Source organism: Phyllobates terribilis, unplaced genomic scaffold (genome assembly GCF_046119375.1).
Source record: "Phyllobates terribilis strain yellow unplaced genomic scaffold, ASM4611937v1 Scaffold_2__4_contigs__length_985480577, whole genome shotgun sequence".
NCBI lineage: Eukaryota > Metazoa > Chordata > Amphibia > Anura > Dendrobatidae > Phyllobates > Phyllobates terribilis.
The window spans coordinates 581,163,666-582,317,098 of record NW_027362762.1 but is presented as its reverse complement, the minus strand read 5'-3'; the positions used below and the strand labels follow the sequence as shown (position 1 = coordinate 582,317,098).

Sequence of the window (1,153,433 nt, the reverse complement as noted above, 5' to 3'; positions counted from 1 at the left end):
ATTCTGTATGGAGCATTATATTGGGCCCATTATTCTGTATGGATCATTACATGGTGCCCATTATTCTGTATGGAGCATTATATGGGTTCCATTATTCTGTATGGAGCAATATATGAAGTCCATTATTCTGTATGGAGCATTATATTGGGCCCATTACTCTATATGGAGCATTATATATGGCCTTTAGTCTATATGGAGCATTATATGACGCCCATTATTCTGTATAGAGCATTATATGAGGTCCATTATTCTGTATGGAGCATTATATGAGTTCCAATATTCTATTTGGAGCATTATATAGGGCCCATTATTCTATATGGAGCATTATATAGGGCCCATTATTCTATATGGATCATTATATGAGGCCCATTATTCTGTTTGGAACAATATATGACATCAATCATTCTGTATAGAGCATTATATAGGGCCCATTATTCTATATGCAGCATTATATAGGACTAATTATTCTATATGGAGGATTATATGAGGCCCATTATTCTATATGGAGAATTATATAGTGCCCATTATTCTATATGGAGCATTATTTAGGGCCCATTATTCTATATGGAGCATTATATGAGGCCCATTATTCTGTATGGAGCAATATATAGGGCCCATTATTCTATATGGAGCATTATATGAGGCCCATTATTCTATATGGAACAATATATGAGGTTCAACATTCTGCATGGAACAATATATGACGTCCATCATTCTGCATGGAGCAATATATGGGGTCCATTATACTTTACGGAGCATTACATGGGGCCTATTATTCGGTATGGAGCATTATATGGGTTCCATTATTCTATATGGAGCATTATGTAGGGCCCATTAGACTATATGGATCATTATATAGGGCCCATTATTCTATATGGAGCATTATATGGGGCCCATTATTCTGTATGGTACAATATATGAGGTCCATCATTCTGTATGGAGCAATATATGAGTTCCATTATTCTGTATTGAGCATTATATACAGCTCATTATTCTATATGGAGCATTATATTGGGCCCATTATTTTATATGGAGCATTATATAGGGCCCATTATTCTGTATGGAACAATATATGAGGTCCATTTTTCTGTATGGAGCAATATATGGGGTTCATCATTCTGTATGGAGCAATATATGGGGTCCATTGTACTCTATGGGGCATTTTATAGGGCCCATTATTCTATATGGAACATTATATAAGGCCCATTATTCTATATGGAGCATTATATAGGGCCCATTATTCTATATGGAGCATTATCTAGTGTCCATTAATCTGTATGGAGCATTATATAGTGCCCATTATTCTATAATGAGCATTATATGATATATCTTATTCAGTATGGAGCAATATATGGGGTCCATTGTACTTTACTGGGCATTACATGGGCCCTAATATTCTATATGGAGCATTATATGAGGTCCTTTATTCTGTATGGAACAAAATATGACGTCCATCATTGTGTATGGAACAATATATGAGGTCCATCATTCTGTATTGAGCAATATATGTGGTCCATCATTCTGTATGGAGCAATATATGGGGTCGATTATTCTATATGGAGCATTATATAGGGTCCATTATTCTTTATGGAGCATTATATAGGGCCCAATTATTCTACATGGAGCATTATATGAGGTCCATTATTCTGAATGGAACAATATATGAGGTCCATCATTCTGTATGGAGCAATATATGGGGCCCATTATTCTATATGGAGCATTATATAGGGCCCATTATTCTATATGGAGCATTATATGAGGCCCATTAATCTGTATGGAACAATATATGGGGTCCATCATTCTGTATGGAGCAATATATGGGGTCCATCATTCTGTATGGAGCAATATATAGGGCCCATTATTCTATATGGAGCATTATAAGAGGCCCATTATTCTATATGGAGCATTATATAGAGCCCATTATTCTACATGGAGCATTATATAGGGCCCATTATTCTATATGGAGCATTATATAGGGCCCATTATTCTATATGGAGCATTATATAGGGCCCATTATTCTGTATGGAGCATTATATGAGGTCCATTATTCTGTATGGAGGATTATATGAGGCCCATTATGCTATATGGAGCATTATATGAGGCCCATTATTTTTATGGAACAATATATGAGGTACATCATTCTGTATGGAGCAATATATGGGGTCCATTGTACTTTACGAGGCATTACATGGGGGCTAATATTCTGTATGGAGCAATATATGAGGTCCATCATTCTGTATGGAGCAATATATGGGGCCCATTATGCTATATGGAGCATTATATAGGGCCCATTATTCTTTATGGAGCATTATATTGGGCCCATTATTCTATATGGAGCATTAAATAGGGGTCATTATTCTATATGGAGCATTATATTGGGCCCATTATTCTGTATGGAGCATTATATGAGGTCCATTATTCTGTATGGAGCATTATATGGGTACCATTATTCTACATGGATCATTATAGGAGTCCTATTATTCTTCATGAAGAATTATATAGGGCCCATTATTATATATGGAACAATATATGAGGTCCATCATTCTGTATGGAGCAATATATGGGGTTCTTAATTCGGTTTAGAGCAATATATGGGTTCTTTATTCTGCATGGAGCATTACATGGGTTCCATTATTCTATATGGAGCATTAAATAGGGCTCATTAATCTATATGGAGCATTATATAGGGCCCATTATTCTATATGGAGAATTATAAAGGACCCATTTTTCTATATGGAGCATTATATTCGGCCCATTATTCTGTATGGAGCATTATATGTTGTCCATTATTCTGTATGGAGCATTATATGGGGTCCATTATTCTATATGGAGCATTATATAGGGCCCATTATTCTGTATGTAGCATTATATGAGGTCCGTCATTCTGTATGAAGCAATATATGTGGTCCATTGTTCTATACGGCGCATTACCTGGAGCCTAATTTTCTGCATTGAGCATTATATGGGTTCCATTATTCTATATGGAGCATTATATGGGATCCATTATTCTATATGGAGCATTATATTGGGCCCATCATTCTATATGGAGCATTATATGAGGCCCATTATTCAGTATGGAGCATTATATGGGTTCCATTATTTTTATGGAGCATTATATTGGGCCCATTATTCTATATGGAGCATTATATGAGGCCCATTATTCTGTATGGAACAAAATATGAGGTCAATCATTCTGCATGGAGCAACATATGGGGTCCATTGTACTTTATGGGGCATTACATGGGGCCTAATATTCGGTATGGAGCATTATATGGGTTCCATTATTTTATATGGAGCATTACATGATCCTCATTATTCTGTATGGAGCATTACATGGGTTCCATTATTCTATATGGAGCATTATATTGGGCCCATTATTCTGTATGGAGCATTATATGAGGTCAATTATTCTATATGAAGCATGATATAGGTTCCATTATTCTATATGGAGCATAATATGAGGCCCATTATTCTTTATGGAGCATTATATCGTGCCCATTATTCTGTATGGAGCATTATATGGGTTCCATTATTTTTATGGAGCATTATATTGGGCCCATTATTCTATATGTAGCATTATATGAGGCCCATTATTCTGTATGGAACAATATATCAGGTCCATCATTCTGTATGGAGCAATATATGGGGTCCATTGTACTTTACGAGGCATTACATGGGGCCTAATATTCTGTATGGAGCAATATATGAGGTCCATCATTCTGTATGGAGCAATATATGGGGCCCATTATGCTATATGGAGCATTATATAGGGCCCATTATTCTATATGGAGCATTATATTGGGCCCATTATTCTATATGGAGCATTAAATAGGGGCCATTATTCTATATGGAGCATTATATTGGGCCCATTATTCTGTATGGAGCATTATATGATGTCCATTATTCTGTATGGAGCATTATATGGGTACCATTATTCTATATGGATCATTATAGGAGGCCCATTATTCTTCATGAAGAATTATATAGGGCCCATTATTATATATGGAACAATATATGAGGTCCATCATTCTGTATGGAGCAATATAATGGGTTTCTTTTTCGGTTTAGAGCAATATATGGGTTCTTTATTCTGCATGGAGCATTACATGGGTTCCATTATTCTATATGGAGCATTAAATAGGGATCATTAATCTATATGGAGCATTATATAGGGCCCATTATTCTATATGGAGAATTATAAAGGACCCATTTTTCTATATGGAGCATTATATTTGGCCCATTATTCTGTATGGAGCATTATATGTGGTCCATTATTCTGTATGGAGCAATATATGGGGTCCATTATTCTATATGGAGCATTATATAGGGCCCATTATTCTGTATGTAGCATTATATGAGGTCCATCATTCTGTATGAAGCAATATATGGGGTCCATTGTTCTTTACGGGGCATTACCTGGAGCCTAATTTTCTGCATTGAGCATTATATGGGTTCCATTATTCTATATGGAGCATTATGTGGGATCCATTATTCTATATGGAGCATTATATTGGGCCCATTATTCTATATGGAGCATTATATGAGGCCCATTATTCAGTATGGAGCATTATATGGGTTCCATTATTCTTTATGGAGCATTATATTGGGCCCATTATTCTATATGGAGCATTATATGAGGCCCATTTTTCTGTATGGAACAATATATGAGGTCAATCATTCTGCATGGAGCAACATATGGGGTCCATTGTTCTTTATGGGGCATTACATGGGGCCTAATATTCGGTATGGAGCATTACATGGGTTCCATTATTCTATATGGAGCATTATATTGGGCCCATTATTCTGTATCGAGCATTATATGAGGTCAATTATTATATATGAAGCATTATATAGGTTCCATTATTCTATATGGAGCATAATATGAGGCCCGTTATTCTTTATGGAGCATTATATCAGGCCCATTATTCTGTATGGAGCATTATATGGGTTCCATTATTTTTATGGAGCATTATATTGGGCCCATTATTCTATATGTAGCATTATATGAGGCCCATTATTCTGTATGGAACAATATATCAGGTCCATCATTCTGTATGGAGCAATATATGGGGTCCATCATTCTGTATGGAGCATTATATTGGTTCCATTATTCTCTATGGAGCATTATATTGGGCCCATATTTCTATATGGAGCATTATATGCGGCCCATTATTCTGTATGGAGCATTATGTGGGTTCCATATTGTGTATGGAGCATTATAAGCATTATATGGGGTCGATTATTCTATATGAAGCATTATTTAGGGCCCATTATTCTATATGGAGCATTATATGGGGCCAATTATTCTATATGGAGCATTATATGAGGCCCATTATTCTGTATGGAACAATATATCAAGTACATCATTCTGTATGGAGCAATATATGAGGTCCATCATTCTGTATGGAGCATTATATAGGGCCCATTATTCTATATGGAGCATTATATAGGGCTCATTATTCTATATGAAGCATTATATGAGGCCCAGTATTCTGTATGGAACAACATATGAGGTCCATCATTCTGTATAGAGAAATATATGGGGTCCATTGTACTTTATGGGGCATTATATGGGGCCTAATATTCAGTATGGAGCATTATATGGGTTCAATTATTCTATATGGAGCATTACATGATCCTCATTATTCTGTATGGAGCATTATATGGGTTCCCTTATTCTATATGGAGTATTATATACGGCCCATTATTCTGTATGGAGCATTATATAGGGCCCATTATTCTGTATGGAACAATATATGAGGTCCATTATTCTGTATGGAGCATTATATGGGTTCCATTATTCTATATGGAGCAATATATTTTGCCCATTATTCTGTATGGAGCATTATATGAGGCCAATTATTCTGTATGGAGCATTATATAGGGCCCATTATTCTATATGGAGCATTATATAGGGCCCATTATTCTATATGGAGCATTATATGGGTTCTATTATTCTATATGGAGCATTTTATAGATCACATTATTCTATGTGGAGCATTATATGAGGCCCATTATTCTGTATGGAACAATATATGAGGTCCATCATTCTGCATTGAGCAATATATAGGGTCCATTGTACTTTACTGGGCTTTACATGGGGCCTAATATTCAGTATGGAGAATTATATGGGTTCCATTATTCTATATGGAGCATTACATGATCCTCATTATTCTGTATGGAGCATTATATGGGTTCCATTATTCTATATGGAGTATTATATAGGGTCCATTATTCTGTATGGAGCATTATATAGGACCCATTATTCTGCATGGAACAATATATGAGGTACATTATTCTGTATGGAGCATTATATGGGTTAAATTATTCTATATGGAGAATTATATAGGGCCCAATATTCTATATGGAGCATTATGTGAGGTCCATTATTCTATGTGGAGCATTATATGAGGTCCATTATTCTATACGGAGTATTATATTGGGCCCATTATTCTATTTGGAGCAATATATGAGGTCCATCATTCTGTATGGAGCAATATATGGGGTTCTTTATTGTGTATAGAGCATTATATGGGTTCTTTATTCTGTATGGAGCATTATATGGGTTCCATTATTCTATATGGAGCATTATATAGGACCAGTTATTCTATATGGAGCATTATATGAGGCCCATTATTCTATATGGAGCATAATATGAGGTCCATTATTCTGTATGGAACAATATATGAGGTCCATCATTCTATATGAAGCATTATATAGGGTCCATTATTCTATATGGATCATTATTTAGGGCCCGTTATTCTTTATGTAGCATTATATGAGCCCCATTATTCTGTATGAAGCAATATATAGGGCCCATTATTCTATATGGAGCAATATATGATGCCCATTCTTCTATATGGAGCAATATATGAGGTCCATCATTCTGTATGGAGCAATATATGAGGTCCATTATACTTTACGGAGCATTACATGGGTTCCTATTATTTGGTATGGAGCATTTTATGGGTTCCATTATTCTATATGGAGCATTAAATAGGGCCCATTATTCTATATGGAGCATTATATAGGGCCCATTATTCTATATGGAGCATTATATGGGGCCCATTATTCTGTATGGTACAATATATGAGGTCCATCATTCTGTATGGAGCAATATATGCGGTCCATTATTCTGTATTGAGCATTATATACGGCTCATTATTCTATATGGAACATTATATTGGGCCCATTATTCTATATGGAGCATTACATAGGGCCCATTATTCTGTATGGAACAACATATGAGGTCCATTTTTCTGTATGGAGCAATATATGGAGTCCATCATTCTGTATGGAGCAATATATGGGGTCCATTGTACTCTATGGGGCATTACATGGGGCCCATTATTCTATATGGAGCATTATATAGGGCCCATTATTCTGTATGGAACAATATATAGGGTCCATTATTCTATATGGAGCATTATATGAGGCCCATTATACTGTATACAGCATGATATGAGGTCCATTATTCTGTATGGAGCATAATATGGGGTCCATTATTCTATATGAAGCATTATATAGCACCCATTATTCTATATGGAGCATTATATAGGGCCCATTATTCTATATTGAGCATTATATGAGGACCATTATTCTGTTTGGAGCATTATATTCATTCCATTATTCTATATGGAGCATTATATAAGGCCCATTATTCTATCTGGAGCATTATATGGGGCCCATTATTCTATATGGAGCATTATATAGGGCCCATTATTCTGTATGGAACAATATATAGGGCCCATTATTCTATATGGAGCATTATATGGGTTCCATCATTCTGTATGAAGCAATATATGAGGTCCATTTTTCTATTCAGAGCATTATATGGGTACCATTATTCTATATGGATCATTATATGAGGCACATTATTCTATATGGACCATTATATGAGGCCCATTTTTCTGTAAGGAACAATATATGCGGTCCATTATTCTGTATGGAGCAATATATGGGCTTCTCTATTCTGTATAGAGCATTATATGGGTTCTTAATTCTATATGGAGCAATATATGGGGTTCTTTATTCTGTATAGAGTATTATATGGGTTCCATTATTCTATATGGAGCATTATATTGGGCCTATTATTCTACATAGAGCGTTATATGAGGTCCATTATTCTATATGGAGCATTATATGAGGCCCATTATTCTGTATGAAACAATATATGAGGTCCATCACTTTGTATGGAGCAATAAATGGGATCCATCATTCTGTATGGAGCAATATATGGAGTCCATTGTACTTTACGAGGCATTACATGGGGCCGATTATTCTATATGGAGCATTATATAGGGCCCATTATTCTATATGGAGCATTATAAAGGGTTCATTGTTCTGTATGGAAAAATATATAGTTCCCATTATTCTATGTGGAGCATTATATGAGGCCTATTATTCTGTATGGAGCATTATATGAGGTCAATTATTCTGTATGGAGCATTATATGGGGTCCATTATTCTATATGGAGCATTACATAATGCCCATTATTCCATATGGAGCATTATATAGGGCCCATTTTTCTTTACAATGCATTATATGTGGCCCATTCTTCTGTATGGAGCATTATATGAGGTCCATTATTCTGTATGGAGCATTATATTGGGCCCATTATTTTGTATGGAGCATTATATGAGGTACATTATTCTGTATGGAGCATTATATGGGTTCCATCATTCTGTATGGAGTAATATATGAGGTTGATTATTCTGTATGGAGCATTATATTGGGACCATTATTCTATATAAAGAATTATATAGGGCCCATTATACTATATGGAGCGTTATATGAGGCACATTATTCTGTATGGAGCATTATATTGGGCCCATTATTCTGTATGGATCATTATATGATGCCCATTATTCTGTATGGAGCATTACATGGGTTCCATTATTCTGTATGGAGCAATATATGAAGTCCATTATTCTATATGGAGCATTATATATGGCCCCTATTCTATATGGAGCATTATATGAGTCCAATTATTCTGTATGGAGCATTATATGAGGTCAATTATTCTGTATGGAGCATTATATGGGTTCCATTATTCTATATGGAGCCATATATAGGGCTCATTATTCTATATGGATCATTATATGAGGCCCATTATTCTGTTTGGAACAATATATGACATCCATCATTCTGTATGGAGCATTATATAGGGCCCATTATTCTATATGCAGCATTATATAGGACCAATTATTCTATATGGAGCATTATATGAGGCCCATTATTCTATATGGAGCATAATATGAGGTCCATTATTCTGTATGGAACAATATATGAGGTCCATCATTCTATATGAAGCATTACATAGGGTCCATTATTCTATATGGATCATTATTTAGGGCCCATTATTCTTTATGGAGCATTATATGAGGCCCATTATTCTGTATGAAGCAATATATAGGGCCCATTATTCTATATGGAGCATAATATGATGACCATTATTCTATATGGAACAATATATGAGTTCCATCATTGTGTATGGAGCAATATATGAGGTCCATTATACTTTACGGAGCATTACATGGGGACTATTATTCGGTATGGAGCATTATATGGGTTCCATTATTCTATATGGAGCATTATATAGGGCCCATTATTCTATATGGAGCATTATATATGGCCCATTATTCTATATGGAGCATTATATGGGGCCCATTTTTCTGTATGGTACAATATATGAGGTCCATCATTCTGTATGGAGCAATATATGGGGTCCATTATTCTGTATTGAGCATTATATACGGCTCATTAATCTATATAGAGCAATATATTGGCCCATTATTCTATATGGAGCATTATATAGGGCCCATTATTCTGTATGGAACAACATATGAGGTCCATTTTTCTGTATGGAGCAATATATGGAGTCCATCATTCTGTATGGAGCAATATATGAGGTCCATTGTACTCTATGGGACATTACATGGGGCCCATTATTCTATATGGAGCATTATATAGGGCCCATTATTCTGTATGGAACAATATATAGGGTCCATTATTCTATATGGAGCATTATATGTGGCCCATTATACTCTATAGAGCATGATATGAGGTCCATTATTCTGTATGGAGCATAATATGGGGTCCATTATTCTATATGGAGCATTATATAGGGCCCATTATTCTATATGGAGCATTATATTGGGCCCATTATTCTATATTGAGCATTATATGAGGCCCATTATTCTGTATGGAGCATTATATTCATTCCATTATTCTATATGGAGCATTATATAGGGCCCATTATTCTGTATGGAGCAATATATAGGGCCCATTATTCTATATGGAGCATTATATAGGGCCCATTATTCTGTATGGAACAATATATAGGGCCCATTGTTCTATATGGATCATTATATGGGTTCCATCATTCTGTATTGAGCAATATATGAGGTCCATTATTCTGTTCGGAGCATTATATGGGTACCATTATTCTGTATGGAGCATTAAATAGGGCCCATTATTCTATATGGAGCATTATATAGGGACTATTATTCTATATTGAGCAACATAAGAGGCCCATTATTCTGTATGGAGCATTATATTCATTCCATTATTCTATATGGAGCATTATATACGGCCCTTTATTCTATATGTAGCATTATATGAGGCCCTTTTTTCGATATGGAGCATTATATAGTGCCCATTATTCTTTATGTAACATTATATAGGGCCCATTATTCTATATGGAGCATTATGTAGGGCCGTTTATTCTATATGGAGCAATATATGGGTTCCATTATTCTATATGGAGCAATATATGGGTTACATTATTCTATATGGAGCATTAAAAAAGTGTCCTTAATTCTATATGGAGCATTATATACGGCCCATTATTCTATATTGAGAATTATATAGGGCCCATTATTCTATATGGAGCATTATCTAGAGTCCATTTTTCTATATGGAACATTATATAGGGCCCATTATTCTATATGGAGCATTATATAGGGCCCATTATTCTATATGGAGCATTTTAAGAGACCCATTATTCTGTATGAAACAATATAGTAGGTCATTCATTCTGTATGTAGCAATATATGCGGTCCATTGTACTTTACGGGCATTATATGTGGCCTAATATTCAGTGTGGAGCGTTATATGGGTTCCATTCTTCTATATGGAGCATTATATAGGGCCCATTATTCTATATGGAGCATTATATGGGGCCCATTATTATATATGGAGCAATAAATGGGGCCCATTATTCTATATGGAGCAATATATAGGGCCTATTATACTATATGGAGCATTATATAAGACCCATTATTCTATATGGAGCATTATATGAGGTCCATTATTCTGTATGGAGCATTATGTGAGGCACATTATTCAGTATGGGGCATTATATGGGGTCCATTATTCTCTATGGAGCATTATATTGGGCCCATTATTCTGTATGAAGCATTATATGAGGTCCATTATTCTGTATGGAGCATTATATGAGGTCCATTATTCTGTATGGAGCATTATATAGCACCCATTATTCTATATGGAGCATTATATAGGGCCCATTATTCTATATGGAGCATTATATAGGGCCCATTATTCTATATGGAGCATTGTATGAAGCCCATTATTCTATATTGAGCATTATATAGGGCCCATTATTCTATATGGAGCATTATAAAGGGACCATTATTCTAAATGGAGCATTATATGGGGACCATTATTCTATATGGAGCATTACATTGGTCCCATTATTCTATATGGAGCATTATATAGGTCCCATTATTCTATTTGGAGCAATATATAGGGCCCATTATTCTGTATGGAACATTATATTGGGCCCATTATTCTATAAGGAGCATTATATGAGGCCCATTATTCTATATGGAACATTATATAGGGCCCATTATTCTATATGGAGCATTATATAGGGCCCATTATTCTGTATGGAACAATATATAGGGCCCATTGTTCTATATGGATCATTATATGGGTTCCATCATTCTGTATTGAGCAATATATGACGTCCATTATTCTGTTCGGAGCATTATATGGGTACCATTATTCTGTATGGAGCATTAAATAGGGCCCATTATTCTATATGGAGCATTATATAGGGACTATTATTCTATATTGAGCAATATAAGAGGCCCATTATTCTGTATGGAGCATTATATTCATTCCATTATTCTATATGGAGCATTATATACTGCCCTTTATTCTATATGTAGCATTATATGAGGCCCTTTTTTCGATATGGAGCATTATATAGTGCCCATTATTCTTTATGTAACATTATATAGGGCCCATTATTCTATATGGAGCATTATGTAGGGCCGTTTATTCTATATGGAGCAATATATGGGTTCCATTATTCTATATGGAGCAATATATGGGTTACATTATTCTATATGGAGCATTAAAAAAGTGCCCTTAATTCTATATGGAGCATTATATACGGCCCATTATTCTATATTGAGAATTATATAGGGCCCATTATTCTATATGGAGCATTATCTAGAGTCCATTTTTCTATATGGAACATTATATAGGGCCCATTATTCTATATGGAGCATTATATAGGGCCCATTATTCTATATGGAGCATTTTAAGAGACCCATTATTCTGTATGAAACAATATAGTAGGTCCATCATTCTGTATGTAGCAATATATGCGGTCCATTGTACTTTACGGGGCATTATATGTGGTCTAATATTCAGTGTGGAGCGTTATATGGGTTCCATTCTTCTATATGGAGCATTATATAGGGTCCATTATTCTATATGGAGCATTATATGGGGCCCATTATTATATATGGAGCAATAAATGGGGCCCATTATTCTATATGGAGCAATATATAGGGCCTATTATACTATATGGAGCATTATATAAGACCCATTATTCTATATGGAGCATTATATGAGGTCCATTATTCTGTATGGAGCATTATGTGAGGCACATTATTCAGTATGGGGCATTATATGGGGTCCATTATTCTCTATGGAGCATTATATTGGGCCCATTATTCTGTATGAAGCATTATATGAGGTCCATTATTCTGTATGGAGCATTATATGAGGTCCATTATTCTGTATGGAGCATTATATAGGACCCATTATTCTATATGGAGCATTATATAGGGCCCATTATTCTATATGGAGCATTATATATGGCCCATTATTCTATATGGAGCATTGTATGAAGCCCATTATTCTATATTGAGCATTATATAGGGCCCATTATTCTATATGGATCATTATAAAGGGACCATTATTCTAAATGGAGCATTATATGGGGACCATTATTCTGTATGGAGCATTACATTGGTCCCATTATTTTATATGGAGCATTATATAGGTCCCATTATTCTATTTGGAGCAATATATAGGGCCCATTATTCTGTATGGAGCATTATATAGGGCCCATTATTCTATAAGGAGCATTATATGAGGCCCATTATTCTATATGGAACATTATATAGGGGCCATTATTCTATATGGAGCATTATATAAAGCCCATTATTCTGTATGGGACAATATTTGAGGCCCATTATTCTGTATGGTACAATATATTAGGTCCATCATTCTGTATGGAGCAATATATGGGGTCCATCATTCTGTATGGTGCAATATATGGGGTTCATTGTACTTTACGGGGCATTACATGGGGCCAATTATTCTGTATGGAACAATATATGAGTTCTATCATTCTGTATGAAGCATTATATGGCGCCCATTATTCTATATGGAGCATTATATAGGGTCCATTATTATATATGTAACATTATATAGGGCCCATTATTCTATATGGAGCGTTATATGAGGCCGATTATTCTGTATGAAACAATATATAGGGCCAATTATTCTATATGGAGCATTATGTGGGGCACATTATTCAGTATGAAGCATTATATGGGGTCCATTATTCTCTATGGAGCATTATATTGGGCCCATTATTCTGTATGAAGCATTATATGAGGTCCATTATTCTGTATGGAGCATTATATGAGGTCCATTATTCTGTATAGAGCATTATATAGGACCCATTATTCTATATGGAGCTTTATATAGAGCCCATTATTCTATATGGAGCATTATATAGGGCCCATTATTCTATATGGAGCATTGTATGAAGCCCATTATTCTATATTGAGCATTATATAGGGCCCATTATTCTATATGGAGCATTATAAAGGGCCCATTATTCTAAATGGAACATTATATGGGGACCATTATTCTGTATGGAGCATTATATGAGGTCCATTATACTGTATGGAGCATTATATGGGTTCCATTATTCTAAATGGAACATTATATAGGGCCCATTATTCTATATGGAGCAATATATTGGGCCCATTATACTAAATGGAGCATTATATAGGGCCCATTATTTTGTATGGAACAATATATGAGGTCCATTATTCTGTATGGAGCATTATAATGGGTTCTATTATTCTATATGGAGCAATATATGGGGTCCATTGTACTTTACGAAGCATTACATGGGGCCTAATATTCTGTATGGAGCAACATATGGGGTTCATCATTCTGTATGGAGCAATATATGGGGCCCATTATTCTATATGGAGCATTAAATAGGGGCCATTATTCCATATGGAGCATTATATTGGGCCCATTATTCTATATGGAGCATTGTATGAAGCCCATTATTCTATATTGAGCATTATATAGGGCCCATTATTCTATATGGAGCATTATAAAGGGACCATTATTCTAAATGGAGCATTATATGGGGACCATTATTCTATATGGAGCATTACATTGGTCCCATTATTCTATATGGAGCATTATATAGGTCCCATTATTCTATTTGGAGCAATATATAGGGCCCATTATTCTGTATGGAGCATTATATAGGGCCCATTATTCTATAAGGAGCATTATATGAGGCCCATTATTCTATATGGAACATTATATAGGGCCCATTATTCTATATGGAGCATTATATAGGGCCCATTATTCTGTATGGAACAATATATAGGGCCCATTGTTCTATATGGATCATTATATGGGTTCCATCATTCTGTATTGAGCAATATATGAGGTCCATTATTCTGTTCGGAGCATTATATGGGTACCATTATTCTGTATGGAGCATTAAATAGGGCCCATTATTCTATATGGAGCATTATATAGGGACTATTATTCTATATTGAGCAATATAAGAGGCCCATTATTCTGTATGGAGCATTATATTCATTCCATTATTCTATATGGAGCATTATATACTGCCCTTTATTCTATATGTAGCATTATATGAGGCCCTTTTTTCAATATGGAGCATTATATAGTGCCCATTATTCTTTATGTAACATTATATAGGGGCCATTATTCTATATGGAGCATTATGTAGGGCCGTTTATTCTATATGGAGCAATATATGGGTTCCATTATTCTATATGGAGCAATATATGGGTTACATTATTCTATATGGAGCATTAAAAAAGTGCCCTTAATTCTATATGGAGCATTATATACGGCCCATTATTCTATATTGAGAATTATATAGGGCCCATTATTCTATATGGAGCATTATCTAGAGTCCATTTTTCTATATGGAACATTATATAGGGCCCATTATTCTATATGGAGCATTATATAGGGCCCATTATTCTATATGGAGCATTTTAAGAGACCCATTATTCTGTATGAAACAATATAGTAGGTCCATCATTCTGTATGTAGCAATATATGCCGTCCATTGTACTTTACGGGGCATTATATGTGGCCTAATATTCAGTGTGGAGCGTTATATGGGTTCCATTCTTCTATATGGAGCATTATATAGGGCCCATTATTCTATATGGAGCATTATATGGGGCCCATTATTATATATGGAGCAATAAATGGGGCCCATTATTCTATATGGAGCAATATATAGGGCCTATTATACTATATGGAGCATTATATAAGACCCATTATTCTATATGGAGCATTATATGAGGTCCATTATTCTGTATGGAGCATTATGTGAGGCACATTATTCAGTATGGGGCATTATATGGGGTCAATTATTCTCTATGGAGCATTGTATTGGGCCCATTATTCTGTATGAAGCATTATATGAGGTCCATTATTCTGTATGGAGCATTATATGAGGTCCATTATTCTGTATGGAGCATTATATAGGACCCATTATTCTATATGGAGCATTATATAGGGCCCATTATTCTATATGGAGCATTATTTATGGCCCATTATTCTATATGGAGCATTGTATGAAGCCCATTATTCTATATTGAGCATTATATAGGGCCCATTATTCTATATGGATCATTATAAAGGGACCATTATTCTAAATGGAGCATTATATGGGGACCATTATTCTGTATGGAGCATTACATTGGTCCCATTATTCTATATGGAGCATTATATAGGTCCCATTATTCTATTTGGAGCAATATATAGGGCCCATTATTCTGTATGGAGCATTATATAGGGCCCATTATTCTATAAGGAGCATTATATGAGGCCCATTATTCTATATGGAACATTATATAGGGGCCATTATTCTATATGGAGCATTATATAAAGCCCATTATTCTATAAGGAGCATTATATAAGGCCCATTATTCTATGTGGAACATTATATAGGGGCCATTATTCTATATGGAGCATTATATAAAGCCCATTATTCTGTATGGGACATTATTTGAGGCCCATTATTCTGTATGGTACAATATATTAGGTCCATCATTCTGTATGGAGCAATATATGGGGTCCATCATTCTGTATGGAGCAATATATGGGGTTCATTGTACTTTACGGGGCATTACATGGGGCCAATTATTCTGTATGGAACAAAATATGAGTTCTATCATTCTGTATGAAGCATTATATGGCGCCCATTATTCTATATGGAGCATTATATAGGGTCCATTATTATATATATAACATTATATAGGGCCCATTATTCTATATGGAGCGTTATATGAGGCCGATTATTCTGTATGAAACAATATATAGGGCCAATTATTCTATATGGAGCATTATGTGGGGCACATTATTCAGTATGGAGCATTATATGGGGTCCATTATTCTCTATGGAGCATTATATTGGGCCCATTATTCTGTATGAAGCATTATATGAGGTCCATTATTCTGTATGGAGCATTATATGAGGTCCATTATTCTGTATAGAGCGTTATATAGGACCCATTATTCTATATGGAGCTTTATATAGAGCCCATTATTCTATATGGAGCATTATATAGGGCCCATTATTCTATATGGAGCATTGTATGAAGCCCATTATTCTATATTGAGCATTATATAGGGCCCATTATTCTATATGGAGCATTATAAAGGGCCCATTATTCTAAATGGAACATTATATGGGGACCATTATTCTGTATGGAGCATTATATGAGGTCCATTATACTGTATGGAGCATTATATGGGTTCCATTATTCTATATGGAACATTATATAGGGCCCATTATTCTATATGGAGCAATATATTGGGCCCATTATACTAAATGGAGCATTATATAGGGCCCATTATTTTGTATGGAACAATATATGAGGTCCTTTATTCTGTATGGAGCATTATAATGGGTTCTATTATTCTATATGGAGCAATATATGGGGTCCATTGTACTTTACGAAGCATTACATGGGGCCTAATATTCTGTATGGAGCAATATATGGGGTTCATCATTCTGTATGGAGCAATATATGGGGCCCATTATTCTATATGGAGCATTAAATAGGGGCCATTATTCCATATGGAGCATTATATTGGGCCCATTATTCTATATGGAGCATTATATGAGGTCCATTATTCTGTATGGAGCATTATATGGGTACCATTATTCTATATGGATCATTATATGAGGCCCATTATTCTTCATGAAGAATTATATAGGGCCCATTATTATATATGAAACAATAAATGAGGTCCATCATTCTGTATGGAGCAATATATGGGGTTCTTTATTCGGTATAGAGCATTATATGAGTTCTTTATTCTGCATGGAGCATTACATGGGTTCCATTATTCTATATGGAGCAATATATAGGGCTCATTAATCTATATGGAGCATTATGTAGGGCCCATTATTCTATATGGAGAATTATAAAGGGCCCATTATTCTATATGGAGCATTATATTGGGCCCATTATTCTGTATGGAGCATTATATGAGGTCCATTATTCTGTATGGAGCATTATATGGAGTCCATTATTCTATATGGAGCATTATATAAGGCTCATTATTCTGTATGTAGCATTATATGAGGTCCATTCTTCTGTATGAAGCAATATATGGGGTCCATTGTTCTTTACGGGGCATTACCTGGGGCCTAATTTTCAGCATGGAGCATTATATGGGTTCCATTATTCTATATGGAGCATTATATGGGATCCATTATTCTATATGGAGCATTATATTGGGCCCATTATTCTATATGGAGCATTATATGAGGCCCATTATTCTGTATGGAGCATTATATGGGTTCCATTATTCTTTATGGAGCATAATATTGGGCCCATTATTCTATATGGAGCATTATATGAGGCCCATTATTCTGTATGGAACAATATATGAGGTCAATCATTCTGTATGGAGCAATATATGGGGTCCATTGTACTTTATGGGGCATTACATGGGGCCTAATATTCGGTATGGAGCATTATATGGGTTCCATTATTCTATATGGAGCATTACATGATCCTCATTATTCTGTATGGAGCATTATATGGGTTCCATTATTCTATATGGAGCATTATATTGGGCCCATTATTCTGTATGAAGCATTATATGAGGTCCATTATTCTATATGAAGTATTATATAGGTTCCATTATTCTATATGGAGCATAATATGAGGCCCATTATTCTATATGGAGTATTTTTTTGGCCTATTATTCTGTTTGAAGCATTATATGAGGTCCATTTCTCTGTATGGAGCATTATATGGGGTCCATTGTACTTTACGGGGCATTGCTTGGGGCCTAATATTCTGTATGGAGCATTATATGGGTTCCATTATTCTATTTGGAGCATTATATGGGGTCCATTTTTCTACATGGAGATTTATATTCGGCCCATTATTCTATATGGAGCGTTATAGTGGGCCCATTATTCTATATGGAGCATTATATGAGGCCCATTATTCTGTATAGAACAATATATCAGGTCCATCATTCTGTATGGAGCAAAATATAGGGTCCATCATTCTGTATGGAGCATTATATGGGTTCCATTTTTCTTTATGGAGCATTATATGGGGCCCATTTTTCTATATGGAGCATTATATGCGGCCCATTATTCTGTGTGGAGCATTATGTGGGTTCCATATTTTGTATGGAGCATTATATGGGGTCGATTATTCTATATGAAGCATTATTTAGGGCCCATTATTCTATATGGAGCATTATATGAGGCCCATTATTCTGTATGGAACAATATATGAGGTCCATTATTCTGTATGGAGCATTATATGGGTTCCATTATTCTATATGGAGCAATACATTGGGCCCATTATTCTGTATGGAGCATTATATGAGGCCAATTATTCTGTATGGAGCATTATATAGGGCCCATTATTCTATATGGAGCATTATATAGGGCACATTATTCTATATGGAGCATTATATGAGGCCCATTATTCTGTATGGAACAATATATGAGGTACATCATTCTGTATGGAGTAATATATAGTGTCCATTGTACTTTACGGGGCATTACATTGGGCCTAATATTCAGTATGGAGCATTATATGGGTTCCATTATTCTATATGGAGCATTACATGATCCTCATTATTCTGTATGGAGCATTATATGGGTTACGTTATTCTATATGGAGTAATATATAGGGCCCATTATTCTGTATGGAGCATTATATAGGGCCCATTATTCTGTATGGAACAATATATGAGGTACATTATTCTGTATGGAGCATTATATGGGGCCCATTATTCTATATGGAGCATTATGTGAGGTCCATTATTCTATATGGAGCATTATATGTGGTCCATTATTCTATATGGAGCATTATATTGGGCCCGTTATAATGTATGGAGCATCATAAGAGGCCCATTATTCTGTATGGAACAATATAGTAGGTCCATCATTCTGTATGGGGCAATATATGGCGTCCATTGTACTTTACGGGGCATTACATGGTGCCTAATATTCATTATGGAGCATTATATGGGTATCATTATTCTAAATGGAGCATTATATGAGGCCCATTATTCTGTATGGAGAATTATATGAGCTCCATTATTCTGTATGGAGCATTATATAGGGCCCATTATTCTATATGGAGCATTATATAGGGCCCATTATTCTGTATGTAACAATAAATGAGGTCCTTTATTCTGTATGGAGCATTATATGGGTTCCATTATTCTATGTGGAGCATTATATTGGGCCCATTATTTTGTATGTAGCATTATATGAGGTCCATTTTTCTATATGGAGCATTATATAGGGCCCATTATTCTATATGGAGCATTATATGAGGCCCATTATTCTTTATGGAGCATTATATAGGGCCCATTATTCTATATGGAGCAATATATGAGGTCGATCATTCTGTATGGAGCAATATATGTGGTTCTTTATTGTGTATAGAGCATTATATGGGTTCTTTATTCTGTATGGAGCATTATATGGGTTCCATTATTCTATATGGAGTATTATATAGGGCCCATTATTCTGTATGGAGCATTTCATAGGGCCCATTATTCTGTATGGAACAATATATGAGGTACATTATTCTGTATGGAGCATTATATGGGACCCATTATTCTATATGGAGCATTATGTGAGGTCCATTATTCTATATGGAGCATTATATGTGGTCCATTATTCTATATAGAGCATTATATTGGGCCCATTATTCTGTATGGAGCATTATGAGAGACCCATTATTCTGTATGGAACAATATAGTAGGTCCATCATTCTGTGTGGAGCAATATATGGCGTCCATTGTACTTTCGGGGCATTACATGGTGCCTAATATTCGATATGGAGCATTACATGGGTACCATTATTCTATATGGAGCATTATATGAGGCCCATTATTCTGTATGGAGCATTATATGAACTCCATTATTCTGTATGGAGCATTATATAGGGCCCATTATTCTATATGGAGCATTATACAGGGCCCATTATTCTGTATGGAACAATAAATGAGGTCCTTTGTTCTGTATGGAGCATTATATGGGTTCCATTATTCTATGTGGAGCATTATATTGGGCCCATTATTCTGTATGTAGCAGTATAGGAGGTCCATTTTTCTATATGGAGCATTATATAGGTTCTTTTTTCTGCATGGAGCATTACATGGGTTCCATTATTCTATATGGAGCATTAAATAGGGCTCATTAATCTATATGGAGCATTATATAGGGCCCATTATTCTATATGGAGAATTATAAAGGGCCCATTATTCTATATGGAGCATTATATTGGGCCCATTATTCTGTTTGGAGCATTATATGTGGTCCATTATTCTGTATGGAGCATTATATGGGGTCCATTATTCTATATGGAGCATTATATGCGGTCCATTTTTCTACATGGAGCATTATTTTCGGCCCACTATTCTATATGGAGCGTTATATTGGGCCCATTATTCTATATGGAGCATTATATGAGGCCCATTATTCTGTATGGAACAATATATCAGGTCCATCATTCTGTATTGAGCAATATATGGGGTCCATCATTCTGTATGGAGCATTGTATCGGTTCCATTATTCTTTATGGAGCATTACATTGGGCCCATTTTTCTATATGGAGCATTATATGCGGCCTATTTTTCTGTATGGAGCATTATGTGGGTTCCATATTTTGTATGGAGCATTATATGGGGTCGATTATTCTATATGAAGCATTATTTAGGGCCCATTATTCTATATGGAGCATTATATGAGGCCCATTATTCTGTATGGAACAATATATCAAGTACATCATTCTGTATGGAGCAATATATGAGGTCCATCATTCTGTATGGAGCATTATATAGGGCCCATTATTCTATATGGAGCATTATATAGGGCACATTATTCTATATGGAGCATTATATGAGGCCCATTATTCTGTATGGAACAACATATGAGGTCCATCATTCTGTATGGAACAATATATGGGGTCCATTGTACTTTACGGGGCATTATATGGGGCCTAATATTCAGTATGGAGCATTATATGGGTTCCATTATTCTATATGGAGCATTACATGATCCTGATTATTCTGTATGGAGCATTATATGGGTTCCATTATTCTGTATGGAGTGTCATGAAAACAACACCCACTCCTGGGTCAGACCTTGCAGCTCTCTGGCGCCCCCTTATCCTGCTGGTCAAACACGGTATTGACCGAGGATACGCACGGGTGCAGCTGCTCTAATTTATGTCGACTATTGCGGCACGTGATGTGACAGGACGTATATATACCACCAGTTCCTTCCAGGAACGTATATATACCTCCGACCAGCCACCCTCAAACCACAATATCACATAAATACTGGTATACTGCCACCACCAATCGCTTAACAGGTGGATCGGGTACCTGGTAGGTAACGTGAATTAGCGGGTGAGGAACGTGTTTGCTCGACATAGGACAAGAAGAACGAAACTGGTAAATAATTAATGATTTACTCCCAAAAGGGGGGCAGTGTTTACAAAATATATACAAGATATTATAAAGGAGACAATTTACAGGTATGCATAAACAGTTATTAAAATAAAAGGGATAAGTAATAGCAAAACCTGCTTCACAAGGTGATGGTCTCAGATTCTGTGGGGGGGACGGCTCCCCGGATATTGGACTTGATTCCTTCACGCAGCGTGTAGTGCATGCGTCTGCGTCCCTGGTTGGAATGGCTTGAAAAATGGCCGATCTGGTTTTTAGCAAGCAGCCAAAACTCTGGGGAACACCCCTTATTTACCTTACAAGGGGGCTCGGCTTTGCGAGCCCACCCAGCTGCAGAAGACCTAAAAAATCCTTCAGATCCCATATCTTGGTGTGGGGGGGTCCCACATCCAAGAGGGAGACATCATCTTGACCGTCACCAATATTCATGAAGATAGATATTAAATATGAAACCTCTATGACGCTCAGAAGCTCAGAATCCATTATCTCAGTTCCCGGTCATTCCTCAGTTATGCAAGTTATACTATTGTAATGGGAAAAAGGTAAGAATTCAAAAAACGTGGTTCCGAGGTTTCTGTCAGACCTGTGCGTGATTAAAATTGGCATAAAACGTTTGTACAATTAAACAATGGGATTTTTTGGAGGGATTTTCCGGTTTGTACCAGTGCTTGCCCTGGACTGAGGTTTTATGGCGGGTCATAAAGATTCCTGGTTTGGGGAAAAGCAAAAGTGAGTTCTATGTCTTCTCTTACAAACAGATAGGGGGTGGTTTTTTTTTTTCCTTTTTAAAACATCTCTCATTTTTTAAAACTCGGGCAAAAATAACTTTTGCCTGACATGGAGTATTATACAGGGCCCATTATTCTGTATGGAGCATTATATGGGTTCCATTATTCTCTATGGAGCAATATATGAGGTACATTATTCTGTATGGAGCATTATATGAGGCCAATTATTCTGTATGGAGCATTATATAGGGCCCATTATTCTATATGGAGCATTATATAGGGCCCATTATTCTATATGGAGCATTTGATGGGTTCCATTATTCTATATGGAGCATTATATAGGGCACATTATTCTATATGGAGCATTATATGAGGCCCATTATTCTGTAGGGAACAATATATGAGGTCCATCATTCTGTATGGAGCAATATATAGGGTCCATTGTACTTTACGGGGCATTACATGGGGCCTAATATTCAATATTGAGCATTATATGGGTTCCATTATTCTATATGGAGCATTACATGATCCTCATTATTCTGTATGGAGCATTATATGGGTTCCATTATTCTATATGGAGTATTATATAGGGCCCATTATTCTATATGGAGGATTATAAAGGGCCCATTATTCTAAATGGAGCATTATATTGGGACCATTATTCTGTATGGAGCATTATATGAGGTCCATTATTCTGTATGGAGCATTATATGGGTTCCATTATTCTATATGAAACATTATATAGGGCACATTATTCTATATGGAGCAATATATTGTGCCCATTATACTAAATGGAGCACTATATAGGGCCCATTATTTTGTATGGAACAATATATGAGTTCCATTATTCTGTATGGAGCATTATAATGGGTTCCATTATTCTATATGGAGCAATATATGGGGTCCATTGTACTTTACTGGGCACTACATGGGGCCTAATATTTGATAAGGAGCAATATATAGGGCCCATTATTCTAAATGGAGCATTACATTGGGCGCATTATTCTGTATGGAGCATTATATAAGGCCCATTTTTCTCGATGGAGCGTTATATAGGGCCCATTATTCTATATGGAGCATTATATAGTGCCCATTATTCTGTATGGAACAATATATGAGGTCCATTATTCTGTATTGAGCATTATACGGGTTCCATTATTCTATATGGAACATTATATAGGGCCCATTATACTATATGGAGCATTATTTTGGGCCCATTATTCTGTATGGAGCATTATATGAGGTCCATTATTCTGTATGGAGCATTATATGAGTTCCATCATTCAATATGGAGCATTAGTTTGGGTCCATTATTCTATAAGGAGCATTACATAGGGCCCATTATTCCGTATGGAACAATATATGGGGTACATTGTACTTTATGGGGCATTACATGGGGCCTAAAATTCTGTATGGAGCATTATATAGGGCCCTTTATTCTATATGGAGCATTATATTGGACCCATTATTCTGTATGGAGCATTATATGAGGCTCTTTATTCTATATGGAGCATTATGTAGGGCCCATTATTCTATATGGAGCATTATATAGGGCCCATTTTTCTATATGGAACAATATATGAGGTCCATTATTCTGTATGGAGCATTATATGGGTTCCATTATTCTGTATGGAGCATTATATAGGGCCCATTATTCTATATGGAGCATTATATAGGGCCCATTATTCTGTATAGAGAATTATATGGGTTCCATTATGCTATATGGATAATTATATAGGGCCCAATATTCTACATGGAGCATTATATAGGGGCCATTATTCAGTATGGAGCAATATATGAGGTCCATTATTCTGTATGGAGCATTATATGGGTTCCATTATTCTATATGGAGCAATATATGGGGTCCATTGTACTTCACGGGGCATTACATGGGGCCTAATAGTCGGTATGGAGCATTATATAGGGCCCATTATTCTATATGGAGCATTATATAGGGCCCATTATTCTATATGGAGCATTACATTGGGCCCATTATTCTGTATGGAGCATTATATGAGGTCCATTATTCTTTATGGAGCATTATATCGGTTCAATTATTCTATATGGAGCATTATAAAGGGCCAGTTATTCTGTATGGAGCATTATATGAGGTCCATTATTCTATATGGAGCATTACATAGGGCTCATTATTCTATATGGAGCATTAAATGAGATCCATTATTCTATATGGAGCATTATATAGGGCCCATTATTCTATATGGAGCATTATATGAGGCCCATTATTCTGTATGGAACAATATATGAGGTCCATCATTCTGTATGGAGCAATGTATGGGGCCCATTAATCTATATGGAGCATTATATAGGGCCCATTATTCTGTTTGGAGCATTATATGAGGTCCATTATTCTGTATGGAGAATTATATCGGTTCCATTATTCTATATTGAGCATTATAAAGGGCCAATTATTCTGTATGGAGCATTATATGAGGTCTATTATTCTATATGGAGCATTATATAAGGCCCATTATTCTATTTGGAGCATTAAATGAGGTTCATTTTTCTATATGGAGCATTATATAGGGCCGATTATTCTATATGGAGCATTATATGAGGTCCATTATTCTAAATGGAACAATATATGAGGTCCATCATTCTGTATTGAGCAATATATGGGGCCCATTATTCTATATGGAGCATTATATAGGGCCCATTATTCTATAAGGAGCATTATATGAGGCCCATTAATCTGTATGGAACAATATATGGGGTCCATCATTCTGTATGGAGCAATATATGGGGTCCATCATTCTGTATGGAGCAATATATAGGGCCCATTATTCTATATGGAGCATTATAAGAGGCCCATTATTCTATATGGAGCATTATATAGAGCCCATTATTCAATATGGAGCATTATATAGGGCCCATTATTCTATATGGAGCATTATATAGGGCCCATTATTCTATATGGAGCATTATATAGGGCCCATTATTCTGTATGGAGCATTATATGTGGTCCATTATTCTGTATGGAGGATTACATGAGGCCCATTATTCTATATGGAGCATTATATGAGGCCCATTATTCTTTATGGAACAATATATGAGGTACATCATTCTGTATGGAGCAATATATGGGGTCCATTGTACTTTACGAGGCATTACATGGGGCCTAATATTCTGTATGGAGCAATTTATAGGGTCCATCATTCTGTATGGATCAATATATGGGGCCCGTTATTCTATATGGAGCATTATATAGGGCACATTATTCTATATGGAGCATTATATTGGGCCCATTATTCTATATGGAGCATTAAATAGGGGCCATTATTCTATATGGAGCATTATATTGGGCCCATTATTCTGTATGGAGCATTATATGAGGTCCATTATTCTGTATGGAGCATTATATGGGTACCATTATTCTATATGGATCATTATATGAGGCCCATTATTCTTCATGAAGAATTATATAGGGCCCAATATTATATATGGAACAATATATGAGGTCCATCATTTTGTATGGAGCAATATATGGGGTTCTTTATTCGTTATAGAGCATTATATGGGTTCTTTTTCTGCATGGAGCATTACATGGGTTCCATTATTCTATATGGAGCATTATATAGGGCTCAATAATCTATATGGAGCATTATATAGGGCCCATTATTCTATATGGAGAATTATAAAGGGCCCATTATTCTATATGGAGCATTATATTGGGCCCATTATTCTGTATGGAGCATTATATATGGTCCATTATTCTGTATGGAGCATTATATTGGGTCCATTATTCTATATGGAGCATTATATAGGGCCCATTATTCTGTATGTAGCATTATATACGGTCCATCATTCTGTATGAAGCAATATATGGGGTCCATTGTTCTTTACGGGGCATTACCTGGGGCCTAATTTTCTGCATGGAGCATTATATGGGTTCCATTATTCTATATGGAGCATTATATGGGATCCATTATTCTACATGGAGCATTATATTGGGCCCATTATTTTATATGGAGCATTATATGAGGCCCATTATTCTGTATGGAGCATTATATGGGTTCCATTATTCTATATGGAGCATTATATTGGGCCCATTATTCTATATGGAGCATTATATGAGGCCCATTATTCTGTATGGAACAATATATGAGGTCAATCATTCTGTATGGAGCAATATATGGGATCCATTGTACTTTATGGGGCATTACTTGGGGCCTAATATTCGGTATGGAGCATTATATGGGTTCCATTATTCTATATGGAGCATTACATGATCCTCATTATTCTGTATGGAGCATTATATGGGTTCCATTATTCTACATGGAGCATTATATTGGGCCCATTATTCTGTATGGAGCATTATATGAGGTCCATTATTCTATATGAAGCATTATATAGGTTCCATTATTCTATATGGAGCATAATATGAGGCCCATTATTCTTTATGGAGCATTATATAGGGCCCATTATTCTATATGGAGCATTATATAGGGCCCATTATTCTATATGAAGCATTTTTTTTGCCTATTATTCTGTTTGAAGCATTATATGAGGTCCATTATTCAATATGGAGCATTATATGGGGTCCATTGTACTTTACGGGGCATTACATAGGGCCTAATATTCTGTCTGGAGCATTATATGGGTTCCATTATTCTATATGGAGCATTATATGGGGTCCATTTTTCTACATGGAGCATTATTTTCGGCCCATTATTCTATATGGAGCGTTATATTGGGCCCATTATTCTATATGGAGCATTATATGAGGCCCATTATTCTGTATGGAACAATATATCAGGTCCATCATTCTGTATGGAGCAATATATGGGGTCCATCATTCTGTATGGAGCATTATATGGGTTCCATTATTCTTTATGGAGCATTATATTGGGCACATTTTTCTATATGGAGCATTATATGCGGCCCCTTATTCTGTATGGAGCATTATGTGGTTTCCATATTCTGTATGGAGCATTATTTGGGGTCGATTATTCTATATGAAGCATTATTTAGGGCCCATTATTCTATATGGAGCATTATATGAGGCCCATTATTCTGTATGGAACAATATATCAAGTACATCATTCTGTATGGAGCAATATATGAGGTCCATCATTCTGTATGGAGCATTATATAGGGCCCATTATTCTTTATGGAGCATTATATAGGGCGCATTATTCTATGTGGAGCATTATATTGGGCCCATTATTCTGTATGTAGCAGTATAGGAGGTCCATTTTTCTATATGGAGCATTATATAGGTTCTTTTTTCTGCATGGAGCATTACATGGGTTCCATTATTCTATATGGAGCATTAAATAGGGCCCATTATTCTATATGGAGAATTATAAAGGGCCCATTATTCTATATGGAGCATTATATTGGGCCCATTATTCTGTTTGGAGCATTATATGTGGTCCATTATTCTGTATGGAGCATTATATGGGGTCCATTATTCTATATGGAGCATTATATGCGGTCCATTTTTCTACATGGAGCATTATTTTTGGCCCACTATTCTATATGGAGCGTTATATTGGGCCCATTATTCTATATGGAGCATTATATGAGGCCCATTATTCTGTATGGAACAATATATCAGGTCCATCATTCTGTATTGAGCAATATATGGGGTCCATCATTCTGTATGGAGCATTGTATCGGTTCCATTATTCTTTATGGAGCATTACATTGGGCCCATTTTTCTATATGGAGCATTATATGCGGCCTATTTTTCTGTATGGAGCATTATGTGGGTTCCATATTTTGTATGGAGCATTATATGGGGTCGATTATTCTATATGAAGCATTATTTAGGGCCCATTATTCTATATGGAGCATTATATGAGGCCCATTATTCTGTATGGAACAATATATCAAGTACATCATTCTGTATGGAGCAATATATGAGGTCCATCATTCTGTATGGAGCATTATATAGGGCCCATTATTCTATATGGAGCATTATATAGGGCACATTATTCTATATGGAGCATTATATGAGGCCCATTATTCTGTATGGAACAACATATGAGGTCCATCATTCTGTATGGAGCAATATATGGGGTCCATTGTACTTTACGGGGCATTATATGGGGCCTAATATTCAGTATGGAGCATTATATGGGTTCCATTATTCTATATGGAGCATTACATGATCCTGATTATTCTGTATGGAGCATTATATGGGTTCCATTATTCTGTATGGAGTGTCATGAAAACAACACCCACTCCTGGGTCAGACCTTGCAGCTCTCTGGCGCCCCCTTATCCTGCTGGTCAAACACGGTATTGACCGAGGATACGCACGGGTGCAGCTGCTCTAATTTATGTCGACTATTGCGGCACGTGATGTGACAGGACGTATATATACCACCAGTTCCTTCCAGGAACGTATATATACCTCCGACCAGCCACCCTCAAACCACAATATCACATAAATACTGGTATACTGCCACCACCGATCGCTTAACAGCTGGATCGGGTACCTGGTAGGTAACGTGAATTAGCGGGTGAGGAACGTGTTTGCTCGACATAGGACAAGAAGAACGAAACTGGTAAATAATTAATGATTTACTCCCAAAAGGGGGGCAGTGTTTACAAAATATATACAAGATATTATAAAGGAGACAATTTACAGGTATGCATAAACAGTTATTAAAATAAAAGGGATAAGTAATAGCAAAACCTGCTTCACAAGGTGATGGTCTCAGATTCTGTGGGGGGGACGGCTCCCCGGATATTGGACTTGATTCCTTCACGCAGCGTGTAGTGCATGCGTCTGCGTCCCTGGTTGGAATGGCTTGAAAAATGGCCGATCTGGTTTTTAGCAAGCAGCCAAAACTCTGGGGAACACCCCTTATTTACCTTACAAGGGGGCTCGGCTTTGCGAGCCCACCCAGCTGCAGAAGACCTAAAAAATCCTTCAGATCCCATATCTTGGTGTGGGGGGGTCCCACATCCAAGAGGGAGACATCATCTTGACCGTCACCAATATTCATGAAGATAGATATTAAATATGAAACCTCTATGACGCTCAGAAGCTCAGAATCCATTATCTCAGTTCCCGGTCATTCCTCAGTTATGCAAGTTATACTATTGTAATGGGAAAAAGGTAAGAATTCAAAAAACGTGGTTCCGAGGTTTCTGTCAGACCTGTGCGTGATTAAAATTGGCATAAAACGTTTGTACAATTAAACAATGGGATTTTTTGGAGGGATTTTCCGGTTTGTACCAGTGCTTGCCCTGGACTGAGGTTTTATGGCGGGTCATAAAGATTCCTGGTTTGGGGAAAAGCAAAAGTGAGTTCTATGTCTTCTCTTACAAACAGATAGGGGGTGGGTTTTTTTTTTCCTTTTTAAAACATCTCTCATTTTTTAAAACTCGGGCAAAAATAACTTTTGCCTGACATGGAGTACTATACAGGGCCCATTATTCTGTATGGAGCATTATATGGGTTCCATTATTCTCTATGGAGCAATATATGAGGTCCATTATTCTGTATGGAGCATTATATGAGGCCAATTATTCTGTATGGAGCATTATATAGGGCCCATTATTCTATATGGAGCATTATATAGGGCCCATTATTCTATATGGAGCATTTGATGGGTTCCATTATTCTATATGGAGCATTATATAGGGCACATTATTCTATATGGAGCATTATATGAGGCCCATTATTCTGTAGGGAACAATATATGAGGTCCATCATTCTGTATGGAGCAATATATAGGGTCCATTGTACTTTACGGGGCATTACATGGGGCCTAATATTCAATATTGAGCATTATATGGGTTCCATTATTCTATATGGAGCATTACATGATCCTCATTATTCTGTATGGAGCATTATATGGGTTCCATTATTCTATATGGAGTATTATATAGGGCCCATTATTCTATATGGAGGATTATAAAGGGCCCATTATTCTAAATGGAGCATTATATTGGGACCATTATTCTGTATGGAGCATTATATGAGGTCCATTATTCTGTATGGAGCATTATATGGGTTCCATTATTCTATATGAAACATTATATAGGGCACATTATTCTATATGGAGCAATATATTGTGCCCATTATACTAAATGGAGCACTATATAGGGCCCATTATTTTGTATGGAACAATATATGAGTTCCATTATTCTGTATGGAGCATTATAATGGGTTCCATTATTCTATATGGAGCGATATATGGGGTCCATTGTACTTTACGGGGCACTACATGGGGCCTAATATTTGATAAGGAGCAATATATAGGGCCCATTATTCTAAATGGAGCATTACATTGGGCGCATTATTCTGTATGGAGCATTATATAAGGCCCATTTTTCTCGATGGAGCGTTATATAGGGCCCATTATTCTATATGGAGCATTATATAGTGCCCATTATTCTGTATGGAACAATATATGAGGTCCATTATTCTGTATTGAGCATTATACGGGTTCCATTATTCTATATGGAACATTATATAGGGCCCATTATACTATATGGAGCATTATTTTGGGCCCATTATTCTGTATGGAGCATTATATGAGGTCCATTATTCTGTATGGAGCATTATATGAGTTCCATCATTCAATATGGAGCATTAGTTTGGGTCCATTATTCTATAAGGAGCATTACATAGGGCCCATTATTCCGTATGGAACAATATATGGGGTACATTGTACTTTATGGGGCATTACATGGGGCCTAAAATTCTGTATGGAGCATTATATAGGGCCCTTTATTCTATATGGAGCATTATATTGGACCCATTATTCTGTATGGAGCATTATATGAGGCTCTTTATTCTATATGGAGCATTATGTAGGGCCCATTATTCTATATGGAGCATTATATAGGGCCCATTTTTCTATATGGAAAAATATATGAGGTCCATTATTCTGTATGGAGCATTATATGGGTTCCATTATTCTGTATGGAGCATTATATAGGGCCCATTATTCTATATGGAGCATTATATAGGGCCCATTATTCTGTATAGAGAATTATATGGGTTCCATTATGCTATATGGATAATTATATAGGGCCCAATATTCTACATGGAGCATTATATAGGGGCCATTATTCAGTATGGAGCAATATATGAGGTCCATTATTCTGTACGGAGCATTATATGGGTTCCATTATTCTATATGGAGCAATATATGGGGTCCATTGTACTTCACGGGGCATTACATGGGGCCTAATAGTCGGTATGGAGCATTATATAGGGCCCATTATTCTATATGGAGCATTATATAGAGCCCATTATTCTATATGGAGCATTACATTGGGCCCATTATTCTGTATGGAGCATTATATGAGGTCCATTATTCTTTATGGAGCATTATATCGGTTCAATTATTCTATATGGAGCATTATAAAGGGCCAGTTATTCTGTATGGAGCATTATATGAGGTCCATTATTCTATATGGAGCATTACATAGGGCTCATTATTCTATATGGAGCATTAAATGAGATCCATTATTCTATATGGAGCATTATATAGGGCCAATTAATCTATATGGAGCATTATATGAGGCCCATTATTCTGTATGGATCAATATATGAGGTCCATCATTCTGTATGGAGCAATGTATGGGGCCCATTAATCTATATGGAGCATTATATAGGGCCCATTATTCTGTTTGGAGCATTATATGAGGTCCATTATTCTGTATGGAGAATTATATCGGTTAAATTATTCTATATTGAGCATTATAAAGGGCCAATTATTCTGTATGGAGCATTATATGAGGTCTATTATTCTATATGGAGCATTATATAAGGCCCATTATTCTATTTGGAGCATTAAATGAGGTTCATTTTTCTATATGGAGCATTATATAGGGCCGATTATTCTATATGGAGCATTATATGAGGTCCATTATTCTAAATGGAACAATATATGAGGTCCATCATTCTGTATTGAGCAATATATGGGGCCCATTATTCTATATGGAGCATTATATAGGGCCCATTATTCTATAAGGAGCATCATATGAGGCCCATTAATCTGTATGGAACAATATATGGGGTCCATCATTCTGTATGGAGCAATATATGGGGTCCATCATTCTGTATGGAGCAATATATAGGGCCCATTATTCTATGTGGAGCATTATAAGAGGCCCATTATTCTATATGGAGCATTATATAGAGCCCATTATTCAATATGGAGCATTATATAGGGCCCATTATTCTATATGGAGCATTATATAGGGCCCATTATTCTATATGGAGCATTATATAGGGCCCATTATTCTGTATGGAGCATTATATGTGGTCCATTATTCTGTATGGAGGATTATATGAGGCCCATTATTCTATATGGAGCATTATATGAGGCCCATTATTCTTTATGCAACAATATATGAGGTACATCATTCTGTATGGAGCAATATATGGGGTCCATTGTACTTTACGAGGCATTACATGGGGCCTAATATTCTGTATGGAGCAATTTATAGGGTCCATCATTCTGTATGGATCAATATATGGGGCCCGTTATTCTATATGGAGCATTATATAGGGCACATTATTCTATATGGAGCATTATATTGGGCCCATTATTCTATATGGAGCATTAAATAGGGGCCATTATTCTATATGGAGCATTATATTGGGCCCATTATTCTGTATGGAGCATTATATGAGGTCCATTATTCTGTATGGAGCATTATATGGGTACCATTATTCTATATGGATCATTATATGAGGCCCATTATTCTTCATGAAGAATTATATAGGGCCCATTATTATATATGGAACAATATATGAGGTCCATCATTTTGTATGGAGCAATATATGGGGTTCTTTATTCGTTATAGAGCATTATATGGGTTCTTTTTCTGCATGGAGCATTACATGGGTTCCATTATTCTATATGGAGCATTATATAGGGCTCAATAATCTATATGGAGCATTATATAGGGCCCATTATTCTATATGGAGAATTATAAAGGGCCCATTATTCTATATGGAGCATTATATTGGGCCCATTATTCTGTATGGAGCATTATATATGGTCCATTATTCTGTATGGAGCATTATATTGGGTCCATTATTCTATATGGAGCATTATATAGGGCCCATTATTCTGTATGTAGCATTATATGCGGTCCATCATTCTGTATGAAGCAATATATGGGGTCCATTGTTCTTTACGGGGCATTACCTGGGGCCTAATTTTCTGCATGGAGCATTATATGGGTTCCATTATTCTATATGGAGCATTATATGGGATCCATTATTCTACATGGAGCATTATATTGGGCCCATTATTTTATATGGAGCATTATATGAGGCCCATTATTCTGTATGGAGCATTATATGGGTTCCATTATTCTATATGGAGCATTATATTGGGCCCATTATTCTATATGGAGCATTATATGAGGCCCATTATTCTGTATGGAACAATATATGAGGTCAATCATTCTGTATGGAGCAATATATGGGATCCATTGTACTTTATGGGGCATTACTTGGGGCCTAATATTCGGTATGGAGCATTATATGGGTTCCATTATTCTATATGGAGCATTACATGATCCTCATTATTCTATATGGAGCATTATATGGGTTCCATTATTCTACATGGAGCATTATATTGGGCCCATTATTCTGTATGGAGCATTATATGAGGTCCATTATTCTATATGAAGCATTATATAGGTTCCATTATTCTATATGGAGCATAATATGAGGCCCATTATTCTTTATGGAGCATTATATAGGGCCCATTATTCTATATGGAGCATTATATAGGGCCCATTATTCTATATGAAGCATTTTTTTTGCCTATTATTCTGTTTGAAGCATTATATGAGGTCCATTAGTCAATATGGAGCATTATATGGGGTCCATTGTACTTTACGGGGCATTACATAGGGCCTAATATTCTGTCTGGAGCATTATATGGGTTCCATTATTCTATATGGAGCATTATATGGGGTCCATTTTTCTACATGGAGCATTATTTTCGGCCCATTATTCTATATGGAGCGTTATATTGGGCCCATTATTCTATATGGAGCATTATATGAGGCCCATTATTCTGTATGGAACAATATATCAGGTCCATCATTCTGTATGGAGCAATATATGGGGTCCATCATTCTGTATGGAGCATTATATGGGTTCCATTATTCTTTATGGAGCATTATATTGGGCACATTTTTCTATATGGAGCATTATATGCGGCCCCTTATTCTGTATGGAGCATTATGTGGTTTCCATATTCTGTATGGAGCAATATTTGAGGTCGATTATTCTATATGAAGCATTATTTAGGGCCCATTATTCTATATGGAGCATTATATGAGGCCCATTATTCTGTATGGAACAATATATCAAGTACATCATTCTGTATGGAGCAATATATGAGGTCCATCATTCTGTATGGAGCATTATATAGGGCCCATTATTCTTTATGGAGCATTATATAGGGCGCATTATTCTATATGGAGCATTATATGAGTCCCATTATTCTGTATGGAACAACATATGAGGTCCATCATTCTGTATGGAGCATTATATAGGGCCCATTATTCTATATGGAGCAATATATGAGGTCCATCATTCTGTATGGAGCAATATATGGGGTTCTTTATTCTGTATAGAGCATTATATGGGTTCTTTATTCTGTATGGAGCATTATATGGGTTCCATTATTCTATATGGAGCATTATATAGGGCCCATTATTCTATATTGAGCATTATATAGTGTTATGCACACGCCCGGACTGACTGGTGTGTGCGTGTGTTGTGGTTCCACTGGACCATGGACCGGAGAGTGCCTGGAGGGGCGTGACTAAGTATCTGGCCGATCCGACCAAGGTGGCACGACGGCATACGACGCCAGTGCACCAGGGAGAAATCGGGCAGAGGGACCAGGTGCTACTCCAGGTCAAACTCCGGACACGGGGGTTGACCCACACTGGGATTACTGGAACAGGCAGGTTAGGCTGGCACAGACTGGTGGATGTAAGCAAACACGGCAGGTATGCAGATGGGTAGATACAGGCGAGTATGCAGGCAGGGAGGTACTGGCCGAAAGGACGGGCTGGAGCACAGAAAGGTTAAGACCCAGTACAGACTGGGTCACAGAACCGCAGATGCGGTAGACAACCACAGCAGAGAGGGAACGCCCGAAGCGGTGGGCAAGAACAGAGCAGGACGGGGCTGCAGGAGCAGCGAGCACAAGCAGGGCAGGACAGGACTGCCGGAGCAGCGGGCAGAAGCAGGGCAGGACAGGACTGCCGGAGCAGCGGGCAGAAGCAGGGCAGGACAGGACTGCCGGAGCAGCGGGCAGAAGCAGGGCAGGACAGGACTGCCGGAGCAGCGGGCAGAAGCAGGGCAGGACAGGACTGCCGGAGCAGCGGGCAGAAGCAGGGCAGGACAGGACTGCCGGAGCAGCGGGCAGAAGCAGGGCAGGACAGGACTGCCGGAGCAGCGGGCAGAAGCAGGGCAGGACAGGACTGCCGGAGCAGTGAGCAAAAGGGTCAGAGCGGAGCAAGGCTGCCGGAGCAGTGAGCAAAAGGGTCAGAGCGGAGCAAGGCTGCGGAGCAGTGAGCAAGGAGTCAGAGCAGGCTAGAACCGCCGGAGCGGTAAGCAAAGGAGTCAGAGCAGACTAGAACCGCCGGAGCGGTGAGCAAAGGAGCCAGAGCAGGCTAGAACCGCCGGAGCGGTGAGCAAAGGAGTCAGAGCAGGCTAGAACCGCCGGAGCGGTGAGCAAAGGAGTCAGAGCAGGCTAGAACCGCCGGAGCGGTGAGCAAAGGAGTCAGAGCAGGCTAGAACCGCCAGAGCAGTGAGCAAAGGAGTCAGAGCAGGCAAGGCTGAGTAGGGGGGACAGGGCTCTGTTCACACGGAACAGACAGGAAGGGAAAGGCAGAGCCAGACACCCACAGGGTACTTGCAGAGAAGTAGCGAGTGGACCACAAACTCACAAACGGGAGTACAGAGACAACAAGCAGGAGTTAGGTATGAGTTCAGACTCTGCAGAAAAAGGAAGGGAACGGACATAGAGGCAAAACAGGTAAAGGATAGGAGAGAGTTCAGACTGGAACTGAGTGTACGGAAGAGACCGACACTGCAGCGGAATACAGGAGCGGGTCTGGGAATACGGCCCCCAGAGAGGCAGGACGAACAGGCAAGGAGCGTGTTCAGACAGGACAGACAAGATACAGGAGCGGGTCTAGGTAATCGGCCCCTAGAAGGCGGGAGGAACAGGCTAGGAGCATGTTCAGACAGGTCAGACAAGATACAGGAACGGGTCTAGGTAATCGGCCCCTAGAAGGCAGGAGGAACAGGCTAGGAGCGTGTTCAGACAGGCCTGGAAATACAGCCTCCAGGATAGGCAGACAAGAGAACACAGAACGGGACCTGGCACCTTCAGAGTGCAAGAACACACTGAATGAAACACTATGCTCAGGCAGGAATAGATGGGAGCAGCTGAGCTATATACCAGGTGACAGACAGCAATAGGCTGAGGACGCACAAGGGGTGTGACCCACAGCAGGTACAAAAAGCAGGAAGTGATCGGGCGCCGCCCTTAAGCAGCAGGCAGAAACAGACACAAACAGACAGCATGGAGGGAAGCCAGAGAGACATTCTGGACTGGAGATCAAGTGCGCGCTCTTGCACAGTGGGAGATGGACCACCATGCAAGGACGCCGCCAGGTATGTTACAGTACCCCCCCCCTTACGCCCCCTCTTCTTCAGGCCTGCCAGAATCTTCCACAGGGAATTCGAGGACCAGTCGTTCACTTCAAGGAGATCACTTCCACTGTCCACAGGAAAAACTGATCTCATCTGGTTAGCTAGGATGCTACCTCCTATCCAGCCATCCTCAGCAACAGACGAAACGGGTGGAGTACCAGGAACAGCACACAAGGAAGTCTCTCTCCACATATTTTCAGGTGGCACCCCAGAGGGTACAGGAGACAACTGGAAGTCCTTCACCGGGTTGGAGGGGGACAGAGACTTGAGGGTAATCTCTGCTTCGAGGTACATCTTGTCAAGCTCACAGGAAGAAATAGACGGGTTATCAGGTACATAATGAGAAAAAGTCACTGTCTCTTTGTTATCTGGTGGTACCCCGGAGGATTCAGGAAACAACTGGAGATCTCCCGCCGGGTCAGAAGAGTGCAGAGGCTCAGAGAAAACATCTGCTTCAGAGTACACTAGGTCGGACTCACTGGAAGAAGCAGGCGAGGTATCGGGTACCGAGTATAGGAAAGTCTCTGTCCATTCACCACCAGGTGGCACCCCGAAGGGTTCTGGAGACAACTGGAGGTCCTCCGCCTGGTTGGAGGGGTGTAGAGACTCGGGAGTAACCTCTGCTTCGGAGTACACTAGGTTGGACTCACTGGACGAAGCGAGCGAGGTATCAGGTACAGAGTATAGGAGAGTCTCTGTCCTTTCGCTACCAGGTAGCACCCCGAAGGGTTCTGGAGACAACTGGAGGTCCTCCGCCTGGTCGGAGGGGTGTAGAGACTCGGGGGTAACTACCACTTTGGGGTACCCATTGTCAGGCTCACAGGACGAAGCGGACAAAGTATCGAGTACCGAGTGTAGAGAAGTCTCTCTCCATTTGTCATCGAGTGGTATCCCGGAGGATTCAGGAGGCAACAGGGGGTCCTCCGCCAGGTAGTAGAGGTGCACAGACTCAGAGGTAACCACAGCTTTGGAGCATCCTTGGACATGCACACCGGTTAAAGTGGGTGAAGCATCTGATGCCGGGTGCAGGAAGTTCTCCTGTGTGGAGTCTGGATGGGCAGAAGTCTCTTCGGGCAGGAGAACTGGTGCACTACCCACGCACATTACCCGTTGGGGCTTCTCCAGGATACAGGGAGATGAAGCTTCAGTAGAGACTTCAAGGTTGGGGTCAGGAGGTCTCAGGGAGGACAGACCTTGGCGTGACGGCTTGCCTCTACGTCTAGCACGTCTGGACTGCCTCTTGAGGTTGGGAGAAGTATTCCGGAAAGCGTAGTCACCCTGTGAGGATTCTGGGTGGGCAGTAGTCTCATTGGGCTGGAGGACTATTGCGCTACCCACACACATTACCCATCGGGGCTGCTCCGGGATATTGGGAGGTGAAGCTTCAGCAGGAGCCTCCGGGTTAGGATCATCGAAGACCATTAGAAAGGCCACCAGGAAGGCCATTAGGTCCAGGAGGATCGGATCCTGTGTTTCATATAGGGGGTTGATCCATTCCAAGGCATCACCCGCCAGGTAAGACATAATGAATGCCACCTTAACCCGATCGGTGGGAAAACATAGAGGGTAGAACTTGAAGTGTAGCATGCATTGCTCCACAAATGCACGACTTTGTCTTGGATCCCCATAATAACGTAGCGGATCCGCAGGAACGAGAGCAGATAGATCCATCTGGACGGGTGCGTAAATCGCCTGGAACTCAGCTAAAGGGAAAAAAAAAAATTTATTTATTTATTTTAATGCATGTATTCGCTGGAAAACTTCTCAGAGAGCGAAGGCCGTGGGGCTCAACGGGAACCATGGCCTGAGCATGCTGTTATGCACACGCCCGGACTGACTGGCGTGTGCGGGTGTTGTGGTTCCACTGGACCATGGACCGGAGAGTGCCTGGAGGGGCGTGACTAAGTATCTGGCCGATCCGACCAAGGTGGCACGACGGCATACGACGCCAGTGCACCAGGGAGAAATCGGGCAGAGGGACCAGGTGCTACTCCAGGTCAAACTCCGGACACGGGGGTTGACCCACACTGGGATTACTGGAACAGGCAGGTTAGGCTGGCACAGACTGGTGGATGTAAGCAAACACGGCAGGTATGCAGATGGGTAGATACAGGCGAGTATGCAGGCAGGGAGGTACTGGCCGAAAGGACGGGCTGGAGCACAGAAAGGTTAAGACCCAGTACAGACTGGGTCACAGAACCGCAGATGCGGTAGACAACCACAGCAGAGAGGGAACGCCCGAAGCGGTGGGCAAGAACAGAGCAGGACGGGGCTGCAGGAGCAGCGAGCACAAGCAGGGCAGGACAGGACTGCCGGAGCAGCGGGCAGAAGCAGGGCAGGACAGGACTGCCGGAGCAGCGGGCAGAAGCAGGGCAGGACAGGACTGCCGGAGCAGCGGGCAGAAGCAGGGCAGGACAGGACTGCCGGAGCAGCGGGCAGAAGCAGGGCAGGACAGGACTGCCGGAGCAGCGGGCAGAAGCAGGGCAGGACAGGACTGCCGGAGCAGCGGGCAGAAGCAGGGCAGGACAGGACTGACGGAGCAGCGGGCAGAAGCAGGGCAGGACAGGACTGCCGGAGCAGCGGGCAGAAGCAGGGCAGGACAGGACTGCCGGAGCAGCGGGCAGAAGCAGGGCAGGACAGGACTGCCGGAGCAGTGAGCAAAAGGGTCAGAGCGGAGCAAGGCTGCGGAGCAGTGAGCAAGGAGTCAGAGCAGGCTAGAACCGCCGGAGCGGTAAGCAAAGGAGTCAGAGCAGACTAGAACCGCCGGAGCGGTGAGCAAAGGAGCCAGAGCAGGTTAGAACCGCCGGAGCGGTGAGCAAAGGAGTCAGAGCAGGCTAGAACCGCCGGAGCGGTGAGCAAAGGAGTCAGAGCAGGCTAGAACCGCCGGAGCGGTGAGCAAAGGAGTCAGAGCAGGCTAGAACCGCCAGAGCAGTGAGCAAAGGAGTCAGAGCAGGCAAGGCTGAGTAGGGGGGACAGGGCTCTGTTCACACGGAACAGACAGGAAGGGAAAGGCAGAGCCAGACACCCACAGGGTACTTGCAGAGAAGTAGCGAGTGGACCACAAACTCACAAACGGGAGTACAGAGACAACAAGCAGGAGTTAGGTATGAGTTCAGACTCTGCAGAAAAAGGAAGGGAACGGACATAGAGGCAAAACAGGTAAAGGATAGGAGAGAGTTAAGACTGGAACTGAGTGTACGGAAGAGACCGACACTGCAGCGGAATACAGGAGCGGGTCTGGGAATACGGCCCCCAGAGAGGCAGGACGAACAGACAAGGAGCGTGTTCAGACAGGACAGACAAGATACAGGAGCGGGTCTAGGTAATCGGCCCCTAGAAGGCGGGAGGAACAGGCTAGGAGCGTGTTCAGACAGGTCAGACAAGATACAGGAACGGGTCTAGGTAATCGGCCCCTAGAAGGCAGGAGGAACAGGCTAGGAGCGTGTTCAGACAGGCCTGGAAATACAGCCTCCAGGATAGGCAGACAAGAGAACACAGAACGGGACCTGGCACCTTCAGAGTGCAAGAACACACTGAATGAAACACTATGCTCAGGCAGGAATAGATGGGAGCAGCTGAGCTATATACCAGGTGACAGACAGCAATAGGCTGAGGACGCACAAGGGGTGTGACCCACAGCAGGTACAAAAAGCAGGAAGTGATCGGGCGCCGCCCTTAAGCAGCAGAAACAGACACAAACAGACAGCATGGAGGGAAGCCAGAGAGACATTCTGGACTGGAGATCAAGTGCGCGCTCTTGCACAGTGGGAGATGGACCACCATGCAAGGACGCCGCCAGGTATGTTACATATAGGGCCCATTATTCAATATGGAGCGTTACATAGGGCCCATTATTCTATATGGAGCATTATATTGGGCCCATTATTCTGTATGGAGCATTATATGGGGTTCATTATTCTGTATGGAGCATTATATGGGGCCCATTATTCTGCATGGAGCATTATATAAGGTCCATCATTCTGTATAGTGCAATATATGGGGTCCATTGTACTTTATGGGGCATTACATGGGGCCTAACATTCTGTATGGATCATTATATGGGTTCCATTATTCTATATGGAGCATTATACAGGGTTCATTATTCTATATGGAGCATTATATTGGGCCCATTATTCTATATGGAGCATTTTATGAAGCCCATTATTCTGTATGGAGCATTATATGGGTTCCATTATTCTTTATGGAGCATTATATTGGGCCCATTTTTCTATATGGAGCAATATATGAGGCCCATTATTCTGTATGGAGCATTATATGGGTTCCATTATTCTGTATGGAGCATTATATGGGGTCGATTATTCTTTATGGAGCATTATATAGGGCCCATTATTCTATATGGAGCATTATATTGGGCCCATTATTCTATATGGAGCATTAACACCATATTAACACCCGACACCATATTAACATTTCACTCCTAGGGGGCATTGCAATTGGGAATGGATCACTCATTCTGACACTGCTGACTTCTCCTCCAGACAGCTCAACCTGTTGTCTTTACATTGCTCTACATCTCCTTCTGCAGAACTCGCTGCTGACTGGAAATGGCAGTCTCTGCAACCTGTTGCAACAAAACAATAATTTCCCCAAGACAATTCTCTATCACATTGGTGCCTATAGTTATCATAGTATGGCTTTCTCGGCGATCAATATTAACAATAATCATCCCTTGTGATTCTACTCGGCCAACCTTTATGGTCACCTCTTTATACCCCACCTGAGGCAAGGGCTGACCATTGCTGGCATAGATGTAAACCAGAGAGACCATAGGTATTTTCAAAACCCCAAGATAACATAATTAAAACACCATATGTTGACTAAAAGAGATAAATGCATGTGAGGCATCAGGGGGTAGATAGAGACACAGCTGGTATCAAATTCACATTGGACCTATAATAGGTCACATAGTCCAACCCATACAATCCACCACGCCCCCTGAGGAAGTACGGAAACACATGTCGGGGCCTCCCCTGGCACTGCTGGTCACCTGTTTACTTTCACTAAGTATGTCTTACTTAACCCTTTCCATGTGATGCTTGTACTTTTTTTGTGTTGCTGAAAAAAACCTCTGATGTTTTTTTTATACTGTGACTTGTTATAGGTCACTTAATCTATGTTATTTAACTTTTTCTGCATTCATTGTCTGTGACTAATGGATTGTATAGGTTGGACTATGTGACCTATTATAGGTCCAATGTGAATTTGATACCAGCTGTGTCTCTATCTACCCCCTGCTGCCTCACATGCCCATGTTATGTCTTTTCACACGTTATTTATACCTATGTGTTATTTCTTAAAAAATACATAAATAAAGCATTTATCTCTTTTAGTCAACTTACATAATGTTTAGTGGTATGCCCCCTATTACTTCCAAGGTCCTATCTGTCATTGTTATTTTGTTGTACTATTGCTGGCTTACCAGCATGTTCATCTGGACTGCGGGTAATGTCTGAATCAGTCCAGTATCATTGGAAAAGGATATATGGCATCATTGTCACCTGTGAACCGGTGTCTAACAATGCGTTCATCGGGATGCCATCAAGCACGACAGGTAGGACCAGTCGTCCTCCCACGTACTTGTCTCACAAGCTTTGTGGGCCTGGTCGTCTTACTCCTGGGGGTTGGCCCTCAGCCCCAGGGGTTGCTCGTTTAAATTACAGAATCTTGCGAGGTGCCACGCCTTTTGACAGATGGGTTGTCTGTTCTGGTCATAGCGATCACTGTTTCTCCCTCTGGTCGGTGGAATCCTTCTCTGCCGTCGCCACGGGACGTCATCTGGACTGGAAGCCAGCTGGATTCTTTCCTTTGGAGACACTTGCATCGCCTGCACGGTTTTGGTTAGTGTAGCCACACTTTTGGTCAGCTCCTGGACCTGAAGGCGTAGGTCTGCAGACGGGTCATTATCTAGGGTCTGCGCGTCAGCCTCCATAGGTGCCGGGGAAAAGGACGCCACCTCCTGGTGGTATGTGATAGCTGGGCACCGGATGGGTGCAGTGCCACTTGGGGTTGGTTCTCGCAGCACCCGGATGGCTCGGTCTGTAAATTGCGCAAAGTCCAGATCAGGGTTTTGCAGAGCCATTATGCGCAGCTGTGTCCGGTGAGCGTTAGACAGGAGCCCCTCGATAAACTGCTCAGTTAACAATCTATCCTCATCTAGCACACTGTCGGGTTCTACCTGTTTAATGGCCCACAGTGCCTCCTGCAGGTTTAGAGCATAGTCCCGTACACTGTCCTGCACCCTTTGATGGCACCCATAGAATTTCATTTTAATCTCTGCTGCTGTGCGGGTGTCAAAGGTATCCTTCAACCGGGCCAGTATTTCCTTAACAGTGCTTTTGTCCCTGCCCGGCCAGAACTTCACCTCTCTCTGGGCTGCACCGATTAGCTGGCCTATAAGGATGCTGACTTTCTGCTCCTCAGACAGGGGGTACACTTGGAACAAACAGCGCAGTCTCTCCTCAAAGTTGCTCAGGGTGTGCAACTCCCCTGAGTACTGGGGCAACCACGCCGCCCCTGGTATATATGGCATTGATAACAACATTACAGTGGCGGCGGCCGTGCCCGTGGCTAAATCCTCTCCCAGGTTGGGCATCTTTCTCCCACCTAGTGAACCTCAGCCAGGTCCTGGGTTTCTGCTGACGTACCAGCATGCTGCTCTGCCGGCGAGAAGGATCGCTTACCCAGGGGTTCTGGATCGGGGCCTCATGCTTCCTCTCGGCTGATGGCAAATGATGTGATGATACAGTTCAGTAAAGTCTATGGAACACAGTACCCGGTTATACCGGGCTTTATTTATCCTGTTTGTGACACCAAGTATGACGCGCCACCTGGGCCATGGGGTACTCGGTAGACGGGCCAGTGGATGCTGGGGGATGTCACGGTGGCAGTGACCCGGTCCGTGACCTAGGGCAGTCAATTAAAGGGAAAGTAACTGGGGAATAAAGTTTTTAGAGAGAATGTTCGTGACGCCACCTGTCGTATGCGGCTATATGGGGCTGTCGCTATGGTGCAGATCCCCTGGAGCTGATGGTGACGCAGCAGAGTTGGTTCGACTCTCCACAGGCAGAGCGAAGCTCCGGGGCAGTGTAGATGATTTGAAGAGTAGACGTTGTCGGCAGGGACAGTGTCATGCAGGGCTGAGGGTGCAGGTAATGAACAGACAACACATCAATGGCGGTTTCCTCTTAGCTTTACTTGCTGTTTGGCAGAGCAGACCGGGGCACGGGGACAAGCCCGGGTCCAGGCGGCCTGGAAGCAAGTTGGGGATCCACCTCACCAGGTAAAGTTGTAGGCCTTCCCTCTGCGCTAATCTCTTTGGCCCTGCTGCTTGAAGCTATGCTGCGGCCCTCATCCCTGAGTAAAATGTCTTTTTCCTCAGCCATATGGCAGGCAACTTGGGTCTTCCTTAAGTGTCGCTCCCACGTGGCGGTGCTGGGCCCTATGGTGCTTCTGTGCCGCCGGGTGTCTGGTGGGGCCAGGAAACCTGCAGTCTCCTGCCCTCCGGATTCAGCCGGATTCAGCTGCTGGGCCTTCAGTGCCCCACAACCACGGACTCCGGTGTCCGGTTCACCTCGCTTATCTCCTCTGGGGTGAGCTTGTTCACAGCTCCCTTCCCCAGGTCCTTCCTCGCTGCTCTCCTGTCTTCAACTCCTCTCAACTCACTCTTACTAACCCCGCCTCCAGATTCCAGTGTAAAGGGGAGGGGTTCCCCTTTCTGGTCTGGAGCCAGGAAAGTGTTGTATGCTGGTAAACCTGATTAGGGGACCCCTCCTTTCTTCCAGGCATGGCATCACCCCTTGTGAGGGAGGCAATGCCACTGTGGCAACCGGACCTCTGGGGTGCCACACATGCTTTCCCGGTTTTACATCTCATTTACCAACCTCAGTAATACGTATGTCCCCTCAAGGACATGTCCGGCGGCCATCTTACCATAGTAACACAGGTAGTTGACTGAAAGTAAGTGGAGGCCTGTCAGTCTGGGAGGCCTGTGCTACAGGCAACATACATAAAGAAGACCCAACCAGTAGTCTCCCCATTTCCAAAAATTAAAGGCTGACACCACCAAAGTGGCATCAATTTCAGTAGAGTAGAACTAGTATAATGGGGACCGGCACTTGTTCCACTACAGCCAACCCAGCAGATGGAGACCCAACCAGGAGTGCTCAAATTTCCCTAAATGATTGGATGACACCACCGAAGTGGCATCAATTTCAGTAGAGTAGAACTAGTATAATGGGGACTGACACCTCTTCCACTACAGCCAACCCAGCAGATGGAGACCCAACCAGAAGTCTCACCATTTCCAAAAATTAGAGGCTGACACCACAAAAGTGGCAACAATTTCACTAGAGTAGAAATATTATAATGGTAGTCATTAGTATCCATTTCAAAACTGTGCATAAGGTTACAGAGGTCCTTAATCTATGCCTACTCCGTAAACATGATATGCCCCACATTTGTATTGTGTTGGCCCAAGCTATACGACATTACATACTGCATCAGGGGTCTTTGCTGCTGCCACAGTTGCTGCAACATGTGCAGAGTGGAATTCCACCGTGTCGGCACATCGCATATCAACCTGTTAACTGGCATGGACAAAGATCTCTTTATCGATGCAAGTCAATGACATGAGGGGTGCGAATGGCAGAAGTGAGCACACAACTTCTGTGCTTTCTGCAACAGCTCATACAGGCCAGGATAGTGGTGGAGAAAAAGCTGTACCACCAGGTTGAGGATGGTAGCCATGCAAGGCACGTGTGTGAGCTTACCTTGGCGTAGGGCTGCCACCAGGTTCGCACCCTTATAGGCACGGCCTTCCCTGGATCCAGGTTCACCGGAGACAGCTATTGCTCAAACTCGGCCTGGAGAGCTGTCCACAACTTTTCAGCTGTATGACTGTGATCTCCTATTTTCTCCTAATTTTAACAGTGCCTGATTGTGCTGGGTCCTGGCTGCGCATTACAGAGGTGGTGGGGATTCGCTCGGCACTGTTGGACTGCGTGTCTAATTAAGGCAGAGGTTTAGGCTCAGAATGAGGCCCTAGAGGAGGTGGAGGAGGCAGAAACAATGGAAGAAGTGTGAAAATAGAGGTTTGTCCTGCAAGCCTTGGGGATTCAAAAACTTGTGGAGCAGTCCATTCTTCACTTGCCCCTACAGCTACCAGAGTCACCCAGTGCCCAGTCAGCGAGATGTAAGCCCCTTGACCATGCTTACTTGTCCAGGTGTCTGTGGTGAAGTGCACCCCGACAGACACAGATTTAGTCAAGGAACAGGTGATGTTGTCTGCGACATGCTGGTGTAGTGCAGGCACAGTTTTCTTAGAGAAGTAATGGCGACTGGGCAACTGGTACTGGGGCACTGCGACGGCCATCAGATTTCAGAAACTGTATGTATCTACCAGGCAGAAAGGCAACATTTCCATGTCCAACAGATTGGAGATGGTGAAGTTCAACCTTTTTGCTTTGTCATGTGTAGGAGTAAACAATCTTTTACGGGACCACAACTGCAGTACGGTGAACCGGACAAACTGCTGGGCCATGAGTGAGGTGCAGGCGGAGATGGATTGAGAAAGATGTGGCGTGCTAGTTCTCTGAGATTGGTCAAAAACAGCATGTCCTCTTCCATTACAGCTGATGGGCTCTCACTCAGGAAGAAGCAGCAGATGCGGTTGATGGGGCGGCTGATGGTTGTTGAGGTCTGCTGGTCCGCATTTTATTGCAGTGATATTGCAAGAGCAACGCATGTTGATTGTGCATGTGAAGGTTCATGCATGTAGTAATGAAATTATTGCACTTTTTACTACTCAGTTTTTTTCTTATAGACCAACAGAGGAAATACCGAACAAAGAAGATCAAAAGTAAACAAGTTACTAAAAAAACCTTTAATGAATCATGGTTTGGCCAAATCAATGGCACTGCATACAGAGACGCTCACACCATAAATATATATATATATGTTGAAGGGAATACAATGTCCCTATATGATATGAAACATAGTATATTTCTCAATACTATAGCCACATAGTAAATACATTAAATATAATTTTAAATTGTAAGAAAGGTTATCAGTAGTGTTGAGCGATACCTTCCGATATCAGGAAATATCGTATCGGATTGGATCGGGCCGATACCCAAAAAGTATCGGATATCGCCGATTCCGATACCGGAAACCAATGCAAGTCAATGGGACACAAATATCGGAATGAAAATAAACCCTTTCTTTCCTTGTAGGTTAATTCTACATGAAGTAAAACAACTAAGAATAATGTAGAATGACATGAAAAGCCGGCAATTCATCAGCGGCATTCACCGGTACCCGACAATTTACAACAGAAAGAATAGAGCTTCACACATAGATTAGATAGATAGAACCATGTCAGTCACATATATATGAAGTACAGTGACAGTGTTGCTTACAGAACTTGTCATTTAGTGTAAAGGATTTATTTAAAAAAATATTAGTGCTTTCGTGCACCGTCTCTTTAAAAAAGCCGGCCGGCAATTCAGCAGCGGTACCCAACAATTTAGAACAGAAAGATAGAGCATCACACATAGATTAGATAGATAGAACCATGTCAGTCACATATCTATGAAGTACAGGGACAGTGTTGCTTACTGTACTTGTCATTTAGTGTAAAGGATTTATTTAAAAAAATATTAGTGTTTTCGTGCACCGTCTCTTTAAAAAAGCCGGCCGGCAATTCAGCAGCGGTACCCGACAATTTATAACAGACAGAATAGAGTTTCACACATAGATTAGATAGATAGAAACATGTCAGTCACATATCTATGAAGTACAGTGACAGTGTTGCTTACTGTACTTGTCATTTAGTGTAAAGGATTTATTTAAAAAAATATTAGTGTTTTCATGCACTGTCTCTTTAAGAAAGCCGGCCGGCAATTCAGCAGCGGTACCCGACAATTTAGAATAGAAGGAATAGAGAATCACACATAGATTAGATAGATAGAAACATGTCAGTCATATATATATGAAGTACAGTGATAGTGTTGGTTACTGTACTTGTCATTTAGTGTTAAAATAAAGGATTTATTTAAAAAAAAATTGGCGTGGGGTTCCCCTTAATTTTAGGCTCTAGCGGAGGTTAAGCAGACGGCTGGGGCAGATGTTTGAAGCCTGGGAAGGGGGTAATAGCCACGGAGCTTCCCAGGCTACTAATATCAGCCCCCAGCTGAATACATAGCCTTTACTAGCTATTAAAATGGGGGACCCCCCCCAAAAAAAATGACGTGGGGTCCCCCCTAATTTAATAGCTAGCAAAGGCTAGGCAGACAGCTGGGAGCTGATTTTAATAGCCCAGGAAGGGTGCCATGAATATTGGCCCCCTCCCAGGCTAGAAACACCAGCCGTCAGCCGCCCCAGAAATGGCGCATCCATAGGATGGTCCAATTCTGGCACTTAGCCTCGCTCTTCCCACTGCCCTGTAGCGGTGGCAGTGGGGTAATAGGGCTGGGGTTGATGTCAGCTTATAATGCCAGCTGACATCAAGCCCAGATTAGTAATGGAGAGGCGTCTATAAGACACCCCCATTACTAACCCCATAGTCAAAGTTAAAGAAAAACACAAACACCCAGAATAAAGTCCTTTAATTGAAATAAACACACAATTCTTTATTGTTCTAAATTAAACCATACTTACAGTCACGCCCATTCCAGCTGAAGCCAACGATCTCCTGCAATAAAAGAAAAATAATAAAGCAACATCATCCTTACCTTTCCATGGTTCCCACGACAGCTTCAGCTCTGCTACATCGAGATGACAGGCTGGAGCGCAGCAGAACGCTGCCATCCAGCCTGTCATCCCGCAGACACTGAGAAGCGCAGGCATGCTTGCGCTCCTCAGTGTCTGGCTGTGACGGCATAAAGATGAGCCGAGGTCATGTCCAATGAACTCAGCTCACCTCATGCACGTCACTGACAGCGTGGGAAAATTCTCCTGCACTCAGCGCTTCAGCGTGAGAATTCTCCCACGCTGTCAGTGACATACATGAGGTGAGGTCATGTCCAATGAACTCAGCTCACCTCATGCACGTCACTGACAGCGTGGGAAAATTCTCCTGCACTCAGCGCTTCAGCGTGAGAATTTTCCCACGTTGTCAGTGACGTGCATGAGGTGGGCTGAGTTCATTGGACATGACCTCGGCTCATCTTTATGCCGTCACAGCCAGACACTGAGGAGTGCAAGTATGCCTGTAAGTATGGTTTCATTTAGAACAATAAAGAATTGTGTGTTTATTTCAATTAAAGGACTTTATTCTGGGTGTTGTGTTTTTTTAAATACTTTACTAGAAATTCATGGTGGTCATGTCTAATATTGGCGTGACCCCATGAATTTCGGGCTTAGGGCCAGCTGATAATGCCAAGCTGGCCTTAACCCCTTTATTACCCAGTGAGCCACCGCACCAGGGCCCTGGATGAGTTGGGTACAGCGCCAGAAGATGGCGCTTCTATGGACGCGCCATTTTCTGGGGCGGCTGCGGACTGCAATTTGCAGCGGGGGTGGCCCAGAAAGCTTGGGTCTCCCTGCGCTGCGGATTCCAGCCCCCAGCTGCCTAGTTGTACCTGGCTGGGCACAAAAATAGGGCGAAGCCCCACGTATTTTTTTTTTAAATTATTTCATGAAATTCATGGAATAATTAAGAAAAAAAGGGCTTCCCTATATTGTTGTGTCCAACCAGGTACAAATAGGCAGCTGGTGGTTGGGGGCAGCCCGTTCCTGCCTGCTGTACCTGGCTGGACACAAATATAGTGCAAAGCCCCACGTCAATTTTTTTTTAATTCTTTCAAGAAATAATTTTTTTAAAAAAGGGCTTCCCTATATTGTTGTGTCCGGCCAGGTACAAATAGGCAGCTGGTGGTTGGGGGCAGCCCGTTCCTGCCTGCTGTACCTGGCTGGACACAAATATAGGGCGAAGCCCCACATCAATTTTTTTTAAAATAAATCCTTTATTTTAACACTAAATGACATTTGAGGAGTTAATAAAGATGCAGTCCCTAAATTATTATTTATTTTTTAATTAATTTTTCCCAAAACTTTTGACGTGGGCTTCGCCATATTTTTGTATGCCAGCCAGGTACAGCATCCAGCTTCTATGAACGCGCCATTTTCCGGGGTGGCTGCGGACTGCAATTTTCAGCGGTGGGGGGGCAGAAAGCTTGGGCCTCCCTGCGCTGCAGATTCCAGCCCCCAGCTGCCTAGTTGTACCTGGCTGGACACAAAAATAGGGAGAAGCTTCACGTATTTTTTTTTTTTAATTATTTCATGAAATTCATGAAATAATTAAGAAAAAAAGGGCTTCCCTATATTGTTGCAGGCATGCTTGCGCTCCTCAGTGTCAGGCTGTGACGGCATAAAGATGAGCCGAGGTCATGTCCAATGAACTCAGCTCACCTCATGCACGTCACTGACACGGTGGGAAAATTCTCCTGCACTCAGCGCTTCAGCGTGAGAATTCTCCCACGCTGTCAGGAATTTGCAGTCTGCAGCCGCCCCGGAAAATGGCGCGTTCATAGAAGCTGGATGCTGTACCTGGCTGGCATACAAAAATATGGCGAAGCCCACGTCAAAAGTTTTGGGAAAAATTAATTAAAAAATAAATAATAATTTAGGGACTGCATCTTTATTAACTCCTCAAATGTCATTTAGTGTTAAAATAAAGGATTTATTTAAAAAAAAAATGGCGTGGGATCCCCCATAATTTTAGTCTCTAGCGGAGGTTAAGCAGACGGCTGGGGCAGATGTTTGAAGCCTGGGAAGGGGGTAAAACCCACGGAGCTTCCCAGGCTACTAATATCAGTCCCCAGCTGAATACCTAGCCTTTACTAGCTATTAAAATGGGGGACCCCCCCCAAAAAAATGCGCCAATTCTGGCACTTAGCCTCGCTCTTCCACGCTGCCCTGGTGCGGTGGCAGGGGGTAATAGTGGTGGGGTTCATGTCAGCGCCAGCTGCCATGAAGCCCAGGTTAGTAATGATGGGCGTCTATAAGACACCCCCATTACTAACCTACAAAGTGTTAAAAAGAAAAAACACACACTACACCCAGAAAAAAATAATTTATTTGAAATAAAACACACCATTTTATTTAATTCTTAGTTTACTAAAAATAATAGTTACCTGTCCACGTTCCTGCGCTGATCTCCCATGCACAGCTGTCACATCTGGAGATGGTGACAGCTGTGCATGGCTGCTGTAAGCTCACACTGCCGGGAACACGTCCGCTCCCGGCAGCGGGAGCCACTGACTGAGGTCACCGGAGTGCATTCAGGCAGCGCAGCTCCGGAGACCTCCTTTACGGCAGTGCTGTACCGTGGGAATTTCTCACGATACAGCAGGGCCGTAAAGGAGCTGACCGGAGCAGCGCTGCCTGAACTCCGGCGAACCCGCTTATGCAATGACGGGGCTGCTTTACGGCCCCGTGATTCTAGCGGCGGCAGCGGTTCAGAGCGGTCACATTCTATGTGGCTGCTCTGAACTGGAGATCTTTGTGGGACACTCGTGGACTACTACGGAGGGGTAAGGATAAGGTTGTGGTTTATTATTTTATATTTTATTACAGGAGATCGATGGCTTCGGGGAATTAGGTGTCTAGGTGAGTATAGGTGTAGTTTTTTATTTTTTACTTTATTTTAGGTGGCGATCGGCGGGGACAGGTAATGTATGAACTAATTTATTGTAGGTAACCACTGGCCACCAATGACATGTATTTAACATTTATTGGGGACACAGTAGGGCAATTTAAATAGCAGGATCAGGCTGATGGGAACTACTGCTCCCATCGAGCTGATCCTGCTGGCACGAGTGGACGGGGGACAGACATAGGCCGATGGGAGTAGTAGTGTCACATAGGCCTATGTCTGCCTGCACGCACAGACACCGCGCACACCCGCACAAACACCGCGCACACCCGCACACACACGCAGACATCGCACAGACACCCCACACACACTCGCAGACACACGCACAGACACCCGCACACACCAATCATGACGGGTCTGGGAGGTGAGGCTGACCTGTGCGGCCGTGGGAAAGTTCATGTGAGTTCATGCAGTCAAGCATGAACTCACATGAACCCTCTGAGGGCACCGCGGCGACTTCAAATGAACAGCTGATCGGCATCACCTGATACCTCAGCTGTTCATTTGAAATAACCGGCGGGAAAGCGCAGCACAGAACGGGAAAGCCGGCAGTGAAGTCTTTTCACTGCCGGCATCCCCGCCCGGGTCCTTCGCTCCTTGGTGCTGCGCTCCCCGCCCGGTCCTAATTTACGATTGGGATTGGAGGTGGCGAGGGGAGCGGAGGATCAGGGTGGGAGGCTGCGGGGAAGCAGTATGGGGCTGTGTGATTGTTTAAAAGCCGGCGGCTTTTTACCGCCCGCCGGCTTTTAAACAATCAGGAGAATTCTCCCCCGCTGGGATGGCATTCTGATGACAGGCTGGATCGCAGCTGAGCGCTGCCATCCAACTTGTCATCCTTCAGAGACAATGCAGAGCTCAGGCATTATGGGAACTTCCGATTCCGGTATTCGATATTGTAAAAGTATCGGAATTAAGTATCGGAATTCCGATACCGCGAATATCGGCCGATACCCGATATTTCAGTATCGGAATGCTCAACACTAGTTATCAGTGAAACAACATTTATATCAAGGGATCCATATACATACATAATTACATAATGTGTCCCAACCAATATGACTGGCCTCAAATCGAAAAAGTGTCTACGTGCGTTAATTACTGCATAGATGAATAATTGTATAGATGCATAGTATAGCTAAGAATAAACCTTAATATGGATGGATATTATATCCATACATATATCACTTGCTATATACATATATCGAAGAGCAGTTATTGTGGCACATCAGTGTCCAAAAAAAAAATGTATACACTCTAGTTATTCATATAACATATATAAAGGGATACAGTTGCAATTCATGTTCCATTTGATACAGATAGTTAGGACAAAGTGCCAGATTTCCACAAACAATTCTTAAATGATTGTATTATGGGGTCTACATAACCAGTTTGTGGGTCACAGTTAAATTATCACTGGCGTGTCAGTTGGTCCCTATATAAGTGTTGAACATGCTCATATCCATATACATTACCAAACGTGTGTGGCGCCTACCCCGACGTGCATTTCGGCGTGACACCCCCTGACAAAGGTGTCACGCCGAAACAGTTATTCCGACTCACCCATCTGTGGTTCCCTGCAGTCAGTTGGGCAGTTGGGCAGTTGTGACGCGGCGAGAAGCAAGAGTAATTTGGGTGCCACTTCTGTGGACTGTACTGTGATGTTGAGGAGGACAGGCCACTTGAAGAAGCACTTGCCATCCACTGGAGCACATGCTCTTTCTGGCCCTCATCAACAAGGCGTAGGGAGTGGAGTAGCCCGCCATGTAACAGAAGTTATCAGTTGTCTTTGGGTAGGATGTGACAGTGTTGGTTCACTAGTTTTTTCACTAACATTACCACCTACCCCACGTATACCTTGAACACCAAGCCTATTCCTCCTTCCACCGGGACCTCTCTTTTTCCCACTCATGTTGCTCAGATAGTGTGGTAGGAGCACCTTATTAGCAACAAAAAAATTGATTTTTTTACTCTGCACCAGCTCTGCACATAGCTGAATTTCAGCAACACTAAATGACAAGGTGAAATATTGCTTGCTGTATCACGTTAGAAACTGAAAAAAAAATAGTTTTTTACTCTGCAACAGCTCTGTACACAGCTGAATTTCAGTGGCACTAAATGACAAGGTGAGATATTGCTTGCTGTATCACATTAGTAACAGAAGAAAGTATTCTTTTTACTGTGGCTGATGCCTGTATAACATAGAAGATATGCTCCAAGAAATTTTGAACTGACATCTAGCATGCTGTATCACATTAGTAACAGGAGAAAGTATTCTTTACTGTGGATGAGGCTTGTATAACATAGAATATATGCTCCAAACAATTTCAAACTGAGATCTCCCCTACTGTATCACGACAGTAACAGAAGAAAGTATTTTTTACTGTGGATGAGGCCTGTATAACATAGAATATATGCTCCAAACAATTTCAAACGGAGATCTCCCCTACTGTATCACGACAGTAACAGAAGAAAGTATTTTTTACTGTGGATGAGGCCTGTATAACATAGAATATATGCTCCAAACAATTTCAAACTGACATCTAGCCTGCTGTATGATGTTAGTAACAGAAGAGAGTATTTTTTTAGTGTGGATGAAGCCTGTATGCTCCAAACAATTTGAAACTGAGATCTCCCCCCATACTGTATCATGTTAGTTACAGAAGAAAGTATTTTTTTAGTGTGGATGAGGCCTGTATAACATAGAAGATATGCTCTAAACAATTTCAAACTGAGATCTCCCCTACTGTATCACGTTAGTTACAGAAGAGAGTATTTTTTTAGTGTAGATGAGGCCTGTATATATATGCTCCAGAAATTTCAAACTCAGATCTAGTATTCTGTAACACATTTGTCACAGAAAAAAATAGATTTTTTTACTCTGCATGAGCTCTGCATATAGCTGAATTTCACCGCCACAAAATTACAAGGTGAGATATGGCTGAGCAACTGAAAAAAAAATGATGTTTAAAAGTGTGCTCGTGCATAGAGTACAAAAGAAGCAGTGCACAACAGACTTCTATGAAATGTGCCCTGCTGTCTTTGTCTGGACGTCACTAATGGCACAAGAAAAAAAAATCTGCTGGAAGGTCGATTTCACAGCCACACAGGACATTAGCTATCTAAACTATCTGACTATCTGACTTAGAAGCAACCGCCTAGCTAACTAGCTAAAATCCTAATGAATCAAGGAGCACCCTCTCTGATCTCTTATAGTCACAAAATGGCAATAAAAGAACATGGCCGCTCTTTATATATAGATGGACATGTGATTTCAGCAGCCAATGGCACAAGCCATTGTGGATGCTACCTTCGCCCTGATTGTCTAGGCACAATTTGGACACAAAAAGTTAGGAAAAAAAAAAAAAAGATTACAAGCATGCCACTCCTCTGAGCTCTCTCCACCCCCTCCCCTCATCAAACACTTACCCCCTTGCTCATCCTACACCACCACTATCCTAGCCAAAGAGATAAAAATACTTTAGTAGCAACGCAATAATTTCCCTCACATTTACTGTGATTTTTGCCGATTTTAGATAAAAATAGACATGTTTCCAATCACGAATCCGAATGTGCCATATTCGTGCCGAATTTGAAATTGGCGATCGCTTTTCAAACATATTCACTCATCTCTATTAACGACCGACACATGGACAAGCTCTTGTGGCCAGGGTGTTCCACCCTGTCATGGCACATGTGCTATCAACGCCGAGGATTACTGGCCCTACTTCTTTCAGGGTTTTCTCCACTTCCTGCACCAGTTCCTGCACCCCTTCTGCTCCTCCTCATCCTCCAACTCAGATTTTGCATCTCAGAGCACATCGTCCACATCAGCCAGAAGCTGGAAGCTCTGCAGCACTGCTTCAGTGAAGTGGCAACAGCCTGTGCTGAAGCTAATTTGTCTACGAGACAAACTGCACACTGCGGCAGAGTTATTGAAAAGAATAACAGACCAGACAGATCTGTGGCTGAACCTCCAACCAGGCATGGTCTCGTGTGATAATGGCCATACCCTGGGGGTGGCTGTGAAGCTTAGCAAGCTCACACATGTACCATGCTTGGCCCACATGCTAAACTTGGTGGTTTAGAGATTTCTGAAAACCTACCCAGATTTGCCAGAGTTTCTGATCAAGGTATGCAGATGGTAGTAGTAGATGTAGTACTGGGTAGTAGATGGGTAGTGCCCATTTGCGCATGTCAGCTACAGCTGCTGCTGCTATGGCAGTGCTACAGCAGTGCATGCAAGTTCCAGCTCACCGACTGGTATGCAACGTGATCACGCTCTTGAACTCCACAATGCACATGTTGGCAAGGCTTTGTGAGCAGCAGAAGCCAGTTGTCGAATAACAACTCCAATACGCCCATCGGTATACTTAGCTGCCTCTGCACATAATAACTGAAGAATGGGTATGGAAGTCTGACATTTGTGCTGTTCTCCAAGACTTTGAGGAGTTCACAAAGATGGTGAGCGGCAACGATGCCATAATCAGCACAACGATCCCGCCTCTGTGCCTACTTAGACAGTCGCTGCACACAATTAAAGATGAAGCTTTGCATGTGTACCAGGTGGAGATTGAGGAAATTAGATGAGCTCACCATTGTGGGCATCCACCATCGCATAGCTTTCGAAGTTCCAGTAAACCCCTAGGCCTGGGAAAATGAATCCAATATACCACAAAAAAAGCTGGCATCTCGGGTAAAATCTTTGCAACTTTATTACATTTACATTAAAATCAGGTGACAAACTGAACAGTGCCTTGGTGTTGACGCATTTTTAATCGGAAAAATCGGTTGATCCTGCCAGTAGCATATGATTGTCTCAAAGATTAAGGCATGCACGTGTAAGGTAAGTACACACGAACGGTACACATGTCCCCTGAATATTGCTTCCTCATTTAAAACTATTAACACACTCCCCCCGCAGTGACATCACTAGAATTAATTAATTATATGCAAACACATGTATAGTGGAGCAACAAATTCAAATATTAAAACATACACAATACTCAAAATTTAAAACATTGTTTCACATAGCAAACATAAGAATGAAATAAAGACAAAGAGGAAAAAAAAAATCAAAACATGTTTACATTTTCTCTCTCTCTTTTCTTTCCATATAGCAATTGTTATTTTTGTAATTTTCTGTTCAACACTCTTTATAGCTTTTTTTGTTTGTTATAATCTCTTTATCTTAATCTGTCCTGAATCATATATTGTTCAGTGAAACCGCAGAGTGTGAACAGATACAGATCATTTCACCATAGAGGATAATATTTAATATGTGTCTGGGATGACAGCTATCCACTTTTAATGTTACATTACCCATACAAGGTTTTCCATAAATAGTGACATGAATTCTATATTATATAGTATCCCCAAAAAAACTCCTCTTTTATCATTTATTTGTTTCTTTTACCTTAATAAATATACATAAGATCATTCTGATAGTTAAGTCCCAAAGGTGACCTAGTATTTAATTTCATTATCCATGATGCTTCATTTTTTAACAAGATTTTTTCCAGTCGGCCCCTCGTTTGGGTTTATTAACTCTGGCATATCCAAAAAAAGTGAAAGCTTCCAAACTTCCTTTATGCAATTCAGGAAAATGTTTGGCAGCACCCGAAGTGTTAACAGTTTTTTCTTTTTAATGTCAGCAATATGTTCCGCAATCCTTGTTTTTAACTTTCTGGTGGTGCATCCTATGTACATTAAATCACACTATGTGCATACTATCGCATACACAACATGTGTGTTATCACAATTGTGGGGTTTCTACTCACTTGGGTGTGTCGGGAGGCAAACAGGAAGCGTTTTCATTTAAATGTCCATGTCGGTTTATTGCTTCATAAACCAGCCATAAGCAAAAGGAAAACAACGGGTTACTAGGTGCGCGTGTGCCCCTAGTAACCCGATGTTTATCATGGTTACCAGCCTGCTCCTGCTTCAGCAGGCTGGTAACCGGAGCAGGACATCGTGGAAAGATTCTTTCCACGATGTCGCTGCTCCCCTGATCGTTGGTGAGCCTGCCTGTTTGACAGCTCACCAGCGACCACATAGCGACGCAGCAACAATCCCTGACAGGTCGTATCGTTGTCGGGATCGTTGCAGCGTCGCTAAGTGTGACGGGGCCTTAACTTGTTACCACACCTAGAGAAGAGGTATGTGAGTAGCCAGACCCGCCCATCTCTCTGGCTACCCGTGAAAGCTGTCCCAGAGCACCAAACAATACCCCTTAATGCTTACATGCAATAGAGCAACATTCCAGGATTACATCACAGATGACAACCATCTCTGTGATACATACCTCCCATCAACTATGTGTCCGTGAGCTATCTTACATACCTCCCCCTCTACCTAAAGCCGTGGGGCTTGGCATCTTCTAATACTAGACAGGGGATTCTCGAGAGGGCATCAGCATTCCCATGTAGCTTCCCAGCTCTATGTTCCACATGGAAGCTGAAATCCTGTACGGCTAAAAACCAGCGGGTGACTCTAGCATCTGTGGCACCCCATGGGGTCTGGTTGCCACAGTAATAGAAATATTATGTCTGAGAGCAAGTGGGAGGTTTCTCTGGTCAGGAGCCCTAAGCATGCAACACGGCCCACCCAGACCTGGGAGGGGAGGAATCTGCCCTTATAAACTGGGTCTGGGGCGGGATTAGGGAGTAAAGTCCCAGACAGAGACGCAGTCTGGTCTGGAGGACAGCAGACACAGGGAAAGCAAGAACTAGGAGCTCTGTAGGAGCAGGAGCAGAAGACCAGGGGCTGGAAGCAGAGATATAGCTCGCCCTGGGAGTGCAACTTAGTAACCGGACACCGGAGTCCGAGGCTGTGGGGACTGATATACACCCAGCAGCAGAAACCAGCCGGCAGGGGATTCCAGGTCCTCTGGCCATAGAAGCCCGGAGGCTCAGTCACAAAGAAGGGACCAGCGCCGCCATCCAGGAGCGGAGGCTAACAGAAGGCCCCAAGTCACCAGCCATATGGGTGAGCACCACACGGTATACTCATTGACGTGGGCTACTTGTAACCGCTTACAGCAAGGTAGCCAGGAAGAGTGCAGATAGACGGGGAGGCCTACAACTCCGCCTGGCCAGGGGAGATCCTGCTTGCTCACAGACTGACCAGGCCCCTTATACTAGCCAGTACTCCCGGGAGGGTCTGCCTTATAACATCAGTAAAGACCCTGAACTGCAACTACACGTCTCTGTGTTTCATCGCCGCACCAGCACCATTAGTACTGGGATGCTCCCACCATCACTACCATCATTCACTCCAGCTGCCCTGAGGCAATACTTCTCCCGTGGGGAGTCATCCCATTCTTGGCTGTGCATATAACATCAGCCTCAGCGGTCTGCAGCGCAGCGGCGGTCCCCACTGACCGCAATCCACAGGTGGCGTAGTCGGACAATTACACTACCAATAGACTGCCACTGGTTTGACCACCCTGAGCCACGGACCGGGTCACCGCCACACGGAGACTACAACCCCCAGCATCCTACAACAGGCCCGGTTCCGGGTTCCCAGCACAGGCCCAGGGGGCGAGTCAACTTTGGCGTAGTCGGCAGGATTTCGTGCCCGCAACCACCGGGTACTGAGTGCCTGAAAAAGACTTTTGTAACTTACCTGTGGTGAAGTTTCCCGCCGTCCGGAGTCGTTTCCCGCCGTCCGGAGCCGATTCCCGCCATCAGACGCCATCTTGGACCGTTTTCCGCCGTCTTCTGCCGTCTTCCCGCCATCCGCAGCTGCTTCCCGCCATCGGACGCCATCTTCAGGACGCCGAGCAGGAAGAAGAGGGGCGTGGACGCCGAAAGCGCGCGAGACCCGAAGCTCCGCCCCACGCACCGACGCTGCGCAAGGTCCTGGAAGGGAGGAAGAGCGACGCTGACGTCATCGGAGCGCGACGCCAGGTCCTCGACCCCGACGATCGACTGCGTAGCCGCGGCCTACGGAAGAAAAGCATCGCAAGGTAGGCCACGGTCCACTAGGGGGGAGGAGGATGTCGGATACCGAGGAGAGGCCCACCACCACAGCCACCGCCAGCGCAACCGCTGCAGCGGTCATGCCATTTACCATGCCCTATATCCCGGGGGCAACCTGGCTACCCCAGTACTCAGGGGAGTCACATACCCTCAGTGACTTTAGGGAAAGACTGGATAGCCTCTTCCAGGTATACCCCCTCACAGAAGAGCAAAAAGTGAGCTGTTAGAACCTTGTTCTTAGGTTTTTTCTATTGCTGGTCACATGACCTTGTTGGCCTATTTAATCCTGCTCCGCCCTTCTGGCTTTGCTGGACTTCATTGTATAACTACTTTCTAGCTAGCCTGTGCTCTGTATCTAACTCTGTTAGTTTGCTTGGTCTACGGACCTCTGTGTTCTATATATTTTGTTTGTTCGTCTGTCTGCTACTATTTCTGTTAGGAGGTGTCCCTTTTTCCTCCCAGTCCTTAGTACTTGTAGGGATTCCTTCCCCACATCTATAGGTCTCCGTACAGACTAGCTTAGGACTTTAGCAGGTCTGATCGCAGGATCAGGTCCCCTGTTACATCGTAGGGATAAAGCTGAGTTCTATCGTAGGGACAGATCTCCTCTCTTTCCTTAGCTCTGGTAGCAGAACATAACAGTAAGTCCAGCCTGCAAATTTTCTAAGGAAAGATTTTTCTGTTCCATCATGGTGTCGGTTCAGGATTTGGCTCATCGCCTGCAGGGACTCTCTCTGGAGGTGACCGAGCTCCGTCAGCACGTGAGTAACTGTCCTGGAGCACATTTCTTGGAGCCTAAGGTACGTTTGCCGGATTTATTTTTTGGTGAACACCGAGAATTTTTTTCATTTAAAAATGCTTGCTTATTGTATTTTCGTTTGAGACCCAAGTCCTCTGGGGATGAATCCCAGCGCATAGGGTTCATAATGTCACTTTTGCGCAAAGAGCCTCAGGAGTGGGCCTTTTCTTTGCAACCTAGTGATACATGCTTCAGATCAGTGGATAGTTTTTTTCTGCTTTGGGGCTATTATATGATGATCCTGACCGTGTCTCATCAGCTGAGACTGAGTTAAGACGTTTGAGACAGGGATCAGGTAATGTGGAAAAATATTGTACTCATTTCCGTCGATGGTCTACTCAAATAGGGTGGAACGATTCTGCTCTGAAAAGTCTGTTTCTTGCTGGGCTCAATGAAAGGGTTAAAGACCTGCTAATTGCTTATCCTACACCTGAAGATTTGCAACAGGCTATGCAATTAGCTATACGGGTGGATAGGAGACTGCGTGCAAGGGTTAATGAGAGCAAATCCTCTGCTATGTCAGTTTCTGGTTATGAGAATGTGTGTACTAACAGTGGTGAACCGATGGAGATTGGAGCGATGGCACCTCGCTCTCAAGAAAAGGACCGCAGATTTTCTGAAGGCTTGTGTTTCTATTGCGGAAAATCTGGTCATTTGATTAAAGGCTGTGAGCTTCGTATGAAGAAAGAAAAAAAAATGGTCAGTCATGCCCGTATTGCCTGTTTAAATTCCAAGGGTGTATTTTTAGCTGCTTCCACGATTGCTCAGGAAAAATTAATGGAATTTCGGGTGTTTGTTGATTGTGGGTCTACTCTGAATGTAATTGATGGGGGATTCTTGGAAAGACTCAATTTAAAACCCGAACCTTTATCATCCCCCATTGCTGTGGTTTCTGTGGATGGCTCCCCTTTGAAGAATGTTACTCTCAAGGTCTGTGAATTTCCTCTCACTATTAATGGTGTTCACCATGAGAAATTGGATTTGGTAGTCTTGAATAACTTGCCTTCTCCGGTGGTCTTGGGATTGCCCTGGTTAAAATTGCACAATCCTGTACTGGATTGGTCTACCAATGAAATTAAATCCTGGAGCCATAAATGTTATGACAAGTGTTGTAACGGGCGTATTGCAGCTGTGGATAGGGGGGAATTGCCTGTTCCTATTCAGGATTTTTGGAGATTTTTTTCTGAGAAGGAATCGCAGGTTTTGCCTCCCCATAGAGACTATGATTGTTCTATTGAATTTGTCCCTGGAGCGACTCTTCCTAAAAGTCGTTTATTTAACCTTACTATTCCTGAGAGAAAGGCTTTGGAGGAATACATACAGACAAGTTTGGCCGCCGGTCACATAAGGCCCTCTAAGTCTCCTGTGGCGGTTGGATTTTTTTTTGTAAAAAAAAAGGACGGCGGTTTACGTCCTTGTCTGGATTTTCGTGAGATTAACAAAATTACTGTACGCAATCCTTACCCACTGCCATTGATTCCTGATCTGTTTAACCAGTTAGTGGGGGCCAAGTGGTTCTCTAAAATTGACCTTCAAGGGGCATACAATCTGTTGCGCATGAAGGAGGGTGACGAATGGAAGACTGCTTTTAACACTCCTGTGGGTCATTTTGAGAATCTGGTTATGCCTTTTGGTCTTACTAATGCTCCTGCATTTTTTCAGAATCTTATTAATGACATCCTTAGACCTTTGATCGGCAAAAATGTGGTTGTGTTTTTGGATGACATTTTGATTTATTCGCCGGATCTGGAGTCTCATTGGCGGAGCGTACGTGAGGTATTACAGTTATTAATGGACAATTCGCTTTTTGCTAAGCTGGAGAAATGTGAGTTCGCTGTACAGAGAATTAGTTTTTTGGGCTACATTATCTCCAGCGAAGGTTTTGAGATGGACCCGGTTAAAGTTCAAGCTGTGCAGGAATGGCCTAGGCCTATTGGTTTGAAATCGATACAGAGGTTTTTGGGTTTCACCAATTATTACAGAAAATTCATAAAAAATTTTTCTATTATTGTCAAACCTCTGACCGATCTCACCAGGAAAGGTGCTGATGCGGTTCAGTGGTCTTCTGAGGCCATTGAAGCTTTTGTGTATCTCAAGGAGAGGTTCACCTCTGCTCCCATCCTTATGCAGCCTGATGTGACTAAGCCGTTTTTGGTTGAGGTTGATGCTTCCTCTGTGGGGGTTGGCGCAGTATTGTCTCAGGATAACGGGGATGGAGTACATCCCTGTGCCTTTTTTTCAAAAAATTTTTCGGAGACTGAACTGAATTACGATATTGGTAATCGGGAATTATTGGCTATTAAACTCGCATTTGAACACTGGCGCCACCTATTGGAAGGTGCTGAATTTCCCGTTCAGGTTTTTACGGATCATAAAAATCTGATATATCTTGATGCTGCCAAGCGCCTGAATGCCCGTCAGGCTAGGTGGGCACTGTTTTTCTCGCGGTTTAATTTCTCCGTTACTTACATCCCAGGTACTAAGAATGTTAAGGCGGATGCCTTGTCTCGCAGTTTTTCTCCCATAGTCGGTGCTGAGAAAGAGGAGAACATTTTACAAGAAGGTGTTGTGATAGCTGCTTTGGACTCCGTTTTGGAAGATGAGATTCTTAAAGCACAGGAGAATGCCCCATCTAACACTCCCCATGGGAGGTTGTTTGTGCCTGGGACCTTTAGGAGAGATTTGTTTGTTGAGTATCACGAATCTCGGTTGGCAGGTCATCCCGGAATCTCTGAGACCAAGAGACTGGTGGGTCGCAGTTTTTGGTGGCCTGGATGGCAGAAGGAAGTCATTAAGTGGGTGCGTCAATGTACTATATGTGCTAGATCTAAGTCCTCACATACTCCTGCTGCGGGGTTACTTTGTCCTTTGGAGGTTCCCAGTGCTCCTTGGACACATTTGGCTATGGACTTTATAACTGACCTTCACCCCTCTGAAGGTTTTACTGTCATCTGGGTGGTCGTGGACTGTTTTAGCAAGATGTGTCACTTGGTTCCCTTCGTCAAACTGCCCTGCGCTAAAACTCTCGCTAAGGCCTTTGTCAAGGAAATTGTCAGACTTCATGGCGTTCCTACTGACATTGTTTCTGATAGGGGACCTCAGTTCGTGGCTTGTTTTTGGCGTGCTTTTTGTGACAGGTTGGGAGTTCATTTGTCGTTCTCATCCGGATATCATCCTTAATCTAATGGCCAGACAGAAAGGAAAAACCAGGATGTTGAGCAGTTCTTGCGTTGTTTTGTCAATCAAGAGGGGTGGTATGAGTTTCTGCCACTTGCTGAATTTGCTCTGAACAATCATACATCTTCTTCTGCTGGTTGTTCGCCTTTTTTTTGTTGTTCTGGGAGACATCCGTCGTTTGGGTCGTTCTCCAAGTTGGGATCTGCCGTGCCTGAGGAGGAGAATTTTTCCGGTGATTTGGAGAGAGTTTGGACGGATGTGCGTGGTAATCTTCAGGAGGCCAACAGAAAATCTAAAGACTACTTTGATAGGAAACGACAGGAGGTTTTGTTCGCTGTTGGTGACATGGTTTGGTTGTCCTCTAGGAATCTGCGGTTGAGGATTCCTTCTAAGAAATTGGGTCCCAAGTTTGTAGGGCCCTTTAAGGTGCTTCAGGTTGTCAACCAATCTGCTGTTAGGTTGGAGGTTCCTACCTCCTGGAGAATTAATCCGGTGTTTCATGTCTCTCTGTTGAAAAAAGCTGTTGTGTCGGATTGTGACGCCTCTGCCTCTCTTCCTCCGGTGGTGGAGGACGGGGAATATGAAATTTCTCGCATCCTTAACTCTAGACGGTATAGAGGTAGTTTGAAGTATCTCGTGGCCTGGAAAGGTTTCGGACCCGAGGATAACTCTTGGGTGAGGTCGGAGGATGTTTCCGCATCCAGACTTATCAGAGCATTTCACAGGAGATTTCCTGATAAGCCTGGTCCTAGGGGATCCGGAGGATCCTCTTAGAAGGGGGGGTACTGTTAGAACCTTGCTCTTAGGTTTTTTCTATTGCTGGTCACATGACCTTGTTGGCCTATTTAATCCTGCTCCGCCCTTCTGGCTTTGCTGGACTTCATTGTATAACTACTTTCTAGCTAGCCTGTGCTCTGTATCTAACTCTGTTAGTTTGCTTGGTCTACGGACCTCTGTGTTCTATATATTTTGTTTGTTCGTCTGTCTGCTACTATTTCTGTTAGGAGGTGTCCCTTTTTCCTCCCAGTCCTTAGTACCTGTAGGGATTCCTTCCCCACATCTATAGGTCTCCGTACAGACTAGCTTAGGACTTTAGCAGGTCTGATCGCAGGATCAGGTCCCCTGTTACATCGTAGGGATAAAGCTGAGTTCTATCGTAGGGACAGATCTCCTCTCTTTCCTTAGCTCTGGTAGCAGAACATAACATGAGCATCCTGGTGGCCCAATTTATCGGGGCAGCCTAAAGGGAGGTAAAGTCCTGGTCACCTGGGAAGAAGAGGACTGTCAGAGAAATACTAGCCCGGCTGAAAGACACATTTGATACCCGCACCTCAGCCGAAATAAAGCTCAGATTTTACGGGTGCAAACAACGGGCACATGAAAGTATAAGAGACTATGCTCTAAACCTACAAGAGGCCCTGAGAGCCATTAAGCAGGCAGACCCTGACAGCGTGGGGAATGAAGACAAGCTGTTGACCGAACAATTTATTGAGGGTCTACTGTGCAATGCCCACCGAACCCAGCTGCGGGCAATGGCCTTACAGGACCCTGACTTGGACTTTGCACAGTTCAAGGACAGAGCCATCCGGGTGCTCCGAGAACCGGCACCAGGTGGCGCTGTGACCCAAAGGCGCCCTGCTATCATTTACCACCAGGACGCGGCGCCCTTGTCTGCAGGGCCTGTGGGAGCTGATGCGCAGGCTTTGAACAATAACCCGGCTACAGACCTGCACCATCAGGTCCAAGAGCTGACTAAGAGCGTTGCCGCGCTAACCAGAACTGTGCAGTCTTTACAGGTCTCTTCTCCAGGGAAGATCCAGCTGGCATCCGGACCGGAGGACGTCCCGTGGCACCGACTGAGGAGGACCCCACCGGCCAGAGGAAGACCCAACAACAGATACAACGAGGACGGACGACCCATCTGCCGCCGCTGCAATGAACCCGGACATATGGCAAGGTACTGTCATTTAAACGGGCACAACCTGGGGTAGAGGGCCAACCCCCAGGCATAAGATCATCAGGCCCATCAAACTGGCGTGATAAATACGTAGGGGGACGTCCATTCTTGCCTGTGGTACTGGATGGCATTCCTATGAGTGCCCTACTAGACAATGGGTCACAGGTGACCACCATCCCGTACGTGCTCTTTAAGCAGTACTGGAATGACTCGGACATAACCCGCTACCCAGATGACGACCTGAGTATCAGCAATGGTCAGCCCGTGCCGCAGGTGGGATTCAAGGAGGTGACCATTAAGATCGGTAAAGTCGAACTGGCGGCACAAGGACTGATTATAGTGGACATAGACCGTCATGAGAGTCACCCTAGAATAACCTTGGGAACTAATGTGATTGAAAATTGTCTTGCAGAGGTGATTCTCATTTTACAGCAGGTTGCCAAGAACGCCAGTTCCGGCCAGCAGCGTGTGCTCCAAAAAGAGATCCGGGCACTGATGAAGCGGCAACAGGTGGAATTATCTGGTGGTGAGATAGGTAGCGTGAGAATGTGTGACCCGTTCCCTATTGCCATGCCCCCAAAAAGTGAGATGATGATTTGGTGTCGGGCAGCTATTGGTCTAAGAGGTAGAGACTACCAAGCAATGGTAGAACCCGTCTACTCAGACAGTAGGCCCACCATTTTGACAGCACGGGGGGTGGTCGATGTACACCATGGGAGGTTGCCCGTCCGCATAATCAATAACGGGGAGAGAGAAGTACACCTGCCCCGGTATGCCACGCTAGCCAAATTGTTCACCATCAACCAGAACTCTGTACAGGCCGTGGAACCCTTGCCTCCATCTCAACCAGAGGAAGGTAACGGCTCTAAGAAACCAATGGAGGACTGGTGTCAGCAACTACATTTGGATACTGACTCCACTCCCTCACACCAAAAACAGGGAGTCTATCGGGTGGTTCAAGAGTACGAGAGAGTGTTTAGTAAACACCCGCTGGACTTCGGGAGAGTAAAGGGGGTAGAACATCACATCCCCACGGGAGACCATCCTCCCATAAAGAAGAGATACCGACCCGTACCCCCGGCACACTACCAACACGCCAAGGGGATGCTTAGAGACATGAAGGAGGCTGGGGTAATCAGGGACAGCTGTAGCCTCTGGGCAGCTCCACTAGTCTTAGTGAAAAAGAAAGACAACACCATGAGAATGTGTGTAGACTACAGGAAGGTCAACCGTATCACACACAAAGATGCGTACCCGTTACCAAGGATAGAAGGGTCCTTAGCTGCATTAAAATCTGCTAACTTCTTCTCTACTTTGGATCTCACTAGCGGGTACTGGCAGGTTCCTGTAGCAGAGGCGGACCGGAAGAAGACCGCATTCACCACCCCAATGGGACTCAGCAAATTTAACTGTATGCCGTTCGGGCTCTGCAACGCACCAGGAACCTTCCAACGGTTGATGGAATGCTGTCTGGGACACCGGAACTTCGAGACGGTCCTGTTATACCTGGACGATGTCATCGTCTATTCCTAGACCTACGAGGACCACCTGAAACACCTGGCAGAAGTGTTTGAAGCTCTGGCAAACTACGGCCTAAAGGTGAAACCCTCCAAGTGTCACCTCCTGAAACCAAAGGTGCAGTACCTGGGACACGTGGTGAGTGCTGACGGAGTGGCTCCCGACCCTGATAAGATCACCGTGATTAAGGACTGGCCAAGACCCTCCAGCATAAAGGAAGTGCGGCAGTTCCTCGGGTTGGTAGGCTACTACCGAAGATTTATTCCCGGTTTCACCAAAATGGCAGCCCCTATGCAGGACCTCCTGATAGGTCAATATCGGAAAGCCAAAAACCAGAAGCCGCCCTTCAGGTGGGAAAAGCTGGAAGAGGAGTCCTTCTGCCAGCTGAAGATGGCCCTCACGGGGGATGAAATCCTGGCATATCCAGACTACAGCCAGCCCTTTATCCTCCACACGGACGCAAGCAACATCGGGCTAGGAGCCGTACTGTCCCAGATCCAGCAGGGGAAAGAACGGGTAATCGCTTACGCCAGCCGAAAGCTATGGCCCACGGAGAGTAACCCTGAGAATTATAGCTCATTCAAGCTGGAGTTCCTGGCAGTAGTGTGGGCAGTGACCGAACGTTTCAAGCATTACCTTGCCTCCTCCAAATTCACCGTGTACACGGATAACAACCCGTTGACACACCTGGACACTGCAAGGCTCGGTGCCCTGGAACAGAGATGGATGGCCCGCCTGTCCAACTTTGAATTCACCATCAAATACCGGGCGGGACGCTCAAATGCCAACGCGGATGCCCTGTCTAGAATGCCGAACTTGCCGGACGTAGGGGAAGATCCAGAAGATCTGGAAGAAGTCGAGCTCCCTGCGTTCCACCATCATGGGATTACCCTGTATTCCCACCGTGTGAAGGACAGGCGCTCCGTGACGTTCAATCCCTTGCCCCACTACAACTGGGCAGAAACGCAAGACAGTGATCCCGCAGTCCGTTCGGTGAAGGAAATGGTGACTCAGGCCGATGCCCGTCTTGACCCAGATGCTCCAGAGGAGACCAAGCAACTGTGGAAGGAGAAAAGTAAGCTGTTCCTCTACAGGGAGAAGCTGTGCCGGAGAATGGTTAACTCTCGAACACATGAGTTGACCTGGCAGGTAGTGGTCCCAAGACGAGACGCGGCTATGGTTCTGGAGGCATACCACAACGGAGCAGGGCATTTCGGATGGAAGAAGCTGGAGTTCTTGTTGCGTGAACGGTTCTACTGGGTAGGCATGAGAGGAGCCATCGAGAGGTGGTGCAGAGACTGTGGCCTGTGCCACCTGAGAAGAAAAGACCGTGCCAGCCAGAAGACTCCCCTGCAGCCCATCATCACCAGACAGCCACTGGAACTGGTAGCCCTGGACCATGTGAAACTGGCTCCAAGCAGATCTGGGTATGTCTACTCCCTCACAATCGTAGATCATTACTCCCGGTTCCTGGTGGTGGTCCCGGTCAAGGACTTAACGGCTCAAACAGCAGCTAGAGCCTTCCAGCAGCACTTCTGCCATCCACACGGGTACCCGGACCAAGTGTTGACAGACCAAGGACCAGCCTTCGAAGCGGAGGTCTTCCAGGAGTTCTGCAACCTGTATGGCTGCAAGAAGATAAGAACAACGCCCTATCACCCTCAAACCAATGGACTCTGCGAGAAGATGAACCAGGTGGTGATAGATCTGCTAAAAACATTGCTCCTGGAAGAACGCAGTCTGTGGCCTGAGAAACTGCCCGATCTGGTGGACCTGTATAACCACATCCCTGTAGGTTCCACCAACTGTACCCCGGCTTACCTAATGAGAGCAAGACCTGGTAAGCTGCCTATTGACCTGGATATGGGAGTCCTGACACCTGAGGATACCTCGCCAGAGGCAGACTGGGATACAGAACGGCAGCAGCAGTATCGGAAAGTACAGGAGAGTGTCGAGCGAAGTCTGTCTCAAGCTAGAGAAAGGCAAGAGAAGGCTTATAACCAGTATGCTCCCGCTGTTCCCCTGGTACCTGGAGAGCAGGTCTTGAAGAGGAAGAGGCGGCTCCACAAGTTGGACGACCAGTGGGAGAAGGACCCGTACACCGTACTGCCCTCAAGCCATGAGAACCCAAAAATCTGTGTAATCAGTAAGGATGGAGGAGAAACCACAGCCATTGTCTCCAGAGACCACCTGAAGAAGTGTCCCGAGCAGCTGCAAAGCCCTGAAGAAGATCAAGAAAACCCTCAACCCGCAGAGGAAAGGGAAGAAATGATTAGTACCGTACTCGGAGACTTCCCCCGGTCTTGGACACAAGTAAACGGCGCTGTCGTGGTGCCCGTCCTCACCTTTCTCCAGCCAGCCCGCAAGTGCCTACAGAGGAACCGGTAGAGCTGGAGAGCAGCCGGCCCAAGAGGCAGAAGAGTCCACACCAGCAGTCCAGGAGGATCAACCCTCTGCTAGTAGTGAGCCTGCCGTGCCCCTAGTGAGCCAAAGAGTGCGCAGACAGCTGCCCAGCCTACCTACAACCTCCCCTACACCCTGTAGTGCAGAACCAGTTAGTGAGCTCCGTAGGTCCAGCAGGGTCACTAGAGGTCAGATGCCCGCTCGCTGGAGAATATAGCTAATACACTACGAATTTATCTGTTAACTGTTTACGGTTTTTGTTCTTGCCTGTTACTAATTATGTTTCTCAGTTACCCTGCAGATTTATTTGGACTAACAGGTTATGGACGCTGGATAACCGGAACAGTTTTGTAGATAGTTGCACCTTGGTGCCTCTTGCGAAGACGGCCGCGGAAGAGAAAACCTGTCTGGCGTGGCCTCCTTGCGGCCCAAAGTAGCTAGCTCCAGCCTTGCAGCCACGCCCAAGGCCAACGCAAGGGGTTTGCTTTGGACAGGTCCCCTACTTCGTTTAAAGTTTCACCTTGGGTGACATGGACACCCCCTTGTTTCACAAACTTCACCTTGGGTGATATGGACACCCGGTTACGGACACGCCGTGACCTCTACAGACTAAAGCTTCTTGTAAATATGTTGTCTTGTTATTGTTATACCCTGCATTTATGTTTCTTTAAAATTGTGTTTAGTCCCGGAGTACTAAAGTTTACTAGTGGGGAATGTGGCACCCCAGGGGTCTGGTTGCCACAGTAATAGAAATATTATGTCTGAGAGCAAGTGGGAGGTTCCTCTGGTCAGGAGCCCTAAGCATGCAACACGGCCCACCCAGACCTGGGAGGGGAGGAATCTGCCCTTATAAACTGGGTCTGGGGCGGGATTAGGGAGTGAAGTCCCAGACAGAGACGCAGTCTGGTCTGGAGGACAGCAGACACAGGGAAAGCAAGAACTAGGAGCTCTGTAGGAGCCGGAGCAGAAGACCAGGGGCTGGAAGCAGAGATATAGCTCGCCCTGGGAGAGCAACTTAGTAACCGGACACCGGAGTCCGAGGTTGTGGGGACTGATATACACCCAGCAGCAGAAACCAGCCGGCAGGGGATTCCAGGTCCTCTGGCCATAGAAGCCCGGAGGCTCAGTCACAAAGAAGGGACCAGCGCCGCCATCCAGGAGCGGAGGCTAACAGAAGGCCCCAAGTCACCAGCCATACGGGTGAGCACCACACGGTATACTCAGGGACGTGGGCTACTTGTAACCGCTTACAGCAAGGTAGCCAGGAAGAGTGCAGATAGACGGGGAGGCCTACAACTCCGCCTGGCCAGGAGAGATCCTGCTTGCTCACAGACTGACCAGGCCCCTTATACTAGCCAGTACTCCCGGGAGGGTCTGCCTTATAACATCAGTAAAGACCCTGAACTGCAACCACAAGTCTCTGTGTTTCATCGCCGCACCAGCACCATTAGTACTGGGACGCTCCCACCATCACTTCCATCATTCACTCTAGCTGCCCTGAGGCAATACTTCTCCCGTGGGGAGTCATCCCATTCTTGGCTGCGCATATAACATCAGCCTCAGCGGTCTGCAGCGCAGCGGCGGTCCCCACTGACCGCAATCCACGGGTGGCGTAGTCGGACAATTACAATACCAATAGACTGCCACTGGTTTGACCACCCTGAGCCACGGACCGGGTCACCGCCACGCGGAGACTACAACCCCCAGCATCCTACAACAGGCCCGGTTACGGGTTCCCAGCACAGGCCCAGGGGGCGAGTCACATCTTTCTCTCTATCTCCCTCATCCACCTGAGTGGGGCATGGTCCGATACCAGTTTAGACTTTCGTCCCAACAGATAGCACCATAACTTGTCCACAGCCCACTTTATGGCCAAGCATTCCTTTTCTATGACAGAATCATTTTTCTCACATGACAATAGTTTCCTACTCAGGTACAGAACAGGATGTTCCTCCCCGTGTATCTCGTGTTAATGGACTGCTCCTAAACTGACATCTGAAGCATCAATTTGGAGTATAATTCCCCACTTGAAGTCAGGGGCAACGAGAACTGGTTGCCTACACAGAGCCACTTTCATTTCTTGAAAGGCTGTCTCCACCTCTGCAGTCCACTTGGCCATAGCTGATTTTGTCCCCTTAAGGAGGTCAGTCAGGGGTGTGACTATCATAGCGAAGTTTGGGATGAACCTCCTGTAGTACCCAATGATTCTCAGAAAGACTCTAACTTGCTTCTTCGACAGCAGTCTCAGCCAGGTTTGGATTGCTTCCACTTTACTGATTTGGGGTTTGATCTGGCCTCTACCCACTACATATCCCAGGTATTTGACTTTTTCTTTCCCCATGGCACATTTTTTTGGATTTATTGAAAACCCCGCCTTCCTTAGAGCATCAAACACTGCCTGGACCTTTTCCAGATGACTTCCCCAGTCTGGGCTGAAGATTACAATATCATCCAGGTATGCATAAGAATATTTGTTATGGGGTGTAAGGATTCGGTCCATGGCCCTCTGGAAGGTGGCCGGGGCCCCCTGCAGTCCAAATGGCATCCTGACATATTGGAAGCATCCGTCCGGTGTCGAAAACACTCAAAGCCTATCTAAGATCCCTCGAACGAAGCTAACGCGAAACGCATGTCAGGGTCACTTCCTGCGGTGCCTACTCAGGTTCTTTTGACTCTTTTTACCTATACCTTAATGTAATTGTTCTTGCATTGATTTTATTATGACATGGATGCATAATAGGCTGGTCACATTGCTGGTGGAGGGTGGATATGGATACTAATATCCTTAATAGTATCTCAGATATGCTTTGGGCCACTATATAGTTATCCACCACCACTAAGTGATGTGTGCTGCATTATGTATAAATTTTTCTTTGTAACAGTCCACTTCTCAAAAAGTAATTAGCAATTAGTGTTGAGCCACCCCCGTAGTGTTCGAGTTCGGTTCGGTTCGTCGAACACCTGTATGTTCGCCGAACTGTTCGTCGAACACCTTCGAACACCGTTAAAACCAATGGCAGCAAACAAAAACACATAGAAACACATAGAAAACAACTTCATAGGTGTCCAAAAGCTGACAAACTGCTCAGAAGACACAACTAACACATGGAAAAGTGACAAGTATATATAGTCATGCGAAAAGAAAAGAGGTGGAGGAGTAAAAGGAGGGGGAGACACAGATATAGGCATGTTATGCCGTTCTAAAACCAAAAAAGCGTGAAGCCGACACGGCCAGTCCGTTCCTGCCCGTGCGACCTCCGTGTCGCCGGGTTTGTGCCAGAGCTGCGGTGGACCCTGACGGCCAGCCCCCCTCTCCAAATACTGGTGCCTGTCCGCTCGTGGGTCGAGCGAGCCCCCCTGCGGTGGAGGCAGGTCTAAGCTTTTTAATTTAAATTGTCTCTCTAATTTGAATGAGTACACTTTAAATCCTTTTACAAGGACCTATTGGAGGGCAAGTCTGATGCCAGCAGCTGCGGGAATTCCAGCTCCAGTAGCGTCCACTAAAGCTGCTGCAGTTAAAAAGCTTTTATAAGGATCAAGCTTGGCGGTCCACCGCAAGGCATCTTACCGCCAGTCCCAGCCCCTGTGCCTTGAGGTGCCTCCCAATGCTCTTCACTGAGTGTCCCGGGGGCCCGAAGCATTTCCTTTGAAAAAATTTAGTGTCCAAACTACAGGTGGTGTAGCTTGCTTAACAGCTGGGATAATCCGCTGACTAGCAGACATGGCTACAAGGCACAAAGTATTTCCTGGGCTAGATGCAGTTAAAAATTTGTAATTAGACACTCTCCTTGGAAAGCATTCCATAGAGTCTCCTGGCACGCCATATATTATTCTCTTAAAAAGCTTGGGGTACGGGTCTAGGGGACCCTTTTATAGCCAAAATCACGGCCCTGTGTCGCAATACGTCACCTAGGCTGAAGATAAATGGAACTGTAGCACCCCGAGGGCTCGGTTGCTACAGAGGTATTGCACCTCACCCAGAGGTGTGATATCTCACTCTCAGGTAAGGATGGAGTGTGGATCAGGACCCCGACACCTGCATGCATTACACCACATTGCCGTGGGGCAGGGCGACCAATATGCCCCTGAGATGGGCACGACAGTCCCTGTCCCTGGCTGGAGTAGTGGGAGGGAACATCGAGGAACGGGAACCCTGTAGTGCAGGAGCAGGGAGGAAGCAGTTCCTGGGTGCATTGAGAAGGGAGTATAAAAGGTGGGCACCATCTTAATTCAGTACAGAGAAGTCTGAGCAGAAGTGACAGGGAGCAGGGGCTCTGCATGAGCTCTGCTCCGGAGGCGGGCCTAGTAACAGAGGCCCAGGGTTGGAAGAGGGAGAAGGAAGGAAGAGGAGCGGAGAAGGCTCCAGGAACAAGGAACGAAGGGATCCCAGGGGTGCGGACGGGCGAGTCGCCACCGCACGCCCGAATCCACCTGCGTGGAGGGGTCAGGCCAAAGGGGGAGACCGGTCCCCGAAACTAGTGGAGGCGGGAAACGACCCTCAGCTAGAAACTGGAGGCTGTGACATTTTATGTGGCGCAGCCCCTCGCTACACCCGCTAGGAAGGCACCACATAGGGTCAGGGAAACTGGCGCCAAGTTTACCAAGAGGAAGCCCGAGGCAGCCGGACAGAAGCGTTGGTAAGAAAGGCCAGACAAAGGACACACAAAGGGGGTCCTGTGAAGAGCTCCAAAGTTATCTGGGAGTTGTCTGAGCCCCTCACCTGGTGAGCAAAGTACGACGTGGGCAGCCGTTACCTGCAGAAGTGGTCTGGATAATAAGAACTGTGAGTAAAGGCCCTGGACTGCATCACTGGCTCTATGTCATTACTGCTGCTGCCCTGCACCATCACCCCCATCCTCCGAATACACTGCCCTGAGGCTATACTCCTCCCGTGGGGAGTTATACTACGCTCTGCTGCACCCATGTTAAATAATAATCGATAATCATTTTTCTTAAATCTGAGTTCTATGCCTCAGCCATCGTGTCTACTTGACATGCGCTATTTGTGTGTGTATTTTTGGTTCACTACCATATGTAGAACAGGTGTGCCATACGACTGGCTATAAAAGCACATGGTACAGAAAGGGGGGGGGCTATTTCTCTTCCCACCCCACAAGACACAAGAATCTTCATGCTGAGAAGTATCTGACATGTAGGCCTGGACACGTGCTGGATAAAGACATGATTTACCAGCCAGGACCCAAGGAAAGATGGGTGAATCTCAACCATTAAGCTAATTATGGACAAATGGACAATTACTTTATAACTAATTATTGGATGTACCTGCTGCAATTTGATTCTTTTTAATGGACAATCCAAGAATAAATCGATACATTTTTTTATAAGAATATCGTGATATTGATACTTTGAGAAGTCCTCAGTAGAAAAAATAATACAGAAAGAGTATTATTTTACAATGATGAGCCAGCCAGTCCTGTTTTTTCTTTTTTTAAATTAAGTAAGTGAATTTCTTCCGTGAACAAGGGGGGAAGTCCTGACGAGCTGAACAGCTGTTGTTCACGTGTCAGTAAATTCACTAATTTGTCGCGAGAAGCAGAAAGAATCTACAGACTGAGGACTCACAGGAAGCAGAGGTACTAACAAGGAACAGAATCAGACAAACTGAAGACAGGACGTGCTGATAAAGAGAAGCCAAGGAATCTTAAGGTAAGCAAAATATGGATATAATTTCTTCTTTTGCTAAACAAAGTAATATTAATTTCAAAGTTAATGTAGGAAATGACGTAGACGTTTTGTGGCTCAGTTTATACAAAGAATGTGAATTGCAGAATTTACAGTTAACTTCTAAATTGGTAAATGGAGAGAAACACAAATTCCGGAATATTCTACATCTTGTACAGGTATTTCATAATTTTGTACTTGAGATTTCTAAGCAGGAAAATAGTGTAGAAGTGTCAGATAGTGACAATGATTCTGACTGTAATGTGGAAATTGAGCAAGAAGTAAGACACGTGTCTGTAACTGAAGGTGACCTTGGGTCTGACCAAGAGACGGACATACAGAAACCTGACATGGGAGGAGACATGACTGACATACGAGAAACGGACATATTAGGTGATGTGGGAGGAGACGTGAGTGACGTAGGAGGAGCGGACGTACATGAGCCACTAAAAATATCAGAGAATTCAGGAATTACCCAGGCTCAACTACAAATTAAAATGAGGAAAAATTTGCTGAAATTATACAAAATCATGCCAAAATATGATGTCATAATCCATGCCTGTAGAAATTCAGAGACATTTGAGAGCTTCTCTGATAAGTTTGATTTATCCAATGAGGAGAGGAATCAATTATTTAAAATATGGATTCCTGTCACATTGTCCAGACGTTTACATTTAATGCCCTGTGAAAATGACTCTCCTAATGGATGGGAAAATGATTCGGACAGATTAAGATATTTGATTTTTTGCGTCACAAAAGATTTTCCCAACATAGAAGATCTGCAGAAACTAAGGATTGGTAGGAAGGAATGTACATATACATTCATGTCCATATTTGAACGGTTGTACAAAGCTCTCATCAAAAATGGAAAAGTACAACATATGATAACAACTTTTGTACAAAAATTCAAATTCCTAGATCCAGTATCTTGAGTTATAGCGTCACAAAAAGAATCCCTATTCAAATGTGCGCAGTTGCTGGATTCTGTTAGAAAACATGAGAATCGTGAAAAGAAAATAAATCAAGTTAAATTTATAAAACCAGGAAAGGTAAAATCTTACCAAAAGCCAATATCAAACTCTCCTAGACTGAGTCATCCCCATAGTGAACTCTATCAAATACGCAGAAGATTTCATATATGTTATAAGCCATATCAGCCAGTGCAAAGGTCCATCTCTCCACAGAAAGAGTTAATTCTCAGTCAGAACTGTGATTCTCTAAAAAGGAAAATGGCTGAAACTGATGGACAGAGTCAGGTGAGACGACCAGCTCACAGTGACGTCATGGAATGTGGACAGAAGAACAAGCAGTTCTCTGAGGTTTTGAAGGATAGAAAAATGTCTTTCCTAAATAGGGCATTCCTGGAGATATTTGAGAGAGACAGAAGATTTGGTTTAGGGAGTGGCTAAGGAAAAACTGTAATTATAATGTTGTATCAAAATGTTATACAATGTCTCAATATTTATTTATAATCTTATACAGTAAAATTGTAGTTACATAGTTTCTAATAGTTCATATATATATATATATATATATATATATATATATATATATATATATATATATATACAGTACAGGCCAAAAGTTTGGACACACCTTCTCATTTAAAGATTTTGCTGTATTTTCATGACTATGAAAATTGTACATTCACACTGAAGGCATCAAAACTATGAATTAACACATGTGGAATTATATATTTAACAAAAAAGTGTGAAACAACTGAAAATATGTCTTATATTCTAGGTTCTTCAAAGTAGCCACCTTTTGCTTTGATGACTGCTTGGCACACTCTTGGCATTCTCTTGATGAGCTTCAAGAGGTAGTCACCGGAAATGGTCTTCCAACAATTTTAAAGGAGTTCCCAGAGATGCTTAGCACTTGTTGGCCCTTTTGCCTTCACTCTGCGGTCCAGCTCACCCCAAACCATCTCGATTGGGTTCAGGTCTGGTGACTGTGGAGGCCAGGTCATCTGGCGTAGCACCCCATCACTCTCCTTCTTGGTCAAATAGCCCTTAAACAGCCTGGAGGTGTGTGTTGGGGTCATTGTCCTGGTGAAAAATAAATGATGGTCCAAGTAAACGCAAACCGGATGGAATAGCATGCCGCTGCAAGATGCTGTGGTAGCCATGCTGGTTCAGTATGCCTTCAATTTTGAATAAATCCCCAACAGAGTCACCAGCAAAGCAGCCCCACACCATCACACCTCCTCCTCCATGCTTCACGGTGGGAACCAGGCATGTAGAGTCCATCCGTTCACCTTTTCTGCGTCGCACAAAGACACGGTGGTTGGAACCAAAGATCTCAAATTTGGACTCATCAGACCAAAGCACAGATTTCCACTGGTCTAATGTCCATTCCTTGTGTTCTTTAGCCCAAACAAGTCTCTTCTGCTTGTTGCCTGTCCTTAGCAGTGGTTTCCTAGCAGCTATTTTACCATGAAGGCCTGCTGCACAAAGTCTCCTCTTAACAGTTGTTGAAGAGATGTGTCTGCTGCTAGAACTCTGTATGGCATTGACCTGGTCTCTAATCTGAGCTGCTGTTAACCTGCGATTTCTGAGGCTGATGACTCAGATAAACTTATCCTCAGAAGCAGAGGTGACTCTTGGTCTTCCTTTCCTGGGGCGGTCCTCATGTGAGCCAGTTTCTTAGTAGCAATTGATGGTTTTTGCAACTGTATTTCAAAGTTTGCCCAATTTTTCGGACTGACTGACCTTCATTTCTTAAAGTAATGATGGCCACTCGTTTTTCTTTACTTAGCTGCTTTTTTCTTGCCATAATACAAATTCTAACAGTCTATTCAGTAGGACTATCAGCTGTGTATCCACCAGACTTCTGCACAACACAACTGATGGTCCCAACCCCATTTATAAGGCAAGAAATCCCACTTATTAGACCTGACAGGGCACACCTGTGAAGTGAAAACCATTTCCGGTGACTACCTCTTGAAGCTCATCAAGAGAATGCCAAGAGTGTGCAAAGCAGTCATCAAAGCAAAAGGTGGCTACTTTGAAGAACCTAGAATATAAGACATATTTTCAGTTGTTTCACACTTTTTTGTAAAGTATATAATTCCACATGTGTTAATTCATAGTTTTGATGCCTTCAGTGTGAATGTACAATTTTCATAGTCATGAAAATATAGAAAAACTTTAATTGAGAAGATGTGTTCAAACTTTTGGTCTGTACTGTATATATATATATATATATATATATATACACTTGTCTAAGCAGAGATTGTGTATAATTGTATTTATATATATATATTTATAAAAAATATATATATATTAATTAATAAATTAGAACTTCATATATAAATTTAAGTAACAATATTTTAAATTACATTAGAACCAACCAATATATGTATAAGATATTTAAATAATTCTGTTTCTGTATGAATTTGATATTTAATTTTATTTTCTTATATTTCCTTAGAGTTTTCATTCCAAAGCAGGATTTGATCAAAGAACTCTAAAATGGATTTATTTCTTTATTCACACAGGAAGTGGAAAAATTGCAGGATTTTATGTGTATAACATTTTAAAATAATAACAATATATCTAGTTGAACTATAATATATATTTAATACTTATCAATTCTTTTGTGTTGCTAATATTTTCTGTGCATGAAGTGTTCATGCAAATTAAAGTAACTTTACAGCATGACGTGTGACAGCTGCGGCCTTTGAACTTTGAGCTAATAGTATAGATCCCATTCATTCTATTTTCAGCTGATGTAACTTAAGACCGGGCAGCCAGTGAAAAAAGAATCTAAGACAAGAGTTTTTTTTTCAAGTGTCTGAAATTTCAGCAACTTACTTTCATATTATATAATATGTACTTGGGGAATATTCAAAGAAATATTAAGATATTAAATGCGCATTAATAAATTGGGATCCAACAATTTTGGGTTAAATATATATATATCTAAAACTTCATATGTGGAATGTTTGAGTTGAACAGATCTGTGAATGTCAGAGTGAAGGTGACAGATGAGTAAATCAGCAGCTGCTAACTGTGATTGATGTGACAGAGGCCTCGTATGTTTGTATGTTTGGAAAAAAAAAATGTTTCTTTATGTGAAGGTACAAAAATATATTTAATTCTGAGAAAATTATAATACATAATTAGGTATTATCTACATATATATATATATTTCTATATTTCTTTAATAATTATTATTTCTTGATTTAACTAATAGTGGATAAGAGCAACCACACATCAAAATTGGTTTATAAAGCAAATTTACATTTAGAATAATTTTCCACATGATAATATTCTTGAATAACTATGATATTATTTTTAATGGTTACCTAAATAGGTACACACCACTCTTTAGACAAATCTATGCTACTCATCGATATGAAATTTATGCAAAATATTTCTAGAAGAATAATTATTTTAATTTGGCTCTGATATATACATAAATTTTATAAAATAATATTTTTTGGTATTAAGGGGGAAAATGTGTTTTTGATCCTGATTACATAATCACTTGTGATCAATATTTATTTTTTTACACATTTTAATAAAGGTAAAATAATAATAAGGTACAATGGTATAATTATGAAGGGTATTACATGCAAAGTTGCATAGTTTAATAATTTTTTGGTGATACAAGGTTATGACAAATATGAAATCATCCAGATAATGGAGATATAAGGGTATTTTTTATGGAGAATATAATTACTCTGCATTTGTCATTAAAATTTAAAGGCCTTATTTTTATTTTTATTCTTATTTTTCTTCTTAATTTTATTTTTCATTTTTAAAATTTTATTCTTACTTATTTTCTTATTTTTCCATTTTTTATTTTTAATTTTCAATTTTTGATTTTAATTCAGTTCAATATTTCAATTGAGAAAACACATTAATATTTAATGGGGTAATGTCAAGTACAAGAATATTGCTTCATTAAATATAATGATGATATGAATTAATATAAGAAAAATGTTTACATTTTCTGAGTAAACACAGCAATTCATTTATTCATTCATTCATTCATTTCTATATTCATATATATTTATTCATTTTAGTTCAGGAGTATACATTCTTTGGTATTATTGGTTTAGTAAAGATATAAACACTTGTTGTTTCAAAACACACTGACACCTATGGGTTGGAAAAGGTAATTACACCTATGACATAAAAATATTTTATCCCATGGAGAACTTGATTGAATTACCATCTATTATTGTTTATTATTCCAAACATAATTTATTTAATGTTTTGATAATAATTAGATGGATATTATTGATTGCTATGGTACGCTGTGATATTATAGGTTAGAAAAATTGCCAGACTTGGTAACAGATTAGGGAATGAAGACTTCAATCAAGACATTGCAATTATGAATTCTATCTTAATAAAGACTTTTCATATTTATAAATCAAAGAGACTCTCAAAAGTTACAAGAAGAAGCAACCAATATCCGGAAGTCTCAGAAGGTAACAGGTGTGAATGCTGAGTGGTAATAGACTGTGTCCATTACATACAATACAATTCACACCACTGATCACCCGGAGGACGATGATCCTATATGTACTGTGTTGTGTTCAAGTTTCATCACGTTCCAGTGGTTTCTTATCACCTGCAACGCTTCAATGAAAGCTGGTGAACAGGTAATACCTGACATATGTGTCCTGTATATAAAAGACTGAGTACTGGTTATGGTGCTATATAAAGCAGGGAAGTGTCTAGTTAACCCTTGCTTTACTGACCAAAGATGTCACATCTGTTCCAAAAGTGACACGAGACCAGTGCGGACACACGGAAGATTCCAGAACTATCCAACGTAAGTCCAGGTGACATCGCACAGATATTAAAGCTACATTTCATCCATGGACTTTGTTTTCTTATCAATTGACACACATGATCTTTCTAATAAAGAGTACAGTTTATGGACTACACAATAATGAACACAATTATGGACTGTACAATATCTACACGCTATCAATTATTTCAAAGGAGTTTTCATCTAAAGACTGTGTTATAAAAGAACCAAGAAGAACCAAGAAGAAGACGAGACGAAGACCTGATGACATCAGATGATGACGATTGCTTCAATTTAGATTTAGGGAAGTATAATTATACATATTAAATGAATATTAGTCAGGCTTACCATAACATGAATTCACATCATTATATAACAATAATCAGATATTGATACTATTATTATTATTATTATTATTATTATGGAAATTTAATAATATTGCCAAGGAAGAAGGAAAGGAAAAAATGATTGTTATCCTAATGATAAACCTGTCTTCTTTTGAGGATTTTTCAGTCCTTTTTATCCTCAAAAAGGGGGGAATGTTAAATAATAATCGATAATCATTTTTCTTAAATCTGAGTTCTATGCCTCAGCCATCGTGTCTACTTGACATGCGCTATTTGTGTGTGTATTTTTGGTTCACTACCATATGTAGAACAGGTGTGCTATACGACTGGCTATAAAAGCCCATGGTACAGAAAGGGGGGGGCTCTTTCTCTTCCCACCCCACAAGACACAAGAATCTTCATGCTGAGAAGTATCTGACATGTAGGCCTGGACACGTGCTGGATAAAGACATGATTTACCAGCCAGGATCCAAGGAAAGATGGGTGACTCTCAACCATTAAGCTAATTATGGACAAATGGACAATTACTTTATAACTAATTATTGGATGTACCTGCTGCAATTTGATTCTTTTTAATGGACAATCCAAGAATAAATCGATACATTTTTTTATAAGAATATCGTGATATTGATACTTTGAGAAGTCCTCAGTAGAAAAAATAATACAGAAAGAGTATTATTTTACAACCCACAACACCAGACTCAGCGGTCTGACTTGCAGCGGCGGCTCACTCTGACCGCAATCCACGGGTGGCGTAGTCGGACATTTAAACATCAAAACCACATAAATAGTTCCGCCACTGGTTTGACCGCCCTGAGCCACGGAACCGGGTCGCCGCCACGGAGACTACAACCACCAGCATCCACCAAAAAGGGTCCGGCTCCGGGTGTCCCAAGGCCCAGGGGGCGCGTCAGAACATTTTCATCACCTTTCATAATCACCAATGCGACAAGGCAGGGATGTCCTCTGTCCCCTCTCTTATACATCCTAGTGACGGAGCACCTGCTCTCATCAATTCGCCATAACCCCAATATTAGGTGGATTGAGGTGGGAGGCACCGAGTACCAGTGCTCTGCTTTTGTTGATGATGTCCTAGTATATATCACTCAATCACATAAATCCATCCCTGCTGTTATGGCTGAAATAGATCACTTTGTTACATGGTCAAATTTTAAAATCAATGCAGCGAAGTCTGAGGCCCTCGATGTCTCCCTCCCCAAATCCATACAGGATTCCATCCAGTCCAATTTTCCCTTTGCCTGGCCCTCACAGGGTATCAAATACTTAGGAATTCCTATTCATAGAGACCTCTCCCGTCTATGTTATCTTACTTTTGGGCCCTTTATTGAACAACTCCATACAGACCACGGTTGGCAAGTTAGATCTGTAAGATTCACTACGTGAACCACTGGTGTTTTGTGGAAAAGCACATGTACACTGTGTTCCAAATTATTATGCAAAAAGTGCTTAGCAGTGATAAGGGAAGAATTTGTTTGTTTGTCAGTTAAACTCATTGATGGTGATGTGTGTCAGGGCTCTTTATATCACTGTAAGCAATTGCAGACACCTGTGCTAATTAGTTTGGCAGGTGTGTCCAATGAAAGGCAAGACTACTTAAGAAGGCTGTCCCACATTATTAAGCAGCCTACATTTTCTGCCAAAATGGGAAAGAAAAAGGATGTGTCGGTTGCTGAGAAGCAACAAATTGTGGAGTGTTTAGGTCAAGGCATGACTACAATCAACATTGCCAAGACACTTCATCCTGATCATCGCACAATCAAGAAGTATGTAGCTGATTCACAGTACACAGGTGTGCGTGCTGATAAGGGAAAATTGAGGACTCTTTCCTACAGGTAATTACGTCAGCTTAAAAGAGCAGAGGCAAAAAAGCCTTGTCATAGCAGCAGACAAGTTATTGAAGCTGCTGGTGCCTCCAATGTCCCCCGAACAACAAGATGCAGAGTCCTTCAGAGGTTTGCAGCTATGCATAAGCCATCCTGTCGACCTCCTCTATCCACTGCACACAAGCAGAAACGGCTCCAGTGGGCCAAACAATACATGAAGACTGACTTCAAAACTGTTTTGTTCACCGATGAGTGCCGTGCAACGCTCGATGGTCCAGATGGAGGGAGTGGAGGATGGCTGGTTGATGGACACCCCACGCAAACACGGCTACAGCGCCAACAAGGAGGAGGTGGAGTAATGTTTTGGGCTGGAATCATGGGGAGAGAGATTGTCGGCCCCTTTAGGATCCCTGAAGGGGTAAAGATGAACTCCATAATGTATGTGGAGTTTCTCAAACAGCACTTCCTGCCATGGTTCAAGAAGAAGAACCGTGTATTCCGCAGCAAGATCATTTTCATGCATGATAATGCACCGTCTCATGCCGCACATAACACATCTGCATCTCTGGCTGATATGGGCATAAAAGGGGACAAACTTATGGTGTGACCCCCATGCTCCCCTGACCTCAACCCCATTCAGAACCTCTGGAGCATCATCAAAAGGAGTGTCTATGATGGCGGGAGGCAGTTCACATCTAAGCAACAGCTCTGGGAGGGTATTCTGTCCTCATGCAAAACAATTGAAGCAGAAACCATCCAAAACCTGACAAATTCAATGGACGAGACAGTTCAGAAGCTCCTTTCGAACAAGGGGTCCTATGTGCAAATGTAACATCACCTAGAATAAAGTTTTGAGTTGAAAACTGTTTGATTTCAGTTTCTAATAAACTGCTAATGCTTATAATTTCAAAAATGACCATTTTTTTCTTCTTTATTAAAATGAAAAGGTTGATCGAAGAGTGTGGGGGATCTAAGAGTGTGGCAACCCAGTAGTCAGGATTATTTCTAATTCTGACAATCTGAGGGTCATGTTGCAGGTAGTGCAGCAAGAAGGCACTCTTATGTCTTGCGCATCTAGGAGACCCAAAACCCAAAATTATTTTCCGGGCTAGATGCAGCTAAAAATTATTATTAATTTGAAAGCTGATGGAGCTTAGTATAGATGGCCTAATAGAATCAGTACTGCACACTACTACAAAGCCCAAATTATTTTCCAGCCAAGATACAGATAAACATGATTTGTAATTTTAAATCTGGCGGAGCTTAGTATAGATGGCCTAATAGAATCAGTACTGCACACTGCTACAAAGCCCAAATTATTTTCCAGCCAAGATACAGATAAACATGATTAGTAATTTTAAATCTGGTGGAGCTTAGTATAGATGGCCTAATAGAATCAGTACTGCACACTGCTACAAAGCCCCAATTATTTTCCAGCCAAGATACAGATAAACATGATTAGTAATTTTAAATCTGGTGGAGCTTAGTATAGATGGCCTAATAGAATCAGTACTGCACACTGTTACAAAGCCCAAATTATTTTCCAGCCAAGATACAAATAAACATGATTAGTAATTTTAAAGCTTAAAATGGTTGGTGAGGTGATTTTAACAAATCATCAAGCTTTTACTCTCCCCAGGATGACACAGGGGTAGAAAAGTCATTTCGGATCCATGATTTGTTCATCAATGAACATGAGTCTGTCTACATTAGCAGTGGAGAGCCGGGTGCGCTTATCTGTCAGCACACCACTAGCAGCGCTGAACACACGTTCAGACAGAACGCTGGCTGCGGGGCATGACAAGATCTCCAAGGCGTAAGTGGCGAGCTCCGGCCATTTATCCAGATTGGAAGCCCAAAAAGAGCAAGGGTCTAGTGACACAGTCATGGCTTCAATGTTTACTTGGAGATACTCCTGTACCATCGCCTCTAGGCATTGACTATGTGTCAGACTTCTTGTCTCCTGTGGCCTTGCAAAGGATGGGCTAAAAAAGTGGTGAAATGATTCCGCAAAATTGATGTTACCAGCAGATACTGTGTTTCTGTTACGGTTTGAGTGCTGAACACTCGACGGTCCCACGGTTGGCAAGTTGGAACTGTGAGATTCACTACGTGCACCACTGGTGTTTTATGGAAAAGCACATGTAAGATTCTGTAACAGTCTCTGCTGATACTCCTGCATGCATGCATTCCTTTCTATGGCAGGAATAATTTCTGCAAATTTACTTTTGTACCGGGGATCTAACAGTGTGGCAACCCAGTAGTCAGGATTATTTCTAATTCTCACAATTCGAGGGTCATGTTGCAGGTAGTGCAGCAAGAAGGCACTCATGTGTCTTGCGCATCCAGGAGCACCAAGTCCCTGTTGTGTTGGTGGCGAGGTAACAATCATGCTTCCTTCCTCTGTCCTCTCCCCCCAACCTCGCACAACAGAAATGTGATCAAGGTCTCCCTCATCTGATGAGTCTTCCATCAGTTCGTCCTCCACTTCTTCCTGGGCTCCTGCACCTTTGTCACTAGTTTGGCTGCCACCATGGGCCCTGGTAAAACCATCTCCCCTACCCTCACATGCCTGCCGCCTCGGTGCTGCCGACCGTCTGGACCTTGCAGATGTTAGCCCTTCCGCATACAACTCCTCCTCCTCTACTTCCTCCACCTCCTCTTGTGCCACCACCTGACTCCGAATTCTGTTTAACATGTGCTCCAGCATGTAAATCACCAGAATAGTCATGCTGATAATGGCATCATCAGCACTAAACATCTTTGTCGCCATTTCAAAACTGTGCAGAAGGGTGCATAGGTCCCTGATCTGAGACCACTCCTCCAGCATGATTTGCCCCACCTCTGGATCTCGTTGGCCCAGGCTATACGTCACAAAGTATTGCACCAGGGCTTGTCGGTGTTGCCACAGTCGCTGCAACATGTGCAGAGTTGAATTCCACTGGGTAGGCACATCGCATTTTAGCCGGTGAAGTGGCAGGCGCAACGACTTCTGTAGAGATGTAAGTCGCTGAGCTGCGGGATGCGAGAACACAGCGACCGTGCCCTCTGCAGAAGGCCATCTATGTTAGAACTCTCCTGTTAGGTTTTTTCTATCTTGCTGGTCACATGACCTTTTTTGCCTATTTAGTCCTGCTCCGCCCTCCTGGCCTTGCTGGACTTCATTGTAATTTCTACTCTTTAGCTAGCCTGGTACTTAGATACCTTTCTCTGTCAGCTTAGCTAGGTCTTCGGACCTTTATGTTCTATGTTGTGTGTTTGTCTTTTACTGCTACATTTTCTGCTAGGAGGTGTCCAACTTTATCCCAGTCCCTAGTTCTTGTATGGATCCCTCCCTTGCATCTATAGGTAATGTGGAAAAATATTGTTCTCACTTCCGTCGGTGGTCTGCCCAGGTGGGGTGGAACGATTCAGCTTTGAAAAGTTTGTTTCTTGCGGGGCTAGGTGAAAGGGCTAAGGATTTGCTGATTGATTATCCCACACCTGGAAACTTGCAGGAGGCAATGCAATTAGCTATACGGGTGGACAGGAGACTGCGTGCAAGGGTTAATGAGAGTAAATCCTCTGCCATGTCAGCTCCGAGTCTTGAGAGGGTCTGTACTGACATTGGAGAGCTGATGGAGATTGGGGCGATGGCACCCCGCTCTCAGGAAAAAGATCGCAGGTCTTCTGAAGGTTTGTGCTTTTATTGCGGGAAATCTGACCATTTTATTAAGAACTGTGCTTCGTATGAACAAAGAAAAAAAAAAGGTCAGTTACGCCCGTATAGCCTGTTTAGATACTAAGGGTGTATTTCTTTCTGCTACTACTGCTGCTCAGGAAGAATTAATTGAATTTCGGGTATTTGTGGATTGTGGTTCTACTCTGAATGTGATTGATGGGGGATTCTTGGAAAAACTTAAATTAAAACCCAAACCTTTGTCATCCCCTATTGCTGTGGTTTCTGTCGATGGCTCTCCCTTGAAGAGTGTTACTCACAAGGTCTGTGAATTTCCCCTCACTATTAATGGTGTTCACTAAGAGAATTTGGATTTGGTAGTATTAAATAATTTGCCTTCTCCAGTAGTTTTGGGGTTGCCCTGGTTAAAACTGCACAATCCTGTACTGGATTGGTCTACCAATGAAATTAAGTCCTGGAGCCCTAAGTGTTATGACAAGTGTTGTAACGGACGTATTGCTGCAATGGAAAAAGGGGAATTACCTGTACCTATTCAGGACTTTTGGAGAGTTTTTTCTGAAGAGGAGTCACAAATTCTGCCTCCCCATAGGGACTAGGATTGTACCATTGAATTTGTCCCTGGAGCGACTCTTCCTAAAAGTCGTTTATTTAATCTTACTATTCCTGAGAGAAAGGCTTTGGAGGAATACATACAGACAAGCTTGGCCACTGGTCACATTAGGCCTTCCAAGTCTCCTGTGACTGTTGGATTTTTTTTTGTTAAAAAAAAGGATGGCGGTTTACGTCCTTGTCTGGATTTTCGTGAGATTAATAAAATTACTGTACGCAATCCTTACCCACTGCCATTGATTCCTGATTTGTTTAACTAGTTAGTGGGGGCCAATTGGTTCTCTAAAATTGATCTCCGGGGGGCATACAATTTGTTGCGCATGAAGGAGGGTGATGAATGGAAAACTGCTTTTAACACTCCTGTGGGTCATTTTGAGAATCTGGTTATGCCTTTTGGTCTTATCAATGCTCCAGCATTTTTTCAGAATCTTATTAATGACATCCTTAGACCTTTGATCGGCAAAAATGTGGTTGTGTATTAGGATGACATTTTGATTTATTCACTGGATCTGGAGTCTCATTGGCGGAGCGTACGTGAGGTATTACAGTTATTAATTGACAATTCGCTTTTTGCTAAGCTGGAGAAATGTGAGTTCACTGTACAGAGAATTAGTTTTTTGGGCTACATTATCTCCAGCGAGGGTTTTGAGATGGACCTGGTGAAAGTTCAAGCTGTGCAGGAATGGCCTAGGCCTATTGGTTTGAAATCGATACAGAGGATTTTGGGTTTCGCCAATTATTACAGAAAATTCATTAAAAAAATTTCTATTATTGTCAAACCACTGACCGATCTCACCAGGAAAGGTGCTAATACGGTTCAGTGGACTACTGAGGCCATTGAAGCTTTTGTGTTTCTAAAGGAGAGGTTCAGCTCTGCTCCCATCCTTATGCAGCCTGATGTGACTAAGCCGTTTTTGGTTGAGGTTGATGCTTCTTCGGTAGGAGTCGGTGCGGTGTTGTCTCAGAAAAACAAGGATGGAGTACATCCCTGTGCCTTTTTTTCGAAAAAATTTTCTGAGACTGAACTTAATTACGATATTGGTAATTGGGAATTGCTGGCTATTAAACTGGCATTTGAACACTGGCGTCATCTCTTGGAAGGTGCTGAATTTCCCATTCAGGTTTTCACTGATCATAAAAATCTGATCTATCTTGATGCTGCCAAGCGCTTGAATGCCCGTCAGGCTAGGTGGGCACTTTTTTTCTCGCGGTTTAATTTTTGCGTTACTTACATCCCGGGTACCAAGAAATTTAAAGCTGATGCTTTGTCTCGCAGCTTTTCTCCCATGGTCGGTGCTGAGGAGGAGGAGAGCATTTTACAAGAAGGTGTTGTGATTGCTGCTTTGGACTCCGTTTTGGAAGATGAGATTCTTAAAGCACAGGAGAATGCCCCATCTAACACTCCCCATGGGAGGTTGTTTGTGCCTAGGACCTTTAGGAGAGATTAATTTGTCGAGTGTCATGAGTCTCGGTTGGCAGGTCATCCAGGAATTTCTGAGACAAAGAGACTTGTGGGTCGCAGTTTTTGGTGGCCTGGATGGCAGAAGGAAGTCATTAAGTGGGTGCGTCAATGTACGGTGTGTGCTAGATCTAAGTCTTCACATACTCCTGCAGCGGGGTTGATTTGCCCTCTGGAGGTTCATATTCCACCTTGGACACATCTGGCTATGGACTTTATTACTGACCTTCCCCCCTCTGAGGGTTTCACGGTCATCTGGGTGGTCGTGGACCGTTTTAGCAAGATGTGTCACTTGGTTCCTTTCATCAAACTGCCCTGCGCTAAGACACTCGCTAAGGCCTTTGTCAAGGAAATTGTCAGACTACATGGTGTTCCTACTGACATTGTTTCGGACAGGGGACCTCAGTTCGTGGCTCGTTTTTGGAGTGCTTTTTGTGACAGGTTGGGAGTTCATTTGTCGTTTTCATCCGGATATCATCCTGAGTCTAATGGCCGCATCCTAAATTCTAGACGGTATAGAGGGAGTTTACAGTATCTCGTCGCTTGGAAGGGTTTCGGATACGAGGATAACACGTGGGTGAGGGCGGATGATGTTTCTGCTTCCAGACTTATCAGAGCGTTTCACAAGAGGTTTCCTTATAAGCCTGGGCCTAGGGGATCCGGAGGATCCTCATAGAAGAGGGGGTACTGTTAGAACTCTCCTGTTAGGTTTTTTCTATCTTGCTGGTCACATGACCTTTTTTGCCTATTTAGTCCTGCTCCGCCCTCCTGGCCTTGCTTGACTTCATTGTAATTTCTACTCTTTAGCTAGCCTGGTGCTTAGTTACCTTTCTCTGTCAGTTTAGCTAGGTCTTCGGACCTTTATGTTCTATGTTGTGTGTTTGTCTTTTACTGCTACAATTTCTGCTAGGAGGTGTCCAACTTTATCCCAGTCCCTAGTTCTTGTAGGGATCCCTCCCTTGCATCTATAGGTCTTAGTACAGACTAGCTGAGGACTTTAGCGGGTCTGATCGCAGGATCAGGTTCCCCGTTACATCGTAGGGATCTAGCTTAGTTCTATTGTAGGGACAGATCTCCTTTCTTTCCTTAGTGCTTGTAGCAGATCATAACAATCTAGTGCGGGATAGTGGGCTAAAAATTGCTGGACAACCAGGTTCAACACGTGAGCCATACAAGGCACGTGTGTGACATTGCCCCGGCGAAGGGCCGCACCCAGGTTTGCAGCATTGTCGCACACGGCCTTCCGTGGTTTCAGGTCCAGTGGAGACAACCATTCATGAAACTGGTTCTCCAGAGCTGACCACAACTCCTCAGCTGTGTGACTCACTTTTCCCAGACATTTCAAAGTAAAAACCGCCTGATGACATTGAGCCCTGCTGCCAGCATAGTAAGGAGGTGTGCAGGATCCCTTCTGCGCAGTTAGAAAGCTTGTGGCATGACCAGACAGGCTTTGGGTGCAGGTGGAGGACCGAGAGGAGGTTGAGGAGGCAGAAGCAGTGGAGGAACTTTGAGATAAAGAGGATTGACGCACAACTCGTGGGGACGGCAAGACTTGGACAGCAGACCCTTGTCCTGCTGTCACCATAGTTACCCAGTGCCCAGTCAGCGACATGTAACGCCCCTGTCCATGCCTACTCATCCAAGTGCCTGTGGTGAAATGCACCCTGTCACACACAGAGTTTCTCAAAGAAGCGGTGATGTTGTGTGCGACATGCTGGTGGAGCGCAGGCACACCTTTCTTTGAGAAGTAGTGACGACTGGGCATCTGGTACTGGGGCACTGCGACGGACATAAGGTCTCGAAAATCCTCTGAGTCCACCAGGCGGAAAGGAAGCATTTCTGTAGCCAAGAGCTTGCAGATGGTGAAATTCAACCTCTTAGCTTTCTCATGGCTAGGAGGAAATGGTCTTTTACTTGTCCACATCTGAGGGACCGAGGGCTGGCTGTTGTGCTTAGACGGGGTTGAGAAGGGTGTCCCCGGCAAACTGCCGGTCTGTGAGGAAGATGCAGGCGGACATGTTAGGTTGCCTTGATCCAAAGGTGGTGCTATCGATGTCGGACAGCGCTCAACACCAGCTGGTGTTTCCACCTCCAAAGAAAATGATGACCTGCCAATCACGCTGGCTGTTGTGGGAAAAGAGGTGGCAGGTCTGCGTCCCAAAACTGGTGTGACTGCTGTCCCCTCAGTCACAGAGGATGAAGAGGCCGCAGATGCACAAGATGGGGCAGACGGTGGTTGGCGCGGCCGGCTAGGCCGCATTGTAGCACAGTGAGCTTCCCACTGCAACTTATGCTTCATGTCCATGTGCCGGTTCATGCATGAAGTACTCAAACTATGTATTTTTTGTACTCTACTTAGCTTTTGCTGACAAATGTTACAGATACCACGAGTTGGGTCATCTTTATTGATCTGAAAAAATGCCCAGGCTATGCAAGGCTTAGCACCCATGCGACCTGAAGAGCCACCAAGACTTGTGGTCAGAGGCAGAGTTGTGTTTGAGGATGCAGTCCAGTCCGTCTCTGTCCAGGAAGGCGCAACCTGACCTCATCGTCACTAGCATCCTCCTCCACCTCCTCTGCTGACCTCATCTCTTGGCTGACTGTGGGTTGACAGTAAGTGGTATCTCTAACCTCATCATCATCACCCTGTGTGTTATCACACCCGTCGTCCTCTGAGCCAACCTGTTCCTGCCCTGACAAAAAACTAAAGTTGTCTCTCCAATCAGGTATTTAAGTCTCATCATCGTCTTCCTCATTGTCTCCACCAACAGGAGTTACAGTTTGGGAACGAGGGTCTACATTATGGTCAGAACCTTCTGCGTCTGGTCCTGGATCCGACTCATAAAGATTCTGGGCATCAGTGCAGATCATTTCCTCGTCTGGATTCACAGAAGCTCTGGAGCCGACCTCTGATTCCCAGGCTATAGTATGAGTAAACAGCTCTGCAGACTCAACCATCTGTTATACCCCATACTCAGACGGGCAGCTGGAGACTTGGGAGCTGTGAGGAAGCAAGTGCGATTGGGGTGACACCTCTGAGGACTGGAGTATTTGTGATGTTGAAGTTGAGGTGGAGGAGAGCCCACTTAAAGGAGCACTTGATATTAGTTGAAGCACCTGCTGTTTTTGTGCCTCATCTGGAATTTGTAGCGATTGGCATGGCCGTAAGAAAGGAATCTTATCACATTGTCCGCTAAAAGAAGTAGACATTTTAGTCTGGCTGGAAGATGGTCTTTCTTCTGCAGATGTTACTGTTGCTTTAACACCTACCCCACGGACACAACCTTTTTTCCCCTTCCCAACACGCCTGTTCCCCTTTCCACCAGCAGCAAGCCTTTTTCCACTCATTTTAGTGGTTAACTAATTCACAACTCTGGAGTTGTTTGCACAAAAAAAGCAATGGATGGGAACCGAGCAGAGCTGAGTGGCCACACTGTGGTATTAGGCCAAAAGTATTGGCTGGGTTAGATGCAGATAAAAATTATATTGAATTTGCAACCTGATGGAGGTCAGTATAGATGGACTAATAGACCAAGTCCCACACACTGCTAGAAGCCTATATATTTTTTCAGAGCTAGATGCAGATAAAAATTATTTTTAATTTGCAACCTGGTAGAGGTTAGTATAGATGGACTAATAGACCAAGTCCCACATACTGCTAGAAGCCTAAATATTTTTTCAGAGCTAGATGCAGAAAAAAATTAGATTGAATTTGCAACCTGATGGAGGTCAGTATAGATGGACTAATAGACCAAGTCCCACACACTGCTAGAAGCCTAAATATTTTTTCAGAGCTAGATGCAGAAAAAAATTAGATTGAATTTGCAACCTGGTGGAGGTTAGTATAGATGGACTAATAGACCAAGTCCCACACACTGCTAGAAGTCTAAATATTTTTTCAGAGCTAGATGCAGATAAAAATTATTTTTAATTTGCAACCTGGTGGAGGTTAGTATAGATGGACTAATAGAACAAGTCCCACACACTGCTAGAAGCCTAAATATTTTTTCAGAGCTAGATGCAGAAAAAAATTAGATTGAATTTGCAACCTGATGGAGGTCAGTATAGATGGACTAATAGAACAAGTCCAACACACTGCTACAAGCTGAAATATTTTTTCAGAGCTAGATGCAGAAAAAAATAAGATTGAGTTTGCAACCTGATGGAGGTCAGTATAGATGGACTAATAGAACAAGTCCCACACACTGCTACACGCTGAAATATTTTTTCAGAGCTAGATGCAGAAAAAAATTAGATTGAATTTGCAACCTGATGGAGGTTAGTATAGATGGACTAATAGAACAAGTCCCACACACTGCTACAAGCTGAAATATTTTTTCAGAGCTAGATGTAGAAAAAAATTATATTGAATTTGCAACCTCATGGAGGTTAGTATAGATGGACTAATAGAACAAGTCCCACACACTGCTACAAGCCGAAATATTTTTTCAATGCTAGATGCAGAAAAAAATTATATTGAATTTGCAACCTGGTGTAGGTCAGTATAGATGGACTAATAGAACAAGTTCCACACACTGCTACAAGCTGAAATATTTTTTCAGAGCTAGTTGCAGAAAAAAATTATATTGAATTTGCAACCTGGTGGAGGTCAGTATAGATGGACTAATAGAACAAGTCCCACACACTGCTACAAGCTGAAATATTTTTTCAGAGCTAGATGCAGAAAAAAAATGGATTGAATTTGCAACCTGATGGAGGTCAGTATAGATGGACTAATAGACCAAGTCCCACACACTGCTAGAAGTCTAAATATTTTTTCAGATCTAGATGCAGATAAAAATTATTTTTAATTTGCAACCTGGTGGAGGTAAGTATAGATGGACTAATAGACCAAGTCCCACACACTGCTAGAAGCCTAAATATTTTTTCAGAGCTAGATGCAGAAAAAAATTAGATTGAATTTGCAACCTGGTGGAGGTTAGTATAGATGGACTAATAGAGCAAGTCCCACACACTGCTACAAGCTAAAATATTTTTTCACAGCTGGATGCAGAAAAAAATTATATTGAATTTGCAACCTGATGGAGGTCAGTATAGATGGACTAATAGAACAAGTCCCACACACTGCTACAAGCTGAAATATTTTTTCAGAGCTAGATGCAGAAAAAAATAAGATTGAATTTGCAACCTGATGGAGGTTAGTATAGATGGACTAATAGAACAAGTCCCACACACTGCTACAAGCCTAAATATTTTTTCAGAGCTCGATGGAGAAAAATATTATATTGAGTTTGCAACCTGGTGGAGGTTAGTATAGATGGCCTAATAGAATGATGCTATGCCCAAAAGGTTTTACTTCACTAGGTGCAGTGAAAAAATTTGTATCCTATACACATGTGCTGTAGCTTGCAACACAGATAGGCTACTCCACTGACTAACACACTCTGCAATAGACCAAAAAGGATTTGCTTTGCTAGATTTAGCCAAATGCTGTGAAAAATACTTGCACAGCACTGGTACAGACCTGCCTGGCAAAAAGTGATAGGAACTGATGTAATCTATCCCTGAAAAGGACTGCAATTACAATTAGTCTTTACTCCCACTACCTATCTATTTAAGAGCACAGACCTGCCTGATAAAAGTCGTAGGAAATGATGTAACCTAGTCCTTAAAAGGACTGCAATCACAGCTCTTCCCTACTCCCAAGCTATCTGTAGATTTGTGCGAAAATTGGCTTCAAATTAACAAAGTATAGTGCACACAGCAACAGCGGTGCCGTCTAACACGCAGCTACAGCAGTGAGAAAATGGTGGTAACAGGGAAAATGGCTGGGTCTTATAGGGCAAGGACATGTGACATACACTGCCAATGACACATGCCCTTGCTTGTGTGAAAAAAAGCAGTTCGCTCCGTGTGTGCAGTGCTGATAGGCTGACAGACTACACCTCCCCACTGTAAATCCGGGAAAGAGAAAAAAAAATGGAGATCTTCATTATTCCTGCAGAGATCCATCCCCTGCCCCTCCCCCCGCCCCGCTGTACACTCAAACTGCGTATTAACATTCATAACTCCGTGGGGAGTTATACTACGCTCTGCTGCACCCATGTTAAATAATAATCGATAATCATTTTTCTTAAATCTGAGTTCTATGCCTCAGCCATCGTGTTTACTTGACATGCGCTATTTGTGTGTGTATTTTTGGTTCACTACCATATGTAGAACAGGTGTGCCATACGACTGGCTATAAAAGCCCATGGTACAGAAAGGGGGGGGCTATTTCTCTTCCCACCCCACAAGACACAAGAATCTTCATGCTGAGAAGTATCTGACATGTAGGCCTGGACACGTGCTGGATAAAGACATGATTTACCAGCCAGGATCCAAGGAAAGATGGGTGAATCTCAACCATTAAGCTAATTATGGACAAATGGACAATTACTTTATAACTAATTATTGGATGTACCTGCTGCAATTTGATTCTTTTTAATGGACAATCCAAGAATAAATCGATACATTTTTTTATAAGAATATCGTGATATTGATACTTTGAGAAGTCCTCAGTAGAAAAAATAATACAGAAAGAGTATTATTTTACAATGATGAGCCAGCCAGTCCTGTTTTTTCTTTTTTTAAATTAAGTAAGTGAATTTCTTCCGTGAACAAGGGGGGAAGTCCTGACGAGCTGAACAGCTGTTGTTCACGTGTCAGTAAATTCACTAATTTGTCGCGAGAAGCAGAAAGAATCTACAGACTGAGGACTCACAGGAAGCAGAGGTACTAACAAGGAACAGAATCAGACGAACTGAAGACAGGACGTGCTGATAAAGAGAAGCCAAGGAATCTTAAGGTAAGCAAAATATGGATATAATTTCTTCTTTTGCTAAACAAAGTAATATTAATTTCAAAGTTAATGTAGGAAATGACGTAGATGTTTTGTGGCTCAGTTTATACAAAGAATGTGAATTGCAGAATTTACAGTTAACTTCTAAATTGGTAAATGGAGAGAAACACAAATTGCGGAATATTCTACATCTTGTACAGGTATTTCATAATTTTGTACTTGAGATTTCTAAGCAGGAAAATAGTGTAGAAGTGTCAGATAGTGACAATGATTCTGACTGTAATGTGGAAATTGAGCAAGAAGTAAGACACGTGTCTGTAACTGAAGGTGACCTTGGGTCTGACCAAGAGACGGACATACAGAAACCTGACATGGGAGGAGACATGACTGACATACGAGAAACGGACATATTAGGTGATGTGGGAGGAGACGTGAGTGACGTAGGAGGAGCGGACGTACATGAGCCACTAAAAATATCAGAGAATTCAGGAATTACCCAGGCTCAACTACAAATTAAAATGAGGAAAAATTTGCTGAAATTATACAAAATCATGCCAAAATATGATGTCATAATCCATGCCTGTAGAAATTCAGAGACATTTGAGAGCTTCTCTGATAAGTTTGATTTATCCAATGAGGAGAGGAATCAATTATTTAAAATATGGATTCCTGTCACATTGTCCAGACGTTTACATTTAATGCCCTGTGAAAATGACTCTCCTAATGGATGGGAAAATGATTCGGACAGATTAAGATATTTGATTTATTGCGTCACAAAAGATTTTCCCAACATAGAAGATCTGCAGAAACTAAGGATTGGTAGGAAGGAATGTACATATACATTCATGTCCATATTTGAACGGTTGTACAAAGCTCTCATCAAAAATGGAAAAGTACAACATATGATAACAACTTATGTACAAAAATTCAAATTCCTAGATCCAGTATCTTGAGTTATAGCGTCACAAAAAGAATCCCTATTCAAATGTGCGCAGTTGCTGGATTCTGTTAGAAAACATGAGAATCATGAAAAGAAAATAAATCAAGTTAAATTTATAAAACCAGGAAAGGTAAAATCTTACCAAAAGCCAATATCAAACTCTCCTAGACTGAGTCATCCCCATAGTGAACTCTATCAAATACGCAGAAGATTTCATATATGTTATAAGCCATATCAGCCAGTGCAAAGGTCCATCTCTCCACAGAAAGAGTTAATTCTCAGTCAGAACTGTGATTCTCTAAAAAGGAAAATGGCTGAAACTGATGGACAGAGTCAGGTGAGACGACCAGCTCACAGTGACATCATGGAATGTTGACAGAAGAACAGGCAGTTCTCTGAGGTTTTGAAGGATAGAAAAATGTCTTTCCTAAATAGGGCGTTCCTGGAGATATTTGAGAGAGACAGAAGATTTGGTTTAGGGAGTGGCTAAGGAAAAACTGTAATTATAATGTTGTATCAAAATGTTATACAATGTCTCAATATTTATTTATAATCTTATACAGTAAAATTGTAGTTACATAGTTTCTAATAGTTCATATATATATATATATATATATATATGTATATATATATATATATATATACAGTACAGGCCAAAAGTTTGGACACACCTTCTCATTTAAAGATTTTGCTGTATTTTCATGACTATGAAAATTGTACATTCACACTGAAGGCATCAAAACTATGAATTAACACATGTGGAATTATATATTTAACAAAAAAGTGTGAAACAACTGAAAATATGTCTTATATTCTAGACTCTTCAAAGTAGCCACCTTTTGCTTTGATGACTGCTTGGCACACTCTTGGCATTCTCTTGATGAGCTTCAAGAGGTAGTCACCGGAAATGGTCTTCCAACAATCTTGAAGGAGTTCCCAGAGATACTTAGCACTTGTTGGCCCTTTTGCCTTCACTCTGCGGTCCAGCTCACCCCAAACCATCTCGATTGGGTTCAGGTCTGGTGACTGTGGAGGCCAGGTCATCTGGCGTAGCACCCCATCACTCTCCTTCTTGGTCAAATAGCCCTTAAACAGCCTGGAGGCGTGTGTTGGGGTCATTGTCCTGGTGGAAAATAAATGATGGTCCAAGTAAACGCAAACCGGATGGAATAGCATGCCGCTGCAAGATGCTGTGGTAGCCATGCTGGTTCAGTATGCCTTCAATTTTGAATAAATCCCCAACAGAGTCACCAGCAAAGCAGCCCCACACCATCACACCTCCTCCTCCATGCTTCACTGTGGGAACCAGGCATGTAGAGTCCATCCGTTCACCTTTTCTGCGTTGCACAAAGACACGGTGGTTGGAACCAAAGATCTCAAATTTGGACTCATCAGACCAAAGCACAGATTTCCACTGGTCTAATGTCCATTCCTTGTGTTCTTTAGCCCAAACAAGTCTCTTCTGCTTGTTGCCTGTCCTTAGCAGTGGTTTCCTAGCAGCTATTTTACCATGAAGGCCTGCTGCACAAAGTCTCCTCTTAACAGTTGTTGAAGAGATGTGTCTGCTGCTATAACTCTGTGTGGCATTGACCTGGTCTCTAATCTGAGCTGCTGTTAACCTGCGATTTCTGAGGCTGGTGACTCAGATAAACTTATCCTCAGAAGCAGAGGTGACTCTTGGTCTTCCTTTCCTGGGGCGGTCCTCATGTGAGCCAGTTTCTTAGTAGCAATTGATGGTTTTTGCAACTGCACTTTCAAAGTTTGCCCAATTTTTCGGACTGACTGACCTTCATTTCTTAAAGTAATGATGGCCACTCGTTTTTCTTTACTTAGCTGCTTTTTTCTTGCCATAATACAAATTCTAACAGTCTATTCAGTTGGACTATCAGCTGTGTATCCACCAGACTTCTGCACAACACAACTGATGGTCCCAACCCCATTTATAAGGCAAGAAATCCCACTTATTAGACCTGACAGGGCACACCTGTGAAGTGAAAACCATTTCCGGTGACTACCTCTTGAAGCTCATCAAGAGAATGCCAATAGTGTGCAAAGCAGTCATCAAAGCAAAAGGTGGCTACTTTGAAGAACCTAGAATATAAGACATATTTTCAGTTGTTTCACACTTTTTTGTTAAGTATATAATTCCACATGTGTTAATTCATAGTTTTGATGCCTTCAGTGTGAATGTACAATTTTCATAGTCATGAAAATATAGAAAAAACTTTAATTGAGAAGGTGTGTCCAAACTTTTGGTCTGTACTGTATATATATATATATATATATATATATATATACACTTGTCTAAGCAGAGATTGTGTATAATTGTATTTATATATATATTTATAAAAAATATATATATATTAATTAATAAATTAGAACTTCATATATAAATTTAAGTAACAATATTTTAAATTACATTAGAACCAACCAATATATGTATAAGATATTTAAATAATTCTGTTTCTGTATGAATTTGATATTTAATTTTATTTTCTTATATTTCCTTAGAGTTTTCATTCCAAAGCAGGATTTGATCAAAGAACTCTAAAATGGATTTATTTCTTTATTCACACAGGAAGTGGAAAAATTGCATGATTTTATGTGTATAACATTTTAAAATAATAACAATATATCTAGTTGAACTATAATATATATTTAATACTTATTAATTCTTTTGTGTTGCTAATATTTTCTGTGCATGAAGTGTTCATGCAAATTAAAGTAGCTTTACAGCATGACGTGTGACAGCTGCGGCCTTTGAACTTTGAGCTAATAGTATAGATCCCATTCATTCTATTTTCAGCTGATGTAACTTAAGACCGGGCAGCCAGTGAAAAAAGAATCTAAGACAAGAGTTTTTTTTTCAAGTGTCTGAAATTTCAGCAACTTACTTTCATATTATATAATATGTACTTGGGGAATATTCAAAGAAATATTAAGATATTAAATGCGCATTAATAAATTGGGATCCAACAATTTTGGGTTAAATATATATATATCTAAAACTTCATATGTGGAATGTTTGAGTTGAACAGATCTGTGAATGTCAGAGTGAAGGTGACAGATGAGTAAATCAGCAGCTGCTAACTGTGATTGATGTGACAGAGGCCTCGTATGTTTGTATGTTTGGAAAAAAAGAATGTTTCTTTATGTGAAGGTACAAAAATATATTTAATTCTGAGAAAATTATAATACATAATTAGGTATTATCTACATATATATATATTTCTATATTTCTTTAATAATTATTATTTCTTGATTTAACTAATAGTGGATAAGAGCAACCACACATCAAAATTGGTTTATAAAGCAAATTTACATTTAGAATAATTTTCCACATGATAATATTCTTGAATAACTATGATATTATTTTTAATGGTTACCTAAATAGGTACACACCTCTCTTTAGACAAATCTATGCTACTCATCGATATGAAATTTATGCAAAATATTTCTAGAAGAATAATTATTTTAATTTGGTTCTGATATATACATAAATTTTATAAAATAATATTTTTTGGTATTAAGGGGGAAAATGTGTTTTTGATCCTGATTACATAATCACTTGTGATCAATACTTATTTTTTACACATTTTAAGAAAGGTAAAATAATAATAAGGTACAATGGTATAATTAAGAAGGGTATTACATGCAAAGTTGCATAGTTTAATATTTTTTTGGTGATACAAGGTTATGACAAATAAGAAATCATCCAGATAATGGAGATATAAGGGTATTTTTTTATGGAGAATATAATTACTCTGCATTTGTCATTAAAATTTAAAGGCCTTATTTTTATTTTTATTCTTATTTTTCTTCTTAATTTTATTTTTCATTTTTAAAATTTTATTCTTACTTATTTTCTTATTTTTCCATTTTTAATTTTTAATTTTCAATTTTTGATTTTAATTCAGTTCAATATTTCAATTGAGAAAACACATTAATATTTAATGGGGTAATGTCAAGTACAAGAATATTGCTTCATTAAATATAATGATGATATGAATTAATATAAGAAAAATGTTTACATTTTCTGAGTAAACACAACAATTCATTTATTCATTCATTCATTCATTTCTATATTCATATATATTTATTCATTTTAGTTCAGGAGTATACATTCTTTGGTATTATTGGTTTAATAAAGATATAAACACTTGTTGTTTCAAAACACACTGACACCTATGGGTTGGAAAAGGTAATTACACCTATGACATAAAAATATTTTATCCCATGGAGAACTTGATTGAATTACCATCTATTATTGTTTATTATTCCAAACATAATTTATTTAATGTTTTGATAATAATTAGATGGATATTATTGATTACTATGGTACGCTGTGATATTATAGGTTAGAAAAATTGCCAGACTTGGTAACAGATTAGGGAATGAAGACTTCAATCAAGACATTGCAATTATGAATTCTATCTTAATAAAGACTTTTCATATTTATAAATCAAAGAGACTCTCAAAAGTTACAAGAAGAAGCAACTGATATCCGGAAGTCTCAGAAGGTAACAGGTGTGAATGCTGAGTGGTAATAGACTGTGTCCATTACATACAATACAATTCACACCACTGATCACCCGGAGGACGATGATCCTATATGTACTGTGTTGTGTTCAAGTTTCATCACGTTCCAGTGGTTTCTTATCACCTGCAACGCTTCAATGAAAGCTGGTGAACAGGTAATACCTGACATATGTGTCCTGTATATAAAAGACTGAGTACTGGTTATGGTGCTATATAAAGCAGGGAAGTGTCTAGTTAACCCTTGCTTTACTGACCAAAGATGTCACATCTGTTCCAAAAGTGACACGAGACCAGTGCGGACACACGGAAGATTCCAGAACTATCGAATGTAAGTCCAGGTGACATCGCACAGATATTAAAGCTATATTTCATCCATGGACTTTGTTTTCTTATCAATTGACACACATGATCTTTCTAATAAAGAGTACAGTTTATGGACTACACAATAATGAACACAATTATGGACTGTACAATATCTACACGCTATCAATTATTTCAAAGGAGTTTTCATCTAAAGACTGTGTTATAAAAGAACCAAGAAGAAGACGAGACGAAGACCTGATGACATCAAATGATGACGATTGGACCCGCGATTGCTTCAATTTAGATTTAGGGAAGTATAATTATACATATTACATGAATATTAGTCACGGCTTACCATAACATGAATTCACATCATTATATAACAATAATCAGATATTGATACTATTATTATTATTATTATTATTATGGAAATTTAATGATATTGCCAAGGAAGAAGGAAAGGAAAAAATGATTGTTATCCTAATGATAAACCTGTCTTCTTTTGAGGATTTTTCAGTCCTTTTTATCCTCAAAAAGGGGGGAATGTTAAATAATAATCGATAATCATTTTTCTTAAATCTGAGTTCTATGCCTCAGCCATCGTGTCTACTTGACATGCGCTATTTGTGTGTGTATTTTTGGTTCACTACCATATGTAGAACAGGTGTGCCATATGACTGGCTATAAAAGCCCATGGTACAGAAAGGGGGGGGGGCTCTTTCTCTTCCCACCCCACAAGACACAAGAATCTTCATGCTGAGAAGTATCTGACATGTAGGCCTGGACACGTGCTGGATAAAGACATGATTTACCAGCCAGGATCCAAGGAAAGATGGGTGAATCTCAACCATTAAGCTAATTATGGACAAATGGACAATTACTTTATAACTAATTATTGGATGTACCTGCTGCAATTTGATTCTTTTTAATGGACAATCCAAGAATAAATCGATACATTTTTTTATAAGAATATCGTGATATTGATACTTAGAGAAGTCCTCAGTAGAAAAAATAATACAGAAAGAGTATTATTTTACAACCCACAACACCAGACTCAGCGGTCTGACTTGCAGCGGCGGCTCACTCTGACCGCAATCCACGGGTGGCGTAGTCGGACATTTAAACATCAAAACCACATAAATAGTTCCGCCACTGGTTTGACCGCCCTGAGCCACGGAACCGGGTCGCCGCCACAGAGACTACAACCACCAGCATCCACCAAAAAGGGTCCGGCTCCGGGTGTCCCAAGGCCCAGGGGGCGCGTCAGAACATTTTCATCACCTTTCATAATCACCAATGCGACAAGGCAGGGATGTCCTCTGTCCCCTCTCTTATACATCCTAGTGACGGAGCACCTGCTCTCATCAATTCGCCATAACCCCAATATTAGGTGGATTGAGGTGGGAGGCACCGAGTACCAGTGCTCTGCATTTGCTGATGATGTCCTAGTATATATCACTCAATCACATAAATCCATCCCTGCTGTTATGGCTGAAATAGATCACTTTGTTACATTGTCAAATTTTAAAATCAATGCAGCGAAGTCTGAGGCCCTCGATGTCTCCCTCCCCAAATCCATACAGGATTCCATCCAGTCCAACTTTCCCTTTGCCTGGCCCTCACAGGGTATCAAATACTTAGGAATTCCTATTCATAGAGACCTCTCCCGTCTATGTTATCTTACTTTTGGGCCCTTTATTGAACAACTCCATACAGACCACGGTTGGCAAGTTAGATCTGTAAGATTCACTACGTGAACCACTGGTGTTTTGTGGAAAAGCACATGTACACTGTGTTCCAAATTATTATGCAAAAAGTGCTTAGCAGTGATAAGGGAAGAATTTGTTTGTTTGTCAGTTAAACTCATTGATGGTGATGTGTGTCAGGGCTCTTTATATCACTGTAAGCAATTGCAGAGACCTGTGCTAATTAGTTTGGCAGGTGTGTCCAATGAAAGGCAAGACTACTTAAGAAGGCTGTCCCACATTATTAAGCAGCCTACATTTTCTGCCAAAATGGGAAAGAAAAAGGATGTGTCGGTTGCTGAGAAGCAACAAATTGTGGAGTGTTTAGGTCAAGGCATGACTACAATCAACATTGCCAAGACACTTCATCCTGATCATCGCACAATCAAGAAGTATGTAGCTGATTCACAGTACACAGGTGTGCGTGCTGATAAGGGAAAATTGAGGACTCTTTCCTACAGGCAATTACGTCAGGTTAAAAGAGCAGCGGCAAAAAAGCCTTGTCATAGCAGCAGACAAGTTATTGAAGCTGCTGGTGCCTCCAACGTCCCCCGAACAACAAGATGCAGAGTCCTTCAGAGGTTTGCAGCTGTGCGTAAGCCATCCTGTCGACCTCCTCTATCCACTGCACACAAGCAGAATCGGCTCCAGTGGGCCAAACAATACATGAAGACTGACTTCAAAACTGTTTTGTTCACCGATGAGTGCCGTGCAATGCTCGATGGTCCAGATGGATGGAGTGGAGGATGGCTGGTTGATGGACACCCCACGCAAACACGGCTACAGCGCCAACAAGGAGGAGGTGGAGTAATGTTTTGGGCTGGAATCATGGGGAGAGAGATTGTCGGCCCCTTTAGGATCCCTGAAGGGGTAAAGATGAACTCCATAATGTATGTGGAGTTTCTCAAACAGCACTTCCTGCCATGGTTCAAGAAGAAGAACCGTGTATTCCGCAGCAAGATCATTTTCATGCATGATAATGCACCGTCTCATGCCGCACATAACACATCTGCATCTCTGGCTGATATGGGCATAAAAGGGGACAAACTTATGGTGTGACCCCCATGCTCCCCTGACCTCAACCCCATTCAGAACCTCTGGAGCATCATCAAAAGGAGTGTCTATGATGGCGGGAGGCAGTTCACATCTAAGCAACAGCTCTGGGAGGGTATTCTGTCCTCATGCAAAACAATTGAAGCAGAAACCATCCAAAACCTGACAAATTCAATGGACGAGACAGTTCAGAAGCTCCTTTCGAACAAGGGGTCCTATGTGCAAATGTAACATCACCTAGAATAAAGTTTTGAGTTGAAAACTGTTTGATTTCAGTTTCTAATAAACTGCTAATGCTTATAATTTCAAAAATGACCATTTTTTTCTTCTTTATTAAAATGAAAAGGTTGATCGAAGAGTGTGGGGGATCTAAGAGTGTGGCAACCCAGTAGTCAGGATTATTTCTAATTCTGACAATCTGAGGGTCATGTTGCAGGTAGTGCAGCAAGAAGGCACTCTTATGTCTTGCGCATCTAGGAGACCCAAAACCCAAAATTATTTTCCGGGCTAGATGCAGCTAAAAATTATTATTAATTTGAAAGCTGATGGAGCTTAGTATAGATGGCCTAATAGAATCAGTACTGCACACTACTACAAAGCCCAAATTATTTTCCTGCCAAGATACAGATAAACATGATTTGTAATTTTAAATCTGGCGGAGCTTAGTATAGATGGCCTAATAGAATCAGTACTGTACACTGCTACAAAGCCCAAATTATTTTCCAGCCAAGATACAGATAAACATGATTAGTAATTTTAAATCTGGTGGAGCTTAGTATAGATGGACTAATAGAATCAGTACTGCACACTGCTACAAAGCCCCAATTATTTTCCAACCAAGATACAGATAAACATGATTAGTAATTTTAAATCTGGTGGAGCTTAGTATAGATGGCCTAATAGAATCAGTACTGCACACTGCTACAAAGCCCAAATTATTTTCCAGCCAAGATACAAATAAACATGATTAGTAATTTTAAAGCTTAAAATGGTTGGTGAGGTGATTTTAACAAATCATCAAGCTTTTACTCTCCCCAGGATGACACAGGGGTAGAAAAGTCATTTCGGATCCATGATTTGTTCATCAATGAACATGAGTCTGTCTACATTATCAGTGGAGAGCCGGGTGCGCTTATCTGTCAGCACACCACTAGCAGCGCTGAACACACGTTCAGACAGAACGCTGGCTGCGGGGCATGACAAGATCTCCAAGGCGTAAGTGGCGAGCTCCGGCCATTTATCCAGATTGGAAGCCCAAAAAGAGCAAGGGTCTAGTGACACAGTCATGGCTTCAATGTTTACTTGGAGATACTCCTGTACCATCGCCTCTAGGCGTTGACTATGTGTCAGACTTCTTGTCTCCTGTGGCCTTGCAAAGGATGGGCTAAAAAAGTGGTGAAATGATTCCGCAAAATTGATGTTACCAGCAGATACTGTGTTTCTGTTACGGTTTGAGTGCTGAACACTCGACGGTCCCACGGTTGGCAAGTTGGAACTGTGAGATTCACTACGTGCACCACTGGTGTTTTGTGGAAAAGCACATGTAAGATTCTGTAACAGTCTCTGCTGATACTCCTGCATGCATGTGTAGCACCCTGAGGATTCGGCTGCTACAGGGGTATTGCACCTCAACCCAGAGGTGTGATATTCCACTCCCGGGTAAGGATGGAGTGTGGATCTGAGCTCGGTAGGCTGCATGCACTACACACATCCCATTTCCGAGGAGCAGACCGACGGTACTCCCACTTAGAAATGTGCAGGTACGACCGAGTCTGTTCCTGGCTGGAGTGGGAGGGGGGTGGTACATCCCAAGTAGTGTAGGGGCAGATAGGGGGAGCAGCCTGGGTAAAGATAGGAGCTCATTGGGTGCTGGTCACCTGAGCTCACACATAGAGGGTGTATATAAGGTGGGCACCAACTAAGAACAGGGTCAGTCAGTCAGTCAGTCTTTGCAGAGAAGTAAGAAGCAGAGGAGCAGAGCAGCCCCAGAGAGAGAGAGGAGAAAGCAAGAGAGACCCAGAGGGGGAAACAGAAGAGAGGACTCTGAGACCCCAAATCCAATCCACGGGTGAAGAGTCTGCATCAGGGTACCGGAACCCAAGCTGGTGGGGGCAAAAACACACCCCAGCCAGAGACCGGAGGCCGTGGGCAGCGTCTGCCACGGCCACCCACCACATCCACCCCGAAAGCATACCACGTGGAGGGTCAGGGAACCCAAGGCCAAGGGTCTCCCAACAGAAGGCCCGAGGGAGCTGGACCTGGGTGGATCACTAGTGGGGACGGCCAGAGAAAGGACAGAAGGAGAGCTCAGGGTCACGCTCCGGACTCGCTTGGGGGTTGGCTGGATCCAGGACCTGGTGGATGCAGCACGGCTCGGGAGGTCACTTGAAGCTGGAGTGACCGGAACATCAGCAGTGAGTAAATACCCTTAACTGCATAACCCGACTCTGTCTTCCTTTAACATCTATGCTGCACCACCACAACCCCCATCCTCTGCACCTGACCCCCTGAGGCTATACCCCACCCGTTGGCGGTTATACCATCAAAAGCTGCACCTACACCATCAGCCTCAGCGGACCCTGCTGCAGCGGCGGCCATAGTGACCGCAATACAACGGGTGGCGTAGTCGACATTAAGAACTTATTAACATCTGTAGGACTGCCACATACAACTGAGTTTGACACCCTGGGCACGGACCGGGTCACAGCCACTCGGAAGACTACAACTCCCATCTGATCCGGCTCCGGATATTCCCCCTAAAGAATATGGCCCAGGGGGCGCGTCAACTTTGGCGTAGTCGGCAGGATTACGTGCCCGCAACACCTGGGTACTGCGTGCCTGAAGAAAAGTGCAAGTTTACCTCAAAAAGAAGTCTCCCGCCGGTTCCGGAGGGTCCCCGCCATCGGACTCCATCACCAGTCGATTCCCGCCGGTTGTCCGCCATTAACAGCGTTTTCCCGCCATCTGCAGAGTTTCCCGCCACTGGGAAGCGGTTCCCGCCATTTCCAAAGGTTTCCCGCCTTAGAAGAGCGGACGCCATTATGGGCGTGCCAGAGGGTGGCAAGAGGCCACCTCCCATCGTGGGCCAGGACCGAAAATGGCGCCAAAAGTGGAAACCGCCCCCACCAACAGAGACTGTGATGCTAGAGGTGTCTGTCAGCGTGAAAGAACAGCCCCTGGAGCTGACAATCACCAAGTGGCCCCGGGACCGCCCTCGAAGGGGGAGGAGACGAAAGGAGAGGAAAAAGATGGGTGCCGCCTGGAGCAGTCTAGAGCGAGCGCACCCGGAGGCAAGAAGCCTGGAGAAGAGTATCGGAGGAGCTTACCCGGAGATGGCGAGAAAGCAGAGCAGCACCGGCCCGCTGGCCAGGAGCCTGCTGGAGACGACTGTAGGAGAGCAGAGCAGCACCGACCCGTTGGTCAGGAGCCTGCTGGAAACAACGACCCCACTAGGCCTAGTGGAGGTCCTAGCACAGCTCCCCCGAGACCGGGAGTGTGCACAGACCGCTCTGGAGGGCCTCGCAAGGAGGATGGCCCGGGTGCAGCGAGAGACGTTGGTGGAGTGGAGCCGTGAGATGGCCCAGCAGACCGAGACCTGTCAGCGGAGCACGCCACCCGAGACGAGGAAACAGACCGCCTCTGAGGATAGCGCGGGAGGACTGAAGGCCGGAGACGGCGCCGAGAAGGGAGCCGAACGAGTGGAGGCAGGTAAAGGGGACGTCTATACCCCAGACCGGGAAACCGCGTACCTGCCCCAGCTCCCCGTCGCAGAGCCCGAAGTCTATCCTGCCGTGCCCGTCGCTGCAACGTCACCGCCGCAGACTAGGCCTCAAACGGGAGCCGCGACCCCTGTGACGTCACACGCCTCGACCCCGAGCGTGACCAAGCAGGAAGTACCACCAGCCTGGTCGCAAGGCCTAGTACCCCCGGGCGCCGCAATACCAACAGCGCCCCCTACCTCCGCGGAGCCCCCGGCCTGGTCGCAGGGCCAAGTAGCCCAGGGCGCCGCAGTCCTTACGGTGCCCTTTACCTTCCAGATACCCCAGGCCTGGCCGCAAGGCCCGGGCAACCCGGGCGCTAACACCACCGCGCCCATAAGACCAAGAGTGCCGCATCTGGGAGAGGACCTGTACGCCCAGCATACGTGCCCGGATGGGCAGCCATTTATATGGCCACCGGAGTTCCACCATCCCCGACTCCGGAAAGAGAGACCCCTGGATGAACCCCTGATCCCGGCTCCAAAGCCCGTAAAGAGGATCTCGCCCCCGCTAGCGGAAGCACAGTTTGAGTGGGACCCCACCGGAGAAGATCTTATGGGATTCACTCAAGAGACTCGGGCAGCTGCAGCGGAGCGTGCTGAGTGCTGCCGCCAACAGCTCGAGGACTTCGAGAGGGAGCGGAGAGAGAGGCGGGTCCGGGAACAGCAAGCTCAAGTAAAGAGCGCGGAGCAGAAGAGCCGGGCCAGGAGAGACCCCCGTGCAGCGCATAGTCCCCGCACCACCGGGACTGTGATAAAGTTTAACCTGCAGCATGGGTGGGGCTTCATCCGAGACCACCACACCCTAGGCGACGTCTTCGTAACCAGGAGAGACGTTGAGTCCCACCTACCGGAGGGACACAGAGGTCGTGACCTTTACATCGGCGACGAGGTCACCTTCACCCGGCACAAGTGTGCCAAAGGTCCCTACGCCCTCCATGTGCATCGCCTGACGGAGGAAGAGCTGCGGTGTGAGGAGGAAGAGCAAGAGGACCCGGACGGGTCTGAAGCCAAAGGTAACCATAAAGCAAGAGCAGGAGGACGCCGTCGCTAAGGACAGCGAAGCAGAAGCTGTATATAGTTGCCCGTCGGGGCACCGTAAACTGAAACCGTAAACTGAAACCGTAAACTGAAACCGTGAACTGAAACTGAAACTGAAACTGAAACTGTTGCTGTTGCTAATATAGTCCCCGTTGGGACCAGCATGTGTGAACTGTTACCCGTATTTCCCTTAATCCCACTGACCGAGGACTGAGAGCGGTCATTCCTGCCTAAATCCCACTGGCCGAGGACTGAGAGCGGCCATATCCCTGTATATAGTTGCGCGTCCTAAAGCGCCCCCTACCGGTTTTATAGGAAAACCAGTTTTCCAGAGAGACTGTCGCACTTTACCCGGTCACACGTTGCACAGTGACCGGAGGAGGAGCCAGAGGCGACGAGAATGTTTTATATTGATATATATATATATAATGTTTTATATGTTTTATATGTTTATGCAAAAATTTTGTATGTTTTGGTGTTATGTCTTACAGCCCGAGGACGTGCTGTGATTTACCAGGGGGGAATGTAGCACCCTGAGGATTCGGCTGCTACAGGGGTATTGCACCTCAACCCAGAGGTGTGATATTCCACTCCCGGGTAAGGATGGAGTGTGGATCTGAGCTCGGTAGGCTGCATGCACTACACACATCCCATTTCCGAGGAGCAGACCGACGGTACTCCCACTTAGAAATGTGCAGGTACGACCGAGTCTGTTCCTGGCTGGAGTGGGAGGGGGGTGGTACATCCCAAGTAGTGTAGGGGCAGATAGGGGGAGCAGCCTGGGTAAAGATAGGAGCTCATTGGGTGCTGGTCACCTGAGCTCACACATAGAGGGTGTATATAAGGTGGGCACCAACTAAGAACAGGGTCAGTCAGTCAGTCAGTCTTTGCAGAGAAGTAAGAAGCAGAGGAGCAGAGCAGCCCCAGAGAGAGAGAGGAGAAAGCAAGAGAGACCCAGAGGGGGAAACAGAAGAGAGGACTCTGAGACCCCAAATCCAATCCACGGGTGAAGAGTCGGCATCAGGGTACCGGAACCCAAGCTGGTGGGGGCAAAAACACACCCCAGCCAGAGACCGGAGGCCGTGGGCAGCGTCTGCCACGGCCACCCACCACATCCACCCCGAAAGCATACCACGTGGAGGGTCAGGGAACCCAAGGCCAAGGGTCTCCCAACAGAAGGCCCGAGGGAGCTGGACCTGGGTGGATCACTAGTGGGGACGGCCAGAGAAAGGACAGAAGGAGAGCTCAGGGTCACGCTCCGGACTCGCTTGGGGGTTGGCTGGATCCAGGACCTGGTGGATGCAGCACGGCTCGGGAGGTCACTTGAAGCTGGAGTGACCGGACCATCAGCAGTGAGTAAATACCCTTAACTGCATAACCCGACTCTGTCTTCCTTTAACATCTATGCTGCACCACCACAACCCCCATCCTCTGCACCTGACCCCCTGAGGCTATACCCCACCCGTTGGGGGTTATACCATCAAAAGCTGCACCTACACCATCAGCCTCAGCGGACCCTGCTGCAGCGGCGGCCATAGTGACCGCAATACAACGGGTGGCGTAGTCGACATTAAGAACTTATTAACATCTGTAGGACTGCCACATACAACTGAGTTTGACACCCTGGGCACGGACCGGGTCACAGCCACTCGGAAGACTACAACTCCCATCTGATCCGGCTCCGGATATTCCCCCTAAAGAATATGGCCCAGGGGGCGCGTCACATGCATTCCTTTCTATGGCAGGAATAATTTCTGCAAATTTACTTTTGTACCGGGGATCTAACAGTGTGGCAACCCAGTAGTCAGGATTATTTCTAATTCTCACAATTCGAGGGTCATGTTGCAGGTAGTGCAGCAAGAAGGCACTCTTGTGTCTTGCGCATCCAGGAGCACCAAGTCCCTGTTGTGTTGGTGGCGAGGTAACAATCATGCTTCCTTCCTCTGTCCTCTCCCCCCAACCTCGCACAACAGAAATGTGATCAAGGTCTCCCTCATCTGATGAGTCTTCCATCAGTTCGTCCTCCACTTCTTCCTGGGCTCCTGCACCTTTGTCACTAGTTTGGCTGCCACCATGGGCCCTGGTAAAACCATCTCCCCCACCCTAACATGCCTGCCGCCTCGGTGCTGCCGACCGTCTGGACCTTGCAGATGTTAGCCCTTCCGCATACAACTCCTCCTCCTCTACTTCCTCCACCTCCTCTTGTGCCACCACCTGACTCCGAATTCTGTTTAACATGTGCTCCAGCATGTAAATCACCGGAATAGTCATGCTGATAATGGCATCATCAGCACTAAACATCTTTGTCGCCATTTCAAAACTGTGCAGAAGGGTGCATAGGTCCCTGATCTGAGACCACTCCTCCAGCATGATTTGCCCCACCTCTGGATCTCGTTGGCCCAGGCTATACGTCACAAAGTATTGCACCAGGGTGTAACATACCTGGCGGCGTCCTTGCATGGTGGTCCATCTCCCACTGTGCAAGAGAGCGCACTTGATCTCCTGTCCAGAATGTCTCTCTGGCTTCCCTCCATGCTGTCTGTTTGTGTCTGTTTCTGCTGCTTAAGGGCGGCGCCCGATCACTTCCTGCCTTTTGTACCTGCTGTGGGTCACTCCCCTTGTGCGTCCTCAGCCTATTGCTGTCTGTCACTTGGTATATAGCTCAGCAGCTCCCTTCTATCCCTGCCTGAGCATAAGTGTTTTCCTTCAGTGTGTGCTTGCACTCTGAAGGTGCCAGGTCCCGTCTTTGTTTCCTTGTCTGCCTTTCCTGGAGGCTGTATTTCCAGGCCTGTCTGAACTTAGTCCTGTATGTCTCCTGCTTTGCGGTATTAGTTCCCGTGTCTGAACTAAGTCCTGTATGTCTCCTGCTTTTTGTATCAGTTTCCGTGTCTGAACTGAGTCCTGTATTTCTCCTGCTTTGCGGTATTAGTTCCCGTGTCTGAACTAAGTCCTGTATGTCTCCTGCTTTTTGTATCAGTTCCCGTGTCTGAACTGAGTCCTGTATGTCTCCTGCTTTTTGTATCAGTTCCCGTGTCTGAACTGAGTCCTGTATGTCTCCTGCTTTGCGGTATCAGCTCCCGTGTCTGAACTGTGTCCTGTATGTCTCCTGCTTTGCGGTATTAGTTCCCGTGTCTGAACTAAGTCCTGTATGTCTCCTGCTTTGCGGTATTAGTTCCCGTGTCTGAACTGAGTCCTTTCTGTGTATCTTGTCTGTCCTGTCTGAACACGCTCCTAGCCTGTTCCCCCCGCCTTCTAGGGGCCGATTTCCTAGACCCGCTCCTGTGTCTGGTCTGTCCTGTCTGAACACGCTCCTTGCCTGTTCGTTCCGCCTCTCTGGGGGCCGTATTCCCAGACCCGCTCCTGTATCCCTCTGCAGTGTCGGTCTTCTCCGTACACTCAGTTCCAGTCTGAACTCTCTCCTGTCCTTTACCTGTTTTGCCTCTATGTCCGTTCCCTTCCTTTTTCTGCAGAGTCTGAACTCGTACCTAACTCCTGCTTGTTGTCTCTGCAAGTACTGTGTGAGTATCTGGCTCTGTCTTTCCCTTCCTGTCTGTTCCGTGTGAACAGAGCCCTGTCCTCCCTGCTCAGCCTTGTCTGCACTCTAGCTGTGCTTGCCTGTAACCCTCTGCCTGTATTGTTCCTGAGTCCCGGTGTGTACTGGGTCCTATCCCGCCTGTGTTCCTGCCTGCTAGTGCCTCCCTGTCTGCACTCTAGCTGTGCTTGCCTTTACCCCCCTGCCTGCATACCCGCCTGCCTGCATACCCGCCTGCCTGCATACCAGTCTGTGTGCCAGCCTACCAGCCTGTTCCTGTATTCCCCTGTGTGGGTCAACAGCCGTGTCCGGGGTCTGTCCTGGAGTAGCACCTGGTCCCTCTGCTCGGTTCCTCCTTGGTGCACTGGCGTCGTATGCCGTCGTGCGACCCTGGTCGGATCGGGTGAATACTTAGTCACGCCCCTCCAGGCATTCACTCTCCGGCACGGTCCAGTGGAATCACTACCAATCACACGCACACGCCGCTTAGCCCGGGCGTGTGCATAACACAGGGCTTGTCGGTGTTGCCACAGTCGCTGCAACATGTGCAGAGTTGAATTCCACCGGGTAGGCACATCGCATTTTAGCCGGTGAAGTGGCAGGCGCAACGACTTCTGTAGAGATGTAAGTCGCTGAGCTGCGGGATGCGAGAACACAGCGACCGTGCCCTCTGCAGAAGGCCATCTATGTTAGAACTCTCCTGTTAGGTTTTTTCTATCTTGCTGGTCACATGACCTTTTTTGCCTATTTAGTCCTGCTCCGCCCTCCTGGCCTTGCTGGACTTCATTGTAATTTCTACGCTTTAGCTAGCCTGGTTCTTAGTTACCTTTCTCTGTCAGCTTAGCTAGGTCTTCGGACCTTTATGTTCTATGTTGTGTGTTTGTCTTTTACTGCTACATTTTCTGCTAGGAGGTGTCCAACTTTATCCCAGTCCCTAGTTCTTGTAGGGATCCCTCCCTTGCATCTATAGGTAATGTGGAAAAATATTGTTCTCACTTTCGTCGGTGGTCTGGTGGGGTGGAACGATTCAGCTTTGAAAAGTTTGTTTCTTGCGGGGCTAGGTGAAAGGGCTAAGGATTTGCTGATTGATTATCCCACACCTGGAAACTTGCAGGAGGCAATGCAATTAGCTATACGGGTGGACAGGAGACTGCGTGCAAGGGTTAATGAGAGTAAATCCTCTGCCATGTCAGCTCCGAGTCTTGAGAGGGTCTGTACTGACATTGGAGAGCTGATGGAGATTGGGGCGATGACACCCCGCTCTCAGGAAAAAGATCGCAGGTCTTCTGAAGGTTTGTGCTTTTATTGCGGGAAATCTGACCATTTTATTAAGAACTGTGTGCTTCGTATGAGCAAAGAAAAAAAAAGGTCAGTTACGCCCGTATAGCCTGTTTAGATACTAAGGGTGTATTTCTTTCTGCTACTACTGCTGCTCAGGAAGAATTAATTGAATTTCGGGTATTTGTGGATTGTGGTTCTACTCTGAATGTGATTGATGGGGGATTCTTGGAAAAACTTAAATTAAAACCCAAACCTTTGTCATCCCCTATTGCTGTGGTTTCTGTCGATGGCTCTCCCTTGAAGAGTGTTACTCACAAGGTCTGTGAATTTCCCCTCACTATTAATGGTGTTCACTAAGAGAATTTGGATTTGGTAGTATTAAATAATTTGCCTTCTCCAGTAGTTTTGGGGTTGCCCTGGTTAAAACTGCACAATCCTGTACTGGATTGGTCTACCAATGAAATTAAGTCCTGGAGCCCTAAGTGTTATGACAAGTGTTGTAACGGACGTATTGCTGCAATGGAAAAAGGGGAATTACCTGTACCTATTCAGGACTTTTGGAGAGTTTTTTCTGAAGAGGAGTCACAAATTCTGCCTCCCCATAGGGACTAGGATTGTACCATTGAATTTGTCCCTGGAGCGACTCTTCCTAAAAGTCGTTTATTTAATCTTACTATTCCTGAGAGAAAGGCTTTGGAGGAATACATACAGACAAGCTTGGCCACTGGTCACATTAGGCCTTCCAAGTCTCCTGTGACTGTTGGATTTTTTTTTGTTAAAAAAAAGGATGGCGGTTTACGTCCTTGTCTGGATTTTCGTGAGATTAATAAAATTACTGTACGCAATCCTTACCCACTGCCATTGATTCCTGATTTGTTTAACTAGTTAGTGGGGGCCAATTGGTTCTCTAAAATTGATCTCCGGGGGGCATACAATTTGTTGCGCATGAAGGAGGGTGATGAATGGAAAACTGCTTTTAACACTCCTGTGGGTCATTTTGAGAATCTGGTTATGCCTTTTGGTCTTATCAATGCTCCAGCATTTTTTCAGAATCTTATTAATGACATCCTTAGACCTTTGATCGGCAAAAATGTGGTTGTGTATTAGGATGACATTTTGATTTATTCACTGGATCTGGAGTCTCATTGGCGGAGCGTACGTGAGGTATTACAGTTATTAATTGACAATTCGCTTTTTGCTAAGCTGGAGAAATGTGAGTTCACTGTACAGAGAATTAGTTTTTTGGGCTACATTATCTCCAGCGAGGGTTTTGAGATGGACCTGGTGAAAGTTCAAGCTGTGCAGGAATGGCCTAGGCCTATTGGTTTGAAATCGATACAGAGGATTTTGGGTTTCGCCAATTATTACAGAAAATTCATTAAAAAAATTTCTATTATTGTCAAACCACTGACCGATCTCACCAGGAAAGGTGCTAATACGGTTCAGTGGACTACTGAGGCCATTGAAGCTTTTGTGTTTCTAAAGGAGAGGTTCAGCTCTGCTCCCATCCTTATGCAGCCTGATGTGACTAAGCCGTTTTTGGTTGAGGTTGATGCTTCTTCGGTAGGAGTCGGTGCGGTGTTGTCTCAGAAAAACAAGGATGGAGTACATCCCTGTGCCTTTTTTTCGAAAAAATTTTCTGAGACTGAACTTAATTACGATATTGGTAATTGGGAATTGCTGGCTATTAAACTGGCATTTGAACACTGGCGTCATCTCTTGGAAGGTGCTGAATTTCCCATTCAGGTTTTCACTGATCATAAAAATCTGATCTATCTTGATGCTGCCAAGCGCTTGAATGCCCGTCAGGCTAGGTGGGCACTTTTTTTCTCGCGGTTTAATTTTTGCGTTACTTACATCCCGGGTACCAAGAAATTTAAAGCTGATGCTTTGTCTCGCAGCTTTTCTCCCATGGTCGGTGCTGAGGAGGAGGAGAGCATTTTACAAGAAGGTGTTGTGATTGCTGCTTTGGACTCCGTTTTGGAAGATGAGATTCTTAAAGCACAGGAGAATGCCCCATCTAACACTCCCCATGGGAGGTTGTTTGTGCCTAGGACCTTTAGGAGAGATTAATTTGTCGAGTGTCATGAGTCTCGGTTGGCAGGTCATCCAGGAATTTCTGAGACAAAGAGACTTGTGGGTCGCAGTTTTTGGTGGCCTGGATGGCAGAAGGAAGTCATTAAGTGGGTGCGTCAATGTACGGTGTGTGCTAGATCTAAGTCTTCACATACTCCTGCAGCGGGGTTGATTTGCCCTCTGGAGGTTCATATTCCACCTTGGACACATCTGGCTATGGACTTTATTACTGACCTTCCCCCCTCTGAGGGTTTCACGGTCATCTGGGTGGTCGTGGACCGTTTTAGCAAGATGTGTCACTTGGTTCCTTTCATCAAACTGCCCTGCGCTAAGACACTCGCTAAGGCCTTTGTCAAGGAAATTGTCAGACTACATGGTGTTCCTACTGACATTGTTTCGGACAGGGGACCTCAGTTCGTGGCTCGTTTTTGGAGTGCTTTTTGTGACAGGTTGGGAGTTCATTTGTCGTTTTCATCCGGATATCATCCTGAGTCTAGACGGTATAGAGGGAGTTTACAGTATCTCGTCGCTTGGAAGGGTTTCGGACTCGAGGATAACACGTGGGTGAGGGCGGATGATGTTTCTGCTTCCAGACTTGTCAGAGCGTTTCACAAGAGGTTTCCTTATAAGCCTGGGCCTAGGGGATCCGGAGGATCCTCATAGAAGAGGGGGTACTGTTAGAACTCTCCTGTTAGGTTTTTTCTATCTTGCTGGTCACATGACCTTTTTTGCCTATTTAGTCCTGCTCCGCCCTCCTGGCCTTGCTTGACTTCATTGTAATTTCTACTCTTTAGCTAGCCTGGTGCTTAGTTACCTTTCTCTGTCAGTTTAGCTAGGTCTTCGGACCTTTATGTTCTATGTTGTGTGTTTGTCTTTTACTGCTACAATTTCTGCTAGGAGGTGTCCAACTTTATCCCAGTCCCTAGTTCTTGTAGGGATCCCTCCCTTGCATCTATAGGTCTTAGTACAGACTAGCCGAGGACTTTAGCGGGTCTGATCGCAGGATCAGGTTCCCCGTTACATCGTAGGGATCTAGCTTAGTTCTATTGTAGGGACAGATCTCCTTTCTTTCCTTAGTGCTTGTAGCAGATCATAACAATCTAGTCCGGGATAGTATAGTGTGCTAAAAATTGCTGGACAACCAGGTTCAACACGTGAGCCATACAAGGCACGTGTGTGACATTGCCCCGGCGAAGGGCCGCACCCAGGTTTGCAGCATTGTCGCACATGGCCTTCCGTGGTTTCAGGTCCAGTGGAGACAACCATTCATGAAACTGGTTCTCCAGAGCTGACCACAACTCCTCAGCTGTGTGACTCACTTTTCCCAGACATTTCAAAGTAAAAACCGCCTGATGACATTGAGCCCTGCTGCCAGCATAGTAAGGAGGTGTGCAGGAACCCTTAGAAGTTAGAAAGTTACAAGTTAGAAAGCTTGTGGCATGACCAGACAGGCTTTGGGTGCAGGTGGAGGACCGAGAGGAGGTTGAGGAGGCAGAAGCAGTGGAGGAACTTTGAGATAAAGAGGATTGACGCACAACTCGTGGGGACGGCAAGACTTGGACAGCAGACCCTTGTCCTGCTGTCACCATAGTTACCCAGTGCCCAGTCAGCGACATGTAACGCCCCTGTCCATGCCTACTCATCCAAGTGTCTGTGGTGAAATGCACCCTGTCACACACAGAGTTTCTCAAAGAAGCGGTGATGTTGTGTGCGACATGCTGGTGGAGCGCAGGCACACCTTTCTTTGAGAAGTAGTGACGACTGGGCATCTGGTACTGGGGCACTGTGACAGACATAAGGTCTCGAAAATCCTCTGAGTCCACCAGGCGGAAAGGAAGCATTTCTGTAGCCAAGAGCTTGCAGATGGTGAAATTCAACCTCTTAGCTTTCTCATGGCTAGGAGGAAATGGTCTTTTACTTGTCCACATCTGAGGGACCGAGGGCTGGCTGTTGTGCTTAGACGGGGTTGAGAAGGGTGTCCCCGGCAAACTGCCGGTCTGTGAGGAAGATGCAGGCGGACATGTTAGGTTGCCTTGATCCAAAGGTGATTCTATCGATGTCGGACAGCGCTCAACACCAGCTGGTGTTTCCACCTCCAAAGAAAATGATGACCTGCCAATCACGCTGGCTGTTGCGGGTAAAGAGGTGGCAGGTCTGCGTCCCAAAACTGGTGTGACTGCTGTCCCCCCAGTCACAGAGGATGAAGAGGCCGCAGATGCACAAGATGGGGCAGACGGTGGTTGGCGCGGCCGGCTAGGCCGCATTGTAGCACAGTGAGCTTCCCACTGCAACTTACGCTTCATGTCCATGTGCCGGTTCATGCATGAAGTACTCATACTATGTATTTTTTGTACTCTGCTTAGCTTTTGCTGACAAATGTTACAGATACCACGAGTTGGGTCATCTTTATTGATCTGAAAAAATGCCCAGGCTATGCAAGGCTTAGCACCCATGCGACCTGAAGAGCCACCAAGACTTGTGGTCAGAGGCAGAGTTGTGTTTGAGGATGCAGTTGTTGACGTGCTTCCAGTACTACGTCTCTGTCCAGGAAGGCGCAACCTGACCTCATCGTCACTAGCATCCTCCTCCACCTCCTCTGCTGACCTCATCTCTTGGCTGACTGTGGGTTGACAGTAAGTGGGATCTCCAACCTCATCATCATCACCCTGTGTGTTATCACACCCGTCGTCCTCAGAGCCCAACTGTTCCTGCCCTGACAAAAAACTAAAGTTGTCTCTCCAATCAGGTATTTAAGTCTCATCATTGTCTTCCTCATTGTCTCCACCAACAGGAGTTACAGTTTGGGAACGAGGGTCTACATTATGGTCAGAACCTTCTGCGTCTGGTCCTGGATCCGACTCATAAAGATTCTGGGCATCAGTGCAGATCATTTCCTCGTCTGGATTCACAGAAGCTCTGGAGCCGACCTCTGATTCCCAGGCTATAGTATGAGTAAACAGCTCTGCAGACTCAACCATCTGTTATACCCCATACTCAGACGGGCAGCTGGAGACTTGGGAGCTGTGAGGAAGCAAGTGCGATTGGGGTGACACCTCTGAGGACTGGAGTATTTGTGATGTTGAAGTTGAGGTGGAGGAGAGCCCACTTAAAGGAGCACTTGATATCAGTTGAAGCACCTGCTGTTTTTGTGACTCATCTGGAATTTGTAGCGATTGGCGTGGCCGTAAGAAAGGGATCTTATCACATTGTCCGCTAAAAGAAGTAGACATTTTAGTCTGGCTGGAAGATGGTCTTTCTTCTGCAGATGTTACTGTTGCTTTAACACCTACCCCACGGACACAACCTTTTTTCCCCTTCCCAACACGCCTGTTCCCCTTTCCACCAGCAGCAGGCCTTTTTCCACTCATTTTAGTGGTTAACTAATTCACAACTCTGGAGTTGTTTGCACAAAAAAAGCAATGGATGGGAACCGAGCAGAGCTGAGTGGCCAAACTGTGGTATTAGGCCAAAAGTATTGGCTGGGTTAGATGCAGATAAAAATTATATTGAATTTGCAACCTGATGGAGGTCAGTATAGATGGACTAATAGACCAAGTCCCACACACTGCTAGAAGCCTAAATATTTTTTCAGAGCTAGATGCAGATAAAAATTATTTTTAATTTGCAACCTGGTAGAGGTTTGTATAGATGGACTAATAGACCAAGTCCCACATACTGCTAGAAGCCTAAATATTTTTTCAGAGCTAGATGCAGAAAAAAATTAGATTGAATTTGCAACCTGATGGAGGTCAGTATAGATGGACTAATAGACCAAGTCCCACACACTGCTAGAAGCCTAAATATTTTTCCAGAGCTAGATGCAGAAAAAAATTATATTGAATCTGCAACCTGATGGAGGTCAGTATAGATGGACTAATAGACCAAGTCCCACACACTGCTAGAAGCCTAAATATTTTTTAAGAGCTAGATGCAGATAAAAATTATTTTTAATTTGCAACTTGGTGGAGATTAGTATAGATGGACTAATAGACCAAGTCCCACACACTGCTAGAAGCCTAAATATTTTTTCAGAGCTAGATGCAGAAAAAAATAGATTGAATTTGCAACCTGATGGAGGTCAGTATAGATGGACTGATAGACCAAGTCCCACACACTGCTAGAAGCCTAAATATTTTTTCAGAGCTAGATGCAGATAAAAATTATTTTTAATTTGCAACCTGGTGGAGGTTAGTATAGATGGACTAATAGACCAAGTCCCACACACTGCTAGAAGCCTAAATATTTTTTCAGAGCTAGATGCAGAAAAAAATTAGATTGAATTTGCAACCTGGTGGAGGTTAGTATAGATGGACTAATAGACCAAGTCCCACACACTGCTAGAAGCCTAAATATTTTTTCAGAGCTAGATGCAGATAAAAATTATTTTTAATTTGCAACCTGGTGGAGGTTAGTATAGATGGACTAATAGAACAAGTCGCACACACTGCTACACGCTGAAATATTTTTTCAGAGCTAGATGCAGAAAAAAATTAGATTGAATTTGCAACCTGATGGAGGTCAGTATAGATGGACTAATAGAACAAGTTCCACACACTGCTACAAGCTGAAATATTTTTTCAGAGCTAGTTGCAGAAAAAAATTATATTGAATTTGCAACCTGGTGGAGGTCAGTATACATGGACTAATAGAACAAGTCCCACACACTGCTACAAGCTGAAATATTTTTTCAGAGCTAGATGCAGAAAAAAAATACGATTGAATTTGCAACCTGATGGAGGTTAGTATAGATGGACTAATAGAACAAGTTCCACACACTGCTACAAGCCTAAATATTTTTTCAGAGCTCGATGCAGAAAAATATTATATTGAATTTGCAACCTGGTGGAGGTTAGTATAGATGGCCTAATAGAATGATGCTATGCCCAAAAGGTTTTACTTCACTAGGTGCAGTGAAAAAATTTGTATCCTATACACATGTGCTGTAGCTTGCAACACAGATAGGCTACTCCACTGACTAACACACTCTGCAATAGACCAAAAAGGATTTGCTTTGCTAGATTTAGCCAAATGCTGTGAAAAATAATTGCACAGCACTGGTACAGACCTGCCTGGCAAAAAGTGATAGGAACTGATGTAATCTATCCCTGAAAAGGACTGCAATTACAATTAGTCTTTACTCCCACTACCTATCTATTTAAGAGCACAGACCTGCCTGATAAAAGTCGTAGGAAATGATGTAACCTAGTCCTTAAAAGGACTACAATCACAACTCTTCCCTACTCCCAAGCTATCTGTAGATTTGTGCGAAAATTGGCTTCAAATTAACAAAGTATAGTGCACACAGCAACAGCGGTGCCGTCTAACACGCAGCTACAGCAGTGAGAAAATGGTGGTGACGGGGAAAATGGCTGGGTCTTATAGGGCAAAGACATGTGACATACACTGCCAATGACACATGCCCTTGCTTGTGTGAAAAAAAGCAGTTCGCTCCGTGTGTGCACTGCTGATAGGCTGACAGACTACACCTCCCCACTGTAAATCCGGGAAAGAGAAAAAAAAATGGAGATCTTCATTATTCCTGCAGAGATCCATCCCCTGCCCCTCCCCCCGCCCCGCTGTACACTCAAACTGCGTATTAACATTCATTTTCAGCATTACTGAGAAAAAATCCAGTTATGATTTTGGTGCACGAACAGTTATCGAACATAACCTCGAACAGCCGAATTTTTTTCAAATCGCTCGTGTTCGCCGAACGGCTCGAATACCGCCCAAAACAGCTCGAATTTGAGATTGACGAACAGTTCGAGTCGAACACCGCTCATCTCTAGAGCTGACCACAACTCCTCAGCTGTGAGACTCACATTTCCCAGACATTTCAAAGTAAAAACCGCCTGATGACTTTGAGCCCTGCTGCCAGCATAGTAAGGAGGTGTGCAGGATCCCTTCTGCACAGTTAGAAAGCTTGTGGCATGACCAGACAGGCTTTGGGTGCAGGTGGAGGACCGAGAGGAGGTTGAGGAGGCAGAAGCAGTGGAGGAACTTTGAGATAAAGAGGATTGACGCACAACTCGTGGGGACGGCAAGACTTGGACAGCAGACCCTTGTCCTGCTGTCACCATAGTTACCCAGTGCCCAGTCAGCGACATGTAACGCCCCTGTCCATGCCTACTCGTCCAAGTGTCTGTGGTGAAATGCACCCTGTCACACACAGAGTTTCTCAAAGAAGCGGTGATGTTGTGTGCGACATGCTGGTGGAGCGCAGGCACACCTTTCTTTGAGAAGTAGTGCCGACTGGCCATCTGGTACTGGGGCACTGAGACGGACATAAGGTCTCGAAAATCCTCTGTGTCCACCAGGTGGAAAGGCAGCATTTCTGTAGCCAAGAGCTTGCAGATGGTGAAATTCAACCTCTTAGCTTTCTCATGGCTAGGAGGAAATGGTCTTTTACTTGTCCACATCTGAGGAACCGAGGGCTGGCTGTTGTGCTTAGACGGGGTTGATAAGGGTGTCCCCGGCAAACTGATGGTCTGTGAGGAAGATGCAGGTGGAAAAGTTAGGTTGCCTTGATCCAAAGGTGGTGCTATCGATGTCGGACAGCGCTCAACACCAGCTGGTGTTTCCACCTCCGAAGAAAATGATGACCTGCCAATCACGCTGGCTGTTGCGGGTAAAGAGGTGGCAGGTCTGCATCCCAAAACAGGTGTGACTGCTGTCCCCCCAGTCACAGAGGATGAAGAGGCTGCGGATACACAAGATGTGGCAGACGGTGGTTGGCCCGGCCAGCTAGGCCGCATTGTAGCACAGTGAGCTTCCCACTGCAACTTATGCTTCATATCCAGGCTATGCAATGCTTAGCACCCATGCGACCTGAAGAGCCAGCACGACTTGTGGTCAGAGGCAGAGTTGTGTTTGAGGATGCAGTTGTTGACGTGCTTCCAGTACTACGTCTCTGTCCAGGAAGGCGCAGCCTGACCTCGTCGTCACTAGCATCCTCCTCCACCTCCTCTGCTAACCTCATCGACTGGCTGACTGTGGGTTGACAGTAAGTGGGATCTCCAACCTCGTCATCATCACCCTGTGTGTTATCACACCCGTCGTCCTCAGAGCCAACCTCTTCCTGCCCTGACAAAAAACAAAAGTTGTCGCTCCAATCAGGTATTTGAGTCTCATCATTGTCTTCCTCATTGTCTCCACCAACAGGAGTTACAGTTTGGGAATGAGGGTCTACATTATGGTCAGAACCTTCTGCGTCTGGTCCTGGATCCGACTCATAAAGATTCTGGGCAGCAGTGCAGATCATTTCCTCGTCTGGATTCACAGAAACTCTGGAGCCGACCTCTGATTCCCAGGCTATAGTATGAGTAAACAGCTCTGCAGACTCAACCATCTGTTCTACCCCATACTCAGACGGGCAGCTGGAGACTTGGGAGCTGTGAGGTAGCAAGTGCGATTGGGGTGACACCTCTGAGGACTGGAGTATTTGTGATGTTGAAGTTGAGGTGGAGGAGAGCCCACTTAAAGGAGCACTTGATATCCGTTGAAGCACCTGCTGTTTTTGTGCCTCATCTGGAATTTGTAGCAATTGGCGTGGCCGTAAGAAAGGGATCTTATCACATTGTCCGCTAAAAGAAGTAGACATCTTAGTTTGGCTGGAAGATGGTCTTTCTTCTGCAGATGTTACTGTTGCTTTAACACCTACCCCACGGATACAACCTTTTTTTCCCTTCCCAACATGCCTATTCCCCTTTCCACCAGCAGCAGGCCTTTTTCCACTCATTTTGGTGGTTAACTAATTCACAACTCTGGAGTTGTTTGCACAAAAACAATGGATGGGAACTGAGCAGAGCTGAGTGGCCAAACTGTGGTATTAGGCCAAAAGTATTGGCTGGGTTAGATGCAGATAAAAATTATTTTGAATTTGCAACCTGGTGGAGGTTAATATAGATGGACTAATAGAACAAGTCCCACACACTGCTACAAGCCGAAATATTTTTTCAGAGCTAGATGCAGAAAAAAATTATATTGAATTTGCAACCTGGTGGAGGTTAGTATAGATGGACTAATAGAACAAGTCCCACCCACTGCTACAAGCCGAAATATTTTTTCAGAGCTAGATGCAGAAAAAAATTATATTGAACTTGCAACCTGGTGGAGGTTGGTATAGATGGACTAATAGAACAAGTCCCACACACTGCTACAAGCCTAAATATTTTTTCAGAGCTAGATGCAGAAAAAAAATTATATTGAATTTGCAACCTGGTGGAGGTTAGTATAGATGGACTAATAGAACAAGTGCCACATACGGCTACAAGCCAAAATATTTTTTCAGAGCTAGATGCAGAAAAAAATTGTATTGAATTTGCAACCTGGTGGAGGTTAGTATAGATGGACTAATAGAACAAGTCCCACACACTGCTACAAGCCGAAATATTTTTTCAGAGCTAGATGCAGAAAAAAATTATATTGAATTTGCAACCGGGTGGAGGTTAGTATAGATGGACTAATAGAGCAAGTGCCACACACTGCTACAAGCCGAAATATTTTTTTCAGAGCTAGATGCAGATAAAAATTATATTGAATTTGCAACCTGGTGGAGGTTAGTATAGATGGACTAATAGAATGATGCTATGCCCAAAAGGTTTTACTTCACTAGGTGCAGTAAAAAAAATTGTATTCTATACACAGGTGGTGTAGCTTGCAACACAGATAGGCTTCTCCACTGACTAACACACACTGCAAGTGGACAAAAAGGATTTGCTTTGCTTGATTTAGCCAAATGCTGTTAAAAAAATTGCACAGCACTGGCACAGACCTGCCTGGCAAAAAGTGATAGGAACTGATGTAACCTAGCCCTCAAAAGGACTGCAATTACAATTAGTCTTTACTCCCAACCTATCTATTTAAGAGCACAGACCTGCCTGATAAAAGTGATAGGAACTGATGTAACCTAGCCCTGAAAAGGACTGCAATAACAATTAGTCTTTACTCCCAAGCTATCTGTTTAAGAGCACAGACCTGCCTGATAAAAGTCATAGGAAATTATGTAACCTAGTCCTTAAAAGGACTGCAATCACAACTATTCCCTACTCCCAAGCTGTCTGTAGATTTGTGCGAAAATTGGCTTCAAATTAACAAAGTATAGTGCACACAGCAACAGCGGTGCCGTCTAACACGCAGCTGCAGCAGTGAGAAAATGGTGGCGACGGGGAAAATGGCTGGGTCTTATAGGGCAAGGACATGTGACATACACTGCCAATGACACATGCCCTTGCTTGTGTGAAAAAAAGCAGTTCGCTCCGTGTGTGCACTGCTGATAGGCTGACAGATTGCACCTCTCCACTGTAAATGCGGGAAAGAAAAAAAAAAATGGAGATCTTCATTATTTCTGCAGAGATCCATCCCCTGCCCCTCCCCCCGCCCCGCTGTACATTCAAACTGCGTATTAACATTAATTTTCAGCATTACTGAGAAAAAATCCAGTTATGATTTTGGTGCATGAACAGTTATCGAACATAACCTCGAACAGCCAAATTTTTTTCAAATTGTTCGTGTTCGCCGAACGGCTCGAACACCGCCCAAAACAGCTCGAATTTGAGATTTGCGAACAGTTCGAGTCGAACACCGCTCATCTCTATTAGCAATAACCTGCTTTAACGTATGGCAGGAAACCTCAGATTATTTAATGCAACAAATATAGCCTTGAGGGTACTCTTAAAACATAACTTTTACTTCTTAGTATAAAAAAACTTAGTATTCTCAATCAAACATGAATCCGATAAGAATGCATCCCAATTTGTCTTGTTGTTACAAGACATAGATTTAACCAAATCAGGTACCTCAATATGCACCATTTGTCCTGGTTATTAGATAACATCATTATTCATAGAAAAGTGCTTAAGTGCATTATTAAAAAGAAAGACATGTGTGGATCTCACCCATTTTGCTTGTAGACACCATCAGGGGTTATTGTCCATGCCCATATATTTTTCTTCTTTGGACTAACACTAACCTGTCGTGCCCCAGGTGGTAGCTCCTGCCCTAACAAGGGCAGTACCCAAGTATATCTTATGCTTTATCCCATGTAAAACCCTCCCAACGCGTTTCTTTCTCCTTTCAGAGAAATCATCAGGGGAGTCTGTTTCGTAATTGGGAAGGCACATATACTGCAGAGAAAAATAGTAACTCAGCGCTCCTAAAGTGCAAAAAGTGCTAAAAAATGAAAAAACCTTTCCAAGAACCTCACAATGGTGAGTGTTCTTCATTAGCGGTGCTGAGTGCTGCCACCGCTCTTATCAGCAAAAAAATGTATATGGGGAGATAACCCACACATTCCGCTTTCCTTGCTTAAATAAGTTTCCTATTCCCACCATTTGCAGGCATCCTACCTCATTTCCGGGGTGGAGCCTGACAAGTTCCCGGTATTAGGTTCTCAATACCAACCTTAATATTCACTGTGTGCAGAATTATTAGGCAAATGAGTATTTTGATCACATGATACTTTTTATACATGTTGTCCTACTCCAAGCTGCATAGGCTTGAGAGCCAACTACCAATTAAGTAAATCTGGTGGTTTGCATCTCTGTAATGAGGAGGGGTGTGACATCAACACCCTATATAAGGTGTGCTTAATTATTAGGCAACTTCCTTTCCTTTGCAAAATAGGTCAGAAGAGAGATTTGACAGGCTCTGAAAAGTCCAAAATTGTGAGATGTCTTGCAGAGGGATGCAGCAGTCTTGAAATTTCCAAACTTTTGAAGCATGATCACCGAACAATCAAGCATTTCATGGCAAATAGCCAACAGGGTCGCAAGAAGCGTGTTGGCCAAAAAAGGCACAAAATAACTGCCCATGAATTGAGGAAAATCAAGCGTGAAGCTGCCAAGATGCCATTCGCCACCAGTTTTGCCATATTTCAGAGCTGCAACGTTACTGGAGTATCAAGAAGCACAAGGTGTGCGATACTCAGGAACATGGCCAAAGTAAGGAAGGCTGAAAAACGACCACCTTTGAACAAGAAACATAAGATAAAACGTCAAGAATGGGCCAAGAAATATCTTAAGACTGATTTTTCAAAGGTTTTATGGACTGATGAAATGAGAGTGACACTTGATGGGCCAGATGGATGGGCCAGAGGCTGGATCAGTAAAGGGCAGAGAGCTCCACTCCGACTCAGATGCCAGCAAGGTGGAGGTGGGGTACTGGTATGGGCTGGTATCATCAGAGATGAACTCGTGGGACCTTTTCGGGTTGAGGATGGAGTGAAGCTCAACTCCCAGACCTACTGCCAGTTTCTGGAAGACAACTTCTTCAAGCAGTGGTACAGGAAGAAGTTGGTATCGTTCAAGAAAAACATGATTTTCATGCAGAACAATGCTCCATCACATGTATCCAACTACTCCACAGCGTGGCTAGCCAGTAAAGGTCTAAAAGAAGAAAAAATAATGACATGGCCCCCTTGTTCACCTGATCTGAACCCCATAGAGAACCTGTGGTCCAACACAAAATGTGAGATCTACAGCGAGGGAAAACAGTACACCTCTCGGAACAGTGTCTGGGAGGCTGTGGTGGCTGCTGCACGCAATGTTGATGGAAAACAGATCAAGCAACTGACAGAATCTATGGATGGAAGGCTGTTGAGTGTCATCATAAAGAAAGGTGGATCACTAATTTTTAAATTTTGTGCACTGATATTGGTTTACTTGGTGAAAATAAACAAGTGAGATGGGATTATATTTGGTTTTTATTAAGTTGCCTAATAATTCTGCACAGTAATAATTACCTGCACAAACAGATATCCTCCTAAGATAGCCAAATCTAAAAAAAAAAACACTCCAACTTCCAAAAATATTAAGCTTGGATATTTATGAGTCTTTTGGGTTGATTGATCAATAATAAAAATAATCCTCTAAAATACAACTTGCACACAGTGTAGTGCTTGTTTCAGCACTAGTGTTGAGCGATACCTTCCGATATCAGGAAATATCGTATCGGATTGGATCGGGCCGATACCCAAAAAGTATCGGATATCGCCGATTCCGATACCGGAAACCAATGCAAGTCAATGGGACACAAATATCGGAATGAAAATAAACCCTTTCTTTCCTTGTAGGTTAATTCTACATGAAGTAAAACAACTAAGAATAATGTAGAATGACATGAAAAGCCGGCAATTCATCAGCGGCATTCACCGGTACCCGACAATTTACAACAGAAAGAATAGAGCTTCACACATAGATTAGATAGATAGAAACATGTCAGTCACATATATATGAAGTACAGTGACAGTGTTGCTTACTGTACTTGTCATTTAGTGTAAAGGATTTATTAAAAAAAATATTAGTGTTTTCGTGCACCGTCTCTTTAAAAAAGCCGGCCGGCAATTCAGCATCTGTACCCGACAATTTATAACAGACAGAATAGAGCTTCACACATAGATTAGATAGATAGAAACATGTCAGTCACATATATAAGAAGTACAGTGACAGTGTTGCTTACAGAACTTGTCATTTAGTGTAAAGGATTTATTTAAAAAAATAATAGTGTTTTCATGCACCGTCTCTTTAAGAAAGCCGGCCGGCAATTCAGCATCTGTACCCGACAATTTATAACAGACAGAATAGAGCTTCACACATAGATTAGATAGATAGAAACATGTCAGTCACATATATAAGAAGTACAGTGACAGTGTTGCTTACAGAACTTGTCATTTAGTGTAAAGGATTTATTTAAAAAAATAATAGTGTTTTCATGCACCGTCTCTTTAAGAAAGCCGGCCGGCAATTCAGCATCTGTACCCGACAATTTAGAATAGAAGGAATAGAGAATCACACATAGATTAGATAGATAGAAACATGTCAGTCACATATATATGAAGTACAGTGACAGTGTTGATTACTGTACTTGTCATTTAGTGTTAAAATAAAGGATTTATTTAAAAAAAAATTGGCGTGGGGTTCCCCTTAATTTTAGGCTCTAGCGGAGGTTAAGCAGACAGCTGGGGCAAATGTTTGAAGCCTGGGAAGGGGGTAATACCCACGGAGCTTCCCAGGCTACTAATATCAGCCCCCAGCTGAATACCTAGCCTTTACTAGCTATTAAAATGGGGGACCCCCCAAAAAAAATGACGTGGGGTCCCCCCTAATTTAATAGCTAGCACAGGCTAGGCAGACAGCTGGGGGCTGATATTAATAGCCCAGGAAGGGTGCCATGAATATTGGCCCCCTCCCAGGCTAGAAACACCAGCCGTCAGCCGCCCCAGAAATGGCGCATCCATAGGATGCGCCAATTCTGGCACTTAGCCTCGCTCTTCCACGCTGCCCTGGTGCGGTGGCAGGGGGTAATAGGGTTGGGGTTGATGTCAGCTTATAATGCCAGCTGACATCAAGCCCAGGTTAGTAATGGAGAGGCGTCTATAAGACACCCCCATTACTAACCCCATAGTCAAAGTTAAAAGAAAACACAAACACCCAGAGTAAAGTCCTTTAATTGAAATAAAGACACAATTCTTTATTGTTCTAAATTAAACCATACTTACCATCACGCCCATTCCAGCTGAAGCCAACGATCTCCTGCAATAAAAGAAAAATAATAAAGCAACCTCATCCTTACCTTTCCATGGTTCCCACGACAGCTTCAGCTCTGCTACATCGAGATGACAGGCTGGACCGCAGCAGAAAGCTGCCATTCAGCCTGTCATCCCGCAGACACTGAGAAGCGCAGGCATGCTTGCGCTCCTCAGTGTCTCTCTGTGACGTCATCCAGATGAGCCGAGTTCATGTCCAATGAACTCAGCTCACCTCATGCACGTCACTGACAGCGTGGGAAAATTCTCCTGCACTCAGCGCTTCAGCGTGAGAATTCTCCCACGCTGTCAGTGACATACATGAGGTGAGGTCATGTCCAATGAACTCAGCTCACCTCATGCACGTCACTGACAGCGTGGGAAAATTCTCACGCTGAAGTGCTGAGTGCAGGAGAATTTTCCCACGCTGTCAGTGACGTACATGAAGTGAGCGGAGTTCATTGGACATGACCTCGGCTCATCTGGATGCCGTCACAGCCAGACACTGAGGAGTGGAAGTATGCCTGCGCTTCTCAGTGTCTGCGGGATGACAGGATGGATGGCAGCGTTCTGCTGCGGTCCAGCCTGTCATCTCGATGTAGCAGAGCTGAAGCTGTCGTGGGAGCCATGGAAAGGTAAGGATGAGGTTGCTTTATTATTTTACTTTTATTGCAGGAGATCGTTGGCTTCAGCTGGAATGGGCGGGGTGGTAAGTATGGTTTAATTTAGAACAATAAAGAATTGTGTGTTTATTTCAATTAAAGGACTTTTTTCTTGGTGTTTGTGTTTTTTTAAATACTTTACTAGAAATTCATGGTGGTCATGTCTAATATTGGCGTGACCCCATGAATTTTGGGCTTAGGGCCAGCTGATAATGCCAAGCTGGCCTTAACCCCTTTATTACCCAGTGAGCCACCGCACCAGGGCCCTGGATGAGTTGGGTACAGCGCCAGAAGATGGCGCTTCTATGAACGCGCCATTTTCTGGGGCGGCTGCGGACTGCAATTTGCAGCGGGGGTGGCCCAGAAAGCTTGGGTCTCCCTGCGCTGCGGATTCCAGCCCCCAGCTGCCTAGTTGTATCTGGCTGGGCACAAAAATAGGGCGAAGCCCCACGCATTTTTTTTTTTAATTATTTCATGAAATTCATGGAATAATTAAGAAAAAAAGGGCTTCCCTATATTGTTGTGTCCAACCAGGTACAAATAGGCAGCTGGTGGTTGGGGGCAGCCCATTCCTGCCTGCTGTACCTGGCTGGACACAAATATAGTGCGAAGCCCCACGTCAATTTTTTTTAAATTATTTCATGAAATAATTTTTTTAAAAAAGGGCTTCCCTATATTGTTGTGTCCGGCCAGGTACAAATAGGCAGCTGGTGGTTGGGGGCAGCCTGTTCCTGCCTGCTGTACCTGGCTGGACACAAATATAGGGCGAAGCCCAACGTCAATTTTTTTTTAAATAAGTCCTTTATTTTAACACTAAATGACATTTGAGGAGTTAATAAAGATGCAGTCCCTAAATTATTATTTATTTTTTAATTAATTTTTCCCAAAACTTTTGACGTGGGCTTCGCCATATTTTTGTATGCCAGCCAGGTACAGCATCCAGCTTCTATGAACGCGCCATTTTCCGGGGTGGCTGCGGACTGCAATTTTCAGCGGGGGGAGAGAGGGGGGCAGAAAGCTTGGGCCTCCCTGCGCTGCAGATTCCAGCCCCCAGCTGCCTAGTTGTACCTGGCTGGACACAAAAATAGGGAGAAGCTTCACGTATTTTTTTTTTTTAATTATTTCATGAAATTCATGAAATAATTAAGAAAAAAAGGGCTTCCCTATATTGTTGTGTCCAACCAGGTACAAATAGGCAGCTGGTGGTTGGGGGCAGCCCGTTCCTGCCTGCTGTACCTGGCTGGACACAAATATAGTGCGAAGCCCCACGTCAATTTTTTTTAAATCATTTCAGGAAATTCATGAAATAATTTAAAAAAATTGATGTGGGGCTTCGCCCTATATTTGTGTCCAGTCAGGTACAGCAGGCAGGAACGGGCTGCCCCCAACCACCAGCTGCCTATTTGTACCTAGCCGGACACAACAATATAGGGAAGCCCTTTTTTTCTTAATTATTCCATGAATTTCATGAATTTAAAAAAAAAAAACGTGGAGCTTCGCCCTATTTTTGTGTCCAGCCAGGTACAACTAGGCAGCTGGGGGCTGGAATCTGCAGCGCAGGGAGGCCCAAGCTTTCTGGGCCCCACCCGCTGCAAATTGCAGTCCGCAGCCGCCCCGGAAAATGGCGCGTTCATAGAAGCGCCATCTTCTGGCGCTGTACCCAACTCATCCAGGGCCCTGATGCGGTGGCTCACTGGGTAATAAAGGGGTTAAGGCCAGCTTGGCATTATCAGCTGGCCCTAAGCCCGAAATTCATGGGGTCACGCCAATATTAGACATGACCACCATGAATTTCTAGTAAAGTATTTAAAAAAAACACAAACACCCTGAAAAAAGTCCTTTAATTGAAATAAACACACAATTCTTTATTGTTCTAAATTAAACCATACTTACCATCACGCCCATTCCAGCTGAAGCCAACGATCTCCTGCAATAAAAGAAAAATAATAAAGCAACCTCATCCTTACCTTTCCATGGCTCCCACGATGGCTCCAGCTCTGCTACATCGAGATAACAGGCTGGACCGCAGCAGAACGCTGCCATCCAGCCTGTCATCCCGCAGAGACTGAGAAGCGCAGGCATACTTCCACTCCTCAGTGTCTGGCTGTGACGGCATCCAGATGAGCCGACAATGAACTCGGCTCACCTCATGTACGTCACTGACAGCGTGGGAGAATTCTCCTGCACTCAGCGCTTCAGCGTGAGAATTTTCCCACGCTGTCAGTGACGTGCATGAGGTGAGGTCATGTCCAATGAACTCGGCGCACCTCATGCACGTCACTGACAGCGTGGGAGAATTCTCACGCTGAAGCGCTGAGTGCAGGAGAATTTTCCCACGCTGTCAGTGACGTGCATGAGGTGAGCTGAGTTCATTGGACATGACCTCGGCTCATCTGGATGACGTCACAGAGAGACACTGAGGAGCGCAAGCATGCCTGCGCTTCTCAGTGTCCGCGGGATGACAGGCTGGATGGCAGCGTTCTGCTGCGGTCCAGCCTGTCATCTCGATGTAGCAGAGCTGAAGCTGTCCTGGGAACCATGGAAAGGTAAGGATGAGGTTGCTTTATTATTTTACTTTTATTGCAGGAGATCGTTGGCTTCAGCTGGAATGGGCGTGGCGGTAAGTATGGTTTAATTTAGAACAATAAAGAATTGTGTCTTTATTTCAATTAAAGGACTTTTTTCTGGGTGTTTGTGTTTTTTTTAAATACTTTACTAGAAATTCATGGCGGTCATGTCTAATATTGGCGTGATCCCATGAATTTCGGGCTTAGGGCCAGCTGATAATGCCAAGCTGGCCTTAACCCCTTTATTACCCAGTGAGCCACCGCACCAGGGCCCTGGATGAGTTGGGTACAGCGCCAGAAGATGGCGCTTCTATGAACGCGCCATTTTCCGGGGCGGCTGCGGACTGCAATTTGCAGCGGGTGGGGCCCAGAAAGCTTGGGTCTCCCTGCGCTGCAGATTCCAGCCCCCAGCTGCCTAGTTGTACCTGGCTGGACACAAAAATAGGGCGAAGCGCCACACATTTTTTTTTTTTATTATTTCATGAAATTCATGGAATAATTAAGAAAAAAAGGGCTTCCCTATATTGTTGTGTCCGGCTAGGTACAAATAGGCAGCTGGTGGTTGGGGGCAGCCCGTTCCTGCCTGCTGTACCTGGCTGGACACAATTATAGGGCGAAGCCCCACATAATTTTTTTTTAATTATTTCATGAATTTCCTGAAATAATTAAAAAAAAATTGACGTGGGGCTTCACACTATATTTGTGTCCAGTCAGGTACAGCAGGCAGGAACGGGCTGCCCCCAACCACCAGCTGCCTATTTGTACCTAGCCGAACACAACAATATAGGGAAGCCCTTTTTTTCTTAATTATTCCATGAATTTCATGAAATAATTAAAAAAAAAAAACGTGGAGCTTCTCCCTATTTTTGTGTCCAGCCAGGTACAACTAGGCAGCTGGGGGATGGAATCTGCAGCGCAGGGAGGCCCAAGCTTTCTGCCCCCCCCCCCCGCTGAAAATTGCAGTCCGCGGCCGCCCCGGAAAATGGCGCGTTCATAGAAGCTGGATGCTGTACCTGGCTGGCATACAAAAATATGGCGAAGCCCACGTCAAAAGTTTTGGGAAAAATTTATTAAAAAATAAATAACAATTTAGGGACTGCATCTTTATTAAGTCCTCAAATGTCATTTAGTGTTAAAATAAAGGATTTATTTAAAAAAAAAATGGCGTGGGATCCCCCATAATTTTAGTCTCTAGCGGAGGTTAAGCAGACGGCTGGGGCAGATGTTTGAAGCCTGGGAAGTGGGTAAAACCCACGGAGCTTCCCAGGCTACTAATATCAGCCCCCAGCTGAATACCTAGCCTTTACTAGCTATTAAAATGGGGGACCCCCCCAAAAAAAATGACGTGGGGTCCCCTCTATTTTAATAGCTAGCAAAGGCTAGGCAGACAGCTGGGGGCTGATATTAATAGCTCAGGAAGGGTGCCATGAATATTGGCCCCCTCCCAGGCTAGAAACACCAGCCGTCAGCCGCCCCAGAAATGGCGCATCCATAGGATGCGCCAATTCTGGCACTTAGCCTCGCTCTTCCACGCTGCCCTGGTGCGGTGGCAGGGGGTAATAGTGGTGGGGTTCATGTCAGCGCCAGCTGCCATGAAGCCCAGGTTAGTAATGATGGCCGTCTATATGACACCCCCATTACTAACCTACAAAGTGTTAAAAAGAAAAAACACACTACACCCAGAAAAAAATAATTTATTTGAAATAAAACACCATTTTATTTAATTCTTAGTTTACTAAAAAAAAAATAGTTACCTGTCCACGTTCCTGCGCTGATCTCCCATGCACAGCTGTCACATCTGGAGATGGTGACAGCTGTGCATGGCTGCTGTAAGCTCACGCTGCCGGGAACACGTCCGCTCCCGGCAGCGGGAGCCACTGACTGAGGTCACCGGAGTGCATTCAGGCAGCGCAGCTCCGGAGACCTCCTTTACGGCAGTGCTGTACCGTGGGAATTTCTCACGATACAGCAGTGCCGTAAAGGAGCTAACCGGAGCAGCGCTGCCTGAACTCCGGTGAACCCTTACGGCCCCGTCATTCTAGCGGCGGCAGCGGTTCAGAGCGGTCACATTCTATGTGGCTGCTCTGAACTGGAGATCTTCGTGGGACACTCGTGGACTACTACAGAGGGGTAAGGATAAGGTTGTGGTTTATTATTTTATATTTTATTACAGGAGATCGATGGCTTCGGGGAATTAGGTGTCTTGGTGAGTATAGGTGTAGTTTTTTATTTTTTACTTTATTTTAGGTGGCGATCGGCGGAGACAGGTAATGTATGAACTAATTTCTTTTAGGTAACCACTGGCCACCAATGACATGTATTTAACATTTATTGGGGACACAGTAGGGCAATTTAAATAGCAGGATCAGGCTGATGGGAACTACTGCTCCCATCGAGCTGATCCTGCTGGCAGGAGTGGACGGGGGACAGACATAGGCCGATGGGAGTAGTAGTGTCACATCGGCCTATGTCTGCCCGCACACACACCCGCACACACACCCGCACACACACACCCCGCACACACACCCGCACACACACCCCGCACACACACACACCCCGCACACACTAATCATGACGGGTCCGGGAGGTGAGGCTGACCTGTGCGGCCGTGGGAAAGTTCATGTGAGTTCATGCAGTCAAGCATGAACTCACATGAACCCTCTGAGGGCACCGCGGCTACTTCAAATGAACAGCTGATCGGCATCACCTGATACCTCAGCTGTTCATTTGAAATAACCGGCGGGAAAGCGCAGCACAGAACGGGAAAGCCGGCGGTGAAGTCTTTTCACTGCCGGCTTCCCCGCCCGGGTCCTTCGCTCCTTGGTGCTGCGCTCCCCGCCCGGTCCTAACTTACGATCGGGATGGGAGGTGGCGAGGGGAGCGGAGGATCGGGGTGGGAGGCTGCGGGGAAGCAGTATGGGGCTGCGTGATTGTTTAAAAGCCGGCGGCTTTTTACCGCGCCGGCTTTTAAACAATCAGGAGAATTCTCCCACGCTGGGATGGCATTCTGATGACAAGCTGGATCGCAGCTGAGCGCTGCCATCCAGCTTGTCATCCTTCAGAGACACTGCAGAGCGCAGGCATTATGGGAACTTCCGATTCCGGTATTCGATATTATAAAAGTATCGGAATTAAGTATCGGAATTCCGATACAGTGAATATCGGCCGATACCCGATATTTCAGTATCGGAATGCTCAACACTATTCAGCACCCATCTATCTTAACCTCCTTTTTAGGAACACTGCTTGGCCATTATCATTCCTTCTCAGCGCTTTTGTCTCTGTATACACATCCCGCATTCCGCTCATGTGACACTCAGGTCACATGGTGCCGCCCCATCACGTGAATCTCCATTACACGTCACTTCCAGTCATGCGTCTCCCGCACCATGCCACTTCCTTGCTTATGTTACCTCTATCCACGTGGGGCCGCCCGATCACGTGACCACCTATCTCCAGTCACCTGGTCCATTATGTCACGCTTTACTCCCACTCAAGCTTGTCATTATAAATCGCTATTCGCCATTGTTCTGGGCCTTACTTATACTTATTCTCACTTCTGTACATGCATCAGGAAAGACATTTAGCAGGGGTGTGGGGGAGGCACCGGGGGGAATTCATATCAATGAGCCAATAGCATGTTTCTAATAAAACACATTAGATTGTTGTACCTGTGTTCAAGGGGTAACCTAAAACCTTGCACTTTTCATTTCATCAATATATCAATGCATGCTCATCAGACAAATTCCCTTCCTTTTTAGGGACAATGTAATAGTCATACATATAGCCTACCAAGACTTCAAAACTACTTTAGAAACATGATTTCTGACTGATTCAAGCAATGGGGCCACCTACATAAACATGATTAGTGAGGGAGGGAAGGGATCTTTCCTAAAGAAAGCAACTAAATTAAGTAGCCTCTTGTGGCTATTGTGTTCAAACGAAAGATCCATCTAGCCTCTTTTTGCTGCAAAATCTTGTCCATGTCCTCTCCTCTACCATTAGTCTTCATACAATCAATGCCAATGACATCACACTCAGATTTCCTCCTTGCTCAAGATTTACGTGTTTAGCAGTGGGTGTGTCTTTATTATTTGCAATATCATTTAAATGTTCACCTACTCTCCGTCTCTTTTCCCGTATGGTTTACCCTATGTATTCTTTCCCACAAATACATGTTGCCTTATAGATCATGAATTTAGTCCCGCAATTAATAACATTTTTAATCTCAAAGGTCTCACCCGTAATGTTGCTTATGAATGTCTTAGCCGTTTTAACGTTAGGACAGGCCACACATCCAATACAGTGGTAACATCCATTTGGTCTAACAGGCAGCCATGTCCTATCCTTAACTGGTTGCACAAAATGACTCTTTACCACCCTCTCTCCTATCATTTTACTTTTAGGCGATTTGTGGTCTCGTTCCCACTACATCTTTCAAATCTTCATCCATGACCAGGATACCCCAGTATTTCTCTATGATCTCTCTTGCTCGTGGGGCACAATTATCATAGGTTGTTATCAATCTAATCAGTTCTTTCCTTGTTACAGGACTCGCTTTCATTTTCGGGGTTAATAGGTTTACTCTATTTTGTTTTAAGTCAAACTGGTATGCCCTTCTCAAAACCCAATCAGGGTTTCCCCTCCTCTTGAACCTCTCTCTCATCTCTTTAGCTTGCCCCGTCTCATGCTGCACATAACACATCTGCATCTCTGGCTGCTATGGGCATAAAAGGGGACAAACTTATGGTGTGGCCCCCATGCTCCCCTGACCTCAACCCCATTGAGAACCTCTGGAGCATCATCAAAAGGAGGGTCTATGATGGCGGGAGGCAGTTCACATCTAAGCAACAGCTCTGGGAGGGTATTCTGTCCTCATGCAAAACAATTAAAGCAGAAACCATCCAAAACCTGACAAATTCAATGGACGAGAGAGTTCAGAAGCTCCTTTCGGACAAGGGGTCATATGTGCAAATGTAACATCACCTAGAATAAAGTTTTGAGTTGAAAACTGTTTGATTTCAGTTTGTAATAACCTGCTAATGCTTATAATTTCAAAAATGACCATTTTTTGTGTTCTTTATTAAAATTAAAAGGTTGAAAACTCTGCTGTGCATAATAATTTGGAACATGCATTTTGAGTGCAGTTTGAGTTTTTAATTTTTTTAAAAATATACTGTTATCATAGGCAGTTTGTACAAAAACCTTTCAATTGTACTCTAATAGTTATTTGACTGGAAAATTACAATGACTGCAATTCATATAGGTAATTTGGGAAAATCTGAGAAAATATTATTTGCATAATAATTTGGAACACAGTGTAGATTAGAACACACTCGTTTTTCTTGTTGCAAAAAAATATTTATGCCACCTTAATCTGCGAGTAAATAGATTCAGGTCTTTGATCCAATCAAACAGATTAAAATCGCTTGTTGGTACATATGATATCCCTTTGCTTAACACATTAATTTCAATAGGAGTAAGGGACCTTTTGGATAAATTTATAATTAAGGATGTGTCCTCTGTATTACTTAGGTGTTCCTGAGGGGGTAGCTTCTTTCTAAAAATCCTCCATTAGGTGAAGGCCTACCTCTGTATCTACCCCTTCCTCTACCTCTCTGTCTACCTCTAAAGGCCCACCTCACTGTCCGAGTACTCTGTTTCTGTGGATGAGAGCTTAGTTGCAATGTCCTTGCGCTCCGGTCTCTGGTCCAGGAAATGGTATACTCTATTCTCATTAAAAACTTGCGAATCCAGTTGGAATTGTTTATGTTTGCGCTCTTTCAAGTGATACTGAAACCACTCTATAGTGTTTTGCAGGGAGGTTTCTTTACTCTTAAATTCGGGTTCACTTTGAAATTGTTTTGTGAGGTCAATTTGTTCTTTTAGCTTATTTATATATATATATATATATATATATATATATATATATATATACAGTACAGACCAAAAGTTTGGACACACTTCATTTTAAGATTTTTATGTATTTTCATGACTATGAAAATTGTACATTCACACTGAAGGCATCAAAACTATGAATTAACACATGTGGAATTCTATACTTAACAAAAAAGTGTGAAACAACTGAAAATATGTCTTATATACTAGGTTCTTCAAAGTAGCCACCTTTTGCTTTGATGACTGCTTTGCACACTCTTGGCATTCTCTTGATGAGCTTCAAGAGGTAGTCACCAGAAATGGTCTTCCAACAATCTTGAAGGAGTTCCCAGAGATGCTTAGCACTTGTTGGCCCTTTTACCGTCACTCTGCGGTCCAGCTCACCCCAAACCATCTCGATTGGGTTCAGGTCTGGTGACTGTGGAGGCCCGGTCATCTGGCGTAGCACCCCATCACTCTTCTTCTTGGTCAAATAGCCCTTTAGACAGCCTGGAGGTGTGTTTGGGGTCATTGTCCTGTTGAAAAATAAATAATGGTCCAACTAAACGCAAACCGGATGGAATAGCGTGCCGCTGCAAGATGCTGTGGTAGCCATGCTGATTCAGTATGCCTTCAATTTTGAATAAATCCCCAACAGTGTCACCAGGAAAGCACCCCACACCATCACACCTCCTCCTCCATGCTTCACGGTGGGAACCAGGCATGTAGAGTCCATCCGTTCACCTTTTCTGCTTCACACAAAGACACGGTGGTTGGAACCAAAGATCTCAAATTTGGACTCATCCGACCAAAGCACAGATTTCCACTGGTCTAATGTCCATTCCTTGTGTTCTTTAGCCCAAACAAGTCTCTTCTGCTTGTTGCCTATCCTTAGCAGTGGTTTCCTAGCAGCTATTTTACCATGAAGGCCTGCTGCACAAAGTCTCCTCTTAACAGTTGTAGTAGAGATGTGTCTGCTGCTAGAACGCTGTGTAGCATTGACATGGTCTCTAATCTGAGCTGCTGTTAACCTGCGATTTCTGAGGCTGGTGACTCGTATAAACTTATCCTCAGAAGCAGAGGTGACTCTTGGTCTTCCTTTCCTGTGGCGGTCCTCATGTGAGCCAGTTTCTTTGTAGTGCTTGATGGTTTTTGCAACTGCACTTGGGGACACTTTCAAAGTTTGCCCAATTTTTTGGACTGACTGACCTTCATTTCTTAAAGTAATGATGGCCACTCGTTTTCTTTACTTAGCTGCTTTTTTCTTGCCTTAATACAAATTCTAACAGTTTATTCAGTAGGACTATCAGCTGTGTATCCACCTGACTTCTACACAACACAACTGATGGTCCCAACCCCATTTATAAGGCAAGAAATCCCACTTATTAAACCTAACAGGGCACACCTGTGAAGTGAAAACCATTTCCGGTGACTACCTCTTGAAGCTCATCAAGAGAATGCCAAGACTGTGCAAAGCAGTCATCAAAGCAAAAGGTGTCTACTTTGAAGAACCTAGAATATAAGACATATTTTCAGTTGTTTCACACTTTTTTGTTAAGTATATAATTCCACATGTGTTAATTCATAGTTTTGATGCCTTCAGTGTGAATGTATAATTTTCAAAGTCATGAAAATACAGAAAAATCCTTAAATGAGAAGGTGTGTCCAAACTTTTGGTCTGTACTGTATATATATATAAAAGAAGAAAGTAATAAGAAGAAGTGTAATTGGAAGGAAGTGTAATAAGAAGAAGTGTAATTCTTAAACCTCTAAGAACTATTCCATTTTTTATGTAATTCATGTTTCTAAAGTAGTTTTTAAGCCTTGGTAGGCTATATGTATGACTATTACATTGTCCCTAAAAGGCAAGGGCATTTGTCTGATGAACATGCATTGATATATTGATAGACTGAAAAGTGCAAGGTATTAGGTTACCCCTTGAACACAGGTACAACAATTTCATGTGTTTTATTAGAAACACACTATTGGCTCATTGATATGAATTCCCCCCGGTGCCTCTCCCCCCCGCTAAATATGATATATATTGATGTGCAGAAGTGAGAATAAGTAGAAATAAGGCCCAGAACATTGGCAAATAGTGATTTATATTGACGAACTTGAGTGGGAGTAAAGCGTGACATAATGGACCAGGTGACTGGAGATAGGCGGTCACGTAATCGGGCAGCCCCACGTGGATAAAGGTAACATAAACAAGGAAGTGGCATGGTGCGGGAGACGCATGATCGGAAGTGACGTGTAATGGAGATTTACATGATGTGGCGGTGTGGCACCCCAAGGGTCCGGTTGCCACAGTGGAATTGCCTCCCTCACAAGGGGTGATGCCATGCCTGGAAGCAAGGAGGGGTCCCCTAATCAGCAATACCAGCATATTACACTTTCCTGGCTCCAGACCAGAAAGGGGAGCTCCTCCTCTTAGCAACTGGAATCTGGAGGTGGGGTTAGTGAGAGTAAGTGACAGGACAGCGACGAGGAAGGACCTGGGGAGTGAAGCTGTAAGCCAGCTCATCCCAGAGGGAAGCGCAGAAGAACTGGACACCGGAGTCCGAGGTTGTGGGGCACTGAAGGCCCAGCAGCAGAAACCGGAGGGCAGGTGACTGCAGGTCTCCTGGCCGCATCAGACGCCCGGAGGCTCAGCAGCACCATAGGTCCCAGCACCACGGGAGTGACGTGGGAGCGACACTCCAAGAAGGCCCGAGCTGCCTGCCATACGGGTGAGGAACAGACATTTTACTCAGGGACGAGGGCCGCAGTATAGCTACAAGCAGCAGGGCCAAAGAGATTAGCGCAGAGGGAAGGCCTACAACTTTACCTGGTGAGGTGGATCCCCAACTTGCTTCCAGGCAGCCCGGACCTCTACTACCAGCTAGTACCCATGCCCCGGTCTGCTTAACAACCGCAAGTAAAGATAAGACTGGTCATTATCTGCGCCATCACCTGCATTACACCGCACCAACCACATCTACCCTATAGTATCACTACATCCTGCAGTGGAGCTAAGCTCTGCCTGTGGAGAGTTGAACCAACTCTGCTGCATCACCATCAGCTCCAGAAGATCTGCACCGCAGCGGCAGTGCCATATAGCCACATACCACAGGTGGCGTCACAAACATTATATATAAAAACTTTATTCCCCTTTTTCTTTTCCCCTTTTATTGAGTGCCCTGGGTCACGGACCGGGTCTCTGCCACCGTGACATCCCCCAGCGTCGACCGGCCCGGCTATCGAGCACCCCACGGCCCAGGGGGCGCGTCAACAGGATAAACGAAGCCCGGTATAACCAGGTACTGTGTGTCATAGACTTTACTGAACTGTATCATTACGTCATTTGCCATCAGCCGAGGGGAAGCAGGACACCCCGATCCGGAACCGCCGGGTAAGCGATCCCTCTCGCCTGCAGAGCAGCATACTGGTACGTCAGCAGAAACCCAGGACCTGGCTGAGGTTCACTAGAGGGGAGGAACATGCCCAACCTGGGAGAGGATTCAGCCGCGGGTGCGGCCACTGCCACTGTAATGCCGTTATCAATGCCATATATACCAGGGGCGGTGTGGTTGCCCCAGTACTCAGGGGAGTTGCACTCCCTGAACGACTTTGAGGAGAGACTGTGCAGTTTGTTCCAAGTGTACCCCCTGTCTGAGGAGCAGAAAGTCAGCATCCTCATAGCTGAATCGGTGCAGCCCAGAGAGAGGTGAAGTCCTGGCCGGGCAGGGACAAAAGCACTGTTAAGGAAATACTGGCCGGGTTGAAGGATACCTTTGACACCCGCACAGCAGCAGAAATTAAAATGAAGTTCTACGGGGTGCAGGACAGTGTACGGGCCATTAAACAGGTATGCGAGACGAGGACAGATTGCTAACTGAGCAATTTATTGAGGGGCTCCAAGCTAATGCTCACCAGACACAGCTGCGCATAATGGCTCTGCAAAACCCTGATCTGGACTTTGCGCAATTTAAAAACCGAGCCATCTGGGTGCTGCGAGAATCAACCCCAAGTGGCACTGCACCCCTCCGGCGCCCAGCTATCACATACCACCAGGAGGTGGCGTCCTTTTCCCAGGCACTTGTGGAGGCTGACGCACAGACCCTAGATAATGACCCGTCTGCAGACCTACGCCTTCAGGTCCAGGAGCTGACCAAAAGTGTGGCTACACTAACCACAACCGTGCAGGCCATGCAAGTGTCTCCAAAGGAAAGAATCCAGCTGGCTTCCAGTCCAGATGACATCAGAGAAGAATTCCACCGACCAGAGGGAGGAACAGCGATCGCTACGACCAGGACGGACAACCCATCTGCCGCCACTGTCAAAAGGCGGGGCACTTCGCAAGATTCTGTAATTTAAACGAGCAACTCCTGGGACAGAGGGCCAACCCCCAGGAGTAAGACGACCGGGCCCACAAAGCTGGCAAGACGACCGGTCCTACCTGTCGTGCTTTATGGCATCCCTATGAACGCATTGCTGGACACTGGTTCCCAGGTGACAACAATGCCATGTATCCTTTTCAAACGATACTGGACTGATTCAGACATTACCCGCAGTCCAGATAAACATCTTAGCATCTATGCCAGCAATGGTCAGCCCTTGCCTCAGGTGGTGTATAAAGAGGTGACCATAAAAGTTGGCCGAGTAGAATTGCCATCACAAGGAATGATTATTGTTGATATTGATCGCCGAGAAAGTCATCCTATGATAACCTTAGGCACCAATGTGATAGAAAATTGTCGGGGAGAAATTATTATTTTGTTGCAACAGGTCGCAGAGACTGACAGTTCCAGTCAGCAGCGAGTTCTGCAGAAGGAGATCAAAGCCCTGATGAAAAGACAACAGGAAGAGCTGTCTGGAGGAGAAGTTGGCAGCGTCAGAATGAGTGATCCATTCCCCATTGCAATGCCTCCTAGGAGTGAAATGCTAATATGGTGTCGGGCAGCAATAGGTCTCAGGGGTCAAGATTATCAGTCCCTGGTAGAACCCGTGTACTCTGATAGGCCCACCATCTTGACAGCTAGGAGTGTAGTCAATGTCCGCAAGGGGAGAGTACTGATATGCATCCTGAATTGTGGGGAGAAAGAAGTCCATTTACCCCGGTATGCTACCCTTGCTAAGCTGTTCACTGTCAGTAACAACGCAATAAAGGCAGTGGAACCCTTGCCTCCATCCAAACAGGCGGAGGATATTGGCTCCAAGGGGCAGATGGAGGATTGGTGTCAGAAGCTACAAGTGGGCACTGACTCCACCCCTTTGCACCAAAAGCATGGAGTATACCGGGTGGTCCAAGAAAATGAGCGAGTCTTTAGCAAACACCCACTTTGGGCAGGTAAAAGGGGTCCAACATCATATTCCCACAGGAGATCATCAATGATTAAAGAGAGGTACCGGCCTGTACCCCCAGCTCACTATCAATGTGCCAAAGAAATGTTACGGGAGATGAAGGAGGCTGGGGTGATCAGAGATAGTTGTAGCCCCTGGGCAGCTCCATTAGTTCTCGTTAGAAAGAAGGATGGCACAATGAGGATGTGTGTTAATTACAGGCAGATTAACCGCATTACGCATAAGGACGCCTACCCATTACCCAGAATTGAGGAATCATTAGCAACACTGAAATCCGCTAACTATTTCTCCACTTTGGACCTCACCATTGGGTATTGGCAGGTTCCCGTGGCAGAGGCGGACAGAGAAAAGACCGCGTTTACAACACCAATGGGCCTCTGCGAGTTCAACTGCATGCCATTCGGGCTGTGAACTTTCCAGCGGTTAATGGAGTGTTGCCTAGGAGACAAAAACTTCGAAAATGTCCTGCTGTACCTAGACAACGTAATTGTCTACTCAAAGACACATGAAGACCACCTGGAGTGTAAGGGGGAAGACCGGGGTGTAAGTACTTTCAGAGCAAGGGATCCGGAACTACTGGGGCCGTGCCTCTGGTTGCAGGGGGAAGACAGACTGGGAGCACAGGAGTCAGGTGACTGGGGAGCTGGGGGCGTGTCCAGGGTGAGAGCTGGGAGGTCAGGTGACCGAGAGACTGGTGGCGTGGGTAGAGAGAGAAAGAGACGAGGACGTTTGTGCGGGAAAGCGGAGCTGGGTCCTGCTCAGGACAGCAGTGTGAGAGGGTCCAGGCTCCTGGCTCCAGTACTGGGAGCAAGAGCCGAGTGCAGTGGACCGAAGAAGTCAAGCTGACTAGAGAAGAGACGCAGGGTCGGTGGAGCAGGGCACGTGAGGTGCCGTGTTATGGACTAGGGGCTCAGCGGGTAAAACCGGAGACCGCCCGCTGCCGCCAGAAGACCGAGCATTGTTTGGGCGGGGAAGCCTGAAGAAATCAACACCGGCCTCAGTTGGCAACTGCTTTGTGGAGGAAAAGAATCAGCTAAGTGTAAAAACTGTTGTTTACAACCGGTTCGACTCTGCTATATCTAGCTAAACTGTGAACTGTCAGTTAAAGACTTTTACTTGCTACTTCCCTTGTTTTTCCCCATATTTTCCCCTGATACTTCCTGCGTGGAGATTTACCCTGTTATTATAAACTTCCCCTGTTTATTAACCCTGTATTGGCTGCTCTGTGTTTCTGTGTCGCAGCATCTAAAGTACCCGTGTTACAGGAGCACCTGGCCGAGGTGTTCGAAGCCGTATCTGGTTATGGCCTGAAGGTAAAGCCGTCCAAGTGCCACTTGTTGAAGCCCAAGGTTCAGTATCTAGGTCATTTGGTAAGCGCCGAAGGTGTAGCACCAGACCCTGAAAAAGTCACCGTGATCAAGGACTGGCCAAGACCCTCCACTATCAAAGAAGTGCGGCAGTTCCTAGGGCTGGTAGGCTGCTACAGGAGATTCATCAAGGGTTTCACCAAGATAGCGGCACCCATGCAGGACCTCCTAGTGGGCCAGTCCAAGAAGGCCAAGAACCCGAATCCTCTGTTCAAGTAAAACAGAAGAAGAATCCTTCACTCGAGTGAAAGTGGCTCTTACTGGAGACGAAGTCCTGACCTACCCCGACTATGGCCAACCCTTTATACTCCATACGCATGCCAGCAATGTGGGATTGGGAGCGGTGCTGTCCGAGCTACAGCAAGGCAGAGAGAGAGTGATTGCCTTCGCCAGCAGGAAGCTCCGGCCCACGGAAAGGACCCCCGACAACTATAGTGTAACGGGTCCGGGTGGTGGAACCTCTGTGCCTTGGAACAAGGAGGGAGCCAGAGGGGCAGGTGCTACTCTGGGAACGACCTTGTAAAAGAGCAGGTGGCTCCCACGGGTCAGATAGCTGGGACTGACCGGTATAGCGGGTGGACACAACAGGCAGGCAGCAGTCTCTGGGTTAGCTGACGGGTGGTCACGGTTCGTGACGGAAGAAGTCTCTTGGCTAGCAGGCAGGTGGTCACAGCATGTGACGGCACAACAGGTAGAAGTCTCTTGGCTAGCAGGCAGGTGGTCACAGCATGTGACGGAAGAACAGGTAGAAGTCTCTTGACTAGCAGGCAGGTGGTCACCGCATGTGACGGCAGAACAGGTAGAAGTCTCTTGGCTAGCAGGCAGGAGGTCACAGCATGTGACGGCAGAGCCTCCAGGTAGGCCAGCAGGCGAGTAGCAGACGTGCGCTCCCAGGTGAGCGGGCTAACAGGTACGTCAGGTAGCAGGCAGGTAACAGGCAGGTGCTTCCTGGTATGCAGGTGGACTCGCCCATAGACAGACTGGCGGATGATTGGAGACAGACTGTCGGGCTGGAGAGAAGACAAGCTGGCAGAGAGGACTGGTAGTCAGGCTGGCAACGGGACCTGAGGGCTGAAGCAGAGGTGAGTATGCTTTGCAGCAGCGAGGAGGGGAGCGCAGGAGGACGCCGCGCCAGGAGCGGGAAGGTGAGAGGGACAGCATCTCTGCCTAGCAGTGGGCAGAGACGCCGATGCTACAGTACCCCCCCCCCTTTAGGCCCCCCCTTTTTTAGGCCAGAGAGAAATTTCTCAAGAAGAAGCGGGGCGTTGATGTTCTCCCTGGGTTCCCACGTTCTCTCCTCAGGACCAAACCCCTTCCAATGCACCAGAAAAAAAGTTCTCCCCCTTACCCTTTTGGTGGCCAGAATACTCTCTACCTCAAAGACGTCCTCAGCAGAAACCGGAGCAGGAGGAGTACCTGGATTGTTTGAAAAAATGTTAAGGATAACGGGTTTGAGCAGAGATACGTGGAAGGAGTTGGTAATGCGTAGGGTTGCTGGGAGTTTTAATTTGTAGGCTACTGGATTAATTTGCCTAAGGACTTCGAAAGGACCGATGAATCGAGGGCCCAACTTGTAGGAGGGTACTTTGAGCCGCACATGTTTGGAGGAGAGCCAGACCTTGTCTCCTGGACGAAATAGAGGCGGATCCAGACGTCTCTTATCAGCATATCTCTTCATCCGCTCGGAAGACAGAGGAAGAGCGGACCTAGTACTCTCCCAAATGGTAGAAAATTCGCTGACAAGAGACTCTGCAGCAGGGTTGTCCACAGAAGCGAAGACATGAACCGGAATCCGGGGATGTTGGCCACAAACTATAAAGAACGGGGACTTGGAAGAGGATTCGCTCTCATGGTTATTATAAGAGAACTCGGCCTAAGGTAGGAGGTCCACCCAATCGGAATGGTGGGCATTAACGAAGTGCCGGAGGTAGCTGGTAAGGATCTGATTGATCCGCTCCACTTGACCATTGGACTGTGGGTGGTAAGCGGAGGAGAAATCCAGGGTGATGTCTAGCAGCTTACATGTGGCTCTCCAGAAGCGTGAGGTGAACTGAACCCCTCGATTCGACACGATGTGGAGGGGTAGGCCATGGAGACGGAAAATGTGGTGGATAAAGTCCTTAGCCAGCTCAGGTGCAGATGGGAGACCAGGCAGGGGAATGAAGTGGGCCATTTTAGAAAAGCGGTCAGCGACCACCCAAATGACTGTACACCCGGCAGAAACAGGAAGATCGGTGATAAAGTCCATAGCAATGTGCTGCCATGGAGCAGCGGGTACGGGAAGGGGCAGAAGATGACCGGCTGGTAGATATCTGGGAACTTTGTTGTGGGCACAAGACGAACAGGCCGTGACGAAGTCTACAACATCCTTACACAGGGTAGGCCACCAGTAATGCCGGGTAATGAGCAGGAATGTCTTCTTTTGGCCAGCATGGCCAGCTAGTTTAGAAGAATGACCCCAGCGAAGAACCTTCTCACGATCTGGTACAGCTACAAACGTCTTACCGGGTGGAAGATGAGTCAGATCCAAGGGGGCCACATTCATCACCTTGGAGGGGTCGATGATGTGCATAGGCTCCTCCTCTTGATCGGAGGACAGGAAGGATCGGGACAAGGCATCAGCTTTGACATTCTTGTCCGCCGGGCGGAAATGTAAGATGAAGTCGAAGCGGGCAAAAAACAAAGACCACCGGGCCTGACGCGGATTAAGTCTCTGGGCATTTTGGAGATATGCCAGATTTTTGTGATCCGTGTAGATGATCACTGGGTATAGAGCCCCTTCAAGCAGGTAGCGCCACTCCTCCAGCGCCAATTTGACGGCTAGCAATTCTCGGTCTCCTATGGAGTAGTTGCGCTCAGACGAGGAGAAGATTTTGGAGAAGAAGCCGCAGGTTACCGTTCTCCCGGAAGAAGATTTTTGGGTGAGTACCGCTCCGGCTCCGGAGGAGGAGGCATCAACCTCCAGGCAGAATTGTTTATTACAGTCCGGATGGTGCAGGACTGGGGCAGAGGCGAAGGCTTTCTTTAAGGAAAGAAAAGCCTCCTCGGCTTCGGGCGACCATACCTTGGGAATAGCCCCCTTACGGGTGAGCACAGATATGGGAGTAGTCCGGGACAAGAAGTGTGGGATGAAGAGACGATAGTAATTGGCGAAGCCCAGGAATCGCTGTATCGCCTTCAACCCCTCCGGACGGGGCCACCTCAGGACAGCAGAGAGCTTCTCGGGATCCATTCGCAAGCCTGTCTGGGAGATAACATAGCCCAAGAATGGAAGGGAGGTCTGGTCGAAGAGGCACTTCTCGTACTTGGCATAGAGGTGGTTCTGCCTGAGTCTAAGCAGGACCTGACGAAAATCCCTCCGGTGTGTGGAGAGATCCGGAGAGAAGACCAAGATATCGTCCAGGTATACCACCACGCAGGAGTACAGGAGATCGCGGAAGATGTCATTGACCAGTTCTTGAAAGACGGCGGGAGCATTTCAGAGACCGAAGGGCATCACACGGTACTCAAAGTGACCGTCCTGGGTATTGAATGCTGTCTTCCACTCGTCTCCTTGCCGGATACGGACCAGGTTATATGCTCCCCGAAGATCCAGCTTGGAGAAGATCCTGGCGCCTTTGAGGCGATCAAACAACTCGGAGATGAGCGGCAGGGGGTATTTGTTTTTTACCGTGATTTGATTGAGTCCCCTATAGTCAATACAGGGACATAGCGAGCCGTCTTTCTTTTTGACAAAGAAGAATCCGGCTCCAGCCGGGGAGGTAGATTTTCGAATAAATCCCCTAGCCAGATTCTCTTCAATGTATTCAGACATGGCCCGGGTTTCGGCCGCAGACAATGGGTAGATACGCCCATGGGGCGGAGTGGCGCCAGGTACCAGGTCGATCGGGCAATCATATGGCCTATGGGGTGGCAACGTCTCTGCTTCCTTTTTACCGAAGACGTCCGCATAGGGCCAGTATGGAGCCGGGAGACCGGGTAGATTAGCTGGAGTAGGCGGAGGGCGAGCTGGGCGGACCGGAACCAGGCAGGTCTTATGGCAGTCTGGTCCCCACCGGAGTACTTCACCGGATCGCCAGTTCAATACGGGTTCATGTATCTGTAGCTAGGGTAGACCAAGCAATAGGGAGTGAGAGAGTCCGGACAGCACATGGAATGAGATTTCCTCAGAGTGCAGCATTCCCACCTGCAGGGTTATGGGTTCAGTGACGAGCAGGATGGTCACCGGGAGAAGTTTTCCATCCACGGAGGCGACTGATAATGGTTCAGCCAGGGGCTTGGTGGGAATACGGTATCTCTCTACCAAAGACTGGGAGATGAGGTTTCCAGCAGCTCCAGAGTCCAGGTGGGTGATTTCAAAGTGGCGATTCTCTCCCCAGGAGATAGAGACAGACAAGGTTAGAGATGGAGAGGGCTTACTTTTGTCTAGGACGACCTTTCCAAGTGGACCTAGACACTGGAGTTTTCCGGCTTCTCCGGGCAGGAACGGATCAGGTGCTTTTTGCTGCCACAATAGAAACAGCTCCCCTCGGCTCGGCGTGACTCTTGGTGAGATTTGACCATCTTGGTCTGGTCGATCTGCATGGGCTCGGGTGAGTGCGCCCGGGGAGTGACAGATGAAGAGACAGGTCTCTGGAAAGTAGGAGCAAGGCGGGGAAACCTCCTCTCACGGGTGGTCTCTTTGGTACGTTCCTGGAACCGGATGTCAATCCGGGTAGCTAGTGTCACCAAGTCATCCAGGGTGGTTGGAATGTCCCGACCGGAAAGTTCGTCTTTAATTCGACCGGAGAGGCCCTCCCAGAAGACAGACACCAGGGCCTCGTTATCCAAGGCAAGCTCAGAAGCGAGGGTACGGAACCGTATGGCATATTGGCCCACTGTGAGACTCCCTTGGCGGAGATGTAGCAGAGAGGAGGCTGACGAGGTCTTTCGTCCCGGTTCATTGAAGACTTTCCGGAAAGCAGTGAGGAAAGCTGACAAGTTGGATACCAGGGGATCCCCTCTCTCCCACAGGGGATTTAGCCAAGCCATTGCTTCCCCAGTGAGATGGGACATGATGAAGGCCACTTTGGCCCGGTCGGTGGAAAAGTGATGTGCCAAGAGTTCAAAGTGCAGGGTGCACTGGTTAATGAAGCCTCGAGCCAAGGCGGGGTCTCCACCAAAACAAGGCGGTCAGAGAGCCGAGGACTCGGACCGGGTACCATGGTATTGATGGGCGCTGCCGGGGAGTGAGTCGTACGACTGGAGGCAGGTCCTGGTGGAGCAGTCAGTGTGTCCAGGCGGGAGTTGACATTACGCAGGTGGTTCAGGATGGATTCCTGTTGGGATCTCTGACGGGAGACTTCGTGGAACAGGTCAGAGAGCGAGGGAGCTTGGGTGCCACCGGGTTCCATGGCCCGAGCAAACTGTAACGGGTCCGGGTGGTGGAACCTCTGTGCCTTGGAACAAGGAGGGAGCCAGAGGGGCAGGTGCTACTCTGGAGACGACCTTGTAAAAGAGCAGGTGGCTCCCATGGGTCAGATAGCTGGGACTGACCGGTATAGCGGGTGGACACAACAGGCAGGCAGCAGTATCTGGGTTAGCTGACGGGTGGTCACGGTACGTGACGGAAGAAGTCTCTTGGCTAGCAGGCAGGTGGTCACAGCATGTGACGGCACAACAGGTAGAAGTCTCTTGGCTAGCAGGCAGGTGGTCACAGCATGTGATGGCAGAACAGGTAGAAGTCTCTTGGCTAGCAGGCAGGAGGTCACGGCATGTGACGGCAGAGCCTCCAGGTAGGCCAGCAGGTGAGTAGCAGACGTGAGCTCCCAGGTGAGCGGGCTAACAGGTACGGCAGGTAGCAGGCAGGTAACTGGCAGGTGCTTCCTGGTATGCAGGTGAACTCGCCCATAGACAGACTGGCGGATGATTGGAGACAGACTGTCGGGCTGGAGAGAAGACAAGCTGGCAGACAGGACTGGTAGTCAGGCTGGCAACGGAACCTGAGGGCTGAAGCAGAGGTGAGTATGCTTTGCAACAACTTTGCTTGGGCACCTCCATTTTGGAGGAGGTGCTTTATATATGGGAGGTCCTCAAGCCATTGGCCGGGGACTCCTTAGGATGGCGCGCGCGGTCCCTTTAAGAGAGGGGGAGCGTGCGCGCACCCTAAGCACAGAGCCCGGGAAGGAGCGCGCGCCGGCAGCAGCGAGGAGGGGAGCGCAGGAGGACGCCGCGCCAGGAGTGGGAAGGTGAGAGGGACGGCGTCTCTGCCTAGCAGTGGGCAGAGACGCTGATGCTACATATAGTTCCTTCAAGTTGGAGTTTTTAGCCATAGTTTGGGCTGTAACAGAGCGCTTCAAACATTACCTCGCCTCCTCCAGATTTACAGTCTTCACGGATAACAACCCGCTGATGCACCTGGAGACTGCGTAGTTTGGTGCCCTAGAACAATGATGGATGGCTCGACTGTCTAACTACGAGTTCACCATCAGGTATCGGGCGGGGCATAAAAACACTAATGCTGATGTGCTGTCCAGGATGCCCAACTTGCCAGATGGGGGAGAAGACCCGGAAGAGCTGGAGAAGATAGAGATACCCGCATTCCATCGTCACGGGGTGATCCAGTGCTCCCACTGTGTGATTGAGAAAGAAGCGCTCCACCAACAGAGAGGCCACGTTTAACCCATTGCCCCACCATGGATGGGCAGAGACGCAGGATAGTGACCCGGCTGTCCACCTAGTCAAGGAGTTGCTGACACAAGCTGACTCGCACCCTGATCCAGATGCTCCACCGGAGACCCAACAGTTGTGGAAGGAGAAGGGCAAGCTGTTCATCTACGAGGGAAAGCTGTGTCGAAGAAGCATCAACTCCCGGACACACAAACTGGTCTGGCAGCTGGTAGTCCCAAGGCGGGATACGCCAATGGTCTTAGAAGCATTCCACACTTTGGGTGGAAAAAGTTGGAAGCCCTGCTACATGAGCGATTCTACTGGGCTGGCATGAGGAAAGCAATCGAGAGATGGTGTCTAGAATGTGGACCATGCAACCTAACCTGAGACGGAAAGACCGTGATAGCCAGAAGGCTCCCCTGCAGCCCATAATCACCAAACAACCACTTGAACTGGTAGCCTTGGACTACATGAAGCTAGCCCCAAGCCGGTCAGGCTATGTTTACGCTCTCACCATAGAAAGCCACTACTCCAGATTTCTGGTAGTAGTGTTAAGGGAGGGCAATGGCCCTTCACGGTTGACCAAGTGAGTGTCAAATTATTATGTTGATTGCGCAATCCACAGAAAACCAAACGGAGGCAATGCTCTGTATGGGAGGATTCAAAGAATCTCTGATCCAGTTTATTTTGCTTAGCATTTTATATTGTTTTGAATTTATTAATGTCCAATCATCTACTGCCATATTACAGTACTACAGGCTTGAGCCAATGTTAATGCAATTATTACGGAAACACATATATGGTCATATTATCGTTAGTTCGAAGCACGCTGGAAATTTACAAGGTCAATCCTGGCCTAGATAAGTTAGATAACAGGAGCAGAGTGTCTCACAGAATGTTCTTGTGAGAAAAGGTCAGTGTGGGAAAGTTGCATGGGAAGAGAAAGAAAGAATGTATGTTATGCAAGGAGTGATAATAACATGATTTTAAAGCAAGCAGACAAAATGGAGTTGCTCTAGCATGAGTATCAATATGTCCTTTACACTTGGATAGCATGAATATTAATATGTCCTTTACAGTAGTGCCAGTAAAAGATCAGACGGCTCAGACGGCACCAAAGCGTTTCAACAACACTTTTGTCGCCCGCACAGTTACCCTGAACGAGTGCTCACTGACCAAGGCCCAGCCTTTGAAGCAGAAGTGTTCCAAGAATTCTGTAACTTGTACGGCTGCAAGAAAATAAGGACGACTCTGTATCATCCCCAGACCAACGGGTTGTGCGAGAAGATGAACCAGGTGGTGATAGACCTGTTGAAGACGTTTCCCCTTGAAGAACGTAGCCTGTGGCCAGAGAAGTTACCAGACTTGGTGGATCCCACTAACTCCCGGTGAACTCCACTAACTGTACACCCACCTACAGGATGAGAGCAAGACCTGGCAAGTTACCCATTGACTTAGACATGGGAGTTTTAACACTGGAGACGACATCACCAGATACAGACTGGGATACGGAGCGGCAGCAACAATACCGCAAGGTGCAAGAATGTGTGGAGAGAAGTTTGTCCCAGGCGAGACAGAGGGAGGAGAAAGCTTATAACCAGCATGCACCTGCAGTTCCCTTGTCACCTGGAGAACAAGTACTCAAAAGGAAGAGACGAGTCCACAAATTAGAGGACCAGTGGGAGGTTGAGCCATACACCGTCTTACCTTCAAATTTCGATAACACCAAGGTGTGCCTCATCAGTAAAGATGGAGGGGAAACTTCAGCGGCAGTCTCAAGAGACCACTTGTAGATATGCCCTGATCAGTTGAAACACAAAGAAGAAGACCAAGACAACCCCCAGTACACAGGAAAGGTGGAAGAAACGGTCAAAAAAAACCTTGGAGAATTTCCCCGGTCTTGGACGCAGATGAACAGAACAATCGTGGTACCTGTCCTGACCTTTCTCCAAGCGGCCTCAACGGAAGCTGCAGATGCTCCAGAACAGCAGAGAGACCAGTCGGCCCCAGAAACAGATGCTTCATCAGCAGCAGATCAGGAGAATCTACCCTCTGCTAGCGGTGAATCTGTCATACCCATGGTAAGTCAAAGAATTTGCAGAAGAATTACAGTAACTACGGTTACCTCAGACTAACCGTAGAGTAGTCCACACTGAGCCCACCACACCAGCGGTAGACACTAGAGACCAGGGTAGGTCAGTGACAACAAATGTACTGTGTAGATCAACCCGCAGTAAAAACAACCACTCCCTGCCCGCTGGAGGAACTAAAGTGAAAGAGAATAAAAATGTAAAGTATATAGTTGTTAAACTTATGGACAATTGGACCACAGGACTAGGTGTGGTCAGGACAATGTTGAATATAGTTAATAATTGGCCTTGAAAATAAACCGGAGGCGTGGCTGAAAACCAGGCCCACCAACAGAGTGCCCTGAAGCCACGCCCAGAGACGATACACGAAGTGTGTTGAGGCGGTTCCCACCAACCAAACTTTAGTTATCCGGAAAAAGACAATTCCCGGATAGTGGCGTAAAGACTTAGAGCCGCAATGACTGCTTTCAATTTTTGTTGGATTTTTGTGATTTTACCTTTTTGAGACTTTGTGAATTGTTATTGTTGTTGATTGTTTAATTCAAAAAGTGTCCTCAGTCCGGGAGTACTGAATTTAACTAGGGGGGAGTGTGGCACCCCAGGGGTCCGGTTGCCACAGTGGCATTGCCTCTCTCACAAGGGGTGATGCCATGCCTGGAAGCAAGGATGGGTTCCCTAATCAGGAATACCAGCATACAACACTTTCCTGGCTCCAGACCAGAAAAGGGAGCTCCTCCCCTTAGCAACTGGAATCTGGAGGCGTGAGAGTAAGTGAGAGGAGTTGAAGACAGGACAGCGACGAGGAAGGCCTGGGGTGTGGAGATGTAAGCCAGCTCACAACAGAGGGAAGCGCAGAAGAACCGGACACCGGAGTCCGAGGTCGTGGGGCACTGAAGGTCCAGCAGCAGAAACCGGAGGGCAGGAGACTGCAGGTCTCCTGGCCCCATCAGACGCCCAGAAGCTCAGCAGCACCATAGGGCCCAGCACCGCCCGAGGGCCTGAGCCCGAGCTGGCTGCCATATGGGTGAGGAACAGACGTTTTACTCAGGGACGAGGGCCGCAGCATAGCTACAAGCAGCAGGGCCAAAGACATTAGCGCAGAGGGAAGGCCTATATTTTTACCTGGCGAGGTGGATCCCCAACTTGCTTCAGGCCACCCGGACCTCTACTACCAGCTAGTACCCGTGCCCCGGTCTGCTTAACAACCGCAAGTAAAGATAAGAGGAAACCATCATTAAGTTGTGGACTGGTCATTATCTGCGCCATCACCTGCATTACACCGCACCAACCACATCTACCCTATAGTATCACTACATCCTGCCCTGGAGCTAAGCTCTGCCTGTGGAGAGTTGAACCAACTCTGCTGCGTCATCATCAGCTCCAGAGGCTCTGCACCTCAGCGGCGGCCCGGCGGCATACCACAGGTGGCGTCATGAACATTATATATAAAAACGTTATTCCCCTTTTTCTTTTCCCCTTTTTTTGACCACCCTGGGTCACGGACCGGGTCACTGCCACTATAACATCCCCCAGCGTCGACTGGCCCAGCTACCGAGTACCCCACGGCCCAGGGGGCGTGTCAGCGGCACCATGTGACCTGAGTGTCACATGAGCGGAATGGGGGATGTGTATACAGAGACAAAAGCGCTGGGAAGGAATGCTAATGGCCAAGCAGTGTTCCTAAAAAGGAGGTTAAGATAGATGGGCGCTGAAAAAGAGCTATATTAAGGTTGGTATTGAGAACCTAATACCGGGAACTAGTTTCCACCCCGGAAATGATTTAATGAGCCATTCGCAGTTTCACTGTACCGTCTGTGTGTACTTACATGTGCATGGCTTAATCTTTGAGACAAGCATATGCTACTGGCAGGATCAACCAGGTAGCCCCACAACACGACTGGACCGCTTCGAGGTGGGAATAGGAAACTTATTTAAGCAAGGAAAGCGGAATGTGTGGGTTATCTCCCCATATACATGTTTTTGCTGATAAGAGCAATGGTACACTCTGCACAGTTAATGAAGAACTCTCACCATTGTGAGGTTCTTGGAAAGGTTTTTTTTGTTTTTTAGCACTTTTGGCACTTTAGGAGCACTGAGTTACTATTTTTCTTTGCAGTATATGTGCCTTCCCAATTACCAAATGGACTCCCCTGATGATTTCTCTGAAAAGAGAAAGAAACGCATTGGGAGGGTTTTACATGGGATAAAGCATAAGGTATACTTGGGTACTGCCCTTGTTAGGGCAGGAGCTACCACCTGGGGCACGACAGGTTAGTGTTAGTCCAAAGAAGAAAAATATATGGGCATGGACAATAACAAGCAAAATGTCTACAAGCAAAATGGGTGAGATCCACACATGTCTTTCTTTTTAATAATGCACTTAAGCACTTTTCTATTAATAATTATGTTATTTAATAACCAGGACAAAGATGCATATTGAGATACCTGATTTGGTTAAATCTATGTCTAGTTGTTAATTGGGATGCATACTTATCGGATCCATGTTTGATGGAGAATACTATCGTTTTTTATATTAAGAAGTAAAAGTTATTTTTTAAGAGTACCCTCAAGGCTATATTTGTTGCACTTCTCAAATAGTATTCATAGGTGATTTTGGTTACTGTGCATTTGCATATTATTTTGTTACGTAGCCTCTGATTAATGAATTATTATCTTCTTAGTCTTTTTTCCTGTTTATGGCTTCCTGGTCTGTACTTTGTCTTCATGTTTTTTATTTCTATTTATTGCTGTAGTTTTATTTCATTATGAATAAAGATTTGCTTTTTATCAGTACTATTTTACTCCAGTGTTTTTGATAGGTTTTAACTTACTATAGTCATTGCAAAAACTCCATTTGCCATCAGGTTTTGGAACCAGGACAATCGGGCTCGACCATCCGCTCTTGGATTCCTCAATGACCCCGAGTTTCAACATACGCTCCACTTCCTTGGAGATCAATTCTCGTCGAGCCTCAGGAATTCGATAGGGCTTCAAGTTCACCCGCACATGTGGCTCCGTCAGAATCTCGTGTTCTATGATCTTTGTGCACCCAGGCAATTCCAAGAACAGGTCTCTGTTCATCTGCAGCAATTCCCGACACTGCTGTTTTTGGGCCACTGTCAGCGTCTCAGCAATTGTGACTCCTCCAACCTCGCCCTCTGGCTTGACCAGCAAGCACAGTTTCCACAGGCTCTCTGTCTTGCCATGGCTTGATGAGATAGAGGTGGTAGATCTGTTATGGTTTCCGTATTCCTGGTTAATAAATCGTATAATTCACTTCTCCAAGTTTTTACATCACCTCATATGGCCCTTGCCACTTAGCCAAGAATTTACTTTCCATGGTAGGAATTAGCATGGGGACTCGGTCTCCAGGATTGAACTGCCTCACTCTGGCTGACCGGCTGTAAACCCTGGCCTGAGCCTTTTGTGCCTGGAGGAGATGTCCTTTTACAATGGGCATCACCTTCGCAATCCTCTCCTGCATTAGTGCGACATGCTCAATGACGCTCCTGTGGGGCGTGACTTCAGCTTTCCAAGTTTCCTTTGCTAGGAGACCCCGCAGATGTTTTCCATACAGGAGTTCAAATGTCGAAAATCCAGTAGAGGCCTGTGGAACCTCTTGGATAGAGAACAACAAATACGGCAGGAGACAGTCCCAGTCTCTACCATCCCTTTCTATGGCCTTCCTCAGCATACTCTTCAGAGTTTTATTGAACCTTTCCACGAGGCTATCTGTCTGAGAAATACTGATGTCCTCAGTTGGGAAATTTGCAGGGCCTTACATAATTCCCTCATCACCTTACTCATAAAGGGTGTTCGATGGTCGGTCAGGATCTCCCTTGGTAATCCAATGGACAGATTCACGAGTTATACTCTTTGCCGAAGAGTTTCTCAGGGGGATCGCTTCAGGATATCGTGAGGCATAGTCCAGGATGACCAAAAATATTGATGCCAATGAGCAGATTTAACCAGGGACTGACCAAGTCCATAGCAATTCTCTCAAACGGTACTTCAATGCTGGGCAATGGCACAAGGGGACTTCAAAAGTGAGAGGTGGGGGCAGTTAATTGGCTCTGGTTAGCCTGTCCTGTGGGCACATAGGCTGGATAGCATCCAGTACACTAGCTCAGTCTTGAGACAACAACACACAGGAGGCCTTTTCCCTCTATACACAGACCATATGCCAAACAACGCCTCCATTTTAACTTGTTAACCACACCCAGAGAAGAGGTATGTGGGTAGCCAGACCCACCCATCTCTCTGACTACCTGTAAAAGCTGGCCCAGAGCACCAAACAATCCTTTTAGTGCTTACATGCACTAGAGCAACATTCCAGGGTTACTTCACAGATGACATGGTTGTGATACAAACCTCCTATTAACTATGTGTCCATGAGCTATCTTACACAATAAATGATTTAATTTTGAAAGATTCTGAGTTTTAATTTTTGATAGAATTGGTTTTAATGGTATACTGACAAATTGTACATTTGTTACCCCCACCCTTGAAAATCCCATTAGTGAAAACCATGTTTTAGCAGGAGTACATTTATTTTCATAAAGACTGGGAGAAAGAAAATCTCCCAAAGACTTGCCTCATTTTGCAATAAAACTGCAGCCCTGTTCAAGAATCCTAGTCAAAATCTCATCCTGATTGAGTACTGGCAGGTATTTTTTGATGATTTGTTTAAAGCAATAATTAAATTGATTGCTGTAAGATGTAACAAAATTGTTTTTGTTTTTATTTCCATTTTTTTATTGTTATAGAATTCATCTCTATGTAAAAATTCTTCTAGGGATGGTGAAAATTTTGACCCCATTGGGGCGCCCTGAATCTGTAAAAAGTCTTTATTGTCAAACATAAAAAAAAGTTATGTTCCAGTAAATATTCAATTTACATTAGTAAAAACTGTTGAGTCTCTGGTGCATAATCACTAAAGGTTTTTAAATGGTGGTTAATAGCTTCCAATGCTAGATGGTGATGAATGCTGGAATATAAATTCACCACATCACATATAAATAGAGATGAGCGGTGTTCGAATCGAACTGTTCGCCAATCTCAAATTCGAGCTGTTTTGGGCGGTGTTCGAGCCATTCGACGAACCCGAACAATTTGAAAAAAATCCGGCTGTTCGAGGTTATGTTCGATAACTATTCGTGCACCCAAATCGTAACTGGATTTTTTCACAGTAATGCTGATAATCAATGTTAATACACAGTTTGAGTGTACAGCGGGGTGGGGGGAGGGGCATGGGATGGATCTCTGCAGGAATAATGAAGATCTCCATTTTTTTTTCTCTTTCCCGCATTTACAGTGGGGAGGTGCAGTCTGTCAGCCTATCAGCAGCGCACACACGGAGCGAAGTGCTTTTTTTCACACAAGCAAGGGCTGTGTCATTGGCTGTGTATGTCACATGTCCTTGCCCTATAAGACCCAGCCATTTTCCCCATCGCCACCATTTTCTCACTGCTGCAGCTGAGTGTTAGACGGCACTGCTGCTGCTGTTAGCACTATATTGTGTAACTGAATTGCAAGCGAATTTTCTCTTAAATAGACAGAAAGGTTTAGGGAGTAGGGACTAGTTTGTAATTGAAGCCCTTTTGACGGCTAGGTTACAGCAGTTCCTAGAACTTTTAGCAGGCAGGTCTGTGCTCTTAAATCGACAGATAGGTTGGGAGTAGTGACTAGTTGTAATTCCAGCCCTTTTGAGGGCTAGGTTACATCAGTTCCTATCACTTTTTGCCAGGCAGGTCTGTTTTAGTGCTGTGCAAGTGTTTTTCACAACATTTGGCTAAATCTAGCTAAGCAAATACTTTTGGGCCTCTTGCAGTGTGTGTTAGTCAGTGGAGTGCCTATCTGTGTTGCAAGCTACACCACCTGTGTATGTAATACAAATTTTTTACTGCACCTAGCCAAGTAAAACCTTTTGGGACTGTAGCAGTGTGTGGTACTCAATCTATTAGGCCATCTATACCAAGCTCCACCAGCTTTGAAATTAATAATAATTTTTAGCTGCATCTAGCCCGGAAAATAATTTTGGGCTTAGTAGCAGTGTGTGGTACTCATTCTATTAGGCCATCTATACTAAGCTCCACCAGCTTTCAAATTACTAAGAATTTTTAGCTGCATCTTGCCTGGAAAATAATTTTGGGCATATTAGCAATGTGTGGTACTCATTCTATTAGGCCATCTATACTAAGCTCCACTAGCTTTCAAATTACTAATAATTTTTAGCTGCATCTTGCCTGGAAAATAATTTTGGGCATAGTAGTAGTGTGTGGTACTCATTGTATTAGGCCATCTATACCAAGCTCCACCAGCTTTGAAATTAATAATAATTTTTAGCTGCATCTTGCCTGTAAAATAATTTTGGGCATATTAGCAGTGTGTGGTACTCATTCTATTAGGCCATCTATACTAAGCTCCACCAGCTTTCAAATTACTAATAAGTTTTAGCTGCATCGTGCCTGGAAAATAATTTTGGGCATAGTAGCAGTGTGTGGTACTCATTGTATTAGGCCATCTATACCAAGCTCCACCAGCTTTGAAATTAATAATAATTTTTAGCTACATCTAGCCCGGAAAATAATTTTTCTTCCCAATAGTGGTAGCAATAGAAATATGGGGCGCGCGCCTGGCTAACAAAAATATACGCTTCATAACAAAAAACACCAGCCTAGCGCACTGCATTAATAAGATGGCATCATCGTCTCTCCCAGTGCTAGGCCTACTACGCTGGCTAGCATTCCTGTGCCTAAAACACAATGTATGGGTCCGCGCTAGCCACGATGCTGAGGGGTCTAAAGCTGCTGCTATCGCTTTATCACAATTCAATTGGCAGATTTTCACAGGGCTCCTCCCCAACGCCCACCCATCGGGCAACAGTTGCCCACCCTCCCTTTGGGATCTAGTGGCGAATAGTTGATGCCATTAATCAGAGCGTCAGTTGCCCTGTCGACATGGCAAGCATACGGTAAGGCATGGGAAGAGTGGACATGACTAGTAGCAGGTAGACGGGGCATATCAGGGGCGTCAGCGCAGTGGTATCTGACCGGAGTAGCATTTCACTTCCAACTACTGAATTATGGAGATGTAACAAAGAGATTCATCATCAGACAATCCATAAAAGGGTGGAAAAGGGGTCAGCCAAGTCAGGAGTGTAGATGTCCCGTCCCGTGTCACTAAAACTGATTTCTCACATCATATCCCTAACACCATTAACATGACACTCACAATTTGAAGCAACACTACTGTCTACTGCATTTGCAATCGCCTTCTTCGGGGCGCTATGCATAAGCGAATTAGTCCCTCAATCCAAAATTACCACCAGTGGAGGCTTATTACACCAGGATGTAGTCATAGCCAATAATGCAATACGTCTACGCCAATCGAAAACGGTTCCAGCGGGCAGGGGCACTTGGGTAATTCTACAACACACAAACGGTACACTGAGTCGGGTAACAATAGTAAAAACATATATAACCATCAGATCACAAAGTAATTTCTTCCTATCACACATTGATGGAGCGCCATTATCAAGATACCAGTTCCAAGCTATATTTAATAAATGCATAACATCGGCAGGGAACCACCCCAAAGATTACGGGACACACTCATTCCGCATAGGCGCGGCCACGGAAGCAGCAAGAGCAGGACTGTCAGAAACGGAAGTTCAGAGGATAGGGAGATGGCGATCCACGTGTTTGGCGAGATACATAAGACCGGACTTGTTATCCTAACGTGGTTTGTTTCTTTTACAGGTGACACTAAGCCAACAGTGTGGGTGATAGGCCACTCGTATATATATTGGGCAGAAAAAAGGGTGAAAGTCCGCCCAGGCGGGAGGAAATTAGAGTTTCATAACACATATTTCAACTGGAGAGGTATTAGAGGCCTGCTATGGCCACAGGTACTAATGGAGGTAATCAAGGTAGGGAGAGAGGCAAGAGGTCCGGTCATCTTAGTTATACAGGCCCGGGGAAATGACCTAGGTCATCACAAGAGCGCATAACTAATAGCAATAATGAAACTAGACACTGAGCGCTTCAGAGAATTTTTCACAAAACTAACTATAGTATGGTCAGAGATTGTGCCAATAGCGGTATGGCAAGGTGCCCGAGACATCACGGCCATCGAACGGACAAGGCGGGTAATAAATATTCGGATGGCAAAATTTAGAAGAGACAGAGGCGGTGTAGTGATACAACACCGACAACTGGAAGGAGATAAAGCAGGCCTCATACGGCCCGACGGTGTTCACATAATGGATATTGGACTGGACATATTCCTGTCAGGACTCCAGGATGGAGTGGAACAAGCGTTAAGAGTGATGGATGGGGGTCAGAGTCCTGCATACGAGTACACAGGATCCTCCGTGGCCTGGAAATAGAAAGGACATGTTGGAGAGTTACACTTGTTGGCCAACTTGCCGGTGTGGAGACCCAGGGCATGCTGCAACAAGCTGAATTATTTTTTAAATAAAATGCCTTTCTAATGGAATGAGTATAAAGAGTTAATAAAGCTGTGACCGATCCTCACCCATCCAGTTGTAAGAGTTACATTATTGTATTGTCAAGGAAAGGGGGGCAGTAGGGGGGATGAGCATCTGGGTTTGGTTGGGGGTCCCCACAGTCTGCCTAGGCTAGATGCATTTAAAAATTCTTATTAGATACACAGGCGGTGCAGCTTGCTTCGCAGCTGGGCTCCTACGCCCAAAGTATTGCCTAGGCTAGATGCAGTTAAAAATTCTACGCTGACTAGCAGACACTGAAGCTTTGGAGCAGACCTCTGAGTAAACAGCTCTTCAGACTCAACCATCTGTGTTACCCCAAGCCATAGTGTATGTAGTTTCTTACAGTTAAAAGGGGGGGGTGAGCGACCCAACCCACCTGGAATTGACGATGCCAACGTCACGTAAAACACAGTGAGGGGACTCCAAAAAGAGTCTCCATTTTTTGCAAAAATTGTGGCACAGACACCATTTAAGTGGCATCAATTGCCAAGAGTTGCTTAAAATAGTTGGCGAGGTGATTTTACCAAATCCTCAAGCTTTTAGTCTCCCCAGGATGACACAGGGGTAGAAAAGTCCTTGCGGATCCATGATTTGTTCATCTTTATGAACGTGAGTCTGTCTACATTCTCAGTGGACAGCCGCGTGCGCTTATCTGTCAGCACACCACCAGCAGCGCTGAACACACGTTCAGAGAGAACGCTGGCTGCAGGGCATGACAAGATCTCCAAGGCGTGAGTGGCGAGCTCCGGACATTTTTACAGATTGGAATCCCAAAATGAGCAAGGGTCCAGTGACACAGTCATGGCTTCGATGTTCACTTGGAGATACTCCTGTACCATCCTCTGTAGGCATTGACTATATGTCAGACTTCTTGTCTCCTGTGGCCTTGCAAAGGATGGTCTAAAAAAGTGGTGAAACGATTCCACAAAATTGCTGTTACCAGCAGATACTGTGTTATTGTTACGGTTTGAGTGATGAAGACTCGACAGTCCCACGGTTGGCAAGTTAGAACTGTGAGATTCACTACGTGCACCAATGGCAGGAATTATTTCGGCAAATTTACTTTTGTACCGGGGATCTAAGAGTGTGGCAACCCAGTAGTCGGGATTACTTCGAATTCTGACAATCCGAGGATCATGTTGCAGGTAGTGCAGAAAGAAGGCACTCATGTGTCTTGCGCATCCAGGAGGACCAAGTCCTTGTTGTGTTAGTAGCGAGGTAAGAATCATGCTTCCTTCCTCTGCCCTCTCCCCCCAACCTCGCACAACAGAAATGTGGTCAAGGTCTCCCTCATCTGATGAGTCTTCCATGCCCATCGCCAGTTTGTCCTCCACTTCTCCTCGGCTCCTGCACCTTCCTCAACAGTTTGGCTGCTACCATGCGCCCTGGTTAATCCCTCTCCCCCACCCTCCCATGCCTGCCGCCTTGGTGGTGCTGACCATCTGGACCTTGGAGATGTTATCCCTTCCGCATATGACTCCTCTTCTACTTCCTCCACCTCCTCTTGTCCCACCACCTGACTCTGAATTCTGTTTAATGTGTGCTCCAGCATGTAAATCACCGGAATAGTCATGCTGATAATGGCATCGTCGTCAGCACTAAACATCTTCGTCGCCATTTCAAAACTGTGCAGAAGGGTGTGTGGCGCCCCTGAGGGTTCAGTCGCCACAGAGGTACTGCATCTCACCCAGAGGTGTGGTATCTCACCCTCAGGTAAAGAAGGAGTATGGCTCGGGACCCTAACACCTGCATCCAACACATACCCGCAGTGGGGGTAGGGCGAGATTGCTCCTAAGGGAGAGCACAGTCCCAGGTCCCTAGCTGGTGGGAGGGTCCTATGTAGTGGGTGTGGGTGGAGAAAGTAGCTTAGGGGAGCACATGACAGGGAGAATATAAATAGGAAGCCATCTTAGAAAGAGCAAGCCAGTCAGAGGAGAAGTGACAGGAGCAGAGGCTCTGCATTAGCTCTGCTCCGGAGGCGGGCCTAGCCTGGGAGGCCCAGGACTGAAGGAGAGAAGAGAGGAGTGGGAGCAGGAAGGCTCCAGGAACCGAAGGGACCCTAGGGGTCCCTGCCGTGCAGAAGGCCACCCGTACGCCCGCTGCTACCAGGAGGTAGAGGGATCAGGCCAGATAAGGGGAACCGGTCCCTCAACTAGCGGAGAAACAGCAAGGCTCAACTAGAAACCGGAGGCTGCAGCATTTCATGTACTGCAGGCCAAAGTCCACACCAGTCTCACTAAGAAGGTAGCCACATAGGACCCAGGGGACGGAACACACGTCGCCCGCCAAGGCCCGAGGATACCGGATAGAAGTGTCACTGGGTGTGAAGTGCAGGGAGAAGGCCAGAGAAAGGACACACAGAAGGGGGTCCTGCTAAGTACTCCGGAGCTATCTGGGGGTGAACTGAGCACCTCACTGAGTACGCACAGCACGACGGGGGAGATTGCTCTGGTACCTGTAATCTTGACTGCAACAACTGTGAGTAAAGATCTTGGGACTGCATCACACGGACTCTGTGTTCATTACTGACTCCCTGCACTACAACCACCATCATCCACCCACACTGCCCTGAAGCTACACTCTTCCTGTGGGGAGTAATAATACCATTGCTGCAAAACCACAAGCTTCAGAGGACTGTTCCGCAGTGGCGGCCCCTTTGGCCGCACACCACAGGTGGTGTAGTCAGACATTATAAAACCCATATACAGTGCCTACAAGTAGTATTCAACCCCCTGCAGATTTAGCTGGTTTGATAAGATGCAAATAAGTTAGAGCCTTCAAACTGCAAATGAGAGTAGGTTTTATGAACAGAAGCATAAATCTTACAAACCAAAAAGTTATGTTGCTCAGTTGAATTTTATTAAATTTTAAACATAAAAGTGTGGGTCAATTATTATTCAACCCCTATGTTTAATATTTTGTGGAATAACCCTTGTTTGCAATTACAGCTAATAATCGTCTTTTATAAGACCTGATCAGGCCGGCACAGGTCTGTGGAGTTATCTTGGCCCACTCCTCCATGCAGATCTTCTCCAAGTTATCTAGGTTCTTTGGGTGTCTCATGTGGACTTTATTCTTGAGCTCCTTCCACAAGTTTTCAATTGGGTTAAGGTCAGGAGACTGACTAGGCCACTCCAACACCTTGACTTTTTCCCTATTGAACCAGGCCTTGGTTTTCTTGGCTGTGTGCTTTGGGTCGTTGTCTTGTTGGAAGATGAAATTACGACCCATCTTAAGATCCTTGATGGAGGAGCGGAGGTTCTTGGCCAAAATCTCCAGGTAGGCTGTGCTATCCATCTTCCCATGGATGTGGACCAGATGGCCAGGCCCCTTGGCAGAGAAACAGCCCCACAGCATGATGCTGCCACCACCATGCTTGACTGTAGGGATGGTATTCTTGGGGTCGTATGCAGTGCCATCCAGTCTCCAAACGTCACGTGTGTGGTTGGCACCAAAGATCTCGATCTTGGTCTCATCAGACCATAGAACCTTGAACCAGTCTGTCTCAGAGTCCTCCAAGTGATCATGAGCAAACTGTAGACGAGCCTTGACATGACGTTTTGAAAGTAAAGGTACCTTACGGGCTCGTCTGGAACGGAGACCATTGCGGTGGAGTACGTTACTTATGGTATTGACTGAAACCAATGTCCCCACTGCCATGAGATCTTCCCGGAGCTCCTTCCTTGTTGTCCTTGGGTTAGCCCTGACTCTTCGGACAAGCCTGGCCTCGGCACGGGAGGACACTTTCAAAGGCTGTCCTGGCCGTGGAAGGCTAACAGTAGTTCCATAAGCCTTCCACTTACGAATGATGCTCCCAACAGTGGAGACAGGTAGGCCCAACTCCTTGTAAAGGGTTTTGTACCCCTTGCCAGCCTTGTGACCCTCCACGATCTTGTCTCTGATGGCCTTGGAATGCTCCTTTGTCTTTCCCATGTTGACCATGTCTGAGTGCTGTTCACAAGTTTGGGGAGGGTCTTAAATAGTCAGAAAAGGCTGGCAAAAGAGATCTTTAATCCACACATGTGAAGCTCATTATTCTTGGTGCCTGAATTACTTCTTAATACTTTAGGGGGACCAAACAGAATTCTTGTGGTTTGAGGGGTTGAATAATAAATGACACTCTGAATTAACTTTTAACGTTTTAAAAAAAAGCAAAAAAAAAAAACAAAAACAAAATTTGCATCAGTGCATTTCCCACTTCCAGGCTGATCTACAGTACAAATGTCACAATCCCAAGTTAATTCCGCATGTGTCAACCAGCTAAATCTGCAGGGGGTTGAATACTACTTGTAGGCACTGTATACAAATTACCCTTGGATTGACCGCCCTGGGTCACAGACCGGGTCACCGCCACAGTGACTACAACCCCCAGCTTCTACCGGCCCGGCTCCGGGTACCCCACGGCCCAGGGGGCGCGTCAACTGCATAGGTCCCTGATCTGAGACCACTCCTCCAGCGTGATTTGCCCCACCTCTGGATCTCGTTGGCCCAGGCTATACGTCAGAACGTATTGCACCAGGGCTTGTCGGTGCTGCCACAGTCGCTGCAACATGTGCAGAGTTGAATTCCACCGTGTCGGCACATAGCATTTCAGCCGGTGAACTGGCAGGCCCAACGACTTCTGTAGAGATGTAAGTCATTGAGCTGCGGAATGCGAATGGCGGAAGTGAGCACACAGTGACCGTGCCCTCTGCAGAAGGCCATCTAGTCCGGGATAGTGGGCTAAAAATTGCTGGACAACCAGGTTCAAGACGTGAGCCATAGAAGGCACGTGTGTGACATTGCCCCGGCGAAGGGCCACACCCAGGTTTGCAGCATTGTCGCACACGGCCTTCCCTGGTTGCAGGTCCAGTGGAGACAACCATTCATGAAACTGGGTCTCCAGAGCTGACCACAACTGTGTGACTCACATTTCCCAGACATTTCAAAGTAAACACCGCCTGATGCCATTGAGACCTGCTGCCAGTATAGTAAGGAGGTGTGCAGGATTCCTTCTGCGCAGTTAGAAAGCGGGTGGCATTACCAGACAGGCTTTGGGTGCAGGTGGAGGACGGAGAGGAGGTTGAGGAGGCAAAGCAGTGGAGAAACTTCTAGATAAAGAGGATTGAAGAACAACTCGTGGGGACGGCAAGACTTGGACCGCAGCCCCTTTCCTGCTGTCACCATAGTTACACAGTGCCCAGTCAGCGACATGTAACGCCCCTGTCCATGCCTACTCGTCCAAGTGTCTGTGGTGAAATTCACCCTGTCACACACAGAGTTTCTCAAAAAAGCGGTGATGTTGTGTGCGACATGCTGGTGTAGCGCAGGCACACCTTTCTTTGAGAAGTAGTGCCGACAGGCCATCTGGTACTGGGGCACTGCGACGGACATAAGGTCTCGAAAATCCTCTGTATCCATTGGGGGGAAAGTCAGCATTTCTGTAGCCAACAGCTTGCATATGGTGAAATTCAACCTCTTAGCTTTGTCATGGCTAGGAGGAAATGGTCTTTTACTTGTCCACATCTGAGGGACCGAGGGCTGGCTGTTGTGCTTAGACGGGGTTGAGTAGGGTGTCCCCGGCAAACTGCCGGTCTGTGAGGAAGATGCAGGTGGAAAAGTTAGGTTGCCTTGATCCAAAGGTGGTGCTCTCGATGTCGGAGAGCGCTCAACACCAGCAGGTGTTTCCACTTCCAAATGAAATGATGACCAGTCAATCACACTGGCTGTTGCGGGTAAAGAGGTGGCTGTCCCACCCAGTCACAGAGGATGAAGAGGCCGCGGATTCACAAGATGGGGCAGACGGTGGTTGGCCCGGCCCGCTAGGCCGCATTGTAGCACAGTGAGCTTCCCACTGCAACTTATGCTTCATATCCATGTGACGGTTCATGCATGAAGTACTCAAACTATGGATTTTTTGGCCTCTACTTAGCTTTTGGTGACAAATATTACAGATAACACTAGTTGGGTCATCCTTATTGATCTGAAAAAATGCCCAGGCTATGCAAGGCTTAGAGCCCATGCGACCTGAAGAGCCACCACGACTTGTGGTCAGAGGCAGAGTTGTGGTTGAGGATGCAGCTGTTGACGTGCTTCCAGTACTCCGTCTCTGTCCAGGAAGGCGCAACCTAACCTCGTCATCAATAGCATCTGTGACGCCCAGCTGTGCTTGGTATCACAGATCCTAGAAGAGTGCATTGATGGAATCCTCCACAAGAGGCCCCCATAAACATTCACACATCTCCACCTTCCACCTCAGACCAGCAGAGGGAGCCCGTTAGGGATATTAATAGGGAAGGTGGAGCTAGGCAGTTCAGTTCCTCTGAAGAGTACCTGCAGTAGAGAAGCCTAAGAGAGGTCAGTCTGCAGTGGAGCTCAGTCTAGTCTAGAGAACTCAGTTAATAGTTCAGCAGTGGAGCACGAGGCTCCTGCTAGCTAGATTCAGGGAGCCCAGTTAGAGCTTAAGGTGTGCCAGCGCCATAAGATCAGTGAAGCGCGGCAAGCTGCCGTTAGTGTGTATAGCCTAGTGAAGGCCCGAGTAGGCCGAAGGCGAGTGGAGAGTTAGTACATAGGGGGCAGAGGAGCTTAACCAGCTCACCCCGAACCATTTACCCGACACCGGATCCGAGCTTACCGGGATCTCTATGACCCAGTAAGGCATAACCGGAATCCCTGGAGAACTACAAGTCCCAGGATTGCTAAGGTGCTGATACGTAACAGAGCCAGGAGACGCTTAGGCCCCGCATACTGGGAGCGTGAACTAAAAAGACAATGCCCTACCACTAGGTCAGCCAGCGCAGGAAAGAGACAAAGTTAGGCCTAGTTCCAGGCAGGTCAGAAACTTACTACACAGAGGCAAGAAACAGGAGGCCCTACATCCGCTCATTGGGGAGGATCCTGATATGCACCCTTCACCCTACAGTGCTTCGGAATGTGCCTGAATTTCCACCAGTAAAAGGTACTGAAGTGACTACCGTGTCCGTTCCCGTTCTTGCTCTGACCCAGCTGGGTCTCGCCTGTCCTGCATTCCCTCTGCATACGATTTTCTGAGGCCTAGCGCCACCTGTGGGGAGCTATACCATCGAGCTGCCTTATCACCGGCCTCAGTGGACTGCTGCAGCTCTGGTGCTTCTCACCAGATACCACAGGTGGGGTCATGAACTCTTATAAAATTAACAATTATCCACCCTTTTAAAGAGTGACCCCAGGGTACGGGCCCGGGAGCCGACCACTGCGACATCCCAAAGGTCAGGCAAAGGCCCAGGTACCGAGTCATACCCATCCCCTGGGCTAATCACATCTTCCTCCACCTCCTCTGCTGACCTCATCGACTGGCTGACTGTGGGTTGATTGTAAGTGGGATCTCCAACCTCGTCATCATCACCCTGTGTGTTCTCAAGTCAAGTTGTCCCTCCAATCAAGCATTTGAGTCTCATCATCGTCTTCATCATTGTCTCCACCAACAGGAGTTACAGTTTGGGAACGAGGGTCTACATTATGCTCAGAACCTTTTTCATCTGGTCCTGGATCTGATTCATAAAGATTCTGGGCATCAGTGCAGATCATTTCCTCGTCTGGATTAACAGAAGCTCTGGAGCAGACCTCCGTTTCCCAGGCTATAGTATGAGTAAACAGCTGTGCAGACTCAACCATCTGTGTTACCCCATACTCAGACGAGCAGCTGGAGACTTGGGAGCTGTGAGGAAGCAAGTGCGATTGGGGTGACACCTTTGAGGACTGGAGTATTTGTGATGTTGAAGTTGAGGTGGAGGAGAGCCCACTTGAAGGAGCACTTGATATCCGTTGAAGCACCTGCTGTTTTTATGCCTCATCTGGAATTTGTAGCGATGGGCGTGTCCGTAAGAAAGGGATCGTATCACATTGTCCACGATAAGAAGTAGACATCTTAGTTTGGCTGGAAGATGGTCTTTCTTCTGCAGATGTTACTCCCCCCCCCACCGTGGGGGGTCTCGACCCACCAGCAGACAGGTACCAGTATTGGGAGAGGGGGGCTGGCCATCAGGGTCCAATGCGGCTCTGGCACAAACCCGGCGACACGGAGGTTGCACGGGCAGGAACGGACTGGCCGTGTCGGCTTCGCTCTCCAGCGTAGTCCCTCTGCCCGCTCGCGCCCGTAACCTCAATGGGATGCGCAAGCGACTTTTCTTCCCAGGGCTGTTCCCCGCCCAGCAGGAACGTGGGGGAGCCCAGGTCGGCCTTCCACTGTACTCCCTTACCTCCCTCGCCCTCTTTCCTTCTTCCGTTCTCCATCTAACCCCTGGACTCAGTGGTGTCCGCTCTCCCTCCAGCTCTTTCTTTCTCACAGGTGGACTACCGCATGTATTCACACTGTGGCAAATCTTTTGGGCCCAGGCACAAGAAGTTGTCGAGGTAATGGATAATATGTGCCCCCTTAGAAACGTCCATTACAACCCATTCGAGGAAGCAACTAAATGCCTCAATTAGTGAGCAGGATCTGGAGCACCCCATGGGCAAACAGCGATCTATATAGTATGCTCCTTCCCCGAAGCAGCCCAATAGGTGGACACTATTCGGAGGCACAGGTAGTAAGTAACCGGAACACCGCATCAATGTCTGTTTTGGCCATTAGGGTGACCCTTCCCAACTTCTTGATCCGCCTGATTGTCTTGTCAAAGGATGTACAGTATATACTACTGTACTTGGTTCCGCGTCGATGTTGTCGTTTACTGACCTGCCCCTTGGATATGAAAAATGGTGGATTAGTCCGAATGTATTGGGTTCCGTTTTCGGCACAACTCACAATGGGGATACCACTACGTCTTGTAAGGAAAGTGTTCTGAATGGAACCGCCATTCTACCTAAAGATATTTCTTTTCTTAATTTTCTTGTCATGACGTCTGGGTGTTGGTAGGCTGATTTTAGATTTTTACTCCAGCCTTTCTTGATTTTAGAAGGGCATGACATGCCTATATCTGTGTCTCCCCCTCCTTTTACTCCTCCACCTCTTTTCTTTTCGCATGACTATATGTACTTGTCACTTTTCCATGTGTTAGTTGTGTCTTCTGAGCAGTTTTTCAGCTTTTGGACACCTTTGAAGTGTTTTCTATGTGTTTTTATGTGTTTTTGTTTGCCTGCCATTGGTTTTAACAGTGTTTGAAGGTGTTCGACGAACAGTTCGACGAACATACGAGTGTTCGACGAACCGAACCGAACTCGAACACTACGGGGGTGGCTCAACACTACATATAAAAAATGACATCTCTCTATTCCATTAAAAATGTTCTAAATTCTCAATAATTTTGAATTATCCCATAAATATCCAGGAATAATGTTGAGTAATGGTCGCAAAAAAGAATCTACCCAGGCACTGAGTCTCTCAGTGAGAGATCCAATGCCTGAGATAATGGGTCTGAGTGGAGGTGGAAAAACCTTTTTGTGGATTTTGGGCAATCCGTTGATCCTCATTTTTGTGGCAAAGTAACACTCAGATGTTTTCACTGTTGCCCTCCAGTCTATTTACTCCACTCGTAGGAGGGTACATGGTCTCTGTGAAGGTCTGCTGTCCAGCTGTGTGTTATCAGTTGGCTCCTTTGGGTGGGGCTAGTCTGACAATTGAGATTTACCACCCGAGTGAAGGTTTATCCTTAATTCAGATGCATTACTCTTTTAAATTAAAATCTGAGTTTGACCTCATAGTGCATCATAGTGTCTCATGGCTTTTCATAGTGCCTTATGGCTCTTCATAGCGCTTCATGGCATTTTATAGTGCCTCATGGTGCTTCATAGCACCTCATGTCACCTCATGGCTCTTCATAGTGCCTCATGGTGCCTCATAGTACCGCATGGATCGTCATAGTGCCTCATGGCACTGCAAAGTCACTCATAGCTCTTCATAGTGCCTCATAGCACTTCATAGTGCCTCATGGTGCCTCACAGCACTTCATAGTGCCTCATGGTTCTTCATAGCGCCTAATAGCGCTTCATAGTGCCTCATATTGCCTCATGGCACTCATGGTGCTTCATAGTGCCTCATAGCGCTTCAGAGTGACTTATAGCGAATCATAGTGCCTCATAGCTCTTCATAGCGCCTCATAGTACATTCATAGCATCTCATAGAGCCTCATAGTGCCTGTTAGTACCTCATAGGGCCTCACAGTGCATTCATAGTGAGTCATAGTGATGCACCCCCTGGGCCGTGGGGTACTCGGTAGCCGGGCCGGTTGATGCTGGGGGATGTCACGGTGGCATTGACCCGGTCCGTGACCCAGGGCGGTCAATTAAAGGGCAAAATAAAAGGGGAATAAAGTTTTTATAGAGATAAGGTTCGTGACGCCACCTGTGGTATGCAGCTATAAGGGGCCTGCAGTCTTCTGCCCTCTGGATTCTGCCACTGGGCCATCAGTGCCCCACAACCTTGGACTCCAGTGTCCGGTTCTTTTGCGCTTCTCTCCTCTGGGGCAAGCTTGTGCACAGCTCTCTTCCACAGGTCCTTCCTCGTCAATGTCCTGTCTCCAACTCCTCTCAACTCTAACCCCGCCTCCAGATTCCAGTTGTCAAGGGGTGGAGCTCCCCTTTCTGGTCTGGAGCCAGGAAAGTGTTGTATGCTGGTATACCTGATTAGGGCATGGCATCACTCCTTGTGAGGGAGGCAATGCCACTATGGCAACCGGACCCCTGGGGTGCCACATTCCCCCCTAGTTAAATTCAGTACTCCTGGACTGAGGATACCTTTTTGAATTAATAATTAACAACAATAACAATTCTCATTACAAACAATTTAAAAAGTCTCGAAAAGCAAAAAAATCACAAAAACCCAACAAAAATTGGTAGCAGTCATTGGGGTGCTTAGTCTTTACACCACTATCCGGGAATTGTCTTTTTCCAGGCCCTTGAAAGTTGGTTGGTGGGAACCGCCTAAACCACTTCGTGTATCGTCCCTGGGCGTGGCTTCAGGGCACTCTACTGGTGGGCCTGGTTTTCGGCCATGCCTGCGGTTCATTTTCAAGGCAAACACTTAACTTTATTCAACATTGTCCTGACCACACCTAGTCCTGTGGTCCATTTGTCCATAAATGTAATAACTACATATATCCTTAACGGTTGCAACTATATAACATACTATTATTTTACTACACTTCAGTCCCTATAACGGACAGGGAGCTGACCTATGGTACTACGGGTTGATCTACGCAGTACATTTGGTACCAGTGACCTACCCGGGTCTCTAGTGTCTACCGCTGGTGTGGTGGGTTCAGTGTGGACTACACTACGGTTTGTCTGAAGTAACACCGGTAGGCTTGGTAGTCTTCTACGAACTCTTTGACTCACCATGGGTATGACAGATTCGCCACTAGCAAGAGGTAGATTCACTTGTTCCACTGCTGATGAAGCATCTGTTTCTGGGGCCGACTGGTCTCTCTGCTGTTCTAGAGTCTCTGTGGCTTCCGGTAAGGCTACTTGGGGAAAGGTCAGGACAGGTAACACGATTGCTTGGTTCACCTGCGTCCAAGACCGGGGAAATTCTCCAAGAATGGTTTTATCTGTCTCTTCCACCTTTTCGGTGTGCTTTGGGCTGTTTTGGTCTTCCTCCTTGTGTCTCAATTGATCAGGTCATATCTTCAGGTGGTCTCTTGAGACTGCCGCTGAAGTCTCTCCTCCATCTTTACTGATAAGACATACCTTGGTGTTGTCGAAATTTGAAGATAAGACAGTGTATGGTTCAACCTCCCACTGATCATCTAATTTGTGAACTCGTCTTTTCCTTTTGAGTACCTGTTCTCCAGGTGACTCCAGGTGAGTACCTGTTCTCCAGGTCTCCAGGTTATAAGTTTTCTCCTGCCTCAGTCTCGCCTGGGACAAACTTCTCTCCACACATTCTTGTACCTTGCGGTATTGTTGCTGCCGCTCCGTATCCCAGTCTGCATCGGGTGATTTCGTCTCAGGTGTTAAAACTCCCAAGTCTAAGTCAAAGGGTAACTTGCCAGGTCTTGCTCTAATCCGGTAGGCGGGTGTACAATTGGTGGAGTTCACTGGGATGTGATTGTATAGGTCCACCAAATCTGGTAACTTCTCTGGCCACAGGCTGCGTTCTTCAAGGGGCAACGTCTTCCACAGGTCTATTACCACCTGGTTCATCTTCTCGCACAACCCGTTGGTCTAAGGATGATACGGCATCATCCTTATTTTCTTGCAGCCATACAAGTTACAGAATTCCTGAAACACTTCTGCTTCAAAGGCTGAGCCTTGGTCGGTAAGCACTCGTTCAGGGTAACCGTGTGGGCGACAAAAGTGTTGTTGAAACGCTTTGGCTGCTGTCTTAGCCGTTTGATCCTTCACTGGCACTACTACCAGGAACCAGGAGTAGTGGTCTACTATGGTGAGAGCGTAGACATAGCCTGACCGACTTGGGGCTAGCTTCACGTGGTCCAAGGATACCAGTTCAAGTGGTTGTTTGGTGATTATGGGCTGCAGGGAAGCCCTCTGGCTATCACGTTCTTTCCGTCTCAGGTTGCATGGGCCACATTCTCGACACCATCTCTCGATTGCTTTCTTCATGCCAGCCCAGTAGAATCACTCATGTAGCAGGGCTTCCAACTTTTTCCACCCGAAGTGTCCTGCTCCATCGTGGTACGCTTCTAAGACCATTGGAGCATCCTGCCTCGGACTACCACCTGCCAGACTAGTTCGTGTGTCCAGGAGTTGATGCTTCTCCGACACAGCTTTCACTCGTAGATGAACAGCTTGCCCTTCTCCTTCCACAACTGTTGGCTCTCCGGTGGAGCATCTGGATCAGGGTGCGAGTCAGCTTGTGTCAGCAACTCCTTGACTAGGTGGACAGCCGGTCACTATCCTGCGTCTCTGCCCATCCATGGTGGGGCAATGGGTTAAACGTGGCCTCTCTGTTGGCGGAGCGCTTCTTTCTCAATCACACAGCGGGAGCACTGGATCACACCGTGACGATGGAAAGCGGGTATCTCTATCTCCCCCATCTGGCAAGTTGGGCATCCTGGACAGCGCATCAGCATTAGGGTTTTTATGCCCTGCCCGATACTTGATGTTGAACTCGTAGTTAGACAGTCGAGCCATCCATCGTGGTTCTAGGGCACCAAGCTTCGCAGTCTCCAGGTGCATCAGCGGGTTGTTATCCGTGAAGACTGTAAATCTGGAGGAGGCGAGGTAGTGTTTCAAGCGCTCTGTTACAGCCCAGACTATGGTTAAAAACTCCAACTTGAAGGAACTATAGTTGTCGGGGTTCCTTCCGTAGGACGGAGCTTCCCCCTGGCATAGGCAATCACTCTCTCTCTGCCCTGCTGTACCCGGGACAGCACCGCTCCCAATCCCACGTTGCTGTCATCCGTATAGAGTACAAAGGGTTGGCCATAGTCGGGGTAGGCCAGGACCTCATCTCCCGTAAGAGCCACTTTCAGTCGAGTGAAGGATTCTTCTTATGTTTTACTCCACTTGAACGGAGGATTCGGGTTCTTGGCCTTCTTGGACTGGCCTACTAAGAGGTCCTGCATGGGTGCCGCTATCTTGGTGAAACCCTTGATGAATCTCCTGTAGTAGCCTACCAGCCCTAGGAACTGCACTTCTTTGATAGTGGAGGGTCTTGGCCAGTCCTTGATCACGGTGACTTTTTCAGGGTCTGGTGCTACACCTTCTGTGCTTACCACATGACCTAGGTACTGAACCTTGGGCTTCAACAGGTGGCACTTGGACGGCTTTACCTTCAGGCCATAACCAGATAGGGCTTCGAACACCTCGGCCAGGTGCTCCAGGTGGTCTTCGTATGTCTTTGAGTAAACGATTACGTCGTCTAGGTACAGCAGAACTGTTTCGAAGTTTTTGTATCCTAGGCAACACTCCATTAACCGCTGGAAAGTTCCTAGGGCGTTGCACAGCCCGAATGGCATGCAGTTGAACTCGCAGAGGCCCATTGGTGTCGTAAACGCGGTTTTCTCTCTGTCCGCCTCTGCCATGGGAACCTGCCAATACCCAGTGGTGAGATCCAAAGTGGAGAAATAGTTAGCGGATCTTAGTGCAGCTAATGATTCCTCAATTATTATTCCTTATGTGTAATGCGGTTAATCTGTCTATAATCAACACACATCCTCATTGTACCATCTTTCTTTCTAACGAGGACTAATGGAGCTGCCCAGGGGCTACAACTATCTCTGATCGCCCCAGCCTCCTTCTTCTCCCGTAACATTCCTTTGGCACATTGATAGTGAGCTGGGGGTACACTCCGGTACCTCTCTTTAATAAGCGGATGACCTCCTGTGGGGATATGATGTTGGACCCCTTTTGCCTGTCCAAAGTCTAGTGGGTGTTTGCTAAAGACTCGCTCATATTCTGGGACCACCCCGTACACCCCATGCTTTTGGTGCAAAGGGGTGGAGTCAGTGCCTACTTCAGACACCAATCCTTCATCTGCCACTTGGGACCATTTTCTTCCGCCTGTTCGGACAGAGGCAAGGGTTCCACTGCCTTTATTGCGTTGTTACTGACAGTGAAAAGCTTTGCAAAATAAATGGTAAATGGACCTCTTTTTCCCTACAATTCAGGATGTGTATCGGTGCTCTCCCCTTGCGGACATCGACTACCCCACTGGCTATCAAGATGGTTGGCCTGCTATCAGAGTACACAGGTTCTACCAGGGCCTGATAATCTTGACCCATTTCACTCCTACTTGGTCATCATAGGTGATCAAATATTACTGCGGTAATAATCCTGAAATTTTTTGGAAGTTGCCAAATATTATACTTGTTATGTTCTGCTACCAAAGCTAAGGAAAGAGAGGAGATCTGTCCCTACTATAGGACTCAGCTGAATCCCTACGATGTAACAGGGAACCTGATCCTGCGATCAGACCTGCTAAAGTCCTAATCTAGTCTGTACGGAGACCTATAGATGTGGGGAGGGAATCCCTACAAGTACTAAGGACTGGGAGGAATATGGGACACCTCCTAACAGAAATAGTAGCAGACAGACGAACAAACAAAATAGATAGAACATAGAGGTCCGTAGACCAAGCAAACTAACAGAGTTAGATACAGAGCACAGGCTAGCTAGAAAGTAGATATACAATGAAGTCCAGCAAAGCCAGAAGGGCGGAGCAGGATTAAATAGGCCAACAAGGTCATGTGACCAGCAAAGGAAAAAAAAACTAACAGCAAGGTTCTAACAGTACCCCCCCTTCTAAGAGGATCCTCCGGATCCCCTAGGACCAGGCTTATCAGGAAATCTCCTGTGAAACGCTCTGATAAGTCTGGACGCGGAAACATCATCTGACCTCACCCAAGAGTTATCCTCGGGTCCGAAACCTTTCCAGGCCACAAGATACTGCAAACTACCTCTATACCGTCTAGAGTCAAGGATGCGAGAAATTTCATATTCCCCGTCCTCCACCACCGGAGGAACAGAGGCAGAGGCGTCACCATCCGACACAACAGCTTTTTTTAACAGAGAGACATGAAAGACCGGATTAATTCTCCAGGAGGTAGGAACCTCCAACCTAACAGCAGATTGGTTGACAACCTGAAGCACCTTAAAGGGCCCTACAAACTTGGGACCCAATTTCTTAGAAGGAATCTTCAACCGCAGATTCCTAGAGGACAACCAAACCATGTCACCAACAGCGAACAAAACCTCCTGTCGTTTCCTATCAAAGTAGTCTTTAGATTTTCTGTTGGCCTCCTGAAGATTACCATGCACATCCGTCCAAACTCTTTCCAAATCACCAGAAAAATTCTCCTCCTCAGGCACGGCAGATCCCAACTTGGAGAACGACCCAAACGACGGATGTCTCCCAGAACAACAAAAAAAAGGCGAACAACCAGCAGAAGAAGATGTATGATTGTTCAGAGCAAATTCGGCAAGTGGCAGAAACTCAGACCACCCCTCTTGATTGTCTGCCACAAAACAACGCAAGAACTGCTCAACATCCTGGTTTTTCCTTTCTGTCTGGCCATTAGATTCAGGATGATATCCGGACGAAAACGACAAATGAATTTCCAACCTGTCACAAAAGGCACGCCAAAAACGAGCCACGAACTGAGGACCCCTATCAGAAACAATGTCAGTAGGAACGCCATGAAGTCTGACAATTTCCTTGACAAAGGCCTTAGCGAGAGTTTTAGCGCAGGGCAGTTTGACGAAGGGAACCAAGTGACACATCTTGCTAAAACGGTCCACGACCACCCAGATGACAGTAAAACCCTCAGAGGGGGGAAGGTCAGTTATAAAGTCCATAGCCAAATGTGTCCAAGGAGCACTGGGGACCTCCAAAGGACAAAGCAACCCCGCAGCAGGAGTATGTGAGGACTTAGATCTAGCACATATAGTACATTGGCGCACCCACTTAATGACTTCCTTCTGCCATCCAGGCCACCAAAAACTGCGACCCACCAGTCTCTTGGTCTCAGAGATTCCGGGATGACCTGCCAACCGAGATTCGTGACACTCAACAAACAAATCTCTCCTAAAGGTCCCAGGCACAAACAACCTCCCATGAGGAGTGTTAGATGGGGCATTCTCCTGAGCTTTAAGAATCTCATCTTCCAAAACGGAGTCTAAAGGAGCTATCACAACACCTTCTTGTAAAATGTTTTCCTCTTTCTCAGCACCGACTATGGGAGAAAAACTGCGAGACAAGGCATCCGCCTTAACATTCTTAGTACCAGGGATGTAAGTAACGGAGAAATTAAACCGCGAGAAAAACAGTGCCCACCTAGCCTGACGGGCATTCAGGCGCTTGGCAGCATCAAGATATATCAGATTTTTATGATCCGTAAGAACCCGAACGGGAAATTCCGCACCTTCCAAGAAGTGGCGCCAGTGTTCAAATGCGAGTTTAATAGCCAATAATTCCAGATTACCAATATCGTAATTCAATTCAGTCTCCGAAAAATTTTTTGAAAAAAAGGCACAGGGATGTAATCCATCCCCGTTATCCTGAGACAATACTGCGCCAACCCCCACAGAGGAAGCATCAACCTCAACCAAAAACGGCCTAGTAACATCAGGCTGCATAAGGATGGGAGCAGAGGTGAACCTCTCCTTGAGATACACAAAAGCTTCAATGGCCTCAGAAGACCACTGAACCGCATCAGCACCTTTCCTGGTGAGATCAGTCAGAGGTTTGGCAATACTAGAAAAATTTTTTATGAATTTTCTATAGTAATTGGCGAAACCCAAAAACCTCTGTATCGATTTCAAACCAATAGGCCTAGGCCATTCCTGCACAGCCTGAACCTTAACCGGATCCATCTCAAAACCTTTGCTGGAGATAATGTAGCCCAAAAAACTAATTCTCTGTACAGCGAACTCACATTTCTCCAGCTTAGCAAAAAGCGAATTGTCCATTAATAACTGTAATACCTCACGCACGCTCCGCCAATGAGACTCCAGATCTGGCGAATAAATCAAAATGTCATCCAAATACACAACCACATTTTTACCGATCAAAGGTCTAAGGATGTCATTAATCAGATTCTGAAAAAATGCAGGAGCATTAGTAAGACCAAAAGGCATAACCAGATTCTCAAAATGACCCACAGGAGTGTTAAAAGCAGTCTTCCATTCATCACCCTCCTTCATGCGCAACAGATTGTATGCCCCCTTAAGGTCAATTTTAGAGAACCACTTGGCCCCCAATAACTGGTTAAACAGATCAGGAATCAATGGCAGTGGGTAAGGATTGCGTACCGTAATTTTGTTAATCTCACGAAAATCCAGACAAGGACGTAAACCGCCGTCCTTTTTTTTTACAAAAAAAAATCCAACCGCCACAGGAGACTTAGAGGGCCTAATGTGACCGGCGGCCAAACTTGTCTGTATGTATTCCTCCAAAGCCTTCCTCTCAGGAATAGTAAGGTTAAATAAACGACTTTTAGGAAGAGTCGCTCCAGGGACAAATTCAATAGAACAATCATAGTCTCTATGGGGAGGCAAAACCTGCGATTCTTTCTCAGAAAAAACTCTCCAAAAATCCTGAATAGGAACAGGCAATTCTCCCCTATCCAAAGCTGCAATACGCCCGTTACAACACTTGTCATAACATTTATGGCTCCAGGATTTAATTTCACTGGTAGACCAATCCAGTACAGGATTGTGAAATTTTAACCAGGGCAAACCCAATATTACTGGAGAAGGCAAGTTATTCAACACTACCAAATCCAATTTCTCATGGTGAACACCATTAATAGTGAGAGGAAATTCACTGACCTTGAGAGTAATATTCTTCAAAGGGGAGCCATCCACAGAAACCACAGCAATGGGGGATGATAAAGGTTCAGGTTTTAAATTGAGTTTTTCCACGAATCCCCCATCAATTACATTCAGTGTAGACCCGCAATCAACAAACACCCGAAATTCCATTAATTTTTCCTGAGCAATCGTGGAAGCAGCTAAAAATATACCCTTGGAATTTAAACAGGCAATACGGGCGTGACTGACCATTTTTTTTTCTTTCTTCATACGAAGCTCACAGCCTTTAATCAAATGACCAGATTTTCCGCAATAGAAACACAAGCCTTCCGAAAAACGACGGTCTTTTTCTTGAGAGCGAGGTGCCACCGATCCAATCTCCATCGGTTCACCACTGTTAGTACACACATTATCATAACCAGAAACTGACATAGCAGAGGATTTGCTCTCATTAACCCTAGCACGCAGTCTTCTATCCACCCGTATAGCTAATTGCATAGCCTGTTGCAAATCCTCAGGTGTAGGATAAGCAATTAGCAGGTCTTTAACCCTTTCACTGAGCCCAGCAAGAAATAGACTTTTCAGAGCAGAATCGTTCCACCCTGTTTGAGTGGACCAACGACGAAAATGAGTACAATATTTTTCCACATTACCTGATCCTTGTTTTAAACGTCTCAACTCAGTCTCAGCTGATGCCACACGGTCAGGATCATCATATAATAGTCCTAAAGCAGAAAAAAAACTATCCACTGATCTGAAGCATGTATCACTAGGTTGCAAAGAAAAGGCCCACTCCTGAGGCTCTTTGCGCAAAAGTGACATTATGAACCCTACGCGCTGGGATTCATCCCCAGAGGACTTGGGTCTCAAACGAAAATACAATAAGCAAGCATTTTTAAATGAAAAAAATTCTCGATGTTCACCAAAAAATAAATCCGGCAAACATACCTTAGGCTCCAAGAAATGTGCTCCAGGACAGTTACTCACGTGCTGACGGAGCTCGGCCACTTCCAGAGAGAGTCCCTGCAGGTGTTTAGCCAAATCCTGAACCGACACCATGATGGAACAAAAAAAAATCTTTCCTTAGAGAATTTGCAGGCTGGACTTACTGTTATGTTCTGCTACCAAAGCTAAGGAAAGAGAGGAGATCTGTCCCTACTATAGGACTCAGCTGAATCCCTACGATGTAACAGGGAACCTGATCCTGCGATCAGACCTGCTAAAGTCCTAATCTAGTCTGTACGGAGACCTATAGATGTGGGGAGGGAATCCCTACAAGTACTAAGGACTGGGAGGAATATGGGACACCTCCTAACAGAAATAGTAGCAGACAGACGAACAAACAAAATAGATAGAACATAGAGGTCCGTAGACCAAGCAAACTAACAGAGTTAGATACAGAGCACAGGCTAGCTAGAAAGTAGATATACAATGAAGTCCAGCAAAGCCAGAAGGGCGGAGCAGGATTAAATAGGCCAACAAGATCATGTGACCAGCAAAGGAAAAAAAACCTAACAGCAAGGTTCTAACAATACTCCATTTAAAATGGTCAAGGCTCATGGTAAGGGACAGGGAAGTGGCAGTGATGCTGATGGTGCATGCAGAGGCCGAGGCCATGGACAAGGTGAAACTGTGCCTGCTGTGGGAGCACAACAAGCACCCACATATTGTCGACCTAGCTTACTGTCCCACTTAGTAGGGGGCCGCAGAATACCACTCTTGAAGCCAGACCAGTGTGAAAATATTGTTGGTTGGATAGCAGATAATGCATCCAGGCAGTCGGCTACCACCACCGTCTTCCACATGGTCCAGTCTCAGTAGCTGTGAGTCTGGACCACATTTTCCTCACCCTGATCCTCCTTTCCCCCACCTTGCCGAGTGCCCATATACAAGTGATCCCACACTTGGACACTCTGAAGAGCTGTTCACATTTCCATTTATAGATTCTGGCCTCTTGCTCTGTGCGCTTCAAGTGGGACATGAGAAAATCGCATGTAGCGATACCCAAATATTTGAGCAGCCACGGTCACAAGAAGGTGATGGTGGGAAAGTGCAATTACTGTCACAAGAGATGGATGATGATGAGACACAATTGCCAGAGAGGCAGGATGAGGACCAGGGTGCACACGTGGAAAACCAGGTGGTGGACGATGAAGTCACTGACCCAACCTGGGAAGGTGACATGCATAGCGCGGACAGCAGCGCAGAGGGGGAGGGAGCTGTAGCACCACAACAGGCAGGAAGAAGCATTGGGGTGGCCACAGACACAAGGCAGGCAACTGTTCCCCAGAACACCAATACGAGGGAAGTTGCCAGTCCAACTGTTATGTCTTGCCGAGTCTGGCTCTTTTTTAAAGACTCTCCAGTTAACTCAAAAAGGCCATTTGCAACATCTGCCATTCCAGCATCAGCAGGGGCAGCAAAACTGCTAGCCTGACCACCACAAGCATGCTCGGTAGTGATGAGCGAGTATGTTCTGTTAACCCTTTCGGCGAGTATGCTCGGGCCGAGCATTGAGTAGTTACAGCTGCTCGGTGTTATGTTTGAATCACTCCCGTGTGCATGATTTGCAACTGTTTGACAGCTTTAGTACATGTAAGGAATGTCTATTTCTTACACATTCCTCACATGTATTAAAGTTGTCAAACAGTCGCAAATCATGCACATGGGAGTAATTCAAACATAACACCGAGCAGCTGTAACTACTCGGTGCTCGGCCCGAGCATACTCGCCGAAAGGGTTAACAGAACATACTCACTCGGGCACATGACAGCAAAGCACCTGACTAGTTAGGACGAACGCCAGCGTCCAGAAACAGTGTCTGTCTATTCTGCTGTTGTGCATGCACACCAATCCCCTGCGTCAGCACCCAGGCAAGTGTCAGGACCTTGAGCAGCTGGGGGACTCACTCCCGACTGCTCAGGGCCCTGGCAGGCACAATACTTACCTCTCCCCATTCCCCACAGCTCTGGCCTCTTCCACGTTTGCTGACTGTGACATCTCAGGTAAGGGAGCACGATGACGTCTTTCCAGCGTGCCCACTGCTTAGCAGTCACATCGCAGAGAGCGGGAAGTCGTCGACGATGCTGAGGAGTCCGGAGAGGTGAGGTGAGGTGAGTATTTGATTTTTAATTTTTTTTTATGTATGGAAGCATGGAGCAGTATATGGGGGGCCATACAGCATGTGGGGGGCCATACAGCATATGGGGGGGTCATACTGCATGGAGCATAGAGCATTATATGGGGCCCATACAACATATGGGGGGCCATACAGCATAGAGGGACCATACAGCATGGAGCAATATATGGGGGCTATACAGCCTGCATTCTTATATGGGGACCCATACAGCCATACAGCATATGGGGGGCATAAAAAATGGAGCAATATATGGGGGCCATACAGCCTGTAGCATTATATGGGGGCCATACAGAATGGAGCAATATATGGGGGCTATATAGCATGCAGCATTATATGGGGCCCAAACAGCATGCAGCATTATATGGCGGCCAGTATTCTGCATGTAGCATTATATGAGGGCCAGTATCCTGTATGGAGCATTATATGGGGGCCACTATTCTGTATAGAGCATTATATGGGGCCTGCCTGCATGGAGCATTATATGGGGTCCATTCTGTATGGAGCATTATATGAGGCCCATAATACTGTAGGGAGGACTATACTGTCTGGTCTGCACTGTGCGCTGCGAGGATTTGCCGGTTTCTGAGATGTTGTAGAATTTACAATATATATCACTCATGTAATGTAAGATGTAAATGAAATCTTTGGCCTTGTACTATATATATATTTCTCTGCCGCATCTGTGCATCATGAATCGTGGTATGTGTTAAAGGGGCCCACTGAGGCTCTTTCGCCCGGGCCCACAAAAACCTGGAGCCGGCCCTGCCCCTGTCCATGACAAAGGAGAAGATGCCGCCTACCCTGCACCTTTCGTTGCACACTTGCAACCACCATCAGCGTCGACGTCCTTGTCCCAGTGCAGCGTTCAATTGTCCCTACTCCATTTCTTGGAATGCAATTGCAAATATGCAGCCACCTACCAACAGGCCACAATACTAAACTGCCACATTTTCAGACTGCTTGCACTGTAAATGTTGCATTTTAAGCTTGTGGAGACGGAAGCTTTAAGCAACCTCATGGCGGCGGAAGTCACTCAGTACTCGGTCACTATTTCTCCAGGTGTGCCGTCCCTGTCTTACACAAGCACGTGTCCTAGAACACTACCCGTGCCCTCATCAGTTAGTGAGATGGTCCACCTAACCACGGACACGTGGACAAGTGCTTGTTGCCAGGGATGCTATAATTCACTGATGGCACTCTGGGTGAATATTGTAGAAGTTGAGACCCAGTCGGACCCTGGGACGGAACATGTGCTACTGATGCCAAGGATTGCGGGCCCTGGTTCAATCAGAGTTGCCCCCACCTTCTACAGCAGTTCATGCATCTCCTCCATCTCTGAAACGACCACATCAGTCGCAAGCTGGAAGCACTGCAGCACTGCCTCGGCCAAGCGGCAACAGTCTCTGCTGAAGCTAATCTGCTTAGGTGACAAACCGCAGATTTGTTGAGAGTTGTAACAGAGCAGGCAGATCTGTGGCTCTCACCCCTGAACCTACAACCAGGCATGGTCGTGTGTGACAATGGGTGGAACCTGGTGGTGGCTATGGCAACCTCGCACATGTGTACCATGCCTGGCCCATGTGCTCAACTTAGAGGTTCAGAGATTTCTCAAAACCTACCCTGATCTGCCTGAGCTGATTGTGAAAGTATGCCGCGTGTGTGCCCATTTCCGCAAGTCAACTACAGCTTCCGCCACCCTGGCAGTGTTTCAGCAGCATTTGCAGCTTTCAGCTCACCGACTGGTGTGTGATGTCATCACTCGTTGGAACTCAACGTTGCATATGTCGGCAAGGATTTGTGAGTAGCAGAGGGTAGTTGTTGAGTACCAACTCCAACACGCCCTTCGGTATTCCGGTCAGCATCCGCACATAAGAGCTGATGAGTGGGCTTGGATGTGTGACATATGTGCGGATCTCCAAAACTTTGTGGACTCCACCAAGATGGTGGATTAGCATCACCATCCTGCTTCACTGTCTACTGAATTTCTCTCTGCTCTCAATTAAAGAGGAGGCTTTGCAGATGGAGCACGATGAGATGGAGCAAGGTACTATACAGGGTGATGCTACACAGCCCAGCATCATCTCATCTCAATGTGGATTGGGTGATAATGAGGAGGAGGAACAGGAGCTGGTTTCCTGCCCTACAGGTGGTATTATCCACACCACATTTATCCAGTCTGTTCAGCGTGGATGGCCTGAAGAGGGGGAGGAGATGGAGGACCAGGAGGAGGATGAGTAGGAGAACATGGAGAGGTCTAATAAAATGTTGCAGTAACAGAAGGCCCTTGTTGAGGAATTATTAAAAAAATACCCATCTGACAATGCTGGCAGCAGAGGTCACAGTTCCTTGGACAACCAAGGGTTACAGACGAGGGAGACACAAACTAGATGCAGCAGAGGCAGGGGAACACTGTCAAGGGTCTGGGACAGTTTTCGCAGACCCTCCCAATGCCCAGGCCCTTTTGGAAGATGCTGTACCTTGGTGACTGTATCAGCATCCTCTGTGATTCGTCTGTGCCTTATTGTAAGGTGCCCCAGTGAGGTAGTCATGGGCAAGCTGTAGCCCATGCTCGCTCTGGCACCCTACAGACAAAGTGTATCCTACCTCTTGTGTGCTGCGGTGTATGTGGTGTTTTCTACTTACTTCTGACCAGCTGGTCTCTTCTGTCTCCAGGGATTTCTCTTCTGGAACCAGGGCAGCAATGAATTCAGTGGACACAAAGTTCATAACGATAATGGTGACTTTACTTGATAACTTGGAATATTTACAATATTTACAGGCAGGTATAAAGGATAAGGCCCAACGGGTTGTCATCTTTCCCACAGGTACTTGATACAACTTTAGCCCTGGTTCCCAATTTGGGCAAGCATCTCTGTTGCTCTGTTCTCTAGCCCTAGAAAATCTTCCTCACCAGTGACAGTTTATCCGGATCTTGGTTCTCTACATGTATTAGACTTGAGTCCTAACTTCTTCTGCAGCCTGCAGACAGAATGCGCCCCTAGGTCCCCGATGACGCTTTTGAGATTTCAAGGCCGGCTAAGGGGACTCTTGTGAAGAGATTCTTGTGTCTGATGATCCACTCTCTGGGATACTAGGCCCATGTCTACCCTTGAAGCCAGTATATGGAGTCTGTCAGTCTTCTCTCAAGTACTGTACACTACTCCGTATTCACTTCCTGTACTCAACAATAGCACTGGGTTCCCCCTCCCTCTACTGGGCTGAATCATCCCAGCTAACCCCTTAACTGGACCTAACTGCAGCCCAGAGAGATCTAACTTTTATGAACATGCTTTTAACCCCTTTTTTGTGCCAGAGGGAAGCTATTTCCTTCACCAATACTACACTACAACTATTGGGTATCCAAGCTGGATACGTGGCATGAGCTGTCTCTCTATGCCTTGGAGGTCCAAGTCTTCCTTGCCCTGCCTTTAGCATTTTGTCAGAGTTTTTAGTGCCGCTGGGGGTATTATAACTGATAGGCACATCCGCCTGTCAACTAAAAATGCTGACAGGCTGACTGTTATCAAAATGAACAAGGGTTGGATTGGCCCAGACTTTTCAACACCACCCGATGACAGCAGTAGAACATAAACTCAAATCCAGTGGGGTTTTTTTTGGTCTATTCCCATGCATCCCTTCACACCCAGACATGGGTATACGCTTATGCCAGGGGTAAATCTTTTCAGTATTACCAGTCTAGAAAACCCACTCCTTAATGTAATTTTATTTTTACTGAGACCCCCACTACGTCTCTTCATAGTTGTATTGGAGTGTGTCCTAATTTTTGGCAGCTCTTGCTATTACTGCATATGCAATAACGGTATAGGAGACCCACTCCTTAATAATGGGAAGGCCAATTCAAATCAATTCTATATTCTCCCATATTACATTTCTTATCTGCAATTTGTGTATGGGTGAGCCATCGCACTAGGGATCGCGTATTACACGCGTCCAGATAGGGATTATTGCCTTATACTCCTTGCTGCTGCAACCAAATTAAAAAATAAATATATTCTACTCCATATTGATACCGGTGTTAGCTGCATTTAGAATAGAGACAGGAGCTAGGTCGTAATATTAGCAGGAAATGAGTGTTCATTCTGGTCTCTTTCGCAGTGCATAACTTGATTGATTTTTTTCCATGCACTCATTGACTGATTCTTAATTTTTAACGGTGATGTCTGCTCACAAATTCATGAAAACAGGCAGGGCTGCTTACGTTTCTTCACAGTTTGGTGCTGCCACTCCCAAAAAAACCTCTTTGGGCCGGTTAAAATCTATTTTATATTATCCAATGTTAGGGATTATTGCCTTATACTCATTGCTGCAGCAACCAAAAAATATATATATATATTCTATCCCCTATTGATACCGCTGTTACCTGCATTTACCATAGGGACAGGTGCTAGGTGGCAACATCGGCTGGAAATAAGTGTTCATTCTGATCACATACATCTCTTTCACAGTGCATAACTTGATTGATTCCTAATTTTTAATAGTGATCTGTACTCAAACATTCATGAAAGCAGGCAGTGTTGCTTGCATTCCTTCACAGTTTGGTGCTGCCACATCTAAAAAAAAGCCCCTTCGAGGCCGGTTAACATCTATTTTATATTCTACAATATTACTTCTATTATCTGCAGGTCATGTACGGATGAGCTATAGCACTAGGTATAGTATACTACAGGCATCTAGTCAGGGATTATTTCCTTGTTCTCTGTGCTGCTGCAACAAAAAAAATCTATTCTGTTTCCTATTGATACCTTTGTTAGCTGAATTTACAATAGGGACAGGTTCTAGGTGCTATCATCTGCTGGAAATGAGTGTTCATTCTGGTTGCATACATCTCTTCCATAGTCCATAATTACATAGATTTTTTTTCCATACACTCATTGACCGATTCATAATTTTTATGGTGATCTGTACTCAGAAATTAATTAAAATTGACAGAAATTTATCATAGTTGACAGAAATTCATTGAAATTGTTTCCAACAGAAATGTTTCTAATTTGACAGAAATTAATCAAAGTTAACAAAATGTAATGATTTAATGTGTCAGTTGCAGCTTCTGTACGTAAGAGGTAGTGGTGCGAGACTTGACGCTACTGGAGCTGGAATTACCACTTCAGAATTCTCCAGTGCTTTGTTTCCATCCATTTCTGGGTACTTCTTGAAGTATGTTTGGGGGTCATTGTCCTGATGGAAGACCCATGACTTAGGATGCAAATCCAGCTTTATGACACTGGGCACTACATTGCGACCCAAAATCCTTTGGAAATCTTCACATTTCATGATGCCATGCACACAGTCAAGGCACCCAGTGCCACAGGCAGCAAAACAGCCCATAAATATCTTTGAACCTCTACCTTATTTGACTGTAAGCACTGTGTTCTTATATTTGTATGCCTCATTCCATTTACAGTAAACAGTTGAATGATGTGCTTTACCAAAAAGCTCTAACTTGGTCTCATCTGTCCCTAAGATGCCTGCTGCCCCTCTAAAAATAGTGGAGGCCATGCAAAAAATAGCCGCCTGCTGGCCCTGCAAGTTTCAAACTTTCCAGAATATATATACGAAAAAGAAAATTTGCACATCTCAGATGGATAATTGCAGTAACAATATACTGCTGGCCGCCTGATAACCTACAAATAGTGAGGGCCACCTGATGGCCCTGTAAAAATAGACTTTGTGACTTTGAGTCCCTCCTTCATAAATGAAACAGGATGTATCTGATCATGTCTCACACACCACATGGCCAGATAAGGTAATAAAATGTTAAAATTTCATTTACTGGTGAATGTATTTTTCACCATTAAAAGCAATGCAAACGTGCAAAAAAGCAGCAAAAACTATGTGAACATAGCCCAAGGTGTGGAGGAGCATTTTTTTTTCTTTTACTTATTTTGCCTTATATACAAGTCATTATCCTGGAACGAATGTTTCTTAACATTTTTTCCAGGAAAATCCATTTTACCATCGTTTTTGTATGTTTTATTGTCAGACCAGACCTCCGGGGGGGAGGGGCCGCCGGAAAAATGCTTGAGTTTCCCATTGCCTTCGTTATATTCATTACTCGGGTCGAGCACCCGAGCATTACAATTTGCTCGACCCGAGTACCAAGTACCCTAGAATTTTAGTACTCGCTCATCACAAGCCCTGACTTTTCCACACCACCAGATGACAGCAGCACATAGTGTTTTTAATCTTCAATATTTCAATAAGGTCTGCCAGTTGCCTTCAAGGGTCTATGGATGACTGGCTGACCCTCCTTTTAGATTTTTTCCTGGCTTTGCACTTTGTGCAAAGCCCTTATGAGTGTAACAGTACCACAACTTTACTTTTTTAATTTTTTTATGAGACACTCCACTTGGTGCCTTCATGGGTATATGTTTTGGAAGGCTTTACACTTAGTGTATAGCCTTTATGAGTGTAGTAGTATAATTACATGGCAATTTTAACAGAATGTGTATGAGGGTCTCCTTTATGTCTAATACAGGGTGTAGTTTTGGCAGTTGTTTCTTCCCTCATGAAGTACACTGAAATTTCCAATTTTTTAATAAAAAATTCAATTTTGGCTTACTTTAAATTATTTTTCTTTAAATCCTATTAAATTTTTGCCTTATATGCAAATCATTAAACAGGAAAGAATGCTTCTTAACATTTTTTTGATTTTGAATGTTTTATTGTCAGTCCTTAAAGTGGAGTAAACATGTGACACCATTGTTCTAAGCAGCGATCTGGGAGATGGTTCCAGGGGTCTTCCCCGTGCTGTTCTCCTTCCATTCAGCACTTTTTCCATCCATTTCAACATTTTCTCTGCTCCCCCCCAGACCTCCTTGTAGGGTCTGCTGGAAAACTGCTCAGATTTCCCATTAACGCCCATTATACTCTGCAGAGGGTTGACTCACTCAGCTGCTCTCAGAGGTAGACACAGTAAACTTGGTGGTCAAAGTCTATGGCTGGTTTATTGCTTTCAGAAACCAGAAAACAACATAAACATGGCCTTTTCGGCAAAACGGCAAAACAAAAGATAAATGATAGTACAGTCCATAGGATATGGGATTCACTCACTCAGGCTGCCATCAACTTCACTTCCTACTGAAGATTTACACAGGAGACTCCAAACAGACAGCAAATAAAAAAAACAGTGGCTGCTGAGCATTTAACCTCCCCAGTCACACCCTTGATGTGGAGATATGGTGAATGACCTCACTCCCGCTCTATTGTCATTCGCAAAACCAAGCCCTTTTAAAATGTTGGTTTATATCCCCAGCACATAACATGCTGAAGAAAAGTTCATGGTTCAATTCACTGAAGCTAACAGCTGCGGTGAAACATATCTCACCTCACATACACCACCAGTGACTCTGCCAGAACTCGTTACTTGAAATGAGCATCCATGCATTTAGCATTCGAGCATTTTAGAGCTCGTTCATTCCTAATCTTTAGCAAACTGGTTATGCGAGGAGCATACAATCTAATCCTGATACATCGAGGAAGACTGCTTTTAACATCTGGGACAGTCATTATGAATATTATGAGTGGTGATCAGCGAGCATGCTCGTCACTACTCGTTACACACCTGAGAATCACAGTGCTCGAGAGGCTCGTTACTTGGTATTTTTTGAATGTTTGGGCAGGAGCTCGAATCCCTGCCCCGCATGTTTGGCGCTTATTAGGCAGCCAATTAACATGCAGTGATTGCCTGACAGTCACTGTAATGCCATAGCCATGTTGGTTGTGGCATTATAGTGAATGGCTGGCCGCATAGCCTCATCGTGTCTATATAAGACCCGGGACCATATGCTCATCACAGTCTACCCCATCAAACAGGCAGAGTAGGGAGAGGTGCTGCTGAGCGAGGGAGAGAATTGGCGCTTATTTTAGACAGGGATTCCACATCACCATTATTTATTTCATCTACACAAGGGCTCCTTCTAAGGGCTCATTCTGATGAACATTAATACTGCTGATAGCAGTAGTTAGGCAGAGTTTGTGGAAGAGCTTCTATAGTACAGAATAGGGTTCATTGTATGTTCTTTCTGCTGCTGGAAATCCTATCAATAGCCCTAGATATCAGGGCTAATAATATTCTTTTTGCTCTTAATCCTGATAATTTTGGCAAAAAAGCAATATAATTCACCATTTATACTGGTCCATTTGCTTGTTAACAGCATAAAGCCAGATTTGGTTGATTTGAATAGCATTGTAGTACAGTGCAAGCAGAGAAACTTGTCCATCATCACAGGTGATCAAATATTACCTCGGTAATAATCCTGACTTTTTTTGGAAGCGGCCAAATATTATACTCGATTTAAAATGGGCAAGGCAAGTGGTAAGGGACGGGGAAGTGGGCGTGATGCTGATGGTGCATGCAGAGGCCGAGGAAGTGGGCAAGGTGAAACTGTGCCTGCTGCGGGAACACAAAAAACACCCACATCATGACGACCTAGCTTCCTGTCCCACTTTCTAGGGAGAGTGGAACACCATTCTTGAAGCCAGACCAGTGTGAAAAGGTTGTTGGTTGGGTAGCAGATAATGCTTCCAGTCAGTTTGCCACCACCACCCTGTCTTCCACATGGTCCAGAGCTATGGAAAAATGCAAGAGCGCAATACGGTGTTGTCCAATTAATAAATGTTACATAAGTATTAAAAACTGCTCACCTAGTAGGGTTGTGTGAGACACAACACCTATAAAGCCTGAACTCCAAATGCTGCAGCATCCTATGGATATGTCAGAGATAGATGCTGGGAAAGGAAGTTGTTTCTGCGCTCTCTGGAGTCACGACAAACCATTAGTATGGATAAAAATGTAGGTTTATTGTCTACGCATTTCAGAGTCCACAGACTCCTTCCTCAGGACTAACATACATAACTTTTTTTTTTTCTTCTTTTATTTCCAAAACCCAAATAATTAAATAAATAAAATATGTTAGTATCGATGTGACATACTACTTGGGATGCGAACTGGTAGTGAAAAGGGAAAAAAAAAGAGTGGATTGCTACCTGTAGAGCAATAGATTGGTACAATTAACAATTGAGCTAGTGGGTTCATACAGGTTCAAATGACCTGGTAACTAGAATTATATCTGTAAATAAATAGAATAATTTAAAATTATTGAATGGGTCACTCATCATGTTTTACTATATGCTTAAATGGTTTCATAAAAATATAATATTTATATCCATGTTCATTTTATTTATTTCAATTTCAATAAAATTCACTAAAAACACTTCTTTGAGTTAAAATCATAGTGAGCTCACCCTTCACTGTCTGAGAAGCAGGTACAGAAAACGGAGAATCAAGAGAATGAGCCGATCGCGGCAATAGGAGGACACTCTGAGATGGAGTTTCCTTCACTGCTAAGTTCAAAGAGTGAGGTCAAATGAGTTCAATAGTGTGGGGATCTGCCGTGTTCACACATAGCTGCCCGAACAGAAATGAAAAGGCAATAAACCAGGATCATGGACAGAATCATGAGTTCCATTTAAATAGAATGAATCATTTCTCAAGTACTGGTGTGTATTTTTTGTGACTGTTTAATGTATAAATAGTGTTAATTTTATTTATATTGTCCTTTAATTCAAAAAACACACTTGTTTGAGTGTAGGGAATTCTAGGTTCAGACTTCACTGCTTGTGGAACAGGAGGCAACGAGTCAAACAGAACGACATTGCATCAGGGCTGGGAATCCCCTCACTCTGAGCTCAGAAAGTGAGGTGAATGGAGTTCAATAGCAAGGAAGCTGAATGGACAGCAGGTTGTTTGTTATGGATAGTTGATGGTATATTATAAATCTAGATGGAAAGATATGAAAAGGGGAGGGATGGAGAGGAACTGGACATATAAAAGGGCACAAAATTAATATATTATATTATAGGTAAATATAACCCAAAATTAGGTGGATCTCTCTGGACAAATTTGAAAAGTGAACCCAAGCGTAGACAGAGGGTTCAGATAATGTACATATATATAATTAATCAGCTATACAGATTTATATAGAGATATGCTTGAAACCTGTGTAAGGGATATATAAATGGTGTCTAGTTGAATATATCTGTAACCTCATTTAATCCAAAGCAACGGGCTTCAAGGTGTTTAATCGATAAATCCAGTAGATTTCTTTCCTAATAAGTTGTTGGATACAATTTACAGTGTCACTCGGTATATGCTCAATGGGGTCTTTATTATAAGATATTGCAAAATGTCTGGATAGACCATGTTGTAGAAAACCTTTAGTAATGTTGGTCCTATGTTTGTTTAATCTGTTGTGTAGGGGCTGGATTGTTCTCCCTACATACTGTTTATCACAGGGCATTGTATTGGATAGATAAAGCTAGATTGACATGTTAAAAAGCTTTTTATCAGGAACATTTCATTAGTACTTGTGGACATGAAGGAGGAGGTTTTGTGCATAATGGACCTACAGCAGAGGCATCTAGCTGTGTTGCATTTGAAAACACCATGAAAAGGTTCCCTCAGACATAATTGTTTCCCAATGTTGCTAGATTTTGTGTGTATTCGACTAGGTGCTATAATATTCCTGATGGTCGGTGCTCTCCGGAATGTAATACCAGGATTTCTTGGCTGATATGGACCAAGAATTGGGTCCCCTAGCATTATGTGCCAGTGGTCTTTTAGGATATTGTGTATTTCATTACTTGCTGAACTAAAGTTGGTAATGAGATTAAATTCATGCTTGTTCTCAGGGAGTGCAGATGCCTTGTGCAACAAACGGTCCTGACTAATGATTTTTGTAGCATTAAATGCCTTTTTTATTAGCTTCCCTGTGTATTCTTGTTTTGCAAACCAATGTTGTAAAATATTTGCCTGGGATAGGAAATCAGAATCAGGGGTGCAGTTTTTTCTGATTCTTTTAAATTGGTTAATAGGTATATTTCTTAACCATTTCTGATCGTGACTACTTTTATAATGTATGTAGCTGTTGGAGTCTACTTTCTTAAAAAAAAGTCTTGGTGTGAATGCGCTGATCTAGGGTGTTGCAGGATGTATTAACCCAAATAAAGAACAGGTCATCGATAAAACGTTTGTAAATCACAATATTTTAGCTAAAGAATTATGATATATAAACACTTGTTAAAATAGACCCATAAAAAGATTTGCATACGTAGGCGCTATCCTCGATCCCATTGCGGTTCCCCGTTTTTGATGATAAAATTTTCCAAGAAAGCTAAAATAATTGTTCTTTAAAATAAATGCTAATCCCTGCATAATGAATTGTTTTTGGGTTGTTGGAAGTCTTGGGTCACTCCATACAATTTTTTCAAAACAAAGAAGACCAATGTCATGTTCAATGATGGAGTACAAGGCTGATATGTCCATTGTTAAAAAAACATGAGTTTTTCCATTCCAGATCATGTAGTAAGATAATTAATTCTGTAGAGTCTCTAATGTAACTATATAGATTACATACATGTGGTTTCATGATTTTGTCTATATAAGCAGACAAATTACTTGTTAAAGACCAGATGCCCGAGATGATCGGACAGCCAGGAGGATTCAGAAGATCTTTGTGAACCATAGGCAGGTGGTAGAAAAACGGGATTGTAGGAAATCTGTTGATCAGAGACTTCTTCTCTTTCTTATTTAAAATATTCATAGTAGTTGACTTTTCAACAAGAGTATTATACTGTCTGGTTATATGGGGAAAGGTTGTATGTATGGTTATCCTGAGGAAGGAGTCGGTGGACTCTGAAACGCGTAGACAATAAACCTACATTTTTATCCATACTAATGGTTTGTCGTGACTCCAGAGAGCACAAAAACAACTTCCTTTCTCAGCATCTATATCTTCCACACGGTCCAGTCTTAGTAGCCTTGAGTCTGGGCTACTTATTCCTCACCCTGATCCTCCTTCCTCCCACTATGCCGAGTGCCCGGAGACAAGTGATCCCACACTTGGACACTCCGAAGAGCTGTTCACATTTCCATTTATAGATTCTGGCCTCTCACCCTGCTTGCTTCAAGCACGACAATAGGAGATCGAATGTAGGGATGCCCAAATATTTGAGTAGCCACGCCTGATGGTGGGAAAGGGCAATTACTGTTGCATGAGGTGGATGATGATGAGACACAATTGACACAAATTCAGGAGGAGGACCAGGGTGCACATGTGGAAGCCGTGGTGGTAAACAATGAAGTCACTGACCCAACCTGGGAAGGTGACCAGCATAGCGAGGACAGCAGCGCAGAGGAGGAGGGAGCCATAGCACCACAACAGGCTTCTGTCCAGAAGCAGTGGGGTGGCCACAGACACAAGGCGGGTAACTGTTCCCCAGAACACCAACAAGAGGGAAGTTGCCAGTTTAGCTGTTAGTTCTTCCCGAGTCTGGCTCTTTTTTAAAGACTGTCCAGTTAACCCAAAAAAAGCCATTTGCAATATCTGCAATGCCAGCAAAACTACCAGCCTGACCACCACCAGCATGCTCAGTCACATGACAGCAAAACACCTGACTAGTTGGGCCGAGCACCAGTGTCTAGAAACAATGTCTTCGGGTGACAACACTGTCTGCTTCACTGTTGTACGTGCACGCCAATCCCCTGTCCATGATGCAGGTGAAGATTCCTTCCACCCTGCACCTGTTGTTGCACACTTGCAACCACCACTGTCAGCAACCAAGTCCACATCCTTGTCCCAGCACAGTGTTCAGTTGTCCCTACCCCAGTCCTTGGAACGCAAGCGCAAATATGCAGCCACCCACCTACAGGTCACAGTACTAAGCTCCTGGGACATTGCAGCAGGTACGTGTTCACACTATTAGAAGTTTGACAGCCTTTTTTCTGACCATGCGTCCCTCCCACTAATTCCTTCTATTCATTCACAGGTGGTTTTAACTAGCTCTACCAGCCCATACATTGTAGGTTTAAAGCCCAAGCAGAGACATATTGTCCATACAGGCTTATGTATAGAGTGGCATATCCAGTGGTAGCGTAGCGTAGTTACCCATCATACGAAGGTGACCTTGTCGTGGTTGATGGGCACACATAAATTGGCCAAATTATGCGCAAAAAACCTTCATTTTTCAAAGTGACATCAGTCTAGATACAATATATCTTATATATTCATGTATGGAGTGCCGAAGTTCTTTTTGCAATTCACAGTACTAAGCTGCCATATTTCCAGACTGTTTGCACTGGAAATGTTGCCTTTTAGGCTTGTGGAGACAGAAGCTTTCCGCAACCTCATGGCGGCAGTTTCCCTCAGTACTCGGTCCCCAGCCACCACTATTTCTCCTGGTGTGCCGTCCCCGCCTTACACAACCACGTGTTCCAGAACATTACCCGTGCTCTCACCAACAGTTACTGGGAAGGTTCACCTAACCACAGACACGTGGACAAGTGCTTGTGGCCACGGACGGTATATTTCACTTACGGCACACTCGGTGAATATTGTGGTTGCTGGGACCCAGTCAGACCCTTTGACGGAACACGTGATACAGATGCCGAGGATTGCGGGTCCTGGTTTAATCAGGGTTGTCCCCACCTTCCAAAGCACCTCCTCCTCCTCTTCAGCCTCCATCTCCGAAACGACCACATCTGTTGCAAGCTGGAAGCACTGCAGCACTGCTTCGACCAAGCGACAACAGGCTCTGCTGAAGCTAATCTGCTTAGGTGACAAAGGGCTCACCACTGCAGAGTTGTTTGAATGCTGTAACAGAGCAGGCAGATATGTGACTCTCACCCCTGAACCTACCACCAGGAGTGGTCGTGTGTGACAATGGCCGGAACTTGGTGGCGGCTCTGAAGCTTGGCACCCGTACCATGCCTGGCCCATATGCTCTGGATCTGCTGGAGATGCTTGTGAAAGTACCCCATGTGTGTGCCCATTTCCGCAGTGCTTCAGCAGCATTTGCAGCTTCCAGCTCACCGACTGGTGTGCGATGTCACCATGCTTTGGAACTCATCGCTGCATATGTTGGCAAGGATTTGTGAGCAGCAGAGGGCAGTTGTTGAGTACCAGCAACAGCACGCCCATCGGTATTTCGGTCAGCCTCCGCACGTAAGAGATGATGAGTGGGCATGGATGTCTGGCATCTGTGCAGTTTTCCAAAACTTTGAGGACTCCACCAAGATGGTGAGCGGTGATGATGCCATAATTAGCGTCACCATCCCGCTTCTTTGTCTACTGAAACGCTTGCTGCTCACAATCAAAGAATAGGAGAACATGGATAGTTGTCCTCTTGGTGGATACAGGGAAGTCTTGGCTGTTGGAAGTCTGACACACATGGCTGAGTTTATGTTCTGTTGTCTTTCCTGTGACCCTCATGTTGTATGCATTTTGGGCAACAGTAATTACTGGTTGGTCACACTTCTAGACCCACGCTAGAAAGAGAACTTTCAGTTTTTCCTTCCCGTGTCGGAGAGGTCTAATAAAATGTTGCAGTAACAGAAGGCCTTTGTTGAAGAATTATTAAAAAAAATTCTCACCTGACAATTCTGGCAGCAAAGGTTACAGTTCCTTGGACAACCAAGGAGTACAGGCGAGGGAGATACAAACCAGATGCAGCAGAGGCACTGGAACACTGTCAAATGTCTGCAATAGTTTTCTCAGACCCTCCCAATGCCCAGGCCCTGATGCAAGGGGTACTCTGACAGGGAGGGAAAGGTTTTGGAAGATGCTGAAGGAGTACCATGGCGACCGTACCAGCGCCCTCTGTGATTCCTCTGTGCTTTCAACTATTGGGTATCCAAGCTGAACATGTGGCATGAACTGTGTCTCTAAGCCGTGGAGGTCGTGGCCTGCCCTGCAGCTAGCATTTTGTCAGAGCGGATTTTTAGTGCAGGTATTATAACTGATAGGCTCATCAGCCTTTCAACTGAAAATGCTGACAAACTGACTCTTATCAAAATGAGGCAATAGTTATTCTTGGCAGGAAAAGACAGGGAGGAAAAAGAACAGAGAGTGCTGCCTAAGTGTAGTAATTAATTGTAACACTGTGGAAAGGTGAAGTGTATGTAATGATCTCACCTAAAGTGATTGTGCTGGACAGGCAAAACACTGGCAGAAAATTTAGATGACTGAAGTTTCTCCTCCTATATACTGCTCATCCGATGCTGTGGTAGTGTGCTTTTCCTGGCCCTGGAGCCACTCCACACGGAAGTATATAAAGAAAAAAAGGAAAACCTGGGATGGCGCTTCCATTTGAATGTGGAGATCATACCGTCCATATATCCATATTAAATGTATTGGTTTTAAAAACAGATTTTACTGTCAAACCACATTTACCACATTTGTTTTTTTGGGGGTCTATTTCCGATGCACCCCTTCACAGTTAGACATGGGTATACACTTCAGGATGTTGTCTATTTTATGTCATCCTCCTCCTTCTCCTTATCCTCCACCACCATATCAACAAGGTGACCATCATGCAACACCCACATTATTTTAAGGGTGCTTATGATGCACGTAGGAACTATTTTTAGTGGCCTACCTCTAACATTCTATAAAATATATCTGTATACACCCAGGGGTAAATGTTTTTTTAAGCCCAGTGCATGGGCATTACCAGTCAGGAGACCCACTCCTTAATAATGGGTAAATTTTTTCTTACTGAGGCCCTCTCTCTTCAAAGTGGTATTGGAGTGAGTCCTAATTTTTTACAGACCTTGAACTTACTGCATACGCAGTAACAGCCTAGGAGACCCACCCCTTAATAATTTTTAATACAATTCTTCTGAGGCCCTTCACTACGTCTCTTCAAAGTGGTATTAGAGTGCGTTCTAATTTTTGGCAGCCCGTGCACTTACTGCATATGCAATAACAGTATAGGAGACCCAACTGAAAATATGTCTGATATTCTATGTTCTTCAAAGTAGCCACCTTTTGCTTTGATGACTGCTTTGCACACTCTTAGCATTCTCTTGATGAGCTTCAAGAGGTAGTCACCGGAAATGGTTTTCATTTCCCAGGTGTGCCCGGTCCGATTTAATAAGTGGGATTTCTTGCCTTATAAATGGGGTTGGGACCATCAGTTGTGTTGTGCAGAAGTCTGGTGGATACACAGCTGATAGTCCTACTGAATAGACTGTTAGAATTTGTATTATGGCAAGAAAAAAGCAGCTAAGTAAAGAAAAACGAGTGGCCATCGTTACTTTAAGAAATGAAGGTCAGTCAGTCCGACAAATTGGGAAAACTTTGAATGTGTCCCCAAGTGTAGTTGCAAAAACATCAAGTGCTACACAGAAACTGGCTCACATGAGGACCGCCCCAGGAAAGGAAGACCAAGAGTCACCTCTGCTTCTGAGGATAAGTTTATCCGAGTCACCAGCCTCAGAAATTGCAGGTTAACAGCAGCTCAGATTAGAGACCAGGTCAATGCCACACAGAGTTCTAGCAGCAGACACATCTCTTCAACAACTGTTAAGAGGAGACTTTGTGCAGCAGGCCTTCATGGTAAAATAGCTGCTAGGAAACCACTAAGGACAGGCAACAAGCAGAAGAGACTTGTTTGGGCTAAAGAACACAAGGAATAGACATTAGACCAGTGGAAATCTGTGCTTTGGTCTGATGAGTCCAAATTTGAGATCTTTGGTTCCAACCACCGTGTCTTTGTGCGACGCAGAAAAGGTGAACAGATGGACTCTACATGCCTGGTTCCCACAGTGAAGCATGGAGGAGGAGGTGTGATGGTGTGGGGGTGCTTTGCTGGTGACACTGTTGGGGATTTATTAAAAATTGAAGGCATACTGAACCAGTATGGCTACCACAGCATCTTGCAGTGGCATGCTATTTCATCCGGTTTGCGTTTAGTTGGACCATCATTTATTTTTTCAACAGAACAATGACCCCAAACACACCTCCAGGCTGTGTAAGGGCTATTTGACCAAGAAGGAGAGTGATGGGGTGCTACGCCAGATGACCTGGCCTCCACAGTCACCAGACCTGAACCCAATCGAGATGGTTTGGGGTGAGGTGGACCGCAGAGTGAAGGCAAATGGGCCAACAAGTGCTAAGCATCTCTGGGAACTCCTTCAAGATTGTTTGAAGACCATTTCCGGTGACTACCTCTTGAAGCTCATCAAAAGAATGCCAAGAGTGTGGAAAGCAGTCATCAAAGCAAAAGGTGGCTACTTTGAAGTACTTAGAATATAAGACATATTTTCAGTGGTTTCACACTTTTTTGTTAAGTATATAATTCTGCATGTGTTAATTCATAGTTTTGATGCCTTCAGTGTGAATGTACAATTTTCATAGTCAAGAAAATACAGAAAAATCTTTAAATGAGAAGTTGTGTCCAAACTTTTGGTCTGTATTGTATATCTATGTATACACATACATATATGATAAAGTGCATGGAGCCACTGAATTAAAAATTGGGTAAGGGTAAATAAATCCCAAAAATATGAAAAAGTGAAAATGAATAAATATACAAGTAAAAAAGGGTAATAAAGTGACAGTGCAACACAGCAACATATGTTATTGAGACCAAACATATATGCTTTAATAACAAAAAGTTCACATTTGTAGTACGTTGTGCATATTCGTAATTCACTCCACGAACCCTGAATAATTAACAAGCTGAAATACAAAAGGAGAGTAAGGCTGAGTTCACACGATGCGTTTTTAATGCGTTTCCGCGGCGTTTTTGCAGTTGCGTAAACGCCGCGGAAACGCATGAAAAACGCATGGTAGAAGGGCAGCAATGTTCCCCAATTGAAATCCGCATGTGCTGTGCCCATGAAGCGGATTTTTCCACAGCGTAAATGCTGCGCTTAAAAATCCGCAGCATGTCAATTAATTTTGCGGAAACGCAGCTTTTTTGGCGCCATTGACTTGCATTAGACCGCATGGAATCCGCATCACTGTATATGTTGATGCACTTTTCATGCGGTCTAATGTGCGGATGGTACCCGGGTGTGGATGAGAGGACTCTCATCCAGACCCAGGTACCATTAAAAAAAAAAAAGAATAAAATAAAAAATATATATATATATACTCACCTTCCGACGACCCGCGCAGAGCTCCTGCTTGGTTCCCTGCACTTCGCGGTTGAATGAAGAAGGACCTTCGCTGACGTCAGAGTCATGTGACGGGTCACGTGACGCTGACGTAGGCAGGTCCTTCAGTCTTCACTGCCGGCAGCCGGGACCGAGCGAAGCAGGACACCGGGGGCCATCAGAGGGTAAAGTATATATTTATTTTTTATTTTTTGACATTCACACACTATATAAATCCATGCCGGTTGCATGGATTTATATAGTGTGAAGTTGTCAAGCACTTTCCAAATAATGCTAAAATTGCTTGGGAAGCGCTTGATAACCCGCATGCGGAAATGAAAGTGAAGACCGCTTCACATCCGCATGCCCCTGGCAGGAAAACGCATGTACAATCCGCATGTACAATCCACATGTACAATCCACATGCGTTTTTTTTCCTGCCAGGGAGATGCAGAAATGCTCAGGAAAAAATCCTGAGCATTTCTGCATCGTGTGCACATACCCTAAGTAAAACACATAAAGACAAAAACAATGACCAAGAGAAGACATAATCAGTAAATAACAGCATCCATATAAATATATAAATACATAAACAAAAATGTGCCCTTAACCCCTTAAGGACCGAGCCACTTTGTAGGTTAATGACCAGGCCTCATTTTTTAAATCTGACCACTGTCACTTTATGAGGTAATAACTCTGGAACGCTTCAACGGATCCCACTGATTCTGAGACTGTTTTTTTGTGACATATTGTACTTCATGATAGTGGTAACATTTATTCAATAAGACTTGCGTTTATTTGTGAAAAAAATGGAAATTTGGTGAAAATTTTGAAAGTTTTCAAACTTAGAATTATTATGCCCTTAAATCAGAGAGATATATCACACAAAATAGTTAATAAATAATATTTCCCACATGTCTAATTTACATCAGCACAACTTTGGGAACAATTTTTTTTGTAAGGAAGTTATAAGGGTTAAAAGTTGACCAGCGATTTCTCATTTTTTCAACAAAATTTACAAAACCATTTTTTTTAGGGACCACATCACATTTAAAGAGACTTTGAGGGGCCTTTATGACAGAAAATACCCAAAAGTGACACCATTCTAAAAACTGCACCCCTCAAGCTCAAAACCACATTCAAGAAGTTTATTAACCCTTCAGGTGCTTCACAGGAACTGAAGCAATAAGGAAGAAAAACATTCACATTTTACTTTTTTTAATAAAAATTTAATTTGGACCCAATTTTTTTTTTCACAAGGGCAAGAGATAAAAATGTATTGCGCAATTTCTTCTGAGCATGCCGATACCCAATATATGGCGTAAAACCACTGTTTGGCACATGGCCGGGCTCGGAAGGGACGGAGCTCCATTTGACTTTTTGAATTCAAAATTTGCTGGAATAATTAGAAGATGCCATGTCACATTTGGAGAGCCCCTGATGTGCCTAAACAAGTGTCCCCATTTTGGAAACTAGACCCCTCAATAAACTTATCTATATGTGTTGAGTACTTTGAACCCCCAGATGCTTCACAAAAGTTTATAACGTAGAGCCGTGAAAACAAAAAAAAAAATTTAATTTTTTCCACAAAAATGAACTTTTACCCCCATTTTTTTTAATTTTCACAAGGGTAACAGGAGAAAATGGACCCCAAAAGTTGTTGTGCAATTTCTCCTGAGTTCATTGATACCCAATTTGTGGGTGAAAACCACTGTTTGAGCGCACAGCAGGGTTCGGAAGGGAAGGAGTACCATTTGACTTTCTGAACGCAAAATTGGCTGGAATTGAGAGCAGACGCCATGTCGCATTTAGAGAGCCTCTGATGTGCCTAAACAGCGGAAACCCCCCACAAGTGACCCCATTTTGGAGATTAGACCCCTAAAGGAAGGATTTAGATGTGTAGGGAGCACTTTGAACCCCCAAGTGCTTCACAGAAGTTTATAACGTAGAGCCATGAAAGTAAAAAAATCTATTTTTTTTCCACAAAAATTTTCTTTTGGCCCACAATTTTTTTTTTCACAAGGGTAAAGGCCCCGTCACACTAAGCGATGCAGCAGCGATCCCGACAATGATACGACCTGTCAGGGATCGTTGCTGCATCGCTAATACATCGCTGGTGAGCTGTCAAACAGGCAGGCTCACCAGCGATCAGGGGAGCAGCGACATCGTGGAAAGAATCTTTCCACGATGTCCTGCTCCCGGTTACCAGCCTGCTGCTGAAGCAGGAGCAGGCTCGTAACCATGATAAACATCGGGTTACTAAGTGCACGTGTGCCCCTAGTAACCCGGTGTTTACCATGGATACCACTCTGCTACGGTGCACGGGAGGTTACCGTTCACCTTAGCAGAGCCGTATCCATGATAAACATCGGGTTACTAGGGGCATACGCGCACTTAGTAACCCGATGTTTATCATGGATACGACTCTGCTACCGTGAGCGGTAACCTCCCGCGCACCGTAGCAGAGTGGTATCCATGGTAAACAGCGGGTTACTAAGTGCGCGCGTGCCCCTAGTAACCCGATGTTTACCATGGATACCTGCCTGATCGTTGGTCCCGCTGGTCACACACAGCGATGTGTGCTGGCCAGCGGGAGGCCAACGACCAAAAAATGGTCCAGGACACTTTGCAGCGATCAGCGATCTCACAGCAGGGGCCTGATCGCTGCAAAGTGTCACACATAGCGACATCGCTGGTGAGGTCGCTGTTGCGTCACCAAAACCGTGACACAGCAGCGATCTCGCTAGCGATATCGCTATGTGAGACGGGGCCTTTACAGGAGAAAGTTGACCTCTCATTTTGTTGTGCAATTTCTCCTGAGTATGCCAGTACCTACATGTAATTGGGAACTACTTTTGAGTCATAGTGCAAAGGTCAGAAGGGAAGGAGGACTATATTATAGTGCAGATTGTACTTTTATGGTTTGAGGGTACTATAACCCACTAGGAGATCCCCTGAGGTGCCATAACAGCAGAATTCCCCATAAGTGACCCTATTTTACAAACTATACCTCTCAATGAACTCATCTATGGGTGCAGTGATCATATTGACACCACAGGTGTGTCACAGAATTTTATACCATTGGGCAGTGAAGAAAAAATAATTACAGTTTTACCCAAAAATTTTGTTTTAGCTCCAGCTTTTACATTTTCAAATGGGGATAATGGATAAAACTGGCACCAAAATGTGTCCCACAATTTCTGCTGAATGTGGCAATTCCCCATATGTATGGCTGTACAGTACTGCTTAGCCACACAGCGAGACTCGGGAGGGACGGAGCGCTATCTGCCTCCTGGAGTGCAGATTTTCCTAGAATACTTTGCAGACTCCATATACAGAGACCCTAAATCCCCCCTCAAGTGACCCCATTTTGGAAATTATACCCCTGCCAAAGATGTGGATGCTAAATGTGGTTTAGGCACACACTGAAGCTCAGAAGGGTGTGTGGGTGTGGGTGTGTGTGTGTGTGTGTGTGTGTGTGTGGGGGGGGGCATTAGAATTTCGGAGCACAAAATTTACTGAATTTCTTTTGGGGGCGAGGAGCCATTTCACTTTTCCAGAGCCTTTGTGCTACCAGTAACGTGGAAGCTCCCTATATTTACATTGACAGATGATGGACCTGAGTGGTTTTTTTTGTGGATGGAGTTGAAGCTTTTATTGGGAGCATTTTACATAACATTTGGGATCACATTTATCTGGCACTCTACACTGAGCAATTGCTTTGGGGTTTCCATCTAAATCGCTTAGTGATGTGTCTCAGGTGACACCCCCCAGGGGATCCATTCACTATAATGAAGCAGCAGAGTTACTCTGGAATCTGTCTGTCTTCTGTTCAGCGGTGTCCTTTTCAGAGGTGCCCAAAACTGCGGCTGATCGCACTTTTATACACGCATAAAAAGACGGACATCACCGAATCAGAGGTCAGATGGTGTCCACAGTGCCTCCATCTGCCTTATTATAGGCAATCTTCCTCCAGGACAGTCACGTAACGACTTGTTTTTATTTGTACCATTTTCAGGCACATGACATTTTTTGATCACTATCTGTTCTAATTTTTGGGCAGGGAGAATGATCAAAATCTGGCAATAAAGGAATTGTTTTTTTTGTTTTTGATAAGGCAGCTTTATTCTTCAGGTCGGTGTGCTTATAGCGATACTACATTTATAGCGATTTTTTATGTTTTGGTGCTTTTACACAACAAAAACTTTTATAGAAAAAAATATTTTTTTGCATCGCTGTATTCTGAAAGCTATAACTTTTTTATTTTTCTGCTGATGGCGGCTTGCTTTTTGCGGGACAAGAGGACGTTTTCAGCGGTACCAATTTTATTTATATTCATTTTTTTATCGCGTTTTATTCCACTTTTTTCCAGTGGTATGATGACAAAGCATTGATTGCCTCGTTTTTTTTTTACGGCGTTCACTGAAGGGGTTAACTAGTGTGACACTTTAAGGCTATGTGCGCATGATCAGGATTTGAAGCAAAAATTTCCTGTGTGTTTCCGCATCTCCTGCGCGGTTTTGACGCGTTTTTGACACATTTTTTACACTTTTTTGTACATCAATGAATGCTTTTTGGAGCTAAATAAAGTTATTTGGTGGGACATTGCTTAAACCATTGGATTACCTTCAGAACTGGGGTGAGAATATTGGTTAATTTAAATGATTAAAGAATGTGTCTGTTGTATTTCAAATAAAGTGTTTACTGTGTGTTTATTTAACGCTTTACTTTAATTAGGTTTGGTCATGAAAAGGTCTAATTGACACATTGTCATAACCAAAGAAAAGAACTTGGTGTCAGCTAGTCCCATTCACCCAATCTTCATTAGCATTTCTATTCACAGAATTTATGCGGCTGCTGTGAGCTGCTATTTATAGCCTGGGAAGGTGCCATTAGCAAACATGGTGCCTAGCTATAATTAACAGCTCACAGCTGTTTGGTTAGCCAGTCTGTCCCCCCGATCAGTACTCAGCAGCGCTTTGGATGTAGCTTATTTTTGTTGCATCCAAAATGCAGTGTTCTAATACTGCACTTTTGATGTCGGTACATGTGAATCCACCACATATAATGACACTTCAATCGGTCAAAATATGTAGTGGAGACTGGCATGTCCACTACAGAAATTGACAGGCTGTGGGTGAGTTTGGCTACGTGGCAATGATCAGGAGCCACTGCGGGTTTGAAGCTGCGTGTTTATACAGCATCAAACCAGCAGCGTCCAAATGTTACAGCATAGTTAATGGTATCTTTAGAAATCCCATGTCCGCTATGCGTGCATCAGAGGCAGCAAATCACCTGTGGACACTGACATGCGGTGGGTCTTTCAGGACTGCAGCATGTCAAATTCTCTTGCAGAGTCGCTAGTCTCCACAACAGAAATTTGACCACTAGAATGTATAGAATGCAGTAAATCCGCATGGTTCAGTGAACAAATGCGGATTTACCGGCATTCAATAGAATGCAACATTTTGGATGCAGCAAAAATATGAGTCCAAAGCGCTGCTACGTCCGGATTGTGGGCAAAGAGCCAACAATTTAAAAAAAAAAAAAAAATGAAGTGGGCTCCTGCGTCATTTTTATAATCAGCAGAGGGAAAGCCGACTGCTAGGGGCTGATATTAGTAGCTGGGAAAGGGCCATTAGCCAACAATGTTCCCTGATAATATCAGCCCACAGCTGTTTGTTTTATCTTTACTGGCTAGATTACAGGGAGATCCCCCAAAAAATTGATGTTGGGTCCCCCTATAAAATCTAACCAGCAAAGGCTAAACAGACAGCTGCGGGCTGATATTAATAGCCAGGGTAGGGGCCATGAATATCACCCCTCAGCAGTCCCAGAAATGGCGCATCTGTAAGATGCGCCAAATCTGGCGCTTAGCCTCTGCTCTTCCCACAACCCAGCAGTGGTGGCGAGTGGGGTAATGGGGGTGGGGTTCACGTCAGCCTTGTATTGGTGGCGGACGTGAAGCCCAGGTTAGTAATGGAGGGCGTCTATAAGACGCCCCCATTACTAACTGCGTAGTAAAATGGTTGCCACTTTTTCAATAAAAGACACGGCCTGAATAAAGTATTTTAATGAAATTAAAAACCACACGGTTCTACAATTTTTTTCATTACCCTCTGTCCGCGAAGCCATCGATCTTCTGAAAAAAAAACGTAAAATAACAATCATATCCCTCACCTGTCTGCCATCAACGATGCAGTCCACGTACTGCCAACGATTATCCCACGCGATCTAGGTCACTTCTACAGCAGTGTATACTGACGGGAGTGTAAAATCACTCCTATCAGTAGACATTGATGTGCAGGAGGTCACTGGGGTTGATCAGCTGATCAGCCCCGGTGAACTTATCACCATGGGAGCATTCTTGAGAATGTTCCCACGGGGAGGTCACGTGAGCATCAGCTGATCTGCTTCTGAGGATAAGTTTATACGAGTCACCAGCTTCAGAAATCGCAGGTTAACAGCAGCTCAGATTAGAGACCAGGTCAATGCCACACAGAGTTCTAGCAGCAGACACATCTCTTCAACAACTGTTAAGAGGAGACTTTGTGCAGCAGGCCTTCATGGTAAAATAGCTGCTAGGAAACCACTGCTAAGGACAGGCAACAAGCAGAAGAGACTTGTTTGGACTAAAGAACACAAGGAATGGACATTAGACCAGTGGAAATCTGTGCTTTGGTCTGATGAGTCCAAATTTGAGATCTTTGGTTCCAACCACCGTGTCTTTGTGTGACGCAGAAAAGGTGAACAGATGGACTCTACATGCATGGTTCCCACCATGAAGCATGGAGGAGGAGGTGCGAAGGTGTGGGGGTGCTTTGCTGGTGACACTGTTGTGGATTTATTAAAAATTGAAGGCATACTGAACCAGCATGGCTACCACAGCATCTTGCAGGGGCATGTGATTCCATCCGGTTTGAGTTTAGTTGGACCATCGTTTATTTTTCAACAGGACAATGACCCCAAACACACCTCCAGGCTGTGTAAGGGCTATTTGACCAAGAAGGAGAGTGATGGGGTGCTACGCCAGATGACCTGGCCTCCACAGTCACCAGACCTGAACCCAATCGAGATGGTTTAGGGTGAGCTGGACCGCAGAGTGAAGGCAAAAGGGCCAACAAGTGCTAAGTATCTCTGGGAACTCCTTCAAGATTGTTGGAAGACCATTTCCGGTGACTACCTCTTGAAGCTCATCAACAGAATGCCAAGAGTGTGCAAAGCAGTCATCAAAGCAAAAGGTGGCTATTTTGAAGAACCTAGAATATAAGACATATTTTCAGTTGTTTCACACTTTTTTGTTAAGTATATTATTCCACATGTGTTCATTCATAGTTTTGATGCCTTCAGTGTGAATGTACAATTTTCATGGTCATGAAAATACAGAAAAATCTTTAAATGAGAAGGTGTGTCCAAACTTTTGGTCTGTACTGTAGATAAAATCAATAATTGTATTAATCACATATAAATGCATAAAAATACAATATATAAATGACAGACATGTGTAAGGGGACAGGGATGAACAGTCACATAGTAGCAGCCAGGACATCAGGCAGATGTAATTTTTTTGTGAGATTTTTCTGCTCTATACTCTTGTCATCTAACTTCATAACCCTTTAATGGGTGTTATAGGCTCCCAGGTTTACTGATGTCATGGCTGCTATGTGACTATTCATTCCTGTCCCCTTACACAAGTCTGTCATTTATACACTGCTCAAAAAAATAAAGGGAACACTTAAACAACACAATGTAACTCCAAGTCAATAACACTTCTGTGAAATCTACCTGTCCAGTTATGAAGCAACACTGATTGTGAATCAATTTCTCCTGCTGTTGTGCAAATGGAACAGACAACTCGTAGAAATGATAGGCAATTAGCAAGATACCCCCTATAAAGGAGTGGTTCTGCAGGAGGTGACCACAGACCATTTCTCTGTTCTCATCCTTTTTGGCTGTTGTTTTGGTTACTTTTTCATTTTGCCATTGCCCTCACCCCTAGAGGTACAGTAGCATGAGGCGGTGTCTACAATACAACCCACAGAAGTTGCTCAGGTAGTGCAGTTCATCCAGAATGGCACATTAGTGAAAGCTGTGGCAAGAAGGGTAGCTGTGTCTGTCAGCACAATGTCCAGAGCATGGAGCAGATATCAGGAGATGTGGAGGGAGCCATAAGAGGGCAACATCCCAGCAGCAGGACCGTTACCTCCTCCTTTGTGCAAGGAGGAACAGGAGGAGCACTGCCAGAGCCCTGCAAAATGACCTCCAGCAGGCCACAAATGTGCATGTGTCTGCACAAATGGTTAGAAATCGACTCCATGAGGGTGGTATGAGGGCCTGACGTCCACAGATGCGGGTTGTGCTCACAGCCGAACACCGTGCAGGATGCTTTGCATTTGCCACAGAACACCAGGATTGGCAAAGTCGCGACTGGCACCCTGTGCTCTTCACAGATGAAAGCAGATTCACACTGAGCACATGTGACAGACGTGACAGAGTCTGGAGACACCATGGAGAGCGATCTGCTGCCTGCAACATCCTTCAGCATGACCGGTTTGGCAGTGGGTCAGTAATGATGTGGGGTGGCATTTCTTTGGAGGGCCGCACAGCCCTCCATGTGCTCGCCAGAGGTAGCCTGACTGCCATTAGGTACTGAGATGAGATCCTCAGACCCCTTGTGAGACCATATGCTGGTGCGGTTGGCCCTGGGCTCCTCCTAATGCAAGACAATGCCAGACCTCATGTGGCTGGAGTGTGTCAGCAGTTCATGCAAGATGAAGGCATTGAAGCTATGGACTGGCCCGCCCGTTCCCCAGACCTGAATCCGATTGAGCACATCTGGGACATCATGTCTCGCTCCATCCACCAACATCACGTTACAGCACAGACTGTCCAGGAGTTGGTGGATGCTTTAGTCCAGGTCTGGGAGGAGATCCTCCAGGAGACCATCCACAACCTCATCAGGAGCATGACCAGGCATTGTAGGGAGGTCACACAGGCACGTGGAGGCCACACACAATACTGAGCCTCATTTTGACTTGTTTTAAGGACATTACATCAAAGTTGGATCAGCCTGTAGTGTGTTTTTCCACTTTAATTTTGAGGGCGACTCCAAATCCAGGCCTCCATTGGTTAATTAATTTGATTGCCATTGATGATTTTTGTGTGATTTTGTTGTCAGCTCATTCAACTTTGTACAGAACAAAGTATTCAATGAGAATATTTCATTCATTCAGATCTAGGGTGTGTTATTTGAGTGTTCCTTTTATTTTTTTGAGCAGTGTATATTGTATTTTTATGCATTTATATGTGATTAACCGGTTCAGGACCGCCCACTGTACATAAACGTCGGCGCTGCCCGGGCTCTGTGCAGTGCCGACGTTTAAAAACGGTGGGTGGTCCCGCAGCGCTCAGGACCCCCAGGGTCCTGCTAGCGCTGCGGTACCGGTTCAGAGCGATAGCTCTGACATGTGGCATCATGGGGACCTGAATGGATCAGGTCCCCATGATGTTAAACTGTTCTTATCTTCTAGATGCCACGATCCATAGCGATCGCGGCATTTAAAAGATAGTAACAGATGGTGGTCGGCGATCGGGACCCCCCACATACCTCAGGAGCGGCGGGGATCCCGGTGCTGTGACCTCTGACATCATCGAGACCTGATTGGCTCAGGTCTCGATGATGTCAGCGTCACACCAGCCAATCAGAGAGATCACCAGGGCAGTTTGTTTTAGCAACAAACTTTCCCGGGTGATCTGCCTGATAAATACACTGTTTCTCCTCCGATCTCAGTGAGAGAGCAGAGGAGAAACAGTGTGACAAGAGCTGTGTCAGCCTTGCCACTGTGAAAGTAAAAAAAAAAAAATAAAAAAGAAAGTAAGAGTTAGGGTCGGTCAGTCCCGTCCGGTCAGTCCCGTCCGGTCAGTCCCGTCCGGTCAGTCCCGTCCGGTCAGTCCCGTCCAAAAATCTAAAAATAAAATGGCCCGTCAGACTTATACTGCAGAAGAGATGTATGCCCTGCTGTGTTCTGACACTGATGACAGCGCAATCTCAGATGGAGATGTGGATTTTGAGGGCTTTAGTAGCGGCGACACTGAGAGCTCAGAAATGAGCAGTGATTCTGTTCCATCCTCAAGCCCAAGGACCAGTACAGCAATAGGTGCAAATAGCGCTACTGGAGAAACGTCTCCAAATCAGGGAACACTGCCCAGTACAAGTGCTGTCCCTGCTACTAGTGAATTGGCGCACGCCAGTGTACAAGGGGCTTTGCCACATGATCTAGCATTTCCCAGATGGGAGGCTTCGGATTCGGCTGCTCCATTCAGCCCTGATTTCAACGCCACTCCTGGTATAAATGTGGAGGTGGAAGATTTTGGACCAATTCATTTTTTTAATTTGTTTTTTACAGACAGCTTGCTAGAGCATATTGTCGTGCAAACAAATTTATATGCATCCCAATTCATAAGCCAGAATCCCCGATCTTACTATGCTAGGGCAAATTTATGGACACCAACTAATGTCCCGGAAATAAAAAAATTTTTAGGACTTACATTTGCCATGGGGCTTGTTAAAAAACCGAGCATTCGATCCTACTGGTCCAACCACCCTGTTCAAGCCACCCCTATGTTTTCAGTCATTCTTCTTAGGACCCGTTATGAAATGTTCATGCGGTTTTGGCATTTTAACGACAATAGTCAATGCCTGCCCAGAAATGCCCCAGAACATGACAGGTTATATAAAATTAGACCCATCATTGAAAATTTGTCAGAAAAATTCTTAAGCCTCTACACCCCAACACAAAATATTTCTATAGATGAGTCCCTTGTAAAATTCAAAGGAAGACTGCACCTCAAGCAATTTATCCCATCTAAAAGGGCAAGGTTTGGAATAAAGATCTATAAAATGTGCGAAAGTTCAACCGGATACACATCCGCTTTCCGCATATATGAGGGGAAAGATAGCCAGCTAAACCCACCAGGATGCCCTACTTATCTGGGGACATCTGCAAAAATTGTTTGGGAGCTGATAAGTCCATTTTTTCAAAAAGGCTACAATCTATATGTGGACAATTATTACACTAGCATACCCCTATTTAAAAGTCTGGTTGAACACAACATCGGGGCTTGTGGGACCATCCGTAAAAACCGTCAGGGGTTTCCACAACCATTGGTCAACCAAAAGTTCCAAAAGGGGCAGTCAGGGGCTGTACGCAACGGAGAGCTGCTTGCCCTGAAATATAGGGATAAGAGGGATATTTTTGTCCTCAGCTCGATCCACACAGATGCCACAAGGGCCACTGTAGAACTAGGATCCACCACTCCGAAGCAAAAACCTGTGTCAGTCATTGACTACAACAAACACATGGGGGGTGTGGACCTTGCAGACCAGGTTCTACAGCCATACCAGGTATCAAGAAAGTCCTATACCTGGTATAAAAAGTTGGTTATTTATTTGTTTCAGGTGGCCACATACAATTCTTTTGTGTTGTACAAAAAAGCAGGAAATTCAGATCCTTTTCTTGATTATCAAGAAAAGGTAATTGAAAATCTTGTCTTTCAAAGTGTTAGCCCCGCTCATCCATTAGAATCTGAGGATGTGAAAAGACTCACTGAGCGACATTTTATTGCACTTATTCCAGCAACGGAAACAAGAAGGAACCCCCAGAAAAGATGTCGTGTATGTACTAAGAGAGGAATGAGGCGTGATACCCGCTACTATTGCCCACAATGCCCATCATTGCCAGCCTTATGCGTCACTGACTGCTTTAAAATCTACCACACAGAACCACGTTTTTAAACTGTAAAAATGTATCCCAATTTGTCATTCAAACATTTGGTTCATTTAGTGAATGACATATTCGAGTAGAGCTCACTTAATTTCCAGGGGGGGTTCTCCAGAATCTAAACCTTCCATTGCGTGCTTGTTTCTGGAAATCATCCATCGAGTTAAAATGGTCACTAAACCCATAGATGAATTCCCAGAGGGGTGTCATTTCCAAAATGGGGTCACTTCAGGGGGGATTCTTTAGCTCTGGTACTCTGAAAAGTGCCAGAACAGCATAATCCCCCCTGAAGTGACCCCATTATGGAAATGACACCTCTGTGGGAATTCATCTATGGGTTTAGTGACCATTTACCTATCTACTTATTTTCCCACCACTAGATTAATTTATACAGAGGAGTAGATTGTAAAATTCGGTCACTTGTTGTGGGTTTCCTCTGTTTAGGCACCTCAGGGGCTCTCCAAATGCAACATAGCGTCCGCTATCCATTCCAGTCAAATTTCCATTCCAAAAGTCAAATGGCGCTCCTTACCTTCCGAGCCATGCCGTGCGCCCAAACAGTGGCTTTGCACCACATATGGGGTATCAGCGTGCTCAAGAGAAATTGCACAACACATTTTGGGGTCCATTTTTTCTGGCTGCCCTTGTAAAAATTAAAAATTTGAGGCTAAAGTAGCAGTTTTGTGTTAAAAATGTGTTTTTTTTATTTTCACCCTTCAACATTATAAAATTGTGTGAAGCCCCTGGGGGTTCAAGGTGCTCACCACACATCTAGATAAGTTCCTTGAGGGGTCTAGTTTCCAAAATGGGGTGACTTGTTGGGGGTTTCCTCTGTTTAGGCACCTCAGGGGCTCTTCAAATGCAACATGGCGTCCGCTATCGATTCCAGTCAAATTTCCATTCCAAAAGTCAAATGGCGCTCCTTACCTTCCGAGCCATGCCGTGCACCCAAACAGTGGCTTTGCACCACATATGGGGTATCAGCGTGCTCAGGAGAAATTGCACAACACATTTTGGGGTCCATTTTTTCTGGCTGCCCTTGTGAAAATTAAAAATTTGAGGCTAAAGTAGCAGTTTTGTGAAAAAAAGTTAAATGTTCATTGTTTTCTTCCACATTCCAAAAATTCCTGTGAAGCACCTGAAGGGTTAATAAACTTCTTGAATGTGGTTTTGAGCACCTTGAGGGGTGCAGTTTTTAGAATGGTATCACTTTTGGGTATTTTCTGTCATAAAGGCTCCTCAAAGTCACTTCAAATAAGATGTGGTCCCTAAAAAAATGTTTTTGTAAATTTTGTTGTAAAAATGAGAAATCGCTGGTCAACTTTTAACCCTTATAGCTTCCTCACAGAAAAAAAATTTGGTTCCAAAATTGTGCTGATGTGAAGTAGACATGTGGGAAATGTTATTCATTAACTATTTTGTGTGACATATCTCTCTGATTAAAGGGCATGAAAATTCAAAGTGTGAAAATTGCAAAATTTTCAAAATTTTCGCCAAATTTCCGATTTTTTCACAAATAAACGCAAGTGATATCGAAGAAATTTTACCACTATCATGAAGTACAATATGTCACAAAAAAACAATCTCAGAATCAGGGGGATCCGTTGAAGCGTTCCAGAGTAATTACCTCATAAAGTGACAGTGGTCAGAATTGAAAAAATTGGCCTGGTCACGAAGGCAAAAACAGGCTCTGGCGCGAAGTGGTTAATAAAATTATTGATTTTATCTACCTTTCCACAAAAAACTCCAATTTCTCTTGATTCGTCTCATTCTCCACCAATTATAGGGGTTTTACTCACTCAGCTGCGGTTGGGGTAGGCACAGGAAATGCTTTCATTAAAATGTCCAGGCTGGTTTATTGTAACTTTATAAACCGCTCAGCATAAGGAAACAAAAAGACAGCCTTTTTCGGCACAGAGTGAAAAAATAGAAAACAAATAGTCCTTCTAGTAGTGCGGGTTCAACCGGTCAGGTCAGTGTCCTTTAGCAAATACAATGGAGGTCTCCACACCTCCAGTTACAGATACTGGATGAGACATGTGGCCTCCATTTAATCTGCCATTCCATGCACCGAAGCTACAAACCTCGATGATACATATTGTCCGGCCATCTTACAATGGGAAAAATCTTCAAGATAGCATTTCAAAATGAAAAGAATAGAAACCTCCTGGTCAGGGAAACGTATACTCCTTGTTCTGCTCTCTATAGAGGATAAGTGGTTGTGTTACATGACACCTGCAGTTGTCTGGTCTTATATCCGGTACTTTCACTGCTTTTTCACAGTGTATGGTGAGTTCAGGATGTGGGGGGAAGGGAAGAAGTGTCTGATATGTGAGGAAGGAAGCCTATTTCTCTGATAATTATAAGAAACAGTGTAGTATATGTCGTCTGTAGTACATATGCAAAATTTCTAAAAATACAATCCCGTTTTAGCTACGTTCAGAGTTATAACCCAAAGTCTCTGTGTTCCCCAATGACAGACTAGAAAAAAAACAAAAAACAAAACAAACAGTATCCTGGATACACGCAAGCCTCACATCTAGAAGAGAAAATTCTGAAACTTGGATCATGCTGAAAATTGCGTATCAAGGAATCTGAAAAAGCGTGAAGATAGCAGCAACTTTCCATCTGCAATTATATGAACTAAAGTTAACATATGTAAAATTATTTTTTCCATGTCAAAAGGTATCCATAGCCTTTACTTTCTTCAACAGTCTAGCTGAAAACGTTTGCTCACAATTATTTTTTTCTTCAAATTATTTTTTATTTAAAGTAAAGTGAGTGAAACAAAAAAAATTAAAAAAACAAAATGCACTAGTCATAGGTTGCAGGTCATCTTAAAGGGGTATTCCCATCTCCAAGATCCTATCCCAATATGTAGTAGGTGTAATAATAATAATAATAATAATAATAAATAATAATAATATTAGAAAATACCTACAATTAGAAATGTAGTATAGTTTTTTTGATTCGTTATGTCTCTTTCCTCATGTGCAGGCATTGCAGGACCTTAGGTGTCCATGGTTACATCCACTGATAAAGTGACTGTTAGCTAGTTGCTAGTGATCATAACCGTGGTTACCCAAGGTCCTGTATTGCCTGCACATGAGGAAGTGGCACAGTGAATCAAAAATACTATACTACATTTCTAATTGGAGGTATTTTCTAATATTATTATTACACCTACTACACATTGGGATAGGATCTTGGAGATGGGAATACCACTTTAATGTTAAAAACATTCCACAATACTTGACTCTTCGCAGTTTGATCTAATCAGTGGAATACCAGCATTTGTGGGTTGTTTTTATGCAACTGCTAGGTAAACCTTTGCTTAGGTTTATCTTTGCATAACACCTTCAAGGGGGTCCTCAGAGAATATGATAAAAATGGTCAAGGGCACACATTTTAGGATGGGTTACAGCCTGAAGAGCCACTGCTCTAGACAAATGTCTCTACTGTTAAAGGAGCAGCATTGTCAGCATGCATGATCAGCTCACTAAACCATAAGGGTGCTTTCACATTGCATTTGTGGGTCCAGATGGGGCACACATACAAACACCCCCTCCCAGTCCCGAAAAACGGGGTTCAGACGTATGCGCAGATGGGACCATAGACTATAATGGTGCCAGCAGAGCGAACATGCGCTCTGACATGCATCATTTTCGGGAGTGTACGCCTACAGGAGCCGGACACTAAGACATAGTAGACACTTTCATATCAAAGTTGTTGGTAAGTATTTTGCATCAGCAGTTGCCAAAAGTAGGAGTAGGTGCAGAAAAAGACAGATGAGGTGCACATCTGTGTATTACACAGGACTGACCGGCTGTACAATACGTTTAAATATGTTCTTTAAATGCTTGTTTACACAAGCAGACCAAAGTAAACCATGTATACTGAGGGAATTACACTAAATAGCTCAATTCAAAAAGCCGGTCATAGTTCGCAGCAGTGAGAGTCCCGTTTACAAAGCACAGTGCAGAACTGAGAACAATGATCTTTTGTGATTTGTCTTGCCTTGTAAACAGGTTGCCATTGTAAAACAAGCATTTAACAATGCTCATTCACAATCATTTTGCAGGGTAAATGCCACTTTACAAATACTTAGAATAAATAATGGGAAAAAAAGATAATTCCATTCACCAAGACATAGAACAGTCACAAGATTACATCCAGGTTTGCACCATTTCAAAGACCTCCTTTCAGTCTTTATTAATTGGAATGTCCACAGATTCCTGATGAAAAATGGCTTACAATACTAGTTGAACAAGATCTTCTTGTATTTAGAATCTGGGATCTGCCCCTTGGTCTTCAGTCGCCTAAGAGCTTCCCTCATGTGCCGAGGTTGCAGTGGAGGGCTTTCCCCCCACTTTTCACATACATCCAAAGCTAAAAAGAGCAAAAATAAATAAAAATGAAGTAGTTGTTACTATGGGTTATGCAACTGCAAACAACCTAAAAGTCAAAGTAGCATTACAATATTTAAAGGGGTTGTCCAGGCACAGCACAAAAGTTTGCAGTCATGCTACTGTGAGGATTCTTCGGCCCTGGCAGCGAGACTGAGCAGTCATGTGACTGCATGTTTGCGATATGCATACTTCCAGGAATGGAATATGCCACATCAGACTTGAAATGGCCTCGCTCATACCAGTGAGTTGAGCGAGGCCACGGACGTCTAGTTGAAGTGTGGCAGGAAGTAAGCATAATGCATCCTTGCGGTCACATGACCACTAGGTCTCATCACTGGCACCAGATAATATTCACAGTGCACGCTGTGATGTGAGTCACAGAGTGACCTCCCTTTAAAAGGTTTATCAAGGACTGGGAATTTTTGGCTATGGGGCTAAAAAAAAAAAAAAAAAATCACCAGCACATAGGGGCTGCCCTTCCCGTTTCTTTTTTTCTTATTCATCAAACATGTACATTCTGATGCAGATATATAAAAACTTCCTTCCCCTCTTTTCTCTGCAAGCATAATGGTGATCATGATTATTAATTAGGATACACCATTTATCTGCCAATAACAACCCATGTAAAAATTGAGTTATAACACCGAGTTTGCCATTGGTGTTCTGTCTCCGTTACTTAATCTACATGAGAACATGATGGGCGATGGTGTATTCATGACAGCCGTGTTGAACCCCAGATGACTAGGTCTGTAGAAACACAGCATTTGTGCTTCACCCTGATTATTATGTGGCTGCGTCCACAATAACAGAGTCACAGAAGTGACAGAGCATGCGGTTCAGCACAACAGAAGTGATGCGCTGTGGTTGGATTGTTTAGCCTCCACATTTCTTGTGCATTTTAAGATCCCTCTTCGTGACAATGTATTATGGCATTCATTTTATTAGAAAATTTAGTAAAAGCTATGTCTTAATATACCTCTCACTTTTTGCAGTTATCTTTTGAATTGCAGTAATATATCTGAGATATCAACCTTTCTAGTTTTTACTTATTAGACAATTTTTTTAACCGGAATAAATGGAGGAAATCATATTAAGTTATTTTTTGATGATACACTTGGTTCACAAGTCAATGAATTTCTCAGAGTGTGTTTACTCACAAACACATGTAATCAAGCCAATTTACATATATGCAGGGGTTTATGTATTTTCATGTTTGTGTACAGAGTGCCATAGAGATAAGTGAATCCTCCATTTTTCACAGTATTAACAATTTTTTCATGAAATAAACCCTTAGTACACAAGAAAGACAAATAATACGATCTTACCTTCTTCTACAACCTCTCCCACAAAAACTTTGGCAATACCAGACATGGCAATGACAACATTCTGGGAGACAGAGCAGCCAGTAATGGACTGAATAAGCTGTATAAAGAAAAATAATCATAAAAATAGTGAGAAAAACTAATCTGCCCAAAAAAATAAAAAAAATAAAAAGATTATGGGTATATAATAAAACATTAGGCAGGCTATGAAGAAAACATATCAGCAGCCATTAACCCATTTACAACCAGAGGTGTCTGTGTGGCTGAGACAAAATTTTGCAATGAAAGAACCCTAGAATTTGTATTTGGCTTTTTGTAATATATTTTGGCCAAAAAAAAAGGAGTTTTAAATACGAACTTGGAATAAGAAAGTTTCCAATGAAAGACCTAATTTACGTATTAGGGATGTTCTAATGTCCACAACCAAGAATGTATAATCTTGGCATGACAAAGGTAGTAAATACCCAAAACATGCTAAATATATTTAATGTTTATGTTACTGAATTCATGCCCCAATGCACATCCAGATATTCAGCATTGGAACTTCAAAACGATATGTGCTTTAACGGTCATAAAGAGAATTATGGTCTTATCTTTTCAACTTCGTTCCCATGATGAGTATTTGGTGTTGCAGATAGTCTGCATCACTTAGATCAATTAGATTACTTTCAATTTGAATATGCAATTTTATTGCATGCCATTCACTTTGTTAAAATATAATAGGCTTTGTTTTCTGTGCAGCAAAAATATGTACCAAATACTCATTGTGGGAACTTAGTCTTAGAGGGGTACTCCGGAGAGATAAGAAATGTTTGTACTCTTCCTGCCCTCATACACTATAAAGATCAGATGGTCAGTGTGCTTTTATTATTTTTATAACCCTTGCAATGCCATGTGACAGAATCTGCTCCTGACCCCTCCAGTCGGTGTCATTACATCACACACAAGTGTTGATCCCCCTCTTGTAAGGAACAACCAGCCTGATAATAGCAGGGGCGTAGCTGCTCCAGGCTGTTCAGAGCTCCAGCCCCAGGATATCTGTCTGTATTTAGTCCAAGAACAGGGGACGTGCTCCATTCTAGTAGTAGTCATGTCAACAAGAAGATGCAAATACATGCTGCAATCCTTTGCTGTACGACCATGACTGTCCATAATGTATCCTGCCATACAGGGAGCAGAGGCAGTTGGTTTATTATTCAGTACTGCCATGGCCAACGCCCCCTCCCCCATATCAACTTGGTAGTGTCCTGACCCCTGTAACTTTATAACTCTGGATTACAGGGTGTCTCCTCTGCCTGAGGACAGCAGGGTCTAGAGGCTCTTTACATGGGGGTGATGAACACTTGAGTATAATGTAATGACACAGAAAGGAGGGGTGAGGGGTCAGGAGCAGAATCTGTCACATGGAATTGCAGGGGTTATAAAAATAATAGAAGTGCCCTGACCATCTCATCTTTATAGTGTATGATGGCAGGAAGAGTACAACATTTTTTTTATCTCCCGAAGTACCCCTTTGAAAGGTCTAAATAGTCATAAATGGTTGGGGGTGGCTGAGCATAAAAGTTTGACAGGTTCCTTTTAACCCCATTCATAAAGGAGGCTACTTTCAGGTTTTCTAGTTTTAATTTTTCCTCCCCTTATTCCAAGAGCCATAAGTTTTTAATTTTTCCATCCACCTAGTCGTATGAGAGCTTTTTTATGCAGGAGAACATGTACTTTTGAATGACACCATTTCAAAAATCCATGTGTTTTGAAATTGCAACTCTACAATTGTTTTGAGGAATTTTTTTTTTTAATTTACCATGCTCACTATATGGTAAAACTGACCTGGAAATATGATTCTCTAGGTCAGTACAATTACAGATACCCAACATTTTTTTTTTAATGAAATAAAAAAAAAATCGTTCATTTGTAAAATAAAATATTTAGCTTTTGTCGCCATTTTCCGAGACGCATAACGTTTTAAGTTTTCAGAATAGTGTACTGTGTGAGGGTTTATTTTCTACACCCTGTGTTGATGTTTTTATTGATACAATTTTGGTCACCTGTTATTCCATTTTATTGCAATATTGCAAAGGTCAAAAAAACGTAATTGTGGTGTTTTGATTTTTTTTCTTGTTAGGCCGTTTACCAATCAGATTAATTTATTTTATATTTTGAACAATGAGACTTTTACGAATGCAGCAATACCAAATATGTGTTTTAACCGATTTATCTTCAATGGGACAAATGGGGGGTGATTTGAGCTTTTGTTTTATTTCATATTTTCCAAAAGAGAAAAAAAAAATTCTCACTTTTTACTCCATTTGTTAGTCTCCTTAGGGGGACTCGAAGCTGCTATCGTCTGATTGCTTGTACTATACATAGCAGTGCTGGTGCACCTGCACTGCTAGGTATAGTGAAAATCACAATCTCCTCCTATGAACGCTAGCTTTCACAAGAGTATCATAATGACCGGCATGGGGGTCTTCAGCAGTCCCCCAGCTGTCATAGCAACCCATTGGCTGCTCTAGGATCACATCTCGGGGGCGTCGATGGGTGCGTGAAATGATGCAACCTCCTGCCTGCACATGTTAAATTTTGCTGTCAGAGCTTGAAGAGTCCTGTTAGAGGCAGATGATGGCTGAATGATTTACCCATCATCTGCTGGGAAATATGTGGGTTTTGCTTGCAAGCCCGCATATGAGGTACCAGAAAGTCATGTAGGTAAGGGGTTAAAGAATATAGGATGTGAAAGAACGTTCATGTATCATGTACACATGTCCAGTAGTCAGAGTTCTATTTTACCCTTTTTATGGCAGCTTTAGGGAATGCAGATCGTCGGTACATCTCATAGCGATTTAGCTGTTCTTCCGAGAAAGAGGACACCAAAATTCTTAATAAGGGAAAAGTGAATGAAAGTAAGTAAAAGTGCAACAGATCTAAGTATCACTGCACTGTGCGAAGTCTGAAGACTTAATTCAGCATCACAAGACCACTTACTGCATTTTCTGAATTTCATCCTCATCCACTTTCTGTTTCTTTTCTCTTCTCTCCTTTAGTTCCAACTTTACTTTCTTAGCGTTAGGATCTGACGCTTCTCCTGTAAGCAGTGCAGCAGGACTTTCCACTATTTTTATCTACCAAAATTTGATAGAACACAAGGGAAAAGAAAAGATAAAAAAGATGATACAGATTAATTTAAATGAAAAAAACGGCCTTTATAAAACACCGTATACCATCCACTACATACTAAACTGCCTTCCTTACTGCAATTAATTACTCTCATCCACGTACTAGAGGGTTCAAAGTTATATTATGGGAACAGCCTTGCATGCATGTGCTGCCTATACCATGAAAATAAAAAGACTGTCAGACAAACTTCTGTACATAAAATACATGCAGACATGTACTTCTACAGTATCCATAGACGTCTACTGTACACACATCAAAAGAGTCGTCTTGGTATGTTCACATCTGCACATTTTTTAAACAGAAAGGGAACGTAAAGTAAATATTATTCCCCTTTAACTAGGTTTGGACTGCCATAGACTTTAATCATCCTGGCAGTCCATATTTTACACTGCACGTCTCAATGCAAAGTAAGCATCTTGCAGGAGATAGACAGCCAGCTTCCCACCCCTGCAGCTGCAAAGATACAACTAAGCTCCCCAAAGAGCCACTAATGTGGCTTAGTTCCAAGTTTACCTTATTTTATACACAATTCTGGGCCAGCCCTTATGTTTACAGATTAGGAAGCACTGACCGGGCTTCCTCCTCCAGCAGTCTCTTGATTGCAGAGTCTTATGAAACCTAGTCCATATGGATCAGCGGACTCGTGGAAGTTCAAGTTCTGGTACACGACCCAAACTTTATTCCAAAGTTCGGTTCGGGTACCAGAACTGTACCCGAACTTGAACCACATTGAAAACAATGAGGACCCGAACTTTTGAGCTGGAATATCCCCCCTCCCCATCCTCCCTCTAACAGAATTCCCCTAGAACTCCAAACACTGCAAAGGACTTCCAGGAGAAGTCAGTGTTTGGTGTTTAGCACCAGACACTAACTATTCAGTACCATACCTCCCAACTTTTGAAGAAGAGAAAGAGGGACAGATCATGCGGCGAGCGTAGCGCGGCAAATTTTGGCCACATGCCAATCCACGCCCATTTACAATTTCTTTCTCCCCTGGCAGGAGGAGTTGTCAGAGGGGTGCTGGTAATGAGTGGAATTCAGCTGACGGCCCTCATCCCCAATCCTGGTATGCATGGGCCCCTCATCCCCAATCCTGGAATGCAAGGGCCCCCCCATTACTGCACACATGAAAAAAAATAAACACTTCTAATCACAATCCTTCCCTTGGCTCCAGCGCTGCGTCCTGTCTGTCAGTAGCTGATCTCAGCATCTGAGCAACGCATGACTCACTTCCACGTGCCTTCAGACGCTGATGTGAGCTGCGGGGATATTCACTCCTCTCCACGCCGGGACTATGGGCGTGGAGAGGAGTGAATAGTCATTCTCCTTAATAGCGCGCACTGTCAGAATGGCTGCAGCTCCTTTGCTGCTCCGTGATCCTGTGTGTCCACTACTAAAGAGAATGAATATTCACTCTTATCCATGCCCATGGAAAAGAGCAAATATTTATTCTCTATAATAGCGGGCACACAGGATTGCGTAGCCGCAGCATGAAGCTGGCGGCTGCGATTGACAGTGTGCGCTATTAAGGAGAATGAATATTCACTCCTCTCCACTCCCATGGGCGTGGGGAGGAGTGAATATTCATTTTCTTTAACAGCGGGCACACGTGGCAGCTGCAGCTGCCGGCTAATACCTGTGCTCCACCACCCTCCACAGCGGGGAGAAGAGCTGAGCCGTGACAGGATGCGGGACTGAGCCCTCAAAGAGGGACAGTCCCGCCGAAAATGGGATGGTTGGGAGCTATGCAGTACGAACCCTGAACTTTTAAACTTCAGGTTTGCTGATCTCTACTAATTAGTCAGCTCTGCTACACAACCAGGAAACTGAATTTCTATAAGTGTGAAGTCTGACGGCGGTATAAATCTGACAGGTCAGAACGTAGTTCATGTACTGGCCGGCGGTACTCCCAACTAGAGATGAGCGGTGTTCGACTAGAACTGTTCGCCAATCTCAAATTCGAGCTGTTTTGGGCGGTGTTCGAGTTGTTCGACGAACCCGAACGATTTGCAAAAAATTCGGCTGTTCGAGGTTATGTTCGATAACTGTTCGTGCACCAAAAGCGTGTCCTGCATGTCTGGCGCTATTTAGAGCACCAATCATGCAGGGATTGTCTGCCACTCACTGTAATGCCACAGCCATGGTGGTTGTGGCATTACAGTGATTGCCCAAATCGATGGGAACAGTGCCAACAGTGAAACATGAAAAGCCGGCAATTCAGCAGCGGCATACACCTGTACCCGACAATTTAGAACCGAAAGAATAGAGCTTCACACATAGATTAGATAGATATAAACATGTCAGCCACATATATATGAAGTACAGTGAAAGTGCTGCTTACTGTACTTGTCATTTAGCGTAAAGGATTTATCAAAAAAAATAATAGTGTTTTCATGCACCGTCTCTTTAAAAAAGCCGGCCGGCAATTCAGCAGCGGTACCCGACAATTTATAACAGAAAGAATAGAGCTTCACACATAGATTAGATAGATAGAAACATGTCAGTCACATATATATGAAGTACAGTGATAGTGTTGGTTACTGTACTTGTCATTTAGTATTAAAATAAAGGATTTATTATTAAAAAAATTGGCGTGGGGTTCCCCTTAATTTTAGGCTCTAGCGGAGGTTAAGCAGACGGCTGGGGCAGATGTTTGAAGCCTGGGAAGGGGGTAATACCCACGGAGCTTCCCAGGCTACTAATATCAGCCCCCAGCTGAATACATAGCCTTTACTAGCTATTAAAATGGGGGACCCCCCAAAAAAAATGACGTGGGGTCCCCCCTAATTTAATAGCTAGCAAAGGCTAGGCAGACAGCTGGGGGCTGATATTAATAGCCCAGGAAGGGAGCCATGAATATTGGCCCCCTCCCAGGCTAGAAACACCAGCCGTCAGCCGCCCCAGAAATGGCGCATTCATAGGATGCGCCAATTCTGGCACTTAGCCTCGCTCTTCCACGCTGCCCTGGTGCGGTGGCAGGGGGTAATAGGGTTGGGGTTGATGTCAGCTTATAATGCCAGCTGACATCAAGCCCAGGTTAGTAATGGAGAGGCGTCTATAAGACACCCCCATTACTAACCCCATAGTCAAAGTTAAAAAAAACACAACACCCAGAATAAAGTCCTTTAATTGAAATAAAGACACATTCCTTTATTGTTCTAAATTAAACCATACTTACCGTCACGCCCATTCCAGCTGAAGCCAACGATCTCCTGCAATAAAAGAAAAATAATAAAGCAACCTCATCCTTACCTTTCCATGGTTCCCAGGACAGCTTCAGCTCTGCTACATCGAGATGACTGGCTGGACCGCAGCAGAACGCTGCCATCCAGTCTGTCATCCCGCAGACACTGAGAAGCGCAGGCATGCTTGCGCTCCTCACTGTCTCGCTGTGACGGCATCCAGATGAGCCGAGGTCATGTCCAATGAACTCGGCTCACCTCATGCACGTCACTGACAGCGTGGGAAAATTCTCACGCTGAAGCGGTGAGTGCAGGAGAATTCTCCCACGCTGTCAGTGACGTGCATAAGGTGAGCTCATGTCCAATGAACTCAGCTCACCTCCTGCACGTCACTGACAGCGTGGGAGAATTCTCCTGCACTCAGCGCTTCAGTGTGAGAATTCTCCCACGCTGAAGCGCTGAGTGCAGGAGAATTTTCCCACGCTGTCAGTGACGTGCATGAGGTGAGCCGAGTTCATTGGACATTAACTCGGCTCATCTGGATGCCCTCACAGAGAGACACTGTGGAGCGCAAGCAAGCCTGCGCTTCTCAGTGTCTGCGGGATGACAGGCTGGATGGCAGCGTTCTGCTGCGGTCCAGCCTGTCATCTCGATGTAGCAGAGCTGAAGCTGTCATGGGAACCATGGAAAGGTAAGGATGATGTTGCTTTATTATTTTTCTTTTATTTCAGGAGATCGTTGGCTTCAGCTGGAATGGGCGTGATGGTAAGTATGGTTTAATTTACAACAATAAAGAATTGTGTGTTTATTTCAATTAAAGGACTTTTTTCTGGGTGTTGTGTTTTTTTTAAATACTTTACTAGAAATTCATGGTGGTCATGTCTAATATTGGCGTGACCCCATGAATTTCGGGCTTAGGGCCAGCTGATAATGCCAAGCTGGCCCTAACCCCTTTATTACCCAGTGAGCCACCGCATCAGGGCCCTGGATGAGTTGGGTACAGCGCCAGAAGATGGCGCTTCTATGAACGCGCCATTTTCCGGGGTGGCTGCGGACTGCAATTTGCAGCGGGGGTGGCCCAGAAAGCTTGGGCCTCCCTGCGCTGCGGATTCCAGCCCCCAGCTGCCTGCTGTACCTGGCTGGACACAAATATAGTGCGAAGCCCCACGTCAATTTTTTTTAAATTATTTCATGAATTTCCTGAAATAATTTAAAAAAATTGAAGTGGGGCTTCGCACTATATTTGTGTCCAGCCAGGTACAGCAGGCAGGAACGGGCTGCCCCCATCCACCAGCTGCCTATTTGTACCTGGCCGGACACAACAATATAGGGAAGCCCTTTTTTTCTTAATTATTTCATGAATTTCATGAAATAATTAAAAAAAATTGAAGTGGGGCTTCGCACTATATTTGTGTCCAGCCAGGTACAGCAGGCAGGAACGGGCTGCCCCCATCCACCAGCTGCCTATTTGTACCTGGCCGGACACAACAATATAGGGAAGCCCTTTTTTTCTTAATTATTTCATGAATTTCATGAAATAATTAAAAAAAAAGTACGTGGGGCTTCGCCCTATTTTTGTGTCCAGCCAGGTACAACTAGGCAGCTGGGGGCTGGAATCTGCAGCGCAGGGAGACCCAAGCTTTCTGGGCCCCCCCCCCCCGCTACAAATTGCAGTCCGCAGCCACCCCAGAAAATGGCGCGTTCATAGAAGCGCCATCTTCTGGCGCTGTACCCAACTCATCCAGGGCCCTGGTGCGGTGGCTCACTGGGTAATAAAGGGGTTAGGGCCAGCTTGGTATTATCAGCTGGCCCCAAGCCCAAAATTCATGGGGTCACGCCAGTATTAGACATGACCGCCATGAATTTCTAGTAAAGTATTTAAAAAAAACACAACACCCAGAATAAAGTCCTTTAATTGAAATAGAGACACAATTCTTTATTGTTCTAAATTAAACCATACTTACCATCACACCCATTCCAGCTGAAGCCAACGATCTCCTGCAATAAAAGAAAAATAAACCAACCTCATCCTTACCTTTCCATGGTTCCCACGACAGCTTCAGCTCTGCTACATCGAGATGACTGGCTGGACCGCAGCAGAACGCTGCCATCCAGTCTGTCATCCCGCAGACACTGAGAAGCGCAGGCATGCTTGCGCTCCTCACTGTCTCGCTGTGACGGCATCCAGATGAGCCGAGGTCATGTCCAATGAACTCGGCTCACCTCATGCACGTCACTGACAGCGTGGGAAAATTCTCACGCTGAAGTGCTGAGTGCAGGAGAATTCTCCCACGCTGTCAGTGATGTGCATGAGGTGAGCTCATGTCCAATGAACTCAGCTCACCTCCTGCACGTCACTGACAGCGTGGGAAAATTCTCCTGCAATCAGCGCTTCAGCGTGAGAATTTTCCCACGCTGTCAGTGACGTGCATGAGGTGAGCCGAGTTCATTGGACATGAACTCTGCTCATCTGGATGTCGTCACAGAGAGACGCTGAGCAGCGCAAGCAAGCCTGCGCTTCTCAGTGTCTGCGGGATGACAGGCTGGATGGCAGCGTTCTGCTGCGGTCCAGCCTGTCATCTCGATGTAGCAGAGCTGAAGCTGTCGTGGGAACCATGGAAAGGTAAGGATGAGGTTGCTTTATTATTTTTCTTTTATTGCAGGAGATCGTTGGCTTCAGCTGGAATGGGCGTGATGGTAAGTATGGTTTAATTTAGAACAATAAAGGATTGTGTCTTTATTTCAATTAAAGGACTTTATTCTGGGTGTTTGTGTTTTTTTTAACTTTGACTATGGGGTTAGTAATGGGGGTGTCTTATAGATGCCTCTCCATTACTAACCTGGGCTTGATGTCAGCTGGCATTATAAGCTGACATCAACCCCAACCCTATTACCCCCTGCCACCGCACCAGGGCAGCGTGGAAGAGCGAGGCTAAGTGCCAGAATTGGCGCATCCTATGAATGCGCCATTTCTGGGGCGGCTGACGGCTGGTGTTTCTAGCCTGGGAGGGGGCCAATATTCATGGCTCCCTTCCTGGGCTATTAATATCAGCCCCCAGCTGTCTGCCTAGCCTTTGCTAGCTATTAAATTAGGGGGGACCCCACGTCATTTTTTTTGGGGGGTCCCCCATTTTAATAGCTAGTAAAGGCTATGTATTCAGCTGGGGGCTGATATTAGTAGCCTGGGAAGCTCCGTGGGTATTACCCCCTTCCCAGGCTTCAAACATCTGCCCCAGCCGTCTGCTTAACCTCCGCTAGAGCCTAAAAGTAAGGGGAACCCCACGCCAATTTTTTTAATAATAAATCCTTTATTTTAATACTAAATGACAAGTACAGTAACCAACACTATCACTGTACTTCATATATATGTGACTGACATGTTTCTATCTATCTAATCTATGTGTGAAGCTCTATTCTTTCTGTTCTAAATTGTCGGGTACAGATGCTGAATTGCCGGCCGGCTTTTTTAAAGAGACGGTGCATGAAAACACTAATATTTTTTTTAATAAATCCTTTACACTAAATGACAAGTACAGTAATCAACACTGTCACTGTGCTTCTTATATGTGTGACTGACATGTTTCTATCTATCTAATCTGTGTGTGATGCTCTATTCCTTCTTGTCTAAATTGTCGGGTACCGGTGTATGCCGCTGCTGAATTTGCCGGCCGGCTTTTTTAAAGAGAGTGTCTTCTGAGCAGTTTGTCAGCTTTTGGACACCTTTGCAGGTGTTTTCTATGTGTTTCTATGTGTTTTTGTTTGCCTGCCATTGGTTTTAACGGTGTTCGACGGTGTTCTAAGGTGTTCGACGAACAGTTCGACGAACAGTTCGACGAACAGTTCCTCGAACATCCCGGTGTTCGACGAACCGAACCCGAACACTACGGGGGTGGCTCAACACTACTCCCAACCAGAGCATGACCGCTTCATGTACTTCTACGGCACGGTCACGCTTGAGTCGAGAGAGCCGCCAGCCAGTCCGTGCACTGCATTCTGATCTTGATCAAAATTTATACGGCTGTCTGACTGCGCCCTAACATAGGCTAATATACACAATATCAGAGAAAAAGTACTTTGAAGATCTCAAAACTGAAATTATGGCCTGTGCCCATAAGACAGACGGGATACAGGATGTCATGTTTCCCAGGATCGACATGGCTGCTCTCAGGGTAGGCGACTGTTGTTCCCGAAATGATGATATTTTCTTCATAAGGTTTTTCTGATTATCTTCTCGTAGAAAGGACATCTGTTTCACCGAATCTAGAGTGACACCCAGAAACTGTCGACTTGTTGATGGAATCAGCTCAGATTTTTTTAAATTCGGGATCCAACCTAGACTCCGAAGGTTTCGAACGGTCTCGGAGATATGATCTCTGAGAACCGAGGTAGTCGGTGCAATTAGAAAGAGATCGTCTAGATAGGGGACGATACATATCCCTTGTTGACAAATATAGGTCGCTACTTCAACCATGAGTTTGGAGAAAACTCGAGGGGCCGACGAGATGCCAAAGGGAAGTACATTGAATTGGTACCGTTGAACTTCATGATTCTGAAAAACTGTGAACCTCAGGAACGGTCTGTGGGCCTGGTGGATTGGGACATGAAAGTATGCATCCTGTAAATCTATTGTGGCCATAACATATCCCTGACCAACTAAGGGTATTGCCGACTTTACAGATTCCATCTTGAATCTTCTGTATACTACATGTTGATTCAATTCTTTCACATTTATAATTATCCGGGAGGCCCCAGATGGTTTCAGCACAATGAAGAGGCGAGAATAATGTCTTCCTGATTGTTCCACCAGAACGGGAGATATTTCACCACCTTCAGGAGATTTTGCATTTCTGTAACGAGAAGGCCCTGGGCCCCCTGGAGGGAAGGGCGGTGACCTTTATTCCCTGAGGGGGGCGGGATTTGAACTCTATAAGTAGGCCCTCCAAGAGGATATTGAGGACCCACTGGCAGCGGGATATTGTCTGCCACTGGCGATAAAAGTTTGAAAGAGGATTGTTTGAAAGAGTGATTGTTGGGGAACCAAGATGTTCCTGGATTTTCCCCCTTTTTGGAAACTCCAACGCCCTGACTTCCCTTTTAATGGGTAGATTGTGACTGGGAGGGGCGAAAAAACAACAACGCTTCCTAGGATGTTTCTTCTCCGGGAGTGATTTCTTTTTGTCAGAGGCTTTATTTAAGATGTAGTCTAGGGAAGCCCGAAGACATATTCACCATGGAAGGGGGATGGCGCAAAGCTTGGATTTTGACGTTGCGTCCCGGCTCCAGAGTTTGAGCCAAAGAGCTCTCCTTGCGGAGTTAGATAAAACGGCTGATCTAGCAGCGATACGAACTACTTCAGGGAAGGAGTCAGCCAGGAACCCAGTGGCTTTTTGGGAGTAGGGGCAAGGAGTCTAGGAGTTGTTCCCTGGAGGTACCCTGAGCTAAGTGGTCATTAGGTCATTAAAATGAGTCAGCCACTTGAATAGGGATCTGGCCACACAGGTGGAGGTGATATTGGAGCGTAAAGAGGCAGAGGAAGACTCCCAGGGCTTTTTAAGGAGGCTTTCAAGACAATGACCCCAGACACACCTCCAGGCTGTGTAAGGGCTATTTGACCAAGAAGAAGAGTGATGGGGTGCTACGCCAGATGACCTGGCCTCCACAGTCACCAGACCTGAACCCAATCGAGATGGTTTGGGGTGAGCTGGACCGCAGAGTGAAGGCAAAAGGGCCAACAAGTGCTAAGCATCTCTGGGAACTCCTTCAAGATTGTTGGAAGACCATTTCCGGTGACTACCTCTTGAAGCTCATCAAGAGAATGCCAAGAGTGTGCAAAGCAGTCATCAAAGCAAAAAGGTGGCTACTTTGAAGAACCTAGAATATAAGACATATTTTCAGTGGTTTCACACTTTTTTGTTAAGTATATAATTCCACATGTGTTAATTCATAGTTTTGATGCCTTCAGTGTGAATGTAGTCATGAAAATACAGAAAAATCTTTAAATGAGAAGGTGTGTCCAAACTTTTGGTCTGTACTCCATCTACATACAAAGAAACAAATTCTGGCTCTTACAGACCTGTTAGTTATTCTTTAAGGTGCACCTGTCAGCAGGATTGTGCTCAGTAATCTACATATACTGATATACTGTCATGTGGGCGACATTATACTAATTAATATGACTGACTATCTGGTGCGCCGCTTACATATTCATCTGTATGATCTTATGGCAGGTCATTGATCGTTCACTGACCTGCCTCCTATTTTACCTAGCCCAGCACTACTAGTGCATTACGTAAAATAGGGACAGTGAAGGCACAGTGAGCTGTCATGAGAGCATACCGATGAATATGTAAGCAGAGCACCAGATAGAGATGCTCGTGCTTCAGGGCCTGTGGGGTGGGCTCCATCTCCAAACTGAAAGTTAAGATTACACAAGAACCACAGGACGGATTTCATCAACCCAGGTATCATTTTAATCACTGTAATGTCACCCACCTGACAGTGTATGTAGTTTACTGAGCCCAATCCTGCTGAAAGGTGCGCTTTAAAAGGAGACCTTCTACTCTGCACTCATTACCAGTATTAATTGCATCTGTTTGAACTCATAACTTGTATAAAGACACCCATCCACACACTCTAACCTCTCCACCATGGCTAAGACCAAAAAGCTGTCTAAAGGACACCAGCGACAAAATTGTAGAACTGCACCAGGGTGAGATGGGCTATAAGACAATAGGCAAGCAGCTTGGTGAGAAGGTGGTAACTGTTTGCGCAATTAGAAAAAAGAAATATAAGATGACTGTCAATCTTCCATGGCCATGGTTTTCATTTAGGCTGTGTGCACACGTTGCAGATTTGTTACATTTTTGGTATGCTGATTTACTAGCAAAACCTGAAGCTATCCTGATGCCGGCAAAGTGAATGAAAAACCTGAAGTGTCATGAACACGTTGCTTATTTTTGTATTGCAGATTTGGTGTAGAAAATATGCAGCATGTTATTTCGCTGTGTGTTTTTGCCACCGTTTTCCATCATTGATTTCACTCAAAAACGCACGTTTTTTTTGCAGCAGTGTTTTTCCTACCAAGAAATGCAGAAATTTTACTTAACATGTGCACATACCCTTAAACCTGTAGTTAAGGTTTGGGTGTATCAGTTGTGTTTGGGATTTCACACATAGCAGAGCAGAAAGTGCTGTGGACTTATGCCTGGCTGTGTGAAGCTAACAGATCAGAGCCAGCAACGTGGGCACTATGACAGCAACCAAGAACCCTACGGAGGTGCAAGTGCTAGCTGCACTGGACTTTATTTCCGTATTCCCAGCCGCAATCCGGAGGGGAGGAATTTCCTGTGTGCAGTATTTGGACAATAAAAAGTTTTATTTAACTTGCCTGGGTCACTGTCTCACCAAATTCAGTGGCAGAAACGCTGCTGCCTTACAATATAAATATAGCAATATTAGAAATTTGAATTTTTATATCCCATAAACAGTCATACTGCACTAAATAGTTATTAAGTAACATTTAAAATCACATGTACTTTACATCAGTTTTTAAAATGCCTTTTTTTTTGGTTAGGATCTTTTATTTATCAAAATATTGTTCTGACATATACACCTCAGTCACTTTAAAAATGGGGGAAAAAAAAAAAAAAGTGTTGAAAATTCTGTTGAAAAACTAAAATTGCAGCCAAATGTAACTCTTTGAAGATCATAACCCACCCCCCCCCCAAAAAAAACAAAAACAAAACACATTTTAAAAACAATGCTGACTAAGAGTAGAAGTATTAAATGTTGACTTTTTGGGGACATAAAAGTTCAAAAGCTGAAAAGAAATGCACATTTTTTTTACATTTTTTTGGCAAATTTCATTTTCATAAATAAATGAGAATCATATGGCCCTAAATTTACCACCAACAAAGTACAATGTGCCTAGAGAAAAAACAACCTCAGAATCACTGAGATATGTGGAAGTACTCTGGAGGTATTACCATTTAAATGCACACGTCGTATTATAAAAATTTGGCCGGCTCAGGAAGGTAAACAAAGGCTTTGGTGGGAAGGGGTTAAAGGCTTTGTGCCCCTGCACATTCAACTTTGATGTGATCATAAATCAGATGAGAGTAAAGGCCCCGTCACACTAAGCGACGCTACAGCGATCCCGACAACGATACGACCTGTCAGGGATCGTTGCTGCGTCGCTATGTGGTCGCTGGTGAGATGTCAAACAGTCAGATCTTCCCAACGACGCAGCAACGATGCGGCGACCCGTAACGATCTGTACAACGATGCACGCCTATGTGTTTCTGTGTCTGGGTCGTTAACAAGGTCGTTGGTAAGATGCATGCTACCCAGCGGGGCTTCAACGATCAGAGAAATGTCCAGACCATTCTGACACAACCAGCGATCTCACAGCAGGGGCCTGGTCGCTGCTACGTGTCAAACGTAGCGAGATCGCTACTGAGGTCGCTGTTGCGTCACAAAACTTGTGACTCAGCAGCGATCTCGCTAGCGATCTCGCTTAGTGTGACGGGGACTTAACTCAGAAAAAGACAGATAAGAGTTACAAAATCCTGTCAAACTGTTATTGGGGCTGAGTGACAAATTCTGTTAACAGATTCTGCGGCCAGCACTAAACTAAACCCAGTTGCAAGAATTATTACTATTGTTAAAGTGCCATTTATTCCATGGCGCTTTACATGTGAAAAGGGGTATACATAATAAAAACAAGTACAATAATCTTAAACAATAGAAGTTACCGACTGGTACAGGAGGAGAGAGGACCCTGCCCGCGAGGGCTCAGAGTCTACAAGGGATGGGTGAGGATAGGGTAGAGCTGGCCGTGCAGCGGTATGGCGGAACAATGGTTACTGTAGGTTGTAGGCTAGTTGAACAGGTAGGTCTTCAGGTTCCTTTGAAGGTTTCCACGGTAGACGATGAGAGTCTGTTGGAGTAAAGTGTTACAGAGTGGGGGGGGGGGGATGCGTGGGAGAAATCATGTATGTGATTGTGGGAAGAGGAGATGAGAAAGATCTTGTGAGGATCGCAGGTCGCAGGCAAGTAAAGTGAGACTAGGGCACAGATTTATGGCGGAGACAGGTTGTGGATGGCTTTGCATGCCATGGTAAGGGTTTTGAACTGGAGACTGGGTAATAGGGAGCCAGTGAAGGAATTGACACAGGGGAGAGGTCAGGGAATAGCATGGGGATTAGTCAGGCAGCAGAGTTCAGGATAGATTGGAGGGGTGCGAGAGGGTAGAGCAGGAGGTTGCAGTAATGGAGGCGGAGATGATGAGTGCAGGAGAGGGGAGGGGGAGAAGAGTGGGGTGGTTGAGTGAGATGGGCGAAATATTATGAATTCTGTTTTGTCCATGTTAAGTATTAAAAATCTAGCAGAGTGGAAGGATGAAATAACAGACATTGTGGGATTCTGGTTAGTAAGGGGGTGATATCAGGTCCAGAGAGGTAGATCTGTGTCATCAGCATAGAGGTGATACTGAAAACCGTGGGACTATGAGCTGTCCCAGGCCAAAAGGTGTAGATTGAGAAGAGAAGAGCAGGGGTCCTAGAATTGAACCTTGATGGACACACCGACAGATAGGGGGCGAGGTGAGGAGGTTGTGTGTGAGTGGGAGACGCTGAATGTCTGGTCTGTTGGGTATGATGAGATCCAAGATAGAGCCAAGAGATGAGAGAATCTGTAGTAATAGGGGATGGTCCACTGTGTCAAAAGCAGAGAACATGTGGAGGTGGAAGAGGAAGTGAAGGGGGACAGTAGTGTCGCTCGGCTTTGGCAGTTAGTAGGTCACTGGTGACTTTAGTCAGGGCAGTTTCAGTGGAGTGATGCGGTCGGAAGCCAGATTGTAAGCAGTCGAAGAGGGAGCAGGAGGAGAGGTGGGAGACCGAGTCAAGATCGAAGTGTTGTTCCACTAGTTTTTGAGGCATAGGTGAGAATTGATATGGGGCGACACAGGAGGAGTCAAGGGAAGGCTTTTTGAGGATGGGTGTGATTGAGACATGTTTGAAGCATTAGGGGAAACACAAGTTGTTAGTGATAGGTTGGATAGTTAGGGGTTAGGGTGAAGACTGTGGTGAGGTTTGGGATGAGGTGGGATGGGATCAGGTCGAGTGCACAGGTGGTGAGATGTGATCTTGAGAGTAGAGCGGAAAGATGATCTTCTGTAATGGTGGAGAAGCTAGTTTTGGAGGAGGAGGGCTGAGTAGTTATGAGGAGGGGCTGTGGGGGTTGTAGGCCAAACCTTTTACTGATGTTATCAGTCTTCTCCTTGAAGAATGAGGCAAAGTCTTCAGCTGAGATGAATGGAGAGTGAGGAGAGAATTGAAAGTGTTGAATAGCTGTTTAGCATTGTGAGACAGGGAGGATATGAGAGAAGTAGGTTTGTTTTGCTGCAGAGTGTGTGGACTTGCAAGTAGTGAAGGACTGTTTGAATGTGATGAAGTGCTCGTTGGAGTGGGATTTTTTTCCATAGCCACTCAGCAACCCTGGAAGCCCGCCTCAGTTCTTTAGTCTGGCTGGTGTGCCAGGGTTACCTGTTGATTTTGCAAACATTGGTATTTGTAAGAGGGGCAACCAATTTGAGAGCTGCAGCTTACTGTGGTGTAACATAAAGCGGCAGCAGCATCTGCATCATGTAGGGAACTAACGAGGGACATTCATTAAAGATTTCCCCTGACCCATTTCTATCTATCACAGGATGCTGAAACTTCACATGTGTAAGGATATAAGTCTCTTTAGGTTACGTGCCAATTTGCAACTCAGAACTGATAATGGTCTTGATTTTACAGGTGCTGAAGTGGTGTTTGATAATGGACCCAGTGGAATACAGAGCAGTCATCAAGTTCCTTTACTTGAAAGGCCGCACACCAAAGGAGACATTAAATGAGATGAAAGAGGTAAATGGTGATTCTCTATCATATGATGTAGTCAAGAACTGGCATCATCAATTGAAATGTGGTCGGACTTCGGTGCAAACAGCTCTAATTCCAGGGCGACCCCCACTCTGCTATTGATGAACACACCATCCAGCAAGTGGAGGTCGCCATTTTGGAAAATCACCACCTAGCCCAAAATGTCAAGATTAGTGTGGGGTCCGTGGAAAAAGTCATCCCAGACCATCTTCACATGTATAAAAGTATCCGCTCGCTGGGTGCTCACATCTTTCCAAAAGCAGGAACAAATCGAATGCTCTCAGGCTCTATTGACCATGTGCCATGGAAACCAGGAGGACTCTTTCAACAGACTGATCACACAGGATGAAAGCTGGGTCCATCACTATGATCACTCGCCCCAGCAGCAAGCATGGCAGAGGAGTTAGTTTTCTCCTGTCAGATAACTGCTCATTTATCCCAATTCCACTGCCACTCTCCCTTTTTTTGAGGAGCACTCTGTCCGCATCTACTCCCCCCTCCAACCATCTGTCATATACCGCCCCCCGAGGGCCAGCCACCACCTTCTTCAACCACTTCACCACCTAGCTACTTTAATTCCTCTCCGCTGACATCCCCACTATCATCATGGGCAACTTCAACATCCCCATTGATCTCTCTCTCAAGTCCACAGTCCCTACTCCACAAACTTGCACACCCTCGCAGAAATCTCAAACACCTTGACCTACACTCACTCTCTGAATCCCTTCTCCCTCTTACAGACATGCGAGGGGTGTTCATTAAAGATTTCCCCTGACCCACTTCCTGTGGACTGAGCGCACTGAAACATACTTCTCTCATCTCTTTAAGAAACTGTAAACACCTCGCTTGTAGAAGTCGACAGGTTGCTCTAAAAGCCACATTGTGACTTTGGAAATCAGAGTCTCATCATCAGGAAAATGCTTGCCCTTCAAAAATAACTTAGTTTTTGGAAAGAGATGCAAGTCCGATGGTGTAAGGTCGGTTGAATAAGGGGGATGCGGTAGAATTTCAAAGCCATGGGAGCATGCTTCCATTTGAGCAGCATGTGAGTTGTGAACTGGTGCATTGTCTTTCAGAAGGCAGACAACTTTTGTGAGCATGGTCTCTTGGTTTTGAAGGTCTCCCGCAATTTCCGCAGCAGTGAAGCATAGTATGCTCCAGTGATCATGGTACCCTTTGCTAGGAAATCCATCAATAATACTCCGTCCTGGTCCCAAAATACTGTGGGCATGACCTTGCTTTCCGAAGGTTGGGCACGTGCTTTCTTTAGAGGCGGTGAGTCATGATACTTCCATTGCATCGAATGGACTTTAGTCTCAGGATCTTACGCTCTAGGCCAGATCAGCAAGATAACACCTGCCCACCCTGAAGCACAAGTATGTTCCTCATAACAGAAACAGCCAGAAAGAGAGAGACAGGTCTTTTCTTGCTGATCTGGCCTAGAGCATAAGAAAAGACCTTGCCTACAGTCCCGCACCAGAGCACGGGCATATCAGTAACTGCAAACTGCTGACTGGTTTGCTTTAATTGTGGATTGGGCACACTCAGCGGGGGTTCAGTACAGGGGTCCATTTGGCTTCCCAAGAATGGATTTTATTGGATTGGTTTCTTGGGAGCCTAATCACTTTACCAGCACCTTTCAACTACTAGAACTATAGACAAACTATTTTTCCGCTGATAGACGACAAATCTGAGTAGGGGCTTGTTTTCTGCGGGATGAGATGAAGTTTTTATTGGTGCCATTTGGAGCTACATATCCATTTGCTTTTTATTCCACTGTAAAAAAGAGAATGAACAAAGAGCGTATTTTTTTTACGCTGTTCACTGTGCGATAAGCGTGATTTTATTCTTTAGGTCAGTGCAATTATAGCGACGCCAGGGTTATAAAGTCTTTGTATACCTCATCTGCAATATACCAGAAATTTCCCAAAAGTGATCAGAAGTAAAGAGCTAAAAATGATTACTTACCGCTTTATCTTTCCATACTTACTCTCTCACCATGCTTACCTATACCTCTATACTGTCAGGCAAAATGTATTTTTGTCCTAGTTTTAAAAATGAGAGATGGCTTAAGTCTCCACCCCCTGCTCATTTGGAAGGGACATGCACAGAACTCTCCTCTAGCTCTCCCCAAACCTCAGGAATTTTTATACCCGCCATAAAAAAATCTCAGCCCAAGAGAACAAGCATTCTGGCGTAAACTGGAAATTCCCTCCAAGATTCCATTGTTTAACTGCACAAACTTTATGTCAATTTTAATAATGCACATGACTGTCACAAACACAGGGACCACATTTTTGAGATGTTTACCTTTTTCCAATTGTGATTGTGTGGTTTTCGTGGCTGGGAGACCACCAGGAGCCTGGGAAATAGATTCTGAGCGTCATAGAGATATCATATTTGATATCCATCTTCATGAATATTGGTGACGGCAAACATGATGTCTCCATCTTGGATGTGGGACCCCCCACACCAAGATATGAAATCTGAAGGATTTCTAGGTCTTATGCAGCTGGGTGGGATCACAAAACCGAGCCCCCGTGTGAGGTAAATAACAGGGGTGTCTCCCAATGTTTTGGCCCCTTACTAAAAACCAGAGCGGTCATTTTAAGTCTTTCTTGCCAGGGACGTCAGACGCATGCACACCTCGCTGCGTGGAAGAATCACATCTAATTTCCGGGGAGCCGTCCCCCCCACAGAATCTGAGACCATCACCTTGTGGCGCAGGTTTTGCTATTATTTACCCCTTTTATTTTAATAACCGTTTTATGCATATATGTAAATTGTCTCTTTTATATCTTGTATATCTTTTGTAAACACTGCCCACTTTCGGGAGTAAATCATTATTATTTACCAGCTTCGTTCTTCTTGTCCTATGTCGAGCAAACACGTTCCTCACCCGCTAATTCACGTTACCCAACGGGTACCCGATCCACCTGTTAAGAGATCGGTGGTAGCAGTATACCAGTATTTATGTGATATTGTGGTTTGAGGGTGGCTGGGCGGAGGTATATATATATATATACGTTCCTGGAAGGAACTGGTGGTATATATACGTCCTGTCGCATCACGTGCCACAATAGTCGACATAAATTAGAGCAGCTGCGCCTGTGCTTATCCTCAGTCAATACCGTGTTTGACCAGCAGGATAAGGGGGCGCCAAAGGGCTGCAAGGTCTGACAAAGTGGTGGTTTTCCTGACAATTGGTGGCAAGCGGTGGGATCATAGGACATTAGTGATCTGGTTTGAGCAATCATTCCTCTCACTAAAAACTTGAACAGTTCTTACCTGGACCCTGCACAAAAGTTTTGAATATCGAACTCAGTGTTTATTAGATCTGAGACAATACTGTATGTGTAGCAGTTACCCCTACCCAGCTTTGTTTTTTCTTTTCTATCTTTATTTTGGTGATCATGGTCATCGTTGGGGAGCACTGGTACAGCCAGCAGAAAAAGGACACTCTTATTGGAATATGTATAACCATAGGCATTGACCCCCTCGGCAAAAACAAAGAACAAATGGCTGTTGCACTGGCGCAGCTGGAGACCGAGCAAGTCCTTCTCCAGACCTCAGCAGGGCCAGGGGTCAGCCGAGATATGGACAATACTGCTGCAAGGGTCCCACCTGTAGATGCACGCCGCGTCAGCGACCAGGGCAGCGTGGACCCCTATCTGCAGATGGCTCTACAGCAACTTCCTGCAGAGGATCATGAAGGACGGCTGAAAGTAATTCAGCAGCACCAGGAGGCTGCCAAGCGGCGAGCGGAGGCCGAGAGGGCCGAGGCAGAGAGAGCCCAGCGAAAGGCCGAGAGAGCAGAGAGAGTCGAATGAGCCGAGCGAGAGGCCCAAGCCCAGAGGGCCCATGAACTGCAGCTGGCCCAACTCGGGATCCCAGCATCCACCTCCGGGAACGGTGAGACCAACAATGCGACCCTGTTTAAGCCCCGTCCAGAGCATTTTCCTGTGATGGAAAAGGACGGCGACCTCGACACCTTTCTGAGGGGTTTTGAAAAGACTTGCAGACAGTACCAGCTGCCTGAGGGCCAGTGGGCCCGATACTTAATTGCAGGGCTGCGAGGCAAAGCTCTGGGTGTGTTTGTGGCTCTTCCTCCAAGCCTCGATGGGAACTATGATGCCATTAAGCAGGCCCTAATCCAGAGGTTCCAACTGACTCCTGAGGTGTACCGTAAAAAGTTCCGGAACCTCCAACGCGGACCGCACGACAGTTACAGCGATGTGGTGCATGGGCTCAAAACCAACTTTGAGCAGTGGATCCAAGGACTGTCAGCAACCACCTCTGAGCAGCTAAAGGCCATGATGGTGATAGACCAGTTCCTGCATCTGTGTCCGACCGAGGTACGGCAGTTCGTGATGGATCGGGAGCCACCAGATGCCAATAAAGCAGCGCAGATCGCAGACATCTACGAGGCCAACCGGAGGTGTGGAAGCCGGTCGTCGCCCGCTGGAAAGGAGGTAAGCCATCAACCATCCCTGCCCCTGCCAGCCGACCTTCCGGAGGCCTTTTTCCCATTACCAATGCCCGGCCTGCATCTGATGCCCGCAGGTGTTATTTCTGCAACCAGACTGGTCATCTCAGCGCCACTTGCCCAGAGAAGCAGAGGAAGAACCCCTCATCCAAGGCCCCAGGGCCTAATGCATCAGTTCTTTTGGTGGGTGGGCCGGTTGGGAGGGCCTGTGAAAACTTGCAGTCTGTCAGGGTGGGGGGGGGGGGGACATTGTCACTGTAGGCCTCAAGGATATTGGGGCCGAACAAACCCTCATCCGACCCGAACTGGTGTCCGCTGAAATGCTTATTCCGGGAAAGACCCTGACTGTCACCGGGATTCGGGGCGTCCGATGCCCCTTGCACATGGCCCGGGTTTTTATTGATTGGGGTGCGGGGTGAAGGAAGTGGGAGTATCTGAAAATCTACCTGCAAATGTTTTGTTGGGGACTGATTTGGGGAGGATGTTTGCATGATGGGATGATTTGGAAGGTACAGGAGAACTCAGCCATGTCATGCTGCGGGGTGATATTGCTGAGGATCCCCTAGCAGGAACAAGTGTCAGTGCTAAGGGTAATGGGGAGAGGCACAGTGACCATGAAGCAGGTGGTGGTGTGCCAGCGACCAGTGTCACAACAGATGGTGACCTGGCTGATTGTGGCTGCCCCATAAGTAGCACTGTGCCTGAGGTAATGGGGGAGGATGGGGAAGTAGTACTCATAGCCGCACAGGCTGATGGGACGGTGTTATTCCCCAGGGAGACGGCCTATATAGCCGCTGTTACCCGCAGTCAGAGTGCCCAGAACGCAAGTAACGCCCTGCCTTCTGGACCCTCCTCGGACAGAGGAATAACAGAATCAGGTATGGACCCAGAGCCGGTGCCAGTGAGGACGTGGCCTTAACCTCACTTCTGGTTTCCTCCAGCCAGGAGTTTCAGGCAGCTCTGCACCCAGATGCTAGCCTGGAGACGTTAAGGAGCCTCGCTGAGAAGCCTACCTCCGAGTCTGATAAGGAGAGGGTATTCTGGGACCAAGGAAGGTTGTACTGGGAGACAGTTCCCTGTACACCCCAACAGGAGTGGCTGAGGGAAAGACAGCTGGTCGTCCCCTACCAATTCAGGGATGAGTTGTTGCGGATCACCCATGAAATTCCACTCGCTGGACACTTGGGGGTCAGCAAAACCAAGGCCCAAAATGAGGACGGATGTGGTGAACTACTGTCGCTCCTGTACCACATGTCAAAGAGTGGGAAAGTCAGGGCCGGCTCCCAAAGCCCCCCAGATCTCTTTGCCAGTGATAGAGGAGCCTTTCCAGAGGATTGCTGTGGACATTATGGGACCACTGGCCATACCCAGCAGCTCTGGAAAACGTTTCATCCTTAACGTGGTAGACTATGCTACCCGGTATCCGGAGGCAGTAGCCCGGTCCTCAATAAAGGCGGATAAGGTGGTGGACGCCCTCTTGGCCATCTTTTCGCGAGTAGGCTTTCCCAGGGAGATGCTTACCGACCAGGGGACTCCGTTCATGTCACGCTTAATGGAGGCCCTATGTAAGAAAATGCAGGTGCAGCATCTGGTATCGAGTGTGTATCATCCCCAAACCAATGGTTTGTGTGAGCGATTCAACGGTACCCTCAAACAGATGTTAAAAATGCTGGTTGAGACCCAGGGACGCGACTGGGAGCGTTACCTCCCACACCTGCTATTTGCTTACAGAGAGGTTCCACAGGCCTCGACGGGGTTCTCCCCCTTTGAGCTCCTGTATGGCAGGCGTGTCCGAGGACCCCCATGGGTTGATAAGGGAATTCTGGGAAGAAGAGCAGAGCTCCCCAGGAGTGTCCATCGTGGAGTATGTCATGCGCTTCCGTGACAAGATGCAGACCTTGACGCAGTTGGTGCATGACAACATGGCGCAAGCCCAGGCTGACCAGAAGCATTGGTAAGACCAGAACGCCCGAGAGCGGACCTACCAGGTGGGTCAGAAGGTGTGGACGCTGGTCCCCGTACCAAAGGACAAGCTTCAGGCGGCCTGGGAAGGCCCGTACGTCATTCACCAACAGCTCAACCCGGTCACCTACGTGATCACTCTTGACCACGCGCGGGGTAGGCGGAAGGTTTTTCACGTTAATATGATGAAGGCTCATCAAGAACGTGGAGCCTGCGTCCTACCGGTCTGCAGCCTGCCCGAGGATGGGGAGGACGACCCCCTCTCCCCCTCTTGGACATGCTGGCCCAAGTGAAGGCCAGCGGGTCCCTAGAGGATGTAGAGATAAGCGCCTTGCTATCCGCAGACCAGAGGTCTCAGCTGCGAGCAGTGCTGAAACCCTTCCAAGCAGTGTTCACCAACATGCCTGGCAGGACTAAGGTGGCGGTCCATGAAGTGGACACCGGGAATCATGCCCCACTCCGGCGGACAGCCTATCGAATCTCCGACGAGGTGCAGCACGTCATGCGCCAGGAGGTCGAGGAGATGCTGAAGTTGGGGGTGATTAAACGGTCCAAAAGCGCGTGGGCCTCACCTGTAGTCCTGGTGAAAAAGAAGGACCGGACCACCCGGTTCTGTGTGGACTACAGGGGGCTCAACGCTATCACAGCCTCTGACGCACAACCAATGCCACGCATTGAGGAGCTGCTGGAGCGGTTAGCCAGCGCGAGCTATCTCTCCATTATGGATCTGAGTCGGGGATATTGGCAGATTCCCTTGAGCCCCGAGGCCCAGGAGAAGTCCGCCTTTATCACCCCCTTCGGATTGTATGAATCCACGGTCATGCCTTTCGGCATGAAAAATGCCCCTGCCACGTTCCAGCGAATGGTCAACCACCTGCTCCAGGGACTGGAGAGGTACGCAGTGGCGTACCTCGATGATATTGCCGTCTTCAGTCCCACCTGGGAGGATCACCTCGAGCATCTGCAGCAGGTGCTCGGGCGCATTCACCAGGCGGGCTTGACCATTAAGCCAGGAAAGTGCCAGATGGGCATGAACGAGGTCCACTACCTGGGGCACCGGGTAGGTGGAGGTACTCTAAAGCCAGAGCCTGGGAAGGTGGACGCTATTGTGTCCTGGCCCACCCCCAGGACCAAGAAGCAGGTGCAGTCCTTCTTGGGCACCGCAGGGTACTATAGACGCTTTGTACAAGACTATAGTAGCCTTGCGAAGCCCTTGACAGACTTCACCAGGAGGAGCCTACCCCATTCAGTCAAATGGACAGATGAATGCGAGGTGGCCTTTCGGGCTTTGAAGACTGCCCTGAGCAGATCTCCTGTGCTAAAGGCGGTCGATGGCACACGGCCACTCTTCGTACAGACCGACGCCAGTGAGTTTGGCCTCGGTGCTGTACTCAACCAGGTCGACTCGGGGAACCAAGAACACCCCGTGTTGTAATTAAGTCGGAAACTGCTGCCGAGGGAAGTGGCCTATTCCACCATAGGGAAGGAGTGCCTGGCCATTGTATGGGCCCTCAACCGTTTACAGCCTTACTTGTACGGGCGCCCCTACACTGTCGTGACTGACCACAACCCCCTGAGTTGGCTGCACACCATGTCCGGTGCCAACGGAAGGTTGTTACGCTGGAGCCTCACCCTCCAGCAGTACGACTTTACCGTTCAACACCGCAAAGGCAGCGAGCATGGCAATGCCGATGGGTTGTCCCGGCGAGGGGAGCCTCCAGAGATATGCCTGGAGGAGTACCAGAAGGTCCTACCTCCATAGCGCAGTCTAAAAAGGGGGAGGTGTCAGGCAAAATGTATTTTTGTCCTAGCTTTAAAAATGAGAGATGGCTTAAATCTCCACCCCCTGCTCATTTGGAAGGGACATCCATAGAACTGTCCTCTAGCTCTCCCCAAACCTCAGGAATTTTTATACCCGCCATAAAAAAAATCTCAGCCCAAGAGAACAAACATTCTGGCGTAAACTGGAAATTCCCTCTAAGATTCCATTGTTTAACTGCACAAACTTTTAATGTCAATTTTAATAATGCACATGACTGTCACAAACACAGGGACCACATTTTTGAGATGTTCACCTTTTTCTAATTGTGATGGTGTGGTTTTCGTGGCTGGGAGACCACCAGGAGCCTGGGAAATATCTCTATGACGCTCAGAATCTATCATATTTGATATCCATCTTCATGAATATTGGTGACGGCAAACATGATGTCTCCATCTTGGATGTGGGACCACCCCCACACCAAGATATGAAATCTGAAGGATTTCTAGGTCTTATGCAGCTGGGTGGGTTCACAAAACCGAGCCCCCGTGTGAGGTAAATAACAGGGGTGTCTCCCAATGTTTTGGCCCCTTACTAAAAACCAGAGCGGCCATTTTAAGTCATTCTTGCCAGGGACGTCAGACGCATGCACACCTCGCTGCGTGGAAGAATCACATCTAATTTCCGGGGAGCCGTCCCCCCCACAGAGTCTGAGACCATCACCTCGTGGTGCAGGTTTTGCCATTATTTACCCCTTTTATTTTAATAACCGTTTTATGCATATATGTAAATTGTCTCTTTTATATCTTGTATATCTTTTGTAAACACTGCCCACTTTCGGGAGTAAATCATTATTATTTACCAGCTTCGTTCTTCTTGTCCTATGTCGAGCAAACACGTTCCTCACCTGCTAATTCACGTTACCCAACGGGTACCCGATCCACCTGTTAAGCGATCGGTGGTAGCAGTATACCAGTATTTATGTGATATTGTGGTTTGAGGGTGGGAGAACGGAGGTATATATATATACGTTCCTGGAAGGAACTGGTGGTATATATACGTCCTGTCACATCACGTGCTACAATAGTCGACATAAATTAGAGCAGCTGCGCCTGTGCTTATCCTCAGTCAATACCGTGTTTGACCAGCAGGATAAGGGGGCGCCAGAGGGCTGCAAGGTCTGACAAAGTGGTGGTTTTCCTGACATATACCTTTACAGTTTTTGCTCCACTAATCCTTAGCCATCCCCAATCCCCTAAATTCTCCAAACAAATAATTATCTCACCTTCCTTCTTATCCTCCCACATTACCTCATCTGCAGACCTGCTCCTCAACCCCACATCCCTCCTACTAAAACACAAAGCAAGCCGGCCACTCTTCTTCTGCTCACTGCTGGTGACATATCTCCCAAACCTGGTCCTTCACAGTTGATGATAACTCCACTAAATCTCCCTCCTATAAAACTCACCAACTACTAGAAAATACCACAATCCCTACAACATGAAACCAATTTCTTTGACCCCCACTCTGCCACACCCTTTCTCTGGAGTGCTTTGAAATGCCCATTCCATCCGCAATAATCTCCACGTCTTCCACCTCTCGCAATTCATCCTTCCTGAGCATCACTGAAACATGGCAGACACCCACCGATACGACCTCCCTTGCTGCGCTGCGTAACGGTACAGTGGACATCACTTAACTCACACTCCTCGTCTTGGCAATAGACAAGATTGAGGAGTGGGTTTTCTCCTAACAACTGCACCTTCAACCCAATCCCACTTCTACCCTACCTTCTTTTGAAGTGTGTTCTGTCCATATCTACTCTTCCTCCAACCTCCAAGTGGCCATTATATACTGACCCCGGGGCCCGGCCACTGGCTTTATTGACCACTTTTCTATCTAGCTACTACACTTCCTCTCTGCTGACATTCCCACCATCATGGATGACTTCAACATCTCTACTGACACCTGCCAGTCTGCAGCCTCCAAACTCCTCTCACTCGTTTCATCCTTTGGATGGCTGAGGAGGACCACTGTGTAAGACCAGACAGCTGGACATACACTAGACCTTATCTTCGCCCACGTCTGCTCTCTATCTAACCTCCTCTCCCCCTATCTGACCACCATCTACTCATTTTCACATCCCTGTCCTCCCTACCTGCCCCCCCAATGTCCAGCAACTAGTGCAACCCTGTGGAAACATTGCACACCTAGACTTCCACACGCTCTCTGACTCTATTCTACCACTATACTCCATATCCTCAATCCATGACAGAGACAGTGCCACCGTTTTCTACAATGACACACTCCCATCAGCTATTGACTTGGTCACCCCTCATGCATGGCAGGGCGTGACAAATCAATACAACTCTGGCACAACAACCTCACAAAAAAAGCTTTAGCAAGCTTCCAGGGTTGCGGAGTGGCGCTGGAAGAAAACGCACTCAAAAGGAAAACTTCACCGCATTCAAACAAGCAACTTTCACATTCAAGCAGGGTTGTGGAGTTGGAGTCTATGTCCCTTTTGGTGGAGCCGGAATCGGTATAAAATGGACCGACTCCAACTCCTAAAATATATAATAAATTGGGTACAGTAGTTCAATGCAGTTTGTGGGGAATATTTTTTTTTCAATTTGGGAAAGTTATGAAATATCCTATAAACATCTGTCCTATTCCTGATATAAGGGTCCAGACTTTTAGCTGAGATGAATCTGTGCTACAGTAAATTTATCACTTAAACATGAGCCATGTATGAGGGAGTCGGTGTCATGGAAATTGAGGAGTCGGAGTCTTGGCTTAGACTCCACAGCCCTGCATTCAAGTCGACCCTCACCGCTGCTAAACAAGACTACTTCACCACCCTTGTATCGTCTTTATCCCACAACCCGACAGCTATTAAATACTTTTAACCCCTTTATGACCTTGGACGTACGAGTACGTCCAAGGTCATATCCTTGCACTCCATGTGGGCTCCAGCGCTGAGCCCGCATGTTTTCCGGGCACATGACAGCTGATCTGATGTTAACATGTTAAATGCGCTGTCAATCTCTGACAGCAGCATTTAACATCGCTGCGCCGGAAATGCATTACTAGTCCCGCCCATGTTACATGACTGCGGGTCGTGGATGGGTTGGCATGACAAACCGGGGTCTGCAGGAGACCCCTGTGGTGGTCATTGCCGGGATGCTATGAGCGCTGCCCAGCGGTCGGCATTCATACAAAGTAAGCATTTTTCCTACACACAGCAAGGCTAAAAGCGTGCTGTGCGTAACACAGGTCATCAGACGATCACAGCTTCTAGTCATCCAAGGAGACTACTGAAGCAGGTAAAATTTAAAAAAAAAAAAAAATTATATATATATATATATTTTATGTCAGCTCGGCGCGCAAAAAATAAGCCCTCACCCAGCCCCAGATCACGGAAAATGTCACTTTTTTTAATTTAGATTTTTATTCACCACTTAAATAAAAAAAGAAGCTATACATGTTGGGTATCTACAAACTCGTAATGACCTGGAGACTTATAATGGCAGGTCAGTTTTAGAGTTTTAGCATTTAGTGAACATGGTAAAAAAAAGAAAAAGAAAAAATAAATAAAAAAAATATATATATATTATATACAGTACAGACCAAAAGTTTGGACACACCTTGTCATTTAAAGATTTTTCTGTATTTTCATGACTATGAAAATTGTACATTCACACTGAAGGCATCAAAACTATGAATTAACACATGTGGAATTATTTAGTTAACAAAAAAGTGTGAAACAACTGAAAATATGTCTTATATTCTAGGTTCTTCAAAGTAGCCACCTTTTGCTTTGATGACTGCTCTGCACACTCTTGGCATTCTCTTGATGAGCTTCAAGAGGTAGTCACCGGAAATGGTTTTCACTTCCCAGGTGTGCCCTGTCCGGTTTAATAAGTGGGATTTCTTGCCTTATAAATGGGGTTGGGACCATCAGTTGTGGTGTGCATAAGTCTGGTGGATACACAGCTGATAGTCCTACTGAATAGACTATTAGAATTTGTATTACGGCGAGAAAAAAAGCAGCTAAGTAAAGAAAAACGAGTGGCCATCATTACTTTAAGAAATGAAGGTCAGTCTGAAAAATTGGGAAAACTTTGAAAGTGTCCCAAGTGCAGTTGCAAAAACCATCAAGCGCTACAAAGAAACTGGCTCACATGAGGACCGCCCCAGGAAAGGAAGACCAAGAGTCACCTCTGCTTCTGAGGATAAGTTTATCAGAGTCACCAGCTTCAGAAATCGCAGGTTAACAGCAGCTCAGATTAGAGACCAGGTCAATGCCACACAGAGTTCTAGCAGCAGACACATCTCTTCAACAACTGTTAAGAGGAGACTTTGTGCAGCAGGCCTTCATGGTAAAATAGCTGCTAGGAAACCACTGCTAAGGACAGGCAACAAGCAGAAGAGACTTGTTTGGACTAAAGAACACAAGGAATGGACATTAGACCAGTGGAAATCTGTGCTTTGGTCTGATGAGTCCAAATTTGAGATCTTTGGTTCCAACCACCGTCTTTGTGCGACGCAGAAAAGGTGAACAGATGGACTCTACATGCCTGGTTCCCACCGTGAAGCATGGAGGAGGAGGTGTGATGGTGTGGGGGTGCTTTGCTAGTGACACTGCTGGGGATTTATTCAAAATTGAAGGCATACTGAACCAGCTTCGCTACCACAGCATCTTGCAGCAGCATGCTATTCCATCCGGTTTGCGTGTAGTTGGACCATCATTTATTTTTCAACAGGACAATGACACCAAACACACCTCCAGGCTGTGTAAGGGCTATTTGACCACGAAGGAGAGTGATGGGGTGCTACGCCAGATGACCTGGCCTCCACAGTCACCAGACCTGAACCCAATCGAGATGGTTTGGGGTAAGCTGGACCGCAGAGTGAAGGCAAAAGGGCCAACAAGTGCTTAGCATCTCTGGGAACTCCTTCAAGATTGTTGGAAGACCATTTCCAGTGACTACCTTTTGAAGCTCATCAAGAGAATGCCAAGAGTGTGCAAAGCAGTCATAAAAGCAAAAGGTGGCTACTTTGAAGAACCTAGAATATAAGACATATTTTCAGAGGTTTCACACATTTTTGTTAAGTATATAATTCCACATGTGTTAATTCATAGTTTTGATGCCTTCAGTGTGAATGTACAATTTTCATAGTCATGAAAATACAGAAAAATCTTTAAATGAGAAGGTGCGTCCAAACTTTTAGTCTGTACTGATATCTATCTATCATTGGAATTGCACTTTTTTTGCAAGATCACCACACTTGGAATTTTTTATCCGATTTTCCAGTACACGATATGGTAAAACCATTGGTGTCGTTCAAAAGTACGACTTGTCCCACAAAAAAAAAAAAACAAGCCCTCAAATGGCCATATTGACAAATAAAAAAAAAAAAAAAGTTATGGCTTTGGGAAGACAGGGAGCAAATAACGAAAACGTAAAAACCCAAGGTCGCAAAGGGGTTAAAGATGTTGTCCATTACCTTGTCATTGATGACATATCTTTGGAGAGGTTATTAATCAGCTGTCACCAGTGTCCCTGTGATGTGCAGGAGAGAGGGGATGTACATGAGGGAAGTGGCATAGTGAATAAAAAATACTATACTACATTTCTAATTGGAGGTGTTTGCCAATATTATTAATACTACACCTACTACATATTGGGATAGGATCTTGGAGATGGGAATACCCCTTTAAGCCTTTCCTAGTAACTATAACAAGGAGAAAGCCCCATAAACAAGGTGAACACTCACCACCAGCTGTCCCAGATTCGGAGGCTGGACCAAATCACAAGACTATTCCTCTCTGGAAGCTTATGTGACTGCCGGCTGCTGTTCCTCCCTCATACACGGGAAGGAGACCAGAAGCAAAAGAGCTCTTACTGCGGTCAGATCACATTTAAAATGGGGGACCAGCTAGAGCTCAGGGACACATCCTCCGGCAAGCTAGTCATCAGGGCACACCAGTTTCAGAGCCCCCTGCATATGCAGAGACTGGTACAAGATGATAGCTGGGAACATGCTGGAAGACATGGGTCTCCACTACTACATCATCTTCCTTTTTTCACCGGCGTGCATCTTAGGGCACGATTTCCTGGATAACGTCCTGCACAACCGGGATGTGCGGCCGCCAGAAGGCAATGGTGCCAACACACGGGCGAGAGCAGCAGCTGAACGGGCCCCCTTGGACCCACGGCGGCGCTTCCAGGTCCCTGACGCCGGCCGCAGCAGAGACTGTGCCCTGTTGGAAACTGACAGGCCAGGGTCTGGGAATAATCTTCTCTTCTTTCTTCTGCTGTAGTTTTAAACAAGGTTCCCCCTCAAGGACAGGAAACCAACTGAGGTGGTGGAGAGGCGCCGCCATTTTATTCTTTAAGTTTCCTGTCCTTGAAGGGCGGATCCCCTCTCTCGTTGTGGTGCTGTCATTGGGGATAGGAAAATTTTAATATTTAACGCCTTAATGACCAGGCCATTTTCCGTTTTCTGTTCCACTTCTTCCCAGACCCGTAACTTTTCTTATTTTTCGGTCAATATGGCAATGTGAAGACTTATTTTTTTGCGGGACAAGTTGTGCGTTTGAATGACATCACTGGTTTTACCATATAGTGTACTGGAAAATGGGAAAAAATTCCAAGTGCGGTGAAATTGCAAAAAAAAAATAAATAAAAATGCAATTCAACACGTTTTTTTTTTACCACATTCACTGAATGCTAAAACTGACCTGTGATTATCCAGGTCATTACGAGTTCGTAGACACCAAGCAAGTATAGACTCTAGAGGCGCCATTTTCCGAGGCCTGTAGCGTCTCCATTTTTCGGGATCTGGGACCGGATGAGGGCTAAATTTTTTTTTTTTTAATGCGCAGAGCAGATGTTTTTATTTATACAATTTTTTGGGTAGATTTAATGTTTTGTTCGCACGTTATTGCATTGTTGCGTCGACCAAAAAAAAAGTAATTCTGACTTTTTGAATTTTTTTCTTGTTACGCCGTTTACCGATCGGATTAATTATTTTTTATATTGATAGCCAGAATTGCCCGATCTATGTGCACGCAAAGCATTTTTGATGCGTTTTCGCGGCGGCTTTCCCACCGCGGAAACGCTTGTTAATAGGTCTGCCATGCATAGCAAAGCTAATACAGATGTTTATCTGGAAATTTCAGCTCCGGATTCCCATTGCGATAAAAAAAACGCAGCATGACCATTTTGCGGGCGTTTCTGCTGTGAATTAGCGCCCATTGACTAGCATTGAAAAGCAGCACACCCGCAGGTATATGTGGATTTGCTGCGTTTCAATTTAAATCAATGGCCGCGAATTTGCGGCAGAAACGCGGTGCGGGTGGTACCTGGGTTGGAGAGGAGGACTACAACTCCTCTCATCTGACCGCCACTACCGCTGATAATAGCGAGAGCGGCGTGGCTGGGAGGAGCTGTGGTCTTCTCAGCCAATCCAGCTACCATGTGGTGTAAAAAAAAAAAAAAACACACACTTATACTCACCTGTCCGGCGGCCCCTGGTGTCCTCCTAGTCCCCGACGGCGTGCCTCTTCCCCCTTCGGTATACTGCGGGGAGAGGGCTCGTTCCCCGTAGTGTACTGAGCTGCCAGGACCTGCAGTGATGTCAGCGATCAGCCGATTCCCAAGGTGAGGTCACGTGAGCAACCTTCAGAAGAAAGTTTCCAAGGTGGTGGCTGTGAGCTCACCAGGGCTTATCAGCTGATCTTCAGATGATGAACCTCAGTGACCTCTTGAAGCAGCATGTATACTGACAGGGGCGATTTGCTGATGTCACTGCTGTAGAAGTGACAGGGATCGTCGTGGGACACTCGTTGGCCGTGATCGTGGACTATGTTGTTGATGGCGGACACGTGAGGAATATGGTTGCTGCTTTTCTTTTCTCTTCGTTTTTTTTCAGGAGATCGAGGGATTCGGGGACTGAGAGGGTAATAAAAATGGTAGAACCGTGTGTTTATTTCATTAAAATACTTTATTTTGGCCGTGTTTTTATTCAAAAGACGGCAATTACTTTACTACGCAGTTAGTAATGGGGGTGTCTTATAGCCTTGTATTGGCGGCTGACGTGATCCCCCAACCCCATTGCTACAGGGCAGTGGGAAGAGCGGAGGCTAAGAGCCAGATTTGGCGCATCTTACGGATGCACCATTTCTGGGACTGCTGAGGGGTGATATTAATAACCGCGGAGGGGGCTAGTATCCGTGGCCCCTTTCCTGGCTATAATATCAGCCCGCAGGTGTCTAGTTTAGCCTTTTCTCGTTCGATTTTATAGGGGAACCCCACGTTAATTTTTTTCTAGGGTCCCCCTGTAATCTAGCCAGTAAAGGCTAAACAAACAGCTGTGGGCTGATATTAATAGCCAGGGAACATTGTTGGCTAATGGCCCCTTCCCCAGCTACTAATATCAGCCCCCAGCGGTTGGCTTTCCCACTGCTGGTTATAAAAATGACGTTGGAGCTCAGCCATTTTAGACTGTGTGCCCATGATCCAGATGTAGCAGCCCTTTGGACGCATATTTTTTGCTGCGTCCAAAACGTTGCATTCTATTGAACGCAGGTAAATCCACGTGTTCACTAAACCATGAGGATTTAGTCAATACTTTCTAGTGGTCAAATTTTTGTTGCAGACACTAGCGACTCCACAAGAGAATTTGACATGCTGCGGTCCTGAAAGACTTATCTGCAGTATGTCAATTTCTGTAGCGTACACGCTAGTTTCCGCTGCAGATTTTGACCGACTGAAGGGTCATTATATGTGGTGGATTCACATGTACCGACAACAAAAGTGCGACATTAGAGCACGGCGTTTTGGACGCAACAAAAATACGCTGCGCCCAAATCGCTGCTAAGTGCTGATCGGGGGGGTGACATAGTGGCTAACGAACCAGCTGTGAGACGTTAATTATGGTCAGGAATCATGTTTGCAAATGACACCTTCCCAGGCTAAAAATACCAGCTCACAGCAGCCGCATAAATTACATGAATAGAAATGCTAATGAAGATTGAGTGAATGGGACTAGCTGACACATAGCTCTTTTGTTTGGTTATGACAAGGTGTCAATCAGATTTTTTCATAACCAAACCTAAATAAAGTAAAGAGTTAAATACACAGACAGTAAACACTTTATTTGAAATACAACAGACATTCTTTAATCAAATTAACCAATCTACTCACCCCAGTTCTGACGGTAATCCTAGGTCACCAAATACTTTTTGGAGCTAAATAAAGTTATTCATTGATGTACAAAAACGCTTAAAAAAAAAAACCCAGCATTTTTCCTGCCAAGGAGATGCAGAAACGCACAGGAAATTTCCGCTTCAAATGAGTACTGTGCGCACATAGCCTCTGAACGCAGCGATACCAAATGTATGTATGTGTGGTTTTTTTTAATTTTATTTAGAATGGGACTGGTACTGGATCTAAATGAGCAGCTGGCAACCCTGAGATTGATAGACAATATGGAAAGGAGCCTGCTGCGCACTGAGCAGCTGCTCACTGGGGTAGATGTGGGGGAGAGCGGTAGTATGGAGCTGCAGGTGTAGCAGCTAGCTGGGTGACAGTTACAAGGGTGGGGGGGGGGGTAGAGGGAACAGTGCCAGGGAAGCTAGTCCTGATCTGGCACACCCCAATAAGTTTGCAACGTTGGCAGATGAGGGGGGTGCCAATGCAGGGGTAGCACTGCAGCAGCAAGGAATGTCTTCTGAAAGCCGGAGGAGTGTCAGCTCCAGTAAAGAGGGAAATAAGAGAGCAGGGCAGGCCAGGCAGGTGCTGGTAGTGGGGGAACTCAATTATTAGGGGAACAGATAGGGCAATCTGTCACAAAGACAGGGATCGTCAAACAGTGGAGTACCACAGGGGTCAGTATTGGGCCCACTTCTTTTTAACATATTTATTAATGACCTTGTAGGGGGCATAAAGAGTAGTATTTCAGTATTTGCAGATGACACTAAACTCTGCACGGTAATTAATACAGAGGAGGACAATTTTATATTACAGGAGGCTTTATGTAAACTAGAAGCTTGGGCTGATAAATGGCAAATGAGCTTTAATGGGGATAAATGTAAGGTAATGCACTTGGGCAGAGGAAATAAAATGTATAATTATATGCTTAATTGTAAAACACTGGGCAAAACAGTAACTGAAAAAGACCTGGGTGTATTGGTGGACAACAAGCTCATGTTTAGTGGCCAGTGTCAGGCAGCTGCTACAAAGGCAAATAAAATAATGGGATGCATTAAAAGAGGCATAAATGCTTATGAGGAGAACATAATTTTACCTCTATACAAGTCACTAGGGTGACCACACTTAGAATACTGTGTACAGTTCTGGTCTCCGGTGTATAAGAAAGACATAGCTGAACTAGAGTGGGTGCAGAGAAGAACGACCAAGGTTATTAGAGGACTGGGGGGGGGTCTGCAATACCAAGACAGCTTATTACACTTGGGGTTATTTAGTTTGGAAAAACGAAGGCTTAGGGGTGATCTTATTACTATGTACAAGTATATGAGGGGACAGCACAAAGACCTTTCTACTGATCTTTTTACTCGGAGGCCTGAGACGGGGGACAAGGGGGCATCTTCTACGTCTGGAGGAAAGAAGGTTTAATCATAATCACAGACGGAGCAGTAAGAGCAGTGAGACTATGGAACTCTCTGCCGCAGGATGTTGTAATGAGTGATTCTCTATTAAAATTTAAGAAGGGCCTGGATGCCTTTCTTGAAAAGTATATTACAGGTTATATATACTAGATTCCTTGATAGGGCGTTGATCCAGGGAACTAGTCTGATTGTTGTATGGAGTCAGGAAGGAATTTTTTTCCCCAATGTGGAGCTTAGTGTTTGCCACATGTTTTTTTTGCCTTCCTCTGGATCAACATGTCAGGTTATGGGTTGAACTTGATGGACTACAGGCTGATCCAACTTTGATGTAATGTCCTTAAAACAAGTCAAAATGAGGCTCAGTATTGTGTGTAGCCTCCACGTGCCTGTATGACCTCCCTACAACGCCTGGGCATGCTCCTGATGAGGTTGCGGATGGTCTCCTGTGGGATCTCCTCCCAGACCTGGACTAAATCATCCGCCAACTCCTGGACAGTCTGTGGTGCAACGTGACGTTGGTGGAAAGAGCGAGACATGATGTCCCAGATGTGCTCAATCGGATTCAGGTCTGGGGAACGGGCGGGCCAGTCCATAGCTTCCATGCCTTCATCTTGCAGGAACTGCTGACACACTCCAGCCACATGAGGTCTGGCATTGTCCTGCATTAGGAGGAACCCAGGGCCAACCGCACCAGCATATGGTCTCACAAGGGGTCTGAGGATCTTTTCTCGGTACCTAATGGCAGTCAGGCTACCTCTGGCGAGCACATGGAGGGCTGTGCGGCCCTCCAAAGAAATGCCACCCCACAACATTACTGAGCCACTGCCAAACCGGTCATGCTGAAGGATGTTGCAGGCAGCAGATCGCTCTCCATGGCGTCTCCAGACTCTGTCACGTCTGTCACATGTGCTCAGTGTGAACCTGCTTTCATCTGTGAAGAGCACAGGGCGCCAGTGGCGACTTTGCCAATCCTGGTTTTCTGTGGGAAAATGCCAAGCGTCCTGCACGGTGTTGGGCTGTGAGCACAACCCCCATCTGTGGACGTCGGGCCCTCATACCACCCTCATGGAGTCGGTTTCTAATCGTTTGTGCAGACACATGCACATTTGTGGCCAACTGGAGGTCATTTTGCAGTGCTCCTCCTATTCCTCCTTGCACAAAGAAGGCGGTAACAGTCCTGCTGCTGGGTTGTTGCCCTCCTATGGCTCCCTCCACATCTCCTGGTATCTGCTCCATGCTCTGGACACTGTGCTGACAGACACAGCTACCCTTCTTGCCACAGCTCACACTGATGTGCCATCCTGGATGAACTGCACTACCTGAGCAACTTCTGTGAGTTGTACTGTAGACACCGCCTCATGCTACTGTACCTTTAGGGGTGAGAGCAATGGCAAAATGAAAAAGTGACCAAAACAACAGCCTAAAAGGATGAAAACAGAGAAATGGTCTGTGGTCACCTCCTGCAGAACCACTACTTTATAGGGGGTGTCTTGCTAATGGCCTATCGTTTCTACCAGTTGTCTGTTCCATTTGCACAACAGCAGGAGAAATTGATTCACAATCAGTGTTGCTTCATAACTGGACAGGTAGATTTCACAGAAGTGTTATTGACTTGGAGTTACTTTGCGTTGTTTAAGTGTTCCCTTTATTTTTTTGAGCAGTGTGTATATAATTTTTTTTTTTTTTAATTATTAAATAATGATTTTGCATTGCAGGGTATTGGGTCTGTCAATCAGACACAGGCAAGAAGTGTGTCAGGCCACCATACCTGGGTGACCCCTCAGGCATTTTTCAGCATGGTATCACCATGGAGACTATCAACATGACCCAATTGAGTTGTGCCCATGGGAGCAGAGAGGGAGCCACCTCACTCTGTAAACAGATCGATGCCGCTGTCCCTATTAACAGCGACATCAGAGGGGTTAAACACCCATGATCGGCGCTAGCACCAATTGTGGGCGTTACTGCAGGGTGTCAGCTATGATGTATAGCTGACACGTTTGCCAACTCTGCATGTGAGCCGGGATGATCGTTGTGCTGTATATGCACAGTGGTTCACGGAACGCACTTCCTTCTGAGCTGTACATATCGTAAAGAGGGTTAAGTTAGAAAAAAAATAAAAAAATTGTCCCCAGAAGGTGGACAACCCATTCAACTACTTCTTGACTGCCCATAGATGATAAATGTCCAGGTGGTTGTGTTCCAATCTACAGTGATGTTCTATAACGTTACTGCATAGTAGAGCAGCTCCCTGCGAAGGCATTCCGGAGCGCGCGTCGGGGCGGACAAGCAGGTCTTATTGAGCATCCACACACGGTAATGCATTGTTTAGATTGACGAGGTATAATTCTACTCTCTGACACCACTATCATTATGCATGGTTTACCATTGTTACTGACCAAGTGGTCTTATGATATCTATTGTCATGTGTGGTAGTTGAAATATGTTATGGCTTATTACTGTCATGTATTAGGTTAAATACTGAGTCTGGCTAGCCATCGTTATAATTTTGCTCCTGACCTGTGCGTCTCATGCACATGTATTACATCCCCCAGTATGCTGTGACTATTTTCAATAATAAATTTGATACTTTTTTCACTTAAAAACTGGACTTTATGGATCATTTTTTTCTCCCTTCCTTTCCCATAGTAGAGCAGCTGTAAGACACATCCAGACTGCATATAGAGAAAGCAGAGATTTATTACAGTCTCTGCCTTCCTGAACAATCTATGCACAGCGCTGAACCAGTGCGGTGTATGCAGCAATATGAAGCATTGTTCTCCGGACACAGCAGCAATGTGAACTCTGGCTCTACTGACTGAGCAGAAGCTGCTGGGTCCTAGAACACTCCACTCTGCTATATAGCCAGGAGGCTACAGTTCTTTAAAGGGGTTGTCCACTACTTATTATCCCCTCCTCAATGGATTCCCCTGGGGCCCATAAGTGTCTTTGTAATTACCTTTTGTTGCAGGTTCTGCCTGTGAGCGGCGCTATCACTGGCCGCTCACAGGCATCACGTGATCCCCGGCTCCGGCCAGCTCTGACATCCGCTGACGTCACAACAAGTCCATGCTGCAGCCGAGGGTCCCTATTCTGCGTTCCTCGGTGAGTGATTGGCTGTGGACGGGGGTACCCCACGCGTAACACCCGTCATCCACCCCGCGCTCTCCCTCTCCTCGTTCATCAGGAAAGAGAGAGGTGCATGCTGGGGGTGACATGTGGGGTAACCATGCCCACAGCCCATCAGCCACCGCATCACTGATGTCACGCCTCACTTGACGTGACATCAGTGGCAGGTCACGTGATGCCTTGCGAGCGGCCAGCTGTAGCGCCACTCACAGGCAGAACCTACAACAGAAGGTAATTACAACGACACTTATGGGCCCCGTGGAGATACATTGCGGGCATAATAAAAAGTTGTGGCCAACTTCTTTAACTTACAATACTTGCTTATACAGACTTCATTGTATCCACTGGGGCTCACAATCTGAATGCAAAATTAGAATGTCATGTTTAGAGACAATGCCTGTAACTGGGGATTATATCAGCCCCATTATAGGGAAAATAACAAAAAAAGGGATTTAAATATTGAAATGCCCTTTAAGAAGGTCTTATGGGGGACATAATGTGAACTAAATGAAAAATAACTAAAAAGCAGTTGGGAGAAAAAAAAAAAAAAAGGGAGCGCCAGTCCAGATCACTGATACTAGCCCCCTCCCCCCAAAAAAGCCAGTTTGTTACATAACAATAATTACAAAAATTGGAACAAGTTTTCAAGAGTATTTTAGTGGTGCTTTGTGATCCACAAAATAGATGAAGAGTAAAATATGAAAAAAAACACATTTCCTTTATTCTCACACTGATATCTCCGATATCTGTAAAAAAAAGGGATCTTAAATTATAAAAGTTAGGCTCCATGTGTCACAAAAAAGGAAAAATTATTTGAATATCCAAACAAGATTTTTTTTTTGCTGCATGTAAGAAACAAAACCCTGAAAATGTGCAGGTAAACGCCATTTTGCTGTCTGTCCATACACCCCAGTAGGGGCACACGGATGGATGGACTGATAAGGCTTACTGCACACACACATGGCTGCTGCAGAGGCTCCGCCCACAGGTGCCAGCTCCCCGCTCACCTCCTGCTCCTCCTGCTCCTCTAGTTTAATGCGCTGCTGCTGCTGCTGCTGCTGCTGCTCCCCAACATCTTCGGATAACCCTTTCTCTTCCTGGAATGATGTTACAGAGTCTGCGTCCTCCATGTTTGTTTCCACACCCACGTCCGGTATTAAACAGGCGCGCTGACTGATTGGTCGCCTGGATCTGACGTCACCTACCGTTGACCAAATGAAGCGGCAGGTGGGAGGGGCAGAGTCTCTGCCGCTGCCTGAGCCTTTGTGCTGTGACGTCATGGCGCCTCACGTATTGATGGAAGATGTGCGGCAATAACCCACGGCATTACGTCATGGAGCTTCTTTATACAGTCTGTGGCTTATGGAGCCCTGAATGTTCCTTCATGTGACATCTGCAATGCAAATAAATCAGGAGTAGCGACTAATACGCAGACAGCTGATTACTGAGGGAATGCTTCAGGGGAAACTGGAGTTTATTACAGCACCAGCCAAGCATAGGAGACCATGCAATCACCACATTACATCCGATCGCTGAGTAGAAAAGCATTGCACAAACTGCACTGTGGGATCTGACTCTTTGGAGCGTGTAGCCTGAAATCCACATTTAACCACTTAAGGACTGAGCCACTTTGTAGGTTAATGACCAGGCTAATTCTTAGGCTATGTGCCCACGTTGCATTTATGAAGCAGAAAATTTCTGCTTCATTTCTGCAAGTCCTTTCCCGGAAAAACGCATGTGGAATTCCGCACGCGTTTATCGCGCATTTTTCGCGCGTTTATCACGCGTTTTCCACATGCGGAATTGCCTTGCGTTTTTTATGCATTGGACAAAGGCAATTCTGCTTGCGGAAACGCAAAATTAAATGACATGCTGCGGATTTTTGAACGCAGCATAAACGCTGCGGAAAAATCCGCAGCATGTGCATAGAACTTGCGGAATCCCATTGGGGACCATGGGGTGCGGATTACCTAGCGTTTTACAAGCGTTTCCGCTGCGGAAATTCCGCATAAAAAACGCTTGAAAAACGCTACGTGGGCACACAGCCTTACAATTCTGACCAGTGTCACTTTATGAGGTTATACCCCTGGAACGCTTCAACGGATCCCCCTGATTCTGAGAGTGTTTTTTCATGACATATTGTACCTAATGATAGTAGTAAAATGTCTTTGATATCACTTTTGTTTATTTGTGAAAAAAACAAATTTGGCAAAAATGTGGAAAATTTCACAATTTTCAAACTTTGAATTGTTATGCCCTGAAGTCAGAGAGATATGTCACACTTCTCTAGATGTGTGGTGAGCACTTCACCCCCAGGTGCTTCACAGAAGTTTATAACGTAGAGCCGTGAAAATAAAAAAAAATCACAAAAATTTTCTTTTAGCCCTAATTTTTTTATTTTCACAAGGGTAACAGGAGAAAATGGACATCTCATGGTGGCGTGGCCTGCTGCTGAGGGAGAGAGTCACACTTCATAGAAGCTCCCTGAACTAGACTGAATTTAGCCCATTTAAAGGCTTTTTTCTTCCCCATCTCAACTGTCCAGGGTCATAGTAGAGGTCCCTGGACCCCTCGGTTGCAGACCGGTGCATAGGGAAGGCCGCCTCACTACCCGGTGAACCCGGGCCTACCTGGAGGCCTGAAGCCGCGGCCTCTGCTCCCTGTGAGATCCGCGGCGTGCCCTGCTGTGAGGACGGAGGAGCGCTTGTGGCGAACTGCGGGGGTCCCGGCCTGCTGCTGCTGCGGACTAAGACGGAGGCGTAGAGGCACAAGGTGTGTGTCACCGCCACCCCCGTGCCGTGGAGACCGGCAACTACGGAGATCCAGGTACTGGTGCGGCAGAGTGAAGGGCCAGTCGCGGCCACACACATTCACAAAGAACTTACCGGCCTGGACTGTGTGCTCACCGCCTGTTGCGCTGCTGCTGGCGTGACCGCAGTCCTCTCTGGTGGGTGCCGCGTGGTCCTGAGGGGCACTGGGCCCGTGGCATGGGGAGTCCTGCTGGAGCCGCCTCAGCCGCCCTGTCCCAGCCACCAGTGGTTTTCCCGCCACGGGAACAGCCGCCATCTTGCTGAACCTGCGCTTCTCATGTGGAGACACTGAAGCAGGAGCTTCAAACTGACTACATCTCTACTAAATCTATTCAAAATAAGATAAACACTTCTCCCTTCCTCAGCATTTTTATCTAACACCTACTGAGAGCCACAGATCTCTAACCCCGTAGAAAATCACTTGTTTTTCCACTGATTCACAGTAAAGGCCAAAATTCTCTTTTGACATATAAAATCCCCAAGTTGAACTTTTTGTCCTTATTAACAAGGAATAAGAGGAGCAACTTATAAGAAAAAGGAAAACAAAGGGATTCATCTTTATTTGAAAAGAAATTCCTAATTTTACATTTAAACTCACTCCATCCAGTTGACATTTGTAATATAACAGCTACACTATTCACTTCAAGCGCCATCTTGGGGACCACAAGGACATTACAGTCTATTACAATTACTGTTCACTCACTACTCTTGTGATATCACCCAACTCTCCATGGCAATTTAATAACCAACCTTGGCCCCACATATTCAGTCTATCACTGGTCAATAGATAATCTGCTCTGGTGATTTCTCCATTACTTATGATGTAGTAGCTACAGTCTACGAACTATGAATCTGTGAGTCTTCCGCTTCAGGCGCCGACCATGTGAGCTCTGCTTAACCGTTCATGTTCACCCCCCCTGTACATCTACTCCGGGCTCCTGTTTCTTGATTCCTGCAGCTCAGCGATTCTTTGAAACTTTCATACAGCTGAAGGCCTTCTTCAAAAAATATCATTGGCCTATATGGACCGCTACCTTCTCCGTAGCGGGCAAAAACAATCTACCTTTTCCAACCACTCTGACTTCTCCAATCTTCATAATATGGCTCTTACTTTTGACCAAGAGGAACATCCCGCCCAATCTGAGGGTGGAGAGGATTTGTGTCAACACCCCCAAAATGCCCCGCAATTCTATTTCAAGGAAAGGGGAGACACAAATGGACCCTTCAGAACTAGCGGCTGAGGTCACTGCTAGGCTATTACCTGAAATCAAAACCATAATACAATCCACCCTAAATACTGCCTTGCTTGATCTACAAACCAGACATGATGAACAAGCCGAACAGCTTACCGAATTAGAATCACGAATATCGAACATCGAGGATGATTCAAAAGAAGACCATTCCAAAATATCTGCTATAGTTCGTGAAAACATAATTTTGAGAGACCGTATAGATAACCTTGAGAATCGCTTTCGTAGAAGCAATCTGCGTTTAGTGGGTCTACCTGAATCGTATCTTCAAAGCACCTTAAAATCCCTATGCAAAAATGAAGTCCCAAAAGCCCTAAAACGACCTGAAGGTAAAAAGGTGGAAGGAGTTCACAGAATTGGTTCTCCACCTGCTATCTCTGGTGCCCAGAGTACAATCAGGCCAATACAGGTCATTATGAAATTTCTGGACTTCAATGACAAAGCGGACATTATTCGAGCATACAAACAACTAAACCACTCATTGATCATTCAAGGCCATAAAATCTTGCTGTTCGAAGACTACTTCATCGAAGTAACCAGGAAAAGGAAGTCCTTCAGCTCTATATGCACCAGATTGCACAAAGAAAAAATTTGCTTTCAACTCCGCTACCCGGCTACTCTACGCTTGAAGGACACAGATGGCTCTTTCCGGAATTTATTTCACCTGTTAAAGCAGATACTTTTGTCAGCAGTCTCCTGTGCCCAAGAGCCAGCGCTGAACAGATCCACCATGAGGATACTCCTTCTTGCTCAAGGTCCCCTAAAGGATCTACGAGGTGAGGAGACAAAGGAGGCCAGAGCTATAACAACCATTGATTCAGTGAGTTTCTCCTTTCATACACCTGGAGACTCGGGAGTAAAGGTATTATGGAGGCAATTGCTTCCGACCGTCTCCCCTCTCAGACTTTTAAATCTTTGACTAAAGTTATTATTTTCCATAAATGTGGTGGGAGGGGAAAATGGAATCAATAAGGGATCAAAATGGAAGAAAAATGTTGATGAAAAACAACTTAGTAAAAGGGGGTAAATAGTAATTTGTAATGTTACACACATGGTCGAGCAGAAGTGAAGCCCAGGGAAAGTTTTTTCCTAGCGAGCAGATACAAAATGTCTACGGTCAGTGTTCTAAAATTTTGGTTTATTGTTACTTAAATTTGTTACACATGTTTGAGCATTGTTCCTTATTGTACAATCCAGTTACATGTCATCATTGTCTTGTATGTATTTCACCAGTCATGCTTAAAGGTTTGAGGTCTCCTGAAAAACGAATGAAAGTCCTGAGACATTCAAAACGTTGAAAGGCCAACATAGCCCTCCTACAGGAAACACATTTACTGGAGGTAGATTTCCCTCGGATGAAAAAATTATGGGTCGGTGGTGTCTATGGCTCATCATGGATAGAAAGGCTGGGGTCTTAATCCTTATCAATAAACAATTTATACACCAGATCATAAGCCAACAACAGGATGGAGAGGGAAGATTGGTACAATTAACATTAACCACATCTTGTGGAACCTTCTCTGTATATAATGTATATGCCCCTAATATAGGAAACAAATCCTTTTTCAAACAATTGGAGACTAGACTTTTGCTCGACTCCAATCCCAACAAAATAGTAGGTGGAGATTTTAATTCGGTGGTTTCAGTACTCGAGGATAGGAAAAACACTGCTGGTACTCCGCAATCAATAACCTCGCATGACAAAGCGCTAACACTTCTTATGTCTACCTGCCAATTAATCGACTCGTGGAGGTTCCTGAACCCTAGCAATAGAGAATTCGCGCATTTCTCACATGCCAATGACTCTTGGTCTCGAATCGATTATATTCTTGTCTCTCCTTCTCTGTTAGCTAAATTGATACCAATTCATACCTGTACACATTGATAATATTGTTATTTCAACCATGCTCCAGTTAATTTGGAACTATCGAAGAAATTCCCTCGGGGCTCTGATTTCTTATGGAGATTTCCAGATTATTTTTGTAAAGACAATTCATTTATTTCCTCTCTCAAATTATGGTGGCAGGAATTCTTGTTGGACAACTCGGCACACCAAAACGATCCCACATTACTATGGGAATCAGCCAAGGCGGTACTTAGAGGGAAAATTTTGGCGTATATGTATTCTCACAAAAAAAAAGATATGAGAAGATATAGTGAACTATCCTCTGAACTGAAACAAGTCTACACTACATTTCTTCTTGACCCTTCCCCTTTAAATAAAACACTTTGGTCCCAAAAAGAGTCTGAATTCAAACAATATGCAGATATGAGAGAAAAGTTCCAGTTATCCCAAACAGAAGCATATTTTTATAGGTTTGGCAACAAATCGGAGGATGATGGACAATTTAGCAAGAGTACTGAAAAAGCCTCAGGGAATTTTCCAACTAAGAAATACCAATGGGGTAATTCACACGAATCCTAAATCAATTAATGAGATGCTAGGCTCATTTTATAAGGACTTATATAAAAATCCAAAACAAGCCTTACCCCTCTCCGATACACTCTTAGATAAGGTCAAATTACCTTTATTTTCAGAAGAACACAAATCGATATTAAATAAACCTATCTCTTTGGAAGAGATTACTAAGACAATTAGAAATTTGAAACCAAACAAAGCCACTGGACCTGATGGATACACTTCTGATTTCTTTAAATCCTTAAGGGAAGAGGTGTCCCCGTTATTAGTTTCGATCTTTAATAAAATAACTAATGGCGATCACATTTTCCCTTCCGCAAATATGGCTTACGTCAAATTATTACTAAAAGCAGACAAAGACCCATTATCCCCCAATTCATACAGACCAATTTCCCTCATAAATATCGACATTAAGCTGTTGTCTAAAATAATGGCCGACAGACTGGCCTCTATTTTACCTCACCTCATATCTCCTGTACATGCAGATTTTCTCTAAGGTCGCTCAGCCATGCTAAATATTAGGAAAGTACTGTTGGCGCTAGATAAAATCCACTCTACACCTAATTTAAAAGGTTCCCCGGCGATTGTCTCCCTAGACGCCGAAAAGGCCTTTGATAACATTAGTTGGGATTGGTTGTATAAGGTCTTAACTAAGATGTCGTTGACAGACCCCTTCTTTAATTATATACACAATTTATATATGTCTCCAAAAGCTCAGGTGTATACCCCGGGCTTTCTATCCACTCCCTTCCCTCTTGAGAAGGGAATGAGACAAGGGTGCTGTTTGTCCCCCCTACTTTGTAACCTAGCACTAGAACCATTAGATCGTATTCTTTCGGACCCTAAAACTTTCTCAGGCATCCAATTTAATAAGAAATCAATTCAGGCGGCATTTTTTGCAGACAATATCATTCTGTTTATGTCTGATCTCATCCTGCATTTACTTCTAGTATTGGATTTACTTAAAAACTTTGGGACTTACACTGGGTTTAAAATAAATGGTAAAAAATGTGAATTATTACCATTAACTGAAAAAGGAGTAAAACTTTACCCAAAAGGTTATTTTAATGATATTACTATAGCTCCCTCTCATATCACCCATTTGGGCATCAAAATAGGTCGCTTGCCATCCTCTTTGTACAAGTTAAATTATCCCCCCCTCATCAAAAAAATCACTAATCAATTGAAGTCATGGCAGGATTTGCCCTTGTCTTTTTAGGCAGGGCACATTTGGTCAAGATGATCAGTACTTCTTAAATTATGTATCAACTTCAAACTCTACCATTGCTACTGAAACACTGACGTAACTACACTCAATAGGGCCTTCAGTCATTTTATCTGGAGGAAAAAACATCCTAGGATTAATCTAGACAAACTTACGTCATCCAAAGATGATGGTGGCATCAATTTTCCATGCATCAGGAACTATAACCTTGCCTGCCTCTCTCGCTACATAATAGACTGGCTCCACAAAAGACATACATACTCTGATTACTTTGGAATCAGACTATGCATACCCCTTCAATTTAACTGCACTTCTACACACTCGATATACTTCCCTACCCCTAGAAATCAAAAAATCATTAACTTTTAAAGACACCATTTCCGCTTGGAAAGTGGTTAGGAAGAAATATGGCCTTTCAGAATTTCTAAGCACCTGCCACTTTGGCAGAATCCAGAATTTCCTCAGGGCATTGAAAACAAATTATTTTTCAAATGGCAGCAAGCGGGTATAGATAACATATCTCATCTCCTCCATCCAACCGATCAGAGATGGTTGAAATACCCAGAGTGTATGGATAAGTATGGTCTACCTCTCCAACATGGCTTTCAATATGAACATATCAGACTTTCCGTTAAGGGATGTTACTTTCGAGACCTCCCAAAATGAATTTGACGTCATTCTACTATCCCCAACGGGCACCCCCTCAATATCTAGTCTTTATTCGGTTATGAAATCTATTTTGTTAAAGATACACCCTGACATTTTCTTTAAATATTGGAAGCAACAATTGGAAGACGTTGAAATTCCCACTAAGATCAGATTAGGTTGGAAGGTATTTAGAAAATACATTATAAATGAAACATGGAGAGAAACTCAATATAAAATAATACATGGGGCCATATACGCCTTTAATATACTGAAAAAAGATCCATTATCAAATAGACTAATTGCATGCCCTAAATGTCATCATCCATACCCTGACCTTATGCACGGCCTATGGTCCTGCACCGATTCAACAGTATATTGGGATCAGGTTTCAGATTTGATGAATCCAGAGTACACCCTCTCTCCATACTTAGCCCTACTACATTATTGGAGTAACCCAGAGAACCCCTACAAAATAACAAAAAAAAAAAAAAACTGCTCCATACTATACTCTTCCTGGCAAAAAAACAGATACTCAAACATTGGCTAGACCCCAACATTCCCCCCTTAGCAGAGCTGATGATTCAATTGAAACACTTTATGGGAGTAGAACAACTAGATACCCTCAGTAACAAGGAACAACAGGCTGGCAAATTTTTGTCAAAATGGAGACAGTTTATTATAAAATGTTGCTCTCTGACTGAAAAAAAACAAAATTGTCCAACCATTTACTTCTACAGAATGGTATATTCTAGAGGATCTAAATAACAACTTAGGACTATTACGCATAAACTAAAACGTGGGAGATAATCAGTACATCAGTACGAATTATTTATATTTACAGTACAGACCAAAAGTTTGGACACACCTTCTCATTTAAAGATTTTTCTGTATTTTCATGACTATGAAAATTGTACATTCACACTGAAGGCATCAAAACTATGAATTAACACATGTGGAATTATATACTTAACAAAAAAGTGTGAAACAACTGAAAATATGTCTTATATTCTAGGTTCTTCAAAGTAGCCACCTTTTGCTTTGATGACTGCTTTGCACACTCTTGGCATTCTCTTTATGAGCTTCAAGAGGTAGTCTCAGAAGGGAGGAGGGGTATTTGGGAGCGCAGAATTTGCTGAATTTCTTTTGGGGGACGAGGAGCCATTTCGCTTTTCCAGAACCTTTGTACTACCAGTAACTTGGAAGCCCCCTATACTTCCATTAACACATGACAGACCTGAGTGGGGGCTTTTTATGTGAAGCTTTTATTGGGAACATTTTGCGTAACATTTTAGATCACATTTATCCGGTGTTCTACACTGAGCACTTACTTTGGGGTTTCCATCTAAATCTCCGAATGACGTAATTCAGATGAAGCCCCTGAGGGATCCGTTCACTATAATGAGATGAGGCAGCAGAATTACTCTGGACTCCATCTGGCCTCTATTCAGTGTTGTCCTTCTTTTCAGAGGTGTACAAAACTGTGTCTGACTGCGCATTTATGTACACATAAAAAAGATCTAGAAGTATGCATGCGGATGTTATGCGATTCAATGCGCGGATGGTACCCAGGTCTGGAAAAGAGGAGACTCTCCTCCAGACCCAGGTACCATAGTACCTGTAGTTAAAAAATAATTAAAATAAAAAAAAAACATATACTTACCTTCTGATGGCCCCCTGTATGCTCCCGGCGGCGCTGCTGGCTCTTCGGCTGCGCGTGGTGGTGTAAAAGGACCTTCCATGACATAATTTAGTCATGTGACAGGTCACGCGACCGCTGACGTCGGCGGTCACGTGACCTGTCACATGACTAAATGATGTCATGGAAGATCCTTTTACATCACTGAGAGCAGCCGAAGACACCGGACGCACCGGAGAAGGAGACCGGGGGCCATCGGAAGGTGAGTATAATGTTTTTGTTTATTTTTCAACATTTTTATTCTTTTTTGTTACTATTGATGCTCCATTTGCCGCATCGTAACTTGGTCACACAACATAAATCCATGCCGGTTGCATGGATTTATATAGTGTGACCAAGTTGTCAAGCACTTTCCAAGTGATGCTAAAATCGCTTGACAACCAGCATGCGAAATCACATGTTCAAAACGCTTCACAAACAATTCTACCTGGCAGAAAAAACGCATGTAAAATCCGCATGCATTTTTTCTGCCAGGAAGGGTGCAGAAACGCTCCGCAGCGTTTCTACTACATCGTGGGCACTTAGCCATACTGCGATCTTTGGGAGGCAGAATGAGCAAAACAATAGCAAGTGAAGAATTGGTTTTATTTATTTTTTACGCCGTTCTTCGTGCAGTATAAAAGTGTTTGGACAACTTTATTCTTCGGGTCTTTGCGATTACAGCGATACCAGATTTATATCAGGTTTTTATGCTTGACAGCTGTCACACACTAAAAGACACTTTTTTTTGCGAAAACTAATGTTTGCATCGCCATATTTTGAGAGCTATAATTTTTCCATATTTCTGCTGACAGAGTCATGTAAGTGCTTGTTTTTTGCGGAACGAGTTGACGTTTTTATTTGTACCATTTTCATGCAAATTACATTTTCTGATCGCTTTATATTCTGATTTTTGGGAGGCAGAATGAACAAAAACCAACAATTCAGGATTTTTTTTTTGTCATTACTTGTGTGGTAAAATTGATAAGCCAGCTTTATTCTTCGGGTCAGTACAGTTATAGCGATACCTCACTTATGTAATTTTCTTTTATGTTTTTGTGCTTTTACATAATAAAAACTTTTATATAAAAAATAATTATCTTTGCATCTCTTTATTCTGAACACTGTAACTTTTTAATTTTTCGGCTGATAGAGCTGTATGGCGGCTTTATTTTTGCGGGACAAGATTATGTTTTCAGCGGTACCATTTTTATTTACATCCATCTTTTTGATCGCGTTTTATTCCACTTTTTTCCAGTGGTATGATGAAAAGGCATAGTTTCCCATGTGTTTTTTTTTTCACGCTGTTCACTGAAGGGGTTAACTAGTGTGACACGTTTATAGATCGGGTCGTTCCGGACGCGGCGATAGCAAATATGTGTACTTTTTTTGTTTATTTTAATTTTTTTGCATAAAAATGTGTATTTATTAGTGTAATATATTTTATTATTTTTTAACATTTTTTTTTACATTTTTTTAATTTTTTTTTTTCCTTTTTTTAAACTTTTTTACTTAGTCCCTCTATAGGACTTTCACTTTTTTCACAGGTATAATGTATTACAATGCACTAGCATTGCAGTACACTATACCTGTGTAGAATACTTCTGAGACCATGCTGTGAGCTTTCTGTAGCTTGGTGACCCGGGTGTTGTCATGACAACCCCGAGTCACCATGGCAACGGTCGGGCCCCCGTGATAATGTCAGGGGCGCCGATCTGAAGGCAGAGGGAGCTCCCAGTCCTCTGCCTGCCTCCTGAATGCTGTGATCGCGCTTGATTGCAGCATTCAGGGGGTTAACAGCCAGAGTGCAGGAGCTCAGCCACTGGCAGCGCTGAGCTCCTGCTGTGATCGGGCAAGAGACGCTGATATTTCAGCTTCTCCTGCACGATCGTGCTGTGATCGGTCAGTCAGACTGACTGACTGATCACAGCGATCTGGGTGCGGGACCGCCGGCATGGGTCCCTGCACCTCTTCACCAGCCACTCAGCTGTCTGTGACAGCTGACAGCAATGACTTTTCATTGCGTGTTTACACGCAGTGACAGTTCAAAGTCATGACGGGGATAACCCGTTATGGTGCGCAAACTGACATCCTGCCATGACGGGTTATTCCCGTCATTGGACGTTAAGGGGTTAATTCAGATTTGTTGCACTCATAGTACATGAAGTGTAGATGCACCCTGAGGATGCAGACTAGTTTGGGCCCTAGAAGGGTTATTTTAGCTGGTATGTCATCATTTTTAGATCCATAAGGATGTGAACTCAGCGACTCCCTAGGATTGAGTAAAAGAAGGGGCTGCAGCACTAGCAGACACCAGGCGGTTCCTGAAGCCGCCACCAACTACATTAACGTGATCCTGATAGCCAGTACATGCTGCTCAATCCACGGGCAGCAAACATCAGGCACTGTACAGTATCAGCTCAGCCAGGTATGTGTGACGCTGAAACACTGTGGCATTTCAGAGAAAAATACACAGGCCTCCTTCACACATCCATAGAAACCAATACTGGAGAAAACAGTACCGGTGTCATCAGTGTACTGGATCAGTGTGCCATCTATTTGCCATCAGTGTGTCATCCGTTTGCCATCAGGGTTTTGGATCAGTGTGCCATCCATTTGCCATCAGTGTTCTGGATCAGTGTGCCATCAGTGTTTTGGATCAGTGTGCCATCAGTGTATTGGATCAGGGTGCCATCAGTGTATTGGATCAGTGTGCCATCAGTGTTTTTGATCAGGGTGCCATCAGTGTTTTGGATCAGTGTGCCGTCAGTGTTTTGGATCAGTGTGCCATCAGTGTATTGGATCAGGGTGCCATCAGTGTACTGGATCAGTGTGCCATCAGTGTATTGGATCAGTGTGCCATCAGTGTTTTGGATCAGGGTGCCATCATTGTATTGTATCAGGGTTCCGTCAGTGTATTGGGTCAGGGTTCCATCAGTGTATTGGGTCAGGGTGCCATCAATGTTTTGGATCAGTGTGCCATCAGTGTTTTGGATCAGGGTGCCATTAATGCATTGTATCAGTGTGCCATCAGTGTATTGGGTCAGGGTGCCATCAGTGTATTGGGTCAGGGTGCCATCAGTGTTTTGGATCAGTGTGCCATCAGTGTTTTGGATCAGGGTGCCATTAATGCATTGTATCAGTGTGCCATCAGTGTTTTCGAATAGGTGTGCGATCAGTGTTTCGGAATAGGTGTGCCATCACTGTATTGAATCAGTGTGCCATCAGTGTGTAATCCAGTTGCCATCAGTGTTTTGGATCAGTGTGCCATCAAGAAGGTAGACTCTTTTGTCTGGGCCCTACTCTAATCTAACCTATTAAACATTTTGGGAATCACATACATTTTTCAAATGACCATTAATATCACATACAAGGGACAAATACTGGACCAAATATTACCACCATATACTGACTAAATAATACCACATACAAGGGACAAATACTGTAACACCGTGACCAGACCACATATTACCACCACATAGAGACCGAATAATACCACATACAAGGAAAATCGCCACACCATAACCAGACCACCTATTACCACCACATAGTGAGAATAATACCACTTACAAGGAACAAAAACCACCACACCATGACCAGACCACATATTACCACCACATAGTGACTGAATAATGTCACATGCAAGGAACAAATACCGCCACACCATGACCAGACCACATATTACCATCACATAATGATCAAATAATACCACATACAAGGAACAAATGCCGTCACACCATGGCCGGACCACATATTACCATGACATAGTAACTGACTACAGCAATACTGATCATTAATAAAAAAAAAACACAATACTAATATTACCATAAGTGCCATTATACACAGGAGCTCTGCACATAATATACAGTGTATAGTGTAAGTGTACAGGTAATACAGGAATCACCAGTGACATGATACACAGGAGCTCTGTGTATAATGTCAGTGTACAGGTAATATTGTGATCACCACAATACTAATATTACCATAAGTGCCATTATACACAGGAGCTCTGCACATAATATACAGTGTATAGTGTAAGTGTACAGGTAATACAGGGATCACCAGTGACATTATACACATGACCTCTGTATATAGTGTCAGTGTACAGGTAATACAGTGATCACCAGTGACATTATGCACAGGAGCTCTGTATATAGTGTCAGTGTACAAGTAATACAGTGATCACCAGTGACATTATACACAGGAGCCCTGTATATAGTGTTAGTGTACAGGTAATACAGTGATCACCAGTGACATTATACACAGGAGCTCTGTGTATAGTGTCAGTGTAGAGGTAATACAATGATCACCAGTGACATTATGCACAGGAGCTCTGTATATAGTGTCAGTGTACAAGTAATACAGTGATCACCAGTGACATTATACACAGGAGCTCTGTATATAGTGTCAGTGTACAAGTAATACAGTGATCACCAGTGACATTATACACAGGAGCCCTGTATATAGTGTTAGTGTACAGGTAATACAGTGATCACCTGTGACATTATACACAGGAGATCTGTATATAGTGTCAGTGTACAGGTAATACAGGGATCATCGGTGACATTAAACACAGGATCTCTGTATATAGTGTACAGGTAATACAGTGATCATCAGTGATCTGTATATAGTGTCAGTTTACACCTGTACACCGGGATACAGTGATCACCAGTGACATTAAACACAGGAGCCCTGCATATAGTAAGTAGTGGGCAGCACAGTAACTCAGTGGTTAGCACTGCAGCTTTGCAGCACTGGGGTTCTGGGTTCAAATCCCACCAAAGACAACACCTGTATGTTCTCCTCATGTTTGCGTGGGTTTCCTCTGGTTCTCTCCCACACACCAAAAGACATACTGATAGGGAATCTAGATTGTTATCCCCAATGGGGACAGGGATGATAATATATGTAAAGCGCTGTGGAATATGTTAGCGCTATATACAAATAAAATATTATTATTAGTGTCAGTGTACAGGTAACACACTGACTCACCGGTGACGTCTCTAGTAGTGTTGAGCCACCCCCGTAGTGTTCGAGTTCGGTTCGGTTCGTCGAACACCTGTGTGTTCGCCGAACTGTTCGTCGAACACCTTCGAACACCGTTAAAACCAATGGCAGGCAAACAAAAACACATAGAAACACATAGAAAACACCTTCAAAGGTGTCCAAAAGCTGACAAACTGCTCAGAAGACACAACTAACACATGGAAAAGTGACAAGTACATATAGTCATGAGAAAAGAAAAGAGGTGGAGGAGTAAAAGGAGGGGGAGACACAGATATAGGCATGTCATGCCCTTCTAAAATCCAAAAAGTGAGAAGCCGACACGTTCAGTCCGCTCCTGCCCGTGCCACCTCCGTGTCGCCGGGTTTGTGCCAGAGCCGCGGTGAACCCTGACGGCCAGCCCCCCTCTCACAATACTGGGGCCTGTCCGTTGGTGGGTCGAGCGAGCCCCCCTGTGGTGGAGGCAGCTCTAAGCTTTTTAATTTAAATTGTCTCTCTAATTTGAATGAATACACTTTAAATCCATTTACAAGGATCTATTGGAGGGCAAGTCTCATGCCAGCAGCCGCGTAATTCCAGCTCCAGTAGCGTCCACTAAAGCTGCTGCAGTTAAAAAGCTTTTATAAGGATCGAGGTCGGCTGTCCACCGCAAGGCATCCTACTGCCAGTCCCAGCCCCTATGCCTTGGGGTGCCTCCTGATGCTCTTCACTGAGTATCCCGTGGTCCCGAAGCATTTCCTTTGAAAAAAGTAAGTGTCCAAACTACAGGTGGTGTAGCTTGCTTAACAGCCGGGATAATCCGCTGACTAGCAGACACTGCTACTAGGCACAAAGTATTTCCTGGGCTAGATGCAGTTAAAAATTTGTAATTAGATACTCTCGTTGGATGCTGAGAAAGCATTCCATAGAGTCTCCTGGCACGCCATATATGATTCTCTTAAAAAGCTTGGGGTAGGGGTCTAGGGGACCCTTTTATAGCCAAAATCACGGCCCTGTATCGCAATACATCACCTAGGCTGAAGATAAATGGAACTGTAGCACCCTGAGGGCTCGGTTGCTACAGAGGTATTGCACCTCACCCAGAGGTGTGATATCTCACTCTCAGGTAAGGATGGAGTGTGGATCAGGACCCGACACCTGCATGCATTACACCACATTGCCGTGGGGCAGGGCAACCAATATGCCCCTGAGATGGGCACGACAGTCCCTGTCCCTGGCTGGAGTGGGGGGAGGGAACACTGAGGAAGGGGAACCCTGTAGTGCAGGAGCAGGGAGGAAGCAGTTCCTGGGTGCATTGAGAAGGGAGTATAAAAGGTGGGCACCATCTTAGTTCAGTGCAGAGAAGTCTGAGCAGAAGTGGCAGGGAGCAGGGGCTCTGCATGAGCTCTGCTCCGGAGGCGGGCCTAGTAACAGAGGCCCAGGCCTGGAAGAGGGAGAAGGAAGGAAGAGGAGCGGAGAAGGCTCCAGGAACGAGGAACGAAGGGATCCCAGGGGTACGGACGGGCGAGTCGCCACCGCACGCCCGAATCCACCTGCATGGAGGGGTCAGGCCAAAGGGGGAGACCGGTCCCCGAAACTAGTGGAGGCAGGAAACGACCCTCAGCTAGAAACCGGAGGCTGTGACATTTTATGTGGCGCAGCCCCTCGCTACACCCGCTAGGAGGGCAGCACATAGGGTCAGGGAAACTGGCGCCAAGTTTACCAAGAGGAGGCCCGAGGCAGCCGGACAGAAGGGTTGGTAAGAAAGGCCAGACAAAGGACACACAAAGGGGGTCCTGTGAAGCGCTCCAAAGTTATCTGGGAGTTGTCTAAGCCCCTCACTTGGTGAGCACAGTACGACGTGGGCAGCCGTTACCTGCAGACGTGGTCTGGATAATAAGAACTGTGAGTAAAGGCCCTGGACTGCATCACTGACTCCGTGTCGTTACTGCTGCTGCCCTGCACCATCACCCCCATCCTCCGCATACACTGCCCTGAGGCTATACTCCTCCCGTGGGGAGTTATGCTACGCTCTGCTGCACCCACAACACCAGCCTCAGCGGTCTGCCCTGCAGCGGCGGTTCACTCTGACCGCAATCCACGGGTGGCGTAGTCGGACATTTAAACATCAAAACCACATAAATAGTTCCGCCACTGGTTTGACCACCCTGAGCCACGGAACCGGGTCGCCGCCACGAAGACTACAACCACCAGCATCCACCAAAAAGGGTCTGGCTCCGGGTGTCCCAAGGCCCAGGGGGTGCATCAGAACATTTTCATCACCTTTCACAATCACCAATGGGACAAGGCAGGGATGTCCTCTGTCCCCTCTCTTATACATCCTAGTGACGGAGCACCTGCTCTCATCAATTCGCCATAACCCCAATATTAGGTGGATTGAGGTGGGAGGCACCGAGTACAAGTGCTCTCTATTTGCTGATGATGTACTAGTATATATCACTCAATCACATATATCCATCCATGCTGTTATGGCTGAAATAGATCACTTTGTTACATTGTCAAATTTTAAAATCAATGCAGCGAAGTCTGAGGCCCTCGATGTCTCCCTCCCCAAATCCATATAGGATTCCATCCAGCCAACTTTCCCTTTGCCTGGCCCTCACAGGGTATCAAATACTTAGGAATTCCTATTCATAGAGACCTCTCCCATCTATGTTATCTTAATTTTGGGCCCTTTATTGAACAACTCCATACAGACCACGGTTGGCAAGTTAGAACTGTAAGATTCACTACGTGAACCACTGGTGTTTTGTGGAAAAGGACATGTACACTGTGTTCCAAATTATTATGCAAAAAGTGTTTAGGAGTGATAAGGGAAGAATTTGTTTGTTTGTCAGTTAAACTCATTGATGGTGATGTGTGTCAGGGCTCTTTATATCACTGTAAGCAATTGCAGACACCTGTGCTAATTAGTTTGGCAGGTGTGTCCAATGAAAGGCAAGACTACTTAAGAAGGCTGTCTCACATTATTAAGCAGCCTACATTTTCTGCCAAAATGGGAAAGAAAAAGGATGTGTCGGCTGCTGAGAAGCAACAAATTGTGGAGTGTTTAGGTCAAGGCATGACTACAATCAACATTGTGCGATGATCAGGATGAAGTGTCTTGGCAATCAAGAAGTATGTAGCTGATTCATAGTACACATGTGTGCGTGCTGATAAGGGCAAATTGAGGACTCTTTCCTACAGGCAATTACGTCAGGTTAAAAGAGCAGCAGCAAAAAAGCCTTGTCATAGCAGCAGACAAGTTTTTGAAGCTGCTGGTGCCTCCAACGTCCCCCGAACAACAAGATGCAGGGTCCTTCAGAGGTTTGCAGCTGTGCATACGCCATCCTGTCGACCTCCTCTATCCACTTCACACAAGCAGAAACGGCTCCAGTGGGCCAAACATTACATGAAGACTGATTTCAAAACTGTTTTGTTCACGGATGAGTGCCGTGCAGCGCTCGATGGTCCAGATGGATGGAGTGGAGGATGGCTGGTTGATGGACACCCCACGCAAACACGGCTACAGGACCAACAAGGAGGAGGTGGAGTAATGTTTTGGGCTGGAATCATGGGGAGAGAGATTGTCGGCCCCTTTAGGATCCCTGAAGGCGCTAAAGATGAACTTCATAATGTATGTGGATTTTCTCAAACAGCACTTCCTGCCATGGTTCAAGAAGAAGAACCATGTATTTCACAGCAAGATCATTTTTTTGCATGATAATGCACCATCTCATGCTGCACATAAAACATCTGCATTTCTGGCTGATATGGGCATAAAAGGGGACAAACTTATGGTGTGACCCCCATGCTCCCCTGACCTCTACCCCATTCAGAACCTCTGGAGCATCATCAAAAGGAGTGTCTATGATGGCGGGAGGCAGTTCACATCTAAGCAACAGCTCTGGGAGGGTATTCTGTCCTCATGCAAAACAATTGAAGCAGAAACCATCCAATACCTGACAAATTCAATAGACGAGAGAGTTCAGAAGCTCCTTTCGAACAAGGGGTCCTATGTGAAAATGTAACATCACCTAGAATAAAGTTTTGAGTTGAAAACTGTTTGATTTCAGTTTCTAATAACCTGCTAATGCTTATAATTTCAAAAATGACCATTTTTTTGGTCTTTATTAAAATGAAAAGGTTGATCGAAAAGTTTGGGGGATCTAAGAGTGTGGCAACCCAGTAGTCATGATTACTTCGAATTCTGACAATATGAGGGTCATGTTGCAGGTAGTGCAGCAAGAAGGCACTTATGTGTCTTGTGCATCTCGGAGCCCCAAAATTATTTTCCGGGCTAGATGCAGCTAAAAATTATTTTTAATTTTAAATCTGGTGGAGCTTAGTATAGATGGGCTAATAGGATCAGTGCTGCACACTGCTACAAAGCCCAAATTATTTTCCAGTCAAGATACAGATAAACATGATTAGTAATTTGAAATCTTAAAACGGTTGGTAGGGTGATTTTAACCAATCATCAAGCTTTTACTCTCCCCAGGATGACACAGGGGTAGAAAAGTCGTTTCGGATCCATGATTTGTTCATCTTTATGAACGTGAGTCTGTCTACATTATCAGTGGAGAGCCGCGTGCACTTATCTGTCAGCACACCACCAGCAGCGCTGAACACACGTTCAGACAGAACGCTGGCTGCGGGGCATGACAAGATCTCCAAGGCGTAAGTGGCTAGCTCCGGCCATTTATCCACATTGGAAGCCCAAAAAGAGCAAGGGTCCAGTGACACAGTCATGGCTTCAATGTTTACTTGGAGATACTCCTGTACCATCGTCTCTAGGCGTTGACTATGTGTCAGACTTCTTGTCTCCTGTGGCCTTGCAAAGGATGGGCTAAAAAAGTGGTGAAATGATTCCGCAAAATTGATGTTACCAGCAGATACTGTGGTTCTGTTACGGTTTGAGTGCTGAACACTTGACGGTCCCACGGTTGGCAAGTTGGAACTGTGAGATTCACTACGTGCACCACTGGTGTTTTGTGGAAAAGCACATGTAAGATTCTGCAACAGTCTCTGCTGATACTCCTGCATGTGTGCATCCCTTTCTATGGCAGGAATAATTTCTGCAAATTTACTTTTGTACCGGGGATCTAACAGTGTGGCAACCCAGTAGTCAGGATTATTTCTAATTCTCACAATTCGAGGGTCATGTTGCAGTAGTGCAGCAAGAAGGCACTCATGTGTGTTGCGCATCCAGGAGCACCAAGTCCCTGTTGTGTTGGTGGCGAGGTAACAATCATGCTTCCTTCCTCTGTCCTCTCCCCCCAACCTCGCACAACAGAAATGTGATCAAGGTCTTCCTCATCTGATGAGTCTTCCATCAGTTCGTCCTCCACTTCTTCCTGGGCTCCTGCACCTTCCTCACTAGTTTGGCTGCTACCATGCGCCCTGGTAAAACCATCTCCCCCACCCTCACATGCCTGCCGCCTTGGTGCTGCCGACCGTCTGGACCTTGCAGATGTTAGCCCTTCCGCATACAACTCCTCCTCCTCTACTTCCTCCACCTCCTCTTGTGCCACCACCTGACTCCGAATTCTGTTTAACATGTGCTCCAGCATGTAAATCACCGGAATAGTCATGCTGATAATGGCATCGTCAGCACTAAACATCTTCGTCGCCATTTCAAAACTGTGCAGAAGGGTGCATAGGTCCCTGATCTGAGACCACTCCTCCAGCGTGATTTGCCCCACCTCCGGATCTCGTTGGTCCAGGCTATACGTCAGAACGTATTGCACCAGGGCTCGTCGGTGCTGCCACAGTCGCTGCAACATGTGCAGAGTTGAATTCCACCGGGTAGGCACATCGCATTTTAGCCGGTGAAGTGGCAGGCCCAACGACTTCTGTAGAGATGTAAGTCGCTGAGCTGCGGGATGCGAATGGCGGAAGTGAACACACAGCGACCGTGCCCTCTGCAGAAGGCCATCTAGTCTGGGATAGTGGCCTAAAAATTGCTGGACAACCAGGTTCAACACGTGAGCCATACAAGGCACGTGTGTGACATTGCCCCGGCGAAGGGCCGCACCCAGGTTTGCAGCATTGTTGCACACGGCCTTCCCTGGTTTCAGGTCCAGTGGAGACAACCATTCATGAAATTGGTTCTCCTTAGCTGACCACAACTCCTCAGCTGTGTGACTCACATTTCCCAGACATTTCAAAGTAAAAACCGCCTGATGACGTTGAGCCCTACTGCCAGCATAGTAAGGAGGTGTGCAGGATCCCTTCTGCGCAGTTAGAAAGCTTGTGGCATGACCAGACAGGCTTTGGGTGCAGGTGGAAGACCGAGAGGAGGTTGAGGAGGCAGAAGCAGTGGAGGAACTTTGACATAAAGAGGATTGACGCACAACTCGTGGGGACGGCAAGACTTGGACAGCAGCCCCTTGTCCTGATGTCACCATAGTTACCCAGTGCCCAGTCAGCGACATGTAACGCCCCTGTCCATGCCTACTCGTCCAAGTGTCTGTGGTGAAATGCACCCTGTCACACACAGAGTTTCTCAAAGAAGCGGTGATGTTGTGTGCGACATGCTGGTGGAGCGCAGGCAGACCTTTCTTTGAGAAGTAGTGCCGACTGGGCATCTGGTACTGGGGCACTGCGACGGACATAAGGTCTCGAAAATCCTCTGTGTCCACCAGGCGGAAAGGCAGCATTTCTGTAGCCAAGAGCTTGCAGATGGTGAAATTCAACCTCTTAGCTTTCTCATGGCTAGGAGGAAATGGTCTTTTACTTGTCCACATCTGAGGGACCGCGGGCTGGCTATTGTGCTTAGACGGGGTTGATAAGGGTGTCCCCGGCAAACTGCCGGTCTGTGAGGAAGATGCAGGCGGACATGTTAGGTTGCCTTGATCCAAAGGTGGTGCTATCGATGTCGGACAGCGCTCAACACCAGCTGGTGTTACCACCTCCAAAGAAAATGATGACCTGCCAATCACGCTGGCTGTTGCGGGTAAAGAGGTGGCAGGTCTGCGCCCCAAAACAGGTGTGACTGCTGTCCCCCCAGTCACAGAGGATGAAGAGGCCGCGGATGCACAAGATATGGCAGACGGTGGTTGGCCCGGCCGGCTAGGCCGCATTGTAGCACACTGAGCTTCCCACTGCAACTTATGCTTCATGTCCATGTGCCGGTTCATGCATGAAGTACTCAAACTATGTATTTTTTGGCCTCTACTTAGCTTTTGCTGACAAATGTTACAGATAACACGAGTTGGGTCATCTTTATCGATCTGAAAAAATGCCCAGGCTATGCAAGGCTTAGCACCCATGCGACCTGAAGAGCCACCACGACTTGTGGTGAGAGGCAGAGTTGTGTTTGAGGATGCAGTTGTTGACGTGCTTCCAGTACTACGTCTCTGTCCAGGAAGGCGCAACCTGACCTCGTCGTCACTAGCATCTTCCTCCACCTCCTCTGCTGACCTCATCTCTTGGCTGACTGTGGGTTGACAGTAAGTGGGATCTCCAACCTCATCATCATCACCCTGTGCGTTATCACACCCGTCGTCCTCAGAGCCAACCTGTTCCTGCCCTGACAAAAAACTAAAGTTGTCGCTCCAATCAGGTATTTGAGTCTCATCATCGTCTTCCTCATTGTCTCCACCAACAGGAGTTACAGTTTGGGAATGAGGTTCTAAGTTATGGTCAGAACCTTCTGCGTCTGGTCCTGGATCCGATTCATAAAGATTCTGGGCATCAGTGCAGATCATTTCCTCGTCTGGATTCACAGAAGCGCTGGAGTCGACCTCTGATTCCCAGGCTATAGTATGAGTAAACAGCTCTGCAGACTCAACCATCTGTTCTACCTCATACTCAGACGGGCAGCTGGAGATTTGGGAGCTGTGAGGAAGCAAGTGCGATTGGGGTGACACCTTTGAGGACTGGAGTATTTGTGATGTTGAAGTTGATGTGGAGGAGAGCCCACTTAAAGGAGCACTTGATATCCGTTGAAGCACCTGCTGTTTTTGTGCCTCATCTGGAATTTGTAGCGATTGGCGTGGCCGTAAGAAAGGGATCTTATCACATTGTCTGCTAAAAGAAGTAGACATTTTAGTTTGGCTGGAAGATGGTCTTTCTTCTGCAGATGTTACTGTTGCTTTAACACCTACCCCACGGACACAACCTTTTTTCCCCTTCCCAACACGCCTATTCCCCTTTCCACCAGCAGCAGGCCTTTTTCCACTCATTTTGGTGGTTAACTAATTCACAACTCTGTAGTTGTTTGCACAAAAAAACTATGGATGGGAACCGAGCAGAGCTGAGTGGCCAAACTGTGGTATTAGGCCAAAACTATTGACTGGGTTAGATGCAGAAAAAAATTATATTCAATTTGCAACCTGATGGAGGTCAGTATAGATGGACTAATAGAGAAAGTCCCACACACAGCTAGAAGCCCAAATATTTTTTCAGAGGTAGATGCAGAAAAAATATATATTCAGTTTGCAACCTGATGGAGGTCAGTATAGATGGACTAATAGAGAAATTCCCACAAACTGCTAGAAGGCCAAATATTTTTTCAGAGCTAGATGCAGACAAAAAATTATTTTTAATTTGCAACCTGATGGAGATCAGTATAGATGGACTAATAGAGAAAGTCCCACACACTGCTAGAAGGCCAAATATTTTTTCTGAGCTGGATGCAGATAAAAATTATTTTTAATTTGCAACCTGATGGAGGTCATTATAGATGGACTAATAGAGAAAGTCCCACACACTGCTAGAAGGCCAAATATTTTTTCAGAGCTAGATGCAGAAAAAAATTATATTCAGTTTGCAACCTGATGGAGGTCAGTATAGATGGACTAATAGAACAAGTCCCACACACAGCTAGAAGCCCAAATATTTTTTCAGAGGTAGATGCAGATAAAAATTATTTTTAATTTGCAACCTGATGGAGGTCAGTATAGATGGACTAATAGAGAAAGTCCCACACACTGCTAGAAGGCCAAATATTTTTTCAGAGCTGGATGCAGATAAAAATTATTTTTAATTTGCAACCTGATGGAGGTCAGTATATATGGACTAATAGAGAAAGTCCCACACACTGCTAGAAGGCCAAATATTTTTTCAGAGATGGATGCAGATAAAAATTATTTTTAATTTGCAACCTGATGGAGGTCAGTATAGATGGACTAATAGAGAAAGTCCCACACACTGCTAGAAGGCCAAATATTTTTTCAGAGCTAGATGCAGACAAAAAATTATTTTCAGTTTGCAACCTGATGGAGGTCAGTATAGATGGACTAATAGAACAAGTTCCACACACAGCTAGAAGCCCAAATATTTTTTCAGAGGTAGATGCAGAAAAAAATTATATTCAGTTTGCAACCTGATGGAGGTCTGTATAGATGGATTAATAGAACAAGTCCCACACACAGCTAGAAGCCCAATATTTTTTCAGAGGTAGATGCAGAAAAAAAATATATTCAGTTTGCAACCTGATGGAGGTCAGTATAGATGGACTAATAGAGAAAGTCCCACACACTGCTAGAAGGCCAAATATTTTTTCAGAGCTGGATGCAGATAAAAATTATTTTTAATTTGCAACCTGATGGAGGTCAGTATAGATGGACTAATAGAGAAAGTCCCACACACTGCTAGAAGGCCAAATATTTTTTCAGAGCTGGATGCAGATAAAAATTATTTTTAATTTGCAACCTGATGGAGGTCAGTATAGATGGACTAATAGAGAAAGTCCCACACACTGCTAGAAGGCCAAATATTTTTTCAGAGCTAGATGCAGAAAAAAATTATATTCAGTTTGCAACCTGATGGAGGTCATTATAGATGGACTAATAGAACAAGTCCCACACACAGCTAGAAGCCCAAATATTTTTTCAGAGGTAGATGCAGAAAAAAATTATTTTCAGTTTGCAACCTGATGGAGGTCTGTATAGATGGATTAATAGAACAGGTCCCACACACAGCTAGAAGCCCAATATTTTTTCAGAGGTAGATGCAGAAAAAAAATATATTCAGTTTGCAACTTGATGGAGGTCAGTATAGATGGACTAATAGAGAAAGTCCCACACACTGCTAGAAGGCCAAATATTTTTTCAGAGCTAGATGCAGACAAAAAAATATTTTTAATTTGCAACCTGATGGAGGTCAGTATAGATGGACTAATAGAGAAAGTCCCACACACTGCTAGAAGGCCAAATATTTTTTCAGAGCTGGATGCAGATAAAAATTATTTTTAATTTGCAACCTTATGGAGGTCAGTATAGATGGACTACTAGAGAAAGTCCCACACACTGCTAGAAGGCCAAATATTTTTTCAGAGCTGGATGCAGATAAAAATTATTTTTAATTTGCAACCTGATGGAGGTCAGTATAGATGGACTAATAGAGAAAGTCCCACACACTGCTAGAAGGCAAATATTTTTTCAGAGCTAGATGCAGACAAAAAATTATTTTCAGTTTGCAACCTGATGGAGGTCAGTATAGATGGACTAATAGAACAAGTCCCACACACAGCTAGAAGCCCAAATATTTTTTCAGAGGTAGATGCAGAAAAAAATTATATTCAGTTTGCAACCTGATGGAGGTCTGTATAGATGGATTAATAGAACAAGTCCCACACACATCTAGAAGCCCAATATTTTTTCAGAGGTAGATGCAGAAAAAAAATATATTCAGTTTGCAACCTGATGGAGGTCAGTATAGATGGACTAATAGAACAAGTCCCACACACTGCTAGAAGCCCAAATATTTTTTCAGAGGTAGATTCAGAAAAAAATTATATTCAGTTTGCAACCTGATGGAGGTCTGTATAGATGGATTAATAGAACAAGTCCCACACACAGCTAGAAGCCCAATATTTTTTCAGAGGTAGATGCAGAAAAAAAATATATTCAGTTTGCAACCTGATGGAGGTCAGTATAGATGGACTAATAGAGAAAGACCCACACACTGCTAGAAGGCCAAATATTTTTTCAGAGCTAGATGCAGAAAAAAATTATATTCAGTTTGCAACCTGATGGAGGTCAGTATAGATGGACTAATAGAACAAGTCCCACACACTGCTAGAAGCCCAAATATTTTTTCAGAGCTAGATGCAGAAAAAAATTATATTCAATTTGCAACCTGATGGAGGTCAGTATAGATGGACTAATAGAATGATGCTATGCCCAAAAGATTTTACTTCACTAGGTGCAGTAAAAAAATTGGTATTCTATACACAGGTGGTATATCTTGCAACACAGATAGGCTACTCCACTGACTAACACACTCTGCAATAGGCCAAAAAGGATTAGCTTTGCTAGGTTCAGCCAAATGCTGTGAAAAAAAACTTGCACATTACTGGCACAGACCTGCCTGGCAAAAACTGACAGGAACTGATGTAACCTAGTCCTGAAAGGGACTGCAATTACAATTAGTCTTTACTCCCACAATCTATCTATTTAAGAGCACAGACCTGCTTGATAAAAGTTGTAGGAAATGCTGTAACCTAGTCCTTAAAAGGACTGCAATCACAACTATTCCCTACTCCCAAGCTATCTGTAGATTTGTGCGAAAATTGGCTTGAAATTAACAAGGTATAGCGCACACAGCAACAGCGGTGCCGTCTAACACGCAGCTGCAGCAGTGAGAAAATGGTGGCGACGGGGAAAATGGCTTGGTCTTATAGGGCAAGGACATGTGACATACACTGCCAATGACACATGCCCTTGCTTGTGTGAAAAAAGCACTTCGCTCCGTGTGTGCGCTGCTGATAGGCTGACAGATTGCACCTCCCCACTGTAAATGCGGGAAAGAGAAAAAAAAATGGAGATCTTCATTATTCCTGCAGAGATCCATCCCCTGCCCCTCCCCCCACCCCGCTGTACACTCAAACTGCGTATTAACATTAATTTTCATCATTACTGAGAAAAAATCCAGTTATGATTTTGGTGCACGAACAGTTATCGAACATAACCTCGAACAGCCGAATTTTTCTCAAATCGTTCGTGTTCGCTGAACGGCTCGAACACTGCCCAAAACAGCTCGAATTTGAGATTGGCGAACAGTTCGAGTAGAACAACGCTCATCTCTAGTCTCTAGTTGAAGTCCTTCATCTTAGCTTTTCTTGTTCATCCAACACAGACCGCCATCACTTCTTCCAGCCAGGACTCGTCTCTGCAGAAAATAACACATAGTTATCTAGAGCAGTTTCCAGAGCACATTCCCTACTTTTTCCCCACTACACCAGATGAAAAAAAACAACAACATAGTATCGCCCTGCACAGTAACACGACCCCTCCCCACTGAAAACAGTATCCTCAAAAATAAAATACATCATAGCAGTAATAATATCCTTTAATTAGCCCCTACATTAATAGTGTCCCACATCCTGCTCCTTTATGTACTCCATTCTGGACCCCATATGTCTTCATCCTGCCCTGATATGTTCTCCCATCCTGGCCCCATGTGACTTCATTCTGCCCCATGTCTCATCTCTCATTCTGCCCCATGTCTCCATTCTGCCCCCATGGGATGGAAGATACAACACTTCCCACACTATCAACTGCTGCTGGGCACACAGCACGAGATCTGCACCTGGATCTTCTTCCACCACTTACAAGTCTCCTGCAGGTACAGACACTCTGGGGCAAGCAATACGGACCATCTCAGCTAATGCTACTGAAGGATGCATGCTGCTACCCACAGCCTGTGACAGGGATACAGCCATATGTGAGCGGTGGAGGTCACTGTATACGATTTGCCATGGAGAGGACTGGTGTGACGGGTGGGAATAATGACGGGATGGTGGACCCTAGGTCTGTTGCTAAACGAGCAGTGTATTCTAGGGATCGTCTTCTGGAACTGCGCAGGATAAAGTCTTCTCCAGCAGTGGCAATACTGAATGTTCCACGGGAAATAAGGAGACCTTTCAGAGGCTGCAGAGCAGGCAAGAAGATCAAGTCCTGGAGGAGAAGGTTTAAACCAGTGGTCCCATCCATTATCATGGGTAACGTACGATCGCTGGGAAATAAGTCGGATGAACTGCTGGCTCTGAGTAAGACCCAGAAGGAGTTTAGGGAATGCAGTCTCATGTGCTTTACAGAAACCTGGCTGCATGAGGAGGTCCCAGATTCATGTGTCTCGGTACCAGGGTTTCAAATGGTTCGGGCTGATAGAGAGAGAGTTAGATGCGGCAAGAAAAAAGGTGGAGGAGTGATACTCTACATTAACAACAGATGGTGCAATCAGGGGCATGTAACTGTTAAGGAGAAACATTGCTGTCCAAATATTGAACTGTTAGCAGTGGGCCTCAGGCCTTACTATCTGCCTAGAGAATTCACTCTTGTTATTGTAGTTGTGATGTATATACCACCATCTGCGAACCCAGAGGCTGCTGGGGATGTGTTGTCAGGGGTGATGGCCCGGCTTCAGACTAAACACCCAAACTCTCTAACTGTAATTTCTGGGGATTTCAATCGAGTAAAGATCTCATCTGCAATACCAAAGTTTTATCAATATGTCAAATGTCCTACACGGGACAACAACACACTGGATCTCCTCTTTGCTAATGTTAAGAATGCTTATTCATCGGCTGCATTACCCCCCCTGGGGAAATCTGACCACAACCTCATACTATTGTCTCCTGCTTACCAACCAGACGTCCGCAAACAACCAGTGACAATTAAAAAGATAAGGAAGTGGTGTCCAGCAGCAGAGGAGGCGTTACAAGACTGCTTTGACTGTACAGACTGGGAGGTGTTGTGTACCATGAAAGAGAAATGTAATGTTAATGAGATTACTGGCAGAGTTACTGATTACATCAACTTCTGTATGGACATTGTAGTACCTGTTCAAGAGATTCGGTGTTATGCAAACAATAAGCCATGGATTACAAAAGAGTTGAAACATTTACTAAACATGAAAAAACTGGCTTTTAAAAGGAAGGACAAGGAGGCATTGAAAATTATACAGCGAGACCTAAAGGGGAAAATTAAGATTGCCCGTGAGGCATTCAGAGTTAAATTAGAAAATCAATTTGCACAAAAAAGCTCCAGAGAGGTGTGGGCTGGAATGAAGCTAGTGACTGGGTTTAAGGCAAGGTCGGAGCAGGGGGGTGGTGGACTTACAATGGCTAATGAAATGAATCAGTTCTTCAATAGATTCAGCAATAAAGGTGCGGTAGCAGCAGGGAAGGGGGAGGAGGCCGGGGAACAACTAGCTAAATTAACAGGGGGTGAAATAGATCATTTCTCGGTCTCCAAAAATGACGTGAGGGACCAGTTTAGTAAGCTGGCCATTGGCAAAGCAGCAGGGCCTGACGGTCTCAGTCCACGTGTCCTCAGAGTGTGTGCAAATGAGTTATGTACTGTCTTCCAGCATCTCTTTAACCAGAGCTTACAATCAAAGAGAGTACCAGTGCTATGGAAGACCTCCTGCCTGGTGCCGATTCCCAAGACTACCTTCCCGGCTTCCCCGGGGGACTATAGACCGGTGGCCTTAACATCGCATGCGATGAAGTCCTTGGAGAGAATAGTACTTGCTCACTTGTGTCCGAGGGTGATGGCGCATACTGATGCTCTTCAGTTTGCGTACCGGCAGGGACTGGGTGTGGACGATGCTGTAGCGTCTCTGCTACAAACAGTACATTCCTTTTTGGACAATGATGGAACCACAGTGCGTGCTTTGTTCTTTGATTTCTCTAGTGCGTTCAACACATTACAGCCACTCTTACTGCGAGGAAAGTTGATTAAAATGGCGGTGGATGAGGGACTTGTGAATTGGATAATTGACTACCTGTCGGATAGGCCACAGTTTGTTAGGTGGGGGACGGCTACATCAGATAGTGTACTGAGCAGTGTCGGAGCCCCGCAGGGAACAGTGCTGTCGCCATTCCTCTTTACATTGTACACAGCTGACTTTCAGTATAAATCAGACCGTTGTCACCTCCAGAAGTACTCGGATGACTCTGTGATAGTTGGCAGTATTGGGAAGGACCAGGACGAAGAGGAATATAGAAGGGTGGTTGCGGACTTTGTAGTATGGTGCCAGGCTAACCATCTAGAACTAAATGTTAAGAAAACCAGGGAGTTGGTGATGAGCTATGGAAGGTGCAAGAAGGTATGCCTACCTGTTACCATTGACGGTCAGGATGTGGAGATGGTGGACAGTTTCAAATATTTGGGGGTTTACCTGGATAGCAAGCTAGACTGGAAGTGCCACATGGAGAAGGTCTACAAGAAGGGGATGAGTAGATTGTACTTCCTAAGGAAGTTAAGGTCTTTTAATGTGTGTGGCAAAATGCTTGAGGTGTTCTACCAATCCATTGTGGCTAGTGCCACCTTTGCGGCAATAATTTGCTGGGGTAACAGTGTGCGTGTTGCTGACGCCAACAAGCTCAACAAACTTATAAAGAAGGCTAGCGCGACGGTGGGCCTACAGCTTGGGACTTTTGAAGAGGTGGTAGAGGATAGGATTAAGAAGAAGTGCAGAGCTATAATGGGCAACAACACACACCCGCTTTATGAACTGTTTGCGAAACAGAAGAGCACATTCAGCAATCGCCTAATACAACTAAGGTGTAAAAAGGAAAAATACAGGAGATCGTTTGTTCCAACAGCTATGGGGGTGTTTAACAAATGTCTGAAAAGCAATGTCTAAAGCATTCCAAATGTTTTGTTATTATATGTGTCATGTTCGAGATCTGTGTTCTGCTGCTGTGATACCGCAATTTCCTCCGGGATAAATAAAGTATATCTTATCTTATCTTATGTGTCAACTCCCATTCTGCCCCCATGTGTCATCTCTCATTCTGCCCCCATGTCTCATCTCTCATTCTGCCCCATGTCTCCATTCTGCCCCCATGTGTCATCTCCCATTCTGCCCCCATGTCTCTCCATTCTGGACCCCATATGTCCTCATCCTGCCCTCATATGTTCTCCCATCCTGGCTCCATGTGACTTCATCCTGCCCGCATGCTTCATCTCCCATTCTGCCCCCATGTCTGATCTCCCATTCTGCCCCCATGTCTCATCTCCCATTCTGCCCCCGTGTCTCATCTCCCATTCTGCCCCCATGTCTCATCTTCCATTCTGCCCCCATGTCTCATCTCCCACTCTGCTCACCGAACCCCATACACACTTTTGTATTGCTTTCAACCGTTAAAAATACATTTCCCAGTAAATGTCATTTTAACATTTTACTACCTTATCTTCCCATGTGGTGTGCAAGACATTATCAGACACATCCATACAGTGCTGAAAAGACATGGGAACAGAATGGGGAAGACCCCTGGAAGCATCTCTGACTTCCAGGTCACTATATTACTGCTGTAATAATACAGACATTTTTGTCAATGTGACAAATATTAAACTCCATTTAAAATGAGCAAGGTGTGTGGCAAGGGATGGAGAAGTGGACGTTATGGTGATGGTGATAGTGCACGCAGCGGCCGTTGGCAAGATGAAACTGTGCCTGCTGAGGGAGCACAACAAACACCCACATCACGTTGAACTACCTTCCTTTCCCAATTTGTAGCGGGCCGCAGAACACCACTATTGAAGCTAGTGCAGTGTGAAAAGGTTGTTGGTTGGATAGCAGATAATGTTTCCAGTCAGTTTGCCACCACCACTACCCTGTCTTCCACATGATCCAGCCTCAGTAGCCGTGAGTCTGGACCACATTATTATTATTACTTTATCGCCATTTATTTCATGGCGCTTTACATGTGAAAAAGGGGTATACATTGCAAAAACAATTACAATAATCTCGATCAAAAATGTGACAGCGACTGGTACAGAAGAGGAGAGTACCCTGCCCGCGAGGGCTTATAGTTGATGGGATGGGTGAGGATACAGTAGGTGAGGATAGAGCTGGTCGTGCAGCTGTATGGTGGAGTGAGGGTTACTGCAGTTGTACGCTTGTCAGAAGAGGTGGGTCTTCAGGTGCCTTTTGAAGGTTTCAACAGTAGGTGAGAGTTAGAACTGTTGGGGTAGAGAGTTCCAGAGAAGGGGGGATGCACGGGAGAAATCTTGTATGCGATTGTGTGAAGAGGAGATAAGAGGGGGAGTAGAGAAGGAGATCTTGTGAGGATCCAAGGTTGCGTGCAGGTATGTACCGGGACACTAAGTCACAGCTATATGGAGGAGACAGGTTGTGGATGGCTTTGCATGTCATGGTTAGGGTTTTGAACTGGAGTCTCTGGGCAATGGGTAGCCAGTGAAGGGATCTTATAGATTGCAATCTTACAGATTGCTGGAGCCAGTCCACAGTAAAAAAGCAGCCAGAATGTCCTGGAACCTTCCCACCGACTTTTATTAGCCAGGGCTGCTTCTCGGCAGGGTTGGACGGGCCCACCAGAAAACCAGAGACTCCTCCGGTGGGCCCTGGCTTCTCCTTCAGGAGAGTTCATAGTGCAAATCTTGCAGGTTGATGATAGAGGCCACCATCTCCTTCGCTTGCTGCTGTTACTTTTCTGTGGGAAACTGCTTGGCTCCTACCAGACTGGAATATTTCCAGTGAACTATGGCACGACGGCTTGGTATTAGCAGTGCCCACGATGCGTATTTCATGCGTATTTGGTGCTGAAATTTCCACAGCGTAAACGCATAATATACGCATGTTAAGCCTTCTGCCATGGTCCCCTATGGCATTCCGCAATTGTAATGCCCATGCTGCAGAATTTTCCGCAGCGTTTTTGATGTGCGGAAAATTCTGCAGCATGTCAATTATTTGTGCGTTTACGCATGCGGAATTGCCATCTACAATGCAGTAGAAAACGCAAGGCAATTCCGCATGTGCAAAACGCGCGAATTACGCGCGAAAAACGCATGTCAAATTCCACATGCGTTTTTCCGGGAAAAGAACATGCGCAAATTTCCGCTTCATTTCCGCATCGTGGGCACATACCCTTATACTCTGACAACATTGTTCACAGATATGCTATTTGTCAGCAACAACTGTGAATAGGTTTGAACTGCAATACTTTAAATGGAGTGTAATATTTGACACAGTCACAAAAATTGCTGGATTATTAGGGCAGTCATATGGGATAACATCTGATGACCACGGTTTCAGGCAGTCTCCTAATAGTATGGTATTTGTCAGCGACCAAGTATCAATTGGTTCAACAAAACACAGCTGACTGACTTTAAAATGGAGTGGAATATTTGGCACGCTTCACAAAATTTCTGTATTATTACGGCAGTCATATGGATCACGTCTGATTGGAAAAAGTTTCTCTGCTTCCGCAATACAGTAATGTGCATCAAATGTAAAAAATTTGGCTGTATTCTGAGAACAAGCAAATGAAGCAGTAAAATCGTGTACACTGACACACTGCTACAAACTGTAAATGGAGGACAATATTTTCCACATTCACTACAAATGGCTGGATTTGTACCTCAGTTATATGTGATACATCTGACGGACACCCACCGTTTTAAATAGTGGCCCTGTAGTTTCCTATTTGTCACAGCGACCACATGTGAATAGCTTCACTGACACACTACTACAAACTCTAAATGGAGGACAATATTTTCCACGTTCACTACAAATTTGTGGATTATTACCTCTGTAATATGGGATCACGTCTGATGACAGAAAATATCTGGCTATATTCTGCAGTGCTAACAAGCAAATGGAGCAGTAAAATGGTGCACTCTGGATTGCTTTTTAAGCAAATAATCAGGATTAAGATAAAAAAAATATTGCCCTGGCCCCTGATATCAGGGGCTATGTCTACAGATATCTGTAACAGCAGGACCAGACAGAACGTGCTATGGACCCTCTTGTGCTGTATACAATGCCACAAACCCTGCCTGCCAAACTCCTGCTATCATCACTGAATATATGCAGCTGGATTAGTTCTTAGAAGGACTGTTAGTTCAGATGACTATATATCTGTAGCGCCGGCGTCTCTGCCTCCTGCCGGGCAGAGACGCCGTTCCCCTCACCGCCACGGTCCTGGTCCGGCGTCCTACAGCTCCCCCGCTGCTGTTGCGCGCACCGCGCGCAGCTTTCCGGGCACTGTGCTTAGGGCGAGCGCGCTCCCTCCCTCTTAAAGGGGCCGCGCGCGCCGTCCTATAGAGTCTTCGGCCAATGGCCGGAGGACCACTCCTATTTAAAGCACCTCCTCCAAAATGGAGGTGCCTGTGCAAGGTTGTTGTTTGTGTGCTAACACTCTCCTCAGCCCTCAGGTTCCAGTGCCCGCCTGCCTGTCTGTCAGCTGTGCCCGCCTGCCTGTCTATCAGCCGTGCCCGCCAGCCTGTATATCAGCCGTGCCCGCCAGCCTGTCTATCAGCCGTGACCGCCAGCCTGTCTGCCTGCTGTGCCCGCCAGCTTATGTACCCGGATCACCCGTCAAGCTACCTGCCGTACTCTTCCGCTGTACTTGTCAGCCTCAGCTACCTGACCCGTGGGAGTCGCCTGCTCTCACACAAGGTCAGTCCCAGAGTGGCACCTGGTTCCCCTGCCCCGTCCCTCCTTGGTTTACAGAGTTGACTAAGCCGCCGTGTGGCCAGGGTTGGTTCGAGTAGGCTCTTAGTTACACCCCTCTGGTCCCTCCTTGCATCCCAGCTCAGAGGTTCCACCACCCGGATTCGTAACAATATCCTGCTGTAGAATACCTATATTTAAGTATTACACCGCCAATTCTGTCCCTGGCGCAGCAGCATCTCTCCTGCCTGTTTCCGGGTTAGACTGTGACGAGCATAGGGGCAACAGGTCTTATATAGACCCGATGACACTATGTGGCCAGCCAATCACTGTAATGCCACAACCAACATGGCTACGGCATTACAGTGCGTGGCAAGCAATCCATGCATTTTCATTGGCTCTCTAAAGAGCGCCAAACATGCAGGGCGGGGACCCGAGCTCCCTCCTGAGCAACCCGGAAATACTCGCCGAGCATGTCGAGCACAGTGATGCTCGGGCGAGTACCAAGCAGTGGCGAGCAGGCTCGCTCATCACTAATCCAGAGCATGCATGAGGCATCTTATCCTCAAGGCCATTGCTCCCTGTATTCAGAAACTGCACAGGGCACTTTAATAGGATAGTTCCCTATTAAACTAAAGCAGGAAATACACTTGAGCTCTTTCCATTCTTTTCCTTACCTTCCCTCCCTATCCAGTTCGTATTTCTTAAAATTTGAAAAAAGGAATGCCATTGTCATCTTCACAACTTACATGGTATGTGCTTCTGATGAACTTATTCAAAGGAGTCATGTGTCGAGCTTTACATACCATTGTACACTTTTTTGTGAGTTTAGCATTAATTATATTTTATGTAGGCCTATTGAACATTATATATCCGTGTACACTCTATTTTTGAGCATAGCATCTATTATATTCCTTGTGGGCCTATTATACCATGTAGCTTTGCAATGCGCTATTGAGTTTTACACATTCTTGTACACTTTTTTGTGAGCTAAGCATCATTTGTATTTTATGTGGTCCTATTGAACATTATATTCTTGTGTACACTCTAGTTTTGAGCTTAGCATTTATTGTATGTCATATAGGCCTGTCATACCATATAGCCAGGGCCGGCGTCAGCACCCGGCGCACCCGGGCAAATGCCGGGGCCCTGAGCAGGCAGAGGGGCCCACTGGCGGTCGCGCACCCCGCTGGGCTGTGGGCAGAGGAGAGCGGTGTCAGCGCCCGCCCTTCTCCGCCGCTTGCTCAGGGCCCCGGCAGCTGGATACTTACCTCTCCCCATGCCTCCCCAGATCAGCTGTCTTCCTGCTCTGCGCTCCCTGTGACGTCTCAGGTCAGAGGGCGCGGTGACGCCTTTACACCGCGCCCTCCCCTGAGCCATCACAGGGAGCGCTGAGTGGGAAGACTCCGACAACGCTGGAGTCCGGACCCGGGAAGCGAGCAGCGGGCAGCAGGTGAGGAGAAGGGAGGTGAGTATTTGATTTTTTTTTTTTAATGTATGGAGGCATGGGACAGTATAAAGAGAAGGGGGGGACATCCTGCATGGGGTATTATAAAGAGGGGGGGGTGACATCCTGCATGGGGCATTATAAGGTGGGGAACAGCCTGCATGGGGCATTATAAAGGGGGGGGGCAGCCTGCATAGTGCATTATGTGGGGGAGAACAGCCTGCATGGAGCATTATAAGGGGGGGGGCAGCCTGTATGGGGCATTATGTGGGGGGTAACAGCCTGCATGGAGCATTATAAGGGGGGGACAGCCTGTATGGGGCATTATGTGGGGGGTAACAGCCTGCATGCAGCATTATATGGGGGCCAGTATCCTGTATGGAGCGTTATAAGGGGACCGGTATCCTGTATGGAGCGTTATAAGGGACCGGTATCCTGTATGGAGCGTTATATGGGGGCCGGTATCCTGTATGGAGTTTTATAAGGGGACCTGTATCCTGTATCGAGCGTTATATGGGGGCCAGTATCCTGTATGGAGCTTTATAAGGGGACCAGTATCCTGTATGGAGCGTTATATGGGGGCCAGTATTCTGTATGGAGCCTTATATGGGGGCCATTATTCCGTATGGAGCCTTATATGGAGGCCAGTATTCCGTATGGAGCCTTATATGGGGGCCAGTATTCCGTATGGGGCCTTATATGGGGGCCAGTATTCCGTATGGAGCCTTATATGGGGGCCAGTATTCCGTATGGAGCCTTATATGGGGGCCAGTATTCCGTATGGAGCCTTATATGGGGGCCAGTATTCTGTGTGGAGCTATTCACCGGTTTCTGAGTTATTGTGGAATTTACAATAGATATCACTCATGTAATGTAAGAAGTGAAATCTTTGCATTGTACTATATATATGTATATTTCTCCGCCCTATCTCTGCGTGGTATGTGTTAAAGGGGCCCACTGAGACTCTTTCGCCCGGGGCCCAGAAAAACCTGGAGTCGGCCCTGCATATAGCTTTGAAATCTGTTATTTAATCAGCACTTTATTTTGCTTAACACTAAGAACATGTACCCTTGAGGATAATCATTTCTCCTCTTTTCTCATATATGTTATCATTTCTGGAAAGGATCTTGCCACTGGCTACTTCACTTGAGTTTATATTGCTAATTTAGTACAATCTGTCAAATTAAGAGTATTGAATATATTTCTGAATTAGAATACATCATTGAGATATACAATTCATGCCTTCTGACTACTCAGTTTATTTTGAAGGTATTATTGAACTAAACACTAGGTGATATACAGTTGAAACCAGAAGTTTACATACAGTACAGACCAAAAGTTTGGACACACCTTCTCATTTAAAGATTTTTCTGTATTTTCATGATTATGAAAACTGTACATTCACACTGAAGGCATCAAAACTATGAATTAACACATGTGGAAGTATATACTTAATAAAAAGGGTGAAACAGCTGAAAATATGTCTTATATTCTAGGTTCTTCAAAGTAGCCACCTTTTGCTTTGATGACTGCTTTGCACACTCTTGGCATTCTCTTGATGAGCTTCAAGAAGTTGTCACCGGAAATGTTTTTCACTTCACAGGTGTGCCCTGTCAGGTTTAATAAGTGGGATTTCTTGCCTTTTAAATGGGGTTGGGACCATCAGTTGTGTTGTGCAGAAGTCTGGTGGATACACAGCTGATAGTCCTACTGAATAGGCTGTTAGAATTTGTATTATGGCAAGAAAAAATCAGCTAAGTAAACAAAAACGAGTGGCCATCGTTACTTTAAGAAATAAAGATCAGTCAGTCCGAAAAATTGAAAAATTGGGAAAACTTTGAAAGTGTCCCCAAGTGCAGTTGCAAAAACCATCAAGCTCTACAAAGAAACTAGCACACATGAGGACCGCCCCAGCAAAGGAAGACCAAGAGTCACCTCTGCTTCTGAGGATAAGTTTATCCGAGTCACCAGCCTCAGAAATTGCAGGTTAACAGCAGCTCAGATTAGAGACCAGGTCAATTCCACACAGAGTTCTTGCAGCAGACACATCTCTTCAATAACTGTTAAGAGGAGACTTTGTGCAGCAGGCCTTCATGGTAAAATAGCTGCTAGGAAACCACTGCTAAGTACAGGCAACAAGCAGAAGAGACTTGTTTGGGCTAAAGAACACAAGGAATGGACATTAGACCAGTGGAAATCTGTGCTTTGGTCTGATGAGTCCAAATTTGAGATCTTTGGTTCCAACCACCGTGTCTTTGTGCGACGCAGAAAAGGTGAACGGATGGACTCTACATGCCTGGTTCCCATCGTGAAGCATGGAGGAGGAGGTGTGATGGTGTGGGGGTGCTTTGCTGGTGACACTGTTGGGGATTTATTCAAAATTGAAGGCATATTGAACCAGCATGGCTACCACAGCATCTTGCAGCGGCATGCATTTCCATCCGGTTTGCGTTTAGTTGGACCATCATTTATTTTTCAACAGGACAATGACCCCAAACACACCTCCAGGCTGTGTAAGGGCTATTTGACCAAGAAGGAGAATGATGGGGCGCTACGCCAGATGACCTGGCCTCCACAGTCACCAGACCTGAACCCAATCGAGATGGTTTGGGGTGAGCTGGACCGCAGAGTGAAGGCAAAAGGGCCAACAAGTGTTAAGCATCTCTGGGAACGCCTTCAAGAATGTTGGAAGACCATTTCCAGTGCCTAAATCTTGAAGCTCATCAAGAGAATGCCAAGAGTGTGAAAAGCAGTCATCAAAGCAAAAGGTGGCTACTTTGAAGAACCTAGAATATAAGACATATTTTCAGTTGTTTCACACTTTTTTGTTAAGTATATAATTCCACATGTGTTAATTCATAGTTTTGATGCCTTCAGTGTGAATGTACAATCTTCATAGTCATGAAAATTCTGAAAAATCTTTAAATGAGGTGTGTCCAAACTTTTGATCTGTACTGTACACTATATAAAAAGACACATATGCATGTTTTTTTCGATATCTGACATGGCATCAGAATAAACCTTCCCGTTTTAGGTCAATTAGGATTAAAGAAAAAGGAAATATGGTGACCTGGCACCAGCCATACTGCAATAAGTGGATGCACAACAAATTTAATAAATTGTATAATACAAAAAGAGGTCTTTTTTCAAAAACAAATAGACGTACAATTAAAAACCATTAAAAACATGACATACATAAGACAGTAATTTATCCCCTACATGAAGAATAATAAGAACATTACGTGGTTTCAATACAAATATCCTTTCAGAAGATACATTTCAAGTTGTAAATGGCACACATAAATTATAAATATGTTATATAGACCATAATAGATCCCATTAAATATCTGGATATCCCCAATGAAAAAGGCATATATATCGATTCAAGAGTCAAATATAAAGTCACTGGGGAATGCTAGGAGCAAAATTACACAAGGTGTAAAAAATGTTTTTATATACAGAATACAATCTTAATACTTTAAGCATATACACATCTCCAGAAGTGCTTCTAATAGAAGGGACACCGTACCCTACGCGTTACGCCACCATTGTGGCTTCCTCAGGGGTAATGTGGTAAAACCACAAAAGGGAATGCTATAAATACGCAAGAGACAGGTGTGTTCAATGCATTTAAGATGACTTAACCCTGTAAGCCCTATCCACTCTCATATGTTATAGCCAGGAGGCGCTAGGGAATCGACCACAGGTATCTTTAAGTAACTCTGCGATAGCTCAGCTGTGTGCTGAGTCCAGGACATAGGAACGTGCTCATTTCAGCATGTGGTCCAGCCTGGAACACAGAGCCGGAAATGACGTTCGCTGAATGTGACGTTTCACCGGAAGTGACACTTACAGGTGCAGGTGACAGACCAGCATGCGTCTCACAGTGGAGCGCACAGCCGGAGATAGAAGTCTGGCCTTTTTGTGGTCCAGCCTGGAACGCAAGATCAAGAAAAAAGGTGTCCGCTGGTACATCACATGACCGGACATGAGGTAATAGGCCGGAAACAGTGTGTGTCTCATAATGAAGCGTAGAAACGTAGAAAGAGCTAAAAAACGCCCTATAACTGATCAGGAAATATACAGTACAGACCAAAAGTTTGGACACACCTTCTTATTTAAAGATTTTTCTGTATTTTCATGACTATGAAAATAGTACATTCACACTGAAGGCATCAAAACTATGAATTAACACATGTGGAATTATATACTTAACAAAAAAGTGTGAAGCAACTGAAAATATGTCTTATATTCTAGGTTCTTCAAAGTAGCCACCTTTTCCTTTGATGACTGCTTCGCACACTCTTGGCATTCTCTTGACCAAACTTTTGGTCTGTACTGTATATACCCGGTGCATGTAGTGGATTAGCCCTATAGATTTTATATTAATATAGATAAGTCAACAGTGGGCCTCTCAGGGGACAATCATACGAGATCCTCACAAAATCAATACCAGGATTGTAAAAAATAAGTATTAGTAACTCTGAAAATTATCTAATAGGTCACAATAGGTAAATATTGTGAAGATATTGTTAAATTGGCCCCTGAGTTGATAAAGGGAATAAACAAAAAATACATAAATCCAAAGCAGCATTTTCTTGAGATCATACCAATATAGGGACATAGCAGGTCAGCTTATACATACATCGTGCATACAAATTTGTCATGCATAAGGAATAGATTTTTATATGTACAGAGAGCAAAAGGCAATGAAAGGCAATGAGAATCTACTAATATACATGAACAGTTATACATAATAGAAATTACAATAAACATCCAAGAATTTATAATTGGATAAAAGGCACTCTCGCCAATATCAATCAGGACTGATTTTATGTCGGGCAATTATATATAGACTTGCAACATCCAGCAAATTATTCTGGTTAATACCTAATGGAGATACACAGTTTAAATTATAAATCCAGCGGGATTTAGATCTGAGTAGGGCCAGAGTAATGTCACCTCCACGAATGTTGGAGGAGACAAGCTCCAGGCCCACCATGGTCGTACCCCCTGACTTACAACGATGATACTGCTTGTAATGAAGGGCAACTGTCGATAAGGTCTTGCCCATTTCAGAGTGGGCTTCGGCTAAAGCAATATTAGAAAAATGTTGCTGAATTATTTTGCGCATCTCTTGCTATGTCTGTCCCACATAAACTAATGGACATGAACCACATCTTTCGAACGGCAATTAATATATTGCTTTAATGCAAACTCTCTGTTGTCCTCTCGGTTAGTAAACGTGTAAGTAGAAGGCATTTATGAACAAATGGAGCAGTTCCCACAAGGATGCTAGCCTTTCAGCGTAACTGCTCATGTCAACTTAATCATTGGACAGACAAATGGCTCCGCATGAAATTGTCCCGTAGATTCCTCGCTCTTTTTGCCACCAAAGATGGTACTTTTGGAACAATGTGTTTCAATCTGGGTTCAGACGTACGGATAGACCATTTCTTTCTTAGAATATTGTGAATATCACCCCACTGGTTGTTGTAACTTGTAATCACTCGAATGGCTGAATCCTTAACTTTCTGTTTTGTTCGCAACAAATCCCCTCGATCTAGGTGTATAATACGATCACGGGCATGTCCAAGTAACCTCTTCGGGTATCCCCTGACTTTAACCGTGATGTCATATCACTAATCTGTAGGGAAAAATCATGGTCGTTGTTACAATGTTACACGTAGAGTTACGCTCAAAGGCTCGCATCCTTGTGGGAACTGCTGCGTTTGTTCATCAATGCCTTCTACTTAGACGTTTCCTAACCCAGAGGACAACAGAGAGTTTGCATTAAAGCAATATATTAACTGCCGTTCGAAAAATGTGGTGTACGCATTGGTCTGCCCATGTCCATTAGTTTATGTGGGACAGATATCGCAAGAGATCCGCAAAAGAATTCAGCAATATTTTTCTAATATAGTAAGTAATAAAAATGCCTTAAAACATTCTCTCTGTCGTATTATTCTGGCATTTAGCAAATATTAAAAATGATGGTAACCCTAATTGACCTAAAACGGGAAAGGTTTATTCTGATTTTATGTCAGATATTGAGAAAAACATGTATATGTGTCTTTTTATATAGTGTATATAAACTTCTGGTTTCAACTGTATAGTGATGTGATCCTATGTGCTGGTTTCTAGTCTGCTGTTGACCAATGTCCAGAATAAGAGGTTGGCTACTACTTATCTCCGTTTTTAAGAGTTCCCACTTTCCATGATTTCTCATTGGACTAGGGTCTTATAGGGACTATTAGGGAGAGTCTCTGTGGAACAGGGGTGCCATTTGCGTCCAATAGGGTGCCAACCTCCGCTGTCAGGTAGGGAGAGGTCAGTGGTCATTTTAGGGTGACTGGCCCCTGCTCTCATACTGCCAGATTTTTATTTTCATCTTTATATTGGATATGGTCAGATTTTTTGAGGGAATTGTGTTTTGTTTGTTTCTTGCAATTTTTTAATGGATACTAATAAACAGTGATTTTATATGTATGATCTGTGAGTATATATGTATCTGAACAAGTACAATTAACCTGCAACCTTTGTCTGAGCTCCCTCTGTCTGATCCTGAACCTTTCCCTGTTCCTGTCTAGTCTGATCTTGGACCTGATTCTATTCCTATCCACACCTGCGGTTCAATTCCTGTCCTCACCTGTGGTTCTGTGCTTGTCCGCATTTGCGGTTCCTGTTTGCACCTGTGGTTCCATTCCTGTTCGCACCTGCGGTTTCATTCCTGTCCGTTCCCGTGGTTCAGTGCTTGTCTGCACTTTTGGTTCCTGTCCGCATCTGCGGTTCCGTGCTTGTTTGCACTTGCAGTTCCTGTCCGCACCTGCGGTTCCCAGTCTGTTCGCACCTGCGGTTCCCAGTCTTTCCACACCTGCTTTTCCATTCCTGTCCACACCTGCGGTTCCCAGTCTGTTCGCACCTGCGGTTCCCAGTCTTTCCGCACCTGCTTTTCCATTCCTGTCCACACCTGCGGTTCCCAGTCTTTCCGCAATTGCTTTTCCATTCCTGTCCACACCTGCGGTTCCCAGTCTGTCCGCACCTGCAGTTCCCAGTTTGTCCGCACTTTTGGTTCCTAGTCTTTCCGCACCTGCAATTCCTAGTCTGTTCACACCTGTGGTCCTCTACCTCTCCTGCCAGTGACCTAGTTTTTTCTGAATATTTTCCTGTCCCTCCTGTATGAACTTGGTACTATCCATTCTGCTGTACTTGTTCCTGAACGCGTCATGCCTATACCTGGTCCTGATCCTGATCCTGATCTGCCCAGTTCACTCCTGTACTGCTACCCTCACCTTTCCAGTCTGAACCAGCATCTGTGATCCTGCATCCAAGTCTGGCTTGTGCTTCTAAATCTGTTCCAGGATCCATTCTGTTTACCAGACGAACACCATCCATTCCTCCTGTTAACCAGTTCCTGTCCGACTGATTACTTCGGCTCCGGTCCTGCTTCCCTGCCCCTCTGGGGTCAACTGCTGCAGCTCTGGGGTCTCGACAGAAGTAGCACTTGGCATCCACCTGGGTTCAAGTCTAACCACATCATCAGGGGCTCTAGTGAAGAACCAGGTGGTCGACGATCCACACCTGAGCATAACACTACAAAAGCTGAGAGAGGATGAGTGGGGATAAGCAGGGCCGGCATTAGGGGAGGGGCAGGCAAACAAGGCAAATGTCTAGGGTCCCCATCCACAAAGCTTCTGCATCCCCTTTATGAAGTACACAGAGGGTGTATAGCATTACTTATAATCAATAATGTTGTATATCCTCTGTAGTCCGTGCGCGTGCCTCTCTCTCTCCCCCAGCAATATCAGGTCGGAAGTTGAGAGTGAAGGGGAGGGGCCGTCTCACAGCACCGCAACGTTCAGACGCTGGGGATAGGAAGAAGCCTGCAGCCCTGTCTGTGTCCCCTCTTCCTCATCGTGGCTTCCCCTACTGATCTGGGATCTGCACAAGTGAAGCAGCAGGACCTGGTAAGGTAAGCATACATACGAGGGTCAGTCAATAAGTAATGCCTCCTATTTTTTTTCTCCTTTTAATTGGCAAGAAATTCAAATGCAATTACATAGGTTGAAAACCACAACATTAACAAATAATTTCTCACTTTTCAATATAATCTCCATCCATCTCCACAGTCTTGGTCCACCGTTTAACAAGGGCATGTATTCCAGCATGGTAAACAGCATTCTTGGGACCCACCATGCACAAACTTTTCTGTATCCCAGTTGTCCAATAATTTTCATCATACTGCCTTTACAGAGGCAGATAATGCCACACAATTCATCTGCAGTCACCCGGCAGTCACCACGAATGATGTCATCGACTCGCTGAATGTTGCTTGGAGTGACTGCAGTTACTGGCCTGCCACTCCACATTTTGTTAGCCAATGATGATGGCCCTTCAGCTGTGTTACAGCGACGAACCCATCGTCTAACAGTACTGACATCCACTGTTGCATCACCGTACACATTTTTCAGTCTCTCATGAATTCGAATGGGCGTTTCACCTTCTGTATGCAAGAATTCAATCACAGAACGTTGTCTAATATGAACATCGATGTCAGCCATTTTGCAAACGGATACAGTTTCGCCACCTGTTGATGCAGGAACTTGCAATTGCTGTGGATTGGAGAAGAAGGTTTGAGGAATTGTGCCAAATTCGGATATGTAACATAACTACTAGTGTTGAGCGAACATGCTCGACACTGCTCGGTACTCGCCCGAGCATCACGCTACTCGGGATGTTCGGCGAGCACCGAGCATTTCTGGGTTACTCGGGCGGGAGCTCGGGTCTCCGCCCTGCATGTTTGGCGCTCTTTACAGAGCCAATGAACATGCAGGGATTGCCAGCCAGTCACTGTAATGCTGCAGCCATGTTGTTTGTGGGCATTACAGTGATTGGCTGGCCGCACAGCGCCACCTCGAGTATTTAAAACCGGGCGCCGCCATGTTGGACACAATCGCTCCGGATCAGACAGTGTAGGGACAGTGCTGCTGATTTAGGGAGAGATATATCCTGCAAAATAGTTAGTGTAGGGTCTGTAAAGGCTGCCAGATCAAACAAACAGTCCTTCTCAGGACTAATATCCATCCCAGGTATATCAGGCAGGCAGGCTGTATAGGAGACGCAGTGGTTATACCAGCAAACGCTGCATTACAGTCCTGTGTGCTGCTCCTGTTGCTGAAATTGCTGGACTTAGCTCCAGGTCCCGGGGGCCAGGAAAAATCCTTTTTTTTTATCTAAATCCTCTTTTTTTTTCCTCCTTCACAATGTACAAATACCCATCTTATTAACCTTTTGGTGCCCCCCCCCCCCAAAAAAAAAAAGTGTGCCTCTGATTTTTCAGACACAAATATATCTGTTGAAAATAGTCTGGTGTAGGCCAGAGAAATATAAGTGTGGTTTTGCAGTTCTATGGGCCATTTGTATCTAAAAAAAACAGTTTGAGTGTGTCGCTCACTGTTCAGCCGCAAATATATATATATTTTAAAAAGCCTGGTATACACCAGTAAATTATTACTGTGGTTTTGATGTTCCACGGTAAAACATCTCTATTATCCTGTTTTTGGCATTTTTTGCTGTATAAAAATAATAAGTGTCTCCCTGATTTTTCAGACACAAATATATCTGTTGAAAATAGTCTGGTGTAGGCCCGAGAAATACAAGTGTGATTTTGCAGTTCCACGGTACAAACCTCTGTATTATCCACTTTTGGGCCACACACTGCTAGAAGCCCAAATATTTTTTCAGAGCTAAATGAAGAAAAAAATTATTTTTAATTTGCAACCTGATGGAGGTCAGTATAGATGGACTAATAGACCAAGTCCCACACACTGCTAGAAGCCCAAATATTTTTTCAGAGCTAGATGCAGAAATTTTTTTTATTCAATTTGCAACCTGATGGAGGTCAGTATAGATGGACTAATAGACCAAGTCCCACACACTGCTAGAAGCCCAAATATTTTTTCAGAGCTAGATGCAGAAAAAAAGTATTTTTAATTTGCAACCTGATGGAGGTCAGTATAGATGGACTAATAGACCAAGTCCCACACACCGCTAGAAGCCCAAATATTTTTTCAGAGCTAGATGCAGAAAAAAATTATATTCAATTTGCAACCTGATGGAGATCAGTATAGAAGGACTAATAGAACAAGTCCCACACACTGCTAGAAGCCCAAATATTTTTTCAGAGCTAAATGAAGAAAAAAATTATTTTTAATTTGCAACCTGATGGAGGTCAGTATAGATGGACTAATAGACCAAGTCCCACACACTGCTAGAAGCCCAAATATTTTTTCAGAGCTAGATGCAGAAAAAAATTATTTTTAATTTGCAACCTGATGGAGGTCAGTATAGATGGACTAATAGACCAAGTCCCACACACCGCTAGAAGCCCAAATATTTTTTCAGAGCTAGATGCAGAAAAAAATTATATTCAGTTTGCAACCTGATGGAGGTCAGTATAGATGGATTAATAGAACAAGACCCACACACAGCTAGAAGCCCAATATTTTTTCAGAGGTAGATGCAGAAAAAAATATATTCAGTTTGCAACCTGATGGAGGTCAGTATAGATGGACTAATACAACAAGTCCCACACACAGCTAGAAGCCGAATATTTTTTCAGAAGTAGATGCAGAAAAAAATATATTCAGTTTGCAACCTGATGGAGGTCAGTATAGATGGACTAATAGACCAAGTCCCACACACTGCTAGAAGCCCAAATATTTTTTCAGAGCTAGATGCAGAAAAAAATTATTTTTAATTTGCAACCTGATGGAGGTTAGTATAGATGGACTAATAGACCAAGTCCCACACACCGCTAGAAGCCCAAATATTTTTTCAGAGCTAGATGCAGAAAAAAATTATATTCAATTTGCAACCTGCTGGAGGTCAGTATAGAAGAACTAATAGAACAAGTCCCACACACTGCTAGAAGCCCAAATATTTTTTCAGAGCTAAATGAAGAAAAAAATTATTTTTAATTTGCAACCTGATGGAGGTCAGTATAGATGGACTAATAGACCAAGTCCCACACACTGCTAGAAGCCCAAATATTTTTTCAGAGCTAGATGCAGAAAAAAATTATTTTTAATTTGCAACCTGATGGAGGTCAGTATAGATGGACTAATAGACCAAGTCCCACACACCGCTAGAAGCCCAAATATTTTTTCAGAGCTAGATGCAGAAAAAAATTATATTCAATTTGCAACCTGCTGGAGGTCAGTATAGAAGGACTAATAGAACAAGTCCCACACACTGCTAGAAGCCCAAATATTTTTTCAGAGCTAAATGAAGAAAAAAATTACTTTTAATTTGCAACCTGATGGAGGTCAGTATAGATGGACTAATAGACCAAGTCCCACACACCGCTAGAAGCCCAAATATTTTTTCAGAGCTAGATGCAGAAAAAAATTATATTCAATTTGCAACCTGCTGGAGGTCAGTATAGAAGGACTAATAGAACAAGTCCCACACACTGCTAGAAGCCCAAATATTTTTTCAGAGCTAAATGAAGAAAAAAATTATTTTTAATTTGCAACCTGATGGAGGTCAGTATAGATGGACTAATAGACCAAGTCCCACACACTGCTAGAAGCCCAAATATTTTTTCAGAGCTAGATGCAGAAATTTTTTTTATTCAATTTGCAACCTGATGGAGGTCAGTATAGATGGACTAATAGACCAAGTCCCACACACCGCTAGAAGCCCAAATATTTTTTCAGAGCTAGATGCAGAAAAAAATTATATTCAATTTGCAACCTGCTGGAGGTCAGTATAGAAGGACTAATAGAACAAGTCCCACACACTGCTAGAAGCCCAAATATTTTTTCAGAGCTAGATGCAGAAAAAAATTATTTTTAATTTGCAACCTGATGGAGGTCAGTATAGATGGACTAATAGACCAAGTCCCACACACCGCTAGAAGCCCAAATATTTTTTCAGAGCTAGATGCAGAAAAAAATTATATTCAATTTGCAACCTGCTGGAGGTCAGTATAGAAGGACTAATAGAACAAGTCCCACACACTGCTAGAAGCCCAAATATTTTTTCAGAGCTAAATGAAGAAAAAAATTATTTTTAATTTGCAACCTGATGGAGGTCAGTATAGATGGACTAATAGACCAAGTCCCACACACTGCTAGAAGCCCAAATATTTTTTCAGAGCTAGATGCAGAAAAAAATTATATTCAGTTTGCAACCTGATGGAGGTCAGTATAGATGGACTAATAGAATGATGCTATGCCCAAAAGATTTTACTTCACTAGGTGCAGTAAAAAAATTGGTATTCTATACACAGGTGGTATATCTTGCAACACAGATAGGCTACTCCACTGACTAACACACTCTGCAATAGGCCAAAAAGGATTAGCTTTGCTAGATTCAGCCAAATGCTGTGAAAAAAAACTTGCACAGCACTGGCACAGACCTGCCTGGCAAAAACTGATAGGAACTCATGTAACCTAGTCCTGAAAAGGACTCCAATTACAATTAGTCTTTACTCCCACAACCTATCTATTTAAGAGCACAGACCTCCCTGATAAAAGTCGTAGGAAATGCTGTAACCTAGTCCTTAAAAGGACTGCAATCACAACTATTCCCTACTCCCAAGCTATCTGTATATTTGTGCGAAAATTGGCTTGAAATTAACAAGGTATAGCGCACACAGCAACAGCGGTGCCGTCTAACACGCAGCTGCAGCAGTGAGAAAATGGTGGCGACGGGGAAAATGGCTTGGTCTTATAGGGCAAGGACATGTGACATACACTGCCAATGACACATGCCCTTGCTTGTGTGAAAAAAAGCACTTCGCTCCGTGTGTGCGCTGCTGATAGGCTGACAGATTGCACCTCCCCACTGCAAATGCGGGAAAGAGAAAAAAAAATGGAGATCTTCATTGTTCCTGCAGAGATCCATCCCCTGCCCCTCCCCCCACCCCGCTGTACACTCAAACTGCGTATTAACATTAATTTTCATCATTACTGAGAAAAAATCAAGTTATGATTTTGGTGCACGAACAGTTATCGAACATAACCTCGAACAGCCGAATTTTTCTCAAATTGTTCGTGTTCGCCGACCGGCTCGAACACCACCCAAAACAGCTCGAATTTGAGATTGGCGAACAGTAGAACAACGCTCATCTCTATTTGTAATATGCTGTACTGCATGGCTCTTGTAAGGGGCATTGCAAGTTGCTACGTCCTAATTTTTGGCAGCTTTTGCTTGCAAGGCATAAGCAAATACTATGGGACACCCACTCCCCAATAATGGGACTTATGTTTGTAATATGCTGTACTGCATGTGACGCGCCCCCTGGGCCATGTGTACACGTGTGTGGGATACCCGGTGCCGGGTCTCTGGGGTCTGTAGTCTCCGTGGCGGTGACCCGGTCCCGTGGCTCAGGCTGATCAAACCAGTGGCAATCTTTCTTAGGTTTTGAGGTTAATTGTCCGACTGCGCCACCTGTGGATTGCGGTCAGGGAGTACCACCGCTGCAAGGCAGACCGCTGAGGCTGGTGTTGTGTGCGCAGCATAAAATGGGATAACTCCCCTCGGGTGGAGTATAGCCTCAGGGCAGTGAGTGTGGATGATGGGGGTGATGGTGCACGAACGCAGCAGGAATGACTCAGAGTCTTTGCAGTGCAGTTCAGGGTCTTTACTGATGATTATAAGGTAGACCCTCCCGGGAGTACTGGCTAGCATAAGAGGCCTGGTCAGTCTGTGAGCAAGCAGGAGTTCCCCTGGCCAGGTGGAGTTGTAGGCCTCCCCGTCTGTCTGCACTCTTCCTGGCTACCTTGCTGTAAGCTGGTAAAAGTAGCCCACGTCCCTGAGTGTACCGTGTAGTGCTCACCCGTATGGCTGGTGACTTGGGGCCTTCTGTTAGCCTCCACTCCACGACGGCGGTGCTGGTCCCTTGCTTGTGACTGAGCCTCCGGGCTTCTATGGCCAGAGGACCTGAAATCCCCTGCCGGCTGGTTTCTGCTGCTGGATATATAAGTCCTCACAGCTTCGGACTCCTGTGTCCGGTTCCTATTGTCTTCTGCCAGGGCGAGCTCTGCTCAGCTTCTAGCCCCTCGTCTTTAGCTCCTAGCTCCTACAGAGCTCCTTGCTGTTACTTTCCCTTGCTCTCACTCTGACTCTGACTGTTCTCTGTTCTCTGACTCACTCAACCCCACCCCAGATCCAGTTTATAAGGGCAGAATTCTCCCCTCCCAGGACTGGGGCAGGAGGATGTTGCATGTTTAAGGGATCCTGACCAGGAAACCTCCCACTTGCTCTCCGACGTAAGCTCTATTACTGTGGTGACCAGACCCCTGGGGTGCTACACATGGCTCTTGTAAGGGGCATTGCAGTACCTCATAATTTTTGGAAAGCATTCCATTCACTGCTTAGGCCAACAGTGCACAGGAGACCCAGTTGTTTTAAATGGAAAAAAAGGTTTAGTTAACGCCCTCTGACCTCCATGTCATTTCCAAGGGGCATTGGAGTGCCTCGAAATTTTTGGTAGGCATTGCACTCACTGTATGCCCTATAACTGTGTAGCCGAACCGCTCCTTTTGTTACAGAAACATATCCTACAAGACATATCTGGTTGACTGGCCTGATATTGATGTGAATGGTCCCTGTTCCTCCTGCTCTTTCTCCTTTGCCACTACCTCATCCATCATTTATCACCTGAAGCTTTGTTTTAACGGGAGTCATAGAACTTGGATAGTAGCAGGAAAACATCCAGCAATCCTCGGAGGAGGTAGGATATGCGCCAAAACGCTGACCTCCACAGGCCTAGCCGCTACTACATACATGCGCTTGCATTACAACAAAACAAAGCAGATGCTAACTTCTATCATCCTCATCATGCTCCTCACCTTGGCACTCTCAACTCCCCTGATGGAGAAGCCAGGGCCCACCGGAGGAGTCTGATAGTCCGGTGGGCTCGGCCAATGCTGCCCTAAAGCAGGCCAGGCTAAGAAAAGTGTGGGAAAGGTTACCGGTACAAATAGGGGTGGCTGGGGACCGAGTATGGACACCCGGCCACCCCCTGTAGGCTGGGGAGCAAGCGGGGACACCCGGCCACCAGGCGGCTGGGGACTGAGTATGGATACCAGGCCGCCGACACAGCCATGGCGTGGTGGCCAGATTCCGCCTCCACATGCCTAAAAGGCCCAATTTAAAGTGCAAGCAAGCAAGCAGTATGGTATTGCAGCCTGGGGGTGGGTGGGTGGCAGGCTGCATACTTGCGCTTGCATTGCAAGGAATGGGAGAGGTACAATTGAACACTGCCCTGGGACAAGGACTTGAATGGGGATAGTTGCAAGTCTGCAACGACAGGTGCAAGGTGGGAGGCATCTTCGCATGTACCATGAACAGGGGTTTGGCATGCACACACTACAGCGGAATAGGCTCTCCTTCCCACTAAATGCACTGGGGAGGGCACAGGTAAAGTTTTGGTATACGCGCTTAATCTTATGTATAAGGCACACCAGGACAAATAGGGGCGGCTGGGGACTGAGTATTGATACCTCGCTGCCGAAGCAGCCATGAGGTAGTGGCCAGCTTCGGTCTCCTTTAAACTAAAAGGCCCCATTTCAAGTGCAAGCTAGCAGTATGAATTGCAGTCTGGGGGTGGGTGGGTGGCAGGCTGCACACTTACACTTGCATTAAAAGAAAACATACCAGATGCTAACTTCTGTCATCATCATCATGCTCCTCACCTTGGCACTCTCAACTCCACCGATGGAGAAGTCAGGGCCCACCGGAGGAGTCTGGTTCTCTGGTGGGCTCGTCCAATGCTGCCTAAAGCAGGCCGGGCAAAGAAAAGTGTGTGGGGGGATGTTCCAAGGAGAAATGGGGGCGGCTGGGGACCATTTATGGACACCCGACTGCCCCCAGGCGGCTGGGGACCGTGTGGACACTCGGCCGCGGGGCGGCTGGGGATTGAGTATGGACACCCGGCCGCCGGGTGGCTGGGGACTGAGTATGGATTTCAGGCCGCCAACACAGCCATGACGTGGTGGTCAGATTCCGCCTCCACATGCCTAAAAGGCCCAATTTCAAGTTCGAGCAAGCAAGCAGTATGGTATTGCAGCCTGGGGGTGGGTGGGTGGCAGGCTGCATACTTGCGCTTGTATTGCAAGGAATGGGGGAGGTACAATTGAACACTGCCCTTGGACTTGAACTTGCATGGGGATAGTTGCAAGTCTGCATCTTCTGATGCGGCAAGGATCACTTATAATGGGCACACTTTTAGACAGTGACCTGGGAGTCAGAGATGCTTCCAGGGGTCTTCCCCATGCTGTTCCCATGTCTTTTCAGCACTTTATGCATGTGTCACACAGCACATGGCCAGATAAGGTTGTAAAATGTTAAAATGACATTTCCCGGTGAATGCATTTGTCATAGTTGAAAGCAATACAAAAGTGCAAAAACGCATAAAAAATGCTACTTGTGAACATAGCCGAAGGTGTGGAGGAGTATTTTTGTTTTTGGTCATTTATTTTAACTTATACACAAGTCTTTTCCCTGGAAAGGATGTTCCTTAACATATTTCACAGGAAAAAAGTTTCACTTTCGTTTTATTGTGAGCCTGTAAAAGTGGCTTAATACCTCTGACCACGTTGTTGACAGCAGTGACCTGGGGGTCAGAAATGCTTCCTGGGGTGATCCCCATGCTGTCCCCATGTCATTTGAGCACTGTCACTATCGTTTTGGGCACTTGTTAGGCTTTTAAAAGACTGCCGGGGGTGCCACCGCAAAAATGCTCGAGTCTCCCATAGACTAACATTGGGCTCGTTGCTCGGGTCGAGCACCCGAGTATCACGGCGAGCTCGGCCCCAGCTTCGAGCACCCGAGCATTTTAGTGCTCGCTCAACACTAATAACTACCTTATTTAAGGAGAAAAAAATTAGGAGGCATTACTTATTGACTGACCCTCGTATATATTGTGGTATCGGCGTCCCTGCCCCCTGACAGGCAGAGACGCCGTCCCACTTAACGCCGCGCTGCCTGCCCGGTGTCCTCCAGCGCTCCTGCCTCTGTGGCTGCCGGCAGCTTCCCGGGCACTGTGCTTAGGGCGCACGCTCCCTCCCTCTTAAAGGGGCCGCGCACGCCATCCTAAGGAGTCCCTGGCCAATGGCCGCTGGACCTCCCATATAAAAGGCACCTCCTACAAAATGGAGGTGCCCGTGCAAGGTTGTAGCTTTGTGTGTTATACTCGGCTTCAGCCCTCAGGTCCCGTTGCTAGCCTGACTACAAGTCCAGCCCTCCAGCCTGACTACAAGTTCAGCCCGCCAGCCTGACTACTAGTCCAGTCCGCCAGCCTGACTTACTAGTCCAGTCCGCCAGCTTGTCTACTCTCCAGCCCAACAGTCTGTCTACAGTCCAGTCCGCCAAATTCTAACAGTCTATTCAGTAGGACTATCAGCTGTGTATCCACCAGACTTCTGCACAACACAACTGATGGTCCCAACCCCATTTATAAGGCAAGAAATCCCACTTATTAAACCTGACAGGGCACACCTGTGAAGTGAAAACCATTTCCGGTGACTACCTCTTGAAGCTCATCAAGAGAATGCCAAGAGCGTGCAAAGCAGTCATCAAAGCAAAAGGTGGCTACTTTGAAGAACCTAGAATATAAGACACATTTTCAGTTGTTTCACGCTTTTTTGTTAAGTATATAATTCCATATGTGTTAATTCATAGTTTTGATGCCTTCAGCGTGAATGTACAATTTTCATAGTCGTGAAAATACAGAAAAATCTTTAAATGAGAAGGTGTGTCCAAACTTTTGGTCTGTACTGTATATTATTATTATTATTTTTATTAAGTGCAGGAATCAGGTAACCCAAACTTTATACTCTCTTTTAACTATGTGCTTAATTTCAAATTCCATCTTCCTTTGTGCTTTTGCCCTTCACATTTACCGCCCCATCCCCCTTCCATCACCACTCATCTACATCAGCCCCTCTCCTCTTCCCTCTCCCATGTAAAGCTCCCATGCTCTTTTCATCTTCCTGAATAATCTCAGTCCATCTTGTCCCAAGATATTGCACTATAAACCTTATCACAAATCCAAAAACTATTTGCTCTTTCTATTTTTACTGCTTCTACTTATTTCAGGGGTTATCTCTCCTAACCTCTGTCCACCCTCCACCAACTTCAACTCCTCCCCCACCTCATATCAAAACCCTGTTAACCGTATTAACATCAGTTGTACTTCTTCTTCTCCCTCTTCTAATTATGCACTGTGGAATAGACAGTCTGTATGCAACTAGTTTCCTTACCTGTACAATTACTCTCTCACTAACTCTCTTAATCTGCTGGCCCTCACTGAAACCTGGATTCAGGACTCTGACACTGTCTCACCTGCTGCTATTTCTCATGGCTTCTTACATTTTTCCCATTCACCGAGACCTGCAAACAGACATGGTGGTAGAGTTGGCTTACTCCTGTCCCCACAATGCACTTTACAGGTCATCCCATCAGACCCATCACTCTCATTCCCTTCTTTTGAGGTCCACACCATCAGGCTCTTCCATCCTTTCTCCCTCAGAGTAGCGGTCGTATAACGTCCCCCAGGTTCACCCACGCAGTTTCTTGACCATTTTTCTGCCTGGCTGCCGCACTTCATGTCTTCAGAATTGCCAAACCTTACCCTGGTAGATTTCAACATCCCCATAAACAGCCCTACCTCCCCATCTGCATCCCAGCTTCTATCTCTAACCACTTCTCTTGACCTCTCACAGCTTTCAACATCTGAGACACACAAAGACAGGAACACCCTTGATCTGCTATTTGTCCGGCTCTGTTCAATCTTCTACCTAGATAACTCCCCTCTTCCTCTCTTACCATAACATTCTTTCTTTCACGCTCACAAATCCTCGCCCTCCCTAGCATACTCCTACCTATCACACAGTCAGAAATCTGCAAGCAATTAACTCTCATATACTTACAGACTCCCTTCACTCATCACTGTCCCCAATCTCTTCTTTTTCCTGTCCTGATCTAGCTGTAAATCACTGCAATGACACTCTCAGAAGCACTCTGGACCAAGTAGCGCCCCTCACCCTCAGTACCTCCAAACACGGAGTAAAACAGCCTTGGCTTGAATCGCAAACCCGATTTCTCCAGCGATACTCTAGGAGTGCCAAACACATATGGAGGAAAACTCACACACCAGAAAATTTTATCCACTATAAATTTATGATAAGAACCTATAACTGCCCTTAACCTCGCCAAACAGAACTATTTCACCACACTGATCTCCTCACTAACCAACAATAAAAAAAAACTCTTTGATACCTTTCACTCCCTCCTCAGTCCTAAAGCGCAGGCCCCTACCACAGACATTTGTGCTGAGGATCTGGCCTCCTACTTCACAGAGAAAATAGAGATTATCAGGAAATCAGCTCCCAGCCACCAAGTTCCTTGACTCCCATCCCTCTCCACCGCTCCTCTACTTCACTCTCCACATTTGACTCAGTCACAGAAGAAGAAGTCTCCAGGCTCCTCTCTTCTGCGCGTCCTACTACATGCACTACTGAGCCCATTCAATCACACCTACTCCAGTCTCTGTCTCCAGTCGTCACTACTCACCTAACTAAAATCTTCAATCTCTCCCTCTCCTTCGGTATCTTCCCCTCCTACCTCAAACACTCTATCATTACTCAATTATTAAAAAAAAACCCGCTTGACCCATCCTGCACAAACAATTACAGACTAGTCTCCAATCTCCCCTTTGTCTCTAAACTCTTGGAGTGCCTGGTCTACTCCCGCCTTACCCGTGACCTCTCCACTCAATCTCTTCTAGATTCATCACAGTCTGACTTACGCCTCCCACATTCTATAGAAACTGCACTCATTAAAGTGACCAATGACCTTCTGACAGCAAAACGTAATTGTGACGATTCTCTGCTCATTCTTCTTGACCTATCTGCAGGTTTCGACACTGTTGACCACCATCTCCTACTGTTATGTTCTGCAACTAAGAACTAAGGAATAGGAGGGAAAAGCTGTCCCTGCACTGAGACTCTGCTTAAACCCTATGCTGGGGTGGGTGCCGTATTCCTTGTGAATAGCCCCACCGATGATCCTGCACTGAACTGAAGCGAAGAAGGTAGGGGAAAGGGTGTCCCTAAAAGATCTACGGACTTGAAGCAAAAACAGGTTACCTCCTAACAGAAAAGTTAGTTGCAGAAATGAAGATTAAAGGAAACAAAACTGGTGGAACAAGAAGTCCCAGGATAACAATTGTACTAAGCACAAAGAACTAAGAAGGCAACTTAGCCAGAGCACAAGCATAACAACACTGATGTCCAGCGTGGAAAGGGAGACAGGTGCTGAGTAATAAGGAGTGAGGAGATCACGTGACCAAGACACCCAGCACTAGAGGAAAAGACTAGAAGCCAGCAAACCACAAAAAGATGACCAAAATGTAAAACAACATAGATTCTAACACCTACTCTCTATGCTCCACTCAATAGGCATAAAGGGCACTGCTCCCTCCTGGTTCTCCTTCTATCTTTCTGACTGCTCCTTCAGTGTATTGTTCGCTGGCTTCACTTCTCCTCTTCCTCTCGCTATTGGGGTCCCTCAGGGTTCAGTCCTTGGCCCTCTTACACGGCCCTAATCGGACAGACCATCAGCAAATTTGGCTTTCAATACCATCTTTATGCTGATGACACAACTTTACACTTCATCCCCTGACCTTACCCCCACTGTACTACAAAACACCAGTGACTGTCTTTCTGCAGTTTCCAACATCATGTTTGCTCTTTATCTGAAACTCAACCTTTCCAAAACTGAACTTCTTCTGCTCCCACCATCTACTTACCTCCCTAAATCTGACATCTCCCTCTCTGTGTGTGGCACCACAATAACATCTAGCCAGGAGGCTGACTGTCTGGGCGTTATGTTTGACACCAATCTCTCCTTCACCTCCCATATACAATCTCTTGCCTGCTCTTGTCACTTGCACCTGAAGAATATATCTAAAATCTGCCACTTTCTCACCATGGAAACAACAAAAACCCTCACTGTCACCCCTCATCCACTCCCGCCTGGACTACTGTAACTCTCTATTAATTGGCCTCCCCCTCACTCGACTTACCCCTTTCCAGTCCATCCTTAATGCAACAGCCAGGGTCATCTAGCTGGCTAATTGTTACTCAGACACTTACGCTCTGTGCCAATCAGTTTCCAGGCTGCCCATACATTGTAGGATCCAATTTAAACTGCTTGTTCTCATCCACAATGCTCTTTACAGGGCAGCATTCCCCTACATCTCTTCACTCATTTCTGTTTATCGGCCTACCCATTCTCTACGCTCCTCAAGTGATTTTCGACTAACATCCGCACTAACCCATACCTCCCACTCCTAGCTCCAAGACTTCTCCCGAGCTGCACCTATTCTTTGGAATGCACTTCCCCAAGAATTTAGGACTAATCACAACTTACACAGTTTTAGGCGCTCTCTAAAAACATTTGTTAAGGGCGGCCTATCACGTTCCCTAATCGAAGTCTTTTTATATATAGCCCTTTTACTATTTTTCCAAACATACTTCTCCACCAAATTCCACCACACCCAAAAGCAATACAAATACTGGCTGGTCACTAGCTTGAGTAGCCTTTATCTATCCCTCATTCACTTAAGATGGCTGGACCATCATTGTAAATAAGCACCTGTACTTTGTGTCACCCCCACCTCATTGTAGATTGTAAGCTGTTACGAGCAGGTTCGTCATTATTTTTGCTTTAACTTATTGTATTATCTCTAATTGTTACTTATGACTGTTGTATATGAACCTTTGAATTGTAAAGCGCTGCAGAATATGTGAGCGCTATATAAATAAAGATTATTATTATATATAATATGTATACTGTATGTGTGCATGTATGCAGTATATTATGTAAATATATGTATAAACTATATACAGCGGTGGCCAAAAGTATTGGCATCTCTGCAATTCTGTCAGATAATACTCAGTTTCTTCCTGAAAATGATTGCAATCACAAATTCTTTGGTATTATTATCTTCATTTAATTTGTCTTCAATGAAAAAACACAAAAAGAATTGTCCTAAAGCCAAATTGGATACAATTCCACACCAAACCTAAAAAAGGGGGTGGACAAAAGTATTGGCACTGTTTGAAAAATCATGTGATGCTTCTCTAATTCGTGTAATTAACAGCACCTGTAACTTACCTGTGGCACCTAACAGATGTTGGCAATAACTAAATCACACTTGCAGCCAGTTAACATGGATTAAAGTTGACTCAACCTCTGTCCTGTGTCCTTGTGTGTACCACATTGAGCATGGAGAAAATAAAGAAGACCAAAGAACTGTCTGAGGACTTGAGAAACCAAATTGTGAGGAAGCATGAGCAATCTCAAGGCTACAAGTCCATCTCTAAAGACCTGAATGTTCCTGTGTCTTCCGTGCGTAGTGTCATCAAGAAGTTTAAAGCCCATGGCACTGTGGCTAACCTCCCTAGATGTGGACGGAAAAGAAAAATTGACGAGAGATTTCAATGCAAGATTGTACGGATGATGGATAAAGAACTTCAACTAACATCCAGACAAGTTCAAGCTGCCCTGCAGTCCGAGGGTACAACAGTGTCAACCCGTACTATCCGTCGGCGTCTGAATGAAAAGGGACTGTATGGTAGGATACCCAGGAAGACCCCACTTCTTACCCTGAGACATAAAAAAGCCAGGCTGAAATTTACCTGAGAAAGCCTAAAACGTTTTGGAAGAATGTTCTCTGGTCAGATGAGACAAAATTAGAGCTTTTTGGCAAAAAGCATCAACATAGAGTGTACAGGAAAAAAAAAGAGGCATTCAAAGAAAAGAACACCGTCCCTACAGTCAAACATGGCGGAGGTTCCCTGATGTTTTGGGGTTGCTTTGCTGCCTCTGGCACTGGACTGCTTGACCGTGTGCATGGCATTATGAAGTCTGAAGACTACCAACAAATTTTGCAGCATAATGTAGGGCCCAGTGTGAGAAAGCTGGGACTCCCTCAGAGGTCATAGGTCTTGCAGCAGGACAATGACCCAAAACACACTTCCAAAAGCACTATAAAATGGTTTGAGAGAAAGCACTGGAGACTTCTAAGGTGGCCAGCAATGAGTCCAGACCTGAATCCCATAGAACACCTGTGGAGAGATCTCAAAATGGCAGTTTGGAGAAGGCACCCTTCAAATATCAGGGACCTGGAGCAGTTTGCCAAAGAAGAATGGTCTACAATTCCAGCAGAGCATTGTAAGAAACTCATTGATGGTTACCGGAAGCGGTTGTTCGCAGTTATTTTGGCTAAAGGTTGTGCAACCAAGTATTAGGCTGAGGGTGCCAATACTTTTGTCTGGCCCATTTTTGGAGTTTTGTGTGAAATGATCAATGATTTGATTTTTGCTTCATTCTCTTTTGTGTTTTTTCCTTGCAAGCAAATTAAATGAAGATAATAATACCAAAGAATTTGTGATTGCAATCATTTTCAGGAAGAAACTGAGTATTATCTGACAGAATTGCAGGGGTGCCAATACTTTTGGCCACCACTGTATGTATGTAAGGATACTGTATATAAAATGAATCTATGTGTTTTCATGTGTATATACAGTGGGGGTAATAACTATTTGATCCCTTGCTGTTTTTGTAAGTTTGCCCACTGACAAAGACATGAACAGGGTAAGGGTAGGTTAATTTTAACACTGAGAGATAGAATATCCAAAAAGAAATCAAGTAAATCACATTGTATAAATTAGATTAATGTTTTTGCATTTTGCAGTGAGATATAAGTATTTGATCCCTCTGGCAAACAACACTTAATACTTTGTGGCAAAACCCTTGCTGGCAAGCACAGCAGTCAGAAGTCTTTTGTAGTTGATGATGAAGTTTGCGGACATGTCAGGAGGAATTTTGGTCCACTCCTCTTTGCAAATCATCACTAAATCATTAAGATTTTGAGGCTGTCACTTGACAACTCAGAGCTTCAACTCCCTCCATAAGTTTTCTATGGGATTAAGGTCTGGAGAGTGGCTAGGCCACTTCATGACCCTGCTGTTCTTCTTTTTGAGCCACTCCTTTGTTGCCTTGGCTGTATGTTTTGAGTCATTGTCTTGCTGGAAGACCCAGCCACGACTCATCTTCAATTCTCTTTCTGAGGGAAGGAGGTTGTTGGCCAAAATCTCGCGATACATGACCCCTTCCATCTTACGTTCAGTACGGTGCAGTCGTCATGTCCCCTTTGCAGAAAAACACCCCCAAAGTATGATGTTTCCCCCACCATGCTCACGGTTGGGACGATGTTCTTAGGGTTGTACTCATCCTTCTTCTTCCTCCAAAAACGGCGAGTTGAGTTAATGCCAAAGAGCTCAATTTTTGTCTCATCTGACCACAGCACCTTCTCCCAATAACTCACAGAATCATCCATGTGTTCACTGGCAAACTTTAGACGGGCCTTCTTGAGCAGGGGAACCTTGCGGGCACTGCAGGATTTTAAACCTCCAAGGTGTAATGTATTACCAATGTTTTTCTTGGTTACTGTGGTCCCAGCTGCCTTGAAATCATTAACAATTACCCGGCGTGTAGTTTTAGGTTAATCTCTCACCTTCCTCATGATCAAGGATACCCCACGAGGTGATATTTTGCATGGTGCCCCAGATCAATGTCGATCGATAGTCATTTTGTATTTCTTCCATTTTCTTACTATTGCACCAACAGTTGTCTCCTTCTCACCTAGCATCTTACTTATGGTTTTGTAGCCCATTCCAGCTTTGTTCAGGTCTATGATCTTGTCCCTGACATCCTTAGAAAGCTCTTTGGTCTTCCCATGTTGTAGAGGTTAGAGTCTGACTGTTTAATTGAGTCTGTGGACAGGAGTCTTTTATACAGGTGACTATGTAAGACAGCTGTCTTTAATGCAGGTAATGATTTGATTAGGAGCATCTAACTGGTCTGTAGGAGCCAGAACTCATAATGGTTTGTAGGGGATCAAATACTTATTTCTCACTGCAAAACGCAAATAAATGTACCTAATTTATACAATGTGATTTTCTTGATTTTTTTTTTGATATTTTATCTCTCAACTTTAAATTTAACCTACCCTTAAAATTATAGACTGTTCATGTCTTTGTCAGTGGACAAACTTACAAAAACAGCAAGGGATCAAATGCTTATTTCCCCACTGTACTTTATATATGTGTTTGTACATACTGTATGTGTCTGTATATATATATCTATATAGATATATTTAGATATATATCCAGTACAGAGCAAAAGGTAGTCAGCCTTATAAATGGGGTTGGGACCATCAGTTGTGTTGTGCAGAAGTCAGGTGGATACACATCTGATAGAATTTGTATTATGGCAAGAAAAAAGCAGCTAAGTAAGGAAAAATGAGTGGCCATCATTACTTTAAGAAATGAAGGTCAGTCAGTGCGAAAAATTGGGCAAACTTTGAAAGTGTCTCCAAGTGCAGTTGCAAAAACCCTCAAGCGCCACAAAGAAACTGGCTCACATGAGGACCGCCCCAGGAAAGGAAGACCAAGAGTCACCTCTGCTTCTGAGGATAAGTTTATCTGAGTCACCAGCCTCAGAAATCGCAGGTTAACAGCAGCTGAGATTAGAGACCAGGTCAACGCCACACAGAGTTCTTGTTATGATAGGCTACAAGCACTAAGGAAAGACAGGAGATCTGTCCCTACAATAGAGCTAAGCTAGATCCCTACGATGTAACGGGGAACCTGATCCTGTGATCAGACCCGCTAAAGTCCTCAGCTAGTCTGAACGAAGACCTATAGATGTGAGGGAGGGATCCCTACAAGAACTAGGGACTGGGAGAAAGATGGACACCTCCTAGCAGAAGTTGTAGCAGTAAAAAGACAAACACACAACATAGAACATAAAGGTCAAAAGACCTAGCTAAACTGACTGAGAAAGGTTACAAAGCACCTGGCTAGCTTAAGAGTAGAAATTACAATGAAGTCCAGCATGGCCAGAAGGGCGTAGCAGGATTAAATAGGCAAAAAGGTCATGTGACCAGCAGAATAGAAAAAACCTAACAGGAGAGTTCTAACAGTTCTAGCAGCAGACACATCTCTACAACAACTGTTAAGAGGAGACTTTGTGCAGCAGGCCTTCATGATAAAATAGCTGCTAGGAAACCACTGCTAAGGACAGGCAACAAGCAGAAGAGAGGCAAAAATGTCATGTGACCAGCAGAATAGAAAAAAACTAACAGGAGAGTTCTAACAGTACTCCCTCTTTTAAGAGGATCCTCCGGATCCCCTAGGCCCAGGCTTATCAGGAAACCTCTTGTGAAACGCTCTGACAAGTCTGGAAGCAGAAACATCAGCTTTTTTAATAGAGAAACATGAAACACCGGATTAATCTTCCAGGAGGTAGGAGCCTCCAATCTAAAAGCAGATTGGTTAACTACCTGAAGCACCTTAAAGGGCCCTACAAACTTGGGACCCAATTTTTTAGAAGGAATCCTCAACCGCAGATTCTTAGAGGACAACCAAACCATGTCACCAACCATAAACAAAACCTCTTGACGTTTCCTGTCAAAGTACCTCTTAGATTTTTTGTTAGCCTCCTGAAGATTACCACGCACATCCGTCCAAACTCTCTCCAAATCACCGGAAAAACTCTCCTCCTCAGGCACAGCCGATACCAATTTGGAGAATGACCCAAAAGACGGATGTCTCCCAGAACAACAAAAAAAAGGCGAACACCCAGCAGAAGAGGATGTATGGTTGTTAAGAGCAAATTCAGCAAGCGGCAGAAACTCAGACCACCGACGGAAGTGAGTACAATAATTTTCCACATTACCTGATCCCTGTCTCAAAAGTCTCAATTCCGTCTCAGCTGATGGGACACGATCAGGATCATCATACAACAACCCCAAAGCAGAAAAAAAACTATCCACTGATCTAAAGCACGGATCACTATGTTGGAGAGAAAAGGCCCATCCCTGAGGTTCTTTGCTCAAAAGTGACATTATGAACCCTATGCTCTGTGATTCATCTGGGTTTCAAACGAAAATACAATAAACAAGCATTTTTAAAGGAAAAAAAATCTTGTTGTTCACCAAAAAATAAATCAGGCAATCGTACCTTTGGCTCCACAAAATGCGCTCCAGAACAGCTACTCACGTGCTGTTGGAGCTCGGCCACCTCCAGAGAGAGTCCCTGCAGGCGTTGAGCCAAATCCTGAACCGACACCATGATGGAAACTGGAGGTCTTTCCTTAGAGATTTTTTTGGGCTGGACTTACTGTTATGTTAGGCTACAAGCACTAAGGAAAGACAGGAGATCTGTCCCTACAATAGAACTAAGCTAGATCCCTACGATGTAACGGGGAACCTGATCCTGCGATCAGACCCGCTAAAGTCCTCAGCTAGTCTGAACGAAGACCTATAGATGTGAGGGAGGGATCCCTACAAAAACTAGGGACTGGGAGAAAGATGGACACCTCCTAGCAGAAGTTGTAGCAGTAAAAAGACAAACACACAACATAGAACATAAAGGTCAAAAGACCTAGCTAAACTGACTGAGAAAGGTTACAAAGCACCTGGCTAGCTTAAGAGTAGAAATTACAATGAAGTCCAGCATGGCCAGAAGGGCGTAGCAGGATTAAATAGGCAAAAAGGTCATGTGACCAGCAGAATAGAAAAAACCTAACAGGAGAGTTCTAACAGTTCTAGCAGCAGACACATCTCTACAACAACTGTTAAGAGGAGACTTTGTGCAGCAGGCCTTCATGGTAAAATAGCTGCTAGGAAACCACTGCTAAGGACAGGCAACAAGCAGAAGAGACTTATTTGGGCTAAAGAACACAAGGAATGGACATTAGACCAGTGGAAATCTGTGCTTTGGTCTGATGAAGCCAAATTTGAGATCTTTGGTTCCAACCACCATGTCTTTGTGCGACACAGAAAAGGTGAACGGATGGACTCTACATGCCTGGTTCCCACCGTGAAGCATGGAGGAGGAGGTGTGATGGTGTGGGGGTGCTTTGCTGGTGACACTGTTGGGGATTTATTCAAAGTTGAAGGCATACTGAACCAGCATGGCTGCCACAGCATCTTGCAGGGGCATGCTATTCCTTCCGGTTTGCGTTTAGTTGGACCATCATTTATTTTTCAACAGGACAATGACCCCAAACACACCTCCAGGCTGTGTAAGGGCTATTTGACCAAGAGGGAGAGTGATGGGGTGCTACGCCAGATGACCTGGCCTTCACAGTCTCCAGACCTGAACCCAATCGAGATGGTTTGGGGTGAGCTGGACCGCAGAGTGAAGGCAAAAGGGCCAACAAGTGCTAAGCATCTCTGGGAACTCCTTCAAGATTGTTGGAAGACCATTTCCGTGACTACCTCTTGAAGCTCATCAAGAGAATGCTAAGAGTGTGCAAAGCAGTCATCAAAGCAAAAGGTGGCTACTTTGAAGAACCTAGAATATAAGACATATTTTCAGTTGTTTCACACTTTTTTGTTGAGTATATAATTCTACATGTGTTAATTCATAGTTTTGATGCCTTCAGTGTGAATGTACAATTTTCATAGTTATGAAAATACAGAAAAATCTTTAAATGAAAAGGTGTGTCCAAACTTTTGGTCTGTACTGTATATATATATAAACACACACCAATCTATTTACACCATGCTTTATCCTATGTATTTATGCATGAATGTAAATTCTAATATGTATACAGATGCAGGGGTGCTGCCGGCGACGTATACGCCGAAAAACACGCTGGCTTCTAATCCATCTAAAAAGTTGGGAACACCACACCACTTAATGAATAGGAAAAGAAAAGGTCACGTCTCTTTGAAAAACAATTGTCGTTCATATGTATTTACGCATGAAACTAAACACAAATTTTTATACAGGCAGCAAATTGCTTCATGCGGGGTATGTGGCTGGAACCAACCGCGATTCTAAAGCAGCTAAAAGACCGGAAAAATCACTACGCATGCTGGGCATAAATAGTAAAGGTAAGACTAAGGCTGAGTTCACACGATGCGTATTTAATGCGTTTCCGCGGCGTTTTTGCAGTTGCGTAAACGCCGCGGAAACGCATTAAAAATGCATGGTAGAAGGGCAGCAATGTTCCCCAATTGAAATCCGCATGTGCTGTGCCCATGATGCGGATTGTCAATTAATTTTGCGTAAACACGGCGTTTTCGCCGCCATTGACTTGCATTAGAACGTGCCAATTCCGCAAGACTGCATCTGTGCTTGCGTAATTGGTGCGTTCTAATGTGCGGATGGTACCCGGGTGTGGAGGAGAGGAGAGTCTCCTCCACACCCAGGTACCATTAAAAAAGCTGTAAAACAAGAATAAAATAAAAAATATATATATATACTTACCATCTGTCGGCCCGCGCAGCGCTCCTGCTTGGTTCCCGGCACTTGCAGTGAGTTGAAGGACCTGTGCTGACGTCAGAGTCATGTGACGGGTCACGTGACGCTAACGTCGGCAGGTCTTTCAATTCAAAGTTGCCGGCAGCCGGGAGAACGGATTGAGCAGGACAGCGCGGGCCATCAGAAGGTAAAGTACATGTATTTTTTATTTTTACCATTCTCTCGGGTCACACTATATAAATCCATGCCGGTTGCATGGATTTATATAGTGTGATCTAGTTGTCAAGCACTTTCCAGGTGATGCTAAAATCGCCTGGAAAGCGCTTGTCAATCCACATGCGGAAACGCATGTGGAAAGGCATGTGAATCCGCATGTGTTCCGCAGGAAAAACGCATGCACAATCTGCATGCGTTTTTTCTGCCAGGGAGATGCAGAAATGATGCAGAAATTTTCTGCTTCATTTCTGCATCGTGTGCACATACCCTAATATGAAAAAACACGTGGAGCACATGTTCCAAAAGAAAAGCATTTCTTCAACAGGCTAATGGTTATATTTCATTCACAGGCCATAGATTGAAGCCCAGGAAAATCAGCTTTTCAAAAGAGAATAGACCTATACCACCAAGTGCAGACCAGAAGGGCTCTAGCAGTATCAACACGACAACCTGTGAAACGCCAGCTAATATAGAGCGAGCTGCCACCAAAATGACCTTTCATGGTTGTAAGTAGCTACCTAGATATTTCTGTTCAATATTTATTCATACATGTTACACAGATTTCCCATGTAACTGACACATGTATAACACTTTTCTTTTAGCTGCACAATGTGACCAAAATAAAGCATCTACATTTGCTCTACAACCATCATTGATGCCTCAGACAGCGCAGATCCCGATACCACCAGCTAATGGGGCTGTGAGTAGACTACCTCTATCTCCAGTCTGTGTGATTCAACAGGGAGGAAGCGCTGTGACAGCAAAACAAACTGGAAAGACCTGTCCGCAACCACCACCCCAAAAATATAAGAAGCGTACAACTGAGAACACTACAGCACCTTTATCAACCACAACACCCCAGATCACTTCCATGAATGTCTCGACACAACAGAGTCGTGAAGCTCTCGACAGAGAAATTGATCAGCTCGCTGATGGTATGCATCCTATCACAAATCCGAATATACGGGTGTGTCATACTGTGGAGAGCACAAATACAGCTCTCACTCACACATCTAACGATTTTACTGTTGTAAAAGCTCCAAAGAGACTAGCACGTTCAGCTCCTACTACAAGTAAAAGGCAGAAAACACATGACACTGCACCATACCCTACCCATATTGGGTGAGTTGGACCTGAATTAAAAGTGTTTCATGAGTTGGGTTGGCGCTACATAGAGTACAGAAACTTGCGCAACTAGATACATTTTTTCTGTGATTCTTGTGAAAGATTATTTTCAGCACTTCCAAGACGTAAAAATATTGTTGACCTATATGTATTCAGAAGCTTGTATACAGATACAGCATCAACATCTGTGGCTTCAAATAACTTGTGACTGAAATAGATTGGATGTGGCCTTCAGAAAATGGCTAAGACCCCAATACATCTTTATAACAGACTTAGAGTCATAAAACGAGTTCTAAAACTGTTGTTAAGCGCTAAGCGGTCACTAGCTGGAAGGCGGCAAGAGGCCTCTCGTGTCGCAATAACTCATCAGGAGCCACAGATGCTGATACAACAACCCTACCAACATTTACACAGTCAAGATGGCCTCGGCAAATGTTAGCAGCAGTGTGTTTCAAAACTCACAAAACAACTCTCCCAATGAACCCCATGCTGAAAATGTAGTGGATTATGTTGCTGGTGATGTTGTTGCAGGTATTGATGATAATGTACAGGGGACAGATCATTCAGTATTTTTACAGCATTTTCACATCAAAGACACCACCGCAATTTCAAAGCACACATATATACCGATCATTTCAGATTTGAAAATTTAGACCAAATACATTCATTTGTAGATGCCATGAATGCTGTGCATGCCGCCATCCAGTCATTACTGGACAGAATCATCCAAGACATCAATCCTGGTGATTTTGTACAGTTAAGACTCGAAGGGGGTGATACCTGAGATCCCATTTTTGCTGCAAAACAAAGTAGGGAGGATTTTAGTTTGGAATTAGTGATAGACGAGCACTAAAATGTTCGGGTGCTCGATGCTCGGGTCGAGCAAATTGGAATGCTCGGGTGCTCGACCCGAGCAACGAGCCCAATGTAAGTCTATGGGAAACTCGAGCATTTCTCAGGCGGCTCCCCCTGGCGGTCTGCAGAGGGACTAAAAATTGCCTAAATCGATGGGAACAGTGATTAAATGACATGGGAACAGCATGGGGAAGACCCCTGGAAGCATTTCTGACTCCCAGGTCACTGCTGTCAACAACGTTGTCTGAGGTATTACGCCACTTTTACGGACTCACAATAAAACATACAAAGCCGAAACCAAAATGGATTTTCCTGGGAAATATGTTAAGGAACATCCTTTCCAGGGTAATGACTTGTATATAAGGCAAAATAAATAACCAAAACCAAAAATACTCCTCCACACCTTGGGCTATGTACAGTGTTTTTGATGCATTTTTGCACTTTTGCATAGCTTTCAACGTGACAAATGCATTCACTGGGAAATGTCATTTTAACATTTTACAACTTTATCTGCCCATGTGGTGTGTCAGACATGATCAGACACATCCTGTTTCATTTATGAAGGAGGGACTCTGAAAGTCACAAAGCCTATTTTTACAGGGCCATCAGGCGGCCTTTACTATTCTTAAAGGACCATCAGTCGGCCCTCACTATTGTTAGAGAGCCATCAGCTGGCTATGGTTTGTTGTTCCCATTACTAAAGAGTGGGTCTCCTATACTGTTATTGCGTATGCAGTGAGTGGCTGGGCTGGCCAAATTTTGGACGCACCCCGATACCCCTTTGAAGAGACTTAGAGGAGGGCCTCCTGAAAACAATGTTCCCATAATTAGGAAGTGGGTCTCCCATACTGTTTGCGTATGCAGTGAATGCAAGGGCTGCCAAAAATTTGGACCTACTCCAATGCCTCTTGGAAGAGACGTAGAGGAGAACCTCCTGAAAAAAAATGTTCCCATTATTAGGAAGTGAGTCTCCCATTGTGTTTGACTATGCAGTGAATGCAAGGATTGCCAAAAATTTGGAGGCACTCCAATGCTCCTTGGAAGAGACGTGGAGGTCAGAGGGCCTCCTGAAAACAATGTTCTCTTTATTAGGAAGTGGGTCTCCCTTTGCATTTGCCTATGCAGTGTATGCTAGGGCTGCCAAAAATTGGGAGGCACTCCAATGCCACTTGGAAAAGACGTAGAGGGCCTCATGAAAATTTTTTCCCATTATTAGGAAGTGGGTCTCTCAGAGTGTTGGCCTATGCAGTGAATGCAAGGGCTGCCAAAAATTGGGAAGCACTCCAATGCACATTGGAAAAGACGTGGATGGCCTCATAAAAAAAATGTTCCCATTAGAAAGAAGCGGGTCTCCTATACTTGTAATGCCCATGCACAAATATTTATCCCTGGGGGGTATACATGAACATACTGTACAAAAATTTTTTTTTACGGCATCATAAACACCCTTTAAAAAAATTATGTGGGTGTTTTATCACGGACCATGGTCACTCTGGTGATATGGTGGTGGAGGATAAGGAGAAGGAGGAGGACAAGAGCAAATAGCCAAAATCAGGATGCGTATACCCATGTGTCGGTTTAAAAAAAGTGCATGGGAATACACCTCCCAAAAAAAGACACTGGATTTGAGTTTAGGTTACGCTGATTTCATTCGGTGGTGTTGAGAAGTCTGGCCCAATTCAGCCCTTGTTCATTTTTATAAGAGCCAGCCTGTCAGCATTTTCAGTTGACAGGTGGATGCACTTAACAGTTATAATTCCATCAACAGCACTAAAAACCCGCTCTGATAAAACGCTAGCGGCAAAGAAGGCCAGGACCTCCTCATCCTCCTCCCTGTCCTCAGGCCATCCACGCTGAACAGACAGTATGACAGTTGTGAAGGTATTACAATCTATAGTGCATAAAACTAGCTCCTGTTCTTCCTCCTCCTCTTCCTCATTGTCACCCAATCCACGTTGGGATGAGATGAGGCTGGGCTGTGTGTAATCACCCTGCATGGTTCCTTGCTCCATCTCATTGTGCTTCGCCTGTAATGCATCCTCTTTGATTGTGAGCAGAGAGCGTTTCAGAAGACAGAGAAGCGGGATGGTGACGTTAATTATGGCGTCATCGCCGCTCACCATCTTGGTGGAGTCCTCAAAGTTTTGGAGGATGGTACAGATGTCTGACATCCATGTCCACTACTGAGGTCATATGTGTGGAGTCTGAACTGAATACCGACGGCCTTGTTGATGCTGGTAGTCAAAAACTGCCCTCCTCTGGTCACAAATCCTTCCCAACATCTGCAGTGTAGAATTCCAACGCGTGGGGACATCACACCAGTCGGTGAGCCAGAAGCTGCAAACGCTGCTGAAGCACAGCAATGGCGGCGGAAGCTGTAGCTGACTTTTTAAAATGGGCACACAGGCAGCATACTTTGACAAGCAGATCCCGCAGCTCTGGGTAGCTTTTGAGAAACCGCTGAACCACGAGGTTAAGCACATGGGCCAGGCATGGTACATGTGTGAGCTCGCCTCTCCTCAGAGCCGCTACCAGGTTCCGGCCATTGTCACACACGACCATGCCTGGCTATAGGTTCAGCAATGTCAGCCACAGATCTGCCTGCTCTTTCAGAGCTGTCCACAACTCTTCAGCATTGTGCGTTTTTTCACCTAAGCATATTAGCTTCAGCACAGCCTGTTGCCGCTTGGCCGAGGCAGTGCTGCAGTGCTTCCAGCTTGTGACTGATGTGGTCATTTTGGATATGGAGGCTGAAGAGGAGGAGGAAGCTGAGGAGAATGAGGTGCAGAAGCTGTAGAATGTGGGGGCAAGCCTGATTGACCTAGGGCCCGCAATCCTCGACGGGAGGATGTGTTACGTCCCAAGGTCCGACTGGGTCCCAGCATCCACTATGTTAACCCAGTGTGCCATCAGCGAGATATACCGTCCTTGCCCACAAGCAATTGTCCACGTGTTCGTGGTTAGGTGGACTTTCCGTGTAACTGCATTGTTGAGGGCACGGCTAATGTTGTGGGACACGTGCTTGTGTAATTCGGGGACGGCACACCGTGAGAAATAGTGGCGGCTGGGGACCGAGTACCAAGGGATGTCCGCCGCCATTAGGTTGCGGAAAGTTTCCATCTCCACCAGCCTGAAAGGCAACATTTTGAGCACAAGCTGTTGCGAAATGTGGGAATTAAGTTGTGTGGCCTGTAGGACGTTGGCTGCGTATTTGCGCTTGCGTTCTTAGGACTGGGGTATGGACAACTGAACGCTGAGCTGGGACAAGGACTTGCTTGCTGATGGGTCTAGTTGAGAGGGTGCAATGACAGGTGCAGGGCTTCGCATGCACTATGGACAGGGGATGGGCTTGCACACACAACAGCGGAAGAAGCAGTGGTGTCACCCACAGACACTGTACCTGGACCCTGGGGTTCGGCCAACAAAGTTGGGTGCTTTGTTGCCATGTGCCTGATCATGCTGGTGGTGGTCAGGCTGGTAGTTTTGCTACCCCTGCTGATGCTGGCCTGGCAGGTGGTGCAAGTGACCTTTTGGGGTTATCGGCAGAGTCTTTAAAAAACAACTAGTCTCGGGAAGACCTAACAATTGTACTGGAAACTTCCTTCATGTTGGTGTTACGGGGAACGGTTGCCTGCCTTCTGTCTGCGGCCACCCCACTGCTTCTTCCTGCCTGTTGGGGTGCTCTGCCTCCCTCCCCCTGTGTGCTGCTGTCCTCGCTCTGCATATCCTCCTGCCAGGTTGGGTCAGTTACTATATCATCCACCACCTCTTCTTCCACTTCTGCACTCTGGTCCTCCTCCTGACTTTCTGGCAATTGTGCCTCATCATCGTCCACCTCTTGTGACACTTTCCCACCGTCGCCTTTGTATGACCGTGGCTACTCAAATATTTGGGTATCGCGATCTCCTCTTGCCCCGCTTCAAGTGGACCAGACAAGAGGCCAGAATCTATAAATGGAAAAGTGAACAGCTCTTCAGAGTGTCCAAGTATGGGATCAATTGTCTCTGGGCACTCGGCATTGTGGGAGGAAGGAGGATCAGGGTGAAGAATATATAGTCCAAACTCACGGCTACTGAGACTTGACCATGTGGAAGACAGGGTGGTGGTTGTGGCTAAGTGACTGGAAGCATTATCTGCTATCCAACCAATATCCTTTTCACACTGCTCTGTGTTCAATAGTGGTGTTCTGGGGTCCCCTATTAATTGGGACAGGAAGGTCGAGCGAGAAGATGCGGGCGTTTGTTGTGCCACAATTTCAGCTTGCCCACGGCCTCGGCCTCTGCATGCACCATCACGTCCAGTTCCCCGTCCCTTGCCACGTGCCTTGCCCATTTTAAAAGGAGGACAATATCTTCCACGCTCACTACAAATGGCTGAATTTTGAGCAAATTTATATGTGATCTGTGTGACGGACAAACCACAGTTTTAAATAACTGGACTGTAGGTAGCTATTTTTAGCAGCAAACTGGTGTCAATAGCTTCACTGACATAGTGAAACAAAATTTTAATGGAGGCCAGAAATGGCAGAATTTTCAGCGCAATTATATGTGATCCGTGTGATGGAAAAAACACAGTTTTAAATAGCTGGCTTGTAGGTAACTATTTTTAACAGCGCCGACCTCGTGTCAATAAGTTCACTGACACACTGCAACAAAATTTCAATGGCGGCCAGAAATGGCAATATTTTCATTGCAATTATATGTGATCCATGTGACAGACAAACCACAGTTTTACATAACTGGCCTGTAGGTAACTAGTTTTAACAGCGCCTACCTCATGTCAATAAGTTCACTGACACACTGCGACAATATTTCAATGGAGACCAGAAATGGCAATATTTCCAGCACAATTATATGTGATCCGTGTGTGACGGACAAACCACAGTTTTAAATAGCTGGATTTTTATGGATTTTTAGCTCTGTAATATGGAAAGGACCTGGCTGTATTCTGCAGTGCCTACAAGCAAATGGTGCAGATCAGATTGTTCTCTGGATTGCTTTTTAAGTAAATAATCAGGATTAAGATAAAAAAAAAATATTTCTGGCCCCTGATACCTGGGCCTATTTCTACAAATATCTGTAAGGCTGTGTGCCCACGATGCATTTTTAATGCGTTTCCGCAGCATTTTTGCAGCTGCGGAAATGCATTAAAAGCTCATGGTAGAAGGGCAGCAATGTTCCTCAATGATAATCCGCATGTGCTGTGCACATGCTGCGGAAATTTCCGCTGCAGATTATCATTACGGAAAAAAACGCAGCACTACCAATTATTTTGCGGAAGTGCTGCGTCTTCGCCGCCATTGACTTGCATTAGACCGCATGGATTACGCATCACTGTATATGTAGATGCGTAATCCAAGCGTTCTAATGTGCGGATGGTACCCGGGTGTAGATGAGAGGAGAGTCTCCTCCACACCCAGGTACCATTAAAAAATCTGTAAAAAAAGAATAAAATAAAAAATAAATGTATATTTACCTTCTGTCGGCCCGCACTGCGCTCCTACTTGCTTCCCGGCACTTTGCAGTGAATTGAAGGACCTGCGCTGACGTCAGAGTCATGTGACGGGTCACGCGACGCTGACGTCGGCAGGTCTTTCAATTCACTGTTGCCGGCAAGGGAGAACGGAGTGAGCGGGACATCGGGGGCCATCGGAGGGTAAGTATATATTTATTTTTTTATTTTTACCACTCTCTCGGGTCACACTATGTAAATCCACGCTGTTTGCATGGATTTATATAGTGTGACCTAGTTGTCACAAGCACTTTCCAAGTGATGCTAATCGCTTGGAAAGCGCTTGTCAATCCGCATGCGGAAATGTCAGTGAATAACGCTCCATTTCCGCATGTCCCTGGCAGGAAAACGCATGTACAATCCGCATGCGTTTTTTTTCTGCCAGGGAGATGCAGAAACGCTCTGGAAAAAATCCTGAGCATTTCTGCATCGTGGGCACATAGCCTAAAAGCACCGGCAGACAGAACTGGAATGGACCCTCTTGCTCTTTGCACTGCAGTCTGCTATATACCCTGCTTGCCTGCCTAGCACTGATATCTCTGCAGCTGGATTAGTCCTCAGAAGGACTGTTAGTTGAGATGGATATGTGTCTCTAATATAGTCTGGTATACCTACACTAACTAGAAACAAGAAAATCTTTCCCTAGCTCAGCAGCAGCTCTCCCTACACTGTCAGATTCTGGAGTGCCTGTGACAAGCATGGCGGCGCCAGATTTGATATAGACCTGATGACGCTGTGCGGCCAGCCAATCACCGTAATGCCACAACCAACATGGCTGCGGCATTACAGTGTGTACAGACAAGCCCTGCATGTTGATTGGCTCTCTAAAGAGCGCCAAACATGCAGGGAGGGGACCCGAACTCCCACCGAGCAACCCTGGAAATACTCGGTGAGCGCCGAGTATCTCGATCCATGAGATGCTTGGGTGAGCACCGAGCAGTAGTAAGCATGCTCGGTCATCATTATTTGGAATCATTTTTAATTGCTGTGACTCGCACACAGCAGAGTAATGCTGAATGTTTAGCATCCAATTCCCTGAAATTAGTCGTTACAGTCATTGAAAACCGGCGAGGTGGTGTAAAAAGATGACCTAAATCAATAGCGAGCAGTCAAATTATCAAATAAAAGAGACAGTGGCTTTACGACTTTAACAATTACTGCACAAATCTGTGTTTTGCTGCTAGTGTGTGTGCCTTGTTGGCAGACACTGATGTTGATGATGCAGTTTTACTGAGCCGCGCTAACAGCCTACACACAGACTTGTGCATACCTGATAGCCAGCTAGTAAGCTTCAGTGATATTGCAGCTTTTGAGAAGCATCTGGACGTCAACGTTAAAGTGCTGTACTACAGTCAGGGTGATTGGCGTTACTTTCAAACAACCAACACAGCTAGTGGCAAAACCATTTTCCTATTGCATCATGATGACCACTACTATGGCATCAAAAATATGAAGGGTTTTATCGGTGAGTTTCGCATTTGTGAGCGCTGCAATTCAGTGTTTCATCACAAGTACAACCATTCTTGCCAGTATTTTTGTAGAGTTTGTCAAAGAGAGAGTTGTGTGGAAAGCACTGGCACGCAACAACCCCGATGTCCTACAGTGGGGAAAAAAAGTATTTAGTCAGCCACCAATTGTGCAAGTTCTCCCACTTAAAAAGATGAGAGAGGCCTGTAATTGACATCATAGGTAGACCTCAACTATGAGAGACAAAATGAGAAAACAAATCCTGAAAATCACATTGTCTGATTTGGAAAGAAATTTTTTTCAAACTTTGGTGGAAAATAAGTATTTGGTCAATTACAAACAAGCAAGATTTCTGGCTCTCACAGACCTGTAACTTCTTCTTTAAGAGGCTCCTCTGTCCTCCACTCATTACCTGTAGTACTGGCACCTGTTGAACTTGTTCTCAGTATAAAAGACACCTGTCCGCAATCTCAAACAGTCACACTCCAAACTCCACTATGGTGAAGACCAGAGAGCTGTCGAAGGACACCAGAAACAAAACTGTAGCCCTGTACCAGACTGGGAAGACTGAATCTGCAATAGGCAAGCTGCTTGGTGGGAAGAAATCAACTGTGGGAGCAATAATTAGAAAATGGAAGACATACAAGACCACTGATAATCTCCCTTGATCTGGGGCTCCACATAAGATCTCACCCCGTGGGGTCAAAATGATCTCCAGAACGGTGAGCAAAAATCCCAGAACCACTCGGGGGGTCCTAGTGAATGACTTGCAGAGAGCTGGGACCAACGTTACACAGGCTACCATCAGTAACACACTACGCCGCCAGGGACTCAGATCCTGCAGTGCCAGACGTGTTCCCCTGCTTAAGCCATTACATGTCCAGGCCCATCTGAAGTTTTCTAGAGAACATTTGGATGATCCAGAAGAGTATTGGGAGAATGTCATATGGTCAGATGAAACCAAAGTAGAACTGTTTGGTAGAAACTCAACTCGGCGTGTTTGGAGGTGAAAGAATGCTGAGTTGCATCCAAAGAACACCCTACCTACTGTGAAGCATAAGGGTGGCAACATCATGCTTTGGGGCTGTTTCTCTGCCAAGGGACCAGGATGACTTATCCGTGTACATGAAAGAATGAATGGGGCCATGTATCGTGAGATTTTGAGTGCAAACCTTCCATCAGCAAGGGCATTGAAGATGAAACGTGGCTGTGTCTTTCAGCTTGACAATGATCCCAAGCACACCACCAGGGCAATGAAGGAGTGGCTTCGTAAGAATCATTTCAAGGTCCTGGAGTGGCCTAGCCAGTCTCCAGATCTAAACCCTATAGAAAACCTTTGGAGGGAGTTGAAAGTCTGTGTTGCCCAATGACAGCCCCAAAACATCACTGCTCTAGAGGAGATCTGCATGGAGGAATGGGCCAACATACCAGCAACAGTGTGTGCCAACCTTGTGAAGACTTACAGAAAACGTTTGACCTCTGTCGTTGCCAACAAAGGATATATAACAAAGTATTGAGATTTTTGTAATTGACCAAATACTTATTTTCCACCAAAATTTGAAAAAAACTTCTTGCAAAATCAGACAATGTGATTTTCCAGGGTGTAGATACCTCGCTACCTTCACTGATGGAGATTTTTAATCCATCTAAAAGCTGTCTAGTAGCGGGATTGCCCACAACTGTAGATGGAATATTTAGCTTGGCCATTGCCTGCATAAATGAATCCCAACCCCGAGGCAAATTCCTGCTGGTCAGGGCATGACTCTGTGTTGTACTACGTACCAAATCCAGCCGGTTAGATCCTGGTATTACAGTTCCTTTGAAAATAAATTAGCTTTTATCATTCCAGAATGTAACATTTTTTATTCTGCAGTAGCCTGTTTAGTAAAAATTCAGCATTCTTTTTATATCGTTGGTTTACATGGCTTACAATTTCAGTGACCTCTTGATTTTTATCAGGGCCTGAATTTGGCAATTGTTGCTGATCAGATTCAGGAATGCTAACGAGATTTAAAGTTGTTACTTCTTTTGAACTGTGCCTTGCATGTACTAAGTATCGTAGCAGCACGGAACTATACATTTTAATTTTCAAATCATCGGGTATGTCACGACGGTGTAAAACTGCGCTAATTTCATCATCAAGGCGACAAATAACACTCTGTTGTATGTTATCTGTATTAGGGGGTCTTAGTTTGACTAGATCCTGTTTGGGGACTAGATACATTTTCTCTGCATGGTCCATTATTTGCCTGTGAGCAGACTTGTTATTATCTGTTTTGCAAAACCTAAAATAGGCCCTATAAACCCGCCGGTCTGCTTTAGTAGGCGTTTCTTTTTCTTTATGGAATGTGATTTATCACCGAGGGTTCTTATATCTTTACGCCACTTCTTTAGTATTTTTTTTTTACGCTTTTTCAGGGGTATTCAGCCTTTTAAGATGTTTAAGGCAATTTCACCTATGGCTGTAATTAAATCTCTGCTTGCATTGCGCAAAATAGATTTACTGACAGTAGGTGTTGCTTTCACCAGCGTTTTTAAGAGAGCCCAGTTACAACAGAGTCTCTCAGACATCTTTACAACACTTGCGTACACAGCGTATAATGCCTGACTCCATGTAAAATTCACTTTTTAGAACTATTTTTCTTTTGAACATAGACAGCAGGCATTGCTGGTGGAATCATCCCCGTCCTTAAGTGAAGATCCTCAGGGGTATTAGCTCTCAAGTCTAACAGCAAATACCCATAAGGTTCCCTCGTGGCATCCTCAAAAGCTTCTAAGAAAAAACGTGTTTTTCCGGGGTACATCTGGCGGGCTAGAGTGAAAATTTGTAATTATCGCGTGGATTATTAAAAAGTACCTTGTACTTTGTGTTTAAATTTATCATCCTGCTTTTCTTACCCTGGCGAAATATGTTTTGTACCAGATAGAAAATGCTGAGATTTCTGTGGTGAATTATTTTCCACCAAAATTTGAAAAAAAATTCTTGCAAAATCAGACAATGTGATTTTCAGGATTTGTTTTTTTATTTTGTATCTCATAGTTGAGGTCTACCTATGATGTCAATTACAGACCTGTCTCATCTTTTTAAGTGGGAGAACTTGCACAATTGGTGGCTGACTAAATACTTTTTTTTCCACAAATGAAACCAAAATCGAACTTTTTGGCCACAATGCAAAACTATATGTTTGGCGTAAAAGCAACACAGCTCATCACCCTGAAAACACCATCGCCACTGTCAAACATGGTGGTGGCAGCATCATGGTTTGGGCCTGATTTTCTTCAGCAGGGACAGGGAAGATGGTTAAAATTGATGGGAAGATGGACGGAGCCAAATACAGGACCATTCTGGAAGAAAACCTGTTGTAGTCTGCAAAAGACCTGAGACTGGGACGGAGATTTATCTTCCAACAAGACAATGATCTCAAACATAAAGCAAAATCTACAATGGAATGGTTCAAAAATAAACGTATCCAGGTGTTAGAATGGCCAAGTCAAAGTCCAGACCTGAATCCAATCGAGAATCTGTGGAAAGAGCTGAAAATTGCTGTTCACAAACGCCCTCTATCCAACCTCAATGAGCTCGACCTGTTTTGCAAGGAAGAAAGGTCAAGAATTTAAGCCTCTCGATGTGCAAAACTGATAGAGACATACCCCAAGCGACTTGCAGCTGTAATCGAAGCAAAAGGTGGTGCTACAAAGTATTAACTCAAGGGAGCCGAATAATATTGCATGCCCCACTTTTCAGTTTTGAATTTGTTAAAAAAGTTTAAAATATCCAATAAATTTCGTTTCACTTCACGATTATGTTCCACTTGTTGTTTATTCTTCCCCAAAAAATTTGAATTTTATATCTTTATGTTTGAATCCAGAAATGTGGCAAAAGGTAGAAAAGTTCAAGGGGGCCAAATACTTTCACAATGCACTGTATATTGTTATTACCATGGCTGTCCTGTATGTTACAATGAAAATTATACAAATAAGGTCACAAATACATCCTACGGTCAGTTATATTATGCCTTTTTAGCTAAAAAGCGTTACTTGCAGTGCTGTGGTTACAGCGTAAGAGTGGTGTGGGAGCATGACTGGAGTGAAATGGTTGAAAAAGATTCTAACCTTCAAACATTTCTTCTCTAAATGGAATTCCCAACACCTTTAGACCCACGAGATGCTCTTTATGGCGGGCGAACTAGCGCCATTAAACTCTTATCACAGTCTGAGAGATGGGAAGACTTTACATTATTATGATTTCACCAGTCTGTATCTGTTTGTAAACAAAACTAAAACATACCCTGTAGGCTACCCAGACATCATCTATGATGATTTTGGTTTAATTAAAAAATACTTTGGCATTGCTAGAGTCAAAGTCTACCCTCCAAGAGATTTATTCTTTCTAGTTCTCCCTGTAAAACTCATCAAACATGCTACATATGCGCTGTAAATTCACAGACGGATGTTTGTGCGCATAATGATGAACAGCGTTCCCTCACATGGTGCACTATAGAGCTTGAGCTGGCTATAGAAAAAGGGTATAGGATCGCGCACATCTACGAAATATGGCATTTTCCTAACACCACTAATGATCTATTTGCCCCTTACATTAAATTACATCTTCGGGATAAGCAGGAGGCTTCGGGTTATCCTAGTTGGTGCACTGACTAAGTCAAGGAAAAACAGTACATTGACTCCTTTCTTGAAAAAGAAGGTGTACAATTACGGCCTGAAAATATAGGTGTGAATCCAGCTAAGAGACAGATCTCTAAACTTTTCTTAAATTCTTTATGGGGAAAGTTTGCACCGAGATCTAATTTGCCATGTACCAGCATTGTTAGCAACCCCGATTGATTTTTGATGATTTTTCAACACTTGTTTCTACCTTACTATGACATTTCAATGTTACATTTCATTGATCATGAAACTGCGACCATTAACTGGAAATATGCAAAAGTACACCACACTGTCAACAAAAACACAAACATTTTTCTTGCGTGTTTTACAACCGTGTATGCCCGGCTAGAGCTCTAGTCTCTGCTTGACCGGCTGCAGGAGAGGTGTCTTTATCACGACACAGATTCAGTTATTTTTGTGCAGAGGGAAGGTGAGTGGCAGCCGACTTTAGGTGATTACCTGGGGGAATGGACCAGTGAGATACCCGATGACACTCACATCACAGAATTTGTATCTGCGGGTCCCAAAACTTACGGATACAAACTCAACACCGGTAAAATTGTCTTAAAAGTTAAGGGCATAACACTAAATGTCAGTAACACTCAATCTATTCATTTTGGCAGTCTGAAAGATTTAGTTCTGGACTACCCGCGTAACTCTGACACAGAAACACAGAAGCGTATTGTCGTACAACAGCCCGGCATTGTGAGAAATAAAAAGTACTGTGACACTGAAACAAGACCAATGCGCAAAACACAAAAGTGCATTTACACAACGCGTCGCCTATTAGATGATTTCACCACCCTGCCATTTGGCTTCTAGTTGGGGATTGTGATGGATCCGCGGCTACAACACCCATTCTCATGCATTCTAGCCGGCCTGTCTAATTCTGGAAAGAGCTATTTTGTAAAACAGCTGTTACATAATATTGACACACATTTTTCTCACAAGCCCTATAATATTGTTTGGTTTTATTCATGCTGGAAAAAACTATATGATGAAATCTCTCTCTCTTTCCCAAACATCAGATTTGTGGAGGGTGTGCCGCATACATTCGTAGATGATGGTTTTTCCCGCCTGACAAGGTAAATTTGACTATTGTTGATGATCTGATGGAGACTGCTATTGATAACTGCGAGATTGAAAAAGCATTTACCAAGTTCATTCACTACAGAAATCTCAGCATTTTCTATGTTGTACAAACCATATTTTGTCAGGGTAAGAAAAGCAGGATAATAAATTTAAACACAAAGTACAAGGTACTTTTTAATAATCCACAAGTTAATTACAAATTTTCACTCTAGCCCGTCAGATGTACCCCGGAAAAACACGTTTTTTCTTAGAAGCTTTTGAGGATGCCACGAGGGAACCTTATGGGCATTTGCTGTTAGACTTGAGAGCTAATACCCCTGAGGATCTGCGCTTAAGGACGGGGATGTTTCCACCAGCAATGCCTGCTGTCTATGTTCAAAAGAAAAATAGTTCTAAAAAGTGAATTTTACATGGAGTCAGGCATTCTACGCTGTGTACGCAAGTGTTGTAAAGATGTCTGAGAGACTCTGTTTTAATTGGTTTCTCTTAAAAACGCTGGTGAAAGCAACTCCTGCTGTCAGAAAATTTATTTTGCGCAATGCAAGCAGAGATTTAATTACAGCCATAGGCGAAATTGCCTTAAACATCTTAAAAGGCCGAATACCCCTGAAAGAGCGTCAAAAAAATATACTAAAGAAGTGGCGTAAAGATATAAGATCCCTCGGTGATAAATCACATTCCATAAAGAAAAAGAAACGCCTACTAAAGCAGACCGGCGGGTTTATAGGGCCTCTTTTAGGTTTTGCAATACCGATAATAACAAGTCTGCTCACAGGCAAATAATGGATCATGCAGAGAAAGTGTATCTAGTCCCCAAACAAGATCTAGTCAAACTAAGACCCCCTAATACAGATAACATACGACAGAGTGTTATTTGTCGCCTTGATGATGAAATTAGCGCAGTTTTACAACGTCGTGACATACCCGATGATTTGAAAATTAAAATGTATAGTTCCGTGCTACTACGATACTTGGTACATGCGAGGCACAGCTCAAAAGAAGTAACAACTTTAAATCCCGTTAGCATTCCTGAATCTGATCAGCAACAATTGCCAAATTCAGGCCCTGATAAAAATCAAGAGGTCACTGAAATTGTAAGCAGAGTCATGCCCTGACCAGCAGGAATTTGCCTCGGGGTTGGGATTCATTTATGCAGGCAATGGCCAAGCTAAATATTCCATCTACAGTTGTGGGCAATCCCGCTACTAGACAGCTTTTAGATGGATTAAAAATCTCCATCAGTGAAGGTAGCGATGTATCTACACCCCGGATGCTATCCACACATACCCGCGCAATTCAATCTTTACACTCTCCATCATTAGCCATCACACAAGGAACTATACTACCTAAGAAAAGGTCTCTACCAATAGTACAATCCATATGGCTCACGATGTACGAGTGATATATTGGATAAATGATCTGACTGAATTGTAACACTCTATATTAATCTGCAAGAAATGTAATGATGTATATTATTATTATTACATGCAATTTGGTACATGTGAATGTAATACTTTTTATATTATTTTGTAAGAACTGTAATGATGTATATTAATTGTACTTGTGATACTTTTTATATTATTCTGTAAGAATTTTTAAATTATTGAAATGTCTTTGAGATGTATTTATTTTTAGAACAATAAAATCTTTTAAAACTTTTACAATACTGTGTCTTTGCTTTTTTACAAACGTATAAAACACACACTTTATACTTGGGGTAGTTGTAATTTGGCCATATAGATAATATGTCCAACCAATAAGAATCAACCTATCAAATAACATCAAACTCATATATAAAACTCATATAAAATGAGAATTACTCTATCAAATAAGAGTAAATAATCTGATAGCAACATCAAAATTCCAGCTCTGAATCATCAGTGCTTGGTGATTAGCAGTGCTGTTTTTTACAAACTCATAAAACACACACTTTATACTTGGGCTAGTTGTAACTTGGCCATATAGATAATATGCCCAAGCAATAAGAATCAGCCTATCAAATAAGAACAAAATCTTGGGGCTATAAAACTCATATAAAATGAGAATAAAATGTTGAGGCTATAAAACTCATGTAAAATGAGAATTACACTATCAAATAAGAGTAAGTAATCTGATAGCAGCATCAAACTCATATAAAATTCATATAAAATGCTGAACAAGATACAACAGTTGGCCTGATAGGGGAGGGGGAGGAGGGGTGCGGCTACACACTTTGATACACTTTGATAGGGGCGTGGCACCTGTCAAATTGAGTTTGACATTACATAGGTCTGCTACACTACTGGGGTATATTGATAATGTATTTACAAAATGGGGAAAACCCCAAAAGAGACCCCTCTCTAACAAGCCATAAAACTTAGCTTTTATTTCATATTTGATTAAAAACGCCTAGGGGTATATAAAACTTTGTCCCTAATCTGCGTTTAGTATTTTATAGTGGTATTCGTATTTCTACTCACACTTAGCGGCACCCGGGTGCCTTCATTCAAACGGCAGAATAGAACAAACTGTACTCATAGCACAAGTCCCCCCAACATGTTTCACTGCATGTGCGGCTTCATCTGGGGATGGGACACTGGCAAAGATGGCTGCCAGTACTAAATGCCTCATATACATGTGCATCTCACTAAATTAGAATATCATCAAAAAGTTAATTTATTTCAGTTCTTCAATACAAAAAGTGAAACTCATATATTATATAAAGTCATTACAAACAGAGTGATCTATTTCAAGTGTTTATTTCTGCCAATGCAGAATACAGCCAATGAAAACACAAAAGTTATTAACTCAGTAAATTAGAATAATTAACAAAAAACACCTGCAAAGGCTTCCTATGCATTTAAAGAGAGCCCTTCTTTTGTTAGGAAGTTATAAGGGCTAAAATTTGACCAACGATTTCTCAATAATTAGAATCTCATCATAAAGTTAATTTATTTCAGTTGTTCAATCCAAAAAGTGAAACTCATATATTATATAGAGTCATTACAAACAGAGTGATCCATTTCAAGTGTTTATTTCTGCTAATGTTGATGGTTATGGCTTACAGCCAATTAAAACACGAAAGTCATTATCTCAGTAAATTAGAAGAATTAACAAAAACACCTGCAAAGGCTTCCCAAGCGTTTAAAAAAGTCCCTTAGTCTGTTTCAGTAGGCTCCACAATCATGGGGAAGACTGCTGACTTGACAGATGTCCAGAAGGCAGTCATTAACACTAAGTAAATGCAAAGTAAATTTTGCATTTCATTTGTAAATCAAGGTCCCAGAGTCTGGAGGAAGAGTGGAGAGGCAGACAATCCAAGCTGCTTGAGGTCTAGTGTGACGTTTACACAATCAGTGATGGTTTGGGGAGCCGTGTCATCTGCTGGTGTACATCCACTGTGTTTTATCAAGAGCAAAGTCAGCGCAGCTGTCTACCAGGAAATTTTAGAGCACTTCATGCTTCCATCTGCCGACAAGCTTTTTGGATATGGAAATTTGATTCTCCAGCAGGACTTGGCACCTGTCCACACTGCCAAAAGTACCAATACCTGGTTTAAAAGCAACAGTATCACTGTGCTTGATTGGCCAGCAAACTCGCCTGACCTTAACCCCATAGAGAATCTGTGGGGTATTGTCAAGAGGAAGATGAGAGACACCCGACCCAACAATGCAGACGAGCTGAAGGCTGCTATCAAAGCAACCTGGGCTTCTATAATACCTCAGCAGTGCCACAGGTTGATCGCCTCCATGCCACGCCGCACTGATGCAGTAATTGATGCAAAAGGAACTCTGACCAAGTATTGAGCGCATTTACTGAAAATACATTTCAGTAGGCCAACAATTTGGATTTTAAAAACATTTTTTTTGTTGAAAGTATTCTAATTTACTGATGTAATGACTTTTGTGTTTTCATTGGCTTTAAGACATAATCATCAACATTAACAGAAATAAACACTTAAAATAGATCACTCTGTTTGTAATAACTCTATATAATATCAGTTTCACTTTTTATAATGAAGAACTGAAATAAATTTACTTTTGATGATATTCTAATCTAGTGAGATGCACCTGTATATAGCCTTTGTATGTAATGCTCAACCAATGTGAGCAATCGAAGCAAATATAGGGAGTAACCCAGATGTATGTTTCACCAATCAATTGCATCAAAGCAATGAGCCAATCACCTCATTTCATAACTGGATAAAAGATGTATCCTGATACGTCAATAATAAGAAGCATCTTGCTTAATTGTTGCCATGGAGACATCCAACCAATAGGAGAACCCAATCATTCTGGGGTCCAATCATCGGGGAGTTTGCATTGGTGATGTCATAATGACATGGCGTTTGCTGACTGACCACATTTCGGTCATCTGACCACAATGGAAAAACCCATTCATTCTGGGCTCCAATCACCATAGAGTTTCCCATTGGTGATGTTATAATGACATGGCGTTTGCTGAGTGGCCACATTACGGTCATCTGATCACAATGGGAAAACCCCTTTATTCTGGGCTCCAATCATCCAATGTGAGGAATGCTTAAGAAACAAGCATTCCTAACATGTATTAAAGCTGTCAAACAGTCTCAAATCATGCACATGGGAGTGATTCAAATATATCACCGAGCACGCTGAAGATACTCAGTACTCACCCGAGCATACTCGCCAAAAGGGTTAACCGAACATACTCGCTCATCACTACCTATAAGGTAAGGCACGTTTTTTTTCTCTCTACCCTATTTTACACTGCTAAAATTTGTAAAGTGCTGCGGAATATGTTGGCGCTATAAAAATAAAAATTATTATTATTATTATTATTATTACTGCTGGGCTCTAGTGCGCAGGCACCAGAGAGTCACTGTGACTTCTGCTCCAGTTGCCTCCAGCGTGCGCAACAATAAGGTTTGGTCCCCACTTTCTCCCTGATAGTTAGGAACTATAGTATATATATGTAAACACATGTGTGTGTATGTATATATATATATACATATATATATACATATATATACAGTACAGACCAAAAGTTTGGACACACCTTCTCATTTAAAGATTTTTCTGTATTTTCATGACTTTGAAAATTGTACATTCACACTGAAGGCATCAAAACTATGAATTAACACATGTGGAATTATATACTTAACAAAAAAGTGTGAAACAGTTGAAAATATGTCTTATATTCTAGGTTCTTCAAAGTAGCCACCTTTTGCTTTTATGACTGCTTTGCACACTCTTGGCATTCTCTTGATGAGCTTCAAGAGATAGTCACCGGAAATGGTCTTCCAACAATCTTGTAGAAGTTCCCAGAGATGCTTAGCACTTGTTGGCTCTTTTGCCTTCACTCTGCGGTCCAGCTCAGCCCAAACCATCTCGATTGGTTTAAGGTATGGTGACTGTGGAGGCCAGGTCAACTGGCGTAGCACCCCATCACTCTCCTTCTTGGTCAAATAGCCCTTACACAGCCTGGAGGTGTGTTTGGGGTCATTGTCCTGTTGAAAAATAAATGATGGTCCAACTAAACGCAAACCGGATGGAATAGCATGCCGCTGCAAGATGCTGTGGTAGCCATGCTGGTTCAGTATGCCTTCAATTTTGAATAAATCCCCAACAGTGTCACCAGCAAAGCACCCCCACACCATCACACCTCCTCCATGCTTCATGGTGGGAAACAGGCATGTAGAGTCCATCCGTTCAACTTTTCTGCATCGCACAAAGACACGGTGGTTGGAACCAAAGATCTCAAATTTGGACTCATCAGACTAAAGCACCGATTTCCACTGGTCTAATGTCAATTCCTTGTGTTCTTTAGCCCAAACAAGTCTCTTCTGCTTGTTACCTGTCCTTAGCAGTGGTTTCCTAGCAGCTATTGTAACATGAAGGCCTGCTACACAAAGTCTCCTCTTAACAGTTGTTGAAGAGATGTGTCTGCTGCTAGAACTCTGTGTGGCATTGACCTGGTCTCTAATCTGAGCTGCTGTTAACCTGCGATTTATGAGGCTGGTGACTCAGAAAAACTTATCCTCAGAAGCAGAGGTGACTCTTGGTCTTCCTTTCCTGGGGCGGTCCTCATGTGAGCCAGTTTCTTTGTAGCGCTTGATGGTTTTTGCAACTGCACTTGGGGACACTTTCAAAGTTTGCCCAATTTTTCAGACTGACTGACATTCATTTCTTAAAGTAATGATGGCCACTCGTTTTTCTTTACTTAGCTGCTTTTTTCTTGCCATAATACAAATTCTAACAGTCTATTCAGTAGGACTATCAGCTGTGTACCCACCTGACTTTGGCACAACACAACTGATGGTCCCAAACCCATTTATAAGACAAGAAATCCCACTTACCTGTGAAGTGAAAACCATTTCCAGTGACTACCACTTGAAGCTCATCAAGAGAATGCCAAGAGTGTGCAAAGCAGTCATAAAAGCAAAAGGTGGCTACTTTGAAGAACCTAGAATATAAGACATATTTTCAGTTGTTTCACAGTTTTTTTTTAAGTATATAATTCCACATGTGTTAATTCATAGTTTTGATGCCTTCAGTGTGAATGTACAATTTTCATAGTCATGAAAATACAGAAAAATCTCTAAATGAGAAGGTGCGTCCAAACTTTTGGTTTGTACTATATACTACCGTTCCAAAGTTTGGGGTCATTTAGAAATGTCATTATTTTTGAAAGAAAAGCACCTTTTTTTTTCCAATGAAGCTAACATTAAATTAATCAGAAATATACTCTATACATTGTTAATGTGGTAAATGACTATTCTAGCTGCAAACGTCTTGTTTTTATTGCAATATCTACATAGGTGTATAGAGGCCCATTTCCAAAAACCACCACTCCAGTGTTTTAATGGTACATTGTGTTTGCTGTGTAAGAAGCCTAATGGATGTTTGAGAAAACCCTTGTACAAGTATGTTAGCCCAGCTGAAAATGGTTTGGCTGATTTGAGAAGCTATAAAATTGACCTTCCTTTGAACTAGCTGAGAATCCGGAGCATTACATTTGTTTGTTCTATGAAACTCTCAAAATGACCAGAAAAAGAGAACTTTCATGTGAAACTCGACAGTCTATTCTTGTTCTTAGAAATGAAGGCTATTCCATGCGAGAAGGTGCCAAGACACTGAAGATTTCCTACAACGGTGTGTACTACTCCCTTCAGAGGAGAGCACAAACAGGCTCTAACCAGAGTAGAAAAAGAAGTGGGCGGCCCTGCTGCACAACTGAGCAACAAGACAAGTACATTAGAGTCTCTAGTTTGAGAAATCGACGCCTCACAGCTCCTCAACTGGCAGCTTCATTACATAGTGCATGCAAAATGCCAGTGTCAACGTCTACAGTGAAGAGGCGACTTCAGGATGCTGGCCTTCAGGGCAAAGTGTCAAAGAAAAAGCCATATCTGAGACTGGCTAATAAATTGAAAAGATTAATATGGGCAAAAGAACACAGACATTGGACAGAGGAAGATTGGAAAAAAGTTTTATGGACAGACGACTCAAAGTTTGAGGTGTTTGGATCACATAGAAGAACATTTGTGAGACACAGAACAACTGAAAAGATGCTGGAAGAGTGCCTGATGCCATCTGTCAAGCATGGTGGAGGTAACGTGATGGTCTGGGGTTGCTTTGGTGCTGGTAAAGTGGGAGATTTGTACAAGGTAAATGGGATTTTGAATAAGGAAGGCTATCACTCCATTTTTCAACGCTGTGCCATACCTTGTGGACAGCGCTTGATTGGAGCCAATTTCATACAACAGGACAATGACCTAAAGCACACCTCCAAATTATGCATGAACTATTTAGGGAAGAAGCAGGCAGCTGGTATTCTATCTGTAATGGAGTGGCCAGCGCAGTCACCAGATCTTAACCCCATTGAGCTGTTGTGGGAGCAGCTTGACCGCATGGTACGCAAAAAGTGCCCATCAACCCAATCCAACTTGTGGGAGGGCCTTCAGGAAGCATGGGGCGAAATTTCTCAAGATTACCTCAGCAAATTAACAGCTAGAATGCCAAAGGTCTGCAATGCTGTAATTGCTGCAAAGGGAGCATTCTTTGACGAAAGCAAAGTTTGAAGGAGAAAATTATTCTTTCAAATAAAAATCATTATTTCTAACCTTGTCGATGTCTGGACTATATTTTCTAATCATTTTGCAACTCATTTGATAAATAAAAGTATGAGTTTTCATGGAAAACACAAAATTGTCTGGGTGACCCCAATCTTTTGAATGGTAGTGTATATATACAGTATATATATATATTTATTCCCACGTGTATATATATATATGTGTATATTTGTATACACCTGTGTGTGTGTATATATATATATGTATATATATATATATATATATATATATATATGTACACAACACACACATGTGTAAGCATATATACAATATAGTTCCTAACTATTACACACGTGTATGCATATATACAATATAGTTCCTAGCTATCAGGATGCCAGGAGCAAGTGGGGATCAAACCTTATTGTTGCGCATGCCGGAGGTCACTGGAGCAGAAATCACAGTGACTCCCCGGCGCCTGCGCACTAGAGCCCAGCAGTATAAGATAGGATCGACAGAAAAAAAAACGTGCCTTTCGTTTATAGGTGCATTGTACATGCGCGGGATATGCAGACCTTTATTGACGTGCAGGGGAGGGGGGAATATTTAAATTAAGTAGGTAGGCGGGGATTTCTTGGTGTCCCCCGGACGCCACGTATAGGAATACGGATTTTATAAAACGATATTTGAAAGCAAGCAAACCTCTAATACGATCAAGAAACACTTTTGGTCGGGTGACACTTCTTCAGATCCTGTTTGTCCAAATAAACAAAAAATGTATTTAAAGGTTGAACATTTTCTGAACAAGTTGGTTTACTTTGTCTCACAGATCTGAATTGTGATGAAACACCTTCTCGGGATTTACAATCTATACCTTTTACCACTAGAAACCCGCATCTCTACCCTGTACAAACTCGGACAGATGCCATGGACAGGTACCAGGATAACATGGAACGCGATTTAAAAACATTACAACATAGATCTTCTGTTGTCTACAAAAAATCAAACCTATCTCGGGAAGAACACTTGGCATTTGATAACATTATATCTAGATCTGATATATCCATAAAGATGTCTGATAAGGACGGCTCGGTGGTGATCCTAAACAATAATGATTACCTACCTGAAATTAATAACATGCTATAGGATACTAACATTTACATCCCACTTAAAAATTATAAGACTTCCCTTTTCTTACAAAAACAGAAAGAGATAGTATATGAGGGAGTATCTTTGGGAATTTTTACCAAAAATAAATCTGAATTTCTAATAGTAGATCATCCTGTAATACCTATTCTACTCGCTCTACCAAAAACTAGTGATCAGCGAGCACTAAATTGCTCGGGTCGAGCAAATTGGAATACTCGGGTGCTCGACCCGAGCAATGAGCCGAATTTAGGTCTATGAGAAACTCGTGAATTTTTCAGGCGGCTCCCCCGGGCAGTCTGCAGAGGGCCTAAAAATTGCCCAAATCGATGGGAACAGTGCTCAAATGACATGGGAACAGCATGGGAAAGACCCCTGGAAACATTTCTGACTCCCAGGTCACTGCTATCAACAACGTTGTCAGAGTATTACGCCACTTTTACGGACTCACACTAAAACATACAAAAACAAAACCAAAATGGATTTTCCTGGGAAATATATTAAGGACCATCCTTTCCACGGTAATGACTTGTATATAAGGCAAAATAAATAACCAAAACCAAAAATACTCCTCCACACCTTGGGCTATGTTCACGCGTAGCATTTTTTATGCGTTTTTACACTTTTGCATTGCTTTCAACAAGGACAAATGCATTCACTGGGAAATGTCATTTTACAACCTTATCTGACCATGTGGTGTGTGATACATCATCAGACACATGCATACAGTGCTGAAAAGACATGGGAACAGCATGGGGAAGACCTCTGGAAGCATTTCTGACTCCCAGGTCACTGCCTAAAAATGTGTCTATCATAAGTGATCCTTGGCTCATGCGAAGATGTCTCCCGCCATGCACCTGTCATTGCAGACCGTCCACATCCTTGTCCCAGTGCAGCGTTCAGTTGTCCCTACCCCATTCCTTGGAATGCAAGAACAAGTATGCAGTCAGCCACCCACCCACAGGCTGCAATACTATACTGCCAATTTTTTTTACAGCTGCTTGCACTTGAAATGTGGCCTTTCAGGCTTGTGGAGGCGGAAGCTTTTCAGAACCTCATGCTGGTGTCCATACTTGGTCCCGAGCCACCACTGTTTCTCCCGGTGTCGTCTCTGCCTTCCACAAGCACGGGTTCCACAACATTACCCGTGCCCTCCCCAGTGCACTTACTGGGAAGGACCGCCTAACCACAAACACGTGGACAGGTGAATGTGTCCAGGGACGGTATGGAGCCAGTCCACAGCTTTTTTTACTGAGTTGTATTTCACCACAGCCATATTCTTTAGCTTGGTGAAAGGACTTGGGAAGCCATATCTACCCAGATGTAATTTCTCTCAGGAAGTCCTCTAAAGCTGCTTTCACTTGAAATGTGGCCTTTTAGGCTCGTGGAGGCGGAAGCTTTTCATAACCTCATGCCGGCGGCGGCTGAATGTCCATACTCGGCCCCCAGCCGCCACTGTTTCTCCCGGTGTCGTCTCCACCTTCCAAAAGCACGGGTCCCACAACATTACCCATGCCCTCCCTAGTGCACTTGCTGGGAAGGACTCCCTAACCACAAACATGTGGACAGGTGAATGTGGCCAGGGACGGTACGGAGCCAGTCCACAGCTTTTTTTAATGAGCGTTGTATTTAGCTCGGTGAAAGGACTGGCATAGAGGGAAACCATATCTACTCTGGTTGTCATTTTTCCGTCACCAGGTTCTGCCCATTGTCACACACGACCATGCCTGGCTGTATGTTCAGCAGTGAGAGCCACAGATCAGGCTGCTGTGTTACAGCTTTCAACAACTCTGCAGCGCTGGGCTGTTTGTCAATTAAGCATTAAGCATGTTATCTTCAGCACAGCCTGTTGCCGCTTGGCCAAGGCAGTGCTGCAGTGCTGTCAGCTTGTGACTGATGTGGTCATTTCGGAGATGGAGGAGGAGGTGCAGGAGCTGAACAATGTGATTACATTGAGGTTAAATTGGTGACTGTTTTTTATACTAAAGAAAGATCCTATTGTTTTGTTTTTTTTACGTTATTTTTTAAGACAAATGCATTCACCGGGAAATTTCATTTTAACAATTTACAACCTTATCTGGCAATGTGGTGTGTGACACATCATCAGACACATCCTGTTTTATTTATGATGGAGGGACGCTGAAAGTCATAAAGCCTATTTTTATAGGGCCATCAGACGGACCTTACTATTCTTAAAAGGCCAGCAGTCGGCCCTCACTATTGTTAGAGAACCATCAGCCGGCTATGCTTTGTTGTTCCCATTATTAACAAGTGGGTCTCCTATACTGTTATTGCATATCCAGTGACTGCAAGGGCTGCCAAAAATTTGGATGCAACTCAATACCCCTTTGAAGAGACATAGAGGAGGGTCTCAGTAAAAAAAATGTTCCTATTATGAAGGAGCGGGTCTCCTATAGTGGTAATGCCCATGCTGTGTCTGCAAGAGCTGCCAAAATTTGGGAAAAACCCCACTAAGAATTTAAAGACACATAGAGCAGGGCGACAGTAATGACAAATTCCCATTAGAAAGGAGAGAGTCTGCTATACAGTTATAGGGTATGCAGCGAGTCCAATGGCTGACCAATTTTAGGAAAAACCCCACCAAGAATTTAAAGACACATAGAGCAGGGCCACAGTAACGACAAATTCCCATTAAAAAGGAGAGAGTCTGCTATACAGTTATAGGGTATGCAGTGAGTCCAAAGGCTGACCAAATTTAGGAAAAACCCCACTAAGAAATTAAAGACACATAGAGCAGGGCCACAGTAACAAGTACGACATGTTCCCATTAGAAAGGAGAGGGTCTGCTATACAGTTATAGGGTATGCAGTGAGTCCAACGACTGACCAAATTTAGGAAAAACCCAACTAAGAATTTAAAGACACATAGAGCAGGGCCACAGCAACGACAAATTCCCATTAGAAAGGAGAGAGTCTGCTATACAGTTATAGGGTATGCAGGGAGTCCAACGGCTGACCAAATTTAGGAAAAACCCCACTAAGAATTTAAAGACACATAGAGCAGGGCCACAGTAACAAGTACAACATGTTCCCAATAGAAAGGAGAGGGTCTGCTATAAAGTTATAGGGTATGCAGTGAGTCCAATGGCTGACCAAATTTAGGAAAAACCCAACTAAGAAATTAAAGACACATAGAGCAGGGCCACAGTAACGACAAATTCCCATTATAAAGGAGAGTCTGCTATACAGTTATAGGGTATGCAGTGAGTCCAACGGCTGACCAAATTTAGGAAAACCCTCACTAAGAAATTAAAGACACATAGAGCAGGGCCACAGTAACAAGTACGACATGTTCCCATTAGAAAGGAGAGGGTCTGCTATACAGTTATAGGGTATGCAGTGAGTCCAACGGCTGACCAAATTTAGGAAAAACCCAACTAAGAAATTAAAGACACATAGAGCAGGGCCATAGTAACGACAAATTCCCATTAGAAAGGAAAGAGTCTCCCATAGTGTTGGCCTATGCAGTTAATGCAAGAGCTGCAAAAATTTGGAGGCACTTCAATGCCCCTTGGAAGAGACAAGGAGGTCAGAGGGCCTCCTCAAAACAATGTTCCCATTATTAGGAAGTGGGTCTCCCATAGTGTTGGCCTATGCAGTGAATGCAAGGGTTGTCAAAAATTTGGAGGCACTCCAATGCCCCTTGGAATAGGCGTGGAAGAGGGCCTCATAAAAAATGTTCCCATTAGAAAGGAGCGGGCCTCCTATTCTTGTAATTCCCATGCACTAAGTGTATGGGCTGACAAACATTTACCCCTGGGGGATATACATGAACATACTGTATATTTTATTTTTTTACAGGCATCATAAACACCCTTTAAAAAAATTATGTGGGTATTGCATCACGGACCATGGTCACCCTGGTGATATGGTGGTGGAGGATGAGGAGAAGGAGGAGGACAAGAGCAAATAGCCAAAATCAGGAAGTGTATACCCATGTGTGGGTGTGAAAAGGTGCATGGGAATACACCTCCCAAGAAAAGACACTGTATTTGAGTTTATGTTACGCTGCTATCATTCGGTGGTGTTGAGAAGTCTGGCCCAATCCAGCCCTTGTTCATTTTTATAAGAGTCAGCCTGTCAGCATTTTCAGTTGACAGGCGGATGCACTTATCAGTTATAATTCCACCAGCGGCACTAAAAACCCGCTCTGATAAGACGCTGGCGGCAGGGTAGGCCAGGACCTCCAAAGCGTAGAGAGCCAGTTCATTCCATGTATCCAGCTTGGCTACCCAATAATTATAAGGCACAGAGGAATCACGGAGGATGTTGGTACGGTCGGCAAGGTACTCCCTCAGCATCTTCTCAAACTTTGCACTTCTTGTGAGTAGAGATGAGCGTTGTTCTACTCGAACTGTTCGCCAATCTCAAATTCGAGCTGTTTTGGGCGGTGTTCGAGCCGTTCGGCGAACACGAACAATTTGAGAAAAATTCGGCTGTTCGAGGTTATGTTCAATAACTGTTCGTGCACCAAAATCATAACTGGATTTTTTCTCAGTAATGATGAAAATTAATGTTAATACGCAGTTTGAGTGTACAGCGGGGTGGGGGGAGGGGAAGGGGATGGATCTCTGCAGGAACAATGAAGATCTCCATTTTTTTTTCTCTTTCCCGCATTTACAGTGGGGAGGTGCAATCTGTCAGCCTATCAGCAGCGCACACACGGAGCGAAGTGCTTTTTTTCACACAAGCAAGGGCATGTGTCATTGGCAGTGTATGTCACATGTCCTTGCCCTATAAGACCAAGCCATTTTCCCCGTCGCCACCATTTTCTCACTGCTGCAGCTGCGTGTTAGACGGCACCGCTGTTGCTGTGTGCGCTATACCTTGTTAATTTCAAGCCAATTTTCGCACAAATCTACAGATAGCTTGGGAGTAGGGAATAGTTGTGATTGCAGTCCTTTTAAGGACTAGGTTACAGCATTTCCTACGACTTTTATCAGGCAGGTCTGTGCTCGTAAATAGATAGATTGTGGGAGTAAAGACTAATTGTAATTGGAGTCCTTTTCAGGACTAGGTTACATCAGTTCCTATCAGTTTTTGCCAGGCAGGTCTGTGCCAGTGCTGTGCAAGTTTTTTTCACAGCATTTGGCTGAATCTAGCAAAGCTAATCCTTTTTATCCTATTGCAGAGTGTGTTAGTCAGTGGAGTAGCCTATCTGTGTTGCAAGATATACCACCTGTGTATAGAATACCAATTTTTTTACTGCACCTAGTGAAGTAAAATCTTTTGGGCATAGCATCATTCTATTAGTCCATCTATACTGACCTCCATCAGGTTGCAAATTGAATATAATTTTTTTCTGCATCTAGCTCTGAAAAAATATTGGGCTTCTAGCTGTGTGTGGGACTTGTTCTATTAATCCATCTATACAGACCTCCATCAGGTTGCAAACGGAATATATTTTTTTCTGCATCTACCTCTGAAAAAATATTGGGCTTCTAGCTGTGTGTGGGACTTGTTGTATTAGTCCATCTATACAGACCTCCATCAGGTTGCAAACTGAATATATTTTTTTCTGCATCTACCTCTGAAAAAATATTGGGCTTCTAGCTGTGTGTGGGGCTTGTTGTATTAGTCCATCTATACTGACCTCCATCAGGTTGCAAACTGAATATATTTTTTTCTGCATCTACCTCTGAAAAAATATTGGGCTTCTAGCTGTGTGTGGGACTTGTTCTATTAATCCATCTATACAGACCTCCATCAGGTTGCAAACTGAATATATTTTTTTCTGCATCTACCTCTGAAAAAATATTGGGCTTCTAGCTGTGTGTGGGACTTGTTGTATTAGTCCATCTATACTGACCTCCATCAGGTTGCAAACTGAATATATTTTTTTCTGCATCTACCTCTGAAAAAATATTGGGCTTCTAGCTGTGTGTGGGACTTGTTCTATTAATCCATCTATACAGACCTCCATCAGGTTGCAAACTGAATATATTTTTTTCTGCATCTACCTCTGAAAAAATATTTGGCCTTCTAGCAGTGTGTGGGACTTTCTCTATTAGTCCATCTATACTGACCTCCATCAGGTTGCAAATTAAAAATAATTTTTATCTACATCTAGCTCTGAAAAAATATTTGGCCTTCTAGCAGTGTGTGGGACTTTCTCTATTAGTCCATCTATACTGACCTCCATCAGGTTGCAAATTAAAAATAATTTTTATCTGCATCTAGCTCTGAAAAAATATTTGGCCTTCTAGCAGTGTGTGGGACTTTCTCTATTAGTCCATCTATACTGACCTCCATCAGGTTGCAAATTGAATATAATTTTTTTCTGCATCTAACCCAGCCAATAGTTTTGGCCTAATACCACAGTTTGGCCACTCAGCTCTGCTCGGTTCCCATCCATTGTTTTTTTGTGCAAACAACTCCAGAGTTGTTAATTAGTTAACCACCAAAATGAGTGGAAAAAGGCCTGCTGCTGGTGGAAAGGGGAATAGGCGTGTTGGGAAGGGGAAAAAAGGTTGTGTCCGTGGGGTAGGTGTTAAAGCAACACTAACATCTGCAGAAGAAAGACCATCTTCCAGCCAAACTAAAATGTCTACTTCTTTTAGCAGACAATGTGATAAGATCCCTTTGTTACGGCCACGTCAATCTCTACAAATTCCAGATGAGGCACAAAAACAGCAGGTGCTTCAATGGATATCAAGTGCTCCTTTAAGTGGGCTCTCCTCCACATCAACTTCAACATCACAAATACTCCAGTCCTCAAAGGTGTCACCCCAATCGCATTTGCTTCCTCACAGCTCCCAAATCTCCAGCTGCCCGTCTGAGTATGAGGTAGAACAGATGGTTGAGTCTGCAGAGCTGTTTACTCATACTATAGCCTGGGAATCAGAGGTCGACGCCAGCGCTTCTGTGAATCCAGACGAGGAAATGATCTGCACTGATGCCCAGAATCTTTATGAGTCGGATCCAGGACCAGACGCAGAAGGTTCTGACCATAATGTAGACCCTCATTCCCAAACTGTAACTCCTGTTGGTGGAGACAATGAGGAAGACGATGATAAGACTCAAATACCTGATTGGAGCGACAACTTTAGTTTTTTGTCAGGGCAGGAACAGGTTGGCTCTGAGGACGACGGGTGTGATAACGCACAGGGTGATGATGATGAGGTTGGAGATCCCACTTACTGTCAACCCACAGTCAGCCAAGAGATGAGGTCAGCAGAGGAGGTGGAGGAAGATGCTAGTGACGACGAGGTCAGGTTGCGCCTTCCTGGACAGAGACGTAGTACTGGAAGCACGTCAACAACTGCATCCTCAAACACAACTCTGCCTCTCACCACAAGTCGTGGTGGCTCTTCAGGTCGCATGGGTGCTAAGCCTTGCATAGCCTGGGCATTTTTTCAGATCGATAAAGATGACCCAACTCGTGTTATCTGTAACATTTGTCAGCAAAAGCTAAGTAGAGGCCAAAAAATACATAGTTTGAGTACTTCATGCATGAACCGGCACATGGACATGAAGCATAAGTTGCAGTGGGAAGCTCAGTGTGCTACAATGCGGCCTAGCCGGCCGGGCCAACCACCGTCTGCCATATCTTGTGCATCCGCGGCCTCTTCATCCTCTGTGACTGGGGGGACAGCAGTCACACCTGTTTTGGGGCGCAGACCTGCCACCTCTTTACCCGCAACAGCCAGCGTGATTGGCAGGTCATCATTTTCTTTGGAGGTGGTAACACCATCTGGTGTTGAGCGCTGTCCGACATCGATAGCACCACCTTTGGATCAAGGCAACCTAACATGTCCGCCTGCATCTTCCTCACAGACCGGCAGTTTGCCGGGGACACCCTTATCAACCCCGTCTAAGCACAATAATAGCCAGGCCTCGGTCCCTCAGATGTGGACAAGTAAAAGACCATTTCCTCCTAGCCATGAGAAAGCTAAGAGGTTGAATTTCACCATCTGCAAGTTCTTGGCTACAGAAATGCTGCCTTTCCACCTGGTGGACACAGAGGATTTTCGAGACCTTATGTCCGTCGCAGTGCCCCAGTACCAGATGCCCAGTCGGCACTACTTCTCAAAGAAAGGTGTGCCTGCGCTCCACCAGCATGTCGCACACAACATCACCGCTTCTTTGAGAAACTCTGTGTGTGACAGGGTGCATTTCACCACAGACACTTGGACGAGTAGGCATGGACAGGGGCGTTACATGTCGCTGACTGGGCACTGGGTAACTATGGTGACAGCAGGACAAGGGGCTGCTGTCCAAGTCTTGCCGTCCCCACGAGTTGTGCGTCAATCCTCTTTATGTCAAAGTTCCTCCAATGCTTCTGCCTCCTCAACCTCCTCTCGGTCTTCCACCTGCACCCAAAGCCTGTCTGGTCATGCCACAAGCTTTCTAACTGCGCAGAAGGGATCCTGCACACCTCCTTACTATGCTGGCAGTAGGGCTCAACGTCATCAGGCGGTTTTTACATTGAAATGTCTGGGAAATGTGAGTCACACAGCTGAGGAGTTGTGGTCAGCTCTGGAGAACCAATTTCATGAATGGTTGTCTCCACTGGACCTGAAACCAGGGAAGGCCGTGTGCGACAATGCTGCAAACCTGGGTGCGGCCCTTCGCCGGAACAATGTCACACACGTGCCTTGTATGGCTCACGTGTTGAACCTGGTTGTCCAGCAATTTTTAGCCCACTATCCCAGACTAGATGGCCTTCTGCACAGGGCACGGTCGCTGTGTGCTCACTTTCGCCGTTCGCATCCCGCAGCTCAGCGACTTACATCTCTACAGAAGTCGTTGGGCCTGCCACTTCACCGGCTAAAATGCGATGTGCCTACCCGGTGGAATTCAACTCTGCACATGTTGCAGCGACTGTGGCAGCACCGACAAGCCCTGGTGCAATACGTTCTGACGTATAGCCTGGGCCAACGAGATCCAGAGGTGGGGCAAATCACGCTGGAGGAGTGGTCTCAGATCAGGGACCTATGCACCCTTCTGCACAGTTTTGAAATGGCGACGAAGATGTTTAGTGCTGACGATGCCATTATCAGCATGACTATTCCGGTGATTTACATGCTGGAGCACATGTTAAACAGAATTCGGAGTCAGGTGGTGGCACAAGAGGAGGTGGAGGAAGTAGAGGAGGAGGAGTTGTATGCGGAAGGGCTAACATCTGCAAGGTCCAGACGGTCGGCAGCACCAAGGCGGCAGGCATGTGAGGGTGGGGGAGATGGTTTTACCAGGGCGCATGGTAGCAGCCAAACTAGTGAGGAAGGTGCAGGAGCCCAGGAAGAAGTGGAGGACGAACTGATGGAAGACTCATCAGATGAGGGAGACCTTGATCACATTTCTGTTGTGCGAGGTTGGGGGGAGAGGACAGAGGAAGGAAGTATGATTGTTACCTCGCCACCAACACAACAGGGACTTGGTGCTCCTGGATGCGCAACACACATGAGTGCCTTCTTGCTGTTATGTTCTGCTACCAGAGCTAAGGAAAGAGAGGAGATCTGTCCCTACGATAGAACTCAGCTTTATCCCTACGATGTAACAGAGGACCTGATCCTGCTATCAGACCTGCTAAAGTCCTAAGCTAGTCTGTACGGAGACCTATAGATGTGGGGAAGGAATCCCTACAAGTACTAAGGACTGGGAGGAAAATGGGACACCTCCTAACAGAAATAGTAGCAGACAGACAAACAAACAAAATATATAGAACACTGAGGTCCGTAGACCAAGCAAACTAACAGAGTTAGATACAGAGCACAGGCTAGCTAGAAAGTAGTTATACAATGAAGTCCAGCAAAGCCAGAAGGGCGGAGCAGGATTAAATAGGCCAACAAGGTCATGTGACCAGCAAAGGAAAAACCCTAAGAGCAAGGTTCTAACAGTACCCCCCTTTCTAAGAGGATCCTCCGGATCCCCTAGGACCAGGCTTATCAGGAAATCTCCTGTGAAACGCTCTGATAAGTCTGGACGCGGAAACATCATCTGACCTCACCCAAGAGTTATCCTCGGGTCCGAAAACTTTCCAGGCCACAAGATACTGCAAACTACCTCTATACCGTCTAGAGTTAAGGATGCGAGAAATTTCATATTCCCCGTCCTCCACCACCGGAGGAACAGAGGCAGAGGCGTCACCATCCGACACAACAGCTTTTTTTAACAGAGAGACGTGAAATACCGGATTAATTCTCCAGGAGGTAGGAATCTCCAACCTAACAGCAGATTGGTTGACAACCTGAAGCACCTTAAAGGGCCCTACAAACTTGGGACCCAATTTCTTAGAAGGAATCCTCAACCGCAGATTCCTAGAGGACAACCAAACCATGTCACCAACAGCGAACAAAACCTCCTGTCGTTTCCTATCAAAGTAGTCTTTAGATTTTCTGTTGGCCTCCTGAAGATTACCACGCACATCCGTCCAAACTCTCTCCAAATCACCGGAAAAATTCTCCTCCTCAGGCACGGCAGATCCCAACTTGGAGAACGACCCAAACGACGGATGTCTCCCAGAACAACAAAAAAAAGGCGAACAACCAGCAGAAGAAGATGTATGATTGTTCAGAGCAAATTCAGCAAGTGGCAGAAACTCAGACCACCCCTCTTGATTGTCTGCCACAAAACAACGCAAGAACTGCTCAACATCCTGGTTTTTCCTTTCTGTCTGGCCATTAGATTCAGGATGATATCCGGACGAGAACGACAAATGAACTCCCAACCTGTCACAAAAGGCACGCCAAAAACGAGCCACGAACTGAGGACCCCTATCAGAAACAATGTCAGTAGGAACGCCATGAAGTCTGACAATTTCCTTGACAAAGGCCTTAGCGAGAGTTTTAGCGCAAGGCAGTTTGACGAAGGGAACCAAGTGACACATCTTGCTAAAACGGTCCACAACCACCCAGATGACAGTAAAACCCTCAGAGGGGGGAAGGTCAGTTATAAAGTCCATAGCCAAATGTGTCCAAGGAGCACTGGGAACCTCCAAAGGACAAAGCAACCCCGCAGCAGGAGTATGTGTGGACTTAGATCTAGCACATATAGTACATTGACTCACCCACTTAATGACTTCCTTCTGCCATCCAGGCCACCAAAAACTGCGACCCACCAGTCTCTTGGTCTCAGAGATTCCGGGATGACCTGCCAACCGAGATTCGTGACACTCAACAAACAAATCTCTCCTAAAGGTCCCAGGCACAAACAACCTCCCATGAGGAGTGTTAGATGGGGCATTCTCCTGTGCTTTAAGAATCTCATCTTCCAAAACGGAGTCCAAAGCAGCTATCACAACACCTTCTTGTAAAATGTTCTCCTCTTTCTCAGCACCGACTATGGGAGAAAAACTGCGAGACAAGGCATCCGCCTTAACATTCTTAGTACCAGGGATTTAAGTAACGGAGAAATTAAACCGCGAGAAAAACAGTGCCCACCTAGCCTGACGGGCATTCAGGCGCTTGGCAGCATCAAGATATATCAGATTTTTATGATCCGTAAGAACCTGAACGGGAAATTCCGCACCTTCCAAGAAGTGGCGCCAGTGTTCAAATGCGAGTTTAATAGCCAATAATTCCCGATTACCAATATCGTAAATCAGTTCAGTCTCCGAAAATTTTTTTGAAAAAAAGGCACAGGGATGTAATCCATCCCCGTTATCCTGAGACAATACTGCGCCAACCCCCACAGAGGAAGCATCAACCTCAACCAAAAACGGCTTAGTCACATCAGGCTGCATAAGGATGGGAGCAGAGGTGAACCTCTCCTTGAGATACACAAAAGCTTCAATGGCCTCAGAAGACCACTGAACCGCATCAGCACCTTTCCTGGTGAGATCGGTCAGAGGTTTGACAATACTAGAAAAATTTTTTGTGAATTTTCTGTAATAATTGGCGAAACCTAAAAACCTCTGTATCGATTTCAAACCAATAGGCCTAGGCCATTCCTGTACAGCTTGAACTTTAACCAGGTCCATCTCAAAACCTTCGCTGGAGATAATGTAACCCAAAAAACTAATTCTCTGTACAGCGAACTCACATTTCTCCAGCTTAGCAAAAAGCGAATTGTCCATTAACAACTGTAATACCTCACGTACGCTCCGCCAATGAGACTCCAGATCCGGCGAATAAATCAAAATGTCATCCAAATACACAACCACATTTTTGCCGATCAAAGGTCTAAGGATGTCATTAATAAGATTCTGAAAAAATGCAGGAGCATTAGTAAGACCAAAAGGCATAACCAGATTCTCAAAATGACCCACAGGAGTGTTAAAAGCAGTCTTCCATTCGTCACCCTCCTTCATGCGCAACAGATTGTATGCCCCCTTAAGGTCAATTTTAGAGAACCACTTGGCCCCCATTAACTGGTTAAACAGATCAGGAATCAATGGCAGTGGGTAAGGATTGCGTACAGTAATTTTATTAATCTCACGAAAATCCAGACAAGGACGTAAACCGCCGTCCTTTTTTTTTACAAAAAAAAATCCAACCGCCACAGGAGACTTAGAGGGCCTAATGTGACCGGCGGCCAAACTTGTCTGTATGTATTCCTCCAAAGCCTTCCTCTCAGGAATAGTAAGGTTAAATAAACGACTTTTAGGAAGAGTCGCTCTAGGGACAAATTCAATAGAACAATCATAGTCTCTATGGGGAGGCAAAACCTGCGATTCCTTCTCAGAAAAAACTCTCCAAAAATCCTGAATAGGAACAGGCAATTCTCCCCTATCCAAAGCTGCAATACGCCCGTTACAACACTTGTCATAACATTTATGGCTCCAGGATTTAATTTCACTGGTAGACCAATCCAGTACAGGATTGTGAAATTTTAACCAGGGCAATCCCAATATTACTGGAGAAGGCAAGTTATTCAAAACTACCAAATCCAATTTCTCATGGTGAACACCATTAATAGTGAGAGGAAATTCACAGACCTTGAGAGTAATATTCTTCAAAGGGGAACCATCCACAGAAACCACAGCAATGGGGGATGATAAAGGTTCGGGTTTTAAATTGAGTCTTTCCAAGAATCCCCCATCAATTACATTCAGGGTAGACCCACAATCAACGAACACCCGAAATTCCATTAATTTTTCCTGAGCAATCGTGGAAGCAGCTAAAAATACACCCTTGGAATTTAAACAGGCAATACGGGCATGACTGACCATTTTTTTTTCTTTCTTCATACGAAGCTCACAGCCTTTAATCAAATGACCAGATTTTCCGCAATAGAAACACAAGCCTTCAGAAAATCTACGGTCTTTTTCTTGAGAGCGAGGTGCCACCGATCCAATCTCCATCGGTTCACCACTGTTAGTACACACATTCTCATAACCAGAAACTGACATAGCAGAGGATTTGCTCTCATTAACCCTTGCACGCAGTCTCCTATCCACCCGTATAGCTAATTGCATAGCCTGTTGCAAATCTTCAGGTGTAGGATAAGCAATTAGCAGGTCTTTAACCCTTTCATTGAGCCCAGCAAGAAATAGACTTTTCAGAGCAGAATCGTTCCACCCTGTTTGAGTAGACCAACGACGGAAATGAGTACAATATTTTTCCACATTACCTGATCCCTGTTTCAAACGTCTCAACTCAGTCTCAGCTGATGCGACACGGTCAGGATCATCATATAATAGTCCCAAAGCAGAAAAAAAACTATCCACTGATCTGAAGCATGTATCACTAGGTTGCAAAGAAAAGGCCCACTCCTGAGGCTCTTTGCGCAAAAGTGACATTATGAACCCTATGCGCTGGGATTCATCCCCAGAGGACTTGGGTCTCAAACGAAAATACAATAAGCAAGCATTTTTAAATGAAAAAAATTCTCGGTGTTCACCAAGAAATAAATCCGGCAAACATACCTTAGGCTCCAAGAAATGTGCTCCAGGACAGTTACTCACATGCTGACGGAGCTCGGCCACCTCCAGAGAGAGTCCCTGCAGGCGTTTAGCCAAATCCAGAACCGACACCATGATGGAACAGAAAAATCTTTTCTTAGAGAATTTGCAGGCTGGACTTACTGTTATGTTCTGCTACCAGAGCTAAGGAAAGAGAGGAGATCTGTCCCTACGATAGAACTCAGCTTTATCCCTACGATGTAACAGGGGACCTGATCCTGCGATCAGACCTGCTAAAGTCCTAAGCTAGTCTGTACGGAGACCTATAGATGTGGGGAAGAAATCCCTACAAGTACTAAGGACTGGGAGGAAAATGGGACACCTCCTAACAGAAATAGTAGCAGACAGACAAACAAACAAAATATATAGAACACTGAGGTCCGTAGACCAAGCAAACTAACAGAGTTAGATACAGAGCACAGGCTAGCTAGAAAGTAGTTATACAATGAAGTCCAGCAAAGCCAGAAGGGCGGAGCAGGATTAAATAGGCCAACAAGGTCATGTGACCAGCAAAGGAAAAAACCTAAGAGCAAGGTTCTAACACTTGCTGCACTACCTGCAACATGACCCTCGAATTGTGAGAATTAGAAATAATCCTGACTACTGGGTTGCCACACTGTTAGATCCCCGGTACAAAAGTAAATTTGCAGAAATTATTCCTGCCATAGAAAGGGATGCACGCATGCAGGAGTATCAGCAGAGACTGTTGCAGAATCTTACATGTGCTTTTCCACAAAATACCAGTGGTGCACGTAGTGAATCTCACAGTTCCAACTTGCCAACCGTGGGACCGTCAAGTGTTCAGCACTCAAACCGTAACAGAACCACAGTATCTGCTGGTAACATCAATTTTGCGGAATCATTTCACCACTTTTTTAGCCCATCCTTTGCAAGGCCACAGGAGACAAGAAGTCTGACACATAATCAACGCCTAGAGACGATGGTACAGGAGTATCTCCAAGTAAACATTGAAGCCACGACTGTGTCACTGGACCCTTGCTCTTTTTGGGCTTCCAATCTGGATAAATGGCCGGAGCTAGCCACTTACGCCTTGGAGATCTTGTCATGCCCCGCAGCCAGCGTTCTGTCTGAACGTGTGTTCAGCGCTGCTGGTGGTGTGCTGACAGATAAGCGCACACGGCTCTCCACTGATAATGTAGACAGACTCACGCTCATAAAGATGAACAAATCATGGATCCGAAACGACTTTTCTACCCCTGTGTCATCCTGGGGAGAGTAAAAGCTTGATGATTGGTTAAAATCACCCTACCAACCGTTTTAAGCTTTCAAATTACTAATCATGTTTATCTGTATCTTGGCTGGAAAATAATTTGGGTTTTGTAGCAGTGTGCAGCACTGATTCTATTAGGCCATCTATAATAAGCTCCACCAGATTTAAAATTACTAATCATGTTTATCTGTATCTTGACTGGAAAATAATTTGGGCTTTGTAGCAGTGTGCAGCACTGATCCTATTAGGCCATCTATACTAAAGCTTCACCAGATTTAAAATTAATAATAATTTTTAGCTGCATCTAGCCCGGAAAATAATTTTGGGGCTCCGAGATGCGCAAGACACATAAGTGCCTTCTTGCTGCACTACCTGCAGCATGACCCTCATATTGTCAGAATTCGAAGTAATCATGACTACTGGGTTGCCACACTCTTAGATCCCCCAAACTTTTCGATCAACCTTTTCATTTTAATAAAGACCAAAAAAATGGTCATTTTTGAAATTATAAAATAGAAAAACTACCGCACTCCTGGAGTAGTGAGGTGCTCAGGTAGGGTTGCAAGCCCGACGTAATATTAAACCAGAAACCTGGCACTCAAATAGACTTGAAGATTTCTTAGAGGATTTTTTGAAAAAATAATATTTAATGATAATGAAGTACAATAAGCAGACGTTTCGGTCCCACGGACCTTCATCGGTGTACAGAAGAAATCAAGAGGAGAAAAGCTGTGAGGTATGGTAATAAAGAGTGGCTGTAACAAGGAAGAACGCGGTGTCCACCTTTAGGATCCCTGAAGGCGCTAAAGATGAACTCCATAATGTATGTGGATTTTCTCAAACAGCACTTCCTGCCATGGTTCAAGAAGAAGAACCGTGTATTTCACAGCAAGATCATTTTTCTGCATGATAATGCACCATCTCATGCTGCACATAAAACATCCGCATCTCTGGCTGATATGGGCATAAAAGGGGACAAACTTATGGTGTGACCCCCATGCTCCCCTGACCTCTACCCCATTCAGAACCTTTGGAGCATAATTAAAAGGAGTGTCTATGATGGCGGGAGGCAGTTCACATCTAAGCAACAGCTCTGGGAGGGTATTCTGTCCTCATGCAAAACAATTGAAGCAGAAACCATCCAAAACCTGACAAATTCAATGGACGAGAGAGTTCAGAAGCTCCTTTCGAACAAGGGGTCCTATGTGAAAATGTAACATCACCTAGAATAAAGTTTTGAGTTGAAAACTGTTTGATTTCAGTTTCTAACAACCTGCTAATGCTTATAATTTCAAAAATTAAACCAAAAACCTGGCACTCAAATAGACTTGAAGATTTCTTAGAGGATTTTTGAAAAATAATATTTAATGATAATGAAGTACAATAAGCAGACGTTTCGGTCCCACGGACCTTCATCGGTGTACAGAAGAAATCAAGAGGAGAAAAGCTGTGAGGTATGGTAATAAAGAGTGGCTGTAACAAGGAAGAACGCGGTGTCCACCGCTTGTTCTAGGCAGAGCTGTTGCTTAGATGTGAACTGCCTCCCGCCATCATAGACACTCCTTTTAATGATGCTCCAAAGGTTCTGAATGGGGTAGAGGTCAGGGGAGCATGGGGGTCACACCATAAGTTTGTCCCCTTTTATGCCCATATCAGCCAGAGATGCAGATGTTTTATGTGCAGCATGAGATGGTGCATTATCATGCAGAAAAATGATCTTGCTGTGAAATACACGGTTCTTCTTCTTGAACCATGGCAGGAAGTGCTGTTTGAGAAAATCCACATACATTATGGAGTTCATCTTTAGCGCCTTCAGGGATCCTAAAGGGGCCGACAATCTCTCTCCCCATGATTCCAGCCCAAAACATTACTCCACCTCCTCCTTGTTGGCGCTGTAGCCGTGTTTGCGTGGGGTGTCCATCAACCAGCCATCCTCCACTCCATCCATCTGGACCATCGAGCGCTGCACGGCACTCATCCGTGAACAAAACAGTTTTGAAATCAGTCTTCATGTAATGTTTGGCCCACTGGAGCCGTTTCTGCTTGTGTGAAGTGGATAGAGGAGGTCGACAGGATGGCGTATGCACAGCTGCAAACCTCTGAAGGACCCTGCATCTTGTTGTTCGGGGGACGTTGGAGGCACCAGCAGCTTCAAAAACTTGTCTGCTGCTATGACAAGGCTTTTTTGCTGCTGCTCTTTCAACCTGACGTAATTGCCTGTAGGAAAGAGTCCTCAATTTGCCCTTATCAGCACGCACACATGTGTACTGTGAATCAGCTACATACTTCTTGATTGCCAAGACACTTCATCCTGATCATCGCACAATGTTGATTGTAGTCATGCCTTGACCTAAACACTCCACAATTTGTTGCTTCTCAGCAGCCGACACATCCTTTTTCTTTCCCATTTTGGCAGAAAATGTAGGCTGCTTAATAATGTGAGACAGCCTTCTTAAGTAGTCTTGCTTTTCATTGGACACACCTGCCAAACTAATTAGCACAGGTGTCTGCAATTGCTTACAGTGATATAAAGAGCCCTGACACACATCACCATCAATGAGTTTAACTGACAAACAAACAAATTCTTCCCTTATCACTCCTAAACACTTTTTGCATAATAATTTGGAACACAGTGTACATGTGCTTTTCCACAAAACACCAGTGGTTCACGTAGTGAATCTTACAGTTCTAACTTGCCAACCGTGGTCTGTATGGAGTTGTTCAATAAAGGGCCCAAAATTAAGATAACATAGATGGGAGAGGTCTCTATGAATAGGAATTCCTAAGTATTTGATACCCTGTGAGGGCCAGGCAAAGGGAAAGTTGGACTGGATGGAATCCTATATGGATTTGGGGAGGGAGACATCGAGGGCCTCAGACTTCGCTGCATTGATTTTAAAATTTGACCATGTAACAAAGTGATCTATTTCAGCCATAACAGCATGGATGGATATATGTGATTGAGTGATATATACTAGGACATCATCAGCAAATAGAGAGCACTTGTACTCGGTGCCTCCCACCTCAATCCACCTAATATTGGGGTTATGGCGAATTGATGAGAGCAGGTGCTCCGTCACTAGGATGTATAAGAGAGGGAACAGAGAACATCCCTGCCTTGTCCCATTGGTGATTGTGAAAGGTGATGAAAATGTTTTGACGCGCCCCCTGGGCCTTGGGACACCCGGAGCCGGACCCTTTTTGGTGGATGCTGGTGGTTGTAGTCTCCGTGGCGGCAACCCGGTTCCGTGGCTCAGGGCGGTCAAACCAGTGGCGGAACTATTTATGTGGTTTTGATGTTTAAATGTCCGACTACGCCACCCGTGGATTGCGGTCAGAGTGAACCGCCGCTCCACGGCAGACCGCTGAGGCTGGTGTTGTGGGTGCAGCAGAGCGTAGCATAACTCCCCACGGGAGGAGTATAGCCTCAGGGCAGTGTATGCGGAGGATGGGGGTGATGGTGCAGGGCAGCAGCAGTAATGACACGGAGTCAGTGATGCAGTCCAGGGCCTTTACTCACAGTTCTTATTATCCAGACCACGTCTGCAGGTAACGGCTGCCCACGTCGTACTGTGCTCACCAGGTGAGGGGCTCAGACAACTCCCAGATAACTTTGGAGTGCTTCACAGGACCCCCTTTGTGTGTCCTTTGTCTGGCCTTTCTTACCAACCCTTCTGTCCGGCCTCCTCGGGCCTCCTCTTGGTAAACTTGGCGCCAGTTTCCCTGACCCTATGTGGTGCCTTCCTAGCGGGTGTAGCGAGGGGCTGCACCACATAAAATGTCACAGCCTCCTGTTTCTAGCTGAGGGTCGTTTCCTGCCTCCACTAGTTTCGGGGACCGGTCTCCCCCTTTGGCCTGACCCCTCCACGCAGGTGGATTCGGGCGTGCGGTGGCGACTCGCCCGTCCGCACCCCTGAGATCCCTTCGTTCCTCGTTCCTGGAGCCTTCTCCGCTCCTCTTCCTTCCTTCTCCCTCTTCCAGGCCTGGGCCTCTGTTACTAGGCCCGCCTCCGGAGCAGAGCTCATGCAGAGCCCCTGCTCCTTGCCACTTCTGCTCAGACTTCTCTGCACTGAACTAAGATGGTGCCCACCTTTTATACTCCCTTCTCAATGCACCCAGGAACTGCTTCCTCCCTGCTCCTGCACTACAGGGTTCCCCTTCCTCAGTGTTCCCTCCCCCCACTCCAGCCAGGGACAGGGACTGTCGTGCCCATCTCAGGGGCATATTGGTCGCCCTGCCCCACGGCAATGTGGTGTAATGCATGCAGGTGTCGGGTCCTGATCCACACTACATCCTTACCTGAGAGTGAGATATCACACCTCTGGGTGAGGTGCAATACCTCTGTAGCAACCGAGCCCTCAGGGTGCTACAGTTCCATTTATCTTCAGCCTAGGTGACGTATTGCGATACAGGGCCGTGATTTTGGCTATAAAAGGGTCCCCTAGACCCCTACCCCAAGCTTTTTAAGAGAATCATATATGGCGTGCCAGGAGACTCTATGGAATGCTTTCTCAGCATCCAACGAGAGTATCTAATTACAAATTTTTAACTGCATCTAGCCCAGGAAATACTTTGTGCCTAGTAGCAGGGTCTGCTAGTCAGCGGATTATCCCGGCTGTTAAGCAAGCTACACCACCTGTAGTTTGGACACTTCATTTTTTCAAAGGAAATGCTTCGGGACCACGGGATACTCAGTGAAGAGCATCAGGAGGCACCCCAAGGCATAGGGGCTCGGACTGGCAGTAGGATGCCTTGCGGTGGACAGCCGAGCTCGATCCTTATAAAAGCTTTTTAACTGCAGCAGCTTTAGTGGACGCTACTGGAGCTGGAATTACGCGGCTGCTGGCATGAGACTTGCCCTCCAATAGATCCTTGTAAATGGATTTAAAGTGTATTTATTCAAATTAGAGAGACAATTTAAATTAAAAAGCTTAGAGCTGCCTCCACCACAGGGGGGCTCGCTCGACCCACCAGCGGACAGGCACCAGTATTGGGAGAGGGGGGCTGGCCGTCAGGGTTCACCGCAGCTCTGGCACAAACCCGGCGACACGGAGGTGGCACGGGCAGGAGCGGACTGAACGTGTCGGCTTCTCACTTTTTGGATTTTAGAAGGGCATGACATGCCTATATCTGTGTCTCCCCCTCCTTTTACTCCTCCACCTCTTTTCTTTTCGCATGACTATATGTACTTGTCACTTTTCCATGTGTTAGTTGTGTCTTCTGAGCAGTTTGTCAGCTTTGGGACACCTTTGAAGGTGTTTTCTATGTGTTTCTATGTGTTTTTGTTTGCCTGCCATTGGTTTTAACGGTGTTCGAAGGTGTTCGACGAACAGTTCGACGAACAGTTCGGCGAACACACGGGTGTTCGACGAACCGAACCGAACTCGAACACTACGGGGGGTGGCTCAACACTACTTGTGAGATTACCCCGTGCCTCAGGGCCTGTGCGATGGGAGGGTCTGAGAAAACTCTCCCAGAACTGTGACAGTGTTCCCCTGCTTCTGCTAGATTGAAGTTGTGTCTCTCTCGCCTGTACTCCTTGGTTGTCCAACGAAGTATGCCCTCTGCCGCCAGCGTTTTCAGATGGGAATTTTTTTAATAGTTCCGCAAAAAGGGCCTTCTGTTACAGCCCAATTTTTGTAGACCTGTCCGCCTCAGGAATAAGAGATATAAAGTTCTCCTTGTAGCGTGGGTCTAGAAGTGTCACCAACCAGTAATGACTGTCACCCAAAATTTTGAGAAATTGAGGGTCATGGGAAAGGCCGCGTAACATAAACTCAGCCATGCGTGCCAGACTACTAACAGGTAAGACTTCCCTCAAATGAAAGCTGAAAGTCTGAACTTCAACTGCATCTGAATTGTTTTGTTTAAAATTCATTGTGGTAATGTCTTGAACCAAAATAAGAAAAATGTTGTCTCTGTCCAAATATATATTGACCTAACTGTATATGTGATCCGTTTGACGGAGAAAACACAGGTTTTAAATAGCTGGATTTCTAGCGCTGTAATATGGAAAGGACCTGACTGTATTCTGCGGTGCCAACAAGCAAATGGCGCAGAAAAACTGCTTTCTCTGGATTGCTTTTTAAGCAAATAATGAGGATTAAGATCCAAAGAAAAGTATTTCTGGCCCCGGAGACCTGGGCCTTTGTATAGAAATATCTAACAGCAGCAGAAGGCAGCATTGGAATGGAGCCTCTTGTGCTATATGCATTGCAGTCTGCTATATACCCTGCCTGCCTGCCTATATACACTGCCTGCCTGATATCTCTGCAGATGGATTAGTTAGTCCTCAAAAGAACTGTTTGTTAAGATGGATATGTGTAATGTACGGTTTTTCTCCCTACACTACCTAATACACAAGCAAATCTCTCCCTGACGCAGCAGCACCTCTCCCTACACTGTCTGACTGTGACGAGCATGGCAGCTCGGGATGTTCCGTGGATTAACTAATCACCTTTAATATAGGGGGGACATATATGAAAAGACCCCGGGTGAGATGTTTCCATTTTCTATGAGGGTATAATGCCTGGATGGTAATAGAAGGCTCCTCATAGATTTGTTTATATACACATACCTACCATTTGATAATGGCTTGTTATGTTTATGGTATATGCATATATAGGTACGATCACGGAGTTTATTGCTATACGTTTTTATTGGTGATGTGTACTCTAGTCCATTATTGCTTCTATGTAAGGTTCTCTCTGGACTTCACAGTTTAGTACCTTTTTGATCCTTACCTATGCTTGACCTGACAGGGCTTTAAATTTTGTTTAGCCCTCATTATAGATATTTATTTTCTGACATTTTTTCAGGTTTTTGGTTGTAGCACCTTTCTATTCACGGTGTGTTTATACACCATATGGGCATCTAGCAACATACAGTTTTTATATATTATTAATAAAAGTTATATTTTATATACACTTGTTTGCTACATCAACTTGAGATTTTCATAACAAGTCTCTGGCCTTTGCTAGTTTGTATTTATGTCACAGCGCCAGGTCTGATATAGACCCGATGAAGCTATGTGGCCAGCCAATCACTATAATGCCACAACCAACATGGCTACGGCATTACAGTGAGAGGCAGGCAATGCCTGCATGTTCATTGGCTCTGTAAAGAGCGCCAAACATGCAGGGAGGAGACCCGAGCTCCCGCCGAGCAACCCTGGAATTACTCGGCGAGCGCCGAGCATCTCGAGCAGTGAGATGCTCGTGCGAGTACCGAGCAGTGGCGAGCACGCTCACTCATTACTACCAAAAACCCATAAAGAGGGAAAACCACCACCGATGCGCCCTATTTTTTTGGGTTTTGGCTCTTTGGGTGAACGAATGGGTCAATGGCTTGATTCATCTCTCCAGCCACTTGTCCTTTGAATCTCTGGCTATCGCCAGGACTCTTGCGATGTATTGAATATGTTTAAAGACTTGAAATGGTCAGACACTTGGTCCTGGCTCACCTGTGATGTAGTTGCATTGTATTCAAGCATCTCACACCATGTAGCAATTTCTGCAATCGACCACCATCTATCAAAATTTAGTTCATACTCACAAGACTTATAATTATTTATGAAATCAGTTTCAGATTTTTTGTTAACCCATAACTATTTCATGTTTAATAAAACATTTTTTTTACAAAACAATGGAGTTTCCATGAGAGCCAAGTTTTTCCTTTCAGTTGCTAATCTGGTAATGGAATGGTGGGAGGAATGCTTTATATATAATGTACTGTAATGCAGCTTCTTTATGCATTGCTAAAATGTCCAGGGGGTGTGTTCTGGCTGACCATTTACCTCCCCCTCAGATGACTGATCACATGACTGTGACATCATCACAGGTCCTGTGTGCACAGAAGGATATATAAATCCTGGTGGTTTGAAACAGACAGAGAGAGAGTGGCCTGGTGAGGCCTGGAGTGGCCTGGTAAGGCAAGAGGCCTGGTCCCTGTGTGGGACTCCACTAGCCTGGAAGACAGAGGCTGGATCCTTGTGATTGAGATACGAGTAGCCTTGGAAGGCACGTGGCTTGGAGACTATGTCTGGGAAGCCTTAAAGCCATGGCTGTGGCAGAACCGAGCTGACAAAAGCAGCTGAGACCCGGCAAAGGTAAATCGGCGCTATAAGTGAATATTGTTGCTGTACCTTGCTGAAGTCTGTATTTGAAGCCAAGCGGGCATAGCTGCCACTGAAAAGGCTCTAGGATACATGTGTAACATTCCTGCGAGCCACTGAGATGGACTATGTTATGTGCAGTTTATAATGTGTAATAAACTGCTGGACTACATATTACCGGAAAACGTTGCATGTGTGCTTTAATTGACCCGGTGAAGCGAGTACCCCAGCGTGATGAATAGCGCTACCTTACAGTACATAATCCATTTTGTGCTTCTATCATCACCTCTGATATATCTATTGATGATATACTAATAGTCTGGAGTGGTGAAACAACTGACATATCCCTGCTTTTATCTTATCATAATGATAATCAGTTCAATCTATGATTTACCAATTCAGTATATAAACATAGGATCACATTTTTAGATCAGGAGCTAATAAGAAATCATGATTCACTTATGTGTACCAAAACTTTAAAAAAACTGACATCTGGAAGTACTGTCTTACATTTGGGTAGTTTTCATCCCCCTACACATTAAAAGCCATACCTGTAGGAGAACTAATTACGGCTAAAAGAAATTGTAGTGACCATGTTTCTTTTCAGAAAGAATCACAAATCATAAATCCCAGGTTAAAATCTATAAACTATCCAAACTGGACTCTTAACCATGCCCAAAAAAATAGCGGACACAAAAACTAGGAATGACTTGATAGCTAGAGATGAGCATTGTTCGACTAGAACTGTTCGCTAATCTCAAATTCGAGCTGTTTTGGGCGGTGTTCGAGCCGTTCGGCGAACACGAACGATTTGAAAAAAATTCGGCTGTTCGAGGTTATATTCGAAAACTGTTCGTGCACCAAAATCATAACTGGATTTTTTCTCAGTAATGATGAAAATTAATGTTAATACGCAGTTTGAGTGTACAGCGGGGCGGGGGGAGGGGCAGGGGATGGATCTCTGCAGGAATAATGAAGATCTCCATTTTTTTTTTCTCTTTCCCGCATTTACAGTGGGGAGGTGCAATCTGTCAGCCTATCAGCAGCGCACACACGGAGCAAAGTGCTTTTTTTCACACAAGCAAGGGCATGTGTCATTGGCAGTGTATGTCACATGTCCTTGCCCTATAAGGCCCAGCCAATTTCCCCGTCGCCACCATTTTCTCACTGCTGCAGCTGCGTGTTAGATGGCACCGCTGTTGCTATGTGCGCTATACCTTGTTAATTTCAAGCCAATTTTCGCATAAATCTACAGATAGCTTGGGAGTAGGGAATAGTTGTGATTGCAGTCCTTTTAAGGACTAGGTTACAGCATTTCCTACGACTTTTATCAGGCAGGTCTGTGCTCTTAAATAGATAGGTTGTGGGAGTAAAGACTAATTGTAATTGCAGTCCTTTTCAGGACTAAGTTACATCAGTTCCTATCAGTTTTTGCCAGGCAGGTCTGTGCCAGTGCTGTGCAAGTTTTTTTCACAGCATTTTGCTAAATCTAGCAAAGCTAATCCTTTTTGGCCTATTGCAGAGTGTGTTAGTCAGTGGAGTAGCCTATCTGTGTTGCAAGATATACCACCTGTGTATAGAATACCAATTTTTTTACTGCACCTAGTGAAGTAAAACCTTTTGGGTATAGCATCATTCTAGTAGTCCATCTATACTGACCTCCATCAGGTTGCAAATTGAATATAATTTTTTTCTGCATCTACCTCTGAAAAAATATTTGGCTTTCTAGCAGTGTGTGGGACTTGTTCTATTAGTCCATCTATACTGACCTCCATCAGGTTGCAAATTGAATATAATTTTTTTCTGCATCTAGCTCTGAAAAAATATTTGGGCTTCTAGCAGTGTGTGGGACTTGTTCTATTAGTCCATCTATACTGACCTCCATCACGTTGCAAATTGAATATAATTTTTTTCTGCATCTAGCTCTGAAAAAATATTTGGGCTTCTAGCAGTGTGTGGGACTTGTTCTATTAGTCCATCTATACTGACCTCCATCAGGTTTCAAATTGAATATCATTTTTTTCTGCATCTAGCTCTGAAAAAATATTTGGGCTTCTAGCAGTGTGTGGGACTTGTTCTATTAGTCCATCTATACTGACCTCCATCAGGTTGCAAACTGAATATAATTTTTTTCTGCATCTACCTCTGAAAAAATATTTGGGCTTCTAGCTGTGTGTGGGACTTGTTCTATTAGTCCATCTATACTGACCTCCATCAGGTTGCAAATTGAATATAATATTTTTCTGCATCTAGCTCTGAAAAAATATTTGGGCTTCTAGCTGTGTGTGGAACTTGTTCTATTAGTCCATCTATACTGACCGCCATCAGGTTGCAAACTGAATATAATTTTTTTCTGCATCTACCTCTGAAAAAATATTTGAGCTTCTAGCAGTGTGTGGGACTTGTTCTATTAGTCCATCTATACTGACCTCCATCAGGTTGCAAACTGAATATAATTTTTTTCTGCATCTACCTCTGAAAAAATATTTGGGCTTCTAGCTGTGTGTGGGACTTGTTCTATTAGTCCATCTATACAGACCTCCATCACGTTGCAAATTCAAAATAATTTTTATCTGCATCTAGCTCTGAAAAAATATTTGGACTTCTAGCATTGTGTGGGACTTGTTCTATTAGTCCATCTATACTGACCTCCATCAGGTTGCAAATTGAATATAATTTTTTTCTGCTTCTAGCTCTGAAAAAATATTTGGCCTTCTAGCAGTGTGTGGGACTTGTTCTATCAGTCCATCTATACTGACCTCCATCACGTTGCAAATTGAATATAATTTTTTTCTGCATCTAGCTCTGAAAAAATATTTGGGCTTCTAGCAGTGTGTGGGACTTGTTCTATTAGTCCATCTATACTGACCTCCATCAGGTTGCAAACTGAATATAATTTTTTTCTGCATCTACCTCTGAAAAAATATTTGGGCTTCTAGCAGTGTGTGGGACTTGTTCTATTAGTCCATCTATACTGACCTCCATCAGGTTGCAAACTGAATATAATTTTTTTCTGCATCTACCTCTGAAAAAATATTTGGGCTTCTAGCTGTGTGTGGGACTTGTTCTATTAGTCCATCTATACTGACCTCCATCAGGTTGCAAACTGAATATAATTTTTTTCTGCATCTACCTCTGAAAAAATATTTGGTCTTCTAGCTGTGTGTGGGACTTGTTCTATTAGTCCATCTATACTGACCTCCATCAGGATGCAAGCTGAATATAATTTTTTTCTGCATCTACCTCTGAAAAAATATTTGGCCTTCTAGCAGTGTGTGGGACTTGTTCTATTAGTCCATCTATACTGACCTCCATCAGGTTGCAAATTGAATATAATATTTTTTCTGCATCTGGCTCTGAAAAAATATTTGGCCTTCTAGCAGTGTGTGGGACTTGTTCTATTAGTCCATCTATACTGACCTCCATCAGGTTGCAAACTGAATATAATTTTTTTCTGCATCTACCTCTGAAAAAATATTTGGCCTTCTAGCAGTGTGTGGGACTTGTTCTATTAGTCCATCTATACTGACCTCCATCAGGTTGCAAACTGAATATAATTTTTTTCTGCATCTAGCTCTGAAAAAATATTTGGCCTTCTAGCAGTGTGTGGGACTTGTTCTATTAGTCCATCTATACTGACCTCCATCAGGTTGCAAATTGAATATAATTTTTTTCTGCATCTAGCTCTGAAAAAATATTTGGCCTTCTAGCAGTGTGTGGGACTTGTTCTATTAGTCCATCTATACTGACCTCCATCAGGATGCAAGCTGAATATAATTTTTTTCTGCATCTACCTCTGAAAAAATATTTGGCCTTCTAGCAGTGTGTGGGACTTGTTCTATTAGTCCATCTATACTGACCTCCATCAGGTTGCAAATTGAATATAATTTATTTCTGCATCTAGCTCTGAAAAAATATTTGGCCTTCTAGCTGTGTGTGGGACTTGTTCTATTAGTCCATCTATACTGACCTCCATCAGGTTGCAAACTGAATATAATTTTTCTCTGCATCTAACCCAGACAATAGTTTTGGCCTAATACCACAGTTTGGCCACTCAGCTCTGCTCGGTTTCCCATCCATTGTTTTTTTGTGCAAACAACTACAGAGTTGTGAATTAGTTAACCACCAAAATGAGTGGAAAAAGGCCTGCTGCTGGTGGAAAGGGGAATAGGCGTGTTGGGAAGGGGAAGAAAGGTTGTGTCCGTGGAGTAGGTGTTAAAGCAACAGTAACATCTGCAGAAGAAAGACCATCTTCCAGCAAAACTAAAATGTCTACTTCTTTTAGCGGACAATGTGATAAGATCCCTTTCTTACGGCCACGCCAATCGCTACAAATTCCAGATGAGGCACAAAAACAGCAGGTGCTTCAACGGATATCAAGTGCTCCTTTAAGTGGGCTCTCCTCCACATCAACTTCAACATCACAAATACTCCAGTCCTCAGAGGTGTCACCCCAATCACACTTGCTTCCTCACAGCTCCCAAATCTCCAGCTGCCCGTCTGAGTATGAGGTAGAACAGATGGTTGAGTCTGCAGAGCTGTTTACTCATACTATAGCCTGGGAATCAGAGTTCGGCTCCAGCGCTTCTGTGAATCCAGACGAGGAAATGATCTGCACTGATGCCCAGAATCTTTATGAGTCGGATCCAGGACCAGACGCAGAAGGTTCTGACCATAATGTAGACCCTCATTCCCAAACTGTAACTCCTGTTGGTGGAGTCCATGAGGAAGACGATGATGAGACTCAAATACCTGATTGGAGCGACAACTTTTGTTTTTTGTCAGGGCAGGAACAGGTTGGCTCTGAGGACGACGGGTGTGATAACACACAGGGTGATGATGATGAGGTTGGAGATCCCACTTACTGTCAACCCACAGTCAGCCAAGAGATGAGGTCAGCAGAGGAGGTGGAGGAGGATGCTAGTGACGACGAGGTCAGGTTGCGCCTTCCTGGACAGAGACGTAGTACTGGAAGCACTTCAACAACTGAATCCTCAAACACAACTCTGCCTCTGACCACAAGTCGTGGTGGCTCTTCAGGTCGCATGGGTGCTAAGCCTTGCATAGCCTGGGCATTTTTTCAGATCGATAAAGATGACCCAACTCGTGTTATCTGTAACATTTGTCAACAAAAGCTAAGTAGAGGCCAAAAAATACATAGTTTGAGTACTTCATGCATGAACCGGCACATGGACATGAAGCATAAGTTGCAATGGGAAGCTCACTGTGCTACAAAGCGGCCTAGCCGGCCGGGCCAACCACCGTCTGCCCCATCTTGTGCATCTGCGGCCTTTTCATCCTCTGTGACTGGGGGGACAGCAGTCACACCTGTCATCATTTTCTTTGGAGGTGGTAACACCAGCTGGTGTTGAGCGCTGTCCGACATCGATAGCACCACCTTTGGATCAAGGCAACCTAACATGTCCGCCTGCATCTTCCTCACAGACGGGCATTTTGCCGGGGACACCCTTATCAACCCCGTCTAAGCACAACAGCCAGCCCTCAGTCCCTCAGATGTGGACAAGTAAAAGACCATTTCCTCATAGCCATGAGAAAGCTAAGAGGTTGAATTTCACCATCTGCAAGCTCTTGGCTACAGAAATGCTGCCTTTCCGCCGGGTGGACACAGAGGATTTTCGAGACCTTATGTCCGTCGCAGTGCCCCAGTACCAGATGCCCAGTCGGCACTACTTCTCAAAGAAAGGTGTGCCTGCGCTCCACCAGCATGTCGCACACAACATCACCGCTTTTTTGAGAAACTCTGTGTGTGACAGGGTGCATTTCACCACAGACACTTGGACGAGTAGGCATGGACAGGGGCGTTACATGTCGCTGACTGGGCACTGGGTAACTATGGTGACAACAGGACAAGGGGCTGCTGTCCAAGTCTTGCCGTCCCCACGAGTTGTGCGTCAATCCTCTTTATGTCAAAGTTCCTCCACTGCTTCTGCCTCCTCAACCTCCTCTCGGTCCTCCACCTGTACCCAAAGCCTGTCTGGTCATGCCACAAGCTTTCTAACTGCGCAGAAGGGATCCTGCACACCTCCTTACTATGCTGGCAGTAGGGCTCAACGTCATCAGGCGGTTTTTACTTTGAAATGTCTGGGAAATGTGAGTCACACAGCTGAAGACTTGTGGTCAGCTCTGGAGAACCAATTTCATGAATGGTTGTCTCCACTGGACCTGAAACCAGGGAAGGCCGTGTGCGACAATGCTGCAAACCTGGGTGCGGCCCTTCACCGGGGCAATGTTACACACGTGCCTTGTATGGCTCACTTGTTGAACCTGGTTGTCCAGCAATTTTTAGCCCACTATCCCGGACTAGATGGCCTTCTGCAGGGGGCACGGTCGCTGTGTGCTCACTTCTGCCGTTTGCATCCCGCAGCTCAGTACATCTCTACAGAAGTCGTTGGGCCTGCCACTTCACCGGCTAAAATGCGATGTGCCTACCCGGTGGAATTCAACTCTGCACATGTTGCAGCGACTGTGGCAGCACCGACAAGCCCTGGTGCAATACGTTCTGACGTATAGCCTGGGCCAACATGATCCAGAGGTGGGGCAAATCACGCTGGAGGAGTGGTCTCAGATCAGAGACCTATGCACCCTTCTGCACAGTTTTGAAATGGCGACAAAGATGTTTAGTGCTGACGATGCCATTATCAGCATGACTATTCCGGTGATTTACATGCTGGAGCACATGTTAAACAGAATTCGGAGTCAGGTGGTGGCACAAGAGGAGGTAGAGGAGGAGGAGTTGTATGCGGAAGGGCTAATATCTGCAAGGTCCAGAAGGTCGGCAGCACCAAGGCGGCAGGCAAGTTAGGGTGGCGGAGATGGTTTTACCAGGGCGCATGGTAGCAAACAAACTAGTGAGGAAGGTGCAGGAGCCCAGGAAGAAGTGGAGGACTAACTGATGGAAGACTCATCAGATGAGGGAGACCTTGATCACATTTCTGTTGTGCGAGGTTGGGGGGAGAGGACAGAGGAAGGAAGCATGATTGTTACCTCGCCACCAACACAACAGGGACTTGGTGCTCCTGGATGCGCAAGACACATGAGTGCCTTCTTGCTGCACTACCTGCAACATGACCCTCGAATTGGGAGAATTAGAAATAATCTTGACTACTGGGTTGCCACACTGTTAGATCCCCGGTACAAAAGTAAATTTGCAGAAATTATTCCTGCCATAGAAAGGGATGCATGCATGCAGGAGTATCAGCAGAGACTGTTGCAGAATCTTACATGTGCTTTTCCACAAAACACCAGTGGTGCACGTAGTGAATCTCACAGTTCCAACTTGCCAACCGTGGGACCGTCGAGTGTTCAGCACTCAAACCGTAACAGAAACACAGTATCTGCTGGTAACATCAATTTTGCGGAATCATTTCACCACTTTTTTAGCTCATCTTTTGCAAGGCCACAGGAGACAAGAAGTCTGACACATAGTCAACGCCTAGAGACGATGGTACAGGAGTATCTCCAAGTAAACATTGAAGCCATGACTGTGTCACTGGACCCTTGGTCTTTTTGGGCTTCCAATCTGGATAAATGGCCGGAGCTCGTCACTTACACCTTGGAGATCTTGTCATGCCCAGCAGCCAGCGTTCTGTCTGAACGTGTGTTCAGCGCTGCTGGTGGTGTGCTGACAGATAAGCGCACGCGGCTCTCCACTGATAATGTAGACAGACTCATGTTCATAAAGATGAACAAATCATGGATCCGAAACTACTTTTCTACCCCTGTGTCATCCTGGGGAGAGTAAAAGCTTGATGATTGGTTAAAATCACCTCACCAACCTTTTTAAGCTTTCAAATTACTAATCATGTTTATCTGTATCTTGGCTGGAAAATAATTTGGGCTTTGTAGCAGTGTGCAGTACTGATTCTATTAGGCCATCTATACTAAGCTCCACCAGATTTAAAATGACTAATCATGTTTATCTGTATCTTGGCTGGAAAATAATTTTGGCTTTGTAGCAGTGTGAAGTACTGATTCTATTAGGCCATCTATACTAAGCTCCACCAGATTTAAAATTAATAATAATTTTTAGCTGCATCTAGCCCAGAAAATATTTTTGGGGCCCCGAGATGCGCAAGACACATAAGTGCCTTCTTGCTGCACTACCTGCAACATGACCCTCATATTGTCAGAATTCGAAGTAATCCTGACTACTGGGTTGCCACACTCTTAGATCCCCCACACTCTTCGATCAACCTTTTCATTTTAATAAAGACCAAAAAAATGGTCATTTTTGAAATTATAAGCATTAGCAGGTTATTAGAAACTGAAATCAAACAGTTTTCAACTCAAAACTTTATTCTAGGTGATGTTACATTTGCACATAGGACCCCTTGTTCGAAAGGAGCTTCTGAACTCTCTCGTCCATTGAATTTGTCAGGTTTTGGATGGTTTCTGCTTCAATTGTTTTGCATGAGGACAGAATACCCTCCCAGAGCTTTTGCTTAGATGTGAACTGCCTCCCGCCATCATAGACACTCCTTTTGATGATGCTCCAGAGGTTCTGAATGGGGTAGAGGTCAGGGGAGCATGGGGGTCACACCATAAGTTTGTCCCCTTTTATGCCCATATCAGCCAGAGATGCAGATGTGTTATGTGCAGCATGAGATGGTGCATTATCATGCATGAAAATGATCTTGCTGTGGAATTCACGGTTCTTCTTCTTGAACCATGGTAGGAAGTGCTGTTTGAGAAAATCCACATACATTATGGAGTTCATCTTTACCCCTTCAGGGATCCTAATGGGGCTGACAATCTCTCTCCCCATGATTCCAGCCCAAAACATTACTCCACCTCCTCCTTGTTGGCGCTGTAGCCGTGTTTGCGTAGGGTGTCCATCAACCAGCCATCCTCCACTCCATGCATCTGGACCATCGAGCGTTGCATGGCACTCATCCATGAACAAAACAGTTTTGAAATCAGTCTTCATGTAATGTTTGGCCCACTGGAGCCGTTTCTGCTTGTGTGCAGTGGATAGAGGAGGTCGACAGGATGGCGTACGCACAGCTGCAAACCTCTGAAGGACCCTGCATCTTGTTGTTCGGGGGACGTTTGAGGCTCCAGCAGCTTCAAAAACTTGTCTGCTGCTATGACAAGGCTTTTATGCCGCTGTTCTTTTAACCTGACGTAATTGACTGTAGGAAAGAGTCCTCAATTTGCCCTTATCAGCACGCACACATGTGTACTGTGAATCAGCTACATACTTCTTGATTGCCAAGACACTTCATCCTGATCATCGCACAATGTTGATTGTAGTCATGCCTTGACCTAAACACTCCACAATTTGTTGCTTCTCAGCAGCTGACACATCCTTTTTCTTTCCCATTTTGGCAGAAAATGTAGGCTGCTTAATAATGTGGGACAGCCTTCTTAAGTAGTCTTGCCTTTCATTGGACACACCTGCCAAACTAATTAGCACAGGTGTCTGCAATTGCTTACAGTGATATAAAGAGCCCTGACACACATCACCATCAATGAGTTTAACTGACGAACAAACAAATTCTTCCCTTATCACTCCTAAACACTTTTTGCATAATAATTTGGAACACAATGTACATGTGCTTTTCCACAAAACACCAGTGGTTCACATAGTGAATCTTACAGTTCTAACTTGCCAACCGTGGTCTGTATGGAGTTGTTCAATAAAGGGCCCAAAATTAAGATAACATAGACGGGAGAGGTCTCTATGAATAGGAATTCCTAAGAATTTGATACCCTGTGAGGGCCAGGCAAAGGGAAAGTTGGACTGGATGGAATCCTGTATGGATTTGGGGAGGGAGACATCGAGGGGCTCAGACTTATCTGTATTGATTTTAAAATTTGACCATGTAACAAAGTAATCTATTTCAGCCATGACAGCAGGGATGGATATATGTGATTGAGTGATATATACTAGGACATCATCAGCAAATAGAGAGCACTTGTACTCGGTGCCTCCCACCTCAATCCACCTAATATTGGGGTTATGGCGAATTGATGAGAGCAGGTGCTCCGTCACTAGGATGTATAAGAGAGGGGACAGAGGACATCCCTGCCTTGTCCCATTGGTGATTATGAAAGGTGATGAAAATGTTCTGACTCGCCCCCTGGGCCTTGGGACATCCGGAGCCGGACCCTTTTTGGTGGATGCTGGTGGTTGTAGTCTCCGTGGCGGCGACCCGGTTCCGTGGCTCAGGGCGGTCAAACCAGTGGCAGAACTATTTATGTGGTTTTGATGTTTAAATGTCTGACTACGCCACCCGTGGATTGCGGTCAGAGTGAACCGCCGCTGCAGGGCAGACCGCTGAGGCTGGTGTTGTGAGTGCAGCAGAGCGTAGCATAACTCCCCACGGGAGGAGTATAGCCTCAGGGCAGTGTATGCGGAGGATGGGGGTGATGGTTCAGGGCAGCAGCAGTAACGACACGGAGTCAGTGATGCAGTCCAGGGCCTTTACTCACAGTTCTTATTATCCAGACCACTTCTGCAGGTAACGGCTGCCCACGTCGTACTATGCTCACCAGGTGAGGGGCTCAGACAACTCCCAGATAACTTTGGAGCGCTTCACAGGACCCCCTTTGTGTGTCCTTTGTCTGGCCTTTCTTACCAACCCTTCTGTCCGGCTGCCTCGGGCCTCCTCTTGGTAAACTTGGCGCCAGTTTCCCTGACCCTATGTGCTGCCCTTCTAGCAGGTGTAGCGAGGGGCTGCGCCACATAAAATGTCACAGCCTCCGGTTTCTAGCTGAGGGTCGTTTCCCGCCTCCACTAGTTTCGGGGACCGATCTCCCCCTTTGGCCTGACCCCTCCATGCAGGTGGATTCGGGCGTGCGGTGGCGACTCGCCCGTCCACACCCCTGGGATCCCTTCGTTCCTCATTCCTGGAGCCTTCTCCACTCCTCTTCCTTCCTTCTCCCTCTTCCAGGCCTGGGCCTCTGTTACTAGGCCCGCCTCTGGAGCAGAGCTCATGCAGAGCCCCTGCTCCCTGTCACTTCTGCTCATACTTCTCTGCACTGAACTAAGATGGTGCCCACCTTTTATACTCCCTTCTCAATGCACCCAGGAACTGCTTCCTCCCTGCTCCTGCACTACAGGGTTCCCCTTCCTCAGTGTTCCCTCCCCCCACTCCAGCCAGGGACAGGGACTGTCGTGCCCATCTCAGGGGCATATTAGTCGCCCTGCCCCACGGCAATGTGGTGTAATGCATGCAGGTGTCGGGGTCCTGATCCACACTCCATCCTTACCTGAGAGTGAGATATCATACCTCTGGGTGAGGTGCAATACCTCTGCAGCAACCGAGCCCTCGGGGTGCTACAGTTCCATTTATCTTCAGCCTAGGTGACGTATTGCGATACAGGGCCATGATTTTGGCTATAAAAGGGTCCCCTAGACCCCTACCCCAAGCTTTTTAAGAGAATAATATATGGCGTGCCAGGAGACTCTATGGAATGCTTTCTCAGCATCCAACGAGAGTATCTAATTACAAAGTTTTAACTGCATCTAGCCCAGGAAATACTTTTTGCCTAGTAGCAGTGTCTGCTAGTCAGCGGATTATCCTTGCTGTTAAGCAAGCTACACTACCTGTAGTTTGGACACTTAATTTTTTCAAAGGAAATGCTTTGGGACCACAGGATACTCAGTGAAGAGCATCAGGAGGCACCCCAAGGCATAGGGGCTGGGACTGGCGGTAGGACGCCTTGCGGTGGACAGCCGAGCTCGATCCTTATAAAAGCTTTTTAACTGCAGCAGCTTTAATGGACGCTACTGCAGCTGGAATTACGCGGCTGCTGGAATGAGACTTGCCCTTCAATAGATCCTTGTAAAAGGATTTAAAGTGTATTCATTTAAATTAGAGAGACAATTTAAATTAAAAAGCTTAGAGCTGCCTCCACCACAGGGGGGCTCGCTCGACCCACCAGCAGATAGGCACCAGTATTGGGAGAGGGGGGCTGGCTGTCAGGGTCCATCTGGCACAAACGGAGGTGGCACGGGCAGGAACGGACTGGCCGTGTCGGCTTCTCACTTTTTGGATTTTAGAAGGGCATGACATGCCTATATCTGTGTCTCCCCCTCCTTTTACTCCTCCACCTCTTTTCTTTTCGCATGACTATATGTACTTGTCACTTTTCCATGTGTTAGTTATGTCTTCTGAGCAGTTTGTCAGCTTTTGGACACCTTTGAAGGTGTTTTCTATGTGTTTCTATGTGTTTTTGTTTGCCTGCCATTGGTTTTAACGGTGTTCGATGGTGTTCGACGAACAGTTCGGCGAACACAAGGGTGTTCGACGAACCGAACCGAACTCGAACACTACGGGGGTGGCTCAACACTATTGATAACCTCTAAAAGAAATAAATTTAAATCCAACATCAATATTCCATCATTGGTTCCAAATGTGAATATCCTGAGAGAAGATAGCATTATGGACTCAATTCTGGAACATGGGATTAGAATAGTGTCTCGACGAGCCCCCAGAATAGGTAATAAATTGTCACCCATCCTTTTTAACCCTGCTCTAGTCCAATAACGGATACATGGTTATCTGTTAGTAGGTTCCACAAATGCGGCTTTGCTACTTGTAAAACTTGCGTTTTTATCACCAAAAAAATATCTTTTCTAACAATGATAATTCTAAAACATTTACCATTAATGATTTTTTGAACTGTAATTCAGACCATGTGGTCTATATTATTGAATCCACTGCGTGCAATCTATAATACATTGGTTTTACTACTAGAAAATTTAAAATAAGATTGAGAGAGCATTTATATGACATAGTTCATCCATCAAATCGCAGCATTTCCAATGCTTCCAGACATTTTATCAATTGTCATAACAGAAAAATGGATAGCCTATCCACATATGCCGTAGTACACATACCACACATATTCGGAGCGGTAATAGATTAAAAACCATCCGTAACAGGGAGGCATATTGGATTTTTGTTTTGGACAATAGAATCCCCTTGGGTTTGAACTTTAGAAGAGAATTTATGCTACATTACTACCGTAATTTGGTATTGTTTATTTCGCTTTTTTAATTTTCTTTTCTGTTTTTATTTTTCTTTACATTTCTCCTATTACTATGGAATAGTGCACTGAAAATGGCATGTAACACCTGGAGCACCTCTTACCAATTAACGTTAAACATTTAAGGTTTCCTCCCTCTTGGTTGAACATATCCATACCAAGTCTAAGAACATATCTGATGTTCGAAACGCGTCTGGTTATTATCCATATTCCCGAGCTCTTCCCGTTTTTTCCTGCAACATGGACTATAGTCCTTTGTCTTTGTAATCATGTCCAGAGTTTCTGGCTTTTTATCATGGATTTAAAATAAAGAAACAAACTCTTATCATTATGTCGTGTCACAGGAGCTGGATCATTTCCTCTTCTCCCAGTCATCACTTGTCTACTCAACCATCCTCTGCTGGCATCATAATCACATAGTCTAATTTAAGATAACCTTCTCTTGATCCTAAATAGATAATCTAATAGTAATTTCCTAATTAAACTGGATTTCATTATTATGGAGACCCCATTATAGGAATTCCTCTCCCCATGCTTTTACTAGTCAGGGTTTTTAATCCAATTTTAGTAAAAACAGCAATATTAATTTCTATAATAAAAATTATATTTTAATAATTCTTGCACATTCACATCCTCTCCCATTTTACCCATTTCCCATTTATTACAGATATAATCAGTGGTGTATACTAACGTGAAGATTTATTGTGGAAGTTTAGTAATACTAACAATAGACTTTCTGTGTGTAATGTTTGTGTGCAAGCTAGAAGACTACATATACATATATATTGAAGGTGTAAATATACAGTGGTGTGAAAAAGTATTTGCCCCCGTCCTGATTTCTTATTCTTTTGCATGTTTGGCATTTGTAAATGTTTCAGATCACAAAACAAATGTAAATATAAGACAAAGATAACACAAGTAAACACAAATTGCAGTTTTGAAATGAAGGTCTTTATTATTAAGGGAAAAAGAAATCCAAACCTTCAGGGCCCTGTGTGAAAAAGTAATTGCCCCCTAAACTAATAACTTAGCAGCAACAACTGCAATCAAATGTTTGCAATAACTGGCAATGAGTCTTTTAAAACGCTCTTGATGAATTTTTTTTTCAATAAATTTTTATTTATTTTTCCAAGAAAATAAAAGACACATTTTTTTTAACAACAATAAGAAACTATGCATGTGGCTTATCACTTCTATCTTTTAAGTGTATCTTCTCTTATTATTTTACTATACTTAAAACATATTATTTATTGTAATGGGAAAGATAGGCAGGGGAAGGAAAAGAAGGACAACAGCAATTTTTTTTAAGGAGGGGGGATTAGAAGGGTAAATGGGTATATCCAATCTAGAATAAAAACAGGAGTTAATGCTGTATAGTTCATTTTTTTTTTTTAAAAAGAGCTGTATTTAAACAGGTAAAAACATTCTATTAACTATTATTAACTAAATAAAGTACATTTATATCAACTTTATAGCCACCAATAATACACATAACACGATATATTAACTTCTAATTACACTGATCAACACAAAAAAATCATCAGCAAAGTCATACTTTATTGTAAATTTTCTTACAGGGACAACATCAGTAAAGTTTTTAATGAGTTTTATGGGAAGGAGTATTGACAGTGAAGTCAGGCAAAGACTGCTTCTCAAAGTCACATGTTATGGGGAGGAGCTAACTGTTATGAGGTGGTAAGATTTGAGTCAGTCAGAAAAAGATGGTGATGGCAGCAAGGACTGGTATGTGAGACTGTGACAGGAGACCGGCCTCTACAGGCCTCTCACACTGAGGTGTAACTGAGTGAGGGTCTCCACAGAGAGAGAACCTGAAAGCAGCAAATATCACACTGAGAAACTGCCTGTCTGCAAGTGTTCATCCGTAAGGAATAGGCTGACTCGTTTACCTCACACCTGTATATACAGTCATGGCCAAAAGTTTTGAGAATGACACCAAAATTATATTTTCACATGATCTGCTGGCCTCTGGTTTTTATTAGTGTTTGTCTGATGTTTATATCACATACAGAAATATAATTGCAATCATATTATGAGTACCAATAGGTTATATTGACAGTTAGAATGAGTTAATGCAGCAAGTCAATATTTGCAGTGTTGCCCCTTCTTCTTCAAGACCTCTGTAATTCTCCCTGGTATGCTCTCAATCAACTTTTGGACCAAATCCTGACAGATAGCAGTCCATTCTTGCATAATCAATGCTTGCATTTTGCCAGAATTTGTTGGTTTTTGTTTGTCCACCCGTCTCTTGATGATTGACCACAAGTTCTCAATGGGATTAAGATCTGGGGAGTTTCCAGGCCATGGACCCAAAATCTCTATGTTTTGTTCCATGAGCCATTTAGTTATCACCTTTGCTTTATGGCAAGGTGCTCCATCATGCTGGAAAAGGCATTGTTGGGCGCCAAACTGCTCTTGGATGGTTGGGAGAAGTTGCTCTTGGAGGACATTCTGGTACCATTCTTTATTCATGGCTGTGTTTTTAGGCAAGACTGTGAGTGAACCGATTCCCTTGGCTGAGAAGCAACCCCACACATGAATGGTTTCAGGATGCTTTACAGTTGGCATGAGGCAAGACTGGTGGTAGCGCTCACCTCTTCTTCTCCGAATAAGCTGTTTTCCAGATGTCCCAAGCAATCGAAAAGGGGATTTATCCGAGAAAATGACTTTGCCGCAGTCCTCAGCAGTCCACTCCCTGTACCTTTTGCAGAATATCAGTCGGTCCCTGATGTTTTTTCTGGAGAGAAGTGGCTTCTTTGCTGCCCTCCTTGAAACCAGCCCTTGCTCAAAGAGTCTCCGCCTCACAGTGCGTGCAGAAGCACTCACACTTGCCTGCTGCCATTCCTGAGCAAGCTCGGCACTGCTGGTAGTCCGATCCCGCAGCTGAAACAGTTTTAAGATACTGTCCTGGTGCTTGCTGGTCTTTCTTGGGCGCCCTGGAGCCTTTTTGACAACAATGGAAGCTCTCTCCTTGAAGTTCTTGATGATGCGATAGATTGTCGACTGAGGTGCAATCTTTGTAGCTGCGATACTCTTCCCTGTTAGGCCATTTTTGTGCAGTGCAATGATGGATGCACGTGTTTCTTTAGAGATAACCATGGTTAACTGAAGAGAAACAATGATACCAAGAACCAGCCTCCTTTTAAAGTGTCCAGTGATGTCATTCTTACTTAATCATGACTGATTGATCGCCAGCCCTGTCCTCATCAACACCCACACCTGTGTTAATGGATCAATCACTAAAACGATGTTAGCTGCTCCTTTTAAGGCAGGACAGCAATGATGTTGAAATGTGTTTTGGGGGTTAAAGTTCATTTTCTGGGCAAATATTGACTTTGCAAGTACAGTAATTGCTGTTAAGCTGATCACTCTTTGACATTCAGGAGTATATGCAAATTGCCATTACAAAAAATGAAGCAGTAAACTTTGGAAAAATTACTATTTGTCTCATTCTCAATACTTTTGGCCATGACTGTAGTTATCTACCAGGTTACCTCCTGTAAAATCAGTTCTAAATACAAGCTGCCTCTGTCATCTCTAGGGAAATATCTACATACCGGCTCATCACATTTTTTTTTTGGAGTTTGTCACCACCATTGAACTGAACTTACTCTACTGTTTGATCTGATTTAAAGGAGAAATTGCCCCGACAGTGTATCAATCATCCGGACCGATTCTGCTATGTGTGTGGTTCTTTTACACCAAAAGGCCAAGTACGTTCAATCACTCATGATTAGTGTTGAGCGATACCTTCCGATATCGGGAAATATCGGATCGGATTGGATCGGACCGATACCGAAAAAGTATCGGATATCGCCGATTCCGATACCGGAAACCAATGCAAGTCAATGGGACATAAATATCGGAATTAAAATAAACCCTTTCTTTCCTTGTAGGTTATTTCTACATGAAGGAAAACAACTAAGAATAATGTAGAATGTATTGGGGGAGGTGGGGGAGACAATAAAGGCATAGAGGTTTAGCCCAGTCAAATGGAATAGCAGGAATTAATATTTTTTTATTATGTTCTGAGTTACGGAAATATTAACTATGTTAAGTATTTTTATATTTTGTCAGATATTTATGTTTCACTACTTCCATGCTCTTCACCTTCTTTTTTACTTCTCCCACACTTTCTCCTTCATCATCCTCAGCATCTTTTTCATCCACTTCTTCTTCACCTTCTTCTTCTTCACCTTCTTCGTATTATTCTTTTTTTTACATTCTTCATATTCTACTTCTTCATCTTCTTCATATTCTTCTTCTTCATCATATTCTTATTTGTGACAGGCATTCCTGTAGTTGTTATCTATAAAAGGTTGGACATTACACCTTTCGTTCTGCCCGTCACAAAAGATTTACAACAGGATTTGTCCGCGTTCAGTTTGGCCTGCAGCAGCAGGTCTTTTCCAGGGGCACCACGAGGAGGAACGGACTCACCCCCATACACTGCTTAGTCATCTTCTGCTTATAATTTAGATATTATCTTTTGCTCTGATTTTTAGTCTTATGCTTAATGTTCTTCCGCTTTTTGTTCTGCAGCTTCTTGTATTTCTGCTTCTTGGTTTTCTGTCTCTTGTTTTTCTGTATCTTGGTGCTTGTCTTCTCTTCTTTGTCTTCTTGGTCAACTTCTTCAGGGTCATCTTCTTGGTCTTCTTCGGGGTGGTCTTCAGGGTCGTCGTCTTCGGGGGTCCTCGTCTTCGGGGTCCTCGTCTTCTTCGGGTTGGTCTTCTGGGTCCTCGTCTTCGGGGTCCTCGTCTTCTTCGGGGTGGTCTTCAGGGTCCTCGTCTTCTTCGGGGTGGTCTTCAGGGTCCTCGTCTTCTTCGGGGTGGTCTTCAGGGTCCTCGTCTTCAGGGTCATTGTCTTCGGGGTCCTCGTCTTCTTAGGGTTGGTCTTCAGGGTCCTCGTCTTCAGGGTCCTCGTCAGGGAGATCCAGAGTGATTACCAAGAACCATTTCAAAAAGCTTGAACTTGGAAATGTAGCAGAAGGTACAAGAAAGCTGAGGAACTACCGAGGACCAGCTGACGGTACTGGAACCCGGATGGATAGCAGAAGGTACAAGAGCCAATGGAACTACCGAGGACCAGCTGATGTTACTGGAACTCGGTTACTAAGCAGGAGGTACCTGTGCCAGAAAGCACTACCAAGGACCAGCAGACGTTGGTGGAACTTGGATACCTAGAAGGAGGCACCTAATCCAAAGGCACTGCCGAGAACCAGCTGACGGTACTGGAACCCGGATGGGTAGCAGAAGGTACAAGAGCCAATGGAACTACAGAGGACCAGCTGATGTTACTGGAACCCGGATGGGTAGCAGAAGGTACAAGAGCCAATGGAACTACCGAGGACCAGCTGATGTTACTGGAACTCGGTTACTAAGCAGGAGGTACCTGTGCCAGAAAGCACTACCAAGGACCAGCAGACGTTGGTGGAACTTGGATACCGAGAAGGAGGCACCTAATCCAAAGGCACTGCCGAGAACCAGCTGACGGTACTGGAACCCGGATGGGTAGCAGAAGGTACCCATGTAAAAAAAAAGTTCAAGGCCGCGAGCCGGCCGCAGTTACCAAAACCCACAGTCCTACAGAGGGTGCTTGTCCTATTGGCACTATGGAACCAGCCTTCATTGCCAGATCCCGCAGCCCACATAGGAGTCACCTAAACTGCAGGCACCATAGAGTCGGCTAACCCGACCGCAACACGACAGGACAACGCATTGGAGGCAAAGTGACGTTGACACTACCCGGAAACAGCTGGCGTGCTGGAACCAGGCTGGGCAGGAGGGAGTACCCGTGCCAAAGACACTGCCGAGAACCAGCTGACGGTACTGGAACCCGGATGGGTAGCAGAAGATACAAGAGCAAATGGAACTACCGAGGACCAGCTGACGGTACTGGAACCCGGATGGGTAGCAGAAGGTACAAGAGCCAATGGAACTACCGAGGACCAGCTGATGTTACTGGAACTCGGTTACTAAGCAGGAGGTACCTGTGCCAGAAAGCACTACCAAGGACCAGCAGACGTTGGTGGAACTTGGATACCGAGAAGGAGGCACCTAATCCAAAGGCACTGCCGAGAACCAGCTGACGGTACTGGAACCCGGATGGGTAGCAGAAGATACAAGAGCAAATGGAACTACCGAGGACCAGCTGACGGTACTGGAACCCGGATGGGTAGCAGAAGGTACAAGAGCCAATGGAACTACCGAGGACCAGCTGATGTTACTGGAACTCGGTTACTAAGCAGGAGGTACCTGTGCCAGAAAGCACTACCAAGGACCAGCAGACGTTGGTGGAACTTGGATACCGAGAAGGAGGCACCTAATCCAAAGGCACTGCCGAGAACCAGCTGACGGTACTGGAACCCGGATGGGTAGCAGAAGATACAAGAGCAAATGGAACTACCGAGGACCAGCTGACGGTACTGGAACCCGGATGGGTAGCAGAAGATACAAGAGCAAATGGAACTACCGAGGACCAGCTGACGGTACTGGAACCCGGATGGGTAGCAGAAGGTACAAGAGCCAATGGAACTACCGAGGACCAGCTGATGTTACTGGAACTCGGTTACTAAGCAGGAGGTACCTGTGCCAGAAAGCACTACCAAGGACCAGCAGACGTTGGTGGAACTTGGATACCGAGAAGGAGGCACCTAATCCAAAGGCACTGCCGAGAACCAGCTGACGGTACTGGAACCCGGATGGGTAGCAGAAGATACAAGAGCAAATGGAACTACCGAGGACCAGCTGACGGTACTGGAACCCGGATGGGTAGCAGAAGATACAAGAGCAAATGGAACTACCGAGGACCAGCTGACGGTACTGGAACCCGGATGGGTAGCAGAAGGTACAAGAGCCAATGGAACTACCGAGGACCAGCTGATGTTACTGGAACTCGGTTACTAAGCAGGAGGTACCTGTGCCAGAAAGCACTACCAAGGACCAGCAGACGTTGGTGGAACTTGGATACCGAGAAGGAGGCACCTAATCCAAAGGCACTGCCGAGAACCAGCTGACGGTACTGGAACCCGGATGGGTAGCAGAAGGTACCCATGTAAAAAAAAAGTTCAAGACCGCGAGCCGGCCGCAGTTACCAAAACCCACAGTCCTACAGAGGGTGCTTGTCCTATTGGCACTATGGAACCAGCCTTCATTGCCAGATCCCGCAGCCCACATAGGAGTCACCTAAACTGCAGGCACCATAGAGTCGGCTAACCCGACCGCAACACGACAGGACAACGCATTGGAGGCAAAGTGACGTTGACACTACCCGGAAACAGCTGGCGTGCTGGAACCAGGCTGGGCAGGAGGGAGTACCCGTGCCAAAGACACTGCCGAGAACCAGCTGACGGTACTGGAACCCGGATGGGTAGCAGAAGATACAAGAGCAAATGGAACTACCGAGGACCAGCTGACGGTACTGGAACCCGGATGGGTAGCAGAAGGTACAAGAGCCAATGGAACTGCCGAGAACCAGCTGGCGGTGCTGGAGCCCAGGGTAAATACTAAAAACAGAAGAGCCAGAGGTGTATTTGGAGGAGGTTTTAAATCCGTACTACAGTGGATGTGGACAAAGCAGGAGAATTTGCCGGACACACAGCTGGGGATCAGCTGACGTTACTGAATCCCAATAACACTGGAGCAAGCGTTGACTGTGCAGACGGCACTTCTGAGCAGCAACTAGCGGTATTGGAGCCCAGGGTAAATACTAAAAACGGAGGAGCCAGAGGTGTAATTGGAGCAAGTTTTAAATAAGTAGCACAGTGAATATGGACAGAGCAGGAGAAATTGCCGTGAACACAGCAGGGGAACAGCTGACGTTACCGAACCCCAATAACACCGCAGCAAGTGTTGACTGTGCAGACGGCACTTCCGAGCGCCAACTGGTGGTGCTGGAGCCCAGGGATAAGAATGAAAACAGAGGAGCCAGAGGTGTAATTCGAGCAACTTTAAAATGTGTAGTACAGTGGATGTGGACAAAGCAGGAGAAATTGCCGTCCGCACAGCAGGAGAACAGCTGACGTTACTGAACCCCAATAACACGGCAGCAAGTGTTGACTGTGCAGACAGCACTTCCGAGCGCCAACTGGCGGTGTTGGAGCCCAGGGTAAATACTAAAAACGGAGGAGCCAGAGGTGTAATTGGAGCAAGTTTTAAATAAGTAGCACAGTGAATATGGACAGAGCAGGAGAAATTGCCGTGAACACAGCAGGGGAACAGCTGACGTTACCGAACCCCAATAACACCGCAGCAAGTGTTGACTGTGCAGACGGCACTTCCGAGCGCCAACTGGCGGTGCTGGAGCCCAGGGATAAGAATGAAAACAGAGGAGCCAGAGGTGTAATTGGAGCAACTTTAAAATCTGTAGTAGTGAGAATGTGGACAGAGCAGGAGAAATTGCCGTCCGCACAGCAGGGGAACAGCTGACGTTACTGAACCCCAATAACATGGTAGCAAGTGTTGACTGTGCAGACAGCACTTCCGAGCGCCAACTGGCGGTGCTGGAGCCCAGGGATAAGAATGAAAACAGAGGAGCCAGAGGTGTAATTGGAGCAACTTTAAAATCTGTAGTAGTGAGAATGTGGACAGAGCAGGAGAAATTGCCGTCCGCACAGCAGGGGAACAGCTGACGTTACTGAACCCCAATAACACGGCAGCAAGTGTTGACTGTGCAGACAGCACTTCCGAGCGCCAACTGGCGGTGTTGGAGCCCAGGGTATATACTAAAAACGGAGGAGCCAGAGGTGTAATTGGAGCAAGTTTTAAATAAGTAGCACAGTGAATATGGACAGAGCAGGAGAAATTGCCGTGAACACAGCAGGGGAACAGCTGACGTTACTGAACCCCAATAACATGGTAGCAAGTGTTGACTGTGCAGACGGCACTTCCGAGCGCCAACTGGCGGTGCTGGAGCCCAGGGATAAGAATGAAAACAGAGGAGCCAGAGGTGTAATTCGAGCAACTTTAAAATGTGTAGTACAGTGGATGTGGACAAAGCAGGAGAAATTGCCGTCCGCACAGCAGGAGAACAGCTGACGTTACTGAACCCCAATAACACGGCAGCAAGTGTTGACTGTGCAGACGGCACTTCCGAGCGCCAACTGGCGGTGCTGGAGCCCAGGGATAAGAATGAAAACAGAGGAGCCAGAGGTGTAATTGGAGCAACTTTAAAATCTGTAGTAGTGAGAATGTGGACAGAGCAGGAGAAATTGCCGTCCGCACAGCAGGGGAACAGCTGACGTTACTGAACCCCAATAACATGGTAGCAAGTGTTGACTGTGCAGACAGCACTTCCGAGCGCCAACTGGCGGTGCTGGAGCCCAGGGATAAGAATGAAAACAGAGGAGCCAGAGGTGTAATTGGAGCAACTTTAAAATCTGTAGTAGTGAGAATGTGGACAGAGCAGGAGAAATTGCCGTCCGCACAGCAGGGGAACAGCTGACGTTACTGAACCCCAATAACACGGCAGCAAGTGTTGACTGTGCAGACAGCACTTCCGAGCGCCAACTGGCGGTGTTGGAGCCCAGGGTAAATACTAAAAACGGAGGAGCCAGAGGTGTAATTGGAGCAAGTTTTAAATAAGTAGCACAGTGAATATGGACAGAGCAGGAGAAATTGCCGTGAACACAGCAGGGGAACAGCTGACGTTACTGAACCCCAATAACATGGTAGCAAGTGTTGACTGTGCAGACGGCACTTCCGAGCGCCAACTGGCGGTGCTGGAGCCCAGGGATAAGAATGAAAACAGAGGAGCCAGAGGTGTAATTCGAGCAACTTTAAAATGTGTAGTACAGTGGATGTGGACAAAGCAGGAGAAATTGCCGTCCGCACAGCAGGAGAACAGCTGACGTTACTGAACCCCAATAACACGGCAGCAAGTGTTGACTGTGCAGACGGCACTTCCGAGCGCCAACTGGCGGTGCTGGAGCCCAGGGATAAGAATGAAAACAGAGGAGCCAGAGGTGTAATTCGAGCAACTTTAAAATGTGTAGTACAGTGGATTTGGACAAAGCAGGAGAAATTGCCGTCCGCACAGCAGGAGAACAGCTGACGTTACTGAACCCCAATAACACGGCAGCAAGTGTTGACTGTGCAGACGGCACTTCCGTGCGCCAACTGGCGGTGTTGGAGCTCAGGGATAATACTGAAAACAGAGGAGCCAGAGGTGTAATTGGAGCAACTTTAAAATCTGTAGTAGTGAGAATGTGGACAGAGCAGGAGAAATTGCCGTCCGCACAGCAGGGGAACAGCTGACGTTACTGAACCCCAATAACATGGTAGCAAGTGTTGACTGTGCAGACAGCACTTCCGAGCGCCAACTGGCGGTGCTGGAGCCCAGGGATAAGAATGAAAACAGAGGAGCCAGAGGAGTAATTGGAGCAACTTTAAAATGTGTAGTACAGTGGATGTGGACAAATCAGGAGAAATTGCCGTCCGCACAGCAGGAGAACAGCTGACGTTACTGAACCCCAATAACACGGCAGCAAGTGTTGACTGTGCAGACGGCACTTCCGAGCGCCAACTGGCGGTGTTGGAGCTCAGGGATTACAGTTCAGGTGGTAGAAACATGAACAGAACAGGAGACCTGGATACTGTTGCCAACCAATTATTTATTCTGGAAGAGGACTGGCAAATTCATGAGAGATCCAGGCCTTGTTCATTTTGAGAAAAGTAAGCCGGTCAACGTTATCGGAGGATAGTCGCATGCGACGGTCTGTTAGTACACCACCTGCGGCACTAAAGACGCGTTCCGATAATACACTAGCAGCAGGGCAAGCTAGCACCTCCAGTGCATACTGACTAAGCTCTGGCCATGTATCCAGCTTACAGACCCAAAACTTGAAGGGAGAAGAGCCGTCTGGGAGTACACTAAGAGGGCAAGACATGTAGTCTGTCACCATCTGACGGAAACGTTGCCTCCTGCTGACTGGAGCTGTCTGTGATGGTGTAGACATTTGTGGCGGCGGGGACACAAAACTTTGCCACATTTCGGCCATACTGGTCTTGCCTTGTGCTGAGGCGCTGCTTCTGCTCCCTCTTTGTGCAGAGCTTCCTCCACTGCCTCGACGCACTGAGCTGCTTTGTAAAGCACTAGCAGCACTGCTCTCGGTTGGAATGGAGAACATGATGGAATGCACCAGTGCGTCTTGGTACTCCCGCATTTTACGCTCCCGGTTCAATGGTGTTATGAGGCTTTGTAAGTTGTCCCGGTAGCGAGGATCTAGGAGGGTGGACACCCAATAATCAGCCGTGTTGAGAATGTGGGCGATGCGGCGGTCGTTTCTGAGGCACTGCAGCATGAAATCAACCATGTGCTGCAGACTGCCAACTGGCCAAGAAACGCTGTCCCCTGCTTGAGGCGTGATCTCTGCCTGCTCTGCATCACCCCACCCTCGCTCTAGATACTGACTACTAGAGCATTGTGTACCTCCCTCCTCTGGACAGATGTCTTCCTCATCCATTGACTCCTCCTCATCCTCCTCACAAAGTGTCCCCTGCCTAGGCCTTTGTGAGGAACCACGTTGCGCAGACTGTAGAGAAGCAGATGGCATTTGTGACTCCTCATCCTCCACCTCTTCCAAAACCTCGTCCCTTAGTGCTTGCAGTGTTTTTTCAAGCAGGCAGATAAGGGGGATAGTCATGCTGACTAGTGCATCATCTGCACTCGCCATCCGCGTGGAATAATCGAAGGCACGCAAAACGTGGCAAATGTCCTTCATAGAGGCCCACTCAGTGGTGGTGAAGTGTGAACGGCGCGCACTGCGACTTGTTTGCGCCTGCTGCAGCTGGTACTCCATTACTGCTGCCTGCTGCTCACACAACCTCTCCAACATATGTAACGTTGAATTCCACCTGGTGGGTAGGTCACATATGATGCGATGTTCCGGAAGACATAATCGGCGCTGCAGAGCTGCAATGCGTGATCTTGCATTGCTGGAACGCCGCAAGTGAGCGCACTCTATGCGGACCTTGTGAAGCAGTGCATCAAGATCCGGATAGTCCCTCAAAAAACTCTGCACGACCAAGTTGAGCACATGTGCCAGACATGGGATGTGAGTGAGGTTGCCTAGGCCCAGAGCTGCCACCAGATTTCGGCCATTGTCACACACTACCATGCCTGGCTGGAGATTCGCTGGCACAAACCACACGTCACTCTGCTGCTTGATGGCATTCCAGAGCTCCTGCGCTGTGTGGCTTCGATTCCCCAAAGAAATTAATTTTAATACGGCCTGTTGACGTTTGGCCACGGCTGTGCTCATATCGGTCATCATAACAGGTAACCGTTCACGGGTCGATGTGGAGGTAGACCGTGACGGCTCCTGCAGCGCTGATTCAGAGGAACTGGAGTATGAGGAGGAGTCAATGTGTACAGACTGGATTCCTGCAATCCTTGGAGTTGGCAGAACACGTACAGCGCCACTCTCAAGATCTGTACCCGGCTCCACAACATTTACCCAATGGGCAGTGAGGGAAAGGTATCGTCCCTGTCCATGCTTACTGGTCCACGCATCAGTGGTCAGGTGGACCTTGCTACTGACGGCGTTTTGTAGCGCATGTTTAATTTTTCCCTCCACATGATGTTGCAGGGCATGGACGGCTTGCCTGCTGAAATAAAAGCGGCTGGGCACGTTGTATTGTGGGACTGCCAATGCCATAAAGTTACGGAATGTGTCAGTCTCCACCAGCCTGAATGATAGCATTTCAAGGGCCAGTAGTTTAGCAATGCCAGCATTCAGAGCCTGTGCTCGGGGGTGGTTTGCCGAGTATGGGCGCCTTTTCTCCCATGCCTGTGCTAACGATGGCTGTAGACTGGCCTGGGAGTGTGAGGATGACTGGGAAAGTGGTGCTGTGGGTGGAATTACACTGTGTCTCTGTACAACAGTGCCAGAGATTCTTCCATGGCGATCCTGTGAGGAAGCCGAACCAGCTGTGTGTGAGCTGGAGGAAGAGGCTACAACACGAGCTGAAGAGGTGGTAGGTGGCGCTGTAGGTTGGCCTAGGTCTTCAGTGTGTTTGTGTAACTCCACCACGTGCTTGGTCCGCACATGTTTCCACATATTTGTGGTATTGAGGTTGCTGACACTTTTCCCTCTTTTCACCTTCTGATTACACAGCTTGCATTTGACAAAGCAAATGTCATCTGCAACTGTGTCAAAAAAGGACCAGGCACTGCAAGTCTTGGGAGCGCCCGCTTTGGATTTTGGAAGAGCCATGCTCCTAATGGGTGCCGAAGTGGAGGCTACAGGCAACCAAGTCTGCCCCCTCCCTCTCCCTCCTTTTTGGGCCGTTCGGGGAATCTCTTCCTCAGAGCTGCTCCCACCACCTTCCTGTCCCTCACGCCATGATGGGTCAAGGACCTCATCATCTACACCACCCTCTTCAAACAACTGCTTCTCCTGGGTAGTCTCGACAGCACAGTACGCACCAGAAAGTGGCACCTGAGTCTCATCATCAGATGCGTACTGAGGTGTGCTGCTGACCATAGGCACTGGCCCACCCGCCTCTTCAGATTCAGAGAGACAAAACGGTTGCGCATCACTGCATACTACCTCTTCTTCAAATTCTCGAATTCTGCTTGGCTGGCCCCCTCTTTCCAAGCCAAGAGATTCAGAGAACAGAAGTAGAGATGGCTCCTGTCCAGGGCTCTCTGACTGCCTGGGCAATTTGGCAGGTGGTGAAGAGACAGATGGGTGCTCTTCAGTGCTCAGGACCTGAGAGGATCTGGAACTAATTGAAGTCGATGCGTTAGCTGCCATCCATCCGACAACGGCTTCAATTTGGTCCTCGCGCAGCAGTGGGGTACGGCTAGCTCCTACAAAGCTGCGCATAAAGGACTGTTCCCTGGTAAAACTGGGGGATGCTGAGTCACTGGTGCCCGCAGCAGGCACAGAATCCCCACGTCCTCTCCCTGCAGGCACAGAATCCTCACGTCCTCTCCCTGCAGAAACTCCACGCCCACGCCCACGACCACGACCACATGCCTTACTCCCTGCCTTCTTCATCTTGGTAGACTGATAAAGATAGGCAGAAAAGTACTAAGGGCTTAGTGTGCTTATTCCTGAACAGCTGCTAACAGGTATAAGAAACACTAATTTTATAAAGTGTGGACTAGACTTTAATATGAGCTAATGTGGCCTACACAACTGTAAAGTGGAGTGTTTGGTGAACTTTATTTAGGTTTTTTTTGTCACAAAAAGACACTGGATGTGCCTAAAGATGTAATAACGATAGTATCACAAACTTTTTGTAGCTATTACAATGTAGGAAGGTAACCTACAATGCAATAGATGAGGCTGCAAAAAATAGGCTAATACTAATCTGGCTGGGGCTGCAGGGCCCAATGCTGCAGAAAGGCTCCTCTATCTACTCCTATATAGTGTGTTTGGAATCAATTTAGCTGAATATGGATGGAACCACCACACTAATAGGAGATATCAGGAAAAATTATGAATTGGCAATAAAGGACAATGTATGAGGCAGTGACACACACTGAGTGCACTACAACCAGACGGGGTTGAAGCACACACTACAGGGTGAGCTGCACTCACACACCAGACCTTGCAGACAGCGGTGAACAGTACAGATGCAGAGCACTGTGCACTAGTGCTGCAAGACGGAAAAAAAATTCTCTATCTACTCCTATATAGTGTGTTTGGAACCAATTTAGCTGAATACAGATGGAACCACCACACTAATAGGAGATATCAGGAAAAATTATGAATTGGCAATAAAGGACAATGTATGAGGCAGTGACACACACTGAGTGCACTACAACCAGACGGGGTTGAAGCACACACTACAGGGTGAGCTGCACTCACACACCAGACCTTGCAGACAGCGGTGAACAGTACAGATGCAGAGCACTGTGCACTAGTGCTGCAAGACGGAAAAAAATTTCTCTATCTACTCCTATATAGTGTGTTTGGAACCAATTTAGCTGAATACAGATGGAACCACCACACTAATAGGAGATATCAGGAAAAATTATGAATTGGCAATAAAGGACAATGTATGAGGCAGTGACACACACTGAGTGCACTACAACCAGACGGGGTTGAAGCACACACTACAGGGTGAGCTGCACTCACACACCAGACCTTGCAGACAGCGGTGAACAGTACAGATGCAGAGCACTGTGCACTAGTGCTGCAAGACGGAAAAAAATTTCTCTATCTACTCCTATATAGTGTGTTTGGAACCAATTTAGCTGAATACAGATGGAACCACCACACTAATAGGAGATATCAGGAAAAATTATGAATTGGCAAAAAAGGACAATGTATGAGGCAGTGACACACACTGAGTGCACTACAACCAGACTTGGCTGAAGCACACACTACAGGGTGAGCTGCACTCACACACACAGACCTTGCAGATAGCGGTGAACAGCACAGGGAACTGTGCACTAGCACTGCAAGGCACAGTGATTTAGAAAGTAGCTTGGGTAAAGCAGTATAGAGCAAATAGGTAGCTAAAACTGTCCCTCAGAACAACAGCGTCCTATCCCTAACTGAATTCACAGCAGAGTGAGCTCAAAATGGCGGCGGTGGCTTTTATAGTGCATCATGACATCATTTCAGCAGCCAATCACAGCCATGCCATTAGTTAAGATGCCTACATGCCTAACAGGATGTGCCCACACTTCTTAGGATCCTCATTGGCTGAATAAAATGAAAATGTCTCATTGCATTATGGGAACTTCCGATTCCGGTATACGATATTGCAATAGTATCGGAATTAAGTATCGGAATTCCGATACCGCGAATATCGGCCGATACCCGATATTTCAGTATCGGAATGCTCAACACTACTCATGATATTAAAATGATGTACCAGATGTACTTTAACTGTCCACTTGGTGATCAATACAAAAGCTGGGCCCCTAATGTGATATGCTCAAGTTGTTCAAATGGTCTTCGTGGCTGGTTGAATATGAGGAAATCGGCTATGCCATTTGCTGTTCCCATGATTTGGAGAGAACCCAAAAATCATAGTGATGACTGCTACTTTTGTTTTGTCAAACTGAAGGGCTTTTCTACAAAGAACAAACATAAGATTAATTACCCTGAACTTGAATCTGCTATTAGGCCAGTTCCACATGATGATACCTTGCCAGTTCCTGTACCACCATTGTCTGGATTGGATGAAATTGAAGTAAAATATGGAGCTGAAGCTACTAGCGAAGGCATGGAGACCTCAAGTCAAGATGAGTATGTACCTGATGGAGCAGCTCAGCAGCCAGAACACTTTACTCAACATGAATTAAATGATCTCATCAGAGACCTGTCATTGTCAAAAGATAAAGCCGAACTTCTTATATCTAGGTTGAAACAGAAGAATCTTCTTCATGATGATATCAAAGTGTGTTATTACCGAAAGAGAAATAACAATGTAACACAATTTTTCAGTTGATGGACCAATGGTGTATCGTCGGAACTGAGCGACATAGACGCCGCAGCCGGAGGGGCAAACGAAAATCTACCAAATCTAAGGAAAAGAAACAGACGTTACAGGGAGTGGTCCCCGACTTACAAGAGGAACACAAAGTCCAACAGGAACAAGAGGAGATAGCTCACAAGGAGTATGTAGGTAATCTACGTATTATTAACTTGTCACAATACGCCCTTACATGCGATTAAGAAGCCCTACTCGCTAAGGGCCTATCATTTTCACCAATGAACACCTTTGACACATTTATACTTACAAAGGATTTATATTTATTTTGTAGGCAACTTACTTTTAAACTTCTTTATCATCAGCCCTCAATAATTGACACCCTGCCAGATGATGAGAGAGGAGTCTTTCGTGACCTGGTCGACCTTATGGTTGAAAATGAGCAACCCCCTGGTAAGAGATCTCCTTTTCCTGGCAGATTACCGTCACATGCTACTCCCTCCTTTTCCATTTTTCCTGCAGTCCAGATCTTTTTTGATATGGTCTGCAGGGATATACAAAAACTTAAAATTGATACTTGCAACAGGGCAATTTATCATTGCAGGAGGAAAAGGCACTCACTAAATTAAAAAACAACGATGCCTTTGTGATCAAAGAGGCAGATAAGGGGGGAAATGTAGTGTTGTGGCCTACGAATCTCTATTTAAAAGAGGCCAGCAGGCAACTGACCAACACAACTTACTATCAACGTCTCCCCTCAGATCCCACCTCCGTTTTTAAATACAAGTTGGATGGACTCTTGGCCACGTCATTACAGTAAGGGATTGCCATTACAGCAAGGGATTGTCAGTAAAAAGGAATTCGACTTTCTAGCTAATTATCATCCTACTACACCAACTTTCTATATGCTCCCAAAAGGTGCATAAGTCCTTGTTGGAACCCCCAGGTAGGCCCATCATATCAAGGATAGGAGACCTTTTTGAACGCCCATGTGTCTATTTACATCATTTTCTGCAACCTTTAGCCTCATTCTTGCCATCTTTTGTTAGAGACTCCACATGCCTTCTACAACAACTGGATGGCTTGAATCTACCAGAGAATACATTGCTGGTCACTATGGATGTGGAGTCTTTGTATTCGAATATCGGACACAATTTGGGCATAAATGCTGTCTCCCACTTTTTGGATGTACACACCACAGGTACGAGATCACATGATTCCTTTCTCCTGGATCTGTTGCAGATGGTATTACAAAATAATTATTTTGTGTTTGACCATGTATTCTACCGACAAGTGTCTGGAACCGCGATGGAGGCAAGATGTGCCCCTGCTTACGCAAACCTCTTTTTGGGGTGGTGGGTGGAGACAAAAGTACGAAGGATGGACCACTTTCAACAGCATGTTATAGGATGGTATCGTTATATTGACGATATCCTCATGCTGTGGTCTGGTCCTTTGGAGGAATGTTTGTTTTTTCTTGATATACTTAATGACAACCCTTGGAATATCACTTTAACATCGAATCACTCATATTCCTCTGTAGAAGTTTTGGACCTTAACATCATTCTGACCGGATCAACCCGCACCATGACTCTCTTTCGAAAACCTACGGCAACAAATAGTGTACTGCATTTCTCCAGCTTCCATCCTGACCATATCAAAAAAGGTATAACTAAAGGACAGTTTTTGAGGCTCAAGAGGAATTGTAGTTCACCACAAGATTTCGAATTACAGGCTAGGGACCTAACACAAAGGTTCCTTGCCAGAGGCTATTCCCGTAAGGTTATGTCTGGGGCATACCAATTTTCCAGGGATATAGACAGGAAGGATACTTTTATACCAAAATGTTGAAGAAATTGGGGGACCGTCAATTATATAACCACATACCACAACCAGTGGCAGGATGTCTACCATATTCTTACTAAGAATTGGGGGATACTATCAGGGGAACCTAAGCTCTGTAAAATAATTTCCACCAAACCAAGGGTTATCGCTAGGAGGGCTTTTAACCTAAAGGATTGCCTATTAACTAGCCACTTTAGACGCCCCACTCGTTCTTTTAATAGGGGCTTCAAATTGCAGGACACCTATCCTTGTGGTGAATGTACCGTATGCCCATTTATGTTGGCTGCTGATAACATTTCTCTCTCTATTCTCCCTGAACAGTTACATCTACGGGAATACTGTAATTGCAAAACACACAATCTTGTTTATGCAATCATTTGTGGTTGCCCTAAAATCTATATGGGGCAGAGCACACAGGAATTGAGACGCCGGTTTCAGCAACATCTATCCACCATCAATACGGCTGAGAAGGACCTGGAGAAGGGCAAGACACTTACCTCAATTGCCGCACACTTTCTGGACTTTCATAAGGGCAGACCAAAGAATATTCGACTTGTGGGTTTGGAAACGGTCAGCAAGAATATCCGAAATATAGACATTATACCAGAACTTTTACGACAAGAGTCCAAATGGATTTTCAGGTTGAATAGTCTAGCTCCAAATGGCATTAATGAAGAACTTCTCTTTACGGGGTTCTAAAGATTAAGATAATTTCCATGCCTCTAAATTCTTGAGGGCACTATTATACCTCTTACTGTATCTTGCGTGTTACGCTCGCGCCCAGACTGACTGGCGTGAGCGTGATTAGTGATCCCACTGTACCATGAACTGAGGAGTGCCTGGAGGGGCGTAACTAAGTATCAACCCGGTCTGACCAAGGTCGCACGGCGGCTCAGTCGACTCCGTGAACCAGGGAGGAACCGAGCAGAGGGACCAGGTGCTACTCCAGGTCAGACCCCGGTCACAGCTGTTGACCCACACCGGAGAATTCAGGAACAGGCTGGTTAGCTGGTATGCAGACAGGTGGGTACTGGCAGGCACGGCTGGTATGTAGGCAGGTGGGTACTGGCAGGCGCGGCTGGTATGCAGACAGGCGGGTGCTGACAGGCACGGCTGGAATGTAGACAGGCAGATACTGGCAGGTATGAACGCAGGCTGGATAGGGACCAATACAGACTGGGATACGGGAACAGAGCCGCAGGTGTGGTGGACTAGTAGAGCAAAACCGCAGGAGTGGTGAACAAGCAGAGCGGAGTAAAACCGCAGGTGTGGTGAGCAAGCAGAGTGGAGTAAAACCGCAGGTGCGGTGAGCAAGCAGAGCGGAGCAAAACCGCATGTGCGGTGAGCAAGCAGAGCGGAGCAAAACCGCATGTGCGGTGAGCAAGCAGAGCGGAGCAAAACCGCAGGTGCGGTGAACAAGCAGAGCGGAGCAAAACCACAGGTGCGGTAAACAAGCAGAGCAGAGCGGAACCGCCAGAGCGGTGAACAAGCAGAGCAGAACAGAACCGCAGTTGCGGTAAACAAGCGGAGCAGAGCGGAACCGCCAGAGCGGTGAACAAGCAGAGCAGAACAGAACCGCAGTTGCGGTAAACAAGCGGAGCAGAGCGGAACCGCCAGAGCGGTGAACAAGCAGAGCAGAACAGAACCGCAGGTGCGGTAAACAAGCGGAACAGAGCGGAACCGCCGGAACGGTGAACAAGCAGAGCAGAACAGAACCGCGGGTGCGGTAAACAAGCGGAGCAGAACAGAACCGCCGGAGCGGTGAACAAGCAGAGCAGAACAGAACCGCAGGTGCGGTAAACAAGCAGAGCAGAGCGGAACCGCCGGAGAACAAGCAGAGCAGAACAGAACCACAGGTACTGTAAACAAGCAGAGCAGAACCGCCGGAGCAGTGAACAAGCAGAGCAGAACAGAACCGCAGGTGCGGTAAACAAGCGGAACAGAGCGGAACCGCCGGAGCGGTGAACAAGCAGAACAGAGCAGAAGGTAAAGGCAGACAGGACAGGGCTCTGTTCACATGGCACAGACTGGAAAATACAGGAAGATGGTTAGAACACAGGAGGTAGATACGGAGGCAGGGAAAGGGGACAAGCAGAACCAGATACACACAAGCTACTTACAATGAAGTAGCGAGTGGACACAAAACTCACAAACAGAAGTACAGAGACAACGAGTTGGAGTTAGGTGCAGGTTCAGACACTGCAGGCAAAGGGAAGGTACGGACATAGAGAGAAACAAGTAACGGGCTAGGACACTGTTCAGACAGGAACTGAACCGGGAACAAGATACAGGAACGAGCCTGGGAACTCAGCCCCCAGGGTGGCGGAAACAAACTAGAAGTCAGAGATACAAGTAGCGGCCCTGGGGACTCGGCCCCCAGGGTGGCGCAAACAGACTAGAAGTCACAGGTACAGGAAAAGTCCCTGGGTACTCAGCCCCCAGGCTAGCAGACAGACTAGAGTCAGGACAGGACCTGACACCTCAGTTGAAAAAGACAAACTGAGTGAAAGTGTTGCTCAGGCACCTCCTACTGGGTGGAGGTGGTTTAAGTATCCAATGACTCACAGCAATAGGCTGGGAACGCATTAGGACTGTGCACACAGTAGCTATAAGAAACAAACAGAAAGCCGTGCCGACACCCTAAGCGATCAGACAAGAGACATGGACACAGCAGGTAATGGAGCAAAGAGTGCAGCATGGACTGACAGGTAAGATTGCGGTCTTGCATGGTGGGAGGTGGTGCACCATTCAAGCACGCCGCCAGGGATGTTACATTGCGCAAATTTACCCAATAAGGCATGCCCCCTCCTTGTGGACCCTCTTTGGCACAAATGGACATTCTCTCATTTATACACTTTGGGTATAAATGATCCTGTATTTTTGAATCTGTATACTTGCCATTTTGTTTAGTGGTACGGCATACTTTTCTCTGTTATATGCTGTGGGCACAACTATGCAGTAACCTATGTAACCTTCTTTTGAAGGCTTTTTTGTCCAGTTCACACATATATGCCATTTTTTTCTCTCTCTCTATGTGGAGCACGCTATTCACGCCTGGATGGGGCATGCGTTGTGTGTCCCGCATGAATGCATGCCCATCTTGGTGATGTGGTAGTCATCTCCCATCCCCTTGATGGTGCGAGCTATTTTTATCAACATATATACAAAAAAGTACAATAACCATAATAAAAACTTTTGCAATATCATGAGGTTATACGACTTTTTGACACTTTAGTCTTATTTTATGCATGGTTGAATGGATGGTATGGCCATACATATGTGTGTGTTATTTTTGAATAATTCTACCCTGTATTTAACTTCAGGTCCTGTAGAGAGGGCCCACTATTCTACTTATGATTGGCATCTGAACTATTCAACAAATAATATTGGTTTGTTATTTATTTCATATATTTATTATTATTTTCTGATATTGATTGATTTATCACATATTTATATATATATACTAGATGGTGGCCCGATTCTAACGCATCGGGTATTCTAGAATATGTATGTAGTTTATTCTGTCATCCTCATTGGCGTATTTTTGCTTACGACCCATTGGAAGACAGGAAGTGTAAATCGTGATAGCGTACAGTAAAGAAGTATCTGTTCAGCGCACTGTGACTGACAGAACGTGTTCAGTAAATGTGAGTTTAACTACGTGGCACTGTGACTGACAAAACTTGTTCAGTAAATGTGAGTTTAACTACGTGGCACTGTGACTGACAGAACGTGTCCAGTAAACGTGACTGAACTACGTGGCCCTGTGACTGACAGAACTTGTCCAGTAAACGTGACTGAACTACATCACACTGTGACTGACAGAACTTGTCCAGTAAACGTGACTGAACTACATCACACTGTGACTGACAGAACTTGTCCAGTAAACATGACTGAACTACATCACACTGTGACTGACAGAACTTGTCCAGTAAACGTGACTGAACTACATCACGCTGTGACTGACAGAACTTGTTCAGTAAACGTGACTGAACTACGTGGCCCTGTGACTGACAGAACTTGTTCAGTAAATGTGACTGAACTATGTGGCACTGTGACTGACAGAACTTGTTCAGTAAACGTGACTGAACGACATCACGCTGTGACTGACAGAACTTGTTCAGTAAACGTGACTGAACTACGTGGCACTGTAACTGACAGAACTTGTTCAGTAAATGTGACTGAACTATGTGGCACTGTGACTGACAGAACTTGTTCAGTAAACGTGACTGAACTACGTCACATTGTGACTGACAGAACTTGTCCAGTAAACGTGAGTGAACTACATCACGCTGTGACTGGGGGTTAAATTCCGCGCCAATATCGCTGATTGGTCGCGCCCGGCCGGCCGTGTCCAATCAGCGAAGCGGGGTCTAAAGGGGTTGTCCACTACTTTAAATTAACCCCCCAATGTATCCCCCCGGGGCCTCTAATGAATTTCGTAAATACCTCATGTTACCAATACTGCCTGTGCGGTGCACTATCGCTGACCGCGCACAGGCAGCACGTGACCCCCGGCTGCAGCCGGCTCTTGCTTCCACTTACGTCACGACTATTTGCGGCTGCAGCCAGGGGTCTCCTGTTCCGCGTTCCATGGTGAGTGATAGGTTGTGGGCGGGGTTATCCTCCATGGCGTCACACCCGGCATCCACCGCACGCCCATTCATTGAGAGAGCGTGCGGTGGGTGCCGGGTGTGATGCGATGGAGGATAACCCCGCCCACAACCCATCACTCACCATGGAACGCGGAACAGGAGACCCCTGGCTGCAGCCGCAAATAGTCGTGACGTAAGCAGAAGCAAGAGCCGGCTGCAGCCGGGGGTCACGTGCTACCTGTGCATGGTCAGTGATAGCGCACCACACAGGCAGTATTGGCAACATGAGGTATTTACGAAATTCATTAGAGGCCCCGGGGGGATACATTGGGCGATTAATTTAAAGTAGTCGCGCCAATATCACTGATTGGTTGCGCCTGCCTGGGCACGACCAATCAGCGAAGCATGGTTCAAATCCCGCGCCAATTTGCGGCCGGACTGCGCCTGTCGCTGATTGGTCACGGGCGGCTGGTGCAACCAATCAGCGACACTGGATTTCCGTTACAGACAAGCAGACAGAATTAGACGATTATTTACTGTATATAGATAAATATATATATTTTTTTTGTATTAGCAGCCAATGTCATTAGAATCTGTTTTGAAAGACACCAACTCTGGATGACTATGTGCATGTTTCACTAACAATATAGGGTCCTGTAGGGATTTGTACTCATTGAGCCACGTTTGAGGTAGGTACGAGTTCACACAGTGATGCAGTCCACGGGTTCAAACAAACTGGTGGTTTATTTAGTGTCCATACACCAGTTAAGAAGCAAAAGTAACAGCCTTTTCCTGGAACAAAAAGGAATAACAGAACAAAGCTCAAAATAACAAGTTCATGCAGCACGGCTTCAGCCGTTTAAACAAGGTGCTTTTCTCTGCATCCTGCAGAGTCTAAGAAGCACCTGGAAGGTCTGCTCACCTTGCCCAACAAAACACAGACAGACAGAGACAGGTGCAGCTGTCTTAAATTAGCCTTCCAAGACCTGGACTGGAGGTAAGTGAGCAGCTGTCCCCCCCCAGCTCTTTCAGCTGCTCGTAAAACCCAGCCCTGTAATCCAGGCCCATTAAATTCCTCTCAGCGCTATGTGTGCTGGAGCTTCTTCTCCGGGTACTACATCACCAAAGCTTGGCACTTCGGGGATATACCTCCCGTCCACGACCTGTCCGGCAGCCACCTTACATATCCCCCCCTCTGCCCAAAGCCGGGGGGCTTGGCAACTTCTGTCACCATACAATAAACCCTTGACAAGGCATCAGCATTCCCATGTTGTTTCCCAGGCCTATGCTCTACCCGGAAACTAAAATCTTGTAGAGCCAGGAACTACCTAGTCACTCTAGCATTGTTCCCCTTCTTTTCTCGCATCCACCTCAGTGGGGCATGGTCTGACACTAACCTGAACCTTCTACCTAACAGGTAATATCTCAGAGTGTCTAACGCCCATTTAATGGCCAAACATTCTTTTTCTACAATGGAGTTGTTCTTCTCACAAGTGGAGAGCTTCCGACTGAGGTATATTACAGGGTGTTCTTCTCCATTAATCTCCTGGGACAAGACTGCTCCCAGCCCGACATCCAATGCATCCGTTCTGGACCACAAACTCCTTGGAGAAGTTGGGCGCCACCAAGACTGGTTGTTTACAGAGGACCAGTTTCAATTCCTGGAAGGCCGCTTCTGCTTCCGGGGACGACTTGGCCATAGCTGACTTCGTCCCTTTCAGAAGATCCGTCAGCGGGGCTGCTATTAGGGCAAAGTTAGGGACAATCTTTGATAGTAGCCCACAATGCCTAGAAACGCCCTGACATGCTTCTTCGAGAGGGGCTGTGGCCAGTTCAAGACTGCCTCAACCTTATTTATTTGTGGTTTTATTTCCCCTCTACCAACCACGTACCCTAGGTACTTGACTTCCTCCATCCCCATGGCACATTTCTTCGGGTTGATAGTAAAGCCCGCCTTCCTTAGGTCATCAAGTATGACTTGAACTTTGTCCAGATGACTTTCCCAGTCCTGCCTAAATATGACGATTTTATCTAAGTAGGCTGCTGCATACTTTTTGTGGGGTGCTAAGATCCAGTCCATGGCTCTCTGGAAGGTGGCCGGAGCTCCCTGCATCCCAAATGGCATCCTGATGTATTGATAACATCTGTCTGGTGTCGAGATGCCTGTCTTCTCTTTGGCCTCTTTGGACAGGGGAATTTGCCAATATCCTTTGGTGAGGTCCAGAGTGGTGATGTACCGAGCGTGTCCTAGCCTTTCGATAAGCTCATCTACCCTAGGCATTGGGTAGGCGTCGAACTTTGAGACCTCGTTCAGCTTCCTATAGTCATTGCAAAACCGCCATTCCCCATCTGGTTTTGGCACTAAGACTATAGGACTGGACCATCCACTTTTGGACTCTTCAATGACTCCCAGGTTAAGCATCCGCCTTACTTCTTTTGAGATCACCTCTCTGCGGGCTTTGGGGATCCGGTATGGTTTTAGATTGACGCGAACATGAGGCTCTGTGAGAACCTCATGCTGTATGACCTGAGTGAGTCCTGGCAACTCCGAAAACAGGTCTTTGTTTCGCTGAAACAACTCTTTACACTGTTGCTTTTGGGCACGTGACAGTGACTCTGCCACCTTGACCTCTTTCACATCGGCCTCAGCCACTAAACAGGGAGCTTCCGCGGGCTCTCTATCTTGCCATGGCTTAATCAAGTTAACATGGTAAATTTGGTAGGGCTTCCTCTTCCCTGGTTGGTGGATTTTATAGTTGACTTCCCCCACTTTCTCTACCACCTCATAGGGGCCCTGCCACTTGGCCATGAACTTGCTCTCCACTGTGAGCACTAACACAAGCACTCGATCTCCTGGTTTGAACGATCTCACCCTGGCCGACCTATTATACACCCTGGACTGTGCCTCTTGTGCCTTGAGGAGGTGCTCCCTCACAATGGGCATCACGTGGGAAATCCTCTCTTGCATCTGGGCAACATGCTCCACCACGCTCCTATAGGGAGTGGTCTCAGCTTCCCAGGACTCTTTCGCCACATCCAGGAGTCCTCGAGGGTGTCGTCCATAGAGTGGTTCAAACGGGGAGAAACATGTGGAAGCTTGGGGAACTTTCCTGATGGTGAACAACAGATAGGGAAGCAGACAGTCCCAGTCTCGGCCATCCTTTTTCACTACTTTCCTCAATATTGCTTTCAAGGTTTTGTTAAACCTCTCCACCAGTCTGTCTGTCTGGGTATGGTACACGGAGGTTCTCAGTTGTGCAATCTGCAGTGTCTTGCACAATTCCCTCATGACCTTTGACATATATGGAGTTCCTTGGTCTGTTAGGATCTCCTTAGGCAACCCTGTTCTTAAAAACATGTGGACTAACTCCCGGGCTATACACTGGCGGAGGAGTTTCGTAGTGGTACGGCCTCTGGATACCGTGTAGCATAATCTAATACCACCAGGATATACTGATGCCCTCAGGCAGACTTGACCAGAGGCCCCACTAGATCCATTGCTATGCGTTCGAATGGAACTTCGATGACTGGTAGGGGCACTAGGGGACTGGGCAAGTGGGCCACTGGGGAGGTTATCTGGCATGTGGGGCAGGAACGACAATAACTCTTTATTTCTCTATAGCAACCTGGCCAGTAGAATCTTTGGAGGATCCGTTCTTGAGTCTTGTTTGCACCCAGGTGACCACCCAACACATGAGAATGAGCCATGTCTAACACCCTGCGTCTATAGGGCCCTGGCACCAGCAACAGTTCCATTACCTCACCCCTTGGCTTGGTTACTCTGTACAGCAAATCCCCATTCACAGCAAAATGAGGGAACCGAGTGTCAGCCCCTGGTTCCTGAGGCACCCCATTTAACACAGTAACATTTTCAAAGGCCCCTTTCAGAGTTAAATCCCTGAGTTGGGCAGTTCCAAAGTTTCCCTTGGACACCTCCAGCTCAGGTATATTGGCCTCAGGGGATGCTACTTCATCCTCATCGCCCACCAGCACACACATGGGAAACTCATCTACTATGTTCTGCAGATAAGTTTCCTTAGGGGCGATCTGGCTGTTGTCCGAGCAACCAGGTGTCCCTCGCTTTCCTCCACATTTCCCAGAATAATGCAAAGTCACGTCCAATTATTATGGGATGCAATAGGTCCTTAACCACCGCCACTTCATGAGATGTGGTGCCACAGTCCATGTTTACATCCACCTGGGCCACAGGATAGTTGTTAGTGTCCCCATGGATAAACCGGACACCCACAACCTTCCCAGGAACCAGCCGTGAGGGAGTGTGGCCTTTATCAGGGTCATCAAATTTCCTGAGTCCAATAGTCCAGAGACTTGTGCCCCGTTTGCTGACACTGAGCATGCCTGAGGGCCCTCGCCATGTTGACGAACTGCGCAGCAGGCAGGGTAGGCAAAATAAGAGCAACGCTGGCCCATGTTGCAGTCCATTGGCTCAGAGTTTATGGGACACCGGGCGGCAATATAGCCAAGGGTATGACATCTCCAACACACTATATTATGGGGTGTGACCTTGGGCAACAACTCAGACCCCTCCCGAACTCTAGGACGCACCCCAGGTGTTGCGCTATCTCCCTTCTTTTGGGTGTCCACCGCCTTTTGGGAACCCCAGTATTGAGAGGTAACGACCCCTTGTTTTCCCAATGGACTCTCAACCGCCTGGTATCTTTCCACCAACCCCACCAAGTCATCGCCATTATGGGGATCTCCCTGGGCAACCCAGGATTTCACCGACTTTGGGAGAGAGTGTATAAACCTGTCTATAACGACTAGAGATGAGCGTTGTTCGACTCGAACTGTTCGCCAATCTCAAATTCGAGCTGTTTTGAGCGGTGTTCGAGCCATTCGGCGAACACGAACGATTTGAAAAAAATCCGGCTGTTCAAGGTTATGTTTGATAACTGTTCGTGCACCAAAATCATAACTGGATTTTTTCACAGTAATGCTGATAATCAATGATAATACGCAGTTTGAGTGTACAGCGGGGGCGGGGGGACGGGCAGGGGATGGATCTCTGCAGAAATAATGAAGATCTCCATTTTTTTTTCTCTTTCCCGCATTTACAGTAGGGAGGTGCAATCTGTCAGCCTATCAGCAGAGCACACACAGAGCGAACTGCTTTTTTTCACACAAGCAAGGGCATGTGTCATTGGCTGTGTATGTCACATGTCCTTGCCCTATAAGACCCAGCCATTTTCCCCATCGCCACCATTTCTCACTGTTGCAGCTGCGTGTTAGACGGCACCGCTGTTGCTGTGTGCGCTATACTTTCAAGCCAATTTTCTCTGAAATATACAGATAGCTTGGGAGTAGGGAATAGTTGTGATTGCAGTCCTTTTGAGGACTAGGTTACAGCATTTCCTATGACATTTAGCAGTTAGGTCTGTGCTCTTAAATAGATAGGTTGGGAGTAGGGACTAATTGTAATTGCAGTCCTTTTGAGGACTATTTTACAGCATTTCCTAGGACTTTTTGCCAGGCAGGTCTGTGCCAGTGCTGTGCAAGTGTTTTTCACAGCATTTGGCTAAATCTAGCGAAGCAAATCCTTTTTGGCCTCTTGCAGTGTGTGTTAGTCAGTGGAGTAGAGTATCTGTGTTGCAAGCTACACCACCTGTGTATAAAATACAATTTTTTTTACTGCACCTAGTGAAGTAAAACCTTTTGGGCATAGCATCATTCTATTAGGCCATCTATACTAAGCTCCACCAGCTTGCAAATTAGTAATAATTTTTATCTGCATCTAGCTCGGAAAATAATTTTGGGCTTGTAGCAGTGTGTGGGACTTATTCTTAGTCCATCTATACCAGGGGTCTCAAACTCGGCTGGGTATATGGGCCGCACATGGAAAAAATTTGAATTTGGGGGGGCCGCATTCTTTGTTCAATGTGACATTTTTAGTGATACCATTTTTTTTTGTATACACCTTTTGAACATTTTTTCCGTGTTTATTTTTTTATGGCTTGGGTCGTTATGGATGTGGCGATAATAAACGTGCACTTTTTTGTGTTTACTTTAGTTTACATATAAAACAGCATTTTTAGTGCCCAATATTTTTTCATGCTTTATTTTTATTTTTTTGATTTTTACAATTTTGTTTCCCCCAATTGGCCACATTCAGTAATATTGTCTTACAATTAGCATCATATAGTAATAATGGCAAACATCTTGTAGTAATGTTCCCCATCCAAGTCCCCATCTTGTACTAATGTGCCCCATCCAGGTCCCCATCCTGTGGCTGTGTGCCTCATCCAGGTCCCCATCTTGTGGCTATGTGCCCCATCCAGGTTCCCATCTTGTGGCTATGTGCCCCATCCAGGTCCCCATCTTGTGGCTATGTGCCCCATCCAGATCCCCATCTTGTGGCTATGTGCCCCATCCAGATCCCTATCTTGTGGCTATGTGCCCCATCCAGGTCCCCATCTTGTGGCTATGTGCCCCATCCAGGTCCCCATCTTGTGGCTATGTGCCCCATCCAGGACCGCATCCTGTGGCTATGTTCCTCATCCAGGTCCCCATCTTGTGGCTATATGCCCCATCCAGGTCCCCATCTTGTGGCTATGTGCCCCATCCAGGTCCCCATCTTGTGGCTATGTGACCCATCCAGGTCCCCATCCTGTGGCTATGTGCCCCATCCAGGTCCCCTCTTGTGGCTATGTGCCCCCTGTGCTGTTCTTCACACACATAAAAAAAAAAAAAAGATGATTCTCACCTGTCCTCCGTTCCCTCGGCGGCCTTCCTGCAGATGTGGCCCGCAGGCACCACAGAGTCCGACCCCTTGACGATCCCGACCTGGTCCAGGAGGAGCCGCCGACAGCAGCGCTGCATTGCCGCACAGAGACAGTCTCCCAGCACAACATTTCCAATGCCAGCCGCCGGCCAATCAGAGGCCAGCAGCTGACATCTGCATATGGCAATGACGTCATACTCGCTGCACCGACACGCAGATATCAGCTGCTGGCCTCTGATTGGCCGGCGGCTGGCATTGGAAATGCAGTGCTGGAAACAGTCTCTGTGCGGCAATGCAGCGCTGCTGTCTCCGGCTCCTCTTGGACCAGGTCGGGATCATCAAGGGGTCTGTGCCTGCGGGTCGCATAAAGCAGCCTCAGGGGCCGCATGCGGCCCGCGGGCCGCGTGTTTGAGACCCCTGATCTATACTAAGCTCCTCCAGCTTGCAAATTACAAATAATTTTTATCTGCATCTAGCTCGGAAAATAATTTTGGGCATAGTAGTAGTGTGTGGTACTCATTGTATTAGGCCATCTATGCAAAGCTCCACCAGCTTTGAAATTAATAATAATTTTTAGCTGCATCTTGCCTGTAAAATAATTTTGGGCATATTAGCAGTGTGTGGTACTCATTCTATTAGGCCATCTATAGTAAGCTCCACCAGCTTTCAAATTAATAATATTTTTTAGCTGCATCTTGCCTGGAAAATAATTTTGGGCATAGTAGCAGTGTGTGGTACTCATTGTATTAGGCCATCTCTACCAAGCTCCACGAGTTTTGAAATTAATAATAATTTTTAGCTGCATCATGCCTGGAAAATAATTTTGGGCATAGTAGTAGTGTGTGGTACTCATTGTATTAGGCCATCTATACCAAGCTCCACCAGCTTTGAAATTAATAATAAGTTTTAGCTGCATCTTGCCTGGAAAATAATTTTTGGCATATTAGCAGTGTGTGGTACTCATTGTATTTGGCCATCTATACTAAGCTCCACCAGCTTTGAAATTAATAATAATTTTTAGCTGCATCTTGCCTGTAAAATAATTTTGGGCATATTAGCAGTGTGTGGTACTCATTCTATTAGGCCATCTATACTAAGCTCCACCAGCTTTCAAATTACTAATAATTTTTAGCTGCATCTTGCCTGGAAAATAATTTTGGGCATAGTAGCAGTGTGTGTTACTCATTGTATTAGGCCATCTATGCCAAGCTCCACCAGTTTTGAAATTAATAACAATTTTTATCTGCATCTTGCCTGGAAAATAATTTTGGGCATAGTAGCAGTGTGTGGTACTCATTGTATTAGGCCATCTCTACCAAGCTCCACCAGCTTTGAAATTAATAATAATTTTTAGCTGCCTCTTGCCTGTAAATTAATTTTCGGCATATTAGCAGTGTGTGATACTCATTCTATTAGGCCATCTATACTAAGCTCCACCAGCTTGCAAATTACAAATAATTTATTTTATCTGCATCTAGCTCGGAAAATAATTTTGGGCTTGTAGCAGTGTGTAAGACTTATTCTTAGTCCATCTATACTAAGCTCCTCCAGCTTGCAAATTACAAATTATTTTTATCTGCATCTAGCTCGGAAAATAATTTTGGGCTTGTAGCAGTGTGTGGGACTTATTCTTAGTCCATCTATACTAAGCTCCTCCAGCTTGCAAATTACAAATAATTTTTATCTGCATCTAGCTCGGAAAATAATTTTGGGCTTGAAGCAGTGTGTGGGACTTATTCTTAGTCCATCTATACTAAGCTCCTCCAGCTTGCAAATTACAAATAATTTTTATCTGCATCTAGCTCGGAAAATAATTTTGGGCTTGTAGCAGTGTGTGGGACTTATTCCTAGTCCATCTATACTAAACTCCTCCAGCTTGCAAATTACAAATAATTTTTATCTGCATCTAGCTCGGAAAATAATTTTGGGCTTGTAGCAGTGTGTGGGACTTATTCTTAGTCCATCTATACTAAGCTCCTCCAGCTTGCAAGTTACAAATAATTTTTATCTGCATCTAGCTTGGAAAATAATTTTGGGCTTGTAGCAGCGTGTGGGACTTATTCTTAGTCCATCTATACTAAGCTCCTCCAGCTTGCAAATTGCAAATAATATTTATCTGCATCTAGCTCGGAAAATAATTTTGGGCTTGTAGCAGTGTGTGGGACTTATTCTTAGTCCATCTATACTAAGCTCCTCCTGCTTGCAAATTACAAATAATTTTTATCTGCGTCTAGCTCGGAAAATAATTTTGGGCTTGTAGCAGTGTGTGGGACTTATTCTTAGTCCATCTATACTAAGCTCCTCCAGCTTGCAAATTACAAATAATTTTTATCTGCATCTAGCTCGGAAAATAATTTTGGGCTTGTAGCAGTGTGTGGGACTTATTCTTAGTCCATGTATACTAAGCTCCTCCAGCTTGCAAATTACAAATAATTTTTATCTGCATCTAGCTCGGAAAATAATTTTGGGCTTGTAGCAGTGTGTGGGACTTATTCTTAGTCCATCTATACTAAGCTCCTCCAGCTTGCAAATTACAAATAATTTTTATCAGCATCTAGCTCGGAAAATAATTTTGGGCTTGTAGCAGTGTGTGGGACTTATTCTTAGTCCATCTATACTAAGCTCCTCCAGCTTGCAAATTACAAATAACTTTTATCTGCATCTAGCTCGGAAAATAATTTTGGGCTTGTAGCAGTGTGTGGGACTTATTCTTAGTCCATCTATACTAAGCTCCTCCAGCTTGCAAATTACAAATAATTTTTATCTGCATCTAGCTTGGAAAATAATTTTGGGCTTGTAGCAGTGTGTGTGACTTATTCTTAGTCCATCTATACTACGCTCCACCAGCTTGCAAATTACAAATAATTTTTATCTGCATCTAGCTCGGAAAATAATTTTGGGTTTGTAGCAGTGTGTGGGACTTATTCTTAGTCCATCTATACTAAGCTCCTCCAGCTTGCAAATTACTAATAATTTTTATCTGCATCTAGCTTGGAAAATAATTTTGGGCTTGTAGCAGTGTGTAGGACTTATTCTTAGTCCATCTATAGTAGGCTCCACCAGCTTGCAAATTACAAATAATTTTTATCTGCATCTAGCTCGGAAAATAATTTTGGGCTTGTAGCAGTGTGTGGGACTTATTCTTAGTCCATCTATACTAAGCTCCTCCAGCTTGCAAATTACTAATAATTTTTATCTGCATCTAGCTCGGAAAATAATTTTGGGCTTGTAGCAGTGTGTGGGACTTATTCTTAGTCCATCTATACTAAGCTCCTCCAGCTTGCAAATTACTAATAATTTTTATCTGCATCTAGCTTGGAAAATAATTTTGGGCTTGTAGCAGTGTGTGGGACTTATTCTTAGTCCATCTATACTAAGCTCCTCCAGTTTGCAAATTACAAATATTTTTTATCTGCATCTAGCTCGGAAAATAACTTTGAGCTTGTAGCAGTGTGTGGGACTCATTCTATTGGTCCATCTATACTAAGCTCCGCCACCTGTGTATGTAATAAAATTGTTTTAATGCATCTAACCCAGACAATCATTTTGGGCTAATACCACAGTTTGGCCACTCAGCTCTGCTCGGTTCCCATCCATCGTTTTTTGTGCAAACAACTACAGAGTTGTCAATTAGTTAACCACCAAAATGAGTGGAAAAAGGCCTGCTGCTGGTGGAAAGGGGAATAGGCATGTTGGGAAGGGAAAAAAAGGTTGTGTCCGTGGGGTAGGTGTTAAAGCAACAGTAACATCTGCAGAAGAAAGACCATCTTCCAGTCAAACTAAGATGTCTACTTCTTTTAGCGAACAGTGTGATACGATCCCTTTCTTACGGCCTCGCCAATCGCTACAAATTCCAGATGAGGCACAAAAACAGCAGGTGCTTCAACGGATATCAAGTGCTCCTTTAAGTGGGCTCTCCTCCACCTCAACTTCAACATCACAAATACTCCAGTCCTCAGAGGTGTCACCCCAATCGCACTTGCTTCCTCACAGCTCCAAAGTCTCCAGCTGCCCGTCTGAGTATGGGGTAGAACAGATGGTTGAGTCTGCAGAGCTGTTTACTCATACTATAGCCTGGGAATCAGAGGTCGGCTCCAGAGCTTCTGTGAATCCAGACGAGGAAATGATCTGCACTGATGCCCAGAATCTTTATGAGTCGGATCCAGAAACAGATGCAGAAGGTTCTGACCATAATGTAGACCCTCATTCCCAAACTGTGACTCCTGTTGGTGGAGACAATGAGGAAGACGATGATGAGACTCAAATACCTGATTGGAGCGACAACTTGAGTTTTTGTCAGGGCAGGAAGAGGTTGGCTCTGAGGACGACGGGTGTGAGAACACACAGGGTGATGATGACGAGGTTTCAGATCCCACTTACTGTCAACCCACAGTCAGCCAGTTGATGAGGTCAGCAGAGGAGGTGGAGGAGGATGCTAGTGACGACGAGATCAGGTTGCGCCTTCCTGGACAGAGACGTAGTACTGGAAGCACGTCAACAACTGCATCCTCAAACACAAATCTGCCTCTGACCACAAGTTGTGGTGGCTCTTCAGGTCGCATGGGTGCTAAGCCTTGCATAGCCTGGGCATTTTTTCAGATCGATAAGGATGACCCAACTCGTGTTATCTGTAACATTTGTCACTAAAAGCTAAGTAGAGGCCAAAAATCCATAGTTTGAGTACTTCATGCATGAACCGTCACATGGATATGAAGCATAAGTTGCAGTGGGAAGCTCACTGTGTTACAATGCGGCCTAGCAGTCTGGACCAACCACTGTCTGCCCCATCTTGTGCATCCGCGGCCTCTTCATCCTCAGTGTCTGGGAGGACAGCAGTCACACCTGTTTTGGAACACAGACCTGCCATCTCTTTACCCGCAACAGCCAGCATGATTGGCAGGTAATCATTTTCTTTGGAGGTGGAAACACCAGCTGGTGTTGAGCGCTCTCCGACATCGAGAGCACCACCTTTGGATCAAGGCAACCTAACATGTCCGCCTGCATCTTCCTTACAGACAGGCAGTTTGCCGGGGACACCCTTATCAACCCCGTCTAAGCACAACAGCCAGCCCTCAGTCCCTCAGATGTGGACAAGTAAAAGACCATTTCCTCCTAGCCATGAGAAAGCTAAAAGGTTGAATTTCACCATCTGCAAGCTCTTGGCTACAGAAATGCTGCCTTTCCACCAGGTGGACACAGAGGATTTTCGAGACCTTATGTCCGTCGCAGTGCCCCAGTACCAGATGCCCAGTCGGCACTACTTCTCAAAGAAAGGTGTGCCTGCTCTCCACCAGCATGTCGCACACAACATCACCGCTTCTTTGAGAAACTCTGAGTGTGACAGGGTGCATTTCACCACAGACACTTGGATGAGTAGGCATGGACAGGGGCGTTACATGTCGCTGACTGGGCACTGGGTAACTATGGTGACAGCAGGACAAGGGGCTGCTGTCCAAGTCTTGCCGTCCCCACGAGTTGTGCGTCAATCCTCTTTATCTCGAAGTTTCTCCACTGCTTCTGCCTCCTCAACATCCTCTCGGTCCTCCACTTGCACCCAAAGCCTGTCTGGTCATGCCACACGCTTTTTAACTGCGCAGAAGGGATCCTGCACACCTCCTTACTATGCTGGCAGCAGGGCTCAATGTCATCAGGTGGTTTTTACTTTGAAATGTCTGGGAAATGTGAGTCACACAGCTGAGGAGTTGTGGTCAGCTCTGGAGAACCAGTTTCATGAATGGTTGTCTCCACTGGACCTGAAACCAGGGAAGGCCGTGTGTGACAATGCTGCAAACCTGGGTGCGGCCCTTCGCCGGGGCAATGTCACACACGTGCCTTGTATGGCTCATGTGTTGAACCTGGTTGTCCAGCAATTTTTAGCCCACTATCCCGGACTAGATGGCCTTCTGCAGGGGCACGGTCACTGTGTGCTCACTTCCGCCGTTCGAATCCCGCAGCTCAGCGACTTACATCTCTACAGAATTCATTGAGCCTGCCACTTCACCGGCTAAAATGCGATGTGCCTACCCAGTGGAATTCAACTCTGCACATGTTGCAGCGACTGTGGCAGCACCGACAAGCCCTGGTGCAATACGTTCTGACCTATAGCCTGGGCCAACGGGATCCAGAGGTGGGGCAAATCACGCTGGAGGAGTGGTCTCAGATCAGGGACCTATGCACCCTTCTGCACAGTTTTGAAATGGCGACGAAGATGTTTAGTGCTGACGATGCCGTTATCAGCATGACTATTCCGGTGATTTACATGCTGGAGCACATGTTAAACAGAATTCGGAGTCAGGTGGTGCGACAAGAGGAGGTGGAGGAAGTAGAGGAGGAGTAGTTGTATGCGGAAGGGCTAACATCTGCAAGGTCCAGACAGTCGGCAGCACCAAAGCGGCAGGCATGTGAGGGTGGGGGAGATGGATTTACCAGGGCGCATGGTAGCAGCCAAACTAGTGAGGAAGGTGCAGGAGCCCAGGAAGAAGTGGAGGACGAACTGATGGAAGACTCATCAGATGAGGGAGACCTTAATCACATTTCTGTTGTGCGAGGTTGGGGGGAGAGGGCAGAGCAAGGAAGCATGATTGTTACCTCGCCACCAACACTACAGGGACTTGGTGCTCCTGGATGCGCAAGACACATGAGTGCCTTCTTGCTGCACTACCTGCAACATGACCCTCGAATTGTCAGAATTCGAAATAATCCTGACTACTGGGTTGCCACACTCTTAGATCCCCGGTACAAAAGTAAATTTGCCGAAATAATTCCTGCCATAGAAAGGGATTCATGCATGCAGGAGTATCAGCAGAGACTGTTTCAAAATCTTACATGTGCTTTTCCACAAAACACCAGTGGTGCATGTAGTGAATCTCACAGTTCTAACTTGCCAACCGTGGGACTGTCGAGTGTTCAGCACTCAAACCGTAACAGAAACACAGTATCTGCTGGTAACAGCAATTTTGCGGAATCATTTCACAGCTTTTTTAGCCCATCCTTTGCAAGGCCACAGGAGACAAGAAGTCTGACACATAGTCAACGCCTAGAGACGATGGTACAGGAGTATCTCCAAGTAAACATCGAAGCCATGACTGTGTCACTGGACTCTTGCTCTTTTTGGGCTTCCAATCTGAATAAATGGCGGAGCTCGCCACTTACGCCTTGGAGATCTTGTCATGCCCTCAGCCAGCGTTCTCTCTGAACGTGTGTTCAGCGCTGCTGGTGGTGTGCTGACAGATAAGCGCATGCGGCTGTCCACTGATAATGTAGACAGACTCACGTTCATAAAGATGAACAAATCATGGATCCGCAAGGACTTTTCTACCCCTGTGTCATCCTGGGGAGAGTAAAAGCTTGAGGATTTCATAAAATCACCTCACCAACCGTTTTAAGCTTTCAAATTACTAATAATTTTTAGCTGTATCTTGTCTGGAAAATAATTTTGGGCATAGTAGCAGTGTGTGGTACTCATTCTAACCAACCGTTTTAAGCAACTCTGGGGCAATTGATGCCACTTAAGTGGTGTCTGTGCCACAAATTTTTGGAAAAAATGGAGACTTTTTTTGGAGTCCCCTTGCTTTGTTTTACGTGACTTTGCCATCGTCAATTAGAGGTGGGTTGGGTCTCCCCCCCCCCCCTTTTAACCATAAGAAAATACATACACTATGGCTTGGGGTAACACAGATGGTTGAGTCTGAAGAGCTGTTTACTCAGAGGTCTGCTCCAAAGCTTCAGTGTCTGCTAGTCAGCATAGTAACCCAGCTGCGAAGCAAGCTGCACCGCCTGTGTATCTAATAATGATTTTTAAATGCATCTAGCCTAGGCAGACTGTGGGGACCCCTAACCAAACCCAGATGCTCAGCCCCCTAACGCCCCCATATCATTGACAATACAATCATGTAACTCTTACCACTTGATGGGTGAGGATCGGTCACAGCTTTATTAACTGTTTATACTCATTCCATTAGAAATGCATTTTATTTTTAAAATAATTCAGCTTGTTGCAGCATGCCCTGTGTCTCCAGTCTCCACAACGGCAAGTTGGCCAACAAGTGTAACTCTCCTACATGTCCTTTCTATTTCCAGTCCATGGAGGATCCTGCTTACTCGTATGCAGGACTCCGACCCCCATTCATCACTCTTATCGCTTGTTCCACTCCGTCCTGGAGTCCTGACAGGAATATGTCCAGTCCAATATCCATTAAGTGAACACCGTCGGGCCGTATGAGGCCTGCTTTATCTCCTTCCAGTTGTCGGTGTCGTATCACTACACAACCTCTGTCTCTTATAAATTTTGCCATCCGAATATTTATTACCTGCCTTGTCCATTCGATGGCCGTGATGTCTCACGCACCTTGCCATACCGTTCTCGGCACAATCTCTGACCATACTATAGTTTGTTTTGTGAAAAATTCTCTGAAGCGCTCAGTGTCTAGTTTCATTATTGCCATTAGTTATGCGCTCTTGTGATAAGCTATGTCGTTTCCCCCGGGCCTGTATAACTAAGATGACCGGACCTCTTGCCTCTCTCCCTACCTTGATTACCTCCATTAGTACCTGTGGCCATTGCAGGCCTCTAATACCTCTCCAGTTCAAATATGTGTTATGAAACTCCAATTTCCTCCCGCTTGGGCGGACTTTCACCCTTCTTTCTGCACAATATATATACGAGTTCTTAATCATTGCATAGCAAAAAAACAGCAAGAAAGTGGTATTTATATGTCATGTCCTGCTATGCACCTGTTCAAGGCTGAGTTAATCAGAAATTTAAACACACATACCATGTTAAAATCGTATAGCATAGAAACAATGCATATAAATGTAAATAATCAAAAAGAAAATGAAAAGAAGAAAAAAGGAACATATATAATAATAATCTATAAATGATCACTCATAATGATACATAAAATCATGTCTGATGTTTAAACCCGCTGGTACACGTGTATTTAAAGTATAAATCCACCAACTTTCTCTATTAAGGAGCTTTCTTCTATAATCATCCACCAAATTTCCACCAATCGCCACGGCCCACGGAGGGGCCACCACAGTCAGTGAATCCTTCCTTATTTAGTATAGAGTCTACCAATACTTTGGGCGTATTAGCCCAGCTGCGAAGCAAGCTGCACCGCCTGTGTATCTAATGAGAATTTTTAACTGCATCTAGCCTAGGCAGACTGTGGGGACCCCCAACCAAACCCAGACGCTCTGCATCTAACCCAGCCAATCATTTGATAGTATTGCTAGTAGCAGAGTCGCATGGGCTCTAAACCTTGCATAGCCTGTGCATTTTTTCAGATCACTAAGGATGACCCAACTCATGTTATCTGTAACATTTGTCACCAAAAGCTAAGTAGAGGCCAAAAAATCCATAGTTTGAGCACTTCATGCATGAACCGTCACATGGATATGAAGCATAAGTTGCAGTGCAAAGCTCACTGTGCTACAATGCGGCCTAGCGGGCCGGGACAACCACCATCTGCCCCACCTGTGTCATCCTGAGGAGGCTTAAAGCTACTGCGTAGTCTTTTCCAAAAATTTGAGGGAATTACCACGGGAATGGTTTGGAAGAGGTATAAGAGTTTAGGTAGGACGTTCATTTTTAGTATACTTATTCTGCCGAGCCAGGAAAAATCCTTCACCGTCCAAGAAGTAAGATCTTTATGGAGTTGTTCAATAAAGGGCCCAAAATTAAGATAAAATAGATGGGAGAGGTCTCTATGAATACGAATTCCTAAGTATTTGATACCCTGTGAGGGCCAGGCAAAGGGAAAGTTGGACTGGATGGAATCCTGTATGGAGTTGGGGAGGGAGACATCGAGGGCCTCAGACTTCGCTGCATTGATTTTAAAATTTGACCATGTAACAAAGTGATCTATTTCAGCCATAACAGCAGGGATGGATATATGTGATTGAGTGATATATACTAGGACATCATCAGCAAATGCAGAGCACTTGTACTCGGTGCCTCCCACCTCAATCCACCTAATATTGGGGTTATGGCGAATTGATGAGAGCAGGTGCTCCATCACTAGGATGTATAAGAGAGGGGACAGAGGACATCCCTGCCTTGTCCCATTGGTGATTATGAAAGGTGATGAAAATGTTCCATTTATCTTCAGCCTAGCTAACGGATTGCGATACAGGGCCATGATTTTGGCTATAAAAGGGTCCCCTAGACCCCTACCCCAAGCTTTTTAAGAGAATAATATATGGCATGCCAGGAGACTCTATGGAATGCTTTCTCAGCATCCAACGAGAGTATCTAATTACAAATTTTTAACTGCATCTAGCCCAGGCAATTCTTTGGACCTAGTAGCAGTGTCTGCTAGTCAGCGGAGTAGCCACCGCCTGTAGATCTAATTACAAATTTTTAACTGCATCTAGCCCAGGAAATTCTTTGGACCTAGTAGCAGTGTCTGCTAGTCAGCGGATTATCCCACCTGTTAAGCAAGCTACACCACCTGTAGTTTGGACACTTAATTTTTTCAAAGGAAATGCTTCGGGCCCCCAGGACACTCAGTGAAGAGCATCGGGGAGGCACCCCAAGGCACACGGGCTGGGACTGGCGGTAGGACGCCTTGGGGTGGACCACCAAGCTCGATCCTTATAAAAGCTTTTTAACTGCAGCAGCTTTAGTGGACGCTACTGGCTGGAATTCCCGCGGCTGCTGGCATCAGACTTGCCCTCCAATAGATCCTTGTAAAAGGATTTAAAGTGTGCTCATTCAAATTACAGAGACAATTTAAATTAAAAAGCTTAGACCTGCCTCCACCGCAGGGGGCCTTGCTCGACCCACCAGCGGACAGGCACCAGTATTGGGAGAGGAGGGCTGGCCGTCAGGGTCCACCGCCGCTCTGGCACAAACCCAGCGACACGGAGGTCGCACGGGCAGGAACGGACTGGCCGTGTCAGCTTCGCACTTTTTTGGTTTTAGAAGGGCATGACATGCCTATATCTGTGTCTCCCCCTCCTTTTACTCCTCCACCTCTTTTCTTTTCGCATGACTATATGTACTTGTCACTTTTCCATGTGTTAGTTGTGTCTTCTGTGCAGTTTGTCAGCTTTTGGACACCTTTGAAGGTGTTTTCTATGTGTTTCTATGTGTTTTTGTTTGCCTGCCATTGGTTTTAACGGTGTTCGACGAACAGTTCAACAAACAATCGACGAACATACGGGTGTTCGACGAACCGAATCGAACTCGAACACTACGGGGGTGGCTCAACTCTAATAACGACCTTGTCCACCATCTGTGCTGCGGAGGAAGATTCAGGTTGCAACCACTTTTGGACCAGGTGTAGGAGGTCGAACATCTGGGACCTGGGAGGTTTGTCACTGCAATAGGCCCAGTGGTGCACCCGTTGCGCCCTGACAGTCAGAGTCACTCCCAAGCGTGCCAAAATCTCAGTTTTCAACTTAGAGTACTCTTTCGCGTCCTGTAAGGCCAAGTCATAATAGGCCTTCTGAGGCTTGCCTGTCAAATATGGAGCCAGTACCTCCGCCCACTGCTCTGAAGGCAATTTTTCCCGCTCTGCCTCCCTCTCAAAGACTGTCAGAAACGCCTCTACGTCATCACCCGGGATCATCTTTTGTAATGCTCTTCTTACCGTCTCCCTGACGTGTGAGTCATCACCTGGATCTGAGGATGTGGCGGTCGTCCTGCCACCGATCTGCTCTGCCAAGGTTTCCATTTGTCTTTGCTGCTGTAGGATCTGCTGCATGCTTTGCCGGCTCTGCATGTACTGTTGCTGGAACTGCGCCTGCTGAGCCTGCTGTTGCTGAAGTTGCTGCTGGTGCTGCGCTTGTTGCGCCTGCTGTGCCTGCAACCTATGTTTAAGCAGGTCCTCCATCTTGTCCGGCAACACTTGCTGGCTTATGGCCGACTTCATCCAGGACATCTGTGCCCGTGCTTCTAGCAGCAATTGTAGGGATTTGTACTCACTGAGCCGCGTTAGAGGTAGGTATGGGTTCACACAGTGATGCAGTCCACGGGTTCAAACAAACTGGTGGTTTCTTTAGTGTCCATACACCAGTTAAGAAACAAAAGTAACAGCCTTTTCCTGGCACAAAAATGAATAACAGAACAAAGCTCAAAATAACAAGTCCATGCAGCACGGCCTCAGCCATTTAAACAAGGTGCTTTTCTCTGCCTCCTGCAGAGTCTAAGAAGCACCTGCAAGTTCTGCTCACCTTGCCCAACAAAACACAGACAGACAGAGACAGGCGCAGCTGTCTTAAATTAGCCTTCCAAGACCTGAACTGGAGGTAAGTGAGCAGCTGTTCCCCCCAAGCTCTTTCAGCTGCTCGTAAAACCCGGCCCTGTAATCCGGGCCCATTAAATTCCTCTCAGCGCTATGTGTGCTGGAGCCTGCTTCTCCTGGTACTACATCACCGAAGCTTGGCACTTCGGGGACACATACCTCCCGTCCACCACTTGTCCAGCAGCCACCTTACAGTCCGTTTATTAGGACTTTCCGTATAATGTTTACAATGTTTTAATCATTGATATGTGTTCTGAATTATGGACATGTACACATATAGGACCCGGATCTTTTGGAATGTTATCTATGTATACATATCTGGACGCTTTCCGTGGCAGCCTATCAGATATCAGATCTCTGTTCATCTCCATTGATACGTCCTGAATGGGGCGCGCATACACTGAAACCTGAATGCGCGCTGTGCCTGTCTGGCAGCCTGGGCGTGGGTATCTAGGGAGATGACTGGTGCGCTTCAGAGGGAGTGCATGTACACTCTCCTAAGCATCGCGCACGCGTGTAATGCGCCCTATACTTCATGTTTGACCCGAAACTGTTGATACTTCACTTCCCGGTCATTACCCTGTATTCCTCTGCTCTGATCCGCTGCTCATGCGCATGGGCACCATGGCGGCCGGTCTGACGGCGGCTCTCCACAGCTGATTACTGTTTAATGTAATTATTTAATGATATATAAACTACTTGACTGGGCGAACATCACCATCACTATTTCCTCCCCTGATGAAGCCACCCCGGTACGCGTGGGGTTGGGGGTTTCCCTTTTTACCTCTTTGTGTATCTTTATATACACCACATGCATGGCATTTTGGGCATTTCTCCCAGGTATTTTTTTTTAAATATGGTTGTGCCTACAGCATAATACAATGTACTAATGTGAGTATTACTTTACATGTCCTTTGCCTTACCTTGTATTTCAAGCGGGTATAAGGCATATTGTTATAACTTTTTGGAATGTGCCAGCTTATATATACCATGACCCTATGCTTGAGGTTTAGTCCACACAATATTGCGGTGGGGCTTGCTGTTACATTTAAGCCTTGTGCTTTTTAAATGTTTTTAATCTTTGGTATGTTTGTCTAGTTGTTTGTTCAATAAAAGTATATGATTAAATATTGGTGATCCCTGTCCATACGTACTTTTTTCTTGCATACGATTTAAGGACCAATGGTGTACTGTAACAATGTGAATGGCCTCTTTGAAGAACTGAATCAAGAGTATTTTGTTGCAGATTGGCGATCATTTATTGACTCATCCCAGAGAAGTTTGAAAGCAGTGTTGCTTCACAATGGAAAAATGAAACCATCACTCCCTATTGCTCACTCATGTCATCTAAAGAAAAGTTATGAAAATCTGTCAGTTGTTTTGGAAGCTAAACAATATAAGTATCATCAATGGAATATCAGTGGAGATTTGAAAGTGATTGGTTGGCTAATGGGAATGCAAGGAGGTTTCACAAAATATTGTTGCTTCTTGTGTTTATGGGACAGTAGAAATACAGTAGAGCATTATATTCGATGTTGTTATGCTCACGCCTGGACTGACTGGCACGAGCGTGGTTAGTGGTCCCACTGGGTCACAAACCGAGGAGTTCCTGGAGGGGCGTGACTAGGGGCCTCGCCAGATCCGATAACGAACACACGGCGGCTTAATCGACCCCATGGTCCATGGAGGGATGTGGGAGGTGGCCCAGGTGCTACTCCAGGTCAGACCCTGGTCACAGCTGTTGACCCACACTGCGGAATGCAGGAACGGGCAGGCACGGCTGGTATGTAGACAGGTGGGTACAGGCAGGCACGGCTGGTATGCAGACAGGTGGGTACAGGGAGGCACGGCTGGTATGCAGACAGGTGGATACTGGCTGGCATGGCTGGTATGCAGACAGGTGTGTACAGGCCGGCACGGCTGTGTGCAGACAGGTGGATACTGGCTGGCATGGCTGGTATGCAGACAGGCATGTACTGGCTGGCACGGCTGGTATGCAGACAGGCAGGTACTGGCAGGTACGGCCGGTATGCAGACAGGCAGATACTGGCAGGTAGGAACGCAGGCTGGATAGGGACCAGTACAGACTGGGATACAGGAACAGAGCCGCAGGTGCGGTGGACAAGCAGAGCGGAACCGCCAGCGCAGAGGACAAGTGGAGCAGAGCGAAACCGCAGGTGCGGAGGACAAGCAGAGCAGAGCGAAACCGCAGGTGCAGAGGACAAGCAGAGCAGAGCGAAACCGCAGGTGCAGAGGACAAGCAGAGCAGAGCGAAACCGCAGGTGAAGAGGACCAGCAGAGCAGAGCGAAACCGCAGGTGCAGAGGACAAGCAGAGCAGAGCGAAACCGCAGGTGCAGAAGACAAGCAGAGCAGAGCGAAACCGCAGGTGCAGAGGACAAGCAGAGCAGAGCGAAACCGCAGGTGCAGAGGACAAGCAGAGCAGAGCGAAACCGCAGGTGTGGTGGACAAGCAGAGCAAAACCTCAGGTGCGGAGGGCAAGCAGAGCAGAGCAAAACCGCAGGTGCGGAGGGCAAGCAGAGCAGAGCATAACTGCATATGCGGAGGACAAGTGAGGCAGGACAGAGCAGAGCATAACCACAGGTGCGGAGGACAAGTGAGGCAGAACAGAGCAGAGCATAACCGCAGGTCCGGGGGACAAGCAGAGCAGAGCGAAACCGCAGTTGCGGAGGACAAGCAGAGCAGAGCGAAACAGCAGGTGCGGAGGACAAGCAGAGCAGAGCGAAACAGCAGGTGCAGAGGACAAGCAGAGCAGAGCGAAACCGCAGGTGCAGAGGTCAAGCAGAGCAGAGCGAAACTGCAGGTGCAGAGGACAAGCAGAGCAGAGCGAAACCGCAGGTGCAGAGGACAATCAGGGCAGAGCGAAACCGCAAATGCGGAGGGCAAGCAGAGCAGAGCAAAACCGCAGGTGCAGAGAACAAGCAGAGCAGAGCGAAACCGCAGGTGCGGAGGGCAAGCAGAGCAGAGTGAAACCGCAGGTGCGGAGAGCAATTAGAGCAGAGCAAACCTGCAGGTGCAGAGGACAGGCAGAGCAGAGCGAAACCACAGGTACAGAGGACAAGCAGAGCAGAGCGAAACCGCAGGTGCAGAGGACAAGCAGAGCAGAGCAAAACCGCAGGTGCAGAGGGCAAGCAGAGCAGAGCAAAACTGCAGGTGCGGAGGGCAAGCAGAGCAGAACAAAACCACAGGTGCGGAGGGCAAGCAGAGCAGAGCGAAACCGCAGGTGCAGAGGACAAGCGAGGCAGAACAGGGCAGAGCGTAACCGAAGGTGCGGAGGACAAGCGAGGCAGAACAGAGCACAGCATAACCGCAGAGCAGAAGGTGCAGGCAGACAGGACAGGGCTCTGTTCACTTGGAACAGACTGGGAAACACAGAAAGATAGCTAGAACACAGGAGGTAGAAACGGAGGCAGGGAAACGGGACAAGCAGAACCAAATACACACAAGGTACTTGCAATGAAGTAGCGAGTGGACACAAAACTCACAAACAGAAGTACAGAGACAACGATTTGGAGTTAGCTGCAGGTTCAGACACTGCTGGAAAAGGAAAGGATAGGACATAGAGACAAACAGGTAATGGGCTAGGACACAGTTCAGACAGGAACTGACTCTGGAACAAGATACAGGAACGAGCCTGAGTACTCAGCCCCCAGGGTGGCGGAAACAGACTAGAAGTCACAGATACCGGTAACGGGCCTGGGTACTCAGCCCCCAGGGTGGTGGAAACAGACTAGAAGTCACAGATACAGGTAACTGGCCTGGGTACTCAGCCCCCAGGGTGGCGGAAACAGGCAAGATACAGGACAGGACCTGGCAACTCAGTTGCAGGGAACACACTGAAAGAAAGTGTTGCTCAGGCCCTTCCTACTGGGTGGAGGGGGTTTAAGTATCCAGTGACTCACAGCAATAGGCTGGGAACACATTAGGACTGTGCACACTGTAACTTTAAGAATCAGGAAGTAACAGGGCCGCCGCCCTAAGCAATCAGACAAGAGACAAGCACACAGCAAGTAATGGAGAAAAGTGTGCAGCCTGGACTGATAGGTAAGTTGGCGGTCTTGCATGGTGGGAGATGGTAAGCGATGCCAGCACGCCGCCACGGATGTTACAAATGTGATTGGGGACAGAGAAACATCTATGCTCCAGGTAGACCCAATGTACAGCATAATCCTTTAGTTGCTCCAACAAAAATCTTTCTTCCTCCACTACATATAAACTTGGGATTGATTAAAAACTTTGTGGAAGACATGGCAAAGACAAATTCACAAGGCTTCAAGTACATTTCACATAAATTCTCCAGCATTTCACCAGCAAAACTGAAGGACAGGGTATTTGTTGGTCCTCACATCAGAGAGCTTATGAGAGATGATGTGTTTGAAGGAACTCTAAATGATAAGGAATTGAGAGCTTGGAAAAGCTTCAAGTGGATCTATGAAAACTTCTTTGGAAAAAATAAATCTCCAGAATATGTTGAAGGTGTTGAGGAACTGCTAAATGCATACTAGTGTCTTGGATGTCGCATGTCTCTGAAAATGCACTTTTTGCATTCACATTTAGATTTCTTCCCTCCAAATCTTGGGGATGTAAGCTATGAACAAGGCAAGCAGCTTCACCGGGACATTAAAGTAATGGAACACCCCTACCAGGGTTTTTTGAATGACTCAATGATGGCAGATTACTGTTGGATGTTATATAGGGACAACCCTGAAAAATGGTATCAACGCCAGTCTAATGTCAAGCACTTTTAATTTTTGCTCATATTTTGCTTTCTATTTTGCATGTGAAATTATTTTGGTTCAATAAAAACTGTTTTGTAAGGTCAAGCATTTTTTTCTGATATGTAGATTACAGTTTTCTTAATGTCGCCAGTATATTTCCTATACCTTATAATAATGATGCTGCTCCGTCGAAACCATACCTGCTACAGAAAAACTATATACATTTTTGAAATCAGAACAAAAAAATTATTCAGAAAAGTACATGGTCAACTGCGATGATTACAAAAAATATTTTTTTGTAGACCTGTGTTATGTTTCTAAAAATTCTACATTTAATAAAACAAACCCTTGCATTCCAAGCCTATATTTATTTTGCAATTGTTAAATATCCTATTGCAAAGGAGGGATCCTTGTCAGCCACCCAAGGATTTCTCATACTGATTTTTTTTTCCTCTTTTCTTTTTGTGATTAGAGGGGACTAGATGAATAGTGTTGTGAATTCTTTATTCCAGGGGGTGTGAATTCTTTATTCCAGGGGGCCCAATGTCCTCTATTTTTGGAGGATCTTTCCTTTTCCAATGGGATGCAATTAAATGATTTGTTACCATTATTATATGTGAGGCTATATAGATATTTTCTTTTGGTATATCATTTATCCCTATTGCTTGAATTGTTAATTGTGGAGAGAGTCTTATATTCTTGTGTGTAATCTGTTGTATCAGTTGTTCCACTTTTTTCCATGTTCCTTTAATGGAGGTACATTCCCAAAAGATATGCTTGATCTTTCCTTTTTTCCCGCATTCCCTCAAGCACAAGGGTGACTGTGCTGGAAAGATTTTATGTAGTCTAACTGGGGTAAAATACCATCTTGTGATCAGTGTATAGTAAGTTTCATGCAACGTAGCGCATGTATTGGATTAATATACTGTTTTAATACATTTTTCCCAAAGTTCAAAATCTTTCTCCCAGTTTGTCTTGTTAGTTGTCTTTTTAAGATCACTGTCATTATTAAAAAGTTTATATATACTACATGTTTTCCATTTTATTTCATTCTTGGGTTCCTCGATCATAGTGATTACTGGTTTAGGTATTTGTAATTGTTGGTTCTGTTTTTTCTTTTTTTGTTTTGTTTATGTATCTTTTAATGTTCAAGTATTTTACAAACTTTATATCATCTAATATATATTTTTCTTGTAGTATATAGAAAGGTAATAGTTCTTTAGTTCCTTCTTGATATAGGTCATCTAAGTGATTGACACCTTTTTTTCCCATTCCTCTGTTACATATGGTAATGCTGATTCCAGAATCCTTATTGGAATATTTTTTATTTTATCCTGGATGGGATAGTCTGTTAGTTTTTTGTTTAGTAGTTTCCATGATCTAATTGAAGCTTGTAGGGTTGGAAATGGTGGCAATTGAGCAGATGAATCTAAGATATGGGCTAAAATTAGAGATTTTAATGATTTGTTATTGTTTAATGTTTGTTATAGTAATACCCATCCTGTGTTATCATTACTGTTGATCCATTTTTGACTTTGCTTGATTAAGTAGGTTAGATAGTAGTTCATGATACTTGGTACACTTAACCTCCATTTTTTTCTGTTTTTGCAGTGTGGCGTTAGCAACTCTTGGTCTTTTACTGCTCCACATAAACCCCTAAACTTAGGTTTGTAATTTTAGTAGCCAGTTTTGAGAAACTTCAAGGGGGATTGTTCTAAATACATACAATATTCTAGGGAGACAAAACATCTTATATGTCAATATTTTTCCCAAAAAAAGATATGTCTTGTTTGGAAAGCATTGTGATATCAATCTTTATGTTGTTCTGAATTAAGGCCAGATTTGTATCTATTAAGACTTTTGTTTTCCTAGTTATTTGAATTCCCAAATATGGTATAGTGTCTTTTTTCCCATACATACTTGAATTCTTTCTTAATACTCTCCTTTTATTCCTCATCCAACATAAATCCAAAATTAGTGATTTGTTCTGGTTGATTTTATAAAACGAGACCTTGGAAAATTCATATATTGTTTTGGTTATCTCTCTAAGTGATTCTAGAGGATTAGTTATGGTGAGAGTTACATCATCTGTGAATAGACTTATTTTATAGTTTCTGACTTTTGTTGGAATACCTTTAATTAGTAGATTTGTTCTATTTTTTTCTGCAAATGGTTCCATTACTATTGCAAATAATATGGGGGAGAAAGGGCAACCTTGTCTTGTTCCATTGGTGATGTTAAAGATTTCTGAAGTATAGTTATTTGCTATTATTTTAGCTAAGGGATTTTTATACAGTGTCATTATTTCATTCATGATGGAACCAGTAAAGTCAAATTTTTCAAGGGTGGAATTGAGAAATCCCCAATGAATCCTATCAAATGCCTTCTCAGCATCCAGGGTAAGGAGCAGAGAAGGCATTTGTTCAACTAGGCTAATGAGGTTGATAAGCCTTCTGATAGCAGCAGAGGCCTGTCAACCATATAAAAAGCCTACTTGGTCCTGGTGTATAATTTTAGGTAATATTTTTTTTAGTCTATTGGCAATAACTTTTGAATATATTTTGAATGAATTTAGTAGTGATATGGGCCGGTAATTTTTTACTAATGTTTGGTCATCTTTGTTTTTTAGTATGACTATTATACTTGCTTCTACCATTTCTTTTGGAATTTTCCCTTCAATTAACAATTTGTTGAATACTCTAGTTATATGGGGGGTTAATTTGTTTGTGTATGCCATATAATATTCTACTGCTTTTAAGTGTACTTATAGTTTCTTCTATTTCAGGTTCTGTAAATGGTTTCTTTAGACTTTCTAGTTGTTCACAATCTAATTTTGGTAACTGTAGATTCTTAAAAAAAAGTTGTTTATGCTTTTTTCTGTTGATTGAGTTGTTTGTTTGTCATTTTTAGATCATATAATGCCTCATATTATTCTGCAAATGGTTTTGATATATCTTTTGGGTGTTCATGTCTTTCTCCTTTCTGATTTTTGATTAGTGCAATTTTTGATTTGACTTTTTGCTCTTTGATCCTCCTTGTCATGAGTTTTGTTGGTTTATTATTAGAAAAATAGTAATTAATTTTCATATTCCTGATGTATTTATCGTATTCATCTGATAAACAGGCTTTAAGTTCTATTCTTAACCCTATTTTTTTTTATGATGGTGTGGTGAGGGTGTAGTAGATTCTTGCTGGGCTTTTAATGCGTTTTTTATTTGTTTTGTAATTTTCACCATTTGTTCCCTTTTGTTCCTCTGATATCTCGATGAGATCCGAATTAATATCCCTCTCATAAGGGTCTTCTGGAGTCAATAGAGATAGTGTTAACAGATTCCTTTTCCATTGGAACTCTGCGCATTCTGATTGGAACTGACGATTGTGATGCATAAGGATATGCACAGTGTTGCATTTCCGGACGCCGGTTTTCGGCAATGTATATGTAAAAGGCACATGTTTTATATAAAAATATATCGGTGAGTCAATCTTTCGCATTATTATGCACAAGTGCGCTGATTACCTTAATTAATGCACAATGTAATACAATACAGTACAAATAGGCTTTATTGGCTGGACTAAAATACAATTAGTGTTGCCAAGGCAAGAAAAAATAAGTGTGACAGGGGAGGGTGCTTGTGGTGATGGGATGTTAGGGGGCACAATTTGGGCAGTAATAGTCCATTCGGGAGTCTTACATTCCTCTCAGCTTATGTCATGTGGTGACATATTGGGTGGCGATCTCCACCGTTGATTCTTCTTCCCCCAGTAGGATGCAGAGTTTCCTTTCCTCGTCCATGGATGGGAAGTCCAGGATGTGAGTGGTGTACTTTTTACACTACCAATGTAATTGTGATGAACTGGATATAATTCAATTACTCATTATGCACTTAGCACTTTACATGTTTGATGATTAATATTGTGAAGGCTAGGTTCAGATAGGATGAGACGGGTTTCATGAATTCTTTGGAATTCTGGGGGAACCGTTACTCAGGGCGACCATAGGCTGCAGCTTCTCTCAGGCACACGATAGATTCAATTGCTGACCAGACACATCTAACAAGAGTCTTTTTGAACAGTTTAACAGTGGAATTTAATCTGAAGCACAGCCAGTGCAATTCAGGGATATTACAGCAACAATATTCATTACAGTACAGTCTGAATTTCTTGAGCAACCAGCTCCAGTAACAATATAGTAGTTTCTTCACAAGGCACAGTATTACAGTCTCTTCAGTAGCATAATTCAGCATCGATGTCTTAGCAGCACACTTCTATGCATACACAACCACAGGATTTTCCATCACAAGGACACAATAGTACACAGCATTCTTTATCCTGCATGGAGAGGGGGAGGGTGGGATGAGGGAGATGATCCCTGAGACACAATTACTTCCAGTCTTTATCTTCCTGCCTGATAATACTCTGTACTGTTAGTTCAGGGAGTTTTTATGGCCTGTGTTTAGTTTCCCTCCTGATCTGAATCCTGTTCAGTTGCCTTCTGTCAGATCCAGATAACACACCACCTTTCTCTTCGGCTTCAGCCAGACTACAATAACAAGTTCCCCACAATCCCACTGGGGCTATGCTAAAACACTCCTTGTCTCATGCGACTGTGTTAACCCTTCTAGTTGTTGGATGCTTCTGAAGCACAACACTTCCTGTGTCCTGTGCTTGTGTTATTTGTAACAGGTGCTGGATGGTTTTGAAGCAACAGCACTACTTCAGCATGTCACAATATGATATACTGTGATGAGATTTATTGTTTGTATTGAATCTGTATTAATTGAATTGTAATTGAAATGTGTAATGACACTGCTATATATACACTCTTCACTTACATTTTGCACATTGCTTGAAAAAGGTTGTTCTCAGCTGAAATGTTGCCACACCAGTTGGACTAATAAAGCACTTTTTTCATAAATTTTTAGAGTGCTGTCTGCTTTTCTTCAAGACTATATGTTTGATAAATGGAGGGTTATCTGGGATGCCTTGCACCCACTGACTTATTTTTGGAACTGTTCAAATTTTTTTGAATATATATCTCTTTTAAAGGAAATTTGCACAATTTTTTTTCTGTTTTTCAAGGACCATGAATCAAGAACACATGGAACCTGTTGTGTTTACCTACACTATGGAGGATGAGGAACGAATCCTAAAGGGCATAGAAGGTGATGCGAATTTTTTGAGTATACCATCTATCCTGGATTTAAAATGCAAGTATCAAAATGACATGAAACGTGTAACTACCTTACAACTACATCTGACTGCATTAGTAGAATACTGTAAGGTGAAAAAGATACCCTGTGGCTTTATATCTAACATACGGCCTAATTTATTCTTGGGGGATACTTCATTTTGTGCGAGATTCTGCATGATATCAAATAAATATGCTATGGACACTATTTTATTAATATCAAATTTTTACAAAAGGAAATTAGAAAGAAAATTAGCAAGTTGGTATACCTGATATAGAGGCTAAAATTCAGACTCAAAGTGGCCAGTTTTTCATGAAACTATTGTAAAAAGAATTGATAAACTTTGTTTAAATTTGGAGGACACCAAACGCCGAAAGTGGAATAAAGATACAGAGGACTATCAGATGGGTTATATTTACAATTGGCAAAAGGAAGGCATTACTAATACTTGGAAGAAAAGAGGTTATAACATTAAAAGAAGAAAGCAACATATATGTAATAACAATTTGTCCACAATTACTGTTGATTACATTTTTCACAGAAATGGACAAACAAACACAGGACCTCGACAACTGAAAAGGAGAAGAGGCAAGCACCACTATCGACAACAAAGGAGAGAAACATGGGAGAAGCAGACAACAATTACAAAGACCTATGACCACGAGAAGGAGAGAACAACGTTAGTGGTAAATATTTAAAAAAATAGTTTAACGGACTCACAAATGTCAGTTCTAAATAAAGGTCTATCTTTTGGACCACAGTCACACATAAATTGGTCCCAGATGGAAATCGATATGCAAAATTTTTATAGGTCTATCAAATTGAAAGAATGGTTCCATAACAAAACGTATCGAAATTTGGAGAAATAGAGTAATTTTTCTCCACCAACACGTTCGGTGGTCATAGACAGCTTTATTTCAACTGTGAAAAAAGACCTGGAAAAACTGAAAGAATTGTCAGGTAAAGATTTTAGACACCCCAATCTCACAACACATGAGTTTCAAGCTTTGAAGGAGCTTGCCCATGACGACGACCTTGTTGTTAAACTCGCTGATAAGAGGGGTGCAGTTGTCATCATGGACAAGGAAGCATATATTTTTGAAAATAAAAGACAATTAAATGATACTGAAGTACACGAGAAATTGAACAGTGATCCGAAATGTAATATTCAGAGAGACATTAGAAGTATCTTGGATAGAGCAATGGATAATGAGATAATTGATCAGGATCTATATGATTTCTTATATATGGAGCACCCAACCACATATATCCTTGGTGAACCCGGCGGGACATCCAATCGTAGCAGGCGTCAATTCAGTATTTAATAAGATCAGTATTTTTTTGGATATGATCATTAATCCGTTAACCAAACATTCAGAATCTTTTATTCAGGATACTACCGATTTTTTACAAAGATTAAATGGTATTACATTAACGGAGGATGTCATTATTGCATCCTTCCATGTCACATCTTGGTATACATCAATAGACCATCAACGGGGCATCACAGTGGTAAAACATAAAATGGCACTTCTATACTTATCTGATGAGGGTGAATAATTTATGATTTCCCTATTAGACTTAGTAATAAAGAAAAATTATCTTTTATTTGGCGATGATTTCTTTCTGCAGAAGCATGGGGTCGACATGGGCGCCAACATGATACCAGCCTACGCAAATATTGTCATGACTACCTTGGAGGAAGATCTCATCCCTGTGTCCCTGTGGTTCTAAAGTGGTGGCGATACATAGATGACATCTTCCTCCTATGGAAAGTCACACTTTCTGAATTGCGTGATTTCCATTTATTTTTGAACCAGATAGATCCAACCATCAAATTTACGTTGCTATATACAAAGAATGACATCCAATTTTGGATGTCTTAATGACACAAACTAATAATAAATTAAATACATCTCTCTATGTGAAACCAACAGACAAGAATGATTTGCTGCCATTTCATAGTCATCATCCTAGGAGGACAATTAAGTCTATACCTTTTAATCAGTTTTTGAGGGCTAAAAGAATTGTAAGCGACAAGACTTAGTCTGATGTAATGTCACGGATGTATCAAGTGTGACAGACAGTCATTCTGGATCCAGCTGTAGAAGGTCACTGCACTTGGCTTTGCAGATGACTTCTTGATCCTTTTATCTCTGTAGTGTAGTGATACACTTCTCCTCTAGGACCCAGCAGTGACCTCCACCTTCTGCTGCTAATTTACACACTCTTGCTTGATAGTTAAAAACTCTCAGTGTCTCCAGAGAGTCGCCGGTGATACTTCTATTTTCCTCTGTCCAGGCATGGAGTACTTGTAGTCGGCTAGTTTCTTCTTGGAGTTCCTTGGAGGATAGTTGTCGTGATCTCTCTGGTGTCTTCTCAAGCTAAGTGTATCCCCTTTGTCTGTTTATGTTGTTGTATTTAGTTGCAGTGGGGGCTTACTAATGCTCACCTCATCCCCTCCCTATCTAGGGCCTAGATCTAGGGACATTCAGAGATTAGGTTAACTGTTCGGCGATAGGTGCAGAACCTATTTAGGGACGATAGGGCAGTCAGGGTGATATTAGATCTGCTTAGGGGTCTCCACTCCCCCTTTACCTAGTTGTTGGGCTCCCTGCCCCCACTGCCCATCATTGCACGCTTGTTCATTCCCTTACCCAGCGTGACATGAAACCGTTAATATTTTGGCAGCTAAATTTAGGATGACGGGATACTCTAAAAGTCATCTTAATATGAAAAAAGATGACGTGTCAAAGTTTGATAGGTCTGTTTTATTCAATACAGAACGTCGTAGAAGAGAGAGATGAACAGGATCCCTTTAGTCTCCACATTTTGTGAAGAGAGTGATCAAGTCACCAGGATTATCAGGAAACATTGGGGGATGTTAACCAAGTGTTTACCAAATATTGATTAGTTTAAAAACCCTCCTTTGTTCTCCTATAGGAGAAGCAAAAATGTGGGGGATAAACTCATACACTCTGACATTGGGTCCCTGAAACAATCTAGACAAATGTACCTTACTGGACACAAAGAGATGGTTGCTACCTGTGTCTCTCCTGAATTGGTCCCTGATGATGAAAATGGTCTGTGTTTATTCATCTCTAGCGATGAGCGAGCACTAAAATGCTCGGGTGCTCGAAGGTCGGGTCGAGCACATTGGAATACTCGGGTGCTCGACCCGAGCAACGAGCCAAATGTAAGTCTATGGGAAACGCGAGCATTTTTCTGGTGGTACCCCCGGCGGTCTGCAGAAGGTCAAAAATTGCCCAAATTGATGGGAACGGTGCTCAATTAAATGTGAGGCAGGCAGAATATATAGGCAGAGAGGCAGGCAGGGTATATACTAGGGTGCATGAAAAACATAGCAGGGCACTTGGAACACACTAGTGCCATCCGATTTTCATGCACCCGTCTCTTTAAAAAAGCCGGCCGGCAATTCATCAGCGGCATACACCTGTACCTGACAATTTAGAACAGAAAGAATAGAGCATCATACATAGATTAGATAGATAGAAACATGTCAGTCACATATATAATAAGTGCAGTGACAGTGTTGGCTACTCTACTTGTCATTTAGTATTAAAATAAAGGATTTATTGAAAAAAAAAAATTGGCGTGGAGTTCCCCGTAATTTTAGTCTCTAGCGGAGGTTAAGCAGACGGCTGGGGCAGATGTTTGAAGCCTGGGAATGGGGCTATCCAGCTGGTCATGTGAATGTAGCAGAGCTGAAGCCGTCCTGGGAACCATGAAAAGGTAAGGATGAGGTTGCTTTATTATTTTACTTTTATTGCAGAAGACGTTGGCTTCAGCTGGAATGGGCGTGATGGCAAGTATGGTTTAATTTAGAACATTAAAGAATTGTGTGTTTATTTCAATTAAAGGACTTTATTCTGGGTGTTGTGTTTTTTTTAAATACTTTACTAGAAATTCATGGCGGTCATGTCTAATATTGGCATGACCCCATGAATTTCGGGCTTAGGGCCAGCTGATAATACCAAGCTGGCCCTAACCCCTTTATTACCCAGTGAGCCACCGCACCAGGGCCCTGGATGAGTTGGGTACAGCTCCAGAAGATGGCGCTTCTATGAACGCGCCATTTTCTGGGGTGGCTGCGGACTGCAATTTGTAGCAGGGGGGGCCCAGAAAGCTTGGGACTCCCTGCGCTGCGGATTCCAGCCCCCAGCTGCCTGGTTGTACCTGGCTGAACACAAAAATAGGGCGAAGCCCCACATATTTTTTTTTTTTAATTATTTCATGAAATTCATAAAATAATTATAAAAAAAGGGCTTCCTTATATTGTTGTGTCCGGCCAGGTACAAATAGGCAGCTGTTGGTTGGGGGCAGCCCATTCCTGCCTGCTGTACCTGGCTGGACGCAAAAATAGGGCGAAGCCCCACGTCAATTTTTTTTAATTATTTCATGAAATTCATGAAATAATTAAAAAAAAATTGATGTGGGGCCTTCGCCCTATTTTTGTGTCCAGCCAGGTACAGCATCCAGGAACGGGCTGCCCCCAACCACCAGCTGCCTATTTGTACCTGGCCCGACACAACAATATAGGGAAGCCCTTTTTTTTCCTATGGATGCGCCATTTCTGGTGCGGCTGACGGCTGGTGTTTCTAGCCTGGGAGGGGGCCAATCAGGGGTGGATTAAGAGTAGCAAGGGCCCCGGCAGTTTAGAAGGCGCAGCCCCCCCCCCCCCCCACACACACACACCTGATGTATCACATGTCACATGATCCCCTGTGATAGATCATGTGATAGTTCACGTGAAATTAATTTGGCACAATATTAATTATAATAATTTTTTTTAGGCTGTGTGCCCACTATGCGTTTTTTAAGCAATTCCGCTGCAGAAACGCTTAAAAAACGCTTGGTAGAAGGTCTGCCATGTTCCCCAATGATAATCCGCATGTGCTGTGCACATGCTGCGGAAATTTCCGCTGCGGATTATCATTGTGGAAAAATCCACAGCACTACCAATTATTTTGCGGAAACTTCGCCGCCATTGACTTGCACTGGAATGCATGTAATCCGCATCACTGCATCTGTACATGCGGATTCCATGTGTTTCAATGTGCGGATGGTACCCGGGTCTGGAGAAGAGGAGACTCTCCTCCAGACCCAGGTACCATAGTACCTGTAAAAAAAAAGAATAAAATAAAAAATAAATATCATACTTACCTTCTGATGGCCCCCGGTGTCTTTATCAGATGCGTCCTGGCTTGCCGGCAGCTCACGATGGTCTGAAAAGGACCTGCCGTGACGTCATTTAGTCATGTGAAAGGTCACGTGACCGCTGACATTGGCAGGCCATCAGAAGGTAATTATATATTTATTTTTTATTTTTTACCATTCTTTTACGGTCACACTATATAAATCCATGCCGGTTGCATGGATTTATATAGTGTGACCAAGTTGTCAAGCACTTTCCAAGTGATGCTAAAATCACTTGGAAAGCGCTTGTCAACCTGCATGCGGAATTGCAAATGAAGAACGCTTCACATCCGCATGTCCCTGGCAGGAAAAACGCATGTAAAATCCGCATGCATTTTTTTCTGCCAGGCAGATGCAGAAACACAAAAAAAAAATCCGGAGCATTTCTGCATCATGGGCACATAGGCTTACATTAATTGTATGACTCAATATTGAGCACACGTAGCCATCTATACACAGCGGGAGACCACACGGCGCCATCTATACACAGCGGGAGGCTGCACGGCGCCATCTATACACACCAGGAGGCCGCACGGCACCATCTACACACAGCAGGAGGCCACATGTAGACTTCTATACACAGCGGGAGGCCACACGGCACCATTCATACACAGCGGGAGGCCGCACGGCGCCATCTATACACAGCGGGAGGCCGCACGGTGCCATCTATACCCAGCGGGAGGCCACACGGCACCATCTATACACAGCGGGAGGCTGCACGTAGCCATCTATAAACAGCAGGAGGCCGCACAGCGCAATCTATACACAGCGGGAGGCCGCACGGCGCCAACTATACACAGCGGGAGGCCCCACGGCGCCATCTCTACACAGCGGGAGGCCGCATGTAGCCATCTATACACAGCAGGAGGCCGCACGTAGCCATCTATGCACAGCAGGAGGCCGCACAGCGCCATCTATACACAGCAGGAGGCCGCACAGCGCCATCTATACACAGCAGGAGGCCGCACGGCGCCATCTATACACAGCAGGAGGCCGCACGGCGCCATCTATACACAGCAGGAGGCCGCACAGCGCCATCTATGCACATAATGAGGCCGCACAGCACCATCTATACACAGCAGGAGGCCGCACAGTGCCATCTATACACAGCGGGAGGCCGCACGTAGCCATGTATACACAGCGGGAGGCCGCACGTAGCCATCTATACACAGCGGGAGGCCGCACGTAGCCATCTATACAAAGCGGGAGGCCACACAGCGCCAACTATACACAGCAGGAGGCCGTACAGCCCCATTTATACACAGCAGGACGCCGCACAGCGCCATCTATACACAGCAGGAGGCCGCACAGCGCCATCTATACACAGCAGGAGGCCGCACGGCGCCCCCCCAGAGACAGCGGGAGGCCGCACACAGTCACGCACACACAAACATATACAGACATATACATACACGCATAAACACATTTGAAACACAAAAATACATATAAACAGACATCACACAATGATATATGCCTGCACACACACACTCACTCAATCACACATACACACACTCACTCTCACACATATACACTCTCTCACACACATACTCTCTCATACACACACTCTCTGATACACACACACACTCTCACACACACAGACACACACAGAGTCACCATCCCTCGGCTTGGCTCCAGTCCTCTCCGGTGCAGCACTGCAGGCCGGGCGCGCATTGCATGACGTCACAGCTAGGAGACACAGCCGCGCACAGGGCCGTGTCTCCTAGCAGTGATGCGGCCGGGCCAGCATGCAGGGAAGTTAACTGCTGCAGTGCTCGCCCGACCGAAGAAGAAGCAGCATCCGTGCGCCGCTGCTGGGGGAGTGGTCCGGGGGTCCCCCCGCCACTGTCTGCCAGTATGTGCCGCAGCGCCGCACATATAATAATGGCAATCTGGCCATAGACACCCCGGAGCCCCGGGCCCCCTGGAGGGCCGAGGCCCCCGGGCGGTAGCCCGGATTGCCCTCATTATAATCCGCCTATGGGACCAATATTCATGGCACCCATCCTGGGCTATTAATATCAGCCCCCAGCTGTCTGCCTAGCCTTTGCTAGCTATTAAAATAGGGAGGACCCCACGTCATTTTTTTTGGGGGGGTCCCCCATTTTAATAGCTGGTAAAGGCTAGGTATTCAGCTGGGGCTGATATTAGTAGCCTGGGAAGCTCTGTGGGTATTACCCCCTTCCCAGGCCTCAAACATCTGCCCCACCCGTCTGCTTAACCTCCGCTAGAGACTAAAATTAAAAAATAAAACCCTACGCCATTTTTTTTTTAATAAATCCTTTATTTTTACACTAAATGACAAGTACAGTAACCAACACTGTCACTCTACTTATTATATATGTGACTGACATCTTTCTATCTATCTAATCTATGTGTGATGATATATTCTTTCTGTTCTAAATTGTCGGGTGCCGATGTATGCCGCTGATGAATTGACAGCCGGCTTTTTTAAAGAGACGGGTGCATGAAAACACTATTATTTTTTTTTTAATAAATCCTTTATTTTTACACTAAATGACAAGTACAGTAACCAACACTGTCACTGTACTTATTATATATGTGACTGACATGTTTCTATCTATCTAATCTATGTGTGATGCTCTATTCTTTCTGTTCTAAATTGTCAGGTACCGGTGTATGCTGCTGATGAATTGCCGGCTTTTCATGTTTCACTGTGAGCACTGTTCCCATCGATTTGGGCAATCAATGTAATGCCACAACCACCATGGCTGTGACATTACAGTGAGTAGCAGACAATCCCTGCATGATTGGTGCTCTAAATAGTGCCAAACATGCAGGACGGGGACCCGAGCACTGAAGGCATCAAAACTATGAATTAACACATATGGAATTATATACTTAACAAAAAAGTGTGAAACAACGGAAAATATGTCTTATATTCTAGGTTCTTCAAAGTAGCCACCTTTTGCTTTGATGACTGCTTTGCACACTTTTGGCATTCTCTTGATGAGCTTCAAGGGGTAGTCACCGGAAATGGTTTTCACTTCACAGGTGTGCCCTGTCAGGTTTAATAAGTGGGATGTCTTGCCTTATAAATGGAGTTGGGACCATCAGTTGTGTTATGCAGAAGTCTGGTGGAAAAATCTTTAAATGAGAAGGTGTGTCCAAAGTCTGGTGGATACACAGCTGATAGTCCTACTGAATGGACTGTTAGAATTTGTATTATGGGAAGAAAAAAGCTGCTAAGTAAAGAAAAACGAGTGGCCATTATTACTTTAAGAAATGAAGGTCAGTCAGTACAAAAAATTGGGAAAACTTTGAAAGTGTCCCCAAGTGCAGTTGCAAAAACCATCAAGCGCTACAAAGAAACTGGCTCACATGAGGACCGCCCCAGGAAAGGAAGACCAAGAGTCACCTCTGCTTCTGAGGATAAGTTTATCCGAATCACCAGCCTCATAAATCGCAGGTTAACAGCAGCTCAGATTAGAGACCAGGTCAATGCCACACAGAGTTCTAGCAGCAGACACATCTCTTCAACAACTGTTACGAGGAGACTTTGTGCAGCAGGCCTTGATAGTAAAATAGCTGCTAGGAAACCACTGCTAAGGACAGGCAACAAGCTGAAGAGACTTGTTTGGGCTAAAGAACACAAGGAATGGACATTAGACCAGTGGAAATCTGTGCTTTGGTCTGAGAAGTCCAAATTTGAGATCTTTGGTTCCAACCACCATGTCTTTCTGCGATGCAGAAAAGGTGAACGGATGGACTCTACATGCCTGGTTCCCACCGTGAAGTAAGGAGGAGGAGGTGTGATGGTGTGGGGGTGCTTCGCTGGTGACACTGTTGGGGATTTATTCAAAATTGAAGGCATACTGAACCAGCATGGCTACCACAGCATCTTGAAGCGGAATGCTATTCCATCCGGTTTGCGTTTAGTTGGTCCATCATTTATTTTTCAACAGGACAATGACACAAAACACACCTCCGGGCTGTGTAAGGGCTATTTGACCAAGAGGGAGAGTGATGGGGTGCTATGCCCGATGACCTGGCCTCCACAGTCACCAGACCTGAACCCAATCGAGATGGTTTGGGGTGAGCTGGACCGCAGAGTGAAGGCAAAACGGCCAACAAGTGCTAAGCATCTCTGTGAACTCCTTCAAGATTGTTGGAATACCATTTCCGGTGACTACCTCTTGAAGCTCATCAAGAGAATGCCAAGAGTGTGCAAAGCTGTCATCAAAGCAAAAGGTGGCTACTTTGAAGAACCTAGAATATAAGACATATTTTCAGTTGTTTCACACTTTTTTGTTAAGTATATAATTCCACATGTGTTAATTCATAGTTTTGATGCCTTCAGTGTGAATGTACAATTTTCATAGACATGAAAATACAGAAAAATCTTTATATGAGAAGGTGTGCACTCCAGCAAAATAAATGCAGCCTTACTTGGCTTAAACAACTAAACAAAAGATAAACTATAGCACAGTCCATATATGTGTGTGTGTGTGCGGGTCGCACACACAAGTTATGTCCAGCCTTCAGCTCCCTCCTGAGCTATGGCTGTCCAGTCTGGAGACCTTGCCTCTCCAAACACAGCTCAAAGAAAAAAAAACAGGACTGAACATTTAAACAATGCTCAGCCACACCCTTTAAGTGAGTTAACCCACCAGCATATAACATGCTGGCAGAAAGTGCACTGGTTTCAGTTCACACAGGTAGCAACCTGTGCAACACATATCTCCCCTTATATACCATACCAGTAACTCTGTCACATATTCCCCTCCTCTGCCCAAAGCTGGGCACCTTCCGATATGGGATGTTCTTCTCCATTTATCTCTTGAGAGAGTACGGCTCCTAGACCAACCTCTGAAGCGTCTGTCTGGACCACAAACTCTTTCTTGAAGTCTGGTGCGACAAGGAATCGCTGTTTACACAGTGCTGACTTCAAGGGTTGAAACGCAGTCTCGGTTTCCTCCGTCCACTTCACCATGGTTGATCTGGTGCCTTTTAGGAGATTCGTCAGTGGCACGGCCATCATGGCAAAATTTGGGATAAACCGCCGGTAATATCTCACCATTCCCCAGAATGCGCTCACTTGTTTCTTGGAGAGCGGTTTCGGCCAGGTCTGGATTGCCTCCACTTTATTAACTTGTGGCTTTATTTTGCCTCTCCCGACGACAAAGCCCAAGTACTTGGCCTCCTCTTTTCCAATGGCGCATTTTTTGGGATTTATTGTAAATCCCGCCTTCCTTCGAGCATCCAGAACCGCCTGTAGTTTAGGTAGATGACTTTCCCAGTCTGGGCTAAAGACTACAATGTCATCAAGGTAGGCTGCGGCATACTTCTTATGTGGGGCTAGAATCCGATCCATAGCCCTCTGGAAGGTGTCTGGGGCCCCCTGTAGTCCGAATGGCATCCGAGTGTATTGGAAGCACCCATCAGGTGTTGAGAAAGCCTTGGTCGTCGGGGACACGGGGATCTGCCAGTAGCCCTTCATCAGGTCCGGAGTGGTGATGTACCTCGCCGGTACAAGCCTCTTGATGAGTTGAGTTAATTGACGCGGGGCATCGGGTACGCGTCACACTTGTACACCTCATTCAGCCAGCGGTAATCATTGCAAAACCTCCACTCTCCGTTGGGTTTTGGCACGAGGACGATGGTGCTCGACCATCCACTCTTTGACTCCTCTATCACACCAAGGTCTAACATCCTCTTCAAGTCAGCCGAGATCACCTCCCAGCGTTCTTCAGGAATCCTGTATGGCTTCAGGTTCACCATTATATGCGGCTCTGTTAGCACATCATGTTCTACCACCTGGGTATGCCCCAGCAACTCTGAGAACAGGTCCCGATTCTGCTGGAGCAGTTCTCGACACTGTTGCTTCTGGGCTGGCGAAAGGGTCTCCGCTATTGTGACATCTTCCACCTGGCTTTCGGGAGTGGCTCCCAGGCAAGGAGTGCCCATGGGTTCCCGATCTCGCCACGGCTTAAGCAGGTTTACATGGTGCATCTGGTATAGCTTTCTTTGGCCAGGCTGGTGGACTCTGTAGTTCACTTCACCGAGCTTCACCACCACCTCATATGGGCCTTGCCACTTGGCCAGAAACTTACTTGGAATAAGAACCAGGACGTGATCCCCGGGTTGGAACTGCCTCAGCCTTGCCAACCGGTTATACACCCTCGCCTGGGCTTCCTGCGCCTGGAGAAGATGTTCCTTCACAATGGACATCACCTTCGCCATTTTCTCCTGTAACTGGGTGACATGTTCGATGATGCTCCGGTGGAGTATGACCTTGGCCTCCTAGGTTTCTAAGGCGATGTCTAGGAGACCTCTTGGATGCCGTCCATACAGGAGCTCAAATGGAGAGAAGCCAGTGGAGGCTTGAGGAACTTCTCTGACAGAGAAAAGCAGAAATGGGAGCTGGTAGTCCCAGTCTCACCCATCCTTTTCAACGACCTTCCTGAGCATCGCCTTTAAGGTCTTACTGAAGCGTTCCACTAAGCCATCCGTCTGCAGATGATAAACTGAAGTCCTAATCTGGGCAATCTGAAGGACTCTGCATAGCTCCTTCATCACCTTGCTCATGAAGGGGGTTCCTTGATCCGTCAAAATCTCTTTTGCAGACCTGTCCGAGCAAAAATATGAACTAGCTCTCGGGCTATACTTTTACTGGACGAGTTCCTTAGGGGTACCGCTTCGGGGTACCGGATCGCATAGTCCATGACCACTAGGATGTATTGGTGGCCCCGGGCCGATTTAACTAAGGGACCCACAAGGTCCATGGCAATTCTCTCAAAGGGAACCTCTATAATAGGTAGTGGAACTAAGGGACTACGGAAGTGGGAGGTGGGCGCGGTTTTCTGGCAGGTGGGGCAGGACCTAAAATAGTTTAAGATTTCCCGATAGCATCCTGGCCAATAAAACCTCCTTATTATTCTCTCCTGGGTTTCTCAACCCCTAGGTGTCCCACCAGAATATGTGAGAGTGTGCCATGTTTAATATCCTCTGACGGTATGAACCTGGAACTAACAGCTGTTCCACTACCTCTTCACTTTTTAGTTTGGTCACCCGGTATAATAGCTCCCCATGAACTGCAAAGTGTGGGTACCTGGTGTCCGCCCCCGGCTCTTGAGCAACACCATTTCAAACAGTAACATTATCCCACGCCCCTTTCAAGGTCAAGTTCCAAACCTGAGCTGACCCAAAGTTCTCTCCAAGCACCTCTAATTCAGGAACGTCGACCACCTCAGACACAGTCTCAACCTCGTCGCCGACAAGGACACATAGTGGGAACTCATCCACTTCTGATGTCGACCGGGGTATTTCTCTAGGGTCCTGGCTTTTTTTCTAAGGAACTCGGTCTGGATCCCTACCTCCACAAGTCCCAGAACAAGGGAAAATCGCGCCCCAAAATGACAGGATGTATCAGGTCCCTGACCACCCCGACCTCGTGGGGTTGGGCGCCACAATCTGTTCTGACTGTCACTCTGGCCACCGGGTAGTTCTTGGCGTCCCCATGTATGCAGCGGATGCCCACAGATTTGGTAGGGATCAGCTGGTGGGGAAGGGTGGCACTGATTAAGGTTACCAGACTCCCAGAGTCCAACAGCCCCAGGACCTTCACTCCGTTAATGGATACGGCACATGCTTGCGGGCCCTCGCTGGGTTGACAGTCCACACTGCAGGCCGGGTAAGCATAATATGAACATTGTCTGCCTAGGCTGCAGTCCATTGGCTCAGCAGACGTATGACACTGGGCAGCTACGTGTCCCAGATTGTGACAGCGCCAACAGATCACATCCTTAACAACAGTCCTTGCGGCACCTTGATTGGAAGTGGGACGCCCCCCAGTTGTGGCTCTGAACCCCTTCAGTGGTGAACCCACCCCCTTGAGGGCACTCCAGTAGGGGGGGGTGATTATGTTGGGTTTCCCTAGGGATATTTTTGACCACTTGGTACCTCTCTACCAGGGCAACAAGGTCGTTCGCATTCCGAGGGTCGCCCTGGATGAATCTGTCCATCACCACGCGCTCAAACATCTGGGCAGGAGTGGAAGACTCTGGCTGCAGCTACTTTTGGACTAGATGTAACAAGTCGAACATCTGTGAGTGTGGAGACTTGTCGCCAGCATACGCCAAGTGGTGGACCCTTTGCGCTCTGATATTGTCACTCCTGAGCGTGCCAATATCTCGGTTTTTAATTTTGCGTACTCCTTTGCGTCTTGTAAAGTCAGATCGTAATTGGCCTTCTGCGGCTCCCCGGTCAAATATGGCGCCAGAACCTCCGCTCAGAGCTCCTGAGGTAATATCTCCCGTTCCGCCACCCTTTCAAAAACAGTCAGGAAAGCCTCAACGTCAACCCCCGGGGTCATCTTCTGTAAGGTTCTCCTTACCGTTTTTCTGACGTGTGCATCCTCACCTGGATGCGGGGGTGGAGCTGATGTCCTGCCACAGATCTCCTCTGCTAGGAGCTCTATCTGTCGTTGCTGCTGCTGGATTTACTGTATCAAGAGTTTATTTTTCTCCTGCTGCTGCTCCCGTTGCTGCTGAAGCAGCTCTCCGTGCTGCTGCTGCTCTCTGTGCTGCTGCTGCATGCTCTGCTGGGTCTGCAAGTGCAGTTGCTGCATACTTTGCTGCCTTTGGACCCGGTGCTTAATGAGCTCCTCCATGCTGCCGGACTTCTCTGGCTGGCTGCCGGACTTCTCTGGCTGGCTGGCAGCCTTTACCCAGGATATCCACTGGTCTTTGTGGCAGGTACATGTGTTCCTGGAATCTTGCATGCACTCTTGCACATTGCTTGAAAAAGGCTGTTCTCAGCCGAAATGTTGCCACCAGTTGGGCTAATAAAGCTCTTGTTTACATCAATTTTTGGAGTGCTGCCTGCTTTTTTTCAAGACTATATGTTTGATAACTGGAGGGTTATCTAGAAAGCCTTGCAGCCACTGACTTTTATTTTTGGAACTGTTCCATTTTTTTTAATATATATCTCTTTCCAAGGAAATTTGCACAAATATTTTTTCTTTACATATATATATGTGTATATATACACTGTGTGCAGAATTATTAGGCAAGTTGTATTTTAGAGGATTATTTTTATTATTGTTCAACAACTATGTTCTCAATCAACCCAAAAGACTCATAAATATCCAAGCTTAATATTTTTGGAAGTTGGAGTGTTTTTTTTTTTAGATTTGGCTATTTTAGGAGAATATCTGTTTGTGCAGGTAACTATTACTGTGCAGAATTATTAGGCAACTTAATAAAAAACAAATATAATCCCATCTCACTTGATTATTTTCACCAGGTAAACCAATGTCAGTGCACAAAATTTAGAAATAAACATTTCTGACATGCAAAAACAAAAAACAAAAAAATTAGTGATCAGTATAGCCACTTTTCTTTATGATGACACTCAACAGCCTTCCATCCATAGATTCTGTCAGTTGTTTGATCTGTTTTAGATCAACATTGCATGCAGCAGCCACTACAGCCTCCCAGATGCTGTTCCGAGAGGTGTACTGTTTTCCCTCCCTGTAGATCTCACATTTTATGATGGACCACAGGTTCTCTATGGGGTTCAGATCAGGTGAACAAGGAGGCTATGTCATTATTTTTTCTTCTTTTAGACCTTTACTGGCCAGCCACACTGTGGAGTAGTTGGATGCATATGATGGAGCATTGTCCTGAATGAAAATCATGTTTTTCTTGAACAATACCGACTTCTTCTTGTACCACTGCTTGAAGAAGTTGTCTTCCAGAAACTGGCAGTAGGTCTGGGAGTTGAGCTTCATTCCATCCTCAACCCGAAAAGGTCCCACAAGTTCATCTTTGATGATATCAGCCCATACCAGTACCCCACCTCCACCTTGCTGGCATCTGAGTCGGAGTGGAGCTCTCTGCCCTTTACTGATCCAGCCTCTGGCCCATCCATCTGGCCAATCAAGAGTCACCCTCATTTCATCAGTCCATAAAACCTTTGAAAAATCAGTCTTAAGATATTTCTTGGCCCATTCTTGATGTTTTATCTTATGTTTCTTGTTCAAAGGTGGTCGTTTTTCAGCCTTCCTTACCTTGGCCATGTTCCTGAGTATCGCACACCTTGTGCTTTTTGATACTCCAGTAACGTTGCAGCTCTGATATATGGCAAAACTGGTGGCGAATGGCATCTTGGCAGCTTCACGCTTGATTTTCCTCAATTCATGGGCAGTTATTTTGCTCCTTTTTTGGCCAACACGCTTCTTGCGACCCTGTTGGCTATTTGCCATGAAACACTTGATTGTTCGGTGATCACACTTCAAAAACTTGGAAATTTAAAGACTTCTGCATCCCTCTGCAAGACATCACACAATTTTGGACTTTTCAGAGCCCGTCAAATCTCTCTTCTGACCCATTTTGCAAAGGAAAGGAAGTTGCCTAATAATTAAGCACACCTTATATAGGGTGTTGATGTCATTAGACAACACCCCTCCTCATTACAGAGATGCACATTACCAGATTTACTTAATTGGTAGTTGGCTCTCAAGCCTATGCAGCTTGGAGTAGGACAACGTGTATAAAAAGTATCGAAGTGATCAAAATACGCATTTGCCTAATAATTCTGCACGCGGTGTATACATATTGTGGTACGACGACTCGCTCGGCCACTTTCGGAAGTAGACTCAGGAACCCGGGTTTTCTTTGCAGGCTTTATTAACAGCATAAAGCTCTGCACTCCAGCAAAATAAAATACAGCCTTACTTGGCAAAACTACAAAACAAAAGACAAAATATAGCACAGTCCATATATGTGTGTGTGTGTGCGGGTCGCACACACAAGTTATGACCAGCCTTCAGCTCCCTCCTGAGCTATGGCTGTCCAGTCTGGAGACCTTGCCTCTCCAAACACAACTCAAAGAAAAAAAAAACAGGACTGAACATTTGATGCTCAGCCACACCCTTTAAGTGAGTTAACCCACCAGCATATAACATGCTGGCAGAAAGTCCACAGGTTTCAGTTCACACAGGCTAGCAACCTGTGCGACACATACCTCCCCTCATATACCATACCAGTGACTCTGTCACAATATATACAGTACAGACCAAAAGTTTGGACACACCTTCTCATTTAAAGATTTTTCCACCAGACTTCTGCATAACACAACTGATGGTCCCAACCTCATTTATAAGGCAAGAAATCCCACTTACTAAACCTGACAGGGCACACCTGTGAAGTGAAAACCATTTCCGGTGACTACCTCTTGAAGCTCATCAAGAGAATGCCAAGAGTGTGCAAAGCAGTCATCAAAGCAAAAGGTGGCTACTTTGAAGAACCTAGATTATAAGACATAATTTCAGTTGTTTCACACTTTTTTGTTAAGTATAGAATTCCACATGTGTTAATTCATAGTTTTGATGCCTTCAGTGTGAATGTACAATTTTCATAGTCATGAAAATACAGAAAAATCTTTAAATGAGAAGGTGTGTCCAAACTTTTGGTCTGTACTGTATATATATGAATATTTACAAGATGTTTCTCCAGCTACTCCTCCAACAATGGTGATAAGAAACAACTTTTATTCAAATTCCATTAAAACATATCCATAGTCCACAGAACAATATAGATGCAGAGACCCCCCTGGCCTTTTCCCCCTCCTCCACCAAAGTTGAGGTTACCCCTACTGCCAGTACCTCTTCCTCGGGGCCACCAGGTTCATACCCCACTTCTGGAGGATGTAACCTGGCTACCACCAGTGTTGGCGGTTGTTCACTGGGTGGGACAACTGTTGGCCAAAGTACAGAAAATAAAGGAAAGTCTCTGCCAAGTATCAGTAATCATAATGTAAATTAATCACAACCCCCACCTCGTGGCATCGCCTCCCTGCTGGTGTGTTTATCACCACTAGTGCAGTAGGATAGTCCCAATGTATGCACAACACCACAATTTTCTGACCAGTGTACTCGCTGGTTTGTACTAGGTTGGCTCGTACCAGAGTAACGAGACTACCTGAGTCCAGTAGGGCCATAGCCAGGGTGCCCTCCACATCAACCTTACATAAATGTCCATTACTGGGACCCGCCGGGGTGCCAGTTGTGCAAATCCGTTCGGCATAATGGGATTGGCGGTACCCAAAGTTTGTGTCCATAGACTCAGCCAAGTGGGGGGCAGTCGGCTCTCATATGGCCTGGCTCCAGCAGACTATGGGGCCCCTTTCTCCCCCAGAAAAGTCTTGAGCGGCCCTCCAGGGCTACGCTCGCCAGGTCAGGGGTGGGGACTTAGGGGTCCTTCCTGTCACCTTCTGGGAGTCCCTCCCTGGAGATCTTTGGTAGCCTCATATCGTTCTATAAGATCCATCATCTGGAGCGCATCAGTAGGGGACGCCTGGCCCACCCAGGATTGGAGGGAGTGGGGCAAAGCCCTCCAAAATGTATCAGTCACTATGCGGACCAGCATGACCTTGGGAGACAGTACCTCGGGCTGCAACCACTTTTGTATTAAATGCAACAAGTCATAATATTGGGACCGAGCCGGCTTGGAGGGGTTAAACTCCCACTGGTGCACCCGCTGGGCCTGGACTAACATATTTACCCCAAGACGTGCCAGTATCTCACCCTTCACGATCGTGTAGTCCGCCATTTGCTCAGGGGGTAGGTCCTGATAGGCTTTTATAGGTCCTGGGGCCAGAAACGAAGCAATGACTTCTGCCCACTGGTCCCGTGGTAGACTCTCGAACATCTGCAGATACGTCTCGACATCATCAGATTTATCCATTTTAGGGATCACTGAACGAACCACTTTCCGGACATCATGGATTCCCCGTGGAGTTCCTGTTGTCTGCGATGTTGTGATGTGCTGTATCAACAGCTGGTTGGTTTCCTGCTGCTGTTGATTAAATATCAGCTGCGGTTGGTGGCTTCCTGCTGCTGCTGTCTAGCCCGCTGCTGCTTTTGCATGGCCTCCATAAGCACTTTTACTGTGGCCTCCATTTCTGCAGATTTCCACAACTGGATCTGCGCCACTCCTTTCACCCAGGACATAAAACTGCATTGCCGCATTCTCCACCAATTGTAGGGATTTGCTCTGGTAGGCAGCAGCAGGCACGCAATAATGAGGCAACACACAAGCTTAAAGTCCAAACTTCAGTGTTTTATTAAGACTTTAAAGAGCAGGTGGCAGAAATGGAAAAAAAACAACGTAAATATACTCCAACTTGGAGAACCACCGGTCCTCAGACTCACCGTTGCATGGTACGGGCTTAACTAAGCAGCTGCCTGTTCACCACTAGTGATGTGGTTAGTTGCTGGCCACAGGCGACCATCAGGTGCCATTCCCAGGGTTGCTTGAATCTTTGTCACAGACCTTTCCAGCATGTATCCAAACAGCAACACAAATTCAGGCTCACTCCAGCCTAGCTCCACACACCCTGAGATTTCCCCCCTAACTGGCTTATGCAGGCTTGATTGCTGCAGCTGTGTATGTCAGGTGTTGGACTGAAAACCTGGAAAGTTAGGGAAAATCCAGGCCACATTTTACCTTGCTGGGAGAAATATGCCTTCCATCCAGTACTACACCTTTCACTGCATCACGCTTTATAAAATATAATCAATACCCTAATACATGGGCAAATGTAAAAATTTAATTAAAAGCAAAATTGAAAAGGCACATTTTGTTTGACCTAAATACTGAAATTCAAACTCCTGACAGTGAGGTCTGATAAAAATATGCAGAAATATGTGTATCTAAAAAGGTGCAGCCTCAGTTGGTGTTTGGTGATTCACTGATCTACTGAATTTTCAAAATGGTCTTCAATGCTTTGGTCAAAATCTTTCCCTTCTGATGTCTGCAGCCTGTTAAGAGATGAATCACGTTGCGAGAGAACACCTCCCCATAATCCCTGAAAACCACGAGCAGTGGCTACACGCTTCTCTAAAAGAGAGAGAAAAAGACTGTAAGAATTCAAAATAAAGAACAGGCATTTCTAGATAAAACATCAGGAGTTGTAACTTTTATCAATCCTGAATTACTTTTTTTGTACTAAGAACACTTCTCACATGCCTGGGCTTTCTTCTGATGCATTTTCATATGTTGCTAAAGTTTTTTTCCAATATAAGTACCATTTTATACTGTATATACACGAGATTCAAAAATTACTGTTCAAAAGTAAAGGTCTCGAGTTAATGTAGCATTAATGATAAATGGTCAGTGACTAAAAATAAAAGCAATGCTGGCTTAGTTGTCCATAGCAACTAATCACAGCATATCTTTAATTTTTCAGAAGACAAGAGTAAAATGTGCTCATATAGTGTGAAATAAGATGGGCGATCAAGAAAGTGCTTGAATGACCTAAGACAACCCATAACTGAAACAGTGGAGTCCGTATCCGAGTATGTGCTGCTATATGTCTAGACTGAACAGGACTACCACCTAGACGTGCTGAGTCACCAATAGAAATCACTTTGAACATTTGTAGTGTATAGATATGTCTTTAAAAATGTAAAGTATGTCTTTTCATGTTAATAAAGTTGTGTTATGTTCTCTCAGTTATGAATACAGAGGCTATGATTTTTCCCCATCCTTTCTGAATCACCCTGTATAATTGTAATTTTTTTTTACTACTTTTTCCTATATTGAGAACTTTATGGTGCACTTTTATGTGCAGCTGACCTACAATACAGCAGCTTTACCTCTGGCTTGAGGGAATGGGTCAGAAACTGGTGGCAGAGTAGTATTTACACAAATCTGTTAGGAGATATCACCTACAACATTAATGCCTTAAGGACCGACTGTTAGAACTCTCCTGTTAGGTTTTTTCTATCTTGCTGGTCACATGACCTTGTTTGCCTACTTAATCCTGCTCCACCCTCCTGGCCTTGCTGGACTTCATTGTAATTTCTACTCTTTAGCTAGCCTGATGCTTAGTTACCTTTCTCAGTCAGTTTAGCTTGGTCTTCGGACCTTTATGTTCTATGTTGTGTGTTTGTCTTTTACTGCTACAATTTCTGCTAGGAGGTGCCCAACTTTATCCCAGTCCCTAGTTCTTGTAGGGATCCCTCCCTTGCATCTATAGGTCTTCGTACAGACTAGCCGAGGACTTTAACGGGTCTGATTGCAGGATCAGGTTCCCCGTTACATCGTAGGGATCTAGCTTAGTTCTATTGTAGGGACAGATCTCCTTTCTTTCCTTAGTGCTTGCAGCAGATCACAACAGTAAGTCCAGCTCAAAAAATATCTCTAAGGAAAGACTTCCAGTTTCCATCATGGTGTCGGTTCAGGATTTGGCTCAAAGCTTGCAGGGACTCTCTCTGGAGGTGGCCGAGCTCCAACAACATGTGAGTAGCTGTTCTGGAGCACATTTTGTGGAGCCAAAGGTACGTTTACCTGATTTATTCTTTGGTGATCAACAGGAATTTTTTTTCTTTAAAAATGCTTGTTTATTGTATTTTCGTTTGAGACTCAGATCCTCTGGTGATGAATCACAGCGCATAGGGTTCATAATGTCACTTTTGCGCAAAGAACCTCAGGGATGTGCCTTTTCTCTCCAACCTAGTGATCCATGCTTTAGATCAGTGGATAGTTTTTTTTCTGCTTTGGGTTTGTTGTATGATGATCCTGATCGTGTCTCATCAGCTGAGACTGAATTAAGACATTTGAGGCAGGGATCAGGTAATGTGGAAAAATATTGTTCTCACTTCCGTCGGTGGTCTGCCCAGGTGGGGTGGAACGATTCAGCTTTGAAAAGTTTGTTTCTTGCGGGGCTAGGTGAAAGGGTTAAGGATTTGCTGATTGCTTATCCCACACCTGGAAACTTGCAGGAGGCAATGCAATTAGTTATACGGGTGGACAGGAGACTGCCTGCAAAGGTTAATGAAAGTAAATCCTCTGCCATGTCAGCTCCGAGTCTTGAGAGGGTCTGTACTGACATTGGAGAGCCGATGGAGATTGGGGCGATGGCACCCCGCTCTCAGGAAAAAGACCGCAGATCTTCTGAAGGTTTGTGCTTTTATTGCGGGAAATCTGACCATTTTATTAAGAACTGTGTGCTTCGTATGAACAAAGAAAAAAAAAAGGTCAGTTACGCCCGTATTGCCTGTTTAAATTCTAAGGGGGTATTTCTTTCTGCTACTACTGCTGCTCAGGAAGAATTAATTGAATTTCGGATATTTGTGGATTGTGGTTCTACTCTGAATGTGATTGATGGGGGATTCTTGGAAAAACTTAAATTAAAACCCAAACTTTTGTCATCCCCTATTGCTGTGGTTTCTGTCGATGGCTCCCCCTTGAAGAGTGTTACTCACAAGGTCTGTGAATTTCCCCTCACTATTAATGGTATTCACCAAGAAAATTTAGATTTGGTGGTATTAAATAATTTGCCTTCTCCAGTAATTTTGGGGTTACCCTGGTTAAAATTGCACAATCCTGTATTGGATTGGTCTACCAATGAAATTAAGTCCTGGAGTCCTAAGTGTTATGACAAGTGTTGTAACGGACTTATTGCTGCGGTGGAAAAAGGGGAATTACCTGTACCTATTCAGGATTTTTGGAGAGTTTTTTCTGAGGAGGAGTCACAAATATTGCCTCCCCATAGAGACTATGATTGTACCATTGAATTTGTCCCTGGAGCGACTCTTCCTAAAAGTCGTTTATTTAATCTTACTATTCCTGAGAGAAAGGCTTTGGAGGAATACATACAGACAAGCTTGCCCGCCGGTCACATTAGGCCTTCCAAGTCTCCTGTGGCTGTTGGATTTTTTTTTGTTGAAAAAAAGGACGGCGGTTTACGTCCTTGTCTGGATTTTCGTGAGATTAATAAAATTACTGTACGCAATCCCTACCCACTGCCATTGATTCCTGATTTGTTCAACTAGTTAGTGGGGGCCAAGTGGTTCTCTAAAATTGATCTCCGGTTGGTATACAATTTGTTGCGCATGAAGGAGGGTGATGAATGGAAGACTGCTTTTAACACTCCTGTGGGTCATTCTGAGAACCTGGTTATGCCTTTTGGTCTTACCAATGCTCCAGCATTTTTTCAGAATCTTATTAATGACATCCTTAGACCTTTGATCAGCAAAAATGTGGTTGTGTATTTGGATGAAATTTTGATTTATTCGCCTGATCTGGAGTCTCATTGGTGGAGCGTACGTGAGATATTACAGTTATTAATTGACAATTCGCTTTTTGCTAAGCTGGAGAAATGTGAGTTTGCTGTACAGAGAATTAGTTTTTTGGGCTACATTATCTCCAGCGAGGGCTTTGAGATGGACCCTGTGAAGGTTCAGGCGGTTCAGGAATGGCCTAGGCCTATTGGTTTGAAATCGATACAGAGGTTTTTGGGTTTCGCCAATTATTACAGAAAATTCATAAAAAATTTTTCTATTATTGTCAAACCACTGACCGACCTCACCAGGACAGGTGCTAATGCGGTTTAGTGGACTACTGAGGCCATTGAAGCTTTTGTGTTTCTAAAGGAGAGGTTCAGCTCTGCTCCCATCCTTATGCAGCCTGATGTGTCTAAGCCGTTTTTGGTTGAGGTTGATGCTTCTTCGGTGGGGGTCGGTGCGGTGTTGTCTCAGAAAAACAAGGATGGAGTACATCCCTGTGCTTTTTTTTCAAAAATTTTTTCTGAGACTGAACTTACGATATTGGTAATCGGGAATTGCTGGCTATTAAACTCGCATTTGAACACTGGCGTCATTTCTTGGAAGGTGCTGAATTTCCCATTCAGGTTTTCACTGATCATAAAAATCTGATCTATCTTGATGCTGCCATGCGCTTGAATGCCCATCAGGCTAGGTGGGCACTTTTTTTTCTCGCGGTTTAATTTTTCCATTACTTACATCCCGGGTACCAAGAATGTTAAAGTTGATGCTTTGTCTCGCAGCTTTTCTCCCATGGTCGGTGCTGAGGAGGAGGGGAGCATTTTACAAGAAGGTGTTGTGATTGCTGCATTGGACTCCGTTTTGGAAGATGAGATTCTTAAAGCACAGGAGAATGCCCCATCTAACACTCCCCATGGGAGGTTGTTTGTGCCTAGGACCTTTAGGAGAGATTTGTTTGTTGAGTGTCATGAGTCTCAGTTGGCAGGTCATCCAGGAATTTCTTTGCTTTGCCCTCTGGAGGTTCCTAGTGCACCTTGGACACATCTGGCTATGGACTTTATTACTGACCTTCCCCCCTCTGAGGGTTTCACAGTCATCTGGGTGGTCGTGGACCGTTTTAACAAGATGTGTCACTTGGTTCCTTTCATCAAACTGCCCTGCGCTAAGACACTCGCTAAGGCCTTTGTCAAGGAAATTGTCAGACTACATGGCGTTCCTACTGACATTGTTTCGGATAGGAGACCTCAGTTCGTGGCTCGTTTTTGGCGTGCTTTTTGTGACAGGTTGGGAGTTCATTTGTCGTTTTCATCCGGATATCATCCTGAGTCTAATGGCCAGACAGAAAGGAAGAATCAGGATGTTGAGCAGTTCTTGTGTTGTTTTGTGGCAGACAATCAGGAGGGGTGGTCTGAGTTTCTGCCACTTGCTGAGTTTGCTCTTAACAACCATACATCCTCTTCTGCTGGTTGTTCGCCTTTTTTTTGTTGTTCTGGGAGACATCCGTCTTTTGGGTCATTCTCCAAATTGGTATCGGCTGTGCCTGAGGAGGAGAGTTTTTCCGGTGATTTGGAGAGAGTTTGGACGGATGTGCGTGGTAATCTTCAGTAGGCTAACAAAAAATCTAACAGGTACTTTGATAGGAAACGGCAAGAGGTTTTGTTTGCTATTGGTGACATGGATTGGTTGTCCTCTAAGAATCTGCGGTTGAGGATTCCTTCTAAAAAATTGGGTCCCAAGTTTGTAGGGCCCTTTAAGGTGCTTCAGGTAGTTAACCAATCTGCTGTTAGGTTGGAGGTTCCTACCTCCTGGAAGATTAATCCGGTGTTTCATGTTTCTCTGTTGAAAAGAGCTTATGTGTCGGATGGAGACGTCTCTGCCACTGTTCCTCCGGTGGTGGAGGACAGGGAATACGAAATTTCCCGCATCCTAAATTCTAGACGGTATAGAGGGAGTTTGCAGTATCTCATCGCTTGGAAAGGTTTCGGACCCGAGGATAACTCATGGGTGAGGGCGGATGATGTTTCTGCTTCCAGACTTGTCAGAGCGTTTCACAAGAGGTTTCCTGATAAGCCTGGGCCTAGGGGATCCGGAGGATCCTCATAGAAGAGGGGGTACTGTTAGAACTCTCCTGTTAGGTTTTTTCTATCTTGCTGGTCACATGACCTTGTTTGCCTATTTAATCCTGCTCCGCCCTCCTGGCCTTGCTGGACTTCATTGTAATTTCTACTCTTAAGTTAGCCTGGTGCTTAGTTACCTTTCTCAGTCAGTTTAGCTTGGTCTTCGGACCTTTATGTTCTATGTTGTGTGTTTGTCTTTTACTGCTACAATTTCTGCTAGGAGGTGCCCAACTTTATCCCAGTCCCTAGTTCTTGTAGGGATCACTCCCTTGCATCTACAGGTCTTCGTACAGACTAGCCGAGGACTTTAGCAGGTCTGATCGCAGGATCAGGTTCCCCGTTACATCGTAGGGATCTAGCTTAGTTCTATTGCAGGGACAGATCTCCTTTCTTTCCTTAGTGCTTGTAGCAGATCACAACACCGACTCACTTTGTATGTTAAGGACCGAGCCTCATTTTTCAAATCTGACATGCGTCACTTTATTTAGTAATAACTCTGCAATGCTTCAATATATCCCGGTGATTTTCAGATTTTTTTCGTGACGCATTGTACTTCATGATATTAGTAAATTGATGTTGATATGATTCACATTTATTTATGGATATCTCTAAAATTTGCCAAAGATGTTGAAATTTTCAAACTTTCAATTTTTGTACTCTTAAATCAGTTAGTCATACCACACAAAATAGTTTATAAATAACATTTAAACACATGTCTACTTTACATCAGCATCATTCTTGATTATTTTTTTTTTGTTACTGTTGGATGGGTTAAAAGTTTATCAGTAATTTTTCACTTTTTCAATGGAATTTATAAAACCTATATTTTTATGGACCACTTCACTTTTGACATGACTTTGAGGGGCCTAGATGTAAGAAAACTGGCAAACAAGACCCAATTTTAAAATCTGCACCTCTCAAAGTATTCAAAACCACACTCAGAAAGTTTTTTAACCCTTTAGGTGCTTCACAGGATTAATTCAATCTGGAAAAAAGAAATGAAAAATTACATTTTTTTTACTAAAATGTCGCTTTAGCCCCACATTTTTTATTTTTACAAAGGAAAAAGGTGAAATGGACACCTCAGTTTGTTGTGCAACTTCTCATGAGTACACAGATACCCTATGTGTGGTCAAAAACTACTGTTAGGGTACATGTTAGTGTTTGGAAGGGAAGTAGCGCTGTATGATTTTTGCAGCATAAATTTGTCAGGAATAGATCGTGGATTACATGTTGCATTTGCAGAGTCCCAAGGTGCCAAAACAGCCTAAATCCCTCACGTACAACTCCAATTTAGAAACTACACCCTCAAGGAATTCATAGACACATGTGATGTGTGATAACCATTTTGAACCTACTGGTGCTTCATAAAATTTTATAATATTGGGTTGTGAACATTTTTTTTTTAAAAAAATGTTGCTTTAGCCCCACAATTCCCATTTTCACAAGAGGGATTGCACAATAGATTGTCTGGTCCATTTTCTCCAGACTACAATGACACCTTACTTGTGGTTGAAAACTACTATTTGGGCACACGACAGGGTCCGGAAGACAAAGAGCACCATTTGACTTCTGGAGTGCAATTGTTGCTGGAGCAGATTGTTGATGCTATGTTGAATTTAGATTTCAAAACATCAGAAAATTCCACAAGTGACAACATTTTGGAAACTGAACACCTCGAGGAACTTATTTAGGTGTGTAATGAGCAACAGATAATTTGCGGAATTTTAGAACATGGAGCCACCAAAATGAAACATAGTTTTTTTCCATGATAATGTTAATTTAGCCCCAAATTTCTCATCTTGATAAGGGTAGCATGAAAAAATTTACCCCACAATCTGTTGTGCAATTTCTCCTGAGTACGCTGATACCCCATATGTGGGGGGAAAACTAAGGTTTGGGTACACAACAAGACTTAAGGGAAGAATTGCCCTTTGACTTTTGGAGTGTAAAATTGGCTTTGCGACATCACAGACAACATGTCGCATTTGGAGAGCCGCAGAGGTGCCAAAACAGCCGACCCCCCCCCCAAAAGTCATCCAATTTTGTAATCTGATTGGGGAGCCACAGAGGTGCCAAAACAGCAGACCCCCCCCCCCCAAAAGTCACCCAATTTTGGAATCTGAACCCCTTAAGGAATTTATTTAGGGGTGTGGTGAGCATATTGAACCACCCTTGATGCTTCACAGAATTTTTTAATATTGAGCCATTGTTACACGCATGCCGCTAGGTTCAGATAGGGGCGAGACATGTTACATGAATTCTTTAGAATCCTAGGGGAACTGTTACTCAGTGTGACCATAGACCATGTGCTGTAGCTTCTCTCAGGCACACAGGGGTATTGACCCTCAGGCACAGACACATAGGCTGTTTCACTTGCTGATCAGACACACTTGACAAGAGTCCTCATAAACAGTAGAACAGTAGCATTTAATAAGAAGCCAAACAGCCAGTGCAAGTTAAGTCTTATGAGCAACAGGCTCCAGTGACAAACAGTACAGTTTCCTTAGCAGCACAGCAGTTCACAGTATTCCCAGTAGTACAGGACAGCACAGTTCTAATGCAAAGGCACATTAATGAGCACAGCATTCTTTACAGCACAGTGAGATGGAGAAAGGGGGGGATTTTCTGAGGGAGATGATCCCTGTGACACCATTTCTTCCAGTCCTTATCTTTTTGCCTGACAATATTCTGCACAGCTAGTTCGGGAACTCTACCTAACCTGTGCTTAGCTTCACTTCTGACTTGACTACTTTTCACTTGCAGGGGCACTTCTATGAGATACAGAACACACACACCACCTTTCTCTTCGGCTCCAGCCAGACAGTAAACAACTTCCCCACAATCCCCCTGGGGCTTTGCTAAAACACTCCCCTTCTCCTGTGACTGTTAACTCCTCTAGTTGCTGGATGCTTCTGGAGCACAACACTTCCTGTCTCATGTGCTTGTGTTACTTCTAAAGTTGCTGAACAGCACTACTTCTGCCTAGCACACTCTTCCCTCCTTTTTGAATGCCATTCTCAACATTTGTCTTAATTGGTCAATCTGACCAATTCTGAGACAGTGGTGAAAGTTGGATAACTTTATATACAAATTGGCATTATGAAATTGGTATAACGTTCATAAACATTGATAACAACCTAATCTTGCGACCTTTTTCTATTAGGATGCCTGTAAGAAATCAACAATTAACACAATTAGGACAATCAAAATCTCTTCAGCTGGAACTTTTCGCATATCTTCAACCAGTTCTCTCTGTCTATTCTTTAACAGTTCTTTGTTTCTACAAAATCTTTTAAGGGAAATCAGAGCATGAAAACAAGTCTTTCCACCTGGCAACATCTTCCATACTGCCTCTCGGTGGTGAATACCACTCAAGTGGGCTTACCTGGTCCACAGGCAGAGATACCTGTTTCCAGTCGACAGTCCATGGCACTTGACTCAGTTCACCAAGTCAGCATCACAGGCCTCCTCACTTCTCGAGTCAACAACATCCTCCTGGTGGGTTGTTCTTCAGATCCCACGGGTTCTTCAGTCACAGGAGTTTCTTCCGCCGCACTCATTTCCTGTGCTTTCTCAGATGCTCTTGGAGCTTCCTCTGTAAGTTCTTCTCCTGAGTCACATGTTTCCGCACGGTCTTGTAATTCCACTCCTCCTGAGTGTTGATCAGTTCCTTCAGGGACCGGTGTTCGATCATCAGATCTGAATTGGACTTCATCTATACTCCTTGGTACAAACTCTGGAGCCTCAGGACTTAGTTCACTCTCCTGAGGATGGTACATCCCTCTCCTTGCCAGTCCGAGAAATACAACGGTGTGTTCTTCTCTATCGGAACTTTCAAGGTCACTATCAACCTCCGAAGCTTCAGTCTGTGGTGGTCCCTTAGTCAATCTCGAACTATGTCGGTCTACTTCTGGGAAGTCTTGTTGTGGTGGGAGATAATGACAGGGTAGTAGTAAATTCTGATGAACTATTCTGGTTTTCTTGTCTCCCGTATCCAATCGGATTTCATACACTGGGCTGTAATCCCTTTCCGCCTTACGACCACATACACCTTGTCTTCCCAGTATGAACGAAGTTTTCCTGGACCGCCTTTCTCACATACGTTCTTGACTAGCACCCGGCTTCCCGGTGCCAATTCTGCTCCATAACATTTTCGAACATAGTATTCCTTACTTTTGCTCTGTCCTTGCGTAACCACTTTGGACGCTATGTTGTATGCCTCTGCCATCCGTTCCTTCCATTTCCGAATGTACTCCAGATAAGTTCTGTAAGTCTCTGACACCGGAGTATCAAACATGATGTCGATTGGCAGTCTTGGCGTTCATCCATACAATAGGAAAAAGGGTGAGTAACTCGTTGCATCACTCTTTGTACAGTTATAGGCATGTACCACTTTTGACAGAGAACTCTTCCAGTCTTTCTTCTCATTAGCTGTTAAAGTGCGCAAAATCGACAATAATGTCCGGTTAAAACGTTCCACTTGTCCATTTCCTTCTGGGTGATAGGGCGTTGTGTGGGATCTCTGAATTCTACAGTACTTTCCTAGTTTGGCAAAGAGATTGGTTTCAAATTCTCTTCCTTGGTCGAGGTGTAACCTCGTAGAGAACGAAAACCTGAAAGCAAAATCATTGAAGATCTTCTCTGCTGCTGTTCGATCCAATGTATTGGTGGTGGCATATGCTTGAGCAAATCGAGTGACATGGTCCATCACCACCAAGATGCATTTGTAACCACCCTTACACGTCTCGAGATGTAGAAAGTCTATTGAGACCATCTCAAATGGATACGTAGTTTGGATGTTGCCCATAGGTGCCCGGTTTGATGTGTTGGGACGTTTATCTTTCAGACACCCACACTCCCTGATCACATACCTCTCAATATCTCTCTGGATGTACGGCCAGAAGAAAAGTTCACGGATCAAATTTGCTGTCCTTTCCACTCCCAGGTGTCCCATGTTTTTATGGAGTTCTTGAAAGACCAACCTACAGAATATTCTGGGTACTACCAACTGCCGGTTTTGTCCTCCCTTACGATACAAGATACCGTCTTCACTGAGGTAAAGCTTCGTCCATTCCTTAATTAAAACAGATACTGCTGGTGACTCATTGTCTTTCTCCCGTCTACTTGGAAACAGATTTTGGTCCACATAAAGTAGTATTCTACCAATTATCTGATCTTCCCGTTGTGCTCTATGGATTTTCCCTTTTGGTAGTTGTTGAATAGACCGGGAGTGATCTTGTTCTCTTGCTTTTATGGTGGTTTATGGTGGTTTCCATCGCCAACGGACACCACAATGGTGTGTCTTCCTCCTGATAAGCTTGTACTGCTTGGGTAGTGCTCTCAATTGCTTCCAGACTGACTTCCTCAGAGCATTCTTGCATGAACTCCTCAGGCTCTAGCGGCATTCTTGACAATCCATCAGCATAAGCATTGCATTTTCCTGGCCTGTACTTGATGCTGAAATTGAAGTCAGCTAGTTCAGCGACCCATCTCTGACCTGTTGCTGTCAGTTTGGCTGTAGTAAGGACATAGGTCAAAGGGTTGCTGTCAGTGTATTGTTAGAACTCTTCGGTTTTTTCTAGCTTACTGGTCACATGACCATTTTTGCCTATTTAATCCGGCTCCGCCCTCCTGGCCTTGCTGGACTTCATTGTATTTTCTACTCTTGAGCTAGCTTGGTACTCTGTTACCTTTCTCTGTTAGTTTTGCTTGGTCTTCTGACCTCTATGTTCTAAACTGTGTGTTTGTCTTTTACTGCTACAATTTCTGCTAGGAGGTGTCCAACTTTATCCCAGTCCCCAGTTCTTGTAGGGATCCCTCCCTTGCATCTATAGGTCTTCGTACAGACTAGCCGAGGACGTTAGCGGGTCTGATCGCAGGATCAGGTTCCCCGTTACATCGTAGGGATCCAGTTTAGTTCTATTGTAGGGACAGATCTCCTGTCTTTCCTTAGTGCTTGTAGCAGATCATAACAGTATGTCCAGCCCCAAAAAAATTTTCTCTAAGGAAAGACCTCCAGTTTGCATCATGGTCTTGGTTCAAGATTTGGCTCAACGCTTGCAGGGACTCTCTCTGGAGGTGGCCGAGCTCCAACAACACGTGAGTAGCTGTTCTGGAGCACATTTTGTAGAGCCAAAGGTACGTCTGCCTGATCTATTTTTTGGTGAGCAACAAGATTTTTTTTCTTTTAAAAATGCTTGTTTATTGTATTTTCGTTTAAGACCCGGATCCTCTGGTGATGAATCACAGCACATAGGGTTCATAATGTCACTTTTGCGCAAGGATCCTCAGGGATGGGCTTTTTCTCTCCAACCTAGTGATCCGTGCTTTAGATCAGTGGATAGTTTTTTTTCTGCTTTGGGTTTGTTGTACGATGATCCTGATCGTGTCTCATCTGCTGAGTCTGAATTGAGACGTTTGAGGCAGGGATCAGGTAATGTGGAAAAATATTGTTCTCACTTCCGTCGGTGGTCTGCCCAGGTGGGGTGGAACGATTCAGCTTTGAAAAGTTTGTTTCTTGCGGGGCTAGGTGAAAGGGTTAAAGATTTGCTGATTGCTTATCCCACACCTGGAAACTTGCAGGAAGCTATGCAATTAGCTATACGGGTGGACAGGAGACTGCGTGCAAGGGTTAATGAGAGCAAATCCTCTGCTATGTCAGCTCCGAGTCTTGAGAGGGTCTGTGCTGACAAAGGAGAGCCGATGGAGATTGGGGCGATGGCACCCCGCTCTCAGGAAAAAGACCACAGGCTTTCTGAAGGTTTGTGCTTCTATTGCGGAAATTCTGGTCATTTTATTAAGAACTGTGTGCTTCGTATGAACAAAGAAAAAAAAATGGTCAGTTATGCACGTATAGCCTGTTTAAATACTAAGGGAGTATTCCTATCTGCTACTACCGCTACTCAGGAAGAATTAATTGAATTTCGGGTATTTGTGGATTGTGGTTCTACTCTGAATGTAATTGATGGGGGATTCTTGGAAAAACTTACATTAAAACCTAAACCTTTGTCATCCCCTATTGCTGTGGTTTCTGTTCATGGCTCTCCCTTGAACAGTGTTACTCACAAGGTCTGTGAGTTTCCCCTCACTATTAATGGTGTTCATCAAGAGAATTTGGATTTGGTAGTATTGAATAATTTGCCTTCTCCAGTAATATTGGGGTTGCCCTGGTTAAAATTGCATAATCCTGTACTGGATTGGTCTACCAATGAAATTAAGTCCTGGAGCCCTAAATGTTATGACAAGTGTTGTAACGGACTTATTGCTGCGGTGGAAAAAGGGGAATTACCTGTACCTATTCAGGATTTTTGGAGATTTTTTTCTGAGGTGGAGTCACAAAATTTGCCTCCCCATAGAGACTATGATTGTACCATTGAATTTGTCCCTGGAGCGACTCTTCCTAAAAGTCGTTTATTTAATCTTACTATTCCTTACCCACTGCCATTGATTCCTGATTTGTTTAACCAGTTAGTGGGGGCCAAGTGGTTCTATAAAATTGATCTCCGGGGGCCATAGAATTTGTTGCGCATGAAGGAGGGTGATGAATGGAAGACTGCTTTTAACACTCCTGTGGGTCATTTTGAGAATCTGGTTATGCCTTTTGGTCTTACCAATGCTCCAGCATTTTTTCAGAATCTTATTAATGACATCCTTAGACCTTTGATCGGCAAAAATGTGGTTGTGTATTTGGATGACATTCTGATTTATTCGCCTGATCTGCAGTCTCATTGGCGGAGCGTACTTGAGGTTTTACAGTTATTAATGGACAATTCGCTTTTTGCTAAGCTAGAGAAATGTGAGTTCGCTGTACAGAGAATTAGTTTCTTGGGTTACATTATCTCCAGTGAAGGTTTTGAGATGGACCCGGTTAAAGTTCAAGCTGTGCAGGAATGGCCTCGGCCTATTGGTTTGAAATCGATACAGAGGTTTTTGGGTTTCGCCAATTATTACAGAAAATTCATAAAAAAAATTTCTATTATTGTCAAACCGCTGACCGATCTCACTAGGAAAGGTGCTAATGCGGTTCAGTGGACTTCTGAGGCCATTGAAGCTTTTGTGTTTCTAAAGGAGAGGTTCACCTCTGCTCCCATCCTTATGCAGCCTGATGGGACTAAGCCGTTTTTGGTTGAGGTTGATGCTTCTTCTGTGGGGGTTGGTGCGGTGTTGTCTCAGGAAAGCAAGGATGGAGTACATCCCTGTGCTTTTTTTTTTTAATTTTTTTCTGAGACTGAACTTAATTACGATATTGGTAATCAGGAATTGTTGGCTATTAAACTCGCATTTGAACACTGGCGTCATCTCTTGGAAGGTGCTGAATTTCCCATTCAGGTTTTCACTGATCATAAAAATCTGATCTATCTTGATGCTGCCAAGCGCTTGAATGCCCGTCAGGCTAGGTGGGCACTTTTTTTCTCGCGGTTTAATTTTTCCGTTACTTACAACCCGGGTACCAAGAATGTTAAAGCGGATGCTTTGTCTCGCAGCTTTTCTCCCATGATCAGTGCTGAGGAGGAGGAGAGCATTTTACAAGAAGGTGTTGTGATTGCTGCTTTGGACTCCGTTTTGGAGGTTGAGATTCTTAAAGCTCAGGAGAATGCCCCATCTAACACTCCCCATGGGAGGTTGTTTGTGCCTAGGACCTTTAGGAGAGATTTGTTTGTTGAGTGTCATGAGTCTCGGTTGGCAGGTCATCCAGGAATTTCTGAGACCAAGAGACTTGTAGGTCGCAGTTTTTGGTGGCCTGGATGGCAGAAGGAAGTCATTAAGTGGGTGCGTCAATGTACTGTGTGTGCTAGATCTAAGTCTTCGCATGCTCCTGCTGCAGGGTTGCTTTACCCTCTGGAGGTTCCTTGTGCACCTTTTCACACATCTGGCTATGGACTTTATTACTGACCTTCCCCCCTCTGAAGGTTTCACGGTCATCTGGGTGGTCGTGGACCGTTTTAGCAAGATGTGTCACTTGGTTCCCTTCATCAAACTGCCTTGCGCTAAGACACTCGCTAAGGCCATTGTCAAGGAAATTGTCAGACTACATGGCGTTCCTACTGACATTGTTTCTGATAGGGGACCTCAGTTCGTGGCTCGTTTTTGGCTTGCCTTTTGTGACAGGTTGGGAGTTCATTTGTCGTTTTCATCCGGATATCATCCTGAGTCTAATGGCCAGACAGAAAGAAAGAACCAGGATGTTGAGCAGTTCTTGCGTTGCTTTGTGGCAGACAATCAAGAGGGGTGGTCTGAGTTTCTGCCACTTGCTGAATTTGCTCTTAACAACCATACATCCTCTTCTGCTGGGTGTTCGCCTTTTTTTTGTTGTTCTGGGAGACATCCGTCTTTTGGGTCATTCTCCAAATTGGTATCGGCTGTGCCTGAGGAGGAGAGGTTTTCCGGTGATTTGGAGAGAGTTTGGACGGATGTGCGTGATAATCTTCAGGAGGCTAACAAAAAATCTAAGAGGTACTTTGATAGGAAACGGCAAGAGGTTTCGTTTGCTATTGGTGACATGGTTTGGTTGTCCTCTAAGAATCTGCGATTGAGGAATCCTTCGAAAAAATTGGGTCCCAAGTTTGTAGGGCCCTTTAAGGTGCTTCAGATAGTTAACCAATCTGCTGTTAGGTTGGAGGTTCCTACCTCCTGGAAGATTAATCCGGTGTTTCATGTTTCTCTGTTGAAAAAAGCTGATGTGTCGGTTGGTGACGCCTCTGCCACTGTTCCTCCGGTGGTGGAGGACGGGGAATATGAAATTTCCCGCATCCTAAATTCTAGACGGTATAGAGGGAGTTTGCAGTATCTCGTCACTTGGAAGGGTTTCGGACCCGAGTATAACTCATGGGTGAGGGCGGATGATGTTTCTGCTTCCAGACTTGTCAGAGCGTTTCACAGGATGTTTCCTGATAAGCCCGGTCCTAGGGGATCCGGAGGATCCTCTTAGAAGAGGGGGTACTGTTAGAACTCTCCTGTTAGGTTTTTTCTAGTTTACTGGTCACATGACCATTTTTGCCTATTTAATCCGGCTAAGCCCTCCTGGCCTTGCTGGACTTCATTGTATTTTCTACTCTTGAGCTAGCTTGGTACTCTGTTACCTTTCTCTGTTAGTTTTGCTAGGTCTTCTGACCTCTATGTTCTATGTTGTGTGTTTGTCTTTTACTGCTACAATTTCTGCTAGGAGGTGTCCAACTTTATCCCAGTCCCTAGTTCTTGTAGGGATCCCTCCCTTGCATCTATAGGTCTTCGTACAGACTAGCCGAGGACTTTAGTGGGTCTGATCGCAGGATCAGGTTCCCCGTTACATCGTAGGGATCCAGTTTAGTTCTATTGTAGGGACAGATCTCCTGTCTTTCCTTAGTGCTTGTAGCAGATCATAACATGTATACCTCAAACTCTTTGCTGTAATAGAGATAATCTCTAAATCGTTCACAGATAGCCCATTTCAATGCCAGGAACTCCAATTTTCTGAAATGTAGATGGTATTTCTTCTCGGCGTCTGTCAATGTTCTAGAACCGTAACCGATGACTCTCATTTTTCCATCTTGATGCTGATACAGGGCAGCTCCCATTCCAACTTGAGAAGCATCAGAATGAAGAACCAATGGTAAGGTGAAATCAGGATATCCCAAGATTGGTGGTTTTACCAGGTAGTCTACTAGTTCTTCCAATACCTCCTGGTGGTCTGCAGAATGGGCTATTGGGACGAAACGGCGTTGTTTCTTTTAAGCCCAGTCCTACCCGCATTCTTCTTTTTCTACGTGGGTGTTGTTGTCTCTGTCACCCCCCCCAAAAGGAGGTATATTTGGGCGGCAATCCTGGAGAAGTTCCGAACGCAAGTACGATAGTAGGAGTGGGATCCTAATATCTGCCTCAATTCACCGACGGTAGAGGGCCGCTTGTCTTTTAAGTCCAGTACCGGAGCGATTTCTGCTGGGTCCATGGTATATCCTTCTCCGGACACAATTTTCCCTAGAAATTGGTCTTTTGAACAGTTCACACTTCTTTGGGGTCAACTTTTGATGATACCTTTGTAATACGATCCTCACGTGTTCAACATGCTCCTGAAAGGTTTTGCTGTGTACCACATTGTCATCCAAGTACTATATTCCTCTGGAATTCTGCTGGAGCTGAACTGAGCCCAAATGGTATGCAGATCTACTCATATAATCCCCATGGTGTGATGAATGCTGTCAAGGGTCTACTGGACTCTTCGACAAACCCTTGGTGGTATGCCTTACCCTGATCGAGGACAGAGAACCAGCATATCTTGGATCTTTGGTATCAGGTGTCGATCAGGTACTGACTTTCGGTTTAATTCCCGGTAATCACAACAGAGTCTCCAAGTAGCGTCCTTCTTCCTAACACAGACAATAGGAGAGGAATAAGACGACTGACTTTTGGACCCAACCTCTGTTGATGAGATCTTGTAAATATTTTTTCTCTTCACGATGTAATGGTTTTGGCACAGACATGTAACTTCTGGTTACTGGGGTCTTGTCTTTCAAATTGATTTTCAAATGCAATGACGGGATACAGCCTATATCAGAGTCATCTTTGGAGAACACATGACACTCTTCTCTCAGCATCTGTTTTGCTATTGCTAGATCTTCAGCACACAAGTGTTCCAGGGGTACTGGGGGATCCCAGGACCCCGAGGTGGGTTGCGCAATTTCCTCCCCTGGGCAACTCCTGTTTCTTGGTGGGGAGACTGAATTTTCTGTAGACCCCTGAACCTGTCTCATACTGGCTGGATATACCAATTTAACGGTTTCAATGTGACCTAACACAGTCTTTGGATCCAGTCTGATTTCGTGTTTCGTAGTATTCGTCACCGGTACTGTCACTCGAGCAAACCCACCAGGAGGACTGTCCTTTGTGCCGTTCTACACATACAAGAGAAAAAAAAAAGATTCTTCTCACCTGTCCTCCGTTCCCTCAGAGTCCTTTCTGCACCTGTGGCCCACAGGCACCATAGACCCCGATCGCGGCCCGGTCCAGGAGCTGCCTGCAGCTGAGCTTCAGTTCAGTGTATTGCTGTGCAGAAATCGGCTCTCTGCACAGCAATACCAGTGGCAACCGCCGGTCTATCAGAGGCCAGCAGCTGACATCTGCGCATGGCAATGATGTCATACACTGCTGCGCTGGGACGCAGATGTCAGCTGCTGGCCTCTGATAGGCCGGCGGCTGGCACTGGTATTGCTGTGAAGAGAGCGGGTCTCTGCGCGGCAATACACTGAACTGAAGCGCAGCTGCCGGCAGCTCCTGGACCGGGCCGCGATCGGGGTCTATGGTGCCTGCGGGCTGCATGAAGCAGGCTGAAGGGCCACTTGCGGCCCACGGGTCGCGTGTTTAGGACCCCTGCTCTACATGCTAATTCCCGCTCAGGATTCCCTGTACGGGTCATCAATGTTACACGCACACTGCTAGGTTCAGATAGGGGTGAGACAGGTTACATGAATTCTTTGGAATTCTGGGGGAACCATTACTCAGGGCGACCATAGACCATGTGCTGCAGCTTCTCTCAGGCACACAGGGGTATTGACCCTCAGGCACAGACTTGTAGGTAGAGATGAGCGTTGTTCTACTCGAACTGTTCGCCAATCTCAAATTCGAGCTGTTTTGGGCGGTGTTCGAGCCGTTCGGCGAACACGAACAATTTGAGAAAAATTCGGCTGTTCGAGGTTATGTTCGATAACTGTTCGTGCACCAAAATCATAACTGGATTTTTTCTCAGTAATGATGAAAATTAATGTTAATACGCAGTTTGAGTGTACAGCGGGGTGGGGGGAGGGGCAGGGGATGGATCTCTGCAGGAACAATGAAGATCTCCATTTTTTTTTTCTCTTTCCCGCATTTACAGTGGGGAGGTGCAATCTGTCAGCCTATCAGCAGCGCACACACGGAGCGAAGTGCTTTTTTTCACACAAGCAAGGGCATGTGTCATTCGCAGTGTATGTCACATGTCCTTGCCCTATAAGACCAAGCCATTTTCCCCGTCGCCACCATTTTCTCACTGCTGCAGCTGCGTGTTAGACGGCACCGCTGTTGCTGTGTGCGCTATACCTTGTTAATTTCAAGCCAATTTTCGCACAAATCTACAGATAGCTTGAGAGTAGGGAATAGTTATGATTGCAGTCCTTTTAAGGACTAGGTTACAGCATTTCCTATGACTTTTATCAGGCAGGTCTGTGCTCTTAAATAGATAGATTGTGGGAGTAAAGACTAATTGTAATTGGAGTTCTTTTCAGGACTAGGTTACATCAGTTCCTATCAGTTTTTGCCAGGCAGGTCTGTGCCAGTGCTGTGCAAGTTTTTTTCACAGCATTTGGCTGAATCTAGCAAAGCTAATCCTTTTTGGCCTATTGCAGAGTGTGTTAGTCAGTGGAGTAGCCTATCTGTGTTGCAAGATATACCACCTGTGTATAGAATACCAATTTTTTTACTGCACCTAGTGAAGTAAAATCTTTTGGGCATAGCATCATTCTATTAGTCCATCTATACTGACCTCCATCAGGTTGCAAATTGAATATAATTTTTTTCTGCATCTAGCTCTGAAAAAATATTGGGCTTCTAGCTGTGTGTGGGACTTGTTGTATTAGTCCATCTATACTGACCTCCATCAGGTTGCAAACTGAATATATTTTTTTCTGCATCTACCTCTGAAAAAATATTGGGCTTCTAGCTGTGTGTGGGACTTGTTCTATTAATCCATCTATACAGACCTCCATCAGGTTGATTAATCCATCTATACAGACCTCCATCAGGTTGCAAACTGAATATATTTTTTTCTGCATCTACCTCTGAAAAAATATTGGGCTTCTAGCTGTGTGTGGGACTTGTTGTATTAGTCCATCTATACTGACCTCCATCAGGTTGCAAACTGAATATATTTTTTTCTGCATCTACCTCTGAAAAAATATTGGGCTTCTAGCTGTGTGTGGGACTTGTTCTATTAATCCATCTATACAGACATCCATCAGGTTGCAAACTGAATATATTTTTTTCTGCATCTAGCTCTGAAAAAATATTTGGCCTTCTAGCAGTGTGTGGGACTTTCTCTATTAGTCCATCTATACTGACCTCCATCAGGTTGCAAATTAAAAATAATTTTTATCTGCATCTACAGTACCTCTGAAAAAATATTTGGGCTTCTAGCTGTGTGTGGGACTTGTTCTATTAGTCCATCTATACTGACCTCCATCAGGTTGCAAATTGAATATAATTTTTATCTGCATCTAGCTCTGAAAAAATATTTGGCCTTCTAGCAGTGTGTGGGACTTTCTCTATTAGTCCATCTATACTGACCTCCATCAGGTTGCAAATTGAATATAATTTTTATCTGCATCTAGCTCTGAAAAAATATTTGGCCTTCTAGCAGTGTGTGGGACTTTCTCTATTAGTCCATCTATACTGACCTCCATCAGGTTGCAAATTAAAAATAATTTTTATCTGCATCTACCTCTGAAAAAATATTTGGGCTTCTAGCTGTGTGTGGGACTTGTTCTATTAGTCCATCTATACTGACCTCCATCAGGTTGCAAATTGAATATAATTTTTATCTGCATCTAGCTCTGAAAAAATATTTGGCCTTCTAGCAGTGTGTGGGACTTTCTCTATTAGTCCATCTATACTGACCTCCATCAGGTTGCAAATTAAAAATAATTTTTATCTGCATCTAGCTCTGAAAAAATATTTGGCCTTCTAGCAGTGTGTGGGACTTTCTCTATTAGTCCATCTATACTGACCTCCATCAGGTTGCAAATTAAAAATAATTTTTATCTGCATCTACCTCTGAAAAAATATTTGGGCTTCTAGCTGTGTGTGGGACTTGTTCTATTAATCCATCTATACAGACCTCCATCAGGTTGCAAACTGAATAAAAAATGTTTCTGCATCTACCTCTGAAAAAATATTTGGGCTTCTAGCTGTGTGTGGGACTTGTTCTATTAGTCCATCTATACTGACCTCCATCAGGTTGCAAATTGAATATAATTTTTTTCTGCATCTAACCCAGCGAATAGTTTTGGCCTAATACCACAGTTTGGCCACTCAGCTCTGCTCGGTTCCCATTCATTGTTTTTTTGTGCAAACAACTCCAGAGTTGTGAATTAGTTAACCACCAAAATGAGTGGAAAAAGGCCTGCTGCTGGTGGAAAGGGGAATAGGCGTGTTGGGAAGGGGAAAAAAGGTTGTGTCCGTGGGGTAGGTGTTAAAGCAACAGTAACATCTGCAGAAGAAAGACCATCTTCCAGCCAAACTAAAATGTCTACTTCTTTTAGCAGACAATGTGATAAGATCCCTTTCTTACGGCCACGCCAATCGCTACAAATTCCAGATGAGGCACAAAAACAGCAGGTGCTTCAACGGATATCAAGTGCTCCATTAAGTGGGCTCTCCTCCACATCAACTTCAACATCACAAATACTCCAGTCCTCAAAGGTGTCACCCCAATCGCACTTGCTTCCTCACAGCTCCCAAATCTCCAGCTGCCCGTCTGAGTATGAGGTAGAACAGATGGTTGAGTCTGCAGAGCTGTTTACTCATACTATAGCCTGGGAATCAGAGGTCGACTCCAGCGCTTCTGTGAATCCAGACGAGGAAATGATCTGCACTGATGCCCAGAATCTTTGAGTCGGATCCAGGACCAGACGCAGAAGGTTCTGACCATAATGTAGACCCTCATTCCCAAACTGTAACTCCTGTTGGTGGAGACAATGAGGAAGACGATGATAAGACTCAAATACCTGATTGGAGCGACAACTTTAGTTTTTTGTCAGGGCAGGAACAGGTTGGCTCTGAGGACGACGGGTGTGATAACGCACAGGGTGATGATGATGAGGTTGGAGATCCCACTTACTGTCAACCCACAGTCAGCCAAGAGATGAGGTCAGCAGAGGAGGTGGAGGAAGATGCTAGTGACGACGAGGTCAGGTTGCGCCTTCCTGGACAGAGACGTAGTACTGGAAGCACGTCAACAACTGCATCCTCAAACACAACTCTGCCTCTCACCACAAGTCGTGGTGGCTCTTCAAGTCGCATGGGTGCTAAGCCTTGCATAGCCTGGGCATTTTTTCAGATTGATAAAGATGACCCAACTCGTGTTATCTGTAACATTTGTCAGCAAAAGCTAAGTAGAGGCCAAAAAATACATAGTTTGAGTACTTCATGCATGAACCGGCACATGGACATGAAGCATAAGTTGCAGTGGGAAGCTCAGTGTGCTACAATGCGGCCTAGCCGGCCGGGCCAACCACCGTCTGCCATATCTTGTGCATCCGCGGCCTCTTTATCCTCTGTGACTGGGGGGACAGCAGTCACACCTGTTTTGGGGCGCAGACCTGCCACCTCTTTACCCGCAACAGCCAGCGTGATTGGCAGGTCATCATTTTCTTTGGAGGTGGTAACACCAGCTGGTGTTGAGCGCTGTCCGACATCGATAGCACCACCTTTGGATCAAGGCAACCTAACATGTCCGCCTGCATCTTCCTCACAGACCGGCAGTTTGCCGGGGACACCCTTATCAACCCCGTCTAAGCACAATAGCCAGCCCTCGGTCCCTCAGATGTGGACAAGTAAAAGACCATTTCCTCCTAGCCATGAGAAAGCTAAGAGGTTGAATTTCACCATCTGCAAGCTCTTGGCTACAGAAATGCTGCCTTTCCGCCTGGTGGACACAGAGGATTTTCGAGACCTTATGTCCGTCGCAGTGCCCCAGTACCAGATGCCCAGTCGGCACTACTTCTCAAAGAAAGGTGTGCCTGCGCTCCACCAGCATGTCGCACACAACATCACCGCTTCTTTGAGAAACTCTGTGTGTGACAGGGTGCATTTCACCACAGACACTTGGACGAGTAGGCATGGACAGGGGCGTTACATGTCGCTGACTGGGCACTGGGTAACTATGATGACAGCAGGACAAGGGGCTGCTGTCCAAGTCTTGCCGTCCCCACGAGTTGTGCGTCAATCCTCTTTATGTCAAAGTTCCTCCACTGCTTCTGCCTCCTCAACCTCCTCTCGGTCTTCCACCTGCACCCAAAGCCTGTCTGGTCATGCCACAAGCTTTCTAACTGCGCAGAAGGGATCCTGCACACCTCCTTACTATGCTGGCAGTAGGGCTCAACGTCATCAGGCGGTTTTTACATTGAAATGTCTGGGAAATGTGAGTCACACAGCTGAGGAGTTGTGGTCAGCTCTGGAGAACCAATTTCATGAATGGTTGTCTCCACTGGACCTGAAACCAGGGAAGGCCGTGTGCGACAATGCTGCAAACCTGGGTGCGGCCCTTCGCCGGGGCAATGTCACACACGTGCCTTGTATGGCTCACGTGTTGAACCTGGTTGTCCAGCAATTTTTAGCCCACTATCCCAGACTAGATGGCCTTCTGCAGAGGGCACGGTCGCTGTGTGCTCACTTCCGCCGTTCGCATCCCGCAGCTCAGCGACTTACATCTCTACAGAAGTCGTTGGGCCTGCCACTTCACCGGCTAAAATGCGATGTGCCTACCCGGTGGAATTCAACTCTGCACATGTTGCAGCGACTGTGGCAGCACCGACAAGCCCTGGTGCAATACGTTCTGACGTATAGCCTGGGCCAACGAGATTCAGAGGTGGGGCAAATCACGCTGGAGGAGTGGTCTCAGATCAGGGACCTATGCACCCTTCTGCACAGTTTTGAAATGGCGACGAAGATGTTTAGTGCTGACGATGCCATTATCAGCATGACTATTCCGGTGATTTACATACTGGAGCACATGTTAAACAGAATTCGGAGTCAGGTGGTGGCACAAGAGGAGGTGGAGGAAGTAGAGGAGGAGGAGTTGTATGTGACGCGCCCCCTGGGACATATTCCTTTTTGAGGGGAATACCCGGCACCGGATCAGATGGGGGGGGGTTTGTAGTCTCCGAGCGGCTGTGACCCGGCCCGTGCCCAGGGCGTCAAGCTCAGTGTTATGTGGCAGTCCTACAGATGTTATTAAGAGTTCTTTTGTGTCGACTACGCCACCCGTTGTGATGCGGTCACTGGGGCCGCCGCTGCAGCAGGTTCCGCTGAGGCTGATGGTGGATGCGCAGCTTGGTGGGATAACCCCCAACGGGAGGGGTATAGCCTCAGAGGGGACAGGCGCAGAGGATGGGGGTTGTGGTGGTGTAGTGCAGACGGCAGTGAAGACAGAGTCGGGTTGTGCAGTTAAGGGTGTTTACTTACTGCAGATGTTGTACTGGTCACTCCAGCTGCTAGTGACCACCCGAGCCGTGCTGCGTCCACCAGGTCCTGGATCCAGCCAACCCCCAAACAAGTCCGGAGCGTGGCCCTGAGCTCTCTTTCTGTCCCGTTCTCTGGCCGTCCCCACCAGTAATCCACCTAGGTCCAGCTCCCTCGGGCCTTCTGTTGGGACACCCTTGGCCCTGGGTTCCCTGACCCTTCATGTGGTGTGCCTTCGGGGTGGATGTGATGGGTGACCGTGGCAGACGCTGCCCACGGTCTCCGGTCTCTGGCTGGGGAATGTTTTTACCCCCACCAGCTTGGGTTCCGGTACCCTGATGCCGACTCTTCACCCGGTGCTTTTAGTTGGGATCTCAGAGTCCTTCTCTTCTGTGCTCTGGGTCTCTCTCTTTTCTCCTCTCTCACTCTGGGTCTTTGTCTTTCTTCTCTCCTCTGCTCCTGACTTGTTCTCTGCAGCTGACTGACTCTCTGCATCTGATCCTCTGCATCTGACCCTGATCTTAGTTGGTGCCCACCTTATATACACCCTCTATGTGTGAGCTCAGGTGACCAGCACCCAATGAGCTCCTAACTTTACCCAGGCTGCTCCCCCTATCTGCCCCTACACTACTTGGGATGTACCACCCCCCTCCCACTCCAGCCAGGAACAGACTCGGTCGTACCTGCACATTTCTAAGTGGGAGTACCGTCGGTCTGCTCCTCGGAAATGGGATGTGTGTAGTGCATGCAGCCTACCGAGCTCAGTTCCACACTCCATCCTTGCCCGGGAGTGGAATATCACACCTCTGGGTTGAGGTGCAATACTCCTGTAGCAGCCGAATCCTCAGGGTGCTACATTCCCCCCTGGTAAATCACAGCACGTCCTCGGGCTGTAAGACAAAACACCAAAACATACAAAATTTTTTCATATAAACATAATAAAACATATAAAACATTATATATATAAAACTTTTCATATAAACATTCTCGTCGTCTCTTGTTTCAGGTTCCTCCTCCGGACACTGTGCAACGTGTGTCCGGGAAAAGTGCGACAGTCTCTTAGAAAAACTGGTTTTCCTATAAAACCGGTAGGGGGCGCTTTAGGACGCGCAACTATATACAGGGGAAGTTGGCCGCTCTCAGTCCTCGGCCAGGTAGAGGGAAGGGAATGGCTGCTCACAGTCCTCAGCCTGTGGGATTAAGGGGTTAACGGGTAAACAGTTCACTCAGCTGGTCCCAACGGGGACTATATATAAGTATCAACAGTTTCTTTGGTACCCGGTCGGGTAACTATTTACATCACTTCTCTGCCGCACTCAACGGCGTCTTCCTCCTGCTCTTTCTTTGTGGACAGTTTCAGTTTCAGACCCGTTCGGGCACGTATGCTGGGCAAATAGATTTTCTCCCAGATGCGGCACTCTTGGTTTTATGGGCGCGGTGGTGGCGGCGCCCGGGTTGCCCAGGCCTTGCGGCCAGGCCTGGGGCACCTGGAAGGTGAAGGGCACCGTCAGGACGGCGGCGCCCTGGGCTACCTGGCCCTGCGACCAGGCCGGGGGCTCCGCGGAGGTAGGGGGCGCTGTTGGTATAGCGGCGCCCGGGAGTACTAGGCCTTGCGACCAGGCTGGTGGTACTTCCTGCTTGGTCACGCTCGGGGTCGAGGCGTGTGACGTCACAGGGGTCGCGGCGGCGGCTTCCGGTTGGGGCCTAGTCTGCGTCGGTGACATGGCGTTTTCGGGCACAGCAGGGGGACTTTCGGGCTCTGCGACGGGGAGCTGGGGCAGGTAAGCGGTGTCACGGCTTGGGGTATAGGCGTCCCCTTTACCTGCCTCCATGCGTTCGGCTCCCTCCTCGGCGCCGTCTCCGGCCTTGGGTCCTCCCGCGCCATCCTCAGAGGCGGTCTCCTTCCTCATCTCGGCTGGCGTGCTCCGGGTCTTGGTTTCAGCTTGCGTCTTGGTTTCAGCTTGCTGGGCCATCTCCCGGCTCCATTCCGCCAATATCTCGCGCTGTACCCGGGCCATTCTCCGTGCGAGGCCCTCCAGGGCAGTCTGCGCACACTCCCGGTCTCGGGGGAGCTGTGCAAGGACCTCCACTAGGCCTAGTGGGGTCGTGGTGTCCAGCAGGCTCCTGACCAACGGGTCGGTGCTGCTCTGCTCTTCTTCCAGCAGGCTCCTGGCCAGCGGGCCGGTGCTGCTCTGCTCTCTGGACATCTCCGGGTGAGCTCCTCCGATATTCTTCTCCAGGCTACTTGCCTCCGGGTGCACTCGCTCCAGACTGCTCCAGGCGGCACCCATCTTTGTTCTTTTCTTTCGTCTCCTCCCACTTCGAGGGCGGTCCCGGGGCAACTCGGTGACTGTCAGCTCCAGGGGTAGTTCTTTCACGCTGACAGACACCTCCAGCATCACAGTCTCTATTGGTGGGGGCGGTTTCCACTTTTGGCGCCATTTTCTGTCCCGGCCCACGATGGGAGGTGGCCTCTCGCCCTCCTTTGGCACGCCCATAATGGCGTCCGCTGCTCTTCCAAGGCGGGAAATCTGCGGTTTTGGCGGGAAGCGTCGCCCAGTGGCGGGAAACTCTGCAGATGGCGGGAACAAGTTGGAAATGGCGGACAATCGGCGGGAAACGACTGGTGATGGAGTCCGATGGCGTGGACCCTCCGGAACCGGCGGGAGACTTCTTTCTGAGGTAAACTTGCACCTTTCTTCAGGCACGCAGTACCCGGGTGTTGCGGGCACGTAATCCTGCCGACTACGCCAAAGTTGACGCGCCCCCTGGGACATATTCCTTTTTGCGGGGAATACCCGGCACCGGATCAGATGGGGGGGGGTTTGTAGTCTCCGAGCGGCTGTGACCCGGCCCGTGCCCAGGGCGTCAAGCTCAGTGTTATGTGGCAGTCCTACAGATGTTATTAAGAGTTCTTTTGTGTCGACTACGCCACCCGTTGTGATGCGGTCACTGGGGCCGCCGCTGCAGCAGGTTCCGCTGAGGCTGATGGTGGATGCGCAGCTTGGTGGGATAACCCCCAACGGGAGGGGTATAGCCTCAGAGGGGACAGGCGCAGAGGATGGGGGTTGTGGTGGTGTAGTGCAGACGGCAGTGAAGACAGAGTCGGGTTGTGCAGTTAAGGGTGTTTACTTACTGCAGATGTTGTACTGGTCACTCCAGCTGCTAGTGACCACCCGAGCCGTGCTGCGTCCACCAGGTCCTGGATCCAGCCAACCCCCAAACAAGTCCGGAGCGTGGCCCTGAGCTCTCTTTCTGTCCCGTTCTCTGGCCGTCCCCACCAGTAATCCACCTAGGTCCAGCTCCCTCGGGCCTTCTGTTGGGACACCCTTGGCCCTGGGTTCCCTGACCCTTCATGTGGTGTGCCTTCGGGGTGGATGTGATGGGTGACCGTGGCAGACGCTGCCCACGGTCTCCGGTCTCTGGCTGGGGAATGTTTTTACCCCCACCAGCTTGGGTTCCGGTACCCTGATGCCGACTCTTCACCCGGTGCTTTTAGTTGGGATCTCAGAGTCCTTCTCTTCTGTGCTCTGGGTCTCTCTCTTTTCTCCTCTCTCACTCTGGGTCTTTGTCTTTCTTCTCTCCTCTGCTCCTGACTTGTTCTCTGCAGCTGACTGACTCTCTGCATCTGATCCTCTGCATCTGACCCTGATCTTAGTTGGTGCCCACCTTATATACACCCTCTATGTGTGAGCTCAGGTGACCAGCACCCAATGAGCTCCTAACTTTACCCAGGCTGCTCCCCCTATCTGCCCCTACACTACTTGGGATGTACCACCCCCCTCCCACTCCAGCCAGGAACAGACTCGGTCGTACCTGCACATTTCTAAGTGGGAGTACCGTCGGTCTGCTCCTCGGAAATGGGATGTGTGTAGTGCATGCAGCCTACCGAGCTCAGTTCCACACTCCATCCTTGCCCGGGAGTGGAATATCACACCTCTGGGTTGAGGTGCAATACTCCTGTAGCAGCCGAATCCTCAGGGTGCTACATATGCGGAAGGGCTAACATCTGCAAGGTCCAGACGGTCGGCAGCACCAAGGCGGCAGGCATGTGAGGGTGGGGGAGATGGTTCTACCAGGGCGCATGGTAGCAGCCAAACTAGTGAGGAAGGTGCAGGAGCCCAGGAAGAAGTGGAGGACGAACTGATGGAAGACTCATCAGATGAGGGAGACCTTGATCACATTTCTGTTGTGCGAGGTTGGGGGGAGAGGACAGAGGAAGGAAGCATGATTGTTACCTCGCCACCAACACAACAGGGACTTGGTGCTCCTGGATGCGCAACACACATGAGTGCCTTCTTGCTGCACTACCTGCAACATGACCCTCGAATTGTGAGAATTAGAAATAATCCTGACTACTCGGTTGCCACACTGTTAGATCCCCGGTACAAAAGTAAATTTGCAGAAATTATTCCTGCCATAGAAAGGGATGCACGCATGCAGGAGTATCAGCAGAGACTGTTGCAGAATCTTACATGTGCTTTCCACAAAATACCAGTGGTGCACGTAGTGAATCTCACAGTTCCAACTTGCCAACCGTGGGACCGTCAAGTGTTCAGCACTCAAACCGTAACAGAACCACAGTATCTGCTGGTAACATCAATTTTGCGGAATCATTTCACCACTTTTTTAGCCCATCCTTTGCAAGGCCACAGGAGACAAGAAGTCTGACACATAGTCAACGCCTAGAGACGATGGTACAGGAGTATCTCCAAGTAAACATTGAAGCCATGACTGTGTCACTGGACCCTTGCTCTTATTGGGCTTCCAATCTGGATAAATGGCCGGAGCTAGCCACTTACGCCTTGGAGATCTTGTCATGCCCCGCAGCCAGCGTTCTGTCTGAACGTGTGTTCAGCGCTGCTGGTGGTGTGCTGACAGATAAGCGCACGCGGCTCTCCACTGATAATGTAGACAGACTCACGTTCATAAAGATGAACAAATCATGGATCCGAAACGACTTTTCTACCCCTGTGTCATCCTGGGGAGAGTAAAAGCTTGATGATTGGTTAAAATCACCCTACCAACCGTTTTAAGCTTTCAAATTACTAATCATGTTTATCTGTATCTTGGCTGGAAAATAATTTGGGCTTTGTAACAGTGTGCAGCACTGATTCTATTAGGCCATCTATAATAAGCTCCACCAGATTTAAAATTACTAATCATGTTTATCTGTATCTTGACTGGAAAATAATTTGGGCTTTGTAGCAGTGTGCAGCACTGATCCTATTAGGCCATCTATACTAAAGCTTCACCAGATTTAAAATTAATAATAATTTTTAGCTGCATCTAGCCCGGAAAATAATTTTGGGGCTCCGAGATGCGCAAGACACATAAGTGCCTTCTTGCTGCACTACCTGCAGCATGACCCTCATATTGTCAGAATTCGAAGTAATCATGACTACTGGGTTGCCACACTCTTAGATCCCCCAAACTTTTCGATCAACCTTTTCATTTTAATAAAGACCAAAAAAATGGTCATTTTTGAAATTATAAGCATTAGCAGGTTGTTAGAAACTGAAATCAAACAGTTTTCAACTCAAAACTTTATTCTAGGTGATGTTACATTTTCACATAGGACCCCTTGTTCGAAAGGAGCTTCTGAACTCTCTCGTCCATTGAATTTGTCAGGTTTTGGATGGTTTCTGCTTCAATTGTTTTGCATGAGGACAGAGTACCCTCCCAGAGCTGTTGCTTAGATGTGAACTGCCTCCCGCCATCATAGACACTCCTTTTAATGATGCTCCAAAGGTTCTGAATGGGGTAGAGGTCAGGGGAGCATGGGGGTCACACCATAAGTTTGTCCCCTTTTATGCCCATATCAGCCAGAGATGCAGATGTTTTATGTGCAGCATGAGATGGTGCATTATCATGCAAAAAAATGATCTTGCTGTGAAATACACGGTTCTTCTTCTTGAACCATGGCAGGAAGTGCTGTTTGAGAAAATCCACATACATTATGGAGTTCATCTTTAGCGCCTTCAGGGATCCTAAAGGGGCCGACAATCTCTCTCCCCAAGATTCCAGCTCAAAACATTACTCCACCTCCTCCTTGTTGGCGCTGTAGCCGTGTTTGCGTGGGGTGTCCATCAACCAGCCATCCTCCACTCCATCCATCTGGACCATCGAGCCCTGCACGGCACTCATCCGTGAACAAAAGAGTTTTGAAATCAGTCTTCATGTAATGTTTGGCCCACTGGAGCCGTTTCTGCTTGTGTGAAGTGGATAGAGGAGGTCGACAGGATGGCGTATGCACAGCTGCAAACCTCTGAAGGACCCTGCATCTTGTTGTTCGGGGGACGTTGGAGGCACCAGTAGCTTCAAAAACTTGTCTGCTGCTATGACAAGGCTTTTTTGCCGCTGCTCTTTCAACCTGACGTAATTGCCTGTAGGAAAGAGTCCTCAATTTGCCCTTATCAGCACGCACACGTGTGTACTGTGAATCAGCTACATACTTCTTGATTGCCAAGACACTTCATCCTGATCATCGCACAATGTTGATTGTAGTCATGCCTTGACCTAAACACTCCACAATTTGTTGCTTCTCAGCAGCCGACACATCCTTTTTCTTTCCCATTTTGGCAGAAAATGTAGGCTGCTTAGTAATGTGAGACAGCCTTCTTAAGTAGTCTTGCCTTTCATTGGACACACCTGCCAAACTAATTAGCACAGGCGTCTGCAATTGCTTACAGTGATATAAAGAGCCCTGACACACATCACCATCAATGAGTTTAACTGACAAACAAACAAATTCTTCCCTTATCACTCCTAAACACTTTTTGCATAATAATTTGGAACACAGTGTACATGTGCTTTTCCACAAAACACCAGTGGTTCACGTAGTGAATCTTACAGTTCTAACTTGCCAACCGTGGTCTGTATGGAGTTGTTCAATAAAGGGCCCAAAATTAAGATAACATAGATGGGAGAGGTCTCTATGAATAGGAATTCCTAAGTATTTGATACCCTGTGAGGGCCAGGCAAAGGGAAAGTTGGACTGGATGGAATCCTATATGGATTTGGGGAGGGAGACATCGAGGGCCTCAGACTTCGCTGCATTGATTTTAAAATTTGACCATGTAACAAAGTGATCTATTTCAGCCATAACAGCATGGATGGATATATGTGATTGAGTGATATATACTAGGACATCATCAGCAAATAGAGAGCACTTGTACTCGGTGCCTCCCACCTCAATCCACCTAATATTGGGGTTATGGCGAATTGATGAGAGCAGGTGCTCCGTCACTAGGATGTATAAGAGAGGGGACAGAGAACATCCCTGCCTTGTCCCATTGGTGATTGTGAAAGGTGATGAAAATGTTCTGATGCGCCCCCTGGGCCTTGGGACACCCGGAGCCGGACCCTTTTTGGTGGATGCTGGTGGTTGTAGTCTCCGTGGCGGCGACCCGGTTCCGTGGCTCAGGGCGGTCAAACCAGTGGCGGAACTATTTATGTGGTTTTGATGTTTAAATGTCCGACTACGCCACCCGTGGATTGCTGTCAGAGTGAACCGCCGCTCCAGGGCAGACCGCTGAGGCTGGTGTTGTGGGTGCAGCAGAGCGTAGCATAACTCCCCACGGGAGGAGTATAGCCTCAGGGCAGTGTATGCGGAGGATGGGGGTGATGGTGCAGGGCAGCAGCAGTAACGACACGGAGTCAGTGATGCAGTCCTGGGCCTTTACTCACAGTTCTTATTATCCAGACCACGTCTGCAGGTAACGGCTGCCCACGTCGTACTGTGCTCACCAGGTGAGGGGCTCAGACAACTCCCAGATAACTTTGGAGCGCTTCACAGGACCCCCTTTGTGTGTCCTTTGTCTGGCCTTTCTTACCAACCCTTCTGTCCGGCTGCCTCGGGCCTCCTCTTGGTAAACTTGGCGCCAGTTTCCCTGACCCTATGTGGTGCCTTCCTAGCAGGTGTAGCGAAGGGCTGCGCCACATAAAATGTCACAGCCTCCTGTTTCTAGCTGAGGGTCGTTTCCTGCCTCCACTAGTTTCGGGGACCGGTCTCCCCCTTTGGCCTGACCCCTCCACGCAGGTGGATTCGGGCGTGCGGTGGCGACTCGCCCGTCCGCACCCCTGGGATCCCTTCGTTCCTCGTTCCTGGAGCCTTCTCCGCTCCTCTTCCTTCCTTCTCCCTCTTCCAGGCCTGGGCCTCTGTTACTAGGCCCGCCTCCGGAGCAGAGCTCATGCAGAGCCCCTGCTCCCTGCCACTTCTGCTCAGACTTCTCTGCACTGAACTAAGATGGTGCCCACCTTTTATACTCCCTTCTCAATGCACCCAGGAACTGCTTCCTCCCTGCTCCTGCACTACAGGGTTCCCCTTCCTCAGTGTTCCCTCCCCCCACTCCAGCCAGGGACAGGGACTGTCGTGCCCATCTCAGGGGCATATTGGTCGCTCTGCCCCACGGCAATGTGGTGTAATGCATGCAGGTGTCGGGTCCTGGACCACACTACATCCTTACCTGAGAGTGAGATATCACACCTCTGGGTGAGGTGCAATACCTCTGTAGCAACCGAGCCCTCAGGGTGCTACAGTTCCATTTATCTTCAGCCTAGGTGACGTATTGCGATACAGGGCCGTGATTTTGGCTATAAAAGGGTCCCTTAGACCCCTACCCCAAGCTTTTTAAGAGAATCATATATGGCGTGCCAGGAGACTCTATGGAATGCTTTCTCAGCATCCAACGAGAGTATCTAATTACAAATTTTTAACTGCATCTAGCCCAGGAAATACTTTGTGCCTAGTAGCAGTGTCTGCTAGTCAGCGGATTATCCCGGCTGTTAAGCAAGCTACACCACCTGTAGTTTGGACACTTAATTTTTTCAAAGGAAATGCTTCGGGACTACGGGATACTCAGTGAAGAGCATCAGGAGGCACCCCAAGGCATAGGGGCTGGGACTGGCAGTAGGATGCCTTGCGGTGGACAGCCTAGCTCGATCCTTATAAAAGCTTTTTAACTGCAGCAGCTTTAGTGGACGCTACTGGAGCTGGAATTACGCGGCTGCTGGCATGAGACTTGCCCTCCAATAGATCCTTGTAAATGGATTTAAAGTGTATTCATTCAAATTAGAGAGGCAATTTAAATTAAAAAGCTTAGAGCTGCCTCCACCACAGGGGGGCTCGCTCGACCCACCAGCGGACAGGCACCAGTATTGGGAGAGGGGGGCCGGCCGTCAGGGTTCACCGCGGCTCTGGCACAAACCCGGCGACGCGGAGGTGGTACGGGCAGGAGCGGACTGAACGTGTCGGCTTCTCACTTTTTGGATTTTAGAAGGGCATGACATGCCTATATCTGTGTCTCCCCCTCCTTTTACTCCTCCACCTCTTTTCTTTTCGCATGACTATATGTACTTGTCACTTTTCCATGTGTTAGTTGTGTCTTCTGAGCAGTTTGTCAGCTTTTGGACACCTTTGAAGGTGTTTTCTATGTGTTTCTATGTGTTTTTGTTTGCCTGCCATTGGTTTTAACGGTGTTCGAAGGTGTTCGACGAACAGTTAGACGAACAGTTCGGCAAACACACGGGTGTTCGACGAACCGAACCGAACTCGAACACTACGGGGGTGGCTCAACACTACTTGTAGGTTGTTTCACTTGCTGATCAAACACACTTGACAAGAGTCCTCATAAACGGTAGAACAGTAGCATTAATAAGAACACACAGTCAGTGCAATTTAAGTCTTATGAGCAACAGGCTCCAGTGACAAACTGTACAGTTTCCTTAGCAGCACAGCAGTTCACAGTCTTCCCAGTAGTACAGGACAGCACAGTTCTAATGCAAATGCACATTAATGAACACAGCATTCTTTACAGCACAGTGAGAGGGAGCAGGGGGGAGGGTTTGCTGAAGGAGATGATCCCTGTGACACCATTTCTTCCAGTCCTTATCTTTCTGCCTCACAATTCTCTGCACTGCTAGTTCAGGAACTCTACCTGACCTGTGCTTAGCTTCACTCCTGACTTGAATCCTTTTCACTTGCAGAGGCGCTTCTGTGATAAACAGAACACACACACCACCTTTCTGTTCGGTTCCAACCAGACAGTAAACAACTTCCCCACAATTTCCCTGGGGCTCTGCTAAAACACTCCCCTTCTCCTGTGACTGTGTTAACTCCTCTAGTTGCTGGATGTTTCTGGAGCACAACACTTCCTGTCTCATGTGCTTGTGTTACTTCTAATAGTTGCTGAATGCTTTTAAAGCAACAGCACTACTTCTGCATGTCACACCATGAAAATTAAATATTACATTTTTTCAACGAATATGTTGGTGAAAGCCCAAATTTTTTATTTTTACGAGGGTTAGGCTGTGTTCACACGATGCGTATTTCATGCGTTTCCGCGGCGTTTTTGCAGTTGCGTAAACGCCGCGGAAACGCATGAAAAACGCATGGTAGAAGGGCAGCAATGTTCCCCAATGGAAATCCGCATGTGCTGTGCCCATGATGCGGATTTTTCCGCAGCGTTAACGCTGCGGTCAAAAATCCGCAGCATGTCAATTAATTTTGCGGAAACGCGGCGATTTCGCCGCCATTGACTTGCATTAGAACGCGCCAATTCCGCAAGACTGCATCTGTACTTGCGTAATTGGTGCGTTCTAATGTGCGGATGGTACCCGGGTGTGGAGGAGAGGAGAGTCTCATCCACACCCAGGTACCATTAAAAAAGCTGTAAAAAGAAGAATAAAATAAAAAATAAATGTATTCTTACCTTCTGTCGGCCCGCACAGCGCTCCCGCTTGGTTCCCGGCACTTGCAGTGAGTTGTAGGACCTGCGGTGACGTCAGAGTCATGTGACGGGTCACGTGACGCTGACGTCGGCAGGTCTTTCAATTCAAAGTTGCCGGCAGCCGGGAGAACGGAGTGAGCAGGACAGCGCGGGCCATCGGAGGTAAGTATATACACTCTCTCGGTTCACACTGTATAAATCCATGCTGTTTGCATGGATTTATATAGTGTGACCTAGTTATCAAGCACTTTCCAGGTGATGCTAACATCGCCTGGAAAGCGCTTGTCAATCTGCATGCGGAAACGCATGTGAATCTGCATGTGGATCCGCATGTATTCTGCAGGAAAAACGCATGCACAATCTGCATGCGTTTTTTCTGCCAGGGAGATGCAGAAATGATGCAGAAATTTTCTGCTTCATTTCTGCATCGTGTGCACATACCCTAACAGGAGAAAATGGACCACATAATTTTTATACAATCTCTATGTACAGGGATACCCCATATGCAGTTAGAAACTCTTGTTTGGGCGTGGCATGGCGATATAGTGGAGCTGAGAGGACGCGTCTAGGCAGAGCCCCCATAATCCTGACCTAAAACCGGCATCTACACTACCCAAAAGGGACTCATCCTGGTGATATTGTGGATCCCTGAGCTCCGGAGGACTTCCAGCTCCTAAGGAGGTGCGGTGTGCGACTCCGGTCGGATCAGATTCAGGAGAACCCAGGCGGGAGACAGATTCCGCAGAGGACGGCGGCCATTTTCTGCTGCGTGCTTCGGCGGTTGGCAGTACAGCACAGAGGAATTCACCTCAGGAGTGGCTGGCTGAACGGCGCACCGGATTCATGGAGGTACACAGGGAGGGAGACGTGGTGTGAGCTCTGAAAAATGAGCCCCACATTCCTCCATTAGCTGCATAGATTGCGTCCTGGCACCCGCCACTGTACTTGTGCCTTCATTATCACCTCCATTGCTCCGAACTGTGGCCGCAGTTGACACAGCAGTATACCGACAGCGCAGCATACCAAACCGCATGCTGAAGTCTGCCACAGGACTTTTATATTTACATTCACCACTCAGAAGCTGGGGTCATAGGAGGCTTAACAGTCTGCTGACAGTGCAGCATACCAGACCGTTTGCTGGCGCCATAGACGACGCAGCATGCCAGTTTTTTTCATGTTGTTCTATTATTCTGCTTAAGACTGTCTGCACTGCCTCACATTATTAGTAAACCAGGAAAATGATACTTATATCTCACAAAGTACTACTTCATTGGGAAGCAAGGGAAGAAGAGAACATCCCTAACCATCTTGCTTTATCTCATTAACATTAACTATTAGCCGCTCAAAGAGTTCGAGGGTGGTTGAAAAATTAAAAGAGTTTGCAAGAACTGATCCCCCAGACAACTCAGGGTCTCTTAGAAATAACCCATTAAATGTTAAAGTTACAGACCAACGGAGGGGTCGCACATCTGATAGCAAAGAGGGTGGAGATCAAGAAGATTTAACCCTCCTAAGAAAAGCATCTGAACAATTAATGCAAGCCATATCTCTAACCAGGACCTCCCTGACTGGGAAAATAGAGGAGGCACATTCTGAAGTGGGACTTCTCCAACAGGATATGCAAGCCATGAGGGGGCGCATCACGAAAGTCAAGTCAAGAGTGTCGCACCTGGAAGATAATCTTTCATCTATGGCAACTAAACTGACAAAAGTAGCTGGATCCATGAATGCCTGGAAAAAGAAGGCAGGTGACTTAGAGAATAGAATGTGCCGGAATAATATCCGAATCATTGGATTACCAGAACACTCGGAAGGTCAGCGACCAGGGCAATTCTTGGAAACCTGGCTCAAAGAGATTTTAGGGGATGAGTTCTCTCCAACATTTGCTGTCGAAAGGACTCATAGGGTCCCCACAAGACCTCTTCCTCAGGGCGCTCCATCGCAACCTTTTCTGGCGCGCCTCCTAAATTGCAGAGACAGGGACACTGTTCTTCGCATGGCTAGGCAAAAAAGTCCCATTAAATTTAACAATGCCACAATATCAATATTTCTCTATGGATCTCCAAAAACAACGGGTTCAGTTCATGGAGGTCAAGAAAAAACTCAAGAGAAAGGAATATTCTGTATTCAATGATCTACCCAGTTCAACTCCGAATTGTTTATGAGGGATCCTCAATATTTTTTACAACCCTCACAGAGGCCATGGAGTGGCTGAGTTCTCACACAGGAGTAAATGGAAAGAAACCCTGATCTATCTGCTGTCGTCTTTATATATATATATATATATATATATATATATATATATATATGTGTATGTGTATGTGTAAATGTGTGTATATATATATATATATACACATGCGGATACATGTTTACTTTGTTCTTCACTTTCCCTTTTTGGAAAGACATAGGAAATGGAACTCTTTCCGGTACTTGTAACGATAGGAGCTCTTTCCGCCAGCGTCCAATATAACAACAATACCGGACACTGTGTTCAGTGAAGGTACCCTCTTTTTGGAATACGGAATACAGAAGGAGCATGACATTGTGCTTCTTTTTGAACTTTATCTTGTTCTTGTTTTGATAGTTGATGTGTAAATATAGGCCCAGCATCAGCACCCGGGCAAGTGCCAGGGCTCTGAGCAGGCTAGGGGGCCTACTCGCCGTCGGGCACCCCGGCGCGCTATGGGACTCGTGAGCGGAGGAGAGCGGTGCCAGCGCCCGCCCTCCCCCCCGCTTGCTCAGGGCCCCGGCATAATACATACCTCTCCCCGTGCCTCCGCAGCAGGTCCTGTATCTTCCACGGCTGCTACACTGTGATGTCTCAGGTTAGAGGGCGCGATGACGTCTTTCCACCGCGCCCCCTACTGAGCAGTCACAGCGCAGAGTGGGAAGATGGTGACGCGGCTGAGGAGTCTTGAGCAGCGGCAACGATGACAGCAGTGGCAACAGGTGAGGTGAGTATTTGATTCCTTTATTTTTTTTATGTATGGAGGCTTGGGGCATTATATGGGGCACTTGCATGGGGCATTATATGGGGCACATGCATGGGGCATTAGGTGGGGCACCTGCATGGGGCATTAGGTGTGGCACCTGCATGGGGGTGCATTACCAGGAGGCATGGGGCATTATATGAGGGTCCAAGAGGCATGGGGCATTATATGGGCGGCCAGGAGGCATGGGGCATTATATGGGCGGCCAGGAGGCATGGGGCATTATACGGGGGGCCAGGAGGAATGGGGCATTATACGGGGGGCCAGGAGGCATGGGGCATTATATGGGGGCCCAGGAGGCATGGGCATTATCTGGGGGCCCAGCCTGCATGGGGCATTATATGGGAGCCCAGCCTACATGGGGCATTATATGGGGGCACAGCCTGCATGGAGCATTATATGGGGGCAGAGCCTGCATGGAGCATTATATGGGGGCACAGCTTGCATGGAGCATTATATGGGGGCACAGCCTGCATGGGGAATTATATGGGGGCACAGCCTGCATGAGGCATTATATGGGGGCACAGCCTGCATGGGGCATTATATGGGGGCGCAGCCTGCATGAAGCATTATATGGGGGCACAGCCTGCATGGGGCATTATATGGGGGCACAGCTTGCATGGGGCATTATATGGGGGCACAGCCTGCATGAAGCATTATATGGGGGCACAGCCTGCATGGGGAATTATATGGGGGCACAGCCTTCATGGGGCATTATATGGGGGCACAGCCTGCATGGGGCATTATATGGGGGCCAGAATTCTGTATGGAGCATTGTATAGGGGTCAGTATTCTGTATGGAGCATTATATGGGGGCCAGTATTCTGTATGGAGCATTATATGGGGTCCATTATTCTGTATGGAGCATTACATGGGGTCCATTATTTTGTATGGAGCAATATATGGGCCCATAATACTGTATGGAGGACTTTGTGGTGCCCATAATACTGTATGGAGGACTATACTGTCTGGTCTGCACTGTGCGCTGCGAGGATTCACTGGGTTTCTGAGCTATTGTAGAATTTACAATAGATATTACTCAAGTAATGTAAGAAGTAAGTCAAATCTTTGGCACTGTACTATATCTATACTTCTCTGCGGTATCTGTGCAACATGAATCGTATATGTGTTAAAGGGGCCCACTGAGACTCTTTCGTACAGAGCCCACAAAAACCTGGAGCCGACTTTGTTCATATAGATTCTGCTGCCAAGACACCAATTAAGTTGCTTGTGAAATTTAACTTGTGTGACAATGTACATCATATCTTGGTAGGGGAACATGGGATATGAAATTATATGCATGACCTGGAATGTGAGTGGTCTCAGATCTCCTCAAAAGGTTAATTAATTAAGGTTTCTCTCAGATTAAACGTCATCATCCTCACATTGTAGCTTTGGTTGAGACACACCTGACCAGAGATTCGGCTCGCTGTGTGCAGAAACCATGGGTGCAATGGTCCATACATGCATTCCACACCAGTTACTCTAGAGGGGTGTCCTTGTTAATACACAAAGATGTTAGATGAGAGGTCAAAGAAGCTCGGAGAAACCCTGAGAAACGCTTTGTTTTGTACATGCATCAGTAAATTTGAAGGATTATGTGTCTATAACCCGCCACCATCTAATATGACAGTTCTTAAAAAGGCGGTAAGCTTCGCCCTAAATTATCCGGATGCACATGTTATGTGTATAGGAGATTTCAACCTAGTTATGGATAACTGTCTTGATAGACTCAGAATAGATGATGGAGTCTCCGGAGTGACCTTCTCTTCCTCCCAATTATCAATGTTCATGGAAGGCAATGGCTGGTTGGATCTTTGGAGGGTATGTCATCCAGATGTGAGAGAATATACCTGCCACTCATCCACTAGATGCACTTTATCCCGTATAGACTATATATTTGGATCCAGTAACCTGGCAATGTGGGTGGGGGATGTGGAACATGGGAACAGGAGTATTTCAGACCACAGTCCGATATTACTTAAACTTAAATTTGGCTAAACAAATCACAACTTATTTTGGAAACTAAACCCATTTTGGCTGAAACTGATAGACCCCAACAATAGAACACTAGACCAATTAGATTGCTTCATTTCATCTCATCCTGAACCCCGAAATATCAACTTGTTTTGGGACACCCTTAGGCTGTGTGCCCACGTAGCGTTTTTCAAGCGTATATGCTGCGGAATTTCCGCAGCGTAAACGCTTGAAAAACGCATGTAGATCCGCACCCCATGGTCCCCAATGGCATTACGCAATGTCAATGCCCATGCTGCGGATTTTTCCGCAGTGAATATGCTGCGGTCAAAAATCCGCAGCATGTTCATTAATTTTGCGGAAGCGCTGCGGAATCAATGTGCGGATGGTACCCAAGTCTGGATGAGAGGAGACTCTCATCCAGACCTGGGTACCAAAGAACCTGTAAAAAAAAGAATAAAATAAAGTTTATACTTATCTTCTGATGTTTTCCCTCCGTCGCGCTGTTGTCTGAAGGACCTGACACGTCATTGAGTCATGTGACCCATCACATGACTCAATGACGTCACCGCAGGTCCTGCACACAACAGCGTGAGCCGCTCAAGACTCCGGACGGGGCAGAGAATGCATCAAAAGGTGAGTATAAACTTTATTTTTTTATTTTTTACCATTCTGAACAAGATGTCAAGCACTTTTCCAAGTGATGCTTGGAGAAGTGCTTGATAACCCGCATGCGGAAATACATGCAAAGACGCCTCACAAACGCTTCTACCTGGCGGGAAAACCGCATGTAATATCCGCATGCGATTTTTCCGCCAGGGAGAAGCATAAAAAATATGCTTCAGGTCCGCAACGTGGGCACATAGCCTTTAATCATATTTAAGAGGATGTTTATCTTCCACAATATCATATATTAAACGGGTGACATCAAAGGAAGATGATGAAATGGAAAAACGACTGAGGGAATCGGAAACAACCTATATACTGTAACTAATTAAACAAATGAAAATAGAATTGAATGGTTGAGCTCCCACAGATTATATACCCAATATATGGGCACCAAATCTAAGCATAAACTATTATTTACCCGCCAGTCATATTTTGAATTAGGGAACCAGTCCAGTAAACTACTTTATAGTACGCCAGCATAACACATCTAACACTATACTTCAAATTCAAAAACCGGATAACTCGATAGTAACCTCAAGAGATGACATACTCCAATGTTTTCACGATTACTATTAAACACTATATAGCTCCAAAGGTGAATTTAGCACCTTAGAGTGGCTTGAATATCTATCAGACAAAGTTTCCCACATTAAGCCCCACTCAACAAGCATTTTTGGATGCTGAATTTACTATAGAGGAGTTAAACAGAGCCATTGTGGATAAGCCCTCAGGGAAGGCACCTGGGCCAGATGGCTTTCCCATAGAAATGTATAGAAAATATCAAGATACTTTGGCACCACTCCTTCTAAAGGTGTTTCAAAAGACATGGGAGGAAGATTCTTTACCGGACTCCTTTTATGAAGCAAATATAATTATATATGAGAAAGAAGAAAGAAAGATCCTCTCGAATGTGGGTCATACCGCCCCATATCGTTGGTAAATGTGGTTATAAAATTTTTGCTAAGATCCTGGCTACTAGACTAAACTCAGTGATATTGGAAATAATACATCCAGACCAGACCGGTTTTATGCCCGGGAAAAGTACATCTATTAACATCAGGAGAGTTCAATCAGTAGTTCAGTATAGCACTTTGGTGCCAGATAATAAATGGGCCCTGGCCTCGCTGGACGCGGCTAAGGCCTTCTATTCCTTTGAGTGGTCCTTTTTATCTGTATGTCAACAAAAATATGAATTTGGTCCTAAATTTCGGAAGTGGATTTGCGCAATATGTATGAATCCAAAAGCCTGAATAATTATAAGCAATTCTATATCAGGGTCGTTCTCTTTGGCAAGAGGAACATGCCAGGGATGTCCCCTTTCCCCAGCCCTTTTCGCTTTTGCTATCGAAGCATTAGCGATACGCATAAAATCCACTCCAACCATTAAGGGTATCAATATAGCACACCGTTTAGATACTATTGGCTTGTACGCTGACGATATGGTGGTATTTATGGATAAAGCAGAAGAAACATTACCACATGTGATTATCACTAAAGACAAATTTAGTAAGTATTCGGGATTATACATAAATTGGGATAAGTCTGTCTTAATACCTCTTTCTCATGATCCAATGGATCACCTTGAAACACTATCCCCACTGCCTATTGTATCTAATTTTAAATATCTAGGAATAAATATACCAAAGCACAGCAGACATGATCTACAATTAAATATTCTCCCACTGTTAGAACTTGCCAAGCTTAAATTTGCCATCTGGAGTAAATTACCCCTATCTGTCTCTGGGCGTACAAACCTGATTAAAATTATTCTACTTCCAAAGCTCAGTTATTCCCTCCAGCATAGTGCAGTATTGATTCCTAAATCTTTCTTCTCAAATCTTAATTCATTAATCTCGTCCTTCATATGGGGGAAGACTAGACCCAAGCTCAAATTGTCCACCTTACATAGGTCTAAACAAATGGGAGGAGTGGCATTTCTTTTTGTATTATTTGGCTGGGCAGCTCAAAGCTTTGACTAAGTGGATGCCCAATAATTACCTAACTAATTCGGAGAGCCATTTGGCCCATGCTGCAAAGGTCGATTGCCTGCTGGGTTTCCTAGAAGCAGATAAACCCAATACCCCTAGATACTCTGATTGGCACGACCAGTCTGGAGACAGATTAAGAAAGTGATTAGCTTTGTTGGCATCATAGCTGAAATGCCATTATGGAATAATACTTACTTCCCAGTGCTACTAAACCACCCGTCCACTCAATTCTGAATATCACATAATGTTTCCTTGGTTAAAGATTTATATGATCACGGTTTCCTAATGTCCTTTGAACAAATACAAATTAAATACGGAATTCGCAGGCCTCCCTATCTACAGCTCAGATCAGCAAGTCAATCACATTTACGTAACATAAATACAACTCAACCAATATCATGTTTCCCTTTAATAGGGATCATCAAATCACAGGGCCCTCAAGGCCTTATCGCCACCTTATATACATATATGTTTTCCTTGTTTATTGAATCTACTCTATTGACAGTAAGAGAGAAATAGAAACTCCTCATTCCTAATATCCAAGATGAAGATTGGGAGGAGATTCTTGAATCTCCAACCAAGGTGTCCCCATTGGCTAATAACAAAATTACCCAATTATATATATAGTACACCAATCATACCTGACTCCATTACGGTTGTTCAGAATGGGACGGTCTCAAACTTCAGAATGCTTAAGGTGTCATGCAATCGATGCGGATTTCATACATATGGTGTTGGGATGCCCAGCTATCCTATCCTTTTGGAAGCAGGTAAACTCGTTGTTAACCTAACCTCCCTTATATCTATTCCTGTTCCTCTTAGTCCATTAGTATGGTTATTTGGTGTGCTGGAAGAGGAGATATGGGGACACCATGTTAAAATTTTCCTATGGGAGACTTTTCTTAGCTAGGAAAATACTGGCTTTGCGCTGGATGGGCAATCTACATCCATCTCTTAGAGCTTGGATGAAGCTGGTAAATTCAATTACACCTTACAAGCGAACAATGTACCAGAATAGAGGCTTCTTGGGGAAATTCAATAAAATTTGGGATGTGTGGAACTTGTCTCATCTTACTATATCGACACATAGATAATGTTCTGGTACCATTATAATAGCTGTAGTAAAGGATACATTGACCCACACTTGATAGTATCACAATTTCATTAACAATAACGCAATCTTAATAGGTTCTTTTTGAAGAATATGTATAAATCGTTCTTGGCAGCATGGTAGTCTTAGTTAGTTTTTTCTTTCTTTAAGAATATAACAGATATGTTAGATGTATTACATCATTCTGAGTTATGCATAAACAAACATATATAAACTAGCTATTGAACCCGTTCTACGCACGGGTGGCAAGTATTTTTATTGCTATATGGTCTTCCATCCTGTTATGTGCTGCCCCCATCCTGTTATTTGCTACCCTCATCCTGTTATGTGCTACCCTCATCCTGTTATGTGCTACCCCCATCCTGTTATGTGCTGCCCCATCCTGTTATGTGCTGTCCCCATCCTGTTATGTCTAGTCCCCATCCTGTGCCCCCACATCCTGTTATGTGCTGCCCCCATTCTGGTATTTGTGCTGCCCCCATCCTGGTATTTGTGCTACCCAATCCTGTTACCCCATCTTGTTATGTGCTGCCCCCATCCTATCCTGGTATGCATGATACCCCTCATCCCTATCCTGGTATGTATGGCACCCTCATCCCTATCCTAGTATGTATGGCATCCCTCATCCCCAATTCTGGTATGCATAGCACCCCTCATCCCCAATCTTGGTATGCATGGCACTCCTCATCCCCAGTCCTGGTATGCATGGCACCCCTTATCCCCAATCCTGGTATGCATGGCACCCCTCATCCCTATCCAGGTATGCATAGCACCCCTCATCCCTATCCTGATATGTATGGCACCCCTCATCCCCAATCATGGTATGCATGGCACCCCTCATCCCCAATCTTGGTATACATGGCACCCCTTATCCCAATCCTTGTATGCATGGCATCCCATCCCTCATCCTGGTATGCATGCCCCTCTCATCCCCAATCCTGGTATGCATGGCACCCCTCATCCCAATTATGGCATGCATGGCACCCCATCCCTCATCCTGGTATGCATGGCACTCCTCATCCACCAATCCTGGTATGTTTGGCCCCCTCAGCCATATCCTGGTATGCATGGCACCCATCCCTCATTCTGGTATGCATGGCACTCCTCATCCACCAATCCTGGTATGCATGGCACCCCATCCCTCATTCTGGTATGCATGGCTCCCTCATCCCCCATCCTGGTATGCATGGTGCCCCATCCCTATCTTGGTATGCATGGTACCCCCTCATTCCTATACTGGTATGCATGGTACCCCCTCATCCCTATCCTGGTAGGCATAGTACCCCCTCATCCCTATCCTGGTATGCATGGCCCCTCATCCCTATCATGGTATGCATGGTACCCCTTCATCCCTATCCTGGTATGTGCAATTGTGAGGAAGGGTGTAACCTTCCCCTAGCACTGAAGTAGTTAAAATAACATGTTTTCATAGTTGATCTCTCTGAACTGCTGTTAGGTCAAGTTAAGGGGTTAGCTTCAGTTGTACAGTCAGTAGAGTAGAGGGGGGAACACAGTGTCTTGGTCAGGCGTGGAGTATATCTGGGGTTCAGTTTGACATATTTCCTTGTGAGGCTGTAGCACTTTTAATCGGCCACAAGATGCCACTGTCGGGCGCAGCTGTTAGTGAGAGTTGGCTACAAGAATGACAGTGAGGAATTAACTGCTGCAGGGGATGGGGTATCCTAGGTAACGTTTGGAGAACTTTCCAGAAAGTGTCAGTTGGTGTCCTGTCAGAGTTGTGACAGGAAGCCTTATGGGCGGACACCCAGGGAAATTGGCTGCTAGGTTAGACGGGGGGATCCCTACCCTCAGACAGTGGATAAGCAGTATAAATATCTCTTCACGCAGGAGTCCCATTAGCCGGCCGGAGAAACTCAACAGAGGTATTGAGGACCCTAGGGCACTTCTAGTCTGCAAATAGCAGAGGAAGATAGGACTCTAGGCTAAGCAGTGAGGGAGATATAGGATTCGGATACACTGTCACTGGTGAGGAAACTTCTCTTCAGCTTGAGAATAGAGTTAGAGAGATGCTTCACCTAAAGAGGGCACCAGGGCTGAACATGTTTCTAGCACCTGTATGGGAGATGAAAACCAGTTTGGCCTTATCCAATGTACCTGACTGTAAATACTGTATATACTCCTTTTCCCCAAGTAAAATCCCAGTTATGGTTAAGAACTTCGTGTCCTCTGAATTTATTGCTGCCCTGGTTACAGAATAGAAATGCCTGTTGGCAGCTGCGATTGGATGGTCTGAAGTAAGTGAACAATGTCACATACCCAGCCACACATTAGAGGGAGGACACAAATTGTCTGTAGGGTGTCAAAGAGAGCAGAGGATACAACTCGCCCATGACTACCTCACTGGGGCACCTTACATATGCATGGTACCCCCTTATTCCAATCCTGGTATACATGGTACCCCCTCATCCCTATCCTGGTATGCATGGTACCCCCTCATCCCCAATCCTGGTATGTATGGCACCCCTCATCCCCAATCCTGGTATGTATGGCACTCCTCATCCCCAATCCTGGTATGTATAGCGCCCCTCATCCTGGTATGTATGGTACCCCTCATCCCAAATCCTGGTATGCATGGCACCCCTCATCCCCAATCCTGGTATGCATGGTACCCCACATCCCTATTCTGGTATGTATGGTACCCCTCATCCTGGTATGCATGGCACCCCTCATCCCCAATCCTGGTATGTATGGTACCCCGCATCCCTATTCTGGTATGTATGGTATCCCTCATCCTGGTATACATGGCACCCCTCATCCCAATTCTGGTATGTATGGCCTCCTCATCCCCCAATCCTGGTATGCATGGCACCCCATCCCTCATTCTGGTATGTATGGCACCCCTCATCCCCAATCCTAGTATGCATGGCGCCCCTCATCCCCTATCCTGGTATGCATGGCACCCCTCATCCCCAATCCTGATATGCATGGCACCCCTCATCCCCAATCCTGGCATGTATGGCACCCCTCATCCCCAATCCTGGTATGTATGGCACTCCTCATCCCCAATCCTGGTATGTATAGCGCCCCTCATCCCCCAATCCTGGTATGCATGGCACCCCATCCCTCATCCTGGTATGTATGGTACCCCTCATCCCAAATCCTGGTATGCATGGCACCCCTCATCCCCAATCCTGGTATGCATGGTACCCCACATCCCTATTCTGATATGTATGGTACCCCTCATCCTGGTATGCATGGCACCCCTCATCCCCAATCCTGGTATGTATGGTACCCCGCATCCCTATTCTGGTATGTATGGTATCCCTCATCCTGGTATACATGGCACCCCTCATCCCAATTCTGGTATGTATGGCCTCCTCATCCCCCAATCCTGGTATGTAGGGCCCCCTCATCCCTATCCTCGTATGCATGGCACTCCTCATCCCCCAATCCTGGTATGCATGGCACCCCATCCCTCATTCTGGTATGTATGGCACCCCTCATCCCCAATCCTAGTATGCATGGCACCCCTCATCCCCTATCCTGGTATGCATGGCACCCCTCATCCCCAATCCTGATATGCATGGCACCCCTCATCCCCAATCCTGGCATGTATGGCACCCCTCATCCCCAATCCTGGTATGCATGGTACCCCATCCCTCATCCTGGTATGCATGGTACCACCTTATCCCTATCCTGGTATGCATGGTACCCCCTCATCCCTATCCTGGTATGCATGGTACCCCCTCATCCCCAAACCTGGTATGCATGGCACCCCTCATCCCCAATCATGGTATGTATGGTACCCCTCACCCCTATCCTGGTATGTATGGTACCCCTCATCCCCAATCCTGGTATGTATGGTACACCTCATCCCACTCCTGGTATGTATGGTACCCCTTATCCCCAATCATGGTATGCATGGTACCCATCATCCCTATCCGGGTATGTATGGTACCCCTCATCCCCAATTCTGGTATGTATGGTACTCCTCATCCCTATCCTGGTATGCATGGCACCCCTCATCCCCAAATCCTGGTATGTATGGTACCCCTCATCCCTACCCTCATCCCTATCCTGGTATGCATAGCACCCCATCCCTCATCCTGGTATGTATGGTACCCCTCATCCCTATCCTGGTATGCATGGCACCCCTCATCCCTATCCTGGTATGCATGGCACCCCTCATCCCACAATCTTGGTATGCATGGCACCCCATCCCTCATCCTGGTTTGTATGGCACCCCTCATCCCCAATCCTGTTATGTATGGTACCCCTCATCCCTATCCTGGTATGTATGGTACCCCTCATCCCTATCCTGGCATGCATGGCACCCCTCATCTCCAATCCTGCTATGCATGGCTCTCCTCATCCCCTATCCTGGTATGTATGGTACCCCTCATCCCCATCCTGGTATGCATGGTACCCCTCATACCTATCCTGGTATGCATGGTGTATCCTTATCCCTATCCTGGTATGCATGGTACCCCCTCATCCCTATCCTGGTATGCATGGTACCCCCTCATCCCCAATCCTGGTATGTATGGCACCCCTAATCCCCATTCCTAGTATGCATGGTACCCCTCATCTCCAATCCTGGTATGTATGGCACCCCTCATCCCCAATCCTGGTATGTATGACACCCCTCATATCAATCCTTGTATGCATGGTAACCCATTACTCATCTGGCTATGCATGGTCTTCCTCATCCCTATACTGATATGCATGGTACCCCATCCCTTATCCTGGTATATATGGTACCCCCTCATCCCTATCCTGGTATGTATAGTACCCCTCATCCCTATCCGGGTATGCATGGTACCCCCTCCTTTATCCTGTTATGCATGGTACCCCCTCATCCCTTTCCTGGTATGTATGGTACCCCTCATCCCTATCTTGGTATGCATGGTACCCCATCCCTCATCCTGGTATGCATGGTACCCCCTAATCCGTGTCCTGGTATGCATGGTACCCCTCATCCCTATCCTGGTATGCATGGTACCCCATCCCTCATCCCTATCACGCTGCAAATACAAAAAAAATAAACACTTATACTCACCTTTCTTCCCTGTGCTCAAGCGCTGTGTCCCATTCTGCCAGAGGCCTGGGGAGGAGTGTGATTCTGGAGTAAGCGCGTGCCCATACCACGTTGTCCGGCGCCATTTTGCTGAAAACACACTGCAAATGTGTCTTCAGTAAAATAGCCCTGGATAGCGCTATGTGCATGTGCCGTTTCCAACGCCGCACTCCTCCCCCAGCCTCCTGACCGAACAGAGGCCCCGCGGCAACGCTCCTCCCGTTCAGATAAGTATGTAAGTATGGCACTGGAGATTGCGGTATGCATTCAGTGCCTACACATACCGCGATCTCTGGCGCCATACACTCCTCTTACCTGTAACGGTTCGATGCGTTCTTCTGGCTGGAGTCAGACTGGTCAGGCATGTCACGCTTGCGCAGTCTATGAAGGTTTCAGACAGAGGGACGGTTATATTATAGATTTGAATAATAATTCTTCTAATTATTCCTCTATTGTCCCATAAGCCTCACAAAAAATATGGACTTGTGGAATTGAAGTTTATGCAAATGTGATGAATGTGTCTATGTCATATATAGGATATAAATTGTGTAATTTTTTGCTTAATAAACAAATTTAAAAAGAAAAAAAAGGAACTCTTGTTTGGGCACACAGCAGTGCTCGGCATGGAAGGAGCACCATTTGACTTTTGGAGCACAATTTTTGCTAGAATAGATCGCGGATGCCATGTCACATGGCAGAGCCCCTGATATGTCAAAGAAGTTGAAAACTACAACACTTGAAGAATTCCTCTAGGGTTGTAGTGAGCATTTTAAATCCACATATACGAGGGTCAGTCAATAAGTAATGCCTCCTATTTTTTTCTCTTTAAATAAGGTAGTTATGTTAAATACTAGATGGTGGCCCGATTCTAACGCATTGGGTATTCTAGAATATGTATGCGGCCGACCGGGCGTGACTAATCAGCGAAGCAGTGTTTAAATGGGTTGTGCACTACTTTAAATTAACCCCCCAATTTATCCCCCTGGGGCCCCTAATGAATTTTGGAGGACCGGGGAGCGAGGCCGCCGGTCGGGGCACTTCTGCTGCGAGCAGCCGGGAGATGACCGGCTAGCACAGGGTGAGCGTGTGAGGGAGATGACCGGCTAGCACAAGGTGAGCGTGTGAGGGTGAGCGTGGGAGCGTGTGCGGCTGAGCGTAGGAGCGGGTGAGCGTGTTAGGGTGAGAATGTGAGGGTGTGAGGGTGAGCGTGGGAGCGGGTGAGCATGGGAACGGGTGAGCGTGTGAGGGTGAGAGTGTGAGCGTGTGAGGGTGAGCGTGGGAGCGTTTGAGGGTGAACGTGGGAGCGTGTGGGGGTGAGCGTGGGAGCGAGTGAGGGTGATTAGCATGGAAGCGTGTGAGGGTGAGCGTGGGAGCATGAGAATGTGAGCGTCTGAGGGTGAGCGTCCGAGGGTGAGCGTCAAAGCGTGAGCGTCCGAGGGTGAGCGTCAAAGCGTGAGCGTCCGAGGGTGAGCGTCAAAGCGTGAGCGTCTGAGGGTGAGCATCAAAGCGTGAGCGTCCGAGCGTGAGCGTGAGCGTCCGAGCCTGAGCATCAGAGCGTGAGCGTCTGAGGGTGAGCATCAAAGCGTGAGCGTCCGAGCGTGAGCGTCAGAGCCTGAGTGTGAGCGTCAGAGCGTGAGCGTCTGAGCGTGAGCATCTGAGCGTGAGTGTCAGAGCCTGAGCGTGAGCGTCAGAGCGTGAGCGTCAGAGCGTGAGCGTCTGATCGTGAGCGTCTGATCGTGAGCGTCAGAGCGTAAGCTTGAGCATCAGAGCGTGAGCGTCTGAGCGTGAGCGTCAGAGCGTGAGCGTGAGGGTCAAAGCGTGAGCATCTGAGCCTGAGCGTGAGCGTCAGAGCCTGAGCGTGAGCGTCAGAGCGTGAGCGTCAGCGTGAGCGTGAGAGCGTGAGCGTCAGCGTGAGAGCGTGAGCGTCAGAGCGTGAGCGTGAGAGCGTGAGCATGAGAGCGTGAGCGTCAGAGCCTGAGCGTCAGAGCGTGAGCGTCAGAGCCTGAGCGTGAGCGTCAGAGCGTGAGCGTGAGCATCCAAGCGTGAGCGTGAGCGTCACAGCGTGAGCGTCAGAGCCTGAGCGTCAGAGCATGAGCGTCAGAGCGTGAGCATCAGAGCGTGAGCGTCAGAGCGTGAGCGTTAGCGTCAGAGCCAGAGCCTGAGCGTCAGAGCGTGAGCGTCAGAGCGTGAGCGTCAGAGCCTGAGCGTCAGAGCGTGAGCATCAGAGCCTGAGCGTCAGAGCGTGAGCATCAGAGCGTGAGCGTCAGAGCGTGAGCATCAGAGCGTGAGCGTCAGAGCCTGAGCGTCAGAGCGTGAGCATCAGAGCGTGAGCGTCAGAGCCTGAGCGTGAGCATCAGAGCGTGAGCGTCTGAGCGTGAGCGTCTGAGCGTGAGCATGTGAGCGTCAGAGCGTGAGCGTGAGGGTCAGAGCGTGAGCGTCTGAGCGTGAGCATCTGAGCCTGAGCGTGAGCGTCAGAGCCTGAGCGTGAGCGTCAGAGTGTGAGCATGAGCGTCAGAGCGTGAGCGTCAGAGCGTGAGCGTCAGAACGTGAGCGTCAGCGTGAGCGTGAGAGCGTGAGCGTCAGAGCGTGAGCGTGAGAGCGTAAGCGTGAGAGCGTGAGCGTCAGAGCCTGAACGTCAGAGCGTGAGCGTCAGAGCGTGAGCGTTAGCGTCAGAGCCAGAGCGTGAGCGTCAGAGCGTGAGCGTTAGCGTCAGAGCCAGAGCGTGAGCGTCAGAGCCTGAGCGTCCGAGTGTGAGCGTCAGAGCGTGAGCGTGAGCGTCAGAGCCTGAGCGTGAGCGTGAGCATCCAAGCGTGAGCGTCACAGCGTGAGCGTCAGAGCCTGAGCGTCAGAGCATGAGCGTCAGAGCGTGAGCGTCAGAGCGTGAGCGTTAGCGTCAGAGCCAGAGCCTGAGCGTCAGAGCGTGAGCATCAGAGCCTGAGCATCAGAGCCTGAGCATCAGAGCGTGAGCGTCAGAGCGTGAGCATCAGAGCGTGAGCGTCAGAGCGTGAGCATCAGAGCGTGAGCGTGAGCATCAGAGCCTGAGCGTCAGAGCGTGAGCATCAGAGCGTGAGCGTCAGAGCCTGAGCGTGAGCATCTGAGCGTGAGCGTCAGAGCGTGAGCGTGAGGGTCAGAGCGTGAGCGTCTGAGCGTGAGCATCTGAGCCTGAGCGTGAGCGTCAGAGCCTGAGCGTGAGCGTCAGAGCGTGAGCGTGAGCGTCAGAGCGTGAGCGTCAGAACGTGAGCGTCAGAACGTGAGCGTGAGAGCGTGAGCGTCAGAGCGTGAGCGTCAGAGCGTGAGCGTGAGAGCGTGAGCATGAGAGCGTGAGCGTCAGAGCCTGAGCGTCAGAGCATGAGCGTTAGCGTCAGAGCGTGAGCGTCAGAGCCTGAGCGTCAGAGCGTGAGCGTCAGAGCCTGAGCGTCAGAGCCTGAGCGTCAGAGCCTGAGCGTCAGAGCGTGAGCGTCAGAGCGTGAGCATGAGAGCGTGAGCATGAGCGTCAGAGCGTGAGCATCAGAGCGTGAGCGTGAGCATCAGAGCCTGAGCGTCAGAGCCTGAGCGTCAGAGCATGAGCGTCAGAGCGTGAGCGTCAGAGCGTGAGCGTCAGAGCCAGAGCGTGAACGTCAGAGCCTGAGCGTCAGAGCATGAGCGTCAGAGCATGAGCGTCAGAGCGTGAGCGTCAGAGCCAGAGCATGAACGTCAGAGCCTGAGCGTCCGAGCGTGAGCGTCAGAGCGTGAGCGTCCGAGCGTGAGCGTCAGAGCGTGAGCGTCAGAGCATGAGCGTCAGAGCATGAGCGTCTGAGCGTGAGCATCTGAGCGTGAGCGTCAGAGCCTGAGCGTGAGCATCAGAGCCTGAGCTTGAGCGTCAGAGCGTGAGCGTGAACGTCAGAGCGTTAGCATCAGAGCATGAGCGGCAGAGCCTGAGTGTCAGAGCATGAGCATCAGAGCGTGAGCGTCAGAGCGTGAGCGTGAGAGCGTGAGCGTCAGAGCGTGAGCATGAGAGCGTGAGCGTCAGAGCGTGAGCATCAGAGCCTGAGCATCAGAGCGTGAGCGTGAGTGTCAGAACCTGAGCGTGAGCATCAGAGCGTGAGCGTGAGCATCAGAGCGTGAGCGTGAGTGTCCGAGCGTGAGCGTCCGAGCGTGAGCGTCAGAGCCTGAGTGTGAGCGTCAGAGCGTGAGCGTGAGCTTCAGAGCGTGAGCGTCTGAGCGTGAGCATCTGAGCGTGAGTGTCAGAGCCTGAGCGTGAGCGTCAGAGCGTGAGCGTTAGAGCGTGAGCGTCTGATCGTGAGCGTCTGATCGTGAGCGTCAGAGCGTAAGCTTGAGCATCAGAGCGTGAGCGTCTGAGCGTGAGCATCTGAGCGTGAGCATCTGAGCGTGAGCATGAGCGTCAGAGCCTGAGCGTGAGCGTCAGAGTGTGAGCGTCAGAGCATGAGCGTGAGCGTCAGAGCGTTAGTGTCAGAGCGTGAGCGTGAGAGCGTGAGCGTGAGAGCGTGAGCGTCAGAGCCTGAGCGTCAGAGCCTGAGCGTCAGAGCCTGAGCGTGAGCGTCAGAGCCTGAGCGTGAGCGTCAGAGCGTGAGCGTGAGCATCCAAGCGTGAGCGTGAGCGTCACAGCGTGAGCGTGAGCGTCAGAGCCTGAGCGTCAGAGCATGAGCGTCAGAGCGTGAGTGTCAGAGCGTGAGCGTTAGCGTCAGAGCCAGAGCGTGAGCGTCAGAGCCTAAGCGTCAGAGCCTGAGCGTCAGAGCCTGAGCGTCAGAGCGTGAGCATCAGAGCCTGAGCATCAGAGCGTGAGCGTCAGAGCGTGAGCATCAGAGCGTGAGCATCAGAGCGTGAGCGTGAACATCAGAGCCTGAGCGTCAGAGCGTGAGCATCAGAGCGTGAGCGTCAGAGCCTGAGCGTGAGCATCAGAGCGTGAGCGTGAGCATCAGAGCGTGAGAGTGAGTGTCCGAGCGTGAGCGTCAGAGCCTGAGCGTCAGAGCATGAGCGTCAGAGCGTGAGCGTGAGCGTCAGAGCCAGAGCGTGAACGTCAGAGCCTGAGCGTCCGAGCGTGAGCGTCCAAGCGTGAGCGTCAGAGCATGAGCGTCAGAGCATGAGCGTCTGAGCGTGAGCATCTGAGCGTGAGCGTCAGAGCCTGAGCGTGAGCATCAGAGCCTGAGCTTGAGCGTCAGAGCGTGAGCGTGAACGTCAGAGCGTTAGCATCAGAGCGTGAACGTCAGAGCGTTAGCATCAGAGCATGAGCATCAGAGCGTGAGCGTCAGAGCATGAGCATGAGAGCGTGAGCGTCAGAGCGTGAGCATGAGAGCGTGAGCGTCAGAGCGTGAGCATGAGAGCGTGAGCGTCAGAGCGTGAGCGTGAGCATCAGAGCCTGAGCATCAGAGCGTGAGCGTGAGTGTCAGAACCTGAGCGTGAGCATCAGAGCGTGAGCGTGAGCATCAGAGCGTGAGCGTGAGTGTCCAAGCGTGAGCGTCCGAGCGTGAGCGTCAGAGCCTGAGTGTGAGCGTCAGAGCGTGAGCGTGAGCTTCAGAGCGTGAGCGTCTGAGCGTGAGCATCTGAGCGTGAGTGTCAGAGCCTGAGCGTGAGCGTCAGAGCGTGAGCGTCAGAGCGTGAGCGTCTGATCGTGAGCGTCTGAATGTGAGCGTCAGAGCGTAAGCTTGAGCATCAGAGCGTGAGCGTCAGAGCGTGAGCATCTGAGCGTGAGCTTCAGAGCGTGAGCGTGAGGGTCAGAGCGTGAGCGTCTGAGCGTGAGCATCTGAGCCTAAGCATGAGCGTCAGAGCCTGAGCGTGAGCGTCAGAGCGTGAGAGTGAGCGTCAGAGCGTTAGCGTCAGAGCGTGAGCGTCAGCGTGAGAGCGTGAGCGTCAGAGCCTGAGCGTCAGAGCGTGAGCGTGAGCGTCAGAGCCTGAGCGTGAGCGTCAGAGCGTGAGCGGGAGCATCCAAGCGTGAGCGTGAGCGTCAGAGCCTGAGCGTCAGAGCATGAGTGTCAGAGCGTGAGCGTCAGACCCTGAGCGTCAGAGCGTGAGCATCAGAGCCTGAGCATCAGAGCGTGAGCGTCAGAGCGTGAGCATGAGAGCGTGAGCGTCAGAGCGTGAGCATGAGCGTCAGAGCGTGAGCATCAGAGCGTGAGAGTGAGCATCAGAGCGTGAGCGTGAGCATCAGAGCCTGAGCATCAGAGCGTGAGCATCAGAGCGTGAGTGTCAGAGCCTGAGCGTGAGCATCAGAGCGTGAGCGTGAGCATCAGAGCGTGAGCGTGAGCATCAGAGCGTGAGCGTGAGTGTCCGAGCGTGAGCGTCAGAGCCTGAGCGTCAGAGCATGAGCGTCAGAGCCTGAGCGTCAGAGCCTGAGCGTGAGCGTCAGAGCCAGAGCGTGAACGACAGAGCCAGAGCGTCTGAGCGTGAGCATCAGAGCGTGAGCGTCAGAGCCTGAGCGTCAGAGCATGAGCATCAGAGCATGAGCGTCTGAGGGTGAGCATCTGAGCGTGAGCGTCAGAGCCTGAGCGTGAGCATCAGAGCCTGAGCTTGAGTGTCAGAGCGTGAGCGTGAACGTCAGAGCGTTAGCATCAGAGCATGAGCGGCAGAGCCTGAGTGTCAGAGCATGAGCATCAGAGCGTGAGCGTCAGAGCGTGAGCGTCAGAGCGTGAGCATCAGAGCGTGAGCATGAGCGTCAGAGCCTGAGCGTGAGCATCAGAGCGTGAGCGTGAGCATCAGAGCGTGAGTGTCCGAGCGTGAGCGTCAGAGCCTGAGCATCAGAGCCTGAGCGTCAGAGCCTGAGCGTGAGCGTCAGAGCGTGAGCGTCTGAGAGTGAGCGTCCGAGCGTGAGCGTCCGAGCGCGAGCATCAGAGCGTGAGCGTCAGAGCGTGAGCGCCAGAGCCTGAGCGTCAGAGCGTGTGAGCGTCAGAGCGTGAGCGTCTGAGCGTGAGCGTCAGAGCATCAGAGCTTGAGCGTGAGCATCAGAGCGTGAGCGTCAGAGCGTGAGTGTGAGCGTCAGAGCGTGAGCGTCAGAGCCTGAGCTTGAGCGTCAGAGTGTGAGCGTGAGCGTCTGAGCGTGAGCGTCCGACCCAGAGCGCGAGCGTCAGAGCCTGAGCGTCAGATCGTGAGCATCAGAGCGTGAGCGCCAGAGCGTGAGCGTCAGAGCCAGAGCGTGAGCGTCAGAGCCTGAGCGTCCGAGCGTGAGTGTCAGAGCGTGAGCATCAGAGCGTGAGCGCCAGAGCATGAGCGCCAGAGCGTGAGCGTGAGAGCGTCCGAGCGTGAGAGCGAGAGCGTCCGAGCATGAGAGCGTGAGCGTCCGAGCGTGAGAGCGTGAGCGTCTGAGCGTGAGCGTCAGAACGTCAGAGCCTGAGCGTGAGCATCAGAGCGTGAGCGTCAGAGCGTGAGTGTGAGCGTCAGAATGTGAGCGTCAGAGCCTGAGCGTCAGAGCCTGAGCTTGAGCGTCAGAGTGTGAGCGTGAGCGTCCGAGCGTGAGTGTCAGAGCCTGAGCGTGAGCGTCAGAGCGTGAGCGTGAGCATCTGATCGTGAGCGTCTGAGCGTGAGCGTCTGAGCGTGAGCATCTGAGCCTGAGCGTGAGCGTCAGAGCCTGAGCGTGAGCGTCAGAGCGTGAGCGTGAGCGTCAGAGCGTGAGCGTGAGCGTCAGAGCGTTAGCGTCAGAGCGTGAGTGTCAGCGTGAGCGTGACAACATGAGCGTCAGAGCGTGAGCTTGAGAGCGTGAGCGTCAGAGCGTCAGAGCATGAGCGTCAGAGCGTGAGCGTCAGAGCGTGAGCATCAGAGCGTGAGCGTGAGCGTCAGAGCCTGAGCGTGAGCATCAGAGCGTGAGCGTGAGCATCAGAGCGTGAGCGTGAGCATCAGAGCGTGAGCGTGAGTGTCCGAGCGTGACTGTCCGAGCATGAGCGTCAGAGCGTGAGCGTCAGAGCCTGAGCGTGAGCGTCAGAGCGTGAGCGTGAGCATCCAAGCGTGAGCGTCCGAGCGTGAGCGTCAGAGCGTGAGCGTCTGAGCGTGAGCGTCCGAGCGTGAGCGTCAGAACGTCAGAGCCTGAGTGTAAGCATCAGAGCGTGAGCATCAGAGCGTGAGTGTGAGTATCAGAGCGTGAGCGTCAGAGCCTGAGCGTCAGAGCCTGAGCTTGAGCGTCAGAGTGTGAGCGTGAGCGTCCGAGCATGAGCGTCAGAGCCAGAGCCTGAGCGTCAGAGCCTGAGCATCAGAGCGTGAGCGTCAGAGCGTGAGCGCCAGAGCGTGAGCGTCAGAGCCTGAGTGTGAGCATGTGAGCGTCCGAGCGTGAGCGTCTGAGCATGAGCGTCAGAGCGTCAGAGCCTGAGCGTGAGCATCAAAGCGTGAGCGTCAGAGCGTGAGCGTCAGAGCCTGAGCCTGAGCGTCAGAGCCTGAGCATCAGAGCCTGAGTGTCAGAGCCTGAGCGTGAGCGTCGGAGAGTGAGAGTCTGAGCTTGAGCATCAGAGCGTGAGCGTGAGCATCAGAGCGTGAGCGTCCGAGTGTGAGCATCAGAGCGTGAGCGCCAGAGCGTGAGCGCCAGAGCGTGAGCGTGAGAGCGTCCGAGCGTGAGAGCGAGAGCGTCCGAGCATGAGAGCGTGAGCGTCCGAGCGTGAGAGCGTGAGCTTCTGAGCGTGAGCGTCAGAACGTCAGAGCCTGAGCGTGAGCATCAGAGCGTGAGCGTCAGAGCGTGAGTGTGAGCGTCAGAATGTGAGCGTCAGAGCCTGAGCGTCAGAGCCTGAGCTTGAGCGTCAGAGTGTGAGCGTGAGCGTCCGAGCGTGAGTGTCAGAGCCTGAGCGTGAGCGTCAGAGCGTGAGCGTGAGCATCTGATCGTGAGCGTCTGAGCGTGAGCGTCTGAGCGTGAGCATCTGAGCCTGAGCGTGAGCGTCAGAGCCTGAGCGTGAGCGTCAGAGCGTGAGCGTGAGCGTCAGAGCGTGAGCGTGAGCGTCAGAGCGTTAGCGTCAGAGCGTGAGTGTCAGCGTGAGCGTGACAACATGAGCGTCAGAGCGTGAGCTTGAGAGCGTGAGCGTCAGAGCGTCAGAGCATGAGCGTCAGAGCGTGAGCGTCAGAGCGTGAGCATCAGAGCGTGAGCGTGAGCGTCAGAGCCTGAGCGTGAGCATCAGAGCGTGAGCGTGAGCATCAGAGCGTGAGCGTGAGCATCAGAGCGTGAGCGTGAGTGTCCGAGCGTGACTGTCCGAGCATGAGCGTCAGAGCGTGAGCGTCAGAGCCTGAGCGTGAGCGTCAGAGCGTGAGCGTGAGCATCCAAGCGTGAGCGTCCGAGCGTGAGCGTCAGAGCGTGAGCGTCTGAGCGTGAGCGTCCGAGCGTGAGCGTCAGAACGTCAGAGCCTGAGTGTAAGCATCAGAGCGTGAGCATCAGAGCGTGAGTGTGAGTATCAGAGCGTGAGCGTCAGAGCCTGAGCGTCAGAGCCTGAGCTTGAGCGTCAGAGTGTGAGCGTGAGCGTCCGAGCATGAGCGTCAGAGCCAGAGCCTGAGCGTCAGAGCCTGAGCATCAGAGCGTGAGCGTCAGAGCGTGAGCGCCAGAGCGTGAGCGTCAGAGCCTGAGTGTGAGCATGTGAGCGTCCGAGCGTGAGCGTCTGAGCATGAGCGTCAGAGCGTCAGAGCCTGAGCGTGAGCATCAAAGCGTGAGCGTCAGAGCGTGAGCGTCAGAGCCTGAGCCTGAGCGTCAGAGCCTGAGCATCAGAGCCTGAGTGTCAGAGCCTGAGCGTGAGCGTCGGAGAGTGAGAGTCTGAGCTTGAGCATCAGAGCGTGAGCGTGAGCATCAGAGCGTGAGCGTCCGAGTGTGAGCGTCAGAGCGTGAGCGCCAGAGCGTCAGAGCCTGAGCTTGACCGTCAGAGCGTGAGCGTCAGAGCATGAGCGTCAGAGCCTGAGCGTGAGCGTCCGAGCATGAGCGTCCGAGCGTGAGCGTCAGAGCCTGAGCCTGAGCATCAGAGCATGAGCGTCAGAGCCTGAGCGTCTGAGCATGAGCGTCCGAGCGTGAGCATCAGAGCGTGAGCGTCCGAGCGTGAGCATCAGAGCGTGAGCGTCCGAGCGTGAGCGTCAGAGCGTGAGCGCCAGAGCGTCAGAACCTGAGCTTGAGCGTCAGAGCGTGAGCGTCAGAGCATGAGCGTCAGAGACTGAGCGTGAGCATCAGAGCGTGAGCATCCGAGCGTGAGCGTCAGAGCCTGAGCGTCAGAGCCTGAGTGTGAGCGTCAGAGCCTGAGCGTCAGAGCGTGAGGGTCAGAGCCTGAGCGTGTGAGCGTCCGAGCGTAAGCGTCCGAGCGTGAGCGTCAGATCGTGTGCATCAGCGTGAGCGTCAGAGCGTGAGCGTCTGAGTGTGAGCGTCAGAGCCTGAGCGTCAGAGCCTGAGCGTGAGCGTCAGATCGTGAGCGTCAGAGCGTGAGTGTGAGCGTCTGGGCGTGAGCGTGAGTGTCCGAGCGTGAGCGTCAGAGCGTGAGCGTCCGAGCGTGAGCGTGAGCGTCAGAGTGTGAGGGTAAGCGTGTGAGGGTGAGCCGCTAACGGCCTCCATCTTGTTCTGAAATCCCGCGTCGCTGATTGGTCAGGCCGCGGCCGATCAGCGACGTGGGATTTCCTGGACAGACAGACAGACAGACAGATGGGATAAGACAATTATATATATTAGATTCGAATTTGGCACAATTCCTCAAACCTTCTTCTCCAATCCACAGCAATTGCAACTTCCTGCACCAACAGGTGGCAGGACTGTATCCGTTTGCAAAATGGCTGACATCGATGTTCGTATTAGACAACGTTCTGTGATTGAATTCTTGCATGCAGAAGGTGAAACGCCCATTCGAATTCATGAGAGACTGAAAAATGTGTCCGGTGATGCAACAGTGGATGTCAGTACTGTTAGACTATGGGCTCGTCGCTGTAACACAGCTGAAGGGCCATCACCATTGGCTGACAAAATGCGGAGTGGCAGGCCAGTAACCGCAGTGACTCCAAGTAACATTCAGCGAGTCGATGACATCATTCGTGGTGACTGCAGATGAATTGTGTGGCATTATCTGCCTCAGTAAAGGCAGTGTGATGAAAATTATTGGACAACTGGGATACAGAAAAGTTTGTGCACGGTGGGTCCCAAGAATGCTGTTTACCATGCTGGAATACATGCCCTTGTTAAACGGTGGACCAAGACTGTGGGAATGGATGAAGATTATATTGAAAAGTGACAAATTAATTGTTAATGTTGTGGTTTTCAACCTATGTAATTGCATTTGAATTTCTTGCCAATTAAAAGGAGAAAAAAAATAGGAGGCATTACTTATTGACTGACCCTCGTACTTCTCAGAATTGTATAACATTGGGCGGTGAAAATAAAAAATTACATTTTATCCACTAAAATGTTTTTAATTTTCAGAAGGCTAATATGAGAAAATGGACCACAAAATTAGTTACGCAGTTTCTACTCAGTATGCCAATACTCCATATGTAGTTAGAAACTGCTTTTCAAGCACAGTGCAAAGTTCAGAAGGGAAGGAGCACCATATCGGAGTACAGATTTGGCTGGGATGATTTGTGGGAGCCATGTCACATTGGCAGAGCGTTGGAGGTGTCAGGACAGCAGGAACTCCCATAAGTGAACCTATTTTACAAACTACACCTCTTAATGAAATCATCAAGCTGGGTAGTGAGCATGTTGACACCATATGTGTTTCACAAAATGTTATACCATTGGGGGGTGAAGAAAAAGTAATTACATTTTTACCACTAATGTTGTTTTAGCCCTAGATTTTACATTTTGACAAGGGAAAATGGGTAGAAATGACACATAATTTGTTACATCTTGGTTTCCATTTGAATCTACAAAATATGTGATTCAGATGAAACCCCTGATTGATTCATTCACTAATGAGGCAGCAGAGTCACTCTGGACTCTGTGCGGCCTCTGTGTTCAGCTGCACACAAAACTGTGGCCGAGTGGCTGACCAGGCTTTAGTGTATGCCTAAATAGATGGACACCACTGAGTCATTGGCCAAAGTGACGCTATCTGCGTTGTTAGCCTACGGCCCTACTATCAGTATCTGGTCAGAATTTTTTCTCAGCAGTGGGAGCCAAAACCAGGTGAGGAACAATCAGAGAAAAGGTATAATAGAAACAAGTCACCACTTCTGCATTTTTTACGCATTTCAGGTTTTGGCTCCCACTCCTGAGAAAAAATACTGACTGAATACTGATAGTGGGCCCGTGGCCTTAGAATGAATCTTCCGTTCGGGGTTTTGCCAGAATCACGTTTTTTTCTAGATTCGTATGGAAAACCCAGTGAAATCGCTTAGCGTAGAGCACAAGATAAATGAGAGCAGAGCCTTATTGTAATCTTTAGGAGGCAGAACGAAAAAATCAACAGCAGCTCAAGAATTGGCTTTATTTATTTTTTTTACTCCATGCACCATGTGGTAAAATTGATAAGATGGCTTTATTATTAGGGACAGTATGATCACAGTGATACCAGACTTATATAATTTTTTTGTTTTGCTACTGTCTCATGCTAAAAAACTGTTTGTTTTTTTTTAAAAAAAAAAGAAAGTTTTTTTTTTATCATCATATTTTGAAAACTATAAGTTTTTCTTTTTTCCTGCCGACAGTCATGGGAAGGCTTGTTTTTTGTGGAATGCACAACATTTTTTGATCGCTTTCAATTCTGATTTTGGAAAGCAGAATCAACAAAAAAGAGCAATTAAGAGGTTTTTTTTTTGCTTTTTTCTTATTCTCACCAAGTGGTAAAAGTGATAAGACTGTTTTATTCTTCAGATTAGTTAGATAACAGTGATACCATTTTTATGTAAGTTTTTTAGGTTTTGCTGCTTTTACACAATAAAAACTTTATAGAAAAAGAAATAGAGCTACGGTATTTCTTTTTTTATTTGACATCCGAGTGCAGTCTGATGTTTTACACGCACCCATAGGCTTGGATGGGAGCACGTGATCCGAAATCTGAATCAGCATGAGAAAAAAAATCATACACTTGCACTGCCCCATAGAATAAGATTAATCCGAGTGCTATTCGCTAAAACATCGTATAGCATTTAGGCGTGTGAGTGAACCCTAAGGCTGGATCTCATCCTTAGGCCCTAAGGCCTCTGTCACCCCACTGGCACCCCCGCAACATATTCACAAGGACCTGATGGTAGTCATGGCAACCAGAGGTCAACTAGTGGGTGGCCTGCAAGACCCAGCCAGAAGCAGGGCCTAACAGATATTCTGCCAGTGTAAAGCGGACAGCTCTAATGCATTTCAATGCATTAGACAAGTGAACAGAGAAATAATAGTTGAAGTAAAAAAATGTAAAAAAAAATAATATAAACACAAAATAAAGAATGGAAAAAAATCCCCCAAACATATGACAATGATAAATATACATTTTTTATGTAAAAACAAAAATAAACAAAAAAAAAAGGGTATACATATTTGGTAACACCACATTTGGAACAAGCAGATACATAAAACTGTGGGGAAAAAAAGAGGAATAAAACATGTTCGAAAAGTTGTATGTGAATAGAAATGGTATACCTGAAATTGTTATCTTGTCCTGCAAAAGTCAAGCCCTCCCACTCAGCTTCCTCAGTGGAAAAATAAAAAAGCTCTAGCTCTCAGACCTTACTGTTTTTAGTGTGTAAAAGCAGCAAGAATTACTAAAACAATATAAATGTGGTATCTCTGTAATTGTACTTACCCAATGAATAAAGCTGCCTTATCAGTTATACCACACAGCAAACAGTGTAAAAAACAAACAAATAAAAAAAACAATTCCTGAATTGCTGCTTTTTGATTGTTCCGCCTCTCAAAAATCATAAAAGAAAGCGACCAAAAATGTTACGTAACCTAAAATAGTGCCAATAAAAACATCAACTTATCCCGCAAAAAACAATCCGTCACGTCTCACATGAATAATAGAAAAATTGTAGCTGTCAAAATATGGAAATGTAAAAATATATTTTGTTTGTAAAAAAGTGTTTAGTGTGTAAAGGTAGCAAAACCCCCAAAACCTGATATAAATCTGGTCTTGTAGTAATTGCACTGATCCAAAGAATAAAGCTATCTTATATATACCACACAATAAATGGGGTAAAAGAATAAAATAAAAGCAATTCTTCAACTGCTGTTGATTTGTTCGTTCTGCCTCCTTGAGATCATAGTAAGACATTTCACATTTATCTTGTGCTCTACGCTGAACACATATCAGGATTTCTGTCTAAATCTAAAAAAATGTGATTCTGACAAAACCCCTGACGGAAGATTCATTATAATGAGGCAGATGGAGTCACTTTGGAGTCTCTCTGGCCTATGATCTGGTGATGTTCATCTATTTAAACATGCACAAAAGCACAGTTGACCACAGTTTTGTGCACCACTGAAAAGACACCATTGAGCAGGGACCAGATAGAGTACAGAGCAAATCCATCTGCCTCATTATGGTGAATGGCTCCATTGCAGGTGCTGTCTGAATCATGTATTTTGGAGATTTAGATAGCAACTATGATGTAATTGCTAGCGTAGAGCACAGGATAAATGTGAACCATACCTTAAAAGTAATCCATGCGTTACATACCCCAAAGTTCTACCAATAAAAACTTCAACTAAACCTGCAAAAAACAAACCCCCACTCAGGTCCGTTATCTGTTAATGGAAATATAGGAGGATTCCACATTGATGGCAGTCAAGGTCTCTAGAAAAGCAACCTGGCCCCCCCCCCCAAAGAAATCCAGCTAAATCTGTACCCTCAAATCCAAATGCCCATCTCCTTCTGAGCCCGTCAGTGTGCCTAAACCGCTGTTCACGTCCACATGTTTGTCATTATTGTAGCGAAAAGAGCCCACTTAATTTATGGGTTGCATGTCTCCAGAAGTACAAGTTGGGCACAGTGTATCGGGTAATACTACATTGATATATTTTCAGTTTGCTCTCTGCAATATCCACTGAGTGCTTGTTTCTGGAAATCATCCATGGAGTTAAAATCATCACTACACCTATCTAGGAATTCAGATTAAAAAATATTTACAAAATTGGGGTCACTTGAGTGTGTTTCTGCTTTTCTGGCACCTAAGTGCTCTGCATATTAAGACTGTTCTAAAAAAAAAAAATCTACACTCCAAAAGTCAAATGGCATTCCTTCTCTCAAAAGCGCTGACTTCTGGCCAAACAGTGGCCAAACTGTACAGTCACAAATAAGGTATTGTCACGATCAGGAGAAATTGTTTAACAAATTTTGGTGCGATTTTTACCTATTTTCCCTTGTGAAAATGTAAAATCTGGTGCTAAAACAACATTTTAGTGGTAAAAATGAAATGATTTTTTCTTCACCACTCAACATTATAAAATTCTGGGAAAAACCGGTGGTGTCAATATGATCACTGCACCCCTAGATAAATTAATTGAGGGGTGTAGTTTGTAAAATGGGGTCACTTATTGGGGGGGGGGGGGAGTTTCTGCTGTTCTGGCACCTTAGAAGCTCTGCCAGTTTGACATGGCACCCGCAACTGATTCCAGCAAAGTCTGTATTCCAATATGACGCTCCTTCCTTTCTGAGCTTTGCACTCTAGAGGAAAAGTAATTTCTGACCACATATGGTGGATTGGAGAACTAAGGAGAAATTGTGTAATAAATTATGTGGTTCCTTTTCTCCTATTAGCCCTTCTAAATATTAAAAGCCTGGGGCTAAAACAACATTTCAGTGAAAAAAATAAAATTATGTTCCATATACACAGCCCAATGCCATCAAATTCTGTGAATCACCTGTGGGTTTAAAAAGATTACTACCCCCTACATGAATTTGTCAGGGGATATAGTTTCCAAAAAGGGGTCACTTGTGAGAGTTTCTGCTATTTTGGCAATTTGGGGGCTCTCCAAATGTGACATTGCATCTGCAGTCAATTAAACCAAAAATTGTGCTCCAAAAGTCAAATGGTGCGCCTTCACTTCCGAGTCCTGCTGTGTGCCCAAACAGTAGTTTCTGACCACATTATGGGTCATCCGCGTACTAAGGGGAAATTGCACAACAAATTCTGGGATCCATTTTCTTCTTTTACTTTGATTAAAATGAGAAATTTGGGGCTAAATGAACATTTTCGTGGAAAAAACGTGACATTTCATTTTTAAGTTCAATATTAGGCTATGTGCGCACGATGCAGATTTGAAGCAGAAATTTCCTGAGCATTTTTGCCTCTCTCTGGCAGAAAAACATGCATTTTTTGAAGAGTTTTTGTACATCAATGAATGCTTTTTGGAGCTAATTAAAGTTATTTGGTGGGACATTGCTTACACCCTTGGATTACCATAAGAACTGGGCTGAGTATATTGGTTAATTTAAATGATTAAAGAATGTGTATGTTGTATTTCAAATAAAGTATTTACACTGTGTCTTTGTGTTTATTTAACTCTTTACTTTAATTAAGTTTGGTCATGAAAAGGTCTGATTGGCACCTTGTCATAACCAAACAAAAGAGCTAGATGTCAGCTAGTCCCATTTGCCCAATCTTCATTAGCATTTCTATTCATGTAAATTATGCGGCTGCTGTGAGCTGCTAATTGTAGCCTAGGAAGGTGCAATTAAGCAAACATGGTCCCTGGCCATAATTAACATCTCACAGCTGGTTTGTTAACCATTAAGTCCCCTCAATCAGCACTCAGCAGCCCTTTTGACACAATGTATTTTTGTTGCGTCCAAAATGCGGTGTTCTTATGCGACACTTTTGTTGTCGGTACATATGAATCCACTGCATATAATGACACTTCAATCGGTCAAAATCTGCAGCGGAGACTGGCATGTCCGCTACAGAAATTGACATGCTGCGGGTGAGTTTGGGTACGTTGCCATGATCAGGAGCCGCTGCAGGTTTGACGCTGAGTGTTTATACAGCGTCAAACCTGCAGCATCCAGATGTTACAGCATAGTGGATGGGATCTCTAGAAATCCCATGTCCACTATGTGTGCATCAGAGGCTGCGAATCACCCGTGTACACTGACATGCGTTGCGTCTTTCAGGACCGCAGCATGTCAAATTCTCTTGCGGAGTTGCTAGTCTCCGCAACAGAAATTTGACCACTAGAAAGTATTGAATGTGGTAAATCCGCATAGTTCAGTGAACACATGTGGATTTACCTGCGTTCAATGGAATGCAAAGTTTCGGACGCAGAAAGAAATTACGTCCAAAGCGCTGCTACGTTTGAATTATGGGCACAGAGCCTAAAATAAAAAAAAAATGGAGTGGACTCCCGCGTCATTTTTAGAACCAGCAGATGGAAAGTTGACCACTGGGGGTTGATATTAGTAGCCAGGGAAGGGGCCATTAGGCAACAATGTTCCCTGGTTATTAATATCAGCCCACAGCTGTTTGTTTAGCCTTTACTGGCTAGATTACAGGGGGACCCCAGGAAAAAATTGAGGTAGGGTCCCCCTATAAAATCTAACCAGAAGAGGCTAAACAGACAGCTGCGGGCTAATATTGACAGCCATGGAAGGGGCCATGGATACTAGCCTCCTCCGTGGCTATTAATATCATCCCTCAGCAGTCTCAAATATGACTCATCCATAAGATGCGCCAAATCTGGTGCTTAGCCTCTGCTCTTCTCACTGCCCTGTAGCGGTGGCGAGTGGGGTAATGGGGTTGGGGTTCACATCAGCCCTGTATTGGAGGCTGACGTGAAGCCCAGGTTAGTAGTGGAGGGCATCTATAAGAAGCTCCCATTACTAACCACGTGGTAAAATAGTCGCCGCCTTTTCAATAAAAACACGGCCAGAATAAAGTATTTTAATGAAATAAAAAACAAACTTTTTTAAAAAAAAATTTATTGTACGCCTTCGCAAAACTCTATCTCCTGAAAAACATGTAAAATAACAAACAATCATATTCCTCACCTGTCCGTCGTCAACGATGCCGTCCACGTACTGCCAATGAGTGTCCCTCGTCGATCTGGGTCACTTCTACAGCAGTGACATCAGCAATCACTGATGTCACAGCTGTAGAATACAGCACTGTATACTGACAGGGGTATAAAATCACCCCCTGTCAGTATAAAAGCTGCAGGAGGTCACTGGGGTTGATCAGCTGAAGATTAATCAGCCTCGGTGAAATTACCACCCTGGGAACATTCACAAGAGGTGAGCATCAGCAGCTGATCGCGGACGTCATGAGACCATCAGCTGATTGCTGACGTCACCGATTAGCTGATGGTCTCGTGACCATCAGCTAATCGCTGATGTCAGGGCAGGTCCCGGAAGCACAGTATGCCCGCAGTGTACCGCTGGCCGCCGGGCTGAAGACATCGCCACCGGGGACCAGGAAGTAGGTGAGTATAGAAGTTTATTTTTTTCTTTTTACCTTTTTTTTCTTTTTTTTTGCCGCAGGCACATGGGCTGGGAAGAGCAGACTGCTACTCCACCCATCCACGCCGCTCTCACTGTTATCAGCCAAAGCAGCGGTTTGATGAGAGGAGTAATAGCCTCCTCTCCCGATCTGGGTACCACCCGCAGTGCGTTTATGGCACGAATTCGCGCCCATTGACTTTCATTGAAACGCAGCAAATCCGCAGGTATAGATATTATACTTGCAGGTTTGCTGCGATTCAATGCAAGTCAATGGGCGCGAATTTGCGGCGGAAACCCCCAAACAGTGGTAATGCTGCGTTTTTTGCCGCAATGGTAATCCGGAGTGGAAATTCCTGCATCATATACACATCCGGATTACCATTGCTATATATGGCAGACCCATTAACAAGCGGTTTTAATGCGTTTCCGCGGCGGAAAAACAGCTGCGGAAATGCATTAAAACTGTATAATTTGCACATAGTCTTATTAAGTTTTGTGACACGTGTGTCTAAGATTCTCATCCCACGCCTAGATAAATTTCTCAAGCGGTGTAACTGTAGCATCGGCGTCTCTGCCTCCTGCCGTTCCCCTCACCGCCGCGGTCCCGGTCTGGCGTCTTCCTGTTCCCCTGCTGCTAAAGCGCGCACTGCATGCAACTTCCCGGGCACTGTGCTTAGGCCGCACGCACGCTCCCTCCCTCTTAAAGGGTCCGTGCGCGCCATCCTAAAGAGTCCCTGGCCAATGGCTGGAGGACTTCCCCTATATTAAGCACCTCCCCCAAAATGGAGGTGCCTGTGCAAGGTTGTTGTTTGCGTGCTAACACTCTCCTCAGCCCTCAGGTTCCTGCCTGCCAGTCTGTCTATCTGCCGTGCCCACCAGCCTGCCTACCCGGAGCACCTGCCAGTGCTCGCCAGCCTGCCAACCCGGTGCACCTGTCAGATTACCTGCCGTGCCAGCCTGCCTGCCTACCCGGAGCACCTGCCAGTGCTCGCCAGCCTGCCTACCCGGAGCACCTGCCAGTGCTCGCCAGCCTGCCAACCCAGTGCACGTGCCAGTTTCCTGCCATACCTGCTTGCTCGTTTACCCAGAGTACCTGTCTGGCTATCCGCCGTACCCGCCTGCTTGTCTACCCGGATCACCCGCCAGCCTACCAGCAGTGCTCATCAGCTCCTGTCATCTGACCCCCGGGAGTCACCTGCTCTCACACAAGGTCGGTCCCAGATTGGCACCTGGTTCACCTGCTTGGTCCCTCCTTGGTTCACGGAGTCGACTAAGCCGCTATGTGACCTGGGTTGGTCCGAGTAGGCACTTAGTTACGCCCCACTGGTCCCTCCTTGCATCAAAGCACAGAGGTTCCACCACCCAGACCCATAACAGTTTGCACAGGCCATGGAATCCGGTGGCTCCCAGGCTCCGTCGCTCTCTGACTTGTACCAGGAGATCTCTCATCAGAGATCCCAACAGGAGACTATCCTGACCTATCTGTGGACAGTCAACTCCCGCCTGGACACGCTGTCTACTCCAACGGTCTCCGTCTCTAATCAAGCGGCACCCACTCCGGCGGTACCCACTCTGGTGGCACCTCAACCCTGTGGTGCTGTGGCACCCGACTTTGGATCCCGACTTTCTGCACCTCCACACTTCGATGGTGACCCTGTCCTATGTCGGGGCTTCATAAATCAGTGCACGCTGCACTTTGAACTTCTGGCACACCAGTTCATCTCCAACCGGGCCAAGGTGGCATTCATCATGTCTCACCTCACCGGAGAGGTGTTGGCATGGCTCAACCCTCTCTCCAGGCCTTCCTCACGACTTTCCGGAAGGTGTTCGATGAACCTGGACAAAGATCTTCTACTGCCTCCTCACTTCTCCGACTCCGTCAAGGGAGTCTTTCTGTGGGACGGTATGCCGTGCGTTTCCGCACCCTCGCATCTGAACTGGCCTGGAATAATGAGACACTGGTGTCCACCATTTGGGAAGGCCTTTCTGGACGGATCAAGGATGAGCTAGCCAGCCGAGACATACCTCCCACTTTGGATGACCTGGTGTCTTTAGCTACCCGGATCGACATCCGCCTTCTGGAACGTGCCAAGGAGACGACCCGGGGGGGTGGGGGGGGGGGGGACCTGCGCGTCTCGCTCCAACCTTCCAAATGCCTGTCTCACAACCAGCAATCCCCCAGGTGTCTTCTCCAGAGCCAATGCAAATTGATCAAGCCAAGATGGTCAAGTCTCGCCAGGAGACACGCCGCGCCGAGGGGAGTTGCTTCTACTATGACAGTATAGAGCATCTGATCCATTCCTGCCCGAAGAGACCGGGAAACTCCAGTGTCTAGGACCGCTCGGAGAGGTCATCCTAGGCAAGAGTTCTTCCTCTCCGTCCTTGACTCTGTCCGTTTCTGTCACCAGTGGTGAGACCCTCTTCTTTGAGACTGCCTTTCTGGATTCCGGAGCCGCAGGGAATCTCATTGAACAGGCCGTTGTGGAGCGTTATCAGATTTCTACCATACGTCTGGCTGAACCTTTGGCAATTTTACTCAGTGGATGGGAAGCTTCTTCCCGAAATCATTTTGTTGGTCACTGAGCCTGTAACTCTTCAGGTGGTAATGCTGCACTCGGAGAAGATCTCCTTTCATGTGCTGTCCGGTTTCTCTCATCCCCTCTTGCTTGGTGTGCCCTGGTTACAGAGACATGAGCCCGTCCTGAATTGGAGATCTGGTGAAGTGCTCCGTTGGGGTCAGGAGTGCCATGAATCCGGTCTGGTTCCGGTTAGTCCTGCTCGACCCCTGTCTACGCCGGCTAACCTACCTGGCCTGCTGGCATCCTGCTGGCCCTATGTGGACGTTTTAAACAAAAAGGAGGCTGAGACACTACCACCTCATAGGCCGTATGATTTCCCCATCGACCTAATACCTGGTGCCTCACCTCCTCGTGGCCGAATCTATCCCTTGTCATTGGCCGAGATCCGCGCTATGTTGGAGTACATTGAGGATAATCTTGCTAGAGGATTTATGCCTCTCATCTCGGAGCTGTTTGACCGCCTAAAGGGTGCGAAGATCTTCACCAAGCTCGATCTTCGGGGGGCGTACAATCTGGTCCGTATTTGCCAGGGAGATGAGTGGAAGACGGCATTCAACACCCGGGATGGTCTCTATGAATCTATGGTCACTTCGGTCTCTGCAATGCTCCAGCCATCTTCCAGGAGCTAGTTAACAACATCTTCCGAGATCTCCGGTATTCCTGCGTGGTGGTGTACCTGGACGACATCTTGGTGTTCTCCCAGGATCTGCCTTCACACCGGAGGGATGCTTGTCAGGTTCTGCTGAGGTTCCGGAAGAATCGCCTGTATGCTAAATATGAGAAATGCCTCTTCGAGAAGACCTCCTTGCCGTTTCTTGGTTACATAATTTCTGAGACCGGTCTGCGCATGGATCCCGAGAAGGTGTCAGCCGTCTTAAAGCGGCCCCGACCGGAGGGATTGAAGGCGATTCACGGTTTCTGGGCTTCGCGAACTATTACCTCCTCTTCATTCCTCATTTTTCCTCCCGTACTGCTCCCATCTCTGCTCTCACCCGTAAAGGAGCAAATCCCAGGGAGTGGTCTTCCGAGGCGGAGAAAGCCTTTGTCTCCCTAAAACAAGTCTTCTCCTCTTCTCCAGTGCTACACCGCCCGGAATGCAACAAGCTGTTCTTCCTGGAGGTTGATGCCTCCTCCTCCGGAGCCAGAGCAGTGCTCACCCACATATCCTCGTCCGGGAGAATGGTAACCTGTGGCTTCTTCTCCAAGCTGTTCTCCTCTTCCAAGCGCAACTACTCCATAGGAGATCGGGAGCTGCTGGCCATCAAATTAGCGCTGGAGGAGTGGCGCTACCTGCTGGAGGGGCTCTGCACACGGTGGTCATCTAAACTGACCATAAAAACCTTGCTTATTTGCAGAATGCCCAAAGACTAAACCCGCGTCAGGCCAGATTGTCACTATTCTTCGCTCAATTCTGCTTTTCTCTTCACTACCCAGTTCATTTTTGTCTACCGACCAGGAGGAGGAGCCTTTGCATATCATTGATCCCTCCAAAATAATGACTGTTGCTCCGCTTGACCTGTCTCATCTATCTCCCGGTAAGACCTTTGTAGCAGTTCAGGATCGGAAGAAGGTTTTACTGTGGGGTCATTCGTCCAAACTTGCTGGTCACGCCGGCCAGAGGAAGACATTTCTGCTCATTGCCCAACATTACTGGTGGCCAACCCTGCGCAAGGATGTTGCAGAATTTGTCACGGCTTGTTCCTCTTGTGCCCGTAACAAGATACCTAGGCACCTTCCAGCCGGTCGTCTTCTTCCTCTTCCCGTGCCTTCCGCTCCGTGGCAACATATTGCTATGGACTTCATCACGGATCTCCCTGTTTCTGCCGGTTGAACTGTCATTTGAGTGGTCGCTAACCGCTTTTCTAAGATGGCCCACTTCATTCCCCTGCCTGGTCTTCCGTCTGCATCGGTGCTGGCTAAGGACTTCATCCATCACATCTTCCGTCTTCCCGGCTTACCCCTCTACATTGTCTCGATCACAGAGTTCAATTCACTTCTCGCTTCTGGAGAGCCACGTGCAAGCTGCTGGATGTCTCCTTGGATTTTTCTTCGGCCTATCATCCTCAGTCCAATGGCCAAGTGGAACGCATCAATCAAATCCTCACCATTTTTCTTCGACACTTTGTCAACGCTCACCATAGTGACTGGCTTGAGCTCCTGCCCTGGGCCGAGATTTCCTATAACAACCATGAGATCGAGTCTTCTGCTAAAACTCAGTTTTTTGTGGTCTACGGTCAATACCCCCAGATTCCGCTTCCCGTCTCCTCTTCAGTGGACAATCCTGCCATGGAGTCTCTCATCTGCAAATTTTCTGAAATTTGGGAAGACACTAGATCTGCGCTTCTTCAGTCCTCAGAGCGGATGAAGAAGCATGCTGATAAGAGACGTCCGGATCCGCCTCAATTCCATCCGGGAGACAAGGTCTGACTTTCTTCCAAATATGTTCATCTTAAGATACCATCTTACAAGTTGGGTCTGCAGTTCATCGGCCCTTTCGAGTTTCTGAACCAAATTAATCCGGTGGCTTACAAACTGAAACTCCTGGCCTCCTTACGGATTCCCAACTCCTTTCACGTGTCTCTCCTCAAACCGGTTGTCCATAATTCTTTCTCTGACGATCCAGGTACCACCCCAGCTCCAGTCTCCGCTGAGGATGTCTTTGAGGTAGAAAACATTTTGGCCACCAAGAGGGTAAGAGGAAAGACTTTCTTTCTTGTGGATTGGAAGGGGCTTGGCCCTAAGCAAAGGTCTTGGGAGCCCAGGGAGAACATTCATGTCCCTCATCTTCTAGAAAAATTTCTCGTGGGCTTAAAGAAGAGGGGGTGTAAAGGGGGAGTAATGTAGCAGGAGGCAGAGACGCCCTTCCCCTTACTGCCGCGGTCACGGTCCGGCGTCTTCCTGCTCCCCTGCTGCTATGGCGCGCACTGCCGGGCATTGGGCTTAGGGCGTGGCCATGCTCCCTCCCTCTTAAAGGGGCTGTGCACGCCGTCCTAAAGAGTCCCCGGCCAATGGCCGGAGGACTGCCCCTATATTAAGCACCTCCCCCAAAATGGAGGTGCCTGTGCAAGGTTGCTGTTTGAGTACCAACACTCTCCTCAGCCCTCAAGTTCCTGCCCGCCAGTCTGTCTATCTGCTCTGCCGTGCCCACCAGCCTGCCTACCTGGAGCACCTGCTGGTTACAAGCTGTGCCCACCTGCCTGCCTACCCGGAGCACCTGCCAGATTACCTGCCGTGCCAGCCTGCCTGCCTACCTGGAGCACCTGCCAGTGCTTGCCAGCCTGCCAACCCAGAGCACCTGCCAGTGCTCGCCAGCCTGCCAACCCAGTGCACCTGCCAGTTTCCTGCCGTACCCACCTGCTCGTTTACCCGGAGTACCTGTATGGCTATCCGCTGTACCCACCTGCTTGTCTACCCGGATCACCCGCCAGCCTACCAGCCGTGCTCATCCGCTGTACTGGTCATCTCCTGTCATCTGACCCGTGGGAGTCACCTGTTCTCACACAAGATCGGTCACAGAGTGGCACCTGGTTCACCTGCCCAGTCCCTCCTTGGTTCACGGAGTCGACTAAACCGCCGTGTGACCTGGGTCGGTCCGAGTAGGCACTTAGCTACGCCCCTCTGGTCCCTCCTTGCATCAAAGCACAGAGGTTCCACCACCCAAACCCATAACAGTAACTTCCATAATGGAGTCACTTGTGGGGGATTTCTGCTGTTTTAGCACCTTGGGTGCTCTGCAAATGCAAAATTGCGTCCAAAATCTTTTCCAGCAAAAATAGCACTGTAATAGTCGAGTGCTACTCCTTCCCTTCCTAGTCCTGCCATGCTTCCAAACCGTAGTTTCCAGCCATATATGAGTATTGGTGTTCTCAGGATAAAATGGATTCACCAATCAATTGTGCAATTACTCAGAAAATTAGAAATTTGGGGCCAAATCAACATTTTTGTGGAAAAACATGTAATATTTCATTTTCACGCTTCAATATTATAAAATAGTGTGAAGCACCAATGAGTTTAAGTTACTCACTCTACCCCTATATAAATTCCTTCCCTATCAGTATGTCTTTAGAGTGTGGGAGAAAACCGGAGAATCTGGAGGAAACCCACGCAATCACGGGGAGAACATGCAAACTCATAGCAGATGTTGTCCTTGATGGGATTTGAACCCAGGACCCCAGCACTGCAAGGCTGCAGTGCTAACCACTGACATGGCGACTGTAATAAGTTACAGTTAAATATGAGCTGCAAAAATCAAATAGCACGCCTTCTCTTCTGAGCCCTGCCAAGTTCCCAAACAGTAGTTTCTGACCACATTAGTTTTCCACTACATATAGGGTATAAGTAAACTCAGGAGAAATTGCACAAAAATTCAGGGGTCAATTTTCTTCTTTTAACCTTGTGAAAATTAAAAATTTGAGGCTAAAGAAGCATTTTACAAAAAAAAAATGCAAATTGTCTTATTTTCTTCTAGTTTGCATTACATCTTGTGAAGCACTAGATGGGTTAAAAAACTTTCTGTTAGTATATAAGCCCTTGACAGCCACTTTAAAAGTGAAGTGGTTCCTAAAAGTATAGGTTTTGTAAAATTATTGAAAAAATTAGAATTTGCTGCTAAACTTTTTAAGCCTTTTAACAATCCAACAAAAAAGAGTATTTTATAAAATTATGCTGATGTAAAGTAAAGTAGACCTGTGGTAAATGTTATTTATTAACTAGTTTTTTGTGGTATGGTTATCTGTTTTAAAAGCATAAAAATTCAAAGTTCGCAAACTGCATATTTTTCTAAATTTTTGACAAATTTTCGATAATTTCATTTCATATCTAAGTGCAAATCATATTGACCACTAACAAAGTACAATATGTCACAAAAACATTCTTAGAATCACTGAGTTATGTGGAAGCATTTCAGAGATATTACCCCATAAAGTGACATGTCAGATTTGAAAAATTTGGCCTTGTCAGGAAGATGGAAGCTGGCTAAGGTGTGAAGGAGTTAAAGATACCGTTCAAAGGGTTGTATAGTAAACTGATGTGAAGTTCCAGTCATCAAACAGTACTAAAATGCAAGAATAGTGATATACTGTATTTTAGACAGTTAACATTGACTTACGGTATGTTTGCTCTGTAGCAGTGTAAGGAGATGGACATACTGCCCATGTTCTCCCTTGAAGAACAATTACATTATTATGTCGTGTACAGTCATGGCCAAAAGTATTGAGAATGAGACAAATAGTAATTTTTCCAAAGTTTACTGCTTCATTTTTTGTAATGGAAATTTGCATATACTCCTGAATGTCAAAGAGTGGTCAGCTTAACAGCAATTACTGTACTTGCAAAGTCAATATTTGTCCAGAAAATGAACTTTAACCCCCAAAACACATTTCAACATCATTGCTGTCCTGCCTTAAAAGTAGCAGCTAACATCGTTTTAGTGATTGATCCATTAACACAGGTGTGGGTGTTGATGAGGACAGGGCTGGCGATCAATCAGTCATGATTAAGTAAGAATGACATCACTGGACACTTTAAAAGGAGGCTGGTTCTTGGTATCATTGTTTCTCTTCAGTTAACCATGGTTATCTCTAAAGAAACACGTGCAGCCATCATTGCACTGCACAAAAATGGCCTAACAGGGAAGAGTATCTCAGCTACAAAGATTGCACCTCAGTCAACAATCTATCGCATCATCAAGAACTTCAAGGAGAGAGCTTCCATTGTTGTCAAAAAGGCTCCAGGGCGCCCAAGAAAGACCAGCAAGCGCCAGGACCATATCTTAAAACTGTTTCAGCTGCGGGATCGGACTACCAGCAGTGTCGAGCTTGCTCAGGAATGGCAGCAGGCTGGTGTGAGTGCTTCTGCACGCACTGTGAGGCGGAGACTCTTTGAGCAAGGGCTGGTTTCAAGGAGGGCAGCAAAGAAGCCACTTCTCTCCAGAATAAACATCAGGGACCGACTGATATTCTGCAAAAGGTACAGGGAGTGGACTGCTGAGGACTGGGTCAAAGTCATTTTCTCTGATGAATCCCCTTTTCGATTGTTTGGGACATCTGGAAAACAGCTTATTCGGAGAAGAAGAGGTGAGCGCTACCACAAGTCTTGTCTCATGCCAACTGTAAAGCATCCTGAAACCATTCATGTGTGGGGTTGCTTCTCAGCCAAGGGAATAGGCTCACTCACAGTCTTGCCTAAAAACACAGCCATGAATAAAGAATGGTACCAGAATGTCCTCCAAGAGCAACTTCTCCCAACCGTCCAAGAGCAGTTTGGCGCCCAAAAATGCCTTCTCCAGCATGATGGAGCACCTTGCCATAAAGCAAAGGTGATAACAAAATGGCTCATGGAACAAAACAGAGATTTTGGGTCCATGGCCTGGAAACTCCCCAGATCTTAATCCCATTGAGAACTTGTGGTCAATCATCAAGAGACGGGTGGACAAACAAAAACCAACAAATTCTGGCAAAATACAAGCATTGATTATGCAAGAATGGACTGCTATCAGTCAGGATTTGGTCCAAAAGTTGATTGAGAGCATGCCAGGGAGAATTACAGAGGTCTTGAAGAAGAAGGGGCAACACTGCAAATGTTGACTTGCTGCATTAACTCATTCTAACTGTCAATACAACCTATTGGTACTCATAATATGATTGCAATTATATTTCTGTATGTGATATAAACATCAGACAAACACTAATAAAAACCAGAGACCAGCAGATCATGTGAAAATATAATTTTGGTGTCATTCTCAAAACTTTTGGCCACGACTGTAATGTGAATTGTATGATGCGTTAATGGTGTTACTGATGTGAGTAGTTTGACAGCAGGGAGAGCAAGTGTTAATGCTTTGGACTTGCTCAGAGTGGGAGGGGGAAGGCTGAAGGAACAAGAGACAGTTTCTGTTAGAATGCCAGAAAGGGCCCAGCGTGCATAGAGAAAAAAAAAGGTCTAATGTGAGCAGTGCCGCATGTCATGGGTGCCGCTAATGAGAGAGAAGACAGAGGATAGAGAGATCATAAACAGAGAAGCGGAAGACAAGTGGTTGAAAGAACAGAGTGAGCGATCGGAGATGGGTCCTGGGTAAGGATTCCTACCAGTACAGCCTAGAGTTTATAACTCACAGATGTAACGGGCCTAGATGGAACATAGTACTTAGAATGGAGAGAGTGCCCCAGGTGGGAGTTCCAGAGTGACAGAAGCAGAAGAGATAAGTAATGGCCATAGTGGCAAAGTAGCTCCCTAAGGAAAAAAGGATGCGGAACTGAGAGTTGAGGACTCTTATAAACTGAACTGTAGTACTGGACTGGGCTATGATGAAGAAAACAGTTAAGGTGAAAATAGAAGACAAGCGAGAAAAAAGGAAGGAATGTATATGTTCCATATTGTAAAAGAAACATTTATCAAGCTATATGCCCGCTATCTCCTGTATATAATGGCTTCCCAGTTATCATTCTGCAAAAAGTTTATTTTTGACTCGTGGTCTCCCTCACTGAACTGTCCAGCATCTGATCCTGGCAAACCAATGTCACAATTCCACCCACCCACCCAGGGTGCAATGTGCCGAGGCGCAAGAGAAGAGTACCTCGCCCATGGCTATTACCTCTTGCCACGTAACAGTGGTACAGGAATATGCTGCCTATTTTATTTTCTAAGGACCATTGTACACATTAAAAATCTATCATAAATTTGAAATTAAGCAGCATCCCCTAAATTGCGGGTGGTTCCTTTACATTGTGCTATATATGTGTGAGCTCATCTGTATATATTTTTCTCTAATGGAAATTTATGTAATATATTTCAGTTTCAGAAGATAAAAATTATAACCTTAAAGGGGTTGTTCCACCACAAAAAATACATTTAACCAAGCAGAAAAAGTGGAGATATATGGTTTTATAATTTACAATTATTAAAAATTATGCTCCATTAAAAAAAAACAAGTTTTTATCTTCTGAAGTATGCTCCCTGATGCCCCCTGGCGTTATTCCATTCCGTTCTCCCAGTGGAGGATCAGCTGGCCGAGTTTGCGCAGTTCCTCTTATCATAAGAGGTCCGACTTCCCCGAACTCCCCACCTCCAGTGTGCACAACGTACTGTCCTAATACAAGTCAGACAGTGCAGGGAGCATATTACTGAGGAAGAATGGAAGAGAGTCAGTGAGTCTTCCTCCTTCCCCCTCTGGGTGAGATCATCTGCTCCACAGACCTGTGAGCCCAGCGATTGCAGAGACGCTTCCTGCACTGACACACACAGCTCTGTGAAGCAGAATGATCTCACCCAGAGGTCAGGGGAGTTGGGAAGAATCACTGACTCACTTCTGTGCTTTCAGGAATCTGCTTCCTACGCTGTCAAAGCTGTCAGGAGAATACGTTGTGCACACTAAGGCAGCGTGCCCACAAAGCATTTTCCAAGCGTTTATGCTGCGGAATTTACACAGCGTAAACCCTTGGGAAATGCTTGTTAATCCACCCCCCATGATCCCCAATGACAAGCCGCAATGTCAATGCCCATGCTGCGGATATTTCCGCAGCATTTATGCTGCGCTCAAAAATCCGCAGCATGTCCATTAAATTTGCGGACACGCAGCGTAATCGCTGCCATTGACTTACATTGGACAGCGTGACATCCGCATCACTACATGTGCACAAGCGGATATCACATGGTTCAATGTGCAGATGGTACCCAGGTCTGGAGGAGAGGAGACTCTCATCCAGACTCCGGTACCATAGAAACTGTAAAAAAAAGAATTTAAAATAAAAAATAAAGATTATACTCACCTTCCGATGTCCTCCCGGTGTTTTCTCTGCTCCGTCTGGTCTGCTGTATGGGTCGCGGTGTTGTGAAGGACCTGCCATGATGTCATTGAGTCATGTGACCTGTCACATGACTGAATGACGTTACCGCAGGTCCTTCACACCACCACGAACCGCCCAATACACTGGACGCGGCAGAGAACACACCGGGAGGACATCGGAAGGTGAGTATAATTTTTATTTTTTACCATTCTTATTCTTTTTTTAACTAACTTGGTCACACTATATAAATCCGGTTGCATGGATTTATATAGTGTGAACAAGTTGTCAAGTACTTTTCCAAGTGATGCTAAAATCGCTAGGAAAAGCGCTTGATAACCCGCATGCAGAAATGCATGCAAAAACGCTTGACAAATGCTTCTACCTGGCGGGAGAAACGCATGTAAAATCTGCATGCGTTTTTCCTGCCAGGGAGAAGCGGAAAAATATTCAGCATTTCTGCATCGTGGGCACATAGTCTAAGGGTGGGGAGTCGGGGGGGACCTCTTATGATGACAGGAACTGCGCAACTCAACCAGCTGATCGGCCACTGGGAAGATGGGATGGAATAACGCCAAGGGGCGCCAGGGAACATATTTCAGAAGATAAAAGCTTGGTATTTTTTGAATGGACAATAATTTTTAATAACTGTAAATTACAAAACCATTTATTCCCCCTTTTTTGCTTGGTTAATGTATTCTTTATGGTGGCAAAAGCCCTTTAAGTACAACATTAAGAATCTTGATATATAGTTAACTAACCTCCTGGGGATATAGGATGCATTAATCTGTTCATCTGAACATTCCAGTGTCGGACATTTGTACTTGCTTGATGAAGTTTCCTCTGAGCCACCTAAGTTAAATTAAAAATAAACATAATTTTTCCAAAAATTCAGGAAAAGAAGTCTAATATTCAAAGATCATATTGTTCAACACAATTATTTGACAAAATTAGATGCACTAAACAAACTTTCTAATGGGTAATATGTTTTAAAATGTTTACTTTACAAGCTACGGGAGCTACGACAATGTAGAGTCAGTGTGGGTAAATGTACATCGGGATGGCAATAATGGAAAGCTTCTAATTGGAGTTTGTTACAAGCCTCCTAATATAGCTGATCTGGGAGAGGACGAAATGCTGGAACAAATTAAAAATGCAGCAATTAGAAATAGGGTCCTTATTATGAGGGATTTTAGCTATTCAGACATTCAATGGGACATAGAATCTTCCAGTCCTGCTAAAAGCTGCAAGTTCTTATCCACAGTTCAGGACAATTACCTCTCTCAGCTGGTAGATGAACCAACCAGGGGAGATAATCTGCTGGATCTGGTGCTGTCAAATAGACCAGATACAATTTACAATTTCAGATATACAGGTCCAGGTGCATTTGGGAAACAGTGACCATATTATGGTAAGTTTCAGGCTATGTGCTCACGATGCAGAAATGAAGCAGAAAATTTATGCAGCATTTCTGCATCTCCCTGGCAGAAAAAACGCATGCAGATTTTGCATGCGTTTTTCCTGCAGAATACATGCGGATCCACATGCGGATTCACATGCGTTTCCGCATGCAGATTGACAAGCGCTTTCCAGGCGATAGCATCACTTGGAAAGTGCTAGACAACTTGGTCACACTGTATAAATCCATGCAAACAGCATGGATTTATATAGTGTGAACCGTAAAAATGAAAACAAATAAAGCTATACTCACCCCCGAGGCCCCGGCGTGTGCTGCAGCGCTCGTTCCTGTCTGGTTCCCGGCTGCCGGCATATCGCGAGACAGAGCGGTGAAGGGCCTGCGGTCACATGACTGTGACGTCACCGCAGGTCCTCAAGCGATGCCGGCATTCAGAGAGAAGCCGCCAGACAGGTGAATATAAACTTTATTTGTTATTTTATTCTTTTTTTACAGGTAGAATGGTACCCAGGTCTGGATGAGAGTCTCCTCTCCTCCAGAACTGGGTACCATCCGCACATAGAGACGCATAGAAGCCGCTTGTAAAAATGTACATTCGCGGTTTCTATGCGTCTCAATGCAAGTCAATGGCGGGAGTTCCGCTGCGCTTCCGCAAAATTAAATGACATGCTGCGGATTTTTGTACGCAGCATAAACGCTGCGGAAAAATCCGCAGCATGTGCATAGAACATGCGGAATCCCCTTGGGGACCATGGGGTGCGGATTATCTAGCGTTTCACAAGCGTTTAATATAGATGCATTTTACAGTTATTATAAAGGAGTTGTCCAGTGACATCATATTAGAACTAATCCAAAGAGATAAGTCATCAATATCAGATCAGTGGGTGTCCAACACCCCCACGATAAGCTGTTACTTGCACTTGTGGTCACCGGATGTAAACAGTTTGAAAGGAGCAGCAAAGCGCAACTACATTAAAATTTGTAATGACCAAAAAACAGCGATTTTGTATTTTTATTTTCATGTTGGCACTCACTGTGTGGAATAAATATGATATTTTATTTGTTTGGACAGTTGTAATTTTTTTTTTCAGAATTTTTAGATTTTATTTATCATCCAGGAAAAGGCGGTGATTTAAACTTTTACATTTTATTTAACTTATTTTCCATTTTTTATTAGTTTCCCTAGGATACTTGAACTTTAAATCTATACTACACTGAAATTTAATAATATTGCAATATACTGTAAAATCATCAATTTCCAATGAGCCCATAGGTTAGGCATCATAGGTATACAAACCTGGCAGGCATTGAGATCTAAAGGGACACCCTCCATTCAATTCCAACCTCTTAAAGGCAACTGTCACAATTGACAGTGGCATCAAAGAGGTTAAACTGCTCTGTATAATACAGCCTATGCTTGCATAGTATGGTTATGAGCCCTCTCCATACATATAGTGCACACATCTTTAGAAATTCAGTGAATTATTTTGCCAATGGATATCTAGGCAGAGTAGGCATTTGGCCTGGGTTCACCAGTTGTTGATGCCTACCCTTGTCTCCGAGGATGCCTTGTTTCTTGTAATGTGTATTCTGGTGATTTCAGTATGGTGTATAGGTGTTTCTGATAGTGTAAATGTAAATCTGGATATAGTACAGACAGTAACTCAATAACATCTACAAAAATCGGGGTCCTATAAGCCAAAGGGTGAAAAAATATGTGTACTGGGTAGTGTTGAGCATTCCGATACTGAAATATCGGGTATCGGCCGATATTCGCGGTATCGGAATTCCGATACTTAATTCCGATACTTTTGCAATATCGTATACCGGAATCGGAAGTTCCCATAATGCAATGAGCCATTTTCATTTTATTCAGCCAATGAGGATCCTAAGAAGTGTGGGCACATCCTGTTAGGCATGTAGGCATCTTAACTAATGGCATGGCTGTGATTGGCTGCTGAAATGATGTCATGATGCACTATAAAAGCCGCCGCCGCCATTTTGAGCTCACTCTGCTGTGAATTCAGTTAGGGATAGGATGCTGTTGTTCTGAGGGACAGTTTTAGCTACCTATTTGGTCTATTCTGCTTTACCCAAGCTACTTTATAAATCGCTGTGCCTTGCAGTGCTAGTGCACAGTTCTCTGTGCTGTTCACCGCTGTCTGCAAGGTCTCTGTGTGTGAGTGCAGCTCACCCTGTAGTGTGTGCTTCAGCCACATCTGGTTATAGTGCACTCAGTGTGTGTCACTGCCTCATACATTGTCCTTTTTTGCCAATTCATAATTTTTCCTGATATCTCCTATTAGTGTGGTGGTTCCATCCGTATTCAGCTAAATTTGTTCCAAACACACTATATAGGAGTAGATAGAGACATTTTTTTGGTCTTGCAGGGCTAGTGCACAGTGCTCTGCATCTGTACTGTTCACCGCTGTCTGCAAGGTCTGGTGTGTGAGTGCAGCTCACCCTGTAGTGTGTGCTTCAACCACGTCTGGTTGTAGTGCACTCAGTGTGTGTCACTGCCTCATACATTGTCCTTTTTTGCCAATTCATAATTTTTCCTGATATCTCCTATTAGTGTGGTGGTTCCATCTGTATTCAGCTAAATTGGTTCCAAACACACTATATAGGAGTAGATAGAGAAATTTTTTTGGTCTTGCAGGGCTAGTGCACAGTGCTCTCCATCTGTACTGTTCACCGCTGTCTGCAAGGTCTGGTGTGTGAGTGCAGCTCACCCTGTAGTGTGTGCTTCAACCACGTCTGGTTGTAGTGCACTCAGTGTGTGTCACTGCCTCATACATCGTCCTTTTTTGCCAATTCATAATTTTTCCTGATTTCTGCTATTAGTGTGGTGGTTCCATCCGTATTCAGCTAAATTGGTTCCAAACACACTATATAGGAGTAGTTAGAGGAGCCTTTCTGCAGCATTGGGCCCTGCAGCCCCAGCCAGATTAGTATTAGCCTATTTTTTGCAGCCTCATCTATTGCATTGTAGGTTACCTTCCTACATTGTAATAGCTACAAAAAGTTTGTGATACTATCGTTATTACATCTTTAGGCACATCCAGTGTCTTTTTGTGACAAAAAAAAACCTAAATAAAGTTCACCAAACACCCCACTTTACAGTTGTGTAGGCCACATTAGCTCATATTAAAGTCTAGTCCACACTTTATAAAATTAGTGTTTCTTATACCTGTTAGCAGCTGTTCAGGAATAAGCACACTAAGCCCTTAGTACTTTTCTGCCTATCTATAAGGCATGTGGTCGTGGGCGTGGAGTTTCTGCAGAGAGAGGACGTGAGGATTCTGTGCCTGCAGGGAGAGGACGTGGGGATTCTGTGCCTGCTGCGGGCACCAGTGACACAGCATCCCCCAGTTTTACCAGGGAACAGTCCTTTATGCGCAGCTTTGTAGGAGCTAGCCGTACCCCGCTGCTGCGGGAGGACCAAATTGAAGCCGTTGTCGGATGGATGGCAGCTAACGCATCGACTTCAATTAGTTCCAGATCCTCTCAGGTCCTGAGCACTGAAGAGCACCCATCTGTCTCTTCACCACCTGCCAAATTGCCCAGGCAGTCAGAGAGCCCTGGACAGGAGCCATCTCTACTTCTGTTCTCTGAATCTCTTGGCTTGGAAAGAGGGGGCCAGCCAAGCAGAATTCGAGAATTTGAAGAAGAGGTAGTATGCAGTGATGCGCAACCGTTTTGTCTCTCTGAATCTGAAGAGGTGGGTGGGCCAGTGCCTATGGTCAGCAGCACACCTCAGTACGCATCTGATGATGAGACTCAGGTGCCACTTTCTGGTGCGTACTGTGCTGTCGAGACTACCCAGGAGAAGCAGTTGTTTGAAGAGGGTGGTGTAGATGATGAGGTCCTTGACCCATCATGACGTGAGGGACAGGAAGGTGGTGGGAGCAGCTCTGAGGAAGAGATTCCCCGAACAGCCCAAAAAGGATGGAGAGGGAGGGGGCAGACTTGGTTGCCTGTAGCCTCCACTTCGGCACTCATTAGGAGCATGGCTCTTCCAAAATCCAAAGCGGGAGCTCCCAAGACTTGCAGTGCCTGGTCCTTTTTTGACACAGTTGCAGATGACATTTGCTTTGTCAAATGCAAGCTGTGTAATCAGAAGGTAAAAAGAGGGAAAAGTGTCAGCAACCTCAATACCACAAATATGTGGAAACATGTGCGGACCAAGCACGTGGTGGAGTTACAAAAACACACTGAAGACCTAGGCCAACCTACAGCGCCACCTACCACCTCTTCAGCTCGTGTTGTAGCCTCTTCCTCCAGCTCACACACAGCTGGTTCGGCTTCCTCACAGGATCGCCATGGAAGAATCTCTGGCACTGTTGTACAGAGACACAGTGTAATTCCACCCACAGCACCACTTTCCCAGTCATCCTCACACTCCCAGGCCAGTCTACAGCCATCGTTAGCACAGGCATGGGAGAAAAGGCGCCCATACTCGGCAAACCACCCCCGAGCACAGGCTCTGAATGCTGGCATTGCTAAACTACTGGCCCTTGAAATGCTATCATTCAGGCTGGTGGAGACTGACACATTCCGTAACTTTATGGCATTGGCAGTCACACAATACAACGTGCCCAGCCGATTTTATTTCAGCAGGCAAGCCGTCCCTGCCCTGCAACATCATGTGGAGGGAAAAATTAAACATGCGCTACAAAACGCCGTCAGTAGCAAGGTCCACCTGACCACCGATGCGTGGACCAGTAAGCATGGACAGGGACGATACCTTTCCCTCACTGCCCATTGGGTAAATGTTGTGGAGCCGGGTACAGATCTTGAGAGTGGCGCTGTACGTGTTCTGCCAACTCCAAGGATTGCAGGAATCCAGTCTGTACACATTGACTCCTCCTCATACTCCAGTTCCTCTGAATCAGCGCTGCAGGAGCCGTCACGGTCTACCTCCACATCGACCCGTGAACGGTTACCTGTTATGGTGACCAATATGAGCACAGCCGTGGCCAAACGTCAACAGGCCGTATTAAAATTAATTTCTTTGGGGAATCGAAGCCACACAGCGCAGGAGCTCTGGAATGCCGTCAAGCAGCAGAGCGACGTGTGGTTTGTGCCAGCGAATCTCCAGCCAGGCATGGTAGTGTGTGACAATGGCCGAAATCTGGTGGCAGCTCTGGGCCTAGGCAACCTCACTCACATCCCATGTCTGGCACATGTGCTCAACTTGGTCATGCAGAGTTTTTTGAGGGACTATCCGGATCTTGATGCACTGCTTCACAAGGTCCGCATAGAGTGCGCTCACTTGCGGCGTTCCAGCAATGCAAGATCACGCATTGCAGCTCTGCAGCGCCGATTACGTCTTCCGGAACATCGCATCATATGTGACCTACCCACCAGGTGGAATTCAACGTTACATATGTTGGAGAGGTTGTGTGAGCAGCAGGCAGCAGTAATGGAGTACCAGCTGCAGCAGGCGCAAAGAAGTCGCAGTGCGCGCCGTTCACACTTCACCACCACTGAGTGGGCCTCTATGAAGGACATTTGCCACGTTTTGCGTGCCTTCGATTATTCCATGCGGATAGCGAGTGCAGATGATGCACTAGTCAGCATGACTATCCCCCTTATCTGTCTGCTTGAAAAAACACTGCAAGCACTAAGGGACGAGGTTTTGGAAGAGGTGGAGGATGAGGAGTCACAAATGCCATCTGCTTCTCTACAGTCTGCGCAACGTGGTTCCTCACAAAGGCCTAGGCAGGGGACACTTTGTGAGGAGGATGAGGAGGAGTCAATGGATGAGGAAGACATCTGTCCAGAGGAGGGAGGTACACAATGCTCTAGTAGTCAGTATCTAGAGCGAGGGTGGGGTGATGCAGAGCAGGCAGAGATCACGCCTCAAGCAGGGGACAGCGTTTCTTGGCCAGTTGGCAGTCTGCAGCACATGGTTGATTTCATGCTGCAGTGCCTGAGGAACGACCGCCGCATCGCCCACATTCTCAACACGGCTGATTATTGGGTGTCCACCCTCCTAGATCCTCGCTACCGGGACAACTTACAAAGCCTCATAACACCGTTGAACCGGGAGCGTAAAATGCGGGAGTACCAAGACGCACTGGTGCATTCCATCATGTTCTCCATTCCAACCGAGAGCAGTGCTGCTAGTGCTTTACAAAGCAGCTCAGTGCGTCGAGGCAGTGGAGGAAGCTCTGCACAAAGAGGGAGCAGAAGCAGCGCCTCAGCACAAGGCAAGACCAGTATGGCCGAAATGTGGCAAAGTTTTGTGTCCCCGCCGCCACAAATGTCTACACCATCACAGACGGCTCCAGTCAGCAGGAGGCAACGTTTCCGTCAGATGGTGACAGACTACATGTCTTGCCCTCTTAGTGTACTCCCAGACGGCTCTTCTCCCTTCAAGTTTTGGGTCTGTAAGCTAGATACATGGCCAGAGCTAAGTCAGTATGCATTGGAGGTGCTAGCTTGCCCTGCTGCTAGTGTATTATCGGAACGCGTCTTTAGTGCCGCAGGTGGTGTACTAACAGACCGTCGCATGCGACTATCCTCCGATAACGTTGACCGGCTTACTTTTCTCAAAATGAACAAGGCCTGGATCTCTCATGAATTTGCCAGTCCTCTTTCAGAATAAATAATTGTTGGCAAAAGTATCCAGGTCTCCTGTTCTGTACATGTTTCTACCACCTGAACTGTAATCCCTGAGCTCCAACACCGCCAGTTGGCGCTCGGAAGTGCCGTCTGCACAGTCAACACTTGCTGCCGTGTCATTGGGGTTCAGTAACGTCAGCTGTTCCCCGCCTGTGCGGACGGCAATTTCTCCTGCTCTGTCCACATTCTCACTACTACAGATTTTAAAGTTGCTCCAATTACACCTCTGGCTCCTCTGTTTTCAGTATTATCCCTGAGCTCCAACACCGCCAGTTGGCGCTCGGAAGTACCATCTGCACAGTCAACACTTGCTGCCATGTCATTGGGGTTCAGTAATGTCAGCTGTTCCCCTGCTGTGCAGACGGCAATTTCTCCTGCTCTGTCCACATTCTCACTACTACTGATTTTAAAGTTGCTCCAATTACACCTCTGGCTCCTCTGCTTTCAGTATTATCCCTGAGCTCCAACACCGCCAGTTGGCGCTCGGAAGTGCCGTCTGCACAGTCAACACTTGCTGCCGTGTTATTGGGGTTCAGTAACGTCAGCTGTTCCCCTGCTGTGCGGACGGCACTTTCTCCTGCTCTGTCCACATCCACTGTACTACTGATTTAAAACCTCCTCCAAATACACCTCTGGCTCCTCTGTTTTCAGTATTATCCCTGAGCTCCAACACCGCCAGTTGGCACTCGGAAGTGCCGTCTGCACAGTCAACACTTGCTGCCATGTTATTGGGGTTCAGTAACGTCAGCTGTTCCCCTGCTGTGCGGACGGCAATTTCTCCTGCTCTGTCCACATTCTCACTACTACAGATTTTAAAGTTGCTCCAATTACACCTCTGGCTCCTCTGTTGTCAGTATTATCCCTGAGCTCCAACACCGCCAGTTGGCGCTCAGAAGTGCCGTCTGCACAGTCAACACTTGCTGCCGTGTCATTGGGGTTCAGTAACGTCAGCTGTTCCCCTGCCTGTGCGGACGGCAATTTCTCCTGCTCTGTCCACATTCTCACTACTACAGATTTTAAAGTTGCTACAATTACACCTCTGGCTCCTCTGTTTTCAGTATTATCCCTGAGCTCCAACACCGCCAGTTGGCGCTCGGAAGTGCCGTCTGCACAGTCAACACTTGCTGCCGTGTTATTGGGGTTCAGTAACATCAGCTGTTCCCCTGCTGTGCGGACGGCAATTTCTCCTGCTCTGTCCACATCCACTGTACTACTGATTTAAAACCTCCTCCAAATACACTTCTGGCTCCTCTGTTTTCAGTATTATCCCTGAGCTCCAACACCGCCAGTTGGCGCTCGGAAGTGCCGTCTGCACAGTTAACACTTGCTGCCATGTCATTGGGGTTCAGTAACGTCAGCTGTTCCCCTGCTGTGCGGACGGCAATTTCTCCTGCTCTGTCCACATTCTCACTACGACAGATTTTAAAGTTGCTCCAATTACACCTCTGGCTCCTCTGTTTTCAGTATTATCCCTGAGCTCCAACACCGCCAGTTGGCGCTCGGAAGTGCCGTCTGCACAGTCAACACTTGCTGCCGTGTCATTGGGGTTCAGTAACGTCAGCTGTTCCCCTGCTGTGCGGACGGCAATTTCTCCTGCTCTGTCCACATTCTCACTACTACAGATTTTAAAGTTGCTCCAATTACACCTCTGGCTCCTCTGTTTTCAGTATTATCCCTGAGCTCCAACACCGCCAGTTGGCGCTCGGAAGTGCCGTCTGCACAGTCAACACTTGCTGCCGTGTTATTGGGGTTCAGTAACATCAGCTGTTCCCATGCTGTGCGGACGGCAATTTCTCCTGCTCTGTCCACATCCACTGTACTACTGATTTAAAACCTCCTCCAAATACACTTCTGGCTCCTCTGTTTTCAGTATTATCCCTGAGCTCCAACATCGCCAGTTGGCGCTCGGAAGTGCCGTCTGCACAGTCAACACTTGCTGCCATGTTATTGGGGTTCAGTAACGTCAGCTGTTCCCCTGCTGTGCGGACGGCAATTTCTCCTGCTCTGTCCACATTCTCACTACTACAGATTTTAAAGTTGCTCCAATTACACCTCTGGCTCCTCTGTTTTCAGTATTATCCCTGAGCTCCAACACCACTAGTTGGCGCTCGGAAGTGCCGTCTGCACAGTCAACACTTGCTGCCGTGTTATTGGGGTTCAGTAACGTCAGCTGTTCCCCTGCTGTGCGGACGGCAATTTCTCCTGCTCTGTCCACATCCACTGTACTACTGATTTAAAACCTCCTCCAAATACACCTCTGGCTCCTCTGTTTTCAGTATTATCCCTGAGCTCCAACACCGCCAGTTGGCGCTCGGAAGTGCCGTCTGCACAGTCAACACTTGCTGCCGTGTTATTGGGGTTCAGTAACGTCAGCTGTTCCCCTGCTGTGCGGACGGCAATTTCTCCTGCTCTGTCCACATCCACTGTACTACTGATTTAAAACCTCCTCCAAATACACCTCTGGCTCCTCTGTTTTCAGTATTATCCCTGAGCTCCAATATCGCCAGTTGGCGCTCGGAAGTGCCGTCTGCACAGTCAACACTTGCTGCCGTGTTATTGGGGTTCAGTAACGTCAGCTGTTCCCCTGCTGTGCGGACGGCAATTTCTCCTGCTCTGTCCACATCCACTGTACTACTGATTTAAAACCTCCTCCAAATACACCTCTGGCTCCTCTGTTTTCAGTATTATCCCTGAGCTCCAACATCGCCAGTTGGCGCTCGGAAGTGCCGTCTGCACAGTCAACACTTGCTGCCATGTTATTGGGGTTCAGTAACGTCAGCTGTTCCCCTGCTGTGCGGACGGCAATTTCTCCTGCTCTGTCCACATTCTCACTACTACAGATTTTAAAGTTGCTCCAATTACACCTCTGGCTCCTCTGTTTTCAGTATTATCCCTGAGCTCCAACACCACTAGTTGGCGCTCGGAAGTGCCGTCTGCACAGTCAACACTTGCTGCCGTGTTATTGGGGTTCAGTAACGTCAGCTGTTCCCCTGCTGTGCGGACGGCAATTTCTCCTGCTCTGTCCACATCCACTGTACTACTGATTTAAAACCTCCTCCAAATACACCTCTGGCTCCTCTGTTTTCAGTATTATCCCTGAGCTCCAACACCGCCAGTTGGCGCTCGGAAGTGCCGTCTGCACAGTCAACACTTGCTGCCGTGTTATTGGGGTTCGGTAACGTCAGCTGTTCCCCTGCTGTGCGGACGGCAATTTCTCCTGCTTTGTCCACATCCACTGTACTACTGATTTAAAACCTCCTCCAAATACACCTCTGGCTCCTCTGTTTTTAGTATTTACCCTGGGCTCCAATACCGCTAGTTGCTGCTCAGAAGTTCCGTCTGCACAGTCAACGCTTGCTCCAGTGTTATTGGGGTTCAGTAACGTCAGCTGTTCCCCTGCTGTGTGTCCGGCAAATTCTCCTGCTTTGTCCACATCCACTGTACTACTGATTTAAAACTTGCTCCAATTACACCTCTGGCTCCACTCTGTTTTTAGTATGTACCCTGGGTTCCAGCACCGCCAGCTGGTTCTCGGTAGTTCCATTTGCTCTTGTACCTTCTACTACCCATCCGGGTTCCAGTACCGTCAGCTGGTTCTCGGCAGTGCCTTTGGATTAGGTGCCTCCTTCTCGGTATCCAAGGTCCACCAACGTCTGCTGGTTCTTGGTAGTGCTTTCTGGCACAGGTACCTCCTGCTTAGTAACCGAGTTCCAGTACCGTCAGCTGGTCTTCGGCAGTTCCATTGGCTCTTGTAACTTCTGCTACCCATCCGGATTCCAGTACCATCAGCTGGTCCTCGGTAATTCAATTTGCTCTTGTACCTTCTACTACCCATCCGGGTTCCAGTACCGTCAGCTGGTTCTCGGCAGTGACTTTGGCACGGGTACTCCCTCCTGCCCAGCCTGGTTCCAGCACGCCAGCTGTTTCTGGGTAGTGTCAACGTCACTTTGCCTCCAATGCGTTGTCCTGTCGTGTTGCGGTCGGGTTAGCCGACTCTATGGTGCCTGCAGTTTAGGTGACTCCTATGTGGGCTGCGGGATCTGTGGCAATGAAGGCTGGTTCCATAGTGCCAATAGGACAAGCACCCCCTGTAGGACTGTGGGTTTTGGTAACTGCGGCCGGCTCGCGGCCTTTAACTTTTTTTTACATGTGTACCTTCTGCTACCCATCCGGGTTCCAGTACCGTCAGCTGGTTCTCGGCAGTGCCTTTGGATTAGGTGCCTCCTTCTCGGTATCCAAGTTCCACCAACGTCTGCTGGTCCTTGGTAGTGCTTTCTGGCACAGGTACCTCCTGCTTAGTAACCGAGTTCCAGTACCGTCAGCTGGTCTTCGGCAGTTCCATTGGCTCTTGTACCTTCTACTACCCATCCGGGTTCCAGTACCGTCAGCTGGTTCTCGGCAGTGTCTTTGGCACGGGTACTCCCTCCTGCCCAGCCTGGTTCCAGCACCGCCAGCTGTTTCCGGGTAGTGTCAACGTCACTTTGCCTCCAATGCGTTGTCCTGTCGTGTTGCGGTCGGGTTAGCCGAATCTATGGTGCCTGCAGTTTAGGTGACTCCTATGTGGGCTGCGGGATCAGGCAATGAAGGCTGGTTCCATAGTGCCAATAGGACAAGCACCCCCTGTAGGACTGTGGGTTTTGGTAACTGCGGCCGGCTCGCGGCCTTTAACTTTTTTTTACATGGGTACCTTCTGCTACCCATCCGGGTTCCAGTACCGTCAGCTGGTTCTCGGCAGTGCCTTTGGATTAGGTGCCTCCTTCTCGGTATCCAAGTTCCACCAATGTCTGCTGGTCCTTGGTAGTGCTTTCTGGCACAGGTACCTCCTGCTTAGTAACCGAGTTCCAGTACCGTCAGCTGGTCTTCGGCAGTTCCATTGGCTCTTGTACCTTCTGCTACCCATCCGGGTTCCAGTACCGTCAGCTGGTCCTCGGTAGTTCCATTTGCTAATGTACCTTCTACTACCCATCCGGGTTCCAGTACCGTCAGCTGGTTCTCAGCAGTGCCTTTGGATTAGGTGCCTCCTTCTCGGTATCCAAGTTCCACCAACGTCTGCTGGTCCTTGGTAGTGCTTTCTGGCACAGGTACCTCCTGCTTAGTAACCGAGTTCCAGTACCGTCAGCTGGTCTTCGGCAGTTCCATTGGCTCTTGTACCTTCTGCTACCCATCCGGGTTTCAGTACCGTCAGCTGGTCCTCAGTAGTTCCATTTGCTCTTGTACCTTCTACTACCCATCCGGGTTCCAGTACAGTCAGCTGGTTCTCGGCAGTGACTTTGGCACGGGTACTCCCTCCTGCCCAGCCTGGTTCCAGCACGCCAGCTGTTTCCGGGTAGTGTCAACGTCACTTTGCCTCCAATGAGTTGTCCTGTCGTGTTGCGGTCGGGTTAGCCGACTCTATGGTGCCTGCAGTTTAGGTGACTCCTATGTGGGCTGCGGGATCAGGCAATGAAGGCTGGTTCCATAGTGCCAATAGGACAAGCACCCCCTGTAGGACTGTGGGTTTTGGTAACTGCGGCCGGCTCGCAGCCTTGAACTTTTTTTACATGGGTACCTTCTGCTACCCATCCGGGTTCCAGTACCGTCAGCTGGTTCTCGGCAGTGCCTTTGGATTAGGTGCCTCCTTCTCGGTATCCAAGTTCCACCAACGTCTGCTGGTCCTTGGTAGTGCTTTCTGGCACAGGTACCTCCTGCTTAGTAACCGAGTTCCAGTACCGTCAGCTGGTTCTCGGTAGTTCCTCAGCTTTCTTGTACCTTCTGCTACATTTCCAAGTTCAAGCTTTTTGAAATGGTTCTTGGTAATCACTCTGGATCTCCCTGACGAGGACCCTGAAGACGAGGACCCTGAAGACCAACCCTAAGAAGACGAGGACCCTGAAGACAACGACCCTGAAGACGAGGACCCTGAAGACCTCTGAAAAGAAGACGAGGACCCTGAAGACCACCCCGAAGAAGACGAGGACCCCGAAGATGAGGACCCAGAAGACCAACCCGAAGAAGACGAGGACCCCGAAGATGAGGACCCCCGAAGACGACGACCCTGAAGACCACCCCGAAGAAGACCAAGAAGATGACCCTGAAGAAGTTGACCAAGAGGACAAAGAAGAGAAGACAAGCACCAAGATACAGAAGAACAAGAGACAGAAAACCAAGAAGCAGAAATACAAGAAGCTGCAGAACAAAAAGCGGAAGAACATTAAGCATAAGACTAAAAATCAGAGCAAAAGATAATATCTAAATTATAAGCAGAAGATGACTAAGCAGTATATGGGGGTGAGTCCGTTCCTCCTCGTGGTGCCCCTGGAAAAGACCTGCTGCTGCAGGCCAAACTGAACGCGGACAAATCCTGTTGTAAATCTTTTGTGACGGGCAGAACGAAAGGTGTAATGTCCAACCTTTTATAGATAACAACTACAGGAATGCCTGTCACAAATAAGAATATGATGAAGAAGAAGAATATGAAGAAGATGAAGAAGTAGAATATGAAGAATGTAAAAAAAAAGAATAATACGAAGAAGGTGAAGAAGAAGAAGAAGATGAAGAAGGTGAAGAAGAAGAGGATGAAAAAGATGATGAGGATGATGAAGGAGAAAGTGTGGGAGAAGTAAAAAAGAAGGTGAAGAGCATGGAAGTAGTGAAACATAAATATCTGACAAAATATAAAAATACTTAACATAGTCAATATTTCCGTAACTCAGAACGTCTTAAAAAAAATATTAATTCCTGCTATTCCATTTGATTGAGCTAAACCTCTATGCCTTTATTGTCTCCCCCACCTCCCCCAATACATTCTACATTATTCTTAGTTGTTTTCCTTCATGTAGAATTAACCTACAAGGAAAGAAAGGGTTTATTTTCAGTCCGATATTTCTGTCCCATTGACTTGCATTGGTTTCCGGTATCGGAATCGGCGATATCCGATACTTTTTCGGTATCGGTCCGATCCAATCCGATCCGATATTTCCCGATATCGGAAGGTATCGCTCAACACTAGTACTGGGTGAAATAAGTATTGAACACGTCACCAATTTCCTAAGTAAATATATTTCTAAAGATGCTATTGACATGGTTTCATGATGTTGGATCTACATTGCAAGGTCCTGAACCAACTGGGTCACATTCTGCATTTGATGAACCATAGCGGGAATTCGATCCATTGTTTAAGCCAGTAATACTGTTGTGAAAACTGTGCTCAAGGTAGCCAGGTGGATCTCAATAGCGCCCCAACGGACTGGCTTATGGCCAGAGCAGTCTTGAAAGGATGGTTGGGAGGTTGCATCAATAAAGGGATATCAAGATAGAGTAGAATTGTAATGCAAAATAAAACTCAATATACGGGCCAAAGTCAAGGAACATGTAGTGACAGCGGCAGCGTCCCTGCATGAACCTCCTTCCTCCTCTTGGCAGGGACGCCGATATGCTCACCGCCACGGCTGCTCTGTTCTGGTCCTTTTCCTTCCTGCACATGGCGCACAGGTATCCCGGGAGTGTGCTTAGGACTCCCTGCTTCTTAAAGGGGCAGCATGTGACGCGCCCCTGGGCCTGTGTCGCGCTGCGTTGCGCACGCGGGAGCTTACCCGGAGCCGGATCTGTTGAGGGTTGTAGTCTCGTGGCGGTGACCCGGTCCGTGCCAAGGGAGTCAGACTAAGTGGCGCTGATTTAGCGGTGATGTTGATGACTACGCCACCCGTTGAATGCAGCTTTAGAGCTGCTGCTGCAGGGCAGACCGCTGAGGCCGGTGGTAGGATTGTGCAGCGTGGTAGTATAACCCCCAACGGGAGGGGTATGGCCTCAGGGCAGCCGACGTGGATGATGAGGGTAACAGGAACCACTCGGAGACGGTACGGTGTAGTTCAGGGTCTTTACTGGTAACAAAGATAGACCCTCCCGGAGTACTGGCTAGCGATTGGGGCCTGGTCAGTCCTTGAGCAGATGGGATCTCCCCTGGCCAGGCGGAGTTGTAGGCCTCCCAAACTAACGATACTCTTCTGGCTACCTTGCTAGAGGCGGGTATAAGTAGCCCACGTCCCTGAGTGTACCGTGTGGTGCTCACCCATATGGCCGGTGACTCGGGGCCTTCTAGTAGCTTTCGCTCCACGTCGGCGGTGCTGGTCCCACGCGTGTGACCGTGCCTCCGGGTTTCTGGGCCAGAGGACCTGCAATCCCCTGCCGGTCGGTTTCTGCTGCTGGGTAGAGATTAGTCCCCACAGCCTCGGACTCCGGGTCCGGTGATAACTCCTCAGTCAGGGCGAGCTCTGCAGCTGCCAGCCCCTGACTCCTTGTAGTACTGCTTCACAGAGCTCCTGATGTGCTTTTCCTATAGCTGCTTCTCTGTCTCTACTTCTTCTCAACTCACTAAACCTGCCTCAGCCCCAGGTTTATATAGGGGAAGTTCTTCCCCTCCCAGGACTGGGCAGGAGGTGTGGCATGCATAGGATCCCTGACCAAGAGACCTCCCACCTGCTCTCAGACATAACATTGCTGTTACTGTGGAAACCAGACCCCTGGGGTGCCACACATGCACACTTCAGAAAATGTCCCCAACTAACAGCTGGGTGACATCAAGTACTTAAGACACCCCCTGTGTAGGGAGGTGCCTGAGCAACGTTAGTGTTCAATGTCTATACTTTCTACTTAGTTGTAAGGTTCCTGTATCCGTCATATCTTATCCTGATCAGTCTTGTTCCTATCTGTACCTCATTTTTTTCCTGTCCAGTCTGAAATAGTGCCTCAGATCCTATACCCGAGTCCGTCCTGTGAACCAGCCATTTCGCATTTGTCTGACTCTCAGAGTTCATCTCTGTTTCCCTGCCCTTTTGGAGTCAGCTCCTATGGCTCTGGGGTCTGTCCTGGATTGGTACCTGGAGTCCACCTGTGGCTCAAGTCTATCCACACCATTAGGTACTCTAGCAAAGAACCAGGTTGTTGCTTAGTTATTCCCCTCCAGACACTTCCCGGTCTGTAGCACAGTGGTTCCACAACTATCAGCATTACAGAACAGGTATTACACTACAAAAACGGGAGCTAATTTCAACAGTATGAGCCAGGTCTTGATGAATTTATCACTCACAACTAGTGGTGGAGAGTCAGGAGACTGAATAGAGTGAGCCCTGCTCAAAGCTCACAGAAGAAAGCTAGTTAGACAACAAGTTATGAGTTGGCACCACTACATCCAGCACGACCACCAAACTGCTGCACTGTCATAGAGCTGAGCCCACAACACAGGAGCTGCGCTGTCCAGTGACAGAGGGAATGAATTTAGAATTTCATGCAAAAGCAATCTGTTGTTTTCTGAAAAATTGCAAATTAGTCTTTAGTGGTGTGGCACTTTGCAAACCTCTACCTTCCTAGCTCTATTCACCACCCAGCTTCACCTTCCTCTGCTTGACTGACAGTTATCAGTCAAACAGAAGAAGGTAGGGATGAGCTGGTAATAGAGCCAGAGAAGAAAAGGCTATGGAAGTGTTCTGTACATCAAGAGCACTTAAAAGGGGTTTAATTGCTTTGAAAAAACCCAGCCCCATCACTGCAGTTTGTTTTAAGAAAAACTGCTGTTATTAGCTCACGTTGACAGCACTGCATAGCTAGTAGAGACGTAACCCAAAAGACTTGCAGTAGGAATTGCAGACTTGCAGTAGGAAAAGGTGGTTCTACAAAGTATTGACTCAGGGGGGCTGAATAAAAATGCACCTCACAATATTCAGATTTATATTTTTAAAATAACTAGAAAACCATGCATCTATCTATCTATACAAACTCGCTCTTCCCCCTCTGTCTGTATATACAATATATATACATATACAGCATATTGTAATCTTTTTTAATTCATTCACATGAATTCCATATGAAAAGAGGAAGAGAGGAAAACAGCCTGGAATATGGGCAGCGGCGTGAAGGACCAGTCAGTGAATATGTTTTTTTTTTTATTTCAATACCACCATGGGCCCATTGGGAAAATAAAACATTGCAGTGCATTTATTTGAATATTACTTGTATGACAGGCGACCTATATGTGGTTTAATACAATTTAGACTTGGTATTTTACTGGCAGCTAGTTAGATACAATAATACATTTTTTATTACTGTAACGTGTTCCCCATTTTGTGTTACACTATGCACTTTAATACTGTTTGTTATACCAATATATATTTTTCCATTATTTATTTAATGCTTTAGTTCAGGGGTCTCAAACTTGGCTGGGTATATGGGCCGCACATGGAAAAAATTAGAATTTGGGAGGCCGCATTCTTTGCAGGTCAAAGTGACATTTTTAGTGATACCATTTTTTTTGTATACACCGTCTGAACATTTTTGCTGTGTTTATTTTAGCTTTTTATAGCTTGGGTTGTTACGGATGTGGCGAAAATAAATGTACACTTTTTGTGTTTACTTTAGTTTATATAAAAAACAGCAATTTTAGTGCCAAAATATTTTTTCATGCTTTATTTTTCATTTTTATTTTTACAATTTTGTTTCCTCCAATTGGCCACATACAGTAATACTGTTTTACAATTAGCACCATATAGTAATTCTGGCAAACATCTTGTAATGTGTCCCATCCTGGTCCTCATCCTGTAGTAATGTGCCCCATCCTGGTCCTCATCTTGTAGTAATGTGCCCCATCCTGGTCCTCATCTTGTAGTAATGTGCCCCATCCTGGTCCTCATCTTGTAGTAATGTGCCCCACCCTGCTCCTCATCTTGTAGTAATGTGCCCCATCCTGGTGATTCCCATCTTGTAGTAATGTGCCCCATCCTGGAGGTCCTCATCTTGTAGTAATGTGCCCCATCCTGGTGGTCCCCATCTTGTAGTGATGTGCCCCATCCTGGTGGTACTCATCTTGCAGTAATGTGCCCCATCCTGGTCGTCCTCATCTTGTAGCAATGTGCCCCATCCTGGTGGTCCCCATCTTGTAGTAATGTGTCCCATCCAGGTGTTCCCCATCTTGCAGTAATGTGCCACATCCTGGTGTTCCCCATCTTGCAGTAACAGTAATGTGCACTATCCTGGTGGTCCCCATCTTATAGTAATGTGCCCCATCCTGGTGGTCCCTATCTTGCAGTAATGTGCCCAATCTTGGTGGTCCCCATCTTGTAGTCATGTGCCCCATCCTGGTGGCCCCCATCTTGTAGTAATGTGCCCCATCCTGGTCCTCATCTTGTAGTAATGTGCCCCATCCTGGTCCTCATCTTGTAGTAATGTGCCCCATCCTGGTCCTCATCTTGTAGCAATGTGCCCCATTCTGGTGGTCCCCATCTTGTAGTAATGTGCCCCATCCTGGTGGTTCCCATCCTGCAGTAATGTGCCCCATCCTGGTGGTCCTCATCTTGTAGCAATGTGCCCCATCCTGGTGGTGCCCATCTTGTAGTCATGTGCCCCATCTTGGTGGTCCCCATCTTGCAGTAATCTGCCCCATCCTGCAGTAATGTGCCCCATCCTTGTGGTTCCCATCTTGCAGTAATGTGCCCCATCCTGGTGGTCCTCATCTTGTAGCAATGTGCCCCATCCTGGTGGTGCCCATCTTGTAGTAATGTGCCCCATCCTGGTGGATCCCATCTTGTAGTAATGTGCCCCATCCTGGTCCCCATCTTGTAGCAATGTGCCCCATCCTAGTGGTCCCTACACTGTTGTAATGTGCCCCATCCTGGTGGTCCCCATCTTGTAGTAATGTGCCCCATCCTGGTCCTCATCTTGTATTAATGTGCCCCATCCTGGTTGTTCCCATCTTTTAGTCACATGCCCCATCCTGGTGGTCCCCATCTTGTAGTCATGTGCCCCATCCTGGTTGTTCCCATCTTTTAGTCACATGCCCCATCCTGGTGGTCCCCATCTTGTAGTCATGTGCCCCATCCTGGTGGTCCCCATATTGTAGTAATATGTCCCATCCTGGTGGTTCCCATTTTGAAGTAATGTGCCGCATCCTGGTGGCTCCCATCTTTTAGTAATGTGCCCCATCCTGGCAGTCCCCATCTTGTTCTAATGTGCCCCATCCTGGTGGTCCCCATCTTGTAGTAATGTGCCCCATCCTGGTGGTCCCCATCTTGCAGTAATGTGCCCATCCTGGTGTTCCCCATCTTGCAGTAACAGTAATGTACCCTATCCTGGTGGTCCCCATATTGTAGTAATGTGCCCCATCCTGGTGGTCCCTATCTTGCAGTAATGTGCCCCATCCTGGTGGTCCCCATCTTGTAGCAATGTGCCCCATCCTGGTGGTTCCCATCTTGCAGTAATGTGCCCCATCCTGGTGGTCCTCATCTTGTAGCAATGTGCTCCATCCTGGTGGTGCCCATCTTGTAGTCATGTGCCCCATCTTGGTGGTCCCCATCTTGCAGTAATCTGCCCCATCCTGCAGTAATGTGCCCCATCCTTGTGGTTCCCATCTTGCAGTAATGTGCCCCATCCTGGTGGTCCTCATCTTGTAGCAATGTGCCCCATCCTGGTGGTGCCCATCTTGTAGTAATGTGCCCCATCCTGGTGGATCCCATCTTGTAGTAATGTGCCCCATCCTGGTCCCCATCTTGTAGCAATGTGCCCCATCCTAGTGGTCCCTACATTGTAGTAATGTGCCCCATCCTGGTGGTCCCCATCTTGTAGTAATGTGCCCCATCCTGGTCCTCATCTTGTATTAATGTGCCCCATCCTGGTTGTTCCCATCTTTTAGTCACATGCCCCATCCTGGTGGTCCCCATCTTGTAGTCATGTGCCCCATCCTGGTGGTCCCCATATTGTAGTAATGTGTCCCATCCTGGTGGTTCCCATTTTGAAGTAATGTACCCCATCCAGGTGGCTCCCATCTTTTAGTAATGTGCCCCATCCTGGCAGTCCCCATCTTGTACTAATGTGCCCCATCCTGGTGGTCCCCATCTTGAAGTAATGTGCCCCATCCTGGTGGTTTCCATCTTGCAGTAATGTGCCCTTCCTGGTGTTCCCCATATTGCAGTAACAGTAATGTACCCTATCCTGGTGGTCCCCATATTGTAGTAATGTGCCCCATCCTGGTGGTCCCTATCTTGCAGTAATGTGCCCCATCCTGGTGGTCCCCATCTTGAAGTCATGTGCCCCATACTGGTGGTCCCCATCTTGTAGTAATGTGCCCCATCCTGGTCCTCATCTTGTAGTAATGTGCCCCATCCTGGTCCTCATCTTGTAGTAATGTGTCCCAACCTGGTGGTCTTCATCTTGTAGTAATGTGCCCCATCCTGGTGGTCCCCATCTTGCAGTAATGTGCCACATCCAGGTGTTCACCATCTTGCAGTAATGTGCCCCATCCTGGTGTTCCTCATCTTGCAGTAACAGTAATGTGCCCTATCCTGGTGGTCCCCATCTTGTAGTAATGTGCCCCATCCTGGTGGTCCCTATCTTGCAGTAATGTGCTCGATCCTGGTGGTCCCCATCTTGTAGTCATGTGCCCCATCCTGGTGGTCCCCATCTTGTAGTAATGTGCCCTATCCTGGTCCTCATCTTGTAGTAATGTGCCCCATCCTGGTCCTCATCTTGCAGTAATGTGCCCCATCGTGGTCCTCATCTTGTAGTAATGTGCCCCATCCTGGTGGTCCCCATGTTGTAGTAATGTGCCCCATCCTGGTGGTCCCCATCTTGCAGTAATGTGCCCCATCCAGGTGGTCCTCATATTGTAGCAATGTGCCCCATCCTGGTGGTTCCCATCTTGTAGTCATGTGCCCCATGTTGGTGGTCCCCATCTTGCAGTAATGTGCCCCATCCTGCAGTAATGTGCCCCATCCTTGTCCTCATCTTGTGGTAATGTGCCCCATTCTGGTGGTTTCCATCTTGCAGTAATGTGTCCCATCCTGGGGTTCCCCATCTTGCAGTAATGTTCCCTATCCTGGTGGTCCCCATCTTGTAGTAATATGCACCATCCTGGTGGTCCCCATCTTGTAGTAATGTGCCCCATACTTGTGGTCTCCATCTTGTAGTAATGTGCCCCATCCTGGTTCTCTTCTTGTAGTAATGTGCCCCATCCTGGTGGTTCCCATGTTGTAGTAATGTGCCCCATCCTCGTCCCCATCTTGTAGCAATGTGCCCCATCCTAGTGGTCCCTACATTGTAGTAATGTGCCCCATCCTGGTGGTCCCCATCTTGTAGTAATGTGCCCCATCCTGGGGGTCCCCATCTTGCAGTAATGTGCCCCATCCTGGAGTTCCCCATCTTGCAGTAATGTTCCCTATCCTGGTGGTCCCCATCTTGTAGTAATGTGCCCCATCCTGGTTGTCCCCATCTTGTAGTCTTGTGCCCCATACTGGTGGTCCCCATCTTGTAGTAATGTGCCCCATCCTGGTTTTTATCTTGTAGTAATGTGCCCTATCCTGGTGATTCCGATCTTGTAGTAATGTGCCCCATCCTGGTGCTCCTCATCATGCAGTAATGTGCCTCATCCTGGTGGTCCACATCTTGTAGTAATGTGCTCCATCCCGGTGATCTTCATTTTGTAGTAATGTGTCCCATCCTGGTGGTTCCCATCTTGTAGTCATGTGCCCCATCCTGGTGGTTCCCATCTTGTAGTAATGTGCCCCATCCTGGTGGTCCCCATCTTGTAGTAATGTGCCCCATCCTGGTGGTCCCCATCTTGTAGTAATGTGCCCCATCCTGGTGGTCCCCATCTTGCAGTAATGTGCCCCATCTTGTAATAATGTGCCCCATTCTGGTCCCCATCTTGTAGCATTGTGTCCCATCCTAGTGGTCCCTACATTGTAGTAATGTGCCCCATCCTGGTGGTTCCGATCTTGTAGTAATGAGCCCAATCCTGGTCCTCATCTTGTATTAAAGTGCCCCATCCTGGTGGTTCCCATCTTTTAGTCACATGCCCCATCCTGGTTGTCCCCATCTTGTAGTCATGTGCCCCATCCTAGTGGTCCCCATATTGTAGTAATGTGCCCCATCCTGGTGGTCTTCATCTTGTAGTAATGTGTCCCATCCTGGTGGTCTTCATCTTGTAGTAATGTGTCCCATCCTGGTGGTTCCCATCTTGTAGTAATGTGCCCCATCCTGGTGGTTCCCATCTTGTAGTAATGTGCCCCACCCTGGTGGTCCCCATCTTGTAGCAATATGAACCATCCTGGTGGTCCCCATCTTGTAATAATGTGCCCCATCCTGGTGGTCCCCATCTTACAGTAATGTGCCCCATCCTGGTGTTCCCCATCTTGGAGTAACAGTAATGTACCCTATCCTGGTGGTCCCCATATTGTAGTAATGTGCCCCATCCTGGTGGTCCCAATCTTGCAGTAATGTGCCCCATCCTGGTGGTCCCCATCTTGTAGTCATGTGCCCCATACTGGTGGTCCCCATCTTGTAGTAATGTGCCCCATCCTGGTCCTCAGCTTGTAGTAATGTGCCCCATCCTGGTCCTCATCTTGTAGGAATGTATACCATCCTGGTGGTCTTCATCTTGAAGTAATGTGCCCCATCTTGGTGGTTCCCATCTTGTAGTAATGTGCCCCATCCTGGTGGTCCCTATCTTGCAGTAATGTGCCCCTTCCTGGTTGTCCCCATCTTGTAGTCATGTGCCCCATACTGGTGATCCCCATCTTGTAGTAATGTGCCCCATCCTGGTGGTCCCCATCTTGCAGTAATGTGCCCCATCCTGGTGGTTCCTTTCTTGTAGTCATGTGCCCCATCCTGGTGGTCCCAATCTTGCAGTAATGTGCCCCATCCTGTAGAAATGTGCCCCATCCTTGTCCTCATCTTGTAGTAATGTGCCCCATCCTGGTGGTTCCCATCTTGTAGTAATGTGACCCATCCTGGTCCTCATCTTGTAGTAATGTGCCCCATCCTGGTCCTCATCTTGTAGTAATGTGCCCCATCCTTGTGGTCCCCATCTTGTAGTAATGTGCCCCATCCTGGTCCTCATCTTGCAGTAATGTGCCCCATCCTGGTCCTCATCTTTTAGTAATGTTCCCCATCCTGGTGGTCTTCATCTTGTAGTAATGTGCCCCATCCTGGTGGTTCCCATCTTGTAGTAATGTGCCCCATCCTGGTGGTTCCCATCTTGTAGTAATGTGCCCCATCCTGGTGGTCCCCATCTTGCAGTAAACTGCCCCATCCTGGTGTTCGCCATCTTGCAGTAATGTGCCCCATCCTGGTGGTCCCCATCTTGTAGTCATGTACCTCATCCTGGTGGTCCCCATCTTGTATTAATGTGCCCCATTCTGGTCCTCATCTTGTAGTAATGAGCCCCATCCTGGTCCTCATCTTGTAGTAATGTGCCCCATCCTGTTCCTCATCTTGTAGTAATGTGCCCCATCCTGGTGGTCCCCATCTTGCAGTAATGTGCCCCATCTTGGTGGTCCTCATCTTGTAGCAATGTGCCCCATCCTGGTGGTTCCCATCTTGTAGTCATGTGCCCCATCTTAGTGGTCCCCATCTTGCAGTAATGTGCCCCATTCTGCAGTAATGTGCCCCATCCTTGTCCTCATCTTGTAGTAATGTGCCCCATCCTGGTGGTCCCCATCTTGTAGTAATGTGCCCCATCCTGGTGATCCCCATCTTGCAGTAATGTGCCCCATCCTGGTGTTCCCCATCTTGCAGTTATGTTCATTATCCTGGTGGTCCCCATCTTGTAGCAATGTGCCCGATCCTGGTAGTCCCTATCTTGCAATAATGTGCCCCATCCTGGTTGCCCCACCTTATAGTCATGTGCCCCATACAGGTGGTCCTCATCTTGTAGTAATGTGCCCCATCCTGGTTCTCATCTTCTAGTAATGTGCCCCATCCTGGTCCCTATCTTGTAGTAATGTGACACATCCGGGTGGTCCTCATCTTGCAGTAATGTGCCCCATTCTGGTGGTCCTCATTTTGCAGCAATGTGCCCCACCCTGGTGGTCCCCATCTTGCAGTAATGTGCCCCATCCTGGTGGTTCCCATATTGTAGTCATGTGCACCATCCTGGAGGTCCCAATATTGCAGTAATGAGCCCCATCCTGTAGTAATGTGCCCCATCTTTGTCCTCATCTTGTAGTAATGTGCCCCATCCTGGTGGTTCCCATCTTTTAGTAATGTGCCCCATCATGGTCCCTATCTTGTAGCAATGTGCCCCATCCTAGTGGTCCCCATCTTGTAGTAATGTGCCCCATCCTGATGGTCCCCATCTTGTAGTAATGTGCCCCTTCCTGGTGGTCCCCATCTGGCAGTAATGTGCCCCATCCTGGTGTTCTCAATCTTGCAGCAATGTTCCCTATGCTGGTGGTCACCATCTTGTGGTAATGTACTCCATCCTGGTGGTCCCTATCCTGCAGTAATGTGCCTCATCCTGGTTGTCCCCATCTTGTAGTCATGTGCCCCATACTGGTGGTCCCCATCTTGTAGTAATGTGCCCCATCCTGGTTCTCATCTTGTAGTAATGTGACCCATCCTGGCCCTCATCTTGTAGTAATGTGCACCATCCTGGTGGTCCTCATCTTGTAGCAATATGCCCCATCCTGGTGGTCCCCATCTTGCAGTAATGTGCCCCATCCTGGTCCTCATCTTGTAGTAATGTATGTGCCCCATCATTGTGGTCCCCATCTTGTAGTAATGTGCCCCATCCTCGTCCTCATCTTGCAGTAATGTGCCCCATCCTGGTCCTCATCTTGTAGTAATGTTCCCCATCCTGGTGGTCTTCATCTTGTAGTAATGTTCCCCATCCTGGTGGTTCCCATCTTGTAGTAATGTGCCCCATCCTGGTGGTTCCCATCTTGTAGTAATGTGCCCCATCCTGGTGGTCCCCATCTTGCAGTAAACTGCCCCATCCTGGTGTTCCCCATCTTGCAGTAATGTGCCCCATCCTGGTGTTCCCCATCTTGCAGTAACAGTAATGTGCCCTATCCTTGTGGTCCCCATCTTCTAGTAATGTGCCCCATCCTGGTGGTCCCTATCTTGCAATAATGTGCCCCATCCTGGTGGTCCCCATCTTGTAGTCATGTACCTCATCCTGGTGGTCCCCATCTTGTATTAATGTGCCACATTCTGGTCCTCATCTTGTAGTAATGAGCCCCATCCTGGTCCTCATCTTGTAGTAATGTGCCCCATCCTGTTCCTCATCTTGTAGTAATGTGCCTCATCCTGGTGGTCCTCATCTTGCAGTAATGTGCCCCATCTTGGTGGTCCTCATCTTGTAGCAATGTGCTCCATCCTGGTGGTTCCCATCTTGTAGTCATGTGCCCCATCTTAGTGGTCCCCATCTTGCAGTAATGTGCCCCATTCTGCAGTAATGTGCCCCATCCTTGTCCTCATCTTGTAGTAATGTGCCCCATCCTGGTGGTCCCCATCTTGTAGTAATGTGCCCCATCCTGGTGATCCCCATCTTGCAGTAATGTGCCCCATCCTGGTGTTCCCCATCTTGCAGTAATGTTCCCTATCCTGGTGGTCCCCATCTTGTAGCAATGTGCCCCATCCTGGTAGTCCCTATCTTGCAGTAATGTGCCCCATCCTGGTTGCCCCACCTTATAGTCATGTGCCCCATACAGGTGGTCCTCATCTTGTAGTAATGTGCCCCATCCTGGTTCTCATCTTCTAGTAATGTGCCCCATCCTGGTCCCTATCTTGTAGTAATGTGACACATCCGGGTGGTCCTCATCTTGCAGTAATGTGCGCCATTCTGGTGGTCCTCATTTTGCAGCAATGTGCCCCACCCTGGTGGTCCCCATCTTGCAGTAATGTGCCCCATCCTGGTGGTTCCCATATTGTAGTCATGTGCACCATCCTGGAGGTCCCAATATTGCAGTAATGAGCCCCATCCTGTAGTAATGTGCCCCATCTTTGTCCTCATCTTGTAGTAATGTGCCCTATCCTGGTGGTTCCCATCTTTTAGTAATGTGCCCCATCATGGTCCCTATCTTGTAGCAATGTGCCCCATCCTAGTGGTCCCCATCTTGTAGTAATGTGCCCCATCCTGATGGTCCCCATCTTGTAGTAATGTGCCCCTTCCTGGTGGTCCCCATCTGGCAGTAATGTGCCCCATCCTGGTGTTCTCTCTTGCAGCAATGTTCCCTATGCTGGTGGTCACCATCTTGTAGTAATGTACTCTATCCTGGTGGTCCCTATCCTGCAGTAATGTGCCTCATCCTGGTTGTCCCCATCTTGTAGTCATGTGCCCCATACTGGTGGTCCCCATCTTGTAGTAATGTGCCCCATCCTGGTTCTCATATTGTAGTAATGTGACCCATCCTGGCCCTCATCTTGTAGTAATGTGCACCATCCTGGTGGTCCTCATCTTGTAGCAATGTGCCCCATGCTTGTCCTCATCTTGTAGTCATGTGCCCCATCTTGGTGGTCCCCATCTTGTAGTAATGTGCCCCATCCTGGTGGTCCCCATCTTGCAGTAATGTGCCCCATCCTGGTGTTCCTCATCTTGCAGTAATGTTCCCTATACTGGTGGTCCCCATCTTGAAGTAATTTGCCCCATCCTGGTGGTCCATATCTTGCAGTAATGTGCCCCATCCTGGTGGTCCCCATCTTGCAGTAATGTGCCCCATCCTGGTGGTCCCCATCTTGCAGTAATGTGCCCCATCCTGGTCCTCATCTTGTAGTAATGTGCCCCATCCTGGTGGTCCCCATCTTGTAGTAATGTTCCCCATCCTGGCCCACATCTTGTAGTAATGTGCCCCATCCTGGCCCTCATCTTGTAGTAATGTTCCCCATCCTGGTTGTCCCCATCTTGCAGTGATGTGCCCCATCCTGGTGGTCACCATCTTGCAATAATGTGCCCCATCCTGGTGTTCCCCACCTTGCAGTAATGATCCTTATCCTGGTAGTCCTCATCTTGTAGTAATGTGCCCCATCCTGGTGGTCCCTATCTTGCATTAATGTGCCCCATCCTTGTCCTCATCTTTGAGTACTGTGACCAATACTTGTCCTCATCTTGTAGTAATGTGCTCCATCCTGGTGGTTCCCATTTTGTATTAATGTGCCCCATCCTGGTCCTCTTCTTGTAGTAATGTGCCCCATCCTAGTCCCCATCTTGTAGTACTGTGCCCCATCCTGGTGATTCCCATCTTGTAGTAATATGCCCCATCCTGGCCTTCATCTTGTAGTAATGTGCCCCATCCTGGTGGTCCCCATCTTGTAGTAATGTGCCCCATACTGGTGGTCCTCATCTTGCAGTAATGTGCCCCATCCTGGTGGTCCTCATCTTGTAGCAATGTGCCTCATCCTGGTGGTTCCCATCTTGTAGTAATGTGCCCCATACTGGTGGTCCCCATCTTGCAGTAATGTGCCCCATCCTTGTCCTCATCTTGTAGTAATGTGCCCCATCCTGGTGTTTCCCATCTTGTAGTAATGTGCCCAATCCTGGTCCCCATCTTGTAGCAATGTGCCCCATCCTTGTGGTCCCCATTTTGTAGTATTTGCCCCATCCTAGTGGTCCCCATCTTGAAGTAATGTGCCCCATCCTGGTGGTCCCCATCTTGCAGTAATGTTCCCTATCCTGGTGGTCCCCATCATGCAGTAATGTGCCCCATCCTGGTGGTCCCTATCTTGCAGTAATGTACCTCATCCTGGTGGTCCCCATCTTGTAGTCATGTGCCCCATCCTGGTGGTCCCCATCTTATAGTAATGTGCTTCATCCTGGTCCTCATCTTGTAGTAATGTGCACCATCTTGGTCCCCATCTTGTAGTAATGTGCCTCATAATGTTGATTCCCATCTTGTAGTTTTGTGCCCCATTCTGGCCCTCATCTTGTAGTAATGTGCCCCATCCTGGTGGTCCCCATCTTGTAGTAATGTGCCCCATCCTGGTGGTCCTCATGTTGTATCCTCATCTTATAGTAATGTGCCCCATCCTGGTCCTCATCTTGTAGTAATGTGCCCCATCCTGGTTTTCCACATCTTGTAGTAATGTGCCCCATCTTGGTGATTCCCATCTTTTAGTAATGTGCCCCATCCTGGCCCTCATCTTGTCGTACTGTGCCCCATCCTGGTGGTCTTCATCTTGTAGTAATGTGCCCCATCCTGGTGGTCCTCATTTTGCAGTAATGTGCCCCATCCTGGTGGTCCTCATCTTGTAGCAATGTGCCCCATCCTGGTGGTTCCCATCTTGTAGTCATGTGCCCCATCCAACTGGTCCCAATCTTGCAGTAACAGTAATGTGCCCTATCCTGGTGATCCCCATCTTGTAGTCATGTGCCCCATCCTGGTGGTCCCCATCTTGTAGTAATGTGCCCCATCCTGGTCCTCATCTTGTAGTAATGTGCCCCATCCTGGTCCTCATCTTGTAGTAATGTGCCCCATACTGGTCCTCATCTTGTAGTAATGTGCCCTATCCTGGTTTTCCACATCTTGTAGTAATGTGCCCCATTCTGGTCCTCATCTTGTAGTATTGTGCCCCATCCTTGTCCTCATCTTGTCGTACTCTGCCCCATCCTGGTGGTCTTCATCTTGTAGTAATGTGCCCTATCCTGCTGGTTCCCATCTTGTAGTAATGTGCCCCATCCTGGTGGTTCCCATCTTGTAGTAATGTGCCCCATCCTGGTGGTCCCCATCTTGCAGTAATCTGCCCCATCTTGGTGTTCCCCAACTTGCAGTAATGTGCTCCATCATGGTGTTCCCCATCTTGCCGTAACAGTAATGTGCCCCATCCTGGTGGTCTCCATCTTGTAGTAATGTGCCCCATCCTGGGGGTCCCTATCTTGCAAGAATGTGCCCCATCCTGGTGGTCCCCATCTTGTAGTCATGTGCCCCATCCTGGTGGTCCCCATCTTATAGTAATTTTCACCATCCTGGTCCTCATTTTGTAGTAATGTGCCCCATCCTGGTCCTCATCTTGTAGTAATGTGCCCCATCCTGGTCCTCATCTTGTAGTAATGCGCCCCTTCCTGGTGGTCCCCATCTTGCATTAATGTGCCCCATCCTGGTGGTACTCATCTTGTAGCAATGTGCCCCATCCTGGTGGAGCCCATCTTGTACTCATGTGCCACATCTTAGTGGTCCCCATCTTGCATTAATGTGCCCCATCCTGCAGTAATGTGCCCCATCCTTGTCCTCATCTTGTAGTAATGTGCCCCATCCTGGTGGTCCCCATCTTGCAGTAATGTGCCCCATCCTGGTGGTCCCCATCTTGCAGTAATGTGCCCCATCCTGGTGTTCCCCATCTTGCAGTAATGTTCCCTATCCTGGTTGTCCCCATATTGCAGTAACAGTAATATGCCCTATCCTGGTGGTCCCCATCTTGTAGTCATGTGGCCCATCCTGGTGGTCCCCATCTTGTAGTAATGTTCCCCATCATGGTCCTCATCTTGTAGTAATGTGCACCATCCTGGTCCTCATCTTGTAGTAATGTGCCCCATCCTGGACCTCATCTTGTTGTAATGTGCCCCATCCTGGTGTTCCCCATCTTGCAATAATGTGCCCCATCCTGGTGGTACTCATCTTGTAGCAATGTGCCCCATCCTGGTGGTTCCCATCTTGTAGTCATGTGCCCCATCTTAGTGGTCCCCATCTTGCAGTAATGTGCCCCATCCTGCAGTAATGTGCCCCTTTCTTGTCCTCATCTTGTAGTAATGTGCCCCATCCTGGTCGTCCCCATCTTGTAGTAATGTGCCCCATCCTGGTGGTCCCCATCTTGCAGTAATGTGCCCCATCCTGGTGTTCCCCATCTTGCAGTAATGTTCCCTATCCTGCTGGTCCCCATCTTGTAGTAATGTGCCCCATCCTGGTTGTCCCCATCTTGTAGTCATGTGCCCCATACTGGTGGTCCCCATCTTGTAGTAATGTGCCCCATCCTGGTGGTCCCCATCTTGCGGTAAGCTGCCCCATCCTGGTGGTTCTCTTCTTGTAGTCATGTGCCCAATCCCGGTGGTCCCCATCTTGCAGTAATGTGCCCCATCCTGTAGTAATGTGCCCCATCCTTGTCCTCATCCTGTAGTTATGTGCCCCATCCTGGTGGTTCCCATCTTGTAGTAATGTGCTCCATGCTGGTCCTCATCTTGTAGTAATGTGCCCCATCCTGGTCCTCATCTTGTAGTAATGTGCCCCATCCTGGTGGTCCCCATCTTGCAGTAATGTGCCCCATCCTGGTCCTTATCTTGCAGTAATGTTCCCCATCCTGGTCCATATCTTGTAGTTATGTGCCCCATCCTGGTGGTCTTCATCTTGTAGTAATGTGCCCCATCCTGGTGGTTCCCATCTTGTAGTAATGTGCACCATCCTGATGGTTTCCATCTTGTAGTAATGTGCCCCATCCTGGTGGTCCCTATTTTGCAAAAATGTGCCCCATCCTGCTGGTCCCCATCTTGTAGTCATGTGCCCCAACCTGGTGGTCCCCATCTTGTAGTAATGGGCCCTATCCTGGTACTCATCTTGTAGTAATGTGCCCCATCCTGGTCCTCATCTTGTAGTAATGTGCCCCATCCTGGTGGTCCCCATCTTGTAGTAATGTGCCCTATCCTGTTGGTCCCCATTTTGCAGCAATGTGCCCCATCCTGGTGTTCCCCATCTTGCAGTAATGTTCCCTATCCTGGTGGTCCCCATCTTGTAGTAATGTGCCCCATCTTGGTAGTCCCTATCTTGCAGTAATGTGCCCCATCCTGGTTGTCCCCAACTTTTAGTCATGTGCCCCATACAGGTGGTCCCTATCTTGTAGTAATGTGCCCCACCCTGGTTCACATCTTCTAGTAATGTGCCCCATCCTGGTCCCTATCTTGTAGTAATGTGCCCCATCCTGGTGATTCTCATCTTGTAGTAATGTGCCCCATCCTGGCCCCCATCTTGTAGTAATGTGCCCCATCCTGGTGGTCCTCATTTTGTAGCAATGTGACCCACCCTGGTGGTCCCCATCTTGCAGTAATGTGCCCCATCCTGGTGGTTCCCATCTTGTAGTCATGTGCCCCATCCTGGTAGTCCCCATCTTGCAGTAATGAGCCCCATCCTGTAGTAATGTGCCCCATCCTTGTCCTCATCTTGTAGTAATGTGCCCCATCCTGGTGGTTCCCATCTTGTAGTAATGTGCCCCATCATGGTCCCTATCTTGTAGCAATGTGTCCCATCCTAGTGGTCCCCATTTTGTAGTAATGTGCCCCATCCTGATTGTCCCCATCTTGTAGTAATGTGCACCATCCTGGTCCTCATCTTGTAGTAATGTGCCCCATCCTTGTCCTCATCTTGTAGTAATGTGCCCCATCCTGGTGGTCTTCATCTTGTAGTAATGAGTCCCATCCTGGTGGTTCTCATCTTGTAGTAATGTGCCCCATCCTGGTGGTTCCCATCTTGTAGTAATGTGCCCCATCCTGGTGGTCCCCATCTTACAGTAATCTGCCCCATCCTGGTGTTCCCCAACTTGCAGTAATGTGCCCCATCATGGTGTTCCCCATCTTGCAGTAACAGTAATGTGCCCTATCCTGGTGGTCTCCATCTTGTATTAATGTGCCCCATCCTGGTGGTCCATATCTTGCAATAATGTGCCCCATCCTGGTGGTCCCCATCTTGTAGTAATGTACCCCATCATGGTGGTTCCCATCTTGTAGTCATGGGCCCATCCTGGTGGTCCCCATCTTGTAGTAATGTTCCCCATCCTGGTCCTCATCTTGTAGTAATGTGCCCCATCCTGGTCCTCATCTTGTAGTAATGTGCCGCATCCTGGTGGTCCCCATCTTGTAGTAATGTGCCCCATCCTGGTCCTTATCTTGTAGTAATGTGCCCCATCCTGATCCTCATCTTGAAGTAATGTGCCCCATCCTGGTGGTCTTCATCTTGTAGTAATGTGCCCCATCCTGGTGGTTCCCATCTTGTAGTAATGTGCACCATCCTGGTGGTTCCCATCTTGTAGTAATGTACCCCATCCTGGTGGTCCCTATCTTGCAATAATGTGCCCCATCCTGGTGGTTCCCATCTTGTAGCAACGTGCCCCATCCTGGTGGTTTCTATCTTGTAGTCATGTGCCCCATCTTAGTGGTCCCCATCTTGCAGTAATGTGCCCCATCCTGCAGTAATGTGCATTATCCTTGTCCTCATCTTGTAGTAATGTGCCCCATCCTGGTGGTCTCCATCTTGTAGTAATGTACCCCATCCTGGTGGTCCCCATTTTGCAGTAATGTGCCCCATCCTGGTGTACCCCATCTTGCAGTAATGTTCCCTATCCTGGTGGTCCCCATATTGTAGTAATGTGCCCCATCCTGGTAGTCCCTATCTTGCAGTAATGTGCCCCATCCTGGTTGTCCCCATCTTGTAGTCATGTGCCCATACTGGTGGTCCCCATCTTGTAGTAATGTGCCCAATCCTGGTAGTCCCCATCTTGCAGTAATGTGCCCCATCCTGGTGGTTCTCTTATTGTAGTCATGTGCCCCATTCCGGTGGTCCCCATCTTGCAGTAATGTGCCCCATCCTGTAGTAATGTGCCCCATCCTTGTCCTCATCCTGTAGTAATGTTTCCCATCCTGGTGGTCTTCATCTTGTAGTAATGTGCCCCATCCTGGTGGTTCCCAACTTGTAGTAATGTACACCATCCTGGTGGTTCCCATCTTGTAGTAATGTGCCCCATCCTGGTGGTCTCTATCTTGCAATAATGTGCCCCATCCTGGTGGTCCCCATCTTGTAGTCATGTGCCCCATCCTGGTGGTTCCCATCTTGTAGTAATGTGCCCCATCCTTCAGTAATGTGCCCCATCCTGGTGTTCCCCATCTTGCAGTAATGTTCCCTATCCTGGTGGTCCCCATCTTGTAGTAATGTGCCCCATCCTGGTCCTCATCTTGTAGTAATGGGCCCCATCCAGGTCCTCATCTTGTAGTAATGTGCCCCATCCTGGTGGTCCTCATCTTGTTGTAATGTACCCCATCCTGGTAGTCCCTATCTTGCAGTAATGTGCCCCATCCTGGTTGTCCCCACTTTGTAGTCATGTGCCCCATACAGGTGGTCCACATGTTGTAGTAATGTGCCCCATACAAGTGGTCCTCATCTTCTAGTAATGTGCCCCATCCTGTTCCCTATCTTGTTGTAATGTGCCCCATCCTGGTGATTTTCTTCTTGTAGTAATGTTCCCCATCCTGGCCCTCATCTTTTAGTAATGTGCCCCATCCTGGTGGTCCCCATCTTGTAGTAATGTGCCCCATCCTGGTGGTCCTCATCTTGCAGTAATGTGCCCCATTATGGTGGTCTTCATTTTGTAGCAATGTGCCCCAAACTTTTGGTCCCCATCTTGCAGTAATGTGCCCCATTCTGGTGGTTCCCATCTTGTTGTCATGTGCCCCAATCTGGTGGTCCCCATCTTGCAGTAATGAGCCCGATCCTGTAGTAATGTGTCCCATCCTTGTCCTCATCTTGTAGTAATGTGCCCTATCATGGTCCCTATCTTGTAGTAATGTGCCCCATCCTGATGGTCCCCATCTTGTAGTAATGTGCCCCTTCCTGGTGGTCCCCATCTTGCAGTAATGTGCCCCATCCTGGTGTTCTCAATCTTGCAGCAATGCTCCCTATCCTGGTGGTCACCATCTTGTAGTAATGTGCCCCATCCTTGTGGTCCCTATCTTACAGTAATATGCCTCATCCTGGTTGTCCCCATCTTGTAGTCATGTGCCCCATCCTGGTGGTCCCCATCTTGTAGTAATGTGCCCCATCCTGGTTCTCATCTTGTAGTAATGTGCCCCTTCCTTGTCCCCATCTTGTAGTAATGTGCCCCATCCTGGTGATTCCTATCGTGTAGTATTGTGCCCCATCGTGGCGCTCATCTTGTAGTAATGTGCCCCATCCTGGTGGTCCTCATCTTGTAGCAATATGCCCCTTCCTGGTGGTCCCCATCTTGCAATAATGTGCCCCATCCTGGCCCTCATCTTGTAGTAATGTGCCCCATCCTGGTGGTCCCCATCTTGTAGTAATGTGCCCCATCCTGGTGGTCCCCATCTTGTAGTAATGTGCCCCATCCTGGTGGTCCTCATCTTGCAGTAATGTGCCCCATCGTGGTGGTCCTCATCTTGTAGCAATGTGCCTCATCCTTGTGGTTCCTATCTTGTAGTCATGTGCCCCATCCTGGTGGTCCCAATCTTCCAGTAATGTGCCCCATCCTTGTCCTCATCTTGTCGTAATGTGCCGAATCCTGGTGGTTCCCATCTTGTAGTAATGTGCCCAGTCCTTGTCCCCATTTGGTAGCAATGTGCCCCATCTTTGTGCTCCCCATCTTGTAGTAATGTGCCCCATCCTGGTGGTCCCCATCTTGTAGTAATGTGCCCCATCCTGGTGGTCCCCATCTTGGAGTAATGTGCCCCATCCTGGTGGTCCCCATCTTGTAGTAATGTGCCCCATCCTGGTGGTCCCCATCTTGTAGTAATGTGCCCCATCCTGGTTCTCATCTTGTAGTAATGTGCCCCATCCTGGTCCCCATCTTGTTGTAATGTGCCCCATCCTGCTGATTCCTATCTTGTAGTATTGTGCCCCATCGTGGCCCTCATCTTGTAGTAATGTGCCCCTTCCTGGTGGTCCTCATCTTGTAGCAATATGCCCCTTCCTGGTGGTCCCCATCTTGCAATAATGTGCCCCATCCTTGTCCTCATCTTGTAGTAATGTGCCGCATCTTGGTGGTCCCCATCTTGTAGTAATGTGCCCCATCCTGGTGGTCCCCATCTTGCAGTAATGTGCCCCATCCTGGTGTTTCCCATCTTGCAGTAATGTTCCCTATCCTGGTGGTCCCCATCTTGTAGTAATGTGCCCCATCCTGGTGGTCCATATATTGAAGTAATGTGCCCCATCCTGGTGGTCCCTATCTTGCAGTAATGTGCCCCATCCTGGTGGTCCCCATCTTGTAGTAATGTACCCCATCCTTGTCCTTATCTTGTAGTAATGTGCCCCATCCTGGTGGTACCCATCTTGTAGTACTGTGCCCCATCCTGGTCCTCATCTTGTAGTAATGTGCCCCATCCTAGTGGTCCCCATCTTGCAGTGATGTGCCCCATCCTGGTGGTCACCATCTTGCAGTAATGTGCCCCATCCTGGTGGTCCCTATCTTGCAGTAATGTGTCTCATCCTGGTGGTCCCCAACTTGTAGTCAGGTGCCCCATCCTGGTGGTCCCCATCTTATAGTAATGTGCTCCATCCTGGTCCTCATCTTGTAGTAATGTGCCCTTCTTGGTCCCCATCTTGTAGTAATGTGCCTCATACTGGTGATTCCCATCTTGTAGTAATGTGCCCCATTCTGGCCCTCATCTTGTAGTAATGTGCCCCATCCTGGTGGTCCCCATCTTGTACTAATGTGCCCCATCCTGGTGGTCCTCATTTTGCAGTAATGTGCCCCATCCTGGTTGTCCCCACCTGATAGTCATGTGCCCCATACAGGTGGTCCACATCTTATAGTAATGTGCCCCATACAGGTGGTCCACATCTTGTAGTAATGTGCCCCATCCTGGTTCTCATCTTCTAGTAATGTGCCCCATCCTGTTCCCTATCTTGTAGTAATGTGCCCCATCCTGGTGATTCCCATCTTGTAGTAATGTTTCCCATCCTGGCCCTCATCTTTTAGTAATGTGCCCCATCCTGGTGGTCCTCAACTTGCAGTAATGTGCCCCATTATGGTGGTCCTCATTTTGTAGCAATGTGCCCCAACCTTTTGGTCCCCATCTTGCAGTAATGTGCCCCATTCTGGTGGTTCCCATCTTGTAGTCATGTGCCCCATTCTGTTGGTCCCCATCTTGCAGTAATGAGCCCCATCCTGTAGTAATGTGCCCCATCATGGTCCCTATCTTGTAGTAATGTACCCCATCCTGATGGTCCCCATCTTGTAGCAATGTGCCCCTTCCTGGTGGTCCCCATCTTGCAGTAATGTGCCCCATCCTGGTGTTCTCAGTCTTGCAGCAATGCTCCCTATCCTGGTGGTCACCATCTTGTAGTAATGTGCCCCATCCTTGTGGTCCCTATCTTGCAGTAATGTTCCTCATCCTGGTTGTCCCCATCTTGTAGTCATGTGCCCCATACTGGTGGTCCCCATCTTGTAGTAATGTGCCCCATCCTGGTTCTCATCTTGTAGTAAAGTGCCCCATCCTGGTCCCCATCTTGCAGTAAGGTGCCCCATCCTGGTGATTCCTATCTTGTAGTATTGTGCCCCATCGTGGCCCTCATCTTGTAGTAATGTGCCCCATCCTGGTGGTCCTCATCTTGTAGCAATATGCCCCATCCTGGTGGTCCCCATCTTGCAATAATGTGCCCCATCCTTGTCCTCATCTTGTAGTAATGTGCCACATCTTGGTGGTCCCCATCTTGTAGTAATGTGCCCCATCCTGGTGGTCCCCATTTTGCAGTAATGTGCCCAATCCTGGTGTTCCCCATCTTGCAGTAATGTTCACTATCCTGGTGCTCCCCATCTTGTAGTAATGTGCACCATACTGGTGGTCCATATCTTGAAGTAATGTGCCCCATCCTGGTGGTCCCCATCTTGCAGTAATGTGCCCCATCCTGGTGGTCCCCATCTTGTAATAATGTGCCCCATCCTGGTCCTCATCTTGTAGTAATGTGCCCCATCCTGGTGGTACCCATCTTGTAGTACTGTGCCCCATCCTGGTCCTCATCTTGTAGTAATGTGCCCCATCCTGGCCATCATCTTGTAGTAATGTTCGCCATCCTGGTGGTCCCCATCTTGCAGTGATATGCCCCATCCTGGTGGTCACCATCTTGCAGTAATGTGCCCCATCCTGGTGTTCCCCATCTTGCAGCAATGTTCCCTATCCTGGTAGTCCCCATCTTTTAGTAATGTGCCCCATCCTGGTGGTCCCTATCTTGCAGTAATGTGCTCAATCCTTGTACCCATCTTGTAGTAATGTTCCCCATCCTTGTCCTCATCTTGTAGTAATGTGCCCCATCCTGGTGGTTCCCATTTTGAATTAATGAGCCCCATCCTGGTCCTCATCTTGTAGTAATGTGCCCCAATCTAGTCCCCATCTTGTAGTAATGTGCCCCATCCTGGTGATTCCCATCTTGTAGTAATGTGCCCCATCGTGGCCCTCATCTTGTAGTAATGTGCCCCATCCTGGTGGTCCCCATCTTGTAGTAATGTGCCCCATCCTGGTGGTCCCCATCTTGTAGTAATGTGCCCCAACCTGGTGGTCCTCATCTTGCAGTAATGTGCCCCATCCTGGTGGTCCTCATCTTGTAGCAATGTGCCTCATCCTTGTGGTTCCTATCTTGTAGTCATGTGCCCCATCCTGGTGGTCCCAATTTTCCAGTAATGTGCCCCATCCTTGTCCTCATCTTGTCGTAATGTGCCGCAACCTGGTGGTTCCCATCTTGTATTAATGTGCCCAGTCCTTGTCCCCATCTGGTAGCAATGTGCCCCATCCTTGTGGTCCCCATCTTGTAGTAATGTGCCCCATCCTGGTGGTCCCCATCCTGTAGTAATGTGCCCCATCCTGGTGGTCCCCATCTTGCAGTAATGTTCCCTATCCTGGTGGTCCCCATCTTGCAGTAATGTGCCCCATTCTGGTGGTCCCTATCTTGCAGTAATGTGTCTCATCCTGGTGGTCCCCAACTTGTAGTCATGTGCCCCATCCTGGTGGTTCCCATCTTATAGTAATGTGCTCCATCCTGGTCCTCATCTTGTAGTAATGTGCCCTTCTTGGTCCCCATCTTGTAGTAATGTGCCTCAAACTGGTGATTCCCATCTTGTAGTAATGTGCCCCATTCTGGCACTCATCTTGTAGTAATGTGCCCCATCCTGGTGGTCCCCATCTTGTAGTAATGTGCCCCATCCTGGTGGTCCTCATTTTGCAGTAATGTGCCCCATCCTGGTGGTCCTCATCTTGTAGCAATGTGCCCCATCTTGATGGTTCCCATCTTGTAGTTATGTGCCCCATCCTGTTGGTTCCCATCTTGCAGTAATGTGCCCCATCCTTGTCCTCATCTTGTAATAATGTGCCCCATCCTGGTGGTTCCCATTTTGTAGTAATGAGCCCTATCCTGGTCCTCATCTTGCAGTAATGTGCCCCATCCTGGTCCCAAACTTTTAGTAATGTGCCCCATCCTGGTGATTCCCATCTTGTAGTAATGTGCCCCATCCTGGCCCTCATCTTGTAGTAATGTGCCCCATCCTGGTGGTCCCCATCTTGTAGTAATGTTCCCCTTCCTGGTGGTCCTTATCTTGCAGTAATGTGCCCCATCCTGGTGGTCCTCATCTTGTAGCAATGTGCCCCATCCTGGTGATTCCCATCTTGTAGTCATGTGCCCCATCCTGCTGGTCCCAATCTTGCAGTAACAGTAATGTGCCCTATCCTGGTGATCCCCATCTTGTAGTCATGTGTCCCATCCTGGTCCTCATCTTGTAGTAATGTGCCCCATCCTGGTCCTCATATTGTAGTAATGTGACCCATCCTGGTCCTCATCTTGTAGTAATGTGCCCCATCCTTGTCCTCATCTTGTAGTAATGTGCCCCATCCTGGTGGTCCCTATCTTGCAATAATGTGCCCCATCCTGGTGGTCCCCATCTTGCAGTAACAGTAATGTGCCCTATCCTGGTGGTCCCCATCTTGTAGTTCTGTGCCCCATTCTGGTGGTCCTCATCTTGCAGTAATGTGCCCCATCCTGGTGGTCCTCATCTTGTAGCAATGTTCCCCATCCTGGTGGTCCCTATCTTGCAATAATGTGCCCCATCCTGGTGTTCCCCATCTTGCAGTAACAGTAATGTGCCCTATCCTGGTGGTCCCCATCTTGTAGTAATGTGCCCCATCCTGGTGGTCCATATCTTGCAATAATGTGCCCCATCCTGGTAGTCCCCATCTTGAAGTCATGTAGTCCTGGTGGTCCCCATCCTGTAGTAATGTGTCCCATCCTGGTCCTCATCTTGTAGTAATGTGCCCCATCCTGGTCCTCATCTTGTAGTAATGTGCCCCATCCTGGTCCTCATCTTGTAGTAATGTGCCCCATCCTTGTCCTCATCTTGTAGTAATGTGCCCCATCCTGGTGGTCCCCATCTTGTAGTAATGTGCCCCATCCTGGTTCTCATCTTGTAGTAATGTGCCCCATCCTGGTCCCCGTCTTGTAGTAATGTGCCCCATCCTGGTGATTCCTATCTTGTAGTGTTGTGCCCCATCGTGGCCCTCATCTTGTAGTAATGTGCCCCATCCTGGTGGTCCTCATCTTGTAGCAATATGCCCCTTCCTGGTGGTCCCCATCTTGCAATAATGTGCCCCATCCTTGTCCTCATCTTGTAGTAATGTGCCGCATCTTGGTGGTCCCCATCTTGTAGTAATGTGCCCCATCCTGGTGGTCCCCATCTTGCAGTAATGTGCCCCATCCTGGTGTTTCCCATCTTGCAGTAATGTTCCCTATCCTGGTGGTCCCCATCTTGTAGTAATGTGCCCCATCCTGGTGGTCCATATATTGAAGTAATGTGCCCCATCCTGGTGGTCCCTATCTTGCAGTAATGTGCCCCATCCTGGTGGTCCCCATCTTGTAGTAATGTACCCCATCCTTGTCCTTATCTTGTAGTAATGTGCCCCATCCTGGTGGTACCCATCTTGTAGTACTGTGCCCCATCCTGGTCCTCATCTTGTAGTAATGTGCCCCATCCTAGTGGTCCCCATCTTGCAGTGATGTGCCCCATCCTGGTGGTCACCATCTTGCAGTAATGTGCCCCATCCTGGTGGTCCCTATCTTGCAGTAATGTGTCTCATCCTGGTGGTCCCCAACTTGTAGTCAGGTGCCCCATCCTGGTGGTCCCCATCTTATAGTAATGTGCTCCATCCTGTTCCTCATCTTGTAGTAATGTGCCCTTCTTGGTCCCCATCTTGTAGTAATGTGCCTCATACTGGTGATTCCCATCTTGTAGTAATGTGCCCCATTCTGGCCCTCATCTTGTAGTAATGTGCCCCATCCTGGTGGTCCCCATCTTGTAGTAATGTGCCCCATCCTGGTGGTCCTCATTTTGCAGTAATGTGCCCCATCCTGGTTGTCCCCACCTGATAGTCATGTGCCCCATACAGGTGGTCCACATCTTATAGTAATGTGCCCCATACAGGTGGTCCACATCTTGTAGTAATGTGCCCCATCCTGGTTCTCATCTTCTAGTAATGTGCCCCATCCTGTTCCCTATCTTGTAGTAATGTGCCCCATCCAGGTGATTCCCATCTTGTAGTAATGTTTCCCATCCTGGCCCTCATCTTTTAGTAATGTGCCCCATCCTGGTGGTCCCCATCTTGTAGTAATTTGCCCCATCCTGGTGGTCCTCAACTTGCAGTAATGTGCCCCATTATGGTGGTCCTCATTTTGTAGCAATGTGCCCCAACCTTTTGGTCCCCATCTTGCAGTAATGTGCCCCATTCTGGTGGTTCCCATCTTGTAGTCATGTGCCCCATTCTGTTGGTCCCCATCTTGCAGTAATGAGCCCCATCCTGTAGTAATGTGCCCCATCATGGTCCCTATCTTGTAGTAATGTACCCCATCCTGATGGTCCCCATCTTGTAGCAATGTGCCCCTTCCTGGTGGTCCCCATCTTGCAGTAATGTGCCCCATCCTGGTGTTCTCAGTCTTGCAGCAATGCTCCCTATCCTGGTGGTCACCATCTTGTAGTAATGTGCCCCATCCTTGTGGTCCCTATCTTGCAGTAATGTTCCTCATCCTGGTTGTCCCCATCTTGTAGTCATGTGCCCCATACTGGTGGTCCCCATCTTGTAGTAATGTGCCCCATCCTGGTTCTCATCTTGTAGTAAAGTGCCCCATCCTGGTCCCCATCTTGCAGTAAGGTGCCCGATCCTGGTGATTCCTATCTTGTAGTATTGTGCCCCATCGTGGCCCTCATCTTGTAGTAATGTGCCCCATCCTGGTGGTCCTCATCTTGTAGCAATATGCCCCATCCTGGTGGTCCCCATCTTGCAATAATGTGCCCCATCCTTGTCCTCATCTTGTAGTAATGTGCCACATCTTGGTGGTCCCCATCTTGTAGTAATGTGCCCCATCCTGGTGGTCCCCATTTTGCAGTAATGTGCCCAATCCTGGTGTTCCCCATCTTGCAGTAATGTTCACTATCCTGGTGCTCCCCATCTTGTAGTAATGTGCACCATACTGGTGGTCCATATCTTGAAGTAATGTGCCCCATCCTGGTGGTCCCCATCTTGCAGTAATGTGCCCCATCCTGGTGGTCCCCATCTTGTAATAATGTGCCCCATCCTGGTCCTCATCTTGTAGTAATGTGCCCCATCCTGGTGGTACCCATCTTGTAGTACTGTGCCCCATCCTGGTCCTCATCTTGTAGTAATGTGCCCCATCCTGGCCATCATCTTGTAGTAATGTTCGCCATCCTGGTGGTCCCCATCTTGCAGTGATGTGCCCCATCCTGGTGGTCACCATCTTGCAGTAATGTGCCCCATCCTGGTGTTCCCCATCTTGCAGCAATGTTCCCTATCCTGGTAGTCCCCATCTTTTAGTAATGTGCCCCATCCTGGTGGTCCCTATCTTGCAGTAATGTGCTCAATCCTTGTACCCATCTTGTAGTAATGTTCCCCATCCTTGTCCTCATCTTGTAGTAATGTGCCCCATCCTGGTGGTTCCCATTTTGTATTAATGAGCCCCATCCTGGTCCTCATCTTGTAGTAATGTGCCCCAATCTAGTCCCCATCTTGTAGTAATGTGCCCCATCCTGGTGATTCCCATCTTGTAGTAATGTGCCCCATCGTGGCCCTCATCTTGTAGTAATGTGCCCCATCCTGGTGGTCCCCATCTTGTAGTAATGTGCCCCATCCTGGTGGTCCCCATCTTGTAATAATGTGCCCCAACCTGGTGGTCCTCATCTTGCAGTAATGTGCCCCATCCTGGTGGTCCTCATCTTGTAGCAATGTGCCTCATCCTTGTGGTTCCTATCTTGTAGTCATGTGCCCCATCCTGGTGGTCCCAATTTTCCAGTAATGTGCCCCATCCTTGTCCTCATCTTGTCGTAATGTGCCGCAACCTGGTGGTTCCCATCTTGTATTAATGTGCCCAGTCCTTGTCCCCATCTGGTAGCAATGTGCCCCATCCTTGTGGTCCCCATCTTGTAGTAATGTGCCCCATCCTGGTGGTCCCCATCCTGTAGTAATGTGCCCCATCCTGGTGGTCCCCATCTTGCAGTAATGTTCCCTATCCTGGTGGTCCCCATCTTGCAGTAATGTGCCCCATTCTGGTGGTCCCTATCTTGCAGTAATGTGTCTCATCCTGGTGGTCCCCAACTTGTAGTCATGTGCCCCATCCTGGTGGTTCCCATCTTATAGTAATGTGCTCCATCCTGGTCCTCATCTTGTAGTTATGTGCCCTTCTTGGTCCCCATCTTGTAGTAATGTGCCTCAAACTGGTGATTCCCATCTTGTAGTAATGTGCCCCATTCTGGCACTCATCTTGTAGTAATGTGCCCCATCCTGGTGGTCCCCATCTTGTAGTAATGTGCCCCATCCTGGTGGTCCTCATTTTGCAGTAATGTGCCCCATCCTGGTGGTCCTCATCTTGTAGCAATGTGCCCCATCTTGATGGTTCCCATCTTGTAGTTATGTGCCCCATCCTGTTGGTTCCCATCTTGCAGTAATGTGCCCCATCCTTGTCCTCATCTTGTAATAATGTGCCCCATCCTGGTGGTTCCCATTTTGTAGTAATGAGCCCTATCCTGGTCCTCATCTTGCAGTAATGTGCCCCATCCTGGTCCCAAACTTTTAGTAATGTGCCCCATCCTGGTGATTCCCATCTTGTAGTAATGTGCCCCATCCTGGCCCTCATCTTGTAGTAATGTGCCCCATCCTGGTGGTCCCCATCTTGTAGTAATGTTCCCCTTCCTGGTGGTCCTCATCTTGCAGTAATGTGCCCCATCCTGGTGGTCCTCATCTTGTAGCAATGTGCCCCATCCTGGTGGTTCCCATCTTGTAGTCATGTGCCCCATCCTGCTGGTCCCAATCTTGCAGTAACAGTAATGTGCCGTATCCTGGTGATCCCCATCTTGTAGTCATGTGCCCCATCCTGGTGGTCCCCATCCTGTAGTAATGTGTCCCATCCTGGTCCTCATCTTGTAGTAATGTGCCCCATCCTGGTCCTCATCTTGTAGTAATGTGCCCCATCCTGGTCCTCATCTTGTAGTAATGTGCCCCATCCTTGTCCTCATCTTGTAGTAATGTGCCCCATCCTGGTGGTCCCTATCTTGCAATAATGTGCCCCATCCTGGTGGTCCCCATCTTGCAGTAACAGTAATGTGCCCTATCCTGGTGGTCCCCATCTTGTAGTTCTGTGCCCCATTCTGGTGGTCCTCATCTTGCAGTAATGTGCCCCATCCTGGTGGTCCTCATCTTGTAGCAATGTTCCCCATCCTGGTGGTCCCTATCTTGCAATAATGTGCCCCATCCTGGTGTTCCCCATCTTGCAGTAACAGTAATGTGCCCTATCCTGGTGGTCCCCATCTTGTAGTAATGTGCCCCATCCTGGTGGTCCATATCTTGCAATAATGTGCCCCATCCTGGTAGTCCCCATCTTGAAGTCATGTGCCCCATCATGGTCGTCCCCATCTTGTAGTAATGTGACCCATCCTGGTCCTCATCTTGTATTAATGTGCCCCATCCTGGTCCTCATCTTGTAGTAATGTGCCCCATCCTGGTGGACCCATCTTGAAGTCATGTGCCCCATCCTGGTGGTCCTCATCTTGTAGTAATGTGCCCCGTGCTGGTCCTCATCATGTAGTAATGTGCCCCATCCTGGTGGACCCATCTTGCATTAATGTGCCCCATCCTGGTGGAACTGATCTTGTAGCAATGTGCCCCATCCTGGTGGTTCCCATCTTGTACTCATGTGCCCCATCTTAGTGGTTCCCATCTTGTAGTAATGTGCCCCATCCTGCACTAATGTGCCCCATCCTTGTCCTCATCTTGTAGTAATGTGCCCCATCCTGGTGGTCCCCATCTTGTAGTAATGTGCCCCATCCTGGTGGTCCCCATCTTGCAGTAATGTGCCCCATCCTGGTGTTCCCCATCTTGCAGTAATGTTCCCTATCCTCGTGGTCCCCATATTGCAGTAACAGTAATGTGCCCTATCCTGGTGGTCCCCATCTTGTAGTAATGTGCCCCATCCTGGTGGTCCCCATCTTGCAATAATGTGCCCCATCCTGGTGGTCCCCATCTTGTACTCATGTGCCCCATCCTGGTGGTCCCTATCATGTAGTAATGTTCCCCATCCTGGTCCTCATCTTGTAGTAATGTGCCCCATCCTGGTCCTCATCTTGTAGTAATGTGCCCCATCCTGGTCCTCATCTTGTAGTAATGTGCCCCATCCTGGTGGTCCTCATCTTGCATTAATGTGCCCCATCCTGGTGGTACTCATCTTGTAGCAATGTGCCCCATCCTGGTGTTTCCCATCTTGTAGTCATGTGCCCCATCTTAGTGGTCCCCATCTTGCAGTAATGTGCCCCATCATGCAGTAATGTGCCCCATCCTTGTCCTCATCTTGTAGTAATGTGCCTCATCCTTGTGGTCCCCATCTTGTATTAATGTGCCCCATCCTGGTGGTCCCCATCTTGCAATAATGTGCCCCATCCTGGTGGTACTCATCTTGTAGCAATGTGCCCCATCCTGGTGGTACCCATCTTGTACTCATGTGCCGCATCTTAGTGGTTCCCATCTTGCAGTAATGTGCCCCATCCTGCAGTAATGTGCCCCATCCTGGTGTTCCCCATCTTGCAGTAATATTCCCTATCCTGGTGGTCCCCATATTGCAGTAACAGTAATGTGCCCTATCCTGGTGGTCCCCATCTTATAGTAATGTGCCCCATCCTGGTGGTCCCTATCTTGCAATAATGTGCCCCATCCTGGTGGTCCCCATCTTGTAGTCATGTGCCCCATCCTGGTGGTCCCCATCTTGTAGTAATGTTCCCCATCCTGGTCCTCATCTTGTAGTAATGTGCCCCATCCTGGTCCTCATCTTGTAGTAATGTGCCCCATCCTGGTGGTCCCCATCTTGCATTAATGTGCCCCATCCTGGTGGTACTCATCTTGTAGCAATGTGCCCCATCCTGGTTGTCCCCATCTTGTAGTAATGTGCCACATTCTGGTGGTCCCCATCTTGCAGTAATGTGCCCCATCCTGGTGGTTCTCTTCTTGTAGTCATGTGCCCCATCTCTGAGGTCCCCATATTGCAGTAATGTGCCCCATTCTGTAGTAATGTGCCCTCATTCTTGTCCTCATCTTGAAGTAATGTGCCCCATCCTGGTGGTTCCCATCTTGTAGTAATGTGCCCCATCCTGGTCCTCATCTTGTAGTAATGTGCCCCATCCTGGTCCTCATCTTGTAGTAATGTGCCCAATCCTGGTGTTCCCCATCGTGTAGTAATGTGCCCCATCATGGTCCTTATCTTGTAGTAATGTGCCCCATCCTGGTGGTCCCCATCTTGTAGTCATACGCCCCATCCTGGTGGTCCCCATCTTGTAGTCATACGCCCCATCCTGGTGGTCCCCATCTTGTAGTAATGTGCCCCATCCTGGTCCTCATCTTGTAGTAATGTGCCCCATCCTGGTCCTCATCTTGTAGTAATGTGCCCCATCCTGGTCTTCATCTTGTAGTAATGTGCCCCATCCTGGTCCTCATCTTGTGGTAATGTGCCCCATCCTGGTGGTCCCCATCTTGCAGTAATATGCCCCATCCTGGTGGGCCTCATCTTGTAGCAATGTGCCCCATCCTGGTGGTTCCCATCTTGTAGTCATGTGCCCCATCTTAGTGGTCCCCATCTTGCAGTAATGTGTGCCATCCTGCAGTAATGTGCCCCATCCTTGTCCTCATCTTGTAGTAATGTGCCCCATCCTGGTGGTCCCCATCTTGTAGTAATGTGCCCCATCCTTGTGGTTCCCATCTTGTAGCAATGTGCCCCATCCTGGTGTTCCCCCATCTTGCAGTAATATTCCCTATCCTGGTTGTCCCCACTTTGTAGTCATGTGCCCCATACAGGTGGTCCCCATCTTGTAGTAATGTGCCCCATCCTGGTTCTCATCTTGTAGTAATGTGCCCCATCCTGGTACCTATCTTGTAGTAATGTGCCCCATCCTGGTGGTCCCCATCTTGTAGTAATGTGCCCCATCCTGGTGGTCCTCATCTTGCAGTAATGTACCCCATTCTGGTGGTCCTCATTTTATAGCAATGTGCCCCACCTTGGTGTTCCCCATCTTGCAGTAATGTGCCCCATCTTGGTGGTTCCCATCTTGTAGTCATGTACCCCATCCTGGTGGGCCCCATCTTGCAGTAATGTGCCCCATCCTGTAGTAATGTGCCCCATCCTTGTCCTCATCTTGTAGTAATGTGCCCCATCCTGGTGGTTCCCATCTTGTAGTAATGTGCCCCATCATGGTCCCTATCTTGTAGCAATGTGCCCCATCCTAGTGGTCCCCATCTTGTAGTAATGTGCCCATCCTGATCGTCCCCATCTTGTAGTAATGTGCCCCTTCCTGGTGGTCCCCATCTTGCAGTAATGTGCCCCATCCTAGTGTTCCCAATCTTGCAGCAATGTTCCCTATCCTGGTGGTCACATCTTGTAGTAATGTGCCCCATCCTTGTGGTCCCTATCTTGCAGTAATGTGCCTCATCCTGGTGGGCCCCATCTTGTAGTAATGTGCCCCATCCTGGTTCTCATCTTGTAGTAATGTGCCCCATCCTGGTCCCCATCTTGTAGTAATGTGCCGCATCCTGGTGATTCCTATCTTGTAGTAATGTGCCCCATCCTGGCCCTCATCTTGTAGTAATGTGCCCCATCCTGGTGGTCCTCATCTTGTAGCAATGTGCCCCATCCTGTTGGTCCCCATCTTGCAGTAATGTGCCCCATCCTTGTGCTCATCTTGTAGTAATGTGCCCCTTCTTGGTGGTCCCCATCTTGTAGTAAAATGCCCCATCCTGGTGTTCCCCATCTTGCAGTAATGTTCTCTATCCTGGTGGTCCCCATCTTGTAGTAATGTGCCCCATCTTGGTGGTCCCCATCTTGCAGTAATGTGCATCATCCTGCTGGTGGCCATCTTGTAGTAATGTGCCCCATCCTGGTCCTCATCTTGTGGTAATGTGCCCCATCCTGGTTGTCCCCACCGTGTAGTAATGTGCCCCATCCTGCTCCTCATCTTGTAGTAATGTGCCCCATCCTGGCCCTCATCTTGTAGTAATGTTCCCCATCCTGGTGGTCCCCATCTTGCAGTGATGTGCCCCATCCTGGTGGTCACCATCTTGCAGTAATGTGCCCCATCCTGGTGTTCCCCATCTTGCAGTAATGTTCTCTATCCTGGTTGTCCCCATCTTGTAGTAATGTGCCCCATCCTGGAGGTCCCTATCTTGCAGTAATGTGCCCCATCCTTGTCCTCATCTTCTAGTAATGTTCCCCATCCTTGTCCTCATCTTCTAGTAATGTGCCCCATCCTGGTTGTTCCCATTTTGTATTAATGTGCACCATCCTGGTCCTCATCTTGTAGTAATGTACCCCATCCTAGTCCCCATCTTGTAGTAATATGCCCCATCCTGGTGATTCCCATCTTGTAGTAATGTACCCCATCCTGGCCCTCATCTTGTAGTATTGTGCCCCATCCTGGTGGTCCCCATCTTGTAGTAATGTGCCACATCCTGGTGGTCCTCATCTTGTAGCAATGTGCCCCATCCTGGTGGTTCCCATCTTGTAGTAATGTGCCCCATCCTGGTGGTCCCAATCATCCAGTATTGTGCCCCATCCTTGTCCTCATCTTGTAGTATTGTGCCCCATCCTTGTCCTCATCTTGTAGTAATGTGCCCCATCCTGGTGTTTCCCATCTTTTAGTAATGTGCCCCATCCTGGTTGTCCCCATCTTTTAGTAATGTGCCCCATCCTGGTGGTCCCAATCTTCCAGTATTGTGCCCCATCCTTGTCCTCATCTTGTAGTAATGTGCCCCATCCTGGTGTTTCCCATCTTGTAGTAATGTGCCCCATCCTGGTGTTCCCCATCTTGCAGTTATGTTCTCTATCCTGGTGGTCCCCATCTTGTAGTAATGTGTCCCATCCTGGTGGTCCATATCTTGCAGTAATGTGCCCCATCCTGGTGGTCCCCATCTTGCAGTAATGTGCATCATCCTGGTGGTGCCCATCTTGTAGTAATGTGCCCCATCCTGGTCCTCATCTTGTGGTAATGTGCTCCATCCTGGTTGTCCCCATCTTGTAGTAATGTGCCCCATCCTGGTCCTCCTCTTGTAGTAATGTGCCCCATCCTGGCCCTCATCTTGTAGTAATGTTCCCCATCCTGGTGGTCCCCATCTTGCAGTGATGTGCCCCATCCTGGTGGTCACCATCTTGCAGTAATGTGCCCCATCCTGGTGGTCACCATCTTGCAGTAATGTGCCCCATCCTGGTGTTCCCCATCTTGCAGTTATGTTCCCTATCCTGGTTGTCCCCATCTTGTAGTTATGTGCCCCATCCTGGAGGTCCCTATCTTGCAGTAATGTGCCCCATCCTTGTCCTCATCTTGTAGTAATGTGCCCCATCCTTGTCCTCATCTTGTAGTAATGTGCCCCATCCTGGTGATTCCCATTTTGTATTAATGTGCCCCATCCTTGTCCTCATCTTGTAGTAATGTGCCCCATCCTGGTGGTTCCCATTTTGTATTAATGTGCCCCATCCTGGTCCTCATCTTGTAGTAATGTACCCCATCCTAGTCCCCATTTGTAGTAATGTGCCCCATCCTGGTGATTCCCATCTTGTAGTAATGTGCCCCATCCTGGCCCTCATCTTGTAGTAATGTACCCCATCCTAGTGGTTCCCATCTTGTAGTAATGTGCCCCATCCTGGTGGTCCTCATCTTGCAGTAATGTGCCACATCCTGGTGGTCCTCATCTTGTAGCAATGTGCCCCATCCTGGTGGTTCCCATCTTGTAGTCATGTGCAGCATCCTGGTGGTCCCAATCTTCCAGTAATGTGCCCCATCCTTGTCCTCATCTTGTAGTAATGTGCCCCATCCTGGTGTTTCCCATCTTGTAGTAATGTGCCCAATCCTGGTCCCCATCTTGTAGCAATGTGCCCCATCCTAGTGGTCCCCATCTTGTAGTAATGTGCCCCATCCTGGTGGTCCCCATCTTGTAGTAATGTGCTCCATCCTGGTGGTCCCTATCTTGCAGTAATGTGCCCCATCCTGGTGGTCCCTATCTTGCAATAATGTGCCTCATCCTGGTGGTCCCCATCTTGTAGTAATGTGCGTCATCCTGGTGATTCCCATCTTGTAGTAATATGCCCCATTCTGGCCCTCATCTTGTAGTAATGTACCCCATCCTGGTGGTCCCCATCTTGTAGTAATGTGCTCCATCCTGGTGGTCCTCATTTTGCAGTAATGTGCCTCATCCTGGTGGTCCCCATCTTGTAGTCATGTGTCCCATCCTGGTGGTCACCATCTTATAGTAATGTGCTCCATCCTGGCCCTCATCTTGTAGTAATGTGCCCCATCTTGGTCCCCATCTTGTAGTAATGTGCCTCATCCTGGTGATTCCCATCTTGTAGTAATATGCCCCATTCTGGCCCTCATCTTGTAGTAATGTACCCCATCCTGGTGGTCCCCATCTTGTAGTAATGTGCTCCATCCTGGTGGTCCTCATTTTGCAGTAATGTGCCCCATCCTGGTGGTCCTCATCTTGTAGCAATGTGCCCCATCCTGGTGGTTCCCATCTTGTAGTCATGTGCCCCATCCTGGTGGTTCCCATCTTGCCCTAATGTGCCCCATCCTTGTCTTCATCTTGTAGTAATGTGCCCCATCCTGGTGGTTCCCATCTTGTAGTAATGTGCCCCATCCTGGTCCCCATCTTGTAGCAATGTGCCCCATCCTGATGGTCCCCATATTGTAGTAATGTGCCCCATCCTGGTGGTCCCCATCTTGTAGTAATGTGCCCCATACTGGTGGTCCCCATCTTGCAGTAATGTGCCCCATCCTGGTGGTTCCCATCTTGCAGTAATGTGCCCCATCCTGGTGGTCCCCATCTTGCAATCATGTGCCCCATACTGGACTGGTGGTCCCCATTTTGCAGTAATGTGCCCCTTCCCGGTGGTCCCCATCTTGGAGTAATGTGCCCCATCCTGGTGGTCCCCATTTTGCAGTAATGTGCCCCATCCTGGTGGTACCCATCTTGCAGTAATGTGCCCCACCCTGGTCCTCATTTTGGAGTAATGTCCCCCATCTGGTAGTAATGCCCCATCCAGGTCCCCCTATTGTAGATATGCCCCCATCCAGATATTGTAGAATTGCCCCTGCGCTGTTCTTCACACACACATAAAATAGAAAAAAAAAAAGATTCTTCTCACCTGTCCTCCTTTCCCTCGGCATCCATTGTGAGCATGCTGCCCTCAGGCACAGAACCCTTGATGATCCCGGCCTGGTCCAGGAGGAGCCACTGACAGCAGAGCATCATTGCCGCTCAGAGACCGTCTTCCAGCAGCCAGCCAATCAGAGGCCAGGAGCTGATATCTGCGCATGGCAGTGACGTCATACTCGCTTCGCCGGCTTGCAAATGTCAGCTGCTAGCCTCTGATTGGCCGGCGGCTGGCATTGGAAATGCAGTGCTGGGAGACTGTCTCTGAGCGGGAATGCAGCGCTGCTGTCTGTGCCTGTGGGCCGCATAAAGCAGCCTCAGGGGCCGCATGCGGCCCGCCGCATGCGGGCTTGAGACCTCTGCTATAGTTTATGTCACCTTTCTCCATTGTGTGAATAATTTTTATTCCCGTATTGTGGAATTCAATAAAGATTGATATAATTTTTTTACTCTTTATTTTGTATGGATAATATATTTTATATGAGTATATACTGTATTTATTTTTGATCTCTGACATTTCTGTGATACATGCTATACTCACTTGTAAACCTAAATTTTGATTATATATTTGTTTATAACATGTGATGGGTGTACATTTTTTGCTCAATTTGCAATAAGCCACTCAATAATGTTAACTTAGGCAGTCCATAAGAATTGCTGTGTTTGTTAAAGGGGCTGTTTTACCTTGGACAAAGTCTACTTTCACCATGCACCTTACATGTTCCAGAGAAGACATAGTTTGACAAATCGGCAATGGACTATAGAGAGAGGCATTACTAGTTCAATACAATCCCCGGTCGACTTCTCCCTGCCCTACTCCAATTGATTGAAAGGTCTCACCCATTTGAGTACATAGAGAGAGACCTGTCAATTTACTGAAGGCGGGCAGGAAGAAGCTGGCTCGGGAGGGCATCAGACTGGTTAGGTCTTTCCCTATACTACACAATTGACATTTCAAACTAAATTTCTTTGAAAGGCTGCAGCGTTTCAGAGTAAAACATGCCTGACTGCAATCACTCAGCGAGGCTCTGACTCATGCTGCCTGTAGTATAGGTAGCATGAATATAATGACAGGTTCCCTTTAACATAGTTTTATTAGGCCAGGTGCCCTGATCTTTTGGCAGTCGATGCATCCAAATAATATGATATATTAAGTATATCTGTATCAAGTGCCAACATACAGCGCAGCACTTTACATTTCAGATGGTATATTTACAACCAATATCAGAACGACGTTTACAGAACGACACATAATTCCAGAATTTAACAAGAGTAGTGAGGGCTCTGCTTGCAAACTTAAAGTCAATAAGAGGGGTTGCACAAAAGCATACATTTCAAACTCTGGCACGCAGGGTCGTTTTATTTGGCCCGTGAAGCCAGATCCACCACCCCTATTATTCTGTATGGAGGACTATGTGGGGCCCATTATTCTGTATGGAGGACTATGTGGGGCCCATTATTCTGTATGGAGGACTATGTGGAGCCATTATTCTGTATAGAGGACTACGTAGGACCCATTATTTTGTATGGAGGACTATGTGAGGCCCATTATTCTGTATGGAGGACTATGTGGGGCCCATTATTCTGTATGAAAGATTATGTGGGGCCCATTAATCTGTATGGAGGACTATGTGGGCCCATTATTCTGTATGGAGGACTATGTGGGGCCCATTATTCTGTATGGAGGACTATGTGGGCCCATTATTCTGTATGGAGGACTATGTGGGGGGCATTATTCTGTATAGAGGACTACGTGGGGACCATTATTCTTTATGGAGGACTAAGTGGGGTTCCTTATTTTCTATAGAGGACTATGGGGGGCCCATTATTCTGTAAGAAGGACTATGTGGGGTCTATTATTCTGTCTGGAGAACTATGTGGGGCCCATTATTCTGTATAGAGGACTATGTGGGGCCAATTCTGTATGGAGGATTAATTAGTGTCTATAATACTGTATGGAGGACTATGTGGGGGCCATTATTCTGTATGGAGGACGATGTGGGGCCATTATTCTATATGGAGAACTATGTGGTGCCCATAATACTGTATAGAAGACTATGTGGGGCCCATTTTTCTATATGGAGAACTATGTAGGGCCCATAATACTGTGTGGAGGACTATGTAGGGCCCATAATACTGTGTGGAAGACTATGTGGGGCCCATTATTCTGTATAGAGGACTATGTGGGGACCATTATTCTGTATGGTGGACTATGTAAGGCCCATAATACTGTATGGAGGACTATGTGGGGCCATTATTCTGTATGGAGGACTATTTAGGGCCCATAATACTGTATGGAGGACTACGTGGGGCCCATTATTCTGTATGGAAGACTTTGTGGGGCTCATTATTCAGTATACTGGTTGGCCCACAACTTTGTCCAAGTTTTTCATTTTGGCCCCCTGTGTGTTTGCGTTCGACATTCCTGCACTAAAAGTAAAAAGTGCTTGTCGTGTATGGTTCAGCCACCTTTATAATAAATAAGGGTATTCTAGTTGAGGTGCATGAACTGGTCACAAACCAGTATCTGTATATGCCCTGATATAAAGTGTTATTCAGTGCATAAAGGATATGAAAATAAATGATAGAAAGGATCGGATTCTAAGGGAAATGATGGAAGAGACCACATGGAACAGTTTGATAAATGAGGTGAGGTGATAGGCCTGTCAAATGAGATGTGTATTTTAGGACATGCTTAAAACTGTGGATACTGGGAATTAATCTAATTGTCTATAGTGTTCCCGTGTGATGGCTGCCGGGAGCTCGGCTTTCTTGATATGGTGGCCTGTTTAGACTGTGCCAGGAGAATAATTTAAGAGGTTTCTGTCAGTCCAGCACTAACAGGTATAAGTGTAAAGAAAACAGAAAAGTGTAAAATTGGTGGCTAAAACAATTTTTTTCTAGTAAAAATGTAATTATTTTTCAGCGCTGCCCAAAGGTATAAAATTCTGTGACACTCCCGTTTTATCAATATGATCACTGCACCCCTAGATGAATTCATTCAGTGGTGTAGTTTGTAATATGTGGTCTCTTATGTGGGGGTTCTGCTCTTCTGGCATCTTATGGGCTCTTCCAGTGGGTCATGGCACCCACAAACCATAAAAACAAAATCTTCACTATACTATGGCGCTCCTTTGCTTCCAAACTTTCAACTGTGCCTGAAAAGAATTTTCCTACTACATGTAGGGTATTGGCGCACTCAGGAGAAATTGCACAACAAACTGTGAAGTCCATTTTTTCCTATTAGCCCTTATAAAAATTAAAAACTTGGGGCTAAAACAATTTATTGATAAAAATGTAAACATTCTTTCTTCACCGCCCAATGGTGTAAAATTCTGTGAGGCACATGTGGTGTCAATATGCCCACTGCACCCATAGATGAATTCCTTGGGGGGTGTAGTTTGTAAAATGGGATAATTTATGGAGGGTTTCTGTTCTGGCACCTCATGGGCTTTGCCAACGTGACATTGCACTCACAAACCATTCCAGCAAAACCTGAACTCCAATATAATGCTCCTTCCCATCTCAACTATACACTGTACTTCAGAGGTAGTTTTCGACCACATATAGGGTATTGGCGTACTCAGAAGAAATTGCGTAACAATTTGTACCATTCATTTTCTATTATCAATTTTTAAAATTAAAAACTTGGGGCCAAAGCAACATTTTAGTGGAAACAATGATAATTTTCCATTTACTCAGCCCAATGTTATACAATTCTGTGAATCACTTGAAGGGCAAAAACTGCTCACTACACCCCTAGATGAATTCCTCGAGAGGTGTAGTTTCCAAAATGGGGTCACTTGTGGTGGTTTCTGCAGTCTTGGCATGTCAGTGCTATTCAAATGGGACAAGGCATCGGCAATCTACTCGAGCTAAAACTGAACTGCATTAAGCAACTTGCACTCCTTCCCTTGCGAGCCTTGCAGTGTGCACACATACTAGTTTTCTACCACATATGGGGTATCGATGTACTGAGCTGAAATTGCACATCATATTGTATGGTCCATTTTCTCCTGTTACCCTTAGTTAGGGGACACAACCTCGCTGCCTCTAATTGTAAGGACAACTACACAATTGATTGACGAGTGATGGACGATGCCTTGGCTGTTTTCCCTACTAGGCCAGTTATTGGGGAACTCACAGTGACCGTATGCAGTGCCGGCTCCAGGCGAAAGGGTCTCAGTCGGCCCCTTTAACACATACCACGATTCATGATGCACAGATACGGCAGAGAAATATAGGTGACGCGCCCCCTGGGCCATGTGCAAGGGATACCCGGAGCCGGATCTCGATGGGGGTAGTAGTCCTTGTGGCGGTGACCCGGTCCGTGCCCAGGGTGTCAAACTAAGTGGCAGTCTATGGCAGTAGATGTTAATTTGATCGACTACGCCACCCGTTGAGTGCGGCTTTGAAGCCGCCGCTGCAGAGCAGTCCGCTGAGGCCGGTGGTATATGTGCAGCAGTGATGGTATAACCCCCAACGGGAGGGGTATGGCCTCAGGGCAGCAGGTGTAGATGATGGGTGTAGTTATGTTGTAGAAAGGAGAGTCAGAGACTTGAGGTGCAGTTTCAGGGTTTTTACTCACAGGTGTTCTCTCAGTCACTCTGGCCTTGAGTGACCACCCGAGCCGTGCTGCGTCCACCAGGTCCTGGACTCGGCTAACCCCCAGGCAGTCCGGAGCGTGGTCCTGAGCTTCCCTGTCTCTCTCTCTTCCTCCTGGCCGTTCCCACCAGGGATCCACCTTTGGCCGGCTCCCTCGGGTCTCTTGGTGGTCAAACCTCCTCTGGGTTCCCTGACCCTATGCTTGGTGTGCCTTTCTGGTGGATTTGGTGAGGGTCGTGGCAAATCTTGACCACGACCTCCGGTTTCTGGCTGAGGATTAGTGGCCTCCACCAGTTCGGGTTCCGGTACCCGTGTCCGCCAACCCTTCACCCCTTTTTGGTCTGATTCTGGGTTCTTAGGGTTCCCTCTAGTCTTCCACTCTGGGCCTTTCTTTCTCCTCTCTCCTCTGCAGACTTGGCTCTGGAGCTGGGCCCAGCCGGAGCCACAGCTCCCTGTCAGCCCTCCTGACTGAGCTCCTCTGCTCTGCTTCTCCTCAGACTGACTGACTCTGTTCCTAGATGGTGCCCACCTTATATACTCCCTCTATGTGTGAGCCCAGGTGACCAGCACCCAATGAGCTCCTAGCTTTACCCAGAGTACTCCCCCTATCTGCCCCTACACTACTGGGATGTTCCACCCCCCTCCCACTCCAGCCAGGGACAGACACTGTCGTACCTGCACATTTACTTGGTGGGAGTACCGTAGTTTTGTCCCCCGGAAATGGGATTTATGTAGTGCATGCAGCCTACTGAGCTCAGTTCCACACTCCATCCTTACCCGGGAGTGGAATACCACACCTCTGGGTCGAGGTGCAATACCCCTGTAGCAGCCGAGTCCTCAGGGTGCTACATAGGTATAGTACAATGCTAAAGATTTCACTTACTTCTTACATTACATGAGTGATGTACACAGTATGTCAGAAATATGGGGGGTACATTTAACCTTCAAGTCAAATATATCACAACAGAAATCTGAGATATGTATACTCAGATTAAGAAGGAACTCATGCAATCTTTATCTTTAAAATATTTATTTTTATTGTAGAGAAATACAAAATCCATTAAAAAAGTAAACAAGAGATTTCCAAAGTGTAGCCCACTGATCATGCTAGATGCTTCCTGTTTACTTTTTTTCATGGATTTTAAATTTCTGGGGCCCAAATAGTCCTCCATACAGTATAATAGACCCCATATACTGCTCCATGCAGTAGAGTGAGCCCCATATATTGCTCCATACAGAATAATGAGCACTAGATAATGCTGCATACACAATAATGGGCGCCTTATATACTGTAGCTCCATACAGAAAAACTGGCCCCATATAATGCGCCATACAGAGTAATGGGCGCCATACAGAGTAATGGGCCCTATATAATGCTTCATACAGAACAATGGGTCCCATATAATACTCCATACAGAACAATGGACTCCATATAATGCTCAATACAGAATAATGGACCCCATATAATGCTCCATACAGAATAATGTACCCCATATGTTGCTCCATAAAGACTAATGGACCCCATATATTGCTACATACAGAATGGACCCCTTATAATGCTCCATGCAAAATAATGAGCCCCATAAAATTTCAGAGATCAGGGCTTTGTGATGGTCACGCCAAAACATTGACTTTGTTATCCTTAAGCCACTTTGTTAACATTTTGCTTTTACCTCCTGGCTGATGTCTTGAGGTGTTGCTTCAGTATTGCCACATAATCTTCTTTTCTCATGATGACATCTATTTTGTGAAGTGCACCAGTCCCTCTTACAGCAAAACAACCCTACTACATGATGCTGCCAACCCCCTGATTCACAGTTGGGATGGTGTTCTTAGGCTTCCAAGCTTTTCCCTTTTTCCTCCAAACGCAACGATGGTCATTTGGAGTAATGGCTTCTTACTGGCAGAGTGGCCTTTCAGCCCATGTTGATACAGTACTCGTTTCACTGTGGATATTGACACAATCTTACCAGCTCCCACCATCATCTTCACAAGGTCTTTTGCTTTTGTCCTTGGGTTGATATGCACATATCGGATTAAAGCACGATCATCTCTGGGACACAGAACCCGTCTACTTCCTGAGCGGTATGATGGCTGGACATTCCCATCTCGTTTGTACTTGCATGAAATTGTTTGTATAGATCAATGAGGCACCTTCAAGTATCTTGAAATTGTACCCAAGGATGAGCGAGACTTGTGCAAGTCCACAATTCTCTTCCTGACATCTTACATAGTAACATAGTAACATAGTTTTTAAGATTGAAGGAAGACTAAGTCCATCTTGTTCAACCCATAGCCTAACATGTTGATCCAGAGGAAGGCAAAAAAAAACCATGTGGCAAACACTAAGCTCCACATTGGGGAAAAAAATTCCTTCCCGACTCCATACAACAATCAGACTAGTTCCCTGGATCAACGCCCTATCAAGGAATCTAGTATATATAACCTGTAATATTATACTTTTCAAGAAAGGCATCCATGCCCTTCTTAAATTTTAATAGTGAATCACTCATTAAAACATCATGCGGCAGAGAGTTCCATAGTCTCACTGTTCTTACAGTAAAGAATCCTCGTCTGTGATTATGATTAAACCTTCTTTCTTCCAGATGTAGACGATGCCCCCTTGTCCCCGTCTCTTGCCTCAGAGTAAAAAGATCAGTAGACAGGTCTTTGTACTGTCCCCTGATATACTTGTGCATAGTAATAAGATCACCCCTAAGCCTTCTTTTTTCCACAGTAAATAACCCCAAGTGTAATAACCTGTCTTGGTATTGCAGACCCCCCAGTCCTCTAATAACCTTGGTCGCTCTTCTCTGCACCCTCTTTAGTTCAGCTATGTCTTTCTTATACACCGGAGACCAGAACTGTACACAGTATTCGAAGTGTGGTCGCACTAATGACTTGTATAGAGATAAAATTATGTTCTCCTCATGAGCATCTATGCCTCTTTTAATGCATCCCATTATTTTATTTGCCTTTGCAGCAGCTGCCTGACACTGGCCACTAAACGTGAGCTTGTCGTCCACCAATACACCCAGGTCTTTTTCAGTGTTTTACAATTAAGCATATAATTATACATTTTATTTCCTCTTAGTGCATTACCTTACATTTATCCCCATTAAAGCTCATTTGCCATTTATCAGCCCAAGCTTCTAGTTTATATAGATCCTCCTGTAATATAAAATTGTCCTCCTCTGTATTGATTACCCTGCAGAGTTTAGTGTCATCTGCAAATATTGAAATATTACTCTGTATGCCCACTACAAGATCATTAATAAATATGTTAAAAAGAAGGGGGCCCAATACTGTCCCCTGTGGTACCCCACTGTTAACTGAGACCCAGTCTGAGTGTTTTCCATTAATAACCAACCTTTGTTTCCTATCACTGAGCCAATTCTTAACCCACATACATATATTTTCCCCTATCTCCATTGTTCTTATTTTATATATCAACCTTTTGTGTGGAACCATATCAAAAGCTTTTGAAAAGTCCATATACACAACATCCACTGCACTTCCTTGGTCCAGTCCGGAACTTGCCTCCTCATAAAAGCTAATCATATTAGTTTGACAGGAACGGTCCCTCGTAAACCCATGTTGATATTGGGTCATGAGGTTATATTCTTCAGATACTCTAGTATAGCATCTCTTAGGAAACCCTCCAGGATTTTACCCACAGTAGAGGTTAAGCTTACTGGCCTATAATTTCCAAGTTCAGCTTTTGTCCCCTTTTTGAATATTGGCCCCACATTTGCTATACACCAGTCGTGTGGTACAGACCCTGTTATTATGGAATCTTTAAAGATTAAAAATAATGGTCTATCTATGACGTTACTTAATTCCTGCAGTACTCGCGGGTGTATCCCATCCGGGCCCGGGGATTTGTCAACTTTAGTGATTTTTAGACGCCGCCGTACTTCCTGCTGGGTTAAGCAAGTGACATTTAATGGAGAATTTTTGTTATCACTAATCATGTTTTCTGTCATGCGATTTTCTTGTGTAAATACGGTTGAAAAAAAAACATTTAGCATATTGGCTTTTTCCTCATCCTCATCCACCGTTTCACCCAGACTATTTTTAAGGGGGCCAACACTATCATGTTTTAGTTTTTTACTCTTTATGTAGTTAAAGAATATTTTGGGGCTATTTTTACTTTCTCTGGCAATGATTCTCTCTGCCTCAATCTTTGCTGCCTTGATTTGGTTTTTACAGAATTTATTTATTTTTCTATATTTATTTAATGCCTCATCACTACCTACTTGCTTTAGTTCTCTAAATGCTTTCTTTTTGTCACTTATTGCGCCCCTTACAGCTCTATTTATCTATTTGAGCTTGGCTTATTTCTTTAGACTTTCCCATGATTCTACACAAAGAAGCAGTGTGTTTCACGTGTGCATTAAAATACACCCACAGGTGTGTCTCTAATTAACTCAGATGTAGCCAAAAAAACCTGAAGCTTCCAAACACATGATATCATCATATGGGCAGTCCAGAATTGTTTAAAGGCATAGTAATCTTAGTGTATGCAAACATTTGACTTTGCAGTAAGTAATAAAAATGCTTTAAAACATTCTCTCTCTCTCATTATTCTGGCATTTGGCAAATATTAAAAATTATGATAATCCTAATTGACCTAAAATGGGAAAGGTTTATTTTGATTTCATGTCAGATATTGAGAAAAAAATGCACGTGTCTTTTTATATAGTGTATGTAAACTTCTGGTTTCAACTATATATATATATAGTACAGACCAAAAGTTTGGACACACCTTCTCATTTAAAGATTTCTCTGTATTTTCTTGACTATGAAAATTGTACATTCACACTGAAGGCATCAAAACTATGAATTAACACATGTGGAATTATAAACTTAACAAAAAAGTGTGAAACGACTGCTTTGCACACTCTTGGCATTCTCTTGATGAGCTTCAAGAGATAGTCACCGGAAATGGTTTTCACTTCACAGGTGTGCCCTGTCAGGTTTGATAAGTGGGATTTCTTGCCTTATAAATGGGGTTGGGACCATCAGTTGTGTTGTGCAGAAGTCTGGTGGATACACAGCTGATAGTCCTACTGAATAGACTGTTAGAATTTGTATTATGGCAAGAAAAAGCAGCAAAGTATAGAAAAACGAGTGGCAATCATTACTTTAAGAAATGAAGGTCAGTCAGTTCGAAAAATTGGGAAAACTTTGAAAGTGTCCCCAAGTGCAGTTGCAAAAACCATCAAGCGCTACAAAGAAACTGGCTCACATGAGGACCGCCCCAGGAAAGGAAGACCAAGAGTCACCTCTGCTTCTGAGGATAAGTTTATCTGAGTCACCAGCCTCAGAAATCGCAAGTTAACAGCACCTCAGATTAGAGACCAGGTCAATGCCACACAGAGTTCTAGCAGCAGACACATCTCTTCATAGAATCATAGAATGGTAGAGTTGGAGGGGACCTCCTGGGTCATCTGGTCTAACCCCCTGCTCAAAGCAGGATTCACTAAATCATCTCAGACATATGTCTGTCCAGCCTCTGTTTGAAGACGTCCATTGAAGGGGAACTCACCACCTCTCGTGGCAGCCTGTTCCACTCATTGATCACCCTAACTGTCAAATAGTTTTTTCTAATATCTAATCTTTGTCTCCTCCCATTCAGTTTCATCCCATTGCTTCTAGTCTTTCCTTGTGCAAATGAGAATAAAGATGATCCTTCTTCAATGTGACAGCCCTTGAGATATTTGTAGACAGCTATTAAGTCTCCTTAACAACTGTTAAGAGGAGACTTTGTGCAGCAGGCCTTCATGGTAATATAGCTGCTAGGAAACCACTGCAAAGGACAGGTAACAAGCAGAAGAGACTTGTTTGGGCTAAAGAACACAAGGAATGGACATTAGACCAGTGGAAATCTGTGCTTTGGACTGATGAGTCCCAATTTGAGATCTTTGGTTCCAACCACCGTGTCTTTGTGCGACGCAGAAAAGGTGAACGGATGGACTCTACGTGCCTGATTCCCACCGTGAAGCATGGAGGAGGAGGTGTGATGGTGTGGGGGTGCTTTGCTGGTGACACAGTTGGGAATTTATTCCAAATTGAAGGCATACTGAACCAGCATGGCTACCACAGCATCTTTCAGCGGCATGCTATTCCATCCGGTTTGCATTTAGTTGGACCATCATTTATTTTTCAACAGGACAATGACCCCAAACACACCTCCAGGCTGTGTAAGGGCTATTTGACCAAGAAGGAGAGTGATGGGGTGCTACGCCAGATGACCTGGCCTCCACAGTCACCAGACCTGAACCCAATCGAGATGGTTTGGGGTGAGCTGGACCGCAGAGTGAAGGCAAAAGGGCCAACAAGTGCTAAGCATCTCTGGGAACTCCTTCAAGATTGTTGGAAGACCATTTCCGGTGACTACCTCTTGAAGCTCATTAAGAGAATGCCAAGAGTGTGCAAAGTAGTCATCAAAGCAAAAGGTGGCTACTTTGAAGAACCTAGAATATAAGACACATTTTCAGTTGTTTCACACTTTTTTGTTAACTATGTAATTCCACATGTGTTAATTCATAGTTTTGATGCCTTCAGTGTGAATGTACAATTTTTATAGTCAAGAAAATACAGAAAAATCTTTAAATGAGAAGGTGTTCCAAATGTTTGGTCTGTACTGTATATTAATTAATAAATTAGAACCTTCTCATTTAAAGATTTTTCTATATTTTCATGACTATGAAAATTGTACATTCACACTGAAGGCATCAAAACTATGAATTAACAGTACACATGTGGAATTATATACTTAACAAAAAAGTGTGAAACAACTGAAAATATGTCTTATATTCTAGGTTCTTCAAAGTAGCCACCTTTTGCTTTGATGACTGCTCTGCACACTCTTGGCATTCTCTTGATGAGCTTCAAGAGGTAGTCACCAGAAATGGTCTTCCAACAATCTTGAAGTAGTTCCCAGAGATGCTTAGCACTTGTTGGCCCTTTTGCCTTCACTCTGCAGTCCAGCTCACCCCAAACCATCTCGATTGGGTTCAGGTCTGGTGACTGTGGAGGCCAGGTCATCTGGAGTAGCACCCCATCACTCTCCTCCTTGGTCAAATAGCCCTTACACAGCCTGGAGGTGTGTTTGGGGTCATTGTCCGGTTGAAAAATAAATGATGGTCCAACTAAATGCAAACCGGATGGAATAGCATGCCGCTGCAAGATGCTGTGGTAGCCATGCTGGTTCAGCATGCCTTCAATTTTTAATAAATCCCCAACAGTGTCACCAGCAAAGCACCCCCACACCATCACACCTCCTCCTTCATGCTTCACGGTGGGAACCAGGCATGTAGAGTCCATCCGTTCACCTTTTCTGCGTCGCACAAAGACACGGTGGTTGGAACCAAAGATCTCAAATTTGGACTCATCAGACCAAAGCACAGATTTCCACTGGTCTAATGTCCATTCCTTGTGTTCTTTAGCCCAAACAAGTCTCTTCTGCTTGTTGCCTGTCCTTAGCACTGGTTTCCTAGCAGCTATTTTACCATGAAGGCCTGCTGCACAAAGTCTCCTCTTAACAGTTGTTGAAGAGATGTGTCTGCTGCTAGAACTCTGTGTGGCATTGACCTCGTCTCTAATCTGACCTGCTGTTAACCTGCGATTTCTGAGGCTGGTGACTCAGATAAACGTATCCTCAGAAGCAGAGGTGACTCTTGGTCTTCCTTTCCTGGAGCGGTCCTCATGTTAGCCAGTTTCTTTGTAGCGCTTGATGGTTTTTGCAACTGCACATGGGGACACATTCAAAGTTTGCCCAATTTTTCAGACTAACTGGCTTCATTTCTTAAAGTAATGATGGCCACTCGTTTTTCTTTACTTAGCTGCTTTTTTCTTGCCATAATACAAATTCTAACAGTCTATTCAGTAGGACTATCAGCTGTGCAGCCACCTGACTACTGCACAACACAGCTGATGGTCCCAAACCCATTTATAAGGCAAGAAATCCCACTTATTAAACCTGACAGGGCATACCTGTGAAGTGAAAACCATTTCCGGTAACTACCTCTTGAAGCTCATCAAGAGAATGCCAAGAATGTGCAAAGCAGTCATCAAAGCAAAAGGTGGCTACTTTGAAGAACCTAGAATATAAGACATATTTTCAGTTGTTTCACACTTTTTTGTTAAGTATATAATTCCACATGTGTTAATTCATAGTTTTGATGCCTTCAGTGTGAATGGTGAATGTACAATTTTCAAAATCATGAAAATACAGAAAAATCTTTAAATGAGAAGGTGTGTCCAAACTTTTGGTCTGTACTGTATATATATATATATATATATATATATATATATACACACATATACAGGTGCTTCTCACAAAATTAGAATCATCAAAAATTCTGGATTACAGCCAATGAAAACACAAAAGTCATTATCTCAGTAAATTAGAATAATTAAGATAAACATCTGCAAAGGCTTCCTAAGCATTTAAAAAGGTCTCTTAGTCAGTTTCAGTATGCTCCACAATCATGGGGAAGACTTCTGACTTGACAGATGTCCAGAAGGCAGTCATTGACACACTCCACACGGAGGGAAAGCCCCAAAAGGTCATTGCTAAAGAAGCTGACTGTTCAGAGTGCTGTATCCAAGCATATTAATGAAAAGCTTAGTGGAAGGAAAAAGTGTGGTAGAAAAAGGTGCACAAGCAACCGGGATAACCGCAAGCTTGAAACGATTGTTAAGAAAAGGCCATTCAAAAATTTGGGGGAGATTCACAATGAGTGGACTGCAGCTGGGGTCATTGCTTCAAGAGCCACCACACACAGCTGTATCCAGGACATGGGCTACAAGTGTCACAGTTGTGCAGGTAGTACCATCTATAGCGCAGGAAACTACACTGTGTTCCAAATTATTATGCAAATAATATTTTCTCAGATTTTCCCAAATTACCTATATGAATTGCAGTCATTGTAATTTTCCAGTCAAATAACTATTAGAGTACAATTGAAAGGTTTTTGTACAAACTGCCTATGATAACAGTATATTTTTAGAAAAATAAAAAACTCAAACTTCACTCAAAATGCATGTTCCAAATTATTATGCACAGCAGAGTTTTCAACCTTTTCATTTTAATAAAGAACAAAAAAATGGTCATTTTTGAAATTCTAAGCATTAGCAGGTTATTACAAACTGAAATCAAACAGTTTTCAACTCAAAACTTTATTCTAGGTGATGTTACATTTGCACATAGGACCCCTTGTTCGAAAGGAGTTTCTGAACTCTCTCGTCCATTGAATTTGTCAGGTTTTGGATGGTTTCTGCTTCAATTGTTTTGCATGAGGACAGAATACCCTCCCAGAGCTGTTGCTTAGATGTGAACTGCCTCCCGCCAACATAGACACTCCTTTTGATGATGCTCCAGAGGTTCTCAATGGGGTTGAGGTCAGGGGAGCATGGGTGCCACACCATAAGTTTGTCCCCTTTTATGCCCATAGCAGCCAGAGATGCAGATGTGTTATGTTCAGCATGAGACGGGGCATTATCATGCATGAAATGATCTCGATGGTCCAGATGGATGGAGTGGAGGATGGCTGGTTGATGGACACCCCATGCAAACACGGCTACGGTGCTAACAAGGAGGAGGTGGAGTAATGTTTTGGGCTGGAATCATGGGGAGAGAGATTGTCGGCCCTTTTAGGATCCATGAAGGGGTAAAGATGAACTCCATAATGTATGTTGAGTTTCTCAAACAGCACTTCCTTCCATGGTTCAAGAAGAAGAACCGTGCATTCCGCAACAAGATCATTTTCATGCATGATAATGCCCCGTCTCATGCTGCACATAACACATCTGCATCTCTGGCTGCTATGGGCATAAAAGGGGACAAACTTATGGTGTGGCACCCATGCTCCCCTGACCTCAACCCCATTGAGAACCTCTGGAGCATCATCAAAAGGAGTGTCTATGATGGCGGGAGGCAGTTCACATCTAAGCAACAGCTCTGGGAGGGTATTCTGTCCTCATGTAAAACAATTGAAGCAGAAACCATCCAAAACCTGACAAATTCAATGGACGAGAGAGTTCAGAAACTCCTTTCGAACAAGGGGTCCTATGTGCAAATGTAACATCACCTAGAATAAAGTTTTGAGTTGAAAACTGTTTGATTTCAGTTTGTAATAACCTGCTAATGCTTAGAATTTCAAAAATGACCATTTTTTTGTTCTTTATTAAAATGAAAAGGTTGAAAACTCTGCTGTGCATAATAATTTGGAACATGCATTTTGAGTGAAGTTTGAGTTTTTTATTTTTTTAAAAATATACTGTTATCATAGGCAGTTTGTACAAAAACCTTTCAATTGTACTCTAATAGTTATTTGACTGGAAAATTACAATGACTGCAATTCATATAGGTAATTTGGGAAAATCTGAGAAAATATTATTTGCATAATAATTTGGAACACAGTGTATACAGTATAAGTCCCACATAGCTCCCTAGACACAGAATAAGCCCCACATAGCTCCTTAGACACAGTATAAGCTCCATATAGCTGCCTAGACACAGTATAAGCCCCACATAGCTCCCTAGATACCGTATATGCCCCACATAGCTCCCTAGATACAGTATAAGCCCCACATAGCTCCATAGATACAGTACGAGTTCCCACATATCCATTTATGTGCAGTACAGGGCCACATGTGTCTCCCTGGGTGCAGTACGGGGCTGCACGTAGCTCCCTGGGTGCAGTACGGGGCCGCACGTAGCTCCCTGGTGCAGTACGGGGCTGCATGTAGCTCCCTGGGTGCAGTACGGGGCCACACGTAGCTCCCTGGGTGCAGTACGGGGCCACATGTAGCTCCATGGGTGCAGTACGGGGCCGCACGTAGCTCCCTAGTTGCAGTACAGGCTGCACGTAGCTCCCTGGGTGCTGTACGGGGCTGCACGTTGCTCCCTGGGTGCAGTACGGGGCCGCACATAGCACCCTGGGTGCAGTACGGGGCCGTAGGTAGCTCCCTGGGTGCAGTATGGGGCCGCACGTAGCTCCCTGGGTGCAGTACGGGCCAAACGCAACATGGTGTCCCTTAACAATTTGAGTCGATTTTCCATTCAATTTGTTAGCGGACACCATGTTACATTTGGAGAGCCCCTGTGTGCCTAAACATTAGAGCTCCCCCACAAGTGACCCCATTTTGGAAACTAGGTCCCCCAGGGAACTTATCTAGATGGGTGGTGAGCATTTTGAACCCCAGGTGATTCACAAATTAATCCGTAAAAATAAAAAAAGAAAATTTTTCTGGAAATTTTTTTTTTCATTTTTCCGAATCAATTTGTGAAGCACCTGGGGGTTCACAATGCTCACCACCCATCTAGATAAGTTCCCTGGGGGGTCTAGTTTCCAAAATGGGGTCACTTGTGAGGGAGCTCCAATGTTTAGGCACACAGGGGCTCTCCAAACGCGACATGGTGTCCGCTAACAAATTGAATGGAAAATTCGACTCAAATTGTTAGCGGACGCCATGTTGCATTTGGAGAGCCCCTGTGTGCCTAAACATTGGCGCTCCCCCACAAGTGACCCCATTTTGGAAACTATACCCCCCAGGGAACTTATCTAGATGCATAGTCAGCACTTTAAACCACAAGTGCTTCACAAATTGATCTGTGAAAACGAAAAAGTACTTTTTTTTTCACAAAAATTTTCTTTTAGCCAAATTTTTTTAATTTTCACATGGGTAACAGGGTAAAATGCATCCTAACATTTGTTGGGAAATTTCTCCTGAGTACACCGATACCTCAAATGTGGTCATAAACCACTGTTTGGGTGCACGGCAGGACTCAGAAGGGAAGGAGTGCCATTTCACTTTTTGAATGGAAAATTAGCTCCAAAAGTCAAATTGCGCTCCTTCCCTTCTGAGCCCTGCCATGCGCCCAAACAGTGGTTTATGACCACATATTAGGTATCGGTGTACTCAGGAGAAATTGCCCAACAAATTTTAGGATGCATTTTATCCTGTTACCCATGTGAAAATTAAAAAATTTAGGCTAAAAGAAAATTTTTGTTAGAAAAATTAAAATGTTAATTTTTTTCTTCCATGTTGCTTTAGTTCCTGTGATGCACCTGAAGGGTTAATAATCTTCTTGAATGTAGTTTTGAGTAGCTTGAGGGGTGTAGTTTTTGGAATGGTGTCACTTTTGGGTGTTTTCTGTCATGTACACCCCACAAAGGGACTTCAAATGTGATGGGGTAACTAAAAAAAATGGTTTTGTAAATTTTGCTGGAAAAAGATAAATTGCTGATGAACTTTGAACCCTTCAAACTTCCTACCAAAAATTTTTTTTTTTTCAAAAATTGTGCTGATGTAAAGTAGACATGTGGGAAATGTTATTTATTAACTATTTTTTGTCACATCACTCTCTGGTTTAGCAGAATAAAAATTCAAAATTTGAAAATTGCTAAATTTTCAAAATTTTTGCCAAATTTTGGATTTTTTCACAAATAAACGCAAATATTATCGACCTAAATTTAATACTAACATGAAGCCCAATATGTCACGAAAAAACAATCTCAGAATCGCTAGGATCCGTTGAAGTGTTACAGAGTTTTCACTTCGTAAAGGTCAGAATTGACAAAAATGCCAAGGTCTTTAGGGTCAAAATAGGCTGGGTCCTGAAGGGGTTAAAGAATTGCTTTAGATTGTCAGATAGTGAGATGATAATGGTGGTCAAGTTGGTAGTTTGGCAAGATAAAGGGCAGAGTTATAGGATTTGCGCATAAACTTATAGTGGATGAAGTCTTCTACCAAATGTGATTTTCTCTGCATACCTAGAACAACACTGTAGAAAACATGTTTGCAGCATGTGTCAGGGTATCCATTATCTTTGCCAGCTTGTTTTGGATTTAGGTTGTGTAGCTTTATCAAGGGCAGTGTTTTTATAATGCATCAAAGGTCTGTTGGGACATCCAAAAATTCATCAATAGTTGCTGGGTATTGATGGCATGTAGATTTTTGTATGTTAAGTATGTAGGGTTGTCCTAAGCACGGCATGAAAGGAAGGAAGGTTGTGGTAGTTTTATTGCTTGGTGAGAGTGACTCTTGATTGACCACATAGATGGGGCCCTGGCTGGATCAGGAATGAGTACAGACCTGCTCTTCTACTAAGATGCTATTTAAAAATGAGCTTTTCGGGTTGAAGATGGATGTAGAATCAACTTACAAATCTACTGCCAATGTTTCAGTTTTTAGATGACACTGTCTTCAAGCACTGCTACAGGAAAAAAGTCTGCATCTTTCAAGAAAAGACAGTAGTTGGTGCTGCCCAAAAAGATTATCGTCAACAGATTAAGAAATTGACAGACTGCATGGATGGAAGGCTTATGACTGATATTGAAAAGAAGGGTGGCTATATTGAGCAATGATTTTTATTTTAAATGTCAGAAATATACTTTCGTACATTTTGAGTTGTCTGATTATTATTCTCACTTTAACAGATGAAGATAAACAATTGAGATGGAAAAATTAACGTGTTTCATTTACAAGCGGTCTCTGGTTTATGAACTAGATAAATTCTATAGCTTTGTTCAAAATCCGGCTATGTATGTAAGTCAGAATAGGGGAGGGAAAAATGAACTTATACTCATCTCACCACTGATGCCCACCATCTGGTTCTCTTTTTTACATTGTCAGATACACCTCATCTCCGACCTTTTCAATTTAAGCCAAGACTTACAACCACGTCCAGGCCTCGACAGTTACTGCGCATTGTAAAGTTGCGACATCAGTGTCACTACCTTATAACGCATAGTGACCTCCGGAGATTAAAACCTGCTGGAAGTCTTAGAGATACAGCACAGTGGAGAGAAGAAGAGGTCCAGATCGCGAGTAGCAAAGTGGCTGGAGAGGTGAGTATTAGTTTTTTTTACTCAACTCGCTATCCAGTAATCTTCTTTTCGTCATCAGGTGCACCTCATCTTTGACCTCTTCACTATAGGCATAGACTTCCAGCCGCATGCAGGTGGAGCTTACTGCAAATGAAAAGGATGTGACGACGACGCATTTTTATGACACGCAGTGAATTCCAGCCTGGATGCGCCACAATTCCTAATCTATATTGAAAAGGCCAGAGATGTGGCGCATAATACTGGAAAGAAGAGGAACAGTCGGTGGCTGGAGAAGTCAGTGGTGAGTATATTAGGTTTTTTTTGAACATCCAAAATTCGTAACTAGAGGTTGTACTTAAGTTGGATGTTTGCAAGTTGGAAACTCTGTAGTAGCAAAATAATTCTGCACACTAATATATAATTACCCAATAATTATGCATACATAGTAAGAAAAACAAAACCTCACTTTTTTACTTTCTGAATGTGTGAAAGGGCAGTACATTTTAAAGAAAACAGCAGCTAAGACATACATGAAGCAAGTATACACGCAAAACAAAACATTTTGAAAATAAAGTGAACTGGAAACAAGTTTGTTTGCATATCTTGCATGGCATACCTGCCCTAACTGCCATATTAAATGGCAAGGCACTTTGAAAACCATGGCACCTAAACAAATTCTACACTCGTGAACACTTGCTCAAGTGCCTTTATCTTGACCAGATCTAAATTTATAAAGAAGTATTTGCTTAAATCTGGTACTCATTTAAATTGTTAAACAATTAATCAACTAACTTGAGACTAGAGAAAGCAATAGTATGCAAAGATAACCAAGACAAATTACAGGCCACGATGGACCATAAAACTCATGAGGTGAGTAACTGGCAGTCTACAGTGGCCAACACAGTAAAAAGTTTTCTGTGTTGGCCACATGACCTATGCAGTTTGTGAAGGTGCTTTGTCTATATATCACATGTGACAGAGGAAGTGTCTGTCTTAGTTGACCACCCAGTTTACTGCTTTAGCTATGGAGGTTTGGGTCACCTGGCCTCTTAGAACTATATTAGTAGAATAATCACACACCTGTACGTCTCTGTCAGCCTTTTCTCTGTTTTCCCTTACATCTTCAAGCTGCTTCTGTGCTTCCTGTAGTTCTTTGTTCTTTATCTCCATCTCCTGTTGGAGTTCTTGTTTCTCCCTCTGTGCTCTTTCAACAAAATGTGTCTGCTCTTCCCGCATCTTAAGCAGAACTCGCAGTTTGTCCTCTTCCTGATTCAGCAGCCTGTGGAGGAACAAAAATAAAGACTGAATATTATTATTGTGTATTCTGATTTTGTATGGCAATATCTAAACAATATCTAAAAAAACTGAAGAAAATTATTAACATCTTCTGCCGCTGTTACTGGGCAGAAAGCAAGCCTTACCACCTATTACGTGAAAAGAATTTTCCCTACTGCTTATTGCATTTTCACTTTTCATATTACAATGCGTGATATCTGGGAAAAATGCTAAATAAATTTGTGTCTAATTCTGCAGTGTGTGAACGGAGTGTGTACAGTATACTTTATCCCTATTGCAGATTGTGGACACAAAAATCCCACGAATAATCAAAACCAAATGAAAAGAAAAGAAACAATGAAAAACTGAGGAAAACAAATATTGTGTTTGTCACTATATGTAACTTATTTGCCTGTAAGATGAACTCTTCTAGAGCCTCCTACACATCTACATAGCATATATGTGTGGTATTGAGCCGTAGCACAGTACTCAGTCACAACCCATTGCCCGGTAAAGTCCATAGTGCATCTCTTTTCTTCATCATTTATACTCTGAAGTTAATTTCTCATTTATTGGAACTCTATGTGCCGCCGAACAACGTCCAACCATGCATCTTTAACATGTACATGAAATACAATACGAAATACAACTCACAAGTCTCACATATTTGTATAGGCAGTAACTTATGGTTATAAAACAGACAAATATAAATGTTTTAAAAATCTGATTTTTCTATAAACTTTTGATAATTCATATCAGTCAAATTAAAATAATGGCTAAAAGTAATTTTACTATTTGTAATGAAAAAGTAATCGTAAACTCTAAGCAGCAAAAATACATACTTGGCCTGGGCATGTCTGTAGGCCTGTTCATCTTGACGTGCTTTGATTTCTTGTGCTAGAGCTTCCTGCAGAAGCTCCTGCAACTGCTCGAGTTCTTGAATCCTCTGCTTCTGATGCACAGCTTCTCGCTCTTTCTGTTGCATTTCAGCCTGCATGGAAGCACGAGCCTAAGAAAAATGTTGAGCGGCATTATTAATATTTTGTAGAAGAGTATGATCATCGAGAAATGACCAATGACCAATAAAATGAAACAAGCTAAAATGACAAATCATAACAGATAATTATAGCACTTCAAATCTAAAAAACAATCAGTTATCAGTCTAAGACCTGTTATTATTTATAGCTTCTCAAATTATATTCACGCATTAGAAATCAAACATTTTATTATTATTATTCTATGGAGGCACAAGGGCACATTATTATTCAGAAAAATAGGCAAAGGAGTACATTATTATTATTCTAAGGGGTAACAGAAGACATTAAAGGGAACCTGTCTCCCCCCTGGGCGATATCAGACCTCTACTATGGACATACAGGGTATAGAAAAGTAAATCTATACATACCTGTATGGCCCATAGCAGATGTCTGATTGCGGAGAAAAGCACTTTAATCAATTCTTTTTTTCCACACCAAGCAATCCCCGCCTATCTGCTTATTATTCCCCTAAATCCCCGTCTCTATGCTTAATTATCATATCCCCCCTCCCCTGCAAGTCACAGGCCCTGTGACGTGCACTGTGCTCCCTGACTTCCGGGTATGCGCAAAGCGCCGCTTTGCTTCATCCCGACCCCGTCTGCCTGTTAACTGTGGTGCAGGGTTCTATTGCGCAGGCGCCAGGGGGGGTCACTGTCACTTTCCGGCATCTGCACAATAGAAACCTGAGGCGCACAGCATAGGTAGTTGAAGCAAAGCGCGCTCTATATGAGCGCGCTTGCCACTTGACGTCATTGCATACGCGCCGACACCAGCGCTTCACAGGAGAGGCGGAGGGAAGCCCTTGGAGCTACACGGCTCCAAAGCAGAAGCTCCCTGCGCTGAGATATACGGCGGTGGCACAACAGCACGTGACAACCCCGGGCAAGGTGAGGAAGAACAAGAGGGGGGCTCCTGACCGGGCCCGGGCCCCTGCTCTTTACTACTGTTCACCGGGCCCCATACAGCAGTAAGGGCAGTCATGCCCTGTCAGGAGTACCGGTAGCATTATTATAAGGAAGCACAGACAGAAAATATTATTGTAATGAGGTACAGAGGACATTTTTTATTATAATGAACCTTTTTTATTTTATATAGGCACAAGTGGCATTTTTGGTATTATTATAAGGAAACACAGGTGGGACATTATTCTAAGGAGACATAAGGAGTATTATTATTCTAAGCAGGAACAGGGGAGACATTATTATTATTATTATTTGGGCGCAGTCAGACTGCCTTATGACACGGACTGGCCAGTGGCTCTCCTGACCCAAGCATGACAGCTGCATAGAAATACATGCTAACAAAAAAAAGATAAAAGCACATACAATGACAATAGGCACACTTACATAAATATAATAATTTTTTTTAAATACAATGATGCCATATATTAAAAACAATTAAAACCAAGATGTCCATAACACTGACATACTATGATAAGGCATACAAAATTCCACTTTTCGATATGTCAATATGCCAGAAAGATATCAATCTGGGATACTTAGGATAAATAAATTAGCATGTGAAATTTATAATGCCCCTTGCAAAGATATGACTCAAGTAGTGCATAAATAAAGCACAATTGCATATAGAATAAATAAATGAAAAACCTGTATACGAATGCTATATGGGGGCACCAAGACTGTTATCTAAAGTAACTAATAAATACCAGCATGTATGCAACAATAAAAAATATGTCAAATCCTAGACTACTCAAAGATTTGAGTGGATGGAGACCCCACGCGTACCGCTGCTGTGAAGCAGCTTCCTCAGGGAACCCTTATATTACTTTGGCTGTGCATCTTTATTCTCATTGTTTAGAAATATGCTGTCTCGCTTGGGTCAGGAGAGCAGCCGGCCAGTCCGAGCATTGCAATGCAATCATCGACCGTGTTATATGGCCGTCTGACTGCACTAATAAAGGAGGCTGTCACACAAGGTGAGGGAAGGAATAAGTGTATGACGACAGGAAGAGTAGGAAGGGAGCCGAACAACTAGGGAAAGGGGGAGTGGAGATCCCAAGGCAGATCTAATATCACCCTGCCTACCCTACTGTCTTCATATAGGTTCTGCACCTATCGCCAAGCAGGAACCTAAACCCTGAATGTCCCTAGAGCTAGACCCTAGCTAAGGATGGGACAGGGTGAGCACTAGTCAGGCCCCACTATAGCTAAAGACAACAAGGTAAACAAACAAAGAGGATACACTTAGCTTGAGCAGACACCACAGAGATAACGCCAACTGTTCTCCAAGTGCACCAAAGACGAGACTGGCCAACTGCTAATGCTCCAAGCCTGCACAGAGGTACACAGAACTATCACTGACTCCCTGAAGCAAACTGAGTGTTTTTAAGTACAAAGTATGGGTGTGTCAATCAGCAGCAGAAGGTAGAGGTCACCCGTGGCTGTATCCCCACTTCTACGCGTGGCCTCTGGACACTCAGGACCAAGTTTCTCAGGATAAGAGGTATGGAATGAACAAACCAGCCTGGGGCATTCACCTCTGATTCTGAAATCAACATCCTTTCCTCTGGACCATAACCCTTTCAGTGCACCAAGTATTGTAGGGAACGAAGCTTGAGGCGAGAATCTACAATCCTCAAAATCTGAAACACCTAATTACCATCAACCATGATTGAGGGTGGTAGCAGGGGAGAGGACTCAAGAGGTTCTACATATTTCTTGAAATGTGTGAAACACATTTTGGATCTTAACCCTCAACTGGTGAGGTGGGGTTTTTGTCACGCAACTGGTGATGTGGGGTTTCCTATACCCCAGTGTTTAGAAATCTCATTTTTACAGAAAAGATCATGTTTGTTTTAATCATTTTCTTATTGGCGATTGATTACACATGAGTATAACAAATTTCTGACACCCACAAGTATCGGAAAATGTAATACTTTGATGATTCAATCCGAGGGCATTATGAAACATGACTTTTAGGATAATGTAAATAAAAATCACAAAATTTTTTCAAAAACAAGGGAATACAAGTATTAGAACAAACAGAAACTCAGTTATAAATTTGTGCAAAAATAAAGAAGTTTTCAAAATTTAAAAATGTGTAAAAAAGAATTACATGAGTTGTGATGTGGGGTTCAGCAAGGCCAAGACAGCACTTAGCGACAGCTAGCTCTGTTATGCGTGGCCAGAAGAGAGAGGCCTTGACGACATCCTGTTGACAAGGAAATGGATGGAAGCTAGTGAGACATGTATCCTCTCATACCAGCATTTTTCAATGAATGGCAGCTGAACAAAAATTCCCTGGGGTGTGGCAAACCCCACCTCACCAGTTGAGGGTTAAGGGCCTGAGGTAGCTCCAGGCGAAACACTGCTGAATTAATGACGACGGTTATTTTATACGGACCAATAAATCTAGGTCTCAGCTTCCAGAAAGGAACTTTCAACTTAATATTCCTGGTAGACAACCACAGAAAGTCATTCACACTTAGGTCTGGACCTTGCGAGCGTTTCCTGACAGCCATATGTTTGTACCAGTCTCCCATGATCTTCAGATTACTCAGAACCCCGCGCCACACAGAGGAGAGGGACAGAGCAAAATGTTCCTCCTCAAGAATTCCCAAAGCCCCTCCCCGACTAAAAGTACCAAACTGTGGATGGAAACCGTATGCACCAAAGAACGTTGACCTGCCGGTAGATTCCTTGCGATGATTAATAATAGCAATGCCCAATCCTCCTGGTTTTCGGTGACAAAACACTGGAGGTAAGTCTCTAAATTCTGATTAATGCACTCGGTCTGAGGATGGAAGGTAGATGAAAAGGACAGCTGCACCCCCAGTCGAGTACAGAAAGCTTTCCAGAACTTAGAAACAAACTGGGTCTCCCGATCTGACACCACATCGGAGAGAATCCCGTGAAGCTTCACAATCTCATTTATAAATACCTGAGCAAGAGTCTTGGCATTCGGGAGTTCCAGTAATGCGAAAAAGTGAACCATTTTACTGAACCTATCTACAACCATCAAAACCACAGTCTTGCCTGCAAATACCGGTAGGTCAGTAATAAAGTCCATGGACAAGTGTGTCCATGGTCTGTTTAGAATAAGTAGTGGAATAGGTAGTGGAAGAAGTATACCAGACGCACAGGTATGCGATACTTTAGAACACGCGCAAATACTCCAAGCAAACACATGTTCAACCACATCCAGATGCAATACTGGCCACCAAAAATGATGAGAAAGGAGGTCCGCAGTTGCCTTACCAACTGGATGACCAGCAAGCACAGAGTTGTCACGCCAGGTGTGGGAAAGACTTAGTGCAACACAGAGGGAAGAAGGAAATGGAGCCCAGACACTAGGGAAGGGGGGGGGGGAGTGGAGACCTCCTAGTCTGGTCTAGTGTTACCCTGTCTTAACTACCATCCCTATATTGGCTCTTCACCAATCGCTGCACGCAAGCCTCGCCCTGACTTTCCCTGGCGTATGGCTATGGCTAGGGAAGGAAGGAGATGAGCACTAGTCGATCTGCACTAAACTCTATAGATAACAAGGGTTGACCAACAGGGGGGAATTGCTTAGCTTTAGATGACTCCAGACAAATGCGCACAGGCCTCAAGCTCCAGAGAAGACAAAGTACTGCTCTTGCTAAAACCTCACAAGTAGTAATGAATATAGCTGGCACCTCCCTCTCAGACACAACAGGTATTTATACACCCAGGCAAGGGAGCTAATTAGCCAGTGGGAGGTAGCCGCTGGGTCCTAAAGACAGTCAGCCTCTAAGAAGATGTCTGTAATGCCAAAGGTAGAGATCTCCTACAACCAACTGCAGGGTGACTATCTGTCACCTCTGACACACCTGTGACAGTTGTGATGTTCCATAATCACTTTGCAGCGCAGATTAGATGGCACAAATAATTTTCCTAAAGAGCAGGAGGCAGGGGTGTTCCCCTGAGCCTCCAACACCTCGCCCTCCAGTTCAGGGTACAAAGCCAAAATGACTACCCTCTTCTGCATAATCGGGGCAGGGTTCTCATGGTCACCAACACCAGGGAAGGTCTGGGAGAAGCATCAGCCTTGATGTTTTTGACCCCTGGACGGAAAGGGTCAACAAAATTGAACCTAGTAAAAAACAGGCATCAACTAGCTTGCTAGGGTTGAGACGTTTAGCTGATTGTAGATATGACAGTGTTTTATGGTCCGTAATAACCTTAATAGGATGGACAGCCCCCTCCAACCAATGTTGCCATTCTTTGAATGTCACTTTAATCGCCATAAGCTCCCTATTACCCACGTCATAATTTCTTTCAGCCAAAGATAATTTCTTGGAAAAGAAAGCACATAGTCGTCATTTACCCAGGGACAGTCCCTGAGACAACACAGCCTCAACCCCAACCTCCGATGCATCAACTTCAACGATAAAAGATTGGGAAACATCGGGTTGACTGAGTATAGGTGCAGTGGAAAAACAACTCTTTAGGGAGAAAAAAGCCTGCAGGGCGGCATCCAACCATTTAGAAAAATCAGACCCCTTCCTTGTCATGTCAGTGAGGGGTTTCACAACTACCGAATAATTTTGGATAAATTTCCGGTAAAAATTAGTAAAGCCCAGAAAATGCTGTAAAGCCTTCAGTTTCTCGGAACGGTTCCAATCAAGGATGGCATGGATCTTCTCTGGATCTATCCGAAAACCAGAAGATGACAACAAGTACCCCAAAAAACTGCACCTTATGGATGGCAAAAACACATTTTTCTAGTTTGGCATATAGTTTGTTATCCATTAATATCTGAAGCACCTGTTTAACATACCCCTGATGTGTCGCAGTCTCAAAATCAGGTGAGTAAACCAAAATATCATCCAGATAGACCACCACAAACCTGCTCACCAAATGATGGAAAATATGATTTATGAAATGCTGGAACACCACGGGTGCATTGGTCAGAGCGAAAGGCATAACCAGACTCTCGAAATGCCCCTCAGGGGTATTGAATGCTGTTTTCCATTCATCCCCTTCTCTGATTCTAACCAGGTTGTAGGCCCCCCCCACTTTAAATCGAACTTGGAGAACACCTTAGCTCCCACAACCTGGCTGAACAAATCTGGAATTAGAAGAAGAGGGTATGGATCTTGGATGGTAATTTGATTAAATTCCAGGAAATCTAAACAGGGACGGAGACCGCAATCTTTCTTCTTCATGAAGAAGAACCCTGCTGCTACAGACGAAGATGAGAATCTGATATGTCCCTTCTCCAGACTTTCCGCAATGAAATTCTTCATGGCTTGTCTCTCAGGGCCATAAAGATTATACAGTCTGGACTTTGATAGTTTAGCTCTGGGGGTCAAGTTAATAGGACAGTTACAGTACAGACCAAAAGTTTGGACACACCTTCTCATTTAAAGATTTTTCTGTATTTTCATGACTATGAAAATTGTACATTCACACTGAAGGCACCAAAACTATGAATTATATACTTAACGAAAAAGTGTGACACAACTGAAAATATGTCATATATTCTAGGTTCTTCAAAGTAGCCACCTTTTGCTTTGATGACTGCTTTGCATACTCTTGGCATTCTCTTGATGAGCTTCAAGAGGTAGTCACCGGAAATGGTTTTCACTTCACAGGTGTGCCCTGTCAGGTTTAATAAGTGGGATTTCTTGCCTTATAAATGGGGTTGGGACCATCAGTTGTGTTGTGCAGAAGTCTGGTGGATACACAGCTGATAGTCCTACTGAATAGACTGTTAGAATTTGTATTATGGCAAGAAAAAGCAGCAGAGTATAGAAAAACGAGTGGCAATCATTACTTTAAGAAATGAAGGTCAGTCAGTCCGAAAAATTGGGAAAACTTTGAAAGTGTCCCCAAGTGCAGTTGCAAAAACCATCAAGCGCTACAAAGAAACTGGCTCACATGAGGACCGCCCCAGGAAAGGAAGACCAAGAGTCACCTCTGCTTCTGAGGATAAGTTTATCTGAGTAACCAGCCTCAGAAATCGCAAGTTAACAGCACCTCAGATTAGAGACCAGGTCAATGCCACACAGAGTTCTAGCAGCAGACACATCTCTTCATAGAATCATAGAATGGTAGAGTTGGAGGGGACCTCCTGGGTCATCTGGTCTAACCCCCTGCTCAAAGCAGGATTCACTAAATCATCTCAGACATATGTCTGTCCAGCCTCTATTTGAAGACGTCCATTGAAGGGGAACTCACCACCTCTCGTGGCAGTTGCAAAAACCATCAAGCGCTACAAAGAAACTGGCTCACATGAGGACAGCTCCAGGAAAGGAAGACCAAGAGTCACCTTTGCTTCTGAGGATAAGTTTATCCGAGTCACCAGCCTCAGAAATTGCAGGTTAACAGCAGCTCAGATTAGAGACCAGGTTAATGCCACACAGAGTTCTAGCAGCAGACACATCTCTTCAACAACTGTTAAGAGGAGACTTTGTGCAGCAGGCCTTCATGGTAAAATAGCTGCTAGGAAACCACTGCTAAGGACAGGCAACAAGCAGAAGAGACTTTAAATGAGAAGGTGTGTCCAAACTTTTGGTCTGTACTGTATATGCACGATGAGGAGGCAAATCCTGACACCCCTTCTCAGAAAAAACGTTCTCAAAACCAAACAAAAATGCAGATAAGGTCTCTGTAGAGACTGCAAAAAGGGAAATGTTTAAACAGTTCTCATGGCAGTAATCTCCCCATTCAATAATCTCTCTGGATCTCCAATCCAATATCGGATTATGTTTCACCAACCAGGGCAGACCCAGTACAATTGGAGTGGGAAGGCCATCCAGGACATAACAAGTAATTATCTCACAATGAACAGACCCCACCCTCAGTCTCACCCTCACTGAGCCGTGGGCAAAAATAGGATTGGGGTTAGCTAAAGTACAGCAAGCAAGCCCATGAGTTCTCACAAACTCAGCATTAACCATGCTGACTCCAGCTCCAACACTGTCAACAAACACAGAAATTTTCTCCGTCTTGCTCTCTAGCACCATCTCTGCTGTCAGGACAAACCGAGAACTGCAGGTTGACAACAAACACACTCCTTGATTATCCAACTTTAGACTACCAAGGATTAATCAAGTTTTATTTTGCTTAGGTATCGAAGGACAGGCCCCTGTAAAATATTGCTTTTTCCACAAAAAAACACACGCCCTTTCATTTGCGGATCTCAGGGGAAACGTGCGATGTAGAGGCACCCCCTAATTGCATGGGTACTTCCACTTCCACCAGTACTGGTTTACCCCCAGACAGCTCTCCCGGCAAAGGGGTATTACCCCGACAAGAGGGCTCCAGAGAAGGTGGTCTCACCCACCTATCCCGAAGGCCTCTATCAACACATATAGCCAATGACATGGCAGCCTCAAAGGACTCTGGGGTTTCATACACTGCCAACCGATCTTTCAACCTTTCAGTAAGGCCCTGACAAAATTGGCTTCTAAGAGCTCGAACATTCCATTTGGTATCAGTAGCCCTTCTGCGGAATTAGCAGCTATACGTCTCCACTGACTGATTTCCCTGCTGAAGGTGACGCAGCCTGGACTCAGTCAAGGAAACTTGGTCAGGATCATCATAGATCAGGGCTAGAGTCCCGAAAAACCCTTCTACTGACTGGAGACCAGCAGAATCCTGTGGCAAAGAGAAAGCCCAGGATTGAGAATCTCCTTGCAAAAGCGAGATCACAATCCCCACTCGCTGCACCTCATCTCCAGAGGTGAAAGGTCGAAGTTTAAAATATAACTTGCAAGCTTCTTTGAACACAAAAAACTTGTCCCTACCGCCTGAAAACTTGTCCAGGAGGGCAATTTTAGGTTCAAGCTAGACCGGCCTATTTGCTGAGACCCCAACATAAGGAGTCAGCTGCTGTTGCTGCTGAACCTCAGAGCGAAGGTCAGTCACCTCCAGAGACAGCTTGTGCAGCTGCTCTGTGAGCGTTTCAATGGCATTGATGAACCAAGGAAGAAGGTAAAAAAAAAAAAAAAAAAAACACAAAAAAAAAAAGTGTCAGTTTTTTTTTTCTTTCTTATGCACGGCCTGTGATAATCTCACGCAAGGTGAGGGAAGGAATAAGTGTACAATGATGGAAAAAGGGGGAAGGGATGCCCAACAACTAGGGGAAGGGGGAGTGGAGACCCTCAGGCAGATCTAATATCACCCTGCCTACCATACAGTCCCTATATAGGTTCTGCACCTATCGCCAAGCAGGAACCTAAGCCCTGAATGTCCCTAGAGCTAGGCCCTAACTATGGAGGGGACAGGGTGAGCACTAGTCAGGCCCCACTATAACTAAAGACAACACGGTAAGCAAACAAGGGGGATACACTTAACTTGAGCAGACCCCATAGAGATAACGCCATCTGTCCTCCAAGTGCTTCAAAGATGAGACTAGCCGACTGCAAATGCTCCAAGCCTGCACAGCGGTACATAGAACTATCACCGGCGACTCCCTGGAGCAAACTGAGTGTTTTTAACTACCAAGCCAGGGTGTGTCAATTAGCAGCAGGAGGTGGAGGTTGCCGCTGGGTCCTAAAGAAAGAAGGATAAAACTATACCACAAAGATGAGAGGATCAAGAAGGCGTCTGCAATGTCAAGCACAGTGACCTTCTACACCCAGATCCAGAGCGACTGTCTGCCACACGTGACACACCAGTGACAGAGGCACGGCTGAACTTCATTAGTATGAGGAAGCACAGAAGGACATTATTATTAAATGAACTGAGAAGGGCATCATTATAAGGGGGCTGAGGGGGATATTATTATTATAAGGAGGTAGAGGGGAACATTATAATAAAAAGGCACATGGGAACATTATTATAATAAGGATGCATGCTGGTCTTTATTATTATAATGATTTAGTATGTGCAATAAACATGCAATGCACCATTTTTAATCATTTTTAGTTTTTAAAAGCAGGATTTGTAAAATGATTGACATTTCTTAACGTCCTACACAATTTTTGACACAAAGCTTTGTTGTAGAAGCATGCCCGTCATCAGATGGTGAAAGGAAGAGAAAAGACTCCAATATGTGGTGAGTTGCACAACATGTATCCTTCTGCATGTGTCATTCTGAGAAGTTTAGCACAGTAAAGAGTTTAAGTTGAATGAAACTTAGTGGGCCCTTGGTAGTGTGAGAAGTAAAAAATAATATTTACTCAACTGGTGCACTGAGTATAATGTCCCTCGCTGGTCTCTTGACATCAATATCCAACAAAATGCGTTACATAACTGTTGCAGCCAATTATTGTCCGCTTAGTGGCTACAGCTTTTGCATTTTGACTTAATAGGAAGAGATGTTCGTTCCTGTGCAGATGAAATGTGAAGGCTGTTGCTAACTAGCCGCTTATTGGCTGCAGCGGCAGGAGACACGGTGCTGAGTAGTGAGGAGCGAGCATGCTCGCCGCTGCTCGGTGCTCGACCGAGCATCACGATGCTCGACAAGCTCGGCGCTCGCCGAGTATTTCCGGGTTGCTAGGACGGGAACTCAGGTCCCCTCCCTGCATGTTTGGTGCTCTTTAGAGGGCCAATGAACATGCAGGGATTGCCTGCCATGCACTGTAATGCCGTAGCCATGTTGGTTGTGGGCATTACAGTGATTGGCTGGCCGCACAGCGTCATCAGGTCTATATCAGACCTGGCACCGCCATGATCGTCACAGTCACTCCGGATCAGACAGTGTAGGGAGAGCAGCTGCTGTGTCAGGGAGAGATTTGATCGTGTATTAGGTAGTGTAGGGATAAAAATCGTACATTACACATATCCATATTAACAAAAAGTTCTTCTGAGAACTAATCCATCCGCAGAGATATCAGGCAGGCAGGGTGTATAGGCAGGGAGTGTATATATCAGACTGTATTGCATATAGCACGAGAGGCTCCATTCCAGTTTTGCCTTCTGCTGCTGTTAGATATTTCTAGAAATAGGCCCAGGTCTCAGGGTCCAGGAATACTTTTCTTTGGATCTTAATCCTCATTATTTGCTTAAAAAGCAATCCAGAAAACACCGTTTTTCTGCGCCATTTGCTTGTGTTGGGAGAGGTGCTGCGGTGTCAGGGACAGATTTGCTTGTGTATTAGGTAGTGTAGGGAGAAAAACCGTACATTACACATATCCATCTTAACAAACAGTCCTTCTGAGGACTAATCCATCTGCAGAGATATCAGGCAGGCAGGGTGTATAGGCAGGCAGAGTATATAGCAGACTGCAGTTCATATAGCACAAGAGGCTCCATTCCAATTCTGCCTTCTGCTGCTGTTAGATAATTCTAGAAATAGTCCCAGGTCTCAGGGGCCAAGAATACTTTTCTTTGGATCTTAATCCTCATTATTTGCTTAAAAAGCAATCCAGAGAACACCGTTTTTCTGCGCCATTTGCTTGTGTTGGGAGAGGTGCTGCTGTGTCAGGGACAGATTTGCTTGTGTATTAGGTAGTGTAGGGAGAAAAACCGTACATTACACATATCCATCTTAACAAACAGTCCTTCTGAGGACTAATCCATCTGCAGAGATATCAGGCAGGCAGGGTGTATAGACAGGCAGGGTATATAGCAGACTGCAGTTCATATAGCACAAGAGGCTCCATTCCAATTCTGCCTTCTGCTGCTGTTAGATAATTCTAGAAATAGTCCCAGGTCTCAGGGGCCAGGAATACTTTTCTTTGGATCTTAATCCTCATTATTTGCTTAAAAAGCAATCAAGAGAACACCATTTTTCTGCGCCATTTGCTTGTTGGCACTGCAGAATACAGCCTGGTCCTTTCCATATTACAGCGCTAGAAATCCAGCTATTTAAAACTGTGTTTTCTCCGTTAAACGGATCACATATACGTTGTCAGAAAATACTGCGATTTCTGGCCTCCGCTAAAAATTTCCTTTATTGTGTCATTGAAGCAATTCACCGCAGTTTGCTGTTCAAACTACTTACCTACAGGCCAGGTATTTAAAGCTCTGTTTTCTCTATCACACACACGGATCACATATAAATTCGCTCAAAACTCAGTCATTTGTAGTGAGCGTGGAAGATACTGTCCTCCATTTAAAATGGGCAAGGCACGTGGCGAGGGACGGGGAACTGGACGTGATGGTAATGGTGCATGCAGAGGCCGAGGACAAGGCCGTGGGCAAGCCGAAATTGTGCCACAACAAACACCCGCATCTTCTCATCTGACCTTCCTGTCCCAATTTCTAGGGGACCTATGCACACCACTATTGAACCCAGAGCAGTGTCAAAAGGTTGTTGGTTGGATAGCGGATAATGCTTCCAGTCACTTAGCCACCACCACCACCCTGTCTTCCACACGGTCCAGTCTCAGTAGCCATGAGTCTGGACCGCATATTCCTCACCCTGATCCTCCTTTCTGCTACCATGCCGAGTACCCAGAAAAACTGATCCCACACTTGGACACTCTGAAGAGCTGTTCACTTTTCCATTTATAGATTCGGACATCTCGCCCCAGTCCACTTGAAGCGGGGCAAGAGGAGATTGCGTGTAGCGATGCCCAAATATTTGAGCAGCCACGGTCACACGAAGGCGATGGTGGGAAAGTGTCACAAAAGGTGGATGATGATGAGACACAATTGCCAGAAAGTCAGGAGGAGGACCAGAGTGCGGAAGTGGAAGACGAGGTGGTGGATGATATAGTAACTGACCCAACCTGGCAGGAAGACATGCAGAGCGAGGACAGCAGCACACAGGGGGAGGGAGGCAGAGCACCCCAACAGGCAGGAAGAAGCAGTGTGGTGGCCGCAGACAGAAGGCAGGCAACCGTTCCCCCTAACAGCAACACGAAGGAAGTTGCCAGTACAACTGTTAGGTCTTCCCGAGTCTGGTTGTTTTTTAAAGACTCTGCCGAAACCCCAAAAAGGCCATTTGCATCACCTGCCAGGACAGCATCAGCAGGGGTGGCAAAACGACCAGCCTGACTACCACCAGCATGATCAGGCACCTGTCAGCATGTCTAATGGGAACATGTCATACTTGTTACTGTGGCTCTGCTCTGTTTGCACCGCATGCGCAGGAGAATTCTCTCACGCTGTCAGTGACGTGCATGAGGTGAGCCGAGTTCATCTGGATGCCGTCACAGCCAGACACTGAGGAGCGCAAGCATGCCTGCGCTCCTCAGTGTCTCTGCGGCATGGCAAACTGGATGGCAGCGTTCTGCTGCGGTCCAGCCTGCCATCTCGATGTAGCAGAGCTGAAGCTGTCCTGGGAACCATGGAAAGGTAAGGATGAGGTGGGTTCATTATTTTACTTTTATTGCAGGAGATCATTGGCTTCAGCTGGAATGGGCTTGACGGTAAGTAGAGTTTAATTTAGAATATTAAAGATTGTCTGTTTATTTCAATTAAAAGATTTTATTCTGGGTGTTGGTGTTTTTATTTTACATTTGCCTTACACTATGGGGTTAGTAATGGGGGCGTCTTATAAACGCCTCCCCATTACTAACCTGGGCTTGATGTCAGCTGCCATTATAAGCTGGCATCAACCCCAGCCCTATTACCCCACTGCCACCGCTACAGGGCAGTGGGAAGAGCGAGGCTAAGTGCCAGAATTGGCACATCCTATGGATGCGCCATTTCTGGGGCGGCTGAGGGCTGGTGTTTCTAGCCTAGGAGGGGGCCAATATTCATGGCACCCTTCCTGGGCTATCAATATCAGCCCCCAGCTGTCTGCCTAGCCTTTGCTAGCTATTAAAATAGGGGGACCCCACGTCATTTTTTTTGGGTCCCCCATTTTAATAGCTAGTAAAGGCTAGGTATTCAGCTGGAGGTTGATATTAGTAGCCTGGGAAGCTCCATGGGTATTACCCCCTTCCCAGGCTTCAAACATCTGCCCCAGCCGTCTGCTTAACCTCCGCTAGAGACTAAAATTACGGGGAACGCCACGCCAATTTTTTTTTAATAAATTCTTTATTTTAACACTAAATGACAAGTACAGTAACCAACACTATCACGGTACTTCTTATATATGTGACTGACATGTTTCTATCTATCTAATCTATGTGTGATGCTCTATTCTTTCTGTTCTAAATTGTCAGGCACCGGTGTTATAACTGTGTGCGGCTACTGAATTGCTGGCTTTTTTAAAGAGACGGGTGCATGAAAATCAGAGGGCACTAGTGTTTTCCCAGTGCCCTGTTATATTTTTCATGCACCCTCCTATATACCCTGCCTGCCTGTCTGCCTATATATTGAGCCTGCCATGCTTCATTGAGCACTATTTGCATCGATTTGGGCAATTTTTGACCTTCTGCAGACCGCCAGGGGGGACCGCTATAAAAATGCTCGAGTTTCCCATAAACTTACATTGGGCTCGTTGCTCGGGTCGAGCACCCGAGTATTCCAATGTGCTCGGCCCGAGCTTCAAGCACCCAAGCATTTTAGTGCTTGCTCATCACTAGTGCTGAGTGCTCATTGGATTTAACTTTTAGGTAGGACAAAACTCCTTTAATGTTTTGTCATATATATGCTAGTATTTTACATCTTGGTGTTTGCCCAAGAGGAACTTAAAGAGGACCTGTTATCAGGATTTGGACTTTTAACTAAAGATATGGCTGTAAAGGCACGTAGAAGGTGATTAAAATTATACCTTTTCTGAACATAACTGTTTTGACGCAATCTGCAGCGGAAATTTTATGCTAATGAGGTATTCAGCGGGGCAGGACGTTGCTCTTGTTTTTCTCATTCTTGTCTGAGTATTATCCGCAACCCTGATTGCCTTAATTTTATCACTGAGAGGTCACTGTTTTTTTAGTGACCTGCCTCCCCTGGTCAAAATGTCACACATACACTCATTGCCAGGGGCTGCACATGTTCAGTAACTCCAAATTTCATTATTGAGCTGAGAAATCAATGCTGACACCTGTGGAAAGTTTAGGCCAGAGGAAGCAGGTCACTGAAAAGTTAGTGACCAGTCAGTTAGGCAGGGCATGGATAATACTAAGACTGGAGAAGACCAAGAGCAACATCCATCCCACTGCACTTGTGCCTCATTAGCATAACAATTCCACTGCTGATTACAGAAGGACAAAACGTATTTTTACAAAAAAGGTATTATTTTAATCAGCTTCAAAGCACCATTACAACCATGGGCCCAATACATCAAGACCGACATTGTTCACCCCGGTCTTGATGAGGAGATGGGCTAGAGTCAAACGCTCCTGATTCTTTTAGAGGCGTATGTCTCTTCATGTATCAAGAGTGCCGGCTGAATGGCGTACACCTCTGTGTACGCCTCACCACAAGTTGTACTCCAGTCCCTGGGTTAGTAAGATTTGTGGTGTGGCGAAAGCCCCCTGTTTCAGCTAAAATGGTCTGAGAATGCTAAAAGTTAAAGTTAAAACCTACTGAAACAGACTAAGGGACCTTTTTAAACGCTTAGGAAGCCTTTGCAGGTGTTTATTGTTAATTATTCAAATTTACTGAGATAATGACTTTTGTGTTTTCATTGGCTGTAAGCCATAATCATCAACATTAACAGAAATAAACACTTGAAATAGATCACTCTGTTTGTAATGACTATATAATGAGTTTCACTTTTTGTATTGAAGAACTGAAATTACTTAACTTTTTGATAATATTCTAATTTTGTGAGATGCAGCTGTACATAATTTTAGTTTAGCCGCCATTTGTGGCAAAATTATATACGTTTTCAAAGCTTTTTAAAATCAGAATACTGGCATAAAAGCTTTGATGAACCAGGCGTCATGTCTTTAGTTAAGAGTCCAAAGTTCTGCCAACATATCCTCTGTAAAGAAACCTGGCACTAAATTCATGCTGCATGAACCACGAGCAGCATGAATCACACACTGCCTGCATTAGTGCAGCCATATATGTTTTATTCTAAAATGTTGCAATGTTTAAGAGAAATCATACCTTTAAAAGCCATCTAGGGGCTATATGTGTTTCAGATCACTCACCTAGACTGACAAGTCTCTCTCTATGTGTGTGCATAAGGAGATACCTGTTAGAGTAGTGGGGAAAAGCCAATCATCCAATACAGTCCCTGCCCTGCTTTTCAAAGTGTTGTCTCTGAAATGCTGCAGTATTTAAGAGTAAAACAGATTGATTATTATTTTGTTTTTCCCACTGAGAACAATCTGTCTTGCAGCTATGATACCTTTTAATGGCTAACAAAAATAAAATAAGTGATGTTACAAAACAAACTTTCGAGACTACTTAGGATTCTTCATCAGGTATGGCATAACAAACTTCAACTGAAAGCAGGATTGTATTCAAGCTTCAATGAAGTCCCCCCAATCAAAATGCATGTAGCAAAACTGCCAATAGGATGCAGGTACAGTCAGCTGTTATTAATTTGTTATTATTATTTATTAATATAGAGCCATTCATTCCATGGCGCTTTACATATGAAAAAGGGGGTATACATAGCAATTACACTTACAATAATGTTGAACAAAACGAGTCACTGACTGGTACAGGAGGAGAGAAGACCCTGCCCGTGAGGGCTCACGATCTACAATGGATAGGTGAGGATACAGTAGGTGAGGGTAGAGCTGGTCGTGCAGTGGTATGGTGGAGCGGTGGTTACTGCAGTTTGTATTCTTGTCGGAAAAGGTGGGTCTTATGGTAGGCGAGAGTCTAATATGTTGGGGTAGAGAGTTCAAGAGTAGGGGGGATGCACGGGAGAGATCTTGTATGCGATTGTGGGAAGAGGAGATAAGAGGGGAGTAGAGAAGGAGATCTTGTGAGGATCGGAGGTTGCGTGTAGGTAAGTACCGGGAGACTAGGTCACAAATGTATGGCGGAGACAGGTTGTGGATGGCTTTATATGCTATGGTTAGGGTTTTGAACTTGAGTCTCTGGGCAATGGGGAGCCAGTGAAGGGATTGACAGAGGGGAGATGCTGGGGAATAGCGGGGGGACAGGTGGATTAGTCGGGCAGCAGAGTTTAGCATAGATTGGAGGGGTGCGAGAGTGTTCGAAAGGAGGCCAGTAGGTTGCAGTAGTCGAGGCGGGAGATGCAGTAGTGGAGGCGGGAGATGATGAGGGCATGCACTAGTGTTTTTGAAGAGTCTTTGCTGAGTAATGTGCAGATCCAGGAGATATTTTTGAGTTGGAGTCGGCAGGAAGTGGAGAGGGCTTGGATATGTGGTTGGAAGGAGAGATCAGAGTCTAGGTTTACACCGAGGCAGTGAGCTTGTGTTACTAAGATGATGAATTCAGTTTTATCCATGTTAAGTTTTAGAAATCTAGCAGAGTAGGATGAGATAACAGTGTAAGGAGTTGATATCGGGTCCAGAGAGATAGGTCTGCGTGTCATCAGCGTAGAGGTGAAACTGAAAACCGTGAGACTCTATGAGCTGTCCCAGGCCAACGGTGTAGATGGAGAAGAGCAGGGGCCCTAGAACTGAACCTTGGGGGACACCGACAGATAGGGGGTGAGATGAGGAGGTGGTGTGTGAGTGGTCGACGCTAAATGTCCAGTCTGTTAGGTAGGAAGAGATCCAAGATAGGGCCAAGTCTGTAATGCCAAGAGAAGAGAGAGTCTTTAGTAAGAGGGAATGGTCCACTTTGTCGAAGGCAGATGACAGATCCAGGAGGAGGAGGACAGAGTAGTGTCGCTTGGATTTGGCAGTTAGTAGGTCGTTGGTGAATTTAGTCGGGGCAGTTTCAGTGGAGTGATGCAGTCGGAAGCCAGTTTGGAAGCGGTCAAAGAGGGAGCAGGAGGAGTGGTGGGAGGACAGTTCAAGGTGGACATGTTGTTCCCATAGTTTTGAGGCATAGGGGAGAAGCGATATGGGGCGATAGATAGACAGAGAGGATGGGTCAAGGGAGGGCTTTTTGAGGATGGGAGTGATTGAGGCATGTTTGAAACATGAGGGGAAAATGCCAGTTGTTAGTGACAGGTTGAAGAGGTGGGTTAGGGTTGGGATGAAGACTGTGGTAAGGTTAGGGATGAGGTGGGACAGGATTGGGTCAAGTTCACAGGTGGTAAGGTGTGATTTGGAGAGTAAAGAGGAAACTTGATCTTCTGTGATGGTGGAGAAGTTGGTTTTGGAGGAGTAAGGTTGAGTAGATATGAGGAGGGGCTGTGGGTACTTAAGGCAAATGCTTTGTCTGATGTCAATCTTCTGCTTGAAGAATGAGTCAAAGTCTTCAGCTGAGATGAGAGGAGAGGGTGGAGGCGCTGGGGGACGGAGGAGAGAATTGAAAGTATTGAATAGCTGTTTAGGGTTGTGAGACAGGGAGGATATGAGAGATAAGAAGTAGGTTTGTTTTGCTGCGGTGAGTGTGGACTTCAAAATAGTGAGGGATTGTTTGAATGCGATGAAGTGCTCATTGGAGTGGGACCTTTTCTATCTCCGCTCAACAACCCTGGAGGCCCGTCGCAGTTCTTTAGTCAGGTTGGTGTGCCAGGGTTGCCTATTGATTGTGCGAGCTTTGGTATGTGTGAGTGGGGCAACCTAATTGAGAGCTGTATTTGTTGTGGTGTTATATAAAGCAACAGCAACGTCTGTATCGTGTAAAGCATTTATGTCTGTAAGAGGAAGGAGGAATTCAGAAAGTAAGTGTAGATCAAGGTGTTTTATATTTCTGCGAGGGTGTGCAAGTTTGTGAGGTGGGGATTGGGGACCTGGAGAGGAAAGGGCAGAGAATGTAAGTAGGTTGTGGTCAGAAAGAGGTAGAGGTGAGTTGGAGAGGTAAGATAGGGAACAGAGGCGGGTGAAGATGAGGTCCAGTGTGTGGCCATCTTTGTGAGTGGCTGCGGAAGACCACTGAGCAAGGCCGAAGGAGAAAGTGAGGGATAGAAGCTTAGAGACAGATGAGTGGGAAGTGTCAATGGCCAAGATGATAGTGGGGATGTCAGTGGAAAGGAAGTGAAGTAGCCAGGTGGTGAAGTGGTCGAAGAAAGTGGTGGCTGGCCCTGGGGGACAGTAAATGACAGCCAGTTGGAGGTTGAAGTAGATGCGCACCAAGTGCACTTCAAAAGAGGGGAGAGTAATGGAGGGTGTCAGTGGGTTTTGGGTGGAGGCACAGATATCTGACAGGAGAAAACCTACTCCTCCTCCATTTTTGTTGCTGGGGCGGGTGGTGTGGGAAAGGTGGAATCCGCCTCACGAAAGTGCAGCTGGAGAAGCTGTGTCAGAGTGGTGAGCCAGGTTTCGGTGATGGCGAGGAAGGAAAATTTGTTAGTAAGGAAAAGATCATGAATGTAGGAAAGTTTGTTGCAGACGGAGCGAGCATTCCCTAGAGCTCCTCTTAGTGTGACTGGTGAGGCGGGTACTGGGTGAAAGGGTAGGAGGTTAGAAAGGTTGTGAGAGTTTGTGGTAGATCGTGGGTAGGAGGTAGAAGTGACTGTGGGGATGTGGTGAGGAGGACCAGGGTTTGGTGGGGTCAGCAGCAGAGAGGAGGAGCAGGAGAGAGCATGAAGTGGCTGTCTGTGTTTGGAGACACAGGAGTGAATATTGAGAAATAGTTCTGAGGAGGAGGTGAGATGGATGAGGAGGATGGAGGGGGAGATGAAGGGTTCCTTACTAGGTGTAGGGATTAGGGGGGTGAGTAGAAAGTGGAGGACTGTAGGGGAGAGAGTGAAAACTAACAAAAACATAGTTAAAAGAGAGTAAGCAGTCAAAGTGTGAGTTACCTGACTCCTGCCCTGACTAACTGCCTCTGAGGTAACTACACACCCCACATGCGTGTGTGTCACCCTGGCCTGGATGCCACAAATATAATAAAGCTGTGTCTGAGAGCAGGGGGGAGGTTCTCTGGTCAGGGGAACATTAGCATGCAATACCTCCTGTCTCAGGCCAGTAGGGGGAGCAGGCTGCCCCTATAAAAGCTGGAACTGGGGGCAGGGTTAGGGAGAACTGGACGACCTGTCTCAGGATTGAGAGTTGTCCCAGAGCAGTGAGGGACAGTTGTATTGCACCCTAAGAGGAAGTGTGGCAGTAGAAGAGCCACAAGCCAGAGACAAGAGGCGAAGTGAGCCTGTCTTGGCAGACAAAGAACTCCATTTTACCAGACTTTGGTGTCTGAGGCTGTGAGGATTCCTCGTCCTGCAGCAGATAACCAGTCCGCAGGGGACTGTATGTTCCTTGGCCTAAGAAACCCGGAGGCTCTGCCACAACAGAAGGGACCAGCAAAGCCGTACCAGGCCGGGAGTAGAAAGGGACCCACGTTGCAGGCCATACAGGCGAGAATACACGATGAGCTCGGACCGTGGGCTGTTACCCTATCAGGAGGAGATAGCCAGAAGGAGCGCAGAGAGCACGGTAGGCCTACACCCTCACCCTGACCAGGGCCAATTTCCCAATTGCTCTCAGACATCCAGGTCCCCTCCTAGCTGGGACAGTTTGTGGGTCAGTTCACCTGTTCTAGTAAAGACCCTGGACTGCAACCTGTTGTCTGCGTGCTCCTTGCTCCTCCAGCACTAACGGTACTGGGACGCCCTACACCATCACCCCCATCTTCCATTATACTGCCCTGGGGCCGCACTCTTCCCGTGGGGAGTCACACTATCCCAGCTGCATACATCATCAGCCCCAGCGGTCTGCCTTGCAGCGGTGGTTCCTAATAACCGCAATCCATGGGTGGCGTAGTCGGACATCACTTAAAACTTATAAAGGGACTATCACTGGTCTGGCCACCCTGAGCCACGGACCGGGTCGCCACTACTACCCCCATCGTTCCCCTATTGCCCGGATCCGAGTGCCCCACAGCCCAGGGGGCGAGTCACGTGCACCCCTTATGCATCTTCTAAATTTATGGGGCAGACTAAACCATCAGGTGAGGGGCATTGTGAGAGCTGCTAGTGGACAAATTAGCAGCTTGTCAGCTCACCAGGAGATTTCTGGGTGATCAAAGACAGAACTAAAGGCCCCGTCACACATAACGAGATCGCTAGCGAGATCGTTGATACGTCGCGGTTTTTATGACGCAATAGCGATCTTGCTAGTGATCTCGTTATGTCTGACAGGTAGCAACGATCAGGCCCCTGCTGTGAGATCACTGATCGCTACAAAGCTTCCAGGACCATTTCTGGGTCGTTGCGCTCCCGCTGGGCAGTGTGCATCGCTGTATTTGACACCTTATCAACGACCTCGTTAGCGATTCAGAACTGAGACACGTAGGCGTGCATAAATTGGACATTTCCGCGCCCCTTATCCCCGATTGGTGGTCGCTACAGCGTTCTCATTTTCCGCCGTGCATAAAAAAGGCAACAGAATTGCAATTCCATCCTTTGTTTCTGACCTCGTGCTGGATTGCAGATCGTAGCAGAATTCTCCGGGCTGTTGATATCCGTTTATTCGACTGAGTCCCGATTTTGCGTAATTTTATGCATGCCTTTGTGACACAGTACAGTCCCTATCAAGGTGTGGATCGTTAAAATAGCTGCTGTGTGAAAGCATCCCAACGACTGCCGAGATCGTTAGTTAGATCGCTGGGGAGGCCGAAATCGTTGGGAAGTTCTGCATGTTTGACAGCTCCCCAGAGATCACAAAATGACTCTCCAGCGATCCCAAAACCGTGACGTAATAAAGATTTCGATAGCAATCTCGTTATGTGTGACGGGGCCTTAAGACTGTGGGCTATGCAGTTTAACACCTTTAAACATCAGATAAACTCTATAGTGGGGAAAGGACAGACATATCAGTGAGTATTGAATGGAATGTAACAGATAACAAAGCAGAAATATCAAGCAGAGATATTGCACCATTAGATTGTTCCAAGGGGGGAGTAGCAGCAGATGACAGACAGCAAGCAGAGATATTGTACCATTAGATTGTTATCTCACAAACCCACTAATCTAAAACTTTGTGTGCTTTCCAGAGGTCCTACAAAACCTCTAGACAAAACAGAACTATGTAGTGACATAGAACAATATTTCAGGAGACTGAGACTGAAGGAGTTCTTCTTTGATGGTAAAGATAACTTGAGGCTTCTAAGCAGCCAAATACAAGTCAAACTAGAGGATAACAAAAAAATCTGACTGGACACCTCTTCCTGACTGCAACACCACTTTGGACCAGTACATTGACTCATTTAGACATTCGGTGCAGACCACAATATTGGATAAACAGAGAAAGGAAAATTCTAATATCAGTACGCAGGAGAGAAGGGCAATTCATAGCCTGAAAAATAACAAGAATATCACTATTAAGCCTGCGGATAAAAGTGGCACCATAGTCCTCCTTCAATACAACAGACTACATTAAGGAAGAACACAGGCAACTGACAGACAGAAAGTACTACACCAAACTGGATGATGACCCAACTCCAAAATATATGAGAGAGTAGAAAAGCATCATCAGAAGCCTGTGTAGAGATTCCACAATCCTTTTGGACTTTATAACTGAGAATCCTAGGATAGGAACCCTGGCATCCTAGGATAGGAAGCCATGCAACCCAAGAAAGCCAATCATCTCAGGGGTAGGAACACTCACTGAACTCACACACAAACAGCCAGGACCTTCTGAAAAAGCAATTTACAATAGGTTCCCTCCCCAAGTGTGCTATCTAAGCCACCATGGATGTGGAATCCCTGTATTCTAACATCCCACATGAAGATGGACTAACCGCCTGCCATATGTTTCTGGAAGCTAATGGTATCCCTTCTGAGTCTGTATTAAAACTCACCAGATTTATCGTCACTCGTAACTTTTTTTGTTTCGGCGAGGAGTTATACTTACAAAGCATCGGAACTGCTATGGGCGGCAAAATGGCACCCCAGTATGCCAACCTTTTCATTGCTAAACTGAAGAATGACTTTTTATCCTCCTGCTCCATCAAACCCTTGACTTATTTCTGTTGCATCGATGACATCTTAATAAATTGGACTGAGTTTGAACAAGAACTTATAAAATTCCATGAAAGATTCAATCCTTTCATCTCAACATAAACTTGACATTGGACCACTGAAATACAGAAATCAACTTTCTGGATACCACCATAAAAATTCAAAATGGCTCAATTCAGACATCCTTGTATATGAAGCCAATTGACCAGCCCACATACCTCAGATGGGAAAAGTTCCACAAAAAAATACATTAAAAAGTCAATTTTTTACAGCCAGGCCCTCAGATATAATTGTATCTGCTCCAGCCTAACAGACAGATATGAACACTTAACTCATCTTAAAAAGACATTGTGAAGAAACAGCCACAGGGAAACCCCACAGAACCTTGCTGTTGCCGCCTCAGCCCGCCTCCCCCCGCCTCCCTCCTGATGTCACAGTTACATTAGACAGAGCAAGTGGTATGGACCTGCCCTCTGCACCTACGTGATGTTCCGCACCCCCATGAGGGACACGTAAGGTCAGGTTGGTACGTTATACACAGACACCCCCTGTCCACACAAGACAGGAAGGCACCAGGGAGGGGGTAAAGGTGGCCCATTCAGTCAGTGACGTGGCACCACACTCGCCCACAACTCTGATAGGCTGAGAGGCTCCGCTCACTAGCTCCAGTGAAGCAGAGCCTAGTCGGCCTGGGAGAGCTGCCACCAGTTTCTATTTGATATAACGGACTATATCGGGCTAGAAATCAGCCTGTTAGCGCGTTCGTTTGACCGAACAACAGGCGTAAGGTTCGTGGATCGAGATTAAAGAACAGCCCAAGATTAAATTATATATTTAATCACCATATGGGCACACTAAACAATACGCTATATACATAAGGTTTATACATATAGAGTGATCAGAGTTACAAGCACAAAAGCATGGATTCAAAAGGTATAAAGCATTACAGGTCAGTTGCAGGTTTAGATGGATGACCTGGCTTTCGGGGGAAGGGCTGCCACAGGGGAGGTTTGTGGGCCTTCACTTGGTTGATGGACTTGTCCCACACGTCTTGATGGCACAATCTCCCGAGGAACAAAGACTCTGGGCTCAGGGCTGCTGAAACTGATAAACTCTCTGGGTCACTCCCCCTACTGCCCCCTGCTCAAGCCCAAGTTTCCACCCCGGTTCCCTCCCAGCTACAGATTCCCAAAAACTAAGATGGGCTATACCTCCTTACTGGGCTATCCTAGGAAGCTGGTTCTGGTGTCATCGGACCCAGCAGGGCCCCTGCTATGCTTGGAGACCAAACACATTGGCCCTAGGGTCTTCCGAAAGGCTGTGCTGCATATCTCCCTATCCTTGCCAGCTGGGCGGTGGAGAAAGATCTGTTGAGATTCTTTCTTCCTTCCAGTTTCCAACAATCTGGTTTATTTATCACTGGGACATATTGTTTTCCCATAACTCGACATTAAATTATAGTATCTTACACAAAGAGCCTGCCTCATGGTGTCAATTGGCAGACATTCCTTCTCCATCGTGGAATAGGCCACCTCCCTCGGCAGGAGCTTCCAGCTCAGGTACAAAACGGGGTGTTCATGGCCCATAGTGTCGACCTGGCTGAGCATCACACCGAGGCCAAAGTCACGGCGTTGATCTATTCTACAAACGGCCGCGTGAAGTTGGCTGCCTCTAGTACCAGGGAGCAAGAAAGGGCGGTCTTCAGTGCCAGGAAGGCTGTCTCACAGTCATTTGTCCAATCAACTGCGGAGGGCAGCTTCTTCTTGGTGAGGTCTGTGAGGGGCTTTGCCAGGCTACTATAGTGAGGGACGAACCCCCTATAGTACCCGGCGGTGCCCAGGAAGGACATCATCTGTTTCTTAGGCCTGGGGGTGGGCCAGGATGTGATGGCATCCACCTTCCCGGGCTCTGGCTTCAGAGCTTCCCCACCTACCCGGTGTCCCAGGTAGTGGACCTCACTCATACCCAGCTGCCACTTTTCCGGCTTAATGGTCAAGCTTGCCCGTCGTGTCTGACTGAGCACCTGCGCCAGATGCTCTAGGTGCTCCTCCCAGGTGAGACTGAAGATGGCAAGGTCATTGAGGTACGCGGCCGCGTACCCTTCGAGTCCCTTAAGCAGCGTGTTGACAATCTGCTGAAAAGTGGCAGGGGCATTCTTCATGCTGAATGGCATCACCGTGGACTCATACAGTCTGAATGGGGTGATAAAGGCAGAGCATTCCTGTGCCTCGGGGGTCAGGGGAATCTGCCAATATCCCTGGTTCAGATCCATGATGGTCAGGTACTTGGCCCCGGCCAACTGATCCAGCAGGTCATCGATGCGCAGCATTGGGTACGCATCGGTGACCGTGACAGCGTTGAGCCCCCTGTAGTCCACGCAGAACCGGTTGTCCGGTCCTTATTTGGGATGAGGACCACAGGCAAAAGCCAAGCGCTGCTGGATGGTTGAATGACCCCCAGCTTCAGCATCTCGTCAATCTCCTGGCGCATGTGCTGCTGCACTTCCAGGGAGACCCGATATGCTGCACGCCGGATTGGGGGGTGATCCCCAGTGTCCACGTGATGGACGACAGACTGTCCTTCCGGGCTAGTTGCTGAACAAATCCCGGAAGGGGTGCAGAGTTGCCCACAGCTGGGACTATTGGTCCGACAACAGCTGGTGGCAAATCTCCACGTCCTCGATGGTCCCACCCGCCCTAGCCTGGGAGAGCATGTCCGGGGGGTCTCCGCCTCTCCCTCCTCTGGCACACGGGAAGTGCACAGGCCTCCTGCTCATGATGTGCCTTCATCATGTTCACGTGGAAGGCATTCCACCTCCCCGGGCGTGGTCCAAGGTGACCAGGTACATCACGGCATTGAGCAGCTGGTGCACGAGGTACAGGCCTTCCCAGGCCGCCTGAAGCTTATCCTGAGGTATGGGGACCAATACCCACACCTTTTGACCCACCTGGTAGGTTTTCTCACAAGCATTCTGGTCGTACCATTGCTTCTGGTCGGCCTGGACTCACGTCATAATGTCATGCACCAGCTGCGCCAAGGTCTGCATTTTGTCACGGAAGCGCATGACATACTCGATGAACGACATTCCAGGGGTGGCTAAGTCCCCTTCGCAGACCTACTTCACCAGAGCCAGAGGGCCCCGCTCACGCCGGCCATACAGGAGCTCAAAGGGGGAGAACCCCGTTGAGACCTGTGGAACCTCCCGGTAGGCAAATAGCAGGTGTGGGAGGTACCGCTCTCAGTTTCGCCCGTGGAAGTTGACCAACAAATTAAGCATCTGCTTCAGGGTGCCTTGAACCGTTCGCACAGGCCGTTGGTCTGTGGGTGGTACGAGCTGGTCACCAGATGTTGCACCTGTATTTGCTTACGGAGGGACTCCATCAGCTGTGACATGAACTGGGTCCCCTGGTCAGTGAGCATTTCTTGGGGAAAACCCACTCGGGAGAAAATCTCCAGTAAGGCGGTGGCCACCTTGTCAGCCTGAATGGACAAAATGGCTACCGCTTCGAGGTACTGGGTGGCATAGTCTACTACCGTCAGTTTGAAGCGTTTCCTGGAGCTGCTGGGAGTGGCCATTGGGCCAATCAAATCCACAGCCACCCTCCTGAAAGGCTCTTCAATGATGGGCAGCGTTACCAGTGGGGCTTTGGGGCGCCACTCCGCCTTCCCCAACTTCTGACAGGTGTCACATGACCGTCAGTAGGCAGTCACTTCGGCCCCGATCCTTGGCTAGTAGAAATGCTGGGCTAACCTGGCCTTGGTCTTAATGATCTCTAAATGTCCGGCCATCGGAATCTCGTGTGCCATCCGCAACAACTCCGCCCTGATTAAATTTGCTGATGACACAAAGCTAGGAGGGATAGCTAACAATAGAGAAGAGAGAGAGAGGGTTCAAAAAGACCTAAATAAACTGAAGCAGATGGGCAGCAACTAACAGAATGTTTTTTAACAGGGAAAAATGAAAAGTACTACATCTGGGCAATAAAAATGAAAAAAGCATATACAAAATGGGAGGAATAGAGTAGTGTTGAGCCACCCCCGTAGTGTTCGAGTTCGGTTCGGTTCGTCGAACACCCGTGTGTTCGCCGAACTGTTCATCGAACTGTTCGCCGAACACCGTTAAAACCAATGGCAGGCAAACAAAAACACATAGAAACACATAGAAAACATCTTCAAAGGTGTCCAAAAGCTGACAAACTGCTCAAAAGACATAACTAACACATGGAAAAGTGACAAGTACATATAGTCATGCGAAAAGAAAAGAGGTGGAGGAGTAAAAGGAGGGGGAGACACAGATATAGGCATGTCATGCCCTTCTAAAATCCAAAAAGTGAGAAGCCGACACGGCCAGTTCGTTCCTGCCCGTGCCACCTCCGTGTCGCCAGGTTTGTGCCAGAGCTGCGGTGGACCCTGACGGCCAGCCCCCTCTCCCAATACTGGTGCCTGTCCGCTGGTGGGTCGAGCCCCCCCGCGGTGGGGGGGGGGGTAACATCTGCAGAAGAAAGACCATCTTCCAGCCAAACTAAGATGACGACTTCTTTTCGTGGACAATGTGATACGATCCCTTTCTTACGGACACGCCCATCGCTACAAATTCCAGATGAGGCCCAAAAACAGCAGGTGCTTCAGCGGATATCAAGTGCTCCTTCAAGTGGGCTCTCCTCCACCTCAATTTCAACATCACAAATACTCCAGTCCTCAGAGGTGTCACCCCAATCGCACTTGCTTCCTCACAGCTCCCAAGTCTCCAGCTGCCCGTCTGAGTATGGGGTAACACAGATGGTTGAGTCTGCAGAGCTGTTTACTCATACTATAGCCTGGGAAATGGAGGTCTGCTCCAGAGCTTCTGTTAATCCAGACGAGGAAATGATCTGCACTGATGCCCAGATTCTTTATAAGTCGGATCCAGGACCAGATGAAGAAGGTTCTGAGCATAATGTAGACCCTCGTTCCCAAACTGTCACTCCTGTTGGTGGAGACAATGATGAAGACGATGATGAGACTCAAATACCTGATTGGAGCGACAACTTGACTTTTCGGTCAGGGCAGGAAGAGGTTGGCTTTGAGGACGACGGGTGTGATAACACACAGGGTGATGATGACGAGGTTGGAGATCCCAATTACTGTCAACCCACAGTCAGCCAGTCGATGAGGTCAACGGAGGAGGTGGAGGAGGATGTGACTAGCCTAGGGGATGGGGATGACTCGGTACCCGGGCCTTTGCCTGGCCTTGGGGATGTTGCGGTGGTCGGCTCCCTGGCCCGTACCCTGGGGTCACTCTTTAAAAGAGTGGATAATTGTTAATTTTATAAGAGTTCGTGATGCCACCTGTGGTATCTGGTGAGAAGCACCAGCGCTGCAGCAGTCCACTGAGACCCGTGATAAGGCAGCTCGATGGTATAGCTCCCCACAGGTGGAGCTAGGTCTCAGGGCAGCGTATGCAGGGGGAATGCAGGACAGGCGAGACCCAGCTGGGTCAGAGCAAGAACGGGAACGGACACGGTAGTCACTTCAGTACCTTTTACTGGAGGAAATTCAGGCACATCCCGGAGCACTGTAGGGTGAAGGGTGAATTTCAGGATCCTCCCCAATGAGCGGGTGTAGGGCCTCCTGTTTCTTGCCTCTGCGTAGTAAGTTTCTGACCTGCCTGGAGCTAGGCCTAACTTTGTCTCTGTCCTGCGCTGGCTGACCTTGTGGTAGGGCCTTCTCTTGGAGTTCACGCTCCCACTATGCGGGGCCTAAGCGTCTCCTGGCTCTGTTAAGTATCAGCACCTTAGCGATCCTGGGACTTGTAGTTCTCCAGGGATTCCGGTTATGCCTTACTGAATCTAGCTAGCAGGAGCCTCGTGCTCCACTGCTGAACTATTAACTGAGTTCTCTAGACTAGACTGAGCTCCACTGCAGACTGACCTCTCTTAGGCTTCTCTACTGCAGGAACTCTTCAGAGGAACTGAACTGCCTAGCTCCACCTTCCCTATTTATATCCCTAACGGGCTCCCTCTGCTGGTCTGAGGTGGAAGGTGGAGATGTGTGAATGTTTATGGGGGCCTCTTGTGGAGGATTCCATCAATACACTCTTCTAGGATCTGTGATACCAAGCACAGCGGGGCGTCACAGATGCTATTGACGACGATGTTAGGTTGCGCCTTCCTGGACAGAGACGGAGTACTGGAAGCACGTCAACAACTGCATCCTCAACCACAACTCTGCCTCTGACCACAAGTCGTAGTGGCTCTTCAGGTCGCATGGGCTCTAAGCCTTGCATAGCCTGGGCATTTATTCAGAATGATAAGGATGACCCAACTTGTGTTATCTGTAATATTTGTCACCAAAAGCTAAGTAGAGGCAAAAAAATCCATAGTTTGAGTACTTCATGCATGTACCGTCACATGGATATGAAGCATAAGTTGCAGTGGGAAGCTCACTGTGCTACAATGCGGCCTAGCAGGCGGGACCAACCACCGTCTGCCCCATCTTGTGCATCCGCGGCCTCTTCATCCTCTGTGACTGGGGGGACAGCAGTCACACATGTTTTTGGACGCAGACCTGCCACCTCTTTACCTGCAACAGCCAGTGTGATTGGCAGGTCGTCAGTTCATTGGGAAGTGGAAACACCTGCTGGTGTTGAGCGCTCTCTGACATCGAGAGCACCACCTTTGGATCAAGGCAACCTAACATATCCGCCTGCATCTTCCTCACAGACCGGCAGTTTGCCGGGGACACCCTACTCAACCCCGTCTAAGCACAACAGCCAGCCCTCGGTCCCTCAGATGTGGAAAAGTAAAAGATAGCTTTCTCATGGCTAGGAGGAAATTAAGAGGTTGAATTTCACCATCTGCAAGCTCTTGGCTACAGAAATGCTGCCTTTCCGCCTGGAGGACACAGTGGATTTTCGAGACCTTATGTCCGTCGCAGTGCCCCAGTACCAGATGCCCAGTCGGCACTACTTCTCAAAGAAAGGTGTGCCTGCGCTCCACCAGCATGTCGCACACAACATCACCGCTTCTTTGAGAAACTCTGTGTGTGACAGGGTGCATTTCACCACAGACACTTGGACGAGTAGGCATGTACAGGGGCGTTACATGTCGCTGACTGGGCACTGGGTAACTATGGTGACAGCAGGACAAGGGGCTGCTGTCCAAGTCTTACCGTCCCCACGAGTTGTGCGTCAATCCTCTTTATCTCGAAGTTCCTCCACTGCTTCTGCCTCCTCAACCTCCTCTCGGTCCTCCACCTGCACCCAAAGCCTGTCTGGTAATGCCACCTGCTTTCTAACTGCGCAGAAGGAATCCTGCACACCTCCTTACTATGCTGGCCGCAGGGCTCAAGGCATCAGTGTTTACTTTGAAATGTCTGGGAAATGTGAGTCACACAGCTGAGGAGTTGTGGTCAGCTCTGGAGACCCAGTTTCATGAATGGTTGTCTCCACTGGACCTGCAACCAGGGAAGGCCATGTGCGACAATGCTGCAAACCTGGGTGCGGCCCTTCGCCGGGGCAATGTCACACACGTGCCTTGTATGGCTCACGTGTTGAACCTGGTTGTCCATAAATTGTTAGCCCACTATCCCGGACTAGATGGCCTTCTGCAGAGGGCACGGTCGCTGTGTGCTCACTTCCGCCGTTCGCATCCCGCAGCTCAATGACTTACATCTCTACAGAAGTCGTTGGGCCTGCCAGTTCACTGGCTGAAATGCGATGTGCCGACACGGTGGAATTCAAATCTGACCATGTTGCAGCGACTGTGGCAGCACCGACAAGCCCTGGTGCAATACGTTCTGACGTATAGCCTGGGCCAACGAGATCCAGAGGTAGGGCAAATCACGCTGCAGGAGTGGTCTCAGATCATGGACCTATGAAGTTGACGCGCCCCCTGGGCCGTGGGGTACCCTGAGCCGGGCCGGTAGACGCTGGGGGTTGTAGTCACTGTGGCGGTGACCCAGTCCGTGATCCAGGGCGGTCAATCTAAGGGTAATTTGTATATATGGGTTTTATAATGTCCGACTACGCCACCTCTGGAGTGGGGCAAAAGGGGCCGCCGCTGCGGAACAGTCCTCTGAAGCTGGTGGTTTTGCAGCAATGGCATTATTACTCACTACAGGAAGAGTGTAGCTTCAGGGCAGTGTGGGTGGATGATGGTGGTTGTAGTGCAGGGAGTCAGTAATGAACACAGAGTCCGTGTGATGCAGTCCCAAGCTCTTTACTCACAGTTGTTGCAGTCCAGATTACAGGTACCAGAGCAATCTCACCCGTCGTGCTGTGCGTACTCAGTGAGGGGCTCAGTCCACCCTCAGATAGCTCCGGAGTGCTTAGCAGGACCCCCTTCTGTGTGTCCTTTCTCTGGCCTTCTCCCTGCACCTCACACCCAGTGACACTTCTATCCGGTATCCTCGGGCCTTGGCGGGCGACTTGTGTTCCGTCCCCTGGGTCCTATGTGGCTACCTTCTTATTGAGACTGGTGTGGACTTTTACCTGCAGTACATGAAATGCTGCAGCCTCCGGTTTCTAGTTGAGCCTTGCTGTTTCTCCGCTAGTTGAGGGACCGGTTCCCCTTATCTGGCCTGACCCCTCTACCTCCTGATAGCAGCAGGAGTGCGGGTGACCTTCTGCACGGCCCGTAGCCCTAGGGTCCCTTCGGTTCCTGGAGCCTTCCTGCTCCCACTCCTCTCTTCTCTCCTTCAGTCCTGGGCCTCCCAGGCTAGGCCCGCCTCTGGAGCAGAGCTCATGCCGAGCCTCTGCTCCTGTCACTTTTCCTCCTCTGACTGGCTTGCTCTTTCTAAGATGGCTTCCTATTTATACTCTCCCTGTCATGTGCTCCGCTAAGCTGCTCCCCTAAGCACCCACTACATAGGACCCTCCCACCAGCTAGGGACCTGGGACTGTGCTCTCCCTTAGGAGCAATCTCGCCCTACCCCCACTGCGGGTATGTGTTGGATGCAGGTGTTAGGGTCCCGAGCCATATGCCTTCCTTACCTGAGGGTGAGATACCACACCTCTGGGTGAGATGCAGTAACTCTGTGGCGACTGAAACCTCAGGGGCGCCACACACCCTTCTGCACAGTTTTGAAATGGCGACGAAGATGTTTAGTGCTGACGACGATGCCATTATCAGCATGACTATTCCGGTGATTTACATGCTGGAGCACACATTAAACAGAATTCAGAGTCAGGTGGTGGGACAAGAGGAGGTGGAGGAAGTAGAGGAGGAGTCGTATGCGGAAGGGATAACATCTCCAAGGTCCAGACGGTTGGCAGCACCAAGTCAGGAGGCATGGGAGGGTGGGGGAGAGGGATTAACCAGGGCGCATGGTAGCAGCCAAACTGTTGAGGAAGGTGCAGGAGCCGAGGAAGAAGTGGAGGACTAACTGGCGATGGGCATGGAAGACTCATCAGATGAGGGAGACCTTGATCACATTTCTGTTGTGCGAGGTTGGGGGGAGAGGGCAGAGGAAGGAAGCATGATTCTTACCTCGCTACCAACACAACAAGGACTTGGTCCTCCTGGATGCGCAAGACACATGAGTGCCTTCTTGCTGCACTACCTGCAACATGACCCTCAGATTGTCAGAATTCGAAGTAATCCCGACTACTGGGTTGCCACACTCTTAGATCCCCGGTACAAAATTAAATTTGCCGAAATATTTCCTGCCATAAAAAGGGATTGACGCATGCAGGAGTATCTGCAGACGCTGTTGCAGAATCTTACATGTGCTTTTCCACAAAACACCAGTGGTGCACGTAGTGAATCTCACAATTCTAACTTGCCAACCGTGGGACTGTCGAGTCTTCATCACTCAAACCGTAACAGTAACACAGTATCTGCTGGTAACAGCAATTTTGTGGAATCGTTTCACCACTTTTTTAGACCATCCTTTGCAAGGCCACAGGAGACAAGAAGTCTGACACATAGTCAATGCCTAGAGAGGATGGTGCAGGAGTATCTCCAAGTGAACATCGAAGCCATGACTGTGTCACTGGACCCTAGCTCATTTTGGTATTCCAATCTGGAAAAATGGCCAGAGCTCGCCACTCACGCCTTGGAGATCTTGTCATGCCCTGCAGCCAGTGTTCTCTCTGAACGTGTGTTCAGCGCTGCTGGTGGTGTGCTGACAGATAAGCGCACGCGTCTGTCCACTGAGAATGTAGACAGACTCACGTTCATAAAGATGAACAAATCATGGATTCGCAAGGACTTTTCTACCCCTGTGTTATCCTTGGGAGACTAAAACCTTGAGGATTTGGTAAAATCACCTCACCAACCGTTTTAAGCAACTGTGGGGCAATTCATGGCACTTAACCCTAGAACGCATGACCATAAAAATCTACACTTTCATATACCTGGGGCCTTTTAGGCCCGTGTGCAAATAACATGGAATAACTCAAACTCAAATGACAAACAACTATATACATGAAGAATACCTAGAGTTTCAAAATTCTAACTAAAGTAATCTTGCAGAAAATAGAAAACAATTAACAGGGCGGGCCTGCGAGCCCCGAGGTATGCGTTCTAGGGTTAAGTGGTGTCTGTGCCACAATTTTGGGAAAAAATGGAGACTCTTTTTGGAGTCCCCTTGCTGTGTCTTACGTGACGTTGGCATCGTCAATTCCAGGTGGGTTGGGTCGCTCCCCCCCCCCTTTTAACTGTAAGAAACTACATACACTATGGCTTGGGGTAACACAGATGGTTAAGTCTGAAGAGCTCTTTACTCAGAGGTCTGCTCCAAATCTTCAGTGTCTGCTAGTCAGCGTAGAATTTTTAACTGCATCTAGCCTAGGCAATACTTTGGGCGTAGTAGCCCAGCTGCGAAGCAAGCTGCACCGCCTGTGTATCTAATAAGAATTTTTAAATGCATCTAGCCTAGGCAGACTGTGGGGACCCCCCAACCAAACCCAGACACTCAGCCCCCCTACCGCCCCCCTTTCCTTGACAATACAATAATGTAACTCTTACAACTGGATGGGTGAGGATCGGTCACAGCTTTATTAACTCTTTATACTCATTCCATTAGAAAGGCATTTTATTTCTAAAATAATTCAGCTTGTTGCAGCATGCCCTGGGTCTCCACTCCGGCAAGTTGGCCAACAAGTGTAACTCTCCAACATGTCCTTTCTATTTCCAGGCCACGGAGGATCCTGCGTAGTCGTATGCAGGACTCTGACCCCCACCCATCACTCTTAACGCTTGTTCCACTCCGTCCTGGAGTCCTGACAGGAATATGTCCAGTACAATATCCATTAAGTGAACAACGTCGGGCCGTATGAGGCCTGCTTTATCTCCTTCCAGTTGTCGGTGAAGTACCACTACACCGCCTCTGTCTCTTCTAAATTTTGCCATCCGAATATTTATTACCCGCCTTGTCCGTTCGATGGCTGTGATGTCTCGCGCACCTTGCCATACCGCAATCGGCACAATCTCTGACCATACTATAGCTAGTTTTGTGAAAAATTCTCTGAAGCGCTCAGTGTCTAGTTTCATTATTGCCATTAGTTATGCGCTGTTGTGATGACCTAGGTTGTTTCCCCCGGCCTGTATAACTAAGATGACCGGACATCTTGCCTCTCCCTACCTTGATTACCTCCATTAGTACCTGTGGCCATAGCAGGCCTCTAATACCTCTCTAGTTGAAATATGTTTTTTGAAACTCTAATTTCCTCCCGCCTGGGCAGACTTCCGCCCTTTTTTCTGCCCAATACATATACGAGTGGCCTATCACCCACACTGTTGGCTTAGCGTCACCTGTAAAAGAAACAAACCACGTTAGGATAACAAGTCCGGTCTTATGTATCTTGACAAACACGTGGATTGCCATCTCGCTATCCTCTGAACTTCCGTTTCTGACAGTCCTGCTCTTGCTGCTTCCATGGCCGCGCCTATGCGGAATGAGTGTGTCCCGTAATCTTTGGGTTGGTTCCCTGCCGATGTTATGCATTTATTAAATATAGCTTGGAACTGGTATCAATGTGTGATAGGAAGAAATTACTTTGTGATCTGATGGTTAGATATGTTTTTATTATTGTTACCCGACTCAGTGTACCGTTTGTGGGTTGTAGAAGTACCCAAGTGCCCCTGCCCGCTGGAACCGTTTTTGATTTGTGTATGCGTAGACGTATTGCATTATTGGCTATGACTACGTTCTGGTGTAATAAGCCTCCACTGGTGGTAATTTTGGATTGAGGGACTAATTCGCTTATGCATAGCGCCCCGAAGAAGGCGATCACAAATGCAGTAGACAGTAGTGTTGCTTCAAATTGTGAGTGTCATGTTAATGGTGTTAGGGATATGATGTGAGAAATCAGTTTTAGTGACACGGGATGGGACGTCTACACTCCTGACTTGGCTGACCCCTTTTCCACCCTTTTATGGATTGTCTGATGATGAACCTTTGTCACATCTCCCCAATTCAGTAGTTGGAAGTGAAATGCTACTCCGGTCAGACACCGCTGCGCTGACGCCCCTGATATGCCCCTCATAATTAGCTGGTGGAGAAATTCTATGGTGACTTGTGATCTGGCTTGTTCACATTGATCAACCCGTCTGCCTGCTACTAGTCGTGTCCACTCTTCCCATGCCTTACCGTATGCTTGCCACGTCGACGGGGCAACTGACGCTCTGATTAATGGCATCAACTATTCACCACTAGATCCCATAGGGAAGGTGGGCAACTGTTGCCCGATGGGTGGGCGTTGTGGAAGAGCTCTGTGAAAATCTGCCAATTGAATTGTTATAAAGCGTTAGCAGCAGCTTTAGACCCCTCAGCATAGTGGCTAGCACGGACCCATACATTGTGTTTTAGGCACAGGAATCCTAGCCTGGGTAGTAGGCCTAGCACTGGGAGAGACGATGATGCCATCTTATTAATGCAGTGCGCTAGGCTGGTGTTTTTGTTATGAAGCGTATATTTTTGTAAGCCAGGCGCACGCCCCATATTTCTATTGCTACCACTATTGGGAAGAAAAATTATTTTCAGGGCTAGATGCAGCTAAAAATTATTATTAATTTAAAAGCTGGTGGAGCTTGGTATAGATGGCCTAATACAATGAGTCCCACACACTGCTAGAAGGCCAAATATTTTTTCAGAGCTAGATGCAAATAAAAATTATTTTTAATTTGCAACCTGATGGAGGTCAGTATAGATGGACTAATAGAGAAAGTCCCACACACTGCTAGAAGGCCAAATATTTTTTCAGAGCTAGATGCAGACAAAAAATTATTTTTAATTTGCAACCTGATGGAGGTCAGTATAGATGGACTAATAGAACAAGTCCCACACACTGCTAGAAGGCCAAATATTTTTTCAGAGCTAGATGCAGATAAAAATTATAATTCAATTGCAACCTGATGGAGGTCAGTATAGATGGACTAAAAGAGAAAGTCCCACACACTGCTAGAAGGCCAAATATTTTTTCAGAGCTAGATGCAGATAAAAATTATTTTTCACTTGCAACCTGATGGAGGTCAGTATAGATGGACTAATAGAGAAAGTCCCACACACTGCTAGAAGGCCAAATATTTTTTCAGAGCTAGATGCAGACAAAAAATTATTTTGAATTTGCAACCTGATGGAGGTCAGTATAGATGGACTAATAGAGAAAGTCCCACACACTGCTAGAAGGCCAAATATTTTTTCAGAGCTAGATGCAGACAAAAAAATATTGTGAATTTGCAACCTGATGGAGGTCAGTATAGATGGACTAATAGAGAAAGTCCCACACACTGCTAGAAGGCCAAATATTTTTTCAGAGCTAGATGCAGACAAAAAATTATTTTGAATTTGCAACCTGATGGAGGTCAGTATAGATGGACTAATAGAGAAAGTCCCACACACTGCTAGAAGGCCAAATATTTTTTCAGAGCTAGATGCAGACAAAAAATTATTTTGAATTTGCAACCTGATGGAGGTCAGTATAGATGGACTAATAGAGAAAGTCCCACACACAGCTAGAAGGCCAAATATTTTTTCAGAGCTAGATGCAGACAAAAAAATATTGTGAATTTGCAACCTGATGGAGGTCAGTATAGATGGACTAATAGAGAAAGTCCCACACACTGCTAGAAGGCCAAATATTTTTTCAGAGCTAGATGCAGATAAAAATTATTTTTAATTTGCAACCTGATGGATGTCAGTATAGATGGACTAATAGAGAAAGTCACACACACTGCTAGAAGGCCAAATATTTTTTCAGAGCTAGATGCAGAAAAAAATTATATTCAATTTGCAACCTGATGGAGGTCAGTATAGATGGACTAATAGAACAAGTCCCACACACTGCTAGAAGGCCAAATATTTTTTCAGAGCTAGATGCAGATAAAAATTATTTTTAATTTGCAACCTGATGGAGGTCAGTATAGATGGACTAATAGAGAAAGTCCCACACACTGCTAGAAGGCCAAATATTTTTTCAGAGCTAGATGCAGAAAAAAATTATATTCAATTTGCAACCTTATGGAGGTCAGTATAGATGGACTAATAGAATGATGCTATGCCCAAAAGGTTTTACTTCACTAGGTGCAGTAAAAAATTGGTATTCTATACACAGGTGGTGTATCTTGCAACACAGATAGGCTACTCCACTGACTAACACACTCTGCAATAGGCCAAAAAGGATTAGCTTTGCTAGATTCAGCCAAATGCTGTGAAAAAAACTTGCACAGCACTGGCACAGACCTGCCTGGCAAAAAGTGATAGGAACTGATGTAACCTAGCCCTGAAAAGGACTGCAATTACAATTAGTCTTTACTAGAGATGAGCGGTGTTCGACTAGAACTGTTCGCCAATCTCAAATTCGAGCTGTTTTGGGCGGTGTTCGAGTTGTTCGACGAACCCGAACGATTTGCAAAAAATTCGGCTGTTCGAGGTTATGTTCGATAACTGTTCGTGCACCAAAAGCGTGTCCTGCATGTCTGGCGCTATTTAGAGCACCAATCATGCAGGGATTGTCTGCCACTCACTGTAATGCCACAGCCATGGTGGTTGTGGCATTACAGTGATTGCCCAAATCGATGGGAACAGTGCCAACAGTGAAACATGAAAAGCCGGCAATTCAGCAGCGGCATACACCTGTACCCGACAATTTAGAACCGAAAGAATAGAGCTTCACACATAGATTAGATAGATATAAACATGTCAGCCACATAAATACGAAGTACAGTGACAGTGCTGCTTACTGTACTTGTCATTTAGCGTAAAGGATTTATCAAAAAAAATAATAGTGTTTTCATGCACAGTCTCTTTAAAAAAGCCGGCCGGCAATTCAGCAGCGGTACCCGACAATTTAGAATAGAAAGAATAGAGAATCACACATAGATTAGATAGATAGAAACATGTCAGTCACATATATATGAAGTACAGTGACAGTGCTGCTTACTGTACTTGTCATTTAGCATAAAGGATTTATCAAAAAAAATAATAGTGTTTTCATGCACCGTCTCTTTAAAAAAGCCGGCCGGCAATTCAGCAGCGGTACCCGACAATTTATAACAGACACAATAGAGCTTCACACATAGATTAGATAGATAGAAACATGTCAGTCACATATATATGAAGTACAGTGATAGTGTTGGTTACTGTACTTGTCATTTAGTATTAAAATAAAGGATTTATTATTAAAAAAATTGGCGTGGGGTTCCCCTTAATTTTAGGCTCTAGCGGAGGTTAAGCAGACGGCTGGGGCAGATGTTTGAAGCCTGGGAAGGGGGTAATACCCACGGAGCTTCCCAGGCTACTAATATCAGCCCCCAGCTGAATACATAGCCTTTACTAGCTATTAAAATGGGGGACCCCCCCAAAAAAATGACGTGGGGTCCCCCGTAATTTAATAGCTAGCAAAGGCTAGGCAGACAGCTGGGGGCTGATATTAATAGCCCAGGAAGGGAGCCATGAATATTGGCCCCCTCCCAGGCTAGAAACACCAGCCGTCAGCCGCCCCAGAAATGGCGCATTCATAGGATGCGCCAATTCTGGCACTTAGCCTCGCTCTTCCACGCTGCCCTGGTGCGGTGGCAGGGGGTAATAGGGTTGGGGTTGATGTCAGCTTATAATGCCAGCTGACATCAAGCCCAGGTTAGTAATGGAGAGGCGTCTATAAGACACCCCCATTACTAACCCCATAGTCAAAGTTAAAAAAAACACAAACACCCAGAATAAAGTCCTTTAATTGAAATAAAGACACAATCCTTTATTGTTCTAAATTAAACCATACTTACCGTCACGCCCATTCCAGCTGAAGCCAACGATCTCCTGCAATAAAAGAAAAATAATAAAGCAACCTCATCCTTACCTTTCCATGGTTCCCACGACAGCTTCAGCTCTGCTACATCGAGATGACAGGCTGGACCGCAGCAGAACGCTGCCATCCAGCCTCTCATCCCGCAGACACTGAGAAGCGCAGGCTTGCTTGCGCTGCTCAGCGTCTCTCTGTGACGACATCCAGATGAGCCGAGTTCATGTCCAATGAACTCGGCTCACCTCATGCACGTCACTGACAGCGTGGGAAAATTCTCACGGTGAAGCGGTGAGTGCAGGAGAATTCTCCCACGCTGTCAGTGACGTGCATAAGGTGAGCTCATGTCCAATGAACTCAGCTCACCTCCTGCACGTCACTGACAGCGTGGGAGAATTCTCCTGCACTCAGCGCTTCAGCGTGAGAATTCTCCCACGCTGAAGCGCTGAGTGCAGGAGAATTTTCCCACGCTGTCAGTGACGTGCATAAGGTGAGATCATGTCCAATGAACTCAGCTCACCTCCTGCACGTCACTGACAGCGTGGGAGAATTCTCCTGCACTCAGCGCTTCAGTGTGAGAATTCTCCCACGCTGAAGCGCTGAGTGCAGGAGAATTTTCCCACGCTGTCAGTGACGTGCATGAGGTGAGCCGAGTTCATTGGACATTAACTCGGCTCCTCTGGATGCCCTCACAGAGAGACACTGTGGAGCGCAAGCAAGCCTGCGCTTCTCAGTGTCTGCGGGATGACAGGCTGGATGGCAGCGTTCTGCTGCGGTCCAGCCTGTCATCTCGATGTAGCAGAGCTGAAGCTGTCATGGGAACCATGGAAAGGTAAGGATGATGTTGCTTTATTATTTTTCTTTTATTTCAGGAGATCGTTGGCTTCAGCTGGAATGGGCGTGATGGTAAGTATGGTTTAATTTAGAACAATAAAGAATTGTGTGTTTATTTCAATTAAAGGACTTTTTTCTGGGTGTTGTGTTTTTTTTAAATACTTTACTAGAAATTCATGGTGGTCATGTCTAATATTGGCGTGACCCCATGAATTTCGGGCTTAGGGCCAGCTGATAATGCCAAGCTGGCCCTAACCCCTTTATTACCCAGTGAGCCACCGCATCAGGGCCCTGGATGAGTTGGGTACAGCGCCAGAAGATGGCGCTTCTATGAACGCGCCATTTTCCGGGGTGGCTGCGGACTGCAATTTGCAGCGGGGGTGGCCCAGAAAGCTTGGGCCTCCCTGCGCTGCGGATTCCAGCCCCCAGCTGCCTAGTTGTACCTGGCTGGACACAAAAACAGGGCGAAGCCCCACGTCAATTTTCTTTAAATTATTTCATGAAATAATTAAGAAAAAAAGGGCTTCCCTATATTGTTGTGTCCGGCCAGGTACAAATAGGCAGCTGGTGGTTGGGGGCAGCCCGTTCCTGCCTGCTGTACCTGGCTGGACACAAATATAGTGCGAAGCCCCACGTCAATTTTTTTTAAATTATTTCATGAATTTCCTGAAATAATTTAAAAAAATTGAAGTGGGGCTTCGCACTATATTTGTGTCCAGCCAGGTACAGCAGGCAGGAACGGGCTGCCCCCATCCACCAGCTGCCTATTTGTACCTGGCCGGACACAACAATATAGGGAAGCCCTTTTTTTCTTAATTATTTCATGAATTTCATGAAATAATTAAAAAAAATTGAAGTGGGGCTTCGCACTATATTTGTGTCCAGCCAGGTACAGCAGGCAGGAACGGGCTGCCCCCAACCACCAGCTGCCTATTTGTACCTGGCCGGACACAACAATATAGGGAAGCCCTTTTTTTCTTAATTATTTCATGAATTTCATGAAATAATTAAAAAAAAAGTACGTGGGGCTTCGCCCTATTTTTGTGTCCAGCCAGGTACAACTAGGCAGCTGGGGGCTGGAATCTGCAGCGCAGGGAGGCCCAAGCTTTCTGGGCCCCCCCCGCTACAAATTGCAGTCCGCAGCCACCCCGGAAAATGGCGCGTTCATAGAAGCGCCATCTTCTGGCGCTGTACCCAACTCATCCAGGGCCCTGGTGCGGTGGCTCACTGGGTAATAAAGGGGTTAGGGCCAGCTTGGTATTATCAGCTGGCCCCAAGCCCAAAATTCATGGGGTCACGCCAGTATTAGACATGACCGCCATGAATTTCTAGTAAAGTATTTAAAAAAAAACACAACACCCAGAATAAAGTCCTTTAATTGAAATAAAGACACAATTCTTTATTGTTCTAAATTAAACCATACTTACCATCACACCCATTCCAGCTGAAGCCAACGATCTCCTGCAATAAAAGAAAAATAATAAACCAACCTCATCCTTACCTTTCCATGGTTCCCACGACAGCTTCAGCTCTGCTACATCGAGATGACTGGCTGGACCGCAGCAGAACGCTGCCATCCAGTCTGTCATCCCGCAGACACTGAGAAGCGCAGGCATGCTTGCGCTCCTCACTGTCTCGCTGTGACGGCATCCAGATGAGCCGAGGTCATGTCCAATGAACTCGGCTCACCTCATGCACGTCACTGACAGCGTGGGAAAATTCTCACGCTGAAGTGCTGAGTGCAGGAGAATTCTCCCACGCTGTCAGTGATGTGCATGAGGTGAGCTCATGTCCAATGAACTCAGCTCACCTCCTGCACGTCACTGACAGCGTGGGAAAATTCTCCTGCAATCAGCGCTTCAGCGTGAGAATTTTCCCACGCTGTCAGTGACGTGCATGAGGTGAGCCGAGTTCATTGGACATGAACTCGGCTCATCTGGATGTCGTCACAGAGAGACGCTGAGCAGCGCAAGCAAGCCTGCGCTTCTCAGTGTCTGCGGGATGACAGGCTGGATGGCAGCGTTCTGCTGCGGTCCAGCCTGTCATCTCGATGTAGCAGAGCTGAAGCTGTCGTGGGAACCATGGAAAGGTAAGGATGAGGTTGCTTTATTATTTTTCTTTTATTGCAGGAGATCGTTGGCTTCAGCTGGAATGGGCGTGATGGTAAGTATGGTTTAATTTAGAACAATAAAGGATTGTGTCTTTATTTCAATTAAAGGACTTTATTCTGGGTGTTTGTGTTTTTTTTAACTTTGACTATGGGGTTAGTAATGGGGGTGTCTTATAGACGCCTCTCCATTACTAACCTGGGCTTGATGTCAGCTGGCATTATAAGCTGACATCAACCCCAACCCTATTACCCCCTGCCACCGCACCAGGGCAGCGTGGAAGAGCGAGGCTAAGTGCCAGAATTGGCGCATCCTATGAATGCGCCATTTCTGGGGCGGCTGACGGCTGGTGTTTCTAGCCTGGGAGGGGGCCAATATTCATGGCTCCCTTCCTGGGCTATTAATATCAGCCCCCAGCTGTCTGCCTAGCCTTTGCTAGCTATTAAATTAGGGGGGACCCCACGTCATTTTTTTTGGGGGGTCCCCCATTTTAATAGCTAGTAAAGGCTATGTATTCAGCTGGGGGCTGATATTAGTAGCCTGGGAAGCTCCGTGGGTATTACCCCCTTCCCAGGCTTCAAACATCTGCCCCAGCCGTCTGCTTAACCTCCGCTAGAGCCTAAAATTAAGGGGAACCCCATGCCAATTTTTTTAATAATAAATTCTTTATTTTAATACTAAATGACAAGTACAGTAACCAACACTATCACTGTACTTCATATATATGTGACTGACATGTTTCTATCTATCTAATCTATGTGTGATGCTCTATCTTTCTGTTCTAAATTGTCGGGTACCGCTGCTGAATTGCCGGCCGGCTTTTTTAAAGAGACAGTGCATGAAAACACTAATATTTTTTTAAATAAATCCTTTACACTAAATGACAAGTACAGTAAGCAACACTATCACTGTACTTATTATATATGTGACTGACATGTTTCTATCTATCTAATCTATGTGTGAAGCTCTATTCTTTCTGTTCTAAATTGTCGGGTACAGATGCTGAATTGCCGGCCGGCTTTTTTAAAGAGACGGTGCATGAAAACACTAATATTTTTTTTAATAAATCCTTTACACTAAATGACAAGTGCAGTAACCAACACTGTCACTGTGCTTCTTATATGTGTGACTGACATGTTTCTATCTATCTAATCTATGTGTGATGCTCTATTCCTTCTTGTCTAAATTGTCGGGTACCGGTGTATGCCGCTGCTGAATTTGCCGGCCGGCTTTTTTAAAGAGAGTGTCTTCTGAGCAGTTTGTCAGCTTTTGGACACCTTTGCAGGTGTTTTCTATGTGTTTCTATGTGTTTTTGTTTGCCTGCCATTGGTTTTAACGGTGTTCGACGGTGTTCGACGAACAGTTCGACGAACAGTTCCTCGAACATCCCGGTGTTCGACGAACCGAACCGAACCCGAACACTACGGGGTGGCTCAACACTAGTCTTTACTCCCAACCTATCTCTTTAAGAGCACAGACCTGCCTGATAAAAGTCGTATGAAATGCTGTAACCTAGTCCTTAAAAGGACTGCAATCACAACTATTCCCTACTCCCAAGCTATCTGTAGATTTGTGCGAAAATTGGCTTGAAATTAACAAGGTATAGCGCACACAGCAACAACGGTGCCGTCTAACACGCAGCTGCACCAGTGAGAAAATGGTAGCGACGGGGAAAATGGCTGGGTCTTACAGGGCAAGGACATGTGACATACACTGCCAATGACACATGCCCTTGCTTGTGTGAAAAAAAGCATTTCGCTCCGTTTGTGCGCTGCTGATAGGCTGACAGATTGCACCTCCCCACTGTAAATGCGGGAAAGAGAAAAAAAAATGGAGATCTTCATTATTCCTGCAGAGATCCATCCCCTGCCCCTCCCCCCGTCCCGCTGTACACTCAAACTGCGTATTAACATTAATTTTCATCATTACTGAGAAAAAATCCAGTTATGATTTTGGTGCATGAACAGTTATCGAACATAACCTCGAACAGCCGAATTTTTCTCAAATCGTTCGTGTTCGCCGAACGGCTCGAGCACCGCCCAAAACAGCTCGAATTTGAGATTGGCGAACAGTTCGAGTCGAACAACGCTCATCTCTAGAATAGAGCTAAGCAACAGTACATGTGAAAAAGACTTGGGTATACTAATAGATCATAGACTGAACATGAGTCAACAGTGTGATGCAGCAGCAAAAAAGACAAATACAATTCTGGGATGTTTTAACAGAAGCATACAGTCTAGATCACGTGAAGTCATTATCGGACTTTACTCCTCTTTGGTCAGACCTCATTTGGAATACTGTGTCCAGTTTTGGGCACCACATTTTAAAAAAGACATCGACAAACTGGATCAAGTTCAGAGAAGAGCGACCAGAATGGTCTGCAAACCATGTCCTATGAGAAACGGTTGCAGGATTTGGGAATGTTTAGCTTGCAAAAAAGAAGACTGAGAGGAGACTTAATAGCTGTCTACAAATATGTCAAGGGCTGTCACATAGTAGAAGGATCATCTTTATTCTCATTTGCACAAGGAAAGACTAGAAGCAATGGGATGAAACTGAATGGGAGGAGACACAGATTAGATATTAGAAAAAATTTTTTGACAGTTAGGGTGATCAATGAGTGGAACAGGCTGCCACGAGAGGTGGTGAATTCTCCTTCAATGGACGTCTTCAACAGAGGCTGGACAGACATCTGTCTGAGATGATTTAGTGAATCCTGCTTTGAGCAGGGGGTTGGACCAGATGACCCAGGAGGTCCCTTCCAACTCTACCATTCTATGATTCTATGAACGGATAGGGTACCACTGTCAGTCCCTGGGCCACTCCTCCGGTGAACCTCGCTGGACCGTTTCCCGGTACAGCTGTCCTTGCTCCCAGACCACCCGCTTGAGGTCTGAGTCCGAGGGAGGCTGTGCCGCCTGCTCCTTAAGAGATTTCAGGCTGTCATCAGTCTCTAACTCCGTCTGAAACCCCTGAATGGACGTGGCCAGAATAGACAAAACTGCCATGTCTTCTGTCAGTTCCTTGGGACCTGTCTCCTGGCCTCCAGCTGACCCGGCAGCCACTTGGTCGGAAGGGGAGAAACTGTCGGACTCCCGAGGGGCCCCTGAGCTATCCTCCCACTTCTCCTCCTGCTCCCTCTTTGACTGCCTCCAATCTGGCTTCCGACCTCACCATTCTACTGAAACTGTACTGACTAAAGTCACCAATGACCTGCTGACCGCCCAATCCAAGCGACACTACTCTGCCCTTCTCCTTCTGCACCTGTCACCTGTCTTTGACACAGTAGACCATTCGCTCTTACTACAGACTCTCTCATGTCTCGGCATCACCGACATGGCCCTATCTTGGATCTCCTCATACCTAACAGACCGGACATTCAGTGTCTCCCACTCACACACCACCTCCTCATCTCGCCCCCTATCAGTTGGTGTCCCCCAAGGCTCAGCTCTAGGACCCCTACTCTTATCCTTCTATACTTTCGACCTGGAACAGCTCATAGAGTCTTATGGCTTCCAGTATCACCTCTATACTGACGACACACAGATCTACCTCTCTGGACCTGATATCGCCTCCTTACTAACCAGAATCCCACACTGCCTGTCCGTTATTTCATCTTTCTTCTCTGCTAGATTCCTAAAACTTAATATGGATAAAACTTAATTCATCATCTTTCCACCATCTCGCTCACCCCCCCCCATCTGACCTATCCATCGAAATCAATGGCTGTCCACTCTCCCCAGTCCTGCAAGCTTGCTGCCTCGGGGTAACCCTTGACTCTGATCTCTCCTTCAAACCTCATATCCAAACCCTTTCAACTTCCTGCCAACTCCAGCTAAAAAATATTTCCCAAATCCGCACATTCCTCCACCATGAATCTGCTAAAATCCTAGTGCACGCCCTTATCTCTCGCCTCGACTACTGCAACCTTCTGCTCTGTGGTCTCCCTGCTAACACTCTCACACCTCTCCAATCTATCCTAATGTGGCGCCCTGCTGCGCATTGGTGCCACAGATCCCAGAGGGGTGCATGGACGGATTCCTCCACAAGAGGCCCTCATAGCATTCACACACCTCCACCTTCCACCTTCCAACTCAGACCACCAGAGGGAGCCCGTTAGGGATATAAATAGGGAAGGTGGAGCTAGGCAGTTCAGTCTGGAATCTACAGTCAGTCTGCTGCAGCCAGAGAGGTTGTCAGTCCAGCCCAGACTCAGTGAGTTCAGGTTAGTGAGCCTAAGGCGTGCCAACGCCGGAAGAGCGGTGAAGAGTAGCGAGGCCTCTGTCCTGCATCCCTTTTCCTACGCTGCCCTGAGGCCCTGCTCCACCTGTGGGGAGCCGCACCAACTAAGCTTCACTGATAATAACCCCTTGACTCATCTGGAAACAGCCAAGCTAGGAGCCATGGAACAACGATGGATGGCTCGGCTGTCAAACTACCAATTCACTATTAAGTACCGGGCGGGCCGCAAGAACGCCAACGCCGATGCCCTGTCCAGGATGCCTCACCAGTCGGACACTGAAGAAGAAGTGGATGACCTGGAGGCGATTGAACTACCTGCCTTTCATCGGAATGGAATGGTCCACGAGCAACGAGCCTCCAGGAGGCATCGCGGTAAGACGTTAAACCCCTGCCTCACCACAGCTGGAAGAAGACCCAGGACAGCGACCCGGTTGTCAGCCATATCAAAGAGCTAATAACCCAAGAAGGTTCCTCCCTGGAGAAGGACGTGTCTCTACAAGCCAAGCAGCTGTGGAATGAGAAGAGCCGGCTGTTCATCTATAGAGAGAAGCTGTGCCGGAGGTACGTCAACCCCAAAACCCATGAGATGGTATGGTAGATAGTGGTGCCCAAGACAGACATCCAGATGGTGTTGGAAGCCTACCACGATCAGGTGGGGCACTTTGGCTGGAAGAAGCTAGAAACCCTGCTGAAGTGTCGGTTTTATTGGATAGGAATGCGCAGTTCCATTGAGAGGTGGTGCTGGAATTGTGGAACCTGTAGCCTCAGAAGAAAAGACTACAGCAGCCAGAAGGCACTCCTGCAACCCATCAAGATGGCTCATCCCTTGGAGATCGTGGCCCTGGATCATGTCAAGCTGTCACCCAGCAGGTCAGGCTATTCCTATGCCCTGACCATGGTGGATCACTACTCCCGATTTCTGGTGGTCGCTCCCGTCAAGGATCTGACGGCAGAGACAGCAGCGAGGACGTTTCAGGCATTCTTCTGCAGGCCTCATGGATACTCGGAGCAGGTGCTGACGGATCAAGGCCCAGCCTTTGAAGCCGAACTGTTCAAGGAGTTCTGCCATCTGTACGGTGTAAAAAGATCCGGACTACACCGTACCACCCCCAAACCAACGGTCTCTGTGAAAAGATGAATAACATCATCATCGACCTGCTGAAGAACTTACAATTAGAGGAGAGAAATCAGTGGCCAGACCTACTACCTGACCTGGTAGATCTGTACAACCACATACCTGTGAGTTCCACCAATTGTACTCCAGCATATCTCATGCGAGCCAGACCCGGGAAGTTGCCCATGGACCTGGAGCTTGGTGTTGTAGAACCAGAAGCAGATATGTCCACTGAGGACTGGGACACGACCAGACAGGAGCAGTACAGAAGAGTACAGGCCTGTATCGAAGACAGTCTCACTCGGGTAAGGGACAAGCAGGAAGCCCACTACAATAAGAGTGCGCCCGCAGAACTCTTCACACCAGGAGAAGTGGTGTTAAAGAGGAAAAGGAGAAACCACAAACTTGATAACCAGTGGGAGAGAGAACTCTACACTGTGTTAAATTCAAGATTCGATAATAGGAAGACCTGCCTAATTAGTAGAGACGGAGGAAGAACGACTGCAACGGTATCTAGAGACCATCTGAAGTTGTGTCCAGACCTGCTAAAGCCCCAAGAAGAAGTGCCTCTCACCGTACCGGAGGAGCCTAAAGAAGCAGTACTCCATACTGACTTAGGAGATTTCCCGAAAGATTGGCCTCAACTAGGAGGAGCAGTAATAATACCTGTGATCCACTTCTTTCAACAGCCAGAAGACCCTCCACAGCAAGTGCTTCAAAAGAGCCTGCTCAAGAAGAATCCCCAGAAGAAGGATCCCCGGTTGGAGCAGAGCAAGAAGGCCCAGCCAATGGTATACTTGCCAGTCCCGTAGAGAGGTTAAGGCAACCCTGCAGTCCCCCAACACTTAGAACTGACAGAATGGGAGGTAGTGCGAATACTAGTGCCTCACGCATCACAGTACCACATATGTCGACACATAGCACATGAGGTCAGACCCCTGTCAGATACAGAGAATAGAGAAGGAAACTCTGACAGTGTAGAAAGTTGCCCTTGGGGTATTATATTGTGTATTTTCATGTATGAATTCCTTAACTTGTGTTTTGCCTTATAATGGACAATCTAAGTGAAATGGACACTTTTCTGGTTATCCCTAGTTACCCGTAAGGGTACATAAAGAACTTTGTGGCTGAGGACTGTGTGCAGACCAAACATTGTTTGCTGTAAATAATTGCACTCCCTGGAGTGCCCCTTTAGGTGACCTCAGAACAAAAACCTGTCTGGTGTGGCACAATCGGAGGTCCAACTCAGGATCGCCATGCCCTCCAGCCATCCCAGGGCCTACGTGGAGGGTTTGCTTTGGACAGGTCCCTCAAGTTACCAAGTACTGTAACCTGTGAGATGGACACCCTGTTAGGTGACCTGACCGGAAGAGACTTGAATTCTGAGGTTTCTTATTGTATTGTACATATCTATTTATTATTTAAAATGTTTTATATGCAACGTTCAAGCAAAGTGCCTCCCATAAAGGGAAGAGTTATTGTTATTGTTGTTATAAAAATTACTTCAGTCCGGGAGTACTGAGCTTTGCTAGGGGGGAATGTGGCGCCCTGCTGCGCATTGGTGCCACAGATCCCAGAGGGGTGCATGGACGGATTCCTCCACAAGAGGCCCTCATAGCATTCACACACCTCCACCTTCCACCTCAGACCACCAGAGGGAGCCCGTTAGGGATATAAATAGGGAAGGTGGAGCTAGGCAGTTCAGTCTGGAATCTACAGTCAGTCTGCTGCAGCCAGAGAGGTTGTCAGTCCAGCCCAGACTCAGTGAGCTCAGGTTAGTGAGCCTAAGGCGTGCCGACGCCGGAAGAGCGGTGAAGAGCAGCGAGGCCTACTACCAGTGTGAAGCCTAGCGAGGGCCCCGACTGTGGCCGAAGGCAAGTGGAGTAAGCGAGCTACATAGGGGGCAGAGGAGCTTAACCAGCTCACCCCACAACCATTTACCGGACACCGGGTCCGCGTCTGCAGGGATTCCTACATCCAGCAGAAACAACCGGAACCCCTGGTGAACTATATGTCCCAGGAACACCAAAAGCTGACTGTTATACCAGGGTCAGGAGTCACAGGGGCCCAAGAGACCAGGGAGTGTGATCTCCAACAGAAGGCCCTACCACCAGGTCAGCAGGTGCAAGACAGAGACCAAGTTAGGCCGAGCTCCAGGCAGGTCAGAAACTTATCAAGGAAAGGCAAGGAACAGGAGGCCCCACTCCCACTCACTGGGGAGAGTCCTGATATGCACCCTTCACCCTGAAGTACCCTGGACCATGCCAGAAACACCACCAGTAAAGGTACTGAAGTGAACTCCGGTGTGCGTGCCTATTCTTCTATCCTTTCTCCGACCTGGCTGGGGTCCCCTCTGTCCTGCATCCCTTTTCCTACACTGCCCTGAGGCCCCGCTCCACCTGTGGGGAGCCGCACCAACTAAGCTGCCTGAACACCGGCCTCAGAGGACTGTCGCAGCGCTGGTGATCCTCACCAGACACCACAGGTGGCGTCACGAACATTCCCCTATCCCATAAAACTTCCCCCCTTTTTCCCCTTCTTTTTAAGAGTGACCCCAGGGTACGGGCCTGGGAGTCAACCACCGCAACATCCCCCAAGGTCAGGCCACAGCAAGGCCCGGGCGCCGAGTCGTCCCCATCCCCTGGGCGCGTCACTAAACTCTGCTGTCCGACTAATCAACCTGTCCCCCTGCTATTCCCCAGCATCTCCCCTCTGTCAATCCCTTCACTCGCTCCCCATTGCCCAGAGACTTAAGTTCAAAACCCTAACCATGGCATATAAAGCTATCCACAACCTGTCTCCTCCATACATCTGTGACCTAGTCTCCCAATACTTACCTGTACGCAACCACTGATCCTCACATCCCCCCTACTCTGGAACTCTCTACCCCAACATATCAGACTCTCGCCTACCGTGGAAACCTTTAAAAGGAACCTGAAGACCCACCTCTTCCGACAAACCTACAACCTGCAGTAACACTCGCTCCACCATGCCGCTGCACGACCAGCTCAGTGCCCTCTGATACACCAAGAGGAACCCATCCTTGAAATGTGAAGAGTTGCAAAACCTGCACTGATTTTATGCCAACAGACTAGATACAGATCCGCAATGCAAAGCAAGACTAAGATTCCAGGGACATTCATATTGTAACATACCTGGCGGCGTCCTTGCATAGTGGCCCATCTCCCACTGTGCAAGAGAGCGCACTTGATTTCCAGTCCAGACTGCCACTCTGGCTTCTTTCCATACTGTCTGCTTTGCTCTGCTCTGGCTGCTTAGGGCGACGCCCGCTGAACTTCCTGTTTCTTGTAGCTGCCGCAGACACACCCCTGATGCGTCCTCAGCCTATTGCTGTCTGTCACCTGGTATTTAAACCAGCTCCTCCTAGGAATTCAGGCCTGAGCATCTTGTTCTGTCAGTTGGCTTCTAGTCACTGATGTGCCAGGTCCTGTCTATGTTTCCTGCCTTGCGGTATCAGTTCCCATGTCTGAACTGTGTCCTGTCTGTACACTCTAGCCTGCTGTCTTTCTGCCTTTCCTGGAGGCTGTAATTCCAGGCCCATGTGAACACGCTCTTAGCCTGTTCCTTCTGCCCTCTAGGGGCCGCATACCTAGATCTGTTGTTTGTGTCTTTTCCCAGTGTCTGCTCCTGCCCTAACTATCTTCCAGCCTGTTTCCTGTCTCTCTCTACGCCCATATCTTCCCTTTTTCTGCAGAGTCTGAACTCGTACCTAACTCCTGCTCGTTGTCACTGTACTTCCGTTTGTGAGTTTGTGGTCCACTCGATACTTCACTGCAAGTACCCTGTGGGTATCTGGTTCTGCCTTTCCCTTCCTGTCTGTTCCGTGTGAACAGAGCCCTGTCCCCTCTGCCCTGCCTTGCTCACCGCTCCGGCGGTTTCTGCCTGCTCTGCCTTGCTCACCGCTCCGGCGGTTCTTGCCTGCTCTGCCTTGCTCACCGCTCCGGTGGTTCTTGCTGCTCTGCCTTGCTCACTGCTCCGGCAGTCTCGCTCTGCTCTGACCCTTTGCGCACTGCTCCGGCAGTCTCGCTCTGCTCTGACCCTTTGCTCACTGCTCCGGCAGTCTTGCTCTGCTCTGACCCTTTGCTCACTGCTCCGGCAGTCTCGCTCTGCTCTGACCCTTTGCTCACTGCTCCGGCAGTCTCGCTCTGCTCTGACCCTTTGCTCACTGTTCCGGCAATCTCGTTCTGCTCTGACCCTTTGCTCAGTGCTCCGGCAGTCTCGCTCTGCTCTGACCCTTTGCTCAGTGCTCCGGCAGTCTCGCTCTGCTCTGACCCTTTGCTCACTGCTCCGGCAGTCTCGCTCTGCTCTGACCCTTTGCTCACTGCTCCAGCAGTCTTGCTCTGCTCTGACTCTTGCTCACTGCTCCGACAGTCTCGTCCTGCTCCACTCTTGCTCACCGCTCCAGGCGGCCTCGCCCTGCTCTACTCTCGCTCACCGCTCCAGGCGGTCTCATCTTGCTCTGCTCTTGCTCGCCACTCCGGGCGGCCTCACCCTGCTGTGTTTGTCCACCGCATCTGCGGTTCTGTTTCTGAGTCCCAGTCTGTACTGGGACCTATCCACTCTGTGCTCCAACCTGTCGTACCTGCCAGTACCTCCCTGCCTGCATACCAGTCATGCTTACCAGCATCCACCTGCCTGCATACCGGCCGTACCTGTCAGTACCTCCCTGTTTGCATACCAGTCGTGCTTGCCAGCAGCCACCGGTCTGTGTGCCAGCCTAACCTGCCTGTTCCTGTATTCCCCGGTGTGGGTCAACAGCCATGTCCGGGGTCTGACCTGGAGTAGCCCCTGATCCCTCTGCTCGGTTCCTCCTTGGTGCACTGGCGTCGTATGCCGTCGTGCGACCTTGGTCGGATCGGGTGCATACTTAGTTACGCCCATCCAGGCATTCACTCTCCGGTACGGTCCAGTGGAATCACTACATATACACGCACACGCCAGTCAGTCCGGGCATGTGCATTACAGCATGCTCAGGCCATGGTTCCCGTTGAGCCCCACGGCCTTCGCTCTCTGAGACGTTTTCCAGCGAATACGTGCATCTAGAAGAAATGTATTTTTTTTTGCTACAAGCTGAGTTCCAGGCGAATTACGCACCCGTCCAGATGGAGATTTCTGCACCTGTTCCTGCGCATCCGCCACGGTACTATGGGGATCCAAGACAGAGTCGTGCATTTGTGGAGCAATGCATGCTACACTTCAAGTTCTACCCTCCGTATTTTCCCACCGATCGGGTTAAGGTGGGATTCATGATGTCTTACCTAGCGGGTCATGCCTTGAAATGGATCACCCCCATAGGGGAAGCACAGGATCCTATCGTCCTGGACCAGCAGGCCTTCCTGGTGGCCTTTCTAATGGTCTTCGATGACCCTAACTCGGAAGCCCCTGCTGAAGCTTCACTTCCCAATGTCCCGGAGCAGCCCCGATGGGTAATGTGTGTGGGTAGCGCACTAGTCCTCCTGCCCGAAGAGACTACTGCCCACCCAGAATCCACACAGGATGACTACGCTCTCCGGAATACTTCTCCCAACCTCAAGAGGCAGTCCAGACGTGCTAGGCGTAGAGGCAAGCCGTCACGCCAGGGTCTGTCCTCCCAAAGACCTCCTGACCCCCAACCTTGAAGTCCCTGCTGAAGCTTCACTTCCCAGTATCCCGGAGCAGCCCCGATGGGTAATGTGCGTGGGTAGCCCACCAGTTCTCCTGTCCGAAGAGACTGCTGCCCACCCAGAATCCACACAGGAGGACTTCCTGCACCCGGTATCTGATACTTCGCCCACTTTAACCGATGAGCCTGTCCAAGGGTACTCTGAAGCAGTGATTACCTCCGAGTCTGTGCACCTCTACAACCTGGTGGAGGACCCCCTGTTGCCTCCTGAATCCTCCGGGATACCACTTGATGACAAATGGAGAGAGACTTCCCTACACCCGGTACCCGATACTTCTTCCGCTCCGCCCTGTGAGCTTGACAAAGGGTACCTCAAAGCAGTAGTTACCCCCGAGTCTATACACCCCTCCGACCAGGCGGAGGACCACCAGTTGTCTCCTGAACCCTTCGGGGTGCTACCTGGTAGCGAATGGACAGAGACTTTCCTAAACTCAGTACCTGATACCTCGCCCGCTTCGTCCAGTGAGTCCGACCTAGTGTACTCTGAAGCAGAGGTTACCCCTGAGTCTCTGCACTCTTCCGACCCGGCGGAGGACCTCCAGGTGTCTCCTGAACCCTTCGGGGTGCTACCTGACAGCGAATGGACAGAGCTCTTCCTATACCCGGTACCGGATACCGCGCCTGCTTCATCCAGGGAGTCTGAACAAGTGTACTCCGAAGCGGAGGTTACCCCTGAGTCTCGGCACCCCTCCAACCCGGCGGAGGACCCCCAGTTGTTTCCTGAATCCTCCGGGGTACCACCAGATAACAAAGAGACAGTGACTTTTCTACACCTTGTACCTGATACCTCGCCCATTTCATCCTGTGAGCTTGACAAGATGTACCCAGAAGCAGAGGTTACCCCCGAGTCTCTGCACCCCTCCAACCCGGCGGAGGACTTCCAGTTGTCTCCTGAACCCTCTGGGGTGCTACCTGATAATAAGTGGAGAGAGACTTCCTTGTGTGCTGTTCCTGGTACTCCACCCATCTCATCTGTTGCGGAGGATGGCTGAATAGGAGGTAGCATCCTAGCTACCCGGATGAGACCAGTTTTGTCTCTTCCTGTGGACAGTAGAAGTAATCTCCTTGAAGAGAAGGATTGGCCCTCAAATTCCCTGCGGAAGATTCTAGCAGGCCTGAAGAAGAGGGGGTGTAAGGGGGGGGGGTACTGTAACATACCTGGTGGCATCCTTGCATAGTGGTCCATCTCCCACTGTGCAAGAGAGCGCACTTGATTTCCAGTCCAGACTGCCACTCTGGCTTCTTTCCATACTGTCTGCTTTGCTCTGCTCTGGCTGCTCAGGGCGACGCCCGCTGAACTTCCTGTTTCTTGTAGCTGCTGCAGACACATCCCTGATGCGTCCTCAGCCTATTGCTGTCTGTCACCTGGTATTTAAACCAGCTCCTCCTTGGAATCCAGGCCTGAGCATCTTGTTCTGTCAGTTGGCTTCTAGTCACTGATGTGCCAGGTCCTGTCTATGTTTCCTGCCTTGCGGTATCAGTTCCCGTGTCTGAACTGTGTCCTGTCTGTGCACTCTAGCAAACTGTCTTTCTGCCTTTCCTGGAGGCTGTAATTCCAGGCCCGTGTGAACATGCTCTTAGCCTGTTCCTTCTGCCCTCTAGGGGCCGCATACCTAGATCTGTTGTCTGTGTCTTTTCCCAGTGTCTGTTCCTGCCCTAACTATCTTCCAGCCTGTTTCTCGTCTCTCTCTACTCCCATATCTTCCCTTTTTCTGCAGAGTCTGAACTCGTACCTAACTCCTGCTCGTTGTCACTGTACTTACGTTTGTGAGTTTGTGGTCCGCTCGCTACTTCACTGCAAGTACCCTGTGGGTATCTGGTTCTGTCTTTCCCTTCCTGTCTGTTCCGTGTGAACAGAGCCCTGTCCCCTCTGCCCTGCCTTGCTCGCCGCTCCGGCGGTTTCTGCCTGCTCTGCCTTGTTCACCGCTCCGGCAGTTCTAGCCTGCTCTGCCTTGCTCACTGCTCCGGCAGTCTCGCTCTGCTCTGACCCTTTGCTCACTGCTCCGGCAGTCTCGCTCTGCTCTGACCCTTTGCTCACTGCTCCGGCAGTCTCGCTCTGCTCTGACCCTTTGCTCACTGCTCCGGCAGTCTCGCTCTGCTCTGACCCTTTGCTCACTGCTCCAGCAGTCTCGCTCTGCTCTGACCCCTTGCTCACTGCTCTAGCAGTCTCGCTCTGCTCTGACCCTTTGCTCACTGCTCCGGCAGTCTCGCTCTGCTCTGACCCTTTGCTCACTGCTCCGGCAGTCTCGCTCTGCTCTGACCCTTTGCTCACTGCTCCGGCAGTCTCGCTCTGCTCTGACCCTTTGCTCACTGCTCCGGCAGTCTCGCTCTGCTCTGACCCTTTGCTCACTGCTCCGGCAGTCTCGCTCTGCTCTGACCCTTTGCTCAGTGCTCCGGCAGTCTCGCTCTGCTCTGACCCTTTGCTCACTGCTCCGGCAGTTTGCCCTGCTCCACTCTTGCTCACCGCTCCAGGCGGCCTCGTCCTGCTCTACTCTTGCTCGCCGCTCCGGGCGGCCTCACTCTGCTGTGTTCGACCACCGCATCTGCGGTTCTGTTCCTGAGTCCCAGTCTGTACTGGGACCTAGCCACTCTGTGCTCCAACCTGTCGTACCTGCCAGTACCTCCCTGCCTGCATACCAGTCGTGCTTACCAGCATCCACCTGCCTGCATACTGGCCGTACCTGTCAGTACCTCCCTGTTTGCATACCAGTCGTGCTTGCCAGCAGCCACCCGTCTGTGTGCCAGCCTAACCTGCCTGTTCCTGTATTCCCCAGTGTGGGTCAACAGCCGTGTCCGGGGTCTGACCTGGAGTAGCCCCTGGTCCCTCTGCTCGGTTCCTCCTTGGTGCACTGGCGTCGTATGCCGTCGTGCGACCTTGGTCGGATCGGGTGAATACTTAGTTACGCCCCTCCAGGCATTAACTCTCCGGCACGGTCCAGTGGAATCACTACATATACACGCACACGCCAGTCAGTCCGGGCGTGAGCATTACACATATATTCCTCTTCCAATGTGGTGTACTTAATTTTTGCACTATTTGTCCAAGTGAAGATCTCTGTGTTGTAGAAATAAGACAAAAACTGAGAGCAAGGATGAGATCTCATCACCACATGATTACAGACAAAAAAAAAGAACCCACCTCCTGTGGCCAAACATTTCTGTGGTCCAGAACACAACATAAACCATATGAAAGTTGTCATATTAAAAGGCAACTTCAAATTACAGAAACACCAATGGATATGTGAGAAAAATGTATGGCAGTCTTTGATACCCTTCACACAGGAATGAATTTGTCACAAGGATTTATGACTTACTACAAAATCTGAGGAATCTTCTCCAGAAACAGTGAGGATATCAGGTCTCTGATCTTCCTTGGATATTGGGACAATAAAACTTTCACACCATTTATCTAAGTATGTAATTATTCTCCATGTGGTATGCGCTCCCGGAAAACAGTAGGTAGGATGCGGTAATATATTAAATAACCAAATTTTATTAACATAGCATACAACGCTTTTCAGCTCTTATGAGCCTTCTTCAGGTATTACATATAGGCTACTACTGCTTTGTGCATTTTATATATAAAGAAAGTCAGTGCATATCATTTTTGGGCGTGTGTTTTACCAAGGTTTTAACTCTTTCACTCCCATTTTATCAAGAGCTTTACAAGCATAGAAGTATAAACATTAAAAACTAATCTGAATGAATCCAATAAAAAAAATAAAAACATTTCCAATGTCATGTATAAAATTCATATGTCCGTAAAAAACTTTTGTTCTTTTCCTTTTTTTTTTCCTTCCTTTCTACTCAATAGTTACTGCTTATATATAATAAAATCTATAATATAACCGGGGATGTGTGTCTCTGTCTGAAGCCTTTATACACTGCGCATGCACGAAGCGCAGTCTGGCTCCAGACAGAAGACCGCATCCAGCCGTTACAGGTAAGAGGAGTGTATGGCGCCGGAGATCACGGTATGCGTAGACACTGAATGCATACCGCGATCTCCTGCACCATACTTACATACTTACCTGACCGGGAGGAGCCTTGCCGCGGCACCTCTCTTTGCCGGAGACCGGGGCAGGAGTGAGGCATCGGATCGGCGCATGCGCATAGCGCTATCCGGCGCCGCACTCCTCCCCCGGCCTCCGGCAGAACAGGACGCAGCAACGCTGGAGCACAGAGAAGAAAGGGGAGTATTACTGTTTATTTTTTTGTATGTGTGTACAGCGTGAAAGGGATCAGGGGCCACATGAGGGGTCTACACATACCAGGATTGGGGGGTGAGGGGACCACACATACCAGGATTGTGGGGTGATGAGGGGTACCACACATACCAGGATTGTGGGGTGTGGGGACCAGGTATACCAGGATTGGGGGGTGAGGGGACCATGCATACAAGGATTGTGGGGTGAGGGGACCATACATACCAGGATTGGGGGGTGAGGAGGGACCATGCACACCAGGATTGTGGGTTGAGGGGATCATGCATACCAGGATGAGGGGTACAACATATACCAGGATTGCGGGGTGAGGGGACCATGCATACCAGGATTGGGGGGTGAGGGGTACAACACATACCATTATTGGGGGGTGAGGGGACCACGCATACCAGGATTGGGGGGAGAGGGGACCATGCATACCAGGATTGGGGGGGTGAGGGGACCATGCATACCAAGATTGGGGGTTGAGGGGACCATGCATACCAGGATTGGGGGGTGAGGGGACCATGCATACCAGAATAGGGATGAGGGGTACCATACATACCAGGATAGGAATGCGGGGTGCCATGCATACCAGGATGAGGGGTACCATGCATACCAGACTAGGGATGAGGGGTACCATGCATACTAGGATAAGGATGAGGGGTGCCATGCATACTAGGATGAGGGATTGAGAGCCACGCATACCAGGTTTCTGGGATGAGGAGGCCATACATACCAGAATTGGGATGAGGGGTGCCATACATACCAGGATGAGGGGTACCATACATACCAGAACAGGGATGAGGGGTACCATATATACCAGGAGTGGGGATGAGGGGCCCATGCATACCAGGATTGGGGGTGAGGGGTGCTATACATACCAGGATTGGGGGTGAGGGGTGCCATGCATACCAGGATTGGGGGTGAGGGGTGCCATGCATATCAGGATTGGGGGTGAGGGGTGCCATGCATACCAGGATTGGGGGTGAGCGGTGCCAGGCATATCAGGATTGGGGATGAGGGAGCCATGCATACCAGGATTGGGGATGAGGGGTATCATGTATACCAGGATTGGGGATGACGGGTGCCATGCATACCAGGATTGGGGATGAGGGGTGACATGCATAACCAGGATTGGGGATGAGGGGTGCCATGCATACTCGGATTGGGGATGAGGGGTGCCATGCATACCAGGATTGGGGATGAGGGGTGCCAGGCAAACCAGCATTGGGGATGAGGGGTGCCAGGCAAACCAGGATTAGGGATGAGGGTGCCATGCATACCAGGATTGGGGATGAGGGGTGCCATGCATACCAGGCTTGGGGATGAGGGGTGCCATGCATCCCAGGATTGGGGATGAGGGAGCCATGGATAACCAGGATTGGGGATGAGGGTTGCCATGCATACCAGGATTGGGGATGAGGGAGCCATGCATACCAGGATTGGGGATGAGGGGTGCCATGCATACCGGGATTGGGAATGAGGGAGCAATGCATATCGGGATTGGGGGTGAGGGGTGCCATGCATACCGGGATTGGGGGTGAGGGGTGCCATGCATACCAGGATTGGAGGTGAGGGGTGCCATGCATACCGGGATTGGGGGTGAGGGGTGTCATGCATACCAGGATAAGGATGAGGGATGGGGTACCATGCATACCAGGATAGGGGTGAGGAGTACCACACATACCAGGATTGGGGGTGAGGAATGCCATGCGTACCAGGATTGGGGGTGAGGGGTGCCATGCATACCAGGATTGGGGATGAGGGGTGCCATGCATACCAGGCTTGGGGATGAGGGGTGCCATGCATCCCAGGATTGGGGATGAGGGAGCCATGGATAACCAGAATTGGGGATGAGGGTTTCCATGCATACCAGGATTGGGGATGAGGGAGCCATGCATACCAGGATTTGGGATGAGGGGTGCCATGCATACCGGGATTGGGAATGAGGGAGCAATGCATATCGGGATTGGGGGTGAGGGGTGCCATGCATACCGAGATTGGGGGTGGGGGGTGCCATGCATACCGGGATTGGGGGTGAGAGGTGCCATGCATACCAGGACTGGAGGTGAGGGGTGCCATGCATACCGGGATTGGGGGTGAGGGGTGCTATGCATACCAGGATAAGGATAAGAGATGGGGTACCATGCATACCAGGATAGGGGTGAGGAGTACCACACATACCAGGATTGGGGGTGAGGGATGCCATGCGTACCAGGATTGGGGGTGAGGGGTGCCATGCATACCAGGACTGGGGGTGAGGGGTGCCATGCATACCGGGATTGGGGGTGAGGGGTGCCATGCATACCGGGATTGGGGGTGAGGGGTGCCATGCATAACGGGACTGGGGATGAGGGGTGCTATGCATACCAGGATAAGGATGAGGGATGGGGTACCATGCATAGCAGGATAGGGGTGAGGAGTACTACACATACCAGGATTGGGGGTGAGGGGTGCCATGCATACCAGGATTGGGGATGAGGGGTGCCATGCATACCAGGATTGGGAATGAGGGAGCAATGCATATCGGGATTGGGGTTGAGGGGTGCCATGCATACCGAGATTGGGGGTGAGGGGTGCCATGCATACCGGGATTGGGGGTGAGGGGTGCCATGCATAACAGGATTGGAGGTGAGGGGTGCCATGCATACCGGGATTGGGGGTGAGGGGTGCCATGCATACCGGGATTGGGGGTGAGGGGTGCTATGCATACCAGGATAAGGATGAGGGATGGGGTACCATGCATACCAGGATAGGGGTGAGGAGTACCACAAAAACCAGGATTGGGGGTGAGTGGTGCCATGAATACCAGGATTGGGGGTGAGGGGTGCCATGCATACCAGGACTGGGGGTGAGGGGTGCCATGCATACCGGGATTGGGGGTGAGGGGTGCCATGCATACCGGGATTTGGGGTGAGGGGTGCTATGCATACCAGGATAAGGATGAGGGATGGGGTACCATGCATACCAGGATAAGGGTGGGGAGTACCACACATACCAGGATTGGGGGTGAGGGGTGCCATGCATACCAGGATTGGGGGTGAGGGGTGCCATGCATATCAGGATTGGGGGTGAGGGGTGCCATGCATACCAGGATTGGGGGTGAGGGGTGCCAGGCATATCAGGATTGGGGATGAGGGAGCCATGCATACCAGGATTGGGGATGAGGGGTACAATGTATACCAGGATTGGGGATGAGGGGTACCATGTATACCAGGATTGGGGAAGAGGGGTACCATGTATACCAGGATTGGGGAAGAGGGGTGCCATGCATACCAGGATTGGGGATGAAGGGTGCCATGCATAACAGGATTGGGGATGAGGGGTGCCATGCATAACCAGGATTGGGGATGAGGGAGCCATGCATAACCAGGATTGGGGATGAGGGGTGACATGTATACCAGGATTGGGGATGAGGGAGCCATGCATACCAGGATTGGGGATGAGGGGTGCCATGCATACCGGGATTGGGAATGAGGGAGCAATGCATATCGGGATTGGGGGTGAGGGGTGGCATGCATACCGGGATTGGGGGTGAGGGGTGCCATGAATACCAGTATTGGGGGTGAGGGGTGCCATGCATACCAGGACTGGGGGTGAGGGGTGCCATGCAAATCAGGATTGGGGATGACGGAGCCATGCATACCAGGATTGGGGGTGAGGGGTGCCATGCATATCAGGATTGGGGAGGAGGGAGCCATGCATACCAGGATTGGGGATGAGGGGTACCATGTATACCAGGATTGGGGATGAGGGGTACCATGTATACCAGGATTGGGGATGAGGGGTGCCATGCATACCAGGATTGGGGATGAAGGGTGCCATGCATACCAGGATTGGGGATGAGGGGTGCCATGCATAACTAGGATTGGGGATGATGGGTGCCATGCAAACCCGGATTGGGGATGAGGGGTGCCATGCATACCAGGATTGGGGATGAGGGGTGCCATGCATACCAGCATTGGGGATGAGGGGTGCCATGCATACCAGGATTGGGGATGAGGGGGCCATGCATACCAGGATTGGGGATGAGGGGGCCATGCATACCAGGATTGGGGATGAGGGGTGCCATGCATACCGGGATTGGGAATGAGGGAGCAATGCATATCGGGATTGGGGGTGAGGGGTGCCATGCATACCGAGATTGGGGGTGAGGGGTGCCATGCATACCGGGATTGGGGGTGAGGGGTGCCATGCATACCAGGATTGGAGGTGAGGGGTGCCATGCATACTGGGATTGGGGGTGAGGGGTGCCATGCATACCGGGATTGGGGTTGAGGGGTGCTATGCATACCAGGATAAGGATGAGGGATGGGGTACCATGCATACCAGGATAGGGGTGAGGAGTACCACACATACCAGGATTGGGGGTGAGGGGTGCCATGCATACCAGGATTGGGGGTGAGGGGTGCCATGCATACCAGGACTGGGGGTGAGGGGTGCCATGCATACCGGGATTGGGGGTGAGGGGTGCCATGCATACCGGGATTGGGGATGATGGGTGCTATGCATACCAGGATAAGGATGAGGGATGGGGTACCATGCATACCAGGATAGGGGTGAGTAGTACCACACATACCAGGATTGGGGCTGAGTGGTGCCATGCACACCAGAATAGGGGGTGAGGGGTGCCATGCATACCAGGATAGGGGGTGAAGGGTGCCATGCATACCAGGATTGGGGGTGAGGGGTGCCATGCATACCAGGATTGGGGATGAGGGAGCCATGCATACCAGGATTGGGGATGAGGGGTGCCATGCATACCGGGATTGGGAATGAGGGAGCAATGCATATCGGGATTGGGGGTGAGGGGTGCCATGCATACCGAGATTGGGGGTGAGGGGTGCCATGCATACCGGGATTGGGGGTGAGGGGTGCCATGCATACCAGGATTGGAGGTGAGGGGTGCCATGCATACCGGGATTGGGGGTGAGGGATGCCATGCATACCGGGATTGGGGGTGAGGGGTGCTATGCATACCAGGGTAAGGATGAGGGATGGGGTACCATACATACCAGGATAGGGGTGAGGAGTACCACACATACCAGGATTGGGGGTGAGGGGTGCCATGAATACCAGGATTGGTGGTGACGGGTGCCATGCATACCAGGACTGGGGGTGAGGGGTGCCATGCAAATCAGGATTGGGGATGACGGAGCCATGCATACCAGGATTGGGGGTGAGGGGTGCCATGCATATCAGGATTGGGGAGGAGGGAGCCATGCATACCAGGATTGGGGATGAGGGGTACCATGTATACCTGGATTGGGGATGAGGGGTACCATGTATATCAGGATTGGGGATGAGGGGTACCATGCATACCAGGATTGGGGATGAAGGGTGCCATGCATACCAGGATTGGGGATGAGGGGTGTCATGCATAACTAGGATTGGGGATGATGGGTGCCATGCAAACCCGGATTGGGGATGAGGGGTGCCATGCATACCAGGATTGGGGATGAGAGGTGCCATGCATACCAGCATTGGGGATGAGGGGTGCCATGCATACCAGGATTGGGGATGAGGGGGCCATGCATACCAGGATTGGGGATGAGGGGTGCCATGCATACCGGGATTGGGGGTGAGGGGTGCCATGCATACCGGGATTGGGTCTGAGGGGTGCCATGCATACCGGGATTGGGGATGAGGGATGCTATGCATACCAGGATAAGGATGAGGGATGGGGTACCATGCATACCAGGATAGGGGTGAGGAGTACCACACATACCAGGATTGGGGGTGAGGGGCGCCATGCATACCAGGATTGGGGGTGAGGGGTGCCATGCATACCAGGATTGGGGGTGAGGGGTGCCATGCATACCAGGATTGCGGGTGAGGGGTGCCATGCATACCAGGATTGGGGATGAGGGAGCCATGCATACCAGGATTGGGGATGAGGGGTGCCATGCATACCGGGATTGGGAATGAGGGAGCAATGCTTATCGGGATTGGGGGTGAGGTGTGCCATGCATACCGAGATTGGGGGTGAGGGGTGCCATGCATACCGGGATTGGGGGTGAGGGGTGCCATGCATACCAGGATTGGAGGTGAGGGGTGCCATGCATACCGGGATTGGGGGTGAGGGGTGCTATGCATACCAGGATAAGGATGAGGGATGGGGTACCATGCATACCAGGATTGGGGTGAGGAGTACCACACATACCAGGATTGGGGGTGAGGGGTGCCACGCATACCAGGATTGGGGGTGAGGGGTGCCATGCATACCAGGACTGGGGGTGAGGGGTGCCATGCATACCGGGATTGGGGGTGAGGGGTGCCATGCATACCAGGATTGGGGATGAGGGAGCCATGCATACCGGGATTGGGGCTGAGGGGTGCCATGCATACCGGGATTGGGAATGAGGGAGCAATGCATATCGGGATTGGGGGTGAGGGGTGCCATTAATACCGAGATTGAGGGTGAGGGGTGCCATGCATACCGGGTTTGGGGTTGAGGGGTGCCATGCATACCAGGATTGGAGGTGAGGGGTGCCATGCATACCGGGATTGGGGGTGAGGGGTGCCATGCATACCAGGATAAGGATGAGGGATGGGGTACCATGCATACCAGGAAAGGGGTGAGGAGTACCACACATACCAGGATTGGGGGTGAGGGGTGCTATGAAAACCCGGATTGGGGGTGAGGGGTGCCATGCATACCAGGACTGGGGGTGAGGGATGCCATGCATACCGGGATTGGGGGTGAGGGGTGCCATGCATACCGGGATTGGGGGTGAGGGGTGCCATGCATACCGGGATTGGGGGTGAGGGGTGCCATGCATACCAGGATTGGAGGTGAGGGGTGCCATGCATACCGGGATTGGGGGTGAGGGATGCCATGCATACCGGGATTGGGGGTGAGGGGTGCTATGCATACCAGGGTAAGGATGAGGGATGGGGTACCATACATACCAGGATAGGGGTGAGGAGTACCACACATACCAGGATTGGGGGTGAGGGGTGCCATGAATACCAGGATTGGTGGTGACGGGTGCCATGCATACCAGGACTGGGGGTGAGGGGTGCCATGCAAATCAGGATTGGGGATGACGGAGCCATGCATACCAGGATTGGGGGTGAGGGGTGCCATGCATATCAGGATTGGGGAGGAGGGAGCCATGCATACCAGGATTGGGGATGAGGGGTACCATGTATACCTGGATTGGGGATGAGGGGTACCATGTATATCAGGATTGGGGATGAGGGGTACCATGCATACCAGGATTGGGGATGAAGGGTGCCATGCATACCAGGATTGGGGATGAGGGGTGTCATGCATAACTAGGATTGGGGATGATGGGTGCCATGCAAACCCGGATTGGGGATGAGGGGTGCCATGCATACCAGGATTGGGGATGAGAGGTGCCATGCATACCAGCATTGGGGATGAGGGGTGCCATGCATACCAGGATTGGGGATGAGGGGGCCATGCATACCAGGATTGGGGATGAGGGGTGCCATGCATACCGGGATTGGGGGTGAGGGGTGCCATGCATACCGGGATTGGGTCTGAGGGGTGCCATGCATACCGGGATTGGGGATGAGGGATGCTATGCATACCAGGATAAGGATGAGGGATGGGGTACCATGCATACCAGGATAGGGGTGAGGAGTACCACACATACCAGGATTGGGGGTGAGGGGCGCCATGCATACCAGGATTGGGGGTGAGGGGTGCCATGCATACCAGGATTGGGGGTGAGGGGTGCCATGCATACCAGGATTGCGGGTGAGGGGTGCCATGCATACCAGGATTGGGGATGAGGGAGCCATGCATACCAGGATTGGGGATGAGGGGTGCCATGCATACCGGGATTGGGAATGAGGGAGCAATGCTTATCGGGATTGGGGGTGAGGTGTGCCATGCATACCGAGATTGGGGGTGAGGGGTGCCATGCATACCGGGATTGGGGGTGAGGGGTGCCATGCATACCAGGATTGGAGGTGAGGGGTGCCATGCATACCGGGATTGGGGGTGAGGGGTGCTATGCATACCAGGATAAGGATGAGGGATGGGGTACCATGCATACCAGGATTGGGGTGAGGAGTACCACACATACCAGGATTGGGGTTGAGGGGTGCCACGCATACCAGGATTGGGGGTGAGGGGTGCCATGCATACCAGGACTGGGGGTGAGGGGTGCCATGCATACCGGGATTGGGGGTGAGGGGTGCCATGCATACCAGGATTGGGGATGAGGGAGCCATGCATACCGGGATTGGGGCTGAGGGGTGCCATGCATACCGGGATTGGGAATGAGGGAGCAATGCATATCGGGATTGGGGGTGAGGGGTGCCATTAATACCGAGATTGAGGGTGAGGGGTGCCATGCATACCGGGTTTGGGGTTGAGGGGTGCCATGCATACCAGGATTGGAGGTGAGGGGTGCCATGCATACCGGGATTGGGGGTGAGGGGTGCCATGCATACCAGGATAAGGATGAGGGATGGGGTACCATGCATACCAGGAAAGGGGTGAGGAGTACCACACATACCAGGATTGGGGGTGAGGGGTGCTATGAAAACCCGGATTGGGGGTGAGGGGTGCCATGCATACCAGGACTGGGGGTGAGGGATGCCATGCATACCGGGATTGGGGGTGAGGGGTGCCATGCATACCGGGATTGGGGGTGAGGGGTGCCATGCATACCGGGATTGGGGGTGAGGGGTGCCATGCATACCAGGATTGGAGGTGAGGGGTGCCATGCATACCGGGATTGGGGGTGAGGGATGCCATGCATACCGGGATTGGGGGTGAGGGGTGCTATGCATACCAGGGTAAGGATGAGGGATGGGGTACCATACATACCAGGATAGGGGTGAGGAGTACCACACATACCAGGATTGGGGGTGAGGGGTGCCATGAATACCAGGATTGGTGGTGACGGGTGCCATGCATACCAGGACTGGGGGTGAGGGGTGCCATGCAAATCAGGATTGGGGATGACGGAGCCATGCATACCAGGATTGGGGGTGAGGGGTGCCATGCATATCAAGATTGGGGAGGAGGGAGCCATGCATACCAGGATTGGGGATGAGGGGTACCATGTATACCTGGATTGGGGATGAGGGGTACCATGTATACCAGGATTGGGGATGAGGGGTACCATGCATACCAGGATTGGGGATGAAGGGTGCCATGCATACCAGGATTGGGGATGAGGGGTGTCATGCATAACTAGGATTGGGGATGATGGGTGCCATGCAAACCCGGATTGGGGATGAGGGGTGCCATGCATACCAGGATTGGGGATGAGAGGTGCCATGCATACCAGCATTGGGGATGAGGGGTGCCATGCATACCAGGATTGGGGATGAGGGGGCCATGCATACCAGGATTGGGGAGGAGGGGTGCCATGCATACCGGGATTGGGGGTGAGGGGTGCCATGCATACCGGGATTGGGTCTGAGGGGTGCCATGCATACCGGGATTGGGGATGAGGGATGCTATGCATACCAGGATAAGGATGAGGGATGGGGTACCATGCATACCAGGATAGGGGTGAGGAGTACCACACATACCAGGATTGGGGGTGAGGGGTGCCATGCATACCAGGATTGGGGGTGAGGGGTGCCATGCATACCAGGATTGGGGGTGAGGGGTGCCATGCATACCAGGATTGCGGGTGAGGGGTGCCATGCATACCAGGATTGGGGATGAGGGAGCCATGCATACCAGGATTGGGGATGAGGGGTGCCATGCATACCGGGATTGGGAATGAGGGAGCAATGCTTATCGGGATTGGGGGTGAGGTGTGCCATGCATACCGAGATTGGGGGTGAGGGGTGCCATGCATACCGGGATTGGGGGTGAGGGGTGCCATGCATACCAGGATTGGAGGTGAGGGGTGCCATGCATACCGGGATTGGGGGTGAGGGGTGCTATGCATACCAGGATAAGGATGAGGGATGGGGTACCATGCATACCAGGATAGGGGTGAGGAGTACCACACATACCAGGATTGGGGGTGAGGGGTGCCACGCATACCAGGATTGGGCGTGAGGGGTGCCATGCATACCAGGACTGGGGGTGAGGGGTGCCATGCATACCGGGATTGGGGGTGAGGGGTGCCATGCATATCAGGATTGGGGATGAGGGAGCCATGCATACCGGGATTGGGGCTGAGGGGTGCCATGCATACCGGGATTGGGAATGAGGGAGCAATGCATATCGGGATTGGGGGTGAGGGGTGCCATTAATACCGAGATTGAGGGTGAGGGGTGCCATGCATACCGGGTTTGGGGTTGAGGGGTGCCATGCATACCAGGATTGGAGGTGAGGGGTGCCATGCATACCGGGATTGGGGGTGAGGGGTGCCATGCATACCAGGATAAGGATGAGGGATGGGGTACCATGCATACCAGGAAAGGGGTGAGGAGTACCACACATACCAGGATTGGGGGTGAGGGGTGCTATGAAAACCCGGATTGGGGGTGAGGGGTGCCATGCATACCAGGACTGGGGGTGAGGGATGCCATGCATACCGGGATTGGGGGTGAGGGGTGCCATGCATACCGGGATTGGGGGTGAGGGGTGCTATGCATACCAGCATAAGGATGAGGGATGGGATACCATGCATACCAGGATAGCGGTGAGGAGTACCACACATACCAGGATTGGGGGTGAGGGGAGCCATGCATACCAGGATTGGGGATGAGGGGTGCCATGCATACCAGCAGTGGGGATGAGGGGTGCCATGCATACCAGGATTGGGGATGAGGGGTGCCATGCATACCAGGATTGGGGATGAGGGGTGCCATGCATACCAGGATTGGGGATGAGGGGAGCCATGCATACCAGGATTGGGGATGAGGGAGCCATGCATACCAGGATTGGGGATGAGGGAGCCATGCATACCAGGATTGGGGATGAGGGAGCCATGCATACCAGGATTGGGGATGAGGGGTGCCATGCATACCGGGATTGGGAATGAGGGAGCAATGCATAACCAGGATTGGGGATGAGGGGTGCCATGCATACCAGGATTGGGGATGAGGGGTGCCATGCATACCAGGATTGGGGATGAGGGGAGCCATGCATACCAGGATTGGGGATGAGGGAGCCATGCATACCAGGATTGGGGATGAGGGAGCCATGCATACCAGGATTGGGGATGAGGGAGCCATGCATACCAGGATTGGGGATGAGGGGTGCCATGCATACCGGGATTGGGAATGAGGGAGCAATGCATAACCAGGATTGGGGATGAGGGGTGCCATGCATACCAGGATTGGGGGTGAGGGGTGCCATGCATAACGGGATTGGGGGTGAGGGGTGCCATGCATACCAGGATTGGAGGTGAGGGGTGCCATGCATACCGGGATGGGGGTGAGGGGTGCCATGCATACCGGGATTGGGGATGAGGGGTGCTATGCATACCAGGATAAGGATGAGGGATGGGGTACCATGCATACCAGGATAGAGGTGAGGAGTACCACACATACCGGGATTGGGGGTGAGGGGTGCCATGCATACCAGGATTGGGGGTGAGGGGTGCCATGCATACCAGGATTGGGGGTGAGGGGTGCCATGCATACCAGGATTGGGGGTGAGGGGTGCCATGCATACCAGGATTGGGGATGAGGGAGCCATGCATACCAGGATTGGGGGTGAGGGGTGCCATGCATACCGGGATTGGGGGTGAGGGGTGCCATGCATACCGAGATTGGGGGTGAGCGGTGCCATGCATACCAGGATTGGAGGTGAGGGGTGCCATGCATACCGGGATTGGGGGTGAGGGGTGCCATGCATACCGGGATTGGGGGTGAGGGGTGCTATGCATAGCAGGATAAGGATGAGGGATGGGGTACCATGCATACCAGGATAGGGGTGAGGAGTACCACACATACCATGATTGGGGGTGAGGGGTGCCACGCATACCAGGATTGGGCGTGAGGGGTGCCATGCATACCAGGACTGGGGGTGAGGGGTGCCATGCATACTGGGATTGGGGGTGAGGGGTGCCATGCATACCGGGATTGGGGGTGAGGGGTGCCATGCATTCCGGGATTGGGGGTGAGGGGTGCCATGCATTCCGGGATTGAGGATGAGGGGTGCTATGCATACCAGGATAAGGATGAGGGATGGGGTACCATGCATACCAGGATAAGGGTGAGGAGTACCACACATACCAGGATTGGGGGTGAGGGGTGCCATGCAAACCAGGATTGGGGGTTAGGGGTGCCATGCATACCAGGATTGGGGGTGAGGGGTGCCATGCATACCAGGATTGGGGATGACGGAGACATGCATACCAGGATTGGGGGTGAGGGGTGCCATGCATATCAGGATTGGGGATGAGGGAGCCATGCATACCAGGATTGGGGATGAGGGGTACCATGTATACCAGGATTGGGATGAGGGGTACCATGTATACCAGGATTGGGGATGAGGGGTGCCATGCATAACCGGGATTGTGGATGAGGGGTGCCATGCATACCCGGATTGGGGATGAGGGGTGCCATGCATACCAGGATTGGGGATGAGGGGTGCCATGCATACCAGCATTGGGGATGAGGGGTGCCATGCATACCAGGATTGGGGATGAGGGGTGCCATGCATACCAGTATTGGGGATGAGGGAGCCATGCATCCCAGGATGGGGGATGAGGGAGCCATGCATACCAGGATGGGGGATGAGGGAGCCATGCATACCAGGATGGGGGATGAGGGAGCCATGCATACCAGGATGGGGGATGAGGGAGCCATGCATACCAGGATTGGGGATGAGGGGTGCAATGCATACCGGGATTGGGAATGAGGGAGCAATGCATATCGGGATTGGGGGTGAGGGGTGCCATGCATACCGAGATTGAGGGTGAGGGGTGCCATGCATATCAGGATTGGAGGTGAGGGGTGCCATGCATATCGGGATTGGGGATGAGGGGTACCATGTATACCAGGATTGGGGATGAGGGGTGCCATGCATACCAGGATTGGGGATGAGGGTTGCCATGCATAACCGGGATTGGGGATGAGGGGTGCCATGCATACCCGGATTGGGGATGAGGGGTGCCATGCATACCAGGATTGGGGATGAGGGGTGCCATGCATCCCAGGATTGGGGATGAGGGAGCCATGCATACCAGGATTGGGGATGAGGGGTGCCATGCATACCAGGATGGGGGGTGAGGGAGCCATGCATACCAGGATTGGGGATGAGGGGTGCAATGCATACCGGGATTGGGAATGAGGGAGCAATGCATATCGGGATTGGGGGTGAGGGGTGCCATGCATACCGAGATTGGGGGTGAGGGGTGCCATGCATACCAGGATTGGGGGTGAGGGGTGCCATGCATACCAGGATTGGGGGTGAGGGGTGCCATGCATACTGGGATTGGGGGTGAGGTGTGCCATGCATACCGGGATTGGGGGTGAGGGGTGCTATGCATAGCAGGATAAGCATGAGGGATGGGGTACCATGCATACCAGGATAGGGGTGAGGAGTACCACACATACCAGGATTGGGGGTGAGGGGTGCCATGCATACCAGGATTGGGGGTGAGGGGTGCCATGCATACCAGGACTGGGAGTGAGGGGTGCCATGCATACCGGGATTGGGGGTGAGGGGTGCCATGCATACCGGGATTGGGGGTGAGGGGTGCCATGCATACCGGGATTGGGGGTGAGGGGTGCCATGCATACCGGGATTGGGGATGAGGGGTGCTATGCATACCAAGATAAGGATGAGGGATGGGGTACCATGCATACCAGGATAGGGGTGAGGAGTACCACACATACCAGGATTGGGGGTGAGGGGTGCCATGCATACCAGGATTGGGGGTGAGGGGTGCCATGCATACCAGGATTGGGGGTGAGGGGTGCCATGCATACCAGGATAGGATGGTGGGGACAGGATGGGGGCAGCACAAATACCGGGAGGGGGGCAGCACATACCAGCATGGGAGACTAATAAAAATGCTCGCCACCCGGGCGTAGAACGGGTTCAATAGCTAGTAAATATATAAGCATCCTACCTACTGTGTTCCGGGAGCACATACCACCTGGAGAATAATTACATATGTGAGTTCCTATTGAAACACCTCGAGTGCTTTCACAAGTGCCCAGGATTGTGCTGCAAACCGTGAACAAGAGGAACCTACAACTAACCCACCCAGTGGAATTATTGACAAGTTTATTAGGACATCAAAAAGGTGAGTGCAACCAGCACTTATTTAATATATATTTGAATCTTGATACTGTACTTAGATTCTGCGCTCTCTCCCCTTTCTGCACTTTTCTTATTTTATATTTTACCATTTATCTAAGCTAATGAAGGATTTATTCTCTGAGCTCAGTTTTTTTGTTTGTTTTTTTTTTAAAGTCCATTTATTGTCATGTCTCTTTTCTATATATATTTATATATTTGTGTTTCTTCAGATACTTTGTTATACCATGCCTAATGAAGAGACCCAACTAGTCTCAAAAGATTGCTTTGTAACATCACTTATTTTATTTTTGTCAGCCATTAGAAGGTATCATAACTACAAGATTATTATTTTGTATCTCCCACTGAGAACAATCAATCTTTTTTTCAACTGGCTAAAACGGTACAAAAATCTTTCTTTTCTTTTAGGCTATGTGCCCACGATGCAGAAATGGTCCGGATTTTTCCTGAGCGTTTCTGCATCTCCCTGGCAGAAAAAAAAGCATGCGGATTGTTCATGCGGATTGTACATGTGTTTTCCTGCCAGGGACATGCGGAAGTGAAGCGTTCTTCACTTGCATTTCCGCATGCGGGTTGTCAAGCGCTTTCCAAGCGATTTTAGCATCACTTGGAAAGTGCTTGTCAACTTGGTCACACTATATAAATCCATGCAACCAGCATGGATTTATATAGTGTGACCGAGAGAATGTCAAAAAATAAAAAAATAAATGTATACTTACCCTCCGATGGCCCGCGCTGTCTTGCTTCACCGTCCTGGCAGCCGGCACCGGTAGAGTGAAGGACCTGCCGACGTCAGCATCGCGTGATCCGTCACATGACTATGACGTCAGCGCAGGTCCTTCATTCCATCGCGAAGTGCCGGGAAGCAAGGAGGAGCGCACCGCGGGCCGCCGGAAGGTAAGTATATATTTAATTTTTATTTTATTCTTTTTTTACAGCTTTTTTAATGGTACCTGGGTGTGGAGGAGAGTCTCCTCTCCTCTACACCTGGGTACCATCTGCACATTAGAACGCGCCAATTACGCAAGTACAGATGCAGTCTTGCGGAATTGGCACGTTCTAATGCAAGTCAATGGCGGCGAAAACGCAGCACTTCCGCAAAATAATTGGTAGTGCTGCATTTTTTTCTGCAATGATAATCCGCAGCGGAAATTTCCGCAGCATGTGCACAGCACATGTGGATTATCATTGGGGAACATGGCAGGCCTTCTACCATGCGTCTTTTAAGCATTTCTGCAGCGTTTTTGGCGCTGCAGAAATGCTTAAAAAACGCATCGTGGGCACACAGCCTTAGAGTAAAACAAACATGTCTGTAATAATTCGGCCTAACTCGGAATCTACTCTCAGGTTTCTTTTAGTTTTTGGGTGTGTGCCCACGATCAGGAAATATCAGCTTTATGGAAGCGGCGTATATTCACATGACATGCTGCGGCCTATAAACCCGCGCCACAGATGAGTTTACGCGCATCAAATAGAAGCACAGTGGACATTGAAATTCTAGAAATCTCATCCACTGTGCTTCTAATGTAGAACACAGCGTTTTGGACGCAGTGCAGGTGAGCTGCGTCCAATTCGCTACTATTCCTGATTGTGGGCACGTACCCTAACAGCTTCTTAGTTCCCTTACTTGCCTCTTCTGCTTCTCGCAGCTGTCCTGACAGCAACCTTTGCATCTCCTTCTGCTGCTCTTGATGCTTGAGTTGCTCCTGCATCATAGCCTCTTCAGCTTTCTTTTGGGCCTCTCTCAGGTGCTCAAGTTCTTTTTGCTGTTTCTCTTTTTCACTCTGAAGTTCAACTAATCTCTGAAGCTCTTGTTCTCTTGCCAAACGACGCAGTTCACGTTGTTCGCGCTGCTCCCGGCGCTTATTCTGGAGTTCACGATGTAAAGAGACAGAGCCAGACTGTTGCAGACGGATAGCTGTCTGAATAGCTGAAATTAAATAGAATTTGTATTATTATACCTGATGATGTGAAAATGTTCCAGTTTCCACAGTATGAATGTCAACAGTGCAATATGTCAACTTTAAAAGTGTAATAAATGAAATCCAAGTAAATAGAAGTAAAGAAGAAATTTGATTCATGAATTGTTTCTTACAGTAATTAAAGTGAATGGTGATTTATGCTGCCCAAATCGTGGGCAGCATGAATCTCAGCCAAGCTGTAGGATTGCAGCCAGGTATAATATTTTCTGAAATGACCTGGTGTTTCAGACAAAATATTTTTTTTTTAAATATAAAATAGTGGTGCGTCTTATAGTCTGATTTTACGGTAGCTTACCGGGAGGAGGTGGGGTGGCTGCGGTGGAGTCAGAGGAAACAGAGTCGCTGCTGTAGGAGGCTGGCGACAGGAGTGGGGCAATGCAGCGTTCCTCGAGCTGGGAGGAGGGGATATCCCGGCGCTGCGAGGCCGCAGGCCCTGGGCTGTCGGAAAATGTTGGCATTGAGTGGATTCCCCACACTTTCCCATTGATTTCCCTGTGGTGGGCCCTGGTAAAATGGCCGTCTCCGGCGGCACATGCCCAGATTGAGATCTCATTTCTCAAGATCTCTGGAGCCCAAATCTCAATCTTCACATGTTTCGCCTCTGGCAGCCATTTTCCTAAAACATGTTCCCTAAGTCCACTGCAGTGAAAACGATGGGAAATGAAGGGACTCTGCTGACATTTTCTGACTGCCCAGGGCCCATCACAGCTTCGCACTGCTGAACACCTCCTCCTCCCAGCTCGGAGCCCGCAGCATTGCCCCAGTCCTGCCGCCGCCAGCTTCCTGCAGCAGCGACCCTACCTCCTGGGACCCCGCTCCATCGCAGCCGCTTCCCCGGTAAGCTACATTCGGATTATAAAACACACACCCATTTTCCCCCAAATTAGGGGGAAAAAAGTGCATCTTATACAGTAATATTGAGCAGAATTAAGTATGCTGACTAGCTGTTACTGCTAATACATGTTACAATAGTACTTATAGTATCATGTAATCCTACCTGTAACAGTTGATAAAAAACATATAATATACTGCTTTTTATAAAAAGCAGTAATTTATACTGCTCCTGTTTTGAAAAATAACCTTGAGTTTATGTCATAAGTATAGATGCGCCTTTATCAACAGCTCCCCCCACATACAGTATGATGACTTCAGAGCACCCCCACACAACATGATGCCTCCAAATACAATATAATGCCCCCCTCACAGTATGATATCCTGACAGTTACGAACACACAGTAGGATGTCCTCAGACACAAAATCATGACCCTGCAGCCAGGGGCGTATATAAAAATCATGGGGCCCCATAGCAAAAGTCCAAATTGGCCCCCCTCCCCTCCCCATAAAAAAAATGAAAAAAAATTCTGCAGGATATGCAACTTTTGAAGACAGGGAAATGGACATGTTTTGTGGCATGTACATAGTGAATGTGCCCATACCGAAGCCATTTAGTGTTCTCACCCCTTTTTATAGCCCTTTAGATTTAAATACCCCCAAAGATGCATCCAACACACTGTATTATACCCCCCTACAGTAAATTCCCCTAATGTAGCCCCTACACGCACAGTATGATGACCCCATAGTCCCCCAAGCAAAGTATGATGCCCTCACAAACACCCACACAGTATGATGGCCACCCAGCAAACCCCTCCCTCACACAGTATTATAGTTCCCAAAAGTATGATGATCCCCACATACTCACATGGTATGATGGCCCTTACAGCCGCCCACACAGTATGATGGCCCCACAGGTCCTCCACTGTATCATGGTCTCCACAGGACCTCCATACAATATGACAAAGTACCCACAGTATAATGGCCTGCACAGGTCCCCCACACACAGTAATGTTGGCCCCCACAGTAGTCCTAACCACAATATGATAATCCCCACAAGCCCCCCACACAGTATGATGACCCCACAGTAGTCCCCTCAACAGTATAAGGCCCCACAGCCCCCCTACAAGTCCTGACTGATGAAAAAAATATATAAAAATTAATCACCTAGCCCTGATTCCCCAATGAGCTGCTCTATGCACCATGTGAACGGAGGCTATGCACAGAAGACGTGATATAGTGACATCATGCTTGGTGCGCTGAGACACAGACTCATGGCTGAATGGTACAGCAGGGAGACTTTAAGGATCTGGTCTCCTAAAGAGCTCAAAAGTGGCCACATGATCTGCCGCTATTAGTGGTATGCCACTGGCACTATAGTAAGAGCTATTTTACACAATGACATTTTTATGTACATACATACAAGTGCTTCTCACAAAATTAGAATATCATCAAAAAGTTAATTTATTTCATTTCTTCAATACAAAAAGTGAAACTCATATATTATATAGAGTCATTACGAACAGAGTGATCTATTTCAAGTGTTTATTTCTGTTAATGTTGATGATTATGGCTTACAGCCAATGAAAGCACAAAAGTCATTATCTCAGTAAATTAGAATTATTAAAAAAACACCTGCAAAGGCTTCCTAAGCATTTAAAAATGTCCCTTAGTCTGTTTCAGTAGGCTCCACAATCATGGGGAGGACTGCTGACTTGACAGATGTCCAGAAGGCAGTCATTGACACACTCTACAAGGAGGATAAGCCACAAAAGGTCATTGCTAAACAAGCTGGCTGTTCAGAGTGCTGTATCCAACATATTAATGGAAAGTTGAGTGGAAGGAAAAAGTGTGGTAGAAAAAGGTGTACAAGCAACTGGGATAACCACAGCCTTGAAAGGATTGTTAAGAAAGGGCCATTCAAAAATTTGGGGGAGATTCACAAGGAGTGGACTGCTTCAAGAGCCACCACACACAGACACATCCAGGATATGGGCTACAAGTGTCGCATTCCTTGTGTCAAGCCACTCATGACCAACAGACAATTCCAGAAGCGTCTTACCTGGTCCAAGGAGAAAAAGACCTGGACTGTTGCTTATCGGTCCAAGGTGTTGTTTTCAGATGAAAGTAAATTTTGCATTTCATTTGAAAATTAAGGTCCCAGAGTCTGGAGGAAGAGTGGAGAGGCACACAATCCAAGCTGCTTGAGGTCTAGTGTGAAGTTTCTACAATCAGTGATGGTTTGGGGAGCCATGTCATCTGCTGGTGTAGGTCCACTGTGTTCTATCAAGACCAAAGTCAGCGCAGCCATCTACCAGGAAATTTTAGAGCACTTTCATGCTTCGCTCAGACGACAAGCTTTTTGGAGATGGAAATTTCATTCTCCAGCAGGACTTGGCACCTGTCCACACTGCCAAAAGTACCAATACCTGGTTTAAAAACAACAGTATTACTGTGATTGATTGGCCAGCAAACTCGTCTGACCTTAACCCCATAGAGAATCTATGGGTTATTGTCAAGAGGAAGATGAGAGACACCAGACCCAACAATGCAGATGAGCTGAAGGCTGCTATCAAAGCAACCTGGTCTTCCATAACACCTCAACAGTGCCACAGGCTGATCGCCTCCCTGCCACACCGCATTGATGCAGTAATTGATGCAAAAGGAGCCCCGACCAAGTATTGAATGCATTTACTGAATATACATTTCAGTAGGCCAACATTTCAGATTTTAAATTCATTTTTCAAGCTGTTATAAAGTATTCTAATTTACTGAGATAATGACTTTTGTGTTTTCATTAGCTGTAAGCCATGATCATCAACAAGGCTGTGTGCCCACTATGCGCTTTTTAAGCGTTTCCGCAGTGGCAATTCCGCTGCAGAAACTCTTAAAAAACGCTTGGTAGAAGGTCTGCTATGTTCTCCAATTATAATCCGCATGGGCTGTGCACATGCTGCGAAAATTATCATTGCGGAAAAATCCGCAGCACTACGAATTATTTTGCGTAATCGCGGCATTTTCACCGCCATTGACTCGCATAATATCTGCATGACTACATGTGCACATGCGGATATTAAGCGATTCAATGTGCAGATGGTACCCGGGTCTGGAGAAGAGGAGACTCTCCTCCAGACCTGGGTACCATAGTACCTGTATAAAAAAAGAATTAATATAAAAAATATACATTATACTCACCTTCTCATGGGCTCCGGTCTCCATAGCGATCCGTCCTGGCTCCCCGGCGGCTCGCGATGGTCTAAAGGGACCTGTCATGACGTCATTTTGTCATGTGATGGGTCATGCGACCGCTGACGTCGGCAGTCGCGTGACCCTTCACATAACTAAATGACGTAATGGCAGGTCCTTTTACACAACCACGAGACACCGGGAAGACTGGACGCACCGGAGAAGGAGACCTGGGGCCATCAGAAGGTAAGTATAGATTTATTTTTTAGCATTCTTTAAGGTCACAGTATATAAATCCATGCCGGTTGCATGGATTTATATAGTGTGACCATGTTGACAAGCACTTTCCAAGTGATGCTAAAATCGCTTGGAAAGCGTTTGACAACCCGCATGCGGAAATGCAAGTGAAGAACGCTTCACATCCGCATGTCCCTGGTAGGAAAACGCATGTACAATCCGCATGTACAATCCGCATGTACAATCCGCATGAACAATCCGCATGAACAATCCGCATGTACAATCCGCATGTACAATCCGCATGCGTTTTTTTCTGCAAGGGAGATGCAGAAACGCTCAGGAAAAATCCGGAGCATTTCTGCATCGTGGGCACATAGCCTAACAGAAATAAACACTTGAAATAGATCACTCTGTTTATAATGACTCGATATAATATGAGTTTCACTTTTTGTATTGAAGAACTGAAATTAACTTTTTGATGATATTCTAATTTTGTGAGAAGCACCTGTTTATAGTGAAGTCCATATTACATATAGAGCTTCACTCATAAAGACAACCTTTGTCTATTTGCCCAAATATAAATATCGTGGATGAAATCCTCTGATCAGAAACTAGGCTGACTTTAGGCTTTGTTCACACGTTGCATTTTTGCAGCGTTTTTTATGCAAATTTTCTGCTGCGTTTTACAGTACCAGCAAAGCCTATGAGAATACAGAACTCTCATGCACACACATTGACAAAACAGTCAGGAAAAAAAACAAAGTGCTGCGTTTTTGCAAACTGCAGCATGGCACTCCTTTCAGCGAATGGGTAGTGCAAAATTGTAGCAAAAAACGCAGGTATCAGGTTTTGCTGCGTTTTTGGTGCAAAAACCTGAGGAAGTTGAATCAAGTTATTTTTATGTACTAAAAACTTTATCAGCATGCACAAAAGACAAATGTACCCCGACAAAAACGCAGAAAAAAAACTCGGAAAACCTGCTTTTTTGAAGCTGCTTCTTCACTGCCAAGAGAACAGGTTTTGCTTGCGGAAAAAATGCAGCAAAAATGCAATGTGTGAACATAGACTTACGTGTTTGTAACCTGTGAAGATTGTGCAAAGAGCAACTCTCTCCCACTCCACTGTGTTGGCACTCAGCACATCAGCTGGCTGTGATGAACAGACTAGCCTGACAGGAATTTATGGTTTATATATGCTATATATGTAAGCGCTGAGATATGCAAACATTGAATATATAACATTTCAACATCATTACTACTATATACAATATACTTATAAAATGAAGGTACTTAGGCTCTCATGAATTAGCCAATTCATGCACTAACAGCCATGACAATCCTTAATAGAAATACTGATCAAAAGTAGTGATGTGTGAATGAAGCCTAAGGCTGATGGGAGGGGATTAGTCAGATATGGAGATAGTCACCACCTCCAATAATATATGATCTCCTCCAATCAGCCTAAGGCCTCAATCACACGTGCAATATTCGCATACGAATGCTATCAATGGTCTTCAAGGATAGCACTTGTACCTGTGATAGTCTATGGGGCCGTTCACATGTCCGTGATTTTAGAGACATGTTCGATTTTGATTCAAGGGTCAGATCACACATGGGCTTGCAAGTCAATGGAGTTGTGAAAAAAAACGGACTGCACTCTGATGACAACTCAGTGCAGTCGATTTTCACGGTTTGTAAGAATGGAGAAGGTGGAGAATTTTTTCATTTCTACAGATACGAGAAAAACGGATGACATTCAGGCCGCACTCTGATTAACCCCTTTACCCACAAGGGTGGTTTGCACGTTAATGACCAGGCCAATTTTTACAATTCTGACCACTGTCACTTTATGAAGTAATAACTCAAAAGCTAGACTGTTTTTTCGTGACATATTGTACTTTATGATGGCGGTAACATTTTTGCGATATGACTGCAGTTTATTTGTGAAAAAAATCGGAAATTTGGCGAATATTTAGAAAATTTTGCCATTTTCAAAATTTGAATTTTCATGCCCTTAAATCAGAGAGATATGTCACACAAAATAGTTAATAAATAACATTTCCCACATGTCTACTTTACATCAGCACAATTTTGGATCCAAAATTTTTTTTTGTTAGGAAGTTATAAGGGTTAAAAGTTGACCAGCAATTTCTCATTTTTTCCAACAAAATTTACAAAAAACATTTTTTTAGGTACCACATCACATTTGAAGTGACTTTGAGGGACCTTTATGACAGAAAATACCAAAAAGTGACACCATTATAAAAACTGCACCCCTCAAGGTGCTCAAAACCACATTCAATAAGTTTATTAACCCTTCACGTGCTTCACAGGAATCTTTGGAATGTGGAAGAAAAAAATGAACATTTAACTATTTTCACAAAAATGTTAATTTAGACCCCAATTTTTTTTTATTTTCGCAAAGGGTATCAGGAAAAAATGGACCCCAAAATTTGTTGTGCATTTCCTCCTGAGCATGTGAGTACCCCATATGTGGGGGAAAAAACACTGTTGGGCGCACAGCAGTCCTCGGAAGGGAAGGAGCGCCATTTGACTTTTTGAATGTAAAATTTGGTTAAATAATTAGTGGATGCCATGTTGCGTTTGGGGAGCCCCTGATGTGCCTAAATAGTGGAAACCCCCCACATGTGACCTCATTTTGGAAACTAAACCCCTCAGGGAACTTATCTAGATGTGTAGTGAGCACCTTTGAACCCTCAGGTGCTTCGCAGAAGTTTATAACATTGAGCCGTAAAAATAAAATTTTCCCATTTTCCAACAAAAATGTTTTTCGGCCTCTAACTTTGCATTTTCATAAGGGTAACTGGAGAAATTTCACCATGCAATTTATTGTGCAATTTCTTCTGATTAAGCCAATACGCCATATGTGGGGGAAAACCACTGTTTGGGCGCACGGCAGGGTTCAGAAGGGAAGGAGCGCCATTTGACTTTTTGAATGTAAAATTTGGTTAAATAATTAGCGGGCGCCATCTTGCATTTGGAGAGACCCTGATGTGCCTAAACAGTGGAAACCCCCCACAAGTGACACCATTTTGGAAACTACACCCCTCAAGGATTTTATCAAGGGGTATAGTGAACATTTTGAACCCAGAGGTACGACACAGAATTTGATAACATTAGGTCATTATGTTGAATAAGTTGTCATTAGTCTTGAGCACAAGTGCTCGCTACTTGAGTTTGCATCGGGTACTCGGGTATGCACCAAGTATCGCGGGTGCTCAAGTGACATGATCGAGTCTCCGCCCGCATGTTTCTTGGTTGTTAGACACCCCAAAAAAACATACGGGGATCATTCGTGCATGGCAGGCAATCCCCGCGAGGTTTTTTGGCTGTATAACAGCTGCAAAACATATGGAGCGGAGACTCGAACATATCACTCCAGCACCTGTGATACTCGGTGCATACCTGAGCACTCGATGCAAACTCAAGTAACGAGCACTTGCGCTCAACATTAGTCGCCATATTGTCGTCATTTTTTTTCAGAACTCTTGAAAAAATCCCAACCCTAACTTCAACCCTAACCCTAGCACAACCCTAACCCTAGCTCAATCCTAACCCTAGCACAACCCTAACCCTATGTCATACGCTGTCTAGAGCTAAGTATCTGCGGTCTATTCTAGATGCCGCTGTAACTTTAACTGTGTTATTTCCCCTAGTACTGCATGAGTTAATGCCAGTTCTACTGCCGTGTCCTGGTGGATGTGAGTTAATGTGTGAGTCTCCTCCCCCTAGCCTTTAAGTAGCCTCTCCTTCCACCAGGTGGTGCTGCTGATAGAGTTTCACTCTATACCTGGAAGCCGTGCTGTGCGGACCTGTTTCATTTATGCCGCTGAAGTCCTTTCCTTTGAAGTTGCTGTACCTTTTTCAGTGGAGGGAGGTGAGGGGGTTTAGCTCAGGTCTTATGGAGGAGTTAGGGCTTAGGGTGGAGACCCGAACCTTCACACCATCAGAGATACCTTCAGGGTCAGGGCTATTCAGGGTTCCCAGTCTAGGGACAGACTAGTTTTCCCTGCTCACCCTGCCCATATCTGCCATTTCCTCACCAGCATTCCCCCTATACCGTGAAACCCTAACCCTAGCCCAACCCTAACCCTAGCACAACCCAAACACTAACCCTAGAGTTTCTTTTTTACGCCGTTCCTCATGCGGTGATTAGGCAACTTTATTCTTTGGGTCGGTGTGATTACAGCGATACCAGATTGATATTGGGTTTTTATGATTGACAGCTGTCACACACTAAAAAAAAACATTTTTTTTGCAAAGACTAGTTTTTGCATTGCCATATTTTGAGTCATAATTTTTCCATATTTTGGCCAACAGAGTCATGTGATGGCTTGTTTTTTGCGGGACAAGTTGACGTTTTCATTGGTACCATTTTCGGGCACGTGACATTTTTTGATCACTTTCTATTCCGATTTTTGGGAGGCAGAATAAACAAAAACCAACAATTCAGGAATTGATTTTTTGGGTTTTTTATTATGCTGTAAAATTGATAAGGCAGCGTTATTCTTCGAGTCAGTACGTTTACAGCGATACCACATTTATATTTTATGTTTTGGCACTTTTACACAATAAAAAATATTTTATAGAAAAAATTTTTTTTTTTGTATCGCTTTATTCTGTGAGCTATAACTTTTTTATTTTTCGGCCGATGGAGCTGTATGGCGGCTTGTTTTTTGCGGGACAAGATGTCGTTTTCAGTGGTACCATTTTTATTCACATTCGTCTTTTTGATCGTGTTTTATTCCATTTTTTATTTGGCAGTATGATGATAAAGCATTTTTTTTTTTGCTTCCTTTTTTTTTTTTTAACTGTGTTCACTAAAGGGGTTAACTAGTGGGACAGTTTTATAGGTCAGGTCGTTACGGAAGTGGCGATACCACATGTGTACTTTTGTTGTTTTTTTTGTTTTTTTCAGAATGTTTTTTCATGGGTACAATATATTTTTATTTTTTGAGGATTTTTTTCTTCTTTTTTTATACTTTTTCTATTTTTTTTTTTTCACTTTCTGGCATTTTTGGATTTTTACACATTGTCCCACTACGGGACTTTCACTTTTTGCATTCTGATATAGCTGTATAGCATAGGGATGCAGTAGCATCCCTGTGCTACACAGCCTGTCAGCAATGCACAGGGAGAAGTTACTTTGATTGCGCACTGCGCATGATCAAAGTAACTTCTCGCAGTCTAGTGACCCGGATGTTGTCATGACGACATTCGGGTCACCATGACAACCACCGGGACCCGGCTCAGACACCACGGGATGCCGGAGAGGAGGTAAGTATCAGCGCTTACCTCCCCTTGCCACCGGAATGCTGCCATCAACTTCGATTGCAGCATTTCAGGTGTTAATGTGCAGGGAGCAGTGCGGGACTGCTCCTGGCACATAGTACCAGGTGTCAGCTGTGACAATCAGCTGACAGCCGGCGGCGATCGTCCCGCACCGCTTGTGTGCGGGCGCGATCCCATTATGAAGTAATAGTACGTCCATGGCCAAATAGGTCCAGGGCACAAAGACCTACTATTACCACATATGTCAGAAAGGGGTTAAAGTCTGATCAGAATAATCGGTCCATTTTTCTTGTATGTGGAAAAATCAGAAGTGTGAAAGAGGCCCAAGGCTGTTTTTAATTAGTAGTGGATCCTACCTGCCCTTTAAATTTGGTTAGGTCCCATGAAAGAATGATTCATCTTGTCGTTGTTGATGGGCTCCCATGAATTGACCAATTTATGCACCAAGTACCTTCATTTTGCATATCTCTGCGCTTACAGAGGCGACTGTATTCTTCTGTTTGTTTATTATGCAGGAACAGCAAGCAGCCCCTGTTCACACTTATTTTATTCTGTCTGGAGGTGATATACAGTACATACATACACACACCCAGAGGGGTTGCCCAAGTTTGGGATGAAAGTCTGCAATCACGCTATATGACTGCGGTCATCTGAATCCTCACATCATACACTGTCAAGATTCTCCGATGCCAGTGGCAAGAACAGCTGGTCATGTGGCTACAGGTATGTGTTTTGTATATGTGGTCACATGCCGATTAGACGTGCTTGGCCTCACTCAGTTCCCTTGTATTGATCAAGGATGAGCGCGTCTAGTCAGAATGTGACTGGAAGCATGCAATCACATACTTGTGGTCGCATGACCGCCTGCTCTCACTTCTGGCATCGGAGAATCCTCACAGAGTGCGATGCGTGTGCTGTGAGGATTCAGAAGTCTGCAGACTTTCATCTCAGGCCTGGACAACCCTTTAAAAGTACGTTCCCACTTTCAGGATTTGCTGCGGTTTTGATGCTGCAGAATTTTTGCATTTATTTTGTAAATTAGTAGAAATACATTTTAAGTTTTTTACACATGCGGATTTTCCTCATCTAAGAAAGTCTATGAGGAAAGTCCACGTGCGGACCCGCAAGAGAAATTGACATGCTGTGCGTCTTTACAGATCGCAGCATGTCAATTTCCCTTGCGGGTCTGCATGCGGGCTTTCCCCATAGACCTAACCTCATAGGTCTATGGGGAAAGCCCGCATGCGGACCCGCAAGGGAAAGTTCGCAGGTGAAAAAAAAAAATATGGTGCCGCTCATTTGCAAATTGAGCGGAAATCACCAGAGGCTATACCTCAGCGTCTGGGCCGCAAGCTGGTAAGCATTGTGGCACATACACTGTAGCTAGCTGCAGCAAATATACTAGTGATTATTGATGGTCTGGGGTCAGATGTACTCTCTGACAGCTGTCTTTTGCTCTGCTGTGCACTCTTCAGCCTGTCCAATTCACCTTCAGTTAATCCTTCACTAGATGTGCATGATCTGCAGTGCAGAAAAATGTGTGTAAAGAAGTAATTTAAACAATTTATTAATATGATTCCATTGTCACAGGTGTCCTAATGTTCAGCTCAACCTTCTGGTCCCAGGGTCAGGATCTCTACATCAGGCCCTGTGGTGACTGACAAAGAGACAAGACTATTGCAACTCTACTAATCGGTCTACCTCTTACTAAACTCTCCCCTCTCCAATCCGTCCTTAACGCAGCAGCCAGGATCATATTCCTCGCCAACCGCTACACCGATGCCTCTTCCCTGTGCCAGTCATTGCATTGTTTGCCCATCCAATATAGAGTTCAATTTAAACTTATCACTAGTGTTGAGCGAGCATGCTCAACACTGCTCAGTACTCGCCCGAGCATCACACTACTTGGGATGTTCGGCGAGCACGAAGCATTTCCGGGTTACTCGGGCGGGAGCTCGGGTCTCCGCCATGCATGTTTGGCGCTCTTTACAGAGCCAATGAACATGCAGGGATTGCGAGCCAGTCACTGTAATGCCGCAGCCATGTTGTTTGTGGGCATTACAGTGATTGGCTGGCCGCACAGCATCACCTCGAGTATTTAAAACCGGGCGCCGCCATCTTGGACACAGTCGCTCCGGATCAGACAGTGTTGGGACAGCGCTGCTGATTTAGGGAGAGATATATCCTGCGAAATAGTTAGTGTAGGGTCTGTAAAGGCTGCCAGATCAAACAAACAGTCCTTCTCAGGACAATATCCATCCCAGATATCAGGCAGGCAGGCTGTATAGGAGACGCAGTGGTTATACCAGCAAACGCTGCATTACAGTCCTGTGTGCTCCTGTTGCTGAAATTGCTGGACTTAGCTCCAGGTCTCGGGGGCCAGGAAAAATCCTTTTTTTTCATCTAAATCCTCTTTTTTTTCTCCTCCTTCACATTGTACAAATACCCGCCTTATTAACCTTTTGGTGTCGCCCCCCCCCCCCCCCCCCAAAAAAAAAAAAAAAGTGTGTCTCTGATTTTTCAGACACAAATACATCTGTTGAAAATAGTGTGGTGTAGGTCAGAGAAATAGAAGTGTGGTTTTGCAGTTCCATGTATCAAAAAAAACAGTTTGAGTGTGTCAGCCGCAAATATATATATTTAAAAAAGTCTGGAATACACCAGTAAATTATAACTGTGGTTTTGCTGTTCCACGGTAAAAAGTCTCTATTATCCTGTTTTTGGCATCTTTTGCCGTTAAAAAAAATAAATAATATAGTGTCTCCCTGATTTTTCAGACGCAAATATATCTGTTGAAAATAGTCTGGTGTAGGCCAGAGAGACAGAAGTGTGCTTTTGCTGTTCCACGGTTCAAACCTCTGTATTATCCACTTTTGGGCCATTTGTATCTAAAAAAAAAAACAGTTTGAGTGTGTCGCTCACTGTTCAGCCGCAAATATATATATTTAAAAAAGTCTGGTATACATACACTAGTAAATTATAACTATGATTTTGCTGTTCCATGGTAAGAAATCTCTATTATTCAGCTTTTGGTATTTTTTCCGTAAAGAAAAACAGTAATATTTTCTCCCTGATTGTTCAGATTGTTTAAAAGAGTCGGGTGTAGGTCAGAGAAATAGAACTGTGGTTTTCCTCTTCCACGGTTCTAATCTACTTTTTATTACCCTTTTTCCATTGATAGTGCAAGAGTAAGCTATTTTACTTACTTTACAATGGGCAAGGTGCGTGGCAAGGGACGTGGAAGTGGACGTTCTGGTGATGGTGCGTGCAGAGGACGGGGCCGTGGCCAAGGTGAAAATGTACCACAACAAACAGCCACATCTCGCTCCCACTTCTTGACCGAATTACTAGGGAAGCACAGAACAACACCAGTATTGCGAACTGATCAGTGTGAACAGGTTATTAATTGGATAGCAGATAATACTTCCAGTTACCTGGGCACCACCACCTCCGGCCTGTCTTCCACACGGTCGACTCTTAGTAGCCGTGAGTCTCGACCGCAAACTCCTCCTCACCCTGATGCTCCTTCCTCCCACCATGCCGAGTGTCTTCAGACAGCAACTGATCCCACACTTGGACACTCTGAAGAGCTGTTCACTGGTCCATTTCCAGATTTGTGTCCCTCGCCTGCTCCGCTTGAAGTGGTGGAAGAGGAGATCCCATGTAGCGATGCCCAAATATTTGAACAGCCACGGCCACAGGAAGTCGACGCTGGCAATTTGTCACAAGAGGTGGACGATGACGAGACACAATTGCCAGGAAGTGAGGAGGAGGATCGTGGTGCGCAAGTGGAAGAGGAGGAGGTGGTGGATGATCTAGTAACTGACCCAACATGGCAGGAGAACATGCAGAGTGAGGCCAGCAGCACACAGGGGGAGGGAGGCAGAGTACCCCAACAGGCAGGAAGAAGCAGTGTGGTGGCGCAGACAGAAGGCGGGCAACCGTTCCCCGTAAAACCAACACGAGGGACATTGCCAGTACTACCTGTAGGTCTTCCAGAGTCTGGAATTTTTTAAAGACTCTGCTGATAACCCCAAAAAGGCCATTTGTACCACCTGCCATGCCAGCATCAGCAGGGGTGACAAAACTACCAGCCTGATCACCACCAGCATGATCAGGCACATGGCAGCAAAGCACCCGACTTTGTGGGGTGAAACCCAGGGTCCACGACCAATGTCAGCGGGTGTCACCACTGCTTCTTCCACTGTTGTGCGTGCAAGGCAATCACCTGTCCATACTGCATGCAAAGATGCCCCCTCCTCTCAGTCTTCACTTGTTATTGCAGTTTCTTAAGAAACAGCATCAATGTTCACGTCCACGTCCCACAGCAGCGTTCAATTGTCCATATCCAAGACCTTTGAACGAAAGCGGAAATTCGCAGCTAACGCCCCACAGGCCACAGTCCTAAATTCGCACATTTCACGACTGTTTGCGTTGGAAATGCTGCTTTTTAATCTGGTGGAGATGGAATCCTTCCGCAACCTTATGGTGGTGGCCGTCCCTCGGTACTCGGTCCCCAGCTGACACTATTTTGCCCGGTGTGCTATCCCCGCACTACACAAGCACGTGTCCCAAAACATCTGCCGTGCCCTCAACAACGCAGTTACTGGGAGAGTCCACCTGACAACGGACACGTGGACAAGTGCTTGTGGCCAGGGACCCAGTCGGACCTTGGGACGGAACACATCCTCCATACACCGAGGATTGCGGGCCCTATGTCAGTCAGAGTTGCCCCCACAGTGTACTACTCCTGCGCATCCTCCTCCTCATGTTCAGCCTCCATCGCAGATATCACCACATCAGTTACAAGCTGGAAGCACTGCAGTACTGCCTCCGCCAAGCGGCAACAGGCTGTGCTGAAACTCCTAAGCTTAGGTGAGAAACCTCACACTGCTTGTGAGTTGTGGACAGCTGTGAAAGAGCAGGCAGATATGTGGCTGAGACCGCTGAACCTACATCCAGGCACGGTCGTGTGTGACAATGGCCGTAACCTGGTTGCGGCTCTATGGCGAGGCGAGATCACACACGTACCATCCCTGGCTCATGTGCTTAACCTCGTGGTTCAGTGGTTTCTTAAATCATACCCCGAGTTGCCAGATCTGCTCGTCAAGTACGCCGCCTGTCAGCTCATTTTTGCAAATCGGCTACAGCTTCCGCCGCTCTTACAGTGTTGCAGCAGCGTTTGCAGCTTCCATCACACAGACTGGTGTGTGATGTCCCCACACATTGGAACTCTACCGTCCACATGTTGCAAAGGATTTGTGTGCAGAAGAGAGCAGTTGTGGAGTACCAGCTGCAACAAGGCCGTCGATATTCAGGTCAGACTCCACACATAAGACCTCAGGAGTGGACCTGGATGTCTGACATATGTACCATCTTGACAAACTTTGAGGAGTCCATCCAGATGGTGAGTGGCGATGACGCCATCATTAGAGTCAGAATTCCACTTGTCTGTCTTTTGCAATGCTCTCTGCAGAGAATTAAAGAGGAGGCATTGCAGCCAGAGTATGATGAGATGGATCAAGAAGCCGTAGCGGTCGATTACACACAGCCCAGCCTCATCTCATCCCAACGTGCATTGGGGGACAATGAGGGAGAGGAGGAAGAACAGGAGCTTGTATCATGTGCTGTAGACGGTAGTACCTGTACAACTGTCATACCATCGGTTCAGCGTGGGTGGCCTGAGGACAGGGGGGGGGGGGAGGAGGAGGAGGAGGAGGAGAGCATGGTCAGTCGTCATCTTGGTGAGGACACGGAGGTCTTGCCTGTTACCAGTCTGGCACGCATGGGCTGACTTTATGTTACGCTGCCTTAACCGTGACCCTCGCGTTGTCAAAATGTTGGGTGACAGTCATTACTGGTTGGTGACACTTTTAGACCCCCGCTACAAGGAGAACTTTCACTCTCTCTTATTCCTGAGGTGGAGAGGTCTACAAAAATGGGGCAGTACCAGAAAGCCCTTGCTGCAGAACTGTTAAAAAAGTTCCCATCTGAACACGCTAGCGGCAGAGGTCACAGTTCGTTGACCAACCAAGGCGTACAAGTGAGAGAGAGGCAACTCCAATCCAGCAGAGGCAGGGGAACACTGTCAACGTTCTGGTACAGTTTTCTGAGACCCGCCCAGCTTACAGGCCCTGAGGCGTGGGGTACTCTCACAAGGAGTGGAACGTTTCAAAAGATGGTGAGGGAGTACCTTGCCGACCGTGCCAGCGTCCTCCGTGATTCCTCTGTGCCTTTTAATTATTGGGTATCCAAGCTGGACACTTGGAATGAACTCACTCTGTATGCCTTGGAGGTCCTGGCCTGCCCTGCCGCTAGCGTGTTATCGGAGCGTGTTTTTAGTGCCCCTGGGGGAATTATAACTGATAAGCGCACTCGCCTGTCAACTGACAATGCTGACAAGCTGACCCTTATCAAAATGAAAAAGGGTTGGATTGGGCCAGAATTCTCATCACCACCAAATGACAGCAGAGTAACAAAGTCAAATCCACTGTGTTTTTTCGGGAGGTGTATTCACATGCACCGCTTCACACCCACACATGGGTATACGCTTCCTCATTTCGGCTGTTTTATGTTCTTCTCCTTATCCTCAGCCTCCACCACCACTATACCACCAGGGTGACCGTGGTCCGTGTTGCCATTATTGAAAGTTCCTCCGTCCTTATTTTTGTCAGCTTTTGCTTGGAAGGCATAAGCAAAGACTGTGGGAGACCCACTCCCCAATAATGCGAATAATGTTTGTAATATGCTGTACTGTATGGCTCTTGTAAGGGGCATTGCAAGTTCCTCCGTCCTAATTTTTGGCAGCTTTTGCTTGGAAGGCATAAGCAAATACTATGGGAGACCCACTCCCCAATCATGGGAATAATGTTTGTAATATGCTGTACTGCATGGCTCTTGTAAGGGGCATTGCAAGTTCTGCCGTCCTAATTTTTGGCAGCTTTTGCTTGGAAGGCATAAGCAAAGACTATGGGAGACCCAATCCCCAATAATGGGAATAATGTTTGTAATATGCCGTACTGCATGGCTCTTGTAAGGGTCATTGCAAGTTCCTCCATCCTAATTTTTGGCAGCTTTTGCTTGGAAGGCATAAGCAAATACTATGGGAGACCCACTCCCCAATCATGGGAATAATGTTTTTAAGATGCTGTACTATATGGCTCTTGCAAGGGGCATTAAAAACGTCTTGTTAAGCTACTGGGACCTCCACGTCTCTTTTGAGGGGCATTAAAAGCGTCTTGTTAAGCTACTGTGACCTCCACCACTTTCCCGAGGGGCATTAAAAGCGTCTTGTTAAGCTACTGGGACCTCCACGTCTCTTCTGAGGGGCATTAAAATCGTCTTGTTAAGCTACTGGGACCTCCACTACTTTTCCGAGGGGCATTAAAAGCGTCTTGTTAAGCTACTGGGACCTCCACGTCTTTTCCGGGGGGCATTAAAACCGTCTTGTTAAGCTTACTGTGACCTCCACGTCTCTACAAAGGGGCATTAAAAGCGTCTTCTTAAGCCACTCTAACCTCCACGACTCTTCCAACGGGCATTGCATTTCCTCCTAATTTTAGTCAGCTTTTGCTTTTCAATGAAAAGGCGAAAACTAAGGGAGACCCACTCTCCAATAATGGGTAGAAGGTTTTCACTATGCTGTAATCCACATCTGTTTCAAGGGGCATTGCAGTTCCTCATAATTTTTGGAAAGCCTTCCATTCACTGCTTAGGCCAACAGTGTACAGGAGACCCAGTTGCTATAAATGGAAAAAACGGTTTAGTTAAGGCCCTCTGACCTCCATGTCATTTCCAAGGGGCATTGGAGTGCCTCAAAATTTTTGGTAGGCATTGCACTCACTGTATGCCCTATAACTGTGTAGCCGAACTGCTCCTTTTGTTACAGAAACATATCCTACAAGACATATGTGGTTGACTGGCCTGATATTGATGTGAATGGTCCCTGTTCCTCCTGCTCTTTTTCCTTTGCCACTACCTCATCCATCATTTATCACCTGAAGCTTTGTTTTAACGGGAGTCATAGAACTGGGATAGTAGCAGGAAAACATCCAGCAATCCTCGAAGGAGGTAGGATATGCGCCAACACGCTGACAACCTCAGGCCTAGCCGCTACTACATACATGCGCTTGCATTCCAAGAAAACAAAGCAGATGCTAACTTGAATCATCATCATCATCATGGTCCTCACCTTGGCACTCTCAACTCCCCTGATGGAGAAGCCAGGGCCCACTGGAGGAGTCTGGTTCTCTGGTGGGCTCGTCCAATGCTGCCCTAAAGCAGGCCGGGCTAAGAAAAGTGTGTGGGGGGATGTTCCAAGGAGAAATAGGGGCGGCTGGGGACTGAGTATGGATTCCAGGCCGCTAACGCAGCCATGACGTGGTGGCCAGATTCCGCCTCCACATGCCTAAAAGGCCCAATTTCAAGTGCAAGCAAGCCAGCAGTATGGTATTGCAGCCTGGGGTTGGGTGGGTGGCAAGCTGCACACTTACGCTTGCATTCCAAGAAAACAAAGCAGATGCTAACTTGTATCATCATCATCATGCTCCTCACCTTGGCACTCTCAACTCCCCTGATGGAGAAGCCAGGGCCCAAAAGAGGAGTCTGATTCTCTGGTGGGCTCGTCCAATGCTGCCATAAAGCAGGCCGGGCTAAGAAAAGTGTGTGGGGGGATGTTCCAAGGAGAAATAGGGGTGGCTTGGGACCGTTTATGGACACCCGGCCGCCCCTTGGTGGCTGGGGACCGAGTGTGGACACCCGGCCGCCGGGCGGCTGGGGACTGAGTATGGATTCCAGGCCGCCAATGCAACCATGATTTGGTGGCCAGATTCCGCCTCCACATGCCTAAAAGGCCCAATTTCAAGTGCAAGAAGCAGTATGGTATTGCAGCCTGGGTATGGGTGGGTGGTTGGCTGCATATTTGCGCTTGCATTGCAAGGAATGGGGGAGGTACAATTGAACAGTGTCCTGGGACAAGAACTTGCACGGGGATAGTTGCAAGTCTGCATCTTCTGATGTGGCAAGGATGGGCACACTTTTAGGCAGTGACCTGGGTGTCAGAGATGCTTCCAGGGGTCTTCCCCATGCTGTTCCCATGTCCCATCCCAAAAGTGCAAAAACGCATAAAAAATGCTACTTGTGAACATAGCCCAAGGTGTGGAGGAGTATTTTTTTTTTGGTTATTTATTTTACCTTATACACAAGTCTTTACCCTGGAAAAGAACTTCCTTAACATATTTCACAGGAAAGCAGTTTCAGTGTCATTTTTGAACGTTTTATTGTGAGCCCTTAAAAGTGGCTTAATACCTCTGACGACGTTGTTGACAGCAGTGACCTGGGGGTCAGAAATGCTTCCTGGGGCGATCCCCATGCTGTCCCCATGTCATTTGAGCACTGTCACTATCGTTTTGGGCACTTGTTAGGCTTTTAAAAGACTGCCGGGGGTGCCGCCGCAAAAATGCTCGGGTCTACCAAAGACTAACATTGGGCTCGTTGCTCGGGTCGAGCACCTGAGTATCACGGCGAGCTCAGCTCGAGCTTCGAGCACCCGAGCATTTTAGTGCTCGCTCAACACTACTTATCACGCTTACCCACAAAGCGCTCCATGGTTCAGCACCGCCATACATCTCCTCTCTTGTCTCAGTCTACCACCCTACACGTGCCCTTCGTTCTGCCAATGACTTAAAACTAAAATCCTCTATAATCCGAACTTCCCACTCCCGTCTCCAAGATTTCTCGCGTGCTGCACCAATTCTTTGGAATGCACTACCCAGGACAGTTCGATTAATTCTCAATACCCACAGTTTCAAGCGAACCCTAAAAACCCATTTCTTTAGACTGGCGTATCGCCTCCACACACTATCTGTCCGTCCCAGGTTTCCCCCATATTAAAATCTTCTTCAATTTCAGGTTCATACCAACCATGCACTTAATAGCCTCGGTCAGGACTGTACACATACTGGCAGGTGACCAGCCCATGTATTATTTATCCTATTTAGTATATCAAGGCTGCATTATATAATTTATGTACATTTTACCTTTTGTGTCTCCCCCATTTCCTCATAGACTGTAAGATTGCGAGCAGGGCCCTCACTCCTTTTGGTATGATATACTTATTCTTTATTAATTGTATAAGTCCCCCCTAAAATTGTAAAGTGCTGCGGAATATGTTGGCGCTATAAAAATAAAAATTATTAATTATTATTATTAAGACAGTGGCTCAGTGTGAGGGGCTTCCTGACTCTTTATTTGTTCACACTCACAGCCCTCCTCCTTAATTACCCTAGATAGTTGCACAATTCCAAACACGACCCCTCCCCCTGCTTTAGCACCCGGCTGCACATCCAACAGGACACAAGGTAGAAAAAAACTTGTTTACATTTCACACTCAAAGTTCACAGTGCAGCAGTGAGTCAATCAACTGAGACAACTGCAGCCAGGCCGACTCCCTCTGTCTCCATAGTGCTTTCCACTAGGCAGGCTCTAATGATGATCATGCTCAGGCTGCTAAGCTCTTCTCTGGTGTGCATACAGAGTAGTGATCTAGAGGGCATGTCTATAGACAGCGCAGCTGACACCGGGCCCCCTGAACCCTCGGGCCCCATACCAGTCACGTGGTCTGCCTCTATGGGCGACATGCCATTGCCTGCAGTACCACACACACATAGCATGATGTCCCCGAAGCACCCCACACCATATGGTACCACGACCGCTCACCACGCACAGTATGATGCTCCAACAGTTACCCACACAGTATGATGGACCCTACAGCCCCTACACACAGTATAATGCCCTTAAAGCACTGCACACAGTATTATGGACTAACAGCCCCCACACATGTGTGAATGGACTGTGAGAACATCATACAATATGATTTGCCTGCAGTTTTCCCCAAGTAATGACTGATAATTAGTGTTGAGCATTCAGATACCGCGAATATCGGTTGATACCCGATATTTCAGTATCGGAGTTCCAATACGGAGTTCCGATACTTTTAGAATATCGAATACCGGAATCGGTGTTTTCATGCACCGTCTCTTTAAAAAAGCCGGCCGGCAATTCAACATCGGTACCCGACAATTTAGAATAGAAAGAATAGAGCATCACACATATATTAGATAGATAGAAACATGTCAGTCACATATATAAGAAGTACAGTGATAGTGTTGATTACTGTACTTGTCATTTAGTGTTAAAATAAAGGATTTATTAAAAAAATAATTGGCGTGGGGTTCCCCGTAATTTTAGTCTCTAGCGGAGGTTAAGCAGACGGCTGGGGCAGATGTTTGATGCCTGGGAAGGGGGTAATACCCACGGAGCTTCCCAGGCTACTAATATCAGCCCCCAGCTGAATACCTAGCCTTTACTAGCTATTAAAATGGGGGACCCCCAAAAAAATGATGTGGGGTCCCCCCTATTTTAATAGCTAGCAAAGGCTAGGCAGCCAGCTGGGGGCTGATATTAATAGCGCAGGAAAGGTGCCATGAATATTGGCCCCCTCCCAGGCTAGAAACACCAGCCGACAGCCGCCCCAGAAATGGCGCATCCATAGGATGCGCCAATTCAGGCACTTAGCCTCGCTCTTCCCTCTGCCCTGTAGCGGTGGCAGTGGGGTAATAGGGCGGGGGTTGATGTCAGCTTAATGCCAGCTGACATCAAGCCCAGGTTAGTAATGGAGAGGCATCTATAAGACGCCCCCATTACTAACCCCATAGTGAAAGTAAAAAAAACCACAAACTCCCAGAATAAAGTCCTTTAATTGAAATAAAGACACAATTCTTTAATGTTCTAAATTAAACTCTACTTACCGTCACGCCCATTCCAGCTGAAACCAACAATCTCCTGCAATAAAAGTAAAATAATAACCAACCTCATCCTTACCTTTTCATGGTTCCCAGGACGGCTTCAGCTCTGCTACACTGACATGACAGGCTGGACAGCAGCAGAACGCTGCCATCCAGCTTGCCATGCTGCAGACACTGAGAAGCTCCTCAGTGTCTGGCTGTGACGGCATCCAGATGAGCCGAGTTCATGTCCAATGAACTCAGCTCACCTCATGCACGTCACTGACAGCGTGGGAGAATTCTCCTGCTCATGCGGTGTCGGCAAATGACGTCACCGCTTGAGCAGGAGAATTTTCCCACGCTGGGATGGCATTGAGATGGCAGGCTGGATGGTAGCAGAACGCTGCCATCCAGCATGCCATCCTTCAGAGACACTGCGGAGTGCAGGCAATGTCTGCACTTAGAAGAAACTTCCCATTATCTGCAGCAGATGGGTGTTGTAGTCCCAGCTTCCCTCCTGCCCTGATTGCTGCTGCAGCTGCAGAAGTTTGGGGTGGAGAGCAGCTCTGCAAACAAGTGCTGAGCAGCGGCGGCGGGGCTGCAAGAGAAATCACAATCATAGCTTAGTCTTTCTCTGGCCCTCTGGCTGAGAGTGTCTGTGGGCCCGACAGGTACAGTCAGAGGGCCGGATGTGGTCCGCGGGCCGCAGTTTACCGAGGCCTGATCTAGACTGATCTAGCCTCTCTCAAAGAGCTGAAACTAGTTGGCATATTACCACAAGTTTGCCAATTGCATACATGCACTGAGAATACACTGTTCTACAGCCAAATTGATTCAGAAACAAAAACAGTTGAACCCAACTAATTTTGTGGTGCTGAAAATGAATACGATGCTTAAATTTGCTTATTGGCTCTAATTTTAAAGATCCACCGGAGGTTGTAATTATTTATTACACCTTTCATGCAGGCTTATAGAAAAATTCCATCTTTATTATTTTATCATCTCCATTGCATTGTTAGTAGCTAATCTATTATGTCGTTTATTTAGTCTATTGAGTCTTCAATATTCTATCATCTTAGGGTGACCAATCAAAAACTGCAAACTCCGCTCCAATGACATAATCCTAATTACAGTTGCATCACCTACTTTTATATATGCTCGCTGTGTAAGGTATACAGTTTTAGGATTTCTTAGCTTAATTTCTCAGCATATTGACATGTTTCTATATGTTTTTCAGATACGCCAGATATGCATTAACAAAGCAGTTTTTACTACATATGTGGAAAAGTCACTTTTGTGTCACAAAGGCGAAACTTGACTACCATGATAAGGAAAGCCTACAACCTGTATTTTGGCTGCAAAATAGGAGATTAGGATAAGAGTTGGGCTCCGACATATGCTGCAATAGATGTGGATCACATGTTACCCAGTGGTTGCATGGGAAGAGGCAATCTATGCCTTTTGAAGTCCCAATGATCTGGAGAGAGCCAACAGATCACACTGCCAACTGCTATTTCTGCATGGTGGCCCCCATTAGGAAAGGAGTTTCAAGGAATAAGTGAGACTTTACAGTATCCAAACAATCCATCTGTGATACGCCTAGTACCACATATAGAAGAACAGCTGGTTCTAAAAGCACCAGAAATATTTTCAGTCGAGTCAAGTTAGGAAGAAGAGGGCGCATGGTATCATGAAGCATCTTCCTCTCATGATCCAAACTTTGTCAGCAACCTCAATTGAAGCACACCTTCTAACAAAGTATGATCTTTTTAGCAATTTGGATCTGCCCAAGAGTAAGGCTAAGCTCTTTTGTTCCAGGCTAAAGCAGTGGAAGCGGGCAATGTTCGGACTTCTTTGTTCCGCAACCGTGATAAATATCTTGACCAATACTTCTTCATGGAGGGCTATCTTGTGGCATGCAACAACATCAACAGTTTAATGGAAGCTCTGAAGATAAGTCATAATACAGGGGAATGGAGGCTCTTCATCAATTCGTCCAAAATAAGCCTAAAAGCAGCTTTAGTGCATAATGGCAATGCACTACCTTCAATTTCAGTTGCAGTTGGCTATACAGTCCACATAAAAGAAACACATGACAACATGAAACAGCTGTTGAGGTGCATGAACTATGACCAACATTTGTGGCCCCTCTGTGGTGACTTAAAGGTGGTTTCCCTCTTCTTTGGTCTCCAGGGTGGACACACAAAGTACTTCTGCTTTCCGTGTAAGTGTGATAGTCGTGCAAGATAATATCACTACAATAAAAGAGACTGGTCTCTCTGACATTCACTTCAGGCAGAGAGTAAAAATGTCCTGCATCCAGAACTTGTTGACCCACATAAGATTTTGTTACCACCATTGCATATCAAGTTGGGCCTAATGAAGAATTTTGTAAAGGCAATGGATAAAGATACGAAAGCATTCAAATTTCTCATTCATAAATTTCCAAGGTTCAGTGAAGCAAAGAAAGGAAAGAGTCTTTATTGGACCTCAGATTCATAAGTTTCTTCAAGATGAGGAGTTTATCTGTTTCTTGTAAGGCAAGGAAAAGGCTGCATGGGTAGCATTTGCATTAGTGGTAGTAAATTTTTTGGGAAACTCAAGAGCTGATAACTATGAAGATTTGGTGGAAAATCTCCTCAAAACATATAAGGATCTTGGCTGTAACAGTTCTTTAAAGATTTACTTCTTACATTCGCATCTAGAATTTTTTCCACCAAACTGCAGAGCAGTGTGTGAGTGTGAACTGTGATACCAGCAGGAGAGCATTAGGACCTCCAATGTTTGGGCACACAGGGACTCTCCAAATGCAACATGGTGTCCGCTAACAAATTGAATGGAAAATCGGCTCAAATTGTTAGCGGACACCATGTTGCGTTTGGAGAGCCCCTGTGTGCCCAAACATTGGAGCTTCCCCAAAAGTGACCCCATTTTGGAAACTAGACCCCCCAAGGTACCTATCTAGATGCATAGTGAGCACTTGGAACCCCCAGGTGCTTCACAAATTGATTCGTAAAAATGAAAAAGTGAAAAAAAAAAAACACTTTTTCATTTTTATGAATCAATTTGTGAAGCACCTGGGGGTTCCAAGTGCTCACTATGCATCTAGATAGGTGCCTTGGGGGGGTCTAGTTTCAAAAATGGGGTCACTTGTGGGGGAGCTCCAATGTTTGGGCACACAGGAGCTCTCCAAACGCGACATGGTGTCCGCTAACAAATTGGAACCGTGTCGCGTTTGGAGAGGCCCTGTGTGACTAAACATTGGATTTCCCCCACAAGTGACCCTATTTTGGAAACTAGACCACCCAAGGCACCTATCTAGATGCATAATGAGCACTTGGAGCCCCCAGGTGCTTCACAAATTGATTCGTAAAAATGAAAAAGTGAAAAAAAAACACTTTCATTTTTACGAATCAATTTGTGAAGCACCTGGGGGTTCCAAGTGCTCACTATGCATCTAGATAGGTGCCTTGGGGGGTCTAGCTTCCAAAATGGGGTCACTTGTGGTGGAGCTCCAATGTTTGGGCACACAGGGGCTCTCCAAACGCAACATGGTGTCCGCTAACAATTTGAGCCGATTTTCCATTCAATTTGTTAGCGGACACCATGTTGCATTTGGAGAGTCCCTGTGTGCCCAAACATTGGAGCTCCCCCACAAGTGACCCCATTTTGGAAACTATACCCCTCAAGGATTTTATTAAGGGGTATAGTGAACATTTTGAACCCAGAGGTACGACACAGAATTTGATAACATTAGGTCATCATATTGAATAAGTTGTCATTAGTCTTGAGCGCAAGTGCTCGCTACTTGAGTTTGCATCGGGTACTCAGGTATGCACCTTGTACTGCATGTGCTCGAGTCCCCGCCCGGATGTTTCACGGTTATTAGACACCCAAAAAAAACCATGCGGGGATCGCTCATGCATGTCAAGCATTCCCTGCAAATTTTTTTGGGCCGTGAAGCATATGGGGCAGAGACTCGAGCATGTCACTCAAATACCCACGATACTCAATGCATACCAGAACACCCGATGCAAACTCAAGTAGCGAGCACTTGCGCTCAACACTAGTCACCATACCGTCATCTTTTTTTCTTACTTTTGAAAAAAATCCCAACCCCATCACAACCCTAACCCAAACCCCAGCCCTAACCCTAACACAACCCTAACCGTAGCACAACCCTAACCTGAGAGTTTATTTTTTACGCCGTTCCTCATGCGGTATAAGTGATTAGACGACCTTATTCTTCGGGTCGGTGAGACTACAGCGATATCAGAATCATATGGGGTTTTTATGACTGACAGCTGTCACACACTAAAAGATGCATTTTTTGTCAAATCTAGTTTTTGCATCGCCATATTTTGAGAGATATAATTTTTCCAGATTTTGGCAGACAGTCATTTGACGGCTTGTTTTTTGCGGGATGAGTTGACGTTGTTATTGGTGCCATTTTCAGGCACGTGACATTTTTTGATCGCTTTCTATTCTGATTTTTGGGAGGCAGAATAAACAAAAACCAACAATTCAGGAATACATTTTTTTTTTTTATTCTGTTACATGTGTGGTAAAATTGATAAGGCAGCTTTATTCTTCGGGTCAGTACGTTTACAGCGGCACCACATTTAGATCGTATTTCTATGTTTTGCACTTTTACATAATAAAAGCAATTTTAATGAAAAAATTATTTTTTAGAATAGCTTTATTCTGAGAGCTATAACTTTTTTATTTTTCGGCTGATGGATCTGTATGGCGGCTTGTTTTTTGCGGGACGAGATGATGTTTCCAGGGGTACCATTTTTATTTATATTTGTCTTTTTGATCGCGTGTTATTCCATTTTTTGTTTGGCAGTATGGTGATAAAGCATTGTTTTTTGCTTCGTTGTTTTTTTTTTTTTTTTTTTTACCGTGTTCACTGAAGGGGTTAACTAGTGGGACAGTTTTATAGGTCAGGTTGTTCCGGACGCGGCGATACCAAATATGTGTACTTTTATTGTTTTTTTTTTTTTTTTTTAGAATAATATTTATTGATGGGTACATTCTATTTTTATTTTTGGTGGATTCTTTTTTTTATTTTTTTTATTATTTTTGCAAATTTTTATTTTTTTTGTTTTTCTCTTTCTGACAGTTTTTATACTTTATTACTTTGTCCCACTATGGGACTTTCACTTTTTTTTTTTCTCTGATCGCCTGCATGGCACAGGAATGCAGCACCATCCCTGCTATGCAGGCTGTCAGCGCTGGACAGGGAGAAGATTGTTTGGAGATGCACTGCGCATGACCAAAAAATCTTCCTGCTGTCTGGTGACCCGGATGTTGTCATGACGACATCGGGTCGTCATGGCAACATCCTGGAAGCCACGGCAGACAACGCTGGAGTCCGGAAGAGGAGGTGAGTATCTGCGATCACCTCCCCTTGCCTCCGCAATGCTGCGATAGACTCCGATCGCAGCTTCGCGGGGGTTAATGTGCTGGGAGTGGTGCAGGACCGCTCCCTGCACATTGTCACAGCTGACACCCGGCGGCGATCGCTCCCGCACAGCCTGTGTGCGCGCGCGATCGCCAAGACGTACTAATACGGGTCTGGTTCTTAAGTCCCAGGGCACAGACGCGTATTAGTACGTCTAATGTTGTTAAGGGGTTAAGGTACTGCAAAGAGGGAACCTGGCAAAGTATTTGTTACCACTTGTTCAAATATTGTAGGATGTGAATTCTACAGTAAATCAAAGAGTAGAAGGGCACCACTTCCTAAAAGTTGTCAAACCAGAGCCTCACGGCGGTTTAACCTAACACACAGGGACATGTGTGGTCCAAAGAAACTGACAGAGGGCAATTACTGTTCAGTTGGGGTAGATAATGTAGATTGTGATCTGGGCCAAAGTAACAAAAGTGTAGGTGGCATAGGGGAATGGGTTAGAACAGTTAACATAGGTAGGTTAAGAAAAATACATGAAGTGTATATATATATTAATGCCAGAAGCCTCACCAACAAGATGTAAGAATTATGTTTAATAATATTGGAACAAAAATATGACATGGCTGGATGAGAGCTGTGACTGGGCTGTTAATTTACAGGGCTATAGTCTGTTCAGGAATGACCGTACAAATAAGCAAGGGGGAGAGGTTTGTTTGTATGCAAAGTCTTTTCTAAAATCCACCCTGTGTGAAAATATATGTGAGGCAAATGAAAATGTAGAGTCCCTGTGGGTGGAGGTAAAGGAAGGGAGAATGAATAATAAAATATTGATAAGGGTTTGTTATAAGTCTCCAAGTATAATGAAAGCAGCAGAAAATGTTGTCATAAAGTAAACAGATGAGGTAGTGGATCAGGGAAAAGTCATTATTATGGGGGACTTCAACTATCCTGATATAAATTTGGAAGTGGAAACTTGCAGGTCAGCAAAAAAAGAGTTTTTTACCAATAATGAAAGACTATTACCTTTCACAATTGGTGCATGACCCACCGAGAGTGGTGGGGTACCCTTCTAAAATTAATGATAACCAATAGACAAGACAGAATATCAAATGTTCGAGTTGGGGGTCACAAGGGCAATAGATAATCATTAGTGATGAGCGAGTGTGCTCGCCACTGTTCGGTAGTCGCACGAGTATCTCACTGCTCGAGATGCTCAGCGCTTGGCGAGTACTTCGGGATGCTCAGACGAGATCTCGGGACCCCAACCCGCATGTTTGGCGCTCTTTGCTCTTTAGACAGCCAATTAACATGCAGGGATTGCCTGCCACTCACTGTATTGCCGTAGCCTTGTTGGTTGTGGCATTAAAGTGATTAGCTGGCCGCATAGCCTGGTGACCCTATGCTCATCACAGTCTACCCCAGAAACAGGCAGAGTAGGAAGAGGTGCTGCTGAATGAGGGACAGAATTGGTGATTTATTAGTTAGGTATATTAGCAAGATATATACTGTATCCATCTGAACTAACAGTCCTTATAAGGACTAATCCAGCTGCATATATTATTGGTGAGAGGAGGATTTAGGTCCATAACACGTTCTGTCTGCTGCTGCTTTTACAAATATCCATAGCCCTAGATATCAGGGCTAATTTTATTTTTTGCTCTTAATCCTGATTATTTGCTTAAAAAGCAATATGATAATACACCATTTTACTGCTCCATTTCCTTGTTAGCAGAATACAGCTAGATTTTATTCGCATCGCTGTATTGTGGAAACAGAGAAACTTTTCCATCATCAGACGTGATCCCATATTACTGCAACAATAATCGTGACATTTTTTGGAGCAGGCCAAATATTACACTCCATTTAAAGTCTGCCACTTGGGTGTTGTTCATCCTATTCACACTTGGTCACTGTCCAATACCACATCTATAAGGCCACTTCCCATGACCCTCGCGTTGTACACATTTCGGCCAACAGTAATTACTGATTGGTCACACTTCTAGACCCACACTACAAGGAGAACTTTCTATCTCTCCCTTCCGCGGCGGAGAGGTCTAGTAAAATGTTGCAGTACCAGAAGGACCTTGTTGAGGAATTATTTAAAAAATTCCCATCTGAAAACACTGGCGACAGAGATCACAGTTCCTTGGACAACCAAGGAGCACAAATATGATGCAGCTGAGGCAGGGGAACATGGTCAAAGGTGTGGGACAGTTTTCTCAGACCCTTCCAGTCCCCATGTCCTGATGCACGGGGTACTCTGACAAGGAGGGAAACGTTTTGGAAGATGCTGAAGGAGTACCTTGCCGACCGTACCAATGTCCTCCGTGATTCCTCTGTGCCTTATAACTATTGGGTATCCAAGCTGGACATGAGGCATGAACTGGCTCTCTACGCCTTGGAGGTTCTGGCCTGCCGCTAGCGTTTTGTCAGAGCGGGTTTTTAGTGCTACCCGGGACATTATAACTGATAGGCGCATTCGTCTGTCAACTGAAGATGCTGACTCTTATCAAAATGAACAAGGGCTGGATTGGGCCAGACTTTTCAACACCACCGGATGATAGCAGTGGAACATAAAGTCAAGTGGCTTTTTGGGGGGGTCTATTCCCATTCACACCCAGACATGGATATTGTCACGGGTGTGTCAGAGGTGACAGACAGTCGCCCTGCAATTGGCTGCAGGAGATCTCTACATTTGGCATTACAGATATCTTCTTAGAGGATGGCTGTCTATAGGACCCAGCGGCTACCTCTCTCTGGCCTGAGTGTATAAATACCAGGTGTGTCTGAGAGGGAGGTGCCGGCAATATTCATTACTACTTGTGAGGCTTTAGCAAGAGCAGTACTTCGTCCTCTCTGGATCTTGAGGCCATGTGCGCATTTGTCTGGAGTCGTATAAGGGTAAGCAATCCCCCCTGTTTGTCTACCCTTGTTGTCTATAGAGCCTAGTGGAGATCGACTAGTGCTCATCTCCTTCCTTCCCTAGCCTTAGCCATATGCCAGGGAAAGTCAGGGCGAGGCACATGGGCGGCGATTGGTGAAGAGCCAATATAGGGACGGTAGTTGAGACAGGGTGACACTAACCCAGACTAGGAGGTCTCCACTTCTCCCTTTCCCTAGTGTCTGGGCTCCCTTTCCCTCTTCCTCTTTGTTGCACTAAGTCTTTCCTACACCCTGCGTGACAGCTTTATGCTTCCTGATTTTGTCTACTTTCTATTGTCTTCCTCCTTCTCCACATCCTCCACCACCATATCAGCAGGGTGACCATAATGCAACACCCCCATAATTATTTTTAAGGGTGTTTATGATGCCTGTACGAAATTTTTTTAGAGGCCTACCTCTACATTCTGTATGTTATACAGTATGTTCATGTATAACCCCCAGGGGTAAATGTTTTTCAGCCCTTGCAGTCACTGCATATGCAATAACAGTATGGGAGACCCACTCCTTAATAATGGGAACAACAAAGCATAGCCGGCTGATGCCCTTCCAACAATAGTCAGGGTCGACTGCTGGCCCTGTAACAATAGGATTTGTGACTTAGAGTCACTCCTTCATAAATGAAACAGGATGTGTCTGAAGATTTCTCACACACCACATGGGTAGATAAGGTAGTAAAATGTTAAAATGACATTTTCTGGTGAATGTATTTTTCATCGTTGAAAGCAATGCATTTTCCAGAAAAATCCATTTTGGCTTTGTTTTTGTATGTTTTATTGTGAGTCTGTAAAAGTGGTGTAATACTCTGACAACATTGTTCACAGCAGTAACCTGGGATTCAGAGATGCTTCCAGGGGTCTTCCCCATGCTGTTCCCATGTCATTTTAGCACTGTTCCCATCGATTTGGACAATTTTTAGGCCCCCTACAGATCTCCAGGGGGCTGCCAGAAAAATGCTCGAGATTCCCATTGACTTACATTGGGCTCGTTGCATGGGTAGAGCATCCGAGCATTACGATTTGCTCGTCCCGAACACGCAAGCATTTTAGTGCTCGCTCATCACTAGTAATCATAATATATTAAGTTTTTGCATATCATTAAAAAAAGTACAGTCAGTAGTGTTAAAATGGGGGGGGGCAGAGGCAGCAGTTGCGTCGTTCCGTGCGCTCAGAGAGTTCCACTCGAAGTTACCGTTACTCTTAACTATATTGGCGACTACCGCTACCCTTAACTATATCGATATAATCTCCCTGCACTATCGCGCTCCGTTCTATAGACTGCACATCGCTTTATGCCTGTGGTCTACAGAATGGCAATGTGATGCACTGGGAAAAGCACTGGTGCAAGCAGAGTACTGGCGCAGTGACGTTATTGCGCCATGCCAGGAATTTGATGGCCTCTGCATGAGTCGGCGCTATGATATCCGCACATTTGTCCACAAGGCCCTTGTCACGATTGCGGATTAGGTGAGTATATGATGTTTATTATTTTAAATAAAACTTGTGGTGTGATTGTGGGGGCATCATAAATAGTGTTGAGCCACCCCCATAGTGTTCGGGTTCGGTTCAGTTCGTCGAACACCGGCATGGTCGCCGAACGGTTTGTCGAACACCGTTAAAACCAATGGCAGGCAAACAAAAACACATAGAAACACATTGAAGACACCTTCAAAGGTGTCCAAAAGCTGACAAACTGCTTAGAAGACACAACTAACACATGGAAAAGTGACAAGTACATATAGTCATGCGAAAAGAAAAGAGATGGAGGAGTAAAAGGAGGCTGAGACAGATATAGGCATATCATGCCCTTCTACAATCAAGAAAGGCTGGAGTAAAAATCTAAAATCAGCCTACCAACACCCAGACGTCGTGACAAGAAAATTAAAAAAATAAATATCTTTAGGTAGAATGGCGGTTCCATTCAGAACACTTTCCTTACAAGACGTAGTAGTATTCCTGTTGGGAGTCGTGCCAAAAATGGAACCCAATACATTCGGACTAATCCACCATTTGTCATATCCAAGGGGCAGGTCAGTAAACGACAACATTGACGCGGAACCAAGTACTGTAGTATATACTGTACCTCCTTTGACAAGGCTATCAGGCGGGTTAAGAAGTTGGGAAGGTGCACCCCAATGGCCAAAACAGACATTGAGGGGGCGTTCCGGTTAATTACTACCTGTGCCTCTGAATAGTGTCCGCCTATTGGGCTGCTTCTGGGAAGGAGCATACTATATAGAACGCTGTTAGCCCATGGGGTGCTCCATATCCTGCTCACTATTTGAGGCGTTTTGTTGCTTCCTCGAATGGGTCGTCATGGACGTTTCTAAGGGGGCACATATTATCCATTACCTCGATGACTTCTTATGCCTGGGCCCAAAAGATTTGCCACAGTGTGAATACACGCGGTAGTCCACCTGTGAGAAGGAGAGAGCTGGAGGGAGAGCGGACACCACAGAGCCGAGGGGTTAGATGGAGAACGGAAGAAGGAAAGAGGGTGAGGGAGGTAAGGTAGTACGGTGGAAGGCCGACCTGAACTCCCCCACATTCCTGCTGGGCAGGGAACAGCCTTGGAAAGAAAAGCCACTTGCGCATCCCTTTGAGGTTAGGGGCGCGAGCGGGCAGAGGGACTACGCTGGAGTGCGAAGCCAACATGGCCAGGCCGTTCCTGCCTGTGCGACCTCCGTGTCACCGGGTTTGTGCCAGAGCCGCAGTGGACCCTGACGGCCAGCCCCCCTCTCCCAATACTGGTGCCTGTCCGCTGGTGGGTCGAGACCCCCCGCGGTGGAGGCAAGTCTAAGCTCTGTAATTTAAATTGGCTCTGTAATTTGAATGAGCACACTTTAAATCCTTTTGCAAGGAGCTATTGGAGGGCAAGTCTGCTGCCAGCAGCCGCGGTAGCAGGAAGAGGAAGAGGTGGAGCCTGCCGTGTGCTGCTGTGTTTGAGGTGTGGAGAGAGCTCCTGGGAAGGGAGGTTTTGTTTTTCCATCAGGGACTTTTGTCTGCCCCCTTCCCAGGAAAGCAGGCTTGCGTGGGGACTGGACTCCGGGGCTGGGCCCCCGGCTCCCACCTACCGGTCCATGCCGGCGGGGGGTGGGAGGAACACCACTTCGGCTAGGACAGCAAGATTTGACCAAGCACCTGGTGAGGGGTCCAGCATGAGGACCTGGCTGAGGAGGAACCCTGAGGCCATGACCGCAGTGGCTTCTTCCACCAAGGTGGCAAAGGAGGCTACCATCAGCTATATTAACCGTGTCCACGAGCACCTCTGTGAGTATGAGGAAGCCTCCAAAAAGCTAAGATCCCTCTGGGGGGAGTTGAGAGCAGCTCAGGGGAGGTCCGAGAGGGCCTCCAGCAGCAAGAAACCTGAGCTGTCCGCCGCGGTCCGGAAAATCAAGCGGGCCATCCATGAGTTGGAGGATCGGAGATGTACCATCTTGGCAGGCAGCGGACCCTTTAAGGAGAATCTCAAGAATGAGGACTGGTTCAGAGCCATGACCGGTGGGGCTCTGGAGGGGTCTCAGAGCCTCAGCCAGGCGGTGGAGGACATGGAGGAAGAGGAGGCATGCGCTGAGGAGGTCGAGCCATACCCGCTGTCTGGTGGCCTGGTAAGTGATCTCCATGCGTCGCATAGCGGGATTTCCCCCCAGCAGATGGCTCTCCCATCTGATTCCTGCCCTTCAAAGGGCAGCGGGAACGAGGGGGAGGATGAGGAGGAGGGGAATAGTAGTAAGGGGGGCTGCCTCATCATGAAGCAGATCCAGCAGGTCAAGTCCCCGTTTTGTTTTGGTCAGCTAACATTCGGGGATGAGATCTGCGAGGATGAGGCACCCGGGAGGGGGAAGAAGAGGAAGGCGAATAAAAGGCGGAAGAAAACTCCGGTCGCACATAAGTTTGTGTAGGTCCCCCTCCCTGGGGCCCCCCTGTCCCGTTGTGTGGCACCCGCTACCCACCCCGGCACGGGCCCTGTTGTGGGTCCGCAGCAAGGGAGCGGGGAGAATATAGGCCATGGCACGCAGAGCGCTGCCTCTGTTGGTAATAATGGAAGCAGTAGGGCGGATGTGTCTTACATGGAGCATGGTGCGGAGGGCGGCCCGTCGGTGGTTAACATCAGTGGTGGTGCTCAGGCTGGACCCCCTGTGAAAAGGGGGTCTGGTCTGGCACCCGGTGCGCCTGCCGGTGTGCGGGGGGTGGCGGGTACATCTGCCGCTGCCACTAGCACTGCTGGTGGCGCACCGACAGCTGGGGCCGCATCTTCAGCGGCGCGTGCTGGGGTGTCTGAGTCCCTCACATACGGATCCGCTAAAACTGGATCGCTTTTGGGGTCCCAGGTACCTGCTAAGCTCAAGGGCGCGGGGCCTGCGGCTCCGGCAGAGCTGGCTCATAAAAAGGTGGAGTCTGCTCCCCTGGCGGGGTCTGCAGCAAGGTCGGGCCCCCTGCGCAGGGGCCCAGTAATGGGTCTGCGCAGGGGGCTCCACCGCTAGTGGATGCCGAGAGGGAGTCGTTTAACCTGGGGCGGGCCGCCGGAGCCAGGCTTTTTGCAGTCAAAGGTGTGACGCTGGGGGGTGCTGAGCCCCTGAGAGCTGGTACCGCGAGTCCAGGGGCCCCGTGGTTCCGGGTCGGCTTCAAGGGCTCCGGCGCGGCCGGCTTCAGGGGGCGTGGCCTCCCTGGTGTCTGCTGTACCAGTGGGCGTGGCCTCATAAGACCTCTCTGTACCTTCGGATGTGGGGGCGTGGCCTCGTGGGCAAGCCCCTCCCGAAAAGGGGCGGAGCTTAGCGCCAACTGCGCGGCCAGCTGGAATCAGTGGTGCCACAGCCGCAGCAGAAAGCAGCAAAGAAGGTGCCTGTCGGTCCCCTGCGTCAGGGGGCTTATCTGGGGCAGGGGCTCTGGCTGTGCTGGTGTCAGGAGAAGCAGGGCTGGTCGGAGTTACTCCTGGTTCACTTCCGGTCTCACTTCCTGTGGGTGGAACAGGAGGCTCTGCCAGTGATGCAGGAACTGTGCTGCTAAAACCTTGTAGCGTCGTGCTTAAAGGGCCAGTAGCACCTGGCAAGCAGAACCCCCCGGCAGGGAAGGTGCCTCAAATTGGAGGTAAAGCCTCACGAAAACAAAAACATTGTGACCCCAGTGTGCATGGGAGTGGGGTGAGTGGGGTGAATGTTGACGTGGATGTAGATGGTGTGGGGATGGATGTGTCTGCGGCTGGGGATACGGGTGTTGGTATGTCTGTGGCAGGGGGAGAGAGTGGAGTGGATGGTGGTAGTGGGGGGCTTGGGGAGGGAGCTGGTCCATCTGCCCCCTGGCTGCGAGCCCCCGGTCTTTTGCGGGGGTGGTAGCCGGGGCCTCGGGGGTTTCTCGGGGGGCTTCCTCACCTCTGGACCTCGGGGATGGTGACTTGCGACTCCGTTTCTTGGAGGCCCTCAAAAAGGGAGAGCGGACGATCGAGGTAGAGGGAAGAGAGGCGGACCTGGCCTTTTGGCTGGATAGACATGGCCTGGCTGCCTTCCCAGATAAAAGGGAGGGGAAGAAGGTATGGTCCCTCCCGACAGCCGGGCAGGGGGTGGCCAGGAGGAATGTGGAGGGGCAGTGAAGCGTGCCCGCCGAGAGCAAGGGTCGCGGACTTCAGGGCGACCAACATCTTTGCCCTAATCCATCCTTTTGGTACCTCCATCTTCGACATCAGTTTTGTTCGGCCAGAGGGCCTAGAGCTTTTCTGGTCGAATTTTGAACTGGTGAAGGGGGAGCCCGGTTGGTGAGACTTTGCCATACAGGCGGTGTCTCTCCAAAATGGTGTTAAGAGAGTGACCGTTCTGACCAACAACGAGTCACTCTCTGGAGTGGATATAATGACGTGGCTGTCCTGTTATGGGGAGGTCACGGACGTCCCAAAAAAGAACAGGGACGAGTTTGGCATTTGGTCAGGGGGCTGGACCTTCATGGTGAAGTTTAGGTCTCAGGCGGTACTGTCACCCACATCCCCTCCTCAGCATTCCTGGGAAGGGACAGGATCCTGGTCTTCTACCAGGGGCAACCGAAGGTCTGCCACAGGTCCGGTGATCCCCGCCACTTAAGCGCCGGCTTCAAGGTGCAGAAATGTGCCTTGTGTGGCGGGGTAGGTCATCTTGCCGCGGCCTGTGGTGACATTAGGTGTCACCTGTGTGTTGATCTAGGTCACCAGTATAGCCGCTGCCCCCGCTCCTTTTCTAATACCATCTCTGGTCAGGCAGGGGAGAGCTGTGGGGTGGTCCCTGGCGGTGCATCCTCTGCTTGAGCCATGGGGGGGGGCAGGAGAGGAGCTGAGGGGCCAGTGAGGGATGGCAAGGCCGGTACATCCACCCACCAATGGCAGCAGGTGAGGCGCCGTGGGGGTAGGGGGCAGGATAAGCCTCAGGCAACTGGTGTTATGACTGTCCCCTCCCCAGAAGTGGCAGCGGAGCTCCTGAGGCCCTGGGGGAGGAGGCGGTGAGCGAGGAGATCAGGAGGATGGAGAGGGAGGAGGTGGCTGCTCCCGGGGACTCCTCCCAGTATGAAAGTGTGGACGAGGAGGTGGTGGAGCAGCCTAAAAAATCAGGTGACAGTAAGACTGGTAAGAGTCGGAGGAGGAGGAGCAGAAAAGGGGCAAAAACATCTAAGGCCCCCCCCCCTGGCCGCTAAGGTGCCGACGGAAGGGCTCACAGGCTCCCCTCTGATCCCCCTCTCCAACCGGTTCCAAGCCTTTGACGACTCTGCTGGGTCGGAGGTTGAGGGTGAGGGACCGGCAGTAACATCTGGGGTGCCTTCATGGAATGGTGGGGTCCGTCCTCTGGGGGACTCAGTTTCCTCTGGGGGGGGGACTGCCCCAGGGTCCGGAGGTGAGGAACCCGTTACGGGGAAGGAGGTGTCCGGAGAGATGGATACCTCGGTATCACTTAAGAGGAGGGGAAACTCTAGCTCCTCCTCGGATGGTGAAGGGAAGAAATCTGGGGGTACGGTAAAGAAGAAGGCCATCTAACTCAATCACCCATGATGGCGGAACCTACCCCGTTGATTAATCTTGCCAGTATTAAGTCAGATGCTGCTAGATTCAGGGCCTTTGATTTTTTCACCCGAGTTGAGGCTGATATCTTATTTTTGCAGGAGACCAGACTAACGGACATGGGGACCATTTACAAGGCACGGAGGGAGTGGAGGTGCGGGCCCTCATGCTGGTCTCTTGCGGCCGAGCCATATAGCGGTCCTTTTTAAGGCCGCTTCAGTGGAATGCAGACGGGTGATTGAGGTAGAAATGAGGAGGTGCTTGGTCCTTGACGTCTTCATGAGGGGACAAGAGCTCCGGCTCATTAATATCTATGGCCCACAGTCTAAGTGGGACCGTAAGTGTCTCTTCCTGAAGATCAAGCCCTATCTTTTTACGAACCGGCAGGTGGTCTTCGGTGGGGACTTTAACACTGTAACTAGGTCCCGTGATAGGGGAGGCCCCGGAGACCGGCTGGCTTATGATAGTATAGCGCTGAATAGTATAATGAGTGAAGCTCGCCTGGTGGATGTCCACATCCGGCACACCCCAGGTCACGGGGGATTCACCTTTTATAGGGGTAGTAGTAGGTCCAGGATAGATAGTTTTTTTTTTTTAAAGGAGGAGGCCGTCTCTACTGCAGTGTCCGCTGTTGAGGTGGAATTCTCCGACCACTGTTTAATTTTCTTTTCCTTGAATGTTACAGAGACCCCCCGGATGGGAAGAGGCCTATGGAAGCTGAATTCATCCCTGCTGGAAGAAGCGGAGGTGAGACAATCCTTTGAGGAGTTTCTTCAAAACCAGGTACCTCTCTTGGGTCTCTGTAGTCTGAGTGGTGGGAGATCTTCAAAAGAAGGGTCGCAAAGTTCTTCCGTCAGCTCTCGAGCCTCAGAGGCCTGAACAGGTACCGCCTGTATCGGGATCTGGGGAGGAAACTCGAGCAGCTCGTCTCAACTGGAGGGGACTGTGAGGAAATCTCCAGGGTGAAGGCCTTGCTCAAGAGGTGTCAGTATGATAGGCACACGTCCTTGGTTTTTGAGAGGGATTTCGGCAAGTACCGCTCACCCGACCCCTACAGGAACTGCAGGATGTCAGTGAATTGCAAAGTGGTAACAGGACTGATCGACAGTACGGGATCCCTAAACAGATCCAAATCAGGGATCCTGGAGGTGGTCAGATCCTACTCACACCTCTTGGGGAGGAGGGATCCTGATCGGAATGAGATGTCGGCTTTCCTGGCTGAAGCCATCCCTGAGCCAGGGGATGACCTCTCTCTTCTTGTTTTGACAGAGGTGATCAGGGAAGAGGAAGTGAGACGGGCCATTGATGGGCTCCGGCCCAAGAAATCGCCTGGTCCGGATGGCTTAACATCCGAGTTTTTCAGGACTTTTAGGGACTCTTTGGTGCCCCTCATGACTGAGGTCTTTAATGAATGTCTCTCCTCAGACATTCTGCCTGGTTCAATGAGGAAGTATGCCCTGATTATTCTGTCAAAGGGTAAAGACTCATCCCGTATTGAGAATTGGCGTCCCATAGGGCTTCTCAATACTGACTGAAAGGTTCTAGCAAAGGTGCTTTTTAATCGGTTTGTGAAGTTTGCGCCTCGGCTCCTTTCGGGGGCCCAGCACTGCTCTGTTCGAGGCATCAGTACTTTTAGTGCTGTGCTTGGTGTTCGAGAGGCAGTGGAGCAGAGTAGGGCAGGTCACTGGAAGGGGTACTTGCAGTCTTTAGACCAGGCGAAGGCCTTTGACCGGGTCAACCATGAGTACCTCTGGTCTGTCCTTCTGATGTACGGTCTACCCGGGCGGTTTGTTGATTGGTTAAGAGTGTTATACAATGGGGCAGAGACTTTTCCGCTTGTGAACGGTTGGGTTGGACACCCTTTTGAGGTGAAGTCTTGTGTCCGCCAGGGCTGTCCTCTGAGCCCACTGTTATACGTGTTCGGGATCGACCACCTTCTAAGGAGGGTGGAGCGCGGACCGTTGTTGGGAGTCGGGATGGACCGGGTGGAGTCAGAGGCCACCTTGAGGGTAGTGGCGTACACAGACGATGTTTCCCTTTTTGTATCCTCAAGAGAGGAAGTGGATTGGGTCATGTCTGAGGTTGAGCGCTACTCGGTGGCATCTGGGTCCATGATCAACCGGGATAAGTGTGAGAGTCTCTGGCTGGGAGGGGGAGATCCAAGTTTTGATCTCCCGGACACCCTTCCAGGGCCTCAGGCCACAGCAAAAATTCTAGGCATCAGTTTCGGCCCGGGGGATTATCCCCAGCAAAATTGGGAGGGCAGACTGAAGATTGCCGCCCAGAAGGTGGATCAGTGGAAGGGTTGGTCCTTGACCCTGAGGGAAAGGGTTAGCCTGGCCAAGGGGTATTTGCTCCCTTTACTAATTTACCTGGGCAGCATTTGCATCTTGCCAGAGCCTCTTTGGACACGGGTCTACAGCCTGTTCTTCCTGCTATTGTGGGGGAATAGGCTGAACCTAATCAAGAGGGAGGTCACGTACCGCACGAGGAGACTAGGAGGGTTGGGTATGGTCAACCCAGTGGTGTTTTTAGTAAACACCTTTCTTAAGGCTAACATCGCCAACCTCTGGTTAGGGAGGGCTCCTCCGTGGGGATTCTCCTGTAGGGAGTGGTTTAGGCCTTTCTTCCAGGAATGGGAGACGGGAGGGCTGGTGAAGGACCCACAAACGCCTCATGGGCATCTTCCGGCTTACGCTACCCCGGTTCTGAAGGTGATCCGCCGGTGGGGTCTGGGAGTGTGGGAGATCAGGACCTTGTCAAGAAAACTACTTGACAATAGGGTTCTGTTGACCCACTTCCAGAAGCCCCTGGCACTCAAGGATTGCCCAAGCTGGGATCTGGAGGTGGGGCTTGGGCTTTTGAACTCAAAACGGATCCCCGTGAAGTTTTGGGACTTGGCTTGGCACTGCTTTCATGGGAGACTGTATGTGAGGGACAACCTGAAGTACAGGAACTCTGATGACCGGGATTGTCCCCGCGAGGAGTGTGGCGGCATGCTTGAAAGCATAGAGCACTTCCTGCTTCGGTGTCCCTTTAATACAGAGGTCTACAGCAGGGTGGGTGCTTTCATTGGCTGGCCTCGGCTGGCAAGTCTTTCCTATGCGGAGTGGGCCTATGGGGCATTCAGGTCCCTCAGTGGCCGGGATCGGGGCACGGTTTTCTTAGTTAGCTTAGTGACTAGGTTTTACACGTGGAACGCACGATGTTTAGTGTCCACCCAGCAGAAAGCCCTCCCCAGGGAGGAGGTGATTAGGAATAGTGTTGAGCCACCCCCGTAGTGTTCGAGTTCGGTTCGGTTCGTCGAACACCCGTGTGTTCGCCGAACTGTTCGTCGAACTGTTCGTCGAACACCTTCGAACACCGTTAAAACCAATGGCAGGCAAACAAAAACACATAGAAACACATAGAAAACACCTTCAAAGGTGTCCAAAAGCTGACAAACTGCTCAGAAGACATAACTAACACATGGAAAAGTGACAAGTACATATAGTCATGCGAAAAGAAAAGAGGTGGAGGAGTAAAAGGAGGGGGAGACACAGATATAGGCATGTCATGCCCTTCTAAAATCCAAAAAGTGAGAAGCCGACACGGCCAGTCCGCTCCTGCCCGTGCCACCTCCGTGTCGCCGGGTTTGTGCCAGAGCCGCGGTGAACCCTGACGGCCAGCCCCCCTCTCCCAATACTGGTGCCTGTCCGCTGGTGGGTCGAGCGAGCCCCCCTGTGGTGGAGGCAGCTCTAAGCTTTTTAATTTAAATTGTCTCTCTAATTTGAATGAATACACTTTAAATCCATTTACAAGGATCTATTGGAGGGCAAGTCTCATGCCAGCAGCCGCGGTAATTCCAGCTCCAGTAGCGTCCACTAAAGCTGCTGCAGTTAAAAAGCTTTTATAAGGATCGAGCTCGGCTGTCCACCGCAAGGCATCCTACTGCCAGTCCCAGCCCCTATGCCTTGGGGTGCCTCCTGATGCTCTTCACTAAGTATCCCATGGTCCCGAAGCATTTCCTTTGAAAAAATTAAGTGTCTAAACTACAGGTGGTGCAGCTTGCTTAACAGCCGGGATAATCCGCTTACTAGCAGACACTGCTACTAGGCACAAAGTATTTCCTGGGCTAGATGCAGTTAAAAATTTGTAATTAGATACTCTCGTTGGATGCTGAGAAAGCATTCCATAGAGTCTCCTGGCACGCCATATATGATTCTCTTAAAAAGCTTGGGGTAGGGGTCTAGGGGACCCTTTTATAGCCAAAATCACGGCCCTGTATCGCAATACGTCACCTAGGCTGAAGATAAATGGAACTGTAGCACCCTGAGGGCTCGGTTGCTAAAGACGTATTGCACCTCACCCAGAGGTGTGATATCTCACTCTCAGGTAAGGATGGAGTGTGGATCAGGACCCGACACCTGCATGCATTACACCACATTGCCGTGGGGCAGGGCGACCAATATGCCCCTGAGATGGGCACGACAGTCCCTGTCCCTGGCTGGAGTGGGGGGAGGGAACACTGAGGAAGGGGCACCCTGTAGTGCAGGAGCAGGGAGGAAGCAGTTCCTGGGTGCATTGAGAAGGGAGTATAAAAGGTGGGCACCATCTTAGTTCAGTGCAGAGAAGTCTGAGCAGAAGTGGCAGGGAGCAGGGGCTCTGCATGAGCTCTGCTCCGGAGGCGGGCCTAGTAACAGAGGCCCAGGCCTGGAAGAGGGAGAAGGAAGGAAGAGGAGCGGAGAAGGCTCCAGGAACGAGGAATGAAGGGATCCCAGGGGTGCGGACGGGCGAGTCGCCACCGCACGCCCGAATCCACCTGCGTGGAGGGGTCAGGCCAAAGGGGGAGACCGGTCCCCGAACTAGTGGAGGCAGGAAACGACCCTCAGCTAGAAACCGGAGGCTCTGACATTTTATGTGGCGCAGCCCCTCGCTACACCCGCTAGGAAGGCATCACATAGGGTCAGGGAAACTGGCGCCAAGTTTACCAAGAGGAGGCCCGAGGCAGCCGGACAGAAGTGTTGGTAAGAAAGGCCAGACAAAGGACACACAAAGGGGGTCCTGTGAAGTGCTCCAAAGTTATCTGGGAGTTGTCTGAGTCCCTCACCTGGTGAGCACAGTACGACGTGGGCAGCCGTTACCTGCAGACGTGGTCTGGATAATAAGAACTGTGAGTAAAGGCCCTGAACTGCATCACTGAATCCGTGTCGTTACTGCTGCTGCCCTGCACCATCACCCCCATCCTCCGCATACACTGCCCTGAGGCTATACTCCTCCCGTGGGGAGTTATGCTACGCTCTGCTGCACCCACAACACCAGCCTCAGTGGTCTGCCCTGTAGCGGCGGTTCACTCTGACCGCAATCCACGGGTGGCGTAGTCGGACATTTAAACATGAAAACCACATAAATAGTTCCGCCACTGGTTTGACCGCCCTGAGCCACGGAACTGGGTCGCCGCCACGAAGACTACAACCACCAGCATCCACCAAAAAGGGTCCGGCTCCGGGTGTCCCAAGGCCCAGGGGGTGCGTCAGAACATTTTCATCACCTTTCACAATCACCAATGGGACAAGGCAGTGATGTCCTCTGTCCCCTCTCTTATACATCCTAGTGACGGAGCACCTGCTCTCATCAATTCGCCATAACCCCAATATTAGGTGGATTGAGGTGGGAGGCACCGAGTACAAGTGCTCTCTATTTGCTGATGATGTCCTAGTATATATCACTCAATCACATATATCCATCCATGCTGTTATGGCTGAAATAGATCACTTTGTTACATGGTAAAATTTTAAAATCAATGCAGCGAAGTCTGAGGCCCTCGATGTCTCCCTCCCCAAATCCATATAGGATTCCATCCAGTCCAACTTTCCCTTTGCCTGGCCCTCACAGGGTATCAAATACTTAGGAATTCCTATTCATAGAGACCTCTCCCATCTATGTTATCTTAATTTTGGGCCCTTTATTGAACAACTCCATACAGACCACGGTTGGCAAGTTAGAACTGTAAGATTCACTACGTGAACCACTGGTGTTTTGTGGAAAAGCACATGTACACTGCGTTCCAAATTATTATACAAAAAGTGTTTAGGAGTGATAAGGGAAGAATTTGTTTGTTTGTCAGTTAAACTCATTGATGGTGATGTGTGTCAGGGCTCTTTATATCACTGTAAGCAATTGCAGACACCTGTGCTAATTAGTTTGGCAGGTGTGTCCAATGAAAGGCAAGACTACTTAAGAAGGCTCTCTCACATTATTAAGCAGCCTACATTTTCTGCCAAAATGGGAAAGAAAAAGGATGTGTCGGCTGCTGAGAAGCAACAAATTGTGGAGTGTTTAGGTCAAGGCATGACTACAATCAACATTGTGCGATGATCAGGATGAAGTGTCCTGGCAATCAAGAAGTATGTAGCTGATTCACAGTACACACGTGTGCGTGCTGATAAGGGCAAATTGAGGACTCTTTCCTACAGGCAATTACGTCAGGTTGAAAGAGCAGCGGCAAAAAAGCCTTGTCATAGCAGCAGACAAGTTTTTGAAGCTGCTTGTGCCTCCAACGTCCCCCGAACAACAAGATGCAGGGTCCTTCAGAGGTTTGCAGCTGTGCATGCGCCATCCTGTCGACCTCCTCTATCCACTTCACACAAGCAGAAACGGCTCCAGTGGGCCAAACATTACATGAAGACTGATTTCAAAACTGTTTTGTTCACGGATGAGTGCCGTGCAGCGCTCGATGGTCCAGATGGATGGCGTGGAGGATGGCTGGCTGATGGACACCCCACGCAAACACGGCTACAGCGCCAACAAGGAGGAGGTGGAGTAATGTTTTGGGCTGGAATCATGGGGAGAGAGATTGTCGGCCCCTTTAGGATCCCTGAAGGCGCTAAAGATGAACTCCATAATGTATGTGGATTTTCTCAAACAGCACTTCCTGCCATGGTTCAAGAAGAAGAACCGTGTATTTCACAGCAAGATCATTTTTCTGCATGATAATGCACCATCTCATGCTGCACATAAAACATCTGCATCTCTGGCTGATATGGGCATAAAAGGGGACAAACTTATGGTGTGACCCCCATGCTCCCCTGACCTCTACCCCATTCAGAACCTTTGGAGCATCATTAAAAGGAGTGTCTATGATGGCGGGAGGCAGTTCACATCTAAGCAACAGCTCTGGGAGGGTATTCTGTCCTCATGCAAAACAATTGAAGCAGAAACCATCCAAAACCTGACAAATTCAATGGACGAGAGAGTTCAGAAGCTCCTTTCGAACAAGGGGTCCTATGTGAAAATGTAACATCACCTAGAATAAAGTTTTGAGTTGAAAACTGTTTGATTTCAGTTTCTAACAACCTGCTAATGCTTATAATTTCAAAAATGACCATTTTTTTGGTCTTTATTAAAATGAAAAGGTTGATCGAAAAGTTTGGGGGATCTAAGAGTGTGGCAACCCAGTAGTCATGATTACTTCGAATTCTGACAATATGAGGGTCATGCTGCAGGTAGTGCAGCAAGAAGGCACTTATGTGCCTTGCGCATCTCGGAGCCCCAAAATTATTTTCCGGGCTAGATGCAGCTAAAAATTATTTTTAATTTTAAATCTGGTGAAGCTTTAGTATAGATGGCCTAATAGGATCAGTGCTGCACACTGCTACAAAGCCCAAATTATTTTCCAGTCAAGATACAGATAAACATGATTAGTAATTTGAAAGCTTAAAACGGTTGGTAGGGTGATTTTAACCAATCATCAAGCTTTTACTCTCCCCAGGATGACACAGGGGTAGAAAAGTCGTTTCGGATCCATGATTTGTTCATCTTTATGAACGTGAGTCTGTCTACATTATCAGTGGAGAGCCGCGTGCGCTTATCTGTCAGCACACCACCAGCAGCGCTGAACACACGTTCAGACAGAACGCTGGCTGCGGGGCATGACAAGATCTCCAAGGCGTAAGTGGCTAGCTCCGGCCATTTATCCAGATTGGAAGCCCAAAAAGAGCAAGGGTCCAGTGACACAGTCGTGGCTTCAATGTTTACTTGGAGATACTCCTGTACCATCGTCTCTAGGCGTTGACTATGTGTCAGACTTCTTGTCTCCTGTGGCCTTGCAAAGGATGGGCTAAAAAAGTGGTGAAATGATTCCGCAAAATTGATGTTACCAGCAGATACTGTGGTTCTGTCACGGTTTGAGTGCTGAACACTTGACGGTCCCACGGTTGGCAAGTTGGAACTGTGAGATTCACTACGTGCACCACTGGTATTTTGTGGAAAAGCACATGTAAGATTCTGCAACAGTCTCTGCTGATACTCCTGCATGCGTGCATCCCTTTCTATGGCAGGAATAATTTCTGCAAATTTACTTTTGTACCGGGGATCTAACAGTGTGGCAACCCAGTAGTCAGGATTATTTCTAATTCTCACAATTCGAGGGTCATGTTGCAGGTAGTGCAGCAAGAAGGCACTCATGTGTGTTGCGCATCCAGGAGCACCAAGTCCCTGTTGTGTTGGTGGCGAGGTAACAATCATGCTTCCTTCCTCTGTCCTCTCCCCCCAACCTCGCACAACAGAAATGTGATCAAGGTCTCCCTCATCTGATGAGTCTTCCATCAGTTCGTCCTCCACTTCTTCCTGGGCTCCTGCACCTTCCTCACTAGTTTGGCTGCTACCATGCGCCCTGGTAAAACCATCTCCCCCACCCTCACATGCCTGCCGCCTTGGTGCTGCCGACCGTCTGGACCTTGCAGATGTTAGCCCTTCCGCATACAACTCCTCCTCCTCTACTTCCTCCACCTCCTCTTGTGCCACCACCTGACTCCGAATTCTGTTTAACATGTGCTCCAGCATGTAAATCACCGGAATAGTCATGCTGATAATGGCATCGTCAGCACTAAACATCTTCGTCGCCATTTCAAAACTGTGCAGAAGGGTGCATAGGTCCCTGATCTGAGACCACTCCTCCAGCGTGATTTGCCCCACCTCTGAATCTCGTTGGCCCAGGCTATACGTCAGAACGTATTGCACCAGGGCTTGTCGGTGCTGCCACAGTCGCTGCAACATGTGCAGAGTTGAATTCCACCGGGTAGGCACATCGCATTTTAGCCGGTGAAGTGGCAGGCCCAACGACTTCTGTAGAGATGTAAGTCGCTGAGCTGCGGGATGCGAACGGCGGAAGTGAGCACACAGCGACCGTGCCCTCTGCAGAAGGCCATCTAGTCTGGGATAGTGGGCTAAAAATTGCTGGACAACCAGGTTCAACACGTGAGCCATACAAGGCACGTGTGTGACATTGCCCCGGCGAAGGGCCGCACCCAGGTTTGCAGCATTGTCGCACACGGCCTTCCCTGGTTTCAGGTCCAGTGGAGACAACCATTCATGAAATTGGTTCTCCAGAGCTGACCACAACTCCTCAGCTGTGTGACTCACATTTCCCAGACATTTCAATGTAAAAACCGCCTGATGACGTTGAGCCCTACTGCCAGCATAGTAAGGAGGTGTGCAGGATCCCTTCTGCGCAGTTAGAAAGCTTGTGGCATGACCAGACAGGCTTTGGGTGCAGGTGGAAGACCAAGAGGAGGTTGAGGAGGCAGAAGCAGTGGAGGAACTTTGACATAAAGAGGATTGACGCACAACTCGTGGGGACGGCAAGACTTGGACAGCAGCCCCTTGTCCTGCTGTCACCATAGTTACCCAGTGCCCAGTCAGCGACATGTAACGCCCCTGTCCATGCCTACTCGTCCAAGTGTCTGTGGTGAAATGCACCCTGTCACACACAGAGTTTCTCAAAGAAGCGGTGATGTTGTGTGCGACATGCTGGTGGAGCGCAGGCACACCTTTCTTTGAGAAGTAGCGCCGACTGGGCATCTGGTACTGGGGCACTGCGACGGACATAAGGTCTCGAAAATCCTCTGTGTCCACCAGGCGGAAAGGCAGCATTTCTGTAGCCAAGAGCTTGCAGATGGTGAAATTCAACCTCTTAGCTTTCTCATGGCTAGGAGGAAATGGTCTTTTACTTGTCCACATCTGAGGGACCGAGGGCTGGCTATTGTGCTTAGACGGGGTTGATAAGGGTGTCCCCGGCAAACTGCCGGTCTGTGAGGAAGATGCAGGCGGACATGTTAGGTTGCCTTGATCCAAAGGTGGTGCTATCGATGTCGGACAGCGCTCAAGACCAGCTGGTGTTACCACCTCCAAAGAAAATGATGACCTGCCAATCACGCTGGCTGTTGCGGGTAAAGAGGTGGCAGGTCTGCGCCCCAAAACAGGTGTGACTGCTGTCCCCCCAGTCACAGAGGATGAAGAGGCCGCGGATGCACAAGATATGGCAGACGGTGGTTGGCCCGGCCGGCTAGACCGCATTGTAGCACACTGAGCTTCCCACTGCAACTTATGCTTCATGTCCATGTGCCGGTTCATGCATGAAGTACTCAAACTATGTATTTTTTGGCCTCTACTTAGCTTTTGCTGACAAATGTTACAGATAACACGAGTTGGGTCATCTTTATCGATCTGAAAAAATGCCCAGGCTATGCAAGGCTTAGCACCCATGCGACCTGAAGAGCCACCACGACTTGTGGTGAGAGGCAGAGTTGTGTTTGAGGATGCAGTTGTTGACGTGCTTCCAGTACTACGTCTCTGTCCAGGAAGGCGCAACCTGACCTCGTCGTCACTAGCATCTTCCTCCACCTCCTCTGCTGACCTCATCTCTTGGCTGACTGTGGGTTGACAGTAAGTGGGATCTCCGACCTCATCATCATCACCCTGTGCGTTATCACACCCGTCGTCCTCAGAGCCAACCTGTTCCTGCCCTGACAAAAAACTAAAGTTGTCGCTCCAATCAGGTATTTGAGTCTTATCATCGTCTTCCTCATTGTCTCCACCAACAGGAGTTACAGTTTGGGAATGAGGGTCTACATTATGGTCAGAACCTTCTGCGTCTGGTCCTGGATCCGACTCATAAAGATTCTGGGCATCAGTGCAGATCATTTCCTCGTCTGGATTCACAGAAGCGCTGGAGTCGACCTCTGATTCCCAGGCTATAGTATGAGTAAACAGCTCTGCAGACTCAACCATCTGTTCTACCTCATACTCAGACGGGTAGCTGGAGATTTGGGAGCTGTGAGGAAGCAAGTGCGATTTGGGTGACACCTTTGAGGACTGGAGTATTTGTGATGTTGAAGTTGATGTGGAGGAGAGCCCACTTAAAGGAGCACTTGATATCCGTTGAAGCACCTGCTGTTTTTGTGCCTCATCTGGAATTTGTAGCGATTGGCGTGGCCGTAAGAAAGGGATCTTATCACATTGTCCGCTAAAAGAAGTAGACATTTTAGTTTGGCTGGAAGATGGTCTTTCTTCTGCACCTACCCCACGGACACAACCTTTTTTCCCCTTCCCAACACGCCTATTCCCCTTTCCACCAGCAGCAGGCCTTTTTCCACTCATTTTGGTGGTTAACTAATTCACAACTCTGGAGTTGTTTGCACAAAAAAACAATGGATGGTAACCGAGCAGAGCTGAGTGGCCAAACTGTGGTATTAGGCCAAAACTATTGGCTGGGTTAGATGCAGAAAAAAATTATTTTTAATTTGCAACCTGATGGAGGTCAGTATAGATGGACTAATAGACCAAGTCCCACACACCGCTAGAAGCCCAAATATTTTTTCAGCTAGATGCAGAAAAAAATTATATTCAATTTGCAACCTGCTGGAGGTCAGTATAGAAGGACTAATAGAACAAGTCCCACACACCGCTAGAAGCCCAAATATTTTTTCAGAGCTAGATGCAGAAAAAAATTATATTCAATTTGCAACCTGCTGGAGGTCAGTATAGAAGGACTAATAGAACAAGTCCCACACACTGCTAGAAGCCCAAATATTTTTTCAGAGCTAAATGAAGAAAAAAATTATTTTTAATTTGCAACCTGATGGAGGTCAGTATAGATGGACTAATAGACCAAGTCCCACACACCGCTAGAAGCCCAAATATTTTTTCAGAGCTAGATGCAGAAAAAAATTATTTTTAATTTGCAACCTGATGGAGGTCAGTATAGATGGACTAATAGAACAAGTCCCACACGCTGCTAGAAGCCCAAATATTTTTTCAGAGATAAATGAAGAAAAAAATTATTTTTAATTTGCAACCTGATGGAAGTCAGTATAGATGGACTAATAGACCAAGTCCCACACACCGCTAGAAGCCCAAATATTTTTTCAGAGCTAGATGCAGAAAAAAATTATTTTTAATTTGCAACCTGATGGAGGTCAGTATAGATGGACTAATAGACCAAGTCCCACACACTGCTAGAAGCCCAAATATTTTTTCAGAGCTAGATGCAGAAAAAAATTATTTTTAATTTGCAACCTGATGGAGGTCAGTATAGATGGACTAATAGACCAAGTCCCACACACCGCTAGAAGCCCAAATATTTTTTCAGAGCTAGATGCAGAAAAAAATTATTTTTAATTTGCAACCTGATGTAGGTCAGTATAGATGGACTAATAGACCAAGTCCCACACACTGCTAGAAGCCCAAATATTTTTTCAGAGCTAGATGCAGAAAAAAATTATATTCAGTTTGCAACCTGATGGAGGTCAGTATAGATGGACTAATAGAATGATGCTATGCCCAAAAGATTTTACTTCACTAGGTGCAGTAAAAAAATTGGTATTCTATACACAGGTGTTATATCTTGCAACACAGATAGGCTACTCCACTGACTAACACACTCTGCAATAGGCCAAAAAGGATTAGCTTTGCTAGATTCAGCCAAATGCTGTGAAAAAAACTTGCACAGCACTGGCACAGACCTGCCTGGCAAAAACTGATAGGAACTCATGTAACCTAGTCCTGAAAAGGACTCCAATTACAATTAGTCTTTACTCCCACAACCTATCTATTTAAGAGCACAGACCTGCCTGATAAAAGTCGTAGGAAATGCTGTAACCTAGTCCTTAAAAGGACTGCAATCACAACTATTCCCTACTCCCAAGCTATCTGTAGATTTCAGAGAAAATTGGCTTGAAATTAACAAGGTATAGCACACACAGCAACAGCGGTGCCGTCTAACACGCAGCTGCAGCAGTGAGAAAATGGTGGCGACGGGGAAAATGGCTTGGTCTTATAGGGCAAGGACATGTGACATACACTGCCAATGACACATGCCCTTGCTTGTGTGAAAAAAAGCACTTCGCTCCGTGTGTGCGCTGCTGATAGGCTGACAGATTGCACCTCCCCACTGCAAATGCGGGAAAGAGAAAAAAAAATGGAGATCTTCATTGTTCCTGCAGAGATCCATCCCCTGCCCCTCCCCCCGCCCCGCTGTACACTCAAACTGCGTATTAACATTAATTTTCATCATTACTGAGAAAAAATCCAGTTATGATTTTGGTGCACGAACAGTTATCGAACATAACCTCGAACAGCCGAATTTTTCTCAAATTGTTCGTGTTCGCCGACCGGCTCGAACACCGCCCAAAACAGCTCGAATTTGAGATTGGTGAACAGTTCGAGTAGAACAACGCTCATCTCTAATTAGGAACATCCTGGTGACCTGGCAAAGGTGCGCTCGCTGGAGTACGAGAGTCTGGTTGCAGGGAGGGCCTCCCTTCTATGGAGGGGGTTCTCATTTAATGTGCCCTAGGGATAGTTAGGGTCCTGTGTGCTTGTTTATAGGGTGAGTTTAGTCCTATTTATTTGTAGGGACAGATAGATGTGTAGGGACAGGGAGGGACAGATAGGGATAGTCTTTAGGGTCAGGCAGTTAGTATTAGGTTGGTAGTGAGAGCCAATGAGGGACAGGTAGGGATGGGTAGGGAAAGATTGGTAGGGTGCAGGGACAGATTTTTCTTTTCTTTATTAGAGCGAGTCAGGGTGTTGTGAAGTAGGTCAGGGTGAGGGCCTCCGCAGTTTCCAGTTTTCCGGTGGTGGGCTGTTACCCTCACTTTGTAGCTTTTTGTTTTTGGTATTTGAACCTGTATATAGGGCTTGCAGGCACCAAACTTGGGTCTGATTCTGGTTCATGATAATGTAATAGGTGTTGCTATAAGATGCTGTTGTGTATATTATTTTGTATGTTTATGGTTATCATGTATATTATTCTTGTATGTATGTGTATTATGAAGTGTGTAGGGGGTTTAGTTTAGGTTGGGTGGGGGGTTTCGGGGGGGAGGGTGGGGGGGTTTGGGGTTCGGTGGAGGGGGGGGTGGTATCATGGACGTCCTGAAGTGGATGAAAAGGCAAAAGGACCTGTTTTTTTCGGGCCACAAACTTTAGTGGGACCCTTGTGTGATGTGATAAGGCCACAAACTCTTGTGGGACCTTGAGTGTCGGGTGTGGGTATTTAGCTCAGGTTTTGCTATATTATTATTAAAAAAAAAATAAATAAATAAAAAATTTGTGTGCAGTGTTGTGCCGGCCAAAAGGCATACTTTTCTCTTTTTTGGCAGTGGGCCAGGTTTTTAGTTCTCTTTTTTGGGGTTTGGCATGAGTGCATAAGAGTGAATGTGTGTATGTTAGGAAGGGGTAAAGGAAAAAAAGGGTAAAGAGGAGGGTCAAGGCCTTCCCTTGCTGAGGGGGGGTTTGAGCAAGAGGTATTGCTCTAGTGGATATTTTCTTGCTAAAGATTGCTGGACTTTGTGTTTTGGGCTTTTTTGGGGTTTCCTTGGGGATTTGTTTACTGGGGCTTATATTTGTATGTTGTTGTTTTTGTTGTGTTTTGTACTTTTATATAAAATAAAAAAAGAGGTCCAGCTCCAGTAGCGTCCACAAAAGCTGCTGCAGTTAAAAAGCTTTTATAAGGATCGAGCTTGGCGGTCCACCGCAAGGCATGCTACCGCCAGTCCCAGCCCCTTTGCCTTGGGGCGCCTCCCTGATGCTCTTGACTGAAAGTCCCGGGGGCCCGAAGCGTTTCCTTTGAAAAAGTTAAGTGTCCAAAGCACAGGTGGTGTAGCTTGCTTAACAGCTGGGCTACTCCACTGACTAGCAGACACTGCTACTAGGTCCAAAGTATTGCCTGGGCTAGATGCAGTTAAAAATTGTTATTAGATACACAGGTGGTGTAGCTTGCTTCAGATGGGCTACTCCGCTGACTACGAGACACTGCTACTAGCCCAAAATGACTGGCTGGGTTAGATGCAGTAAAAAATTATTACATATACAGGCGGTGTAGCTTGCTACACAGCTAGGCTACTCGGCTGACTAGCAGACACTGAAGCTCTGGAGCAGACCTCTGATTTCCAGGCTATAGTATGAGTAAACAGCTCTGCAGACTCAACCATCTGTGTTACCCCAAGCCATAGTGTATGTAGTTTCTTAAGGTTAAAAGGGGTGGGGGAGCCACCCGACCCACCTGAAATTGACGATGCAATGTCATGTAAAACACAGAAAAGGAACTCCAAAAAGAGTCTCCATTTTTTCCAAAAATTGTGGAACAGACACCACTTTAGTGGTATCAATTGCCCCAGAGTTGCTTAAAATGGTTGGTGAGGTGATTTTCCAAAATCCTCAAGCTTTTAGTCTCCCCAGGATGACACAGGGGTAGAAAAGTCCTTGCGGATCCATGATTTGTTCATCTTTATGAAAGTGAGTCTGTCTACATTCTCAGTGGACAGCCGCATGCGCTTATCTGTCAGCACTAGTGTTGAGCGATACCTTCCGATATCAGGAAATATCGTATCGGATTGGATCGGACCGATACCCAAAAAGTATCGGATATCGCCGATTCCGATACCGGAAACCAATGCAAGTCAATGGGACACAAATATCGGAATGAAAATAAACCCTTTCTTTCCTTGTAGGTTAATTCTACATGAAGTAAAACAACTAAGAATAATGTAGAATGTATTACGCGAAAAGCCGGCAATTCATCAGCGGCATACACCGGTACCCGACAATTTACAACAGAAAGAATAGAGCTTCACACATAGATTAGATAGATAGAAACATGTCAGTCACATATATATGAAGTACAGTGACAGTGTTGCTTACTGTACTTGTCATTTAGTGTAAAGGATTTATTTAAAAATATAATAGTGTTTTCATGCACTGTCTCTTTAAAAAAGCCGGCCGGCAATTCAGCATCGGTACCAGACAATTTAGAATAGAAGGAATAGAGAATCATACATAGATTAGATAGATAGAAACATGTCAGTCACATATATATGAAGTACAGTGACAGTGTTGATTACTGTACTTGTCATTTAGTGTTAAAATAAAGGATTTATTTAAAAAAAAATTGGCGTGGGGTTCCCCTTAATTTTAGTCTCTAGCGGAGGTTAAGCAGACGGCTGGGGCAGATGTTTGAAGCCTGGGAATGGGGTAATACCCACGGAGCTTCCCAGGCTACTAATATCAGCCCCCAGCTGAATACCTAGCCTTTACTAGCTATTAAAATGGGGGACCCCCTCAAAAAAAATGACGTGGGGTCCCCCCTAATTTAATAGCTAGCAAAGGCTAGGCAGACAGCTGTGGGCTGATATTAATAGCCCAGAAAGGGTGCCATGAATATTGGCCCCCTCCCAGGCTAGAAACACCTGCCGTCAGCCGCCCCAGAAATGGCGCATCCATAGGATGCGCCAATTCTGGCACTTAGCCTCGCTCTTCCCACTGCCCTGTAGTGGTGGCAGTGGGGTAATAGGGTTGGGGTTGATGTCAGCTTATAATGCCAGCTGACATCAAGCCCAGGTTAGTAATGGAGAGGCGTCTAAAAGACACCCCCATTACTAACCCCATAGTCAAAGTTAAAAAAAAAAACACAAACACCCAGAATAAAGTCCTTTAATTGAAATAAACACACAATTCTTTATTGTTCTAAATTAAACTCTACTTACCATCACGCCCATTCCAGCTGAAGCCAACGATCACCTGCAATAAAAGAAAAATAATAAAGCAACCTCATCCTTACCTTTCCATGGTTCCCAGGACAGCTTCAGCTCTGCTACATCGAGATGACAGGCTGGACCGCAGCAGAACGCTGCCATCCAGCCTGTCATCCCGCAGACACTGAGAAGCGCAGGCATGCTTGCGCTCCTCAGTGTCTCTCTGTGACGGCATCCAGATGAGCCGAGTTCATGTCCAATGAACTCAGCTCACCTCATGCACGTCACTGACAGCGTGGGAGAATTCTCCTGCACTCAGCGCTTCAGCGTGAGAATTTTCCCACGCTGTCAGTGACGTGCATGAGGTGAGCCGAGTTCATTGGACATGACCTCGGCTCATCTTTATGCCGTCACAGAGAGACACTGAGGAGCGCAAGCAAGCCTGCGCTTCTCAGTGTCTGCGGGATGACAGGCTGGATGGCAGCGTTCTGCTGCGGTCCAGCCTGTCATCTCGATATAGCAGAGCTGAAGCTGTCGTGGGAACCATGGAAAGGTAAGGATGAGGTTGCTTTATTATTTTTCTTTTATTGCAGGAGATCGTTGGCTTCAGCTGGAATGGGCGTGATGGTAAGTATAGTTTAATTTAGAACAATAAAGAATTGTGTGTTTATTTCAATTAAAGGACTTTTTTCTGGGTGTTGTGTTTTTTTTAAATACTTTACTAGAAATTCATGGTGGTCATGTCTAATATTGGCGTGACCCCATGAATTTCGGGCTTAGGGCCAGCTGATAATGCCAAGCTGGCCCTAACCCCTTTATTACCCAGTGAGCCACCGCACCAGGGCCCTGGATGAGTTGGGTACAGCGCCAGAAGAAGGCGCTTCTATGAACGCGCCATTTTCCGGGGTGGCTGCGGACTGCAATTTGCAGCGGGTGGGGCCCAGAAAGCTTGGGCCTCCCTGCGCTGCGGATTCCAGCCCCCAGCTGCCTAGTTGTACCTGGCTGGACACAAAAATAGGGCGAAGCCCCACGTATTTTTTTTTTTAAAATTATTTTATGAAATAATTTTTTAAAAAAAGGGCTTCCCTATATTGTTGTGTCCAACCAGGTACAAATAGGCAGCTGGTGGTTGGGGGCAGCCCGTTCCTGCTTGCTGTACCTGGCTGGACAGAACAATTTCCTGAAATAATTTAAAAAAAAATTGACGTGGGGCTTCGCACTATATTTGTGTCCAGCCAGGTACAGCAGGCAGGAATGGGCTGCGCCCAACCACCAGCTGCCTATTTGTACCTGGCCGGACACAACAATATAGGGAAGCCCTTTTTTTCTTTATTATTTCATGAATTTCATGAAATAATTAAAAAAAAAAATACGTGGGGTTTCTGCCTATTTGTGTGTCCAGCCAGGTACAATTAGGCAGCTGGGGGATGGAATCTGCAGCACAGGGAGGCCCAAGCTTTCTGCCCCCCCCGGTGCAAATTGCAGTCCGCAGCCACCCCGGAAAATGGCGCGTTCATAGAAGCTGGATGCTGTACCTGGCTGGCATACAAAAATATGGCAAAGCCCACGTCAAAATTTTTGGGAAAAATTAATTAAAAAATAAATAATAATTTAGGGACTGCATCTTTATTAACTCCTCAAATGTCATTTAGTGTTAAAATAAAGTATTTATTTAAAAAAAAAATTGGCGTGGGATCCCCCATAATTTTAGGCTCTAGCGGAGGTTAAGCAGACGGCTGGGGCAGATGTTTGAAGCCTGGGAAGTGGGTAATACCCACGGAGCTTCCCAGACTACTAATATCAGCCCCCTGCTGAATACCTAGCCTTTACAAGCTATTAAAATGGGGGACCCCCCCAAAAAAATGACGTGGGGTACCCCCTATTTAATAGCTAGCAAAGGCTAGGCAGACAGCTGGGGGCTGATATTAATAGCCCAGGAAGGGTGCCATGAATATTGGCCCCCTCCCAGGCTAGAAACACCAGCCGTCAGCCGCCACAGAAATGGCGCATCCTAACTCTGGCACTTAGCCTCGCTCTTCCACGCTGCCCTGGTGCGGTGGCAGGGGGTAATAGGGTTGGGGTTCATGTCAGCGCCAGCTGCCATGAAGCCCAGGTTAGTAATGATGGGCGTCTATAAGACACCCCCATTACTAACCTACAAAGTGTTAAAAAGAAAAAACACACTACACCCAGAAAAAAATAATTTATTTGAAATAAAACACACAATTTTATTTAATTCTTAGTGTACTAAAAAAAAATAGTTACCTGTCCACGTTCCTGCGCTGATCTCCCATACACAGCTGTCACATCTGGAGATGGTGACAGCTGTGCATGGCTGCTGTAAGCTCACGCTGCCGGGAACACGTCCGCTCCCGGCAGCGGGAGCCCCTGACTGAGGTCACCGGAGTGCATTCAGGCAGCGCAGCTCTGGAGACCTCCTTTACGGCATTGCTGTACCGTGGGAATTTCTCACGATACAGCAGGGCCGTAAAGGAGCTAACCGGAGCAGCGCTGTCTGAACTCCGGCGAACCCGCTTATGCAATGAAGGGGCTGCTTTACGGCCCCGTCATTCTAGCGGCGGCAGCGGTTCAGAGAGGTCACATTCTATGTGGCTGCTCTAAACTGGAGAACATCGTGGGACACTCGTGGACTACTACGGAGGGGTAAGGATAAGGTTGTGGTTTATTATTTTATATTTTATTACAGGAGATCGATGGCTTCGGGGAATTAGGTGTCTAGGTGAGTATAGGTGTAGTTTTTTATTTTTTACTTTATTTTAGGTGGCGATCGGCGGGGACAAGTAATGTATGAACTAATTTATTGTAGGCAACCACTGGCCACCAATGACATGTATTTAACATTTATTGGGGACACAGTAGGGCAATTTAAATAGCAGGATCAGGCTGATGGGAACTACTGCTCCCATCGAGCTGATCCTGCTGGCACGAGTGGACGGGGGACAGACATAGGCCGATGGGAGTAGTAGTGTCACATCGGCCTATGTCTGCCTGCACGCACACACCCACAAACACCGCAGACATCGCACAGACACCGCAGACACCCGCACACACTAATCATGACGGGCTGATCGTCTGGGAGGTGAGGCTGACCTGTGCGGCCGTGGGAAAGTTCATGTGAGTTCATGCAATGCAGTCAAGCATGAACTCACGTGAACCCTCTGAGGGCACCGCGGCTACTTCAAATGAACAGCTGATCAGCATCAGCTGATACCGCAGCTGTTCATTTGAAATAACCGGCGGGAAAGCGCAGCACAGAACGGGAAAGCCGGCGGTGAAGTCTTTTCACTGCCGGCTTCCCCGCCCTGGTCCTTCGCTCCCCGCTCCTTGGTGCTGCGCTCCCCGCCCGGTCCTAACTTACGATCGGGATGGGAGGTGGCGAGGGGAGCGGAGGATCGGGGTCAGAGGCTGCGGGGAAGCAGTATGGGGCTGTGTGATTGTTTAAAAGCCGGCGGCTTTTTACCGCCCGCCGGCTTTTAAACGATCAGGAGAATTCTCCCACGCTGGGATGGCATTCTGATGACAGGCTGGATCTCAGCTGAGCGCTGCCATCCAGCTTGTCATACTTCAGATATACTGCAGAGCGCAGGCATTATGGGAACTTCTGATTTCGGTATTCGATATTGTAAAAGTATCGGAATTAAGTATCGGAATTCCGATACCTCGAATATCGGCCGATACCCGATATTTCAGTATCGGAATGCTCAACACTAGTCAGCACACCACCAGCAGCGCTGAACACACGTTCAGAGAGAGCACTGGCTGCGGGGCACAACAAGATCTCCAAGGCGTAAGTGGCTAGCTCCGGCCATTTATCCAGATTGGAAGCCCAAAAAGAGCAAGGGTCCAGTGACACAGTCATGGCTTCGATGTTCACTTGGAGATACTCCTGTACCATCCTCTCTAGGCGTTGCCTATGTGTCAGACTTCTTGTCTCCTGTGGCCTTGCAAATGATGGTCTAAAAAAGTGGTGAAACAATTCCACAAAATTGCTGTTACCAGCAGATACGGTGTTACTGTTAAGGTTTGAGTGATGAAGACTCAACAGTCCCACGGTTGCCAAGTTAGAACTGTGAGATTCACTACGTGCACCACTGGTGTTTTGTGGAAAAGCAGATGTAAGATTTTGTAACAGCCTCTGCTGATTCTCCTGCATGCGTGAATCCCTTTCTATGGCATGACTTATTTGGGCAAATTTACTTTTGTACCGGGGATCTAAAGTGTGGCAACCCAGTAGTCAGGATTACTTTGAATTCTGACAATCTGAGGGTCATGTTGCAGGTAGTGCAGCAAGAAGGCACTCATGTGTCTTGCGCATCCAGGAGGACAAAGTCCTTGTTGTGTTGGTGGCGAGGTAAGAATCATGCTTCCTTCCTCTGCCCTCTGATGAGTCTTCCATGCCCATCGAAAGTTCGTCCTCCACTTCTTCCTTGGCTCCTGCACCTTCCTCAACAGTTTAGCTGCTACCATGCGCCCTGGTTAATCCCTCTCCCCCACCCTCCCATGCCTGGCGCCATGGTGCTGCCGACCATCTGGACCTTGGAGATGTTATCCCTTCCGCATACGACTCCTCCTGTACTTCCTCCCCTCCTCTTGTCCCACCACCTGACTCCAAATACTGTTTAAAGTGTGCTCCAGCATGTAAATGACCGGAATAGTCATGCTGATAATGGCATCGTCAGCACTAAACATCTTCGTCGCCATTTCAAAACTGAGCAGAAGGTTGCATAGGTCCCTGATCTGAGACCACTCCTGCAGCGTGATTTGCCCCATCTCTGGATCTCGTTGGCCCAGGCTATACGTCAGAACGTATTGCACCAGGGCTCGTCGGTGCTGCCACAGTCGCTGCAACATGTGCAGAGTTGAATTCCATAGTGTTGGCACATCGCATTTCAGCCGGTGAACTGGCAGGCCCAACGACTTCTGTAGAGATGTAAGTCGTTGAGCTGCGGGATGCGAACGGAGGAAATGAGCACACAGCAACCGTGCCCTCTGCAGAAGGCCATCTAGCCCGGGATAGTGGGCTAAAAATTGCTGGACAACCAGGTTCAACACGCAAGCCATACAAGGCACGTGTGTGACATTGCCCCGGAGAAGGGCCACACCCAGGTTTGCAGCATTGTCGCACACGGCCTTCCCTGGCTGCAGGTTCAGTGGAGACAACCTGTAACATACCTGGCGGCGTCCTTGCATAGTGGTCCATCTCCCACTGTGCAAGAGCGCGCACTTGATCTCCAGTCCAGAATGTCTCTCTGGCTTCCCTCCATGCTGTCTGTTTGCCTTTGTGTCTGCTGCTTAAGGGCGGCGCCCGATCACTTCCTGCTTTTTGTACCTGCTGCAGGCACACCCCTTGTGCGTCCTCAGCCTATTGCTGTCTGTCACCTGGTATTTAAAACAGCTGTTCCAATTAACCCATGCCTGAGCATCTTGCTCTGTCAGTTGGCTTTTGTCTCTGACATGCCAGGTCCTGTCTATGTTACCTGTCTTGCAGTATCTGTTCCCATGTCTGTACTGTGTCCTATCTGTGTACCTTAACCTGCAGTCTGTACTCGTTCCTTGCCTGTTCGTTCCGCCTTCCTGGAGGCTGTATTTCCAAGCCAGTCTGAACACGCTCCTTGCCTGTTCGTCCCGCCTCTCTGGGGGCCGTATTCCCAGACCCGCTCCTGTATCCCGCTGCAGTGTCTGTCTCCTCCGTACACTCAGTTCCAGTCTGAACTCTCTCCTATCTTTTACCTGTTTTTTCTCTATGTCCGTTCCTTTCCTTTTTCTGCAGAGTCTGAACTCATACCTACTCCTGCTCGTTGTCACTGTACTTCCGTTTGTGAGTTTGTGGTCCACTCGCTACTTCTCTGCAAGTACCCTGTGGGTATCTGGTTCTGCCTTTCCCTTCTAGTCTGTTCCGTGTGAACAGAGCCCTGTTCCCTCCGCGTCTGCGGTTTTCGCTTTGCTCAGCTCTGTCCGCCGCGTCTGCGGTTTTCGCTTTGCTCAGCTCTGTCCGCCGCGTCTGCGGTTTTCGCTTTGCTCAGCTCTGTCCGCCGCGTCTGCGGTTTTCGCTTTGCTCAGCTCTGTCCGCCGCGTCTGCGGTTTTCGCTTTGCTCAGCTCTGTCCGCCGCGTCTGCGGTTTTCGCTTTGCTCAGCTCTGTCCGCTGCGTCTGCGGTTTTCGCTTTGCTCAGCTCTGTCCGCCGCGTCTGCGGTTTTCGCTTTGCTCAGCTCTGTCCGCCGCGTCTGCGGTTTTCGCTTTGCTCAGCTCTGTCCGCCGCGTCTGCGGTTTTCGCTTTGCTCAGCTCTGTCCGCCGCGTCTGCGGTTTTCGCTTTGTTCAGCTCTGTCCGCCGCGTCTGCGGTTTTCGCTTTGCTCAGCTCTGTCCGCCGCGTCTGCGGTTTTCGCTTTGCTCAGCTCTGTCCACCGCGTCTGCGGTTTTCGCTTTGCTCAGCTCTGTCCACTGCGTCTGCGGTTTTCGCTTTGCTCAGCTCTGTCTACCGCGTCTGCGGTTTCAAATTTGTCTCCCAGTCTGTACTGGACCCTACCCAGCCTGCGCTCTAGTCTGCCTGTTCCTGTATTCCCCGGTGTGGGTCAACAGCCGTGTCCGGAGTCTGACCTGGAGTAGACCCTGGTTCCTCTGCTCGGTTCCTCCCTGGTGCACTGGCGTCGTATGCCGTCGTGCGACCTTGGTCGGATCGGGCAGATACTTAGTTACGCCCCTCCAGGCACTCTCCGGTTCATGGCACAGTGGAATCACTACAAACAGTCAGTCCGGGCGTGTGCATTACAGCATGCTCAGGCCATGGTTCCCGTTGAGCCCCACGGCCTTCGCTCTCTGAGAAGTTTTCCAGCGAATACATGCATTAAAATAAATAAATATATATTTTTTTTTTCTCTAGCTGAGTTCCAGGCGAATTACGCACCCGTCCAGATGGATCTATCTGCTCTCGTTCCTCCCGATCCACTACGTTACTATGGGGATCTAAGACAAAGTCCATGCAATGCTCTGCAGCCTATCAATTTCTGGTATATATTTTTCACTGCTTGTGTGATCTGTCCTGAAAACTGCATTATATCTCCATGCAATGCTCTGCAGCCTATCAATTTCTGGTATATATTTTTCACTGCTTGTGTGATCTGTCCTGAAAACTGCATTATATCTCCATGCAATGCTCTGCAGCCTATCAATTTCTGGTATATATTTTTCACTGCTTGTGTGATCTGTCCTGAAAACTGCATTATATCTCCATGCAATGCTCTGCAGCCTATCAATTTCTGGTATATATTTTTCACTGCTTGTGTGATCTGTCCTGAAAACTGCATTATATCTCCATGCAATGCTCTGCAGCCTATCAATTTCTGGTATATATTTTTCACTGCTTGTGTGATCTGTCCTGAAAACTGCATTATATCTCCATGCAATGCTCTGCAGCCTATCAATTTCTGGTATATATTTTTCACTGCTTGTGTGATCTGTCCTGAAAACTGCATTATATCTCCATGCAATGCTTTGCAGCCTATCAATTTCTGGTATATATTTTTCACTGCTTGTGTGATCTGTCCTGAAAACTGCATTATATCTCCATGCAATGCTTTGCAGCCTATCAATTTCTGGTATATATTTTTTCACTCCTCTAGCTTTTTTATTCCATGATACTTAAAGGTCATCACACTTACTTTAAGAGTTTATGATCCATGCCGAGTTTACTAGTCTGTTTTTTTTTTGTTTGTTTTTTTTCCCTGCACTTTATGGTCTCCTGTTGTCTTTTAAGCTAGTGATTGATTGTTAATGAGTTAAATCTGTGCAGATCTAAGCAGATACGTCCCTATATATTGAGACTTAGTTAAGGGGAGGCATTTATGCGGGGGCATTTATGCATATAGCATTTATGCATACTTTATCGAAGTGCCATAATTTAGCAAAGTGCCCTGGCAGTTAGAAAATGGCAGTTGGACAGGGCAGGAGACAGGTAAGACATGCAAGACAATTAAACAAACTTGCTTCCAGGTCATCTTTTTGGCAAACAGTATTCACCATTTGTATCTGTGCCATTTATACTCTGCTTGCTACAATCATCCACATTCACCGTTCACCCACAAATGCGGCACACTTCATCCATATTAATCCCTCACTCCTCTCTTCTCCTATGTACAGTTGTCATGCTCTCTTCACAATGTTATACCACGCAGATCCATTCATTCCCACCATACAACGCAGGAAACGCTCTCACAAATCACTCAATCATCTGCTAACTCTCTGTATCTTCCTTCTATTAGTCGCAGGTGATATTTCTCCCAACCCAGGACCCTCCAGTAATAATAACACTAACTCTTTCCCTGTTACATTCAGAAACCCTGCTAATCTCATTAATATTCCCTGCATATCTTCTGTCTCATTCAACTGTGCCCTTTGGAATGCACGCTCAGCTTGTAATAAACTCTCTTACATCCATGACTTTTTCCTCTCTAATTCCCTCAACCTTCTGGCTCTCACTGAAACCTGGATCCAGCAGTCGGACACCACCGCCGCTGCAGCTCTCTCCTATGGTGGCCTACATTTCTCTCATACCCCGCGACCTGACAACAGATCAGGTGGAGGTGTTGGTCTGCTTCTTTCAACAAAATGTACTTTTCAGGTTATCCCCCCTGTACCCTCCCTTATCTTCCCGTCCTTTGAGGCCCACACAGTCAGACTCTACCGGCCCTTCTCCCTGCGAGTGGCGGTTGTCTATCGCCCCCCAGGTCCCCCCCGTCAATTCCTGGATCACTTTGCTGCCTGGCTTACAAATTTTCTATCCTGCGACATCCCCACGATAATCATGGGAGACTTTAACATCCCAATTGGCGATCCTCTTTCCCCATCTGCCACGCATCTTTTATCATTAACCTCCTCCTTCGGCCTTTCACAGCTTGCTAATTCTCCTACACATGAGGACGGGAACACATTGGACCTGATCTTCTCCCGGCTTTGCTCAGTACATGACTTTACTAACTCTCCCCTTCCACTCTCTGACCATAATCTTCTTTCATTCTCTGTCAAGAACTGTGACTCTACTCAAGACACTCCCACCGTCCACACTTATAGAAATTTACGTGCCATTAACACCCAGAAATTTATAAAAAGGTTGCAATCATCATTGGCCCCAATCTCCTCCCTCTCATGTCCCGAATCTGCATTGAAGCATTATAACAAAATAATGCTATGCGCCCTGGATGAAGCCGCACCTCCTACACAAAGAACAATTCGGCATAGACGGCGACAACCCTGGCACACGCCTCAAACACGTCTTCTCCAGAGGTACTCCAGGTGCGCTGAACGGCTGTGGAGAAAATCAAATCTGCCCGAAGATTTCCTCCACTATAAATTTATGCTGAAAACATATAACTCTGCCCTTCACCTCTCCAAACAAACCTACTTTAACAACCTCATCATCTCACTTTCCAATAATCCTAAACGACTCTTTGACACGTTTCATTCTCTCCTCAATCAAACAGCACAGGCCCCGACCACCGACCTCAGCGCTGACGATCTGGCTAACTATTTCAAAGAAAAAATTGACCATATCCGACAGGAAATTTTCTCCCAATCCCCAAATGTTATGCATGCTCCCCCCCGCCACATTGTATCTTGCTCATTTTCTGACTTCGAACCAGTCACGGAAGATGAAGTGATCAGGCTCCTTGCATCTTCTCGCCCTACCACCTGCACCAGCGACCCTATTCCCTCACATCTCCTTCAGTCCCTTGCTCCAGCTGTCACCTCTCACCTAACTAAAATTTTCAACCTTTCCCTCTCATCTGGTATCTTTCCCTCTTCTTTTAAACACGCCAGCATACAACCATTACTTAAAAAACCATCCCTCGACCAGAACTGCACGGCCAACTACAGACCTGTTTCCAATCTTCCCTTTATCTCTAAACTCCTGGAACGCCTGGTCCACTCCCGTCTAATCCGCTATCTCTCAGACAACTCTCTTCTTGACCCTTTACAATCTGGTTTCCGCTCTTTACATTCTACTGAAACTGCCCTCACTAAAGTCTCTAATGATCTACTAACAGCTAAATCTAATGGTCACTACTCCCTGCTGATTCTCCTGGATCTCTCTGCAGCATTTGACACTGTGGATCACCAGCTCCTCCTCACTATGCTCCGCACTATTGGCCTCAAGGACACGGTTCTCTCCTGGTTCTCCTCTTATCTCTCTGACCGCTCCTTCTCTGTGTCTTTTGCCGGCTCCTCCTCCTCCCTACTTCCTCTTACTGTCGGGGTTCCTCAAGGATCAGTCCTAGGCCCCCTTCTTTTCTCCTTATACACCGCTCCTATTGGACAAACAATCAGTAGATTCGGTTTTCAGTACCATCTCTATGCTGATGACACCCAATTATACACCTCTGCTCCGGACATCACCCCTGCATTACTACAAAAGACCAGTGATTGTCTTTCTGCTGTGTCTAACATTATGTCCTCCCTCTACCTAAAACTGAATCTGTCAAAAACTGAACTACTCGTCTTTCCTCCCTCCATTAATCTACCTGTGCCCGATATCGCCATCTCAGTTTGTGGCTCAACCATTACTCCCCAGCTACAAGCCCGCTGTCTTGGGGTCATTTTTGATTCAGATCTTTCTTTCACTCCTCACATCAAATCACTCGCTCGTTCATGTCATTTACACCTCAAAAACATCTCAAGAATCAGGACTTTTCTCACCTTTGACTCGGCAAAAACTCTTACTGTCGCTCTTATTCATTCTCGTCTTGACTATTGCAACGCTCTACTAATCGGTCTCCCTCTTACTAAACTCTCCCCTCTCCAATCCGTCCTGAACGCAGCAGCCAGGATCATATTCCTCGCCAACCGCTACTCAGATGCCTCTTCCCTGTGCCGGTCATTGCATTGGTTGCCCATCCAATATAGAGTTCGTTTTAAACTTATCACGCTTACCCACAAAGCGCTCCATGCTTCAGTACCCCCCTACATCTCCTCCCTTGTCTCAGTCTACCACCCTACACGTGCCCTCCGTTCTGCAAATGACTTGAAACTAAAATCCTCCATAATCCGAACTTCCCACTCCCGTCTCCAAGATTTCTCGCGTGCTGCGCCAATTCTCTGGAATGCACTACCCAGGACAGTTCGATTAATCCCCAATACCCACAGTTTCAAGCGAACCCTAAAAACACATTTCTTTAGACTGGCGTATCACCTAAACACACTCTGTCCATCCCAGCTTTCCCCCATATTAAAATCTTCTTCAACTTCGGGTTCAAACCAACCATGCACATAAAAGCCTCTGTCAGGACTGCACACATACTGGCTGGCGACCAGTCCATGTATTATTATTTATCCTATTCAGTATATCAAGGCTGCATTATACAATATATGTACTTTTTACCTTTTGTGTCTCCCCCACTTCCTCATAGACTGTAAGCTCGCGAGCAGGGCCCTCACTCCGTTCGATATGAGATATGCTTATTCTGTATTGTCTGTATAAGTCCCCCCTAAAATTTGTAAAGTGCTGCGGAATATGTTGGCGCTATAAAAATAAACTATTATTATTATTATTATTATTAAGTCGTGCATTTGTGGAGCAATGCATGCTACACTTCAAGTTCTACCCTCTATGTTTTCCCACCGATCGGGTTAAGGTGGCATTCATTATGTCTTACCTAGCGGGTGATGCCTTGGAATGGATCAACCCCCTATTTGAAACACAGGATCCGATCCTCCTGGACCTAATGGCCTTCCTGGTGGCCTTTCTAATGGTCTTCGATGATCCTAACCCGGAGGCTCCTGCTGAAGCTTCACTTCCCAGTATCCCGGAGCAGCCCCGATGGGTAATGTGTGTGGGTAGCGCAATAGTCCTCCAGCCCAATGAGACTACTGCCCACCCAGAATCCTCACAGGGTGACTACACTCTCCGGAATACTTCTCCCAACCTCAAGAGGCAGTCCAGACGTGCTAGACGTAGAGGCAAGCCGTCACACCAGGGTCTGTCCTCCCTGAGACCTCCTGACCCCAACTTTGAAGTCCCTACTGAAGCTTCATCTCCCTGTATCCCGGAGAAGCCCCAACGGGTAATGTGCGTGGGTAGTGCACCAGTTCTCCTGCACGAAGAGACTGCTGCCCACCCAGAATTCACACCGGAGGACCCCCTGTTGCCTCCTGAATCTCCCGGGATACCACTTGAGGACAATTGGAGAGAGACTTCCCTATACCCTGCACCTGATACCTCGCCCGCTTCGTCCAGTGAGTCCGACCTAGTGTTCTCCGAAGCAGAGGTTACCCCTGAGTCTCTACACCCCTCCGATCAGGCGGAGGATCTCCAGTTGTCTCCTGAACCCTTCGGGGTGCTACCTGGTAGCGAATGGACAGAGACTTTCCTATACTCGGTACCTGATACCTCGGCTGCTTCATCCAGTGAGTCCGACCTAGTGTACTCCGAAGCAGAGGTTACCCCCGAGTCTCTACACCTCTCCGACCAGGCGGAGGACCTCCAGTTGTCTCCTGAACCCTTTGGGGTGCTACCTGATGGCGAATGGACAGAGACTCTCCTATACTCGGTACCTGATACCTCGGCCGCTTCTTCCAGTGAGTTCGACCTAGTGTACTCCAAAGTAGAGGTTATCCCCGAGTCTCTACACCCCTCCGACCAGGCGGAGGACCTCCAGTTGTTTCCTGAACCCTTCGGGGTGCTACCTGATAGCGAATGGACTGAGACTTTCCTATACTCGGTACCGGTTACCTCGGCCGCTTCTTCCAGTGAGTCCGACCTAGTGTACTCCGAAGCAGAGGTTATCCCCGAGTATCTACACCCCTCCGACCAGGCGGAGGACCTCCAGTTGTCTCCTGAACCCTTCGGAGTGCTACCTGATAGTGAATGGACTGAGACTCTCCTATACTCGGTACCTGTTACCTCGGCCGCTTCTTCCAGTGAGTCCGACTTAGTGTACTCCGAAGCAGAGGTTACCCCCGAGTCTCTGCACTATTCCGACCCGGCGGAGGATCCCCAGTTGTTTCCTGAATCCTCCTGGGTACCACCAGATAACAAGGTAACAGGGACTTTTCTACACCTTGTACCTGATACCTCGCTCATTTCATCCTGTGAGCTTGACAAGATGTACCCCGAAGCAGAGGTTACCCCCGAGTCTCTGCACCCCTCCAACCTGGCGGAGGACTTCCAGTTGTCTCCTGAACCCTCTGGGGTGCTACCTGATAATAAGTGGAGAGAGACTTCCCTGTGTGCTGTTCCTGGTATTCCACCCTTTTTGTCTGTTGCTGAGGATGGCTGGATAGGAGGTAGCATCCTAGCTAACCAGATGAGACCAGTTTCTCCAGTGGACAGTGGAAGTGATCTCCTTTAAGTGAAGGATTGGCCCTCGAATTCCCTGCGGAACATTCTGGCAGGCCTGAAGAAGAGGGGGCGTAAAGGGGGGGGTACTGTAACATACCTGGCGGCGTCCTTGCATAGTGGTCCATCTCCCACTGTGCAAGAGCGCGCACTTGATCTCCAGTCCAGAATGTCTCTCTGGCTTCCCTCCATGCTGTCTGTTTGCCTTTGTGTCTGCTGCTTAAGGGCGGCGCCCGATCACTTCCTGCTTTTTGTACCTGCTGCAGGCACACCCCTTGTGCGTCCTCAGCCTATTGCTGTCTGTCACCTGGTATTTAAAACAGCTGTTCCAATTAACCCATGCCTGAGCATCTTGCTCTGTCAGTTGGCTTTTGTCTCTGACATGCCAGGTCCTGTCTATGTTACCTGTCTTGCAGTATCTGTTCCCATGTCTGTACTGTGTCCTATCTGTGTACCTTAACCTGCAGTCTGTACTCGTTCCTTGCCTGTTCGTTCCGCCTTCCTGGAGGCTGTATTTCCAAGCCAGTCTGAACACGCTCCTTGCCTGTTCGTCCCGCCTCTCTGGGGGCCGTATTCCCAGACCCGCTCCTGTATCCCGCTGCAGTGTCTGTCTCCTCCGTACACTCAGTTCCAGTCTGAACTCTCTCCTATCTTTTACCTGTTTTTTCTCTATGTCCGTTCCTTTCCTTTTTCTGCAGAGTCTGAACTCGTACCTACTCCTGCTCGTTGTCACTGTACTTCTGTTTGTGAGTTTGTGGTCCACTCGCTACTTCTCTGCAAGTACCCTGTGAGTATCTGGTTCTGCCTTTCCCTTCTAGTCTGTTCCGTGTGAACAGAGCCCTGTTCCCTCCGCGTCTGCGGTTTTCGCTTTGCTCAGCTCTGTCCGCCGCGTCTGCGGTTTTCACTTTGCTCAGCTCTATCCACCGCGTCTGCGGTTTTCGCTTTGCTCAGCTCTGTCCACCGCGTCTGCGGTTTTCGCTTTGCTCAGCTCTGTCCACCGCGTCTGCGGTTTTCGCTTTGCTCAGCTCTGTCCTCCGCGTCTGCGGTTTTCGCTTTGCTCAGCTCTGTCTACCGCGTCTGCGGTTTCGAATTTGTCTCCCAGTCTGTACTGGACCCTACCCAGCCTGTGCTCTAGTCTGCCTGTTCCTGTATTCCCCGGTGTGGGTCAACAGCCGTGTCCGGAGTCTGACCTGGAGTAGACCCTGGTTCCTCTGCTCGGTTCCTCCCTGGTGCACTGGCGTCGTATGCCGTCGTGCGACCTTGGTCGGATCGGGCAGATACTTAGTTACGTCCCTCCAGGCACTCTCCGGTTCATGGCACAGTGGAATCACTACATAAACACGCACACGCCAGTCAGTCCGGGCGTGTGCATTACACAACCATTCATGAAACTCGGTCTCCAGAGCTGACCACAACTCCTCAGTTGTGTGACTCACATTTCCCAGACATTTCAAAGTAAACACAGCTTGATGCCGTTGCCAGCAAAGTAAGGAGGTGTGCAGGATTCCTTCTGCGCAGTTAGAACGTGGGTGGCATTACCAGACAGGCTTTGGGTGCAGGTGGAGGACCGAGAGAAGGTTGAGGAGGCTGAAGCAGTGGAGGAACTTCTAGATAAAGAGGATTGACGCAAAACTCGTGGGGACGGAAACACTTGGACAGCAGCCCCTTGTCCTGCTATCACCATAGTTACCCAGTGCCCAGTCAGCGACATGTAACGCCCCTGTCCATGCCTACTCGTCCAAGTGTCTGTGGTGAAATGCACCCTGTCACACACACAGTTTCTCAAGGAAGCAGTGATGTTGTGTGTGACATGCTGGTGTAGCGCAGGCACAGCTTTCTTTGAGAAGTAGTGGCGACTGGGCATCTGGTACTGGGGCACTGCGACGGACATAAGGTCTTGAAAATCCTCTGTGTCCACCAGGCAGAAAGGCAGCATTTCTGTAGCCAACAGCTTGCAGATGGTGAAATTCAACCTCTTAGCTTTGTCATGGCTAGGAGGAAATGGTCTTTTACTTGTCCACATCTGAGGGACCGAGGGCTGGCTGTTGTGCTTAGACGGGGTTGAGTAGGGTGTCCCCGGAAAACTGCCGGTCTGTGAGGAAGATGCAGGGGGACATGTTATGTTGCCTTGATCCAAAGGTGGTGATCTCGATGTCGGAGAGCGCGCAACACCAGCAGGTGTTTCCACTTCCAAATGAACTGACGACCTGCCAATCACACTGGCAGTTGCGGGTAAAGAGGTGGCAGGTCCGCGTCCAAAAACATGTGTGACTGCTGTCCCCCCAGTCACAGAGGATGAAGAGGCACAAGATGGGGCAGACGGTGGTTGGCCCGGCCCGCTAGGCCGCATTGTAGCACAGTGAGCTTCCCACTGCAACTTATGCTTCATATCCATGTGACGGTTCATGCATGAAGTACGCAAACTATGGATTTTTTGGCCTCTACTTAGCTTTTGGTGACAAATGTTACAGATAACATGAGTTGGGTCATCCTTTGCCATCTCAAAAAATGCCCAGGCTATGCAAGGCTTAGAGCCCATTCGACCTGAAGAGCCACCACGACTTGTGGTCAGAGGCAGAGTTGTGGTTGAGGATGCATTTGTTGACGTGCTTCCAGTACTCCGTCTCTGTCCAGGAATGCGCAACCTAACCTCGTCGTCACTAGCATCCTCCTCCACCTCCTCTGCTGACCTCATTGACTGGCTGACTGTGGGTTGACAGTAAGTGGGATCTCCAACCTCATCATCATCACCCTGTGTGTTCTCACACCCGTCGTCCTCAGAGCCAACCTTTTCCTGCCCTGACCGAAAAGTCAAGTTGTCGCTCCAATCAGGTATTTGAGTCTCATCATCGTCTTCCTCATTGTCTCCAACAACAGGAGTTACAGTTTGAGAACGAGGGTCTACATTATGCTCAGAACCTTCTTCATCTGGGCCTGGATCCGACTCATAAAGATTCTGGGCATCAGTGCAGATCATTTCCTCGTCTGGATTCACAGAAGCTCTGGAGCAGACCTCTGATTCCCAGGCTATAGTATGAGTAAACAGCTCTGCAGACTCAACCATCTGTATTACCCCATACTCAGACGGGCAGCTGGAGACTTGGGAGCTGTGAGGAAGCAAGTGCGATTGGGGTGACATCTCTAAAGACTGGAGTATTTGTGATGTTGAAGTTGAGGTGGAGGAGAGCCCACTTGAAGGAGCACTTGATATCTGTTGAAGCACCTGCTGTTTTTGTGCCTCATCTGGAATTTGTAGCGATGGGCGTGTCCATAAGAAAGGGATCATATCACATTGTCCACGAAAAGAAGTAGACATCTTAGTTTGGCTGGAAGATGGCCTTTCTTCTGCAGATGTTACTGTTGCTTTACCACCTACCCCACGGACACAACCTTTTTTTCTCTTTCCAACACGCCTATTCCCCTTTCCACCAGCAGCAGGTCTTTTGCCACTCATTTTGGTGGTTAACTAATTGGCAACTCTGTAGTTGTTTGCACAAAAAATGATGGATGGAAACCGAGCAGGGCTGAGTGGTCAAACTGTGGCACTAGCCCAAAAGAATTGGCTGGGTTAGATGCAGTAAAACAATTTTATTAGATACACAGACGGTGTAGCTTGCTTCACAGCTGGGCTACTCCAATGACTACGAGACACTGCTACTAGGCCCAAAAGGATTTCTTGGGTTAGATGCCGTAAAAAATTAGAATTAGATACACAGGCGGTGTAGCTTCCTTCACAGGTGGGCTACTCCGCTGACTACGAGACACTGCTACTATGCCCAAAAGGATTTACTGGGTTAGATGCAGTAAAAAATTGTTATTAGATACACAGGTGGTGTAGCTTCCTTCACAGGTGGGTTACTCCGTTGACTACCATACACTGCTACTAGACCCAAAAAGATTCCTGGGTTAGATGCAGTAAAAAATTGTTATTAGATACACAGGTGGTGTAGCTTGCTTCAGATGGGCTACTCCACTGACTACCAGACACTGCTACTAGGCCCAAAAAGATTTCCTGGGTTAGATGCAGTAAAAAATTGTTCTTAAATACACAGGCGGTGTAGCTTCCTTCACAGGTGGGCTACTCCGCTGACTACGAGAGACACTGCTACTATGCCCAAAAGGATTTACTGGGTTAGATGCAGTAAAAAATTGTTATTAGATACACAGGTGGTGTAGCTTACTTCAGATGAGCTACTCCACTGACTACCAGACACTGCTACAGGCCCAAAAGGATTGGCTGAGCTACATTTCGCCAAATGCTGTGAAAAACACTTGCACAGCACTGGCAAAGACCTGCCTGGCAAAAAGTGCTATGAACTGCTGTAACCTAGCCCTCAAAAGGGCTGCAATTAGAACTAGTCCCTACTCCCTAAACCTATCTCTCTATGTAACTGGAAATTCGCTCGCAATTCACACAGATATACTGTATAGCGCCCACAGCAGCAGCGGTGCCGTCTAGCACTCAGCTGCAGCAGTGAGAAAATGGTGGCGACGGGGAAAATGGCTGGGTCTTATAGGGCAAGGACATGTGACATACACAGCCAATGACACATGCCCTTGCTTGTGTGAAAAAAAAGCACTTCGCTGCGTGTGTGCGCTGCTGATAGGCTGACAGACTGCACCTCCCCACTGTAAATGCGGGAAAGAAAAAAAAAAAATGGAGATAGGCATTATTTCTGCAGAGATCCATCCCCTGCCCCTCCCCCCGCCCACTGTACACTGAAACTGTCTATTAACATTGATTAACAGTATTACTGTGAAAAAATCCAGTTACGCTTTTGGTGCACGAACAGTTATCGAACATAACCTCGAACAGCCAAATTTTTTGCAAATCGTTCGAGTTCGTCGAACGACTCGAACACCGCCCAAAACAGCTCGAATTTGAGATTGGCGAACAGTTCGAGTCGAACACCGCTCATCTCTAATCATAAATAATAGGAAACCTCGTACAGTTTGGGAGTTACTGTGGTAGACCCTGAAACAGTGTGTGGGGGCCCTCATACATTGTAGGGTCTACCCTGGAGGCCATTATACAGTGTGGGGGCCATTATACAGTGTGGGTTCTACTGTGGGGTCCATTATGCAGTGTGAGGGCTACTGTGGGGGTCATTATATTATGTTTTGGGGAACAGTGGGGACATCATACTATGTATTGGGGAGTTTTGGGGACATCAAACTGTGAAGAGTGGAGCTGTGGCCCATTATAATGTGCATAGGGGAGCTGTTGGTCCTCCATACTGTGTATAGAGGAGCTGTGGGGGTATAATACTGTGTATAGCAAAGATGTGGGTGCATTATGTGTATAGGGGAGTTGTGGGCCCACCATACTGTGTATAGGAGAACTGTGGGGGCATTATACAGTGTATAAGGGAGCTGTGGGCCATCATTCTGTGTATAGAGGAGCTATACTTTGGGAATTCAGCTATGGAGGGAGTTTGTTCACTTTGTGTGTACCAGATATAACATTGTGTTATCTGTATTTGAATCCTATATAATTTACACTTGTTTTATGTAGCGTCGGCGTCCCTGCCTCCTGCTAGGCAGGGACGCTGTTCCCCTCACCTCTCCGCTCCGTGCCCGGCGTCTTCCTCCCGCTCTGCTGGCAGCGCGCGCTGCTTCCCGGCCACTGTGCTTAGGGCGCGCGCGCGCTCCCCCTCTCTTAAAGGGGCCGTGCGCGCCGTCCTAAGGAGTTCCCGGCCAATGGCCGGAGGACCTCACCATATATAAGGCACCTCCTTCAAAATGGAGGTGCCCGAGCAATGTTGCTGCATAGCCTATCACTCTGCTTTAGCCCTCAGGTCCCGTTACCAGATACCTGCCAGTTACCTGCCAGAATCCTGCTTGATACCTGCCTGTTACTTGTCTATCTACTTGAATTCCTGCGGTCCGACAGTCTGCCTACCAGCCCTGCCAGTCTGTCTATGGATCTGATTGCCCGCTCACCTGGGAGGGCTCATCTGCTACCTGCCTGCTAGCCTACCTGGAGGCTCTGCCGTCACGTGCTGTGACCACCTACCTGTCCAGAGACTCTTACCCGCTCACCTGGGAGCGTCCGCCTGCTACCCGCCTGCTAGCCTATCTGGAGGCTTAGCCGTCACTTGTCGTGACCACCCGCCTGTCAAGAGACTGTTCCAGTCACTGGCCGTGACCTCCTGCCCTTCTACCCAGAGACTGTCCCCATCACTGGCCGTGACCTCCTGCCCTTCTACCCAGAGACTGTCCCCGTCACTTGCCGTGACCTCCTGCCCTTCTACCCAGAGACTGTCCCTGTCACTTGCCGTGACCTCCTGCCCTTCTACCCAGAGACTGTCCCCGTCACTTGCCGTGACCTCCTGCCCTTCTACCCAGAGACTGTCCCTGTCACTTGCCGTGACCTCCTGCCCTTCTACCCAGAGACTGTTCCCGTCACTTGCCGTGACTACCTGCCCGCCTACCCTGGGAGCCACCAGCTTCCTTACAAAGACTGCCCCTTTGTATCGTTGCTCAGAGGTTCCACCTCCCAGACCCGTTACAGTTTGCTCGGGCCATGGAACCCGGTGGCACCCAAGCTCCCTCGCTCTCGGACTTGTGCCATGAACTTTCCCATCAGAGGTCCCAACAGGAGTCCATCCTGAGTCATCTGCGTAGTGTTAACTCCCGTCTGGACACATTGTCTACCTCTTCGGGAGCTGCCTCCACACGCACACTTACTACCCCGGCACCGCCGCAGCCCATCAACACCATGGCATCTCTTCCCGGTCCCCGCCTCTCCGCTCCTCCTCGTTTTGGCGGAGATCCCAGCCAGGCACGGGGCTTCATTAACCTGTGCACTCTGCACTTCGAACTGTTGGCACACCAGTTTTCCACCGACCGAGCCAAAGTAGCCTTCATCATGTCCCATCTCACGGGAGAGGCACTGGCTTGGCTAAATCCTCTATGGGAGAGAGGAGACCCCCTGGTGTCCAACCTGCCAGCCTTTCTCACGGCTTTCCGGAAAGTCTTTGACGAACCAGGACGGAGGACCTCATCCGCATCATCTTTGCTACGCCTCCGTCAAGGAAATCTCACCATGGGCCAACATGCCATACGGTTCCGTACCCTTGCTTCGGAGCTGGCCTGGGATAACGATGCCCTGGTGTCTGTCTTTTGGGAGGGTCTGTCCGGCCGTATTAAAGATGAACTCACCGGTCGGGACATTCCTACCACTCTCTACGACTTAATAACTCTTGCCACCCGGATAGACATCCGGTTCCAGGAGCGCGCCAAAGAGGTCACCCGTGAGAGGAGGTTTCCACGTCTAGCCCCTACCTTCCAGAAACCCGTCACTTCTCCCATTACTCACCAGGCGCACTCACCCGAGCCTATGCAGGTCGACCAGACCAAGATGGTCAAAACCCATCAAGAGTTACGCCGAGCCGAGGGGAGCTGCTTCTACTGTGGCAGTAAGGAGCATCGGATCCGTTCCTGCCCGGAGAGGTCGGGAAACGCCTTTGTCTAGGATCGCTCAGAGAGGTCGTCCTAGAAAAGAGTAAACCCTCTCCATCTCAGTTGCTGTCGGTCTCTATCATCTGTGGGAAGAACCTTTATTTTGAACTAGACCAACTTGACTCTGGAGCAGCCGGAAATCTCATTTCTCAGTCCCTGGTAGAGAAATACCGCATTCCCACCAAACCTCTAGCTGTACCCTTGTCTGTCGCTGCCGTAGATGGGGGCCTCTTACCACATCCCATTCAACTCCTCACCGAATCCATAACCCTGCAGGTGGGAATGCTGCACTCAGAGAGCATCTTCTTTCATGTTCTGCCTGGACTCTCTCACGCCCTCTTGCTAGGCCTACCTTGGCTTCAGAAACATGCACCCGTGCTTGATTGGCAGACCGGAGAAGTCCTTCGCTGGGGACAGGACTGCCATAAGACTTGTTTAGTTCCCGTCCATCCTGTCCATCCTTCTCCTACCCCAGCCAATCTACCTGGTCTTCCGGTTCCCTATTGGTCTTATGCGGACGTCTTTAATAAAAAGGAGGCAGAGACATTACCCCCTCATAGACCATACGACTGCCCAATCGACCTTATGCCCGGCGCTACTCCTCCCCGTGGGCGTATTTAACCTTTGTCCGCTGCTGAGACCCGGTCCATGTCTGAATATATTGAGGAGAATCTGGCCCGGGGATTTATCCGGAAATCGACCTCCCCGGCGGGAGCAAGCTTCTTCTTCGTCAAAAAGAAGGACGGCTCACTCCGTCCCTGTATAGACTATAGAGGCCTTAACCAGATCACGGTGAAGAATAAATACCCCCTTCCGCTCATTCCGGAATTATTTGACCGTCTGAGGGGGGCTAGAATCTTCACCAAGCTGGACCTCCGTGGGGCGTATAACCTGGTCCGTATCCGTCAGGGGGATGAATGGAAGACGGCATTCAACACCCGGGACGGCCACTATGAATACCTGGTAATGCCCTTCGGTCTCTGTAACGCTCCCGCCGTCTTTCAAGAGTTGGTCAATGACATCTTCTGTGACCTTCTCTACTCCTGCTTGGTGGTGTACCTGGACGACATCTTGGTCTTCTCTCCGGATCTTCTCACTCACCGGAGGGACGTTCGTCAGGTCCTGCTCAGGCTCAGGCAGAACCACCTCTACGCTAAATATGAGAAGTGCCTCTTTGAGCAGACCACGCTTCCGTTTCTGGGCTACATAATCTCTCAGACCGGCCTACGAATGGATCCTGAGAAACTGGTCTGCCATCCAGAAGTGGCCCCGACCAGAGGGGTTGAAGGCTATTCAGCGGTTCCTGGGCTTCGCCAACTACTACCGCCGCTTCATACCGCACTTCTCTTCCTGGACTGCCCCAATCTCTGCGCTCACCCGTAAGGGCACTAATCAAAGACAATGGCCGCCCGAAGCAGAGGAAGCCTTTCTTTCCTTAAAACAGGCTTTCTCTTCCGCCCCGGTGCTGCATCGTCCGGACGGCAACAAACAATTCTTCCTGGGAAGTGGACGCCTCCTCCTCTGGAACCAGAGCGGTACTTACCCAAAAGTCTTCTTCCGGAAGAATGGTAACTTGCGGCTTCTTCTCCAAACTCTTCTCCCCTTCTGAGCGCAATTATTTTATAGGAGACAGAGAGTTATTGGCCATTAAGCTGGCACTGGAGGAGTGGCGTTACCTGCTCGAGGGGGCTCTTCACCCGGTAATTATTTACATGGACCACAAGAACTTGGCTTACCTCCAGAGCGCCCAGAGACTTATCCCTCGCCAAGCCCGGTGGTCAGACAAAAACATCGAAGCTGACACCTTGTCCCGATCCTTCCTGGTGTCTGATCTAGAGGAGGAGCCTAAGCACATCATTGATCCCGCCAGAGTAATGCAGGTGGCCCCCGTGAATCTAAATCGTCTCCCTCCCGGTAAGACGTTCGTAACAGTACCTGATCGGAAGAAGATCCTACACTGGGGTCACTCGTCTAAGCTAGCTGGCCACGCCGGTCAGAAAAAGACCCTCCAGCTTATTACCCGGCATTACTGGTGGCCTACCCTGCACAAGGACGTAATAGACTTTGTTTCAGCCTGTTTGTCCTGCGCCCGCAAAAAGGTTCCGAGACATCTGCCAGCCGGTCGCCTCCTTCCTCTTCCAGTACCTGTTGCACCGTGGCAGCATATAGCTATGGACTTTATAACGGATCTCCCTGTCTCTGCCGGTTGTACGGTTATTTGGGTGGTCGCTGACCGCTTTTCCAAGATGGCTCACTTCATTCCCCTGCCGGGCCTCCCGTCTGCACCCGAGCTGGCTAAAGACTTTATCCGCCACATCTTCCGTCTCCATGGCCTGCCCCTCCACATAGTGTCAGATCGTGGGGTTCAGTTCACCTCACGCTTCTGGAGAGCCACATGTAAGCTGCTGGACGTCACCCTGGACTTCTCCTCCGCCTACCACCCACAGTCCAATGGTCAAGTGGAGCGGATCAATCCGATCCTGACCAGTTACCTCTGGCACTTCGTTAATGCCCACCATTCGGACTGGGTGGATCTCCTACCATGGGCAGAGTTCTCTTACAATAATCAAGAGAGCGAATCTTCCTCCAAATCCCCGTTTTTTGTAGTCTTCGGTCAGCACCCTCGGATCCCATTTCCCGTCTCCACCTCGGTGGACAATCCGGCTGCGGAATCTCTCGTTAGCGAATTCTCCTCCATTTGGGAGAGTACCCGATCCGCACTCCTTCAGTCGTCCGAGTGGATGAAAAGACACGCTGACAAAAAACGCCTGGATCCTCCACAATTCCGTCCTGGCGATAAAGTCTGGCTCTCGTCCAAGTATGTCCGGCTCAAGATTCCTTCCTACAAGTTAGGGCCTCGATTCATCGGCCCACTGGAAGTTATCAAACAAATCAACCCAGTGGCCTATAAATTGAAACTCCCGGCCAAACTTGCGGATCCCTAACTCCTTCCATGTATCTCTCCTCAAACCCGTGGTACTTAACTCTTTTTCCAAGTCTACAGGTACGCCTCCTGCTCCGGTTTCCGCTGAAAACGAGTTTGAGGTAGAGAACATTCTGGCCACCAAAAGGGTAAGAGGAAAGACCTTTTTTCTAGTGGATTGGAAGGGGTTTGGTCCTGAGGAGAGAACGTGGGAGCCCCGGGAGAACATCCATGCCCCTCTCATCCTTGATAAATTTCTGTCTGGCCTAAAAAAAGGGGGGGCCTAAAGGCGGGGGGTACTGTAGCGTCGGCAGGGACGCTGTTCCCCTCACCTCTCCGCTCCGTGCCCGGCGTCTTCCTCCCGCTCTGCTGGCAGCGCGCGCTGCCTCCCGGCCACCGTGCTTAGGGCGCGCGCGCTCCCCTTCTCTTGAAGGGGCAGCGCGCCGTCCTAAGGAGTCCCCGGCCAATGGCCGGAGGACCTCACCATATATAAGGCACCTCCTCCAAAATGTAGGTGCCCGAGCAATGTAGTTGCATAGCCTATCACTCTGCTTCAGCCCTCAGGTCCCGTTACCAGATACCTGCCAGTTACCTGCCAGAATCCTGCTTGATACCTGCCTGTTACTTGTCTATCTATCTGCATTCCTGCCGTCCGACAGTCTGCCTACCAGCCCTGCCAGTCTGTCTATGGATCTGATTGCCCGCTCACCTGGGAGCACTCATCTGCTACCTGCCTGCTAGCCTACCTGGAGGCTCTGCCGTCACGTGCTGTGACCACCTGCCTGTCCAGAGACTCTTACCCGCTCATCTGCTACCTGCCTGCTAGCCTACCTGGAGGCTCTGCCGTCACGTGCTGTGACCACCTGCCTGTCCAGAGACTCTTACCCGCTCACCTGGGAGCGCTCATCTGCTACCTGCCTGCTAGCCTATCTGGAGGCTTAGCCGTCACTTGCCGTGACCACCCGCCTGTCAAGAGACTGTTCCCGTCACTTGCCGTGACCTCCTGCCCTTCTACCCAGAGACTGTCCCCGTCACTTGCCGTGACCTCCTGCCCTTCTACCCAGAGACTGTCTCTGTCACTTGCCGTGTCTACCTGCCTGCCTACCCTGGGAGCCACCCGCTTCCTTACAAGGACTGCCCCTTTGTATCGTTGCTCAGAGGTTTCAGCTCCCAGACCCGTTACATTTTATACCTTGTGCTCTTTAAAAACAACCTGTTCCAAGCATAGTCTATAAGAGCACTATGTGTTACAATGCTGTTTCGTAGTATGTTTGCTGTATTAGATAGATAATCATCAATTTGCATTATTACCTCATATTATATTGTGTTTTGCAGACTATCTGTATTGTAATGCAGCAGCTTGCTGCATTGCTAAAATGTCTAGGGGGTGTGTTCTGGCTGACCATTTACCTCCCCCTCAGGTGACTGATCACATGACTGTGACATCATCACAGGTCCTGTGTGCACAGAAGGATATATAAATCCTGGTGGTTTTGAAACAGAGTCAGAGAGAGAGAGAGAGGCCTGGTGAGGCCTAGTTCCTGTTAGCCTGGAAGGCAGAGGCTGGATCCCTGTGTTTGAGATACCAGTAGCCTTGGAAGGTACGTGGCCCAGAGGCCACATCTGGGAAGCCTTAAAGCCACAGCTGTGGCAGAACCGAGCTGACAGAAGCAGCTGAGACCCGGCAAAAGTAAATCGGCGCTATAAGTGAATATTGTTGCTGTACCTTCCTGAAGTCTATATTTGAAGCCAAGCGGGCATAGCTGCCACTGAAAAGGCTCTAGGATACATGTGTAACATTCCTGCGAGCCACTGAGATGGACTATGTTATGTGCGGTTTATGATGTGTAATAAACTGCTGAACTACATATTACCAGAAAACGTTGCATGTGTGCTTTAATTGACCCGGTGAAGCGAGTACCCCAGCGTGATGAATAGCGCTACCTTACAGTATCTAGGCTTCTAAAATACTGCTGTTATTAAATCTTATACTTTCACCTTTCCTGTCACAATCTACTATCAATAATGAGAAAGTTACAACTTCACAGCCTTTTTCTTGAGAATACAGGGGGTTTAACTACATGTCTCACTACATACCATGTTAATGTGTGTGAGGACAGTATAGGCAAAATGTGGACACAGTATTCTAGGGCACTTGCATAGGGCTTTAATATTTTCTAGGGGGAAATTTTACCATCAAGAGAGCACAAAAGAGGCATTATTGCAATGTAAGTGGACTAGTGGTGAGCATTTTTATGTGGGGCACTAAAAGGAGCGCTGTTTTTGTGCAACACTACAGGTCCAGTAATAGAGACACATACAGCAGCAGCGGCACAGTATTCAGGTGACAATAGATGGAGACAGTGCAGGAAATGTGTCTTTGTTGTAATTTCTGCAGGTGAGTCATGGATGGAAGAAGTTGTTATGTCAGTCTGGGGGCAGATGGTAAAGATGAGAAAAGTGAGCGGTTCCATCAAAATCGTCAATTTGCATTATTACTAGTGATGAGCGAGCATTCTTGTCGCTACTCGTTACTTGCCCGAGCATCACAGTGCTCGAGGTGCTCGAGATGCTCGTTACTCAGAGAATTTTTTAAATGTTCGGGTGGGAGCTCAAGTCCCTGCCCCGCATGTTTGGCACATATTAGGCAGCCAATTAACAAGCAAGGATTGCCTGACCATCATTGTAATGCCGTATCCATGTTGGTTGTGGCATATCAGTGATTGGCTGGCCGCATAGCCTCATCAGGTCTGTATAAGACCCGGGACCCTATGCTCATCACAGTCTACCGGTAGAACTGGCAGAATAGTGAGAGCTGAAGCTGAGCGAGGCAGAGAATTGGCGCTTATTTTAAACAGGGATTCCACACTACTATTATTAATCAACTCTAACAGTCCTTGTAAGGGCCCATTCTGATGAATATTAATCCTGCTGATAGCACTAGTTAGGCAGAGTTTGTGGAGAGCTAGTATAGTACAGAATAGGGTCCATTGCATGTTCTTTCTGCTGCTGGATCTCCTATCAATAGCCCTACATATCAGGGCTAATAATGTTCTTTTTATTCTTAATCCTGATAATTTTGGTGAAAAGCAATAAAATACACAATTTTTACTGCTCCATTTCCTTGTTAGCAGCATACAGCCAGATTTGGTTGCTTTGAATAGCATTGTTGTGTAGTGCAAGCAGAGAAAATTGTCTATCATTTCAGGTGGTCAAATATTACTTCTGTAATAATCTTGAAGTTTTTTGGAAGCTGACAAATATTATACTCCATTTAACGCAGTTGTGCACTGAAAACAAAATATTCCATTTACAGTCAGCCAGGTGTGTGTTGAAAACATATCCACACTTGGTCGTTGCCCACTAACATCGCTATACCAGCATTACATAAAAAAATTGGTCATCAGACGTGATCAAATATTACTGCAGTGATAATCCTGACATTTTTTGCAAGCTGTCAAATATTATACTCCATTTAAAGTCTGCCAGTTGTGCATTGAAAATGTATCCACACTTGGTCGCTGACCAATAGCATTGCTATACTGCCACAGCAATAAAAATTATTCATCAGACGTTATCAAATATTACTGAGTTAAAAATAATTCTGACATTTTTTGCAAGCTGCAAAATATTAAACTCCATTTAAAATGGGCAAGGCATGTGGTCAGGGATGGGGAAGTGGACGTAATGCTGATAGTGTGCGCAGAGGCCGAGGCCATGGTCAAGATAAAGCTATGCCTGCTAAGGGAGCACAACAAGCACCCAAATCATATAAACATAGCTTCCATTTCCATTTCCTAGGGGGCGACGGAACACCACTCATGAAGCCAGACCAGTATGAAAAGGTTGTTGTTTGGATAGCAGATAATGCTTCCAGTCAGTTTGCCACCACCACCATCCTGTCTTCCACATGGTCCAGTCTCAGAAGCTGTGAGTCTGGACCACATATTCCTCACCCTGATACTCCTTCTTCCCACCATGCCGAGTGCCCAGAGACAAGTGATCCCACACTTGGACACTCCAAAGAGCTGTTCATATTTCCATTTATCGATTTTGGCCTCTCACTCTGTCTGCTTCAAATGGGGCACGAGGAGATCGCATGTAGCGATGCCCAAATATTTGAGCAGCCATGGTCACATGAAGGCGACGGTGGGAAACTGCAATTACTGTCACAAGTGGTGGATGATGATGAGATACAATTGCAAGAAAGTCAGGAGGAGGACCAGGGTGCTGAAGTGGAAGAAGTGGTGGTGGATGATATAGTAACTGACCCAACCTGGCTGGAGGACATGCAGAGCGGGGACAGCAGCACACAGGGGGCGGGAGGCAGAACACCCCAACAGGCAGGAAGAATCAGTGTGGTGGCCGCAGAAAGAAGGCAGGTAATTGTTCCCCGTAACACCAACACAAAGGAAGTTACCAGTACAACTGTTAAGTCTTCCCAAGTCAGGTTGTTTTTTAAAGACTCTGCCGATAACCCCCAAAAGGCCATTTGCACCAACTGCCAGGCCAGCATCAGCAGGGGTGGCAAAACGACCAGCCTGACCACCACCAGCATGACCAGGCACATGGCAGAAAAGCACTCGACTTTGTGGGCTGAACCCCAGGGTCCAGGAACAGCGTCTGCGGGTGACACCACTGCTTCTTCCCGCTGTTGTGCATGCAAGCCAATCCCCTGTCCATGGTGCATGCGAAGATGCCTCCTGCCTTGCACCTGTTATTGCACAAGCGGCAACAGGCGGTGCTGAAGCTAATATGCTTAGGTGACAAACCACTCAACGCTGAAGAGTTGTGGACAGCTCTGAAAGAGCAGGCAGATCTGTGGCTCACACCGCTGAACCTACAGTCAGGCATGGTCATGTGTAATAATGGCCGGAAACTGGTGGCGGCTCTGAGACGAGGCAAGCTCACACACGTACCATGCCTGGCCCATGTGCTTAACCTCTTGGTTCAGCGGTTTCTCAAATCCTACCCGGAGCTGCTGGGTCTGCTTGTTACAGTACGCCGCCTGTATGCCCATTTTAGAAAGTCACCTATAGCTCCTACCGCCCTTGCCGTGTTTCAGCAGCGTTTGCAGCTTCCGGCTCACAGACTGGTGTGTGATGTCCCCACCCGTTGGAACTCTACACTGCAGATGTTGGGAAGGATTTGTGATTAGAAGAGGGCAGTTTTTGAGTACCAGCATCAACAAGGCCGTCGGTATTCAGTTCAGACTCCACACATAAGACCTCAGGAGTGGATATGGATGTCCGACATCTGTACCATGCTCCAAAACTTTGAGGACTCCACCAAGATGGTGAGCGGCAATGACGCCATAATTAGCATCACCATCCCGCTTCTCTGTTTTCTGCAATGCTCTCTGCTCACAAACAAAGAGGATGCATTGCAGGCGGAGCACGATGAGATGGAGCAAGGAACCATACACGGTGATTACACACAGCCCAACCTCATCTCATCCCAACATGGATAGGGTGACAATGAGGAAGAGGAGGAGGAGGAGGAAGAACAGGAGCTAGTTTCATGCGCTATAGACGGTACTACCTGCACAACTGTCATACCGTCTGTTCAGCCTGGATGGCCAGAGGACAAAGAGGAGAAGGAGGAAGAGAGCATGGTCAGTCATCCTCTTGGTAAGGACCCTGAAGTCTCGCCTGTTAGCAGTATGGCACACATGCATGAGCTTATGTTACGCTGCCTACCATAGGCGGATAATAATGAGGGCAATCTGGGCTACTGCCCAGGGCCCTGGGACTCTGGGGGGCTCATGGCCAGATTTCCCTCCTTATAATATGTGCAGCGCCGCGGCACATACCGGCAGTCAGAGGCGGGGGGCCCTCGGACAGCTCCCTCAGCAGGGCCGCTGCTTCTTCTTCGGCTGGGCCAGCACTGCACCTGTTAACTTCCCTGTGTGCTGGCCCAGCCGCATCACAGCTAGGAGACACGGCACTGTGCACGGCCGTGTCTGCTAGTGTGATGTCATGCAGTGCGCGCCCTGCACTGCTACTTACCACCGGAGAGGAGCTCTACGACTGGAGCCGAGCGGGTAGATGGTGAGTGAGTGTGTGAGTCAGTGTGTGAGTGTGTGTGTGTGCAGGCAGAGATCATTGTGTGATGTATGTTTATATGTATTTTTGTGTTTCAAATGCGTGTATGTATATGTCTGTATATGTTTGTGTGTGTGTGTGACTGCCTGCGGCCTCCCGCTGTCTCTGGAGGGAGGTGCCGTGCAGCCTCCCACTGTCTCTGGGGGGGCACCGTGCGGCCTCCCACTGTCTCTGGTGGGGCACCGCGCAGCCTCCCGCTGACTCTGGGGGGGTGCCGTTCGGCCTCCCGCTGTCTCTGGGGGGGGCGCCTTTCGGCCTCCCGGTGTGTATAGATGGCTATGTGTGGCCTCCTGCTGTATATATGAGGATTGTGGCAGCTCATATTGTGTGTAGGGTCTCATACTGTATATAGGGGATGTCAGCACATTTAATTGTGCTCAATATTAAGTCTACTCTTAATCCACCCCTGCCCATGACCCTCGCGTTCTCAAAATTTTGGGTGACAGTCATTACTGGTTGGTGACACTTCTAAACCCACGCTACAAGGAGAACTTTATATCTCTTATGCCTGAGGCGGACAGGTCTACAAAAATGGGGCAGTACCAGAAGGCCCTTGTTGCGGAACTATTAAAAAAATTCCCATATGAAAATGCTGGCGGCAGAGGTCACAGTTCGCTGGACAACCAAGGAGTACAGGCGAGAGAAACACAACTTCAATCCAAAAGGGGAACACTGTGAAAATTCTGGAAGAATTTTCTCAGCCCCTCCCATCGCACAGGCCCCGAGGTGCAGGGTACTCTCACAAGGAGTGCGAAGTTTGGGAAGATGCTGAGAGAGTACCTTGCCGACCGTACCAACGTCCTTCGTGATTCCTCTGTGCCTTATAATTATTGGGTATCCAAGCTGGATAAGTGGAATGAACTGGCTTTCTATGCCTTGGAGGTCCTGGCCTGCCCTGCCGCTAGCGTTTTATTAGAGCGGGTTTTTAGTGCCACTGGTGGAATTATAACTGATAAGAGCATCCGCCTGTCAACTGAAAATGCTGACAGGCTGACTCTTATAAAAATGATCAAGGGCTGGATTGGGCCAGACTTCTCAACACCACTGAATGATAGCAGCATAACATAAACTCAAATCGAGTGTCTTTTTTTGGGAGGTGTATTCCCATGCACCTTTTCACACGCACACATGGGTATACGCTTCCTGATTTTGGCTATTTGCTCATCCTCCTCCTTCTCCTCATCCTCATCCTCCACCACCATATTACTAGGGTGACCGTGGTCCGTGATGCAACACCCCCATAATTTTTTTAAAGGGTGTTTATGATGCCCGTAAAAAAAAAATGTATACAGTATGTTCATGTATACCCCCCAGGGGTAAATGATTGCCAGCCCTTACACTTAATGCATGGGCATTACAAGTATAGGTGACCCGCTCCTTTCTAATGGGAACATTTTTTTATGAGGCCCTCTAAGTCTCTTCCAAGGGACATTGGAGTGCCTCCCAATTTTTGGCAGCCCTTGCATTCACTGCATAGGCCAACACTATGGGAGACCCTCTCCTTTCTAATGGGAATTTGTCGTTAATGTTGCCCTGCTCTATGTGTCTTTAAATTGTTAGTTGGGTTTTTTCCTAAATTTGGTCGGCCGTTGGACTCACTGCATACCCTATAACTGTATAGCAGACTCTCTCCTTTCTAATGGGAATTTGTCGTTACTGTGGCCCTGCTCTACAGTATGTGTCTTTAAATTCTTAGCGGGGTTTTTCCCAAATTTTGGCAGCCCTTGCAGTCACAGCATGGGCATTACCACTATAGGAGACCCGCTCCTTTATAATGGGAACATTTTTTTACTGAGACCCTCCTCTATGTCTCTTCAAAGGGGTATTGGGTTGCGTCCGAATTTTTGGCAGCCCTTGCAGTCACTGCATACGCAATAACAGTATAGGAGACCCACTCATTAATAATGGGAACAACAAAGCATAGCCGGTTGATGGCTCTCTAACAATAGCGAGGGCCGACTGCTGGCCTTTTAGGAATAGTAAGGGCCGCCTGATGGCCCTATAAAAATAGGCTTTGTGACTTTCAGAGTCCCTCCATCATAAATTAAACAGGATGTGTCTGATGATGTGTCACACACCACATTGCCAGATAAGGTTGTAAAATGTTAAAATGACATTTCCCGGTGAATGCATTGGTCTTGCTTGAAAACAATGCAAAAGTGCAAAAACGCATCAAAAACTCTACATGTGAACATAGCCCAAGGTGTGGAGGAGTATTTTTGTTTTTGGTTACTTATTTTGCATTATATACAAGTCATTACCCTGGAAAGGATGTTCTTAACATATTTCCCAGGAAAATCCATTTTGGTTTTGTTTTTGTATGTTTTATTGTATGTTTTATTTATGTTTATTGTATGTTTTATTAGATTAGATATTAGAAAAAACTTTTTGACAGTTAGGGTGATTAATGAGTGGAACAGGCTGCCACGAGAGGTGGTGAGTTCCCCTTCAATGGACGTCTTCAAACAGAGGCTGGACAGACATCTGTCTGAGATGATCTAGTGAATCCTGCTTTGAGCAGGGGGTTGGACCAGATGACCCAGGAGGTCCCTTCCAACTCTACCATTCTATGATTCTATGATTCTAATGTGAGTCCTTAAAAGTGGCATAATACTCTGACAACGTTGTTGAAAGCAGTGACCTGGGAGTCAGAAATGCTTCCAGGGGTCTTCCCCATGCTGTTCCAATATCAATTGAGCACTGTTTCCATCGATTTGGCCAATTTTTAGGCCCTCTGCAGACCGCCAGGGGGAGCCGCATGAAAAATGGTCAAGTTTCCTATAGACTTACATTGGTCTCATTGCTCGGGTCGAGCACCCAAATATTCCAATTTGCTCAACCCGAGCATCGAGCACCCGAGCATTTTAGTGCTCGCTCATCACTAGTGGCGACAACACCGTGGGAAATAGTGGCGGTTGGGGACCGAGTACCAAGGGCTAGCCACCACCATGAGGTTGCAGAAAGCTTCCGCCTCCACGAGCCTAAAAGGCAAAATTTCTAGTGCAAGCAGTCGAGAAATGTGGCAGTTTAGTATTATGGCCTGTGGGTGGTTGGCTGCTTATTTGCACTTGTGTTTAAAGAACTGGGGTAGGGACAACTGAACCCTGCGCTGGGACAAGGACGTGGACATGGTTGCTGATGGTGATGGTTGCAAGTGTGCAACGACAGGTGCAGAGTGGGAGGCATTTTCGTCTGCATCATGGATGGAGGCCTGGCGTGCATGTACAACAGGGGAAGAGGCAGTGGTGTCACCTGCAGACACTGTTTCTGGACCCTGGCGTTCGGCCCATTGACTTCATTGTCCACCACCTCGTCTTCCACTTCCGCACCCTGATCCTCCTCCTGACTTTCTGTCCATTGTGTCTCATCATCATCCACCTTTTGCGACAGTAATTGCACTTTCCCACCGTCACCTTCGGGTGACCATGGCTGCTCAAATATTTGGGCATCGCTACATTCGATCTTCTGTTGCCCTGCTTGAAGCAGGCTGGGCGAGAGGCCCAAATATATAAATGGAAAAGTGAACAGCTGTTGGGGTAACCCTGGACTCTAATCTCTCCTTTAAACCACATATCTAAGCTCTTTCCATTTCTGAGCGGACCAAGCGGGAGGCCAAAATCTATAAATGGAAAGATGAACAAAACAGCTCTTCTGAGTGTCCAAGTGTGGGATCAGTTGTCTCAGGGCACTCGGAATGGTGGGAGGAAGGAGCATCAGGGTGAAGAATATGCCGACTCCAAGGAAAAAAAATCTCCCAGATCCGCACATTCCTCAAACAAGAATCTGCAAAAACACTAGTGCATGCCCTCATCATCTCCCACCTCAACTACTGCAACCTCCTGCCCTGTTGCCTCCCTTCCAACACTCTTGCACCCCTCCAATCTATCCTAAACTCTGCTGCCTGACTAATCCACCTGTCCCTCCGCTATTCCTCAGCCTCTCCTCTCTGTCAATTCCTTCACTGGCTCCACGTTGCTCAGAGACAACAGTTCAAAACCCTAACCATGGCATACAAAGCCATCCACAACCTATCTCCTCCATATATCTGTGACCTAGTCTCTCGGTACATACCTGCACGCAATCTCCGATCCTCACAAGATCTCCTTCTCTACTACCCTCTTATCTCCTCTTCCCACAATCGCATACAAGATTTCTTCTGTGCATCCCCCCTACTCTGGAACTCTGTACCCCAATATATCAGACTCTCACCTACTGTTGAAACCTTCAAAAGGAAGCTGAAGACCCACCTTTTCCAACAAGCATACAACCTGGAGTAACCCTCGCTCCACCATACCACTGCAGAACCAGCTCTACCCTCACCTACTGTATCCTCACCCATCCCTTGTAGACTGTGAACCCTCGCGGGCAGGGTCCTCTCCTCTCCTGTACCAGTTGCTGTCACATTTTTGTTCAAGATTATTGTAATTGTTTTAACGATGTATACCCCTTTTTCACATGTAAAGCGCCATGGAATAAATGGCGCTAAAGTAATAATAATAATGTGGTCCAGACTCACGACTACTGAGACTGGACCATGAGGAAGACAGGGTGGTGGCAAACTGACTGGAAGCATTATCTGCTATCCAACCCCGGGGCGGACATAACGCCGGTGTAGACGGTGCAACTGCACTGGGACCCGCAGGGTCATGGGGGCCCTTGCTGGGCAGCTAATGTTTAGGGCAATCTGGCCTGCTTCTCGGAGCCCGAAGCTCCGGGGGGGCCATGGCCAGATTGCCCTCTCAAGTGCAGCGGCTAGGGAGCGATCCCTCCTGCTCCGCTGCTGACAGGAGAAAATGGCAGCGGAGCTGAGGGATCCGTCCTCTGCTTCCAGCCTGGCACTTCCTCCCTGACACATGCACGCGCGGCTTGATTACGTCATCATGCAGCACACGCCTGTGTGTCAGAGAGAAAGTTACTGGCGACAATGATGCTGTGGGGGAACAAGAAGAAAGGTAAGTATGTTTTTTTTTTAACCAATACTCGGGGGAGAGCAATGATGGGGGTGCTGGGAGAGAGCAATGATGGGGGGTGCTGGGAGAAAGCAATGATGGAGGTGCTGGGACAGAGCAATGATGGAGGTGCTGGGACAGAGCAATGATGGGGTGCTGGGAGAGAGCAGTGATGGGGGTGCTGGGAGCTAGCAATGATGAGGGTTTCACTTTGCTTGTACTGTAAAGCCTTGTATATTTTCCGTGTGCACATAACCTTACAGTTAATTGGGGAGAGTCAGAGACTGAATAATTTATATTATTGGCCAGTGGAGATTATAGTTAATGAGGGGCACAGTGCTGCTTATCACTTTATATTTTGATTACTAAGTGGCTAATAGTATGTTAATGGGGGGGTACATACAGTACAGACCAAAAGTTTGGACACACCTTCTCATTTAAAGATTTTTCTGTATTTTCATGACTTTGAAAATTGTACATTCACACTGAAGGCATCAAAACTATGAATTAACACATGTGGAATTATTTAGTTAACAAAAAAGTGTGAAACAACTGAAAATATGTCTTATATTCTAGGTTCTTCAAAGTAGCCACCTTTTGCTTTGCTGACTGCTTTTCAGACTCTTGGCATTCTCTTGATGAGCTTCAAGAGGTAGTCACCGGAAATGGTCTTCCAACAATCTTGAAGGAGTTCCCAGAGATGCTTAGCACTTGCTGGCCCTTTTGTCTTCACACTGCGGTCCAGCTCACCCCAAACCATCTCGATTGGGTTCAGGTCTGGTGACTGTGGAGGCCAGGTCATCTGGAGTAGCACCCCATCACTCTCCTTCTTGGTCAAATAGCCCTTGCACAGCCTGGAGGTGTGTTTGGGGTCATTGTCCTGTTGAAAAATAAATGATGGTCCAACTAAACGCAAACTGGATGGAATAGCATGCCGCTGCAACATGCTGTGGTAGCCATACTGGTTCAGTATGCCTTCAATTTTGAATAACTCCGCAGCAGTGTCACCAGGAAAGCACCCCCACACCATCACACCTCCTCCTCCATGCTTCACGGTGGGAACCAGGCATGTAGAGTCCATCCGTTCACCTTTTCTGCGTCGCACAAAGACACAGTGGTTGGTACCAAAGATCTCAAATTTGGACTCATCAGACCAAAGCACAGATTTCCACTGGTTTAATGTCCATTCCTTGTGTTCTTTAGCCCAAACAAGTCTCTTCTGCTTGTTGCCTGTCCTTAGCAGTGGTTTCCTAGCAGCTATTTTACCATGAAGGCCTGCTGCTCAAAGTCTCCTCTTAACAGTTGTTGAAGAGATGTGTCTGCTGCTAGAACTCTGTGTGGCATTGACCTGGTCTCTAATCTGAGCTGCTGTTAACCTGCGATTTCTGAGGCTGGTGACTCGGATAAACTTATCCTCAGAAGCAGAGGTGACTCTTGGTCTTCCTTTCCTGGTGCGGTCCTCATGAGAGCCAGTTTCTTTGTAGCGCCTGATGTTTTTGCAACTGCACTTGGGGACACTTTCAAAGTTTTCCCAATTTTTCAGACTGACTGACCTTCATTTATTAAAGTAATGATGGCCACTCCTTTTTCTTTAGTTAGAATTTGTATTATGGCAAGAAAAAAAGCAGCTAACAGTCTATTCAGTAGGACTATCAGCTGTGTATCCACCAGACTTCTGCACAACACAACTGATGGTCCCAAAACCATTTATAAGGCAAGAAATCCCACTTATTAAACCTGACAGAGCACACCTGTGAAGTGAAAACCATTTCCGGTGACTACCTCTTCAAGCTCATCAAGAGAATGCCAAGAGTGTGCAAAGCAGTCATCAAAGCAAAAGGTGGCTACGTTGAAGAGCCTAGAATATAAGACATATTTTCAGTTGTTTCACACTTTTTTGTTAAGTATATAATTCCACATGTGGTAATTCATAGTTTTGATGCCTTGAATGTACAATTTTCAAAGTCATGAGAATACAGAAAAATCTTTAAATGAGAAGGTGTGTCCAAACTTTTGGTCTGTACTGTATCTGTAGTCAGGAGCGCAGTGTGGGGGAGACACATGTATATATACAATATATATGACTTTGTTATTTTTAGGGCTGTACTGATCATTGTGACAAGACGAGACGTGGCTGGGAGATGTCGACATGAAGGTCTGACCAGATAGAGAAGAAACAGCAGAAACCGACTGATCAGATGAGACGTCAGCCTTGACGTAAGTGCCTTGATGTAAATATTATTCTGTATCAGCACTGTGTGACTTGGAGTGATAATGTAATCACTACAATCCCTTAGGCTGCATTCTCACATTTGTGTGAAATGTCTGTGTGCTGCCAGATTTTTTTTATCGGATGGTCCACAGACTCAAAGAGTTTTATAGATCCAATCACACATCCATGAAAAGCACGGATCTGAGAATGAGATCTGTGAGGGTCAGAGAATGTCCTATTCTGATCCGGATTTTGAGGAATGAACATGACATGCTCAATGCGTCTGTAAAAGCAGGCAGCACACCGACACTGCACACATATGCAGGAATGTAGCCTTATTATGTACTAGCTATTGAACCCGTTCTACGCCTGGGTGGCGAGCATTTTTATTGGTATATGGTCTCCCATGCTGGTATGTGCTGCCCCCCTCCTGGTATTTGTGCTGCCCCCATCCTGTCCCCACCATCCTATCCTGGTATGCATGGCACCTCTCATCCCCATCCTAGTATGCATGGTCCCCCTCACTCCCAATTCTTGTATGCATGGCCCCCCTCACCCCCAATCCTGGTATACATGGCACCGCTCACCCCCAATTCTGGTATGCATGGCACCCCTCACCCCTAATCCTGGTATGCATGGCACCCCTCATCCCTATCCTGGTATGCGTGGCACCCCTCATCCCCCCAATCGCGGTATGCATGGCACCCCTCATCCCCCGAAATCGCGGTATGCGTGGCACCCCTCATCCCCCCAATCGCGGTATGCGTGGTACCCCCCATCCCCCCAATCCCGGTATGCGTGGTACCCCCCATCCCCCCAATCCCGGTATGCGTGGTACCCCTCATCCCCCCAATTCTGGTATGTGTGGTACCCCTCACCCCCCAATCCTGGTATGTGTAGCCCCCGCATCCCTTTCCCGCTGTACACACATCCAAAAAAAATAAACACTTATACTCACCTTTCTTCTCTGTGCTCCAGCGCTGCTGTGTCCTGTTCTGCCGGAGGCCGGGGGAGGATGTCCGGCGCCATTTTGCTGAAGACACTGCAAATGTGTCTTCAGTAAAATGGCGCCAGATAGTGCTATGCGCATGCACCGATCCGATGCCTCACTCCTGCCCCGGTCTCCGGCGAAGAGAGGCGCCGCGGCAACGCTCCTCCCGGTCAGGTAAGTATGTAAGAATGGCGCCGTAGATCGCGGTATACGTTCAGTGTCTTCGCTTACCGCGATCGCCTGCACCATACACTCCTCTTACCTGTAATGGCTCCATGCGTTCTTCTGTCTGGAGCCAGACTGCGCGTCGCACTTGCCCAGTCTATCGAGGCTTCAGACAAAGGGACGCATCCCCGGTTATATTATAGATAGCACAGTCCCTTAGTATATAGTGTACTCACTTATTATGTATAGCGCCATCCTTAGTTATATAGTTTCATCTTTTATTATGTATAACACCCTCCTTTATTACGTACCATCCTTTATATATGATGCCGTCTCTTATTATATAGCTTCCTCTGCTGTTCTGCACAGTGCTGTCCCTTACATAATGTATTCTTGTTATTTTTGTCTGTCCCAGTGCCCTCTTTTATTACATAGTCGTTTCTTGTTAGATATAAAATGACTGCTGATGGAGCAGGGGGTGACCAGAAGACCAGTCCATCAGCTCCTCCTTAAGAAAAGAAGCTTTCCCATGCGCCATCAGCCTTTATTGCATTATATGTCTAACAAGAGAAGACAGGGGGCTATAAATAATCCAATATGTAAGGGACGGTGCTGTACATAACAAGAGAGGTCACAGTGTAATAAGGGACGACAATATACATAATAAAGGAGGCTATGTAAGAGGTATATATGTGTGTGGGGCTATATATACACATCTGTATCTTTGTCGCCACAAAAAGGTGGGGTGCTTAGACACATTTTTTGCACAGGGGCCCCAAGCAGTCAGTGTCCGCCCCTGATCCAGCCAACAACCTTTTCACACTGCTCTTGCTTTAATAGTAGTGTTCCGCAACCCCCTAGAAATTGGGACAGGAAGGTAGTTGGACATGATGTGGGTGTTTGTTGTGCTCCCTCAGCAGGCACAGTTTCATCTGGCCCATGGCCTCGGCCTCTGCGTGCACTATCACCATCACCATAACGTCCACTTCCCCGTCCCTTGCCACACACCTTGCCCATTTTAAATGGAGTTTAATATTTGTCACATTGCCAACAATGTCTGTATTATTACCGCAGTAATATAAGATCATGTCTTATGACCACAGTTTTAGGCAGTGACCTGGGAGTCAGAGATGCTTCCAGGGGTCTTCCCCATGTTGTTCTCATGTCTTTTCAGCACTGTATGCATGAGTCTGATGATGTCTCACACACCACATGGCCAGATAAGGTAGTAAAATGTTAAAATGACATTTACCGGTGAAAGTATTTTTCACCGTTGAAAGCAATGCAAAAGTGCAAAAACGCATCAAAAATGCTACGTGCAAATGTGGCACCCCAGGGGTCTGGTTTCCACAGTAACAGCAATGTTATGTCTGAGAGCAGGTGGGAGGTCTCTTGGTCAGGAATCCTATGCATGCCACACCTCCTGCCCAGTCCTGGGAGGGGAAGAACTTCCCCTATATAAACTTAGGGCTGAGGCAGGGTTAGTGAGTAGAGAAGAAGTAGAGACAGAGAAAAGAAGCAAATATAGGAACAGAACATCAGGAGCTCTGTGGGAGCAGTGTTACAAGGAGTCAGGGGCTGGCAGCTGCAGAGCTCGCCCTGACTGAGAAGATTTCTTACCGGACCCGGAGTCCGAGGCTGTGGGGACTAACTCCTACCCAGCAGCAGAAACCGACCGGCAGGGGATTCCAGGTCCCCTGGCCCAGAAACCCGAAGGCACGGTCACACGCGTGGGACCAGCACCGCCGTCGTGGAGCGGAAGCTACTAGAAGGCCCCGAGTCACCGGCCATACGGGTGAGCACCACACGGCACACTCAGGGACGTGGGCTACTTTTACCCGCCTCTAGCAAGGTAGCCAGAAGAGTACAGTTAGTTTGGGAGGCCTACAACTCCGCCTGGCCAGGGGAGATCCCATCTGCTCAAGGACTGACCAGGCCCCAATCGCTAGCCAGTACTCCGGGAGGGTCTATCTTTGTGACCAGTAAAGACCCTGAACTACACCGTACCGTCTCCGAGTGGTTTCTGCTACCCCCATCATCCACGTCGGCTGCCCTGAGGCCATACCCCTCCCGTTGGGGGTTATACTACCACGCTGCACAATCCTACCACCGGCCTCAGCGGTCTGTCCTGCAGCAGCAGCCCTAAAGCTGCATTCAACGGGTGGCGTAGTCATCTAACATCACTGCTATTGCAGCGCCACTTAGTCTGACTCCCTGGGCACGGACCGGGTCACCGCCACGAGACTACAACCCTCAACAGATCCGGCTCCGGGTAAGCTCCCGCGTGCGCAACGCAGCGCGATACAGGCCCAGGGGCGCGTCACAAACATAGCTCAAGGTGTGGATGATCATTTTTGTTTTGGGTTATTTATTTTGCCTTATATACAAGTCATTACCCTGGAAAGGATGTTCTTAACATTTTCCCCAGGAAATCCATTTTGAATTCGTTTTTGTATGTTTTATTGGAGACCGTAAAAGTGGCGTAATACTCTGACAACATTGTTCACAGCAGTGACCTAGGAGTCAGAGATGCTTCCAGAGGTCTTTCCCATGCTGTTCCCATGTAATTTGAGTACTGTTCCCATCAATTTGGGCAATTTTTAGGCCACCTGCAGACCGCCGGGGGAAGCTGCCTGAAAAATGCTCAAGTTTCCCATAGACCTACATTGGGCTCGTTGCTCGGGTTGAGCACTCAAGTATTCCAATTTGCTCGACCTGAGCAATGAGCACCCAAGCATTTTAGTGCTCGCTCATTACTAGTCCTGTGCATATGTCGTCCCTGGGATGTATATCTACATCCTGATGCAGGAACAAATTTACTCTCCATCAGGCCATGTATACTGTACATATATATATATACATGTTGTATGGGTTTGGTACTCACTCAGCTGCTTTTGAGGTAGGCACAGGAGTTGGTTCCTTTAAAATGGCCAAGGCAAGTTTATTCACGCTTCAAAAAACGCACTTTCAAAGTAAACAAAACACAGCCTTGTCCGGCAGAAAGTAGCCAAAACAGAAAAATAAACAGTCCATAAAGTGCTGTGGGTTCGCCCGCTCACAGTCAGTGTCCTTTAGCACAGATACATTGGAGGTCTCCACACCTCCAGCCACAGACACTCGGTCTCCATTTTATTTACAAACGACACGCCCTGGGGTGGGGATATGTGAGCAGCCATTCCTTCCCATCTATTATGATTGCTTGTAAAAACCGGCCCTGATACGCCCTATTAACCCTCTCCGCATTATGTGTGATGGAGCATGCTTTTCCCGGGTTTACATCACTGAAGCTACCAACCTCGGTGATACATATCTCCCCTCAAGGGACTTGTCCGGCGGCCATCTTACAATGTATATACATTTACCTGTATATATGTACTGCACATACATGTATACACACATATTATTTATTTTAACATTGTTATAAATTCACATATAGTAAAAGGAAAGCCAGCTCACCCAGTACTTATAATCCAGCTTGCACGGAACCAGGTGGATCCACACCAGAATATGCTCAAAAAAAAAGGAATAGTTGTTCCAGCGTCTGGTAAAATAATTCTTTCTTTATTTTTCGTCCACTCAAGTGAGCGTTCGAAACGCGTCTTGCTCCCCTACCCTGTCTATGCAACCTTTGTAATTTTTTGCAAGTTTTTAATGGACGAAAAATAAATTAAGAATTATTTTACCAGACGCTGGAACAACTGTTCCTTTTTTTTGATTGTTATAAATTAACAAGATGCAAATTGAACGAACAAAACAAACATCTAAATCAAATTAATATTTGATATGTACACCCTTAGCCTTCAAAACAAATAATTCTCCTAGGTAAACTTGCACACAAGTTTTTAATGGAACCTGTCAAGGAGGTTTTTCCAAACATCTTGGAGAACTAACCACAGATCTTCTTCGTATGTATGATTGCACAAATCCTTCTATCCCTTCTTGTAATCCCATATACACTTGATGATGTTGAGAGCAGGACTTTAAAGAGGTTGTCCACTACAACACATAAAGCCCCTATAGATTTAAATGGTGTAAAGAAGTGTTTTTGTAATTACTTTGAATTTCATTGTTGCTTGTGAACGGCGCTATCACTGACCTCTCACTAGGCATCATGTGACCCGCCTGCTGCCGGCTCTGACATCCGCTGTTGTCACATCAAGTTCTGGATGCAGCCAGGCATGACCTAGTGACGCGCACCCTCCTGATTGATGGGCTGTGGGTGGGGTTACCCCGCACATCACATTTCAGCATCCACCTCGTGCTTTCCCTCTCTGCATTCATTGGAAAAGCGGGCAGTGGATGCTGGGCTGTGCGGGGGGGGGGGGGTGCGCATCACTAGGTCTCGTCTGGCTACAGTCGGAAATTGACGTGACATCAGCAGATGTCAGAGTAGGCAGCAGCCGGGTCACGTGTTGCCTGTGAGCGGTCAGCAATAGCACCTCTCACAAGCAACAATGACAATTCAAGGAAATTACAAAAACACTTCTTTACACCGTTTAAATTGATGGGGGCATTATGTGTTATAGTGGGCAATCTCATGAAAAGACGGAGCACAGCAACAAAACACAAGGAAGTTATGTTGCATCAGCAAGGTCTCTTGCAGGCAAAGATTTCAAAACAAATTGGGGTTTCAAGATGTGTTGTTCATACTCTTTTGAAGAAACGCCAAGGAATGGGCCATTAAGGACCATTGATGCAGTGGTCTTACAAGGAAACTGCAGCAGATGAAAAACATCTGGATGCATACTCCATAAGTCCAGTGTATTTATGAGGAAAAAGCTCTCCCACCGCTGTTTGCAGTGATTTACAGGTCAATGTTTTTGCAGGTTAAATTTTTAATCACTACCCTGAAACACGGGGAGAGATGAGGGTAGCCCGCTGCTCATATACAGTATGCCCCAAGCTTTGTGTTCTGTGAATTCTTTTAGTACTGTGAGTCGCCAAATGGCTCACTCTCATTATTTTTGTGCTGTTATGTACCTGTAGCTGTTGCATGCTAGGTTTACAACATTATAATATCTATAAGGTGCATAGTGACAGTAAGGTCTTTAAACACATTATACTGTGTTTATAGAGTCTTATTGTCACTATTAACCTGATAACAGTTCTAATATGTATATAATTCATACATTTATTACTACTCAACTAACTTACAAAGCTGTCATCATAATAGATCTATTATATCTGTTATTTTCTGTGCTTTTTTAAAAAAAAATATGCATAACTGCACCTGTTACCCATTCTTGTCTGTGCTTGGTATCAGACGCACTCATTTCATAGGTTTTTGTGGCCGTTTTGACACAAAACATACAACGGCGACCATCCTTATCTGGGAGAACCTATGAAAAAAAGATTAAAAAGTCTCAAAAGACATAAGATACTGAAAGAGAAGTTTCTGAGAGCTGACATTCTCTTGCATCATCAATAAGTGTGTGTACATGATGCAGCTATCAACAGGAAAGTTTTTAATGATAAAAATTCAATAGCTACAACATAAAAATACACATCTTATTTCTTTGCAAAGTGTTTTTCTCACAATGCACTTAAAGACTTATAGACTTACATGAAATGATTGAAATAAAAGTGAAAGATGATCTGTCACAAGATTTTATAATACACAATGCATACATTTTAGAGGACGGGGACTTATTTGGGACATTTCTTTTACTTAAATTCATGTATTTTAGCTAAAAGGTGATTGACAATAAGATTTTCTCTTTTTTAAATGTTGCTTCTTTTTTCTTCTACAATCTCTGTGTATCACAAAATAGTTGGCTGTAGAATCATAGTGAATTTGTCAAAGACCTTGTTCTGTCAGCAGGATATGTATCCCCTTATCCTTCTTCTCCTGAACTTTTCTTAGCCGATTTATGATGTCATTAATGTTCAACTTTGAGAGGCTATAGAAGCCATCTGAAGCGACGTGTTTTAACCAATAATACATTTAGGCAAAATGTGTCTGAATACTTAAACTTAATGAGGTTGCTATCATTTCCTTTAAATTTCATGTCAGAATGACTGTATCATCTTTCTTGAAAGTTCCTGCCTAATACTTAAATGAGCTTTCAAAAAAGAGTGCTTGCAAGTCTAGTATTTTCCATTATATAAAGCTCAGAACATGTACCAGTTTCTAAAGAGACTAATCTGTCTATGTCTGTATTTGTAAAGGGTGGTACATATACTAAGCTTTGTGAAAATTTTCAGATGAAGGAGGAACTAAACTCACATTTGAGCTGTGTCATACTAAGAGGAGAACTGTTCTATATTATTATTTTGTCACTGTATTGGATATATTACAACATTAGTATATATGGACCAACAAATAGCAGTTAATGCTTTTAGAAAAAGTAGCAAATAGTGATTCCATTGCAATATGGGCATTTGATTCATTGATCCCTTTTCATGATATATGCAAAACATTAGTAATGCACCTAGCTCTTTTTATTTAAATGACATGTATTAGAGTTGTTCAGATGTTAAATACTGGGTAATCTATTGCGTACACTGCATGGTTTTATTATTCTCTGGCTATTCTCACTCTTTTATGTGTTCACCAATCTATGGACAAATGTACCTAAAAATTGTGGAACAATTTTCAAAACATATTCGTCAATGTAAAATTTCAAAGACTTTGAATATCCCACCATTTACAGTATATAATATTATCACAAGATACAGAGATTCTGAGGGAATCCATGTGCATAAAAGAAAAGGCAGACAGTCAATATTGTATGTTTGTGATCTACACACTCTCAGGCGGCACTGCATTAAAAAGAGACGCAAATCGGCCTTGCAACTCACTTCTACTCTGGGCCAAAACTCAATGGTCTGAGATCAAATGGAAAACTATTTTGTGAACAGATGTATCAAAAAATTAATTTCTTTATGGAAACCATGAACGCATGACTCAAGAAGAGAGGGACCATTTAGCTTTTTATCAGCACACCATTCAAAAGCCTTCATCTCTGAGGGTATGGGGTTTCATGAACAAATTTGTGCCTATGACATGGGCAGCTAACACATCTGGAAAAGCACTATCAATGCTGAGCATTATATAGAGGTTTTAGAACAACATATGCTCCCATCCGGGCAATGTCTATTTCAGGGAAGACCTTACATATTTCAGAAATACAATGCTAAACCACATACTGCATCCATCACAACAGCATGCATTCATAGAAGAAGAGATCGGTTGATGACCTGGTCACCTGCAGTCCAAGACCTTTCACCAATAAAAAAACATTTGGTGCATTATGAGATGAAACATATGGCAAAGATGACCCAGGATCGTTTAGCAGCTAGTGTCCTACAAACAATGGGACAACAGTCCTCTCCCAAAACTCCAGCAATTGGTCTCCTCATATCACAGACATTTACAGACTGATGCTACACAAAAGTAAACATGGCCCTGTCCCAAATTTTTGAGATGTGCTGCGACTATCAACTTCTAAGTAGAGATGAGTGAACATGTTCAGAAAACTTTTGTTTTTTTTCAAATTCGGCACGAACATTACAGATTCGGATTCGTGATCGGACCGTTGAGCGTTTTTACTCAAAATCAGCAAAATTCAGCCAAAGTGCGGTAAATGATCGCGTTTCCACTGGTCTATTTTTTAGGACTTTGGCTAGGATAGTGGTGCCTATGATGAGCGAGGACGTGTTTGATGAGGGGAGGGGTTGGGGAGAAGTCAGAGGAGCAGCGGACTGTTATTCTTAAATTATTTGTTTTTTTCTTAACTTAATGTGTGGAGTTTCCTGCAAGCCAATCAGGGCGCAGGAAGCATCCACAACGTCCAGATACAAGGGCTCGTATCCTTGGCTGCCGAAGTCACATGTCCCTCTCCGTATAAAGAACGGACAAGTTGTTTTGGCTCCATTTTTCAGTGGAACAGTGCAGAGAAGCTACCCCTGCTGCCGCTACTGGATAGTGAGAGAGTGAGATAGTTAGCTAGGCGGTTGCTTGTAAGTCAGATCATTTAGATACATAGAATACTGTATGGCTGTGAAATCAACCTTCCAGTAGATCAATTGTTTTTGCTATTAGCTTGGTCCAGACAGAGACACGAGGCCACATTTCAACATAGAACTCTGTTGTGCTGATATTGTGCTCCATACAGGAATACATCTTTGAAACTCTAATTTTTTTCTGTTACTACCGTGATACATAAAGCAAGCCACATCTGAGCCTGCTTTATGTAGTATGATACTAACTATGTAATAAATATTGATTGGTAATTTAATGACAGGTGACTGACAGGTCCGGGCATAGGTTTGTTAAGCAGCTGGTTAAAAGGGTACATCCAACATGAGTACGAAAAAGGTTGTGGTGGAAGGGGGAATAGGCTTGGTGTTCAAGGTCTACGTGGGGTAGGTGGTAATGTTAGTGAAATCTCTACTGAACCAAAACCATCATGTTCTATCCAAAGTCAACTGACAACTTCTGTTACTGGACAGGCTACTCCACTCCCTTTCTTTGGCGGCCGCAAAGCAGTACACCTTGTGCATCAGGACCAGAAGGGGCATGTGCTCCAGTGGATGGCAAGCACTGCATCAAGTGGCCTCTCCTCCTCTTCCTCCACCTCAACATCAAACACAGTACAGTCCTCAGAGGTGGCACCACAATTACCCTTGTCCCCCCCCCATGTCACAATTCTCCAACTGCCCAACTGACTGTGGGGAACCACAAATGGGCGAGTCTGCAGAGCTGTTCACACATTCGATGCCATGGGCATCAGAGGTCTGCTCTAAAGATTCATAGACTTAAAAGGAGGAAAGCATCTGCACCGATGCTCAAAATTTTTTTCTGTTGGAGATGGGGCAGGACGAAGTAGAGTCTGAGCAAAATCCTGACCCTCAGCCACAGATGTTAACCCCCAGGGGGGGTGATCTTGATGAGACTCAGATACCTGAGGTGCACGCAGACTGTACTGTGCTTTCAGGGCAGGAAGAGCAGGAGGGTGACTTTCAGGGCGAGGAGTGAGAGAACAGAGCATGATGATGAGGTTGTAAATCCCACTTCGTGTGAACCAGAGGCATGCAACTGAGTAGCTCAGCAGACAAGATGGAGGAGGAAGAAGACGAGGAGGTTATGTTGCAGCCTCCCTCACAGACACAGAGTGATGCAACCACAATGAGCACTGCATCCTCAGCCACAAATGTTACCAGCAGCGGTCGGGGGTCTGCAGCTCACAGGGGCGGCAAGGGTTGCCTAGCCTGGGCCTTTTTTGAGACAACAAAGGATGACCTAACTCACGTTATCTGCCAATTTTGCAAAAAATGACTCAGTAGAGACAAAAATTACAATAATTTGACTACTCCATGCGTGAACCGTCACATGCGCGATCAACATGCGTTAGTCTGGCAATCTCACTGCAATAAAATGTGGACAAGCGGGCGTCACCAACCATCATCCACCCCATCAACCACATCTGCTGCTTCTTCCTCCTCAGTAAATGTGCCAAGTGTTCTCACACAGGTCTCCGGCCGCAGAACCTCCACTTGTTGCGGTCCTGCAGTTGTGGTCATGTAAAAGATAGCTTTGTCATGTGTAGGATGAAACAAAGAGGTTGAACTCCACTATCTTCAATCTGTTGACCACGGTAATGTGGCCTTACCGCCTGTTAGATACCGACGGTTTCCAAAAGCTGATGTCCGTCGAAGACCCTCCGTATCAGTTGCCCAGTCAACATTACTTCTCTAAGATAACTGTTCCAGCGCTACACCAGCATGTCGCAGACAACATTATCCATTCCTTGACTAAATCTATGTCTGCCAGGGTGCATTTCACCACAGACACATGGATGAATAAGCATGGCCAGGGGGGTTACATCTTGCTGACTGGGCACTAGTTGACTCTGGTGGCTGTGGGGGCAGGCAGTTAAAAAGCTGCTCAACAAGTCACGGAATCCTCAAGACTTGCGGGAAAAACCTCTGTATGTAATACTTCCTCCACTGCTTCTGCCTCATCCCCCTTCTCTAAGGACTCCACCTGCACCCTCAACCTTTGACTTAATGAGACAAGCGTTCCAATGGTACAGAGAGAATCCCCCCAGCTCGGTACTGCGCAGCTAGGGCTCACCGCAGTCAGGCAGTGTTAAAATTAATATGTCTTGGAGATCACAGTCATGCAACTCAAGAGTTGTGGATAGCTATCCAGGCATAGTTTGAGCAATGGCTGCCTCGACTGAACCTGGGTCCAGGGAAGGCCATTTGCGATAATGGTGCGAACCTGGTGGCGGCCCTACGCTGGGGCAATCTTACACATGTGCCTTGCATGGCTCACATCCTCAACCTGGTGGTACAGCAATTTCTCCGCCACTACCTCGGTCTGGATGCGCTGCTGCAGAAAGCACGGTCACTGTGTGCTCACTTCTAACATTCGCACTCCATCGGTCATTGACTTGCATCGATACAGAGGTCATTGGCCATACCTTTTAACCGGTTGATGTGCGATGTGCCGACACGGTGGAATTCTCCTCTGCACATGTTGCAGTGACAGTGGCAGCAGTGATAAGCCCTGACGCAGTATCTCATGTTGTATAGCCTGGGCCAATGCAGTATTGACGTGGTGCAAATCACTTTTGCGGAGTGGGCACAGATTAAAGACCTCTACACCTTTCTGCACAGTTTAGAAATGGCTACTAAGATGGTTAGCGCTGACGATGCCGCCATAAGCATCACTATTCCGGTCATCTACATGCTGGAGGACACTTTGAATAGTCTGCAGGAGGAGGTGGTGGTCCCAGAGGAAGAGGAGGAAGCAGAGGAGGATGCGGAAGGAATAACAATGTCTCTAAGTTCCCGACTGTCGTCACCCAGGCGGGTGCCCAGGGAGGGTAGATTACAGCAATTGAGGGTGGCTGGTGGTACCAGACAAACTGTTAGTGAAGGTGCAAGAGCCGAGGAATAAATGGAGGAGGACGAGGAGGAAGAGGTGATGGGCGAGCAACAGTCAGGAAATGAAGATAATAATGATCCTCTCTCTGTTGTCCGTGGTTGGCAGGAGGGGACAGAAGAAGCAAGAATGAGTGTTACCCAGCCACCAACAAACTATGTGCTTGGACCTCATGGAAGAGCCCGACACATGAGCGCCTTCTTGCTGCACTATCTGCAGCATGATCCCTGTATTGTCAGGATTCAAAATAATGCTGACTATTGGGTTGCCAGTTTATTAGATCCATGGTAAAAGAGTAAATTTAGCCAGATGCTTCCAGCCCTGGAAAGGGACCCGCGCATGCTGGAGTATCGAAACACGCTTTTAGACAACCTAAAGAGTGGTTTTCCCCAAGACAGCAGTGAGGCACAGTGTGCATCACAGTTCTAGACTTCCAACCCCAGGAACATCAATTCGTCAACACAAAACCATTAGCAGCAGCAGTGTACGTGGCAGAAGTAATTTCTGTGAGTCGTTTCAGACATTTTTTAGCCCAGCTCGTGCACAAGCACAACTGAGAACAAGTCTGACACATAGTGAAAGACTGGAGAGGATGGTGCAGGAGTATCTCGAGCTCAATATCAATACCTTCACGGAGGGTTTGGACCCTTTCACAATCAGAGAAACTTGGAGCCAGATTGATGAAGAGCACTGTTTGTCACTCATTAAGTCCATGCCTCAGAGACTGCAAGCTGTTATTAAAGCCAGAGGTGGTTCAACAAAATACTAGTGATGTATTGGAGTGTTCTTTTTTGTGTTTGTTTTTCATGATTCCATAATTTTTTCCTCAGAATTGAGTGATTCCATAATTTTTTCCCTCTGCTTGGTCTGAAAAAAATTACCTTTACTGGGTACCACATTTTTAATCTTGATTTCTTTTAGTGTTTCTTAAAGCCCTAAAGTTTCCATTTGAAATGACTTTAGTTTTGTGCCATGTCTGTGATCTGCTTTTTTCAACAACATTAAACAACTGAATGAGCATCCTCCGAGCCCGGTGATTCCATAATTTTTGCCAGGGGTTGTATAATCATTATTAAGCTACATGAACTTGTTCAGTATTTGGTGACTTTTTAACCTTAGTGTACGTGCAGGGGACTATAAATTGGAACAATAGAATGAATGTGCTTTTGAAATTCCCAGCAAGTCATTATTTATGCTGACTCTACACAGAAATGGCATTGATTAGTACCCATTAGACAATATTGCTAATTGATATTTTCATCCACTGGCACTTTTATGGCAGAAATCTGAATTTTAGCCTCGCATTTCTTGTGTACATTTTCTTAAAAATGCTTTTTAAACATACTTACTGGCTAATCAGATATAAGAGAACAAAACCCCAAAGTGCCTTGTTACTTTTAAATAATTAATATTTTTTTTTATTTTGTGCTAGACTAGATGAATCCAATGAATGTGGAAATGCTATAGGCTTTTCTCAAACAACCATCATGGGCCATGGCTCAAACTTTTAATGCAGCTATGAGCAAAATGTTTGTAAATTGGATACATCAGATTTTACTTTTTTAATGGATAAAAATAGGGTTGCTATTTTTTTCTGCATCATATTGGAACCACATCTGGACTGAATACATAATCAAAAACAAGAATAGTTAATTAAATACAAACTATGGAACACATACTAGACAGATATAGAGGAAATGACATAAAAGTCAATATAATTGCCTATCTTACTGGACAGACATAACTATTCCTATATACAATGCACATACAAACCTCAACCCCACAATCCTTGTCTATGGCAATGCTCCCCTTCATGTCTTTACAGTCTTCAATCACATAGTAGCTCAGAATTCTAGGTTTTAGAACAAACCAACGCTCTGTCCATGTTCGTCTCAGATTGGCCTTTTTTAGGAGATAACCCTGTCAAAGAAAATTAGATCAAGATCAGGATTTGTGACCTTTTCTCAAAGAGCTGGACTTTTGAAAATGTTTCACTGTATAAACACAGATGTGTATAATGGGAAATAAAGAATATGTAAGCCGCTGATCCAGGCTTGACCTGAACATGTTGATATTTTTAGGGAGAATTTAGATGTGGTGGATATGCTGCAAAATGAAATCTGCAGCAAGTTACATTACAAAACATTTGAATATGGTCCGCATGTAAGTGCATAATGTCAGTGTGGAAAAATCTGCAGCAACATCTTTTGTGGAAATGCGGAGAAAAAAATCCTCCATACTTATACTTAACCTGAAGTTCTATAGATTTATCAAGCAGAATGGTGTTTTTCAGGCTGTATTGCAACTTAGTGGAAAAAATTAAGAGACTTTAAGGAGTTCTCCTGGAATATGGTAAAATGGTCCTGTCATGTAATTCAAAAGGCAGCCTGTGCTAGTCATGTATCTGGAGAGATTTCAGAAGTATGAAGAATCACAGCGGATTTCAAAAAACAGAAGAGCTGTATCAAAATACACGCCATGGAGAAGGGCTGTGAAATGATAAGAAATAAATCTCCTCGGCTAAAAATTTATTTCTTCTCATGTCACAGCCCTTTAACTCTGCTTACGGAGGTACTTTAGTTTATGATTCTGCTCAGTTGAGACATCGGTCACCAGCAAAGTTTCTTCAGACTGCAACCTGTCATGACAAGTGACTTAGATGGGCTTTTGTCGTGGCTCAGTCTGGAAATTTGATCTGGTGACCTCTTGCTTTGTGGTAGGTTTTTCCTGTCTGCTGAGTTATTGCCCTTTTCTTCCCTGCCCTTATGCTGATGTTTCCTATTGCTTTTATTTTTCCTTTCTGGGTTTGCTCCTCTTCAGGCGTTTCCCATTGTCCCGTTTTGGTTGCCCTATTACATTCTGGGTTGGGCTATATATATTCTCTCTTCACTACACTTCTTTGCTGGCTACACTTCTAAGTGGATTAGTGTTTAGGAGTTCCAGCTCTTCAGAGAAGGGATTTTCCCTTCTAGGCAAACACCGTTTTGTATTTCTGCTGAGTGATTGTTTGCCTGCTTTCGCAGCACCTTTCTTTTCCCCTCAGTTAGGTTGGTGGGTAATGTTGAGCGAGTATGTTCTATTAACCCTTTCGGCGAGTATGCTCGGGCCGAGCTCCGAGTATTTACTGCTGCTCGGTGATGCGTTTGAATCACTCCCGTGTGCATGATTTGCAACTGTTTGACAGTTTTATTACATGTGAGGAATGTCTATTTCTTATACAATCCTCCCATGTAATAAAGCTGCCAAACATTTGCAAATCATGCACACGGGAGCGATTCAACCATATCACCGAGCAGCTGTAAATACTCGGAGCTCGGCCTGAGCATACTCGGACAGAAAATACTCGCTCAACCCTATTGGTGGGAAATTATTCTTGTTTCATTTATTATCCTCCTTATTTCCCCTTCACACACATACTTTAAGTTTCGTCACCCTGGGTCCTCGTATCTCTCTGCACACCTCTCCTGTTTAGCTGGGTATAGTGGCATCTTTGGTTCCGTTCCTCAGGAGGTACTAGGAAACCCCTCAATGACCTTGTCAGATCCGAGGTGGTGTTTTTAGTTGCACGGCTAAGGACTGTCTAGTCAGTACAGGGAGCAGTAGAGTGTGGGGGTGGCTATGGATATGGTGGTACCAAATTTATGCCACTATAGCTTGATTACTTTGTACAATAAATATACAGTGGCATGAAAAAAGGTTGGCCACCCCTGGTCAAAATTACTGTTATTGTGAATAGTGATGAGCAAATGTGTTTGAAAAAACGATCGCAAGTTTCAAATTCGGCACGAAAATGGCACATTCGTATTCGTGATCGTAAACCCGAGCATTTTTTCTTAAAATCTGAAAAATTCGGTAAAAAGTGCGGGAAATTATTGTGTTGCACCTAAAGTATTTTTATCACATTGGCTAGGGTAGTGGTGATGTATGATGAGCATGAGGACATGTTTGATGAGGGGAGGGGCTTGGGAGAGCTCAGTGAAGCGGCGCACTTGTAATCTTTTTTTTTCCCCCTAACTTTATGTATGCAAATCGAGGCTGGTCAATCAGGGCACAGGAGGAATCCGCACTGCACAGACACAAGAGCTTGTGCCATTGCCTGCTTAAATCACATGTCCCACTATATATAAACAGTAGACATGTTGTGTTAGAACCTTTTTGTGATTATAACAGGTCACAGAGGCTGCTGTTGACAGTGCTTCTTCATACTGAGCTAGTTAGATAGGCGGTTGCTTCTAAGTCAGATAGTTTAGGTAGCTAGTGTCCTGTGTGGCTGTGAAATCGACCTTTCAACAGATTTTTCTTTCTTGTGCCAATACTGAGGTCCACACAAAGACACCAGGGCACATGTCATATAAGTCTGTTGTGCACTGCTTCTATTGTGCTCCATGACGTGTACACCTTTAAAAATCTATTTCTTTCAGTTGCTAATGTGATACAGCAAGTCATAGTAGCCCACCTTGTCATTTTGTGAGGGTGAAATTCATAGTGACGCTGAAAATCAGCAGTGTGCAGAGCAGAGTAAAAAAAATATTTTTTTCAGTTGCTAACGTGATACAGCCATATCTTACCTTGTAATTTTGCGGCGGTGAAATTCAGCTGTATGCACTGCTCATGCAGAGTAAAAAAATTGATTTTTTTCTATGAAAAAAACATAATACAGCAAGCTAGATCTGACTTTGAAATTGTTTGGAGCATATCTTGTATGTTATGCAGGCCTCATCCAGACTAAAAAAATACTTTTTTCTCTTTAGTAACGTGATAGGGTAGGGGACATCTCAGGGTGCCAAGAGAGGGTGGATTACTGTGATGGGGAGGAGGGGTTGGTGATACCAGACAAACTGTTAATGAAGGTGCAAGAGCCGAGAAACAAATGGAGGAGGAAGAGGTGGTGGGCGAGCAATTGTCAGGAGATGAAGAGGATAATCATTCCCTCTCTGTTGTTCGTAGTTGGCGGGAGGGGACAGAGGAAACACTCATCAGAGTTATCCAGCCACCAACACAGCATGGGCTTGGACATCATGGAAGAGCCCGAGTGCCTTCTTGCTGCACTATCTGCAACATGATCCCCTTATAGTTATAATTCAAAATAGTGCTAACTACTGGGTTGCCACTCTGTTAGAACCACGTTATTAGAGTAAATTTTGCCAGATGCTTCCCACCCTGAAAAAGGACCCGCAAATGTTGGAGTATCGAAACACGTTTTCCCCAAGACAGCAGTGAGGCACACAGTGTGCATTGCAGCTCTACACTTCCAACCTCCGGCATGTCAATTCATCACGCCAAAACATTAGCAGCAGCAGCAGTATAAGTGGCAGAAGCAATTTCTGTGATTCCTTTCACACATTTTTTAGACCAGCTCGTGCACCAGTACAACAGAGTACAAGTCTGACACGTGGTGAAAGACTGGAGAGGATGGTTGTGAAGACATGGGGTCTTTAGTGTAACGCTACTCAGACAACACAGGGTGCAGATAAGGCAGCATGGCAATACTTTATTGAACCACAAAGCAGACAATAAACACATAGAACAGTCTCAGCATATACTCGAGGTGGTACAACATTACACAATCTCACCTTTCCTTCTCTGCCCGCCTGGGATAGAACAGCTGCGACTTTGGAGACTTTCAGGGACAACTACCTCAACCAGTGGCTTCCCGCTTCTTGCAGGCCCCATAGAGAGAAGGTAGCAGCAAGCTTAGGGAGCTAGCAGTCCATCGAGGTACAAGGTCAGGAGACCAGAGAGTCCCACCCTGACCTCTCTGAGAGTGTCCATGGGACCAGATGACCGGCAGGTTCCAATGTGGCTTCTCCGAATGTCTCCATGAGTTCCAGGCAACTGGTGGGTCCCTCCTGGCAACATCAAACAACATATCCATGGGGCCAGGTGACTTCCTCGTCCCACCCTGGTCTCCCCAAAATGTATCCATAGCTCTCTGATGGTCAATGAAGCAGATCCAAATCTTTCCAGTCAGGGCCGATACCCTTAGGCTAGAATCATGTAAAATCCAAATCTGTGTCTCTTTGGATGGCATGCTATCCATCTATTTTCCTGAAAGATGTCTCTCATTTTCCTTGTAAAGTCTTTCTTGATGCTCCTTGATTCTCCTTGCAGCACTACAGACATCCCTGTTTATATTTACATCTGTGTAACGTCATCAGTCACAGGTTGGGGGAGACACAAAACAATAGTGTATTTCTCTTGACTTAACAAATCTAATCTTCTGGCTAATTAAGATTTTAAGCTGTATCATCACAATGGTGCAGGAGTATCTAGAACTCAATATCAATACCATCATGGAGGGTTTGGACCCTTTGACATTTTGGTCTTCAAAAATGGATGAGTGGCCTGAGCTCGCCTGTTAGGATTTGGAGGTCATCATGCTCGGTAGACAGCGTTCTCTTTTAGAGCATGTCTTCAGCGCTGCTGGTGGTGTCCTGATGAATAAGCGCAGCCGGCTGTCCCCTGAAAATGTAGATCGCCTAATTTTCATCAAGATGAAAAAGTCATGGATCTCCAAGGACTTTTGCACCCCAATCGCAGACAGTATAGACTAGGCGATGCTGCAGTTTTTAGTGTACTGCACTGATCTTGCGTAATTGCAGTCTATGATATGTTTAGTGTGGCTTCTGTGCCTGCTGTTGCAGACGTTAACACTAATTTTTAGAAATGTGAACACTCCTTGCTGGGTCTTCATCTGCTGGGTTGGCTGTAGTGGAATCCACACTAAAAAAATTCTTTCTTCTGTTACTAATGCCATACAGTAGGGGACAAGTCAGTTTGAAATTGTTCGTAGCATATCTCCTATGTTATACACGCCTCATCCACACTAAAAAAATTCTTTCCTCTGTTACTAATGTCAGACAGCAGGCCAGATGTCAGTTTCAAATTTTTGGGTGCTGATATTGTTCTCCACACAGGGGTACATATGATTTAATCAAAATTGGTTTTCTTACTACCGTGGTATATAAAGCAGACTATATTTCATCTTTAAATTCTTTGGTGCAAATATTGTTCTCCATACAGGGGGAAAGAAATACTAAGTAGGGTCCAAGCAGCTTCCTGACCCTTGTCACCAGACATTAACCCCCAGGGGGAGGTGATCCTGATGAGACTCAGATACCTGGGGGTCAAGAGGACTGTACTGTGCTGTCAGTGCAAGAAGAGGAGGAGGGTGACTCTCAGGGCAGGGCGTGGGATTACACATTGGATGATGATGGGGTTGTAGATCCCACTTGGTATGAACCCAGAGGCATGCAGCTGAGTAGCTCTTCTGAGGAAGACGAGAAGGTTACGTTACGTCTTACGGTGCAGACACGGAATGATGCAACCGCGACGAGCACTGCATCCTTAGTCACAACTGTGGCAGTGACCAGCAGCATTCTAAGGTCTGCAGCTTGCAGGGGTGGCAAGGGTTGCCTAGCCTGGTCCTTTTTTGACACTGCAAAGGATGAACCAAATTATATTATCTGACAAACTTTCAAGAAAAAAACTCAGTAGAGGGAAAAAGTGCAATAATTTGACTATTACCTGCATGAACCTTGACATTCGCAATCAACATGCGTTACTCTGGCAATATCACTGCGATAAAATGCGGACCAGCGGAATTCAACAACCATCCGCCGCCCCATTAATCGCATCTACTGCTTCCTCCTCATCCTCTGTTACTGTGCCAAGTATTGTCACGCAGGTCTTCAACCACAGAACCTCCGGTTCTTTACCCGCTCCAGTCAGGCTGAGTGAGAGCCTATCAGCTGTAACAGAAGCGGACATGCCTGCGGTATTTCACCGATCTCAGAGAATGAACACACCACAACTTTATCAATCCATCGTAACCTGACTCACGTTCCAGCAGTTTGTCCTGTTCACCATAATCCGCCCTCTCTCATCACTGCAGACAGCCCTCGATCCCGCAGTTGTGGTCACTTAAAAGATTGTTTCCTTCTACACATGACAAAGCTAAGAGCTTGAACTCCATCTCCATTCTGTTGGCCACGGAAATGGTGGTGTCAGGCCCTAATTTTTTTTAGATTTAAAGACTCCTGATTGGGTCTCCATCTGCTAGGTTGGTTGTAGTGTAAGAGTTGTCGGTCCCCATTATACTAGTTCTACTCTAGTGAAATTGATGCCACTTTGGTGGTGTCAGGCCCTAATTAAGGGAAATGTGAACACCCCTGGTTGGGTGGTCTCCATCTGGTTGGTTGGCTGTAGTGGAAGAGATGTCAGTCCTCGTTATAATAGTTATACTCTAGTGAAATTAATTATTTGGTGCAGATATTGTTCTTACAGGGGTACACATGATAAAATCAAAATTGGTTTTCTTACTACTGTGTTATAGAAAGCATGATACATTTCATCTTTTAATTCTTTGGTGTTGATACATACAGAGGTACACATTAGTGATGAACAAGCACTAAATTTGCTCAACTTAGTGGTTCAGTGGTTTCTCAAAACCTACCCAGATCTGCCAGAGCTGCTTGGAAAAGTATTCCGCGTATGTGCCCATTTCAGAAAGTCAGCTACAGCTTCTGCCACCCTGGCAGTGCTTCAGCAGCGTTTGCAGCTTCCAGCTCACCGACTGGTGTGCGATGTTACCATGCATTAGAACTCAATGTTGCAGATGTTGGGAAGGATTTGTGACCAGCAAAGGGCAGTTGTTGAGTACCAGCTTCAACACACCCGTTGGAATTCAGGTCAGCCTCCACACATAAGAGTTCATGAGTGGCCATGGATGTCTGACATCTGTGCCATCCTCCAAAGTTTTGAGGACTCTACCAAGATGGTGAGCAGCGATGATGCCATAATTAGCGTCACCATCCCGCTTCTCTGTTAATTTAAATTGCAGCATAACCAGAGCTGCCACAAATCTCCAAATTATTAATGCCAACCAGCCAAGCTAAGGAGATGGTGGCCTCTATCATCATGAAGGAGTTAGCTCGTTGTCTAGGAAACCAACCACCGCTGCTGTCTATCTTGTGAACATTGTGTTGAAGCTTGCAAGGATTAAGAGGTTACATTAGAGAGTCTGGTTTTTATACTAAAGATCCTGCTGTTTTTATACACTGCTCAAAAAAATAAAGGGAACACTCAAATAACACATCCTAGATCTGAATGAATGAAATATTCTCATTGAATACTTTGTTCTGTACAAAGTTGAATGTGCTGACAACAAAATAACACAAAAATCATCAATGGAAATCAAATTTATTAACCAATGGAGGCCTGGATTTGGAGTCACCCCCAAAATTAAAGTGGAAAAACACACTACAGGCTGATCCAACTTTGATGTAATGTCCATAAAACAAGTCAAAATGAGGCTCAGTATTGTGTGTGGCCTCCACATGCCTGTATGACCTCCCTACAATGCCTGGGCATGCTCCTGATGAGGTTACGGATGGTCTCCTGTGGGATCTCCTCCCAGACCTGGACTAAAGCATCCGCCAACTCCTGGACAGTCTGTGGTGCAACGTGACGTTGGTGGATGGAGCGAGACATGATGTCCCAGATGTGATCAGTCAGATTCAGGTCTGGGGAAAGGGAGGACCAGTCCATAGCTTCAATGCCTTCATCTTGCAGGAACTGCTGACACACTCCAGCCACATGAGGTCTGGCATTGTCCTGCATTAGGAGGAATCCAGGGCCAACCGCACCAGCATATGGTCTCACAAGGGGTCTGAGGTTCTCATCTCGGTACCTAATGGCAGTCAGGCTACCTCTGGCGAGCACATGGAGGGCTATGCAGCCCTCCAAAGAAATGCCACCGCACACCATTACTGACCCACTGCCAAACCGGTCATGCTGAAGGATTTTGCAGGCAGCAGATCGCTCTCAACGGCATCTCCAGACTCTGTCACGTCTGTCACATGTGCTCAGTGTGAACCTGCTTTCATCTGTGAAGAGCACAGCGCGCCAGTAGTGACTTTGGCAATCCTGGTGTTCTGTGGCAAATGCCAAGCGTCCTGCATGGTGTTGGGCTGTGAGCACAACCCCCATCTGTGAACGTTGGGCCCTCATACCACCCTCATGGAGTCAGTTTCTAACCGTTTGTGCAGAAACATGCACATTTGTGGCCGGCTGGAGGTCATTTTGCAGGGCTCTGGCAGTGCTCCTCCTGTTCCTGCTTGCACAAAGGCGAAGGTAGCAGTCCTGCTGCTGGGATGTTGCCCTCCTACGGCCCCCTCCACGTCTCCTGGTGTACTGGCCTGTCTCCTGGTAGTGCCTCCAGCCTCTGGACACTACGCTGACAGACACAGCAAACCTTCTTGCCACAGCTCGCATTGATGTGCCATCCTGGATGAGCTGCACTACCTGAGCAACTTCTGTGGGTTGTAGAGTCCATCTCATGCTGCCACGAGTGTGAAAACACAACCAACATTCAAAAGTGACCAAAACATCAGCCAGAAAGCATTGGTACTGAGATGTTGTCTGTGGTCCCCACCTGCAGAACCACTTCTTTATTGAGTTTGTCTTGATAATTGCCAATAATTTCCATCTATTGTCTATTCCATTTGCACAACAGCATGTGAAATTGATTGTCAATCAGTGTTGCTTGCCAAGTGGACCGTTTGATTTCACAGAAGTTTGATTTACTTGGAGTTATATTCTGTTTAAGTGTCCCCTTTATTTTTTTGAGCAGTGCAGTTTTAAGTGAGCACACAGTGACTGTGGTTTCTGCAGCAGCGCATCCAAGCCGGGATAGTGGTAGGGAAATTGCTGTACCATCAGGTTGAGGATGATGCGAGCCATGCCATTGTTATCGCACACGCCCTTCCCTTGCTCCAGGTTCAGTGGAGATAGCCATTGCTCAAACTAGGCATGGATAGCTGTTGTGAGGCAGTGAGGGGGATCATATGCAAGGGATGGTATGCGCATAAAGGCATATTGAACCCGCTGAAGTGCATTGCAATCACAAAAACAGCTGTGCTTGCAGTGAAAAATAAAAGTAAAAGTTTGGACTTGGTCAAGCTATTTGACCAAGTCGGATTTAAGAAAACCTGACCTGGGTTTTTATTTTTTGAGTGATCTACATAATGGTAGTGGGGCGGGTCACTCCCTCCAGCCCGGATATTACAACTGGCTCAAGTCCGGGATTCACATTTATACCTCAGCAAAGGTTTGGGTGTGTCAGTGGTTTGTTTGCTAGCTGCAGAGCAGGAGGTTCTGTGCACCGCAAGCCTGGGTGAAGGCATAATACAGGCCTGTAAAGGCAACATAACGGATGCACCGCTGAGCAAAACGGCGCTGCCGTCGCCCACGGCCACCAGTTTACACTGACTGTTTGGACTACCCGGCTGTGATCCGGAGGACATTATTTTCATTTAAGTTGTGAGTTTTTGAAAATAAAGACATTTAAGTTAAACTTTCCTTGGGTCACTACCTCATAACCGCACAGTGTGAACACCACTGCACTACACTGTCCACAACTCTTGATCAGTTTGACTGCGATATCCAAGGCATGTTAATTGAAACAATGCCTGATTGCAGTGAGCCCTGGCTGTGCAGTACGGAGGTGGGGGGGGTTCTATCTGCACTGTTGGAACGTGTGTCTCATTAAGGCAGATGTTGAGGGTGCAGGTGGTGGAGGCCCAAGAGGAGGTGGAGGAGGCAGAAGCACTGGAGGAAGTATTAGATACAGGTTTGTCCCACAAGCCTTGGGGATTCCAAGGCTTGCTGTCTAGTGACACCTTGGTGTCTAGTGCTTTAGTTCTACATACCCTGGTGTGTAGTAGTTTAGTTCTCCAACCCTAGCTATTTAGTAGTTTAGTTTTCCAACCCCTTTTGTCTATTAGTTTGGTTCTCCATCTTCTGGTGTGTATTTGTTTCCTTCTCCAACCCTAGGTGTGTAGTAGTTTAGTTCTCCAACCCCTGTTGTCTAGTAGTTTAGTTCTCCACCCCCTTATATGTAGCACAGTTTAGTTCTCCAACCCTAGCTGTTTATTAGTTTAGTTTTCCAACCCCTGTTGTCTATTAGTTTAGTTGTCCATGTTCTTGTGCATATTTTATTTGTTCTCCAGCCCATCCATGCCCACCCCCAGGGATTAACGTCTGGTGACGAGGGTTTGGATTCTGCTCAGACCCTACTTCATCTGGCCCTGGATCAACTGAAAAAAAAATTGGCCATCGCTACACATGCTTTCCCCCTCTTGAGTCTGTGAAGCTTTGGATCAGACCTCTAATGCCCTGAAATACAATGTGTGAACAGCTCTGCAGACTCGCCCATCTGTGGTTGGAGAGTTGTGACACGGGGGAAAACAAGAGTACGCCCCCCAAAAAAGCTGGGCGAAATGTGCGCATTGGGGCTGGAGGCAGGAGCTCCCTAACTTGTCTCTTATTGAGTCTTCATAATAAGGTAAAACAATGGTTAGGTACTGGCTATTCTAATGCACCTCTTATAGGAACACTAATAGTATGTCATGGCTAGTTGGTGACATTCACCGGTATAGTGATATTTGGTTAGGTGTTACACAGTCATGATAATTGATATTCCCTTTGAGGGCAATACTCAAATCAAGTCAGCAAGCTATTGAGGTTTGTGATGGGATATAGAGATTGATAGTTTAACACTAAAATTAGTTTGGCTTTCATTATTTCAAACGCTCAGGCTAGAGGGCAGCTTGCAATCAAGTAAGATTTGGGAATTGTGCAATATTTGTGCTTATTGAATTTAGCCTGTAACCATAACAAACAGCTGTATTTAATAAGACTATATTCAAATTGTATGGTGTGGCTCCTGCACTTCCATTTTGTTCTTGCACCTGTTCTTGTTTTTTAATTTGTATTTAATAAAAGTTGTTTTTATATCTAATTTAAATGTGTCACTTCTAGTTGTCACCAGGGAGAACACAATACCTGGTGAGGTTTAAGAGTTAATTCAAAAGGAAAGATGTGCCAATCCGGTGATACAGGTATTTGGTAAAACATTAGGACATTTAAGATTAAATGACCCTCATCTACAAAGCGTATCGCTGTCTCGGTATCACAGACTTGGCCCTACCTTGGATCTCTTCATACCTAACCGACCGGACATTCAGTGTCTCCCACTCACTCACCACCTCCTCATCTCGCCCCCTATGTGTCGGTGTCCCTCAAGGTTCAGTTCTTGGACACTTGCTCTTTTCCATCTATATTTTCTAGATTTATAAAACTTAACATGGATAAAACCGAATTCATCATTTTTCCATCATCTCATTCACTCCCCCAACTGACCTATCCATCAAAGTCAATGGCTGCCCACTCTCCCCAGTCCTGCAAGCTTGACTCTGATCTGTCCTTCAAATGTCAGATCCAAGCCCTTTCCACTTGCTGCCGACTCCAACTCCAAAATATCTTCGGTATCTGCACATTCCTCAACCATGAATCTAGAAAAACACCAGTGCACGCCCTCATCATCTCCCACCTCGACTACTGCAAGATTCTTCTCTGTTGCCTCCCTTCTACCACTATCGCACCCCTCCAATCTATCTTAAAATGCTGGCCAACTAATCCACCTGTCACTCTGCTATTCCCCAGCTTCTCCCCTCTGTCAATCCCTGCGCTGGCTCTCCGTTGCCCAAAGACTCCAGTTCAAAAGCTAAACTTTGGCATACCAAGCCATCGAAAACCTGTCTCCTCCATACATCTGTGACCCAGTCTCCCTGTACTTACCTGCGTGCAACCTCCCATCCTTATTAGATCTCCTTCTCTGCTTCTCTCTTATCTCTTCTTTCCACAATTGCATACAAGATTTGTCCCGTGCATCTCCCCTACTGTGGAACTCTGTACCCCAACACATCAGATTCTCGCCTACCATGGAAGCCTTCAAAAGGAAGCTGAAGACCCACTTCTTCTGAAAAGCGTACAATCTGCAGTAAACTTCGCTCCACCATACTGCTGCATGACCAGCTGTACCCTCACCTACTATATCCTCACCCATCACTCGTAGATTGTTTATGCACCCTTGTGGGCAGAGTCCTCTCTCTTCTTGTACCAGTCGGTGACCCCTTTTCACATGCTAGGTGGGTCTAGAGTCAGTCTGCACAAGCTTTTATGTTGCAACATAAACATCTACCTATATATACAACGTATATAAACATATTAATGGTATTTTATATTTGTTTGCTTTTTCCCCTCAACTTCTCATGAGTGACGGACTATTATGGTATGACACCCCAATTACTGGAATACCTGTGTCCATCAGTAAATATAGTATTTTTATTTGGGAAGGATTTAATTATCTGATGATACAATATGTATATACATACATTTGGTATTCATCAGGAATTTCTAAGTTATTTAGATATGCTATTGTGGATATGTGTTTGGGGGATGGCCTTCACTGAGGTGACTTTGATATCTGTGCTTTGCCTCTTCTTCTGGGCATAGATGTATTGTTGCCACATGTCCTAATTGCTATAAAATGTATTCTTAATTGTTGATATCAATATATGCCCTGGTCCACATTAAGATGCTAAGTGCTAAGTGTGTCCTCCTTATTGCTAGTCGCTCTGCATTAAGACCGACATTTATACTGTATGTTCCTCCACATTTGTGATATGTTCCCAATATCACAGTATGCTCCCATATCTGCTGGTATACCGCTTGCCAGATAGAACGTACTCCTGGCGCGGGACCCTCTGCTATGGACAGGCGTCCATGGCTACAAGCCCCGCGCCATCGCCTGACATCACTTCCCGGTCATACTACGCATGCGCTAGCGTCTATGGTTACGAGACCTGTGCTGCTGCTGACATTACTTCCCGGTCATATCACGCATGTGCCGGCCTCCAGCTTAGTGGTGTAGATTGCATGTGTGCAAGGATTTCTGGTCACAGCTTCTCCCTCCCAGAAATCAGCTGGAGCCACCGGCAATCAATTTTCTTATTAGATGGACCTATCTATTTCATGGCTCTCTTTAGTTTTATACTTACCTTCCCTGATGAAGCTGTGATGCACAGCGATACGCTTGGGTCCCTGTACTGATTCCCACATCTTTTCTCATGGGTGATATGACTGGGTATTTCTTGTAATTCATGGTCAGCGCTTTATATACTGCCTTATGAAAATCTTTTGTGGTCTGTATTATATAGGCGGTCATTTTACTTACCAAACCAGTTGATTATATTTGTTGACATAAGTCTTATAAGACTGGGTTTACAGCAACATGATTGGACATCTTGCTTTATATTCTATATTTTTGTTTATATTTATGTAAATCCTGTTTGATATTCATATAAACTTACTGGTAAGAGCAATTGTATGTATATTACCCCCTTTATCTATGCCTTTGGTAATATTTTGTAGTATGCCGACTATTAGTATTTGTGCCGTATTTATGAATTTTTTCACTCGTGTTGTTTTTGGGTGTTGGTATTAAATTTGTTTGTTTTTAATGAGGTCCAATAATAAATTTTGTATATTTTATTAGAATTGATATTTTGAAAGAGTACGTATCTTTATATGTACCGTCTCTTTTTCTCTTCTCATGAACTTTTTCACATGTAAAGCGCCATGGAATAAATGGCGCTATAATAATAAATAATAATAATTATAGTACTTGTTCTCTGGGTCAATTGATGGCACTTTCCTTGTGTCTGCCCCTAATTTGAGGTGTTTTGGCAGCTTTTGGACCCGTTTGAAGGTGTTGTGTATGCGTTTGGTTTTGCCCCTCATCGAAACCAATGGCGTTTGGATATGTTCGGAGAATATTCAACGAATAAATCGATGAATATTGCAAAATCGGCGATAGTAATCCGAACCGAATATTGAAATATTCGCTCATCTCTAATTGTGCACAGTCAAGCAACTTGAAGATGAAATAATCTCTAAAAGGCCTAAAGTTAAAGATGACACTGTTCCTTTTTATCTGAGTTTAACAATAAAATGTAAAAAATGACAATTTATTTTAAAAGTACAAAAAGGAAAATGGGTCTATGCAAAAGTTTTGGTACCCTTGTTTGATTTGTGTGCTCAGATAACTTTGACCAAGGTTTCAGACATCTATTAGTATGTTAGGGTTATGGCTTGTTCACTATCGTCGTTATCATCGTTCAGAAAGGCCAGGTGATGCAAATTTCCCAACTTTGGAAAAACCCAGCCTCCTCTAACCTTGTGCCAAAAAAGCAGCCATGGGTTCTTCTAAGCAGCTGCCTAGCACTCTGAAAATGAAAATGGTGGAGGCCCACAAAGCAGAAGTCTATAAGAAAATAGCAAAGCATTTTCAAGTTGCCCTTTCCTCAGTTAAAAATGTAATTAAGACATGGCAGTAAACAGGTAAAGTGGAGGTCAAAATAAGGTCTGGAAGACAAAGCAAAATTTTAGTGACAGCTGCTCATAGAATAGCAAGAGAGGTAAATCAGAACCCCCACTTGACTGAAGGACATCTAAACAAGCCTAATTTTGGAAACAATTCCTTTAATAGAACTCTTTGGACATGATAATCAAAAGTATGTGTGGAGTAAAAAGGGCACAAAATTTCAGGAAAATAAAATCCGAGCATTAAGCATGGGAATGGATCAATCATGCTTTGGGGTTGTGTTGCAGTCAATGGCATGGGGAACATTTCACGTGAATGGATTCACTTAAATTTCAACAGATTATTGATGCAAACATAACACCATCTGTAAAAAAGTTGAAGTTGAAAAGAGGATGGCTTCTACAAATGGATAATGATCCTAAACACACGATACAATCCACAATAGTCTACCTCAAAAGGAGCAAGCTGAAGGTTTTACAATGGCCCTCACAGGCTCCTGATCTGAACATCATTGAAAATCTGTGACTAGACCTCAAAATAGCAATGCATTCAAGACAATCCAGGAATCTCACAAAACTGAATGAATTTTCCAAGTAAAAATGGATGAAAATCCCTCAAACAAGAATTGAAAGATGCTTATCTGGTTACAAAAAACATTTACAAGCTGTGATACTTTCAAAAGGGGGTGTTATTAGGTACTAACCATGCAGGGTGCACAAACTTTTGCATTGGCCTATTTTCCTTTTTGTAATTTTTAAAATAAAATGAAATGTGTCATTTTTAACTTTAACTTGAGGCCATTTAAAGATCATTTAATCTTCAACTTGTTCAACTATTCACAATAACAATAATTTTGACCAGGGGTGCCTAAACTTTTACATGCCACTGTATTCTTGTAAAAAAATTACTTGTTTTTGGAGCACCATATTTTGAGAGACATACGTTTTGCAATTTTAGGTAAGCAGAGCTATAAGAGAGCTTACTTTTTGTGTGACAAACTGTTTTTTTTGGTACCATTTTTTGGTCTATGTAACTTTTTGATCACTTTATTTTTCACTTTTATTTCACTTTTGATCACTTTTTATTTGATCACTTTTATTTACCTTATTTTTTGGATTATAAGACGCACTTTTTTCCCCCCAAATCTGGGAGGAAAAAGGGGGTGCGTTTTATAATCTGAAGGTCTGTTACCTGGGGGCTGTGGTGTTGGCCAGGGTCCCTGATTCAGGAGGTCGTCGGAGGTGGTGGCAGGAGGAGTGGAGCAATGCTGCCGTCGCCACCACAGACCTCCAACAGCGACCCTTTTGAGAGGATGGGTCCCGCAACATCGCCCCTCTCCTGCTACTGTGACCCCACTCCACCATCGCCGATCTCCAGGCAAACTACAGTTAAAACAGATTATAGGGCGCACCACCATTTTATTTAAAAATGTTCTTTTCTTATTTTCCACCCCAAAATTTGCAGTGTGTTTTATAATCCGGTGCATCTTATAATCCACAAAATACAGTAATTTATTTTATTTTTTATATTTATTTTATTTTTTGGGAAGCAAAATGAACAAAAAATAATAATAATAATAATTTTTATTTACATAGCGCCAACATATTCCTCAGCACTTTACAATTAAGCGGGAACATGTACAGACAATAAATTCAATACAAGCTAAGACAGTTTAAACAGTTACATTAGGAGTGAGGTCCCTGCTCGCAAGTTTACAATCTACAAGGACATGGGGGGACACAATAGGTGAAAGGTGCTTGTTATTTCAGGTCTGGCAATTATAATAAATAGAGATTTTCTTATAAAGATGCATACTCCGGTCATCAGCCCGCATGTTTAAGTGAAATAATCAAGTATCAAGTGCAGTTATCGTGTGCATGGAGAGTGTGGAGACAGATGAATAGTAGGGAGCAGATTCTGAATAATATTTAGAAGGAGGGAACAGGGGAAAGTTAGTTTATTGAGTAGTTGAGGTGTTAGGCTTGTTTAAAGAGATGGGTTTTTAAAGCGCGCTTCAAGACGTGGGGGCTAGGGATCAGTCGGATCATCTGGTGTAGTGCATTCCAGAGAACTGGTGCAGCACGCGAGAAGTCTTGGAGACGGAGGTGCGAGGTTCGGATTATGGGGGATATTAGTCTTAGGTAATTTGTAGAACAGAGGGCACGTGTAGGGCGATAGACAGAGATGAGAGAGGAGATATAAGGTGGTGCAGAACTGTGGAGAGCTTTGTGTGTGAGAGCGATGAGTTTGTATTGGACCCTGTAGCGAATGGGTAACCAGTGTAATGACTGGCACAAGATAGAGGCATCAGTTAAGTGGCTGGACAGAAATACAACCCTGGCTGCCGCATTCAGAACAGATTGGAGAAGAGAAAGTTTGGTAAGAGGGAGACCAATCAGGAGATGAAGAGGATAATGATCCCCTCTCTGTTGTTCGTGGTTGGCGGGAGGGGACAGAGGAAGCAAGCTTGAGTGTTACCTCGCCACCAACACAATATGGACTTGGACCTCATTGTAGCCCCCCCTGGAAAGGGACGCGCTCATCCTGGAGTATCGAAACACGCTTGTAGACAATCCTAACAATGGTTTTCCCCAAGACAGCAGTGAAGAATATAGTGTGCATCGCAGTTCTATACTTCCAACCCGGGATAGTCAAAACATCAACGTAAAAACATTAGCAGCAGCAACAGTGTGTCAGAAGCAATTTCTTTGAATCGTTTCACACATTTTTTAGACCATCCCATGAACCAGCAGAACAAAGTCTGAAACATAGTGAACAACTGGAGAGGATGGTAGATCTCTAACTCAACATTAATGCCATCCGGGTTAGGTGTGTGTGTGGGGGGCAGGATTTGGACTCTTTTGCATTTTGGTCTTCAAAAATGGAACAGTGGCCGAAGCTCACCTGTCATGCCTTGGAGGTTTTATCATGCCCGGCAGCCAGAATTCTCTCAGAAAGTGTCTTCAAACCTTCTGGTGGTGTCCTGACAGACAGATTAGCACATCCAGCTGTCGCCTGAAAGTGTAGACCACCTAACTTTCATCAAGATGAACAAGTCATGGTGTCTGCTCCTAATTTTTGGAAATGATTGGACTCCAAGTTGGGTCTTCCTCGTGTGTGTTGCCTGTAGCAGTGTGGCTCCCAGACTGGCAGGCCTGCACTTACTTTCAATCAATCACTGTTACTATCATTACATTTTTCTAACAATAGTAGTCTACGAAGCTGATATTTGTGCCAGCACAGCAGCCTACACCGGTCTCTCACCCATCTCTTAAAAATGCTGACCCAGACCCTGTCTCATGTATGGCATTTAATTGTCCTCAGAATTAATAAAATCCCTTCTGAAAACTAGCAAAATACCAACAATGAGAACAGCAGAGTGTGTGGGACAAAAAAAATATATTTATTATTCTCTAAATAAAGATCATGTAACACAATACAGATATCATAATTTCAAAAATATTGTTACATGATACAAATAACAGAAAGCTCATGGCCGAACACTAACCTCCACCCGGTATCATATAAAGCTTATAGTGTTATGAAATACAATAATAAAAGGTATGTAGCCCCCCCCAGGGCCAGCCACCACCTTCTTAGACCACTTCACCACCTGGCTACTTCACTTCCTTTCCGCTGACATCCCCACTATCATCATGGGCGATTTAAACATCCCCATTGACACTTCTCACTCATCTGTCTCTAAGTTTCTGTCACTCACTTCCTCCTTTGGCGTTGCTCAATGGTCTTCAGCCCCCACTCACAAAGATGGCCACACACTGGACCTCATCTTCACCAGCCTTTGTTCCCTATCCAACCTCTCTAATTCTCCTCCCCCTCTTTCTGACCACAACTTACTCGCATTCTCTCCCCTCTCCTCTCCAGGTCCACAATCCCCCATCCAGAAACTTGCACACCCTCCTCCAAAATCAGCTTCTCCACCATCACAGAAGATTAAATATCCTCTTTACTCGTCAAGTCACATCTCACCACATGTGAACTTGACCCAATCTTGTCCCAAACATTACCGCAGTCTTCATCCCAACCCTAACCCACCACTTCAACCTGTCACTAACAACTGGTGTCTTCCCCTCATGCTTCAAACATGCCTCGATCACACCCATCCTCAAAAAGCCATACCTTGACCCATCCTCTCTGTCTAGCTATCGCGCCATATCACTTCTCCCCTATGCCTCAAAACTACTGGAACAACACCTCCATCTTGAGCTGTCCTCCCACCTCTCCTCTTGCTCCCTCTTTGACCGCCTCCAATCTGGCTTCTGACAGCACCATTCTACTGAAACTGCCCTGACTAACGTCACGAATGAGCTACTGACCGACAAATCCAAGAGACACTACTCTGTCCTTCTCCTTCTGGACCTGTCATCTACCTTTGACACAGAAGACCATTCCCTCTTACTACAGACTCTCTCATCACATCACAGACTTGGCCCTATCTTGGATCTCCTCATATCTAACAGACCGGACATACAGTGTCTCTCATTCACACCACCTCCTCATCTCGTCCTCTATCTGTCGGTGTTCCCCAAGGCTCAGTTCCAGGACCCCTACTCTTCTCCATCTACACCTTTGGCCTGGGACAGCTCATAGAGTCTCACGGCTTACTGTATCACCTCTATGCTGATGACACACAGATCTACCTCTCTGAACCTGATATTACCTCCTTACTAACCAGAATCCCACACTGCCTGTCCGCTATTTCATCTTTCTTCTCTGCTAGATTCCTAAAACTTAATATAGATAAAACTGAATTCATCATCTTTCCACCATCTCGCTCAACCCCCCCGCCTTTGACCTATCTATCAAAGTCAATGGTTGTACACTCTCCCCAGTCCCGCAAGCTCACTGCCTCGGGGTAACCCTTGCCTCTGATCTCTCCATCAAACCTCATATACAAGCTCTTTCCACTTCCTGCCAACTCCAGCTCAAAAATATTTCCTGGATCCGCACATTCCTCAACTATGAATCTGCAAAAACCCTAGTGCACTCCCTCATCATCTCTCGCCACGACTACTACAGCTTCCTGCTCTGTGGCCTCGCTTCTAACACTCTCGCACGCCTCAATCTATCCTAAACTCTGCTGCCCGACTAATCCACCTGTTCCCCTGATATTCCCCGGCCTCTCTGTCAATCCCTTCACTGACTCTCCATTGCCCAGAGACTCCAGTTCAAAACCCTAACCATGGCATGTAAAGCCATCCACAACCTGTCTACTCCATACATCTGTGACGTAGTCTCCCGGTACTTACCTGCACGCAACCTCCGATCCTCACAAGATCTCCTTCTCTACTCTCCTCTTATCTCCTCTTCCAACAATCGCATACAAGATTTCTCCCGTGCATCCCGCTTACTCTGGAACTCTCTACCCCAACATATCAGACTCTCGCCTACCGTGGAAACCTTCAAAAGGAACCTGAAGACCCACCTCTTTCGACAAGCCTACAACCTGCAGTAACCCTCGCTCCACCATACCACTGCATGACCAGCTCTACTCTCACCTACTGTATCCTCACCCATCCCTTGTAGATTGTGAGCCCTCGCGGGCAGGGTCCTCTCTCCTCCTGTACCAGTCACTGACTCGTTTTTGTTCAAATTATTGTACTTGTTGTTTGCTATATATACCCCTTTTAAACATTTAAAGCACCATGGAATTAATGGTGCTATAATAGTAATAGATAATGTACACTATTAATTAATGTCATAACTATATCAGAGAACGCAAGCCTATATGCTCACAGAGTAGTATAATTCAACGCTGTGTCTGACATATTGTCTCAAGCATACCTGTACTCATCATAGCTCAATACACAGCCAGAATACCAAGGTGGGGGAGGGGAACGCCAACAGACACGCCTCGACGTGCGTTTCACCGCCTCATCATGCGGCTTTGTCATGAGGTGTCTCATGTATGGCCCATGCCTGACTGCTGCTGTGCCATTATAAAATTCCTACTATGGGTCAATTGATACCACTTTTCCTGTTGTCTGCCCCTAATTTTTGGAAATGTTTGGAGTCTAAGTTGGGTCTCCATCATGTGTGTTGCCTGAATATTGCAGGGTTCTCAGACCAGCAGGCCTACACCTGTCACTCATCCACCTGTTACTGATCAATGTTTAAGCTAGAAATGCTGGTCCAATCCCTGTCACAGGCCCTGTCCCATGCATCCATGCTGCGCAATTATACTATTTGTACTCTGGGTAAATTGATGGCACTTTTCCTGGTGTCTGCCCCTAATTTGAGCTATTTTGGCAGCTTTTTGGCACCCCTGAAGGTGGTGTTTATGCGTTTGGTTTTGCCTCACATTGAATTCAGTGGGGTTGGGATATGTTTGACTCACGGTTTGACAAATTGGCGAACTTCGGGAAGTTCGTAGATCCGAACAGAGCCGAACCTTGAAAAGTTCGCTCATCTCTAATCTTGAATCCAAGATCTTATTCAAGAAGCTACTTTGGAAACATCATACGAAGAGAGCAATTACTGGAGAAGGACATCAGTGTCAGAAGACTTTGAAGGAATAAGGTGAAGACCAGCAACGCGATGGCTTGATACTATCAAAATAAGATGACCTATTTAGGCTTGCACAAGATCGATCTTTCTACAGAACCTTCACCTATCAAGTCACCATGGCTCAAAAATTAACCGAAGGCCATTAAATAAATAATTCATTGTCAATAAAAAATTGCAAAAGTAGAAGCAAAGAAGAAATAAATACAAAGGCCCAAATGCTAGTCAATATAGTTATGCAGCAATTAAGCAGAATTTAAAATATAACTTTTACTAAATTCATTAAAAAGTACGAGAGATAGTATAAAAGGCACACACAAAAAAACACATAATGCAAAAAAGCAAAAAAAAACCTTATTCCTGTATAGGAAAGACAGCGACAATGGTCAACTAGTTTCAACAGGACAAAATCTATTCATCATCTACAGTACACCATACTGCCACCATAGGGCTAACATTTGGCATTTATTGGCCACCACAACAATATAGTGTAATAGTAGAATGAAAAAATTGAACAATTTCACAGGTCCTGTAGTATGGGTCAACCTATCCGTGGCTCCTCAAGTCACTCGGGATAGTACTCATTTTCTGACCTTATCAGACCCTATCGCATTGGTTGACTCTAGGACCCCAGGAGTTTTGCCCTTACAAGGGCAGTCCACAGCTGACCTTTAGTTGCTAGTCAACCCTGGATAAACCCTAGAAAGTGCCTCCCAAGGCATTTCCTCATCATTGGGTTATTCACTGAAAATTCACAAGTACAGGGTTTAACACCCTTCCATCAGGATACAGAGAAAGGCAGCAGTATCTCTCAAATGGGTCAATCTATTTAAGCATATTCACCTGGAGCCAACCCTCCAGGATTGGTCATATATATGTCATGTGTGTGAATACGTACCCCATAACAGCCGGAGCGCACGCTCACAGTGAACCTGAGCCAATGAGAGCATATGGTGACGCCCCCCAACCTCATCATCCCCTTATTTTGAAAATAAATAAGAAGCCTTACCCAATAGTACATGTGAGCATCTTGTATACCCTGGAACGCAGACTTGCACTCCAGTAATCCTTCCGGTAACCTCACATCCGAAAGGTGCCCAGCCCTAGACGTCACTTCTGGAAGTGAAACATAGGTATGCGCGGGACATCACTTCCAGAACTGTGGAGCGCAAGAATGCGCTCAACACACATCACATTCAGCAGACATCCGGTGCGATACACCCCCAGTCACATGGACGTGCCGAACATCACTTCCGGAACTGTGGAACGCAAGGATGCGCTCCACACATATCACATCCGGCAGACGTCCAGTGCAATGCATCCCCAGTCTCATATTCTGCGTTCCACGCACACTGATGTCCCCTGTTGACTTCATACACGGCAATCTCATAGCACAGAGCATCAAATCCAATGGGATATCATGCATACTCTGGCGATTCACGTTAAGTACAGAAGCCTTCACAACCATTAGTACAATCCAGATGCCCAAATTAAGCTGTACTTCCATTTGTAACATCACAGCTTAGACCTTCCACACACCACATCCTATTACTAGTGCTGGTATTGATTTTTAGGCTACCAGGTATTGTATATATCATTATTATGGTCGTGAAGAACATAAAAAAGTGAAGAAAGAGGGGAAAGGGAAAAAGGGCAGGAACAACTATCCCAAAACATTAGCCATGCCCTCAACAACACAGTTACCGGGAAAGTCCACCTAACCACAGACACGTGGACAAGTGTTCGTGGGCAGGGATGGTACATCTCGATGATGGCACACTGGGTTAACATAGTGGAAGCCGAGACCCAGTCGGACCTTGGGATGGAACACGTCCTCCCGACGCCAAGGATTGCAGGCCCTAGGTCAATCATCCTCCTCAGCCTCCTCCTCCTCCTCTTCAGCCTCCATCTCCGAAATGACTACATCAGTCACAAGCTGAAAGCACTGCAGCACTGCCTCGGCCAAGCGGCAACAGGCTGTGCTGAAGCTAATATGCTTAGGTGACAAACCGCACAATGCTGAAGAGTTGTGGACAGCTCTGAAAGAGCAGGCAGATCTGTGGATCACACCGCTGAACCTACAGCCAGGCATGTTCATGTGTGACAATGGCCGGAACCTGGTGGCGGCTCTGAGGTGAGGCGACCTCACACACATACCATGCCTGGCCCATGTGCTTAACTTTGTGGTTTAACGGTTTCTCAAATCCTACCCGAAGCAGCTGGATCTGCTATTTAAAGTAAGCCGCCTGTGTGCCCATTTATGGCAATGTTCCCATTATAATGGAGCGGGTCTCCTATAGTGGTCATTGTGGTCACTGAGACTGCCAAAAATTGGGAGGCACTCCAATGCCCCTTGGAAGAGACTTAGACGGCCTCATAAAAAAATGTTCCCATTAGAAAGGAGCGGGTCTCCTATACTTGTAATGCCCATGCAATAAGTATATGGGCTGACAAACATTTACCCCTGGGGGGTATACATGAACATACTGTATACATTTTTTTTTTACAGGCATCATAAACACCCTTTAAAAAAATTATGTGGGAGTTGCATCACGGACCACGGTCACCCTGGTGATATGGTGGTTGAGGATGAGGAAAAGGAGGAGGACAGGAGCAAATAGTCAAAATCAGGAAGCGTATACCCATGTGTGGGTGTGAAGAGGTGCATGGGAATACACATCCAAAATAAGACACTGGATTTTAGTTTATGTTATGCAAAATTCAGTGGTGCTGAGAAGTCTGGCCCAATCCAGCCCTTGTTCATTTTTATAAGAGTCAGCCTGTCAGCATTTTCAGTTGCCAAGCGGATGCGCTTATCAGCTATAATTCCACCAGCAGCACTAAAAACCCACTCTGATAAAACGCTAGTGGCAGGGCTGCCCAGGACCTTCAAGGCATAGAGAGCCAGTTCATTCCATGTATCTAGCTTGGATACCCAATAATTATAAGGCACAGAGGTATCACGGAGGACGTTGGTACGGTCGGCAAGGTACTCTCTCAGCATCTTCCCAAACTTTGCACTCCTTGTTAGAGTACCCCGCACCTTAGGGCCTGTGCGATGGGAGGGGCTGAGAGAACTCTCCCAGAACTTTGACAGTGTTCCCCTGCTGGATTGAATTTGTGTCTCTCTTGCCTGCACTCTTTGGTTGTCCAACGAACTGTGACCTCTGCCGCCAGCGTTTACAGATGATAATTTTTTCAATAGTTCCGCAACAGGGGCCTTCTGGTACTGCCCCATTGTTGTAGACCTGTCCACCTCAGGAATAAGAGATATAAAGTTCTCCTTGTAGCGTGGGTCTAGAAGTGTCACCAACCAGTAATGACTGTCACCCAAAATTTTGAGAACACGAGGGTCATGGGAAAGGCAGTGTAACATAAACTCAACCATGCGAGCCAGACTGCTAACAGGCAAGACATTTGTGTCCTCACCAAGAGGATGACTGACCATGCTCTCCTCCTCCTCCATCTGTCCTCTGGCCATCCACGCTGAACAGACGGTATGACAGTTGTGCAGGTAGTACCGTCTATAGCGCATGAAACTAACTCCTGTTCCTCCTCCTCCTCTTCCTCATTGTCAACCAATCCATGTTGGGATGAGATGAGGCTGGGCTGTGTGTAATCACCCTATATGGTTCCTTGCTCCATCTCATCGAGCTCCGCCTGCAATGCATCCTCTTTGATTGTGAGCAGAGTGTTTCAGAAGACAGAGAAGCGGGATGGTGATGCTAATTATGCGGTCATCGCCGCTCACCATCTTGGTGGAGTCCTCAAAGTTTTGGATGGTACATATGTCTGACATCCATGTCCACTCCTGAGGTCTTATGTGTGGAGTCTGAACTGAATACCAATGGCCTTGTTGATGCTGGTACTCAACAACTGCCCTCTTCTGCTCACAAATCCTTCCCAACATCTGCAGTGTAGAGTTCCAACGCGTGGGGACATCACACACCAGTCTGTGGGCAGGAAGCTGCAAACTCTACTGAAATATGGCAAGGGAGGCGGAAGCTGTAGGTGACTTTCTAAAATGGGCACACAGGCGGCGTACTTTAACAAGTAGATCCGGCAGCTCCGGGTAGGATTTGAGAAACCGCTGAACCACGAGGTTAAGCACATGGGCCAGGCATGGTACGTGTGTGAGCTCACCTCGCCTCAGAGCCGCCACCAGGTTCCGGCCATTGTCACACATGACCATGCCTGGCTGCATGTTCAGCGGTGTGAGCCACAGATCTGCCTGCTCTTTCAGAACTGTCCACAACTCTTCAGCATTGTGTGGTTTGTCACCTAAGCATATTAGCTTCAGCACAGCCTGTTGCCGCTTGGCCGAGGCAGTGCTGCAGTGCTTCCAGCTTGTGACTGATGTGGTCATTTCGGAGATGTAGGCTGAAGAGGAGGAGGAGGCTGAGGAGGATGAGGTGCAGGATCTGTAGACTGTGGGGGAAACCCTGATTGACCTAGGGCCCGCAATATTTGGCATCGGGAGGATGTGTTCCGTCCCAAGGTCCGACTGGGTCCCAGCTTCCACTATGTTAACCCAGTGTGCCGTCAGCGAGATGTACCATCCCTGCCCACAAGCACTTGTCCACATGTCCGTGGTTAGGTGGACTTTCCCGGTAACTGCGTTGTTGAGGGCATGGCTAATGTTTTGGGACACGTGCTTGTATAATGCGGGGATGGCACACCGGGAGAAATAGTGGCGGCTGGGGACCGAGTACCGAGGGATGATCGCCGCCATCAGGTTGCAGAATGCTTACATCTCCATGAGTTTAAAAGGCAACATTTCGAGCGCAAGCAATCGTGAAATGTGTAAAATTTGGTAGTGTGGCCTGTGGGGCGTTGGCTGCATATTTGCGCTTGCATTCCAAGGACTGGGGTATGGACAAACTGAGCGCTGCGCTGGGACAAGGACATGGACGTGCTTGCTGATGTTGCTAGTTGAGAGTGTGCAACGATAGGGGCAAGGCATCTTCGCATGCACCATGGACAAGGGATTGGCTTGCATGCACAACAGCGGAAGAAGCAATGGTGCCACCCACAGACACTGTTCCTGGACCCTGGGGTTCGGCCCACAATGTCGGGTGCTTTGCTGCCGTGTGCCTGATCATTCTGGTGGTGGTCAGGCTGGTCGTTTTGCCACCCCTGCTGATTCTGGCCTATAAGGTGGTGCAAATGGCCTTTTTGGGGTTATCAGCAGCGTCTTTAAAAAACAACCAGACTCCGGAAGACCTAATAGTTGTACTGGCAATTTCCTTCGTGTTTGTGTTACAGCGAACGGTTGCCTGCCTTCTGTTTGCGGCCACCACACTGCTTCTTTATGCCTGTTGGGATGCTCTGCCTCCCTCCCCCTGTGTGCTGCTGTTCTCGCTCTGCATGTCCTCCTGCCAGCTTGGATCAGTTACTATATCATCCACCACCTCGTCTTCCACTTCCGCACCCTGGTCCTCCTCCTGACTTTCTGGCAATTGTGTCTCATTATCGTCCACCTCTTGTGACACTTTCCCACCATCGCCTTCGTGTGACCGTGGCTGCTCAAATATTTGGCCATTGCTACATGCGATCTCCTCTTGCCTCGCTTCAAGTGGACCGGGTGAGAGGCCCGAATCTTTAAATGGAAAAGTGAACAGCTCTCCAGAGTGTCCAAGTGTGGGATAAGTTGTCTCCGGGCACTCGGCATGCAGGGAGGAAGGAGGATCAGGGTGAGGAATATGCGGTCCAGACTTACGGCTACTGAGACTTGACCATGTGAATGACAGGTTGGTGGTGGTGGCTAAGTGACTGGAAGCATTATCTGCTATCCAACCAACAACCTTTTTACACTGCTCTGGGTTCAATAGTGGTGTGCTGCGGTCCCCTACGAATTGGGACAGGAAGGTTGGGCGAGAAGACGTGGGTGTTCATTGTGGCACAATTTCAGATTGCCCACGGCCTTGTCCTCGACCTCTGCATGCACCATCACCATCACGTCCAGTTCCCTGACCCTTGCCCCGTGCCTTGCCCATTCTAAATGGAGGACAGTATCTTCCACGCTCACTACAAATGACTGAGTTTGGAGCGAACTTATATGTGATCCGTGTGACGGAGAAAACAGTGTTTTAAAATACCTGGCCTGTATGTAACTAGTTTGAATAGCAAACTGGTGTCAAAAAGTTTGCTGACACAGTGAAAAAAATTTGGAATGGAGGCCAAAAATGGCAGTGATCCATGTGATGGAGATAATACGGTTTTAAATAGCTGGAATTCTAGCGCCGTAATATGGAAAGGACCTGGCTGTATTCTGCAGTGCCAACAAGCAAATGGCGCAGAAAAACGGTGTTCTCTGGATTGCTTTTTAAGCAAATAAGGAGGATTAAGATCCAAAAAAAAGTATTCCTGGCCCCTGAGACCTGGACCTTTGTGTAGAAATATCTAACAGCAGCAGAAGGCAGAATTGGAATGGAGCCTCTTGTGCTATATGCACTGCAGTCTGCTATATACACTGCCTGCCTATACACCCTGCCTGCCTGATATCTCTGCAGATGGATTACTCCTCAGAAAGACTGTTTGTTAAGATGGATATGTGTAATGTACGGTTTTTCTCCCTACACTACCTAATACACAATCAAATCTCTCCCTAACGCAGCAGCAGCTCTCCCTACATTGTCTGATCCGGAGTGACTGACGAGCATGGCGGCGCCGGGTCTGATATAGACCTGATGACACTGTGTGGCCAGCCAATCACTGTAATGCCACAACCAACATGGCTGCGGCATTACAATGAGTGGCAGGCAATCCCTGCATGTTGATTGTCGCTCTAAAGAGCGCCAAACATGCAGGGAGGGGACCCGAGCATCCGCCCGAGCATCTTGCAAGTACTCGGCGAGCTCCGAGCAACTCGAGTACTGAGATGCTCGGGCGAGTACCGACAATAACAGCAATTTTGACCAGGGGTGTCCAAAGTTTTGCATGCCACTGTATAAGATTTTGCAATAGCTGAGTAAGGTGTATATGAGGTTTTCAAGCTGAGTTGTCCATTATGAGGTACTGCAGCATCTGAAGTGTCTGATATAAGGTTCTGCAACAGCTGAGGGAGGTGTGTATTACGAGGTCCTACGGCAGGTGAAGTGTCCATTATTAGGGTTTTCAGTAGCTGAGGGAGGTGTGTACCATGAGTTCTGTTGCATCTGAGGGAGGTGTGTATCATGAGGTGCCAAAGGAGGTGTGTATCATGATGTTCAGCAGCAGCGGTGGTGTCCATTATAAGGTTCTGCAGCAACTGAGGTGTTCGTAATGAGGTTCTGCAGCAGCTGAGGTGTGTCTTATGAGGTTTTGCCGAAGCTAAAGTGTCCTTTATGGGGTTCTGCAGCAGCTGAGGTATCCATTATGAGATTGTGCAGCATCTGAAGGAGGTGTATATTATAAGGTTTTGCAGGAGCTGAGGTATCCATTACGATGTTATGGAGTAGCTCAGGTGTCTGTTTTGAGGTTCTACAGCAGCTGATGGAGGTATGTGTATAATAAGGTTCTGCAGCAGCTCAGGTGTTCATTATGAGTTTCTGCAGCAGCTGAAGTATCTGTAATGAGGTTCTGCAGCAGCTGAGGTGTACATAATCTTCTTTTCATAACACACACAAAAAAGTTGATGAATTGGGGCCTATGTGTGAAGAAAGCTTAAATTAATATAAATTAATATAGAGTAAAATATAAATGAGAAGGGTGCACCAAAACAACAATTTTGCACAGGGCACCATTCAGCCTATGGGTACATTCCCACGATGAGGAACCACTGCAGTCCCGACACTGCAGAACAGCCGCACTACTTCCGCCCTTACTATGCAAATGAGCAGCCGCAAATGTTAGGTTTTTTTTTGCACACACGGACTTTCTTCACTGATGCAAGTTTATGGGGAAAATCCAACTGCATAACCGCAAGAGAAATTGACATGCTGCGGATCTGAAAGACAAGCTGTGTGTCAATTTCTGAAGGTGATCCGCTGGTGCACAGAGACGCACAGTGGACATGGGATTTCTTGAAATCCAATCCACTATGCTGTAACATCTGGCTTTGATGCTACATAAATATGGCGCGCACTGTCAGCAGGGCCACGGCTCCGTTATCCTCTGTGCCGGCTACTAAAGAGAATGAATATTTGCTCCTCTCCACGCACATGGTCCCGGCGTGGAGAGGAGTGAATATCCCCACAGCTCACCTTGGCATCTGAGGGCGCATGGCAGTGATGTTATGGGATGCTCAGATGCTGAGATCAGCTGCTAGCAGAACAGGACGCAGCGCTGGAGCAGAGGGGAGAAAGGAAGGCGAGTATAAGTGTTTATTTTTTCATGTGTGCAATGAAGGGGGGCCATGTATAGCAGCACACAGAGTGACTACAGACTTGTCATTTTAGACAAATCCTTTAACTGTGAAAGATTTAAGAAAAATCAATTGTGAGTCGACCAGGAACCCACTATCCTCCAATGCTGTCATATTCTAGAACTGCAACCTCTCTGGAATGCCTGGAAGTATAAGGTGTTCAGTGCTCAGATTCATGGCCAAGGTAAGAAAGGCTGAAACCCGACCACTCCTGAATAAGACACACAAACTGAGACATCAAGACTGAGCCAAGAAATATCTGAAGACAGATTTTTCAAAGATTTTTTTGACTGATTAGATGAGCGTGACTGTTGATGAACCAGATGGATGGGCCCATGGTTGATCAATAAGGGGCACAGACCTCCACTTCGACTCAGATGCCAGGAAGTGGAGGTGAGTTACTGCTGTAGGCTGGTATTGTTAAAGATAAGCTAGTTGGAGCTTTTTGGGTTGAAGATGGACTCAAAATTAACTCCCAAATCTACATCCAGTTTATATTGGATACTTTCTTCAAGCAGTGGTACAGGGAAACATCTGCATTAGTGATCAGTGAGCACTAAAATGCTTGGGTGCACGCTACTCGAGTTGAGCTATCGTAATGCTCGGGTGCTTGACCCGAGAAACAAGTATAATGGAAGTCAATGGGAGCATTTTTCCGGTGGCCCCTCCCCTGAAGGTCTGAAGGGGTCTAAAAATTGCTCAAATCAATGGAAACAGCGCTGACATGGCATGGGAATTAACATGGGCCAGACCCCTGGAGTCATTTCTGATTCCCAGGTTGTCAGAGTATTACGCCACTTTTATGGACTGACAATAAAACATACAAAACCGAAAATAAAATGGATTTTACTGGAAAAAAATGTTAAGAAACATTCTTTCCAGGATAAGGATTGTATACAAGGAAAAATGAATAAGAGAAAAAAAAATGTTCCTCCACACCTTAGGCTATATTCACATGTAGTGGTTTTACTGCATTTTTGCACATTCGCATTGCTTTCAATGGTGAAAAAAACATTCACCAAGAAATGTAATTTTAACATTTTACAACCTTATCTGGCCATGTGGTGTGTGAGACATGATCAGATACATCCGGTTTACTTTATGAAGAAGGGACTCTGAAAGTCACAAAGTTTTTTTTTCAAGGTCATCAGGCTGCCCTCACTATTTGTAGAGGGCCATCAGGCGGCCCTCACTCAAATTGTAAAGGGCCAGCAGCCAGTCCTCACTAAGCATTTGGCTTAGCATAGTCCTCACAGCTTGGCATAGCTGTATATTGCTACTGCAATATAATGTATCCATTTGAGGTGGTCAAATTTTCTTTTTCTTATTAATACGGTAAAGTTTGAAACTTGGAAGGCCAGTAGGCGGCCCTGTTAATTTATGAAGGGCCAGCAGGCGTCTTGTGGACAGATGAGACAAAGATAGAGCTTTTTGGTAAAGACCCTCATTCTACTGTTACTGTAAATGGAATAAGGCCTACAAATAAAAGAACACAGTACTTACAGTCAAATATGGTGGAGATTTAATGATATTTTTGGGTTGTTTTACTTTCTCTGGCACTGAGTGCCTTGACTGTGTGCAAGACATTATGAAATGTGAAGATTAATAAAGTATTTTGAGTGGCAATGTAGTGCCCAGTGTCAGAAAGCTGGATTTGCATCTTAGGTCATAGGTCTCCAGCAGGACAATGATCCCAAATGTACTTAAAGAAGCAAACAGAAATGGATGAAAACAAAGCACTGGGGAGTTCTGAAGTGGTAATTCAGAATGCTACAGAGAAACTGTGAATGGACACATTAAAACAGTTAATTTTGCCTGCTTTGATACATTTCTGAGTAAAGATCACCATAAAAAACATGAATCTGTTAATGTATGTATGGAAAAAAAAAAATCAAGTTATGGACTGTGGATGTATGTGACCAGAATGAACACTCATTTCCAGCAGATGATACCTAGCATCTATCCCTATACTAAAAGCAGCTAATAGGGGTATTAATAGAAAATAGAATAGAAGTTATCTTGATATTTTTTTGTTAGATTGCAGCAGCAAGGATGACAAGGCAATAATCCCTGACTAGATGCCGGTAACACGCTATCCCTACTGCGACAGCTCACTCTACACGAATTGCAGACACTAAGTGCAATGGATGCCAAAAATTAGAAGGCGGCACTCCAATACCCCTTTGAGAAGACGTAGTGGAGAGCTTTAGAAAACATATTTTTCCCAGTATTAAGGAGTGGGTTTCCTAGACTGGTAATACACATGCACTAAGTGCATTAGCTGAAAAACATTTAGTCCTGGGGCGTACACATAATATATCAAAGAATGTTAGAGGTAGGCCTCTCAAATTTCTTAATATGTTCATCATAAACACACTTAAAAAAATTATAGCAAGGGTAGCTTGATGGAGGAGGTGCAGGAACTGCTATAGAAGGTGGGGAAAACCTTGATTGAACCAGGCCCCTCAATCCTTGGTGTCAGTAGCACGTGTTCTGTCCCAGGGTCTGACTGGGTCCTGGCTTCTACAATGTTCACTCAGTGTGCCATCAGTAGTGTCCCTGGCCACAAGCACTTGCCCACGTGTCCGTAGTTAAGAGGACCTTCCCAGTAACAGCGTTGGTCAGGGCATAGCTGATATTATGGGACATGTGATTGTGTAAGGCGGGGATGACATACCAGGGGAAATAATGGCGGCTGGAGACCAAGTACCGAGGGACGGCATGTTATCTTCCCAGGTTGGGTCAGTGACTTCATCGTCCACCACCTCGTCTTCCACTTCTGCACCCTGGTCCTCCTCCTGACTTGCTGACTTAACATCACTTATTGGCAATTGTGTCTCATCATTATCCACCTCTTGCAACAGTAATTACACTTTCCCACTGTCGCCTTCTTGTGACCGTGGCTGCTCAGATATTTGGGCATCGCTACCTGCGATCTCCTCATGTCCCGCTTGAAACAGGAAGTGTGAAAGGCCAGAATCTATAAATGGAAATGTGAACAGCTCTTCAGAGTGTCCAAATGTGGGATCACTCGTCTCCAGGCTCTCGACATGGTGGAAGGAAGGAGGTGCCTGCAAACTGACTGGAAGCATTATCTGCTATCCATCTAACAACCTTTTCACACTGGTCTGGCTTCAAGAGTGGTGTTCCGCGCCCCCCTTCAAAGTGGGACAGGAAGCTAGGTCGACATGATGTGTGTGTTTGTTGTGTTCTTGCAGCAGGTACAGTTTCACCTTGCCCACAGCCTCGGCCTCTGCGCTCACCATCAGCATCACATCCACTTCCCCATGCCTTACCACGCGCCTTGCCCATTTTAAATTACGTATGATAAATCCATGTTGAGAAAACTTTGTAGGATTAGTATCGCAGGAAAATTTTCCCACCTCAGATGGACTTGTTACACTGCAGTAGCAATATAGCGATGCTATTGCAACCAATCAAGTCTGGCTGTATGCTTTTGATGCACAACTAGCACAGTACAAATAGCATATTATATTTCCCTGCTGAGAAAACTTTGTAGGATTACGAGTGCAAGAAATTTTGCCCACCTCAGATAGACTAGTTTCACTGCTTGCGCCATATAGTGATGCTATTACCACCAACCAAGTCTGGCTGTATGCTTTTGACGTCATTTATACTGCGCCAGTTGTTGCATATAATATTACCCTGCTGAGAAACCTTTGCAGGATTAGTATCACAGGAAATTTTGCCCAACTCAGATGGACTTGTTTCACTGCTTGCGCCATTTATTTATGCTATTGCAACCATCTAAATCTGGCTGTATGTTTTTGACGCACAACTAATGCAGTATAAATGGTGTATAATATTTCCCTCTTCAGAACAATTTGGAGGATTAACAGCAAAAAGATTATTATTATCCCTGAGAATGGCTTTTGGTATGATTTGCAGCAGAAAGGACAAGCAATTAACCATATCCTGTCCTACACTATCCCTTCGGCACAATCTCTTCCTAAGTGTTGCTAACAGCAGTATTAATATTGATTATAATTAGCCCCAATAAGGGCTGTTGCAGGTTGAAAGAAATATAAATTGTGTCTAATCCCTGCCTATATGCAGCTAAAACTATGTCCCTAGTTCAGCAGCACTTCTCCCTGCACTGCCTGTTTCCGTTGATACATTGTGGTAAGCACAGTCCTGGGTCTTATATAGACCCGATGATGCTATGCGGCCAGCCAATCACAGTAATGCCACTACCAACATGGCTACGGCATTACAGTGACTGGCAGGCAATCCCCGCATGTTTGTTGGCTGTTGCTTTCGCTCAAGCATTCAAAAATATTCACCAAGTAATGAGCATCTCGAGCACCCTGAAGCACGCTCGCTCATCCCTAGTGTGCATCTTTCAAGAAAACCATGATTTTAATGCAGAACAATTCTCCATTACATGCATTGAAGTACTCCACTGCTTGACTAGCCAGTAAAAGCCTTAAAGATGAATGGCCCCCTTCCTCACCTGACCTAAACTCTATAGAAAGCTTTTGAGTCTCTTAAATTAGAGATTTATGGTGAATGAAAAAGTATACCTCTCTGAACATTGGTCTGGGAGACTGTTTTTGGTGCTGCCCAAAAAGATGATCGTCAACAGATTAAGAAACTGACAGACTCCATGGATGAAAGGCTTATGACTGTTAGTGAAAAGAAGGGTGGCTATATTTGTTACTAATATTTTTTTTAAATGTCAGAAATATATTTTTGTACATCTTGCATTGTTTAGTTGTTATTTTCACTTAAACAGCATCCACATATAAACACACATACATCATACACATATAAACACACACGCATCAGACACCCATATGCACATACACACACACACAAATACAGGAGCGGACATTTCATTGGTGCAGGGGCCCAAGAGATAAGAGGGCCCATTTTGACCTCCAAAGCTGGTGGAATTGTGCATTATGATGGACTTCAAGATGCCCATATATTGTCCTAGCAGAGGGGCCCTTTTCTGCCTATGTCTGGCAGTGTATATACATATATATGAATGGAGCATACACAATATATGTACAACAAAAATTATGGAATCACTGGGCTCGGAGGATGTTCATTCAGTTGTTTAATGTTGTTGAAAAAAAGCAGATCACAGACATGGCACAAAACTAAAGTCATTTCAAATGGCAACTTTAGGGCTTTAAGAAATACTAAAAGAAATCAAGATAAAAAATGTGGTACTCAGTAAGGGTAATTTTTTTCAGACCAAGCAGAGGGAAAAAATTATGGCATCACTCAATTCTGGGGAAAAAAATATGGAATCACCCTGTAAATTTTCATTTCCAAAACTAACACCTGAATCAAATTAGATCTGCTCATTAGTCTGCATATTAAAAGGAGTGATCACACCTTGGAGAGCTGTTGCACCAAGTGGACTGACATGAATCATGGCTCCAACACCAGAGATGGCAATTGAAACAAAGGAGAGGATTATCAAACTCTTAAAAGAAGGTAAATCATCACGCAATATTGCAAAAGATGTTGATTGTTCACAGTCAGCTGTATCTAAAATCTGGACCAAATAAAAACATGGGAAGGTTGTTGAAGGCAAACATACTGGTAGACCAAGGAAGACATCAAAGCATCAAGACCGGAAACTTAAAGCAATATGTCTCCAAAACAGGAAATGCACAACAAAACAAATGAGGAACGAATGGGAGGAAACTGGAGTCAATGTCTGTGACCGAACTGTAACAAACCGCCTAAAGGAAATGGGATTTACATACAGAAAAGCTAAACATAAGCCATCATTAACACCTAAACAGAAAAAAACAAGGTTACAATGGGCTAAGGAAAAGCAATCGTGGACTGTGGATGAAAGTCATATTCAGTGATGAATCGCGAATCGACACTAGGCAAGGTGATGATGCTGGAACTTTTGTTTGGTGCCGTTCCAATGAGATTTATGAAGATGACTGCATGAAGACAACATGCAAATTTCCACAGTCATTGATGATATGGGGCTGCATGTCAGGTAAAGGCACTGGGGAGATGGCTGTCATTACATCTTCAATAAATGCCAAGTTTACATTGATATTTTGGACAGTTTTCTTATCCCATCAATTGAAAGGATGTTTGGGGTTGATGACATAATTTTTCAAGATAATAATGCATCCTGCCATAGAGCAAAAACTGTGAAAACATTCCTTGAAAGAAGACACATAAGGTCAATGTCATGGGCTGCAAATAGTCCGGATCTCAATCCAATTGAAAATCTTTGGTGGACGTTGAAGAAAATGGTCCATGACAAGGCTCCAACCTGCAAAGCTGATCTGGCAACAGCAATCAGAGAAACTTGGAGCCAGATTGATGAAGTGTACTGTTTGTCACTCATTAAGTCCTTGCCTCAGAGACTGCAAGCTGTTATTAAAGCTAGAGGTGGTGCAACAAAATACTAGTGATGTATTGGAGTGTTCTTTTGTGTGTTTGTTTTTCATGATTCCATAATTTTTTCCTCAGAATTGAGTGATTCCATACTTTTTTCCCTCTGCTTCGTCTGAAAAAAATTACCCTTACTGAGTACCACATTTTTTATCTTGATTTATTTTAGCGTTTCTTAAAGCTATAAAGTTGCCATTTGAAATGACTTTAGTTTTGTGCCATGTCTGTGATCTGCTTTTTTTCAACACTATTAAACAACTGAATGAACATCCTCTGAACCCGATGATATAGAGATATATATATATATATATATATATATATACACACACATATATATACATATACATATATATATATATATATATATATATATATATACACACACACACAGTGCCTACAAGTAGTATTCAACCCCCTGCAGATTCAGCTGGTTTGATAAGATGCAAATAAGTTAGAGCCTTCAAACTGCAAACGAGAGTAGGTTTTATGAACATAAGCATAAATCTTACAAACCAAAAAGTTATGTTGCTCAGTTGAATTTTATTAAATTTTAAACATAAAAGTGTGGGTCAATTATTATACAACCCCTATGTTTAATATTTTGTGGAATAACCCTTGTTTGCAATTACAGCTAATAATCGTCTTTTATAAGACCTCATCAGGCCGGCACAGGTCTGTGGAGTTATCTTGGCCCACTCCTCCATGCAGATCTTCTCCAAGTTATCTAGGATCTTTGGGTGTCTCATGTGGACTTTATTCTTGAGCTCCTTCCACAAGTTTTCAATTGGGTTAAGGTCAGGAGACTGACTAGGCCACTCCAACACCTTGACTTTTTCCCTCTTGAACCAGGCCTTGGTTTTCTTGGCTGTGTGCTTTGGGTCGTTGTCTTGTTGGAAGATGAAATAATGACCCATCTTAAGATCCTTGATGGAGGAGCGGAGGTTCTTGGCCAAAATCTCCAGGTAGGCCGTGCTATCCATCTTCCCATGGATGCGGACCAGATGGCCAGGCCCCTTGGCGAGAAACAGCCCCACAGCATGATGCTGCCACCACCATGCTTGACTGTAGGGATGGTATTCTTGGAGTCGTATGCAGTGCCATCCAGTCTCCAAACGTCACGTGTGTGGTTGGCACCAAAGATCTCGATCTTGGTCTCATCAGACCATAGAACCTTGAACCAGTCTGTCTCAGAGTCCTCCAAGTGATCATGAGCAAACTGTAGACGAGCCTTGACATGACGCTTTGAAAGTAAAGGTACAATACAGGCTCGTCTGGAACGGAGACCATTGCGGTGGAGTACGTTACTTATGGTATTGACTGAAATCAATGTCCCCACTGCCATGAGATCTTCCCGGAGCTCCTTCCTTGTTGTCCTTGGGTTAGCCTTGACTCTTCGGACAAGCCTGGCCTCGGCACGGGAGGACACTTTCAAAGGCTGTCCAGGCCGTGGAAGGCTAACAGTAGTTCCATAAGCCTTCCACTTACAGATGATGCTCCCAACAGTGGAGACAGGTAGGCCCAACTCCTTGGAAAGGGTTTTGTACCCCTTGCCAGCCTTGCGACCCTCCACGATCTTGTCTCTGATGGCCTTGGAATGCTCCTTTGTCTTTCCCATGTTGACCATGTCTGAGTGCTGGTCACAAGTTTGGGAAGGGTCTTAAATAGTCAGAAAAGGCTGGCAAAAGAGATCTTTAATCCACACATGTGAAGCTCATTATTCTTGGTGCCTGAACTACTTCTTAATACTTTAGGGGGACCAAACAGAATTCTTGTGGTTTGAGGGGTTGAATAATAAATGACACTCTGAATTAACGTTTTAAAAAAAAAACAAAAAACAATATTTGCTGCAGTGCATTTCCCACTTGCAGGCTGATCTACAGTACAAATGTCACAATGCCAAGTTAATTCCGCATGTGTCAACCAGCTAAATCTGCAGGGGGTTGAATACTACTTGTAGGCACTGTATATACACACACATCTCGCTAAATTAGAATATCATCAAAAAGTTAATTTATTTCAGTTCTTCAATACAAAAAGTGAAACTCATTATATAGTCATTACAAACAGAGTGATCTATTTCAAGTGTTTATTTCTGTTAATATGGATGATTATGGCTTACAGCCAATGAAAACACAAAAGTCATTATCTCAGTAAACTAGAATAATTAACAAAAAACACCTGCAAAGGCTTCCTAAGCGTTTAAAAGGACCCTTAGTCTGTTTCAGTAGGCTCCACAATCATGAGGAAGACTGCTGACTTGACAGATATTCAGAAGGCAGTCATTGACACACTCCACAAGGTCCCAGAGTTCCAATTTTCATTTGGAAATCAAGGCCCCACAGTCTGGAGAAAGAATGGAGAGGCACACAATCCAAGCTGCTTGAGGTCTAGTGTGAAGTTTCCACAATAAGTGATGGTTTGGGGAGCCATGTCATCTGCTGGTGTAGGTCCACTGTGTTTTATCAAGACCAAACTCAGCGCAGCCATCTACCAGGAAATTTTAGAGCACTTTCATGCTTCGCTCTGCCGACAAGCTTTTTGGAGATGGAAATTTCATTCTCCAGCAGGACTTGGCACGTGTCCACACTGCCAAAAGTACCAATACCTGGTTTAAAAACAACAGTATCACTGTGCTTGATTGGACAGCAAACTCACCTGACCTTAACCCCATAGAGAATCTATGGGGTATTGTCAAGAGGAAGATGAGACACCAGACCCAACAATGCAGACGAGTTGAAGGCTGCTATCAAAGCAACCTGGGCTTCCATAACACCTCAGCAGTGCCATAGGCTGATCGCCTCCATGCCACACCGCATTGATGCAGCAAATGATGCAAAAGGAGCCCCGACCAAGTATTGAGTGCATTTACTTAACATACATTTCAGTGGGCCAACATTTCGGATTTTAAAATCATTTTTCAAGATGGTGTTATAACAGCAGGCGCCAGATGATGGGGGTAGTAGTCCTGTCACCCGCGGTAAGCTTTTTGCCGCGGGTGATTGTCATAGATGCAGGGATCATGCTGACATCTGACAGCATGATCCCGCTGTAATGACCGGAGGTCCGAGAGAGATCCAGTGAGTCACAAACTGAGACAGAGACAGAAATAAACAACACTTTCTTTACTAAAACAGGGATTAGACTAAAATTCAGTATTGCATTAATCAGTCTCAGGTTCTGCCTGGGACACTGTCTCTACTAAATACACACAATCAGCAAAAGATGAAATCAATGTGCCAATCTCAAGGTTTCCAGCTTATGTGAATTATTCTAGTGATCTGGAACAATTTTACCTAAACACACTGTCAGACTAGTGAGGGTAGTATATGGGGACCCCCTGAGATGGCACACTAAATACAAACCTACCACTATGAACAATAATAATGCATGAAACTATCAATTACTCTTATACCCTTATTATCAGAATACCCGGGTATCTTAAAGTTATGGTAACGTTAACCTCAGATGCAGTCTATCACAGGCCTGTGAATCGCGGTGGCTGCAGTTAGTCCCGGAAAACTTTGGCGCCAAAACAAAAACAAAGTTCACAAAAACAGTAAAAATTCCTTGTCTTGTCGGCCGATGCCGAGCCCACACGCCGGGGACTTTAGTCCTGCAGTCTCAGATTAAGGTCTGGGAAGATCTCTTCACAAAGTTTTGTCAATATCATCTCAGTGGAAAAGGCACCAGAAACCTTCTTTCCTCCCGAAGTATCTCCCTCTTATCCAGTATACCATCCACGTGCTCCGTCACAGAAATGGATTCCTGAGTCCCTTCGTTTATCACTCGACACGTGACTCCTTCAGCACAAAGTCTCTAATCCACTTATCATGGACTTCCACAAAACTCCACAGAGCCACACAGCTTCCCCAGCTCAGCACTTGTTCTCAAACAGAGAAAGGGGTAAACAAAACTCCACAGGGAAGAATGTAAAGACAGAGTCTTGTTACCACTCCTTCTCAGACTTCCTGTCTAGACTCACACATCAGACACTCTTAGAACACACACAGTTTCTTGCACTGCCCCCCTTCTGAGCTCAGCCAGGCAAAAGTCAACGGGTCCTAGTGCTCTCCTGCTGTTATCACATTTCACACTTTCACACGCAGCGCTGTGACCGGCGGTAGCGATCTTACCGCCGGTTACAGCCCCTGATGTTTGGGGCCCTTTTCGGGTTCGGGTTCGTGATTAGATGTCCGAACACAAACTTTTTTTGATGTTCGGGTTTATTCGCCAAACCAGAACATCAAAAGATTCACTCATCTCTCTTTGTGTCGTGTAAAATGAATGATACATGGTTTTCTAATTATTTTTAAAACATATATCTGAAAATTGAGACGTACATTTGTATTCAGCCCCCCCCTTAGTCAATACTTTGTAGGACCACCTTTTGTTGCAATTACTGCTGCAAGTCTTTTGGGGTATGTCTCTACTAGCTTTGCAGTCAACGTGAAGTCAGCCCTGCAGACAATAACAGACACCAGGACCAGTTGCAGAGATACAGTGGCATGTAAAAGTTTGGGCATCCATGGTCAAAATGACCGTTATTGTGAACAGTTAAGCAAGCTGAAGATGAAATGATCTCTAAAAAGGCCTAAAGTTAAAGATGACACATTTCCTTTGTATTTTAGGCTCTATCTTCTAGCATAACAATGAACCGAAACACAAAGCCAGGGCAACTAAGGAGTGGCTCCATAGAAAAATTTCAAGGTCCTGGAGTGGCCTAGCCAGTCTCCAGACCTGAATCCAATAGAAAATCTTTGGAGGGAGCTGAAACTGAATATTGCCCAGCGACAGCCTCGAAACCTGAAAAATCTGGAGAAGATCTGTATGGAGGAGTGGGCCAAAATCCCTGCTGCAGTGTGTGCAAACTTGGTCAAGAACTACAGGAAGCATTTGAACTCTGTAATTGCAAATAAAGGTTTCAATACCAAATATTAAGTTCTGTTTTTCTATTGTATCAAATACTTATTTCATACAATAAAATGCAAATTAATTATGTAAAAATCATACAATGCGATTTTCTGTTTTAATTTTTAGATTCTGTCTCTCACAGTTGAAGTGTACCTATGATAAAAATTACAGACCTCTGCATTCTTTGTAGTTGGTAAAACTTGTAAAACTGGCAGTGTATCAAATACTTATTCTCCCCACTGGATATACAGCGGTTGAAATAAGCATTGAAAACGTCACCACTTTTCTAAGTAAATGTATTTCTAAAGGTGCTTTTGAAATGAAATTGTCACCAGAAGTTGGTAATATCATATAAACACTTCTCAGCACATGATGTGGGGTGTGCCTGCAAGGGTTAATTTATCTCCTCTCACTGAATCCAGCACTTAACCTCTGTTTTAGGTTATTTTAGAATATGCCAATCAGCAGATCTTGGATTTGTCTGCTGTCTCTCATCCTCTCTGCTCACAGAGGTTAATTAGAGCCTCCTTACACTGCTTCTTGCATACAGCTGCCATACTGGTAAACAGCCTTTCACCAAATAAAAGATACAAAAGAAAAATGGGAAGGGGATACTGTTTGCAAGTATGTCCAAGTAAGCATGAAGTTAAACCTTGTAGAACTGGTGCACTCCTCGCAAGGATACCAGTTCTTTAGTAGAGGGAATAATTGCTTAAGCCAAGTACTAATGCTGTAATAGAAGTAAAAAAAAAAATATCCCACCGCTTGCCACTAAGTTGTGATGTACACACTTCTCAGCATGTGACGTGGGGTGCACCTTCAAGGGTTCATTTATCTCCTCTCCCTCAATCCAGCACTCAACCTCTGTTTTAGGCTGTAAAGATCCTAGTTACTTACCAGTAATGGGATTTTATAGAGCCCATGAAAGCACCACCTGAGAGAGGGTATCCGCCCACCAAGGACTGGAACCTACTGAATAAAAAGGCGGTACCTCTCTTCCGCATCAGTTTTTGTTTCAGAGCATGAGAGGGCCTCCGAAAAATAGGTTAGTACACAACTACCACCAAAATATTTCTTTGTAAAACACACCTAGAAGTGCACACCATAAGTGATAAAGGGGAGGGACTTAATAGGGTGCTGTTATGGGCTCTGTAAAATCCTGTTACCGGTAATTAACTAGGATCTTTTCCCCTTCTCCCATGACAGCACCACCTGAGAGATTTAGAGAGATCAGACACTAGAGGGAGGGATCACCGCTTGCAACACATTTCTCACAAAGGACAGATCAGTAGAAGAGGAAAGGTCAAGGCGGTGATGCTTGTAGAATGTAGAGGGGGATGACCAAGTTGCCGCCTTACATATGATGTCGATGGGCACATCCGCCTTCTCAGCCCAGGAAGCAGCTACGGCCCTGGTGGAGTGGGCCTTCAGGTTCTCTGGAACTGGCAGATTGCTAGAGTACACTAAACCAATGGCGTCGCTGACCCATCTAGCTATGGAGCCCCTTGTAAGCTTAAGCCCTTTCCTAGCCCCCTGAAATGAGATGAATAAGGCGTCACTTTTCCTCCAGGCCTTTGTCACCGCCAAATACTGGACAAATATACCCTCTTTACATCCAGAGTGTGAAGCCTTTGTGTGACGCCTCAGTCCGTTGCAAGCCCGTGTTTTACCCTGGGTGTTGGGGGACTCGGTGTTGGGCCCTGTGATGGAGAGATGGGATGTAGCCGTGGCCCGGGCCCGACCCATGCTCAGGGCAGTCACAGTTTAAAAAAGAGATGGTGTGGGCTTGTCCGGGTCGAGTGGCTTTTTAACGACTACACCACCTGTGGTGCCTGGTGAAGGGTCACCAGCGTCGCTGCAGTCCGCTGAGGCATGGTGTTACGGTGGTTAAAGTTCTTACTACTCCCCACAGGCAGAGCAAGGCCTCAGGGCAGAGGGACAGGATGGAGGGGGTAGTAGTTGAGGAGAAGGGATCCCGCATTCCGCGGTGTGGCACAGAAATAACAGTCCGGAGGCCATAGGGGTGAACTTCCAAGGCTTTACTCACATAGATAGTAGATGGAAGGTGACTCCCTGCTCCCTGCGGAGTCCTGCGGTCACCAGGGACGGGGGTCCGACAACCTCCGAGTAAATCCAGCATTCAGTCGCGACCTTACAGCAGAGTGTTCCTGAACTACAGACCGAATCCTTTCCTGTCCATGTGTGTGTGAATAGGCCGGGTCTCCCTCTGAGCTCCTCTCAGAACAAGGGCACGGGGGCTGCTCAGCTCCGTCCGATGCCCGGTGGGATCCTCTGGGCCTAACTGGGCTTTCCCGTCCAGGACGTAGAGTAGCAAGGTCGGGTGTCGGGGGCCGGTACCCCTTTTGCAGCCGGAGTCCCTCTGAATATATCAGGTTGGCGAGGACAGGTGGCGTACACCGCTCCGTCTGCATCCTGCCTGGGATCCATTTGCTGTGGAGCCACACTCTTAAGCTCCGGGCCTTCTTGATCCTGGTCCTTGGCCGGGTTGAGACATTCCTTGTCTACAACCTACCTCTCGTCCCAAGGCCAGGGTACGAGGGCTGTGTCCCATGCCGGTGCAGGCCCACACAGGATCTGGGCTCCCGGAGGGAAGTCACATTACACACAGTATTTTGACAGCACAGTACGACCAACTAATCAACTAGAGAGAATTAGCAGAAGGACCAAGATCAAAGATGGCTTTCTAATTAAATATGAAATCTAAAGTGTAACTAACTTGTAGGTCATCCACCCTCACCCACTAACTGGTTCCTACCACTTTGTGTTCCCCAGTCTCCCTGTAACCAGGGGAGCAGCACCTAGTGCATACTAGCTCCCTCTGGTGGAGAAGTGTGGTGTTGGATGCAAAAGATTAGGTCATGACTATCACACTGGCCTTACCTCAGAGGAGGAACACTACACTCCATTAAAGAAGTGCAGCATCCCTGTGGCGATCGAACCCTCAGGGGCGCCACATTCCCCCCTGGTAAAACACAGCACGTCCGCGGGCTGCAAAAGAAGTAACACCCAGGAAATTTTCTTTTTAATATAACAAAACTATCTTCCCTTTATGGAAGACACACTTCTTAAACGTTGCATAACAAGATATATTATATAAAAATACAAAAGTATAAAATTGTAAAAATTATAAAAGTGCTAGCATTTTTCCAGAGACATTTTGGCAAACAGACAGGTTAAAGTGCACGAACGCAGAGTCAGTTGAGAAGTGCGAGGGACCTGTCCTAAATCCCCTACGTTGGCCCTGGGGTTGCGGCAGGGCATAAAGATCCCGAGTTGGACCTCCCACAGAGCCACCCTGATAGGTTTTTCTTCTGAGGTCTTGAGGTAGAAGAAAGGTACGGTTTCACATAAAACCAATATGGAGCACCTAAAGAGATGCAAACTATATACAATGTAAAGAGTCCGTCTACTGCCAGTCCGCAGAGACACGTGTCTCCAGAAAATTAAAGTAAACATAATACAGTAATGCCATTAACTCAACTCAACTCAACTGTAACAGCAGCCGGGGGCTGCTCAGTCCATGTATCCCTGCCGGGGAAAGGGCTCATTCCTCCAGACAGAGGCTAGCCGGTCCTCCGCGGAGGAGTGCGCAGGGGCCTCGCTCCTGGACATTTTATGCATATCCAGCGCATACCAACCTCGCTCTCCATTGTGGCGGGTGTAAGTCACCATGTCGCCCACGGCGAGACTCCGGCCAGGGTGTCCCATCTTGAGCTGGGGCTCGACGTCACGCCGATTAAAGAAGATGTCCAGCTCCAGCCCGGGACTCCTTATGAAGCCCCATCCTGCCTCACGATGGAAGCGGACCACCTGCCCTTCTTCCCGGGGGCTTGGGTTGGATGCCTCCCTCTGGCGGGCCCTGGACTTGGCAGCCTTGGCCCGCACTTGAAGCTGCTCACAGCGAAGCTCCCGTTTCTGCTGCTCCCGACTCAGCTGCTGGATTAGCTGGGAGCAATGCTCACTCCTCCTCTGAGCTTCAACTCGAGTCTCCCTGGGGAAGCCCATTAAGTCACCCCCTTGGTTTTCCCAGTCCCACTCTTCGGCCGCCGGGCAGGTAACGGTGGGGGCCGGAAGCGGCATTAGGGGTTGCTGCAGCAGGCCCGAGTGTGCGGACCAGTCCGGGTTGGGGCCCGTGGACCCCCATGCAGAACTGGGTTCCTCTGGGCCGGGAGGTGAGAGACCACGGAGGTCTCCGGAGATGGCGGCGGTTTGGAACTCAGCGGAGAAGGCTTCCTCCCAGGATACCACACCTGAGAACTGGCACTCGGACCACAGGTCCAGGAGGGGATCGGCCTGTTCCACGGCCAGGGTAAGGACTTCTGACTCACCTGATGCTAGGCCGCAGCCGCCCTCCAGGGACTTTTCTTCTGGGGCAGCCGCCTCTTGGGTCAAGGCCTCACTCCTCCGCCGCTGCTCCTCTCGCTTTCTCATAGCCGCCTCCATGAGCTCCCGGGCCATTTTGGCCGATCCATAGCTGGGGACCGCAGGGGCTCCCAGGTAGGGAGCGGGTCTGGCTCCATCTCCGCTGGCATCCATCGTCGCTGCTCGTGGTGACGATGCTGGACTCGCGAAAAATGGCTGCACCGCTTCGTCTCCACCTCTTTTTGGGGCGGCTCTAAGGCTGCAAGCCGTCTGGCACTCCCTCGGATGTCCCCTCCGGGGTGATGGACACTACCCCACGGACAGTCTCTAATGGAAGGGGCGGTCTGCTCTCTTGGCGCCATTGGGGAGCAAGGCCCACGATGGGAGGTGCTGAGACACTGTCCTTCCTTCACATTATGGCGTCCGTTCTTCTTGGGTGGGCGCCATTTTAAGTGGAAAACGACAGTCTGTTTGAAAGGCGTGCAGTACCCGGTAGCAATGGGCACTCTTTCTTTGCTGCGGGCATGCGATCCTACCGACTACGCCAGTTTCTGTAACGCCTCAGTCCGTTGCAAGCCCGTGTTTTACCCTGGGTGTTGGGGGACTCGGTGTCGGGCCCTGTGATGGAGAGATGGGATGTAGCCATGGCCTGGGCCCGACCCATGCTCAGGGCAGTCACAGTTTAAAAAGAGATGGTGTGGGCTTGTCCAGGTCGAGTGGCTACTTAACGACTACCACCTGTGGTGCCTGGTGAAGGGTCACCAGCGCCGCTGCAGTCCGCTGAGGCATGGTATTACGGCGGCTAAAGTTCTTACTACTCCCCACAGGCGAAGCAAGGCCTCAGGGCAGAGGGACAGGATGGAGGGGGTAGTAGTTGAGGAGAAGGGATCCCGCATCCTGCGGTGTGGCGCAGAAATAACAGTCCGGAGGTCATAGGGGTGAACTTCCAAGGCTTTAGTCACATAGATAGTGTGCAAATTGAAGTGGTCAGTGGGGCGCTAGAAACTGGATAAGGCGCTGGAAAAGGATAAAACAAACCTCTTTATTGAAGTATTAATGCCCACAACGCGTTTCTGCAGTGGTCTGCTGCCTTCATCAGGTGGAGTTATGGGAAAATGGCAGAAACAGGCACTTTTATACATAAAACAAAGGAACTCAATGGGAGGTGCCAAGGGAGAATTTGGTACTTAACCCCCTAATCACCATTAAAAAAGACAATTACAATTTAATAACAAAGGGACTTAAAAAAGCATTACAGGTCAATAACTACACATTATAAACTTACTATGAAGATGCAAGATGCAGACATTAACGGCAATGCTTTAAAAATACATACATATAAAAATGCATATATAAATGAGGGTAAATAAGCATATTACATAAAAATTGGTGAGGCATATTCTGAGTATACCCCTCAACCAGTTTTTATCCCCTCAAAAATATCTAAATATTAATAATTCATCTGCACACATTATCAATCGCTAAATTCAAACCTTCCAGATATAATGTACCCAATTTAAAAATCCAAAAATTCTCTCTCTTCATAAGATAATTAAGCCGATTTGTTACATTATCAGGTACTTGTTCTAAAATCGTGAGTTTCAAGCTAATGGGATCTCTCTGGTGGGCAGTCAGAAAGTGCTTATAAACACTATGCTGCACATAGCCATTCTTAATATTAGAGCGATGTTTATTAAGGCGGGCCTGCATTCTTTGTATAGTTCGGCCCACGTATTGCAAACCACATCCACACTGCAACAAGTAGACCACATAGTCAGAATGACAGTCTACTTTACAGGTGATGGGGAATTGTTCACCAGTGGTTTGCGAGCAGAAGGATACTGCCCCATGATAAATGGTACTACAGCATAAACAGCCAGGAGATCTGCAAGCAAAACAACCTACTCCTTCTTGCCTTTTCCTCCCATATCTCCGTACTGAAGCTGCAGATTTCAATGTCGTGTTACTGGGTGATATGAAGGATCGTAAATTCCGATTCTTCCTATAAACAATCCTGGGTTTACATGGCAAATGTTTGGACAAAAGCGGATCCCCCAACAGGACGCACCAATAACGACTTAATAGTTCCTGTATGTACACTCTAGATTTATTGAAAGTAGTCACTAAACTCCAATCTTTATATCCTGTATTCGTATGCTCACAGTTAGGGCTAGAAAATCGAGCCAGACATGATTCCTGACTGAGCGGCTTAATTCTTTTATGTGCATCCCTAATCAATTTCTTAGGATACCCCTTCCTCAAGAATCTTTTTTCAAGGACATCAGCCTCCTTTTCAAAATCTTCATCCTGCGTCCAATTTTTCCGTATACGCCAATACTGGCCATACGGAATGTTCTTAATCCACCTTGGAAGATGGCCACTGTCAAATCTGAGGTAGCTATTCACATCCACGGTTTTGAAATGGGTGGATGTGAGAACCCTCCCCAAATCATCCAATTTCAAAACTAAGTCAAGAAACTGTATGAAGTCACTTGACATGGATACAGTAAACTTAAGACCCCATGGGTTATTATCCAAAATTTCAAAGAAATCCTGGGCTGATTTTTCCGTCCCTTCCCAGATAAAGAACAGATCATCGATGTAACGACAATATAATCGTATATGGCCTTGGGTTAGAGGAGAAGACGTGATGAACAAAGATTCAAAGCGTCCCATGAAGATATTTGCGTAGCTGGGAGCTACCCTCGTCCCCATTGCACAGCCCTTTATTTGCTTATAAAAATTATCTTCGAATGAGAACACATTATTATTTAATATGAATTCTATTGATTTCAAAATAAACTCTTTTTGAAAAAGGGGGATACTATCATCTTCCATTAAGTAATGGCGCACCGCTTCTGTACCTGGTTCGTGGGAGATATTACTGTAAAGAGCTGCAACGTCTGCTATGATAAGGATACAGTTCTTCACAGACGGCAAACTTCTAACTGTGGCAATTAAAGTTGAGGAGTCTTTAAGATAGGACCCCAATTCACATACATATTTCTGAAGAAACAAGTCGATGAAGTGTGATAGATTGGACGTAATGGAATTTATCCCAGATATGATGGGGCGCCCAGGCGGATTACAAGGATCCTTGTGTAATTTAGGTAAAAAATAAAAAATGGGGGTCCGGTAACTTGAGATATCCAAGAACCTTTTTTCATTCTTATTCAGAATGCCCTTTTCATAACCTTCCTTAATCAAATAATTATAATTAACAAAGATGGAGATAGAAGGATCAATGTCCAATTTATGGTAGTATTGGTCGTCACTAAGTATCCTAAGACCCTCACACAAGTACCAGGATCTGTCCATAATCACGACTCCTCCTCCTTTATCAGCACTTTTTATTATAATGTCATTATTGTTCTTCAAAGTCTGCATTGCTTCTCTTTCACTTTTCATCAAATTGTCTGGTTTCCTGCGCCGCTCAATCGAGCGTAGATCTCTGAGAACCAATTGTTGGAAAGATTCTATATGTGCACCCTTGTGGTGCATCGGGTAAAACTTATTAGAGCCTCCCCTGACCACCATAAGCTTATATTGATCAGTAGGGATGGTTACCTCATCAGGTGAATTGGAAAAACCTATGGAAGCATTGGGAGCTGGTAATTTCTTGCCACGTTCCTCTATTAAAAAATGTCGCTTAATAGTCAATTTACAAAAGAATTCGTTCAGATCTAAGAAAAGATCAAAACTATTTAATTCAGCATCTGGACAAAATGATAATCCTTTAGCCAATAAGGAAGTTTCACCTTCTGTAAGCATGTGACTAGAAAGATTAAATATACCACAGGATCTTAAATCACTAGTCTCCGAAATTTGTGAGCTGGATGCTACCTCACCTATAGCTTTGTTTTCTTGGCGATTAGGGATTCCGAGGTCACGGCTATTACCTGAGATCCCTCTATCTCCTCTACATCCACGTGTCCTCTTTCTTTTTGGGTGGCACCCTGGTGCCACTTGAAAAAACTGAGTGATTTTTGAATCTTTCATTGTTATTGGTGGCTTAAATGGGCCAAATAATGGTGTAGATCTCATTGCTATGTTAGCCGTATCTAACATGGGCGCAGTTAGAAACAAGGCAGAATTTTTTACCTCCAATGCTGGCGAGTCCATGGTGCATGTGGTATCCACAATGGGTTCGACCAAATTAGTATTATTATCTCCTGATTCAAATAGTTCCTGACTCATGTCTGGTCCTATTAACCTATTAAAGTCTTGCGAGGTCGGGTGAATTGTGAGACATGAGGAAACATCCACAGTGTTTGTATTACTAAATGAACATTCGTGACCTGATGCCAACCCAGCACCCTGATTTGTTAAAGGTATAATGTTGGGGAAGGAGGTAATGGAACTACTTATACATGACACAATGATGGGTTCCATTGTGTTATGTGCATCTTCAGGTGTGTTGTTAAGCATAACCATGGAATTATTAATATCAGAGGCAGTGATTTTTCCTTTGTCACTGACATTACATGCAGCAATAGTGCCCTGTGACTCCGGTGTTATTGACCCTATGGGGAGCACAGACACATTGTCCAACCTCATGGAATTCCCCAAACCATCATTACAGCCAAAATCCAAGGGTGGAACAAACTGATTTGATAATGCAGCAGTCTGCATAATGCCATCACTGCCTTGCATCTTATGCTGATTTAATGGTGCACCTGATGCAATGGAGAATACAGCAGTTTTGGGTACACTTCGATTCTTACCTAGCAAGGTATTCTTATGCTTCTCGTAATTATCCCTTTGCTCTTTAGTTTTTAAGATTCCAGACGGACCAGTAGTGGGTATTTTTGCCCGCTGTGCTACCATTTTACTTGTAGTGTCAACTTCACCTACAGTGTTACGTGTTTGGGAAGAGATCCCTGGCTGAGGAAGCGCAGAGCTTTCAATTTTATCTCTTAAATATTTATTCTCTTTTTTCTTCACAAGGTCACCTTCAAACCTCAATAATCTACTTTTAAGAACGGGATCAAATTCCTGGAAGTCCCTTTAACAGGAGTATAGTTCCAAATTATTCCTTAAATCACCCATCTCGCCCATAGCCTTATCCACCAGGGTTGTTCTTTTCCTAATTAGGAGCTCCATAAGATTCATGGAGCAATCAGTGAGACAATCATCCCAATGTTTAGTGAACTCAACGTCCTGGGGAAAAGAGGATGATACTTTCACCCTTAAACCTCTGGGCGTGATTCGGTTAAGCACATATTGTTTGAGAAACAGTATATCCAATTTATTAACAATCTCGATCTTGGATCTGTTTTCAAATTCCAAAAATAGATCATACATGCGTTTCTTATCTGATTCGCTCAAGGTATCCTGATGTGTGGTGCAGATCCCCTCCACATGGGGGCTATTAGGGGTGTGAATAGCTTCCAAGATGAGCCTCTCTCTCCTGGACTCCCCATGGGACAAGTAGTCCATATTGACTGCGTGAGTGTACATGGAACTACCATAAAATATATATTATAGGGTGGACGTATGACTAAATATAGAACAAGGACCTGTTACGGCTAAAACAGATAAAAAACAATTCTGAAACAAAGAAATGGAAAAAATCCCACTAAATGATTAAAATGTACATGGGATGCACAGATAACAATAGATTGCTACTATTACATGTCCATGTAACTTGCAGACGTGATAATATATAGAATGAGAACCTGTTACGGCTAAAGCAGATAAAACAATTAAGAAACAAATAAAAAAAAATAATGGAAAAAAAAAATCCCACTAAATGATTATAATGTACATGAGATGCACAAAAGACATTGAATTGCTAATGTTACATATCCATATGACTTGCAGACGTGGCCAATTCAATGGACAGTTCCAAGCAAATCATCAGTATGGTGCAATCTCCTATCCTTTAGAAGTGAATGTCTCTTGTTAAAAACCATGTGGTTCAGTGCCCATGAATATCACATGGAAGGGAAATCAGGTCCACAAGACTGCAGCTCTTCCTGGAAGCAAGCTTCCCACATACAAGATGCGTGACCATGAAAGACAAAAAAGGGGGTGGGGTGGAAAAGCGCAGTGCTTGTGTGAACCTGTATGGAAGTAGAATATACGTGCAGATACAGTGGTCTGCTCACCTGAGTGGGTTGTGCAGACCACACAACCCAGGTTAAACAGCTACTGGCGCTGATAGCGCTGACACGATGCCTTCAGTGTCTCCTCTGGATTAGCAGATGGAGCTTCCAATCATGTGATTCCGGGTGGGGTCACATGGGTGATGACATCATCGCAGGTCCTACAGGTCCTGCAGCTGAAATTGTATCCAGTTCTCTACAGCCTCCAGCCACAACTCCCAAGGGAAAAGTGAACAGTGTGCAAATTGAAGTGAAGTGGTCAGTGGGGCGCCTGGATAAGGCGCTGGAAAAGGATAAAACAAACCTCTATATTGAAGTTCTAATGCCCACAACGCGTTTCTGCAGCGGTCTGCTGCCTTCATCAGGTGGAGTTATGGGAAAATGGCAGAAACAGGCACTTTTATACATAAAACAAAGGAACTCAATGGGAGGTGCCAAGGGAGAATTTGGTACTTAACCCCTTAATCACCATTAAAAAAGACAATTACAATTTAATAACAAAGGGACTTAAAAAAGCATTACAGGTCAATAACTACACAATATAAACTTACTATGAAGATGCAAGATGCAGACATTAATGGCACTGTATCTGCACGTATATTCTATTTCCATACAGGTTCACACAAGCACTGAGCTTTTCCACCCCACCCCCTTTTTTGTCTTACTCACATAGATGACAGATGGAAGGCGACTCACTGCTCCCCGCGGAGTCCTGCGGTCACCAGGGATGGGGGTCCGACAACCTCCGAGTAAATCCAGCATTCTGTCGCGACCTTACAGCAGAGTGTTCCTGAACTACAGACCGAATCCTTTCCTGTCCGTGTGTGTGAATAGGCCGGGTCTCCCTCTGAGCTCCTCTCAGAACAAGGGCACGGGGGCTGCTCCGCTCCGTCCGATGCCCGGTGGGATCCTCTGGGCCTAACCGGGCTTTCCCGTCCAGGACGTAGAGTAGCAAGGTCGGGTGTCGGGGGCCGGTACCCCTTTTGCAGCCGGAGTCCCTCTGAATATATCAGGTTGGCGAGGACAGGTGGCGTACACCGCTCCGTCTGCATCCTGCCTGGGATCCATTTGCTGTGGAGCCACACTCTTAAGCTCCGGGCCTTCTTGATCCTGGTCCTTGGCCGGGTTGAGACATTCCTTGTCTACAACCTACCTCTCATCCCAAGGCCAGGGTACGAGGGCTGTGTCCCATGCCGGTGCAGGCCCACACAGGATATGCGCTCCCGGATGGAAGTCACATTACACACAGTATTTTGACAGCACAGTACGACCAACTAATCAACTAGAGAGAATTAGCAGAAGGACCAAGATCAAAGATGGCTTTCTAATTAAATATGAAATCTAAAGTGTAACTAACTTGTAGGTCCTCCACCCTCACCCACTAACTGGTTCCTACCACTTTGTGTTCCCCAGTCTCCCTGTAACCAGGGGAGCAGCACCTAGTGCATACTAGCTCCCTCTGGTGGAGAAGTGTGGTGTTGGATGCAAAAGATTAGGTCACACTGGCCTTACCTCAGAGGAGGAACACTACACTCCATTAAACAAGTGCAGCATCCCTGTGGCGGTCGAACCCTCAGGGGCGCCACATTTGTTCCTCTGAATTTCTAGGATCAGGATAGAAGGAAGGGAGAGTAATTACTTGTGTCCTGTGGAATTTGGAGGCTACTTTTGGAAGATAGAGTAACCTTAAGACCAGACCCGGCCTATCTATAGATACCTGAATTAACGGATGGTTTACTGATAGTACGTACAGATCACTAACACTACGGGCTGACGTTAGTGCTACCAGCATGACTGTTTTTAACTTTCTCCGAAACCTTCTCTAAGGGCTCAAAAGGAGGCTTGGTTAGCGCCTCTAGAACCAGATTAAGGTCCCATGGAGGCATCCTTGGAGTAGCGATGGGTCTAGATCTACTGCAAGCTTTAATAAATCTAGTGATCCATCTATTTGCTGCCAAGTCGCCATTATATAGTGCCCCCAGAGCTAATACTTGTACCTTAAGGGTACTGTGGCTAACCCCATGATTAAGCCTTTTTGAAGGAACTCCAGGATGACCCCAATAGGAACCCTCCCTTTAGCGGACTGACCCGAGGTAGATAGAAATTTAGCCCAGGTTCTGCCATAGATCCTAGTAGTCACCGGCTTCCTACTTGCCAGTAGAGTAGCGATTAGACCTGGAGAAAACCCTTCTTGTGTTAGTAGCGACCTTTCAAAATCCAGGCTGTCAAATGCAGGCCCGATCTCTGGGGATGGAAGACTGGGCCCTGCCTGAGGAGATCTGGGGTGTCTGGAAGGACCCATGGTTCTGATTGGGACATCCTATTTATCCAAGAGAACCATGGTCTCTTTGGCCAAAACGGGGCGACCAATATAACCCTCGCCTGTTCTTCTTGGATCTTCCTCAGGATAGTAGGAATCAGCATTAGAGGGGGAAATGCATAGGCCAAGGTAAAGTTCCAGGGAATTTGCAGGGCATCCACAGCAAAAGGCTTCTCCTTTGGATTTAAGGAGCAAAAGACTTTGATTTTCCGATTGTGTTTGTTCACAAACAGATCTATCTGAGGTTGCCCCCATGAGCAGACAATCTGCTGGAATATTTCTGGATTCAATTCCCTTTCTCCTTGTTTCAAAATATGACTACTTAAAAAAATCGGCTCTTACATTCTCTTCTCCTCTTATATGCAGCCCCGAGAGTGTAAATAGATGATTCTCCGCAAAATGAAGGATTTGTTCTGTCACTAACATCAGAGGAAGGGATCTTGTTCCCCCCTGACGATGGATATAGGCAACTGTTGTTCAGATGTCGAGAAAGGTTTATTATGATTTATGAGCGCTGGGAGGGTCTGAGAAAACTGTCCCAGACTTTTGACAGTGTCCCCCTGCCTCTGCCGCATTTGCTTTGTGTCTCCCTCGCCTGTACTCCTTGGTTGTCCAATGAACTGTGACCTTTGCCACCAGCGTTGTCAGATGGGAATTTTTTAATATTTCTTCAACGAGGGCCTGAAACTGAATCTCTCCAACACTGAACTTCTTGTGTTTCCTCCCTCTACTAAACTACCTATACCTGACTTTGTAGTTTCCTTAGATGGGGCCACCATAACTCCCAAACAGCACGCCTGCTGTCTTAGAGTCATATTTGACACACAACTTTCCTTTATTCCCCAAGAAGAATCATTCGCTCATGTCCAGAATCCCACTTTTTCTCACCTTTGATACTGCAAAAACACTTATTGTCGCTCTTATTCACTACTGCAACTCTAATCGGTCTCCTTCTAAACAAACTGTCTCCTCTCCAATCCATTCTGAATGCAGCAGCCAGGGTTGTATTTCTATCAAGCCGCTTCACGGCACCTCTACCCTGTGCCAGTCATTGCACTGGTTACCCATTCACTACAGGATACAATACAAACTCATCTCTCTCACCCACAAAGCTCTCCACAGTTCTGCATCGCCCTATATCTCATCCCTCATTTCTGTCTATCACCCCTCCCATGCCCTCCATTCTGCAACTGATCTAAGACTAGCATCCTCCTTAATCCGAACCTCACACCTCCGTCTCCAAGACTTCTCTCGCGCCCGCCAGTTTTCTGGAATACACTACACAAATGATGCAACTTATATCTAACCCCCAAGTTTTTAAACTTGGTTTAAAAACACATCTCTTTAGACAAGCCTTTCAACTCAACTCACCCAACTCTCCCCTGTTCTCTCCTAAATGTTAATCTCAGTCTGCTCCTGCCTATTCATCTGTCGTCACATCCTCCATGCATGCAATAGCACATGATAACCACACTTAGACGGATACTGGCTGATGACCATGTTCTATATATTGTGTCCCCCTATTTTCATATAGATTTTAAGCTTGCGAACAGGGCCATCACTTCTCCTGTAACTGTTGAAATGTGATACATTGTATTGTTTGTATTGTCTGTACATGTCCCTACTTAATTGTAAAGTGCTGCGGAATATGTTGGCGCTATATAAATAAAAATTATTATTAAGTGTGACCAACCAGTAATTACTGTCTCCCAAAATACGTACAATGAGAGGGTCACGGTAAAAGCAGCAGAACATAGTCAGCCATGTGTGCCAGACTGCCAACAGCCAAGACTTCCCTGTCCTCACCAAGAGGACAACTGTCCATGTTCTCCTCCTCATTCTTCTTCTCCTCCTCCTCATTATCACCCAATCCGCATTGAGATGAGATGAAGCTGGGCTGTGTAGCATCACCCTGTATAGTTCCTTGCTCCGCCTGCAATGCCTCCTCTTTAATTGTGAGCAGCGAGTGTTTCAGTAGACAGGGAAGCGTGATGTGACACTAATTATAGCGTCATCGCCGCTCACCATCTTGGTGGAGTCCTCAAAGTTTTGGAGGATGATACAGATGTCAGACATCCATGCCCACTAATCATCTCTTATGTGCGTAGGCTGACCTGAATTCCAATGGGCGTGTTGACGCTGGTACTCAACAACTGCCATCTGCTGCTCACATATCCTTTCCAACATCTGCAGCATTGATTTCCAATGTGTGGTCACATTACACACCAGCCGGTGAGCTGGAAGCTGCAAACTCTACTGAAGCACTGTCAGGATGGAGGAAGTTGTAGCTGACTTTCTGAAATAGGCACACATGCGCCGTACTGTCAGAAGCAGCTCAGGCTGATCGGGGTAGGTTTTGAGAAACCGATGAACCACTAAGTTGAGCACATGGGCCAACCATTGTACGTGTGCAAGGTTGCCAAGCCTCAGAGCTGCCACCAGGTTCCGACCATTGTCACACACGACCATGCCAGGCTGTAGGTTCAGCGGTGAGAGCCACAGATCTGCCTGCACTGTTACAGCTTTAAACAACTCGGCAGCGGTGTTCGGTTTGTCACCTAAGCATATTATCTTCAGCATTATCTTCTATCTTGGCTGAGGCCGTGCTGCAGTGCTTCCAGCTTCTAACTGATGTGGTCATTTCGGAGATGGAGGCAGAAGAGGAGGAGGAGGTGCAGGAGCTGTAGCATGTGGGGCAACCCTGAATGACCCAAGGCCAATAATCCTCAGCGTCGGGAGGACGTATTCCGTCCCAGGGTCAGACTGGGTCCTGGCTTCCACAATATTAACCCAGTGTGCCGTCAGTGAGATGTAACAATCCTGGCCATAAGCACTGGTCCACGTGTCTGTGGTTAAGTGGTCCTTCTCAGTAACTGCATTGGTGAGGGTACGGGTGAGGTTCTGGGACCCGTGCTTGCATATGGCGGGGACGGCACACCGGGAGAAATAGTGGCAGCTGGGGACCGAGTACCAAGGGACAGCCGCCGCCATAAGGTTGCGGAAAGCTTCCACCTCCACGAGCCTAAAAGTCAAAATTTCTAGTACAAACAGTTGAGAAATGTGGCAGTTTAGTATTGTGGCCTTTGGGTCGGTGACTGCGTATTTGCACTTACGTTTCAAGGACTGGGGTAGGGACAACTGAACGCTGTGCTGACAAGGACATGGTTGCTGACTGTGATGATTGCAAGTGTGCAATGACAGGTGCAGGGTGGGAGGCATCTTTGCCTGCATCATGGACAGAGGCTTGGCGTGCACGTACAACAGGGGAAGAGGCAGTGGTGTTACCCGCAGACACTGTTTCTGGACCCTGGTGTTTGGCCAAACTACTTGGGTGCTTTGCCGTCATATGCCTGAGCATGCTCGTGGTGGTCAGGCTGGTAGTTTTGTTGCCCCTGCTGATGCTGGCATGGCATATTTTGAAAATGGTCTTTTTCAGTTTAACTGGACTGTCTATAAAAAAGTGCAAGCCTCGGGAAGACCTAGCAATTGGACTGGCAACTTCCCTGGTATTGGTGTTTTGGGGAACAGTTGCCCACCTTGTGTCTGAGGCCACCTCACTGCTTGTTCCTGCCTGTTGTCATGCTATGCCTCCCCCCCCTCTGCACTGCTGTCCTCGCTATGTATGTCACCTTATCAGGTTGAGCCAGTGACTTCATCGTAACCACCTCGTCTTATACATCCACACCCTGGTCCTCCTCTTGACTTTCTGTTTATTGTGTCTCATCATCATCCACCTCTTGCGACAATAATTGACTCTCCCACCGTCACCTTCTTGTGACCATGGCTGCTGAAATAATTGGGCATCGCTACATGCGATCTCCTGTTGCCCTGGTTGAAGCGGACTAAGCGAGAGGCCTGAATCTAAAAATGGAAAGATGAACAAAAGAGCTCTTCGGAGTGTCCAAGTGTGGGACCAGTTGTCTCCGGGCACTTGGCATGGTGGGAGAAAGGAGGATCCGGGTGAGGCATATGTCGAATCCCAGAAAAAAAATCTCCCTGATCAGCACATTCCTCAAACAAGAAATTGCAAAAACAATTGTGCATGCCCTCATCATCTCCCACCTCGACTACTGCAACCTCCTGCTCTGTGGCCTCCCTTCTAACACTCTCGCACCCCTCCAATCTCACCTAAACTCTGCTGCCCAACTAATTGACCTGTCCCCCGGCTATTCCCCTGCCTCTCCTCTCTGTGAATCCCTTCACTGGCTCCCCATTGCCCGGTTCAAAACCCTAACCTTGGCATGCAAAGCTATCCAAAACCTGTCTCCTTTATTACATCTAGTCCTCACCTAGTCTCCCAATACTTACCTGCAAGCAATCCCCAATCCTTTTAAGATCTCCTTCTGTACTCCCCTCTTATCTCCACTTCCCACAATTGCATACAAGATTTCTCCCGTGCATCCCCCCTACTCTGTACCCCAACATATCAGCCTCTCGCCTACTGTTGAAAGAATGTTTCTTAACATTGTTTTTCAGGAAAATATATTTTGGCTTCATTTTTGTATGTTTTATTGTTAGTCCATAAAAGTGGCATAATACTCTGACAACATTGTTCACAGCAGTGACCTAGGAGTCAGAGATGCTTCCAGGGGTCTTCCCCATGCTGTTCCCATATCAATTGAGCACTGTTTCCATCGATTTGGCCAATTTATAGGCCCCCCCCATAACTTTGAGAGGGGGGGGGGTGCCGGAAAAATGCTCGAGTTTCCCATTGACTTACATTGGGCTTGTTGCTTGGGTCGAGCACCCGAACACTACAATTTGCTCGACCCGAGCAACAAGCACCCGAGCATTTTAGTGCTTGCTCATCACTAGTGGATATGTTTTGGACACTCAACTGGCAGACTTTAAATGGAGTATAATATTTTGCAGCTTGCAAAAGATGCCCAGTTTATAACAGCAGTGATATTTGATCACGTCTGATGACCAATTTTTTTATGCAGTGGCGGCATATCGATGCTATTGGTCAATGACCAAATGTGTATATATTTTGAACCCACAACTGGCACACTTTACATTGAGTATAATATTTGGCAGCTTCCAAAACAATCCAGGATTATTACGGAAGTAATATTTGACCTCCTGAGATGATAGACAAGTTTCTCTGCTTACACAATACAGCTATTCAAATTAACCAAATCTGACTGTATGCTGGTAACAAGCAAATGGAGCAGTAAAAATGGTGTATTATATTTCTTTTCACCAAATTCATCAGGATTAAGAGCAAAAAGAATATTATTGGCCCTGATATTTAGGGCTATGGATATGAGTTCCAGCAGCAGAAAAAATGTGCAATGGACCCTATTCTGTACTATACTAGCTCTCCACAAACTCTGCCTAACTAGTGCTATCAGCAGTATTAATATTCGTCAGAAAGAGCCCTTACAAGGACTGTTAGTGTAGATTAATAATTGTGGTGTGGAATCCCTGTTTAAAATAACTGCCAATTCTCTCCCTCGCTCAGCTACAGCTCTCCCTATTCTGCCAGTTTGACCGGTAGACTGTGATGAGCATAGTCTTATACAGACCTGATGATGCTATGGGGCCAGCCAATCACTGTCATGCCACAACCAACATGACTACGGCATTACAGTGACTGTAAGGCAATCCCTGCATGTTAACTGGCAGCCTAATATGCACCAAACATGCAGGGCAGGGACTCGAGCTCCTGCCTGAACATTCAAAAAATACTCTCTGAGTAACGTGCATCTCGAGCACTGTGATGCTCGGGCGAGTTACGAGTAGTAACAAGCACACTCGCTCATCACTAGATAGGACTCATGTTAATGTGTGACTCATTGACTTCTATGGGAGTGTTCAAGAAGAGCCTAGCATGCATAATCTGTGACCTACAGTACAGACCAAAAGTTTGGACACACCTTCTCATTTAAAGATTTTTCTGTATTTTCATGACTTTGAAAATTGTACATTCACACTGAAGGCATCAAAACTATGAATTAACACATGTGGAATTATATACTTAACAAAAAAGTGTGAAACAACTGAAAATATGTCTTATATTCTAGGTTCTTCAAAGTAGCCACCTTTTGCTTTGATGACTGCTTTGCACACTCTTGGCATTCTCTTGATGAGTTTCAAGAGGTAGTCACCGGAAATAGTTTTCACTTCACAGGTGTGCCCTGTTAGGTTTAATAAGTGGGATTTCTTGCCTTATAAATGGGGTTGGGACCATCAGTTGTGTTGTGCAGAAGTCAGGTGGATACACAGCTGATAGTCTTACTGAATAGACTGTTAGAATTAGTATTATGGCAAGAAAAAAGCTGCTAAGTAAAGAAAAATGAGTGGCCATCATTACTTTAAGAAATGAAGGTCAGTCAGTCCGAAAAATTGGGCAAACTATAAAAGTGTCCACAAGTGCAGTTGCAAAAACCATCAAGCGCTACAAAGAAACTGACTCACATGAGGACCGCCAAGGAAAGGAAGACCAAGAGTCGCCTCTGCTTCTGAAGATAAGTTTATCCGAGTCACCAGCCTCAGAAATCGCAGGTTAACAGCAGCTCAGATTAGAGACCATGTCAATGCCACACAGAGTTCTAGCAGCAGACACATCTCTTCAACAACTGTTAAGAGGTGACTTTGTGCAGCAGGCCTTCATAGTAAAATAGCTGCTAGGAAACCACTGCTAAGGACAGGCAACAAGCAGAAGAGACAAGTTTGGGTTAAAGAACACAAGGAATGGACATTAGACCAGTGGAAATCTGTGCTTTGGTCTGATGAGTCCAAATTTGAGATCTTTGGTTCCAACCACCGTTTCTTTGTGCGACGCAGAAAGGGTGAACGGATGGACTCTACATGCCTGGTGCCCACCGGGAAGCATGGAGGAGGAGGTGTGATGGTGTGGGGGTGCTTTGCTGGTGACACTGTTGGGGATTTATTAAAAATTGAAGGCATACTGAACCAGCATGGCTACCACAGCATCTTGCAGCGGCATGCTATTCCATCTGGTTTGCGTTTAGTTAGACCATCATTTATATGTCAACAGGACAATGACCCCAAACACACCTGCAGGCTGTGTAATGGCTATTTGACCAAGAAGGAGAGTGATGGGGTGCTACGCCAGATGACCTGGCCTCCACAGTCACCAGACCTGAACCCAATCGAGATGGTTTGGGGTGAGCTAGACTGTAGAGTGAAGGCAAAAGGGCCAACAAGTGCTAAGCATCTCTGGGAACTCCTTCAAGATTGTTGGAAGACCATTTACGGTGACTACCTCTTGAAGCTCATCAAGAGAATGACAAGAGTAGAGATGAGCGTTGTTCTACTCGAACTGTTCGCCAATCTCAAATTCGAGCTGTTTTGGGCTGTGTTCGAGCCGGTCGGCGAACACGAACAATTTGAGAAAAATTCGGCTGTTCGAGGTTATGTTCGATAACTGTTCGTGCACCAAAATCATAACTGGATTTTTTCTCAGTAATGATGAAAATTAATGTTAATACGCAGTTTGAGTGTACAGCGGGGCGGGGGGAGGGGCAGGGGATGGATCTCTGCAGGAACAATGAAGATCTCCATTTTTTTTTCTCTTTCCCGCATTTGCAGTGGGGAGGTGCAATCTGTCAGCCTATCAGCAGCGCACACACGGAGCGAAGTGCTTTTTTTCACACAAGCAAGGGCATGTGTGATTGGCAGTGTATGTCACATGTCCTTGCCCTATAAGACCAAGCCATTTTCCCCGTCGCCACCATTTTCTCACTGCTGCAGCTGCGTGTTAGACGGCACCGCTGTTGCTGTGTGCGCTATACCTTGTTAATTTCAAGCCAATTTTCGCACAAATATACAGATAGCTTGGGAGTAGGGAATAGTTGTGATTGCAGTCCTTTTAAGGACTAGGTTACAGCATTTCCTACGACTTTTATCAGGCAGGTCTGTGCTCTTAAATAGATAGATTGTGGGAGTAAAGACTAATTGTAATTGGAGTCCTTTTCAGGACTAGGTTACATCAGTTCCTATCAGTTTTTGCCAGGCAGGTCTGTGCCAGTGCTGTGCAAGTTTTTTTCACAGCATTTGGCTGAATCTAGCAAAGCTAATCCTTTTTGGCCTATTGCAGAGTGTGTTAGTCAGTGGAGTAGCCTATCTGTGTTGCAAGATATACCACCTGTGTATAGAATACCAATTTTTTTACTGCACCTAGTGAAGTAAAATCTTTTGGGCATAGCATCATTCTATTAGTCCATCTATACTGACCTCCATCAGGTTGCAAATTAAAAACAATTTTTTTCTGCATCTAGCTCTGAAAAAATATTTGGGCTTCTAGCAGTGTGTGGGACTTGGTCTATTAGTCCATCTATACTGACCTCCAGCAGGTTGCAAATTGAATATAATTTTTTTCTGCATCTAGCTCTGAAAAAATATTTGGGCTTCTAGCGGTGTGTGGGACTTGGTCTATTAGTCCATCTATACTGACCTCCATCAGGTTGCAAATTAAAAATAATTTTTTTCTGCATCTAGCTCTGAAAAAATATTTGGGCTTCTAGCAGTGTGTGGGACTTGGTCTATTAGTCCATCTATACTGACCTCCATCAGGTTGCAAATTAAAAACAATTTTTTTCTTCATTTATCTCTGAAAAAATATTTGGGCTTCTAGCAGCGTGTGGGACTTGTTCTATTAGTCCATCTATACTGACCTCCATCAGGTTGCAAATTAAAAATAATTTTTTTCTGCATCTAGCTCTGAAAAAATATTTGGGCTTCTAGCAGTGTGTGGGACTTGGTCTATTAGTCCATCTATACTGACCTCCATCAGGTTGCAAATTAAAAATAATTTTTTTCTGCATCTAGCTCTGAAAAAATATTTGGGCTTCTAGCAGTGTGTGGGACTTGGTCTATTAGTCCATCTATACTGACCTCCATCAGGTTGCAAATTGAATAAAAAAAATTTCTGCATCTAGCTCTGAAAAAATATTTGGGCTTCTAACGGTGTGTGGGACTTGGTCTGTTAGTCCATCTATACTGACCTCCATCAGGTTGCAAATTAAAAATAATTTTTTTCTGCATCTAGCTCTGAAAAAATATTTGGGCTTCTAGCAGTGTGTGGGACTTGGTCTATTAGTCCATCTATACTGACCTCCATCAGGTTGCAAATTAAAAATAATTTTTTTCTTCATTTAGCTCTGAAAAAATATTTGGGCTTCTAGCAGTGTGTGGGACTTGTTCTATTAGTCCTTCTATACTGACGTCCAGCAGGTTGCAAATTGAATATAATTTTTTTCTGCATCTAGCTCTGAAAAAATATTTGGGCTTCTAGCGGTGTGTGGGACTTGGTCTATTAGTCCATCTATACTGACCTCCATCAGGTTGCAAATTAAAAATAATTTTTTTCTGCATCTAGCTCTGAAAAAATATTTGGGCTTCTAGCAGTGTGTGGGACTTGGTCTATTAGTCCATCTATACTGACCTCCATCAGGTTGCAAATTAAAAATAATTTTTTTCTGCATCTAGCTCTGAAAAAATATTTGGGCTTCTAGCAGTGTGTGGTACTTGGTCTATTAGTCTATCTATACTGACCTCCATCAGGTTGCAAATTAAAAATAATTTTTTTCTTCATTTAGCTCTGAAAAAATATTTGGGCTTCTAGCAGTGTGTGGGACTTGTTCTATTAGTCCTTCTATACTGACCTCCAGCAGGTTGCAAATTGAATATAATTTTTTTCTGCATCTAGCTCTGAAAAAATATTTGGGCTTCTAGCGGTGTGTGGGACTTGGTCTATTAGTCCATCTATACTGACCTCCATCAGGTTGCAAATTAAAAATAATTTTTTTCTGCATCTAGCTCTGAAACAATATTTGGGCTTCTAGCGGTGTGTGGGACTTGGTCTATTAGTCCATCTATACTGACCTCCATCAGGTTGCAAATTAAAAATAATTTTTTTCTGCATCTAGCTCTGAAAAAATATTTGGGCTTCTAGCAGTGTGTGGGACTTGGTCTATTAGTCCATCTATACTGACCTCCATCAGGTTGCAAATTGAATAAAAAAATTTTCTGCATCTAGCTCTGAAAAAATATTTGGGCTTCTAGCGGTGTGTGGGACTTGGTCTATTAGTCCATCTATACTGACCTCCATCAGGTTGCAAATTAAAAATAATTTTTTTCTGCATCTAACCCAGCCAATAGTTTTGGCCTAATACCACAGTTTGGCCACTCAGCTCTGCTCGGTTACCATCCATTGTTTTTTTGTGCAAACAACTCCAGAGTTGTGAATTAGTTAACCACCAAAATGAGTGGAAAAAGGCCTGCTGCTGGTGGAAAGGGGAATAGGCGTGTTGGGAAGGGGAAAAAAGGTTGTGTCCGTGGGGTAGGTGCAGAAGAAAGACCATCTTCCAGCCAAACTAAAATGTCTACTTCTTTTAGCGGACAATGTGATAAGATCCCTTTCTTACGGCCACGCCAATCGCTACAAATTCCAGATGAGGCACAAAAACAGCAGGTGCTTCAACGGATATCAAGTGCTCCTTTAAGTGGGCTCTCCTCCACATCAACTTCAACATCACAAATACTCCAGTTCTCAAAGGTGTCACCCAAATCGCACTTGCTTCCTCACAGCTCCCAAATCTCCAGCTGCCCGTCTGAGTATGAGGTAGAACAGATGGTTGAGTCTGCAGAGCTGTTTACTCATACTATAGCCTGGGAATCAGAGGTCGACTCCAGCGCTTCTGTGAATCCAGACGAGGAAATGATCTGCACTGATGCCCAGAATCTTTATGAGTCGGATCCAGGACCAGACGCAGAAGGTTCTGACCATAATGTAGACCCTCATTCCCAAACTGTAACTCCTGTTGGTGGAGACAATGAGGAAGACGATGATAAGACTCAAATACCTGATTGGAGCGACAACTTTAGTTTTTTGTCAGGGCAGGAACAGGTTGGCTCTGAGGACGACGGGTGTGATAACGCACAGGGTGATGATGATGAGGTCGGAGATCCCACTTACTGTCAACCCACAGTCAGCCATGAGATGAGGTCAGCAGAGGAGGTGGAGGAAGATGCTAGTGACGACGAGGTCAGGTTGCGCCTTCCTGGACAGAGACGTAGTACTGGAAGCACGTCAACAACTGCATCCTCAAAAACAACTCTGCCTCTCACCACAAGTCGTGGTGGCTCTTCAGGTCGCATGGGTGCTAAGCCTTGCATAGCCTGGGCATTTTTTCAGATCGATAAAGATGACCCAACTCGTGTTATCTGTAACATTTGTCAGCAAAAGCTAAGTAGAGGCCAAAAAATACATAGTTTGAGTACTTCATGCATGAACCGGCACATGGACATGAAGCATAAGTTGCAGTGGGAAGCTCAGTGTGCTACAATGCGGTCTAGCCGGCCGGGCCAACCACCGTCTGCCATATCTTGTGCATCCGCGGCCTCTTCATCCTCTGTGACTAGGGGGACAGCAGTCACACCTGTTTTGGGGCGCAGACCTGCCACCTCTTTACCCGCAACAGCCAGCGTGATTGGCAGGTCATCATTTTCTTTGGAGGTGGTAACACCAGCTGGTCTTGAGCGCTGTCCGACATCGATAGCACCACCTTTGGATCAAGGCAACCTAACATGTCCGCCTGCATCTTCCTCACAGACCGGCAGTTTGCCGGGGACACCCTTATCAACCCCGTCTAAGCACAATAGCCAGCCCTCGGTCCCTCAGATGTGGACAAGTAAAAGACCATTTCCTCCTAGCCATGAGAAAGCTAAGAGGTTGAATTTCACCATCTGCAAGCTCTTGGCTACAGAAATGCTGCCTTTCCGCCTGGTGGACACAGAGGATTTTCGAGACCTTATGTCCGTCGCAGTGCCCCAGTACCAGATGCCCAGTCGGCACTACTTCTCAAAGAAAGGTGTGCCTGCGCTCCACCAGCATGTCGCACACAACATCACCGCTTCTTTGAGAAACTCTGTGTGTGACAGGGTGCATTTCACCACAGACACTTGGACGAGTAGGCATGGACAGGGGCGTTACATGTCGCTGACTGGGCACTGGGTAACTATGGTGACAGCAGGACAAGGGGCTGCTGTCCAAGTCTTGCCGTCCCCACGAGTTGTGCGTCAATCCTCTTTATGTCATTTTTCCTCCACTGCTTCTGCCTCCTCAACCTCCTCTCGGTCTTCCACCTGCACCCAAAGCCTGTCTGGTCATGCCACAAGCTTTCTAACTGCGCAGAAGGGATCCTGCACACCTCCTTACTATGCTGGCAGTAGGGCTCAACGTCATCAGGCGGTTTTTACATTGAAATGTCTGGGAAATGTGAGTCACACAGCTGAGGAGTTGTTGTCAGCTCTGGAGAACCAATTTCATGAATGGTTGTCTCCACTGGACCTGAAACCAGGGAAGGCCGTGTGCGACAATGCTGCAAACCTGGGTGCGGCCCTTCGCCGGGGCAATGTCACACACGTGCCTTGTATGGCTCACGTGTTGAACCTGGTTGTCCAGCAATTTTTAGCCCACTATCCCAGACTAGATGGCCTTCTGCAGAGGGCACGGTCGCTGTGTGCTCACTTCCGCCGTTCGCATCCCGCAGCTCAGCGACTTACATCTCTACAGAAGTCGTTGGGCCTGCCACTTCACCGGCTAAAATGCGATGTGCCTACCCGGTGGAATTCAACTCTGCACATGTTGCAGCGACTGTGGCAGCACCGACAAGCCCTGGTGCAATACGTTCTGACGTATAGCCTGGGCCAACGAGATTCAGAGGTGGGGCAAATCACGCTGGAGGAGTGGTCTCAGATCAGGGACCTATGCACCCTTCTGCACAGTTTTGAAATAGCGACGAAGATGTTTAGTGCTGACGATGCCATTATCAGCATGACTATTCCGGTGATTTACATGCTGGAGCACATGTTAAACAGAATTCGGAGTCAGGTGGTGGCACAAGAGGAGGTGGAGGAAGTAGAGGAGGAGGAGTTGTATGCGGAAGGGCTAACATCTGCAAGGTCCAGACGGTCGGCAGCACCAGGGCGGCAGGCATGTGAGGGTGGGGGAGATGATTTTACCAGGGCGCATGGTAGCAGCCAAACTAGTGAGGAAGGTGCAGGAGCCCAGGAAGAAGTGGAGGACGAACTGATGGAAGACTCATCAGATGAGGGAGACCTTGATCACATTTCTGTTGTGCGAGGTTGGGGGGAGAGGACAGAGGAAGGAAGCATGATTGTTACCTCGCCACCAACACAACAGGGACTTGGTGCTCCTGGATGCGCAACACACATGAGTGCCTTCTTGCTGCACTACCTGCAACATGACCCTCGAATTGTGAGAATTAGAAATAATCCTGACTACTGGGTTGCCACACTGTTAGATCCCCGGTACAAAAGTAAATTTGCAGAAATTATTCCTGCCATAGAAAGGGATGCACGCATGCAGGAGTATCAGCAGAGACTGTTGCAGAATCTTACATGTGCTTTTCCACAAAATACCAGTGGTGCACGTAGTGAATCTCACAGTTCCAACTTGCCAACCGTGGGACCGTCAAGTGTTCAGCACTCAAACCGTAACAGAACCACAGTATCTGCTGGTAACATCAATTTTGCGGAATCATTTCACCACTTTTTTAGCCCATCCTTTGCAAGGCCACAGGAGACAAGAAGTCTGACACATAGTCAACGCCTAGAGACGATGGTACAGGAGTATCTCCAAGTAAACATTGAAGCCACGACTGTGTCACTGGACCCTTGCTCTTTTTGGGCTTCCAATCTGGATAAATGGCCGGAGCTAGCCACTTACGCCTTGGAGATCTTGTCATGCCCCGCAGCCAGCGTTCTGTCTGAACGTGTGTTCAGCGCTGCTGGTGGTGTGCTGACAGATAAGCGCACGCGGCTCTCCACTGATAATGTAGACAGACTCACGTTCATAAAGATGAACAAATCATGGATCCGAAACGACTTTTCTACCCCTGTGTCATCCTGGGGAGAGTAAAAGCTTGATGATTGGTTAAAATCACCCTACCAACCGTTTTAAGCTTTCAAATTACTAATCATGTTTATCTGTATCTTGACTGGAAAATAATTTGGGCTTTGTAGCAGTGTGCAGCACTGATCCTATTAGGCCATCTATAATAAGCTTCACCAGATTTAAAATTAAAAATAATTTTTAGCTGCATCTAGCCCGGAAAATAATTTTGGGGCTCCGAGATGCGCAAGACACATAAGTGCCTTCTTGCTGCACTACCTGCAGCATGACCCTCATATTGTCAGAATTCGAAGTAATCATGACTACTGGGTTGCCACACTCTTAGATCCCCCAAACTTTTCGATCAACCTTTTCATTTTAATAAAGACCAAAAAAATGGTCATTTTTGAAATTATAAGCATTAGCAGGTTGTTAGAAACTGAAATCAAACAGTTTTCAACTCAAAACTTTATTCTAGGTGATGTTACATTTTCACATAGGACCCCTTGTTCGAAAGGAGCTTCTGAACTCTCTCGTCCATTGAATTTGTCAGGTTTTGGATGGTTTCTGCTTCAATTGTTTTGCATGAGGACAGAATACCCTCCCAGAGCTGTTGCTTAGATGTGAACTGCCTCCCGCCATCATAGACACTCCTTTTAATGATGCTCCAAAGGTTCTGAATGGGGTAGAGGTCAGGGGAGCATGGGGGTCACACCATAAGTTTGTCCCCTTTTATGCCCATATCAGCCAGAGATGCAGATGTTTTATGTGCAGCATGAGATGGTGCATTATCATGCAGAAAAATGATCTTGCTGTGAAATACACGGTTCTTCTTCTTGAACCATGGCAGGAAGTGCTGTTTGAGAAAATCCACATACATTATGGAGTTCATCTTTAGCGCCTTCAGGGATCCTAAAGGGGCCGACAATCTCTCTCCCCATGATTCCAGCCCAAAACATTACTCCACCTCCTCCTTGTTGGCGCTGTAGCCGTGTTTGCGTGGGGTGTCCATCAACCAGCCATCCTCCACTCCATTCATCTGGACCATCGAGCGCTGCACGGCACTCATCCGTGAACAAAACAGTTTTGAAATCAGTCTTCATGTAATGTTTGGCCCACTGGAGCCGTTTCTGCTTGTGTGAAGTGGATAGAGGAGGTCGACAGGATGGCGTATGCACAGCTGCAAACCTCTGAAGGACCCTGCATCTTGTTGTTCGGGGGACGTTGGAGGCACAAGCAGCTTCAAAAACTTGTCTGCTGCTATGACAAGGCTTTTTTGCCGCTGCTCTTTCAACCTGACGTAATTGCCTGTAGGAAAGAGTCCTCAATTTGCCCTTATCAGCACGCACACGTGTGTACTGTGAATCAGCTACATACTTCTTGATTGCCAAGACACTTCATCCTGATCATCGCACAATGTTGATTGTAGTCATGCCTTGACCTAAACACTCCACAATTTGTTGCTTCTCAGCAGCCGACACATCCTTTTTCTTTCCCATTTTGGCAGAAAATGTAGGCTGCTTAATAATGTGAGAGAGCCTTCTTAAGTAGTCTTGCCTTTCATTGGACACACCTGCCAAACTAATTAGCACAGGTGTCTGCAATTGCTTACAGTGATATAAAGAGCCCTGACACACATCACCATCAATGAGTTTAACTGACAAACAAACAAATTCTTCCCTTATCACTCCTAAACACTTTTTGCATAATAATTTGGAACGCGGTGTACATGTGCTTTTCCACAAAACACCAGTGGTTCACGTAGTGAATCTTACAGTTCTAACTTGCCAACCGTGGTCTGTATGGAATTGTTCAATAAAGGGCCCAAAATTAAGATAACATAGATGGGAGAGGTCTCTATGAATAGGAATTCCTAAGTATTTGATACCCTGTGAGGGCCAGGCAAAGGGAAAGTTGGACTGGATGGAATCCTATATGGATTTAGGGAGGGAGACATCGAGGGCCTCAGACTTCGCTGCATTGATTTTAAAATTTTACCATGTAACAAAGTGATCTATTTCAGCCATAACAGCAGGGATGGATATATGTGATTGAGTGATATATACTAGGACATCATCAGCAAATAGAGAGCACTTGTACTCGGTGCCTCCCACCTCAATCCACCTAATATTGGGGTTATGGCGAATTGATGAGAGCAGGTGCTCCGTCACTAGGATGTATAAGAGAGGGGACAGAGGACATCCCTGCCTTGTCCCATTGGTGATTGTGAAAGGTGATGAAAATGTTCTGACGCACCCCCTGGGCCTTGGGACACCCGGAGCCGGACCCTTTTTGGTGGATGCTGGTGGTTGTAGTCTTCGTGGCGGCGATCCGGTTCCGTGGCTCAGGGCGGTCAAACCAGTGGCGGAACTATTTATGTGGTTTTGATGTTTAAATGTCCGACTACGCCACCCGTGGATTGCGGTCAGAGTGAACCGCCGCTACAGGGCAGACCGCTAAGGCTGGTGTTGTGGGTGCAGCAGAGCGTAGCATAACTCCCCACGGGAGGAGTATAGCCTCAGGGCAGTGTATGCGGAGGATGGGAGTGATGGTGCAGGGCAGCAGTAGTAACGACACGGAGTCAGTGATGCAGTTCAGGGCCTTTACTCACAGTTCTTATTATCCAGACCACGTCTGCAGGTAACGGCTGCCCACGTCGTACTGTGCTCACCAGGTGAGGGGCTCAGACAACTCCCAGATAACTTTGGAGCGCTTCACAGGACCCCCTTTGTGTGTCCTTTGTCTGGCCTTTCTTACCAACACTTCTGTCCGGCTGCCTCGGGCCTCCTCTTGGTAAACTTGGCGCCAGTTTCCCTGACCCTATGTGGTGCCTTCCTAGCGGGTGGAGCAAGGGGCTGCGCCACATAAAATGTCAGAGCCTCCGGTTTCTAGCTGAGGGTCGTTTCCTGCCTCCACTAGTTCGGGGACCGGTCTCCCCCTTTGGCCTGACCCCTCCACGCAGGTGGATTCGGGCGTGCGGTGGCGACTCGCCCGTCCGCACCCCTGGGATCCCTTCATTCCTCGTTCCTGGAGCCTTCTCCGCTCCTCTTCCTTCCTTCTCCCTCTTGCAGGCCTGGGCCTCTGTTACTAGGCCCGCCTCCGGAGCAGAGCTCATGCAGAGCCCCTGCTCCCTGCCACTTCTGCTCAGACTTCTCTGCACTGAACTAAGATGGTGCCCACCTTTTATACTCCCTTCTCAATGCACCCAGGAACTGCTTCCTCCCTGCTCCTGCACTGCAGGGTTCCCCTTCCTCAGTGTTCCCTCCCCCCACTCCAGCCAGGGACAGGGACTGTCGTGCCCATCTCAGGGGCATATTGGTGGCCCTGCCCCACGGCAATGTGGTGTAATGCATGCAGGTGTCGGGTCCTGATCCACACTCCATCCTTATCTGAGAGTGAGATATCACACCTCTGGGTGAGGTGCAATACGTCTGTAGCAACCGAGCCCTCGGTGCTACAGTTCCATTTATCTTCAGCCTAGGTGACGTATTGTGATACAGGGCCGTGATTTTGGCTATAAAAGGGTCCCCTAGACCCCTACCCCAAGCTTTTTAAGAGAATCATATATGGCGTGCCAGGAGACTCTATGGAATGCTTTCTCAGCATCCAACGAGAGTATCTACTTACAAATTTTTAACTGCTTGTAGCCCAGGAAATACTTTGTGCCTAGTAGCAGTGTCTGCTAGTCAGCGGATTATCCCGGCTGTTAAGCATGCTACACCACCTGTAGTTTGGACACTTAATTTTTTCAAAGGAAATGCTTCGGGACCACGGGATACTTAGTGAAGAGCATCAGGAGGCACCCCAAGGCATAGGGGCTGGGACTGGCACTAGGATGCCTTGCGGTGGACAGCCGAGCTCGATCCTTATAAAAGCTTTTTAACTGCAGCAGCTTTAGTGGACGCTACTGGAGCTGGAATTACGCGGCTGCTGGCATGAGACTTGCCCTCCAATAGATCCTTGTAAATGGATTTAAAGTGTATTCATTCAAATTAGAGGGACAATTTAAATTAAAAAGCTTAGAGCTGCCTCCACCACAGGGGGGCTCTCTCGACCCACCAGCGGACAGGCACCAGTATTGGGAGAGGGGGGCTGGCCGTCAGGGTTCACCGCGGCTCTGGCACAAACCCGGCGACACGGAGGTGGCACGGGCAGGAGCGGACTGGCCGTCTCGGCTTCTCACTTTTTGGATTTTAGAAGGGCATGACATGCCTATATCTGTGTCTCCCCCTCCTTTTACTCCTGCACCTCTTTTCTTTTCGCATGACTATATGTACTTGTCACTTTTCCATGTGTTAGTTGTGTCTTCTGAGCAGTTTGTCAGCTTTTGGACACCTTTGAAGGTGTTTTCTATGTGTTTCTATGTGTTTTTGTTTGCCTGCCATTGGTTTTAACGGTGTTCGAAGGTGTTCGACGAACAGTTCGGCGAACACACGGGTGTTCGACGAACCGAACCGAACTCGAACACTACGGGGGTGGCTCAACACTAGACAAGAGTCTGCAAAGCAGTCATCAAAGCAAAATGTGGCTACTTTGAAGAACCTAGAATATAAGACATATTTTCAGTTGTTTCACACTTTTTTGTTAAGTATATAATTCTGCATGTGTTAATTCATAGTTTTGATGCCTTCAGTGTGAATGTACAATTTTCATAGTCATGAAAATACAGAAAAATCTTTAAATGAGAAGGTGTGTCCAAACTTTTGGTCTGTACTGTATGTAGTAGTCCCTTGTACTGGGAAGAGAAAGTGACATTGTGATAGAAAATTTGAAGAAGAAAAAAAAAATAAAATCTAAACTATTTTAATTAAAAATTACATAAAAACTTGATTGAAAGTTTAGGTAATTTTCTGTTAAAACATTTACTTGAAAATGTAAGACATAAGCTTTTCTGTAATACAATAAAGTGTCTCACCTGTTTAAGCACATTTTGAATGATCTCCTCATAGACATCCTGGATTGCCATGCTAAGTGTTTCCATACTAATGCTCCTCAGTATCTTTGGTGAACTAACTAGGTCCAGGAACTGCCAGACAGAGACACCCTGGTCTAAGGAGGACAACATCTCTCCTAATTCCATTTCTCCAATTTCTGATCTGGTAGTTGTTAGCAATTTCTGAAGAAGGTACTGTACCTTAAAAAAAAGAAACATCAAATTATCAAAATAAATACGGGGCAACTTAATACATGCTCAAGGGCTCATTCAGACTTCAGGGGTTTTTTTTGTATATGAGAAAAACAGATAGAGTTTAGAGCTTAGTCAGAGTTTCATCAGTTTTTTACTGATGAGAGAATAAAATAAAGTTTCTCTGCCTTCTCCTGTCACTGAAAAATGGACAACACACGAATGGTATCTGAATGCTGTCAGATTTTTTTACTGACCCATAGACTTGCATTGCTGATTTTGACCCAATACTTCCCGTAGATCAATACCACACATGTCTCCTGATTTTGCAGGGACCATTCGTTCCAATTAAACAATCTGATATGTGAAGAGCCCCATAGGCAGTTGTAAGTATGAGTATCAGGGAAAAAAAAGAATAGCACTCGTACGTGAAAAACTGACGTGTGAATGAGCCCTTAGGGTGCAAAGCCTCATTTACACATTTTATTATTGATCAGTTTCATCAGTATCTGTAAGCAAAAATCGGGAGTGGAACCTACGGGAAAGAAACGTATAGTTAAAAGAAATGGACCTGTTCTGTGTTTGGAGACATTCCTGGTTTTGACTTTAAAATACTGATGAAATACAGACCAGAAAAACTGATGTGTGAAAGAAAAACTGATGTGTGAATTAGGCCTTAAGCTGTATTCAGACATTTGTGTGCCAAGACCATTTGTTGACTGTTTTTTATCTCAGACATAACACTGACCCTAAGAGTTTCATTGATCCATGCGCAACAGTTTTAAAAACAGAGCCGTGTCTGTACTCTGTAAGACTCACAGCATGTCCTATTTTCATCCGTTTTAGAAAACCCTCAGCCATTAAAGTCTTCAGAGATCTGTGAGACAGACTTTGTATTTAACAGTTCCATCCACGTTTGATTTCATGTTTTAACTGATTCATTGCTAAGGGTCAATGGAGAAAAAAAGTTCAAATCTTCTACCTGCTTCAGTGAAAGAAAAAAAAGATAAAAACAACTAGGATGACACTTGACAAAAATAACGGTTGTTTCTCTCGGATGTTGACACTCTTACAAATGTATGATTGTGGTCTTATCTGGTTTAGAAAACCCATTTTCCAGTGCAGCAACAGGGTATTCCGAGTTAATAGAAAGTCTTCAGTTTAGCACTTACACGCCAACAAGCTGATTTTTAAATCATTTTTTAAAAATAATAAAGATGTCAAATCACTGTGGAAAAAAGTACATTCTCTTTAACACATAGTCATGTTTTAAATGTTGAAAGTGAAATTAAAACAGAGTCACCATTTTTCTTATCCTTCCTACTGTTTGTTGTACCAGACACAACAGAATGACAAACGTTTCTGGTGAAAGTTGAGGGAGCTCTTTGTACTTGTTGGAAGGGAACTGTCTAGCTGGATGTTTGGCTACATGGAGAAAATTAGGGTAAATTCCCTCCAGCCGCTCAATTCCAGTCAAGTGGGCAGCGCTGGGGCTGTGAGCAGTCAGTGCCGTCTACAGAAAAGAAGTGCTCTTTGAGTGACATCCTGTTTAGTTGCCCACTGCTGAACAGAATGTCAGCTAAAGAGCACTGGGCATGCTTACAGAGAGCACTGACTGTTCACAGCTCCAGCGCTGCCCACTTGACTGGAACAGAGTGGTTGCATGGAGAATATAACTTAATCTTCTCCCTGCAACCAAACATCCAATTAGATGGCTGAATATTTTTAAGACGGTAGTTACCTGCATATTAGCACCATGGCTGTAGGTAAATGCTGTTTTTATAACATGTCCTCTTTAATAATGGTGGTCAAACCCACACCAAACAGATATTAACCCCTTCATGACCTTGCAATTTTTCATTTTTGTGCTAATAATTTTTCGTTTCCTTCTTCCAAGAGCCATAACTTTTTTATTTTTCCGTCAATATAGGAGTATAAGGGCTTGTTTTTTGCGGGACAAGTTGTATTTTTGAATGACAAGATTGATTTTACAATATAGTGTACCGGAAAATGGGAAAAAAATTCAAGTGCTGTGAAATGGCAAGAAAGTTAAATTTCACAATTGTTTTTTGGGCTTTTTATTTACCATGTTCACTATATAATAAGACTGAACTGGCAATATGATTCCCCACATCAGTATAAGTGTGCAAATAGCAAACATGTACAGGTTCCTTTCTATTTAAGTGGTGAAAAAAAATGAAAACATTTGTAAGAATTTTTCGAGACCCGTAGCATTTTCATTTTTCGTAATCTGTGGCTGGGTGAGAAATTATTTTTTGCGTCTTGAGCTGACATTTTTATTGATATTATATTGGGGTAGATGCGATGTTTTAATCGCCTCTTGTTGCAGTTTATTGCCATGTTGCAATGAGCCCACATCAAGGGCAGGGACACGTAAATAAACGTCAAAGGTCATGAAGGGGTAAATAGCACTGCCCATCCAAAAGCATGTTATCCCATACCATGTAATTATGAACTGTGGTGGTGAAATCTGTACGATGAACAAAGTACAGTAGATTTTTTAGCACACACCTTCAGTATAAAATTGCATGAAGCATGATACAGTAACATAATCAAGCTTCTATCTTTAAAAAAAGTAAATTATAGACTATCAGAACCAATATTACTGCATAGATCTCATAACAGAGATTACTGCATACAGTAGGTCCAATCAGGGCCGGTGTCAACACCCGGCGCACCCAGGCAAGTGCCGAGACCCTGAACAAACGGGGGCTCACTCGCGGTCTGGGACAACGCTGCTTTCTTCCTGGTATCAGCTCTGGGTAGTGTCTAGAATGGAGTTGCACCTGTGAGGAGATTATGTCATTGGAAGGGTGGGGCCTCCTCCTGTTCAGTGTGGACCCAATACCAGGAAGCTGCTGGAGATGAGGTGTTACTTCACTACACAAGATCCTGAGAGGACTGAGGAGCTGCATTATGGGTCAGTGTGGAGATGAGAATTCTGCATTTTAGTTTTGTACAAATAGGACTAAGTGGAAGTGGTCAGATACTGTGTTTTGTTGGCATAAAAAAAGCTGCGTGCACGTTTCTGCAGGCTGTGGGGGCTTGCATAAGTAAGGGGGTGAAGTTGGGGGTCTTGCGCAGGGAAGGCGTGCTGCATGCATGTGCAGCATGTTGTGGGGGCTTGCACAGGGAATAGGTTAATGTTGCATGTTGGGGCCTTGCATATGTAAGGGGGTAATGTTGCATTTCATTCCTATGTGGCATCCCATCTGCGAAACCACTGTGCATATGTCCTAAATGCCTTTTCACAGTGTATCTGTCTCTTGGTATGTGGCATCCTATCTGAAAGTTTATCACCTCAATCCTTTGATGCCAATACACAATCATCTCTATATGTCTATTTCCTGAATGCATTTTAGCCTCTGTCTCCTAATTATTCCCCACTGTGTTTCTGTGACTCCTCTCCCTATGGCTCCTCCCTCCTGTTCACACTTGGCCTATTTCATGTGCTCTTAAAGCTTTATAAATTTAGAGACCCAGGTCTGTCTGGACTGTGTTGTGGCTCAGAAGTGTCCCTCTTAAGTGTCTAACAGAAATACATGCCAGAGGCAACCAGGAGGTAAGAGCTATTTATTAACCCTGTCACTTTATGAGGTAATAACTCTGGAATGCTTTAACGGATTCCCCTGATTCTGAGATTTGTTTTTTTCGTGACATATTGTACATCATGATAGTGGAAAAATTTATTCGATATGACTTGCGTTTATTTGTGAAAAAATCCGAAATTTGGCAAAAATTTTGAAAATGTCATGCCCTTAAATCAGAGAGATATGGCACACAAAATAGTTAATAAATAACATTTCCCACATGTCTACTTTACATCAGCACAATTTTGGAACCAACATTTTTTTTTCTTAGGAAGTTATAAGGGTTAAAAGTTGACCATTGCTTTCTCATTTTTCCAACAAAATTTACAAAACCAATTTTTTAGGGACCACATCATATTTGAAGAGTCTTTGAAGGGCCTTTATGATAGAAAATGCCCAAAGGTTATACCATTCTAAAAACTTAAAAACTGCACTCCTCGAGATGCTCAAAACCATATTCAAGACGTTTATTAACCCTTTAGGTGCTTCACTGGAATTTTTGGAATATGGAAGAAAACAATGAACATTTAACTTTTTTCACAAAAATGTTATTTTAGACCCATATTTTTTTATTTTTGCAGGGGAAACAGGAAAAAACGGACTACAAAATTTGTTGTGCAATTTCTTCTGAGCACGCTGATACCTCATATGTGTAGAATAACCACTGTTGAGGCAAACGGCAGGGTTTGGAAGGGAAGGAGAGCCATTTGACTTTTTGAATGTAATATTTGCTTGAATAATTAGTGGTCACTATGTTGCATTTGTGGAGCCCCTGATGTGCCTAAACATTTAAAAAAAAAGCACAAGTGACACCATTTTGGAAACTAAGCCACTCAGGGAACTTATCTAGATGTGTGGTGAGCACCTTGAACCCCTAGGTGCTTCACAGAAGTTTATAACATTGAACCATAAAAATAAAATTTTCACATTTTTCCCATAAAAATGTTTTCCTGCTCCCAATTTTGCATTTTATAAGGGTAACAGGAGAAATTGTACCATACCATTTGTTGTGGAATTTCTCCTGAATAAGCCGATACCCCATATGTGGGGGGAAACCACTGTTTAGGTACATGGCAGGGCTCGGGAGGGAAGGAGCACCATTTGACTTTTTGAATGTAAAATTTGCTTGAATAATTAGTGGACACCATGTCACGTTTGGGGAGCCCATGATGTGCCTAAACAGCGAAAACCACCCACAAGTGGCACCATTTTGGAAACTAGACCCCACAGGGAACTTATTTAGATGTGTGTTGAGCACTTGAACCCCCAGGTGATTCACAGCAGTTTATAACATTGAGCCGTAAAAATCAAAAAATTAAAACTTTTTCCCCAAAAATGATCTTTTAGCCCCAAATTTTTTATTTTCACAAGGGTAAGAGGAGAAAATGGACCCCAAAAACGGTTGTGCCATTTCTCCTGAGTACACTATGTGTGGTAGAAAACTACTGTTTTGGCGCACAGCAAAGCTTGGAAACAAGGAGCGCTATGTTGGCTGGGATAGGTTGCGGACACCATGTCAGATTTGAAGAGTCGCTGACATGCCGAAACAGCAGAAACCCCAACAAGTGATCCCAGTTTGTAAACTACACCTCTCAAGGAATTCATCAAGGGGAGTAGTGAGTTTTTTTAACCCTTAGGTGATACACAAACTTGTATAACATTGGGCTGAGTAAATGAAATATTACTATTTTTTTCCGCTAAAATGTTGCTTTGATCCCAAGTTTGCAATTTTCAAAAGGGGCAATAAGAGAAAATGTTATACAACTTCTCTTAAGTACATCAATACCACATAAGTGGTCGAAAACTACTTTTCAGGCACATAAGGTAAGGAGTGCCATATTAGAGTGCAGATTTTACTGTTGTGGTTTGAAGGGGACATGACCCACTGGGAGAGCTCCTGAGGTCCCAGAACAGAAGGATCCCCCCCATAAGTGACCCCATTTTACAGACTACACCTCTCAATGAATTCATCTAGAGGTGCAGTAATCATATTGACACCACATGTGACTCACAGAAATTTATACCATTGGGCGGTGAAGAAAAAATAATATTTTTACCACAAAAAAAATTGTTTTAGCCCCAGATTATACATTTTCACACAGGGCAATGGGTAAAAATGGTGCCGAAATATGTCACACAATTTCTTCTAAATGTGGCAATACCCCATATGTGGCTGTACAGTACCGCTTAGCCATACGGCAAGACCCAGGAGGGACAGAGTGCTCTTTGACTCTTGGAGAAGAAATTATTGTAGGATAGTTTGCGGAGTCCATATACAGAGCCTCTAAGTGCTATAAGAGCAGAATTCCCCCTCAAGTGACCCCATTTTGGAAATTATACCCCTTTGAGAATTTATGTACAGGTGTGGTGAGGATTTTAACTACATGGGTGTTTGCCAGAAACAAGAAGCAGTGGATGTTGCGGTGTTAAAATTTCAAACTGCCGTTGTATTGACCACTACGTTATGCCATGCTCGTGCTTATGGAAACATGCACCCGTAAATTAGGCGGGGTCATATCGCTACAGAAATGCAAAACATGTGGACAATAACTGTGGTTTTAGGCACACTGTGGGGCTCAAAAGGGGGGTGGGCATTTGTATTTAAGAGTACAGAATTCGCTGAATTTCTTTTGGGGGTCGGGGATCCATTTCGCTTTTATAGAGCCTTTATGCTACATTATAACATGGAAGCTCCCAATATTTCCGCTAACAGATGACGGACCTGAGTGGGGACTTGCTTTTTTTGTCGACTGAATTGAAGCTTTTATTGGGAACATTTTACATAACGTTTATCCTGTGCTCTACACTGAGCACTTACATCGGGGTTTCCATCTAAATCTCCAAGAGATGTAATTCAGATGAAACCCCCGCAGGATCCATTCACTATAATGAGGCAGCAGAGTTACTCTGAACTCCGTCTGGCCTCTGTTTAGTGGTGTCCTTTTTTTAAGAGGTGCACAAAACTGTGGCCAACCGCACTGTTATGCTTGCCTAAAAAAATTGACACCGTGGAATCATAGGCCAGCATCTACGGTGCCTCAATCTGCCTCATCACAGGGAATCTTTCACTGGGCATCTGTCTGAATCATGTATTTCATCAGAGATTTACACGGAAACTCCGGTGTAAGCGTCCAGTGCAGAGCGCAGAATAACTGTGAGCCGAGCCTATACTGCGAGGCAGAATGAACATATCAGCAGCAGGTGAAGAATTGCTTTTATTTATTTTTTTACGCAGTTCCTCGGGTGGTGTAAGTGATTAGACGACTTTATTCCTCGGGTCAGTGCGATTACAGCGATACCAGATTTATATCGGGTTTTTATGATTGACAGCTGTCAGATACTAAATTACGCTTTTTTTTGTAAAGACTAGTTTTTGCATAGTTATATTATGAGTGCTATAATTTTTCCATATTTCGGCCGACAGAGTCATGTTGGGGCTTGTGTTTTGCAGAAAGAGTTGACGTTTTTATTGGTACCATTTTCAGGCACACAACATTTTTTGATCACTTTCTATTCCATTTTTTGTGAGGCAGAATAAAAAAAAACAACAATTCAGGATTTGCTTTTTGAGGTTTTTTTTTAATGCCATTCCGCAAGTGGTAAAAGTGATAAGGCAGCTTTATTCTTCGGGTCAGTAAGATTACAGCGATATTACACTCAGGCTATGTGAGCACATTCAGAATTTGAATTCAGAAATTTCTGCAGCGTTTCTGCAACTCTTAGAAAAAATGCTGTGGAAAAAACGTGCATTTTGCCACGATTTTGATGCAGTTTTTAATGCGTTTTTTTGTATGCGTTTTTGGACATCAATGAATTGTTTTTGGAGCTAAATAACGATATTTGAAAAAAGAAATGTGGGACATTGCTTCAACCCTTGGATTACTGTCAGACCTGAGGTGAGTATATTGGTTAAAGAATATATATATTCTTTAACATATATTAACATCTTTAATATATTGATTAAAGAATGTGTCGTATTTCAAATAAATTGTTTACTCTGTGTGTGTGAGTTTATTTAACTCTTTACTTTACTTTAATTAGCTTTTAGTAATGAAAGGGTCTGATTGACACCTTGTCATCACCAAACAAAAGAGCTAGGTGTCAGCTAATTCCATACACCCAATCTCATTAGCATTTCCATTCAATTCATTTCTGGGGTAGCTGAGAGCTGCTAATTTTGGCCTAGGAAGGTGCCTTTAAGCAAACATGTTCCCTGGCTATTAATAGCAGCTCACAGCTGTTTCATTAGCCGCAATGTCCTCACAAACAGCAACAAGCAAAGCTTTGGACGCAGCGTATTTTTGCTGCATCCAAAACTTTGTGTTCAAATGCGACACTTTTGTTGTCAATACAGGCGGATCCACCACATATGATGACATTTCAATCAGTCAAAATCTGCAGCGTGGACTAGCGTGTCCGCTACAGAAATTGACATGCTGCGGGTGAGTTTGGGTACGTGGCCACAATCAGGAGCGGCTGCAGGTTTGAAGCTGCGTGTATATGCTGTGTCAAACACGCAGCATCCAGATGTTACAGCATAGTGGATGGGATTTCTAGAAATCCCATGTCAACTATGCGGGCATCTGAGGCTGTGGATCACCCATGGACACTGACTTGCCACACGTCTTTCAGGACCGCAGCATGTCAAATTCTCTTGCGGAGTCGCTAGTCTCTGCAACAGAAATTTGACCACTAGAATGTATTGAATGCAGTAAATACACATGGTTAAGTGAACACATGTGGATTTACCTGCATTCAATAGAATGCAGCGTTTTTAAAGCAGCAAAAATATGCTGCATCCCAAGCGCTGCTACGTCCAGATCGTGGGTACACAGCAAAAATATGCCGCATCCGAAGCACTGCTACCTCCGGATCGTGGGCACATAGCCTAAATTTTCTTTTAAAAAAAAGGCGTCGGCTCCTACGTCATTTTTATAACCAGCAGAGGGAAATGCGACCACTGGGGGCTGATATTAGTAGCCGGGGAAGGGGCCGTTAGCCAAAAATGTTCCCTGGCTATTAATATCAGCCCACAGCTGTTTGCTTAGCCTTTACTGGCTAGATTACAGGGGGACCCCAGAAAAAAATTGACGTAGGGTCCCCTTATAAAATCAAAACTAGAAAAGGCTAAACAGACAGCTGCGGGCTGATATTAATAGCCAGGGAGGGGGCCATGCATACTAGCCCCCTCGTGGTTAATAATATCACCCCTCAGTATTGCCAGAAATGGTGCATCCATAAGATGCGCCAAATCTGGGGCTTAGCCTCCGCTTTTCCCACTGCCGTGTAGCGGTGGCGAGTGGGGTAATGGGGTTATGGTTCATGTTAGCCTTGTATTGGCGGCTGACATGAAGCCCAGGTAAGTAATGGAGAGGCATCTATAAGACGCCCCCATTACTTACCCCTTAGCTAAGTTTTCGATGCTTTTTCAATAAAGACACCGCCTGAATAAAGTCTTTTATTGAAATAAAATGACACACGGTTTTAATACGTTTTTTTATTATTGTCTCAATCCCTGACACCCTCGTCTCCTGAAAAAAAACAAAAATAAAAAACAACCATATTCCTCACCTGTCCACCGTCATGACATATTCCAGATTGTCCCTCGGCGATCCGGGTCACTTCTACAGCAGCCACACTAATCACTGATGGGACCGCTGTAGTAGACAGCACTGTAAAATCACTCCTGTCAGTGTATATTGCTCTGCTGCAGGCTAAGGTCAGGTGAGTTCATCAAGTGAAGATCAGCTGATCAACTCTGGTGACTTCATACTGTATCAGTACTGCATGGGAACATTCGTGAGTATATTCCCACACAGCACCAATGCCGTAAACTGAGGTCCCGGAGCTCTCAGCTGATCTTCAGCTGATTAATTCACGTGACCTCAACCGGCAGCGCAGCAATGTACACTGCCGGAAGCGAGTCCGCTCCCGTCAGTGTACCGCCGGGATTATCGGGTCGCCGGGGGACAGCGGGACACCGGTGGGCACCGGACAGGTGAGGATAAAAGGTGATTTTTATTTTAAACAGATTTTTTCTTTTTTTTTCACCACACAAAGCCCCGGCTCGGCTGAGGACGCTACTACTCCCCTCATCCGTGCCGTTCTCGCTGTTATCAGCGGGAGTGGCAGTCGGATGATGGGAGTAGTCTTCTTCCCCGGCCCGGGTACCATTCTTTGAGCGTTTTTGCACTGCAAAAACGCTACAAAGAATGGACATGCTGCGTATTTTAACTCAATGACAATCCTGAGTGGAAATTTCCGCATCATGTGCATAGCACATCAGGATTGCCATTGCATTAGCTGGCAGACGGATTACCTAGCATTTCTGGTGCATTTCCAAGCAGAAAAAATGCAGTGAAAATGCATCAAAAACACTCAGTGTGCACTTAACCTTATATAGTTTTTTTTATGTTTTGTCGCTTTTACACAATTAAAACAATTTTATAGAAAAAATTATTTTTTAATCACTTTGTTCTGAGAGCTATAACTTTTTTATTTTTCCACTGATGGAGCTGCATGGCAGTTTTTTTTTGCAGGACAAGATGACATTTCTAGCTGTAAAATTTTTATTTCCATTTGACTTTTTGATTGCATTTAGTGATGAGCGAGCTCTAAAATGCTCAGGTGCTCGAAGCTCGGGTCGAGCTCATTGGAATACTCGGGTGCTCAACTCGAACAATGAGCCCAATGTAAGTCTATGGGAAACTTGAGCATTTTTCTGGCGGTCCCCCCCTGCGGTCTGCAGAAGGTCAAAAATTGCCCAAATCAATGGGAACAGTGCTCAATTAAACGTCAGGCAGGCAGAATATATAGGCAGACTGCCAGGCAGGGTATATAGGAGGGTGCATGAAAAACATAGCAGGACACTTGGAACACACTAGTGCCCTCCGATTTTCATGCACCATTCTCTGAAGGGCTACCTGCAGTCTCTGAAGAGCTACCTGCAGTGTGTCTGAAGCGCTGGATCGCAGCAGAGCGCTACCATCCAGCTTGTCATCCTTCAAAGACACTTCAGAGCGCAAGCATGCCTGCGCTCTGCAGTGTCCCTGAAGGATGACAAGCTAGATGGCAGCGCTCTGCTGCGATCCAGCCTGTCATCTCAATGCCATCCCAGCGTGGGAGAATTCTCCTGCTCAAGCGGTGAGCGCAGGAGAATTTTCCCACGCTGTCAGTGACGTGCATGAGGTGAACTGAGTTCACTGGACATGAACTCGGCTCATCTGGATGCCATCACAGCCAGACACTGAGGAGCTTCACTGAGGAGCTTCACTGAGGAGCTTCTCAGTGTCTGCGGCATGGCAAGCTGGATGGCAGCGTTCTGCTGCGCTCCAGCCTGTCATGTCAATGTAGCAGAGCTGAAGCTGTCCTGGGAACCATGGAAAGGTAAGGATGAGGTTGGTTTATTATTTTATTTTTATTGCAGGAGATCGTTGGCTTCAGCTGGAATGGGCGATACGGTAAGTAGGGTTTAATTTAGAACATTAGAGAAATGTGTCTTTATTTCAATTAAAGGACTTTATTCTGGGTGTTTGAGTTTTTTTAAACTTTGACTATGGGGTTAGTAATGGGGCTGTCTTATAGACGCCTCTCCATCACTAACCTGGGCTTGATGTCAGCTGGCATTATAAGCTGACATCAACCCCAATCCTATTACCCCACTGCCACCGCTACAGGGCAGTGGGAAGAGCGAGGCTAAGTGCCAGAATTGGCGCATCCTATGCATGCGCCATTTCTGGGGCGGCTGACGGCTGGTGTTTCTAGCCTGGGAGGGGGCCAATATTCATGGCACCCTTCCTGGGCTATTAATATCAGCCCCCAGCTGTCTGCCTAGCCTTTGCTAGTTACTAAAATAAGGGGGACCCCACATCATTTTTTTTTGGGTCCCCCATTTTAATAGCTAGTAAAGGCTAGGCATTCAGCTGGGGGCTGATATTAGTAGCCTGGGAAGCTTCGTGGGTATTACCCCCATCCCAGGCTTCAAACATCTGCCCCAGCCGTCTGCTTAACCAACGCTAGAGACTAAAATTACGGGGAACCCCACGCCAATTTTTATTTTTATAAATCCTTTATTTTAACACTAAATGACAAGTACAGTAACCAACACTGTCACTGTACTTATTATATATGTGACTAACATGTTTCTATCTATGTAATCTATGTGTGATGCTCTATTCTTTCTGTTCTAAATTGTCAGGTACCGGTGTGTGCTGCTGATGAATTGCCGGCTTTTCATGTTTCACTGTGAGCACTGTTCCAATCGATTTGGGCAATCACTGTAATGCCACAACCACCATGGCTGCGGCATTACAGTCATGGCCAAAAGTATTGAGAATGAGACAAATAGTAATTTTTTCAAAGTTTACTGCTTCATTTTTTGTAATGGCAATTTGCATATACTCCTGAATGTCAAAGAGTGATCAGCTTAACAGCAATTACTGTACTTGCAAAGTCAATATTTGCCCAGAAAATGAACTTTAACCCCCAAAACACATTTCAACATCACTGCAGTCCTGCCTTAAAAGGAGCAGCTAACATCGTTTTAGTGATTGATCCATTAACACAGGTGTGGGTGTTGATGAGGACAGGGCTGGCGATCAATCAGTCATGATTAAGTAAGAATGACATCACTGGACACTTTAAAAGGAGGCTGGTTCTTGGTATCATTGTTTCTCTTCAGTTAACCATGGTTATCTCTAAAGAAACACGTGCAGCCATCATTGCACTGCACAAAAATGGCCTAACAGGGAAGAGTATCGCAGCTACAAAGATTGCACCTCAGTCAACAATCTATTGCATCATCAAGAACTTCAAGGAGAGAGCTTCCATTGTTGTCAAAAAGGCTCCAGGGCGCCCAAGAAAGACCAGCAAGCGCCAGGACCGTATCTTAAAACTGTTTCAGCTGCGGGATCGGACTACCAGCAGTGCCGAGCTTGCTCAGGAATGGCAGCAGGCTGGTGTGAGTGCTTCTGCACGCACTGTGAGGCGGAGACTCTATGAGCATGGGCTGGTTTCAAGGAGGGCAGCAAAGAAGCCACTTCTCTCCAGAAAAAACATCAGAGACCGACTGATATTCTGCAAAAGGTACAGGGAGTGGACTGCTGAGGACTGGGGCAAAGTCATTTTCTCTGATGAATCCCCTTTTCGATTGTTTGGGACATCTGGAAAACAGCTTATTCGGAGAAGAAGAGGTGAGCGCTACCACCAGTCTTGTCTCATGCCAACTGTAAAGCATCCTGAAACCATTCATGTGTGGGGTTGCTTCTCAGCGAAGGGAATCGGCTCACTCACAGTCTTGCCTAAAAACACAGCCATGAATAAAGAATGGTACCAGAATGTCCTCCAAGAACAACTTCTCCCAACCGTCCAAGAGCAGTTTGGCGCCCAACAATGCCTTTTCCAGCATAATGGAGCACCTTGCCATAAAGCAAAGGTGATAACTAAATGGCTCATGGAACAAAACATAGAGATTTTGGGTCCATGGCCTGGAAACTCCCCAGATCTTAATCCCATTGAGAACTTGTGGTCAATCATCAAGAGACGGGTGGACAAACAAAAACCAACAAATTCTGGCAAAATGCAAGCATTGATTATGCAAGAATGGACTGCTATCAGTCAGGATTTGGTCCAAAAGTTGATTGAGAGCATGCCAGTGAGAATTACAGAGGTCTTGAAGAAGAAGGGGCAACACTGCAAATATTGACTTGCTGCATTAACTCATTCTAACTGTCAATATAACCTATTGGTACTCATAATATGATTGCAATTATATTTCTGTATGTGATCTAAACATCAGACAAACAATAATAAAAAACAGAGGCCAGCAGATCATGTGAAAATATAATTTTGGTGTCATTCTCAAAACTTTTGGCCATGACTGTACAGTGAGTGGCAAACAATCCCTGCATGATTGGTGCTCTAAATAGCGTCAGACATGCAGGATGGGGACCTGAGCTCCCGCCCGAGCATCTCGAAAGTACTCGGCGAGCTCAGAGAGTCTCGAGTACTGAGATGCTCGGGCGAGTACCGAGCAGTGGCGAGCATGCTGGCTCATCACTAATCGCATTTCATTCCACTTTTTGTTTGTCGGTATGATGAAAAAGCATAGTTTTTTTGCTCTGTTTTTTATTTATTTTTCTTTTTACAGTGTACACAGAAGGGGTTAATTAGTGTGACAGTTTTATAGATCGGGTTGTTCCGGACACGGAGATACCAAATATGTGTATTTTTTTTGTTTTTGCATAAATATCTGGATTTATTGGTTTAATATATATATTTTTTTATTTATTTATTTGTGATTTTTTTTTTAATAGTTTGAAGACATTTTTAGACTTTAACTTTTTTACTTCGTCCCTGTATGAGACTTAAATTTTTTTTTTTCTGATCACTGGCCTCATGCAATTCAATAGACATGCATTGCATTGCATGAGACCTGACAGTTTTACACTGTCAGATGTCTGTTAGACATGTACGGACACCGTACATGGCAGACCTGGATGTCATCATGTGACCTCCGGTTGCCATGACAATGCCATATCTCATCATGGAGGCGACAGAGAGGTTAGTGGACGACTCCCTCTCACTATCTTCTAAATGCCAAAAATTGCTATGGATCACGGCATCTAAAAGATAGCAAAGAGTTGACATCTTTGGGACCTGATCTAATCAGGTCCCGATGATGTTACCTGTCAGAAGCTGTCGCTCTGCACTGCAATCGCAGTTCTTGCAGGACCCAGGGGTCCTGAGCACTGCGAGACTGCCGACCATTCATAAATGTCGGCACTGCACAGATCCCAGCAATCGCCGACGCTTATGTACAGTGGGCGGTCGGGAAGCTGTTAAGTGTACTTGGCTTTTTTTTCTCTATACTCACACAAACTTTCATTATGCTTACATATGCCCTTACTGTTTTTGCACCACTAATCCTTACTCTCCTTCGCTATCCCCTAACCCCAGCACCCTCTAATCAAATAATCATCTCTCCTTCCCTTCTACCTCCCCACCTGACCTCATCTGCAGACCTGCTCCTCAACCTCAGATCTATCTTACTCAAACATAAAACAAGCCGGACACTCTCCTTGTCCCACCTGCTCTCCCTCTCTCTACTTCTTCTCAATTCTGGCAACATATCTCCCAATCCTGGACCCCCACAGCTGACACCTTCGACTAATTCCCCCTCCTATAGCTTCCAACCAAACATAAACTACTGCAATCTCTCCTACGTAAAACTCGTTCCCTTGACGCCCACCACCATGCTCCCTCTCTCTGGAGCACTCTGGAACGTCCACTCTGTCTGCAATAAGCTACATGTTATTCACAACCTCTATACTTCTCGAAATCTCACCTTCCTGGGCATCACAGAAACATCATTGACACCCTCCGACACTGCCTTCCCTGCTGCACTGTGTTACGGTGGCCTACAATTCACCCATACTCCTCGCCCTGGTAACAGACAAGGTGGAGAAGTGGGTCTTCTCTGTTCTAGCCAACTGCACCTTTAGCCCTATCTCACTCTATCGACCCAACCACTTTGTCCAGCTATCACCCCATATCGCTGCTCCCATTTGCCTCCAAACTTTTTGAGCAACACGTTCAAGCTGAACTTTCCCCTACTTCTCATTTAACTCTCTTCAACAACCAACAATGTGGCTTCCGCCCCCACCATTCCACTGAAACTGCCCTTACCAAAATTACTAATGACTTACTTACAGCCAAAGCTAACAGACAATTCTCTATACTCCTCCTTTTTGACCTGTCCTTTGCCTTCGACACAATTGACCACTGCCTCCTACTACAGATCCTCTCTTCCTTTGGCGTCAAAAACCTTGCCCTATCCTGGATCTCCTCATACCTTTACAACCGCACATTTAACGTCTCCCACTCCCATACTGCCTTCTCATCCCGCTATCTCTCTGTTGGAGTCCCTCAAGGCTCTGTCCTTGGATCCATACTCTTCTCAATCTATACCCTTGGCCTGGGACAGCTCATAAAGTCCCATGGCTTCCAGTACCATCTGTATGCTGATAACATTCAGATCTACCTCTCAGGTCCAGAAGTCACCTCCCTGCTGTCCAGAATCCCATCATGTCGATCAGCCATACTCTCCTTCTTTTCCTCTCACTTCCTCAAGCTCAATGTGGACAAATCTGAACTAGTCATTTTTCCTCCATCTCGCGTATCTTCCCCACCTGATCTATCACAATAAATGACATCACGCTATCCCATGTACCGGAAATCCGCTGCCTCGGAGTAACTCTTGACTCTGCCCTGTCCTTCAAACCACAAATCCAAGCTCTCGCCACCTCCTGTCGCCTCCAGCTCAAAAATATTTCCAGAGTCCTTTCCTCAACCCACAATCTACTAAACTGCTTGTGCATGCCCTCATCATCTCCCACCTCAACTACTGCAACATCCTCCTCTGTGGCCTACCTGCTAACACTCTCGCACCTCTCCAGTCCATCCTTAACTCTGCTGCAACACAAGTTCATCTCTCGCCTCGCTACGCCTTTGCTACCCCCTTTGCAAATCCCTTCACTGGCTTCCAATTGCCCAGTGTATCCAATTCAAACTTCTAACACTGAGCTACAAAGCCATCCATAACCTTCATCCACCGTACATCTCTGAATTAATCTCCAAATATATTCCCTTACCTAATCTTCGGTCCTCCCAGGACCACCTCCTCTCCTCCAAACTTATTTGTTCCTCACCCAATCGCCTCCAAGACTTCTCACGAATATCCCCCATCCTCTGGAATTCTGTGCCTCAACACGTCCGATTAGCTACCACATTCGGATCCTTTAGACGGAACCTGAAAATCCATCTCTTCAAGAAAGCTTACAGCCTGCCATGATCTCGCTGCCACCTTAACACCATGTGAGCTACTGCAACCCCCCCATCCTACTGTTTCCTTCTCCACCATCCTGCAGAATGTAAGCTCGCAAGGGCAGGGTCCTCTTCCCTCTGTACAAGTCTATCATTGCTAGTTTCTTTACTGTAAGTGACCCCTTCTCATGTACAGCACCATGGAATCCATGGCGCAATCTAAATAAATAATAATAATAAACCACAAAATTGGTATCGCATGTAAACAAACCCTTGGCCGGGTACTGCCTGCCCGTGTATGGAAGATAGATAGTCCTTCCACCACGAAGGACATTATTGCACTGATGACATTGCAAGCAGGGAAAAGTCCCTTTTCTTCTGGTATGGAGAAGACGTTGTGTGGCTCTTAGGTTAGTGAGACCCCCGTCTGCCCGAACCAGAGAACCTTTCAAGTTCTGTTCTCGTTTGAAACAGGGAAGGAAGAATGTTCCAATGTCTACATATAGTTTTGTGTAAAATCTATGCATATGGGTGATCGGTATGTACAAAAGGAATGCGGTTTGTGGGAAGTGGCCGAATATTGGTCGTTGGTGAACCATGGTGATGTAAGATCTCTGGAGGGTAGCCTCCTTCAATAAATCTCTGACACGTCTCTCTTTTTAAATGCTATAGAAAGAAGGAAATACCAAAAATAAATATTATTCAACCCAAAATACCTAACCAACAAGAACCAAATCCAATAAAAGGTATAGATAGGGACTACAGAGACAATATTTCATACATCATATAAGTTTTAATGTTGTTCAATTCAAGAGGGGGAAGGGTATGTCACCATTATAATTAATTCTTAATAATATAAAAACCTTCTCATAAATGGTACTATAGAAATTTTTAGATCACCTAGCTGGAAGATATCATATGGCCCAGAATAATATAATGCAATATGGAGTAACCCGAATTTAATTCATAAATGAACCTTAAAAAGGTACAGTACAAGGTATCAAAACACAAATCCACCATCCGATATAAGAAATTGTTGCTCCCCCCTACCCCAACATTTCGTCTCAATGGGGCACAGCGTGTCTCAGCTCATATTTCAGGTAATAGAGAAGGTGCTCCCTCCAAGATGTGGAGGCAATCGTATAAGCAATGAGCACGTTAAAGAAGAAAAGTCTTTTGGATCCACTAATCACAAACCCTTACCTCAAAGGGGTTAAACACAGACTGTGATATATTGTCATTTCTTTAACAGATGTTGGGGCTAACCAAATGAAGTCTCCCTATAATATGTGCTGTGGTTGTATTGCCATATCTGTTGGTATCTTGTTTACCTACTTATGTGTTCATCAAAACTATGATATTAATTCCTGTTTTCCTTTGTGTCAGAGGGATCTTCTTCCAATGCTCCTTTCTCTGTAAACCTGATTACACTATTTTCGCCTGATCCATTACTAACTCCTGGGCTTGATGTCAGCAGACATTACACAGCCGACATCAACCCCAAAACCATTACCCTAATTGTCACTGCACCAGGGCAATTGGAAAGAGCCGAGGCTAAGCGTCATATCTAGTGGATGAGCCATTTTTGGGCAGACCATACAAGGAGGTCTGGCAGGCAGTGAAAATGATTAAATGGATGGGAAAAGTTCTGAATGGAAGGCAAACAGCTTGGCGAAGACCCCTGGAGCATCTCTGACTCCTAGATTGCTGCTGAGAACAATGCTGTCACACTTTTACTCCACTTTAAGGAGTGATAATAATACATTCCAAATCGATGAGAAATTGCATTTTTCCTGTATAATGACTTGTATATGAGACAAAATTTAAAAAAAAAAAGTATAATTTATGTAAACCAAAATTGAATTTTTTAGGCAAAAAAAAGGAAATTTCAGTGTAATTTATGAAGGAAGCAAGAACTGCCAAAAATGAGACATTCAGTGGGACTCAGATACACCCTGTATTAGACAAAAAGGAGGGCTTCATACACATTCTCTTCAAATTGTCATGTAGTGTTAGTCCTAGACTCATAAAGGCTATGCACTAAATGCAAATTCTGCCAAAAATTACAAGAAGTCATCCATACACCCTTGCAGACAGAACTGTAATACCTCCATCAAATATTGTGAACCAAGTGTAGTTGTGGCACTCCTACACTCATAAAGGTTTTGCACAGAGTGCAAAGCTAAGGAAAAAATTATAAGTAGGGGCCCTCCATAGACCCTAGACCGCAACAACTGGCAGGCCTCATTTAAATATAACATTAAAAGCAATATATGCTGTCATCTGGTGGTGTGTAAAAGTCGGGTCTAAGCCATGCTTTGTTCATAGTTATCAGAGTGAGCCTGTCAGCACTTTCTGTTGACAGGCGAAGCTGCCAGTCTGTTAGGTCCCTCCTGTGGCCCTAAAAATCCGCTCAGACAAGACAGGGCAGCAGAACTCCAAGTCAGGGAGGGACAGCTCATGCCAGGTGTTCAGCTTTGAGACCCAATAGCTGAAGGTCGCAGAGGAATTAGGGAGTACACTGGTTTGGTTGGCCAAGTATTGCTTGACCATCTTTTACAACTTTTCTCTCCTTGTCAAAAATACCCAGTCATGAGGGCATGGACACTGGGAGGTTGTCATCATATTTCCCCAGCCCTTTGACAGTGTACCCTGCCTCTGCTGTACCTGGTGTGTGTCTCCCTCACCTCTCTTCCTTGGTTAGGCAATGAAGCTTGCCCCCGGTCGCTAGCATTGCCTGATGGGAATTTTTTCAACAAATTTTCCACAATGGCCTTCTGGTATAGCAACATTTTAGAAGACCTCTCAGCCTCAGGAAAAAGAGATGCAAAGTTCTTCTTGTAGGGAGCAGGGTGAACAACTAGTATTCTTTTTTGGCCCAGATGAGTGTAACGCTAGGGTCATGGGAAAGGCAGTGGTACATAAAGTCGGCCATATGTCCCAAGCTCCCCTCTGCCAACACTTCCCTGTCTCTACCATGATCACGATTCTCCATCTCCTCCTTCATATTTTCCTCTTCATTCCCCTCCTCAGAACATCCACGTAGGAGAGACGAGATGAAGCTTGTGTGGGTGCTACCCCCTTTTGTGCAATCAACCAGCTCCTGTTCCACCTCCTCATTGTTAACCAATCTGTGCTGAACAGATGACGTGAGGCTGGGCAGTATCTCCCTATCTCGTGTTTTTGTCCTTGTCCACCTGGTGTGCATGTTAAGTTTCATGTTTAATTGTCAGCAGTGACAGTTTAAATAGGCACAAAAGTGGGATTGTTGTGCTGATGATGGTGTCATCGCCGGAGTCCTCAACGTCTTGGAGAACCACACAGATGTCAGACATCCATGCCCACTCTTCAGTTGTTATGTGCGGCCATGTGGTGTGTGAAACATCATCAGACACATCCTGTTTCATTTATGAAGGAGGGATTGTAAATGTCACAAGCACTATTTTTACAGCCTTACTATTCTCAAAGGGCCAGCAGTCGGCCCTCGCTATTGTTAGAGATCCATCAGCCGGCTATGCTTTGTTTTTCCCATTATTAACGAGTGGGTCTGATATACAGTTATGGGGCATGCAGGGAGTCCAACGACTGCCAAAATTTAGGAAAAACCCTACTAACAATTTAAAGACACACAGAGGTGGGCCTCAGTAAAGACATATTCCCATTAGAAAGGAGAGGGTCTCCCATACTGTTTACCTATGCAGTGGCTGCAATGGCTGTCAAAAATTTGGAGGCATTTCAATGCCCCTTGCAAGAGATGTAGAGGTCGGATGGCCTCCTGAAAACAATGGTCCCATTATTAGGAAGTGGGTCTACCATACTGTTTGCCTATGCAGTGAAGCAATGGCTGCCAAAAATTTGGAGGAACTCCAATGTCCTTTGCGAGAGATGTAGATATGTTGATATGGTACATATGGTGGTTGAGGATGAGGATGCGAAGAAGGAGGAGGACAAGAGCAAATAGACAGAATCAGGAAGTTGATACCCATGTCTGTGTGTGAAGACAGAGGTACATGGGAATAGAGTTAGACCTCCCCAAAAAAAGACACTGTATTTGGGTTTGTTAGGCTGCGTGCCCACGATGCGTTTTTCATGCGTTTCCGCTGTGGAATTTCCACAGCGGAAACGCATCAAAAACGCATGGTAATCCGCACCCCATGGTCCCCAATGGCATTCCGCAATGTCAATGCACATGCTGTGGATTTTTCCGCAGCGTTTCTGCAGCGCTCATAAATCCGCAGCATGTTCATTAATTTTGCGGAAGCGCAGCGGAATTGCCACCATTGACTTGCATTGAGACGCATATAATCCGTGTCTGTACATTTGTACACACGGATTATATGCGTTTCAATGTGCGTATGGTACCCAGTTCTGGAGGAGAGAAGACTCTCATCCAGACCTGGGTACCATTGTACCTGTAAAAAAAAGAATAAAATAATAAATAAAGTTTATATTGACCTGTCCGGCGGCCCCTGCAGCGCTTATCTTCCAGGACCTGAGATGACGTTGTGGTCATGTGACCGCAGGCTGTCTCGCGAGAGCCCGGCAACCAGGAAGAAGCCAGGACGAGCGCGACAGCACACGCGGCGGGGCATCGGAGGTAAGTATAGCTTTATTTTTTTATTTTTACGGTCACACTATATAAATCCATGCTGTTTGCATGGATTTATATAGTGTGACCTAGTTGTCAAGCACTTTCCAAGTGATGCTATCGCCTGGAAAGTGCTTGTCAGTCCGCATGCGGAAACGCATGCGTTAACGCATGTGAATCCGCATGTGAATCTGCATGTATTCTGCAGGAAAAACGCATGCACAATCAGCATGCGTTTTTTCTGGCAAGGGAGATGCAGAAACGCTGCAGTAATTTTCTGCTTCATTTCTGCATCGTGGGCACATAGCCTTACACTGCTTTCATTCAGTGGTGTTGAGAAGTCTGGTCAAATCCATCCCTTCTTCATTTTTATAAGAGTCAGCCTGTCAGCATTTTCAGTTGACAGGTGGATGCGCCTGTCGGTTATAATTCCACCAGCGGCATTAAAAACCCGCTCTGACAAAACGCTAGCGGCAGGGCAGGCCAGGACCTCCAAGGCATAGAGAGCCAATTCATGCCACGTGTCCAGCTTTGATACCCAATAATTATAAGGCACAGAGGAATCACAGAGGACGTTCGTACGGTCGGCAAGGTTCTCCCTCACCATCTTCCGAAACTTTTCTCTCCTTGGGAGAGTACCCTGCGCCTCAGGGCCTGTGCGATGGGAGTGTCTGAGAAAACTGTCCCAGAACTTTGACAGTGTTCCCCTGAGTGCTGGATTGCATTTGTATTTCTCTCACCTGTACTCCTTGGTTGTCCAACAAACTGTGACCTCTGTCGCCAGCATTTTTAAATGGGAATTTTTTTAATAATTCCGCAATAAGGGCATTCTGTTACTGCCCCATTTTATTAGGCCTGTCCAGAATGGGAATAAGAGACAGAATGTTTTTCTTGTAGCGTGGGTCTAGAAGTGTCACCAACCAGTAAAGACAGAGAGCATTTCAGAAGACAGAGAAGCGGGATGGTGATACTAATTATGGCGTCATCGCCGCTCACCATCTTGGTGGAGTCCTCAAAGTTTTGGAGGATGGTACAGATGTCTGACATCCATGTCCACTCGTGAGGTTTTATGTGTGGAGTCGGACCTGAATACAGACGGCCTTGTTGATGCAGGTAGTCAACAACTGCCCTCTTCTGCTCCCAAATCCTTTCCAACATCTGAAATGTAGACTTCCAACGCGTGGGAACATCACACACCAGTTGGTGAGCTGGAAGCTGCAAATGCTGCTGAAACATGGCAAGTGCGGCGGAAGCTGTAGCTGACTTTCTAAAATGGGCACACAGGCGGCGTACTTTGACAAGCAGATCCGACAGATCCGTGTGGGTTTTGAGAAACCGCTGAACCACGAGGTTAAGCACATGGGCCAGGCATGGTACATGTGTGAGCTCACCTCACCTCAGAGCCCCCACCAGATTCCGGCCATTATCACACACAACCGTGCCTGGCTGTAGGGTCAGCGGTGTCCGCCACAGATCTGCCTGCTCTTTCAGAGCTGTCCACAACTCTTCAGCATTGTGTGGTTCGTCACCTAAGCATATTAGCTTCAGCACAGCCTGTTGCCTCTTGGCCGAAGCAGTGCTGCAGTGCTTCCAGCTTGCGAGTGATGCAGTCATTTCGGAGATGGAGGCTGAGGAGGAGGAGGAGGTGGTGCAGGAGCTGTAGAATGTGGGGACAACCAGGACTGACCTAGGGCCCGCAATCCTCGGCGTTGGAAGGATGTGTTCCGTCCCAAGGTCCGACTGAGTCCCGGCTTCCACTATGTTAACCCAGTGTGCGGTCATTGAGATGTACCATCCCTGCCCACAAGCACTTGTCCACGTGTCCGTGGTTAGGTGGACTTTCCCAGTAACTGCATTGTTGAGGGCACAGCTAATGTTTTGGGACATGTGCTTGTGTAATGCGGCTCCGGCACACCAGGAGAAATAGTGGTGGCTGGGGACCGAGTACCGAGGGACGGCCGCCGCCATCAGGTTGTGGAAAGCTTCCGTCTCCACAAGCCTAAAAAGGCAACATTTCGAATGAAAGCATTCGCGAAATGTGTGAATTTAGTAGTGTGGCCTGTGGGGCGTTAGCTGCATATTTGTGCTTACGTTCCAAGGACTGGGGTAGGGACTGAACGCTGTGCTGGGACAAGGACATGGACGTACATGCTGATGGTTCTAGTTGAGAGTGTTCAGGGTGGACAGGTGCAGGGCGGGAGGCATCTTGGTATGCACCATGGACAGGGGATTGGCGTGCACGCACAACAGCGGAAAAAGCTGTGGTGTCACCTGCAGACACTGTTTCTGGACCCTGGGGTTTGGCCCACTTAGTCGGGTGCTTTGCTGCCATGTGCCTGATCATGCTGGTGGTGTTCAGGATTTTAGTTTTGCTAGCCCTGCTGATGCTGGCCTGGCAGGTAGTGCAAATTGCCTTTTTGGGGTTATCAGCAGATTCTTTAAAAAATAACCAGACTTGGGAAGACCTAAGTTATACTGGCAACTTCCATCGTGTTGATGTTACGGTTGCCCGCCTTCTATCTACGGCCACCACACTGCTTGTTCTTGCCTGTTGTGGTGCTAAGTCTCCCTCCCCCTGTGTGCTGCTGTCCTTGCTCTGCAGGTCACCTTGCCAGGTTGGGTCAGTGACTTCATCATCCACCACCTCATCTTCCACTTACACACCCTGGTCCTCCTCCTGACTTTCTGGCAATTGTGTCTCATCATCTTTCACCTCTTGTAACAGTTTCCCACCGTCACCTTTTTGTGATCGTGGCTGCTCAAATACTTGGGCATCGCTACATGCAATCTTCTCTTGCCCCCCCTTCAAGTGGACTGGGCGAGAGGCTTGAATCTATAAATGGAAAAGTGAACAGCTCTTCAGAGTGTCCAAGTGTGGGATCAGTTGTCTCCGGCATTCTGTATGGTGGGAGGAAGGAGGATCAGGGTGAGGAATATGCAGTCCAGACTCACGGCTACTGAGACTTGACCGTGTGGAAGACAGGGTGTTGGTGGTGGTGGCTAAGTGATTGGAATCATTATTTGCTATCCAACCAATAACCTTTTCACACTGCTCTGTGTTCAATAGTGGTGTTCTGCGGTCCCCTATTAATTGAGACAGGAAGGTCGAGCGACAAGATGTGGGTGTTCATTGTGGCACAATTTCAGCTTGCCCACGGCCTTGGCCTCATTCTCTGCATGCACAATCGCGTCTATTTCCCCGTCCCTTGCCACGTGCCTTGCCCATTTTAAATGGAGGACACTATTTTCCACGTTCACTACAAATGGCTGCCTTTGAACCGCAGTTATATGTGATATGTGTGACGGAAAACCACAGTTTTAAATAGCTGGCCTGTAGGTTACTATTTTTCTCAGCGAACTGGTGTCAATAACTTCACTAACACACTGCAACAAAATGTAAATGGAGGCCAGAAAAGGCTGAATTGGGAGCAAACTTGTATGTGGTACATGTAACGGAAAACCACAGTTTTAAATAGCTGGCCTGTAAATTACTATTTTTCACAGCGACCTGGTGTCAATAACGTCACTAACACACTGCAATAAAATTTTAATGGAGGCCATTATTTCTGAATTTTTATCGCTGTAATATGGAAAGGAGCTGGCTGTATTCTGCAGTGGCAACAAGCAAATGGAGCAGAAAGCCTTAGTTACTTACCGATAATGGGATTTTTCAGAGCCCATGACAGCACCACGAGAGAGAGGATCTGACCATCAAGGATAGGAAACCTACAGGTTAAAAAGGGCGGCACCTCTCTCCCGCCTCAGTTTAAGCTAACAGAGCATGAGAGGACCACCAAGGTTAATTACAACAAGACAAATTCATTTTAAGCCAATGACTTTAACTAACTTCCCCCGAGGGTGCAAAAAAGGAAAATAACTCTCCGGGGTGCAAAACACCAGTGTAGGGAGGGAATATAAGGGTGCTGTCATGGGCTCCGAAAAATCCCGTTACCGGTAAGTAACTAAGGCTTTATTCGTACTCCCATGACAGCACCATGAGAGAATTACAGAAACGAAAGGAGATTAGGGAGGGACCACAGCCTGAAGCACCCTTCTCCCAAAGGTGAGATCAGAGGAATAACCCAAAACTAACCTATAATGCCTATAGAAGGTGGAGGGAGAAGACCAGGTGGAAGCCTTACATATGTCTTCGATGGAAACCCCCACCTTCTCGGCCCAGGAGGTTGCTACTGCTCTGGTGGAGTGTGCCCTCAACCCCTCCGGTACTTCCTTATCTCCCGAAGAGTAGGCGAGGGAGATGGCCTCTCTAATCCACCTCGCAATTTTAGATTTTGAAGCTTTACAACCTTTCCTAGCCCCCCTGATGGCATATAAATAGGGAACTATCTTTCCTAAAACTCTGTGAGACCTCCAGATATTTAAGTATGCACCTCCTAACATCCAATGTGTGTAGTTTCTCCTCTTTCTGATTTTTAGAGGGAAAACAAAAAGTTGGAAGATTTATCTCTTGAGTCCTATGAAATCGTGAGACTACCTTTGGAAGAAAAGCTGGGTCAGGTCTTAATACAATTCTATCATCCAGAATTTGAGTCAAAGGTGGGGATATAGAAAGTGCCTGTATGTCACTCACTCTTCTGGCTGAAGTCAGGGCAAGTAACAGGGCTGTCTTAAGAAGAATAATTTTATGGGTGGCTGTATTTAGGGGCTTGAGGGGAAGGTTAGTCAAGGCATTTAAGACCAGGTTTAAGTCCCAAGGAGAGGATCTGGATTTAATAATAGGTCTACACCTAAGAGAGGCTTTTATAAACATTGCTATCCAATAATTAGCCGCTATATCGAAGGAAAATAAAGCTCCTAAAGCCGAAACTTGTACTTTCAATGTACTAGTGGTAAGGCCCTGTTCTAAACCCTGCTGTAGAAATTCTAGTATCTTCCCAATAGGAATTTTGAAAAGGACAGATACTTCCTCCAAGTTCTAGCGTAGATGTGGGTAGTAACGGGTTTTCTGCTACAAAGGAGAGTGTTTACTATATTTGTGGAAAACCCTTTGCTGGTTAACAGTGCCCTTTCAAATTCCATGCCGTTAAATGGAGATTTGAGGCTGGAGGATGGGAAACCAGACCTTGAGTGAGAAGGTCCGGAATCTCCGGAAGAACCCAGGGGTCTGATATTGACATTCTCTGGAGACAAGAGAACCATGCCTCTTGGGCCAAAAGGGGCATATGAGGATCATTCTGGCTTTGTCTGCCCTGATTTTCCTTATGACTGACGGAAGCAGGACCATGGGAGGGAATGCATATGCCAAAGGAAACTCCCAGGGAATCATGAAGGCGTCCACTGCCAGGGGCCTTTCTCTGGGGTTTAGAGAACAAAACGTTGCCACCTTCCGATTGTATTTTGTCGCGAACTAGTGCACTGTTGGAAGACCCCACATTTCCACCATCTTGGAGAATATCTGAGGGTTCAAGGACCATTCTCCTTCTCTTAGGGAATTGCGGCTGAGAAAATCTGCTCTGACGTTCTCTATTCCTCTTAGATGTACAGCAAAAAGGCAGAGAAAATGATCTTCTGCTTTCTGAAGAAGTCTGTCTGCTGCTCTCATTAAGTCTTTTGAACGGGTTCCCCCTTGATGATTTATATATGCTACTGTGACTTGATTGTCCGAGAGTATATGGACATTCTGGCCCTGAAAATATACAAGGAACCCATTGAGCGCATGATCAACCGCCAAAAGTTCCTTAACATTCGAGGAAAACTGTACCTCATTCTCTGACCAGGTCCCCTGAATTAAGTTACCTTCAAAATGGGCTCCCCAACCTGTAGCACTTGCATCCGTAGTCAAGACTGCAGTAGGTTTACTTTCCTAAGAGACTCCCCTAGAAAGATTAGTGTATACCAACCACCAATGAAAGGATTGTAAGGAGCGAGGGGCCAAGGTAAACTCCTGGTCTAGATCTCCATCTAGAATTGAGTCGTTATATAATATATCCCATTGAAGAGCCCTTGAGTGAAATTGGGACCAACGCACCGCAGTAAAACTTGAGGTCAGGGTCCCTACTAATGACATGGCTTTACGGAGTGACATAGAGGGTTTATCCATACAATGTTTTACTAGGCCCTGGATTTTTGCAATCTCTTCTTCTGATAAATGGCATAACTGTCTTTCTGAATCTAAAATGACCCCCAGGAACTGTTGAGCCTTTTGTGGGGTCAACCTAGATTTTTCCAGACTTAGAAACCAACCTAGGCTTTCTGGGACAGAAATTGTCACTTGAAGGTGGGCTTCGCATTGTACAAAGGAGCTCCCCACCATCAGGAAATCATCCAGGTAAGGAAATATTAAGATGTCTTTTTCTCTTATATGGACCATAACTTCTGCCACTAGTTTGATAAAAACTCTCGGGGCTATAGCCAACCCAAAGGGAAGGGCGGTATACTGGAAGTGTTTAACAACCCCTCTTATTTCAATGGCCACCCTTATATACTTCTGATAATCCTTATGAATGGGAACATGGTAATATGCGTCTCTAAGATCCAGGACTACCATATAACAGTGGGGGAAAAGTAATTTTATTATCATTTTTAATGATTCCATTTTAAAGGTATCTATTTTAAGAAGGCTATTTAAGGATCTTAAATTTATGATTGTCCTGAAGCACCCATCTGGTTTGGGGACCAGGAAGAGCGGGGAGTAGTATCCGTGTCCCTCTTCTGTTTTCGGAACCTCAATCAGGACGTTTGTCTTTATTAGGTCTTGAATCTCCAATACGAGGGCAGTCTGCTGCTCTGGGGAGGAACTACAGGGAATAATCACGAATCTTCTGTAAGGAAGGGCTTTAAATTGAAATTTAAGACCAAATCTAATTAGGCTCAGAATCCAATTGCTATGTGAAATACATTCCCAAGCCGGAAAACACAATGACAGTCTCCCTCCCACTTGGGCTGATTGTGATTCCCATGGCTTCTGCTCATCTCTGGAAGAACAACCAAAGAGTAGGCCTCTACCTTTGCGACCTCTTTCTTCGAATTTCTCCTGTTCTCTAAAAAATCTTCCGACAAACTTCTTTTTCCGAAATGATTTCTTAAAAGAGGGTAGAGATACAGACGGAAACTCCTTCTTAGGATCTCCAGCTTTTTCCAAAAGTTCATCCATGGTTTGGCTGAAAAGATATTCCCCCTCACAAGGAATTGTACAAAGTCTAGACTTCGTTTGTACATCTCCATGCCAGCATTTAAGCCATAGGGCTCTCTGAGCATCATTTGATAGAGCTCATGATTTCGCTGCCAGTCTAACCGAGTCCGCAGACGCGTCAGCCAGAAAGGCCGCTGCACCCTGGACTAGGGGGAGGGAAGAAATAATCTCCTTCCTGGAGACACCCTCCTTCAGTTGGTTGTCTAGCTGTTCCAGCCAGACTATCAGGGCTCTGGACGTGCAGGTGGCCGCAACTGCTTGTTTCAGGGCTCCGGCAGCTGTCTCCCATGCACCTTTCAAAAAGGTACCTGCTCGTCAGTCCAGGGGGTCTCTTAATGCTCCCATGTCGTTGAAGGGGAGAGAAGACTTTTTTGATGCTTTAGCAATGGCAACATCTAGCCTTGGTGCCTTTGACCAAGAGGAACTTGTGGCATCATCAAACGGATACCTCCTTTTGAAGGAGGGGGAGATGCTACCCTTCCTGTCTGGCTTTTGCCACTCTTTATCAATGAGATCTTTAATTTTAGTATTCATGGGAAAACATCTCTTCTTTTTCTGACCTGATCCCCCAAACATTACATCCTCCCAAGATTTTTCTGGTCTAGTGTCCACAATGCCCATGGTAGTCTGGACAGCTTTCACCAAGGCATCAACTTCATGCAGAGGAAAACATTGTCTATCAGACTCGCTATTAGAGGAAGAGAGGGAAGAGGAGGAAACGTCTGAGATATCAGAGTCTGAGCCTGGCTGAGGGTCCTGAGGAGAATGCCTGGGCTCAGAATTCCCTCACAAAGCCTTGTCTATTTCTGCTTTAATTAAAGTTTTTAGACCTAAGGAAAACCCTGGGGTTTCTTCCGTCATCTCCTTGTCAATACAAGGTTGACACAATTTTTTTAATATATGCATCAGGGAGTGGATTGCTGCATAGGGCACATTCCTTATGTTTTGATTTAAATGAACATTTCTTGCTCTGAAAAAATTATAGACAGAGAAATAGAGGAAGAATTAGTAGAATTTTCACAAAGATTCCACTTACCCCCTAGAATATGTGGTACCGTAGAAGCAGAGGAATCCTTATTAACTGGCGGAGGATCACACTGAATAACAGGACCTTCCTTTCTGCTTTTTGCGGTGAACTTCCTAGTCGAACGATTGGACCCAGACCGGGAACGACTTTGCACCGCCTGTTGTGAGGGCTTCCCAGAGGGCTGCTCCTGCAGCAGTTGTTCTTGCTGAGGTGATAGCTGCTCTTGTGAATCTCCCATGTTGCCAAAAGAAAACAATGGGTGGGAAGCAATGGGTGCTGCCAGGTCCTTTTCATACTGGCCATACCTGGTACCTGTGTGGTGGGTCCCCGGAAGGAACCTCCCCCTTCCCCCAGGTGGGCTAATCACTGCCTCCCAGCAGCACTGGCATGACGCCCCTCGTCAGCGGTGAACAGGCTCCCACTCTGGTGTTCTCACTCACTCGCATGCGGTCCCATACTTCCTGGCCGCGCGCGAACCTCGCCCACTTCCGGCGGAAGGCTCCGGCGTACCGGAAATACATCACAGGGCTGCGCCTGTCACGTTCCCCACCAGCGCGGCCCAGATCTCCTGCATAGTGTAGCGGGGGGGTTGCCTGCATGAGGACCCACACATAGCGGACCATCCACCTCCGCAAGAGGGGATGTCACGTTGACCGCAAAGCACACGGAGGTGCCCCAATGAGCCTTGCCGTGGCATCTCCAGAAGTTCAGGACCGACTAGGGCAGGAACTTCACCGCCCCAGGCACCCTGTCTAATCCATCTGGGGCAAGAGACCTTTATCTTAATCCTGCAGGTAAGCCTGATAGATCTCCCATCAAGGACAGGAAACCTAAACTGAGGCGGGAGAGAGGTGCTGCCCTTTTTAACCTGTAGGTTTCCTGTCCTTGATGGGCGGATCCTCTCTCTCGTGGTGCTGTCATGGGAGTACGAATAAAAACGGTGTTCTCTGGATTGATTTTTAAGCAAATAATCAGGATTAAGATAAAAAAATATATTATCCCTGGCCCCTGGTACCTGAGGCTATTTCTAGAAATATCTGTAAGAGCAGTAGCAGACAGAACTGGAATGGAGCCTCTTGTGCTGTATGAATTGCAGTCTGCCACATACACTGCCTGCCTAGCTCTGATAGATATATATATATGTATGTCGTGGAATACCAAGACTAACAGGACGTTCAATGGACCCTCTTGCTATATGCACTGCAGTCTGCCACATACACTGCCTGCCTGCCTAACTCCTGCTGTCACCACTGAATAGATGCAGCTGGATTAGTCCTCAGAAGGACTGTTAGTTCAGATGGATATATATAGATGTTGTGGTATACCTACACTAACTAATAAAGAAGCAAATCTCTCCCTAGTTCAGCAGCAGCTCTCCCTACTCTGCCTGCTACGGAATTACAGCGTGTGGCTGGCAATCCCTGCATGTTCATTGGATCTCTAAAGAGCGCCAAACATAAAGGGAGGGGACCCAAGCTCACCCCCGAGCAACCAGGAAATACTCGCCGAGTGCCGAGCATCTCGAGCAGTGAGATGCTCGGGCGAATACCGAGCAGTAGCGTGCACGTTCGCTCATCACTAGCCAGCAGCATTCGCGGGTCTTTAGTTGCCTAGCCTGGGTCTTTTTTGAGACCTCAAAAAATGACACAACTCACGTTATCTGCCAACTTTGTTAAAAACTACAGAGTAGAGTAAAAAAAATGAAATAATTTGACTACTACATGCATGAACTGGCACATGCGCGATCAACATGCATTAATCTGTGAATCTCACTGTGCTAAAATGCAGACTAGCGGGCCTCGCCAACCACAGGCCGCCCCATCTTCTGCTTCTTCCTCCTCCATTATCTTGGTAAGTGTTCTCACACAGGTCTCTGGCTTCAGAACCTCCACTTTTTTACCTGCTAAAGTCAGGGTGGGGGGGGGGTGAGAGCCCATCAGCCGTTACGGAAGTGGACATGCCTGCTGTTTTTGACTGATCTCAGACACCAAGCACACCCCATCTTTCTCAATCCACTGTAACATCTCCGTCTGCAGCTTTCTCACAGTCCAGCAGCTTGTCGTGTTCACCCTACTCTACCCTCTCTCAGTACAGCAGCCCACGCTCAATCCCACAATTGTGGTCACGTAAAAGATTGTTTCCTCCTACACATGCCAAAGCAAAGAGCTTAAACATCAACATCTCCAATCTATTGGCCATGGAAATGCTGCCTTTCCATCTGGTGGATACAGACTGTTTCTGAAAGCTGATATCCATCGCAGTCTCCCAGTACCAATTGCCCAGTCACCATTACTTCTCTAAGAAAGCTGTGCCTGTGCTACGCCAGCCTGTTGTAGGCAACATCACCCATTCCTTGAAAAAAAATCTAGGTCTGACAAGGTGCATTTTAGCACTGACACCTGCACAAGCAATCATGGTCAGGGGCATTACATCTCGTTGACTGGGCACTCTGTGATTCTGGTGGCTGTGGGGGCAGACGGGGAATGAGCTGCTCCACAAGTCTTGGAACCCCGAAGGCTTGCAGGGCACATGGAGATGGAGAACTAAACTACTAGACAACAGGGGTTGGAGAACTAAACTACTAAACAGCTAGGGGTGGAGAACGAAACTACTACACACCAGGGGATGAAGAACTAAACCACTAGACACCAAGGTGTCACTAGACACCAAGCCTTAGTATCCCCAAAGCTTGTGCAACAAACCTTTTGTATCTAAAACTTCCTCCAGTGCTTCTTCCTCCTCCACCTCCTCTATGGCCTCCACCTGCACCCTCAACTTCTGCCTTAATGACACACTTTTCAACAGTGCAGATAGAATGCCCCCCACCTCCTCCGTACTCCGCAGCCAGGGCTCACTGCAATCAGGCAATGTTTCAATTAATATGCCTTGGATATCGCAGTCAAACTGATCAAGAGTTGTGGACAGCTGTCTATGCCGAGTTTGACCAATGGCTGCCTCCACTGAACTTGGCGCAAAGGAAGGCCATGTGCAATAACGGTGCAAACCTGATGGGGGCCTGGATGCCCTGCTGCAGAAACCACAGTCTCTGTATGCTCACTTAACTATAAAAACACAGCAGGATCCTTAGTATAAAAACCAGACTCGCCAATGTAACCTCTTAATCCTTGCAAGCTTCAACACAATGTTCACAAGGTAGACAGCAGCGGTGGTCGGTCTCCTAGACAACAAGATAACTCCTTTATGATGATAGAGGCCATCATCTACTTAGCTTACTGGTAGTTTTCTGTGCGAATGAGCTTGTCTCCAACCAACTAGGAATATCCAGTGAATGGCATGCCATAGTTTGATATTAGCACCCAGTACCAGAAGCGAAGCCATCCACAATTTCCATATCTCAGGAATTTTATTTGATAGACTGAGTGGCTGTCCAAACATTAGTTTCTCACAAAGGAGCTGAAGACACTGAGTGGCAGTAGGTGTAAGTTTCTCCAGCATGACCTGTTTGTTAGATATCAGAGGGAGAACAGAATTGTGCTTTGCCAAGGTGCCAGATTGCATCTTAAGTCTTATAGATTGCTGGAGCCAGTCCACAGTAAAAAGGCAGCCATAAAGTGTCCGGGAACCTTCACACAGACTTTTCTTAGCCAGGGCTGCTTCTCGGTGAGAGTTGTATTTCACCACAGCCATAGTTTTTAGGTCGGTGAAAGGACTGGCATAGAGGCAGGGCTGGCGTCAGCACCCGGGCAAGTGCCGGGGCCCTGAGCAGGCGGGGGGGCCCACTTGCTGTCGGGCACCCCGCCGCGTTATGGGACCCATGAGCGGAGGAGAGCTGTGTCCGCGCCCGCTCCCCCCCGCTTGATCAGGGCACCGGCAGCTGGCGGCGCACAATACTTACCTCTCCCCGTGCCTCCGCAGCAGCTCCGGTGTCTTCCGTGTCCTCTGACTGTGATGTCTTTACACCGTGCTCTCTCCTGAGCCGTCACAGCGCAGAGCGCAGGAAGACGCCGGCGACGCTTGAGTCCAGAGCAGCGTCAGCAGGTGAGAAGTGAGGTATTTGATTTTTTTTAATGTATGAGGGCATGGGGCATTATATGGTGGGGGGGGGACAAGTGACATCCTGCATGGGGCATTATAAGGAGGGGGGGTAGTGGTGACATCCTGCATGGGGTATTAAAAGGGGGGGAAGTGACATCCTGCATGGGGCATTAAAAGGGGGGAGTGACATCCTGCATGGGGCATTATAAGGGGGGGTGACATCCTGCATGGGGCATTAAAAGGGGGGGCAGTCACATCCTGCATGGGGTATTAAAAGGGGGGAAGTGACATCTGTATGGGGCATTATATGGGGGAGAGAGGTGACATTCTGCATAGGGCATTGAAATGGGGGGGGGAGTGACATCCTGCATGGGGCATTATAAGAGGGGAACAGCCTGCATGGAGCATTATATGGGGACCAGTATTCTGTATGGCGTGTTATATGGGGGCCAGTATTCTGTATGGAGCATTATATGGGGGCCAGTATCCTGTATGGGGCGCTATAAGGGAGTCAGTATTCTGTATGGAACGTTATATGGTGGCCAGTATTCTGTATGCAGCATTTCATGGGGGCCAGTATTCTGTATGGAGCGTTATATGGGGACCAGTATCCTGTATAGAGCGTTATAAGGGGGTCAGTATCCTGTATGGAGCATTTTATGGGGGCCAGTATTCTGTATGGAGTGATTTCGCGGGTTTCTGAGCTATTGTGGAATTTACAATAGATATCGCTCATGTAATGTAAGAAGTGAAATCTTTGGCACTGGACTATATATATATTTCTCTATGGTATCTGTGCATCATGAATCGTGGTATGTGTTATAGGGGCCCACTGAAACTCTTTTGCCCGGGGCCCACAAAAACCTGGAGCCGGCCCTGCACAGAGGGAAACCATAAGTACTCCGGCTGTCATTTCTCCCAGGAAGTCCTCTAATGCAGCTTGTTCTATAAGCAATGGTAGCCCGTCCAACATCAGCTCACACTTCTCTGTGTTGCGACACATAAAGATCTCTCTTTACGCCTTGAATTTCATGACTACACAGTAGGGCAATGGCCTGATCTGCAATGTGTTTGAGAAATAACGTGGATAAGCAAAGCCACGGTTTAGGCCACTGAAGGTCATCATTAAGCGAAACTCATACAGATTTCCCACAGACTGAAAGAGGGGTATCAAGACTTCCAAGACAGCCAAGACTTTCCTGTCCTCACCAAGGGGATGACTGTCCATGTTCTCCTTCTCCTCCTCATTATAACCCAATTCGCGTTGAGATGAGATGAGGCTGGGCTGTATAGTTCCTTGCTCAGCCTGCAATGCCTCCTCTTTAATTGTGAGCACCAAGCGTTTCAGTAGACAGAGAAGCGGGATGGTGACTCTAATTATGGCATCGCCAGTCACCATCTTGGTGGAGTCCTCAAAGTTTTGGAGCACGGCACAGATGACAGACATCCATGCCCACCAGAAGTTGGCTGGCAAATTTTAGCCTGTGGGGCAAGCACATAGCAGTGGCCCATGAACAGCGGCCCATGCTTAACATGTTTATTTCCATCTGCTTAATAGGCTGTATTCACATGACCGTATTGTCTGTCTAAGTGCTACCCGTGGAAAAAACTGACAGTATTTCGACCAGTTCAGATGAGTGTTTGTAGTGGTCAAACATAGTACAGATCATGCTTATGTATGACCATTTTTAAATCAGATACACCTTTTTAGAGATGTAGTAATGCCAGGAACGCTGTTCTTTTCTACACTCCTAAAAAAAACATCACCAGAGTAAAGGTGGTCACACATAAGCAAAGGTCTCTCAGATACCTATGAATTATTATTTTGTGTAATTTTTCAAACATACTTGACCAAGCAAATCATCATTGTAAACTTCTACTCCACATTATAGTATATGATGTAGCAGTCACTAATTATCCTGTGTCCCATCTGATGTCTGTGCACACAGTATACATAGTATACCACATACAGTACAATATATATGAGAATATACAGCATGCCTGCAATATAGAGACAAGCAATTTGTAGAACCGTGGTCCAGTGGTCAGATTAGGTTATTCAGTGGCTGCTGGATAAGAGCCCTGTGACCGCCTCATACCTGACGGCATCCTCTTTCTCTTCCTTTGATTTGAAACCAGGCACAATGTCATGTATGTGTCATGCCACAAAGATGACATCACGCACGTACTATAATCAAAAGAGAAGCCAGAGATGCCGGCAGGTAGGAGGAGGCTCGCGGGGCTCTGGTATGGTGGCCACGGACTACTGACGGGACTGTTTGATCAGTGTCCTGCCAATCAATTCGCTCATCTGTACTGGAATATGATATATTATGACTACACAAATTAGATATTGTATACAGGATAGTATGTGACAGTTATATACCACACTATGACTACATCTGATATTACACCAGTCACATATTATCCTGTATATAATTGTGGATGTCTGTATCACAGTATATTACATCCAGTATACAGAATAATATGTGATGGTATATGATATACTGTGATACAGACATCGGATATTATACCAGCCTCCTATTATCCTGTATATATTATGGGAGGTCTGTGCACATAGTATATATTGTATACCACATACAGGATAATATGTAACTAGTGTATATTACACTATGAGTACAGACATTAGATATTACACCAGTCACATATTATCCTGTATACACCATCTGATGTCTGTGGACACTGTATATTACATCCAGTATACAGGATAATATGTGACGGAATATGACATACTTTGATAAAGATATCAGATGGTATATATCAGGGGTGGTAATTAATTTTCCAGAGGGACCACATGAGAGAACGTGACTGTTGTAGAGGGACAAATCAATTGGATGAAATTAATTCTGCGCAATATTAATATCAACTACAATTAATATGAATATAAAATAATATCACTTAATATTGAACAGAATTAAGTATGCTCATCTATATACTAGATGAGCACACACATAGCCTCACTATATACAGTATGAGCCCCACATAGACCCCTATATACAGTATAAACCCCCTATATACAGTGTGAACCCCCACATAGCCCTTATATACAGTATGAGCCCCGCATAGACCCCTATATACAGTATAAACCCCCTATATACAGTTTGAGCCCCCACATAGCCCTTATATACAGTATGAGCCCTCATATAGCCTCACTATATACAGTATGAGCCCCACATAGACCTCTATATACAGTATAAACCCCCTATATACAGTGTGAACCCCCACATAGCCCTTATATACAGTATGAGCCCCGCATAGACCCCTATATACAGTATAAACCCCCTATATACAGTGTGAGCCCTCACATAGCCCTTATATACAGTATGAGCCCTCATATAGCCTCACTATATACAGTATGAGCCCCACAAAGCCCCCTATATAAAGTATAAGCCCCATATACAGTGTGAGCCCCCACATAGCCCTTATATACAGTGTAAGCCTCCACATAGCCCTTATATATAATGAGCCCTCACATAGCCCCTATATACAGTGTGATCCCCCACATAGCTCCTATATAGCGTGAGCCCCCACATAGCCTCCTATGTACAGTATGAGCCCCCACATAGCCCTTATATACAATATGAGCCCTCACATAACCTCCTATAAACAGTATGAGCCCCCACATACCCTCCCATATACATTATGATCCCCAACATAGCCTCCCATATACAGTGTGAGCCCCACATAGCATCCCATATACAATGTGAGCCGTAGCATAGCCTCTATTATAAAAAGTGAGCCTTCACATAGCCTCCTATATACAGTGTGAGTACCCACATAGCCTCCTATATACAGTGAGGACCCACATAGCCTCCTATATACAGTATCAGTCCCCACAAAGCCTCCTATACACCTTGTGAGGACCCACATAGCCTCTTGCATACAGTGTGAGCCTCCACATAGCCTCCTATATACAGTGTGAGTAACCACATAGCCTCCCATATACAGTGTGATCCCAACATATCCTCCTATATACAGTGTGAGCCCTCACATAGCCTCCTATATACAGTGTGGGGACCCATATACCCTTATATACAATATCAGCCCCCACATAGCCTCCTATATACAGTGTGAGGACCCACATAGCCTCCTATATACAGTGTGAGGACCCACATAGCCTCCTATATACAGCGTGAGCCACCACATGGCCTCCTATCTACAGCGTGAGCCACCACATGGCCTCCTATCTACAGCGTGAGCCACCACATGGCCTCCTATCTACAGCTTGAGCCACCACATGGCCTCCTATCTACAGCTTGAGCCACCACATGGCCTCCTATCTACAGCTTGAGCCACCACATGGCCTCCTATCTATAGCGTGAGCCACCCCATTGCCTCCTATCTACAGCATAAGGAACCACATGGCCTCCTATCTACAGCATGAGCCACCACATGGCCTCCTATCTACAGCGTGAGCCACCACATGGCCTCCTATCTATGGCGTAAGCCACCACATGGTCTCCTATCTACTGCGTGAACAACCACATGGCCTCCTATCTACGGCGTGTGGACCCGCATCGCCTCCTATCTACGGCGTGTGGACCCGCATGGCCTCCTATCTATGGCATGTGGACCCGCATGGCCTCCTATCTACGGCATGTGGACCCGCATGGCCTCCTATCTACGGCGTGTGGACCCACATGGCCTCCTATCTACAGCATGTGGACCCGCATGGCCTCCTATCTACAGCATGTGGACCCACATGGCCTCCTATCTACAGCGTGTGGACCCACATGGCCTCCTATCTACAGCGTGTGGACCCACATGGCCTCCTATATACTGTGTGAGAACTATTGACGGCTTATCAGTTGTGCGCCAGTGTCTAGGGATCACTGCCAGAGTTGCGGTCAAGCCGAAATGCAGAAGGTTATGTTTTTGAGGTGCAATAGAACCTGGTAGCATAGAGATGAGAACTAACTGCTGGGTTGGTACAATATTATCCCCTGTAATTTTATGGTAAACTGAAAAAAACCTTTTGCAACAATGGCTTTATTTTTGCACATTCCCACCAAATATGCAACATAAAACCCTTTCGGTTCCACAGCGCTGACACCTATCCGAAACTGATGGAAAAATCGCATGTAATTTATCAGGTCATCGGTACCATCTTGTCAGGATCTTATATTTTTTTTCCTGTGTATATCCAGCTGAGGATAGTTTATGGGAAAACAAGTATGCCTTCCTTATTATTATTATTTATTTATATACACTGTGTTCCAAATTATTATACAAATAATATTTTCTCAGATTTTCCCAAATTACCTATATGAATTGCAGTCATTGTAATTTTCCAGTCAAATAACTATTAGAGTACAATTGAAAGGTTTTTGTACAACCTGCCTATGATAACAGTATATTTAAAAAAAAAATAAAACACTCAAACTGCACTCAAAATGCATGTTCCAAATTATTATGCACAGCAGAGTTTTCAACCTTTTCATTTTAATAAAGAACAAAAAAATGGTCATTTTTGAAATTATAAGCATTAGCAGGTTATTAGAAACTGTAATCAAACAGTTTTCAACTCAAAACTTTATTCTAGGTGATGTTACATTTGCACATAGGACCCCTTGTTCGAAAGGAGCTTCTGAACTCTCTCGTCCATTGAATTTGTCAGGTTTTGGATGGTTTCTGCTTTAATTGTTTTGCATGAGGACAGAATACCCTCCCAGAGCTGTTGCTTAGATGTGAACTGCCTCCCGCCATCATAGACACTCCTTTTGATGATGCTCCAGAGGTTCTCAATGGGGTTGAGGTCAGGGGAGCATGGGTGCCACACCATAAGTTTGTCCCCTTTTATGCCCATAGCAGCCAGAGATGCAGATGTGTTATGATGAGTTCCAGGATAGGGCAAGTTTTTTGATGCCAAAGGAAGAGAGGATCTGTAGTAGGAGGCAGTTGTCAACTGTGTCGAAGGCAGAAGACAGGTCAAGAAGGAGGAGTATAGAGAATTGTCTGTTAGTTTTGGCTGTAAGTCATTAATAATTTTGGTAAGGGCAGTTTTGCTGGAATGGTGGGGGCGGAAGCAAGATTGTCGGTTGTCAAAGAGAGAGTTAGATGAGAAGTGAGAGGAACGTTCAGCGTGAATGTGTTGCTCAAGGAGTTTGGAGGCAAATGGGAGCAGCGATATGAGGCTAGAGCTGGACAAGGCGGCTGGGTCAAGGGATGGCTTTTTGAGGATATGCGTGATTGTGGCATGTTTGAAGGCAGAGGGGAAGGTACCAGAAGTTAGTAATAGAAGTTGAAGAGATGGATTAGGGATGGGATGAGTGTGGTGGTAAGGTTGGGGTGGGATGGGGTCGAGTGCACAAGTGGTGAAATGTAATTTGGAGTATAGACAAGTAATGTCCCCTTCAGTGATTTTGGAAAGGGAGGTTATGGGGGAAGGGCAATGGTCTGGAAAACAAAGGGGTTGTGGTGGTCGGACAGTAAGGACTTGTCTTGTTTGGTCAATCTTGTTTTTGTAGTGTGTGGCAAACTCCTCAGCAGAGATGAGGGAGATCGAAGGGGGCAGTGGAGGGCGGTGGAGAGAGTTAAAAGTGTTGAATAACTGTTTGGTATTGTAGGATAAGGAAGATATGAGGGTTGTGAAGTAGGCCTGTTTAACAGAGATGAGGGCTGATTTGAATGCGAGTTTGCTTGTTTGAATGCAGTGAAGTCATCTTGTGAAAGTGTTTTCTTCCAACGCCACTCTGCAACCCTGGACGCTTGTTGAGGCTTTTTAGTGAGGATGTTGTGCCAGAGTTGCCTATTGGCTCATTGCTCTTTGCCATGCACAAGAGGGCGACCGAGTCAATAGTTGATGCAAGAGTGGCATCGTAGAAAGCAGTGGCGCTGTCTGCATCGTGGAGTGAAGGTATGGATGTCAGTGGTAGAATAGAGTCAGAGAGTGTGTGAGTGTTTAGATGTGCAAGGTTTCTGCAGGGGTGTGCTAGTTGCTGGACATGGGTGACAGGGGAGGAGGACAAGGATGAGAACGTGAGTAGATGGTGGTCAGATAGGGGTAGGGGGGAGGTTGTGAGGTTAGATAAGGAGCAGAGTCGGGTGAAGATGAGGTCTACTGTGTGTCTGTCTGTGTGGGTGGCTGAGGAGGACCACTGAGTAAGTCCAAAAGATGAAGTAAGCGACAGGAGTTTGGAAACTGCTGACTGGCGAGTATTAGTGGGAATGTTGAAATCGCCCATGATGGTCGTGGGAATGTCAGTAGTGAGAAAGTAAAGACGCCAGGTGGAGAACTGGTCAATAAAGGCAGTGACCGTGCCCGGAGATCGGTATATGACAGCCTCCTGGAGGTTGAAGGGGGAGAGCAGATGCGGACACAGTGGACTTCAAAAAAAGAGAGAATAAGGGAGGGTAGAGGTGGGATAGGGCTAAAGGTGCAGTTGGTAGAAAGGAGAAGACCCACTCCTCCACCATGTCTGTTACCAGGGCGAGGAGTATGGGTGAAGTGGAGGCCACCGTAACACAGCGCAGCAGGGGAAGCAGTGTCAGAGGGTGTCAGCCATGTTTCGGTGATGGCCAGGAAGGAGGGATTACGAGAGGTAAAGAGGTCTTGAATTACATGGAGCTTGTTGCAGACAGAGCGGGCATTCCAGAGTGCTCTAGAGAGAGGGAGCAGGGGGGTTGGCGTCAAGGGCAAGGGTTTAACGTAGAAGAGGTTTCGGTAATTTACATTTGGTTCTAAGGAGGGGAAATTGGTGGAAGGTGCAAGCTGGGGGGGTCCAGGATAGTAATATATGTCAACAGCAGTGAAGAGAAGAAGAGAGCAGAAGAGCAGGTGGGAGAAGGAGAGGTTTCTGGTTTCTGTCTTTTTTCTTTTATGTTTTGGTAGGATAGATCTGAGGTTGAGGAGCAGGTCTGCAGATGAGGTCAGGTGGGGAGGTAAGAGGGAAGGAGAGATTATTTGGTTAGAGGGTGCTGGGGTTAGGGGATAGCGAAGGAGAATGAGGATTAGTGGTGCAAAAACTGTAAGGGCATATGTAAGAATAATGAAAGTTTAAGTGTGCGTAAAAAAGGGAAGCCAAGTACATTTAATAAATAGTTACTCTTACCTTCTGGTCACTTCTGGCCCATTTCTGACATATATTTCTGTTAGACACTTAAGAGTGACACTTCTGAGCCAGACCACGGTCGAGAAAGACCTGGGACTCTAAATTTATAAAGCTTAAACAGCACTTGGACTTCATCATTTGTTATACACATAGGGTGAAGGAAACCAACTACCTGAAGAATTTTTTCCATACTGGACATTCCATCCAAATCTCACGATTGAGCTAGAGAAAAATATTGTTTCAATCAGAAGATTATTGGACTTGATATCATACTTATGTTGTATTAGTTTTGCTCATTTGATTTTGAGAAAAGGGAAAGATAGGTAAATATGTTTGATACAATTTTATGTCCCTAAAGTTAACCCTAGTATACACGGCACTGTATATTTACTAGACCGGTTATTAATAATACTATTCTATGGGTTATTGATATTTTTGTTCAGATGATTGTATTAGGGATTTGTAACTAGTACCTTGAACAGGTAGGATTGATCATGATGTAACAAGGAGCTATATATTAGCTGTATAATTAGTTTTTAGACAGGGTATTAGTTTTACATCCACTTACTATTATATATTTATCATTAATGCACTTTAGTAATGCACTTATTGCACTTATACGCACCCGCTATGTGCTTTAATTAATGAAATTTAGTATGAGTGTATTTTTTTTTTTTTACAGATACTTTGCACTTATTTTCTCTTAGTGATTTTCACTTGCTATATGATGTAATTCATTGAAATAATCACCCCTTTTTAGCACTTTTGCACTTTATGTATACAGTTCACTGGCATATTATATGCACTTTCTGTTTAAATAAATTTTACACTAGATATTAGCATCCTCTTGTTCCTGTATTTTTCTAAAACTAATGCACATGCACTTTAAGTTCACAGTTTATTTATCCTATATACTATATTAGTAATTGGACAATGATATATATTGATTAAGGTGTGAGGCTTGAATTCCCTTGAAGATTGCGATAAGACATCTGATATTGAAAGCTGTTCACAATGGATTGCGGCTCTGAAGCTGCTTTATGTCTTTTAAGTTACTATATAGCCTCACGATGACAGAGCGCGTGCACAGCTTTCCACCTTTATGAGCTTCCTGGGGTGCGCCGCTATGACTCCGCTTGTGTTTCACGCGTGCGTGTGAGGGCGAAGTTCCGGGAAGCTCAAACATAGTGGGGAGTGGCAGAAGCGTCACGCGCCATTACGTCATCTATGACGTTGACAGAAGTAGCGCAATTGATTGGTCATCAGGTATATATAATTAGACAACCGCCCGTCACACTGACACGCCCCCGGAAGAAGCGAGGCGAAGCAGGCTTCGGGGTGAGAGGTTCCTGTGGGCAGCAGCTGCATTATTGATCACTTAAGGTAATTATCTATTGCATTCCCCTCACTTGATTTTGACTGTATCACTTGATTTTGATTGTATCATGACGCAACGTCTGGGCACTCAATGATGCTACATAGGATATCATATAGTGAGCATCTAGTAGCCTCTGGTTAAAAACTGCATTCTTATATGATATTCTTTAAAAGCATGTCATAGTCATTATTCAGGAAAATGAAGGTTTATATTTAGAACCAATTACCGAATAATTTGACCATTACTTGTGATTATTGGGAAATTACATTAATTATTACATACTATAGCTATTAGATCAGGACATTGTGATTTTTGATATATGCCACCACAGTGCCCTCTTGAGGCATCTCTGCTCTTTTATCTAAATATATTGTTGTTATTATGCATTGAATAAAGATAATCTTTTTTAAATTTACAGTTTTGGCAAAACTTCATTTTTTCTCTGAACTATCATCTGGGGGAAAGGGGTATTAATGGTTAAGTTTGAAGGTACATGATAATTGATAAAGTTGGACTCCCATTTTGTGAATTTCTAAGCACATGGAATAGGCCAGGTGTGACCAAGAGGTAGGAGCCGCAGGGAGACTGGTCACAGAAGCACAGGGGAGAATAATTAGGAGATAAAGGCTAAAATGCATTCAGGCAATAGACAGATGGAGACGAGTCTGTATTGGCATAAAACGATTGAGGTGATAAACAAGCAAATGGTATGCCACGTGCCAGGAGACAGATACAATATGAAAAGGCAGTCAGGAAATATGCAGGGTGATTTTGCAGATGGGATCCAACATACCAGGAGACAGATACAATATGAAAAGGTCCTCTTCTGAAAAGGTGCATCCCATCTCTGTTTCCCAGGCACTCACAAAGCTAGGGGTCATCTCTATTGATGTCTGGTTGAGCATGCCATACAGAAGAGAGATCACATGGGACGTGGGTGACCTCTTCACGAACATTCCCTCAAAGGGCATTGTTGACTGCTGCTCATTGCAATGTCCACCTTTCCTCCATTTATAAACAAATGATCTCAGCTATGCATATTCTAACCAAACCAATGTCTGTGTGCGGTTCTGATTCTGAATTTCCTCCTAGGAAAGGATCTCTGTTCTCTTTGTAATCTGATGTAATCGAAGATCTGATTATATGTTCTACCCAAGGAATCTGACTTTACCAAAGCCTGGAGGGAAGTCCGGGTTTAAAAATATGGGGGTTAAAGGACTATAAGAACTCAACAAATCTTTTTTCCATTTTATCTTATCCCAAATTTTTAAAGTGGCTTTAATTAAAAGTCCCTGAGCTGCTATAGGAGTTTTTTCTCTGTTCATGATCCATGGTAGGTATTTAGGGAGTATGTCAGAGCACTCCTGTTCTATTGTGACCCACTGTTTGGATGATGCATAAAAATGTCAATCAATAAGTCAAAGCCAACAAAGCCGATTGGTGATATCTTTGCAAATCAGGGAGACCTGTGCCTTCCAGAGTCCTACATCTAGTCAATGTATAATATCACTGAATAACAAGGTTTTTGCCTCTTCAATGAATTTAGGTGTTCTATATAGAATTCATGGTCCCGATTTCAGAGGTGAAGTCAGAATTTCTGTATCACGTAAGGTTTTTCAGATATGACATGAAACATACTATTTATTGGTAATATGTTAAAGCAACTACTTGAAAATTTTTCTGTCACCGAAAATTTCAAATTTTTCCACCTAACTCATTTGAAATATGTTATTGCACTGTAAATATGTAATATACATGTATATAGTACAAATTCAATAACGAAATCTTATCTGGACATGTAACAGACATGTCCAGACCTGTCTATAATTGCGGCATGTTGTCATAGATACGACATCATTATGTATGTGGCGTCAGCTGTAACCGGTCGAATTTCGAGTTCATGAACATTACCGTTTCCGCGATCAATCCTCAGTGCAATTACCACATGCATTACTGAAATTACAACTGGAATATATGCGGAGATTTAAAGGTAGTGGCAATTCTCCTTGCTTTGGAATGCAGCTTGGCTATACCAAGTACTGCTGCTTTCTCTGTGAATGGGACAGAGATTAACACTTTGTCAGAAAGAACTGGCCACTATGTGCAAAATGGTTCTTTTTTGCAGCATCGGCATCTCTGCCCCCTGCCAGGCAGAGACGTCGTCCCCTTTACCGCCGCGGTACTGCTCCGGCGTCTTCCAGCCTCCCTGCAGCTGCTGTTGGTACACGCAGCTTCCCTGGCTCTGTGCTTAGGGCGCGTGCGCTCCCCCCTCTTAAAGGGGCCGCTCGCCGTCCTAAAAAGTCCCCGGCCAATGGCTGCTGCTGTGTTTTGAGAGCCCCGAGTGTGGCCGGAGGCAAAGAGGAGAAAGGAGTTAAGGGGGCAGAGGAGCATCACAGGCTCACCCCAGAATACAAACCGGACACCGGGTCCGCGCCTACAGGGTCCTCTACACCCAGTAGGGATTACCGGCATACCAGGAGGATTACAGATCCCTGGTCAACCTGAAGCTAAGCCTTTTACAGGACTAGGAACCACGAAGGCCCCAATATCCAGGGATAGTGGTTGCCAGAGAAAGGTCCTACTACCAAGTGACAGGTGAGAGAACAACAACACAGAAGCTAGGCCCAGTTGCAGGCTGGCCAGGAGCTTAGAGAGAGGGAGAAACTGACCAGGAGGCCTTATACCCGCTCACTGGGGAGAGTCCAGAAGTGCACCCTTCCTACCGAGTACCCTGGAACGTACCTGACATCTGCACCAGTAAAGGTACTGAAGTGAATCTCCTGTCTCTGTCAGTTACTCCTGTTGCGCCATCTCTTCTGCACTACAAGGCCCAGCATCACCATCTGCACCTACACTGCCCTGGGGCTGTGCTCTGCCTGTGGAGAGCCGCACCAACCCAGCTGCCCTAATACCTTCCCCGGAGGTCTGCAGCAGCGCTGGTATCCATTACCGGAAACCACAGGTGGCGTCACGAGACAAACTGTACACTAAAACCCCTTTTCAAGAGAGACCCCAGAGTACGGGCCCGGGAGCCGACTGCTGTGGCATCCTAAACAAGGTGAAAGGCCTGGGTACCGAATCCCCTATATCCCCCTGGGCGAGACAGAAGCACCTGCCTGTTACCTGCCGTGCCCACCTGCCTGCTTACCTGGAAGCACCTGCCAGCCATCTGTTGTGCCCACCTGCCCGCTTACCTGGAAGCATCTGCCAGCTATCTGTCGTGCCCGCCAGCTTGCCTACCCGGAACACTCGCCTGACTATCTGCCTAATCAGCCTGCTTGTCTACCCGGACCACCCATCAGCCTGCCTGCCGAGCTCAACCGCAGTACCGGTCAGTTCCTGCCTTCTGACCCGTGGGAGTCACCTGCTCTCATACAAGGTCGTTCCCAGAGTAGCACCTGGTCCCTCTGCTCGGTTCCTCCCTGGTTCATGGAGTCGAAAAATGATACCAGGGCAAGTGGAGTTCTTTGATGCTGTCTGACTACTGTTGGCATCTGAATCATGATTCACCAATGGCTAATTATAAGCGAAAATTGGCAGCAAAACATTTTTAACCCTTTAGATTTACTGCTAATATGATTTACAGCTCAACATGCTGTCTTTATCATTAAGACTTTAATTAAGTCATTGAGGCGTAGTGATGTGCAAAATTTTTAATTTGCTGTATCTTAAAAACCCTATTGTTGGCTTACATATTCTTGTTCAGCATTGAAAAATCTATGTGAATCACCCAAAACTATCAAAGAGACAAAAAAATTATAAAAATTTGTTGTACAGTGTATTTAAGTCTGGGTCTAGACTGCTTACATACAAACTTAAGAATTTTAAAGAAACTGGATGGGGGTATAATGGGGACTGTTTGAAAAACAAATAAAAATCTAGGGAGAATGTCCATTTGAAATCCATTAATTCGTCCAAACCACGAGATAGAGATCTTGCAAAATATGACTAGAAACCTAAGAGTTTTATCTAACAGTGAGAGGTAATTTAATGTATAGATATTATTCACCTTGGCCGATATGAAAATACCTAAATATTTAATTGCGCTCATTTGCCATTTAAATGGGAAATTATTTTTGGCCAACTCAACCTCTCTGGGGTCCAATGTAACATTTAAAGCCTCTGTCTTAGTGCTGTTAATCTTAAAGTTACTTAAATCCCGAAAACGATCAAACTCCTTTAGGGTAATGTTGGGTTGATGTATATACAGAAGGAGATCATCTGCATATAGAGAAGCTTGTACTGGTGTAGTCCTACACATAGACCGTGCACACTGGGGTTATTCCTCACTGCATTTGCCAAATGCTCCATAACAATTATATATAGAAGAGGGGACAATGGACAGCCCTGTCAAGTCCCATTGTTAATACTTATTGGAGAAGACAAGTCTCCATTAATCCTGATACGAGCAGTTGGGCGTGAATATAAAGCCAAGATTCTATTAATGAAGCATTTACCAATTCTCAAATACTTAAGAGCCATTGTCATGAAACCCCAATGTAGACAGTCAAAAGCCTTCTCCATGTCCACTGACAACAACCCAAGTGGCTGTAAAGAAGATTTCGCACTAGCAATGAGAGAAATTGTTTTATTAACATTATCTCTAGCTTCTCTGTATGAACCCCACCTGATCTGAATGAATTATTGAGGGCAAACGAGGTGCCAGTCTACTGGCGAGAATTTTGGAGAATATTTTGATATCTATGCGGAGTAATGAGATAGGTCTATAATTAAAGACTATTGAGGGCTCTTTCACAGGTTTTGGTATTACTGTGATGTAGGCTTCTAAGGATTGGGGAGCAAAAGGAGAAGAATCCGAGACTAAGTTAAATTCCTTAGTAATAGAAAGGGAGATGATTTCCCAAAATATTTTAAAAAATAGCGGTGTAAACTCGTCTGGGCCTGGACTCTTACCCGCTGGTGTGTTTCTTATTGCATTGTCAATTTCTGTTCTGAGGAATAATGTATAAAAAGATAGGAGTGTGATCAGACTAAATGAAGCTACCTATGGAGAATTGAGGCTGCCATGATAGAGCATGGTGGCTAAACAAAAAAAAGTCAATCCTGCTGTATGAATCGTGTGGAGAAGAGTAAAAGGTGTAGTCTCTACCTTTGGGGTTCAAAATCCGCCAAACGTCAGACAGCCGGAGGAGGTGCAGATCTTTCTTCAACATTGCTAACTGCTTGAGAGGAACCGCCCCCCGCCCCGCTGTGGTGTCTACTAAGGGATTCAGTGTGAGATTAAAATCTCCACTCACTACTAAAACACCATCTGCAAATGTGTCACCCTGGCCTGGATGCCACAAACGTATAATAAAGCTGTGTCTGAGAGCAAGGGGGAGGTTTTCTGGTCAAGGACCATTAGCATGCAATACCTCCTGTCCCAGGCCAGTAGGGGGAGCAGGCTGCCCCTATAAAAGCTGGAACTGGGGGCAGGGTTAGAGAGAACTGGACAACCTGTCTCTGGATAGAGAAGTGTCCCAGAGCAGGGACAGACAGTTGTGTTGCAGCCTAAGAGGACGTGTGGCAGTAGGAGAGCCACAAGCCAGGGACAAAGGCGAAGTGAGCCTGTCCTGGCAGATAAAGCAACTAATCTACCAGACTTTGGTGTCTGAGGCTGGGAGGATTCCAGGTTCTACAGCAGATAACCAGTCCGCAGGGGACTGTATGTTCCTTGGCCTAAGAAGCCCGGAGGCTCCGCCACAGCAGAAGGGACCAGCAAAGCCGTACCAGGCCGGGAGTAGAAAGGGACCCAAGTTGCAAGCCATACGGGCGAGAGGACACGGTGAGCTCAGGAACGTGGGCTGTTACATTACCAGAAGGGAAATAGCCAGAAGGAGCACAGAGAGCACGGTAGGCCTACACCCTCACCCTGACCAGGGCCAGCTTCCCACTTGTTCTCAGACATCCAGGCCCCCTCCTAGCCGGGCCTGTTTCTGGGTCATATTACCTGTTCTAATAAAGACCCTGAACTGTTTAAGAGGCCTCCGTTTCCTGGCTAACGCGGTTGGAATCATCCCCTCCATCATCCATTATATACACTGCCCTGGGGCCATACTCCTCCCATGGGGAGTTGAACTATTCAGTGCTGCACATTTATATCAGCCCCAGCGGTCTGCACTGCAGCGGCGGTTAGCCCTGACCGCAATCCACGGGTGGCATAGTCAGACATTACCTACAGCTCATCATAGACTACCACTGGTCTGACCACCCTGAGCCACGGGACCAGGTCACCACTACTACTCCCAGCAATGCCCTGAAAACTGGTCCCGAGTGCCCCACGGCCCAGGGGGTGAGTCAGCTTTGGCGTAGCCGGCAGGATTGTAACCAACCCGCCACAAACGGGTATTGCGTGCCTGAAAAAGACTGTACATGTACCTGAAGAAGAGGTTTCCCGCAATCCGGAGCCGTCTCCCGCCATTTTCCGTCGGTTCCCGCCATCTTCAGCCGTTTTCCCGCCATTTTCCGTCGGTTCCCGCCATCTTCAGCCGTTTTCCCGCCATCGGACGCCATCTTCAGGACGCCGCGCGGGAAGAAGAGGGGCGTAGACGTCCAAACCGCGCGAGACCCGAAGCTCCGCCCCACGCACCGACGCTGCGCAAGGTCCTGGAAGGGAGAGAGAGCTATGTAGACGTCACCAGGACGCGACGCAAGACCTCGTCCGGAGCAGCACCAGCGGAGCCGCGGCCTACAGAAGAGGATCGTCGGAAGGTAGGCCATGCTTAACTAGGGGGGAGGAAGATGTCAGACACGGAGGCGCCCACTACCACCAGCGCAGCTGCAGCAGCAGTGATGCCATTTTCCCTGCCCTACATCCCTGGAGCGGCCTGGCTGCCTAAGTATTCAGGGGAGCCCCATGCACTAACTGACTTTAAAGAAAGGCTGTACAGTTTGTTCCAAGTTTACCCCCTGACAGAGGAACAGAGGATTAGCATACTGACAGGGCAGTTAACTGGCGCAGCCCAGCGGGAGGTAAAGTCATGGCCCGCTGAGGAGAAAAGAACTGTAAAGGACATTCTGGCCCGGCTGCGGGGTACCTTTGATACCCGTACCTCCGCTGAAATTAAAATGCGGTTTTATGGATGTAAGCAGCGGGCACAGGACAGCATCAGAGACTATGCCCTAAATTTGCAGGAAGCCTTGAGAGCCATCAAACAAGCTGACCCTGGCAGCGTGCAGGATACGGATAAGCTACTAACAGAACAGTTCATAGAAGGTCTGCAGTCTAGCGCCCACAGGACCCAGCTGCGCCTCATGTTCTTCCAGAACCCTGACCTGACCTTTGCCCAATTCAAGGACAGGGCCATAAGGGTGCTCCGTGAACCCGCAACAAGTGGCGCTATAAACCCCCGGTGTCCTGCTCTCACCTACCACCATACCACCAGGAGGCGGCGCCCTCCTCTATGGACTCTGTGGGGGCCGATGCACAGGCCCTGAACCAAGCCCCGTCGAAAGATCTGCACCACCAAGTCCAGGAGCTGACCAGGAGCGTCGCGGCGTTGACCAGGACCGTCCAGGCGTTGCAAGTGGACCAGTCAAGACCCATCGAGTTGGCCTCAAGTCCGGAGGATGTCCCGTGGCGTCGACAGAGGAGGATCCCGTCGTTCCGAGGGAGGCCCACAGATCGCTACGCAGAGGATGGACAGCCCAATTGTCGTTGATGCAACCAGCCCGGACACATTTCCAGGTACTGTAATTTAAACGGGTCCAATCTGGGGCAGAGGGCCAACCCTCAGGCATAAGATCACCAGGCCCTTACAATTGGCGTAATAAGTACATTGGGGGGCGCCCGGTTTTACCCGTGGTGCTGGACGGTATCCCCATGAGCGGCTTGCTGGATACCGGGTCGCAAGTAACTACTATCCCTTATGTACTTTTTAAGCAGTATTGGACTGATGCTGATATAACACGGTATCCAGACAGTGACTTGAGCATCATCGCCAGTAATGGCTTGCCCGTGCCGCAGATGGGGTTAAAGGAGATGACCATTAAAATTGGTAAAGTTGAACTACCGGCACAAGGAGTGATTATTGTGGACATTGACCGTCGTGAAAGTCACCCTAAAATAACTGTGGGTACTAACGTGATTGAAAATTGTCTTTCAGAGGTAATTGTAATTCTACAACAGGTGGCGGTGAATGCTAGTTCCAGCCAACAGAGAGTCCTCAACAAGGAGATAAAAGCCCTGATGAGACGGCAGCAGGTAGAACTGTCTGGTGGTGAGATCGGTAGCGTAAGACTGAGTGACCCATTTCCATGCCTCCCAAAAGTGAAATGATGATCTGGTGTCGGACTGCAATCGGGTTGAGAGGTAGAGACTACCAAGCCATGGTAGAACCCGTGTACTCAGACAGCAGGCCCACCATTTTGACAGCCCGGGGGGTGGTTGATGTCCGTCATGGGAGGGTGCCCATTCGCATTCTCAACATTGGGGAGAGAGAGGTACACTTACCTGTCAGGAATGGCAGCGGCAGGATCACACAGTATCCCACCGCTGCCACCAATTTGTCAGGAATGGCACCGGCAGGATCACACAGTATCCCACCGCTGCCACCAATTTGTCAGGAAAGGCACCGGCAGGATCACACAGTATCCCACCACTGCCACCAATTTGTCAGGAAAATGCCGGCCGGTGGGTGCAGCTCTCTGGCGCCCCCTTTCCTCTCAGGTCAGTCAAGGTACTGCACCTAGAGTAAGTAGTGCCAGGAAGCTGCTACCAGCGGGGGAAAACACGGTGGTGTGTTGTCCCTTACACGTCACCAATCCGTGACGCCACAATACAGGCACAACTCTCTGGCACCCCCTCGCCTCTCAGGTCAGTCAAGGTACTGCACCTAGAGCGAGTGGTCGCCGGAGAGGCCGTCCTGTAGCCCACTGGGTATTTGAGGCCCTCTGCAGTGAGGGCAGTATATATATATTTCCCTGGCTGCGCCAGTAATATATATCCACACCTCCGACCGTCACTGCCAGCCTTCCTCAAATCCCCCAGATGGTATGCTGCCACCAGTTCTCGTTTGATACAAGCCCGGTGTTAATAGACTTGTATCGGGTCAGGAACCAACCCGGTAGCGTTTATGGTTTCGGGGAGGAGAACGATTACAGAACAAAAGAAACAGAACTATTAAATTTTATATTTAATCCAAAAAGGGAGGCAGTGTTTAGGAAAAATATATACAAGGATGTTACAAAGGGGACATTAAAATACATAAACAGTTACATAAAATAAACAGGAGGAAAGAGAAGATAAATTACTTACACTATACGATCGCGGAGACGATTCGATATAGGTGGAGGAGGGGCTCTCCAGATTATGCTGTTATTGAACAGGACCCGTTGCTTATAATTCTTATTCCCCCCTGGCAATGAGTGCCCCTGTCTTCTCCATAGACTCTTTAATGCCTAAGGGGAGATCTGGCCACACGCCCCTTGTGGTGACATCATGTGGGCCGGTCTCCAGCCTGTACATTTTTATTAGAAAATGCTAGCTTCTGCGATAACTCATCGTTCGTTGATCGCATAAGCTCGCAAACTACGCCATATTTTCCCTCTCGATTTTATCTTTCTTTTGATATCATGCATCCCAGAGCTGCAGTCTACTATTCGGGTGTTTTTGCGCTGCAGCTCCCTGATTGTGGTTACAGCCGTGGAAAAATACCTGCATCTTCTGGGGCTGATTTGGTCACTACCCATTTGGGTCTCATTATTGTCGGACCTCATATTATTTCATAACTAATATCGGAGTCAGTGAGTCTGCAAATTCCCCTTTGAAGCTCGGGGAAGACCCTTCACAGTTACACACAAATTAGGGAAGCCTGCATTTTAAGTACCTCCTGCGTCTTTCAGGGACAAGAGGCCTGCTTCCTAACGAAGTTTTCACACTTCTTCCCTGGCCGTGTGTGAATAACTATTTATCAGTCGTGCGTTAATTGGGGCTTCTGTGCTGAGGAGAAAGGGAATAAGGGAGGGGGGTGAACATCTGTGTCACGCAGGTGGAAGGACATTTCCCTGATATTAATATTTTCTAATATTCCTGACATTACCCAGGTACGCTACACTTGCCAAACTGTTTGTTGTCGAACACAAAGCTATCAGGGCCGTGGAGCCTTTGCCTCCATCTCCACAGGCGGAGGGTAATGACTCCCAGAAACAAAAGGAGGACTGGTGCCAGAAACTCCATGTGGGTGCTGACTCCACTCCCCTGCACCAAAAACAAGGAGTCTACCAGGAGTACGAGAGAATTTTTAGTAAGCACCCGCTAGATTTCGGCAGAGTAAAAGGGATAGAACACCATATCCCCACGGGGAGCCACCCACCAATAAAAGAGAGACACAGGCCTGTACCCCCTGCACATTATCAGAACGCCAAGGGTATGCTGTGGGAAATGAAAGAAGCTGGGGTCATTAGGGATAGCTGTAGCCCCTGGGCAGCCCCCCTGGTTCTGGTACAAAAGAAAGACGGCACCATGAGAATGTGCGTGGACTATAGACAAATCAACCGTATCACCCACAAAGACGCATATCCGCTGCCTAGAATAGAGGAGTCTTTAGCCGCACTAAAATCAGCTAACTTCTTCTCTACTTTGGACCTTACTAGCGGGTACTGGCAGGTTCCTGTGGCAGAGGCTGACAAGGAGAAGACCGCCTTCACCACCCTGATGGGACTGAGCAAGTTCAACTGTATGCCATTCGGGCTCTGCAACGCACCAGGAACCTTCCAGAGGCTGATGGAATGCTGTCTAGGGCACCGAAACTTCGAGACAAGTCCTCCTTTACCTGGACGACGTGATCGTCTATTCGAAGACTTACGAGGACCATCTAAAGCACCTGGCCGAGGTGTTCGAAGCCCTGGCAGGCTATGGCCTGAAGGTGAAACCATCAAAGTGTCGCCTGTTGAAACCAAAGGTCCAGTACCTAGGGCACGTGGTAAGTGCGGAAGGAGTAGCCCCCCACCCTGACAAGGTCACAGCAATCAAGAGCTGGCCAAGCCCCTCGAACATCAAGGAAGTGAGGCAATTCCTCGGGTTGGTAGGCTACTACCGAAGGTTCATCCCCGGGTTCACTAAGATGGCAGCTCCTATGCAGGACCTCCTGATAGGACAGTCTAAGACCAGAAGCCAAAAACCACCCTTCAAGTGGGATAAACCGGAAGAGGAGTCCTTCCGTCAGTTGAAGATGGCCCTCACAGGGGATGAGATCCTGGCCTACCCTGATTATTGCCAGCCTTTTATTCTCCACACAGATGCCAGTAATGTGGGACTGGGAGCCGTACTGTCACAAAACCAACAGGGCAGAGAAAGGGTGATCGCATACGCCAGCCGGAGGCTGAGGCCCACCGAGAGGAACCCGGAGAATTACAGCTCCTTCAAGCTAGAATTCTTGGCGGTGGTGTGAGCCATAACGGAACGCTTCAAGCATTACCTGGCCTCCGCAAAGTGCACCGTGTACACGGACAACAACCCGTTAACACACCTAGACAGTGCAAGACTTGGTGCCCTAGAACAGCGGTGGATGGCCCGTCTCTCCAATTATGACTTCGTGATCAAGTACCGGGCAGGCAAAACCAATGCCAACGCAGACGCCCTGTCGGGAATGCCTCACTTACCTGAAGGTGACGAAGACCCAGAGGAGCTGGAGGAGGTAGAACTCCCCGCGTTTCACCGGTATGGGGCCGCTCAATACTCCCACCGCGTGAAGGAGGAAGATTTAACAACCATTATGATCAATCCCCTACCTCACCACAGCTGGGCCGAGACCCAAGATAGTGATCCTGCGATACGCCTGGCGAAAAATCTGCTTACCCAGAAAGATGCGCGCTTAGATCCGGATGCTCCAGAGGAAGCCAAGCAGCTATGGAAAGAGAAGAGCAAGCTGTTCCTCTATGAAGGCAAGCTGTGCAGAAGACTGGTCAACCACCGGACACACGAGCTGACCTGGCAAGTCGTGGTCCCAAGGCGGGATGCAGCTATGGTCCTGGGGGCTTACCATGACAGAGCGGGGCACTTCGGTTGGAAGAAACTGGAGTTCCTGCTAAGAGGACGGCTCTTTTGGGTCGGCATGAGAGGTGCTGTAGAGAAGTGGTGCAGGGACTGTGGCCCTTGTAACTTAAGGAGAAAAGACCGCACCAGCCAGAAGACACCCTTGAAGCCCATCGTCACCACGCAGCCTCTTGAGCTGGTAGCTCTGGACCACGTCAAGCTGGCTCCAAGCCGGTCAGGATACATCTACGCCCTGACAATCGTGGACCACTATTCCCGTTTTCTAGTGGTGGTCCCGGTAAAAGACTTGACAGCCCAAATGGCGGCCAGAGCCTTCCAGCAATACTTCTGCCGTCCACACGGGTATCCGGAACAGGTCCTGACGGACCAGAGTCCAGCGTTCGAAGCTGAAATCTTCCAAGAATTCTGCAACCTCTATGGCTGTAAGAAGATTCGGACAACGCCTTACCACCCACAAACGAACGGGATGTGTGAGAAAATGAACAATATAGTCATCGATCTCCTGAAGACGTTGCCCCTGGAGGAACGGAACCTGTGGCCAGAAAAACTGCCGGACCGAATAGACTTGTACAACCATATCCCGGTGAATGCTACAAACTGCACCCCGGCTTACCTGATGCGAGCCAGACTAGGTAAGCTGCCCATGGACTTGGAGATGGGAGTCCTAACACCTGAGGACACCTCCCCGGATGCGGACTGGGATACGGAAAGGCGACTGCAGTACAAGAAGGTACAGGAGAGTGTGGAGAAGAGCCTGGCCCAGGTGAGAGAAAGGCAAGAAAGACTCTTCAACCAACACGCCCCTGCTGGTCCCCTAGAACCTGGTGAGCAGGTCCTGAAGCGCAAGAGGAGGCTACATAAGTTGGATGACCAGTGGGAAGGGGAAACCTACACCGTACTGCAGTCTGACCACGACAACTCGAAGGTGTGCGTGATCACCTAGGATGGAGGGGAAACCACTAGTACCATCTCCAGAGACCACCTAAAAAGGTGCCCCGAGCAACTCTGTAGTGCAGAAGAGGATCAAAGTGACCTTGAACCCACAGAGGACAAGGAAGAAATGATCAGCACCGTTCTCAGAGAGTTCCCTCAGTCCTGGACTCGAATAAATGATGCAATAGTGGTACCCGTCCTGCATTTCCTGCAACCGGCTCAGCAACAACCTACACCAGAGCTGGAAGGTGAAGAAGAGCAAGCAGTTCCAGAGGCGGAAGAGCCTGTACCAGCCGCTCAGGAGAATCAACCCTCTGCTGACAGTGAGCTTGCCATGCCTGCGGTAAGCCAAAGGACCCGCAGACAGCTGCCTGCCCTACCTGTACACCAAGCTGGTAGATGTACCCTAAATGGTAGTGAAGAAAACCAGGTCGGTCCACCACCAGAGAGTGGGTTACGCAGGTCAACCAGGAGCACAAAGGGGCAGATACCCGCTCGCTGGAGAATATAGGGTGCACTAAAACTGCAAATAACCCTGTTGCCAAGTGTTGAAATGTTTGCAAAGTTACATGCATGATTAGTAATTGTGTATTTCAGTTTCTTACAGTTACCGTACGGACTCAAAGGTTATGGACTTTTAATAACCGGGACTTTGTATGGACTGCGTTCGGAGCCTAACCAAGGAATGAACTAAGACTGTAAAGGACTTGGGGCTAGGACAGACCCCCACCTGGTTAAGGCTCCCCGTTGTGTTGGTGAGATGGACACCCGGTCACAGACCACACTGTGACCTTAAGAACTCAACCTGTGCGTCGTTTGTCTACTAATGTTTTATGGTCATGCATGTTACTCTTGTTTCTTGTTTAGTCCCGGAGTACTAAATTTTACTAGGGGGGAATGTGTCACCCTGGCCTGGATGCCACAAATGTATAATAAAGCTGTGTCTGAGAGCAAGGGGGAGGTTCTCTGGTCAAGGACCATTAGCATGCAATACCTCCTGTCCCAGGCCAGTAGGGGGAGCAGGCTGCCCCTATAAAAGCTGGAACTGGGGGCAGGGTTAGAGAGAACTGGACAACCTGTCTCTGGATAGAGAAGTGTCCCAGAGCAGGGACAGACAGTTGTGTTTCAGCCTAAAAGGACGTGTGGCAGTAGGAGAGCCACGAGCCAGGGACAAAGGCGAAGTGAGCCTGTCCTGGGAGATAAAGCAACTAATCTACCAGACTTTGGTGTCTGAGGCTGGGAGGATTCCAGGTCCTACAGCAGATAACCAGTCCACAGGGGACTGTATGTCCCTTGGCCTAAGAAGCCCGGAGGCTCCGCCACAGCAGAAGGGACCAGCAAAGCCGTACCAGGCCGGGAGTAGAAAGGGACCCAAGTTGAAAGCCTTACGGGCGAGAGGACACGGTGAGCTCAGGAACGTGGGCTGTTACATTACCAGAAGGGAAATAGCCAGAAGGAGCACAGACAGCACGGTAGGCCTACACCCTCACCCTGACCAGGGCCAGCTTCCCACTTGTTCTCAGACATCCAGGCCCCCTCCTAGCCGGGCCTGTTTCTGGGTCATATTACCTGTTCTAATAAAGACCCTGAACTGTTTAAGAGGCCTCCGTTTCCTGGCTAACGCGGTTGGAATCATCCCCTCCATCATCCATTATATACACTGCCCTGGGGCCATACTCCTCCTGTGGGGAGTTGAACTATTCAGTGCTGCACATTTATATCAGCGCCAGCGGTCTGCACAGCAGCGGCGGTTAGCCCTGACCGCAATCCACGGGTGGCGTAGTCGGACATTACCTACAGCACATCATAGACTACCACTGGTCTGACCACCCTGAGCCACGGGATCGGGTCGCCACTACTACTCCCAGCATTGCCCTGAAGACCGGTCCCGAGTGCCCCACGGCCCAGGGGGTGAGTCACAAACTCAGATAAAACTTTTAGGAAAGAGCAGCATTGAATAATTTGACCTTGATTTGGTGCATACCAGCCCGCAATAGTATATAAAGTTGAATATATTTTAATTTTTTGAATGATGTACCGTCCCTCTTTATTCAGATGCGTGTCTACAAGTGTATGGGCCAGAGACTTATGGATAGCTATAGAGACACCCCTCTATCGAGACTCTGGGTTGACGCTGTGGAACCATTTGGTATCGTACTGGTCTCTAATATTGGGACCATTATCCTTCTTAAAATGTGTCTCTTGAAGGAGTAATATCTGTACCCGTTGTTTGGGCATTCCATATAATATATGAGATCTTTTTTGGGGGAACATTAAAACCTTTCGTGTTCAGAGAGCCAAATGTTAAAGGTTGCATAATTACCCAATGAAATATTATGACAACAAAAAAAATCAACAGGAAGGAGGAGGAGGGAGAGGGATTAGAATGTGGGAGAAAAGTAAAATTGGAGAGTAAAGAAGAAGAGAATAAAAAGATCAAAGATATTTTAAGTGTTATGCTCGCTACTAGGGAGTGAGCTGATTGTAACCTGTATGTCGGAGGCCTAAAGTTTTAATAGTAACTATACCGCGACCAGCGAAGTATAGCTCCTCCATCTGGGGAATGGACTTTCCACAAGGAGACTCTCCCCCCGAGCCACCAATACACCTTTTTTTAGCATATTAATTGATATAAAAACTATCAAAAATATCAAAAAACTACCAAATTTTAGAAAAGAAAGCCCTAAACGGGTAACCTTGAAACGTGTCTTAATGTAAATGATTCACAACACTCTTACCAAAATTGTGCTCTTATCCATGATTACCTAATGTCCTCATCCATTAGGAGCAATTAATATTTATTTTATTTATTTATTTTACTCACTTATAGCGCCATTAATTTCACAGCGCCTTACAGACATTATTGCCACTGTCCCCACTGGGGCTCACAATCTAAATTCACTATCAGTATGTCTTTGGAGTGTGGGAGGAAACCGGAGAACCTGGAGGAAACCCACGCAAACACGGGGAGAACATACAAACTCCTCGCAGATCTATTAATATTATTAGATATGACATTTAGTATTTAGATAATCCTATCAAATAAGCTATAAAATACACATTCTCTATCTGGGGTTTCTATTGGAATAAACCCCGATAACACTTGTAACATCATATAATAGATATAATGGAGAATAAAGAGAATGATAGATTATAAGAAGACTATAATACTCTCTTTGTATCCCATCCTATTTCCTGTTCTAAAGTAACAAAGGTAGAGAGTATTTAACTACTGTACGGAACATTCCATAATACAAACTATTTGAGTTTATATAATATGTGTATGATGGTATAAACCAGTGAACAACAGATACACCATGCTAGGGTCTATGGAGCATCTTCTCTTCTGACCCAAAACCTGTCATTCCTTCTTCTATGCTCCCTTTGTCTAAGTGGAGAGAGTTGGTGAAGACCCTCATCTCCGGCTCCTGTAGAAAGAGTAGGCCAGTCTAGAATGTCCACAATAGGGATATGTACAGCCTCAGTAAATGCCGAAATGCCACTTGGATGACTTAGCACGTGGACTCTACCAGCTGGACAGACCCTTAAGTGGAACGGAAATCCCCAAGTATAAGGATTGTTGTGACTTTGCAGTACTTCAAGTAGGGGTTTCAAAGCTCTTCTTTTTTGCAAAGTCCATCTAGCGAGATATGGCAAAATCTGAATAGTCTTCCGGAGTGTTGTATATTGCTTTTCAGCCGAGCCTGAGACATTATGGTATCTTTAATTTGGTACCTATTTGGGACCAAGAGCTCTATGAGCCCTGTCCAGTTCTACAGGAGAATCCATAGCATTTAAAATGGAATTGAATACAGTTGTGCTCAAAAGTTTACATACCCCGGCAGAATTTTTCCTTTCTTGGCCTTGTTTCTGAGAATGTGAATGATAACAAAAAAACTTTTTCTCCACTCATGGTTATTGGTTGGGTGAAGCCGTTTATTGTCAAACTACTGTGTTTTCTCTTTTTAAATCTTAATGACAACCAAAAACATCCAAATGACCCTGATCAAAAGTTCACATGCCCCAGTTCTTAATACTGTGTATTGCCCCCGCTAACATCAATGACAGCTTGACAGGTTCTTTAATTTCTCAGATGGTAAAACTGCCCATTCTTCTTGGTTAAAAGCCTCCATTTCCTGTAAGTACCTGGGCTGTCTAGCATGAATTGCGCAATTGATATCTCCCCTGAGTGGCTCAATGATATTGAGGTCGGAGACTGAGATGGCCACTCCAGAACCTTAACTTTGTTCTGCAAACAAACGCCCAAGTACGTCCCATGAGCAGCTTCCGAGATGATGAGTGCAAATTTGCCTCCAGTATTTGCAGATAATGTGCTGCATTCATCTTTCCTTCAACTTCTACCAAGTTTCCTGTGCCTTTTGTAGCTCACACATCCCCAAAACATCAGTGATCCACCTGCGTGCTTTATCGTAGGAATGGTGTTCCTTTCATCATAGGCCTTCTTGACCTCTCTCCAAATGTAACGCTTATGGCTGTGGCCAAAAAGTTCAATTTTAGTCTCATCACTCCAAATTACCTTGGTGAGGCTTATCTCTGTGCTGTTTGGCATACTGTAGGTGAGATACTTTGTGGCATTTACGCAGTAATGGCTTTCTTCTGGCGCCTTGACCATGCAGCCCATTTTTCTTCAAGTGCCTCCTTATTGTGCATTTTGAAACAGCCACACCGCTAGTTTTCAGAGAGTCCTGAATTTTAGCTGATGTTATTTGTGGGCTTTTCTTTGCATCCCAAACAATTTTCCTGTCAGTTGTGGTCAAAATTTTTGTTGGTCTACCTGACTGTGGTTTGGTTTTGACAGAGCCCATTATTTTCCATTTGTTAATCAGTTTGAACGCTGCTGACTGGCATTATCAATTCCTTGGATATTTTTTTTGTATCCCTTTCCTGTGTTATACAGTTCAACTACCTTTTCCCGTAGATCCGTTGACAATTCTTTTGCTTTCCTCATGACTCACAATCCAGAAACGTCAGTGGCTGGATGAAAGATGCAAGAGTCTGTCTGGATCCCAGAAACTCACTCCGCTTTTATGCACACACACTAATTACAAGCAAACAGGTCACAGGTGAGGATGTTACCTTTAGAAGCCATTCAAACCCATTTGTGTCAAATTCTGTGCATGTTATCAGGCCAAAATCACCAGGGTATGTGAACTTTTGATCATGGTCATTTGGATGTTTTTGGTTGTCATTAAGATTTAAAAAGAGAAAACACAGTAGTTTGACAATAAATGGCTTCACCCAACCAATAACCATGAGTGGAGAAAAAGTTTTTTGTTATCATTCATATTCTCTGAAACAAGGCCAAGAAAGGAAAAATTCTGCTGGGGTATGTAAACTTTTGAGCACAACTGTATACGGTGATGTGTTATATTCAGGTCTTTTGGTTCAATTGTTTCAGGTAAGCCTCTGATCCTTATGTTATTTCTTCTGCCCCTATTCTCTGCTTCATCTAGCATGTCAGTAAGCATTTGTGTCTGATATGAATGAGCAAGTAAGGCAGAGTCTTCAGAGTCCACCCTAGTGGACAGTGCTACTGTAGCAGTCTCAGAGGCTGTAACCCTTTCACTCCATTCTTGTACTTTGTCCCTTAGAGTAGATAATTCTGCACTGCATGAATTTTCCAATCGTGAGACATACTGTTCCATATCTTTCCTGGTCGGAATGTCTTTAATCCTAGCATTTAATTCACCAAAGTCTATCATTAACGGGTTTATATTGGATATCTATAACTGTTGAGGAATGGTTTCCTGAGAAGGTAAGTAAGGTATTTGCCCTGTATGAGAGTTAACTGTAGACTCTGAGTACCCAGCACTTGTGGCTATATGATGGGAATCAACATCTGCCATAGTAATAGTCTCTGATGTTGAGAGGGATTGGAATTGAGAGAGAAAAGCCATGTTCCCCTCTCTTTCTAGTGTCTCTGGCCAACCCTGTATTGCTAGTTTCACTCTCCCTTTCTGTAATTGAGCTGCAATGGCAGAGCAGCTCTGGGGTTCCTGCATTTCAGCACTATCTTGCCTCTGCATCAAGGAGGACTCATCCCTGGGTACTTTCACCAGCCTTTGGAAGCTCCCCGGAGGTCCCCGATGCCCCACACGCTACCTCTATTGCCGGCGCTCCACTGCATTCAGGATCTGATGTCCCAGGCGGAACCAGGTGAGTGCTGTCAGCCATGCTTCCTGCATGCTCCTCCCGGGGAAGTCCTGATAGGAGACACTCAATAGCGAGGAGAGGTGACTCCTGAGCTGTGGGTACGGTGCCCTGTGGTACCTTTAACTTTTTGGTTTCCATCTGTGAGGTATTGTGCTCTGTTAGGCTGTGTGCCCACTATGCGTTTTTTAAGCGTTTCCGCAGTGGCAATTCCTCCGCAGAAATACTTAAAAAATGCTTAGTAGAAGGTCTGCCATGTTCCCCAATTATAATCCGCATGTGCTGTGCACATGCTGCGGAAATTTCCGCTGCGGATTATCATTGCGGAAAAATCCGCAGCACTACCAATTATTTTGCGTAACCGTGGCGTTTTCGCCGCCATTGACTTGCATTGAATCGCTTAATATCCGCATGACTACATGTGCACATGTGGATATTAAGCGATTCAATGTGCGGATGGTACCTGGGTCTGGAGGAGAGGAGACTCCATGACTCCCGGTCTCCATAGCGATGCGTCTTGGCTCCCCGGCAGCTCGCAATGGTCTAAAAGGACCTTCCATGACGTCATTTAGTCATGTGACAGGTCACGCAACCGCTGTAGTCGGCGTTCGCATGACCTGTCATATGACTGAATGACGTCATGGAAGGTCTTTTTAGACCACCACGAGCCGCCCAACACACCGGACGCACCGGAGGAGACCGGGGGCCATCGGAAGGTGAGTATAATGTTTATTTTTTACCATTCTTTTACTATAACTTGGTCACACTATATAAATCCATGCTGGTTGCATGGATTTATATAGTGTGACCAAGTTGTCAAGCACTTTTCCAAGTAATGCTAAAATCACTTGGAAAAGCGCTTGACAACCTGCATGTGAAATCGTATGTTAAAAACTCTTTACTTACGATTGTCCCTGGCAGGAAAAACGCATGTAAAATCCGAAACGTTTTTTTCTCGCAGGGAGATGCAGAAATGCTCAGGAAAAATATGGAGCATTGGGCACTTAGCCTTAGAGTTAGCTGGATGGTGATTTCTTTGGCCTTGGTCAGAAGCTAAGCACACACACGTCTCTATCTCCCCATGGCCAGGCCCGCCCCGTTGGATGTATCTTTAACATCGTTTACAGTCTTATCCTCATTAGCATCTTTAATGAAGGTAGAGTTTTCTTGTTTATTCTCTGCTATGACCCCTGTCTCTTTATCCTCTAGGGATTTAGAACCTGGGGAACTTAAGGCCCCGTCACACTTAGCGATGCTGCAATGATCCCGACAACGATATGACCTGTCAGGGATCGTTGCTGCGTCTCTATGTGGTCGCTGGTGAGCTGTCAAATAGGCAGGCTCACCAACGATCAGGGGAGCAGCGACATCGTGGAAAGAATCTTTCCACGATGTCCTGCTCCTGGTTACGAGCCTGCTGAAGTAGGAGCAGGCTGGTAACCATGGTAAACATCGGGTTACTAGGGGCACACGCGCACCTAGTAACCCGTTGTTTATCATGGTTACCACTCTGCTACAGTGAGCGGGAGGTTACCGCTCACTTTAGCAGGCTGGTAACCATGATAAACATCGGGTTACTAGGGGCACACGCGCACCTAGTAACCCGTTGTTTATCATGGTTACCACTCTGCTACAGTGAGCGGGAGGTTACCGCTCACTTTAGCAGGCTGGTAACCATGATAAACATCGGGTTACTAGGGGCACACGCGCACCTAGTAACCCAATGTTTGCCATGGTTACCACTCTGCTACAGTGAGCGGGAGGTTACCGCTCACTTTAGCAGGCTTGTAACCATGATAAACAACGGGTTACTAGGTGCGCGTGTGCCCCTAGTAACCCGATGTTTATCATGGTTACCAGCCTGATCGCTGCTCCCGCTGGTCACACAGCGATGTGTGCTGACCAGCGGGAGGCCAACTACCAAAAAATGGTCCAGGACACTTTGCAGCGATCAGCGACCTCACAGCAGGGGCCTGATCACTGCAAAGTGTCACACATAGCGACATCGCTGGTGAGGTCGCTGTTGCGTCACCAAAACCGTGACACAGCAGCGATCTCGCTAGCGATCTCGCTATGTGAGATGGGGGCTTTAGGCAGCTTACTGAGTCCTTTTTATTTGGGGAAGCCTTTTGGGAAGACATTTGTTGATGTGGTTTCTCTCTTTGAGATCTGGTTAACTCTCAGGTAGTGGGAGTTTGCTGGCAAGGATAACCAAGAAAGAAGCAGAACGTGAGCTTCCTTATTCATTTTTGCTTGAGAAACAAAATATCTGACCCCTAGTGATGTTCAAAACTCTCTATTTGTAATTGTTGATTTAAGTTGTGATAGGAAGAGTCCTGATTTTAGAGAGGATTAGCTCCCTAGTAATGTATTTCACTATTACTTATGCTTAGCAGATAGGTAGAGTGGTGGCCAAAAGTATTGGCACCCCTGCAATTCTGTCAGATAATACTCAGTTTCTTCCTGAAAATGATTGCAATCACAAATTCTTTGGTATTATTATCTTCATTTAATTTGTTTGCAAAGAAAAAACACAAAAGAGAATGGAGCAAAAATCAAATCGTTGATCATTTCACACAAAACTCCAAAAAGGGCCAGACAAAAGTATTGGCACTCTCAGCCTAATACTTGGTTGCACAACCTTTAGCCAAAATAACTGCGAACAACCGCTTCCGGTAACCATCATTGAGTTTCTTACAATGCTCTGCTGGAATTGTAGACCATTCTTCTTTGGCAAACTGCCCCAGGTCCCTGATATTTGAAGGGTGCCTTCTCCAAACTGGCATTTTGAGATCTCTCCACAGGTGTTCTGTGGGATTCAGGTCTGGACTCATTGCTGGCCACCTTAGAAGTCTCCAGTGTTTCCTCTCTAACCATTTTATAGTGCTTTTGGAAGTGAGTTTTGGGTCATTGTCCTGCTGGAAGACCCATGACCTCTGAGGAAGACCCAGCTTTCTCACACTGGGCCCTACATTATGCTGTAAAATTTGTTGGTAGTCTTCAGACTTCATAAAGCCATGCACACGGTCAAGCAGTCCAGTGCCAGGGGCAGCAAAGCAACCCAAAAACATCAGGGAACCTCCGCCATGTTTGACTGTAGGGACCGTGTTCTTTTCTTTGAATGCCTCTTTTTTTCCTGTACACTCTATGTTGATGCTTTTTCCCAAAAAGCTCTAATTTTGTCTCATCTGACCAGAGAACATTCTTCCAAAACGTTTTAGGCTATCTCAGGTAAGTTTTGGCAAACTCCAGCCTGGCTTTTTTATGTCTCGGGGTAAGAAGTGGGGTCTTCCTGGGTATCCTACCATACAGTCCCTTTTCATTCAGATGCCGATGGATAGTACGGGTTGACACTGTTGTACCCTCGGACTGCAGGGCAGCTTGAACTTGTTTGGATGTTAGTCGAGGTTCTTTATCCACCATCCGCACAATCTTGCGTTGAAATCTCTCGTCAATTTTTTTTTCCGTCCACATCTAGGGAGGTTAGCCACAGTGCCATGGGCTTTAAACTTCTTGATGACACTGCGCACGGAAGACACAGGAACATTCAGGTCTTTGGAGATGGACTTGTAGCCTTGAGATTGCTCATGCTTCCTCACAATTTGGTTTCTCAAGTCCTCAGACAGTTCTTTGGTCTTCTTTCTTTTCTCCATGCTCAATGTGGTACACACAAGGACACAGGACAGAGGTTGAGTCAACTTTATTCCATGTTAACTGGCTGCAAGTGTGATTTAGTTATTGCCAACACCTGTTAGGTGCCACAGGTAAGTTACAGGTGCTGTTAATTATACGAATTAGAGAAGCATCACATGATTTTTCAAACAGTGCCAATACTTTTTTCCACCCCCTTTTTTAGGTTTGGTGTGGAATTATATCCAATTTGGCTTTAGGACAATTCTTTTTGTGTTTTTTCATTGAAGACAAATTAAATGAAGCTAATAATACCAAAGAATTTGTGATTGCAATCATTTTAAGGAAGAAACTGAGTATTATCTGACAGAATTGCAGGGGTGCCAATACTTTTGGCCACCACTGTGTAATGTTTAATCATTAGGGTTGAGCGAGTATGTTCTGTCCGAGTATGCTTGGGCTGAGCTCCGAGTATTAACAGCTGCTCGGTGATATGGTTGAATCGCTCCCGTGTGCATGATTTGCGACTGTTTGACAGCTTTATTACATGTGAGGAATGTGTAAGAAATAGACACTCCTCACATGTAATAAAACTGTCAAACAGTCGCAAATCATCTACACGGGAGCGATTCAAACACATCACCGAGCAGCAGTAAATACTCGGAGCTCGGCCCGAGCATACTCGGCGAAAGGGTTAATAGAACATACTCGCTCAACACTATTAATCATACATTGGTTAAGTGATTCTTTCTAACTACACGTTAGAGAAACCCCTGTAGCTGAAGCTCGTCACCACATTTTATATTCAGGATATTTAAGATTACCAAATGTTCTTTAGCAATGGTATGTATAATAAAATAGGTTTCACAGGAAAATAGACGCTTAAATTCCACTTGCCCTCATAGTGCAGAGGACCTGGTATTCGGTGAGCCGCTGCAGTTTTTGTAAAGCCTTAGGCTGAAAAATGCCATGAATATTATCATGTGTCACAACTAAGAAATTGTGACTTTGGTCTGTGTCTCCTCTATTCACAGCGCTTTGAGTCTGTATTTCTGAGGTGTCCCTGAGCTCTCCTCACAGCTGTCAGCTGGGTAATTCCCCTGATCTTTACTCAGTGTCGCCACATAGTTCAGAGGTTCCTGCTTTATCAATGCAGCCTGCTCACAACGCTTCTTCTGTGCTGGGAGTCTGGGCATCAGAGGAGTCTCTACTCTTTCTGAGGAGATGTCGTCTGAGGAATCCCCAGAGTCTCAGATTGCGCTGTCTCTGAGGATTTTTAGCAATATTTTAGGATTGCCAGTACTCACAGGAGTAATCCAGGACTTGAAATGTTCCTTAGGTCTTCCTGAATACTTTAGTGTAGAAATTAGGCATAAAAATCTCTTTCGAGTGAGTCGTGTTACTTTCTTTTTTGAAGAAACACTGGAGCTCGGATATCTATGTCTCACATTCCACCTCATCCAAGCCCCCCCCCACCCCTTTAAGCTACCCCTTTAAGCTACCCCTTTAAGCTACCCCTTTAAGCTACATTTTTCTGAGGAAGTGACAGGTCTTCTTTGAGTTTTTGTTATTCTCCTATGCATGTTTGCAGTAAGGTGAAATTTTGCTGCAGGCATCAAGGCCCAATTATGACCAGTCATGAAAGGATAAATACATGTTACACCATTTCTAAACAATGTTGTATTTTATTCTTACTAGGCTGATAAATCTTCTTTTTGAAAGGCACTATGGCACAAAACAAGTTGCTCATGATATAGGGTTTACATCATACTGAAATAGGCTACAACCTAGATTTTTTCAAACTTTAATTTTCTATTCTCTGTTATTCTATTGTATATAAACACATAGCTCACCTCATCAAGGACCATGGTGAGTGGATAAGTATCTTCCGACAGATAGTTGAAGAGACACCAAAGATGAAAAGCATCTTCATTGGGAAGTGCCACTCCAACTGGGCGGTAGTTCTTCTTGGCTGTCAGAGTCCAGCACAACTCATGAAAGCTTTCCTTTACAAATGACCCTTCTAAAACCTAAAGCAAATATGATTTGAAGAATATGAATAAAGAAAATAAAAAAAGAAGTAAAATTATTTGGAATAAATATCAATAATTTTCTGTTATTTCCAAGCAAATGCAAATGGAAATACAGTGCAGAGTTCAAGGACTGATGTGGGGTCCTCTTATTTCCATTATTTTTATTTTATTTTGGTCTGGTAAAACATGAATTTACTCTTCCCATAAAACAATTGCATGTTGGAAAGAATTAATATATAGTCTGAACAGAATTCAAACTCTATGATATAACACGGAATCAAACATTAAAAAACAACCCACCTTGTCCAATATGTACTGGTTCAAATAAGGCATATAACCCTGACTAGAAACTGGGCCATCATCATCATCACGAAAATGATCTTCTAAAGCCACAGGATCATGCGGAATGTTGAGTACTGTGTAGAGATTATGAGACAGCACCTAAGAAAAAGAATGAACAAGGTTGTAAGGGTATGTGTACACGATCCAGAGCCGCTGTGGGTTTGATGCTGCGTGTTATGCAGAGTCAAACCTGCAGGGTCCAGATGTTACAGCATAGTGGATGGGATTTCTAGAAACCTCATGTCCACTATGAGTATCTGGGCACCTGCGGATCACCTGCGGACACGGACATGCGGCGCGTCTTTCCAGACCACAGCATATCAATTTCTCTTGCAGGTCTGCATGCAGGCTTTCCCCATAGACCTAACCTCTATGAGGAAAGTCCGCAGGTGGGGAAAAAAAGGCGCCGCTCATTTCTATAATGAGCGGAAGACATGCTGCTATTCTGGAGTGTCAGGGCTGCAGGCTTGTACACATTGTGGGCACATACCCTAAAAGGATTTTTATTTTCTGAATCTTAATTGTACATTAGGAATTCTGCAAAGTAGACTTTCTCTGCTTAATATTATACTTGTGTACAATAGCTGTCTTGTACACACATGGACAAAACTGAGGGTATCTTTCAGTTAAAGTAAGAAAAACCCAGTAGTCACTGAAATAACTTGAGACTGACAAAAGTAATTTTCAATTTAAATTTACTGAATATCAACTAATGAAAATCAGACATTGCTTTTATATTGTGGTCCAACAGAAAAAAAGCTAATGAAAATAGCCTGGACAAAAACGACGATACCCTTAAAGGGGTTTTCCCACAATCAAAAGTTAATTTTATTCACTAGATCTTGGAATAAAAATAAGATCCACAATTGGATGTGACTAAAAAAATGTTCCTGTGCTGAGATAATCTTATAAATGTGCCCCTGCTGTGTACTGTGTAATGGCTGTGTCTGACCATGTACAGGAACATGGTCTGATCATACCACAGCTCCTGGGCACGGGAGGAAGCAAAAGAGAGTTTACAGACATTACAGCATGGGATCGCATGTTCAAAACATTACCTCCCTTTTTCTCGTCAGTGTAGATCAGTGATCATAGAAGGCCACTTCAGAATAGTCCAATGCTTTGCTCTTAGCCATTCATGGATGTTTTTATTTGTGTGTTTTGGGTTATTATCTCCTTTGAGAACTCATGACCTGTGACTCAAACCAAACTTTCTGGTACTCGGCAGCATATTTCACTGCAGAATGCCTTGATAGTTGATATTTCATTGTACCCTGCACAGATTCATGATACCTAGTGCCACATGCAGCAAAGCAGCCCCAAAACACAAACAAGCCTCCTCCATGTTTCACAGTAAGTACAATGTTTTTTTGTTTGTATGCTTCATTTTTTGTGTCCGTGAATATAGAGCTGATGTGAATTGCCAAAAATCTCAATTTTTGTCTTATCGGTCAAAAGGACATTCTACCAGAAGTTTTGTGCCTTGTCAATATGCATTTAGCAAATTCCAGTCTCACTTTATTATTATTTGCTTTCAACAGTGGTTTCCTCCTCTGTTGTCTTCTACTCTACTTTGGCCTAGACAGAGATGGATGGTCTGACTGTGATCTGACACTGAGGTAGGTTGACCTTGGAGTTCACCTCCGATATCTTTAAAAGTTGTTGCCTTTGAACCTTTATGCTGCAGCAGTTTTTTTCTGTCAAAGTAGCTGTATTGCTTATGGCACTGCTTGCTTCTTTTTTTGTAATAATGGCAATGCAGTCTTGTATTTTTTCAAGGCACCAATAACGTTTGTAAAAAAATGAATGCAATGTTAATGTTTTGGGGTGGATGGGAGAATGAAAGACAAATACAGAAATTAAGCCATTGTTTTTTATGTCTTCTTTCCCCCTTGCATAATACAGTGTTAAAATGACTTGGAAGCTATTAGGTAATGTCTTAGTTATTTTGAGTTCTGCTGGCACATAGCAAGATGAGATATTACAGATAAGTAGCATCCAGCTTGGGTACACCTTGTCGCAGTGTACCCACTGCAGACTTTTACTCTTTTTTTTATCAAAATAACGTCAACTAAATATCCAATTTTTTTTTACATCTGTTACTCTTTATTTACTTACTGTTGTGTTTCTATACATTGTTTTTATTCTAGGTTATGAAAATCATTAGTGCACCTAAAAATAAAATAACTTTGTAATATATCTTATCATAGAAACCTGCTTTTTTGTCCTCCATGAACGATTACTCTAAAAATTCTCAATTCCTAGGTAAAATCTGTACTCAGTGAAGACAGATTTTTACATTACTGAGACAAGAGATGGCAGTCGGTTTTCATAAGATTCTATGTAGAAGAGACTAGGGAGGAGGAGGGAGGAGCTCTGCCTCAAAATCTTCCCTTCTACTCTCTCCCTTTTACTTAGAATCTTAGCAGCAATAACGGTCATCTCATACCTCAGCAATGTAAAAATCTGTCTTCACTGAATACATATTTTACCCAGGAATTCTGAAAATGACTGAACAGTTCTGACAGAGAAAGAAACAGATATCTCTCATAAGTTATATTATAAAGTTTCTTATTTTCAAGTGTACTATTGATTTATCATAACTGTAGATTTCAACTTAAAAAATAAATTAAAAAGTTGTATTTCACACATGCACAGTTTGTACTATGGAGGGGGGGCACAGTCAGTACATCAACCATTAGAAAGTATTTTGTGCTAATATTTGTATAAAAATCTGAAAATTTTATTGTAAAAATACTTTTATGCCCAAAAATTACAAAAATATTCTCGGAGTGATACCTTTATTAGCTAACCTGAAAATATATATACGCAAGCTTTCAGAGCACAGAGGCTCCTTCCTCAGGCAAATATTACAAATGAATTACGACAAATAAAGAAGGCACAACATTTAAGAGATATTACAACAGGACATTTGTTCATAAGGTGTAAAAAGTGATGCCTCCTAATGATAAACGCCAAGGAAATCAAATTATGTTTGATATGTTTAATTATCTGGAGACCATCTGATGGAGGTATGAATTGAATCCATGTAGTAAGTCATAAATCCAGGTGTTAGATTGAGTCCTGTTTTCAAGGAATTGAACATTCTTATCAGTTTGAATTCCCAAATTTTTATCGTCCTCATTCTCGTCTTGTCGTCCTTGAAATGACTTTTTAGTATTAAGACTTTTAAATTTGCCATACAGTGTCCCGGGCCAGAGAAATGTTTTCCCACTGGTGTATCCAGTTCATTCCTGATTGTGTGTTTGTGTAAATTCATTCTTGTTTTTAGTTTTTGCATAGTTTCTCCAATATAGACACTTTGTGGGCACCTCGTACATTGTATCATGTACACCACATTGGAGGATGTACAGTACATGAGAAGACATGCTGCCTGAAGAAGGAGCCTCTGTGCTCTGAAAGCTTGCACATATATTTTTTCTGGTTAGCCAATAAAGGTATCACTCCTAGAATACATTTTGCATTTTTTGGCATTAAAGTATTTACATTAATTTTTCTGGCTAACACGGTACCACAATATAACTTTGTATTATACATTATTATAAAAACACTAATAATAAAAGACATAAAAACATTTGGACACTTGGATCATTTCTAACTTATTCTCCCCATACACATTAGACAAAATGGGGTGATGAACCATCCTTTATCAGTCAGATAAATGGTCATTCATCGGTGGGGGAATAAATCATATCATACTTCATTAGCTGCATAGAATTTTTCTCTGTTTGGTGCAGCCAGCTATTTATCACCAGGCATCAAATTTGAATATGACGTCTTGACCGATAACGAATGTTCGTTGGTCAGTCATCACCAGTCGAAATGACTGTTAGTCAAAAACACAGAAAGAAAAAGGATTCTGAAAGAAAAACTAAACACAAATTACTAGTGTTTCTCTACAGCGTAATGTACATACCCTATACAGCTCTGCATTATAGGTGTGTATGGGGTTGGGTACCTATTGTCAGTAGTGACAGATGCACAATGAGAATCCATTTATACCTGGCCTATATAGAAGGGAGGATGGTCATAAATACACAAGACATATTACATATTGGACATATCACATGTATTGGAGAATTTTCTTTATAAAAGACTTTACTGTAATGGCCGATATTGTTATTAAAAGTAGATATTGTTTTTCAGGCAAAGGTGCTATCTAACCAGTTGACCAAGATCACATTGATACATCTGGACCAAAATGGGTTCATACCCCATAACTTCACTGCTATTAATCTGAAACTGATCATTCTAATCATGCAGTTTTCTGCTGGCAATACTGACCACAGAGTGTTATTGTCATGAGATGCTGCTAAGGCATTCAGATAGGCTTTGGAGACACATTTACTTTCTGGGTCTAATTGCTATTGTAGCGTCGGCGTCCCTGCCTCCTGCTAGGCAGGGACGCTTTTCCCCTCACCTCTCCGCTCCGTGCCCGGCGTCTTCCTCCCGCTCTGCTGGCAGCGCGCGCTGCTTCCCGGCCACCGTGCTTAGGGCGCGCGCGCTCCCCTTCTCTTGGAGGGGCCGCGCGCGCCGTCCTAAGGAGTCCCCGGCCAATGGCTGGAGGACCTCACCATATATAAGGCACCTCCTCCAAAATGGAGGTGCCCGAGCAATGTTGTTGCATAGCCTATCACTCTGCTTCAGCCCTCAGGTCCCGTTACCAGATACCTGCCAGTTACCTGCCAGATTCCTGCTTGATACCTGCCTGATACTTGTCTATCTACTTGCATTCCTGCGGTCCAACAGTCTGCCTACCAGCCCTGCCAGTCTGTCTATGGATTGCCCGCTCACCTGGGAGCGCTCGCCTGCTACCTGCCTGCTAGCCTACCTGGAGGCTCTGCCATCACGTGCTGTGACCACCTGCCTGTCCAGAAACTCTTACCCGCTCACCTGGGAGCGTCCACCTGCTACCTGCCTGCTAGCCTACCTGGAGGCTCTGCCGTCACGTGCTGTGACCACCTACCTGTCCAGAGACTCTTACCCGCTCACCTGGGATCGCCGCCTGTTACCTGCCTGCTAGCCTACCTGGAGGCTCTGCCGTCACGTGCTGTGACCACCTGCCTGTCCAGAGACTCTTACCCGCTCACCTGGGAGCGTCCGCCTGCTACCTGCCTGCTAGCCTACCTGGAGGCTCTGCTGTCACCTGCTGTGACCACCTGCCTGTCCAGAGACTCTTGCCCGCTCATCTGGGAGCGTCCACCTGCTACCTGCCTGCTAGTCTTCCTGGAGGCTTAGCCGTCACTTGCCGTGACCACCCGCCTGTCAAGAGACTGTCCCCGTCACTTGCCGTGACCTCCTGCCCTTCTACCCAGAGACTGTCCCCGTCACTTGCCGTGACCTCCTGCCCTTCTACCCAGAGACTGTCCCCGTCACTTGCCGTGACTACCTGCCCGACTACCCTGGGAGCCACCCGCTTCCTTACAAGGACTGCCCCTTTGTATCGTTGCTCAGAGGTTCCACCTCCCAGACCCATTACAGTTTGCTCGGGCCATGGAACCCGGTGGCACCCAAGCTCCCTCGCTCTCGGACTTGTGTCATGAACTTTCCCGTTAGAAGTCCCAACAGGAGTCCATCCTGAGTCATCTGCGTAGTGTTAACTCCCGCCTGGACACATTGTCTACCTCTTTGGGAGCTGCCTCCACACGCACACTTACTACCCCGGCACCGCCGCAGCCCATCAACACCATGGCATCTCTTCCCGGTCCCCGCCTCTCCGCTCCTCCTCGTTTTGGCGGAGATCCCAGCCAGGCAAGGGGCTTCATTAACCAGTGCACTCTGCACTTCGAACTGTTGGCACACCAGTTTTCCACCGACCGAGCCAAAGTAGCCTTCATCATGTCCCATCTCACGGGAGAGGCACTGGCTTGGCTAAATCCTCTATGGGAGAGAGGAGACCCCCTGGTGTCCAACCTGCCAGCCTTTCTCACGGCTTTCCGGAAAGTCTTTGACAAACCAGGACGGAAGACCTCATCCGCATCATCTCTGCTACGCCTCCGTCAAGGAAATCTCACCGTGGGCCAATATGCCATACGGTTCCGTACCCTTGCTGCGGAGCTGGCCTGGGATAACGATGCCCTGGTGTCTGTCTTTTGGGAGGGTCTGTCCGGCCGTATTAAAGATGAACTCGCCGGTCGGGACATTCCTACCACTCTCGACGACTTAATAACTCTTGCCACCCGGATAGACATCCGGTTCCAGGAGCGCGCCAAAGAGGTCACCCGTGAGAGGAGGTTTCCACGTCTAGCCCCTACCTTCCAGAAGCAAGTCACTTCTCCCGTTACTCCCCAGGCGCACTCACCCGAGCCTATGCAGGTCGACCAGACCAAGATGGTCAAGACCCGTCAAGAGTTACGCCGAGCCGAGGGGAGCTGCTTCTACTGTGGCAGTAAGGAGCACCGGATCCGTTCCTGCCCGGAGAGGTCGGGAAACGCCTGTGTCTAGGATCGCTCAGAGAGGTCGTCCTAGCAAAGAGTAAACCCTCTCCATCTCTGTTGCTGTCGGTCTCTATCATCTGCGGGGAGAACCGTTATTTTGAACTAGCCCAACTTGACTCTGGAGCTGCCGGAAATCTCATTTCTCAGTCCCTGGTAGAGAAATACCACATTCCCACCAAACCTCTAGCTGTACCCTTATCTGTCGCTGCCGTAGATGGGGGCCTCTTACCACATCCCATCCAACTCATCACCGAATCCATAACCCTGCAGGTGGGAATGCTGCACTCAAAGAGCATCTTCTTTCATGTTCTGCCTGGACTCTCTCACGCCCTCTTGCTAGGCCTACCTTGGCTTCAGAAACATGCACCCGTGCTTGATTGGCAGACCGGAGAAGTCCTTCGCTGGGGACAGGACTGCCATAAGACTTGTTTAGTTCCCGTCCATCCTGTCCGTCCTTCTCCTACCCCAGCCAATCTACCTGGTCTTCTGGTTCCCTATTGGTCTTATGCGGACGTCTTTAATAAAAAGGAGGCAGAGACATTACCCCCTCATAGACCATACGACTGCCCAATCGACCTGATGCCCGGCGCTACTCCTCCCCGTGGGCGTATTTACCCTTTGTCCGCTGCTGAGACCCGGTCCATTTCTGAATATATTGAGGAGAATCTGGCCTGGGGATTTATCTGGAAATCGATCTCCCCGACGGGAGCAGGCTTCTTCTTCGTCAAAAAGAAGGACGGCTCACTCCGTCCCTGTATAGACTATAGAGGCCTTAACCAGATCACGGTGAAGAATAAATACCCCCTTCCGCTCATTCCGGAATTATTTGACCGTCTGAGGGGGGCTAGAATCTTCACCAAGCTGGACCTCCGTGGGGCGTATAACCTGGTCCGTATCCGTCAGGGGGATGAATGGAAGACGGCATTCAACACCCGGGACGGCCACTATGAATACCTGGTAATGCCCTTCGGTCTCTGTAATGCTCCCGCCGTCTTTCAAGAGTTGGTCAATGACATCTTCCGGGACCTTCTCTACTCCTGCGTAGTGGTGTACCTGGACGACATCTTGGTCTTCTCCCCGGATCTTCTCACTCACCGGAGGGATGTTCGTCAGGTCCTGCTCAGGCTCAGGCAGAACCACCTCTACGCTAAATATGAGAAGTGCCTCTTTGAGCAGACCTCGCTTCCGTTCTTGGGCTACATAATCTCTCAGACCGGCCTACGAATGGATCCTGAGAAACTGTCTGCCATCCAGAAGTGGCACCGACCAGAGGGGTTGAAGGCTATTCAGCGGTTCCTGGGCTTCGCCAACTACTACCGCCTCTTCATACCGCACTTCTCTTCCCGGACTGCCCCAATCTCTGCGCTCACCCGTAAGGGCACTAATCCCAGAGAATGGCCGCCCGAAGCAGAGGAAGCCTTTCTTTCCTTAAAACAGGCTTTCTCTTCCGCCCCGGTGCTGCATCGTCCGGACGGCAACAAACAATTCTTCCTGGAGGTGGACACCTCCTCCTCTGGAGCCGGAGCGGTACTTACCCAAAAGTCATCTTCCGGAAGAATGGTAACTTGCGGCTTCTTCTCCAAACTTTTCTCCCCTTCTGAGCGCAATTATTCTATAGGAGACCGAGAGTTATTGGCCATTAAGCTGGCACTGGAGGAGTGGTGTTACCTGCTCGAGGGGGCTCTTCACCCAGTAATTATTTACACGGACCACAAGAACTTGGCTTACCTCCAGAGCGCCCAGAGACTTAACCCGCGCCAAGCCCGGTGGTCCTTGTTTTTTGCCCGCTTTGATTTCGTTCTTCATTTTCGCCCGGCAGACAAAAACATCAAAGCTGACGCCTTGTCCCGATCCTTCCTGGTGTCTGATCTAGAGGAGGAGCCTAAGCACATCATTGATCCCGCCAGAGTAATGCAGGTAGCCCCCGTGAATCTAAATCGTCTCCCTCCCGGTATGACGTTCGTAACAGTACCTGATCGGAAGAAGATCCTACACTGGGGTCACTCATCTAAGCTAGCTGGCCACGCCGGTCAGAAAAAAACCCTCCAGCTTATTACCCGGCATTACTGGTTGCCTACCCTGCACAAGGACGTAATAGACTTTGCTTCAGCCTGTGTGTCCTGCGCCCTCAACAAGGTTCCGAGACATCTGCCAGCCGGTTGCCTCCTTCCTCTTCCAGTACCTGCTGCCCCGTGGCAGCATATAGCTATGGACTTTATAACGGATCTCCCTGTCTCTGCCGGTTGTACGGTCATTTGGGTGGTCGCTGACCACTTTTCCAAGATGGCTCACTTCATTCCTCTGCCGGGCCTCCCATCTGCACCCGAGCTGGCTAAAGACTTTATCCGCCACATCTTCCGTCTCCATGGCCTGCCCCTCCACATCGTGTCAGATCGTGGGGTTCAGTTCACCTCACGCTTCGGGAGAGCCACATGTAAGCTGCTGGACGTCACCCTGGACTTCTTCTCCGCTTACCACCCACAGTCCAATGGTCAAGTGGAGCGGATCAATCAGATCCTGACCAGTTACCTCCAGCACTTCGTTAATGCCCACCATTCGGACTGGGTGGATCTCCTACCATGGGCCGAGTTCTCTTACAATAATCACGAGAGCGAATCTTCCTCCAAATCCCCGTTTTTTGTAGTCTTCGGTCAGCACCCTCGGATCCCATTTCCCGTCTCCACCTCAGTGGACAATCCGTCTGTGGAATCTTTCGCTAGCGAATTCTCCTCCATTTGGGAGAGTACCCGATCCGCACTCCTTCAGTCGTCCGAGTGGATGAAAAGACACGCTGACAAAAAACGCCTGGATCCTCCACAATTCCGTCCTGGCGATAAAGTCTGGCTCTCGTCCAAGTATGTCCGGCTCAAGATTCCTTCCTACAAGTTAGGGCCTCGGTTCATCGGCCCACTGGAAGTTATCAAACAAATCAACCCAGTGGCCTATAAATTAAAACTCCCGGCCAAACTTGCGGATCCCTAACTCCTTCCATGTATCTCTCCTCAAACCCGTGGTACTTAACTCTTTTTCCAAGTCTACAGGTACGCCTCCTGCTCCGGTTTCCGCTGAAAACGAGTTTGAGGTAGAGAACATTCTGGCCACCAAAAGGGTAAGAGGAAAGACCTTTTTTCTCGTGGATTGGAAGGGGTTTGGTCCTGAGGAGAGAACGTGGGAGCGCAGGGAGAACATCCATGCCCCTCTCATCCTTGATAAATTTCTGTCTGGCCTAAAAAAGGGGGGGCCTAAAGGGGGGGTACTGTAGCGTCGGCCTCCCTGCCTCCTGCTAGGCAGGGACGCTGTTCCCCTCACCTCTCCGCTCCGTGCCCGGCGTCTTCCTCCCGCTCTGCTGGCAGCGCGCACTGCTTCCCGGCCACTGTGCTTAGGGCGCGCGTGCGCGCGCTCCCTCTCTCTTAAAGGGGCCGCGCGCCATCCTAAGGAGTCCCCGGCCAATGGCCGGAGGACCTCACCATATATAAGGCACCTCCTCCAAAATGGAGGTGCCCGAGCAATGTTGTTGCATAGCCTATCACTCTGCTTCAGCCCTCAGGTCCCGTTACCAGATACCTGCCAGTTACCTGCCAGATTCCTGCTTGATACCTGCCTGATACTTGTCTATCTACTTGCATTCCTGCGGTCCGACAGTCTGCCTACCAGCCCTGCCAGTCTGTCTATGGATCTGATTGCCCGCTCACCTGGGAGCGCTCGCCTGCTACCTGCCTGCTAGCCTACCTGGAGGCTCTGCCGTCACGTGCTGTGACCACCTGCCTGTCCAGATACTCTTACCCGCTCACCTGGGAGCGTCCGCCTGCTACCTGCCTGCTAGCCTACCTGGAGGCTCTGCCGTCACGTGCTGTGACCACCTGCCTGTCCAGAGACTCTTACCCACTCACCTGGGAGCGTCCCCCTGCTACCTGCCTGCTAGCCTACCTGGAGGCTCTGCCGTCATGTGCTGTGACCACCTGCCTGTCCAGAGACTCTTACCCGCTCACCTGGGAGCGTCCGCCTGCTACCTGCCTGCTAGCCTACCTGGAGGCTCTGCCGTCACCTGCTGTGACCACCTGCCTGTCCAGAGACTCTTGCCCGCTCATCTGGGAGCGTCCACCTGCTACCTGCCTGCTAGTCTTCCTGGAGGCTTAGCCGTCACTTGCCGTGACCACCCGCCTGTCAAGAGACTGTCCCCGTCACTTGCCGTGACCTCCTGCCCTTCTACCCAGAGACTGTCCCCGTCACTTGCCGTGACCTCCTGCCCTTCTACCCAGAGACTGTCCCCGTCACTTGCCGTGACTACCTGCCCGCCTACCCTGGGAGCCACCCGCTTCCTTACAAGGACTGCCCCTTTGTATCGTTGCTCAGAGGTTCCACCTCCCAGACCCGTTACAGCTATATTCTGTAGAAGAAGTCAGAATAAGAGCAAATAGTTATTCTATTGTTTTACTTGCATAGTGACACTGTAAGTCTGTATAATGTATAGAGCTAGTTAATTAAAAGCATTAACTTTATTAACTAAGAAGGTAACAGTGGATACAGAGTACCTCTTGTGTGTCCCCAGGGGGCATGCCTGCGGCTCCTCAGATCGCATGTACCAAAGTCCTTGTATGTTTTTTCCTTCCTTTTCGATCTGGGGGTTCATGATGCACCAAGATTAGGGCTGACAGACAGGACAGCTTCTTGAAAATGATCTTGGAGTGCTCAGGCTAGAGCTCTCCCGTCTATTCAGGGAGTCCATCCCATAGAGACACAGAAGACGTACTCTGTATTCACTTTTATCTATATATTGGCAAAATAAATGTACATTTATAAATATAATGTATTGTATTGGCAAAATAAATGTACATTATGGCTAGCTGATGATGTATTTTGTGCCATAAATTTTCATGAGGCAGTGATAAAACAAGTTGTTCAAAGGACTCCATGGACTAATATTTGGTAATCTGAAGGATTAGTTGTGAAGGAGCTGCTTTTTCATTTTAATAGTTTGCCAACCTTTGTGGCCAGGTAGGGGCCCGGCACCCCAATAGGGACATCTAAGGTATTTCAGATGAACTATTATTGAACAGATCCCCCTGGTTTTCTATGGAGAGTGTAGTTTATAGTTAGCTTAGTCACAGCATTTTGAATGGCCTTCTCTTTTACAGTCTTATTTAATGCAAAACATTTATCGATATTGTTATTACTATCTGGCCTCCATCAGACATTGGCAAGTCCTTAGTGCAGAAGTGATTTAAATATCCATATATAAACCCTATATTGGTTTTGATGGGATTTATTGTTTATTTGCATGTTTGACATCTTTGTTGGTATATTTTTTGACTTTTAGTTCGTAATAAATGTAGATGAGCACATTCAATGCTCATGTGTATGAGAAAATGCAACAAAGGAAAAACATTCCATCAACAGCATTGCTACATTCAGGGGCAAAAATATAAAGGCATATCTTCTTCTTCTTCTTCATTCTTCATAGCTATAAGACAACTTTTATATTCACCATTAGGCAGATGTACATCAATGCTATAGTATAACTGTAACCTCAATCTAACCAGGCCTGGGTATTTTGATCATTGTACATACACATAGCTCTACATCCCCCTCTCAACCCACCTCCTCTGATGTTCACACATGTACTTGTAGAAGTGGTAGAACGTGTCCGGGTTTGGTGAACAATCAGGACTCCCCATTAACTGAAACAAGACAGTCCTGCACTCCTTGAGTACAATGCTGAATCCAGCTGTAAGGGCTGATGTCCCAGTGCAAATAGTTCAAGTACTTAGGTATTATATTGTCCAAAAATATTAGGAACTATGACATCTTACATTTTTATACTTGCTAACCAAGTTAAAAAAGAAAATTGTAGCTTGGTCTAAATGGCATTTATGAATAGTAGGGTGAGGAAACCTTATCAAATTGATGATAGTGCCACGGTTACTCTTCTGTTTAACATAACACCCCTGTCAACTGTTTTGTAAAATAATTGTCTTTTTTCATGACTTTATATAGCATAAGAGGAAATTTAGAATTAAAATAGAGACCCTTCAAAGGGCTTAGGATGATGGTGTGGGGGAATTGATGCTGCCTAATACTCGGAATGTATTATCTTTCAGTAGTGTGGCAACATTTACTTTGTGGAGGTGAGCAATCCATATCCGGAGGTCAGTCTTTGCTGTCTGGACTTGAGCTTGGCAAATTTCAGGTGTCAACAGTTTGTGTTCCCACAGGAGCTCTTGTAAGGAAAGATTGGGGTAAACTAAAATGGTTAGGGTTTGTGCATGTGTTAAGTCTTTGCAGCAAAAAATTTCTGGATAATTTCTGCATTTCTTGGCTGGAAAAACGCTGCATAAAATAGGTGCATTTTTGCCATATTTGCTTAGTTTTTTACAACCACGTTGTTGCAGATTTTTCCGAACTCATTAGTTTTAGTGAAATCTACAGCAAAAACGCAGAAATAATAAGGAATGTGTGCATCAGACTTCAAGAATCTCATTCATTTTCTTAGCAGTAGGAAATCCTTCAGGTTTTGTGACAAATCTGGACAGAAAAAATTAGACAAAAGTGCAACATGCACACAGACCCTTGAAGGCATTTCAGCCGATACACAGTTTTTACCTATCTAGAACAACAGTGAAGTTTCGGAATTTATGGTCTTCATTAGATTTCAGTAGTGCTGGCAGATTGGGATAACGATTTTCCACCATTTATACAGGACAGGTCTTTCAAAATGTTTAAGTATTTACAAAGATGACATGCTTTTAAAATATCCAGGCAGACCCTATATCAAGGATATATGGTAATTAGTGTTGAGCGAACCTGCTCGGGTGCTAACAGAGTATCTTCAGCGTGCTCGAAAAATATGTTTGCGTCGCCACGGCTGCATGACTCGCGGCTGTTAGACAGCCGTACCACATGCAGGAATTGCCTACCAGCTGCGAGACATGCAGCCGCGGTGTTGTGATTATATTTTACGAGCACGCCGAAGATACTCTGTTAGCACCCGAGCATGCTCGGATAACACATTATCAGAGCATGTTTGCGTAACACTAATGGTAATCTTATGTTATTAGAACTTGCAAAATATCCGTTAACTACCAGGAGTAAATGAGATTCTGACATATTGTAAGCCCTATCGCCTACGAATGGCACCTCTATTTTGCAGATCTTGCACCTAAAATTTAATTGAGTCTTGTAGAATATTAGAGTTACTTAAAGAGTACACAAGGCACCCAAAGTCTAATTTAGAGCTGTGATACTTGCTATCTGAGGCATTTGGCTTAATATTCCACGTTATGGTATAGTTCCCAACTTCAAATTGATTGAACAGTTGTTCTAAACCACATTCAAGTAACTACTGAGGCTGGGTTATGTAAAAGAATTACCCTATGACGATCCAGGAAGGCTGGCTCATGGCAGATTGTTTCATATTGCTAGAAAACTGATTGTTTAAAATGAGATATTAGAAAGTCCACCATTCCATAGAGAATACATAAACAAGGTAAATAATCTCAATTTTATGGAAAAAAATAATAGGGGTGTTGGAATAATGTTTAGGTTTTATTTATTGTCTATTATGTTCACTGAAAATGTTCAATAAACAATATCTGTTTTAAGAAAAAAAAAGTTTGGAGAGCTTTTTTCATAAAATATTGAGATGAAATTCTATGTGCATCATGAAATCGTAGGCATCATTTGTCTCTATACAAAATATAGTTGTGTGTCTGAGCTATTACACATTATTTTTGATTTCTATGTTTTTTTCTCTGCTAGCAGGCAATGTACATTGAGCTTTTTGTTTATGCAAATGGAACAAATTGTAATACTCTGCATTTTTATCTTTTAATGAGTCCAAAATGGATTTTATATGGGTATCCAGGATGTGGGATTGCTATAATGGCAAACAGGAACAAACCTATAGCTGTGTAAGGAGTGTGGACTGGACTGTCGTGTTCCTACTCCTGAAGACACTAATTGCGTTGTGTGTATAAGTGTTATGTGTCTTTTGTATATACTGTGTCATGTGATGTTTGCTTGTGTAATATGTGTAATATAGTAGTGTACAGTATAGGATAGCATAGGGTAAGGCATAGTTTAGGATTTAGGACATAAGGTAGGTATGATAAGATAATGACTGTAGATAGTGTGGTAAAACGACTTGCTCGGCTCTCCCAGAGGCAGACACAGGACATGCATCTCGGGTTAACTTCCTGCTGGTTTATTAGATGGCAGAAGCTCCAGCAGGGTTCCACAAAAATAAACAGGCCCTCTCCGGGGTAAAGGAAAGCAAAAGATAAATTATAATAGAGTCCATTAGTGAGCGAGGCTTCACCCGCTCCGGGTAGTACAGTCAAGTCTCACCAAACACCAGTCATTCGGTGCTGCTCTCTGGCTTCACCAAACACAGCCTGGAGACTTCACTCTCCAGACCACACACTACAGAAAAAAAACAGTGATTGAGCATTTAAACTTGCTCAGCCACACACTGAGGGTAGGTATTGTGAATGTCTTTCCACCCTCTTTGCCATTCACAAAAAAACACACCCCTTAAGTGAGTTAACCCCCAGCATATAACATGCTGGCAGAAAGTTTGTAGGCTTCAGTTCACACAGGCTGGTAGCTGGAGTGACACATACCTCCCCTCGTATATAACACCAGTGACCCTGTCACAATAGATAGTGACATTAGGGTATGTAAGTGTTAGTGTTTGGGACTAGCCCATAGAGAGAGAGGCTTAATATTAGAGCAAGTGACTGCTTTCTGTAAATATTTAGATAGGGACGAGTTCATGTTCGTGTAGGAATTACCCGTACGCAGTGCTTTCATTGGCTGAACTATTAAAAGGAATGCCGAAAGTAGTGGACCTAAACAGTACTGTGTTTGTGGGACTAGTGGGTGGTCCCAAGCAGTTGATCTAAGGTGACAGTAGTGGAAATAATAGGAAGTGGAACCGCTGAGCAGGTAGAGCAGTGTTTCCCAAACTCCAGTCCTCACGGCCCCCCACACGTCATGTTTTCAGGATTTCTTTAGTATTGCCCAGGTGATAATAATTCTATTAAGGCATCAGAAACTGCCACAGGTTCTCTCACCTGTACAATACTAAGGAGATCCTGAAAACACGATGCGTTGGGGTCCGTGAGGACAGGGTTTGGGAAACACTAAGGTAGAGAGACCTGCTGATTAGTGATGGGCGAGCACTAAAATGCTCGGGTACTCGTTGCTCGGGTTAAGCACATTGGAATTCTCGGATGCTCGACCTGAGCAACGAGCCCAATGTAAGTCTATGGAAAATTCGAGCATTTTTCAGGCGGCTCCCCCCAGCCACTTTTATGGACTCTCCCCCCAGCCACTTTTATGGACTCACAATAAAACATACAAAAACAAAAATAAAATGGATTTTCCTGGGAAATATGTTAAGGAACATCCTTTCCAGGGTAAAAATTTGTATATAAAGCAAAATAAATAACCAAAAACAAAAATACTCCTCCACACCTTGGGCTATGTTCACACGTAGCGTTTTTGCACTTCCTTTCAACCGTGACAAATGCATTCACCAGGAAATGTCATTGAAACATTTTGCAACCTTATCTGGCCATGTGGTGTGAGAGATATCATCAGACACATCATGTCATCGTGTCATGTCTTCATTTATGAAGGAGGGACGCTGAAAGTCACAAAGCCTATTTTTATAGGGCCAGCAGTCGGCCCTCACTATTCTTAGAGAGCCATCAGCTGGCTATGTTTTATTGTTCCCATTACTAAAGAGTGGGTCTCCCATACTGTTATTGCATATGCTGTGAGTGGCAGGGCTGCCCAAAACTTGGACGCACCCCAATATCCCTTTGAAGAGACTTAGAAGAGGGCCTCCTGAAAACAATGTTCCCATTATTAGAAGTAGGTCTCCCATTGTGTTTGCCTATGCAGTGAATGCAAGGGCTGCCAAAAATTGGGAGGCACTTCAATGCCCCTTGGAAGAGATGTGGAGGAGGGCCTCATAAAAAATGTTCCTATTAGAAAGGAGCGGGTCTCCTATACTTGTAATGCCCATGCACTAAGTATATGGGCTGACAAACATTTACCCCTGGGGGGATAGACATGAACATACTGTATACATTTTTTTTTACAGGCACAATAAACACCCTTTAAAAAAATGATGTGGGTGTTGCAACACGGACCACGGGCACCATGGTGATATGGTGGTGGATAATGATGAGCGAGCATGTTCGCTACTGCTCGGTGCTCGCCCGAGCATCTCACTGCTCGACATGCTCGGCACTCGCCGAGTATTTCCCGGGGTTGCTCGGCGGGAGCTCGGATCTCCACCCTGCATGTTTGCCGCTCTTTACAGAGCCAATGAACATGCAGGGATTGCCTGCCACTCATTGTAATGCCATAGCCATGTTGGTTGTTGCATTACAGTGATTGGCTGGCATCACAGCGTCATCAGGTCTATATCAGACCTGGCGCCGCCATGCTCGTCACAGTCACTCTGGAATCAGACAGTGTAGAGAGGGGCTGCTGAGCTAGGGAGAGATTTGCTTGTTTCTAGTTAGTGTAGGTGTACCAAACTATATTAGAGACACATATCCATCTCTCCAAAAAGTCCTTCTGAGGACTAATCCATTTGTAGATATATCAGGCAGGCAGTGTATATAGGCAGGCAGGGTATATAACAGATTGCAGTGCACATAGGACAAGAGGCTCCATTCCAGTTTTGTCTGCTGCTGCTGCTGATGTTAGATATTCTAGAAATAGGCCCAGGTCTCAAGGGCCAGGAATAATTTTTTTTTGGATCTTAATCCTCATTATTTGCTTAAAAACTGTGGTTTTTCTGTCACACGGATCACATATAATTGCGCTGAAAATACTGCCATTTCTGGCCTCCATTACAATTTTTTTCAGTGTGTCAGCAAAGTTTTTGACACCGGTTTGCTGTTCAAAATAGTTACCTACAGGCCAGGTATTTAAAACTGTGTTTTCTCCGTCACACGGATCACATATAAGTTCGCTCCAAATTCAGTCATTTGTTGTGAGCATGGAAGCTATTGTCCTCCATTTAAAATGGGCAAGGCACATGGCAAGGGACGGGGAACTGGACGTGATGGTGCATACAGAGGCCGAGGCCGTGGGCAAGCTGAAATTGTGCCACAATAAACACCCACTTCTCACTCTACCTTCCTGTCCCAATTAATATTGGACCGCAGAACACCACTATTGAACACAGAGCAGTGTGAAAAGGTTATTGGTTGGATAGCAGATAATGCTTCCAGTCACTTAGCCACCACCACCACCACCACCTTGTCTTCCACAAGGCAATGCCCAAATATTTGAGCAGCCATGGTCACACGAAGGCGACGATGGGAAAGTGTCACAAGAGGTGGACAATGATGAGCTACAATTGCCAGAAAGTCAGGAGGAGGACCAGAGTGCAGAAGTGGAAGACAAGGTGGTGGATGATAGAGTACCTGACCCAACCTGGCAGGAGGACATGCAGAGTGAGGAGAGCAGCACACGGGGACGGAGGAAGAGAACGCCAACAGGCAGGAAGAAGCAGTGTGGTGGCCGGAGAAAAAAGGCAGGCAACCGTAACACCAACACGAAGGAAGTTGCCAGTGCAACTGTTAGGTCTTCCTAAGTCTGGTTGTTTTTTAAAAGACTCTGCCGATAACCCCCCAAAAAAGGCCATTTGCACCACCTGCCAGGCCAGCATCAGCAGCGGTGGCAAAACTAACAGCCTGACCACCACCAGCATGATCAGGCACATGGCAGCAAAGCACCCGACTTTGTGGGCCAAACCCCAGGGTCCAGGAACAGTGTCTGCAGGTGGCACCATTGCTTCTTCCGCTGTTGTGCATGCAACCCAATCCCCTGTCCATGGTGCATGCGAAGATGCCTCCTGCCCTGCACCTGTTGTTGCATACTCTGAAGTAGAAGCATCAAGAAGCGCGTCCACGTCCTTGTCCCAGCACAGCGTTCAGTTGTCCATACCCCAGTCCTTGGAACGCAAGCGCAAATACGCAGCCAACGCCCCACAGGCCACAGTACTAAATTCCCACATTTCACGACTGCGCTCGAAATGTTGCCTTTTAGGCTCGTGGAGGTGGAAGCATTCCACAACCTGATGGTGGTGGCCGTCCCTCAGTACTCGGTTCCCAGCCGCCACTATTTCTCTCGGTGTGCCGTCTCTCCATTACACAAGCACGTGTCCCAAAACATTAGCCGTGCCCTCAACAACGCAGTTACCGGGAAAGTCCACCTAACCACGGACACTTGGACAAGTGATTGTGGGCAGGGACGGTACATCTCGCTGATGGCACACTGGGTTAACATAGTGGAAGCCGGGACCCAGTCGGACTTTGGGACGGAACAGGTCCTCTTGACGTCAAGGATTGCGGGCCCTAGGTCAATCAGGGTTGCCCCCACAGTATACAGCTCCTGCACCTCATCCTCCTCAGCCTTCTCCTCCTCTTCAGACTCCATCTTCGAAATGACCACATCAGTCACAAGCTGGAAGCACTGCAGCACTGCCTCGGCCAAGCTGCAACAGGCTGTGCTGAAGCTAATATGCTTAGGTGACAAACTGCACAATGTTGAAGAGTTGTGGACAGCTCTGAAAGAGCAGGTAGATCTGTGGCTTACAACGCTGAACCTACAGGCAGGCATGGTCGTGGGTGACAATGGCCGGAACCTGGTGGCAGCTCTGAGGCGAGGGTTCACACACGTACCATGCCTGGCCCATGTGCTTAACCTCGTGGTTTAGTGGTTTCTCAAATCCTACCTGGAGCTACGGATATGCTTGTTAAAGTACGCCGCCTGTGTGCCCATTTTAGAAAGTCACCTACAGCTTCTGCCTCCCTTGCTGTGTTTCAGCAGCGTTTGCAGCTTCCGGCTTACAGACTGGCATGCAATGTCCCCACGCATTGGAACTCTACACTGCAGATGTTGGGAAGGATTTGTGAGTAGAAGAGAGCAGTTGTTAAGTACCAGCATCAACAAGGCCATTGGTATTCAGTTTAGACTCCACACATAAGACCTCAGGAGTGGACATGGATGTCAGACATCTGTACCATCCTCCAAAACTTTAAGGACTCCACCAAGATGGTGAGCGGTGATGACACCATAATTAGCGTCACCATCCCGCTTCTCTGTCTTCTGAAAAGCTCTCTGCTCACAATCAAAGAGGATGCATTGCAGCCAGAGCACGATGAGATGGCGCAAGGAACCATACAGGGTGATTACACACAGACCAGCCTCATCTCATCCCAACGTGGATTGGGTGATAATGAGGAAGAGAAGGAGGAGGAAGAACAGGAGCTAGTTTCGCGCGCTATAGACGGTACTATCTGCACAACTGTCATACCGTCTGTTCAGCGTGGATGGCCAGATGACAGAGAGGAGGAGGAGAGCATGGTCAGTCATCCTCTTGGTGAGGACACGGAAGTCTTGTCTGTTAGCAGTCTGGCACTCATGGCTGAGTTTATGTTACGCTGCCTTTCCCATGACCCTCGCTTTCTCAAAAGTTTGGGTGACAGTCATTACTGGTTGGTGACACTTCTAGACCCATGCTACAAGGAGAACTTTATATCTCTTATTCTTGAGGCGGACAGGTCTACAAAAATGGGGCAGTACCAGAAGGCCCTTGTTGCGGCACTATTAAAAAAATTCCCATCTGAAAACGCTGGCAGCCGAGGTCACAGTTTGTTGGACAACAAAGGAGTACAGGTGAGAGAGACACAAATGCAATCCAGCAGAGGCAGGGGATCACTGTCAAAGTTCTGGGACAGTTTTCTCAGACCCTCCCATCGCACAGGCCCTGAGGTGTGGGGTACTCTCACAAGGAGTGCAACGTTTGGGAAGATGCTGAGAGAGTACCTTGCCGACCGTACCAACGTCCTCCGTGATTCCTCTGTGCCTTTTAATTATTGGGTATTCAAGCTGGATACGCGGAATGAACTGGCTCTCTAAGCCTTGGAGGTCCTGGGCTGCCCTGCCGCTAGCATTTTATCAGAGTTGGTATTTAGTGCCTTCTCCTCATCCTCATCCTCCACCACCATATGACTAGGGTGACCGTTGTCCGTGATGCAACACCCACATAATTTTTTTAAAGGGTGTTTATGATGCCCGTAAAAAAAAAAAATTGTACAGTATGTTCATGTATACCCCCTGGGGTAAATGCTTGTCAGCCCATACACTTAGTGCATGGCCATTACAAGTATAGGAGACCCATTCCTTTCTAATAGGAACATTTTTTTATGAGGCCCTCCTCCACGTCTCTTCCAAGGGGCATTGGAGTGCCTCCCAATTTTTGACAGCCCTTGCATTCACTGCATAGGCCAACACTATCGGAGACCCTCTCCTTTCAATGGAAATTTGTCATTACTGTGGCCCTGCTCTATGTGTCTTTAAATTCTTAGTGGGGTTTTTCCTAAATTTGGTCAGCAGTTGTACTCACTGCATACCCTATAACTGTATAGCAGACCCTCTCCTTTCTAATGGGAATTTGTTGTTACTGTGGCCCTGCTCTATGTGTCTTTAAATTCTTAGTGGGGTTTTTCCTAAATTTGGTCAGCCATTGGACTCACTGCATACCCTATAACTGTATGGAAGACCCTCTCCTTTCTAATAGGAACATATCGTACTCGTTACTGTGGCCCTGCTCTATGTGTCTTTAAATTGTTAGTGGGGTTTTTCCCAAATTTTGGCAGTCCTTGCAGTCACAGATTGGGCATTACCACTATAAGAGACCCACTCCTTTATAATGGGAAATTTTTTTTTACTGAGACCCTCCTCTATATCTCTTCAAATGGGTAATAGGTTGCGTCTGAATTTTTGGCAGCCCTTGCAGTCACTGCATACGCAATAACAGTATAGGAGACCCACTTGTTAATAATGGGAACAACAAAGCATAGTCGGCTGATGGCTCTCTAACAATAGCGAGGGCAGCCTGCTGGCCTTTTAAGAATAGTAAGGGCAGCCTGATGGCCTTATAAAAATAGGTTTTGTGACTTTCAGAGTCCCTCCATCATAAATGAAACAGGATGTGTCTGATGATGTGTCACACACCACATAAGGTTGTAAAATGTTAAAATGACATTTCGCTATGAATGCATTTGTCTTAAAAAATAAAGTAAAAAAAAACAGTAGGATCTTTCTTTAGTATAAAAAACAGAGTCGCCAATGTAACCTCAATGTAATCACATTGTTCAGCTTCTGCACCTCCTCCTTCATCTCTGAAATGACCACCTCAATCACAAGCTGAAAGAGCTGTAGCACTGCCTTGGCCAAGCGGCAACAGGCTGTGCTGAAGATAACATGCTTAATGCTTAGGTGACAAACTGCCCAGCGCTGCAGAGTTGTTGAAAGCTGTAACACAGCAGCCTGATCTGTGCCTCTCACCACTGAACATACAGCCAGGCATGGTCATGTGTGACAATGGGCGTAACCTGGTGATGGAGAAATGACAGCCGGAGTAGATACGGTTTCCCTCTATGCCAGTCCTTTCACAAAGCTTTAGAATATGGCTGTGGTGAAATACAACTCCCACTGAGAAGCTGTTTCAGATTGAAAAACATTGTGCCCACCAGAGGATTTGATTCTGAGGACTCACCTTTCTCCCCCACTCAAGAGCCCCATAGAAGCTGCAAAGTTAGCGCTATCATGAACTCTCCTGAGGTAGAAGCCAGGGCACACCAGAGGATTCTCTGGTGGGACCGTCCAACCCTGCCGAAAAGCAGTCCTGGCTAAGAAAAGTGTGGGGGAAGGTTCCCGGACACTCTATGGCTGCTTTTTTTAATGTGGATCGGATGTGCTTATGCATGTTATTTCCTAAACCGTATTGCAAATCAGCCATTGCCCAACTCTGCAGTAATGAAATTAAATGCGCAAAGAAAAATATTTGTGTGTCAAAGCACCACCGACAAGTGCGAGTTGATGTTGGACGGACTGCCATTGCTTCTGCAACAAGCTTCATTAGAGGACTTCCTGGGAGAAATGACACCCAGAGTAGATACGGTTTCCCTCTATGCCAGTCCTTTCACTGATCTAAATACAACTCTCAGCAAAAAAAGCTGTGGACTGGCTCCGTACCGTCCCTGGCCACATTCACCTGTCCACATGTTTGTGGTTAGGCGGTCCTTCCCAGTAAGTGCACTGGGGAGGGCACGGGTAATGTTGTGGAACCCGTGCATATGGAAGGCAGAGACGATACCGGGAGAAATAGTGGCAGCTGGGGACCAAGTATGGACACCCAGCCGCCGCCGGCATGAGGTTATGAAAAGCTTCCGCCTCCACAAGCCTAAAAGGCCACATTTCATGTGCAAGCAGCTGGTCAGAAATCTGGCAGTTTAGTATTGCAGCCTGTGGGTGGGTGGCTGGCTGGCTGCATACTTGCGCTTGCATTCCAAGTAACAGAAAACTCAGCAGATGGTGGTCTCTATCATCATTATGGCCTTACTTCGGCACTATGAACTCTCTTGATGGAGAAGCCAGGGCCCACCGGAGGAGTCTCCGGTTTTCTGGTGGGTCCGTCCATCCCTGCTGAGAAGCAGCCCTGCCTAAGAAAAGTGTGGGGGAAGGTTCATAGACACTCTATGGCTCCTTTTTTAACCCCTTTACCCCCGAGGGTGGTTTGCACGTTAATGACCAGGCCAATTTTTACAATTCTGACCACTGTCACTTTATGAGGTAATTACTCTGGAACGCTTCAACGGATCCCCCTGTTTCTGAGACTGTTTTTTCGTGACATATTGTACTTCATGATTGTGGTAAAATTTATTCGATATCACTTGCGTTTATTTGTGAAAAAATGGAAATTTGGCGAAAATTTTGCTATTTTCAAAATTTGAATTTTTATGCCCTTAAATCAGAGAGATATGTCACACAAAATAGTTAATCAATAACATTTCCCACATGTCTACTTTACATCAGCACAATTTTGGAACCAAAATTTTTTTGTTAGGGAGCTATAAGGGTTAAAAGTTGACCAGCGATTTCTCATTTTTCCAACAAAATTTACAAAACCATTTTTTTTAGGGACCACATCACATTTGAAGTCACTTTGAGAGGTCTTTATGACAGAAAATACCCAAAAGTGACACCATACTAAAAACTGCACCCCTCAAGGTGCTCAAAACCACATTCAAGAACTGTATTAACCCTTCAGATGCTTCACAGGAATTTTTGGAATGTGGAAGAAAAAAATGAACATTTAACTTTTTTCACAAAAATGTTACTTTAGACCCAATTTTTTTTATTTTCGCAGGGGTAACAAGAAAAAATGGACTCCAAAATTTGTTGAGCAATTTCCCCTGGGCAAGCAGATACCCTATATGTGGGGAAAAACCACTGTTTTGGTGCACGGCAGGGCTCGAAATGGAAGGAGCGCCATTTGACTTTTTGATTGTAAAATTTGCTTAAATAATTAGCGGACGCCATGTTGCGTTTGGAGAGCCCCTGATGTGCCTAAACAGTGGAAACCCCCCACAAGTGACCCCATTTTGGAAACTAGACCCCCCAATGCACCTATCTAGATGCATAGTGAGAATTTGGAACCCCTAGGTGCTTCACAAATTGATTCGTAAAATTGAAAAAGTATTTTTTTTTTTCATTTTTTCATTTTTACGAATCAATTTGTGAAGCACCTGGGGGTTCCAAGTGCTCACTATGCATCTAAATAGATGCCTTGGGGTGTCTAGTTTCCAAAATGGGGTCACTTGTGGGGGAGCTCCAATGTTTAGGCACACAGGGGTTCTCCAAACGCAACATGGTATCCGCTAACAAATTGAATGGAAAATCGGCTCAAATTGTTAGCGGACACCATGTTGCGTTTGGAGAGCCCCTGTGTGCCTAAACACTGGAGCTCCCCCACAAGTGACCTTATTTTGGAAACTAGACCCCCAAAGGCACCTATCTAGATGCATAGTGAGCGCTTGGAACCCCCAGGTGCTTCACAAATTGATTCGTAAAAATGAAAAAGTGGAAAAAAAAACACTTTTTCATTTTTACGAATCAACTTGTGAAGCACCTGTGGGTTCCAAGTGCTCACTATGCATCTAGATAGGTGCCTTGGGTGGTCTAGTTTCCAAAATGGGGTCACTCGTGGGGGAGCTCCAATGTTTAGGCACACAGGGGCTCTCCAAACGCAACATGGTGTCCGTTAACAATTTAAGCCGATTTTCCATTCAATTTGTTAGCGGACACCATGTCGCGTTTGGAGAGCCCCTGATGTGCCTAAACAGTGGAGCTCCCCCACAAGTGACCCCATTTTGGAAATTATACCCCTCAAGGATTTTATTAAGGGGTATAGTGAACATTTTGAACCCAGAGGTACGACACAGAATTTGATAACATTAGGTCATCATATTGAATAAGTTGTCATTAGTCTTGAGCGCAAGTGCTCGCTACTTGAGTTTGCATCGGGTACTCAGGTATGCACCATGTATCACGGGTGCTCAAGTGAAATGCTCGAGTCCCCGCCCGCATGTTTCACAGTTATTAGACACCCCAAAAAAAACATGCGGGGATCGCTCGTGCATGGCAGGCAATCCCCGCGAGGTATTTTTGGCCACGAAGCATATGGGGCGGAGACTCGAGCACCCGCGATCCTCAGTGCATACCCGAGCACCCTATGCAAACTCAAGTAGCGAGCACTTGAGTTCAACACTAGTTGCCATATCGTCATCTTTTTTTTTTTTTTACTTTTGAAAAAAAAAACAACCCCAACCCTAACATTAGCACAACCCCAACCCTAGCCCTAGCGTTTATTTTTTACGCCGTTCCTCATGCGGTATAAGTGATGAGATTACTTTATTCTTCGGGTCGGTGCGATTTCAGCGATGCCAGAATCATATCGGGTTTTTATGATTGAGAGCTGTTACACACTAAAAGACACATATTTTGTAAAATCTAGTTTTTGCATTGCCATATTTTGGTCTGCAGAGTAATGTGACGGCTTGTTTTTTGTGGGATGAGTTAACGTTTTTATTGGTGCCATTTTCAGGCATGTGACATTTTTTGATCGCTTTCTCTTCCAGCTTTTGGGAGGCAGAATAAACAAAAACCAACAATTCAGGAATTGTGTTTTATTACATTTTTTTATTCTACTCCGTGTGTGGTAAAATTGATAAGGTAGCTTTATTCTTCGGGTCAGTACGTTTACAGCGGTACCACATTTTTATAGTTTTTTATGTTTTGGCGCTTTTACACAATAAAAGCTATTTTATAGAAAAAAATATTTTTTGCATTGCTTTATTCTGAGAGCTATAACTTTTTTATTTTTCGGCTGATGGAGCTGTATGGCAGCTTCTTTTTTGCGGGACGAGATGATGTTTTCAGCGGTACCATTTTTATTTATATTCGTCTTTTTGATCGCGTGTTATTCCATTTTTTGTTTGGCGGTATGATGATAAAGCATTGTTTTTTGCTTGTTTTTTTTTTTTTTTTTTTTACCGTGTTCAATGAAGGGGTTAATTAGCGGAACAGTTTTATAGGACAGGTCGTTACGGACACGGCGATACCAAATATGTGTACTTTTATTGTTTCTTTGCTTTTTTTCATAATAATATTTATTGATAGGTACATTATATTTTTATTTTTAGTGGATTATTTTTTTTTAATATTTTTACAATTTTTTTTTCTTTTTTTTTTTTCACTTTCTGGGAGTTTTTTTACTTTTTTACTTTGTTCCACTATGGGACTTTCACTTTTTTTTTAATTCTGATCGCCTGCATAGCATAGGGATGGAGCACCATCCCTGTGCCATGCAGGCAGTCAGCGCTGGACAGGGAGAAGATAGTTTGGAGATGCACTGCGCATGTCCAAAAAATCTTCCTGCTGTCTGGTGGCCCAGATGTTGTCATGACGACATCGGGTCGTCATGGCAACATCCTGGAAGCCACGGCAGACAGCGCTGGAGGCCAGAAGAGGAGGTGAGTATACCGATCACCTCCACTTAGCCACTGCAATGCTGCGATCGACTTTGATCGCATCATTGCGGGAGTTAATGTGCCGGGAGCGGTGCGGGACCGCTCCCTGCACATAGTACCGGGTGTCAGCTGTGACAATCAGCTGACACCCGGCGGCGATCGCGCCCGCACAGCCTGTGTGCGCGCGCGATCGCGATGACGTACTAATACGGGTCAGGCTCTTAAAGCCCAGGGCACTGACGCGTACTAGTACGTCTTGGGCTTTAAAGGGGTTAATGTGGATCGGACGTGCTTATGCATGTTATTTCTCAAACCGCATTGCAGATCAGCCATTGCCCAACTCTGTAGTCATGAAATAAAATCCACAAAAAAAGATGTTTGTGTGTCAAAGCACCACCGACAAGTGTGAGTTGATGTTGGAAGGGCTGCCATTGCTTCTGCAACAAGCTGCATTAGAGGACTTCCTGGAAGAAATAACACCCAGAGTAGATACGGTTTTCCTCTATGCCAGTCCTTTCACCGAGCTAAATACAACTCTCAGCAAAAAAAGATAGGGGAAAGCTATCCCTACAGTAAGACTAAGCTGAATCCCTATGATGTAGCGGGCTGCCTGTTCCTAGCGAACAAACCCGCCTTAGTCCTCGGCTAGTCTGAACGAAGACCTATAGCATAAGGGGAGGGGTCCCTAAAAGAACTAAGGACTAGAACAAAAATGGGACACTTCCTAAACAGAGAAGTTGTTGCAGAACACAAAAAGACAAACAGACAAAAAAGTGGTCACGTGACCGCAAAACACAAGATGGAAAAAACAAACAGGAGGGTTCTAACAGTACCATCCCTGTCCACATTCACTTGACCACGTCTTTGTGGTTAGGCGGTCCTTCCCAGTAAGTTCACTCAGGAGGGCACGGGTAATGTTGTGGGACCCGTGCTTGTAGAAGACGGAGACTATACCAGGAGATATAGTGGTTGCTTGGGACCGAGTTTGGATACCCGGTCGCCGCAGCCATAAAATTGTGGACAGCTTCCACCTCCACAAGCCTAAAAGGCCACATTTCAAGTGCAAGCAGCTGTCAAAAATTTGGCAGTATAGTATTTCAGCCTGTGGGTGGGTGGCTGGCTGCATACTTGCGCTTGCATTCCAAGGAATGGGGTAGGGACAACTGAATGCTGCACTGGGACTAGGACGTGGCTGGTGATTGTTGCAAGTCTGCAACGACAAGTGCATGGTGGGAGGCATCTTCGCATGCGCCAAGGATCACTTATGATGGGCACACTTTTAGGCAGTGACCTGGGAGTCAGAGATGCTTCCAGAGGTCTTCCCCATGCTGTTCCTATGTCTTTTCAGCACTGTATGCATGTGTCTGATGATATATCACACACCACATGGCCAGATAAGGTTGTAAAATATTAAAATTAAATTTCCCAGTGAATGCATTTGTCTTGGTTGAAAGCAATGCAAAAGTGCAAAAACGCATCAAAAACGCTACATGTGAACATAGCCCAAGGTGTGGAGGAGTATTTTTGTTTTTGGTTATTTATTTTGCCTTATATACAAGTCATTATCCTGGAAAGGATGTTCCTTAACATATTTCCAAGGAAAATCCATTTTGCTTGTTTTTGTATGTTTTATTATGAGTCCACAAAAGTGGCATAATACCTCTGACCACGTTGTTGACAGCAGTGACCTGGGAGTCAGAAATGCTTCCAGGGGTCTTCCCCATGCTGTTCCCATGTCATTTGAGCACTGTTCCCGTCGATTTGGGCAATTTTTAGGCCCTCTGCAGACCGCCGGGGGGGGCCGCCTGAAAAATACTCGGGTTTCCCATAGATTTACATTGGGCTCGTTGCTCGGGTCGAGCACCCGAGTATTCCAATTTGCTCAACCGGAGCAACGAGTACCCGAGCATTTTAGTGCTTGCTCATCACCAGTGGTGGAGGATGAGGAGAAGGAGGAGGACAAGAGCAAATAGCCAAAATCAGGAAGTGTATACCCATGTGTGGGTGTGGAGTGGTGCATGGGAATACACCTCCAAAAAAAGACACTGGATTTGAGTTTATGTTACGCTGCTATCATTCGGTGGTGTTGAGAAGTCTGGCCCAATCCAGCCCTTGTTCATTTTTATAAGAGTCAGCCTGTCAGCAATTTCAGTTGACAAGCGGATACGCTTATCAGTTATAATTCCACTTATAACTAAAAACTCGCTCTTATAAAATGCTGGCGGCAGGGCAGCCCAGGACCTCCTAGGCATAGAGAGCCAGTTCATTCCACATATCCAACTTGGATACCCAATAATTATAAGGCACAGAGGAATCACGGAGGATGTTGGTACGGTCGGCAAGGTACTCCCTCAGCATCTTCCCAAACTTTGCACTCCTTATGAGAGTACCCGCGCCTCAGGGCCTGTGCGATGGAAGGGGCTGAGAAAATTCTCCCAGAACTTTGACTGCCTCTGCTGGATTGAAGTTCTGTCTCTCTCGCCTGTACGCCTTGGTTGTCCAATGAACTGTGACCTCTGCCACCAGCGTTTTGAGATGGGAATTTTTTTAATAGTTCCGCAACAAGGGCCTTCTGGTACTGCCCCATTTTTGTAGACCTGTCCGCCTCAGGAATAAGAGATATATAGTTCTCCTTGTAGCATGGGTCTAGAAGTGTCACCAACCAATAATGACTGTCATCCAAAATTTTGAGAACGCGAGGGTCATGGGAAAGGCAGATTAACATAAACTCAGCCATGCGTGCCAGACTGCTAACAGACAAGACTTCCGTGTCCTCACCAAGAGGACGAGTAACCATGCTCTCCTCCTCCTCATCTATCCTCAGGCCATCCATGCTGAACCAACGGTATGACAGTTGTGCAGGTAGTACCGTCTACAGCGCATGAAACTAGCTCCTGTTCTTCTTCCTCCTCTTCCTCATTGTAACCCAATCCACGTCGGGATGATATGAGGCTGGTTTGTGTATAATCACCCTGTATGGTTCCTTGCTCCATCTCATCGTGCTCCGCCTGCTATGCATCCTCTTTGATTGTGAGCAGAGAGCATTTCAGAAGACAGAAAAGTGGGATGGTGATGCTAATTATGGCGTCATCGCTGCTCACCATCTTGGTGGAGTCCTCAAAGTTTTGGAGCATGGTACAGATGTCTGACATCCGTGTCCACTCCTGAGGTCTTATGTGTGGAGTCTGAACTGAATACCGATGGCCTTGTTGATGCTGGTATTCAACAACTGCCCTCTTCTGCTCACAAATCCTTCCCAACATGTGCAATGTAGAGTTCCAACGTGTGTGGACATCACACACCAGTCTGTGAGCCGAAAGCTGCAAACGCTGCTGAAACACGGCAAGGGCGGCGGAACCTTTAGGTGACTTTCTAAAATGGCGTACTTTAACAAGCAGATCTGGCAGCTTCGGGTAGGATTTGAGAAACCGCTGAACTGTGAGCTGTGTGAGCTCGCCTCACCTTAGAGCCGCCACCAGGTTCCGGCCATTGTCACACACGACCATGACTGGCTGTAGGTTCAACGGTGTGAGCCACAGATCTGCCTGGTCTTTCAGAGCTGTCCACAACTCTTAAGCATTGTGCGGTTTGTCACCTAAGCATATTAGCTTCAGCACAGTCTGTTGCTGCTTGGCCAAGGCAGTGCTGCAGTGCTTCCAGCTTGTGACTGACGTGGTCATTTCAGAGATGGAGGCTGAAGAGGAGGAGGAGGATGAGGTGCAGGAGCTGTAGACTGTGGGGGCAACCCTGATTGACCTAGAGCCCGCAATCCTTGGCGTCGGGAGGAAGTGTTCAGTCCCAAGGTCAGACTGAGTCCCGGCTTCCACTATGTTAACCCAGTGTGCCGTCAGCGAGATGTACCATCCCTTCCCACAAGCATGTGTCCATGGTTAGGTGGACTTTCCCAGTAACTGCATTGTTGAGGGCACGGCTAATGTTTTGGGACACGTGCTTGTGTAATGCGGGGACAGCACACCGGGAGAAATAGTGGTGGCTGGGGACCGAGTACCGAGGGACGGTTGCCGCCATCAGGTTGCGGAATGATTCCATCTCCACGAGCCTAAAAGGCAACATTTTGAGCGCAAGCAGTCGCGAAATGTGGGAATTTAGTAGTGTGGCCTGTGGGGCATTGGCTGCGTATTTGCGCTTGCGTTCCAAGGACTGGGGTATGGAAAACTGAACGCTGCGACAAGGACATGGACGTGCTTCTTGATGCTGCTACTTGAGAGTGTGCAATGACAGGTGCAGGACAGGAGGAATCTTTGCATGCACCATGGACAGGGGATTGGCTTGCTTGCACAACAGCGGAAGAAGCAGTGGTGCCACCCGCAGACACTGTTCCTGGACCCTGGGGTTTGGCCCACAAAGTCGGGTACTTTGCTGCCATGTGCCTGATCATGCTGGTGGTGATCAGGCTGCTAGTTTTGCCACCCCTGATGATGCTTCCCTGGCAGGTGGTGCAAATGGCCTTTTTGGGGTTATTGGCAGAGTCTTTAAAAAACAATCAGACTCGGGAAGACCTAACAGTTGTACTGGCAACTTCCTTCGTGTTGGTGTTACGGGGAACGGTTGCCTGCCTTCTGTCTGCGGCCACCACACTGCTTCTTCCTGCCTGTTGGGGTGCTCTGCCTCCCTCCCCCTGTGTGCTGCTGTCCTCGCTCTGCATGTCCTTCTGCCAGGTTGGGTCAGTTACTATATCATCCACCACCTCATCTTCCACTTCCGCACCCTGGTCCTCCTCCTGACTTTCTGGCAATTGTGTCTCATCATTGTCCTCCTCTTGTGACACTTTCCCACCGTTGCCTTTGTGTGACCGTGGCTGCTCAAATATTTGGGTATCACTTCATGAGATCTCCTCTTGCCCCGCTTCAAGTGGACCAGGCGAGAGGCCTAAATCTATAAATGGAAAAGTGAACAGCTCTTCGGAGTGTCCATGTGTTGGATCAGTTGTCTCCGGGCACTCAGCATGGTGGGAGGAAGGAGTATCAGGGTGAGGAATATCCAGTCCAGGCTCAAGGCTACTGAGACTTGACCATGTGGAAGACAGGGTGGTGGTGGTGGTGGCAAAGTGGTTGGAAGCATTATCCGCTATCCAACCAACAACCTTTTGACACTGCTCAGGGTTCAATAGGGGTGTGCTGCGGAATTGGGACAGGAAGGTCGGGCGGGAAGATGTGGGTGTTTGTTGTGGCACAATTTCAGCTTGCCCACGGCCTCGGCCTCTGCATGTACCATCACCATCACGTCCAGTTCCCCATCCCGTGCCTTGCCCATTTTAAATGGAGGACAATATCTACAAATGGCTGAATTTGGAGCGAAGTTATATGTAATCCATGTGACGGAGAAACCACAGTTTTAAATACCTGGCCTGTAGGTAACTATTATGAACAGCAAACCGGTGTCAAAAACTTTGCTGACACACTGAAAAAAAAGTTTAATGGAGGCCAGAAATGGCAGTATTTTCAGCGCAATTATATGCGATCCGCGTGATGGACAAACCAGTTTTAAATAGATGGATTTTTAGTGCTGTAATATGGAAAGGATATTGCTGTATTCTGCAGTGTCAACAAGCAAATGGCGCAGAACAACGGTGTTCTCTGGATTGCTTTTTAAGTTAATAATGTGGATTAAGATCCCCAAAAAAATTATTCCTGGCCCCTGAGACCTGGGCCTATTTCTAGAAATATCGAACAACAGCAGCAGCAGACAAAACTGGAATGGAGCCTCTTGTGCTATGTGCAAGTTACTGTTCAGTAAAGATTGTGTTTTAGAATGGGAGTCTCCTTTATTGAACTTTGAAACCTATGGCCCTGGCCGGTCAACACCATCTGTCACAGGCGACCTGCAATGGGCCAAGACCCTCATAACACCAAACCAGTACCCACTGTTTCATTAACTGCACCAGGGCGTAACAGGAGAAGAGAAGACTAGTGCCTTGCCCATAGCTACAGCCCTGTCCTGTACTACAGCTATAAAGTATGTTTAGAGTTGACATTAATGGTATAGGATCACTTGTATTATAGTTTGCTGCAATATGAGTTTCTATTTTCCTTTTCGAGAAGCTTATCCGCAACATATCCAACCCACGTGAACAATCCCTTAAATATTTTTTCCAATTGTTTAAACCAGGGGAGGAGTCCTGAGGAGATAATTTGCATATTCCCACTGCATTTTGGGGTAAGTGAAGAGTCTCCGCGAGCTCAAAGAACACTGGATTTTGGCTGTTGGAGCTGAAAAGAGGACATCGGTAAACCAGGGGAGGAGTCCTGAGGAGATAATTTGCATATTCCCACTGCATTTTGGGTTAAGTGAAGAGTCTCCGCGAGCTCAAAGAACACTGGATTTTGGCTGTTGGAGCTGAAAAGAGGACATCGGTAAACCAGGGGAGGAGTCCTGAGGAGATAATTTGCATATTCCCACTGCATTTTGGGGTAAGTGAAGAGTCTCCGCGAGCTCAAAGAACACTGGATTTTGGCTGTTGGAGCTGAAAAGAGGACATCGGTAAACCAGGGGAGGAGTCCTGAGGAGATAATTTGCATATTCCCACTGCATTTTGGGGTAAGTGAAGAGTCTCCGCGAGCTCAAAGAACACTGGATTTTGGCTGTTGGAGCTGAAAAGAGGACATCGGTAAACCAAGGGAGGAGTCCTGAGGAGATAATTTGCATATTCCCACTGCATTTTGGGGTAAGTGAAGAGTCTCCGCGAGCTCAAAGAACACTGGATTTTGGCTGTTGGAGCTGAAAAGAGGACATCGGTAAAGCAGGGGAGGAGTCCTGAGGAGATCATTTGCATATTCCCACTGCATTTTGGGGTAAGTAAAGAGTCTCCGCGAGCTCAAAGAACACTGGATTTTGGCTGTTGGAGCTGAAAAGAGGACATCGGTAAACCACGCGCCTACCGGCGCGCGCATTTTGAAGCTTTTTTTTTAAGCTTTTTTCACTGTTTTCAGAACATTAACAATAAGAACATGGAAGAGTCCAGGAGCCATTTGGTGAGCTGCATATCCTGCTACATGTTCACAGACTTGCCAGTGGAAAAGCCAAACTTCACATGCCAGAAATGCAAGCTTATGTCCCTGTTGGAGGAAAAGTTGCGAAATCTAGAAGAGAGGTTAACTACCTTGAAAATCATTAAGGAAGGTGAAGAGTTCTTAGACAGAGCAGAATTATCTCTTCATGATTCAGAAAGAGAAGAAATTCGAACTGCACCTGACGAAACAGAGGAATGGAAGCATGTGACCCACAGAAGCAGGAGGATCGAGAGGCAGTCAGCACCCATACTGCTCAGGAACCAGTACCAGGCTCTCTCGCAGGAGAACCATGAAGAAATACAGCAAAATAAGACTTTGCCAGCAATGAATAACCTTGTAAGCCCTCAGAATCCTCCTGGATGGAGAAAGAAGAATGTTGTGAAGAAAAAACGGAGAGTGGTGGTCATGGGGGATTCCCTGTTAAGAGGAACAGAGGCTGCTATCTGCAGACCAGACATAACCTCAAGAGAAATGTGCTGTCTTCCAGGAGCAAAAATTAAAGATGTGTCTGACAGGATATCAAGACTCTTCAGACCTACAGATCACTACCCATTCCTGCTAATACATGTGGGGACAAATGACACCGCAAGAAAGGACCTGGAAACCATCTGCAGTGACTTTGAAGACTTAGGCAAGAAAGTGAAAGAATTGGGAGCGCAGGTGGTCTTCTCATCCATCCTCCCAGTGGATGGCCATGGAACAATGAGGTGGAATAAGATTCTACAGGTGAACAACTGGCTACGTCGATGGTGCCGTCAACAAGGATTTGGATTTCTGGATCACGGAATGAATTACCTATACGATGGACTACTTGCTAGAGATGGGGTGCACCTTACGAAGACTGGAAAACATGTATTTGGAAGTCGCCTTGCTACACTCATCAGAAGAGCTTTAAACTAGAACAATGTGGGAAGGGAAGCAAAAGGCCAGAAAAAGCCATACAGCTGACAAATACTATTGAGATCTCTGCTATTGGAAGTGGAAAGGAAGAACAAAGACAAAACAATTTAAATAATAAAAATATGGGAGGAAGAAAAACCAATCACAAACTAAAATATTTTTATACAAATGCACAAAGCATGGGCAACAAACAAGGAGAATTGGAACTACTATTGCAGGAAAAGGAATATGATGTCATTGGAATCACTGAAACTTGGTGGGACGATACACATGATTGGAATAAAAGGCTAAAAGGATACAACTTATTTGCAAGAAACAGACTTGATAAACGAGGAGGAGGTGTTGCATTGTATGTTAGAAAAGCGTATATCTGCACAGAGATTGAAGCTTCAGAGACCGGGAGTTCTGTGGAAACTGTTTGGGTAAGAATACAAGGAGAGAACAACGGAAAGGACACCATTGTAGGCATTTACTACAGGCCACCTGGGCAAGCTGAAGATATGGATGAACTCTTTATGTATCAAATGACCAAGTTCTCCAAAAAATATGACGTAGTGGTCATGGGAGATTTCAACTATCCAGACATTTGTTGGGAATCTCTCTCAAGTAAAACTAACAGGTCAAGCAAATTCTTATCCTCTCTTGCTGACAACTTTATCTTCCAAAAGGTAGGGGAGAAAACAAGGGGATCTGCTACTTTGGATCTAATCCTTATAAACAGGGAGGAAATGGTTGAGGAGGTAAAGGTGGCTGGGACCCTAGGAGGCAGCGATCATGCTATTATAGAATTTTGGATAACTAGAGGAGGAAGACATGTGAAGACTCAAACTTCAAGGTTAGATTTTAGAAAGGCAGATTTTAAGAGACTCAGAAAGAGAATAGGAGGGATCCAATGGCTGGATGTCCTTAAGGACAAAAATGTCCAGGAAGGATGGGAAATTTTTAAAAATGAGATTCTCAAAGCACAATCGTTAACAATCCCGAAAAGTAGGAAGAATGGGAAGCATTTAAGGAAACCAGGATGGATGAACACAGAACTTAAACACATGCTAAAAAGAAAGAAAGAAATGTTTATTAAATTGAAAGAGGGAGGCATATCTAAAGAAGATTATAATGCAGTCTGCAGATCCTGTAGGGCACGTATCAGGTTAGCTAAAGCTGACAATGAATTAAGGCTTGCAAGAGATGTCAAAAGCAATAAAAAAGGATTTTGGGGGTATGTCAAAAGTAAAAGAAAAGTCAAAGATGCTATAGGATTTTTACAGGATGAAAATGGAGAAATGGTAAGAGAGGATGTTGAGAAGGCCGAACTTTTTAATTCCTATTTTGCATCTGTTTTCTCTCAGAAAGAAAATGTAACATCAACTGATCTTCACTGTCCTTTTAAAGGAATAGAGGAATCCAAGTTATCTGTAAACAGAAAGATTGTGAGGGAATATTTAGCTAACATAAATGAGTTCAAGTCTCCAGGTCCAGATGAATTACACCCCAGAGTACTGAAGGAGATCGTAGAAGAAATTTTAGAACCACTCTCCATAATCTTTGAAAATTCTTGGAGAACAGGAGAAGTCCCAGAAGACTGGAGAAGAGCAAATGTTGCTCCTATCTTCAAAAAGGGGAAGAAGGTGGACCCTGGGAACTATAGGCTGGTGAGTCTGACTTCTATACCAGGAAAGATCTTTGAACAAATTATTAAACAACATGTATGTAAGTACATGGATAAGAATGAAGTGATTAACCAGAGTCAGCATGGGTTTGTAACTAACAAGTCATGTCAGACTAACTTAATTTCCTTCTATGACAGAATCACTGACTGTGTGGATCAGGGAAATGCTGTAGATATAGTATATCTTGACTTCAGCAAAGCATTTGACAAAGTATCTCACACCATCCTTATTGAAAAAATGACCAAGTATGCAATGGACCAGGCAACTGTTAGGTGGATTCATAACTGGCTTAGTGATCGGACTCAAAGGGTGGTTGTAAATGGCTTCACATCCAGCTGGATGAATGTCTCAAGTGGGGTACCACAGGGCTCCGTCCTGGGACCTGTATTGTTCAACATCTTTATCAATGATTTAGATGAAGGAATTGAGGGTAAACTGATTAAATTTGCTGATGACACAAAGCTAGGAGGGATAGCTAATACTAGAGAAGAGAGAGAGAGGATTCAAAAAGACCTAAATAAACTGGAGCAGTGGGCAGCAACCAACAGAATGGTTTTTAACAGGGAAAAATGAAAAGTACTACATCTGGGCAATAAAAATGAAAAAAGCATATACAGAATGGGAGGAATAGAGCTAAGCAACAGTACATGTGAAAAAGACTTAGGTATACTAATAGATCATAGACTGAACATGAGTCAACAGTGTGATGCAGCAGCAAAAAAGGCAAATACAATTCTGGGATGTATTAACAGAAGCATACAGTCTAGATCACGTGAAGTCATTATCGGTCTTTACTCCTCTTTGGTCAGACCTCATCTGGAATACTGTGCACAGTTTTGGGCACCACATTTTAAAAAAGACATAGACAAACTGGAGCAAGTTCAGAGAAGAGCGACCAGAATGGTGACTGGTCTGCAAACCATGTCCTATGAGGAACGGTTTCAGGATTTGGGAATGTTTAGCTTGCAAAAAAGAAGACTGAGAGGAGACTTAATAGCTGTCTACAAATATGTCAAGGGCTGTCACATTGTAGAAGGATCATCTTTATTCTCATTTGCACAAGGAAAGACTAGAAGCAATGGGATGAAACTAAATGGGAGGAGACACAGATTAGATATTAGAAAAAACTTTTTGACAGTTAGGGTGATTAATGAGTGGAACAGGCTGCCACGAGAGGTGGTGAGTTCCCCTTCAATGAACGTCTTCAAACAGAGGCTGGACAGACATCTGTCTGAGATGATCTAGTGAATCCTGCTTTGAGCAGGGGGTTGGACCAGATGACCCAGGAGGTCCCTTCCAACTCTACCATTCTATGATTCTATGAAATACTCATTCCACGTAAAGTAAAAAACAAATCTGCTCCACAGTGCCTATAGATCCAATAAAAAGCAAACAAAAAAAGAGACCAGCTATAAAGCCAAACAATGCGGTAAAATCTGCTACACATATTAAAATAAAAATATTGAAATAAAGCCATTTCATAAATGTTACTGCTGCCAATATACTGGCATGTTTTATGAAACCTTACTAGATAATAACACCATGAAAAGTAGGATAGCTATAGATGAACTGCCAGATCTTCTTACTTAACTATACACATCAGCATATGCATTTTATCAAAGAGATGCAAGAGAAGCACAAGAAATAGATTAATGGGAGTTGTGCTGAGCATGTCAACTAGAAGACAAAATGTCAGTGGGGCAGCAGAGATGGTGATATGGAATCACAATTCAAATATCAAACAGTCCAAACTGCCCAAATGAGTAAAGAGCAGAGATAACAGACACTATGACATCTAGTATAGGTATGACGTTTCCCCACCCTCACCACTTCCGTCTCTATTTCCTGCTCTGCTGGGGTTTTCCTGCAGCAAAGGAATGCTAGTTATTAGATAAGTGCAGTTATATGTGAAATACTTAAGTAAGCACATTCGAAAATGTACTTAAGCATGTTAAAAACATCCAAAACAAGTAATCAAGATTAGCAACATAAACAAAAGAGCACAGTAAATATCCAAAAGAAGGAATAAATGATCCAATACTTTGCACATCATATGATACATTGCAATATACAATACAACAGAAGATGTCTAGAAAATTTAATGTGTAAAAATGTGTGCCTTATATAGTTAGCTTGCAAAATACCTGTGGCTTCACTTAATAAAGTGATATGATAAATTGTTGGTCATGCTTGCTAAGGTTAAATTTTCAGTTTCACCCTGAAGTTGACATCTTCAACGTTTAAAAATTTTTTTTTTAAACTCTTTTTTTTTTTTGTTAGTTTGGTGTTAACAGTTGATTTTACAAATTTGCCATAACACTGAGGCAAACACCAAGGGTATGTGCAGACTATCCGGAGCCGGCTGCGGACCCGAGGCTGCGGAGAAGCCGCCTCCGGCTTCCGCTCATTATGAAAATTAGCGCCAGCCTCTTTTTTTTCTCACATGCAGACTTTCCTCATAGAGATTAGGTGTGTGGAGAAAGCCTGCATGCAGACCCACAGGAGAAATTGACATACTGCGGTCTGGAAAGACGCGCCACGTGTCAGTTTCCACAGGTGTGCCGCAGAAGCATAGTGGGCATGGGATTTGTATAATCCCATCCACTATGCTGTAACATCTTGACGCTGCGGATTGGACGTCCAATCCGCAGTAAACACTGATCGTGTGCACATACCCCAACTACTTTTTGAACAAAATTTTTACTAAATATTAAAGATTAATCTCCTTTCACAAACATATAGAAAAATGAAAAGGGGGACAGCATAGTGCAACCCTTCACCCTCCTACACCCCAGTGTAACCTATCATTGGTTAACTGATAAAGGAGTACGATTGATTTTCTGATACACAGTTGTCTATTGTATTGCTTTTTGATATACAACCTTTTTTGTTTTACCTTCAGGTGCATATATGAAAAGATTTTTTGGGTTACCCACCCTAGAGCAAGCAATGTAGAGTTGACCATGTAAAAAACACGGGCTCTCCAAATTAATGTCGACTACTTTAAGTGATTAACCTTGTGCTTTGTTTAAAGTCATAGCAAGCGAAAAATCAGATTGGGAACTACAGACTCTTAAAAAGGAAGGGCATGTCACTTGGTAGCTAGGGGATATGTGGAATGTAAACATATTCCCCTTTACAGTTTCCCATAAGAATAGGGCCTTTAATAACATTGGGCATAAATTCTTAACATACAAGCAACATTATCGGAGCTCCGATTTTTAAAATCAGCCTATGGGGTGGCATCCAGGAGGCTCCAAAGAATTCAGAAACTCCAATGGGTAAATTGTTTACTATCCATGACTGAATCAATGGACATGTATGTGATCGCTGGACCGGGCAGTCTCCCCTGTATTTGTAGATTTATGTTGCTGACACTATTGTTTTAAGCGCTAGGATTGCGCATTCACAAAGTCATTGATAGTTGTTAAAATTGTTACAAATATCAGGGAAAACTTGGTCAATAACCTCCAGTATCAAGGATGTCATTTTACAAAAGTCTACTGGGAAGGAAATTAAGTCAGCAGTGGAATCTGTAGGGAACCTATCATTTCCGAGGCATAGTAGGTGGCGTGAAAATTTGTATGTAGTAGTATTTCCCATCAAGTGAGCCTACATATTAGTAGTCAGAATTAGCTTCTGACTATGTCTCCATAGATAAGAAGATTTTAAACAGGCATTCAGCTTGTCTGCTGCTGTTGCTCCCTTAAGAACAGGTAACGTTTGACAGAAGTCACCTGCAAAAAGTACAATTCCCCCCATTAAACAATTGGATCCCCGCAGATCTTTCTAGGTGCCATCGAGGGTCTCGACTGCTGTCTTGTGTGCCATGGTACATTTGTCAAAAACAATTTGCAAGTCTGTAATACCTTAGCTTTCCATGAGTCCTTATTGATATTACAGATGGAAGTTTCCAAGATCGTTAGATTCGAGGGCAATCCTATTGCTGAACGAGCCGTGTGCCCTCCATTTAAAAGAGTGGCCGCAATCCAAGACTATGCAATGGTCAGAGTAATGTTCTTGTTTGAGCGAATTTCTGGAAGCAGCAAATTAATTAAAAATATTTTACCGGTACCTCCAAGTGCATCAATTAAACAGTTTCCCATTTCCACTCGAAATCTGAGCCATAGTTGCCAAATGTCTTAATCTTTGCTCATTTACCAAAAGAGGCTTATTTAATGTAACAAATTCTTTCAACTTTTCCAAATCATAGCTTTTTTTCTTGCAGAAGATCTCTGTTAATAATATCAAAGGCTGGTCAAAGTGGTGCTGGCAAACCTGATTCTATTAAAGTTTTACTATCGATAGATATGCACCTTTTTTCTAGCGTCAAGAGGACTTTGTTGAATATGTCGGCAGTGAAAGTCTAAGTCCAGATTAACTCTCCTGTGCACTCTAAGTATATCTTCGCTAAGATATTCTTTGTATTTATCCCAAAGAGAATGGGGTTTGGAAGGTGCACAGGTTGTAATTATTATAGTGAAAAGGTTTCAAAGTTGAGGTGGAAAGCGAGTGAGAGATGCTTCCTGCAATGTCATGTCCCAGTGTTGATCATCTTCGATCAGACCATGCTTTTGTCATGCCTCCCTGTAAGTTTGACACAGCTCACCATTAACTGTTTTTAAATCTGTGAAAGACATTGGCCCGCAGAGAGTGTGAGGCAATAAACGTAGGTACTAAACACTCGGATGTGTGTATACTGTTCATCCAAACAACGCAAAAAGAGCATCACTGGAATGTCCATTCCTTTCTTAGACCCTTGCACCTCGTTTCCTTTTGCAAAATACTTTTTTCAATGTATTCAATGTATAATATTTTGGAATGTCTGAATATAATAAAGTCCTTGTAAATGGATCTGCTTGACATAGGAGAAAGAAAGCTGTTAATATTAAATTAGGTTGTGGAGCAGCTCTTTCCTCTGCATTGCAGTGAAATAAACTCTTGTCCATTGTCAAGATGGACGCTGAGATGAACTACAGTCAGACGTCTTTAACCTCTTTACGACCAAGGGCGTATTAGTATGTATATGTGCCCTGGGCCTTATGGACCTGATAAGTATTAGTACGCCCTGGCGATTTTGCCCACACACAGGCTGTGCGGGCGCGATCGCGGGCGGATGTCAGCTGATTGTCACAGCTGACACCCAGGGCTATGTGCAGGGAGCAGTCTCGCACCGCTCTCAGCACATTAACCCCCGCAATGCTGCGATCGAAGTCGATCGCAGTCGATCGCAGCATAGCGGTGGCAAGGGGAGGTGATCGCCGATACTCACCTCCTCTTCCGGCCTCCAGCGATATCTGCCGCGGCTTCAAGGATGTTGCCATGACGACCCGATGTCGTCATGACAACATCCGGGTCACCAGACAGCAGGAAGATTATTTGGACATGCACAGTGCATCTCCAAACTATCTTCTCCCTGTCCAGCGCTGACAGCCTGCATGGCACAGGGATGGTGCTGCATTCCTGTGCCATGCAGGCGATCAGAGAAAAAAAAGTGAAAGTCCCATAGTGGGACAAAGTAATAAAGTATAAAAACTATCAGAAAGTGAAAAAAAAAATTTAAAAAAAATTGCAAAAATATAAAAAAATAAATAAAAAATATAATCCACCAAAAATAAAAATATAATGTACCCATCAATAAATATTATTATAAAAAAACAAAAGTACACATATTTGGTATTGCCGCGTCCGGAACAACCTGACCTATAAAACGGTCCCACTAGTTAACCCCTTCAGTGAACACTGTAAAAAAACAAACAAAAAAAAAACAAAGCAAAAAACAATGCTTTATCACCATACCGCCAAACAAAAAATGGAATAACACGCAATAAAGACAAATATAAATAAAAATGGTACTGCTGAAAACATCATCTCGTCCCGCAAAAAACAAGCCACCATACAGCTCCATCAGCCAAAAAATAAAAAAGTTATAGCTCTCAGAATAAAGCTATGCTAAAAAATAATTTTTTCTATAAAATTGCTTTTATTATGTAAAAGTGCAAAACATAGAAAAACGATATAAATGTGGTACCGCTGTAAACGTACTGACCTGAAGAATAAAGCTGCCTTATCAATTTTACCACACGCGGAACAGAATAAAAAAAAACAAAAAAAACAATTCCTGAATTGTTGGTTTTTGTTTATTCTGCCTCCCAAAAATCGGAATAGAAAGCGATCAAAAAATGTCACGTGCCTGAAAATGGCACCAATAACAACGTCAACTCATCCCGCAAAAAACGAGCCATCACATGACTGTCTGCCAAAATCTGGAAAAATTATAGCTCTCAAAATATGGCGACGCAAAAACTAGATTTTACAAAAAATGCGTCTTTTAGTGTGTGACAGCTGTCAGTCATAAAAACCCCATATGATTCTGGTATTGCTATAATCACACCGACTCAAAGAATAAAGTCGTCTAATCACTTATACCGCACGAGGAACGTCGTAGGGCTGGGTTTGGGGTTAGGGTTGTGATGGGGTTGCGATTTTTTTCAAAAGTAAGAAAAAAAGATGACGATATGGCGACTAGTGTTGAGCGCAAATGCTCGCTACTTGAGTTTGCATCGGGTGCTCTGGCATGCATTGAGTATCGTGGGTATTTGAGTGACATGCTAGAGTCTCCGCCCCATATGCTTCGCGGCCAAAAAAACTTTGCGGGGATTGCCTGCCATGCACGAGCGATCCCCGCATGTTTTTTTTGGGTGTCTAATAACCGTGAAACATGCGGAGCAGGGACTCGAGCATGTCACTCGAGCACACGCTGTACATGGTGCATACCTGAGTACCCGATGCAAACTCAAGTAGCGAGCACTTGCGCTCAAGACTAATGACAACTTATTCAATATGATGACCTAATGTTATCAAATTCTGTGTCGTACCTCTGGGTTCAAAATGATCACTATACACCTTAATAAAATCCTTGAGGGGTATAGTTTCCAAAATGGGGTCACTTGTGGGGGAGCTCCACTGTTTAGGTACATCAGGGGCTCTCCAAACGCGACATGGTGTCCGCTAACAAATTGAATGGAAAATCGGCTCAAATTGTTAGCGGACACCATGTTGCGTTTGGAGAGCCCCTGCGTGCCTAAACATTGAAGCTCCCCCACAAGTGACCCCATTTTGGAAACTAGACCCCCCAAGGCACTTATCTAGATGCATAGTGAGCACTTGGAACCCCCAGGTGCTTCACAAATAGATTCGTAAAAATGAAAAAGTGAAAAAAAAACACTTAAAGTTAAATGGCGCTCCTTCCCTTCCGAGCCCTGCCGTGCGCCCAAACAGTGTTTTTTCCCCACATATGGGGTATCTGCGTGCCGAGGGGAAATTGCACAACAAATTTTGGGGTCCATTTTTTCTTGTTACCCCTGTGAAAATAAAAAAAATTGAGTCTAAATTAACATTTTTGTGAAAAAAGTTAAATGTTCATTTTTTTCTTCCACATTCCAAAAATTCCTGTGAAGCACCTGAAGGGTTAATAAAGTTCTTGAATGTGGTTTTGAGCACCTTGAGGGGTGCAGTTTTTAGAATGGTGTCACTTTTGGGTATTTTCTGTCATAAAGACCTCTCAAAGTGACTTCAAATGTGATGTGGTCCCTAAAAAAATGGTTTTGTAAATTTTGGTGGAAAAATGAGAAATCGCTGGTCAAATTTTAACCCTTATAGCTCCCTAACAAAAAAAAATTTTGGTTCCAAAATTGTGCTGATGTAAAGTAGACATGTGGGAAATGTTATTTATTAACTATTTTGTGTGACATCTCTCTGATTTAAGGGCATAAAAATTCAAATTTAGATAATTGCAAAATTTTCATAATTTTCGCCAAATTTCCGTTTTTTTCACAAATAGACACAAGTGATATCGAAGAAATTTTACCACAATCATGAAGTACAATATGTCACGAAAAAAACAGTCTCAGAATCTGGGGGATCCGTTGAAGCGTTCCAGAGTAATTACCTTATAAACTGACAGTGGTCAGAATTGTAAAAATTGGCCTGGTCGCTAAGTGTGACACTTTGCAGCGATCAGGCCCCAGCTGTGAGGTCACTGATCGCTGCAAAGTGTCCTGGACCATTTTTTGGTCGTTGCCCTCCCACTGGTCAGCACATATCGCTGTGTGTGACCAGTGGGAGCAGCGATCAGGCTGGTAACCATGATAAACAGCGGGTTACTAGGTGCGCGTGTGCCCCTAGTAACCCAATGTTTACCATGGTTACCAGCTTGCTCCTGATTCTTTCCACGATGTCGCTGCTCCCCTGATCGTTGGTGAGCCTGCCTGTTTGACAGCTCACCAGCGACCACATAGCGGTGCAGCAACGATCCCAGACAGGTCGCATCGTTGTCGGGATCGTTGCAGCATCGCTAAGTGTGACGGGGCCTTAAGGTACAATCCATCAGTTATCCATTTCAATATCTGTGTACTGATCAACCCCTTTAAATCTGATTGTTGCAGTATATCTTCCCTGTCTAGGTTTCCGTCTTCTATAAAGAGGATAACCGTCATCTCCTGTCTCTGTTTCTACAATCAAATTGCAAAGATACTTTTTAGTGCATTTTCCTTCTTTAGGATAGATTGGAGGGGTGTGAGAGTGTCAGAAGGGAGGCCACAGAGCAGGAGGTTGCAGTAGTCGGGGCGGGAGAAGATGAGGGTGTGCACTAGTGTTTTTGCAGATTCATGGTTGAGGAATTTGCGGATCCGGGAGATATTTTGGAGTTGGCAGGAAGTGGTAAGGGCTTGGATCTTAGATTTGAAGGAGAGATCAGAGTCAAGCTTGCGAGACTGGGGAGAGTGGGCAGCTATTGACTTTGATGGATAGGTCAGTTGGAGGGGTAGAATGAGATGGTGGAAAGATTATGAATATGGTTTTATTCATGCTAACTTTTAGAAATCTAGCAGAGAATAAAGATAAAATAGCGGACAGACATTGTGGGATTCTGGTTAGTAAGGAAGTGATATCAGATCCAGAGAGGTAGATCTGTGTGTTATCAGCATACAGGTGATACTGAAAGCTGTGAAACTCTATGAGCTGTCCCAGGCTGAAGGTGTAGATGGAGAAGAATAGGGGTCTTGGAACTGAACCTTGGGGACACTGACAGATAGGGGGCAAAATGAGGAGGTGGTGTGTGAGTGGGAGACACTGAATGTCCTGTCTGTTAGGTATGAAGAGATACAAGAAAGGGCCAAGTCTGTAATGTCAAGTCTTGAGAGAGTATGTAGTAAAGGGGAATGGTCCACTGTGTCAAAGGCAGATGACAAGTCCTCCAGGAGGAGGACCTGGCAGTGTCGCTTGGATTTGGTGGTTAGTAGGTCATTAGTGCCTTTAGTCAGGGCAGTTTCAGTGGAATGGTGCGGTCGGAAACAAGATTGTAAGCGGTCAAAGAGGGAGCAAGAGGAGAGACAGGAGGACAGTTCAAAATGGATGTGTCATTCCAGCAGTTTTGAGGCATAGGGGAGAAGTAATATGTGGCAATAGCTAGACACAGAGGATTGATCAAGGGAGAGTTTTTTGAGGATTGTTGTGATCAAGGTATGTTTGAAGCATGGGGACGGGGAGACAGCAGTTAGTAGACAGGTTGAAGAGGTGGGTTAGGGTTGGGAAGAAGACTGTGGTAAAGTTTGCAATAGGGTGAAATAGGATTGAGTCAAGTTCACAGTTGGTGAGATGTGACTTGGAGAATAAATAGGAAAGTTGATCTTTTGTGATGGCAGAGAAGCTGGTTTTGGATTAGGAGAATTGAGTAGTTATCAAGAGGGCTGTGGGGCCAGAAAGAGCAAGTGCTCCAGTAGATGACAAGGGCTCCATCAAGTGGCCTCTCCTCCTCTTCCTCCACCTCAACATCACACACAGTACAGTCCTCAGAGGTGGCCCCCCCAGCTACCCTTGTTTCCCCCCACGTGACAACTTTCCAACCGCCCAACTGACTTTGGGGAACCACAGATGAGTGAGTCTGCAGAGTTGTTTACATATGCTGTTCCAAGGGCAGTAGAGGTCTGCTCCAAAGATTCACAGACTTAAGAGGAAAACATCTGCACCCGATGCCCAAAATTCTTTTTCACTTGGATCCAAGGCTGGATGAAGTAGGGTCTGAGCAGAATCCAGACTCTCCTCACCAGATATTAACCCAGGAGGGTAGAGGTGATCCTGATGAGACTCAGATAACTGAGGCACACACGGACTGTACTGTGCTGTCAGGGCAGGAAGAGGAGGTCGGTGACCCTCAGGGTGAGGGGTGGGAGAACAGAGGATGACGATGAGGTTGTAGATCCCACTTGGCGTGAACCCAGAGGCATGCAGCTGAGTAGCTCAGCAGAGGAGGTGGAGGACGAGTAAGACGGGGAGGTTTCATTGCAGATGGAGAGCTAAACTAATAGACAACAGGGGTTGAAGAACTAAACTACTAAACACCTAGGATTGGAGAACTAAATCACTACTAGTGTTGAGCCACCCCCATAGTGTTCGGGTTCGGTTCGGTTCGTCGAACACCGGTATGTTCGCCGAACACCGTTAAAACCAATGGCAGGCAAACAAAAACACATAGAAACACATAGAAAACACCTTCAAAGGTCTCCAAAACCTGACAAACTGCTCAGAAGACACAACTAACACATGGAAAAGTGACAAGTAAATATAGTCATGTGAAAAGAAAGAGTTGGAGGAGTAAAAGGAGGGGGAGACACAGAAATAGGCATGTCATGCCCTTCTAAAACCAAAAAAGTGAGAAGCCGACACGGCCAGTCCGTTCCTGCCCGTGCGACCTCCGTGTCGCCGGGTTTGTGCCAGAGCTGCGGAGGACCCTGACGGCCAGCCCCCTCTCCCAATACTGGTGCCTGTCCGCTGGTGGGTCGAGCCCCCCCGCAGTGGAGGCAGGTCTAAGCTCTGTAATTTAAATTGTCTCTCTAATTTGAATGAGTACACTTTAAATCCTTTTCCAAGGATCTATTGGAGGCCAAGTCTGATGCCAGCAGCCACAGTAATTCCAGCTCCAGTAGCGTCCACTAAAGCTGCTGCAGTTAAAAAGCTTTTATAAGGATCGAGCTTGGCGGTTCACCACAAAGCGTCCTACCGTCAGTCCCAGCCCCTGTGCCTTGGGGTGCCTCCCCCGATGCTCTTCACTGAGTGTCCCGGGGGCCCGAAGCATTTCCTTTGAAAAAATTAAGTGTCCAAACTACAGGTGGTGTAGCTTGCTTAAAAGCTGAGATAATCCGCTGACTAGCAGACACTGCTACTAGGCCCAAAGTATTGCCTGGGCTAGATGCAGTTAAAAATTTGTAATTAGATCTACAGGCGGTGGCTTCTCCACTGACTAGCAGACACTGAAGCTTTGCAGCAGACCTCTGATTCCCAGGCTATAGTATGAGTAAACAGCTCTTCAGACTCAACCATCTGTGTTTCCCCAAACCATAGTGTATGTATTTTCTTACGGTTAAAAGGGGGGTAGAGACCCGACCCACCTGGAATTGACTATGCCAACGTCATGTAAAACACAGCAAGGGGACTCCAAAAAGAGTCTCCATTTTTTCCAAAAATTGTGGCACAGACACCACTTAAGTGGCATCAATTGTCCCAGAGTTGCTTAAAATGGTTGGTGAGGTAATTTTCCAAAATCCTAAAGATTTTAGTCTCCCCAGGATGACACAGGTGGGGCAGATGGTGGTTGGACCGGCCCGCTAGGCCGCATTGTAGCACAGTGAGCTTCGCACTGCAACTTATGCTTCATATCCATGTGAAGGTTCAAGCATAAAGTACTCAAACTATTGTTCTTTTGGCCTCTACTTAGCTTTTGGTGACAAATGTTACAAATAACATGAGTTGGGCCATCCTTAGACATCTCAAAAAATGCCCAGGCTATGCAAGGTTTAGAGCCCATGCGACTCTGCTACTAGCAATACTATCAAATGATTGGCTGGGTTAGATGCAGTAAAAAATTCTTATTAGATACACAGGCGGTGCAGCTTGCTTCGCAGCTGGGCTACTACGCCCAAAGTATTGGTAGACTCTATACTAAATAAGGAAGGATTCACTGACTGTGGTGGCCCCTCCGCAGGCCGTGGCGATTGGTCATCCACTTTCGCTGCCCCTTACTCAACGAATTCGCAAACATCTCTCGTCGGTTTGGAGTCCCATTATGCCCAACCAAAAACATAGGCCACACAACAAAGATATCGTTCTTAGGCATTGAAATCGACACCACAGCAAGGTTGTTCCGCCTCCCATGGGAAAAAATACCAAAACATTACACCTGATCTAGGTTTTTTGCACAGTATGGAAAGTAACACTACAGCAGATGCAAGTATTACTAAGTCTTCTCGTGTTTGCGAGCCGGGTGATGCCAGTCGGAAGGGTTTTTTCTCTTCATTTATCGCCTGCAACAAAAGGGGCATCTAAACCGAGTCATACAATCAGAATCAGCAGGCAGCTATGGGCGGACTTAGAGGTGTGGAAAACCTTCTTATAATCATTCAACGGTCACACGTTATTTATGTCAGCAGAACAGTCCAACATTGAACTAAGATTATTCACCGGGGCGGCAGAATCAGGCGGATATGCAGCGATACTAAAAATCCAATGGTGCACAAGCTTATGGCCTCCGTATTGGGCAGAACAAGTGCTGACAAAAAAACAGACTGTCCTGGAACTGTTTCCAATAGTGGTAGCAATAGAAATATGGGGCGCGCGCCTGGCTAACAAAAAAATACGCTTCATAACAAAAAACACCAGCGTAGCGCACTTCATTAATAATATGGCATCATCGTCTCTCCCAGTGCTCGGCCTACTACGCCGGCTAGTATTCCTGTGCCTAAAACACAATGTATGGGTCCGCGCTAGCCACAATGGTAAAGTAAGGCATTGGAAGAGTGGACACGACTAGTAGCAGGCAGACAGGTTGACCAATGTGAACAAGCCAGATTACAAGTCACTATAGAATTTTTCCACAAGCTAATGATGAGGGGCATATCAGGGGTGTAGCATTTCACTTCCAACTACTGAATTGGGGAGATGTGACAAAGAGATTCATCATCAGACAATCCATAAAAGGGTGGAAAAGGGGTCAGCCAAGTCAGGCGTGTAGACGTCCCATCCCGTGTCACTAAAACTGATTTCTCACATCATATCCCTAACACCATTAACATGACACTCACAATTTGAAGCAACACTACTGTCTACTGCATTTGCGATCGCCTTCTTCGGGGCGCTATGCATAAGCGAATTAGTCCCTCAATCCAAAATTACGACCAATGGAGGCTTATTACACCAGGACATATTCATAGCCAATAATGCAATACGTCTATGCATACGCAAATCGAAAACGGTTCCAGCGGGCAGGGGCACTTGGGTACTTCTACATCCCACAAACGGTACGCTGAGTCGGGTAACAATAGTAAAAACATATATAACCATCAGATCACAAAGTAATTTCTTCCTATCACACATTGATGGAACGCCATTATCAAGATACCAGTTCCAAGCTATAATTAATAAATGCCTAACATCGGCAGGGAACCACCCCAAAGATTATGGGACACACTCATTCCGCATAGGCACGGCCACGGAAGCAGCAAGAGCAGGACTGTCAGAAACGGAAGTTCAGAGGATAGGGAGATGGCGATCCACGTGTTTGGCGAGATACATAAGACCGGACTTGTTATCTTAACGTGGTTTGGTTCTTTTACAGGTGACGCTAAGCCAACAGTGTGGGTGATAGGCCATTCGTATATATATTGTGCAGAAAAAAGGGCGAAAATCCGCCCAGGCGGGAGGAAATTTGAGTTTCATAACACATATTTAAACTGGAGAGGTATTAGAGGCCTGCAATGGCCACAGGTACTAATATAGGTAATCAAGGTAGGGAGAGAGGCAAGAGGTCCGGTCATCTTAGTTATACAGGCTGCGGGAAACGACATAGGTTATCACAAGAGCGCATAACTAATGGAAATAATGAAACTAGACACTGAGCGCTTCAGAGAATTTTTCACAAAAATAACTATAGTATGGTCAGAGATTGTGCCGAGAGCGGTATGGCAAGGTGCCCGAGACATCACGGCCATTGAACGGACAAGGCGGCTAATAAATATTTGGATCTCAAAATATTTTTCGAAGCAGTGAAAATTTTATTGCAGTCCAAAAGTAAATATAAAACGTTTTGGTCGTAATGACCTTCATCAGTTAACTGCAAGATGTAGAACAATGTGAGTACATGAATATAACAGTTGGTAACAAATACAATTACAATTTCAATTCCATGGATACAAGGGAGGGAAAACTTAACAGGGGTAAAACATAAGGATTGTGACTGGGAAGGGGAGAGGAAAAGAGGGGTTGTTTGGGCAGAAAAGTGGATTGCTATCTGTGCTCAAATAGGTTTAGGCAGAGTACACCTACCAATGTAAAAATGTGACTAGGAATACTGATGTTCAATCAGTTAAGCAGGAAATGGTAAGGACCACCTATGGGTAAGGGGACATATGAGCATACTATATGGCACCTATGGAGCATATGGAACAAACTGGTAGTGGCTGAGGACGTTACCTTAATATTTCTGAGACCTGGCAGGCTCCATAACGCGGTATCCACCGCTTGTTGTAGTGGCCATATGTGTGTGGAGGGATATTTTTATAGGGGGCGATTTCCATGCGTGCAGACGCTGTGTGGTGGGTGGGAGCGTGAGACAGGAAGTCGCTGGATGACGTCACCGGAAGTGGCATATATCTCCGACATTTGCGTTCCACGGTTGGTGTGCTTGCTACCAGCAAACAGGAAGGAGTTGTAAGCGCTATTGAGGGTGATGGGGCGCTTTCCTGGAAAAGGGTATCGCTAAGACAGGCAACGGAGTGTTGAGGAGAGATGGTTGAGGAAGGGACCAAGGAGAGGGAGCATCTGTAACTGAGATAATGGTAAACAGCGTCATTAAATGATTTGTATATAGCACAACAGTAATAGCAGTTCGATAGGAGTGCTGCAATATGATACTCTTATAATATAAGGAGAGACAGTAAACCCCAAATATCTTTTCTGAAATGTCACCATAATGGTGTTTCCCTCTGAGAAATAATAGAATATACATATGCATATTCATACATATATGTGTATAACAATACATATAAACACACCTGAATGTACAGATAAGAGACCATTTGTAAACTAGGGAATGATTAGATGAAATGACTGCCTAATTTATGGTCAGACCCTTATCAAGCAAAAGAAAGGAGATCATATTCGCGGTTGAGATCTTTAGGGGAAAGAGACTCGAGTTTGTGGATCCAATATGCCTCCCTCTGTTTGAGGAGGCGGATATGGTCACCTCCACGTCGCGGTTGTTGAATCTGTTCTAGAACCAAGAACCTTAGCTGAGATATGCTGTGTCCACTATTGATGAAGTGGTGGGGGATGGGAAGTAGTAGATTCTTACACCGAATTGTGGACTTATGTTTTGAGATTCTGTCCCTGATGGGTTGGATGGTCTCCCCTATATATATCATACCGCACGGGCATTTGATCAGGTATACTACGAATGAACTCTCACAGGTAAAATAGCCCTTGATGCAGAATTTCTTTCCCGTGTAGGGATGATGGATAGTGCTACCTCTCAGGACATTGCTACACTGCCTACATTGGAGGCATGGGAATGTTCCCATTTTTGGATTCTGAAGGAATCGTTGAACGGGTCCTTGTTTTGTGCTACCAATGTCTGCTCGAACTAGAGAATCTCTGAGGTTGCGAGCACGCTTGAAGCAGGGCATGAAGGGTTTTTGGAAACTGGTGATGGATGGATATCCTGTGCGTAGGATATTCCAGTGTTTACGGATTATTTTGTGTAGAGTATAGGCAAACGGGTGATACATGTGGACAAATGGGATCCGGTCGGAATTGTCAGTGCGAGGCCTAAGGGACTCTACTTGTTGGGTTTGTAATGCGGTTGGAGGATAACCTCTTGTAATGAACTTGGAGCTCATTTCTTGTAACCTTTGTTGGCGGATGACAGGGTCTGACTCTATCCTTTCTACTCTCTTGAATTGGGATTTTGGAATGGATTTTTTGATATGTGTTGGGTGATTACTGGAGTAATGTAATAGTTCATTGCTGTCCGTTGGTTTTGAATATAAATCCGTAGTGAGGAAGCCCTTCTCATCCTTACTAACAGTGTCCTAAAAACTCACTCTCTGATGGTCATGAGTGACAGTAAAACCTAAATCGGGCCACGCTGAATTTAGATGATTAAAGAAAGTGTCCAGTGTCTCTGGAGTACCATTCCAGGTACAGAAAATGTCATATATATATCTCTTCCAGAGTACAGAATGCGTCTGGAAGAGAGGGCTAGTGTAGACTATCAGGTTCTCAAAGGCTGCCATGTAGCAATTAGCGTAAGGTGGCGCTACGTTCGAGCCCATTGCAGTGCCTTTGACCTGAAGATAGTACTTGTCCTCATGGCTCACATGCCCTAGAAACCTTCATTGGGTTTGTCGATACAGCCTTTAGAGACCTACGTTCCAGAATAGACAGAGGGAAACTCCACTATGAGCCCAACCTATCTGCACTTGACCAACAGGCACTTACGAGCCTCAAAGATGACCGATTTAGGTTTTACTGTCACTCATGACCATCAGAGAGTGAGTTTTTTGGACACTGTTGTTTGTAAGGACGAGAAGGTCTTCCTCACTACGGATTAATATTCAAAACCCACGGACCGCAATGGACTATTACATTACTCCAGTAATCACCCAACACATATCAAAAAATCCATTCCAAAATCCCAATTCAAGAGAGTAGAAAGGATAGTGTCAGACCCTGTCATCCGCCAACAAAGGTTACAAGAAATGAGCTCCAAGTTCATTACAAGAGGTTATCCTCCATCCGCATTAAAAACCCAACAAGTAGAGTCCCTTAGGCCTCGCACTGACAATTCCGACCGGATCCCATTTGTCCACATGTATCACCCGTTTGCCTATACTCTACACAAAATAATCCGTAAACACTGGAATATCCTACGCACAAGATATCCATCCATCACCAGTTTCCAAAAACCCTTCATGCCCTGCTTCAAGCGTGCTCGCAACCTCAGAGATTCTCTAGTTCGAGCAGACATTGGTAGCACAAAACAAGGAGCAGTTCAACGGTTCCTTCAGAATCCGAAAATGGGAACATTCCCATGCCTCCAATGTAGGCAGTGTAGCAATGTCCTGAAAGGTAGCACTCTCCACCATCCCTACACGGGAAAGAAATTCTGCATCAAGGGCTATTTTACCTGTGAGAGTTCATTCGTAGTATACCTGATCAAATACCCGTGCGGTATGATATATATAGGGGATACCACCCAACCCATCAGGGACAGAATCTCAAAACATAAGTCCACAATTCGGTGTAAGAATCTACTGCTTCCCATCCCCCACCACTTCATCAATAGTGGACACAGCATATCTCAGCTAAGGTTCTTGGTTCTAGAACAGATTCAACAACCGCGACGTGGAGGTGACCATATCCGCTTCCTCAAACAGAGGGAGGCATATTGGATCCACAAACTCGAGTCTCTTTCCCCTAAAGGACTTAACCGCGAATATGATCTCCTTTCTTTTACTTGATAAGGGTCTAACCATAAATTAGGCAGTCATTTCATCTAATCATTCCCTAGTTTACAAATGGTCTCTTATCTGTACATTCAGGTGTATTTATATGTATTGTTATACACATATATGTATGAATATGCATATGTATATTCTATTATTTCTCAGAGGGAAACACCATTATGGTGACATTTAAAAAAAGGTATTTGGTGTTTACTGTCTCTGCTTATATTATAAGAGTATCATATTGCAGCACTCCTATCGAACTGCTATTACTTTTGTGCTACAGTGCCTACAAGTAGTATTCAACCCCCTGCAGATTTAGCTGGTTGACACATGCGTAATTGACTTGGCATTGTGACATTTGTACTGTAGATCAACCTGGAAGTGGGAAATGCACTGCAGCAAATTTTTTTTTTTTTTTTTTTTTTTTTAAACGTTAAAAGTTAATTCAGAGTGTCATTTATTATTCAACCCCTCAAACCACAAGAATTCTGTTTGGTCCCCCAAAAGTATTAAGAAGTAGTTCAGGCACCAAGAATAATGAGCTTCACATGTGTGGATTAAAGATCTCTTTTGCCAGCCTTTTCTGACTATTTAAGACCCTCCCCAAACTTGTGAACAGCACTCAGACATGGTCAACATGGGAAAGACAAAGGAGCATTCCAAGGCCATCAGAGACAAGATCGTGGAGGGTCACAAGGCTGGCAAGGGGTACAAAACCCTTTCCAAGGAGTTGGGCCTACCTGTCTCCACTGTTGGGAGCATCATCCGTAAGTGGAAGGCTTATGGAACTACTGTTAGCCTTCCACGGCCAGGACAGCCTTTGAAAGTGTCCTCCCGTGCCGAGGCCAGGCTTGTCCGAAGAGTCAAGGCTAACCCAAGGACAACAAGGAAGGAGCTCCGGGAAGATCTCATGGCAGTGGGGACATTGGTTTCAGTCAATACCATAAGTAACGTACTCCACCGCAATGGTCTCCGTTCCAGACGAGCCCGTAAGGTACCTTTACTTTCAAAGCGTCATGTCAAGGCTCGTCTACAGTTTGCTCATGATCACTTGGAGGACTCTGAGACAGACTGGTTCAAGGTTCTATGGTCTGATGAGACCAAGGTCGAGATCTTTGGTGCCAACCACACACGTGACGTTTGGAGACTGGATGGCACTGCATACGACCCCAAGAATACCATCCCTACAGTCAAGCATGGTGGTGGCAGCGTCATGCTGTGGGGCTGTTTCTCTGCCAAGGGGCCTGGCCATCTGGTCCGCATCCATGGGAAGATGGATAGCACGGCCTACCTGGAGATTTTGGCCAAGAACCTCCGCTCCTCCATCAAGGATCTTAAGATGGGTCGTAATTTCATCTTCCAACAAGACAACGACCCAAAGCACACAGCCAAGAAAACCAAGGCCTGGTTCAAGAGGGAAAAAGTCAAGGTGTTGGAGTGGCCTAGTCAGTCTCCTGACCTTAACCGAATTGAAAACTTGTGGAAGGAGCTCAAGAATAAAGTCCACATGAGACACCCAAAGAACCTAGATAACTTGGAGAAGATCTGCATGGAGGAGTGGGCCAAGATAACTCCACAGACCTGTGCCGGCCTGATCAGGTCTTATAAAAGACGATTATTAGCTGTAATTGCAAACAAGGGTTATTCCACAAAATATTAAACATAGGGGTTGTATAATAATTGACCCACACTTTTATGTTTAAAATTTAATAAAATTCAACTGAGCAACATAACTTTTTGGTTTGTAAGATTTATGCTTATGTTCATAAAACCTACTCTCGTTTGCAGTTTGAAGGCTCTAACTTATTTGCATCTTATCAAACCAGCTAAATCTGCAGGGGGTTGAATACTACTTGTAGGCACTGTATATATATAGTGGAATACCTATACTAACTATAAATAAGCACCTTTCCCTACTCTGCCTGTTTAAGAGGTAGACTGTGGTGAGCATAGCGGCCCCAGGTCTTATATAGACCTGATGACGCTGTGCAGCCAGCCAATCACTGTAATGTGTACAAACAACATGGCTATAGCATTACAGTACGTGGCAAGCAACCCCTACATGTTCATTGGCTCTCTAAAGAGCGCCAAACATGCAGGGCGGGGACCCGACTTCCCGCCCAAGAAACCCAGAAATACTCGCTGAGCGCCGAGCTTGTCAAGCATCATTATGCTCGGGCGAGTACCGAGCAGTTACAAGCACATTCGCTCATCACTAATAAACACCTGAGAAAGAGTCTTGGCATTCGGAAGTGCCAGTAATGTGACAAAGTGAGCAATTTTACTAAACCTATGTACAACCACCAAAACTACAGTTTTTCCTACAGATACCAGTAGGTCAGTAATAAAATCTGTCGACAAGTTTGTCCATGGCCTGGAATAGGTAGCAAAAGAAGAGGACTAGATGGACGGGTATGCGATACTTTAGAATGCACGCAAATACTACAAGCAGACACATGTTCAACCACATCCCGATGCAACCCCGGCCACCAAAAATGACGAGAAAGGAGGTCCGCACTTGCATTACCACCTGGATGACCTGCAAGCACAGAGTTGTGATGTTCCCAAATTACTTTGTGGCGCAGATTAGATGGTACAAATAACCTTCCTGAAGGGCAGGAGGCAGGAGTGTCCCCCTGAGCCTCCAACACCTCACCCTCCAGTTCAGGGTACAATGCCAAAATGACTACCCCCTTCTGCAAAATTGGGGCAGGGTTCACATGGTCACCACCACCAGGGAAGCTCCAGGACATAGCATCAGCATTGACTTTTTTGACCCCTGAAAAATCCAACATAGCGAACACCTGCCACAACCTGGCTGAACAAATCTGGAATCAGAGGAAGAGGGTGTGGATCTCAGATGGTAATTTTGATGTAATTCCCGGAAATCTAAACATGGACGTAGACCGCCATCTACAGCCACGGGCGAAGATGAGGGTGTGATATGTCCCTTCTCCAGACTTTGGTAGTTTACCTCCGGGGGTCATGTTAATAGGGCAGTCATATGCACGATGAGGAGGCAAATCCTGACGCCCCATCTCAGAAAAAACATCCTAAGACCAGACAAAAATGCAGGAAACGTATCTGTAGAGACTGTAGAAAGGGAAATCTTTAAACAGTTCTCATGGAAGTAATCTCCCCACTCAATGATCTCTCTAGATTGTCAATCCACCAACGGATTATGGTTCACCAACCAGGGAAGACCAGTACAATTGGGATGGGAAGACCGTCCAGGACATAGCAAGGAATTATCTCACAATGAATCGAAGCCACCCTCAGTCTTACATTATGTACAATCTGAGTTGGAGCTTTCTGTGCAAGTGGCGCTGAGTCAACTGCGAAGATGGGAATGGGCTTAGCTAAAGTACAGCAAGCAAGACCATGAGTTCTCATAAACTCAGCATCAACCATGCTGACTCCAGCTCCACTATTAACAAACACAGAAATTTTCTCAGTCTTGCTCTCTAGCACCACCTGTGCTGTCAGGACAAACTGAGAACTGAAGGTTGATGATAAAACGCACCCATTGAATATCCAACTCCAGACTACCAAGGGTTAATCGGGTTTCCTTTTGCTTAGCAATCGAGGGACAGGCCCCAATAAAATGTCCCTTTTATCCACAAAAAAACATGATGCAGAGGTGCCCCCTAACTGCATGGGTTCTTCCCCCAGTACTGGCACACCCCCAGACTGCTCCCCCAGCAAAAGGGCATTACCCCAAAAAAAGAAGTTGGTCTCACCCACCTATTTCGAAGTTGTATATCAAAATGTATGGCCAAAGACATGGCAGCCTCCAAGGATTCTGAGGTTTCATACACTGCTGAAGCATCTTTCAACCTTTCAGTAAGGCTCTGACAAAATTGATTTCTGAGTGCCGGGTCATTCCATTTTGTATCATTTGCCCATCTACGGAATTCAGAGCTATACATCTCCACTGACCGATTCCCCTGCTGAAGGCAATGCAGCTTGGACTCAGCCAAGGAGATTTGGTCAATGTCATCATAGATGAGGGCTAGAACCCCGTATAAAACCACTCCACAGACTGGAGACAAAACGAACCCTGTGGCAAAGAGAATGCCCAGGATTGAGGATCTCCTTGCAGTAGTGAGATCACAATTCCCACTCGCTGCTCCTCCTCTCCAGAGGAGAAAGGATGATGTTTAAATTACTGTTTTCAAGCTTACTTGAACACAAAAAACTAGTCCCTACCTCCTGAAAACCTGTCCGGGAGTGCAGCCTTGGGTTCAAGCTGGACAGGCCTACCCGCAGAGACCACAATATTAGGGACCTGCAGCCGCTGTTGCTGAACCTCATAGCAAAGGTCAGTCACCTCCAAAGACAGCCGGCGCAGCTGCTCCGAATCCATTAACTAAGAGAAAAGAAAAAAGAACTACACCCGAAAAAAAACCCACACACAAAAACACATCAGTTTTTTTTTCCTTATTAATGTACGGACGGTGATAATGTCACGCAAGGTGTGGGAAAGACTAAGTGCAACATGAAGCGAAGAGGGGGAAGGAAGCCCAAACATTAGGGGAAGGGGGAGTGGAGGCCCCTAGGCACATCTAATAACACCATGCCTACCCTGACATCCCTATATTGGTTCCACACCAATCGCCGAGCAGGACACTAAACTCTGTATATCCCTAGAGCTTGGCCCTAGATAGTAAGGGGGAGGGGTGAGCAGTGGTTAGGCCTAACTAGAAACTAAAGACAACAAGTTAGACAAACAAAGGGGATGTACTTAGTTTGAGCAAACACCAGAGAAGAAATTCCAACTGTCCTCCAAGGGCACCAGAGAAGAAGCCAGCGAACAGCTAATGCTCCAAGCATGCACAATGGTACATAGAAGCATCACCGATGCTTTCCTGCAGCAAACTGAGGGTTTTTAACTTCCATGCAAGGGATTGTCAATTAACAGCATGAGGGAGGTAGCTTTTGGGTCCTAATGAAGAAGGATTAAGAAGACGTCTGCAATGCCAAGCGCAGAGACCTTCTACAGCCAGATCCAGAGCAACGTCTATAACACCTGACACACCTGTAGCACTACCTTACTAAGCAGCCGATGTAGCTGATCTACTACACCGGTAAAAAACATAATATCTTCAGTAGTGTTGAGCCACCCCCGTAGTGTTCGGGTTCGGTTCGTCGATCACCGGTATGTTCGCCGAACACCGTTGAAAACCAATGGCAGGCAAACAAAGCACATAGAAACACATAGAAAACACCTTCAAAGGTGTCCTAAACCTGACAAACTGTTCAGAAGACACAACTAACACATGGAAAAGTGACAAGTAAATATAGTCATGCGAAAAGAAAGAGGTGGAGGAGTAAAAGGAGGGGGAGACACAGATATAGGCATGTCATGCCCTTCTAAAATCCAAAAAGTGAGAAGCCGACACGGCCAGTCCGTTCCGGCCTGTGCGACCTCCGTGTCACCGAGATTGTGCCAGAGCTGCGGTGGACCCTGACGGCCAGCCCCCTCTCCCAATACTGGAGCCTGTCCGCTGGTGGGTCGAGCCCCCCCGTGGTGGAGGCAGGTCTAAGCTCTGTAATTTAAATTGTCTCTCTAATTTGAATGAGTACACTTTAAATCCTTTTACAAGGATCTATTGGAGGGCAAGTCTGATGCCAGCAGCCGCGGTAATTCCAGCTCCAGTAGCGTCCACTAAAGCTGCTGCAGTTAAAAAGCTTTTATAAGGATCGAGCTTGGCGGTCCACCGCAAGGCGTCCTACTGCCAGTCCCAGCCCCTGTGCCTTGGGGTGCCTCCCCCGATGCTTTTCACTTTCCGGGGGCCGAAGCATTTCCTTTGAAAAAATTAAGTGTCCAAACTACAGGTGGTGTAGCTTGCTTAACAGCTGGGTTAATCCGCTGACTAGCAGACACTGCTACTAGGCCCAAAGTATTGCCTGGGCTAGATGCAGTTAAAAATTTGCAGCAGACCTCTGATTCCCAGGCTATAGTATGAGTAAACAGCTCTTCAGACTCAACCATCTGTGTTACCCCAAGCCATAGTGTATGTACTTTCTTACGGTTAAAAGAGGGGGTAGAGACCCGACCCACCTGGAATTGACGATGCCAACGTCATGTAAAACACAGCAAGGGGACTCCAAAAAGAGTCTCCATTTTTTCCAAAAATTGTAGCACAGACACCACTTAAGTGGCATCAATTGTCCCAGAGTTGCTTAAAATGGTTGGTGAGGTGATTTTCCAAAATCTTAAAGATTTTAGTCTCCCCAGGATGACACAGGTGGGGCAGATGGTGGTTGGACCTGCCCGCTAGGCCGCATTGTAGCACAGTGAGCTTCGCACTGCAACTTATGCTTAATATCCATGTGAAGGTTCAAGCATAAAGTACTCAAACTATTGTTCTTTTGGCCTCTACTTAGCTTTAGGTGACAAATGTTACAGATAACATGAGTTGGGTCATCCTTAGACATCTCAAAAAATGCCCAGGCTATGCAAGGTTTAGAGCCCATGCGACTCTGCTACTAGCAATACTATCAAATGATTGGCTGGGTTAGATGCAGTAAAAAATTCTTATTAGATACACAGGTGGTGCAGCATGCTTCGCAGCTGGGCTACTACGCCCAAAGTATTGGTAGACTCTATACTAAATAAGGAAGGATTCACTGACTGTGGTGGCCCCTCCGCAGGCCGTGGCGATTGGTCATCCACTTTCGCTGCCCCTTACTCAACGAATTCACAAACATCTCCTGTCAGTTTGGAGTCCCATTATGCCCAACCAAAAACATAGGGCCCACAACAAAGATATCGTTCTTAGGCATCGAAATCGACACCACAGCAAGGTTGTTCCACCTCCCATGGGAAAAAATACCAAACATTACACCTGATCTAGGTTTTTTGCACAGTATGGAAAGTAACACTACAGCAGATGCAAGTATTACTAGGTCTTCTCGTGTTTGCGAGCCGGGTGATGCCAGCCGGAAGGGTTTTTTCTCTTCATTTATCGCCCGCAACAAAAGGGGCATCTAAACCGAGTCATACAATCAGAATCAGCAGGCAGCTACGGGCGGCCTTAGAGGTGTGGAAAACCTTCTTATAATCATTCAACGGTCACACGTTATTTATGTCAGCACAACAGTCCAACATTGAACTAAGATTATTCACCGGGGCAGCAGAATCAGGCAGATATGCAGCGATACTAAATAACCAATGGTGCACAAGCTTATGGCCTCCGTATTGGGCAGAACAAGTGCTGACAAAAAAACAGACTGTCCTGGAACTGTTTCCAATAGTGGTAGCAATAGAAATATGGGGCGCGCGCCTGGATAATAAAAATATACGCTTCATAACAAAAAACACCAGCGTAGCGTACTTCATTAATAATATGGCATCATCGTCTCTCCCAGTGTTAGGCCTACTACGCCGGCTAGCATTCCTGTGCTAAAAACACAATGTATGGGTTCGCGCTAGCCACAATGCTGAGGGGTCTAACGCTGCTGCTAACGCTTTATCACAATTCAATTGGCAGATTTTCACAGAGCTCCTCCCCAACGCCCACCCATCGGGCAACAGTTGCCCAGCCTCCCTATGGTATCTAGTGGAGAACAGTTGATGCCATTAATCAGAGCGTCAGTTGACCCGTCGATGTGGCAAGCATACGGTAAGGCATGGGAAGAGTGGACACGACTAGTAGCAGGCAGACGGGTTGACCAACGTGAACAAGCCAGATTACAAGTCACCATAGAATTTTTCCACCAGCTAATGATGAGGGGCATATCAGGGGCGTCAGCGCAGCGGTGACTGACCGAAGTAGCATTTCACTTCCAACTACTGAATTGGGGAGATGTGACAAAGAGATTCATCATCAAACAATCCATAAAAGGGTGGAAAAGGGGACAGCCAAGTCAGGAGTGTAGACGTCCCATCCCGTGTCACTAAAACTGATTTCTCACATCATATCCCTAACACCATTAACATGACACTCACAATTCGAAGCAACACTACTGTCTACTGCATTTGCGATCGCCTTCTTCGGGGCATTATGCATAAGCGAATTAGTCCCTTAATCCAAAATTACCACCAGTGGAGGCTTATTACACCAGGATGTAGTCATAGCCAATAATGCAATACGTCTACACATACGCAAATCGAAAACGGTTCCAGCGGGCAGGGGCACTTGGGTACTTCTACATCCCACAAACGGTACGCTGAGTCGGGTAACAATAGTAAACACATATATAACCATCAGATCACAAAGTAATTTCTTCCTATCACACATTGATGGAACGCCATTATCAAGATACCAGTGCCAAGCTATATTTAATAAATGTCTAACATCGGCAGGGAACAACCCCAAAGATTATGGGACACACTCATTCTGCATAGGCACGGCCACAGAAGCAGCAAGAGCAGGACTGTCAGAAATGGAAGTTCAGAGGATGGGGAGATGGCGATCCACGTGTTTGGCGAGATACATAAGACCGGACTTGTTATCTTAACGTGGTTTGGTTCTTTTACAGGTGACGCTAAGCCAACAGTGTGGGTGATAGGACACGCGTATATATATTGTGCAGAAAAAAGGGCGAAAGTCTGCCCAGGCGGGAGGAAATTTGAGTTTCATAACACATATTTAAACTGGAGAGGTATTAGAGGCCTGCAATGGCCACAGGTACTAATGGAGGTAATCAAGGTAGGGAGAGAGGCAAGTGGTCCGGTCATCTTAGTTATACAGGCCGCGGGAAACGACATAGGTTATCACAAGAGTGCATAACTAATGGCAATAATGAAACTAGACACTGAGCGCTTCAGAGAATTTTTCACAAAAATAACTATAGTATGGTCAGAGATTGTGCGGAGAGCGGTATGGCAAGGTGCCCGAGACATCACGGCCATTGAACGGACAAGGCGGCTAATAAATATTTGGATGGCAAAATTTATAAGAGACAGAGGCGGTGTAGTGATACGACACCGACAACTGGAAGGAGATAAAGCAGGCCTCATACGGCCCGGCGGTGTTCACTTAATGGATATTGGACTGGACATATTCCTGTCAGGACTCCAGGATGGAGTGGAACAAGCGTTGAGTGATGGATGAGGGTCAGAGTCCTGCATACGAGTACGCAGGATCCTCCGTGGCCTGGAAATAGAAAGGACATGTTGGAGAGTTACACTTGTTGGCCAACTTGCTGGTGTGGAGACACAGGGCATGCTGCAACAAGCTGAATTATTTTAGAAATAAAATGCCTTTCTAAGGTCATGAGTATAAACAGTTAATAAAGCTGTGACCGATCCTCACCCATCCAGTTGTAAGAGTTACATGATTGTATTGTCAATGAAAGGGGGGCGGTAGGGGGGCTGAGCATCTGGGTTTGGTTGGGGGTCCCCACAGTCTGCCTAGGCTAGATGCAGTTAAAAATTATTATTAGATACACAGGCGGTGCAGCTTGCTTCACAGCTGGGCTACTACGCTGACTAGCAGACACTGAAGCTTTGGAGCAGACCTCTGAGTAAACAGCTCTTCAGACTCAACCATCTGCGTTACCCCAAGCCATAGTGTATGTAGTTTCTTACGGTTAAAAGGGGGGGGGGGGGAGACCCAACCCACCTGTAATTGACGATGCCAACGTCAAGTAAAACACAGCAATGGGACTCCAAAAAAAGTCTCCATTTTTTCCAAAAATTTGTGGCACAGACACCACTTAAGTGGCATCAATTGCCCCAGAGTTGCTTAAAACGGTTGGTGAGGTGATTTTACCAAATCCTCAAGCTTTTACTCTCCCCAGGATGACACAGGGGTAGAAAAGTCCTTGCGGATCCATGATTTGTTCATTTTTATGAATGTGAGTCTGTCTACATTCTCAGTGGACAGCCGCGTGCACTTATCTGTCAGCACATCACCAGCAGCGCTGAACACACGTTCAGAGAACGTTGGCTGCGGGGCACGACAAGATCTCCAAGGCGTGAGTGGTGAGCTCCGGCCATTTTTCCAGATTGGAAGCCCAAAATGAGCAAGGGTCCAGTGACAGTCATGGCTTCGATGTTCACTTGGAGATACTCCTATACCATCGTCTCTAGGCGTTGACTATGTGTCAGACTTCTTGTCTCCTGTGGCCTTGCAAAGGATGGGCTAAAAAAGTGGTGAAATTATTGCACAAAATTGCTGTTACCAGCAGATACTGTGTTTCTGTTACGGTTTGAGTGCTGAAGACTCGACAGTCCCACGGTTGGCAAGTTAGACTGTGAGATTCACTACGTGCACCACTGGTGTTTTGTGGAAAAGCACTTGTAAGATTCTGCAACAGTCTCTGCTGATACTCCTGCATGCGTGAATCCCTTTCTATGGCAGGAATTATTTCTGCAAATTTACTTTTGTACCGGGGATATAAGAGTGTGGCAACCCAGTAGTCAGGATTATTTTGAATTCTGACAATCCGAGGGTCATGTTGCAGGTAGTGCAGCAAGAAGGCACTCATGTGGCTTGCGCATCCAGGAGCACCAAGTCCCTGTTGTGTTGGTGGCGAGGTAAGAATCATGCTTCCTTCCTCTGCCCTCTCCCCCCAAACTCGCACAACAGAAATGTGATCAAGATCTCCCTCATCTGATGAGTCTTACATGCCCATCGCCAGTTCGTCCTCCACTTCTTCCTCGGCTCCTGCACCTTCCTCAACAGTTTGGCTGCTTCCATGCACCCTGGTTAATCCCTCTCCCCCATCCTCCCATGCCTGCCGCCTTGGTGCTGCCGACCGTCTGGACCTTGCAGATGTTAGCCCTTCTGCATACAACTCCTCCTCCTCTACTTCCTCCACCTACTCTTTTCCCACCACCTGACTCTGAATTCTGTTTAACGTGTGCTCCAGCATGTAAATCACCGAAATAGTCATGCTGATAATGGCATCGTCAGCACTAAACATCTTCGTCGCCATTTCAAAACTGTGCAGAAGAGTGCATAGGTCCCTGATCTGAGACCACTTATCCAGCGTGATTTGCCCCACCTCTGGATCTCGTTGGCCCAGGCTATACGTCACAATGTATTGCACCAGGGCTTGTCGGTGCTGCCACCGTCGCTGCACCATGTGCAGAGTTGAATTCCACCGTGTCGGCACATCGCATTTCAGTCGTTGAAGTGGCAGGCCCAACAACTTCTGTAGAGATGTAAGTCGCTGAGCTGCGGGATGCGAACGGCGGAAGTGAGCACACAGCGACTGTGCCCTCTGCAGAAGGCCATCTAGTCCGGGATAGTGGGCTAAAAATTGCTGGACAACCAGGTTCAACACGTGAGCCATACAAGGCACGTGTGTAACATTGCCCCGGTGAAGGGCCGCACCCAGGTTTGCAGCATTGTCGCACACGGCCTTCCCTGGTTGCAGGTCCAGTGGAGACAACCATTCATGAAACTGGTTTTCCAGAGCTGACCACAACTCCTCAGCTGTGTGACTCACATTTCCCAGACATTTCAAAGTAAAAACCGCCTGATGATGTCGAGCCCTGCTGCCAGCATAGTAAGGGGGTGTGCAGGATTCCTTCTGTGCAGTTAGAAAGCGGGTGGAATTACCAGACATGCTTTGAGTGCAGGTGGTGGATCGAGAGGAGGTTGAGGAGGCAGAAGCAGCGGAGTAACTTCGAGATAAAGAGGATTGACCACAACTCGTGGGGATGGCAAGACTTGGACAGCAGCCCCTTGTCCTGCTGTCACCATAGTTACCCAGTGCCCAGTCAGCGACATGTAACGCCCCTGTCCATGGCTACTCGTCCAAGTGTCTGTGGTGAAATGCACCCTGTCACACACAGAGTTTCTCAAAGAAGCGGTGATGTTGTGTGCGACATGCTGGTGGAGCGCAGGCACACCTTTCTTTGAGAAGTAGTGCCGACTGGGCATCTGGTACTGGGGCACTGCGACGGACATATGGTCTCGAAAATCCTCTGTGTCCACCAGGCAGAAAGGTAGCATTTCTGTAGCCAAGAGCTTGCAGATGGTGAAATTCAACCTCTTAGCTTTCTCATGGCTAGGAAGTCTTTTACTTGTCCACATCTGAGGGACTGATGGCTGGCTGTTATGCTTAGACGGGGTTGAGTAGGGTGTCCCCGGCAAACTGCCTTGATCCAAAGGTGGTGCTCTTGATGTCGGAGAGCTCTCAACACCAGCTGGTGTTTCCACTTCCAAATGAAATGATGACCTGACAATCACACTGGCTGTTGCGGGTAAAGAGGTGGCAGGTCTGCGTCCAAAAACATGTGTTACTGCAGTCCCCCCAGTCACAGAGGTTGAAGAGGCCGCGGATGCACAAGATAGGGCAGACAGTGGTCTGCCCGGCCCGCTAGGCCGCATTGTAGCACAGTGAGCTTCCCACTGCAACTTATGCTTCATATCCATGTGACGATTCATGCATGAAGTACTCAAACTATGGATTTTTTGGCCTCTACTTAGCTTTTGGTGACAAATGTTACAGATAACACGAGTTGGGTCATCCTTATCGATCTCAAAAATTGCCCAGGCTATGCAAGGCTTAGAGCCCATGCGACCTGAAGAGCCACCATGACTTGTGGTCAGAAGCACAGTTGTGTTTGAGGATGCAGTTGTTGACGTGCTTCCAGTACTACGTCTCTGTCCAGGAAGGTGCAACCTAACCTCCTAGTCACTAGCATCCTCCTCCACCTCCTTTGCTGACCTCATCGACTGGCTGACTGTGGGTTGACAGTAAGTGGGATCTCCAACCTCGTCATCATCACCCTGTGTGTTCTCACACCCGTCGTCCTCAGAGCCAACCTCTTCCTGCCCTGCCCTGACCGAAAACTCAAGTTGTCCCTCCAATCAAGCATTTGAGTCTCATCATCGTCTTCATCATTGTCTCCACCAACAGGAGTTACAGTTTGGGAACGAGGGTCTACATTATGCTCAGAACCTTCTTCATCTGGTCCTGGATCCGACTCATAAAGATTCTGGGCATCAGCGCAGATCATTTCCTCGTCTGGATTCACAGAAGCTCTGGAGCAGACCTCTGATTCCCAGGCTATAGTATGAGTAAACAGCTCTGCAGACTCAACCATCTGTGCTACCCCATACCCAGACGGGCAGCTGGAGACTTGGGAGCTGTGAGGAAGCAAGTGCGATTGGGGTGACACTTCTGAGGACTGAAGTATTTGTGATGTTGAAGTTGAGGTGGAGGAGAGCCCACTTAAAGGAGCACTTGATATCCGTTGAAGCACCTGCTGTTTTTGTGCCTCATCTGGAATTTGTACCAATGGGCGTGGCCGTAAGAAAGGGATCGGATCACATTGTCCACGAAAAGAAGTAGACATCTTAGTTTGGCTGGAAGATGGTCTTTCTTCTGCAGATGTTACTGTTGCTTTAACACCTACCCCACGGACACAACCTTTTTTTACCTTCCCAACACGCCTATTCCCCTTTCCACCAGCAGCAGGCCTTTTGCTACTCATTTTGGTGGTTAACTAATTGACAACTCTGTAGTTGTTTGCACAAAAAACGATGGATGGAAACCGAGCAGAGCTGAGTGGTCAAACTGTGGTACTAGCCCAAAAGGATTGGCTGGGTTAGAAGCAGTAAAACAATTTTATTACATACACAGGTGGTGGTGCTTAGTATAGATGGCCTAATAGAATGAGTACCACATACTGCTACAGGCCCAAAATTATTTTCTTGGCTAGATGCAGCTAAAAATTATTATTAATTTCAAAGCTGGTGGAGCTTGGTATAGATGGCCTAATACAATGAGTACCACACACTGCTACTATGTCCAAAATTATTTTCCGGGCTAGATGCAGCTAAAAATTATTATTAATTTCAAAGCTGGTGGAGCTTGGTATAGATGGCCTAATACAATGAGTACCACACACTGCTACTATGTCCAAAATTATTTCCTGGGCTAGATGCAGCTAAAAATTATTATTAATTTCAAAGCTGGTGGTGCTTAGTATAGATGGCCTAATAGAATGATTACCACATACTACTACAGGCCCAAAATTATTTTCCGGGCTAGATGCAGCTAAAAATTATTATTAATTTCAAAGCTGGTGGAGCTTGGTATAGCTGGCCTAATACAATGAGTAACACACACTGCTACTATGCCAGAAAGGTTTTACTTGGCTAGGTGCAGTAAAAAATTCGTATTACATACACATGTGGTATAGCTTGCAACACAGATAGGCTACTCCACTGACTAACACACACTGCAAGAGGCCCAAAAGGATTTGCTTAGCTACAGTACAGACCAAAAGTTTGGACACATCTTCTCATTTAAAGATTTTTCTATATTTTCATGACTTTGAAAATTGTACATTTACATTCACACTGAAGGCATCAAAACTATGAATTACCACATGTGCAATTATATACTTAGCAAAAAAGTGTGAAACTACTGAAAATATGTCTTATATTCTAGGTTCTTCAAAGTAGCCACCTTTTGCTTTGATGACTGCTGTAACGGGTCTGGGAGGTGGAACCTCTGAGCTACTATACAAAGGGGCAGTCCTTGTAAGGAAGCGAGTGGCTCCCAGGGAAGGCGGGCAGGTAGTCACGGCAAGTGACAGGAACAGTCTCTGGGTAGAAGGGCAGGAGGTCACGGCAAGTGACGGGAACAGTCTCTTGACAGGTGGGTGGTCACGGCAAGTGACAGCAAGGTAAGAGTCTCTAGACAGGCAGGTGGTCACGGCAAGTGACGGCTGAGCCTCCAGGTAGGCTAGCAGGCGGGTAGCAGGTGAGCGCTCCCAGGTGAGCGGGTAAGAGTCTCTCGGCTGGCTGGCAGGTGGTCTCAGGCAGGTATCAAGCAGGTATCAGGCAGGTGCTTCCTGATCCGCCGGCGGATGCAGGTAGACAGACTGTTGGACCGCAGGAATGAAAGCAGGTAGACAGAGCTGGAAAGCAGACTGGCAACGGAACCTGAGGGCTGAAGCAGAGGTGAAAGGCTTTGCAACAACTTTGCTCGGGCACCTCCATTTTGGAGGAGGTGCCTTACATATGGTAGCTCCACCGGTAATTGGCCGGGGACTCCTTAAGACGGTGCGTGCGGCCCCTTTAAGAGAGAGGGAGCGCGCGCCATAAGCACAGTGCCCGGGAAGCGGCGAGCGCTGCCAGCAGCGCGGGAAGAGGACGCCGTGGACGGAGCAGGTAGGTGAGAGGAACGGCGTCTCTGCCTAGCAGGAGGCAGGGACGCCGATGCTACAACTGCTTTGCACACGCTTGGCATTCTCCTGATGAGCTTCAATAGGTAGTCACCGGAAATGGTCTTCCAACAATCTTGAAGGAGTTACCAGAGATGCTTAGCACTTGTTGGCCCTTTTGCCTTCACTCTGCGGTCCAGCTCACCCCAAACCATCTTGATTGGGTTCAGGTCTGGTGACTGTGGAGGCCAGGTCATCTGGCATAGCACCCCATCACTCTCCTTCTTGGTCAAATAGCCCTTACACAGCCTGGAGGTGTGTTTGGGGTCATTGTCCTGTTGACAAATAAATGATGGTCCAACTAAACGCAAACCGGATGGAATAGCATGCCGCTGCAAGATGCTGTGGTAGCCATGCTGGTTCAGTATGCCTTCAATTTTGAATAAATCCCCAACAGTGTCACCAGCAAAGCACCCCCACACCATCACACCTCCTCCTCCATGCTTCACCGTGGGAACCAGCCATGTAGAGTTCATCCGTTCACCTTTTCTACGTCGCACAAAGACACGGTGGTTGGAACCAAAGATCTCAAATTTGGACTCATCAGACCAAAGCACAGATTTCCACTGGACTAATGTCCATTCCTTGTGTTCTTTAGCCCAAACAAGTCTCTTCTGCTTGTTACCTGTCCTTAGCAGTGGTTTCCTAGCAGCTATTTTACTATGAAGGCCTGCTGCACAAAGTCTCCTCTTAATAGTTGTTGTAGAGATGTGTCTGCTGCTAGAACTCTGTGTGGCATTTACCTGGTCTCTAATTTGAGCTGCTGTTAACCTGCGATTTCTGAGGCTGGTGACTCGGATAAACTTATCCTCAGAAGCAGGGGTGACTCTTGGTCTTCCTTTCCTGGGGCGGTCCTCATGTGAGCCAGTTTCTTTGTAGCGCTTGATGGTTTTTGCAACTGCACTTGGGGACACATTCAAAGTTTGCCCAATTTTTCAGACTGACTGACCTTCATTTCTCAAACTAATGATGGCAACTCGTTTTTCTTTACTTACCTGCTTTTTTCTTGCCATAATACAAATTCTAACAGTCTATTCAGTAGTGTATCCACCTGACTTCTGCACAACACAACTGATGGTCCCAAACCCATTTATAAGGCAAGAAATCCCACTTATTAAACCTGACAGGGCACACCTGTGAAATGAAAACCATTTCCGGTGACTACCTCTTGAAGCTCCTCAAGAGAATGCCAAGAGTGTGCAAAGCAGTCATCAAAGCAAAAGGTGGCTACTTTGAAGAACCTAGAATATAAGACATATTTTCAGTTGTTTCACACTTTTTTGTTAAGTATATAATTCCACATGTTAATTCATAGTTTTGATGCCTTCAGTGTGAATGTACAATTTTCAAAGTCATGAAAATACAGAAAAATCTTTAAATGAGAAGGTGTGTCCAAACTTTTGGTCTGTACTGTATATTTAGCCAAATGCTGTGAAAAAACACTTGCACAGCACTAAAACAGACCTGCCTGGCAAAAAGTCCTAGGAAATGCTGTAACCTAGCCCTCAAAAGGGCTGCAATTTCAACTAGTCCCTACTCCCAACCTATCTGTCTATTTAAGAGCAAATTCGCTTTCAATTCACACAGTTAGAAAGTATAGTGCCCACAGCAGCAGCGGTGCCGTCTAACACTCAGCTGCAGCAGTGAGAAAATGGTGGCGACGTGGAAAATGGCTTGGTCTTATAGGGCAAGGACATGTGACATACACTGCCAATGACACATGCCCTTGCTTGTGTGAAAAAAAGCACTTCGCTCCGTGTGTGCGCTGCTGATAGACTGACAGATTGCACCTCCCCACTGTAAATGCGGGAAAGAGAAAAAAAAATGGAGATCTTCATTGTTCCTGCAGAGATCCATCCCCTGCCCCTCCCCCCACCCCGCTGTACACTCAAACTGCGTATTAACATTAATTTTCATCATTACTGTGAAAAAATCCAGTTATGATTTTGGTGCATGAACAGTTATCGAACATAACCTCGAACAGCCGGATTTTTTTCAAATCGTTCGTGTTCGTCGAACGGCTCGAACACCGCCCAAAACAGCTCGAATTTGAGATTGGCGAACAGTTCGAGTCGAACACCGCTCATCTCTAATCTTCAGTTTTGTATGTTTTATAGACAGTCCGTAAAAGTGAGGTAATAATATGACAACATTGTGCCCAGCAGCGATCTGGGAGTCAGATGCATCCAGGCATCTTCCGCATGCTGCTCCCATTTAATTTGAGAGCTGTTTCCATCAATTACAGCTATTTTCCTGTCCCTCCCAGCCCTCCTGTTAGGGTCTTCTGGGAAAAATGATTGAGTTTCCCATTGACTTCCACTGTACTCGTTACTCAAGTCTAGCCTGTGTGATCGTCAGACCTGCTCAATTCGAGTACCGAGCACTCGAGCATTTTAGTGCTTAATCATCCCTAGTAGTAACACTTTGAATATGACTGTATTGTTTGGACACAATATAATACGCCATTTTTTATTGTGTACAGTTATTATTTGGGTACATAATGGCATATTATTTGATACAGTATGGTGGTTTTTAGGCACTATATAAGAATATTTGGACATTGTATTTTACATCATTTGTAGTGTATGGCATTATCTTTGACCACTGATGACGGCATCATTTAGGCACTGGGGTAGTATATGCAGTGGTGTGAAAAAGTGTTTGCCCCCTTCCTGATTTCTTATTCTTTTGCATGTTTGTCACACTTAAATGATTCAGATCACAAAACAAATTTAAAGATTATGTGTAAAAGCATAAAAATTAGTGGAACTCACAAGTCCTGTAAAATCCAATGTCTTTATTTACTACCACATTACAATTGGCTGCAGTGAGGGAAAGAGCACATGGAAAGGACGACGGCCATTTCATTCTAGCCTGTACTACGACCCGTTGACGTGCAGGCTAGTGCGAAACGGCCGTCATCCTTTCCATGTGCTCTTTCCCTCTCTGCAGCCAATTTTAATGTGGTGTTAAATAAAGACATTGGATTTTACAGGACCGGTGAGTGCCACTAATTTTTCTTCTATTCCACATTTAGGCACCTATTTATGTGAGTACCCAGTACCATTAGGCTCGATTGCTCAAGTCCGAGATTGGATTGGTATAGAAACACACAGGTAGTTGGTGCCAGCAAGTTTTCCTTTTTCGGTACGCATCCAAATTTAAATATTAGACAAAAATGACACAAGTAACCAAAAAAATGCAGTTTCGAAACAAAGGTCTTTATTATTAATGTAAAAAGAAACCTACAGTGCCCTGTGTGAAAAAGTGATTGCCCCCCCTGAAAACGTAAATTAACTGTGGATTATCACATCTTTGTGAAGCTGAGTTCAATTTCTCTAGCCAAACACAGGCATGATTACTGCCACACTTGTTCTCAGTCAAGAAATCACTTAAATAGGACATGTCTGACAAAGTGAAGTAGACCAAAAGATCTTCATATACTGGACATCATGCTACGATCCAAAGAAATTCATGAACAAAATGAAAAACAAAGTCACTCTAATCTATCAGTCTGAAAAAGGTTATAAAGCCATTTCTAAAGCTTTGGGACTTCAGCAAACCACAGTGAGAGCCATTATCCACAAACAGAGAAAACATGGAACAGTGGTGAATCTTCCCAGAAATGGCCAGCCAACCAAAATTACCCTAAGAGTGCAGTGACCACTCATCCAAAACGTCATAAAAGACCCCACAACAACATCAAAAGAACTGCAGGCCTCACTTGTCTCAGTTAAGGTCAGTGTTCAGGACTCCACCATAAAAAAGAGACTGGGCAAAAATGACATGCATGGTAGAGTTCCAAGACAAAAACCATTGCTGAGCAAAAAGAACATAAAAGCATGTTTCAGCTTTGCCAGAAAACATCTTGATGATCTCCAAGACTTTTGGGAGAATACTCTGTGGCTGACAAGAGAAAAGCTAAACTTTTTGGAAGGTGTATGTCCCATTACATCTGGTGTAGAAGTAACACAGAAAAGAAACATAATACCAACTAAAATATGGTATTGTTAGTGTGATGGTCTGGCGCTGTTTTGCTGCTTCAGGACCTGGAAGACTTGATGTGGTAACTGGAACCATGAATTCTGATGTCTGCCTAAGGCTGTGTGCCCACGTAGCATTTTTCAAGCGTATATGCTGCGGAATTTCCGCAGCGTAAACGCTTGAAAAACGCATGTATATCCGCACCCCATGGTCCCCAAAGGGATTCCGCAAGTTCTATGCACATGCTGCGGATTTTTCCGCAGCGTTTATGCCGCGTTCAAAAATCCGCAGCATGTCATTTAATTTTGCGTTTCCGCAAGCGGAATTGCCTTTGTCCAATGCATAAAAAACGCAAGGCAATTCCGCATGTGGAAAACGCGTGATAAACGCGCGAAAAATGCGCGATAAACGCGTGCGGAATTCCGCATGCGTTTTTCCGGGAGAGGACTTGCATTTATGCAGCAGAAATTTTCTGCTTCATAAATGCAACGTGGGCACATAGCCTAAAAATCTTAAAGGAGAATGTCCGGCAATCTGTTTGTGACCTCAAGCTGAAGCACTCTTGGGTTATGCAGCAGGACAGTAATCCAAAACACCAGCAAGAAAAACAAAATAAAGATTTTGGAGTGGCCTAGTCAAAGTCCTGACCTTAATACAATTGAGATGCTGTGGCAGATTTTAAAAAGGTGGTTCATGCTCGGAAACCCTTCAATGTGGGTCAAAATTCCTCCAGAGCGTTGTAAAAGACTCATTGCCAGTTATCGCAAACACTTGATTGCAGTTGTTATGCTAAGAGTGGCCCAGCCAGTTATTAGGTTTAGGGTGCAATCACTTTTTCACACAAGATTCTGTAGGGTTGAATTTCTTTTTACCTTAATACAGACTTTCATTTAAAAACTGCATGTTTTGTTTATTTGTGGTATCTTTGTCTATGATTTAAATTTGTATTGTGATCTGAAACATTTAAATGTGACAAACATGCAAAACAATAAGAAATCAGGACGGGGGCAATCACTTTTCCCACCACTGTAATGTCATTAATTAAAAACTTCTCCACCTTCATATGTTATTGCACCATTTGTATTTTACGGGGAAAAAAAATAAGGTAAAAACTGCATCTTAAACCCTTCCCACGAAAGGACATAACTGTATGTATGGATTGCAGGTAAGTTACTACAATCCTGTAAGTTATACTCTGTGGTTGACTTGGGCTCACGAGTTGAGCCACTAACCTCAGTGAGTGTCCTTTTAATGCAGTGTGGGTTGCCGATGCATTGTCATGGATGCTGCAGGACCTAACATTGGCCCTCATGTATCACAGGTGTGTCAGATGTGACAGACAGTCGCCCTGAAGTTGGTTGCAGGAGGACTCTTCACTTGGTATTACAGACACCTTTTTAGAAGCTGTCTCACTCTACAATCCAGTGACTAGCGCCCCGTGTCTGTCTCTCCTTGCTGTCTTTAGTTGTTAGTGGGGACTGACTAGCGCTCACCCCCCCCCCCCCCTTACCTAGCCAGGACCTAGCTCTAGGGAGATACAGGGTTTTAGGTTCCTGATCGGCGATTGGTGAGAAACCAAAATAGGGATGGTAGGGAATACAGGGTGATAGCACATCAGCATAGGAGGTCTCCACCTCCTCTTTCCTTATTGTCTGGGCTCCCTTCCCCTCATCCCTTTGTGTTGAATTTTTTCTTTCCTACACTGTGCGTGACATTATCACCGGCCGTACACATTTAGGAAAAAAAACAACAACTGACACTTGGGCTTAACTGTGTGGTTTTTTTTGGGGGGGGGTGTATTTTTTTTTCTTTTCTCCTTGGTATGGGTTCAGTTGCGGAGCTCGCAGAGCATCTGCGCAGTCTGTCTATGGAGATGAATGACCTCCGCTGTGAGGTTCAGCAGCAGCATCAGCGGCTACAGGTCGCTAATGTGGGGATCTCTGCAGGTAGGCCTGTCCAGCCTGAACCCAAGGTTGCCCTCCCGGGCAGGTTTTCAGGAGGTAGGGACAAGTTTTTTGTATTCAAGGAGGCCGGCAAACTGCATTTTAAACTTCGTCCTTACTCCTCCGGAAGTGAGGAGCAACGAGTGGGAATTGTTATCTCACTATTGCAGGAAGATACTCAATTCTGGGCTTTCTTTACCGCAGGATTCAGTTTGTCAAGGGGTTTCTTGGAACCCTGGCCCTCATCTACGATGGCCCTGACCAAGTCACCTTGGCTGAGACTAGGCTACGTTGCCTTCAGCAGAGGAATTGGTCAGTGCAGATGTACAGTTCTGAATTCCGTAAAAGACTCAGCCCTAGAAGCCAATTTAGTGAGGGCCTTACTGAAAGGTTGAAAGATGCTTTGGCAGTATATGAAACCCCTCAGTCCTTGGATGCTGCCATGTCATTGGATATATGTATTGATAGGCCCCTTTGGGATAGGCGGGTGAGACCACCTTCTCCGGTGCCTTCTTGTCGGGGTTGTGTACAACTGCCGGGAGAGCGGTCTGGTAGTGAACCAGTGCTGGGGGAGGTGGAGAAACCCATGCAGTTAGGGGGTGCCTCTACATCATACATTTCTCTGGAGATTCACAAGAAAAAAGGCGTATGTTTTTTGTGTGTGAAAAAGGGACATATTATTGGGGCCTTTCCTTTGGTTCGTAAGCAAAAGGAAACTATTAGCCCTTGGTAGTCTGGAGTTGGATAAGCAAGGGGTGCATTTATCACCCACCTGCAGTTCCATGTTTGTCCTGATAGCAGAGGTGGTGCTAGAGAGCAAAACCCGGGAAAATTTCTGTGTTTGACAGTGGAGCTGGAGTCAGCATAGTTGAAGCTTAGTTTGTGAAAACTCATGGTCTTGCTTGCTGTACTTTTGCGAAGCCTATTCCCATCTTCGCCATCGACTCATCGCCACTTGCACCGAAAACATGAACTCAGATTGTACAAAATGTAAAACTGAGGGTGGGGTCGGTTCATTGTGAAATAATCCCATGTTAAGTCCTGAAAAGTCTTACCACCCCAATTGTTTCGGGTCTCCCCTGGTTGGTGAAACATAATCCGTTGGTGGATTGGCAAGCCGGGGAGATTATTGAATGGGGAGATTACTGCTATGAGAACTGTTTAGATATTTCCCTTGCTACAGTCGCTATGGAAATATTACCTGCTTTTCTGTCTGGTTTTGAGGATGTTTTCTCTGAGAGGGGGTGTCAGGATTTGCATCCTCATTGTGCATATGACTGTCCTATTAACCTGACCCCCGGAGCTAAACTACCAAAGTCCAGACTGTATAATCTTTCTGCCCCTGAGAGACAAGAAGGATTTCATTGCAGAAAGTCTGGAGAAGGGACACATTAGGCCCCCCTCTTCGCCTGTGGCGGAGGGTTCTTCTTTGTGAAGCAAAAGATGGCGGTCTACGCTCCTGTTTAGATTTCCAGGAATTAAATCAGATTACCATCTGAGATCCATACCCTCTTCCTCTGATTCCAGATTTGTTCAGCCAGGTTGTAGGAGCTAAGGTATTCTCCAAGTTGGATTTAAGAGGAGCCTACAATCTGGTTAGAATCAGAGAAGGGGACGAATGGAAAACAGCGTTCAATAGCACTGAAGGGCATTTCAAGAGTCTGGTTATGCCTTTTGGTTTGACCAATGCACCTGCGGTGTTCCAGCATTTTAAAAATGATATTTTCCATCATTTGGTGGGGAGGTTTGTGATGTTCTATCTGGATGATATTTTAGTTTACTCACCTGATTTTGATACACATCGGGGGCATGTTAAACAGATGCTCCAGGTATTAAGGGATAACAAACTATATGCCAAACTAGAAAAATGTGTTTTCGCGGTTCAGGAGGTGCAGTTTATGGGGTACTTGTTGTCATCTTCGAGTTTTCGGATGGATCCGGAGAAGATCTGTGCAGTCCTTGACTGGGACCGTCCCAAGAACTTAAAGGCCCTACAATGTTTTCTGGACTTTACTAATTTTTACCAGAAATTCATCCAAAATTACTCAGTAATCGTGAAACACCTTACTGATATGACAAGGAAGGGGTCTGATTTTTCCAACTGGTCGGATGCCTCCCTCCAGGCTTTTTCTTCTTTAAAGAATTATTTTTACACTGCACTTATACTCAGTCAACCCAATGTTTCCAAACACTTTATTGTGGAAGTTGATGCATCAGATGTGGGGGTTGGGGCAGTATTGTCTCATGGTCTGTTCCCTGGTAAATGGCGTCCATGCACTTTCTTTTCTAAAAAATTTTCTTCAGCTGAGAGAAATTATGATGTGGGTAATAGGGAACTTTTGACAATCAAATTGGCGTTCGAAGAATGGCAACATTGGTTGGAGGGCACTGTCCACCCTATTACTGTTATTACTGACCATAAGAACCTGCCATATCTCCAATCAGCTAAACATCTCAACCCTAGGCAAGTCAGATGGTCCCTGTTTATTTACTAGGTTCAATTTTGCTGTCATTTTTCGTCCAGGGGTCAAAAATGTCAAGGCTGATGCTTTGTCCTGGAGCTTTCCTGGTAGTGGTGACCATGAGAACCCTGCCCGGTTATTATAGAAGGGGGTAGTCATTTTGGCATTATACTGGGAACTGGAGGGTGAGGTTTTCGAGGCTCAGTGAACGCTCCTGCCTATTGCACTTCAGGAAGCTTATTTGTACCATCTAGTCTGTGCTGCAAAGTAATTAAGGAACATCATAACTCTGTGCTTGCAGGTCATCCAGGTGGTAAGACAACCGCGGACCTGCTCTCTCATCATTTTTGGTGGCCGGGGTTGCATTGGGATGTGATTGAACCGTCTGGTACTCTTCTTCCGCTACCTATCCTTAGCAGGCCATGGACGCACTTGTCCATGGATTTTACTACTGACCTACCGGTGGTTTTGATGGTTGTTGATAGATTCCAGTAAAATGGTCCACTTCATCGCATTACCTGCATTTCCAAATGCCAAGACATTTGCTTAGGTGTTTATAAATGAAATTGTGAAGCTTCATGGGGTTCCCTCCGATATGGTGTCAGATCAGGGGACCCAGTTTGTTTCCAAGTTCTAGAAAGAATTCTGTTCTCGACTGGGGGTGCAGCTGTCCTTTTCCTATGCCTTCCACCCTCAGTCGAATGAACAGACTGAGCATGTCAATCAGAATTTGGAGACCTACCTCAGGTGTTTCATCTCCGAAAATCAGGAGGATTGGGTATCCTACCTAGAATTTGCCATTAATAATCATCGTTAAGAATCCACTGGCAGGTCACCGTTTTTTGGTGCATACGATTACCACCCACAGTTTGGTAGCTTTAGTGGGGGAGGAGCTTCAGGAGGTCCTGATGAGGAATATTTTGCTTTGTCACTCTCCTCGTCACGGAGTAATTTGAAGATCATGGGAGACAGGTATAAACATATGGTTGACAGAAAACATTTGCCAGTTCCGGACCTGAATGTGAATGACTTTGTATCGTTGTCTACAGGAATATCAAGCTAAAGGTCCCTTCTTGGAAGCTGGGACTTCAGTTTATTGGTCCCTATAAAATAACTGCCGTCATTAACACAGCAACGTTTTATCTTGAGCTTCCACAGGCCCTTAAGGTCCACAATGTTTTCCACCGGTCCTTACTCAAGAAATATGTGGAACCTCTTGAGCCTTCACCCCTACCGCCGCCCCCAATAATGGTTGATCGTAATCTGGAATTTCAGATTGCGAGGATTGTAGATTCTCATCTCCAATGTCGTTCCCAACAATACTTGGTGCACTGGAAGAGTTATGGCCGAGAAGAGAGGATGTGGACTTCAGCATCAGAGGTGAAGGCTCCCAAGTTGGTTCGTTCATTTTACACCTTTTATCCTGAGAAACCCAGTCCCGAGTGTCCAGAGGACAGTCGTAGAGGAGGGGGTACTGTCACGGGTGTGTCTGATATGACAGTGGCCCTGCAGTTTGTTGCAGGAGGTCTCTTCGCTTGACATTACAGACACCTTCTTAGAAGCTGTCTCACTCTAGGACCCAGTGGCTACCTCCCTCCTGCTCTAATTAACACCCTGGCCTGGGTGTTTTATACTTTCAGTTGGCTATAGGGTGGCGTCCGTGATATTCACATGTTTCCTTGTGAAGGCTTGGAGCTTGTAGTCTGCTTACTTCCTCTCTGTGCTAAGAGGCCATGTGTGTAATCTCTCTGAAGTTGGCTCAAGCTAAGTTACTTCCCCAGTGTGTGTCTCCCTTTGCTCTCTTTAGTTGTTAGTTGGGGCTGACTAGCGCTCATTCTCCCCTTCGCTAGCCAGGGCCTAGCTCTAGGGAGATACAGGGTTTTAGGTTCCTGATTGGCGTTTGATGAGAAACCAATATAGGGATGGTAGGGAAGACAGGGTGATATCAGATCAGCCTAGGAGGTCTCCACATCCTCTTTCCTTAGTGTCTGGGCTCCCTTACCCTCAACCTTTTGTGTTGCACTTTGTCTTTCCTACACTGTGCGTGACATCATGTCTGCCTTCCCAGCACTGCCAATGGCAAGATCAAGATTGCTTCAAGCTTATAGGCAGAATACACTGCAATAAAGAAGTATTTAATATCAAAAATATGATACAAGAATCCATTATTATTCTAATAGCTATCAATGGACATCCCCACACGTATTCATTTTCACAGGACGACCCCATTTGTAAAGAGTAATAATGTACAATTATATATGAATACTCAAAATATATTTATTTTAATTAATCTTTATTTTCAGACAAAAGCAGAAATATATTAAAAACTAAGCTCCTAAAAACCCATTAAAAAATGTGCAGTGTGGTACACAAAAAATAGTGTAAAGGCACAGGCCTTATTCAGATGTGATATTTTTTAAGTAAACATTTATAGCTGATATATAGCCAGTATATCCCTAGTTTAGTTTAAAAGGATATTACATATAACAAGTTATTACATATATATAGCAGTGTTTACAATACATAAGCAATACAACAGTTTACCATATGAATTCAATCAAAATAGTAGCCATACATAAATGTATCATTTAATTACAGAGTATTTAACCACTGAAGGAACACCCTTTTCGTACCTGAAACTAGCGCTCATTCATAGGTACATTGAATGATACATTTATGTATGGCTACTATATAGAGTCACTGCAGATTTTCATGAAAAACCTGGATAACCCCTTTAACATCAGTATGAAAACTGTGAATTGAGAGCTTCATGAACAGTTGCACACAAGCCTTATTCATCAAGCATAATACAAATTTATTGGGGAAAAGTTTGGGGAAAGAGCTTATTCCAGCATGACTGTGCCCCAAACCACAAAACAAGGTTCATAAAGACATGCTTGAGCGAGTTTGGTCTGAAACAACAAGCCCACACAGCATCCTGAACTCAAAGCCATAAAGCACCTTTGGAATGTACTAAAATGTAGTTTGTGAGCCAGGCCCTTTCATCCAACATCAATATCTGATCTCACAAGTGCTCTTGTGGATGAATCTGCAAAAATGTCCTGTCACACTCCAAAATCCTGTAGAAAATCTTCCCAGAAGTGTGAAAGATGTTTTAGCTGCAAATGAGGTGGTGGGTGGAAAGAAACAGACTCCACATTAAAGGGAACCTGTCAGCCCGATTTTGCTTGTTAAAGTAAACGCATGGCCAGAATAGCGCTGTTATAGAAGAAATCCGCATGGTGATTGTTCTTTAATCAGCATTGGTGTAAAAAGCTTTAGATGCATATGGGTGGGACTATGGGTTTGGTCTTCATTTCCATACCGGCCTCAGCCCCTCTGCCTGCCTCTGGTGTCTGTATGACAGCCCACTGCTTTGTGAGTGACCTGCCTCCTGATTGAACAATGACCCAGCGTTATCTGTACCATGGGCGGCGCTTGCGCAGATTGAGCTTACTGCAGTCCTCATTAAAAATGGCACCGGTGATGGTGCAGACGCATATTGACATCTCAGCTGAATGACATCCCTTAGAGATTAATTGAGCCGAGATCTCAATTTGCGCATGCGCTGCCACTGACGCCATTTTACTGAAGACAGTCAACAGCACAATCTGCCAATGCGCTGCCGTCAGCGCTATTTTATTAAAGAACTCTGAGCAACTGCTGGTGTGAGTTTTCAAACTGGAGGCTGGTCACCCACAGTCCCTCCCCTATGCACCTAAAGCTTATTACACCAAAACTTTTTTTTCTTATTAAGTTACATGCCCTTTTTTATTTGTTTGGTTTCAAGATCAGCTAAAGAATGAAATATTACTTTATGCAGAGGTCCATTGAAATATATTAGAAATCAACTAAAGTGCTACACATCTGAAGTTCTTAGAAGAAGAATTTGCTTCATGATTATTCTTACAATGTATATATTTTTACAGAACACAAAATTCTGTTTTTTTTTGCTCTGTATGCAAGAAATTCTATACTTCCTTCCCATATTTCTACAAACACTTCTACTCTTGCTATATATGCTTATAACATCTTGTCTTGTGAAACACCATTTGTTTAATGATCTGTACTGAATGCAGTTCTGCACTTCTGCAGAAGCTGTTGGATAAAGCATAACTCCACTCCCAACCTGACGGCAGCTCTGCCTGAATTCACACATTCCTGTGGCACATCCTAGTGATTTTTTATCGGACAGCACTCTGGCCCATAAAGTAGAATGGATGTATTCAGAAATCCATTAAAATCACACATCCAAGAAGGAGATACGTGTGACTCAGAAAATGTCGTATTATGATCTCATATTATGGATCAACTTGGCATTAAAAGTGACGCGCCCCCTGGGACATATTCCTTTTTGAGGGGAATACCCGGCACCGGATCAGATGGGGGGTTGTAGTCTCCGAGCGGCTGTGACCCGGCCCGTGCCCAGGGCGTCAAGCTCAGTGTTATGTGGCAGTCCTACAGATGTTATTAAGAGTTCTTTTGTGTCGACTACGCCACCCGTTGTGATGCGGTCACTGTGGCCGCCGCTGCAGCAGGGTCCGCTGAGGCTGATGGTGGATGCGCAGCTTGGTGGGATAACCCCCAACGGGAGGGGTATAGCCTCAGAGGGGACAGGCGCAGAGGATGGGGGTTGTGGTGGTGTAGTGCAGACGGCAGTAAAGACAGAGTCGGGTTGTGCAGTTAAGGGTGTTTACTTACTGCAGATGTTGTACTGGTCACTCCAGCTGCTAGTGACCACCCGAGCCGTGCTGCGTCCACCAGGTCCTGGATCCAGCCAACCCCCAAACAAGTCCGGAGCGTGGCCCTGAGCTCTCCCTCTGTCCTTTCTTCAGCCGTCCCCACCAGTGATCCACCTAGGTCCAGCTCCCTCGGGCCTTCTGTTGGGACACCCTTGGCCCTGGGTTCCCTGACCCTTCATGTGGTGTGCCTTCGGGGTGGATGTGATGGGTGACCGTGGCAGACGCTGCCCACGGTCTCCGGTCTCTGGCTGGGGAATGTTTTTACCCCCACCAGCTTGGGTTCCGGTACCCTGTGCCGACTCCTCACCCGGTGCTCTAATTTGGGTTCTTGGGTCCCTTCAGTCTTCCCCCTCTGGGTCTTTCTCTGCTCCACTCTCTCACTCAGGGTCACTCTTCTCCCTTGCTGCAGGCTGACTTCCTCTCTCTGCTTGCTGTCTGCTCCTCTGCAGCTGTCTTGCTGTCTCCAACTGACTTGTTCTCTGCATCTGACTTGTTCTCTCTGCATCTGACTTGTTCTCTCTGCATCTGACTTGTTCTCTCTGCATCTGACTTGTTCTCTCTGCATCTGACCCTGATTCTAGTTGGTGCCCACCTTATATATCCCTCTATGTGTGAGCTCAGGTGACCAGCACCCAATGAGCTCCTATCACTACCCAGACTGCTCCCCCTATCTGCCCCTACACTACATGGGATGTTCCACCCCCCTCCCACTCCAGCCAGGAACAGACTCGGTCGTACCTGCACATTTCTAAGTGGGAGTACCGTTGGTCTGTTCCTCGGAAATGGGATGTATGTAGTGCATGCAGCCTACCGAGCTCAGTTCCACACTCCATCCTTACCCGGGAGTGGAATATCACACCTCTGGGTTGAGGTGCAATACCCCTGTAGCAGCCGAATCCTCAGGGTGCTACAAAAGTCTATGAGGACTCGTATAAAACAGCATAAACAAAGAGGTACACCTGAGTTTCATGTGTTTTTAACTGATCCATTGCAAAAAATTGATGGATAAAAAAAAGTTCTATCAACCTCATTCTGTTAAAAAAACGGATGGGAAAAAAACAGAAGCAACTAAGATGACACCTTAGTGGAAAGAAATGTCAGTTTTTCATGAACGGTAACACTCACATGTATGTGTGAATGCAGCCTACCCCAAATATTCCAGAACTATTCTTGGTAAACACACTCGGGTTTAGAAGCCTGAGATACGTAGGATTTTTTAGGCTATGTGCCCACGATGCAGAAATGCTCCGGATTTTTCCTGAGCGTTTCTGCATCTCCCTGGCATAAAAAACGCGTGCAGATTGTACATGCAGATTGTACATGCGGATTGTACATGCGGATTGTACATGCGGATTGTACATGCGTTTTCCTGCCAGGGACAAGCGGATGTGAAGCGTTCTTCACATGCATTTCCGCATGCGGGTTGTCAAGCGCTTTCCAAGCGATTTTAGCATCACTTGGAAAGTGCTTGTCAACATGGTCACACTATATAAATCTACGCAAACGGCATGGATTTATATAGTGTGACCGAACGAATGTAAAAAAATAAAAAATAAATCTATACTTACCTTCCGATGGCCCCCGGAGTCTTGCTTCGCTCCGTCTTGGCTGCCGGCAGATCGCGGTACACTGAAGGACCTGCCGACGTCAGCGTCGCGTGACCCGTCACATGACTATGACGTCAGAGCAGGTCCTCCAGTCCATCGCGATTTGCCGTCAAGGGAGGACGAGTGCACCGGGGGCCATCAGAATGTAAGTATGATATTTGTTTTTGAATTTATTCTTTTTTTCACAGATTCTATGGTACCCGGGTCCGGAGGAGAGTCTCCTGTCCTCTACACCCGGGTAACATCCGCACATTGGAACGCATGGAATGCGCATGTACAGATGCAGTGATGCGGATTCCATGCGTTCTAATGCAAGTCAATGGCAGCGAAAATGCAGCGCTTCCGCAAAATAATTGGTAGTGCTGCGTTTTTTTCCGCAATGATAATCCGCAGCGGAAACTTCCGCAGCATGTGCACAGCACATGCAGATTATCATTGGGGACCATGGCAGGCCTTCTACCATGCGTTTTTAAGCATTTCTGCCGCGTTTTTGCCGCTGCGGAAACGCTTAAAAAACGCATCGTGGGCACACAGCCTTAGGGGGATTATTTTACTTTATTTGCATCTGTGTATGCCTCCTGATATGAAGGTCTAGTATATTGAAGATAAATTTACGCCTTAATTTTAGGTTTACAATGGAGTTAGATTGTGATGACCCATTTTAACCTATTCATGTGAGGTTTCTGTCAGACAGCAGGTCATAGGGGCCAACCTCGTAGAAACAATTGAAGCATCCATTCTCCATCTAGACAGAAGGTCACTCTGCACTTATACTTAAATGACTGTTTAAACCAAACACAGCACATTGTAGACATAGACCTTTCATGTCAAAATCCGTCACTGTTTACAAGAAATCATGAGGTTCTTGGTGCACTCTCATGCAGCTTAGCTTCTTGTTTTTTAGCTATGTCTGCCCTCCTCATCCTTGAGCAACCCCTTCACCCTTGGGCGATTTTCCATTTTTCATTTTCTTTTTTCCTCCCCTACTTCCAAGAGCCATAACTTTTTTATTTTTCTGTCAATATGGCTATGTGAGGGCTTCTTTTTTTTGCGGAACGAGTTGTACTTTTGAAAGACACCATTGGTTTTACCATATATTGTACTGTAGAATAAAAAAAATTCCATGTGTGGTGAAATTGCAAAAAAAAGTGCAATTCCACAACTGTTTTATGGGTTTTTTATTCACCATGTTCATTATATGGTAAAACTGACCTGATAATATAATTCCCCAGGTAGGTATGTGTATGCAGATACCAAACAAGTTTATTTAACTATTTATTTAAATGGTTAAAAAAAAAACACAATTTGTATGAAAAAAGTTTTTGCATTTGTTGCCATTTTCCGAGAACCATATTGTCTCCATTTTTCGGGATCTTAGACTTGGTGAGGGCTTATTTTTTGCGGCATGAGCTGATGTTTTTATTGATACTATTTAGGGGTCAATATGATATTTTGATCACCTGTTATTGCATTTTATTGCAATGTTGTGGTGACCAAAAAAACATAATTCTGGAGTTTTGATTTTTTTCTCGTTACGCCGTTTACCGATCGGATTAATTTACTTTATATTTTGATAGATTTGAAATTTCTGAACACAGCGATACCAAATATGTGCATTTTTTTTGCAAAAAAAGGAGCATGGGCTGCACCTCCAAAATTCATACATTTGATCTAATGCCTCTCGGCAAAAATATATATAACTGAACACGAGGTTCTTAGTTTAACATTCTGATCAGACTGTATAGGGGCAATGCAGGGCATGGTTATAGTCACTGCTCACTACACAGTTAGTGCGCTGTGATCACTCCCTAGCATATTGATTGCCAGCCTGCTCTGCTGGAGAATGCGGAGAGTGATTACAGCATGCTCACTATGTAGTGAGTGGTGACTGTAACTGCTCTCCAGTGACTGGAAGCCAGCAGCCACAGGGAGAATATAACTTCATTTTCTCCTGGTAGCCTCATCTCCAGTAAGGCAGGTAGACATGATTGAAAAACTATTTACCTGCAGATTAACCCTATATCTTCAGGTAAATAGCATTCCTCAACATGACAGGTTTTCTTTAAAGTGTATCTCCAGTTTTAGAAAACTTCCAGCATGTTATAAATGCATATTAGATAGCTCATTCAGTAAGGTGGGTGAGGTGAGACCTCCTCTAATCCCTAGAATGAAGAGGCACCAATATAAAGTCATATTAAATTCCCAAGGGTTTTCTATCCACATTGGGCTCAGAGAACGTCAGAGATGCAACATCTTCATGCCAGAGATGCCATACATAAGTGGTAGTTTATTCTAACAATACATGGGGGTCCTAGCTCATTGAGTACTGAAAACATTGGACATGCCGCTAAAACATGTCTGTTTTCAAGACTCGTGGTGCGCTTTAAGAAGGATTTCCTTAAACGTTGATTCAATTCCATTTATTTATAATTAGATTGGAAAGCATGAGGGAAGAAAGGAGGGCACTTACCTTGAGTTGGGATTTAGAAACTTTGCCACTCTTCTCTGTATCCAATGATGTAAAGGCATACCAAACAGACTTCAGGAGCTCAGTCCTCAGTGACATGCTGTGCGCTTACTGTGCACCACACCCTTCCACTCGGCTAAATCAGTCACACACAGATGATATGTGCACCTTACATGACACACGCTGGCGGCTACTTTAAATTGTCCATGCATGTACCTTAATGTCTTAACAAGTTCTCACAGAGATTCACTGGATGCGGTGGTAGAGTTGCTCTGCGCTACTGGTACCACACAAACCTGTTGGAAAAATGATCAGTTATACTTTTGCAATGCACTTTATGCCGCAAAAATTAGCTGTATACAGCCACTCAACAGATTTCTTGTCATCCACAGTTACAAGTCACAGTCTACAACTTTCTTGTTACACAAGAAAGCACAACACAATCTACATCTTACTTGGGACTTATATCAGCAACACATATCTACAGCTTTCATACGCCACTGGTTCGCTCAGTCTATCTTGGTGCACCGCTGCACTCTGCTAAACTCACTACAACATACACTCTATTACATAGTGACCACAAGTATGTAAAAGGCAGACACACTACTTCACAACCCAATCATTTTTCCTGTGACACAGACGTTGCTGCATCTACCACTTCCTGCTGACAAAAGCACCCAATGGCATCTAGCCCTGTCTCCAGATTGTAGAAGGAGGCAAGTTACATCTCACTGTATTCTATGGTATGCAACATGCTGTATCTTGAAATCTACCAGGTGCAAAACGCTAATACACTGATACCTTTTTTTCACCTTCCTGTCACAAATGAGAAAAATAATGAATATAAAAAGAAATATAAAATGTCACAACGTTTGTATAACGTTTGTATTCAGCAACACCCTGCACATTAGGAATACATAGACAGTCAGAAATCTCACACTTTAAGGCCACGTCCCCACTATCAGTATTTGGTCAGTATTTTTTCTCAGGAGTGGGAGCAAAAACCAGGAGTGGGTGATAAATGCAGAATTGGTGACTTGTTTCTATTATACCTTTTCTCTGATTGTTCCTCACCTGGTTTTGGCTCCCACTCCTGAGAAAAAAATACTGACCAAATACCGATAGTAGGGCCGTGACCTCAGGCAGCATCTCTGTTAAAGGCTAAGGCAAGATTTACATGAACATATGCAAAATCATCCATTTTACGTCCAGAAAAAAATAACACATTTTTCATCTGTATTATCATCAATACACAACTCATATGCCATCAGTGTATCTTTTTTGTATGTCTGTATTAGTGTTGAGCGAGCACTAAAATGCTCGGGTGCTCGAAGCTCGGGCCGATCTCGCCGTGATACTCGGGTGCTCGACCAGAGCAACGAGCCCAATGTTAGTCTATGGGAGACCCCAGCATTTTTGCGGCGGCACCCCCGGCAGTCTGTAGAAAGCCTAAAAAGTGCCCAAAACGATAGTGACAGTGCTCAAATGACATGGGGACAGCATGGGGATCACCCTAGGAAGCATTTCTGACCCCCAGGTCACTGCTGTCAACAACGTGGTCAGAGGTATTAAACCACTTTTAAGGGCTCAAAATAAAACGTTCAAAAACAGTATAAGGTAAAATAAATAACCAAAAACAAAAATAATCCTCCACACCTTGGGCTATGTTCACAAGTAGCAATTTTTATGCGTTTTTGCACATTTGTATTGCTTTCAACCGTGACAGATGCATTCACCGGGAAATGTCATTTTAACATTTTACAACCTTATCTGGCCATGTGCTGTGTGACACATGCATACAGTGCTGAAAAGACATGGGAACAGCATGGGGAAGACCCCTGGAAGCATCTCTGACACCCAGGTCACTGCCTAAAAGTGTGCCCATCAGAAGTGATCCTTGCCGCATCAGAAGATGCAGACTTGCAACTATCCCCGTGCAAGTCCTTGTCCCAGGGCAGTGTTCAATTGTACCTCCCCCATTCCTTGAAATGCAAGAGCAAGTATGCAGCCTGCCACCCACCCACCCCCAGGCTGCAATACCATACTGCTTGCTTGCTTGCACTTGAAATTGGGCCTTTTAGGCATGTGGAGGCGGAATCTGGCCACCACGTCATGGCTGCGTCGGTGGCCTGGTATCCATACTCAGTCCCCAGACGCCCGGCGGCCAGGTGTCCACGCTTGGTCCCCAGCTGCCAGGGGGCAGCCGGGTGTCCATACTCGGTCCCCAGCAGCCCCGCGGCCGGGTGCCCACACACGGTCCTCAGCCACCTGGGGGCGGCCAGGTGTCCATAAACGGTCCCCAGCCGCCCCTATTTGAAGGACAGCCTAACCACAAACACGTGGACAAGTGAATGTTGCCAGGGATGGTCCATCTCACTGATGCCTTCACACTGGGTTAATATTGTGGAAGCGGGGACACAGTTGGACACTGGGATGCAACACGTCCTCCAGACATAGAGGATTGCGGGTCCTGGGTCAATCAGGCTTCAACACAAAGTTCAGAAGGTAGACAGCAGCAGTGGTCGGCCTCCTACACAATGAGTAAATTATTCATGATCATGAGGCCATCCATCTCTTTAGCTTTCTGTTCCTTGGAATGCAAGCACATGTATGTAGTAGCGGCTAGGCCTGAGGTGGTCAGCGTTTTGGCGCATATCCTACCTCCTCCGAGGATTGCTGGATGTTTTCCTGCTACTATCCCAGTTCTATGACTCCCATTAAAGCAAAGCTTCAGGTAATGAATGATGGATGAGGTGATGGCAAAGGAGAAAGAGCAGGAGGAACAGGGACCATTCACATCAATATCAGGCCAGTCAACCACATATGTCTTGTAGGATATGTTTCTGTAACAAAAGGAGCGGTTTGGCTACACAGTTATAGGGCATACAGTGAGTGCAATGCCTACCAAAAATTTCGAGGCACTCCAATGCCCCTTGGAAGTGACATGGAGGTCAGAGGGCCTTAACTAAACCGTTTTTTCCATTTATAGCAACTGGGTCTCCTGTACACTGTTGGCCTAAGCAGTGAATGGAAGGCTTTCCAAAAATTATGAGGAACTGCAATGCCCCTTGAAACAGACGTGGATTACAGCATAGTAAAAACCTTCTACCCATTAATGGGGAGTGGGTCTCCCTTAGTGTTCGCCTATGCATTGAAAAGCAAAAGCTGACTAAAATTAAGAGGAAATGCAATGCCTGTTGGAAGAGTCGTGGAGGTTAGAGTTAATTAAAAACAACATTTCAATGCCACTTGGAAGAGCCGTGGAGTTCAGAGTGGTTTAACAAGACGGTTTTAATGCCCCTTGGAAGAGTGGTGGAGGTCGCAGTAGCTTAAGATGGTTTTAATGCCCCTTGGAAGAGACGTGGAGGTCACAGTAGCTTAACAAGATGGTTTTAATGCCCCTTGGAAGAGATGTGGAGGTCACAGTAGCTTAACAAGATGGTTTTAATGCCCCTTGGAAGAGATGTGGAGGTCACAGTAGCTTAACATGGTTTTAATGCCCCTTGGAAGAGATGTGGAGGTCACAGTAGCTTAACAAGATGTTTTAATGCCCCTTGGAAGAGACGTGGAGGTCACAGTAGCTTAACAAGACGGTTTTAATGCCCCTTGGAAGAGTGGGGGAGGTCGCAGTAGCTTAACAAGACGGTTTTAATGCCCCTTGGAAGAGTGGTGGAGGTCGCAGTGGAATAAAAAGACAATATCAATGCCCCATGGAAGAGACGTGGAGGTCACAGTAGCTTAACAAGACAGTTTTAATGCCCCTTGGAAGAGTGGTGGAGGTCACAGTAGCTTAACAAGACAGTTTTAATGCCCCCTGGAAGAGTGGTGGAGGTCGCAGTAGTTAACAAGACGGTTTTAATGCCCCTTGGAGGAGTGGTGGAGGTCGCAGTGGAATAAAAAGACAATAACAATACCCCTTAGAAGAGACGTGGAGGTCACAGTAGCTTAACAAGACGATTTTAATGCCCCTTACAAGAGCCATGCAATACAGCATATTAAAAACATTATCTCCATTATTGAGGAGTGGGTCTCCCATAGTCTTTGCCTATGCCTTCCAAGCAAAAGCTGCCAAAAATTAGGACGCAGTAACTTGCAATGCTGGCAACACGGACCACGGTCACCCTGGTGGTATAGTGGTGGTGGAGGCTGAGGATAAGGAGAAGATCAAAATACAGCCGAAATGAGGAAGCGTATACCCATGTGTGGGTGTGAAGCGGTGCATGGGAATACACCTCCAGAAACAATACAGTGGATTTGACTTTGTTACTCTGCTGTCATTTGGTGGTGATGAGAAGTCTGGCCCAATCCAGCCCTTGTTCATTTTGATAAGGGTCAGCTTGTCAGCATTGTCAGTTGACAGGCGAGTGTGCTTATCAGTTATAATTCCCCTAGTGGCACTAAAAACATGCTCCGATAACACGCTAGCGGCAGGGCAGGCTAGGACCTCCAAGGCGTACAGAGCGAGTTCATTCCAAGTGTCCAGCTTGGATACCCAATAATTAAAAGGCACAGAGGAATCACGGAGGACGCTGGTACGGTCAGCCCTTACCATCTTTTGAATCTTTCCACTCCTTGTGAGAGTACCCCGCGCCTCAGGGCCTGCAAGCTGGGCGGGTCTCAGAAAACTGTCCCAGAACATTGACAGTGTTCCACTGCCTCTGCTGGATTGGAGTTGCGTCTCTCTCGCCTGTATGCCTTGGTTGGGCAACGAACTGTGACCTCTGCCGCTAGCGTGTTCAGATGGGAATTTTTTTAACAGTTCTGCAGCAAGGGCCTTCTGGTACTGCCCCATTTTTGTAGACCTCTCCACCTCAGGAATAAGAGAGTGAAAGTTCTCCTTGTAGCGGGGGTCTAAAAGTGTCACCAACCAGTAATGACTGTCACCCAACATTTTGACAACACGAGGGTCACGGTTAAGGCAGCGTAACAAAGTCAGCCATGCATGCCAGACTGGTAACGGGCAAGACTTCCGTGTCCTCACCAAGATGACAATTTACCATGCTCTCCTCCTTCTCCTCCTCCTCCTCCTCCCCCGTGTCCTCAGGCCACCCATGCTGAACCGACGGTATGACAGTTGTACAGGTACTACCGTCTACAGCGCATGATACAAGCTCCTGTTCTTCCTCCTCCTCCTCTCCCTCATTGTCCCCCAATGCATGTTGGGATGAGATGAGGCTGGGCTGTGTGTAATTGCCCGCTATGGCTTCTTGATTAATCTCATCATACTCTGGCTGCAATGCCTCCTCCTTAATTCTCTGCAGAGAGCTTTGCAAAAGACAAGTGGGATGCTGACACCAATGACGGCGTCATCGCCACTCACCGTCTTGGTGGACTCCTCAAAGTTTATCAGGATGGTACATATGTCAGACATCCAGGTCCACTCCTGAGGTCTTATGTGTGGAGTCTGACCTGAATATCGACGGCCTTGTTGCAGCTGGTACTCCACAACTGCTCTCTTCTGCTCACAAATCCTTTGCAACATGTGGAGGGTAGAGTTCCAACATGTGGGGACATCACACACCAGTCAGTGTGCTGGAAGCTGCAAACGCTGCTGCAACACAGAAAGGGCGGCGGAAGCTGTAGCCGACTTCCAAAAATGAGCTGACAGGCGGCGTACTTTGATGAGCAGACCTGGCAAATTGGGGTACGATTTAAGAAACTGCTGAACCACGAGGTTAAGCACATGAGCCAGGCATGGTATGTGTGTGATCTCGCCACGCCTCAGAGCCGCCACCAGGTTACGACCATTGTCACACACGACCATGCCTGGATTTAGGTTCAGCGGTCTCAGACACAGATCTGCCTGCTCTTTTACAGCTGTCCACAACTCACAAGCAGTGTGAGGTTTATCACCTAAGCTTAGGAGTTTCAGCACAGCCTGTTGCCGCTTGGCTGAGGCAGTACTGCAGTGCTTCTAGCTTGTAACTGATGTGGTGATATCTGAGATGGAGGCTGAACATTAGGAGAAGGAGGAGAATGATGCGCAGGAGCTGTACACTGTGGGGGCAACTCTGAGTGACATAGGGCCCGCAATCCTCAGTGTGGAGAGGATGTGTTCCGTCCCAAGGTCCGACTGGGTCTCGGCTTCCACTATGTTTACCCAGTGTGCCGTCAGGGAGATGTACCATCCCTGGCCACAAGCACTTGTCCATGTGTCCGTTGTCAGGTGGACTCTCCCAGTAACTGCGTTGTTGAGGGCATGGCAGATGTTTTGGGACAAGTGCTTGTGTAGTGCGGGGATGGCACACCGGGCAAAATAGTGTCAGCTGGGGACCGAGTACTGAGGGACGGTCACCGCCATAAGGTTGCGGAAGGATTCCGTCTCCACCAGCCTAAAAGGCAGCATTTCCAACTCAAACAGTCGTGAAATGTGCGAGTTTAGGACTGTGGCCTGTGGGGCGTTGGCTGCGAATTTGCGCTTTCATTCAAAGCTATGGGATATGGACAATTGAACTCTGCGGTGGGACGTGGATGTGGAAGTTGATGCTGTTTCTTGAGAAACTGCCATAACAAGTGAAGACTGAGAGGAGGGGGCATCTTTGCATACAGTATGGACAGGAGATAGCCTTGCACGCACAACAGGGCATTCTCTTACACGCACAACAGCGGAAGAAGCAGCGGTGACACCCGCTGACACTGTTCGTGGACCCTGGGGTTCGCCCCACAAAGTCGGGTGCTTTGCTGCTGTGGCACCCTGCTGCGCATTGGTGCCACAGAAACCAGAAGGTTGCATGGATGGACTTCTCCACAAGAGGCCCTCACACATTTACACACCTCCACCCTACCACCTCAGACCAGCAGAGGGAGCCCGTTAGGGATATATATAGGGAGGGTGGAGCCAGGCAGCAGAGATTAGTTCCTGCTTAGACACAGATAGGGTATATATACAACCTACAAGCACCAATCAGAGACACAGAGAGGGACAGTGCTCAGAGTTGAGCTGAGAGTGTGCTGACGCTCAGAGAGCAGCGAAGAGGCAGCAAGCTGGCTGCAGTGCTTAGGCGAGCCAAGGCCTACAGCACGTGTGAAGGCCTAGTGAGAGCCTTGAGTGGGCCGAAGGTGAGAGGAGAAGGAAGAAGTAGCAAGGGGGCAGAGGAGCATACCAGGCTCATCCCGATATATATACCGGACACCGGGTCCGCGCCTACAGGGACATTTATACTCAGTAGGAACCACCGGAACCCGTGGAGGACTACAGGTCCCAGGTTCACCAAACGCTGACTACAGTACCAGGGCTAGGAGTCACGGAGGCCCCAGCGTCCAGGGAGAGTGATCTCCAAAGAGAAGGCCCTACCACCAGGTCAGCAGGTGCAAAGAGAGACAGTAACCAAGCTAGGCCTAGCTCCAGGCAGGTCAGAAGCTTAGAGAATAAAGCAACGGATCAGGGGGCCCTATACCCGCTCACTGGGGAGAGTCCAAAAATGTGCCCTTCGCCTGGAGTACCCTGGACCGTGCCTGCAACATCACCAGTAAAGGTACTGAAGCTTACCCGCCTTTCCTCCGGGACCGTCCTGCCGTCTCTCCCCTGCACCACCATCCATTACACCCCACGCTGCCCTGGAGCTAGCTCTACCTGTGGAGAGCCACACCATCCCTGCTCCCATAACACCAGCTCCAGAGGACTGCTACCCAGCGGCGGCACCCCTTAGCTGCATTCCACAGGTGAGGTCACGAACTTTCCCAAATCCCCTATAAACTATTTCCCCTTTTACTGACCGCCCTGGGTCATGGACCGGGCCAGCTACCGTGATATCCCCCAGCGACCAGAGGCCTGGCTGCCGAGTACCCCACGGCCCAGGGGGCGCGTCACTGCTATGTGTCTGATCATGCTGGTGGTGGTCAGGCTGGTAGTTTTGTCACCCCTGCTGATGCTGGCTTGGAAGGTGGTATAAATTGCCTTTTTGGGGTTATCAGCAGAGTCTTTAAAAAATTCCAGACTCTGGAAGACCTACCGGTTGTACTGGCAACGTCCCTCGTGTTGGTGTTACGGGGAACTGTTACGCCTTCTGTCTGCGGCAACCACACAGCTTCTTCCTGCCAGTTGGTGTACTCTGCCTCCCTCCCCCTGTGTGCTGCTGGCCTCACTCTGCGTGTCCTCCTGCCACGTTGGGTCAGTTACTAGATCATCCACCACCACCTCCTCCTCTTCCACTTCCGCACCACGGTCCTCCTCCTCACTTCGTGGCAATTGTGTCTCGTCATCGTCCACCTCTTGTGACATATTGCCAGCGTCGCCTTCCTGTGGCCGTGGCTGTTCAAATATTTGGCCATCGCTACATGGGATCTTCTCTTCCACCACTTCAAGCGGAGCAGGCGAGGGGCGCAAATATGGAAATGGACCAGTGAACAGCTCTTCAGAGTGTCCAAGTGTGGGATCAATTGCTGTCTGACGACACTCGGCATGGTGGGAGGAAGGAACATCAGGGTGAGGAGGAGTATGCAGTCGAGACTCACGGCTGCTAACACTTGACCGTGTGGAAAACAGACCGGAGGTGGTGGTGCCCAGGTGACTGGAAGTATTATCTGCTATCCAATTAATAACCTGTTCACACTGATCAGTTCGCAATAGTGGTGCTGTTGTGTGCTTCCCTAGTAATTCGGTCAAGAAGCGAGAAGATGTGGCTGTTGGTTGTGGCACATTTTCACCTTGGCCACGGCCACATCCTCTGCACGCACCATCACCAGAACGTCCAGTTCCACGTCCCTTGCCACGCGCCTTGCCCATTGTAAATGAAGTAAAATAGCTTACACTCGCACTATCAATGGCAAAAGGGTAATAAAAAGTAGATTTGAACCGTGGAAGAGGAAAACCACAGTTCTATTTATCTGGCCTACACCAGACTCTTTTAAACAGATATATTTGTGTATGAACAGTCAGCGACACACTCAAACTGTTTTTTTTAATGTAAAAAAGGCAAGCAGGTTGATAACACCCAGATTTGAACCGTGGAAGAGGAAAAACACAGTTCTAGTTCTCTGGCCTACACCAGACTCTTTTAAACAGATATATTGGTGCCTGAACAGTCAGCGAGACACTCAATTTTTTTTTTTTTGAGGGGGGGGTATACCAAAAGGTTAATAAGACAGGTATTTGTACAGTCTGACTGAGGCAAAAAACAAACAAACAGGATTTAGATGAAAAAAAAGGATTTTTCCTGGCCCCTGAGACCTGGGGATAAGTCTAGCAATTTGACCAGCAGGAGCACACAGGACTGTAATGCAGTGTTTGTTGGTATAACCACTGCGTCTTCTATACAGCCTGCCTGCCTGCCTGATATCTGGAATGGATATTAGCCCTGAGAAGGACTGTTTTTTTGATTTGGCAGGCTTTAGAGACCCTACACTAACTATTTCGCAGTATAAATCTCTCCCTAGCTCTGCAGCACTGACCCTACACTGGCTGATCCGGAGCGACTGTGCCCAAGATGGCGGCGCCCGGCTTTAAATACTCAAGGTGATGCTGTGCGGCCAGCCAATCACTGTAATGCCCACAAACAACATGGCTGTGGCATTACAGTGACTGGCTGGCAATCCCTGCATGTTCATTGGCTCTGTAAAGAGCGCCAAACATGTAGGGCGGAGACCCGAGCTTCCGAGTAACCCGGAAATGCTCGGTGCTCGCCGAATATCCCGAGTAGTGAGGTGCTCGGGTGAGTACTGAGCAGTGTCGAGCATGCTCGCTCAACACTAGTCTGTATGCAATCCTTATGCTCATTTTGCCTACCCATATGACATCTGTCTTTTACATGAACAAATTTATATGTAATAAAGGACAAATAGAATTTCCTATCTTTATAATCAAAATGCATCCATGCCAAAAAAATGACATATACAGGTGCATCTCACTAAATTAGAATATCATCAAAAAGTACATTTATTTAAGTTTTTCAATACAAAAAGTGAAACTCATATATTATATAGTCATTACAAACAGAGTGATCTATTTCAAGTGTTTATTTCTGTTAATGTTGATGATTAAAAATAATTAACAAAAAACATCTGCAAAGGCTTCCTAAGCATTTAAAAAGGTCCCTTAGTCTGTTTCAGTTGGCTCCACAATCATGGGGAAGACTGCTGACTTGATAGATGTCCAGAAGGCAGTTATTGACACACTCCACAAGGTCCCAGAGTTCCAATTTTCATTTGGAAATCAAGGTCCCAGAGTCTGGAGGAAGAGTGGAGATGCACACTATCCAAGCTGCTTGAGGTCTAGTGTGAAGTTTCCACAATCAGTGATGGTTTGGCGTGCCATGTCATCTGCTGGGTGCACAGTGTTTTCTCAAGCCCAAAGTCAGCGCAGCCGTCTACAAGGAAATTTTAGAGCACATCATGCTTCCCTGTGCCGACAAGCTTTTTGGAGATGGAAATTTCATTCTCCAGCAGGACTTGCCACCTGTCCACCCTGCCAAAAGTACCAATACCTGGTCTACAATCAACAGTATTACTGTGCTTGATTGGCCAGCAAACTCGCCTGACCTTAACCCCATAGAGAATCCATGGGGTATTGCCAAGAGGAAGTTGAGACACCAGACCCAACAATGCAGACGAGCTGAAGGCTGCTATCAAAGCAACCTGGGCTTCCATAACACCCCAGCAGTGCCACAGGCTGATTGCCTCCATGCCATGCCACATTGATGCAGTAATTGATGCAAAAGGAGCCCCGGCCAAGTATTGAGTGCATTTACTGAACATACATTTCTGCAGGCCAACATTTCGGATTTTAAAAACATTTTTCAAGCTATTGTTATAAAGTATTCTAATTTACTGAGATAATGACTTTTGTGTTTTCATCGGCTGTAAGCCATAATCATCAACATTAACAGAAATAAACACTTGAAATAGATCACTCTGTTTGTAATGACTCTATATAATATATGAGTTTCACTTTTTGTATTGAAGAACTGAAATAAATTAACTTTATGATGATATTAGATGGTAACCTGTATGTGATCTGATTTTTATGCATCCACTGACTTGTAATGGGTGAGTCTGATCTAGAATACGGATCAAAGTAGTGCATGCTGCGATTATTGACATGCAGTCTGTCCATGTGTAAATACGTTAGTGTGAACTACAACATTGACCTGCATTGGTCAGTGTGTTGTCCGTAAGCTAGCAGTTTTGCAGACAGGCAGCACACGGACATTTAATACATTCATCTGAATGAGCCCTATAAAACCTCCTCCACCGTCTTATTTTGTAGTGTTTTAAAATGGATGAAATGCCTTCTAAATTGCTGCCATTCTGTTTATATGTAACAGACATTTTTATTTTATGTTGTTTCGTACTGGCATTTTTGAAATCCAATAGAAAAGCCTATGACAGAATAAACACAACACAAACCAAAATGGATTGTATGTAGTGGTGTACAGCTAATAGCGGCAGACAACACAGCCATGGGGAGGTGGGGGGGCTGAGTGTCAGCACATCACACTTTCAAATATATCTGCATCCTGGATGCATATGTAATTGAAAATAATGGTGGAACAGGGAGTTGTTAGGTCCCGCCACCATCATTCTCCTTGTGCACCTGAGCTCTGACGTCTCAATGCAGATGGTTGCGTTGATGTTGGTATATCGTACCTGCTGTGCAGAGCTGTGCACATCTTCACACCACACGCTGCAGAAATCACAACGGTGGGGGAACGGGGAGAGGGGAGTATATACAGTATATATAAATATTTAAATCAATGAGTATATTTCGGGGGCCATTATACTTTTTGGAGGGTTATGTGGAGGGACATTATACTGTTTTGAGGGTTATGTGAGGGCCATTATACCGTTTGGAAGGCTGTGTGGGGGGTCATTATACTTTTTAGAGAGCTATGGGGGAGGCCATTATACATATTGGAGGGCTATGTGGCGGCCATCATACTATCTGGAGGGCTATATTTTGGACCATTATACTGTTTTCAGGGCTATAACGGGAGCCATTACACTATTTGGAGGGCTAGTGGGGGCCATTATAGTGTGGGCCGACCATCATGCTGTGTGGAGAGTTGTGTGGGGGCCATTATACTGTATGGAGGGCTGTGTGGAGGCCTGATTATTGTGTGGATAGAGGGCTGTAGGGGCCATCATTTGTAGGAGGAATGTGCCGGAGTCATCTTACTATTTGTGGGGGACTGTGTGGGCCATAATACTGCATTGGGGGTCATAGTGAGGGCCTTCATACTGCGTTTGGGGATTACGGTAGGTAGGGCCGTATTTGGTGTTCATGCTGCCCTGAACACTCTAAATCGGGACGCCCCCTTACTGATAAGTCAGACTAAAACTGCCCATACCCTTTAGATAGTAGTTAAAGTCCCCCATGCACACCAGACTAATGCCAGCCAAATGACTTTCTAAACCATTAATCCGGGCATACAGGTTATAGATTGCTGAAAAAAGTCCTCCCAGACGCTTTGTTGTTGATAAATCATCTTTTATCCTTTAATGTAAATGACCTCTTCCAGGCAGGGGAGGGAGACGTAGCACCACAACAGGCAGAAACAAGCAGTGGGGTGGCCACAGACACAAGGCGGGCAACTGTTCCCAGGAACACCAACAGGGAAGTTGCCAGTCCAACTGTTAGGTCTTCCCAAGTTTGGCTTTTTTTAAAGACTGTCAGTTAAACCCAAAAAAGACATTTGCAACATCTGCCATGTCAACACCAGCAGGGGCAGCAAAACTACCAGACTGACCACCACCAGCATGCTCAGGCACATCACAGCAATCACCCGACTAGGAGGGCCGAACGCCAGGATCCAGAAACAGTGACACCACTGCCTGTTCCGCTGTTGTGTGTGCACACCAATCCCCTGTCCATGGCACAGGTGAAGATGCCTCCCGCCCTGCACTTGTCGTTGCACACTTGCAACCATCACCGTCCACATCATTGTCCCAGCGCAGTGTTCACTTGTCCCTACCCCAATCCTTGGAACTAAAGCGCAAATACGCAGCCAATGCCCCACAGGCCACACATTTCTCGAATGCTTGCACTTGAAATGTTGCCTTTTAGGTTCGTGGAGACGGAATCTTTCTTCAACCTGATGATGGCAGCCGTCCCTCGGTACTCGGTCCCCAGCTACCACTATTTCTCCCGGTGAGGAGTCCCCACACTACACAAGCGCATGTCCCAGAACATTAGCCGTGCCTTCAACAACGTAGTTACTGGGAAGGTCCACCTAACAACGGACACGTGCTTGTGGCCAGGGATGGTATATCTCTGAGTTAATATAGTTGAAGCCAGGACCCAGTCGGACCCTGGGACGGAAAAACGTTCTCCCGACACTGAGGATTGCAGGCCCTGGGTCAATCAGGGTTGCCCCCACATTCTACATGTCCTGCACCTCCTCCTCCTCAGCCTCCATCTCCGAAATGACATCAGTCGGAAGCTGGAAGCACTGCCTCTGCCAAGTAGCAGCAGGCTCTGCTGAAGCTAATATGCCTAGGGGACAAATCGCACACCTCTGAAGAGTTGTTGACAGCTGTAACAGAGCAGGCAGATCTGTGGTTGTCACCGATGAACCTACAGCCAGGCATGGTCGTGTGTGACAATGGCCAAAACCTGGTGGCGGCTCTGAAGCTAGGCAGCCTCACACATATACTATGTCTGGCCCATGTGCTCAACCTGGTGGTTCAGCGATTTCTCAAAACCTACCCGGATCTGCCTCAGCTGCTTGTCAAAGTACACCGCGTGAGTGTCCATTTTCAAAAGTCACCGACAGCTTCCACTGCCCTCTCCGTACTTCAGCAGCGTTTGCAGTTTCTTGCTCACCGACTGGTGTGTGATGTCACCACACGTTGGAACTCAACATTGCTGATGTTGGGAAGGATTTGTGAGCAGCAGAGGAAAGTTAAGTATCAGCTTCAACATGCCCGTCGTTATTTAGGCCAGTCCCCGCACATAAGAACTGATGAGTGGGCATGGATGTCAGACATCTGTCTGGTCCTCCAAAACTTTGAGGACTCCACCAAGATGGTGAGCGGCGATGATGCCATAATAAGCATCACCATCCCGCTTCCCTGTCTTCTGAAACGCTTGCTGTTCAAATTAAAGAGGAGGCATTGTAGGCGGAGCACAATGAGATGGAGCAAGGAACCTTACAGGGTGATGCTACACAGCCCAGCCTCATCTCACCCCAATGTGGATTGTGTGCTAATGAGGAGGAGGAGGAAAAGGAGGAGGAACAGGAGCTGCTTTCCAGCGCTACAGACGGTACTATCCACACAACATTCATATTGTCTGTTCTGAGTGGATGGCCTGAGGAAAGGGAGAATAAGGAGGAGGAGGAGAGCATAGACAGTCCTCCTCTTGGTCAGGACAGGGAAGACTTGACTGTTACCAGTCTGCTACTGATGACTTTATGTTCGTCTGCCGTTCCCGTGACCCTTGCGTTGAACGCATGTTGGCTGACAGTTATTACTGGTTGGTCACACTTCTAGACCCACACTACAAGGAGAACTTTCTATCTCTCTTTCCCGCAGCAGAGAGGTCTAGTAAAATGTTGCAGTACCAGAAGGTCCTTGTTGCGGAATTATTAAAAAAAATTCCCATCTGAAAACACTGGCGGCAGAGGTCACAGTTCCTTGGACAACGAAGGAGTACAGGCTAGGGAGACACAAATACGATGCAGCAAAGGCAGGGGAACACTGTCAAAAGGTGTAGGACAGTTTTCTCAGCCCCTCCCAGCGCCCAGTCCATGATGTGCGGGGTACTCTGACAAGGAGGGAAAAGTTTTGGAAGTTGCTGAAGGAGTAATAATGATAATAATAATTTTTATTGATATAGCGCCAACATATTCCGCAGCACTTTACAATTAAGTGGGGACATGTACAGAGAATAGATTCAATACAAGGTGAGACAGTTCAAACAGTTACATCAGGAGTGAGGTCCCTGCTCGCAAGCTTACAATCTACGAGTAAAAGGGGGGACACGATAGGTGAAAAGTGCTTGTTCTTTCAGGTCTGGCAATTATAGTAAATAGGGATTTTCATATATAGCTGCATGATCCGGTCATCAGCCAGTATGTTTAAGTGCAATAATAAAGTATCGAGTGCAGTTATCGTGTGCATGGAGGGTGTAGAGACAGATAAACAGTAGGGAGCAGATTCTGAATAGTATTTAGGAGGGAACAGGGGAAAGTTAGTTATCTTGGTATTTGAGGTGGTAGGCCTGTTTAAAGAGATGGGTTTTTAAAGCACGCTTGAAGACATGGGGGCTAGGTGTCAATCGGATTGTCTGGGGTAGAGCATTCCAGAGAACTGGCGCAGCACAGGAGAAGTCTTAGAGACGGAGGTGCGAGGTTCGGATTATGGAGGATGTTAGTCCTAGGTAGTTTGTGGAACGGAGGGCACGTGTAGGACGATAGACTGAGATGAGAGAGGAGATATAAGGTGGTGCAGAACTGTGGAGAGCTTTGTGGGTGAGAGCAATGAGTTTATATTGGATCCTGTGGCGAATGGGTAACCAGTGTAATGACTGGCACAAGGTGGAGGCATCGGTGAAGCAGCTGGACAGAAATACGACCCTGGCTGCCGCATTCAGAATGGATTGGAGAGGGGAAATTTTGGTAATAGGGAGACCGATCAGAAGAGAGTTGCAGTAGTCCAGACGAGAGTGAATAAGAGCGACAGTCAGAGTTTTAGCAGTTTCAAAGGTGAGAAATGATCAGATTCTGGAGAGGTTTTTAAGATGCAGGTGTCAAGAGCGAGTGAGTGATTGGATATAGGGAGTAAAGGAAAGGTTAGTGTCGAATATGACCCCAAGGCAGTGGGCGTGCTGCTTGGGAGTTATGGTTGAACCCTCCAAGGTAATTTCGATGTTAGGTAGAGTTGGGTTAGTAGAGGGGGGAAACACAAGAAGTTCAGTTTTGGAGAGATTCAGTTTAAGATAGAGGGAGGACATGATGTTAGAGACAGCAGACAAACAATCCTTGGTATTTTGTATTAGGGTAGGGGTGATGACCTTGCCGACTGTACCAACATCCTCCGTGATTCCTCTGTGCCTTATAATTATTAGGCATCCAAGCCGGACATGTGGGAAGAATTTGCTCTCTATGCGTTGGAGGTCCTGACCTGCCCTGCCGCTAGCCTTTTGTCAGAGCGGGTTTTTAGTGCCGCCGGGGGTATTATAAATGCTAGGCGCATCTGCCTGTCAACTGAAAATGCTGACAGGCTGACTCTTATCATAATGAACAAGGGCTGGATTGGGCCAGACTTCTCATCACCACTGGATGATAGCAGCGGAATATAAAGTTAAATCCAGTGGCTTTTTTTGGGAGGGTCTATTCCCATGCACTTCTTCACACCCACACATGGCTATACGCTTCTGATATTTTCTATTTTTTTTAAATATCTTTTTATTAGGTTTTAAGAAAATAACAATAAACAGTGTATACAATACTTTAGACTGACAAACATTGAAGGCTACATAGGAATTAAACCTACAGAAAACAAAATACAACATAACATACAGGGCTGATTTCAAGGATTACATACATTAATGACTACTATTGAATTAGAACAATATTTTCTGGAAGATTCAACCAAACCTTCCAATTAACATTGAAAACTTGTAACTTATTATTTTTGTGTGCTATCATTTTTTTCAAAAGTACATGTTTTATTTATCGATTGTATTATCTCTTTGTTGGCAGGACTACCTGGAGATTTCCAATATCTTGTAATCAATATTTTTATGGCTAGAAAAATATGTGAGGCAATTACTCAGCCATTGGAGGGAAAAGAATGTATATCTAACAAAAGTAATGGTAAAGAAGGAGATGGTTTTATTTTTTGGTGGAGTAGAGAAGAGATCCAGTGAAAAGTAAACGACCAGGTGGAAGTGATTACTGGACAGCTCCATAAAGTGTGAATTAAAGAACCCTTTTGGTCACAATTGCGCCAACAGAGTTGAGTAGAGGAGAGGAACAGAGAATGAAGCCTCATTGGGGTGTCATACCATCTTAAAACTGTTTTCTTATAGGACTCAAGATAAGAGGCACATTTGAAGGTGTGAGCTGCAAAAACTAGTGATCTTTTCCATTCATTACTTGAGAATGTCTTATTCAATTATTTTTCCACGATAAAAAAGGAGTCGACTTCATAAAAATATTTTTCATGTCTATTAAATTATATATAGGTTTTAGGCCTTCTTTATTGAATGAAAGAGTCAATATAAATGTTGAGTTAACCATTCCCTCTGGAGATCGGAAAATGTTGTAGTGCTGCCGAATTTGGAGATATTTGTAGAACTCTTTATTGGGAATTTTGAAATGAGAATGTAAAGAAGCAAAAGAGAGGAGGTTAGGACCTTCATACAAATCTTTCACTAGTACAATGCCTTGTTTTATCCAGTCTTTAATATTAAGATCTGGTATTAAGAGTTCTAAGGTTTCCAATGGAGTTACGGACATAACAGGGGCTGAAGCGTTAAAATCTTTTTTATGGATTGCTTTTCAGCTGGAGATGGATGAAACCATCAGAGGAGGAGCATCTATCATATTAGTTAGAGCAATCAAAGACGCACTAAATAGAGCTTTTAGATTGTTAGAGGCCGCACATTTGGATTCAATTTGAACCCAATTACAAGTTTTATTCCCATTCCATCACACTCTAACTTGATCTAATTGTATAGCTAGATAGTAATCTTGGTTGTTAGGTAGGTTGAGCCCCCCAAATTTCTTATGTATTTTCATGAGGTGATTACCTGGTGTAAAAGTTTTTGGGAGGGAAATTGAAACAGTGTGAAACATGTATAATAATTTGGGTAGTGAGAACATCTAAAAGGGTGCAACACGTACCACCCATGATACCTCAGATTGGCCTATTTTATTTAGGTCACATTCTAGAGTCTGTAATAAAGGAAGGTAATTTGATTTATATAAGGTTGATGTAAATATAGTTATTGACATTCCTAAATATGTAATTTGGTCCTGACGCCAATCAAGAGGAACATTCTTTTGTAGATGTAATAGAACCTCAACTGGGGTGTTTAAACGCAGAATCTGGGATTTGTTTTCATTTACTTTATAGTATGACATGTTTCTGAAATGTTTAACTGTCTCTAGGGCTTCCCCAAGTGAAGTCTCAGGCTCTGCTATGGTTAAAATCACGACATCAGCATATAAGGAGATGCTATGTGAACTTCCAGAAATCTCCACCCCTGTTATTCTTTCATTTGCCTAATTGCCTGTGCCAAAGGTCCAATAGTGAGCACAAACACCAGGGTGGACAGGGGGCATCCCTGTCTTGTTCCGTTTGTTATTAAAAATTCTTCTGATAAGGTGCCGTTAACGTAAACTCTCGCTGAGGGTGTGGAGTAAAGGGCTTTAATGGCATTTAGTATTGAGCCCCCAACATCATTTGACCCAAAACCGAGAAGGCGAATGACCAGTTAATCCGGTCAAACGCCTTCTTGGCATCCAAAGCCACCAGGACGGCCAGAGCCCACCTATTGTTTATGACCTCAATCAAGTCTATGACACTCCTTGTGTTATCTGCCGCTTGTTTCCCTTTTACAAAGTCAGTTTGATGTAATGATATTAATGATGGGAGAATAGGAGCTAGGTGTGTCGCTATTCATTTATAGTAGATCTTAAGGTCGGTATTTAATAAGGATATGTGGGATGTCTGGCTGCTTGCAGGGTTTTGGTAATGTTATTATTGTGGCTGATAATATCTCTATGGAAAATGAACCCTGAGATACCGTGTGCTGAAGAGTTTCTGTCAGATATGGGGTTAACTGATCTATTTATAATACATATTTGAAAAACCGTCAGGGTCTGGCGCCTTATGTGATGGTAGAGGTAAGATGGTTTTCTTTATTTCTACATTAGTAAAAGGGGCACTCAACTGCTCCAATTGATCCCTAGACAGAGAAGGAAGACTAAGGTTAGATAGGAAGGACTCAATGTCCAACAAACTGGGAGGAGTATGGTCAGGGGCAGAGGTGTAGCTAGGGTTTTGGTTCAGGGGGGTGAAACTTCTGAGTGGGCCCCTAACCAGGTAACCCTGATTACAAATATAGTGGCCCACCCAGATAGTGGATGTAGGAGAACCTCTGCAGATGACTGCACTGTTACTAAAAATAATCTCTATGCAAAGACCAGCACTGATACTACCGCCATATGGTGATATATATTGATAGATGCCAGTCCTGCAGAATATATGAGATTACAGTTATATATAGTAACTTACGGCTGACATTCTTTCTGATTCAATTGTTCACTTTTTCCGTCTATTCCATCTGGCCCAGACCGACACGACAACGTCTCCATCCAGGACTCAGAGTCTAAGGTCTACAGAGATCACAACAAAGACACATTGACTCCTTACATTTCAGACACCGTCCCCATCTATTCCCAACCTGCTGATAACCCAATACTGAGCCTCTGTTGCTGTATATGTCCGTATTACTGCACCTGCTGTGTGCCCTCTAAATGATAAAACAAACCTCTAGAATGTAGTAATGGACTGTGCAAGTGTCCTAGAAAACAGTACCCACATTTTGCCCCCTAGAAAGTAATAGTGCCCTCTGTGTGTCCATTTGACAGTCACAATAACCTGAGTTCCCCTATAATTTTAAGTGCCCACTTAACATTTAATAATGTTCTGAGTCTCGCTCCATGTACAACCCCTCTCTACACAGTATGATGCTCTCCTATACATTGTATAATGCCCCCTCACTGTATAGTACCACCTCACAGTATGCTGACCCCTTAGTAGCCTCCAAACTGATGTCTCCAACACTGTATGATGGCCCCCACACTATACAAAGACCCCACATAATCTCCTACACTGTATGATGGCCCCCACACTATACAAAGACCCCACATAATCTTCCACACTGTATGACCCTAACTGTAATCCCCACACTGTATAAATAGCTTACATCTATATATATATACTTACCTTGTAATGTCTTCACATCCTCTTCCGTCCAGATGTGTCCGGACCCCAGAATTCCAAGAGGCGGGAGTTCACCGACCGCCATATTGAGACACCCAAGTGATGGGTGTTTCAATATGGAAACCACTGGTGGTACCAGCCTCTTGAGCGGTACCACCAGCGGAACACCGTCGCACAACACACACACACTGTATATGCCGTACGCACCACACACACACACACTGTATATGCCGTACGCACCACACACACACTGTATACGCCGTATGCATCACACACACACACTGTATACGCCGTACGCACCACTACACACACACTATATATGCAGTACTCACCACACACACTGTATATGTGACGCCTCTCGTAAAGCCCTTTTGTTTACCCTGGGAGATGGGGGACTCGGAGTCGGGTCCTGTGATAAAGAGATGGTGTGCAGCCGTGGCCCGGACCCGACCCGTGCTCAGGGCCATCACAGTTAAAAGGATGGTGAGGGCTTATCCGGGTTGAGTGGCTGATTAACGACTACGACTACGCCACCTGTGGTACCTGGTGAAGGGCCACCAGCGCCGCGGCAGTCCGCTGAGGCATGGTGTTATGGCGGCCAAAGTTGTTACTACTCCCCACAGGGGGAGTGTGGCCTCGGGGCAGAGGGACAGGATGGAGGGGGTAGTAGTAGAGGAGTACGGGCTCCGCGTCCCGCGGTGTGGCGCAGAATAAACAGTCCGGAGGCCATAGGGGTGAACTTCCAAGGCTTTACTCACATAGATGGCATGAGGAAGGTGACTCCCTGTTCCCCTCGGAGTCCTGCGGTCACCAGGGACGGGGTCCGACAGCCTCCGAGTAAGTCCAGCATTCAGTCAGGACCCTACACCAGAGTGTTCCTAAACTACAGACAGAATCCTTTCCTGTCCGTGTGCGTGCAAATAGGCCGGGTCTCCCTCTGAGCTCCTCTCAGTACTAGGGCACGGGTGGCAGCTCCGCTCCGTCCGATACCCGATGGGATCCTCAGGGCCTACCGGACTTTCCCGACCAGGACATGGAGTAACAAGGTCGGGTGTCGGGGGCCGGTACCCCTCTTGCAGCCGTACTCCCTCTGAATATATCAGGTTGGCGAGGACAGGTGGCGTACTCCGCTTCGTCTGCATCCTGCCTGGGATCCATTTGCTGTGGAGCCACACTCTTAAGCTCCGGGCCTTCTTGGTTATGGGCCTTGACTGGGTCGAGACATTCCTTGTCTACAACCTACCCCACGTCCCAAGGCCGGGGCACGAGGGCTGTGTCTCCATCCAAGGCGGGCCCACACAGGATCCGCGTTAGGGTGGGAGACCACAGTCCCAGACTTGACTACCACTGTCAGTCAGAGAACGATCAAAGAACCGATAAAGAACCTGGACCAAAGATGGCTTTTTGTTAAATATCAAATTTAAAGTGTAACTAACTTGTAAGTCCTCCACCCTCACCCACTAACTGGTTCCCCTAACTCTTGGTTACCCAGTCTCCCTGTAACCAGGGGAGCAGCACCTAGAGCATACTAGCCCCCTCTGGTGGAGAAATGTGGTGTTGGATGCAAAGGTTGGGTCACGACTCTCACACTGTTCTTACCTCAGAGGAGGAACACTACACTCCATTAAAGAAGTGCAGCATCCCTGTGGCGGTCGAACCCTCAGGGGAGCCACATATACGCCGTACGCACCACATACACTGTATACGCCGTACGCACCACACACACACACTCTGTGTAACATACCTGGCGGCGTCCTTGCATAGTGGTCCATCTCCCACTGTGCAAGAGCGCGCACTTGATCTCCAATCCAGAATGTCTCTCTGGCTTCCCTCCATGCTGTCTGTTTGATTCTGTTTCTGCTGCTTAAGGGCAGCGCCCGATCACTTCCTGCTTTTTGTACCTGCTGCAGGCACACCCCTTGTGCGTCCTCAGCCTATTGCTGTCTGACACCTGGTATTTAAACCAGCTGCTCCAATTAACCCAGGCCTGAGCATTGTGTTTCATTCAGTGTGCTCTTTCACTCTGAATGTGCCAGGTCCCTTTCTGTGTTTGCTTGCTTGCCTTTCTTGTAGGCTGTATTTCCAGTCATGTCTGAACACACTCCTTGCCTGTTCGTTCCGCCTTCTAGGGGCCGCATACCTAGACCCGCTCCTGTATCTTGTCTGTCCTGTCTGAACACGCTCCTAGCCTGTTCCTCCCGCCTTCTAGGGGCTGCATACCTAGACCCGCTCCTGTATCTTGCTACTGTGTCTGTTCTTGTCTGTATACTCTTCTAGCCTGTTTTCTGTGTTTCTCTATGTCCGTACCTTCCTTTTTCTGCAGTCTGAACTCGTACCTAACTCCTGCTCGTTGTCACTGTACTTCCGTTTGTGAGTTTGTGGTCCACACGCTACTTCACTGCAAGTACCCTGTGGGTATCTGGTTCTGCCTTTCCCTTCCTGCCTGTTCCATGTGTACAGAGCCCTGTCCCCCCTGCTCTGCCTTGCTCACCGCTCCGGCGGTTCTAGCCTGCTCTGCCTTGCTCGCCGCTCCGGCGGTTCTAGCCTGCTCTGCCTTGCTCACCGCTCCGGCGGTTCTAGCCTGCTCTGCCTTGCTCACCGCTCCGGCGGTTCTAGCCTGCTCTGCCTTGCTCACCGTTCCGGCGGTTCTAGCCTGCTCTGCCTTGCTCACCGCTCCGGCGGTTCTAGCCTGCTCTGCCTTGCTCACCGCTCCGGCGGTTCTAGCCTGCTCTGCCTTGCTCACCACTCCGGCGGTTCTAGCCTGCTCTGCCTTGCTCACCGCTCCGGCGGTTCTAGCCTGCTCAGCCTTGCTCACCGCTCCGGCGGTTCTAACCTGCTCTGCCTTGCTCACTGCTCCAGCGGTTCTAGCCTGCTCTGCCTTGCTCACCGCTCCGGCGGTTCTAGCCTGCTCTGCCTTTGCTCACCGCTCCGGCGGTTCTGGCCTGCTCTGACCCTTTGCTCACTGCTCCCGCAGTCTTGCTCCGCTCTGACCCTTTGCTCACTGCTCTGGCAGTCTTGCTCCGCTCTAACCCTTTGCTCACTGCTCCGGCAGTCTCGCTCCGCTCTGACCCTTTGCTCACTGCTCCGGCAGTCTCGCTCCACTCTGACCCTTTGCTCACTGCTCCGGCAGTCTCGCTCCGCTCTGATCTTTTGCTAACTGCTCCGGCAGTCTCGCTCCGCTCTGATCCTTTGCTCACTGCTCCGGCAGTCTCGCTCCGATCTGATCCTTTGCTCACTGCTCCGGCAGTCTCGCTCCGCTCTGATCCTTTGCTCACTGCTCCGGCAGTCTCGCTCCGCTCTGACTCCTTTGCTCACTGCCCCGGCAGTCTCGCTCTGCTCTGACTCCTTGCTCACTGCTCTGGCAGTCTCGCTCAGCTCTGACCCTTTGCTCTCTGCTCCAGGCGGCCTTGTCCTGCTCTACTCTTGCTCACCGCTCCAGGCAGCCTCGTCCTGCTCTACTCTTGCTCACCGCTCCAGGCGGCCTCGTCCTGCTCTACTCTTGCTCACCTCTCCAGGCGGCCTCGTCCTGCTCTACTCTTGCTCACCGCTCTAGGCGGTCTCGTCTTGCCCTGCTCTCGCTCACCTCTCTGGGCGGCCTCACTCTGCTGTGTTTGTCCGCCACATCTGTGGTTCTGTTCCTGAGTCCCAGTGTGTACTGGGTCCTATCCCGCCTGTGTTCCAACCTGCTAGTGCCTTCCTGTCTGCACTCTAGCCGTGCTTGCCTGTACCCCCCTGCCTGCATACCCGCCTGCCTGCATACCAGTCGTGCCTGCCTATACCCACCAGTCTGTGTGCCAGCCTAACCTGTCTGTTCCTGTATTCCCCTGTGTGGGTCAACAGCCGTGTCCGGGGTCTGTCCTGGAGTAGCACCTGGTCCCTCTGCTCGGTTCCTCCTTGGTGCACTGGTGTCGTATGCCGTCGTGCGACCCTGGTCGGATCGGGTGAATACCTACTTACGCCCCTCCAGGCATTCACTCTCCGGCACAGTCCAGTGGAATCACTCGCACACGCCGCTCAGCCCGAGCGTGTGCATTACACTCTGTATATGCCGTACATACGTTTTGTCCTTATGTGGATACAATGTAAATTAAAGCACCTTTGTCATAAATTTTTCCATGTTAATAAAATGTTACCTTTACCTACTTTGCTTTCATTTTAACACAGGGGGAGGGGTGAGTGCACATAGGAAAGAGGACACACAGGGGGGAGACAGCTCAAACGAGAGAACATATGAGGGAAGAAGACAGCACTGGGGTGGAGAGAGAGAGCAATCAAGGTGGAGAGCACATGGGGTAGACAGGTCAAAAAAGAGAGCACAGATGGGAGAAGTCAGCACATGGGGGAAAGAGAGAATGGATAGGTGGGTGAGCACATGGGGGGGGGAGAGATCTCAATGTTGCAACTCCTGCCCCTATCATGACATTACCTCCCTCCCTCCCGATAGTATCGGGCTTCCATCTAGTATAGTGTAATGCACCAGATAGTCCTCAATATAGTATAATGCACTCCGGATAGGCAGAGTCTGTAGCATAATCCCACCCATAGGCGGCCTGTAGCATAATCCCCTCACCCCCCATAGGCAGCCTGTAGCATAATCCCCTCACCCCCCCCATAGGTAGCCTTTAATATAATCCCCTCACCCCCCATAGGCAGTCTGTAGCATAATCCCGTCACCCCCCATAGGCAGCCTGTAGCATAATCCCCTCACCCCCCCCATAGGCAGCCTTTAATATAATCCCCTCACCCCCCCATAGGCAGTCTGTAGCATAATCCCGTCACCCCCCATAGCCAGTCTGTAACATAATCCCCTCACCCTCCATAGGCAGTCTGTAGCACTGTAGCATAATCTCCTCACCCTCCATATTCAGTCTGTAGCATAATCCCCTCACCCCCCATAGGCAGTCTGTAGCATAATCCCCTCACCCCCATAGACAGTCTGTAGAATAATCCCCTCACCCCCCATAGGCAATCTGTAGCATAATCCCTTCACCCCCCATAGGCAGTCTGTAGCATAATCCCCTCTTCCCCCATAGGCAGTCTGTAGCATAATCCCCTCACCCCCCATAGGCAGTCTGTAGCATAATCCCCTCACCCCCCATAGGCAGTCTGTAGCATAATCCCCTAACCCCCATAGGCAGTGTGTAGCATAATCCCCTCACCCCCCATAGTCAGTCTGTAGAATAATCCCTTCACCCCCCCATAGGCAGTCTGTAGCATAATCCCCACCACCCCGCATATGGCAGTCTGTAGCATAATCCCCCCCATCCCACATAGGCAGTCAGTTGCATAATCCCCCCTCCCCAGTAAGAAAAAATAAATAAATAAGCACAACACTCACCTCTCTCTCCTCCTTGTTCCCCCGCTGCTCCGAGCGCCCAGCCCGGTGTGCTGAAGACTTGTGCGGGCTGACCTGTAGCGGCGTGCCCGGGGCGACAGCCCCCTCTGCCGGTAACTACGCTACTGGTCAAGGGCAGAAGATAAATTGTAAAGTGAGGAATAATATTCCTTAAATTTGTTTGCAATATCTTTAGGGTTGTATAATTTCTGTTGTTGAGGGCCATTTTTGAGATAGGGGATTTTTGCTTTAAGTGCTCTGGATTTTAGTCTGTTCACTAATAATTTCCCTGCTTTGTTGTCTTGAGAATAATAATGTGCTTTTATTTTTTGAAGATTTTTCTCATATTTATAAAAAAACAATCTCTCAATTGAATTCGAAGATTACATAGTTTACCAGCTCGTTCTCCATTGAAAGAATGTTTAAGAAGACTAGATTCTGAATTTCTGAAATAGGGTAAATGTTAAAATTACATTTACCCTTGAATATAATGTTCATCGTTGAAAGCAATGCAAAAGTTCAAAAACGCATCAAAAATGCTACGTGTGAACATAGCCCAAGGTGTGGAGGAGCACTTTTGTTTTTGGTTATTTATTTTGCCTTATATACAAGTTATTACCCTGGAAAGGATGTTCCTTAACATTTTTTCCAGGAAAATCAATTTTAGTTTAGTTTTTGTATGTTTTATTATGAGTCCGTAAAAGTGGCATAATACCTCTGACAACATTATTCACAGCAGTGACCTAGGAGTCAGAGATGCTTCCAGGGGTCTTCCCCATGCTGTTCCCATGTCTTTTCAGCACTGTCTGCATGTATTTAATGATGTGTCACACACCACATGGCCAGATAAGGTAGTAAAATGTTAAAATTATATTTACCGGTGAATGTATTGAAAGCAATGCAAAAGTGCAAAAATGCATCAAAAATGCTTCGTGTGAACGTAGGCCAAGGTGTGGAGGAGCATTTTTTGGGGGGTTATTTATTTTGCCATATATACATTAACCTGGAAAGAATGCTCCTTAGGTTTTTTTTCCAGGAAAATCAATTTATGTTTCGTTTTTGCATGTTTTATTGTCAGTCCGTAAAAGTGGCGTAATACCTCTGACAACGTTGTTGACAGCAGTGACCTGGGAGTCAGAAATGCTTCCAGGGGTCTTCCTCTTGCTGTTCCCATGTCATTTGAGCACTGTCCCCATCGATTTGGGCAATTTTTAGGCCCCCTGCAGACTTTCAGGAGGGGGAAACCGGAAAAATGTTTCCCATAGTCTTACATTGGGTTCGTTGCTTGGGTCGAGCTCCCGAGCATTGCAATTTTCTTGACTTGAGCAACGAGCACCCGAGAATTTTAGTACTCACTCATAATTAGTACCCCCACATATAGCCTGTACCCCCCATATGTACCACCACATATAGCCTGCACCCCCCATATGTACCACCACATATAGCCTACACCCCCATATGTACCACCACATATAGCATGCACCCCATATGTGCCACCACATATAATCTGCACCCCCATATGTACCACTATATATAGCCTACACCTCTATCATTTATCTTCCTCCTTCGGGGCAGGGAGCATGCACCCTCCCCCCAATAAATGGCGTTTTTGACATCATCTTTTACATACAGTAATCTCTATGTAATTTAAAGAGTTTTCTAAGTAATAAAGCAATTTTATATACAGATATAGATAGATCATTAGATAGATAGAGACACAGAGAGAGAGATAGATAGCCATCAAATATTTAATAAGCTCTGTGGAGCTTAGGCAACAGCATTTTAGGAATACATTTAAAAAATAAATGGCGTGGAGTCCCCTTTATTTTTAATAACCAGCTAAGGGAAAGCAGACAGCTGTGAGCTGGTGTTAATAGTCTGGGAAGGGCCAATAACAATGGAGCTTCCCAGCCTATTAATATCAGCTCACAGCTGTCTACATTGCCTTTACTGGTTATTTAAAAGGTGGGATCTTAAAAAAAACCGATGTGGGGTCGCCCCTATTTTTTATAACCAGCTAAGTAGACAGCTGCGGGCTGATATTAATAGGCTGGTTAAGTAGATGGATATGGGCCCCTTCACAGCCCTCACCCACCCCAAAAATGGTGCATCCATTAGATGTGCCAATTCTTGCGCTTAGCCTCGGGCTTTTCCTGATTGTCCTGGTGCGTTGGCAATTGGGGTAATGGTTTTGAGGTTGATGTCAGCGGACATTACACAGCTGACATCCACCCCCCAAACCATTACCACGATTGCCAATGCACCAGGGCAGTCAGAAAGAGCCGAGGCAAAGCGCCAGAATTGTCAGAATGCAGAACAAGAAGACGCAGCAAGATTTGGATGGAGCCACTGCACCATATTAAGCTGAGAACTACCGGACCAAAATCAGGAGATATTATACAAATTTGTGGAACGCAATACATACACTAAATAATAGTGCCTATATAACGAGGTGCCGAAGCAAGAAATAATACGAATATATGGCCAATATATGGAAAAATAGAAAATCACTTTATTAAGGAAGATTTTTAAAAAAATCATTATAATAATACAGGACTACGGTGGCACAACATATGTCAAAAAGATATTGCACATAGATAATTAAAGCATAATTAAGAACAAACACCAGGTGTCACCACAGGGTGCAGATATCACATCCATTATATAACATTATGTTCAATTACATCTGTGTCTCACAAGGGAACCATGTGAGGATTGCATATATATGTATATATTTGGGGGCTAGAAGGAGGTATCATGAAAAGGTATACATGGTCACAGATTGAGCCTCACATATGAACCTAAGCCCAAATTCCACCCACCATAGATGTAGATAACTCACAGAAAACATATAAAAAAAAAGAGAGAGAACATGATTCACCTTGTTTAAACAACGCTTTTTGGCGCTCCTGCCTTTGTGAGCCCACACACAGCCCTCTATATACTATATGAGCTCACACACGGCCCCTTTATATACCGTTTGAGCCCACACACAGCCCTCCTACATACAGTATGAGCCCAAACATAGCCTCCTATATACTCTAGGAGTCCACACACACTGCAGCTACACTTTATACAGTATTATCCCTACATAGCCTTACTATATATAGCTCCCTATATACAGTATGAGGCCTCATATAGCCTCCTATATACAGCATGAGCCCCCACATAGCCTCCTATATACAGTGTGAGCCCCACATAGCTCCCTATATACAGAGTGAGCCCCCACATAGCCTCCTATATACAGTTTAAGCCCCACATAGCCAACCTGTATACAGTATGAGCCCCAAATAACGAACTATATACAGTATGAGCCCCCAAATAGCCTCCATTATACAGTATTAGCCCCCACATAGCCTCTAGTATACAGTATGAGCCACCACATAGCTTTCAATATATATAATGAGCTAGCACATGGCCTCCAATATACAGTATGAGCCACCCCATAGCTTCCTATAAACATCATGAGCCCCAAACATAGCATTCTATATACAGTGTGAGTAGGGATGAGCAGACCCATGGATGTTCAGGTTCGGCTGAGCTAGAGTTAAATATTTGGTTCGGATCTTGACCAAGTACTTGACCCCAGACCCGAACCCAATAGAAGTCAAATAAGACCAAAACTTTAGTGCTTTAAAATTGCTGTAAAATGATCATAGTAAGGGCAGGATGCTGCAAAAGGAAGCTAAATGGGGGTATAAGCAGGACAATTGTCCTGCAAACAAATGTAGTTAGGGAAATTACTTAAAATAACAATCAGGTGTTAAAATGAATATGCCTTGGAGATCGCAGTCACACAGCTCAAGAGTTGTGGACAGCTATCCAGGCTGAGTTTGAGCAATGGATGTCTCCACTGAACCTGGAGTCAGGGAAGGCCGTGTGCAAAAACGGTGCGAACCTGGTGGCGGCCCCTTTGCCGGGGCAACCTCACACATGTGCCTTGCATGGCTCAAGTCCTCAACCTGGTGGTACAGCAATTTCTCTGCCACTGTCCCAGCCTGGATGTGCTGCTGCCAAAAGCACAGTCGTTGTGTGCTCACTTTTGCTGTTCGCACCCCGTGGGTCATCGACTGCATCGCCACAGAGGTCTTTTTCCCTACCTGTTAACTGGTTTATATGTGATGTGCCGACACAGTGGAATTCCACTCTGCACATGTTGCAGCGACTGTGGCAGCAGTGATGAGCCCTGAGGCAGTATCTTATTTTGCATAGCCTGGGCCAAAGCAATACGGAAGTCGTGAAAATCACGTTTTCCGAATGGGCACAGATTAAGGACCTCTTGTCATGGGTGTGTCATGGTTGAGTCATACACTGCCCGGGTGTAGAAGGTCGCTGCATTTGGACTTACAAACATCTCCCTGAGCTTTTCATTATTCCCCTCTTTTTAGGACCCATGGGTGATCCTCACCTTGCTTATCAAGGATTATACCTTTCTCTTTAGGACCCTGAGTTATCCTCACCTTTCTGCTAATCAGCACTTCCTTCCTGTGTCCTTAAATACACACAGACCCTCAGAGAGTTGCTGGTGATAGCGTGTAATACCTATTCAAGCCTGGGATTATAGTAGTTGACTAGAATTACCTTGGCGTTCCTTCGTGGATTGTTGCCTTGCTTTCTCCGGTGTCAACTTGGAGCTAAGTATATTCCCCTGTTTGTTTCCCCTGTGTGTACTTTAGTTGTGGTGGGGCTGACTTAGCGCTCACCCCTCCTTCTCCCTACCTATGGTCTAGCCTTAGGGTCAGATAGGGCCAGGTTTCCTGCTCGGCTATAGGTGCAGAACCTATTCATGGTCTATAGGGAGTCAGGGTTTGTTGTCAGATCTTTTTAGGGGTCACCACTCTCCCTTTCCCTAGTTGTAGAGCTCCCTCCCCTTTTCCCATCATATATGCTGGGCTCTCCCCATACTTAGTGTGACATTTTTACCAGCCTTTTAAAAAACAAACTGACTTCAGTTTTTTTTTTGTATTGTTATGGATCCTGTTTCGGTGCTTCAGAATTTGTCACTGGAGGTAGCTGACCTGCGATCAGCTGTTCAGCAGCAACAGCAGCAGCCACAGACTCCTAATGTTGGGGACTCTGTGTGTAGGCCGGTCCAGCTTGAGCCCAAAATTGCCCTCCCAGCAAGGTTTTCAGGAGATAGAGACAAATTTCCTGTGTTTAAAGAACATTGTTAATTATACTTTAAGCTTCGACCCTACTCTTCTTCTGGAGATGAGGAGCAGCGAGTGGGGATTGTGATCTCACTGTTACAAGGAGATCCTCAATCGTGGGTTCTCTCTTTGCTATAAGGAACTGCTTGCCTCCGATCGGTTGAAAGATTTTTCGGGGCTCTGGCCCTCATCTATGATGATCCTGACCGAATCTCCTTGGCTGAATCCAGGCTGTGTCACCTTTAGCAGGGTAATTGGTCAGCGGAGTCTTATTGTGTTGAATTTAGTAGATGGGCAACCGATACCCGGGGGAATGACCCGGCTCTTAGACGCCAATTTTGTCAGGGACTTTCAGAAAGGTTGAAGGATGCCTTGGCAGCTTGTAAAACTCCTGGGACCTTGGAGGCTGCCATGTCATTGGCTATACGCGTAGATAGATGCCTTTGCGATAGGAGGGTAACACCACCATCTTCAGCGCCCCTTTTTCGGGGCAACACCCCATTGCTGGGGGAGTGGTGTGGGGGTAGACCTGTACTCATGGATTTGGAGGAGCCCATGCAGTTAGGGGGAGCTACTGCGTCGCGTAGCATGGAGCTGGATAATCAGGGGGTGAGTTTATCTTCTACATGCAGCTCTCAGTTTGTCCTGATGGAAGAGGTGGTACTAAAGAGCAGTACTGAGAGAATTTCTGTGTTTTGGACAGTGGAGCTGGCATCGGCATGGTTGATGCTGGGTTTGTGAGTACTCATGGGCTTACTTGCAGCACGATAACTAAGCCTTTTTCTATTTATGCCATCAACTCAACGCCACTTGCTCAGAGATGTCTTACACAGATTATACATGATATAAGACTGAGGGTGGGGCCCATTCATTATAAAGTAATTCCTTGTTATGTCCTGGAAGGCCTTCCCACTCCTGTTGTACAGGGTCTACCCTGGATGGTGAAACATAATCCGGTAGTGGATTGGCAATCCAGGGAAATTGTGGAATGGGTAGATTACTGTCATGAAAACTGCTTAAACACTTCTCTTTCTGCAGTCTCTGTGGAGACCTTACCTGCTTTTCTGTTTGGTTTTCAGGAAGTATTTTCTGAGAAGAGGTGTCCGGATTTGCCTCCTCATCGTGCGTATGACTGTCCCATTAACCTGATTCTCGGAGCTAAACTACCCAAGTCCAGACTGTATAATCTTTCTAGTCCTGAGAGACAAGCCATGAAGGATTTTATTGCTGAGAGTCTGGAGAAAGGACATATCAGGTACTAATCCGTACCTCCCACTCCTGGCTCCAAGACTTCTCCTGAGCTGCACCTATTCTTTAAAATGCTCTACCCCAAGAAAGGTAGTCTATCACGTTCCCTAATCAAAGTCCTTTTATATTTCTATAGCCCATTCATTATTTCCCCAAACATAAGTCTCCACCAAACTCCACCGCACCCAAAAGCACTACAAATACTGGCTGGTGATGAGCTCATGCAGCCTTTATCTATCCCTCATGCCCCTCAAGATGGCTGGACCTTCATTGTAAATGAGCCCCTGTATTTTGTGTCACCCCCACCTCATTGTAGATTGTAAGCTCTTATGAGCAGGGTCGTCATTATGTTTGCTTTAATTATTGTACTATATTTAGCTATGTTACTTATGACTGTTTTTCTATGAACCTCTGAATTGTACAGTGCTGCGGATTATGTTGGCGCTATATAAAGATTATTATTATCAGACCCTCCTCTTCGTCTGTGGTGGCAGGGTTCTTCATTTATAATAAAGATGAGGGTATCTGTCCCTGTTTAGATTTCCGGGAAATGAAACAAATTACCGTCCGAGATCAGCATCCTCTTCCTCTGATTCCAGATTTATTCAACCAGATTGTGGGAACTAAAGTGTTCTTCAAGTTGGATTTAAGGGTTAGCCTACAATCTGGTTAGAATCAGAGAATGGTATGAATGGAAAACTGCTTTCAATACCCCTGAGGGGCATTTCGAAAGTCTGGTTATGCCTTTTGATTTCACCAATGTACTGCGGTTTTCCAGCATTTCGAAAATGTCTTTGTTTTTTACTAGGTTCAATGTTGTTGTCACTTTCCGTCCAGGAGTTAAAAACATCAAGGCTGATGCATTGTCCAGGAGCTTTCCTGGTGGTGGTGACCATGAAACCCTGTCTCCATTTTGCAGGAGGGGGTGGTCATTTCGGCCTTGTGCCCTGACCTCGAAGGGGGGAGGAGTTGGAGGCTCAGGGGGATGCCCCTGTCTCCTGTCCTTCAGGGAAGTAGTTGTGCCATCTAATCTGCCCCATAAAGTAATTAAGGAACATTACAACTCTGTGCTTTCTGGTCATACAAGTAGTAAGTAGTGATGAGCGAGCATGCTCGCTACTGCTCGGTGCCCGCCCGAGCATCTCACTACTCGAGAAGCTCGGCGCTCGCCGAGTATTTCCGGGGTTGCTCGGGGGGAGCTCGGATCCCCTCTCTGCATGTTTGGCGCTCTTTAAAGTGCCAATCAGCATGCAGGGATTGCCTGCCACTCACTGTAATGCCGTAGCCCTATTGGTCGTAGCATTACAGTGATTGGCTGGCCGTACAGCGTCGTCAGGTCTATACCAGACCTGGCGCCACTGTGCTCGTAACAGTCACTCTGGAATCAGGCAGAGTAGGGAGAGGTGCTGCTGAGTTAGAGAGAGATTTGCTTGTGTATTAGGTAATCTCAAATTGGAGCTGTTTTGGGTGATGTTCGAGCCGTTCGGCGAACACAAACAATTTGAAAAAAATTCGGCTGTTCGAGGTTATGTTCGATAACTGTTCGTGCACCAAAATCATAACTGGATTTTTTCTCAGTAATGCTGAAAATTAATGTTAATACGCAGTTTGAGTGTACAGCGGGGCGGGGGGAGGGGCAGGGGATGGATCTCTGCATAAATAATGAAGATCTCCATTTTTTCTCTCTATCCCGCATTTACAGTGGGGAGGTGCAATCTGTCAGCCTATCAGCAGCGCACACACGGAGCGAACAGCTTTTTTTCACACAAGCAAGGGCATGTGTCATTGGCAGTGTATGTCACATGTCCTTGCCCTATAAGACCCAGCCATTTTCCCCGTTGCCACCATTTTCTCACTGCTGCAGCTGCGTGTTAGACGGCACCGCTGTTGCTGTGTGTGCTATACCTTGTTAATTTCAAGCCAATTTTCGCACAAATCTACAGATAGCTTGGGAGTAGGGAATAGTTGTGATTGCAGTCCTTTTGAGGACTAGGTTAGATAATTTCCTACGACTTTTATCAGGCAGGTCTGTGCTCTTCAATAGATAGGTTGGGAGTAAAGACTAATTGTAATTGCAGTCCTTTTGAGGGCTAGGTTACATCAGTTCCTATCACTTTTATCAGGCAGGTCTGTGCTCTTAAATAGATAGGTTGGGAGTAAAGACTAATTGTAATTGCAGTCCTTTTGAGGGCTAGGTTACATCAGTTCCTATCACTTTTTGCCAGGCAGGTCTGTGCCAGTGCTGTGCAAGTTTTTTTCACAGCATTTGGCTAAATCTAGCAAAGCAAATCCTTTTTGGCCTCTTGCAGTGTGTGTTAGTCAGCGGAGTAGCCTATCTGTGTTGCAAGCTACACCACCTGTGTATAGAATACAAATTATTTTACTGCACCTAGTGAAGTAAAACCTTTTGGGCATAGCATCATTCTATTAGTCCATCTATACTAACCTCCACCAGGTTGCAAATTCAAAATAATTTTAATCTGCATCTAGCTCTGAAAAAATATTTGGGCTTGGGCTTGTAGCAGTGTATGGGACTTGTTCTATTAGTCCATCTATACTAACCTCCACCAGGTTGCAAATTCAAAATAATTTTTATCTGCATCTAGCTCTGAAAAAATATTTGGGCTTGGGCTTGTAGCACTGTGTGGGACTTGTTCTATTAGTCCATCTATACTAACCTCCATCAGGTTGCAAATTCAAAATATTTTTTATCTGCATCTAGCTCTGAAAAAATATTTGGGCTTGGGCTTGTAGCAGTGTGTGGGACTTGTTCTATTAGTCCATCTATTCTAACCTCCACCAGGTTGCAAATTCAAAATAATTTTTATCTGCATCTAGATCTGAAAAAATATTTGGGCTTGGGCTTGTAGCAGTGTGTGGGACTTGTTCTATTAGTCCATCTATACTAACCTCCACCAGGTTGCAAATTCAAAATAATTTTTATCTGCATCTAGCTCTGAAAAAATAGTTGGGCTTCAGCTTGTAGCAGTGTGTGGAACTTGTTCTATTAGTCCATCTATACTAACCTCCACCAGGTTGCAAAGTAATAATAATTTTTAGCTGCATCTTGCCCGGAAAATAATTTTGGGCTTAGTAGCAGTGTGTGGTACTCATTGTATTAGGCCATCTATACCAAGCTCCACCAGCTTTGAAATTAATAATAATTTTTAGCTGCATCTTGCCTGTAAACTAATTTTGGGCATATTAGCAGTGTGCGGTACTCATTCTATTAGGCCATCTATACTAAGCTCCACCAGCTTTCAAATTACTAATAATTTGTAGCTGCATCTTGCCTGGAAAATAATTTTGGGCATAGTAGCAGTGTGTGGTACTCATTGTATTAGGCCATCTATACCAAGCTCCACCAGCTTTGAAATTAAGAATAATATTTAGCTGCATCTAGCCCGGAAACAATTTTTTCTTCCCAATAGTGGTAGCAATAGAAATATGGGGCGCGCTCCTGGCTAACAAAAATATACGCTTCATAACAAAAAACACCAGCCTAGCGCACTGCATTAATAAGGTGGCATCATTGTCTCTCCCGTCTACGCCGGCTATCATTCCTGTGCCTAAAACACAATGCATGGGTCCGCGCTAGCCACGATGCTGAGGGGTCTAAAGCTGCTGCTAACGCTTTATCACAATTCAATTGGCAGATTTTCACAGAGCTCCTCCCCAATGCCCACCCATCGGGCAACAGTTGCCCACCCTCCCTATGGGATCTAGTGGCGAATAGTTGATGCCATTAATCAGAGCGTCAGTTGCCCCGTCGACGTGGCAAGCATACGGTAAGGCATGGGAAGAGTGGATACGACTAGTAGCAGGTAGACGGGTTGACCAATGTGAACAAGGCAGATTACAAGTCACCATAGAATTTCTCCACCAGCTAATGATGAGGGGCATATCAGGGGCGTCAGCGCAGCGGTGTCTGACCGGAGTAGCATTTCACTTCCAACTACTGAATTGGGGAGATGTGACAAAGAGATTCATCATCAGACAATCCATAAAAGGGAGGAAAAGAGGTCAGCCAAGTCAGGAGTGTAGACTAGTGTTGAGCCACCCCCGTAGTGTTCGAGTTCGGTTCGGTTCGTCGAACACCCGTGTGTTCGCCGAACTGTTCGTCGAACTGTTCGTCGAACAACTTCGAACACCGTTAAAACCAATGGCAGGCAAACAAAAACACATAGAAACATATAGAAAACACCTTCAAAGGTGTCCAAAAGCTGACAAACTGCTCAGAAGACATAACTAACACATGGAAAAGTGACAAGTACATATAGTCATGCGAAAAGAAAAGAGGTGGAGGAGTAAAAGGAGGGGGAGACACAGATATAGGCATGTCATGCCCTTCTAAAATCCAAAAAGTGAGAAGCCGACACGGCCAGTCCGTTCCTGCCCGTGCCACCTCCGTGTCGCCGGGTTTGTGCCAGAGCCGCGGTGGACCCTGACGGCCAGCCCCCCTCTCCTAATACTGGTGCCTGTCCACTGGTGGGTCGAGCCCCCCGCGGTGGGGGGGGAGTAACATCTGCAGAAGAAAGACCATCTTCCAGCCAAACTAACATGTCGACTTCTTTTCGTGGACAATGTGATACGATCCCTTTGTTACGGACACGCCCATCGCTACAAATTCCAGATGAGGCACAAAAACAGCAGGTGCTTCAGCGGATATCAAGTTCTCCTTCAAGTGGGCTCTCCTCCACCTCAACTTCAACATCACAAATACTCCAGTCCTCAGAGGTGTCACCCCAATCGCACTTGCTTCCTCACAGCTCCCAAGTCTCCAGCTGCCCGTCTGAGTATGGGGTAACACAGATGGTTGAGTCTGCACAGCTGTTTACTCATACTATAGCCTGGGAAACGGAGGTCTGCTCCAGAGCTTCTGTTAATCCAGACGAGGAAATGATCTGCACTGATGCCCAGAATCTTTATAAGTCGGATCCAGGACCAGATGAAGAAGGTTCTGAGCATAATGTAGACCCTCGTTCCCAAACTGTAACTCCTGTTGGTGGAGACAATGATGAAGACGATGATGAGACTCAAATACCTGATTGGAGCGACAACTTGACTTTTCGGTCAGGGCAGGAAGAGGTTGGCTTTGAGGACGACGGGTGTGATAACACACAGGGTGATGATGACAAGGTTGGAGATCCCACTTACTGTCAACCCACAGTCAGCCAGTCGATGAGGTCACCCGGGCCTTTGCCTGGCCTTTGGGATGTCGCGGTGGTCGGCTCCCTGGCCCGTACCCTGGGGTCACTCTTTAAAAGGGTGGATAATTGTTAATTTTATAAGAGTTTGTGACACCACCTGTGGTATCTGGTGAGAAGCACCAGCGCTGCAGCAGTCCACTGAGGCCCGTGATAAGGCAGCTCGATGGTATAGCTCCCCACAGGTGGAGCTAGGTCTCAGGGCAGCGTATGCAGGGGGAATGCAGGACAGGCGAGACCCAGCTGGGTCAGAGCAAGAACGGAAACGGACACGGTAGTCACTTCAGTACCTTTTACTGGAGGAAATTCAGGCACATCCTGGAGCACTGTAGGGTGAAGGGTGCATATCAGGATCCTCCCCAATGAGCGGGTGTAGGGCCTCCTGTTTCTTGCCTCTGCGCAGTAAGTTTCTGACCTGCCTGGAGCTAGGCCTAACTTTGTCTCTGTCCTGCGCTGGCTGACCTTGTGGTAGGGCCTTCTCTTGAAGTTCACGCTCCCAGTATGCGGGGCCTAAGCGTCTCCTGGCTCTGATACGTATCAGCACCTTAGCGATCCTGGGACTTATAGTTCTCCAGGGATTCCGGTTATGCCTTACTGGGTCATAGAGATCCCGGTAAGCTCGGATCCGGTGTCCGGTAAATGCTTCGGGGTGAGCTGGTTAAGCTCCTCTGCCCCTTATGTACTAATTCGCCACTCGCCTTCGGCCTACTCGGGCCCTCAATAGGCTATACACACTAACGGCAGCTTGCCGCGCTTCACCGATCTTATGACGCTGGCACACCTTAAGCTCTATCTGGGTTCCCTGAATCTAGCTAGCAGGAGCCTCGTGCTCCACTGCTGAACTATTAACTGAGTTCTCTAGACTAGACTGAGCTCCACTGCAGACTGACCTCTCTTAGGCTTCTCTACTGCAGGAACTCTTCAGAGGAACTGAACTGCCTAGCTCCACCTTCCCTATTTATATCCCTAACGGGCTCCCTCTGCTGGTCTGAGGTGGAAGGTGGAGATGTGTGAATGTTTATGGGGGCCTCTTGTGGAGGATTCCATCAATACACTCTTCTAGGATCTGTGATACTAAGCGCAGCGGGGCGTCACAGATGCTATTGACGACGAGGTTAGGTTGCGCCTTCCTGGACAGAGACGGAGTACTGGAAGCACGTCAACAACTGCATCCTCAACAACAACTCCGCCTCTGACCACAAGTCGTAGTGGCTCTTCAGGTCGCATGGGCTCTAATCCTTGCATAGCCTGGGCATTTATTCAGATCGATAAGGATGACCCAACTCGTGTTATCTGTAATATTTGTCACCAAAAGCTAAGTAGAGGCCAAAAAATCCATAGTTTGAGTACTTCATGCATGTACCGTCACATGGATATGAAGCATAAGTTGCAGTGGGAAGCTCACTGTGCTACAATGCGGCCTAGCAGGCTGGGCCAACCACCGTCTGCCCCATCTTGTGCATCCGCGGCCTCTTCATCCTATGTGACTGGGGGGACAGCAGTCACACATGTTTTTGGACGCAGACCTGCCACCTCTTTACCTGCAACAGCCAGTGTGATTGGCAGGTCGTCAGTTCATTGGGAAGTGGAAACACCTGCTGGTGTTGAGAGCTCTCTGACATTGAGAGCACCACCTGTGGATCAAGGCAACCTAACATGTCCGCCTGCATCTTCCTCACAGACCGGCAGTTTGCCAGGGACACCCTACTCAACCCCGTCAAAGCACAACAGCCAGCCCTCGGTCCCTCAGATGTGGACAAGTAAAAGACCATTTCCTCCTAGCCATGAGAAAGCTAAGAGGTTGAATTTCACCATCTGCAAGCTGTTGGCTACAGAAATGCTGCCTTTCCGCCTGGAGGACACAGTGGATTTTTGAGACCTTATGTCCGTCGCAGTGCCCCAGTACCAGATGCCCAGTCGGCACTACTTCTCAAAGAAAGGTGTGCCTGCGCTCCACCAGCATGTCGCACACAACATCACCGCTTCTTTGAGAAACTCTGTGTGTGACAGGGTGCATTTCACCACAGACACTTGGACGAGTAGGCATGGACAGGGGCGTTACATGTCGCTGACAGGGCACTGGGTAACTATGGTGACAGCAGGACAAGGGGCTGCTGTCCATGTCTTGCCGTCCCCGCGAGTTGTACGTCAATCCTCTTTATCTAGAAGTTCCTCCACTGCTTTTGCCTCCTCAACCTCCTCTCGGTCCTCCACCTGCACCCAAAGCCTGTCTGGTAATGCCACCTGCTTTCTAACTGCGCACCTCCTTACTATGCTGGCAGCAGGGCTCAACGGCATCAGTGTTTACTTTGAAATGTCTGGGAAATGTGAGTCACACAGCTGAGGACTTGTGGTCAGCTCTGGAGACCCAGTTTCATGAATGGTTGTCTCCACTGGACCTGCAACCAGGGAAGGCCGTGTGCGACAATGCTGCAAACCTGGGTGCGGCCCTTCGCCGGGGCAATGTTACACACGTGCCTTGTATGGCTCACGTGTTGAACCTGGTTGTCCATAAATTTTTAGCCCACTATCCCGGACTAGATGGCCTTCTGCAGAGGGCACGGTCACTGTGTGCTCACTTCCGCCGTTCGCATCCCGCAGCTCAACGACTTACATCTCTACAGAAGTCGTTGGGCCTGCCAGTTCACCGGCTGAAATGCGATGTGCCGACACGGTGGAATTCAACTCTGCACATGTTGCAGCGACTGTGGCAGCACCGACAAGCCCTGGTGCAATAGTTTCTGACGTATAGCCTGGGCCAACGAGATCCAGAGGTGGGGCAAATCACACAGCAGGAGTGGTCTCAGATCAGGGACCTATGAAGTTGACGCGCCCCCTGGGCCGTGGGGTACCCGGAGCCGGGCCGGTAGACGCTGGGGGTTGTAGTCACTGTGGCGGTGACCCGGTCCGTGACCCAGGGCAGTCAATCCAACGGTAATTTGTATATATGGATTTTATAATGTCCGACTACGCCACCTGTGGAGTGCGGCCAAAGGGGCCGCCGCTGCGGAACAGTCCTCTGAAGCTGGTGGTTTTGCTGCAATGGTATTATTACTCACCACTGGAAGAGTGTAGCTTCAGGGCAGTGTGGGTGGATGATGGTGGTTGTAGTGCAGGGAGTCAGTAATGAACACAGAGTCCGTGTGATGCAGTCCCAAGATCTTTACTCACAGTTGTTGCAGTCCAGATTACAGGTACCAGAGCTATCTCACCCGTCGTGCTGTGCGTACTCAGTGAGGGGCTCAGTCCACCCCCAGATAGCTCCGGAGTACTTAGCAGGACCCCCTTCTGTGTGTCCTTTCTCTGGCCTTCTCCCTGCACCTCACACCCAGTGACACTTCTATCCGGTATCCTCGGGCCTTGGCGGGCGACTTGTGTTCCGTCCCCTGGGTCCTATGTGGCTACCTTCTTAGTGAGACTGGTGTGGACTTTTGCCTGCAGTACATGAAATGCTGCAGCCTCCGGTTTCTAGTTGAGCCTTGCTGTTTCTCCTCTAGTTGAGGGACCGGTTCCCCTTATCTGGCCTGACCCCTCTACCTCCTGGTAGCAGCGGGAGTACAGGTGGCCTTCTGCACGGCCCGTAGCCCTAGGGTCCCTTCGGTTCCTGGAGCCTTCCTGCTCCCACTCCTCTCTTCTCTCCTTCAGTCCTGGGCCTCCCAGGCTAGGCCCGCCTCCGGAGCAGAGCTCATGCCGAGCCTCTGCTCCTGTCACTTTTCCTCCTCTGACTGGCTTGCTCTTTCTAAGATGGCTTCCTATTTATACTCTCCCTGTCATGTGCTCCCCTAAGCTGCTCCCCTAAGCACCCACTACATAGGATCCTCCCACCAGCTAGGGACCTGGGACTGTGCTCTCCCTTAGGAGCAATCTCGCCCTAACCCCACTGCGGGTATGTGTTGGATGCAGGTGTTAGGGTCCCGAGCCATACGCCTTCCTTACCTGAGGGTGAGATACCACACCTCTGGGTGAGATGCAGTAACTCTGTGGTGACTGCACCCTCAGGGGTGCCACACACCTTTCTGCACAGTTTTGAAATGGCGACGAAGATGTTTAGTGCTGACGACGATGCCATTATCAGCATAACTATTCCGGTGATTTACATGCTGGAGCACACATTAAACAGAATTCAGAGTCAGGTGGTCGGACAAGAGGAGGTGGAGGAAGTAGAGGAGGAGTCGTATGCGGAAGGGATAACATCTCCAAGGTCCAGACGGTTGGCAGCACCAAGGAGGCAGGCATGGGAGGGTGGGGGAGAGGGATTAAACAGGGCGCATGGTAGCAGCCAAACTGTTGAGGAAGGTGCAGGAGCCGAGGAAGAAGTGGAGGATGAACTGGCGATGGGCATGGAAGACTCATCAGATGAGGGAGACCTAGATCACATTTCTGTTGTGCGAGGTTGGGGGGAGAGGGCAGAGGAAAGAAGCATGATTCTTACCTCGCTACCAACACAACAAGGACTTGGTCCTCCTGGATCCGCAAGACACATGAGTGCCTTCTTGCTGCACTACCTGCAACATGACCCTCAGATTGCAGAATTCGAAGTAATCTCGACTACTGGGTTGCCACACTCTTAGATCCCCGGTACAAAAGTAAATTTGCCGAAATAATTCCTGCCATAAAAAGGGATTGACGCATGCAGGAGTATCTGCAGACGCTGTTGCAGAATCTTACATGTGCTTTTCCACAAAACACCAGTGGTGCACGAAGTGAATCTCACAGTTCTAACTTGCCAACCGCGGGACTGTCGAGTCTTCATCACTCAAACCGTAACAGTAACACAGTATCTGCTGGTAACAGCAATTTTGTGAAATCGTTTCACCACTTTTTTAGACCATCCTTTGCAAGGCCACAGGAGACAAGAAGTCTGACACATAGTCAATGCCTAGAGAGGATGGTGCAGGAGTATCTCCAAGTGAACATCGAAGCCATGACTGTGTCACTGGACCCTTGCTCATTTTGGTATTCCAATCTGGAAAAATGGCCGGAGCTCGCCACTCACGCCTTGGAGATCTTGTCATGCCCTGCAGCCAGTGTTCTCTCTGAATGTGTGTTCAGCGCTGCTGATGGTGTGCTGACAGATAAGCGCACGCGGCTGTCCACTGAGAATGTAGACAGACTCATGTTCATAAAGATGAACAAATCATGGATTCGCAAGGACTTTTCTAATCCTGTGTTATCCTTGGGAGGCTAAAAGCTTGAGGATTTGGTAATATCACCTCACCAACCGTTTTAAGCAACTGTGGGGCAATTGATGCCACTTAACCCTAGAACGCATGACCATAAAAATCTACACTTTCATATACCTGGGGCCTTTTAGGCCCGTGTGCAAATAACATTGAATAACTCAAACTCAAATGAAAAACAACTATATACATGAAGAATACCTAGAGTTTCAAAATTCTAACTAAAGTAATCTTGCAGAAAATAGAAAACAATTAACAGGGCGACACTGCGAGGCCCCAGGTATGCGTTCTAGGGTTAAGTGGTGTCTGTGCCACAATTTTGGGAAAAAATGAAAACTCTTTTTGGAGTCCCCTTGCTGTGTCTTACGTGACGTTGGCATCGTCAATTCCAGGTGGGTTAGGTCGCTTCCCCCCCCTTTTAACTGTAAGAAACTACATACACTATGGCTTGGGGTAACACAGATGATTGAGTCTGAAGAGCTGTTTACTCAGAGGTCTGCTCCAAATCTTCAGCGTCTGCTAGTCAGCGTAGAATTTTTAACTGCATCTAGCCTAGGCAATACTTTGGGCGTAGTAGCCCAGCTGCGAAGCAAGCTGCACCGCCTGTGTATCTAATAAGAATTTTTAAATGCATCTAGCCTAAGCAGACTGTGGGGACCCCCAACCAAACCCAGACGCTCAGCCCCCCTACCGCCCCCCTTTCCTTGACAATACAATAATGTAACTCTTACAACTGGATGGGTGAGGATCGGTCACAGCTTTATTAACTCTTTATACTCATTCCATTAGAAAGACATTTTATTTCTAAAATAATTCAGCTTGTTGCAGCATGCCCTGGGTCTCCACTCCGGCAACTTGGCCAACAAGTGTAACTCTCCAACATGTCCTTTCTTTTTCCAGGCCACGGAGGATCCTGCGTACTCGTATGCAGGACTCTGACCCCCACCCATCACTCTTAACGCTTGTTCCACTCCGTCCTGGAGTCCTGACAGGAATATGTCCAGTCCAATATCCATTAAGTGAACACCGCCGGGCCGTATGAGGCCTGCTTTATCTCCTTCCAGTTGTCGGTGTCGTACCACTACACCGCCTCTGTCTCTTCTAAATTTTGCCATCCGAATATTTATTACCCGCCTTGTCCGTTCGATGGCCGTGATGTCTCGCGCACCTTGCCATACCGCTATCGGCACAATCTGTGACCATACTATAGCTAGTTTTGTGAAAAATTCTCTGAAGCGCTCAGTGTCTAGTTTCATTATTGCCATTAGTTATGCGCTCTTGTGATGACCTAGGTTGTTTCCCCCGGCCTGTATAACTAAGATGACCAGACATCTTGCCTCTCTCCCTACCTTGATTACCTCCATTAGTACCTGTGGCCATAGCAGGCCTCTAATACCTCTCCAGTTGAAATATGTGTTATGAAACTCTAATTTCCTCCCGCCTGGGCGGACTTTCGCCCTTTAATCTGCCCAATATATATACGAGTGGCCTATCACCCACACTGTTGGCATAGCGTCACCTGTAAAAGAAACAAACCACGTTAGGATAACAAGTCCGGTCTTATGTATCTTGCCAAACACGTGGATCACCATCTCTCTATCCTCTGAACTTCCGTTTCTGACAGTCCTGCTCTTGCTGCTTCTGTGGCCGCGCCTATGCGGAATGAGTGTGTCCCGTAATCTTTGGGGTGGTTCCCTGCCGATGTTATGCATTTATTAAATATAGCTTGGAACTGGTATCTTGCTAATGGCGTCCCATCAATGTGTGATAGGAACAAATTACTTTGTGATCTGATGGTTAGATATGGTTTTACTATTGTTACCCGACTCAGTGTACCGTTTGTGGGTTGTAGAAGTACCCAAGTGCCCCTGCCCGCTGGAACCATTTTCGATTTGTGTATGCGTAGACGTATTGCATTATTGGCTATGACTACGTCCTGGTGTAATAAGCCTCCACTGGTGCTAATTTTGGATTGAGGGACTAATTCGCTTATGCATAGCGCCCCGAAGAAGGCGATCACAAATGCAGTAGACAGTAGTGTTGCTTCAAATTGTGAGTGTCATGTTAATGGTGTTAGGGATATGATGTGAGAAATCAATTTTAGTGACACGGGACGGGACGTCTACACTCCTGACTTGGCTGACCCCTTTTCCACCCTTTTATGGATTGTCTGATGATGAATCTTTGTCACATCTCCCCAATTCAGTAGTTGGAAGTGAAATGCTACTCCGGTCAGACACCGCTGCGCTGACGCCCCTGATATGCCCCTCATCATTAGCTGGTGGAGAAATTCTATGGTGACTTGTGATCTGGCTTGTTCACATTGGTCAACCCGTCTGCCTGCTACTAGTCGTGTCCACTCTTCCCATGCCTTACCGTATGCTTGCCACGTCGACGGGGCAACTGACGCTCTGATTAATGGCATCAACTATTCGCCACTAGATCCCATAGGGAAGGTGGGCAACTGTTGTCCCGATGGGTGGGCATTGTGGAAGAGCTCTGTGAAAATCTGCCAATTGAATTGTTATAAAGCGTTAGCAGCAGCTTTAGACCCCTCAGCATAGTGGCTAGCGCGGACCCATACATTGTGTTTTAGGCACAGGAATGCTAGCCTGGGTAGTAGGCCTAGCACTGGGAGAGACGATGATGCCATCTTATTAATGCAGTGCGCTAAGCTGGTGTTTTTTGTTATGAAGCGTATATTTTTGTAAGCCAGGAGCGCGCCCCATATTTCTATTGCTACCACTATTGGGAAGAAAAATTATTTTCAGGGCTAGATGCAGCGAAAAATTATTATTAATTGAAAAGCTGGTGGAGCTTGGTATAGATGGCCTAATACAATGAGACCCACACACTGCTAGAAGGCCAAATATTTTTTCAGAGGTAGATGCAGAAAAAAATTATATTCAGTTTGCATCCTTATGGAGGTCAGTATAGATGGACTAATAGAACAAGTCCCACACACAGCTAGAAGGCCAAATATTTTTTCAGAGGTAGATGCAGAAAAAAATTATATTCAGTTTGCAACCTTATGGAGGTCAGTATAGATGGACTAATAGAACAAGTCCCACACACAGCTAGAAGGCCAAATATTTTTTCAGAGGTAGATGCAGAAAAAAATTATATTCAGTTTGCAACCTTATGGAGGTCAGTATAGATGGACTAATAGAACAAGTCCCACACACAGCTAGAAGCCCAAATATTTTTTCAGAGGTAGATGCAGAAAAAAATTATATTCAGTTTGCAACCTTATGGAGGTCAGTATAGATGGACTAATAGAACAAGACCCACACACAGCTAGAAGGCCAAATATTTTTTCAGAGGTAGATGCAGAAAAAAATTATATTCAGTTTGCAACCTTATGGAGGTCAGTATAGATGGACTAATAGAACAAGTCCCACACACTGCTAGAAGGCCAGATATTTTTTCAGAGGTAGATGCAGACAAAAAATTATTTTGAATTTGCAACCTTATGGAGGTCAGTATAGATGGACTAATAGAACAAGTCCCACACACAGCTAGAAGCCCAAATATTTTTTCAGAGGTAGATGCAGACAAAAAATTATTTTGAATTTGCAACCTGATGGAGGTCAGTATAGATGACTAATAGAACAAGTCCCACACACAGCTAGAAGGCCAAATATTTTTTCAGAGGTAGATGCAGACAAAAAATTATTTTGAATTTGCAACCTGATGGAGGTCAGTATAGATGACTAATAGAACAAGTCCCACACACAGCTAGAAGGCCAAATATTTTTTCAGAGGTAGATGCAGACAAAAAATTATTTTGAATTTGCAACCTTATGGAGGTCAGTATAGATGGACTAATAGAACAAGTCCCACACACAGCTAGAAGGCCAAATATTTTTTCAGAGGTAGATGCAGAAAAAAATTATATTCAGTTTGCAACCTTATGGAGGTCAGTATAGATGGACTAATAGAACAAGTCCCACACACAGCTAGAAGGCCAAATATTTTTTCAGAGGTAGATGCAGAAAAAAATTATATTCAGTTTGCAACCTTATGGGGGTCAGTATAGATGGACTAATAGAACAAGTCCCACACACAGCTAGAAGGCCAAATATTTTTTCAGAGGTAGATGCAGACAAAAAATTATTTTGAATTTGCAACCTTATGGAGGTCAGTATAGATGGACTAATAGAACAAGTCCCACACACAGCTAGAAGGCCAAATATTTTTTCAGAGGTAGATGCAGAAAAAAATTATATTCAGTTTGCAACCTTATGGAGGTCAGTATAGATGGACTAATAGAACAAGTCCCACACACAGCTAGAAGGCCAAATATTTTTTCAGAGGTAGATGCAGAAAAAAATTATATTCAGTTTGCAACCTTATGGAGGTCAGTATAGATGGACTAATAGAACAAGTCCCACACACAGCTAGAAGGCCAAATATTTTTTCAGAGGTAGATGCAGACAAAAAATTATTTTGAATTTGCAACCTGATGGAGGTCAGTATAGATGACTAATAGAACAAGTCCCACACACAGCTAGAAGGCCAAATATTTTTTCAGAGGTAGATGCAGAAAAAAATTATATTCAGTTTGCAACCTTATGGAGGTCAGTATAGATGGACTAATAGAACAAGTCCCACACACAGCTAGAAGGCCAAATATTTTTTCAGAGGTAGATGCAGAAAAAAATTATATTCAGTTTGCAACCTTATGGAGGTCAGTATAGATGGACTAATAGAACAAGTCCCACACACAGCTAGAAGCCCAAATATTTTTTCAGAGGTAGATGCAGAAAAAAATTATATTCAGTTTGCAACCTTATGGAGGTCAGTATAGATGGACTAATAGAACAAGTCCCACACACAGCTAGAAGCCCAATATTTTTTCAGAGGTAGATGCAGAAAAAAATATATTCAGTTTGCAACCTGATGGAGGTCTGTATAGATGGACTAATACAACAAGTCCCACACACAGCTAGAAGCCCAATATTTTTTCAGAGGTAGATGCAGAAAAAAATATATTCAGTTTGCAACCTGATGGAGGTCAGTATAGATGGACTAATACAACAAGTCCCACACACAGCTAGAAGCCCAATATTTTTTCAGAGCTAGATGCAGAAAAAAAATATATTCAATTTTCAACCTGATGGAGGTCAGTATAGATGGACTAATAGAATGATGCTATGCCCAAAAGATTTTACTTCACTAGGTGCAGTAAAAAAATTGGTATTCTATACACAGGTGGTATATCTTGCAACACAGATAGGCTACTCCACTGACTAAATCACTCTGCAATAGGCCAAAAAGGATTAGCTTTGCTAGATTCAGCCAAATGCTGTGAAAAAAACTTGCACAGCACTGGCACAGACCTGCCTGGCAAAAACTGATAGGAACTGATGTAACCTAGTCCTGAAAAGGACTCGAATTACAATTAGTCTTTACTCCCACAATCTATCTATTTAAGAGCACAGACCTGCCTGATAAAAGTCGTAGGAAATGCTGTAACCTAGTCCTTAAAAGGACTGCAATCACAACTATTCCCTACTCCCAAGCTATCTGTAGATTTGTGCGAAAATTGGCTTGAAATTAACAAGGTATAGCGCACACAGCAACAGCGGTGCCGTCTAACACGCAGCTGCAGCAGTGAGAAAATGGTGGCGACGGGGAAAATGGCTTGGTCTTATAGGGCAAGGACATGTGACATACACTGCCAATGACACATGCCCTTGCTTGTGTGAAAAAAAGCACTTCGCTCCGTGTGTGCGCTGCTGATAGGCTGACAGATTGCACCTCCCCACTGCAAATGCGGGAAAGAGAAAAAAAAAATGGAGATCTTCATTGTTCCTGCAGAGATCCATCCCCTGCCCCTCCCCCCACCCCGCTGTACACTCAAACTGCGTATTAACATTAATTTTCATCATTACTGAAAAAAAATCCAGTTATGATTTTGGTGCACGAACAGTTATCGAACATAACCTCGAACAGCCGAATTTTTCTCAAATTATTCGTGTTCGCCGAACGGCTCCAACACCGCCCAAAACAGCTCGAATTTGAGATTGGCGAACAGTTCGAGTAGAACAACGCTCATCTCTAGTGTAGACGTCCCGTCCCGTGTCACTAAAACTGATTTCTCACATCATATCCCTAACACCATTAACATGACACTCACAATTTGAAGCAACACTACTGTCTACTGCATTTGCGATCGCCTTCTTCGGGGCGCTATGCATAAGCGAATTAGTCCCTCAGTCCAAAATTACCACCAGTGGAGGCTTATTACACCAGAACGTAGTCATAGCCAATAATGCAATACGTCTACGCATACGCCAATCGAAAACGGTTCCAGCGGGCAGGGGCTCTTGGGTACTTCTACAACCCACAAACGGTACACTGAGTCGGGTAACAATAGTAAAAACATATATAACCATCAGATCACAAAGTAATTTCTTCCTATCACACATTGATGGAACGCCATTATCAAGATACCAGTTCCAATCTATATTTAATAATTGCGTAACATCAGCAGGGAACCACCCCAAAGATTACGGGACACACTCATTCCGCATAGGCGCGGCCACGGAAGCAGCAAGAGCAGGATTGTCAGAAACGGAAGTTCAGAGGATAGGGAGATGGCGATCCACGTGTTTGGCGAGATACATAAGACCGGACTTGTTATCCTAACGTGGTTTGTTTCTTTTACAGGTGACACTAAGCCAACAGTGTGAGTGATAGGCCACTCGTATATATATTGGGCAGAAAAAAGGGTGAAAGTCCGCCCAGGCGGGAGGAAATTAGAGTTTCATAACACATATTTCAAATGGAGAGGTATTAGTGTTAAATGGTTAATTATGGAAATTCATTTGGAATGTTAAATAATTAATAATCGATAATAATTTTTCTTAAATCTGAGTTCTATGCCTCAGCCATCGTGTCTACTTGACATGCGCTATTTGGGTGTGTATTTTTAGTTCACTACCATATGTAGAACAGGTGTGCCATACGACTGGCTATAAAAGCCCATGGTACAGAAAGGGTGGGGCTCTCTCTTGCTCTGCCCACCCCACAAGACACAGAATCTTCATGCTGAGAAGTATCTGACATGTAGGCTTGGACACGTGCTGGACAAAGACATGATTTACCAGCCAGGATCCAAGGAAAGATGGGTGAATCTCAACAATTAAGCTAATTATGGACAAATGGACAATTACTTTATAACTAATTATTGTATGTACCTGCTGCAATCTGATTCTTTTTAATGGACAATCCAAGAATAAATAGATACATTTTTTTATAAGAATATCGTGATATTGATACTTTGCGAAGTCCTCAGTAGAGAAAAATAATACAGGAAGAGTATTATTTTACAATTAGAGGCCTGCTATGGCCACAGGTACTAATGGAGGTAATCAAGGTAGGGAGAGAGGCAAGAGGTCCGGTCATCTTAGTTATACAGGCCGGGGGAAACGACCTAGGTCATCACAAGAGCGCATGACTAATGTCAATAATGAAACTAGACACTGAGCGCTTCAGAGAATTTTTCACAAAACTAACTATAGTATGGTCAGAGATTGTGCCAATAGCGGTATGGCAAGGTGCGCGAGACATCACGGCCATCGAACGGACAAGGCGGGTAATAAATATTCGGATGGCAAAATTTAGAAGAGACAGAGGTGGTGTAGTGATACAACACCAACAACTGGAAGGAGATAAAGCAGGCCTCATACGGCCCGACGGTGTTCACTAAAGGGATATTGGACTGGACATATTCCTGTCAGGACTCCAGGACGGAGTGGAACAAGCATTATGAGTGATGGATGGGGGTCAGAGTCCTGCATATGAGTACGCAGGATGCTCCGTGGCCTGGAAATAGAAAGGACATGTTGGAGAGTTACACTTGTTGGCCTACTTGCCGGTGTGGAGACCTAGGGCATGCTGCAACCAGCTGAATTATTTTAGAAATAAAATGCCTTTCTAATGGAATGAGTATAAAGAGTTAATAAAGCTGTGACCGATCCTCATCCATCTAGTTGTAAGAGTTACATTATTGTATTGTCAAGGAAAGGGGGGCGGTAGGGGGGCTGAGCGTCTGGGTTTGGTTGGGGGTCCCCACAGTCTGCCTAGCCTAGATGCATTTAAAAATTCTTATTAGATACACAGGCGGTGCAGCTTTCTTCGCAGCTGGGCTACTACGCCCAAAGTATTGCCTAGGCTAGATGCAGTTAAAAATTCTACGCTGACTAGCAGACACTGAAGCTTTGGAGCAGACCTCTGAGTAAACAGCTCTTCAGACTCAACCATCTTTGTTACCCCAAGCTATAGTGTATGTAGTTTCTTACAGTTAAAAGGGGGGGCGGAGCGACCCCACCCACCTGGAATTGACGATGCCAACGTCACGTAAAACACAGCAAGGGGACTCCAAAAAGAGTCTCCATTTTTTCCAAAAATTGTGGCACAGACACCACTTAAATGCCATCAATTGCCCCAGAGTTGCTTAAAATGGTTGGTGAGGTGATTTTACCAAATCCTCAAGCTTTTAGTCTCCCCAGGATGACACAGGGGTAGAAAAGTCCTTGCGGATCCATGATTTGTTCATCTTTATGAACGTGGGTCTGTCTTCATTCTCAGTGGACAGACGCATGCGCTTATCTGTCAGCACACCACCAGCAGCGCTGAACACACGTTCAGAGAGAACGCTGCCTGCAGGGCATGACAAGATCTCCAAGGCGTGAGTGGTGAGCTCCGGCCATTTTTCCAGATTGGAAGCCCAAAATGAGCAAGGGTCCAGTGACACAGTCGTAGCTTCAATGTGCACTTGGAGATACTCCTGTACCATCCTCTCTAGGCGTTGACTATGTGTCAGACTTCTTGTCTCCTGTGGCCTTGCAAAGGATGGTCTAAAAAAGTGGTGAAACGATTCCACAAAATTGCTGTTACCAGCAGATACTGTGTTACTGTTATGGTTTGAGTGATGAAGACTCAACAGTCCCACGGTTTGCAAGTTAGAACTGTGAGATTCATTACGTGCACCACTGGTGTTTTGTGGAAAAGCACATGTAAGATTCTGCAACAGCATCTGCTGATGCTCCTGCATGCGTGAATCCCTTTCTATGGCATGAATTATTTAGGCAAATTTACTTTTGTACCGGGGATCTAAGAGTGTGGCAACCCAGAAATCGGGATTACTTCGAATTCTGACAATCTGAGGGTCATGTTGCAGGTAGTGCAGCAAGAAGGCACTCATGTGTCTTGCGCATCCAGGAGGACCAAGTCCTTGTTGTGTTGGTAGCGAGGTAAGAATCATGCTTCCTTCCTCTGCCCTCTCCCCCCAACCTCGCGCAACAGAAATGTGATCAAGGTCTCCCTCATCTGATGAGTCTCACATGCCCATCGCCAGTTCGTCCTCCACTTCTTCCTCGGCTCCTGCACCTTCCTCAACAGTTTGGCTGCTACCATGCGCCCTGGTTAATCCCTCTCCCCCACCCTCCCATGCCTGCCGCCTTGGTGCTGCCGACCGTCTGGACCTTGGAGATGTTATCCCTTCCGCATACGACTACTCCTCTACTTCCTCCACCTCCTCTTGTCCAACCACCTGACTCTGAATTCTGTTTAACGTGTGCTCCAGCATGTAAATCACCAGAATAGTCATGCTGATAATGGCATAGTCGTCAGCACTAAACATCTTCGTCGCCATTTCAAAACTGTGCAGAAGGATGTGTGGCGCCCCTCTGGGTTCAGTCGCCACAGAGGTACTGCATCTCACCCAGAGGTGTGGTATCTCACCCTCAGGTAAGGAAGGAGTATGGCTCAGGACCCTAACACCTGCATCCAACACATACCCGCAGTGGGGGTAGGGCGAGATTGCTCCTAAGGGAGAGCACAGTCCCAGGTCCCTAGCTGGTGGGAGGGTCCTCTGTAGTGGGTGTGGGTGGAGAAAGCAGCTTAGGGGAGCAAATGACAGGGAGAGTATAAATAGGAAGCCATCTTAGAAAGAGCAAGCCAGTCAGAGGAGGAGAAGTGACAGGAGCAGAGGCTCTGCATAAGCTCTGCTCCGGAGGCTGGCCTTGCCTGGGAGGCCCTGGACTGAAGGAGAGAAGAGAGGAGTGGGAGCAGGAAGGCTCCAGGAACCGAAGGGACCCTAGGGGTACGGGCCATGCAGAAGGCCACCCGTACGCCCGCTGCTACCAGGAGGTAGAGGGGTCAGGCCAGATAAGGGGAACCGGTCCCTCAACTAGCGGAGAAACAGCAAGGCTCAACTAGAAACCGGAGGCTGCAGCATTTCATGTACTGCAGGCCAAAGTCCACACCAGTCTCACTAAGAAGGTAGCCACATAGGACCCAGGGGACGGAACACACGTCGCCCGCCAAGGCCCAAGGATACAGGATAGAAGTGTCACTGGGTGTAAGGTGCAGGGAGAAGGCCAGAGAAAGGACACACAGAAGGGGGTCCTGGTAAGTACTCCGGAGCTATCTGGGGGTGGACTGAGCCCCTCACTGAGTAAGCACAGCACGACGGGGGAGATTACTCTGGTACCTGTAATCTGGACTGCAACAACTGTGAGTAAAGATTTTGGGACTGCATCACACGGACTCTGTGTTCATTACTGACTCCCTGCACTACAACCACCATCATCCACCCACACTGCCCTGAAGCTACACTCTTCCTGTGGGGAGTAATAATACCATTGCTGCAAAACCACCAGCTTCAGAGGACTGTTCCGCAGCGGCGGCCCCTTTGGCCGCACTCCACAGGTGGCGTAGTCGGACATTATAAAACTCATATATACAAATGACCCTTGGATTGACCGCCCTGGGTCACGGACCGGGTCGCCGCCACAGTGACTACAACCCCCAGCGTCTACCGGTCCGGCTCCGGGTACCCCACGGCCCAGGGGGTGCGTCAACTTCATAGGTCCCTGATCTGAGACCACTCCAGCAGCGTGATTTGACCCACCTCTGGATCTCGTTGGCCCAGGCTATACGTCAGAACGTATTGCACCAGGGCTTGTCAGTGCTGCCTCAGTCGCTGCAACATGTGCAGAGTTGAATTCCACCATGTCGGCACATCGCATTTCAGCCGGTGAACTGGCAGGCCAAACGACTTCTGTAGAGATTTAAGTCGTTGAGCTGCGGGATGCGAATGGCGGAAGTGAGCACACAGCGACCGTGCCCTCTGCAGAAGGCCATCTAGTCCGGGATAGTGGGCTAAAAATTGCTGGACAACCAGGTTCAACACGTGAGCCATTCAAGGCACGTGTGTGACATTGCCCCGGTGAAGGCCCGCACCCAGGTTTGCAGCATTGTCGCACACGGCTTTCCCTGGTTGAAGGTCCAGTGGAGACAACCATTCATGAAACTGGGTCTCCAGAGCTGACCACAACTTCTCAGCTGTGTGACTCACATTTCCCAGACATTTCAAAGTAAACACCGCTTGATGCCATTGAGCCCTGCTGCCAGCATAGTAAGGAGGTGTGCAGGATTCCTTCTGCGCAGTTAGAAAGCGGGTGGCATTACCAGACAGACTTTGGGAGCAGGTGGAGGTCAAAGAGAGGAAGTTGAGGAGGCAGAAGCAGTGAAGGAACTTCTAGATAAAGAGGATTGACGTACAATTCGTGGAGATGGCAAGACTTGGACAGCAGCCCCTTGTCCTGCTGTCACCATAGTTACCCAGTGCCCAGTCAGCGACATGTAACGCCCCTGTCCATGCCTACTCGCCCAAGTGTCTGTGGTGAAATGCACCCTGTCACACATAGAGTTTCTCAAAGAAGCGGTGATGTTGTGTGCGACATGCTGGTGGAGCGCAGGCACACCTTTCTTTGAGAAGTAGTGCCGACTGGGCATCTGGTACTGGGGCACTGCGATGGACATAAGGTCTCGAAAATCCTCTGTGTCCACCAGGCGGAAAGGCAGCATTTCTGTAGCCAACAGCTTGCAGATGGTGAAATTCAACCTCTTAGCTTTGTCATGGCTAGGAGGAAATGGTCTTTTACTTGTCCACATCTGAGGGACCGAGGGCTGGCTGTTGTGCTTAGACGGGGTTGAGTAGGGTGTCCCCGGCAAACTTGCCGGTCTGTGAGGAAGATGCAGGCGGAAAAATTAGGTTGCCTTGATCCAAAGGCGGTGCTCTCGATGTCGGAGAGCGCTCAACACCAGCTGGTGTTTCCACTTTCAAATGAAATGATGACCTGCCAATCACACTGGCAGTTGCGGGTAAAGAGGTGGCAGGTCTGCGTCCAAAAACATGTGTGACTGCTGTCCCCCCAGTCACAGAGGATGAAGAGGCCGTGGATGCACAAGATGGGGCAGACGGTGGTAGGCACGGCCCGCTAGGCCGCATTGTAGCACAGTGAGCTTCCCACTGCAACTTATGCTTCATATCCATGTGACAGTTCATGCATGAAGTACTCAAACTATTGATTTTTTGGCCTCTACTTAGCTTTTAGTGACAAATATTACAGATAACACGAGTTGGGTCATCTTTATCGATCTGAAAAAATACCCAGGCTATGCAAGGCTTAGAGCCCATGTGACCTGAAGAGCCACTATGACTTGTGGTCAGAGGCAGAGTTGTGGTTGAGGATGCAGTTGTTGACGTGCTTCCAGTACTCCGTCTCTGTCCAGGAAGGCGCAACCTAACCTCGTCGTCAATAGCATCTGTGACGCCCTGCTGCGCTTGGTATCACAGATCCTAGAAGAGTGCATTGATGGAATCCTCCACAAGAGGCCCCCATAAACAATCACACATCTCCACCTTCCACCTCAGACCAGCAGAGGGAGCCCGTTAGGGATATAAATAGGGAAGGTGGGGCTAGGCAGTTCAGTTCCTCTGAAGAGTTCCTGCAGTAGAGAAGCCTAAGAGAGGTCAATCGGCAGTGGAGCTCAGTCTAGTCTAGAGAACTCAGTTAATAGTTCAGCAGTGGAGCACGAGGCTCCTGTTTGCTAGATTCAGGGAGCCCAGTTAGAGCTTAAGGTGTGCCGGCGCCATAAGATCGGTGAAGCGCGGCAAGTTGCCGTTAGTGTGTATAGCCTAGTGAGGGCCTGAGTAGGCCGAAGGCGAGTGGAGAGTTAGTACATAGGGGGCAGAGGAGCTTAACCAGCTCACCCCGAAGCATTTACCGGACACCGGATCCGAGCTTACCGGGATCTCTATGACCCAGTAAGGCATAACCGGAATCCCTGGAGAACTACAAGTCCCAGGATCGCTAAGGTGCTGATACGTATCAGAGCCAGGAGACGCTTAGGCCCCGCATACTGGGAGCGTGAACTCCAAGACAAGGCCCTACCACAAGGTCAGCCAGCGCAGGACAGAGACAAAGTTAAGCCTAGCTCCAGGCAGGTCAGAAACTTACTACGCAGAGGCAAGAAACAGGAGGCCCTACACCCGCTGATTGGGGAGGATCCTAATATGCACCCTTCACCCTACAGTGTTCTGGGATGTGCCTGAATTTCCACCAGTAAAAGGTACTGAAGTGACTACCATGTCCGTTCCCGTTCTTGCTCTGACCCAGCTGGGTCTCGCCTGTCCTGCATTCCCCCTGCATACGCTTTTCTGAGGCCTAGCTCCACCTGTGGGGAGCTATACCATCGAGCTGCCTTATCACCAGCCTCAGTGGACAACTGCAGCGCTGGTGCTTCTCACCAGATACCACAGGTGGCATCACGAACTCTTATAAAATTAACAATTATCCACCGTTTTAAAGACTGACCCCAGGGTACGGGCCCGGGAGCCGACCACCGCGACATCCCAAAGGCCAGGCAAAGGCCCGGGTACCGAGTCATCCCCATCCCCTGGGCTAGTCACATCCTCCTCCACCTCCTCTGCTGACCTCATCGACTGGCTGACTGTGGGTTGACAGAAAGTGGGATCTCCAACCTCATCATCATCACCCTGTGTGTTCTCACACCCGTCGTCCTCAGAGCCAACCTCTTCCTGCCCTGACCGAAAAGTCAAGTTGTCGCTCCAATCAGGTCTTTGAGTCTCATCATCGTCTTCATCATTGTCTCCACCAACAGGAGTTACAGTTTGGGAACGAGGGTCTACACTATGCTCAGAACCTTCTTCATCTGGTCCTGGATCCGACTCATAAAGATTCTGGGCATCAGTGCAGATCATTTCCTCGTCTGGATTAACAGAAGCTCTATAGCAGACCTCTGTTTCCCAGGCTATAGTATGAGTAAAGAGCTGTGCAGACTCAACCATCTGTGTTACCCCATACTCAGACGGGCAGCTGGAGGCTTGGGAGCTGTGAGGAAGCAAGTGCGATTGGGGTGACACCTCTGAGGACTGGAGTATTTGTGATGTTGAAGTTGAGGTGGAGGAGAGCCCACTTGAAGGAGCATTTGATATACGTTGAAGCACCTGCTGTTTTTGTGCCTCATATGGAATTTGTAGAGATGGGCGTGTCCATAGGAAAGGGATCGTATCACATTGTCCACGAAAAGAAGTAGACATCTTAGTTTGGCTGGAAGATGGTCTTTCTTCTGCAGATGTTACTTCCCCCCACCGCGGGGGCGCTCGACCCACCAGCAGACAGGCACCAGTATTGAGAGAGGGGGGCTGGCCGTCAGGGTCGAGCGCAGCTCTGGCACAAACCCGGCGACAAGGAGTTCGCACGGGCAGGAACGGACTGGCCGTGTCGGCTTCGCACTTTTTTGGTTTTAGAAGGGCATGACATGCCTATATCTGTGTCTCCCCCTCCTTTTACTCCTCCACCTCTTTTCTTTTCGAATGACTATATGTACTTGTCACTTTTCCATGTGTTGGTTGTGTCTTCTGAGCAGATTGTCAGCTTTTGGACACCTTTGAAGTGTTTTCTATGTGTTTTCTATGTGTTTCTATGTGTTTTTGTTTGCCTGCCATTGGTTTTAACGGTGTTCGACAAACAGTTCGACGAACAGTTCGGCGAACATACGGGTGTTCGATGAACCAAACTCGAACACTGGGGGTGGCTCAACACTAGTAGGGAGAAAAATTGTACATTACACATATCCATCTTACCAAACAGTCCTTTTGAGGACTAACTAATCCATCTGCAGAGATATCAGGCAGGCAGTGTATATAGGCAGGCAGGGTATATAGCAGACTGCAGTGCATATAGCACAAGAGGCTACATTCCAATTCTGCCTTCTGCTGCTATTAGATATTTCTATATAAAGGCCCTGGTCTCAGGGGCCAGGAATATTTTTCTTTGGATCTTAATCCTCATTATTTGCTTAAAAAGCAATCCAGAGAACACCATTTTTCTGCGCCATTTGCTTGTTGGCACTGCAGAATACAGCCAGGTCCTTTCCATATATATGTGTCGCCCAGGGGGATATAGGGGACTCGGTACCCGGGCCTTTTACCTTGCTTAGGATGTCACGGCAGTCGGCTCCCGGGCCCGTACTCTGGGGTCTCTCTGGAAAAAGGGTTTTTTAATGTACAGTTTGTTTCGTGACCCCACCTGTGGTTTCCGGTAATGGTTACCGGCACTGCTGCAAACCTCCGGGGGTGATGAGATGGCAGCTAGGATGTTTCTGCTCCCCACAGGCGGAGCAGACCCCCGGTGCAGGGTTGATGGAAGGGATGCAAGTGAGAGATGGCAAGGTCAGGGGGAATGATGGACATGCACACAGGGGATTCGCTTCAGTACCTTTACTGGTGTAACGGCAGGTATGGTCCAGGGTACTTGCTAGGAAGGGTGCACTTCAGGACTTCTCCCCAGTGAGCAGGTATAAGGCCTCCTGACCCGTGTCTCACTCTCTCTAAGCTTCTAGCCAGCCTGGAACTTGGCCTAGCTTCTGTGTTGTGTTGCTCTCTCACCTGACCGCTTGGTAGTAAGACCTTTCTTTCGCAACCACTATCCCTGGACGCCGGGCCTTCGTGGTTCCTAGTCCTGTTATTGCTGGTAGCTTCAGGATGACCAGGGGTCTGGAAGCCTCCTGGAATGCCAGTAGTCCCTACTGGGTATAGAGGACCCTGTAGGCACGGACCCAGTGTTCGGTTTGTGTCTTGGGGTGAGCCTATGATGCTCCTCTGCCCCCTCAACTCCTCTCTCCTCTCCTCTTTGCCTCCGGCCACACTTGGGGACCTAAATTCAGCAGCAGACGAGCTGCGTCTTCACTGCTCTCAGTGGCAGCACACTCTCTCTCAGACAGACTGAACTGCCTGGCTCCACCCTCCATATGTATATCCCTAACAGGGCTCCCTCTGGTGGTATGAGGTGGAAGGGTGGAGGTGTCTGCATGTAATGAGGGCCTCTTGTGGAGAAGTCCATCCATGCACCCTTTTGGGTCCTGTGATACCTGTGACCAGCAGGGTGCCACATTCCCCCCCTAGTATAATTCAGTACTCCTGGACAGAAGCATTTTGTAACAGGTTACAACAATAATTATAATAACAATAATAAAGTTACAGTAAGTCCCGTAACCCGATGTCCATTTCACCGATGAAAGTGTAAAATGAGTAACATGAGGGATCCGCCTGAAAACCCTCAACGTAGGCCCTGGGCGTGGCTACAGGGCGTAAGTGATCCACGTGTTTGACCACGTCTTCAGCCACGCCAAACTGGTTTTTGTTCAGTGGTCAAATAAGGGGGCACTTTTGATAAGTGCAACTATTTACAAGGACAGTTTTTGGCTGCTCACAGTCCTCAGCCTACAAGTCTTTATACCCTTACAGGTAACTAAATGCACACATTAATTTCAGTTTACACAATAAACAATAGGCAATACCCAACTGGGTAACTATTTATACTTTAGGCATTTTGCATTTTAATCCCTAAACCTGGCAGGGATTTGGCCTTGTGTGCTGCGTGTGGACCTTCGTGGCACTGGGGTGATACTGGTGTCTGTGCATGCACTCTCTGCTAACCTATCAGGTGTACGTGCTGGTAGATTAATAAACTGCCTCAATCTCTCTATGGGACTGGCAAGTTCACTGATTACTGGGCCTTCAGGCTCTGCCTCAATGAGTGATCCTCCTCTGACTGGGGACTCTTCCTGTTCCTGAGCAGGTTCCTCTAGGGCGCTCAAAGGTTCTTCTTGTGGTTGATAGAAGTGTATTACTGGTATAATAACTGCTCCATCAAGTTGAGGCCAGTCCACACGGAAATCTCCTAGAACTATGTGAAGCACATCTTCCTTGGGTTCTTCCAGTGCTATAGGAGGTACTTCTTCCTCCGTTGTCTTCAGTAGACCTGGGCACACTTTCAAGTGGTCTCTTGAGACTGTTGTTGTTGTCTTACCTCCATCTTTACTGATCAGGCAGGTTTTACTGTTGTCAAATCTGGAGTTTAGCACGGTGTAGGGCTCTCTTTCCCACTGGTCATCAAGCTTGTGACTTCTCTTCCACTTTCGCACTATCTCTCCTGGTGCCAAGGGTTCTGCTGGTGCATGTTTATTGTACTGCTCTTCCTGTTTTTCCCTTACTCTGTTCAGACTGTCTTCGGCACAGGCCTGTACCTTCCTGTACTGCTCTTGCCGACTTGTGTCCCAATCTTCAGTGGACATATCTGCAGCAGGTTCTACCACTCCGAGCTCCAGGTCCATGGGCAATTTTCCAGGTCTTGCTGTCATGAGGTACGCAGGTACAATTTGTAGAACTCACGGGTATGTGGTTATACAGGTCCAATAGGTCAGGTAGTTTTTCTGGCCACTGGTTCCTCTCTTCCAAAGGTAGAGTTTTTAACAGGTCTATAACGATGTTATTCATTTTCTCGCACATACCGTTGGTTTGCGGATGATATGGCATAGTCCGGATCTTCTTGCATCCATACAGGTGGCAGAATTCCTTGAATAGCTCAGCTTCGAAAGCAGGGCCTTGATCTGTGAGCACCTTTTCTGGATATCCATGGGGTCTGCAGAAGTAGGCTTGGAACGTTCCTGCTGCAGTTTCTGCTGTCAGGTCCTTGACAGGGGCTACCACCAGGAACCGGGAATAGTGATCCACCATGGTCAGGGCATAGGAGTAGCCTGATATGCTGGGTGACAGTTTGACGTGATCCAGAGAGACAATCTCCAGGGGTTGGGTTGTTTTGATGGACTGCAAGGACGCTTTCTGGCTGCCGTAGTCTTTCCTTCTGAGGCTACAGGGCCCACAATTCCGGCACCACCTCTCTATGGAACTCCGCATTCCAACCCAATAGAACCGGTCCTTCAGCAGGGTTTCCAGCTTCTTCCAGCCAAAGTGACCTGCTTGATCGTGGTAGGCCTCTAACACCATCTGGATATCTGTCCTGGGTACAACAATCTGCCACACCATTTCATGGGTCTTGGGGTTGACATACCTTCTGCACAGCTTCTCTCTGTAGATGAACAGCCGGCTTCTCTCATTCCACTGGTGTTTAGCTTGTGGGGGAGCATCCTTCTCCAGGTGAGAACCTTCTTGGGTTATCAGTCTTTTGATGAGGCTGACAACCAGGTCACTGTCCTGGGTCTCCTTCCAGCTGTGATGAGGTAGAGGGTTCGGCGTCCTACCATGACATCTTCTGGAGGCATGCTGCTCATGGACCATTCCATTTCTGTGGAAAGCAGGCAGTTCAATTTCTTCGAGATCATACACTTCATCCTCGGTGTCCGACTGGTGGGGCATTCTTGACAAGGCATCAGCGTTGGTATTCTTGTGACCTGCCCGGTACTTGATTGTGAACTGATAATTCGACAGTCTGGCCACCCAACGCTGTTCCATGGCTCCCAACCTGGCTGTCTCCAAGTGTGTCAAGGGATTATTGTCGGTAAAGGCAGTGAATTTAGTTGAGGCTAGGTAATGCTTGAATCTTTCAGTGATAGCCCAGACGAAGGCCAGGAACTCCAGCTTGAAGGAACTGTAATTCTCCAGGTTCCTCTCAGTAGGGCGAAGCTTCCTGCTGGCATACACAATTACCTTTTCTCTGCCGTTTTGCTTCTAGGACAACACATCTCCCAGTCTCTCATTGCTGGCGTCGGTGTACAACAGGAAAGGCTGGCTGTAGTCAGGGTAAGCCAGGATTTCTCCACCGGTTAGGACTTCCTTCATTGATGCAAAGGACTCAGTCTGCTCTTTGCCCCACTGGAATGGGGGACTTTTCCCTCTTTTGGACTGTTCTACCAGGAGATCTTGTAGAGGTGCTACCTTTTTGGTATAGTCCTTTATGAACCTCCTGTAGTACCCGACCAGTCTGAGGAATTGCCGTACTTCTTTGATGCTTCTCGGTTCAGGCCACTTCTGGATGGCAGTGACCTTCTCCGGGTCTGGTGCTACTCCCTCTGAGCTGACTACGTGTCCCAGGTACTGAACCTTATGCTTGAGCAAGTGGCATTTAGAAGGTTTTATTTTCATCCCATACCGGCACAATGCTTCAAATACCTCCACCAGGTGCTTCAGATGGTCTTCATACGTCCTTGAGTACACAATAACGTCATCCAGGTACAGCAGCACTGTCTCAAAGTTCCGGTGTCCTAAGCAACACTCCATCAGCCTCTGGAACATTCCGGGGGCGTTGCAGAGCCCAAACGGCATACTGTTGAATTCGCACAGTCCCATCGGGGTGGTGAAGGCTGTCTTCTCCCTGTCTTCCTCAGCAACAGAGCCTTGCCAGTACCCGCTAGTAAGATCCAATGTAGAGAAGTAATTGGCAGATTTTAGTGCAGCCAGGAATTCCTCTATACGGGGCAAAGGGTATGCATCTTTATGTGTTATTCTATTAATTTGTCTATAATCTACACACCTCCTCATGCTACCGTCCTTCTTTCTGACCAGGACCAGGGGAGCTGCCGAGGGGCTACTGCTATCCCTTACTACCCCTGCCTTTTTCATGTCATGCAACATTTCCTTGGCTTTTTGGTAATGTGCTGGTGGTATGGGTCTGTAACGCTCCTTAATGGGTGGATGGTTACCGGTGGGTATGTGGTGTTGTACCCCTTTAACCCTTCCAAAATCAAGTGAGTGTTTGCTAAACACTTGTTCATATTCCTGAACCACTCTGTAGACACCATGTTTTTGATGGACAGGAGTGGCGTCAGTTCCAACATGGAGCTGTTGACACCAATCCTCCAGCTGAGCTTCGGAGTCGTTGTCCTCCACTGTATCTGGTGGGGTCAAGGATTCCACTGTGTGTATGGCATCATTATTCACAGTATACAGTCTGGCAACAGTGGCGTATCGTGGCAATTTAACTTCCTCCTCCCCACAATTTAGGAGACGTACAGGTACCCTTCCATTGCGTACATCAACTACCCCTCTAGCAGTTAGGAGTGTAGGTCTGTGTTCAGAACTAATGGCCTCTACTACCGCCTGTTAGTTCTGTCCCTTGAGACCTATTGCTGCCCTACACCAAATCAGCATTTCACTCATTGGGGGAATCACAATGGGTATCGGGTCTGTCACCCCTACATTACCAATCTCACCACCTGTTAGCTTTACCTGTTGCTGGTACAGGAGGGCTTGAATTTCTTTCTGGAGCACCTCCTCTGCCCTGGTTTGGCAGTGTCAGCAATTTGTTGGAGTAAAAACAACACTTCTCCCAAACAGTTACCAACAATATTTGTACAAAGTATCATATACGGATTGGTATCACCAGGGTTAGACTCTATAACAATCAGTCCTTGGTCCTTTAGTTCCACTCTCCCCACCTTCACTGTCACGTCCTTAACCCCTACTAGGTTAAGAGGAAGGCCGTGAGAGGCTTACACTGTTATGTTCTGCTACCAAAGCTAAGGAAAGAGAGGAGATCTGTCCCTACTATAAGACTCAGCTGAATCCCTACGATGTAACAGGGAACCTGATCCTGCGATCAGACCTGCTAAAGTCCTAATCTAGTCTGTACGGAGACCTATAGATTTGGGGAGGGAATCCCTACAAGTACTAAGGACTGGGAGGAATATGGGACACCTCCTAACAGAAATAGTAGCAGACAGACGAACAAACAAAATAGATAGAACCTAGAGGTCCGTAGACCAAGCAAACTAACAGAGTTAGATACAGAGCACAGGCTAGCTAGAAAGTGGATATACAATGAAGTCCAGCAAAGCCAGAAGGGCGGAGCAGGATTAAATAGGCCAACAAGGTCATGTGACCAGCAAAGGAAAAAAAACCTAACAGCAAGGTTCTAACAGTACCCCCCCTTCTAAGAGGATCCTCCGGATCCCCTAGGACCAGGCTTATCAGGAAATCTCCTGTGAAACGCTCTGATAAGTCTGGACGCGGAAACATCATCTGACCTCACCCAAGAGTTATCCTCGGGTCCGAAACCTTTCCAGGCCACAAGATACTGCAAACTACCTCTATACCGTCTAGAGTCAAGGATGCGAGAAATTTCATATTCCCCGTCCTCCACCACCGGAGGAACAGAGGCAGAGGCGTCACCATCCGACACAACAGCTTTTTTTAACAGAGAGACATGAAAGACCGGATTAATTCTCCAGGAGGTAGGAACCTCCAACCTAACAGCAGATTGGTTGACAACCTGAAGCACCTTAAAGGGCCCTACAAACTTGGGACCCAATTTCTTAGAAGGAATCCTCAACCGCAGATTCCTAGAGGACAACCAAACCATGTCACCAACAGCGAACAAAACCTCCTGTCGTTTCCTATCAAAGTAGTCTTTAGATTTTCTGTTGGCCTCCTGAAGATTACCACGCACATCCGTCCAAACTCTTTCCAAATCACCGGAAAAATTCTCCTCCTCAGGCACGGCAGATCCCAACTTGGAGAACGACCCAAACGACGGATGTCTCCCAGAACAACAAAAAAAAGGCGAACAACCAGCAGAAGAAGATGTATGATTGTTCAGAGCAAATTCGGCAAGTGGCAGAAACTCAGACCACCCCTCTTGATTGTCTGCCACAAAACAACGCAAGAACTGCTCAACATCCTGGTTTTTCCTTTCTGTCTGGCCATTAGATTCAGGATGATATCCGGACGAAAACGACAAATGAATTCCCAACCTGTCACAAAAGGCACGCCAAAAACGAGCCACGAACTGAGGACCCCTATCAGAAACAATGTCAGTAGGAACGCCATGAAGTCTGACAATTTCCTTGACAAAGGCCTTAGCGAGAGTTTTAGCGCAGGGCAGTTTGACGAAGGGAACCAAGTGACACATCTTGCTAAAACGGTCCACGACCACCCAGATGACAGTAAAACCCTCAGAGGGGGGAAGGTCAGTTATAAAGTCCATAGCCAAATGTGTCCAAGGAGCACTGGGGACCTCCAAAGGACAAAGCAACCCCGCAGCAGGAGTATGTGAGGACTTAGATCTAGCACATATAGTACATTGGCGCACCCACTTAATGACTTCCTTCTGCCATCCAGGCCACCAAAAACTGCGACCCACCAGTCTCTTGGTCTCAGAGATTCCGGGATGACCTGCCAACCGAGATTCGTGACACTCAACAAACAAATCTCTCCTAAAGGTCCCAGGCACAAACAACCTCCCATGAGGAGTGTTAGATGGGGCATTCTCCTGAGCTTTAAGAATCTCATCTTCCAAAACGGAGTCTAAAGCAGCTATCACAACACCTTCTTGTAAAATGTTTTCCTCTTTCTCAGCACCGACTATGGGAGAAAAACTGCGAGACAAGGCATCCGCCTTAACATTCTTAGTACCAGGGATGTAAGTAACGGAGAAATTAAACCGCGAGAAAAACAGTGCCCACCTAGCCTGACGGGCATTCAGGCGCTTGGCAGCGTCAAGATATATCAGATTTTTATGATCCGTAAGAACCTGAACGGGAAATTCCGCACCTTCCAAGAAGTGGCGCCAGTGTTCAAATGCGAGTTTAATAGCCAATAATTCCCGATTACCAATATCGTAATTCAATTCAGTCTCCGAAAATTTTTTTGAAAAAAATGCACAGGGATGTAATCCATCCCCATTATCTTGAGACAATACTGCGCCAACCCCCACAGAGGAAGCATCAACCTCAACCAAAAACGGCCTAGTAACATCAGGCTGCATAAGGATGGGAGCAGAGGTGAACCTCTCCTTGAGATACACAAAAGCTTCAATGGCCTCAGAAGACCACTGAACCGCATCAGCACCTTTCCTGGTGAGATCAGTCAGAGGTTTGACAATACTAGAAAAATTTTTTATGAATTTTCTATAGTAATTGGCGAAACCCAAAAACCTCTGTATTGATTTCAAACCAATAGGCCTAGGCCATTCCTGCACAGCCTGAACCTTAACCGGATCCATCTCAAAACCTTTGCTGGAGATAATGTAGCCCAAAAAACTAATTCTCTGTACAGCGAACTCACATTTCTCCAGCTTAGCAAAAAGCGAATTGTCCATTAATAACTGTAATACCCCACGCACGCTCCGCCAATGAGACTCCAGATCTGGCGAATAAATCAAAATGTCATCCAAATACACAACCACATTTTTACCGATCAAAGGTCTAAGGATGTCATTAATCAGATTCTGAAAAAATGCAGGAGCATTAGTAAGACCAAAAGGCATAACCAGATTCTCAAAATGACCCACAGGAGTGTTAAAAGCAGTCTTCCATTCATCACCCTCCTTCATGCGCAACAGATTGTATGCCCCCTTAAGGTCAATTTTAGAGAACCACTTGGCCCCCAATAACTGGTTAAACAGATCAGGAATCAATGGCAGTGGGTAAGGATTGCGTACCGTAATTTTGTTAATCTCACGAAAATCCAGACAAGGACGTAAACCGCCGTCCTTTTTTTTTACAAAAAAAAATCCAACCGCCACAGGAGACTTAGAGGGCCTAATGTGACCGGCGGCCAAACTTGTCTGTATGTATTCCTCCAAAGCCTTCCTCTCAGGAATAGTAAGGTTAAATAAACGACTTTTAGGAAGAGTCGCTCCAGGGACAAATTCAATAGAACAATCATAGTCTCTATGGGGAGGCAAAACCTGCGATTCTTTCTCAGAAAAAACTCTCCAAAAATCCTGAATAGGAACAGGCAATTCTCCCCTATCCAAAGCTGCAATACGCCCGTTACAACACTTGTCATAACATTTATGGCTCCAGGATTTAATTTCACTGGTAGACCAATCCAGTACAGGATTGTGAAATTTTAACCAGGGCAAACCCAATATTACTGGAGAAGGCAAGTTATTCAACACTACCAAATCCAATTTCTCATGGTGAACACCATTAATAGTGAGAGGAAATTCACTGACCTTGAGAGTAATATTCTTCAAAGGGGAACCATCCACAGAAACCACAGCAATGGGGGATGATAAAGGTTCAGGTTTTAAATTGAGTTTTTCCACGAATCCCCCATCAATAACATTCAGTGTAGACCCGCAATCAACAAACACCCGAAATTCCATTAATTTTTCCTGAGCAATCGTGGAAGCAGCTAAAAATATACCCTTGGAATTTAAACAGGCAATACGGGCGTGACTGACCATTTTTTTTTTCTTTCTTCATACGAAGCTCACAGCCTTTAATCAAATGACCAGATTTCCCGCAATAGAAACACAAGCCTTCTGAAAAACGACGGTGTTTTTCTTGAGAGCGAGGTGCCACCGATCCAATCTCCATCGGTTCACCACTGTTAGTACACACATTATCATAACCAGAAACTGACATAGCAGAGGATTTGCTCTCATTAACCCTAGCACGCAGTCTTCTGTCCACCCGTATAGCTAATTGCATAGCCTGTTGCAAATCCTCAGGTGTAGGATAAGCAATTAGCAGGTCTTTAACCTTTTCACTGAGCCCAGCAAGAAATAGACTTTTCAGAGCAGAATCGTTCCACCCTGTTTGAGTGGACCAACGACGAAAATGTGTACAATATTTTTCCATATTACCTGATCCTTGTTTTAAACGTCTCAACTCAGTCTCAGCTGATGCCACACGGTCAGGATCATCATATAATAGTCCTAAAGCAGAAAAAAAACTATCCACTGATCTGAAGCATGTATCACTAGGTTGCAAAGAAAAGGCCCACTCCTGAGGCTCTTTGCGCAAAAGTGACATTATGAACCCTACGCGCTGGGATTCATCCCCAGAGGACTTGGGTCTCAAACGAAAATACAATAAGCAAGCATTTTTAAATGAAAAAAATTCTCGATGTTCACCAAAAAATAAATCCGGCAAACATACCTTAGGCTCCAAGAAATATGCTCCAGGACAGTTACTCACGTGCTGACGGAGCTCGGCCACTTCCAGAGAGAGTCCCTGCAGGTGTTTAGCCAAATCCTGAACCGACACCATGATGGAACAAAAAAAAAAAAAAAATCTTTCCTTAGAGAATTTACAGGCTGGACTTACTGTTATGTTCTGCTACCAAAGCTAAGGAAAGAGAGGAGATCTGTCCCTACTATAAGACTCAGCTGAATCCCTACGATGTAACAGGGAACCTGATCCTGCGATCAGACCTGCTAAAGTCCTAATCTAGTCTGTACGGAGACCTATAGATTTGGGGAGGGAATCCCTACAAGTACTAAGGACTGGGAGGAATATGGGACACCTCCTAACAGAAATAGTAGCAGACAGACGAACAAACAAAATAGATAGAACCTAGAGGTCCGTAGACCAAGCAAACTAACAGAGTTAGATACAGAGCACAGGCTAGCTAGAAAGTGGATATACAATGAAGTCCAGCAAAGCCAGAAGGGCGGAGCAGGATTAAATAGGCCAACAAGGTCATGTGACCAGCAAAGGAAAAAAAACCTAACAGCAAGGTTCTAACATACACAGAGAGGATCGGGGCTGGCGGGGAGAGTTCATCTATGGACCAGTTCCTTTTGTAGAGGACATCAGGTATGATGGTTACCTGCGAGCCAGTGTCCAGTAATGCAGGTGTTGCTATGCCGTCCAGCACAATGGACAGGAAAGGCCTCCCTCCTACAAACCGGTCGTACCAGCTTGATGGGCCTGATTGATCTACTCCTGGGTGTCGGCCCTTGGCCCCAGGGTTTGCCCGTTTAAAGAACAGTTCCGCGTGGTGTGGCCTGCCTTGTGGAAATGGTAGCAGATGAATTCTCCTGGAGGGTGACGTTGGTCATTGGTCCTCCCACGGGGTGGCGTTGTCCTCCTACGGGGTGGCATTGTCCTCCTTCTCCTCATCCAGGGGACATCCTCAGGACAGTCGGCGAGTAGGATCCTTGCTTCCGGCTCGGGCTTCGTCTGTAGCTGCAGGGTGCTCAGGACAGTGGCCAGGGTTTTACTTAGCTGACGCACTTCAGAGCACAAGCTGTCCAGATTCCTGGTCTGCGGCTGGCCAGGTTTCAACTTCCCGCTCTGCGGCACCAGACAGTTGTCCCAACACAACAGCGGCTCTCTGTTTACCAATCATTGAGTACATGTCCAGTACACCGCATATTTTCCTTTTGAATCCAGACAGGGTGTCTGGTTTGCCGTCATACTGGGGAAGCCATTTCACTCCGGGGATATACGGCAGGGCCATGGGTATCAATGGGGTCACGACCCCTGCTGGTGGGGCAGCCGCTCTGGCCTGAGCAGCGCTGGGCGCAAGTTGAGCATCGAGAGCATTATCCGGTGCTCCGGTGTCTTGCTGGTCGTCGGCCATGGTTGTGCCCCTCTAGTAAGCTGTAGCCTACCCTGTTTTCCTTTTTCGGGTAGGCCGCAGCTCCGCAGACGACGGTCTCCTTCCAGGACCTGACGCTTCCTGGTGCTGCGTCAGAGCGCGAGGTGGGGCTTGAGCTTCGCGCGCTTCTAGCAGTCACGCCTCTCAGATTCCCACAGTTACGCCCCTCTTCTTCCAGCGCGGCGATGCGGTAATGGCGGCGATGTTCACCACAGTTAAAACACAGTTCAATTACGGCACACAGTACCGAAATCGGGCACGAAATCCTGTTCGTGATGCCAGGAAGAGAGATGTGTCGCCCAGGCGGATATAGGGGACTCGGTACCCGGGCCTTTTACCTTGCTTAGGATGTCACGGCAGTCAGCTCCCGGGCCCATACTCTGGGGTCTCTCTTGAAAATAGGGTTTTTAATGTACAGTTTGTTTCGTGACGCCACCTTACCGGCGCTGCTGCAGACCTCCGGGGGGTGATGAGATGGCAGCTGGGATGTTTCTGCTGTTCCCCACAGGCGGAGCGGACCCCCGGGGCAGGGTTGATGGAAGGGATGCAGGTGAGAGATGGCAAGGTCAGGGGATTCGCTTCAATACCTTTACTGGTGTAACGGCAGGTATGGTCCAGGGTACTTGCTAGGAAGGGTGCACTTCAGGACTTCTCCCCAGTGAGCCGGTATAAGGCCTCCTGATCCGTGTCTCACTCTCTCTAAGCTTCTAGCCAGCCTGGACCTTGGCCTAACTTCTGTGTTGTGTTGCTCTCTCACCTGACCGCTTGGTAGTAGGACCTTTCTTTGGCAACTACTATCCCTGGACGCCGGGGCCTTCGTGGTTCCTAGTCCTGTTATTGCTGGTAGCTTCAGGATGACCAGGGGTCTGGAAGCCTCCTGTTATGCCAGTAGTCCCTACTGGGTATAGAGGACCCTGTAGGCACGGACCCGGTGTCCGCTTTGTTTCTTGGGGTGAGCCTATGATGCTCCTCTGCCCCCTCAACTCCTCTCTCCTCTTTACATCCGTCCACACTCGGGGCCCTCAATTCAGCAGCAGACGTGCTGCGTCTTCACTGCTCTCAGTGGCAGCACACTCTCTCTCAGACTGACTGAACTGCCTGGCTCCACCCTCCATATATATATCCCTAACAGGGCTCCCTCTGGTGGTATGAGGTGGAAGGGTGGAGGTGTCTGCATGTAATGAGGGCCTCTTGTGGAGAAGTCCATCCATGCACCCTTTTGGGTCCTGTGGTACCTGTGAACAGCAGGGTGCCACATATACGTGGTCAGAAAATACTGCCATTTCTGGTCTCCATTAAAAATTTCCTTTAGTGTATTAGTGAAGCAATTCACAGCAGTTTGCTGTTCAAACTACTTATCTACAGGCCAGGTATTTAAAACTCTGTTTTCTCCGTCACACAAATCACATATAAGTTCGATCCAAACTCAGTCATTTGTAGTGAGCGTGGAAGATACTGTCCTCCATTTAAAATGGGCAAGGTACGTGGCAATGGACGGGAAACTGGACGTGATGGTAATGGTGCATGCAGAGGCCGAGGACAAGGCCGTGGGCAAGCTGAAATTGAGCCACAACAAACATCCACATCTTCTCGCCTGACCTTCCTGTCCCAATTAATAGGGGACCGCAGCACACCACTATTGAACACAGAGCAGTGTCAAAAGGTTGTTGGTTGGATAGCGGATAATGCTTTCAGTCACTTAGCCACCACCCCCACCCCCCTGTCTTCCACATGGTCAAGTCTCAGTAGCCGTGAGTCTGGACCGCATATTCCTCACCCTGATCCTCCTTTCTCCCACCATGCCGAGTGCCCACAGACAACTGATCCCACACTTGGACACTCCGAAGAGCTGGTCACTTTTCCATTTATAGATTCGGGCCTCTCGCCCGGTCCACTTGAAGCGGGGGAAGAGGAGATCGCGTGTAGCGATGCCCAAATATTTGAGCAGCCACGGTCACACGAACGCGATGGTGGGAAAGTGTCACAAGAGGTGGACGATGATGAGACAATTGCCAGAAAGTGAGGAGGAGGACCAGGGTGCGGAAGTGGAAGACGAGGTGGTGGATTATATAGTAACTGACCCAACCTGGCAGGAGGATATGCAGAGTGAGGACAGCAGCACACAGGGGGAGGGAGAGCACCGCAACAGGCAGGAAGAAGCAGTGTGGTGGCCGCAGACAGAAGGCAGACAACCTTTCCCCGTAACACCAACACGAAGGAAGTTGCCAGTACAACTGTTAGGTCTTCCAGAGTCTGGTTGTTTTTTAAAGACAAACACCAACGAACACAGATCGAGGTTTCTTAAAAAATAACAATTCTTTATTTCATTCACAATAAACAACAACAGAAAATAATTATTAAAAAAGGCATAAAAGTATAGCATAAATAGGCATCACATGGCATGACCAAACACTCAATTGCATCTTTATTCAGAAGACAGGATAAAGAGTACATAGATCTCTATAGTGAAAGAATGCCAAGGGATGGTGTTACAATATCGCCATCTAATGGCAACAAGCAGCAAGTTTTACATTTAATAAATAAATAGAGAAATTACCTCTTTAATACAACTTGCTAAATAATATATGTCCATCCATCATTTGGCATATTGATAGTGTCAAAAGGGCCTTAAACCTCAAATGTAACTTAGCACCTCATAACAGAGTAAACCCATGTCTAAAAGGCACCATCCCTTTAAACAAATTCACTATGGATCTTCATAAATTCATTAAATATCCTATTAAAACATAATTACCAAACAAAGCGCAGTCAGTAATCTGCTATCAGTAGTCGGCGGTCAGCCACGTAAGGATATCCCCCTTTACGTACGTTTCGCACGGGCTTCTTCAAGAAGGGGTTAATGCAGACAAGGACGCAGGCGTTATATACCTCACCTCTTGTGTAGCTTGTGATCACACACTGTCCCGCATGTGTGCATGGAGCCCGCCCACACCTCGGCGTCTGACGTCAGACTCCCACAATCCTCTGCCCGACGCGTCAGGGCTTGAGGCAGGGAGTCACACGTCAACAAGACGCTCGTGGTTGCTATGGCTACCCAGCAAAGTGCTCCACGCCGCCATCTAGAGGTATTTGCAAAGCATGACAGACATCCAAACCATCTAAAGAAAAAAAGTTGATAATTGCACAAAGCCCTATATAATTAAGGATCCCACTTCATTATAAGTATATTATTGGGCAGGGAAAATGCATATATAACTAGATATTTAATTACCCCCTATAACTTTATTGCACCTCCACATAGATAGATAAATAAATCAAACCAATAAATAACATAGTGCCCATTATTTGACACAACATATTACAAACAAATAGAGAATATCATCATTCTCCATAAAAATCACATGATAACCATATACTCAATCCATTACATTACTATTGAAAAATGTGTAAAGTGCATATAGTATAAATACAAAAAAATTATAAAAAATAAAATACAAGTGATAGAGTGCATATACTCATAAAATAACCAAATATTTAATTACCCCCTATAACTTTATTGCACATCCCCTTAGATAGATAAATGGATCAAACCCAAAAATAACATAGTGCCCATTATTTGACACAAAATATTGCGAACAAATAGTGAATATCATCATTCTCCATGAAAGTCACATGATAACCATATACTCAATCCATTACATCACTACTGAAAAATGTGTAAAGTGCATATAGTATAAGTGCTAAAAAAAACTATAAAAAATACTACAAGGTGATAATAAAGTGCATATATTCATAAAATAATTACATTAATATAAAGATAGTGACAACTTCAGGAAAAAGTGAAAAAAACAATCCCCCACATACACATGCATGCATACATATAAATACATGGATGCATACATATATATGCAAGATCGTCCTCAACCATATCACTAGACCACCAGCCCACTTAAAGTAATGGGCTGATGGTACAATCACACGTGTACCAAAAATTATGTAATTAACCCATCATATCAGATGGGTATAATCATGTGCATAAAAAATATATTTCATTAAAATGACTACCAAATAGAGAATAAAGGTTACTAAAAATGTACTGTGAGGAGCTATGTAGATAAAAATTCGCCCCACCACTTGTATTATTCACACCAGTCAAAGAAAAAGGTATAACATATATATTTCATATCGTAAGTAGGGTCCCAAAGTCGACTTTCTATATGTGTCGATCTTCAAAGTAGAGCCATATGATAGATGGACGAAGTCAAAGAGTAGTACAAGATACTAAAAATATTAGAACAAAAAGAAAAATAAGAACTATTAAAAACCTTAAAAAAACTTAACATAAAAGAATGACTTGCGCCCAAGTCATAAAAATGGTGCAAAGCTCAGGACTTCATTTAGACCTTTAGGACTAATAGTGTCTACCTTCCATATCCATCGTGCCTCAATCTGGGCTAATGATTTTCTCAAATTGCCACCTCTGTTATTTAGCAGAACCCGGTCAATTCCCTTAACCTTCAATAATCTGGCGTTACAGTCATGTGTAAGCTTAAAATGTCTAGGGATTGGTTTAAGTGTTGTTGTGTCGTTTATCTCCTTAGCTTTCCCAATGTCCAATATGTGCTCTCTTATCCTAATTCTGAGTTTTCTAGACGTCAGACCGATATAAATGAGTCCGCAGGGGCAGGTGGCGTAATACACCACCCCTTCAGTATCACAAGTAATATGTTGTGTGATTTTGAATGTCCTTTTCCCGTCACTGGAGTCAAAACTAAGGGATTTTACCATATTTGGACAAGCCAAGCATTGGCCACATGGGTAAAAACCCCATTTAGGACCCTTTGTGCCAAAAGCATTCTGTACAGTCGTACCCTTATATTGACTCTTCACAAGCATGTCTTTCAGATTATCAGCTCTTCTGTAGGTGTTTGACGGAGTTGCCGGGACATACTTACTCAACACCGGATCACTGGTCAATATAGACCAGTATTTATCCAAGGCCCCCCGCATCTCCCCCCAATGGTCATTATACGAGGAAATGAATCTCACCTGGTCGTTTTCTTTACTTCTATTCTTCGGTTTAAGTAGTTCTTCCCTTTTAATTGATCTTGCCCTTTGGAATCCTTTATGGATAACTCTCTTACTGTATCCTCTTTCTTGGAATTTAAAGGATAATTCATCCGCCTGTTGAAAAAAAGTCGTATCATCAAAGCAATTTCTCCTGACTCTAAGAAACTGTCCTACTGGTATGCCATCCTTTGTTGATTTAGGATGTGCTGAGCTTGCATGCAGCAATGCAATTACTGCTGTCTGTTTTTGATACGTCTTCGTCTGTATCAAACCACCATTATCTTTATACAGCGTAAGATCCAGAAATTCAACTGAGTTTTGGCTATATCTGTAGGACAGTTTAATATTTTTATTATTGGTATTCAATCGATTCATAAAAATCTTCAAGTCCTGCTCACATCCCTGCCAAATGACAAGGATGTCGTCTATATACCTTGCCCACAACAACACATTCTCTATCTTCTCAACAGGGTTAAGAAAGAAAATTTCTCTCTCCCACAGCCCCAGGAACAAATTGGCATTAGAGGGCGCAAACGCCGCCCCCATAGCCGTCCCCTGGAGCTGTAGGAATATAGTCTCCTTGAAAAGAAAAAAGTTGTGGGTCAAGGTAAATTCTAGACAAGTTATGAGAAATTGCCTGAGATTAGATGGATACGGGGACATAGATAAGAAAATGCCCACTGCTTCAATACCATCAGAATGTTTTATAGAGGTATAGAGTGATTCCACATCCATAGTGATGAACCACATATTACCCTCCATTTGAATATTATCAACCTTGTTCAATACATCCATTGTATACTTTAAATAGGACGGTAGCATTTCCACCAGAGGTTTTAAATGAGAGTCCAAAAATTTACACAAGGGTTCACAAAGGTTACCATTACTAGATATAATTGGACGACCTGGAGGAGTCTTGCTATTTTTATGCACCTTCGGCAGCATATAGAAACACGGAGTTCTTGGAAAGTTCACACATAGAAAGTCATATTGTTCTTTGGTAATAACATTACTAGAACGTGCAGAGTCCAAAATACTAATCAGTTGTTTCTGATAGGCAGTAGAGGGATTGAATGTGAGTCGCTTATAGCACTCACCATTACGTAATTGACTAAATGCTTCTTTTTCATAAAGGTTGTTAGGCCACACCACTACGTTCCCTTCTTTATCGGCCTGTTTGAAGACCACTCCCTTCAAATTTTTCAGATCTCTCAATGCTTTCCTCTGTACAAACGTAAGATTATCTTTTCTTGGTTTTACTGGAATTTTCTTTAACTCATCAGATACAAGTTTCACAAAAATCTCAATTACTGGATACATATTTAGTGGAGGAAATCTTTGTGATTTAGCTTTAAAGACATTCATCTCCTTACCTATAGGATCCATAGTAGCCGATGTTCCCTGTAGTTCTTCCAATATCTGTATAGCTTCCTCTTCTTGTGTCGTCCAACTATCACTTGGTCGATCAGTGCTGTGGAAAATTTTTTTAAAAATTAATTTTCTAGCAAAAAGATTCAAATCTTTTACAGCTGTAAAGGCATCAAAGGAGGGGGCAGGGGAGAAGTTAAGGCCCAATGACAAGACCTCTTCTTGTACAGGGGTTAAGACAATATCAGAAAGGTTAATTACCTGTAATCTCTTTACATCCTGCCCTACTCCTTGATTTCTTTTTTTTTCCATTTTTAAAGATATCAAAGTTGCCAGCTTTTCGTTTATTTCCCTTAGAATCTTCATATTGCCTTCTCCGAAAGGAATCAGCACTGGTTTCACTAGAGGACATAGACGAGACTGATGGAGACCTATCTCTCATTGGTTCCTTGATGGTAGTGGTGTGCCATTTATAGACTCTCCTATTTTGAAAGTCACCCAGGTCCCTTTGAAATTTCTTTGCTTTGGTCTCCTGTACATCTTTTTCCCATGTAACAAATTGGGCATCAATTTCCATTTTAAATGTTTCCAATCCACCTGGACTTAACTCGGCTTTCAATTTACACTGCAATACTTCAATCTCCACCTCGAGCTCGTCCAAGCTCTTCTTATTGATCTCAATCAACAATTCCATGAGTGACCTAGAGCATCCAGTACATATTTCCTCCCATCTTGTGCGTATTGCTTCATCTTCAACAGGGAAGGAAGGAAATACCTTAATTCTCAATCCTCTTGGGATAAGATTTTTAGTCAAATAGTTCTCCATAAAGATCTTATTCCACCAAATCCTCAGACGTTTCCTCAGTAAAAATTTCAGGGAATTCTTAATTTCCTGAGCTTGTACACTATCAGATGCCTTATTCTACAATACTTCGCCTTTGAATATCAAATTAGCTTGTGTGAGCCAGGAAACATCCCTTGCTCTCAGATCCATATAGGCCTTATTCTACCTGTAAGGTAACAAACAAAACAATAGAAAGTGCCGATAAATAGGCCAACTCTATAATAACCTCTTAATTTTAATTACAAAAACCAATGAACACAGATCGAGGTTTCTTAAAAAATAACAATTCTTTATTTCATTCACAATAAAAAACAACAGAAAGGTGAGATTCATTTCCTCGTATAATGACCATTGGGGGGAGATGCGGGGGGCCTTGGATAAATACTGGTCTATATTGACCAGTGATCCGGTGTTGAGTAAGTATGTCCCGGCAACTCCGTCAATCACCTACAGAAGAGCTGATAATCTGAAAGACATGCTTGTGAAGAGTCAATATAAGGGTACGACTGTACAGAATGCTTTTGGCACAAAGGGTCCTAAATGGGGTTTTTACCCATGTGGCCAATGCTTGGCTTGTCCAAATATGGTAAAATCCCTTAGTTTTGACTCCAGTGACGGGAAAAGGACATTCAAAATCACACAACATATTACTTGTGATACTGAAGGGGTGGTGTATTACCCCACCTGCCCCTGCGGACTCATTTATATCGGTCTGACGTCTAGAAAACTCAGAATTAGGATAAGAGAGCACATATTGGACATTGGGAAAGCTAAGGAGATAAACGACACAACAACACTTAAACCAATCCCTAGACATTTTAAGCTTACACATGACTGTAACGCCAGATTATTGAAGGTTAAGGGAATTGACCGGGTTCTGCTAAATAACAGAGGTGGCAATTTGAGAAAATCATTAGCCCAGATTGAGGCACGATGGATATGGAAGGTAGACACTATTAGTCCTAAAGGTCTAAATGAAGTCCTGAGCTTTGCACCATTTTTATGACTTGGGCGCAAGTCATTCTTTTATGTTAAGTTTTTTTAAGGTTTTTAATAGTTCTTATTTTTCTTTTTGTTCTAATATTTTTAGTATCTTGTACTACTCTTTGACTTCGTCCATCTATCATATGGCTCTACTTTGAAGATCGACACATATAGAAAGTCGACTTTGGGACCCTACTTACGATATGAAATATATATGTTATACCTTTTTCTTTGACTGGTGTGAATAATACAAGTGGTGGGGCGAATTTTTATCTACATAGCTCCTCACAGTACATTTTTAGTAACCTTTATTCTCTATTTGGTAGTCATTTTAATGAAATATATTTTTTATGCACATGATTATACCCATCTGATATGATGGGTTAATTACATAATTTTTGGTACACGTGTGATTGTACCATCAGCCCATTACTTTAAGTGGGCTGGTGGTCTAGTGATATGGTTGAGGACGATCTTGCATATATATGTATGCATCCATGTATTTATATGTATGCATGCATGTGTATGTGGGGGATTGTTTTTTTCACTTTTTCCTGAAGTTGTCACTATCTTTATATTAATGTAATTATTTTATGAATATATGCACTTTATTATCACCTTGTAGTATTTTTTATAGTTTTTTTTAGCACTTATACTATATGCACTTTACACATTTTTCAGTAGTGATGTAATGGATTGAGTATATGGTTATCATGTGACTTTCATGGAGAATGATGATATTCACTATTTGTTCGCAATATTTTGTGTCAAATAATGGGCACTATGTTATTTTTGGGTTTGATCCATTTATCTATCTAAGGGGATGTGCAATAAAGTTATAGGGGGTAATTAAATATTTGGTTATTTTATGAGTATATGCACTCTATCACTTGTATTTTATTTTTTATAATTTTTTTGTATTTATACTATATGCACTTTACACATTTTTCAATAGTAATGTAATGGATTGAGTATATGGTTATCATGTGATTTTTATGGAGAATGATGATATTCTCTATTTGTTTGTAATATGTTGTGTCAAATAATGGGCACTATGTTATTTATTGGTTTGATTTATTTATCTATCTATGTGGAGGTGCAATAAAGTTATAGGGGGTAATTAAATATCTAGTTATATATGCATTTTCCCTGCCCAATAATATACTTATAATGAAGTGGGATCCTTAATTATATAGGGCTTTGTGCAATTATCAACTTTTTTTCTTTAGATGGTTTGGATGTCTGTCATGCTTTGCAAATACCTCTAGATGGCGGCGTGGAGCACTTTGCTGGGTAGCCATAGCAACCACGAGCGTCTTGTTGACGTGTGACTCCCTGCCTCAAGCCCTGACGCGTCGGGCAGAGGATTGTGGGAGTCTGACGTCAGACGCCGAGGTGTGGGCGGGCTCCATGCACACATGCGGGACAGTGTGTGATCACAAGCTACACAAGAGGTGAGGTATATAGCGCCTGCGTCCTTGTCTGCATTAACCCCTTCTTGAAGAAGCCCGTGCGAAACGTACGTAAAGGGGGATATCCTTACGTGGCTGACCGCCGACTACTGATAGCAGATTACTGACTGCGCTTTGTTTGGTAATTATGTTTTAATAGGATATTTAATGAATTTATGAAGATCCATAGTGAATTTGTTTAAAGGGATGGTGCCTTTTAGACATGGGTTTACTCTGTTATGAGGTGCTAAGTTACATTTGAGGTTTAAGGCCCTTTTGACACTATCAATATGCCAAATGATGGATGGACATATATTATTTAGCAAGTTGTATTAAAGAGGTAATTTCTCTATTTATTTATTAAATGTAAAACTTGCTGCTTGTTGCCATTAGATGGCGATATTGTAACACCATCCCTTGGCATTCTTTCACTATAGAGATCTATGTACTCTTTATCCTGTCTTCTGAATAAAGATGCAATTGAGTGTTTGGTCATGCCATGTGATGCCTATTTATGCTATACTTTTATGCCTTTTTTAATAATTATTTTCTGTTGTTTTTAATTGTGAATGAAATAAAGAATTGTTATTTTTTAAGAAACCTCGATCTGTGTTCACTGGTTTTTGTAATTAAAATTAAGAGGTTATTATAGAGTTGGCCTATTTATCGGCACTTTCTATTGTTTTTTAAAGACTCTGCCAATAACCCCAATAAGGCCATTTGCACCACCTGCCAGGCCAGCATCAGCAGGGGTGGCAAAACGACCAGCCTGACCACCACCAGCATGATCAGGCATAGGGCAGCAACTTTGTTGGCTGAACCCCAGGGTCCAGGAACAGTGTCTTCAGGTGGCACCATTGCTTCTTCCGCTGTTGTGCATGCAAGCCAATCCCCTGTCCATGGTGCATGCGAAGATGCCTCCTGCCCTGCACCTTTGTTGCGCACTCTCAAGTAGCAGCATCAGGAAGCACGTCCATGTCCTTGTCCCAGCGCATCAGTCACTTGTCCATACCCCAGTCCTTGGAATGCAAGTGCAAATATGCAGCCAACGCCCCACAGGCCACACTACTAAATTCTCACATTTCACGACTGCTTGTGCTCAAAATGTCGCCTTTTAGGCTCTCAGAGACGGAAGCATTCCGCAACCTGATGGCGGCGGCCATCCCTCGGTACTCGGTCCCCAGCCACCACTATTTTTCTCGGTGTGCCCTCCCCACATTACAAAAGCCCATGTCCCAAAACATTAGCCATGCCCTCAACAACGCAGTAACCGGGAAAGTCCACCTAACCACGGACAAGTGCATGTGGGCAGGGACGGTACATCTCGCTGATGGCACACTGGGTTAACATAGTGGAAGCCAGGACCCAGTCGGACCATGGGATGGGACACGTCCTCCCGACGCCAAGGATTGCGGGCCCTAGGTAAATCAGAGTTGCCCCCACAGTCTACAGCTCCTGCACCTCATCCTCCTCAGCCTCCTCCTCCTTTTCAGCCTCCATCTCCGAAATGACCACATCAGCCACAAGCTGGAAGCACTGCAGTACTGCCTCGGCCAAGCGACAACAGGCTGTGCTGAAGCTAATATGCTTAGATGACAAACCGCACAATGCTGAAGAGTTGTGGACAGCTCTGAAAGAGCAGGCAGATCTGTGGCTCACACCGCTGAGCCACAGATCTGCCAGTCATGTCAGTGTGTGACAATGGCCAGTCATGGTAGTGTGTGACAATGGCCGGAACCTGGTGGTGGCTCTGAGGTGAGGCGAGCTCACACACGTACCATGCCTGGCCCATGTGCTTAACCTCATGGTTCAGCGGTTTCTCAAATCCTACTTGAAGCTGCCGGATCTGCCTGTTAAAGTACGCCGCCTGTGTGCCCATTTTAGAAAGACAGCTACAGCTTCCGCCGCCCTTGCCATGTTTCAGCAGCGTTTGCAGCTTCCAGCTCACAGACTGGTGTGTGATGTCCCCACGCGTTGGAACTCTATACTGCAGATGTTGGGAAGGATTTGTGAGCAGAAGAGGGCAGTTGTTGAGTACCAGCATCAACAAGGCCGTCGGTATTCAGTTCAGACTCCACACATAAGACCTCAGGTGTGGACATGGATGTCAGACATATGTAACATCCGCCAAAACTTTGAGGACTCCACCAAGATGGTGAGCGGCGATAATGCCATAATTAGCATCACCATCCTGCTTCTCTGTCTTCTGAAATGCTCTCTGCTCACAATCAAAGAGGATGCATTGCAGGCGGAGCACGATGAGATAGAGCAAGGAACCATACAGGGTGATTACACACAGCCAAGCCTCATCTCATCCCAATGTGGATTGGGTGACAATGAGGAAGAGGAGGAGGAAGGACAGGAGCTAGTTTCATGCACTATAGACGCTACTACCTGCACAGCTGTCAGACCGTCTGCTCAGAGTGGATGGCCAAAGGACAGAGAGGAGGAGGAGGAGAACAGCATGGTCAGTCATCCTCTTGATGAGGACACGGAAGTCTTGCCTGTTAGTAGTCTGGCACACATGGCTGAGATTATGTTACGCTGCCTTTCCCATGAACCTCGTGTTCTCAAAATTTTGGGTGACAGTCATTACTGGTTGGTGACACTTCTAGACCCACGCTACAAGGAGAACTTTATATCTCTTATTCCTGAGGTGGACAGGTCTACAAAAATGGGGCTGTACCAGAAGGCCCTTGTTGCGGAACTATTAAAAAAATTCCCATCTGAAAACGCTGGCGGCAGAGGGCACACCACGCTGGACAACCAAGGAGTACAGGCGAGAGAGACGCAACTTCAATCCAGCAGAGGCAGGGGAACACTGTCAAAGTTCTGGGAGAGTTTTCTCAGACCCTCCCATCGCACAGGCCCTAAGGCGCGGGGTACTCTCACAAGGAGTGCAAAGTTTTGGAAGAAGCTGAGGGAGTACCTTGCCGACCGTACCGACGTCCTCCGTGATTCCTCTGTGCCTTATAATTATTGGGTATCCAAGCTGGATACGGGGAATGAACTGGCTCTCTATGCCTTGGAGGTCCTGGGCGGCCTGACTAGCATTTCATCAGAGCGGGTTTTTAGTGCCGCTGGTGGAATTATAACTGATAAGCGCATCCGCCTGTTAGCTGAAAATGCTGACAGGCTGACTAATATACAAAATGAACAAGGGCTGGATTGGGCCAGACTTCTCAACACCACCAAATGATAGCAGCATGACAAACTCCAAACCAGTGTCTTTTCTTGGGAGGTTTATTCCCATGCACCTTTTCACACCCAGACATGGGTATACGCTTCCTGATTTTGGCTATTTGTTCTTGTCCTCCTCCATCTCCTCCTCCTCCACCACCATATCACCAGGGTGACCGTGGTCCATGATGCAACACCCACATAATTTTTTTAAAGGGTGTTTGATGCCCGTAAAAAAATTTTTTATACAATAAGTTCATGTATACTCCCCAGGGGTAAATGTTTGTCAGCCCATACACTTAGTGCATGGGCATTACAAGTATAGGAGACCCGCTCCTTTCTAATGGGAACATTTTTTTATGAGGCCCTCCTCCACGTCTCTTCCAAGGGGTATTGAAGTGCCTCCAAATTTTTGGCAACCCTTGCATTCACTGTATAGGCCAACACTATGGGAGACTCTCTCCTTTCTAATGGGAATTTGTCGTTACTGTGGCTCAGCTCTATGTGTCTTTAAATTCTTAGTGGGGCTTTTCCTAAAATTATTCAGTCATTGGACTCACTGCATACCCTGTAACTGTATAGCAGACCCTCTCCTTTGTAATGGGAACATGTCGTACTTGTTACTGTGGCCCTGCTCTGTGTGTCTTTAATTTCTTAGTGGGGTTTTTACTTAAATTGGTCAGCCTTTGGACTCACTGCATACCCTATAACTGTATAGCAGACTATCTTTCTAATGGGAATTTGTCATTACTGTGGCCCTGCTCTATGTGGCTTTAAATTCTTAGTGGGGTTTTTCCTAAAATTGGTCAGCCGTTGGACCCACTGCATACCCTATAACTGTATAGCAGACCCTCTCCTTTCTAATGGGAACTTGTCGTTACTGTGGCCCTGCTCTGTGCGTCTTTAAATTCTTAGTGGGGTTTTTCCCAATTCTGGCAGCCCTTGCAGTCACAGCATGGGCATTACCACTATAGGAGACCCTCTCCTTTATAATGGGAATTTTTTTTTACTCCTCTATGTCTCTTCAAAGAGGTATTGGGTTGCGTCCAAATTTTTGGCATCCCTTGCAGTCACTGGATACGCAATAACAGTATAGGAGACCCACTTGTTAATAATGGGAACAACAAAGCATAGCCGGCTGATGGCTCCCTAACAATAGCGAGGGCCGACTGCTGGCCTTTTAAGAATAGTAAGGTCCATCTGATGGCCCTATAAAAATAGGCTTTATGACTTTCAAAGTCTCTCCATCATAAATAATACAGGATGTGGCACACACCACATTGCCAGATAAGGTTGTAAAATGTTAAAATGACATTTTCCTGTGAATGCATTTGTCTTAAAAAATAACGTAAAAAAACAAAACAATAGGATCTTTCGTTAGTGTAAAAAACAGCGCCACCAATTTAACCTCAATGTAATCACATTGTTCAGCTCCTCCATCTCCGAAATGACCACATTAGTCACAAGCTAACAGCACGGCAGCACTGCCTTGGCCAAGCGGCAACAGGCTGTGCTGAAGATAACATGCTTAATGCTTAATTGACAAACCGCCCAGCGCTGCTGAGTTGTTGAAAGCTGTAACACAGCAGCCTAATCTGTGGCTCTCACTGCTGAACCTACAGCCAGGCATGGTCGTGTGTGACAATGGACGGAACCTGGTGACGGAGAAATGACTCCCAGAGTAGACACGGTTTCCCTCTATGCCAGTCCTTTCACCAAGCTAAATGCAACTCTCATCAAAAAAAAAGCTGTGGACTGGCTCCGTACCGTCCCTGGCCACATTCCCCTGTCCATGTATTTGTGGGTAGGCGGTCCTTCCCAGTAAGTGCACTGGGGAGGGCACAGGTAATGTTGTGGGACCCGTGCTTGAGACGACACCGGGAGAAACAGTGGCGGCTGGGGACCGAGTATGGACACCCGGCCGCCGCCGGCATGAGGTTGTGAAAAGCTTCCGCCTCCACGAGCCTAAAAGGCCACATTTCAAGGGAAAGCAGCTGTCAAAAAATTGGTAGTATAGTATTGCAGCCTGTGGGTGGGTGGGTAGCTGGCTGCATACTTGTGCTTGCATTCCAAGGAATGGGGTAGGGACAACTGAACGCTGCACTGGGACAAGGACGTGGACGGTGATTGTTGCAAGTCTGCAACAACAGGTGCATGGCGGGAGGCATCTTCACATGCGCCAAGGATCACTTATGATGGGCACACTTTTAGGCAGTGACCTGGGAGTCAGAAATGCTTCCAGAGGTCTTCCCCATGCTGTTCCCATGTCTTTTCAGCACTGTATGCATGTGTCTGATGATGTGTCACACACCACATGGCCAGATAAGGTTGTAAAATGTTAAAATGACATTTCCCATTGAATGCATTTGTCACAGTTGAATGCAATGCAAAAACCAAAAAAACGCATCAAAAACGCTACGTGTGAACATAGCCCAAGGTGTGGAGGAGTATTTTTGGTTTTGGTTATTTATTTTGCCTTATATACAAGTCATTACCCTGGAAAGGATGTTCCTTAATATATTTCCCAGGAAAATCCATTTTGGTTTTGTTTTTATATGTTTTATTGTGAGTCCGTAAAAGTGGCGTAATACTCTGACAACGTTGTTGACAGCATTGACCTGGGAGTCAGAAATGCTTCCAGGGGTCTTCCCCATGATGTTCCCATTTCATTTGAGCACTGTTCCCATCGATTTGGGCAATTTTTAGGCCCTCTGTAGACCGCCGGGGGGAGCCACCTGAAAAATGCTCGAGTTTCCCATAGACTTACATTGGGCTCGTTGCGCGGGTCGAGCACTCGAGTATTCCAATTTGCTCGACCCGAGCAACGAGTACCCAAGCAATTTAGTGCTCGCTCATCACTAGTAGTAAGGCAACTGTGGACCTCCTTTCCCATCATTTTTGGTGGTCAGGGTTGCGTCAGGATGTGGTTGACCATGTGTTTGCTTGCCTTATTTGTGCGCTTTCTAAAGTATCGCATGCTCGTCCATCTGCTTCTCTTCTGCCGCTGCCTATTCCTAGTAGACAATGGACTCACTTTTCCATGGATTTTATTACTGACCTACAGGCAGCTGCAGGCAAGACTGTGGTTTTGGTGGTTGTGGATAGATTCAGTAAAATGTTACATTTCATCACGTTACTGGCATTTTCGAATTCCAAGACTCTTGCTCAGGTATTCATTAATGAAAGCGTGAAGCTCACGGGGTTCCTTCCAATGTGGTGTCAGAGTGAGGGATCCAGTTTGTTTCTAAATTCTGGAAAGCTTTTGGTACTGGGGATGCAGTTGTCCTTCTCTTCTGCCTTCCATCCTCAGTCGAATGGACAGACTGAGCGCATAAATCAAAATTTGGAAAATTACTTCAGGTGCTTTGTCTCCGAGAATCAGGATTGGGCATCTTACTTACCGTTAGCCAAGTTCGCTATAAACAGTCATCACCAAGAGTCTACAGTGGCAGGTCACCTTTCTTTCGTGCATACGGTTTTCATCCACAGTTTTGTACCTTTAGTGGTGGAGGGGCTTCGGGAGTTCCTGAGGAGAAGCGTTTTGCTGCGCTGCTCACTTCTGTGTGGCAGGGGGCTCAGAATAATTTGAAACTCATGGGAGACAGAGACAGAGACAAACATATGGCTGACAGTAGACGCTGGCCAGGTCCGGACCTGAGCGTGAATGACTTTGTTTGGTTGTCTACCAGGAATATCAAGTTGAAGGTTCCTTCCTGGAAGCTGGGACCTAGGTTTATTGGTTCCTATAAAATAACCGCTGTCATTAACCCAACAGCGTTTCATCTGGAGTTACCTCAGGCTCTTAGAATCCACAATGTGTTTCACAGGTCTCTTCTTAAGAAGCATGTGGTACCTCTTGAGTCCTCCCCTTTGCCGCCACCCCCAATTATGGTTGATGGAAGCTCCAAATATCAAAGATTGTGGACTTTCGTCTTCAGCGTCATTCCCTTCAGTACTTGGTGTACTGGAGGGGTTACGGACCAGAGGAGAGGATGTAGGTTTCAGCATTGGAGGTGAATACCCCTAGGTTGGTTCGTTCATTCCATGCCTCTCATCCAGATAAACCTGGTCCTGAGTGTCCAGAGCCCACTCATAAAAGGAGGGGTACTGTCACAAGTGTCTCAGGTTTTACAGACAATCATACAGTGCCCAGCTGTAGAAGGTTGCTGCATTTGGCCTTACAAATGTCTCCCTGAGCTTTTCATTATTCCCCTCTCTTTAGGACCCAGTCGTGATCCTCACCTTGCTTGGGGATTATACCTTTTTCTTTAGGATCCTGAGTTATCCTCACCTTTCTGCCGTTAATCAGCACTTCCTTCCTGTGTCCTTAAATACACTTATACCCTCGAAGAGTTGCTGGTGATAGCGTGTGATACCTATTCAAGCCTGGGATTCTAGTAGTCGACTAGAATTACCTTGGAGTTCCTTTGTGGATTGTTACCGTGCTTTCTCCAGTGTCATGTTTGGAGAAACTAAAGTACACTGTGTGTACTTTAGTTGTAGTGGGGCTGCCTAAGTGCTCACCCCTCCTGCTCCCTACCTAGGGTCTAGCCTTAAGATCAGATAGGACCATGTTTCCTGCTCGGCGATAGGTGCAGAACTTATTCAGTGTCTATAGGGGAGTCAGGGTTTGTTGTCAGATCTTTTTAGGGGTCACCACTCCCTTTCCCTAGTTGTAGGGCTCCCTCCCCTTTTTCTGACATATACACTGGGTTCTCCCCATACCTAGCGTGACACCTCTGCACCCTTCGGCACAGTTTTGAAGTGGATACTAAGATGGTTAGCGCTGACGACGCCATCTGCATCACTATTCCGTTCATCTATATGCTGGAGCACAGATTGACTAGTCTGTGGGGGAGGTGGTGGACCCAGAGGAAGAATAGGAAGCAGAGGAGGATGCGGAAGGGATAACAATATCTCCAAGTTCCAGACTGTCTTCATATAGACGGGTGCCAAGGGAGTGTGGATTACAGAGAATGAGGGGAACTCATGGTACCAGACAAACTGTTAGTGAAGGTACAGAAGCCGAGGAACATATGGAGGATAATGAGGAGGATGAGGTGATGGGCGTCCAACAGTCAGGAGATGAAGAGGATAATGATTCCCTCTCTGTTGTCCGTGGTTGGTGGGAGGGGACGGAGGAAACAAGCTTCAGTGTTACCCCGCCACCAACACATCATGGACTTGGACCTCATGGTAAAGCCTTACACATGAGCGCCTTCTTGCTGCAACATGATCGATGTATTGCTAGGATTCCAAATAGTGCTTACTACTGGGTTACCACTCTGCTAGATCCACTGTAGAAGAGTAAATTTTGGCAGATGCTTCCTGCCCTGGAAAGGGATGTGCGCATGCTGGAGTATCGAAACAAGCTTGTAGACAACCTTAGGAATGTTTTTTTCCAAGACAGCAGTGATGCTAACAGTGTGCATCGCAGTTGTAGACTTCCAACCATGGGAATGTCAAATCATGACCACAAAATTAGCAGCAGCGTAAGTGGCAGAAGTAATTTCTGTGAGTCGTTTCACACATTTTCTGGACAAGCCTATGCACCAGCACAAATACAAGTACAAGTCTGACAAATAGTGAACGACTGGAGAGGATGGTGCAGGATTATCTCGAGCTTAATATTAATGCCATCAGGGAGGGTTTGGACCCTTTTCCATTTTGGCCTTCAAAAATGAAAGAATGGCCTTAGCTTGCCTGTCACGCCTTGGAGGTTTTATCATGCCCGGCAGCCAGTATTCTCTCAGAACGTGACTTCAGCGCTGCTGCTGGTGTCCTGACGGATAAGCGCATCCGGTTGTCCAATGAAAGTGTAGACCGCCTAACTTTCATCAAGATGAACAAGTCATGGATCTCCAGGGATACTTGCACCCCAGTCGCAGACTGTGCAGACTAGGCAATGGTGTAGCTTTTAGTGTGCTGCATTGAACTCGCATTATTACAGTCTGTGAAACCTTTGTTGTGGCTTCTGTGCCTACTGTTGTTACTGCTGCTGATTTTATCAATATTTTTTTTTAAATGTGGAGACTCCTGGTTGGGTCTCCTGTAGTGGAACGGGTGTCAGTGCCCCATTATACTATTTCTATTCTGATGAAATTGATACCACTTTAATGGTGTATAGCAAAATTTTTAAAAGTAGATACTCCTTGTTAGGTCTCCAGTTGGTGTGTTTCCTGTAGTAGAAGGGTGTCAGTGCCCCATTATATTATTTCTACTGCGGTGAAATTCATTCCATTTTAGTGGTGTATGGAAATATTTTTTTGAAATGTGGAGACGGTCTCCATCTGATGTTTTTCCTGTAGTGGAAGGGGTGTCAGTGCCCCATTATACTATTTCTACTCTGGTGAAATTGATGGTACTTTAGTGGTGTAATGCAATAATTTTTTTAAATGTGGAGACTCGTGGTTGGGTTTCCTTCATGTGTGTTGCCTGTAGCAGTAGGGCTCCAGACCGGCAGGCCTGCATTTACTTTCAGTCAACTACCTGTGTTACTGTTCTTAAATTTTTCTAGCAATAGTAGTCTACAAAACTGATGTTTGTGCCACCTGAGTATTGTGGCTGAGCAGAAAAGCAGCTTGAGCTGTTTCATGTGGTATCAGGGCTCCCTGCACAGCAGGCCTACACCGATCCCTCACCCACCTCGTCCTGATTTGAAGTTAAATTCAAAGCTGTAAATGCTGGCCCAGACCCTGACACCTCATGCATGGCCCATGGCGGACTGTTGCTGTGCTATTATAAAATTTATACTGTGGATCAATTGATGCCACTTTTCCTGGTGTCTGCCCCTAATTTGAACTGTTTTTGCAGCTTTTGGGCCCCCATGAAGGTGTTGTCTAAGTGTTTGGTTTTGCCTCCCATTGAATTCAATGGCGTTCAGATATGTTCGACGAACTGTTCGGCAAACATCGGGAAATTCGTCGATCGGAACCAAATTGAATCTTGAAAGGTTCGCTCATCTCTGCTAGTGACAACAACCACAGTAGCCATCTTGCCCCAGTGCGGTGCGTCCCCTCATAGCAGCCTGAATAGAGGGCGCCTGCATTCTTCACCTTCCCCTGCCATGCTACCTTCTCCTTGCCCTGAGCTCAGCTCGGCGATAGAAGTGAGGCCCTCTCTGGGTTTCAGCAGTGACACTCCAACTGTTTTTGGCGCAAAGTCACCAAGCTGAAAAAAAAAAGAGAAAATGCCACAGGACCCTGAGACTCCACAAGAAAGAAGAAACAGGGACAGATGAGATACAAGAGGAACTTGCCAGCTCCTCTGATGCAGTGTGAGTCCTTATCTGAATTATTAATACAGGACTACTCCCCCCTCTCACCTATTGCATAAAGAACAGTTACTTAAAAAAAAAAATTGTGAGAATCCATTAACCTACAAGCCAGAAATTATTTCTTGACCTTGGACACCATCTAGTGGACATTTCGGGAAAAAAAGAGACATTAAACTTGCAAATCAAAACATACTGTTTGGTCTGAACATGCACTGCACATGATCAAACTATCTTGCTAGTGCCTGGTGACCCGGATGTTGTCAGGACAACATCGAGTCATCATGGCAATGATCGGGTCCCCGTGACGACGTCACGGTGTCTCCGATCCAAGAGCATAGGGGCTTTTGTCCCTCTGCTCGCTTGCTAAATGCTGCAATCACTGCAATCCAGCATTTAGGAGTGGGCACCGCTCCTGGAACTGAGTGCTGGATGTCAGCTGTCAGAATCAGCTGACACCCGACCGCGATCACGCCCGCACAACCTGGGTATGGTCGCGATCAGTAAGACGTAATAATACATACCTGGTCCATAAAGCCCAGGGAACATGGATGTATTATTATGGCTCTCGTCAGCAAGGGGTTAATATGGCGTTCTGCTTGAAGTTCTATAAATTGGAGTCGATTGTGCGCATGCACACTGGATCTGCATGCTGTGCTTTGCCTCTGGTAACCAGACGATGCACGCTCTGATATGTCACAGAATGTGCACCCTTTGACCCGCACGTGTCATCGGATGGGCCAGATGCATCACATTAGACAGTACCATTACCGGTGAGCATGCACTGCATTAATTTGACTCTATACACCAGGTGTTAGCTAGATATGTACATGCACAGGCACATCTGCTCCACCCCCGAAGAAGGTAATTTCGAAACGTGCGTTGGGGCACCAGGTTAGACATTGTGGGGCAAGGGTAAGATACTATAATCAGCTATTTATTGTGTGTTCGGCCTGTTGTCACCATACGCGTAACTACCACTTGATATGGCTGTCTGATTCAATATTATTAGACTGTAGTGTTTAGCCTTTTGTGACAACTCTCGCTCAGGTATTGAATCAGTGACATGGATTATATATGCCCTTTCTTTTGTATATGGAAATATACACTGCTCTAAAAAATAACGGGAACACTTAAACAACAGAATATAACTCCAATTACATCAAACTTCTGTGAAATCAAACTGTCCACTTAGGAAGCAACACTGATTGACAATCAATTTCACATGCTGTTGTGTAAATGGAATAGACAATAGATGGAAATTATTGGCAATTATCAAGACACCCTCAATAAAGGAGTGGTTCTGCAGGTGGGGACCACAGACCACATCTCAGTACCAATGCTTTCTGGCTGATGTTTTGGTCACTTTTGAATGTTGGTTGTGCTTTCACACTCGTGGTAGCATGAGACGGACTCTACAACCCACAGAAGTTGCTCAGGTAGTGCAGCTCATCCAGGATGGCACATCAATTCAAGCTGTGGCAAGAAGGTTTGCTGTGTCTGTCAGCGTAGTGTCCAGAGGCTGGAGGCTCTACCAGGAGACAAGCCAGTACACTAGGAGACGTGGACGAGTTCGTAGGAGGGCAACAACCCAGCAGCAGGACCGCTACCTCCGCCTTTGTGCAAGGAGGAACACTGTCAGAGCCCTGCAAAATGACCTCCAGCAGGCCACAAATGTGCATGTGTCTGCACAAACTGTTAGAAACCGACTCCATGAGGGTGGTATGAGGGCCCGACGTTCACAGATGGGGGTTGTGCTCACAGCCCAACACCGTGCAGGACGCTTGGCATTTGCCACAGAACACCAGGATTGGCAAAGTCGCCACTGGCGCCATGTGCTCTTCACAGATCAAAGCAGGTTCACACTGAGCACATGCGACAGACGTGACAGAGTTTGGAGATGCCGTGGAGAGCGATCTGCTGCCTGCAACATCCTTCAGCATGACCGGTTTGGCAGTGGGTCAGTAATAGTGTGGGGTGGCATTTCTTTAGAGGGCCGCACAGCCCTCCATGTGCTCTCCAGAGGTAGCCTGACTGCCATTAGGTACCGAGATGAGATCCTCAGACCCCATGTGAGACAATATACTGGTGCGGTTGGCCCTGGGTTCCTCCTAATGCAGGACAATGCCAGACCTCATGTGGCTGGAGTGTGTCAGCAGTTCCTGCAAGATGAAGGCATTGAAGCTATGGACTGGCCCGCCCGTTCCCCAGACAAAAATCCAATTGAGCACATCTGGGACATCATGTCTCGCTCCATCCACCAACACCACAGACTGTCCAGGAGTTGGCGGATGCTTTAGTCCAGGTCTGGGAGGAGATCCCACAGGAGACCACCCGCAACCTCATCTGGAGCATGCCCAGGCGTTGTAGGGAGGTCATACAGGCACGTGGAGGCCACACACAATACTGAGCCTCATTTTGACTTGTTTTAAGGACATTACATCAAAGTTGGATCAGCCTGTAATGTGTTTTTCCACTTTAATTTTGGGGGTTAATCCAAATCCAGGCCTCCATTGGTTAATAAATTTGATTTCCATTGATGATTTTTGTATGATTTTGTTATCAGCACATTCAACTTTGTACAGAACAAAGTATTCAATGAGAATATTTCATTCATTCAGATCTAGGAAGTGTTATTTGAGTGTTGCCTTTATTTTTTTGAGCAGTGTATATTAGTTTGGTGCTATGACCATACTCTGTTACTTTCTATTTATGTCCCATGCATCCAGGCTCTATCTCCCTGTATTGCTTTGAGCTCATTCCGTTAACCTCAATCTATGCAATTGCATGGAAAAAATATTCTCCTGTTGTGGCAATGTTATTCAGCATGGCCTCTGTTTTTAATGTTGTGTATATAATGATGTAATAAAATTTCATTTTTTTATCTGTATTCTTTGAATATATACTGACTCTCTTTTGGTCGCTGGCAGGATATATATAACGTTGAGTCTTCTTCATTTACTATGAAACTTATTGTCCTGAAATCCCCTTTTTCTATTTTAAAAAATATATATATGTCACATTCGCTTAAAGAAAAGATAAATAAAAATATACCTAAAAAGAATATTGGATATTTTAAGAAAAGTTTAATGTGTTAGAGTATAGTAGGACCCACCCAGAAGAGTCTCCTTGTTGTGGTGGCGGCTTAAAAAATCTTTTGGCCAAAACAAAAGCTGATGGCTATGTGTGTGATAAGGTGTTCGATGGGAACTGTTAATGTGTGATAGGTGAGGATGAGGTGCAGAAGTGGAGTTTTTCCAAGTGGGCAGGGGGACTGTGGAATTTCAAAGGGGTGGAGGTGGAGCTGAAGTGGAGTGAGCCAAGGGGGCCCAAAAAATGTTGCCAATATGAGGCTCTGAAATTCCTGGTGGCAACCCTGTGCTTATTCAATGTTTGACCCTCTCCCCCGTACGCAATCTCCTACATATCATTTTCCGAGGAAGACTAGATATATACCAACTCACTCCTCCAAAGACACTCCTGCCTTTGGCGGAGATTCATTGATGAGATTTTTCTGTATATGAGACGAACCTCTCTAAACACTGCAATTATTCAATGTGCATATTAACCACCTCTGGCCAGAATTACAGTTCACCATGCACTATGATCACAAACAAATCAGCTTCTTGGACACTCTTGTCTGCTGGGAACATAATGGGAATTTAATAATAGACTTGTTCACTAAAGAGACTAACTGTAACAGATTGTTACATTTCTCTAGCTATCACCCCTTAGCTACTAAAAAATCTATTCCATCCTCCCGATTCTGTATTGTTATTATTTATTTATATAGTGCCAATGATTCCGTGGTGCTGTACATGAGAAGGGGTTACATACCAGATACAGACATCACTTACAGTAAACAAACTAACAATGATAGACTGATACAGAGGGAAGAGGACCCTGCCCTTGCGGGCTTACATTCTACAGGAACGGGGAAGGAGACAGTAGGTTCGGGGTTGCAGTAGCTCCAGTGTTGAGGTGGCAGCAAGCTAGGTCATGGCAGGCTATAGGCTTGTTTGAAGAGATGGGTTTTCAGGTTCTGTCTGAAGGATCCAAATGTGGAGGATAATCGAACGTGTTGAGGCACAGAATTCCATAGGATGGGGGATATTCGGGAGAAATCTTGGAGGCGATTGGGTGAGGAACGAATAAATGTGGAGGAGAGAAGGAGGTCTTGGAAGGACTGGAGATTACGTGAGGGAATATATCGGGAGATTAGTTCAGAGATGTACAGAGGGGAAAGGTTATGGATGGCTTTGTAAGTCAGTGTTAGTAGTTTGAACTGGATACACTGGGCAATTGGAAGCCAGTGAAGGGTTTGCAAAGGGGGGTAGCGGAGGAGTAGCGAGGCAAGTGATGAACCATTCGCGCAGCAGAGTTAAGGATGAACTGGAGGGGTGCGAGAATGTTAGCAGGTAGGCCACAAAGGAGGATGTTGCAGTAGTCGAGGCGGGAGATGATGAGGGCATGCACAAGCAGTTTAGTAGATTGAGGGTTGAGGAAAGGACGGATTCTGGAAATATTGTTGGAGGTGACAGGAGGAGGCGAGAGGTTAGATGTGTGGTTTGAAGGACAGGGCAGAGTCAAGGGTTACTCCGAGGCAGCAGATTGTCGGTACTGGGGAAAGTGTGGTGTCATTTATTGTGATAGAAAGATCAGGTGGGGGAAAGATGATGAGTTCAGTTTTGTCCACATTGAGCTTGAGGAAGTGAGAGGAGAAGAAGGACATGCTGGAATTCTGGACAGCAGAGAGGTGACATCTGGGCCACAGAGGTAGATCTGGGTGTCATCAGCGTACAGATGGTATTGGAAGCCATGGGATTTTATGAGCTGTCCCAGGCCAAGGGTATATATTGAGAAAAATAGAACAGAGTCCTAGGACAGAGCGTTGAGGGACTCCAAGAGAGAGGGGGCGGGATGAGGAGGTAGCGTGGGAGAGGGTGATGCTAAATGTGAGGTTGGAAAGGTATGAGGAGATCCTAGATAGGACAAGGTCTTTGATGCCAAAGGAAGAGAGGATCTCTAGTAGGAGGCCGTGGTCAAGTGTGTCAAAGGCAGAGGACAGGTCAAGAAGAAGGAGTACAGAGAATTGTTTGTTAGCATTGGCTGTAAGTAAGTCATTAGTAATTTTGGTAAGGGTAGTTTCGGTGGAATAGTGGGGACGGAAGCCAGATTGTCGGTTGTCCAAGAGAGAGTTAGATGAGAAGTTAGATTCGAAGTGAGAGGAGAGATCAGCATGAACGTGCTTGCTCAAGGAGTTAGGAGGCAAATGGGCACAGAGATATTGGACGGTAGGTGGACATGGCGGTTGTGTCAAGGGATGGCTTTTTGAGGATGGGCGTGATTGTGGCATGTTTGAAGGCAGTGGGGTAGGTACCAGAAGTTAATGATAGGTTGAAGAGATGGGTTAGGGATGGGATGAGTATGGGGGTGAGGTTGAGGAGGAGGTGGGATGGGGTCGAGTGCACAAGTGGTGAGGTGTGATTTGGAGAGGAGATGAGTGAGGTCTCCTTCCGTGATGTTGGGAAGGGAGGTTATGGGGGAAGGGCAATGGTCTGGGAAACAAACGGGTTGTGGTGGTCGGACAGTAAAGACTTGCCGTGTTTGGTCAATCTTGTTTTTGAAGTGTCAGCAGAGATGAGGGAGGTCAGAGGGGGCAGTGGAGGGCGGAGGAGAGAGTTGAAAGTGTTGAATAACTTTTTGGGGTTGTAGTATAAGAAAGATATGAAAATTGTGAAATAGATCTGTTTAACAGAGGTGAGGGCTGATTTAAATGCAAGTGTTGCTTGTTCGAATGCAGTGAAGTCATTTTGCGAATGTGTTTTCTTCTAATGCCGCTCTGCAACCCTGGACGCTTGCCAAAGCTGTTTAGTGAGGTTGTTGTGCCAGGGTTGTCTATTGACTCGTCGCGCTCTGCCATGCATAAAAAGGGCGACCGAGTCAATAGCTGATGCGAGAGTGACATTGTAGAAAGCAGTGGCGCTATCTGTGTCGTGGAGTGAGGATATGAATGTCAGTGGTAGAATAGAGTCAGAGTGTGTGAGTGTTTATATGTGCAAGGTTTCTGCTGGGGTGTGCTAGTTGCTGGACATGGGTGACAGGGGAGGAGGACAGGGATGAGAAAGTGAGTAGATGGTGGTCAGATAAGGGTAAGGGGGAGGTTGTGAGGTTAGATATGGAGCAGAGTCGGGTGAATATGAGGTCTAGTGTGTGTCCGTCTGTGTGGGTGACTGACGAGGACCACTGAATAAGTCCAAAGGATGAAGTAAGTGACAGGAGTTTGGATGCTGTTGACTGGCAAATGTCAGTGGGGATGTTGAAATCGCCCATGATGATTGTGGGAATGTCAGTAGAGAGAAAGTAAAGAAGCCAGGAGGAGAATTGATCAATAAAGGCAGTAACCGGGCCCGGAGGTCTGTACAGTGGGTAAGGAAAGTATTCAGACCCCTTTAAATTTTTCTCTCTGTTTCATTGCAGCCATTTGGTAAATTCTAAAAAGTTCATTTTTTTTTCTCATTAAAGTACACTCTGCACCCCATCTTGACTGAAAAAAACAGAAATGTAGAAATTTTTGCAAATTTATTAAAAAAGAAAAACAGAAATATCACATGGTCATAAGTATTCAGACCCTTTCCTCAGTATTGAGTAGAAGCACCCATTTGAGTTAGCACAGCCATGAGTCTTCTTGGGAAGGATGCAACTAGTTTTTCACACCTGGATTTGGGGATCCTCTGCCACTCTTCCTTGCAGATCCTCTCCAGTTCCGTCAGGTTGGATGGTGAACGTTGGTGGACAGCCATTTTCAGGTCTCTCCAGAGATGCTCAATTGGGTTTAGGTCAGGGCTCTGGCTGGGCCAGTCAAGAATGGTCACAGAGTTGTTCTGAAGCCACTCCTTTGTTATTTTAGCTGTGTGCTTAGGGTCATTGTCTTGTTGAACGGTAAACCTGCGGCCAAGTCTGAGTTTCAGAGCACTCTGGAAGAGGTTTTCATCCAGGATATCTCTGAATTTGGCCGCATTCATGTTTCCTTCAATTGCAATCAGTCATCCTGTCCCTGCAGCTGAAAAACACTCCCATAGCATGATGCTGCCACCACCATGCTTCACTGTTGGAATTGTATTGGGCACGTGATGATCAGTGCCTGGTTTTCTCCACACATACCGCTTAGAATTAAACTCCCAAATGACTCACCCATCTGTGGATCCACACGCTCTATCACAGCCTCCAGAAGAAGCAACACGCGAAACGCGCGTCGGGGCTTCAGCGTGGCATAGGGGTCACTGCACAGATGGGTGAGTCATTTGGGAGTTTGCACTGCATGACTTATATCAATTCTATGGCACATAACTTAATGGGTTAGTCCAATATATACAGCTAACACTATCCCTTATCTCATTTGAAGGACGATGATTTTTTAGCTATGTATATGTATGTCATGTGACTATCGGTCTCTGACTATCAGAACTAGCACATTGTGGTTCACCTCTATCTAGTTCAATTATGTAGACTAAGATTCATATGTTTAGACCTTGGCATCCCTATACTGTATATATAGACTCTGTTGCTGTGGACTGATGATCCGATATACATTTTAAGTGCCATTCTTTATACTCTCTATACTCTTTGGATGACACCATCTGAACCCAGACTTATTTGCCAAACTGATTTTGTGTGATTCCTACCCCAAGGGACCTATTTATTGTCTTAAGCAAATTGTGTGTGTTTTTATATTGGAACTTAATAAAATTTGATATTTTAATAGTTATGTTGTTTTGTGGGATTTGTACTCCATTTATTTGTAGGGTATGTGTCTAGTTGGGAGTATCCCTAGCATCTAATATGCTACTAATGTTATACTATATAGTTCGGCTCACTGTTTATCTCTACTTTGGGCATACAGGTTAGAGAAAAGTAAATCTATACATACCTGTATGGTCCATACTAGAGGTCTGCTTGCAGAGAAATGTGTTTTTATCCACTCTGTTTTCCACAGGCTTGGCGTCAGGGCAGGGGTGGATTAAGAGTAGCAAGGGCCCCGGGCAGTTTAGAAGGCACGGGCCCCCATCCCCCCTACACACACACACCTGATGTATCACATGTCACATGATCCCCTGAAATTAATTTGGCACAATATTAATATATTAATTATAATAATTTTTTTAGGCTGTGTGCCCACTATGCATTTTTGAAGCGTTTAAGCGTTTCCACAGCGGCAATTCCGCTGCAGAAATGCTTAAAAAACACATTGTAGAAGGTCCGCCATGTTCCCCAATGATAATCCACATGTGCTGTGCACATGCTGCGGCAATTTCCGCTGCGGATTATCATTGCGGAAAAATCCTCAGCCCTACCAATCATTTTGCGGAAGCGCGGCGTTTTCGCCGCCATTGACTTAAATTGGAGCGCATAATATCCGCATCACTACGTGTGCATATACGAATATCATGCGGTTCAATGTGCGGATGGTACCCGGGTTTGGAGAAGAGGAGACTCTCCTCCGGACCCGGGTACCATAGAACCTGTAAAAAAAGAATAAAATAAAAATTAAATATTATACTTACCTTCTGGTGGCCCCCGGTGTCTTTATCCGATGAGCCTTGGCTTGCCGGCAGCTTGTGGTAGACTAAAGGACCTGCCATGACGTCATTTAGTCATGTGACGGGTCACGTGACAGCTGACGTCAGCAGGCCATCAGAAGGTAATTATATATTTATTTTTTATTTTTTACCATTCTTTTACAGTCACACTATATAAATCCATGCCGGTTGCATGGATTTATATAGTGTGACCAAGTTGTCAAGTACTTTTCCAAGTGAAGCTAAAATCGCTTGGAAAGCGCTTGACAACCCGCATGCGGAAATGCATGTGAAGAAAGCTTCACATTCGCTTGTACCTGGTAGGAAAAATGCATGTACAATAAGCATGCATTTTTTCTGCCAGGGAGATGCAGAAATGCTCAGGAACAAATCCGGAGCATTTCTGCATCGTGGGAACATAGCCTTACATTAATTGTATGGCTTAATATTGAGCACACGTAGCCATCAATACACAGCAGGAGGCCGCACAGTGCCATCAATACACAGCGGGAGGCCGCACGTAGCCATCTATACACAGCGGGAGGCCGCACGTAGCCATCTAAACACAGCAGGAGGCCGCACAGTGCCATCAATACACAGCGGGAGGCCGCACGTAGCCATCTATACACAGCGGGAGGCCGCACGTAGCCATCTAAACACAGCAGGAGGCCGCACAGTGCCATCAATACACAGCGGGAGGCCGCACGTAGCCATCTATACACAGCGGGAGGCCGCACGTAGCCATCTAAACACAGCAGGAGGCCGCACATAGCCATCTATGCACAGCGGGAGGCCGCACGCAGCCATCTACACAGCAGGAGGCTGCACGGAGCCATCTATACACAGCGGGAGGCCGCACGGTGCTATCTATACACAGTGGGAGGCCACACGTAGCCATCTATATACAGCAGAAGGCCGCACGTAGCCATCTTTACACAGCGCGAGGCCGCACGTAGCCATCTTTACACAGCGCGAGGCCGCACGTAGCCATCTATACACAGTAGGAGGCCGCACGTAGCCATCTTTAAACAGCGGGAGGCCGCACATAGTCATCTATACACAGCGGGAGGCCGCACGTAGCCATCTATACACAGCAGGAGGCCGCACGCAGCCATCTATACACAGCAGGAGGCCGCACGTAGCCATCTTTACAGAGCGGGAGGCCGCAAAAAGCCATCTATACACAGCGGGAGGCCGCACGTAGCCATCTATACACAGCGGGAGGCAGCACATAGCCATCTATACACAGCGGGAGGCTGCACGTAGCCATCTATACACAGCAAAGGGCCGCATGTAGCCATCTATACACAGCAGGAGGCCGCACGGTGCCATCAGTACACAGCAGGAGGCCACACGTAGTCTTCTATACACAGCGGGAGGCCGTATGTAGCCATCTATACACAGCGGGAGACCGCACGTAGCCATCTATACAAAGCGGGAGACCACACGTAGCCATCTATACACAGCGGGAGGCCGCACGGTGCCATCTATACACAGTGGTAGCCCGCACATAGCCAACTATACACAGCGGGAGGCCGCACGGTGCCGTCTATACACAGCGGGAGGCAGCACGGTGCCATCTATACACAGCGGTAGACCACACGTAGCCATCTATACATAGCGGGAGTCCGCAAGTAGCCATCTATACACAGCGGGAGGCCGCACGGTGCCATCTATACACAGGGGTAGCCCGCACGTAGCCAACTATACACAGCGGGAGGCCGCACGGTGCCAACTATACACAGCGGGAGGCCGCACGTAGCCATCTATACACAGCAGGAGGACGCACGGTGCAATCAATACACAGCAGGAGGCCACACGTAGTCTACTATAAACAGCGGGAGGCCACCCGCAGCCATCTATACACAGCGGGAGGCCGCACGTAGCCATCTATACACAGCAGAGGGCCGCACTTAGCCATCAATACACAGCAGGAAACCACACGTAGTCTTCTATGCACAGTGGGAGGCCACACGTAGTCTTCTATACATAGCGGGAGGCCGCCCGTAGCCATCTATATACAGAGGGAGGCCGCACATAGCCATCTATACACAGCGGGAGGCCGCACTTAGCCATCTATACACAGCAGGGGGCCGCACGTAGCCAGCTATACACAGCAGGAGGCCGCATGGCGACATCTATACATAGAAGGCCACACGTAGCCATCTATACACAGCAGGAGGCCGCACGGTGCCATCAACACACAGCAGGAGGCCACACGTAGTCTTCTATGCACAGTGGGAGGCCGCATGTAGCCATCTATACACAGCGGGAGGCCACAGGTAGCCATCTATACACAGCGGGAGGCCGCACGTAGCCATCTATACACAGCGGGAGGCCGCACGTAGCCATCTATACACAGCGGGAGGCAGCACGGTGCCATCTATACACAGTGATAGCCCGCACGTAGTCAACTATACAGAGCGGGAGGCAGCACGTACCCATCTATACACAGCGGTAGGCCACACGGTGCCATCTATACACAGCGGGAGGCCGCACGTAGCCATCTATACACAGCAGGAGGCCGCACGTAGCCATCTAAACACAGCAGGAGGTCACACGTACTCTTCTATACACAGCGGGAGGCCACAAGTAGCCATCTATACACAGATGGCCGCACTTAGCCATCTATACACAGCAGGAGACCGCACGGCGCCATCTATACACAGAAGGCCACACGTAGCCATCTATACACAGCAGGAGGCCGCATGGTGCCATCAATACACAGCAGGAAGCCACACGTAGTCTTCTATACACAGTGGGAGGCCACACGTAGTCTTCTATACATAGCGGGAGGCGGCCCCGTAGCCATCTATATACAGCAGGAGGCCGCACGGTGCCATCAATACACAGTAGGAGGCCACACGTAGTCTTCTATACACAGTGGGAGGCCGCACGTAGCCATCTATACACAGCAGGAGGCCGCACGTAGCCATCTATACAAAGCGGGAGGCCACACGTAGCCATCTATACAGAGCAGGAGGCCGCATGGAGCCATCTATACACAGCGGTAGGCCGTACGGTGCCATCTATACACAGCGGGAGGCCGCACGTAGCCATCTATACACAGCAGGAGGCCGCACGGTGCCATCTATACACAGCGGGAGGCCGCATGTAACCATCTATGAGCAGCAGGAGGACGCACGGTGCCATCAATACACAGCAGGAGGCCACACGTAGTCTACTATAAACAGCGGGAGGCCGCCCGTAGCCATCTATACACAGCGGGAGGCCGCACGTAGCCATCTATACACAGAAGGCCACAGGTAGCCATCTATACACAGCAGGAGGCCGCATGGTGCCATCAATACACAGCAGGAAGCCACACGTAGTCTTCTATGCACAGTGGGAGGCCACACGTAGTCTTCTATACATAGCGGGAGGCCGCCCGTAGCCATATATATACAGCGGGAGGCCGCACGTAGCCATCTAAACACAGCGGGAGGCGGAACGTAGCCATCTATACACAGCGGGAGGCCGCACGGTGCCGTCTATACACAGCGGGAGGCAGAACGGTGTCATCTATACACAGCGGTAGGCCGCACGTAGCCATCTATACATAGCGGGAGGCTACACGTAGCCACCTATACACAGCGGGAGGCGGCACGGTGCCATCTATACACAGGCGTAGCCCGCACGTAGCCAACTATACACAGCGGGAGGCCGCACGGTGCCATCTATACACAGCGGGAGGCCGCACGTAGCCATCTATACACAGCAGGAGGCCGAAAGGTGCCATCTATACACAGCGGGAGGCCGCATGTAACCATCTATACGCAGCAGGAGGACGCACGGTGCCATCAGTACACAGCAGGAGGCCACACGTAGTCTACTATAAACAGCGGGAGGCCGCCCGTAGCCATCTATACACAGCGGGAGGCTGCACGTAGCCATCGATACACAGCAGAGGGCCACACTTAGCCATCTATGCACAGCAGGAGGCCGCACGACGCCATCTATACACAGAAGGCCACACGTAGCCATCTATACACAGCAGGAGGCCGCATGGTGCCATCAATACTCAGCAGGAAACCACACGTAGTCTTCTATGCACAGTGGGAGGCCACACGTAGTCTTCTATACATAGCGGGAGGCCGCCCGTAGCCATCTATATACAGCGGGAGGCCGCACATAGCCATCTATACACAGCGGGAGGCCGCACTTAGCCATCTATACACAGCAGGGGGCCGCACGTAGCCAGCTATACACAGCAGGAGGCCGCACGGCGACATCTATACATAGAAGGCCACACGTAGCCATCTATACACAGCAGGAGGCCGCACGGTGCCATCAACACACAGCAGGAGGCCACACGTAGTCTTCTATACATAGTGGGAGGCCGCATGTAGCCATCTATACACAGCGGGAGGCCACAGGTAGCCATCTATACACAGCGGGAGGCCGCACGTAGCCATCTATACACAGCGGGAGGCCGCACGTAGCCATCTATACACAGCGGGAGGCAGCACGGTGCCATCTATACACAGTGATAGCCCGCACGTAGTCAACTATACACAGCGGGAGGCGGCACGTACCCATCTATACACAGCGTAGGCCACACGGTGCCATCTATACACAGCGGGAGGCCGCACGTAGCCATCTATACACAGCAGGAGGCCGCACGTAGCCATCTAAACACAGCAGGAGGTCACACGTACTCTTCTATACACAGCGGGAGGCCACAAGTAGCCATCTATACACAGATGGCCACACTTAGCCATCTATACACAGCAGGAGACCGCACGGCGCCATCTATACACAGAAGGCCACACGTAGCCATCTATACACAGCAGGAGGCCGCATGGTGCCATCAATACACAGCAGGAAGCCACACGAAGTCTTCTATACACAGTGGGAGGCCACACGTAGTCTTCTATACATAGCGGGAGGCGGCCCCGTAGCCATCTATATACAGCAGGAGGCCGCACGTAGCCATCTATACACAGAGGGAGGCCGCACTTAGCCATCTATACACATCAGGGGGCCACACGTAGCCAACTATACACAGCGGGAGGCCGCACGGCAACATCTATACACAGAAGGCCACACGAAGCCATCTATACACAGCAGGAGGCCGCACGGTGCCATCAATACACAGTAGGAGGCCACACGTAGTCTTCTATACACAGTGGGAGGCCGCATGTAGCCATCTATACACAGCGGGAGGCCACAGGTAGCCATCTATACACAGTGGGAGGCCGCACGTAGCCATCTATACACAGCAGGAGGCCGCACGTAGCCATCTATACAAAGCGGGAGGCCACACGTAGCCATCTATACACAGCAGGAGGTCGCATGGAGCCATCTATACACAGCGGGAGGCCGTACAGTGCCATCTATACACAGCGGGAGGCCGCACGTAGCCATCTATACACAGCAGGAGGCCGCACGGTGCCATCTATACACAGCGGGAGGCCGCATGTAACCATCCATGCGCAGCAGGAGGACCCACGGTGCCATCAATACACAGCAGGAGGCCACACGTAGTCTACTATAAACAGCGGGAGGCCGCCCGTAGCCATCTATACACAGCGGGAGGCCGCACGTAGCCATCTATACACAGAAGGCCACACGTAGCCATCTATACACAGCAGGAGGCCGCATGGTGCCATCATTACACAGCAGGAAGCCACACGTAGTCTTCTATGCACAGTGGGAGGCTACACGTATTCTTATATACATAGCGGGAGGCCGCCCGTAGCCATCTATATACAGCGGGAGGCCGCACGTAGCCATCTATACACAGCAGGAGGCGGCACGTAGCCATCTATACACAGCGGGAGGCCGCACGGTGCCGTCTATACACAGCGGGAGGCAGAACGGTGCAATCTATACACAGCGGTAGGCCGCATGTAGCCATCTATACATAGCGAGAGGCTACACGTAGCCACCTATACACAGCGGGAGGCCGCACGGTGCCATCTATACACAGGCGTAGCCCGCACGTAGCCAACTATACACAGCGGGAGGCCGCACGGTGCCATCTATACACAGGCGTAGCCCGCACGTAGCCAACTATACACAGCGGGAGGCCGCACGGTGCCATCTATACACAGCGGGAGGCCGCACGTAGCCATCTATACACAGCAGGAGGCCAAAAGGTGCCATCTATACACAGCGGGAGGCCGCATGTAACCATCTATACGCAGCAGGAGGACGCACGGTGCCATCAATACACAGCAGGAGGCCACACGTAGTCTACTATACACAGCGGGAGGCCGCCCGTAGCCATCTATACACAGCGGGAGGCCGCACGTAGCCATCGATACACAGCAGAGGGCCGCACTTAGCCATCTATGCACAGCAGGAGGCCGCACGACACCATTTATACACAGAAGGCCGCACGTAGCCATCTATACACAGCAGGAGGCCGCACGGTGCCATCTATACACAGCGGGAGGCCGCATGTAACCATCTATGCGCAGCAGGAGGACGCACGGTGCCATCAATACACAGCAGGAGGCCACACGTAGTCTACTATAAACAGCGGGAGGCCGCCCGTAGCCATCTATACACAGCAGAGGGCCGCACTTAGCCATCTATGCACAGCAGGAGGCCGCACGACGCCATCTATACACAGAAGGCCACACATAGCCATCTATACACAGCAGGAGGCCGCATGGTGCCATCAATACTCAGCAGGAAACCACACGTAGTCTTCTATGCACAGTGGGAGGCCAAACATAGTCTTCTATACATAGCGGGAGGCCGCCCGTAGCCATCTATATACAGCGGGAGGCCGCACATAGCCATCTATACACAGCGGGAGGCCGCACTTAGCCATCTATACACAGCAGGGGGCCGCACGTAGCCAGCTAAACACAGCAGGAGGCCGCATGGCGACATCTGTACATAGAAGGCCACACGTAGCCATCTATACACAGCAGGAGGCCGCACGGTGCCATCAACACACAGCAGGAGGCCACACGTAGTCTTCTATACACAGTGGGAGGCCGCATGTAGCCATCTATACACAGCGGGAGGCCATAGGTAGCCATCTTTACACAGCGGGAGGCCGCACGTAGCCATCTATACACAGCGGTAGGCAGCACGGTGCCATCTATACACAGTGGTAGCCCGCACGTAGTCAACTATACACAGCGGGAGGCGGCACGTACCCATCTATACACAGCGGGAGGCAGCACGGTGCCATCTATACACAGTGATAGCCCGCACGTAGTCAACTATACACAGCGGGAGGCGGCACGTACCCATCTATACACAGCGGTAGGCCACACGGTGCCATCTATACACAGCGGGAGGCCGCACGTAGCCATCTATACACAGCAGGAGGCCGCACGTAGCCATCTAAACACAGCAGGAGGTCACACGTACTCTTCTATACACAGCGGGAGGCCACAAGTAGCCATCTATACACAGATGGCCACACTTAGCCATCTATACACAGCAGGAGACCGCACGGCGCCATCTATACACAGAAGGCCACACGTAGCCATCTATACACAGCAGGAGGCCGCATGGTGCCATCAATACACAGCAGGAAGCCACACGAAGTCTTCTATACACAGTGGGAGGCCACACGTAGTCTTCTATACATAGCGGGAGGCGGCCCCGTAGCCATCTATATACAGCAGGAGGCCGCACATAGCCATCTATACACAGAGGGAGGCCGCACTTAGCCATCTATACACATCAGGGGGCCACACGTAGCCAACTATACACAGCGGGAGGCCGCACGGCAACATCTATACACAGAAGGCCACACGAAGCCATCTATACACAGCAGGAGGCCGCACGGTGCCATCAATACACAGTAGGAGGCCACACGTAGTCTTCTATACACAGTGGGAGGCCGCATGTAGCCATCTATACACAGCGGGAGGCCACAGGTAGCCATCTATACACAGTGGGAGGCCGCACGTAGCCATCTATACACAGCAGGAGGCCGCACGTAGCCATCTATACAAAGCGGGAGGCCACACGTAGCCATCTATACACAGCAGGAGGTCGCATGGAGCCATCTATACACAGCGGGAGGCCGTACAGTGCCATCTATACACAGCGGGAGGCCGCACGTAGCCATCTATACACAGCAGGAGGCCGCACGGTGCCATCTATACACAGCGGGAGGCCGCATGTAACCATCCATGCGCAGCAGGAGGACCCACGGTGCCATCAATACACAGCAGGAGGCCACACGTAGTCTACTATAAACAGCGGGAGGCCGCCCGTAGCCATCTATACACAGCGGGAGGCCGCACGTAGCCATCTATACACAGAAGGCCACACGTAGCCATCTATACACAGCAGGAGGCCGCATGGTGCCATCATTACACAGCAGGAAGCCACACGTAGTCTTCTATGCACAGTGGGAGGCTACACGTATTCTTATATACATAGCGGGAGGCCGCCCGTAGCCATCTATATACAGCGGGAGGCCGCACGTAGCCATCTATACACAGCAGGAGGCGGCACGTAGCCATCTATACACAGCGGGAGGCCGCACGGTGCCGTCTATACACAGCGGGAGGCAGAACGGTGCAATCTATACACAGCGGTAGGCCGCATGTAGCCATCTATACATAGCGAGAGGCTACACGTAGCCACCTATACATAGCGGGAGGCCGCACGGTGCCATCTATACACAGGCGTAGCCCGCACGTAGCCAACTATACACAGCGGGAGGCCGCACGGTGCCATCTATACACAGGCGTAGCCCGCACGTAGCCAACTATACACAGCGGGAGGCCGCACGGTGCCATCTATACACAGCGGGAGGCCGCACGTAGCCATCTATACACAGCAGGAGGCCGAAAGGTGCCATCTATACACAGCGGGAGGCCGCATGTAACCATCTATACGCAGCAGGAGGACGCACGGTGCCATCAATACACAGCAGGAGGCCACACGTAGTCTACTATACACAGCGGGAGGCCGCCCGTAGCCATCTATACACAGCGGGAGGCCGCACGTAGCCATCGATACACAGCAGAGGGCCGCACTTAGCCATCTATGCACAGCAGGAGGCCGCACGACACCATTTATACACAGAAGGCCGCACGTAGCCATCTATACACAGCAGGAGGCCGCACGGTGCCATCTATACACAGCGGGAGGCCGCATGTAACCATCTATGCGCAGCAGGAGGACGCACGGTGCCATCAATACACAGCAGGAGGCCACACGTAGTCTACTATAAACAGCGGGAGGCTGCCCGTAGCCATCTATACACAGCAGAGGGCCGCACTTAGCCATCTATGCACAGCAGGAGGCCGCACGACGCCATCTATACACAGAAGGCCACACATAGCCATCTATACACAGCAGGAGGCCGCATGGTGCCATCAATACTCAGCAGGAAACCACACGTAGTCTTCTATGCACAGTGGGAGGCCAAACATAGTCTTCTATACATAGCGGGAGGCCGCCCGTAGCCATCTATATACAGCGGGAGGCCGCACATAGCCATCTATACACAGCGGGAGGCCGCACTTAGCCATCTATACACAGCAGGGGGCCGCACGTAGCCAGCTAAACACAGCAGGAGGCCGCATGGCGACATCTGTACATAGAAGGCCACACGTAGCCATCTATACACAGCAGGAGGCCGCACGGTGCCATCAACACACAGCAGGAGGCCACACGTAGTCTTCTATACACAGTGGGAGGCCGCATGTAGCCATCTATACACAGCGGGAGGCCATAGGTAGCCATCTTTACACAGCGGGAGGCCGCACGTAGCCATCTATACACAGCGGTAGGCAGCACGGTGCCATCTATACACAGTGGTAGCCCGCACGTAGTCAACTATACACAGCGGGAGGCGGCACGTACCCATCTATACACAGTGGGAGGCCACACGGTGCCATCTATACACAGCGGGAGGCCGCACGTAGCCATCTATACACAGCAGGAGGCCGCATGTAGCCATCTAAACACAGCAGGAGGTCACACGTACTCTTCTATATACAGCGGGAGGCCGCCCGTAGCCATCTCTACACAGCGGGAGGCCACAAGTAGCCATCTATACACAGATGGCCGCACTTAGCCATCTATACACAGCAGGAGGCCGCACGGCGCCATCTATACACAGAAGGCCACACGTAGCCATCTATACACAGCAGGACGCCGCATGGTGCCATCAATACACAGCAGGAAGCCACACGTAGTCTTCTATACACAGTGGGAGGCCACACGTAGTCTTCTATACATAGCGGGAGGCGGCCCCGTAGCCATCTATACACATCAGGGGGCCACATGTAGCCATCTATACACAGCGGGAGGCCGCACGGCAACATCTATACACAGAAGGCCACATGTAGCCATCTATACACAGCAGGAGGCCGCACGGTGCCATCAATACACAGTAGGAGGCCACACGTAGTCTTCTATACACAGTGGGATGCCGCATGTAGCCATCTATACACAGCGGGAGGCCACAGGTAGCCATCTATACACAGTGGGAGGCCGCGTGTAGCCATCTATACACAGCGCGAGGCCGCACGTAGCCATCTATACAAAGCGGGAGGCCACACGTAGCCATCTATACACAGCGGGAGGCAGCATGGAGCCATCTATACACAGCGGGAGGCCGTACGGTGCCATCTATACACAGCGGGAGGACGCACGTAGCCATCTATACACAGCTGGAGGCTGCACGTAGCCATCTATACACAGCGGGAGGACGCACGTAGCCATCTATTCACAGCAGGGGGCCGCACGTAGCCATCTATGCACAGGAGGCCGCACGGCGACATCTATACACAGAAGGCCACACGTAGTCATCTATACACAGCAGGAGCCCGCACGGTGACATCAATACACAGCAGGAGGCCACACGTAGTCTTCTATACACAGTGGGAGGCCGCATGTAGCCATCTATACACAGCGGGAGGCCGCACGGTTCCATCTATACATAGCGGGAGGCCGCACGTAGCCATCTATACACAGCGGGAGGCCGCCCATAGCCATCTGTACACAGCGGGAGGCCGCACGTAGCCATGTGTACACAGCAGAGGGCCGCACTTAGCCATCTATACACAGCAGGAGGCCGCACGATGCCATCTATACACAGAAGGCCACACGTAGCCATCTATACACAGCAGGAGGCCGCATGGTGCCATCAATACACAGCAGGAAGCCACACGCAGTCTTCTATACACAGTGGGAGGCCACATGTAGTCTTCTATACATAGCGGGAGGCCGCCCGTAGCCGTCTGTGTACAGCAGGAGGCTGCACGTAGCCATCTATACACAGCGGGAGGCCGCACTTAGCCATCTATACACAGCAGGGGGCCGAACGTAGCCATCTATAAACAGCAGGAGGACGCACGGCGACATCTATACACAGAAGGCCACACGTAGCCATCTAAACACAGCAGGAGGCCGCACGGTGCCATCAATACACAGCAGGAGGCCACACGTAGTCTTCTATACACAGCGGGAGGCCACAGGTAGCCATCTATACACACCGGGAGGCCGCACGTAGCCATCTATTCACAGCGGGAGGCTGCACGTAGCCATCAATACACAGTGGGAGGCCACAAGGTGCGATCTATACACAGTGGTAGCCCCCACGTAGCCAACTGTACACAGCGGGAGGCGGAACGTACCCATATATACACAGCGGGAGGCCGCACGGTGCCATCTATACACAGCGGGAGGCCGCACGTAGCCACCTATACACAGCAGGAGGCCGCACGTAGCCATCTATACACAGCGGGAGGCCGCACAATGCCATCTATACACAGCGGGAGGCCCCACGTAACCATCTATACACAGCAGGAAGACGCACGGTGCCATCAATACACGGCAGCAGGTCACACGTAGTCTTCTATACACAGTGGGAGGCCCCCCGTAGCCATCTATACACAGCGGGAGGTCGCACGTAGCCATCTATACAGAGCAGAGGGCCGCACGACGCAATCTATGCACAGAAGGCCACACGTAGCCATCTATACAGAGCAGGAGGCCGCATGGTGCCATCAATACACAGCAGGAAGCCACAAGTAGTTTTCTATACACAGTGGGAGGCCACACGTAGTCTTCTATACATAGCGGGAGGCCGCCCGTAGCCATCTATATACAGCGGGAGGCCGCACCTAGCCATCTATACACAGCGGGGGGCCGCACTTAGCCATCTGTACACAGCAGGGGGCCACACGTAGCCATCTATACACAGCAGGAGGCCGCACGGCGACATCTATACACAGAAGGCCACACGTAGCCATCTATACACAGCAGGAGGCCGCATGGTGCCATCAATACACAGTAGGAGCCCACACGTAGTCTTCTATACACAGTGGGCGGCCGCATGTAGCCATCTATACACAGCGGGAGGCCACAGGTAGCCATCTATACACAGCGGGAGGCCGCACGAAGCCATCTATACACAGCAGGAGGCCGCACGGTGACATCTATACACAGCGGGAGGCCGCAAGTAGCTTCTATACACAGCGGGACGCCGCACGTAGCCATCTATACACAGCAGGGGGCCGCACGTAGCCATCTATACACAGCGGGAGGCCGCACGTAGCCATCTATACACAGCGGGAGGCCACACGTAGCCATCTATACACAGCAGGGGGCCTCACGTAGCCATCTATGCACAGCAGGAGACGGCACGGCGACATCTATACACAGAAGGCCACACGTAGTCATATATACACAGCAGGAGGCCGCACGGTGACATCAATACACAGCAGGAGGCCACACATAGTCTTCTATACACAGTGGGAGGCCGCATGTAGCCATCTATACACAGCGGGAGGCCGCACGGTGCCATCTATACACAGCGGGAGGCCGCACGTAGCCATCTATACACAGCGGGAGGCCGCACGTAGGCATCTATACACAGCGGGAGGCCGCATGTAGCCATCTATAAACAGCGGGAGGCCGCATTTACCCATCTATACACAGCAGGGGGCCACGCGTAGCCATCTATACACAGCAGGAGGCTGCACGGTGACATCTATACACACAAGGCCACACGTAGCCATCTATACACAGCAGGAGGCCGCACTGTGCCATCAGTACACAGCAGGAGGCCACACGTAGTCTTCTATACACAGCGGGAGGCCGCACATAGCCATCTATACACAGCGGGAGGCCGCACGTAGCCATCTATACACAGCATAGGGCCGCACGTAGCCTTCTATACACAGCAGGAAGCCGCACGGTGCCATCTATACACAGAAGGCCACACGTAGCCATCTATACACAGGAGGAGGCCGCAAGTTGCAATCAATACACAGCAGCAGGCCACACGTAGTATTCTATACACAGTGGGAGGCTGCATGTAGCGATCTATACACAGCAGGAGGCCGCACGGTGCCATCTATACACAGCGGAAGGCCGCATGTAGCCATCTATACACAGCAGGAGGCCGTACGTAGCCATCTATACACAGCGGGAGGCCACACGTAGCCATCTAAACACAGCAGAGGGCTGCACTTAGCCATCTATACACAGCAGAGGGCTGCACTTAGCCATCCATACACAGCAGGAGGCCACATGGCGCCATCTATACACAATAGGCCACACATAGCCATCTATACACAGTGGGAGGCCACACGTAGTCTTCTATACACAGCGGGAGGCCGCCCGTAGCCATCTATACACAGTGGGAGGCCACATGTAGCCATCTATACACAGCGGGAGGCCGCACATAGCCATCTATCCACAGCGGGAGGCCGCACGTAGCCATCTATACACAGCATGGGGCCGCACGTAGCCTTCTATACACAGCAGGAAGCCGCACGGTGCCATCTATACACAGAAGGCCACACGTAGCCATCTATACACAGGAGGAGGCCGCAAGTTGCAATCAATACACAGCAGTAGGCCACACGTAGTATTCTATACACAGTGGGAGGCTGCATGTAGCGATCTATACACAGCAGGAGGCCGCACGGTGCCATCTATACACAGCGGAAGGCCGCATGTAGCCATCTATACACAGCAGGAGGCCGTACGTAGCCATCTATACACAGCGGGAGGCCACACGTAGCCATCTATACACAGCAGGAGGCCACACGGCGCCATCTATACACAGCAGAGGGCTGCACTTAGCCATCCATACACAGCAGGAGGCCACATGGCGCCATCTATACACAATAGGCCACACATAGCCATCTATACACAGTGGGAGGCCACACGTAGTCTTCTATACACAGCGGGAGGCCGCCCGTAGCCATCTATACACAGTGGGAGGCCACATGTAGCCATCTATACACAGTGGGAGGCCGCACGTAGCCATCTATACACAGCGGGAGGCCACACGGAGCCATCTATACACAGTGGGAGGCTGCACGTTGCCATCTATGCACACCTGGAGGCCGCACGTAGCCATCAATACACAGCGGGAGGCCGCACGTAGCCATCTATACACAGCGGGAGGTCGCACGTAGCCATCTATACACAGCGGGAGGCCGCACGTAGCCATCTATACACAGCAGGGGGCCGCACGTAGCCATCTATACACAGCAGGAGGCCGCACGGTGCCATCAATACACAGCAGGAGTCCACACGTAGTCTTCTATACAAAGCGGGAGGCCGCACGTAGCCATCTATAAACAGCGGGAGGCCGCACGTAGCCATCTATACACAGCAGAGGGCCGCACTTAGCCATCTATGCACAGCAGGAGGCCGCACGACGCCATCTATACACAAAAGGCCACACGTAGCCATCTATACACAGCAGGAGGCCGCATGGTGCCATCAATACTCAGCAGGAAACCACACGTAGTCTTCTATGCACAGTGGGAGGCCACACGTAGTCTTCTATACATAGCGGGAGGCCGCCCGTAGCCATCTATATACAGCGGGAGGCCGCACATAGCCATCTATACACAGCAGGGGGCCGCACGTAGCCAGCTATACACAGCAGGAGGCCGCACGGTGACATCTATACATAGAAGGCCACACGTAGCCATCTATACACAGCAGGAGGCCGCACGGTGCCATCAACACACAGCAGGAGGCCACACGTAGTCTTCTATATACAGTGGGAGGCCGCATGTAGCCATCTATACACAGCGGGAGGCCACAGGTAGCCATCTATACACAGCGGGAGGCCGCACGTAGCCATCTATACACAGCGGGAGGCCGCACGTAGCCATCTATACACAGCGGGAGGCAGCACGGTGCCATCTATACACAGTGATAGCCCGCACGTAGTCAACTATACACAGCGGGAGGCGGCACGTACCCATCTATACACAGCGGTAGGCCACACGGTGCCATCTATACACAGCGGGAGGCCGCACGTAGCCATCTATACACAGCAGGAGGCCGCACGTAGCCATCTAAACACAGCAGGAGGTCACATGTACTCTTCTATACACAGCGGGAGGCCACAAGTAGCGATCTATAAACAGATGGCCGCACTTAGCCATCTATACACAGCAGGAGACCGCACGGCGCCATCTATACACAGAAGGCCACACGTAGCCATCTATACACAGCAGGAGGCCGCATGGTGCCATCAATACACAGCAGGAAGCCACACATAGTCTTCCATACACAGTGGGAGGCCACACGTAGTCTTCTATACATAGCGGGAGGCCGCCCGTAGCCATCTATACACAGTGGGAGGCCACATGTAGCCATCTATACACAGTGGGAGGCCACACGTAGCCATCTATACACAGCGGGAGGCCACACGGAGCCATCTATACACAGTGGGAGGCTGCACGTTGCCATCTATGCACACCTGGAGGCCGCACGTAGCCATCAATACACAGCGGGAGGCCGCACGTAGCCATCTATACACAGCGGGAGGTCGCACGTAGCCATCTATACACAGCGGGAGGCCGCACGTAGCCATCTATACACAGCAGGGGGCCGCACGTAGCCATCTATACACAGCAGGAGGCCGCACGGTGCCATCAATACACAGCAGGAGTCCACACGTAGTCTTCTATACAAAGCGGGAGGCCGCACGTAGCCATCTATAAACAGCGGGAGGCCGCACGTAGCCATCTATACACAGCAGCAGGCCGCACGTAGCCATCTAAACATGGTGGGAGGCCGCACGGTGCCATCAATACACAGCGGGAGGCCGCACGTAGCCATCTATGCACAGAGGGAGGCTGCATGTATCCATCTATACACAGCAGGAGGCCGCAAGTATACATCTATGCACAGCGGGAGGCCGCACGTAGCCATCTATACACAGCAGAAGGCCGCACGGCGCCATCTATACACAGAAGGCCACAATTATCCATCTATACACAGCAGGAGGCCGCACGGTACCATCAATACACAGCAGGAGGCCACACGTAGTCTTCTATACACAGGGGGAGGCCGCACATAGCCATCTATACACAGCAGGCGGCTGCACGTAGCCATCTATACACAGCAGCAGGCCGCACAAAGCCATCTATGCACAACGGGAGGCCGCACGTCGCCTTCTATACACAGCGAGGACGCACGGTGCCATCTATACACAGCGGGAGGCCGCATGTAACCATCTATACGCAGCAGGAGGACGCACGGTGCCATCAATACACAGCAGGAGGCCACACGTAGTCTACTATACACAGCGGGAGGCCGCCCGTAGCCATCTATACACAGCGGGAGGCCGCACGTAGCCATCGATACACAGCAGAGGGCCGCACTTAGCCATCTATGCACAGCAGGAGGCCGCACGACGCCATCTATACACAAAAGGCCACACGTAGCCATCTATACACAGCAGGAGGCCGCATGGTGCCATCAATACTCAGCAGGAAACCACACGTAGTCTTCTATGCACAGTGGGAGGCCACACGTAGTCTTCTATACATAGCGGGAGGCCGCTCGTAGCCATCTATATACAGCGGGAGGCCGCACATAGCCATCTATACACAGCAGGGGGCCGCACGTAGCCAGCTATACACAGCAGGAGGCCGCACGGTGACATCTATACATAGAAGGCCACACGTAGCCATCTATACACAGCAGGAGGCCGCACGGTGCCATCAACACACAGCAGGAGGCCACACGTAGTCTTCTATATACAGTGGGAGGCCGCATGTAGCCATCTATACACAGCGGGAGGCCACAGGTAGCCATCTATACACAGCGGGAGGCCGCACGTAGCCATCTATACACAGCGGGAGGCCGCACGTAGCCATCTATACACAGCGGGAGGCAGCACGGTGCCATCTATACACAGTGATAGCCCGCACGTAGTCAACTATACACAGCGGGAGGCGGCACGTACCCATCTATACACAGCGGTAGGCCACACGGTGCCATCTATACACAGCGGGAGGCCGCACGTAGCCATCTATACACAGCAGGAGGCCGCACATAGCCATCTAAACACAGCAGGAGGTCACATGTACTCTTCTATACACAGCGGGAGGCCACAAGTAGCCATCTATAAACAGATGGCCGCACTTAGCCATCTATACACAGCAGGAGACCGCACGGCGCCATCTATACACTGAAGGCCACACGTAGCCATCTATACACAGCAGGAGGCCGCATGGTGCCATCAATACACAGCAGGAAGCCACACATAGTCTTCCATACACAGTGGGAGGCCACACGTAGTCTTCTATACATAGCGGGAGGCGGCCCCGTAGCCATCTATATACAGCAGGAGGCCGCACGTAGCCATCTATACACAGAGGGAGGCCGCACTTAGCCATCTATACACATCAGGGGGCCACACGTAGCCAACTATACACAGCGGGAGGCCGCACGGCAACATCTATACACAGAAGGCCACACGTAGCCATCTATACACAGCAGGAGGCCGCACGGTGCCATCAATACACAGTAGGAGGCCACACGTAGTCTTCTATACACAGTGGGAGGCCGCATGTAGCCATCTATACACAGCGGGAGGCCACAGGTAGCTATCTATACACAGTGGGAGGCCACACATAGCCATCTATACACAGCAGGAGGCCGCACGGTGCCATCAATACACAGTAGGAGGCCACACGTAGTCTTCTATACACAGTGGGAGGCCGCATGTAGCTATCTATACACAGCGGGAGGCCACAGGTAGCCATCTATACAAAGAGGGAGGCCACACGTAGCCATCTATACACAGCAGGAGGCCGCATGGAGCCATCTATACACAGCGGGAGGCCGTATGGTGCCATCTATACACAGCGGGAGGCCGCACGTAGCCATCTATACACAGCAGAAGGCCGCACGGTGCCATCTATACACAGCGGGAGGCCGCATGTAACCATCTATGCGCAGCAGGAGGACGCACGGTGCCATCAATACACAGCAGGAGGCCACACGTAGTCTACTATAAACAGCGGGAGGCCGCCCGTAGCCATCTATACACAGCGGGAGGCCGCACGTAGCCATCTATACACAGAAGGCCACACGTAGCCATCTATACACAGCAGGAGGCCGCATGGTGCCATCAATACACAGCAGGAAGCCACACGTAGTCTTCTATGCACAGTGGGAGGCCACACGTAGTCTTCTATACATAGCGGGAGGCCGCCCGTAGCCATCTATATACAGCGGGAGGCCGCACATAGCCATCTATACACAGCGGGAGGCCGCACTTAGCCATCTATACACAGCAGGGGGCCGCACGTAGCCAGCTATACACAGCGGGAGGCCGCACGGTGCCATCAACACACAGCAGGAGGCCACACGTAGTCTTCTATACACAGTGGGAGGCCGCATGTAGCCATCTATACACAGCGGGAGGCCATAGGTAGCCATCTATACACAGCGGGAGGCCGCACGTAGCCATCTATACACAGCGGGAGGCCGCACGTAGCCATCTATACACAGCGGGAGGCAGCACGGTGCCATCTATACACAGTGGTAGCCCGCACGTAGTCAACTATACACAGCGGGAGGCGGCACGTACCCATCTATACACAGCGGGAGGCCACACGGTGCCATCTATACACAGCGGGAGGCCGCACGTAGCCATCTATACACAGCAGGACACCGCACGTAGCCATCTAAACACAGCAGGAGGTCACACGTACTCTTCTATACACAGCGGGAGGCCGCCCGTAGCCATCTCTACACAGCGGGAGGCCACAAGTAGCCATCTATACACAGATGGCCGCACTTAGTCATCTATACACAGCAGGAGGCCGCACGGCGCCATCTATACACAGAAGGCCACACGTAGCCATCTATACACAGCAGGAGGCCGCATGGTGCCATCAATGCACAGCAGGAAGCCACACGTAGTCTTCTATACACAGTGGGAGGCCACACGTAGTCTTCTATACATAGCGGGAGGCGGCCCCGTAGCCATCTATACACAGCGGGAGGCCGCACGGCAACATCTATACACAGAAGGCCACACGTAGCCATCTATACACAGCAGGAGGCCGCACGGTGCCATCAATACACAGTAGGAGGCCACACGTAGTCTTCTATACACAGTGGGAGGCCGCATGTAGCCATCTATACACAGCGGGAGGCCACAGGTAGCCATCTATGCACAGTGGGAGGCCGCGCGTAGCCATCTATACACAGCGCGAGGCCGCACATAGCCATCTATACAAAGCGGGAGGCCACACGTAGCCATCTATACACAGCGGGAGGCCGCATGGCGCCATCTATACACAGCGGGAGGCCATACGGTGCCATCTATACACAGCGGAAGGCCGCACGTAGCAATCTATACACAGCAGGAGGCCGCACGGTGCCATCAACACACAGCAGGAGGCCACACGTAGTCTTCTATACACAGTGGGAGGCCGCATGTAGCCATCTATACACAGCGGGAGGCCATAGGTAGCCATTCATACACAGCGGGAGGCCGCACGTAGCCATCTATACACAGCGGGAGGCCGCACGTAGCCATCTATACACAACGGAGGCAGCACGGTGCCATCTATACACAGTGGTAGCCCGCACGTAGTCAACTATACACAGCGGGAGGCCGCACGGTGCCATCTATACATAGCGGGAGGCCGCACGTAGCCATCTATACACAGCGGGAGGCCGCACGTAGCCATCTATACACAGCAGGGGGCCTCACGTAGCCATCTATGCACAGCAGGAGACATCTATACACAGAAGGCCACACGTAGTCATCTATACACAGCAGGAGGCCGCACGGTGACATCAATACACAGCAGGAGGCCACACATAGTCTTCTATACACAGTGGGAGGCCGCATGTAGCCATCTATACACAGCGGGAGGCCGCACGGTGCCATCTATACACAGCGGGAGGCCGCACGTAGCCATCTATACACAGCGGGAGGCCGCACGTAGGCATCTATACACAGCGGGAGGCCGCATGTAGCCATCTATAAACAGCGGGAGGCCGCATTTACCCATCTATACACAGCAGGGGGCCACGCGTAGCCATCTATACACAGCAGGAGGCTGAACGGTGACATCTATACACAGAAGGCCACACGTAGCCATCTATACACAGCAGGAGGCCACACGGCGCCATCTATACACAGCAGGAGGCCGCACTGTGCCATCAGTACACAGCAGGAGGCCACACTTAGTCTTCTATATACAGCGGGAGGCCGCACATAGCCATCTATACACAGCGGGAGGCCGCACGTAGCCATCTATACACAGCATGGGGCCGCACGTAGCCTTCTATACACAGCAGGAAGCCGCACGGTGCCATCTATACACAGAAGGCCACACGTAGCCATCTATACACAGGAGGAGGCCGCAAGTTGCAATCAATACACAGCAGGAGGCCACACGTAGTATTCTATATACAGTGGGAGGCTGCATGTAGCGATCTATACACAGCAGGAGGCCGCACGGTGCCATCTATACACAGCGGGAGGCCGCACGTAGCCATCTATACACAGCGGGAGGCCGTACGTAGCCATCTATACACAGCGGGAGGCCGCACGTAGCCATCTAAACACAGCAGAGGGCTGCACTTAGCCATCTATACACAGCAGGAGGCCGCACGGCGCCATCTATACACAGCAGAGGGCTGCACTTAGCCATCCATACACAGCAGGAGGCCACATGGCGCCATCTATACACAATAGGCCACACATAGCCATCTATACACAGTGGAAGGCCACACGTAGTCTTCTATACACTGCGGGAGGCCGCCCGTAGCCATCTATACACAGTGGGAGGCCACATGTAGCCATCTATACACAGTGGGAGGCCGCACGTAGCCATCTATACACAGCGGGAGGCCACACGGAGCCATCTATACACAGTGGGAGGCTGCACGTTGCCATCTATGCACAGCTGGAGGCCGCACGTAGCCATCAATACACAGCGGGAGGCCGCACATAGTCATCTATACACAGCGGGAGGTCGCACGTAGCCATCTATACACAGCGGGAGGCCGCACGTAGCCATCTATACACAGCAGGGGGCCGCACGTAGCCATCTATACACAGCAGGAGGCCGCACGGTGCCATCAATACACAGCAGGAGTCCACACGTAGTCTTCTATACACAGCGGGAGGCCGCACGTAGCCATCTATAAACAGCGGGAGGCCGCACGTAGCCATCTATACACAGCAGCAGGCCGCACGTAGCCATCTAAACATGGTGGGAGGCCGTACGGTGCCATCAATACACAGCGGGAGGCCGCACGTAGCCATCTATGCACAGCGGGAGGCTGCATGTATCCATCTATACACAGCAGGAGGCCGCAAGTATACATCTATGCACAGCGGGAGGCCGCACGTAGCCATCTATACACAGCAGAAGGCCGCACGGCGCCATCTATACACAGAAGGCCACACTTATCCAACTATACACAGCAGGAGGCCGCACGGTACCATCAATACACAGCAGGAGGCCACACGTAGTCTTCTATACACAGGGGGAGGCCGCACATAGCCATCTATACACAGCAGGTGGCTGCACGTAGCCATCTATACACAGCAGCAGGCCGCACAAAGCCATCTGTGCACAACGGGAGGCCGCACGTCGCCATCTATACACAGCGAGGATGCACGGTGCCATCTATACACAGCGGGAGGCCGCACGTCTCCATCTATACACAGCGAGAGGCTGCATGTATCCATCTATACACCGCGGTAGGCCGCACGTAGCCATCTATACACAGCGGGAGGCCGCATGTAGCCATCCATACACAGCGGGAGGCCGCACGTAGCCATCTATACACAGCAGAAGGCCGCACGGTGCCATCAATACACAGCAGGAGGCCACACGTAGTCTTCTATACACAGGGGGAGGCCACACGTAGACATCTATTCACAGCGGGAGGCTGCACGTAGCCATCTATACACAGCAGCAGGCCGCACAATTCCATCTATACACAACGGGAGGCCGCACGTCGCCATCTATACACAGAGGGAGGCCGCACGTCGCCATCTATACACGGAAGGTCACACGTAGCCATCTATATAGAGCAGGAGGCCGCACGGTGCCATCAATACACAGCAGGAGGCCACACGTAGTCTTCTATACACAGTGGGAGGCCACACGTAGCCATCTATTCACAGCGGGAGGCCGCACGTAGCCATCTGTACATGGTGGGAGGCCGCACGGTGCCACCAATACACAGCGGGAGGCCGCACGTAGCCATCTATACACAGTGGGAGGCTGCATGTATCCATCTATACACAGCGGGAGGCCGCACGTATACATCTATGCACAGCGGGAGGCCGAACGGAGCCATCAATACACAGCGGGAGGCCACACGGTGCCATCTATACACAGCAGGAGGCCGCACGTAGCCATCTATACACAGCGGGAGGCCGCACGTAGCCATCTATACACAGCGGGAGGCCGCACAAAGCCATCTATACACAGCGGAAGGCCACACGTCGCCATCTATACACAGAGGGAGGCCACACGGTGCCATCTATACACAGCGGGAGGCCGCACGTCGCTATCTATACACAGCGGGAGGCTGCATGTATCCATCTATACACAGCGGGAGGTAGCACGTATACATCTATGCACAGCGGGAGGCCGAACGGAGCCATCTATACACAGCGGGAGGCGGCACATAGCCATCTATACACAGCAGGGGGCCGCACATATCCATCTATACACAGCGCGAGGCCGCACGGTGCCATCAATACACAGCAGGAGGCCACACGTAGTCTACTATAAACAGCGGGAGGCCGCCCGTAGCCATCTATACACAGCGGGAGGCCGCACGTAGCCATCTATACACAGAAGGCCACACGTAGCCATCTATACACAGCAGGAGGCCGCATGGTGCCATCAATACACAGCAGGAAGCCACACGTAGTCTTCTATGCACAGTGGGAGGCCACACGTAGTCTTCTATACATAGCGGGAGGCCGCCCGTAGCCATCTATATACAGCGGGAGGCCGCACATAGCCATCTATACACAGCGGGAGGCCGCACTTAGCCATCTATACACAGCAGGGGGCCGCACGTAGCCAGCTATACACAGCGGGAGGCCGCACGGTGCCATCAACACACAGCAGGAGGCCACACGTAGTCTTCTATACACAGTGGGAGGCCGCATGTAGCCATCTATACACAGCGGGAGGCCATAGGTAGCCATCTATACACAGCGGGAGGCCGCACGTAGCCATCTATACACAGCGGGAGGCCGCACGTAGCCATCTATACACAGCGGGAGGCAGCACGGTGCCATCTATACACAGTGGTAGCCCGCACGTAGTCAACTATACACAGCGGGAGGCGGCACGTACCCATCTATACACAGCGGGAGGCCACACGGTGCCATCTATACACAGCGGGAGGCCGCACGTAGCCATCTATACACAGCAGGACACCGCACGTAGCCATCTAAACACAGCAGGAGGTCACACGTACTCTTCTATACACAGCGGGAGGCCGCCCGTAGCCATCTCTACACAGCGGGAGGCCACAAGTAGCCATCTATACACAGATGGCCGCACTTAGTCATCTATACACAGCAGGAGGCCGCACGGCGCCATCTATACACAGAAGGCCACACGTAGCCATCTATACACAGCAGGAGGCCGCATGGTGCCATCAATGCACAGCAGGAAGCCACACGTAGTCTTCTATACACAGTGGGAGGCCACACGTAGTCTTCTATACATAGCGGGAGGCGGCCCCGTAGCCATCTATACACAGCGGGAGGCCGCACGGCAACATCTATACACAGAAGGCCACACGTAGCCATCTATACACAGCAGGAGGCCGCACGGTGCCATCAATACACAGTAGGAGGCCACACGTAGTCTTCTATACACAGTGGGAGGCCGCATGTAGCCATCTATACACAGCGGGAGGCCACAGGTAGCCATCTATGCACAGTGGGAGGCCGCGCGTAGCCATCTATACACAGCGCGAGGCCGCACATAGCCATCTATACAAAGCGGGAGGCCACACGTAGCCATCTATACACAGCGGGAGGCCGCATGGCGCCATCTATACACAGCGGGAGGCCATACGGTGCCATCTATACACAGCGGGAGGCCGCACGTAGCAATCTATACACAGCAGGAGGCCGCACGGTGCCATCAACACACAGCAGGAGGCCACACGTAGTCTTCTATACACAGTGGGAGGCCGCATGTATCCATCTATACACAGCGGGAGGCCATAGGTAGCCATTCATACACAGCGGGAGGCCGCACGTAGCCATCTATACACAGCGGGAGGCCGCACGTAGCCATCTATACACAACGGAGGCAGCACGGTGCCATCTATACACAGTGGTAGCCCGCACGTAGTCAACTATACACAGCGGGAGGCCGCACGGTGCCATCTATACATAGCGGGAGGCCGCACGTAGCCATCTATACACAGCGGGAGGCCGCATGTAGCCATCTATACACAGCAGGGGGCCTCACGTAGCCATCTATGCACAGCAGGAGACATCTATACACAGAAGGCCACACGTAGTCATCTATACACAGCAGGAGGCCGCACGGTGACATCAATACACAGCAGGAGGCCACACATAGTCTTCTATACACAGTGGGAGGCCGCATGTAGCCATCTATACACAGCGGGAGGCCGCACGGTGCCATCTATACACAGCGGGAGGCCGCACGTAGCCATCTATACACAGCGGGAGGCCGCACGTAGGCATCTATACACAGCGGGAGGCCGCATGTAGCCATCTATAAACAGCGGGAGGCCGCATTTACCCATCTATACACAGCAGGGGGCCACGCGTAGCCATCTATACACAGCAGGAGGCTGAACGGTGACATCTATACACAGAAGGCCACACGTAGCCATCTATACACAGCAGGAGGCCACACGGCGCCATCTATACACAGCAGGAGGCCGCACTGTGCCATCAGTACACAGCAGGAGGCCACACTTAGTCTTCTATATACAGCGGGAGGCCGCACATAGCCATCTATACACAGCGGGAGGCCGCACGTAGCCATCTATACACAGCATGGGGCCGCACGTAGCCTTCTATACACAGCAGGAAGCCGCACGGTGCCATCTATACACAGAAGGCCACACGTAGCCATCTATACACAGGAGGAGGCCGCAAGTTGCAATCAATACACAGCAGGAGGCCACACGTAGTATTCTATATACAGTGGGAGGCTGCATGTAGCGATCTATACACAGCAGGAGGCCGCACGGTGCCATCTATACACAGCGGGAGGCCGCACGTAGCCATCTATACACAGCGGGAGGCCGTACGTAGCCATCTATACACAGCGGGAGGCCGCACGTAGCCATCTAAACACAGCAGAGGGCTGCACTTAGCCATCTATACACAGCAGGAGGCCGCACGGCGCCATCTATACACAGCAGAGGGCTGCACTTAGCCATCCATACACAGCAGGAGGCCACATGGCGCCATCTATACACAATAGGCCACACATAGCCATCTATACACAGTGGAAGGCCACACGTAGTCTTCTATACACTGCGGGAGGCCGCCCGTAGCCATCTATACACAGTGGGAGGCCACATGTAGCCATCTATACACAGTGGGAGGCCGCACGTAGCCATCTATACACAGCGGGAGGCCACACGGAGCCATCTATACACAGTGGGAGGCTGCACATTGCCATCTATGCACAGCTGGAGGCCGCACGTAGCCATCAATACACAGCGGGAGGCCGCACATAGTCATCTATACACAGCGGGAGGTCGCACGTAGCCATCTATACACAGCGGGAGGCCGCACGTAGCCATCTATACACAGCAGGAGGCCGCACGTAGCCATCTATACACAGCGGGAGGCCGCACGTAGCCATCTATACACAGCAGCAGGCCGCACGTAGCCATCTAAACATGGTGGGAGGCCGTACGGTGCCATCAATACACAGCGGGAGGCCGCACGTAGCCATCTATGCACAGCGGGAGGCTGCATGTATCCATCTATACACAGCAGGAGGCCGCAAGTATACATCTATGCACAGCGGGAGGCCGCACGTAGCCATCTATACACAGCAGAAGGCCGCACGGCGCCATCTATACACAGAAGGCCACACTTATCCATCTATACACAGCAGGAGGCCGCACGGTACCATCAATACACAGCAGGAGGCCACACGTAGTCTTCTATACACAGGGGGAGGCCGCACATAGCCATCTATACACAGCAGGTGGCTGCACGTAGCCATCTATACACAGCAGCAGGCCGCACAAAGCCATCTGTGCACAACGGGAGGCCGCACGTCGCCATCTATACACAGCGAGGATGCACGGTGCCATCTATACACAGCGGGAGGCCGCACGTCTCCATCTATACACAGCGAGAGGCTGCATGTATCCATCTATACACCGCGGTAGGCCGCACGTAGCCATCTATACACAGCGGGAGGCCGCATGTAGCCATCCATACACAGCGGGAGGCCGCACGTAGCCATCTATACACAGCAGAAGGCCGCACGGTGCCATCAATACACAGCAGGAGGCCACACGTAGTCTTCTATACACAGGGGGAGGCCACACGTAGACATCTATTCACAGCGGGAGGCTGCACGTAGCCATCTATACACAGCAGCAGGCCGCACAATTCCATCTATACACAACGGGAGGCCGCACGTCGCCATCTATACACAGAGGGAGGCCGCACGTCGCCATCTATACACGGAAGGTCACACGTAGCCATCTATATAGAGCAGGAGGCCGCACGGTGCCATCAATACACAGCAGGAGGCCACACGTAGTCTTCTATACACAGTGGGAGGCCACACGTAGCCATCTATTCACAGCGGGAGGCCGCACGTAGCCATCTGTACATGGTGGGAGGCCGCACGGTGCCACCAATACACAGCGGGAGGCCGCACGTAGCCATCTATACACAGTGGGAGGCTGCATGTATCCATCTATACACAGCGGGAGGCCGCACGTATACATCTATGCACAGCGGGAGGCCGAACGGAGCCATCAATACACAGCGGGAGGCCACACGGTGCCATCTATACACAGCAGGAGGCCGCACGTAGCCATCTATACACAGCGGGAGGCCGCACGTAGCCATCTATACACAGCGGGAGGCCGCACGTAGCCATCTATACACAGCGGGAGGCCGCACAAAGCCATCTATACACAGCGGAAGGCCACACGTCGCCATCTATACACAGAGGGAGGCCACACGGTGCCATCTATACACAGCGGGAGGCCGCACGTCGCTATCTATACACAGCGGGAGGCTGCATGTATCCATCTATACACAGCGGGAGGTAGCACGTATACATCTATGCACAGCGGGAGGCCGAACGGAGCCATCTATACACAGCGGGAGGCGGCACATAGCCATCTATACACAGCAGGGGGCCGCACATATCCATCTATACACAGCGCGAGGCCGCACGGTGCCAACAATACACAGCAGGAGGACACACGTAGTCTTCTATACATAGCAGGGGGCCGAACGTAGCCATCTATACACAGCGGGAGGCCGCACGGTGCCATCAATACACAGCGGGAGGCCGCACGTAGCCATCTATACACAGCAGGAGGCTGCATGTATTCATCTATACACAGCGGCAGGCCGCACATAGCCATCTATGCACAGCGGGAGGCCGCACGGAGCCATCTATACACAGCGGGATGCCGCACAGTGCCATCTGTACACAGCGGGAGGCCGCACGTAGCCATCTATACACAGTGGGAGGTGCGCACGTAGCCATCTATACACAGCGGGAGACACGCACGTAGCCATCTATACACAGCGGGAGGCCGCACGTAGCCATCTATACACAGCGGGAGGCCGCATGTAGCTATCTATACACAGCAGGAGGCCGCACGGTGCCATCTATACACAGAAGGCCACATTTAGCCATCTATACACAGCAGGAGGCTGCACGGCGCCATCTATACACAGAAGGCCACATGTAGCCATCTATACACAGCAGGAGGCCGCACGGTGCCATCTATACACAGCGGGAGGCCGCACGTAGCCATCTATACACAGCGGGAGGCCGCACTGTGCCATCAGTACACAGCAGGAGGCCACACGTAGTCTTCTATACACAGCGGCAGGCCGAACGTAGCCATCTATACACAGCGGGAGGCCGCACGTAGCCATCTATATACAGCAGGGGGCCGCACGTAGCCTTCTATACACAGCAGGAAGCCGCACGGTGCCATCTATACAAAGAAGGCCACACGTAGCCATCTATACACAGGAGGAGGCCGCACATTGCAATCAATACACATGTAGTATTCTATACATAGTGGGAGGCCGCATGTAGCCATCTATACACAGCAGGAGGCCGCACGGTGCCATCTATACACAGCGGGAGGCCGCACGTAGCCATCTATACACAGCGGGAGGCCGCACGTAGCCATCTAAACACAGCAGAGGGCTGCACTTAGCCATCTATACACAGCAGGAGGCCACATGGCGCCATCTATACACAGCAGAGTGCTGCACTTACCCATCTATACACAGCAGGAGGCCACACGGCGCCATGTATACTCAGAAGGCCACACGTAGCCATCTATACACAGTGGGAGGCCTCACCTAGTCTTCTATACACAGCGGGAGGCCGCCCGTAGCCATCTATACACAACGGGAGGCCACATGTAGCCATCTATACACAGTGGGAGGCTGCACGTAGCCATCTATACACAGCGGGAGGCCACACGGAGCCATCTATACACAGTGGGAGGCCGCACGTTGCCATTTATGCACAGCGGGAGGCCGCACGTAGCCATCAATGCACAGCGGGAGGCCGCACGTAGCCATCTATACACAGCGGGAGGTCACACGTAGCCATCTATACACAGCGGGAGGCCGCACGTAGCCATCTATACACAGCAGGGGGCTGCACATAGCCATGTATACACAGCAGGAGGCCACACGGTGCCATCAATACACAGCAGGAGTCCACACGTAGTCTTCTATACACAGCGGGAGGCCGCACAAAGCCATCTATACACAGCGGGAGGCCGCATGTAGCCATCTATACACAGCAGCAGGCCGCACGTAGCCATCTATACATGGTGGGAGGCCGCACGGTGCCATCAATACACAGCGGGAGGCCACACGTAGCCATCTATACACAGCGGGAGGCTGCATGTATCCATCTATACACAGCGGGAGGCCGCACGTATACATCTATGCACAGCGAAAGGCCAAACGGAGCCATCTATACACAGCGGGAGGCCACACGGTGCCATCTATACACAGCGGGAGGCCGCACGTAGCCATCTATACACAGCGGGAGGCCGCACGTAGCCATCTATACACAGCGGGAGGCCGCACTTAGCCATCTATACACAGCGGGAGGCCGCACGGAGCCATCTATACACAGCGGGAGGCCGCACGGTGCCATCTATACACAGCAGGAGGCCACACGTAGTCTTCTATACACAGTGGGAGGCCGCACCTAGCCATCTATACACAGCAGGAGGCAGCACGTAGCCATCTATACACAGCGGCAGTCCGCACGTAGCCATCTATACACAGCGGCAGGCTGCAAGTAGCCATCTATACACAGCGGCAGGCCGCACGTAGCCATCTATACACAGCGGGAGGCAGCACGTAGCCATCTATACACAGCGGGAGGCCGCACGTAGCCATCTATACACAGCGGGAGGTCACACGTAGCCATCTATACACAGCGGGAGGCCGCACGTAGCCATCTATACACAGCAGGGGGCTGCACATAGCCATGTATACACAGCAGGAGGCCACACGGTGCCATCAATACACAGCAGGAGTCCACACGTAGTCTTCTATACACAGCGGGAGGCCGCACAAAGCCATCTATACACAGCGGGAGGCCGCATGTAGCCATCTATACACAGCAGCAGGCCGCACGTAGCCATCTATACATGGTGGGAGGCCGCACGGTGCCATCAATACACAGCGGGAGGCCACACGTAGCCATCTATACACAGCGGGAGGCTGCATGTATCCATCTATACACAGCGGGAGGCCGCACGTATACATCTATGCACAGCGAAAGGCCAAACGGAGCCATCTATACACAGCGGGAGGCCACACGGTGCCATCTATACACAGCGGGAGGCCGCACGTAGCCATCTATACACAGCGGGAGGCCGCACGTAGCCATCTATACACAGCGGGAGGCCGCACTTAGCCATCTATACACAGCGGGAGGCCGCACGGAGCCATCTATACACAGCGGGAGGCCGCACGGTGCCATCTATACACAGCAGGAGGCCACACGTAGTCTTCTATACACAGTGGGAGGCCGCACCTAGCCATCTATACACAGCAGGAGGCAGCACGTAGCCATCTATACACAGCGGCAGTCCGCACGTAGCCATCTATACACAGCGGCAGGCTGCAAGTAGCCATCTATACACAGCGGCAGGCCGCACGTAGCCATCTATACACAGCGGGAGGCAGCACGTAGCCATCTATACACAGCGGGAGGCCGCACGTAGCCATCTATACACAGCGGGAGGCCGCACGGAGCCATCTATACACAGCGGGAGGCCGCACGGTGCCATCTATACACAGCGGGAGGCAGCACGTAGCCATCTTTATTGATCCCCAGTCCATAGTTAATTTACACACCGTCCATACTTAATTAATCCACCTGACCTACTTAGCTGATTCCCCCGTCCATACTTGATACTTAATTGATCCCCCGTCCATACTTATCTGATCCCCCGCCGATATCTAATTGATACACTTGCACATCCCTAATTGATCCCCGTCCATACAACTATATATAAATAATTGTGTTTTGTACTTGTATACAGTACAGACCAAAAGTTTGGATACACCTTCTCATTTAAAGATTTTTCTGTATTTTCATGACTTTGAAAATTGTACATTCACACTGAAGACATCAAAACTATGAATTAACACATGTGGAATTATGTACTTAACAAAAAAGTGTGAAACAACTGAAAATATGTCTTATTTTCTAGGTTCTTCAAAGTAGCCACCTTTTGATTTGATGACTGCTTTGCACACTCTTGGCTTTCTCTTGATGAGCTTCAAGAGGTAGTCACCGGAAATGGTCTTCCAACAATCTTGAAGGAGTTCCCAGAGATGCTTAGCACTTGTTGGCCCTTTTGCCTTCACTCTATGGTCCAGCTCACCCCAAACCATTTCGATTGGGTTCACGCCTGGTCACTGCGGAGGCCAGGTCATCTGGCGTAGCTCCTCATCACTCTCCTTCTTGGTCAAATAGCCCTTACACAGCCTGGAGGTGTGTTTGGGGTCATTGTCCTGTTGAAAAATAAATGATGGTCCAACTAAACGCAAACCGAATGGAATAGCATGCCGCTGCAAGATGCTGTGGTAGCCATGCTGGTTCAGTATGCCTTCAATTTTGAATAAATCCCCAACAGTTTCACGAGCAAAGCACCCCACACCATCACACCTCCTCCTCCATGCTTCACGGTGGGAACCAGGCATGAAGAGTCCATCCGTTCACCTTTTCTGCGTTGCACAAAGACACAGTGGTTGTAACCAAAGATCTCAAATTTGGACTCATCAGACCAAAGCACAGATTTCCACTGGTCTAATATCCATTCCTTGTGTTCTTTATCCCAAACAAGTCTCTTCTGCTTGTTGCCTGTCTTTAGCAGTGGTTTCTTAGCAGCTATTTTACCATGAAGGCCTGCTGCACAAAATTTCCTCTCAACAGTTGTTGTAGAGATGTGTCTGCTGCTAGAACTCTGTGTGGCATTGACCTGGTCTCTAATCTGAGCTGCTGTTAACCTGCGATTTCTGAGGCTGGTGACTCGGATAAACTTATCCTCAGTAGCAGAGGTGACTCTTGGTCTTCCTTTCCTGGGGCGGTCCTCATGTGAGCCAGTTTCTTTGTAGCGCTTGATGGTTTTTGCAACTGCACTTGGGGACACTTTCAAAGTTTGCCCAATTTTTCGGACTGACTGACCTTCATTTCTTAAAGTAATGATGGCCACTCGTTTTTCTTTACTTAGCTTCTTTTTTCTTGCCATAATACAAATTCTAACAGTCTATTCAGTAGGACTATCAGCTGTGTATCCACCTGACTTCTGCACAACACAACTAATGGTCCCAACCCCATTTATAAGGCAAGAAATCCCACTTACTAAACCTGACAGGGCACACCTGTGAAGTGAAAACCATTTCCAGTGACTATCTCTTGAAGCTCATCAAGAGAATGCCAAGAGTGTGCAAAGTAGTCATCAAAGCAAAAGGTGGCTACTTTGAAGAATCTAGAATATAAGACATATTTTCAGTTGTTTCACACTTTTTTTGTTAAGTATATAATTCCACATGTGTTATTTCATAGTTTTGATGCCTTCAGTGTGAATGTACAATTTTCAAAGTCATGAAAATACAGAAAAATCTTTAAATGAGAAGGTGTGTCCAAACTTATGGTCTGTACTGTATATATACTGACTGTATCCTCATATTTAGAATGACGTCCATGTTGGCCGGAGCCGTGCAGTGTACATCTTGCGCAATGTATGCATTCCGTGAGCAACCGCTCGAGGATCCATACTGCTGCGAGAGATGTGAGCATATCGTGCACTTGGAAACCCAAATTCTGGATCTAAGTGCTCAGATAGCAATACTGAGGAGCATCGACAACATGGAACGGAGTTTGCAGCTCACCGAGCAGACACTCAATGGGTCAATACTGGGGATGGAGCATAGAGGGGAAGTGCAGGCTGAACAGGCAGGGAGCTGGATAACAGTTAGGAGGGATAGAGGGAAGAAGTATAGGAAGGCTGTTTCAGAACCGGCATTATTGGAGCACGACAGATCCTCTGACCGCCGGGGGAGTGTATGCTCCAGTAATGAGGGGGAGGGGGGAAGTGTAGGGCTGGCAAGACAGGTCCTGGTAGTGGGTGACTCTATTATTAGGGGGACAGACAGGGCAATCTGTCACAAAGACCGGGATCGCCGAACGGTGTGCTGCCTCCCTGGCGCTCGAGTCCATCACATCGCGGATCGGGTTGACAGGTTACTGGGTGGGGCTGGCGAAGACCCAGCGGTCATGGTCCACATCGGCACCAATGACAAAGTGAGTGGTAGATGGAGGGTCCTTAGAAATGATTTCAGGGACCTAGGTAGGAAGCTTAGGGCAAGGACCTCCAAGGTAGTTTTCTCAGAAATACTACCAATCCCGCGAGCCACACAGGAGCGCCAAAGGGAAGTTAGGGAGGTAAATAAGTGGCTAAAGAGTTGGTGCAAGGCAGAAGGGTTTGGGTTCATGGAGAACTGGGCCAACTTCGCGGCCGGCTACAGGCTCTACCGTAGGGACGGGCTGCACCTCAATGGGGAGGGTGCAGCGGTGCTGGGGAAGAAGATGGCTAATAGGTTGGAGGAGTTTTTAAACTAGAGACGGGGGGGGGAAACCAAGGAAATAGGTGGGATGTGAGGCAAGCAAGGGGGAAGGGGAGAAGTGAATATAATGAGGGTGGAGAGGGGGGTGGGGATAGTACAGTTAGATCGTTAGAGAAGAATAGGATGCTAAATAACCCCAAAGTTTTATCTTGCATGCTGACCAATGCAAGAAGCCTGACCAATAAGGCAGATGAGCTGCGGGCGCTTATATCGGAGGAGAGGTATGACATCGTAGGTATAACAGAGACTTGGCTAGACGATAGCTACGACTGGGCGGTAAATTTATTAGATTATAGTTTATTTAGAAGGGACCGGAAACAGGGGAAAGGCGGAGGAGTCTGCTTATATGTAAAGTCATGTTTAAAGCCCAGACTAAGGGAAGATATAGGAGAGGGAGAACAGGGGGTCGAGTCCATGTGGGTAGAGATAGAGGGGGCAAAAAATAATAATAAAATATTACTGGGGGTCTGCTATAAGCCACCAAATATAACAGAGGAGAATGAGAATCTGCTATTAGGACAAATAGACAAAGTAGCAAAACATAATGAAGTGATTGTAATGGGGGATTTCAACTACCCGGATATTGACTGGGAAACAGAAACCTGTAGATCTCAGAAAGGAAAAAGGTTCTTGACAAATATTAAGGATAATTATCTCTCCCAACTAGTGCAGGAACCAACGAGAGGGAAGGCCGTGTTGGACTTAATATTGACTAATAGGCCTGATAGAATAACTGAGGTACAGATAGGGGGGCACCTAGGTAATAGCGATCATAATATTATCGACTTCAAAATGCCCTTCAGTAGAGTTATCAATAAGGGAACAACAAAAACATTAAACTTTAGGAGGGCGAAGTTTGATCAGCTGATAGAAAACCTTCAACTTATTGACTGGGACAAAGTACTTAATCAAAGGAATACGAATAGTAAATGGGAAACCTTCAAAAGAATTCTGAATACTCAGTGCGAGAGGTATATACCGTATGGGAATAAATGGGCCAGAAATAAGAGGAAACCAATATGGTTGAACAAGAACGTAAAAGGGGCGTTAAATAGCAAAAAAGAGGCATTCAAGAGATTAAAACAGGAAAACAGTAAGGAGGCACTAATGTGTTACAAGGAAAAAACGAGAACCTGTAAAAAACAAATAAAAATAGCGAAGGAGGAAACAGAGAGATATATTGCTAGGGAAAGTAGATCAAATCCCAAACTGTTCTTTACGTATATAAATAGTAAAAGGATTAAATCGGATAATATTGGACCGATAAAAAGTGAGGAAGGCAAAATCATAGAGAAAGATGAGGATAAAGCTAATCTATTAAATAATTTTTTTTCGACAACTTTCACAATGGAAATAGAACTAACAGGAGAAATGAGAAGTGACAAGCTTAATCCTCCACTAAGTATGACTAATCTAACCCAAGTTGGGGTACAGAAACGCCTCAGTAACATTAAAATAAACAAATCACCAGGACCTGATGGCATACACCCACGGGTACTAAGGGAACTAAGTAATGTGATAGACAGACCGTTATATCTTATATTTAAGGACTCTGTGGAGACTGGGTCTGTACCACTTGATTGGCGACAGGCGAATGTAGTGCCAATATTCAAAAAGGGAGCAAAAAGTGACGCCGGAAACTATCGGCCGGTGAGTCTGACGTCCGTTGTGGGCAAAATTTTTGAAAGCTTCATTAAAGAGACAATTACGGAGCATCTTGATGCTAATAATCTTTGAATCCCGAACCAACATGGATTCATGAGGAATCGCTCCTGCCAAACAAACCTGATTGACTTCTACGAGGAGGTTAGCTCTCGAGTAGATCAGGGGGAACCAGTGGATGTCGTGTATCTCGACTTCTCAAAAGCGTTCGATAGCGTGCCACATAATAGGTTGGTATACAAAATGAGAATGATGGGGCTGGGGGAAAATGTCCGCAAGTGGGTAGCTAACTGGCTAAAGGATAGAAGGCAGAGGGTGGTTATAATTGGAATATACTCAGATTGGGTAAGCATCACTAGTGGGGTACCACAGGGGTCTGTACTAGGCCCAATGTTATTTAATATCTTTATTAACGACATAGTCAACGGGATAAATAGTAAAATATCAATATTTGCAGATGAGACAAAGTTATGTAAAACAATTAATACAAAAGAGGACAGTGCAGACTAGTGTTGAGCCACCCCCGTAGTGTTCGAGTTCGGTTCGGTTCGTCGAACACCCGTGTGTTCGCCGAACTGTTCGTCGAACTGTTCGTCGAACACCTTCGAACACCGTTAAAACCAATGGCAGGCAAACAAAAACACATAGAAACACATAGAAAACACCTTCAAAGGTGTCCAAAAGCTGACAAACTGCTCAGAAGACATAACTAACACATGGAAAAGTGACAAGTACATATAGTCATGCGAAAATAAAAGAGGTGGAGGAGTAAAAGGAGGGGGAGACACAGATATAGGCATGTCATGCCCTTCTAAAATCCAAAAAGTGAGAAGCCGACACGGCCAGTCCGCTCCTGCCCGTGCCACCTCCGTGTCGCCGGGTTTGTGCCAGAGCCGCGGTGAACCCTGATGGCCAGCCCCCCTCTCCCAATACTGGTGCCTGTCCGCTGGTGGGTCGAGCGAGCCCCCCTGTGGTGGAGGCAGCTCTAAGCTTTTTAATTTAAATTGTCTCTCTAATTTGAATGAATACACTTTAAATCCATTTACAAGGATCTATTGGAGGGCAAGTCTCATGCCAGCAGCCGCGTAATTCCAGCTCCAGTAGCGTCCACTAAAGCTGCTGCAGTTAAAAAGCTTTTATAAGGATCGAGCTCGGCTGTCCACCGCAAGGCATCCTACTGCCAGTCCCAGCCCCTATGCCTTGGGGTGCCTCCTGATGCTCTTCACTAAGTATCCCATGGTCCCGAAGCATTTCCTTTGAAAAAATTAAGTGTCTAAACTACAGGTGGTGTAGCTTGCTTAACAGCCGGGATAATCCGCTGACTAGCAGACACTGCTACTAGGCACAAAGTATTTCCTGGGCTAGATGCAGTTAAAAATTTGTAATTAGATACTCTCGTTGGATGCTGAGAAAGCATTCCATAGAGTCTCCTGGCACGCCATATATGATTCTCTTAAAAAGCTTGGGGTAGGGGTCTAGGGGACCCTTTTATAGCCAAAATCACGGCCCTGTATCACAATACGTCACCTAGGCTGAAGATAAATGGAACTGTAGCACCCTGAGGGCTCGGTTGCTACAGAGGTATTGCACCTCACCCAGAGGTGTGATATCTCACTCTCAGGTAAGGATGGAGTGTGGATCAGGACCCGACACCTGCATGCATTACACCACATTGCCGTGGGGCAGGGCGACCAATATGCCCCTGAGATGGGCACGACAGTCCCTGTCCCTGGCTGGAGTGGGGGGAGGGAACACTGAGGAAGGGGAACCCTGTAGTGCAGGAGCAGGGAGGAAGCAGTTCCTGGGTGCATTGAGAAGGGAGTATAAAAGGTGGGCACCATCTTAGTTCAGTGCAGAGAAGTCTGAGCAGAAGTGGCAGGGAGCAGGGGCTCTGCATGAGCTCTGCTCCGGAGGCGGGCCTAGTAACAGAGGCCCAGGCCTGGAAGAGGGAGAAGGAAGGAAGAGGAGCGGAGAAGGCTCCAGGAACGAGGAATGAAGGGATCCCAGGGGTGCGGACGGGTGAGTCGCCACCGCACGCCCGAATCCACCTGCGTGGAGGGGTCAGGCCAAAGGGGGAGACCGGTCCCCGAACTAGTGGAGGCAGGAAACGACCCTCAGCTAGAAACCGGAGGCTCTGACATTTTATGTGGCGCAGCCCCTCGTTACACCCGCTAGGAAGGCACCACATAGGGTCAGGCGCCAAGTTTACCAAGAGGAGGCCCGAGGCAGCCGGACAGAAGTGTTGGTAAGAAAGGCCAGACAAAGGACACACAAAGGGGGTCCTGTGAAGTGCTCCAAAGTTATCTGGGAGTTGTCTGAGCCCCTCACCTGGTGAGCACAGTACGACGCGGGCAGCCGTTACCTGCAGACGTGGTCTGGATAATAAGAACTGTGAGTAAAGGCCCTGAACTGCATCACTGACTCCTTGTCGTTACTGCTGCTGCCCTGCACCATCACCCCCATCCTCCGCATACACTGCCCTGAGGCTATACTCCTCCCGTGGGGAGTTATGCTACGCTCTGCTGCACCCACAACACCAGCCTCAGCGGTCTGCCCTGTAGCGGCGGTTCACTCTGACCGCAATTCACGGGTGGCGTAGTCGTACATTTAAACATCAAAACCACATAAATAGTTCCGCCACTGGTTTGACCGCCCTGAGCCACGGAACCGGGTCGCCGCCACGAAGACTACAACCACCAGCATCCACCAAAAAGGGTCCGGCTCCGGGTGTCCCAAGGCCCAGGGGGTGCGTCAGAACATTTTCATCACCTTTCACAATTACCAATGGGACAAGGCAGGGATGTCCTCTGTCCCCTCTCTTATACATCCTAGTGACTGAGCACCTGCTCTCATCAATTCGCCATAACCCCAATATTAGGTGGATTGAGGTGGGAGGCACCGAGTACAAGTGCTCTCTATTTGCTGATGATGTCCTAGTATATATCACTCAATCACATATATCCATCCATGCTGTTATGGCTGAAATAGATCACTTTGTTACATGGTCAAATTTTAAAATCAATGCAGCGAAGTCTGAGGCCCTCGATGTCTCCCTCCCCAAATCCATATAGGATTCCATCCAGTCCAACTTTCCCTTTGCCTGGCCCTCACAGGGTATCAAATACTTAGGAATTCCTATTCATAGAGACCTCTCCCATCTATGTTATCTTAATTTTGGGCCCTTTATTGAACAACTCCATACAGATCACGGTTGGCAAGTTAGAACTGTAAGATTCACTACGTGAACCGCTGGTGTTTTGTGGAAAAGCACATGTACACTGAGTTTCAAATTATTATGCAAAAAGTGTTAAGGAGTGATAAGGGAAGAATTTGTTTGTTTGTCAGTTAAACTCATTGATGGTGATGTGTGTCAGGGCTCTTTATATCACTGTAAGCAATTGCAGACACCTGTGCTAATTAGTTTGGCAGGTGTGTCCAATGAAAGGCAAGACTACTTAAGAAGGCTCTCTCACATTATTAAGCAGCCTACATTTTCTGCCAAAATGGGAAAGAAAAAGGATGTGTCGGCTGCTGAGAAGCAACAAATTGTGGAGTGTTTAGGTCAAGACATGACTACAATCAACATTGTGCGATGATCAGGATGAAGTGTCTTGGCAATCAAGAAGTATGTAGCTGATTCACAGTACACACGTGTGCGTGCTGATAAGGGCAAATTGAGGACTCTTTCCTACAGGCAATTACGTCAGGTTGAAAGAGCAGCGGCAAAAAAGCCTTGTCATAGCAGCAGACAAGTTTTTGAAGCTGCTTGTGCCTCCAACGTCCCCCGAACAACAAGATGCAGGGTCCTTCAGAGGTTTGCAGCTGTGCATACGCCATCCTGTCGACCTCCTCTATCCACTTCACACAAGCAGAAACGGCTCCAGTGGGCCAAACATTACATGAAGACTGATTTCAAAACAGTTTTGTTCACGGATGAGTGCCATGCAGCGCTCGATGGTCCAGATGGATGGAGTGGAGGATGGCTGGTTGATGGACACCCCACGCAAACACGGCTACAGCGCCAACAAGGAGGAGGTGGAGTAATGTTTTGGGCTGGAATCATGGGGAGAGAGATTGTCGGCCCATTTAGGATCCCTGAAGGCGCTAAAGATGAACTCCATAATGTATGTGGATTTTCTCAAACAGCACTTCCTGCCATGGTTCAAGAAGAAGAACCGTGTATTTCACAGCAAGATCATTTTTCTGCATGATAATGCACCATCTCATGCTGCACATAAAACATCTGCATCTCTGGCTGATATGGGCATAAAAGGGGACAAACTTATGGTGTGACCCCCATGCTCCCCTGACCTCTACCCCATTCAGAACCTTTGGAGCATCATTAAAAGGAGTGTCTATGATGGCGGGAGGCAGTTCACATCTAAGCAACAGCTCTGGGAGGGTATTCTGTCCTCATGCAAAACAATTGAAGCAGAAACCATCCAAAACCTGACAAATTCAATGGACGAGAGAGTTCAGAAGCTCCTTTCGAACAAGGGGTCCTATGTGAAAATGTAACATCACCTAGAATAAAGTTTTGAGTTGAAAACTGTTTGATTTCAGTTTCTAACAACCTGCTAATGCTTATAATTTCAAAAATGACCATTTTTTTGGTCTTTATTAAAATGAAAAGGTTGATCGAAAAGTTTGGGGGATCTAAGAGTGTGGCAACCCAGTAGTCATGATTACTTCGAATTCTGACAATATGAGGGTCATGCTGCAGGTAGTGCAGCAAGAAGGCACTTATGTGTCTTGCGCATCTCGGAGCCCCAAAATTATTTTCCGGGCTAGATGCAGCTAAAAATTATTTTTAATTTTAAATCTGGTGAAGCTTTAGTATAGATGGCCTAATAGGATCAGTGCTGCACACTGCTACAAAGCCCAAATTATTTTCCAGTCAAGATACAGATAAACATGATTAGTAATTTGAAAGCTTAAAACGGTTGGTAGGGTGATTTTAACCAATCATCAAGCTTTTACTCTCCCCAGGATGACACAGGGGTAGAAAAGTCGTTTCGGATCCATGATTTGTTCATCTTTATGAACGTGAGTCTGTCTACATTATCAGTGGAGAGCCGCGTGCGCTTATCTGTCAGCACACCACCAGCAGCGCTGAACACACGTTCAGACAGAACGCTAGCTGCGGGGCATGACAAGATCTCCAAGGCGTAAGTGGCTAGCTCCGGCCATTTATCCAGATTGGAAGCCCAAAAAGAGCAAGGGTCCAGTGACACAGTCGTGGCTTCAATGTTTACTTGGAGATACTCCTGTACCATCGTCTCTAGGCGTTGACTATGTGTCAGACTTCTTGTCTCCTGTGGCCTTGCAAAGGATGGGCTAAAAAAGTGGTGAAATGATTCCGCAAAATTGATGTTACCAGCAGATACTGTGGTTCTGTTACGGTTTGAGTGCTGAACACTTGACGGTCCCACGGTTGGCAAGTTGGAACTGTGAGATTCACTACGTGCACCACTGGTATTTTGTGGAAAAGCACATGTAAGATTTTGCAACAGTCTCTGCTGATACTCCTGCATGCGTGCATCCCTTTCTATGGCAGGAATAATTTCTGCAAATTTACTTTTGTACCGGGGATCTAACAGTGTGGCAACCCAGTAGTCAGGATTATTTCTAATTCTCACAATTCGAGGGTCATGTTGCAGGTAGTGCAGCAAGAAGGCACTCATGTGTGTTGCACATCCAGGAGCACCAAGTCCCTGTTGTGTTGGTGGCGAGGTAACAATCATGCTTCCTTCCTCTGTCCTCTCCCCCCAACCTCGCACAACAGAAATGTGATCAAGGTCTCCCTCATCTGATGAGTCTTCCATCAGTTCGTCCTCCACTTCTTCCTGGGCTCCTGCACCTTCCTCACTAGTTTGGCTGCTACCATGCGCCCTGGTAAAACCATCTCCCCCACCCTCACATGCCTGCCGCCTTGGTGCTGCCGACCGTCTGGACCTTGCAGATGTTAGCCCTTCCGCATACAACTCCTCCTCCTCTACTTCCTCCACCTCCTCTTGTGCCACCACCTGACTCCGAATTCTGTTTAACATGTGCTCCAGCATGTAAATCACCGGAATAGTCATGCTGGCATCGTCAGCACTAAACATCTTCGTCGCCATTTCAAAACTGTGCAGAAGGGTGCATAGGTCCCTGATCTGAGACCACTCCTCCAGCGTGATTTGCCCCACCTCTGAATCTCGTTGGCCCAGGCTATACGTCAGAACGTATTGCACCAGGGCTTGTCGGTGCTGCCACAGTCGCTGCAACATGTGCAGAGTTGAATTCCACCGGGTAGGCACATCGCATTTTAGCCGGTGAAGTGGCAGGCCCAACGACTTCTGTAGAGATGTAAGTCGCTGAGCTGCGGGATGCGAACGGCGGAAGTGAGCACACAGCGACCGTGCCCTCTGCAGAAGGCCATCTAGTCTGGGATAGTGGGCTAAAAATTGCTGGACAACCAGGTTCAACACGTGAGCCATACAAGGCACGTGTGTGACATTGCCCTGGCGAAGGGCCGCACCCAGGTTTGCAGCATTGTCGCACACGGCCTTCCCTGGTTTCAGGTCCAGTGGAGACAACCATTCATGAAATTGGTTCTCCAGAGCTGACCACAACTCCTCAGCTGTGTGACTCACATTTCCCAGACATTTCAATGTAAAAACCGCCTGATGACGTTGAGCCCTACTGCCAGCATAGTAAGGAGGTGTGCAGGATCCCTTCTGCGCAGTTAGAAAGCTTGTGGCATGACCAGACAGGCTTTGGGTACAGGTGGAAAACCGAGAGGAGGTTGAGGAGGCAGAAGCAGTGGAGGAACTTTGACATAAAGAGGATTGACGCACAACTCGTGGGGACGGCAAGACTTGGACAGCAGCCCCTTGTCCTGCTGTCACCATAGTTACCCAGTGCCCAGTCAGCGACATGTAACGCCCCTGTCCGTGCCTACTCGTCCAAGTGTCTGTGGTGAAATGCACACTGTCACACACAGAGTTTCTCAAAGAAGCGGTGATGTTGTGTGCGACATGCTGGTGGAGCGCAGGCACACCTTTCTTTGAGAAGTAGTGCCGACTGGGCATCTGGTACTGGGGCACTGCGACGGACATAAGGTGTCGAAAATCCTCTGTGTCCACCAGGCGGAAAGGCAGCATTTCTGTAGCCAAGAGCTTGCAGATGGTGAAATTCAACCTCTTAGCTTTCTCATGGCTAGGAGGAAATGATCTTTTACTTGTCCACATCTGAGGGACCGAGGGCTGGCTATTGTGCTTAGACGGGGTTGATAAGGGTGTCCCCGGCAAACTGCCGGTCTGTGAGGAAGATGCAGGCGGACATGTTAGGTTGCCTTGATCCAAAGGTGGTGCTATCGATGTCGGACAGCGCTCAACACCAGCTGGTGTTCCCACCTCCAAAGAAAATGATGACCTGCCAATCACGCTGGCTGTTGCGGGTAAAGAGGTGGCAGGTCTGCGCCCCAAAACAGGTGTGACTGCTGTCCCCCCAGTCACAGAGGATGAAGAGGCCGCGGATGCACAAGATATGGCAGACGGTGGTTGGCCCGGCCGGCTAGGCCGCATTGTAGCACACTGAGCTTCCCACTGCAACTTATGCTTCATGTCCATGTGCCGGTTCATGCATGAAGTACTCAAACTATGTATTTTTTGGCCTCTACTTAGCTTTTGCTGACAAATGTTACAGATAACACGAGTTGGGTCATCTTTATCGATCTGAAAAAATGCCCAGGCTATGCAAGGCTTAGCACCCATGCGACCTGAAGAGCCACCACGACTTGTGGTGAGAGGCAGAGTTGTGTTTGAGGATGCAGTTGTTGACGTGCGTCCAGTACTACGTCTCTGTCCAGGAAGGCGCAACCTGACCTCGTCGTCACTAGCATCTTCCTCCACCTCCTCTGCTGACCTCATCTCTTGGCTGACTGTGGGTTGACAGTAAGTGGGATCTTCAATCTCATCATCATCACCCTGTGCGTTATCACACCCGTCGTCCTCAGAGCCAACCTGTTCCTGCCCTGACAAAAAACTAAAGTTGTCGCTCCAATCAGGTATTTGAGTCTTATCATCGTCTTCCTCATTGTCTCCACCAACAGGAGTTACAGTTTGGGAATGAGGGTCTACATTATGGTCAGAACCTTCTGCGTCTGGTCCTGGATCCGACTCATAAAGATTCTGGGCATCAGTGCAGATCATTTTCTCGTCTGGATTCACAGAAGCGCTGGAGTCGACCTCTGATTCCCAGGCTATAGTATGAGTAAACAGCTCTGCAGACTCAACCATCTGTTCTACCTCATACTCAGACGGGCAGCTGGAGATTTGGGAGCTGTGAGGAAGCAAGTGCGATTGGGGTGACACCTTTGAGGACTGGAGTATTTGTGATGTTGAAGTTGATGTGGAGGAGAGCCCACTTAAAGGAGCACTTGATATCCGTTGAAGCACCTGCTGTTTTTGTGCCTCATCTGGAATTTGTAGCGATTGGCGTGGCCGTAAGAAAGGGATCTTATCACATTGTCCGCTAAAAGAAGTAGACATTTTAGTTTGGCTGGAAGATGGTCTTTCTTCTGCAGATGTTACTGTTGCTTTAACACCTACCCCACGGACACAACCTTTTTTCCCCTTCCCAACACGCCTATTCCCCTTTCCACCAGCAGCAGGCCTTTTTCCACTCATTTTGGTGGTTAACTAATTCACAACTCTGGAGTTGTTTGCACAAAAAAACAATGGATGGTAACCGAGCAGAGCTGAGTGGCCAAACTGTGGTATTAGGCCAAAACTATTGGCTGGGTTAGATGCAGAAAAAAATTATATTCAATTTGCAACCTGATGGAGGTCAGTATAGATGGACTAATACAACAAGTCCCACACACAGCTAGAAGCCCAAATATTTTTTCATAGGTACTGTAGATGCAGATAAAAATAATTTTTAATTTGCAACCTGATGGAGGTCAGTATAGATGGACTAATAGAGAAAGTCCGACACACTGCTAGAAGGCCAAATATTTTTTCAGAGCTAGATGCAGAAAAAAATTATATTCAGTTTGCAACCTGATGGAGGTCTGTATAGATGGATTAATAGAACAAGACCCACACACAGCTAGAAGCCCAATATTTTTTCAGAGGTAGATGCAGAAAAAAATATATTCAGTTTGCAACCTGATGGAGGTCAGTATAGATGGACTAATACAACAAGTCCCACACACAGCTAGAAGCCCAATATTTTTTCAGAGGTAGATGCAGAAAAAAATATATTCAGTTTGCAACCTGATGGAGGTCAGTATAGATGGACTAATTCAACAAGTCCCACACACAGCTAGAAGCCCAATATTTTTTCAGAGGTAGATGCAGAAAAAAATATATTCAGTTTGCAACCTGATGGAGGTCAGTATAGATGGACTAATACAACAAGTCCCACACACAGCTAGAAGCCCAAATATTTTTTCATAGGTACTGTAGATGCAGATAAAAATTATTTTTAATTTGCAACCTGATGGAGGTCAGTATAGATGGACTAATAGAGAAAGTCCGACACACTGCTAGAAGGCCAAATATTTTTTCAGAGCTAGATGCAGAAAAAAATTATATTCAGTTTGCAACCTGATGGAGGTCAGTATAGATGGACTAATAGAGAAAGTCCGACACACTGCTAGAAGGCCAAATATTTTTTCAGAGCTAGATGCAGAAAAAAATATATTCAGTTTGCAACCTGATGGAGATCTGTATAGATAGATTAATAGAACAAGACCCACACACAGCTAGAAGCCCAATATTTTTTCAGAGGTAGATGCAGAAAAAAATATATTCAGTTTGCAACCTGATGGAGGTCAGTATAGATGGACTAATACAACAAGTCCCACACACAGCTAGAAGCCCAATATTTTTTCAGAGGTAGATGCAGAAAAAAATATATTCAGTTTGCAACCTGATGGAGGTCTGTATAGATGGATTAATAGAACAAGACCCACACACAGCTAGAAGCCCAATATTTTTTCAGAGGTAGATGCAGAAAAAAATATATTCAGTTTGCAACCTGATGGAGGTCAGTATAGATGGACTAATACAACAAGTCCCACACACAGCTAGAAGCCCAAATATTTTTTCAGAGGTACTGTAGATGCAGATAAAAATAATTTTTAATTTGCAACCTGATGGAGGTCAGTATAGATGGACTAATAGAGAAAGTCCGACACACTGCTAGAAGGCCAAATATTTTTTCAGAGCTAGATGCAGAAAAAAATTATATTCAGTTTGCAACCTGATGGAGGTCAGTATAGATGGACTAATAGAATGATGCTATGCCCAAAAGATTTTACTTCACTAGGTGCAGTAAAAATATTGGTATTCTATACACAGGTGGTATATCTTGCAACACAGATAGGCTACTCCACTGACTAACACACTCTGCAATCGGCCAAAAAGGATTAGCTTTGCTAGATTCAGCCAAATGCTGTGAAAAAAACTTGCACAGCACTGGTACAGACCTGCCTGGCAAAAACTGATAGGAACTGATGTAACCTAGTCCTGAAAAGGACTCCAATTACAATTAGTCTTTACTCCCACAATCTATCTATTTAAGAGCACAGACCTCCCTGATAAAAGTCGTAGGAAATGCTGTAACCTAGTCCTTAAAAGGACTGCAATCACAACTATTCCCTACTCCCAAGCTATCTGTATATTTGTGCGAAAATTGGCTTGAAATTAACAAGGTATAGCGCACACAGCAACAGCGGTGCCGTCTAACACGCAGCTGCAGCAGTGAGAAAATGGTGGCGACGGGGAAAATGGCTTGGTCTTATAGGGCAAGGACATGTGACATACACTGCCAATGACACATGCCCTTGCTTGTGTGAAAATAAGCACTTCGCTCCGTGTGTGCGCTGCTGATAGGCTGACAGATTGCACCTCCCCACTGCAAATGCGGGAAAGAGAAAAAAAAATGGAGATCTTCATTGTTCCTGCAGAGATCCATCCCCTGCCCCTCCCCCCACCCCGCTGTACACTCAAACTGCGTATTAACATTAATTTTCATCATTACTGAGAAAAAATCCAGTTATGATTTTGGTGCACGAACAGTTATCGAACATAACCTCGAACAGCCGAATTTTTCTCAAATTGTTCGTGTTCGCCGAACGGCTCGAACACCGCCCAAAACAGCTCGAATTTGAGATTGGCGAACAGTTCGAGTAGAACAACGCTCATCTCTAGTGCAGACCTACAGAGGGATTTAGATAAGCTGGGTAGGTGGAGCATTAAATGGCAAATGAGGTTTAATGAGGAGAAATGTAAGGTCATACATATGGGAAGGAAAAATGGAAGTCACCAGTACTCACTGAATGGGAAATCATTGGGGAATTCAGAGATGGAGAAGGACTTGGGCATCTTGATTGATAGCAAACTAAATTGGAGTGCCCAAAGTCAGGCCATTGCTGTAAGGGCAAACAGGGTAATGGGATGTATCAGAAGAGGTATAGCTGCAAAGGATGAGACCACTGTACAAAGCACTGGTCAGACCACACTTGGAATACTGTGCTCAGTTATGGGCCCCAATATATAGAAAGGATATAAATGAGCTTGAAAAGGTACAAAGGAGGGCAACAAAATTAATAAAGGGAATGGAGGGACTGCAATACTCAGAGAGGTTGCCAAAACTAGGACTATTCAGCCAGGAAAAGAGAAGACTGAGGGGGGACATAATAAATGTGTACAGATATGTTAGGGGACAGTATAGAGATCTTGCCCGGGATTTGTTCAAAAGGAGGGA

At 46.3% G+C, this 1,153,433-nt stretch overlaps 2 protein-coding genes across 3 annotated transcripts; both read right to left on the bottom strand.

Annotated features, from left to right (window-relative positions):
- Nucleotides 1-218,795: 218,795 nt before the first annotated feature.
- TAF11 (TATA-box binding protein associated factor 11) lies at nucleotides 218,796-260,802 on the bottom strand. Its single transcript, XM_073666426.1, has 5 exons — nucleotides 260,610-260,802; nucleotides 223,332-223,468; nucleotides 223,137-223,224; nucleotides 220,353-220,449; nucleotides 218,796-219,007 (listed from the first exon to the last, which is right to left on the bottom strand). Exons 1-5 carry the CDS (start codon nucleotides 260,730-260,732, stop codon nucleotides 218,877-218,879), a joined length of 576 nt encoding a protein of 191 aa, XP_073522527.1. The 5' UTR covers nucleotides 260,733-260,802; the 3' UTR covers nucleotides 218,796-218,876.
- A 194,419-nt stretch (nucleotides 260,803-455,221) lies between these two features.
- Nucleotides 455,222-1,009,833, bottom strand: DEF6 (DEF6 guanine nucleotide exchange factor). 2 transcript variants are annotated; one of them, XM_073666425.1, is made up of 12 exons: nucleotides 1,009,685-1,009,833; nucleotides 1,009,233-1,009,525; nucleotides 923,323-923,463; nucleotides 922,843-923,019; nucleotides 855,404-855,616; nucleotides 783,160-783,306; nucleotides 775,723-775,831; nucleotides 678,485-678,783; nucleotides 605,374-605,540; nucleotides 604,337-604,535; nucleotides 534,357-534,447; nucleotides 455,222-455,973 (listed from the first exon to the last, which is right to left on the bottom strand). In XM_073666425.1, the coding sequence occupies exons 2-12, from the start codon at nucleotides 1,009,326-1,009,328 to the stop codon at nucleotides 455,822-455,824; spliced, it is 1,791 nt and encodes a 596-aa protein (XP_073522526.1). In that variant the 5' UTR covers nucleotides 1,009,329-1,009,525; nucleotides 1,009,685-1,009,833; the 3' UTR covers nucleotides 455,222-455,821. The 2 variants fall into 2 exon arrangements, with proteins under 2 accessions (XP_073522526.1, XP_073522525.1); XM_073666424.1 differs by having other exon boundaries at nucleotides 455,224-455,973; nucleotides 855,404-855,622.
- Nucleotides 1,009,834-1,153,433: the final 143,600 nt, after the last annotated feature.

What these genes read in the sequence shown, in the direction of transcription:
- DEF6 (XM_073666424.1), bottom strand. Translation starts at nt 1,009,328, where the DNA reads ATGTCACTGAGGACTGAGCTCCTGAAGTCTGTTTGGTATGCCTTTACA. An exon ending in AGCTGCGAGAAGCAGAAGAG is followed by an intron (nt 605,541 to 678,484) that starts GCAAGTAAGGGA and finishes CATTTTTCTTAG; the next exon opens with GCTCGTGCTTCCATGCAGGC. An exon ending in GCATCCTATATCCCCAGGAG is followed by an intron (nt 455,974 to 534,356) that starts GTTAGTTAACTA and finishes TCTCTCTTTTAG; the next exon opens with AGAAGCGTGTAGCCACTGCT.
- TAF11 (XM_073666426.1), bottom strand. Translation starts at nt 260,732, where the DNA reads ATGGAGGACGCAGACTCTGTAACATCATTCCAGGAAGAGAAAGGGTTA. An exon ending in GATGAAATTCAGAAAATGCA is followed by an intron (nt 223,225 to 223,331) that starts GTAAGTGGTCTT and finishes TCCCTTATTAAG; the next exon opens with AATTTTGGTGTCCTCTTTCT. An exon ending in CTAAAGCTGCCATAAAAAGG is followed by an intron (nt 220,450 to 223,136) that starts GTAAAATAGAAC and finishes TTCTTTATACAG; the next exon opens with CTTATTCAGTCCATTACTGG.